Source organism: Harpegnathos saltator, unplaced genomic scaffold (genome assembly GCF_003227715.2).
Source record: "Harpegnathos saltator strain DR-91 unplaced genomic scaffold, Hsal_v8.6 scaffold486, whole genome shotgun sequence".
In the NCBI taxonomy this organism is placed as follows: Eukaryota; Metazoa; Arthropoda; class Insecta; order Hymenoptera; family Formicidae; genus Harpegnathos; species Harpegnathos saltator.
This window is the reverse complement of record NW_020230300.1, coordinates 287,876-1,312,105: the sequence shown is the minus strand read 5'-3', so window position 1 is coordinate 1,312,105 and position 1,024,230 is coordinate 287,876. Positions and strand designations below refer to the sequence as shown.

The following is a 1,024,230-nucleotide window of genomic DNA, read 5'->3' as shown; positions in this document are numbered from 1 at the left end:
TAAAATGTAGGGTTTTGAAAGGGCTTTAATTTGGTACCTGTCCGAAGCCTGTATCTCTAACCGTTTAGGAGATATCGAAGGTTAAAGTTTTCCAACCTTCTCCGTCGATATCCAGCCTCATCCGTCGATATCTCCGCTTCTACTGGGAGTAGAGTCGTCCATGTAGTCCAAAATGTAGGGTTTTGAAAGGGCTTTAATTTGGTACCTGTCCGAAGCCTGTATCTCTAACCGTTTAGGAGATATCGAAGGTTAAAGTTTTCAACCTTTCATCCGTCGATATCTCCGCTTCTATTGGGAGTAGAGGTCGTCCATGTAGTCCAAAATGTAGGGTTTTGAAAGGGCTTTAATTTGGTACCTGTCCGAAGCCTGTATCTCTAACCGTTTAGGAGATATCGAAGGTTAAAGTTTTCTAACCTTTCTCCGTCGATATCCAGCCTTCATCCGTCGATATCTCCGCTTCTATTGGGAGTAGAGGGTCGTCCATGTAGTCCAAAATGTAGGGTTTTGAAAGGGCTTTAATTTGGTACCTGTCCGAAGCCTGTATCTCTAACCGTTTAGGAGATATCGAAGGTTAAAGTTTTCCAACCTTTCTCCGTCGATATCCAGCTTCATTCCGTCGATATCTCCGCTTCTACTGGGAGTAGAGGGTCGTCCATGTAGTCCAAAATGTAGGGTTTTGAAAGGGCTTTAATTTGGTACCTGTCCGAAGCTGTATCTCTAACCGTTTAGGAGATATCGAAGGTTAAAGTTTTTCCAACCTTTCTCCGTCGATATCTCCGCTTCTACTGGGAGTAGAGAGTCGTCCATGTAGTCCAAAATGTAGGGTTTTGAAAGGGCTTTAATTTGGTTACCTGTCCGAAGCCTGTATCTCTAACCGTTTAGGAGATATCGAAGGTTAAAGTTTTCTAACCTTTCTCCGTCGATATCCAGTCTTCATCCGTCGATATCTCCGCTTCTACTGGGAGTAGAGAGTCGTCCATGTAGTCCAAAATGTAGGGTTTTGAAAGGGCTTTAATTTGGTACCTGTCCGAAGCCTGTATCTCTAACCGTTTAGGAGATATCGAAGGTTAAAGTTTTCCAACCTTTCTCCGTCGATATCCAGCTTCATCCGTCGATATCTCCGCTTCTACTGGGAGTAGAGAGTCGTCCATGTAGTCCAAAATGTAGGGTTTTGAAAGGGCTTTAATTTGGTACCTGTCCGAAGCCTGTATCTCTAACCGTTTAGGAGATATCGAAGGTTAAAAGTTTTCCAACCTTTCTCCGTCGATATCTCCGCTTCTACTGGGAGTAGAGAGTCGTCCATGTAGTCAAAATGTAGGTTTTGAAAGGGCTTTAATTTGGTACCTGTCCGAAGCCTGTATCTCTAACCGTTTAGGAGATATCGAAGGTTAAAGTTTTCAACCTTTCTCCGTCGATTCCAGCCTTCATCGTCGATATCTCCGCTTCTACTGGGAGTAGAGGTCGTCCATGTAGTCCAAAATGTAGGGTTTTGAAAGGGCTTTTAATTTGGTACCTGTCCGAAGCCTGTATCTCTAACCGTTTAGGAGATATCGAAGGTTAAAGTTTTCCAACCTTTCTCCGTCGATATCCATTTCATCGTCGATATCTCCGCTTCTACTGGGAGTAGAGGGTCGTCCATGTAGTCCAAAATGTAGGGGTTTTGAAAGGCTTTAATTTGGTACCTGTCCGAAGCCTGTATCTCTAACCGTTTAGGAGATATCGAAGGTTAAAGTTTTCCAACCTTCTCCGTCGATCCATTCATCCGCTATCTCCGCTTCTACTGGGAGTAGAGAGTCGTCCATGTAGTCCAAAATGTAGGGTTTTGAAAGGGCTTTAATTTGGTACCTGTCCGAAGCCTGTATCTCTAACCGTTTAGGAGATATCGAAGGTTAAAGTTTTCCAACCTTTCTCCGTCGATATCCAGCCTTCATCCGTCGATATCTCCGCTTCTATGGGAGTAGAGGTCGTCCATGTAGTCCAAAATGTAGGGTTTTGAAAGGGCTTTAATTTGGTACCTGTCCGAAGCCTGTATCTCTAACCGTTTAGGAGATATCGAAGGTTAAAGTTTTCCAACCTTTCTCCGTCGATATCCAGCATTCATCCGTCGATATCTCCGCTTCTATTGGGAGTAGAGGGTCGTCCATGTAGTCCAAAATGTAGGGTTTTGAAAGGGCTTTAATTTGGTACCTGTCCGAAGCCTGTATCTCTAACCGTTTAGGAGATATCGAAGGTTAAAGTTTTCCAATCCTTTCTCCGTCGATATCTCCGCTTCTACTGGGAGTAGAGAGTCGTCCATGTAGTCCAAAATGTAGGGTTTTGAAAGGGCTTTAATTTGGTACCTGTCCGAAGCCTGTATCTCTAACCGTTTAGGAGATATCGAAGGTTAAAGTTTTCTAACCTTTCTCCGTCGATATCCAGCCTTCATCCGTCGATATCTCCGCTTCTATTGGGAGTAGAGGGTCGTCATTGTAGTCCAAAATGTAGGGTTTTGAAAGGGCTTTAATTTGGTACCTGTCCGAAGCCTGTATCTCTAACCGTTTAGGAGATATCGAAGGTTAAAGTTTTCTAACCTTTCTCCGTCGATATCCAGCCTTCATCCGTCGATATCTCCGCTTCTATTGGGAGTAGAGGGTCGTCCATGTAGTCCAAAATGTAGGGTTTTGAAAGGGCTTTAATTTGGTACCTGTCCGAAGCCTGTATCTCTAACCGTTTAGGAGATATCGAAGGTTAAAGTTTTCAACCTTTCTCCGTCGATATCCAGCCTTCATCCGTCGATATCTCCGCTTCTACTGGGAGTAGAGGGTCGTCCATGTAGTCCAAAATGTAGGGTTTTGAAAGGGCTTTAATTTGGTACCTGTCCGAAGCCTGTATCTCTAACCGTTTAGGAGATATCGAAGGTTAAAGTTTTCTAACCTTTCTCCGTCGATATCCAGCCTTCATCCGTCGATATCTCCGCTTCTATTGGGAGTAGAGGGTCGTCCATGTAGTCCAAAATGTAGGGTTTTGAAAGGGCTTTAATTTGGTACCTGTCCGAAGCCTGTATCTCTAACCGTTTAGGAGATATCGAAGGTTAAAGTTTTCCAACCTTTCTCCGTCGATATCCAGTTCATCGTCGATATCTCCGCTTCTACTGGGAGTAGAGAGTCGTCCATGTAGTCCAAAATGTAGGGTTTTGAAAGGGCTTTAATTTGGTACCTGTCCGAAGCCTGTATCTCTAACCGTTTAGGAGATATCGAAGGTTAAAGTTTTCCAACCTTTCTCCGTCCGTCGATATCTCCGCTTCTACTGGGAGTAGAGAGTCGTCCATGTAGTCCAAAATGTAGGGTTTTGAAAGGGCTTTAATTTGGTACCTGTCCGAAGCCTGTATCTCTAACCGTTTAGGAGATATCGAAGGTTAAAGTTTTCCAACCTTTCTCCGTCGATATCCAGCCTTCATCCGTCGATATCTCCGCTTCTATTGGGAGTAGAGGGTCGTCCATGTAGTCCAAAATGTAGGGTTTTGAAAGGGCTTTAATTTGGTACCTGTCCGAAGCCTGTATCTCTAACCGTTTAGGAGATATCGAAGGTTAAAGTTTTCCAACCTTTCTCCGTCGATATCTCCGCTTCTACTGGGAGTAGAGAGTCGTCCATGTAGTCCAAAATGTAGGGTTTTGAAAGGGCTTTAATTTGGTACCTGTCCGAAGCCTGTATCTCTAACCGTTTAGGAGATATCGAAGGTTAAAGTTTTCCAACCTTTCTCCGTCGATATCCAGCTTCATCCGTCGATATCTCCGCTTCTACTGGGAGTAGAGGTCGTCCATGTAGTCCAAAATGTAGGGTTTTGAAAGGGCTTTAATTTGGTACCTGTCCGAAGCCTGTATCTCTAACCGTTTAGGAGATATCGAAGGTTAAAGTTTTCCAACCTTTCTCCGTCGATATCAGCTTCTCCGTCGATATCTCCGCTTCTACTGGGAGTAGAGAGTCGTCCATGTAGTCCAAAATGTAGGGTTTTGAAAGGGCTTTAATTTGGTACCTGTCCGAAGCCTGTATCTCTAACCGTTTAGGAGATATCGAAGGTTAAAGTTTTCCAACCTTTCTCCGTCGATATCTCCGCTTCCGCTTCTACTGGGAGTAGAGAGTCGTCCATGTAGTCCAAAATGTAGGGTTTTGAAAGGGCTTTAATTTGGTACCTGTCCGAAGCCTGTATCTCTAACCGTTTAGGAGATATCGAAGGTTAAAGTTTTCCAACCTTTCTCGTCGATTCCATTCATCCGTCGATATCTCCGCTTCTACTGGGAGTAGAGAGTCGTCCATGTAGTCCAAAATGTAGGGTTTTGAAAGGGCTTTAATTTGGTACCTGTCCGAAGCCTGTATCTCTAACCGTTTAGGAGATATCGAAGGTTAAAGTTTTCCAACCTTTCTCCGTCGATCCAGTTCATCCGTCGATATCTCCGCTTCTACTGGGAGTAGAGAGTCGTCCATGTAGTCCAAAATGTAGGGTTTTGAAAGGGCTTTAATTTGGTACCTGTCCGAAGCCTGTATCTCTAACCGTTTAGGAGATATCGAAGGTTAAAGTTTTCCAACCTTTCTCCGTCGATATCCAGCTTCTCGTCGATATCTCCGCTTCTACTGGGAGTAGAGAGTCGTCCATGTAGTCCAAAATGTAGGGTTTTGAAAGGGCTTTAATTTGGTACCTGTCCGAAGCCTGTATCTCTAACCGTTTAGGAGATATCGAAGGTTAAAGTTTTCCAACCTTTCTCCGTCGTCGATATCTCCGCTTCTACTGGGAGTAGAGAGTCGTCCATGTAGTCCAAAATGTAGGGTTTTTGAAAGGGCTTTAATTTGGTACCTGTCCGAAGCCTGTATCTCTAACCGTTTAGGAGATATCGAAGGTTAAAGTTTTCCAACCTTTCTCCGTCGATATCCAGCCTTCATCCGTCGATATCTCCGCTTCTACTGGGAGTAGAGAGTCGTCCATGTAGTCCAAAATGTAGGGTTTTGAAAGGGCTTTAATTTGGTACCTGTCCGAAGCCTGTATCTCTAACCGTTTAGGAGATATCGAAGGTTAAAGTTTTCCAACCTTTCTCCGTCGATATCCAGCCTTCCTCCGTCGATATCTCCGCTTCTACTGGGAGTAGAGAGTCGTCCATGTAGTCGAAAATGTAGGGTTTTGAGAGGACTTTAATTTGGTACCTGTCCGAAGCCTGTATCTCTAACCGTTTAGGAGATATCGAAGGTTAAAGTTTTCCAACCTTTCTCCGTCGATATCTCCGCTTCTACTGGGAGTAGAGAGTCGTCATTTACGGGAAAATGTAGGGTTTTGAGAGGACTTTAATTTGGTGCCAGAAACAGGCCTGTATCTCTAGCCGTTTAGGAGATATCGAAGGTTAAATTTTTCCAACTTTTTCCGTTGATATCTCCGCATCTACTGGGAGTTGAGTGTCTTAATTATTGGTGAAAGGTATCGTTTTTAGAGCACTACATTTTGGTGCAAGAAACAGGCCTGTATCTGTAGTCGTTTAGGAGATATCGAAAGTTAAAATTTTCCAACTTTTCCTTTGATATCTCCGCTTCTACTGGGAGTTGACAGTCGTAATTAATGGTGAAATGTAGGGTTTTTAGAGGACTACGTTTTGGTGCAAGAAACAGGCCTGTATCTCTAGCCGTTTTGGAGATATCGAAGGTTAAAATTTTCCAACTTGTACCTTTAATATCTCCGCTTCTACTGGGAATTGAGAGTGGAAATTTATGGTAAGATTAGGGTTGGTATAGGACTACATTGTGGCAAGAGCACGTTCCTGTATCTTGAACCGTTTAGGAGATATAGTAAGTTAAAATGTTTAACTTGTGATGTTAATATCTCCGTTTCTACTGTGAATTGAAAGTCGAGCTTTATGGTCAAAGTAGGGTTGATATAGAACTATATTGCAAAAGAGCGTTCCTGTATCTTGAGACCTTTAGGAGATATCGAAGGTTAAATATGCTATCGATGAGGTTCGCTTATAACTTCCATTTATCTCAAGAGCGCTTCTCGGGAACATTCCGTTCGAAAGGTTAGTCCGCGATAAAAAGTTTCTTGCGATCTGAGGCCGCTGTTGTTTAAAGTTAAATTGCAGCAACAGTATTGTTATCGGTCAACCCTGAGACCGGCTGCTAACATCCATTTGTGACGTCTGCCGCGCCTTTGCGATTACCGATAAATTCAGTTTTCTTGATTGTTCGCACGATTTCAAGTGGCCATAATATGTGGCGAGAATACATGGCAATATATGGGAATAATATATGGTAATAATATACGGCAACAATATATGGCAACAATATATGGCAACAATATATGGCAACAATATGTGGCAACAATATATGGCAATAATATAGGACAATAATTCATGGAATATATTTTTCGTTACAAGAGTCAATGCAAATTTGCGGCATGCACAATGTAATAATAAAAGTAATAATAAAGTAATAATAAAAGTTCTTTCTGCGAGCTTTGAGTCAGACACTCACCAATGATGATATTGATGATGTCCTGTTGCATCCAACCAGATCCACCAATGTCCGCCCATGTCCGCTGCCGCTCTCCATGTCGCGCAACATCCATCTTGCAGCTCGTCCCACGGTGATCGCTACACTTTCATCACACTTCCGCGACGCGGTCGATACGCGGTATTAGAACGGCGATATTTACATCAATTAACGAACGTTTTACTCGCCATCGGTGGAAACTTTTTGCGCGCTGCGAAACGGACTATAAACTCGATCGGCGAGGAGTAAGAACCGTGTGAAAATTTATTGACTCGTCCAACTGATTTTTACGGTGCTTTTCGCGATTGCGTCTGAAAAGTCGCGAAAATGTGGGATTATCGATATCTACGAGTGAAATATTCGCGACGCGAATGCACGCGAGGAAAGATTAGACAATCAGAAACCGGTCCCCCTTAGGGAGCGCAAAGAGAGAGGAGCGGCGCAAAGTTTTCACGCATTATAGCTCTGTCACGACGAAGCTTACGTTCGCGAAACTTTGGCGAAATGAGAATTTAAGTTTTCTTTGTTAGCAACGCGAGTAAAAACGCGTATATTGACAACCGCGGTCACGATATTCAAAGGCACGCGAGCGAGGATACCTCAAGCTCGGCGTGCGCTGGCGCAATTTCTACGCGCATTATACGCTACTCGAGACAATAGGGATTGTGATGAATGGACAATATTGCCAAATAATTCTACAGCCTGTTTTGCAAATAAAAGAAAAGTAGCTAACGATATCGGCATTTATTTATGAATATATTTTATACGGACAATTGTATATTGTCAAATAATTAAATCGTTAAGTAATTCTGCGGCCCGCTTGAAAAATAAAAATAAAGCAGCTGATGTCGGTGTCGCGTTTGTACATATGAATATTCTCTTATTCAGATGACTGAACATCAAAAGAGAATCATTCAGTATTTTAAATTTTGCATGTAATGCAGGCTATCGATCAAGTAATCCCCTGATTGTTTCGAGCAATGTATTTTATTCAACGTCACAAATACACACATGCAAGTATCTATTTGCAATTCGCATTGACTCGAACGATATTTTTTAGTCCCACATCCGTCATGCAGAATTTTGTTTCTCTTTTCATTTTGACTCACCGAAACGACTTGCAGTCAGAGCCGGCCAGGTTCCGCTTCAACTCTATAACAAAAAATTCACATTTGCTGATCAGATTTGACCAACGAGTGCGGGCGAGTGAAAGAGTAGTTTACCCTCTGCGATCGTAATTCAAGTCGAGCCGGAAATTATATCCCAGCTCTAGATCGCCAAGTCAAACAGAGGACTATAGTAAACTTGTAAACTTACCTTCAAGCCGACTCTGCTTCGCCCGAACCGGATCCTCCGGTGCAGCATCCGCGTCCACCGGATTGCTGTTGCTTTCCGCAACAACTGAAACAGAAAAATAATTTTCCCGGTTGATAACCTGCGGTAGAGAGAGAATATCTTTGATCGGGACCAATCGAAAATACGGATATATTTTGATACGGAATTTTTATCTTTATATTTTTGTTCCAACATTGAAAATTTAAATGGGACTTGAAGCTTTCAAGAGAGCTGATGAGGAACAAGTTACAAAGGCAAAGATCGTAAAGAGTTGAACACAGATGTGTAGGAAACTTGTAAACTTTACCTTCCGGCCGACCCTGCTCTGCCCGAACCGGATCCTCCGGTGCGGCATCCGCGTCCGCCGGACTTGTTTCCCGCAACGTCTGGAACAAAAATTTAGCGTTCTTGGTTGGTAAGCTGCGGTAGAGAAAAAATGGTTGGTCGGGATGAGTGGAGAATATTCGCTACGATTTTTTTTCTTTATTGACATTGAATGTCTAGATAGGAGCTCTTGAAAGAGCTGACGAAAGAAAATGACAATAAGAAGCGGAGACAACAGTTGTGTGCTCTCGAAAATATTCTTTTACGGATGGACATTTAAATTCAGATCCCGTAACAAGAGTAAACAAACTTGAAAGAAGCGCTGACCGAAAACAAAAAAGGTCGCGGTCTAAGAAGTGATATGACGTTGAATATTCTACACAAGACCAATATTCTCACACAGGAATTGGGAATGATTCAGAATGTTTGATTGAGAACATGATGAATTCGAGATCCACGTCCATGGACCGTTATCCGTCTCTGTCTGGATCAATATCTTTTGTATACAACAACGCAATAAATAGACAGACAGACAGAGATTGACGAGAGTAATTGCAAATTCATAAAGTGATGATTACTAGTCGGATGATGACGGATTGTGAATGCCGAGCGCGAAATTCCGACTTCTTATTCCCGGAAAATTCGTCAAACTTACGCTCTCGTTATCGGAGACCTCCCGCGTAATAAATGATTCCACATACCTGGAAACGTGACGTATCGCTGCCGGCGTTCTGCTTCTCGACTGCTGAAGTCCTCCGGATTTCACTCGCTCACGCTTCTAATGCTGATACTCGCGATTCGACCGTGCAGTTAATGAATGAGATGCCGACGCGATGCCGATTGAGTATCTCGAGGACCGACGAGATATATTTCTTTTAATTACACGAGACGGAAGTGACGAGAGCGTCGCGCACAGCTGCTGCTGATGGAATGAGGTCGAATACATGAGGTGCGCGAGTATTATAATACGAAGGGCAAAAAGTGTCGTCGCTCGCGAGCTGATCAACACAATCGGCGCGATGTAAACATTGCGGGCCTCGGCGGCAGTTGAAGCAAGAGAGACTTGCCTTTGAGCTTCTCTTGTTTTCTCGAAGGTTTCGGAACGACGAGGGGAATGCGAGGAGGCCTTTCAACTGTACGCGACATTGATGCACTCTATTTATTGATTACTGAAAATAAAGAAAATTACTCTGTCGAAGCATCGGACATTTGTTAGCTTTATGTTAATTAAAGAGGAATGTATACGATTAGAAAATGTGTTAGCAACTAATTGTACAGAGTGTAAGTTGTTGTGACGCCGTTTTCAGAGAATAATTAAAGGTCATGGTAGCGTTAAAGAATGGAATTTCATCCTATGCGAATTTAGTCGCGCTCTTATTAAATATTAGTCCTGTATAAAATGTCGTATTTAAAAGTATTGTTTCGCATTCACGAGATTTTGTCGTGAATTCTGCTCTCAGATTGGATCGCGGGTGAATACTTTTTAATGCGACGGGGAATAAAACGTGAAAATCTTGTATGCCTCTGAATCCGAAAACGATTAGGAGAAGAAGTGAATATTTTTCAATACGAAAGTTCGCATTTAAAAATTATCGATTGCGATTGAATACAAGGCATATTTGAAACGAATTGAATCCTTGTTAATGCGAAGCATTCACTACTGCCATCTCGCATTTAGCGCGGTGAAATTTAATGGGAACTAATACTTTTTATTTTCCCTTTCTTCGGATCAGAAAGCAGAATTCAGACGTATTCAAAATGTCAATACTTTTTAATATGTTTCAGTTCGACATTTTATACAGGGAGATTATCCGCTGCGGACAATAACTCTTCTACTTTTCATTTAATATTCAATGATGATAAATAACATTTAATTGCATTCGTTTGGCTTTTTTTATTTCGAAAATAAGAAAATATATACCGGGGTGAGATTTTACCCATGACAACATTAACGTGATTTTCTTTGATGCTTTTTTTAAAAGTTCAAATATTTCATCTACTCGCGGGATATTTATAATCGGAGTCTCGTCACGTTAATTACGTGAATAACACGTGCTCCTCCGAGCGGATCGAATGCTCACCGACGGCCACTGTCAGTGCCACGAGCGAATATCCGGAGCGGACGGGATGCTGAATTAAAAAACAAGACGAAGTGAACGGGACGCGGACAACGATACATCATGCGTCTCCATACATGTCAAATTGTTTATTATAGAAGAGACTTTGATACGGCAATATATATTCGAAGATTTAACATTTAATACGTACTTTTATTTTTTCTGCTCCTCCCCCCCTCTCCCCCGCTCTTTTTAGACCACCGGGCATAGTCTGGCATAGAGATGGCAACTGTCATTGCAGCACGGACATAAACCGCCTGAAAGTGGATGTAGCATGGACTTCCACCATATGCAGATTTTACCACCGAGACTTGAAAGTGGATGTACTATCGTAGTTCGCCTCTCAAAATGGATGCAGATGGCGTCCTTTCCCAGTGCGGAAAGTCGGTGTCGCAGAAAATGTCGTATTGGCCGCTCTCAGGTTACTCTCTGCTCCCTGTATTTTATTGGTGACAGAAGTGACTTTAGTTCGTCTCGGATTGGGTACAAAGGCAGGTGGTAGTGCAGTCGACTCGGCATCATCATCTGTTAGTCGCCATATTGAACAGTTTCTGTTTATCAGTGACTTGAAAAGGTGTTTTGCAGTGTTTTGTATATTTAAGTGCCCAAAAAAGAGTATTCCAGTGTTATATAAGAAGAAAGAAGGACCAACGAAGTACAAAGAGCGTGTGGCGTATATTCATAATCATAATATTGACATTTACTTAAGTATTTATGTACATATATACGTCATTGTGTCTGTGCATGTATTATAAGCTGTATATGTATGATGCATGGTAGTTTTATGCATCAAATTTTTTTAACCACACCAGATATAGCAAAAATGTATTTGACAGTCCGCAGTCTGCAAGTGGGACGGGAAAAATATGATGCATTAAACTTTCTTGTAATTAATTTTACTTTTATTGTAAAAAATAACTGTTTAAAATAATATTTGTAAACATGGCAATAAAAAAATACAAAATAAAAGTTGTAATAAATATATGTAGTTTTATATTTATATTGTGTTTCTAAATATGCATATTGAGTTGTGTAGTTGTATTGGGTGAGTGCAAAAGTTCGTGCGGAGTTTGTGAGTAAAAGTCACACAGTGATTAGGCAAACAAAAATCTTTATTCAATCAATGATATATTCTCCATCGTTTTCTATAATCTTTTCCCAACGTTCTGGCAGCATACAGATGCCTCGATCATAAAAACTGCGCGGTTTAGATTCGAAGAACGAAGAGACGCCGTTTTTTAAGGCCTCCAAAGAGTCAAAGTTTTTTCCATTTAAATAATTTTGCAATGACCGGAACAAGTGATAATCAGATGGTGCGATATCAGGAGAATACGGTGGATGCGTTAAGACATTCCATTTCAGGCTCTTCAATTATCAATGATATATGGCCTTTCATTACATTCTCTAAGTTTCAATTGTTAATTGAACAATTCCTTTCACAAGTCAAAGATTAACATGCTGATTTGAAACATAATGCAAAAAGCTCGAAAATAAATGCGAAGCAGAAAAGAGATTAACAATGAATGATTATTATTTAATATGCAACTGACATTAACATGGAATGTCTAATTGACTTAATGTCTCGAAGCTACTGAATATGAATTTATGTTCAAATCTCTTCCTTTCTGTAGGAGGTTTTTGGCTATTTCGGTTACTTTCCTCTACATTTATATTGATGAGTTGAAGCACTTGTTTCTACGAGATGTTTAAAATTCGGCTGACTTTACGAGTGTTAACACTCGTAGCTGGACCTAAGTAAGACTTACGTTTAAGCGAATGTTCTCTTGAAACTGAAAACATTAATAATAATAATAATGATAATTATATTTCTATTTATCTTTTTTTCTATACTATCTAACTATCTATCTATCTATTTCTCTATATCTATCTATCCATCTATCTATTTATCTATCTATCCATCTATCTGTCTATCTATTTATCCATCTATATCTATCTCTATATCTATCTATCTATCTATTTATCCATCTATCTTTTTTCTTCCTATGTATCATTGCAACCTATCCTGTTCTATCCATATTTCTTGCAAATGCAAACAATTAATATTACATTAATTTTTATATTAAAATATATTTTTTGTACTATAACATGCTGAATTAATAATTAATAAAATTCAACAGGTTATACTATAAAAACAAACACTTACGTAAAAAAATTATTATATTATTAAAAAGTTTGCATTTATTTTTTGACGGAGATCACCATTTTCTCGCGGTTTCCGTTGAGCAACAATATGCACGTTATCTATTCGTAAAATTAAATAATAAAGTAAAATTAAATAAAAGTAAATAATAATAATTGAAATATGATAATAAAACTAATTTCTTCTTTTACTAGACTAAATTTATTTTTGCTACGAAAAGAAAAGTATAACAATGGAATATCTTTTACAAAACAAATAACATTTCATTTAATTTTTAATTTAAATTTATTAGCATAAATAAATTATTCTGTCATATACTTTAATAACAAATCATTTTTAAAAGATGTATATATTGGCTAAGAGTGGATTCCTATTAACTTTTCGTCTCTCATTATAATTCTCTCTTCTTTATTTGTGCATTAATACTAAATATTCTTTATATACATATACACTATATGTGTCATTTATTTATATATATACACATATATATATATATATTCTCATGTAATTAATATATTTAATCAAGCCGTAAGAACACGAGAAGACAGGAAGAGCGAGCAAGTGCGCGAGAGAGAGAAAGAACGAGCGAGAGAGAGAGAGAAAGAGCGAGGTACCAGGTGTGTCGGTAATTCCTTTCCGGTTTTTTCGCTAAAGAAAACACGTTATTTACAATGGATAGTTAAAATATATTTATTCAAAGTATTGGCCGTTTGATTCTATACATTTTGTCCATCTCTCAGGCAATTTATGGATGCCATTCCAAAAGAACTGTTTCTCCTTTGAGCTAAACCATTCATCGAGCCATTTTTTAACTTCTTCGAAATCGGCGAAGTACTGCTCTGCAAGCGCGTGCTCCATCGATGCGAAAAGGTGGTAGTCGGATGGAGCCAGGTCTGGAGAGTACGGCGGGTGCGATAAAACTTCCCATCCAAGTGATTTCAACACTTCTTTGACTGGTTTTGCTGTATGAGACGGCGCGTTGTCATGCTGCAAAATCACCTTATCACGTCTTTGAGCGTATTGTGGACGTTTTTCGATCAATGCACAGTTCAAATTGATCATTTGTTGTTGGTAGCGATCAGTATTAACTGTTTCTCCAGGTTTCAACAGTTCATAATATACGACACCAACCTGGTCCCACCAGACACAGAGCATGGTCTTGCGACCAAAGCGATTTGGCCTTGCAGTCGATGGGTCGCCTTTGCCAGGTGATAACCATGACTTTTTCCGCTTGGGATTTTCGAAATAAATCCATTTTTCATCACCCGTTACTACTATTCGATGCAGAAATGACTTCCTTTCATACCTTTGAAGCAGCATTTCACTGACGATTTTTCGATTTTCCAATTGTTTGTCATTCAATTCATGTGGCACCCATCTTCCCATCTTTTGGATCTTTCCCATCGCTTGTAATCGTTCACAAATTGCTACTCGGCTCACATTCAACTTTTCTGCCAATTGTTTTTGAGTTTGTGTTGGGTCTTCATCCAATAACTCCTTCAATTCCGCATCTTCAAACGTTTTCGGCCTACCAGGACGTTTTTGTGTTAAACGTTGAAATCATCACATTTGAATTGTCGAAACCACGTTTCACATGTTCTTATGGTTGGAGCATGCTCACCGTAAGTCTCTACCAGCAAACGATGACTTTCAGCGGCTTTTTTTTTTGATTAAATAAGAAAAGTAATGCGTGCCGCAAATGCACGTTTTCAGGCACAAAACTCGACATTTTCAAAAAATTATTAATCTATAACGCTGTTATTTTGGCGGAACGTAACTTGTGTAGTTTTGAGGTTAATGTCAGTAGAATAAAATGACATATGTATCAAATCATAACATTGCATACTTATGGCTAGTGACATCTGTTACAAAAACCGGAAAGTAATTACCGACATACCTGGTATAGGAGTAGCGAGAAAAATCTCGCGGCTCACGCAGTCAATAAGCTAGACGAGCGGGAAAGAAACAGATAATATGTCGACGCTCGTCTAGTTTCCAATGTGCTACCTCGCGTGCGTGAAAAATAATTCCTCGCTTCGCATGTTCCCTTGACACGAGACGCTACCGCGTCTTTTGATGTCTCTGGAGCGTGAAAGCTGAAAGAAAAGCGGAGAGATGTTCGTTTAGCGATAAGATCGCCGCTACCTCGCCTCGTGTTTACTGCCGCGCGCCGCTCAGTAGTGAGACAAAGACGGAACGATTGTCTGTCGTCTGTCTTTTTCTAATCTACTATCTATTGCATTGAAGTAGTACGGACACGAACCTAGGCGCATTTTACTTTTATCACCGCGAAAGTGCGCCTAGCGGACGTAGTTTAGGCGCATTTTGGTCAGATGGCGCATCTAAAATGCGCCTAGCTGTATCCCCCGAAATACGGCCGGTGGCCGCTCTCATTCTTCTCTCTGATATACATATTTTTTTAGTTTTATAAAATTAAACTGTACAAATATTGGAAAACGTGAAAAAAGCTATAGAATTTAAATGACTCGTGTGATAATACAGTTTTTCCATTTATTAAATTTTTAATTTATACAGATTGTAAAAACTTTGAACAGATGCGGAACAGATAATAGATTAAACTTTGTCAGAGATAACAAAGGTGTCTTAATTTTTTTGAATTGGCAAATACTATTATTTGCTAAAAATGTTCAAATCTTTTATCTTTTAGTTATTACTTGAAATCTACAATATTAGATACACTTTGCGCCTTTTATTTTCCAATATCCCGTATGATTATGCTGCTTCTCGAATATTTTATGCGCCGGCCCTGCACATCGTTCGATTTATCATATTTGAAATAATCAGAACGATTTTTTAAATAATTCTATGAGTACATTTATGATGACAAATCTCGCCTATCGCCCCTTCATGGCATATCAGTACTTCATCGACGATATTTCTGATGGACTGCTCATCAATTTTGATCATTACGATACGAACGTACACTCGTGAACTAGAAGGTATGTGCACCGATTTTTTGTTGACTTCGGAACGCGCTCCAACTTGAAAAGAAAGACAACCACTGCTTCATACGTCAGCGCTGTCACTTATTACGAGAGTAGAAGGATGGCATATACAAGTGTCAAATAAGTAGTGATTGTAGCGTAGACACAAATATCTTGGAGACTTTGAGTTATAATTGAAGAAATGAAGAAAACAAATAGTGATTGTGAAGAGAAGTGACAAAAGGCTTCATAAAATTTGTAAAACAGCATATTAAAGGAGAGTATTAATTGTCTAATAATATTTTAAATGAAAAATATTTTTAAATTTGAGTGTAAGTTAAAAAAGTTATAAACCATAATTTCTTTAATGTTAATAAATTTGTCATCGACGTTGAATGAATATATATATAATGCTATTATTTCCATAGGTGAGAAATTATATTATTGTGTTCAGCAGAAGTAAGCAGCAGACCAAGTTGAGTGATATGAGTATCTTGTTAAAAAAATATTACTCGACTTGGTGTGCTGCTTATTTTTTATGAGCGCAATAACATAATTTTCCACCTATGTAAATGATAGCATTACATACATATTCATTTAACGTCGATGGCAAATTTATAGCTATAAAATTATTAACATTAAAGAAATTATGGTTTATAACTTTTTTAACTTACACCCAAATTTAAAAATATTTTTCACTTAAAATATTATTAGACAATTAATACTCTCCTTTAATATGTTGTTTTACAAATTTTATGAAGCCTTTTGCCACTTTTCTTCACAATCACTATTTGTTTTCTTCAATTATAACTCAGTCTCCAAGATATTTGTGTCTACGCCACAATCACTACTTATTTAACACTCGTATATGCCATCCTTCTGCCTCGTAATAAGTGACAGCGCTGACGTATGAAGCAGTGGTTGTCTTTCTCCTCAAGTTGGAGCGCGTTCCGAAGTCAACAAAAATTCGATGTGGAAACACGTACTGATTTGTGCGCAGGCGCAAGAATCAAGCAACGACGACATGAAGAAAGAGCATAGTATCCTTGTCCTTAGTTCTCCTGTAGTGGCCGGTTCGAGAAGAGCTGCCACAAGGGGAAATTTGTCTCGCCTTCCAATAAGCGCCTGCACCCTTCGCAAGAACACAAGCATCAGCGGACCGCTAATTCACTCACCATGTCGTACTGCACGCGAGTTCTTCGCGCACAGGTAAAGAAAAGGGAAACAGACCTGTGCATCAATATCGACACGGCACGCGATGCACGCGTGCCCCGAATTTTCCTCACCCCGTGGGCTCTCTACCTTAGCGTGCAGAGGTCAATATCGACTGACCTCTGCTGACACTAGACAGTCTTCGAACCTTTTAATATTTCGGAACCACATTGTGGCTGATTAAAATTGGTTTAAAGCACGCGAGAGAGATATCCTTACGTCTCGAGTGGCTCTCGAATTTTTACAACGAGGAAAATCGATTAGCGCAGGACGAAGAGTGCGAAACATACGTGCCGATGTCCAGTATAATTGCAAAAGAGTATCACGAGACGCGCGAATAAAACGCATGACGATTTGAATAGATTCCAAGGTGAAGAGCACCGCAAGATAAAAAATAGAGGAATGTTACGTAACTGTGAGCTAAATTGCACGTATATCGGTCATTTTTCAAGGTTGTTATTGTAACGCAGGTGCGGGAAAAGCAGAGCATTTAAATTAATATTGACGTTACTGCGATTAAAGTGTCCAGATAAAGTACGCGTTTGGTGATAACGGTTGATAACGTTATTTAATGATAAGAACACACAACGAGAGATTTGACGCGAATGCATTTTTATCGAGTGTTACTGCGTACAAAAGTATACCTTGTTTGTAAAATAATTTGTTTGGACATTCATCTGGATACATTCGTTGAAGCATCGAAGCGATCACTTCGAATGTAATTAACGTCACGTATCTAATTACGTAATTATGATTCAAAATAAGAAGCATCGTGCAATATACAATAAATTCAATTGGCCGTATGTCGACGATATTTTTATCTTCGATCAAGATCTATGACTTTGATATGTATATAAAAAAAAAAAACATTTGATTTCAGAGACTGTCTGCTCTTGCGGCAGATATCCAGCAACGATGCTTCAGCGCAAGCCCTTTGAGTTTCGCTGCTGCAAAAGTTGCAATGTCCAAATTCGACTCGGACAGCTATCTTCCGTATGACAAATTAGAGGAAAATCTTAAAATTGTCAAGAAAAGGTAAGACACACCGTCCTAATTCAAATATATTCGAATTTTTACTTTCAGAAATTTTTTTTTTAGAGGACATCCAGTCAAATAGTACGTACAGTAGTAAACAATTTAAAAATCATATCAGTCTACGGTTATTTTTAGACATTTGCATTATTTGTGACAGAACTCAAGCCAAGAGAACATGTGTATTCTAAATGAAATAAATTTATCAGTGAAATGTCTAATCGTTGTGCGTTGACTAATTGCTCTTTCAGATTGAATCGGCCACTGACCTTATCCGAGAAAGTTCTTTATTCGCATCTCGATGAGCCCAACAATCAAGATATCGTCCGTGGTACTAGCTACCTCCGATTGCGGCCGGATCGAGTTGCTATGCAAGATGCAACCGCACAAATGGCTATGTTGCAATTTATCAGCTCCGGTAGGACCGCGCCATTTTAGTCACCACCTATCGAGAGATCTCTCCGATCTCTATGATATTAACTTAGTAAGTTATCCCTCTTTCTTTCAGGGTTGCCGAAAGTTGCAGTGCCTTCCACCATACACTGCGATCACTTGATCGAGGCTCAAATCGGCGGTGACCAGGATTTGAAGCGTGCCAAAGATATTAATAAAGAGGTTTACAATTTCCTGAAGACCGCAGGCGCCAAATATGGTGTTGGCTTTTGGAACCCGGGTTCTGGTATCATCCATCAGATCATCCTTGAGAACTATGCCTTCCCGGGTCTTCTAATGATCGGTACCGACTCTCACACTCCGAACGGAGGTGGTCTAGGGTGCTTGTGCATTGGCGTTGGCGGTGCTGATGCCGTGGACGTGATGGCGAACATCCCGTGGGAGCTAAAGTGCCCCAAAGTAATTGGCGTGAAGCTGACCGGAGAACTGAAAGGCTGGACCAGTCCCAAGGACATCATTTTGAAAGTGGCTGGCATTCTCACTGTCAAGGGTGGCACCGGCGCCATCGTCGAGTACTTTGGCCCGGGTGTCGACAGCATCAGCTGCACCGGAATGGCCACCATTTGCAACATGGGTGCTGAAATCGGCGCCACCACCTCGATCTTCCCATACAATTACAGAATGCAGGATTACTTGAAGGCTACTAGCCGCTCCGAGATCGCTGGAGCCGCTGATCAGCACAAGAACAGCTTGTTGACGGCTGACCCCAACGCCAAGTACGATCAAATTATCGAGCTGGATCTGTCGACTTTAGAGCCACATGTGAACGGGCCCTTCACGCCGGACTTGGCTCATCCAATCTCCAAACTTGGTAATTGGATCACTCAAACAGAAAATGCCTACTTGTTTTACTCATGCCTCTATGGAGGTGTATATTCTCGTGATTATTAGGTGAGAATGCTAAGAAGAACGGCTGGCCAAACGAGATCAAAGTTGGCTTGATCGGTTCCTGCACCAATAGCTCCTACGAGGACATGGGTCGATGCGCGAATATTGCCAAGCAAGCTCTGAAGCACGGCCTGAAAGCGAAATCTGCGTTCAACGTCACTCCTGGCTCCGAGCAAATCCGCGCGACAATTGAACGTGACGGAATCGTGAGTCTTCCATTCTTGTTCTCACAAGAGAAGCTTTAAGCCCGCGCCGCGCAAGCTATGCCGTTATCTATACGGTGTCGGCGTTTGCGATTCTTTCAGGCCCAAACTCTTCGGGAATTCGGAGGTACAGTGCTAGCCAACGCCTGCGGGCCCTGCATTGGCCAATGGGACCGCCAGGACATCAAGAAAGGAGACAAGAACACGATCGTTACGTCATACAATCGAAACTTCACAGGACGAAACGATGCTAATCCGGCTACACACGCGTTCGTTACCAGCCCCGAACTTGTCACCGCGTTATCCATCGCAGGTCGTCTCGATTTCAATCCGGTCATGGATAAGCTGAAGGGCAAGGACGGAAAAGAGTTTCTCCTGGATAACCCGTACGGTTAGTTAATAATAATTTGAGTGATCGCAATAAAATTGCATATATAGTTGGCACTCTAAATACGCGTGTGCGCAATATTAAATAAATATATATTTATTAATATATGTTTCGACATATGTTTATAAAGGTGACGAATTGCCCAACCGCGGCTTCGACCCTGGCTTGGACACTTTCGACTCGCCACCGTCGGACGGTTCCAAGGTTAAAGTTGACGTAGACTCGAAGAGCCAAAGATTACAATTGCTAGAACCCTTTGATAAATGGAACGGCAAGGACCTGGAGGATCTGACAGTCCTGATTAAGGTCAAAGGCAAATGCACCACGGATCATATCTCCGCGGCAGGTCCGTGGCTCAAGTATCGTGGGCATCTCGATAATATTTCCAACAACATGTTTATCGGGTAAGATATATTGATTCTAAAATAAAATCACAGCAGTTATCGACGACGATAATAGCGAAAGCTTTATCTGATAAAAGTTCTTCGAGGCGTATTGTATGATCGCTTTGCTTTCTAGCGCTGTCAATGCTGAAAATGGCGAGGTGAACAAGATCAGAAATCAGGTGACGAACGAATGGGGTGCCGTTCCTGACGTCGCCCGCGATTACAAAAAGAAGAATGTAAAATGGGTGGCGGTAGGCGACGAGAATTACGGTGAGGGTTCCTCCAGGGAGCACGCTGCCTTGGAACCCCGCCACTTGGGTGGCCGTGCTATCATCGTCAAAAGTTTTGCTCGTATTCACGAGACGAACTTAAAGAAACAAGGTCTCTTGCCCTTGACCTTCTCGAATCCTGCGGACTACGATAAAATCCAGCCTTCCGACAAGATCAGTCTTCTTGGGTTAAATGATCTAGCGCCTGGCAAGGTTCGTAAAGTATCTCCCTTGTAGAATGTCAAGATAAGAGAAGGCAAACTTCTCCGAATCGGATATTATACTACGCTCTGTTTCATTTTCATTCATTCGATACGAACCTTACAGCCGGTGAAAGCGCAAATCAAGCACAAGGATGGCAAGGTCGACACCATCAGCCTAAATCACACGATGAACGAACAGCAGATCGGTTGGTTCAAAGCCGGCTCCGCGTTGAACCGTATGAAGGAAATTTCCAGCAGACGATAAGCCAACCACCCATACTCGACAGAATTAGCCAATAGCCGTAACGCGTGACGCATTTGTGGAAATGGAACAAATATGCCACAGAATGGAGCAAATCTGATTAGGGTGTCTGAAGTCGTCATCGCGTTTTGGGTAAGCGATACCTAGATGTCTAGATGTAACCCAACACGTACATTCAGGGAGTACATCATAAAGGTATCTAAAAGACATTTTTATGGGTCCCTCGTGTGATTGTCTGGGGAGATCTTGACTTTTATCTTTGACCAGCGCGTGTTGCCGCAATTTGACAATACTATTCTCTTTTATGGTGCGGCAGGGATGACTCGAAATCAGAAACTCTGATAAATGCGATCTCCATTCTATGGCATGCCGGCGTAGTTATAATCATAGATCAAACGTATCGGCCTGAATCATGCCGATGCGCTCATGTACAGCTCAACATGTTGTTATATGTACATATTTATCACAAACATGCTCTTTAGCTATCATTTACCAGCTGTTGACGGGTTTTAGAACAGTGTACCGTCACGTTGTTAATGAGGACAAATAAACTATTAGGCAGTGAATAATATATTCTTAATTGTGTACAAGCACCCTTGTTAGTTAAGTACTCTTACAGGAATGTACATGTCGCTCGAGGACGAAGCAGTACAATGTAGAATTTAATTAATATGGCGAAATAAAGGACTTATTTCGGATAAAGATATATTGCAGACACACAGGGGTAGTTAAAGAGGCGAAATCGTTCCTCGGCGATAATGATCTATGGAAACTGAAAAGTCTACCGTAATTACCGATAGACTGTTCATTGCGTCTGTAATAGGCAAGCTAATTATTAATTATTTGATGTAAGAGTATATATACCAAAGAAATGCCATAGTCTTAACATTTTAACGAAAATTACTCGTACGCATAATGCGTAAAGCGAAAAATTGTAGCAGAGAGACGCCGATAAATTGTGCTTACATTCATGTACGCTTGAGGATATTTATCCTAGAAAATGCTGAATAAATATACATTATGTGTATATTAAATATATAAAATATTTATATATTTTAATAATAACAACCGAGAATGTTGAAATACACAAGTGATGTCTGTACAATAAAAGTCTTATGAAGAAGCAAAGGACGCTCACATTTTTAATAGGAAAAGTATGAACTTTCTAGTTACCTCCAAAATGAGTATTTACACTGAAAAACCATCAGAGTAAAATATCGAAAAATGGTAATATTTACGACACCATGCGGCACACAACATGCGTCGCTTCGATACACGCGCGTCGTTTCCATGGTAACAGCATGTAGTTTAGTGGCGTACACAGAGAGCAAAACGGTCGTGCTTTTTCGAGTCTCTCGGTTTATCTACGTTTCATTTGTCAAAGGTTTGAATAAGCAACGTTGTTTCCATCGGTGGACATGTCAGTGGAAGGTGAATTTTTTCTGTCTGTCACGGGCTCCATCGAGCACGCTGAATTCTATGATGTCAACAATGCGTACTGCAAGTACGGCTTTCATTTTGGGCCGGAATGGAGCGTGGTCGCGGTAAGACGATAAAAATAGAAGCAAGAGTCAAAAGGAGCAATAAAATTGTATTGCGTTTGCCACGGAGAAATCTTAATAGCCTAAAGACCTATTCTCCTTGTGGTTATATTAGATTACAACGTCAGAAAGACGAACATTATCTTCAAGAATTAAGGTCGCGCAATTTCTTTCGCTACACACTCTTCTGTTTAAATATAAACATATATGTGAGAAACGTAAACAAATTTTATGATTTGCGAAAGCGCACGAGTAGGTTTTTCTTACAGATTTATTCCAATAAATTAATTCTAAGACGAGAGGGAGAGAGAGAGAGAGAGAGAGAGAGTCTCTTGATATATTTGATTAAATGAAATGATTGAAAAATGATGAAAAATGATTAAATGAAATAATTTTCAAATAGCTTAATTAAATAGTAGAATTAGACGCTGAATGTACCAGTTATATGCGAGACGATTCTCGAGACGTTTTATTATTTCTTGAAGACGTCGCTGCTAGAGTGAGAATAGTTGAGTTTTTTCTTTGCAGGGAATTGAGGAGGGTTTGACACAAATGTGCAAGTGCAGCAATGATCCGAGGAATATCGCCGTTTGGAATTTTCCCCTGGATATTACGTTCAAAAGCACTAATCCACACGGATGTGAGTATACATACAGATGAATTGTAAGAGATATGAAAACTTTTGACCCTTTTATCGTATTTCTGTCGTATTTTTACGATTTTATTGTATTTTTACGTCTAATACGTACAAATACTTTCAAAATTATTTTTACCTATTATTTCATTACAGAAACTTAATCGACTAGTGGCATTTGTGAAAAACAAAGGGAAGACCTTAATAGATATAAATCTGCTATCACTATTATCATTTTCCAGATATTTAGTTCTTTTTATTTGGCGCGCTAGATTTGTTTGGCGAATTATAACGGCGTTATACGTTTTTAGTATATAATTTGTTTATAGTATTCGTAAGTAAGGGAACGAAATATAAAAGCTAACAGAGATAACTGCAGGGCCGCAGCTTATCATGTCAATCTACGGATTGGACTTTTTCGGCCATGATGTCATCAGGGGATATGGAGTGTGTCATTTGCCGCTGGAAACGGGACATCACGAGAAAAGGTATTATTCAGATAATAAAACGAGCATAGGAGACGTGTGTAAGATAAACGAGTGGGAGAATTACCGTTTGATTCAAGATATTCTTTATTATAGAATAATTTAATTAATTAATTAACCATAATTAATTAACGTAACCATTAATTTTAATTAATTAATTAATTTAAAAGAATTAATATTATAGAATGTTATAGAATAATTGAGGTCATAACAGTTCACATAAATCCACATCCGTCTTGAAAACGTGCAAAAAAGTAGATTGCCGGCGGCTACATTTTGATTCCGGTGTAATTTTAGAAAATGTTTATTTTGCGTTCTCAGGTAATCTCTCCGAGCGGGAATTGTGTCGCAGATGAGGAAAGGTCGAGCGTGTATGCTACATTATTCATTGATTTATAGAATATTTCTATTTCCCGTTGTGTGTTGACCTTTCCTTAAGCTCCTTTGAGTCCGATCATCGATCAGTGAGCGAAAATAAATTCCAAATTCTTGCTGGCCTGGATACGTCACAAACGTCATACTTTATATCTGAACGCGCCTGTAAACGTTATTATTTATTACTCGGGGAACACGCCCGCAGCATTAATTGCGCGATGAAAGAGCGCGCATTTTTATTTATATATTCCAAAAATGTATGTATCATTTGTCCTTTCGATTCGATTACACTTTAACCGTGTTACATCGCTTGCAAAGTTTCCGAAATAAAATGAATACGGTTAAAGTCCGTTTGAATTGCCCTTACGGCGAATATCGCATACATCGGAAAAAAATATTTTCCACGTTATTCCATGTGCAACGTCTCGTTCACTAGCTCGCATCGTGTGCATCGGCTTCTCGAACATCCGATTAGGACTCCTAGGGGAGCGATCTCCCTGGGACACGTACGATATGTTCAGATGAGAAATGTGCGCTGTGGAGAAACAAATAGCGAGAGGAGAAACATGTGTCACCTTAAACGGAATAATCGATTGACTTTTGAGTTTCATCATCACACTCCGAAGGATGAAGCTTCATTATGATTTTACACATTTTACGGAACAATTAAAAATCCTTGTGCAACACTTTCTCCGACAAAACAGAAGAAAGTAACGTGCATACGAAAAATGAATCGAATCAAAGAAATTCTGTAACCATAAAATATCTCTTATTGTGTATCCTCGTTTCTGTTCTTTTCGTCGTCGGCATTGTTTTTCTCATCGAATATTTGCAGGAAGCCGATGATTAAATATGAAATATTTAATCATCAGCTTTCTAATTGAATATTTCATATTAACACATTACTTAATTAACTTAACACATTCGAAGCATAATTTCTGCGTACACAGAGAGAGAGAGAGAACGATTTAATTGAATGCTAACAAATGCTTATTTAGAACAGTCGAAATAAATTTTTTGATTGATCGAACAAAATTTTGTTTGACGCAACGAAAACATTTCGTTGGAACTAAGCTGCAACAAGATATTTTTGTTGCGTCAAACAAAACTTCGTTCGACCAATCAAAAAATTTATTTGGATTATTCCAAATAAGCATTTGTTAAATTCAACCAAATCGTTCTCTCTGTGTGGAATCTGTTTCAAGTCGGTGTGTTATCCGACCTGACAAATTCAAAGAATAATGTTTCGTTTGAAGACGTTCATCGGCTGTTGCCGAATAAACTCGGTTTCAAGTGATTCCTTTGATGTACCCGATATGAGCCGCCAAACCTTTACTTTTACCTTTACCATTTACGATTGCCTTAAGGCCGAAACTATCGATATTTGATATTGGATCGTAATTCGGCACCTACATCTGTATCAGTTCGTATATATCAATCCCTTTTGGGATTGCGTATCGAGCGCATCGTTCTGGATATTCTGGATCGCTAACGTCGTTTGGCATCGCAGGGTGTCAGTTTACGTACCGGAATCGTCGTCTACTCTGCAGCATCTCGTGGCGTGGTTAACCGGCAGAAGACCTGAATTAATTGATCCCGCTATATTGGCATCCGGTGGTGGCAGAGAACGTAAGGAAATGAACTGAGACGTTTCTCGTTAGTGTTATTGGCGTTGAATTAATTGTATTCCAGCCGGCTCTGGAGCCGTAATGGGGCATAATCGTTATACGCCGGGGCATAGCGCTGGCGTATTCGCGAATTATCAAATTAGATCACGCCATTATCTCGTGATTGAGCAATCTTGGCGCGTCGGGGAAAATTAGGGGAAGCCGAGACGGTTGATTTCTTTCTTCTTTTCTTCGTGGATGGCTTGTGAAAGCAGTCGATCAAATGGAACTGGAATTGTTTTCTAAGTAACTTGTAGAAGTAATTCCTTTGTTTATTCATAACCAATTATACAAGGATTGTGATGCGTCGAGATTCCTGTGATACTTCCAGTGATACTTCCACAGGTCCGAAGGCTGAGTGTCTGAAAAACCGTCTGACGTGTCGACGCTCCTGATAATAATAAAACTTTTGAAATTCGCCGTGCTTTCCTCGTGAAGTTTCTCCCACGTGTCGAAGATCTTTTTCTGTCGTCGCCACTGCTTTGTCCTCAAGTTGTACGCTTTGCAATATTACAGTTACACGTATGAGGGTCGAGGGAGTCGTCACCGTAACATTCAACGTCGTTTTGAAGGACTTTTTCAAGTTGGGCTACGATAATGGCGAGAAACGAAAGGCGCGATAACGCAGGCGTAATCCCTCTCAGCTTGCGGAACATTATCTGGCTGAAGGATCATCCAAACAAAGGATTTGCGTTTTGTAATTAACGCTTCTGCAAATACAAGTCTTTATAAAAAAAAAAAAAAAAATTATTGAGACGCCTCTCCTTCGACGTCCTTCTTCATTATCCTCAATGTCAACCGTATTAAGTTAAAAATAAGGTAGCGCGTCAAAAAGCAGTATCCATGCTAATGGACGTCCTGTGTAAAAAACGGAAGAAAAAGAAAAGGAAAGCAAGCTAATCCTCCGCGAGAGACTTATTAAATTTCACGTGGCTTTAATCCGCGAGATGATTACGGATGCTTTAGTCCCGTCGGCGACGTAACTGCGATAAGTGCAGGTGAAATAGATAACAGTGTCGTGGCCGAGCTTTCAGGAGAGGATTAAAAATGTCATTTGCGCGGAATATCTTAGCGCCGTAGTGCGCCGGAAAAGCTGTCCATAGCAGCCTTCGATTTTCCGCGCGATTACGGCTGACCGAAGCAGCCGTTTTACATATCGCTGAATATTGCGTCCGAGATTTTCATCGAACGCTGGAGAGTGCGTTGCACTTGCCGGAGGGAAGGACGAGTGCTCGCAAGAGTTTTGCAACGTAACTATATCCCGTTATCGCGAATACTCGATTGATTATGCGTCGCGTAAAAAAAAACATGTTGTTACAATGCGCAGCAAGTGCTTCAATGTGATGCGAATGCGATGTAAAACATACGCGCGAATGTATGTAATATATCCCGCGAGCTCTTGACATATGAAATAAAAGTTGAAATGGAAATTTAAGTGTAAACACACGGGGTATATGCAGGGCGTTTAAAAAAAGGGAGCTTTAAGGGCAAACAACATTCACAAAGTGGAGGGGAAAGATCCTCGTAAGCACGGGTCGAAAATTAAAATTGTCGGAGCCATGAATAATTATTTACTTTAATTGGAGCAAGTGATTTACCCCCTTCTGGTGCTTTTGTATTCTCTAGCGCAATTTATCTACGTCATTTATCGGTGAGCAAAGTATCATGCTTTAAAGGAATCCCTACGAGGAAAGTTTCTTCGCTCTTGCTCGGAGTGCAAACAAACATCTATTTCCTTCCTACATTTATGTACATCCTTCAGCAAGTAATTGTCAGTCACATATCCTCGTGAACAGTTGCAGAGAGCCGTCACAAAGTTTTCACAACACGGTAAGAATAACATCGTGTCACTCTAATCAAGAAGTGGCAAAAATGCATTTTACATGGCTATGCGCCAGGAGCGAGCAAGTCACTTCCCGAGTAGAACAATTAATAGAGCTCTGGTAAGGGCCTGATTAATTTTCCCTAAGATTAATCGGGCCTTAGTAGGGATAGAAAGACAAGGGCCCTACAAGATGTGTAACAAATGCTTTAGCGGATCCTTATAAGACAATATTACGAGGGCCTTATAAGGAAATATTAACAAAGTTTTATGAGGCAATATTAAAAGGGCCTTTTAGAGTAATATTAAGATGTGGAGTTAAAACCCGATTTTAAGTTTGAGTAACACATTCACTCTTGCAATTGCGAGTCGAAATATTTGTATTATTGCTTGAATAAAAATATTCATTCTTTTCATTCCAAGAAATTTAGACTGTAATTTCTTTATTTCTTTATAACCTTGTTAATATACAACAAGAGTTTTTTATTTTAAAAATATAACATATTTCACAAAAAAATATAGCATGCTTTAGATATAAAAATCCTGCTATTGTTTTATTAAAGTTTGTAAAGTTAGTAAAGCATTTCAAAACAAAGACAATATTAGAAAAATCTTTGGAAGAGACTAATAAAATTTGTTTTTAATTGCGGTATAATTTAAAGAACCGGATAGAGCGTACCTATTAAAACAACGTTAAACTATGACAATTTTATTACACGTTTCAAATCTTATTAATTTTTTATAAAAAATTTGATTTTGTATATCTAAAGCATTCTTCTAAGGATCCTTCTAAGGTCCACATCAATTTTCCATGTTAAAACGTTACTTCGTAAAATCTAAGGCATCCCTAAAAATCCTTCCAAGGCCCTTCTCACCTTTTCCTATCAAAGCCTTATTTCCTAAAACCCAAAAGGTATCCCTAAAAGACCCATCTGTGGTGGACCCCCCTGATGTGGTAATAATGAGACATCCTTTTTTAGGGCATTCTATTTTCAGCCTTATCGGGGCCTTATGTTTCATGAAGATGGCATACAATGGCTAACAATTTTTTGCTCGGGCTTCTTCAATTAGACTAAATAATTGTTCGTAACTCCGACGATATTAATGTTTCGACCCATGTTTATCTGGATTCCTTTAAAGTCTTGAACCGTTTTTTTTTTTAACACCCTGTATACCAAACTGTTGTACCAAACCAAATCAATAATAAATACACGCGGGTCCGCCGAGAGAGACAAGGAGAAGCAACGGGCGACATTTCACAAAGGATTTAACATCACGAGCTGAAAATTAAGGGAGTCAATTTTTAACTTTGGACACATTTCCGATACATCGATGATGAAAGGACAAATTGAAGAATGATGTAGTGCATCTGTCGGAGCTGACAGAGTGACGGTATGTGCAACGGGAGCCGCACTCATGGACTCACTTTTGTGCGTTTATGCGCAGCGTAATGACGCATTTGCAGCGACCGAACGCGACAGTAATGATTCAATAATGCTCGAAACATAAAATCGGGACGCGAGTTTTAATCTAGCCATACCGCGCGCCACTTATGATTATATCCGCGAGCCGGATGCGGGGCGGGAGTGCTTGAAGATGACGTAGCATCGTTTTACGAGCGACGCGCGTTGAAGGTAGCCAGAATGAAAGTGCTGCAAACTATATGAGCCACGTCGTAAACGTATAAGTCGCGGAATAAGCGAGTAACGTCGACCGATAACAATGGAGAGGGAGGACGCCGCTTTGTTATTCTTGCCTCGTCGCGCGAGACGCGAGTGTAAGATCGATTTTTGGTGCATGTCCACGTACGTACGGAAATACGCTCCGTTTATTTTCGTCCGGAGTACAATCCTTTTTTCAGCTTCCGCTCGGAGAAAGCGCGGCGCGTTGAAATTTCCTCAAGTCCCCGCGTCCGTCTATTCGCGAAAAATAGGCCGAGAGAAAGGGACGGTCCGCTGCGTTATCGCAGGCTCGTATTGTCCACGCATATTTTTGTCCGGTGATTAATTAGCCGATTTAGTGCGAGCAAACGAAGGCAACGGAGAAATCGCCCGTTTGGCGTGTTTTGATGGCGCAGTGAGAGTGAAATGGTGCACCCAAAAAAAGTATTCTATTTGTAAAGTGATTTTTCTCATAGTTTCGTATTCTAAGCGAAACCTTTTACGGAAAAAGGATTCCTCTTTCGATCAAACGATTAAAATGAACCGTTCATTTAAAATTTATTAGATATTATTCTGTAACTGTTTTCCTCTTATTTCAAAAGATTTCTTCTTATATCAATTAATTTTCCTCTTACATGAAGAGGAATATGTTGACTTGAATGTCGGTTTCTTTTGTTCAGTCATTTTCTATCTCCAAACATGAACGAAAAAATAACCATATGCTCATGAGTCAGAATATTTGGAATGCTTTTTAAAAAAAGTGTGTGTGTTGCTGTGACACATAACGAAGATAATTTACCCATATTTGGTCAAATATAGTTTATAATTTGTTGCAAGAAGTTGAATAATATATTCTTTCTTTTAACTATGTTTCATACGATTGGTTATGATGAATATCTTTGTAGCTATAAAATCCATAACAAAACTGATTGTTATGGATTGTTGAAAACTGGAAATTTATTTGTTATGATGATCTTATTTCATTCGTGTTTACTTATTATAAAACTGGAGCCAGAAGTACATCTATATATATATATATATATATTACTTTTCGCTATGATTATAATTTTTACAAATTAACCAGTATAACCAATAAGAATAAAGTACAGTAAGAATAAATAATAATCTTTTTAAAAAAGAGATTAAATAATCTGTGCATAAGAGGAAATTGATATTAAAATCGATAAGATTTACATGATACATATAACATATAATCCCTCTAACTTGAAGAATAATGTGTTTATAATACTTTCCTCTTGGAGGAATCCTCTTGAGGCTATATATAAGAATAAAATTTTCTAAAATTTAGACGATTCCACTTGTTCTGAAATTACTCTTTTTTGGGTGCATGCTATTCACGGTGCTGCAAAATCTCCGTACAACGATGGACGACTGCTCCGTGATTTGTCGAGCATAACGGCGCACGATCAGGAACACGTAACCGTCGCGGAAGAGAACAGTAACTCCAAGTGTTGGGTTTTCTGCTCGAACTGTTGAATTTCCCCTGCGAAATTGATAACCGCACGGAACGTCCGCGCGTCGCCCCACGCCAATGCCAGCTGTTTTCGGAAGAGGAAAAAAATATATAGTTTTCAGATAGCCGGCGCATAGCGAGCGCTAAACAAAACAGATACAAACAGCTACAATCCATAGCGCGATGGTGGCGCATCACGGAAGGGATAACACTCAACTCGTGTTAATCCAATACCTGTGCAAGTGGTTACGATGACGTACCGCTGAACAATCGATACGCATCAGTAGCTTCAGTAACTCGATATCAGCCCACTTTCTGACAGTGACGCAAAACAAAAATGCATTGTTTTCCATTCGTCATTCATCATTTTTTCTTTTTTCCCTTACAAAAACCTAGCGTCAATGCGTGGCGCGCTATTAAGTCACGCGGCCGCGATAATTGCACGAGCACACTCAGGTGTACTTAATTCGTTACTACAACGAGCGTTTCGTCTTTCTTTTTTCCTTTCTCTGTTTCTCTCTCTCTCTCTCTCTCTCTCTCTCTCTCTCTCTCCATTTCTCACGCTGCTGTGGATTATGTCGTAGACGAGATTAGTTGTGAAATGTTTGATATCTATATAAACGCTCAATTATCCGAACACGGAGGAGAGAGAGAGCGAGAGAGAGAGAGAGAGAGAGAGAGAGAGATTGCTTGAATTAATACGACCAAGTGCACGAAGTGAGCCCGATTTGCTGACAGGAACGGAATTTCTCGTTCTCAGAAGAGAGAATTTGCTTCATAAGAACGAGAGATCGATTTTCCTTAGCCGAGACGCGTCCGGTCCGCTTATCGTCAAATTCCTTTTCTCTTTTTTTTTGTTGCGCATGTATTTACACATTACGTTTAGTCGCGCGATCAATTGGTCACTTATTGGTCCACCTACATTATCTGCCGTTGTCTGAGTACTTGATGTCCGGATAGAGACGGAGGAACTCGAAGACAACGCCGTTCGTCCATCCGAAGCCCTCTTGAGCGATGTACTCGCCGCCGCCGCCGCTTTCGCCGGGATGTATCGCGCTGTACTGAAATGAAAACGAGAAAGAAAGGAAACTAATTAGCACGGGTAATCGCTCGTCACCAGACACGAGACAAACTGTCGCAAAGGCAATCAAGACACGCCCTTAGATCGTCGCCGAGAGGTCTCCCTCCGCGACGGCGAGTTAATTTCCGCGCGGAATGCTTATCCTGCGAGGAAACCTAATTTCGTACGATCGCGGCAACTCGGATGAATTTTCGTCAGTTAGTTAGTTACAGCACGCGGCATTTTAGCGACAGTCCGGGTTGCTTTCTCACCCGTCAGATTACGCGAAATGTTCGCCGGCTGAGAGTTCCGCTTTCAAGGTACATAAAAGTACATAAAGATACATAAAAATGTGCGCGTATTGTATGTAAGAAAAGGAATATACAGGATGTCCGGAAAATCCGCCCGTAGTACTTCGTGAAGTAATTCGGAACCGAAAAAGAAGGAAAAAAGTTATAGATTGTCTGGGATTTTTGGAAACGAAACATTATGAAGATTAATCAGATGAAACTGAGAAGAAAAATCATGTACCATTTTGCACATAAGTAACCAAATTTTCAAATTATCAAATTATCAATTTAAAATGCCTCTAGATATAGTCATTTTCAATCATTAATAACTTCACAACTATTGTAATTTTTGCAAAATGGTATATGACTTTTCTTCTCAGTTTAATCTGATTAATCCTCACATTTTTTCGTTTCCAAAAGATCCCGGACACCCTGTATAAACTGTATAAACGTAGAAAATAAATCGTTTCCGAGTTGTAACCACTTTTATGTTAAAACTATCGTAATTCATTTCTGTATTTTTAATTCAAAAATTTTTTTTACATTTTTAAATTTTGTTAAAAATTTTTTATTTTTTTATTTTCTATTATTTTTTTATGTTTATTATATTTCTTTATAGAGTATGGAATAAAAATTTATGGACAAATCAAACAAATTGGCTATGAAAATGTCAAGCCGAATAGAACGATATTCAATTTTAATAACTTTGTAAGCTGGTTAATCAAATGTCGATTGTAATAGCTCGAAAACAGCAAGTAGAAAGTAAGTTTATTTTCAGCTTTGCTTTAAGCCTATAGTCAGAGTTCATTTTCTGTCATTTTTTATTTTTCACTCATTCATTCCAGACAGTTTTCCATAAGTTTCAAATTATTATTTAGCATTATTATTTAGCAAATTATTATTTACCCTTACTTGCCCTTTACTTTAAGATTGTACCTAGTCTTTCTGTAATCAGCAGATCAGTGGATCGTTGAGTTTTAATGAATTAACTGATATACATCTTATGTATAGTCTTGCTCAGAGCGAGGCAACAAGATTATATGCCCAGTTTTTTCCAGTCGATATGCACCGGGAAGAAAGGCTTTCCGAAATGTAGATAGAATCTTGAGAGAATTTGATACATTAAAAAAGAGAACAAGTAAAGGCAGACCTAAAGCAGATCTTGTAATGGAAAAAGAAGTACTTGAACTATTTGAGCGTAACCCTACTACTAATGTTAGAACTGCTTAGGATAAAATTGGAATATCAAAATCAACAATATAAGGTGTCCTATTTTAAATGCTTCAAGCAAATATCTCAAAAAATGTGGAAGATATGGAAAAATGTTTCAAACAATAAATTTTGTTGTTAACTTGTTAACTTATCGACTTTTGAAAATTATCAAATTAACGAAAATCAAAGCGCTATTATAACAATATATTCTTGAGATCAAGTAGAGTAAAAAAAATCTAGTACCACTTTTTCTTCCGACAAACAGCGAGATATCGTAAGTAAAAAATTGAAAAAGTTGCCAAGTTTTCCTCGAATATCTCAAAAATATAAGGCAAATAAAAAAATATTTCAGACGAAAGTTGTTATAATTAATTGGTAGAAAAAGATATAATAAAAATTGGAATTTCTATTTAAGAAAAGTAATTATCAGTCTATCAGAATTTTTCGAAAGTGGCGCCATCTTTAAACAAAATGATATAGTTGTTTTATATTCTTTTTCGAACCATGCAACTTGTGTCTAAAATATTTTTCCGTGTCTTCCATATTTTTCGAAATATTTGCTTTGGGCATTTAAAGTTTATCATAAAAGTGGCTATAACTTGGGAATGACTTATTTCCGGATTTATATTTTTTTCCAGCTTTTTTCCTTCTTTTTGGATCCCGAATAATTTCCGGAAGTATTGCGGGTGATTTTCCAGATATCCTGTATAAAAGTTCGAATATACTAGGTATTTAAAGAAAAGGGTTCAGGACTTTAATAGCAGAGAGTTCTCACAAAATAAGAAAAAAAGTCCTAATAGACATGGCTCGGAAAATTGATATTACGGAGTTCTAAACAATTACTTATTTTAATTAGCTCTCTGCAACTATCCGCTGTTCATGAAGATACTGCTTGGTGAAGCGTGCGTATCATTGAAAATAAAGAAAATAGATGTTTGTTTACACTCCGAGCAAGAGCGAAGAGACCTTTTTTACGAATTTCTTTAAAGCATGTTACTCTCTTTACCGAGAAATGACATAGATGAAAAAATCAGAAAATACAAAAACACCAAAAACAAGTAAGTCACGTGCTTTAATTAAAATAAACAATTGTTTCTTCGTGTTTATCAGGACTTTTTTCCTCCATTTTGTGTCAGTGTTGCACCTATACTCAAAGTCCTGAACCCTTTTCTTAAACACTGTGCATAAACAAATATATGGAATCAATAAAATAAGAATACTCTGCATAAAAAAATATATGAAATCAATAAAATAAGAATACTCTGCATAAAAGAATATATGAAATCAATAAAATAAGAATAAATCGTGATAAGCCCGGGGATATTTCAATTGACCACGGCGTGAGGCACGAATGGAAGAGGAAATCAACGTATTTATATTCATTACTTTTATATCGACGATAAATCATCGCGTCGTTTCGCGTCCGAAGGCGCGCGATCGCCGTTATTACGTATAAGAGTTTCCGACCCGAAAGCGATACGTCATCAATCAGGAGAAAGAGCGGGGACTCTTCGTTATTTCTCCTTACCCTCCTTCCGAGCTTCTGCGACCGGATGTGGGACGCCGAACGGGACAATAAAAGATACTCCGTATCGCAAATCCTTCCCTTTGTCCGCGACAATGCGATTTTCAAATGGTTCCCGCCCTCATCGTACGTGTTACAGGGTCGGGAAACATTTCTACAATTCCGATACGGCGATTGTCGCCTATTTCGCGAGCAGCGTTCTCCTGCAGTTGTGTATCGATTACGTCAGTGACGGCAAAACACGCGGGCGAGATGAGAGAATCCTCGGACCTCTAGACGCTTACGAACCTCCGAAACGTACGTAATTAAAAATCAACGAGGCGCGCTTCAACTGTTTCGCCCGCCGAGATGTGAAATATGTGTGGCAGGTTTCGCCACTTCTCACTAATTAAAGACGTGCTTGTTTTTTATTTTTGACAGACGACACGTGTGTTCGCGGTGAGCTGCGCGTTCGTTTGTAATAAAACAACTATCGCCGCGGGGGGGGGGGGAGAGCGGGGATCGAGTGAAATAAATCGTTCCTATTTATTCGAACGAAAAGGCAAGGCATTCCGGGCAATAGCTAATCTAATGTCCTGGACAAGAAATCGCAACCGTATTGGATTATGACGTCAGAAGCGAGGAAGCGGGAGTAATTCTTTCTTGCGGTGTACTTCCGAATAAACGAGTTTCTCCACGTACGTATCGTTCGCATTTCTTTTCTCCTACTCGGCTCTCTTTCATTAGTAAATGGAAGTGCGATGTAATCTGAATGTTCCCGTCGAAAATAGGCTTCGTGAGAGCTCTCATTAAATAATACAATTATTCATTAATTCACCAAGCAGAGTCGCGGCTCGCGTCTCTCGTGAATTATTACGGACGTTCTCCTCCCGTGTCGTCGATTTTGGAAAAATAAATGAATCCTGTAGCTTTTCCCGACAGAATAGGGAATGTTATAAACGCGGAGACGGAACTTTTCATACAGAGAGAAATTTCAATTTCGACAAGAGTAACAGATCAGTCTATAGACGGAGGAGATACAATTCCAATTTACCGACGCGCTAGATTTCCCCCGCCGAGAAAAAAAATACCTTCGACTCAGGCGTCCCTTCTCATTTTCAGGGGGAGGCAGGCGAAAGGAACCTTGATTGAATCGATCGAGCATGTTTGTTCAGCAAGATGGACCGGCTATTTCCTGCGAGAGCTCGTTAGCAACACTCCGATATCAGCGCGACATGATTCATGCGGACTTTCAAAGCGTGCCGTGAATTTCTTTCCCGTCTTCCCATCTTTCTTGCAAAATTGATAAAAGTGTATGCGCGAGAGCTACCGGCCTCTTTTCTCCCTCCTTTCCTTCCCGCTCTTTCTTTGTTCCTCCTCACAGTACAGCACGTTTCTCGTCGAGATATGTTCGAGCGCGCGAGAACGTCCTGGAAGGACCTTTTCGAAAGCGCGAAGGGTGCGCGGGAAACAAAACAAGACGGATTAGCGCGAGTCCCATGCCGGACGTATTTCCCGGAGGTTTTCGCTCAGCCCCCGGCTCTCTCTCCTCCCCGCGTCCCGGTAGAACAGAAAGGCACGTAGAAGCCACGGCAGGAGGGTTCGAGGGATTTTACCCTCGCGCGCGCATTAGGCGCGTCCAAGCGGCTATCTCTTCCCTCGTATCGCTAGAAATCCGAGAGCCTCCACTGAAATACATATCTCATCGAGTTTCCGTGTCAAGAGAGAACACGAGAAGACACCACGAGCGTTGCCGATACGGGGATGTTTACTCCGCTATAGTGTATCGATACTCTCATCTGCGATGCTAGGTATCTCGGCTATTGGGACTTCAGTCTCGACATCAATCGCGAGCGTCGGTACTTGCTAATGAAAAAGAAAAAAAATGGGGAAGAGTCCCTGAAAAGAAAATGTTACGTTAATATATCCGAGCCGTGTCGAGACTGAACCGCTCTTCTCCGCGATAATCAACATCAGGAGGAACATCAGATTTTGACAAATCACGCGACGTCTGTGTATTTGAAGCATATTTATCGTCATGACGGTGTCGTGTGTGCGCCGGATATATTGCCGTAAGCCCTTTCTTCTGCTAGACCTCGATATTGTTTACTATCAGCAACAGACCCGAGAGCGTGCGTGTATGTCGAAGACAGCTGTCGCGGAGCATTCCTCAGCAAGAGAAACGCCTTCTCTGAAACTTTTTACCTCCGCGGACAATGGAGCGAATGAATAGGATCAGTTGAGCGCAAGAACGGACTTACCTTCTCGAACATCTTGCCGTACTCGTCGTAACCAATGTAATTCGATCTAAGCCATCTACCGGCCAGTTCTCTGGCGAGTTTCATCGCCCTTTCCACTGACGTTTGATGGAGACCTTTGACCAAGAAGGACTGTAATGGCGGCCACGCGTTGGGGAAGTCCCATTGCTCGCCGGTATAGTTCACGGAGGTCGGCGTGCCACCTACGGCGAAACAAGCGAATCGTTTCTAACAGCGTTGTTTCTCTCGCGGGGATCACCTCCCCCCGACTCGAGAAACACCCGGCAGATCAGGGGTGGAAAAATAGCCCACGCCACGTGGAAGCACCCTTTCGCATCACGCGACTACCGTCAACTTTAAATTCAATTCCCGCCGGTCAAGAGACAAACTTCTTCCGGCAATTTGTATGACATTTTGCGATATTTAACGTTTAACAAATTCTAAGTTGGGCTATAAATATTTGGGCAGATGTTATAAATTGCTTTAATAATAATATAACATGTGCGAGCGCGAGAACAAAGTCCCAATTTCGAGAATAAGTAACCAAGATACCGAAAATATCGAAGATATCGAAAATTATCACGTCATCGTGATAATTGCATACTTGGAGATAGATCAGTTGATAATTTTTTCCTAATTATATAAGCAGTAATCTCTCTATCTTAATACAAGTACCGATATTTACGTTATTAATAGTAAGCATTTAATTATTCATGATATTAAATCTAACGGTTAATCCTTTCCGATGAAACTTATATAACCCAGAGCAAAATTTGAAATTGAAATATTCTCTCGCTCTTTTGCGGTTTTAAAGTGTTGACATTTAATTTTTCTAAATGACACATGGATTAGCATTTGATAACCTCAAATAATCAGTAATGTCCACGATGGCTATTAACAAGGAGCATACTCGATATGCGATGCGTTTTGCATTTCATTTAAACAAAAACGCTTCCGAAGCAACTAAAATGATTTATGCTGCTTATGGTGAAAAATGCTGTGACCGATCGCACGTGCTAAAACTGGCTTGAACGTTTTTCAAATGGTGATTTTTATCTTCACGACCGACCACGCCCCGGCTAGCCAAAACAATTTGAAGACGAGGGGTTGCAAAATCTACTGAATGAAAATACGGCACAAACACAACAAGAATTTACGAAAAAACTGGGAGTAAGCCAGAAAGCTATTTGCGATCGTTTACATTGTATGGGAAAGATACAAAAAGAAGAGAAGTGGATCTTACACGAACCAATAACAAAAATCGCTGATTGACCACATGCGTCACTTTGTTCGCTAGATAACAAAAAAAAAGATTTTTTACACAATTTTTTCACACAAAATCGTAACTAGTGGCGAAAAATGGATTATGCATGAAAATCCTAAACGCAAAAAAGCATGGGTAGACCCTGGTCAACAGACAACGTCGAAAATCCAAACATTTCAGAAAAAAGTTCTCTATATGAGGGGGGGGGGGGCCAGACTCGTATATGGTGGGATCAGAAGGGTGTGCTGTATCATGCTCTTGGAACCGGGTGAAACCATTAAAGCAGAGATTCACCAAAAACCGTCGATACATTTGGGCGATGCAATTGAGAAACAAAGGCCATTTACTGGACAAGGCAGCCGTAAAATCATCCTGCTGCACGACAATACTAAACTGCATACAGCAGAAGCCACAAAGGAAACTATTTTATACTTGGGGTAAGAAGAAGAACTCTCACACGTGGCGCATTTTCCAGACTTGGCTCCATCAGATTTTCACTTGATCAGTCAATATAACACGCATTGTCTGATACACATTTTTCGACAGTTGACGCACGAAATATCATCGATGACTTTATAACCTCAAAGCCACCAAGTTTCTATTGTGATTCGAGATTCGGCTATTGCCCGATAAATGGCATAAGGTCATCGATAACAACGGAAAATATTTCATTGATTAATCTTGTTTCGTTGATTCTTAAATAAAAATTGAAAATTGTCGGAAATCGGAAAGAATTAACCAGTAGAACTTATTATATTTAATAACCGATGTGTATGTTATTATGTAGAAAACATAATCTGATCGATTAAAACAAGCTAGAATCTCATTCGTATCGACGACTGAATATTAATAAAAATTTATCCAGGATCGTACCGGATTAAGGCAGTCTGCCGAATCAATTTCACTAAATATATGATATACGAAGGGTCCTAGTTTATACCGCGGTACCTTTCATCCACAACGCCCCTTGATCCTTTGATCAAGTTGAAGTCACTTTTTCGCTGATGAAAATTTTATTGATTGCCACTGTTTTCCCAATCTCGACGCCGCTACCCAATGCTCGCAACACACTTTTAGCCACTTTTTACCATCAGACACGGCAATTGGAGATTGAAACTTTCGTTCTGTACAATATATTTTTTCTTTTTTCATAAAAAATGCTTCCGTTTATACAATTGTGATTTTTACTCTTTCGGATAATTTAAATCTGCTATCATATTACGACGAAAAATCTCGTCTGCCGAAAATAACGTTCCGACAATTGCATCTCGATATTTCAGGCGCGATTTGTAAGGATAAAAATATCCTGTCGTTCGTACATTTCCTGAAGCCGAATACGTTGAAAAATAATTCGTCATGTTTCAAAAATCAACGCTGGTCACGCGCGTAACGGACATCAAGAAAATAATAACAACATTTATTCGCGAGAACTCATTTTGCCGATATTTCGACGAATCACTGTCGTTGGCAGCCACGATTGAAAGTATTTTCTAATAGTCGTCCAATTTTCTCGGGATGCGTACGATGCGGGCAATTCGAGCATCGATAAATCGCGATATTTCACCGTCCCGCCTGGAAATCTCACCCACGTCTATACGTCTCTTCCGTTATGCCATTATTATGAATAATGACACATCATCCGCAGGCACGATTCACTAAGGCTGTTGTCATAAGCGCGCTTATAGTCCAATTATTTCAAAATAAGTTGCTCGATCCCTCCGCAGCTGTTTATGTCTCTTGAAGGAAAAATTAAAAAAAAACATATCCATGACTTTAATTCGTAACGAAAAACTGACGGTCCCACGACGTACAACCCCAACAGTGATACGATATGACAATTAACAATTGAAGTCCAAACTGCCACCATTAAAAAGCTTAGTTTAATTCTTAAAAGCTGTCATCAAGGAAAATCACGTTGACGCTATCATGGATAAAATTTCACCCCAGTATATATCTTTTTGGAAAATTAGAAATCAGAAAAGTCAAACAAATGCAATTAAATATTTTATTATTATTTTATTATTTATATATGAGATGAATGGTACAGAAGTTATTGTTCGCAGTGGATAATTTAACGTTTAATAAGATCAAAACAAGATTGTCGCATGGGGTGAAATATCAGTCATGGTAGCCTGTAAGGGTTAATTACTTTCGACGGTGCTGCTGTTGTCGGGCTTGCAATACCAATTTACTCGGATAACCCACTTGTAGCGTCGTTTACATTCTCTTCACTGCACTCGTATGTTATACTCGTATATAGGATGTTTAGATTCATAGAGGTTTGCTACTTTCGCTGGGTATACATATGTGGTTCTTCTAGCTTCTATGAGCGCGAGATTCGGCGAGATCACTGTTTACTCAGCTCGGAATGACTGACGGGAGAGGGGAGGGGGGAGTTTGCGGGCAACTTTGGCGAGCTTGGGAAAGAAAATGGAAGATAAACGATCGGGCTAACGTTTCTGGGCTGAAGCGGAAGTTGGATGAACCGATCTGCTTTATCATCGATTCGCTCATTAAGCACTGCAAATCGTCGAATGTTTAATTTTTTTTTTTATTCAAGAAAAATCATTTTGTTTCGTCTTTCAACTTGGTCTACTTCAAATTTAATCGTCTCTATACGTGGAGAAAAGTGGCCAAAAGGAATCAGATAGATTACATTTGCACAAGAAAAATTTTTTCCCTTCGAAAGAAAGAAGTTTCAATATACGGAAATTCCTTTTCAAACCAAATCACGCACAAGTGATACAAAAGTGAGAAATTATAAATAAAGTAATTACTTCATGAATAAACGAATAACCAAAATAACCAGATTTACCGGGACACATCCCCGAAGACACCCTCAAACGTAGAAAATGAAAATATTGTGAGAATTATAGACACACAAAAGATCGCGCGCGACTTTTAGATTTCAACACTCACAAACAAGCACACGTTGATTCAGGCTGGAATAACAGCGGTCGATGAAAACTTACCGAAGTACGATTCGACGTTGTTCTTGTCGAGATAAGTAACAGCCTTTTCTGCATATTTGGTTGTCTTCGAGTTATTATAGCTCATCGTATAGAGAGGCGTTAAATTCGACAGGTAGAATGCATTTCTTGATCGTTTGTTTTTTACGTCATAGTCGAGCCAGATTTCTTCCTCCTCATTCCAGAGGATGTTGTCGATAGCAGCCCGATAGTCCTTCGCAATTTGGGCATAAGACCAGACTTTCTGGAATGAGAAAGGGGGAAAATAGCGTCGCCGCAGCGACGGACGTAACGCCGTAATGTCTATGTAAGATAATCGATAACGAGCGAGATTTGAGACGAAGCGACACTGATATCGTGCCACACCTTCACTTATCTGACGACAGCAGAATGATTTCTCACGAATTTCCGCGATCGAAAAGCATTTTGCAATGTACTTCGATATCATTATTTTTACTGGCTATACCGACGAGACTATTTCTGTCGTTGTGGATAATTTAATCGCGCGAAGAAATAATATTGCTCTTTTCCGTTTGAATTATCAAGCTTGCAAGAAAGTCATGTCGTTTCTTTTTCTATGCAAATGAAAAGCGACTTTTCCATTTTACAAAGGGAAAACTTTATTCTGTGATATATTGTGCGTTTAATTCAATGACCTTTTGCCATCTGTTTGGTAGCTTCATGTTTCCGGTCTCATGGAACTTTCGGTTAGAGATGTGCGAATCAAGAATTTTTATGTCGAATCGAATCGAATCGAATCTCAATTTTTTTAATTCGAATTCGAATCGAATCGAATCTACGAAATTTCACTCGAATTCGAATCAAATCGAATGAAATTGAATCGAACCATTAACAAATTTAACATGACTATTAAACATGCAAATAATGATGGAAGATTTTAATATGAAAGGGAGTATCAATATTGTAATATCATCTTAAAGTAAAATATATATTTAAATATTTAAAATAATTTATAATTAAGTTATTAATTATAAATTAAGTTAATTACAAGTTAAGGGGTCAAACATACAGGCCCAGATGGCCCGTTTTGTAGCTGATGCGCGCAAACGCTAAGTATTTGATTCGTATTCGAATCTTCGCAATTCGAAATTTTCGAATTATTCGGATTCGAGTCATAAGGATTCGGATTCGAATTCGAATAGTTCGCATACTCTCTACTTCCGGTCCTTACCGGCGAAAAACTGATTCAAGTACTGCTTGATAGCCTCATCAGAATCGAATTTTTTTCTCTTCAAGGAATTTTGCAAGGAACGAAGTAAACGGTAATTTGATGGCGCAAGGTCAGGCGAATGTGATAGATGTGGTAATATATCCCACTCAAGCTGCAACAATTTCTAGCGGATGACCAACGATGTATGTGGGCCCAGCATTGTCATGGTGAAAGACCTTTGTACCTTTCTTTGTACGATTCTGAGCGCTTCTGCTTGATTGCTTCGTGTAATTTGTCCAATTGACGACCGTTCCGAATCAATCGTTTGATTGCATTTAAGCAGTTCAAATGACGCAACACCTTGTAATCCCACCAAGCAGATAGCAAAATCGTCACGTTTGCTCCACGATCTGTTTCGTTCCACATTGTCGTAAATCCATTTTTTATCACCAGTTCATTCGTTTCAAAAACGAATCGTTTTGCTCACGTTTCAGGAGAGAATCGCTGCTATTGATGCGTTTGGTGAGAAAAATTTCTTTGAGCTCGTGCGGAACGCAAATATCGAATTTGTTGACGTATTCAAGTTATTTTAAATGGTTTTCAACACTCGTATGTGATACGTTTAGCTTTTCAACGATCTCTTGTATCATATAACGGCGGTTGGATTCAATGCTTTTATTTTGTCGTCATCGACCTCAATTGACCGGCCTGATCGTGATGCATCTTTCGCAAAAAAATCTCCTGAACGAAAACGCGGCAAACCAACGCTGACGCTGGCTGGCTCTGTTAAGGATTTCTCACCATATGCAGCACATAACTTTTGACAGGTTTGCACAGCGTTTTTTTCTTTTTTGCAAGTAAAAAAGTAAAATATGGCGGAAATGCTCGTCTCGATTTTCCATTTTTAACTCAATGCCAAACGAACAATTCGTTACCGAATGACGCGGTTTTCTTTTAAGAAAAGCTCAAAGCGTCAGCTGTCAAATGATATAAAAGTTGCAGGATTTGGAGTGAAGTCAGTTGCGTTTAATGACACGTAAAGCCAGCTATCCGTGAGAAACGACTTTGTTGCCAACCTGATATCGTAGTGAATATCGTGGAATTGCAATTTATACGCGGTTTACATCCGTCGCTATAAACCATAAAAGTTCGAAATCGCCCAGTAAGTAAGGATTAAACAAATATAAGTGTGCATCGTGCGTTCTTATTCTCGAAAGAGTATTACCACAGCAATAAACATCGCGCGACTCAGCGGCGCGGCTATTATGCGCGTTTGAAAAACGATCCAGACGGAAAGTTCAGCAAGAGGCTTACCTCGGTGTTACCCAGGATAATATGGAAGAAGGCGAGCAATCTGGCGTTTCGCTCTAATATCGCATTCAAATCGACGGGTATAATGTTGCTCGTGGAGACGTTGACGAGACTGAGCTTGGCATTCTCGTTGGTTACGACGCCCCATCTGTAAGAGAAGTCCCAGCCACTCTCCGCCGCGGCTTTCAGCTCGTTGTAAAGCTCCTCTCGCTTCTGCTCCGGCAGTTGCGCGGCCAATTGGTAATCCTCCCTACGAGAAAACGTACGCGCTCTTGCGTGTTGGTCCTTCGTAATTAGCGCGATGATCGAGGACCTCCCTTAATGATCGACGCGAGCGTCCTGGTGGAAAGTTTCCGCACTCACGAGAAAACTAATGACACGCCCCGATGTCAGGTTAAAAAAAGATATTCCTCGATAAATCTTTCGCGGACACGAGGAAAGCGACAGATTCATTATTTCGTGAAGACGCAGCTTCGTGAAAATGAATTTTTCGGAATTTTTTCTCCTCGGGAAGAGACGAGTTTTTTGTAGAAAAGTCCACTGTAGCGTCGTATCGAAAGCGATCGTTGCATTATGCTTCACATGAAGCATAATCGGACAGGTATTCATTTAACCCTTTAACGCCTGCTGGTAACTATAATTACCAGAAACGCATTTAAGAATCCATAACTTGGTCGAAAAAGGAGATATTTTCGTTTTCTTTACATCACTGTAAAGGTGAATTCTTCTTCTAAAAAATGGTATATAGATTGTATGTAGATTCGGTTTAGTCTGTTTTTAGCTCAGCTTTAATGATATGTTTTGTCAAATTCTAAGTATAGGCATAGTTAGCATTGTTACTGACATCTAGAAGTGCACCATAAATGAATAGATTGGTATCTGTTATAATTTTATACATTTGGAAGCTTCCTCAGATGCAAAATGTGAAATTAAAAGAATACAGAAATTCAAAACGGCGAATCCAATATGACGGACACGAAAATCAAGAAATCAACCTATTTTCGTGAAACCTAGTGACCTACAGTTTTTTATACGGCGAAAAATGAAGGGACGATCGACCATCTAAATGGTGATCTACAAGATATTCTTCTGAAATAGTAAGCTTGACGCTCTGAATGATAAACTTCACTCACAAATATAGTAAAGTTTCAACTCAAAAATGTCAAGCTGACTATTAGAGTTATGTCGTATAGATTCATTACCCTTCATTTCTCTCTGTATAGGTTGCTCATTTCGTATATGATTTTAGGATCCAAGTCATATTTACCAATAAACAACGAACAAACGATAAAAAAGACCAATATAAAATTCTGATATTTTTTTTGGTTATCACTACTTATAGTCTCAGTTCAAAAAGACTCGAATTTTATTCACTTAAAACACTTATAAAAAAGTCGGGCGTTAAAGGGTTAAAAATATATGTGTACGTGTATGTATCTGTGATTCTACAGATTCTACGGACGCAGATTGCTATTTTTCACGCAGAAAATCTTGCCTAGTTCTTTTGCACGACGGAACTACAGCCGGACGAAACGGATAGCCAAACAGATTCTCCTTGAATATTTCGCTGCATGAAGTTATATCTTGACAGCTCAATCGTATCTCTTCTGAGGGAAACTTACTTGTAACTCTCGGGTCGCGGACCACTGCTGTTTACCACGTAACGTGCCATCCTGTAAGTCTGACCGTTCTTCGTTACGTTCACTGTCTTCTGGTTTTGCCAGTATTCAAACTCGGTCTCGAGGAGGGCTATGTTTTTGCTCAGGAAGTCGATGTCGTGCGTAAATTCATAGTATTTTGCGACCTGCCGGACAAGAGGAGCATTTTCGTCAGAAACAAATGGACTCCGAATCTCTCTCAAGGAACTGTTCAAAGGAGCAGCATTTATTCGAAGAGAGAAACTCGTTAACAGCGGGATACCCGTGCCCGCTCGTGCCCGGGGTGGGGGGGGGGGTGTTTCGCCGGCACGAAACAAGCCTCTTATCGGCCAGATCTACATACCATAGGTATTAACAGAGGTGGTTGGCTTCTCGAGAGGTAATAAACTCTGCCGCCGTTCGGAACGAAACCGTATCTCTCCACCATCGACAGGAAATTTTCGATTATCCCCTTAGCGGTGAGGTGCATGTCGCATAACAACAGCCCCTCGATTATCCAATAGCTGTCCCAGTAATAAAACTCTGAAAGCAAGATTTTAACTCTTCGCTTCCTTGCGAAACATATTTCTTTTCCTCTTTGCTCCTTCCCCACTGCGTACTCTCGAGAGAGAACGCGAATGGTTGAAAAATATATCGAATCCGGCTCTTAAATCTAAAATTGACTTGGATTTGTGTTCATATTTATAATAGATTTTGAGAGAATTAGTACGTCACATTAATAAGTCCTCACACAAATAAATACTATACAGACAGGAAGTGCGTTTGTAGAAATATTTGATATTTGATACGTGACAGGTATTATAAAAATTCTTATAGTTGTCTGACTTCTGTAAACGTGAGCATAAGTATAAGTGAAGGAGACTTTGTCGCTGATAACAGGAGTCCATAAATATACGCAAGTTATCGCAAAACTATTAAGTATAATCTTGCAGTCAATAAATATTATATTATTTACACGAGCGTAACTTTACTTAAATGTTTGTGATCTCCTTCTGTAATTCTGAGCAAATTATACGTAGAACTCGCGAAAAATTATGCGATACGAAATATAAAATAGTCGAGCTTCAAGCTTGCTTTTTTGAAATTTGTTGAAATTCAGGTGAAAAGGTCGGGTTTCGCGAATGCTTTTAAGATTGATTAAATTTACTAAACTTTGTTAAAATTCGCTCGCGAAATAGCGACGAACATTTTTACGGATATAATTAAGCCAAATGATCATTCAATTGAGCAGATTGAAATGACCGATGGATTGAATTATCTCTAGGACGACTATTATATTGGCTTTAATAATGAAATCTCCTCCGCATAGAAGAGTACCTTTAAACCGTCCTCCGGGAATGATAAAAGTGTTATTCACGGAAATCAGGCTATGCCGCTGCGGATGCGCCGTCACGTTGCTCTTCATGTTTCTCGCCAGCTTTCTCCAAATGTTGTTCAAATTTTTCGCCCACTCACGGAAGACGGGATCGTGAATGGATTTCAAGATGGAGGGATTTTCTTTCCAGTCGGATAACGTTGCATTTTCTAGTTCATCCTCCGTAGCAAAATTCTCCCGGACGAATCTATTTATATCTGTGCGGGTTGGCTTGTTGTTGGTAGACTTCATCAAAGTGTTAAAGCTACAAAAAAATCGAATCATATTAAACGCGCATCTGCTATTTTGGCTCGGTAAATTATTTTCGATAATTTATTCAGTCGGAAAATAAAATACAAAATTTTATACGATGGCGGATAAAAGTAACAGAATATTATCTTTTAATCTCGTAATATTTTCATGCGCGCGAGGAGAGGAAATAGGTATGGTAAATTAAAGAGAGAGGACCATCGTACATACTTTCCATTCTGTTCTCTTCTATAGATCTTTTCTGTAAATTTTTATTCGAGCATCAAGTTCCTGCAAAACTTTATTCAAAAATAATGATGAAGGTTATTATATATTTCATACATACATTAATTAAATATACACAAATCCCATTTTAAATCTCGAAAAATATGGAAGATACGGAAAAATGTTTCAGATAAAAGTTATATGGTTTCAAAGAGGATATAAAACAACTATATTAGTTTGTTTATAGATGGCGCCATTTTCGAGATATTCACTGATCATTACTTTTCTTAAATGGAAATCGTAATTTTCTATCATATCATCTTTTTCTGCCAATTAATTTTAACAACTTTTGTTTGAAACATATTTTTATTTGCCTAATATTTTTTGAGATGTTTAAGAAAAGCTTGATAACTTTTTCAATATTTAACTTACGATGTCTCTCTGACTATTTATCGAAAGAAAAAATGGTAAAGTAAAAGTATCGACTTTTGGAAATTTCAAAATCATCAAATTAACAAAGGGTTAGAGCGCTTTTGTAACAATATATTCTTGAGATCAAGTAGAATAAAAAAGTCTACCACTATTACTTCTTCTTCCGACAAATAGTTAGCGAGATATCGTAAATTAAACATTGAAAAAGTTACTAAATTTTCCTTAAATATCCCAAAAAATAAAAAAATGTTTCAGACAAAAGTTAATTGATTAAATCAAATTAATTGGTAGAAAAAGGTGATATAATGAAAATTGGGATTTCCATTCAAGAAAAGGAATGATTGATGACGAGGGAATATCTCGAAAGTGGCGCCATCTGCAAACAAAATGATATAATTTTGTTTTATATCCCTCTTGAAACCATACAACTTTTGTCTGAAATATTTTTCTCTACGACTGTTTTCTGCAAAATTACGAGGGGTAATAGATTAAAATCCAACATCCTGTATATTGATTTTTGATCTTTTGCATATTTCCTCTTGTACATATGCATTAACCATTTTAAATAGGCCATTGATTCATATCACATGCGTCATTTCGAAATTTACATTTTTCAAGTGTAATAAAGTGCATTATTTGATTTTTAAGATATCGACACCGTTCAATCTAAGCTAACTTAGTTTTGTCACAAACACACTTCTCTGATGTATATGTGACTTTGCTTTTAGGAAGTAGAGGTATGTGTATTTGTGTGCTTTCAGTTGCCGTGACGCGATTAAAGCTCCTTTCACATCGGAGACCACGGAATTTGATTAGGCAACGGTGAAGGTAGCCTAAAGTGACACCCTCGTGCTTCCCTATCCAAGCCAAATGACGTGTTTACGTATCAGAAGATTGAGCGCCAGGCAGGCGCTACGCTAAATTATGGATCTTTATTTTCTCATCTTTGAATGATTCCGTTACTGCTCCCCTTGGTGATTCACTTCGTTAGCTAAACCCGAGAAAATATCATATTCTGAGACTCTCTGAGAAGGAATTATTTTTTTCGCATATATATTTTGATGATATATTCCAATGTTATTTTAAATTGCAAAGAGTATATTATATACATATACACATATACGTACACCCGAAACCGTCGAAATTATCCTGAACATTCTAAAAATAGGTTAAGGGAAGAGAGAGAAACATTTTAAAATTAATTTACCTCGCAAAAAAGCTGCTTCTCCAAACGATATATTAAAATACCACGCTATCACAAAGTTTACTTTTCGCTCCACGAGGAATGATAGCAATTCGTTTAAACGATAAAAAATTGTTGAAAACTGAGTATTTGGTGTGATACGCATCGGAAAATACCGTAAAATTTTCGCGGGGTAATATTTATTCGCTTTGTCAGAGAATATATACGTTGATGCTATTTTTTGCCACATAACTTTACTCTCAAGAGCTTGAACTTATTTCTCCCGGAGATATAAAGATTGCGTCCTAGATCATTCTTCATAAAGCGGAGAGCAAAACGTTTCACAAGTACAAAACGAAGATTACTCCGCGCAGTTGTACAAAATACGGCAATAAAACAGACTAAATACGTCGAGAGAGAGAGAGAGAGAGAGAGAGAGAGAGAGAGAGAGAGAGAGAGAAAGAGAGAGAGAGAAAGAGAAAAATAGCAATTTTACAACGAAGGTGGACTCACCCAAGCTCGTTTCACTCTTGGAAGAGGTAAGATATTACATTTTCGTAACTCAACTCTCGTCCCTGTGTATTATGAAGGATATCAACTTACTGGTCAACAGTTACATCCGGATCCTGAAGCTGGGGAAGGTCTACGAAGGTTTTGCTGTCGTTGAAAATCCCAGAACGTTGCACCATATCCAATAGCGGGCCTATGCAATAAACCTCGCTGAAAAATCATAAAAAAGCAGCGTAAGCGGAAAAGTGCAAATATATCACAAATTATGTCGCACTATAAATAATTCATTCGTTCGATACATTTTTGTGCATATACTCGTATTACGCGATATGGAATGCCCGATAAGAGAGCAACGTTAAACTGACACAATTTGTCGAACACACTCGCTACAATACAGTTATACCGTTAGCCGGTGAACATCGGCAAATTAAAAATGTCGTTGTCATTGGAAATGACAATTGGCGAGAAAACATATATTATATACGGGAAGTTTCAAATTGTTGCGTGTATCAATATTGCCGCTTTACGGATTAAACGGATAATGAGATAGTCACAGATTAATAAGATGGGAATTATTCGTATCTCAACAATGCAATTTAATGCATTGCCGAGTAATTTAGTATTCGAGTTTAAAGAACCTCGGTTAATTAAGTCCAAAGAACGTTAATGAGCGTCAAAATTTTGTTTTCCAGAGACTCGCACAGACTCTCGTCACCGTATGCGCTTCATTAGCGTGGAAATACTTGACATTTCAATGCGGTTTGTGCTTATATTTTTGCCTGGAATGCAGAAATTAAGTAAACGAGTACATTTCGAACAAAACTGTAAATTAAATATCAGCCCGAGCGATCGTGTGATAAGATGAAGATGATTAAATTTCCATGTACGATTCAATGACGAAATTGAAACGTTAACTTTTTTAACTTCATTGGAACGTTTCGAATCAGGACTTAACGCCATGGAATATTTCATTTCACCTCAAAGACGAGACAAACGGCGCTTATTTAGAAAAATGTACAACATTCTTCTTCAAAAGGAGATATAACGTTTCAAAACAATTATTTCATAACATTAAATTTCACTCGTAAGAAACTTAGCGAACAAATAAAAAAGAGAACTTTTACTCACATATTTCAAAAACTTTCTCCCAAAGGGAATTTTAATGTTAAGGGGATGAAACAAATAAGTGGCTTCTTGCAAAGTTTTCGCTAAAAAAGGAACCAAATGGAATTCGCTGTATAATCCGCAGTTAAAAAGGACATCCGCTAAATCTGGGTCGTTCTTACATTTCGTCTTTTCGTCTGCTCTTTACGAAACTTTTTCCATCAGTCGTTTTATCTTACAATATCAAATGTCGATATTTTCCAACGATGACAGGGAGATCTGTCCCGGCGACCGTGATATCTGAGTTTTGAGAGAGAGAGAGAGAGAGAGAGAGAGAGAGAGAAACGGTGATTTTAAGTGAAACTCGGACAAGCCTGTTATTTTTCCTCAACAACCATGTCGACATCGGCCACGTCGGCACGATGCGAATCTACGCTTCCGGAGATCGACGGGGCATAAAATCAAGTAAGAAAGTTGCATGCTTTGAGAGCGGAACGGGAAGCAGCTCGCAGCATCCTTCATTGCGTGATTCATTGTTTCCTAGTCAGCTCGGGACAGTCGGAGCGTGATGATGAGCGTTTTGTTTTCATTTCCAAGAAATCCCGTTGATGCACGGGGTGGAATTGCACCTCAGTTTTACGAGCTCTCCCGTTTCTTTCTTTCCTTGAAAATCCGAAACCACGAGAACCACGAGACTACAAGGAAACGCAATGAGAAACCGCGGGTTAATGAGTTCGGTCGATCTAAGACCTGAGAATCTGACATAACCGGTGACGGTGGAATGTTAATACGTTCCAAGTTTAAGAGACTCTCAAATTCCTCGATCTCTCCTAACACGGAGAGATCTCCTAACGTGGAGAGAAGCTCCTTAATATTCGGCAATCGAACAATCGAGATGCGATACGAAAGTGGAAATTTTTAAGAGAGACAAGCCGATTACTTGTATAAAACTAAAACAAAGGTGTTGACCTTTAAAGCACTAGAGAGAGAATATTTGGCGAATATTTGCCAACATTGGAATAATTTATGACATAGCGGGCCTATACATATTTATACAGAATGATTCACACCGTGAAGTTTCACGATCCGATTGTTAGATACAGCGACTAAATTCTTCTTCGCTATTTCGCAACTCGTCGGAATTTTTTATGAAACCGCGTGTCCGAGGTCTTTAGCAGAATGTGATCCTCTAATATATTTTCAATTTGTTTGAAAAAATAATATATGAATTTTTTAGTTCTTTATATTCCGATTAAAAATTAATATGCATCATGCTGCGTTCCCTAAATTACAGCGAAATACATGAAAGTACTTTAAATAAAGATAATCCGTTTTTCTTCTATGAGGTGAAACGGCAATAATATACGAATTTTTTATTTAATAAAATAATATATAAATTTTTTAGTTCTTTTGTATTTCTATTAAAAATTAATATGCATCGTACCACATTTCCTAAACTGCTTTCCAATCTATTTTCCTTTCATGAGGTGGAATAATAATCATATATAAATATATAAATGTTTTGTTTGACGAAATAATATATGAATTTTTTGGTTCTTTATATTCCTATTAAAAATTAATATGCGTTGTATTACATTTCCTAAATTACAGTGAAATACACGAAAGTACTTCAAATAAGGATAATCTATTTTCCTTTCATAATGTTGAACTGTAATAATATATGAATTTTTTTGTTTGACGAAATAATACATGAATTCTTTATATTCCTATTAAAAATTAATATGCGTCGTATTACATTTCCTAAATTATAGCGAAATATAGGAAAGTATTGTATTTCAAATAAGAATAATCCGTTTTTCTTTCATGGGGTGAAACGGTAATAATATATTGGGTGAGTGCAAAAGTTCGTGCGGAGTTTCAATAGATGGAGTTATAAGCGTCGTAAAGTGTTGTCATTAATACTTCCATCTACATATTATATAACGTTGGAAAGGTGACGTCTTCAGCTGTTATTAAAAAAAAATCATTTGTTTTCATACAAACTGCTTCGAGAAATATCACTTTAAAAATGAGTATCGATAAGGTGCATTTACGGCATGTTATGTTTTACGAGTTTCGGAAGGGAATAAACGTTGCCGCAGCCGTAAAAAACATTCAGGATGTTTATCAGGATGAAGCACCAGCTTCGAACTGTGGAAAAATGGTTTGCTAAATTTCGGCGCGGAGAATTTAACCTTGAAGACGAGCCACGCTCTGGTCGACCTTCTGACATTGATGACGATGTTTTGCGTACTTTAGTGCTCAATAATCCGCGAATTTCAACAGAAGAAGTTGCTACAGCACTAAACGTTGACCGATCAACCGCTTTTCGGCGTTTAAAAAAGATGGGATTCGATTTGAAGCTCGATATATGGGTGCCCCATTTGCTGACCGAGAAGAACAAAATCAAGCGAATTTCTTTACTCGGGCGGCTCAATAACGAGTCGTTTTTGGATCGACTAGTGACGGGCGATGAGAAATGGGTCCTCTACAACAATGTTCAGCGCAAACGGACATGGAAACAATCAGGTGAGCATGGTGACGCAATGCCAAAGGCCAGTTTGCACCCGATGAAGGTGATGCTCTCTGTTTGGTGGGATTGCAAGGGCATAATCTATTTCGAGCTTCTCCCCGCTGGCGAAACGATTGATTCGGACAAGTACTGTCGCCAATTAACCAATCTGAATCGAGAAATAAAAGAGAAACGTCCGATTTTGTCAAATCGCAAGGGAGTCGTCTTTCATCACGACAACGCCAGACCACACGTTTCGAAAAAGACGCTGCGCAAACTGAAGAGCCTGAAATGAGATGTCTTAACGCATCCACCGTATTCTCCTGATATCGCACCATCTGACTATCACTTGTTCCGGTCATTGCAAAATTATTTAAATGGAAAAAACTTTGACTCTTTGGAGGCCTTAAAAAACGGCGTCTCTTCGTTCTTCGAATCTAAACCGCGCAGTTTTTATGATCGAGGCATCCGTATGCTGCCAGAACGTTGGGAAAAGATTATAGAAAACGATGGAGAATATATCATTGATTGAATAAAGATTTTTGTTTGCCTAATCACTGTGTGACTTTTACTCACAAACTCCGCACGAACTTTTGCACTCACCCGATACAAACTTTTTTGTTTGACGAAATAATATATGAATTTTTGGTTCTTTATATTCCTATTAAAAATTAATATGCGCCGTATTACATTTTCTAAATTACAGCGAAATACAGGAAAGTATTTCAAATAAGGATAATCTATTTTCCTTTCATAATGTTGAACTGTAATAATAAATGAATTTTTTTTGTTTGACGAAATAATATATGAATTTTTTAATTCTTTATACTCCTATTAAAAATTAATATGCATCGTATTACATTTCCTAAATTACTGCGAAATACAGGAAAGTATTGTACTTCAAATAAGGATAATCCGTTTTTCTTTCATGGGGTGAAACGGTAATAATATACAAACTTTTTTGTTTAACGAAATAATATATGAATTTTTTAGTTCTTTATGTTCCTATTAAAAATTAATATGCATCGTATTACATTTTCTAAATTACAGCGAAATACAGAAAAGTATTTCAAATAAGGATAATCTGTTTTCCTTTCATGAGATGGAACAGTACGACGACGTGTCGTGTCGATGGCTGTAAGAAGAGGCAGCGATAGTAGGATCTCGACGGATTAAAGGATAGGGAGAATCGGGGGAGAAAAATCTACTGATCCGAAACTGTAAAGATACTTCCCGTGAGTGGAATGCCGATCGTTCTCGCCGTCTCAAAGGATAGAGCACGATCAATGAATATGTCACATTCCCCGACACGAGTAGATAAATAATAGAGGAGCGATTGATAAGCGACGAGGAGAGATCTCAAATATCATATGAAATTCTCGCGAGTCGGCAAGTTCCACTTTTGAATCGAGCAACTTGATATCGCTGAAAGAAGCTCGCGACTCCCTTCTCCATTAAATTTTCCTTCTCTGCTATGAACATTCAATCTTATCAAGATCGGGGGAAGGGGAGGGGGGAGTAAACGTGTGAATCTCGTTCTTTTAATCGAGTTCTTTTTTCCTACTCGTACGAAAGAGCAAATCCTCTTGAAAGCGGATTTGGAATTAAAAGCTAAATAAAATAACGCATTATTACGGCGTACAAGGGATAGCAGTTGTTAATTAGCCGCGATTTAAATAAGCCATCAGCAACGTGTTTATTTTGACTCAAAGGCAGTGGAACGAGAACTTCGGCCACTAATGATTCTCAAGCGAGGTCCATTTGTTGTAACCGATGAAATTGATGACGCGCACAGCGCACGTCCAGCAAGCCGACGCAAGCGAACGTTATCAATCAGTTCAGCAGCAGATAAGCCGTTATCGTCGCTCACTCAAATTTCCGGAATGTCTCGTTAATGATCTGCACAACTAGTACGCAGCAGCAATCGGTACGAAGCAGCAGAGCGCATGATCGTTGCGGAGAGTAATGGTAAAGCGATTGTGCATTAAAATGCACGCACGCGTGTGTTAACTTCACGTATCCGAGAGCGCGATTTTCGAACTTGCCGTCGCGACAAGCTGAAACTTCATTCCAGTGCGCGGAGATGACTCAGAATTCCTCGCATCATCGAGCTTCTTTATCAGTTCTTATCGGATATCGATTTTTCATCGCTACACTTTTCGCTTCGCGCATTGCGTCTAAAATTCATCCCCGATCCGACGTGTAGGATTTCGCGGTCCCGGAAGATCCGGGCTCCTCGAGCTCCTCGAGTATTCCCATTCAAAAGCCGTAAAATAAGATGCACATCTGTGTCGCTTTCATTTGAGAAAGAACTCGCGGCTCTTTCTTTTTCTACTCGTACGAAAGAGCAAATCCTCTTGAAAACGGAGTTGGAATTAAAAGCTAAATAAAATAACGCATTATTACGGCGTACAAGGGACAGCAGTTGTTAATTAGCCGCGATTTAAATAAGCCATCAGCAACGTGTTTATCCGTTTATTTTCATTACGAGGTTATGCTATGTTTACTGACACAATGGTTGCAGAATACTGTTGCCGCTACGCTGATACAATACGAGCAACGAATTGCCTTGGGCGAATTCAAATAGTAAGCATACCTCGAGAAGAAAGAGATTACGCAAACATCAGCCACCCATTCTAGCAGCAAGCATAGCTACCGTGCTTGCTTCATGTGTGACTCGCTGATAAAGCGAGTGTTTGTGCATCTGTGCTTTGCAATATATTTTTAATTCGATAGGACACAAATATTGCCACACACATGGGAGACATCCTGTATGCGTACGAATTTCATCGCGTCAATGACAACAGACGATTCGAAGAGACGCATCAGTGAGAGAAGTGGGCTAACATTCCTCGAGAAGTTATCTTCCACCCCGATGTGATGAATATTTCAGCGAGGAGCGTTGTTACGTCCTCGAGACAATGGCGAAAGTTTCGAACGCCTACCGTGCGGAAAGAAAAAAAAACCTGACTGTCACTGAACGACGATGGATCGTTAAAATAGTCCGAGCGACTGTACAAACTCCACTTGCGTCGAGAGATTGTTTCGCTTGTCGGGCTCCTGTTGCATTCGCATTTGTTCCGTCGCCATAAAAATGGCAAGATGACTTTCTCTCGAAGGATCATGACATTAAAGAAGAAAAGATCGCCCGTACGAGCACGGTTATTAAAAGTTGCCGCGACGGGAAAGGGAATTGTCTGAAGGGGAAGAGTTATGGAAGTCGTCTGGCCGACGGTATGCCTCATAAGTGGTCGAAATGAAAATCACCCTGTGTGTGTGTGAAAGGTGAAAGTTATTGGAAAATCAAGCACGAGCAACGAACGATTGAAGTGTTGAGAGTCAAACACGGGTCGATCATGAGACGCGGGAGAACTTCACAGACTTCATAAACTCGGCACTCCTCGGTCATGCTCATGGATGAGGAATGGAGATGACACTGTAGGACCATCGCGTTGCAGTTAAGAGGAATCGAGATGACCCAGAAACGATCATGAAGCTACACACACACACACACACACACAGAGATAATGATTCGTAAACTTGACCTTCATTGAAGTTTACGCGAGACGAGGCGCGAAGGAGACGAGAGAGCGCGCCTCTCGCGAAGCTCGCTGGTGTACTTTCACTCACCTGACGCAGAGATCCTTCGGCCCGGAGGTGGCACGGACGACATACCCGATGGAGGCCGCCTCGCTCAAGGCGATCGCGCAGGAAACAACAAAGACAACTAAGACAGCCATGCCTGCGATTCGACTGGACGCGGCTAACTCTCGAATAAAGAAGTAAGCGAACTCGAGCGTCGATCGCGCGTGCGAGCAAGTTCGTCGATCGTGAAAGCCGATCGGGTGAGCGCGCGCGCGCGCGCGCGTGATCGATGTCGCTGAAAAATCGGTCGAGTTCTTGCCCTCGGTGCGTGTCTCGGTCGTTATAACCGCGCAAACTAGCGGTTATATCTGCCTCGTGCTCGCGCGCACGCTCGTCGATAAGGCTATTCTGCGAGTGGGTGCTTTTCCCTGATTGGCCGCTGATTATCCGCATCGCAAGTGTCATGCAAATTTTGGAAGAAAAGAGCGCCACGCCGGCCACGTCACGGTGGGTCGCCGCTTACTCAGGTGAACGATAAACAGCCAATGCGCGTGAGACTGCTAACGACGAAGAAATGTAGTTCAAGGAAAGAAAACGATGCGATCGTCGCGAGAAGATAGCATCGCGCGTTGTATCGTAAAACATATGTTTGTGTTGTTGAGTCCCGAGACGCAGCACTTACGAAGACTTACGGAAGACTGTGCCCCTTAGTGGCCGCAATTAGTCCCGAATGCGCGGAAACGGTTTCATCCCGCTCGCAGAGCCCCGTTCAGTCCCAACGCTCTCTTCAGAGCGCTTCTCTTCGCTTTGGTCTCTCACTTCAAATTTGCCTCATAAATAGAGAACGGAAACTGTTTTTTTTTCTTTTTTTACAGACACTTACTCTGACTTACGTTGATTGATTGGGGGATACCGCGCCGTGTCCGAAAAAGGTCAAGCCGGTAATTTCTAAGAGATTCCAAAGTTATACGAGGTATTGAATACGCGATGTAAGCTTGACAGGTCAACCCGTATTCTTGGGAATACACACACTCATGTATCACGAAGACCGACAAGATTGAGAGGACGGAGAGCGGACGGAAGGAAAAATTAATTGGACAAGCGGGTCTTCTCGTACGAAGAGGACAGTAGATCACGATCACTGTTCCTGCCGCACGCGTCGTTATGTGGACACATATTCCCTTGTTTCAGATACAAGTCAAGGTGTACGGGACGGAAATAATACACCGCATAATATTAGAAAAAGAAGTTTGTTTTTTCAATATTATGCGGTGTATTATTTTTAGATAAGACATTTTTTAGATGGAGCTCAACAGACCTAATTGCCAACACCTTGTGTTGTGTGAGTTTAATAAAACAAATTTTATTAGTTGTCAGCCGTATTTCTTTACAAATTTCTTTACAATCTCTCTTAAGAATAGAGCGCTCGGCGCAACTTGTTGACGCAAAACGAAAGTCGCACTATGTGCAGGTATTAATCTAATCAGTAGGTGACAAGCTGAAGCCTCATAAATCCACACGACCGATAATGCTATATATAATAACCATAAGGAATAACCTGGTCGTGACAGAAGATAAGTTATTCATAAATAATGCGTGTGTGCTTCACCGTAAGCCTTATCTCTTTTAGCTTTTAGAAAGCGCTAATGTATAACCGTGTCATACGCGTATCGTGCATCCTACCACGCCGTGTAACAGCGCATATTTCTCCTTATCAGGCTGCATATCGCGCGATACAGATTTACGCGTAATATTTGCGAGATATATTTGCGCGCAAATTCCCCGTCATATCCTTCTGTAAACATTTTTTTAGACCCAGACCACACACACGCACGGTTGTACCGTGTATCAAGAAGAGATATTATTCTCGCTGTCTGTTTACGATATCAATACGATATCAAGATGTATAATAGCTTTAACATTGATCGGGAATTAATAGAATTGGCAACATTTTTCGGTTACATCCGCTGCATCTATCTGTTGCGTCATGACTGTTAGTTATTCGAGAATACGGCGAAAAAATCCAGGGGGGATATTAAATATCGTATTACTTCCCTTTTATGCAATTTTATACGTTCCACATGCGATTTTAAATATTTTATTTCATATAATTTCATATATAACAAGTATCACTTTACATATAACAAGTACAATTTTTTAATATTTATGAAGATATCCTTTATCTGATAGTTGCGGTATATCGTTGCGGCTTCCTTAAATAATTATAATGCAATTAATATGCATAGTAGACTTTGAGAGCATATTCATGGCAAGGATGAAAAAAACTCATATAAACATGGGCCCCGAAAAGCTTCTTTTCTAAAATACTTTTTATTAAGCACATTTTAGTCGCATTCTGCTCGAGAATTTCTAAATAATAATTACGCCAATAGGTGGACCCATTGCTTGATTTGCGCGATCTCCCGATTTGAACCCCTCGGATTTCTACTTATAAAGACACTTTAAGCTTTTCGTTTATGAGACTTTTATTGCTGTTGCTTTTCTTGCTGCTGCCCGAAATCGCATTACCGCTTCGTGTGACAAAATATGAAATACTCCGGGAGTTTTTGAACGCCTTCGGCAATCCATGAGACATCGACAGGAGGCATGCGTCGAAGCGGAAGGAAATCGTTTGCAATTTCTTTAGTGAAATGTTCTTACCGAAGTCTGCTGTAAAAGAGTTTATAACGCGGAGAAGAAACGTTTCTAGACGCATGTTTGTATGACCTTTTTTTCACTCCAGTGAATAGAATATGCTCTTAAAATTTGACCCATTTCTAAAACACGCTTATATACCTCGGCTCTTGTATTACCGTCCACCTCTTGGGTGCTACTGCGAATTTGGGTAGCTAAAGGATAATCAGGGATATCTGTTGCACTTTGTGTACCGCGTGTATAATGATATCAACAATAATTAATATTGTCTCCAAGACAAGTGCTATTCCATGTATTAAGCTGTCTCCTCTTGATGATGATGAAACAAGCCCACGAGATACGGGTTGATATGTTAGCTTGGAAAATAAGTTTAGCGCTGTTAGGATTAAGCAGGCCCAACGTGACGTCGGGATTAAACAATCGATATATGTGATTTTGCGGGAACCAGCGGGATCATAAATCCGATAACGGATTCCAAGGGAGATATTGACGGTGCTTCACGTAGCCCGAGGAAATTTCGGGATACTCTGGATATATTGGCCACTAATCACCGTTAAAGCGTACGCTAGCTTCCGCGAACCCTCCGAATACATTTGCTTAAAAGCTTTCAAGGAAGTAAGGCCCGGCCGTGCGTGCTCATCGCTAAAGTTATCACGTCAGAATAATGAGACGCGTGACGTAATATATATATAATGTACTCGCGGAGAACACAACAACGCATTTTACGGCCTCACTTGTTTTTACTTACACTCAATATTACGTTAATGGCTAAACGGTGTTGCTTATATCGTACAAAGATATATGATATGATAAAAAAACTCGAGCAGGGCTACATTCACAGGAGGGCTGAGTGTAAGTTCCGATGATGAAGCAGTATGACGTTTCAAACACGTAGCACAATGTTAAGAAGTGAACATTAAAGAAGTATGTGATTGACCAAAGAGAGTAATCTTAAGGTAATCGAAAGTGCTCGAGCGGGAAGCAAACAGGCTGAGAACATCTCACGTGATCGTTTTTATTATACAATATAGATGCCTTTGAAGAATTCCTTTCAGAGTATGTAGTTGTGATGTATAACAGATACGACTTTAATGACCGTGCAACATGAGACGTCCCGAATAAAAGACAAAGGAATAAAGCAATAAACCCTGACAAGAGTCAGGGAGGGAGGGAGAGAAAGGGAGAGAGAGAGAGAGAGAGAGAGAGTCAAAGGGAACAAAAAACAAACTCCCGTTGCTTCCGATGATAAAACTATTTTCGCCAATTACGGGCAATTTCTAAAATTAACGTTACCAACTCGTCGCTCGTTATTGTTGCAAGAGGGCAACATAGGAGAGCGCGGACCGGTTTATTTTTGATAACGCCAGAAAGCTCACACGGAAACGTTCGCCTTGGCTAATAATTAAAGCTGCGGTATCGACTCGTGTGAGCACAACAGCACCGCATCGGATAACTTAGTCCGATCGGATTGTTTCTCCCCTCTTTTGTAATTAGCCGGGATGTATCCGTGTGAACGAGGAATATAAACAGCTCTCGTGAACTGCGAACGAAAGGTCGAGCGTCGGGAGTGCGAAAATACCAGTATGGATAATTAACACCCGTATAGAGAACCTGCAGCGACGCTCGGTGGCCTGTAAGCGCGCAGATTCCTCTTCGTTAGCACGTCGGAATTTCTGACTGAGATTCTCCGGAACAGTGACAAAAAATTACGTCATCGTGCGTGATCGTATCGCCGCGCTTTCAAAGGTACGCCGTCACCAAGTTGCGCGAAGAGTTTCGCTCGGTGAATAAGGGACGAGGGTGAATCCGGCAACGTGGCGACGAAAGAGCGCGTCACCTCCGCGATACGTGTCCTGTTCGAGCGAATTTGTATCCGCAGGAACATCACGCGAAGCTCTCTGTTCTGCACGAAATTCGTCCTTTCACGAAATCCATCGTGATTTATGCAGCTGAGGAATCTTGTCTCTACTGTAAATACCTCCGCAGTTGCTGAAATTAAATCTAATTTAATCTCATGTGAGACCACAGCTTTGCAGCAGACAAGAGATAATAAATAGGACAGGCGGAAGACGAGCTTTAAACTAAAGCGTTTAATTAAAGGGCGCGAGCTTATTGTAATCTACGTTGTTACTGGTCACCTTCTCTATTTGCATTGCTGGAAACACACGAGATAGAGCTTTCGTCTGTGTTACCCGGTAAAATCTTACGTCTAAAACGGAGCAAATATTAAAGAAGAATGCTTGCAGTCGTTTAATCCTTTGGGTGATACATTTTTTCTACTTGACGGAATTTCTGTGAAATGTGAAAGATTTCTGTGAAATCTTGCATTTTTGTGTTTTTCGGATCTAATTAGAAATTTCCAATAAAATTTCGAAAATTCAAAATGGGATCCTATGTGACTGTTACATAGAGATAAATTAGTGTAAGTCTAAATAAATATAAATCAGATGCAACGATATAAAAGCTTTTCAAATCGTTAATCACGAATTTCGTGTCAGATTTATAAAATTCGTTCAAGTAGTTTGTTTATAAAAAAAATGTAGCGGGCGAAAAATTCTGGAAAAGATATATATAATATTATCACATGTGAAGAATATTTAATAAAATTGTCAGCCTCTAATCTGAAGTATTTTTCAAGAAATTAAAGTCTTTTAAGCACTTTTTTCAACTTATAAGTAATTAAAAATAAATAATCAGATATAAAAACCAGGAAAAATATGTAAAGTAAGTATTAACTGCTTAACTCTTTGTGTGATACATTTTTTTTACCTGACGGATTTTCTGTGAAATTTTGCATTTTTCTGTTTTTCAGGTCGCTAATTACAAATCTCAAATCAAATTTCAAAAATTCAAAATGGGAAATCCTATATGACTGCCACATACAAATAAATTGGTGTAAGTCTGAATAAATGTACAATGTTGAATCAGATGCACGATATAAAAGTTTTTCAGATCGTTAATCACAAATTTCATGTCAGATTTAAGTAATTTATTCGTTCAAATAATTTATTTATAATAAAATGTAGCGTGCGAAAAATTCTGTATATTGTATTTTGATACGTGAAGAATATTTAATAAAATTGTCAGTCTCTAATCTGAAATATTTTCCAAGAAATTAAATTCTTATAATCACTTTTTTCAACTTTATTTACTTATAAATATTTAAAAATAAACAATCGGATATAAAAACCACAAACATGTAAACATGTAAAATAAGTATTAATATGTCGTAAAAGTGAGAGATCATATTTATCTTCATTAAACTGTAAACAGCATCTGTAATAGCAACTGTAAAAATGAAAGAGAAAAAGGATAAGTATAAAAAGTTAGTATGAAGCGATTAAACAAACCTGACAGTTTGTAATGACAAAGCAAATGTTATATATATATATATATTATATGTTAAACAAAGCATCTTGGAACCGGAGGTCGATAATTTGGAATCCATTTTGAAATTGCAATATTAATTATAAAGCGTCTATATTAACATGTTTAGGACTAGACCATTATTTGGAAAATATGTTGAAGCTAACGTTAACACGAAGCAGTAATTATCATAGCTCAAAGCTTGCATAATAATTATTACGATAATATAATTAATATTAATATAGTTAGTAAAAATATATTTAGCAAAAATATAATTAGTAAAAATCTAAATACAAGCCGTCGCAAATGTAGCTTGTACTAGCAAAATTTCCTTTCGTTTTTGGCATTCGGTGACTTCCACCAAAATTCATAAACAACGTCTTCTCCATGAATATTTAACCGCACATTTATTTCATCCTCCCAGATTTCTCGACACTCGCTTTTAATTACTATTTAATTACTATTTTAACTTATTTTTGCTATTTTGCTGCATTAGCATTGTGCTAAAACAAATTATCCTTTCGACTATGTAAATACTATGGAAATTATTAATGTATGGATCTTCATAAACTAACTAAATCGACTTTTGATGAGTCGAAGTATCCGCGTAACTTCACAAACTTTGTGTACTTGTGTCGATCTTAATTTTAGCAAGTTCCAAGTTCACGTCATATATGAAAAACAAACAGAACTTCATACGAACATTTACCCTCATCAGCTGTCGAATCCTATCAACGTCCAAGTGTCCGCTAAACTCGTCGCTAACTAGCCCGAACAAAAATGTGACAGATGTGGACTCCGTCGGGGATGTTATCAGATTTTACGACCATTCTGCTGAAACTTCAGGTACACGAGCAAAATGTATAGAAACGCTTTCCTCAGGTCGTTTGGATCGTTGGGATCAATGGAAAGTGTAACGCAGAGCACGTTGCCGAGACGGCAACGTAGTTTCTCACACACAAACACCCTGGGCAATACGGAAAGTTGCAAACACTCGCGAAGATTTATCGTCGGAAGCACCGCGAAGAGAGAACGAGATAAGCTGCTGATATCGAAGAAGTTGCTCTCGAGGTGGGAAGTAAACGTCAGTGAGCAGACAAGCGGGAGAAATTACGAGAAACCATAAGTGAATTTAGATTTTCCATTACTTTCCGATATCTATCAGATCTCGCTCAGAAGATACCCAAGACGCGAGAAGTTTGCACAAACAGGCTTTCGGGTGTAACATTGCACCCTGGATAAGGTTAAAATTTTAGTAGGACTTTTTACATCGTGAATTGTACTTTATGCAACATATGAGAGACTCATCAAGACGGAGAGAAACATTGCTGATGTTTCAATGATGTCTCAATGAGATCGCTAGACCGAACTTCTCTAGATTACCTTTGACAGCGCGGAACGTTTGCAGCTTCACTCCTCCAAATTCTATGCGAAGTTTCAATAGAGACCGTCACGATCCTTCCGCTTGGAAACTCGTGGAATATATGGTGTTTGAAATGTACTCTACCTATCGATTTGACGACGAGCTCAAATATTCAGTGTAGAATATGATTTTCAAATTAATTTCCTCCTTTTGTATCTGGGATTATATGACATAGAGAAGAACTTTGCGTCATCATTGAAATTGAAGTTGTATAAGTAGTCAATTCTTTCCGATCTTCGACAATCTTCAATCTATATTTAATAATCAATAAAACGCAAGATTAATCAATGAAATATTCTCCGTTGTTCGTATCGATGACCTTACGCCATTTATTGGGCTGTTTTCGAACCCCGAATCAAACTTGATAGTTTTGAGGTTATAAAGTCATCGATGAAATTTCGTACGTCGTCAACTGTCGAAAAATGTACATCAGACAATGCGTGTTACATCGACCGAAACAAGTGAGAATCTGATAGAGTCAAGTCTGGAGAATACGCCGCATGTGGGAAAACTTCCCAAGTGTAAGATGGTTTCCTTTGTAGCTTCTGCTGTATGCGGATAAGCATTATCGTGCAGCACGGCTAACTTTACGGCTGCATTGTCCGGTAAATGGCCTTTTCTCTCAACTGCATCGCTCAAACGTATCAATAGCTCTTGGTAAATCTCTGCTTTAACGGTTTTATCCGGTTCCAAAAACTCATAGCACAGCGTACCCTTCTAGTCCCACCATATACAGAGAAGAACGTTTTTTCTCCAAAACGTTTGGGTTTTGCTGTCGACGTTGTCGGTTGACCAGAGTCTACCCATGATTTTTTGCGGTTTTCCTGCTTTTCCGTCACCAGTTACGATTTTGTGCAAAAAAAGATTCTTTTTGTTGTCAATTTTTTTGTTGGTTAGCTCGTGTGGAAGCCACTTTCCTTCCTTCTGTATCTTTCCCATACGACATAAGCGACCGCAAATAGCTTTCTGGCTTATTCCCAGCTTTTCTGCAAGTTCTTATTGTACATTATTGTGCCGTATTTGCATTCAGTAGATTTTGCAGCTCCTCGTCTTCAAATTTTTTTGGCCGACTGGGAGCGTAAAATCGGTCGTAAAGATCGAAATCACTTGGAAAACGTGGCTGATCGGTCATAGCATTTTCACCATAAGCAGCATAAATCATTTTGGCTGCTTCAGAAACGTTTTTGTTTAAGTGAAATGCAAAATGCATTGCGTATCGAATATGCTCGTTGTTGATAGCCATTGTAAATATTACTGATTATTTAAGTCTGTGTGCATTAAACATCAAACTATAAATCATTCCAGAAAGTTAAATGTCAACATTTTAAAACCGCAAGAAAGCGGGAAAATTTCAATTTCCAATTTTTCTCTAAGCTATGTAAATTTCTTCGGAAAGAATTAACTTACTAGACCTAACAATTTTCGGTTAGCGGAAATATTTTACTTGCATATTGAGATGTGACTTTTTACGGAAATCTTCAGATATTACTTTCAGAGATTGCGCTGTATAATTGGTAGTTTGAAATGAAACAACCGAATTTGTCTCTTAAAGTTCATTTGGATTTATGTTAATCTTTATAACGGATCTTAAGAACGAGCGTTACGCTATTTTTATAATAACTCTTCACACAAATGCATTTGTAGAAAAATTTAGGGTATATAAAAGATACAAAACTTTTTAGTTTTCTGACTATCGTAAATGCAAACATATGCACCTATGTAAGTGCGCGAAAGTGTCTTCATTGCTGACAACACGAGCCCATAAATAAGCAAGTTATCGCAAAAATATTAATTTTGTGATTAGCAGGTTTCTTGGTTCTTATGCGAACTCGTGTTGCTTTCACGAGTAACTTTACCTAAATTTTTCCGCGTAATCCATTATCCTATTGGGTTGGCAACTAAGTGATTGCGGATTTTGTCGACAGATGGATTTTACACTTTCTTTTGTTTCGTTAACGTGTTCAAAGTACCTACTTATATTTTTTTCTTATTGTTTGGACTTCTACCTTTCATTTAGTACAAAAATTATATCGATTAGTTCTTTAGTTTTGTTTTTATCTCAATTTAAAAATGGAAGAGCAAGACGTGCACTTCAGACATATTTTATTGTATTATTTCCGAAAAGGCAAGAACGCATCGCAAGCATACAAGAAGTGTGTGCCGTATGTGCCGTATGTGGGAATGAAGCCTTGAAAGAAAGGCAGTGTCAAAATTGGTTTGCCAGATTTCGTTCTGGTGATTTTTCATTGAAAAATGCTCAACGATCTGGCCGTCCAGTTGAAGTCGATGAGAGACCCATATCAAGGCCATTATCGATTCAGATCGTCATAGCACAACACATGATATTGCAGAGAAGCTCAATGTATCGCATACATGCATTGAAAAAAATTTTAAAAAACAAATTTAAAATTTTGAATTTTCATTCTTATTTAAAATCCGCAATCACTTGGTTGCCAACCCAATACATTTTAGTTCCTAGGACAGTTGAAAAAAAAATTTACATCTGTATCTACGTGCGTAAATTTAAACTACTTTCTCGGGAAAATGCATTTGTACGGAGGGAAAGGCAAATACTATAATCGTTGCTCAATTTCGGGAAGAATAATACAGTTTGCTGGAAATTATCACGAAATCCAATTAGAGCAATTTCCAGCTTGCCATTCTACAGAGAGAAAAATGCGCAACACCAATGTCAAATATAGAAAAATCTGTATAAACGTTGCTACTCCGTTTACCCATCCATCGCTCCTTCCTCTTTGCAAAAAATCTGATACCTCATCAGTACCTTCTTGGCCCCCGTCCTAATTAAAATTAAATTCAAGCACGATGGTTTTGCTCACTGGATACGGTCAAAGTTCACTCGATACGCTGCGAATCACATCGATCCGTTTACCTCGTGCCCGACGCCCGACACGGGAAATTTTCCCGGCGAGCATCACCGCTCAGCCCCGAGTATAGTTACTATACAAAAGCTCGTAGGGCGTAAGGTGTCTCGGGGACGAGAGACCTTACCTTACGCATTGCGCTTCCCACACGCTTTTAACGGCGCACGGTGGGCGGCTTTACGTAAGTCTCTACCGCCCTCCCGTAAAAACTCGAGGGAGCAGTAAGTTCGCGCGCGAGCGCGAGCGCGAGCGTGAGCACGTAGTATATCCGCGGAATTATATTATCGCGCGCGGAACCGCACGAGAGAAAGCAAATGGATCTCCCTCGAGGGACGTCCGGTATAAGGAACACCTCCCGAGATAAATCACCGTAATTTATCGTGCCGAATCTCTAAACGCCGCGAGAGTGTTCGAGCCCGCGCGTGATTATCGCGGCCTCGCGGCGTTTACTTCGCCGTTAAGTCCGCGAGTCATCGCGCGCGATTCGATTTATTCAAGTCGGCCGGCACAATCAAGGGCTCTCCTCGAGCTCTTGAGCGGGAGACCAAGCTGAGCTGGCCGAGGCGATATTGCGCCCCGTTTCTGTTGGGAGACGTCACGCGTCGCGACTTTATTTTAAACTGTCTCACTGTGCGAGGAGAAGCGGAAAAGCGAACCGGCCGGAAAAACTGTCGCCTGCCGCCGTCACGTGAAATTACCGCGGGAATTCTATCACGCTGGCAAGAAAGTTATTTTTCGTTTTTTTTTTCTTGTGTGTAAATAAAAGGCAATTTTTTCGTACGAAGCAAAAGCTTCATCTTGTGATATATTGTCCGTTTAATTCAATGACCTTTTGCCATCTGTTTGGTAGCTTCATGTTTCCGGTCTCATGGAACTTTCGGTTAGAGATGTGCGAATCAAGAATTTTTATGTCGAATCGAATCGAATCGAATCTCAATTTTTTTAATTCGAATTCGAATCGAATCGAATCTATGAAATTTCACTCGAATTCCAATCAAATCGAATGAAATTGAATCGAATCATTAACAAATTTAACATGACTATTAAACATGCAAATAATGATGGAAGATTTTAATATGAAAGGGAGTATCAGTATCGTAATATCATCTTAAAGTAAAATCGTAAAATATATATTTAAATATTTAAAATAATTTATAATTAAGTTATTAATTATAAATTAAGTTAATTACAAGTTAAGGGGTCAAACATACAGGCCCAGATGGCCCGTTTTGTAGCTGATGCGCACAAACGCTAAGTATTTGATTCGTATTCGAATCTTCGCAATTCGAAATTTTCGAATTATTCGGATTCGAGTCATAAGGATTCGGATTCGAATTCGAATAGTTCGCATACTCTCTACTTCCGGTCCTTACCGGCGAAAAACTGATCCAAGTACTGCTTGATAGCCTCATCAGAATCGAATTTTTTTCTCTTCAAGGAATTTTGCAAGGAACGAAGTAAATAGTAATTTGATGGCGCAAGGTCAGGTGAATGTGATAGATGTGGCAATATATCCCACTCAAGCTGCAACAATTTCTAGCGGATGACCAACGATGTATGTGGGCCCAGCATTGTCATGGTGAAAGACCTTTGTACCTTTACGATTCTGAGCGCTTCTGCTTGATTGCTTCGTGTAATTTGTCCAATTGACGACCGTTCCGAATCAATCGTTTGATTGCATTTAAGCAGTTCAAATGACACAACACCTTGTAATCCCACCAAGCAGATAGCAAAATCGTCACGTTTGCTCCACGATCTGTTTCGTTCCACATTGTCGTAAATCCATTTTTTATCACCAGTTCATTCGTTTCAAAAACGAATCGTTTTGCTCACGTTTCAGGAGAGAATCGTTACTATTGATGCGTTTGGTGAGAAAAATTTCTTTGAGCGGAACGCAAATATCGAATTTGTTGACGTATTCAAGTTATTTTAAATGGTTTTCAACACTCGTATGTGGTACATTTAGCTTTTCAACGATCTCCTGTATCGTATAATGGCGGTTGGATTTAATGCTTTTATTTTGTCATCATCAGCCTCAATTGACCGGCCTGATCGTGATGCATCTTTCGCAGAAAAATCTCCTAAACGAAAACGCGGCAAACCAACGCTGACACTGGCTGATTCTGTAAAGAATTTCTCACCATGCACAGCACATAACTTTTGACAGGTTTGCACAGCGTTTTTTTCTTTTTTGCAAGCAAAAAAGTAAAATATGGCGGAAATGCTCGTTTCGATTTTCCATTTTTAACTCAACGCCAAACAAACAATTCGTTGCCGAATGACGCTATTTTCTTTGAAAGAAAGCTCGAAGCGTCAGCTGTCAAACGATATAAAGGATGTAGAATTTGGAGTGAAGTTAGTTGCACTTAAGACAAGTAGAGCCACCTATCCGTGATAAACGACATGACTTTGTTGCTGACCTGATGTAACCTGTTTCTTCGACTCGAATTTCATACTCGACGGACGGGCGGGCAAGGTTTTGCTTCTTTGCTTCAATTTTTGACAGACAAATGACTGCGCGTGAGTAGATCGATCGATCGATCAGGAGAGTACAATCCCCGGTACGGCCGAATAGCAATGAATTGGCTGTAATAGATTACACCGGTGGAAACAACAACAGGTCTGTTGAACTTCCGGATATACGCTAATTACGTTCATTTAACGTGTGACTGTTGTCTCTGCTCGTCACATCGCCGCCGGGACACCAAAATAGTCCTGCGCACGTAACGTTAACGCTTGCAGAGCCTACACTTGAGCCGCACGCAAGCACTTCCTCCAGAGGCGAGATCCTCAGCCGCCATGACACAGTGGTCAGGTGATGACACAGCTCAGGTGATCTGAAATCGTACTTTGAAACATGCTCACTTTAGCCCACGCGATCGGAAATCGATGAGATTTCTCCTCCCTTTTTTATTCAGCGCAACCGTTCTGCCGAGTCTCGGAATTCCGGAGCGAGTTGGAGCTGAAAGCTGAAGGCTGAAAGCTGAAGGAAACACAGCCAAGAGAGCATCAGTTAGAAAGGAAAGTCATCGGGGATAAGGATCACTCTGCGTAAGCGTATATGTATATTCGCGTTCCGGGTCATCGCATTAACTGAACGCCGACGCTCGGAACGACAAGCGCGTCATTCGATACTCGTAGTAAATGACGCTCGGTGATCGATCACTGTCCGGGGAATTCGGTTAATCGAGCGCAAAGTTCCTCGTCCCTCCCAGCCTTATCATTTCCCCAGAAACAAATCAGCCGGGGCAGCCCGTCGTCGTGTCAGGATCGGTGTCTCCTATTTCGCACACGACCCTTTCAACTTGGGCGAAGTAACGCTCGATGGATCCTGTCCCGAATTAAACCAGGACATCTGCTGCTCGCCACAGCTCGCGTTTCTCACTCCGGCTCACGTGCATGTATGAAGAGGCGACTGAAATTTAGTTCGCAGGTATCGGCGCGTATGAAACAACTGGAACGTAACACGCAGGATATCGGCTGCCGGCTAATCGGTGGCGAGAGGCATCGATAGGGTGGAAATTACGCTAAGAGCATCGAAGGCGGGCCAGCAGCCGTGGAATTCCACTTCTATTTGCCGCGGAGCTTCTCTTCCGCTCTGCGCGACACACGCGTTTTATGTCCTTAACTTGAAGTGATTAAAGTAGGTGACAGGCAGAGGACACGATTTCGTGCTCCGCGCGAGCAGGCAAACAAGCAAGCACGACTTGGACTTGGATGTGTTCCTTTTACGGTTACGATATAATACTTCGTCCGACTTCACCGGGTCCATAAAGATTTTCCTTAATGTTGACCATTGACCGACTTTCGTTCTTCTTTTATATCCCTCAATCCAGCCGCAAACGGACGCGGGAATTTCGTGTTCGGCTTTTTGGCCGAGGCAGTAAAGAATGGGGAATCGCGCGTAACCGCGCCGGATAATGACGCGGTAAATCAATGAATGGGTGCGCAGACATCTCCTATTGAAAATTAAAAAAGAGGACGTTGACCGTTTTAGCGACGGCGCCGCCGCGATCATCCCCGGGTTTTATTGGATACCACCCCGGGACAATTTTCAGGAATGATCGAGCGGGTGAACGGCCGCGGAAATTACACGACTCATTTTCTCAACTTCGTTCCTCGTATCGTCGAGCTTCCCCGACAGCCTCTTCGACAGACGCGTACGCCTGCTGTTTTTGCTCCTATTCCTTCCTCCGGAAAAGTCCGGACGATTATTCTACAGCGCCCTTTACATAGTCTCTGACTTTTGCGCTCGCCCCTACTTGGCTCCGCCGCTCGCCATTTTCATGCACTCAAATCTGACAAAATGTGGCTACTCATAAGTTATATAAATGCGAACGTGAATTATCTGGAAATTGCTGAATAACACGTCAAAATATTTCTTGCCCATCAAGAATACCCTACAGCATTAATCATTAAAATTCCTATCAAGAGGGAAAGAGAAAGAGAGAGGGAGAGAGAGAGAGAGAGAGAGAGAGAGAGAGAGAGAGAGAAAATCTAGTTAAAGTTTCCCGAAGAATATTTGCAACTTACTTAACCCCTTGGCTGTTAATAACGGAAATATCCGCGGGAAGAAAGTAGTCCAACTGTTGATGACGGAAATATCCGCGCATTCCAAAAAGGAAAAAATACTTATAACGAAGATAATTAGAACAGGACACTATATTTTTATGTTTCTGGAATCGCTGAATTGAAATTCGAAGTGAAAATTAATCTAAATCTAAAGTGGCAAACCAAAAATTCAAGAAATCGTTCGGTTCAGTTTTCACCTCGGATTTGAATTCAGCGAGAACATAGAAATGTAGTATCGCTATAATTCCAATCGCTCGATTATAAGTATTTTTTTGAAATGTGCAAATATTTTCGTCATCAACGGTTTAGGCCACCTGTCTTCTCTATTGAGATGCGTAAATTGATTTTTGCGAATGTGGTTTTTCTTTAAAACTCAATATCGTTCACTACTGATTGTTCAAATCTGTTATCTCTAATTAATTTTAACGTGTGCAGGACCAGTTCGTAATGGTCCGCTGAAGACCTTATCATTAGGACGAGTGATTTTGCACGTAGAAATTTGTGCGAGTACTCTTTTCCCTTTCAATTACAACTTTTAAATGGACCGCTCTATCAGCACAGCGTTGTTAAATACACATTAATCAAGAAAGTGGTTCTATTTCCTTCCTTTTTTATTTTTCTTTTACTTTGTAATCTTGATACGCAATATTTAATCATCGTTAAGCGTAAAATTTTTACGACCTACCTCCGAATGAAAAGTGATATTTCATGTTTTTTGTACGTAGATATTTTCTTGCTGTTTGTATTAGGAGGTTGAATTAGTTTTGGTCCCTAGCAATAAAAAATGGCTTTAGTAACAAGTTAATGGTTACTACGAATGTTGAAATCTGGCAACACTGAAAGACTTGACATTTCTCAATGACATATGACAGTTTGTGCGCTATTGTTACTGATAGTTTCATTGTTTATACGCGTCTAAAGTGAATCGTACAAAATTGCATTTTCGACATTCGTTACTTTTTTTGTTTGATTTGAAAAGATCGGCAGCTGAAGCTTATGAAATGCTTGTTACAACTTATGGTGATCAAGCTCCATCGTATTCCACTTGTAAATTTTGGTTTCAACAATTCAAAAGTGGTGATTTCGATTTGAGCGACAAGAAACGTATTGGCCAACCAAAAAAATTTGAAGATTCTGAATTGCAAGCATTACTAAATGAAAACACCGCCCAAACGGAAAAACAATTGGCTGAACAACGTCGATAAATCAACAATTTCTAAACGCCTACACGCCATAGGAAAAATTCAAAAGGAAGGAAAATGGAGTCCACGTGAATTGAATGAAAGTGCCATTGCAAATCGTTCGAATATCGCCATGTTTTTGCTTGCCAGACAGAAAAAGTTTTTTGTGACGAATTGTAACTGGAGATGAAAAGTGGATTTATTTTGATAATCCAAAGCGAAAAGAGTCATGGGTTGATCCACAGGACGATCATCAACATCGACACCAAAACGGAACATTCACGGTCACAAAGCAATGCTCTGTATTTGATAGGATATGGAAGATATGGTAATATTGGGTTGGCCAATAAGTCCGTGCGGTTTTCTGCTTATAAATGATCGATGATTATTTTTGCAGAAGGTAATAACTTTAATCAATTATGTATTGGCCGTTGTTATCTACTATCTTTTGCCATCTTTCGGGCAGCTTCGTAAATCCTCGTTCAAAAAACTTCCTGTCTTTCTGGGCAAAAAACTGTTCCAAGTGTCGTTCGTAACAGCTTCCTCACAAACGAAGTGCTTACCATTCAAGGAATTTTGAAGGAAACGAAACAGATGATAATCTGAAGGTGCAATGTCTGGAGAATACGGAGGGTGTGGTAAGACATCCCGGCCAAGCGCCAATAATTTTTGCCGGGTTTGTAGAGATGTGTGCGGCCTAGCGTTGTCATGATGAAAGACGACGCCTCTACGATTCATCAATTCTGGACGTTTCTCGTGGATCGCTGCATTCAATTTATCCAGTTGACTACAGTACACATCTGAATTGATTGTTCTTCGAAAGTAGCTCGTAGAACACAACACCCTTCCAATCCCATCAAATTGAGAGCATGATCTTGCTCGGGTGAAGTCCTGCCTTCGAAGTGGTTTGTGGCGGTTCGCTGCGCTGCTCCTACGATCTTTTGCGCTTGATGTTATTGTAGACGATCCATGTTTCGTAGCCAGTTACCATACGTTTCAGAAATGGATCGCTTTTCTCACGTTTTCCGAGTGAATCGCTGATGGAAATGCATTGGACTAAATGAGCTTCACTCAGTTCGTGTGGAACCCAAACATCGAGATGGCTAACATAACCAAGTTGATGCAGATGATTTTCTACGTTCGATTTCAATATTTGGAGAACGTCCGCAATCTCCCGCGTCGTGTAGTGTAGATTGGTGTCGATTACCGCCTTCAATTTGTCGCTGTCGATCTCATCTGGTCGGCCTAAGCATGGTTTGTCTTTGACGGAAAAGTCTCCACAACGAAATCTCGCATACCACTTTTGGCACACGCGTTCTTTTACGGCATCCTATCATCATATGTTGCACAAATCTTTTTACAGGTTTGCGCTGCGCCTTTGCCTTTTTCAAAATAAAAAAGCATAACATGCCGAAAACATTCGTTCTGCTTATGCATTTTGCAGATGACGCAAAACACACAAGATACACAAGCAATATTTACGTATATTTTTTAAATGCACGTTGAAATGTCATCTGTCAATGACTATATGCTTTTAAGATTTTCAAGACTGAAGATAAAGCTTAGCAGAGCGCCTTGAAGCCATCTATCGAGAAAAACCGTACGGACTTATTGGCCAACCCAATACTATAAGTTTCTAAAATCGAATGAAACAGTCACGGGGGAGCGATCCCAGCAACAATTGAAGAAATTGAATAATGAATTGATGTAAAAAAAGTCCAGCGACAGCTAGCAATAGACGCGAAGTGATTTTTTTGGACGATAATGCTCGACCACATGTTGCTTCAATCGTTAAATAAACGTTGTCGAATGGGAAATCCTTCCGCACCCAGCGTACTCTCCAGAGCAATCACCATCTGATTACCATCTATTCCGATTGATGCAATATCTGCTTTGTCAGATACACATTTCGACAATTACAAGGATGTGCAAAAATCTGTGTTCGATTCGATTGCTTCGAAAGACAAATCGCTCTATCGTCGCGAAATCGTTATGTTGCCAGAAAGATGGGAAAAAGTCGCAGCTAACGGCGGAAAATATTTTGATTGATGCAAATTTAACGATTTCTTTAAAATAAAAATAATAAAAGTTAATAAAAATACAATAAAAGATAGATAATGAAAGATAATAAAGATAATGAAGATAATAAAAGATAAAAAGATTGACAAAATAAGACCAGAATTAATTCAATCTCCTAATAATTGAAGAAACTACTTTTCCTGGAAATAATAGATAAATGAATAAATAAAGAGAGAAATACTTTTTCTTTCCGCGAATATTTCCGGCTTCATTAACAGCTAAGGGATTAATCTTCGACGCTACGTTCAGGCAGATATCAATTCCGACATTGAAACGAGCGACATTTCTCTCGATCCGGATATCCACGGTTGAATGAGCAGCTCTGAAACGCACAGCCTGCGCGAATTTCCAACGAGTTAAATTCGAGAATTTCATTCTCAAGTCTGTAAACTCGCAAGCGAGTGAAAATTCGCAAGCGTAGCTGAGATTCAAATAATTGCCCCGATCGTAATCATTTCCGTATTCGCGTGCCATTTGCGTCCCTTCATGCATTCGCTTTACAGCCGCGCGCGCGCATATACACATAGCTGTACCTGGAAGGTATTAGTTGAAGGAAGAGACGTAAGCAGCGTCAACACCTGTAGAGGCATCTCAGACTACTTTAGCGGCGTTACTGAAGCCGCGCACGTATTCCCGGAAAGCCTCATCCTCGTCGTCCAGTTTATTTTTCGTACTTGAGTTGGCCCGACGGGATTATTTAAACCACCCGGTCACACCCCGGCTTCTGTCTTCACGGGCGTTGCGCCATCATAAACTAACTTACCTGAGCGATGGGCGCGAATTTTTCGACGATTTACTGCGCTGCTGCTACCTCAACGATGACTGTAACGAACGCAACGAGATCGCGAACGAAGTCCGAGGTCGGAAAATCGCCGTCGGATATCGCCGAGCTTGCAACTTATCGGTCCGCATAAATAAGCATTAATTTATATAGCAGTTTCGGACGCTCGAGGACGAGCGGTAGAGAAGGCTACGAAGGCCGACGTTATCGCGCAAGTTGTTTCGGTCAGTTTCGGTATTTATCGTTCTCTCGAGCAGCTGTGTAGCGGTGCTTCTATTGATCTGCTAATCCATCTAACGGGATCAAGCCCATAATTACGACGAACATTCGCATCGATCCGCACGGTTAATCGCGACTGATCGCTTCTTGACAGCGTCGACGAAAATATTACTCGGGCAAGCTTCGGCAATTTCACGCTCTCGAGCTGCAGGTGCGAATATCGCCATTTGAGAGGATGCGGGATACAACGTCGCGGAGGAAACGCTTCGAACAAGGCGCTCGCGAAGACGAAAGAATGAAAAATATCCTGTTGAGAGAAACTTACGCGACGATCACTGAAGGTGTAAGGCGACACTCGGATCTTTGAGCTTTGAGTGCAGCTCAGAGAGCCAAGACCGGGAGATCTTCCAGCGAATATCATCCAAACGTGATACACACGGCTTCGATTCCTGCGTTTGCGTGCCGCATCTGGGGAATGTACGTACTTGTCTGTTTGGTAGTCCGCGAGCGATAAAGCATACACTATTCTATTCCGCTGTGAGAGGTTATTTTACTTCAGCTGAGATCGCGACGCTCGCGCGCGCGCGCGAAACACTTCGGGGCTGAGTCATCGCTTCCGATGTTTACGCGATCGATTCAATTATAGCTCTCCGAATCGACGCGCGCCCGTTGTCGTTGTTAATCATAAATTTCATCAGGCCCCACGTCGTCGCCCCACGCCTTTGTTGGTATTCCCTTCGGTTGATGTGCCCTCTGCTGTCCCTCGGCAAGACAAGGGGATGAACGGTCGGCCGAGGTGGGACCTTCTCATCCCTAATCTCGGATTAATTTTTATCCAGGCGACGCGGCGGTCCGCCGCGTGGCTCGTCGTTGCGCAGCGCGCAGCCACACACATCGGAACGATGCACGAAAGAGAAATAAAATTTCATTAGCGCCGTATAACGGCAGGACGGTCGGCGCGATATTAGCTTCGCCCCGTTTTCATTAGTTTACCGCCGAGTCGTTTATGCGCTGCGCCGAGAGAATAATTCGCAAGACGCGTACGCTTATTACGCTTATTACGCGGATTCCTCGCGGCTCTCGCAGCACGATGCTTCACGATCATCCTCGCTCCGGAGCATCCCGTAATTCATCCGAGTCGTGGCCCCACGAGGCGCGAACCCGGAGCGCGAACCCGGGGGAAGACTCTTCGAGTGTGACACACGAGAAAAATAAATTGGAATAAATTACGCGGGCAGAGCGGGGGAGGCGAAGTGTGCACGAGCGAGCGCGAGATATCGCGAGCACACGCGGATATTGCAATTCGACGGCGTGCCTCTCTCTCTCTCTCTCTCTCTCCCCCCCCTCTCTCTCTCTCTCTCTCTCTCTCGGTGGCTGGGAATGTCGGATTTTTCAACGCCAATTGGCGAAAACTTCTCCGGTGCCGGCGTGCTCGAGCAAACCGATCCGCCGTGGGAGAACAATCTCGGGATTCTTTCGTCGCCGCTCGCTCGCCGGAGAGCATTTTTCAACTGCCGCCGGAAACTTCTCGACACGTGCGAAATGTTGAAAACTTTCGCGCCGCGCTTCCCGTTTACGAGCGATCACGACAAATTTCGCCCCGTTTGCCCATTCAACCATTTAATCACCGTCTCTCTTTTTCAGCTTTTCAGCTGTCCGGTGTATCATTTCGCGGATTTGCGACTCCTGCCTTATTTTTATTTCGTCGAGCAAATTTTACGTCAAACTTCTGGCACAGGAATTTCCTCCAGTCTGGGACCGAAGCACTGAGAAAAAAGGTTTCGTTGGGTTAACCCTTTCGTGTCTGGTAGGACATATGTCCCAAAACTTTAAAAATTCATATTTCCCACAAAAATAAAGATAGCGATTTCTTCTTGAGCTGATTTTAAAGAGGAAAGATAGGACTCTTCACACAAAAATCAATGTCCTTGTTAGTTTCATCCTCCAATCTGCATATCTCGTCAAATACTCGTAAAATAGGGTAAAAGTGAAAAATACATACATGTATATATATATATATTCCACAAAAATTAAGATATCAAGTTCTTCTTGGGCTCATTTTAAAGGCCAACGTAAAGGCTATATGAAAAAAAATTGCTACTTAATTTCAAAATGGCGGATTCAATATGGCGGATTAAAATGTGAAATTTTTTTGGATCTGAGTAAAACTCATTTTTCAGGGGCTTCTTGAGTCGCTGATAAAGAATCTAAAGTTAAAATTTTCAAATTCAATATAGTCATGTCTGTAATATAGTTGACAAAATGTAATTAAAAATGGTCAACTCAATTTTATTCACATTTCGTGGAATTTTTTTAAGCACGGAATGGGACAAAGTGGAACTTTACACGCTGTGCATATTGAATTCATCATTTTTAATTTTGAAATTTTGACCCCAGATTCATAACCAGCGACCCCAAAAATCTCTGGAATATGAATTTTATTTAAATCCAAGAAAATTTTGCATTTTGGTTTGCCATTTTGAATTTTGAAATTTTGACTACAGATTCATAATCAGCGACCCTAAAAACCTTCAGTAAGACGTGAATTAGATGCAAATTATTCCTAGAAAAAAGTCAGGCACGAAAGGGTTAACAAAACGCCGGTAACCCCAACAAATGGCTTATTAATGCGGGATAGCAAATGACTCCGTTGCGGCAACGAATGATTTGTTACCTATGATTTATTGCTCTAACCAACAATTTTATAATGGGAACAAATGGTATTGTTATGTTAATCCGACAAATCACAAATTTCTGATCTGTTGGCAATATGGAATATGAGCAGAGGTTAGAAATTATGTATAAGCAAATCACTTGTATTAATTCTTCTTCACCAACATATAATATATAACAAAAAATTATATATATAGTAAAATATTAGGTTGGTGCAGAAATAATTGAGGTTTTTATCATTTTAAATTTGGTGCTGATTTTTCTAGTCACCATTATCTTTTCTTATAGTCATGTGATACATCATTATAAACAATGAAATTGGCACTACTGATTTCAGCATACGTCTATTGTGTTTTCATTATTTAATACTGTTGGATATAATGTCTCTTAAATAGAAAAAACAAATTCGCTCCATTTTGTTGTTAATTATGAATTTAAATTGGGACGTAAAGCAACGGAATACCAAATTTGGCGAAGAGTCAGTTAGTGAACGTACAGCTCAACACTGGTTCCAAAAATTTTGTGATGAAAACGAAAGCCTTAAAGATGAGATGGGTCGTGGATGTCCTTCAGCTATAGACAATAATGATTTAAGAACCATTATTCAAGTGGACCTACGCAAAACAACTCGAGATAGAGCAGAAGAACTCAATGTTGATCATTCAAGGCCAATGGTCTTTATTTTGATTAATAAATATAATTTTTAACTGATATATGAGTCTATATACTCGATATGTAAAAACCGCAATTATTTTTGTATCGATCTAATACTTGATGAAACTACACATGCAATGCTTTACTAGCGCGTGTCATAATCGCCAGATAATTCAAATGTAAAATTACATCCATTACATCTAATCAAACATTGGTGGAGAAAGGTTAACAAAATGATAATTCTGTGTGTGTGTGTTTTGCAGAAATTTGGGGAAAGAAATAGAGCGATTTATTATTATATTACTCTTTATTTTTAGCATGACACACTATATAAAATTAATAAACTATTAGATAAAGTTAAGTAAAGTTAAGTGGGGTATACATACAAAGGCTCGTACTATAAACGTACTTTTATCAATAAAAGAGTCTGTAAAAGTGGCTCGTAACTACTTAAAAAGGCTTATAAATCACTTTAAGTGATCCTTTTATTTATTTATGAGAGTTCAGAATATGGAACACAAAAGGATCACGTATATATATTACGCTATTACGACGTTGCTATTCTTTTTATTACAAGTTGTACATCCAACAAACCTATATAACTTGCATCTCTAACGACGTATATTTGTTAAAATTACAAATAACGAAAAATGACTTGTTGCGATAACTGTTTGATTTGTTCCCCGTACAATTATCAAACAGCGAATATTTATTTGTTGTAACAACAGAAGTCTTTCTCTCAGTGAGGATGAATCCAGTGTCCATTTTGACATTTGTCCCAAAATTTACATTATAAACTTTAGTCATTTAATATTGTATTTATTTAACATTACATGTATTGAAAACTCGTGTTTGAGACTGATTTTACAAACATCCTTGGATGTTCCAATCGATTTGAGGTCCATCGGGAGAGAATTTCGGGTCGATCGAGAAAGACCCTTATTTGCATATAGACGCAAGAATATTCGTGTGCGATGCAGCTTATGTGGCACCTGAAATTAAAAATAAATACTCACTGCTATCCCACATACGGGGAATCTTTTCGGCGAATCAGCGTGACCAATTAACCAGGCTAGTTTGCGGTTTTGAAAAGAGGGTCGCAGCCGGTGGACCGATGAAAAGTTTCTGTACGCGACTCGCTATAAACGAACAGCATTTTTATGTTCTCGAGTATGCTGGGAGTTTATGGAACGAGGTCATTGTTACAGCGCCGCATCTCGACGCGCCGCGCCGAATACATGACCGGAGAGAGATAGCTGGGCAGATTGAACGGCGTGTGGGCGGTAAGTTCGCGGGGGTGAAGACAGTGGCGGGTGAAGCTGCTGACTGAGCCCCGAATGCCAAGGAGTCCACGGATCGCCCTCGGTGGACCTGTAACCAGCTGTTTGTCAAGAGAACATGCAGATGTCGGTGAACGGCAAGAAGCGGCAAACAGAAACATTGAAACAATGGCTTGGGATGCTGCTCGACAATAACGGCTGTTATCTCTCGCCCTCGGAATTTTTCGACGTTTTTGCAAGAGCAACGGCTGGAAGGCCTCTGATGCTCCGAATCCGTCACTGAACGGATGCTGATGATGCTGATACGAGCTATCCTAATTCGCTGAAACGCGTCGATGTGGAATCCCGTTAACCGGAATAATCCGATAACTGGATGTATCCTTAAGTGCTTAACCCTCGAGCGCCATTGTGGGCTCTGCGAGAATCCCATTGACTCTTTAGCTCTGTCGTCTACGATCGAGCAAGCACAACCTGATATATGATGCGAGATAATGCTCGGATTCTTCACGTCTTCCAATAGCTATATTACAGATAAAAAGATATCCAAAGATTCGTCAGATAACCAAAAATTCGTCTTCGTCACTGAAACCTCTCTGATTTCGTATCTGACAGATAGCTATTTTTGTACTACTAACTTTCGACGCAAAATGTACTAGAATTTTACTAGAAATTACTTCTGACAGAGGGAGAAAGAGAGAAAAAGAGAGCGAATTCAAGCACTGTATCCTTTTTCAAACAAAATCGCTCGAAAAATTCGGTGTCACTCCGTACTTGAAAATTGTTCGGTTTATTTCTTATTATATAAAATCCACAAATACATCATCATCAGATGCAAAAATATTGATATCCACGAGCAACAAATCCATTGTTACGTTTTCATAAAAAAACAACGACTGTTGCGTACTCTTGTATTTTTTTAGGTTATGTCGAGGCACTGAAATCAATATCTGCCAGATATCCGCTACTTCGGGTAGAAGACAAGTTTATCTGCGGATACAAACTTTACAAAAGTGCAGAAAACCGATTTGGGGAGATATCTTTCGGATAAAGTTATCGGGAACTTGTCTGCAAGTGAAGAAATTGGGCGTGAGTCGAGAAATAGTGTGTAACGTGCCATTGCGAGTCCTGTTAATAAGAGGAATCGATATCGAAGTCAACGTCCTTCGCCTTGGGCGAATAGCAAAAACGACGGAAAAATCGAGCGAAATATCCGACGTCAGAGTAGTAACGTTGAAAAAAATTGGGAGAAATTAAAAAAAGAAGAAATAAACGTGAAAGAAACGAGAGAAAATGAAAAGAAAAACCAAGCGTGTAGCTGTTAAGAAAAAAAGAGGACAAGAAATTCACAAAACTTTAATACGGTGCAAAATTACTTCCAAAGAGGAAATAAAATAATGCCAATTAAATTTAATTAATCTCACTTTGTGTCCCGGGCTGGTTTTTCTCGCAAGTGTCGGGAGAAGCTCGCGTACAATAGCGAGCTGATCGTTTTAATACGAGAAGTTAGTCCACGGTGGTGAAGTGATCCCAAGTGGCGGTAATTGATCTCTCCGCTCGCCTTCCCCGCCGTAAACGAACAAATGAATACAAATGAAGTACAAGACGATGCGTTTGTGAACCGCGCGTCCACGAACATCGCCTCGAGCAAGCTGATTTTATCGCTTTTTTTACCGTGTGCTTTAGAAACGAGCTCATTTCGTTTTTCGATCTCTCTTTCTCTCTCTCTCTCTCTCTATCTATCTCTCAGAGCACGAATCCCGTCCACCTTTCATTGTTCCACGCGAGGACAGAGTTCATCGATCCTGCGACAAAAGGGTACGGTGCGAGCGAGCAAACGAGCGAGCGAGTGAGCGAACGGAGAAACGTGGTTCGCTCGCTAGGTGTTTCTTCCCTTTACCGACGGGAAAATGTTTCCAACCGTTTGGGGTACTCATTCCTCCCCCCAGCCCTGCACAACTCTTTCTCCGTGATCTCTGGTTACATTGCTACCCTTTGTCGAGTTTTCTACCAATAGTCGCACGCAAACGCATCTTCGCCCGCACGTACTCATCCTATCGTTTATTAACGTTTCTGCCGAATCCACACGCGACGGACTCGTTAACCCCGCATGTGTGTGTGTGTGTGTGTGTGTGTAATTTGGAATAAAGCCTCTGGACTTAACGTAAATCCGATATCGCGAAAATAATTTTCCTCCTTACCGCGCTCGTGTTGCACAAAATGTGACGGAATTTGTCGACAATCGTCGTGGTTCCTTGCTTCGCCCTTTTCGTCCTTTCGAGCAGAAAATGCTACACGCCGCGAACAACTTCGTGTCGCGAGGAGATCCGTAAGTCCATTCGACATCCGTAAAAGTTAGCCCTAAGCCTCGCGGCTTTGACGTTCATCAAATTTCCGGAGCTCGCCGTGTGTATTCGACGCACGTTCCATATTTTTCGACGAGTCCGATTTTACAGCGATATTCCTCACTCCCCGAGCGCGAATGCTCAAATACAAAGTGGAAGGTTCATAATGACAGATAACGGAAAATATTATTTAATCCGCTTACGAATGTACGCGTCGTTGATATTGAGCGCGATCACCGCTCGTCGATATTTACAATACGATGTGGCCGATGTCTGCGAGCCGAAACGATGACGATAAAAAGCCAAAGCGAGGCATAAGCAGTAATGAAAAAATTATCCGCAAGAAGCAACTTGTGCAACACTGAAAGCTGCTTCGGGAAGTTTAAGTGTAGTGCATTTGACTCTTTTTCAACTTTCATAATATGTGCCAGGTTTTACCATATTTTATATTATGAAACCAACGCGCGAGTGGAATAAAAGTTTAACTTCAAAGCGCTAAATCTCCCTGTCCGAGGCTTAATTTTAGCCTAGGTTGCAGTTCCATCCAGTTCCATGTAGCCTGGCTTGATAAAACATTCGAAACGAACGTTGTTCCCGAATTATAGCCCACTCTGCTTTTTATGTAATTTGTGATTTACAGCTGGAATTTTCAGTCACTTCGTGGCCTGGCTTTTGCTGATTTATGACGAGCGAGTTCTGTCATTTTGTTTAGTCGTTCTCGGCCCGACGTCACTCCTATGGCTCTCCTCATAGGAAGACGAGTCGATATTTACGAGCGTCATGTGTGTTGCACTCATAAACTGTAAAGTCCATTTAATTTTACGCGTGTTCATAAAAACATTCTTTGACCGGCGCGCCCCGCGCACTCGACGAAATAATAATACTCGCTGAATTATGTAACCGTTATCGTGTGCGAGTAATAGTTTGGATAAGCGTAAAGGCTAATGTTTTTCTCAAATGCATCGAAATTTCATCAGTTTTATGCCAACCGTGAGAAACAACTCACGAGAGATTCTGACTCATTGCTCTCTCTCCCTCTCTCTCACTCTCTCTCTCTCTCTCTCTCTCTCTCTCTCTCTCTCTCTCTCTCTCTCTCTCTTTGGATGAAACGAAATTTTCCTCGTACGATATTACGAAAGTTGCGCTTATACAGAGAGAAAGAGATAACGTCTTTTCGTGTAAAAAGTTTCTAAGACTGTCGATTTCAAGTTACGACATTCAAATCAATAGGCAAAATTTTCGAATGCGGAATCCGACGACGGATCCAAAACAACGGGCTAAAATGCAGGAGAGAATTGATTATCATCTTACTTTCTTTTTTTCCCCAAGCCAGTAGCTGCAGATACGATCGTGAAGCTAGAAGATACAAAATATTGGTTCAAAATATACACCCAAAAAAAAATATTCTGTTTGTAAAGTGATTTTTCCCGTAATCTCATATTCTGAGCGAAACCTCTTACAGAAAAATGATTTCTCTTTCGATATAGCGATTAAAGTGAAGCATTCATCTAAAATTTATTAGATATTATTCTAACTGTTTTCCTCTTATTTCAAGAGGATTTTCTTTTATATCAATTAATTTGAAAAAATAACCATATTTTCATAAGTCAGAATATTTAGAACGGTTTTTAAAGAAGGTATGTGTGTTGCTGTAACATGTAAACGAAGATAATTTACCCATATTTGATCAAGTACAGTTAATAATCTACAGCAAGAAGTTGAATAATATCTTTCCTTTAGCTACATTTCATACAATTAGTTATGATGATGATCTTTGTAGTTATGAAGTCCATAACAAAACTGATTGGAAATTTGTTATGATGATCTTATTTTATTCAAGCCTATTTATTGTAGGACTGGGGCCAGAAGTACATCTATATTATTACTTTTCGCTGTAAATTATAACAATTTTTTCAAATTCACTAGTATAACTAGCGAAAATAAAGTACGGTAAGAATAAATAATAATCTTCATAAAGAAAAGATTAAATAATTTGATTAAATAGTCTAAAAGACTTAAATAATGTAATAATAATTAAATTAAATAATAAGAGAAAATTTATATTAAAATCGATAAGATTTGCATCATACATATGGCATATATTTCCTGTAACTTTAAGAATAATGTGTTTCTAATATTTTCCTCTTAATCTTTAGGAGGAATTCTCTTGAGGCGATATATAAAAACAAAATCTAAAATTTAGACGAATCCGCTTGTTCTGAAATTACTCTTTTTTTTAGTGTAACATCGATGGTTCGCGTTTCCATTTGCGTCTTTTCCCGTCTGATAAGCCGCACGCGCACAGATTCGAGAAGCACTTCGTACGGCTGACAAGACTCAGCCCCCGTATCGGCTCTCACCCCGCATAACGTACATGAAACTTGCACAGAGCTGCGAAAGGTGTTACATATAGCTTGTATATAAATATATTCTAACCTAACCGGCCAGCGTCACGTTCCCAGGAATCACTCAGGATGAAACGCTGCGCGTATTTTTCACTGCGGCTGATCGTCGAAAATGGGACGAGAGTGGCAAATAGCTCAGCTATCTTCATCGTTCAACGGGGGATGACAACCCCTTCGGAAACATCGTTCACGCCGCTCACCTTCCATCCATTCCCGACGGCTCGCGCTCCAGATAATTATCGAGATTAAACGGTAAAAATTCGCTCCTCGATATCCATCACGATCGGCGGTTCCGAGCAACGTCGAATTGAGATTCTTAAAGAGGATCGCTGACGACGAAAAGAACGCGCGGCGATGGCAGCGACGCTGTTCTCCCGCATCAATTAATTTTATTAGCACGATTATTGGGAGCTCGCCGGAGCCCTCGAACCATCGAGAAGATAAGAGAAGAGAAAGCTCGGCAGGAACGGGCTTCTTTTCCGAGACATTAGCTTCGCTCCCGGAAGCGAATCGATTTCCCTTTGTCCGCCCTGATCATTAGCCCCCTCGACTCTACTTACTTAAGATCATCTCTTTCTCGTTGTCTCGTTACGCCGCTTGTTCGCACCGCTGAGATCAGATGCTCTCTCGCGTTCATATCGGAAATGGAAATTTATTGTCGCGACTGCGTGACGGCGGATCGGCAATAAGCCTTTGAACCGCTAACGCTAAATTACAACGCCACGGGCGAAATGATATGCCCGTTTGGCTGATGAAACGTCGACTTACTTTTTCCCTTCTTGATGCACGCCGGATTAAATAATGAATTTCAATGGAATATTAATCCCTCTTTCTCTCTCTCTCTCTCTCTCTCTCTCTCTCTCTCTCTCTCTCTCTCTCTCTCTCTCTTTCTCTCTCTCTCTCTCTCTGTAATATTATTAGCCGCATAAATGTAACCTTTGTGCTTACAGCCTGACAGATATATTATTCGGTCATTATTCACAATTGTTATTCCGTATATTTGTTTCGCACATTCGTAATAATTTACGAGGCGTAAATCGTGCTGCGGTGCTGCTTCGACACATTCGAATATTATATTACATTAATTTCTTCGGAATGCAATAGTCTCGGAAACTCCATAACGGTCGACAAATTGCCCTCCGCTGCTGACAAAAAGGCAATTGTATCGCAAGCTCCGTCCTTCGCTCGCTCGCGCCACGAGACAACGAGAAGTTCCAAATTACATTGGCTTTAATTTTCCTTCAAGTATTTCGACGTCGAGTGTTCCTATTTATTGTCTGTCCGGTCGTTGACGCAGGGGAAGGGAGCGACAATCAAGTTTCTTTCCCCGTAGAAACTCGGAATAATGAACACACAAACGACGTGGATTATCTCAGTGTCTTTATTGGTACACTTTATAATTCTCGGGGATGCAATTTTCCGACGGTCCCCCGTAAAACCAACAGCGTCGAGAAATGAGCTCGCATTTCACATTTAAGGGGCGAGAGGGGGGGAGAGGCGGGGAGGGAGAAGAAAGGGGATATCGTACATAGAGTTCGCATTCGCAAAATCGGCAGGGAGCTCGACTGCCGCAATTCGCGAATCCGAGTCGAACCTGCGAAGAGAGTACACTCGCGAAAGAGGATCAGTAGTAACGATTACAACGATCGGGCTAAGTTTTTATAAGCTCCTTCTCGATATTGGCTGCGCATCTCGGGACGCAGCGCGCTCCTGCGTGCGCGCGGGGATGCACTTTCTCGCCGAACAATTACCGTTGAAATATCTACACAGACGGACACGACCGGCTCCCGCGGTCCGATAAAGAAATAGAGAGGATACAAAAATTTCAATGTATACATTTCTTTTTTTTTCTGCCTGGCACAGGTTAAAGAATCGGAGATATGCGCCTGCTCGCCTACGCGACATCAAACACCGAATATCCTATGCACCGCAGACATTCGTCGTTATAAACAAGAGCTCGTTTTGCACGCGCCAGTCCGCGCCCCGTGCGTGGCCGGTAAATGTTATTACCTGCAACAGTAAACAACATTCAAATATAAAACAAACGTGTCGCTGCACAAATGAAACGAGATTTCCTACGAGCTTCACTAACTGCCGACTACCCGAGTAGAAAAATTAATAAGGCTCTGATAAGGGTCTGATTATTTTTCTTCAACATTAATCGGACCCTAGTAGGGGTAGAAGGGCCCTACAAGATGTGTAACAAATGTTTAACAGGTCCTTATAAGGCAATTAATAAGGCAATTAATAAAGCAATTAATAAGGCCTTATAAGAAAATATTTTTGTTATTGCTTGAATAATTATTGAATATTTTTGCTTGAATAAAAATATTCGTTCTTTTCATTTCGAGAAATTTAGACTGTAATTTCTTTATTTCTTTATAAACTAATTAATATATAACAAGAATCTTTTATTTTAAAAATATAGCATTTTTTACACATAAAAATCCTGCTTCTGTTTTTATGAAAGTTTGCTGCATTTCAAAACGAAGGCAATACTAGAAAAATCCGTGGAAGAGATTAATGAATATGACAACTAATAAAATTTGTTTTCATTTGCGATATAATTAAAAAAATTTTAAAAGAAAAAAATTTAAATCTTTAAAAGAACCAGGTAGAGCGTACCTATTAAAACAATACTAAACTATGACAATTTTATTACATGCTTCAGATCTTATTAATTTTCTGTAACAAAATTTGATTTTGTATATCTAAAGGCTCGTCTACAATAGCTGTAAGAGTAAGGCTGTAAGGCTGTAACGTAAGCTGTCAGTGAATGAAAATATTTCATTTCGTGTCTTGCAACCTTACAGCCTTACTCTTACAGCTAATGTAGACGAGCCTTAAAGCATCTTTGAAAGATCCTTCTACGGCCCACATCAGTTTTCTGTGTTAAAGCGTTATTTTGATCAAATCTAAGGCATCCCTACAAAATTCTTCTAAGGCCCGTATCAGTTTTCCCTCTATCAAAGCCTTAACAATTTTTTGCTCGGATACTAGCTAACTTTCCTATTATTTATCTCTTGTTCGTTTCTCTTTCCCTCTTCTTATGTATGTGTGTGTGTGTGTGTGTGTATATAAAAGATTTGTTACCGCGCAGTATTAATCTAGCTCGCCAGCTTTTCCTCGAGAACCGTTTAATTTCTTGCCGCAGGTGAAGCAAAAATCCTACGAAAGAGGAGACGAAGACCTCTCCCTTCTTTCTCTCTCTCTCTCTCTCTCTCTCTCTCTCTCTCTCTCTCTCTCTCTCAAGAGAATACCTATTTCCTTGTGAATTACGGGAACTATTTTTTTAAAAACTCCAGTTTCCTCCATTACCCAGCTTCCGTAATGTTCGAGAGGAAGACAAAAAAGGGAGAAATGTTTAAATAATAATTAGTTCGTTTCTTGGCATGAAATTCGAGAAAGCTCTTTGGAATGTCAGGGGACTCTGTTCCGGTCCGGTTCTCCGTTCTCTCTGATCTCGGCGGTATAATTCCTATAAAAGGTGGGAAGCTTTCGAAAGTAGGCCGTCGCGTCGCCGTGAAATAAGCGGAAGACTTTTCTCGTCGAGAAAGCAGAAGAGAGGCTGTCTGCCGCACTTCAACCCTTTTCTCATCTCTCTTTCTTGCGCTCTCTTCCTTCGCTATATTCCTTCTTCCTCCTTCTCATCCTCCTCCTTTCTCCCCTCCCTTCCGCCTCCCTCCGCGCCACGTTCTGTCCGTCTCCTTCCTTCGATTTCTCGTTTCCTTCTAACGCCGTTGATCACATTCACGGCATCGATCTGTGCGCGCGTCATCGCCGAATCTGCATATCTTTGTCTTCGGCTGCGCTCGTTAAATTGTCGCGCATATATATTTGTGCATATACATATAGCACGCCGTATATATTACGGTATTCCGAATATCGCACAATGTGTGGCGTCGCTGAAGAAAATTCCTTCCGATCAGTTTCCGACAGACATTTTCCAGCTATCAAATAATAACAAATGTGGCGTTACGCAGATAACTGGCAAATTCGATTAACGTTCTGTTATGAATACAAATCAGCACGCAACGTAGTAGCAGTGATTCGTTATTCGTGTGAATTAAACCGGGGGAAGGATTATATTAGCATGAAGCATTATCAGTGTGCAATACCCGGAAGCGATGGAAATGCGACGGTCGAAGGAGCTTTTTCAACGACATAAACTCTTGGTTGAAATTTGATTGGGTGAAGTTCCGCATTGTTTACGTCCAACCGAAGCTGCAAAATAACGCTTCAGATGAAATGCGAAGAGAATGCGACAAAAAATAATCTAGATTGGATTTATTTCGACATTTTATAGTCGCGCGTAGCAACAAATGTCGATGTAACGCCAAAGCGTCCCACGTGCCGAGCTCATTCTCATATAACGCGGCATTATAACGCGGGAATAAATTTATTATCGTGAATATTTATGAAATTTACTCCTATTCGTTTCAATGTTTTTATTTCTGCACGGAAAGAGAAGAAAGTCAGAGCACATTTCTCTCGACAGTGACGTCTCGCGCGGCGATTCACGAGAGAGAGAGAGAGAGAGAGAGAGGGAGAGAGAGAGAGAGAGAGAGAGAGAGAGAGAGGGAGAGAGAGAGGGAGAGAGAGAGAGAGGGGGAGAGAGAGAGAGAGAGAGAGAGAGAGAGAGAGAGAGAGAGAGAGAGAGAGAGAGAGAGAGAGAGAGAGAGAGAGAGAGAGAGAGAGAGAGAGAGTATCAGCCGCGTGATATATTTTTCCAAATCCTTGCCAAACAACCTCCATTTATCATGCTGGCGATGGCGACAATTTTTTCGGGACATCTTTGAAATGATGGACCTCGTTGTTCCTCCCGCCGCGCCCGTAGATTGGACCGGCATGAAAATCGATATTTACTTGGAAACTTTTCAAGCGTCAGTTACACAAAAACAAAGCAACACGAACGTAATATCACGGTCGTCGGGATGAAACGAGGGGAGCCATCGCGCCGGGACTGAAACTGGGCTTACCCCGGTCGTACGTGATTAAGGCAACTGGATTTTCTAAATCGGGAAAGAAGGACGCCAACATGCCCGTCGTCTATGTGCGACGCGTAAATAAGGTCGCTAATATCACAGAGCTAATTCTGCAAATGCTTCAGTCAAGATTGAATCGGGACGACCGCGCTATCGGATTACCACCTCGACGTTCGTGGAATACGTCTGCTTGATTAAGATTTGTTTGCGCTGGTCAACGCACGGTCATTTTTACGATCGTCCATGCGCCACAATTCTCGTGGCGCCGGCGATTACCGGATCGCTTATCCTTCTATAAACGTCTTGTCTGTAAATTACGATGTTTCCGTCCGCCTAAACAACTCCGAACGGCGTACTATGTTCGCCGGCTCGTACGAACGCGCTGCATCATTCGACAGTCTATCTCCGGCAACAGTGTGCTCGCATTTAGACTATGTTGCATATTAGTCACGATATACCCTCTGCTCAAAAAGTACCCGAAATCGGCCGATAAAACACCCAAGAAAAGTATTCTACTTGTAAAGTGACTTTTCCCATTGGTCTCATGTTCTAAGCGAAGCCTTTTATAGGAAAAAGATTCATCTTTCGATAAAGCGATTAAAGTGAACCATTCGTTTAAAATTTATTAGATGTTATTCTAATCGTTTTCCTTTTATCTCTAGAAAATTTCCTCAATTCTCATTAAATTCCAGAGAATTTAATAATTTTGAAATTTCCAAAAGTTGACAAGTTAACAAAAGTTAGGGCACTATTACATATAGTAATATATTCTTGATAGTAAATGAAATAATACTATTAAGTCTAATACTATTTTTTCTTTCGACGAATAGTTAGCGAGATATCGTAAGTTAAATGTTGAAAAAGTTACCAAGTTTTCCTTAAATATTTCAAAAAATATTTGGCAAATAAAAAAATGTTTCGGACAAAAGTTGTTAAAATTAATTGGAAGGAAAAGAGGATATAATAAAAAATTGGGCTTTCTATTTTAAAAATTAAGTTGACCTTCAACCAAATAAAAAACTGATAATGCTATTCTCTTTCCCCTTCGAAATCATGGAAATCACGTCTTTTAGCTTTTTTTAATATCTTTCGTAGTTTTCGAGATAATTAGCTGAAAAGTTTTCAAATGGACACCTTGTATATATTCATTTATCATATCGCGTTACACACTACATTAAATGCTACTTAGAGTACTTAAAATTACAAATTTGTTTTCTCCTACTTTCTCAGCAGAAAGTAAAAAAAAATTTAACAGGAGTTTTTCCGAACAATTTAAGAATAATTTTCTCTCCTTTCGCTATAAAAGAACGTGTAATCTGTAAAAACAAAGTACAATAAAAATAAATAATAATTCTCTTAAAAAAAATTTAATAATCTGTGTATAAGAGGAAATTTATATTAAAATCAATAAGATTTGTATTATACATACAACGTATAACTCCTCTAACTTTAAAAATAATGTGTTCATAAATACATTTTCCTTTTAATTTTACAGAAATCTTCTTGAGATTATATTGATACATAAGAGTAAAGTCCTCTAAAATTTAGATGATTCCGCTTATCCTGAAATTACTTTTTTTGGATAAACACAAAACATTCAATTATTCGGATAAATTTATTTTGTCGCCTACAAGAGAATTCCCATTCTGCGCAATACACATACGCCAACGCTTAATCCAATCTTCAAAATACTTTTCATAAGCCGATTTTGGGATGGTCTTGAATTCCTTCAGCGAATTTTCTTTTACTGCCTCAGTTGTCCCAAAACGCTTACCACGAAGCGGTAATTTGAGTTTTGGGAAAAGAAGAAAGTCACAGGGTGCCATATCTGGCGAGTACGGCGCTTGCGGAATAATGTTAGCCGAGTGTTTGGTCAAATAGTCACGTACGCGAAGCGATGTGTGCGATGGTGCATCATCGTGATGCAAAATCCATGAGTTGTCCTCGATCAAAATGGTATGGACAGAGCAATTTGATATGTTAAGTTCGGCAGCAGAATTCTCTCTTTCACTCACCCGGTGATTTTCAAGCACTAATTTCTTCACTCTTTTAACGTTTTCGTCGGTATTTCACATGAATGGGCAAACCAGAACGAGAGCCAAGTCTTCGGCGACTATACGATCCTCTTTGAACAATTTATCAGAGTTAGGAAAGTTACTTTGTAAAGTATCTAGTTACAGTTATAGTTTTTTTCGCTGAAAAAGTAACTAGTTGCAGTTACAAGTTACTGACCTTCAAAAATAACATGTTACAGTTACAGTTATTTAGAAAGTAAAAAGAAAATAAAAAAAGAAACTAAAAAATGTAAACTAAAAAGTAACTAAAAAGTAACCACTCGTTACTTTTTAGTTACTTTTTTACAATAATTGTGCTATTATTTTAAATTTTGTAATTGTGCAAATTCCTTCAATTTTATATAAGAGTAGTTTGTGGATTATTATATTCCTCATATTGCATGTAATTTTTACACATTGGATTCAATAATTTAAATAAACAATTCATATTTATTCTTTAAGACTATTAATAACAATTATAAGAAAGTGAATGAATTTGACGAGGATAATAAATATTAAAAATACTAAAAATAATCTTAACATCAAAAGTTAAATTTTTTCATTAAAAAATATATTGATATTTTACAAATAAAGACTTACACTCATATGTTTTCCTAAATTTATAATTGAAGTTCTACTTGTACGAATAATTTTTTTGCCAGTGCAAATTTTGCAAAGAAATGCCCAGTTGTTCTTGTTTCCAAATTTTTGCTGTAACCCGAATATTTCTGCATATGTTGGCCATGGCATTTTTCAATCTTTCACCGAAGATTGAGATGTTTTATCCAATGCTTGAACTTTTTATATAACTGAGACCACGCAGCGCACTTCACGCTGAACGCAGGTTATGTTCTTATGTATAACAAATAAGGACCGACGCGCCACGGAAATATCCAATAGATGTACAATCTTTTTGAAAGAAATACAGGTTGCATTTAGAGAGGAGATTGTCAGCGCTATGCGTCATTTTATCCTTATTTTAAATCAAATGAACGATAAAAATAGATGACGTAATAGCGCAATAGTTTTCCAAATGTAGAAGCCAGAATAACTATATGCTTATTGAATGTCAAGCATCGCACGTCGCGTCATTGTGCTGGTCTGCCAGAAATTTAAGTTTGAAATATATAAAGTAACTATTATTAAAGTAACTATTAAATTAGTTACTAGTTATCAAACAAATGTAACTAAATTAAGTTACAGTTACAGATGAAAGGAACGGAGTCAGATGGAAAAAACGAACGAAGTTAAGTTATAATTACCAGAAAAAAAGAATAACTGTAACTTCGTTACAAGTAACGAGTTACTTCCCAACCCTGCAATTTACAACACTTCACGTCTATGTTTTTGAAATACAGTTATCCCCGTATGCTTTTTGTGCCGCAGCATTTCCAACGCGTCGACACAAGAAATTTCGTTGAAAGCATAAAATTTAAAGCAAACTCTTTACTCCGCATTATTCGCCATCGTAAAGTCGCAGATGGTACCTGAAGTCGACTGACATAAACTGCTGTTACGAACAAACTAATTGACAGATCGCTCTCTAATTCTGTATGGAAGTTAAGTACAGTGGTATCAACTTAACCGCAAAAAGATATTGAAATATCATAAACGCGCGTCATTTAAATGAGCGATTCCGTGTACTTTTTGAGCAGAAAGTACATCTTCGAAGAAGTCGTGTCAATATCTCGAATAGCCGCGTATAATATCTGCTAATTTGGCAAATTATTCGAGTATCGTGTCAGTCAGTGCGAAGAAAATATGGCTATAATTTCAAAAAGTCCCTATGAGCCGGCGAGCTAAAATTTCTCGAGTACACTTGGTGTAGGTGTAGGAATGCTGAATATAAAATATTGGTCCCGGCAATTGTTTATTTGATTGTTAAGAGTCGAGTTCAGGAGTTTTGCTTCTTAGCGATAAGTCTGTTTAACGATCGCTGCCGGGATAAATTAGTCTAATTGCTTTAATCAGTTCCGAGGACGGATCAAGGTTCATTTCTCGACGCCAAAGATACTTGCAGAGGTGATCAGCCGAGTCGGTTTGATGCAAGCAAACTTGCTATGGTTCATTTTAAGATAATTGATAATTGATGGTCCGTTATGTTCAAGTAAGTCGTAGGCTTTTCAGATTACATCAGGTTGGATCAGGTTTGAATTAACTAACTCTATTTGTTCAATAATTTTCTGCTTTCTGTGGGATCACGGGAATATCAGTTAAATTCTTAAAATGTCGATGTAAAGGTCAAAAAGTGTGTCTAATGGTCAGGAAGCAAAACTCGTTAAACTCAGCTTCCGCTTAATTGCCGGCTAATATTTTATATTTACCTTTCCCTTATTTGGAGAAGTGTGTCGCTAATAATTCAGCTCGCTAATTTATAGGAGTTCTTCACAATTATATCTGAAAATACCTCAGGAAAATATAAGGAAAGGTTAATGACAAGTCAACTGCTGAAGAAATAAATAATGAATGAACATTAATAGCGATTTTTGCTCTCGAGTATTCAAGTATTATCTCGGATAGCCGGGTGGCACTTGCAAATTTGAATTCTCAGGCTTAGAAATGCTGCTTGATTTGTACTAATAGAGCTGCTTCGGGCTCATTAAGCCTGTTAGAGTTACGAGACTTAAGTGGCTTATAACAGTTGGAAACTGACAAATTAACCGGTCGCAAAGTGACTTGGACGCGCTTAATAATAATGTTGTCACGCCAGCATTTAGCCAGAGCGAAACTAATATGTCCATCCATCGCCATCCAAATCTAATGCGTCCCTGAAAACGGTTTGATTAGCGGAAATTCGAGCATCGATAGATGATTGTAATTATAACTGGAGTGCAAACACTGGAGCGCTCGAAGCTTTACGGTAATTCTCCCTGCTAGAATGATCATGTAAAACGCATTAAAGCGCGCCGGTTATTCCAGTAATAATGCAAGTGATAGAATGGAGGGAACGTCGTTTATATTCGAATTGAATTTGAATAAAATTCATGAGGATCAACGCTATCTCAAGATGAAGCTACCTCAGATGCCGATATGATGCTCATACACCTTGAGGCAGTCCACTTATCTCTTCGACCTTGTGCACGCTGTGCTTCATCGTCGTGATCAACATTGCTTCACGCGAGCAAGCAGGTTTTCCTTCTGCTCTGATATTTGTCTCATCAAGATAATAACTAGGCCGCCTTAACACATTTTCGGCCACTCCTAAGCAGACTCACCATGGCACTTTTCAAACTGCCATGCCCTAGTTACGACCGAGTCATCTAATAGTGCATTCATACGGTGATTTTTGCAAAATTGCTGAGAGATTAATATCACACGTGCAGGAATTCCTCTCGGAAAGTTCGCGCTGCATTAGGAACTTATTACACCGTCTCATCTATATGCTATGAAGTAAATGAGCTAATCTAAATTCGGGCAAGACTTTACGAACTATCGGCCTTTGTATTATTTATTCGTTGAGAGCTGAAGAACGACTCAACTACTGATAAATCAGACGGATTCAAACGGAACGGATGAAGCGCCATACCAACGTATACTAACTCGGCTGCTGGAGTGCAAACAGACTGATTACTGTTGGGTTAACTCTACCGCGTGTAAATCCCAGATAGCCACGATGATTATATTGCGGCCGCAAACATAGTGTGCTGAATAGTCAAAGCCGAATACCGTTATTTCACTGTCGCCGACGCTATCACGTCGGTAGCGGCAGGATAGGACAAGTGAGAGGTGACAATCGCGTAATGTAAGTACAGCGAGGATTTCTGTATTTTATGCAAACAATCGGCCCATTAGTTGAATAACGTAAGCTTCAGAAGGAGAACTTCCCGAAAGGATTGCAGCTACTGCTCTCTGTCTCTTGACGTTCGAGCGCGGAACGAAGGAAATCTAGCTGCAAAGCAGTGTAGTTCAGTAAGACAATTAACCCTTTGCAGAAGCTTCAGGAGGAGCTTGGATCAGGTGTCGAGCAATTTGAGTAGAAATTCATGTCGTACACGTGGTTCGATCGTTTGTTATCCTTAAACTGCGAATTCATAGTACACTAAGCCACGCAGGGGCGAGGGTGCTGTTATCTTGCAAGTATCGATCCATACTCGGGCCATTCATTGTCTCCGAACCGCGAATTGTATCGCTTGTCTTTCTTCTCCTATCTTGAAAAGCGTCGGACTTGAAAATATCGAAATTTATTGTCTCGTTGTCTTCAACCATTGTTGACTTCACTTACTTGATAACTCATCTTGGAATAAAAATACGTTAAACCCCTAAAAGCTGTCACCACCTCAGAAATTTCATCCCAGTATACTTTTTATTTTAGAAGTAAAAAAAAATGCGCAATTAAATGTTTCATTATTATTAAATATTAGATGGAAGTAGAAAAGTTATTATTCGCAGCGAGGATAATTTAACATTTAATAAAATGAAAACAAAATTCGAGTAAAATTTCATCCGTGGTAGCCTTTAAGGTTAACTGAACATTCCTAAATTCATCTACTTCTATCCACCTACATGTATATCCTCTTGTTAATTTTATTTATTTCGGACGAATCTGACAAATTATATATAAAAATGAATTTTTTCTCAAAAAGTTATCGTCCCAAAGAAAATCACGTTAATGCTATCATGAGTGAAATCACATCCTAGTAAAGATTTTTTTATTTCAGGAATAAAAAAATCAAACTAACGCAATTAAATGTTGCATTATTATTGGATATTAGATGAAAAGTAGAAAATTTATTTATTTGCAAAGAGAATAATTTAACATTTAATAGGATCAAAACAAAATTCACGTGGAGTGAAATTTTACTCACACCAAGGGTTAACTGAGAAATTCTAAATTCACCTATTATTATCCACCTGCATGTATATTCCTTTGTTAATTTCATTTGTTACAGACAAATCTGATAAATTATATATAAAAATGTATTTTTTCTCTAAAAGTTATCGTCCCAAAGAAAATCACGTTAATGCTATCATGAGTGAAATCACATCCTAGTAAAGATCTTTTTATTTCAGGAATAAAAAAATCAAACTAAGGCAATTAAATGTTGCATTATTATTGGATATTAGATAAAAAGTAAAAAATTTATTTATTTGCCGAGAGAATAATTTAATATTTAATAGGATCAAAACAAAATTCACGTGGAGTGAAATTTTACTCACGATAAGAGTTAACTGAGAAACTCTAAATTCACCTATTATTATCCACCTGTATGTATATCCGCTTGTTAATTTCATTTGTTACAGGCAAATCTGATAAATTATATATAAATATATTCTTTTCTCAGAATCCTTATAAAAATGATCTTTTCGTATTTAACATTTACAGTTAATATTGTACTTTTCATTATATTTATCGAGATATTTTATTTCATTGTGCTTGCACCGTTTGTACTATACCCGTTCTTTAATGCTATGCAATAGCGTTCGCTTGTAACCCGTCTAGCTAAGTAAACTTTATGGTAAGTGTAACTAAGGAAGAGAATAGAACGGGGTTACAGGATCAAATATAAATTCGGGCTAAGTTAATTATCAAGCCCTGAAATTCAGTCGATTCCGTCCATCAAGCCGCACGGGGCCGTTTCTTTGCTATTCAAAAAGCTCGGCGTGGCTATATTAAACGCCAACATGTCGCACCGATATCAAGGAAAAACTAATTGAATTTCCGTCCAGCTGTCAATCTTCCTGTGATGTATCGAGCTGATTAAGGTCTGTTTACCTCACGAGACATATCGCGATAAGGTTTTACCAGAGAAACCTTCCATGTATTGTGTAAACAGCATATCACCGAGTGTAAATCAAAAGGCATAGAACATAAGCGAAGCGAGAGAGGCGATAACATTGTGTCCGTTAATGACTATCTAGCAATAGAATAGAGATTTTACAACAGAGAAGAGATTGCGTCTGCGATTGAGCGAGAAACGAGGCAAATCTGTAACATCGTATAATAAAGTATAAAATTGTGAGAATAAAAAACCGCGTGATTTTTCTTAATTTAAATTTATATATATTTTCACTTCCGTTTATTTTCCTTCGCAGTTTCAAGCGAAACAGAAAAATATTGCCGCGCTGAAATAATAAAATAAATTTTCAACTAACATAATAACCCAGGAAAACCAGCATCATTAAAATCCGTTTGTCTGTGTTTATCAGCATTCCGACGGATAAATAAATCAGTTGTCAATTTCCCGGAGAGAACTGCTGAAATGCTCATATATGCAGGAGACTGCGAAATAGTCTCTTACTACGCAACGGAAGTTGCATATAAAGACAAAGAGAAGTTTCCGCTTGCCTTTCCATGGTAACTCGTGTTTCTTACGCTCTTCCTTAGACTTTCTATCTATATTAGATGAGAAATTTCAACTTGTTATATACAAACAAGAAAATTTTACTACTTTTTTTACTGCAGTGCGCGAGATGCGCTCGCGAAAGCGCTATAAGGAACATGTTTTCAAATGAATATTTTCCTTCTTTCCTACGTCAACCCCGGCATCTTTACTTAACATTGATGGCAACGGCCTGCGCGATACAAGATTGGGTTGTATCTTATGTATCTTTTCTTCCATCTTTCTTCTTTTCTTTATCTCCTTCCGTCACGCGTCCTTTTCGTCTGTTTTTTTTTATCTTTTCTCTCCCCGGCGATATCTGCGCGTGGAAGGGACAAGCAAAAATGGCAACCAGGGTAAACTTGCCGTGAAAACGACGTCGTGTTAATGGCAATACACCGTGCTGTGCTCGGAGGAAGGGGAAGAGCGAACGAGAGGGAAAGAGGAAAATTTTGTTACGCTTTCGCATACCGAGTCTAGCCGAGTCGAACCGAGCCAGGTAAATCAAATAATGTCGTTAAGTACCAGCGCGATTCCGCTCGTCATCCCTCGAAAAAATTTATATCGCTCGAGGGAAAAGAGAGTAAGGAGGTAACAACGACGCTATATAACGTTGCGCTGAAAAATCTATGTGCAACGTTGGATCTCACCGTGGAGATACAGCGGTTGAGATTGAAAACGAAGTCATATATGGGATCGATTGAAACCTCGCTAGAAACAATCCTCGAACACATCCTCGAATGTACAGGATATCGCAGCGGAAGAGCTTATTGCGAAGATATTGCGAGTACATGAGCGAGAAAGAAAGAAAAAATGATTTCTTACCTAAAGAATATCGCCAGTACTGGCAGCTCTCGTAGTCTTCGTCGCTGGTCCCAGCCGATTGTTCGACTCCGGCCGCGGCCTGCAATAGATGATCTTCCGGAAGGCTTTGCGAAAATTGTCGCTGAGGAAGGCGTAGAGGAAAGGGTTAACGCAGCTGTTGGTATATGCAAGGATGTGACTGGCTATTTGCAGCATTATCGTTGCCGTCGTGAGCGGAAACATATCGACAGACTTGGTCACTAGTATCACCTGTAACGTGACGTTGCGAACGACATCGCGACATGAGGAAATGCTAAAACAGAGATTGCTCTCCCTCTCCCTCTCCCTCTCTCTTTCTCTCTGCTTATAGGGAGACCTTTACCTGTATAGGACACCAACAAACGGCAAAGACACCTACGACGACGAGGACGAGCCTGGTGACTCGCCTCCTCCCGCGTCGGCTTTCGGCGCTAATGCGCGCGCCACGCCACAGTTTGATCAGCATGCACACGTAAAAAATACATATCAGCTTCAGCGGCAGCACATAGCTCGTCAGAAAGAAGGAGACCTGGAAGAAGGACCAGTCGTACTGCTCTAGGATCCGACAAGCCGTCAGATTTTCCGACGACGAGCCGTCCACCTCCTGGAACACGTAGCGAATCTACGTACACGAGGTACATAAGGGAGTGAAGGCTGGATCGAAGGAATGTGGAGCATCGTTCGCGACGTACTTACCTCGCCGTGTATCACGAGCGCGGGGGTGGATATCGCCAAGATCACCGCCCAGGTGACGCAGATCGCGAGGATCGCGTGATTCTCCGTCCGCCAGGACATCGAGGCGATCGGGTGGACCACCGCTAAGTACCTGCGAGCAATATTTTATTTTGACTCTCCCCTCGTGCTGAAGAAACTTTACCATTAACACGGCTTGAATTGCTAATGCGGAAGCATGGTCCGAGGGGTTAAGCCCCTATTAGCAAAGTTTTATAGAATTTTGTAACTCCGGCCCGCCCCTCTGCAGAATTGGGAACATTTTCTATTTTCGTTTCGTTCAAACCAGCATAAAGTTTGCGAACAAGTCTGTAAATTGCCCGAAAATGAGTCCTTAATCTGGGAATTAATTTTGTCCAACGACATAAACCTTGTCTCGTATATAATATTTACTTTAACGGAAGATCAGAGAGAATGGTGAAAGAGGAGCTTCCTAAGCTCCTTTAAGGTAGTTCACTTCTCCTAGCTCCTAAATGATTGAAAGCAGAATACGTAAAATTGACCAAGTATTTTGCACATGAACGTTTAATTTTGTTGCTGCTATTGCAAAGTTCAGTCGAGAAACATTTCCGTTGGATGAACATTGGCGGGATATTTAGTAACGTTCGTACCCCTAACAAGTTTCCAGGCATATTTAAAGGCACGTACGCCAGGGTAGGTGACTGTAATCACTGGCCTTAGCGGATTCTTAACAACAAGTGACAGTCACCTTTCGTACCGAAAGATTGAACTCGACGATATCGGTGAATAAGCCAATGCGAGGGATGTGACGAGAGAATGATGAGAACTCCTTATGTAAAGCGCGGAACCATTTCGAAGAATTTGTCGATACATGTCGTTTCATGGTTATTTCGAAGAAAACATCGCTCTTGGCTGAACGCTACGTCATCGATATGATCCAGTCGATCATAAATTGCATTATTCAACAACGCCATTCATCGAAATTACGCTTTGCATACGCAGTCGTTCGTTTCCGTGATACAAAAGGGGACCATAAATACTGTCAGCAAGCCCTTGCAACTTGTAGTTTATCGTGTCCACTTAATATTCGAGTGGCGCTAACGGTATTCATGCAACGTTATATATGATATATAGCTCCCTGTTCACTGAGTCACTCTGTATACTTACTCTGTATAATTACTTACTGTTCTTATATAGGGTGCACGATTTATCTGAAGACATTGAAATATCTCGAGAACTATGCATTGGATAAAAAAAAGTGGTTAATGAAAGTTGTTAGTCTCGAAGGGGGACATCCAATGATACCAAACTCGACCTCCCACCCCACCCCCTGGGGATGGGGTTGGGGGCAACTTTGAAATCTTAAATGGAAACCCCAATTTTTTATTGCAGATACGGATTCTACGCCACAAAATACGTAAATTTTGTCCGAAACTTTTTTTTTGATTCGTGATAGATGGCGCTGTAATCGCAAAAAATTATATTTTCCGCAATTCTCCAGAAATGATCATTGGATTGAGAAATAAAAAATACCTGTTCAATATTTTTAAAGAACATAATAAAAGTTATCCCCCCCATCCTCTCGGGGTAGGGTGGGTGGTAACGTTCAAATCTCAAATGGGAACCCGAATCGAAGAGGGAACTGCTTGACGCGCCACTGTGGGTGTATGGCGAACTACGGCTTATTATAAAAGGCAGTGCAATGCGGTAATTATAATGGTCGGTGGATTGGCAGAGGTGGGCCGATTAATTGGCCTGCTAGGTCGCCTGATTTGACATCGCCGGATTTCTTTCTGTGGGGTTACCTAAAAGATAAGGTTTATCAACAAGTGCCAACAACTCGTGAAAACATGGTAGAACGCATAAGAAACGCTTGCGCTGAAACTCCCGCAGATATGCTTCTATCCTGTGTACAGTCATTTGAAAAAAGGATCAATAAGTGTATTGAAGTTGAAGGTAAAAATTTCGAACATTTACTCTATAATTAATTGAACAGTGAGAGGCAAGGGGACTCACATTAAAAAAGCACCCTGATCTGTGAGAGGCAAGGGGACTCACATTAAAAAAGCATCCGAAGGGAACATAAAACTACTACGTCCTCGTCGTTGTTCCTGTGTAACACTAAAAGTAGTTTCTCGGAAAAATTCAACGCTATCACGAATGAAAAAAATTGTTTCAATAAAAATTTCACGTACAATCTAATTCTGCAATGAAAAATGTGGGTCCCCATTTGAAATTTGAACGTTATCACCCACCCTACCCCGAGAGGATGGGGGGGGGGAATAACTTTTATTATGTTCTTTAAAAATATTGAACAGGTATTTTCTATTTCTCAATCCAATGATCATTTCTGGAGAATTGCGGAAAATATAATTTTTTGCGATTACAGCGCCATCTATCATGAATCAAAAAAAAAGTTTCGGACAAAATTTACGTATTTTGTGGCGTGGAATCCGTATCTGCAATAAAAAATGGGGGTTTCCATTTAAGATTTCAAAGTTGCCCCCAACCCCCATCCCCAGGGGGTGGGGTGGGAGGTCGAGTTTGGTATCATTGGATGTCCCCCTTCGAGACTAACAACTTTCATTAACCACTTTTTTTTATCCAATACATAGTTCTCGAGATATTTCAATGTCTTCAGATAAATCGTGCACCCTGTATATACGCTGCTTTGGTCATTAATTAAAATGTATCCTTATCTTGAATATAATACTTTTTATTAATCAAATTTATATATGTATATTAGATGTATGCAAAAGTCTTGGTCTTTTTCTTCAGTCCTCTAATACAATTGTATTAAATTAAAATATTTTCCCGCCGTTTTTTGTATTTCTGTAAGATTGGTATCGAACTTTCTAAAACGCCATTTATGATTCATTGGTGCACATAACCTTAAGAATAACAGTTGGTATAGCGAGCGATAAAAGACTCTACATTCGACTTAACTTATATGCTATACTTTCCATTCGATATGAATTCTAGCAAAGAAAAATGTTGCAAAAGCATGTGAGTTTATTTGTTCTGTTCTTGGGGAAATATTGGTTTCGTCACTTTAAAGACGGTGATTTTGACGTGATTGATCATCCGTACTTTGGAGCGCCACCAAAGCTTGAGGCCGACATTTGGAAGCATTGTTGAATGAAAATTCGTCCCAAACGCAAATAGAACTTGCTCGAATAACTCGAAGTTCAGCAACAGTTCCAAAGCGATACATGAAATGCGAAAAATTCTGAAGCACGGAAAGGACTAGAACTTTTGCATACATCTAATATAAAATGCATATGGTTTATTTTTTATTAGACTTATATTTTCAATAGCACAAAATATATATATAAAAATATATAAAAAATACATATGATTTATTTTTTATTAGACTTATATTTTCAATAGTACAAAATATATAAAAAAGTATATATAAAGATTAATTCATATATTTTGTTTTATTAAGTTTTGCAAAATTTAGCATTTTTCTTTCTTTAATTTTTTGGTCCATTTTTCTCTCATGATTTATTTTATTTATATAATGTGCGACAAAAAATTTTATAATTTATTGATGCAAAATTTCATGTAAATCTCAATCTTGCAAACTATATTTTACGCGTTTTATTCTTAGCTTCATACAGTTCGAACGCATATAGAATAGGTAATATCTCGTTATTTCTTAAAAATTCATATATGCGCTGTGTAATTTCATATGAATTAATATGCACATTAAGACTCAATCTTCATTATATCTTCGACTTTTTGGATTTGCATATTTTGCAGCTCCCATTATTTCTATTGCGTACATTTGATTTTCAAAAATATTCCTCTTCCTTAATTAATCTCTCTTCAATAGTCTTTTCTTCCGATACTTCTTTAACTTTAGCCATACAATTCATTAATTCACTTTTTAATCTCTTCGCTATATAGTTCGATCTTCGCCTGACTTCTCCTGCTTCATAATATTTTTTCCACGATAGCTCGTCGGGATATCAACAAAATTATAAGTCGGAATATTACGGGCGTTGAAAGCAAGCCTCACTCTTCATCAGTCTCTACGTCTCCAAACAAGTTTCTTGCGAGATCATTTAATATGTTTGAATTTTTACCTCTGGAGAAGAACGAAGGAGCTAGCTTATTTTTTTTCACGGAATAATCATACAGGAATTAAAAGAAGTACAAGCAAGTTTTCCATGAAGATTACAAGTATATTTGACCAACATGAACATTTTCAACGCTTATTGCAATAATAAAAAGATCAGTTCTAAATTTTCTGACTTGTAATTTTTTGGTGTATCCCGACAAAGCGGTTAAATTTTCAAAACATATTCTGATATAAAAGTGATTAAACTCATTGAGTCTATCTATGGAGTAACTGAAATATACCTCTTCGTATAAAAAAAAAAAAAATTTGTCCCTTTTTTGGTGTGAAAAATCTCGACACTCGAAGTCACCAAAGTATATTCTACTTGTCCCACAATTTTCACCATAAATGTCTTCCTCTGTCTCTAACCTTTCTGGCGAAAAACATGGCAAACTTTTTGCCAGACTTTGCGAGCTTATGTGGCTCGTGTCAGGGCGCTAGTAATCGATGTAATGGACTGCGTTTCTGCAACCGGAGATGGAATAATCAAAATTGAACCAGCTGATTTAATCGAGCTTGTGCAACGTATGATGAAAGACATATTGTTGCTGGGTATTGGAGTTAGGCAACGATCGTCTACAATAGTCGCTAGAACAGGATACGTTTGAATTGGCTGAAACGAATATTTCAAACGAATGTATGCTTCACAAACTGTCTCATGGGTCACTATTCAACCAGGAATCACCAAATCCAGTGTCGAAGCTTTTTGTGAGAATACGAGAAACGCACGTTTCATTCGGATTGGATGCTTGCGGATATCCTAGCACGGGAAATTCAAAAACATGATCGTACACGATTCCCGATATATTTCTTCTTTAGCGATTTACTTGTTAATTAGCAAATTACTTGTTAATTATAAATATATAATTGAGAAAAATCCCATAAAGAAACGCGAATATATATTTCTTTATGTATAAATATTTTAATTAATCAATATTATCATGTATGTTATTATATTATTATATTTCATTTAATTTCGACGAGAGCAAGCTTGCAACATATCTTATGAATAATCAAAATCGTTCAATCGAAAGATTTCGAGGAAAAAGCGTCGAGCGAAAACGAGACTCGATCATTTCTTTGCACAAACAAGCCCGAAGAATTCAATCCTAATCCTGTAATAGGATCGACGCGCCTTCAAATTAAATCGAGGTTGTCTTTCGTGACACTGCTTTCTGTACGATACGCGGGGTGTTTTAAGTAAAAGGGTTTAAGGATAGTATTCACAAAATGGAGGAAAAATAGTTTTGCATGGGTCGAAAAATTAATATCGTCGGAATTATGAACAATTATTTATTTTAATTCAAGCAAGTGACTTGCTCGCTTCTGGAGCATAGCCATACACGAAATGCACTTCTGCCATTTCTTGATCAGATATATGGACACACGATGTCATTCTTACTGTGAAGACCTTCTGGTAGCTCTCTGCAACTGTTCACTATTCACGAAGATGTGCAACAATTGCTTGATACAATGTGTGTATAAATGAGAAGAAAATATATATGTTGGTTCACATTCCGAACAAGAGCAAAGAGACTTTTTTTAGGGATTCCTTAAAGCACTCTAACAGAATTTTATTACTGGCTGTGATAAATTGGCCAATAATAATAAGTAAGTATTTTATTATTCGTACGAATAATTTTATTACTCATATGAGTAATAAAATTACTTATTATCACTAGCCAATTTATTACAGTCAGTAATAAATTTCTGTTAGGCCATGGTACTCTCTTTATCAATAAATTATATAGACATCAGAGAATACAAAAGCACCAGAAGCGAGTAAGTCGCTCGCTTGGATTAAAATAAATAATTATTCATAACAAATAATAATAATTCATAACTCCGACAATATTAATTTTTCGATTTGTTTATTAGGACCCTTGTTTATCAGGATTTTTTTCCTCTTTCATTACGTGAATACTACGTATCTGCCCTTAAAGTCCTGAATCCTTTTTTCTGACACTCTACACATGTGTATATATACCCAGTAAGCAAATTGTGCGCAAATTTGATCAAAAACCCATTTTTGGCGTCAAGGCCTCCTGTCGGCAATTTGCAGCAAAAACCGCGCAAACCTTGCTGCGCATAACGCTAACGTTAGGTGTTACGCGTAGCAAGATTTGCGCAAGGTTTTTGCTGCAAGTTGCCCGGCAGCAAGCTCCGTTGCATATTTGAGTTTGGCAGTTTGGCAGCAAAATTTGATAACATAGATCCTGCATTAAATTTGCTACTTATCTGCCATCAAAAATTGATGGCAAACTCTGCTCGAAATTTGCTCGCGCACACTTGGCTATCTGGCTACGTACAAACATACTCGCTTCATCTAGATTTCACTTGCCGTGTAGCGGTTGGCACTTAACTAGCGCGCGTGATGTTATCTTGGAATACGCTTCTCGTTTCTCAGTTACGCAGGAAATGGTTTGAGATCTGTTGTTTACCGCTGCACTACCTCCTGGTAACCTCCTTTTTTCTCTCTTCAGCACGTTTCAAATATATAGCCGTTCCATTTCAAGTTTCATTTCAGCGAGAAATGCAGCACAGCACATCAGTAAAGAAAGGGAGGAATTAAAGCGTTGAAGTATTTTTGTAACGTTTATACGGAATATTGTCCTAACACTCTAATGTAGTGCGGCAGTGCCACATCCTTACAATAGCCCCGCTCAAAGTTATATCGCTACTTGTAAAGTTTCAGTATTACTGTAATATAGCTAAAAGCTTTTATAAGAGTGCCCATTATTGTACGCTTCATTCTGCACTATCGGTTGCACGCGGGAAAAGTCTATAACTTCTGGATACTTCACAGGGTGGCGGCAACACGGTGTGAAACACGGTATGATATCGCACAACGCGGAGGAACTTCAGGAACGGCCAATCCCGAGCAATAAAATCAATCATAACCAGTAGTAAAATGTAGCTATACCATCTTGATGTACTTACAGAGCCTCGAAATGAAATATGGCTCCGCGAAGGCGAGCTTAGCACGTGCTTACCACGAACTATCCCCGAGTACGAAACAATCGCTGGCAGTGAGCAGAAAAAAGGGAAGAGAAGACGACTGTGTGTTACGATTTCCAGGTAGAAGGGAACAAGTGTTGATAAAAATTACTGGCGCTGAAGAAATCATATTCTGAGTGATGCATCGGACTCGTATGCTTCAGTTGCCGGCGCAGAAGCTGAATTGAATTTCCAGTCAACACGCGATAGCTATAATGCGATAACGTATCGGTCTGTTTTCCCTGGCGAAAATATTTCTACAAGAAACTACAAGAAACTGCGTGAATTGGAATACTTTCAAAGAAAGTAAGAAATCATTTCAGACTCTGTAAGAATTCGAGAAAGTGCGTTTCTATGAAATTCTTTATTCATTGCCCGAGTAATTATGCAATTTCTTTCTTTTCTCTAAACATTTACCTTGAAATACTGAAATGTTCCTAGAAATAAAAAATGAAGAGTGGCAAATATGGAGAAAAGGGACCACCCTTCCAATGTTATAAATAATTTTCATATTTGTCATCAAGGTCATTACCCCCATTAATGTTACGAAGATTAACATATTGTTATAAACAATAAGCGCAAGCTATAATCTTATATTATATCTTATATTATAGCTTGCGCTTATTGTTTATAACAATATGTTAATCTTCATAACATTAAGGGGGGTAATGACCTTGATGACAAATATGAAAATTATTTATAACATTGGAAGGGTGGTCCCTTTTCTCCATATTTACCACTCTTCATTTTTTATTTCTAGGAACATTTCAGTATTTCAAGGTAAATTCAAGGTTTAGAGAAAAGAAAGAAATTGCATAATTACTCAGGCAATGAATAAAGAATCTCGTAGAAACGCAGTTTTCCGAATTCTTACAGAGTCTGAAATGATTTCTTACTTTCTTTGAAAGTGTTCCAATTCACGCAGTTTCTTGTAGTTTCTTGTAGAAATATTTTCGCCAGGGTTGCCACACTCGCAATATTAGTCATCATCAAGCAACCACCTCTCCATAGACTCGATCGCCCCCTGTGATTTCACACTCTTCTCTTATCTAAAGCTCGAGGGACACAAATTTACCAACGAGGAGAGGCTCATTGCCCTCTGAGAAGAAGCCCTGTGAACTGGAAAGGTATAAGTGGGGATTTTTGGTTAATGACCACGTGGAATGTGGAAGAGAGAGAGAGAGAGCGCGCGTATCGAAAAGGACGGATCGATGTCGCTGGAGACTGTAAATAGATAAAATCAAGTCCACCGAAAATATTTTTAACTTTTGCGTACGAATAGAAAGCAGAACGAGCATTTTCATTTATCGAGGATGGCGTACGTCGAAAAAGGATCGGGATAAAAATGTCTGACCACTTATATTGAGCTTACTATTTATACTGCACATATAAAGCGCATTGCTTTTCGAGCGGGCGCTTGTAACAAACGTTATGGAAATGTATGGAATAAATAAGTCGCTCTCTGACCGTGCTGCAAAAAGAGCACCTTCTGTCTCCGTGAAAACAGATATTTTTTTTCAAAAGCATGGCCGTCGGTAACTTTTGCTCCACACACGTCTCGAATCTACTGACATTTATTTTTATGCATTTTGTAGCATAAAATTACAGACATATTATATCGCGTAAATGTCGTATCATAGTTCTTCGTGCACGTTACTGTTTATGTAACTGTACGATTAATCCTCTGACGTAACAGCGAGACGACGAATAACATTTACAAGCCAACCCTTTTTTAGAGAGAAAAACATCGTATGAGACATAACGAGCTCTTATTTCGTGGCCTGACTTTAAAACAAGATATCAAAACTTGTTCCTGCTTTCAACAGCTGTTCATTTCATTCGTACACATTTTATTCATACTATGCACTGCACGTGTTTCACACTTGTTGATTTATAAACTTAATAACTGCCATATAAATACAGCTAGCTGTTTTGCATTAAATTTTACAAGAATACTTAACGCATGGTCGGGTCTTTGTAATAAAACAAAAAGTTGTAGATATCAATCGAAGTTACTCTTCGTTTCTTTTTCGATCGTTATTTAATTATCAGGCATCGTCGATCATGACTTCAATGTGATATCCTAACCTAAGAATAATCTCTCAACATGTACCGACCTGTCGAGGCTCATGAGGACAAGGGTGTAGACGCTCGCGTAGGCAGTGACGATGATCAAATACTGAACGATCTTGCACCAGACGTTGCCGAACGGCCAGTATGGCAATACGAAATCGGTAGCCGTAAAGGGGATACAAAATATGACGAAAAGCAGATCTGCCACAGCGAGATTGATGATGAGGATGTTCGTGGTCGACCTCATTCCAGGATTCGCCGCCACCACCACGACGACCAGCGAATTCCCGACCAAGCCGAGGATGCCGATCATGCCGAAGAACAATGGCACTACCACCACCACGATACTTTCTACTAGCTCACGATCGAAGCCAAATTCAAATCTCTCGCAAGCCGCCACTCCATTCGCCAGCGAAGTGAATTGCGAGCTGCAGTTGACGAGGTCATGGCTCGCATTCGCGGGATTCGTGAGTGTCGACTCCATCCTCGCGGCGGAATTTGCGATCGATCGGCGTTTCGTAGATCAAATCTCTTCGGCTGCGTTACGGCGAGTTAGGCCGAGGAGTTTATCGTGATCGACAGGAACTATGTGTAACGATACGTTACGTTGATGACAAAATTGACGCAAGCGGCCTCAACGAGATTCCAGTCTTCTCGCGGAGGTCCTCCGGTTCTCCCTTGTGCATGGCCGAGAAAACCGCAGATATCTTCTCTCCTGATGAAGCGCATTCCCGCCATACGATGTTATGCGCCCGCAATCGACGTTTCTCCGGCGCATTGCTCGTCCTTCCTTCACGCTGCCATTTCTCACGGTTTTTCCAGCGGAGTCTGAGAAATTTTAGGAATCGAAATGACGACCCCGTAATGATGAATTTCAGCAATTGGACTCTTTCTTCCCTTCTGCCTCTTTGCACCGAGGAATGTTATTAATGCAACAGACCTTACTTTCATACAGTTGAATTCTCTAAATTAAATTATGAAAACAATTGAAAATGATCTCATAATCGCATCTATTCGTTTCTCGTCATCACATTTCTTTCGCCATCGAGCTCTCTAGCGAAGACAAATTTAGAGGTTGTTCCATCGTTCCTACTGGTTTTTCAGTCACATCGGCGAACATCGTGCTAAGAGCTTCGTACAAGCAATGATACAACAATTGGCTGCTAAATGTTGCAACTTAGCTCGTAAACTCTAGTCATCATTGTCGGACCGTTGAACTGTTTATTGCCGCGCAATTGACTTGGCAACCTGCAGTTCTCGCTACGCATGCCATGCTCGTCTCTCTCTCTTTCTCTCTCTCTCTCGCCGACGCAACGATGATTTCTTCGTAAAAATTGTTCGTTTGAACCGAACCGAGTAATCACAATACGTACATGGTGAGTCGCAGCTTCACACACAGTGCTCAAAATACAACGTCATTTCTGTTACTCGAACGTTGTATTGAAAATTGATTTATAGTCGTGCGCGATCATCGATCATCTTTTACATTCGTTCTACTCTTACGGTTCCATACGGTAGCGAGTATTTAAGTACTTTTCACGATTCTACGTCAAACAAAATTTGGAAACACTGCACTGGACACTCCCGATGAAACGTCAAATTAACGTAAAATTACCGGGCTTTGAACAGGCAACTTTGAGTTTCGCATTTTGCACGTTCGACCGCGCTTACCGCCAAACGCTCGAACTTTGCGAACTGAAGTTTTTCGTCGATCATCCCACGTTCTCTTTCATCGCCGACACGACGATCCGCTCGTTGTTTGCCGAATCTGTGATCACAGCACACACAGCTTTCAAGAAAATAATCCCTCTCGTCTGTGTCATCGATCGCTAAAACGTTCAATCATCGCGTACATAACGCGACGCGCTAAAATGTGATCACGAAAACATCGCGAGAAACAAAATTTAAAAAATCAAGCCTCTTGTTTCACACGAAATGAGCGATCTTCATGAGGATATTTATACAAATCGTCGTTGGAATTTGCACTTCCGACGCAGTCCATCGATAAAAATATTAGGAGCGAATTAACGTGGATTCAGTCTCCGTAAAGTACTCTAGCGCGTGTCATCATATACTTTGATAATACCAGCTCCGGGGGTGGTTTTGTACTGAGAAACCCCCGATAGTCGACGGCGCCGCGCGCGGCTAGAAATGCTTGGGGTTAAGTATATACGCGCGAGAAAGAGACCGGGGGTACTCGCGACGCCATCTACCGTACGCACGTGCGAATGCCGAAGTAAAGAGGCTTGCATGTCGTACGCAACACGGACTTGCTCTTTTTACCTTTGCATTCTTTGCAGCGCGAAGGTCAATTCCCGTAACGGCACATTCTATAAAATCCACTTTCCAGTGGGAACCCCCGGGCCATAACGAGCGAGTTATCAACGCGTTATCAATCTCGGTGATCACGAGAGCTCCCACTGCTATCTCGGTAGCGATTACTTCATCGATAAGCCATCGAGAGGTGCGTCAGCTCTTTCTCTGTAAATCTATCTTTACTACTTTCCGCAAAATCATCAAAGCGTACTTTCTGCAGGAAGAGCCAGTTGGCGTTCTCTTCAATGTTTCATACTTACCCTCTTATTGATGGAAGGTATCCGTCATGAGGCAGGCTCCTGGAAAGTACTTGGAAAATAACATTATAAATTACAAGTCGCTGAAAAGACTCACTCCGCAATTTGCGAAATCTGTTCAAAGAATACTATCGGTGTCTCTGTTATATATTTATTTTCTGAACATTAGCTCTTAAAACTCTATCGCTACTCTACGATACCCGCATCTCTCGGTACGTCTTCACGGATAATAAATGAATTTACACATATGTACTCTCTCGCATTCTCAGTTTATAAAATTTTATGTCGCTTCACAAATAATTACGAAAGTGTAATAACAATACTTTGTGCGTGTTCGCAAGGTATCGAAGTGGTCGGATCGGTTCCTGTCAGTAAAGCGTAGCCGCTTGCCTGATGCTACAGTACTTTCTTCCCTCCATAATATAAACAAACTTTCATTCGAATTATTTCCTATAAATCTCGATAAACGCCATACAAGAGTTACTCAATCCGTACAAACTAGTCTCTGCGTTAACCGTATAAACGCGCACACAAGTTCGATCGTAATGTAGCGCAAAGTATTCGATAATTTGTATCAAAGGATCCGTACGACTTTTTCTTCAGTAAGGCTGAGAATACTCTACGATACTCTAAAACAGTCGACTCTTTACACAGCGCCTACACGTGCGAGAAATTATACATGTATGTACAAATCAATTTTTACACAAAGTGCCTTAATCGTTTGAGTGTTACGCAGCGCGCGATTACATTGCGATTACGTCCCATCTCGAAAGAGAGCGATGGACGAAAATGCCCTCTGAAAGTACGCCCCTCTAAAAGTCAATGTTCTCTAGCGTCTTTTGCTCGTGCCACTCAAGCAATTAACACATATACGATAAATCATTAATACTATACATATTGCAACGCATGCAACAGACAAAAAGCTGTTGGTACAACATTTCGTTCTTACGAGTGAGACGGGTAATTTTGATTGTCAGTTGTAACGTAACTTCTAAGCAGGAACAGTAACTGAATCCCGTGTGAATCCATTAAACACGGAAGAAAGAAGCCATCAACGCAGCAGAAAAAATCTCATGAAAACACGATTAGAGTTTGTTCGACTTACACTTAATACTTTGCTTAATACAAACAGCCAATTTCACCTTTCGTTTCATTACTTTCGTCGTTAGATATATCCTTATATCTCGTAAAGCCGATTATACACACGGACATCATACATATAGATGCATTATGGACTAACGCTAGTTTCATAGTGAGGGGCTGATGTTAGGTGTACTAGTAACTTTTTCGCTTGTGTGTTACACATATACTATATAAATGCCCTGGTAGGTCTTGAACACCCAACTTATTCTACTAGTTAAATCGCAACTTATTGAACTACGACGACATTGACACGATAGGCTTGGTAAGTAAAAGCAGTTCTTTGACTTGGCTGAATTTCTCATTCGGCCATGAAAAAAAAAATATATATATATATATGTATGTATACGTAATCCATCTTTAAAACTTCCTAATCAGGATTTTTCTATGACATCATACACACACCTCACTTCTTTGTTTTAAAAAATTTGGCAGTGATCAAAAAGTCTTTCGTTAGGCCAAAAGTTACAGAAGCGAGTTTGTACAAGAGTTCGTCTTGTCCTGCATGGAGAAATAGTTCGAGCTCGAAAAGCTCTTAAACGTATCACACTAGAAAAGAATATTGACGACAAATTGAAGTCCATTGAATAGACAATTTAATATTGACTTAGGCTGTACTACTGTGGTTGTTGGCGCCACTGATGACACTAAATAGAGCAGCGCTGTTACGTTTGAAGCTTCCTACTTGCTCGTCTGGCCATATTGGTTCTCCGAGCAAGGATGACAGACTCTGGCACAATTTCTGATAGTTCTCGCGCAATACTTCTTGGTACTCGTGTTGGTCCGGCGTGATTAGTTTGCTATTAATTTGCAATGCTGTGTAACATATCTTGACAAATTCTCTGAAATTACAATATAACCACCATAAGCACCTGTATAAGCGTGCCGTACAAAAGGGAAAAGAAACATACCTAAAGACATCTTTCAGTTCCTCTACTTTATCGTCAGGATATTGCGGAGACAGTGCAGGATCCAGAAATGCCGAGGCATAGGCCAGAGGACCAGCATTTACCGTCACACAAATACTGCCTTGAAGACGTAACTGTAATTTCTTTACGTCGGTCGGTCCGATCAAAGCCACGTCTTCCAATTCTTGCACACGTTGCCTCATTTCATCCAGAGCAACTTCGATAGGACTGAGTTCCACTATTCGTTTCTCGGCGATTCCGATACGTTTCTTCACGTACGGGAAGGAATATTGCGCTGCGGAAAAAATAAATCGTGCAGCCTCTACATTTGCCTCTCTCTCTCTCTCTCTCTCTCTCTCTCTCTTAAGAAGTCAAAATCTTGGATGAACGAACAAATAACTCGAATTAACGCAATTTAATTTGACCGTACTTGTAAGAATGGTTCTACGCTTCCATTGATCCTCCGGACTACCTCTTGCTTTACCCTCTTTCGTGAACGGCGTTTCGAACATAAAACAGGATACGTTATGATTCTGCTCGAACTCGGTCTGCCGCACTTCCAACTCGGGCTTTTCAAAGTACGGAGTTACGTGCGTGACTTGAATATATGCTATCTTGGGATCCAACTCGCTCACATCGACTGGTACAGAATCCATTATCATCTTAACATTCTCAGATCCGAACTTTTCATTGTACAAACGTAACAAACGTTCCGATATTTCAGACAACGACGTTACTTTCGGTTCCTTATAGATGTACTCTTGGCCGGTTTCCTCTTCAAAATATGCCTAGATAACGATATGCATATATCAAATTGATTACTTGAATTATTTGATCACGTTGACTGTTGAACTGTGTGACGCTTCGAACTCAGATGATAAATCAGCCTATGTAGACCAGATTTTTAGATCATAAAGATGCAGATCCAACCAACGACATATCTTACCGTGCCGAAAAACGCTACTCTGTAAAATCTGCCGAGCAATCTCTTCCCAGTTCGGGTAACTTCCACGATCTTATTGCACGCTTGAGCCAAGTGTGAGTAGCAATTTGCCAAAGCTTCGTAATTCCGTTTCTCTTCGTACATAGGAACTATCAAACGATACAAATGGCCAAGCAACTCGAAGCGTTCGGCTTTCTCCAACGTGTCAGCACAAACTTCCAGTTGCTCGAGAAGCAAGCATTCATTATAATGAATATCTTGGACACCTGAAAGACAATTCTTGTGTTTATTTGAGAACACGCTCGCGGATCGAGGTTATCTCCCCCATTCGCATGCACATTTAACACAACGAAGACGATAACGAAAACACAATAAAACAAACATACAAATCTCACCAGCATCGAGCTTAAGGTTACACTCGTCCTTCGAAATGTTTACAGAAATTTGATCGAAAGCTTCCGCGCCCCATGAATGGACCTTCCGCAATTTCAGATATTCAGCCATTAGTGCCGCGATATGTAGTTGACAACAAGCAGCCTCGAGAACAAAAAGATAGATGTACTATTGTGAAATACATTCAAGTTCGAATATATTATTTATATTTACACACACATATATCTGCGATTAATGCTTTCGTCAGGCTCTTTTGGCTTCGACAGTAAGGTCTTACGTATGTGACACTAGTGTGCACTTTGTGGATATGTAATTTTGATGCAAATTGTAAATACCTCTGAAAAGTTGCCATCTCTGGCATGATTTCTGGCCATTGTTTCCAGCCAAGTATGCCTCAGTTCGGGCGTGCTAGCGTAGGAGTTGGCTAAGCTATGTTGCAAATCAACCAGCATTTCAGGATCATTATTATGTTCCCGCATTTGAGCGGTGGCCATTAAAACCGTTCGGATTCTCTTGTTGAGGTCTTTGACTTCGACTGGGAAGCCTGTTCCTTTCATAACTTTGTCCGAGGAGGCATAACTGTTGATCAAGGATAGCGATTCTTGAAATCGCGAATTATTCAAGCCGATTACATTCCCCAGCATTTGAGAAACTGAGATTATCACCTGCAATGCGCGATGAACGCACCTTATAAATGCTGTACACGTCAAAAATTGCTCAAATTATGGTTGACATGGACGCAGAGAGAACTTTTGCGGGACTAGACCGGTCTCTAACTTAGCGGACTTGATGTATTGTATTCTATATAAATGAACACCTCACCTGCAAGTGGACTCTGGTTAATCCTTTCCGACTTGTAAATTCGAAATTACTTCGCATCAGCAAATATAGCAAAGCACAGGACTCCTGTCGTATAGAGCTCAGCTTGCTGTTGCAACAACGCAGCAACTCGTAACACAAGCGTCCGCACAGCACAGCGTTGCCTACAAGGGCAAGATATTTTGTTCAAGCTTTCATGCACATTTTTCACGCAAGTTGTCGGCCTATAACGAACACTTTATCTACGTTTCTGATGTTGAAGTATGAATTTTAGCGTCAAGATGCGCCGAATCAAGGACCACAATCGGTCCGGAACAAGTGCGAGATACTAATTAGAAAATTCCACTTAAAGTTAACAAACATTTTTATTCTACTTTTTATAAACAAGATTCAGTTATGAAAATATCCTCAAAAATCAACAGTACCTTGGAAAAGCGCGATGGAATAGTTGTTTAGGAAGGCTCTAAATCCAGCGAAAACATGACGCAATAGTGTTTCCGACTGTCCGACTTGGAGAAACGATAAATAAATATTGAATAGCTTTTGCATAACTGGATTCTCACCCTCGTTCGCTAAAAGAATATCCTGCGAAAGATCAGACGTATTAATATCCACATCAACAGTCTACTGTTTGAACACTACAAAGAAGTTAGAAAAATACAACATTCATAAGTTTAAGATACGTACTTTAAAATGAATACAAAAAAGTCCCAAGCAATCCAGCGCAATGAGGCCAACTTCCGTCGCCATGTTAGCTTCTAGTAGAGCTTGATACACCTTGCCGCTGTCATTTTCAACTAGATTTTCTCTAGTGATCGTATTGTGAGGTTGTAATGTGCTGGTGGCCGCACTTTCGGTGGTAAAATCTGGGGGCGCCATCCTGGCGGGCAGAGTCATCGCTTTGACAGTACGGGGTTTCCCTAAAGAGCTTGCAGCGTTAGCGACTATTTGTCTCTTACCGATATATTTGAAATGATGCAAGCTCATCCTAAACAAAAAGCAACACTATTCGTGCATATTCTCTCGTTGGATCAACAAGTGCTTACCGCATCATCTCTATTCTACTCACTCGATCACCGTGAAGAAGCTCAATATTTCTGAGTCGTTGCATTGCTGCCACCAAGCGATGACTTGATGGTCACCCAAATACTTGACAACAAACAGGAAACAGAGCAGTATATCCTTCACTTCCGACGGTTGCAACTTGTCGCATCTGGGCAATGATTGCGTTACGCTCAAGGTGCGCGAGTGTCTCTTCCTCTCGCCCGTTCCATTTTCCGTCAACTCCCTGACAATGGTAGTTTCCTGGGAAACGTTAGACTGAGATGCGCCAGACACGGTTGACGTGTCTGATTCGACGCTGGTGCAAGAGTATCCATTTACTAATCCTTGACCCGCGATGGCAGCAAAGTAAGTAGAATCCCGAAGGTGTATGGATGTTCTTACGGGTGACTGGGAGTCCAGATGAAGAGTCAATCTGCGCAACACATTGTAACTTCCCCTTAACTTTCAACTGATTAATAATCAACCAACATGTCGTTCCATTGGCACTAGAATTTACCTGTGGAGAGACTTGGGTGTACCTGAGCTTGTGGCATTAAGTGAGATAGTGTCTTTTGCTGTCAAAAACGAACTGCTGGTTGACACTCTGTTTGTACCGTTCTGTTTGGCATCCGTTTTAATCTCATCCTGTGTTGATTGCAGTCGATGTAAATTTTCCAATACAACGCCCAGCCACGGTATGTAAATCGATGCTATTCTGCTCAGTTGACCCTGTAGTAAGAAAGTGTATCCTTCTTCGAAAGCGGTTCTTTGAAAATAATAATAAATAACGTTAAATGTACTCATTAGCGAACTATTGAAATTCACACCTTGTTCTGATATCTGTCGTCCAATTCGTGCTTCGCCAGCAAATCTCGCAAAGTACCTGTAGCCACTTTGCGAATCTGCACGATTTCATTGAGAGAGGTCCTGACTTCTTGCATCAGAAGACCAACCAGGAAGTGGTGCTTGCAGAATTCCTCCGTGAGGCAATACTCGTTCATCAAATCTGTCATCAGAAATAAAGCACCTCAGTTTTATCCATCGTCATGATATTCATTGTCCAATGCAAATGCGATTATAATAATGTGTAGAATAATAAATGTTTTGCAAACACAAATAATTAAATACATATGTGGATTTGTGGTGCGTAATCCTGTAAAAATATGAATGTTGCATCTGCAAACCTAAATTTGTCAAGGGAACAATGATTATCAAATTAATAGTGCCCTAAAAAAAAACATTTCATCAATTAAAAACATCCAACTCACGCTAATTCTAACTATAAACAAGGAAATATGTAACAGGCATCCATGTATGACTGTAGTTATAAACATACCCTCGCATTCTGGTTCTCTCTCAGCGTCATTGTCAGTATCTTCCAAACAAGACGCGAAACAATCGAGTTAGTTCATTAAGTTGGTAGATTTTTACCGCAATCTTCCTCGCATATATCAACGATATGTGTAAGAACTTACCTCTAGAGGCAAGGCGCGACTGCATCATTGGCAGATTGAAAGACACGTAGTGCTCGTGAGAGCAGATAATCTGCAGGAAAGTAAACTTGAAGTCGTGCAGCGTGCGTTGATCGCCGGGTGAGAAGTTGTTCAGGTAGGAATTGATGAGGCGGAACACAAAGCCTCGGTCCATAAATGTGAGACATCGCTACGCACATGGCGAAGTAATGAAAATTAATATGACACGAAGAGATACACACGTTACATATGGACGCAACAATCGTACGAAATTGTATACCTTCAAAAATTGTGCGAGACTTTTGTTCAATTCGTGTGTCTCCACTGGCATTTCTTTGTACTTGGTCATTAGATATGGCATAATCACTTCCAACAACGTCCTAATCTTCTCGTGATAATCTTTCGAAAATCGTTCGTTTCTGTGCATCTAAATAACAATCAACAATTGCCTTTTATCTGGTCTATCGGCGCTAATGACGCCGGTTCATAAATTATAAGATCACAAACACCAGGAGCTTACTTTGATCCTGCCGGTACTCAGCAGATACTGCACCATACTTTTGATCATGATTTCGAAGAAAAAGTTTGAGTGATGCATGAACTTGTTCACAACCAGAAAATCGGTGTTGCTCGGGTGCAGCAAAGTCGGCAAGTACTTCGCTAGTTGTTCGTGTACCGTGGAGTTTCCGTTTCGCAGCGGAGGCAGCACGAATACAAACTACGAGTAAAGTAGTTACAGACCGATTAGAAAATGGAACGAAATTTCCAGATTCCAAGGATGTATAAAAAAATCGAGATCTAACATTCCAAAGATACTCTGGATTTTACCTTGATGTACGCTTGCAGAATCTCTTTGCGACCAGCCTCGTGCACCATGTTTATAAAGTGTATCAGGACCCTGATCACGTACAGTCCGATCTCTTGACTAGTATTGTACGTCAATAGCACGAATAACTGATTCAGTATAGTAGGTAGAAATGTGATGACGGTGACTAGTTGAACCGCGTGTGCCGCCTTGAGGATTTTGCACGTCTCCGAGTCCGAAGGCGTCGCTGAGGGTTTGGTGTCCAGGATGCGTTCGGCGTGGACGAAGAGATTGTGCAGGTGAAGGTCCCTTGTAAATACCGTCGAGATTAATTGGAAAGATACCGTGAAGATTGGTCGTTGCAAATCGATCCAGGTGATGTCTGGTCCCGCGTTCTGCGAAAATACACGTAGAAGTTGACTTTGCTTTCTGTCTGCTCGTATCAAAAAGCTCGCACCAAAGCAGTTTGGTCCGCAATTACGTAAAACGAATGCAATAGCAGACATCGATAAATAATATTGTTAATCGATCTTACTCTTACCCCTTTCCCCAGTCCAAGGGGTTGTATGGAAAGGTATCCCGCTGGCAAATGCGTCGCTACAGGCAACACTTGGATATTTGATTCTATATCCACGTTCAGTCTGCGCAAATACGGAATCTCGAAACATTATTTGCGAGATTGCTCACTCTTATGTCGCTAGTACTACGATCAAATGTAGTGAGATGCGCTAACAAAATTGTAACTTATCACCTTACCTACCTTCCTTTATGCAGCAGAGGCGCCCAAGAGTAACCGACGCAATTTTCAACGCCGTTCTCCTTCTTCTTGTTCATGTCGCAGCTGATATGATAAAAGGAGAATAGTATGTGATGCTTCGCGTGCAGTTTCGTGGGTAGCTTCATCTTAATCTCTTCGTACCAAGAAGGCACTGCGTTATGATGCAAGACTGCGCACGACGCTCGCAGACATAACAGCGGTGAACCTGGTCTCCCATAAATCGCCTGTTAGAAATTGTAAGATAGAAAGATGATCCTACGTAGATACAATTGTTGAGCGACTAAGGATGCGTCTATTACATACTCGCAAAGGCACAACATTTTCATTGTCGTCGTCGCGGAGCTCCACGATGCACGCTATATTCCTAGCTCGAGTGAACATTTTCTGAGCGTCAAAGCAAAGCGTCTGCGGGTACACATAAAGATGATTGATATATGTCGTATATGGGTGCACTTCCCTCTCGGAAGTGCTCTCGAACTCTGCGACCTCGATCGTCGGTTCCGTCGTTGGAGGAATCGGAAATGGCTTTAACGGCGCTAGGCATGTTGACAACGTATCTAGAAATCATATTTTATGTATCGTATACGTGGAATCGTTCAGAACTATTGACTACACTTTCTTTTTCTCTTGTTTGGACAGATTAGTAAGAGAATCATCGAAAGTTGCATCATTACGAGAAGAATTAAGAGTTATTTAGAGAGAAAGACAGAGTCACAAAGATTGTTTGACCTTCTTTGTAGTATCGTTGGATTTCATAGTTTTAAGTCTCAAGACTTTTTTCTATAAACCTTTTGCCCTAAAGTATACTTTAGAATATTATTTGTGAAAGTTATCGCACAAGGAGATCACGAAAACGAAACTTTGTAACAGCCTCTTATTTAAATACGCACTTTCAGGGATGTCCGTAATAGGCTCGATTTTAATTTTCAGCCAACCAGGTATCACAGTCAATTTGCTAAGTTTCTCAGGCCTGTAAGCAAAGGTTTCCTTACTGATATAATGTTTATACATTAATATAGATAGAATTAAGTTTTGTATAATAAAAATATTACACACTTTCTGTATTCCGAAAGGAGTTTCAACAATTCTTCATCCTTTATCTTGTTGCCATCCTGTCTGTATATTGCTGGAAAATCCGAGGATGTGTCCAGCTCGTTGCTGTACAACCTAAATAATGGTCTTGCAGCCCACGCGAATGGCATTCTATAATTTCCTAGCCTAAGAAGAAAAAATTCAGTAAGGTCCTCTCTTCTATAATCGTCGTTTCGCAAGCTTTTTATCCGCACTCGATATTATAATACAAAGGCACACGAACTTACAATCCTACCTTTGGCAACAAGCTCGAACTTGTTTATGTACCTTCAAGCCCAATCTCGGATCCTTGGTAGCTCTTAAATATGGTTCTGATGTCTGATATATATTCCCCTGAAGTACTTTATCTATTCTTACGACGAGAAATATGTCCGGGTGAGGATTGCTAATGTTAAATATAGCCTGCAACAGCAACATATTTTTAAATATTCAAGTTTTTACAAATCTTTATCTAATATTTGAACATTTATACTTATAGAAATGCACATGTATATATGAGAAAATTCTGATTGTTACTTCTGATCTACCACTCTTGTCTCTCTCTCTCTCTCTCTCTCTCTTTCAACCAAGATTGTCACGTTAGTCACCTGTTTCGGATATTTGATCCATTCCGAAGGAATGCTTTTCAATTCTCCGGAAGGAGTAATATCCTCAGTCTCCGTCATGATCCCCGCGGGACTCAGTTCTCTCATCATGTCACGAACAATTTCATGATTAACATCAAAATGAAAATTCTCCGTGAGCTTTCTGCCATGTCGCGCATCGAAGAAGCTCAATGTCGTGTGATAGGGTTCCACTTGACAGAGAGATTCCTTCTCATCGATCGGTGCTTGCAATCTGAATTTAAGGCTTTCGCACTTGACAAAGATCCTATGACCAAACTGTTCCTTATAAGGATCCACGTTATGATCGGCGGATGGACTTGTTTGGGCCTTGATGTGGGCCATATGAGGATACACACTGAACAGTCTTTTTCTGTTCTCTCTCCTCGCCAAAGCAATGCTGGTGTCAGTCTCTCTGGAGTACTTTATCAGTTGTGGATTCATACTTTGTTCCAGTCCTTTCAATGTGCCATAAACCTGAATTGAAAGATTGTACTTTCGATTAAATTGTCATAAGATCGCGGTTTCTCGACGAATTAGTACTTCTGTATAATAAATAACGAATTAATATAAAAGTTTAAAGTATTCTTAAAAGTAAAATAATGACTGTACTACCTGCATCGGCTGCGGGGATGGCGGAGGTGTATTACAAGCTCTTTCTAACGAAGCAGCACGTTTTTCTTCTTGCTGTTTGTAATGTTGTAACACAGAATTAAGCTTCAATATCCAATCTTGCATATCAGCCTCATTTTCAGAGGCCAATGTATAAGATTTGTGAGTGCCACTCATTCGAAGCTCAAAGCTGTATTTACCACGTTTTGAGTTTCTGACAACTTCTGTGCAAAAATCCATCACTATTGTCAATTTGGCCTCTCCTTTCCTTTCATCTTTGAAAAATTCAAGTATGTAAGTTCCATCAACTTCTTGCCTGAGGTGACAGAAGCGTCTCTTAAATGATTTTGAGCCTATATGAGCGAACATTCTATCTGTACTACCAATCTCAGGACCTTTCAACAAATAGCCTTCCTTCGTTATACCATCATTTTTTGTCAAATCCTATGGAAACACAAACAATTACATTCAGCTTTAAATATGTGATAAAATTACAATTTCTAAGGTAACTAAAATATAAAATCTAAATAATTTATAATTTTAGAGATACAAAATATCGATATTAATATGCAAGCTTTCAAGAAAGAAAAAAGAAATAATTACCTCATCAACTTGATCTACTTCAGTGTCGATTTCATATACTTCATCTTTCAAATCATCTGCTTTAGCTATTCTGTAAGTTTGTGAAATTAAAATATCTCTCAAAAGTATCTAAAACATAATTTTCATTGTTTTGCATGAATCTTTGTACAATGATCAAAATTGTGTACCTTGGCAATTCGAGATAAGTTCCGCTATATGTTGAGTATTTATAATGAACAAGATTCCAATTAGATGTATAACTACGTAAACATTCTTTTGTCAGAAGATTTTCTGCTCCTTCATCACATTCTGTAATGTGTTGAGCTGTTGGTACAACGCTACGGTATCTTCTCGGCAAAACCACTTGCTGCAGAGAAAACTTTATTTATTAATAACAGTGTAATAACCATTGTTTTGAAAAATTAATGTTTTAAATTTATCTATAAAGAGATTATGTTACATATGCTAATAAAATAGTATAATATATAAGGATATTATGATATATGCCATAACTTTATCTCATATCCTGTCAGAGATTGATTAGCTTATCTACGAATAAAACGGATGTGAATAATATGCTGACAAATGTATAAAAAAAGTATTATTAGAATTATAACTCACAGAAATATCGTCCTGGGGATATAGTAGCAGTTCTCGTTGAGGATCATTTTGCAACAATGTTTTATTCTTTAGAACAAAGCTCTCAAAGTCAATAGGCTCAACCAGATGTGGTTTATTCTGTGAAAAGATATATATAAATTTTCAGAAATAAAGAATTCATATAACTTTCAAGCGCAACATTTAAAATATAATGAAATGTTTATTCCTTTTTAAACTTTAAGATTTTTAATCCTTTGTATGTTATTTAATCAATAAAAATTGTTCTAATATATCAGAAAATACCTATATTTTTCTTTAATTCTTAAATTTTTATTTAAGTGTAGAAAGGATATCAGAAAATACCTATATTTTTCTTTAATTCTTAAATTTTTATTCAAGTGTAGAAAGGATATGGGAAGGATACAAAAAGGATATGAAAAGGATATAGAAAGGATATAAAAAAGATATGTAAAGAATATGTTACTGTGGTATTTCTTATAAAAATATATAAAATATATTTAATACAAAAAGTCATTGCATCTTTCGGTAAGCTAACACATAGTAAACAAAAAACAATTCTAGATCTTTGTTGTTTAATTATATCTTGAATTTATTTTGCATCAAATATTTTCAATCTCTAGATATAGAATTAGATAATTATATTGTGATACTCCGTCATCCGCAAGCATTAATTCAACTGTTTCTGCTCTTGCTCTTTCATACTCTATGAAACTTCTTATCTCTTGTAAATACTTAAAATTTCACTAATGATAAGCAACTTTCTGCGTTCTTTAAATTTCCGCAGAATGCTATCACATAATTAAGATTTTTCAACATATATGCGGTAAAATGCAATCAGTTACCGACGTAGGTCAGCAATAAATAGTCTCACCTGCACGGTGCTTTCTCGAACGACCTGCGATACAGTTTCCCGTAACTGAGCCGCCATGCCGGGCTTGCCCAGGCCGCGGGTAAACTTCCTCTCGCTCATTCTCGCCAATACTAATCGATGTCAGTCGAGCTAAATCGGCTGCCTGATGCCGCCGCATCAATGGCCTCGTTAGGCCGCCGCATAGATCACCGTTCCCAGCTAGAGCTAGGATTAAGTTGGAAAACAATCAAAGACATCACGCGCTATGATCCGCGACCACTGTGACAATCGATGGAGAATGTTAACAATAAGGGTGCGGGTCTGTCGGAGCTTCAAATGCCCCCCAGATGCGTTTATCAAGCGATATAGTTACATTTCGTCAAGTAACGCAATATGCTTTCCAGCAAGAAGAACACGACTGTTTTATTGGCAACATAGTATCTTAAGATGGGAGCTTTCATCTTAAGATAATGCGCAGCCAATTAGATGATTGTGTGTTCATTATTTAATAGTATCTTTAATATATTATATGCTAGAATAAATTTGCTTAAAGCTCAGATTATATGATATTTTTTTTGCACGATTGGCTATACATGAAGCATTTCGTGCTCTTTTTCTCACATGCACGAAGCGATATATTATGAGCAATGTATCGACTGATTGTTACTGCTTTGAGCTATACGTGCAGCTTTATAGGTTGCGTATTATCTTAAGATGATGATGTAACCAATGGAACACCTGCATTTTTTCTTACGAAGTATCCTGAACTGTTCAAAAGTGCAGTTTCTTGTACTTTCAGGCGCTGTAATATTACTGACTATACGTGATGTGTGTGTATATATATATATATAGATGGTGTGTGTAATGCGTGGTGTGTATTAGAGTACCCTGTTGTGCCACACGCTCCGAAGATTTGTGTATCAGCAGGAACAAGTGGCGTTTAAAGTCGTACAAGACTTAATCAGGAAGACAGAAGTTGTGTAAAAATTGCAATTTGATTGAATAGTGTGTGAAAATATGACAACGGTAGCAAGACCAACTTTTGAGCCTGCTAGAGGAGGACAAGGACGAGGTGAGAAAGACCTGAGTGCAATTTCGAAGCAATACAGCAGTAGAGACTTACCATCGCACACAAAGCTTAAGTACAGGTAATTGCACAGTCGTAAATTTGCTTATTGTGACTAACAATTTGGATGTTGTATGACTCATAACAGTTATGTATAAATTCACAAAATTTCAAGTTTCAAAAAAATTACATTGCGTTTGATGTAGGTTTACTTTATTTCACGGTTATGATGATGTAAAGTCAAAGTTTTCACTCATCCTTATTTTTCCAAATGAGATATTTCTGCATGAAAATTAACTGAAATGAGTTATAGATATATTAAGATAGATAGATATTTGTTCACTTATTTCAGTCACATCTTGCATAAAAATCTTGCATACAAAATTTATAAATCAAGCGTCATTCATGATATACATTTGTAATAATTAAATAATGTGTAATTGATATTTGATATCATTTTTATTTACAGGGAACATGGTCAAGGAACAATAGAAGAATTACGCAACCGTGACTTCAGAAAGGAATTGGAAGAAAGAGAACGAGGGGAAAAAGAAAAAGGATCAAGTCGCCGTGCCATTGAACCTTCCAGAGAGCAAACTGCATCCAGTGCAAAAAGGCAGAAATTAGATCAAGTTCCTGCAGCTAGCTTAGATGCAGATGATCCACTTGATGATGATGAGTCAGATTCTGATAGTGACGAAGATGATACTGTAGCACTTTTAGCTGAACTGCAAAGAATTAAAAAGGAACGAGCAGCAGAACAAGCTAAGAAGGTAAGTGCTATATTGTCAATAACATGTGGTGTTTAAAAAGTAAGAAAATATTTTTTGAATATTGTTTTATATATTGCAGGAGATGGAAAAACGTCAAGAGGAAGAAAGAATACGCATGGAAAATATTCTCTCAGGTAATCCTTTGCTAAATTATTCCTCTCAAAGTGGAAGAGTAGATATGAAAGTACGAAGACGATGGGATGATGATGTAGTCTTCAAAAATTGTGCACGTTCCGAGCCAAAGAAGAAACATGATGTATTTATCAACGATTCATTGCGAAGTGAATTTCATCGTAAATTTATGGAAAAATATGTGAAATAATTTATCATCTATGCGACACTTCTGTACATACTTTTTTATTGAATCTTACTGAAAGAAGACTTTCTGTCTACATGTATGTTATCAATCATAATTAATGGTATGTGAAACTGTGATCAGATTACTAAAATCAGATTCTTAAGATCTTTAAAGATTTGTACTACAAGCTATGTAGTCCCTAGAAAACTACATTTTTAACACATGCAATTACTTAGTAAGTATCAAATTAACATATTACTGAAAACCATACTAAATATACAGATATATTCTCTAAGTAGGAATATTATACATGCTAAGTCTTTAGTTATCATATATTATGTTATATCACTTTGAAATTTGCATAAGAATAAATATTCCTAGAGTTTATAAGACAAAACGTCTTTACTATCTTGTATCTTATATCTCAGTTGAGAAAATGTGCTTACCTGTTCTTGCTATTTATTCTGTTCTTTTTCGTTCAAGCATTTGATCTCTAATTACAGAGAGAATGCTTGGAAATATTAGATTAGATCTTATTGTCAAATATTTATGTAGAACAATACGATTCTCTTATAAAATTAGCTATCAGACCATAATGTTATTTTAATATAAAAACTATTATATTTCACACGATGATCATGATGATCATAATGATGATGATGCTGAAGATGATGATGATAATAATAATGATGCTGATTATAATGATGATGATGAAGATGATGATGCTAACGAAGACGATGATGATCGTAACGATGCGATCATACTATGTTTCCGTTTCATCTCCTACGATACCGATCAATGGATCGGTAATCTGACTGATCTCTTAATCTGTGTGACATTGTCTTCATGAATTATTGATCTCATGGATAAACACCTGATAGGGCTTTAAGAGAATAGGAATCTCGCTTCCGTAGATCTTTGGTTCCGTAACTGCTTAGAGCTCGCAAATGGTTGAGTAATAAACAGAGTATCCTTGGTAGCTCATCTGCATAATGGCATCTCTCGTTCCACGAAGTTTTATATCCCCGACTGAATTCCTGCCAATCCACTCCTCCTTTCTCCTCCTACACCACTCCTACAACCGTTCCTGATCTGTACCTGTGCGTTCCGTACGCGCCTTCAGGCCGTGCGGTGTACGTGTTTCGGTAGCAACGCGCAATCCGGTCTCGGACGGCGCACAACGAACCGCGCGCTGGGTCAAGTATAACCGGTCCCAGAAGCCCCACAGGGCCCGTCGCGCGCAGGCAGCAGGCAGTCTACCGGTGCAGCTGGTTATCGCCGGTAGACTTCTTGGCACCAACTTGACACCAACATGGCCAACTAACTTAACGTACCCAGCCGTCCAGCTAAGAGCATACCTGAATTAAGACAGATCGACAGGAATTTATCTGACAAATTCGAAATTGAATTTGAAACATTTTAATTGATTTCTCTCTTCCCCCTTCTCTCTCTCTCTCTCTCTCTATATATATATATATACATATATATATATATATATATATATATATATGTATATACATGTATATATTTCTTTCAGTTCACTTGGTGAATCAAACACAGGACAATTTAATTATTTAATTAGAACATGGACTATTTTCCATATTTATATATAACGATTACATCACGTTAAAGTACACTCAAATTAAACACTTAAAAAGACTCACAAGTGAAAATCTAATTTGTATAATTTTCGGATCGAGGATTTTATGAAAGTTGAATGAATTTAGCGAAGAATTCGCTAATTTAGCGAAGAACTCATTGGCGAAAAAAATAATGATTGTGATGGCAATAAAAAATAGGCATAGAGATAATTAGTTAATAGTATAAATAAGGAATCGAAAGGTTTCGAGAGAGGGATCGAAGCTTTTTGAATGAATTCCGCGATATTGTTCAGTAATTTATACAGAAAGTGAAAAATCTCTTTATTTATACAAATTTCTTTTCTATGTCTTTAGCGAAAGGCTGAAGTAGTGGAACAGAAAGAGTGTGGTGTAAGGGAATTTCCTTGGTGAACGCACCTTCTGGTGCAATTGATGTGCGTGAAGAATTCGCCTCGAGGCATCTCTATCTGCTCGCATTCCCATCTGCCTCCGTATATTTTATTTATGCCTTCTATGTACTCGTAAAACAAGTCGTGATAAAACTTTAATCAAATAAGAAAGTTACTTTTCGAAATGATTAAAGTCAACACAGCTAATTATTTTATCTAATGATATTTTATCTAATCTGATGTATCTCGAATAATAAATGAAGTAACTGTCGATGTAATTTGCTTCAATGCTAATTTTTTGTAAGTCATTTTTGTTGAACTCTTATGTTCTTCATATAATACATCTTTCTTTTCAACTTCGTAATCAATTTATTCTCCACAGTTTACGTTTACTTTGAGAACATGTATTGTTTTTTGCAAGTGTTATTAAACTAAAGTTCTGCTTGTGTGATATAGTAACCATATAAAATACGTTACTTCGTTAACAGAAGTTGTTATTCATGATCCAATTTTATTTTTTAGATCGCCTTAAATATGAATGTAAAACCTAAGTTATATTTGTTAAATAAGTTATATTTGTTAAAATTAAATGGTCTAGAAATCCACGAAAGGAATTAAATTAAATTCTTTAATTTTAATTTGGATGAACTTCAATAAGTAAGTAAATAAATAAATAAATATATATATATATGTGTGTGTGTGTGTGTGTGATGTTTTTTTTAATTGATTGATGTCTTGTTTTACTCAGTTAATTTGTATATTTCCTTATTTTATACATGATACTAAGAGTAAATATAGAAAATTAAATTACCTTTTTTGAGGCTAAATGAGATATTTATTAGTATTGTTCATTTTTTTTTTATAGAAGTAGGAAAATATAAAATATATGGATTAAACATTTCTATGCATATTATGCTATATTACAAAACAAATTATGCAATTATTTTCCTTGCGACTTAATTAACGAGATCAATTGACTTTTCCCAGAAAAATGTATTTCATTCGATCTAATAAATAGATGCAGGCAAGTAAAAACTAAATTTCTACATTCCTTATATGCGCGCGTATACGTGTTCCAAGTTGATACTTATTTTTATTCACACCGCTCATCGATTTCATTTGATATTTACGGCTTGAATTCACTTTCACCGCCGACCACTAATCAGCTGTACTATTCCTTTTACATTTTATGGAATATGCTAACCATATGATCGCTATACGTATGTATATGATCTATCGGGAAATACAAAAATCGCATCTGCCCAAATATGCCAATGTATATCGAATTAGTCAGCAATATGTTTTTTATCTAAGTATTGTCTGTTATCTCGATTTGTCATGTTAAACGTTAAATCTGCTAATAACAATATTTTCAAGAATCTGTCCCGCAAAAGCTGCACAAAAGTACGATCGTTTCGTACAGAGTTCTCTTTCTCAGAATTCTTTAATGTCTTCGAAATAACAGTTCCTTTGCACTTTGTTCATATAAATAGGAATTCAGTTTGAGATGAAGATATTAGTTAGTTGCATAAATGAATCTTTTATAATTTCTTGGACCGCCATCGCGTCCTCTAGTCCTGGTTCACGATACCACCTCGTTAGAGAGTCGAGTTATCGGCGACCAGTCCTGGTCTTCGATATTAACCGCCTACTCGTTCGGCAGAGGCGGTCCTACCTCTATGATCCAGGAACGTGTAAATGAAGAGTCAAAAAATCATTTCTGATTTTGCGGGGGTTTCGAGATGATTTAAAAGTATTATCTTCAATTCTTGAATAAGAGGGAGAGAGTCCTAGCACGTCAGTATCCAGAATGGATCTCTATACTTTTTGCTTATCACTGTGCGTGTACAATACTAGGAATATCATCTGGTAGTGTTAATATCTGGGTATGTGAATATTGGGGTATCATCCCCCAAGAACATTTCTCGGATATCCGGATCTTTCGGCTATATTCAATTACTCTGCAAATTATCTGGATACCGTGATTAGTGTAAATGGCTTAAGAAAGCTATTGTGAAAATAACAGGTAGCGAATAGGTATTATCCGAGTATAATCCGTAAGTTCTGGTCCCAAATGCCTGGGCCTTTAAGTATTTTAGGTATTTTAGGGATTATCTGAATATTCGGGTCGTAGCTGTGAACTTAAATAAGTCAGGTAGATCAGTATTCGGATATTTGTGTGGATAGAAACTAGATGTTTATGTTTTTCTGGAATTGTCGTTCCATACTCCCTGCTCTTCTATAAATATTATTAAACAACTTGAGATTTAAATCTGAAGGTAAATCGTGTCTTAGTGTCGAGTGATAATGGTGGTATATTTATTTACACATATCTTCTAAGCAAATAAATAGATAAATATATAACATAACTTTCTCTCTCTCTCTCTCTCTCTCTCTCTCTCTCTCTCTCTCTCTCTTTCTCTATCTCTTTTAGAACAGGACAAGACTGATGTTGGTAGTTGAACTTCAGGAATGGGATCGGATTGGCCTCGATACGGACCTGGGAGGCGGTGAGCTTGCTAGAAAGACGACTCTGGACGACGACTGGCACGGTCCAGACAAACAGACTGGCACTGGCATCGCGGGAGTCGCCAGGAGTTACCCACGGTGACCCATGGTCACTCACGGCCCGCAGACGACGAGTGTTCGCGTTGCTTCCTTAGTCGAAGATATCATTGACAAACGCTCGTGTCTCACAAGATCAGCCAAGTAATTCTAAAGCTGTGTTACTGATAAAACAACATGACCTTTCTGCTTTATCACGGACCACTGATAATCAGTTCTGACGATTGTTAGTTCCTAACAACCCCGTGTTATTGCAATATTACAGTGTTGAAGTGCTGAAGTATCGCAGTGCTGAAGTAATATACTGAAGAAGTGTCAATGATACAATCCATTGAAACAGGTGAAGTTGCTGATCACTTTGCGACTTGCGAAGGATCAAGCTAGAAATCGCTGCAGTTTCGAGCCTGACCCATTTTTTTCCGATAGATCGGCGAAGTGATGTGCATGAATAGATATCATCAATATTGTGTTTTCGTCGTAGGTGAGAAGGAACGACTGAAGAAACGAAAATTACGAAGACGTTGGGCAAACTTAAGAGGCAATTACTGAGACCTAGAGACTATCGATCGTCCGCGACGTAAAATCAAGTTTCTCGCCAAAAGAACGTGAAGATATCGTAAGAAGATATCGCAACCAGGAAAAACGCGCGGCGCATCAGTAAGAAAGACGCGATGCACCGTGAATTTCTGATCTCCTTGATTCAAGTCATCGAGCTCCGATACGATCGTAGCGACGTAGTATCTTGGCAAATCTCGGCACACGCCGACAAAAACGATCATCGAAGTCATCGTTTTTATCGAAATTTTCATGGTATCAGCGAACGAAATAGCGGGACGAATCATAGGACGAGGTCACCCAGCCGCTAAAGATATCAGAGGACGAAGAGTAGTTGGGCACGCGATGCCCATTCCTGACAACGAAACCGAAACGTGCGCAATCGCTGTATCGGCCGTCGTTGATCCAGATCACCGTTCACCAGGATCCGCATCGATCAAGATCACCGTTATTCGAGAATCTCAATTGGAGATTCGCGACTGGATCACCAAGTCTCTAGATCTTGGATTACTTAGATTGTGAGATTTCTTCAATTCACGGTTGAGTTCGAACATCTTCAATTCCATGATCTCTAAATAATTCGTCCGAGCAATTCTGGAATCTTTGTATTGTCACGAGAGAGAGAGAGAGAGAGAGAGAGAGAGAGAGAGAGAGAGAGAGAGAGAGAGAAAGGTACGTTTCTTTTTGTAGAGAACGAAAGAAATTATAAAAGAAGAAACAAAGAGTTATAGAGATTTTTTTTCTTTATGTATGAAGGAGACAAAGAGCAGAAGAAAACATATCGTACGAAAATAATGGGGATATCAGATGTGAAGGACATTCAGTGAACAAGAAACATTTTAATGTGTGGAAAAGAAGAAAAGAAGAAATAGTGAGGACTGGGAGAAAGGTAGCGTGAACGTCGAAAGAGGAAGTAAGATAGGAAAGGATATTAAGGACAATAAGACGTTAGTCTCTTTTCAACGCCATCAGGATGTCAACCTGGTCCGTTTTCACTCTGTCGATTCTCGCAATAATTTTCGGCCACTTTGTCAGCACTAGCTGCGCCGAGAGGATGAGCGGGTTATACGTAGATAACGGCTTCGACCAGACGGTGGTCCACCGTGTGGTCAGCCAATATGAGAAACGCGAGGTCGAGCACGAGATTTTAAACTTATTGGGACTTCCGGATCGCCCGCGAAACACCATCGGCAGGTCTACTCAGGTCAAGAGGTCAGCGCCCAAGTTCCTCCTGGACATTTACAAGAATGCCCTCGGCGAGGACGAGGAGGAGAAGCCTGCGTCGCATCGGCGCAAGGCTGGGGAATTTGGCCTTACCGGGCAGGATCTAAAAGCGATCGATCAGAGCGATGTCATCATGACCTTCGCGCTACACAGTAAGTTGATTTCCAATCGAAGCGGTTCAAGTGTTTATCTCGGTTCTTGGTTATCTAAATATAGCAAACGATATTCTTCCAAGATATTCTTTCAACGATATTCTTACAACTTGAAGGATAAAGGAGACCTCGAGTAAAGGACAATTATTCATTCCTAAATTTTATGTCTTGCCGATATTTTGCTTTGATAAGGTCATGGCGGTCAAGAACTAACAGTGTAGAGGCTTAATATTTTTTAACAAAAATCAGAAAAACATTCAATCAGGTAACGACGGGCATTACGACGACGAAACACCAGGCAATTCGTAGCATGATACATAGTATAAACTTCTGGTATTATTAAGAATAAAGTGGCAAGCGGCCAACTTGCTGTCACGTGAATATAAACGGTTGGCATTTCGAAAAGAGGCGCTGTTAAAAGCAGCAAACATTGAAAATTATTCTCTGAAAGTTCCCTCTAAGGGTAAAATTCGACGAGTAAGGCTAGGATCGGGAAGGGAAAACCCGAGAGTTAAGCTACCTAAGGTACCTTAAGATACCTAAGATACAAAAAATTCTTTCTTCGACACCGACGAAACGTGTCCTTTTCCGCAATCTTGAAATTCCTATTTTCAGATAGTTCTGAGAAAGTTTTTATCGACGCTCTCTCCAAAGTTCAATGAAGATAAATTATAAAATACTTTTTCTTCTCGGGAGGGGGGAGGGCACGTTCCTGAGGTGTGAAGTCATGAAGAGGAACGAGGCGAGGCATATGCAGCGATTTCTCGAGAATCGCTCGATGCGCGGATGCGTAAGATTGATACGACTGTATCATCGCCACGTATTTCTCAGAGTCATTAGGAAGAGTCTGTTAATGAGAATCTAAACCTCTCTATCTACACACATCTCGCGCTTCCTTTTCCTCTTGCTTCTCTCGCTCGTAAACGAGTTGTAATAGAAGTGACAATCAATTGGCGATCAGTGGCGATGTCAGTGTCAATTAATTTGCAGTAACACAATCATGCACATGTATGTAAGTTTGAAACATCGAACGAAACATATTTCCGCGCGAGGGTGGCGAGGTGGTAAGAGGCAGAGAAGGAGGAAGAGGGAACATCAGATTCCTCGGAAACCCGTTATTGCTCCCTCCCCCCTCCTCTCTCTGTCCGTATGTCCGGTTTTCTATTTCGCTGTCGTCCTCGTCGGGAACGGTGAGAAACGTTCTAGGCTGTTCGACGCGAAATGCGGCATGCATATAAATCGACAGCCATAACCATAAGTTGTTCGTTATATGCGCGAGAGAATGGAAGCGCGTAAGAAATAGAGACAAAATGATGAAGCTAGAGAGAAACAGAGAGCAAGAGCGAGAGAGAGAGAGAGAGAGAGAGAGAGAGAGAGAGAGAGAGAGAGAGAGAGGCAGACGGGAGAACACAGGGATATAGGGAAAAAGCGAAAGGGAAGAGAAAGGAGGAAAAGGACAGAAACGATTGATTCAGATTGCATCAATGGCCAGGTTACACACTCATGCACACACGCCATGGACCATATATCCTGTATACAAAGTCTCTTCATCCTCTACCATCGTGTTCTACGACGGGATACCCCTTTCAGAAAGACGAGTCAATAAGTATCTCTCTTTCCTCGCGCGCGAAGCCACGGGCAGGTTAAAATGTCTCAACTTGGGGGCCCGGGCTCGACCCGCGGGTTCTCTCTTGCTCCTTTTTTCCGTTTCTCCTCGTACATTCTTCCTTCTTCGCGCGGACAGCAAGACGGCCGACTGCCCGAAGGGAGACGCATGGTTACGAATTATGAAGATTAGAATGCTCGAGATCGCAGAGATGGATAGATCCGCAGAAAAATTAAATATAAGTGACCCCGGAGAAAGAGAGGGTGCAAGAGGGGGAGGGAAGGAGGAATGATTTATCTTCCTAGTGTCTCCTCGGCATAATGTCGATGTCCGAATCCTTAAACTTTTCGTTCCCATGCTCTGCTTGTCTGTCCGTGATATGAAAAGAAACATATACATGTATGAAAAAAATGATATATATATAATTTTTTTTATACCATGCGTGTGTGTGTGTGTGTGTGTATGGATTCAGAACACGCGTCCGTGTAATAATCTTAATAAATTTGAAATTTAAAGGTCGACGCAAGCTGCTTTGTCGATTGTTTAAAACATTTTTATCAACACGTAGGGACCATAATATTTTACAAAAAGGGAAGGCAGAAAAAGATCGATCTCGGAAGCTTTTCTGTGCGTCTTCAATGATTACCGAGATAGCACAGAAGGGATGTAGCTTGGCCAGGGTAGCTTCATCCCTTATTCTTGCGTCGCAGTAGGTAAAAGAAAAATAGGTATCTCTTAATTTTGCCTGGTCATTCAAAATGGTTCAAAGTGGTCACTCGCGACCATGTGTCTTGTATAGAATACATACTGACATTTCGATGCAAATCGCGCGTCAATGTCCCACTTAGCACTCTACTTATTATCCGAAGCATTAATAAAATGGGTGTAACGCACTCTTATATCTTACTCTCTTCTCACACATACGTACGTAGATGTAGACAAACACAGGCGTGCATGTGTACATACACGCATCCACGTAAAGAAACGTGGAAGGGGAGGCTATGGGAAGGCATAGCGCGACGGCAGTGTAAAAAACAAAAACGCAGCTCGCCATGGAACGTTCCAGGATGGTCCCAAAAGCTATTTGGGACCACCCCGAGAGTCGAGGAGGTCCGGCAATCTGGTGCGGTTGGAATGCGACCGTCGGAACGAAAAACAAAACAAATTTTTATGTCCTCCCCTTCCCACGTCGCTCTCACAGTCGCGTCCCTCTTCGGATCTCGCCGCCCACTTTGGCGGAGGCATTAGGCATTACTTAGAGCCTCTTGAGTCTACCGTGAAGAAAGTATACCTCTCCCCTACCCCCTTTTCCTTCGCTCATAGGGCTGCGGCTGCTTTGATGGTAAAAAAGAAGTCGATTTCACGCTGCGAATTGTCCACGACTCATTTCCAAGAGGCCTCCTTGGGAGAACTCGAAGGGGTCCGAAGACCCCCGTTATCGATCGGATCCTTCCTCGTAGAGCTTTCGGTTTTCGGTTTTCGGTGACGACGAATAGTGGAAATGTTATCGCCTTGTTGAGAAAAGAAACTAATCGGCTTTTGCATCATAAATCCGGGTGGTTTTGTGAAACGGTCCAACCGAACTTTTAGTCGCTCTTGGCGACCATTGATGGCATACTTTAACGCTGAGTTGTTGACAGTCGGCGTTAAGTCACACCAGATAAAAAATTCCCTTTCAAGAATACTCGTTAAGTCTCGTTAAGGGAAGCAAATACGATCGAAAAGAAAGGGATAGGTCTCAATGAATCAGAGTTGATAATCATTATTCATTCGACCGCTCTTGGCGGTCGGTTGATTGGTATCTATCAGTAAAATACCAAGGCACAAAGATCATTTTTGGGAAAAAGATATGTGTATAAATATAGACACTTTATTCAAACATTGTGCAACATCACAAGCAATTGATCTTTAGATAGCCATTTCTGTTCTGATGCTCTCATCGCGGAAATATTATTATGTACGTTTTAGTATAATATATACTTCAATGAAGGTCAACATTCCAAAAGACGTATATTGCGATGCGCACGTAAGATATCGGTTTTGTTGTATGATCACTGTTGTTAGCGATCGTTTTTGATGGTTCTCGATCTGACCGCAGACTTGTAATTTAAAATAGATCGTCACGTCCCCGGGGTAAGGCATGAAGGTGGGAAGAGACTTTGGTTCAACGTGTCCGAGGTCCCACCTGGAGAGCACATAATTGCCGCGGAACTTCGGTTATACCGCGGCGCGGACATGAAGAGTCATGATCAACATGAATCCTACACGATCACGGCGTATCGGGTGTTGAAAACGGAGGATGGGTAAGATGAATTATACATATACATTTATACATTTTTACAGCGTAAACGCGCGAAACAAGTCAAGATGTATCGCCCCAGGTGACTTAATATGATATCACGATGAAACTACTTTGAAGAGCTATTAGGAGAGAAAAAGTTAAAGAATATTTTGAAGGATATTGTTACCGCCAAGATGAGTTAAACTATCGGGAGGCAGATGGGTGGGTAGACGGCGTTTTCCAAAATTCTCAAAGTTCAGTACAAACATATATATTTGATGAGATCGCCTATACGTTCGTAATAAATAATTACAAATTTAACCGCGTGGACAATACAGAAACAAAATAATATTGCGTGCAAATAATTTATATTCAAAGGAATAGCGATGCATACGAAGAAAACATATCTGCAAAAAAAAAGAATATTTTAGAAATCTCACGTACATTACGATAAAAGGGAATTTGGGACTGAAATAAATCCCAGGAAAGAAAACTGTTCTCTCGCGTTGCTCGCTCGCTTTTGCCGCAAGGACGCTCAGGTTAAACCAATTTCGTGTTTCTTTGGGCATCCTCCGCGGTTTTTGACATCGTCATCGTGTCCCTAATTAGGAGGTCCTTAATCCTTCGCCGAAAAAGTCTCAGGTATTTGTTCTACCTGTAGAGCGTATACTCCAAGTAGCCATCGAGCCATCCTTTTTCATCCTCGACTTCTCCATTCTGTTCTTTTTCTCACGAAAGAATGGATCGTCTTGATTTCTACTTAGCTCTACATATACATAGTAATAAATTTATGCGTATCGGAAAGATTATTTTTTTAAAAAGATTTTCAATTTTTACTTCACGATACATTAAACATCCTCGATACTCGGTGCAATTACGGGGATCAAATTTTTCGGTTAAAAAATAAGGATTATGCACGCATAAAGCAGATAATTGGCGATCAATTAAGAGCACAGTGCGATTTGAGTGTGACCAGTAGCCAGAGGGCCACATACGACCATCATCCCGCCCGAATGGAAACTGAATCATAAAAAGAAAAGCGTGGTGAGTTAATCCGAGAGGGCAAACCTCCTCTACGCTGCCGGCAAACGGCGACAGTCTGTCTAGAGACGCTCTATCTAATAGAAACGCCGCGCCGTCACACAAGTCATGAGTCACGAAACGCTCCATCGCCGTTAATACCTGCCGTTTAAACGCCTAATGCTTTCGCTCGCATTCCTTATATTAATTTGAAGAAAGAAAGAAGACCACTCCTCTCGCGAATTCTCATTCTCCTGTATTTTTGAGTCGCATCTCTCGAAACTATAATCCACGAAGGTCCCTCTAGTGGATTCGTGAATTCCTCCCGGATGCGGTGATATTTGTTACTTTTAACGCAATATGTAATATATAGAGAATTTCTTATGTCGTATCTTGTTAACCTATGGATAAATATTCAATTTGATCCAAGGTCATCACAATAGCGTGCGCGTCTATCTAACAAATTTATCAAAGGAGAATATCACTCTCCTTTTAATGTCGCTTTGAAGTTTCCTTTCGGCGATTCGATAGAAAATGTTGGAGCTCTCATTAAAGAAAAAAGCGATTTAACCGATCTCAACTGTTTCTCGAACGAGCTCGATGAAATCGGTCATTATACTCACACGCCAAGTTTATATCGTGTGCACAGACACCCAGTTACTTCAGCTGTTCGTTCAACATCTCTCTTTCGCGACTTCGATCGCTTAACTCTCTTGGGCCTGTTAATTTATGTATCAAGCCTGTGTGACCGTCCCCGCATATTTCTCTCCCCCGAAACTTGGGCACTACGACCTGGGACTGACCGATATACAGACCTCGACAGGAAACGCTATTCCGTAAATTGAGGTAAATTAGCCGTGAAGACGGGCTAACAGGCTCTCTTCGTGTTCCTCGTCTCTTCTGCCTACGCAGTTACGATCGACCTATCTCTCTCTTCTTCTGATCCTCCTCGCCAGTTCTTTCAGCTTCTTCCGTCAAAGTCAAACTGTGCGTGACGCATCCTCCACCTCCTCCTTTTCCTCCTCCTGTCTCTTCTTCGTCGCGAGACAAGCTGGCGACTCGTTGCTTTCGTAATAAGAGCTCTTCACGGTACATCATTATAAGTATGAATACGGAATCTCAATGATAAACGTTGATAAATGTTCTCGTGTATGTATGTTTGTGTATGTGTGCGTGTGCGTACGTGTGTGTGTGTGTGTGTGTGTGTGAAAATTGAGAAAAATTCGTCTCGAGAAAAAATCGAGAAAAAACGTCCCAAATTAAAATGATGAGGTCGATCATTTTTTAATAAAGTAGGATTGAGAAATAAAAGTGTGCGCTATATATTATTATTATTATTAAATTAATATTAAATTAGTATTAAATTAATATAAATAAATTTGTAGTTATATTTTAAATATATTTTCTTTCCGTACATAGTTTCTTTCTAGCCAAATATTACAAGTGTTTTATACACAGTCGATATAATTCAAACATAATTCAAACAATAATTTCTTCAAAAGTTTTCATGCGACTAAATAACGGATGGTTCTTACGATATTAAATACTAATTGACCCAAAGTATTCAACAGCTCAAACTTTCTTCGCGTATCGCCTTATCTGAGAAGGAATATTGTTTAAATGTTTTTATCGCACTCTTGACTCATTAAATGAATAAATCGATTTTATTCTTCGTTCTATTGAGTGAGGAAGTCATCGGAGCTCGACCTAAACGACACGCGAATCTCACAGCCCATTCAATTACGATAATCGGTCCGTGGAAAAACGATAAAAGCTAGTCAGCTAAATGCTGCGAAGATCGTTTGCTCAATGAACAATGATCGGCGTGTTTTCTTGCTGAAGTCCTATTGACGCGAGACACGCGCGGCTTCGTGATTAATTAGAAATTACAATCCGAGGAATCACGACGCAGCGTTTATGCCGAGACACATTGCACGTGGCACGAACAGTGTTGTTGAAGATACAATATTATCTTTCCGCGTGTGGATTATGCGCCTATTGATTGATATTAAATGATAGTATTCTTCTCATTGCATAGTATGTCAGTAGTGTGTCAGTAGTTACTCGAATACTCAAATATCCGAGTACTATGTGGACGTCGAACTTTTTGGTATTTTGATTCAGAATTATAGCAAGATAAATATGATCGTTCTGTTTTATCCCTAGAAGACGAAGATTGAAATACGTCGATTCCATAAACTCCACGACAAGCAAGCAGGGTTGGTTATCATTAAACGTCAGCGAAGCTCTCGAACACTGGGTGAATAATCCCGATGGCAATCGAGGGTTGTATCTTTCCGTACATCTCACCAAAGGCTCACGTAAGCGACTGTTTTGCTATCCATTATCTTTTCGTTAAAAATTTCTAACCTTAAAGTCTACCAAATTAGCTGTAAGCTGATTATTATTATATAAGCTAATTATAGCTTTAAGCTATTATTTAGTAGCCTCAAAGGCTACCCTGAATGAAACGAGCTTTCAGCTCGTACGAATTATATTATTTTGTTTTGATCTTATGAAATGTTAAATTAACCGCTGCAAGCTTTACAACTTCTCTACATTTTGTCTAATACTCAATAATAATAAAACATTTAATTGCATTCGCTTGACGTTTTTGATTTCTGAAATAAAAAAGTATAATATATACTATGTGGTGAAATTTTACTCATGATTCAGCATTAACGTGATTTTCTTTGATGATAGTTTCTAAGCGTTAGAAAAAATTAGGAAGCACTTCTCCGAGATTCATAATCAAACTGATGAATTTTCTTCATCGGCAGAAACGGATGTTTCAGCTAATGAAATTGAATGATGTTGATAAAAAAAAAAGATTTTTTTACATGAAAACATTAAAAAAAAATTTACTTGTGCTATGAATTGAACAAAAAATCTTGTAGATTAGATGTGCTTTTATTTCAAATTTCTCAGTTGAACTTCTCGGAAATCTCAAGTTAAATATAGGAGCGGCTTCCGGCTTGATATAAACACATACGATGTTTGTCGAGATTAGATTACGAGCAGAGCGTGTAGGAGGAGTTCCGATTTTAGCCTCCAACCGGAAGTACACCTCTTTTCACACACGAGAAACATGATAAATACAGCGACATGAATAGTCTTTTCAATATCGAAGGTTAAGGACCAATTTTTATATTATACGTGATACTTAATATAGCTCTTTCGTGTGGTTTACTTTGACTTTCAAGATATCGGATTATCTTGATGCTTGCATAAAAATTACGATAGAACATACGCTAACGTCACAAATAACATCGAATATTAATGTGAGTACAAATATACCACCACTCAAGGCGTACAAATGCCTGCTCAGCCGAGTGTATGCATTTTAGTTGTGTGTTTACACGTGATGTACGTGTGCGCATATGTGTGTGTGTGTGTGTGTGTGGTTTGTTATTCGCCGCGCCTAGATTATTTCGTTACTTGCCTCTCTCTTTCTCTCTCTGTCGCTCATTTCGTGTTAGCTTCTTTCCTTTTTCCTCTCGTCTCGCTCTTCAGCATGCGCAACCGGTTTACCTTTGATCGTTCAATATAAAACGCAAGATCAGAGAGTCACATGCCTCTCACGAATCTTTACGCGTGATCCCCCCTCTCTCCCTTTATCTCTCTCTCTCTTTTACGTAGTAATGCAAGAATACATCACCTAACGTCAGCTAATTTCGTTGTGAGTACATTCATTTTACATTATATATGCACGTAGCTACGCGTTAACAAATTTCTTAATTCTACATACCTCGGTCTCTCGGAATGTGCGAGTAGAGAGGAATTGTTTGGAGACAATTGTGATAGAATCAATTTTCACGAAATCAATTGCGAATTACAAATCAGCCGGAATACAAATTTACGTTACATACTTCTCACTAGTGTCCAAGTAAATCGATACTGAATGAGCGGGGAAAATAATTCGACCGAGAGGACTCTCGATGTGCGTGATAGTGTCTTCTTGATTGCTCCGAGAATTCCGTCGTGCGCGTCGTGCGTCGATGCATTCCTTAAGAGCGCGCGAAGTGCAACAACTACAAGCGGCAGGTGTCCGCTGCAATCACGGCAAATGCGCATTCCTGCCGGCCGATTTACTAGCTTTCTCGGATTCGGAGTGCACGGTGTACCAATAATGGTGAATACGTGCAAGTGCTCGATCGATTTGCACTTGTCGATTGTCCGCCGTAACGGAGAGGCCTTCGGCATTGAAGTTGAAATCACGCACCATTCGCAATTTCGCCGATTCGCAATAATTCGATCCTCAAGGTTTTTCGAGGAATTCAACATTTCTTTGACACGTCATACATGCATGAGGAAAAAAATAATAAAAATAGCGGAATGAATTTCGCGCGGTGAATTTATTCTACATCGCGAAATCGCTTTTTAAAAAGATGCCCACGTGCGCGTATGCGAGAGGATTATTTGAGTATTTTGTAGACTCACCCCCCCCAATTGATTCGAGTAAAACTTCAAAAAAATAGCAACGTGTGTGCGTTGGAAGTGAATGTCTAAGATAGACCAGCTTACTTTACACGTCGAGACTCTTGATTCTTAAGCGTTCAATATTCATGAAGGTTGACTATTAATAATCCCGGGACGCAGGCCATTCTAATAAACATGCAGAGGCGCAAATCCACGATAAATTCTACTTACGAGGATTATTCGAATGTGCGCACATTTCCGTATCGTGAAGCAACAGCCGTGTAGCCGATAACATTCTTTTTCCTATTCGATAAAAGTATGAATAATCATCCGAGAAATGTGATTAGTTTCTTTCGTTCATTCACTTTCTCCATTAATGCATCATATTTCTCTTGTGCAGTGCACGAGATAAGGGCGGAAGACATCGGAATCGTCGGATTCCGGGGCGACCCCGACAAACAGCCCTTTTTAGTGGGCTATTTCAAGAGCTCCGGCAAAAGAGAATCCAAGGTTCGGCAGAAACGTGACGCCAAGAGGAAGAAGAAGAGCGAGTCCTCCAATTGGGATTATCAGAACAATCCTTACACTGGTGAGCGATTGCACACGGATTACGTTGCGCGGCACTTAACGATTGTTAACCCCTTAACCGTTGGGCAATAAAAATGCTTGTATGTCCAAAGTGATCTTGACGATGAACTTAATTGAATCATAAACAAAATACTTTCCGGAGGTTTGTCGGGTTGCTAAATTTGCTGAATTTTAGATCAAAATTTCACAATTCAAAATGACGGACCAAGTAAACTTCTTCGATTCTCATAAAAATTGTTAGCGAAGATTTCTCGAAGCCGCCATTCTGAATACATGAATTTTTACTTTGAATTTGAAATCAGCGATTTCGAAAACCTTGAAATTTTTATTTCTATGCAAATCGAACGATCCTTTGAATTTTCGATCTGCCGTATCTTAGGTCCTCCATTTTGAATTTCGTAATCTCGATCTCGGATTTGAATTCAGCGACTCTACAAACGTATATTCTAATTGATCCGTTTTATGCGTAATCACGTTCTTTTTTTTTTTTGGAATGCGCGGATATTTTTCATCAACCGTTTGGGTTACTTTTTTCTCTGCGGATATTTCCGTCATTAACAGCTAAGGGGTTAACTGGGATGTACTTCGTAAGACTTGACTAATCTGCCACGGCAATTAGCCAGACTCATAAGTTGAGAAGATATCTGAATCCACAAAACGATATGTTCGCAGAATCCGGTACGCAGCATCACTCACGGACTTGCAAGATCCAGACACTATACGTCAGCTTCCGCGATCTGCAGTGGCAGGTGAGGCTATTGGAATCCGCATACCTTCGCTCGACTCGCCTGTTTCTTCTTCTTTTCTCATAATTTGCTATCAATATTCGTCTCACAGGACTGGATCATCGCACCGGACGGGTACGACGCGTACTACTGCAGCGGAGAATGTAATTTCCCGTTGAACGCTCACATGAATGCAACCAATCACGCCATAGTTCAGACATTGGTGCACCTGGTGAGCCCGGGAAAAGTGCCCAAGCCTTGCTGTGCGCCTACCAAACTGTCGGCCATCTCCGTGCTATATTTCCTAGACGAGAGCAACGTGATTCTCAAAAAATACAAAAACATGGTTGTCAAGAGTTGCGGCTGTCATTAAACTATCTTCTTTGACTAACCGGTAACACTCGTCAATCGCTTAGTTAGTCTATAATCAATGCAACAAATACTTTTCCGCTGATTGTCGAGCTCTGTCGTATGGACCGAATGGTGATCTCTCGGGGCTTAAGAGTGTTGGTTTCCAGAAAATCCAACAGCAATAATATAACCATATCGAATGAGCTGTTAAAAGAGACGTAGTTAGCAATTATATATTATAATCTTATTTTAATAATATAAAGGTTGATGCATATTAGAGTTAATATGTAGGTTTATCGAATTAGACAAATTTTCAACAATTACGACGGATGAAAAAGTTATTCAAACAGCAAGATTTATTGCTTGCGTATAACTGACAAAAAGACGTAGATATTTTTTTCTTATTTATTCGGGACATATATTAAGAGGACGTGTATAAAATAATATAACATCATAGTCCATATTTAGAAATCTACCATAAGATATTGATGATTTGTGCGTTTTTACGGCATTCTTCATATTGACCAAAATACATTGTAATGACATATGAATGTTATATGAATATTAAAATTTTCTATTTAAATCGACGTTACCGTCGCAATCGATTTAATCGTAGTCCTAACTAACAAAGGTCCCATCGAGAGGAAAATATTAGTACCGATATTTCAATAATATTTCAAATATCGGAATCCTATAAATATCATGCATAAATACGTCAAAGTAATTATAATTATATAAACCTAAGAGTCCAAACGCTAATATAACATTATGATTCTTGATTAAAAAATAAAAGAACGATAGACCTGACAAGAAAAGAAACGATTTAGAGAATTGACTTAATTTGTAGTAACAAAATCAATAATTTTTATTCATGTTAATGATTACCAAATCTATATTTATAGCATAAGATATGGGTGCGCGCAGGTATATTTAAATTCTAACGTAAAATATTAACAATTATAAACTGGTTAGTACTCAGATGGACAGACATGTTGGCAATAGCATGTAGATACCATTGGAACGGCATAACATGTTTGTAATATACTTGTTGTAAGAGATACGTATTTATTTTCCCATACTTTGCAGCAAAATATCAGCTTGTTATATTGCTGATTGCATTCTCTTGCCGACACAATACGTGGTATGTTGCCGCATCAATTTCATGGCATCAGATTGCTCCTTTTATATGCTGTTACAATGTTTCTTGTGTGAGGACGTATCTCTATGTATTTATGCTGCTATTTTTAATTCTCGAATTTAATTTCTATGCAGACAATATGCCGAAATTTATTTGTTTGGATATAGTTTACATATATATATATATATATATATAAATATAATATTTTATTAGTGTATGTATAAAAACCAACCAATATTGTATGTTAATTTGTATTTTACATTGTTTATTGTAAATATGTAATTTTTGTATCGTCCTTTGTACATATACCTTCTTTACCACAAATTTTATATATCACAGTATAAGTAAAATAGAAATATTTACTGTCAAATGGAATCTCTCTATTAATTTAATAGTGTTTATATATAATTTTTCGAGTAATTACGTCATTGTAAAAAAAGAAGAGGTTATACATAGATAAAACTCACAAACATGGTTCATGGTTTTTTACAAAAAATTAAATTTAATGGATTTTATAACATGATATATTTTTATGAGAAACTGTGTAATTATAAATGATACGAAAAATAATTATTAAAAATAAGAGTAATGTGTGCAAATCTTATATTTTATTAAAATTAGTCTTACAACTTCTTACTTTTGTTTATTTCTATTTTTTCGGCACGATGATAACAAAAATCTCTCTCTAATTATATATCCCTCTTCTATTATTATAACATTTATAAAAATGTAAAAACACTAAAAAGGAACGGCACTTTTTATCAATTAAATATATTTCTAATATAAGTAGTATTAACACTATTATTATTATCTCTGGATATGATGAATGATAATTTTATAAAAGTTGCCTTTGTGCAAAAGATTGCCAAAGAAACATATATTGATATTAGCACCATGCGCCTTCATAATTTTCTTAGGAACATTTAATTTGTCTGTTATTTAAAATAATTAATACTAATTAACAACATATTTTGTCACATAACTAATTAGTCATTAATTTTTCACACTAATTTTTTTTAATGTAGAGTTTAAAGAATGTACATTATAAATAATAAAACATTGTAAAATTGAATTTTTGGTATATAGTAAAGTTTACGTTTTCTCATGAATAATAAATATTAAACCATTATTTTTTGGAATATTCTGCATATTTATCTCAAGATAATTAAGCCACATACATATGTATATGTGTGTGTGTGTGTGTGTGTGTGTGTGTGTGTGTGTGCTCTTCTTACTAAAATCCATATTTTAATATTGCATGTATAGTCCATTTAATTCTTAAATTAAAATTAACATTTCAATCATAAAAAAATGCTTTTATTGCATATAAAAGATACATATAAAATATAAATATATTTTTATCACTAGGCAATGAAAAATATACAAAATTTTGCATACACGCGTATAAAATTAATAAAGACAATTATATTTGACCTTATTAAATATAATTTTTGTATTTTTCATTGATTTCATTGATTGAACAACAATATTTATTTAAAAAAGAGACATATCAAGATAAAATAATTAGTAAATGATAATCTTGATTTGTTGTCAATATAACTGAGCACGAATTAATTATATTTCTAAATGTGAATAGTAATTTACATTTTGTGTTGTTATATTTTTATATTTTTGGTCATTTAATATTGAAAAAATGAACATTGAGCACAACGTAAAAAAGAGGAACATTAATCTAATATTTTAAAATATTACTCGTACGAAGATCTATCGAACTCTTTTATTTAATACTTATCAAATATTATCAAATACTACGAGATAACATATGATTTTTCTAAATATTGTAAAAATGTTTTAAAATATGAGAACAATAAAGTTATTCGTATATATAATGTTAATAAAAATTATGTACTAGATCATATTGCATTTTACTGAATATCGATGTTTTGTTAACGTTGTTTTTTACTCATTGGGTATTTATGTTATCGTGTCATTTTATTTTATTTTCTTATCTATCTATCGAAATATTGTACATTACACGTTGAGCACAATGGCGACATCAGTGCCTTAACAATCATAAAACTTAATGTTCGGAAAAAAATGATCATACACATAATTATGTAAAATTGCATATAAATTATATATATATGTGTATAAATATACATGACATATATTTTATATATCATATATTAAATACATGTCATACACATATATATATATATATTATTTATATTTATATATAAAAATATATATAATTACTTTTTCCCGGGAGATCACCAATTATCTTGTAAGCATAACTTCTCATTAATTCTACTCGTACTAGTCACAACCATTGGCTTATCAACGTTATGAGAATAAATGTTATATATTTGTCAGATTGAGAAAATATATTTACATTCACAAGCAAACTTATAACTCTATTTTTTACCGCCTCTTCTTTTGCGCAAGCATCACAAGTTGTACATGACTATATCCCTCTCTCAAATCAATCAACCTAAAAGTATAAAAATTTTACATATTTCGTCTTTTTTGAGACAATACTAAAAATAAAAATGTTATTTAATTCACGTATTTACGGTTTACCTATCTGTTTCCCTTTGGTGTATACTTAGTCTGTCGCCTTTTTGTAGATAGGTGACTACACTCGTATGGCACGTTATCTCACTAGTTGCATGAGAAGTAGCAGTGATGCATGTAACGAGCTGCTTTGCCTCAAACATGCCTTCAGAATTTAACAATACGTCATACGAACATTTTTTTGATTCTCCGTAATAAAAAATCTGTAATGGATATTTTTGTCCATCATAACAGGGAAAATTTTGCAAACTTTGATCTGATAAGTACTGGGTAGACGAAGATCTCGACCTGTACAGAGATTATGTATAAACCACTTATGGTAACTTCGATCGACATATTGTCCTCCACCAAATGAAACTTAGTAAAATCAAAATGGCTACTGGTCCTATTGTTTTTCTTCCATGGCCCAATTTGTACTAGGAATCAGTTTTTCGTATATCAATATTTTATAAATTTTATACTTATTTTTATTGATATTATAATAAAAGTGAACTATAAAATTTTAGTAAGTCCGGAAGGTGTTGAAACGATCAGTCTGTGTTACTATTTACTTATTATTTAGATACCTGTATCGTAAATACGTTGTTCTGGTATTGCACCAACAAACGTAGCTACCAACGGATCTATAAAGTGGAAAAAGCTTCTATTTCTTTGCTTTAACACTCTTTTTTATGTAAATTTGGTTCAATTAAATCAATATTAAACATTGAATAAAACTAGCTAATTAATACTAAGCAATACATGTATAAAAATGGTATTTTAATTAACGAAAAATAGTTAAATATCCCGGATAGAAATTCAAAATAACAATAGCATTGCAAACGTTTAATGCATAATTTATGATGCAATTGTAACAACACAACATGTTTGAAATGCGTTTTTTAAAATATATTCATTTATTGCGTTATAAATTTCATCATATAATATTGAGTTATTTATGCTATAATAATTGCGATTGAATTGCATTTTCTTTCGGAAAAAATAAGCACAATTGTCATTCATATCAAAATATGTAGTAATATTGCTGCAATTTTTATAGCACTAGATGTCTTGTTTATACCGGCAAAATTCCTTCTTAGTAAAGCCAATATTTTAATATTATATGCAGACGCATCTTAACGATATTATGACGAAATATGTATACTTGAGATGTTTTAAATACGGCATTATATTTGTCCTTTATATGGACCAATTAAACTCAAATAAAAATCAAATTAGGAGTTGATCAAAATCTTATTTGTTCCAAATATTAAAGCTAATTTATACTCAGTCTTGGTTAGATACATATTAAATATTAATATGATCTACATGTGCATCTGTACCAAGTTAATCTAATAGCAGGATCATATTTAAATTGAATTTAATTTGAATACATATTAAAAACATACTTAAATTAAATTACTTTTTACTTTAATATTTTATTTTTGTTTGAATTTAACTTGGTCCATATAAAGGACAAATATGAACTACATTTAAAATATATTTAACTGGTTTTCGCGGAATGTTTCTTTTTACTAGAGGCGCAACTAAGTTTCCGGGTCTCACACATGGATGACGCTAACAACACATGTAGTCGATATACATGTCTGAAGTTGTGTTTTTTTTTATAGCTTGGACATTTGTTAACAGTAACCAGTCGTAATACCAACACATATCGCAACGCAAAAATATTTTTTCTAACAACGAAGATGTCGAGTTTTGTGCCAAATAAACAGTATTTGCGGGAAGCTCTGCTTTTCTGCTTTAACTTGAAAAAAAGTACAGCTGAAGCACGTCGTTTGCTTGAGGAGGCCTACGGCGAACATGCACCATCGAAAACTACCTGTGAAGATTGGTTTAAACGCTTCAGAAGTGGCGATTTCGACACTGAGGACAAGGAGCGCTTCGGAAGACCAAAAACAAGCCGGAGGACGCCGATCTGCAAGCGTTATTGGATGAAGATGATACGCAAACACAAGATCAACTTGCGGAGGCATTAAACACGACTCGCCAAGGTATTTCCAAACGTTTACATGCCATGGGAAAAATTCAAAAGGAAGGAAAATGGGTGCCGCGTGAGTTGACTGAGAGACAGATGGAAAATCGAAGAGTCACTTCCGAAATTTTGCTTTTGCGGCATGAAAGAAAGAGTTTCCTGCATCGAATTGTTATTGGCGATGAGAAGTGGATATATTTCGAGAATCCCAAACGCAAAAAATCGTGGCTTTCACCTGGCGAAGCATTGACATCGACGGCACGGCCAAATCGCTTCGGAAAGAAGACAATGCTCTGCGTTTGGTGGGACCAGAAAGGAATCGTGTATGAGCTGCTGAAACCGGGCGAAACTCAGTCAATGGGCATCGCTACCGACAACAACTGATCAATTTGAACCATGCATTGCTCGAGAAACGGTCAGAATGGGACACGAGACACGAACGAGTGATATTGCAGCACGACAACGCGCCGTGCCATCGCACTTCCATCGTCCAGGACACCATCAAAACGCTGAAATGGGATCTGCTACCGCACCCGTCGTATTCGCCAGACCCGGGTACCTATTATGGAACTCGTCGGAATCGATTCCGATCGAATTTATTCCGTTATTTCCTAGATTTCTATTGTCTTTTCTAAGGGAAACGGAATTATTCCGATCGGAATCGATTCCGACGAGTTCCATGATAGGTACCCTGACCCCTTCCGATTATCACTTGTTCCGGTCGATGGCGCATGGCTTGGCTGGGCAACACTTGGCCAATTTCGAAGAAGTGCAAAATTGGTTGGATGAATGGTTCCGGTCCAAAGACGCGTCGTTTTATCGTCGCGGTATTCATGTATTGCCAGAGAGATGGCAAAAATGTGTAGCTAGCGAGGGACGATACTTTGAATAAACCATTTTTTGTATTTCTCTTGAAATTTTCCATTTTTCATTGATCAGAAAAACCCGGAAACTTAACTTGCGCACCTAATAAATTATGAGGAATTAGTTGAAGAATATCAATATATTTGTTGTCTTATATTTAATAGAATAATACGGGATATCCGAGGTCTTTTGGAAAAATTGTGAAGATTAATCAGATCAAACTAAGAAAAAAAGTCGAACACCATTTTGCAAATAAGTACGCAAATTTTCAAGTTATCAATTAAGAGAGTTTCTAGATGTGATCAATTTCAATCATTAATAACTTAATAAACATTGCGATTTTTGCAAAATGGTACATGACTTTTTCTCAGTTTGATTTGATTAATCTTCACAATTTTTCGTTTCCAAAAGATTCCGGACACTCTGTATAAAAACCCTGTATAAAAGAAGTATAAGATGAAATTGTTAAAATAATTAATAAGTATAAGATGAAATGATTAAAAAAATGACATACCCAATCGTCTGAAACTGCGGTTGGGTCTTTTCATATTATTCCCTTTTTTATTCTTACCATTATCTCTTCGTAATCTTTTAGTCCGCGATTCCTTCTGAGAATTTAACATATCAGTATTGGTCTTGCCATCTTTTGTCATTGTGAGACTTGGTATTTCGGAGGTTTGTAAAATTTGTATCAGATCGCGTAAAAAATATTGCATCTTGGTAAGATTGAAGATTGAAATATTTTTATTCAATGATGTCATAATATTATCTAAACTAGCATTGGAATTCAATTCAGTCATACTTTCTTCGTTCTGATGATGTACCGATTGGTTTAAGACAGATGAAATTATTTGATTAACATATGTACCAACCTCGCTGTTGTCATATATATGCTCATCATTTATATAAAACTTAAGTAGATTAGAGAGTTCGTGAGTAGATTTAATTAAATTAATGAAATCATTAGAATATGTTGTTTTATCAAAGCATATGTGATTTAGATTTCGATTGAGCATATCATATTGACGCGATAATTGAACAATGTTGTAGTTCAATTCATTCATCTGAAATATAAAAATATAAAAAATGTTAAATTTATTTACCATCTATCTGAATATTTGGCAAACTATCCAAATTTATAATTTCTAAGAAATAAGAATTATTATCTCTCTTTACGAAATAGTAACGTTTAATTAGTTTAAACAATGAACGTAATTTTGACTGCAGTAAGATTATTAAAGTGCACATAATAGCCAATTTATGTTATTTGTACGTTTCATGTTAAATAAACTATTGATAAATTACGTGTAGCATTTATGATATATGGATATGTGTACATTTGACATGTTAAAAAAAACTAATGATTAATTCTCAAAGTTCATAGTATAGCTATTATTATAACGTGATCCACATTTATTAGGATTTCTATGTTTCTGTCATGAACATATATTGAAACGTGTATGCACTATTGTTGCATTTATAAGATGAAGATGAAGATTAATCGGATCAAACTGAGAAGAAAAGTCAAGTACAATTTTGCAAAAATCGCGATAATTATTAAGTTAATGATTGAATTAATGATTGAAAATAACCACATTTAGAGGCTGTTTTAATTAATAACTTGAAAATTTGCATACTTTTTTGCAAAATGGTACTTGACCTTTTTTCTCAGTTTGATCTGATTAATCTTCGCACTTTTTCGTTTCCGAAAGATCACGAACACCTTGTATATATATACACGCATTATATATAAATCTCTCTTTTCCAGTTTATATTTACACATTTAACAAATTTGCTCTTACCTGTAACTCAAATTGTTTTCCATTCATGTACACACACCTTATTAGAATGATGAGAACGGCAATCAATGTGCCAAATTTACAAATCTCTGAAACTTTTCCTCGTACAGTGGTATGTTTCTGCAATGTTTTTGAAACAGTAATCTCCATATCTACGTTGCATTGTATGTTTGAGGTGTTCTTTGTGGGTGTAACTAATTCGACATCTGTTCTCGACGACATTTCAGTTTTCTCCTCTAAACATCCAATTTTTTTTTATTAAATCTCCACAAATATTAATAAACAAATTTCATAATCGATTACTTATCACAAACTAACGTTACATGAACGTTTGATCGTAGTGTATTTTTATAAAATTATACGCAAATTAGATAACGTTAATTTTTAATTTAACATAATAACCGCATAATTTTTAATTAGCAATGTCCTGATCTAGCGTGAAAATTTTTCCTGTAATAATATTATAAATGATTGTAATCATGCTATTTACATGCAATTTTTTTTAGATTTTTTAGATTTTCTACATAAATAGTTTCTAACTTTGCAAATATGGAAAAGATCGGCTTTAAATTAATAAACTATCATTTTTTCGTTATAACTACATGGTATTTTTGCGACATAGTGCAACTACTTTGTGTTATCTTATACAAATCCACCGATAACATTTGAACGATATTTCAATCAACTTTAAGATTAGCAAACAAATAAACTTATCAGATCACACAAACAATTTTAAAATCAGATTATTACATTCTATTTATGATAGTGTGATAAACAGATTATATATGAATAGAAATAAAAATGCTAGATGTTAATATTCATAATTATTTTATTATTGATTAATTGCTACTTATGCAAGAAATTTTATCTACATTGTTATAATCTTCATTCTTCGTCATTATGTCATTGTACAATTGAGCATATTTATAAAAAATTTTTAACGTATTATTGAGATATTTAATATTGTGTACAAAAGTAGTCTATAAATAAGATTTTTTCATTTTAATTTTACTTATAGAACATAAAGAAGGAATTAATTAAATTAAATCTTACAATGTTATCGGCTAAGTTAATCATTTCCAACACCGACTGTACGAGAAGAAAGAGAAATAGAAAGAAGGAGAAACTAGAGTGAAGAGGGAAAAGAGAGAGAGAGAGAGAGAGAGAGAGAGAGAGAGAGAGAGAGAGAGAGAGAGAGAGAGGGGCAAGTGGTCCTTGTCGATAAAAAAGCGGCAATCTCTTAAAGGATAGTTGTAATTATATGTGCTGCTCAAATGCATGTATACTTTTATTAGAAATGAAGAATTTAATAACATAAGTTATACATAAACATACGCTGACATACGTTTTCCATACAACGTGTCTGAATCATTGCGTGCGAATTAATTTTTCCCGCTTTAATAGGAAACCTCACGTGCGAAAATGTGACGTCACTAATTTATGATCAAACATCACAAAGGCCTACTTTGTTCCTTTCTCGCTTGCGATAATGAGCGCTTGAACGTCTTTCTTGATGTCAATATCAGTAAGTATTAGTAATAAATTGAGATTTTAAATATAAACGAGTTTTTCTAATATTTTTTATATCTAAGTGCGAAAAACAAATCCAGAGAGATCAATATGATTATAACAATATCGTTCGAATTGCTCGATTAGAAGCACGTAATGATCTACCAAGCCATATTTCTCTTTTTGTATAAAACTTACATCTATTATTATATTGTCTTTCTTAGTCATTAATATAAAATATTTTAATATGTGATATTTCATGTTGTAAGAACGAAAAGATTGAAGACTAAGTCCGAACCGCACTCCACGGTAACTTCTAATAGACTTCATATAAATCTTTCTTTTTTACTCGATATTTTATTATATTAGGTTAGATTAGATTAGGTTGGGTTAGAAAAAGTTAGGTTAGGTTAATAAGAGTAGAAGATAGAACAAGATTAACAACTAGATAAGTAGATACTAAATAAAACTTTGAGAGTTTCTTGATAAGTTTTAGGTAAAAGTAAGAATGCAGTCTTTCTCTCTCTTTCTCTTTTTTTTCTATCTCAATCACACTATTTTTATATTTAATACATAAAAATATTTAGATTTATATATAAATGAGGAAAAGAATTGAAAATTTATTTTGATCTTATAATATGTGTATTAAAATAATTTCTATTTTTTAATTAAAACTCTTTAGAATTCTTTAGAATTCTTTTAATCACACATTCCTCAACAATACTGGTACCAATAAAAAGAAACCAGTTTTGTAATAAATAAATGGTTATTATTAACAATCTGTTTTTAGTTGGAAATTAATGTTAATGACTAAACTTACTACAGATATTTATTTTAAACGAACGTTACAAATGTGATGAATTGTGAAAATAGCTCTTTTATCAAAATTTCTTTCTCATATGTCACGTGTGTGTAGTAGAAAGTTTTTGGAAGAAAATCGTTACTTTTCAAGAATATTATATTTAACAGAAAATTTCAAGGACAGATGTCAAAGGTTTAAACGTTTAAAATATCGTACAATTTATAGAATTTTATAATGATCGGAGCAAGTAAACAATATAAATAATGTTTATACTTACCTGAATAACGTCTCTAATTTTGTGCATGGACAAACCACACGACACGTTCGAGAACGGGATTACCACTTCACTCCAGGCATACCGTCTCCGAATGGAGCGTATCAGTTCTTTTGTTTACTTCTCTCCCATAGCTGGCCAAAACGATAGCAATGCCACCTTGCGATGGGCAATGCACTACAAATTGTTACCAATGCTTGCTAACTACAAGGTTGAAGCAATGATACATGTATTTCAGTGAGCACAAATCATTGATGGAATATTATTATAACGATATTAAATAATACGTAACATTCCCAAACATACAGTTTTTAACATTATATTGACATCATCAAAGACAATTTTGATATTTGAATATTTTCAGGACATTAGAAAAGAATTGTATCGTCTTGTATGTGATATCTTCGAAATATATTTTAAATAATATATTTATAATATAAAAGAAAATATATGTAACTATATATTCGTAACTACACAAGTTTGTGAAAGAGGATGAAGGTTTAAAATCTCATGTTCAAAACTCGTTTTCAAGGCTAAAGATCTTCCTGTGCAAAAGTGACCTGAACCGCCCAAACCTTACGATTCCCCACACAGAAATGCTCTTTCTATATCTTTCTTTTAAAATTGGCAAAATATATAGCTATTGGCAATCCAGTAGCTTCACATATCTTATTATATTATAAAAAATTTCATCAATTTAAAATACTACTATTATTTATGTTAAATCAAATGGAAAATAATTTATCAATAATGATATGAGATACGACGATTGATTTAATTTAAATCGAAATTAAATTTCATAAAAGTGAATTATTAATGTTCCACAATGCAATGATTTTTCGATCGTAACTTCTGACACATTTATAAACGTTATATTTTGAGGCAGAGACATTTTATCGTACTTTTGTCACTCGAACTTTCAAGCATCACACACATATATTCTTTTATTAACGTCGTATTACAAAATATTCTGGAATCGCTATTAATTAGTCGTCATGGGATGCTCTGGTCAAACCATGTAATGAAATATCTCACGCGTTAGTCAAGTACATATAATGAACTGGGTCAAAAATCTACGGAGAGGATAAAGTCTATTTTATTCGCTAGATTAATATAATATTAACATTAATACAATATATTTCTCTCTTAGTTACGTTTATTTGCACTTTTCTTTTCCCTTCGGAGTGTTTGAAGAAAATCTATTTAACTCAATGTGAGCTTAGCTCTACGTCATTCTACCAAGAAAGAAAAAACTTGTTTCTTTCTTAATTACATGATAAACTGCAATTTATAGACAGAGATTTACAATTTACTTTAAAGGAATGCAGTATGGACGCGCGATAATGACAACTGGATGTCGCTAAAAATTAGATGTTGCGTTACTGCAACATAGTTACTGTAACATTAGATGATTCGTACATTTAGTCATGGGATTTCCGACTGGACATCATTCGGGCCCGCCGCGAACCCGATGCATTTAATTACTGTTGCCTGATAATAGATCTGACACCGCACTACTTAATGCAATTAGTCGTAACTGTCGCTAGCAGTATTCGCAATTAAATTATACCTCGATAGATCGATGATATGAATGCAACAGAAACAAGTGACTGAAATAACTTCAATAATAATAGAGCGCACATTTTGCTGGGATTACTAACTTTAAAAGGCATTTATTTAATCATTCCAATTTATCTCAATAAACCACCATGCATCCTTAAGCCCAGACATCTAGGCGTGATGTCACGATTGAATTATTTAATTTCTCAGCAGTATATGTGTATGTACAGCATACACAAACGTTCCAGGAAAAGATTCTTCGTTGTGAAATTTTATCGTTGACTATCATGATGTCATCACATATAGAGAAGGGATAGGAAGAGCAGAGAGAGAGAGAGAAAGAGAGAGAGAGAGAGAGAGAGAGAGAGAGAGAGAGAGAGAGAGAGAGAGAGAGAGAGAGAGAGAGGAGAGAGAGAGAGAGAGAGAGAGAGAGAGAGAGAGAGAGAGAGAGAGAGAGAGAGAGAGAGAGAGAGAGAGAGAGAGAGAGAGAGAGACGACGACGACGACGACGACGACGAGGATGAATACGTGTGGATGTGTGTGCGCACGCGCGTATATATAACTAGTGCAATATTTATTTACTTTATTACATAATATAACAAAGAAGTTACTCTAAAATAAACGTCAGTTTGCATCGAATACCTGGAATTTGATATTTTCAAAAATTGTTTCATTTTAAAATAATGGAAAGTATGTATATCGATGTGTGTAAAAAATAGCTAAAATAGATGAAAAATAGCTTCTCATAGAATTAATTTTGCAACTGTATTTCGTTTGAGTGGGATCTCAATTTGAATCCTCTTCTCTAAAGATTTATCGAGAAAAGAAAAGAGATTTATAATTGTCGATACCGGAAATAAAAGAAACCCACAACTGGGATAATCCATTTTGAGTAATCTCTTTGCTTAAAAGCTGAGATGTCTAGTTTCCCGAGACAGTTGTATTAATTAAACCAGATATATAATTCTCTTCCACCATAATAGTCAAATAATGAGAGAAAAGAAAACATATATTAGGAAAGTGGTCACAGAGATTGTCTACGTGTTGTTGCATCAGAAAGTTTCGTAATAAATAATAATACAATCCATTGTTGATTTTCGCAGTGGTTGATTTTGCACTACTTGGACATCAAATTTTGCTTCTCATTTTTCTAAAGTGTTGTCCACATCAATCACTCGATACATCGAGTGCTCGAGCATTTGAATATCAATTTATTTCTTTTTCATCAGATTTATTTATATTTACCTTCTTTCCTTGTATTTCAGTATGAAATTTGAATTCCATTCCATATTATTATATTTATAATAAACTTAATATAATAACTTTATAACATATTTTTTTATGTTGGTCTTTGAGAAACTTGACTTGAAATCTTAATAAACATTTCTTATTACCACCGCTATCGCAAATACTGTTAATAATGGCGTCATTTCCCATCCAACGTCCAACTTGGTTTAACACCGTAGTGTAGCATAATATCGTACCGTCCGACAAGAGCCGAAGGCGCTGCAATGATCAACGTGGATATGTTTCGTTCTCTTCTTCAGTATACTCGTGTCGCTCGAAGGCGACGGATGTACATTGTTAGTTAAACCACGCGACTGGTGGGAGCTCCATAAATGCCTCCGTAACTGCAATTTACATTATAAGGGCAACTTTTTGCTTGACGAACGCGTGTTTACATCCAATATGCGACGTGAAACGTTAATAACGAGTGACAAAAGTCAAGACCATCGAAGCGACCAAAAGTATTTATGAGATCAATTATTTACTCTGATGTTATCTTTACTCTTGATGTGTAGTTAATCGTGTATCTCAAGCATATTGAACATTGGAATCTGTGGGAAGTGAATTTTACAAATGTGATATCGCTCATTGGTGGAGTAAGTAACGTTAATCATTGGATATGAATCTCGAGGAATGTAGTTTAAATTAATCAAAATAATAAAAATAATCAACACGCCAAATTATGAAGTAAACGTTAGAAAATTAACACGACATTCGCTCAATGACAATCGAGCAAAATAGAAGATTTCAGATACAACGAACCGGTAATAAAGGAAGCTAAAAAGATATTGTTCACCAACTAATTAGAAAATAAATCTTTGAAGTTCTACATTGTGCGGTTATTGAGAAAATGCTGTGTCTATTCGTTCATACCAAAGGTCAGAATTAACAAATATGTAGATTTCGTAATAATTTGAGGTAACTTTGTTGAAGTTGACGACTCGATAAGATTGCTTTAAGTGGAGAATTTTATCATATCAGATTAGGTTAGTGGCAAGGTGTAATCTTTCTATTATATTCAAATTTTGTGTTTGAACATCTTTTCTAGTGTCAACCTTGGTCAAATGTTTTTGTGCTCGTGTTTCTGAGAAACTTTTTACCGCTGCATCAGTATTCCTTCTCAGTCTGAATCTTTATTTCCAGATAAAATATTTGCCTCTTGTATTTACACCCGCCGCAGCATGAAAATGCGAAAAAATGACAGAGTCGAAGACAAAAGAGAGGGAGAATAAGGAGAGTCCTTTCGCAGTTATCTGCCTTTAGGGGCGAAAAAAGAACTCGCCGGACAGGTTTTAAAGCAGGACGAGACCGGTGCAGGATATTTAACGTCCTCGTAGATCGTAAATCCTTGAAAATGTACAATCAGCTGAATTGTGTCTGTTCCTCGCCAACACGGACGATTCTTTTTATAGATTACTTCCTCCTCCTCTCCCTCCGGCGTTCTTCTTTTGACATAATTTTCAGGCCGATTATCTAAACAAAACGCAGCTCTTTCTAGGTTGTATTACAGCGCAGTAGTGTCGTTCAATTCGACAAGGAAAAACGATCATCTTAACGAGTACAATTGGTTGAAATGCGATTAGCATATTCCTAACGACAATTAAAGTGTTTATCCGTGTAAATACAAGCTGTAATTTCTCGCAATAAAACAATAGCGCGAATAGATCTCTCGGTGCGTTTTTAGCTGCCAACAACAGTTAGCCTCGGTTGTGAGAATATCATCTGATTAAACTTTAGATTATTGCTTTGTTCTTGACATTATAAATAGCTTTGTCTATAAAGTAACGATAGAGCACAAACGTTCTATGTGGAATGATACGGATACATATTTACGTTTTATAAAGAAACAGCAGCATGGAGACGAGCTCGTTGACGAGCATCAAATGTATTAATCGCATTCTCGTCAAAGTGTTCTTATCACACAAAATGACAAAGTGATCTCCTAACGTATCGTCGGCTCGATAAGTTGCGACCAAAGTCCGAATTTCACGAATTAGCTGAGCTCTTCACATTTTTCACCGATTCTATTTGCCACATCGCGATTAGTTTCAAGAAGAAAAGTGATGATTTCATATCTTGACCAGCTATATCGCATAAACTGACTGCACAAATGTGTCGTACCACAATTTATAAACTAGAGATTTTATTTTCCATACGAGAAATTTCCTGACCTTAAAACACACGAGCTTATCAAAAATATACTCTGTGATATAAGTATCAATCTTTATTCTCTTCTCCGGTGTAAATATTTGATAAGTGTTTCTCAGTGTAATATGAATTGTGTTAACGTCAAACATTTATATTGAAAATTGCGGCCGATAAATTGAAGTCAATTCCAAAATTGGTTCGAATCAATTGTCCAAAGCCCGAAGTACTTATGAATCTTTATACAGGTTAGGCAGGTTTATGGATATTTTGTATAATACTTCAAATAAAAGGTTTCACGTTCTATCATCATATAATTTGTAGAAAAGTTATATATATCATAAAAGAAAAACAAAGAAGCATTGATGAAAATCTTCATTCTGAAGAATAATACATGAATACTTGATATATTCGATCTAACTTCCGAGTTGATATTTAATACGTTTTACACGGAACTGAAATTACGATGCAAACGAAATAATAATACAAAATGGAATGTCACTAAAAAATAAAACAGTTAAATATAACATGCGAAAAATTGCTGCAAGCAAAGGAAACGGATTACGGATATCGTAATGTATACAATGAAGTGTTACAGATGAAATAATGTAGGCAAAAAATGTGCGAGGAAAGTCCTCGCGAACAAAGAAGAATCTACAAACAACAACGAAATAGTAAACAACAAAGTGACCTTCCTACTGAAAATGAGATTTCTGAAAAATTTACTACATGAGATCTTAATTGTTTCATGTACATGAGGTCTCAATTGAGATATCACATGAAAAAAATAAATAACGATATTTATTTTGATTGAGATATTTTTCTCAGTATATATATTTTTTTTCAATATATTGAAATATTACTACTTACTTTTTCATGATTTTTCATATGATATCTCAGTTAAGATATCATGAAATAATTGAGATTTCCTATAAGAAATTTTTTAGAAATCATATTTTAGATCTCAATAGAAATTGTTCAATAAAGTTGCTACTGTCAAGCATTGGTCATTGCGATCGGCCAAATCTAGAATAAGCCGAATATTTTACAAATTAACTGCACTTCGGGCTTTGATCGTAACAGATACAACATGAACTGTATCCTTTAGGCGTCATCATCAATGAGGACGCACATAATCATATAAATCGTTGCTCCGAAGCCAGCTGCACGCGGATAGAACGACAATTTCGACAAATCGACCCTCGAGATGACGTCGATGCTACCGGAAGAAAATAGCAACTCAATCAAAATGAAGCAAAAATTGCTGAATGACAGACCCGTGAAAGAAGAAACGAGGTCCTTCTTGAGTTTCTCGCGCGAAAACTTAAGCATCTCACACTCCGACTTAGAGCAAGGATTTAACAGGTCGCGACTAAGGCCGACCAGGAATACAATCCTGAGTGTGGCCGCCATCGTGATCGCTCTCCTTTGCCTTACCATTTTAAGTTGGAAATTGCGATGTTTGACGGCAAACATGCACGAAATCGACCAGCTAAAGAGAGACGTCGAAGAGCTGAAGCATCGCTTTCTGAAGCAGAATCTTATGAACGATCTGAAAGCGTTCGAGGAACAGGTAAGAATGCATTGTTATGAAAGTCTCTGGCTTCAAGTCTCCCTCATCGGTAGAAAATGGAAAAAGTAATTTAAATTTCCTCAACGAATCGCTTCTTCTTCTCCTAAAGCGGTCTGCTGACCGCTCGTAACCAACAGTATATATTACTCACGTTTTCAATACGCTATCCTCACTAACCAATTTGATGGCTAACAATTAGCATACAACAAATAATGTTTGATGTCACATGTGAACGTACGTTCTATTCTCGCCCAAACAAGTCCACCAACGAAAGATTTTGGACTCCTTTTCACAATCTCAGCCCCTTCCGGCAAACAGGCAATACACAAGTTTTGTGTTTGTGTCCGAAAGAAATTTGTATTAATTATAAATATGACAATACCTTCTGCAAATTAAGATCCCAAGTGATTAATATTAATGACGTAATCGCGATCGCCGCCGGATTAACGAGCACTTCAAACGTCAAGTTACCATCTTGGTCGCATGGCCGCTTGAGGCATACTAAAACAGGTCCAATTATCTCGACGACGTGAATAATAGGATAGGAGGGGGATTTTGTTTATATCGGCATAAATAAAAAGTAAGACAAGGGTGACGTAGGAAGCATGATTATAATTCGTTTCAATGCTGCTTGTTTGAGACGAATAGCCGCGAACTGAGTCTGAGAGCCTTGATGTTTTGGCCTTTTGATTCCTATTACTTGCCCTAAAAATCCATCTATTTTACGATTAATATCAGAGACAGTTGAAAAGTAATAATATACTGCTTAATGAGAAAATAAAAGTATATACGATGTACTCGATGTGACGGCATTTAAGTGGATTAAAGAACGGGCTTAGCAATTTGTTCTCACTGTCGTCGAGCCTGCACGGAGAAAACTAAACAAGTTATAAGCTAATTTAACCTAATCTAAGTTATAATCAGGTCGTTGAACTGCTCGTGTAGATCCTCATATATCTGACATGCGCGCGTGCCTTATCGCTGTTGTTTTAATTTGACCTTTCCGCTGCGATAACCTTATGCGTGAAAAAAAAAATCTGACGATATTAAATGAGCTAATTCGTAAATCTGCAGATTAAGATCGACAATATGAATCGGTCGGTCGGTTATCGAGAAACGCTCAAATATCATATAAGATACATTAACTTTGTTTCGCTCCATGTAACGCTCCGCACCTTTAATAAAATGCAGCTGCAAAGTGTGTATCTTTTCTGTCAACAGCGGAACGTCGAGATTCCCAATGGGATTCCCCAGTGCGTAAAACATTGTGCTGCTTTTAGACTCGGCAATTACTTCGTCCGATGTTTAAAAGGAAATCATACTGACAATCGCTTATTACGAATGCGGTTCCTCGTATCGAATTATTTGCCACTAATGGATAATTCCGATCTGACTTTTGCAAATTTTCGTGCGACGGAAAATTTCCGTTGCGAACTAGTCCGTGTAATTTAACTTCCTATGATGCACACGTCAGAGACACACAAGCGTATTTTATGTTCCGCATATTTATACCATTATAAAAAATATGTTCACTAACTGCTATAAAAACTGTTATAAAAATATGTTGTTATAAAAAGTATAAACTGTTATAAAAAATATGTTCATCACAACTTTTTTCTCTTCAACAAAATATGCCATGTAATTCATTCAAAATATACATGTAATTCATTCAAATATACATATACATATAATTCATTCTAAATATACATATAATTCACAAAAATACTAAATATACATATAATTCATTCAAAATATACATGTAACGGTGTGTGTGTGTGTATACGTTTTTTTGTTTTTAATTTTACATATGGAATAGTATATTTTGTCGGTATCATAATAAAAACATATATTGCAGTTATACGGCGAGAAATCGAGCGAAGATGATGATCCGGGCGAGGCAGACATTGATTATGCGGATTATGACACCAATTACGATGACGATAGTTCTACATCGCATGACTATTCCGGTGAATTACCCGGAAATCAGCATGTTCCCTTGATTTATGGATCCAGACCATCGGACTTCCCTGAAATTACATCCACGCCAGCACCTACGTCCCCGAAACCTCACACTAATCCTTTCCTAATATTAATGGAGTTCTTGAGCACAGCTGAAACGAAACGTGGACAGGAATTGGAGAAGAATATGCGAGAAAATCACAAGTGAGGCCCTGACGTTATACACCTTACTGAAAACTTCCTAAATTATTTCATATAATATCTCAATTAAAATATCGTATGAAATAGTTGAGATCTCATATAGAAAATTTTTCGGAAATCTCATTTTAGATTTCAATAAAAATTTTTCGGAAATCTCACTTTAGATCTCAATAAAATTTTTCAGTAGGATATTTTCTTCCAATAAAACAACCTTGTAAATATATAGATTTCCATCTTCCAAATATTTATAAAGGTCCACAGATGCACATATATTATATAAACACTTTGTATATGAACTGATATGTTAATTTATAAGAGGAGAAGGTAGTATTATGGATCTTATAGGTATTATGGCCACTCTCCATATCTCCATTATTAGATAGCAAATTCCAGTTATTACTTATGGCACCATTTGTTTAGTAGTTTTGTTTAGTAGTTCGTCGTTAGCGCAGTGACGTTAATATATCAATACACAATAACTAGCACTTTTTGTAACATATTTTTACTTTCGAGAATTTCGAAATGTTTTTCAAGGTACATTTTAGCATTCAATTAGACATGTTTCCTCATGATTTTTAAGCTTGAGCGTATTATCACATGAATATATATACAATTGAGTATTTTGTTTGTTACTTGACATTTTATTCGGCTGTACATCTTTCAAGTTAGATTTGCAAAGTTAAATGAAATGGCATGACATTTTGCTAATGTGACCCCATAAGAGTACTGATAATTATTATCTCTTTTTCAAGGTTTTTATACCAAAGTAATTATTCGATAAGTCGATTCTAATCTGTAATCTGTTACATTTGCGTTTATACTACACTACGCTGTCTGTCTGTCAGATTGTATATCTTAACAAGTAAGTCAATATCCACATTAAAAATTCGCAGTTATACTCATTATTATTTTCTTTCTAAGAGTTTAATTTAAATAAATATATAATTTCGTAACTAAATACTTTATGTTATTTTAAACAAAATCAATTTTTTGTATCAATTTTAGTGGGAAACCATATTACTACCCCGTTTTCTCGCCGATCCATTATACTGTTGCTACATTTTTATAAATAACATCCTAAGTAATAAACATTATGTAAATTTAAATCTATAATCGATTAAACAATACAAATATGACAAATATAATCATTCAGTTCTCGCTTTAAAATATTGATTATTGACAAAGTTATTGTACAAAATATGAATGGAAGGCCATAATAGCATCTTCTCCGCTATTTATTTCATCATACATTTCTTATATCTATATTTATGTATTATATATATATACATATATATAGTATATATATATATATATATATATTATTTTACATTCATTTTGTATAGAAACATTGAGCAGAAACGTTTTAAGGAGGAACACAGGATACGAGTGAGTCATGAGGAGAAGAGCGGTGACACGAACAGCACCAAACATAAACATGATGTCTTCACCTCGAGCACAGAATATTCGAAGCCTGCTCCTCAACAGCAGGACAAAAATGTCAAGCGGAAGCGTTCGGTGAAAGAATATATGGTTACCGATCATTCAACAGATACATCGAATTACGAGCTCAACGACCAGCATCACAGCATCACGTCGAAAGTACACTCTCACGTGAACGACGGAAATAGGACGAATAACAATTCTGGAACGAATTTAGCAGCGTGAGTACCTATGCGAGCGTATAAAGCGTGTAGCAAAAACCAGGGTTGGAAAGTGACTCGTTACTTATAACAAAGTTGCAGTTACAATTATTTTTTTAGTAATTATAACTTAACTTGATTACTTTCTCTTCTCGATAACTAATAACTAATTTAATATCGTTACTTATTTATAATTAATGATTACTTTATAGCTATAATTTAAGGAGCACGCTTGATTTAGAGGAAACGTTTGATTTAATTTTTTATCTCACAAGAGCGAGAGAGAGAAAGAGGGAGAGAGAGAGAGGGGGAGAGAGAGAGAGAGAGACTGTCATTTATTGAATATCAAATAAAATGATACATAATTAAGTACATAATATATAATAAATTAGTAAAATGTGAAATGTAAGATTTTTGTGGCTTAAAACATTTTCCTCTGACGATGAATTACTTGGAGATACACCACGTTCAAGAAGATCCTTCGTTATTGGTAACGAAGAGTTGTTAATTATTTATTCGTACATCAATTGTAACATTTTTTCTGAAAATTTCTGTCTTTGTTTAATTTTTAACGTACAAAACCGCAGAAACTTTTTTGGTTACCTAATAGATACTTCTACAAAGTAACTTTTCCAACCTTGACGAAAACGCACGAACAACCTTTCAAATTGTGCATGTTACTCTGTATAATCCAGGTCGACCGTTTCTTGGGACGTACATCCCCCGAAGAAGTATCACGCCCACGCACGTCTAGATACGTCTTCTTCAGTGGACGATGAGCGATTAAGCGAAGAAATTACGCATCAACGCAGCAGCAGAGAGAGAATGGGCCATGTGCGTGGTAGAAGAACCAACTGGCGGAAAATGGAGCATCGTGGTGCCATGAAGAACAAAACGGGAAGCGAGATTCTCGAGGCCGCTCAGGTGAGCAGAGTGAGCAGTTTTTGCAAGAAAATCGTACGAGCGTGCCGTGCCGGGTACTTCGCGGTATTCGGCGACAACATAAATAAGCCTTGTGGTTGAATCAGAATTACGAAGTGGCTGCGACGGAACCTCCTCGGAAATTGACCAGGCGGCATTTACGCGCGCCACGGCAGGTCTACGCGATTCATTACGAGGCGGACTTCAATCTCTTTTCAACGTTGGACGAGAAGGACGACAATGGTAAAGTACGGCACCACAGAGGCATCTTCAAGGCATGGCGGCCGAGCGACTGGGTTACCGAACTCGGCATGAATCGCCACTTCACACTCTCCAGTGAAGGTGAAATTACTGTGCACGAGACGGGATTGTATCTGGCATACGCACAAATTCATTACGTGGACGAACACGATGATAACGGCTTCCACTTATTGGTGAACGGCGAACCTATCCTACAATGCATGGTAAGACTCGGAAAACGGGAAAAGCGCTTCTCGGCCGATTAGAGCTGAAAGGCGCTTCTGCATAAAATTGAACAATATTCAGCAAACATTGAATTGATGTAACAATGTTGTATAACAACAATTGATGTATAATGTTATAAATACAAGGTGTATAAAAAGTGCCGGGACGGTGAAATATCATAAAAATTAACTAAATTTAGAAAAAAATATTTCAAATAAAAATTGTAGGATTTCAAAAGATTCATTTACTGACATTATGAGTTTGACTTTGGATGACGTCGCCAAGGTCGAGACAAGGTCACCTTGAATTTTTTAAATGGGACTCTTATTTTTTATTGCATATTCTTGTAGCCCTTCTTCAGACCTTTTTAAAGTACTATAACTTTTTCCACTTTGAGTAAATCTTTTCGAAGTTATCGAGCTTTTTATGATAAGATGTCCAGCCAGCGGCTGGAGCAATTTCGTGACTTGTATTTCAGACACATATAATATTAAAGTAGTACTAATGTACTAAATTTATAACAGCACTAAAATTCACCTTCGAATCATTTCAAATTAATTGCAATGAATTTGACTTGAAGTAAAACACATTACTTGTACATAATACGCGTTGTTTCATACGGTAAAGATAAATGATTTTTCTTTCTTTAATTGAATTATCGATTTTGTTAATTAATACAAATTCCTGTTTATTGGATAAATCTGTGAAAATATTTTCGCTGTCATAGTCTTACAGAACTGAACACGTCAATCAAAATCGTCTTCGTTTAGCTCATGAACAAGTCATATTTTGTAAGGGCGAAATTTATTCCTTTTTAACCCTTTGTCCTATAACAACGAGTGAGACTCGTGGTAAGATATTTGGGCCAAAAACAACGAGCACGAGCCTGACTCATGGTACTTCGTTCGGACCAAACGTAAACAACACGAGCCTGGCTCGTGGTATTTCATTCGGGACAAACATAAACAACACGAGTCAGACTCGTGGTTCAGTTGTTCTCGATATTTTCTTACTTTAGTTACGTGTAATTCTTCGTTACGTTCACACGTTTAGGTTATAATTCTCTAAAAGAATTAAACAACCCTTATACCTATCATGTCAGTAAAAAGAAAATCTAATATCGATGATAATTCCTTTCGTTGCGCCGAAATATACATGTCATAAGACGCATACATTTTGCGCAAGTTCGAGCACACGGCTAAACAGCTAAATGGCTCGACGCGTGACCGACCTTCTTGTTTATTGCGGCCCGAGCGATCGGGAGTTAGCGGGTAGGACAAGGGGTTAATATCTTATGCACAGACATAGGATTTATCTCATGTTCTTGAGCAGTTCTGCGGACAGAAGTTTGTGGATTCTTTACGAATGATTGTAAAACATCCAGTGACTTTTCTTCATTTGTTGCTGCGGCAGGCCTTCCTGTTCTAAGACGATTTTTAACGCTTCCTGTTTCTTCAAACCTGTCTTACAGTTCTTTCAACAGTTGATTTCGAAATAGGAGTATTCTCATCTCGAAAAGTTACATTGAAAAGATCCTTTACATCTTGATCTTAATCTATCATCCCAGCCCCTCATCATCAAGACAGATATTCTATCGCGTTCAGTAAGATGTTGCATTTTAACTGATGAAAATTATCGAGATGGAAATTTTGAAACGAATGAATAACTATCAGCAATACTTTAAAATGAACAAAATGGAAAAAAATGTACAGAAATAAGTGAAATAAAAATTGAGGAAATCCTTACTAAAGCGTTTGAGAATAATGTTAATCTCTAAAAGAAAAAGTGAAGTCTAACGAATAAGCTAGGAAACAAAAAGATTTATCCAATAAACAGAAATTTATATTAATTAGATAACAAAATCGACAATTAAAGAAAGAAAAATCAGTAAAAAAAATCATTTATCTCTTCCGCATGAATTAACGCGTATCATGTACAAGTAATGTGTTCTACCTCAAGTCAAATTCATTGCAATTTATTTGAAGTTATTCGAAAGTGAGTGCTGTTTATTTTAGTGCTGTTATAAATTTAGTAAATATATTAGTATTACTCTTTAATATTACATGTGTCTGAAATACAAGTCACGAAATTGCTCCAGCCGCTGGCTGGATATCTTATCATAAAAAGCTCGATAAATTCGAGAGGGCTTACTCAAAATGGAAAAAATTATAGTGCTTTGAAAAGGTCTAAAGAAGGGCTACAAGAATATGCAATAAAAAGAAGGGGATCCCATTTAAAAAATTCAAGGTGATTTTGTCCTGACCTTAGTGACGCCACCCAAGATCAAACTCATAAGTCAATAAATAGATTTTTTGAAACACTACAATTTTTATTTGAAACTTTTTTTTCTAAAATGCTTAGTTTTTATGATATTTCACCGTCCCGGTGAAATTTCTTATACACTTTGAAACGGTGAAACTTTTTATACACCCTGTATATATAGGATGTCCGAGATTTTTTGAAAACGAAAAATTGTGAAGATTAATCAGATCAAGCTGAGAGAAAGAGTCAAGTACCATTTTACAAAAATCACAATAGTTATTAGGTTAGGATTGAAACTGATCGGGCTCTTTTAACTGGTAACTTGAAAATTTGCGCACTTATTTGGAAAATGATAAAGGACTTTTTTGTCCAGAATAATCTAATCTACAATTATATGACGGCTATTGTGTCTAGCGATAGATATGAGTATACTAAACTTTAAACCCTGAATTTTAAACCTATCGCTAGGCACATATAATTGTAGATTAGGTCATTCTGAACAAAAAGATCCTTTACCATTTTGCAAATAAGTATGCAAATTTTCAAGTTATCAATTAAGAGAGATGTGGCCATTTTCAATTATTAATAACTTAATAACTGTTGTGTTTTTTACAAAATGGTACTTGCCTTTTCTTCTCAGTTCGACTTGAGTAATTTTCACAATTTATCGTTTCCAAAAGATTCCGGACACCCTGTATAGGTGTTATTGTAACATTTAAATAATAATTTCTTGTACTCAGCAATGCGAGTACGATATAACGCATGTTGTACATAACAGTAACATTGTTGAGTAGGAAATATAAAATTGATGTAATGTTATTCAATGTTCACCGGGTAACAATTGTTAAACAATGCGAGTTTCTACGCACCACGATTAAGTCTTATGCGTTCATTGCATTTAGACTACAAAACAATTCGCACCGCGAGTTTTCATTTGCGTTTATTATATTTAAATTATACTATTGCAATTTTGTACGTATAATTTATCAAGACGTAAGACATTGTAAAATAATTTTCAGGTACATACGCCAGGTATAGGGCACAAAAGCCGCTCATGTTTCTCCGCTCGAGTGACCTTTCTCCAAGCAGATGATCGTCTAGTCTTGAAAGAAGTTGGAGCAGCCAAATTCGCACTTTTTCATCGCGAAAAAAGCTTCTTAGGCTTAGCAAAACTTGGTGAGATGAGACCGCAGCAAAAGCATCAAATGTAATAATTGATTTACGATATTCGTCGATAGCACGACAATCGCTTTAAATATTTTCGAATTATTGATAATGGCAAAAAGATGATAGATTTGCATGTATAGAATTTTTACTCGTGAAAGTTAGCTGTAACAAAATTTGTCCCTAAAATATAATATAAAATGTAATATGTACTTTCAAATTGCGAATAACATTACTTCTCTTGGCAAGTTTTTCAAGTTTTGTGCTTCGATTTAGTTTCTTTTTTATGTTATACTTGTAAAAATCTATTTATATGTATCGAGATTATTTCACACTGCATGTTATTTTCGTTCGTATATATCAAAATACTGTAATCTATTTTTAGAAGATGAAAACGTATATGTTTATATAAAAATTGGAGAAATGGAATTCATATTCTTTCTGTAGCATGTTTGATATATAATATGTCATTAGAACATTTTAATCCTACGCATTGTCCTATATCTAGATATTTATGTGTCACAACTATTAGGAGTGTGATTTAGTTTTAAAATATTTTTTCTCAAAAATTGATTTATTTAAACAAGACAATGACAAAAAATGAATACCTTAATCAAAGTATTTTCCTTTGTTTTCTATAATTTTTTCAATCTTTCTGGCAAGAGATGGATTCCGTGACGATAAAAAAGTTCTTCTTTGGAGTTGATCCAATTTTTAACAAATGTTCGCACTTCAAAATTATGAAAGTGTGTATTCCATAGAGCATGTTGCATTAACCGGAATAAGTGATAATCGGATGGAGCAATGTCTGAAGAATACATAGGGTGCGGTAAGACTTTCCATTCCAGCTCTAATAGTGTTTGCTTCACTGATAATGCAACATGAAATCGAGCATTGTCGTGAAGAAGGATCATTTTGCGTCGTTTACTCGCAATTGCTGATCGTTTTTGGTCCAATGCTCGCTTCAATTTGTATAATTGTTGTCAAAAACGATCAACGATGACAGTTTCATTCGGATTTAATATTCATAGTTCATAGTACACAACACCTTGTTGATCCCACAAAATATATAGCAATACTTTTGAACCGTGAATATTGAGCTTTGAAGTGGATGTTGCTGGTTGGCTTGGATCCATGATCTTTTTCGTTTGGGAAATAGTTTCGTTATCGAAATAGATCCATTTCTCATCCCCCGTAACTTGCATTATATCTTATTTAACTTGTATCAATAAGATTCAAGATGACTTTGAAGCAAAGTTGTTCTACATATTCACGCTTGGTGTATACACACACGTGCGCGATAAATAGAAATGTATGATGCACATTTTATCTTGCTTTACTCAAAGCAAGTCAATTTTTATTGGCAACATTTTTTATTACAAGTCAAATTGACGGTACAATATAATTTCGAGCGAGGACTTCCGATCGGGATTAAATCACCTGGTGTGTCCATCAAATCAACGATGAAATTCGGTCTCATATGTTTGATCGGATAAATCGTCGATCGATCATCGCGCAGAGGAGATACTTTTTCTGTTTTATATTTATCATCGTGTAAATGAGCGTCTGATTTGTTTGATAATTTCAAGGAGACAGACATAGTTATTTTCGAACGGTATTCATCATTTTCATCGAAATAAGCGCGGGATGATTTCTCTTCGTCTGAATCTTTAATCTGCAAAACACTCAATGAAATAATATCATGATGAAAGAGAATACATATCTCGTTCATTCAAGCAACAAATATTACTCGAGGTACAGCTATTTCAATCCACGATATACCGTATCCTCCTCGCACGAGAGCGGCTGGAAGGCATATTCTATCAGCTATCACCTTGAAAAGCAGAGCTCTTTCGAGATAGGAGCCTACGCGAAGTTGCCCAAGTGGAATCACGCTCGTCCCTAAGCGTTGCTTAATTTCTTTCAAGTGAATTTCCACCTGATGAGGGATGCATTTGTTCTCCGGGTCGAATCCAGACAGTTGACGGGCCACAAATTGCGCCAGCGTTTTCGAACGTGAAGAAATGTACTGGATATTTGTCAATCCAATGTCCAAAGCTGTCGCTCTGTATAATCGTATACAAATATACAGAGTAAGATATCTAAAACAGGCCGCCTGAATAACTTTCAAAGTATATAAGATAGAAAAAAATGTTAAATACAGTAGTTGTAGAGTTTTAAGTAACGCATCACACAACGATACTAGTATATACTTGAACAGCATCATTGAGGTTACGGGAATTTTTTAAATGGAAATCCCCATTTCTTATTATATTATCTTTCCTACCAATTGGTGGGTATACCAATTAATTTGAACAACTTTTGTTTGAAATATTTTTTATTTGTCTAATTTTTTTTTAGTTATTTAAAGGAAGCTTAGTAACTTTTTCAATAGTTGGTTTACGATATTTCAGTAACTATTTATCGGAAGAAAAAGTATCTTAACTTTTGTTAACTTGATGATTTTGAAATTTCCGAAAGTCATCAAGTTAACAAAAACTAGGCACTATTGTAACAACACATTCTTGAGACCAAATAAAGTAAAAAGTCTAGTATCATTTTTTCTTTCGACAAATAGTTATCGAGATATTGTAAGCCAAATATTAGAAAAGTTACCAAGTTTTCCTTGAATATCTCAGGAAATATTAGACAAATAGAAAAATGTTTCAGACAAAAGTTATTCAAATTAATTGGTAGAAAAAGATGATATAATAAAAATGATATAATAAAAAAATGGGGGTTTTCATTAAAAAAATTCAATGTGACCTCGTAATATTGATGGCGCTGTTCAAGGTCATATTAGCATTGCTATGTGGTGCGTCACTTAACATTTTACGACTTCTGCATCTAACATTTTTTTCTATCTTGCATATTTTCAAAGTTATTCAAGAGAGCCTGTTTTAAGTATCTCGTTCTACTCGTATATAGGATGTTTAAAAAAATGGATGAGAACTTTAAGAACAGATAGTATTCACAAAATAGAGGGAAAAAGTTTTAATAAATATGGCTCGAAAAAATAATATTATTGGAGTTATGAACAATTATTTATTTTAATTAAAAAGCAAGTGACTTACTCACTTCTAGTGCCATACATGAAATGCATTTCTACTATTTCTTGATTAATACCTTGTCATTCTTGTCACCATACTATGAAAACTTTGTGATAGCTTTCTGCTATCTAACTATTTACTGTTCACAAGAATATGTGACTAACAATTGCTTGATGAAGAGTGTGTATAAGTGGGAAGGAAATGGTTTGTTTACATTCTGAACAAGAGTGACTTTTTTTAGAGATTCTTTTAAAGCATGGTACTCTCTTCATTAAGAAATTATATAGACAAGTTACGTCAGATAATATAAAAGCACAAAAAGCGAGTAAGTCGTTTGATTAAATTAAAATAAGTAATTATTCATAATTCCGACAATATTAATTTTTCAACCCATGTTTATCAAGACCTTTTTCCTGCATATTGTGAGTATTATCTATTCTCCTGTACCCTTTTTTCCTAAACATCTTGTATATTAGTTTTGTAGAATTGGTAAGTAATTGAAAGATTTATGAACCATCCTAAATCAAATTGTTTCGAATCTCTACTGACACATTTTGTGGTTCCATTATCGAAAGCATATTTTTAAAAAGTTCCACATATTCGATTAAATATGGATCGTGTTGTAATCGTCCGTATTTTAATTCAAGCTGCGAATTTATATCTCCTGCAAACAAAAATATTCTTTTTCAAGTTAAATGTTCCTTTCTAAAGAAGTCTAGTTCCTATAATCATGTTTTGTACAATTGGTAAGTAATCGAAAGATATATGAACCATCCTAAATCAAATTGTTTCGAATCTCTACTGACATATTTTGTTCCATTGTCGAAAGCATATTTTTAAAAAGTTAATTATGTTAATATAAAATTAAGTAAGTTAGTATGGTAAATATGAAACATAAGGTACAAAGTACACAGTATGTTCTAATGCTATATTTACCATTAAAGAGTGCAGAAATATAATGAATTCTGATTGGATTTAATTTTATTATTATATTTTATTTTGTATATATATAGGGTGACTCAGAACAACTTAGTGCCCTTGAAATGACATGAACATTCTTGAACAAATTCTGATGATTTTTCCGCTTGCAAAATATTATCCGAAGCTTAATTTTTGAGTTATAAAAATAAATAATTTGCTTATCACGAGTCTGATACAGAAGGTGAGCAGGAACAGCACAACTCATTGTCAGATGCAGACGTTTACATTGAGTGCCTAATGCGATGAGCTTACCGATGCATGCAATAATATTACACATATTTTTTTTATAACTTCCGTTGATGATCGTATCGAGTGCCGCAAGAAAGTGTGCAAAGTCGACATGCGATTCTTTTCTTCATTGACGTGTATGATTGCACAGTAAAATGCAATAGTTGGCGGCAATGTTGTCCGGTATAAGTAGATTAATGTGATCGCTAAGCAACAAGAATTAATACAATCGTAAAAGCGAGTAAAGCAATTTGAATTAATTATTATATCAAATTAATTAAATAAAATTTTATAAAACTTTATAAAATTTAATTATGATTAAATTAAAATAAATTGTTCCAACATTTAAGGATAAAATATTTGATTACGCAAGCATTCCCAAACTGGAAAATAAGTTTTGAAAATACAAAAAAGAGAAACGGAAAATAAAAGCAAGAAAGAGTCTTGATCATATTGAGAAGCATAAAGTATTCTTTTTTTTAAAAAAACCAACAAATTTGTACTCCTGTGTAAAGATTATTTATCTTAAGAATGACAACTTTTACCATTTGTTCGTTCCCGTAATATTAAAATTTTATTTTTAATTTTACAATCGGTTTGATCGTGAATTGCGGACTTTCCTTTGTCTTTGTGGCGAACAAAATTAAAGAGAACAGAGATTAACACTCCATCGATAGCAGTCTAACGAGAGTTATAAAAATGATATATGCTATGTTATTACATGCATCGATAAGCTCATCATATGAGGCGCCCAACACAAGTGCCTACGTTTGACGGTGAGTTATGCCGTCCCTGTCTACCTCTTGTACCCGACTCGTAATAAGCAAATTACTTATCTTTATAACTCAAAAAGTAAGCTTCGAATAACATTTTGCAAGAGGAAAAATTGTTTTAGAATTCATTCAAGAACATGTGATTTCAAGGACAGCAAGTTGTCTGAATTACTCTTATATTACCTTCAAAAGGCACTTCGTTTTGTAAAGCGCTTAATGGTGTTGACGGTCGTGAGAAGTTTACTGTGTAAATAGGCTCTATCGGAGAACATTTAAGTCGAAAAATCTCATCCAATGCTGGGAATCTGGAAGAACCAAACGCGACAACAGTAATAAATTAATTTTTTACTAATTTCGTAAATTGGTAACTATATATAACATAATATTGTAACATAATATTGTAAATTTACTTACGGGCATATGCTTTTTCGTACAACGTAAAATCCATCTTGAGTAATATCGTATAGAGACAAACGTCCCGTGAAAGTAAATTTAGCTGGTAAGTGTGACTTGAAGAGCGTCTGTATGCAACTATCCCATGAAGAGATTATTCTTGCGGATGAGCGATTATTTAACATGCTGCAATATGTGATTATACTGATTAGTACGAATATTCAATAGATCTATGACGATTCCAAAAAAAATGTAAGAAGAAGCAACAAACTTACTATTGTAAATATTTGCTCTTTATAAAAGCGTCGGCCACAACTAGATCTGTAGAAATCGTTTGTATCATTTGTACCGCGAAATTTCTTACCGGGATCGAATAAGCATCAGTAATGAGAGCGTACAATTTTTCGGGACCATTTGCTTCGAGGAAATATCGCTTTCCATCCTTTTCCAAGCATAATATAGATAGTAGATTGCAGCAAACGATCTTAAATTCGTCAACATATGAATAAGTTGACTGCAACGTTAAATATTTTTGTGAAAATGGATCTCTTAAAATTTAATATGCTATATGAATACATGAAATGCTGCTTTTACCTCGAGAAACAAGCAAAGTGTGTTAATAGTATTAAAATTAATCAAAGAATTTCTGTGAGATGAATGACGCGCCACGACAATCAAAGCTTTGAGAGCTATAATGTAAGTTTCTATGGGAGCTTCTTTTTCAGATTTTTTCATCATTTGTAATAAATAATCCTTAAAAACAAAGAAAGGGTATATTTTGACATTTGTAGACAAATATAATATTGTGAAATTGTATATAAGATATATGAGGTTTTGTATTATTACTTGTCCATGAAGGTTCAAAAAAATATCGCAATTTCTAACATCGCTCGCTAATAATTGTTTCAGCCCGTAAATCGCAGTATGTTTTGCGGACCACTGTAAGTCTTCTTTTCTCAATATATCTAGAACGGTACGATTTTTCTAATTTCCTACTTTATATATAATATTATATAATATATAAATCTATTATATATTATATAAACTATTTTTAATTACATTAATTGTATAACCTAAAATATTTTCAATGGTTTTCTGGCTTGCAAATTCCTCCGCAGCGGGATTATAAAGTGCCATTTTTCCAACTGCGTGACAAATAATCTCAACTACATCAGATTGTGTTGATCGCTCTAAAATGTCTATTAAGTATCCAACCATTCCATGTGAATGTAGAATCTATTATAATGATATTATAAATCATACATACATATATACATACATATATGTACCTAAGTTTTATTTTCTTTTAATTTAAGATAAATACTTCGTTTGTATTACATAATATTACTTTTCTTCCATCCGAAGTATTTGCAATATGCGTGATGATTTTAAAAGTTTCCGTAAAAAGTTCAGAACTCGCTACTTTTTCTATGTAGTTTAATATTTGTTGAACACCTCCACTGTTAATAAATTCATTTACAATTGCTGGATTCTCAACAGCTTGATTTAATATTTTTAAGGCTTCAACGTGTAAATCGTTCCACTTATCATTCTCCATAATAAAGCAAATATTAATTAAAATTAAACGAAATTTAAGCAATCAAACGCAAAAAACATGAAGAATATAAAAGTACTAAAATTATGTGCAAAGATTACTTACTTTTAAGAAATTTAATAGAGTTCTAACTCCGTTTGCTTGGAGGAATGAAGATTGTATCGCTTCATCTTTATTCATGGCAATTATAGCAGCAGCTATATTTAACGCTTGTTGCTGAATCTCTGGATACGATGATTCAAAATGTTCAAATATCAAAGAAAGGTTAAGTTGCTAAAGATAATTAAAAATTGAATAGAACAATTAAAAATTGTGAGATCTAAAACGTATTATTAGTATTATTATTATTAGTTATTATATTATATATTATATTATACTATATTATTAATATTATTAGTATTGTAATTCAGTAACTGTAGTAAACCTTGGATTTCAAAATTTTATTTGCACCCGCGGGATCTTGCATTAAATTATATAGAATGTGTATGCTATTCTTCTTTATATCTGGATCTGGAGATTGTATTTTTTCAAAGAGAAAGTTCATGTTTGGACAGTATTCTACCAACAGCGCTGCACCGTATGGATCTTGGGATAACATTACAAGTATCGCGGAAAAATATTCTTGCATGAAGATATCTTCTTCAGTAGTTAATAATTTTGCAAAATATGGTAAATAATTAAATTCAATAAAATAGGTTGTCATATCTGGTACCGTTATTATTTCTACAAGCAGCTTTGCAGCAAATCTATATTTGTGTAAAGTATAAATATAATTTAAATAAGAGAATATATAATAAGTATGTGTCGTTGTAATCGATATATATCTAGAATATAAGAAAAAATTTATGCGCCAATATATAAAAAGAATATTTTTTGACTATATTTAACGTCCTAAAAGAAATAATTTTGTATATTGTACATTGTATTTTTATATTGTATTATTTATATTGTCCACAAACCTTCGAGTAAATATATCTTCATGTTCAATAATAGGAAGAATATTCTTTACGATGTCGAGATCTAAAAGCATTTTTATATTATCCTTTGATTTGTTTGCATACTGTGACAATGCTTTCACTGTTGCTAATAGAATAGATTTTTCTTTAGATTGTAATAATAATATTGCTGTTTCTGCATCCTTAGCTTCGAAAGAAAACGGGTCAAACGGATTATGCTCAAATACTGTTTCTGTCTCATTCTCGTCATCCTTCTTTTTAGAAAAAACATTAAAAATATGTCATTTCTTCCTTAATAAAGGAAACGCGTTATATAGAATCAAAAAAGTATTATATACGTATCTGATTTTGCCTTATATAAATCCTTAAATACATTATTTTTAATCCTTTTACATAATTTTGTAACGCAGAATTGTTTATGTAATAGAAAAAGCTCCTATTGCCATACGATTTTAACCTTCTAATTCAAATAACGAGTTTTACCAAATCTTACTTTTGAATCTTTTAGCCGCATATTATGAGGCCGCATATTAAAGAATAATTTTCTTGGCAATAATTAATAATTAGTTAAAATTATATAATTACTATTTAACAAATTATCCAAATTTAAACATATTAGAAAGTTTACAACGGCTGATAACGGCTGATAATGAATTCTCTATAACGTATTGTCCTTTCTTTTTCTAACCTTTCATAGACTATCAAAACGTAAGGGCTGTATTTAACAGAGAAAATTGCTTTGCAACTGTTGTGATATTCGTAAATTTTGTTGGCGTACGCTTTCGAATTCCGCCAAAATTAAGAACACACACAGATTCATGAAGTTTATAACAGGTGCAAATGACTTTTTTCTGTTGAATGCAGTCAATGTGTTCGAAAATAAGACAGAAGATAGGACGTAAGGACGAAAACAAGTCGTTTGATTTCTGTTAACACTGTAATACAGATACTTTGGATAAACAAAATCACTTATAAAAATCGAAGTTATCAAATTTTTCTATGATGGTTGTTTTCTTTCGGGCGTTGATAATTAAGTTTTCAAAATTTTCGTCTTCAGATGAAGATAATATATACTTCAAAGCCATATCTTCCCCAATAAATTTATTGCTTACTTTTTGTATAGATTATTTTCTTATTATCTATCGATACTCAATAAATTGCGATTGTATCAACATAACTCTAGAAAACTGAACGATATTTTGACCTTGAAGTTAGTAACATTACAGTATTAAACTTCATTTATGTTCATTAAGCGTCCGAAATTTAACTTTAACTACAATAACTGAAATTTATACGTCGTTGAAATTTGGAGCGTTCCTCGAGCGAAAATTGAAAATAGCCTTTATTTAAAAAAAACCACTTAATATAAATGTAAATACATATAAAAGATAAATTTGTGTTAAATATGACATGACATTATAAGAAAGTTGTTCTTCCCGAAAATTACGCACATATAATCATTCATACAGATTATAATTATTTCCGGCATTCACAGCGCTCTGTGCCAAAAACTCACAATGCATTTCCACTTTCTGGCATGTGGGAAAATAGAAAAAAATTAGTTTAACAGCAATATCGTCCCGGAACACTTTCGTTCTCCCTGAAAATTGTTTGCATACCACCACACTCAGACAGATTATAATTATTTCCGGCACTCACAGCGCTCTGTACCAAAAACTGACAATGCATTTTCACTCTCTGGCATGTGGGAAAATAGAAGAAAATTAGTTTAACAGCAATATCGTCCCGGAACACTTTCGTTCTCCTCGAAAATTGTGTGCATACTACCACACTCAAACAAATTATAATTATTTCCGGCACTCACAGCGCTCTGTGCCAAAAACTCACAACGCATTTTCACTCTTTGGCATGTGGAAAAATAGAAAAAAATTAGTTTAACAGCAATATCGTCCAGGAACACTTTCGTTCTCCCCGAAAATTGTTTGCATACCACCACACTCAGACAGATTATAATTATTTCCGGCACTCACAGCGCTCTGTGCCAAAAACTGACAATGCACTTTTACTCCCTGGCATGTGGGAAAAGAGAACAAAAATTGTTTAATAGCAATCGCGTCCCATATTAAACATATGAATTTGTAGCTCATGTATCAATAGTTATTAAAAAAAAAATAATCACTGATACATGAGCTAAAAATTTATATGTTTAATAAATGAAAATGTCTGAAACATATGTGTACACACACACATACACACACACACACACACGGGGGGGTGCAAGGGGGGCTTTCGGCCCCCCTTCCGCACCCATCCCGTCCTGGTTGCGCGTAGAAAATTGCAAACCCATCCGAAATCTTGCTCATCTGTCGCCTCCGTGACAGATTTCCTAACCTAAATTGTTATCAAATTTAACAATTTATATCTTGCTCCACAGAGCAGAGCGACGATTTTTTCAAATAGAAAAGTTGTTTCTCTTGCAAAAACGCGTCGATTAAATATTTCTTCGTCGATATCGGAGGTGGGAAGGGGGGTATTCTGTATAATCACCATACTTTTTGTGTTATGATTATACTATTATGAGTAAATACGTTTTATAATCTTTAATGTCAATCCTCTTGTTTACATACGCTTTGTTTCACAAAAAGAAGGAGAACCGGAGACATAATATTTCACTCTAAACAGGCGGAGGTGCCAAATATCCCACCACGCATCGTTAGAAAGAGATAGACTGCTCTACGAAAACATGCTACCTCTTTTTAATATTGAACATGTGCAGACAAAGGAAACGTTGCGAATGCGCGGTCTATATATTATATGTCTATGGCGCACACGCACTCCCTGTCTTCTTGCGCCTGCGCAATTTCTAAAAAGGCATAAAGCCCGTTCTACATTAGTCGCAAGGCACAGAACGCAAGTCGCAAGTCGTAGGAATTCACCAATTACAGTCGAATATTCTCTTAACATTCGACTATGATTGGTGGATTTCTACGACTTGCAACTTATGTTCTGTGTCTTGCGACTAATGTAGAACGGACTTAATGCAAATATTTGTACAAATTATTGACGCAAATTAAATTGTCATATGATCTATTAATTGAGTTATATATTTTTGGAAAATATTATATTGAAAATGAATGAAATGAAAGCAATTAATACATATAAATTAAAAATATAGGATAACAGGAAAGTAATTATATACAAGTTACAAATAGAGAATGCACAAAATAAGGAAAATAATAAAACTAAATTAAAAGTAACACAACGATTATGAAGGTAAAAGAAAAACAGGGACGCGTACGCAGTCCCACAATCAAAAAATATGCGTAGTTACAGAAACCACATCCAACCATCCAACCGCCACGGAGGCGAACAAAAGACTTGACGCTGCCACTCGCACGACTGACAAAGATGAACTCTAGTTTTAGATAATAATAGCACTAATATCGTGCTCGAATGCAGCCTTTACGGTATCTCGTCAATGGTTGTGGTGATAATTCACTATCAGTCAACGTAAAACCTTATAACTCCACTTTTTGGAACTACATCGCAACTTTCCCGTTTCGCTCATCCACTAAATGTGAAATGTACAAAGAGCAATAAAGAACAGACCCATTCGGTAGTAGTACAGGTTATAAATATCGATGTTTGTGGATAAAGCAGAAAGCCCACGCATTCGAGTCACTTAATGCAGCCCAAGACGAATAAAAACAATGCAGAATTGACTTTAATAATTCGACTCAAAATCGTCAGACGTTCTCTCTCACATCGTTTCTCTAACATTCGTAAAAATACTCGCGATAATATATAAAGATGAAAACTACTAACGTAGTCACGAGTACTAACGAGTTTCATTCGAGATTTAGATCGTTAGGTTCTAAATCTCGAATGAAACTCGAGTTTGCGGTGCGCGCTGTACGGCAATAAGGCAACATGTATACGCGGCTCGTCGTTCGGAAGTGCATGCAGAGTAGGGTTTAACGGAGGGAAACTAACACGATGGCGATGTTGAGTTCATTCTGCTCTTTGCGAGGCAAACTGTCGACAGCCGGTAAGCGAATTCTGATAATCTACTCGTAGTCGCGTTGCATCGCAAGATCTCACACACGTCTTCGCTGTAGCCGCCGACGCACGTACAAGTTGTGCGTTCGTGACCGAATATATCGCTAACAATCTCGGTCTAAGCGCTTTTTCTTTACATCGATTACAATTTCCAAGTTTTAGAAAATTTCTGTGGAGATCTAGATAGAGCATTGGAGAAAGAGGACAGAGGAGGAAAAAGGTCTCATGTTTGACAAAGCGACCGCACATCTGAAAGAAGGTGAAGGAAGAAAGAAAGATACACGATCCCAGCGAACGATTGTATCGTCATTAAATTTCGCTTGCAAGTGGCCCTTACATGCGAGAATAGACAATTTGTAATCGGAACTCTTCGTGTTACCAGCGAATGCGATGAAAAAACATTTGCGAATTTGACCGGAATCTTAACCTAGCTTCATTAGTAAACATACACACAAAAGGATTTTTGTGTGCGATAATAACATTTATATATATCTACTTGACAACTTGTTAGAAAAAATGTCACAGACATTCGTCACACGTTTGATCAATCTTTTGGAGGATCGCAAAACCAAAGAGGCTGTGGAATTGTTCACAGCTGAGAACAGTTTGGCCGTCGAGGATTCTCTGAGCGAGATTGTGAGCATCGCCAGTGGTCATCTTACAGAATCCAACGCACGCTCTGAGCAAACATTATTTGAGTGCTGCAAGACTATATTGAATATCATAGCAAAGACATATAACCCCAAAGAGACTGTATTGGAGTTCTTGCAGTATGTAGAATGTTTGGACAATGACGTTAGATTTTATGCCCTCTTAGAGCCATTGGGTATATGCATGATGGGAGCAATGGACAATATCAGTATTATTGAATGGACTGTCAGCACAATTAAGTCATATGTTGAAGATTTACCTGTACCTGGCGAGATCGATCAAGAGGTAATCAGTTATAGAATCATAAACGTATTGGAAAGAATCGTATTGTTCTTGGAACCATTGGTAGAAGAGGCAGCTAAGATAAATTATGAACTCGAAGAGACCAGTTTGTTCGGAGATTATCTTTTGAGTCTTGTTATTACTTTGTGTGGAAAACCCTTTTGCTACTTGAACGAAAGCATTGTTGAAACTGTTACGTACAAAAAACTTTTACACAAGATCATGGCATTAACTGTTGATCTTACTGAAGATATATTTTATTTTTTGAACATAGTTAGCAATCGTTGCAGAAACATTATCCGCAGCAAAGTACAAAATGAACATACTGAGGATTATATGCGTAGTATGTTGTTTGAGTTGAGTCATAATGTATCGGACTTGGCTTATGCCAACTTTTATTTTTACATGATTACCGAGGAAGAAGTGTGGAAGATGGCACCACAGGTCTACAATCCTTATTATATTTTCGAGACATGTTTGTATCTTTTCAAAATACTGCTTAGTGCCAAACAGGAGATTTTAGTCTCAAACGGATTGATTTTCATGGAGGATATTATAAAGCGCATCCGTCCTTGCTCTGTGCCTTCAGATGTGTTGGAACTGAAAATATACAAGGATCTGTTCCAGCTGATTATTAAAGTAATGATTTATAGTAGTGTCGATACAGACCGTAAAAAGGCAATGCATATTTTCCAAAAATACATTGAGGTATTTAACATGGAAGCTAGGTATTCAGTGATCTCGCACTTGTACGAAATCAGTGAGCATTCCGGTGTGCTGAGCTTGATTATGGGTATGTTCAAAACCTCCATCATAGAGTGCTTGAATTCAATCCCTCGGGATCCCCACTTCCTCGGCAGAAATATGGAACTGATGTTGAGAAAAATCTGCAAGTTGCCGCATGGGAGCACGTCGGATCTGGTGGAGATATCGGATGAGGTGATAACCGCGCTCAACTTGTTGCGATTCTTGCTTATCCGGGATAAGAGCAACGAGACCGGCATCTGGAATATGATGGACGTGATCCAACGCGACTACCTGAAACCGCTGAGAGAGGGAATAGATATGTGCAAGATACATTGGAAAATAAAGGCGAAGGACTTGGAACTACAGAGGAAAGGCAGCTCTAAAAACGACGACGTGGGAAAGGACACGGAGGTGACACTGACCGTCGGCGGTGAACGATTGCCGGTTATGCCAATCGCGGATAAAATTGCGTTCTGCAGTCAGGCGATAAACGGACTGGATATAATGGAAAGCATTCTTATCAGAGTCAACGAGTGTATGGACGAATACAAAGCCGAGCAAGCGAACGAATGTTTCACTGAATAGAAATGAAACCAGTCGTGAAAAGATACTCTTTACTGATGATAATATGTTGCTATATAATGTGTCGTGTGTATGCAATTGAGCAGAAAAGTTGATGAAGTAAAAAATTGTATGACTGATACATTTGATGCTTAATAAAAGGTTTTTATCGTACGCTTCCTGCGATATGATTACCTGATTAACTGAATACTATAAAATTCATAATTCGTTAAAATTCTTCCATTATAAAACTCCATCTACTTCTCCGATATACACATGTCCACTATAGATAACTTTAAAAGTAGATATCGATTTTACTAGGTTTTAGACGTTTATGGACTTCTAGGGCTCTGCTGGCTGATCAGTTTGAGAATGATACTGACAAAAAAGCGGAGCCGCAACAAGCTGCTCATGAGGAAAGCGACGAGGAGTACGAGAGAAGTATCAAAACAAAGATACTCGACGTGTCTTTGAAATTTGTTCCCGACTTGGGCTGGAGCAAACAAGCCATCAGTGCTGGTAATTCGGAGATTTTTCATGTTTCTTTTCGTTGATTTGCTATTCTTCTTTCACTAATAGCTCCAAATGTCACATGATTGTTTGAGAGAGGACGCTTCTACTCATTTTAATCCCGTTCTATCCGTATACAGGCTTTGTCGTGTGTTGTGACATCCTATACGCAGAATGTTCAAGAAAAAGGTCCAGGACTTTAAGGGTAAGTAGTACATACAAAATGGAGGAAAAAGTTCTAATAAACATGGAAGGAAAAATTAATATTGTCGGAATTATGAACAATTGTGTTTTTTTTTTTTTTAAGCAAATAGCTTACTCGCTTCTGGTGCTTTCATATTTTCTGATGTAATCTATCGGTGAAGAGAGTACCATGCTTCAGAGGAATTCCTAAAAATAGTCTTCGCTCTTGCTCGGTATGTAAACAAAAACACATATTTTCTTCCCATTTATACACATACTTCACCAAGCAATGCAAAATATCTGTCAAATAATTAGAACAAAGCTGGGGATTTTTGAGAGTTCGCAATCCTGTGGTACGAAAATGTGAAGCGTGTATAAAAGTAGCACATATAACTCTTTCGTAAACTTTGTAAACATCAGAAGCGAATAAGTCACTAGCTTTCATGTTTCTCCATTGTTCATCACATGTTTCCTCCATCTTGTGAGTATTATCTACCTTTAAAGCCCTGAATCCTTTTTTAAACACCCTATATGCTATTCATGCCAATAGAAATAAATTCTTTTCCAACGTAACATTGAGATAAAACAATCTAGAGCAACGTTGCTGTAGGTGCCGAGTCGATTGGATACCCAGGCGTGACTCATGGGTTGTTTCCGAACGGCGGTACGGCTCTAGTTCAACATTTCTACTCCTCGTGCAACTGCAAGTTAAACGAGATCTTGAAGAAAGAGGCGCTGACCATTCAAGACGACCCATCGAGGCCGCGGAAGACGCCTGAGCAGCAGATTCGCGACGCGGTCGAGACGCGGCTGAGGATGTTGGCGCCATACGCGAAAACGTGGCCGCAAGCGATGGCGATCATGGCTCTGCCGCCGAATGTGCCAACCGCATTGGCGAATCTATTGACTCTGGTCGACGATATCTGCTACTACGCCGGCGACAGATCCGTCGACGTAAGTTATCACTGACATTCATTCGATAAAAGGTATCCGGTTACCGGTTATTTAGTCTACAAGTTCAATTCGCGTTACTTCTCTTCTACTAGTTTAACTGGTACACCAGGAGAATGATGTTGGCGACCATTTACAAAACCACCGAATTGTACATGCTACAAGACATCAGCGAGGATCATAAAGAGACTTGGCTGTTTTTGGACAGACGGATAAAGGACGCCCTTCAGATATACGCGATAGTTTCCAATTCAACCGACAAGACGTTGCCGGACCAGACTCTGAACCGCGCAACGGAAGCAGCCACTGCTGTTTTTATAACGGTAAATGAAATATGACAGTTTTGCTTTTGTCTTTGTTTCCCTGTATGCGCTAAATATTATGATATCTACAAAGATAATCATTCCTCTATTCTAGGCGCGGAATATACTTGGATTGAATTGGAATAGATAAGCAGCAGATATGTGCTTAGAGAAAGGAAAGATAATTAATGTTAATAGTAAGATAAGCGAAATTAAAATATTTCCTAGTGAACTTTTTTCTATTCGTGTGACCTGATCTCATCCGTGAGTGCCGAGAAGAGAGAAAAGATATAGCAAGATAATGTAGTTATGATTTTACTTTTCACAATATATATTTTAACAAAAACCTGTACAGTAGAATAAATTTCGACAAACTTAAACTACCTCCATGCGAAATATAAAGGTATATTTTTGAATCATCGATTGTGCAGCTAATAACGTTCAACGATTAGTTGAGAAACGTTTTGTTTACCCTGCAATATTGCTATAAATACAGTGTTTAAAGAAAGGGTTCAGGACTCTAAGCACAGACAATATTCACAAGATGGAGTAAAACAGTCCTAATGAACTTAGATCGAAAAATTAATATTGTCGATATTATGAACAATTATTTTAATCAAAGCAAGTGACTTACTCACTTTTAGTGCTTACAAAGTTTATCGAAGATTTTCTACATGTTCCTCGTATTTCTACACATGCTTTTCATCTTTGTACCATAGAATCGCGAACTCTTAAAAAATTCCGGCTTTGTTCTAACTATTTGACAGGCATTTTGTATTCTTTGATGTACTTCATCTCTCATTTATGGGTGGAGAAAATACATCATGCTCTTAAGAAATTGCCGTAAAAAAGGTCCAGGAAATTTAAAACAGAAGAATGAGGTGGCCATGAGACTGGTCTACCTGGTCTAATCCATCTTTCACCGGAAGATCTTTTTAATTGTTAAACGAATAACATCAGAAAATATAAAATGCCTGTCAAATAGTTGGAACAAAGTCGGGGATTTTTGAGAGTTCACAATTTTATGATATGAAGATATGAAGTATCATATCTTCGTATAAGATATGATGTATAGGAATAGAAAAGACATGAAGAAAATCTGTAAACTTTATAAGCATCAGAAGCGAGTGGATCACTTGCTGGAATTAGAATAAATAATTGTTCATATCTCCGACAATATTTATTTGTCGATCCATGTTTATTAGGACCTTTTTCTCTATTTTGTGAATGTTATCTGTCTTCAAAATCTTGAATCTTTTTTTTTAAACACTATATAATCGTCCGTATAAAAATTCATAGCTAGGTTTTGTTCCAGACGTCGGATCTTATCTCGTCGGATTCTGCGCATGATGACTCACGCTTATCACGAGTTTATCACGAGTTCGTGATAAGTAATTTAGCGTGAATTGTAGGATTATTTCTAACTTACGCTAAATATAAAATATATATTTTTGATTCAATAAAAATGACACGAGTGTAACAATTCGTTGGGAAAATAGGCAAACGCGGTATTCGTCTCTCACAATTTTCTCATAGTTCACAATACATTGTGAGTCGAATAAAAATATCTGTGGCTCAGTGTAATACCGCGTTGGTAGAATCCTGCAAATCAAAACCCAGTAGGACTCAATACTATTGGGCCTTGACTCACAGAATTCTGGCTGGCAGCTGAAATCAATATCAACTGCCAACATGTATCTCATTCTCTAAAAAACACTTAATAAAAATAATTTTGTCGTCTGTCTTTGACACACTTTTCGTCCGTATCATGCCCATTATGTCCAGTAATGCGATTCTAGTATATATAACTTGACACTTTCCGGCAGAAGCAACTTGTGTATGTTATCCAGACTAGTGTTCTGACGAATGACGAAACGGCACAGGTACTGCAAACTCTTTACTTGCGTGAACCTGCTCACTGGTTTCGTTAATCTAACGGGAAACGACGGATATCCTGGATATCGCGGCCTCGAGTAACAAAACACAGCCGACTGGCTGAAGTTCATTGAGTGGTTTATCAGGGCAGCCACTGAGGTGAAGCCCTCGCTCTTATGTTGATAGCACAGTGAAAATAGACCACCACTGTGTTCCATACGTGTATGCAATATTTTCCCAGATGACTTAAAACTGAGCGTCAAGACATGTCTGTGGATAATTGCATTAAGATATCAGAATCAAGTATCAATGGAACAATACATTTGTTGATTAGATTACTTTGTATGCTAGTCACCTGTCGTCGGATGAGTCTCGTACCAAAAATGCACCATCAGGTTCAGATATAAGCTTGGCATCAGCTTGATCTGCTGATATGGGGCCCCAGTACCATCCATACTTGTTCAAGTTGAGCAGCTCCTCTGCGAGACTAGCTTTAACTTCATTTTCATCGCTTAAAGTTTCGTTCGCGTCGCAAGAAACATCTGCTATTGCACTAGGAACTTCAGCTGTTGTATCTAAACAGCTAGGTTGCGCTATTATTGCATCACTAATCTCACTAGTGATATCACATGTTGCTTTATCCTCTTGTGCTGTAGAAACTATATCAAGATTTGTGCTAATCTCATAGGATTGTCTGTTCGATGGAATTTCTTGTTGGCTACTTGAATGTTCTTGTTCCTGATGAGAATCAGGAAGCCCTACGACAAGATCAACTGTAGATACTATAGTGCTCTGATTTGTAATATGAAAAGGACTGGTTGTTTCTGCTTCTTTATCCTGAAAAGGAGCAACAAGTAAATGTAAACAATGTGATAGAAAAGGTTAGAGTCAGAAAAAAGAAACGATACAAAGTACAGAGACTATTCTGAATACACAATCAATATGCTGAGTACAATTCCCTAGCTAAAACGGCATTATATGTGACGTTTATAAGAAAAGAAATGAAAAAACCAGAATTTAAAATCAAATGATCAGGTCAATATCGGATTAACGACAAACAAGCATTCAGAACAAAGTCTAAGTACAAGTCTGCGTACTTTTGGCTTGGACCTGCACATATTCTTAATCTGCAAGTACTTCTTGATATTCCTGAAGAAGGAAGGTGTAGTGAATGACATTCTGCCACTAGTAGTGGCGGTCTTGAATTTGTGTTCCATCTGTGCTTCGTTCGTCGCATCGACGTCGTCATCCCTTGCCTTGCACTCTTGCCGCGAGTGGTTTCCTCGCGATGATTCACGTCGCCAGACAAACGTCGCAAGCCTTTCGCTCGTTCCGTGCCGTGACTTTCGTCGCGCACAATCTCGCTCCGCACTCGTTGCATTCGTAATCACCTCGTCCGCGTTCTGATTGATCATGTTCCGACGTGACAGTATGTTTTCTCAAAACAGCCACGAATCCCACGGAATCGTTGCACCTGCTATCGTTCTCCTTGTACGACTTACACACGCCATCTACTCCCGCGCGACTCGTTTACGTCGATCTTCAGCATAAACAACGGTATCAGTGGAATTCGGTATCACGGAATTATCTCAACTTACATTACACACACACACATATACCCATGCGGCCTGTCAAACTCGTCATGTCCAGCGCGTCGCTGGAAGATGTCGCTCCTTCTGCTTACCAATCCCGCATTAGGATATCTGAAGCAGCCGATAGAGGACAACTCAATCAACTTATGAACAACATGTCAGACAATAATCTTACATAAGTAGTTTTAAGTTATAAATTATAGGGGAGATTTATAATAAAAAACCTTATATTTATTTATAGTATACCTTAGAACACACACACATACATACGCACACATATATACTAACAATAAGTATAATTCCAATCCTAGCATATTAAACATTTTTGTTTTGATACATTATGTACATACTGATATATTATATACAGGGTGTTCTATTTTAAATGAGCCAGACAAAGATCTCGAAAAATATGAAAGATACTAAGAAACGTTTTAGACAAAAGTTGTATGGTTTTAAAGTGGACATAAAACAACTATATTATTTTATTTACAGATGGCGCCACTTTCGAGATTTAAATGAACCAGACAAATCTCGAAAAATATGAAAGATACTAAGAAATGTTTCAGACAAAAGTTGTATGGTTTTAAAGGGAACATAAAAAGCTGTATCATTTTGTCTACAGATGGCGCCACTTTTGAGATATTCACTGATCATTACTTTTCTTAAATGGAAATCTAATTTTTTTATTATATTATCTTTTTACCATTTTTTATCACCAATTAATTTTAACAACTTTTATTTGAAACATTTTTTTATTTGCCTAATATTTTTTTAGATATTTAAGGAAAACTTGATAACTTTTTTAATATTTAACTTACTTTAATTATATCTTGCTATTTGTCGGAAGAAAAAGTGGTACTAGACTTTTTTATTCTATTTGGTCTCAAGAATATATTGCTACAATAGCGCACTGATTTTTGTTAATTTAATGATTTTGAAATTTTCAAAGATCGATAAGTTAACAAAAATTAGGGCACTATTGTAACAATATATTCTTGAGACTAAACAGAGTAAAAAAGTGTAGAACACATGTGTTATATAACAGTTATATTGTTGAGTAGGAAATTACAACTAACATGCACGTTAGATGTAATATTGTGTTTGTTGGGTGGAAACCCTAATATTTTATTATATTATCTTTTTCTATCAATTAATTTGAACACCTTTTGTCTAAACAACTTTTGTCTGAAACATTTTTTATTTGTTTAATATTTTTTGAGATATTTAAGGAAAACTAAAGAAAAAATGGTTCTAGACTTTTTACTCTATTTAGTCTCAAGAATATATTGTTACAATAGTGCCCTAATTTTTGTTAATTTATCGATTTTTGAAAATTTCAAAATCATTAAATTAACAAAGGGCGCTATTGTAGCAATATATTCTTGAAACCAAATAGAATAAAAACGTCTAGTACCACTTTTTCTTCCGACAAATAGCGAGATATCGTAAGTTAAATATTTAAAATCAAGTTTTCCTTAAATATCTAAAAAATATTAGGCAAATAAAAAATGTTTCAAATAAAAGTTGTTAAAATTAATTGGTGATAAAAAATGGTAAAAAGATGATATAATAAAAAAATTAGATTTCTATTTAAGAAAAGTAATGATCAGTGAATATCTCAAAAGTGGCGCCATGTAGGCGCCTGTAGACAAAATTATATAGTTTTTTATGTTCCCTTTAAACATACAACTTTTATCTGAAACATTTCTTAGTATCTTTCATATTTTTCGAGATTTGTCTGGTTCATTTAAAATGGGACACCCTGTGTATATGTGTGTGTGTGTGTGTGTATATATATATATATATACTTATATATATTAAGTAGGAGTGGAAGTTGAACATAATTGAGAAAATGATTATTTTAATTTCGTGAGTACATTGAAGTTTGTTCAGTTGGTATTATTTATCATATAAAAAGTACTACTTATTACTTAGTAATTAAATAATATAAGGAACTGCAATTTATTTTAAGTTCACACAAAATTGGATTTCATTCCATACTTAGATCTTTGGAAAACCACACACACACACACACACACACACATTTGTATGCTATTTAGATATAATGTTAGTAAGTTGAGGATAAAGAGTTTTGGTTAATAGTAGATTTGAACAGAAGTAAAATAGTGCAAGATTATTGTATATAATAAACAGAAATATCTTAAAAGAAAGAAGAAAGGAAATAATGCTTATAGATGTTGTCTTATCAAAGTTACACGGATAATACTAATACTAATACTAAATGGGATAAGAATTGTATTAGAATAAATGTTTAAATAAACTTATATCTATGGATACCCATTTTGTATATATACATATATGTGTATATATATAAACATGTCAGATTAAATATATATAATCTGACATGTTTTTTTTTTATTATTATGAATGTTTCTTTTAATCAAAGAAAGGAAAAAATATATCAAACAGAAGGAATGACACCTTCTTTTCGGCTAATTTTGTGAAAGATACTAACGTAATACACACATGCGCGTGCGCGTGTATAATAACAAAATTTCTTAATTATCGCTTATTCAGTCGACTTTCATTTCGAGCAAGAAATTAAGAATCTGCGATACTCAATTTTTCTTGACCAGATCAAATATCGCAACGTGTCGATCTCGTTAGATTAGCACTTTGTAAAAATGGCATCGTATACGATTTGTAGAAAATAATTAATCCATAAATTAATAAGTCGCATGCATTACTCAGAAAATATTGTATAATCAGTCATGAGTCATGGTTTCAGTACGGCGCGTTTTGTTACAACTTTATCTCTGATGTAATAAGAGAACGCTGAAACAAGGAGATATTCTCTCCCGATAATTGAAGTCAAGTTCGATACCAGACTCGTTAGGGTCGAACAATTTTGTCAGAACAACAGGCAGCAACAATTTAATCATAAGCGAAAGATTAGACGGCCCCCCTGAACGACATACCAGATAAAAAATGACGTTATGCAATCGATCGGAACGTTTGACGCGATCGCTATAGAAATGTGCTTCCTAATAAGTCTTCGTTATTTATAGGCGCACGAGAACACGACGACGACGACGATGTCGTGAGTCGTTGGGATGTTTCAGTCGACGACATCGTCGTCCATAAATATAACGGCTTGCTCTTTTTAGTTGAGCCATATAGCGGCGCATTTTGAAACTTTTTTTTCTCTTAACGCAGATTTGTCTCACTCTAATGCGTTTCTATCAACTTTGACTACGGTTTAGTGAAAATTCGACTAAAGTTAATTCTCAGCTCAATATTAATTAATTTCTACGAATGCTTTCTCTGAAACGTTTAGCTAAACTTACAACCTGTATGATGCTCGAAATATCCTTAACTCGGAAGAAGCAGAGAAGCAGTTGATTGTTTCAATGGTCGTCCTGAATTATGATATAAATATCATATCTTACATATCTTTCGGAAGTGTCTTTTTAGTGTCAAAGTGTCTTTTGATGTAACGTTAAGAAGCATGTAATTAATAAAAATGAATGAAGAAAAATCAATTTCTTTCAAAGAAGCAACAGTTAATTTTAACGGATTTGGTATTAAAATATAAAAATGTAATAGAGAGAATAAAAAGACTGACCCTCTAAGGCCAAATATTTTTTAATTAAAAAAAGGGGTAACCCCTAAGAATATTAAATTTATTTATTTCTAAGGATATTTCGAGTATCCTGAAACATTCGTCACTTTATTTCATTAACATTTATCACGTAACAGATGTAGGTTATGTAACTTTTAAATACCAAAGCGAAGCTTCTTACATTTTATTTGTTACTATATTTTAATCATATTAAACGGTCAACATTGGCCGTTTAAATTAAACTCGATTTACATATGTTTAAGCATTGAGTTATATTACTGGTACAAAACTAATATTTAGGTTAACTTTTCTCAACCGGATGTTACCGGCGATAAAATTTTTGAACTGATAGAAACGGCCACAACGGGAACAGGAAATTCAGCTGAAAAGAACTTAAATCAGGTCGTGTTAATTACGACCGAATAATCGATCGAACCGACCGATGTTCCGACCGCTCTTATTTCTCGCTGTCTTACGCGGGAAAATTCTACGGAGAATCCAGATCGATTCGGCTCGCTTTCCTCACACTCGCGTCGCCCGGCATTCTTGCTGAATATTTTCCCAAGTTTAGCCGAACTAGCGCGAGGACGCGAAGTGAGCCGCGTATCGCAGGTGCGTGCACGCGCACGTGCGCGATGCCGAGCAGATAGTGACACACTTCGATAATCGAAATCTCGTCAGTGCAGTTTGACGGAGGCCGCGGGGCGGGCGGCGAATGTTGCATCACCGAAGCACGAGCGGTCGCGCGTCGTCTCGTCGCCCTTATCGCCCCGCGCGGCGCGGCTCTAATCTCCCGCGGAGATGATTATGAACGGTTTTGTTTACCAACGGCGCGCGGCTTCTCGTTGTCTGACGGCAGGCCGGCCGGCCGGACAGACAGACAGACGGCCGAGAGCGGGCGCGGCTTCGACGCCGACGGCGGTTAGTGGTGGCCGGCACACGGAGCGCGCGCTGACGGACCGCGTGGTAGGAGGCTGCCGCGATTCAATTTCAGTCGAGGCGCGACAGGCAGACCGAGCGAGCGAGCGAGCGAGCGAGCGAACGAGCGAACGAACGAACGAACTTGGCTGGCTGGCTGGCGAGTGGACAGACGAGCGATCGTCGTTAAGAACTAGTCGGGGTGCTCTCCTTTCCACGCCTCGATTTTCGAGTTCTCGCTAAGGAGAGACAGAGACAAAGAGGAGGCAGTGCGAGGGAAGGGGAAAGAGCGAGAGCGAGAGAGAGAGAGAGAAGAAAATTCGCGCGCTCGTGCGCGCGCACTCAGTCTCGAGTCGTGCGGTGCTTCGTCGTCGCAGGTGTAGTGTACACACACACACACGCGCGCGCGCGCGCACGCGCACACAAGCGGATACGAGGCCCGCGTCGCAGGCGCCCTTCACGCGCCTTCGTTCTCCCCCCCACCAGCGTGCACTGTAAGGGTAAACTTGTTTGTGCGTGTAAGTGTGTCTCCAGCATCCAGTCGGTGTTTACGTCGCGCACTGACGTGCGTGTCGTCGCTTAGCCGCGCTGCCCGGCCGATTTCGCGCGATACACTGCCGATCACCCGGAGGTTTGTTCGCGTTTGTTATTCGGGGGGACTGTTATCACGAAGACGGCCCGTTAGACGGTTTTCGCCGATCGCCGAGCGCTGATCGGTTATCGTCGCCGACCGGCGACGGTGATTTTTCGCGGGTTCCTCGCGCCGCTTCGATTGTGCAAAACTTCAGGCCGGTGCGGCGGCCGGCAAGTGATACAAATGGCGGTCACCCCGGCACATTACGACGGCTCGTGCGGACGGAAAGGTGGTGAGTAACATCGCGGGGGGGGGAAGGGGGTAAGTTGACGGTCTCGTCGCGGAATGCTCGATGCTTCGGCATGGATTCTCGCTCGATTCGTGCGATCACGATTACGTGCGTGACGGTTTGGTGACGACATTGAGGAAGGGACAACTGCTCACACCATGTCTGCCATGAACGGTAGCTGCTTGTGAGAGAAGGGATTTCGTCTGCGCCGTTGTCGACAAGGAGAATGGAATTCGGGGGCTACAAGGGCACCGGGCCCCGCGTCAGGGTGCGCCGGCGTGCGGAATTGGGCAGACGGCTCACCAGGAGGCTGTCCATCGTCGCGAAGATGCCCGCTGCGATTCTCAGCAGAGCGAATCCGCCGGAACCGAGACCGGTCGAGATCACGGCAATCGCACCTGACAAGACGCAGCTCACTGTGAGTGAATCCCACTGCTTCTCTTTTATCGAAAGTTCGTGTCCCGCAATTTCCGCAGTGTCGTCTATGACTGGAGTTGCCAGATTTGTAAATTGGTAGGGAAAGAGACGGCTGAGAATTTTGGGATGAGCGAGAGAAAAGGTCAGATGGAATGTCTGTCATCTTTCCGAACGTCAATTTTCTTCAACTGCATGTTATACTTTTCAGTAATGATCTACGTAGGAATCTAGGAATCGAAATAGTCGGTGAAGAGGTGACAAGATTTGCACGAGGAAACACGAGGAAAGATTGTACATGCATGCAAATGCTGAAGCAATTAAATTACTCGATCAGAACAATATTGTGAGGAGGCTTAAGAGAGCCTTTTGAATTGATATGAAAAGTAATTATTTAGTAATAACAATTGCTATTATAGTAACGATAGAGGCAAACAACCATTCTAGGATTACCATTACAGTGGGAATATCTCTAGTATTAATTAATAGTAGCAAAATTAATAGTAGCACAATTAATAGTAGCAAAATAGGTCAAAATAGGCAAAGATGAAATATCGTTAGTCGAAAAGACTAGATGCATTGTGACTATAATTAGAAAAGAAATGATATACTTTTCATACAGGGTGTTTTAAAGAAAGGGTTTACGGCAGTACTCACTTGAATTGAAGGAAAGAGTTCTAATAAACATGAGCCGGAAAATTAATATTGTCGGAGTTACGGACAATTTTTTTATTTTAAATAAAACGTGACCTACTCGCTTCTGGTATTTTTGTATTCTCTGATGTAATTTGTCGATATCATTTGTCGGGGAGGAGAGTACCATGCTTTACAGGAGTCCTTAAAAAAGTCTTTTTGCTCGGAGTGTAAACAAACCTTTATTTTCTTCCTATTTATAAACGCTTTATCAAGCGATTGTCAGTCACATATTCTCCTGAATAGCGAACAGTTGCCGAGAGCTGTCATAAGGTTTTCACAGTACGGTAAGAACGACATCGTATTATTCTAACCAAGAAAATAGTAAAAAGATATTTCATGGATGGCACTAAAAGCGAACGAGTCTTGCTTCGATTAAAATAAATAATTATTCATAATTCTGATATTATCAGTCTTTCGATTCATGCTTTTTCCTCCATTTTATGAATACTATCTGCTCTTAAAGTCATGAACCCTTTTTTTTAAACACCCTATATATGTATTTTACATATATTACTGATAAAAGTATATTGAGAAAAATGTTACTAGATATAGTGACTATGATAAGTCATTATGACGGCACATCTGACGAGCAAAAAGAAAAAAAATCCTTCGATGCAGCAGGAAAGGACAAACAGCGTCCTTGGCAGGACATGAAAATTTTGGCTAGAAAAAAGCACAATCTTCCTTGAAGGAGGACAACTTTACGTATGATCGAAGGATTCGATGAAGTTTGCGAGTCCATTCTGATTTACTCGTGGAATTGGACTTTGCCGAGAAACGAGTAAATCATTCGATTAAAATATGACATTTTACGAACCATGCCTGTCATTCATTCGCGCGCTGTGTAGCTTGGTTTTACTTTCGTTAAACTACTGCGTTCGAGAGATGGACGGGATGTTGTTTCTTATTGCGAGTCGGTCGTCGGTCAGTCGTGAAATTGACGACAGACCGTAAAAAGTGGCGATAAGAAAGACCGTATCGACGAGCAAACTGCCGCGGATCAAAACATTACGTTCCTTTGATGTTACGTCTAGCAGCGAGCGAGGAAAGTTCCACTTGAAGTGTACGCTGTGAATTAGACAGCTTTACATTTGAGGGTAGGCGTTAGTATTGCTGATTAACGATATTAAAATGCGTAAATTACGTATCAAGATTGTGAGGCGTCAGGCTGACGGCTCATACACGAGGCTTGACACTTGACTGACGATATGCTAACGCATATCTGTATATACAATAGCGATTATGCAATAATAGCAATGTGAATCATCGCTAATTGTTCGCAAGATAATCTATCTCGAAACTGAACAATTTTTACATGTCAAGTGAGATACCGTGAGAGGAAAACGTAGATCCGTCTCTATTCGAGTTTCCTTGGGAATGAGTAAATTGATCAATTAAAATATTCCATGAATTATGAATTTAATGTTTATTTTTTAATTTTAATTTTTACTTTCGCACCGTGTATCTTCGTTTCACCATCTTTGGTCTTACAATCTCTCGTTTTAATCGTCTTTAATCGTCTTTCAGTTTCAAATATCATTCCATTGCTTGCAACTACCGCGTGAGAAAGTACGTTTCCAATATAGTTATAAATAGAATCGATCGGAAGTGCATTCTTCGAAGTCCACCGGTGGACACTGTCGCGCGATTTTACACTCGTCGTCGTCGTCGTCGTCGTTGTCGTCGTCGCCGCGAAAAAACACGATCATAAATTTGAATCAGGAAGCCAGTGTAAATTCCAAGGCAGAGAAATCGAAACACACGTTATGGACTTCGGCGATTAATGCACCGCCACGTACATACGTACTCTCCTGTGTGAGCGCTACACATAATGTACGAGAGTAAGAGGTGTTACCTTCGGTATTTAATGTTCGCCGTAAAGGGAAACTCCGCGCGTGTCTCGCTCTTGTCTCGCGGTTCGCTGATTCGCGCCGCTTTCGTGCGCGCATTGTCAAAGATGGCCGCGTTGAAAAATCCGCGGCTGCAAGTCGCTCGCGGAAAACAATGTCGTTGCAAGCGACACGGATGTTACAAACGACTAGAAAAAAAAATATATATATATATATACAGGGTGTCCCATTTTAATTTAACCTTTTAACGCCTATTGCTAACTATACTTACCAGAAACGCATTTAAAAATTCATAACTTAGTGAAAAAAGGAGATATTTTCGTTTTCTTTGCCGTGCACTGTAAAGGTGAATTCTTCTTCTAAAAAATGGTATATAGATTGTATGTAGATTCGGTTTAGTCTGTTTTTAGCTCAGTTTTAATGATATGTTTTGTCAAATTCCAAGTAGGCATAGTTACGTAGCATTGTTGCTGGCATCTAGAAGTGCACTATAAATGAATAGATTGGCATCTGTTATAATTTTATACATTTGGAAGCTTTCTCAGATGCAAAATGTGAAATTAAAAGAGTACAGAAATTCAAAATGGCGAATCCAATATGGTGGACACGAAAATCAAGAAATCAACCTATTTTCGTGAAACCCGGTGACCTACAGTTTTTTATGCGGCGAAAAATGAAGGGACGATTGACTATCTAAATGGTGATCTATAAGATATTCTTCTGAAATAGTAAGCTTGACGCTCTGAATGATAAACTTCACTCACAAATATAGTAAAGTTTCAGCTCAAAAATGTCAAGCTGACTATCAGAGTTATGTCGTATAGATTACCCTTCATTTTTCTCTATATAGGTTGCTCATTTCGTATATGCTTTTAGGATCCAAGTCATATTTGCTAATAAACAAAAAACGAGCGATAAAAGAACCAAACAAACGAAAAGCGGAAACTTCATGTACTCATTTATTATATTCCATTCCGGGTAAATAAAGATCAAGTTCTGATTACGAGTTTTATGTTTCGAGGAATTTTTCCAACCAACGTTAGGTATGATATAAAATTATTAAAACTAAAAAAAAAATTTAACCGATCAGGAGTATTTTTCGCTTCTGGGAGTAGTTTCTGCTTGGAAAGATAATTGTTCGTAGATATAAAATTGTTATTTTTTTTTATTATCACTACTTATAGTCTCAGTTCAAAAAAACTCAAATTTTATTCTTAAAACATTTATAAAAAAATCGGGCGTTAAAGGGTAAAACAGTCAACTTATGGAAATCATGAGGTTTTAGGAAAAAATGTTTCTTACGAAAGTTTTATGATTTCGAGGGGGACGCAAGGTGGTGCCATTGGTTTGACCTTGGACAGTCGTTTGAAGATTATGTGAAGGTCGCCTTAAGTTTCTCGAATAAAAATTCCCATTTTTCATTGCGTATTATAGCTCATCTCGAGACCCTTTCAAAGCACTGTAACAAAATATTTTTCGAGTATTTTTCAGTATTTTTCGAGTTATGAGGCTTGAAAGTTACAATACTGCCGGCATTAACACTATCAGAGGTGTACCGTGCAGAGGTGAAATCAGGTGGGGCTATGTCTGCTTGTACAGACATCGGGATTGACATCGATAATGCCATTACTATCGCACTCATCGATAAAAACACGTTGTCAGACCGAAATTTTTATGGTCTGGTCGTTCCGATTGAAGAAGAGTTGTGACAAGCGGCCGCAAGTTCAATTATCCAGAACGGTCTCTTGGAGAACGAATTGTCTCGCATTTGTCAGGATGTCAGATTACTCTCCCATTGAAATATTGTCAATATCCTGACATATCACCACCTGCTTTGACCTTTACATCTTTGGTAGTGCTAATGCCGGCGATATTGTAATTTTCAAACCTCATAACTCAAAAGGTACTCAACGAGAAAATACTTTGTCATAATGTTTTGAAAAGGTCATGAAGTAAGCTATAAGAATATGCAATGAAAAACGGAGGTTTCTATTTAAGAAATTTAAAGTGATCTTCATATAATTTTCAAACGACTATTCAAGGTCAACCCAATGTGGCACTATCTTATCTCCTCACATGAGTCATGAAACTTTTGTAAAAAAAAAACATTTTTTCTGAAATCTCATGATTTCCAGAAATTGACTATTTAAATTAAAATGCAAAAGGAAGAATCACTTTTCCACTCGTATAACCGTACGTGAAAATTTCTATTCCGAAGATAATATCGCGCTCTCACTTTTCTAAGCGAAATCTGTCAAATGCTTTCGCGTGACGCGAGTAAAAAGCAAATGAAGAGGATGCACGCAAATTAATACGCTGTGTGGCGTCGTTTTCACACCTGCTCCTCGTTATTCACGCGAGGAAGTCGTTTTATCTAGTCATCAAAAGGGGAAATAAATCTCCAGCCTCCCAATACGCTGCCGTCGTTGCCGCCGCTTCTCTTGCTTTTCCGTGGCGATTACAATGAAGGAAGTGCCGCGGATACATACTCGATCTTTCAGGGGAAAGAAGGAAAGCAGCGCGTCGTCGCATCCGCGTGCCTCGTGTGAACATACGTGTCGTTCGTTGAACCTCGGTGTCTTTTTACACGTAATTGCTCGTAAGAAAGAAAGCACGATTAATGGCCCGTGTGTTTTCTATCGCCTGCAATGTGGCGGTCGACCTATCTTCTTTTTCTCCTTACACTCCGTTGCGATCCGTTTCGCGTTCCCAGTTTTAATTGAAAGCAATATTTGTACCATATACAGGGTGTCCCATTTTAAATCCCCTAGGAAAATATCTCGAAAAATATGGGAGATACGGAAAAATATTTCAGATAAAAGTTGTATGGTTTCAAAGAGGACATAAAACAACTGTATCAGTTTGTTTACAGATAACGCTACTTGCGAGATATTCATTAATCGTTACTTTTCTTACATGAGAATCCCAATTTTTTATTATATCATCTTTTTCTATCAATTAATTTGAACAACTTTTGTCGGAAACATTTTTTTATTCGTCTAATATTTTTTGAGATATTTGAGGAAAACTTGGTAACTTTTTCAATATTTAACTTACGATATCTCGTTAACTTATTATCGAAAGAAAAAATGGTACTAGACTTTTTTATTCTATTTAGTCTCAAGAATATATTGTTACAATAGCATCCTGATTTTTGTTAATTTGATGATTTTGAAGTTTCTAAATGTTGATAAGTTAACAAAAGTTAGGGCACTATTGTAACAATATATTCTTCAGATCAAATAGAATAAGAAAGTCTAGTACTATTTTTTCTTCCGACAAATAGTTAGCAAGATATCGTAAGTTAGATATTGAAAAAGTTTCCAAGTTTTCCTTAAATATCTAAGAAAGTATTAAGTAAATAAAAAAAATGTTTCAGACAGAAATTATTCAAATTAATTGGTAGAAAAAGATGTAATAAAAGTAATAAAAGTAAAAAAAGTGTAATAAGAAATTGGGGTTTCCATTTAAAAATGATCAGTGAATATCTCGAAAATGGCGCCATCTGTAAACAAATTGATATAGTTTTTTGTTTTATGTCCCCCTTGAAACCATACAACTTTTGTCTAAAGCATTTTTTCAAATCTTCCATATTTTTCGAGATATTTGCCTGGGGAATTTAAAATGGGACACCCTATATACAACCACGTTCAAATTTTACCATCCTTTTACTCTCAATGAGATTTCGCAGTTTAAATTCCTACGTTAGACCGTCCATCTGACTGGATTCTCATTTAATTCCACTTGATTGCAGCTCACGCGACCCAAATTTGCGTAACCCTGAAACTTGATTCTTTCCACTCAATTTTTTCTTAACTCTTTGTGTAGCAGTGGTATATACCGGTTTTTTCCCTTTCATTTTTACAATGTAATACTTATAATTTAATGAAAATAAGTATGATCTTACATTTTTCTGATATATTAATACCCGTTTCAAATATTTCCTATAGTTTTTATATCCAATTGTCCATTTTTAATTATTTATAAACAAATAAAACTGAAAACAGCAATGTTTAAAAGAAAATTGTAATTTCTTGGAAAGTATTTAGGAGTAGAGATTGAAAATTTTACTAAATACTCTTCACATGTCAAAATATAATACATATCTTTTCCAGAATTTTATGCATATTAGATTTTTTTATAAACAAATTACTCGAATGAATTTTGTGAATCTAACATGAAATTCGTAATTAACGAGTTGAACAAACTGAAATCTTTTGTATCTGATTTACATTTATTCATACTTACTCTAATTTAGCTCTATATAACAGCCATATAGGATCTGCCATTTTGTCTTCTTGAAATCTGACTTCAGATTTGCAATGAACGATTGCAAAAAACCTAGAAATGCAAGATTTCACAGAAATCCATCAGGTAGAAAAAAAAAGTGCCGCCCAAAGGGTTAATATAAACACTGACGTATACGGAACATATGGTCTTCGCGCTAAACTTGACTGAAGCACGCGCGAGTCGGCACAAATCGCAATTATCCGCGACAATCGGTTAACGACCACTCGGTGGTGATCGTAGCGTAAATAATAGAGAGAAAAGGTAACGGTATCACACGGTTGTACGCGCGGATGCTTCAAGTGGATTGCCGTTTTGCGATGTCGCCCGTAACTCCGAGTAACGTACGGATAATCGCGATGCGGCTATAGGAGGTGCGCACGCTGACAACGCATTCGCGTGAAAGAGTAAAAGTCCGCGGTCAGTTAAATGCCGATATTCAAGCGCTGAGGGTTAAAGCAGGTTCTCTGCGCTCTGCTCTCCCTCCTCCCCCTCCTGCTCCTCCTCCTCGTCTCCGCCTCTCCCTATACAGCGCGGCCATACGCGACACGAAACGGTAGAACGGTAATCGATAATATTATTGCTAATACCGCGAACGAACCGTTGCGCGCGCTGACGAGCTTTCAGCGATCTCTTGACGATCGCGCGATAAGTAGTATTCGTGATTTACACCGTAATTACGGCCGATAATTCCTATGCGCGCGCATATGTAGGTATGCGCGAGCTGGCCGCGCGAGAAATCATTTGTTACGTTTCCTCTCGCCGTTTTCCCTTTATCGATACGTGTGCATCGTAAACATTTATTTTTATCTTTGCGCTGACGAGTCCGAGAGTTTATTTCGACGCGTAATGTGGAATTATCCGACATGAAAATGGGAACACGTTCTTTCCCGGCGAATTGCAACGCGATATACGTATTTTCCGGGAATGAGGGAAGATTCGAATTTTTCTTTCTTCAGTCAAGGACTTCGTTCTTACGTCGTCGCAACGCGGTCGAGAGTCGTCGTCGTGTGTGTGTGTGTGTGTGTGTGTGTGATGGCGCGAGGGTGAAAGATGGCGTGCAGTTTTTCACGTTGATGAATCTGCTTTTCACGCCTTCACGTGAAGATATACGCCACTCGGCGCACTGCGTAATGACTAGAATGTCACCCGTGACAAAATGTCACGTCTCACTCAGCAGTGAGAGCGCTAAAACGTGCTCGTAAATCTTCGCGACTATCTGCGGAAGTATCTGGATGTATTGGCGTCAGGGATCCGAACCGGATCGGTACTGGAACTGATAACCGTTTCGAAACTGATTTTTATGTTCAAACCATAACCATAACCGTACCGAAATTTTATTATATACTGCTGAAAAGAATTATGGCATAGATAACACAGGTCTGCATGATTTTGCGTTTTGAATTTCAATGGTCATTTCCTACGTAATTTTGTCCGTTGAATACGAATCCAGCCTTAGAATTTCTCTATCACATCAGGTTTTCAAGATAATTAGGTTAAAATAGCTGTTTTTCACTATATGCAACCGATTACACAGGTCTGTATGATTTTGTGTTTTGGATGTCAAAGGTCACTTTCTACGTAATTTTGTCCGCTGAATACGAATCCTTAGAATTTTTCTATCACAGTCAAGTTTTCGAGATAATTATAACTTAAAAATTAAAAAAATTAAAATCAATAAAATGAAAGAAAATATAATACTTTATTGTACATAGTAAGAAAAAAATGAAAATAAAAAGATAGGATTCTTTGGAAGTTATTTTTATAATATTATATACTAACTAAAAACATCATTGTTGACATGGTGAAAATTTTTTAGAAAATTATGACAATAGGCTTTTGATTATTTTGAACTAACACATCGATCAATAAGTCCCGGGACTAACTACTAAAACAACATTTGTTTGCCAAAATTCTTCTTTATTCATCAACATAGTCTCCTTCAAGAGCGATACATTCATTCCAACGCTTTCCTAACTTTTCTATGCCAGCCGTGTAGAACGATCTTTGGTAAAAATCAGTAATTTAACAAAAATCAGGGCGCTATTGTAACAATATATTCTTGAGACTAAATAAAGCAAGAAAGTCTGGTACTATTTTTTCTTCCGACAAATAATTAGCGAGATATCGTAAATTAAATATTGAGAAAATTATCAAGATTTCCTCAAATATCTCAAAAAATATTAGACAAATAAAAAAATGTTTTGGACAAAAGTTGTTCAAATTAACTAGTAGAAAAAAAAACAGTATAATAAAAAATAAGGATTTCCATTTGAAAAACGCAAGGAAAGTTCACCTTCAAGCGACCTTGGAAATAGAAGTCAAGGTCATCATAAGGTAGCTCACTTAAATCCTTACAACTTTTATTCAGATTGTTTTCCTTGAAACTTCAATATTGAAGAGTTGTTTGGAGTGAGACACAAAATGGGACACCCTGTATATTCCACAAAAATTAAGATAGCAAATTCTTCTTAGGCTCATTTTGAAGATCAATGTAAGAGCTATGTGAAACAAAGTTTCTACTTAATTTCAAAATGACGGATTCAATATGGCGGACCAAAAAGTGAAATTTTTTTAGATTTGAGTGAAACTCATTTTTCAGGGGCTTTTTGAGTCGCTGATAACGAATCTAAAGTTAAAATTTTCAAATTCAATATAGTCATATCTAATATAGCTGACAAAATGTAAATAAAAAAGGTCGACTCAATTTTATTCACATTTCGTGGAATTTTTTGAAGCACAGAATGGGACAGAGTGGAACTTTGCACGCTGTGCATATTGAATTCGTCATTTTTAATTTTTAAATTTTGACTACAGATTCATATCAGTGACCCCAAAAATCTCTGGAATATGAGTTTTATTCAAATCCAAGAAAATTTTACATTTAGGTTCGCTATATCGGATTCGCTATTTTGAATTTTGAAATTTTGACTACAGATTTAGCGACCCTAAAAACCTTTCGTAAGACATGAATTAGATGCAAATTATTCCTAGAAAAAAGTCAGGCACGAAAGGGTTAAGGAGGAACAAAACTGGACTTCGGTATTGCGACTGAAGACTTTATTAAAGGATCGGTAGAGAGATGTTGCTTCGACGAGCGACAACGGAGATCTGCTATAAACTGTAGGCGATGTGCCTATCTGAAGTGCGACATGATTGAAGTGTTTTTAGGGTTAGGATGTTTGAAATGCGGGTGTTTTATCGGTGTAAAGTATCTGGATGAGTTCAGCAATTAATGAATAAAGTTCTTAGGCGGTTCCATAGTCCTAAAATAAGAAAAGGACTTTGTAATTCTTTAAAGAGGTTTGGGAGAAAAGAGTATTCCGCAGTAATTGTTGATACAACGATATTTTTTCGGTAAATATGAACAAAAGGTAACACCTAATTGATTTTTGTTCTATTTTGAAAAATGTTATAGAAGATGATAGTTTGAATAACACTTTATAATACAATTATATGGGATCGCTTGTAGTTTCTGAGACACGAGGGCAGTCTGAAAAGTTCTCGGCTTAACAATGAAAGAACATTTTTTTTGCCGTGAAATATGTTTTATTTTTCAATATAATCTCCTGAAACTTCAATACATTTATTCCAACGTTTTTCCAATAATTCAATACTATCATTAAAGTGTGATTCCGGAAGGTTCTTTTCGCTCTGGTGTATAGTAGTGGATCCAAGTTTCATCAACACTTATGAATCCCTTATAACTCCCATCCAAGCGCAAACAGCTTCTGGCGAGTCATTAAACTTGAAGTTTGGCGTTGTCATGATGAAACACACCTTTTTTGTTCGCCAATTTTGGTCTCTTTTGCTTGTTGGAATCATTCGGTTTGTTCAATTGATGACAATACACATTCGAATCAATCGTTTGGTTGTTTGGTAGCAGCTCAAAAGAATCATTCCTTTCCAATTCCACCAAATAGAGAACATCACCTTCTTTTGACGGATATCAGCTTTCGATGTACTTTGAGCTAGTTCATTATGTCTGTTCCATAATCTTTTGCGTTTAATGTTGTCGTATACAATCCATTTTTCATCTCCAGTTACGAGTCGTTTCAAAAATGAATCGTTTTCCTCACGTTTCAACAGCAAATCACAGATGGTAATGCGACGAATCAAATCTCTTTTTTTGAGAACGTATGGAACCTAAATATCGAGTTTTGAAACGAAACCAAAGTGTTTCAAATGCTCATATACGGTCGAATTTAATCAATTCAATCTCTCAGTAATTTCCCGTGTTGTTAAATGACGATTTGTGCCCACCAAAACCTTTATTTGGTCTTCATCAGTCTCAACTGGCCTTCTAGATCGTGGTGCATCTTTGAGCTAGAAATTCCCAGAACGAAATTTCGAAAACCAATTCTGACACTGACGTTGAGTCAATACATCCTCTCCATACACGGCACACAATTTTTTCTCGCTTGCGCTGCATTTTTGCCTTCGCGGTAATAAAGAAGCAAAATGTGACGGAAATGCTCACGTTGATTTTCCATTTTTGATGCGACGCCAAACAAAAACAACTTGACAGATTCCAAAACAATTTTTTTTTCAAATGAAGTTTGAAATGTGCATTGTAAAAATGTAAAATGATTCCCTGGCTTAGAATGAGGTTAACTGCTTAAAAAGGCAACTGATATTATCTATTTGAAAAAACCGAAATTACTTTCCGAACAGTCCAATATTATAAAAAGTACTCTCAGAATCTTACTCTTTATAGCATATTTTAAAATGAACATTATCTTTTATATATATTTATCATTTACTCTTCTTTCCTCTGCCGGCGGAAAAATTGAAGAAAGGCGAATGTTGATTAGTGGAGCGGAGAAAGTGATGCTCGCGCCGCGCGACGGTCGCGTTTACTATACGACGATTAGAACGCTCGAAGGTTACGGCGGCAGTTATGCTGATTATCCGGCATGTTCGATTCTCGCTCATTAGGCAGCTGTTTATTAAGCGGCACACGTGTGTACCGAGCAGAAAATGACGCGACGGCAGCGTTTTCGCAGCTTCTGATCCGGTTAATATCGTATTATTTCATTCGCGTTGACAAATAAATTGTGTCCGACGTGGGAAAACCTTTCTCGCCGGCGAAGCGTTCGCGAAACCGCTTGCGAGGAGTACGCCCGTTTTTCGTCGTACGCGCGCTCTTAAATATATGTTCTTGTGGAAGAACACTGCGAGCTTGCCGGATGTCGGAATCGGATTAAGAACATGGTTGAGGGCTAACCGTGACTTAGGGTGGATCTTTTGCCGGCTATTGGACGTTTTAATTAAGCAAGTTGAACATTGGGGAAAAAAATATTCAGTTGGATTATAATGAAGATAAAGTGCCATTGCGTTCACTATGCATGTAAATTGTACGATAATCCGATCGTCCGATACAAATAGTCCGAGGGAATAATTCATAATGGCAGAGAGAATGAGAGAAATAGGACCGCAAAGCGAGCGATGCACGAATTAGATTAGTATCTGCGTTTATCGCGATTACTTTTGCTTCATTGAGCCTCGGACTCGTCACACACTTATCAATTACCACGTGCACACGCGTCTCCGTGTGTTCTCGCGTGTGCATCTGCAGACGAAGTTTCATTATGGGCTTATATGAGTCAACGTTGAGTCGAGACAGTCACCGCACCGGGGCGATGTTCAGTCGCGATGACGTTAATCGGGCGGAGTTCTCGGAAAAAATTACGTATCGTTGGTTGATCGATCTTATCACGTGTCGGGAGCGAGATGTTATCAATTACTTTCATTCACTGACATTCACCAAGGATGCAAGTTTTCTCACCCTTTCTCGCTGATACAACCATTAGATAATTATTAGATAATACAATTATAATTAGTCTACAGAGGATCTTGCATCTTGGTGTTTTTCGGATCACTGATTGCAGATTTGAAGTTAGATTTCAAAAATTAAAAATGGCAGGTCCGACATGGCTGCCATATAAAAATAAATTAGTAAATTTGAATAAATGTAAATCAGATACGATATAAAAGTGAATAAATATAAACCAGATACGATGCAAAAGTAAATAAATGTAAATCAGAAAGTAGAATAAATGTAAATCAGATACGATATAAAGTTTTTCAGATCGTTAATTACAAATTTTATGTGAGATTTACAAGATTCATTCGAGTAATTTGTTTATAAAAAAATCTAGCGTGCAATAAATTTTGGGAAATATACGAGTTGTTGTGTTGATGTGTTCAAAAAGTAACGAGAATTTTGTAATTTCGTGGGTTGTATTAGTCCAATTCGCGCGATTTTTTCGTTGTTGTGTTGGTAAACATGTCTGAAAAGTATATGTACATTGTTAGCCATATCGGATGTTTAGTCTGTTGTCAGCTGTCAAAAAGGTTACATGTGTTTTGGTACGATCGGCGATTATTTACTTGTTTCAAAAATGGATCAGAGAATTTGCATTAAATTTTGCTATAAGAATGGAATAAAGTGCAGCAATGTTTTAGAAATGTTAAATATTGCTTTTGGTGAGTCTGCTATGAGTAAAACAAGGATTTACGAGTGGTATCGAGTGGAGCGTTTCCGAGAAGGCCGTGAAGACGTTGAAGATGACGAGCGCCCTGGACGCCCCAGCATATCAACAACCGATGGGAACGTGGAAAAAGTGAAAGAAATGATTATGAACGATCGCCGAATCACAATCCGAAAAAAACGCCCGGATTTGTGGCGAAACAATTCATGGCTTTTGCACCACGATAATGCACCTGTTCACACTTAATTTCTTGTTCGCGAATTTTTGGCCAAAAACAACACTGTAATGATGCCCCAGCCTCCATATTCGCCAGACATGGCCCCGTGTGACCTTACTTCTGTTCCCAAAAATAAAGAGAACCTTAAAGGGCCGTCGTTTTGCAAGAATAGATGAGATTAAAAGCGCATCGCTGAGAGAGCTAAACGCTATCCCAAAGATCGAGTTCCAGAAGTGTTTCGGGGATTGGAAGAAGCACTGGCATAAGTGTATAATATCTAATGGGGACTACTTTGAAGGGGATAACATTGATGTAGACGAATAAATAAAATTCTTTCCAAAAAACGAAAATTCCCATTTTAAACACATCTCGTATATATATTTTAATATGTGGAGAATATTTAATAAAAGTTTTAGCCTCTAATCTTAAATATTTGACAAGAAATTAAATTTTCCTTTTAAAAGTCGCTTTTTAAAATTTTGTTTAGTAAATTTTTATTCTTTGCTCACCTTCTGACAAGGACGATACGTAATTTCCGCGGTATTGAACAGTTATTCTTTTTAATTTTATTCTAAATCGAAGTAGAGCTCCTTGCAAATTTCTTTTTAAACCGCTGGTAATGATCTTGATATAGAAATTTCCTTCTGAAATGATTCAGAGATTTAACCCTCTATATGATGCATTTTTTCCACTAAGAATTTCTGTGAAATCCTGCATCTCTATGTTTTTTTTAATCATTGGTTACAAATTTGAAGTCAAGCTTCAAAAATTCAAAATGGCAGATCCAATATGGTTGTCATATAGAAGAAACGGTGGTATTATGGCCCTCCATTCACATTTTATACAATAACCTTGTCAATAATCAATATTTTTAAGTGAGAACTGAATGATTACGTTTGTTACATTTGTGTTATTTAATCGATTATGGATTCAAATTTATGTAATGTTTATTACTTAGGATTTAGGATAGAGTTATTTATAAAAATGTGGCGATAATAGATCAGCGAAAAAATGGAGTGATAATGTGGCCTCCCACTAAAACTGATACAAAAAATTGATTTTGTTTAAAATAACACAAAGTATTTATTTACGAAATTGTATAGTTATTCAAATTAAACTCTTAGAAAGGAAATAATAATAAATATAACAATGAATGTTTAATGTGGATATTAACTCACTTGTTAGGAAATACAATCTGCCAGAAAGACAGCAGTGTAGTGCAAACACAAGTGCAATAAATTAGAGATTAGAATCGACTCATCGAATAATTACTTTCGCATAAAAACCTCAAAAAAGAGACAGTATTTATCAGCACTCTTATGGGGCCATATTAGCAAAATATCATGCTATTTCATTTAACTTTGCATAATTTGAAAGATATACAGCTGAATAAAATGTCAAGTAATAAACGAAATACTCAATTGTACATATATTCGTGTGATAATACGCTGAAGTTTAAAAATAACGAGGAAACGTGTCCAATTAAACGATAAAATGTACTTTGAAAAACATTTGAAATGCTCAAAAATGAAAATGTTATAAAAAGTGCTAGCTGTTGTGTGTTGATATATTAGCGTCACTGCGCTAATGACGAACTACCAAACAAATGATTCCATAAGCGATAACTGGAATTCGCTCCCTAATAACGAATATATTGAGAGTGGCCGTAATGCTTACAAGGGTCATAATAAGACTTTCTCCGCTATTAATAATTATCATCTCCTTAAAAATATAGTTATTTAAAACTTGCCGAAACGTCAACACAACCCACAACGTCAATAAAATATTTTCTGGAGAGTGACATGTATTTTTTTTAAACTAACTCATTATTCGGCACACACACACACACACACATGTACACACGCGGCTCATCGTAAAAATAATGGTCTCTTATCACGAGAAAATCTGAAATTAAAAGCATCGCGATAGCTGGCCTTGGCTATTATTTTTTCAACTGGTTTCAATAGTGCGCGGAATCTTTTCTCGTAATAAATAGTACCTCTCTACTCGAGTTTATGTTTGCCGAGGCTATTATGACCAGCGTCATAATGTTCAGGATGCTAAATGTTTTTTCCTGGGATGCTAAACGATCAAAGGACACCAAGCAAGGACACCGCTCCTTCTATCTGCCCGAAATTCCGATGCTCCTCCGAGTTTTACTCGGACGCGGAGGATCAAGTTTTATCACGAATATTTTTGAAGTTATCGATAATAGCCGAGGGCTAATGAAAGTGGTCCTGGCTAGGATATTTTCCCAGAAAATCATTCTATTATTATTATGAGTAGGCGCGCAGATAACGCGGCTGCAGTTGGAACCGCCTAATCGTCACCGGTGTGAAGTTGGCATCTTATTTTTTTGCACCGCAAGTTTCAATGATAGTTCTATTGGCACCCACAATAGTTCTACAGTTCCTGATAGGTTATACTAATATTTCCGCTGAATTAGTTAACAAAATGGCAGATTGAAAATATGAGGTGCTAACTTCCCGTAGCACCGCAACTTCCAAAAAAAGTCATTTCAAGCACGAAATCTTATAGTTCTAGAAGAGTTCTATAGTTCCTGATATGTTTTAGCAAAAGTTCTGGCTTCTAACCAATTTTAAATAATTTTTGAAACTTAGCGCCAGCACCGCACCACAAGAATAAAGTATCAGTTTGCTGGCAGTTCTAGCCGTGTGTGTGTGTGTGTGTGTGTGTGTGTGTGTGTGGGTGGGTGTTGTGTGCGCGCGTGCTTGCGCTCGCGTACGTGCACGCGTCGGTGAATTGTTTTATGTGTTTACGGTATGTGTTTTATATATATTTTTATTTTTATTTTATATATATTTTATTATATATATTTTTGAGTTAGTTATTTATCGAAAATAATTTTTTTTATCTTTTGTTTTTTCTGCTTTTTATTTATTTTTTGTTTTTATGATAATTTTATAATAATTCTGTACATGCTTATATTTAAGATTTAATATGTATATACATATATATATGTGGGAAATAAAAAGTAACTGGTTTTGCATTTTATTAACATTTAACATATATTAAATGCGGTTTGATGCTTTGCGTTGCATTTGTTGTCTCACGCTTTCGTTTTAGATCATCGTACTTATACCAGTGTGTTCCAGCGAATACGAAAGCAATGTAGTGACCATTCTTGCTTTGGTCAGATTGTATATAATGTATCACTCCTGCTAATATATATCTATTTTCATTTAAAATGATGCTGTCGAGTCCAAAGTGTGTTTAATTTTGGTGTTTTGGTTATCATATGTAGGATCTGTAAAGATGTCTATTAGGAGGTGTCTATTAGTATGTGCTTCCCATAAGTATATTTAATAGTTAATTGTGCAGCACATGTATCGCACATGGTATTTGCGTTGGTTGCATCTTCAAGACACCTCCATCTTTACAGATCCTACATATGATAACCAAAACACCAAAATTAAACACACTTTGGACTTTTTTTGGAAGTTGCGGTGCTACGGGAAGTTAGCGCTTCATATTTTCAATCTGCCATTTTGTTAACTAATTCGGCGGAACTATTGGTATAACCTATCAGGAACTATAGAACTATTGTGGGTGCCAATAGAACTATCGTTAAAACTTACGGTGCTCAAAAATAAGGTGCCAACTTCACACCGGCGTAAGCGTCTCGATAAGGCTTTAACGTAGAGACATTTCCTTGATAAATGTGCATAAAAAGGTAACACCTCACCGATATTTTTCGTTTAAAAGTATGTTATCAAGAGAAAATTCTAAATACTTTTTATAATATATATGGGGATCGTTTATAGTTTCCGAGATATTTGATATTAGAAGATAAAAAAGAAATCTTTAGGAAACCTATCTCCTACACTATATTGCAGAATTTCTTTCCAAACGAAAATTTAAATTTACAGAACATACAGGAATATTTTTTGATAATACGGCAAAACATTATTCACCTAAACTCTAATAGAAAAGACCAAGTGATTTTTGTTTATATACTAGTTAATTCTTTTATCTAAATAAATATATGTTTATATGTGTAAAGTTATAATCAAATTTTTCTTCATTCCTTCATGTCACGGTTTTATACTTTTGGTATTTTTCTTATTAATTTATATCGTATTAAATTCTTGCTAAAATCTTTCGCCTTACTACATTTATGAGTCGGCCATATACTAAACATGAAAATATTGTAAAAATAGGCAAATATTCCTGCGCAAGATTTAAGCTCATTCCAATTTGCGCAGAGGAATTTTTGCCTATTTTTACAATATTTTCATCTTTAATATATATTTTATATATATACATTTTTTATATATGTTGGACTTTTGAATTTAGTAAGATGAAAGGTTTTAGTAAGAATTTAATAAGATATAAATTAACCAGAAAAATGTTAAAGAGTGTTTATCGGAGATCGGTCTTCTAAACTTCGTTTTATTTTTTAATATTTTAAAATCGAATATCTTGTAAACTATAAGCGACCCCTATATAGATATATTATAAAAAGTTTACCTCAAAACCCTTTACCCTTTATAGCATGTAGCATTTTCAGATGAAAAAGATCGGCGTAGTGTGTTACATTCTATGCATATTTTTATATATGCATTTCTTTTATTCCTTTCGTTCTCGTTTCTCCTTTTTACTGCGCTGGCCGGGGCCCGATCTTTCGGGCTTTATCCAGCGGAGTGCATTTGTTGCCGGTGCGTGCCGCGCGTGCTGCTAATATCCCGTAATTACGACGCGGCGTGACTCGAGAAATGCCGCTCGGTAAGCGAATCGCAGAGTGCGAATGGCAGATAATGACGTTCGATAAATCCTAATTTCCCTGAACGGTTTCTAAGATCCGACTCCGGACCTTAGAAATTCCTCACACTTGGCGCAACTTACACGTTGGCGCGCGCGGCTACCCGGCAATCTTGTCGGGATCGTTACGATTTTTAATGAACTCTTAGGTAACCGCTATCGGCCGCGTTCTCGCGCACTTCCGGGCAATTTTAGGCGGGAAAAGTGGGTCGCGCGCGGCTAGAAAGAGATAGAGCAGCAGGGCAATGGCGCGCGCGCGTGTGCCCGAAAATTCGCGGACGCAGCGACGCGAAATATTGAGGAAGTACGATCGACGCGCACGCTTCCGAATGCCGGCACGAAGCTTTCACCGCGGTCTTACGTCACGTTCGAAAAGGACGTCCCGCGCTAACGGAACCGATGAAATCATCGCGATTTTATTCAGCCGCCAAGCGTGTCGCCTTTTCATCGTCGAATGTTGTCTTGCTGAAATGGTTCCGCCCGAATGAGCCTTATCGTGTCTCGCGGCTTCACTTTCCACGTTCACACGTTCTATATTTCGCGCTGGAGCTTATTGAAATTCTTATCACGCCCGCTCGCGAAAAGTATCTTTTCCGTCGCGCTATCTCGCGGAACAATCGGCTGAACTTTGCGGGTATACGGAACGCGCGGTGAACCGCCGCTTGAGGTTAAATAAATCCATTCATGCATTCATTATTCGCCCGCTTCTAATCGCCACGAACAATCGAAGCGATCAAACCAGACTGCTTTCCGCATTTGCGTGCCGCACACGCGGATTTTTATTTCCGTGAGAATGGCATTTGTATAACACGCGCTTCGACGCACAGGCTGCGCATGCGCGTTACATGCTCCGCGCTGCGCAAGCACGTGCGTAAATGCACCTTGCGCGCAATTATGCAACTCGAGCGACGGGTCTAATTCAATGATGGGGGTTGGAAGTAACTATCAATTGCGAGTTACCCAGCTGACGGCACGCTGATAATACCTTTTGTAATTAATGACATGATTATCGAAACTGCCAACACACTCTTATGTGAAATAAATTATAGATTTATTACGAGGGTAAATTGTAGTTAAGAATTTGGGACAAATTCCGGCCTCCATCTATGGGACGTAATTTAAGATATAAAGCTTTGATTTGCGAGAATATTCCATTTAATTTTCTATTTCGTTATTAGAGTTTCATTTGAATTGGTACAACATTGTTTTGCGTGAAAATAATGTTAATTGTTTTTATGTGTATCAGAAATTGCCGGAATTGATATAAAAAGCAGCGGATATAGGCGGATGAAGGCGTTGAAAAAATCCGCACTTGACGTTCCATGATAACGAAGGCAATTATTTACGAATATGATAATGCACAAGTAGATAGATTTTATATAAATAAATAAGACTTTAAAAGTTTGTTAGGTAGAATGTCGGTTCCGCATTTAGCCGAAATTATCGGGAATGTCCATGCTCCGATTTAACTCAAACTTTGTAAATAAACTCTTTTTAGATAAAAGATAAGTATATCTCAAAAAGATATTTGGCGACTCGGATGTTAAACTAATTTTTTAAATAATTATACGAAGAGACGTACTTCGCCGATGACCTTGATCTTCACATACAGGGTGAACAAAATAAAATGTTACGTACTTTTATCTTCAAAAATATTGTTTCTAAATAAAATTATTTTAAACAAAAGTTTCAGTATTTGAAAGAAAATATAAGTTGATGTTATAGAAATGTTTTAAGTGACGGTTTTCAACATTATTTAAAAATCAACTTAATTTTTTTAAACGAAAATGAATATCCCTTTAAACAGCTGTTTTTTACACCGAAAATTGAAACAATTGTTTAATTTTACATACAAAATGTATCTTGGAATTTTTTTCTATTGGAGTACAAATTAGTTCGGTCCGTTTTTTTGTGTTAAAAGATGTATTTATTTCAAAACAAAATGAATGAACAGATCAATTAAAGTATTTTCCATCGCTGGCTACTACTTTCTCCCATTTCTCAGGCAATTTTCGAATTCCATCTCGAAAAAATGACTCGTCTTTTGAGGCGATCCAAGTTCGGAGCCAATTTTCGATATCTGCGAAAGAAATGAACCGGTGATCTGCCAAATCGTGCTGCATCCTTCGGAACAACCAGTAATTAGAAAGAGCAATGTCCAGAGAATACGGCGGGTGCGATAAAACATCTCATTTGAGCGTTTCCAAATATTTTTTTACGACTTTTGCGACATGAGGCCGAGCGTTGTCATGAAGAACGCCTTTCAACGTCTCTCGGTTTCAGTTCATAAGGTATTCAATTTCCTTGTTTTTGAATAAATCCCATGTCATTCAATCGTACGGAAACGGCTTGTTGAGTCACTCTCAATGATTCTGCAAGCTCCTCTTGCGTTTGACTCTGATCTTCTTCGAGTAATGTCTCTAATTCTTTGTCCTCGAATTTTTTTGGCTGTCCAGAGCGAGGCTTGTTTTCGACGCTGAAATCTCCATCCTTGAAACGTCGAAACCATTCCCTACATGATTTATCAGTTGGAGCAGCGTCACCGTAAACTTCAACAAGCATTCGATGGGCTTCAGCTGCACTTTTCTTCCAATTAAAGCAGAAAATTAAAACCTCCCGCAAATGTTGCTTGGTTAACACAAAATTCGACATTTTCAACACTGTAAAAAGCAAGGTTTTTGTATGAAACTCAAAGCGATATAAACTGAATATTATTGGCAGATGTCTAACCTCTCTGAAACCGCCAAAATCGGCAGTCACTATGAACCATTCATAATAGCCGGAGCCATCTTTTGAAAATGGACCAAACTAATTTGTACACCCAATAATTTTTTCTACTTTGAGTAAGCCGTTTCGAAGTTATCGAGCTTTTTATGATAAGATGTTCAGCCAACCAAGACAAGATAAAAAAAGTATCCAGCCATCCAAGGCAAGATGATCATAAAAGAAAACTAGCAATTGAAAGCGTGATTAATGTACCAAATGCTCAAATTGTTCACCATTCATTGTTTGACAATGCGTTAATCGATGATAAAAAACTGAAATAGCATCTTACAAAAGCGTTTGAGAATAATGTTAATCTTTAAAAGAAAAAGTAAAGTCTAACGAATAAGTTAGGGAACAAAAGGATTTATCTAATAAATAGAAATTTGTATTAATTAGATAACAAAATCGATAATTCAATTAAAGAAAGAAAAATCAGTAAGAAAAGTAATTTATCTTTTCCGTACGAAACAACGCGTATCATGTACAAGTAACGTGTTTTACTTCAAGTCAAATCCATTCCAATTGATTTGAAATGATTTGAAGGTGAATTTTTGTGCTGTTACAAATTTAGTACATTAGTATTACTTTAATATTACATGTGTCTGAAATACGAATCACAAAATTGCTCCAGCTCCGCTAATTGAATATCTTATAAAAAGCTCGATAACTTCGAAACGGCTTATTCAAAATGGAAAAAATTATAGTGCTTTGAAAAGATTTGAAGAAGGGCTACAAGAATATGCAGTAAAAATAGGGGGTCCCATTTAAAAAATTCAAGGTGATCTTGTCTTGACTTTGGCGACGCCACCCGAACTCATAATGTCAGTAAATAAATCTTTTGAAATCCTATAATGTTTATTTGAAATATTTTTTTCTAAAATGCTTAGTTTTTGTGATATTTCACCGTCCCGGTACTTTTTATACACCCGTATGCGTGTACATATATTCCTCTTTCAGTTGATTCCAGGAGTTTCCAGGACTTCCGAGTCGCTAAATATCCTTTTGATATACTTCTTTATTACCTAAAAGGAACCTATTTACAAAATTCGAGCTAAATCAGACCATGACCGTTTTCGAAACAACTTAGAAGTAATTATTAAGAAAAGTTGCTTAACTTTTGATTCGTCATAAATCCTTCTTACTTTTTTATTATTTGGAAAAGGAACGTATTTATAAATTTTGAGAGTTAAATCGACACATGGACATTTTCGGAAGAATAACCTGCATTTTCCCAGATTGGATGCTGCATTATGGTGCGCCAGAGTGCGGACATTCCTGCCAAGCGCGTTATCGCGCTTTGAAAAGCCTGTTTCCGAAGATATCGATACGCCGCATTAATCTTTCGCGCACACCGCACGCTCCTCGCCAAGAGATCTACGAGCACTGTCGCTTCCCAACAGAGGCAAGGATAACGTTACGTAAAAGTTGCTTTGGACTTGTCTGCCGCGTCTCTTCTCGATCGGCAAATACGCCTATCGTTTCTACGTATACACCTTTCTGTCCCGGCTCTAATGGCGGACGGCACTCGATGCTAATTTGATTCCCGTGTAGTGCAACCACGACCCTGATTGCCGATGTTACGCACATCACGCGCATTCCTGCGTGCGCGCTAGTTGCGTTTTCCATCTTGCGCGCGCGATTAATTGTCCCGCGCTCGGTTGGCACGATCGGTTACCCAACGCGTTACTTGTTGCGCGCGAAAAAGGAATACAACAGTGATGCGACGTTCTCGCTGAGCACGTGCGACGTGATAACGAGGATTTTCGCGAGAAAGAAGAGTACATAAGATAGACTTTACATAAGATAGACTTAGCTCACGTTTAGAAACGGATTTTAGATTCAGGCCGGAAAATAGCCGCGTGCTTAATTCGTTGAAATTATGATGTTTCGTGTCAGCAGAATCGAGCGGCAAAATTTCCGTTCAAATAGCCAAATTTATTTCTCAAATTTTTGTCTGAGGAAAAATTGCACGTTTTATATTTCAGAATTTTTATAAATATTTCACCGAATATTTATGTATGATAAAAAACTCTTTGCTTTATCTTCATATGCAGATTTTTATTTCCGCTCAAATAGTCAAATTTATTTTATTTTTATTTGAGGAAAAATCGCACGTTCCATATTTCAGAATCTTTACAAATATTTTACCGAATATTTAGGTATGATAACAAACACCTCCTTGCTTTATTCCCATCTGTAGATTTTTGCTTTTATTTCTGCTCAAATAGTCAAATTTATTTTATTTTTATCTGAGAAAGAATTGCACGTTTGCTATTTTAGAATCTTTACAAATATTTCACTGAATATTTATGTACGATAAAAAGCACCTCCTCCCTTTATTTTCATCCGCGGATTTTTCTATTTTTTATTTCCGCTCAAATAGTCAAATTGATTTTATTTTTATCTGAGGAAAAATTGCACGTTCTATATTTCAGAATCTTTATAAATATTTTACCAAATATTTATGTATGATAGAAAACACCTCCTTGCTTTATTTTTATCTGCAGATTTTTACTTTTATTTCCGCTCAAATATTCAAATTTATTTTATTTTTATCTGAGGAAAAAATCGCACGTTTTATATTTCAGAATCTTTATAAATATTTTACCGAATATTTATGTATGATAGAAAACACCTCCTTGCTTTATTTTCATCTGCAGATTTTTACTTTTATTTCCGCTCAAATACTCAAATTTATTTTATTTTTATCTGAAGAAAAAATCGCACGTTTTATATTTCAGAATCTTTATAAATATATTACTGAATATTTATGTACGATAAAAAGTACCTCCTCCCTTTATTTTCATCCGCGGATTTTTACTTTTATTTCCGCTTAAATAGTCAAATTTATTTTATTTTTATCTGAGGAAAAATCGCACGTTTGCTATTTTAGAATCTTTATAAATATTTCACTGAATATTAATATACGATAAAAAGCACTCTCGCTTTATTTTCATCTGCAGATTTCCATTTTTATTTATTTTTTTATTACATTATTTATTTATTTATTTACCTATTTATCTTGTATTTATCTGTCTTTTCATTTTGCTTTTTATCCAAATAACCGCGTTTCATCCGTTAGGCCATTCGTCAATAAAGAAAAAACCGCTTTAAACACAGAGATGGACACCGCCGTGTTCGTCGTTCGTTACAAAGTGATCGCTCATCTCGATCAGGAGAAAAGGAAAGGTGAAAAATGGTCTTTTCGCAATCCGTACGCGCGCACCGTTATTACTAGGCTCATTCGTCGTAAATTACAAGCGGGTGTAATACACTTTTTATCTCCGTCTGACAAATGCGACGACAAATTGGAAACGGTACTTTCAGAGCGAATCTTTGTCCACTTCTTCGTCCTTCCTTCTCTCTCTGTCTTTTTTTTCTCTCTTTCTTCTTCTCTCCCTCCCTCCCTCCTTCTTTTCTCTCTTTCCGTCTTGTCGTGATGCGATGCGAAAACAAATTTCTATTGGAGGTATCGTTTCGCGAGACGAATTTCTACGACCGATACACACGTTCCTGTGACCGATGTGAACCTGGCAAGCAACTTGATAAAAAAAAATTCGCAATACAGTTCGATTGTACTTCATTTGTACCTGTTTTTATCACTGTTTGTTTTGTTTGTACCTCGAAGGATAAAAAGATAAGGGGAGGGGGAGAAATAGCCAGCAAGCAAGTATAAGATATCGCAAAACGGTCAACGCCATTCGAAAGAGAATTGTTTGTACTCATTAGTATCTCTCTTCAAATCGTTTGTACCACAAAGGAACCGGAAGTACAGGATCTTCAAAATATGTCGGAAGGTTACTTTCGTACTTCCGGTTTCTTTGAGGTAAAAACGATTTGAAGGGAGGTACAAACGGATACAAACGATTCTCTTTCGAATGACGTTGATTGTTTTACGATACCTCAAAAATCGGCGAGAGTACTTCTTGAACATTTTTTGAAAATTTCGTACTTCCGGTTCTTTTGAGGTACACATTATTTGAAGAGAGGAACAAACAGGTACAAATGATCCTCTTTTGAATGGCGTCGGCCGTTTTGCGATATCTCAAAAATTGACGAAAGTACTTCTTGGACGTTTTTTAAGGATCTTGTACTTCCGGTTCTTTTGAGGTACAAACAATTTGAAGGGATACAAACGGGTACACAAACGATTCTATTTCAGATGGCGTTGGTCGTTTTCGGATATCTTATACTTGCTTGCTTGCTGGCTATTTTTCCCCCTCCCCCCATCATTTTATTCTTTTTATTCTTTGAGGTACAAACGGAACAAAAAGTGATACAAATAGGTAATAAACGAAGTATTAGGTCAATCGGAAAGTTCCGTCCGTTTTCTTGCAAAACGTATGGCTTTATTTAAGAAACAAAATGAAAAGGTACATCAATCAAAGTATCGTCCATCGTTAGCGATGGCTTTTTTCCATCTTTCGGTCAGCAAGCGAATTCCGCAGCGAAAGAATGACTCATCTTTGGAGTCAGACACCCATTTTTCGACGTTTTCATAAAAATTGAAGCATTCCTCAGCAAGTGCGTGTGCCATCCATCGATCGAAACAAATGGTAGTCGGAAGGGGTATAGTCTGGTGAATAAGCCGCATGGTAACACTTCCCAGCGAAGTGCTTCTAACGTTTCCTTGACAGATTTTGTGACGTGAGGCCGAGCGTTGTCATGAAGCAAAATCACTTTATGCTGTCCCGTTTCATATTCTCGTCGTTTTTCGTGCAATGCTCGGCTCAAACGGATCATTTGTTCTCTGTAGAGATCCCCTGTGACTGTTTGACCACTTTTCAACAGCTTATGGTACAGCACACCCTTCTGATCCCACCAAATACAGAGCATTGCCTTCTTTCCGTGGGTATTCCGCTTTGGCGTCGATGTTGAGGGTTAGCCAGGATCGTAAATAGTTTTTCGACGTTTGGGATTGTCAAAATAAATCCATTTTTCATCCCCAGTGATGATACGATGTGAAAACCCCTTTCTTTGTTGCCTAGCGAGCAGAATTTCGCAGGTGGTTTTTCGCCTTTCAATGTCTCTTGGCTTCAGTTCATACGGGACCCATTTTCCTTCCTTGTAAACCTTTCCTAAGGCTTTCAAACGATCGGAAATGACAGATTGAGTACAATTTAATGCTTCTGCAAGTTGTTTTTACGTTTGACATGGGTCTTCGTCCACCAATGCCTGCAATTCTTCGTCTTCGAATACTCTTGGCCGTCCAGAACGCTCTTTGTCCTCTACATCAAAATCACCAATTTTAAAGTGTCGAAACCATTCTCTGCATGTTTTATCGAAAGGAGCATTATCATCATAAACTTCTACAAGCATTCGATGAGCTTCAGCTGCAGTTTTCTTCCAATTGAAGCAAAAGATTAACACTTCGCGCAAATGACGCTTATTTGGCTCAAATTTCGACATTTTCGATGCAGTGAAAAACAATGTTATTGATGCAAACGTATACTTTTATGTACTGAATGTTATTGGCAGATGTCAAAACAAACTATTAAGCTTCGTTTAGACATTAGAGGTTAACGACAGTTCTAGCTATAGCTATAGCTACTTGTCGCTAAACGGTCTTTCCGATTTACCTTAATACAATCGAACCGTATTGAGAATTTTTTTTTAATTAAGTTGTTTGCCAAGTTCACATCGGCGTTCCTGTGTAGATAATATACCATAGTCACACTCGCACGTGCACGTGAGTACACACGTGCTGTATTCGCGGTTAATTCTTTATGTGACAGATTTTTTCTACCTAATCTAACCTAACCTAACGAGTTTCTGTGAAATTTTTTATTTCTATGTTTTTTTGGGTCGCCCATTACAAATTAGTCAGATTTTAGAAATTGTAAATGGCAAATCCAATATGGTTGCCACATGAGGTAAATTAATATAAATATAAAAATAAATGTAAATCAGATATACAATATGACAGTTTTCCAGATCGTTAATTACGAGTTTCATGTCAGATACACAAAATTCAATCAAGTAATTTATAAAAATAAATAAAACTATGCAAAGAATTCTGGAAAAAATATATATTACATCTTGATACGTAAAGAACATTCAGTAAAATTTTAAGCTTCTAATCTTAAATACTTCCCAAGAGATTAAATAAATTAAATTTTTATCAAATTAAATTATTTAATCAATTTTAATAAGTTAAATTATTAATAATTATTTAATAATTTTAATAATTATTTAATAAATTAAATTAAATTATAATAATGTATTTAATAGTAATTATTATTTAATATTTAATATTATATTTGATGGTATTATATTTTTATAATAATTATTTAATTTAATAAATTAAATTAAATTAAGTATTTTTTAAACCGCTTTTTTTAACTTTATTCGTTCATAAACAATTGAAAATGGACAATCTGATATGAAACCATAGGAAATTCGCAGTAAATCTTGATATATCAGGAAAATGTGAAATTATATCTTTCTGTGAGATGTGAGATCTTATCTTCGTTAAATTGTAAAGAGTAGAAAATGAAAGAGAAAAAAAGTGACACTTATCACTCCCATGAAGGGTCAATTAACAATCGAGCTGAACTCTTGTTTGAATCTAGCAACGATAACTAATGATATTCGTACTCGCTTTCACGCTCCATGCATGGCACGAATGCGTCACGAATTCCGTCGCAGGACTTTCCGAACGCGGAGAATCGTCGTTCGCGTGTGTCCAACGGTCGTCAATGCGTTTCGCGATCAAAGTCGAATGCGCTGCACTGGTCCGTCAAAATGCATTGTACGCATATTCGTCGTACGTCGGATGTGACTCGGAGAATTCGATGAATTTTCAGAGACACGACGGAACGCATCGCCTGTGTGCGAGTGTGTGCGTATTTCCTCCTCGCGCTAAGAGTCGATCATGTCGATCGGAGAGCAGAACGTGTCAAACGAGACACGAGACTCGTTAGAATCGCAAGATCGCAATTGGTCATGCAGTTGGTTATGCGCTTGCGCAAGCGGTGCACGGTGACTGAAATAATGGAGAAAAAGCGGGTGTGTCGACATATTTATTGTAAGATCGAATCGCGAGAGAGAGAGAGAGAGAGAGAGAGAGAGAGAGAGAGAGACACAGACTACTCGGCACTGCGTCGGGATTCCTCGGATTCCAGCGGAGAATCGGCGAGGTCCGTTTATCTCGCGAATTATTTATCTGCCTCGTCTATTTGCGCTCTCGCTCGTTTAGCGTAACGCCCGATCGTAGAAATTCCACCCCGTCGTTTTCGGATTTGCAGCTCGCTGGAGAGAAAAGGGGATAAGCCTCTCGATACCTCTCCCTTTCTCCCTCTCCCCCCCTCTCTCTCTCTCTCTCTCTCCCTCTCTCTCTCTCTTTCCCGGTGCGAGTGCTTATCGGAATATTTTTCGCTCGTATAAACGCTCGTAAAAGCCATCGAATAATACAGCCGGGCTACATTCCGCCGTCAACCCGCGGCCGAAAACAAAAATGTGATTGATATCCGTGTCAATCGCCGACGCGTGCGCGTGCGCGCGCGTGTTATCTTTAATCGTAAAGACTTCAATCCCAAGAGTGTTACTCCATCGTAATGGAATTCGATAAATTTCCGGTGCGGCGCATGGTAGGCACCAATGTGTGCGCAACGAGACTTTCCCCCCTCCGTCGCAAGTTCGACGACCGCCAGGAGCACTTGGAAAAAAATGGTGTTATATCGCATTTAGCAAACAACGCGACTCTCGCGCTTGTTGGCACGCGCGCACGTGCGTATGTTTGATTTACCGTGAGAGCGAACCTCCCGAGGGCGTTTCGAAGATAAAGATTAGCCGGGGAATAAAAACGTCGGAAAAAAGAGGTCGCGGGAAATGAACGGTGAGGCGTGCAACCGCGCGCTGAGAAAAAGACCTCTGTTGTCATAACAAATGAATATTTGCTGCTCGATAATTTTACGGGAAACAAATCAAACAGTTACCGCAACAAATTTCGTTATTTGCAATTTTAACAAATATACATTGCTGGAGATGCAAATCGTACATGTTTGTTGGATGTACAATTCCTAATAAAAAGAATAACAATGTAACAGCATACACATGTACGTGACTCTTCCGTGCTTCATATTTTGAACTTTCATATATATTAGGAGTGATTAGTTTTGAGTTTTTTCTCAAAAACTGATTTACATAAACAAAATAATGGACAAATATCTTAATCGAAATATTTTCCTTCGTTTCTTTACAACTTTTTTCCATCTTTCTGGCAAGAGATGAATTCCGTGACGAAAAAAAGATTCTTCATTGGTGATCCAATTTTCAACAAATTTTCGCACTTTTTCGATGTTATGAGAGTGTGTATCCTCTAGAGCAGGGTTTTCCAGCCTTTTCTGTATTTTGCATCCCTAAAAATTCGTTAACCTTTCGCAAAATGAACCTTCGCACCTTTTACAAAAAAAAAATGATTCGTATTTTTTATGGTAATTATTAATTTTTATCGTAATTATTCGTATGTTTTATGGTAAAAACTAGTTGTTAGGGTTTTAAGGTAAGAAGTTAATTTATAATAATTTATTATTATTTTTAATTTATTAAATTAATTTATTAAATTTATTAAATTATATTTAGTATTGTTTTATAGAAATTAACCATTATTTTAATATTATAAAATTATTATCGATAGTATCAAACTTCGCATAGTAATACGTAATGAATATATACGTACAGATATGTAAAAAATATAAAATTTTAATAACATTTTTTTTAATTTGATGGTAAAAATGCCGGATTATGTTAGAATTCATCATTATTAATTACAATCATTATTAATTACAATCACTTTTCCTCGCACCCCCAAGAATGTTTTTTCACACCCCCAGGGGGTGCGAGTACCCCCGGTTGGGAATTCCTGTGCTAGAATAACAAGAAGATAATGCGGAAAATGATTACAATAGGATGAACTGCATTTTTCTTTCGCTTGGTTCATGCAACTCAGATCGAACCGGTTGGATTTAATTTGAATTGTTTTGGTGAATCCCCTTTTCCAACGCTCTTCATTAGAGGTTTTCTAGTTAGGCTTTCGACATTTCGGTCCTGCTGTTTGATTGGTCTAATTTCCAAAATGATCGAAAATGACGAAATGCCATTTAATAGTGCCCGTTCCTCAGGATTTGTTGGTACAATTGCCATACAAAATCCTTCGTTTCTTTTAGGTTTACAATTTTATATGTAAAATATAATCTATACACTAATAAAAGTTTTTTGTAGAACTTATACCTGGGAGTAGACGCCATTTTCGATCACTTTAGTGGAGAAATGAGAGAAAAAGCAGATGACGTCGGGACTCTAACTAGAAGACAAAGTTGAGCACATAGTATATATTCGATGTATATTTTACGTAGTTTTCTCTATGTATTGTACAGCTTTTTTTAAAATATTCTGTATATTTTCTAAGATTTTTTGCGTACAGAGGGTGGATTGCCGCACAATTCAATAAAAATTACAGAAACGAATGAATTTACTCGGTATGATGGACCATAATAACAGTTTCATTCGGATTTAATAGTTCATAGTACACAACATTTTCTTGATCCTATCAAAAACAAAGTAATACCTTTGGATCAAGAATATTGCGCCTCGAAGTTGCTGATTGGGCTGGATCAACTCATGATTTTTTTCGTTTGGGATTGTCGAAATAGATCCCTTTTTCATCCCCAGTAACAATTCCATAGAAAAAACTCTTCATTTTTATGTGACGATGAACGAAATGCAAATGTTCAACCGGTTCGTAATGGCTTTTCCGATAATTGAACCCATTTTCCTTTTTTGTGAATCTTTCCCATATCATGTAAATGTTTAATAATTGTAGGATCAACATTTAATGCTCTGGCAAGTTCTGAAGTAGATTCTGCTGGATTTTCGAACAATGATACTTACAAATCTGCATTTTCAAGCATTTTTGGTCGTCCCAATCTTTATCGTTAACATAGAAATCACCTCTTTTGATTCATCTAAATCAATATTCACATATCTTAATTAATGGAGGAACATCATCATAAGTTTCTATCAGAATTCTATGACTTTCAGCCGTCGTTTTCTTCTGATTAAAAAACAAAAGCGACGCATATCGAAAAATTAGGAAGCTCCATTTTTAAGACGGTATCAACACCATTTTTACTGCGTCTATTGTTAGTAAATGACTAAATATCATGGATTAATATTAAAACATTAAGAAACAATAACTCCAATTGGAATGTCTCGACGAAACTGACATTAGTGCTATTTTTTGCAAAACCCTCAAAATTAGACCACACTCCTAATAGATCAAAACATCCCTTAAAGTGATTTATAAGTTTTTTTTAAGTAATTACGGATTATTTTCACAGATATTTTTATTGAAAAGAAAATACGTAGGAACCTTTGTATGTATATCTCCCTTAACCTTACTTAACCTCACCTAATAGTTTATTAATTTTATATAATGTGTCGTGCTAAAAATAAAAATTAATGTAATAATGCATTGCTCTATTTCTTTCTCCGAATTCCTGCAAAACACAAAAACAGAATTATTATTTTGTTAATCCTTCTCTAATAAATCCAATGTTTGATTAGATATAATGGAGCTATATATTTGAATTATCTGTTAATTATGATACGCGCTAATGTAGCATTGTATGTGTGGTTTCATCGAGTATTTTACATATTTTGCTATATATTATACGTCGGTGAAGAAGAGTTAATACAACTGATTTGCTTATACATAATTTCTAACCTTTGCTCAGATTCCATATCGCCAACAAATAAAAAATTTATGATTTGTTGGATTAATATAACAATATCATTTGTTCCCATTATAAAATTGTTGGTTAGAGCGACAAATCATAAGTAACAAATCATTTGTTATCGCAACGAAATCGTCCGCAGTCTCACTTTAACAAACCATTTGTTGCGCATCGGGAAGGAGCGGTCGCGAGGCGAGACAAGGGGAGAGAGAAAGATGGGCGGAGATAAGGAGAATGAGAAAAATAAAGGAGAGGAGCCTTGAGGTGTCGTCCGTCGAAAGCGTTTATGGCGATCGAACGTCACGCGAGAAAACGCGAGTGATGTGCACGCGAAGCGCACCGATGGCTAACGCATTGTCTCCCGATGACGGAGAGCGTTGCTTGATAAACATGCATGGCAGAGAGGGAGAGAGAGAGAGAGAGAGAGAGAGAGAGAGGAATAGAGAGAGACGGGATTCCATACACGCCGTGCGCGTATTAAGAATTTTGCAATGCCGACAGCGCGCTCGTGCATTTTTTTCTGTTGCAAGGCGATTTTCCGTTTGCCGTACGCACTCTCGTAGGATCTAATTTCGCCTTGATTCGAATTCAGATAGACGTTGATCTGTCGCGTCGATCGTATTTCGCGAACGTCGCGGGATAGAGTTGTAGATTCCGAGCCCTTGCTCGCCAGTTTCTCTTGTTATTCCGCGGGCATTCCAGCGGAATAATGTAGCGCAACGATATCTGTGCAGAGAGTCGGCGATCTTTATGCGCTACATGTTTCCTTTCCGTACAGCATAATGAAAGCGCGCCTCGGAAATGTCAACCGAGAGTGCGGTGCGCTCTCGTTGTCGTCGGTGCTGTCTCGTTAGAACAACAATGCAATTGTCGTTGTGCGTCTAATGATCTATCCGATTCGATCTTGAGTTAACCTTTTGCGAGGCAGTGATAAGTATATTTACCATCTTTTTCTTCTTTACGACGTACTGTTTGCAGTTTAATGAAAATAAGTGTAATCTCACATTTTTCTGACATATTAGTACTCACTTCACATGTTCTCATGTTTTCATATCCGATCGTTCATTCTTAATTGTTTATAAACGAATAAAGTTGTAAGAAAGCGATTGAAAAAAATTTAATTTCTTGGAAAGTGTTATTATATTTATGACTAGAGGCTGAAAATTACATTTTTCACATGTCAAAATACAATATATATTTCTTCCAGAATTTTTCACATGCTAGACTTTTTATTAATAAATTACTTGAATGAATTTTGCAAGTCTCATATGTAAAATTTGTAATTAACAAGCTGAAGAACTTCTATATCGTCTATCTGATTTACATTTATTCAAACTTACACTAATTTACTTCTATATAGCAGCCACATTAGATCTGCCGTTTTGAATTTTCTGGAATATGACTTTAGATTTGTAATCAGCAATCTAAAAATCGAAATGCAAGATTTCACAGAAATCAATCAAGTCGAAAAATACGCCACACAAGAGGTTAAATCCCCTTTGAATCTTCTCAAGGGAAAATTTTTACGTCTATTAAGCTGGCACAGCCATTTCAGCACAATCGCATGGGACTAGCACAGAAATTTAGTGCTTTTTTGTTGCTAATATGTTGCTCTATTCCCGATTTTGTTGCTCCAGCCATTTCGAAGAAGCACAGTGGCTGTGCTAGCTTAACATTAAAGTTAGCACAGCCATTCGAAAAAAAAACAAAAATCGAAAAACGAATACATATTTTTAAACTATGATTTTGTTGCTAATTTGTTGCTTCATTCCTGATTTTAATGCGCCAGACGTTTCGCCAAAAATCGATGTGTTAAAAATAGCCGGGGACCTATAGCTGGGTACGCTACAAGAGTAAACTACCCGGAAAAATTTTGTTGCTTGCCCAATTTCGGTCTTAATATGTTGTCTGATTTTGTTGCTCTTAAGATATCCCAGTTCCAAAACTGTTGCTCGCGATATATGTTTAAACAATAGTTGGGAACCTAAAGGTGTGTGCTGGCTACAAGAGTAAACTATTCGAAAAAATTTTGTTGCTCGCTCAATTCTGGTCTTAATACGTTGTCTGATTTTGCTGCTTTTAAGATACCCCAGTTTCAAATTTGTTGCTCGCGGTATATGTTTAAACAATAGCCGAGAACCTACAGGTGTGTGCTAGCTACAAAAGTAAACTACCCGGAAAAATTTTGTTGCTCGCCCAATTTCGGTCTTAATATATTGTCTGATTTTGTTGCTCTTAAGATATCCCAGTTTCAAATCTGTTGCTCGCGATATATGTTTAAATAATAGTTGAGAACCTACAGATGTGTGCTGGCTACAAGTGTAAACTACTCGAAAAAAATTTGTTGCTCGCCTAATTCTGGTCTTAATATGTTGTCTGATTTTGTTGCTCTTAAGATATCCAAGTTTCAAATTTGTTGCTCGCGGTATATATTTAAACAATAGCTAAGAACCTACTGGTGTATGCTGGCTACAAGACTAAACTATTCGAAAAAAATTTGTTGTTCGCCCAATTCTGGTCTTAATATGTTGCATGATTTTGTTGCTCTTAAGATATGCCAGTTTCAAATTTGTTGTTCCCGATATATAGCAATAGTTGAGAACCTAGAGGTGTGTTCTGGCTACAAGAGTAAACTACTCGGAAAAATTTAAAAAGTACATATTGCTCGCAAAGATATGTCAATTTCAAAATTTAGCTTGAAATTGACATATTTTAACAAACAATATATATTAATATGTGAGCAAAAACGTGATCTGAATGCACTGATAGTATAAAGATATCGGAAAATCTTAAAACATTTCAAATCCTCTGAAGTGGCAAGAAATTAAAATGTGTGTATGTGTGTGTGTCGCACAGGCAGAGATAAGGACCCCGTGGTTCGTCACTCCCACAGTATTTAGAGACTCCAAACCTTCTCTGCTCTTTGTGTGTGTGTATGTGTGTGTGTGTGTGTGTGTGTGTGTGTGTGTGTGTGTGTGTAATTTAATGTAGCACATTCGTACGGTCTTTCAATATTTCTTCAGCCTCTGAATGAAAAGGTTTATGAACCTTCCTTACAACTTGTCGAGGGCTAGTTATATAGGGATCCGACAAAAAAAAATAAGGAATGCAATCTTCGTTTGTATCGGTTCTTGGAGATTCTCTGTTGTGACTTGTATCGGTATATCTTAAAATCTTTATTTCGTGCCTCCTGGGCTTTTTCAGATAATTTCTTATAGTTTCTATATTTTGATAACCATTTTGAGTCCGCCATTTTGATTTGAAGCTTTACTTTAAAAAAGTGAATCGACAAAGTTGTAGAGCAATTCATAACGAGCAAATTAAAAAAAAATTATTAGAATCAGTTAACAATTACGCGGTCCAGACTAATTTGTCTACCGAGAGAGCCTTTTTGACTACTGTGCGGCGCGCGCCGTTGTTGCCTGTCAATCCGGTCCAAGTTATGTGGAGTAGCAGACCCGCGATGTCCGACCACTGCGCATTTATTTAATAATTTTTCTCAAAACTTTACGTAGTCGATTCCAATTTCTTCTCGTCCGTTGTACTTATCTCGATGTTTTTTATGTTTTTTATAAAGTTTGTAAGTTTATAATTACCCACCCTGTATATGTGCGTGTGTACGTCTCGAAAATAATTCATGAATATGAAAATAATAGAAGAAAATTCATGAAAATCTGGAAATTTTCACGATTATTCATGCCTTTTAGTCGTCATCTTGGATCCGCTATTTTGAAATTCTCTAATATGAATTAGTTGTCAGCAAATATCCTAAAATCAGTACCCTGGATACTAAATTGATGCTAAATACTAGGATTTTGCGAAGTTATTCTAAAAATACATTATTTTTTAAGTTTTTTCGCTCAAACCGCCATTATGAGGCAGCCATCTTGAATTCATATTTTCACCAATGCATACCTTGAAAGCTCAACATTTTTGAGACAAGATGTGACACACTTGTATCTGTATCAAAGTAACGTTTCTGATATGAAATCAAGCTTATAAAAAATAAAATTGTCGATTTTTCACGACTTTTTTCCAAAAATTCCGCCATATTGGATTTTATTGCTAATCTAAACGAATTCTGATGCCAGAATCTTGTAGAACGACACCGAAAACATAAGGAAATGCTATTCCAATCTTATATAATATGTTTCTCTGCATAAAATACAGTTGAAAAGTAAGGCTAATATTTTAGGATTTTTGGGCGTTAATGGGTTAAGATCATCGTCTGCGATTTGGAAAGGAATTTATAAAGAGCTCTGCTTCTATTTAGAATAAAATTGAAAGGATTAATTGTTCGTGGAAATTATGTGTCGTACTAATCAGACAGTAAAGAACAGAAATTTACCAAATAAAAAATCGATACTATTTCCGAACTATCTGGTGAGTGACGCAGGCATCTCTATACACAGAGAACATCTCATTCAAAGTCTGTGCAGCTATGCTTGAAGTAATACAGCATCACATGGCAAAATGGACTTTCTGATCTTCTATTTTTCGAACTGATTTCTGATAAAATGGTTGCACTTAGGAAGGTCTGTGAAGTTTCTTTGTTAAGCTCATAGATCCGGGATAGTTTGTTGACAAGCACAAAAACGTCTGCAGCTTCCTCGCACTCATTGATTACATAGAAATGCGGAACGCGTAAAATTTAAAACGAATTTTCCGAACGATCTAATATTTGTTGCTGCCGATTTTAAAGAATGACGACAGCGCATGAAAATTTCGGGAAAGCCAAACTGATCATGCTTTCACTTTTGGCAAAACTAAGATTAAAGGCTGCAATTATTCCAAAAACATTTTTAATCAAGGAATTAGAATTATTATCGTAGCATTATATTATTCTCAAAATTATATGCTGAATATTATATTAGGAGATTGAATTAATGCCGGCCTTATTTTGTCAATTTTTTATCTTTATTTTAAAGAAATAGTTAAATTTACATCAATCAAAATATTTTCCCTCGTTAGCTGTGACTTTTCCCCATCTTTCTGGCAACACAGCAATTCCGGAACGATCTGTCTTTCGAAGCAATCCAATCAGACGGCCAGTTTTGCGTATCTGCGTAATTATTGAAGTGTGTATCTGCCAAAGCGTGTTGCATCGATCGGAATAGATGGTAATCAGATGGTGCTGGGTCTGGAAAGTACGCTGGAAGGATTTCTCATTCAAGCTCTAACAATGTTTATTTAACGATCGAAGCAACATGTGGACGAGCATTATCGTGCAAAAGAATCACTTTGCGCCCATTGCTAGCTATCGCTGGCCTTTTTCGCATCAATCCATCATTCAATTTGTTCAATTGTTGCTGGTATCGCTTCCCCGTAACTGTTTCATTCGGTTTTAGAAACTCAGTACACCACACCTTCCATATCCCATCAAATACAGAACATTGCTTTATGACCGTCAGTGTTCCGTTTTGTCGATGTTGATGGTTGTCCTGGATCAATCCATGATTTTGTTCGTTTTGGATTATCAAAGCAAATCCACTTTTCATCTCCAGTTACAATTAGCCACAAAAAACTTTTTTTCTGTCTGGCAAGCAAAGACATAATATTCAAACAATTTGCAATGGCACTTTCACTCAATTCATGTGGAAGCCATTTGCCTTCCTTTTGAATTTTTCCCATGGCGTGTAGATGTTTAGAAATTGTTGATTTATCGACGTTGAGTTATTCAGCCAATTGTTTTGCCGTTTGAGCGGTGTTTTCATTCAGTAATGCCTGCAATTCAGAATCTTCGAATTCTTTTGGTTGACCAGTGCTTTTGAATCGTTGACACCAAAACTTGCAATTGGAATACGATGGAGTTTGATCACCATAAGTTGCAACAAGCATTTCATGAGCTTCAGTTGCCGATTTATTCAAATCAAACAAAAAAAAACATTGAATGTCGAAAATGCAATTTTGTACGATCCATTTTGGACGCATATAAACAATAAAACTATCAGTAACAATAGCGCGCAAACTGTCATATGTCATAAAGAAATGTCAAATCTTTCAGTATTGTCAGATTTTAACATTCGTACTAACCATTAACTTGTTACTAAAGCCATCTATTGCTAGGGACCAAAACTAATTCAACCTCTTAATATATTATTATAGTATTGGCTTAGTCTCAAATTGATATTAAAATTATTTTTATCGTAAGTGCACGAAAAGAAGTAAAATTATATGTCGGTCATGCGATTTTATTCAAAACAGAAGTGTTTCGTGAACGTCATTGGTTATTAATGAGCTAATTTCTGCACAAGAGAGAAAGAGAGAGTGAGCACGACTAGTGCTCAACTTTGTTGAAACTTTAGAAATTTACAAAGAATGCAGTTAAGGGAGGAATCCTGTCTGTAGGCCAAAAAATAGGCTATTTTCACGAATTTTTTTTTAGGAAACTAAGCGGACGATTGATTTCAAACTTGGTAGAAATAATAATATATATTTAATTCATAAGAATGAATTTTTATAGTGTTATATGAATAACAATGTAGCAGATACACAAAAATAATGTGACGTGTTTAGGCGCGCGCGCTGTTTCACGGCTCCCATAAAATCTCGAGATATGGTGGACTGGGACAAAAACGCAAATAAGATAATTAATCTACGAACTTGCCGCTATCGTCTGAACTAGGGAAATAAAAAACAAATTACTTTCTCGATAATTTTAAGGTATTTAAAAATTATATTTGGAAAATCGTCATAAAAGTCGACAGTTTTACGTTAAAAATAAATATAAAAAATTAATAATTTTTAATGTCGCTGGTTCACACGATAGAGAAAGAACATGTTTCGAATATGTAACTACATGCTGAAGTCGATCGATTCATTGGTTTGTCTCAACTCGTGGGAGCCAGTTGAAGCAAAGTTATTTCGAAAAAAATATGTTTAAAGTTTCATGTGCTATTCAATCATATTTCTAATACTCACGTACATAAGTTTCAGCCTAATCGGCAATTTCAGGTTCATATAATGAATTCTTCTTGACTTCATGAAACTCTCTTTTATATTCCTAGGTTTTGTATGAATGTTTCTACAGCAATTGTGTGACCTAACTTTAAAAGATCCAATGAGCGCTCTGATTTTGACTTCTATGCCGTTTCGAATAAAAGCTTATAACTTCCGTAATTTTTTGAATTTTTCGATACGGATTTTAGAATGGATTCTTAACAACATATATTTTCAGAAAATGTAATAAAAATAATCAATTTTTTTAACCCTACAGACGGAATTCTCCCTTAATCCTTTTAGCTATGAATTTTTTCCTTTTCACCGATTTCTATAAAACTTTGTATCCAGGGGGTTTTCTGGGTCGTTGATTACGAATCCGTTGTCAGATTTTCGAAATTAAAAATGGCGAATCCAATATGGCGGACATAAAACTCAAAATGCAACCAATTTCCGTGAAACTAGGTGTATCTAGGAGTTTTTAATATCGCTGATTATAAATCTGTTGTCAGATTTTCGAAATTCAAAATGGCGTAGAAATTTGGATTTTTTTAAATTCTCGCTTCGCTGTATTGAATCAGCCATCGTGAATTTTGAAAATCTGATGGTGGATTCGTAATCAGCGATCTAAGAAAAATATCTAGTTTCACGAAAATTGGTTGAATTTTTAATTTTATGTCTGCCATATTGAATACGCCATTTTGAATTTCTAAAATCTGACAACGAATTCGTAATCAGCGCCCCAAAAGAATCCCTGCGTATCAATTCGCGGATGAAAATAGTTAATTCTTCCCCTTGCCATACATTTATTTTTAAAAACATTTTATTGCGTTTACTTATTTACTACTAGCAATAATAAATTTAAAGAATTTATAAGTAATCACAATTATCTTACACTAATTAGGGTCTTAAGAAGCTAGAAAATATAAGAATGCTAAGAATAATTGATCATTAAAACTGCTCATGAAATATAAAAAAACCGACGGAATATGGATGGGCCTCTGGGTCTCCGCCTCTGCGCCACAAAGGGTTAATCATTCGGCTTCGGAGAGACTCGATCATCAGTCGCTCGCACAATTGCCCGCGCAACATGCGGCGGTCGTTGCAACTTGCGATTTCGCGAGCGGGCGAGTGCGCGAAAAATCGGCTCTCCGGCATCTGGAACTTCTATTCTCGCGACGTTTCGAGGCTCGCGTAGTTCCCCCGTGTACTCGCTATTCCGCCTCTGCCGTAGACTTTAGCAGTGCATCCACGGCTGCATTCTGCACTCACGATGCATTAGCGATGTCGCAATGCTGACACACGTACGGCTCTCTGTCCCATGGTCTCGGCAGCGACAGAAAGAGAGTTCAATCTTAAAAGCTCATCTAAACTCTTCCTGCGTGCGCACGCTCGCGACATTCGCTTGGATCTGTCTTGACTTTTTTTTTGGTTGCTCTAAGGCAAGAAGGCAGAGCGGGCGGGGGGAGGGGACGGAGAACGAAGTCCTCCGGCGGCGACCCGTCGTAATCTTTGAAGGATTATTTCCATTACGGTGGAAAAGTATTGATAATGTCGTAATGACATCATGCCTGCGTGTAATTACACTAGGCGCGTCGCACCGTACACTACGTGTCTTCATACATCGTATCTGTTCAATAATTTTCCAGTCGCAGCGGCTAAAGCACGCGTAAAACAATAGAATCACTTCGGTTACGAAAGAGCCAGAAGAGGTCAACATATTTTAATTGTAAGGTACAAGTATACCAATTGTCTCTTCGGTATACGTTGGGCAACTCGAATACGTATACGGGAACCTTGCATTATTAAAATCTCCGACGTGTCCCTATTTTTGTTATAAAATATCGGCTCTTTTTGCGTCGGTACTCGGTTATTTGCGTCAATTTGCGTGTAACTAAAATCATGCATCATAACGAAATTAGTAAGAGTCTAAGAACATTGCGGATATCGAAAAAGCGTAAAAATCATGTCATGTATTTCAAAGAACACCCGATAGATCGGGTACAAAAAACTTGTCAAAAGACCCACAAACGCAAGTATCGAGGTCTTGAGCGAGCACTTGTCGTTCGTTTTTCATGTAGAGAGGAAAAGAGACAGACAGCAAGCAAAATTGGAGCGACAGAGAAAGATAGAGAAAGAGAAACAAAGAGAATGCGTCTGTATGACAGGAAATTTTTGTACTTTGTTTTGAGCAATTAATTAATGAAATCGAGAGAAGTAATTAAAGACGCTCAACTTTGGCGCACACTAACGAACGTCGACTTAAAAGTCTCTTCTTAAATACCTGAAATCGCATATAAAGTTCACAAAGATTTTTGTAGCCTATTGTCTTGCAATTACACCCAAAAGAAAAGTATTCTATTTGTAAAGTGATTTCTCCCATAGTCTCATATTCTAAGCGAAGCCTTTTACAGAAAAAGGATTCCTCTTTTGATAAAGCGATCAAAATGAACCATTCAAATCATTCTAAATCATTCTAAAATTGATTAGATATTATTCTAACCGTTTTCCTCTTATTTCAAGAGGATTTTCTCTTATATCAATTAATTTTCCTCTTATATGAAGAGGAATATATTGATTTGAATGTCGACTTCATTTGTTCAGTCTATGCTCTTACCTCCAGATATGAACGAAAAAATAATCATATGCTCATGAGTCAAAATATTTGGAACGCTTTTTAAAAAAGGCATGTGTGTTGCTGTAACATATAACGAAGATAATTTACCCATATTTGGTCAAATACAGTTTATAATCTATCGCTAGAAGTTGAATAATATTTTCTTTCTTTTAACTGTGTTTCGTACAATTGGTTATGATGAACATCTTTGTAGCTATGAAGTCCATAATTAAACTGATTGGAAATTTATTTGTTACGATGACCTTATTTCACTCGTGCCTACTTATTGTAAAACTCGAGCCAGAAGTAATACATCTATAATATATATATTATTTTTCGCTATACATTATAATCATTTTTTCAAATTAACTAGTACAACCAGTAAGAATAAAGTACAGTAAGAATGAATAATAATCCTCTTAAAAAAAAAATTAAATAATCTGTGTATAAGAGGAAATTTATATTAAAAGCAATAAGATTTGCATTATACGTATAACATATAATCCCTCTAACTTTAAGAATAATGTGTTTATAATATTTTCCTTTTAATTCTAAAAGAATTCTCTTGAAGCCATGTATAAGAGTAAAATTCTCTAAAATTTAGATGATTCCGCTTGTTTTGAAATTACTTTTTTCTTGGGTGTATTAACTTATAATAGAAATATAATAACTTAATTCAATATATAATATGATATAGCTAATATTAAATGTACACCCCGCATTTTTTCATTACATTTTGACGATGGTCGGGATCAGATGCAAGTTAATCAAAGGATCACAGAGAGAGGTTATCCTTTGTTTATAAAATTTTTTATGGATTGTCGTAGTTATTACTGTGGAATTGCGAGAAATAGTCAACAGATAATTTTATCCGCGGGTGATAATAATCACGTCCGCGGGTATCATCACCGCACAGCGATGATCACGAGAAAGAGCTGGATATATTAATAACATTTAATGCGTTGCGTAGCCAACAACGAGACGATTAATTACGCAGCGTGATTACGCACTAATACACACACACACACACACATACATACACACACCGGGCGCATCGGTGATTCCTCGTAGACTCAACCTCGTTCGTACTCGCCTCTCGGCCGTCGTAATCTCGCACGAACTCGCTTTTATCCGGCAGAAATATCAATGGAGAGATAATGACATCACATATCCATACCGTGCGTTATTCATGCGCCGACACGCGCGTCGCACATCGCGATAGATTCCGCGGCGAGATTGCGCCGTTCCTACACCGGGTGTACATCGGGGAGACACGCAGGTGTGGACAATGTTCCCGCGAGAGCGTGTGCGCTTGCGTTTAACCTCTCGAAATTACAAGCCGTGGAAAACGGCGGCAATGGAACAATGCCGATGGATAAAAATAAGCAGGCGTAATCGCGATTACACGGCGCGCGACGCTGTCGTTTGCGCACGCGCGACCAGTGACGAGGCGAAGGAGCTTCCATCCCACTGAGAAATTTTTCGCTTCCTGTGCGCGTAACATCTCGCAGGTGTCTCTCTCGCATTTTCGCCGAACACCCGTGACGGAGACGAAGGCGGACGCGTGACGATACGGTAATAACAGTAAACACACAAATGCGCTCCCCAGAAGAACTCATTAGCGAGGTGACACACATTTTACCATGCACGCCTTGACACATATACAGATAACAATAATGTACGTGCGTACAAGTGTCGATAAACTTTGCGAAACGTCCACGAAGCGCCGACTGTATAAAAGCGTCCCTTATGTAAAACATAGAATCGTGCGCACATGCGCATTGCAAGGTCCTGAAAGGAAAGGTGTAACTGCACCGCATAGGCATTTTTATTGCAGGAAATGTTAATCCAATATTTAATATTTATGTGAACATTGAATATGTCATTGAATGTAATATTGCAAGAGAAAATATTAAATATTGGATAAATATTAACATTTTCTGGAAAAATGCATGTACGGTGCAGTTATGTTCCTTTCGGGACCTTGCAACAATGCGCATGCGCGAAATTTTAATAGAGAAAAAAATTTTAATTAAAAAATTTAAATTTGAAAAATATGACCAGTCTCTTAAACTGTATCATCTATTGGTTGCTTGATTTGTACCGGTACAATTTAAGAATTTCCAAAGAAATCTACATCTGTGACTATTGTTCTTAAAATCTAGAAAGTAGTTAATTTTATTTTCTTTTGTTTTACCTATATCTATTTTTTGTTTTAATTGAAAACCAGATTTTTGTTTGGTGATCGTTTATTTCTTATAACTAAGCTCTTAAAAACCGAAAATAGTTTATTTCTATAATTTTGAGTTTGAAGATGTAATAGATAAATTTTCTAATTTTTAGCTACGTAATCAAAGAATGATTTTATGAATATAAAGTCAATATTCATATAAAATTAACTTTATATAAATATGAATATAATTTTAATAATCATTTTAATAAATAATTTTAATGTTTATTTCTAATTAAAAAATATTTGTTTTAGTTCTTCACATAAGCTAGGTGATTTTAATTAATTTCGTAACTAAGTCCTAAAAACAAGAATATTTTATTTTTGTAATTTTAATATTTATTTTAATTAAAAAAATATTTTTTTAATTCTTTTATATAAAATGACGTGATTTTAATTGAACACATATTTATTTATATATATTTAAAATGTTTCTATTTTGTTTTTATCTCCTTACTGTTATCAAAGCTGTAGCACTTGCAGAGGTTTTAAAAAAGACGTAACTACAGAAGATGTGTATATAAAATCTAGAAAAATTATAGAATGTTACAAACAATTCGAGAATAATTTCTAAAATCTTTATTCCATTTTTATTAAGCATTTGCAAATTATGAAAGGAAAATTGAAAACTAGTTCAGTATAGACAACCTTCCCCTCTGTGTCAGAAATAGTTTACAAAGTTTCGAGAAATATTATGAGAAATAAGTTATTTACAACAACGTGGTGCGCAAACGGTTCTGGAAAAAGTGTTCAGAAGAATTGTTGACCTCTCCAAAGGCTGGGCTTCATCCGGAAAAGGTCATGCTGTGTATTTGATGGGACCAGAAGGGTGTTGAATATTATGAGCTCCTTTCAAAAAGTACGTATTAGTTAATTTAGACAAATTATGTGCCCGATAGACAAATGGAAGGGAACTATTGCAGAAAAATGTCCATTCCTGTAATAGCAAGAGTATTTTATTCCATCAGGACAACATCAGGCCTGACATTTCTTTAATCACTCGGGAAAAAATACTCGACTGGGATATTCTATCGCACCCAACGTGTTCAGCAGACATTGCTCCATCTTACGGATTACTTCTTGTTCCGATTCTTGCAGAACTTTTTTAATAGTAAGGCGTTCACTCCTTTTGAGGACTGTAAGAACCACTTACAGCGGTTCCTTGCTGAGAAAACGTGCGAGGAATTATGCGGTTACCCGGAAGGTGGCGGAAAAGATTGTAGAAAACAACGGCCGTTATATCACTGATTGAAGTTGTTTTTAAATATAAATCAACTTCCTACAATTTTGTGCTGAAAATACGACGTTATTCTTCTTCCAAGCCAGAGTGAATCGTGCGAAATTGATGCAGAGCGTCGTGCGATTGACTCGTGGCGGATATACAGGGTGTCCCATTTTAAAGTTTCCACTCAAATATCTCAGAAACAGCGTTAAATCGAAAAATGTTTCAGATAAAAGTTGTTTGGTTTGAAGGCGGACATAAAACAGTGATAGCATTTTGTTTATAGATGGCGCCACTGTTCACTGATCATCAATTTTCTTAAATTGAAATCCCAATTTTTATTATATTATCTTATCTTTTTTATATTATATTATTTTTCCCTACCAATTAATTTGAACAACTTTTGTCTGAAACATTTTTTTATTTGCCTAATATTCTTTGAGATATTTAAGAAAAACTTGGTAACTTTTTCAACATTTAACTTATGATATCTCGCTAACTATTCGTCGAAAGAAAAAATAGTATTAGGCTGTTTTACTTTATTTAGTTTCAAGAATATTTTGCTATAATAGCGCCCTAACTTTTGTTAACTTATCGTCCTTTGGAAATTTCAAAATTATCAAATTAGAGTCAGGGCGTTATTGTAACAATATATTCTTGACATCAAATAGAATAAAAATTCCTAATACCACTTTTTCCTCCGATAAATAGTTAACGAGATATCGTAAGTTGAATGTTGAGAAAGTTACCAAGTTTTCCTTAAATATCTCAAAAAATGTTAGGCAAATAAAAAAATGTTTCCGACAAAAGTTGTTCAAATTAATTGATAGAAAAAGATGATATAATAAAAAATTGGGATTCCCGTTTAAGAAAAGTAACGATCAATGAATATCTCGCAAGTGGCGTTATCTGTAAACAAACTGATATAGTTGTTTTATGTCCTCTTTGAAACCATACAACTTTTGTCTGAAATATTTTTCCGTATCTCCCATATTTTTCGAGATATTTGCCTAGGGGATTTAAAATGGGACACCTTGTATTATCGCGGACTCGTGCGATTAGCCGTATGGTTGTTCCATTAGGATAACTATTACGCGATACGGTCGTCTCTCATCCCTCCGTACTTCCTCGTGCGATGATACTGACAATGAGTTATCGCGATCGTATTTTACTTGCACGCTGCGCGCGCCCGCAATTAAAAGCAATTTTCCGTTGGTCGTATACGTAATGCGGAAAGTGCTGTAACATATTTCGCGACCTGACTTCCAGGCGATAATTTCACGAGCAAGCCTGGATTTTACAATGCTACTCCCCCCCTCTCTCTCTCTCTCTCTCTCTCTCTCTCTTTCTCTCTCTCTCTTCTCTCCTCTCCTCCCCTTCCCGTTCTCTCTTTCGCTTCTTCGTTTCTCCGCGAAATCATCCGAGATGCGGTTGACGCGCGATAAATTATTTCACGACAGTCGTGTAAATTGGCTGTAAGCGACGCGCGTGATTATATCAATCGCGTTGATGACGCGCGCGAGGATCACTAATGGGCATACATCTCGGAGGTACAAATATGAAATTAATCCTGATACCTCGAAACTACCGGCTTTCGCGTCAGCGTGAACATTCCGCGAATCAAACCCGCCGGTCGGTTTCCTCGATTCGCCGTAAATACGCATTGAATACTCGCGATTCCGCACCGCGTGTCTAATTTATGCCGCGAGGCAATTACGGCACACTTGCGTAGATACTTGATCGCGACTCGTGTAATCTTTGCGCGAATGAGCGAGCGTTCAAGGATCAACGCTTCTGGACACAATTGTCAGCGCTGCATTTTCTGACTTTCACGCATCGACTTATCTGGCCGCCGTCGTCGTCGTCGCCCGACTAGACCGGCTAGAAATTTATCTCATGATCAGGTTAACCTCATTTCATCATCAGGTCCGGATAAGGAAATATTAAGGGTCCTAGTAAGTCACGTAACACAGCGTGGAGATATCAGGATCTTATTAAGGATTCATAGTCAGGTCCTTATTAAGTTATCTTATGGAATCCTTCTTTCGTTCATATGACGTTGAATCAACATCGAAAAACCAATGTCGAAATTCGGATTGACCGACATCGAAAGCGTATAAGTATAGACCCGTCTTTGACTGTAATTTCAGTGTCGTTTCGACATCGAATTAATTACTCAACGAACGCTAATACGCGTACATGTTTTATTAAGGGAAATTATTCTTAATTCTTTTTTTTTTACGTCTCGCGGCCGCTGGGACCGAAAATTGTCAAACACATATATATATATATATACACACAGCAGACGTCACGTATTCTTCTTGGTTAACTTCGATCCTAAACGTGAACGGTCACCTCATCCATATTTTGACCCGCGATATGCGTTGCTTGACTTGATAATCTCGAGCGGCACGCAATCCCAATGGCTTCGATGATATTTTTACGACTTATGATTCATTATCTACATACATAATGTATTCTTGTAGTGTTCGTAGAATATGACGTTGTATAACAACGGTAGATACGCGATGATTAGTACAATATATACTAGTGAACCACTGTATGTGTGTATGTGATTCCGTGGTTATTTTTAGATTTTTGACGAGATATTATAATAATTAATACTTTTAAATAGCAAAATAGTTCAAAATAAATCCAGAAAAATCTAATGTCACGTTAATTTTACAGCTGTCTTTTGACTATCAAGGGAAAAGGATAATTAACTATTAGCTGTGTGATTTAGTTTTGAAGGTTTCGCAAGAAATGACACTAATGTCGGTTCTGTCAAAGACATTTTAATCATAGCTAATGTTTCCAAATGCTTTAATATTCATCTATGATATTTAGTCATTTACTAACAATAGGAGCAGTAAAAATCATGTTGACACCATCCTAAAAATGGAGCTTTTTAAAGAGCAGCTTCGACATGCGTTTGGACTTTTGTTTCTTAATCAGAAGAAAACGACTGAAGGTCGTAGAATTTTGATAGAAACTTATGGTGATGTTGCTCCATCAATTAAGACAGATGAATATTGGTTTAGACTTTAGACAATTCAAAAGTAGTGATTTGAATGTTAACGACTATCGCTCGGGACAACCGAAAAAGCTTGAAAATGCAGATTTGCAAGCATTATTGGACGAAAATCCAGCAGAATCCGCTTCAGAACTTGCCAAAGCATTACATGTTGATCGTACAACAGTTACAAAAGTTTGCACGGTATGGGAAAGATTTACAAAGAAGAAAAATAGATCCACATCAATTATCGGAAAATGCCATTGGAAATCGGTTGAACATTTGCATTTCGTTGATCGCCAGCGAAAAATGAAGAGTTCTTTTACATTGAATTGTTACTGGGGATGAAAAATGGCTCTATTTCGATAATCCCAAACGTAAAAAATTGTAGGTTGATCCAGGCCAATCAGCAACATCCACTTCGAGGCGCAAAATTCACGGTTCAAAGGTATTGCTGTGTATTTGGTGGGATCAAGAAAGTGTTGTGTACCATAAATTGTTAAATCCGAATGAAACTGTCACTGCTAATTGTTATCGACAACTATTATACAAATTGAAGTGAGCATTGGACCAAGAACGATCACCAATTGCGAGTAAACGACGCAAAGTGATCCTTCTTCACGACAATGTTCGACCTCATGTTGCATTATCAGTAAAGCAAACGCTATTAAAGCCGGAATGGAAAGTCTTATCTCACCCCACATATTCATCAGACATTGCTCCATCCAATTATTACTTGTTCCGGTCAAGCAACATGCTCTAGAGGATACACATTTTCATAACTTCAAACAGTGTGGAAATTGTTGAAAATTGGGCCAGCTCTAAAGAAGAATCTTTTTATCGTCGCGGAATCCATCTCTTGTCAGAAAGATGGGAAAAAGTTGTAAAAAACGAAGGAAAATATTTTGATTAAAGTATTGGCTCATTATCTTGTTTAAGTAACTCAATTTTGGAGAAAAAAACCTTCAAATCATACTCTCAATACAAATGTCCTTTATCAAAACCTGATGATGTAAGCCACACTAGATACAATGAATAAGATTTCTGGCAAAGATCCGATAAACTAAACCTTATCATATGATACATTAGGTTGGTACATCAAGTACTTAATATGGACCCAATCATTATAAGGTTTTCCTTACTCAATTGTCATCAGGTCATTACAGGTCTAACTTGATATTATTCTCTACTCACTCTGTTGGGTCCTTGTACAGTATCAGATGCACCTGATCAAAATTTCTAGTCGAGCCTCGTCGTATCGCGGCGAGGAATACTCGCGGGAGACACTCGGGAACGCGGCCGCGCTACTCATTTGTCAAGTCGGTCGTCGTCAATCTCTCTCCATGTTGAGAGACGGACGCACGTGTTTTACGTCGCAGCACGTCAAGGACGAGTTGATTGGTATATTGGAACGCCGACTCGGTATTAGAATACTGGAATATCGAGCATGACACGCAGTCGTATATGTGTATGTGTGTGTGTGTGTGTTCGTGGTGAGTCACCGCATCTGACGTGCGCGACGATCGTTTGAAGAATTCGACGCTAGTTTCGGGGTAGTTTTTCCCTGTGGTTTTGCGGTAGACCATCGAGCGGCCATTTTCGCGACGCGCTCCGGCTCGCTTTCGCGACCGCGCGTGTATGCGCGGCTTTCGAGAAACTGCGGGATATCGTTACCGGATAATGTTGCGTCGAAAGTGAGATGAGAGCGAGAATGATGACGACCGTCTGGCCTTAAAATGAATATTGCTATTTAACTCTTTGAAGCACGAATTTTTCTATGCGATAATAAAAGAAATTGATTATGTATATAGGGGTTTTCTAGGTCGCTAATTATGAATTTGAAGTAAAAATTTTTAAATTCGAAATGGCGGATTCAATATGGCGACTTCAAATGGCTAACTTTGATATGATATCATGAATATGTATCAAACTCGATATATATGTTTTTTCGATCATAGATGACAAATACAGAGTCGAAATTAACAAATAAAAAATGGCGGATCCAATATGGCGCCTTCAAATAGCTAACTCTAATATGATATGGATTTTAATTTCGGAAATCTGATAACAAATTCCTGTACCTATTTCTGTCGAAATCGAAGGATTTTGAGCATTTTTGCCCACCATATTGGATCCGCCATTTTGAATTTCGAAATTCTGACCTCGGATTCGTAATCGGCGACCTCAAAAATGTAAAATGAACAAGTTTCGTTACAACTGTTTTTATAGATCCGTTAAATTAATTTTTACTAAAAAAATATATAATTTGATGCAATTTGTTTATTTACAGGATGCTTAAATTTAAAAAAATTGACGCTTTACATTTTTAGCACGTATATCAATACACCTATCAATACATATCTTAGAAGCGAAAAAAATTTGGACGAAAATATCAAAAAGATAGCTTAAATAATTAAAAATGAAGAAAGAAAAGGTGGCATTGTGGGATTCCACTGTGCTTCAAAAGGTTAAGACTTTATTAACGTTTTAAAACGATTACTGCCGCTTGGAAAAACCATTCGACACGACTCGAGTCGAGTTGAACGGACTCTCTTACCTTTATCCGGTTCAACTTCTCCAAGTACGCTGCAAAAATCCAATAGTCGTATGACAACGATAAAATGCTTTAATAGTATGTGACGCAAGGCTACAAATCAGCGCGCTGTCTAAGCCGTCAATCTTTACTTTTCATCGAAGCTAGGAATTTTTGTTTCATTAGCGCAAAGCAAGAGCGAGACGTTTCGAATTTCATCGAAGGCAATGAAGAAACCTGATATATTCGTTCTAAAATTAAAGCAACCCGCACATGATCGAGGTTGGAGATCCGAGTAACCGTGGAGAGCGTTACGTTCTACAATTCGCGATTACTTAACGCGACTCGTGCACAGCCGTGTTGAGTGAAAACGAGGTTCTCGCGACACGTCGGCCTGTAGGACACGATATATCGCGGCAACAGGATGTGGATATCTGTGGATTCCGTACGCGAGAGGCGACGAGTCTCTCGATTATTATTGAGTCGCGTGCTGCGACTCGGTAGCGTCGCGAATGCCTCGTCGGACTCTGTTGAGAAGAAGTCCAAGGATACGCGCGATGCGTTTCACGACACATTGTTGATCTCGTGGGAAACTTTATATTATTCACCGCTCGTTTCCTACAATAGCCCCCTATCAGAAAAAGAGAGAGTGAGAGAGAGAGGGGAGGGGGAGGGACAGAGAAATAGAATGAATTTTGAATTTTCAGATACGTATTATTCCTCGCGTTAAAAGTATTTGGTAATATTTGGTCTAGGGATATTTTTGGATCATTAAATTCAAATATATCGACAAAATTCTTAAAGTTTGAAAATTCATGATAGTGGATATGGCGATATGGCGGCTAAAAATATAAGAACATGGATTGATTTTGAAAAAATATAATGATTTATTTGGGGTTTTTTTTTTAACAAAAGATTGCATTTTTGTATTTTTGATGAGGGGAAATTGATGACAAAGAAAAAACATGGCCGAGACTTCTGCTGAAGTACTGAAGAGTATTGCGCAGTCTTCTGTTTTCTATAGAATAAGGAAACGTCATATTTTTTGTTAAAAGGTCCTCGAAAAATATTAAAAACTGAAAGAGAAAAGATAGGACGCTTAGTATTCCTTCATACCGTAAATGGTTAGTGGGGCTCAGGAATAGTTTTTAAGGGGGGATGCAGTAAGAAAATCCGTAATTACAGATTTCAATGCTACAAATTACGGCGTATCTATTACAAAAGTGGCGATCTGTTCCGCTGAGAGAGAATAATACTTTGCTCTTGAGCTTAAGAAAATTAAGGATAGTTTCTGAGAGAATGTGGCAGGCAAAAAATCTGTAATTACAGATTTCAGTTATACAAATTATGACGCATTTGTTGTAAAAGTAGCAATCTGTTATGCTGATGAGAAAGGATACTTTGCTCCTGAGCTTGATACAGTTGACTGCAATAAGAGTTTGCTTCTCCACGGAAATAAATGCAAATATTTAATTTTATTTGATGATATACAAATTAGTAGAAATTCTATTCTTTGTATTCTCACTTTTGGTTTTGTCTTTCATTTTCTTTTTTTTTGTGTTCCTGCTAGCCTCATGTAAAGTTAGCAGAACGCCATTATTTTTACCAAACAGCACAAAATTTTATTGGTACCAATTAGTAGGAAGTAAATGCTAAATATTCCAACAGTGCGGATTGATTTTGTCGATTTAGTTAGTTTCGCTAGCTTCAGAGAGATGAAGATCACCCTGTCTTTCTTCGTCGTCTCATGAAGTGAACGAATACCCGAAAATCGATTGGCTACAAATTGCGACGTAGGTCTCGATCGTTTCTCATCTTCCGATCGCGAGTCCCGGCCGATAATCGCGGATTTCAGCGGCGTTCGCCATTTTTGGTTACCGCGTGGCTGGAGAAGGCGACACGATCGTAAAATTGCGTAGGCACGTACACTCCGGCGATCGCGCGCCGCAGCAGCTGTTGACGTCAGGAAGGTCTCACCTCGTCAAGGTCCTCGCAGGTATGCCGCTTGGCGCATTATGCAGCGCTTGCCGGTATTTTAATGCAAATCTGTCGAGCATTGTGTCGTGCCGCCATTCGTCGCCGTCCGCCTTACCTGTACGAGCGTCCTTTCCGCTTGCGGCGGCACGTCGCTGCAGCGAGAGGGAAAAAAAGAAGTCATCTTGGCGAGCGTAACCTAATCGACGGTAACTTAAGCTAACATCATCGTTACCCGTCTTACCCGGGTGTTTGTTGAAATTGACGGGGCGTTGCGCAACGTTTCGTTCCACAATGTTCGTAAGGCGCGCAGGCTCGGCCACGCTACTGTGGATATTCGCATGCAAATTTCTCGAAGCCTCAGCCGCGCTGAGTACGCGTCCTCTCTCGCAAAAATTCGTAGCTATGCGTGAAAAGCGCGGTTTCATTTCGACTTACTCGCGCGCGCGCGCGCGAGAGAGAGAGAGAGAGAGAGAGAGAGAGAGAGAGAGAGAGAGAGAGTAAGTTACGTATTCTCGCGATATTCCGCGGATACTTGTTTGCACTTGGCAGTCGCTTTCGGATTCAAAATCCATCGCGTCGTCGTCGCAAACTGTTTATTACGACCCACTGACGACCCATTAATCTTTTGTGTGGCGCATTTTTTTTTTTACCTGACGGATTTCTGCGACATTTTTCGAGTCGCTGGTTACAAGTCGAAAGTTAGATTTCAAAAATTCAACATGGCAGATCCAATATGGCTGTCATATAGGGCTAAATTAGTGTAAATCTGAATAAACCAAGTACGATATAAAAGTAAATAAATATAAACCAGATACGACATAAAAGTTGTTCAAATCGTTAATTATAAATTTCATATGAAATTTACAAAATGCAATCGAGTAATTTTCTTTTATAAAAAAAAATTTAGTATGTTCTGGAAATTCTGGAAAAAAATATATACTGTACAGGGTGTTTTATGGAAAGTTGCTGAAACTAGTCAGCTGTCATTTTCGAATGCATTTAATTATTGCAAAAACAAAAATTATGTTGAAAAGAGGAAAGTCTGCAGTTCTTAATGGGTGTAAATAAAATTAAAAAAAAATGTCAATATACCAGTTTATTTTGTCGATGAAGAATGATGAAAAATATCCTGATGGTCAAATAAGTTAATGATAAACATTTTCGAAGTGCGCACATCTGAATTTGTACAAAACTCAATTCTTTCATGAAAACTAGTAAAAACTTTTTCTAATATGTCTTTAAGATCACTGACGACCCTTTCGATAGCTGCTACCAAATCTGGTGCCGTTTTTGGATTTCCGCATAAATAGTCTATAATGTACCCCCAAAGAAAGAAGTCACATGGATTTAAATCCGGTGAATACGGCCATTCTAATCCTCCCTGGGCAAATTTGGAATGTCTCAAACCGATGACTCGAGTGCCATATACTTTATGGATTGTTTCGTCATAGCGCGCTCGGTTAGCAATTGGTGAGATGTTCTTTTATATGGATACATGTTCAGGAAATGTTTTCAAATTCTGCGTACCGTTCTTTTTGATATTCGAAAGACTTGTACAGCTTTCCGAATGGAAGCATTTGGATTTTGTTCAAAATAATTCCTAATTTCTTCAATATTTCCTTCTGCAGCCGCAGACGCAGAAAAACCTGGCAGGTCGTGTCTGTGGTCTTGGATAGTTCCATATTGCATAAAATTATCGATCATTCTGTTAAAAATAACAGAAAAATTATTTTAGTGTAAATTTATTGCCGAAAATGGAGTGACGTAACGCCTAAGTTTAAATAATTAATGAATTTTAACCTTTTCAATGTATTTTCGTTCGTAATTGTATCTTCCGTATTTAATACGAAATCCCTTATAAGCGCTACTATATATTTTTCCTCTAGGAAAAAAGAACTTGATAAGATAGACCTTTTCTTCTATCGTCAGATTATTCATTTTGACGCGCGCAGACTTGCTTCTACCACAACCAGAATAAAATTGCGGACCCTTAGGCGGACGACCATTAACCTTAAGACCTATCCTAAAGTCATGGAGGGGAGAACCAATCGTTTAGCAGCTCCCCGTGGAACACCCTGTATTTTGACGTGTGAAGAATATTCAGCAAAATGCTCAGACTCTAATCTTGAATACTTCCCAAGACATTTTATTTCTTTTTTAAACCGCCTTTTTAAAACTTTATTTGTTTATAAATAATTAAAAATGAACAATCGGATGTAAAAACTATGGAAAACTGTTTCATTAAACAATTTCTGTAAGTAGTGTGTCACAAAAATGAAAAAGAGAAAGGTGGAAAGTATACTTACTAATTCCGCACAAAGGATTGGATGCCTATTGAATTCATAATTACTTTATGCATTTTTAATTGGACGATCGCAGTCAGTTCCCTACAGACCTCAGATAAGTGACGGCATTATTTTCACAAAAAGTGTAGATATAATTAATTATTAAGCGCTACAAACGCAAAAGTGAGGTTATGAGTAGGTTGAAAATTTAAATTTAAGCAAGAGCTTTCAGTCGATTAAAACGAACGATCTCTGGAATAGGTTAATCAGATTTGTTCGCACTTGCTTCTTTCGACTTGCATTGAACTTTCATTCACGTTTCCTCTGGTGAGAGAATGATTCGTGATGAGAATCATTGATCGGTCGTACGATTGAAAAATCGAGCTCCATCGCTAGCGTCAAGAAGAGGAGGAGGAAGAAGAAGGCCTCGGGATTCGTCGCGATTCTACCGTTGTGTTTCTTCGCTCGTGTACTCTGGATACGCGTTCGTGAAATACGACACGAGGAAGTGGAACGGGCGTTGCGTGCGTGCTGGCGAGAGAGCGAGCGGCCGCACATGGCGCTCGTGTGGGGCTGGTCGAGTGATTAAATGACTCATTTGTGAATTGTTAGACGACGCCCAGCGAAATACGATAAATAAAACGCTGCTTGTCTCGCTCGGCTCCGAGCCGACTAGTCACTGATCCGTTAAATCGCGTTATCATAGCGCTATCAGACGATACGATGTGCCGCGAATTTCAGTCCGTTATTCCGGGGACATTTTTAAGAGGTTAGGCCACCTTGGACGGGTCAAAATCACTGTCATTTCCGAGAATTTTTTCTGAGGACATAACAAAAGAAATACAAAAATGAAAATAAAGTATTTATCAAGCAACTCTCTAAGGGAAAGAAAGTAGTTTTTTTAGAAATATTTTAAACAAAGTGGCAGCGTTGAAGCCGAGACACTTTTTGACCGACGCTCTCAACGGTGTTCAGTTTCACGGCTACAGCATTGGACGTAAAACAAAAAAGAAGGAATTTTTATTATTTAGATACTAGAAACTGAAGAAGTACATATGGATTTTGCGAAATATTAAAAACTGCTTTTGCAATTAACACTTCTGCACGAAATTTTTAGGTCAAAACATGAAATTTTTTTTCAAATGTTTACCATTTCCACAAAAATAAATATTTCTAAATATCCATATATATATATCTTCAGTTTCTGGCGTCTAAATAATAAAAATTTTTTCGTTTTTGTTTTACGTCCAATGCTGTAGCTGTGAGACTGAACATTGCTGAAAGCGTCGGTCAGAAAGGGCTCCCAGTGTTTCGGCGGTTCAACACCGCCGAAATTTGCTTAAAATGTTTACAAAAAAATATTTTTTTTTCTTAAAGAGTTGCTTAATAAATACCCTATTTCCATTTTTGTATTTCTTTTGTTATATCTTCAGAAAAATTCCCGGAAATAATAGTGATTTTGACCCGTCCAAGGTGGCCCAACTCCTTAATTAGAGATTTAGTTTGTTTATTCTCTGCAAGTCTCAAATCAATGTTACAACATTGGTAAATATGAATTAACACTTTACCAAAATCTTCCATTTTTAACCTCTTAGGCACGATGCGCCATTATAGTGGCTTTCGCGGATGTCATCTTTTTGAACGACGCGCCACTATAGTGGCTCACTCTAGTGACTCACTCGCTCACCGTTTGAATTAACTGATCGTTTTTATATGTCTTGTTTCACACTTTTTTTGCCTTCACAACGTTTTATAACAGTGTTAACAATATACAAATAGAATATACAGTCATTTATTTTTGACACGCCAGTGTCAGGTATGAATTGTTGCTTTTCGTTTAAATAAATATACCATTTGCTCTTTTTAACATGACGATCCGTACCATTATAATTTTTTAGAATCTTTAACCTCAAAATGTCGCTTCAAAATAGAAAACGAAGAGCAATTTGCTACAATTCAGAAACAGACTCGGAAATCGAAAATAACATAAACAAAAACATGCGACAATCATCAAAAATTCATTCCAATGTGTTCGCGTAGAGAACAACATTGTCCGTCACACATTGCAGTGCTGTAACGTTTACGCGTAATACGCGTCGAACTCTGCCGTACAGAGAAACAGTCCCGCGCAAAATTCAGCCGTGCCTAAGAGGTTAAAAATATACTATAAAAGGTAAAATCTTCTGAGTAACTTTTTATGATACGTCTATATGGGGATCGCTTGTAGTTTCCGAGACATTCGACTTCAAAGTATTAAAAGAAAAAAATGTTTAGAAGACTTATAAACATTCCGATAAACATTTTAACATTTTCCTTATTAATTTATACCTTCTGTCCGGAAACTAACGGAACTTTCTCATTTAAATCGCGCGCGCTTGTGGAATCTCATGTTGTAATTTTTTTTTAAGTTGGTACAACTGTCAGTGATATTCGTGTCAAATTTCATGACGCTACACTCATTAGTAAACAATTTATAGTGGTTTTGTTAGACGGTGATTGTTGTTCACGGCGATTTTTACGATGTCGAAATCGGTTGACCAAAAAATTCGCATTAAATTTTTTGTTGCAAACCAAATAAACTTCACGCAAACGTTGGAAATGTTAAGAAAGGCATACCCTGAGGATTGTCTGTCGCGAGCAAGAGACCGCGTAAACGATACAGCACTGCAATGTATGACGGACAATGCTGTTCTCTACGCGAGCACATTGGAATGAAGTTTTTGATGATTGTCGCATGTTTTTGTTTATGTCATTTTCGATTTCCGAGTCTGTTTCTGAATTGTAGCAAATTGCTCTTCGTTTTCTATTTTGAAGCGACATTTTGAGTTTTTGAGTGGCATAAGGCGTTCAAAGAGAGTCGTGAAGCCATCGATGATGAATTACGATCTGGACGCCCATCGACATCAACTGATGACGAACACGTCGTTCAAGTCAAGGCATTGATGCTCAAAAATCGTCATATATCTGTCAGAGTTAGCAGCTGAGATGGAAACCTCAAAAACACAATGCCATGTCATCATTTTGATTGAAATGCATGAAACGCGTAGCTTCTCGCATGGTGCCAAGAACGGTTGATTATTCGAGAATTTTTGGCCGAAAACTCAACCAATATTGTTCCGCGAGCTCCGTATTCGCCTGATATGGTTCCGTGCGACTTTTTCCTATTCCCAAAACTCAAGTTGCCGCTCCGAGGACATCATTTTGAGTCGACTGAAGTCATAAAAGAAAATTCGCTGTGAACTGAAGACTATATCACAAAACGCGTTCGCGGAAGTGTTCGAGAACTGGAAGAACTGAGAGAACTTGGCATATATGTATTGCTTCCAATGGAGAGTATTTTGAAGGCAACAAAATAAATATTGATGAATACATAATTTCTCGTGCGTTTTATTTCAAAAGTTCCGTTAGTTTCCGGACAGAAGATAAGACGAAGCGAAAGAACTACCTAATTTTCATCGTTTCTGTAAAATCCTGTATTAACCAAAATGTCCACAATGAAATTGTATTCGATGGAAAAGAAACTTCCACGAATGAGACACACTGGCCGTCAACATCAAGTCGACTGCGAAGTCAGGAAAAAAGAACGGGAGGGGATTTGAATCATACAATGTATTTTTACCCAGCGGACATTTAAACGTTACAGCAGAGAGACTATTTGAAAGTGAAATAGACGTCAATGCACAAACGTCCGTGTCGCGTGACACACACTTGCTTACGGATGACTTCCGTAGCTTCGGTATGCATAAAATCACACATACCTATCGAGTTTCGACCTTCGCGCGATCGCGAATGAAAATGGAACGAACGCTGTGCGGAATTTTCAATCGGCCGCGCGCGTGTGTCGTCTGTAAGGAGGAGGCGTGGCTCTCCGCAGGCGGATTAAATCGGCAGCGTGAAAATTAATCTCATGGATCGTTAATCGCCGTTCAAGTTGAGCAAGCTCGTCGAATCCCTAGCCAGTTGCTTTCCAGCTGAAGGATTCAGCTTCCGTAAATTAAATGCATTTTGCATCGCACGCGGTCTACGCGGATAGTCTCTCGTCCGGAGGAAAATCCGCTGATTCTTTGAAGTTGAAGGAAATTAGTTTCAATCATCTCGACCTTGACACATGTTGTTGAGGTCATCTTACTGAGTAACTTATATATTGCAAATTTTAGCCGTTGTTCATTGTTTATTAAAAAGATATTGACAAAAAAGTTTCATAATAGAACGTATATATGTATCCCCTCCCCGAAATAAAACTAAACTAACTTAACCCTAACATAACTCAATCCAATTTATATATTTTGCATATGGCTGAGCGTCGTTGAAAAGGTCTCCTTGAAACTCACAACGTCCAATTATACGCAAAGATATGCTACAACCTAACCTAGGTTAGGTTAGGTTTGGTTTGGTTTGGTTTGGTTTGGTTTGTTCTCGGGAAGAGGGTCTGCCTCTCTCTCTCTTTCGTATGTATTGTCTAACATTTTTTAACGCACACTGTGTCGGAAAAATAGACTGCATTTATGAAATTTATTTTGTTAATAATTTTTTAGCACACAATGAGTGACAGCTAAAACAGCTTTTGAAGATTACTTAAGAGGATGACCTTGACAATACATATCAAGGTTATAATCATTAGAGCTGACTTCTCTAAACTAAAGCTGCGTTCCAAAATGCGCTGACAATATTAACAGTATTGTTTTTGCATTGAGATATAATTTTCAGTTTGCTGCAAGATAATAAAATATACTGCCTTTCCCAAATAGGTTCTAGAGGAAAAATAGGTTCTAAGGAATTGCTGACTCCTCCCGGTCCGGTGCAAGTTCATTAATGCATATGAGTCTTATTTATACAAGTCTAACTTATGTTAAACTTGTGTAAGTAAGAGGTGTAAAAAATGTTATTAGTATAAAATACACAATAATTAACGGAAGTGAAAATAAAACTTGTCAAATGTAACTTTGAAATATTTTCATCATCGTCTGATGATGAAATTAGCTTCAATAAAATTTGCGATACTTTGTGCGCCGAATAAAATCTGTGTTAAGTTGACCATTATTTTAAATTTACTTTCAGTCTTTATATTCAGATAGGTTGCACTGTCTTGCTGATCACTATACGATACTGCAAACTGTACGATACGTTTCGTTTCTCGCGCTGTTGACCATTTACCAACGATTTTCGCGCAACTAATACATTGGTGTCAATAGGAATACTATTACTGTGATCAAAAAGTATCCTTATATAACTTAATTTTTAAAAATCAAAATTACAATTCAATCACCAAAATTTTTATAATCTCTTTCAAAGTAGTCCCTATTGCTTGCGACGCACATATGCCAGTGTTTGATCCAGTCCTGGAAACATCACTTATACGCGGCAGACGGTACAGCCTTCAATTCACGCAGCGATTTGTCTTTGATGTCCTCAATCGATTCGATACGCTGTCCGCGAAGTGGTTTCTGCAGTAAGGGGAACAGGAAAAAGTCGCAGGGGGCCATGTTTGGTGAGTACAGTGCTTGCGGAATGCGACATTCGTTGAGTTTTTGGAGAAAATTCAGGTTTTTCGGAATTAAGCGCGATGCGACCCGTTTCATGTCCAGTACGTTGGACAAAATGTGCTGGCACGATCCAAATCATATCCCAACTCCATCTGCTATCTCTCACACAGTCAATCGACGATTTTGGAGCACCAATTCTTTCACTTTCTCAATGTGAGCGTCGTCCGTTGATGGTCTTCCAGAGCGTGAGTTATCTTCAACGGATTCCCGTCCTTCTTGAAACTTCTTAAACCACTCAAACGTACTTGTTTTCGGTAAACAATCATCGCCATAAGCTTTTTGCAACATTTTGAATGTGTTTGTGAACGAGATTTCGTTCGCAACACAAAATTTCAAACAAATTCCTTGCTCCATATTTCTCGATATCGTAAAAATCGGCATGCACAACAATCTTCACTGACATAAACAATTGCTACTTTCAAACGGCTTGAAGGAACGCCATGATTTTTTCACCAAATGTGAAGGGCATGTGTACCAACTTAAGAAAGCAAACGGATTTGATTTACAGTTTACTCGCGATTTTTAAAGTTCGGATACTTTTTGATCACAGTAGTATCAGTATCGTCAGCGCTATTTCAGAACGCAGCTAAGTATCGAAAATTCTCGTGATATTAAGGATATGCAAAAGTTTCCATCGTTCACATATAGATGGCATTGTGAATTATTTAAATTGAATTATGAAAATTGCGGCGCATTTTTGTTAGATTATATCATTCCTCAACCTGCATAGAAACTGACGCATAAAAAGTCATATTCATTGACACAACTATGTTTAATTCGTATGAAGATGAAAGTCGATAAGACGTATATCTGTCCATTGTATGCTTTTTTTATGTCATCAGTGCAAGACAGCTGCTGAAGCAACCAGAATCATTTGCGAAACTTATGGTGAGGGAACGATAGCTGAATGTTCATGTCGTGAGTGATTTCGGCGCTTTAAAAGTAACGATTTTGACTTGAAAGACAGGCGACCGCAAGAAATGAGTTCGGATGACTTGGAAGCGTTATTGTAAGAAGATTCTACTCAATCGAGTGTAAAACTTGCAAAAAAGTCACATGTTAATCAGAACATTGTAATTCGACGCTTATATGAAACGAAGAAAATTCTGAGGGAAGGAAAATGGGTTCTCCATGAATTATTCAAAAACGCTATTGCTAGTTGATTCACCATTTGTCTTTCACTGTTCAATAGACACGAACACAAGTCTCTTTTGTATCGAGTTGTGACCGGAGACGAAAAATGAATTTATCATGAAAATCTGAATCGCAAAAATCGTGGGTAAATCCCCTCCACGTCACAGTCAAAACGAGACATCCATGGTCATAAGGTCCTCCTGTGTATCTGGTGAGACATGCAAAGATTGCTATATTATGAACTGTTAAAACCCTCTCAGACTGTTACCGCAGAATTATACAGTTGACAATTGAGGCAGTTGAATGAGCAATTGATCAAGAAACGGTTATATTTTGCGACGAAGCAAAACAAAGTGATTCTTCTACACGACAATGCCAGGCCCCATGTTGTATTGACGACCCGGGACACTTTAATGTACTTGCAATGGGGGAAGTCCTACCACACCCGGCATATTCTCCAAATATTGCTCCATCGGATTTTCACTTACTTCGTTCTATGCAGCACAGTCTTTCTGGTATACGATTTCGCAATGTTGAGGAAATGCAACAATTCCTCGATAACTTCACTTATTCTAAGAGCAAAAACTTCTTTTATCGTGGTATCCATCTGTTGCCTGAAAGATGGCAACAAGTGGTAGATACGTAATACCGGAAAATATTTTGATTAAAGATGTTATGTCATTTATAATAATATTAACCCTTACTGTACACACACCTCCGAATAATTTAATATGATACACAGGAGGACTCCAACGATTAAAATTGCCACCACGCTTATTCTATTGGATATTTTTATTCGAAAAAATCGAGGATGTTTTTGAAACCTTTTAAAATAAGAGGCAACAGCTTTTTTCGAATAATTTGAATGACGAACATAATGAAAAAAATCCGTAAAGAAAGAAAAAACGTGAAAAATGGCATTTTTCAGAAAAAAAATCATATCTCATATAATTTTTGGTATTTTTAAATAGTCCCTTCGGGCTTGTATTCTTCAAATGCTATATTTTCAAGAAAAACTTGGTTCGGATGTGCGTGCGCTTAGAAAAAGGTATTTATTTTGATACACGAAGCAGGGAATTTTTTTGAAAAAAATCGGACTCCAAGAAATTTCAAATACTCATGATAATTATTGATATAAAAAAATATTTTTGACGTTTAACAGTTGTTGTTGGAGTCCACTGGAGCCCAGGTGTACAGTAAAGGGTTAATAAAAAACATTGCTTTAAAAACGATGAAAACTTTTGCACTCCCCTAATAATAAAGTCAGCAGCAAGTCAGCCCGCGGTTTCGTCCGCGGAAATAAGCGCGCCTGCGCGTCGCGCTTTTATCTCGAAGTGGGTGCAACGTGAGTCGGATTGTAATAATAACATAATAACAGTGAGTCGATGGCGCGGCGGATGACCTTTGTTATCGATCGACAGGCGATCTTGCTTGCTCTCGCTTGCCGAGAGAGAGAGAGAGAGAGAGAGAGAGAGAGAGAGAGCCGGGTGAGTAATTGTGCTACGGGCAAATGCATTTGCCTACCTGCCCTCTCCGTGCGGGCAAAAGTGAATACGATAATGCCATAATCGCGCGGAATGTCGAGTAATGTCTACGTGCGTCGGAGCGCCTTGCGGTATCGATTATCGAGCATTTACGAAAACTCGTCCGTGATTATTCGCATGTCCGGGAGCGGTTCGCGTGCGCGACCGACAACGATCTATCTGGCGATCTACCTCGCCATGGGGCGGGAGGGCGGGAGGATGGCAAGGGAGGAGCCTCGTCAGAATGCGGTTAATTCGCTCTTTGCCGGTTTAATTGCGTTCTTCCCTAAAGTTCACGCACTTCGGGACGTGCGCGCGCGCGCGCGCGCCGAGCTCGATTGAGATCGATCGACGAGAAATCACTTGGTCGGAACGACCTGTGTGTTACAGAGAAAAAGGATCAATCGAAACAACCCGCGTCTCGAGCTATAAACGAACTCTCTCTCTGTCTCAGGACTAGAGCAAACTCGGCTAAGATGGTCGTAGTTTGTTAAAGTGCAAAAACCATTCTTTTATTTTTGTCATTTTGTATCGGCGCTCGGCGCTGTTACTTCACTGAAGTTTAAAGTACGTAATGCTACCGAAGGTTAAAGAGAAAATACTTGATAGGAATTTTATATCACTCAGATATTAAAATATAAGCATTCGCTATCGTATCTGATTTTCAAGTAAAGAAGATGGCCTTTGATAGCATTATGGGACAGCATTGATTAGACATATTTTAGGTTAAAGATGTACCTCTAACGTTTTATAAAATAATAGAAGAAAAAACATTTGCCTCGCGGGACATTACTGATTAGAGGCAGAAAATTGTCAATGGCACTATCAATAATTATCGACAGTTATCGATGGGAACAAATCATCGATAATTATCAACTGCATGGAATATCGATAGTTCTCCGTCTGCTGATGCTAACACGCGATAAACTTTGTAGGTGGTTGGAAGTAAAAGCAAGATATAATATTCACAATCTTGTTATTTCGAATAGCGTATGCATATAAACTACTGTAAATGTCAATTATCTTTAAAAATGACTACAAAAGGACACTAATTAACATTTATTGGAGAAATTAAAGGCTACGGCCATCTTTTCCATATGGCCATCATATGCGAGTTTATCCTACATGCGAATCAACGGTCCTAATTCCTTCAGCAACATTCGTGCGGGAAATTAGTTCGACATTTATATTTATTTTCTAAAATATTTTCTAAAATATTTGTATTATGTATAAAAATATTTATATTAAAAGTACGATTTAGTTTTGAAGATTTTTGCAAGAGATGGCATTAATGTCAGTTTTGTCGAAGGCATTCCAATCACAGTTTTGTTTCTTAATGCTTTAATATTAATCTATGAAATTTAGTCATTTATTGACAAACGCAGCAAAAATCATGTTAATACCATCTTAAAAATGAAGCTTTCTAAAGAACATTTTCGACATGTGTTACTTTCGTTTTTTAATTACAAGAAAACGGCGGCTGAAGATCATAGAATTCTGATAGAAATTTATGATGATGTTGCTCCATCAATTAAGATATGTGACTATTAGTTTAGACGATTCAAAAACGGTGATTTCAATGTTAACGACAAAGATCGCTTGGGACAGCCAAAAAAACTTTAAAATGCAGATTTGCAAGCATTATTGGACGAAAATCCAGCACAGTCCACTTCAAAACTTGCCAGAGCATTAAATGTTGATCGTACAACAGTTACTAAATGTTTACATTATATGGGAAAGATTCACAAAGAAGGGAGATGGGTTCCACATCAATCACGGAAGATATTGTGAACCGGTTGAATATTTGCATTTCGTTGATGGTCGGACAAAAAATGAAGAGTTTTTTTGTAACAAATTGTTACTGGGGACGAAAAATGGATCTATTTTGATAATTCCAAACGAAAAAAAATCATTGGTTGATTTAGGCCAACCAGTAGCATCCATTTTGAGGCGCAATATTCACAGTTCAAAGGTATTGCTGTATATTTGGTGGGATCAAGAAGGTGCTGTGTACTATGAACTGTGAAATCCGAATGAAGCTGTCATCGCTGATTGTTATCGGCAACAATTATACAAATTGAAACGAATATTGGACCGAAAACGATCATCAATTTCGAGCAAACGACGCAAAATGATCCTTCTTCACGGCAATGCTCGACTTTATGTTGCATTATTAATAAAGCAAACGCTATTAGAGCTGAAGTGGGAAGTTTTGCCGCATATTCTCCTCGCGTATTCTCCAGACATTGCTTCATCCGATTATTACTTGTTCCGATCGCTGGAACATGTTCTTAGAGAATACATACTTTCACAACTTCGAACAAGTGCGAGAATTTGTTGAAAATTGGATCAACTCCGAAGAAGAATCTTTTTCTCGTCGCGGAATCCATCTCTTGCCAGACAGGTGGGATAAAGTTGTAGAAAACGAAGGAAAATATTCTGACTAAAGTACTCGTTCATTATCTTGTTTAAGTAAATCAGTTTTTGAGGAAAAACTCTCAAAACTAAATCATACCCGTAATATAAAATTTCTGTCTAATATTTTCTCTTTAACTTCGATAATATCGCATACTTTAAGTCTCAGTAAAGTAATAGCGCCAAAGGCTGTTGGAAAATAGCAAAAATAAAAATGTGTTTTTTACATTTTGCATTTTGACAAATAAAATAAATTAGCTCGAAATTTAAATGTATTCAGGCGGATTACGAAGCTGACTCAGTCGCATTTGTTATACATTCACTCTCATCGGAAATAGAGTTACTTCCATTGCTTCGGGCAAGAAACCTTGCTGTCATAGATATTGTATAGAACTTCGATCTGGTTTCGTCAATGTTTTGCCGTTAATCGAATTTCCTTATTCAAATTCCTACGTTTCCGATTGTCACCTCGACTCGATCTTACTTCAATTCGCGAAAGAAAATTTCTCCTGGGGAACTCGATTCCTTTTGCTCGATTGCCTCTGACGCATAGCAACCATGACCGACCGGCGCGTGCTTGTTTCCGCAGGAATGACAGATTGGTCAGAGATGCCCGCAAGATGGAGAATCCAATCCGATATGAAGGCAGTTCGCTCGACCGCGCGGCGTAAATCTGTGCACGAGCGCGGACCGTTAGAGGAGCGTTCGCGTTCGATTATCTCGGTCGATCGCGAGCATGGTATGCCGTTTCATTTATCTCGAGCGTGTCGTTTTTCCTGCGGATCCGCGTTCCTGGCCGCGCGCGGTATTATTATTCACGCGATCGACCCGCGTGGACCGTTCCGATCCCGAGCCCGACGACGGCCATGATGAGTTTTTCGGCCGATTAATAGTCAGACATTCGCGATATTCCCGCTCGGAAGGCGGCCCGGATGAGCGCGCATCGGAATGAAAATTAGCGGGCCGTGTTTCGGAAAATTGCACTCGAGAGATTCGGTGTCGTTTACCGCGTGACTTCTCGGATTCTTCGCATAGCTGCACCTCGACCGCCCGGCCTCTCTTCTCCTCTCCTCTCCTCTCCTCTCTTCTCCTTCCGGATGCGCACCGGCCGCGTGAACTTTTCCGCCGCGCCTCTCTCGTTCTCGTCGGACATACAGAAATATCAAATCGGTGGACGGGGGAATTTAGAACGAAACGTTTCCTAGCTCTTTATCTCCGTCATGCTGCTGGCAGTCGCATAATTTGTCGCCTAGGAATACCGCCGGAATACGGTAACTCGTTATCTGCCGCGAATCTCGGATCTTATCGCGCAAGATCGGGAAGGTCCTGGCGTAAATTTCACCGTTTTAACGGGAGAAACGGGCTAAAATGTGCCGCAAGAGTTAGTCATTGTCCACTCCGTCCGGCTATTTTGCGGCGCTTTGTCTCCCTGTCACTCTCTTTCCTTTGTCCGTTGATTCATCGGGTCCGTATCAGCCTGGGTATGGGTCAGGAATTAGAAGTCGACGAATCAGAGCGGACGAATTTCCATCTCGGCTATTTTTGTCTCGATTTCGACTTTCAATTTCCGATCCACAATTTTCACTAAATATGCATAAAAGGTAACACCTTTCTGGTTTTCATCTTGAAATATGTTGTAAAGAATTAAATTCTGTAATAAGTAACTTTTCCTGATACAATTATACGGGGGTCATTCATATTGGAAGGTTGAATTAATTCTGATCTTATTTTGTCAATTTTTTATCTTTATTTAAAGAAATTGTTAAATTTATATTAATCAAAATATTTTCCGTCGTTAGCTGTGGCTTTCTGGCATCTTTCTGGCAACATGGCGATTTCGCAACGATACAACGATCTGTCTTTCGAAACCAACCAATCAGACACTTATTTTTGTACATTCTCGTAATTATTGAAGTGTGCTAAAGCCTGTTACATCGGTCGGAATAGATGGCGCTAGTTCTGGAGAATATGCTGGATGCGGGAGGATTTTCCATTCGAGCTCTAACAATGTTTGTTTAACGATTAAAACAACATATGAACGAGCATCGTACGAAAGAATTACTTTGCGCCTATTGCTAGCTATCGCTGGCCTTTTTTACATCAATTCATCATTCAATTTGTTCAATTGTTGCTGGCATCACTCGCTCATAACTGTTTCGTTCGCTTTTAAAAGTTTATAACACACCACAAATACAGAGCATTGCTTTGTGACCTTGAATGTTCCGTTTTGGTGTTGATGTTGGTCGATGGTTCTGGATCAACCCGTGATTTTCTCGCTTTGAATTATCAAAATAAATCCACTTTTCATCTTCAGTTACAATTTGCCAGAAAAAACTCACTTTTTCTGTCTGGCAACCAAAGACATGACGATATTCAAACGATTTACAATGGCACTTTCATTCAATTCATGTAAAACTCATTTGCCTTCCTTTCGAGTTTTTCTCATGGCGTGTAGGCGTTTAGAAATTGTTGATTTTTTCGACGTTGGGTTGCTCAGCCAATTGTTTTTTCGTTTGAACGGTGTTTTCATTCAATAATGCTTGCAATTTTGAATTTCCGAAGCTTTTTGATTGACCAGTACGTTCTTTGTCACTTAAATCGAAATTATCACTTTTGAATCGTTGAAACCAAAATTTGCAGTTGGAATATGGCGAAGCTTGATCACCACAAGTATAATAAGCATTTCATGAGCTTCAGTTGCCAATTTTTTCAAATAAAACAAAAAGGTAATGTGAATGTCGAAAATACAATTTTGTACGATCCATTCTAGACGCATATAAAGAATGTAACTATCAGTAACAATAGCGCGCAAACTGTCATGTCATATAGAGAAATGTTAAATCTTTCAATGCTACCAGATTTCAACACTTGTACTAATTGTAATAATTAAAACTAATTAATTTGTTACTAAAGCTATTGCTAGGGACCAGAACTAATTCAATCTCCTAATAGTTTCCGAGATACATGACTTTAAAGTTATAGAATTATTAACTTATAAAATTGTACGTTGAATGTAATTATTTGTAGAAGTTTATGGCGCTGCAGATGTGAAACAATCTTGTCCTAAATATTTACCGTTTACAGTTATACAAATCTTCCGTCGTACTAAACTGATGATTATACTAAAGATGGAAATTTTGCGAAGATCAGCAAAGACCTCTGCGCAAGGTTAACAAAATTGACAGATACATATTCGTCTTGCAAAAAAATTTATTAAAAATTAGAAAGTTTAAATCCGATATTTCATGGATTAAAATCAATTCTTTCTAATCTTGCGTAGGGGTTTTTGCTAATCTTCGCAAAATTTCCACTTTTAATATACAATAGGTTAGAGTTAGGGTTAGGATTAAAGAAGGTTAGGACTAAGGTTTGGTTGATTAGGTTGGGTTAGGTTAGGTTCTTTTTGCAAATAATTTCTATCACTCCTACAATATATGTTCAATTTCAACAAAATCGGTGAGGTATATATAACCATCTATGCATATTTACTTTTTAAAAGTATTTTAAAAGTATTTACCTTTTAAAGTTATACATCTCGGAAACTATAAGTGACTCCCATATAACTGTATGAGGCAAAATTACTCAGAATTTCATTCTTTATAACATATTTTAAGATGAAATAAGTCGGAGAGATATTACCTTTTAGGTATATTTATCCAATTTTCAATCTTCGGTATCTGCTGCGAGTTTTACTGCTCCTGATTTTGCAAGATCTCTCCTTTCTCTCTTTCTCCCTCCCTCCCCTTTCCTGTGCCTCTGTTCCACTGGATGATCAAACGTCATGGCAATTTCTCGAGCACCACAAACGGCGCACGCTTCGCCCACGTGTGTCTTCGATGTCATCGTCATCTGTCGATGACATCACTCGAAAGCTCAGGAGACATTGGTCGATTCTCCGGCCAGATTGGGGCGATCGACTTGGCGAAGGCGGCCGTTGACACCGATTTCAGATCCTCGTAGATCGCATTTGGGAGTCGCTCGGTCGTCGGAAAAGTAGGTGGACGAGACATCGCGAGAAGGCGAGTCGAGCCAAAGTCGCATGCTAATTGCGTTTTCCCGCAATTCGATTGCACACGGCGATTCACGCGCGTGAGAGCACTCGGAAAATCGAGCGACTCGCATCCGCCGAGGCGCTTCTGTTGTCCATTATATTCGATGAATGCAAAAGTTCGTGCCCGATTCCGTACATGTCATTAAGAGAGTTAGCGTATGGTCATAGATTATTATGTGTACGTATTGTACGTTATTGGAAAAGTGACATGTTCAGGCATTTGAGCGAAAGACATGTGTGTTTTCGTTGAATTTAGTTGTGAAGAAAGATTTTTAAAATGAACGAAGAACAGGTGCATTTACGGCGTGTTACGCTTTATGAGTTTCGGAGGGGTGTAACAGAATAATTATAGGGGGGTCACTTATAGTTTCCGAGATATGTAATAACTTTAAGTTTTAAAAGGTAAATATGCATAAATGGTTGTATACACCTCACCGATTTTGTTGAAACTGAATATACAGGGTGTCCCATTTTAAATCCCCCAGGAAAATAACTTGAAAAAGATTGGGTGCGCTTTGAAGCTTGATATGTAGGTGCCGCATTCGCTAACCGAAGCGGACAGATTGAATCGAGTCTCTTTGCTTGGCCGACTAAATAAAAAGTAACTAGTTTTTGGATCAATTGATGACTAGCAATTAAAAATCCCGTACAACAACGTCCAACACAAACGCACTTGGAAACAAGCAAATGAGCATGCAGAATCTACGGCAAGAGCCAACTTGCATTCTGAGAAGGTGATGCTTTCTATTTGGTGGAATTGCAAAGAAATAATTTATTTTGCCCTACTTCCCATTGGCCGAACGATTAATTCTGATAAGTACTGTTAACAATCGAAAAATTTAAAGACAACAATTCTGGAAAGGTGTCCAATTGTGGCCAATCATAAGGGAGTCGTTTTTCACCCCGACAACGCAAAAGCTGCAACGCTGATACGTTGCAAAAGAAACCTTTCGGAAACTAAAGGATCTGAAATCGCGTCGTTAGGCTATCACTTGTTTCGAATATTGCAAAGTGATTTGAACGGGAAGAAATTCGCATCTTTGGAAACCATGAAAAAATTTCCTTCTTTTCTTTCAACCTAAAACCGAGGTCATTTTACGGTCGAGGCATCCATATGCTAGCAGAACTCAACGGGATATGTGAAGTTAGCAACCCAACTTTAGTTCTCGATAGTTCTGATTAGAGTTCTTTTGATTAGCTTCCTTTTGAAGAGTATAAGAGTTCTTTTATATTAATAAAAAGAATTCCGGCGATTAACAGTACTAAAATAGCAATTAAAAAGTGGGGTGCTAACTTCACACCCAACTTCAAGATCGAATAGTTCTGAGTAGCTCATTCGATGTCTTTTGACGAATACTAGAATTCCTGATAGATAAAAATATATTCTGATTTTTTTCCCAAAAACTAAAAAAATTAAAAATTTCAAAAAATTAAACATCAAGCTCGAATAGTTCTGAATGGTCCATCTGATTTCTTTCGATGAGTTCTAGAGTTCCTGATACAAGAAAAATATTAAATTCACAGAATTGTTTGAAAAATAATTACTAACAGTATTACCATAATAGATCTTTGATGTCAAATAACTTTTTAATTACTGGTCGGATCGCTTTCGACCTTTATAATTTCTTTTAGAACTCTTAGAGTGCTATTCAAAAATGGCCTCAGAACTCTTGAGAACTCCGAAAAAAAATTTCGTTTAGGACTTTGTCAAATTTCGCTCGCCGGATCTTTAAGGTGGAATAAGTTCTAAACGCTTGGTCGGGTCACTTTCGACCGTTATAATTTCTTTTAGACTTCTTAGAATGCTATCCAAAACTGTCTGCAGAACTCCTGAAAACTCTAAAAACAAATTTCGTTCAGGACTTAGCCAAATTTCGCTCACCCTTTTTTTAAGATCGAATCTTTAAGATCGAATAAATTTTGATACTTCATTGTTATATGTAATTTCGAGTTCTATCTTTCTTATACGAGCGTCGTGCATAAAGTTATTGAGTTCCACAGGAGACGCTAACGCACACACAAGATTCGGCGAACGAAATTTTACTGGAAGTTCCAGGCGAAATTTTTTTAAAAAGTTCCAAAAATTCTCATGACAATTTTAGATAATATATTAAGAGTTCTAAAAGAAATTCTAATGATCGAAAGCGATTTAACCAACCACTTAAAACTTATACAATCCTGAAAGGTCAGCGAACGAAATTTAATTAAGTCCAAAGCAAAATTTTTTTCAGAGTTCTCAGGAGTTCTGAGGGCAGTTTTGGATAGCAGTCTAAGAGTTCTAAAAGAAATTATAATAGTCGAAAGCGATCCGACCAGTAATTAAAATGTTATTTGACGTCAAATGTCTGTTACGGTAATACTGTTAGTAATTATTTTTTAAATAATTCTGTGAATTTAATTTTTTTCTTATATCAGGAACTCTAGAACTCATCGAAAGAAATCAGATAGGCCATTCAGAACTATTCGAGCTTGATGTTCAATTTTTCGAAATTTTTAATTTTTTGGAAAAAAATCAGAATATCTTTTTATCTATCAGGAATTCTAGTACTCATCAAAAGACATCGAATGAGCTATTCAGAACTATTCGATCTTAAAGTTGGGTGTGAAGTTAGCACCCCACTTTTTAATCGCTATTTTAGTACTGTTAATCGCCGGAACTCTTTTTATTAATATAAAAGAACTCTTATACTCTTCAAAAGGAAGCTAGAACTCTAATCAGAACTATCGAGAACTAAAGCTGGGTTGCTAACTTCACATATCCAGCAGAACAGTGGGAAAAGATTGTAGAAAACGATAGCGATTACACCATTGATTAATGAACAAAGTTTACATGCAAATTACTGCTTGAGTTCCCGATGAGAAATCGAGCACGAACTTTTGCACTCATCCAAAATATTTATTCATTTGCTTTGCCGAAAGAAAAAAAAAAGAAAGAGGAAGAGAGAAATTAATCGAGTGAGTACTTTATTTGAAGCAAAGATCAGGCCGGGACAATGATTCCTTCCAAGTGATAACCGTGGAGCATTTCCACATGAAATTGCGATAATTATGCTAATCTGCAAAATCCGTGGGCTGACGCAGCGAAGAGAGAGAGAGGTATAGCGAGCAGAACAACGGATGTCTCTACTTTCACCATTATTGTAACGGTATCCTTTGGTATCCTAATTCACCTTTGCGTGTCTCGCTGGCTCATTCGCCGTATCGAGTTCGCTCTATATTCGCTGTGTATAATATTACTTTGCTTACGCATGTGGGGGCGGCGTATGCGAATTCACCCCTTCCGCCTCCTTCTCCTCCGACGTTCGCGATCGCCGCATCGAACAGAGCAGGCAAACGATCGCCGGATCGAAGGAAGGATCGAGGAGAGCGAGATCGTCGAAAGTTTATAAATTAACAATCATTTGCCGTGGTGTATGCGCTCGTTGGGCCAATTGTTTCGCAATTGCACAATCTTTTATTCTCTCCAATTTCAATTTCACCGCTACTTTTCTCCTATAAATATCCGCACACATGTGTGTTCACACGTAGAGACCTAAATGCACATACACACGCGCGCGCGTGCATGCGCACGCGCCGCGGGATAGACCTTAATTATTTCGCTATGGCCATCAATGCTACCGTGTAATGCAGCATTCTCCCTCAATTATCTCTCGTATTTCGTATTTCGCACAGACGCGGCACGTTCATAATGGCGGCTGACAAAATGGAGAAATAATGGAAATACTCGGCGAACTGCAAAATTGTAGACGGGCTTGCCAATTGTCGTCCTGCGCGCGCGCTGCGCACGCTGACTTTCTATCTTGTCCGCTTTGCGTGTGTTATCCGTCGCGAAAGTGAATCTGCTTGCCGAGGCATGCGAAGCGCGATTTATTCGACGGGCATATATACGTCGGATGGCTCTCACCGCGGGTGGCTTTGTTGTGGATTTTCGTGGAAGCACTTAACATTTTCATGAGGATCCGGCAGCAGCCATCGCTCGTAAATTCCAACGATCGCGATGGATGCAGCATGGAAGAGGATATATCGGAACGACTCGAGTCGAATTAAGGGGTTAAGCCCACCTTGGACGGGTCAGAATTGTCACTGTCATTTCCGGCAATTTTTTCCGAGGACATAACAAAAGAAATATAAAAATGAAAATAAGGTATTTATTAAGCAACTCTTTAAGGGGAAAAAAGTATTTTCTTTGTAAATATTTTAAACAAAATGGCGGCGTTGGAGCCGAGACATTTTCTGACCGACGCTCTCAGCGGTGTTCAGTCTCACGGCTACAGCATGGACGTAAAACAAAAAGGAAAGAATTGTTGTTATCTAGATGCCAGAAGCTGAAGAAGTACATACGGATTTTGCGAAATATTAAAAACGGTTTTTGCAATTAACACTTTTGCACAAAATTTTTAGGTGAAAACATGAAATTTTTTTTCAAGTGTTTGCCATTTCCACAAAAATAAATATTTCTAAATATCCATGTACTTCTTCAGTTTCTGGCATCTAGATGATAACAATTTTTTCGTTTTTGTTTTACGTCCAATGCTGTAGCCGTGAGACTGAACACCGTTGAGAGCGTCGGTCAAAAAGGGCTCCTAGTATCTCGGCTTCAACGCCGTCATTTTGTTTAAAATATTTACAAAAAAAATATTTTTTTTCCTTAAAGAGTTGCTTAATAAATACTTTATTTTTATTTTTGTATTTCTTTTGTTATGTCCTCAGAAAAAATTCCCGGAAATGAGACAATGAATTTGATCCGTCCAAGGTGGCCTTAACCAAGGTAACCCCTTAAAAGAACTTCATATTAGAATGCATATGGCGAACTGATCGCTTCGATCCTTTCGGCAATATTCCCGCATCTTTTTGTTCCCTTGTTTGTGGAAAATTAGTTGCAAATTTCACCCACGGTCGGCTGTTAATCCGACTCGATTTCTCCCCGACTTTTCTCGATTACAGTTTGTGCGACAAACAATGGAGGTTCTATAATATAAGGGCGTTTTCCTGCTTTCCTGAGATTTTCGAGAAACGATTGTTTTTCTATTGTATGATCATTAGAAATCAGTCAAGAATACACTGTTAGGTGAGAAAAACTCAATCCATGAGACCGAAATTAATTATCAGTCCAGGTGTATCATTATGGTATTTAAACTCTTTTTATGACTAATGAATGGACTAATAAATATTTTCGATCATTATTCATTGTTGTATTAACGTCATTTAGACTACGACATATACATGTATCGTTTTCAAGGTGAAGGTGAATACAGCTTGTAGTGAAAAAATCAATTTTTTATCACTCCATATTTTTTACTCCATATAGGTGTCAAGAACAAATAGATGATCGCTATTAGTTGCCTGCGGCCTTCACACTACGTCAGAATTGTAATTAGGTTTTAATTTCCTTTTTTCCATTTGAAATTTTTTTATTTTCCTGTTTGTTTTTTTGTTTTTTGTTCATTTTTTTGGACGTGTTAAACATTACGTGATCGTGACTTTTAAGCATCTTTTGCTGAATATTGTTAAAAATTCGACGATTCTTCATCTGTCTAGTGGAATCATCCATGCTATTTTCAAAATTGCTTGATGGTCTAAAATAACGTTAATATGACGGCAGAGAGGTATAACGAGCGAAAATATTTTATTAATCTACTTATTAGTCTACTTATTAATCTACTTATTAGTAGAAAAGGCTTAGTGATATACCTAGACTAATAATAAATTTTGTCTTTATGGATCGAGTTTTTTCTCAACTAATGGTTACTTCTGACATTCTAAATGATCACACGATACAAAGAAATTGTATTTTTGAAAATCTGCGGCGGCAGAACAACGCCCTTATTAACCCTCCTTTGACCCAAGTCCTGAGACTCGGTTCTATTTACTCGACAGTTTCGTCGTCCTTTCCTAGAATCTCATGACATTAATTCGCTTGTTCGTCCTTTCTGCCTCTTCTCGGAGAAGCGAGATGGCTCGAGCGCAAGAATCGGATCCGACGTTTATATCGGCGAGAGATTCAGCGTATAATTATGCACGAGGCGAAGGGAAGAATCGCGCGCTCGTTACAAAACGAGAAGCGACGGTCGCCGGGGACATTCGGCGGGGAGGGGGAGGAGGAGGAGGCTGTTGTCGATGTCGAGGAATCGAATCCCTCGCGGGAATCGAGCTTAAACACTTGCGATGAAAACGCGCGAATCAAGACTCCAACGCCATTTTCGGAGCTCTCGGGACGTTTATATACATATTACGAAAGAGAATGTCTCAGGGGAGATTAGTCATCGGCAGAATTTTAATGAGTGCCGACCAACGAGGTCGTCGTGGAATAAGACGCGGTCGGCGAACGGCGGGACAATTAATCGCGGACATTGACGCCAATTATAAAGACGCGAGCCAGAATTGGGACGAGATTTTTGATTCAGTATAAATCCATCGCATTTTCGTCGGACAAACGACAATATGGCGTCTCTGATGGGTATTTAATGGCGTAATTTTAAGAACGATTTGATGAAAATGGATTCAGCTGAAGCCAAATAATAAGCACGTATACACGATCGGGATTGGTAAACATCAACAATTTTAATTTTGTGTCTTTTTAATTTTTAGTGATTTGCATCTTCGTATAAATACATTGTGAGCATTTTTTTTGCTTAGACCAAAGCAGTTTGTAATTGATCGAATTAATTCTTCATTTGCAACAATTCATACAGCTAATAAGATTACTTTTTTTAATTGAAATTAGTATGCGTCCTACGCGCGGTTCTTGCTTACCTAAATCATGAATAAGATTCTGCAAATTATACAGAATTAGTGTTAGAAATTATAAATATTTTATTTGTTGTATAGAGTGTTTTAAAAAAAGGGCAATTAATACTCACAAAATGGAGGAAAAAGGTCCTGGTGAACATGGGTCGAAAATTAATATTGTCGGAATCACGAATAATTATTTATTTTGATTAAAGCAAGTGATTTACCTTCTGGTGCTTTTGTATTTTTTCTCTGATGCAATTTGTCTATATCAGTTATCGGTGAACAAAATGCTATGCTTTAGAGGAATCCTTTAAAAATATCTTTTCACTCTTGCTCGAAATATAAACAAATATTTATTTTCTTCTCATTTATACACACGCCTCACCAATTGTTAGTCATATATCCTCGTGCAGAGAGCTATCACAAAGTATTACTCTAATCAAGGAATGGCGGAAATGCATTTCATGTATGGCCGTGCACCAAAAACGAGTAAGTCACTTGCTTGAATTAAAATAAATAATTGTTCATAATTCTGGCAATATTAATTTTTCGACCCATGTTTATTAGGATTTTCTCTTCCACTTTGTGATGCATCTACTCTTAAAATCCTTAACTCTTTTTTTTAAACCCCCTGTATACATGTTATTTTTATATAATATATATTTTTTGCATTTATAACCAGAGTACACTTAACGTGTATAAATTAACATATACCTCGATTGAAATCCTAAATCAGAAATATTAACTATAAATTTTAAAGTCTATATACAGTGACACTGTTTTTCATACTAAATTATCAATTTTTGTTTTACACGTTTAACTAAAAATAAGCATCACTGTGTCACTGTTACTGTCGTTGATTGTTAGAGATGAAGTGTCAAGAGAAAAATTAGAAGATTCATTTTCACACATTTCTTTACATTGAATTATAAAATTTAGTAGTGTTCTCGTGTCAGTAATCACGCATAGCTATTACAATTTTTAGGTTAGGAAATTATTTCCATCATATTCGATAAGAAATTTCATCAGTTTATCGATAAAATGAGTCGACGGGTCTGACGGATATGCGACGACTTCAGCACATATAAATAAAAACATATTGATGAACAGAAGAACGCTTCGTGCGATGGATCAATCGACGAATTCACCCTCGCGAAAAATTCGTGTGCTGACGGGATCTTCGGCGTGCCGATACGCGATGTACGATACTTTCGTGTCGCGAGCTTTTCCCCTTTTCCAACAAATAGCGAGACGAACGATGGCGGCGCGGCGAAATTTCGTGTCAGTGGGTTAATTATTCGCGCTCGTGACTAATATGTATAAAACATGTATCTTTATATTTCTTCGGTTTTCTTCCGTTTCTCTTCCGTCTGCCGGAAGGAAGACGAGTTGCAAATAAGCGCGAACGTCGCGCGCTCAGGATGCCGCCTGCGGGCCGCTATTTATGAGGACAATGACATTTAATAATGAAGTCGCGATATTACGTGTATAATTGGCCGACCTCGCGCAAAACTTTCGTACTTTTCATTTTATGCTCGTGTAGGCTTTCTCTTTCCCCCTGGCCGCCGAGGTTGGCCGAGATTCTATCGCGCGCTGCCGCGCCGACAGCGCGCGATCGTAATATCGGAGATAAATATAATATTGAGCGTTACCTTACACATCATACCCGGCGCCGAATGTTTATGCAACGTGAAAGCACCCGCGGGACGAATGGAATGCGCCGATTAATCCGAGATACTCACCGTAAAACCGAGCATTATTTCGTGCATCAGCGTTCTCGCACGATCCTCCGATCAATCGCGAGGTCGTCCGCGATGATCGCGAGTGCGAAGCGGAACGACCGATTATCAACCAACGAGCGAAATTTTTCTCCGAAGTTAATCGCTATAAATATTATTTCAAGGATCGGAGCTGTTGCTTCAGTTGTCGGTCGTGCGCGACTTTTGGAGCGCCATCGTTGTAATAATCGCGATAATGGCGAGCGCGAAGCGATCGGTGCGATCGGTGGGATGTTTGTACCAAAAAGTTGGCGAAAATTATTTTTTGACGAATTCCGGTTTAAAATGTGCTACATAATTATATGTATGATCATTATAAAGATTTCGTATAAGTTTTTCATGAAATAAAGTGCATATATACATATGAAAATATTTTAATAATTAAGAAAGCATAATATTGCACATCAATAAGTATTCAACTGGATAAACTTCAAATTTCTTCATCTAATGAATGTATTCCATCCTCAGAATCATTTCCATCTTCAGAAACATCATTTTCATCTATTGAAATATCTCCTCTTCTTGGCATGGGGTCAGTGAGAAGAAGGCATATCCAATATTTTCTTTAAAAATGGTTTAGATTTCTTTCTTGGTACGGGTCTCATATTTATTAGTAACGGATCAGAACTTGGTAGAAGTCTGTTGATTATGTTCATATTGCAAAAGAAAATAGAAAAAGACAAAAGGAAACTTCATGTCTAAATAACCTTTGGACAAAACCTAATTTACGTTTAGGGAAACAAAAGGAATCACTAAAATTACATCCACGGCTTTTCCGCAGCTAATTCTTTCTGATATTTTATTTGGAGAGATTACTCTTTCATTTCATCCAAGAAACATAACAGAGTAGACCCTGAAGTATAACTAAAAATCCTTCGAGTTTGACATCGAGAACGCAAAAAGATACATTATTGAATGCTATTTTCAAAATCGTACATCTACGTGAATAACAATTCAATTGTAATAAATATAGTCTAAAACGTTTCTTCATACCTTTCTCGAAACAAACCGTAACGAAGAATTTCGCGCTACCACTTCTAAGAACCTTAAAATTTTGGTCGAAGATCGTATTTTATAAAGCGCTGATAATTGATGCGTGCAATACGAATAATGTCGAAATTCCGAAAAACTAATCAAACCGCTTCATGTTATCGCGGACGAACAAAAGCATAGCGGCCTATTATTCCACAGATATTCAACTGTCTAAGATAATCACTCATATATTTCGATGTCTGTGAAGTTAGCACGACGTTTTAATAAGAAAAAAAAAAAAAAAAAACAATATTAGTTCCAGTAGCACTTTTCATAGTTTTATAGTTCCTGGTAAAAAGAAAAAAAAGTTCCGCATTTGTAATACCAAAAGATCGAAATTGAAAAAATGTCGTGCTAACTTCCGTTCCAGCACAACACAGTTCCCTCTAAAGGAGATTCCAGGAGGCTTTATGTAATAAGCGTTCTGACGAGAGTTCTCGTTAGTTCTAGTCTAGATACATAGTAATTCCGAATTTCAGTACAAAATTACATCAAATAACAACATAACATCTTTGAAGCATTGTCGTGCCAGCACGACACTCTACGAAAATGCATGGTGCCGACGACTTCCGGCAGGTTTGACGACTGTTATACTTTGTTCTACTCGAGTTCTATCCATTTCAATCGGTTTCAGAGAGTGTTCCGACGTGCAAGTATTCTTTTATGAATTTTGAAATTTAGCGCCAGCACGACACTCTACGAAAATGCATCGTGCGGACGAATTCCGGCATGTTTGACGACTGATTTAGATTATTCTCCTCGAATTCTATTCCATTTCAACCGGTTTCAGCGAGAGTTCCGGCACACAAGTAGATTGCATCGGAAGTTGGCAGTTTTAGTCCAGAGCACGCGTCTTGCAAATGGAAAGCTATATTCCAAAGGAAAATGGTAAGCAGAGGTGTGGGAAAATATTCGAATGCAGTAGTGTGAGTTATCTATACATACATATTTATCGTTAAGGGATATATTTGACAATAGGTTTTATAAAAGCAGTTGTATAAAAAGAAATATCGATAAATAATTGACAAACAAAAATATTAAAGCTGTCGGAACATCCAATTTTTTTCTATTTCTGCGACTATGGTTCTGCGTTAATATAAAATATTAAATGGGACGTAATTTTCTTCTTTTCCGTGGCAATGCCCCTCTTTTTTTCCGTGTCGTCTGGTACTCGTACAAGTATGGTCCACATCGCGCATACACTACGTAATGTCCGTTATTGACGTTGCCATCTGATGCTCTTATATAATGTACAATGCCAGTTAAAATATACGTTTGCGAGTTTAATTTTACATGTTTTGCTATCGCTACAAGATTGTGTTCGACCATTGATACTGTTTTAACGTATCTACCGCCAGTAAATGTCGAAGTATCAATGAACACATGCGGGCCATATTCGATATTTTCTCTGGTGTTCGCCTAACATTTTCTACATTTTGACGTTGTTAGTCCGTTTGCTAATCCGTCATCAATTGCATCTTGCATATATTACAAACCCTTATACAATAATACGTCTATATTAATATTTAATTCTATACTTTGTCTTCTTCGTAAGTATCCACAGGGACATACAGTAGTTGGTCGACAACTTGGAGCGTTTTGAAATAAATATGTTGCAAACGTATATTTTAACTGGTATTGTACATTATATAAGAGCATCAGATGGCAACGTCAATAACGGACATTACGTAGTGTATGCGCGATGTGGACCATATTGGTAACGAGTATGACGACACGGAAAAAAAGAGGGGCATTGCCACGGAAAAGAAGAAAATTACGTCCCATTTAATATTTTATATTAACGCAGAACCATAGTCGCAGAAATAGAAAAAAATTGGATGTTCCGACAGCTTTAATAATTTTGTTTGTCAATTATTTATCGATATTTCTTTTTATACAACTGCTTTTGTAAAATCTATTGTCAAATATATCCCTTAACGATAAATATATATGTATAGATAACTCACACAACTGCATTCCAATATTTTCCCACACCTCTGCTTACCACCTTCCTTTGGAATATAGCTTTCCATTTGCACGACGTGTGCTCTGGACTAAAACTGCCAACTTCCGATCCAATCTACTTGCACGTCGGAATATTCTCTGAAACCGATTGAAATGGATAGAACTCGAGTAGAACAAAGTATAACAGTCGTCAAACCTGCCGGAAATCGTCGGCACGATGCATTTTCGTAGAGTGTCGTGCTGGCACGACAATGCTTCAAAGATGTTGTGTTGTTACTTGATGCAATTTTGTACTGAAATTCGGAATTACTATATATCTAGACTAGAACTAACGAGAACTCTCGTCAGAACTCCTATTACATAAAGCCTCCTGGAACTTTAGAGGGAACTGTGTGCTGGAACGGAAATTAGCACGACATTTCTTCAATTTCGATTTTTTGGTATTACGAATGTAGAACTTTTTTTTCTTTTTACCAGGAACTATAGAACTATGAAAAGTGCTACCGGAACTAGTATTGTATTTTTTTTTTTATTAAAACGTCGTGCTAACTTCACAGACATTATATTTCGGTGCTTTGTTGAATTACTGATTGCAGATCTAAAGTCAGATTTCAAAAATTCAAAATGGCAGGTCCGATATGGCTGCCATATTGGGATAAATCAATGTGAGTCTGAACAATTGTAAATTAGATACCGTATAAAAATAAATACAATCGTAAATGCCAATCAGATACTAGAGATGAGCGAATCAAGAATTTTTATGTCGAATCGAATTGAATCGAATCTCATTTTTTAAATTCGGATTCGAATCGAATCGAATCTATGAAGTTTCATTCGAATTCGAACTGAATCAGATGAAATCGAATCGAGTCATTAAAAAATTTAACATGATTATTAAACACACAAATAATGACGGAAGATTTTAATATGCTAGGGAATATTGATATTGTAATATCATCAAAGTAAAATATATATTTAAATATTTAAATATTTAAATATTTAAAATAATTTGTAATTAAGTTATTAATTATAAATTAAGTTAATTACAAGTTAAGGGTTCAAGCGTACAGGTCCAGATGGAGCTGTGCGAAGTTGGCCCCCCGACCACCGAGAATTTAATTTTGACCATTCCCATTCGTTTGGTGGTCGTTTGGTAGCGTTTGGTAATCTATTCCTAACGTTTGGTAGTCAAAAGTGCAATAGTTCTCGCAAAAAATAAAAATTGTATGTGAAGTTGGCCCTCCCGAAAATCGGTTTCCACGGTGTCCTGGATAATTTTGACCATTATCAATCGTTTAGTGGTCGTTTGATAGCGTTTGGTAGTCCATTCCCAACGTTTGGTAGTCAAAACTGCAATAGTTCTCGCAAAAAATTATAATGTGAAGTTGCCCCCCCCCCCCGGCTCGAAAATCGGTTTTCACGGTGTCCTGGATAATTTTGACCATTATCAATCGTTTGGTAGCGTTTGGTAGTCCATTCTCAACGTTTGGTAGTCAAAATTGTTTTCATTATTAGTAAAAGTCGAGTTTGCATTTGTGAAGCTGGCTTTCTAAGTTTAAAAAATGTTACGTAACATTCCCTTGTCGCGATATTTTATGTAACTTTGATTGTGACAAATTTTTTGGTGGTCGTATTTTTACGGTTGATAGTCAATTCTTGACGTTTGATAGAAAATAATAGTAATTATTAATGAAAATCGATTTTGCAAGTGTTAGGTTAGCTTGCCAAGTTTAAAAAAGCACTTTCCGCTGCATCCTTTCATAATATACATAATTTTCATTATAATCATTTGTTTTAATGCAAAATTACTAAACTATAAAGATTTGCTTATTGGCGAATTTCTGGGCAGAAGATACATCGACAATAAGAGGTATTGAGACATCACCGTGAATCCCAGTGGCGTTTATTTAGCGGCTTCAAGTGGTTTTCATTGACCATATGTGAGATGTAAAATCGGATTTAAACGTCAGTTTGATTATAAACATCAATTATCGAGGTAAGTATTAAACATAATTTATATAAAAAAGTATTTTCTTTGAAACTAACAAACTAAAATGCCGCTACCACGATCATATAATACAATAACCACTACTACGTTAAGTGCGTTAGGATCCTCTGTGACATGACGAAAGAGTGGGGATGAGCAAACCTCTATAATATTTAGTATTAGGTGCGCAACTAAGTTCCCGCTGTTTTTCAAGAGATGGCTCCAGTAGTAAGTGCTGGTCGATTGTGACATAACCAAAATGTCATGAACCAAGCTTAGACATATGGTAAACAAACCGCTTTGACACATTAGTGATTTTGTTTTTGCGTCATATACTTTTGGTTGTGTGAAAATGTCTTATTTTGTGCCAAATAATCGTCATTTGCGGGAAGTGTTGCTTTTCTTCTTTCATTCGAAGAAAACGGCGGCTGAAGCGCATCGAGAACTCCAAAAAGTTTACGGAGATGTTGCTTTAAGTGAAACAACGTGCCGTGATTGATTCCGTCGCTTCAAAGACGGTGATTTCGATGTTGACGACCGTTCGTGTGAAGGAAGGCCAAAAACCTTCGAAGACGCTGAATTGGAGGCATTGCTCGATGAGGATCCGTGCCAAATGCAAAAAGAGCTTGCTTCAGCATTAGGAGTTACCCGCCAAGCCATTTCCAAGCGATTGCATGCGTTGGGAATGATTCAAAAACAAGGAACTTGGGTTCCTTATGATTTGAAGCCAAGAGACGTTGAGCGTCGTTTTTTCGCCTGTGAACAACTGCTCCAGCGGCAAAAAAGGAAGGGTTTTCTTCATCGCATCGTTACGGGTGATGAAAAATGGATTCATTACAGCAACTCAAAGAGAACAAAATCATGGGGACTGCCCGGTCATGCTTCTACGTCGTCGGCTCGGCCGAATATTCACGCTGCGAAGGTTTTGCTGTGTATTTGGTGGGGCCAGGGCGGTGTTATTTATTATGAGCTGTTGAAGCCGAACGAAACCATCATTGGGGAACGGTATCGAACTCAATTGATGCGATTGAGCCGAGCACTGCGCGAAAAGCGGCCACAATACGAGCAGAGGCACGAAAAAGTGATTCTACAGCATGACAACGCTCGGCCTCACGTTGCCAAACCCGTTAAAACCTACTTAGAAACGCTCAAATGGGAAGTCCTACCCCACCCGCCATATTCCCCAGATATTGCGCCGTCCGATTATTATTTGTTCCGTTCGATGGCACATGGTCTGGCTAATCGGCAGTTCCGCTCATATGAAGACATCTCAAAATGGCTTGATTCGTGGATAGCCTCAAAAGACGAACACTTCTATTGTGACGGTATTCGAGCTCTGCCAGAAAGATGGGAAAAAGTTGTCGCTAGCGATGGGCAATATTTTGAATGATTCATTTGTAACCATTTTTTCACAATAAAGTTGCATTTTCATCAAAAAAACAGCGAGAACTTAGTTGCGCACCTAATAATTATGGTTTAATGGAAGCTATTTTATGTTTATTTCATCACGAATGATAATCGAAATTGTAGTCCTAAGGAAAACAGAGGTTTTAATGAGAATTACAAAAGTTGATGACAAAAAATTACTTTTACTTATAAAACAGTTAAACGACTACCAAACGATTAGTAATGGTCAAAAAATTATGGTATAGTAGTATAATGGTCAAGATGCCATGGAAACCGATTTTCGAGCCGGGGGAGGGGGGGCCAACTTGACATTATAATTTTGTGCGAGAACTATTCCAGTTTCGACTACTAAACGTTGGAAATAGACTACCAAACGCTACCAAGCGACCACCAAACGAATGGCAATGGTCAAAATTAAATTCTCGGTGGTCGGGGGGCCAACTTCACACATCTCCCAGATGGCCCGTTTTGTAGCTGATACGCGCAAACGCCTGTTTGTTTGGTTCGAGTCCGAATTTTTGCGATTCGAAATTTTCGAATTATTCGGATTCGGATTATAGGGATTCGATTCGAATTCAAATAGTTCACACATCTCTACCAGATACGATGCGAAAAAATAAATAAATATAAATCAGAAAGTAGAATAAATGTAAATCGGACACGATATAAAGGTTTTTCAGATCGTTAATTACAAATTTTAACAACGATAATTGTTAACCCGCGATCGGCCGGTCGGAGCTTTCGCCGGCGTACAGTCGCCGATCGATGCAGCGCGGCGACCGCTGAAATTCCAGCCAGCCGTAAGGTCGCGCTCGCGTTCGCGGTATTCGCGAACGCGAAACAGAAGTCGGCGTAATACAGTTCGTCGACGTATCATTAATGATCGCGCGGCGGGGAAACGCCGGGTATCGGAAAGGCACCTGAGCACACAAACGAGCATTTTACTCATGCCCGACCCTTGGCCCCGTTTAAGATAATAACACGTCTCCGCAAGGATCACCAATTATTCTCTCGGCACTCCGATGACGACATAGAACTTAAACGAGGGCGAAACACACGGAAAGACCGACGGAGAGAGAGAGAGAGAGAGAGAGAGAGAGGGAGGGGGGTGGGGAGGGAGCGGGGAGAGGAAGGAGAGCGCCCTTCGGTCGCCGCCCGTTTCAGAGCGCGCGCTGCATAACATTTGCATGCCTTTAACGAGCAGCCAAATTCCACACACGCGAGGAGATCCGTCCGCTCGTCGTCGCAACATCGGCTCGTTCAAGAGCGTGAAATTCATCGAAACTCTTCACGCTTGCCCGTTCGTTCCGTCGGAACAAATATTTGCGTTTCTCTCGCCTCGCCGCGCCTCGCGCTTCACGCGATGATCGCCCTCGGCTGTCACTCACTCGCGAGACGGAGCGAGAGAGGGGGGGTTGGGCGAGAGAGAGAGAGAGAGAGAGAGAGAGAGAGAGAGAGAGAGAGAGAGAGAGAGAGAGAGAGACGCAGTCGCTGGTCGTAAAGAAAGTATTTGGAAAAGAAGACAAGGCCGCGGCGATAAGTTCTGGCCTGAGACTTTATCGGAGGACTTCATCTCTTTCGCTGGGCCTCCGCCGATCCTTTTAATTTCCGCCTCACGGCCGGCTTTATCGCTTCAATGCCGAAGTACCGACCTCGGGCTCGCTCTCGAAGACGCGCGCTCCCAATGACGAGATCTAGTAAGCGATAACGAGCTTCGCGTTCGGCGGGGAAGGAGGCCGCGGCGCTGCGTGCGTAAATGTGAACGCTTCGATATTTTCTTTACGCGATCGTTTTATCCTTCGGCGTTTATCCCGTTCTTCTTTTCCTCCCGCGTGTCGCCTCGTCGACAGAGAAAGACGGCGCTAGCGTGGGGGCCGTTAACCCGTCTCTTTCGCGCGTTGCATCTCCCGCGAGGCACTTGTGTGGCGTGACGTTAAATAGTTACTTTTACGCTTGTCTCGAGAAAGCAGATAGAAATTGATCGCGTCCTGTCGGGGGAATCTCTCCGCGCGTCTCATCGCAATCGCAGCTGCGCCGCCGCCGCCGAGCTGTTGCGAAAGACACGGCGGGCCCGAAGCTGAGCGGAAAATACACACACGTTCGCATCTTCCTCGTACGCGCCGATTTTCCGGCGCCGGCGTCGTTGAAATCCTAATCGATTTTCTCTCGACAACGGCTTCGCGCGTCTGCGATACCGTCTTGCGCAACGACTTACGTAAGGCGGTGAGGACTCGTCAACGTTGCGAATTCTCGCCCATCGCAAGCTGCTGGAAGGGTCGCGCGAGCGAAGCCATTTTTCGATAAAACGTCGACATTGTATATGCATGTGATGACTTATTCTCAATGATCCAATAACTCTCAAAACTGAGAATCTTTGGAAAGAAAGGTTCGGTAATTTAGCTTAAAAGTTTTTACCTTTGTACGGTCACTGTCCGCTACTTTATGAGAATTTGATATTTCTTCCTTACTTTTTTCTACATTAAGATTTTTTTTCGGCTGCGTTAAGTTACGTGTTTTATCGGATCTTTGGATTCCATACATCAAGTGCTCTACATATATTCACTTATTACTGGGATGATTAAGAAAAAATCTTCCAATCCGAAGTAAATTTAAAATAAATTCTGAATAACTTTCGATTATTTTAAATATATAAATTCCAATCCAAAGTAAATTTAAATATATTAATTCTAATCCAAGTAAATTTAACATCATTTTTGAATAAATTTCGATTATTTTAAATACAAAAAGTCCGGTATATCCAAAATAAATTTTGAATAATTTCCGATTATTTTAAATATAAAAGGGGTTCAATTCAAAGTCAATTTAAGATAAATTTTGAATAAATTTCGATTATTTTATGTATAAAAAGTACAATATATCCACAAAGTAAATTGAAAAAAAGTTTTGAATAAATTTAGATTATTTCAAGTATAAAAAGTCCAATGTATCTAAATAAATTTAAAAGAAATTTTTAATAATTTTTTATTGTTTTAAATAGAAAAAAGGATCCAATCCAAAGTCAATTTAAAATAAATTTTGAATAAATTTCGATTATTTCAAATATAAAAGATCCAAAATAAATTTGAAAGAACTTTTGAACAATTTTTGATTGTTTTAAATATAAAAAGATTCCAATCCAGAGTTAATTTAAAATAAATTTTGAATAAATTTCGATTGTTTTATGTATTAAAAGTACAATATATCCACAAAGTGAAGTAAAAAAGTTTTTGAACTTTAGGTTATTTTACGTATAAAAAGTCCAATGTATTCACAAAGCAAATGTAAAGTAAATTTTGAATAATTTTCGATTATTTGAAGCAGGAAATGTATATGAAGGGAAAAGACATTCTTTTGGAGAGAAAAGCGCAGATTTTGACTTACAATGAGAAATGACAACGCTTGCGGACTAAAACCGCTCTCTCGAGCGTTCATGGCGCGAGATTAAAACACATTCAGTGTTCGGCTCGCTTTATCTCGCGATATCGCGCATGCAGTAATCTCGTCCACTTTTCTGGCGCAGTCTCCGTAACAGTTCTCGCTACGGGATGGTTAAACCGTTGCGGATTAGCGCGGAGGCCAACACGTCCAACTGATAATTCGCAAGGTCAAGTCGTACGCATTGTTTTCCCGTTATCGTGGCGGTTGTATAAGGTTTTCGCCTGGTGCCCACCGCGATTGCGCGGGTCGCAGCCCGAAGCTGAAAAATCCGCTAAGCCGTTATTGCGCGTGGTCGGGCTGTCCTTTCTTCTCGTGCGAAAGCCGACCGTTAAATAGGCACACTCGCGCATGGAGAAGCCACCCACGCGAATCGTCCTTGCCGCCGGCGCACGCGGCGTTGGTCTCGCCTTTTTCGTTCGGAGGATCATCCTGGTGACCTAGAGAAAGCAGTGGGCGTCCGGTTATTTCTCTTCTTTCATCTCCCCCTCTTCCTCTCTCTTTTTTTCTTCTGTTATCCTTGACGATTAATGTGGATCGTTAGAAACTTGTCGCCTCGGCTCGGCCGCATAAGATGCAATCCCTCTTACATTTTATAGGCTGCGAAGTGTCCTTTTTTATGCTCGGGATTAATGATGTCATTTCGTGGCTAGAATGTTTTCAAACGTCCAGATTATTTTACACGTAGACTTCTTCGGCTCGCTATGCGATTCTTTCGTGGAATTCTCTCGACGGACATGCATTATCCTGAAGAATCAAAATCTCGAAAGGAACAGAGTCAATAAGGACGATATTTTGTTCCTACAGGATTTCCGAGAAATAATCTTTTTCTGTATTGTAAGATCAATAGGAATGTCAAAAATAACTATTAGGTGAGAAAAAACTCGACTTATAAAGCTAAAATTAATTATTAACCCAAGTGTATAATTATGGCATTTAAAGCCTTTTTCATGATTAATGTAATGAATGAATTAATTAATAAAATTATTTCCGCTTATTATATTTCTCTGCCATCATATTAACGTCTTCAAGGTGAAAGTGAATTGAGCTCATAGTGAAAAAATTAACTCTTTTCTTCTATCTCTCCTAGGTTTTACAAAAATGTTTGTATAAAAAGAAATTGTTTTTTAAAAATCTTGTGGCAAAAATAAAAATTAATTTTTCCGCTATGAAGAAATGATTTTTATAAAAAAATTCTTTTGAAGATCCTGTGTGGGGAAAATTGCCTTTGGCCCTTCTCCTTTGGAAAATATACAATATAATAGGACATAGTTATAATCCCAAAGTACGAGACAATCTCCCAAGATACAATATTCTTTTCGAAATATTAAGGGGGTTTTCGCTGAACGCGAAAACTTTATCGACACTGTCAATCGAGAACTGTCAAAATTTGATATTTTTTCTGCAAAGTTTACGTCGTCTTAAATGCTTCAGAATTAAATATGCTTTTACACGATGAAAGTACGTACAAAAAATAATTGGAGCATCGCTCCAATGTGACGAAAGTGATAAAAATTTTTTAAATTAAAATTTCGAATTGACAGCGTAATATTTATCTAATACAAAAGTTTTGCAGCTTGTATGTACTGAAACTCTGAATGCTCCAATGAGGAAAAATTTACAAATCATTTCAAACAACTCAAAATTTAGGTAGGAAATCTAAAACGATACGAAAACTTTGCAGAAAAATTTTTAATATATTCGGTTAGGTCTTCCGATAAATATGATAATGCAGAGCAGAAAAATAGTTCACGACTGTTCTCATAGCCAGCGCTGCAATTTTCCCGCAAATGTGATAACGAATAATCCGAATGTATCCTAAGTATATACATATAGATATATATATATATATATATATATATATAAGCAAAATTCCTAGCAATTGTGTAAAGATTACATTGCAGTGAATGCACCGAATTAAAAATCTCTTCGTATAATGAATATTCCTGCCAACATAAAGCGGAGTGATACAAATCGACCTCTAAAAACGATGGGGAACTATTGCGAATAGGACATCGACTTCCTTCTCAAATGTTTCAAACGCATGAAGGTTCAGAGTGCTAACCCTTAAAATAGAAAAGATATCATATAACTAGATTCTGCTGACGACATAACCTCACAAACCAGTATCGAGCACAACGTTGCCCGATAGTGGTATCAAAACTTTCGGAATAGTATTAGGGGTGTGCAAAAGTTTCTATCATTTTTAAGACAACACACGTCCTCCATTAATATTATTAAAATTAAAGGCGAGAAATTGAATGAGCAAGGAAGTCCTTGTCAAATACAAATTAAGACTAGAATGTATTTTGGTTTTTCATAAATAAGCAACAAATGTACGAGATGTACGAGAGGTCATGAAGTAACCTGTGCGCCCAATAATAATCTATACAATAATTATTATTAATAATGATAAGAGAATTATTACTAATGATTATAATAATAATTCCCTTTGCATCTCGTATTGATTCGGGTGTCGTAATTTTTTTGAGAAGATCGCGTGTTTTCAGTGCTCGAAGAAATTGTCTCGACATATCTAAGTTTGGGGGTAGATATTCCGAGAAAGTTGCTGTTCGCATTTCACCCAGCGTCCTCTCAAGGTCCCCTCTCCACATAACTCCACGTTCCTTATATGCGCGGTATAATCGCGCTCCTGTCCTTGCGTAACGCTTAACATTTTCCAACGAGTACTCGTAGGTATAGGTCTCGTCGGATTTCCGTGTGCCGGGGTGAGGGGTCTTTACGAGAGAGCCGGCGGGTCAGCACGCGAGACATCTATTTTCGATCGTACGAGCTGCGCATCGCAAGTCGCGCGGTTACGCGGCACAGAATGACGTTTCCAGGAAATTCGCTTTCAACACCGGGGATCAGTGGCCCCTGGCCATTGGGTCAGGCAAATTTAGACCTCGCGCGTGCGTCTATTTTGCCGACTACACAACCACGGGAGATTTACGCGGGCGTCGAAAGTGCGCCATCAGCCGCAGCCGAAGCGCGAACAATGGCGGATTTTAAAGGCGAATCCGCCAAAGCAATCAAACAGCGTTCGATTCGGGATAAATCGGGGAACGTTACTTTCGCAATGTGTTTCACTCGTAACCGACGTGCTAAACGCCGGCTGGCCCGGCCGGCGAGCCTCACACGCCGTCGTTGTGGATAATAAACGACCGCTGTTGCAGTAACGTATATTCGCGCGGAATTCCCCATTAATACCGCACGCACAATATTCAGCCGTCGCGACAGTCCGCGTCTGCGAATGGCAAGTTCGCGGCAGGTTCGCGCGTTTACCCGCGCATAATAAGTGAATATTATTGCTCGTCGATCCTATTTCGAGACGTCGCGTCGAACCGTTGAGTCGCGGCTCGCCGATCGTCGGGGAAATTCTCATCAGATACGCCTGATGTTTGATTGTACAAGAACTTAAAAGGGTGAGCGAAGGGTAATCCTAATCGGAATTAGACCTTATAATGTCTTGATGACAGTTGAGTAAGGAAGACTTTTGTAAGGTTATGATTGGGTCTATGTTAGGACCTTGATGTATCAACCTTGTGTATCATATAATAATTAATTTATTTATTAATAATTAATTTAATTTATCGGATCTTTACCAGGATTCTTATTGTATCTAATGTAGCTCGCATAATCAGGTTTTATTGTAGCTAATTGTCCTTCAGCCTTGATAAGCAAAAGGTTGCCGTAAAATTAACGTGACATTGGATTTCTCTGGATTTTGTTTTAAATTAGTTTGCTATTTGTGGAGAGATTAACCATTATAATAATATTTCGTCAAGAACTTAAAAGCGACTATGGAATCACACACACACACACACACACACATACTTTGGTTCACTAATATACAGGATGTCCCATTCTAAGTGAGCTAGGCAAAAATCTCGAAAAATACAAAAGATACGAAGAAACGTTTCAGACAAAAGTTGTATGGTTATGGTTATGGTTGTATATTTTTGAGACTAAATAGAGTAAAAAAGTCTAGTACTATTTTTTTTTTCGACCAATAGTTTCGCTGTGGAATATCTCAAAAAACATTAGGTAAATAAACAAATATTTCAGACAATAGTTGTTCAAATTAATTGGTAGAAAAAGATGGTATAATAAAAAATTGGAGTTTCCATTTGAGAAAAGTAATGATCAGTGAATATCTCGAAAATTGCGTCATCTGTAAACAAAATGATATTGTTGAATTGTTTTATGTCCTCTTCGAAATCACACAACTTTTGTTTGAAACGTTTCTGACCTTTCATATTTTTCGAGATCTTTACTTGGCTCATTTAAAATGAGACATCCTATATATTGTACCAGTCATCGCATATTTAATGTTGTTGCGTTATATAATATTAGTACGTCATAATGTTCTGCGAACACTACAGGAATACATTATATAATCATTAGTCGTAAGAACATCATCGAAGCTATTGGGATTGCCACGTGCTGCTCGATTAAGTTAAGCAACACAATTTGGTGATCAAGACATAAATAAGGTGAATATTCATGCCGCTTGAAACCGAAGTTACTCAGGAGCGGTACGCGACGTTTGCTACGCGTGTATATGTGTGTGACAATTTTCGTTCCAGCGGCTGTGAGATGTGAAAGAATTAGAAATAATTTTCCCTAATAAACACGTACGCACATCCTTGAGTAACTAATTCGACGTTGAAATGATACTAAAATTGCAGTCAAAGACAGGTCTATACTTCTGCGCTTTCGATGTCGAATTTCAATATTGGGTTTTCGATGTCGTTGATTCGACGTCGTGATGAACCAAACGTTTCTGACTAGGCAGGAGTCTTAATCTCAAATAAAACGTGATAAGGACTCAATAAGGTAATTTAATAAAGACCTGACTATGAATCCTTAATAAGGTCCTGCTTTCCACATTGCGTTACATGATTTATTAGGACCTGATAGTATTACCTTATACGGACCTGATGACTGAATGAAGTTAACCTAATCAGTACCATGGGATAAATTTCTAGCAGTGTTACGATATTAGTGACGTTTTATGCGCATGCGCGACGAAATTGGAGTATCCAGTAACGTACACATATGAATGGCAGTTTTGACAGGGGGGATGTAACCGGCAGATAGGTGATGGAGCAATAGATTAATATGCCGATGTCTGGTCTATGCATGCTAGATAATTATGACGTCATATACAGGGTGTCCCATTTTAAAAATCGCACCTCGATAATTCTTCAACGAAGCATTTTCAGCAAAAATGTTTCGGACAAAAGTTGTATGATTTTAAGGGGGACATAAAACAACTAAACTATTTTGTTTACAAATGGCAGTATTTTCGAGGTATTCACTGATCATTACTTTTTTTAAACGAAAACCCCAATTTTTTATTACACCGTCTTTTTCTATCAATTAATTTAAACAAATTTTGTCTGGAACATTTTTTTATTTGCTTAATATTTCTTGAGATATTTAAGGTAAACTTGATAACTTTTTCAATATTTAACTCACTGACTTTTGGAAATTTCAAAATCATTAAATTAACAAAAGTCAGGGCGCTATTGTAACAATATATTCTTGAGACCAAGTAGAGCAAAAAAGTTTGATTCCACTTTTTCTTCCAACAAATGGTTAGCGAGATTTCATGAGTTAAATATTGAAAAAGTTATCAAGTTTTCCTTAAATATCTTAAAAAATATTAAGTAAATAAAAAAATGTTTCAGACAAAAGTTGTTCAAATTAATTGGTAGAAGAAAACGGTGTAATAAAAAATTGGGGTTTCCATTTAAGAAAAGTAATGATTAGTGAATATCTCGAAGGTGTAGTGCCATTTGTAAACAAAATAGTATAATTGTCTTATGTCCTCCTTGAGATCATACATCTTTTGTCGGAAACATTTTTGCTGAAAATGCTTCGTTGAAGAATTATCGAAGTGCGTTTTTTAAAATGGGACACACTGTATATAATAATATTATATATTAAAAATTTTAAGTTTTCAGAGTCTACATATATATATATATATATAGATTCTAAAAAATATTCTTCGGTAATGTTATGGGACACAACGATACCCCCATATTGTTTGCTTAAATACTTGTGTGATGCCGAATATATCGCGCATGCGCAAATAACCTCACCAATATCGCATCACTGATTTCTAGTCGGATGATGCTTCTCTCCGATGATCGCCCGGAGGATCGTGCGAATGAAGAAGAACGGAAGAGTAAAAAAGGGAGACGATTCGATGATCTGCGCACATATCGTTTATGAATCACGCGACCGTGGAGGTGAGCCGGACGGCGGCGTAAACGGAACTCGCCAAACCGGGCCGCGGACAGTAATCGTCGTCGTCGTCGTCGCCGTCGTGAAGATAATCACCACCTTCGCAGTTGCTAATCTCGCGACTGCCATTAGCGCAGGAGACGACGGACAAGGCGTGATGATTCGGACGAGCGGGATTGATGCCCATGGGGGTTGGATTTTCCTCGGAAAGGAGGTCACAGTTCGTGTTTAATTAAGATTCGTCGCGAAATCCATCCCGGCGTTGTGCCGGGATGCGAATCGTGAATTCTGCATCACTTTCTGCCATACGTTAACAGGCGGTGGAAAGATAACAAATGCTGTGGACGTATTTGTTTTTTTTTTTTATTTTTTATTCCTTATCGAAAGGAACGCGACGCGAAAGCTTTCTACGTCCCTGCTGCGATGTTAGCGGCCGCATAAAGCATAAACAGTGTCATTAAGAGCTTTAACCTCGAAACTTAACTAGCGGAAATTCCGCTGAATCCGTCACTTCCCGTCACTTCACTCATTTTTGCAGGTCACAGCTTTCTAGCCGGCGAAGGGAAAAAATAGATTTGTTATCGCGCTAGTTGAGTTTGCATACCATATAATTGGAAAATATAACATTACAGGATACGCGGAGTCATAAAGAGAATATCTATAAAATATCATTATAGAAATATGCAATTAGGTGAATATTTTTGCAGTTCAAGGGACATCTAAATCATATATGCAACTACGTTTCGGTCTCAAGAGTCTCCCATTGTTGATCTCCAATTCTATAATTCACAATTTCCTGCGTCTTACTGCTAGCTTCATTCGATTTTGTACAACAACATTTGCGTAACCTCGAGATGCGGCTCTTTTTTATTTGATCTTTCATTTTGTATTATATTGTTAATCTGACTCGACTCGATTCAACTCGATTCGATTACAATGAATAGGAATATAAGTCCGATTTTAAGCCACTTTTTCAAAATGACGACTCATGAATGACGTCTTATGAATCGATTTTAATTGTTGATTAATGAATATTTAATTTTTGATTGATAAATATTTAATTTTTGGTTAACTCTGTGTGATATATTTTTTTATCTGATGAATTTATATGAAATCTTGCATTTCTATGTTCTTTGGCTCGCTGATTACAAATTTGAAGTCAGACTTCAAAAATTTTAAATGGCAGAGTCAACATGGTCACCATATAAAGGGAAATTGGTGTAAGTTTGAATAAATGTAAATCAGATATATGATATAAAAATTTCTTAAGTCGTTAATTACAAATTTCGTGTCAGATTTACAAAATTCACTCGATTAATTATAAAAAGAATCTAGCGTGCGAAAAGTTCTGGAAAAGATGTATATTATATTTTGATATATGAAGAATATTCAATAAAATTTTCAGTATTTAATCTTAAATATTTTTCAAGAAATTCAAATTCTTTTTTATTATTTTATTTGTTTATAAGCAAGTGAAAATGAACAATCGGTTTAAAGGGCCTTGGGGCACTTGTGAAGTAAGCATTGATCAGAATCAGAAAAATGTGAGATCATACTTATTTTCATTAAACTGTAAACAGTAAGTCGTAAAAGAAAATGATAGAAAAAAGGTTGTATGTGCACTTACCACTGCCACACAAAGGATTAATGAATATTTAGTTTTTTATTGCCTCGCCCTCGACGTAGGGCGTGACGTCATGTGACGGCACGGCCGCCATTTTGGAAAAGCGGGTTAGAATCGGTCTTTTATTCCTGCTTGTATTCCTACTGCAGTGTTCGTGCGACAAGATTTCCGTAACCTTGATACTTGGACCCAACGATTCGATTTGATCCTCTCGCTGCAAGAGAGCTTTTTACAGCACGTTGCACACACCTCGTCGCGCATCTCGATCTCGACCGGCCAACAATTTCCCATAGATCGTCTGCGTCTGTGAGCGTTCCTCGTCATTCGAGGCGCGGAGTTCCACGTTCGTGGAAACTGCTCGCGCGGAACAATTTCAGCGGCAGGAACGCGATGCTTTTCAGCCGTGAATGTTTAATGCAACGCGCGCACCCGAATTGCGCCCGAAGTCGCGCGCGCTGCATGACGATTTTTCATTCACGTTCGTTCTCACGAATCGCGAATCGCCGCGCGTGTTGGCTCAGGAGCGCGAGGGATTCCCCTCGTTGGTGCTGTCTAGGCGCGTGCTTAAGCGTACTTTTCTCGCTCGCGCGCTCGCTCGTCGTCCTCGTCGTCGTCGTCGTAGCGGTCGCGGTTTGTTCCGTTTCTTAAGCGAAAGGAGTTCGCGGTTGGGCGAATCGGTTGGTTCGTTCGCTCGTTCCAGCATGGGCGAGGCCGCTGGTATATCCACACAGTAGACTCTTTTTATCACTGTCTGAAACGCATTAGCGGTGGCTTAAAACAACATCACGCCGCTCGCGTGTAGCTCAAGTGCCGCGCGTGCGACAGTCGAAGCTGGTTTGAACTTTCGGCTTGGCGATTTTATCCACCTCGCTTGGAAACTTTCCACAGATCGCTGCTCAACTTATTTATCACTTGGCGATAAAGGAAGGACTTTCTTACGTAGCGTTCTGCGGAGAAAATAAATTGAACATTGACACCTGATGTATGAGAGCCAGCCTCGAGTATACGCTTCCTAGGTCAACCGTTAATTGCCAGTTTCATCTTTTGTGTAGCATATTTTTTTGTTTACCCGACGGATTTTCTGTGAGATTTTGCATTCATGTGTTTTCAAGTCAGATTTCAAAAATTCAAAATGCCAGGTCCAATATGGCAGCGATAATAGAGGGGTGAATTACAGTAAGTGTGAATAAATGTAAATCAGACACGTGATATAAAGGTTTTTCAGATTCTTAATTGTAAATTTCACGTTAGATTTATAAAATTCATTCAAGTTGTTTGTTTATAAAAAAGGTCTAGGTGCGAAAAATTTTGAAGAAAATATACAAGGTGCCCCATTTTAAATGAGTTAAAAATCTTGAAAAATACGGAAGGTGCTAAGAAATGTTTCAGACAAAAGTTGTATAGTTTCAAGGGGGATATAAAATAACTATAACAGTTTGTTTACAGATGACGCCATTTTCGAAATATTCGCTAGGCATTACTTTTCTTAAACGGAAACCCTAATTTTTTATTATATCTTCTTTTTCTATCAATTAATTTAAACAACTTTTGTCTGAAACATTTTTTTATTTACCTAATATATTTTTAGACATTTAAGGAAAACTTTTTTCAATATTTAGCTTACGATATCTCAGTAACTATCCGTCGGAAAAAAAATGGTACTGGACATTTTTACTCTATTTGGTCTCGAGAATATATTGTTACAATAGCGCCTTGACTTTTGTTAATTTGATGACTTTGAAATTTTCAAAGTTAACAAAAGTTAACAGAAGTTAGGACATTATTGTAACAATATATTCTTCTTGAGTGTAGAATAGAGTAGAAAAGTCTAGTACTATTTTTTCTTTCGACAAATAGCGAGATATTGTATAAGTTAAATGTTGAAAAAGTTACCAAGTTTTCTTTAAATATTTCAAAAAAGTATTAGGCAAATAAAAAAATGTTTTAATCAAAAGTTGTTCAAATTAATCGGTAGAAAAAGATAGTGCAATAAAAAATTGGGATTTCCATTTAAGAAAAGAACATCTCTAAGAAAGTGGCGCCATCTATAAGCAAAATGATACAGTTGCCTTATACCCTTTGAAACCATGCAACTTTTGTCCGAAAGGTCTTTTGGTATCTTTCATATTTTTCAAAAATTTTGCCTGGCTCATTTAAAATGCGACACCCCGTATACTATATTTTGACATGTGAAGAATACTAAGTAAAATGTTCAGTCTCTGATCCTAAATGCTATTCAGACAATTAAAACTTTTCCTTTTAACCGCTTTTCTCAACTTTATTCGTTTATAAATAAAGATGAACAATCGGGTATAAAAACCACGAGGAACATGTGTAGTGTTAGGATAAAAAAAAAAGTGAGATCCGAACGACATCTCTCGTTTTCATTAAAACAATGTAAACAGTCGTAAAAGTCGTAGAAGAAAAATGAAAGAGTAAAGGTGGTAAACATACTTACACCATTATCGCATACAAAAGATTAATTCATTAATTTTCTCCGTGGGCACCTCCGTGTTTAATTTTGCGTGTTTATCCTCCTTTCGACGAAGCATCGTTTATCGAACCACGAGGTCAATCCCGTTCTCGGGTCAATCGCCAAGCATATTTATAAAGCATGGCGCCGTTGGATTGTGAGGGATCTATCGGGCCGCGCAAACCAGCACAGACCAGCCGGACGTCGAATTTTCGTAAGATCGTTGCATCAGCCAGACGACGGTATCTCGAAGCGACCTATATTTTATAGACGTGCAACTCTCTCTGTGTGCGTGTATACACGTATATGCAGCTCTCTGCAGTCCATACCAGCTCGGAGAGGTGAAACTATATTTAGTGCCAGAGAACGGCCTTCGTTCTCTCTCGGTTACACGACAATCACGACTCTCAAAGCGCCAAAGCCCGCCGATTATCAGCTGTGTTTGGACAGATCCGCGCTATTCCGCGTATCTGGTAGTCGGCAACAAATCGACGTTTGAGCCTCGAGCAGTGCGATACACGCAGCGGCTCGGAACAAGAGAGACGGCTGTGATAAATTGCATTGCGATATGGACGCCGTTTCTATCGCTAATATTTGTTTGTATTTTCCTCGAACGTGCATCTAGTTCTCAGGTTTATACGCGCGAGCAACATTTATTCGTGCGCGCTCGATGTGTGGAATCGCGCTCTCGGCTCTCGGCGGGAGAGAATTTCTCCGAGTGATTCTCCAAGTCACCGTCCGGCTCCCGATTGGGAGCCCCTGTTTAAACTCTCACGGAGTCTCACGAGCGTCGCGCCGTGACACTCGCGACGAAGACAACGAGGCGCTGTGGCGAACGCCACGGCAGAAGTGGACTCCATCAGTCAAACAATGTTTATGAAATAATGTCGGACGCGCGCGCTCGAGTTAAGTAATCCTCCGGCCGCGGTCATTCTATTCTAATTCTCCTACACGGCGTGGCTGAATGAGTAATGGCATCAGAGATGTGATTTACTAAAGTGACAAATTTGACTTTGGTAACGAGCGATGGTGCTCGAGCGACAGGCCGAGCGTGTGCGGGGAATGATAATGCGTTAGTGGTGGTGCGTGTAATAAAATATCCGAGTAATAGCACGAGTAACAATGGATCGATTTGAGAAAATTCAGAGCGTGACTGGATAAATCTGTCTGTTCTTTATTCATTTTCTCTCTCTCTCTCTCTCTCTCTCTCTCTCTCTCTCTCTTTGATTAGGACGACAGGTAGTTTTCGCGGTACGGAATAATTATTCTTTTCAATTCCGTTGTGAATCGAGGCAGAGCTCTTTGCAAATTCCTTTTCAAACAGCAGGCGATTACCTTGATATACAGAAATCCCTCTGCTCTGAGAAGATTCAAAGAGGATGTAACAACTTCGTGTGGCGCATTTTTTCTACCTGACAGATTCTTGCGAGAAATCTTATATTTCTTTGTTTCTTGGATCGTTGATTACTAAAATCTGAAGTCAGGTTTCAAAAATTCAAAATGGCAGATTTAATATGGCTGCCGTGTAAAGGTAAATTTGTGCGTCTGAATAAATGTAAATTATTAAGATAGAAGATACAAAGGTTTTTCAGATCGTTAATCACAAATGACAGATTTACAAAATTTACTCGATTAATTTGTTTATAAAAAAAGTCTAGCGTGCGAAAAATTCTGAAAAAAAATGTATATTATATTTTGATATGTGAAGAATATTCAATAAAACTTTCAGCATCTAATCCTAAATATAATATTTTTCGAGAAATTTTCGAGAAATTAAATGTTTTTTAATCGCTTTTTCACAACTTTATTTTTTTATAAATAATTAAAAATGTACAATCGGATATAAGAACTATGGGAAACATGTGAAGTGAATATTAATATGTTAAAGAAATGTGAGGTCATGTGATTTGTTTTTATTAAATTGTAAACAATATGTCGTAAAAATGAAAGAGAAAAGAATGGTAAATATATTTACCACAGTCATACAAAAATTGAAAGAGAGAGAGAGAGAGAGAGAGAGAGAGAGAGAGAGAGAGAGAGAGAGAGAGAGAGAGAGAGAGAGAGCTCCCATCACATTCCTCAAAGTCGAAGATTTAGATTCACGGGCGCGTGTTTCTCGCGATGATAAATGTCGCGATGTTCCATTATCTTTCTCTGTTCCTGATAGTCGTCGCTATCTCGCTAAAGCGAGAGTATAATGCCGAGATTTTTCGATCGCTCAGCGTGAGAAATACTTTCCCAATTAGAAAGGACACTCGACGCGCTGCGGAGGAGCGCGCGATGGCAAACGATGGGAGGCTCTAAATAATCCACCGTGCTGCTCATCCACGCGAAATAGTCCGTTCTCTTCCGCCACGGCAGAACGCCCTGTGTAGTCTGTGATCGATGTAACGACGCTCATTGTCTCGTAATGAGGCTGGGAGGGACAGGATGCCTGTGCATGCACCGCTTCCAGCATGCTCCGCACGCACACGCACGCATCTCTATACCTGTCCGGCCTGTGTGTGCTTGTTTAACGCAGCCGATGGAAATCCATCATCTGTCATGCACGGGCAAGGCAACAGAGACAAAGAAAAGGAACGAACGAGTTCATCGGGTCCCCGCTCGAGAGAGAGAGGGAAAGAGAGATCGGTCACGTGACCGCGCGAGTACCCGCGGAAATTCTGCCGGTCGTTATCGGCGTGTCGGCAGGCGAAAGTGTCGGTGGAACGCCGAAACACTGGAGTATTTTACGAATTTATAGTTTTTCGTTCGTCAAATATTTATCGCGGGGGAAGTAGCGTTCAATCAGCAGTTCGTTTTCACTTTTGTCAAATGACTTAACCTCTAATTGATATTAGAGCTCCTTACGACGGGGTTTTACGTAATGTTCCTTCCTCCGCGTTAAACGCATCAGCGACTCCGCGGAGATATAAATTCGACACGCCGCGCGATAACGCGATCATCCGGTGTCTCTCGAACGATCCGGGGGCGCTCGACTTCCGCCAACAACTTTCTCGATTTTCGCGAGAATGTCGGCGCGGCGCGATAAACGATCGAGACACGTGGCGCCGCGCGTCGTCGTGCGGGGGGGGCGAAAATCACTCAGCCGGATAATGGGAGAGGGGCGAAGGAAGAAGCGTACGCCCAACGAGAAGAAAGTAGATTCTGGAAGGCAATCAGCGAGTCATTTCCGGCCGACCGGAGGGCCAAATGAGCCGCATCGCGTCGTTCGACGTGTCTCGATCGTTAGTTACCTTTCTCCCCCGGTTACACGCCGGCTGAATCTTTTTATTAAAGGAGAGAGATACCGGTAACCCGCCGTTGCCATTTCAGACGGACAGACAGCGGATTCAATTTTAAAAACCGGTGAAAGTCCGGCCGGTGCCGCCGCTGCGTTAGCGCCCGACGATAGCGATCGGTCATTGTGCTTTTATTCCATTTTGCCGCAACTACTGACCTTTAAACGGTACTACGCGTGCGCATGCGCGCGCGCGCCTTCGTAACTAGACGGACAATTTAGCCGTGCCCGTTGCCAACCGGCACGTTCAACGCTCGATTCTCTTCCGATTTGCTCGCGCGCGAGTCCTCATTTGTGATTTTAACCTCTTTGCCACGGCTTTTTCGTCCGTCGCACTTGACGGCCGACGAGCCGGGAACAAGTGTAGCGCTAGATACTTGTATTAGAACAAGGTTCCCTAACCTTTTTTGTATTTCGCATCCCTAAAAATTTACTAATGAATCTTCGCACCCTCTACGAACAAAAATTATTCGTATGTTTTATAGTAAAAATTAGTTGTTAGGGTTTTAAGATAAGCAGTTAATTTACGGTAATTTATTATTACATAGTATCGTTTTATAGGAATCAACTATCATTTTAATATTATAAAATTATTATCCATAATATCAAGCTTCACATAGTGACACGTAATGAATATACACGTACAGATATATAAAAAATATATAATTTTAATAACATTTTAATAACATATTTTTTTTAATTTGATGGTAAAAATGCCGGATTATTCCAGAATTCATTTGAATCATTATTAATTATAATCACTTTTCCTTGCCCTAAAAATAATTTTTCGTATTTCCGGTTGGAAACCCTTGTATTAGGAAATTGAATTAATTCTGTGATCTTATTTTGTCAATTATTTATACATATATTTTTTTTTTAAAGAAATGGTTACATTTACGTCAATCAAAATATTTTCTATCGTTAGCTATGGCTTTTTCCCATCTTTCTGGCAACATGGCGATTCCGCGACGATGGAACGATCGGTCTTTCAAAGTCCAATCAGACATTTATTTTTGCACATTTTCGTAATTATTGGAGTGTGCTAAAGCGTGTTGCATCGATCGGGGTAGATGGCGCTAGGTGTGGAGAATACGCTGGATGTGGAAGGATTTTCCATTCGAGCTCTAACAATGTTTGCTTAACGATCGAAGCAACATGTGGACGAGCATTATCGAAAGTGCGAAAGAATTATTTTGCGTCTATTGCTAGCTATCGCTGACTTTTTTTGCATCAATTTATCATTCAATTTGTTTAATTGTTGCTGGTATCACTCGCTCATAACTGTTTCATTCGGTTTTAAAAGCTTATAGTACACATTTTCCATAACCCAGCGAATATAGAGCATTGCTTTGTGGCCTTGAATGTTCCGTTTTAGTGTTAATGTTGGTTGATGGTTCTGGATTAACCCGTGATTTTCTCGCTTTGAATTATCAAAACAAATTCACTTTTCATCTCCAGTTACAATTCGCCATAAAAAACTTTTTTCTGTCTGGCAAGCAAAGACATGATATTTAAACGATTTGCAATGGCACTTTCATTCAATTCACGTGTAACCTATTTGCCTTTCTTTTGAATTTTTCCTATGGCGTATAAGCGTTTAGAAATTGTTGATTTATCGGCGTTGAGTTGTTCATCCAATTGTTTTTCCGTTTGAGCGGTGTTTTCATTCAATAATGCTTGCAGTTCAGAATTTTCGAATTTGTTGGTTGACCAGTACGTTCTTTGTCACTCAAATCGAAATCACCACTTTTGAATCGTTGAAACCAAAATTTAAAAGTGGAATACGATAGAACTTGATCACCATAAGTTGCAACAAATATTTCATGAGCTTCAGTTGCCGATTTTTTCAAAGCAAACAAAAAAGTATTGAATGTCGAAAATGCAATTTTGTATGATCCATTTTAGACGCATATAAATGGAACTATCAGTAACAATGACGTCCAAACCGTCATATATTATAGAGAAATGTCAAATCTTTCAGTGTTGTCAGATCCCAACATTTGTACTAACCATTCATTCGTTACTAAAATCATCTATTTCTAGGGATCAGAACTAATTCAATCTCCTAATAATTTGTCTATGTCATTTATCGGTGAAGAGAGCACTATGCTTTAAAGAATTCCTAAAGAAAAGTCTCTTTGCTCTTGCTCAGGATGTAAACAAACATCTGTTTTCTTCCCATTTATATATACGTTTCACTTCGCAAGCAATTGTTGGTTACATTGTTATCCACGTGAGCAATGGATAGTTGCAAAGAGTTATAACAGTTCTCACAATAAGGTATATTAATACAAGTTATAGTTATAATATAGTATTATGAAATTTTCTGTAAACTTTGTAAGCATCGGGAGCAAGAATGTCACTCGCTTTATTTAAAATAAATAATTGTTCATAACTCCGACAATATTAATTTTTCGATCCATATTTATTAGGACTTTTTTCCTCCACTTTGTGAGTATCATCCGTCCTTAAAGTCCTGAATTCTTTTTTTTAAACTCCCCGTAAATTAGATTCGTGCCTGATTCCAATAGATGCCATTGGGAGAGTTGTATGATGCCGCCATTGATTGTTATGTGTACGCATTGTACATTGTTGGAAAGACATATTCAGTCGTCATTTGAGCGAGAGACTTGTGTGTTTTGATCGAATTTACGTTATGAAAGAAGATTTTGAAAATGAGCGAAGAAAAGGTGCAGCCACGGGATTTTATGTTTTGTGAGTTTTGGAGAGGTGTAACAATTGAAGCCGCCGTAAAAGGTATTCAAAATGTCTATCAGGACCGCTTCGTATCAGAAATTCGAATTGTCAAGAAATACGTTCGCGAAATTTAGACTTCGCAATTTCCATCTTGACGACCAGCCACGCCCTGGGCGACCTTCTGATATAGATTATGATATCGCGCGTGCATTACAACAACAATTTAGTGCAAAAATAATTCACGAATTTCAAGAGATTATTAAGAAACTCAATGTTGACAGATCGACCATGCGGTATTTGAAAAAGATTGGGTACATTTTGAAGTTCGATGTGTGAGTACTGCATGCGCTAACCGAAGCGAACAAATTGAATTGAATTTCTGCAACTGTTGCGATTTGCTTAGCCAACTAAATGAAGTCGCTTTTAGGTCGACCGGTGACTAACGATGGGAAATAGATTCTATACAACAATGTTCAACACAAACGCACTTGGAAGCAACAAAATGAACGTGCAGAAAGCCCATGGCGAAAGCCAATTTGCATTCAGAGAAAGTGATGCTTTCTGTTTGATGGGATTGCACAAAGGAATAATTGATTTTGCTTCCCGTTGGCCAAACGATCAATTTTGACAAGTGTTAATAATCGGAAAATTTAAAGACAGCAATTCTGGAGAGGTGTTTCAATTGTGGCTAATCATAAGTGAGTCTTTTTTATCACAACAACGCAAAAGCACACGCTGCAAAACAGACCTTTCGAAAACTAAAAGAACTGAAATCGCGTCGTCAGACTATCATTAATTGCCATCATTACGAAATGATTTGAATGAGAAAAATGTCACATCTTTGGAAGCCGTGAAAAACGATTTTTCCCTCTTTTTCAACACAAAACCGAAGTCGTTTTATGATCAAAGTATTTTATTTCTCGTATATTATCAGAATGTTAGGAAAAGATCGTAGATAACAACAACGATTGCACCATTGATCAATAAAAAGATTTGTACGTTAAATTACTGTTTGAGTTTTAATGAGAAATCGGACACGAACATTTGCATTCATTCACATTACATGTCTCATAAGAAAATATCAGTTTATATAATTTGCTTTTAATAAATAAAGAAAATAATTTTGGAAGCTCAATGAAAAAATTACAACGTATATTATTGATATAACTATGATAAGTACATACATAAAAATAAACAACAAGTAAACATAAAAACGTAAGACATAAAAACTAAATTTAGTATGATAAATTAGCGTATAAAATAGTATGATAAACATGAACAACAAATAAACATAAAAAAATAAGAGATTAAAAGTAAATTTAGTATAATAAATTTTGAAACAGAGAATTATACAACAAACCAAAATTGTTTACAATAAACATTGTTTACAATATTGTTTATAACATGTACAATGTAGTCGTGTATTTGGCGGCTGCCAATTAAAGTCGGCGGCCGAAGAGGTTAAGGCGAAAATCTAGAGCGGAGCCACGTTATACATATTTGGTGTGTATGTTTTAACTATCGCATAATTACATAGCTGGATTTTATTGTTGGAACTTTTGATCGAGTTCCATTTATTGCAAATTATTTCTGGCTGATTACGGTAACGTTTGAGAAGTCAGTGGAGAATACACGAGGGAAGGTTACTGAATAAAAAGAGGGGCGAGGAAAGAAAGAGGGAAGAAAAAAGAAGAAAGAGAGGAGGGGGGAGGGTAAGAGCGGTGCGTGTCGGAGCGAGATGGAGAGGTAGACTGGTATAATTATGCAATTTAGATTCAGCTTTACGATTCCGGTTTGGCTTTATTAAAAGCGAGAGTGGGCGTGCGCTCTCCTCGCTGTCCCTCTTCGATCGCGAATATCTGCACACACATACGCACACGCACACGCACACACACATACACACACATGCGCACACGCGCGAGTATGCCTGCCGAAGGGAGGGATAACATGTTCCCTCCGCATAAATACAGCATCGGTGCATCTCGCGGCGTTACTCCTCCTCGGGAGGATGTCGCGTGTCTCGCCGGTGACACGAATTACGCTCGCGGCTTTGGCAATCCCGCACGATTTTCACGTGTCGCTTTCACGTGACGTTCTCGCGTTCGCGCGTTCGGTCGTGTCGAACGGAGAGAGAGCGAGTGAAAACGCACATCTCGGTTGTCACAATTATAATTAGCGATTGTAATTATCTCAGGTTAATTCTTATATATTTAGTAATTATATTTTTTATTAATTAATATACATTTAATAATTATTATTTTACATAGAAGAATATTATATTAAAAATTGTCTTCTAAATTCATTATATTCCGTGCCTCGAACAATTTTGAATGGTAATGATTTCAGAAAACAATTTTCCGAATAAAAGTGACTGTTTTTTTAACCTAGAATTTATTAATGTTAAAATTTTTTGGAGGTGCTATTTAAGAAAACGAAACTTGGGGCACTAAGTTTCGTTTTCTTAAATAACACCTCCAAAAAATTTTAACATTAGTACACCAACAAGGGGCGATTGCGGAAAATGAAAATAAACCCACATAAAAGGGCATACAGGTCCTTATAGATAAACTTCCATGTAAAATACGAAATTATTCGCTCTCACTGTTTAGTTTTGGCACAAAACGTTGACTTCAGATCAGGTGAACTGGTTAATAATATATATTAATAATATTTATTTGTATGTTAATATATAGTTAATATATAGGATGTCCCATTTTAATTTTGACAGTCAAATTTCTCGAAAAATATGGAAGATATAGAGTAAAAAAGTCTACTACTATTTTTTCTTCCAATAAGCAGTTAGCGAGATATCGTAAGTTAAATATTGAAAAAGTTACTAAGTTTTCCTGAAATATCTCAAAAAATATTAGGCAAGTGGAAAATGTTTCAACAAAAGTTCAACAAAAGTGTTCAAACAAAAGTTGTATAGTTTCAAAGGGGATATAAAATAACTATAACAGTTTGTTACAGATGACGCCATTTTCGAAATATTCGCTAGGCATTACTTTTCTTAAACGGAAACCCCAATTTTTTATTATACCTTCTTTTTTTATCAATTAATTTAAACAACTTTTGTCTGAAACATTTTTTCATTTACCTAATATTTTTTGAGATATTTCAGGAAAACTTAGTAATCTTTTCAATATTTAATTTACGATATTTCGCTAACTGTTTATCGGAAGAAAAAATGGTACTAGACTTTTTTTACTCTATTTGGTCTCAAGAATATATTGTTGAAATGGTGCTTTAACTTTTGTTAACTTATCGACTTTTGGAAATTTCAAAATCATTAAATTAACAAAAGTCAGGGCGCTATTGTAACAATATATTCTTGAGACCAAGTAGAGTAAAAAAGTCTAGTATCATTTTTTTTCCGATAAATGGTTAGCGAGATATCGTGAGTTAAATATTGAAAAAGTTATCGAGTTTTCCTTAAATATCTCAAAAAATATTAGGCAAGTAAAAAAATGTTTCAGACAAAAATTGTTCAAATTAACTGATAGAAAAGGATGACATAATAAAAAATTCGGGTTTCCATTTAAGAAAAGTAATGATCAGTGGATATTTTAAAAGTGGCGCCATTCGTAAACAAACTAATACAACTATTTTATGTCCCTCTTGAAACCATACAACTTTTGTCTGAAACATTTTTCCATATCTTCCATATTTTTCGAGATATTCGACTGTCAAAAATAAAATGGGACACCCTATATATATTATAATATATATATTATATATTATATATATATACCAATATACACTACTATAACGAAACCAGGGGAGAAGAAGCAGGTCTTAGAATTACGCAGATTGCTTTCCGTGGAAATTGTCAGTCCGCCACACACATTCAACTCCCGAAATGAAGTTCGTTCCACTTGATTCGAGTGGATTCTTTCCGATTGATCCCCTCTTTTATAGCGCAACAATCGCGCTGAAGCGTTCTCTTTTACCTTCGCTCAAATAAAACGGCAAAATTTCACACGCGAGTTAAGAGCTCTCGAAGAGAACGTCGAAGTGTCTCTACCCCGTTGACAGCGTTGACGTGGAGTGCGCACACCGAGCGTAATTATAAGTCTTACGTAACGCGAAGTAAGCAGATAAATACTTTCGATCATGTAAGAAAATACATAGCCCGAGAATTCACACGGCAACGGCCGGCGTGGGGAATCGACGACTCATCATCGTTACGCCGTGTTAACGAGTTCAATGCCGTCTGGGGTCACGCATGACAGACACTTTCATTAACATTGTATCATTAGCGATTATTATTACACAGAGTGTTCTCAAACTCGTCGTCAACTTCGATATTTCAACGACCACGTGAATTGCCGCAATTCGTCGATTGTTCCGTTTTGCACGGCTCTATGTGTGTATATCTTCAAATCAGGTTGCCGATAACCCGCGTTTCTGTATTCAGCTGTCTAAGTGGCAGCCAGGCATCCGAAATCAAAAGAAAATTATTAACCCCTTAGTTGTATTAGGTGATAAAAATGCTTGTGCGCCCAAAGATTTTGACAATAGGATTAATTCAATTATAAATAAGATTCTTTCTAGAGGTTTGTTGGGTTGCCAGATCTGAATTCAAAGTCAAAATTTCAAAATTCAAAATAACGAACTTAATTTTCGCAAATATTCAAAAAAATTCTCGTCCGATTTTCATAAAAATTTCTATTGAAATTTCTTGAAATCTCTTCGGAGAACTTCAGAAATCTTGGTATTACAATTTTTATGCAAAGCGGACGATTTTTTGATTTTTTGTTTATATTTTTTAAAAATTTTAAAATTTTTGTCGAGGATTCTCGAAGTCTTCTCGAAGGGTTTCAAAAACCTTTGAATTTTAATTTTTATACAAGCATTTTGAATTTCGCCATTTTCACTTTGGATTTGAATTCAGCGTCCCTAAAAGCATAAAAGAAGTGTTTTAAAGTCTTAAGAAGTGTCTAAAAGAAGTGTTCTAATTGCTCCAATATGATATTGCTTTTTTGTTTTTTTTTAATGCGCGAATATTTCTGATATCTACAGTTTGGGCCATTTTCTTTCCGCGAATATTTCCGTCATTAATAGCTAACAGCTAACAGAGTTAATTACGTCCTAATGAGGCCGAGCGTTGTCATGAAGAACGCTTTTCAACGTCTCTCGGTTTCAGTTCATAAGGCACCCAATTTTCTTGTTTCTGAATAATTCCCACGTCTCTCAATCATACGGAAACGGCTTGTTGAGTCACTCTCAATGGTTCTGCAAGCTCCTCTTGCGTTTGACTCTGATCTTCTTCGAGTAATGCCTCTAATTCTTTGTCCTCGAATTTTTTTGGCTGTCCAGAGCGAGGCTTGTCTTCGACGCTGAAATCTCCATCCTTGAAACATCGAAACCATTCCCTACATGATTTATCAGTTGGAGCAACGTTACCATAAACTTCAACAAGCATTCGATGGGCTTCAGCTGCACTTTTCTTCCAATTAAAGCAGAAAATTAAAACCTCCCGCAAATGCTGCTTGGTTAACACAAAATTCGACATTTTCAACACTGTAAAAAGCAAAGTTTTTCTATGAAACTCAAAGCGATATAAACTGAATATTATTGGCAGATGTCTAACCTCTCTGAAACCGCCAAAATCGGCAGTCGCTATGAACCATTCATAACAGCCGGAGCCATCTTTTGAAAACGGACCGAACTAATTTGTACACCCAATACATTTTATTAAATTCAATTCTTTTGTTTCGATAACTCAACATGAAAGCTGAATATCTCGCAAAGCATCTACCTTTTCTTGGCGTAGAATGACTGGGGCGATGAATAAGCGAGGACAAGAATAATGATAAGAGCAAACAAATTACTAGACTCATTTGCAAGAGTATCCGGATTGCTCGCAAGACTCGGGTGGCCGTAATTGACGGCTACTCGCCGAAATGCGACTGGCATACACACTGCCATCCGTGAGCACGGTTATTAGAAAATTACACCACATATCCTGCAGCCCGTTACATAACGACGGCGTGACGACGCGGCGTGGCGCATCGCGCGCGGCCCCTAATTAATACGGCGCTCTTAACGGCGACCCGCTTCGCGAATATGAACAGCAACTACGACGCGGTCTCGGCCAAGACTCGGCCGGAAAGAATGCACACGCACACACACACACACACACACACATATACGTCTACCTCCGCATTCGCATGCAAATGCGGGAAAAAGTCTGCGCGACTGACCGAGCCGAATGCGCGGGTACCTGTCGAATACCTGAATCGCGGCGCGTTACATTAAAACGCAGGGGGGAAAACGTAGGCTGATTAACGGTACACTCGAGGCAAAGCTTGCTCACTGCCGGATTCCACCGAATCATGGCGATCGTATCGTCGTTCCTCCCGGGGAGAGATTATGCGATCGTACCGTATCATCTTCCTTAATTCCCCACCCCCCCTCCCCCGCCGCCCCCCGCGCGTCGCGGCAGTAGCCCCGACGATTATTCGAACGTGGAAGAGGGGTAAGTCCGCCTGTGTGTGGCACGGATACTATCGCGTACACACGGCGCTGTAAACTGCGATTAGAATCGCACAGGTCGGCGTAAAGTATACTCTGTATCGTTGCGAGGTATGATTAAATCGCATTGTTCGAAGGGACGAGCGTCTCGCCGGGGCTAGGCAGAGCGATAATCGCCCATAAACGCGACCGCCGGCGAATCCGCCCATAAAGGTCGCGGACTGACGCCCAGAGGTTGGTGCTGCGGGTAACGAGCAACGGTAATGCGCGATTGGCTTCCCGTTTTTCGCGGTGTCGATTAACACGTTGCTGACCGGATATTTAAAGCCCTGAGTATCCCTGTGGACCCTGTGGACATTTTTGGCAGACACTGCCGCCGTGATAGAGTATAGGCCTGTTCGTTTTGTCTGCATTGCTGAACTGGTGCATCAAGTTAAAGTGAGACAAACGTAGGTTTTCTCACTTCAACTTGTTGCACCAGTTCAGCAGTGTAGACAACACACGAACAGGCCTTATATCTCAAGGAGAAAACAAAGCCAGGAACGAAAGAAGATCGTCAGTGACGTATATTCAAACCTTGTAGTCAATGCCGCATTTCAAAGGGCAAATAGCATTTGACAGTCTCAGATAAATAGTGCCTTAAGGCAGCCTCGGTCCAACGAGCGGAAAAACGGAAGTTTCCGGGGCCGGTCAACAACGGATGGCCACTGTACCACAGAAAATTTCGGGGCCCCTTCACCAATGTGTTAAGACAACGAAGCGTCTAATTCGGGTGCGGCCGTTTAATTACGACAACGAAGGGAACGCCGCAACGTCATGCGTTTGTCGTTTCGACAGCACAGATGTTCGTACCAAGCTTGAAGTTATTCGAGCGGCACTGAGCGCGTAGTATCAGCGCGGAAACCCCAAAGTGTTCCCTTGCGGTTGTATTAGGGATTTTAATTCCTTAGCTATTAACTGTTTCGTTGGCATTGACGCACTTTTGCGTCAAAATAAAGACGTGTCATAAATGGTATTGACGCATTAGTGCGCACATCGTTTATTTTTTTATTGACTCCGTCTGATTTTCGTAAAAATTGATAGGTCCTTAGGTCCTTAAGATTACTGAATAAGAATTTGAGGTCAAAATATGGCAATTTAAAATGGTGGATCTAAAATGGCGGACCGAAAAAATAAAAATCTATCTGATTATTATGAAACTCGGTATCTGGAAGTTTTTCAGGTGAATGAATAAGAATTTGAGACCAAAATATGACAATTCAAAATGGCGGATCTAAAATATTTCTTTATTAAATTTCTAAAAAAAATCTAGTCGCTGTATTACATATATTGTCTTAAATTTTTAAGTTTTAAATTCAAATTCGTTTTTAGCAACCTGAAAAATCTCTAGATATCGAGTTTCATAATAATCACAATTTCCTTTTTTTTTCCTACCATATTGGTCCATATCCGCCATTTTGAATCTTGAAATTCATATTCAGCAACTTGGAAAACTCTTACATATCGAATTTCATGAAAAATCAGATACATTTTTTGGCGGTCATTTTGAATTTATATATTTTAACCTCAAATTCGTATTCAACAACCCGAAAAACATCTTAGTACCGACGTTTATAAAGATCAAACGTGATTTATATGTTGCCATTTTAGGTTGATGCTGTTTCTCAGTTCCAATGAAGTGGTTAATGACGGAAATATCCGCGGGCAGAAAAGTGGCCCAAACTGTCGATGATGGAAATATCCGCGCATTCCAAAAAGAAAAGAAACACAACAAAACAATTGGAGTAGGCCACTATATTTACAGTACATGTTTCCCATGGTTTTTACATCCGATTGTTCATTTCTAATTATTTATGAAAAAATAAAGTTGGAAAAAGCGATACATATATATATCTTTTTTATGTTTCCAGGATCGTTGAATTCAAATCTAAAGTCAAAATTGAGCCGAACGATTTGTTGAATTTTTGCTCCTCCATATTAAATTTGCCATTTTGAATTTCGCAATTTTCACATCGGATCTGTATTCAGCTAACCTGAAAACATAAAAATAGAGTGTCCTGTTCCAGTTGCTCTGTTTTTTTGTCGAATGGACGGATGTTCCCATCATCAACAGTTTGGGCCATTTTCTTTCCGCGAAAATTTCTATCATTAACAGCTAAGAAGTTAATATATTAGGTCTAGTGATTAATTTTTTCCGATGAAATTTACATAGCTCTGAGTAAAATTTGAAATTGAAATATTCTTCCACTCTTTTGCGATTTTCAAGTATTGACATTTAACTTTTTGAAATGACATATGATTTAGCGTTTGATGCGCATAACCTCAAATAATTAGCAGTGTTCACGGTGGTTATCAACAAAGAACATATTCGATATGCGATGCATTCTGCATTTCATTTAAACAAAAATGCTCCTGCCAAAATGATTTGTGCTGCTTATGGTGAAAATACTGTGACCAATCGCATGTGCCGAAACTGACTGGAACGTTTTTCAAGTGGTGATTTTGATCTTCACAACCAACCACACCTCGGTCGGCTAAAAAAATTTGAGGCCGAGGGGTGCAAAATCTACTGATTGAAAATACGGCACAAACATAACAAGAATTTGCGGAAAAGCTGAGAGTAAGCCAGAAAGCTATTTGTGATCATTTACATCAAATGGGAAAGATACAGAAAGACGGGAAGTGAATTCCACACGAGCTAACAATTGACAGCAAAATTTGTTGATTAACTACGTGCGTTATCCTGCTCGCCAGGCAACAAGAAAAATATTTTTTGCACAAAATCGTAACTGATGTCGAAAAATGGATTCTTCTCCTAAAAAAGGCATGTGATTAAAATCTCGAATGCATCGAAGGCATATCGAAGTATTCAAACCTTTTTTCCGCGATTTTGATTGGCCGTCTCGATGTCGCGTTAAGAAAGAGAGTGAGAGAGAAAAAAAGAGAGGGGGGAGGAGAGAGAGAGAGAGAGAGAGAGAGAGAGAGAGAGAGAGAGAGAGATGGAAGGAGAGAGAGGGGGGAAGGAGGGGGGAGAGGGGGGAGAGAAATAGAGTCAGAGTGTGAGAGAAAGAGAGAGAGAGAGAGAGAGTGTGTGAAAGAGAGAAGGAGAGTGTGAGAGAGAGAGCATGAGAGAGAATAATAAGCTAAATGGCGCGCGCGTAGCGCGCGCTTGTAATGTTCTAGTATATATAAAAATTTTAAACGCAAAAAATCATGAGTAGACATTGGTCTACTGAGAACATCGACGGTAAAACTTAAACGTTTCGAAAAAAAGTTCTTCTCTGTACATGGTGGGACCAGAAGGATGTGCTGTATTATGAATTCTTGGAACCGAGTAAAACCATTAAAGCAAAGATTTACCAAGAGCAATTGATACGTTTGAGCGATGTAATTGAGAGAAAAGACTATTTACTGGACAAGGCAACCGTAAAGTCATCCTGTTGCATGACAATGCTAAACCGCACGCAGCACAAGGGAAACTATCTTACACTTGGACTGGAAAGTTCTCCCACACGGTATATTCTCGAGGCCATTAGATTTTCACTTGTTTTAGTCGATGCAACACGCACTGTCTGATACTCATTTTTCGACAGTTGACGAAGTACCTCATCGATTACTTTACAGCCTGAAAGCTACCAAGTTTCTATCGTGATACGATTCAGCAACTGCCTCTAAGGTCATCGATAACAACAGAGAATATTTCATTGATTAATCTTGAATTTTCTATTGAATTTCAAATGGAGATTGAAAATTGTCGAAGATCGGAAAGAATTAACTATTAGACCTCATATACATAGAATTCACTATCCATTATTAATCCATATCTGTAAATTTCATGGATTAAGGAGGTGCAGTGCGTTATCGAGGACGTGAATTTGGTATATTTTCATCAAGCTGAAAAGTTCGCAGAGATGGCGATGGGTTGATTCGCATAACAGCCATACTCTTAATCAATGATGAGAGCTAAATACAAGGCCGAAACCGTTTGACATGTGCTTTATGTACTAGACAAGTTTTTTTTATCGAAATAAATTTCTGCACTTTTATTGTTTCACATTAATATTGTGTGTAGGCTCAAATTTGCCATTTGCATTATTTTAATTGCAGTTGACAGGGTTTTTGGTCGTTTGTAATACGAATTAATTTTCTAAATCGTTGAAATAGAATAGTGACAAGGTAGTTAATGATATTGCAGAAATATTTACGAGTAATTTGTCGGAAATACCAAGTGTGATGAAAATATAGACGTTTGTGAGAACGATTATGACTCTCAAAGTTCACAGAATAAGATTAAGATTATAAAAGGTGTTAAAAAATAAATATTTGACAATACAACAAATTTTAACTAATAACAAACTATAAGTAATTTAAAAACATTTGGATTTATAATCAGCGGCCCAAGAAACACAGAAATGCAAGATTTCACAGAAGATTAAAGATAAAAAAGATGTGCCGCACAAAGGGTCAAGTGAGTGGGTCTCCCCCTGCCTCCGGTGCGTTAAAACGCGGATTTACCGCGCAAGAAGGCGCTTCGCCTGTATGCCGGAATTTCTGGGAAGCTCGCGCGAATTACGGTCGAGCAATTATCGTATTATACATATTCATATGCGACGGCCAGCGCGGGGCAGTCGGGCCAGCTGTGGTAATCGCGTCGGCCATGTAGTCTTTCGGAGGGACGACTCGAGGGGCTCCCGATAGGTCGACGCCACGAGTCTTGCCGTGTAAAAACTCTCCGATGTTTATTGTACGATCACCCCCCTTCACATTGTTGGGGCACGTAAACATCGCTCGCGGGCGGCCGCTTTAATTGCCCGCTGTTTTTCGCATCTCTCAGCGTGACGGCCGAGATTTCGGGATTAGCCGAAGTTATAGGCTGCGACTCGACTCGATTCACCTCAGTCGACGTAACACGCTTGTTTTCTCCTCTGTTGCAGTTATCGGCTTCGTCGCCCGGCGCTATCTCTTCTGTGGTCGCGCCGGTGCTGCTGAAGTTCCGAGTGTGCAGACCACGGCTGCTGCTCGCCGGTTCGAGGGCCGAGGTCGACCCCGCGGCCGACGTGGCCCTCCTGCACGGTGAGGTCTTGCTCATCGAGGACTCTGCGAGGCAGTACGACGCGATAGGAGGTAATTGGATTTTTCCTTATCTCCACGCCTTGCGGAATTCAATCTCAATTTTAGCGATCTACAGCATGTTTAAGGAAAAAAAGTTCAAGACCTTAACCCTTATTGTATACCTGAGGTTCAGTGGACCCCAACAAAATTCAAGTCGAATATTCGCCAAGAAGCTATTTAAAACTTTGAACTTACGGCACCATCCACCTGTTGTTTGAGGTATCTACTAGAAGTGGACTCATTGGCGTTGCTCATTCGGCGTCAGTTTGCTTTGGGCAGTGCTTCAAAGAACACGGTGTCGGAGCGAGAAGGGTCTATTGGATCCCCTGTGTATTCAACGAATATTTCCGAATAAATACCTTCTTTTAAGCGCACGCATCCGAACCAATTTTTTCTTGAAAATATAGTATTTGAGGAATACAATCCCGAAGAAATTATTTAAAAATACCAAAAATTATATGAGATATGATTTTTTTTTGTAAAAATGTCATTTCTCGCGTTTTTTTTTCCTTTACGGATTTTTTTCATTATGTTCGTATTAAAATTATTCAGAAATGCTGTCGCCTCTTATTTTAGAAGATTTCAAAAACATCCATCAATTTTTTTCGAATCAAAATATTCAATAGAATAAGCGTGGTGGCAGTTTCAATCGTTGGGTCCAACTGTATATCATATTAAATTATTCGGAGGTGTGTACAGTAAGGGTTAATCTTTGGAGGACCGGAAACCAATTTATTGGCTTTTAACTACTTTTGCCTTTGAAGGCCCGAAAACCAATTTATCAGGTTTCAACTTACTATTATAGGATATTTTAATTTATTAATATTTTACTTTTATATTTCATATTCGCTTACACGTTATACTTTGTATTGTACCAGTTTCGATTTGTAAACAGGATCGGGCAAACGCTTTCTGTGTGTGATATGACTGTCGGCCACTTTGGCTACTCATCACTTTCCATCAATATTGACAAACACAAGACACTGTGTTGTTTATTCAAAAAATTCGTCTCAAAAAAGAACGTTATTCATTTGCGGTGAATGCGATGCACCTCTTTGCGTTGTACCGTGCTTCAAACTGTACCATATCAAGAAAAATTATTAAATGTATTGTAAAAGCATTAGTCCTCTTATTTTTTCAATTACTTTTTTTATATTTTCGACAAAATATGCATTTATTGCGAAATAAATTGATGTATGTAAATACATATGATGCATTTTACTTACTATTGCCTTTTACTTCATAAATTGCGGTATAAAAATTTTTATACATGTTATTTGTCAAATTTTTTCTCTAAAATGATGTTAAACAATTATTCTAATAATATCTAATAACATTAAGTTGAAAAACTAAAAAAAAAAGGATCATTCTGGATCTTGATTCTTTTCCGGACCGGAAGCCAATATATTGGCGCGAGAGTGGCGTCCTCTTTTTTGTCATTTAACCCAATGATGTTAATAATAAAGTTCTAATACTTAAAATAAAAAAATCGAAGAAAACAACTACGGTCCTCTAAAGGTTAAGGGCAGGCAGTATTCACGAGATGGAGGAGAAAAGTCCTAATAAACATGAGTCGACGAATTAATATTGTCGGAGTTGCGAATAATTATTTATTTTAATTCAAGTAAGTGACCAACTCGCTTCTGGTGCTTATAAGGTTTACGGAAGATTTTCTACCTGCTGTCCTCCTATTCCTTCAATCGCTTCACATCTTTATACCACGGAATTGCGAACTGTCAAAAATTTCTGGCTTTGTTTCAACTATTTGATAGGCATTTTGTATTTTCTAATGTTATTCGTCTAACATTTAAATATCGCCCTTCGGTGAAAGATGGTTTGAATCAATCTCACGACTCCCTTGCTCTCCTGATTCAAATCTCCTGGACCTTCTTATGGGAATTTCTTAAGAGCATGGTGTATTCTTCACCGATAAATAACAGACGAATTATATCAGAGTATATAAAATGCCTATTAAACTTTCTTCTTGTATTGTATTTTGTAGCGAGTTCTGTCTGTTCTTAAAATCTTGAACTCTTTTTTTAAACACCCTGTATAACGTGAGTTTTTACCGGTTTTTTTTATTATAAGCCCATAAGAGCCAGCTACAATTTTTTGATAATTTAATATTAATTTAGTTACTTGAATCGGAAGAGCAATTGATAAAAATCCGGATAAACGTTGACAAAGATTCAATAAAAACAATTTTATCGATATAAGACTCACTCAAGTATGTAACTTGCAATTGATCGAAGCCTTGATTGATTGAAGCTTACGGGAGACAGCGTTGACTTCTTTTTACTCGGAGCTTCGCCCGCGACGAAAACAGTTTTGTCCGCTGTCGTCTCAGTTCGAAACTGGATTTTTGTTTTGCAGACACAGACCGCAGATACCGGGCCACGGAGAAGCTGTTGCACGCGGAGGAAGAGTATCACGAGACGCTGTGCAGCGCCAAAGAATTATACGCGCGGCCTTTGGCACGGAGCTACCCCGAGTTCCATGACGTCATTTTTCAGCCCTTCGCGGACCTGTCAAGAATCAGCGCAGAGCTCTGCCAGAGGGTGAGTCAACAATAAAACGATACGATATCAAACTCTCCAAATTACTCCACACTCTATTGAGTTCAAGACGTCATGCGCCGCGAGGTTCTTTCGGTGAAAAGAGAAAAGGGCAAACCTTTCAGATATGCATGCCCGCCTTCTATGATCTTGACCATAACTTATATTATTAGGAATGTAATTTAGTTTCGAAGGTTTTGCAAGAGATGGCACTAATGTCAGTTTTGTCGAAGACATTCCAATCACAGCTATTGTTTAATACAGCTTAATGCTTTAATATTAATCGATGATATTTAGTCGTTTACTAAAAATAGACTCAGTAAAAATTGTGTTAATACCATATTAAAAATGGAGCATCCTAAAGAGCATTTTCGATATACGTTACTTTTGTTTCTTTGTCGCAAGAAAACAGCGGCTAAAGGTCATAAAATTTTGATAGAAACTTGTGGTAATGTTGCTCCATCAATTAAGACACGTGAATATTGGTTTAGGAGATTCAAAAGTGATGATTTCAATTTTAACGATAAAGATCGTTCAGGACAAGCAGCAAAGCTTGAAAATGTAGATTTGCAAATATTATTGGACGAGAATCCAGCACAATCCATTTCAGAACTTGCCAGAGTATTAAATGTTGATCGTACAAAAGTTACCAAACGTTCACACATGATGTGGGAAAGATTTACAAAGAAGGAAAATGGGTTCTACATCAATTATCAGAAAAGCCATTGCGAACCTGCCGGTTGAATATTTGCATTTCGTTGATCGCCAGACAAAAAATGAAAAGTTTCTTGTGTCGAATTGTTATTGTTATGAAAAATGGATCCATTTCGACAATTCCGAAAATGAAACGAAAAAATCATGGCTTGAGCCAGGTCAACCAGCAACATCCACTTCGAGGTGCAAAATTCACGATTCAAAAGTATTGCTGTGCATTTAGTGGGATCAAGAAAGTGTTGTGTACTATGTAAATCTATTCTGAAAATCTAAATCTGAATGAAATTGTCACCGCTGATTGTTATCGGCAACAATTATACAAATTGAAGCGAACGTTGGATAAAAAACGATCACCAATTACGAGTAAACGACGCAAAGTGATTCTTCCTCACAACAACGCTTGACCTCATGTTGCATTATCAGTGAAGCAAACGCTATTAGAGCTGGAATGGGAAGTCTTACAGTACCCCGCGTATTTTCCAGACATGCTCCATCCGATTATCATTTGTTCCGATCGAGCAACATGTCCTAGAGAATACACATTTTCATAACTTCGAACGAGCGCAAAAATTTATTGAAAATTGGATCGACTCTAAAGAAGAATCTTTTCCACGTCGCGAAATCCATCTCTTGCCAGAAAGATGGGAAAAAGTTGTAGGAAACGAAAGAAAATATTTTGATTAAAATATTTGTTCATTATCTTGTTTAAGTAAATCAGTTTTTGAGACAAAATTCTCAATACTAAATCACACTCCTAGTATCACTCTACTAAGTAACTTTCAAAAAGTTTTAGCCATTGCTTGTTGTTTATTAAAAAGTTACTAGCGAAAGATGATTCACGAATAAGACGTAGTTTTTCGATACTACGTACATTTAAACATAATATACGTAGTTCGTATTATATATAAAAAAATGTCTCTTTGCAGAGTATTAGAAAAGTCTTGCCTGTCGTCCAATATTTATTAAAAAGTTATATATACAAAAAATATACATACAAAACTGTTTCATAAATAAAACGTTTTTGGCATCGTATAGATGGTTAGATTAGGTTAGATTTCGTAACACTAAAATATCCACAGTCTAACTCAATCTAGCCTAACTATCTATATAGTGTTGAAAATATATGTTCCCTTTGTGAAACGTTTTTGCTAATAACTTTTCAATAAACGGTGAAATCTCTTAAAGAAGTTACGTAATAGAATATTTATATATTTGTAGTACGTATTACGAGTTTCCTTTTTAAATATATACGGTGTCAGAAAACTATGTTCTATCAACATTTCCTTTGTTAACAATTTTTTAATAAATAATGGGCGACGGCTAAAACCTATAGATCACCGAGAAGAGTGACCCTTATAAATCAAGGTCAAGGTTATAGGAGATGGATTTCTTAATGAAACGTACCAAGAAAAGAAAATTTTCTTTTTTTAACTGCTGATATAGAAAATTGGTGGAATGTAAAAAACGAGCAAGGCGCGGGTCCCGCAACATACGTTGTACTTCACTGAGGCCCGCGCGGCTCGTTTTATCGACACATGCTAGACCCCAGTTCGCGAAAGACAACACGTTGAGCAACTCGGTGAGAGATGGCGGCACCTGAACCGACTTACCTTGCTACACACCTGTTGCTTCTGCGAAGCACCTTGCCTTTCTCCGCCGCGTCGTGTGTCGCAATTATAGTAGCGCACGCCGCTGCAACCTCTTCGAGAGCGTGCGCGCGATTTACTAAATAACGGACAACCGAATAAGTGCGCCTGTCGCAATCCTTCGGACCAAATTCGCAGCCGGAGCGAGCCGGCGTGTCGCACGCGCTTCTTCTCTTCTCGTCTTCCCTGACGAACAAAATCTTCCAACAATTAAACTATTTATACTTAGCCGGACAATGTCGAAATCGCCATCGTCGCGGAACTCGCGCGCGCTATCTCGAGGAGGCGGGCGCATTGATAAGCCGGAGGCCAGGCACGTTCGCCATTCACAGCGCGGGCAACGCGGGCGCAGGATGCTGCCGTTGCTGCTGCAACGTCAGCGGCGGTGGACGTGTTTTCTTAGGGCTGACAATAAAGAGGATGCCTGTCCTTCGGATGTAAACACAAAGCCGCGCCGGCGGAGCCGGTTAACGAGTCGGAATGAGCGATGACGGTGGTTAGCACCCTCATAAATATTGACTTTTACAAGACGGCCCGTATACGCTACGGCGAATGACTGTACTCCCTCGCTCTCTTTCTCTCTCCCTCTCTCTCTCTCTCTCTCTCTCCCCCCTTTCTCCAGCATCGAGGCTGTGCGCGCAACAGCCTCGTAAAGTGAAAAACGTGCGGGCGCGCGCGCGCGCGCGAGCGAGTGAGCGCAGCTTAGCGCTTCGCCGCGCAGAGATCGTTGAGCGGGATTCGAGGCGAAACCGAGGGTGGAAACGCCTACCTTCTTTATTCTGCGCACTCAACATCGCGGTCATCAATAACAAAGTTGCCACGGAGGCAAAAATGCCGGCAAAAATCATGGTCCTTCGTACTCCCTCCTTCCCTCCTCCTTCCCATCCTCTCTCCCACTCGCTCCTTCTATTTCCTTCTCACCCCTTCCCGCCCTTCTCGCTCACTTCTTCCTCGCAGCGAATCAGCGTGTTCATGTTCGCGGATCTTGTAGAGGTTATTGCCGCACTGCCGGGTATTAGGGGAAAGTCGCCGATATTGCTTTCGACCGGCTTCTAAAATTGTGCCATCTTTATATTTCATAGAACCCGCAGGCTTAGCGTCATCTGCATTTTATGCGAGGATCATTTATCGCCATAGAAGCTTTAACAAAAGCGTCTTGTTAAAAGAAAAACAAGTAAAGACTTTTTTTAGTTTTAGGAGTAAATTTTACTCAATTTTATACGAAGCATTTCAAAAGTTTCAAAAGGTGCATTAATGCATCTGCTCGTCATTTTTACATTACATTAAAATTGACATATTTGCGTATATAATTTCAACATAACCTTACTCTGTGTACATTTAACTGCCATAATTTGAAAAACACAACTATAGTCTCTTAAATCGTGCCACATCTATGGATTGCTTGTATTGTACCACTACAATTTCGGAATTTTCAAAAAAAACTGCATATGTGACTATTGTTTTTGAAGTCTATAGAAAGTAATTTATTTTTTTTATATTTATTTTATCTATATCTACTTTTTATTTTAATTAAAATAATTTTATTTATTTTAATTAAAATTTAATTATTATAATTATTATAATATTTAATTAAATTTATTTTAATTAAAAAAACAGATTTTTGTTTTGTGGCCATTTACTGCTTATAATTAAGTCTATAGAGACGAAAATATTTTATCTCTGTAATTTTGATTTCGAGGAGATAACAGATAAATTCTGCAATTTTTAGGTACGTGATCAAAAAATTATTAACTTTTTCATATAAAATAAACTTTATATAAAAATGAATACAATTTTAATAATTATCTTGTATAATAAGTAATTTAAATATTTAATTTTAATATTTAATTGTAATTAAAAAGGTTTTTTAGGTTTCACACGAGCTGTGATCTTAGTTGATTTCTTAATTCAGTTTCTGAAAACAAAAATTTTGTATTTTTCTAATTTTAATGTTTACTTTTTTTAATTAAAAATGTTTTTTTAATTTTTCGTACAAACTGTGATCTGAATTAAACAAGTATTAATTTAATTTAATTATTTATTAGAATTACTTATTAGAATGTTTCCTTGTTCAAATTGTTTATATTTTATTTATTTTATTTATTTAAATCGTATTTTAGTTTATCCCTTCACAGTTTCTAAACGAATCACATCAGTGTGGTAAAAAAGAATACGCTTTAGGAAACTATGGTACAATTTAGATAACCAGTTGCCAAAATTGTACGTTTCCAGAGGTTTTAAGAAAAGTCTCATCTGCAGGAGATATCGTTGTCTCTCAAAAGAATCTCAAAAAGGTTATAGAATGTTACGAACAAATCGAGAATTACTACTATTTAGTTTCTATCCTATTATGCGTAATCGACGGACAATTTCGCCAAGCGAAATAAATACCAGCAGCTCGGAGCCGAAGCTCGCGGAAGGAGCTCCGTCTCGGTACGTGAAACTGGTTTATCCGCGATCGACGGTAGGTTGCCGTCTCGCATACTTGGCGCGAAGATTTACCGCGGAAGCGTTTAGCGCCGAATTTTAGCGCCATAAAGGCGCACCCCGGGGCTGCCGGTGCGGGATGCAAAGGAGATGCAAAGGAGAGGAGAACGCATGGCGCTCGGCGTGTTCGGCAGGGCGACCGCGGCTTAATTAGCGAAAACGCTCTTGGGATCGTTCTCTCGCCGTTCCCGAGAACGGCGTCGCGACCCTCTCTTCGCCGTCGCTTCGTGCCCATCGTATACACGTCGCGCTCTCCTCCGCGCAGCGCGCTCTTTTTATTCGGCCCTGGTTGCCTTCTCGCGGTCGGTTTGCACCGCCGCGGCCGCAACCGGAGCAATTTCACTTTGGAGGGGCACCCTGGGGCCACCGCCGGCAATTAAAAGCAATCGCGCACCTGGAAGAAGTGAGGGAGAGACGTATATCTGTCTCTCCGTCTCTTTTCGCCCCTTCCCTCCCCACTCCCCGCTCCCCGCTCCCCGCTCTCCTCCCTCGCCCTTTCCTCTCCCCCCTCGGGCCCGCGCTTTTTTCGGACTTCAGTGGACATGGGAATAACAGGGGAACGCGCTTTTGCTCTGTTTGTCTTTTCTCAGCAACTTCGCGAGTGACCGGAGCGTTCCCCCGATTCCTCTTCCTTAAGCAACCCTTTGCTACCTTGGCGCTCGACGCGATTATTCGGGGAATTCTTCGGGTATTTTTTTTTTCTTTTCCTTTCTTTCGATGATTACTTCAGGGCGAGTCCGGAGTTGAGAGGGTAATGTATTGCGCGTGAAGTGAACTTTCCCGCAAATTGGTGGCGGCGGAAAGCGTGAGAGAGAGAGAGAGAGATAAGTAATAGGTGTAGAAGTAAATAATTTAAAATTTTCAAGGATTATTTTAAAAGAAGCGAATTTGTCCATCAAAATATTCGCCTTAACCTTTAGAGGAACGGGGTGGCTCCTACAGGAACCACTAACAAGCACGAAAACTCTACGCGACATGATGGTTACATGTATAAATTTTCCGCGAAAAAATTGCAAAATGTTAAAGGAAAAATGCCGGTCCTCCAAAGGTTAAGCCATCTTTCAGGCACCTGATGAAAGTTCCCTGTCGGCAAAATGTTACGTCTTTGGACACGATAAAGTCGTCAAACCATTTTAGGATCTCATCCATTGATTTGAAGTGCATATCGGACAAGGCATGTTGCATTTGACCGGAACAAGTGGTAATCGGATGGAGCAATGTCTGGTGAATACGCCGCAAGTGCTGCAAGACGTCCCAGCCAAGACTCATTGTAATGTAGTCTTTTGTCGTAGAAGCAACGTGTGGCCTAGCGTTATGATGCAACAATTTCACAGGACGTTCTCCTTTGCCACTATATGGGCGTTTTCGTTCTAATTCTTGACTCAAACGGATTAATCGGTGTTGGTAGCGGTCCGCCGTAATTGTTTCATTCGGTTATAATAGCTCATAATAAATCACGCCCTTCATATCCCACCAAATACACAGCGGAATCTTCTTTCCGAGGTGTTTTGGCTTTGCGATCGATATTGACGGTTCGCCAGGATTTACCCATGACTTTTTGCGTTTCGGATCGTCATAGAATGTCCACTTCTCATTGCCCGTAACAATTTTCCACAAGATAGACTTTCTACGCTGCTTATTGCTGAAAAGAGAAAGACATACTACCACTCGTTGATTTTTGTTGGCTTCAGCGAGTTCATGCGGAACCCATTTTCCTTCTTCCTGAATCTTCTCCATCTCGTGTAGGCGCGAGAATGCGAGGACGCGCGTGCACGCGTTACTTCTAACTGCTCCGCAAGCTCTTTTTACGTTTGTGCTGAATTCTCAGCGAACAGTTGCTCCAAATCATTGTTGCCGCACTTCCGAGGGCCTTCAGAACGTTCTTTGTCACTCAGACTGAAATCGCCGCTTTTAAACCATCCGTCTACCAACCAAAATGCACACATATCGTATACAACACCTTCGCCGAGAGTGGGACAAATCGATTCGCACGCTCTTGCAGCATTTTTTCCTTGTTGGAATTCGTAAAGAATGCAGTGTCGGATATTGCGCGCCTTGTCTATTGCCATTTTGGACTATACTGTACCGAATCATTTTCGAGGTTAAGTTGAGCCTTCCGCCATACTAAGTGTAATTCTTAATAGCTATATGTCAACCGCTACATAACCGTAAAAAAGCGGGAAAATTTGATTGTTTGAAACTTAATTTCTTAGCCGCTTAAAAGAGTTCGGATTATTCCATTCACCTAATAAAAACTGCACTTGCTCGCATAGTTTCGGTAGACTGTGCGAGCAAAAATCCTCTTTCTCTCTCTGGACGCTCGGGAGTAATTCGTGGACACGAGGCTCAAGAAATTCGATAATGATCTTCCCCCGAGGAGAATCTTAACAAGCGCGCCTCGAAGTTGCGTTTCGTCAGCCGTTCGTTCGGTGCCCGAAAGAGAGACCTCGATCACAGTGAGCAGCTTTTCTTCGTTGCGTCGGCATCCTTGTTATTTTGAGCCGGGAGTTTAGAATTTTGAAGAGATAGAGAGAGTGACCGACAGAGAGAGCGAGAGAGAGAGAGAGAGAGAGAGAGAGAGAAGGAGGGAAAGTGAGACGGAGAGAAAGAGAGAAAGAGAGAGGGAGCCGGCGGCAGTTACTGGCCGCCGACGTTCTTCCTTCTCGCTCTCGGTTCCATCGCCACCGTCGTAAATTATGTTTTTGCGCCACGTCGTAGCGCGCTCTACGGTAGTCGTGTTCCTCGTGGTGATGCAACCGAGAAGCCAGCGGCCTCTCTTCTCTCTGCGCTGCGGCCGCGCGGGCGCAGGATCTTCGCGCGCGAGAATGCAAGGACGCGCGCGCTCGCTCGCATCCGCGCGGACCGACCGGCGATCTGCCCGTCGTTTGTATTTTTGTCTCAGCGCGGCGATTAACTTATTTACCGCATAGCGGCGGTAATTAATTCGCCTGGGAATCGTAATTTCACAGAATTGGCCGGCCGGAGATTAATCGCGCGCAATTGCGATCCGTTGCCGGTTTCGCTACGCATCTCGCTTTCTCGCGTTTTACCTTCAGCGCGCCTCGATGGCGCGGGATTGCTCCGGGGGATGCTGCGGTGGGTGGGCGAACTTCCATGGAGAAAATAGTCTTATCCAGATGAAAACGTCGATGACGCTGGAATCTATCGCGGACTTTGTGTACACCGGATGTGCCATTTAACACTAAAACCGTATCACTTGTATCACATATATTTCTATAACCCTTTGAGGCACGTATTTTTCAGAAAATCCGAATCACATGAAAATTTATATACGGCGGTTTCTGGGGTCGCTGATGACGAATCCGTTATCAGATTTTCGAAATTCAAGATGGCGGACGCACAAATGAAAAATCGCGATAATTTCGGTGACATCGGTGATTCGTAATCAGCGACCTTCAAAGCTAACCAAAGTACAATTTCAGCTAATCATATACAAATTTTATGGTCCGTCATTTTGGAAAATAAATTTTAGAATTTGGACCTCAGATTTGTAATCAGATTCGAGCTCAAAAACCAGAGTAACCAGAGTACAATTTTAGCTAATTTAATAAAAATCCTATGATCCGCCGTCTTGAATCCACCATCTTGGAAAATTAATTTTGGAATTTGGACCTCAAATTCGTAATCAGCAATCCAAGAAACCGTCAAATCTTGATTTTGAGCAAAAAATTCATTCATAGTTCGTGGAAAATTACTTTTTTCTGTAAAAATGTGTATTTTTCAGACTTTGTTTATTTATAATAAATGGATAATTTATGCAAAACACTTTTCAGCCTTTCATGTATGTTCCCATATCATATAAGAAGCTAAAAAACGCAAGAAGCCCGACAAGAATCCCTCAAATATAAAATATTTCATGAAAATGTGAGAATAAATAGGTGGTAAATATATTTACCACTGTGCCTCAAAGGGTTAAATGTTATTTTTAGAAAATATTATAATAATATAATGTATAATAATATAATATAATGTAATATAATATATAATATAATATAACACAATATAATATAATATATTAGGTCAATCGGAAAGTTCCGTGCGTTTTCTTGCAAAACGTATGGCTTTATTTAAGAAACAAAATGAAAAAGTACATCAATCAAAGTATTGTCCATCGTTAGCGATAACTTTTCTCCATCTTTCAGTCAGCAAGCGAATTCCGCAGCGAAAGAATGACTCATCTTTGGAGGCTGTCCAGTCAGACACCCATTTTTCGACGTTTTCATAAAAATTGAAGCATTCCTCAGCAAATGCGTGTGCGACCGAAACAAGTGATAATCGGAAGGGGCACAGTCTGGTGAATAAGCCGCATGGGGTAACATTTCTCAGCGAAGTGCTTCTAACGTTTCCTTGACAGATTTTGTGACGTGAAGCCGAGCGTTGTCATGAAGCAAGATCACTTTATGCTGTCTCGTTTCATATTCTCGTCGTTTTTCATGCAATACTCGGCTCAAACGGATCATTTGTTCTCTGTAGAGATTCCCTGTGACTGTTTGACCACTTTTCAACAGCTCATGGTACAGCACACCCTTCTGATCCCACCAAATAGAGAGCATTGCCTTCTTTCCGTGGGTATTCCGCTTTGGCGTCGATGTTGAGGGTTAACCAGGATCGTAAATAGTTTTTCGACGTTTGGGGTTGTCAAAATAAATCCATTTTTCATCCCCAGTGATGATACCATGTAAAAATCCCTTTCTTTGTTGCCTAGCAAGCAGAATTTCGCAGGTGGTTTTTCGCCTTTCAATGTCTCTTGGCTTCAGTTCATACGGGACCCATTTTCCTTCCTTGTAAACCTTTCCTAAGGCTTTCAAACGATCGGAAATGACAGATTGAGTACAATTTAATGCTTCTGCAAGTTGTTTTTGCGTTTGACATGGGTCTTCGTCCACCAATGCCTGCAATCCTTCGTCTTCGAATACTCTTGGCCGTCCAGAACGTTCTTTGTCCTCCACACAAAAATCACCAATTTTAAAGCGTCGAAACAATTCTCTGCATGTTTTATCGAAAGGAGCATTATCATCATAAACTTCTACAAGCATTCGATGAGCTTCAGCTGCAGTTTTCTTCCAATTGAAGCAAAAGATTAACACTTTGCGTAAATGACGTTTATTTGGCTCAAATTTCGACATTTTTGATGCAGTGAAAAACAATGTTATTGATGCAAACGTATACTTTTATGTACTGAATGTTATTGACAGATGTCAAAACAAACTATTAAGCTTTGTTTAGATATTACAGGTTAACGACAGTTCTAGCTATAGCTACTTGTCGTTAAACGGACGGAACTTTCCGATTTACCTAATAATATAATATAATATAATATAATATAATATACTCCGATACTGCTATTGTTAATCTTTGTCCTGGTTGATTATGTGGAATGATTATGTGGAATGTCTCAGATGAAAAAGTCGAAACGGGAAAATTAATAAGAACCCTTTTCAGGCGATCTCAACTCAAGTCATTTAAATCGAATCACCATAGGACGGGACAAAATTTTAATTTCAACCAGAATTGCAAGACGTTAAATGTAAAGACACTGAATTAATTTGCACATCTAATGTAATCGTCGTGTATTGCTGGCATAAAAATACTAAATATAAATATTAAATGTTCACGTACGCAGATCGCCTAAAAATACCAACCGAGCACGGAAAGAGATCGCAGGAATGCGATACGTAGCAAGCATATTCACAAATTCGCAAGATTGCATCGGCATTTCGTAAATTAGTTCTGTAGCACTGTCTAGTCTACAAAGAAGCGCCGCGCGAAATGGTCTTGAAAATAAGCGTTGAAATTAACCGACGCAAGCAAGGGAAGGCAGTCAATATTGTCGTTAATGATATTATAAAGATAACTGAGATCAGGTGTATGTGTGCGAAGTTAGCATCCCAACTTTAGTTCTTGATAGTTCTGATTAGAGTTCCAGTTTCCTTTTGAAGAGGAGTATAGGACTACGTTCATGTTTATAAAAAGAGTTCCAGCGAGACCGACATTAATAAAATAGCGATTACAGAATGGGGTATTAACTTTGCACCGACAACATAACCGGATAGTTCTGGATAGTTTTTTAGCCAAATAGTTCTTAATGAAAGAAAACAAGTTCTGACTTTTTTAAAAAAAGTAAAAAATAAAGAGAAGCCGATATCAAGTCTAAATAATTCTGAACAGCTTATTTGATTCCTTTCAACAAGTTCCTAATATATAAAAAATATCAGTTTTCGGGAATTGTTTAAAAAATCGTTATCAAAAGTTGCACAGATGATAGTATTAGCAGATCTTTAAATAACCTTTTAATTACTTGATGAGTCGCCTTCGACCATTACAATTCTTTCAGAACTAGAGTCCAAAACAGAACTCATCAGAAGTCATCAGAACTCCCGGAACTCTCCAAAAAAATATTTTCATCGGAACACACGAATTCCGCTAGTTGCACCTTTTGCGTGGAATTCTCAATTAGCAGCTAGCAGACGGATCGGTTACGGCTATTATACCTTTTAAAACTTGTAGGATATTATTTAAAAATATTATCAGAACTTGAAACTCTTAAACAAATTTTGATTCTTGCGAGTTGCACGCTCCAGATGGAGTAATTTCTCAATTAGCGCTAGGATCATTTTCGATCTTTACAATTTCTTTTAGTACTCTTAGAATTTTACTAAAAGTAGACATAAGAACTCCTGAAACTTTTAAAAAAAATTTCAATCTGGATATTCAAGGAAATACTCTGGGATCCTAGATTTGGATGAGTTTTTGTAGTTATGTACAGTGACTCAACGAACGAATAATGGAGAAGGAGAAGGTAGGCCCTCCATTAATATTTTGCACAATAATTTCGTCAATAATTAATATTTTAATGTGAGAACTGGATGATTACATTTGTCATATTTGTGTTGTTTAATCGATTATAGACTTAAATTTACGTAATGTTTGTCACTTGGGATGTTATTTATAAAAATGTGGCAACGCAGCGTAATAGGTTGGCGAGAAAATAGAGTGGTAATGTGGCCTCCCACTAAAATTGATACAGAAAATCTAGCGTGCTAAAAACTTCGGAAAAAATGTATATTATGTTTTAATATATAAAAAATATTCAGTAGATGTTTTAGCCTTCAATCTTAAATACTTCACAAGAAATTAAATTTTCCCTTTAAAAATCGCTGCTTTTAACTTTATTTAGTGAATTTTTGTTCTTTGCTCACCCTCTGATCAGGACGACATGTAATTTCCGGGGAATGGAATAATTACTCCTTTCAATTTTATTCTAAATCGAAGTAGAGCTCCTTGCAAATCCTTTTTCAAATCGCTGGTAATGATCTTGATATAGAAATTTGATTTTAAGACGATTTAAAGAAGATTTAACCCTTTACGTGGCACATTTTTTCCACTTGATGAATTTCTGTGAAATCTTGCATCTTCATGTTTTTTTGAATCGTTGATTGTAAATCTGAAGTTAAGATTCAAAAATTCGAAATGGCAGATCTAATATGGCATATAAAGGAGAAGGTGGTATTATGGCCCTCTATTTGCATTTTGTACAATAACTTTGTCAATAATCAATATTTTTAAGTGAGAACTGAATGATTACATTCGTCACATTTGTGTTGTTTAATCGATTATAGACTCAAATTTACGCAATGTTTATTACTTAGAATGTATTTATAAAAATGTAACTTTTGTTAACTTATTGACTGTTGGAAATTTCCAAATCATCAAATTAACAAAAGTCAGAGTGCTATTGTAACAATATATTCTTGAGACCAAATAGAGTAAAAAAGTCTAATAATATTTTTCTTCCGACAAATAGCTGGCGAGATATCGTAAGTTAAATATTGAAAAAGTTTTCGAGTTTTCCTTAAATATCTCAAAAAATATTAGGCAAATAAAAAAAAGTTTCAGACGAAAGTTATTAAAATTAATTGGTAGGAGAAGATGATAAAATAAAAAATGGAGGTTTCTATTAAAAAAAAAATAAGTTGGCGACCTGACCTTGGCAACACCACTCAAGATCAAACTGATAAGATTAGTAAATATATCGTTTTGAGCCTTTAACTCTTGTCTGAACTTTTATAACTTTTGTCTGAAACACATTTTTGTAAAACTTATATCTTTCGAGATTTTTAAGGGTTTCCATCTTTTTTCCTCATCCTGTATATTCGTGTGATAATACGCTCAAGTTTAAAAATAATGAGGAAACATGTCTAATTAAATGGTAAAATATACCGTGAAAAATATTTCGAAATGCTCGAAAGTAAAAATGCGTAATCAAAAGTCCTAGCTGTCGTGTATCGATATATTAGCGTCATTGCGCTAACAGCGAATGATTCCATAAGCAAATGATTCCATAAGCAACTGAATTTCTGAACTGGAATTCGCTCCCTAATAACGGACATATTGAGAGAAAGAGAGGCCGTAATACCTACAAGAGCCATAATACCATCTTCTTCTTTACTTTTTATTTGCTAATTTAACCATCTAAGGAAAGTTTCATAAATTTTCATGGCTCGACTCGAGTAGCTTACGAGCTACCTCATTAATTTTACATAATTAACCCGGACAGAATTAAATCGAACGTCCTGTATTAAATACCTACGCATCGAAAGCGGTCGTCGCAATCATATTGGATAACCCGAAACGAAATTTTGATTTCTCGCTGGTCCCACAGAAATGACGCTGAAATGTTGCGAAAGGAATCGGTGTTTCGTCGTCCAATTTTTCGGCCACTGCATCCGCTCACTAACGATCTCCTCGATTCGACTTAGCACATCGATGGGACCGAAGTTGTTGCCGAAGAAACTCGCGTTAACCCTCCGAACTTCAAAGACCGAATTCCCGTCGCTCTCGCGGAGGGGCGACGAAACCGAACGCGTGAGAGTTTACGAAACGGTCGGGCTGGACGGAAAGCTGGCTCGTCACGTCACGTCGCGTCGCGTCGCATCGCATCGCATCGTGCGTCAGGTCGATTGAAGGTGGACGAGCAGAGCCCACCCGTAGGGCAATGCACCTCCGGGGAGCGGGAGAATGTGAAAGCTGCACCTGAAACCGGCGGTTTTGCGACGACGCGTTTTGCCCCGGCCGCTCTTCTTGCGGCGACTCGACATCGCGGCCGATTGCGGTGAGAGCCGGCCGGAGATTCGCGTGTTTCGGGAATCGTACACGTGACGAGGCGGCCACGTTCCGGCCAATGATTATCCCGCCGAACCTTGACCCACCGATTTGTCCGAGACGCCGTCGCCGGGCCCTCCGTTCCCCCCGCGCGATCGGGATCGGATCTCGTTCTCGTTCGTATTCCAAGCACGATGAAACTTCAGATCGCCTCGCGCCGGTGTTACTCGGTTGACTGAATTTCTTCCGGCTCGATCTCGCGGCCGACCTTAGATCTTAATCAGAGCGAATAGTCGTTATACACCAATCGAAAAGACCATGAAGACCATGAAGTTGATCAATTAACCCCTTAGCTGTTAATGACGGAAATATCCGCGGTAAGAAAAGTGACCTAAGCCGTTGATGACGGGAATATCGGAATATATTCCAGAAAAAAGAAAAATTCCACAAAAAAAGAAAATACTTATAACGGAGGAATTGGAACAGGACACTATATTTTTATGTTTTTTAGTTCGCTGAATTCAGATCCGAGGTAAAAATTGCGAAATTCAAGTTGACATGGTCTAATATGGTGGAGCGGAAATTCAAAAAATCGTTCGTTGGATTCAGCGATCCCGAAAACACGGAAATATGGTGTCCTATTTCAGTTGCCCCGTTATAAATGTTTTTTTTAATGCGTGGTTATTTTCATCATTAATCTTTTATAGTCCAATTTTTTTTCGTGAGTCTAAAATTGCATAACGAAACTAGCAAATTTTAACCTCCAGGTATAAATTAACAATTAATTTACAATTTTCAAAAATTTTATTTTAAGAAAATAGTTTGTAATTTTGGAGTTACAATGGAGTATAGTATAAGTATATGCATATACATATACATATACATATACATATACATATGCATATGCAGGGTGTTTAAAAAAAAGATTCAGGACTTTTAAGGGAAGATAGTACTCAGAAAATGGAAAAAAAGAATCCTAATAAATATGGGTCGAAAAGTTGTCCGAGTTGTAAACAATTATTTATTTTAATTAAAGCAAATGAAGGTTACTGTTTATTAGGAATTTTTTTCCTTTATTTTGTGAGTACTATCTGTCCCTAAATTTCTCAACCCTTTTTCTTTTAAACACCCTGTATAATTCGAGTTAAGGGGACAGGAGGGTCAGATTGCTGAAAATTCGTGCTTATTTTTGATAATATTTTGTGACGAACTAAATAAATATGTAAGAATGAAAATTTTAGATATATTTATACAACATATGAAGAGTAGAAAAATTTTGTTTATTAACAAATATTTATGTAAATACATGCCCACTTAAACTTTAAACGCGTTTTCCTTGAAATTTTATTGTTTAACTTTTTGCGATGATTTCTCCGAAACTGAGTTTCGTATCGATTTGAAATTTTAAAGCAATAATATTTGTTTATCTGGCTCTCGCGGTGAACAATGGACAACTCCGTCAAAATATTTCATTTCAAGATATTAATTTTTTTATTGTAAAAGAACTGAAAAATTTGAATTTTTTCTTAATAATAGCTACCATTTTATTAATTTAATAATAATAATAATAATAAGCAAGCCATTTTATTAATTTTGTTCGATTGTTTTTTGTAGTAATTCATCGGATAATGGTAAGCCTCCTCAAGATTTCTAGCTAAAATTCGCTTTGATCGGACCACCGAGAGCCGAGATATTACTGCAAAAACGACAACTTGAAAAAGAAAGGAGAATATATTTTAGCTACATATATCGTATATTTATATGAGTATTTGTTAATAAATAAAATTTTTCTACTCGTCATATGTTGTATAAGTCTAATATATACACCTAAAATTATATTATAAATATATTATATATATATATACCTAAAGGTATTGGGTGAGTGCAAAAGTTCGTGCGGAGTTTCAATAGATGGAGTTATAAGCGTCGTAAAGTGTTGTCATTAATACTTCCATCTACATATTATATAACGTTGGAAAGGTGACGTCTTCAGCTGTTATTAAAAAGAAAATCATTTGTTTTCATACAAACTGCTTCGAGAAATATCACTTTAAAAATGAGTATCGATAAGGTGCATTTACGGCATGTTATGCTTTACGAGTTTCGGAAGGGAATAAACGTTGCCGCAGCCGTAAAAAACATTCAGGATGTTTATCAGGATGAAGCACCAGCTAAACGAACTGTGGAAAAATGGTTTGCTAAATTTCGGCGCGGTTCCCTCTTCGATTCGAGTTCCCATTTGAGATTTGAACGTTACCACCCACCCTACCCCGAGAGGATGGGGGGGGAATAACTTTTATTATGTTCTTTAAAAATATTGAACAGGTATTTTCTATTTCTCAATCCAATGATCATTTCTGGAAAATGCGGAAAATATAATTTTTTGCGATTACAGCGCCATCTATCACGAATCAAAACAAAAGTTTCGGACAAAATTTACGTATTTTGTGGCGTAGAATCCGTATCTGCAATAAAAAATGGAGATTTCCATTTAAGATTTCAAAGTTGCCCTCAACCCCCACTCCCAGGGGGTGGGGTGGGAGGTCGAGTTTGGTATCATTGGATGTCCCCCTTCGAGACTAACAACTTTCATTAACCACTTCTTTTTATCCAATGCATAGTTCTCGAGATATTTCAATGTCTTCAGATAAATCGTGCACCCTGTATACCTAAAAACCTATATATATATATCTAAAATTTTCATTCTTGCACATTTATTCAGTTCATCAGAAAATATCAAAAATAAGCACGATTTTTCAGCAATCTGACCCTTCAGTCCCCTTAAAAGTGATCGATAATATATCGGTATATGACTTCGAAGTTACGTGGAGTTATAGAAATTTAACAGTTTTTCTTTCCGCGATATTTCCGTCATTGACTAAGCTAGCGGGTTGATTAACGGCGAAATGTCGCCGCGTTAATATCGACGATTGTCGAAGGTGCTTGTCGGAAGTTACAGAGCTGCAATTGTCCGCAGTTGTCCGCGCATGATTTTGGAGACTTCGAATAAGTTACAGTACATAATAAAAAAGAGATCCGTCGAGTGGAGTTAAATGAATTCAATGAACGCCAAAATTAATTAATCGTGCCAATTCTCTCGACGAAATTTTCACATCTTTTTTCTTCATTCCGACAAAACGAACTTAAATATACAGTCGAGTCGAGGATCTCGCCGCCGAACCTCAATGTTCGAGAGATTGATTATTGTGCCATTGAACTTCCATCGCAATAGCAATTATTCCGTCGCTAGTCCAATTTGACACGAGACACTTGAAGAAATTGATTGTACTTTATCGTAGCATGATGCGCGGTTCTTCGACAGCGATGTTTATCGCGTCATATTACTTGGCACGGACGGGACAGATAATCCCCGATATATACCGATTACGCACACGTAAAACCCATTTGCGTTATCGAGGAAGATCGAGGGGACGGCGAGCCGAACCGGTGCAATTTCATTCGCATTAGCTCTACCCTTCGCCGCTACGCGGTGCCGCTTTTTTCCTCGCGTTTCTCGTCCATCGCGAAAAAAGTAGACGGACAAAGTGGAAAGTGGAGCACGCTATGGCTACGCGAACGGGAGAGAAAAGGTCGGACGTGCGTCAAGAAAGTGGATGATGGCCGTCGTCGTTCATCGGGAAAGTGGACGGGGATACCGGATCGCCGGGAATGGTTTCGATTTCATCGTCGCGGGTCTCATTTTTCTCATGAGAGAGAGAGAGAGAGAGAGAGAGAGAGAGAGAGAGAGAGAGAGAGAGAGAGAGAGAGAGAGAGAGAGAGAGAGAGAGAGAGAGAGAGGAGAAACAGATATTTCGCGGAATTGAATTTCTACTCGCTTGAGCAGACGCGACACGCTCGGCAACAATTCGCTCGTTGGTTGTGAACGCTAAAATCTTTGCCTAAGACAAAGATTTGTCGAGACGTGTGTGGGTGTATTTCTTTTTCGCGACGCTTGTATTATAATTTTAAGTTCCTTTCTTTGCAGTATTACTATATTTTTATCTATATTTTTTAATTCATTCCTAATTTCGATTCTTTGTTTTCGTCTTTAATATTTATCCTCACATTTTATTCTTAACTTTTTTCTTCATTTCGATAAGTATGCATAAGGGGTAATATCTGTCCGATATTTGTCATTTTTAAATTTGCTACAAAGGATAAAATTCTGAGTAACTTTTCGATTCATCTATATAGGGATCGCTTGTAGTTTCTGAGATATTCGACTTTAAAATATTAGAAAGTAAAAATAAAATTCAGAGAACCTATCTCTGGTCAATACTCTTTAAGATTTTTCTGACTGATTTATATCTTATTAAATTCTTGCTCAAATCTTTTGCCTTACCAAAAATTTCTGAGTCTGCTACATACTAAAAATGAAAATATCATGAAAGTAGGCAAAGACTACTTCTGCGCAAGGTTGAATTTAAATGAGGTCAAACTTTTAATTAGTATGTATGTATTTAATTAGCATGTAGCATGTACAAACCGCACTGTTTCTACAGCAATTTGTAGTATATAAGGAAAGACATTAAAATTTAACTCAAACACTTTAATTTGTTATATTTTCTAAACCTAGTGTCGTCCCCCACTTGTGTGAATTACTTACGGGAAAGTACAAGAACGATTTCTTCTGCGACATATCTAAGTGGCGATAAAATCGGTGAGGTGTTGACATTTCTTTTGTTAATAACTTTTTAACAATGAGCAGCGGGTAAAATCTCTTGAATGTTACTCAGGAGGGTGTCCTTAATAATATATTTTAAATCCTTCATTTTTACTTTCTAATTTTTAAAGTCGAATATCTCGGAAATTACAAGCGACCTCTATATAGGTATATTATAAAAAGTTACTCAGAATTTTACCCTTTATAGCATATTTCAAAATGAAAGATATTGGTGAGATGTTATCTTTTATATATATTCACCTTCATTTCTATTAGGGGTATGAAAAAGTTTCCATCGTTTACATATAAAGGGTGCCCCAAAATTCACGCAAGAAGTAATTTTGATAGAAAACACAGGTTTATAATTAAAAATTGTAAATTTTTTATTTATTCATAAAGTATACAGTATAGGGTTATGTATGGAATAGCATATCGGGTAAATGGCTCTCTACGGCTTTGCTGGCACATATGCACTCTTTTATTGAAATTTCCCATGACCGTTTTGCATAAATGTGGCTGAATTTCGTTGATACAGCGCTCAATTTCTTCCTTCAAGGCGTGGGTGGTTGTGGGCTTGTTGGCATAAACCTTAGACTTCAAAAAACCCTAAAGAAAAAAGTCCAACGGCGGTAAATCGCATGATCTGGGTGGCCAAATCTGATCATCAAAACGGGAAATTACACGACCAGGAAATGACTCGTGCAGTAATTGAATTGTTTCTCGGGCTGTATGGCATGTGGCACCGTCTTGTTGAAACCACATGTCGTTCACATCCGTATCTTGCAATTTAGGCACAAAAAAACTGGATTATCATGTCGCGATAGCGAGCACCATTAACTGTTATTGCCTGACCAGCCGCATTTTCGAAGAAGAATGGTCCGATAATGCCTCCAGCCCAAAATCCGCACCAAACAGTGACACGTTGTGGATGCATTTGTTTCTCAACAATCACTCGTGGATCATCTGAACCCCAAATGCGACAATGTTGTCGATTAATCAAGCCATCAAGTTGAAAATGAGCTGAAGATGATTTTGTTCGAAAAATCAGCATCCACTTGTTGTTGTTGCATAATCCATTCAACGCGTTGTTCTTTCGTGCAGCACTCCTTTCTAAAAACCCTGAATTGTCAGCTGTCACACTGTCTTTTTTTTTCGTTGGCAACACTTTACCGCACAAATGGCGCAAAATTCAAATCTTGCATGAATTTTGGGACACCCTTTAGATGGCATTGTGAATTATTTATATGTTAATTGTGAATTATTTACAAAGTTGCGATGCATTTTTGTTAGATTATGTCAGTACTGGTCAACCTACATAGAAGCTGATGCAAAAGTCATATTCATTAACATAAACATTTTTAATTTGTATGAAGATGGAAGTACATAAAACGCATATTCCTTGCATGCTTTTTTATTTTATCAGCGCAAAACAGCTGCCGAAGCAACCAGCATCGTTTGCAAAGCTTATGGTGAAGGAACGATAACTGAAAGTTCAAATCATAAGTGGTTTCGGCACTTTAAATATGGCGATTTTGACTTGAAAGATAAGGAGCGCGCCAGGCGACCGCAAGAGATGAGTTCGGATGACTTGGAAGGATATCGCAAGAAGATTCGATTCAGTCGAATGTAGAACTTGCGAAAAGGTTACATGTTAATCTGAAAGAGACTGTAATCCGACGTTTGCATGAGACGGAGAAAATTCTGAAGGAAGGAAGGAAGGAAGGATGGGTCCTCCATGAATTATCCGAGAACACTATTGCCAATCGAGTCACCATTTGCCTTTCGGTGCTCAATAGACACAAACACAAGTCTCTTTTGTATCGAATTGTGACCGGAGACGAAAAATGGATTTATTATTTATAATAAATTTATAAATGGATTTATTATTATGACAATCCCAATCGCAAAAAATTGTGAGTAAATCCCGGAGAACCCTCTACGTCACAACCAAAACGAAATATCCATGGTCACAAGGTCCTTCTGTGTATCTGGTGGGACATGCAAGGATTGCTGTATTATGAACTGTTAAAACCATCTCAGACTATCACCGCAGAATTATACAGTTGACAATTAAGGCAGTTGAATGAGCAATGGATCGAGAAACGGCTATATTTTGCGACAAAGCAAAACAAAGTGATTCTTCTGCACGACAATGCCAGGCTCCATGTTGCATTGACGACCCGGGAAACTTTAATGGACTTGCGATGGGAAGTCCTACCACACTCGGCATATTCTCCAGACATTGTTCCATCGGATTTTCATTTATTTCATTCTATGCAGCACACTTTCTGATACACGATTTCGCAATGTTGAGGAAGTGCCACAATTCATCGGTAACTTTATTCATTCGAAGAGCAAAGACTTCTTTTATCGTGGCGGTATCCATTTTTTGCCTGAAAGATGGCAAAAAGTAGTAGATAATTCCGAAAAATATTTTGATTAAGGATGTGACTGTCATTTTTAATTATATTAACCCTTACTATGTACCTGGGGTCTAGTGGACCCCAACAAACTGTTAAACATCAAAAATATTTTTTATATCAATAATAATCATGAATATTTGAAATTTCTTGGAGTTCGATTTTTCCAAAAAATTCCCTGCTTCGTATGTCAAAATAATGTTCACATTAAAGTTATTCAAAAAAGCTGTTACTTCTTATTTTAGAAGGTTTCAAAAACATCCTCAATTTTTCTCGAATAAAAATATCCAATGGAATAAGCGTGGTGGCAGTTTTAATCGTTGGTGTTCCCTTGCGTATCATATTAAATTATTCGCTGGTGTGTACAGTAAGGGTTAATAAAAAAATATTGCTCTGAAAACGATGGAAACTTTCGCATATCTTTAATAGTTTCTGTTTTTTGCGTTTACAATTTTTCTGCTCTTCAAGAGTGTATAGGTACCGTCTCTTCAAGAGCTAGGGCATTAATAAATAATTTTCTTTCTCTTCTCTCTCTCTCTCTCTCTCCTCAGTTCAAATGTAGAATACCTCACAAAGTAAAGCGTTAAAATCGATACGCGTCGCAACGCAATAGCAACGCAAACACTCGCCGACGATTCTCGTCCGTTGCCCTCCCCGTCGCGTTTCCATCGCGTTGCCTCGCCGATGACGAGGTTAATAATCCAATTGATAATAATTAACGTAGATTGGAAGGGGCACGCCTGTGGCAGCCTCCTTATTTATCGGCGACGACATTATCACGGCTCGACGGGAAAGTCGAAGACAACCGTAAACGCGCGCTCTCGAGCGCGGCGCGGCGCGGCGCGGAAATTACGCGCTTGCTTTATATGAATATACAACGATCTGCTTATTATTAATTTCTCACTTTTTCGATGCCAGTCGCAAGCTCGTAAATACCATCCCGGCTGCTATGAGGATATACATCACGTCACGGCGAAAGGCGGGAAGTTTAATAACCGGCCCTTCTCAGTCCCCCCCCCCGTCCTCAGAGAGACGTCGTCGGCGTGCCGCGCGCGTCGGCCCCCGCCGCACCGACAAAGAAATTCCATCGTTAGATTATATGTAACGCGATTCGTACTTATACAAGGTGTCTCGGCGAAGCTCAGGCGTGGCGATCAGAATGAGTAGAGGAGTTCTTTTTTATTTTTGAAACAACCACGCCAAATTACCAGTGAAACGAGCTCAACGAGCCAGCGCGCGTTTGCACAGAAAATGGCCGACCGCGCGATTGTCCCTTAGGGTGGGTCTACAATCAGTCGGGAGATGTGTCGTGTGTCGTACGCATGCGTACCATCTTGATTTTTACGTGTCGGCTGTCAGTTGTGATTGGTACGTACGACATATGTGTATTATACGACAACGTCTTCCGACTGATTGTAGAGCCACCCTTAGGGCGCATTCACACCTTGGCAGAAAAGCAAAAAGCAGAAACTAAGAGAGTGACAGAGAGAAAAACTCTCGCAAGAGAAAGACAGCGTCATTTGTGATTGGCTGCTGCCTTTCTGCTTTCTGCTTTTCTACCCAGGTGTGAATGCGCCCTTAGGACACATTTATACCTGGGCAGAAAAGCAGAAAGCAGAACAGCAGAAACCAAGAGAGCGACAGAGAGAGAAACTCTCGCAAAAGGGAGACAGACTATCAGCGCCATTTGTGATTGGCTGCTGCCTTTCTGTTTTTCTGCTCAGGTGTGAATGCACCCTTAGGGTCCCTAAGTACCCGTCTCCTAGATACTCTAAGTACCCATAGTCCCAATGCACCGCATGACCTGGTTCGTCGATCTTTTTTCCTCCATAGCTGAATATTTAATCCGTTGGTTCGGAAAATGGCGGATAACTTTCTCGCTCATTTGAACCCGTTGAACTACCTGAGCTTCGTCCTGAGTTTTCACAGACACCCTGTATATCGTAACGCGCGTGAGCTTTTAGCGCGAGGATAAGGAAGCGAGAATGCAATCAGACAGAGAGAGAGAGAGAGAGAGAGAGAGAGAGAGAGAGAGAGAGAGAGAGAGAGAGAGAGAGAGAGAGACCGGACGGAAAGAATAAAAAGTAATTTGTCGTCGGGCGTAGGATCGCACCTTTTAGCGACGACGTTCATGTTTAATGTGAGGGAGGAAGGAAGGGTGTGGGACGAGAGGCGAGGGAAGGTGAGAACACGTCGAAGGGTTGCTGACGGCGGAGAGGATGCTTCGGCGATACTATCGAAAAAAATGATAAATGTCCCTTCTAGTCGTCGGCTCGTTCGTATTCGATCGTTAATGGGACCGTTCCTATCATTTGCATTGCTATTTCTGCGCGTTGGCGATCTTTCCTGTTCTTCTTCTCCTCCTTCTTCCGTCGGTCCTTCTTTTTCCGATCCGTCGTAGAAGGGGTGGGTCGGCGGAGAATGAGAAATGAGTCATTTTGTGTTCCTCACTCTCGCGTCCCACTTAGGAGTGAAAAATTATTATTCCGTGAAGCTGTGAATGTGTGTTTTCTCCTTTTATTTTTATATTTGAAACAATGCCGTATCCTTGTTTCTCCCCCCTCCCTCCCCCCTCTCTCTCTCTCTCTCTTTCTCTCATATCTCGACTGTCGGATTTCCGCGCCTGGAGCAGTTCGTGCGTTCGCTAAATTCAGTGCTAATGGAATGCCCGATCGGCTCTCCGTGCGCATTAATCAAATCCGCGATCTCCCGACGAACGCCCTAGGAAATCGCACGGAACGTTCTCACCGGTGCGGCACGCTTTAATCCGAGACAGGAGAAAGTGCGTTTCGTGGTATACACGCGTTTACTCGGCCGCGCATTTCGTGGGTGCCGAAGAGGAGACATGCGAGACCGACTCTCCTCTCCAGTCTGCGAAGTCGACAACCTCTCTTTTTCTCCCCCTCCCTCTCTCTCTCTCTCTCTCTCTCTCTCTCTGTCTCTCTCTTTTTCTCTCTCTCCAGCAGCCGCTCTCGTGACATATTGGTTTCGCGGTTACCCACGACAGGCTCACCCATTGTTATCTCCGGCGTGAGCGACATTCTTTTCACGCGCGCGCGCGCGCGCAGAAGATAGATTCCTCCGTCCGAATTAGATTTATCGACCGCCTCGCGTGGAATACAGTGGAACTCCATTATGCGGAAATTCGTTCGTCGCGAGGCCGTGACTTTTATTCGACCGGAATTCCATTAATCCTGAAATGGATGCATACGTCTGAAAAATGCGACAGTTGATCGCTCCAGCTTATCTGTAACACGCGCAAAAGTCCAATAAAATTATATTGGGAGGTTGAATTAGTCCTGGTCCCTAACAATAGGTGGCTTTAGTGACAAGTTAATGGTTGGTACGAATGTTAAAATCTGGCAACATTGGAAGGTTTGACATTTCTCTATGACGTATGACAGTTTGCGCGCTATTGTTATTGAGTTTATAGTTTCATTGTTTATATGCGTATAAAATGGATCGCACAAAATTGCATTTTCGACATTTATTAATTTTTTTTTGTTTGATTTGAAAAGATCAGCAACTGAAGCTCATGAAATGCTTGTTACAACTTATGATGATCAAGCTCCATCGTATTCCAACGGTAAATTTTGGTTTCAACGATTCAAAAATGGTGATTTCGATTTGAATGATGAAGAACGTACTGATCAGCCAAAAAAATTCGAAAATTCCGAATTGCAAGCATTATTGAATGAAAACATCGCTTAAACGGAAAAACAATTGGCCGAACAACTCAGCGCCGATAAATCAACAATTTCTAAACGTCTACACGCCATGGGGAAATTTAAAAATGAAGGCAAATCGGCTCCACATGAATCGAGTGAAAGTGTCATCGCAATTTCTTTTGAATATCGCCATGTCTTTGCTTGCCAGACAGAACAAAGAAAAGGTTTTTTGTGGCGAATTATAACTGGAGATGAAAACTGAATTTATTTTGATAGTTCAGAACAAAGAGAGGTCATGGATTGGTTCAGAACCATCGACCATTCATCAGAACATCGATGTCAAAACATCGATATTCACGGTCACAAAGCAATGCTCTGTATTTGACAAGATATGGAAGGTGTGGTGTACTATGAGCTTCTAAAACCGAACGAAACCGTTACAGGGGAGCGATACCAGCAACCATTGAACAAATTGAATGATGAATTAACGCAAAAAGGCTAGTCATAGCTAGAAATAGACGCGAAGTGATTCTTTTGCACGATAATGTTCGTCCACATGTTGCTTCGATCGTTAACCAGCTTATGGTTAGACCCGAGTCTGACTCGGGATAACGTTTTCCTTCATAAGATGATTATTAAGAACCAGATATCGTATTAACATGAGTCCAAATGGAAATTAAAGCTGAAAGACTGTACTTTTCAACAATTTGCCACATTAATAGTAAAAATTACTTTATTGCAAAGTTACGTTCATCTAAATCTCATTCTTGTGAAATAAAAGGATTATTTGAAGCTTACAAAAAGATGTAAAAATACAATCATTAGTTACATATATTAAGTGAGATTGATATTTTGGAGAATTTTGAGAATTTGCTGATTTCAAATTTGAGGTCGTTATTGTAAATTTCAACACGGCGGATCCAAAATGGCGGACCTAGTAATAGTAAATCTCATAATATAGAATGTATTTTAATGAAACTCAGTTTGTATAGGTTTCTTGGTATGCTAATTTCAAATTTATGGTCACTGTTGCTAAATTCAAAATAGTAGATCCAAAATGGCGGCAAGTAGTAGATCTCGAAATATTGAGTTTATTTGCGTGAAGCTTAGTTTCTGTAAGTTTTTGGGAATGTATATTTCAAGTTTATAATCATTGTTATTATAAATTCAAAATTTAAAAGTGCACTATATGTCACAGTAATTAATAGCCAGCAGGTATTTACAATTTCCATTCTTTCATACTGATACCACGATCAAGTGGGCTAAGGCACAGCGAGAGAAAAGGAGAGTTGGCAAGCTTTTATGATTTACGAATGTAATACAGCAGATCTTAGCCGCTTAATTATTTTAGGTAAGAGTGAAAATATCTTTAAACAATTTTATAATATTATCTTTTCAACTATTCGAGAGATTCACACATGAGACCTTGATAGTTCATTTTAATATGATCCTTGGAGTTCATCTAAAAAGTTTCATTCCAATCGAAGAAGTTCATTCAGGAACAAAATATAGCCATTGGCCTTGTTACGTGGGACGTTCTGCATAAAATTATCGTCACCACCATTATGATGTGGCATTACTATGAAAATGATTTGGATTACATTAGGTCATTGAATATGAAACGTCCGATTTCAAATCAAAAGTTTGGTTTAATATATCTCATGTTAGAAGTAAAACAATTAATCAAAGTATGCACCTAAACTATCGACACAGTTTTGCCATTTTAAGTAGCTTATTTATGCCAGCAGCGAAAAAGTCTGAAGAGCGGATGGCGGTGAAATCGTGAAAGATATTTTCCGTAGCTTGTTGAGAATCGAATAGTTTTCCTTTGCAAGAAGTGGTCCAATGTCTGGAAGAAGTCATAGTCACTTGGTGCAAGATCTGGTGAGTGACAGAGAATTTCCAAGTCCAGCTCCCGTAGTTTGAGCAGCGTTGTTTGTGCGACATGTGGTCGAATGTTGTCTTGCAAGAGGATTAGTTTATCTCCATTGGCCAATCTCGGCTGCTTAATCGCAATCATCCTCATCATTTCGCCTAGTTGGTTACAGTTGACATCCGTTATAATCGATTGATCAGGTTTCATGAAGCTGTAGTGAATAATACCAGCGCTGGATCACTAAACAGACACCGTTAGCTTCTTTTGGTGAATATTTGGTTTCGAATTTCGGCACTTTATCTTTATCCAATCATTGTGCCGAACGTTTGTGATTGTCGAAAAAAATTCATTTTTTATTACACATAACAACACGATGTAAAAATGGTTCTCCTTTATGTCGTGATAGTAAAGAAAGGCAAGCTTCAAGACAATTTCTCTTTTGATGCTCGTTTAATTTATGCGGAATCCATCTATTCAGTTTCCTTACCGATTTGTTTCAAATGGTCCAATATTATTGGAACAATAACATTAAACCTTGCTGCTAATTCACGCGTAGTTTGAGATGTATCCGCTTCCATTACAGCTTTCAGCTCATCATTATCCATCTTGGTCAGGTCGCCCACGTGGCTCATTTTCAAGATTAAAATTGTCAGAATGAAACTTCTCAAACCATCGACTGCACGTCATTAGCCAGATCTTCATCAAACACTTCGTTAATATTTCGAATTGTTTGCGCTGCATTGGTTCCACGACAGAATTCATATTCGAAGATAACACGAATTTTTTACTAATCCATGGTTACACAAAAATTGCCGTAATAAAGACAATTCGAAAGATAATCATAAATCGAAACATGCGTTTGAAAGAGTGATGGTGTACCTTCACAACAAATAAAACCAAGATCTGCGAAAATGAAATGTCAGAGCTATTGACTGTCGAACTTAGTACTTGAGGAAATCGGACACTTCATTCAATGACCTAATCCGCTGTACAATTGATCATAAATCCCAATCGCTTTTCTCTCTGAAATTCAACGTATCTTTTGATACACATTGATGCTGATGACGCAGAAACAGAGCGTACTTGAACAATTTTGTATAATTGCTTGGCGTAAAAAAACTGCAATCATTTATGCAAATCGCATCTCACGTGAAATCGAGGAAGCACTCGTGGACAACTCCCTGCCACGACTTCCACCGTCCGTGTCACGTGTTGCATTCCGGCCACATACGTCATGCGCGCATCATCGTCCGCGTTTTCTCTCCTCCGTTGCTTTTCACATCGTGACTCGCTGTTCCCGACTGAAGCTCCGGCGGATGGAAGGGCGACCCCTCAATCGCGCGAGGCGGCCTTACAACATTATTAAAGCGCAAGTAAAAGTCGATCGGCCGTGCAGAAAGGGACGGGCGAGACGTGATGGACGGGACCCGACTGGCCGGCCGGCCGATCGGCCGGAAAGAGAAAGAGACTTATTTTTTACGAGAGACGCGCGATTCTACTTTCTCCGGTATCCGCATGGCGAACGTCCGACAAGACTAACGTCCTCGCCCGCCACGCTGTTTAATTCGGCGCTGAAGCGTCAAGAGTAACTTTACATCCGGTGCGCACGTGGGTGCCGCAGTCTGGGTCATGCGTGCGAAGGTATCGACGAGAGCACGTGCCGCGACCCACGGAGTGTTCTTCCGACGCACTCGTTTCTCATGTATACAGGGTGTCTCAGAACAATTTTGACAGAGCTCGTGAAAGAGTAGGGCGAATTAAGGCGAACGAAAAGGCGCCATAGCGTTTTGCGATATGCGCAATAATTATCAAGTTATTAATTGTAGAAGTCTGACGAGTGAACGCGCGCTGAGATGGATAATTGGAGGAGCATTAGCAGCCACTCGGGCCATAGCCCGACTGGGCGTAGCCCAGTCGATCTAGCAACTGTTGCCGACGTGCGGCGAGACGTAGAAGCGACGAAATAAGACTAGGGCATAGTCGAACATTGCGGCGCATTGTTCCTCCCCATCGCCTCGCGTTGGCAACAGTTGCTATTGGTTGCTATTGGTAACTAGGTAATTGTGGATTTTTTTAAGAAAATAAAAGACAATTTTTTCATGGAACGAAATAACTTTATGCAGTAAGGTATTGTCCATTTTTATCAATGACCTTTTGTCATCTTTTGTCAGGCAGCATCATAATTTCACGTTCATAAAACTTGTGGTTTTTATCGGGAAAAACACTGAACCAAGTTTGACATTATCATTATTGAAATTGTTACCATTCAAGAAGTTTTACAAAGAACGAAATAAATAATAATCTGATGATGCAAGGTCAGGATTATATAGTGGATGTGGCAACATCCCAACCAAGCTCCAATAATTTTTGCCAAGTGACCAAAGACGTGTATGGCCTTGCATTGTCATGGTGGAAAACAATATCTTTTCGATTTGCCAATTCTGGTCGCTTTTCTTGAATTGCATTGTTCAGTTTGAGGTTACTTGTTAAATGTATGCATCTGAATTGATTGTTTGGTTGCGTAAAATTTCAAAATAGACAATTCCTTTGCAATCCCACCATAACATAATTGATAACATAACTTTCTTTTGATGAATATCAGTTTTGGATGTTGTTTGCGCTGGTTCAATTTGCTTGCTTCACGATTTTTTTCGATTGACACAGTTGTAAACAACCCATTTTTCATCGCCAATTATCAAACATTTAAAAAATGGGTCATTTTTATTACATTTCATAAGTAAATCGCAGATGGCAATGCGTTGTGTTAAGTGAATTTCTTTAAGTTCATGAGGAACCCATAAGTCGAGTTTATTTACGTAGCCAGGTTGTTTTAAACGCTTTTCAATGCATATATATAATATATCGAGCTTCTCTGCAATCTCACGTTGTGCTATGACAACCCACATCGATTATTGCTTTGATTTGGTTGTCATCAACTTCACCTGAACGACCAGAACGAAATTTAGCAAACCAATTTTGACACTGCCGTTCTTTTAAGACTTCGTTACCATATACAGCACATAACTTTGCTTGCTTTGAGCTTGCAATGGGTTTTTTCCTTTGCGGGAGTAAAAAAGCAAAATATGACGAAACTGCTCGTTTTGCTTTTCCATTTTTCAATCGACGCTAAACAAAAACCACACAACCAATCGATATAATTTTTTTACTGAATGTCAATTGAAGCAACAACTATCAAACAACAATATGGGTTTGACATTTCGAATATGTAAATATACCTAAAAATTCAACTAACGCCATCTATCAGTGAAATCCGCAATTACTTAGTTGCCAACCCAATAGACAATCAACTGGGCCGCACTTTTGCTCGAGTGGTTGCAATGTTTCTTCAATCATCCATCTCGGCGCGCGCTCATTCCTCAGATTTCTATAACTGATAATTCGATATTTATTACGAATATCGCAAAACAGTATGAGACTTTTACGTTTGCCTTAATCAGTTTTATACCTGCATTGGCTACATGAGTTATCAGAAACTTGTAATAAGCAATGCAAACCGTGAAATTTTCATCATCGAGTACTCAAATTCGGATGCTAACCGGAAGTACATAGAATAAAAAAGTATATAAATATTAAAGCAAAACCAAATGAATTAGAAAGAGATAAATTGAGGAAGAAATAAAAAGGAAAGTGGATACTTAGCCAGATATATTTCATACTTTGCTCTGACATATTCTGATATAAAACTTAAATATTTCGTAAGGTAACTGTACTTTTTGTCATCTTATCGTAATACCATTATATATAGAATTATGTGGAGATTAAATAAGACGGAATAAAATTTAGTAAGAAATTAATTAAGAATTATTTTGTTATTACTATCCAATTAATCATTAATAATAGGAATTAATAGTTACTTTATTATAATTAATTATAATAATAATTAGAAACTAATAAGAAATAAAAATAAATAATAAGATATACAGGGTGTCTGGGATCTTTTGGAAACGAAAAATTGTGAAAATTAATCAAATCAAACAGAGAAGGAAAATCAAGTATCATTTTGCAAAATTAGTTATAGTTATTAAGTTATTAATGATTGAAAATCTAAAGGCCCTTTTAATTGACAACTTGAAAATTTGCGTACTTATTTGCAAAATGGTAAAGGACTTTTCTTCTCAATTCGATGTGATTAATCTTCACGATTTTTCGTCTCTAAAAGATCCCGGGCACCCTGTACTTGGCACCCTGTATTTGGTTACCCGAGTAAAACATGAAAAACTCACAAAATACCTGGATAATACCTGAAATATTCAAATGCCTGGAATTGACACCATTGTAGCTGTGCCGAGATCGAAAAGCTCGATGTCACATGAAAACATAGACGATAAAACCCAATTACGATCGCGACGGACTCCTCGTATCTCGTAACGAGGTTGCGAATAAAGTAGCGCTTAGTCCATCGCTTAGTCGATCATCATTGACGGAAAATGTGATTAGCATAAATAAAATGCAGAGTCCGACATCGATATTGTATCGATGTACGGTCGTATCGCGGCGTATTCACCGCAGGTGCGCGTCGCTCGATCTCATTGATCGATCGTCAATCATCTGGCGGGGAAAAAAGGGAGGAAAAGAAGAGCAAGAGCAGAGCAAGAGTGTGAAGGGACAGAGACGGGCAGGAAGGAAAGAGAAACAAGCGGGGCCGCGCGGGTGCTGGTAGTGACTATAAAATAATAATGGGATAAACGCCTACGCATAGGTCCCTAATAACGCGAGGAAGTGGCTGTTGTCGAACTGCTTCTTTTGGATACGCCCATCGCGCGCATATTCGTCGTCTTAGGGACGAGCACACCGGCGGCGGCGACCAGAGGGACCGAACGGGACGACGGGAACGTGCGCGCGTGCGACGTATAATTAAAACCGCCTCTGCGAGGAATGCATCTGCGGCGGCGCGATCGGGAGAGAGAGAGAGAGAGAGACAGAGAGAGAGAGACGAGTACGAGTGAAAAAATTGGCCACGGTCCTCGGTAATATCCGTACCGGCTAAGATTATCGATAATCGAACGTCCATCACTATTCAGATAGGAGAGAGCCCGCAGACACGCGTCTGTCGTCTACAACCTAAGGTTGCCAGATTCGTAAGTTGGTAGGAAAGGACGGCCGAAGATTGTGATGAGCAAGAAAAAAAGTCGTCGGTTGGAATGCATCTTTTCGAACGTTAATTTTCAACTGCATACATTATACATTTCATATACAGGGTGTGCATTTGAAAACTTTCCATCTAATTATCTCGAAAACTATGAAAGATAAAAAAAGCTAAAACACCTGTTCCATGATTTCGAAGAAGAAAGAAAATGACATTATCAGTTTTTATTTGGAGGGCATTTTCAAGGTCAGTTGAAGGTCAACTTAATTTTTTAAAGTGGAAAGCCCAATTTTTATTGTATCTTCTTTTTCTACCAATTAATTTGAACAACTTTTGTCTGAAACATTTTTTCATTTGCCTAATATTTTTTGAAATATTTAAGGAAAACTTGGTAACTTTTTCAACATTTAACTTACGATATTTCGCTAACTATTCGTCGAAAGAAAAAACAGTATTAGACTGTTTTACTTTATTTACTATCAAGAATACATTACTATAATAGTGCCCTATCTTTTGTTAACTTATCGACCTTTGGAAATTTCAAAATTATTAAATTAACAAAATTAGGGCACTATTATAGTAATATATTCTTGATAGTAAATAAAGTAAAAAAGTCTAATATTTTTTTTTCTTTCAATGAATAATCAGCGAGATATCGTAAGTTAAATGTCGAAAAAGTTACCAAGTTTTCTTTAAATATTTAAAAAAATATTTGGCAAATAAAAAATGTTTCAGACAAAAGTTGTTCAAATTAATTGATAGAAAAAGAAGATATAATGAAAAATTGGGCTTTCTATTTTAAAAAATTAAGTTGACCTTCAACTGACCTTGAAAATGTCCTCCAAATAAAAAATTGATAATGCCATTCTCTTTCCCTTTCGAAATCATGGAACACGTGTTTTAGCTTTCTTTAATATCTTTCATAGTTTTCGAGATAACTAGTTGGAAAGTTTTCAAGTGAATATTCTGTATGTATTTTACATGTACATATATGGGGTATTTCAGATCATCCGGGTCATCCGATTTTTTCGTAAACGAGATATTTTAGAGAAAAATGTTTCAGACAGAGTTGTAGGGCTTCAAAGGATCTATTTATTGACTCTATGAATTTGATCTTGGGATGACCTTGAAAAGTCCAGTCAAGATCAACATAAACATCTTAAATGGAAACCCCAATTTTTTATTACACCGTCTTTTTCCACCAATTAATTTGAACAACTTTTGTCTAAAACATTTTTTTAGTTGACTAATATTTTTCTAGATATTTAAGGAAATCTTGATGACTTTTTCAATATTTAACTTACAATATCTCACTAACTGTTTGTCGGAAGGAAAAATGATACTAGACTTTTTTGCTTTATTTAGTCTCAAGAATATATTTTTACAATAGCGCCCTGATTTTTTGTTAATTTGATAGTTTTGAAATTTCTAAAAGTCAGTAAATTAACAAAAGTCAACGTTCAGGACCTTAAGGTCCTAGAAGGTATTTACAGAATGAAGGAAAAAAGTTCCAATAAATATGGATCGAAAAATTAATATTGCTGGAGTTATGGACAATTACTTATTTTAATTCAAGCAAGTGACTCGCTTCTTATGCATAGCCATACGTGAAATGCATTTCTGCCACTTCTTCATTAGAATAATACGATGTCATTCTTACCGTACTGTGAAAACTTCGTGACAGCTCTCCGCAACTGTTCACTATTCACTGAGAATGTGTGACTAACAATTGTTTGGTGAAGTTTGTATAAATGAAAAGAAAATAGATGTTTGTCTACATTCCTCGCAAGAGCGAAGAAATTTGTTTTCAAGGATTTCTTTAGAGCATGGTACTCTCTTTACTGATAAATAACGGGGACAAATTACATCGAAAAATACGAAAGCACTAGACACTTGCTAGCGAGTAAGTCACTTGCTTTAATTAAAATAAATAATTGTTCATAACTCCGACAATATTAATTTTTCGACTAATGTTTATTAGGACTTTTCTCCTCCATTTTATGAATATTATCTAAGATATATGAATATTATCTATGAATATAAAAAGCACCGAACATTCAATAGAAGAGCGACAAAAATGTTACCAGATAGTAACTGGATAAGTCACTATGGCAGCGTATTTGACAAGAGAAAAAAAGAAAAATCCTTCGATGCAGTAGGAAAGAACAAATAGCGTTCTTGGCAGGACATGAAAATTTTAGCCAGGAAGCAGGACAGTCCTTCCGAAAAAAGGACATCTGGCAACCTGTCAGCGCTGAGAGACTGTCCTGCGGTCCACGAGTTAGTTTTTATTTGAGAAATCTCTTCGAATGTGCGCCTGCGCGCGCGCGCACTCGTGTGTGTGTGTGTGTGTGTGTGAGAATTCCTTCACTCGGAAAGTAGAGCGACAGCCGAGCCACTCGAATTCGAGTGACTTTCCACTCGTGTGAAGTGAATTTAAGATTCCGAACCGTCGAGCGCGTGTTTTTGCTTGGAATTGAAGAGCGAATCTGACGTCCCTTACTTTCATTGCGAGAACAAGTTTACCACGATCGATTGAAATGTTCACTCATGAATTGTGAATCCACTTCAGGTTCCACCAGTTAAACACTCATTCTTGCGATACAGAGTAGCATTATCTTCGCGACCGCCCCGAGTAAAGTTTCACTCGTTTTGAGCGAGATTTCACTTTAGGAAATTAGGGACAAAATTTAATGTGTCTAAAATTATAGTCATTTCCCGCGCTAATCATATCTTCCTCGTCGTACATAAAGCATTATTGTACATAAGGCGATCGTCATCAACATTTTACGAGCTTATCACAGAAACGTTTTCCCGTGTATTATATTTCATCGTGTAATTATAGTCAACGACATACATAAATATACAATAAAGCAATTCTTTGGCTGGAACAAATTCATCGTCCTCATCCTTGTTTTCACAACGCGTCGTCATCGAGGAAACGCGAGAATCCGAGTTTTTCCGAGAAGAACCGTCGCGAAGATTGAGCTCGCGAGTTGCAGCACACTCTGTAGCGCGCGGTCGAGTCGAACGCGAAATCGTGCGTGCGTGAGCGCATGCGCGCGCGCGCGCGCGGCAGCTCGTTTAATTAATAATTTCACAGTCGATTAATTCGCCTAACGTTTATAATCATTATTTCACGGGACTTTACAACCAGACGCGCGCGCTGGCGTTTGCGTAGGATTTACTGCGATTTCCGCCTTGACGCGTGCGATCTCGTTTAATCGTTATTAATCGGATTAATTATTTCCCTGTTATTCTCGTCGTCGTCGGCGGCGGCGTCGGCGGCGTCGGCGGCGGCGGCGGCGGCGGCGAGTAAACGACGCGGTCCGATCTTCGGTCCAACTCACGCATGCATAATTCATAACCGAAACGCTTCCTCTCACTCCTTCCCTCCCGCTCCTTCCTTCTTCCTCCGCCGGGCGTCTCGAAAACGAACGGGTCACCCGGTACCTATATCGTCGGCGGCGCGCGTATAATGCGATGCATAAATGCATGGAGGCACGCACTGCGTGCACGTTTAACATAGATACGTATCTGACAATAAGAAACGCATCGACACGCCGACGTATCGCATCGCGACACCGGCAACGACGTGACGATGCAACGCACGTATCGGCTGCTACGCGTGTACGCGCATCATCCCCTTTTTCATTTCACGCCGGGTATCATCTTTTGCCCCCACCTTCCTCCCTTTCACGCGATCAAATCGAGTGACTTATCGATACGTAACGCGCGGATGCGATACCCGGCGGAGACAATGCGAGAGGGGAATTCGTCTCCGCGGCGGCGGCGGCGCAGGGGCCGCGAGAGGACGCGTCTCCTCGCGGGAAGGATCTCACTCGTGGCAAATAATTTCGCCGAAGGCTCGACAGATTTATGGTTTAATCCTTTTCCCGTGCCTTATCCTACATTCCTGTCGGTACTTGTAAGCACCGCCTTAAAGTTTGATCGTTAAGTTGGTACAAAATTTATTCTCCCGTTCTTTTTGTTTATAATATGCCGAAAGCTATTTGATTAAACAAAGATTTAACAAGGACCTCGGGTAAATTAATTATAAAGAGTTAACGAGAAATTCGTTGATTAACGGCGAAGGATGCTGGAGGCGATGTTGATGTTCGCCGAGAGTTCAAACGTTCGGCACGTTGTAAGTAATGCAAAGCTTAACACGAAAAAAAGTATTCTATTTGTAAAGTGAACTTTCCCATAGTCTCATATTCTAAACGAAGCCTCCTACAACAAGAGGATTCCTCTTTCGATAAAGCGATTAAAGTAAACCATTCATCTAAAATTTATAAGATATTATTCTAACTTGAGATTTTCCTCTTATTTCAAGAGGATCTCCTCTTGTATTAATTAATTTTCCTCTTATATTAAGAGGAAATCTTGTCGGTGTTTTTCCTCTTCCATCTGCTCACACACCAGAGACCAGCGTTGCCAGTCATGGCACATTCGTACCACATGTGGTACAATTAAAGGTCAGTGGCACACAGGCACAATTTAGTGATTTGGTGGTACATTATGCATTTTTTGTGGCACAAAAGAAGAAAAAGTGATATAATTCCATTTTTAAGCGAAAGTTTTAAATCTTTGGATTCTATGACAAACATATCGCATTCTACAAGCAAGAGTATGTAGATTTAGTATAACCAATAAAGTGGCACTTACATTATCTAGAGTGCGTTCGGAACTTGCACATTACGGATAAAGTAACTAGCATCGGATTAACCAATAAGAATAAAAAGAGCAAATATCTTTTTATCATGATTGGTTAATTCAATTACTCTACATTCAGGGCCGTATTAATAGTCGGATCTTATATTTAAGACCGTCTTGAGTTCACGTTCAGATATTCTGTAGCCAATGAAACGATCCATACAGCATCTGAAGATGAACTTAAGACGATCTTAAATATAAGATCGGATTATGAATACAGCTCTCAAAGTAAAGTTTCCGAACCTCTAAAGATACACAAAAAGGGTTAGTTTTTAAGACGCATATTTAAGATGCAAATATAAGATTAGACAATAAAAACTACTTATAGATTCCTCAGTTCTTATAAAATCTTCAAAATATATTAATTTAGCTCGAATGGCACAAAACGCACTAATGTGGCACACTTTTTGGCACAATCGAACACGGCTTTTGCTGGCAACACTGACAGAGACTCTCTGTGCATATGACGATTGTCGGCGTTGTCTTTTGTTTTACGGATAACGTCGAGAAACGTAAAGCAAAGGAGAAACGAAGAAAAATCGTTATTCAGTGTATGTTGTTTCGTCATGAACGAAGTGCGAGAATTTTTAGAGAAAATCGACTTAAAAACATACTGGCCTATATTTCAGCGTAAATACATACATAAATGTATGCATTTATCGTATCGCGTTCCGCACAACATTAACCCTTTGAGCCACGAATTTTTCCTTTTAACCGATTTCTATAAAACTTTATATCCAGGGGTTTTCCGGGTCGCTGATTACGAATCCGTTTTTGTCAGTTTTTCGAAATTCAAAATGGTGAATCCAATATGGCGGACGTAAAATTGAAAATTCAACCAATTTCCGTGAAACTAGGTATCTAGGGGTTTTTAATGTCGCTGATTATAAATCCGTTGTTAGATTTTCGAAATTCAAAATGACGTAGAAATTTGGGTTTTTTAAAATTCTCGCTTCGCTATATTGAATCAGCCATTGTAAATTTTGAAAACCTGATGATGGATTCATAATTAGCGACCTAAAAACCCCTCAATATGAATTGTTCTAGAAATTGAAGTTTTTTTTAAGTTTTCCGTCCGACATATTGGATTGGTCATGTTGAATTTTGAAAATGTGACTATGGATTCGTAATCAGCGACCCAAGAAAACCCTAGATACCTAGTTTCACGGAAATTGGTTGAATTTTTAATTTTATGTCCGCCATATTGGGTGCGCCATTTTGAATTTCTAAAATCTGACAACGGATTCGTAATCAGCGCCCCAAAAAATCCCTGCGCGTATCAATTCCCAAATAAAAATAGTTAATTCTTCGCCTCACCATACGTTTATTCTTAAAAACAGTTTATCGTGTTTACTTTTTTACTATTAGCAATAATAAATTTAAAGAATTTATAAGTAATTACAATTATTTTACACTAGTTAGGGTCTTACAAAGTTAGAAAATATAATTGCTAAGACATCGGTCATTAACACTGCTCATAAAATATAAAAAACTGATGGAATATAGATCCCTGGGTGTCTGCTTGCGCCACAAAGGGTTAAATGCCACATAAAATTACACTTAAAAGTACAAATTTATGTTTTTTCCTACTTCTTTAGCAGAAAATACAAATAATTTAACTAAAATTTTTTCTGGACAATTTCATGATAATTTTCGCTCCTTCCTCTATAAAGGAACATATAGGTAACTAATAAGAATAAAGTACAGTAAAAATAAATTATAATCCTCTTAAAAAAGATTAAATAATCTATGTATAAAAGGAAATTTATATTAAAATTAATAAGATTTGCATCATACATATAATTTTTCTAACTTTAAGAATAATGTGTTTGTGATATTTTCCTCTTAATCTTAGAGGAATCCTCTTGAGGCCATATATGAGATTAAAATCCTCTAAAATTTAGATGATTTCGCTTGTTCTGAAATTACATTTTGTTGGGTATTGATGAGGCAATAAAATACATTGTTTGCAACGGTCGAGCAGCGTCTCGGCTTTCATTAAGCTATTCAAACGTTTCGTTCAATTGGAAATCGATTAGCCTTCTGGTGATTATTGAGCAAATAATTTCACCGTGAGACTGGTCGGGTTTTAAAAGTCCCCGCTGAGGATTCTCCGAAACGACGAAGATCAGATCTCTTTCGGAATTGCCTCGTTCAACGTGCCTTATCGCTTGGTTTATGACTCCACGGAGATGGCTCTTACTAATCCCTCGACTTCGGATAAGGATAAGGTCGTCGACCCGCCTCGGTCTGGCGACTGAGCGAAACTTGATTCGGATTTTCATTGTATTCTTCGGTGGGGATTTTTAATCCCCGCACGAAAACGTGATCTTCCGTAATGTTAACGCACGTCAGCTTTAATCGAGACAACATTTATCATTTCGAATCTCACCGTGTTGGTCGTCTTCTCATCGTGTTTGAATGTGATATGTCAAGTGATAAAGTGACAGATTATTTGAATAGTCAACGATCATAATATTTAGCGGAAGAAAGTCACAACTCTTAACGAGACGAAAATGCCGCAGCCATTTTGTCACTGACAGTAAACGCACATCCAGGCACGATATAGGTTAAAAATTTTTTGAGGCTTTATTGAAGCTTTTACTATCATGTATATTTCCGTTCGAAATCTTCGAGAAACGAAGCATCATATCGTTGAAGCTGAAGATGCTTCAAGGCATTTTTTGATATGTTCCGTTTCCTTCTTGTTTCTCTTCTTTCTTTCTTTTTATTTTTTCTCCATCTCTTTCTTTCTTTCTCTTTATTTTTTCTTTTTTTCTTTCTTTCTTTCTCTCTTTCTCTTTTTCTTTTTTTCTGTCTTTATCTCTTTCTCTTTCTTCTTTTTCCTTTCTTTCTTTCTCTCTTTCTCTTTTTCTTTTCCTTTTTCTCTTTTTTTCTTTTTTCTTTTGTTTTTTTTCTTTTTTCTTTTTTCCTTCTTTCCTTTCTTCTTTTCTCTCTTCCTTCTTTCCTCTCTTTTTTCTTCTTTTCTTCCTGCTTTCCTCTCATCCTTCCTTTCTCTGCTTTCTTCCTTCCTTTCTACATTCTTTCTTCTCTTTCTTGCTTCCTTCCTTCCTCCCTTTCTTTTTTGCTTTCTTCCTTTTTCTCCTCCCTCCTCCCTTTCTTCCTTCCTTCCTTCCTTCCTACTGTCTACTTTTTAGTCTGCATTGTGCGTGGAGAACAGTGGCGTGGTCGTCCCCGTTCTTGTGAAATCCGCGGTACGCCCCGAGATCGACGTACAATTTATCGCGATAATTGTTGGCCGGCTGTGTTAAAGCCGAGCCCCGCTTTCCTGCGATAGCGCGTAAGACGTAGCAATTAAACCGGAACAAATCGGTTGTTAGGAATTGAGCTCTCCGGCTGCTGCCGCCGCGCTGCTGCAGCATCAGGCCAGTTTTATTGTGATTATACGGTGCCTCCGATAGATACGTATTCGTAGCTCGGAGGCAAGCTGATTGACTCTCGTCGATAATTTCCATCCGCCTCTGCGTGGCCGTGGAAGACCTTGCCGTTAAAGGGCCTTGAGAGCGCGCGCATCCCGTCCATCACTCTCTTTTGCGCGCGCGCGCGTCCGGACAAAACCACGATCTCATCGTCCGAACGCATCCGTCGCTTCTTGCTCCAAAAGCGTGTAATATAATTTCGTGAAGCGCGCGCGTTTATTGCGGCGAAATTAATTACTACGTGCCAGATATATCGCGCTCTATTCTTTCGGACCGGTTTATTTCCATTTTATCGCCCGTGCACACCGAGTCACGCAGCATCCACCGCGAATGGCCGCGTGTCGAGAGCCGATGTGCGGCACTCGAGACTACCCTTTGTCCGCTTGTGAGTCGATTCGCCAGTCTATTTATTGGCTAGGCGACCATTTCGACGAGAACACGCGTGAAAACCGCGGCACCGGCCACCGTGAGACGTTGTCGGTGATGTTGCAGATGCGCTTGACGACAGGAGCAAGGAGATTTCTCGGTGGTTGTAGCGATCGACTCGTTGACTCTTTGGGGCATAAAAAGTGTCCTGTCTTTTCGGCACTTGTATACGCGCAGTGGGACGAAAAGCATCCCACTTTGAAATATTAAGATAACTCGAAGCATTCTTTTTCCACGTTTGACAACATATTACACTGCTCAAAAGAATTATGGCATAGATAATTTATTATGCCGAAAATTGGCAATAAATTATCAATTTGGACTGGCGATTATTTCGCGAAAAATTATTGTAGACTAATGATTTTTTTCTTTTTTTTTTTCAAAATGAAGCTTGTAGTCTCTACTTTAAGAATGTATCTCCATTTTTTGCATGCGATGCACCCTTACCCCTGTAACCCCTGACATCTGAGGGCATGTTTGATGTACTGAAAATTGCAAAGTTTGACGGAATGCACGGACGTGGACAATTTTTTTTCGGGGACGCTGTTTGCATCGTTATAAAGTTCAAATCTTCCCTTTCAATTTGAAAAAAAAAAAAAATGGAGTCGCTACAATTTTTTTTCGCAAAGTTACAGCCCTTCAAAAATATAAGTTAAGAAATTTGGCAAGACAACTTGTCAATTTGACCTATCGCAGACTCTGGTTCAAATCTGGAATGACATTTCGCAGGAAGAAATTAGGGCCTGCATTAACATGAGAGACCGGCTGCAAGAAGTGATCCGACAGCGTGGAGGAAACACGAGATATTGAAGACGCACCTACACACACACACACACATACACGCGCGCGCGCGTACCTACGTGCACAGAAGGGAGGGTTTGGAGTCAATAATTACTGTGGAAGTGACGAACCACGGGATCCTTATCTCTTCTGTCACGGACACACACACACATGCGTGAACACTTGGCACGAAGGCCAAAAACAACGATATTTTTGAAGGGCTGTAACTTTGCGAAAAAAAATTGTAGCGACTCCATTTTCTTTCAAATTGAAGGGGAAGATTTCAACTTTATGACGATGCAAATGGCATCCCCGAAAAAAAATTACCCATGTCCGTGCATTCCGTCAAACTTTGCAATTTTCAGTGTACCAAACATGCTTTCAGATGTCAGGGGTTACAGGGGTTACAGGGGTAAGGGTGCATCGCATGCAAAAAATGGAGATACATTCTTAATGTAGAGGCTTCAAGTTTTATTTTGAAAAAAAAAAAATCATTAGTCTACAGTAATTTTTCGCGAAGTAATCGCCAGTCAAAGTTGACCAATTTTTGGCAATACATTTTCTATGCCATAATTCTTTTGAGCAGTGTAATTGTAAGGGCAATGTCGCAGAAAATAAATATAAGGAATGAAATGCAAATTAGTGCGGCATGTGGGAGTATAATAGATATCACTACCTAATCGTTGGACAGATTCGACAAGAATGAGAAACATAACTGAACTGTGAGAGAAATAACTGACTTCGATAAGAGATGGACGATATACAAGCGTGAGATGAATTAAATGCATTTCAGCGTTGTGGAGGATTACTGGCGATCCCCAGTGAGAAAAATACATAAGGCATGATAGTACAATTCAATTCTTAACCATTTTATATCAGAAGGTTGAATTAGTTCTGGTCCCTAGCAATAGATGGTTTTAGTAACAAGTTAATGGTTAATGGTTAATGCGAATGTTGAAATCTGGAACACTGAAAGAAAGGGAAAAAATCTGAAAGAGAAAAAATTACAGCTAACAACGGGAAATATTTTGATTGATGTAAATTTAATCATTCCTTTAAAATAAAGATGAAAAAATTGACAAAATAAGACCAGAATTAATTCAACCTCCTAATATATTGTAATATTTTACTATATAATATACATCGTACGAGAAAAGCTTCATTTCGGCAAGTTAATATACATGGAATCGATCCGGCATTCAATGTATTAAACATCGCGAGTCAGTGGACAAACGTATTCTCCTCTCGAGGACGACGTGCTGCGGCCTCGAAGCGACCAAGGTTATCGGCCCGAAAGATTCGGACAAAATTATCCTCCACGCGATGAAAAAACAACTAGTCTCGGTGAATTTTTTCGCGCAAGCTGCAATCACGTTGAATCGAATAATGATTGCTAGTGATTAACGTTATTTCAACGTTCAGTAAAAATCGAGTCGAATGAACCATTCGACGTAGGAATTTGATGTGAAAATTCAATGAACGGTCAGGCTATTTTCGCAGCAAATGCTAACTGAAGCGTTATCGATGATAATTCTGTGTAGATATTGTTGCTAGCATTTTTTCGCTAGAACAGGGTTTCCCAACCATTTTTGTATTTCGCACCCTTAAAAATTTATTAATGGACCTTCACACCCCCTACAAAGAAAAATTATTCATATTTTTTATGGTGAAAATTAGTTGTTAGGGCTTTGAGATAAGAAGTTAATTTATAATAATTTATTATTACATAGTATTGTTTTATAGAAATTAAATATTATTTTAATATAAAATTATTATCCATGGTATCAAGCTTCGCATAGTAGATACATAATGAATATATACGTACAGATACATAAAAAATATATAATTTTAATAACATTTTTTTAAATTTAATGGTAAAAATGCCGAATTATTCCAGAATTCATCATTATTAATTACAATTACTTTTCCTCGCACCCCCAAGAATGTTGTTTCACACCCCCAGGGGTTGCGAGTATCCCCGGGAACTCCTTTTTCTTTCACTCGATTCATGCAACTCAGATCGAGCCGGTTGAATTCAATTTGAATCGTTTCGGTGAATCTCTTTTTACAACGCTCTTCATTAGAGATTCTCTAGTTAGAATTTCGACATTTCAGTCCTGCTGTTTGATTGGCCTAATTTCCAAAATGATCGAAAATAATAACGGAATGCCATTTAATAGTTGCTCAGGATTTGTTGGTACAATCGTTTCTCAGGATTTGTTGGTACAATTGCTATACAAAATTCTTTGTTTCTTTTAGTTTTACAATTTGATATGTAAATTATAATCTACACACTAATAAAGGTTTTTTGTAGAAGATAGACCTGGGAGTAGACGCCGTTTTCGATCACTTTAGTGGAGAAATGAGAGAAAAAGCAGATAATGTCGGTACTCTAATTAAAAGACAAAGTTGAGCACATAATATACTCAATGTATTTTACGTAGTTTTCTCCATATATTGCACAGCTTTTTTTCAAACACCTTATATATATTCTAAGATTTTTTGTGTGCAGAGGATTGAATGTCGCACAAATTAATAAAAATTACAGAAACGAGTGAATTTACTCGGTATGGACCATAATAAGATTATAAATATTCTAATAAATTGTTGGTTAAGGCATAAGGCTTGAAGCTCAAATTCGCATTGTAGACAACATATAACGCGTTACTTCTTGCGTGCAAGAGTCCTAAGTGTAAAAGGGAACTATAAAAATTATCCAATAATGTAAGTGAAATAAAAATTCAACCGTAGAGTACATTTAAGTAAATGATTATAGACAATAACTTAATTAATAAGAACAAAATACTCACACTAATAACCAACGAGAAAGAAGCTCTTAAACTAATTGTTTGCTATCATAAAATTTTCACAGTTTGATAAAAATAACATATTACTCTAATTAAAAAATGTCATAAATGGCCGTGCACCAGAAGCGAGCAAGTCATTTGCTATTAAAATAAATAACACAGGTCTGAAAAATTTCAAAAACTTTATGCATTTTGGAATTGAAAAGCTATTTCCTACGTAATTTTATCCGCCTAATACGAATCTGGTCTTAGAATTTCTCTATCACGTCAGGTTTTCGAGATAATTCGGTTCAAATAGTCAAAAAATGCCACTTTTTACTATATTTAACCGATTATTGCTGACAAAGTAATTTTTTTTCAACAAACGGCATTTTTTCGCTAACGGCATCTTAATGTACTATTCATCCTCTTTAAATCGTGCAGACCTATGTAATTGTTCATAACTCCGATATTAATTTTTCGACCCATGTTTATTAGGAATTTTCCTTCTCCATTTCAATGAGTACTATCTGCCCTTAAAGTCCTGAACCTTTTTTTTTTTCAAACACCCTGTATAATATGTTTCCCACATTTTACACGTATTATGCAGTTTCTTACATGAAAATGTAAGAAACTATTCCATATGGCCTGATGACTAACCCTGCCAGAGGGTCTCTCTATTACTCTTCATCAGTTTCAAGCGACACCACGTGTTCTCACGTGGTCGGCTGAAACGTGGTGAATGCATGGCAGCGGTGGATCGAAAGCAGGCGAATCTGCAGAACCTGGCGCGCGGACACACGTATCGCGTCTTGAACTCGAGTTACCTCTCATACATTATACATGACCTCCCTCCGTCCCCTCCTTCTCTCCCTCCCGCCTTGCCATATGTTGGTCATTGTATTTTAAGAGCCAATTCTACCGCGCCCTTTTTGCTTCCTTTCAGATCCGCGGGGCGCTCGAAAATTGGGACGGCGGTGCCTTCAAGTCGAGTGAGTATACGCACATGGCAGGCTTCTTAGCCGCGCACGATTATCGATTACGACGCTGGCCTTAACGAGTTTATTATGCCCGTGAGAAAGAGCGAGAGAGAGAGAGAGAGAGTGAGAGAGAGAGAGAGAGAGAGAGAGGGAGGGAGAGAGAGAGAGAGAGAGAGCTTCTCTTCTCCCTTCTCTCTCTCTCTCTCTCTCTCTCGATCTCTCGATCTCTCGATCTCTCGATCTCTCTTCCTCTCTGCACGTCTTAGGAAAACTGGTAAAGTGGACTTATCGAGGCGACCGATGTTCGCCAGCCGCGATAATCCCGCGCGACGGGAATCCTATCTCCGCTGCTTTTTTTTCCTTCTTTACTTCCCATCTCCTCTCCCTTTGCATTTCCTGATGATCGAACGCGACAAACAGCGGAGACGATCGATAGGGGGCGAGTTACGCTATCTGGGGGAATTCATTAATTAAGCGGGTTCCCTCGGTGTGCGCGGTCGCGATTCGCCCGCGATCGAGATATTCGCTATGCCCGATGCGTCCGCGAGTGGCGCGAGTCGAGCGAGCGTGGCGCGAGGGAGCGCAGGGGAGGGGAGGGACAAGCGGCAGGGAGTGAGGAGTCGCGCGCGATCCCGTCCGCGAGGCCGTCCGTCGCTTTCGCACTTTTCTCTCATCTCGCCTGCCTATTACCGTGAAATGACTATCACCGGCCATTTCGAATTTACATTAATAAGATCGGCGATCCTTTATCGTCGACGGCGATGGCGGCGACGGCGGCGCGACGACGTCGATCGTAAATCGGCGCCGGCGCGTACGCGCGCTCCGCGCGCCGCGGAATTTATTCGCGCCACTCGAGAGCGCAGCGGCGTTATCTCGAAACACGATACCGCGCGCATTTTTTCGCGCTCGTGACTCACGAGCGCGCGCGTGCCCCGACTCTTTTTTTCGCGCGCTCGCCTGAGGATATAATTGCACGATGTCAATTCGTAGCGCGCGCGAAGAAGTTAAAGAAAGAGAGAAAGAGAGCAGGGAGGAAGGGAGAAAGAGGCAGCGAGAAAGAAGACCAGCAGCAGCGTGCGTAGTGGACTACCGTAAATTCAAGCGTGGCTCGCGCTGAATCCGCGAATTACACGCTGCTGCTCGTATTTCAGCGGACAGACGCGCGAAAAAATGCGGACGTGTATCAATTGCATCTCTTGCGTGGAAAGGAAGCGGGACGCAGGGAGGAGGGGCACGATGGCGTTTCTCTCTTTTCCTGTCGACCATGTAGAAGCGCGGGAAATGTCTTCGAATGCAGGCGTGCGCGTTGACAATCTCGGGCCGATATTAATTTCTTCCGTAGCAAATGTGTAAAAGGTAACATCTCACCGATATCGTTCATTTTGAAATATGCTATAAAGGATAAACTTCTGAGTAACTTTTTATGATAAATCTGTATGAGGATTACTTGTAGTTTCCGAGATATTCGACTTTTAAAAGGTAAAAATATTAGAAGGTAAAAATGAAGTTTAGAAGACCCTATGTTACATTATATTATTAACACTACAAGGACTTTGACGGCTCCTCTAGAAGGACCATGGACCTAGGAGCCAATTTCGCTGCAAACATATATTTTCATAAATAACAAATAAAAAGAAACGAAACGTACAGGTAATTAAATTTAACGTTTTAACAATAATATCACTAATTTATTGAACAAAAAAAACTGTTAGTTATATTATATTGAATTTTTTTTAGTCTTTGATGAAAGACTAAACGTGAAATACAACGTCGTTATGTACTACAGGAAACGCATTTGTATTACATAGTTTTCTTTGTATATTCATCGCACACAAATTTTTTGCACGAACAACATTTTCCAGCTTTGTGGCTTTTTTGCAGTTTTTTTATTTAACAAAATGGTCATTTGCCTGAAGTAACGTCGGATTCCGTTTCTCCTCCGGTTGAATCAAAATTTTGAGACTTTCTTTGGGCAACATATGAGATACTCAACTCTTCTGCGAGATTTTGTAAAAAGATTCTTCTTAATATTTTTTTACACGTAACTTCCTTGTCCATATAATTCATACATTTATAGCAGCAAAATCCAAAACATTATAAAAAATATAAACTGATCAACGGCGAGATGCTATATCTATATGTACACACATGTATAATATATAATAGTAATGTATATAATAGCTTTTTAAGTGAACAAATAGATACATATAAAATATTTATTTGTCTATTTAAAGTCATAAAACTTGTAAATAAACCCGTGAAACATATGAGAATGCAATATCAGATATAAGGGAGACAAATTGGCTCCAACGGTCCTTCTAGGTAGACAATTAAATAAAAATTTAACTATCTCATATAAATAAAAAATGTTTTTACCAAAATTAAGAACATGAAAAATAATTTTGAAATTGAAAAATTGAAAAGGTTACAAAAGGATATCACATGGAGGCAAAGTTGAGAAAAGTTATAGCAGTTTGAATTTCGCGAGGAGCCAAATTGGTTACCTCGGTCTTTATAACGTTAAGGATACCTTCCTAAGTAGCATTCAAGAGATTTTAGCCGCTGCTCATTGTCGAAAAGTTATTAACAAGAGGAATGTCAATACCTCATCGATTTTATCGCCACTTTAGATACGTTGCAGAAGAAATTGTTCTGTATACTTTCCCGTAAAAATGAAGTGAGGGACGACACTAGTTTAAAAAATATAACAAATTAAAGTTTGAATTAAATGTTAATGCTTTTTTTATGTATCACAAATTACTGAAACTTAGAAACTTAGAAACAGTGAGATTTGAACATGTTTTATTGATTAAATGACTGGATTCATTTAAATTCAGCTTTGCACAAGAGTCTTTGCCTATTTTCATGATATTTTCATTTTTAGTATCTAGTAGACTCATGAATTTGATAAAGCGAAAGGTTTAAGCAAGAATTTAATAAGATCTAAATCAGTTAGAAAAATGTTAAAGAGCATTGATCGGAGATAGATCCTCTAAACTTCATTTTTACCTTCGAATATTTTAAAGTCGAATATCTCAGAAATTACAAGCGACCCCCATACAGACCCCCACATAGATGTATCATAAAAAGTTACTCAGTATTTTTTCCTTTGTGGCAAATTTTAAAATGAAAAATATCGGACAGATATTACCCCCCCTTATGCATATTTATCGAAATGAAGAAGAAAGTTGAGAATAAAATGTGAGGGCAAATATTAAAAACGAAAACTACGAATTGGAATTAGGAATGAATTAAAAAATACAGATGAAAATATAGAAATACTGCTACTAGAATATGCGAGAAAGGAGGAACTTAAAATTACAAGCATCGCGTGAAAAAAGCACGCATCCACACGCATATCGATGTGTTTTTAGGCGAAGCGTTCACGACCAAGGAGAATCTATATGAGGGTCACATGCAGTTTCCGAGATATTCGACTTTAAAATATTAAAAGATGAAAGAATGAAGTTTAGATCTATTTGTGATCAACACTCTTTTTTTATTAATTTATATGTTATTAAATTCTTGCTCAAATATTCCGCCTTATTAAATTCATGAGCATATAAAAGAAATAAAAATATTGTAAATGTTGGCAAAGACCTCTGCGCAAGGTTGAATTTAAAGCCCGAACTTTTCTTTTAATTACGACATATGCAACCTCACTATTTCTACAGCAGCGAATAATACACAAGGAATAGCATTAAAATGTTCAATTAATTTGTTGTATCTTCTAAACTAATGTCATCCTCCGCTTGATTTTTACTGGAAAATATGCAAAACAATTTCCTCTGCAGCACATCTGAGTGGCGATCTAAAATCGGTGGTGTTAAAATTTCTTCCGATAATAACTTTTTAATAAACAACGAGCGGCGGCTAAAATTCTTGAATTTTACTCAGAAGGGTGTCCTTAATAATATATGTAATATAGGTTCTCTAAACTTCATTTTTAATACTTCTGATATTTCACAGTCGAATATCCTAGAAATTACAAGCAACCTATACCAGGGTTTCCCAACCTTTTTCGTACTTCGCACCTCTAAAAATTTATTAATGTATCTTCGCACTCCTTACAAAAAAATTATTCATATGTCTTATAGTAAAAATTAGTTGTTAGGATTTTAAGGTAAGAAGTTAAAAATCAAAAAAGATATTTAATTTTTTATTAAACCATAAAGAGTTCAGTAATGTATTGTAGAATGACATGTAATATTTCTAAATATTTGTCAATCATTAAATAAAATATTCGAAAGAAAAATTTCATAAAATTAGTACATTTAATTTATATTAATTTATTATTACATAGTATTGTTTTTCATAGAAATTAACTATTATTTTAATATTATAAAATTATTATCCATGATATCAAGCTTCGTATAGTGATACGTAATGAATATATATGTACAGAATATATATGTATAGAAAACGATAATCAAAAATATATAATTTTAATAACCTTTTTTTTATTTTGATAGTTTTTTATTTCGATAATAAAAATGCCAAATTATCCTAAAATTCATCTTAATTATTATTAATTATAATCACTTTTCCTCGCACCCCCAAGAATGTTTTTTCACACCCCCAGGGGGGGGGTACTCGCACCCCCGGTTGGAAACCCTTGCCCTATATAGATGTATTGTAAAAAGTTACTTAGAATTTTATCCTTTGTACTATTAAATAATACATTTCCAAAATATCGGTATTAATGCCTTTTATACATGTGCACTTTTTTTGTTAATTCAATCTTGCCTCGCGGAAGTTTCCCTCATCGTAGCGCACATGGTGCCCGCTTCGATACTTTATACTGTTTCGAAGCTCTCTCTCATTTTTGCGTGACTTCGCACTCGCTCGCTTGCTCGCGCGCGCGCGCATCTGCAAGATGCACTGTTCATTACGCAGACAGCAGCATGTAGGGCTGAAGGGGGAAAGAGCGTAAAATCGTGCGCGATGGTAGGACAAGCGTAATCATTTCATACGGAGCCGGCGGAGGGTGATCGCTCTCGGGCGTGAGACTCGATAACGGAATTCGCCGGTTTTCCCGGCGCGGCACACAGACAGATTTTAATTACGACCGACGCCGCGCGCTGCCGACAGGTGACTTATTCCCCGGCACGTTTTGGAGTTCTTACTGGGAATACCTGGAGAGGTACAGCGAGGCGAGGAGGACTCTGGACGAGCTGAAAGCGACCGAGGACCCCCTACTGCACTTTCTCAGAGTCAGGCAGGCAGCAGCGAGGCACTCGCCTTCGTCTTTGCTTCTCCTACCGGTGAGTCTTCAACGGTCACGTCACAAATTATTGTTCGCGAATAATAATAATGATGATGATAACGACAACAGAGATTTAATTAACTTTTATGTGGCATATTCTTTTTTACCCGACGTATTTTTGTGAAATCTTGCATTTCAGTGCTTTTTTGGGTCGCTGATTGCAAATTCGAAGTCATATTTCCAAAATTCAAAATGGTAGATTCAACGTGGCTGCCATATAGTGACAAATTAGAGTAAAACTGAATAAATGTAAATCAGATGCACGACGAAAAGGTTTTTCAGATCGTTAGTTACGAATTTCGTTTACAAAATCCATTCAGACAATTTGTTTATATTATATAAAAAAATCTAGCATGCGGAAAATTCTGGAAAAAGTATATATTATATTTTGATATGTGAGGAATATTCAGTGAAGTGTTCTGCCTCCGATTCTAAATATTTTCCAAGAGATTAAATTTTCTTAAGAATTGTTTTTTCACATTTTTGTTTATAAATAATTAAAAATGGACAATCGGTTAGACATCATGAGGAACGTGTAAAGTAAGTATTAATATTCCTTTTTACTTACAATATTTTCGTTAAACAGTACGTCATGAAAATAGAAGGAAAAAAAGTGGTAAGCATATATATATATATATATATATTACTGCCGCACAAAGAATTAAAATGTGTGAGTATGAATTATTAATAAACTATTAAATGATTAATATATTATATATATTATAATAATTACATATTACATATATATAATAATTAATATATCATAATTGGCAGAATTATTAACAGAGTGTCATCATCATTTTTATTATTATTATTATTGTTATTGCTTATTAAATCTAAATTAAACTAAATTAAATTATTAAATCTGATCGTTGATCGATGGGAATAACGGCAGCCGCTGGCGCAGGCGCCGCTGAAAGACTTTTAGCAACGATTCGGATCGATACTCGACAATTTATTTACACCTGAGTTTTCATTTTTCATTCACTTTTTCATTCATTCTGAGTTTTCATCATTCATTCATACGATAAGAGAGCGGACCGTTTCGCGAGAGAGATCCTATAACGTCGTAAATCATGCAAGTTGCCGTTGCCGAGTTAATCGATGCCAGGCGCGCTGTAACGCACGCCTGCGATTACATTTGTTTAATAAAGACTCGGCCTTGCAAATGATAATTACACGCTCGTTCGCCCGCTCGCGGTTTCAGTCCCGATCTCGCGGATACCGTCGCGTAAGCAAGGTATGCGAGACCAACAAAATATGCGCCGGAAAAGAGATTAGAGAAGCCAGCTGGAAATAGTGAAATGAATCCCGTCGTGGAATTCTTCTCTCCTCATTCTCTCTCCCTCTTCCTCCCTCCCTCCTTCCCTCCCTCTCCCGATCTCTCCCCGGGATACTTCCTCTAATTAATCGTGCCGTCATTAAGCCTAATTACGTCAATTCGTTCCGCGATTCCTTCAAACGCGCCGAGCATTCGCCGTCTCGCCCGTGGCCGGCGCCGCTACCGCCTCGAAGATTACTTAAATTACAGGCGACGAATTTTACGAGTTCGGACCGAATCGCTCGCTGCGATCGCGGGCTCTCTTCTCGCGTCTCTCATTCTTTCCGGCGTTCCTGCGTGCAATTGTGCGCTGCGCTTCCTCAGTGAAAGTCTTATCTCGCGTTGCTGACGTAACGGAACGTAGAGAGAGAAAGAGCGAGAGAGAACGAGAGAGAGAGAGAGAGAGAGCGCCGTCTTCGACTTAACCTTTCGAGATTTTCGATATGCGCGCGCAACCGAAGGCCTTCCGTCAGTCTTCCCGTATTTGCGGGCCGAAATCGCGATTTTACGCCAGGCGTCGCGATAAGAGTAAGAGCGCTTACGAGAAATTAGTCGGGGGAATTAGTCGGACCGAGCGGTCACGCCGCTCGAGAGGAGCCATTTTCTATGATTATTCGAACACAAATATCTCCGAGAACTTTCGTTCTTTTCCTCTCCGAGATGCCGCGGACCGATTACGAGCGCGTGCGTTCGGCCCGAGAGCGCATATCTTCAGTTAACTTCGCCGACGACGGGCGGCTGGTTGTGAAAAAAAAAAACGCAGAGGGGGGCGGCGGAATCCCAACCGCCTCTCGCATCGGTGAGGAGCAACGGGTGTGCGTACATGCGTGTACGTGAAATGAGCTATATGACAGCTTATAACGGGTGTAGCGATCGGGGATGAGGCGTACGTAGGAGGACGGTGCTCCCCCCCTCACCACCCCCACCCCGCGCGTTGAAATTGAGCGCGACTTTACGGCCGCTGAAATATCGACTGGGCTTTTTCGCGAGGCCACGACGAAGCGGTTCTGCTCCTCGAGACTCCCTTCTTATCGCTGATGCGCGCCGGACGCTGATAAGCGGTGCAGTCGTGTTGTTGTTGTTGTTGTTGTTGTTGTTGTTGTTGGGCGCTCGGTTATCTAAATTTGAAATCCAGAAACCGACGCGTCTCTCCGCCGCTTTCTGCCTCCTTCCTCCCGCTCGCCCTCTCTCTCTCTCTCTCTCTCTCTTTCTCTCTCGCAATACCGGCGAGGGAATTATCCTCTTTATCCCAGGGATTTTAATTATTACCTCATGACGAAGTTCCGCAATTATTGATAATAGAATATACCGACCGGCTCTCTCCCGCGCAATTACTCCTTACCGCGGAGTTGCCGGCTCGCTGCGCGGCAATGAGAGAGAATGAGGATTCGCCTCCTGTTTCGCGGAACGTGTTTCCGACCTCTTCCTCCCTCCCTCCCTCGCTGCCTGCTTGCCCTCTCCCCCTCCCCTCTCGCCCTTCGCGTGGCAGATACTTGTAATTGAAAGTGCATTCGCCCGCCACGACGAGATGACAACGACGACGCGAAACGAGCAGCGAGCGAGCGAGCGAGCGCGGTTTACTGGAACGTTACGTTATCAGATCCCGCCGGGGAATGTTAACTATGAAATTTCACCTGACCATTTCTGCACCTGTAACTGCGGTAGGCTAGCGCGTCGGCTGCCTACGCCGTGTAGGTACGCGCGCGTCCGGTAGATTACGCGATGCCTTGTTGCACGTGGGTGTCCACAACGGTCCGCGGTGCCCGTTTGTGTTGTGGCAGGTATATACGAGGTTTATGTCGCGTTGATATATTATTTACTTATCGTCGCTCGCTGGTGAGAGAGAGAGAGAGAGAGAGAGAGAGAGACAGCGGGACGGGGGGAGGAGCCGAGGAATAGCGGGGCGCGCGTATATGAAATTGCGCGTATGGCTACGTCGTTATGAAACGTTGATCTTGATCTCGCGCACCTACGCGCGCGCGTGCAAGTCTCTATGGCGGCTTATTACAGCATTTACAGCTATCCGCTATAACGCATAAATCACACCCGAGTATCTGGGATACTTTTGCGAGAGAGAGAGAGAGAGAGAGAGAGAGAGAGAGAGAGAGAGAGAGAGAGAGAAGGAGAAAATGAAAAACGGCCATTTTTCACGTTGTGACCTATTAACACCCACGCGACCATCTTACGCGATAATTCCTCGTCGCCAGATGTTCGTGAGCGGCGTGATTCGAGGATATCTGGCCTCGGGCTGTATTGTGAGAGGGTGTCTCTCGGTGAGAGGGAGAGAGAAATGCAAGATGCATCGCCGGAAATGGCGATTTCGAGCACGGGGAAGTCGCCGATGTTGCTTGCACCGGCTGCTAAATCGTACCGTCTTCGTGTTTTATGGAATCCGAGGGCTTCCAGCGCCATCTGCATGTTACGCGAGACTTATCTATCGTCATAAAGTTGATAGAGGGAAGTGAGTGTTTATGCACGAGAGCGTCTTGTTAAAAGAAGGTAGTAAAGTTGTCTCGTTAAAAGAAGTAAAAGTTTCCTTTTTTTTTTTTTAGTTTTAGAAGTAAGCTCCATCCACTTTTACACAAGGCACTTCGAGAGTTTCGAAAGGTATATCAATTTAGCTGCTTGTCGCTTTTATGCTACATTAAATTTGATATAACGCACGACTAGTCTCTTAAATCATGCCGCTGTTTGCTTACCTGCATTGTATCACTACAATTTTTTTTCCTACTTTTTGTTCTGTTTCACTTATATCCATCTTGTTATTTAATTGAAAAACCGATTTTTGTTTAATGGTCGTTTACTTCTTAATTAAGTTTTTAAAAACGAAAATGTTTTATTTCTGTAATTTTAATTTCTGGGATGTTCTGCGTAATGAAATTCTGTTAGTTTCTAGTTATGTGGACAAAGAATGATTTTGACTATAAATATATGACTATTTTAAATATATGAAATTTTGATTATAAATATATGACTATAAAGTCAACTTTTATACAAATTAAACTTCATATAAAAATAAATATAATTGTAATAATTATTTTAATAAGTAATTTTAATGTTTGTTTCCTTAATTAAAATTATTTTTAGTTTTTCATACAAGCTGTGATTTTAAGTAATTTCTCAGATAAGTTTCTAGAAATAAAAATATTTTACTTTTATAATTTTAATATTCGTTTTTTAATTAAAAAATATATATTTTTTTAGCTTTTTGTATACATTGTAATTTCAATTAAACATATTTATTTAAATTGCTTGTATTTTATTTCTATCCCTTCTTATTTTTTTAATTAATTACATCAATGTGGTAAAGGAAATAACTAATTACCAAACCACAATTATTGTACAGGTTTTAAAAAAATATGTACTTGCAGAAGATATTGTATAAAAAATCTCCAAAAATTATAGAATGTGACAAACAAATCAAGAATAATTTTCAATTAGTGTTTATCCCATTTTTATTAAGTATTTTCAAATTATAAAAAGAAAATTGAAAACTGGTTCAATATAGACAATATAGACTTCCCTCATCGGTCATGGAGATGCAGTGGTTGCTGCGAAAATATAGTTTCTCACTATAATGATCTCATTATTCGATTGTGCCCGAGTCGAAGTATTGGTTCCACACACCGACGATTCTTACACTTTGATGTCTCATAACAAGGGAACCTCTGAACGAGAATAATTTGAAAAGGTCTCGATGTCAGCTACGAGAATTTACAATAAAAATTAGTCTTCATTTAGAAATTTCAATATGATACATTTTGGAGTTGTCACTCAAGGTTAAAATTACTTTATCACTTTACATGTCCCCCCCCAAACCAAACAACTTTTGTTCGAAACATTTTTCTGTAAAACGCCATGTTTTTGATGTATTTAAACATTTTCTTTGTTTTCTTTTTTTTTTATGGGACACTCTGTATAACTTTGTCCGCATCTTGCGTTCTTCGTCTTATCAACGCGATGGAGCATTCTTCTTTTAGTTGCATCGGACAGTCCGGACATTATCTCGTGGCAGTGATACTCATGATATTTAAATATGACTCAATCGGAAAGAAAATGTACATTAATAAAATATGATTAAATATTCCAATAATCGGTGTAATTCGTACTGACAATAAAAAAGTGTTCAACATGTCTATCAGGACCGTGCATCAGCAATTCGAACTGTTAAGAAATGTTTACGAAATTCAGACCTGGTGATTTCCACCTTGACGACCAACCACGCTCTGATCAACTTTCTGGAATACATGATAACATTGTGCGCAATTTAGTAATAATTTACGAATGTCAACAGAAGAGATTGCTGAGAGACTCAACGTTTACAGATCGACTGCATTTCGGTATTTGAAGAAGATTGAGTATATTTTAAAGCTTGATGTGTCATGCCGCATTTGCTAATCAAAACGAACAAATTGAATCGAGTTTCTGCAGCTGTTTCCTTGCTTGGCCGACTAAACAGAGAGTCGTGGTTTGGATCGATTAATGACCGACGATGAAAAATGAATTCCGTACAACAATGTCCAACGCAAACGCGCTTGGAAACAAGCGAATGAGCGTATAAAACGCATGGCGAAAGTCAATTTGCATCCTGTGTGTGATGCTTTCTGTTCAAAGGGGTTGCAAAGGAATAATGTATTTTTAACCGCTCCCCGTCGTTTATGCACACGCTTCACGAAGCAATTGTTAGTCACATATCTTTGTGAACAATTGCAGAAAGTAATCACAAAATTTTCACAGTACGGTAAGAATAACATCGTATTACTCTAATCAAGAAATGTGCAGAAATGTATTTCATATATGGCCGTGCACCAGAAGCAGGTAAATCACTTGTTTGAATTAAAATAAATAATTATTCATAACTCCGGCAATATTAATGTTTTCTCGAAAATTAATTTTTCGACCCACGCTTATTAGGACCTTTTTTTCCTGCATTTTGTGAATACTATCTGTCCTTAAAGCGGATATAATCTGCCCTGAACCCTTTTCTTAAACACCCTGTATATGTACATACATATACACGGTGAGTGATAGTAAACGGCCGTACCGTGTAAATCACTTTATTGAGTATATTATGTAAAATGTCAGTACGTATAACTTATAGTTATATAGTTTCTAAACTTTGAATTTGTTAAATAAATAATAACCTAACCTAACCTAACCTAACATCATCTCTCATTCCGATACTTTCAAGTCAAATATCTCGGAAATTATGAGCGACTCCTATAGAGTTGTGTTACAAAAAGTTACTCAGAACTTCACCCTATATAACACATCTCAAAACAAAAACAAGATCGATGAGGTGTCACCTTTTACGCATATTTACTTCTTTCTCAAGCTGGTTCGACTATATATAGACCTTTACATTCTTTTCGTCTCCGATTCTTCTTTTACATAACTTTTTTTTGCGAACACGGCCGTGATGCCCAATCGACACGCACCTGTGCGTATATGCAGTATATTCCTAACCTAACCTAACCTAACATCATTCCTCATTCCGCTACTTTAAAGTCAAATATCTCGGGAACTATGAGCGACCCCTATAAAGTTGTGTTACAAAAAGTTACTCAGAATTTCACCCCGTATAACATATATCTAACCTAACCTAACCTAATCTCTAATCTAACCTAACTTAACATCATCTCTCATTCTGATACTTAAAAATCAAATATTTCGGAAACTATGAAGCGACCTCTATAGAGCTGTGTTACAAAAACTTACTTAGAATTTCACCCTGTATAACATATATCTAACCTAACCTAACCTAATCTCTAATCTAACCTAACTTAACATCATCTCTCATTCTGATACTTAAAAATCAAATATTTCGGAAACTATGGAGCGACCTCTATAGAGCTGTGTTACAAAAAAAGTTACTCAGAATTTCATCCTGTACAACATATCTCAAAATAAAAACGAGTTCGATGAGTGCCACCTTTTACGCATATTTTTTCTTTTTCTCAAGTTGACTCGACTGTGTGTAGACTTTTATATTCTTTTCGTCTCCGATTCTTCTTTTACATAACTTTTTCTTGCGAACACAGCCGTGTCCAATCGACACGCATCTCTGTGCATACACGCGGTATATTCTGACTTCGGAGTTCGGCGGGGCCAGTCATTGTTTCTCCTTCGTGCCTCGTGCGATGCGGCGAGTCGCAGAACGACGAGTGATTTACGAGACGCAACTCGTCCTACCGCGGTAATATATGCCTCGCCGAGGGGAGGGAGAGATAATTTCGCGAGAGGAGTGTCCCCTCGAAGACACACGCGCTCCGCTGGATTTGCCAATTTCCCTCGTCGCTTCATCAGAGCTACCTCGCCGTCTTCCGGATTTTCCCGGCACTTCGCGTTTATCGATCTGCCGTTCGACCCTCCGATGTACTTATCGGCCGGGGCCATTATCGAGCCTCTGCTCGCGAGAGCGAGGGGCGACGATAATCGTTTCCGTATTATACAAACGTGTTCGCGGAAAATAAGCGCTCGACCGGCGTATAATAACCGTTATTAAGAGGATCGTTCTAATATCGGCCGGCCCTCGCGCGAGCTGCGCTCTCTCACGTATCGACATCCGCACGCTCCTTCCGGGGTTTCGCTTCACCCGCGCGCGCGCTACTGTTCTGCTCGAGTGAAATTACGCTCGATGCCTCGTTAGTTTTCGACATCCTGACGTCTCGTTATTTTTCGAAAACATCGTTCATCACTGCTCCTTTAAGCGACTTCTCTCCGATACACGTCGGGCCGAGTATTTTGTCGTCGATCGAAATCTCCTTGATATATTCGCGATGTCGAAGAGCCGGATGCCTCTCCTCCCCCTTTCTTTCTGACTTTTCTCTCTCTCTCTCTCTCTCTCTCTCTCTCTCTCTCTCTCTCTCTCTGTCTCTCTGGAAGGAGAGAGAAACCGCGCGGAATTCGGGCTCGCTCGCGCCTACCCGCGAATATCATGCGATAATTTATCGTTTTGTTGTACACGCTGCAACAATGTATCCATCTGTTAGCCGCAATTAATGGCGCTTATTTCAGCCATGACGACGGGAAGCCGCGACTCGTTGAATCGCGTACGCGATTCTCCATAAATCGGCCATATGCCGAGCCCGGTGCAGATCTTATCTCTGTTTCTCTCTCTCTCTCTCTCTCTCTCTCTCTTTTTCTTTTTCTCTCTTCCCCCCCCCTCCCCCGTACCCTTTTGTACTGCTTGTATTTTATTATCATACTGATCTAATTTATTTCACGCGAGCGTGCGCGCATGCGCGCGCGCGCGCGCTCAGGAGTCGAGAGTGTATGAAATTGTCCGTGACGCAGCAGCGCGGCTGAGGCGGACTGCGGGATTTATCCGAGGCCGAAATTTTAAGCCGGCGGGAGGGAATTTAAATGAACCGGCCTCTCACGTCGTTTCGTCGCGTGGGACGACGCGGGGTCATGCGTAAACCGCGCTTAACCGTAAACTATGCGCCGAGAGCTGAAGTTCGCACCGGCCGGCCGCGGAGAGCCCGTAACGGTTCCCTCGGTTCGCGCAATATATTCGCGTGTACGTAACAGGCCATGGATTTTGCGTACGTCGCGTCACGGGGATGATGAATGACCTCGCGTCGTCATCGATGATCATCTCACGCGGCAATCTGACGTAAGTCGACAGGTCGAACTTTGGCCTTCCCTCGGCAGGACGGCTCGCGCGCGCAATTGGCATCTCCGCGGTCGGTCGAGCTCGTCGCCTTGCGAAAAAAGAGTACTTTGAATTATAAATTTTTCGGATTGGTTTAAAATACCGGTAACTAGCAAAATTGTAATTATGCAAAATGTACATGGGAAGTTACAAAACACCAACTTCTCTTTTTCTAAAGGAGAAAAGTTTTGGTTGAATGAAACAATTTTCTAGTGAAATATCAATGACACTGGTATTTCCACGATTGTTTGAAATCGTCATCTCGCGACTGAACTATCGAAAGGTTTAGAAGAATACTTTAAATTACAAATTTTTAAACTTAGTTTAAAATATCTATCATTAACAAAGTTATTATATAAAATGTAAATGGGAAGTCATACCATCTTCTCCTTTTCTAGAGAGAGAGAGAGAGAGAGAGAGAGAGAAAGAGAGAGAGAGAGAGAGAGAGAGAGAGAGAGAGAGAGAGAGAGAAAAGTTTTGGTTGAATGAAACAATTTTCTAGTGAAATATGAACAATACTGACATCGCTGAGGTCGTTTGAGATTGTCGTCTCACGATTTGATTATCAAAAAGTCGCGGTCATAGAAGAATATTTTACCAATAACAAATTTTTAAACTTGTTTAAAAATATCGGTTATTAATAAAGATATATAAAATTCGATTATTAAAAGCCATCGTATAAAATGTAAATGGATGGACTCCTTTCCTCTGGAGAAAAATGTTTGGTTGAATAAAACAATTTTCCGGTGAAATGCCAACGATACGGAAATTCCAATTCAAGTTATCAAAATACAATTTAAATTATCGAGATTTCTGATTGACTTAAATTTCTAATATTTTCGATCGGAATTTCGGCATTATTTATCTTTCAGCAAAAAGTTGATTTATTCAACCAAACATTTTTCTCCATGCATTACAAGAAGGACCGATATTTTTCTGGCTGTGCGAGGAACAATTTTGAATAATATTTTGATTAGATGGTTGAATTAATTCTGGTCTTACTTTGTCAATTTTTATCCTTATCTTAAAGAAATGGTCAAATTTACATCATTCAAAATATTTTCCGTCGTTAGCTGTGATTTTTTCCCATTTTTCTGGCAACATAACGATTTCGCGACGATAGAACGATCTGTCTTTTGAAGCGATCCAATCAGACATCCATTTTTGCACATCCTCGTAATTATTGAAGCGCGTATCTGCCAAAGCGTGTTGCATCGATTGGAATAGATGGAGATTGGTCTGGAGAGTACGCTGGAAGTGCGGAAGGATTCCCCATTCGAGCTCTGACGATGTTTGTTTAACGATTGAATCAACATATGGACGAGCATTATCGCGCAAAAGAATCACTTTGCGTCTATTGCTGACTATCGCTGGCCCTTTTTGCATCAATTCATCATTCAATTTGTGCAGTTGTTGCTGGTATCACTCTCCCGTAACTGTTTCGTAACATTCGGTTTTAGAAGCTTATAGCACACACCACACTTTCCATATCTCGTCAAATACAGAACATTGCTTTGTGACCGCTTTGTGTTCCGTTTTGGTGTCGATATTGATGGTTGTCCTGGATCAACCATTAATGGAATGATTTTTTTCGCTTTGGATTATCAAAATAAATCCACTTTGCATCTTCAGTTACAATTTGCCACAAAAAACTCTTTTTTTTTTCTTTCTGACAAGCAAAGACACGGCGATATTCAGACGATTTGTAATAGCACTTTCACTAAATTCATGTGGAATCCATTTGCCTTTCTTTTGAATTTTTCCCATGGCATGTAGGTGTTAGAAATTGTTGATTTATCGCCGTTCAGCTAATTGTCCAGCCAATTGTTTTCTCGTTTGAGCAGTGTTTTCATTCAATAATGCTTGCAATTCCGAATCTTCGAATATTTTTGGTTGTCCAGGTTACGTTCTTTGTCATCCAAGCTGAAATCACCACTTTTGAATCGTTGAAACCGAAATTTACAATTGGAATACGACGGAGCTTGATCATCATAAGTTGTAACAAGCATTTCATGAGCTTCAGTTATTGATTTTCTCAAATCAAACAAAAAGGATTAATATCTATATAATTAATTTTTTTTATATTTGATGATTGATTTTCTCAAATCAAACAAAAAGGATTAATATCTATATAAATGTCGGAAATGCAATTTCATACGATCCATTTTAGACGCGTATAAACAACAAAACTATTATTAACAGTGGCGCACAAACTGTCATGTGTTACAGAGAAATGTGAAATCTTTCAGTGTTGCCAGATTTCAATATTCGTACCAACCATTAACTTGTTACTAAAGCCATCTGTTGCTAAGGACCCGAACTAATTCAACTTCCTCATAATTACAACAAATTTCCATGAAATCTTTTGCTCTAGATATAACCATTTTAATAATACCTAGAAAACGGGGAAGCGCATGATCGAGCGGATCTTTCGGCGGACTCGACGTTCGACCGCGACGTTTTCGACTGGAGCGATTAATAATCCCGCAGCGCGGGAATTACGGCGGCTCGCGCGAAATGCCGCTGCGTCATCGCGCGTCGGAATCGTCGCGCGGTCATCAGAGCCGTACATAAAATGCGCGCTCCGCGCACGCAAAAGAAGCAACGTGCGCCGGATCGATCGTCCGGGAGAATCTTCTTATACGCCGTCTGATCGTCGTTGACAGCACGTTTTTGCCATTCCGCCAGCACGCCCGAGGGCAATGAAAATAATTAGGTAAGAAAATAGGAGCATAAGCTCTATCTATTTCGCTAAGAGAGAGAGAGAGAGACGATAACACGCCGGTATGATCGGCCTATCAATTAATTCGGCGAGGATAATTGGCAGATACACGAAGAGCGTGTATACAAAGTCATTTATTTGATAGCGCTCAGGCAACATTCTCCCTCTATCCCCTCTATCCTCGCCCCCCTCTCTCTCTCTCTCTCTCTCTTTCTCTCGGCGATTCGCACCGGCATCGATAAAGACGATTTGACAAGCGATAAGTCCCGCACGGTATAATAGACGTACAGTGCAGCATACTTCTATCTGCACACTCTTACTGTTCTGGTACATGTGGGACAGAGAGAGAGAGAGAGAGAGAGAGACAGAGAGAGGGAGAGAGAGGGGCGGGGGAGTGAGGAAGAGGGAAGAGAGACGAGCGCCCGCGCGGCGCAGCGGTGTGATAATGTCAACAGTGAAAACCGGCCGCGCTGCGAGATCTGCAAGTTAACCATGAAGAATCTGGTTTGTCGCAAACCGCAGCCGCCGCGGTTACGCGGCGAATACACGTTGCGAGTGACGGCGGGGAGGGAAGGGGAGGGGAGGACAGAAGCAGCAGCAACAGTGCGAATAAATACGCCGTTGCGCTCGCGTTTACAACTAATTAAAACGCAGTCGCGATCGCGCTCTCGGGGAAGATAACCGGCGCAAAATAAACATGGATAGAGCGACGATTTATACAACGTTCCGTGGGAAAATTTCGATTCCGCGGCTACCGCGGTGATACGGTGACGGTATGTATAGGTATGTATGTAGAATACGCATGGAGAAGTATTACGCGCATTGCTTTTGCGCTTCGTTTGCGGGATTGTGTCTCGCTAGAGCGAAGATGAGGAAAATCCAATCTTTACCGTTAAGTTCCGCGTAAATCGGCTGCGCCGATAATGGATAGAGGAGAAAGTGGTATTATGGTCCTCCATTCACATTTTGTACAATAACTTTGTCAATGAGAGATATTTTAAAGTGAGAACTGAATGATTACATTTGTCACATTTGTGTTGCTTAATCGATTATAGACTCAAATTTACGTAATGTTTGTCACTTGGGATGTTATTTATAAAAAATGTGGCATTTATAAAAAACGCAGCGTAATGGGTTGGCGAGAAAATAGGGTGGTAATGTGGCCTCCCACTAAAATTGATACAGAAAATCTAGCGTGCTAAAAACTTTGGAAAAAAATGTATATTATATTTTAATATGTAGAAAATATTCAGTAGAATTTTTAGCCTTCAATCTTAAATACTTCACAAGAAATTAAATTTTCCTTTTAAAAATCGCTGCTTTTAATCGCTGTATTTAGTGAATTTTTGCTCTTTGCTCACTCTCTGATCAGGACGACGTGTAATTTCCGGGGTATGGAATAATTATTCCTTTCAATTTTATTCTAAATCGAAGTAGAGCTCCTTGCAAATTCTTTTTTAAATCGCTGGTGATGATCTTGATGTAGAAATTTCCTTCTGAGATGATTTAAAGAAGATTCAACCCTTTATGTGGCGCATTTTTCCACGTTTGTCCCTACGTTTGTCACATTTGTGTTGTTTAATCGATTATAGACTCAAATTTACGTAATGTTTGTCACTTGGGACGTTATGTTATGTTGGGATGTTATTTATAAAAATGTGACAACATAGCATGATGGATTAGCGAGAAAATGGGGGAGAAAATGATGATAATGTAACCTGCCACTAAAACTAATATAAGAAATTGATTTTATATAAAATAAAATAAAGTGTTTAACTAGAGAATATATATTTATTAAAATTAAACTCTAAGAGGGGAACAATAATGAATTTTTAACTGCAAATTTTTAATGTGGATACTACTGACTTGTTAGGAAATATTTGCCAGAAAAACGGCAGTGTAGTGCGAACATAAATGCAACAATGGACTACAGATTAGATTCGACTTATCGAATTATAATTACTTTGGTATAAAAGTCTCGAAAAAGAGAGAACAATATTTATCAGCATTCTTATGGACTCACATTAGCAAAATGCCATTTCATTTAATTTTGCATAACTTGGAAGACGTACAGCCGGATAAAATGTCAAGTAACAAACAAAATATTCAATTACACCTATATCCATGATAATACGCTCAAGTTTAAACATAATGAAGAAACATGAAATTAAGTGGTAAAATGTACCTTGGAAAACATTTCGAAATGTTCGAAAGTAAAAATGCATTATAAAAAGTGTTAGCTGTCGTATATTGATATATTAGCGTCACTACGCTAATGGCGAATCACTAAACAATTGATTCCATAACTAATAACTGGAATTCGCTATCTAATAATGAAGATATTAAGAGTAACTGTAATACCTGTAAGGACCATAATACTATCTTCTTCTCTTCTTATTTAACCCGGGATATTATGTTTGTATTTATGTTGACGTGATATAACACGATCGCGTTTGTCGACATTGTCGTGTTTTATTTAATTCTAGAGCGGATGTAATTTTTAGATTCATAAGCGGGTGCACAAAGCAGTTGGCTAGCCCAACTTAGCAATTACCAATATGAAGTTATATTCTATATCTAATAATTTTTATTTAAAATTATACTGCGTGAGCGCAAAAGTTCGTGCCCAATTTCTCATCAAAACTTAAGCAGTAATTTGCCATGTAAATTTTTTTTTATTAATCAATGATGTAATAGCCGTCGTTTTCTACAATTCTTTCCCAATATTCTAGCGTACGAATGCGTTGATCCTAAAACGACCTTGGTTTTGCGTTGGAAAAGGGTGGAAAGTAGTTTTCGACGGCTTCCAAAGATGCGAATTTTTTTCCGTTCAAATCATTTTGCAATGTTCGAAACAAATGATCTGGTCTGGTGATGCGATTTCGGTTCTTTTAGTTTGTGTAAGGTCTGTTTTACAGTGTATATAGTTTTGCGTTGCATAGTGAAAGACGACTCTCTTACGATTGGCCAGAATTGGACGCTTCCCCTGGATTGTTGCTTTTAAATTGTCTAATTATTGACAATACTTGTCAGATTTAATCGTTTGACCAACGGGAAGAAACTTAAAATATATTATTGTTTTGTAATCCCACCAAACAGAAAGCATCACCTTCTCAGGATGCAATTGACTCTTGCTATGAGTTTTGCACGCTCACTTGCTTGTTTCTAAGTGCGTTTGCGTTGAACATTGTTGAAACAGAGACCATTTTTTATTGCTAGTCACCAATTCTCTAAAAACGACTTTTTATTTAGTCGGTCAAGCAAAGAAAACTCGATCCAATCTGTTCGCTTCGGTTAGCACATCGATTGCGGCATCCACATATCGAACTTCAAAGTTCCCAATCTTTTTCAAATGCCGAAATGCAGTCGATCTGTCAGTGTTGAGTATCTCAACAACTTCTTCTGTTGAAATTCGTGAATTATTTCGTACTAAATTGCTTGCAATATCATCATCTATGCCAAAAATTCGACTAGATTTGGGCTGGTCGTCAAGGTGGAAATCACCAGGTCCAAATTTCGCAAACCAATGTTCTCAACAGATTGAATTGCTGATGCATGGCCCAGATAGACATCTTGAATGCCTTTTACGGCAGTTCCAACTGTTACACCACTCCCCCCTTCCCCAAACTCATAAAGCATGCCGTAAGTGCACCTTTCCTGCGTTAATTTTCAAAATTTGTTTTCACAACGTAAATTCAATCAAAGCACGCGAGTCTTTCTCTTAAATAACGATTGAACATGTCACTTTTCCAACGATGTACAATACGTATTTATCAATAATAATCAATAACGGTCATACAACTCTCAATCTAATCAAGAACAATCATACAACTCTCCTGATGCCATTCAGCGAAATCGAGCGTGATCTTTTTTGCACGCATCTAATGCTTGTGCACTTAATAATTTTCACTCTATAGTCACCTGAATGTGGGTGATTACAAAGTTAATAAATCTGTACATTTTTTGCGTCACTTTAGCTTTAGCAATTGCAGTTAACTTTTTAAATAAGCATATTGCTGCTGCCAGAGCTTCCAAATTATTAAGTGCTTATTAATTATTAAGCAAATTATTAAGCCTTAAGTGAGGAATAAAGAAATAAATTTTCGCAGGCTGGTATACAACTTCGCATCCATTCTAAAACTACGTAACTCGTAGACATGAAAGACTCGGACGGTCTTCCTCGAGATGTAAAATCCGTTGAATTTTCTCGCCAGACATAGCGTTAGAACAATCCTCTACATGACCGGCTGGTCAATTAGATCAGGACAACAAATGACAGAGACATAACAAATGTCGGTCATTTGTGCCTTGCCCGTCGAATCGCGAGGAGTCGCGGAACCAGTTTCTCGAATTCGGGGAATCCTGAATCTCGCGCGCGATGGAGAAGAGATTCAAGCGGGAGAAAAAGACAACGAGAAGAAGAAGAAGAAGAAGAAGAAGAAACGAAGGTGGCGGACGAGGGGGACGATGAAGAAGTTACGAGTCGAAGAGACACGAAGCGAAGGGAAGACCCGCAGCAATGCGCACTTCAGAGGTCTCCTCTTCCCCACGTCTCCTCCCCCCCTTACCCCTCTCTCTCCGCAATCATTCGCTCTTCGCGATTTCGATTCGTGCTATCGAGTCGTATCGTATCGTCTAGCCTTGATCATCGAGGCTACGCGCGAGGCTCGCATAAATCAAGCGAGCTCGCAGCGACACACGCGATATGGACCAACTTGGCCGCCGCGAAAAGTCCGGCTTGACTCGTCTCTTCGTCCATTTACCGACTATCCCCGGCAGCTCCGGCAATTAATCGCGACTCGCGGGGGACTAATGTGCCAAGGACTCGTTACACATGTTCAATTTGCAAATTCACGACTTTGCATGTGTTGCTTTGTCGCGAGTACTGCTTCCGCTCGAATATCGCCCTTAAGCCTCCATATTGAATCAACACGGAAGTTCCTATCTCTGTGTTTCGGATCTCGACTCTCGACATTTTGATCCTTCGCAAGATTAACCCCGCAGATTCGATCGAACTTGAAGCTCGAACACTGTACGGACTGTGCCGCCCTTTGATGCCTGAAACGGCAACGAACTGGGTAAAGTTTTTTTTCTTGATCACCACTTGTGCAATCATCAGACATACAAATTAATCTGTGGCTCTTAATCAGTCAATCAACTGTAATTTTATTTTAAATACAAATCTTCTACTCGTCGCATTGGGATTTCGGAGTGCCAACCCTTAAAATGAAAGAAAAAACGCCATACAAACTGATCGCTGCTGACGACATAACCGCACAAAACAGTGTCGAGCATAATGTCATCCGATAAGCAGCATTCAGACTGCATTCTTTTGGATTTCAACTAAAAAAATGCTAAGACTAAGGAATCGACTCAATTATCGCAAGAAAATCCAAACAGAAGCTTTCCGAACGACTTAGTGTCATCCAATTACTTGGGCGGAACAGAAAATCACGATAACGCCAGAACGATGTCAAAATTATGAGGAAAACTTATGTTTTCATCATGATTCAGCTATTTTCTCATTATTTTCATATCATCATGATTTGCTGTTCTACTTGGGAAGCGACTTCCAATCGCTTGCATAAGCTGCACAAGTTTGCCACGAATTAATTTATATGCCTAATATTAGGTCTTTTCAACTAGTTTATGTTTCACGTTAATACTGTTGGTTAACCTGCACTCGAGCTTAGGCCATATTACAGGTTATAGACTTGGTTGCGGTTGAGATTACGATTGGGAATCTACCAATTAGCAAAGCAATTCGCTGGCTAGGTTGCTAGGAGTTATAATTTAGACCCGAGTCTATTTTTGACTCCTTCGCTGTAAAATTATCCAGTAAGGTTGCGAGAAAAGTTCACGTGTAGTATAATCGGCCAATCCACTACTGTTAACCGTAACCTCAACCAAGTCCGTAACCCGTAGTGGAATACGGCCTATATGACAGGTTATATTTATTTACTTAAACACATTTTTAATTTAATTGAAAATGAAGATGAAAAAGGTGAGTATCCGACACTGTATACTGTATTATTTTTACCGCGAGAATAGTGCCGCTGAAACAAGCAGAATTATTTGCGAGACTTATTATGAGCATATTCTATCTGAAAGTACATGCCAATTCTGATCCCAAAGGTTTCGAAGTGGAAATTTCGACGTTAATGACAAACCTCGCTCTGAACGGCCTCAAGAGATAAAAGACGAGAACTTGAAAGCTCTACTTGCCAGAAATGCAGCTCAGTCGTTTGTGGAACTTGCAACTTGCAGTTTTCCGTTAATCACATGAGTGTACTTCGACGTTTACATACATTAGGAAGGATCCAGAAAGGAGGGAAATGGGTTCCACGGCAACTATTCGAACGAGTTATCGGCTCAACACGAGCTCAACACCTGCATTTCACTGCTTGCTCGACAAAAAGGAACAGTTTTTATGGAACATAATAACTGGCGATGAGAAATGGATTTGTTACGATAACCTTAAACGCAAAAAGGAATGGTTATATTTAGAACAACCTTCGACACCAAAGCGCAATATTCGCGAACATTCTTCTCCGTATTTGATGAGACCAGAAGAGCGTGCTCTGTTATGAACTACTTAAATCTGATGAAACGATTATTACAGAGCGTTACAGTCGCCAATTGTTGTACCGATTGAATGAAGAAATTCAGAAAAACATAACGTGAAGAAGGAAGGAAAGGCAATTTAAAAGTCATCTTGCTCCACAACAATACTCGGCCACATGTTGCTTCTGTGATTAAAGACACCTTACTAGAGCTTGAGTGGGCAGTTCTATCTACCACACTCGGTGTGTAGTCCAGACTTCGCTTTTTCCAATTTTTATTTCGATATTTCCTATTTCGGTTAATACAGAATCATCTCTGCGGTTTGCGATTTAGAAATAAGATACAAATGGTATCGCATCAAAAGATGTCATTTTTCAATCAGAAATTTATTTGTTGCTTGAAAAATAATTTACAATTGTAGTAAGCAAGGGAAAATATTTTGATTAAACATGTAGAAGAAGATTACTTATATTGGGCCAGTTTCCAACTATCTTTTTGCAAATATTTAACAAAAATGGAATAAAAACTATTTGGAAGTTATCCTTGATCTATTTGTAACATTTTATAATTTTTTGAGATTTTTGCACATCTTCTGTAGATATTTTTCTTAAAATCTCTGCAAGTGATAAAGTTCTGGCAATTAGTTGCTTAAATTGTACTACAAAGTTTCCTAAATTGCATCGTGTTTGCTTTATCGTACCGATGCAATTAATTTATAAACTATGAGAAGATGAAAAAAAATACAAACAATTTAAATAAGTACGTGTTGAATTGAAATTACAGTATGTATAAAAAACCAAACAAAAATATTTTTAATTAAAAAATATAAACATTAGAATTACAAAAATAAAATATTTTTTACTTTTAGGAAGTTAATTAAGAAATTAATTAAAATTACAGCTTATATAAAAAAATATTTTCTAATTATAAAAATAAACATTAAAATTACTTATTAAAATAATTATTAAAATTATATTTAAATTATATATAATAATTATTAAAATTATATCAATTTTTATATGTTTATTTTACATAAATTTTGACTTTATATTTATAAAATCATTCTTTGAGCAAATAATTAAAAATTGCAGAATTTATCTATTACATCCTCGAAATAAAAATTGCAGAATTAAAATAATGAGTAATCTGATTCATTTTTGTTTTTAAAAGTTTAATTAAGAAATATACAACCATTAAACAAAAAGCTGTTTCTCAACTGAAACAAAAAATAAATATAGGTTTCACAAAAGAAAAAAGTAAATTGCTTTCCATAGACTTTAAGAACAATAATTATAGATGTAGTTTTCTTTGGAAATTTTTTTGTAGCGGTACAATATAGGCAACCAATAGATTAGAGAGACTAGTCGCGTTTTTCAAATTATGGCAGCAAAGTACACACAAAGTAAGGTTATGTCCAAACTATGTCATGCAAATACATCAATTTTAATGTAGTGTAAAAATGACGAGCAGCTAAATTAACGCACCTTTTGAAAGTTTCGAAATGCCTTGTGTAAAAATGGGTAAAACTTGCTTCTAAAACTAAATAAAATCTTTATTTGCTTTTTTTATCAGCTTTTGTGCATAAATATTTATTTCCCTCTATTAACTTTATAGCAATAGATGAACTTTGCATAATATGCAAATGGCACCTTGCTAGACTTTAAGATTTTATGACATATAAAAAATATAAATGGTACAATTTAGGAGCCGGTACAATATCGGCAAATATATTTCCCCTACGTATTATTTCTTTCATATACATAAACTAAGTCACCAAAAATAATCGCAGGAACTTGTACAGAGACCTAATAATTATTTAAGATTCCCGGAAGAAGGAATAGGCCAGACTACCATCTCGCTGAGCCCCATGGTCGTCTCTTTCGTCATTACACGATTTCTAATTCGAGATAAAATACTGAAGTTGTCTCTCCCTCTTTCTCTCTCCCTCTCCCTCTCTCTCTCTCTCTCTCTCTCTCTCTCTCTCTCTCTCTCTCTCTCTCTCTCTCTCTCTCTCCGTATTCGTCGATCGTCGATGCAAGCGCGACGTGAAAGACAAATGCGTCGCTTGTGTGGTCTAGTGACACATCTATTAGCCCATTGACTCCATCATCACGCAGGTGATGATGGACGACCCCTTCAGGTGCCGGAGACTGGAAAGAAGTCGTTTCGCCACGATCGATCGATCGCGAAAGCCGCGGACGTTTCTCGATCGCCGGCGCATAGGAAGTAATCGCCGCTTCGCCATAAATAACGCAACGAAAGCTATTAGTCATAGTTCGCGGCTGCGCTACGTGGCGAAGTGTCTGCATCGCAGAGAGGCAGCTTAATCTATTCCCACTCGCAAAATCTTATCGCACGTCCTCGTAATCGCCCGTAAACGCGATTATCTTTTCGCTTCGCATCATGCGGCGGCAGAGACAGGGAGAAAGGAATCTCAGATGGAATCGGACACCGACGACGATGCCTTTCCGAAAGGAAATCAGGCTCTCGTTTACGCAAATGAAAACAAATATTCCGTTGAATTGTTCAATCGAGTTAGACAGAAAAATCGAATGCGGGGATTTAAGCTGCAAAATGCAGTCAAGTGGAAAGAAAATGAAACTGGAACGTGCAGTTTCATTTGTGCAACTTATAGGGCAAACTTAGGTAAGATGGCGATAGTTTGTTAAAATGCAAAAAACATACTTTTATTCCTATTAAGGAATAATAATGCTATTAAGCATATTACATCACTGAAGCTCGGAATACGTAATACGTACTATCGAAGTTAAAGAGAAAATACAGGGCGTCTCACGGGAAGTTGCTGAAACTAAACGATTGGTTCTTTCCTCTATGACTTTGGAACGGTTCTTAACTCTTTGTTGCACGTTTTTTCTAATACATATAATTTTGTGAAACTTGTTACCCGGGTTTCTGGGGTCGCTGAGTAGTCAAATCTAGTGTCAAAAATATAAGATTCAAAATGGCGGATCCAATATGGCGGATGGAATTTTCAAAGTCAACTGGATCCGCTTGAAACTTGTCACTCGGGGGTTTTTGGGGTCGCTGATTATGAATCCGATGTCAAAAATACAAGATTAAAAATGAGAGTGATGTCGGATTTACAATCGTAGACCTAAAAAAACTCCTAGATATCAAATTTCATGGAGAAACTTTTAATTTACGGTCCACCATTTTGAATTTCGAAAATCTGACAACGGATTTATAATCAGCGACCAAAAAATATATAAATATACACATTTTTTCATACATGTTTATTACCAAATTTTTCCAAAAACGATTTTCAAAAGAAAGAAGAATATTTCTGTAATTATTTTGTGTATAATAAATAACTAATGCAAAATAATAGTTGTACGACATGATGTATGCATAGAACAATATCCGAGGATCCCGTAAAGACTTATTACATGACAAGAAACCTTTAACCTAAAATTTGAAAGACATTAAACGATGACTAAGAAGGTCACATATATGTTAATTTGCAGCAAAGGGTTAAGGTTAATGGTCGTTTGCCTGAGAGTCCGCAGTTTTATTCTGGTGTAATAAAAGCAAGTCTGCGCGCGTTAAAATGAGTAATCTGACGATGGAAAAAAACATCTAATCTTATTGAGCGCTTCTTTTTTAGAGGAAAAATATCTAATGCTTATAGGGGATTGCTTATAGGAAATACGGAACACATAAAATCACGAGCGAAAACACACTGAAGAGGTTAGAATTCATCAATTATTTGAACTTCGGCGTTACTGGTCACTCCATTTTTTGGCAATAAATCTGCATTAAGATAATTTTTTGTGTTATTTTTAACAGAATTATCCATAATTTTATGCAATACTGAACTATGCAAGACCGTAGATACGATCTGCCAGATCTTTCTGTGTCTGTAGTTGTAGGAGATAATATTGAAGAAATTAAGGATTATTTTAAACAAAATCCAAATGCTCCCATTCTGAAAGCTATCCAAGTCTTTCGATCCTAACTAGTTAGTTCGACACACACAAGTCTGAAGTAGAATTCACTTGACGCGACTTAATCGCTTTCGATGAATTTCTTTCCACTCGGTGCGCTCGGAAGAGAATTTGCATCGCACGTCAGCGTGGAGGAAAATGCCGTGCGAATTATGCGATTACGCGCCGCTCAAGAATGTCGTTGTCTTCGACGTCGATAGTTCGCCTCGAGACGATTCAAGGGACACGTCTTGCGAGATCTGCGACACGACGCCTTTTCGCTGATCGAACGCGGCTGGTGGGCTGAACGACTGGGAAAATCGTAGACAGGACTTCTATTATTAAGACGGGAACAGATTGCCTCGCAATAATTGAGCCAGACCCCGTAACGAGCGGTGCAAAATGCGCTTGAGCAACGTTTAAAACTTTGTGTAGCACATTTTTTTTTATAGATTTCTGATGGATTTATGTGAAATCTTGCTATAGTTTTTGAGTCGTTAATTGCAAATTTGAAGTCAGATTTCATAAATTCAAAATGGCAGATACAATATGCCTGTGATATAGGGGTAAATTAAGATGTAAGACTGAATAAATATAACTTAGATAGACGATATAAAAGATTTTTAGATCGTTAATTACAAATCTCACATGGGATTTGCAAAATTCATTCAAGTTTGTTTATCAATTTGTTTATTTATTTATAAAATTTGTGTATAAAAATTTGTTGATAAACAATTTGTTTATAAAAAAATCCAGCGTGCGAAAAATTGTGGAGAAAATATATATTAGATTTTGATTCATGAAGAATATTCAACGATACTTTTAATTTCAAACGCTTTTTAAGAAATACATTTTTTTTTTAAATCGCTTTTTCATAATTTTATTTGTTTATAAATAATTGAAAATGAACAATCGGATGTAAAAAGTATGGGAAACGTGTAAAGTATTAATACATCAGGAAAATGTTAGATTATATATATTTTCATTAAACTATAAAATATAAAGTACATAATATACAGGGTGGCCCACGTAAAGTATAACAAACCAAAAATTCTAAAAATATTGTCAAAAAATTGTTGATGACAGTTTCATGTATTCGAGAAGTCTCTCTAACTATATGTATAAACAACAGTCTGCTCCGCCTTCCCTTGAAAGTGAGGGATAACTTCGTAATTTCAAATGGGATCTCCCATAAAATGTTACATATTTGGATTCTACGATAAGAAACAAGTAAACTTTATCCGACTTTATCTGAAATATTTCTTTAAAAAATAATTCTATCAAAGTTATAAACATTTAAACTTTATAGTAAAGTGCATTCAAACTAAAGTGATAAAATCATAAATTAAATAAAAGACTTCATAGTTTTTCACATTTTTTACTATATTACATATTCGAACTGTTGACTCACATTTATCAATTCTTTTTACAAAATTTTGTCTAAAGGCCATCACACACAAATGAACGTAAGCAGTAAGACGTAAGCAGTAAAGAAACTGACCAATCACGATCAATTATTCTCGTAAGTTTTAAAATGGCGTCCTTAAATTTCGATTGTGATTGGTCGATTTGCTTACTGCTTTACTCGGCCTTTACTCTGGGCTCACGCTAGCGCAAGCTTCACGTATTCAAGCGCCACCTACGACAAAAGATTTACAACGAAGAATAAGAATTTTTGTATAAGTAAATTATATGTATATATATACATTCTAAACATAAAAGCGACAAAGGTGGTGAGTATGTTTGAAACTGCCACTTTGAATTCGTGAATTTTTATTTCGAATTTGAAATCAACGGTTTCGAAATTCTTTGAATTCTAATTTTTGCGCGAATTGGCCGATTAAAAAGATTTTTGCTCTGTCATATTAGATCCGCCATTTTGCCGCTGCCACACAAAGAGACGAGGCTAACGATTACCATGAGAAAGAGAGAGGGAGGGAAGAGCTCCGCGCGACGTTAGCTCGGGTTGACGAAATAATCGACGGGAATGACGGCGATGAACTCAGCGCGCGCCCTCGTCCCGGATGACCATTCCGAGGCAGGAATGATGATCGCGCGCTGCGAGAGCCGCGGAAAAACGGCACGAAAAGAAACGCGTCGCGTAACGAGCCATTGTGCCCGCCGGCAGACGCCGGATCGGGCAAAGGTGGTGGCGCGGTTGAAAATACGCTCTCTCTCCTCCTGGCTGTTAGCTGAACGCGCCGCCCGAGTGTGCTCGCTGCGTTCTCTCTCTCTCTCTCTATCTCTCTCTCTCTCTCTCTCCCTCTCTCAGGCATGCAAAGCGCGGCGAGGGGGGAGGGGGAGGGGGGCGGCGGGCTAGGAATCGGTTACGAACAATCGCGATTTCAGGCCGAATTACGGGCAGATAATGGTAACGCAGGTGGTAGTTAAACGTCGATTATTACGCCCCGCGCTTGCGCATTCCGCTGTCCTTATTTGCACTCTTCGGGCTCCGCCGCTCCGGGACCAAGCCCATTGCGCGCTGCATTCTTCCGATACGCGACCGGTGATAATTGCCGCTCGGCCGGGTCTTTTTTACGCCGGCGGCCCCGCGCGCGCGCGCGCTCCCCGCGGCGTCCCGGCGATTTTAATATGCGCGCCGCATAATTGCGCGTTTAATGTAAAGCGGCGCTCGCGGGATTCCCGCACGCTGTAACTTACCGTTCGCCGGGGAAAAGAGAATAGAAGAGGCGCGCGGACTTCTCAGTATCTAGGTCTCGCGTTTGATAGGGGAGGTAATTGTAACGAGCGCATTAAGCCCTTAGCTGCTAACGACGGGAATATCCGTGGGAAGGAAAGTGGCCCGAACTGTTAATGAAATATCCGCGCATTCCAGAAAAGAAAATATACTTGTAACGGAACAATTGAAGTAGGATGTTATACTTATGTGTTTCTGGGCTCGCTGATTTCAAATTCGAGGTGAAAATTGCGGAATTCACAATGGCGGATCTAATATGGCGGGACAAAAATTTTTTAAATCATTTGATTTGCATAAAAATTAGAATTCGAAGGTTTACGAAGATAGGTTGATTGATTTCAAATTCGAAATAAAAATTCACGAATTCAAAGTAGCAGTTTCAAGAAATTCGAAATAAAAATTTTTATGAAAATCGAACGAGTTTTTGGATATTTGGCTCGCCGTATTGAGTTCGCTACTTTGAACTTTGGAAATTTTGACATCGAATTTAGATTTAGCAACTCCACGAATCCTCAAGAAAGCATCTTGTTTATAATTTAATTAATTCCATTGTCAAGATCACTCTGAGCGCAAAGCATTTTTATCGCCTAATAATTGAAGCGTTAAGTGAAGTGACGAGAGAGGAGATGGAATGTCCGCCAACGAAGGAAGTTGGGAGAAAGAATTTGCAGCGACTCGATAGGAGATGGAGCCTATTTCATTGTTTGGTGCAAAGTGGCATACTAGGTAGAATCGTAGGGATGCAAAGAAGAAAAGAAATTAGGGAGAATTATCAGGTCTAATTCTTTCCGATGAAATTTGCATAGCTCAGAACAAAATTTGAAACTGAAATATTCTCCTGCTCTTTTGCGGTTTTAAACTGTTGACATTTAATTTTTCAAAATGACAAATGGTTTGGTGTCTGATGCACATAACCTCAAACAATCAGTAATGTTCACGATCGCTATTAACAAAGAGCATGTTCGACACGCTTCGCATTTCATTTAAACAAAACCGCTTCTGAAGCAGCCAAAATGATTTGTGTTATGTTGTGGTGAAAATATTGTGATTGATTGCACATGCCGAAACTAGTTTGAATGTTTTCCAAGTGGAGATTTTGACCTTCACGACCAAACGCTCCGGTCAGCTAAAACAATTTGAAGACGAAGAGTTGTAAAATCTACTGAGTGAAAATACACAAACACAACAAGAACTTGTGGAAAAGCTGGGAGTAAGAAGCTGGGAGCTCTGAGAGAAGAAAAAGGGGAAACGGGACGAGATGACTTATTTGTCATATTTTTTGAAATGGTCGCACGCAGGTGTGACATGCACTGAGAAAAAAATCGAGACATAAAACGTCTTTAAGACGTCTTTAAGTCGTTTTATATGACATCTTAAGACGTCTTAAAGACGTCTTATGTCCCGATTTTGGACATTGTTATTATTTTATTTTAATTAGATAAAATACAATAAATAAAATATATTTTTGCAATGTAACACAGAGATATCAGGTATGTCATAAAGAAAAGATAAGTTTATTTCACAACTAACTTTCTAACAAAATTAGTAAAACAAAATAAATATTTTCTATTAATTAAAAAAAATAATTTAAAACCATAAATCAAAATGACTTAATATAACTTTTTCTATCAATTCAAAATAAAATAAAGCTTTTGGTTTTTACTTCTGATTAAGAATTCCGCTATATCAGACTTTCAGGTACTTCTTTCTTTCTTCAGATTTATCTAATTATATTCAAAATGAATACAATGAATAAATCACAAACTGCACTCCCCCGCCATCCAGTGTGTCCTATCCAGCAAAGCTGCGAATCCCGCGGGTTGGATAAAATCTTCCGCTAAAACTCTCGCGTAATTAGTTGCGATAGCGAAAGCGAATATTCGTTACAACCCTAATATTTACCAAAAATTTCATCGGCGAAATAAGTCACGATATTCGGCGATGTAACACGCGTGGGATATATCGCCGATATGTCTCCGATAATATCTGCCAAGTCGAATAATATCCCATCCGAGACGCGCGCGTTACGCATTCGACGCATTAATATCTCTCAACCGCATACCCGGCGAAAGATGAATCCCCCCGATAAACGTCGATGATAACGCTCGATCTCCCCAGTTGATGTCCTCTCATAAATTTTAATACGTGCATAATTGTACGGCCGATCGGCTAATAATCGTCCGGCGCACCGCGGGATTCCATCATAATAAATAAAGGCCGCGTAAATGAACGCGCGCTCGCGCAGACTCGCAGGGACCAAACTGAAGATCGAATTCGTCGCATCTCGGGAGAAGGGGAGAGAGCCGCGCGGGAGTCGAGGTTATTTACGCACGACACGGAAATTTCCGTAATCTCGCAAATTGCGCGCGACGAAACTTCGCGCTCGTACTTGGCGCCATAAATCCACCTTACGATCCGAGTACTGCGAGTGGAACCGAACCGCGCCGGTGTCGTGTCACCTGCGTGCACAACGAAGGTACTTATTTGAAGTAATAATTTTGCTCCTTTTTTCTTTTCTCTCTCTCTCTCTCTTTCCTTTAATACAAAAAAAACACACATTAGATTTCCTTCCTCTTCCGACGAACGATCGCGGCCGAAGATGGTCGTAAAGATACTCGAGGACGTTCTAATGATCATCGTGTGCTGCGCTTCGCATCCTTTTTATTACCAATCGGTTTTATTTGCTCGCATAAATTGTTTCCTCAATTAAAAATAGCACGTAGGTCGCCGCTCCATACATCAAAGTTCCTCACCGTGAATCACCGACGGTGACTAATTCGAATTAACTCTTTGAGCGACACATTTTTTCTAACCTAATGGATTTCTGTGAAATTCTTAGTCATTAGCACGTTAAGCGCGGAGCCGATTTTGCTAAGTTTTCCGTTCAGTGCTGCGACCACTCGACGAGTGTTGGGTTACATAGTATAAACAGAAGATACACACATATCGCGGTGACGATTTTACTTCACTTTCCGTTTGGGCCATGGTAATGGCGCCGCCAATATAGAAGTATACAAAGTATAAACAAAAGATAATCAGATGGAGAACGATAAGAAAACGACCTCCAAAAGACGATCAGTTAGAAAAAAGTCCACGGAAGTGTAAAGGTTCTTTGAGCAGAGAGAATTTTAGTTCGTTGTGTTTTATAAAGTGATTTTTACGGTTATTTTTTCAAAAAAAATTTACTACCCATAATACCGAAAATGTTGAGAGGAAAGGGAGGAGATAGCGATTCATCGAGTGAGTTATTTTTAACTTTGACACTGCCGGTCCCAGGGAGCGACGCCGCCTAAACGGAAAGTTCACTGTCAGTCCCGGTAGAGATTCCAATCCCGGGATTCTGGATCCCGGGATCCCGGCCAAATTTTTGTTCCCGAAAATACTCGGGATTCAACATCACAAATCCCGGGATTTCGGGATTTCAAAATTTAATGCTTAGTGTCTATATAATACTTACGTTTTACAAGAATTTTACTTTAATAATTATTACTTATTACTGATGTTTTAGAGCATTTGCTAGAGAAGTGTGTTTATATTTTAAATTTAATTCCATGTATTATTTTTATTTGTTTTAAATATTAAAGGAGTTTTCTATTTTAAATTTCGCGGATAAACTGGCGCAACACAGACTTGAATCCGGGATCCTCGATCAGATATTTTTTAACAAAATTTATGTTTTATTATTTTTAAAGTCGCTTTTCCAATGTGAAAAAGAAGAAATAATTATTTTTATTTTTATTACAAAAACTTTAATTTTTAATTGTAACGGTTTTTGTGCAATCGTTAATGTAAGTTGCGTTCATTTTTACTGAAATTTTACTTTTTGTTTGTCATAATGTTCATAATAGTCTATGAACGTTCTATAAATAAAATAATTCTATTATTTGTTTAAAATATTCCTTGTTTTTTTCTTTACATATATATAATCTCGGGACTAGTCCCGGGATCCCGGGATGGAATCCAAAAAATCCCGAAATCCCGGGATCCTAAATTGTATCCGGGATTGGAAACTCTAGTCCCTAGGGACCGACGCCGCGCTTAACGTGTTAAAAAACGCAGGCAGCATCATAGCCATTTTCAAAAATTTTGCTTCTAAACGAAATGGCACATATTTGAATTTTAAGGTCTACTTTTTTACAATATTAATATTACAATTACAAGCAAACTTTTATTTCCTATGTTTTTTACGAATTTCATGCCAGATTTACAAAATGCATTCAAGCAATTTGTTTATAAAAAATCTAGCATGCAAAAATATTCAGTAAAACTTTCAGCCTCTAATCTTAAATACTCTCCAAGAAATTAAATCTTTTTCTTAAATTGCTTTTTTCTAACTTTATTTGTTTATAAATAATAAAAAATGAACAGTTGGATGTAAAAACCATAGAAAACGTGTAAAGTTTTGGTTATAAAGAAAGTGATTGTCGATTTCACACATAGATGTCGTTAGTCGCACTTTTAAATAACAAGTTTTACTCTAAACCGTAAAATTATTTTAGAATCTGAAATTGTAAACTGACATATTAAATTTAGAAATAAAAAATGTGTGAATCGATCAAGTCATTTGTCGTTTTGAAGAAAAAATTTTGAAGAAGAATATTTTCGCTATATTTTACTTTATTACTTTCGTGAAGAAAAGAACGCTGTACAAGCACATAAAAAGTTATATGCTACATATAGGGAGGCTATCTTAAGAGAATGACTATCGTAATTGGTTTTAAAGATTTCGTTTGGTTACGTCAACATGCAAAATTATCGGTTTTGGGGAGAAGAAAATCCGAATGTGTCAATTACCATTCCTCTTCACTCTCAAAAAGTCTCCGCGCGTTATTTTAATAAAAGGGATCCACCTGCAATTTTTTGAAGTAACTGTCACCGGTGAAAGTTACAAAGAATTATAGAAGATTAAATTCTTCCTTTTGCGAAAAACGAAGATTGATAAAAAATTCCATCTTACGCAAGATGGCGCGATCCCACATCGTACTCGCGATGTGTCTGAATCAGTGCATAAAATTTATGGCAACATGGTAATCGGTGATTAGGATATCCAAAATTTGCTCATAGAAGTCTGGAGTGGTCTCCCTATTCACCCGATTTAAACCCATGTAATTTTTACATTAAAGATATATATTACGTTGAACAACCAAAAAACATCTAAGAAAACTGAAAAACAGCATTCGAAACTGCATTCGTAATATTTCTATAGCCGTATTGGGCATGTATTTCGAAGTCTTCGAAAACGATTGGAGTTTTGTACTCACTCCAACGGACAACATTTTGAAAACATCATTAACCACTTGGCACTGAGAAATAGCATCAACTGATCCAAAATGGCAACATATAAGTCATGCTTGATTTTTATAAACGTCGATATTAAAATGTTTTTCGAATAACTGAGTACGAATTTGAGATCGAAATATGAAAATTCAAAATAGCGAATCCGTCATTTTGATTTCCCATATTTGACTTTAAATTCTTATTTAATTACCTGAAAAACTCAGATACCGAGTTTTATAATAATCAGATAGATTTTTATTTTTTGTCCGCCATTTTGGATCCGCCTTTTTGAATTGTCGTATTTTGACCTCAAATTCTTATTTAGTATTAGGTCAATCGGAGAGTTCCGTCCGTTTTCTTGCAAAACATATGGCATTATTTAAGAAGAACGACAGATGTCGAAACACACAATGAAAAAGTACATCAATCAAAGTATTGTCCATCGTTAGCGATGACTTTTTCCCATCTTTCGGTCAGCAAGCGAATTCCGTGGCGAGAGAATGACCCATCTTTGGAGGCTATCCAGTCAGAGACCCATTTTTCGACGTTTTCATAATAATTGAAGCATTCCTCAGCAAGTGCGTGTGTCATCGACCGGAAGTCGACAAGTGGTAGTCGGAAGGGACACAGTCTGGTGAATAAGCCGCATGGGGTAACCCTTCCCAGCGAAGTGCTTCTAACGTTTCCTTGACAGATTTGGTGACGTGAGGCCGAGCGTTGTCATGAAGCAAAATCACTTTATGCTGTCTCGTTTCATATTCTCGTCGTTTTTCATGCAATACTCGGCTCAAACGGATCATTTGTTCTCTGTAGAGATTCCCTGTGACTGTTTGACCACTTTTCAACAGCTCATGGTACAGCACACCCTTCTGATCCCACCAAATACAGAGCATTGCCTTCTTTCCGTGGATATTCCGTTTTGGCGTCGATGTTGAGGGTTGGCCGGGATCGCAAATAGTTTTTCGACATTTGGGATTGTCAAAATAAATCCATTTTTCATCCCCAGTAATGATACGATGTAAAAACCCCTTTCTTTGTTGCTTAGTAAGCAGAATTTCGCAGGTGGTTTTTCGCCTTTCAATGTCTCTTGGCTTCAGTTCATACGGGACCCATTTTCCTTCCTTGTAAACCTTTCCTAAGGCTTTCAAACGATCGGAAATGACAGATTGAGTACAATTTAATGCTTCTGCAAGTTGTTTTTGCGTTTGACATGGGTCTTCGTCCACCAATGCCTGCAATTCTTCGTCTTCGAATACTCTTGGCCGTCCAGAACGCTCTTTGTCCTCCACACAAAAATCACCAATTTTAAAGCGTCGAAACAATTCTCTGCATGTTTTATCGGAAGGAGCATTATCATCATAAACTTCTATCATAAGCATTCGATGAGCTTCAGCTGCAGTTTTCTTCCAATTGAGGCAAAAGATTAACACTTTGCGCAAATGACGCTTATTGGGTCAAATTTCGACATTTTTGATGCAATGAAAAACAATGTTATTGATGCAAACGTATACTTTTATGTACTGAATGTTATTGACAGATGTCGAAACAAACTATTAAGCTTCGTTTAGACATTAGAGGTTAACGACAGTTCTAGCTATAGCTACTTGTCGCTAAATGGACGGAACTTTCCAATTTACCTAATAACTTCAAAAACCTTAGAGTACTAATTTTTACGAAAATCGGACCAGTCAATAAAAAAATAAACGATGTGCTCATTAGTGCGTCAATGCCATTTATGGCATGTCTTTATTTTGACGCAAAAGTGCATCAATGTGAACAAAGCAATTGGATTTATGCGTACAAAGAAATTTTTGTCTCTTTTTTATGTATTTACATTATTAAAATATTATGTAGTTTCTGTCATACACACATGGTAATAAAATTGACAAGTTTCCTCTACAAAATGGCGTTTGATTCATCTTGTTCGGCCTACCTATACGAAGTAATAATCATTTACTTTCAACACAATCCCAATGGTCTTCCTGTATCAGGAAAATCGTGAGATCGTACTCTTATTTCCATTAAACTGTAAACAGTATGTCGTAAAAGTGAAAGAGAAAGAAAGGTCCGTAAAATAATATTTACCACCATTTACGGTGGTAAAATGTATTTACCACCGCCACGTGGAGTTAATCTGCGCATCTGTGGATTTGTCGGCGATTATCCCGTTAACGCAATTTACGCGATTAATATCCGTTGGCACGTTTTCTACCGTACTCATTCCCATTGATTACACAGAAGTTTTACCGACACGTCACGCGTATGTATCTTACATCCCGTTTCACTTGTTCTTTATCGAACAACCAGTTCTGTAGATCGTAATTTCTCCTTTAATTTAACTGAGATTGCACAATAATTGGAGGTACAAATTGCTTGTGATTTAGAGATCAGGAATTTGGAATAGAATCTACACGAGATATACGAGTTCGTTCGTTCAGAGAAAATGCGAGTCTAATTAAAAATGTATACATTAAACAAGGTACTTCGAAACAAGGTACTTCGTACTGACTACAAGTCATGCGTCATATTTCGTTGATCAATTGAAGTGTAATTAATTAAGGTAATGCCGAAATAATGCCCCAATAATGGATCTTGATAATTAACGGAGATATTATAATTCATTATATCTTATACATAACTTAATGAGGCGCGGTGGGATCACGGCCAGCACGGTGACCATCGCCACGGCGCGGCATTCAGCGTGTCAAGAACGAACGTGCTGATCGAAATTCCCCGTTCGGCCGACCGGACTCGCGGCCGGGTCCGACGAAAGTGAGGCGAGAGAGCGACGATTATCGGCGCGATGTTAATTTATCGCGCGACACCTGAGACATCACGTCGGCGATCGTGCGCGGCGATCGCGGAAGGTTGGGGAGGAGGGGGAAGGGTACGGCCGCGGCACCTATTTAGCTGTCGTTTCGCCACGTGGACGACGTGTAATTATTACTAATTGGACGCTTCGCGGACGTCGTCGGCCAGGAAGGTGCATTTTGAGAAGATTCCATGATAAAGCGGCCAAGTGGGAACACACAAACACGCGTCAGAAGTTAGGTCGCCGTCACGGGGACGAGGAAGGACGAATCATGTCGCGACGAACAATAGAATCGCGCGCAAGAGAGAGAGAGAGAGAGAGAGAGAGAGAGAGAAAGGGAGGGAGGTACCTCGCGGATCTTTTTTCAACCGGTTATATTTTATATTACGTCGTCGCGTTCGCAGACGGACTCCGGACGTGTACGCACACAGCGTGTTCGCCGGGGAATTGAGGCTAATCACGCTCTTATGCAATTTAACTTCGTTCGCCGTCGCCGCGATCATTTATCTTCCGCCGTCTATTTACTCCGCCGAAGGCACGTTCGCGCTGACAACGCTCGCTAATCGACTGACAACCGCGCGGGTTCATCGAAAAGAAAGTCCCGCCGCGAAATAATGGACTTTCGATACCGTAATGCACTAGCGAGAGAAAAGAGGGGGGGGGGCAAGCCTGCTTTCGCGTGGACCTTCGCGGTGCGCGCGCGCGCGCGCGCATGCGCGTTTCGCAGTTGTCGCTCGTCCGCCGTATAATAGCGCGTTGTGGTTGATGATTATAATGTGCTTCTGGATTATGCGGATAGATCGATCTTTCGACACCTGGAATGAAAATATCTACATTTCAATCGAATCGGACAAGTTTCAAGTCGGCTGAAATTTTTCTCTAAATTAACGCATTGGATCAGCGGACTGGATATTTCCTATTCAATAGCTGTTCGGTAAAAGCGAGGTTTATGGGACTCATTTCCGAGAATCTTGTATGTTGTACATATATACAGGGTCTTTTGGAAACGAAAAATTGTGAAGATTAATCAGATCAAACTGAGAAGAAAAGTCAAGTACTATTTCGCAAAAGTCGCAATAGTTATTAAGTTATTAATGATTGAAAATTATCACATCTAGAGGCTCTTTTAATCGATGACTTGAAAATTTGCGTACTTGTTTGCAAAATGGTAAAGGACTTTTTTGTTCAGATATCTTGTATAATATTAGCAACGACACCCTTTTGAGTAATATTCAAGAAGTTTTAGCTGCCACTCGTTGTTTATTAAAATGTTACTATGAAAAGAAGTTTTATAAACAGAGCTTGTTTTCCGACACAGTGTACGTTACAAAACATTAGTGAGAGTCCGTTTCTTTGCATCCTCTCTCCGAAAGAACCTAACCTAATCTAGTCCTATATGTTTTTGTACATAATTTTTCAGTTGAATATCTTAAGGAAACTTTTTTCTGTAACGCCCGACCATATGCGAAGATGGATAAGTTGGGTTATATTGAGTTTTTCGGGTTAGAGATGCTGCTTATATGTATCGTTATCACTAGTTCATTGGTGGACCCGAAATCAACGTTTTGTGCCAAAATTGGTGAGAGCGAATAATTCCGCATTTTACTATATTTATAAAAACTTTTTGGGTCGCTGGTGACGAATCTGAGGTCGAAACCTCAAAATTCAAAATACTAACTCCAATATGGCTTTAATATTCCATTATCTCGGTATGTTTTTTGGTCGAAGATAACAACTGTCATAAAAATCCGGTTTTCAACAGAGCCTTTCGGCGAAAAAATAATTTCTTTCAACATATTTCACCCGCTAATAATGAAGGTAAGAGTATCCGTAGTGAAATACCATTAGAAATATCACTGGAAGCTGCCATTTTAGATTTTGCAATTTCGACTGAATTCACTACCAGCAATCCAAAAACCATGAACATACTGAATATGATTTTCTCCATAATGGAATAACAAAATTAATGACTTGAAGTTGTCATTTTGAATTTTGAAATTTCGACTTTGAGTTACCCGTTACCCGAAAAACTTTCTTTAAAGTTTTCATACAAAATCAAATGGGGGGATATCAATCTTAATAAATATTCTTCAAGAACTGCAAAATTGAAGCGTCATTATATATTGGATTCGCTATTATAAGTTTTTCTTTGATCCCAGATTCGAAGTCAGCAACCTCAAAAAAAATGGATGTATCAAATTTCATGCAGACCATTGAAAATTGGCAGAACTCTTTATGGTATTCATACGAATTATTGCCAGTGAGCTGGTTGAACGCGAAATATCTCGTCATCCGTTCGTAAAGTGTCAACTCTACTTCCCAAAAAGCTAGAGTTAATTTCTCATTTTGCATTTTATAGTTAAAATTCGCACTTCACAGATTGTTGGTTGGTTTCGATTGCAGTTTAAGCAGCGCTTCACCCGACCTTGACACTTTCGCTAATATGTGTATATATACCATATATCTTTTTTTTAATGCAAATCAGCTTCAGAGTATGTTCGCTATCAACAGTTCGCTCGTCCACAGTCCGTCGTCGATTATTTATTTATCGGACTTGGCGAGAGCACCGCAGGCTGTGAAAGGCAGCGACAGGCAAACCTTAAACGCTGGCGTGCCGCCAGCCGCGCGCGCGTTCGTCATTTGTCCTCTTCCTCTGTGTGACGCAAAAATCATTCTTACACAGCGAGAGAGAGAGAGAGAGAGAGAGAGAGAGAGAGAGAGAGAGAGAGAGCGTGTACAAAGCGCTGTTTGCACTTTGCGCGCTCGGTTCGCTCGATTTGCTCTCGCTCGTTCGGCCGCTCGCTCGCAGTTTATCGAACAAGACACCGTACGTAATAAATGGAAATGACGCGGTGTCATTGCCGCGAATGAAAACACGCGACCCGCCGCGTGCGTCTCTCTCTCCTCACTCGCGCGGGAGAGGGTATTTACGAAAGCCGGTTTCGCGGACTAGTTGTTAGATCATCCTTCTCGGCCGCACAGCGGAGATGTTTCACCGTTAATTAGCCCGGGCGACTTGGCGATGCGTTAACTGGAAAAATTTACGAGTGGCATTGTCGTTGTCGCGGTGTCTACTCGCGGCTCGTGATGCTCGCCATTGAACTGTAGAACTAACTAGAACGAGCACTGCGTTTATACGTGCCGAATCAACATGCAAGACAGAGGCCACGACCAAGTGGAATATCGCACTCTGTCTCACTAACGTCTTACTGTAGTTTATTTCTCCGAAGTTTTCACGGTATACAATGTGGGTCTGAAAATGTTATCAAATCTTTTCAAGAGGTGAGAGAAACGAAATTTTGTACGTACTACCTCCAGTCATACTTTAATCAGGGCAATTACTCTTGAATAATGAATATGGAATTAAAATATTTTATTATAAAAATATATTGTTTACGAAAACAATAATCACAAAGCGAAATAAGGTAATATTTTATTTTGTCAATCCTTTTTGTGAAATAATACTTTTATAGTAACATTCTGTGTATGAACATTTTGTACGTAATAATATTTAGCATCTATAAAACTTTTCTACTACATTTAACGCACCTCGTATCTGTTCTGTTATACACTTTACTGCATTTTTATGTAAGCTTTTAGTTCACCTAGCATATGATAGACAAAGATGGAGATTCAATTTGGATACTATCTCTCTCGATTCAAGGTCATACGGCGAAAACACACTCAATACTTCTTTCAATTAGTTCTATAGTTCAATTAGTTCTATAGTTCAATGGTGCTCGCATCCTGCAAAGCGATCCAAAAATGACAGGAAATTTTAAACCGGTGTAGCTCTGAGTTCGAATTTTCAGAGGCTGCCCAGTCAGCACAGACCTCCAAAGGACGTCCCAAAGATATCCTAAGGACCAACGCCCTAAAAACGTTCCCGGAACACCCGCAAGACGTCCTTTAAAGGTTTTATGCTGTCTGGGAAAGAGAAGACACGCGCGAGAGAGAATGACACGTGATGGCAAAAAGAGATCCACACTTCCTATGACCTTGACCTTGACTTATGTAATAAGGGTCATTATTCTGATCAATCTTCAAAAATTTTTAACTCGTTATTTTACTAAAAAGTTATCAGTAACAAATATTTCGTAAATAAGATGTGTTTCTCTGGCGCCGTGTATATTTAAGAGCAATACATGTAATTTGTTTTTTTTTTTTCCATAAACGTCTTCCTGAGTAGCATTTAAAAGATTTTAACGTTCGCTCATTGTTTATTAAAAAGTTATTAGCAAAAAAGTTATACATAGAACGTATGCTTTTGATATTGTATAAATGATTAAATTAGGTTAGGTTTCGTAACATTATATACACATAGCCTAACCCAACCTATCTATATGGTGTTTCCAAAATATATATTGTGTACGAAATTTTTTTGTCAATAACTCTTTAATAAACAACGATTAACGGCTGAAACCTTTTGGGGTTTACTTAATAAAATATTTATATATATTATGTATTACGTGTGTGTATTTGTTTCTTAAATATACACAGTGTCGGAGAAACTACGTTCGATCTACGAAATTTTTTTTATTAATGATTTTTTTATAAACAATGAGTTTTTTTATAAACAAAAACATTCTAAAGGTTGAGTAACCTTCAGAAGAGTGACTCTTATAATATAAGTCAAGGTCAAGGTCCTAGGAAGTGAGTGCCCTAACGCAAAGGTGTTTTTACCATGTCGAACTCGCCATCCACATCACACATATAAGTTCGCGAGATGCACCTCTCTTTTTTTCTCTTTTTCTCCCTCTCTCCCTGTGTGGGCTTCCGATTGGTTGTTTTTGAATTTCGTTTCCTATCCGCTCGCAGCGCTTCCGCGCTTGAGTTGTAACCGGTTAATTCGATACATGGGACGCGCACGCGCAGTGAAATCGAGCGGCCGACGATGCGAATAGAATTTTTCCTCTCTTCTTTTTCATTAAGTTCAATTTGGCGAACATCACGAGATTTAATGCCGCGATGGAAAGTCGCGGGACTCGATCTCGGTGGAATATCGCGTCTCGATGGTATTCTGACAGGATAGATTGATCATGCTCTCGAGGATAAAGTACAACCGTGCGTCCACGTGAGCACGCGCGTTTTCGCATCGCGGAAATCTCGCGGCTCTTAATCAAACACGGTTAATTTCACTTGCGCGCGCACGCGCGCGAGCGCGAGCGCATGTAGCGACGCCACAGTAGTCGCGGAAAATAAATAACATTGACGCAGTGATTACTATTACGGCAGCGACTCTACATTAATACGCTGTCGTGCGATACGCGAGCTGATGCCGACGACTAATTCGTTTCTTAATTATAGTTTCTACGAGAGGCTGCTAACATTTTTCGCGATCCTCTTGGAATTTCCTTTCAAGGAATCATTCGAGCTATACATACACACACACACACACACACACACACACACACACATATATATATATACAGGGTGTATAAAAAATACCGGGACGGCGGAATATCTCGAAAATTAAGCATAAAAGAAAATGTTTCAGATAAAAGTTATGTGGTTTCAAGAAGGACATAAAATAACTATATCATTTTGTTTACAGATGGCGCCATTTTCGGGACATTCACTGATCATTACTTTCCTTAAATGGGAACCTCCATTTTTTATTATATTATCTTTTTCTACCAATTAATTTTAATTTTAACAACTTTTGTTCGACGCATTTTTTTGTTTGTCTAATATTTTTTGAGATATTTAAGGGAAACTTGGTAACTCTTTCAATATTTAATTTATGATAACTTACTCGCTAACTATTTGTCGGAAAAAGATAGTACTGAGCTTTTTTACTCTGGTCTGAAGAATATATTGTTACAATAGTGCTCTAACTTTTGTTAACTTATTGACCTGTTCGAAAATTCATCAGAATCATCAAATTAACAATGCTGTGATATAGTTATTTTATATTCCTTTTAAAATTATATACTTTTGCCTGAGACATTTTTCTCTTTTCTTGAAAATAGTCTTAGTTTTCAAGATATTTCGCTGTCCCAGTACTTTTTATACACTCTGTATATAATATCAATGAGATATGTGATAACGAACCGTTCGTATATAATGCGATAATTTCCATCAAATATCAGCCACTATTCGCCGGAGTTAGAAAGCGATTTAAATCATATCGCAATACCAGCGTATTATTACTAGTTAATAATGATTCGCCGCTGCTAATACACCCGACCCAAATTACAAAGCGCACGATATCGTGTAATTTCCCATTGGGAGTGGCAACGAGGTGAAAAGTGAAAATGCGCAATTGCGAATAAAAGTTGTTGCGATATCTCGCGTTAAAAAGAGGGGTTATTACGGGCGTTTTTCTGCCCTCATAGGATTTTCGAAATTTTTTTATATGTATTGTATGATCATTAAGAATGTCAAAAATAATCATTAGATGAGAAAGAAACTTGAGCCATAAAGCCAAAGTTAATTATTAGTTTAGGTATTTCGCTATGGTACCTTTTTTTTCATGGTGGGGAAATCCTCATGGATACCCTCGCTCCTTGGGGAGGGGCGAGGGTTATGCCGGATTCTTACCGGCTAAAACCCCACCGGGGTGTCTGTCAGGTGGGCCGGAATGTGGGGATTTGGGGGAACTGCGCCTGCACTTCAGCTCCCCGATTCGCTATGGCACCTAAACAATTTTCATGATTAATAAATGAACTAATAAAATATTTTTGTTTATTGTATTTCTTATTAATGTATTATATTAATTTATCCATTATATTTAGCCATTATATTAATGTCATCTTAGACTACAACGTGTATTGTTCCCAAGGTGAAAGTGAACGTAGCTCATTGCGAAAAAAATTAATTTTTTATTACTCCCGATATATAGGTGTCACTATATAATAGCACACAACTATATCATTATATAATAACAAATAGGTGGTCACTATTAATTGCTTATGCATTCAAACCTCTTTACTGCGTCAAGGTTTTATCATTGTTTTAACTTTTTTAATCGTAATTTTTTTCTTTTTTCCTTTTTTTATTATTAAACGATCGTGACTTTTAAATATATTCCAATAATGATTGCTCGGATTTCGCTGACTTTTCTTCCTCATCTTCAGTCTATCCAGCAGAATAAATAATGGGCAACTGTTTTCAAAACTTCTCGGTGGTCTAAAAAGATGTTAATATGGTGGGAGTATAATGAATGATACAAGAGAAGTATGATGGATGAAAATACTTTATTCTTCCACTTATACAGGGTGAGTCAAAAGTATGGAAACCCTTAAAAATCTCGAAAGATATAAGTGTTACAGAAAGTGTTTCAGACAAAAGTTATAATAAGGCTTAAAACGATGTATTTATTGATCTTATCAGTTTGACTTTGAATGGTGTTGCCAAGGTTAGGTTAGGTCAAGGTCAACTTATTTTGTTTTTTAATAGACATCCCAACTTTTTATTATATCATCTTTTTCCATCAATTAATTTTAATAACTTTTGTCTGAAACATTTTCTTATTTGCCTAATATTTTTTGAGATATTTAAGGAAAACTTGGAAACTTTTTCAATATTTAACTTGCGATATCTCGCTATTTGTCGGAAAAAAAAATGGTACTAAACTTTTCTGCTCTACTTGGTCTCAAGAATATATTGTTACAATAGCTCTCTGACTTGTTAATTTGATTTCGAAATTTCCAAAAGTCAGGGCGCTATTACAACAATATATTCTTGAGATTAAATAGAAGAAAAAAGTCTAGTACCACTTTTTCTTCCGACAAATAGTTAGCGAGATATCGTGAGTTAAATATTGAAAAAGTTTCCGAGTTTTCCTTAAATATCTCAGAAAATATTAGGCAAATAAAAAAATATTTCTGACAAAAGTTATTAAAATTAATCGATAGGAAAAGACGGTGTAATAAAAAACTGGGGTTTCCATTTGAGAAAAGTAATGATCAGTGAATATCTCGAAAATAATGCCATTTGTAAACAAAATAGTATAGTTGTTTTATGTCCCCCTTGAAATCATACAATTTTTGTCCGAAACATTTTTACTGAAAATGCTTCGTTGAAGAATTATTAAGATGTGTTTTTTAAAATGTGACACTCTGTATATATTTATATGCACTACTATTACTCTGTAGGCTATTAAGTAAAGCATTAATAATACTATTTTTTGTTTTCTGAGAAACAAAAATGAAATAGCCTATATTATTTTTGTACTTTTTAAAAGTTTCTATTAGTCTCGTTTTTTTAACATTAAAACTATAAAGCTTACTTAAAAAAATACTATCTCCGATAGCAAGATGACGTCTTAAGACGTTTTAATGATATCAATAATACGTCATCTTGCTACTTTGGTCAAGGTCAAACTGATAAGATCAGTAAATACATCGTTTTGAGCCTTATAACTTTTATCTGAAATACTTTTCTGTAAAACTTATATCTTTCGAGATTTGTAAGGAGTTCCATACTTTTGACTCACCCTGTGTATATTAGCCATGAAGAGGACTTATGTACCTTAGCGATATATTTAGACTAATAATTAACTATGGCTTCATGGATCGAATCTTTTCTCACCTAACGGTTATTTTTAACATTCCTAATGATCATATAATACAAAAAAGAAATGGTTTTTTGAAAATCTTACGGAGGTAGAAAAACGCCCCTATTGATCCTCCTCCTTTCTTTCTTCCTGCTATCCTTTTTGTCTTCTCGACGAGCCGAACGAGAGATCCGAATGAAACTCGACGATGCGATGCGAAAGAGGAAAAAACGAAAGTGAAAAAAAAAGAAGGAATACGCGAGGAAAAGTCCGCCGACGATCGGCCGACGATTGCAACCCCTCATCGCGCTCATCGAGCGTGTGTTACCGCGGGGGGATTCTCTTATGCGTAAAGACGAGGGAAATTCCGATGTTTCCCTATGATAACGCGGTCGGCAGCAATCTCTCTCTTCCCCCCCCCCCTCCCTCCCTCTAAGGGTCGATTAAACGTGCGGCTCGCTGGTCGATAAAGAAACAGAAGACAGAGAGCGGTGGAGAGAGTCACCGAGATATCGTTTATATTTAATATGCAGCCGGAGTAGTAAGCGCGCCATATCGTCGTGAAGGCGTCAGCGTCATAAAGCACCGTACACACCAGTCGGGCACGTGTACCACAGCGTGCAGCGGCCTTTATGGGCCCGCTGTCCCGGTACATACACGCATGACGTCGTTACTTGCGGCACGTCGTAAGTAACACGTGTAAAGGCGCGTTCGCGCATGAGCGCGAATCTGCTCGTATACGCTTCCACACTGTCTGAATATAAAATACCTGCCGGTGTGTGCACGCACATGTGTGTGTGTGTGTGTGTGTGTGTGTGTGCGTACGTGTACGCGCACAGGCCGAGGAGCAAGGGGAGCAAAGGCCCGGCGCGGGCCCGAATTTCGCGGAGATATAACTCGCGATAATCATTCTCGGAATTGCTCCCCCGCGATCCGTGTTTATTAATTATGACGTAAAGACGCGAAACGACGTACATCCCGCGTGACGCCACGCGAGGGAGCGAGAGTCGCTCCTTCGCGGCGTCGGAAGACGATAATTTACGGCCGACATTCGATATTGATTGTGACCCTCGCGCCCGTCGAAAATTACGACACTCGAGCCGGTGAACATCGCGCTCTGTACACAGAGTCGAATTTACAGTCCCGGCGAGACGACGTCGCACAATGTGCTGAGCGACGAGTTTTATGAAACGTGTGTACACCGAAAACAAGATTGCAGGAGAGGGCCTGAGGCTTGCGCGGGGCTTGTACCAGCTATGTAAATATGAAACCGGAACTTTTGTATAGAAAATACACGTTTATTGTATGAAAATGATAAAAAATATTTTATTCGAAGTATTGCCCGTCGCTAGCTATACATTTTTCCCACCTGTCTGACAATTTGTGGATGCCACGCCGAAAAAATTGTTGCTCTTTTGAGGCAAACCAGCCATCGAGCCATTCTCGTACATTTTCGTAAGAAGTGTAGCGCTGCTCAGCAAGTGCGTGTACCATCGATGCAAATAAGTAGTAATCGGACGGAGTCAAGTCTGGTGAGTAAGCCGCATGCGAAAGTATTTCCCAACTAAACGCCTCAATCGTTTCCTTCACCAGTTTTGCTGTGTGTGATGGTGCATTATCATGAAGCAAAATCACTTTGTGCTGCCTTTTTTGATATTCTGATCGTTTTTCACGCAAACCTTGATTCAAATCGATCATTTGTTGTCGGTAGCGTTCAGTATGAACGGTTTCGCCAGGTTTTAGCAGCTCATAGTAGATCACACTCTTCTGATCCCACCAAACACACAGAGCATTGTCTTCCGTCCATAGCGATTTGGCCTTGCAGTCGATGTCGATGGTTCGCCTGGAGTTACCCATGATCTTTTACGCTTAGGATTCTCAAAATATATCCACTTTTCATCGCCAGTCACAATTCGATGGAGAAATGACTTTCTTTTATACCTGGCGAGCAGCATTTCGCAAGTGGTTTTTCGGTTTTCCTGCTGTCTTTCATTCAGTTCATGTGGAATCCATTTTCCCATCTTCTGGATCTTTTCCATGGCTTTCAAACGTATGGAGACGGCTTCTCGTGTCACATCAAATTGATCCGCGAGTTGTTGTTGCGTTTGAGCGTCATTCTCATCCAACAACGCTTGCAATTCACTGTCTTCAGACTTTTTCGGTGGTCTTCCACGTTCTTCGTTTCTCACGTCAAACCGCCACGTTTGAATTTTTTAAACCACTCAAAGCACTGTGATTTACCAAGAGCATGCTCACCGTAAGCTTCGACAAGCATTCGATGCGATTCTGCAACAGTTTTCTTCAAATGGTAACAGAAAATCAATGCTGTCCGCAAATCGTAGCTTCCAGGAACAACACTTGACATGTTCAACGCTATTATTACAAACTATGCTGTTGTACGAAACTTGTATTGTTGTGAGTTGAAAATCTTTGTCAGATGTCAACAAATGGAAATGGCGCCAATGACGCGGTTTGACGGTAACTACATTGACAGGTAGGGCCATCTATGAGCAAATTCCGGTTTCATATTTACAGACCTGGTAAACAGCAATGAAATTGCATGAAAAGCGAGTCGAATCCATTTACTGACGAGGAAACATAGGGAACGCGGAAATTTAAAAAATTCTGAAACTTTGTGTGGGAGTAAAGTAGTTTATCCGTAATGCAAAACTATTCTCTGTTCGTGCGAAATTCCAGTCTAAGAGGGTGAAACCACCGTTCGAAAAAAAACCATTTTCTCTTTTAGCCTATATCTTTTAAAACATAAGGCCTATGCAAAAATGGTTTACATGAAAGTTGTAATGTATTTCATATTCTTTGCAACTGCGTATTCAAATTTTGCAAAATTGGAGGAGGGTGCAGGAGTTTAAAAAATTTTTCAATTTTGCAAAATCTGAATACACAGTTGCAAAGAGTATGAAATACTATAACTCTCATGCAAATCATTTTTGCATATGCCTCATATTTTAAAAGATGCATAAAAAATGAAAATGAAATTTTTTTTTTTTTCGAAGAGTGGTTTCATGTCAGACTGGAATTCCGCACGAATGAAAAATAGTTTTGCATTAGGAATGAATTCCTTCACTTGCATACGAAGTTTCAGAATATTTTGAATTTCCGCGTTCCCTATGTTTTCTTGGGAGAACTTAAAGAGGAAAATATAGCTTGCTTTAAAAGGAAGACTAAGAGACTAGAAGACTCTAAAGGTGCCATTCTGGCATAATGTGAAAAGTTGTAATAATCCTACTTTAGTCCTGGCTTAGTCCTTCGCTAGTTTAGCCTCTATCCATGGATTAAGATGTACTAAAGTTATGTTATTCGGATATATTTTTCCGAAATGGTTTAAATATGATGTCCGGATAAAGGAAATTGAACTCTTCGGGTAGTATTCATAGTAAGGTCTTATATTTAAGGTTTTTCGATATATTTTAATTTTAGTAATTTCTCTAGGCATAAAATGTTATATCGTTCATCGTAAGGTAAATAGCGCTATCTACCGTTTTCAGTTGCAAAGAATCAGACATTTTGAATGAATAATTACCATAAAATTCCCGACTGAAACAGAGAGCCATACTTTGAAGGTGCTTTTTCTTACGTTTTTCTTACGTAATTAATCTAGCGCAGGTCTTGTATTGTATTTACGGACTTTCACAAACGTGTAAGTACAGAATACTATAAAAGTTGTGTGATTAAATTAAAAAAGAACTAAATGTTGGTTCTGACGCAAAAATTTTTCTTTCGAAGTTGGTTTTTTCATTAAATTTGACAGGTCAATTAGTGGGTCATATATTCGGAGCTATGTCTTATTTATTGACTATGAAATTATTACGCATTAAAAGTCTCCATGTTGATTATACAGGGTGTATAAAGGATACCGGGAAGAGTACGGCGAAGTATTACGAAAATTAAGCATTTTAGAAAAAAACTGTTTCAGACAAAAGTTGTATAATTTCAAGGGAGACATAAAACAACTATATCATTTTGTATAAAGACTGCGCCATTTTCGAGATATTCACTGATAATTACTTTTCTTAAATATCTTTTTCTACTAATTAATTTTAACAACTTTTGTTTGAAACATTTTTTTATTTGCCTAATATTTTTTGAGATATTTAAGAAAAACTTGATAACTTTTTCAATATTTAACTTATGATATTTAATCAATATTTAACTTACGATATCTTGCTAACTATTTCTCGGAAGAAAAAGTGTTACTAGACTTTTTTACTCTATTTGGTCTCAAGAATACATTAATACGTTACAATAGCATCCTGACTTTTGTTAATTTGGTGATTTTGAAATTTCCAAAGATCGATAAGTTAACAAAAGTTTTAACGCATAAGGTTAAACAAGAATATTGGAAGGAAATTTTTGATGATTTCAATGGATAAATCAAGTATATATATGCCTGTAGTAGTTAAAAGATTAACCGCTTCGGTGGTATTGACGCATTTTTGCGTCAAAATAAAGACGTGCCATAAATGGCATTGACGCATTATTGCGCACATCGTTTATTGTTTCATTGACTGGTCCGATTTTCGTGAAAATTGGTACTCTAAGGTTTTTGAGGTTGCTGAATAAGAATTTGAGGTCAAAATATGGCAATTCAAAATGGCGGATCCAAAATGGCAGAACAAAAAACATAAAAATCTATCTTCAAAACACTTCTTTATTAAATTTCTAAAAAAAATCTATTCGCTATATTACTGTCTTGAATTTTCAAGTTTTAAACTCAAGTTCGTTTTTAGCAACTTGAAAAACCTCTTAATATCGAGTTTCACAATAATCGCAACAATTTCCTTTTTTTTACTACCATATTAAATCCGCCGCCATTTTGAATTTTGAAATTCATATTCAGCAATTTGGAAAACTCCTACATATCGAATTTCATGAAAAATCAGATACATTTTTGGTCGCCATTTTGGATTTGCCATTTTGAATTTTCATACTTTGACCTCAAATTCGTATTCAGCTACCCGAAAGACATTTTAGTACCGACGTTTATAAAAATCAAGCATGATTTATATGTTGCCATTTTGGTTGCCATGTTGATGCTATTTCTCAGTGCCAACGCAGTGGTTAAACTAACCTTAGACTATCTTTACACGTAGTTTAAATTTAAGCTGGGTTTGATACAAGCCTAGATCATAAAAAAACGTCTCTGAATACAAATGTTGCTAGTTTCTTCTTATGCTATTGTTACATCATGACTGAACCAAGCTCGTTCCGTCCCTGAAATTGTACCGTAAACATTTTCTTGAAACTGAACACACGTTGAACTTTCTCTTTATCCATAGATGTATTATATCACAGATTTGCTTCCGTTCGTTAGCCGCAAGCATATTTCGAGGATGGGAGGTCCTTTTTTATAAGCAACTCCGGCTCTGCGCTGTTCCCGACACGAGCGCATACGAATACGAAGGCGAGAACTCGCCTAACGTCGAAAGCACTTGACGTCTTGCGGCACAGGATGCACCAGGGGGAAACATTACGTGAAATTAATTCTCCCGGGGGATGGAGCGCGTGCTAGAGAGAGAAAAAGAAAGAGAGAGAGAGAGAGAGAGAGAGTGAGTGAGTGAGTGAGAGTGAGAGTGATAGCGAGAGATTTGTCCCTCGGGCTGTACCCTCCGTAAAATTCCAAGATACGCGCATACACACAGGGTGGGGCCGGATGTCACGCGTGCATTGCGTGCATCGCAAGCGCGGGGCATTATTGCGGCATCGGAGCACCTTCTGGAATAATAAGGCGATCTCTCTTTCTCGGGGGGGGGGGAGGGGCTGTAGCTGCATGGAGCGCGCGCGCGCGCGCGCACGCAAGACCACAGGGAGTTCTCGGAAGAAACATTCGATCTCGCTGTCTCGATATTGTTCGACGTTTATTATCCCGGCTGCACGATCGCAATGCGAGGCAATAAATCCGTGACGTTATAAATTGTAGAGATTTTCGGTAAAGCTCCCTGGTGTGCCATCGCTTCACGCAGGTAAGGCCGATGAGAGGCGTCGTTGCGTCCCAGGCGAGCAATGATCGAGGGGAACCTCGTTGTTCCAACGTGTAAACGTTCCGCGTGCGTCAAGACTTTTATATTTTATTTTCATTGATATTAATTCCTCGGGTGTTCTTCCGAGCGGACCACCTCTAGACGCATTGCAATGGAACTCGGGTGAATTCAAGAGATCATGTGAAAGGACCTCACATAATTCCTTATGTAAATTGGATTTCGGTGGAATTGGCGGAATATTTGATAAGATTTTGTCTCTCTGATAAAAAGTTCCCATAGGCGCACCCCCCCAATAATTGACCATTTGACTTGTACGAGGCGTCAAATGTCAAAAGTGTCTGATATCACAATTTCTTATTTTCAACGAGTAAGATGTATTCTTACTTCGATTTACATCTAAAAAGTCTTTTCTGTGTATATTTAAAAATAAAAAGCTATAAAGATATTGACTTGAAGATGATGACTTGATTTCAGAGATTTCAGTGATACTTTCATTTTCTATGTGAAACACGTGTTTCAATGTATAATACATTGACAACTAAGTGTACCATTCGATTATGTTTCGCTTTCTGTTCAGAAAGCACAAAGCATAACTTTTTTAATTAAACTGTATTTTAAAGTGTAACAATTCAGAATATTTCTGGCTCATTAAAAATTCACCTTTTAATCACATGTAATGTCCAGCAGCTAATAATTCCACTGCTATTCGTTCGAATGCGATAGTTGACAGACTAGAAAATCCCCATTACCCACATTATTATACAATACTCGTATTTCTCTTATATTGAATATTTAGTATTGACTAAAATGGCAAGTAGAAATCAAATGCCTTGTTTTGTTTGTGATCAAGCTTTTCGTCCAAATCAGTTAGCTATTAACCCTTTGAGGCACGTATTTTACAGAAAATCGAAATTACATGAAAATTTATATACGGAGGTTTCTGGGGTCGCTGATGACGAATCCGTTATCAGATTTTCGAAATTCAAGATGGCGCATTCAAGATGGCGGCCACAAATATGAAAAATCGCGATAATTTTGGTGACATCGGTGATTCGTAATCAGCGACCTTGAAAGCTAACCAAAGTACAATTTCAGCTAATCATATAAAAATTTTATGATCCGCCATCTTGGAAAATAAATTTTAGAATTTGGACCTCAAATGCGTAATCAGCGAGCTCAAAAACTAACCAGAGTACAATTTTAACTAATTTTATGTATATTCTATGATCCGCTATCTGGGATCCGCCATCTTGGAAAATTAATTTTGGAATTTGGGCCTCAGATTCGTAATCAGCGACCTCAAAAACTAACCAGAGTACAATTTTAGCTAATTTAATAAAAATTCTATGATCCGCCATCTGGAATTCGCCATCCTGGAAAATTAATTTTGGAATTTGGACCTCAGATTTGTAATCAGCGACCCAAAAAACCCCAAAAAACAAATCTTGATTTTAAGCAAAAAATTCACTTATAGTTCGTAGTGGAAAATTATTTTTTTCTGTAAAAATGTGTCTTTCACACTTTGTTTATTTATAATAAATGGACAACTTATGCAAAACACTTTTCAACCTTCCATGTATGTTCTCATATAAGAAACTAACAAACGCAAAAAACCTGATAAGAATCCCTCAAATATGAAATATTTCATGAAAATGTGAGAATAAATAGGTGGTAAGTATACTTACCACTATGCTTCAAAGGGTTAAATGGTGACAATAATTCGATAAAACGAGAAATAGCTATGAGAAGGTGCGAAGAAGCTGATAAGCAAGTTGATTTGATGGATGATGCACGCTTGTGTCTTAATTGTAAATGAACCAAAAATATTCTGAATTGTTAAAATTCTGCGTGCGCTATTAGATTTATGATCAATCGAAAATAAATTTAGTTCTCTTAAGGTATACAGGAATTTTGAGGACGATGACGTGTCTTATTGTAATAAGTTTCTAATTATCTTTAGGAGTTTAAGTGATTTATTTAATTTATATATATTATAATGAACCAGTTAATGACAGTGCAGGTTTTTCATATTGATAGAACTTTTGCGGGATTGAATTTCTGAAGATCATTATTATAATAAAATATCGAGTGAGCTCTTTATTGATAACTACTATATGAACAATACTAATTATTTGAGGTTATGTGCACTAAACGCCAAACCATATGTCATTTCGAAAAGTTAAATGTCCACACTTTAAAACCGCAAAAGAGCGGGAGAATATTTCAATTTCAAAATTTTCTTTGAGCCTTGATGTAAACTTCATCAGAAAGAGTTAACTATTAAATCTAATATTTATAAACTGTTACTAAAAACTATTACTAAAAATGTATAATTCAGTAAGCTCAGTAAAATGTTACTGAAAATAATTCAATAAACTGTTAATGAAAATAACTTAATAAACTTAATAAATTATCAATGAAACTAATTCATAAATTAAATTAACCTAACCTAACTTACCTATCTAAGCTCCTTCTCAATGAATACAATCTTTCATCGCAGGAAACTTATTTTTCCACTTTTCTGACTTATAATTGTACAAAAACGGTGCAGTGACTATTAATTTGTTAATAAGTTTTTGGCAAACGATGAACGACAGCTAAAATTTCTTGGAGAGTACCATGACCTTTATAATATGCGTCAAGATCAAAGCCATTGATGGCAAGCAAGCAAGATGAAAAATATATCCTTAAACTATATTCCAAATCCACACACTTGGAACTTTGATAGTTGACCTAAAAATCTTTAACCTAATCGGGGAGGAAGGAGGGTAGGTGGTCCAGTTGGAAGTACAGCCAATTTTTGTACGCTTTATTGACATTCGTCTCCTTAATTTATTTCATCGATACTCAACTCTTTATTAATCGATCATCCCTCCGCCGTGTTCGCCGACGAAATGGCGAATTTTAGTCAAGCTTCCCGCGTGAAGAAGTTACACAGCGGCAAATTTCGCGCTCGCGATCGCCGCTTCGTCGGTCGACGCGCCGTAACGCGAGCGCAACAATGTTGTTACCTCCAGACGTTTCAATCGTTACCGCTGATTCCGCTTAGCCGTATCTGCCCGCCGGCCCCGGCAAGAAGATCGTCCTCCCTCCTCTCCCCACGGCAGAGGAAATGAAAGTTGCTTATTATCAAGAGGACGGTTGCGAAAGATGGATTTAATGGTGATTTCGTCCGCGAAGGAAGAGCGAGAGGAGCCAGAGAAAAGGAGGAAGAGAGAGAGAGAGAGAGAGAGAGAGAGAGAGAGAGAGAGAGAGAGAGAGAGAGAGAGAAAGAGATGTCCCGTGGACATCAGGCGGCGATGGGAAAGCGCAAAAACTTCCTTCGCCCTCGGCTATCTCGCATCTTCGCGTCTCTTCGTATGCGTGAGACACTCTCCGTTCACGGGAGGCGTCGCGTTACGCGCGCTTGCCCCGTAGCTTAGAAATCGAGTCTCCCCCTCTCTTCCCTCCCCCCTCCCTCCCCCCGGCGCGATTACACCGGCTGGATAACCGGCGATTCAATATCTGCGCGCGCGCGCGCGCGGTATCGACGAGAGGTGTCGCGCCGCGTTGCGGCTATTGAATAATTATTGCGTTAGGCCGCGTTGAGAGACGACGGTCGCTCCCTCTTCGCGCGTCTTCCCTCGTCCGCTCAGCTTCAGGTTCTGCTACCGTGTCGTTCCTTTTGCACTCGAGGCAATAATATCGTTCGTATCCCTCGGGATAGGATGAGATCGGAGAGGAGGCGGGGAGCGACGATTATGTATCCGTTAATTGAAGTCTCGAGATTCCAGAATGCGACGCGTCGCATCGTTTCGCGAATTTCGCCGATATGTCATCGCGCGAATAATCCCCGAGAGTGGACGATATAATTTTCATATTAATGGAAGGCGATTTACGCAGAGAGAGAGAGAGAGAGAGAGAGAGAGAGAGAGAGAGAGAGAGAGAGAGAGAGAGAGAGAGAGAGAGAGAGCGACGAGAGATGAGGAACGAGCGGTCGCGTCTCTTAGCTTCCTGCTGCTTTCAATTCGATTAGTTTGAGATCGATTATCAGTGGCTTCGTGAAGTGCGGGAAGTGCGGCGCGGGGTCTGTTCTCGCGGAATCGACTCGACCGCGCCGAGGTAAACGATATATACCGCTCTCTCCAGGCCGGCGAAATAATCGCGGCGCGCTCGCCGGACGACGTCGCGTGAGCGACGTGGAAAATTGTAGGCCGCGGGAGTGAAAATTGATCTCGAGTTAAATCGCCCGGTAAGTAGGGAACGTGAACGCCGGAATGATCATCCCCCCCCCGCCCCTCCCCCGCGCGCCGAGATGACTTTCGCCGCGGACGCTGCCGTATAAATAGCCGTTCGAGTAAATAAAATTGATCAACAATAAATCGTTCAATCAAGCCGCGCAATAGCTCCGTGCTCTCGTGAGCTTCGCAATTATCGTTAATTATTCCGATGCGCTAGCGGAAGCGAGAGAGAGAGAGAGAGGGGGGGAGGGGTGGGGCAGAGAGCGGGAGAGACCGAGAGCTCCGGTGGCGGCAATTTGTTATTGGCGCGCGAGTAGCTCGCGCGCGCGCGATATTTTATTGCCGGCGAGCGAGCGAGCGAACGTGCGCTCCTCCTTCGTCGCTCGCCTACGATCGAATCGAATTTCCAATCGAAAATGTCGAGGTGCACCTATGCACCGGGCCTGCCCCGCGCGCGCGCGCGCAGCCTAGCGTAATTACAAAAGGACGACGCGGACTCCATGAATAAAACATCGCGCTCCTCGTAACTCCAGGCACGCGCTGAATTATTGAGAAAAGGCGACGTTCGCTTCGCTCTCGAGTCGCGCGGAGCCGAGCCGAGGTCCCGAGGCCTTTGAACTTCCCTCGGGAAACGAAATTTCATTCCGACCTGCCGGCTTCGTCGCCGAGAGAGCCGTCCTCCGCGATAAAATGTCCACGGACGCTCTCCCGCCCACGGTTCCTAAAATTAACGCGTCGACCACCGCGTCGCTTTTCGCTGACCGCACGAGGACGCTCGATTGACGCTTCAATCGCCAAAGACACGGCGGATAAAGGCAGTCCGAGATGCATTTACATTTTATCTCGTTCCATTCCCTCCCAGTGGATCGTATGATCGGGGGGATTAATTATCGGGCGATTGTTATATTAGGATTGCGATTCAGCTTCGAGGACTTTGCAGCTTTGATGGCACTAATGTCAGTTTCGTCGAAGACATTCCAATAGCTATTGTTCCTTAATGCTTTAATATTAATCCGTGATATTTGACCTTTTATTAATAATAGACGCAGTTAAAATCGTGTTCGCACCATCTTAAAAATGGTGCTTTTTAGAGAACATTTTCCACATGTGTTACTTTTGTCTTTTAATCGGAGGAGAACGGCGGCTGAAGGTCATAGAATTCTGATAGAAACTTACGCTGATGTTGGCCCATCAGCGATTAACCCTTTGAGGCACGTATTTTTCAGAAAATCCGAATCACATGAAAATTTATATACGGGGGTTTCTGGGGGTCGCTGATGACGAATCCGTTATCAGATTTTCGAAATTCAAGATGGCGGACTCGAGATGGCGGCCACAAATATGAAAAATCGCGATAATTTCGGTGACATCGATGATTCGTAATCAGTGACCTTGAAAGCTAACCAAAGTGCAATTTCAGCTAATTATATAAAAATTTTATGATCCGCCATCTTGGAAAGTGAATTTTAGAATGCGGACCTCAGATTCGTAATCAGCGACCTCAAAAACTAACCAGTGTATAATTTTAGCTAATTAATAAAAATTCTATGATCCGCCATCTTGAATCCGCCATCTTGGTAAATGAATTTTAGAATTTGGACCTCAGATTCGTAATCAGCGACCCAAAACATCCCCGAATCTTGATTTTCAGCTAAAAATTCACTCATAGTTCGTGGAAAATGAATTTTTCTGTAAAAATGTGTACTTTTCACACTTTGTTTATTTATAATAAATGGATAACTTATGCGCTTCTCAACCTTTCATGTATGTTCTCATATCGTATGAGAAGCTAAAAAACGCAAGAAACCCGACAAGAATCCCTCAAATATGAAATATTTCATGAAAATATGAGAATAAATAGATGGTAAGTATACTTACCGCTATCAAGCTTCAAAGGGTTAAAACGTGAATATTGGTTTAGACGATTCAAAAGTGCTGATTTCAACGTTAACGACAAAGATCTCTCGGAACAGTGTTGGAGGCATTTATTCCCTCCGCAACAGTTGCCAAACGTTTACATGATATGGGAAAGATTCACAAAGAAGGAAAATAGGTTCTACATCAATTATCGGAAAAGCCATTGGGAACCGGTTGAACATTTGCATTTCGTTGATCGTCAGCAGAAAATGAAGAGTTTTTTACATCGAATTGTTATTGGAAATGAAAAATGGATCCATTTCGATAATCTCAAACGAAAAAAGTCATATGTTAATCCAGGCCAACCAGCAGTAACATCCACTTCACGAGGCACAATATTCACGATTCAAAGATATTGCTGTGTACTTGGTGGGATCAACAAGATGTTGATCTTGTATTATGAACTGTTAAGTCAGAAGGAAACTGTCATCGTTGATCGTTATCGACAACAATTATACAAATTGAAGCGAGTATTGGACCAAAAACGATCACCAATTGCGAGTAAACGACGCAAAGTAATTCTTCTTCACAACACTCGCTCGACCTCATGTTGCATTATCAGTGAAGCAAATGCTATCAGAGCTGGATGGGAAGTCTTACCGCACCTTGTGTATTCTCCAGACATTGTTCCATCCGATTATCACTTGTTTCGGTCGATGCAACATGCTCTAGAGCAAGGTTCCCCAACTCTTTTGTATTTCGCACCCCTAAAACTTTATTAACGAGTCTTCTCACCTGGTATAAAAAAAATTATTCGTGTTTTATGGTAAAAATTAGTTGTTAGGATTTTAAAGTAAGAAGTTAATTTATAATAATTTATTATTACATAGTATTGTTTTATAGAAATTAACTATCATTTTAATATTATAAAATTATTATCCATGATATCAAGCTTCGTATAGTGATACGTAATGAATATATACGCACAGATACATAAAAAATATATAATTTTAATAACATTTTTTTTTAATTTGATGATAAAAATGCCGGATTATTCCAAAATTCATCTTAATTATTATTAATTGCAATCACTTTTTCTCGCACCCCCAAGAATGTTTTTTCGCACCCCCAGGGGGTGCGAGCATCCCTGGGCTGGAATCTCCTGTTCTAGAAGATACACACTTTCATAAGTTTGAAGAAGTGCAAAAATTTGTTGAAAATTGGATCAGTTCCGAAGAAGAACCTTTTTATCATCGCAGAATCCATCTCTTGTCAGAAAGGTGGGAAAAGTTGTAGAAAGCGAAAGAAAATGTTTTAATTAAGTTTTAATATTCGTTTATTAGGTTAACCGGAATTAACCCGTGTATAGAGAAAGCAACACTTTACCACGGTTGAGTTAAACGGATCGCAATCTCGGAGTATCTTCGAGGCTCTTCTGCTCTCACACAAACTGAGGCTGAGTACTTCCGAATGGACCGTCCCTGATAGAAACGAAACTTTTTAGATAAACTTCAAGGATCATGTTAAAATCAACTATCAAGGTTCCAAGTGTGTGGGTCTGCAATAATTTAAAAGATAATATTATAAACTTGAATGTAGTTTAAAGATATTTTCGCTCTTGTTTATCTCCCATCAATGACTTTGATCTTGACGCATATCATGAAGGTCATAGTACTTTTCGAGAAATTTTAGCCATCGCTCATTGTTTGTCAAAAAGTTATTATCAAATTAATATTCATTACATCGTTTTTGCACAATGGTCAATTATAAGTAAAAAAAAAAAACTGGGAAAATAAGTTTCGTGCAGTGTTGATTGTTTTTATTAAGAAGGAACTTAGGTAAATGTATATTAGGTTAAGTTAGTTTATTTTATTTAAGTTATTTTCAGTGATAATTTATTGAGTTTATTGTTACGTTATTGTCATTAATAATTTATGGAGTTATTTTCAGTGATTATTCAGTTTGTTGAAATATTGAATTGAATATTTTCAGTAATATTTTACGGATAGTTTATGGATAGATTCAGTTATAGTTTATCGAATTTACCAATTTCTCCTTCTTCCTTCCTCGGTTTTTTATAGGAACATACAGCATTTCGTATAAGTTTTTAATTTTTCATACGTAGCGAGATCCATTTCATACTTAATAATGTAAATTCTCGCTTTGCGATCCTCGTTTCACGATCTGTTATTTTAACTTATGATAGCCTCATCAATTTAGTAAGGTGAAATTTAAACTACCCATGTGCTATTCCCACGAAAGTATATAATCTACATAGAATATGAAGAAATTACATTCTATTCATTATATTTCCTTGGTTGATAACTTTTTAATAAACAATGATAGCTGGTTAAAATCTTCTGAGAGTTACCGAAGACATCGACCTTGACACGACCTTGATGTCAAGCTGTTATTCCATTGAATATTTGTTTCGAAGTATAACTGATATATATAATCTCCAATCTTTCTTGTTAATAATTTTTAACGATTCTCTAACCATGAGCTAAAACTTGGTGGAAGATATTCAAGACTATGACCTTCATACTAGGACATAACTTTCATGTCGAGATCAAAATCATCGAGCAATAAGTAAGAGTAAGAGAAAATATTTTTAACCTATTTATAACATTATCTTTCTATTCAAGACCCACTCGGTGGCCTTGAGAATTAACTTTTCGTATGATCCTTGAATACATCCAATAAGTTTCAATCGGATGGATGGTCCATTGGATGAAGAGTATAAGAGTGAAAATATTTTCAATCTTCAATTTTATATTACTTTCTAAACTATTCGAGACCGACCGACCGACCGACAATGGGGACCTTGACCTTGAGTGAACTTTTACATGATCCTTCAATCACCTAACAAGTTTTATTCCAATCGGCGGAGGGTGGTCCATTCGGAACAACGCCCCGTCCGACGTCCTTCCCCAAACTCCGTCAAAAGGAAAACACTTTTCTCCGGCGATGACAACGCGCGCGGGTCGAGCGTGAGCTCGACACGGCGGCGACCGGGCCGGATCACGTGTGTGCGTGCACGCACACACGTGTATCCCCGTCTGCGTGCACTTTCACCGTCGTGCACGGCGGAACTGCAAAGTAGCCTACATGCAGGGCGTTAAACTCCACGGCACGGCCGTTTGATCCGCGCGGTCGACCGCTCGACTGGTCGCGCTCGGTCGTTCGGCCGGTCCGCGAGAGAGGATCGAGATATCGATCCGTTGCAACAGCGAATTCTTGCGCTCGCTCACTCGCGAGTCGCCGCTCACACCGGCCGGCTGCTTCAAGCCGGCATCTCCGATGAGTATCGTCCAGGCGAGTGCTCTGAGAGGCGGTTGTTGCGCCATCGGCCGTCCGCGGACGAGCAAGAGAGAGAGAGAGTGGAGCGGCGGGGGGGGAGGGGGGAGAGCTGCCCTTCGATCAATGAAGTTTGGCGAGGATTTTATTGCCGTCATTAATCGCCGTTCCTCTTCAGCGCCGAGGCCGATCGCTCTGTGCGCGCGGAGCGAGTCGCGAAACATTGGCGTCGATATTTGTCGGCGTCCCGCACGCGACGAGCTCTTGATCGCGCCGGCTCCGAGCACATTAATCCCGGAACGCGCCGGAGGAGCGGAGGGCCGAGGCGCGCAACACACAGCGCGCGGTGTCGGTGCGCCATAAAAAAGATCGATCGATACAACTCGAGGCGGCTGAAGGCGAGCTCGGGATTTCTCAGCCTTGTAAATTAATTCGTAATTCCTCGAAGATCAACGATGTCCCGGATTGATAACGCCTCGATTCTCTCCCGAGCAAGGTCCTCACGCGGCCCGATCATGCGCTCGCTCACACTCGCGTAACAACAAGCCCGGGAAATTTAGTCGCGAAGATCCTCCAGTCGGTAGAACCGAGCGCGAATGTTGCGCGGAAGTTTCAGATCATTTGTTATTTCGGACGTGTCGTCGCTTCTTTTACGGCGACTGCCGAATTTTGCGAGGGAGAGGGCGGGAGAGAGAGAGAGGGGGGGGGGAGATCAGTTTATTTGCACCCTGGGGCTACGCTCTCTAAAGCGTAGACCAAGTTTACATTACGTCATATTAGGTGTACACATAAGTTTTAAAGCATTTTTTGTGTGACGTATACTGCTGGTTTACAAATCAGAAATTCTCCCGCGGTTTTGTCACGTGACTGTAACCGGTCCAGAGTAATAGAAACGACGCAGAAGTTGGCTCAGCATTCAAACGTTCTTAAACGTTAGTAGGTGAAAGATGGCAAGCGACGAAGCATTTATTCGTCACTGCATTCGTTACGAATTTCACTAAGAGAAAAGTGCTGCAAGAGCATATGCATCGATATGCTTCTGTCCTTGGGGAGAATACTGTGTCGGAAAGCACGTGTGAATTTTCACAAGCGGTTCAAGCGGTTTAACTGCTTTCACTGCTGAATTAATTTCCCTTGAGAAAATTATTAAAATATTTGGGTAGTCCTACGTTTTTGGGGTCGCTGATTATGAATCTAAAGTCAGATTTGCAAAATTCAAAATGGCGGACTCAATATGGCGATCATGATGTACAAAATTAATGAAAATTCTAATTATTATTAAATAATGACCAGGTCGTAATAAGAACATATGATTCTAGACGATGGAACTCGATCGAGCTGGAAAAAATTTATGTGGGAAAATGTTTAATACTGCATATTTATGCTTACTAGAGATTAAACATTCATTTTTGAGTAAAATAATATTGATAGTATGGATAAGATGGAGATACAGAATGAAAAAACTAGGAAAATAGAGCTGAAAAGTGCAAAAAAATCTAATTTCGGCCGTTTTTGTACAGATATCTGTTTATAAAAAAAAAATCTAACCTGCAAAAGAATACTGGAAAGAAATATATGTTTTTGTACAACATCAGAAAAATATCATTTGGTGAAAATTTCAGATCTCTACATTCAATACTCTCCGAGGAATCGATTTTTCCCTAAAAAAAGCATTTTTTTCAACTTTGATTTGTTATAAATAATCACAAATGAATAATTGGGTATAAAAACCAATTGGAATATGTTGAACAACTATTCAGTTATCTGGAAAACTCAAATCCCCCCCGATTAGTTTTTTAAAATTATGTGATTTACAACACAAAATTGAATCAAGAAGAAAAAGTGGGAAGTATACTTCCCACTAATAGCGAAAGGGTTAAAGCTGGTGCTTTTGAGGTTAACGATTCGAGAACATAGCGGCGCCCCGCAGAAGGTTGAACATGAGCAATTGGAAGCATTACTAGATGAAGACTCCGCGCAAACGCGAAAAGAACTTGCTGAACAAGTAGGAGTAACTCAATAAACTATTTCTAATCGTCTACACGCAATGGGAAAGATTCACAAAGAAGGAAAATGAGTGCCACATGAACTGAGTTAGAGGAATAAAGATGAGCGTGTCATGAAGTGTTTGAATCTGTTAAACAAACAACATAGGAAGTCTTTTCTGTGGAGAATTGTGACGAGCGATGAGAAGTGGATATGGTTCGACAATCCCAAACGCAAAAAACACTAGAGTAGATCCTGATCAAGCAACATCGACATCAACACTGAAGCACAATATTCACTCGAAGAAAGTTTTGTTATGCATCTGGTGGGATATCAAGAGTGTACTGTATCATGATCTCTTACAACCGGGTGAAACTGTTACTGCTGATCGCTACAAGCAACAATTGCTGCGATTGAACGAGGAAATCAATCGAAAACGTCCATTTACTGGCAAAGGATTGCGCCCCATTAAATTGCTCCATGATAACGCCAGACCGCATATTGCGAAATCGGTCAAGGAAACGTTATTGACGTTTGGCTGGGAAGTTTTGGAGCACCCGGCGTATAGCTCCTTCAGACTTGATCACTCGTTCCGATCCATGCAAAATACTTTGTCTTCAGTTCACTTCCGGACATTTGACGAACTGCAGAAATGGGTTGACGACTTGATCGTGTCGCACGACGAATACTTCTTTACTGCTGGAATCCGTCAGCTGCCTGACAGATGGCAGAAGGTGATAGATAATGACGGCGCATATTTTGATTAATAAATGTATTGTTCTTTTCTCTCAGATTCTCTCATCAGTTTTTCATTGTCTTAGAAACATTGTTTTAAAACTTATTTGTACACCTAATAAAAAAGAAATTAAGTATTGACAAATGGCAACAAAAATGAACTTATTAAGTGTGCAAATGAATAATCCAAATTTTTCAACTAAATTCAAGGTTTATTTTAAAAGAAAATAAAACAGATTTGTCAATCAAAGTATTCGCCGTTATTTTCTATATTAAGCCGTCTTTCAGGCAGCTAATGAATTCAATGTCGATAAAATGTGTCTTTGGACACGATAGAGTCATCAAGCCATTTTCGGCCATCTCATCCACTGATTTGAAGTGCATATCGGACAAGACATGTTGCATCGACCGGAACAAGTGGTAATCGGTAGGAGCGATGTCTGGTGAATACGCCGGCCGTGTTGCAAGACGTCCCAGCCAAGACTCATTATGATATCTCTTGTCTTGGAAGCAACGTCCGGCCTAGCGTTATCATGCAACAATTCCACTGGACGTTCTCCTTTGCCACTACACGGGCGTTTTCGTTCTAATTCTTGACTCAAACGAATTAATCGGTGTTGGTAGCGGTCCACAGCGATTGTTTCATTCGGTTTTAATAGCTCATAATAAATCACGCCCTTCATATCCTATCACCAAATGCAGAGCAGAATCTTCTTTCCGAAGTGTTTTGGCTTTGCGACCGATGTTGATGGTTCGCCAGGATTTACCTTCCATAACTTCCTGCGTTTCGGATTGTCATGGAATATCCACTTCTCATTGCCGGTAACAATTTTCCACAAGAAAGACTTTCCACGCTGCTTATTGCTGAGAAGAGAAAAACACACTGCCACTCGTTGATTTTTGTTGACTTCAGTGAGTTCATGCGGAACCCATTTTCGTTCTTCCTGAATCTTTCCCATCTCGTGTAGGCGTTTGAAAATAATTTGTTGCGTTACTCTCAATTGCTCTGCAAGCTCTTTTTGCGTTTGTGCTGAATTCTCAGTGAGCAGTTGCTCTGGATCATTGTTGCCGCCCCCCCTTCTGAGGACCTCCGGACGTTCTTTGTCCTCACTCAGACTGAAATCGCCGCTTTTAATGCGCACACATCGTACGATACAACACCTTCGCCGAGAAAGGAACAAATCGATTCGCATGCTTTTGTAGCATTTTTTCCTTGCTGGAATTCGTAAAGAATGCAGTATGCATCTTATCTGTTGACATTTTTGTCTATACTGAACTGAATCATTTTTGAGGTTATGTTGAGCCTCCCGCCATACTAAATGTTATTTTTAATAGCTATATGCCAACACTGCATAAGCGTAAAGGAGCGGGAAAATTTGATTGTTTGAAACTTAATTTCTTAGCCGCTTAAAAAAGTTTGGATTATTCATTTGTACACCTAACAAATATAAAGATACAATTTGTGAAAGTTATTTGCGCATTATATCAACTTGCCAAATTCAGAAAGAATAGAAGGTATTTTTTTCTTTGTAATTAAGAGTGGAACTAGCAAATCTGATATCACAGAGAGAGAGAGAGAGAGAGAGAGAGAGGGAGGGCAAGGGAGAAGGAGAAACACGCGGGCGTGTTAAAACTATCGGGCGAATCGACGCAATTATCCGCCAATTTCACGTAATAAGCGGACATAATCGAGCCTTCCTCTCCCCGTCGCCTTGTTATTCCTTCCGGCATCTTCCCGCTCGCGCAGCGGGCGGGTCGGGATGGGATCAGAGCAGCAGCAGTTCTCGCCTCGCGGAGTAATTACGAAATTCGCCGTGTATGTGAGAAATTCCACGTGCGAATACCCGAGGCAAACGACAGGGGCGAAGAGGAAGGGGGGGGGGAGGAATTGTATTCCCGGCCGATACGCGGAAGTCGCCGGGCAACTCGCGTATTTCATAAAGATATCTGCATATCTTGCGCAACAGGGTAACTCGACTTTGCCGCGCCGCGAGCCTCACCCGTGAGAGTGAGAGACAGAAGAGAGAATATTCCGTATTCTGCGACTTTTTTCGGATTCCTCGTTTCCTTGGATACGCGCATGCGCGTGAATCCTATATATCCGGACGCGTATTAAAGCAACGATAAACCTCGAATTACGAGACGCGCGACATTGGTTATCTTTTTAGCTCATGGCGCGCCCTCGCTGAGATAATAAATCGCTCGCGCATGCGCGGCGTTGCAGGTCGCCCTGATTCTTTCTCGAATTCAACAAACCCGACAGTCGCGCGCATGCGCGCTGGTAAACCCGCCGATGAGCGCTGTCCTCCGTGTGAAAATCAGAGGACACTTTTGCGCCGACTGCGGCGGGCGAAAATTGGAGGGGGGGGGAGGGATTGATCGCGCAGCGCGACTGATTGGATTAATCTTATTGCCGTCATCGCCGATACCCGGGTGCTCCGAGGGCCGACTAATTGCCGATTGTCGGTTCTTGTCGGAATAACGAGCACCGGCCGGCGTGAAAGTTGTGACGCCGTCTCCTCGGTCCTCCCTCCCTCCCTCTTCTCCTCTTTTTCCGTCGCTGGTTCGCTCGTTCGTTCACGGACGTTTCGGTACTTCGGCGATTAGGCCGGTCGCGATCGGCGCGATCGAGATACCTATCTCGGCCAGCGCGGCGAAGAGAGCCTCTCCGTCGCATTCTTCGCGGTGGCTGGACGTCAAGATCGATCGGGGTATCTCCGTGTGTGTACATCGTCGTCGTCGTCGTCGTCGTTGCTCGATGTTATTGACCTAGCGACCGAGGAAAAGGTCGACGTGGTAGTCGCCGAGGCCGATCCGGTCTCGCCGAGTTCGAATAAAAAGGTGGGAAAAAGCAATCCGCGCGAGGGAGGGAGGGAGGAAGGGTGGGCTGCGAATAAATCGTTCAAACGCGGATCCGTCGCGGCCTCGGCCTCGGTGCAATTAATCGGATTTTAGCTTTATTTAACTGGATTAATTTGATCTTTTCAAGGCAATACGTGGGTGTATGCGTGCGTGTGCGTGTTTATGCCTTTGGATACGTTCCATTTGTCTCTTTTTATTCGGACGTTGTTGGCAGAATGTAACGAATCTTATTGTGGATAAATGTCCATCATAAATCATTCCACGAAGGAAACAAAAAGTTCGTCACATTTCACAGATGTCGTATTCACGTTACTTTCAGATTAAACCGTTTTCTTGCAATTTTAATCCCCTGGGCTATTAACGACGGAAATACCCGCGGAAAGAAAAGTGACGCGAACTGTTGATAACGATAATGAAAATTTTCGCGCATTTTAAAGAAAGAACTCATAACGGAGCAATTGGAGCAGACTGCTGTATCTTCATGCTTGCGCTATGAATCGCTTAAATTCAAATCCAGGGTCGAAATTGAGCCGAACGATTTTTTTTTAATTTTCAGGCCGCCATGTTAGATCCGCCATTTTGAATTTCGCAATTTTCACCTCGGACTTGAATCCAGCGACTTCAAAAACACAAAAATATAGTATCCTGTTTCAATTGCTCCGTTATAAGTATTTCTTTTTTTTTCGATTAACAGCCAAGAGATTAATAAATTCAACTCGAAAGAGGCGAATTTTCCAAACGCGAATAATTCGACCGGAATAATTATTTCGTTGGAAAACTTGGCATCTTGGAATCGCCGTTTTCTAGACTCCACATCGCTCCACGTCGTTCGTGCTCTGTGTAATCGCGTACACGTGTACACGTATCCCTTCGTGAGCAAACCCGAGAGCGCATCATGCAAGGTAAACGGACGATAAGCGGCACTGTTATCTTCTGCGGTCGCAGTCACACAGCGCTGCTATGAAGACATAAAGATGCATTTAAGGCTTAATCCAATTTCCTGGATCCTTCGGGCCTGCAATAGCTCTGGGCCGAGAGGAAGAGAAAAGAGATGGAGGAAGAGATGGAACAAAAGCGAGAGAGAGAGAGAGAGAGAGAGAGAGAGAGAGAGAGAGAGAGAGAGAGAGAGAGAGATTATTCTGTCGTGGCGTTTACGACGGTCGAGCGTAATCGCTCTTACGGTACACACTGCTATAAACGTTACGCACGTGGCCGCATAAATGAAATCATGTACGCACTTTGAAATGCGTTCCGCGGAGACGCGGCTCCGTTTTTTTCTTGTATTTTTATCCTCCTTTCCTTCCTCCCCTATTTTGGCTGTGTGCAAAACACGTCGAATTAACCCTTTGTGTTAATTAAGGCAATAGCAAGTATACCTACACACATATATATATATATGTATATATATATACTTTTTTTTTCCATTTTTACAACGTACTTAATTATTATTTAATGGAGATAAATATGATTTTACATTTTTCTGATACATTAACCCTTTGAGCCATGAATTTTTCCTTTTAACCGATTTCTATAAAACTTTGTATCCAGGGATCGCTGATTACCGCTGAATCCGTTGTCAGATTTTCGATATTCAAAACGGCGTAGAAATTTGGGTTTTTTAAAATTCTCGCTTCGCTGTATTGAATCAGTCATCGTGAATTTTGAAAATCTGATGATGGATTCGTAATCGGCGACCCGAGAAAACCCATATATACCTAGTTTCACGGAAATTTTTAATTTCACGGTTGAATTTTTAATTTCATGTCCGCCATATTGGATCCGCCATTTTGCATTTCTAAAATCTGACAACGGATTCGTAATCAGCGCCCCAAAAAGATTCCCGCGTATCAATTCCCAGATATAAATAGTTAATTCTTCGCCTTGCCATACATTTATTCTTAAAAACATTTTATTGTGTTTACTTATTTACTATTAGCAATAATAAATTTAAAAAATTTATAAGTAATTACAATTATTTTACACTAGTTAGGGTCTTAAGAAGCTAGAAAATATAATTACTAAGAAATCGATCATTAAAACTGCTCATAAAATATAAAAAACTGACGGAATATAGGAATGGGTCTCTGGGTGTCTGCCTGCGCCACAAAAAGTTAATCTGTAATTATTTATTTGGTATATTGTATTATTTTCTTTACATGTTTCCCGTGGTTCCTATATTCGATTACTCATTTTTTAATTATTTATAAACGGATAAAATTGAAAAAAATCGATTAAAAAATTTAATTTAATTTCATGGAATTTAAAATTAGAGGCTAAACATTTTTGTGACATATTCTTCATATGTTAAAATATAATATATATTCTCTCCCCAATTTTTCGCACGCTGGATTTTTTATAAACAAATTACTTGAATGAATGTTGCAAATCTCACATGAAATTTATAATTAATGATCTGAAAAACCTTTATTTCGTCCCAATTGGCAGATAATATGTTTTTAATGTTTTTCAAATATGTATTTTACACTTTCTTTTATATTTCTTCCATTCATTGTACAAAAAATATTTGTTTAATATTTATTGAATGTATATTTTACATTAATTCTTAATTTAAAATGTTTTAAAAAAATATTTACTCGATATTTATTTATCCCTTTAACTACTGAGATATTAAATGACCAGTATGACCCTCTTTGCTGAGTTATTTTTACAATTATAAATTAAATATTTTATAATGACATAAGATCATGCAAAAATGTACACATATACCGGCTCTCTTTTCTTTTCTTTATGCCAATGTAGTATTTGAATATACATGACAATGCCTAGTGGCATTATAGCAAGGCCGCCAATTTTTCCACACTCGAGTTATCTCGACCGTAGCAGTTAAAGGGTTAATGTTTATTTAAAATTTATTTTACATTAATTCTTCATTTAAAATAATAATTAAGGGAGAATATTTATTTAACGTTTTTTAATATTTATTTAATATTTATTTTGCATTAATAACTCGTTTAAAATTATTTTTAACGTTTTAAAAATGTTTTTAATATTTTTAAAAACATTTTAAAAACATTTTTTAAATATTTTTTTGCTGATTGAAGTGTATCTAATTTATATTTATTCAGACTTATACTAATATAACCTCTATGTAGTATATTGGACCTGCCATTTTAAGTTTTTGACGTGAAATTTGAAATCAGCGACTCAAGAAACAAAAATGCAAGATTTCACAGAAATCATTAAATTATTCGTCAGGTGGAAAAAATGTGTCACACGAAGGGTTAAGAGACACGACGTGTAATTAAATGGAAAGCGCGCGATAATGGCGCAAAAAGCGTCGTCGCGGAGATGGATCGGTCTGATAGATTGGAGATTAACCATTATTTTTAATAACGCGATTCTGGTCGGCGAATAGAGAGAGAGAGAGAGAGAGAGAGAGAGAGGGGGGGAGGGAGGGAGGGAGGGGGGAGACGTCGTACTATAAAATGCGGCGCGATTCTCGATCGCTGATGTGACCACCCAATGCGCGCCCCCTACAAGCGCGAATTGAAACGACCGTCGAAATGACATACAGCGAGGTAGGCTCCGCGTTATTCAACTACGCGCGCGGAATGCTTATCTTCCGGATGCACGGTGTGAAACGCGGATGGTTGTTTTACGGATTCGTTCTACGGCGAAGATTCTCTTTAACACGCTGGATACGTCATGCCGGTTTCTACTGATTGTAGAGAGACGTAAGTGGTTATCGACTTGCCAAAGATACGGTAAATAAATGCACCTCATTTCATCGGTTCTCTATTCACCTCTATTCACGGCCTGTTTTTATAGGATGTTTAAAAAAAAGGGTTCAGAACTTTGAGGGCAGATAATATTCACAAAATGGAGGGAAAACGTCTCAATAAACATGGGTCGAAAAATTAATATTGTCGGAATTATGAACAATTATTTATTTTAATCGATGCAAGTGACTTACTCGTTTCTGGTGCTTTTGATACTCTGATGTAATTTGTCTGTGTCGGTTTATCGGTGACTGGAGCACCATATGTTTTAAAGAAATCCCTAACAAAAGTCTCTTCGCTCTTGCTCGGGATGTAAACAAATATCTATTTTCTTTCCATTTATATACCCATTTCACCAGGCAGTTAGTCGTTTATCCTCGCGAACAGTGAACAGTCGCAGAGGATTACCACAAAGTTTTCATAATAAAGTCACATCGTATTACTACGATCAAGAAATAACAGAAATACGTTTTCATGTGTGACCGTGCAACCAGACACGAATAAGTCGTTTAATTATAATAAATAATTGTCCACAATTTCATTAATTTGTCGATTGATGTTTATTAGGAATTTTTTTCGTCCATTTTTCGTCCATGAGTACTATCTACCCTTAAAGTGCTGAATCCTTTTTATGAACACCCTGTGGGTGAGATCAAATTTAGAAATTCGGGTGAAAAATGTCGATTCGGAAAGATGTAAAAGGAGCTTTTCCAAGTTCGGAATTTTTCACGATTATTTGATTTGGAAGGTTCAACAAATTGGTGACTCAGATGAGGAGCAGCAGATGTAAAAGCTCGGTTCAAATAATTTAAGAATTGTACTTCACACGTAATTTTCTCTCTTGATGAGACGCGGTGGTATCGTATTACCGGCCCGCCAGATACCTCGAAATTTGTAGCTATGGATTTATGGATCGGGATTTATGATTGGCCCTCGGCTGATTCTCCATTCTTACGGCAATTAACTTTAGGGATTATACCTAATTTCGTAACAAAGCCGCATTCTTTCGCCTCGGCGCAGCCGATGAATCTTTTTTTCCGGCCACTTACGGATACGCACCGAACCGGTCGCTCATTAATCCGGGGACCTCGACGAAGAGCCCCTATTAGGGTACCTCCCTCGTGTGGCTACGTCTCCCGCAAACGAAATATCCTCCGAGCGGATCAAGTAGATCGATCGCTCTTCGAGTCGAGAGTTGGCCAACGGTCTCTCTCTCTCTCTCTCTCTCTCTCTCTCAGGGGGACCGCGCAATAACGGACACGCCTCGAGCGTGTCCGAAAAATCCAGGCTGTAAAATCACGCGTTTTATTTGAATCCCCTCGGCTACACCCCGACGTAACGTCCACTTGCAACGGAAACGCGCGGGACGCCGAGCATGAGAAAACGACGCGACACTCCACACGCAAATCGCTCGCGCGCGCGAATATGTTTGCTGACGCATAAGTTGTCCATTATGGTAATCAGTTTCACTCGCGGCATCACCATCACCACCACCATCGCCGTCGCCGCCGCCGCCGCCACCACCTCCAGCGGCGGCACAGCAGCAGCAGCTCTGCGCGGAGCTGGCAGGCGATCGATCGACGGACGGACAGACGCGCGAGTATCCAGCCAAACAGAATGATTTCTCGACGGGAACGTGAAAGCGCGGCGTCGCGGGACTCCGTAATAATCAATATACGCGCGACTCCGCCGTAAGCACGATTTCCGCGCTTAACCGCATCGGAGAGATTTGCCAGATTGGCATCGGCCGTTTCCTAGCGGTACCGACCCAACTCCGTTAGCGCAATTTCTTTCGGATCTCGCTCGTAGATAGAATCGGGAGATTGTTATTAAAAAATATCGGATATCTCACGCTACACGCGGCCGCTCCGGTCTTCTCTCTCTCTCTCTCTCTCTCTCTCTCCCTTCTCTCCTGTTCCCTTCTCTCAATCGCTTTCGCTCGTATGTCCCGCGAGAAGTCTCACTTCCAAGTATGTACACACTTCCACCATCCTCTTATCGGGCTCTCTCGCTCTCGTCTTACCTGCTTATCGTCTATTTACTCCGATCATCTGAGCGACGGGGTCGCCCGACATCCGGTGAACAACAGGCCACACCGGTCGATAACGACGATGACGTCGCGCGTTCACAAATGCAAACGTTCGCGCCTGATTCTAACAGGGGAAAAGTCGCTCCTAAATTGTACCATCTTTATATCTTGGGTCTATGCATAATTCCGTAGCGAAATTTCGACAGATGTCGTTCGCAGTTGTTTTCCCGCTCGCACATGTGTCAAACATATGAAGTGTCGTACATTAAGTGAAAGCTGAAATTTGTGCCGACATTTTGAGAAAGTATTCGTCGAGATCCGTGACGTATACGAAGTTTAATTATATTTGAACATGAAAGGAAAAAACGTGTATTTTCGGTGCATTTCGCTTTTTTATTTCCGAAAAGGCAAAAGTTTAGATATAACCTTATTCTGTGTATACTTTACCGCCGTAATTTAGAACACATTCACAGTCTCTTAAATCGTACCGCCTGTTGATTGCCGCTACAATTTAGGAATTTCTAAGAAAAACTACATCTGTGATTATTGTTCTTAAAGTCTACAGAAAGCAGTTTATCTTTCTCTTTCGTGTTACCTATATTTATTTTTTATTTTGATTGGAAAACATTTTTTTTTAATGGTCGTTTATTTCTTATATAATTAAGTTTTTAAAAAGAAAAACCTTTTTATTTCTGTCATTTTGATTTCGAAAATATAACAGATAAATCCTGCAATTTTTAGCTACGCGATTAAAGAATGATTTATGAATATAAAGTCAACATTTATATAAAATAAGCTTCACATAAAACTGCATATAATTTTAATAATTATTTTAATAAATAATTTTTGTTTATTTTTAATTAAAAGATATTTGTTTTTTATAGAAGCTGTGTGTAATTTTAATTAATTTTGTAACTAAGTTGCTAAAAACAAAAATATTTTACTTCGTAACTTTAATATTTATTTTTTAATTAAAAAATATATTTTTTAGTTCTTTTATATAAACTGTAATTTCAGTTAAACACGTATTTATTTAAATTGTTTGTATTTTATTTTTACCCTCTTACAGTTTCTAAAGGCAACTAGTTGCTAAAATTGTATCACTCACAAAAATTTTAAACGAGACATAACTACAGAAGATGCTGTGTAAAAAATTTGTAATTTTAGAATGTCACAAACAAATCGAAGATAACTTCTAATTAGTCTTTATTTCATTTTTATTAATTATTTGCAAGTTATAAAAAAAATTGAACGCTGGTCTAATATAAGCAATCTTCCCGTAGATATCAGATTGGAGGAATTGTATAGTAGCACCATTGATTGTTATGTATACGTAATACCATACGATGTCGTATATTGCATTTCAGACTATTACTTATTCGACCATTGTAAAATACTATGAACGGGGCAAAAGTTCGCATCTTTGGAAGCCGTCAAAAACTACTTTCCTCTCTTTTTCAATGCCAAATCGAAGTCGTTTTACTATCGAAGCATCCGTATGCCACCAGAGTGTTGGAAGAAAATTGTAGGAAACGACTGTAACTAGATTACCGAACAGTGAAAACATTTCACACGGCAAATTGCTGTTTGAGTTTTAACGAGAAATCGAGCACTCTTTTCTTTCGCACTCATCCGATAAAATCGTTCGGTCAACGCGAGCGCGCGAGAACGGAGGAGAGAGCCGGGCCTCGAGTCGATTGTTGGCATGCGATGCTCGCAAAGTGAGGATCACACGTCGCGATTGTAAACAGCGTAGCGTGACGCGTTTGCATGCAGCAGGGAGACAATTTGTCGGGCCGCACACGCTCGTCGACGACGACGCCACACACGGCGCGCGTCTATTTCATAATTACACGCACTTTTCGCGTAAACGTACCCGAATGATCGCGGCGCATAAAACACTCCCGACGCGCGCGCGTCCGTGGAGGCCGATTAAAATTTAAATTGCGCCGGGCATTGATGAAGTTTCGCGTAAATTGCGCATGCGTATGCACGAGCGTCGCCGTCGCCCGTCGTCGTCGTTGCCGTGCGATTAACGAAGTACACGAAGTACACGAAGTAAACGGCATTGAAATCGCCCCGTCAAGGCCCGGCGCGTCCACGCGAAAAGATCATTGTTCGTGGCAAAAAAACAAGGCTCGGCGATCTAGGCCGTTAATTATCGTCGATGAGCCATTAACGGCGCCGTTATCGTTTACGGGCATACCGCTTAATGAGATTTCCCTTCCAGTTTCTCCTATCGTCGATCGCGCCGCGCGCGCGCACGCGCACATAAGCGCAAGCGCGAGCAAGTGAGCTCGCCGAAGATGCGGACACGTCGCTCGTAATGTGAGACGTTCTTCTCGCTTTACGACTTTTCCAGGACATCGCAGTGCCGGGCGACGGTTGACGCGCCGCGAGTCCGCGTATTTGCAATTCAGATCGTATATAAATTTTATGTATTACTCATATATATAATTTATTTATTTATATGTGTATATACATACATATACATATATATATATATATATATATATATACAGGGTGTCCTATTTTAAAAAACGCACCTCGATCATTCTTTAACGAATTCTTCATTTTCAGCAAAAATGTTTCGGGCAAAAGCTGTATGATGTCAAGGGGGGCATAAAACAACTATACTATTTTGTTTACAAATGGCACCACTTTTGAGATATTTACTGACCATTACTTTTCTTAAATGGAAATCCCAATTTTTCATTACACCGTCTTTTTCTACCAATTAATTTAAACAATTTTTGCCTGAAACATTTTTTTATTTGGCTAATACTTTTGGAGATATTTAAGGAAAACTTGATAACTTTTTCAATATTTAATTTACGATATTTCGCTAACTATTTCTCGGAAGAAAAAAATGGTACTTTTTGATAAAAAATAGTAGACTTTTTTACTCTATTTAGTCTCAAGAATATATTGTTACACTAGTGCTCTAACTTTTGTTAATTTGATGATTTTGAAATTTCCAAAAGTCGATCGAAGTTAACAAAAGTTAGGGCACTATTGTAACAATATATTCTTCGGACTAAATAGAGTAAAAAAGTCTAGTATTATTTTTTCTTTCGATAAATAGTTAGCGAGATATCGTAAGTTGAATCTTCAAAAAATTATGGTTTTCCTTAAATATCCCAAAAAATATTAGGCAATAAAAAAAATGTTTCAAACCAAAGTTGTTAAAATTAAGTGGTGATCAAAAAAATGATAAAAATATATAATAAAAAATTTGGATTTCCATGTAAGAAAAGTAAAAAATTTGGATTTTTATGTAAAAAAAAGTAAACAAATTTGGACATTCATGTAAAAGTAATGTTCAGTAAATATGTCGCAAGTGATGCCATCTGTAAACCAACTGATATAGTTGTTCTATGTCCTCTTTGAAACTATACCACTTTTGCCTGAAAAGTTTCTTAGTATTTTCTATATGTTTTGAAATTTTTGCCTGGGTCATTTAAAATAAAACACCCTGTATATATATATATATATATATGAAAAGGGAGAAAAGGCGGGGGGAGAAAAAACCGAATCTCTAAGATTGCGTACATTTGAGGGATAATCGAATCAAATCGACAATCTGACGTGAGAATTGAAATTATGCCATTTAGTCGACAATAAAAGACCGACAAAACTGGAGGGTTATTGTGTATATGATACGAATATATATTATTATTTTCAATCAAGGAAAGATTTCTCTGATTGTGTAATTCTTGAAATTTTATCTCTGATGGAAGGTCAAGTGAATCAGATGGTAAGTGAGATGAATAATACGTTGGGTCAGCTTTACGATTTTCATTACGTCGTTAATTATGTCTCGTGTCTTACCGTAAAACGGATTTCGCTTGCCTCAAATCGAAGTTGTCGCGACTGATTTGTTCCTCCTGATTTGTACGCGCATTACTGCAAGCGTGCGATAAAATCGCGAGAGACAGCTCGCGTCTCGATGGCTGCCCTCGAATCTGCACAGTACAATTTTGCAGAATTGCGCATTCTCCCGTTCCCGCTCCCGTATTTCGTTTGTGTATTATTAAGCGTGTAATTATCCACGTCTATATACGGTATCCACGCACGCGCGCGCACATACACACCCACACACACGCACGCGTACGTGTATCGGCGGCCAGCATCGGTAACTCGTGACGACAACGTGAACGCGCGCGTAACGTATCGCACTACCGTAATTTTTTAATCTAACCACGCTGAGTAAGCTTACAGAGTGTAACGCATCGCAGTGTTAATAACTTCCTCGTTAATTACATGTTTCACCGCTTCTGTTATTCGCGTATCGATATCTCCGCTGCTACGATGTACGATCGACGCGGCACGTATATGTGCTAATGACGGGCGATCTCGATTCGAATTTTCAGAGAATCGATCCTGAGAAATCGATCTCCCAAAAATTGATCTTTAAATCGATTTTTTTCTGCTCGAATTTTGCACAAAACGACTTTTCCAGTCGAGGATCGAATTACAATTCGTTAATGTATTTACTCGTCAATGTTGTCCCGTTTAATTATTACTGTTATTATCATTAACATATTTATTAACATATACGATGAAAGAATAACTTTTGATACACATTATTTAAATCGAGGTTTGAATCATAAAATAAATCAGTAAAAAATGAAAAAGTTTAATCGCACAGTATTAACTTGTATATACACATGTTTGACAAAATTATAAATTATAATATTTCTTTTTTCAATAGAGAATCGATTTCCGATTTGTTGATGTACTTATTCCTCAATGTCGTTTTATTAAATGAAGAATTCAACTGTGATTAACTGTGGTTTGAAAAAATCGATTTGTACCAAAATTGAACAGAAAAATCGACTTGAAAAATCGATTTTTGGAGGGAAAGATCGATATTCAGAAGATTAATTTTTTCTCCTTCAAAAATAAATTTTTTAAATCGATTTTTATACAAATCGATTGTTTTCAATGGAGAATCAATCTTCGATTCCTTGATATACCTATTTTCAATGTTATTTTGTTTAATAATTAATTAATTCGTTTAATTATTGTTATTATTATTAATATATTCGAAAAAAGAACACCTTTTAATATACATTGTTTAAAATGAATTTACGATTATACAATAAATCGGTAAAACATGAAAAGATAAAAATTTCAGTCGCACAATATCAAGTTGTATATACAAATGCTTTACAAAATTATAAATTATAATATTTCTCTTTTCAATGAAGAGTCGATTTCCGATTCGTTGATATACTTATTTCTCAATGTCGTTTCGTTGAACGAAGAATTCAACTGGGGCCAACGTTTGAGATAATCGATTTGTTCCTGGAAAAATCGAATAGAAAACAACCGATTTTTCCAGGAAGAGACTCATTTCCGGAAAATCAAATCTAGTTCGCTCATCCTTAATACGTACACATACACACGATATTCTCCATCCACATAAACCCTTTTATCGTCGTCGTTCATCGTCCCTCTCTCTCTCTCTCTCCTCGCCGAGATCGTGACAATATATAATAACCGATCCGCTTTAGCGGACTGCGAAACGCGGAAGAGATTTTCGTTTCGATCGACACAATTGCGATTATTTTCTCGATTACGGTCACCACAGTGTGGTTGCGCGCGAGCGCGTTCTCGGCGCTCTCAGTCTATTTTCGCTGAGCAGGCTACTGCCAAGGTCGCGACCTTAAAGGAAGTAAAAGCCCGTTTAAAGACTGCACGGATTTTTGCGACCCACTGTACACACGCAGGCCGTCGCTGCAGTACCGATACTGCGCCCACCACCTTGGCCGTGTCGGCTAGCTTTCCACCGGTGAAAGCTCCCCCCGGCTTTGTGAAACGACCACGAGACCACAAGAGACAGCACGCGTCGTTCCAGTATGGTACAACGTAACGTTGTACGTTCGAAGGAAGTAGTGAGCGACAGTAAGGAAATCAAGTTGCGCTTGACTATCGGGTTATCTCTCGGCTCTCGGAGAGTTTTCCTCAAAAAATCCTTGAGATCTCGTCGAGCAACCTGATACCTCGAAACGCCCCTAGATATCTCCCAAGCGCGTTTTCTCCATAGACTTCTGTATAATACTAGACTAGATACTTCTATATAATACTGCTAACTCCGTCTTAATACATGCGTGTGCACAGAAATCTCGCACGTGCACCGTCCTGGATATTCACGTCTAAAACTGGTTGTAGTCCCTTCTCTTCTGGATCGCCAATTTCGTGCATGCGCAGGCGCTTATTTTTGTGTGTAATACATACCTTTCGGGGTAAATTTTGAATAAATATTAGTTGCGACTTCACCAATTTTTTGTGACCTTGACGTATATTGTCAAGGATATGGCTCTGACCGAGTTGCAAAAAGTTTTAGCAGTCGCTTATTGTTTATTAAAGTTTTAGCTTATTATTTATTAAAGAATTGTTAAAAAAAAGTTTCATAAATAGAACCTATTTTTTTCAACACAGTGTACATCTCTCTCACAAAATGTTAAACAGTACATATGAGTTGTACCCTCTTCTTGAGAGAAAACTAATCTAGCCTGATTTAGCCCAACTTCACATATGATTGATGAGCGTTGTGGACTTTAAAGGGGCATTTTCATGTCAATTATATGCAAAGATGTATAAGTTCAGTTAGATTAAGTTAGGTTAAATTTGTTTGAGGAGGGAATGTATTGAACTTTGAACCTTGAATCTTGAACCTGTTGCTAGGCACAATAGCCGTCACATATTTGTAGATTAGGTCATCACAGGAACAAAACTATCCTTTATCATTTCGCAAATAGGTACGCAAATGTTCAAGTTATCGATTAAAAAAGTTTCTAGATGTGATCATTTTCAATCATTAATAACTTAATAATTATTGCGACTTTTGCGAAATGGTACATGACTTTTCTTCTCAGTTTCATCTGATTAATCTTCACAATTTTCCGTTTCCAAAAGATCCCATACACCCTGTATAAGGGAGTTATACAGGGTGTCCAATTTTAAAGTTTACAGCGCTATATTTCGCAAACTAATGAACTGCTGAATCGCAACTGATTTTATTGAAAAATGTTTCAAACAAAAGTTATAGGGTTCAGAGGGGGACATCTGACTGTGACCTTGGCTTTACCTTAGATTGTCGTTTGAAGGTCAACTTTAAAATCCTAAATGGAACCCCTCATTTTTTATTACATATTCTTGTAGCCCTTGTCGAGACGTCTTCAAAACACTACCTTTTGTCTTTTGCGTAAGCTATTCCCAAGATATGAAGCTTCAAAGCTGACATACCGCCGACATTCGCATTACTCGATGTACATAACGGGTAAGAGCTGCAAGAATATGCGATAAAAGATGGGGGGTTCCATTTAGAATTTTACAGTTGACCTTTACGTGACTTTCAAACCCTCCCTCTGAAGATGTCCCCCTCTGAATCCTACAACTTTTGTTTGAAACATTTTTCAATAAAATCATCGGTTTACGAAATATAGCACTGTAAACTTTAAAATTGGACACCCTGTATATTGCGGTCCAGTCATATCATACGTATCTGTGTTTTTCTCTCGGGTGACGGATGGCGCTACCACGTGGTCGGCCGAAAAATCGCAAGTGCGAGCCAAGATGATGGTTCGATCATTCTTGCGGACGCAACGCAGCGACGTTGCGAGCATCTGCAACGCGTGGACGATTCCTCAGCAGCGACAGAACAGAAAAGCGACTGACTCACGGAACGAGTCACATACCGAATTCGCCACGCGCGCGCGACCTCAGTAAGGCCGTCTAGCCGACCTTCGCACGAAAGTGTCATCCTGCGGCGCGCTCGTTCACACTCACCTGCCTCGCGCGCTCGCGCATTTGCGAGCAGCGGTGTGACGGCCGCGCGCGGGGACACACGCGTGATAAAGTGCTCGGCGAAATCCGCGCGAGCGCGCGTGCGCGAGCGCGCGTGCGCGTGCGCGCGCAGCCGCGCGTTCCAGGGTGGTGCGTATGGCCCTTGCGAAAGCGAGTGAGCAAGTGCGCCGGCGCGTTACGCGACTTCACGCTCGCGCTCGCGCATGCGCATTGACGCGAGCGGATTACGGCAGTGCGCGCGAGCGCGCATTTACATGCGCGTTATCCGCGCTCTCTCGGCGTCGCCGTCGCCGCCGCAATCAAGATTAAATTCCTAGCGGAGCGCTCGATAAGGATAACGATGGCGACGACAACGTGCAAGCTCGCCGGGCCGAGCCATAAATATCGCCTTTCGACGCGATAAACGCGGCTAAAAGGCGCCAAACCGTAACGTTGCGCCTGCACGTTCGAGGAAAACGCACTTCCGCGACACGCGAGGACCACGCGGCCTCCGCTCGCCCATGCGTTTTGCCTTTGTCGCCTCGACTTCCTCGTCTCGGACGAAGGGGTGAATTCCGCGTCTCGATTCACTTCTTTCGGTGTCTCGATCCCGCGTTGATTGTCGCCTTGACTTATTGACACGTTGGGGCATAATGGATAAGTGGGATAAAAAGTATCTCGCCTTTTTGTACTTGTATATTCACTTTTGATACTTGTATGTTCACAGTGGGATCCCATACAGCACAGACAATTGCATCAATATTGCTGCAATGTTGCAACATTGCACATTGCAGTGCAATATTGCAGAGACATTGCAAAAACAATATTTTGCATTATTATATCTGCAATGTTGTAGCAACATTTCAAATTGCGGTTATTATTAAAAAATTATACCAGATATTGCTAAATGGAAGAGGACATTTTTGTTCCTCTCGCTTAGCTCTACGCAAAGTTTTCCTCAAACATCTCGAAAAACATTAGGCAAATAAAAAAAATGGTTTAGACGAAAGTTCTTTAAATTAATTGGTAGAAAAAAAACAGTGTAATAAAAAATAAGGGTTCTCGTTTAAAAAACGCAAGTTCACCTCCAAATGACCTTGAAATGACTCGTGGTCAAGGTTATATTCAAGGTCACCATCAAGTCCGTTATTCGATTTTCTACAACTTTTATATTTAAAATTCTTCATGAAAACTTGATCCTGCAAAGTTATCCGGGGGTTCCGGTATTTTTAAGACACCCTGTATATATAAAGCATTATTGCATACAAATTATAATACAAATGTTGCTGCAATCTTACACTGCAATGTTATTGCAATATTTCATTGCAATATTACTGCAAGCGGACATTTTATCTTTGCTGCAAGATTGCAGCAACATTTCGCATCGTTTCTGCAATGTTGCAATCTTACAAAACAACGTTCCTGCAATGTTGCTGCAACGGTGCTGTGCTGTATGGGATGTTTTTCATCCCACCTTAAAATTTTAAGTTATCTCGAAGCATTTAAAATGTTAAGTTATCTCCGTTTATATATAATGCATTAGAAATGAAATAAATCTTTGTTAAACATATATATATTTTTTTTAATAAGATTTCCATGCAATTAGAGTTGATTTGTCTTAAAATCCTGTGGCCCAAAGAGTTAACAGCTCGCTTTCATCTTGTTGAATAAATTCTCTCGGTTAGCCCCCCTCCCTCTTCTCCTACGATTCTATTCACATCAGACAGACATATTCTTTATCGAAATGGTTCAATTTGCGCAAAGGAAAATGTTTACTTTTAGGTTATACAATAGGTTTCGAAGGCGCTAATTTCAAATTTGCGGCCACTGTTGTAAAATTCAAAATGGCGGGTTTGAAAGTAAAAATTCCGGAATATACAGTTTATTTGCGTGAAACTCGATTTCTATGTTTTTGAGTACGTTCTGGAAGAAATATGTTTTCACTAGAAACTACAATAGTATAACAATTGCATAATAATATAACAAATGCAACTTTTTGTGGAAATTTATAATTCGTAAAACCTGTTGCAATCTTAGAGGAAATCAGCATTTTCAGAAACCTTAAAAACCTTATTTTCGCTTAATACACGCAACTAGCGATTGTTTTTATGTATTTTCTGTCAGTTTCTTGCAATCACTTGTTTAGATGAGCGCGACAAACAATTTTTACCGTTGCTGTGCTACTTATTTACTGAAAAGTACAGTTCTCTGATTTAACTTTAATTTCCATTTTAGTTTATATTAATACAAGATCCGATCATTAAGTTATAAAGAGAAACGTTACCCCGAGTCAGGCCCGGGTTAAACCATAGGGGGGTTGATTTAAGATTCGATTTTTAGGTTATGTCCCGGCGTCCAATTTTGCAAATTACATTTGTGCCCCCGGGATAAAAATCGTTCTGATATCTGAGACTGGGAAACAGACTACTCCTGCAATGGAAGATGCTTGTCGCGATAATCGTGGTCTTTAGTAGGTTTAATTCTCTATTGTGATTTGCAAGATTGATTTTGCAAGATTGGAATCAGAACAAGTAGATTGCGGCGAGAGATCGATCGCGAGAGGTGGCTTAGCTCGGCAAAACTCGCTTAATAAAACTAGGCGGAAAGCACGCGTCGCAAGGAGAATCCGTATCCCTTTCTCGCTCCAGAGCGTCCTTTCGCCCACGTTCCCGCGTTCTTGCTTCCAAAAGACGAATCCTGTTCGTCTCCGAGGAACGAAATGGGAATGCGGAGGGTGGAGGAGAGGCTCGAATGACCGGTGGGTGAGTCAGTCCGTAGGAACCTCGCACCAGCGTATGGTGCGCCAGCAGGAGAAATCCTCGCCAGGACATTGCACCGTGAGAGAGAGAGAGAGAGAGAGAGAGAGAGAGAGAGAGAGAGAGAGAGAGAGAGAGAGAGAGACATTCCTCGATCTATCGTCCGAATTTCGCGACAGATCGTCATCGAAGATCGAGCGACGATTAAGCGCATCGCCGTGAAGCGCGCGAAACGCGCGTGTCCACAACTCTCGCGCGGCAAGTCGAAGCATTGCGAAATCATCGTCCTTCGGGATCCGCTTGAGATCGTTTTCGTAAGAGCGCCGACAATATTCTCACGCATGACATAATCGGTAAACATTTCCTCTTGCATAATTCGATATTCAAAAAGAAGAAAACGAGCCGTAGGCGCGAGAAGACAGCCGGCCCGGCGATCAAAGGGACGATGCGAGACAATACAAGTTAAACGAGCCGTATTTCCCCAATTTGTACCTCGCAATTAGCTTTCGCGCTATTCCTTTTCCACCATGTTGCGAAATTTGCAACTCGACGAGTACAACATCGCGGAAAGGTTCGCGCGACAATTGGCCGTGGAATGAGCTCTGTTTATATCGGGAGTCGCTATAGCGACACGAAATCCTTACTAGCGATCGTCGCGATATCGACTTCCATTGTTTTCGGTTGTTTCGGTTTGTTTTAACCCTTTGTGTGGCAGTGCTAAATATACTCATACCTTCTTCTCTTTCATTTTTACGAAGTACTGTTTATTGAAAGTTTAATGAAAATATAATCTCTCATTTATCTGATATATTAATATATACTTACACGTTGCCGATAGTTTCCGTATCCGATTGTTCGTTTTTTAATTATTTATAAACAAATAAAGTAGGGAGAAGTGATTAAAAAAATTAATTCCTTGGAAATTATTTTAAATCAAAGGTTGAAAGTTTTACTGGATATTCGTCATATGTTAAAATATAATATATATTTTGTCCAGAATTTTTCGCACACCAAGTTCTTTTAATGAATAAATTATTTGTTTACTGTGAAAATAGAAATTATTTGCCATTTTATATTTCTGAAACCAGACTTTAGCCTTGTAATCAGCGAAGAAACATAAGAATGCAAAATCTCATAGAAATGTAAAATGTTAAGATGTGTCAAAGGGTTAAAAGTTATTCAAATTTTGGAGTTATTAGATACACACAGTAGATAAATGCAATTCACGCATACACACAATTATACTCTCACAGTTTGTGGAGCGAAATCTACCTTTCCGAAAACAAGTGAAATTTCAGTCGAAGCGACAGCGGGTGCGGCGTTGCTCACAAGAGGACAAATGTTTCATTCAAACTCACAGAATACAATTCACACTCATGACACATACAATTGTACTCACGATTTGTGGGGTGAAATCTCTCCGGAAGCAAGTAAAAATTCATTCGAAGCGACAGTGAGTCATTACTCGGAATTTCATTCAGATTCACAGTGGATTCTCGACCGATCAGAATGAATTTATGAGGCGGTATAGTGCATCAAACTTATTCTTGAATTTGGGAAGATAAAGGATAAATATACCGAATACAGAGAACTCAGTTTCTATAACTTCAACCTTGACGTATATTATTAAGGTGTCCCTAAGTAACCTAATATTCAAAAAGTTTTAGCCGTCGCTCGTTATTCATAAAAAATTATTAACGAAAAGAGCTTCGTAAAAATAGTGCCTATTTTTATACAGTGTATATTAGAAAATGTTAAACAGTACATATGAATAAAAACTTAATCCAACTTAACTCAATTACACATGGTTGGGCGTTATTGAAAAGTTTTTCTAAAATAAATTGCGAAGAACTGGTTCTATTTATGAAACTTCTTTTGTCAATAACTTTTAACCCTTAGAGGCTACCATGGGTAAAATTTCATTCCATACGAATTTTGTTCTTGTTATGTTAAATTATCCGCTATAAACAATAACTTCTTTATTTTTCATCTAATATTCAATAATAATAATAAAACATTTCATTGCATTTCTTATTTATAAAATAAAAAGAAATATATGCAGGGATGAAATTTCATCCATAATAGCATTAACGTGATTCTTTTTTACGGTAGCTTTTAAGGGTTAATAAGCAATGAGCAACGGTTAAAATCTTTGAAAAGTTACTCAGAAGAAGATATCCCCAATAATATACAATATATTACATCATTAAATATAAAATATTCGATTTCCTTAAGTACTAAGTTCGACAGTCGATATCTCTGACATTTGACTTTTACATTTGTTAAAAAACCTTTTTTAAAAATTCGGTAAGATCAAACAATTAAACGAATCGCAAAATCATATTTTTTGAACACGACATAAATATCTCTCACATATATAATTTTATCAAGTCTGTTTCGAGGCAACGCAAGGCAATTGTCAACTTTCTTGTTTACAGCAGCCGCTTCTTTTATTCTTTTTCCGACATGATATCTGACAAGATATCATAGATAAAATCAGAAACAGAATATTAAGGTAATAAAAGGAAGTTTTACAAAATAAGGTAACATTTTGAAATCCTCCTAACTATACTCCCACGATGGGAGAGGCGAAAAACGATTTTATTTACGAAATCTTCCACGAAGGGTGAAAAGATATTTAATTATCTTAAAAATATATCGAATATCCCACGAAGGGAGAAAGCTACTATGTTCGTTACAAAATTGAGTATTCCTCATATTCCAACTCCTACGATAGGAGAGGAGAAAGTTGTTTCTTTTCAGGATGAATCTAATTCACCAGAAAGACTATCTATTAATTTTTTTCTTGTTTTCAGATCTTAATTCAATTATAAAACTTGGCCAAGGCATAGACAGGTTCTATTCATCCCCTAAAGGTTCTTCCTGATTTTCTAGACTATCCACAAAGACTGATTTTGAGAGACTTCTCATTTAAAACTGAATCCGTCATAGAGCTCAAGATTTTATAAAAGGATCTACTTTTTCTCTTCATCGGATGTTATCAAGAGTTGGACAACAGATAAATATTAATTTTCTTTTATTATAAATCGTTAAAATATCCATACTTGATTTCATGAAAAATAACTGTTCCCTCTCTACAAAAGTTATTGTTCGATTTTGAAAAAAGAAATTAAAAGAACAAAATATTTAAAACGTAAACCAGATATAAAAACTAATATTCCAACAACAGTTCTTGGTTTTTTCGTTGTAAAGGTACACCATCACTCTTTCAAATGCATATTTTGGTTTGTCATTATCTTTCGAATTGTCTTTATTACAGCAATTTTGTGTAACCATGGATAAGTAAAAAATTCGTGTTATTTTCGAATATGAGTTCCGCCGTGGAACCAATGCAGCGCAGATAACTCGAGATACCAACGAGGTGTTTGGTGAAGATGTGGCTAATGAACATACAGTACGTCGATGGTTTGAGAAGTTCCGTTCTGGCGATTTTAGTCTTGAAAATGAGCCACGGCGATCCGAGACCAAGGTGAATAATGATGAGCTGAAAGCTGTAATGGAAGCAGATACATCTCAAACTATACGTGAATTAGCGGCAAGGTTTAACGTTACTATTCCAATAATATTGGAGTATTTGAAACAAATCGGCGAAGTAAAGAAGCTGGATAGATGAGTTCCGCATGAATTAAACGAGTGTCAGAAGAGAAATGATCTCGAAGCTTGCTTTTCTTGACTATTACGACGTAAAGGCAAACCATGTTTACATCGTATTATTACGTGTGATGAAAAATGGAAAAATCTTTTCGACAATCGCAAGCGTTCGACACACAATGGTTGGATAAAGATGAAGTGCCGACATACAGTCCGAGACCGAATATTCATCAAAAGAAGCTTATGTTGTCGGTTTGGTGGTTCAGCGCTGGAAGTATCCACTACATCTTCATGAAACCTGGTCGACCGATTACAGCGGACGTTTACTGTAACCAACTGGACGAAATGATGAAGATATTTGCGATTAAGCAGCCAAGATTGGTCAGTAGAAACAGGCCAATCCTCTTGCAAGACAACGCTTGATCACATGTTGCACAAATAACATTGCTCAAAATAGCAGCTGGATTTGGAAACTCTCTGTCATGCACCGTATTCATCAGACCTTGCACCAAATAACTACCATTTCTTCCAGACATTGGACCACTTCTTGCAAGGAAAAATATTCAACTCTCAACAAGCTGTGGAAACATTCCGCGATTTCATTGCCATCCGCTTTTCAGATTTCTTCGCTGTTGGCATAAATAAGTTACTGTGAAGATGGCAAAACTGTGCCAATAGTTTAGGCGCATATATTGATTAATTGTACTACTTCTAGTTTGAGATATAATGAACCAAACTTTTGATTCGAAATCGGACATCTCATATTTAATGACGTAATACTAAGGTCATTAGGGTTGGGTCCCTTATTCGGTATATTCACTAAAAAATGTATTCACTTGCTGGAGGAAGACATGTAGGTTACACAAGTAAAAGAAAGGTCGTTTAAGGGGTTAAACCACTTTGTACAGGTCGAAATCACTGTCATTTCCGGGAATTTTTTCTGAGGACATAACAAAAGAAATACAAAAATGAAAATAAGGTATTTATTAAGAAACTCTTTAAGGGAAAATAAATATTTTTTGTAAATATTTTAAACAAAATGGCGGCATTGAAGCCGAGACACTTTTTGACTGACGCTCTTAGCGGTGTTCAGTCTCACGGCTGCAGCATTGAATGTAAAACAAAAAGGAAAACATTTTTATTATCCAGATGCCAGAAACTGAAGAAGTGCATATGGATTTTGCGAAATATTAAAAACTTTTTCTGCAATTAACATTTTTGCACGAAATTTTTTTTCAAGTGTTTACCATTTCCACGAAAATAAATATTTCTAAATACCCATATGTACTTCTTCAGTTTCTGGCATCTAGATAATAAAAATTTTTTCGTTTTTGTTTTACGTCCAATGCTGTAGTTGTGAGACTGAACATCGCTGAGAACATCGGTCAAAAAGGGCTCCTAGTGTCTCGGCTTCAACGCCGCTATTTTGTTTAAAATATTTACATAAAAAATACTTTTCTTCCCTTAAAAAGTTGCTTACTTAATAAATACCTTATTGCCATTTTTGTATTTCTTTTGTTATGTCCTCAGAAAAAATTCCCGAAAATGACAGTGATTTTGACCCATCCAAGGTGGCCTAACCCCTTAAATTCGAGTGACTTGGCCGAGTCGCTTTGCTTTCCGAGCGGAATTCCCGGCCAGAGAAATTTCGGGAATGTGACTTTCCGCGCGGCGCGAATCGCGCTTCGGTTCACGCCGACAATTTTACCGCGAACATTCCCGCGAAGGACTTCGCGGGTCCTTTACTACACCAATTTGTAGTACCGTTAACCGCGCAATCATTACGCGGCGAGGCCTGTGTTTCTCGTACGTCTCACTGAATGTTCCGATGCGCCTTTTTCCCCATGCTTTAAAGACTCGCACGCAATGCGGAAATGCACGCTCGAGGGAGGTTTGCACGTCGTTAGCACACTTTTGCGCGCCCGTCGGTTTCATTTGAGGCGCCATTCCGCCGCGCTCAGCAGTAATCTGAAATCTGCGGAAGATGTTGTCCCCGTTGTCGTCTTCGTCGTGCCGTTGCTTCTTTCGTCCTCTCGACTGATTTATACCGAGAGACTATTTCGCCGCTCGCGACGCCGAAAAGAAGAGAATTCCTGACTTAGATTTCCCGCGCATTAAATTCCGTAGAGAATATTGCATCAAAAGATATCTTTTGCCCACTCGTGGAGATATATTGAAAAAATGACGAAGTGAAGAATCTCGAAATTTCGGGGTTACAGATTATAAAACTAAATGTTATAAAACTAAATTAAAAGATACAAGTAATAAAGTAAGCAAGTTGGAGCAAAATCATCGCTAAGCGAATTGCCATTAAAAGTGACTTCAGTCCTTTTTAAAGATCTTTTAAATAAATAAATCTACTTTACTATCGTATTCTGCAACCCAAAAAACATAAAATTACACGTGGAACTTACGTTATACTCTTTTCAGATCAAAATCGGCCGATTTTACCCTCCTATCTTTTTATTGCACAAATTGCAATCTAATTCAATGAACCAACAAATTTCAGAAAGAAGGAGGCTCGATAAGGACGTTTTCCTGCTTCTACAGGATTTTCAAGAAACAGTTTTTTGTATTGTATGATCATTAGGAATGTCAAGCATAACCATTAAGTGAGAAAATAACGTTAATACGATGGCAGAGAAGTATAATGAGCAAAAACATTTTAATTATTTTAGTCCACTTGCTAGTCACGAAAAGGATTTAGATATCATAGTAACTATACTTAGACTAATAATGGATTTTGTTTTTACGGAAAATTTTTTCATCTAATGATTATTTTTGACATCTTAATGATCATACAATACAAAAAAAAATTGTTTCTTGAAAATCCTATAAGGAGTAAAAACAATTTTATTGACTTTCTCCCTTTGAAGCAACTCAAATTTTTCATACCTCCTCTGTGTGTTCGTGATAAATATTTATTAGGAGTATGATTTTAAGGGTTTTACGAAAGATGGCACTAATGTCAGTTTTGTCGAAGACAATTCGAATCACAGCTATTACCGCCTAATGCTTTAATATTAATCCGTGATATTTAGTCATTTATTAACAACGGATACAGCAAAAATCGTGTTAATAGCATCTTAAAAATGGAGCTTCCTAAAAGAATATTTTCAATATGCGTTGCTTTTGTTTTTTAATTGGGAGAAAACTGAGGGTCATAGAATTCTGATAGAAACTTATGGTGATGTTGCTTTATCAATTAAGACAGGTGAATATTAGTTTAGACAATTCAAAAGTGGTGATTTCAATGTTGACAACAACAATCGCTCGAGACAACGAAAACAGCTTGAAAATGCAGATTTGCAAGCATTATTGGACGAAAATCCAGCAGAATCCACTTCAGAACTTGTCAGAGCATTACATGTTGATCGTACAACAGTTACCAAACGTTTACATGATATGGGAAAGATTCACAAAGAAGGAAAATGGGTTCTACATCAATTATCGGAAAAGCCATTGGGAACCGGTTGAACATTTGCATTTCGTTGATCGTCAGCAAAAAATGAAGAGTTTTTTACATCGAATTGTTATTGGAGATGAAAAAAGGATCCATTTCGATAATCTCAAACGAAAAAAGTCATATTTCAATCCAGGCCAACCAGCAACATCCACTTCACGAGGCACAATATTCACGATTCAAAGATATTGCTGTGTATTTGGTGAGATCAACAAGATGTTGATCTTGTATTATGAACTGTTAAATCAGAAGGAAACTGTCATCGTTGATCGTTATCGACAACAATTATACAAATTGTAGCGAGTATTGGACCAAAAACGATCACCAATTGTGAGTAAACGACGCAAAGTAATCCTTCTTCACAACACTCGCTCGACCTCATGTTGCATTATCAGTGAAGCAAATGCTATCAGAGTTGGATGGGAAGTCTTAGCGCACCCCGTATATTCTCCAAATATTGCTCCATCCGATTATTACTTGTTCCGGTCGATACAACATGCTCTAGAGCAGGGATTTCCAACCGGGGGTGCTCGCGCTCCCTGAAGGTGCGAAAAAACATTCTTGGGGATGCGAGGAAAAGTGATTGTAATTAATAATGATTAAGATGAATGCTGGAATAATCAGGCATTTTTACCATCAAATTAAAAGAAATGTTATTAAAATTATATATTTTTTACGTACGAGTATCTGTACGTACATATTCATTACGTATCACTATGCGAAGCTGATACCATAAATAATAATTTTATAATATTAAATTGATAGTTAATTTCTATAAAACAATACTACATAATTATAAATTATTATAAATCAACTTCTTAAAACCTTAACAACTAATTTTCACCATGAAACACACGAATAATTTTTTTTTGTAGAGGGTGCGAAAGTTCATTAATAAGCTTTTAGGATGCGAAATACGAAAAAGGTTAGGAAACCCTGCTTTAGAGCATACACACTTTCATAACTTCGAATTAACGCGAAAATTTCTTGAAAATTGGATCGACTCCAAAGAGGAATCTTTTTATCGTCGCGGAATCCATCTCTTGCCGGAAAGATGGAAAGGAGTTGTAGAAAAATGAAGGAAAATATTTTGATTAAGGTGCTCACTCATTATCTTGTTCAAGAAAATCAGTTTTTGAGAAGAAAAAGAAACTCTCAAGGCTCACGCTCCTGATATACTCGCGAGTATTCAATTAATGATGAACTTCGATCTCGAACTCGCAAACCCAAAGCCCCAGCCGCCGAACTCGCCACGTCGGCTTCTTCCTTCCACGGCGTGCACAGACGCAGAGCCGACAAAGAACAGCCCGACGTCGGTTTCCATTCCAGCGGCTGGCGCATGCAATGGCCCAGCCGCGAACGATTCGTCATTCGTCGTCCTTCCAGGCGTACGCGAAAGGATCATCCGCGCCGTCGCTCAGCTCGGACGAGCGCGCGCGAAGCCGGCGCGGCGCGACCGCACGGCGATAATGAAATCTAAATTGCAAATTATGACGGGACATAACTCGCGCTCGTTATCCCGCGCGTTATGCCCCATTGTCGCGGTTATTCCCGTCCGGTGGCATGCGGATGCCTCTGCGCTTGCTCGCTCGCTCGCTCGCGCATGCGCGCGCGTGCGCGTGAGCTTTAATGCCTATTTGAATCCTTGCGTGTGTATACATGCCAAATCGACCGATGCAATATGCCGCGCGAACCGTTAAGAGCCGCGACCCCTCTCGACATTGGCGAAAAAAAAGGACACAGAAGAACGGGCCTACCGGGAGAGACAGTGGAAGAGGGGGGGGAGCGAGCGAGAGCATTGTCCGGAATTGCATTTTGGGGAATCTCCGACGGCAGAGAAAGGAGGAACGAAGCCGGAACAGATTTCCTCTCCTTCTCCCCCCCCTCTCTCTCTCTCTCTCTCTCTCACAGGTATCTTTATTTTATCGCACTTTGCAATCTTAAAGAAAAGAGATATATTGCGATTGTTGTTGGGACGCGCGTTGTACAGGTCGTTTCAGCGCGGAGGGTCCGCGATCGCGAGCGTTTCGGACTTTGACAGGGCGACGCTTCCGCGACGTTTTCGGGGAAAGTAATGAAGAGGGTGATAAAGGTCCAATCGCGGCGTGCGGTATCGCATTGCCTTCTCTCGGTTTCTTTCCTCTTCGTTCGTCGTCGCACGCCAGAGGGCGGCTCTGTTAACGATCCTCGAGGGTATTTGGGAAGACGTTCGAGCGACGCCGCTGGGGAATCCCGACGCGCTTGACGACCTCTACCGCTTGCTTGGAAAAGAGGAAATATATCGGCGCGAGCACGCGGAAACGCAAACGCGCACGCGCGCGCGCGCGCAAGGTCAGGGTTCACCGCAGAGGCAGAAAGAGAAAGAAGGCGTAGCTTCGGCTCCGCGTCGGCTTCGCGGAAAATTGGCAAAAGTCGGCGCCTCGCCTCGCACTTGAGGCGAATTAAGATCTTATCGCCTTTGTAATCTTAATGCGCGAATACGAAGCGAGAGTTTCTCTCTCTCTCTCTCTCTCTCTCTCTCTCTCTATCGATCGTGGCCTCGCAATTAACACGGCGGCGGCGGCGGCGAGGAGTGTGTTTGCGCGCGGAAAAATTTACGCGAAGAAATTAACGTCGGCTACGCGGGATGCGGACGTTGCGTTTCCGCGGCGCTGCGTCCGCTTTGTTAGATGCCTCGCGCTGAGATATACGCGCATCGCGCAATCATTTATCGAATAACCCTCATTGACTTCGAGAACGACAGCCAGCGCGATGATGAAGACGATCGCGCCGCGCGATCGCCGGATTTTCTCCCGAAGAAGAGATCTGCCGAATCAAGTTAACGCATCTCTCTCTCTCTCTCTCTCTCTCTCTCCCCCCCCTCCTCCCTTCCTCCCTCCTTCTCTCTCTCCCGCACGCTCGCAACGCGGAGATTAAGATCTAATCAGCGCCGTAATCTGCGCGCGTAGGAGGAACACGCGCACGACGAGCGTAATAATTGAAACATCTATCCACGTCCGCGTATGCACGGGTAATGACTACATTGACGGATCGCGCGTACTAATACGTTCAACGTTAAGAGGCTTTTGCGCCGGCGGTTGTGCGATGTTTCGGCTTAGCCGTATAGGCTAGCAGAAAACTTAACTAAACGGTAAAACTGAAGTTCGCGGCGTCCCCTACCCGATGATCTTGTGTGTGATATATTATTATAAGAGGTTATATTAACCCATTAAGGCCTATCCTTAGACCAGTAGAGATATGAGAAAAGTAACTATTGGGTTTCTGACTATTGGGTCCTAGCAATAATTATTGGTGCTTCGAATTGGTTGGAAAAGAATTTTTTAGGGAAAAATCACTGAAGAAACATGAGTTACATTTTCGATTTTCCGCTTCATTTGTTGTTAAAAAGTTACAAACAATCTATATGGATATACTCGCTTCAGCCCATGCCTAGGCCAGTAGAGATATGAAAAAAATAACTATTGAGTTTCTGGCATGGGTCCTAGCAATGATTGTCGGTGCCCCAAGTTGGCTGGGAAAAAATTTTTTTAGACAAATTGTCGTAAACAAATCGAGAAAAATTAATTTTACCTCATTTGTTTACAATTTGTGTAAAAGAAAATGTTTTAAACCAATTTTAAACACCAATAATCATTACTTAGGACCCATGCCAGAAACACAATACTATGTTCATATCTCTCTACTGGTCTAAGGATGGGCCTTAATGGGTTAAAAGGAGGTTGAATTAATTCTGGACTTATTTCGTCAATTTTTTTATCTTTATTTCAAAGAAATGATTAAATCTTTACGTCAATTGAATTATCTTCCGTCGTTAGTTGTGACTTCTTCCTATCTTCCTGGCAACATGACGATTCCGCGACGACGGAACAATCTGTCTTTCGAAGCGATCCAATCAAACGCCCATTTTTGTACATCTTCGTGATTATTGAAGAGTGTATCTGCCAAAGCGTGTTGTATCGTTCAGAATAGATGGTAATCAGATGGTGCTAGGTTTGGGGAGTATGCTGGATGGAAAGATTTTCCATTCGAGCTTTAACAAAGTTTGTTTAACGATTGAAGCAACATGTGGACGAGCATTATCGTGCAAAAGAATCATTTTGCGTCTATTGCTGGCTATTGCTGGCCTCTTTTGCATCAATTTATCATTCAATTTGTTCAATTATTACTGGTATCACTCCCCCGTAACTGTTTCATTCGGTTTCAGAAGTTCATTATACACCACACTTTCCATATCCCATCAAATATTGCTTTGTGATACGACGTTGAAGTTTGGAGCGTTCTTCGAGCGAAAATTGAAAATAGCCTTTATTAAAAAAAAAAAAGCCACTTAATATAAATGTAAATGTCAATGTTGATGGTTGTCCTGGATCAACCTATGATTTTTGTCGCTTTGGATCATCAAAATGAATCCACTTTTCATCTCCAGTTACAATTCGCTACGAAAAAAACTTTTTCTGTCTGGCAAGCAAAGACATGGCGTTATTCGAACGATTTGCAATGACACTTTCACTCAATTCATGTTCACACAACTCATTTGTCTTCCTTTTGAGTTTTTCCCATGGCGTGTAGGCGTTTAGAAATTGTTGATTTATCGGCGTTGAGTTGCCCAGCCAATTGTTTTTCCGTTTGAGCGGTGTTTTCATCCAACAATCCATTCTTATAATTCAGAATCTTCGAGTTGTTTGATTGACTAGTATTTTCGAATTGTTGAAACCAAAAATTTGCAGTTGGAATACGATGGGATTTGATCACCGTAATTTGTAACAAGCATTTCATGAGCTACAGTGGCCGATTTTTTCAAATCAAACAAAGTAATGAATGTCGAAAGTGCAATTTTTGTACGATCTGTTTTAGATGCGTATAATCAATGAAACAATCAGTAACAATAGTGCGCAAACTGTCATATGTCATAGAGAAATGTCAAATCTTCCAGTGTTGCCAGATTTCAACATTCGTACTAACCATTAACTGGCTACTAAAACCATCTATGAGGGGACCAAAACTGATTCAACCTGTTAATATATTATCAAGAATAATCTCCCGAGTAACATTCTTGCTGTTGTTCATATATTGTTTATTAAGGGATTATTAACAAGAGAAGTTTCATAAATAGAGCCTCTTTTTTCGACACGACGTACATAAAAAATGTCAGTACATATGAGCTGTACCCACACTTCAAAAGAAATCTAACCTCACTTTCTCTAATCCAATTTACACATTTTTGCATATGCTTGAGCGTTTGTGAAAAGATTCGCATAAAATATTCGATTGAAAATTTATGTACAAAGATATACAGAATGTTTATACATAAATATACAGGTGATCTTTTGAAAACGAAAAATTGTGAAAATTAATCAGATCAAATTTAAAAGAAAAGTCAAGTACCATTTTACAAATAAGTACGCAAATTTTCAAGTTATCGATTAAAAAAGCTTCTTAGATTGGCTTCTAGTTTCTGGTCATTTTCAATCATTAATAATCTGATAATTATTGCGATTTTTGCAAAATGATACTTAACTTTTCTTCACAGCTTAATCTTTACAATTTTTTGTTTTTAAAAGATCCTGAACATCCTGTTTAAAATAGCTTAGGTTAGGTTAACTTAGGGTTTAAGGTTAACTTAAGGTTGCAGAGGGAGGAACTTCGCCTTTCTCATATGTACCCATATTCATCAAATAGTTTTTAACATACACGGTGTTGGAGAAATAGGCTCCATTTATGAAATTTCTTTCGTTAATAACTTTTTAACAAACAACAAGAGACGGCTCTTGAATGTTACTTAGAAAAGTGTCTTTGATAATATATGTAACACACAAAGTAATCGGGAGGGGAGGGGGGGGAAGGTGAATTTCACAAAACTTCATTTTTACCGACTAAACCCTCAAGAGTGTACATAAAAATGTCATATATCCCTGTTGCGAACGAGGGAATGGGGAGGGGAGGAAATGAAAAAGCGACGAAAACTTTCGCGACGGATAGCTTTCGGTACTGGAAAAGGCGCGACGAGACGCGCCTGGAAGAGAGAGAGGTCGCTCGTTATCAATCAGGCGGGACGCGCGCACGCGCAGAAGTGCGAAACCGACCACGATAATGAATGTACTTCGGCGGGTCAAGTCGAGTCGCCATCGCGCGCGCACGTTCCTCGGATTGCAAAATGTGTGAGCCGCTGCCCCCGGCTCGCCAGAGCGCCAAGCGCATTCCACACCCATTGTCGAGCTATTTATTAATATCTCTCCATCATTGACCTCTCCATTAACCCGTTTACGCAAGCGGCCCCGTGTTCTCTCTCTCTCTCTCTCTTGCGCGCGCACGCGCGCGCGCAAGATGGGCAGCGTCGAACGAGACACGACGGGGATCGCGAGTTATTAGACCGCTGCTCTCGAGCGGATCGTTATCGTCGTCTGATCGCCGCTGGAACGGGGCATTTCCTGGCGCGCGAGAGAGGCCCCCGGGCGTTCGCCCGCCGTGCATTCTCGCGACTTTCACGTAGAAACGATCTCGTTCGCGGCCTTAACTCTCGATCACATAGCTTGTTAAACACGACGATTCGAGAACGACCGCCGAACACGTTACGCTATGCGCGCACAGATGCTGTAAATTGTACCCTCCCCTCCTTCCGCCCTCTCTCGCGCTCTTTCCGCACCGAGCTGTGTCGCTCTTTGCTTGAACTTCGTCGGGCCGCATTGCTCCCCGTGACTTTACGCAGCTTCTGTATCGCGCTTGAGCTCCTTTAACCTTCCGTGTGATGCAGGTGTACTTTTTCTCTCGCATTTTTTCACCGTTTACGGTTTAACGAAAATAAGTACGGTCTCACATTTTTCTGATATATCGACACTTACTTCACGTGGTTTTTATACCTGATTGTTAATTTCCAATTATTTATAAACAGAGTTGAGAAAAAGCGACGAAGAAAATTAATTTTTTAGAGAGTATTTAAGATTAGAGGCTGAAAATTTTACTGAATATTCTTCACATGTCAAAATATAATGTATATTTTTCCCAGAATTTTTCACACGCGAGATTTTTCTATAAACAAATTACTTGAATAAATTTTGCAAATCTGACATTACATCTTTATATCGCGCATCTGATTAACATTTTTGCAGACTTACACTAATTTACCCCCATATAGCAGCCATATTACATCTGCTATTTTGAATTTTTGAAATCTAATCTGAGATTTATAATTAGTAGCACCCAAAAACACAGAGCTACAAGATTTCACAGAAATCCATTAGATGGAAAAATGTGTCACATAAAGGAAGGAACGCGAAAGTTTTCAGACATTAAGCGATCGAGCACACGCGAGAAGGTTGTTACGAAGCTAAAACTGCTCACGTTAATTTACTTTAGGAAGTACTTTAGGAACTTTGGGACTTTAGGAAGAGTACTTTAGGACTTTAGGACTTTGGGAAGTGTACTTTAGGAAGAGGTCGGGTTTCGCGATTATGCACTTGAAAAAGAAGCTGTGGTGGAAGAGGAATCGGGAGATGTTTCTTTTGGAAAATAAGTCTCTGCACGAAAAAAAGGTTTAATTAAATTAACAAAACATGATGAGCGAAGTAAACAGCGCGTTTAAAAAAGGGAACAGGATTTCCGGTTCTTAGGATTGAATTGCTTCGTAAGAAGCCAAATCTCTGCTTTCTCGACTAAATTCTAGGTCCGTTCCGAAATCGGTTTCGGAAACTTTGGTTTTACTGATAAAGTTGGTAAAGGTCTTAAACTTGAATACGTTCCGTAGTTGACCAGCTGGTCACGTTCACGACCACTGTACTATTTTTGTTCACAAGCTCGGTTTTGGCTACTAATTTTGCAATATTAGATAGAAAAATGGATAGATTTCTCATTACTTGTTACCTTGATTACCGAAACTACCGATCGTAAAACATATCCTATGAATCAGCTAATCAATTACGGTATCAGAGTTAGGTTAAAGCCTACCGATCTCATAACTGAAACCAAAGTTCCCGAAGCCGATTTCAAAATAGACTTTCTGTTCTCTCCAAGTTTTGTTTTCGTACGTCATTGGTTGCCTGAAGAGTTCCATCAGCGAGATTCCAAATTTCGTTAACCTGGTCTAGCCTCACGCAAGCTAACACGAAACGACGAGCGTGATTCCGTCGACCAGAGTCTACTTCACGAGGATACGGGCAGGGCTTGGTTGGCTGCGTCGCTCTCTAAGAATTTTCCAGCGCGGCTCTATCCTCGATAGAGAACCCCCCCCCTACCCCATTCGTGATAGCTCCATCCGTCGGCACGTAATTACACTTATTTATGCGTCCTCGGCGCGATAACGCGTATCGGCGAGCCCACGACAAGGTAGCCGCTCTCGCGGTAGGCTTGTCCTCGCGGAAAGGACAAGGAAACGATCCCGACGAGGGCGCTTCCCCTCCGCGTTACTTCCGTTTGGCGGACCGAGCCGACCTGTTGCGCGACTGATAATCCCCGCAGAGCATAGCGAGACCGACAGGCCCGCCGCAACAGTCGTTTATTTCGCGGCGGAATGGAACCGTCGTGGCGTGTAGCGCAGCTCGCGGATCAAAGGATAATATTTCTCGCACCGGCCGACAGTGTAATCGGCACACGCAACGTTCTCTCTGGCCTGGGTGTGTGAGAGAGCAGCGCACCTTGGCGCGTTTTACGCCGCGACGCGAGAAAATCGCCGCGATCGCATCCGAGCTGTGCGGCACACTTGGACACTGTTCTGGTCGAGCCGCAGCTACTTTCCCATCGCGCTCAAAGCGGGCTCAAAGAAGGCTTGAGTGTGGAAGAGTAGGCGGTCGGGACACGCGCGCGGCCGAATCGCTTCCGAGGTGGGCCGATTGTGGCGGGTTTCGAACTTATTGATCAAGTGCCCCGACTTCTCACTAAGACTCAAGCCGTGATTCGCATGAAAATTGTTTGCTTGTAGTCCCTATGAGCTAGCGAGCTGAGATTTTTTGTATGGGTGTGGGAATGTTAAATATTGGCACTCAGCACTTGGTTCCAGCTATTGTTAAAAGCCGAATTTCAGGGGTTTTGCTTCTTAGCGACAAGTCCGCTCGACAAGCTTTGCCAGGATAAATTTGTCTAATTGCTTTAATCAGTTCTGAAGACGGATCAAGGTTCGTTTGACATCACGCCGTCAAAGATACTCGCAGAGATGACAGTCGAGTTGCTCTGATAAAACACTGCCTCTCTGCAATTTGAGTCGTGAAGGTCTCCACTGGGAATCAATCATCTGGATGTTAGCACTAATTTCTTTATAAACAGGCTCAATGCTGTGGTTCGCTTTAAGATGATACTTTGAAGTATACCCAATCTTTTTCCAATGACGAAATACGGTTGACCTGCCAATGTTGAGTCTCTTAACTGAGGCTCTCAATTGAGTCCTCTTCTGTTTCAAGTTTCAAGTTGGAAACCCATTGGGGATAGAAATCCTTATTATTTAGTGCCGTCTACAAGCCGCCTGGCTCTGGCTCAATTATTTACCAAAATTATTGTGCTAATATGTGCGTGTAATGTCTGCATTTACAAACGACGAATGTTACTCGTGGGGGGTTATAATGTACTTTATGTTGCCTGGCATAATAATATATGAGGATATTGTTGCTACACTGATATATAGGGTACCCCTTTTTAAATGAACCAGGCAAAAATCTTGAAAAATATGAAAGATACTAAGAACATTTCAGACAAAAGTCGTATGGTTTCTAGGGGGATATGAAACAACTATGTTGTTTTGTTTACAGATGGCGCTACAATCGAAATATTCACTGATCATTACTTTTCTCACATGGAAATCCCAATTTCTTATTATATCATCTTTTTCTACCAATTAATTTTAACTTTTATCTGAAACATTTTTTTATTTGCCTAATATTTTTTGAGATATTTAAGGAAAACTCAGTAACGCTTTCAATATTTAATTTACGATATCTCGTTAATTATTTGTTGGAAGAAAAAGATACTAGACTTTTTTACTCTTTTTAGTCTCGAGAATATATTGTTACAATAGTACCTTGATTTTTGTTAATTTGAGGATTTTTAAATTTCTAAAGGTCGATAAATTAACAAAAGTTAGGGCACTATTCTTACGATACATCCTTGAGACTAAATACAGTAAAAAAGTCCAGTACCATTTCATCTTTCAACAAACAGTTAGCGAAATATCATAAGTTAAATGTTGAAAAAGTTATCAAGTTTTCCTTAAATATCTCGAAAAATATGAAAAATACTAAGAAACGTTTCAGACAAAAATTATTCAAATTAATTAGTAGAAAAAGATGATATAATAAAAAATTGGGATTTCCATTTAAGAAAAGTAATGATCAATGAATATCTCGAAAGTGGGGCCATCTGTAAACAAAATGCTATCACTATTTCATGTCCCCCTTCAAAGCAAACAACTTTTCTCTGAAACGTTTCTTAGTATCTCTCATGTTTTTCGAGATTTTTGTGTGGCTCATTTAAAATGGGATACCCTGTACAGAGCTGATTGCTGTTTCCATGTGTCTGTTCATGCTGCTATAATATCAGAATATCTTAACTTCTATTCTTTCGACGGAATACAATTGCTGATAAATTGGGACAGGCTCTTGATCCGTTGTTTTCCACTATCGAATACATCTCGATCTCTCGAGCAATCGATATGCTTATTAATGCCGATTCGTATCGCCCTGCATTGGTCCTTGTGATACCTTTCTCTGCAACAGCTCCTTCTTCTGTCGTAACGAACTTGTAAGAAATTTCAGATTAACTAATTATTCGCGTATAAATATAATAATTATCTGGATGGCATTGACTGAAATGCGACATTTTATAATTTATCAATTAACAAGGTAATTGGCGTTTTATTTATTCATTTAATACTATATCCTTTGAATCGGATTGAAATCAGACATTTCATGACTTAATATATTGTAGTATAATTATTATATCCAATTATTAATTAATTATGGGACAATAGTATCGTGTCTGATAGAATATATTCTTAGTCCAGAAATATTATTATTAATAAGCAGCACGGTTTCATGGTTCATGGCCGTTTTACAGCCAAACTGTTTAAGATTTTCTTTTTTCTTTCTTTTTTATACCAATGTATCTTATATCTCCCGTAATGCCAATAAATCAATAATTAATAATAATAACAAATAAAATAACAAATAATAATTCCCCTCGCGCTTTTTCCGTCTCCTGTCAAGTTAAGCAGTACCGAGACAAATTACGCACTTAAAAAAAGCGTATTTAATATTTGTCTAACTGCAATCACACAGCGAAGTAATTGCAGTCGGGAGGTAATTTGTGCAGTAAGCTCCTACTGCGATATTGATGATAATTTAATACGCGTATTATTGTATTTTTCTAAATCAAAGTATCGCAAGAAGATACGGCTGGCGATGAAAACCGCTACAATTCTCGTCGAATTAAATTCCTTTTTTCTCTCAGTGCAGTTAATTTTCCATCGGCGAGCGGGTAAACGAATAATTATAGCCGGGAAAATTATTTTTCTAGCGAGTTTGCGCATTACAATCTTGTATGCTAATGACAATCTTGTACGCATCTTGCTACCGTCTCCTTCTTAAGTAACAAAAAGCTACGGCTGACATTAATGACTGTAATTGATTAAAAAATGACGACAACTTTGGCGGTGAGATTAACCAGACGCGATAACCACTTCTTTCCTCCGCAGAGCGGTTAATGAGACGTCGCTCGGACGCGAGCGCGTTTTCGCGCGAGAGGCACGAACGAGAGAAACGAACAACTCCCTTCGTACAAACGTCGATGTTCCATCCAAACGTGTGTTCTCACGTTGCTCACGCGTATCGTGAGCGTTTCGTCCGCTACCATGCGAAGATCTAATCTTTCTCCAAGGCCGACGATCCTGAATTCCTTGCGTTACATTAGCTCTCTCTCTCTCTCTCTCTTCCCCCCCTCTTCCCCCTCCTTCCCTCTGCCGCTCTCACCTAGGTAAATAGACGCGGCGTCGCGCGTTCGGAAAATGAATATTTACCATCCTCGCGTGCGTACTCGAACGACGAGGAAGACGTTCGCGACGTTACGCATTAGCTAGGCAGATCGCTCGTGGTAGCTCATCTTGTCGTACAAGTTGGAAAACGCGTCGTTTCCGTCCTCCCACGTGGAATTTTCACGGAATCCACACGAGTACGTCGATCTGCGGGGAGCGATCCGCTCGATTTTCCGCCATGTCGTTTACAAAGATGAAAAAATAACTTCCACGCGGTGCATTTTGGGCAGCGCTAATGGTAAATTTCGAGCTTTACAACTCGGAAAGTACTTGACGAAAAAGTACCTTGTTATAGCGTTTCGAAAAATAAATCTCTCGAGATAAACTATAATAATTTACAATAAAAGGTAAAGAATACTACTTAACCCTTTGAGCCACGAATTTTTCCTTTTAACTGATTTCTATAAAACTTTGTATCCAGGGATCGCTGATTACCGCTGAATCCGTTGTCAGATTTTCGATATTCAAAACGGCGTAGAAATTTGGGTTTTTTAAAATTCTCGCTTCGCTGTATTGAATCAGTCATCGTGAATTTTGAAAATCTGATGATGGATTCGTAATCGGCGACCCGAGAAAACCCATATATACCTAGTTTCACGGAAATTTTTAATTTCACGGTTGAATTTTTAATTTTATGTCCGCCATATTGGATTCGCCATTTTGAATGTCTAAAATCTGGCAACGGATTCGTAATCAGCGCCCCAAAAAAATCCCTGCGTATCAATTCCCAGATATAAATAGTTAATTCTTCGCCTTGTCATACATTTATTTTTAAAATCATTTTATTGTGCTTACTTATTTACATTAGCAATAATAAATTTAAAGAATTTATAAGTAATCACAATTATTTTACACTAGTTAGGGTCTTAAGAAACTAGAAAATATAATTGCTAAGAAATCGATCATTAAAACTGCTTACAAAATATAAAAAACTGACGGAATATGGATGGATTTCTGGGTGTCCGCCTCTGCGCCACAAAGGGTTGGAGGGGGAATCCTGTCGGTAGGGCCAAAGAATTGATTTTTTTTATTACATTTTCTGAAAATACATAGAATTAAGAATTCATTCTAAAATCCGTATCGAAAAATTCAGAAAATTACGGAAGTTACAACCTATTATTCCAAGCGGCATACAAAATCAGAATTGGGTCTTTCAAAGTTTCATCATACAATTGCTATAGAAACAATCCTACGAAACCTAGGAATATGAAGAAGAGTTTCATGAAATTGAGAAGAATTCATTATATGGACCTGGAATTGTCGATTAGGCTGAAACTTACGTGAGTATTAGAAATATGATTGAATAGTACGTGAAACTTTAAACGTGTTTTTTTTTCGAAATGACTGCTTTAACTGGCTCTCACGATTTGAGACAAACCAATGAACCGATTGACTTCAGCATGTAGTTACATATTCGAAATATATCTCTCTATCGTGTGAACCAGCGAAATAAAAAAATATTAGTTTTTTATATTTATTTTTAACATAAAACTGTCGATTTTTATGGCGATTTTTCAAATATAATTTTTAAATACCTTAAAATTATTGAAAAATTAGTTTGTTTTTTATTTCCCTAGTTCAGACGATAGCGGCAAGTTCGTAGATTAATTATATTATTTGCGTGTTTATCCCAGTCCACCCAGTCCACGTATCTCGAGATTTGTGGGAGCCGTGAAATGGCGCGCGCCTAAACACGTCACGCTATTTTTGTGTATCTGCTACATTATTATTCATGTAACACTATAAAAATTTATTCTTATAGGTTAATATATATCTTATTATTTTTATCAAGTTTGAAATCAGTCGTCCGGCTTAGTTTCCGGAAAAAATATTCGTAAAAATAGCCTACTTTTTGGACAGACACGAGTCCCCCTTAAATAAATCAAGTTGACCTTGACCTGACTTTGGAGACGCTACCCAAGGTCAAATGGATATTATCATTAAATGCATCTTTTTAAACTTTACAACCTTGTCTTTCCTTTCTTTCAAAGTTGTATTGTTTACGAGATATTTGATTACATCCAGACTTTTGGCTCATCCTGTACAACTTGCCCACGGCGACGGAAGGAATGTCTTGTTATGCGGTATATATTACGGTAAAATATTATGTAAAACGATTCAATGTTGAATTGTATTGTTGTGCTGCTTCATGCATTTTTCTTACTGGGGGTTGCCGGCGCTAACCCCTACGGCGCTTTGCGAATGCGTTTGATCCATCTCACGCTTGCATTTCACTCATATTTTACCGAAGTCAGTTGTTTCCGTTGCTTCAGTTGTTTCTCTCATAGCTCAGTTATTTTTTCATTCTTGCCGAGATTCTTGCCAACGATATATGTGTGTGATACTCCTACACGTTATGTTAATTCGTATTTTATCCCCTGTATTTATTTCCTTGGACTGCCCTTATAGTTAATATATCGTCAAATGCGAAAAGTTATAGAAAAAGAAATTGTTACATTCTGTGGAGATTGCACTGTTTCTCCTTTCCTTTATTTGCCCTGTTTTAACACAATATAACGCCATATGCGCCCCATACAGGGTGTCCAGGATCTTTTGGAAACGAAAAATTGTGAACATTAATCAGATCAAACTGAGAAGAAAAGTCAAGTAAGCGCAATAATCGCAATAGTTATTAAGTTATTAATGATTGAAAATGACCACATTTTGATTGATTCCTTGAAGATTTGCGTATTTATTTGCAAAATGGTAAATTTTATAAATAAGTACTCAAATTTCCAAGTTATCAATTAAAAGAGCCTCAAGATCATTTTCAATCATTAATAACTCAATAACTATTGCGATTTTTGACAGTGACCTGAAAAATTTTATAAAAATTTAATTTCGTGGAAAGTACTTAAGATCAGAGACTGAAAATTTTACTAAACATTCGTCACATGTCAAAATAATACATATTTATTCCAGAATCGTTGGCATATTAGATTTTTTATGAACAAATTACTCGAATGAATTTTATAAATCTAACATGAAATTTGTAATTAATGATGTGAAAACTTTTGTATCGTGTATCTGGTTTACATTTATTCAGACTTGCACTGATCTACCTCTATACGGCAGCCGTATTGAATCTGCTATTTTGAATTTTTGAAATTTAAAATTAGCAATGAGTCAGAAAACATCAAAATGCGAAATTCTACAAAAATCTATCAGGAAAAAGCTGTGCCACACACAAAGAGTCAACCGAAATTCTTCGGCGGTTTCAGGAATCAGCTGTCTTTCTTTCGATTATGTTTCTGCCTGTGCGCCTGTGTCTCGTGTTTCCGCGCACGCAACAATGATTCATTGTTCGCTCAGACAAAAGCGACGAAATAACAGCGAGTGACTCGTGCGACGGGTAAGGAGCTGCTACCGCACACCGCACGTTCTCTCTCCCTCTCTCTCTCTCTCTCTCTCTCTCCCTCCCTCCCTCCCTCTCTCTCTCTCTCTCTCTCTCTCTTTCCTTCTTTTTCTGCCAGGTACAAAAGACCGTGCGGAAAACGGAGGTGAGTTGGAGGAAACTGCACGGTCATTCGTCATTTGAGGAATATCCGTGTCTTATTAACAGACACGGGTGGTGAAGGTGCAAATGGATGTCTCATTGGACGTGGTGGAGAAGTCAAGTGTGAATAAAGACGTGGGAAATAAGGAAAAACTGTTGCTGTTCTTCTTCATTTAAAAATCTGCCTATTTAGCAGTCGTTTATTACGGGAGAAGAAAAATCCTATCGGAGACATGCTGAGAGAGAATAAAATACCCAGAATACAGGAAAATGAGAAGTAACGAAACATAGAGAGTGAGGAAAAAAATTGGAAACCCTTAAAAATCTCAAAAGATATAAGTTTTACAGAAGAGTGTTTCAGACAAAAGCTATAAGGCTCAAAACGATGAATTTACTGATTTTATCAGTTTGATCTTGAATGGCATTGCCAAGGTCAGGTCAAGGTCAACTTATTTTTTTTAAACAGAAACTCCCATTTTTTATTATATCAACTTTTTTCTACCAATTAATTTGAACAACTTTTGTCTGAAACATTTTTTTATTTACCTAATATGTTTTGAGATATTTAAGGAAAACTTGACGACTTTTTCAATACTTAACTTGCGATATCTCACTAACTATTTGTCAGAAGAAAAAATGGTACTAGACTTTTTTACTCTATTTGGTCTCAAGAACATATTGTTACAATAGTTCCCTAACTTTTGTTAATCTATTGACTTTTGGAAATTTCAAAATCATCAAATTAACACAAGTCCAGGGTGCTATTGTAACGATATATTCTTGAGAGTAAGTAGAGTAAAAAGATATAATAGCATTTTTTCCCCCGACAAATAGTTGGCGAGATATCGTAAGTTAAATGTTGAAAAAGTGTCCGAGTTTTTCTTAAATATCTCAAAAAATATTAGGCGAATAAGAGAAAGGTCTCAGACAAAAGTTGTTTAAATTAATTGGTAGAAAAAGATGATATAATAAAAAATGGGGGTTTCTGTTTAAAAAAAAATAAGTTGACCTTGATTTGACCTTGGCTACGCCACTCAAGGTCAAACCGATAAGACTAGCGAATACATCGTTTTGAGCCTTATAACTTTTGTCTGAAACACTTTTCTGTAAAATATATCTTTCGAGATTTTTAAGGGTCTCCACCTTTTTTCTTCACTTTATACAGGCGAAGAACATAAAGAGACAAATCAGATTTAATAAACGTACAAGTCAGATCTCCGGATAAAATCCACGCGGTGGAGGATGCACGCGGCGATTCCGATGAAACACGCGCGCTCGCTCGCGCCGCAAAGAGAACGAATGGACGAAAGTGATCTCGTAACAATAATTCGCGTCTCCGCGCCGGACGCGAGCACTCCGCGTCGCATACCGCGCGAATATTTTCTCAAATAAATACCGGCGCTTTACGAGCGGCCGTGCGCAGGAAGATTCATCGTTTTCCACGGCGACGCATAGCTCGCCGGCCGCGTCTCTCCGCGGCGCGATACATATCCGAGGGCGGATGTAAATTGTGTCGCGTCAGGGAAATTAAAAAGGCATCGCGCTCGCGCGCGCAAACCGTCGTCGCCGACGCTATGCCGCGCGCGCGCGCGATCGCGCGCGATAACTCCTTATTTATCGCGCGGGATCGTCTGCGCGCGCAGGATCTCCGAGCGCGCGTCGCTCGTCCGTGACCCCCGGCCGACCCGCGAGATTTCCGAAAGGACTCGTCCCGTTGATCGACAATAATCGTAACGACGCGACCAGCGCGCGATCGGGGATCCCCCCTGGGCCATTTATTCCCCGTTACGTCGGCGCTTCGACGAGAGATAAGCGGACCGTCGCGCCGCGCCGCGGCGAGTCCGCTGAATCGCGCCTGCGGTCCCGAAGCGGCGGGAGACGCGCGAAAAAAATATGGCCGGCGCGCGAGAGTGACGCGCGACTGCGTGATAGTTGGAATTTATTCGGCTCTCGCACCTGTCGCGAGCTTGAAATTTAAGCCCCACGCGGAGAAAGCGCGTGTACGCCCCGCCGCGAGGAGAGCAACGACACGCAGCTTCCCGTCCCGAGGGGGACTTCGCGTCTCTTTCTCTCATACCGAGGGAAATTGTTGCTCGCTCGTCCTTTCAGGATTATTCGTCGGCGATTCCGTTTTATTGGGTGAGTGCAAAAGTTCGTGCGGAGTTTCAATAGATGGAGTTATAAGCGTCGTAAAGTGTTGTCATTAATACTTCCATCTACATATTATATAACGTTGGAAAGGTGACATCTTCAGCTGTTATTAAAAAAAAAATCATTTGTTTTCATACAAACTGCTTCGAGAAATATCACTTTAAAAATGAGTATCGATAAGGTGCATTTACGGCATGTTATGCTTTACGAGATTCGGAAGAGAATAAACGTTGCCGCAGCCGTAAAAAACATTCAGGATGTTTATCAGGATGAAGCACCAGCTAAACGAACTGTGGAAAAATGGTTTGCTAAATTTCGGCGCGGAGAATTTAACCTTGAAGACGAGCCACGCTTTGGTCGATCTTCTGACATTGACGACGATGTTTTGCGTACTTTAGTGCTCAATAATCCGCGAATTTCAACAGAAGAAGTTGCTACAGCACTAAACGTTGACCGATCAACCGCTTTTCGGCGTTTAAAAGAGATGGGATTCGATTCGAAGCTCGATATATGGGTGCCCCATTTGCTGACCGAGAAGAACAAAATCAAGCGAATTTCTGCAGCCGTTTCTTTACTCGGGCGGCCCAATAACGAGTCGTTTTTGGATCGACGAGTGACGGGCGATGAAAAATAGGTCCTCTACAACAATGTTCAGCTCAAACGGACATGGAAACAATCAGGTGAGCATGGTGACGCAATGCCAAAGGCCAGTTTGCACCCGATGAAGGTGATGCTCTCTGTTTGGTGGGATTGCAAGGGCATAATCTATTTCGAGCTTCTCCCCGCTGGCGAAACGATTGATTCGGACAAGTACTGTCGTCAATTAACCAATCTGAATCGAGAAATAAAAGAGAAACGTCCGATTTTGTCAAATCGCAAGGGAGTCGTCTTTCATCACGACAACGCCAGACCACACGTTTCGAAAAAGATGCTGCACAAACTGAAGAGCCTGAAATGGGATGTCTTAACGCATCCACCGTATTCTCCTGATATCGCACCATCTGACTACCACTTGTTCCGGTCATTGCAAAATTATTTAAATGGAAAAAACTTTGACTCTTTGGAGGCCTTAAAAAACGGCGTCTCTTCGTTCTTCGAATCTAAACCGCGCAGTTTTTATGATCGAGGCATCCGTATGCTGCCAGAACGTTGGGAAAAGATTATAGAAAACGATGGAGAATATATCATTGATTGAATAAAGATTTTTGTTTGCCTAATCACTGTGTGACTTTTACTCACAAACTCCGTACGAACTTTTGCACTCACCCAATAGATTGTCATGTCATTGTCATCTTAATCATTATTAATTACAATCGCTCTTCCTCGCACTTCCAAGAATGCTTCTTCGCACCCCCAGGGGGTGCGTTAAGATGAATTCTGGAATAATCCGGTATTTTTACTATCAAATTAAAATAAATGTTATTAAAATTATATATTTTTTATTATTATAAAATTACATACCTTATATTATTAAAAATTGAATATCTCTTTTTGATTTTTAACTTCTTACTTTAAAACCCTAACAACTAATTTTTACCATAAAACATAAGAATAATGTTTTTTGTAGGGGATGCGAAGGTTCATTAATAAATTTTTAGGGGTGCGAAATACAAAAAAGATTGGGAACCCCTGCTCTAGAGGATACACGCTTTTGTAACCTCGAACAAGTGCGAAAATTTGTTGAAAATTGATCAACTCTAAAGAAGAATCTTTTTATCATCGCGGAATCCGTCTCTTGCCAGAAAGATGAGAAAATGTTGTAGAAAACGAAGGAAAATATTTTGATTAAGGTATTCGTTCATTATCTTCTCTAAATAAATCAGTTTTTCAGAAAAAAATCCTCAAAACTAAATCATACTTTTATTATTATTATTATTATTATTATCGTTGCTTTCAAAATTTTTATACTTTGAAGAGCTTTAAAGTTCAAAAAATATTTTTAAAAGTTTAAAAATTAAGAAAAGGTAGTATCGCGAGAGAGAGAGAGAGAGAGAGAGAGAGAGAGAGAGAGAGAGAGAGAGAGAGAGAGAGAGAGAGAGAGAGAGAGAGAGAGAGAGAGAGAGAGAGAGAGAGAGAGAGAGAGAGAGAGGAAGAGATACGTTAAGGGAGGACAAATAACATCCTTGGCAGGATATGAAATTTTTCCCTAGAAAGGCGGACTATCCTCAGCAGAGGACGACTGGATCTGACAATCCTACATCCAGGTGCTCGGGCATCCACTTGGTAAATACCCGGAAAATACCCGAGACACTCGGATACATTCGGGATAAACAACACTAGTACCACGCACACACACACATACACACCGTTACCGAACGACCGGCGGAGACTACATTCCTCGCTATTCCGCCAACACGAATCGCACGTACGTCGGCTTATTACCGATCATCTCACGTAATTATGCGCTCGCGCACAATAGCGGCGCAGGATCGCCACGCACGCATCCTTCGTCCGCACAGCGCGTCCCGCCGCTGTGTGACTCACCAGGCGACAAAGCGATTTTAGATGCGCGCGCTAATGATAGAAAGGACTGCGCGTGCACATCGATGATGCAAACAAACGTAGTCCTCCACGTGATGCTTGTCGCGCGAGAGACACCGCGAGAGTACCGTAATTAGATAAAGTTCCCCGTATCCGGTTATCTTAATCGCAATCGGGAAGCGGAGGACGCGAAGGCGGGGACGGAGGGGGTAGCCGGTCTCTCGCGCGGATGAGAAGGATGAAGGATGCGCGGGGCGAAAAATATGTTTGAACAAGCGGCGGAGAGACGTGAAATCGCGGCACGCCGGCGGCTGGCCTCTCGCGATCATTCTTCCGCCGCCGAGATGCGCGTAATTCAGTTTCTCACAAGCGCTGTCTCTGTCCGACGAGAAGAGGAGGCGACGGGGCATGGAGGTAGGGGATGGAGTATCAGGCGATTCGCGCTAATTACGTGTTCGCTTAATAATTATGACACGGGACTGCCGCGATATCCCCCGGCACGATTAATCAAGCCCCTCGTTTCGCCATATATAGTCGCGGGAATAATTGAAGTTTTGACGAGTTCCCACTCTAATGATATCGTTCATGTAATAAGAAACGCCGCCGCGCGCGCGCGCGCGCTCCACCTTGCCGGTGCCCTTGGGAATGAAAGGGCGAATTGGCGCGTGGATCGATGGTCGTTAATTACCTGGGAAAGCCGCGGCTAGGAAGTCGCGGCTAGCTGCGCCGCGAGATCGTTCTCCGATTGGCGGGGATTGACGAGACGTTCGCGAGCGTCCCCCCGCGGGTCGCAAGGATTTTCGGCGGCTTTTGTTCTGTTAGCCGAATATTTTTGTACTTTTTGCTTTTTTATTAAATCAATAATATTTTCTTAATATTATGTTATAATATTATGATAATATCAAATTAATATTATAATATTAATATTAAAATATTAAGTATTAATATTTTTTATTATTATAAAATTATATATTTTATATTATTAAAAATTGAATATCTTTTTTTTTTTTGATTTTTAACTTCTTACCTTAAAACCCTAACAACTAATTTTTACCATAAAACCATAAAACAATAATTTTTCTTTTTTAGAGTAAAGAATGCGAAGGTTCATTGATAAATTTTAGGGGTGCGAAATACAAAAAAGGTTAGGAAATATTAAGTAATATTTTAATATAAAACCAGATTATATATTACTATTACTTAATAAAAATTCGCATGGGGTGAAAATTCGCATGGGTGAAATTTCACCTCCATAGTACCCTTAATATTAATTAATATCTTTGTATTTTTAATATTTCTGTATTAAATTAATAATATTTTCTTATATTGGAATATTAAGTAATATTTTAATATAAAATCAGGTTATACAAGGTGTCCAAAAAGTCCTGGACTGATAAAATATTTCGTAAACCAAGCGTTTTAGAAAAAAATGTTTCAGACAAAAGTTGTATGGTTTCAAAGGAGACATAAAACAACTATATCAGTTTGTTTACAGATGGCGCCATTTTCGAGATATTCACTGAGCATTATTTTTCTTAAATGGAAACTCCAATTTTTTATTATATCATCTTTTTCTACCAATTAATTTGAACAACTTTTGTCTGAAATATTAGATGTACAAATGAATAATCCAAATTATTTTAAGCAGTTATGAAATCAATTTTAAATTGAATAGATTTTCCCGTTCTTTTGTGATTATGCAATGTTGATATATATAGCTATTAAAAAGAACATATAGTTTGGCGAAAGGTCCAACATAATCTTCAAAAATATTCAGTTCAGCACAGTCGAAAATGGCAACAGATAAGGTGCATATCCGACACTGCATTCTTTACGAATTCCAACAAGGAAAAAATGCTGCAAGAGCGTGCGAATCGATTTGTTCCTTTCTCGGCGAAGGTGTTGTATCGTACGATTTGTGTGCGCATTTTGGTTTAAGCGGTTTAAAAGCGGTAATTTCAGTCTAATCGACAAACAACGCCCTGGAGGCTCTCCGAAGTGCGATAATGATGATTTGGAACAACTGCTCGCTGAGAATTCGGCACAAACACAAAAAGAGCTTGCAGAACAGTTGGGAGTAACGCAGCAAACGATTTCCAAACGCCTACATGAGATGGGAAAGATCCAGAAAGAAGGAAAATGGGTTCCGCATGAACTCACTGAAACCAACAAAAAACAACGAGTGGCAGGCGTGTCTTTCTCTTCTCAATAAGCAGCGTCGAAAGCAGCTTTCTTGTGGAAAATCGTTACGGGCGATGAGAAATGGATACTCTATGACAATCCGAAACGCAGAAAGTCATGGGTAAATCCCGGCGAATCGTGAAAATCGGTCGCAAAACCCAATCGCTTCGGAAAGAAGGTTCTTCTCTGCATTTGGTGGGATATCAAGGGCGTGCTTTATTATGAGTTGTTGAAACCGGGTGAAACCCGGCAGTTATTGCGGACTGCTACCAACGTCAGTTAATCTGCTTGAGTCAAGAATTGGAACAAAAACGCCCGTATACTGGCAAAGGAGAACATTCAGTGAAATTGTTGCATGACAACGCCAGGCCACACATTGCTTCCAATACAAAAGACACCATAATGAGTCTTGGCTGGGACGTCTTGCAGCACGGCCGGCGTATTCACCAGACATTGCTCCATCCGATTATCACTTGTTCCGGTCGATGCAACATGCCTTGTCCGATATGCACTTCCAATCAGTGGATGAGATCCGAAAATGGCTTGACGACTTTATCGTGTCCAAAGACGTAACATTTTTCCGAGATGGAATTCATCAGCTGCCTGAAAGATGGCTTAAAGTTATAGAAAGCAACGGCGAATACTTTGATTGAACAATTTAATTTACTTTCTTTTAAAATAAATCTAGAATGTAGCTGAAAAAATTGGATTATTCATTTGTGCACCTAATATTTTTTCCTTTGCCTAATAATTTTTGAGATATCTTTGTTGACCCTTTGTTGAAGGAAAACTTGATAATTTTTTCAATATTTAACTTACGATAACTTACTCGCTAACTATTTGTCGGAAAAAAATGGTACTAGATATTTTTACTCTATTGGTCTCAAGAATATATTGTTACAACAGTGTCTTTTGTTGACTTGACTTTTGTTAATTTAATGATTTTGAAATTTCTCAAAGTCGATAAGCGAACATTGGAAACTTTTGCATACCTTAATATATTTTCAACAAGCTCAGAAGTTAGCAGAGATGGCGATGTATTGATCCGCAAAAAAATCTATACTTTTATTATTTCACATTAATATTACATATATATGCAGGCTCAAATTTGCCATTTTAATTCTTTCGTATTTTGTATTGACACAAAGCGACGATATGATTTCGGAGTATTTTTACAGTAGCAACAGGAATCTCATAAACGAAAGTCTTAAGATGTTTCCATAAATAAAAATCCAAGGGGTTCAAGTCGAAAGATGCAGGCCAAGCGATGGGTCGTTCTCTGCCAATCCTTTATTGATACAATTATTACCCAGAATTTCTCGAGCGATGCAACTAAAATGTGCTGCTGGAGATGTGCTTAAAGAAAAGTGTATGTAACCTGGAAGAGATTCCTGGATTCATGTTTATTTTTCATCTTTATAGCGAGTAGAATATGCTCTTCAAAAGTTGGCCCATCAATTTCTGAAACACCTTGTATATTCTCCTCGTTAGCCTTCGTATAAAAGCAGGTGGCTGTCAACAAAGAATAAATACCTTGCCTTACTATACTTCACATTTTATTTCGGCATGTCTTGATGTAAAAAATTGATAGAACAAACACCGGAATAACTAGAGTACCCTGAATCGACATTACGATACTACATTTTCACTGAACTTCGCATCGTGCGAGGAGATGATGAAATGCGAACTTCCTCCGAATCGCGCTGCGTGCCTTCGCGCGTGATCGAAGGCCATACACGCTGCACGTTCTTGTTTGAATCTCGGAACGGCCAGCTGCCTTTTACCGGAGCATAATCTGAGTTAGCATAAGCGGCTTGATAAGTCGGAAAATTGTATTATTAGCAATTATCTCGAGTTCCGCACGACTAAGCCTCATTTACCTTCTTCGACGTGTGCGCGGGTTTATTGCCGCGAAGCGATCGAACCAGTAACCGTACTATTAATTGGCCGACGTCTAGAAACCGGAATTCATTCCGGAGTTGATATCGACCACTTTTATCGTGACCATGACCGTTACGACAGGGCGAGCTTTCTTCAATGGTCGCACCTACGTGCGCGCTCCGCGAGCTACGGGAGGGCGCGCTTTTCACCACGTAATATCTGCGGTAATGCGACACATTCAAACATTATAAAAATAATCAGTAGCATCTGTCACAAATAAGAAAAATATTAGGAGGTTGCGTTAGTTCTGGTCCCTAGCTATAGATGGCTTTAGTAACAAGTTAACTCATTAATGCCGGCTGGGACAGAAATTTCGCGTTGATTTCAATGAAAATGCTCGAAAACGTTAATCCAAAGTACATTACTAGGGGTTTTCGAGGTCGCTCTTCCCGAATCTGCTGCGAGAATCATAAAGAAATGGGTGTTTGTATCGATTTGTAACGATTTTTTTCCAAAAAATGTGATTTTTTTGATTCGTCAATTTTTTTTAAAATCATGGATTTCATCTTGATAAAAATGTTGAATATTACTGAAAAGTACTCCAATCGAGTCCTCGAGACTGGTACTTAAAATATAAGTGGCTCTGAAAGTTTTTGCAATTTAGTAATTTCAATATGGCGACCATATGTACGCATCACCATAGATATTGCCGGATTCTTGGGAACTCGGTCGAATAACTCGTGATGAGTGCATTTTTATGAAAAATTATCCAAAATAAAGGTTGTCGTGTTGATCGAGTTCTTTCACGTGGTAGATCCCAAATTTGGGTCCGATGTACTTTTTGGGCCTAACGGGGCCTAACGTTGATTTTTTAGTGCAAAACTTATGTTTTTTATTACAGATTTGAAAAGTACAGAAAATTTTACGATCAGATATGTATTTTTGAAATTACAAGTCTCGAGGACATGATTGGAGTACTTTTCAGTAATATTCAACACTTTTATCGAGATGAAATCCATGATTGAAAAGAAAATTGACGAGAAAAAATCGCATTTTTTGGAAAAAATCGTTACAAATCAATACAAACACTCATTTTTTTATGATTCTCGCAGTGAATTCGGAAAGAGAGACCTCGAAAACCTCTAGGAATGTACTATGGATTAAAATTTTCGAGCATTTTCATAAAAATTCCTTAATATTGAAATCAACGCGAAATTTCTGTCCCAGCCGGCATTAATGAGTTAATGGTTAGTACGAATATTGAAATCTGGCAACACTGTAAGCTTTCACATTTCTCTGTAATATTGCGCGTTATTGTTACTAAGTTTCATTGTTTATACGCGTTTAAAATGGATCGTACAAAATTGCACTTTCGACAGCCGTTACTTTTTTTGTTTGATTTGAAAAAATCGGCAACTGAAGCTCATGGAATGTTTATTGCAACTTATGATGATCAAGCTCCATCGTATTTACCAACTATACATTTTAGTTTCAACGATTCAAAAGTACTAGTCAACCAAAAAAATTCGAAGAAACTGAATTGCAAGCATTACTGAATGAAAACCCCGTTCAAACGGAAAAACGATTGGCTGAACAATTCAACGTCGATAAATCAACAACTTCTAAACGTCTACACGCCATGGGAAAAACTCAAAAGGAAGGCAAATGGGTTCCACATGAATTGAGTGAAGGTGCCATTGCAAATCGTTTGAATATCGCCATGTCTTTGCTTGCCAGATAGGAAAGAAAGTTCTTTTTATGGCGAGTTGTAACTGGAGATGAAAAGTGGATTTATCTTGATAATCCAAAGCGAAAAAAATCATGGATTGATCCAGGACAACCATCAACATCGACACCAAAACGTAATATTCACGATTACAAAACAATGCTCTGTATTTGATGGGATATGGAAGGTGTGGTGTATTATGAACTTCTAAAATCGAATGAAACAGTTACGGGGGAGTGATATCAGAAATAATTGAACAAATTGATGCAAAAGAAGTCAACGATAGCCAGCGATAGACGCAAAGTGATTCTTTTGCACAATAATGCTCGTCCACATGTTGCTTCAATCGTTAAACAAACATTATTAAAGCTCGAATGGAAAATCTTTCTATCCAGCATACTCTCCGAACCTAGCACCATCTGATTACCATCTATTCCGATCGATACAGCGCGCTTTGGCAGATACACCCTTCAATAATTACGAGGATCTACAAAAATGGGTGTCTGATTGGATTGCTTCGAAAGACAGATCGTTCTATCGTCACGGAATCGCCATATTGCCAGAAAGGTGGAAGGATCACAGCTAACGACGGGAAATATTGGATGATTGCATAAGTTCGTGCCCGATTTTCACAAATGACGTTAACTTACTGCATGGCGGAGCTCCGGTGTTTTTATTTGGTTATGTTGCATGCACTGAATAGGTGACAGGTGTCTTGTGTCACTTTAGCGTCAGGCATCGTTCAGATATGAAACGATTTGTGCATAAGGGAAATTTTTTTAAATGGAGAACGAAAAGGTGCATTTGCGGCACGTAATGCTATACGAATTTCGGAAAGGCGTGAGTGTTGGGAATACACAAAAAAAAATATTCAAAGCGTTTATTTGGTCCGAAGAGCTCCTGCTCTCCGGACAGTTAAAAAGTGGTTTGGCAGATTCCGAAATAGTGATTTCAACTGGGAAGATCAACCCCGCTCTGGCCTTCTGGCATTAATGACGACATTGTGTGTGCCTTAGTGGAAGAAAACCCAAGGATTGGACAACTGATTGCTGAGAGGCTGAAAATCGATAATTCGACCGCGTTTCGCCATTTAGAAAAATTTAGATACGTTTCCAAGCTCGATACATGGGTGCCACCGCATCTCTTGACTGAAGGGAATAAGCTGAACCGCATGAATGCGGCCATTTCTCTCCTCGCACGTAACAAAAAAAGAGCCTTTTTTGGATCGAATGATAACAAACGGATAACAAGAAGTGGATTCTGTACAACAACGTACAGCGAAAGAGGACGTGGAAAAAAGCAGCTGAAGGCGCAGAACCCGTCGCAAAAGCTGGCCTGCATCCACTGAAGGTGTTGCTGTGTGTTTGGTGGGATTGCAGGGGAATTATTCACTTCGAGCTACTCCGACGCAGCAAAACAATCACGGCGGACAAATACTGCGAGCAACTCACTAGACTTGATGCGGCTATTCGAGAAAAACGTCCGGTTTTGGAAAGACCCAATCGGAAAGGCATCATCTTCCACCACGACAATGCTAGACCGCACGATAGACGCTGCGAAAACTGCAGGAGTTGCAATGGAAAATTCTCCAGCTCTCACCATATTCTCCAGATATTGCGCCTTCAGATTTTCATCTGTACCGGTCTTTGCGGAATAATTTGAATGGCGGGAATCTTAAGTCCGAGAAAGCTGTCGAAAACCACCTCACGAACTTTTTTCAAGGAAAATCAAACTCTTTCTTCAAGATGGAATCGACAAGCTTGTAGATCGTTGGAAAACAATTGTAGAGAAGAATGGAGACCATATAATTGATTGATAAAACTGTATTCTTTAAAATTTAATTTATTGAAGCTTATCTTTAAATCGGGCACGAACTTATGTCAATATTCAATATTTTGATTGATGTAAATTTACCCATTTCTTTAAAGATAAAAAAGTTGACAAAATAAGACCAAAATTAATTCAACTTCCTAATGTAAAATGCGCATTCGTTTTTGCAGCAAAAATTGCAATTCTGCGCTTTCGCGATATCATTTTTGGAATCTGCCGCGGTCCGCCGACAAGTGCGAGAGCATGCTAAAACTGAGCTTCTCGACAAGCAAACTCAAATCTCATTTCTTGCAAATTTGGTCGACGTAAAAATTAGCTTACGTGTGTTACAACTTGGTGAATTAACGATTCAATTAAGTTCTAACGATTTAGTTAGATTAGATTAGGTTAAGTTTACAATTAATTAGAAAATTAGTTTTGCTCCCGAGAAGCTCAAAAGAGAGCGGGCGTCTCTCTATCGCAGGAGAAACGTGCTCCCAATGTTTCAATATTCCGCTTTACGATTCGCTGGCTGCTCCGAAATAGACACGTCGTAAAGCAAAACGCGACCACCTGGCTCTTCTTTTTTCACTCTCCCCACTTTCGATCGCCCGATTTTCTTCGCTTTGTGCGAAGAAAAGCTGCGTTCCGAAACGCGCTCACGGTCCTAACAGTGCGTTCCAAAATGATCTTCAGTAAAGACTCTCTAATAAGAATTTGCACATATAACAGCGGTTTTGGCAAAATTCTTCAAGAGAGAAAGATGTAGAAGGTGTTTACTAATGTAGCCATAACCAATGGAGGTGTAAAACTGATTAAAACAAACATAAAAGTCCCATACTGGGACTCGCGTAGTAACCCGAATGGCTGGCCCGAAATGAATGCTCCTCGAATCATTCATTTCGGTGCACGCTCACTCGTCAGATTTCTGTAATTAATAAGTCGATAATTCTTGCGAATATCGCAAAAAGGGTATGGGACTATGTTTGTCTCAATCAGTTCTATGCCTCCATTGATTACATTGGCTACATGAGCTACCAAATACCTTGTATACTCTCGCTATTTCTCTCTCTCTCTCTCTCTCTCTCTCTCTCTCTCTCTCTCTCTCTCTAACCTATCGTTTTTTAACGCATTCACGCATGCGCTACAGGTGGTCCACGCTGCTCTGAGTGTGAAGTGTATGAAGCTGCTCTGAGGTTAAAAGTTCAAAAAGAATTGCAGTAATAAATGCGATAATACGTATTGTGGTATTGTGGAAATGGATGAATGTCGTTTTGCAGTAATTCGTTACATAAAGATCATATCATGAAGATATTTTCTAAAGATTAACATTAACTACAAGGAATTCCTTGTTTCTTCCTTTCTAACATACAGAGTGTCCTTTTTGGAAGCAAAAAATTGTAAAGATTAATCAAACCTGGCGTTCTTATATTTAGACTTTTTTTAGAAGGTCTCTAATTTACGCCGCGAGGCAGTAAAACTTGCTGTCTTTTTCACGAAAATAGGTTCTAGAAAATTATTGACTCCCGACCAATTTCACATATTATCCCGAAGTAGTGCAGGTTCAGTAATGCGTGTGGCTACTAATTTATATCAGACTTGCGTAAATAAGAATTGTAAAAAGTGTCATTATTAAAATACACAATAATTAACGGAAGTGAAAGTAAAACTTATGAAATGTATCCATATAGCACACAAAATTAAAGAAACGTTGCCGTAACGTTGCAACAATGTGTTGCAGTGTTGCTGCAACTTCTGAGCTATGCACGGGTATGAAGAAATTTCTCATCGTCCGATGATGAACTTTGGAGAGATTATCTTCGATAAAATTCGCGATACTTTGTGCACCGAGTAAAATTGCTGTCAAGGTTGGCTGTCATCATTCCTGTCATTTCCAAAATTACTTTGGAAACCTTTTTTTTATATTCAGCTAGGTTACACTATTCTGTTGATCACGGCACGATACTGCAAATGCGTTTTCCGCACTACTGACCATTTACCGGCGACTTCGGAGCGACTGATAAGCTGATTTCAGTAGCAGTATTTTCAGTACTTGTCAGTGCTGTCGGCACTATTTCGGAACACAATTGAAGACTCACGCCGGCGCGATTTCGCGTTCCGACGCGCGCGTCGCGTGCATGAATACACAGAGGAGACGACCAAGAGGACTCTCCGGCGAGACCAAAGGAAAGAACGAACGAACGAACGAACGAACGAACGAACGAATGAACGAACGAACGAACGAACGAACGAACGAACGAACGAACGAACGAACGAACGAACGAACGAACGAACGAACGAACGAACGTACGAACGAACGAACGAACGAACGAACGAACGAACGTACGAACGTACGAACGAACGAACGAACGAACGAACGAACGAACGAACGAACGAACGAACGAACGAACGAACGAAAGAACGAAAGAACGAACGAACGAACGAACGAACGAACAAACGAACGAACGAACGAACGAAAGAACGAAAGAACGAAAGAACGAACGAATGAACGAACGAACGAACGAACAAACGAACGAACGCACAAACTTACGCACGTACATACGACAAACGGACGAACAGAACGGTGCGCCGCAGGCCTGAGGGAGAGTCGTCGCAATCGCCATGGTAACCACTGGGATCGCGCTCGCTCGGCCGCTCGTGGCCGCTCGTGGCGCGTCGGCCGCCTCCGCCCGGCTTCGCGCGCCCCCGCCGGCGCTCGGGCGTTTCCGCGCGAGCGAGGCCAACCAGTCGGCAGAGTCCGCGGGCCAGTTCAATTCCGCACGTAGTTAGCGTCCGGTGCTCGTCGGTCGTTCCGTAGCGCGCGTGCGTTCCGTGTGTCGCGGCTCCGCTCATCGCACATCGCGCATCGTGTCCGACGACGTCGTGCGAGCGCGAGCGACGGCGTGTTGTCGTCCGGGAATCTCGCGTGACTCCTCCGCGCCGGTCTAACGGCGAACACCCCACATCTAACACACATACACCGAAGCCGGGAAACGGAAGAAACAGCCAGCTCGCCAACGCGTGCTCGCGGCCGAAATCGGCGCGAGGAAGCGCCACGCAGAAACGGAGCACGTAGGTCGAGATCGCTTGCTGTGTATGTGTGTGTGTGGTGTGTGCGCTTGACGAGAGCGAAAGAGAGAGAGAGAGAGAGAGAGAGAGGGAGAGAGAGAGCGAGAGAGCAAGAGAGCGAGTCGCCGCAGCAGCACGCCCGAAGGCAAATACCTGCGCTTGCTTTCGAGCCGACTCGACGAGCCTGGCGCTGCCGTTGCCGCCGATCGCTCGCGATCGCGCTACCTCTCGGTGTCGGGCGCAACGGCACATCCTCTCGAGCATCGCGTCGCAGTGACAGCGCGCGACGATGATCCGCTGACGCGCGCGAGAGCCTCTTCTGCCTTCTCATCTGCCGTCTTTCCGCGAGTCTTCTCGCGAGAGAGGCGGGATTGTGTTCGCGGCTGAATTTTCCATCCTGAGAATTGGTGATATCGGTGAATTCTCAGCGTTGCTGCTGGCTGGACGGTGTCGTCGACGGTGTTTTCGCAGCGGACAGACGCGCTCTCGCCGGCCGGGGAGACCACCTGTGGATCTCGTCGCCGGGAGAGAGTGACGACGACGACGACGACGAGTCGGTCGGAGTCTGAACCGTGTCTCGAACTTAATCCGTCACTTTTTCGTGTCGGCGCTGTGGAATGCCGCTGCTCCCCGAGTGATCTGGCGCTGAGGCTTGAGAGAGAGAGAGAGAGAGAGAGAGAGATTGGGAGGCCATTAGACAACATTGCAAAAAGCAGAAGGACAATACAAGCGACAACGACGACGCGAGAGTGAGATTAGCGACGATGCGTCGCGACGATTAGAGGGCGGGCACTCTTCGGGGGCACCTCGGCAGTTGCCGGCTGTTGCGTCGAAACGAGGTCGAATGATGACTATGTTCGGCACCCTCGTGCAGAGGCTCACCTCGCCGGTGACCTCGCCGACGAGCTCGCGGAGGCGCTTCAAGTCGCCGTCGCGTTGGGAGGTTCAGAGCGACCCGGAGGACGACCCGGCGGCGCCGGTGAGGAAGTCCCGGGCCAAGCATCTGCTGGACAAGCGCAAGAGCAAGAGCAGAGCGCGCGGACTCAACTCCTCGGAGCATACCTTGCAGATGTGCAACGGCGGCGGCGGCGGCGGCGGCGGCGGCGGAGGATGGCAGGACATCGCCTTCCCACCTCTACGGGGCACCAAGAGCCTCGGCAGGCTCGACGGCATGAAGGAGGTGAGCACTCGTTTGTCGCGTCGCGTCTTCAGGGAGGGACCAGGCTCGTTCTCGTCCTTCCCTGCATTCTTTCCAACGGCGAGTGCGCGCCGTCGCTGGAAGCTCGCTCCTGCGACGCTTCCTTCTGCGATCTCTGTCTGTGTCTGATTTCTTCTTTTTTTTTTTTTTTAACACACTTGTCGGGTTTTTCCATTGCGCGTCGTATGCGTTCTCAGTTTGCAGTCTTCCTCCCGCCGGCGGGAATCGACGAGATGGGACGAAGGTCTGTCGCGGGAGCGACATGATGGTCAGGGGGAAGTTGTAGAAGAAGAAAGAGTGTATTTCCAAGATAATTCTTCGGCGCCGGTCGCGATTGGTCGGAACACGAGCTTGCGTGTCGGAGGGAAATCTGCGATCGATTCACTCCCGTGAACGGCAGGTCGCAACTTCATCCGACATGCATGAAGTTCCAAAGGACTCTCGAGGAGCCAGCGAGTTGAATCTTTTGTAGTACATTTCGCTAAGTATGGGAAAAGTAAATATAAATTATTGGTCCCGACGATTGAACAGAAGTTGAGCCTAGCGAGCCTAGCTGAGCCTTTGCTTTCTAACCATTGGGCAGTTCTTCACTTCTGCATCAACATTTTAAGGATTTTAAGAATTTTCAGCGACATTTTTGTCATCCCACAAAAACCAAAAAGTCATTGAGCGAACAAAGTGAGCAATTCAAACGTTCGTCTTCTGCATATTTTCCTTTGAAATCCCAAAATCTGCTCAACCGTTCTCATGCATTATTATTATTATTATTATTAATGTTTGACGAAATTTAAAAATTGCAACATATTAAAGTATTATTTAAACCTTTCGCCTTACTAAATTGACGAGTCTATCGTGTACTAAAATAACATACACCGAACCTACCGTGTACCTAATCTACCTAACCTAACTTAACCTTGAGCACAAGGGATACAATCATCTTAAAGCGAACAGCATCGAGTTTGTTTGCGAAGAACACTCGGTGCTAACACTCGGATGATTGAATCCCAGTGGAGACCTTTGCGACTCAAGTTGCAAAGAGGCGGTGTCCCATCGGAAGGACCTCGACTGTCATCTCCGCGAGTATCTTTGGTGGCGAGAGATGCGTCAAATGAAGCTCGATCCGTCCTCGGAACCGATTAAAACAATCGGACAAATTTATCCCGGCAAAGATTGTCGCGAGCGGACTTATCGCTAAGAAGAAGAAGAAGAAGAAGAAGAAAAGCCCCGAAACTCAACTTTTAACAAACAAATAAACAATCGCCGGGACCAATATTTTATATGTAGCATCCCCGCACCCACACAAGTGGGTACTCGAGAAATTTCAGCTCATGCCGGCTCATGAGGGCTCCTCGGAAGTGCAGCCTCGCTACTACGCGGGTTTCACCCGCGAACGCTCCGTTTCGCGTTACCGCGCGAAATCATAGCGCGCGCATGCGCGAGCGCTATCGAAAGTGCTCCGCAATCGGATCGTGACGCGCGCGCGGCTGCGAAATGTCCGGCCGTCTCGCGCGTCAATTACTACACGAATTTATGGATTGGGTAATCCGCCGGTTCCGCTAGAGTAGGTGCCAGGCACTCGTAACTGACAAGCGCACATTCTCCGTGTTTACGCGGAATAGGTCGAGGATAAAAACACGACGATTTCGCAAATGCCAGAAAAAGCCGCGCGCGCGCGCGCGCCTGCGCAGACGCCTCGCGAGCGAGTGCACATCGGGCCCCTCGTTAACGGTGTTGGAACAGCCGTGGACGCTGCGACGGTGACTCGAGCAATCAGAACGGACAAACGGAGCGGCCATTTATGCGGCCGGGGGGCGCGATTGTTGCGCTTCCATTACGAATCCAAGCCGCGTCGCGTCTTCCTCTAATTAAACGAGCCCGCTGGACGTCACACGACGTGCGTGCCCGCAACCTGCTTATATAATTGCGCCGTAATAACGTAAGCTGCGATCGCGCACGCGCGGCTTTATTACACGCCGATGTGCGCCCAGGCCGCTAGAGCCGAGAGCTTGGCGCGTAATTCGCGGACACGTGTTGGCTGCCTATGTAGCGCGCCCATAGGCGTCCTTCCCCCTCGCCCCCCCCCGCAGGTGTCCTCCTCCACGCTCGTGTGACCGAACCGGTGCGCGACTTCCGCGAGGAAAGCGGCGATTCCCGAAAAGCGGCCCGGGGAAGTGGGATAAGCGCGGCACGAGCGGATTCTCAAGCCGCGAAACCAGGCCGCGGGCGTGTTTCGGCTGTGTATTCGGGTTGCTGCGAACTTCGCGTTTGAGTCGTCTCGACCGTGGAGATCCTCCAGTTCGAATCCCGACGTCACCGATCTTTTCGCTAAATTGATCGCACGTAACACCTACTCGGGATTGGGAAAGTCACCTTGTAAGAGTATCCACGGTTGCAGATTTTTTTAGGGAAAAAGTGGACTAATTGTAGTTAGAAATTAGAGATTCTGAAAAGTACAGTTACAGTTACTCAAGAAGTAACGAGTCGTTTTTTTTTTCTTCAGTCACTTTCTTGTAATGATTGTGCATTGCTATTTTAAACAGAAGAAGTTTACATTTCAGCTTTTACTAATTTATCATATACTATATACTTAATTATGTGCTATATTATTTGATAATCAATAAATAACATTCTCTCTCTCCATCTCTCTCTCTCTCTCTCTCTCTCTCTCTCTCTCTCTCTCTCTCTCTCTCTCTCTTTTGAGATAAAAGAATTAAATCATATGTTCTCTCTAAATACTAAAATTATTATCAGTATAAACATTTTACAAGACAATATATATAATATTATAATAAAGTGCAATGTTTTAATATAATACAAATATATTTTATAATTATATAAATACATTTTATACTTTTATAATTATATTAATATAAGTAATGTTATAACAAAATATAAGTAAAAATTTAATATTTTAACAAAATTTATTAAGATAGTGAGATATATTTTATTATAATATTAATAACATGTACAATGTACAACAATAATATTAACAACATTCACTTTATTCCTCTATTCTTAATCTTCTTAAACTTTCTTAAAAATTTCATAAAGTGCTCAGTGCAGTAATGTACATAAATATAACTAGCTATAAAGTAACTATTAAATTAGTTATCAACAAAACGTAACTAACTTAAGTTACAGTTACCAAAACGAAATAAAATAAAATAATCGTAACCGTAACTTCGTTACAAGTTACTTCTCGACCCTGCAGATGGCACGAGAAATCTTTATTAGTGTAATTTGCAATGTTGCATAAAACATAATAAACACGATTGGTCGTTGACAAAGAATTTTATATGGCAAGTCCTGAGAAATAAGCGTTATTACGTAAATGGCATTCCGCCATTTTCCGTGACTTTGGAAATTGGACCAATGAAACGGCAGGATCGAGATGTCGGGATTCGAACTAGAACGACTCTAATCGGACGTTGGGTGGCGGACAGGAGCGGAAGTATTTCGCGCACAGCGGCGTGTCTGCCGGGGAATGTTTGAAAAGTCTTCTTCTTCATCTTCTTCTTCTTCTTCTTCTTCTTCTTCTTCTTCTTCCATCTCGTGGTCGGTACGCAAGGACCGGCTCGCCTTTCAACCGCGCGTTTGCATCGACGCGTAAACAGAACGGGCACGAAAAAGAAACGTTGACCGCGATTCGGCGCGCGAGTTGGCTCCACTGAGTAGCTGCGATTATTTGTTTACCATCGGCATCGAGGTTGTCGAGCGGAACGGTGACACTCGCCGAAGCACGTCGATCTCCGCACGCGTTTATTGTTAAACGCAGAATGTGTGCTCTGTGTATGAAGCGAGGTCAAACACACGGCGATTCTCTCGCTTGGGACGGACAGGATTGTCGCGTCAGGCGGGAGTCACAACTAGTCGAAAACCTGACGAGTCCTGTGGACACTCTGGCGAGTCCGTTCGTAGGAATATTTCATGTACCGTGGAGCAAAATAGCGTGAAGAATCCATATTAATCCTGATTTGCGACGGAAATTCGATGGAACGTTTATCCTGTTTTATCCGCCGAGTCGGATCGACAATCTGACGTAGAAATTTGAAGTACAGATTTCCATTTATTGCGATATAGATTTCATTTCGATCATCCGAATATTTTTAGTTCACTTTATTCCTTTACTCAAGTAATTCGGATAAAATTCGACCTCTGCTGCAAGTTTGAGTATTCGTCGTGCGAAAATTTAGTCTTTTCTTAATGCTTCAAAACTATCATAAAAAAATCACGTTAATATTATCATGCGTGAAATTTCACTCCAGTGTATATTTTTTATCTTAGAAATCAAGAAGGTCAAACTGATGCAATTAAACGTCTTATTATTGTTAAATATTAGACGCGAGTAGAGAAATTGCTGGTTGCGGCAGATAATTTAACATGGAACAAGATCAAAGAACAAAAATTCGCACGGCTCGAAATTTATCCTTTAGCCTTTAAGGGTTAAGAAGATCTCTTTCCTAAATTTGAATGACAAATCGATCGTAATTTTTTATCAGCTCGCGCGAATCATTGATGTAAAATTAGACTCTCGAGATTACAAACTGTTCTCTTCGTATTCGTTTGCTCACGGAATTGTACGAAAAATCCATCCTCTTTTATCCACCGGATCGCATCGACAATCCGTAAAAGTTTCAACTACAGAATTTTTGTTGCGATGAAAATTTCATTTCAGTCGTCCGAATTATTTATTTCAACTCGAGTAATTCGAGTTTAATTCGACCTCTGCTGGAAGTTTGAATACTCGTCGTGCAAAAATTTAATCTTTTCTCAACACTTCAAAACTATCATGAAAAAAATCATATTAATGCTCTATCATATGTGAAATTTCACCCTAGGATATATTTCTTTATTATTTTAGAAATCCAAAAGATTCAAGGAAATCAAGAAACTGATGCAATTAAATATCTCATTATTATTGAGTTTTAAGTGAGGAATAGAGAGGTGTTGATTGCAGCGGATAATTTAACATTGGACAAAATCAAGAAACAAAATCCACATGGTCGAAATTGTTCCTTTAGCCTTGAAGGTTAAGTCAGTAGTCTTTAAGGATTAAGAAAAATCTCCTTCTCGAGTTTGGATGACAAATTTATCGCGATTTTTAATCAGCTCGCGCGAATCACCGATATGAAGTTGACCCCTCCCCCCCTCCCGATATTAAAAATTTTTCTCTCTGCATTCTCACTCGCCCTTCTTAAATCGTATGCAGCTTGCTAACCGAAAGCAGGGAAAAGGGGGCGAATGGGAGAGATTCCAACGGAACATTCACGAGCAAGCGAGTGCAGGGAGAGAAAGTTCGATTCTGCAACGATGAAGTTGGTCCCTCAGAAGATTCAGAAAATTGCCCATAGCTTTGTAAGTGAGAACAGTTAAACGCGACCGAAGATTTCATTCGTGAGCGGCGAGAGAAAAATGTGGAACTCTCAATATCTGAAACTTCACACAGGCGCGCGCGCGCGCGAGTCGCCCGCGCGATCTCGCTCGACTCGACCTCGAGAGAACGTTCGCTCGTTAACGCTGCGTAACCCTGTCGTAAGAGAGAGAGATAGAAGGACAGAGCGAGGGGGGGCGTGGAGTCTCCGTGGGTCTATCTCGGCGTCGCTAACGCTTCCTCGCGCCGCGCAGCGTTCTTTTTTCTCACGTTCGCGAAATTAATGCTCGCGAAATTAATGGCGCCTCGCGCATACCCTTTCGCAGGCAAGAACCGGGAGAAAAAGGGAAGGGAGGAGGAGGGGAAGATGAGGTAACGGGGAAAAGGCTCTCGGAGGTGCACTTCTCGCAGCACGCTTCGGGCTTAGCGTGTACGGTGTCGTCGTTAAGAGGCGAGGGGAGTCGCTCGAATTACATTCGGCTACGTCCGCTTTTAGTGGCGGCCTTAATGCCCCCTTCGGACAGCGTGTGTGTCTCGTGTGTGTTGTGGGAAGAGAGGCGCACAAAGCTGCTGCTGCTCCTTCGCTTCTCCTCCTCCTCCTCCTCCTCCTCCTCTTCCTCCTCGGTGGGTCGTCGCTCATATCAAATCGACCGAGGTCGTTAAAGCCACGTAATTTCGTCGAATTACGAACTGCATCGCTCCCCGCCAGCCGGCGACACTTAATGACCACGCCGAGAGAGGCCGCTGTGTAAGTTTGTGCACGTCACGGATATGCGACTGGACGTCGCGTGCAAAAGCGCCGCACAAAAAGCCCGGCGTTTTTACTTTCCATTTTTTTCTTTCTTTTTTTTTTTTTTGTAATAAGAAATAGGCCAAGAGCGCGAAGAGCGCGACGACCTCAAGCAACGACCGAGCGATTCTCAAAATTCTTTATTTATTTATGGGAGCACTCATTGCGAAAAAGAAGAGATGATGAAAATGAGCGTAAATCACAAATGAAGAGAACAAGGTGAATTAGGTGAATGAACTACGCTTTCTATTCGTCCGCACGATGAAAATGGCGGCGGTCCTCCGATCAGCGTATCATTCATTCGCGACGACCGAAAGATTGATTGCGATCCGAGTGGCTCCACTTCCGACGGAAATTGAGCACTCGTCATGCGAAAATCAATCAATTTCTCGACGGACCTCTTTCTCTCCGAATAATGTCTCCGCGACAAGAGAGAAAAAAAAAGAGCGAAGCGAGTGAAAGAGATCGAGACTGCGATCTCCGCGTTTCCGACGCGGACGGACAGAGCCGCAAGGCGCAGGCTATTCCTATTATTCCGTCGCTATGAATATGCAAGCGAAATCTTGGAGATTTAATGGGTTAATGACGACGGCGGCTCGCGTTTCACTTCTCCGCGACTTTGATAGCTCCGGACGACGTTAACGCGCGCGGCCGCGCGCGTTCGGCAAGGCGTGCGCAATTTGCACGAATTATGAACACGCGTTCGGCGCTCGCGCGCACAACGTCCGTACATCGTCGTATTACGCCCGGTGAAAGCTGGTGATTTTACTGGGCGAGCTGGGCATTCGACGTGAGACTTCGATCGCGAGCAAGGTTAGTAGGAGGTAAAGGGTGGCCGGGGAGCGACGTGTACGCGCGCGGCCGCCGCGCCGCGCCGCGCCGTCGTGAAAGTCGGCGATAAAGGCGCACGGTGGGCAGAGAAAAGCACCGAGAGACTTTGTATCGGCGCGTAAATCGATTATCGAGCACGTCCAGCGTGATTACGAGCACTCTTCCGTTATTACGTGCATTATTAAGCCCTCAAAGGCTGTGCCACGGCTGAAATCTCTCAGCCCGTGCGAATTCTATTTTCTGATCTTCTTCGGTGTTGAATTATCCGCTGCGATCGGCAATCTCTCTACTCGCTCATCTAATATTTAACAATAACAAGACATTTAATTGCATCAGCTTGACCCCCTTGATTTTTAAAATAAAAATATATATACACTGGGGTGTAATTTCATTCGCATGATAGCATTAGTGTGATTTCTTTTTATGATAGTTCTTAAGCATTAAGAAAAGATCAAATTTTCGCGCGACTTTCGCGGTATTCAAACTTCCAGCGTAGGTCGAATTTTACTCGAATTACTCGAGTTGGAATAAATAATTCGGACGATTGAAATGAAATCTTCATCGCAATGAAAATTCTGTAGTTGAAATTTCTACGTCAGATTGTCGATGCGACTCGGTGGGTAAAAGAGGATGGATGTTTCGTAGAATTCCGTGAGCAAACGAGTGCGAAGAGAACAGTTTGTAATCTCGGGAGTCTAATTTTACATCGATGACTCGCGAGAGCTAAGTAAAAATCGATTTGTTATCCAGACTGCCGTCAAGTTTTCACTTCTATAGCATGGTACCGTGTCATACGTTACATTATATTACATCTTACACATCCAGACACAATTGCAATAATTGTAAGAAGTTTTGTTCTAAATATAAACAATATATGATAATTTGACCTGCGTCTAAATAAATAAATAAAAATACCAGAAATTTACCGGTGTTCAACATACCGCGTTGAGTTTAAAAGGAGCAATGTATAACACGAAATCGTGACGCTACATGTCCGTTAAAAGATGTCAGTAAAAAGATTTGCTCAACCCTTAAAAACTACTGACTTCAAAGCCTCAAAAGCCAAAGGCAAAATTCAGCTCAAGCGAATTTTGTTTCTTGATCTTTTTCTATTTTGGATTATCCGCTGCAAACAACAACTTCTCTACTTTCCATCTAGTGGGGTTCCGAACCGGGGCTGCTCGCACCCTTGGGGGGTGACGAAAAACAATCTTGGGGATGTGAGGGAAAGTGATTGTAATTAATAATGATTAAGATGAATTCTGGCTGGAATAATCCGGCATTTATACCATCAAATTAAAAAAAAAAATGTTATTAAAATTATATATTTTTTACGTACGAGTATCTGTACGTACATATTCATTACGTATCACTATGCGAAGCTTGATACCATAAATAACAATTTTATAATATTAAAGTGATAGTTAATTTCTATAAAACAATACTATGTGATTATAAATTATTACAAATCAACTTCTTACCTGGAAACCCTAACAACCAATTTTTACCATGAAACGTACGAATATTTTTTTTTTGTAGAGGGTGCGAAGGTTCATTAATAAATTTTTAGGGGTGCGAAATACAAAAAAAAAAGGTTGGGAAACCCTGATCTAGTGTTCAATAATAATAAGACTTTCAATTGCATCGGTTTAACTCTTTTGATTTCTAAAATAAGAGAAAAAAATAAAAATACACCGGGGTGGAAACTTCATCCATAGCGCAGCATTAGCGCGATTTCCCCTGATGATGACTCTCAAAGGTTAAATTTGAAAAAAAAGTCAATAAGCTCGTAGCTTTCGGAAGCGCGGGCCGAAGAAGGAGAGAGACGTAACGAGTGACTCGGCATATATTCGACTCACCTCCGCTACCGGCCGCGTATAAACTCGCCATTAACGACCCGCCCTTCTCGAGCGACGGACGAGGGAACCGCTCGCGCTCTTGTCCACCTCTTGCAACTGCACGGGAGATAGGGATCGCTCGGTGTGCACCTAGTTAAATCGCGGGATGCAACGGGGAGAGTGCGAGCGACATGAGGAAGTCCCGGCCGCGCGCGTTGCCTTGTTTCGGCGCGATAACATCGGCGATCGCAGGTGATGGAGCACGGTAGCCGAATCCTGAACGCTGAACATCGCCTGGCGAATTGTTGCCTTCTGCTTTTTATCCCGCCTCGGCGCCCCTCTTCGTCTTCTTTTTGCGCACGTCGAGCCGCGCTGCGAACATCCTTGAGCGTCCAAAGTCCCTACGTCGGATCCTCCGGCACTCGCCGGCCGCGCTCGCAAACGGGGCTGAAAAATGCTGTCTTTCGCGCCCCTCCGTTCATTTGTCGCCGATACCGATCGGCATCGCCGCCGTCGCTCAATGTTCCCGAAGTTTTATCGCGTCGAGTTTTATCGACTCGCGCTATTGTGGTCGCCGGTAATCCCCGAGGCGGTCTGCGCGTTAATTGAGAATAATTGCTCGAAGGAGACACGACGATGCGACGTTTTCCTGTCTGAAAAGATACGCGATCTCGGTCCCATAATCACATCTTACGGATTTCGCGGATCCGCCAAACTTGACGGATGCGAGCTATCGCCACATCTTGATATTATGAATAGATTACTCGCGTCATCTTCCCCATATTGCATCGTCCTGAGCAAAGAAAAGAGCTGTTGTGCTTCTGAAATATTTAATACACAGTTGCCTCGTTGCGAAACGCGTTTCATCTGCATTTATCTTTCATTCTTAATTATGATGAGCAACGTTCTAACTGTGCAACTTGTACCATGTACTTGCGATAAACAAATATTAGATATTTTAACAATGGACTGTTCTAATTTAGACGAGTGACGCAACAAATTTTGTTTCTTCGTAGTCTTCCCTTATTCCCTTCCCTTATTGTCTTTCCCTCAGCGTTGGAAACTTATATTTATGTTGAGAAGATATCGATATACAATCCCCCAGGAATTGTTATAAAACTCATCCTCCTGAGTAACCCTCAAAAGGCTTTTAGCTGTCAGTCATTGTCTATTAAAAAGTTATTGACAAAAGAAGTTTCATAAATAGGGCTTATTTTTCCGACACAGTGTACATTTTTTAGATCCCCCGGGGAAACTTAACCTAACTCAAACTCAACTTGTCTCTTATTTAATCTTAGCGAATGGTTGAGCGTTATTGAAAAAATAAAAACCACAATATCCAATCATATACAAAGATGGACAAGTTGAGTTAGGTTAGGTTAGGTTAATTTTTTTCTTAGGGGAGGAACTCTACTTCCGCTCATACATACAGTTTAACATTTTTTAACGTACATTACGTCGAAAAGATGGACTCTGTGAAGTTTCTTTCGTTAGTAACTCTTTAATAAGCAACGATCAACGGCTAAAATCTCTCGAATGTTACCCAGGAGGGTGAGTTTTGTAACATATGCCAAAATACGGAGATCTTGTCGGAGGGGTATTAATTAACGCGATTGACAGTTGGACTAAACATTTCCAAAGCCGACGAAATATTCGGCGTAAAAGGTAGCGCGCACGTTTAGCCAAAAGAGAAGAAACACGACAGGTACGACAGGTACGCGACAGCACCAAACAAGCGTAACCTCCTTCCCCCTCGCCGCTATCAGTCGTCGGTCGACGTCGCTTGCAACAATCAAAACATCACGGAGCTTCGAGACGGTCAAACCCACTTCGACCACCTCGTATATTTCTCTTCGAGAGTTTATCACGTATCCAGGCGCCGAGTAACACGCATACCATGGACTACGTGTCTCGGTGCGTTATTTATCGTCCTTCCCCCCCCTCTTCCCCCCCCCGGTTGATAAGAATGTCTCATTAGTCTCTGAAATGCTCGATCGGGCTCTCGTCGCGTTGTTAAGTGTTGTTCCGAATGAACCCCTTGGTTGAAATGATTCTTACTAGGTGAATTTAAGGAATTACATTAAAGTTGACTCTCTCAAGGTCTCAAATGTAGGTCTTGAATTATCTTTACTCACTTCTCACCAATGACTTTGATCTCGATATGTAGTATGAAGGTCACAGCCCTGAGTACCTTCTGTCAAGTTTTATAGCTTGTTGAAAAGTTGTTGACGAAAACAGTTTGAAGATTATATCAGTTGTATTTCGAAACAGATATTCAGTAGAATGACAACTTGACAGGGTCAATGTTTCGAGTGACCTTCAGAAGATTTTAGTCAACGATCATTGTTTATTAAGCAGTTATTGACTTATTGAAGTGTGATGAATAGAATGTAACTTTTATGGAGATTGTATGTTCTAAATAGTACATGTGTAGTTTAAATCTTTCGCCTTGCTAAATTGATGAGGTTATCATATATTAAAATAACAAATCGTGAAAGGATTAGCAAAGGTTCCTACGCAAGGCGAGAATCTTGTGAAGTTCAAAAAGTAACTTATCTCCAAAGTGTGGAATCGCTACTCGTGGAAAATCAAAAACTTATATGCAACTGTATGTTTTTAGGTCTTGTCTACAATAGATGATTTAAGTTTTAAGAAACTGACCAGTTGTAGTCGAATCTTCTTAACATTGTCTGTGACTGATCAATTTCTTAAGACATAAGGCTCAAAGTACCAATTTAAGTTGTAATTTCTAGCCTTAAGTAAATTGGGCAGTTCCCAACATGTTAAATAAGCACTTTAAACCTTAAGCATTAAGGAACTGACCGATCACAATCAAAGTTAAGGAGAATATTCGACTATAATTGGTTAAGTTCTTAAAGCTTAAATCACCTATTGTAGACTAAGCCTTACGGAAAATCGCGGCGAAGAAGGAGCGGAATCAATCAACTGGATAAATTCCGAATCTATTCATAAACTATCCATAAACTATTGCTGAAAGTATATAATTCAATAAACTCAATAAACTGAAAACAACTCAATAAATTCAATAAATTATCACCGGAAACAACTTGCAAATTGACCTAACCTGACCGTAGCCCAAAGTCCTCCTCAATGAAAACAGCCAACACCACGCGAAACTTATTTTTTCAATTTTCTTACAATTGACCATTGTTTGTTCTGACACGAAAACTTTTCTCTCGAAGTTAGTTATTTAAGTACAGTTTAATTTGATGTTTATTTGATGAAATAAAATAATAGAGGAATATTTTCTCACGCTCGTCTTCGTGAAATTGTACAAAGTGAAAATTTGTTTGTGAGGTTATGTTGTGACAATATGAAGAGTTAGAAACACCGGCAGTAAAGAAGCGTTTTTAAATAAATAACTTTATTGTAATTTCTTATAATATTGTTTACATCGCGAAATAGTTGTATCTTACGCAGAAGATTTTTATTCGCGCGATAGAACTCTCTGTTGTCAATTTCATCTTATCTCGCTTCCATAACCAAGCAATAACTATCTTTGTTATTCTTAAAAGGTCAATAAGTGGGCCACTTGCCTTATGCAGGAGAATTTCGTTTTTGACGGGCGCGTGACGGGCACCCGGAGAAAGACCCGAGTCGAGAAATTCAGGCCGATGCTCATATAGTCTGTCATGAATGGGCGAGTAATTACGGCTTCGTGAATCTCTAATTATTCGTACGTTACGTTATTACATTAATTCACACAACGGGATAACGGTCTCGGGTGAACATGGACTCGTAATGCTCTCGATGAAAGAATTCGTGAGGAATTTACAGCTGTGAATAGCGGCCTTCTAATGTTAATCTCGCAAGTGCTAATTTTTACGTATCTGATAGCCAAAAGTCTTCGGGCCGCGAGTTTGATCATGTATTCACGCCCGATAATGCCTCCTTTTTTTCTGTGTGCTCTTGTATTGTGTGGAATCCAAATACAAATTTCTACAACACAAGCGGCATCATCGGACGCACAATAGTTGTCGTTGCCTTTACGACTTCTTACCGGTTCCTTTGTGAGAGCCTCAAATCTCATCGAACCTTTGAGCGCCGAAGAAGAGAGAAATTATGGGAGTAAAATCGTGCTGTTTCTCTCATTCATATATTACCATTACATAGTCTGCAGATGTTTTTAATATTCAGCTTGTTTGACTACTCGCACATCTCACATGTTCCACATTTGCAAGTTAGATCACCCTGATACCCTGCTGGCCGAAATAAGGAATAGGTGAAAGACGTACGCGCGAGCGCGGAGAGAATGTTGAGCTGATTGGATATCAAAGGTTTGTTCTTTTCAGCTGAACTTTCCGTACTAGTTCAAGAAGCGAACGCTGAAGTGTTCTTTCTTCAGATGTTACTGTTTTCTCCACCAGTGTAGCAGAACTTGGTGCAATCAGTTCACCAAGTACTGCTTGCATTAGGTCTCGAGTTGAAGCAGTTCAGTACATTGCGAGGGAGAACATTTACACCAATTCAGGCAGTGTATTTAAAAAGAACAGACTTACAAGTTATTAGGTTGTTAGATGCAACCTCTGCGATGTTTGCTTTATTAATATTAATCGATTATGCCACACGAAATAACAGTATATCACCACCATGTTCATCATCCCAGATAGGTTCTGCGTGTAATAGAAGTACGTAAGGGTAAAATAAAGTCTTCTTCGTCTGAAGAATCATTAACAGCTGCGATAACGTGTCGCGCTATGTTGTTTCCTGCACTGTGCACTGGCGTTCTTTCCTATCCCATCTGGCATTTCTGCACCCGTGAACTTTTGCTGTACTCGTCAGTTCTAGCTTTGAACCGGTGCACTTTCAGTGCGGCATTGGTGGTCTGTTCTTTTTAGCCGCACTGCTGGACTGGTGCAATAAATTAGAGTGAGACGACTATATTTTTTCTCACTCTAATTTTATTGCGCTAGTCCAGCAGTGCAGCTAAAAAGATCAAACTATGATTCAGCTGAAAAGAACAGATCCTGAGTAATCCCGGAACGAGAGGCTCTTTCGTCAAGACTCGATATGGAAGAAACGACAGGACGCGAACCGTTTGTGTCATCTAATGGTAGTCCCAGTCACTTGTATAACGTCGCACCTCGGGATTCTCCGTTGGTGCTTCGACGAAATTTTCGGGACTAACGTAGAAGGAGCGTTTCAACTCGGGGTAGGGCCGATTTTAATGGCGCGGGCGACAACGCTTTTGCGACGTAAAATAACCTAAAAACCTCCATATCTCCGACGGAAAGTGGCCTTATAAGGGAAAGAACAGCCCCGCTTAGGCCCGAGAACTTATACTGGTCCGCGGACATTCCGAGACTGTGAATCAAACGTGTCCTTTCTTCTCCTCTCTCTCTCTCTCTCTCTCGCTCTCTCTCTCTCGTCCGGTTTTCTACGCCGCCGTCGTAGGAACGTGGATCTGACACCGATCGCGAATCGCGCGGTATATGAGACATCATCTCGCTCGATGCTAGCAAAAAAGCTGTTCTTTGGCTGTTCGGAGATTCGGCCGCGATTACGGAGAATCCGTTAAAGAACGTCTCGCGCAGCCGTCTTTCTGTGCCGTGAGAGAGAGCAGACAGTCTCTCGCTCTCTTGCGTAGACGCGATTTTGTCCCTCCCTCTCTCCCTCCCTCTCTCTCTTTCTCTCTTCTCCTCCCGTGCGATGCGAACGAACGTTTGTCATCTCAGCTTTTTTTCGCGAGCACGAGATGAGACGTTTTGCATTTTTTCTTACGATATTCGCGAAACGCGAGACGGGAATATCCTCCGTAAAACGATCGGACGTGTTCTGACGAGAATCTTCCCGCTTTTTTATTTCTTCTCTTCGTTGTGCATGCGACATGATACAGAAGTACAAAGAAATTTCGAAAACAGTACAGATGATGCTGCCCATTTCGTCGAATTTTGAGCAATCATCATCGGAAGATGCAAAAGTCACGGTCGTAGTGTTTGACATGTCCAAGAAAAAAAATTGAACGAAAAAACGAAGTAAAAAGCAAACTAAAAAAATTTTAAATAAGAAAGAAACCGAAACCTCTGATTGACAAACAATGATTATTACAATCTTGACGCGGTGCGGAGGCTGAAGACTGCAGGCACCTAATAGTATTATTAGCATCTGCGTATCTAGGGAGTGATAAAAAAGAGTGGTAAAAAATTAATTTTTTCACTAAGAGCTGTATTCACCTTTATCTCGGGGACGATACATGTTGGTAGTGTAATACGAGTTCAGAGAAGCGTGACAAGCGAAAATATTTTACTAGTCCATTTATTAGTCACGAGAAGGACTTAAATTCATTGAGAAAAAGACTTTTGTTGTCACGATGAACGAACGTTCGCTGTTTGATAATTAATTGCATGAGGAACAAATTGGACAGTTACCGCAACAAATAATTTTTCGTTATTTGTAGTTTTAACAATTGTACATCGCTGGAGATGCAAGTCATATATGTTTGTTGGATGTACAACTTCTCATAGAAAGAATAGCAATGTCGTAATAGCGTGATATATACATTGTACGTGACTCTTCTGTGTGTGGTCCATATTCTGAACTCTCGTATATAAATAAAAGCATCTCTCAACACTAGAAAGACCGTAGGAGCCAATTTAGCTTCAAGCATATCTTTTCGTAAAAAAGAAATAGAAAGAAATGAAACGTATAGGTAATTATGAAATTTAACGTTTTAACAATAATATTACTAGTTTATTGAACAGAAAAACTGTTAGTTATATTGTATTGAATTTTTTTTAGTCTTTGGTGAGAGGCTAAATATGAAATATGTACTACAGAAAACGCATTTGTACATAATTTTCTTTATACGTCTACCGCACGTAAATTTTTTACACAAATGACATTTTCCAACTTTGCGGTTTTTTTTTCTTATTTAATAAAACGGTCGTTTGCCTGAAGCATTGTTGGATTCAGTTTCTTCTTCGGGTGAATCAAAATTCTGAGACTTTCGTCTTTGGACAATATATGGGGCACTCAATTCTTCCGCGAGATTTTGTAAAAAGATTCTTTTTGACATTTTTTTACACGTAACTTCCTTGTATATAATCCATGCATTTATAGCAGCAAAATCCAAAATATTATAAAAAGTATAAACTGGCCAACAGCGAGACACTACATATATATGCATATCTATGTGTACATACGTATGTGTACAATTGTTTTTCAAGCAAACAAATAGATACGTGCACATAAAAATATTTATTTATCTATTTAAAGTCATAAAACTTGTAAATAAATCCGTGAAACATATGAAAATGCAATATCAGATATAAGGGAGTCAAATTGGCTTCAACGGTCCTTCTAGGTAGACAATTAAATAAAAATTCAACCATTTTATATAATTGAAGAAATTTTTTACCAAGATTAAGAACATGAAAAATGATGAAAAGTCACAAAAGGGTATCACATGGAAGCGAAGTTTTAAGAAAGTTATAGTAGTTTTGAATTTTGTGAGGAGCCAAATTGGCTGCTCCGACCTTTTTAGTGTTAAAGTGATTTACAAGCTTCTGCAAGTAACTACAAATCACTTTTACAGATTCTTTTATCGATAAAAGTACGTCTACGAGCCTTTGTATGTACATCCCCCTTAACCTTATTTAACCTCATCTAATAATTTATTAATGTGTTTTATATAATGTGTCGTGCTAAAAATAGAGATTAATATAATAATGCGTTACTTTATTTTTTTCCCCGCATTCCTGCAAACTACGCACACATAGAATTATTATTTTGTTAACCCTTCTCTATCAATAATTTGATTAGATGTAACGGAGCTATATTTGAATTATCTGGTAATTATGATACTCGCTAGTATAGAATTGCGTGTGTTGTTCAAGTACTAATATTTTACGTATTTTGCTATATATTATACGTCAGCGAAGAAGAATTAATATAATTAATTTATTTATACGTAATTTACTCATATTCTGTGTCGCGAACAAATAAAAAATTTATGATTTATTGGATTAACATAATGATATACCATTTGTTTCTGTTACAAAAACTGTTTCCATTATGTTAGAGCAACAAATCGTAACAAACAAATCATTTGTTACCACAACGGAGTCATTTGCTATCCCACATTAACGAACCATTTGTTGTGGTCACTGGCGTTTTGTTGACCCAACAAAACCTTTTCTCTCGATGTACCGTAATAATATACCTAAAGTAATAATGAATTTTGGCTTTATGTGTCGAATTTTGTCTCACCTAATGGTTATTTTCGACATTACTAATGGTCATACAATGCCAAAAAAATTGTCCCTTGAAGATCCTTTGAGGGCAGAAAAACTCTCTTATTGACTGCTTCCTCTATTTACCCGCAGCCCCTTTTTAATGAGTGTAACTCCTTGTTTGACCCCTTTGTTTAATCAAGAGCTTTAAAACTATCGGAAAGAAAGAGACAAAATTCTCGATTTTTTGTGAATGTGCGAGTTTCTGAATTCTCACAAGGTGAGACTCCAGCTTCGCGCGCAATTTCCGGGCTCTGTCAATCCCGGCGATTTGCCGCAACGTGCATCTATCAAGAGCGCCCCATCAAGAACGGCTGGAGAGGTCGGCCGTGAATCATCGGCGTAATTTTGCATCGGAACAATGGGACCCATGCTTGGAACGGCGTTAGAGTGAAATCCGTTCGCGCGATTTCGGCGGCACGCGTGTCCTTAGCGTGACAGAGCGAAGCGCACGGCAACGGCTTCGGCCGACCATCATGGCCTTCTCATCGCGGCTGTGTGAAAGGACGACGACGGGGCCGCCGGCGGAGGAATGCTAATTGTGAATATGAAAATCGCGGCAGGGGTGTCCGCCGTAAGGTCTCGTCCTTTACGGGGCAGCGTTCTTCTTCGCGAAGGCTCTCCTCCTCGGTGCTTCCTTTTTTCCTTTTTTTCCTCGCGATCCCTTCGAGATCTTTCGGACGAGCTAGGCCGGCTCGCTAGCCTTGGCACTCGCGATTTCGGAGAAAACGTATCGCGCTGCAGCGAGAAAAAAAGCTGCGATAATAACTCTTTCATTCGCGGCTCGTCCGCCGCGACGAATGTGGCCCCGCGGGACTGTATTTTTCTCAAGTCCTAAAATTCGTCGCAGCGGACGGATTTATTCCCGCGCCTGCTGGAGTTTACGATTTATCCGGCTCTTCGCCGAGGACGAGAGGACGTGCATTGTGGCGGGAGGAGAAAAGAATTGTCGAGAGACAAGTCGAGCCCGACTGCAAGATGATTGCGGACGAGACGACCGCTTTGATTCTTTCAGCGAAACTTTCGTGTGATTTCAACGTGACCAATTGATTTCCCTAATTTCACCACCGAATAAATAATAATAAAGAAAGTAATAAAAAATAAAAGAAGCTTATAATACATTATTTTTCTCGTTTTCTTTTAATCCCTCGCTTGCGCGAGACAAGTTCGAAATTTGCCTCGGTGAGGCTACTGTGATATCGCGCAATATTATCATTATTATTATTATTATTATTATTATCGTTGCAACAATTATGACACAATTATTATCGTTGCTTTTCTCTCGACATGAAATATCTCTAAGAACGGACTCGCGAGTTCCCGGACGTCCAGGAAACGCGTTTTAAACATGTTTCAGACATTCGGTAATTTTAAACGTCTTTTTAAAATATGTTTTTTTAAGTGTTTAATATAAACTTGGGACATAAAATTAAAATAATTACGATGATATAAATTTGATTTTTCACAAAGTATTTATTTTTCTTTCGTATCCTTGCACATTGCAATATTACAGGCAAATGTATATACATTACTGTACGTTTATTAAAAAATAATTATTACATATACGTGTGTATATGTTATATATATTTACTTAATTATTTGTTTATACGCAGAGTGTTCGCGATATTTTATAAACGAAATATTGTGAAGATTAATCACATCAAACTGAGAAGAAAAGTCATGTACTATGTTGCAAAAATCGCAATAGTTATTAAGCTTTAATAATAATTATTAGTTATTAATAATTAATGATTGAAAATGACCACGTCTAGAGGCTCTTTTAGTTGATAACTTGAAAATTTGCGTGCTTACCTGCAAAATGGTGCTTGACTTTTCTTCGCTGTTTAATCCGATTAATCTTCACAATTTTTCATTTCCAAAAAATCCCGGACATCCTATATTTCGTAGTTTATTCCAATGAAATGATTTAACAACTTTTTTCGATGCAACTCGAAACGTAGCTGCTAGTTCAATAAAATAAATTATCTCTCGTGAATTTCCAGAAATAAAGTTTTTTTCTTTTTTATTAAACCATTGGCTGCATTCCAAGCTGTATTAGAAGTCAAGTGTCCAGACTCAGGTATCAAACATCAAATGCACATATGTTTAAAACATGTTTAAGACATAAAACACTCTTAAACAAACAAACCTGATTCTTTTTATTTTAAACATGTTTTTGTCAATCCTGCAGACGTCTCGCCTCTCGTCTGGAATTCGAACGTCGCGCGACGCACGTCTCGCTCGTTAGATTCCAGATTCGCGCGCGTCGCGCTGGATCAATGAAATCCTGTTTAGCGCGTCTCACATGCAGATATCCGCAAGGTGATCCATCGTAAGGAGCTTCGTCCGCAAACGACACTCTTTGTCCGTCGCATTCCTCGCACACGTCCTTGGTCCTTCCTAGAACATATTAGAAGCTCCCTTTTCTCTCTCTTTCTCGCTGTCGCTCTCGCTCTCTAGCCCTCGTACGCCTAGGATGATCGAGCGCGATCGAGCAGCGGGGAACAACAGGAACGAGACAATAAAATTGTGGAGTAAACAGTGACGTGGGGGGAGACCCGTCGACAGGAAATTTTTCGGCTCGGCCGATGCCGTCCCGATTATTGCGCGCCGTGCTGCGCCGCGATGAACTTTAGCCGAGTTTTAGCGCCATTAGATGTATCTCGCGGCATCATTTCGCAGATAATCGTCAGCTGTACATACATTACACACACACACACACACATACACACACACGCACATATACACGTATGCGCACACACACGAGTCACGACGCTTTTCTAGTCCGCGGTTAACGGGTTAGGCCACCTCGAACAGGTCAAAATCACCGTCATTTCTGCGAATTTTTTCTGAGGATATAACAAAAGAAATACAAAAATGAAAATAAAGTATTTATTAAGCAACTCTTTAAGGGAAGAAAGCATTTTTTTTTGTAAATATTTTAAACAAATTGGCGGCGTCGAAACCGAGACATTTTTTCATCGACGCTTTCCGCGGCGTTCAGTCTCACGGCTACAGTATTGGACGTAAAACAAAAAAGGAAAAAATTTTTATCATCTAGATGCCAGAAATTGAAGAGGTACATATGGATATCTAGAAATATTTATTTTTGTGGAAATGGTAAACATTTGAAAAAAGATGTCATGTTTTGACCTAAAAATTTCGTGCAAAAGTGTTAATTGCAAAAAAGTTTTTAATATTTTGCAAAATCCATATGTATTTGTTCAGTTTTTGGTATTTAGATAATAAAAATTACGTCCAATGTTGTAGCCGTGAAACTGAACACCGCTGAAAGCGTCGGTCAAAAAGTGTCTCAGCTTCAACGCCGCCATTTTGTACCAAATATTTACTAAAAAAGAAACTTTTTTTACCTTAAAGACTTGCTTAATACCTTATTTCCATTTTTGTATTTCTTTTGTTCGGGAACTCGTCCTTCCGCTTCCCGTGTATTCATTCGCTAACATTATTTAATTAATCCCTTGATAATAACTATTCTATAATTCGTAAAATGGTGCAGGATCTTCCTGTTCAGTTTGTGATTCGCTCTACCTGCACGCAAGCATTTTGTCTTTCATTGTTCTTAATTGAATATTTTTTTGCTTCTAAATATTCTAATCTCTCGATTACAATTATTGTGCTTCTTAAATAGTGTACATTTTTAAAAGGGGAAAAATACATTATCTCTTTTATAAAATATTACCTTTCTATTATTTCATCTAAATTTGATATATAATTAGAAGGTTAATTATCTAAAAGAAACATACAACTTGGCATAATTGACTTTGGCCTGATAATACCATAACTCCGCGTTATCAGCCATATATTGGTATTAATAGTAATGATGGGCGATTTTTATTTGTTCATCAAAATCGGTCTTTTCCTTCCAAAAATCAATTTTTTTAATCTAGCCACTTCTACTCAATTTTTGCACAAACCGAAATGTTGTTTCGTCTATTTAATATTATTTTTATTTATTAATGTTAATTATTAATATTATAATTAATATATTACTTATTATTATTATATATTTATTAATATATATGAATATTATCAAGGACACCCTTCGATACACATTGTTTAAAACGAATAGGTTTAAGATTATAAAATAAATCGGTAAAAAAGGAAGAGATAAAAATCATAGTCGCAGTATCAACTTATATACAAATGTTTGACAGAATTGTAAATTATAATATTTCTGTTCTCAAGAGAGAATCGATTTTCGGTGTGTTAATATACTTATTTATCAATAGTTGTTTCGTTTATAATTATTATCTTTATTAATCTTTATTAATATATAAGGGGAAAAGACACCCTTTAATACACATTGTTTAAAACAAATAAGTTTACATTTATAAAATAAAACAAAAAATAAAAAGATGAAAATTAAATCGCAGTATCAACTTGTATACAAATGTTTGACAAAATTATAAACTATATGTCTCTTTTCAATAGACAATCAGGTTTTGACTCGTATATTTTGTCAGTATTATTATTATTAATATTATTATTATTATTATTATTAATTACTATATACAGAAGAACACCGTTTGTGGTTTATTACGCGATTACGAAATGAAAAAAAAAATAAAAATGAAGTCGGAGTGTTACTTTGTATACACACAAATATTTGACAATTAGTATAAATTACAATATTTCTCTTTCCAATAGAGAACAAATTTTCTTCCGGCCCGTTGACATTCGCTTCGTCGTCAATTTTGAGGAATCGATTTTTGGAGCGGAAAAGATCGATTTTCTGAAAATTGAATCGAAATCGTCCATCCGCTACGCTGACTATTCTGAGCATTACTGGCAAGTGTCATTGCCAATTTGCTCACTTGAATAATCGTCGAAGCGCGAGACGACTGGCCCGGCCGACTGACAAGACACGCGGGTTTCCTCGTGATCGCCGAGCGCTTTTGGAATTCACCGTTCGTTCTGGACGAAGGCGAAATATAATATGCGAGTAGTTCGCAGTTTGTCCGATGGCGCGATAACAACGTCGAGCTATTCTTCGACGAGCAATTCCGCTCCGACGTTGATTTCCATCCGCGTAGCCCGGGGCGATTAGCGTGCCGCTTACGCGAATAACAAATATTTCTCGACGCGCGTGCGCGTGCGCGCGCATGCGCGTGTGCGTGTCTGCATGTGCCAATGGCATGAGTCATAGATTCGATTCAAAAGCACGTTTACTCGAGTCATCTTATCGCGAGTGTGCACGACTTATCTCAACACACCTGTTCGCTCGAGCGTGTCAAAACGATTGAGTAATTTGAGCGCTCGGCTTGAGTCGCGAGCGACGAAGCGAGAAAGAGAGAGAGAGAGAGAGAGAGAGAGAGAGAGAGGGGTGCGGCGGCTCTCGTTTCGAATTAATTGACCAGCCGATATCCGCGAATCCGTCGCCTCCACCTTTTCCCGCCGGAACGCCCCGAACGGAAACGCTCGCAAGGCCACGGCCCCGAGGAATATTTCATGCCGCCGCGGAAACGAGCGTTCCTTCGTCTCTCACTCTCCTGTCCGACTTCCTACTCCAAGGCTGTTGACTGTCGCGGAAATTCTGGCTCACGCTGCCTTGCTCGCGGTAATCGCCGTAATTAAATTCGCCGTGATTGCTACTCGCTGCGCGCGCGCCTTGGAGACCGACTCCGCTCTCCTTGCTGTTTGGAAGCCGCATGTTTAAGGGAGCGTGCGATCACTCGAATCCTGCGAGGCCTTCCGTCGCGATCGCTGCCTTGTTTGTCGATTTGGTAAATATGATTACGTAAATAATGAAAGGTATAACATCTCATCAATTTTTTTTTTATTCTGAAATATGGAAGGTGAAGTCCTGAGTAACTTTTTATAATGCAACTATTAAGTCTAATAGTTAATTCCTCCCGATGAAATTTACACAGCTCGGAGCAACATTTGAAATCGAAATATTCTCTCTCTCTCTCTCTCTCTCTCTCTCTCTCTCTCTCTCTCTCTTTCTCTCTTTCTTTTGTGGTTTTAACCCTTTGTTGCATGTTTTTTTCTAGTGCATATAATTTTGTGAAACTTTTTACCCGGGGATTTCTGGGGTCGCTGAGTACGAATCCAGTGTCAAAAATACAAGATTCAAAATGGCGGATTCAATATGGCGGGTGGAATTTTCAAAGTCAATCGAATCCGCTTGAAACTTGTTACTCGGGGGTTTTTGAGGTCGCTGATTATGAATCCTGTGTAAAAAAAAATACAAGCTTCAAAATGACGGATCCAATATGGCGAACCGGAAATTGAAAATTTTTCAAAATCTCTACAAAAATTGATGTCTGTGGGTTTTTTTAATCGCTGATTACGAATCCGTTATCACTCTCGCTTTTAACGTAACCCAGAATTAACGACGTGGACATGGCGAATATCTAGTTCCATTTTTTAGTGCTGTTTTACTTTTACATATCAATGATAATACTAGAAAAATGAGAGAAAGAGAGGGAGAGGACCCTAGATACCAAATTTCATGGAAATTGGAAGAATTTTTAATTTACGGTCTGCCATTTTGAATTTTGGAAATGTAATAGCAGATTCGTAATCGGAGACCCAAAAGACCCCAAAATATCAAATTTCATAGAAATTAGAAAAGCTTTTAATTTACAGTCCACCATATTGAATCCGCCATTTTGAATTTCGAAAATCTAACAACGAATATTATAATCAGGGACCAAGAAAACATAAATATATATATTTTTTTTCGTACATATTTATTATCAAATTTTTCCACAAATGATTTTTGAAGGAAAAAAGAATATTTTTGCAATTTTGTTTATAACAAATAACTAATGCAAAATAATAATTGTACATCATGATGTATGTATGCGCACTCGAATAATATTCGAAGATCCCGTAAAGACTTATTACATGACAAGAAACTCTTAACCTATTTGAGAGACATTAAACGATGGCTAAAAAGGTGTCACATATATGTTGACTTGTGCAGCAAAGGGTTAAAGTATTAACATTTAATTTCTTGAAATGATGTATGGTTTAACGTTTAACGTTTGATACATATAACCTCAAATAATCAGCAGTGTTCGCGATGGCTATCAACAAAGAGCATATTCGATACGCGATGTATTTCGCATTCATTTAAATAAAAATGTTTCTGAAACAGAACCAAAATGATTTGTGTTGCTTATGGTGAAAATATTGTGACCGATCGCACGTATCAAAATTAGTTTGAGCGTTTTCGAAGTGCTGATTTTCACGATCAATCACGCTCCGATCAGTCAGAAAAATTTAAAGACGAGGAGTTGCAAGATCTACTGAATGAAAATACAGCACAAATACAATAAAAACTTGCAGAAAAGCTGGGAATAAGCCAGAAAGATATTTGCGATTGTATGGGAAAGATGCAGAAAGAAGGAAAATGGGTTCCACGCGAGCTAATCATTGACAACGAAAAAAAATCTTTTTGCACAAAATCATAGCTAGTAACGAAAAACGGATTATATATGAAAATTCTAAACGCAAACGAAGCGTGGGTAAACCCTGATCAACTAACAACGTCGACAGCAAAACCCAAACGAAATGCTTAAAAATTCATAGGAATCTTGTAAAGAGACTTCATAATTGGAGTTTAGTTTAGTGGACTTCGAACATTTAATAAGATAAATCGTTCTTCAAATTGTGGATTTTCAATTTTTCGTATCCAAAATTTCCAAGTGCGATTTTTCACAAAATATTTACTCGAACTTCACCTCAATCTTTGAGAATGCGCAGTTCTAATATTTTAAAGTCAAATACCTCGGAAACTACGGAAGCGACCTCCGTTGTGTTATAAAAAAGTTACTCAGAAATCATCTTCCGTAACATATTTCAAAATGAAAAAAATCGGTGTTATCTTTTATGCGTATTTATCACGTCGATTTCAGACGTCGTGGGATTCTCAAAGGCTTGCCTGGTGCACCTGGCGGGAAAAGCGTTGCGGCTGGGATTTTTGACTTGGCGAAATCGTTGCGGTCGGGAGCAAAGCTTTGCTCCCGACCGGTACTTTTTTTGGGGGGATTCAAGCATATGGTCGGCGCCGGAAATGGCCGATTCGTAACGAGATACCAGGCAATTTCTCTCCGCCGGTGCGTACCTTTCTGACTGGGGATTCCGCTTCGGCCATGCATCGCTCTCGCGCGGACCTCTGAGTTTGATTCGAGCCAGCCGAGGTCGGAGGATCGATTCCGCGGACTTTCTACGTCAGCTATCCAGCGCGGCGCTGGCCCGTGCACTCATTAATAATGAAACTTTCTCGTTTCGGCCGTAATCGATGCACCTAGCACCTCGCTCGCGCGCCCGTTATCGGGCGGGGACCTGTTGAGAAACGCGGCAGAGAAACCTCCAGGGGGAGGGGAAGGGAGGCGGCAGAGAATCGGTGATGCTCCTTTGAGATAAGCAACACGGGCGATTTCATAATCCCCATGTTGTCCGTCGCCGCTTTTTTAAACAAACACGTCGATTTCTCCCGAGCCCGACACCTCTACGTTTGGTCAGTGAGAGACCGATTCGACGAACCGGAGAAATCCGCGGGTCCTTCACCTTTTCCCATAAACGTACGCGTCGTCGTGGACTCATCCCAGAAAAATTTCAACGGAGATACTCACGCCTTGAATGCCATCACGGTTAGCTTGCCTGCCAGCGCACCGCCACAATACCGCCGACTCTTTTTTTAAGTTGCGGCTAAAGGTATGACTGACTGCGTGTGAAAAATCGATTCCGCGGCCAATGCCCCAAGAGACAAGTGACATTCCTAACTGCACAGTTGCACAGCGAAATAATTATATCAGGAGGTTCAATTGATTCCGATCTTATTTTGTCAATTTTCTATCCTTACTTTAAAGGAATGCCTAAGTTTACATCAATCAAAATATCTTCCGTCTGCTGTAACTTTATATATATTCCTAGGTTAGGTCCAATATCTTCCCTTAGCTCTGTAACTTTTTCCCATCTTTCTGGCAACATGGCGATTCCGCGACGATAGAACGATCTGTGTCTTTCGAAGCGATCCAATCAGACACCCATTTTTGTTGTTTGTTTTTGTACATCCTCGTAATTATTGAAGTGCGTATCTGTAAGAATGTTGCATCGATCGGAATAGATGGTAATCAGATAGTGCTATGTCTGGAGCCTACGCTGAAGGTGCGGAAGGATTTCCTAGTCGAGCTTGAACAATGTTTGTTTAACGATTGAAGCGACATATGGACGAGCATTATCGTGCAAAAAAATCACTAGCGCCTATTGCTAGCTATTGCTGGCTTTTTCTGCATCGATTCATCATTCAGTTTGTCCAATTGCTGCTGGTATCGCTTCCCCATAACATTCGGTTTTAGAAGCTCGTAGTACACCACACCTTTTATATCCCACCAAATATAGAGCACTGCTTCGTGACCGTGAATGTCCCGTTTTGGTATCGACTAGAGATGTGCGAATCAAGAATTTTCATGTCGAATCGAATCATTAAAAACTTTAACATGACTATTAAACGTGCAAATAATGATGGAAGATTTTAATATGAAAGGGAATATTGATATTGCGATATCATCTTAAAATAAAATATATATTTAAATATTTAAAGTAAGTATTTATAATTAAGTTATTAATTATGAGTTAAGTTAATTACAGGTTAAGGGTTCAAACATACAGGCCGAGATGGCCCGTTTTGTAGCTGATGCGCACAAACGCTAATGTATTTAATTCGTGTTCGAATCTCCGCGATTCGAAATTTTCGAATTAATCGGATTCGAATCGAATTATATTAGATTCAATTCGATTCAAACTCGAATAGTTCGCACATATCTCTAGTGTCGACGTTGATGGTTATCCTGAATCAATACATGATTCTTTTCGCTTTGGATTATCAAAAGAAATCCACTTTTCATCTCTAGTTGCAATTCGTCACAAAAAGACTTTTTCTGTCTGGCAAGCAAAGACACGGCGATATTCAAACGATTTGCAATGGCACTTTCACTCAGTTCATGTGGAACCCATTTACCTTCCTTTTGAGTTTTTCCCATGGCGTGTAGGCGTTTAGAAATTGTTGATTTATCGACGTTGAGTTGTTCAGTCAATTATTTTTCCGTTTAAGTCCGGTGTTTTCATTCAATAATACTTACAATTCAGAATCTTCGAATTTTTTTGGTTGTCAGTACGTCTTCTCTGTCGCTCAAATCGAAATCACTACTTTTGAATCGTTGTAACCAAAATTTACAGTTGGAATACGATGGAGCCGTAAGTTGCAACAAGCATTTCATGAGCTTTAGTTGCCGATTTTTTCAAATCACACAAAAGAAGTAACGAATGTCGAAAATGCAATTTTGGTACGATCCATTTTAGACACGTATAAACAATGAAACTTTTAGTAATCATAGCGCGCAAACTCATATGTCACAGAGAAATGTCAAATCTTTCAGTGTTGCTAGATTTTAACATTCGTACTAACCATTAACTTGTTACTAAAATCATCTATTGCTAGGGACCAGGACTAATTCAACCTCCTAATAGTTGAGGAATCCGTTTCTGTAATGCTACTATAACGCTAACGACGTAATTAATCATTTTCTACGTGTATTATTACATTTGACATTTTTCCGGCAAAATGATAGAAGAAACGTGGATGACGCTGAAAGTGGTTCTGACTACGTTTTGTTAAATCTTATCGCAATAATAAGACTGTTGTTGTTGTTTGGTGTTCTTTCTCCTTGTTTCTCCTCGGCGTAAAAAAGCCGGTGAAACGAGGCGAGTCATCATACGTGCACTTCTCGTCGCCTTCGTACCTTTGAATAAATCATCAACTCCCCCAAAATCGGCGCGTCGATCAATCGGAGTGGCTGGCAGACATTCGCCAGGTCCGCCAATTCGCGATTGGGGAGAAAAAAAGAGCGCGAGACAGAGAGAGAGAAAGAGAGAGAGAGGCGCAGCTAGTCGAAGCTCGTGAAGTTGTGTGATTTGAGAGAGCATACTTGTGTCCCAATTACACGCGGAGAGATTTAGTACGTTAGATAAGTTAATACGCTCGTTTTCTCTCCTTTCCAACGAGATTCCTCGTTCCCGCCGGGTTCAAGCGCCACTTAGCCGCGGCCGGGCCCTTTGCCCCTTGTTGCGCTCGTTTTCAGCTCGTACTTTAGTCCACTTTAATACAGTTTACCGAGTCCTTGCGAGCCGGTTGACATTTGCGCGTCCAAGACCCTTCTCTTCGGCGGCGGAGATCTCGTTAACATCTTGAATGAGTCAATTTTACGTAACTCGTCTACGGCGCCAGGATGAATTTCTTGCTATGCGATGTATATGGTATTATGGTAAAATATTATATAAAACAGTTTAGTTGAACCGTAATTTCATGCTTTCTGCATTTTTCTTACTGGGGCTCGCAAGTGACCACCTTCCCCGTTCCTTACGGTGCTGGAATGCGTTTGAACGATCTCACGCTCGTATTTCACTCATCTTTTGTCGAAGCCTTTCTATCGAAGCCGGTTGTTTCAATTGCTTTAGGTGTTTCTCTCACAGCTCAGTCATTTCTCTCACTCTCTTGGGTCTATTCTTTGGGTCCAGCTGAACTAGTGTTGCACTGGAACCGCACTAGTTCAGAATTAGGACTGACGAGTACAGCAAAAGTTCATAGGCACAGAAATGCCAGATAGGATAGAAAAGAAGTGCAGGAAACAACATGGTGTAACACGTTATTGCAGCTGTTAATGATTTTTCACATGACAAAGATTTTATTTTACCTTTACGTACCTCCATTACGCGCAAAGCATTCATCTGGGATGAAGAACATGATGGGAATATATTGTTATTTCATATGGCATAATTGATTAATATCAATAAAGTAAAAACTGCAGAAGTATCCAACAAATTAATAACCGTAAGTCGGTTCTTTTCAAATACACTGTCTGAACCGGTGTAAATATTGCACTTGCAATATACTGAACTGCTTGTATATCAACTCCAGACTTAAGGATGTTAAGGGGTTATAGGTTAAGGGGTTAGGCCACCTTGAACGGGTCGATATCACTGTTATTTCCGGAAATTTTTTCTGAGCATAACAAAAGAAATACAAAAATGAAAATAAGGTATTCATTAAGCAACTCTTTAGGGGAAAAAAAGTATTTTTTTTTTTTTTTTAGTAAATATTTGGTACAAAATGGCGGCGTTAAAGCCGAGACACTTTTTGATCGACGCTCTCAGCGGTGTTCAGTCTCACGGCTACAGCATGGATTTTGCGAAATATTAAAAAGTTTTTTTGCAATTAACACTTTTGCACGAAATTTTTAGGTCAAAACATGAAATCTTTTTTCAAGTGTTTACCATTTCCACAAAAATAAATATTTTTAAATAGCTATGTGTACTTCTTCAGCATCTAGATAATAAAAATGTTTTCGTTTTTGTTTTACGTCCAATGCTGTAGCCGTGAGACTGAACACCGCTGAGAGCGTCGGTCAAAAAGGGCTCCCAGTGTTTCGCCTTCAACGTCGCCATTTTGTTTAAAATATTTACAAAAAGAATACTTTTCTTTCCTTAAAGAGTTGCTTAATAAATATCTTATTTTCATTTTTGTATTTCTTTTGTTATATCCTCGGAAAAAAATTCCTGGAAATGACAGTGATTTTAATCCGTCCAAGGTAGCCTAACCCGCTAATGCAAGCGGTACAGTAAACTGTTGCACTAAGTTTTGCTACATTGGTGGAAAGAACATCTGAAGAGAAAACGCTTCAGTGTTCACTTTTTGAATTAATACAGAAAACTCAGCTGAAAAGAACAACAAACCCCTTGCCAAGTCTGTTGAACGATCAGGTGATGTGATACTCATTGTACTCCTACACGCTGCATTAATTTGTATTTCGTCCTCTCTATTTATTTTCTCAGACTGCCCTTATAATTAATATGCCGTGAAAGGCGAAAAATTGTAGCGAAAAAGTTGTTGCATTCTGCAGAGATTGTACCGCTTCACCATGTTTTTCTCTGTTTGCCGCGTTGTATGATGCATTAATTTGCCTACATCACTGTGATAACAATGACAATACTGGACATTTTACAAATACCACCCAATTTATCCGAATTAAATATTTTTGCTAATCTCGATATCGCCGTATCACCGATGGCCGCCACGACGTTCAACTTTTTGTTTGTGGTAGTGATGAGTTTACTTGCCACCTTTTCCTCTTTTATTTTTATGACATTGTTTACAATTTAATGAAAATAAGTGTGATCTCATTTTTTTTTATGTATCAATACTTTACTTGTTTCTCACGGTTCTTATCTGATTGTTCATTTTTGAATATTTATAAAGTCGGATAAAGTCGGAAAAAACGATTTTAAAAAAGTTTTATTTCTTGGAAATTGCTCAAGATTAGAGGTTGAAAATTTTAATGAACATTCTATTCTTTTTTCCGGAATTTTTCGCACACTAGATTTTTTTACAAACAAATTACTTGTTTACTGTGAAGATAAAAATTATTTATCACTTATTCCGTGGATTTCACAAATATGTTTTATATATAATAAGTTTCATCTGTACATCTGACTCACGTTTATTCAGACTTACACTAATTTACGTCTATACGACAGCCATATTGGATCTGCCATTTTGAATTTTTTAAATCTGACTTGAGATTTCAGACTCTCAGAGAACCGTAGCCGTAGATACGCAAGATTTCACAGAGATTCGTCAGGTAGAAAAGAATGTGCCACACAAAGGGTGAAGATAATTCCCCTTCTTCCCTCGCGCGGGTATCTTCTTCTCGCGTCGGCGACGTCGCGGTGTCGACGCTGCGGAGCGAGAAATATTATACGGCGACGGGGCGGGCGCCTTTCGCAACGGACACGCGAGCGGCGTCTAACAGTATATACCCGGCGGGAAAAACTGCACGCGGAAACTCTATCGACGCGAAACAATTCGACGATAATATGCCTCATCTCTCTCGTGGCTGGCTGGCTGGTTGGGTGGCTGGCTGGCTGGCTGATGTGATGGCAGCCCGTTAGGAGATGCAATATCGGGACTCTATTCTTTCGTTATAGAGAGACGAGAGAGATACGATCTCTTTCTCTGCGGGGTCTCTCTCATCATTCAATTCCGCGAAACTCCCACAGCTTTCATGCGAAACTCGGCGCGTCCGTCGTAATCGGGCCGCGTTTTCTTCTTCGATACGCGTCTTATAACGCGTAATAGGAGCGAGAGCGGTCGTCGGTAGGGAGGCCGAACGGCGGCTCCCCCCTCGAAGAGGGAGAGCGATCGAGCTGCACGGGGTCGAGCAGTCGGGTCGCCGGTCGCGGTGTTAAAAGCTTCATCGTCCGGAACCTAATTTTATCTTCTGATCAAGCCGGCGCCTCTCGATTAGCTCTGGGAAAGTAAACGGACTCCGTGCGCTAAAGCGTGGAAGCGTAGAAGAACGAGCGCGACGGATCACCGTTGTCTCCTCGTCGGCTCAGCGAAAATAACGACTTCGTCCTTTGTGTGGCACATTTTATCCGTCTGACGAATTTCTGTGAGATCTTGCATTCCTATATTTCTCTTGGGTCTCTCATTACAAATCTCAAGTGAAATTTCAGAAATCCAATATGGCTGCCATAAAGATAAATCAGAGTAAGTGTAACAGAATAAGTGTAAACCAGATATACGCGATATAAAGGTTTTCCAGATCGTTAATTACGAATTTCATGTCAGACTTACGAAATTCATTCGAGCAATTTGTTTATAAAAAGATTTGTTTATAAAAAGATTCAGCGTGCGAAAAATTCTGGAAGAAATTTGTTATATTTTGACATGTAAAGAATATTTAGCAAATTTTTCAATCTCTAATTTGAAATACTTTCCAAGAAATTAAATTTTTGTTAACTTTATTTATAAATAATTAGAAATGGACAAAATCGAATGTAAAAATCACAGGAAAAGCATGTGAAGCAAGTACATCAGAAAAATGTGAGATCATACTTATTTTCGTTAAATTGTAAACAATAAATTGTAAAAATGAAAGAGGAAAAGGCGGTAAGTATATTTATCATTACCAAGCCATACAAAAAGATTAACCTCGGTGTGACGGCAGTCGCGTGTCCTTTTCGTGTCGGTTTCTTCTTGTCTGGTCTATTTCGCCGGCGGCGATGTCAAAGAGCTTCGACCTCCTCTCGGAGGAGGGCGAGGAGAAACGGAAGGTTCGGGTTAAACGGAGAATTACGGCGACTCGCGGGGAAAAGTGGATGAAAATAAGGTGGCCTGGTAACTCGAGAGAGAAATCTCGATGACACCGTTATCTCCCGGCGCATCCTCGTCGTTTCATCATTTCTCCGTCGATTACACACACGCACACGCACACATACACACACACACACACGCACACGCACACGTGCACGGCATCTTTGGGTGCATGTGTATACGCGTTTACCTCGTTTTGAAAAATCGCGCACGATGAGATACGAATCAAATAAAGGCATGCTTGCCAGATGTGTTCTCCTTTGGGAAGAATTGGGTTGAACTTCTGGAAACTTCAGATTGTTACGAAATTCAGCAGAAACATTTCAAATGATATCATCAGACGAATGTCCTCCTCAAATGGATTTCCCCCGATAACGATGTTTAATGCACGTTTTTTTCTATCTTACGGATTTCTATGAAATCTTGCATTTCTATGTTTTTTGGGTCGCTCATTACAAATCTCCAGTCAGATTCCAAGAGTTCAAAATGGCAGATCCAATATGGCTGCTATAGGGATAAATTAATGTAAATCTGAATAAATCTGCAAAAAATCAGACACACGATATAAAAGTTTCTCAGATCGTTAAAGACGAATTTCGTGTCAGATTTACAAAATTCATTCCGGTAATTTATTTGTAAAAAGGTCTAGCGTACGAAAATTTTAGAAAACATATATTATTATATTTTGACATGTGAAAAATATTCTATAATATTTTCAGCCTCTAATTTGAATTATAATACTTTCCAAGAAATTAATAAAAAATGTTTAAATCACTTTTCCAACTTTATTTGTTTATAAATAATTAGAAATGAACAATCAAGTATAAAAAAAACATGGGGAACGCGTGAAGCAAGTATTAATATGTCAGAAAAAATGCGAGATCATTCTTCTCACTAAACTGTAAACCATAAAACTGTAAAATTCTGGAAAAGATGTGTATCATGTTTGGACATGTGTGAAGAATATTGAATAAAATTCTCACCCTCTAATCTGAGATACTTTCCAAGAAATTAATTTTTTTAACAAGTCGGCTTTACTTGTTCACAGATAATTGGAGACGAGAACAATTACGTATAAAAACCATGGGAAACGTGTAAAGCAAGTATTGATATATCAGAAAAATGTGGAGATCGTACTTTTTTTCATGAAACTATAAACAGTACATCATAAAGATGAGAGACAAAAGTCGACGCGTATGACTGCCGCACAAAAAAGGTTAAGGCTGTATCACATCTCTCTGCTGAAATACGCCAAGACTCGAGCTTTCCCACATCGTAAAACGCGCGATTCGCCAGGCAATTGAATCTCGTCCGTATTCCTCCGCTTGCGCGCATCCCGAAGATCCTTTCCGAATACGATCGCTTCCACCTTGTGCGCCATCGGATGAACACTCCGGCAGCAAAAAGCGCAAAAGACAGTCGATCCCCGTCGCCGCCTCATACGTTGCACCTTGCGCGTCGAGCGTGTCAATGCGAAATTGCCGGCTCGCCTCAATCGTCGGACAATTGTCCAGTTAATTAACAATTATACGTCGCGGTCGTCGTCAACGACGACGACGACGACGACGACCCGGCCGCGCGCGTTGTTGCGCGCTCTCGATTGATAACATTCGCGCATGACAAGACGCGCACGGCCGGTCGCCGGCTAAATTCCTCGCTCGATGATTTACTTTTTTGTCGCCGCTTCCCGGCGGCAATTAATCAGTGTCAATGTATTTCGATTTAAGTAGCGGCGAGTGTGCGCGCAAGACACACACATACACAATCAGAGACTATTACTTAATAATCTCTTATATACCGGTTCTTTGATTAATAGCACCGATCATACCGGATAAATTTGGATTCCTTTTTTTCTGCTTTTCTATGGCGCGGCGCGCAGAGTGCGCACGCGCGCGGACGTCGCTGCGACAGTGTCGTGTGCGTGGGGCTTTATAGATTCGCGCGCGCGCATGCGCGATAGAGGGGCGTTAGTTGAATTAATTAACAACAGGTGCGCGAGGGAGCACACACGCTTGTGATTAATGGTATGCGCGTAAAAATCACCCCTCTTTGTTTATATCGGGCGATTTGCGTGCGATTCGCGTCTGCAAAAATGCCGTCGGAATGAAATCGAATCGACGACGAGGTGCGCGCGCGCGAAGGTGGAAAGTTCAGGATCGCGGCGCGAGGAGATCGCGAAACACGCTCACGATAATCAACCGCGAATCCGATGGCAGGCCGATATCCCTTGTTGTTTCCACTAATCACGACGCAGCGGGCATTGTTCTCTTATGAGAAAACGTGTAAAAGTAGCGGTTCGCGCCGGCGCTGTTCCCTCGCCGCAGCGCGATCGCGATCTTGGCGGCGCGCGATGTGCGAGAACGCATCACGCAGCGGGCTTCGCGAACGAGGAAACGAGCACACGTCTTCGCACGCCGCCTCGTCGCGGCGGTCGTTCGTTTTCAATATCTAAAAAACGGTGACCCTGCACATTGTCTTCCGAGACGAGAAACGAGGAAATTAAGTGAACGCGGATTTGAAAGGTGAGACAATTTCCGAAGAGAGACGTAATCTCGAGATCCGAATATCGAAGCCATCTCTCAATAAAATTCTGATCATAAATTATTATTGTTATTAAATTTATCATTATTATTCTTATTAAAAGGAAAAATGAATGGAAAGTTGAAAGTGAGACAATTCCCGAAGAGTCGCATACCGAAGCTATCTCTTAGTAAAATTCTAATCTTGAATTATTATTGCTATTGTTGTTGTTGTTGTTGTTGTTATTATTATTAAGGAGAAGGAAATTAAAAAAATGAAATAATTATTGAAGAATCGTAATCCTGAAATCCGAATTTTGAAGCCATCTCGCAGTAAAATTCTAATTTTGAATTATTATTATTATTAGATTTATTATTATCGTTACTGAAAAGAAATAAATACAGATGTGAAAAGTGAAATAATTTCCGAGGAGTCACAATCCCAAAGTCCGAATACCGAAAACATCTCCCAATAAGATGCTAACCTCCAATTATTATTATTATTGTTGTTGCTTCGGAAGTCGCTCCCCTCTTCGAATTTCGATTTTCCGATTTTTCGCAACGAGTGAGACCACTCAAGGACCGCGCGTCCATCCTGAATCTTAATTATCCGTCTGCGTGCGTGAGGAGATACGTGGGGGGAGGGGAGGGGGATACGTTCAGTTGCCGGTGCAAATCTCTCGAATCGCCTCGACCGACATCGCGGAGCCAACCCGAGGGTCCCGAGGTCGGCCGGCCAGCTCGAGTGAAAAATTGTCTTTGACACTCGTCCGCCTTTTACTTTTGCACAAGAGCGTCGAGACGCGGTGCGACGTCTAATGAATATCAGGAAACGGATATCGCCCTCCTCCTCGCGCCTCCGGTAAATCCAGTTTGTCCGCGGAGCGAGGAGGAGCACCCTCCGAATGTACAGCGCTAATACTACCGCGAAATAAATAGCATCGCGCCGATACGTAACTCATGCCGCTACTTAAACGTTAATAACACGATGTGTCGGTGAGGCGCGCGCGTGCTCCGAGGAATTCCGGATGAATCCAGCGCGAGAGGGCGCGCCTCGCCCATCCCTCGACGCGCAATTTTAGAGCCGTGCGGTGTTTTATTGGCCATTAGTTTGATTTGCGGTAAGTGCCTCGTTACGCAATGAATGCCATCGGTTTCTGCCACGCGAGAGCGCGCGGCAGCCCGAGCCGGGAACGAGTCTGCCGATAAAGTCGATCGATATCTCGATCCTGCGCTTACTTAAGAGCCGTATTAGCGTCTATCCTTGTGCTCTCCCTCTCTCTCTCTCTCTCTCGCGCGCGCGCGCGCCTCCCCTCCTCCCTCGGCTTCCGACTTGCAAACCGAATCGGGATTCTCGATCTTGCGCGACGACGCGTTCAATCCCGCGATTTCCGCGCCGATCGTCGAGCGTGACAAAACGCGTTTCGCCGTTTCGCGCCGGTTAAACTCTCGATCTCGGAGCCTGCGCTGAGAGAAGAGACTATTCCTTTGAAGTTGGGAGGAGCAGATCGGAGCAGAAGAAAACCGCACCTATCGGATTATTCCGTTTTGTACTGATTTGTAAGAAACCACCGCGGCGCTGCTAACTCTGCCTGAAACCGGTAAGTCCGCGACGAAAAGAAAAGTAGAGATACAAAGGCAGAAATGCAGAGAGCAGAATTTCTGCGCCATCTGAGCAATCTTTAGCAACCTGTGCCGTCACATGCAGCTGAATATTCGCATTTTCGCGGTTGAAGAGCGAAGTTCCTTTTTCCATTAGCAGAATTAGAATCGATCGCGACTTACAACAAAGTTGAGGACGGGGAGGTTAGGTCAGGTTAGGTAAGGGGCTCACTTCGTACCAGAAAAATCCAGCGAAATTACGGGCTTTGGAGACTACAGGAAATTCTTCGGAAGTCACCGACGGAGAGAGGATTTCCTGGTCGGACACGGATGTTTATCGAAATGAAGAAGAATCTCGAGCTTCTTGCCGCTGACTGTACTCGATATCCATCTATCGCGCACTATCATGGCGCTTCCGCTTCTCCGGAATGCGAACGGTGTACATTTCTTCTCTTTCTCCGAATGAATTCCCGCTGACGCAGCGACCGCCGGACGAAATGCGGCCCGTCCTCGCCCGCGGAATTAGATACGCACGTGTCGTAGGATGCACGCACACATGCACACGCGAGATGCTTCTCCGCCTGTCGGATAAGTACGCTCATTTCTTCAGGCACACCCTGCGCGCCGCGCGCGCGCATGCGCGCGTCGTATTACAAGCATCGTTGTCCTGAGCGTATGTCGAAATCGTCTGAGGATGATTCCTCGCCATTGTTTGCAAACACCTACGGGCACCGAGAGAGTTATTCTACCCCTGTGGCACGTCGCCCCCCCCTCCGCCCCTCTTCCCCCCTGCTGCGGTAAGAATGCGCGAACGCGTAAGCAGCCGGCGTCGATCCTTCGTTTCGTAAGTTGGGATCACTCGTTAACGTGTCGGAGAATCGCGTCGTCGAGTATTTCCCGACCGTAACGTCTACGCTCGACACGTGATCGTCGTGCTGCTTTGTGCGATATCTCTTCTAATCCTGACGGATTTTGGCATTTTTATGTCATTTTTGTATTATTACAAGTCTGAAGTCGGGTTTCAAGAATTCAAGATGGCGGATCCAATATGGCTGCCATATAAAAGTAAATCAGTGCAAGTTTGAATAAATGTAAATCAGATATTAAGGTTTGTTCGTTAATTACGAACTTCACGTCGGATTTGAAAAATTCATGAGAAAAAAATCTAGGGAAATTCTCGGAAAGATATTATTCCGTAAGACGCGTCAGTTGAGACGCTACAACTTCTTTTAAAACATTTTTTTGTTTTTTTTTCAGAAATGTATATTCGAAATATTAATTAATATTAAATATTCTTCGAAGTATTAGCAAGTTTTAAAGCGTGTAAACCACACAGCAACTATACAAGTAAAAGGCTCCTATATACGTCACGTGTTCTATTGAAGCTCCTCTTTCACCCAACTTCGCTTGCTTGACCTGACCTTTTGACGCACAGTCTGTATATCAAGCCAATAATTTTACTCGCATTACCGTATTAAAAGGATACAAGGAAGAGTCCCATAAACGGGAGAATATTAGCCGCCGATGGATCGAAGCTTATCGCTCGACGTGAAGATTTCCCCGCCGTCGAGACGAGCCGTTATCGGCGCGCGATTTGTCGCCGCGATTGGTAGCGCTTCCCAGAAGACGTAACCCGCCGATAATAACGGCCATTATCGCCTTTATTACATCGGACGTGCGGCAATCTCTCGCACGTCCAATAATCCGCACGTACGCGGCGCACGAGACGCGCACCCACCCGCTGACTGCGCACCGATCGATGATCCATCGATCGTACGAACGGCGCGCCGCGGGTCGCCTGGCGCAATATCGCCGCCAGATAAATCTCCCGACGAGTCTCTGTTCGCGCGATCGCAGGGTTGCCAAATGGGAAATCCTCCTCTGGGGAAAGGATCGTCCTTCTTCCTGAGCAAAATTTTCATGTCCTGCTGAGGACGCTATTTGTCCTTCTCTATCGCATCAAAGTTGCTTTCTTTTCTTTTTTATTTATCAAATGTGCGGCCGTAGTGACTTATCATGGTCACTATCTAGTAACTTTTTTATCGAGATACCTTTATCAATAACATGCAAGGTGTTTAAATAAAGGCAGATAGTAATGTAGAAAAAAAGTCCTGATAAACGTGGGAAAAATTAATATTGTCGTTATGAACAATTATTTATTTTTATTCAAGCAAGTGACGTGTCCGCTTCCGGTGCTTTTGTATTCGCTGATGTAATTTGTCTCTGTCGTTTGTCGGTGAGGAGAATACCATGCTTTAAAGAGATGCCTAAAATAAAATATCCTTGCTCCTGCTCGGAGTGTGAACAAACATTTATTTTCTTCTCATTTATACGCGCGCTTCAGCAAGCAATTGTTAGTCACATATCCTCGTGAACAGTGAACAGTTGCAGAGAGAGTTGTCACAAAGTTTCTACAGTACGGTAAGAATGACATCGTATTACTCTAATCAAGAAATAGTAGAAATGCATTTCATGTACGGCACTCATGCACTAGAAACGAACAAGTCATTTGCTGGAATTAAAATAAATAATTATTCATGACTCGGACAATATTAATTTTTCGATCCATGTTTATCAGGACGTTTTTTTCTCTATTTTGCGAGTCTATCTCCCTTAAAGCCCTTAAAGCCTGGAACTCTTTTTTTAAATATCCTGTATACAGGGTCCGCCAGTGAAAACTTTCCACTCCGATTATTCTGTAACCAATTGATTTTTGTCAAAAATACCAATTACACATTAATATTGTTTTCAAAGGAGGCTGTGGTAAATTGGGGATTGGGGGATTGTGATAAATTTAACTGCATCACTTTATTCTCTTAATTGAGGCTATCCCCCCCAAAAAATCTTAAACTGCAACAGGTAGCAATTAAATAATGTATCCTTTATTAAGACTTTTTTCCTCCATTTTTTTTTAAGCACCCTGATACATATAAAATACATATATGAAATGTATAATATACGCGATTGAAAATTGACGCATTCTGCCGGACGACCTTTATCTTTCTTCACTCATCAAAAAATTTTCTCGGTCGTCCTTTATCGACTTACAAATCTAGCAACCGTACGCATCCGTCGCGCTTGCGCCCTTGCGAGAGAAAGAGAGAGAAAAGAGAAATCATGCTGATGCGAGATTGGAATCGAGAAAGAACTAAATTTCCAGATTCTAACACCCAAATAAAAGTAATTTCAGAACAAGCGGAATCATCTAAATTTTAGAGGATTTTATTCTTATACAGGGTGTCCCATTTAAAAAAATGCATCTCGATAATATTCTTCAAGGGGAACATAAAACAACTATACTATTTTGTTCACAGATGGCACGACTTTCGTGATATTCACTGATCATTACTTTTCTTAAATGGAAGCCCCCATTTTTTATTACACCATCTTTTTCTACCAATTAATTTAAACAATTTTTGTCTGAAACATTCTTTTATTTGCGTAACATTTTTTGAGATATTTAAGGAAAACTTGGTAACTTTTTTAATATTTAACTCACGATATCTCCCTAACTATTTGTCGGAAGAAAAAGTGATACTAGAATTTTCTGCTCTATTTAATCTCAAGAATATATTGCTAATGATAATAGCGCCCTGACTTTTGTTAACTTACTGACTTTTGGAAATTTCAAAATCATCAAATTAACAAAAGTCAGGGTTGCTATTGTAACAATATATTCATTCAAACCAAGAATATAGTTGTTTTATGTTCCCCTTGAAATCATACAACTTTTATCCGAAACATTTTTGCTGAAAATGCTTCGTTGAAGAATTATCGAGATGCATTTCTTAAAATAGGACACTCTGTATATGGCGTCAAGAGGATTCCTCTAGAATTAAGAGGAAAATATTATAAACACATTATTCTTAAAGTTAGAGGAATTATATGTTACATGTATGACGCAAATTTTATTGATTTTAATACAAATTTCTTCTTATACACAGATTATTTAATCTTTTTTTAAGAGGATTATTATTTATTCTTACTGTACTTTGTTCTTACTAGTTATACGTTTCTTTATAGGGAAAGGAGAGAAAATTATTATGAAACTGTCCAGAAAAATTTCTAGTTCAATTTTTTTTACTTTCTGCTAAAAAAGTAAGAGAAAACATAAATTTATAATTTTAAATGTTCTAAATGGCATTTAATGTAGTGTGCAACGCGATACGATAAATGGATATATATATATATGTATTTACATTGAAATATAAGCCAGTTTTTAAGTCAATTTTCTCTAAAAATTCTTGCACTTTGTTCATGACGAAACAACTGACGATAACAATTTCTCTGCTTTTCTCCTTTGCTTTACGTTCCTCGATGTTGTCCATAAAACAAAAGACAACGGCGACGATCGTCATATGCACAGAAAGTCTGTGTGAGTAGACGGGAAGAGGAAAAACGCCGTCAAGAATTCCTCTTGATATATAAGAGGAAAATTAATTGATACAAGAGGAAATCCTTTTGAAATAAAAGGAAAATAGAATAATATCTAATAAATTTTAGATGAATGGTTTACTTTAATCGCTTTATCGAAAGAGAAATCTTCTTGTTGTAAGAGGCTTCGCTCAGAATATGAGACTGGAAAAAATCACTTTACAAATAGAATACTTTTTTATTTTTGGGTAAATCAGCTGTCTCTGCTAACCCTGATTCGCTCAGCAAAATGCTCGCCTTCATTACAACGTAAGCGCAGAGTTTCGTTCCACGAGGCGATCTTGAAGCTCGCAGCCGCGCGCGCGAGGTTCCCGATACACACACACACACAGAGAGAGAGAGAGAGAGAGAGAGAGAGACAGAGAGAGAGAGAGAGAGAGAGAGAGAGAGAGAGAGAGAGAGAGAGAATATTGTTGCCGAAGAAGTCGTGGGCCGCTTCGTCTCCGTCTCGTGAATAATTTTACGAGCGAATAGGTTTCCCTCGACATGTCGCCGACGCCGCGGCTTTCCTCGAGGGAGCGAGCTTGCCTCGCCCGGTGTATCAGAGTCCGACACCGTAATTCATTTTAATGCCCGATTAATCTAATCCCGCGCTTTCGCTACTGAATGGCCGCTCGAAGAGCGGCCGACGCGCGCGTTGCGTAAATAACCTGCTCATAAATAACTCGCTCGAGATTATCGTCCATTTTCCGGCGCTTTTTGTCGCGCTTTTGGCCGAGGCAGGTGTGGAGGTCGCAAGCTAGAGACACGCTTGCCACGGCCGAGCCGAGCCGAGCCGATAAAACGCATCTTTCTCCCCCCACCCTCTCTCTCTCTCTCTCTCTCTCTCTGTCTCTCTCGTCACGGGGCGAGGAGGCCGCCTCTCTCGTGGCTCCATTACTTATACATTCGAGTTAGACTGGCGAACCGAGTCTCGCGCGCGCGCGCGCATGCGCGCAACCTCGCTCTACCCCATAATCTACGGTCGCACAATGTCGCCTGATTATGGCCGCGCCGATATGCCGTTGATTCGACCGGGTCAAACCTACCTACGCGTGCATTCAAATATTAAGCCGGACTGATGCGCGCGTGAATGCGCGAGGTGTGCGTCGCGCGCGCGCGATACGTGGCATTCGGAGCGTGAAGAATGGACGGCCGGGAGAAGCCGACGCGCGCTGATCGTTGAACCTTAGAACGGATTTCTTTGCGTTTTGCTGGGCTTTTTGTGCCGCCCTCTTGACATTTTCAATTTCCCGCCTATTTTTGTTGAACGAGCTCCCAAGAGCGGACGAACAGCAGCAGGTTGCCGTGAATCTCGGCGGAGATGCTGCGGGTGATGTTCGGTATGGGTGTTCTCGGATGGATTTCCGTCGATAACAATGTATAATGCTAAAAATGTTTAAGAGGTTAGGCCACTTCGGACGGGTTAAAATCACTGTCATTTTCGGGAATATTTTCTGAGAACATAACAAAAGAAATACGAAAATGGAAATAAGATATTTATTAAGCAACTTTTTAAGGAAAGAAAAGTATTCTTTTTGTAAATATTTTAAACAAAATGGCGACGTTGAAACCGAAACACTTTTTGATCGACGTTCTCAGCGGTGTACAGTCTCACGGCTATAGAATTGGTCATAAAACAAAAAGGACAAAATTTTTACCATCTAGATGCCAAAAACTGAAAAAATACATATGGACTTTGCAAAATGTTAAAATTAAATTTTGTGCAATTAACCCTTTTGCACGAAATTTTTATGTCAAAACATGAAATCTTTCTTCAAGTATTTACCATTTCCACAAAAATAAATATTTCTAGATATTCATATGTACTTCTCTAGTTTCTGGTATCTAGATAATAAAAATTTTTTCGTTTTTGTTTTACGTCCAATGCTGTAGCCGTAAGACTGAACACCGCTGAGAGCGTCCGTCAAAGAGGGCTTCCAGTGTTTCGGCTTTAACGTCGCCATTTTGTTTAAAACATTTATTAAAAAGAACGCTTTTCTTCCCTTGAAGAGTTGCTTAATAAATACCTTATTTTCATTTCATTTTTATATTTCTTTTGTTACGTCCTCAGAAAAAATTCCCGGAAATGACAGTGATTTTGACCCGTCCAAGGTGGCCTAATCTCTTAACCCCTTCCGTGTCACGGACGCACCGGTGCGTCCAGCCAAAACCATGCCGTAAGTGGCACGGATGCACCGGTGCGTCCAGATAATTTTCGTGTCGTATTGAATTTTAAGTGTAATAACTATTGTAGAATTTTTATCAAGTATTTTCTGGGTCGCTGATTACGAATTTCAACTTAGTTTTTTATAATTTGTTAATAAAAAAACTATAATCAAATCAAAATGTCGGAAAATTGTAAATCTTTTTTTCACACGCGGGATGTGTGAGAGTGAGAAAGAGTGAGAGGGAGAAACTGAGGAGAGACCGCGGCGTCCGATGGAGGGATCGGCGTCGTTAGGACAATGGATTTCGCGCGACGTTCGGCGTCGTTTGACCGCAGCGCCTAAAGGAATCCGAGTGTTCGGTAGTACCAAAAAACAGAGGATGTACGACGAAGAGCGAGCAGCGAACGAGTCAGTTCGCAGCGAGCAGCGAGAGTGTTAAGAGCGATTTTATATAAAAATCGTTAATTTAGTGACTTGAGAAATGATCAATTACTTTTATTTATAATATTAAGCATTTCTAAACATTTTAGTCGCCATATTCGATCCGCCATTTTGAATCTCTATATTTTGACCTCAAATTCGGCTTCAGCGACCAAAAAAACTGAAGTATACAAATTATTGAAAAAATCCGCCCTGTCATTTTCTTGAGGCGGTTTCAGTGCATTTTACTGAATTTTGCTCTGCCACGGAAGGGATTAAATAAGATTAGAGTAAACTCGCGAGTAAGACGGCACACGCACGAGAAAGATGGGCATATGCTGTAATTCTTCCAATAATTAGCTAAACAGTGCGTTTCTCGCGCATTCAATGATCCTCAAAAATAATTGATATTTGCAGCAGTTTATGTGTGTACGTTATTCGAGATAACAATATTATATTATGGACACCTTACCCGAGTTTATCCTTATTACAGTGTGTTCAAAGAAAAGAATTTACAACCTGAAGGGTAGATAGTAGTAGAAAGATAAAGATCGTCGGGCAGAATGCATTATCTTTCCGAGCGTCAATTTTCAACTGCATATATTATACATTTCCTGTATGTATTTTACAAATATACAATGTGTACTTAATTTGATAATTTTGAAATTTCCAAAGGTCAAAAAGTTAACAAAAGTTAGGACATTATTGTAACAATATATTCTTGAAACTAAATAGAGTAAAAAGGTCTACCATTTTTTACCAAAAAGTATTATTTTTCTTCCGACAAATAGTTAGCGAAATATCGTAAATTAAATATCGAAAAAGTTATCAAGTTTTTCTTAAATATCTCAAAACAATATTAGGAAAATGAAAAAATGTTGTAGACAAAAGTTGTTAAAATTAATTGATAGGAAAAGATGATATAATAAAAAATTGGGGTTTCCATTTAAGAAAAGTAATGATCAGCGAATATCTCGAAAGTGACGTGATCTGTAAACAAAATAATACAGTTGTTTCATAAACCTTTTGGAACCATGCAACTTTCGTCTGAAATATATCTTAATATTTTTCGAGATTTTTGCCTGACTTATTTAAAATGGAACACTCTGTATATGCGTGTGTTATGTAAAGCGTCAGTAATTTATAGTTTTAAACTTTAAATTCAATAAATGAATAAACAAGATCTAACCTAACCTAACCCTAAGCCAAAACCTAAATCTAAATCCTTCTGACGGTACAACAGCGACATGACGTTATTCAAAGATTTTTGGTATTAAACATTGTCAGTGCCAGTGGAAAGCCATCTGAGGACGTTTGTTTGGTATAATTCGAAGTATTTCTGCCAGAAATCGTGGCTGTTGGACCTTTTCGGAAGTTCATTCTTTTCATTTAAAAGAGATCTGTCTGGGGGGACGATTTCATCAGCCATCTGCCGTGATCGGCAGTCTCAATGTTCTTCCCCGTGAAATTGTGCACCAGCATGTGATTATCGTTTGTTTAATTTTACCGAGCTCTTCGTGGTATGATAAGTTGGGCGGCCAGTTGCGAGCACCTCGTGCAGGCTAGAATTTACGAGTGTGAAAGTCGTAATTGCATCCTGAGATTAAGTGCGTCGAGAATTTGTGATGAAGAGGGAGAAGCGTAGCGCATGCGCATACACGCCCCCGTGAAAGCTGAATTATTTGGACGTTCCGTGAAGTTTTACGTCAATTTATATGTGTCGGAATCATCATTCGAGAGATCCCTCACGTACGCGTCGGGCGAGGCACGAGAAGAAGTGCATTGTGGGTGGACGGAGAATGTTCTACCTCGGCATTGTTGAACGCTCAGGCACGTGAATGATACGAGACGGGGGAGGGAGAGAGAGAGAAAGAGGAACGAAAGCAATGTTCCAGTCTCCTCTTTCGAGAAATGCATGAATATTTGTCACTCATTGTGTATTACCGTACGAGGGTATAATACAACGAGCACGCACCGCCGCGGCGGTAAAATATGTCCGCTGGCGTCGCGAGGAGAGCGTACGCATTCTCTTATTCCGCTACATATTCCGCTACAAGAGAAGTGCAACTCCACGACCCGACGAAGAAGGAGTCTCCTCACCAATCTCTTGTGCGCCCTTCGTATTTCGTGTCTCCCCGACGCTCGAGCCAAATTCCAAGACGCTCGAAAAATCAAGAGACGCGTCTCGTATAAAACTTCATCCAATTTCGTTTCCTTTCCTCATCACGTCAGGTCGCATCTCGATCGAGAGACGCGCGAAAGCAGTCGCGGGGCGGTCGTAACTCGAGATTCATTTCATCAGCGTCGCGACACGATACTACGGAAGAAAGAAAGGAAGAGGAGGAGGAGGAGGAGGAGGTGGATGAAGTGCGTAGGTCTTCCCTCCACGTGCAACACACGCGAGCACCATGAGGGCTATGTCGCGCGTTAGAGAAATCTCGCGCTCGGATCCGCGCTGAGAATTTGCATGACAATGCCGAATCAAGTCGGGCGGATCAACGAACGCACGCATGCACGGCCGAGGAAACTGGGATTCGCGTGGGGGAGAAGGTCCCAGAGAGACGACGAGGACGTTCTCCGACAAAGAGGCCTCCCGCCCCTCTCTCTTGTTTTCGGGAAGTAATAAACTCACATTCCTTCATAAGGTGAGTTCAGGATAGATGGGCATAAGGGATAGATGGTCAATTGCTATAATTTTGTTAATTTTGTATATGCTAGGCGTCAGCGCTGATCGGTCAGTTGTCAGTCGAATGTACCATGAGTAAGTGTGTTTCATCCTGATGCCCAAAAACACTGCTATTGTGAGTAAATAAATGTTTTGTTTCTAACCTCCAAAATGCTTCACACGTCGGAAAAATACCTTGTGAATACGGTTTGATTTGAGTTGCAACATTAGACCTGGGCTTAAACGACTAAAAAAACATCGTATTTTCACACTTAATCTCGAAATTCATTACCGAGACTGCGTTTCACGCGGTATACGCATTTTTACGCGAATTCTCCAAACGAGGATAGATGGTCCATCTTTTTCAAGGGCTTTTAGATGGGCAGCCTACTTAGTGAGAAATAGCAAGCAATGAATACATCGGATCGACATTTTCTAGATATATATATATATATACCTATTCGACTGTCATCTTTCCCTGGTACCTAACATTAACCTGGCGTGGTGGTAAAATGTTACACGCACGTTGGGGCGGGTCATGATGATCCGATTATTGTTTGGTCCATCCTCGCAGTGTCAACTCTGGTTTCGGAAAGCTAGTAACTTTTATGGAACAGTAGTCTCTTATTGGGGACTTGAATAAGTTCTCGCTGTTTCCCGACAGATGGTGTTATCTTAGCCTTTTTGCATCGGGCAATACTATCGGGCCAACTTCATCGTGAAGCTCCACCATTAGGCTCGAAGTGACAATATATTTTATTCCGCCGAAGCGTAAACAACATATTTTTTCGAAGCGTTGAACATGTCGAATTTCGTGCCAAAAAAAGAGTATTTGCGGGGAATTTTACAGCATTACTTTTTTCAAAAAAAAATCTGCAGCTGAGGCATATATAATTCTTGTGGAGACCATGCTCTGTCGGAAACAACATGCAGAGATTGGTTTAGACGCTTTAAAAATAATGATTTTGATGTTGAAGATAAAGAACGCTCTGACGCATCGAAAAAGTTTGAAGACGAAGAATTGGAAGCATTACTCGATGAAGACCCATGTCAGACGCAAAATGAACTTGCAGAATCATTAGGAGTTGATCACACAACAGTTGCCAAACGTTTAAAAGCATTAGGAATGATTCAAAAGCGAGGGAATTGGGTGCCGTACGAATTGAAGCCGAGAGACGTCGAACGGCGTTTTTTCACGTGTGAACAGCTGCTTCAACGGCAGAAAAGGAAAGGTTTTTTGCATCGTATCGTGACTGGCGATGAAAAGTGGATACACTACGATAACCCGAAGCGTAGAAAATCGTGGGGTAAGCCCGGCCATGCATCAACATCGACGGCAAAGTCGAATATCCATGGTTCCAAGCTCATGCTCTGTATTTGGTGGGATCAGCTGGGTGTAGTATATTATATGAGCTCCTCAAACCCAACGAAACCATCACGGAAGATCGCTATCGACTAAAATTGATGCGTTTGAGCCTTGAAGGAAAAACGGCCGCAATACGAGGAGAGACACGACAAGGTAATTTTGCAACATGACAACGTTCGGCCACATGTTACAAAACCGGTCAAAACCTACTTGGAAACGCTCAAATGGGAAGTTCTACCCCACTTGCCATATTCACCGGACATTGCTCCTTCCGATTACCACTCGTTCCGATCGATGACTCATGGCCTGGCTGAGCAGCACTTCCATTCTTATGAAGATGCCAAAAAATGGATCAATTCGTAGATAACCTCAAAAGATGAGTCGTTCTTTCGACATGGTATTCGCATGCTGCCAGAAAGATGGGAGAAAGTAGTGGCTAGCGATGGACAATACTTTCAATGACATGTTCTTTACTAATTTTTTAAAATAAAGCATTCATTTTCACGAAAAAACAGCGAGAACTTATTCAAGTCCCCTCCATAATTATACCTATTAAATTATACCTATTAAATAATACAGGTAATTTGATGAAATATTTAATGGCTTTAAAAACGCCATGACCCAGCCTCAATGACGCCGGGTTAAACTTGTCAAACTTGTCAACACCGATCGGTCAATCGGAGTTGGATGTACCACGAATAAGTGTGTTTCTGCCTGATGTACAAAAACACTGTTATTATGAGTAAATATAGGTTGCGCGAAAAGTTCGCGGAGCGAAACTGAAATAAAGAATACCAAGTTCTAAAAATGATTTTATTCTTCAATATAGTCTCGATTAACTTCAATACACTTGGCCCGATGGCTCTCCAATAATTTTATTCCATCGCGGAAGTGTGTTTCTGGAAGGTCTGCGAAATATGCCTCTACGGCTGCTATAACTTCTTCATTCGACAAAAAATGCTTTCCACAGGGGAATTGTTTCAGGTTTCGGGACAGATAGAAGTCGCTGGGTGCCAAATCTGGCGAATACGGTGGATGATCAAGCAATTTGTACTTCAATTCATTGAATTTTGACATTGACAAAACACTTTTGTGAGCAGGTGCGTTGTCTTGGTGAAAAATGATTTGTTTGTGTTGCAAACCAGGTCTTTTCTCACGAATTTTTGCGTCCAATTGATCCAAAAGGTTACAATAATATTCAGAGTTAATTGTTTCACCTTTTTCCAGATAGTCAATTAACAAAATCTCTTTAGCATCCCAAAAAACGGATGCCAAAACCTTTTTTGCTGATCTTTCATGCTTTGTTTGCTTCGTAGCTGAACATCCAGCTTCAGTCCACTGTAAACATTCTTGTTTCAATTTAGGATCATGGTGATAGATCCAAGTCTCATCCATAGTTATAAAACGACGCACAAAATCGGTTTTATTCTTCTTGAAACGATCCAAATGACGCTGAGAAATTTGCTTTCGAGCGAGTTTTTGTTGAATTGTTAACGTATGCGGCACCACTTTTCCAAACACCTTTTTCATTTGTAATTCTTTATGCAAAATCCGTATGCCGTATCCGTTCATCTGAAATGCCTATGATATGAGCAATTTCACGCGTAGTCACACTTGGATCTTCAGAAACAATAACATGTATTTGTTCAATGATTTCTGGTGTCGATGCGCTTTTTGGACGTCCACTGCGTGGATCATCTTCAATGCTTGTACGACCACGTTGAAACTCAAGTGCCCATTTACAAACCATTGTTTTTGAAGGAGCAGATTCCCCTAACACATTTACCATCTCGGAATGAATTTCCATTGCCTTTAAACCTTTTTTAACAAAGAACTCAATCACTGCACGCTGTTTCAAATTTTTCATTGCAAACAAATATACTGTCAACTTCTCAACTTCAATTGTCAACTTCAATTGGCTTATAAACACAGAAAGAATTGACAGATGGAAATGAAACCTAACCTAGGTTTATGTGAAGAGTGATTCTATACAACCGACTACAATTTATAATTCTACCGTTTATTCATAGATGCCGCTCCGCGAACTTTTCACGCAACCTGTAAATGTTTTATGTTTCTATTAACCTCCAAAATGTTTCACATGTCGGAATAATACCTTACGAATTACGGTTTATTTTGAGTTACAACATTAAACCTGGGCTTGAACGGCTAAAAAAACATCGTATTTAACCTAAAAATTCATTACCGAGATGACAACTATTCCTTGACATATGACCATCTAACCTCACCATCTGTCCCTCACAGAATATTTTTAATATTTCGTTATTATTGGCGTCCCATGAATTTCCTTTCTCACAAATTCTTCTGTATCTTAAACATTATCCTCTACTGAATGTGTTAATATGTCGTTGACCATTTATTGCATTAATACAGACGTGTTATTTGCAATTAAAAGAACTATGTCCATCTATCCCGGACTTATCCTAACGGGGCGAAACGTCGCGCGCTGATTCCGCCATCGGTTGACGCGAGTTGCGCCCATGCTTCCCGCGAGGAAAAGCGCCGAGACGGATTGCTCACAGCGATCAGCCGCAACGACGGCGACGACTTTGTTTTTTGTCACAATATGGCGTCGTGGGACCCGTCGCGCGCGTGACTCATTAAGCGTTTCTTAACGTCGCTCGTGCCGATTGCCCGGTTCGAAAATGCCTCGTCCTTGGGCAAGGAGAATTTCACGGCGCCACCTCTGCACAACCCCTCCCCCCTCCCCGGGCGTCGCCGTGTCACCTGCGAACACTCGCGAGCTCATATTCGCTTCTCTCACGGTGACCGCGAATTCATCGTGCAAAATTCGCGCGCAACTTCGCCGGCCGTTGCCGTGCTCGCGTTTCCGGTGTTCCCACGGGGAGGGGGGGGAGGGAAGGGAGGCCCGCATCTGCCGTTTTCCGCGAAGACGCGGTGTAATAATGCGGGACAGGGTGGCCCAAGGGCGCAGACATGGGGGACCATTGTACGTGGGGCGCGTTGTGCGAACCTTAATTCTCAGTAGCGCGTCACTGTGTCTCTCCGGATCTCACGGGGTCATCTCGATGTTCTCGAAGCTCGAAGCATGAGAAAGGGCGGGGGGGGAGGGAGGCGACGGGGGGAGCGCGAAAGTCACGGGGTCGCCAGCAGGCTCACTCGGTTTTCCATTGTCGGGCTGTTGCCAATATCGTCGCCGCTCGCGTCGTGCTTTTCCTCGCGAGTCGCGAGTTTCCCGTCGGCCAAGTTTCACTCGTCGAAAGCGAGAACGCAGCGCGCTGTCGGTTACGGGCCTCTGTCTCGTTGCAATATCCAACGTGAGTGTGTTTTCTTTGTACAGCTTATCCCCGGTTTCTTCACACCTCCCAATAGCTATTTTCCAGATAAAGATATCCGTCAGATAACTAAAAATTCGTTTTCTTCAGTGAAACCTCTGGTTACGTATCTAACATAGCTATTCTTCGTATTACTAACTTTTGACACAAAATGTGCTAGAAATTTACTATAAATCACCATATTCTGCCAGCGACATATTCTTTTCCGAGCTAGTTCTATGACCAACATATTCTTCTAAAGTAAGGTTATGTGAAAATAAATATTTTTGAGCCTATTTTTATTATAAAAATTGTTATTATAAAAATTGTTCGGTTTGTTTCTTATTGTATAGGGTCTTCTTTCCGCAAATTTCTCCTCATTATCATCGTCAGATTCAAAAATATTAATATTCATGAGTAACAAATCCATGTTGTGTTTTCATAAAAACAGCAACAGCAGATTACATATTATTGTAATTTTTAGGTTATATCAGGGCACTGAAATCAATATCTGTCAGATATCCGCTACTTCAGGTACCGGATAAGTTTATCTGCCGGATGTAACCTTTATAAAGGTGAAGAAAACTGATTCTGGGAGATATCTCATAGATAAGGTTATCGACAACTTATCTAGAAATGAAGAAATAGGGCATTAGAGAGTCTTTGAAAGCCATCGCGGGTTCTTTCGGAAATGCGCAAACTGCGAGGAAGCTTCGCCAGCTCCGAAAAGAGAAAGAAAAGAAATAGGTAAATATTTACATCAGCGATGACCTCACCGATTGACCTCACCTTGACCTTGATATATGTTATCAAAGCCGTGCCTTTGATTAGATCCCAGCTGTCGCTCATTGTTCATGAAAAAGTTATCGACAAAAAGAAAAGGTTTGAAAAACCTAACCTAGCTTAACTTAACCTGACGTAATTTTTTAAACATAATTTTACGTAAAAATAATTTATCACGAATTAATAGCTTTTTATAATAAATGAAAGAAATATATATAATAAATGAAGAGAGATAATTTCATGTAAATAACTTGTCACGAATTAACAGTTTCTTCGATATGATGTCTCATTTTTATCAGATTACAATAATAAATCCAGTTTCCCTTTTTTAGAATGAGGAGCGTGAAACGTCGGTCTCATTTTACGATTGTATCTTTTTCACGTTTTCTTATTAATTCGTACCTCATTGAATTGTTAGTGAAATTTTCCGCCTTACTAAATCGGTAAGTCTGCTACATACTAATAACGGAGACATTGCAAGGATTGGCAAAGATTCATGTTATCTTAAACCGAACTTTGCGAGAAAAGCCTCTAGCAATCTTTAAGATGTTTTCACTTTTAATACACAGTAGATTCAGCAATTTAGTAAGGCAAAAGATTGTAAAAAACTGTATCAAATTATATCTTGAAATTATGTTCTGCAACACCGATAATACTTGTGTTAGGCGTTTCGAATTTAATGTTGAGGATTGACGATAAAAATGGATTGTTTATCTATTATTATTTAAATCTACTTCAGTCAAAATATATTTTCCACCGCTTGCTACAACCTTGTCTCATCTTTCTGACAATAAGTGGACTCCACAATAGAAAGAGAAAACTTACCTTTGGAAGCAGTTCATTCATTGTCGAACCTCAAAATTAACCAAATACGCCTAATACGAAAGTAATCGAGAAAGTAAAGACCGTTCGCGCATATTTGCTGCGCAGGGGTCACCCCCTCCCCAATTTAAAGTTGGTTCGTCTTTCCAATCTGTTTTTCGAGTGTTCCGAGAGTCTTAACACATACTTTTGCGAACGTTATGCGTCGTTAAAATGAACCTATCTGTACAAAATCCCACCGACTGTGAAATACAGAGTGTTATTCGATTCTTGGATGCTCAGAAAGTGAGACTTGCCGATATTTATCGTCAATTAAAGCAAATGTATACGGTAATGAATGAACAGAATGTGAGAAAGTGATGTGAGAAATTTAATAATGGACCAACAAATGTGCATGATGGAGATGGATTGCCGATGGTCGACCACAACAACGGAACTTTGAAGCTTGTAAACAGATATGACAAATGAGGAGATGATTACATGGAAAAATATAATAAAGTATTAAAAGAAAAAAAAATAATAAAATAATATACCGTGTTGAAAAAGAAAATAAAACTGAACAATAAAATGTTCTCTTAATATTTCAAAGCTAAACCCTTTACTTTTTGAACACTTTACTTACTTTACACTTTTTATCCTCGTATTTTCTAAATTTTCTTCGTTGATAACTTTTTAATAAATAGCGGGGTTAAAAATTCGGTAGTTACCCCAGTATGATAACCTTCACGACACATGTCAAGGTTACGATGTAGTCGGTTAGGTTAGGTCGCCCGCGGTGTAAACATTTACCGGGAGATGGTCATCTCTTGCGGTTGTTTCGCGATGCTCAGCCTCTCGCGGACACTTTCGAGCACTTTCGGTTTCGCATGCGCAAGTCGGGCGCGCAACGCGTCTTCCTCGCTAGAGCATGATTCCTCGCGATTTACGAACCAGAACAAGCGAGGAGATTATTTCGCTGCTGATAGCAAAGGTCCCGACAAAAGGGAAGCGAAGGCGAGGGACGAGGAGGGACGTAGAGAACGAGAGCGTTAGAGGGGGGCGACCGAGGGAGCGGAAGGGGGACCGGAAGGAGGCATCCAACAGGATGCGCATGCCGTCCTTTCGGCATTGTGCGTAGACCGGAACTGTGGGAAAACTTGCACACTTGGAAACATCGTCGGCGCCAACACTGTCGACTCTCGCGGAGGTCGTTTGATGAATATTCCAGCCGAGCCGCGCGGTCGAGTTTGGGAAAATGGCGATCGCGTGCTCCTCGCAGGCTCCCGAGTGCACGCTAATTAGTCCAGCGGGGCGACGGTCGGCGCGAGGGAACTCCAGCGTGGAAACGTGCGCGAGGCTTCCGCGAGAGAGAGAGAGAGAGAGAGAAGGGGGGGGGAGAGGCTCTGAAATTTCAGACACGGCTGATCTGGAGCGGCGAAAATGAGAGTCGTCTCGGCGGCGAGCGTGTTTTTATTTTTCGTGTCGTTTGACGACACGCTGTCCGTTGCCGGCCGGGAGATTCGAAGTTCCTTGCAATGTTAACGACTCGTTTTTTCCCGGAGACGCGAAGACGAGGCGTGTGCCAGGTGCCGAAAAGACCACGCATCTCGTCTCGCCATTTAAGGAGTGATAGTTGAGGACATGAATGATGTCATGACAGCGGATAGTTGGCGAGTTTGCGCAGCAGCCAGCCAGCTAGGTAGGCAGGCAGGCGTACTCGTCGGCAAAAGGTTAAAATTCAACGTGAATCGCGAGGCCGTCTCGCATGAAAGTCACCGATAACTCGCCATTGTAATTCTCGCACAATGGCGTCTTTTCGACCGTGTCGGTGCGAACGTCGAGATGTATCGCGAGTGAAAGTAGCTCGCCGATAGATTTCATCAGTCTCTCTCTCTTTCTCTTTCGTGCCCTCTCTCTCTCTCTCTCTCTCTCTCTCTCTCTCTCTCTCTCTCTCTCTCTCTCTCTCTATTTTTCCCTTCCTCGCCTCTCTTTCCGGCATGCGTTTTTATTTGCTGTCAACACACTTAATTAACTCGCGCTGGGATACCGCTCTGAGATCGCGTCGATGGTTTTTTTTGTTTTCGACTGACGTGTATTATCTTGGCGATAGTCCTGTCCTGAGAAAGAAAGCCGATTTGCATCTGTAATTGCATCAGTGAGTGATTACAGCGAGGAGAAACATTTTTGTAGCGAGTGATACTGTATAGCGTTATTGCAATAGCAATTTTTCGCGTATTGTTCCTGCATATTGTGTCGCTGCTTTTCTTATTAGAATAACAAGAAAATACGGCGAAAGTAGCGCTGAATATATGACTGTAGAATTTTAATGAATTTTTCTATTTGATGAGTTTGGTGAATTGTTTAGAGAATTTAGTGAGGCGATTATAATGAGAATTATTTTTGTAGCGAGTGCCATAGCGTTACTGTTAGTAATTTTTTTGTGTATTTTTTCTGCTAATTGCTGCTGCTCTTTTTGTTAAAATGGCAACAAAATAGGTTGATGAATTCTATTGAATCTTTTATTTAATTTTCTTTTTTTAGTTTAGTAAGCTATTTAGGGAATTTAGTAAGACGGTTGTATATATAGGGTGCCCTATTTTAAAAAACGCACCTCGATAATTCTTCCATGAAACATTTTCAGCAAAAATGTCTCGGACAAAAGTTGTATAATTTCAAGGGGAACATAAAACAACTATACTATTTTGTTTACAAATGGCACCACTTTCGAGATATTCACTGACCATTACTTTTCTTAAATGGAAACCTCAACTTTTTTATTACACCGTCTTTTTCCACCGATTAATTTAAACAACTTTTGTCTGAAACATTTTTTTATTTGCCTAATATTTTTTGAGATATTTAAGGAAAACTTGATAACTTTTTCAATATTTAACTCACGATATCTTATTAACTTGTTGGAAGAAAAAGTGGTACGGAACTTTTCTGCTCTATTTAATCTCAAGAATATATTGTTGTAATAGCGCCCTGACTTTTGGAAATTTCAAAATCATCAAATATATCATATGATAAGAATCATTTTTGTAGCAAATGTTACCATAGCGTTATCGATAGTCATATTTTCATGTTGTTTCCGTATATTGTTGCTACTTATTTGTTAGAGCAGCAAGAAAGAACGAGTGATACGAGCATGGCTGTATAATTTTGGTAAAATTAATCACTCCTCTTGTCTTGATGTGAGATATTGGACACGATTGGCTAACAACAATATATCGAGCCGGGCTCGTATGAAAATAGCGGGCGTTTGTCGACGTTGAAAATCGTCGGTCGATAATGCGTTAAAGCGTCCGCGAGATCGGGCGCACTTCGTGCCGGCGCGAGTCGCTCGATAATCAGCCTTTAAACCGCGATAGCGGCCTTCCGCCCGCTCGAAGAAGGTATCTCCGCGAGGTGCTGGAGCCCCGCGGTCCGTTATGAGAAACCGCGAAGGCAATAAAAAAGAGCGAGAGAGAGAGAGACAGAACAGAGCGAGCAAGTCGACCGGCGGTCTCTCGGGCCGGTACCGAGCTGGAAATCGCTGTGCGATTTCTTAAGTCCGAAAGAGTCGCGAGAGCACTCCGATAGATACTCCGGTTAGATACGTGACCGACGTACGCACGCGACGTTTATCGATTTCTACTCAAGATCGGCTGGAAGGAACGCCGTCGATCGAAACTTCGTTGTCTCCTGCTCGAGCGAGCGAACGTGCGTGTGTCCGATATAAGGCGAGCGCGCGGCCGCGCCGTAAGAAAGGAGAGATTTGCGAGCGCGACGTGACGGCACGAACCGAAGTCGCGCCTTTCCTCGCTCTTGAGTTTCCGCCCGCTCGACGTGCTGTGCGTTCACGTGCGTCGTCCTCGTGGTGTATCTCAGTGCATGCGTTTAACCCTTCTGCTCCCGACTGCTTGCAAGTGCGTAGGTAGACTTTCAGCGGGAGTTCTTAGCGATCCTCAGAGAGAATTTTTTTTCTTTAAACAGTGTCAGCCTGAGTCGAGGACGCGCGTGTGCAGTTTAGTGCAGAAAATCGATCTGTTCCTCCGAAAGCCGATGCTTTAAATGCTTTATTGAATCGGATGATTTTTTGTTCGATGAAAGTTCATATTGAATTTTTCGTCAAACGAAGCAGCATTGACGAGTAAGTATACCAACGGATCGAACTCGTTCTCCGTTGAAGAGAATCGGTTTGTAGAGAAACCGAGCAGGAAAGGATTGATTCGTAAAGATTGGTTTTCTGAAGATCGCCCATCATTCTGGCACAATTGCGAGTGTTTCTATATTAAAAAAAAAGACTTTACAATAGCGCCCTGACTTTTGTTGATTTGATGATTTTGAAATTTCGAAAGATCGATAAATTAACAAAAAATAGAGCATTATTGTACCAATATATTCTTGAGACCAAGTAGAATAGAAAAGTCTAGTACCATTTTTTGATCCCGACGAACAGTTAGCGAGGTATGGTAAATTAAATATTGAAAAAATTACCAAGTTATCCTTAAATATCTAAAAAAATATTAGGCAAATAAAAAATGTTTCGGACAAAAGTTGTTCAAATTAATTGGTGGAAGAAGACGTTTCTCAAGGTCATTCCAAGGTCAAACAATTATCAATATCTGATAGCTTTTTTAAGCCCTACAACTTTTGTTTCAAACATTGTTTTAAACAATCATTATTTTTTGAAATAATTAGCCGTTCCGGAACTTTTGGCAGACCCTATATGTATTTTATATATATATATATATATATATATACTAAGATACAAAAATATATTGACAAAAATATTATTAGGTAGTGACTGTGATAATTATGGCAGGATAATTATACACACTAACAAGCAAAAAGACAAAAAAATATTTCCGATCTTCATGATAGAAAGCATATGAAAATTTTGTGGATGATTATAGCGAGGAGAATCAATTTTGTGGCAAGTACTGCTATAGCATTCGTGATAATAATCTTTTTGTTTCCGCTGTTGCATTTTTGTTAGAATAACAAGAAAGTAGGCCATAGAAGTAACACCATAGAAGTTTAGTGAAATATTTTATTTATTAAATTTAGTGAAATATTTAAGGAATTTAGTAAACTGGTGATAATCATTTTTATAGCCAGTGCTACCACATAGCGTTATTGGTAGTAGCGTTTTTGCATATGGTTGCTGCTTCTTTGTTAAAGCAAGAAAATGCGGCTAATGTCGCATATGATTATATAATTTTAGTAAAATTTTTTTATTTAATATGTTTAGGGAATTTAGTGAGCCGAGATTATAATGAGAATCATTTTTATAGCCAGTGCTACCACATAGCGTTATTGGTAGTAATTTTTTGCATATTGTTGCTGCTTCTTTGTTAAAGAAAGAAAATGCGGCTAATATTGCATATGATTATATAATTTTAGTAAAATTTTTTTATTTAATATGTTTAGAGAATTTAGTGAGCCGACTATAATGAGAGTTATTTTTATAGCAAGTGTTACTATAGCGTTATTGGTAATAATTTTTTGCGTATCGTTTCTGCATATTGTTGCTGCCTTCTTGTCAGAGCAAGAGAATACGGCCGACACCGCGTACAATTGTAGTGAAACTTTTCGCCTAGAAAGAAAGTCACATTTTCCCAGAGGAGGGAATCTGGCAGTCCTACTCGCGCGACGAGCGCGAAGAAAGCTCGCGTACCGCTAACAACGAACCGACCAGAAGACGACTCTCGAGCGAAGAAATATTTGCTGGCTCGCGTCAGAGAGTACCGTTAGCTTAGGGCGGCCGATCGGCGATTTTTCGCGGATTTCGCCCGTCGAGCGTCGAGTCGGCCCGAGTCGCAAATTTCGCGCTCAGGTCACGGCGCCGCTTCGAACGACCGGTGGGTCGGCAGGTACACGGCCATCCGCGTTTTCTTGCCGGTCAAAAGGAGTCGGTGCACGTACCGCTCCTCTCTCTTTCTCGTTAATTAGTCTCGCTGCTTGCCCTCACGAACCCTATTACCAACGTGAGCGGACGGTCAATTATTTCGTCATCGTCGACCGGCCGAGCGAGCGTGCCGATTCCCGGAGGTGCGAGCGAACGTACAAATTGGCCGTCGAGTTTCCTCGGATTTGCGCGAGGAACGATCTCGCGACGACGACGACGACGACGACTGGACGAGTCGAATCTCGGACGCGCTCTCGCACGCGCGGATGCAAAATCTCCCCTTCCCCTCTCCCGCGCGTTCGTCCGCCTACTTTTGCAAAGATACGTCGAATGGGAAAACGGCGGGATTGCACGACGCGCGATTCCCAGCGGGCGTTTTTCTGCGGATTCCGCTCCAGATACAGACAACCAGGCCGTACGACTCGCTCGCCGCCGATTATGGCAGGACGGGCTTTTACACACGCCTCGTTATGTGCGGCCTCTCGTCCAGCCGCCGCGCGGCTGTGCCCACCTTTATGATCGTGCGAGCTTCGTGGGCAACGGTAGCCCTATTTTGACATCGACGCCCAGCGACCCCAAGCTGAACGGCGCGGCGGGACACTGAGGAGGGCGGCTGAGAAACTGAGTGTAGGCACTCTTACGCTGAATCGGGTACTCATGGGATGGATGGTCAATTGCTGTAATTTTGTTGATATATGCTAGGCGTCAGCGCTGATCGATCAGCTGTGAGTTGGATATACGCCACGAGTGCGTGTGTTTCATGACTGATGCACAGAAACACTGTTATTATGAGTAAATAAATGTTTTATGTTTCTATTAACCTCCAAAATGTTTCACACGTTGGAATAATACCTTGCGGTTTATTTTGAGTTACAATATTAGACCTGCTGGGCTTAAACGACTGAAAAAACATCGTATTTAACCTAAAAATTCATTACCGAGATGACGTATGTCCAACAGTAAAGTAAGAGCGTGTACGGGTTAATGTGTAGAAAAATTTATTTTTAATGATTTTTAAGTACATGGATTTGTTGTACTCTATGAGAAGAAAAATGCTATACCATTAACAATGAGTCCAGTCACCACCGGCATTGATAATTGCCTGGCATCTCCGAGGCATACTTTCCACTAAGTTGACTGCGTATTCGTTCGGTAAAGACCTCCAAATGAGACGAATTTGTCGTGTCAGCTGCTTCAAAGTGCACACTCTTTTTCCACGAAGCTTGTGCTTGAGATATGCCCACACATTTTCAATGGGATTTGCATCTGGCGACTGCGATGGCCAATCAAGTGTGACGATGCCAGACTGCTCTTTCCACTCGGTGCAAAGCTTGCTCCGGTGTTTTGGGTCGTTGTCTTCCTGTAAGATCCAGTCCTCGTTTCTTTTTTATGAAGCATCGTTCAGCAGTCGGCAACAAACGCTTCTCATAAATTTTAAGCATTAAGCTCGGGTTCCGCTTAAAGAAATTCACAATTTTTTTTCCATATTCGGCGTCACTTTGTCTATCGAGCCACGTTCTGGCAAGTCATCGACATTTTTGATCTTCTTATATTGCTGAACCCACTTAGCGACGAACGATTTTGACTTTCCCATGTATTTAGCAGCCACTGCATATGACATTTTTGGTCCTTTGGGGTGGGAACAAGGGAACACAGCCTCGTAGCGCGATGCGTATGCGGCACTCATGGCGGTTAACGTATTTCTCAGGTTAAAGTTCGACGCCAACTGAATCTTTTGTGACAAAGCATTCACGACAAAGATTTCATCTATCGGCTCACAAAAAAACTAGGACGATATTTGAAGCCAACTGCCATTTATGCCCTACACGCTCTTACTTTACAGACTGTATGACCATCTTAATCTGGACACCTGACCGTCTATCCCTCACAGAATATTTTTAATATTTCGTTATTGTTGGCGTCCCATGAATTTTTTTTCACACAAACTCTTCTGCACCTTAAACATTATCCTCTACTGAATGTGTTAATATGTTGTTAACCATTTATTGCATTAATGCAGATGTGTTATTTCCAATTAAAAAAACTATGTCCATCTATCACGGACTTATCCTATGTGTGCTTAGAATCGTCGCAAGTTCATCCCAGAACCGATTCTTGTCGCATTTGAAGATGAAATCTAAACAATTTTGCATGTGTATACTTGGGGAGGAAAAATGGCGAATCTCGCGGAAATTAACGTGACTGACTAAAAGTGTAGTCATTTTCGGTGTCAGTCTTAATCTTCTTGTTCCAACCAAAAAATGACAACAATATATTATGGAACATTGGACTCAAGACAATTTTATATGTGCGTACTTGGCAAGGAAAACTGGCATACCTCGCGGAAATTAACATGGCTGACCAAAATTGTAGTCATTTTCAATGTTAGCCATGATTTCCTTGTTCTAACTAAAAAATGACGGCAATAATATATTATGGAACGTTGAACTCAAAATGATATTATATATCCATGCTCGGGCAGGAAAAATGGCGATTCTCGCGGAAATTAACGTGACTGATTAAGGTTGTAGTCACTTTCGGTATCAGCCATAATTTCCTTCTTTTAACCAAAAAGATAATATATCGAGTAAAGTGGAATTCAAAACGACTTTATACGTCCATATTCGGGGGGGAAAAATGGCGAATCTCGCGGAAAATAACGTGACTGACTAAAGTTGTAGTCACTTTCGATGTCAGCCATAATTCCCTTCTTCTAACCAAAAAATGACGGCAACATTGTGCTATATAATATTGTTATGACTAATACAGTAGTAGCAATGGCTAGAAAAGTAATTTTCTTGGCTGTAATGATTCCACCGTACAAATATACTCATAAATACTACAATTTTCTCAACGTCGTATTTAACTAATTTAACTTCAAATCCAACTATGCAACCATGGTGCTCCGAATCCCGCGTTTGGCCGCGAGCGTGTTGGCCGCACCTTCCGATCTATTTAACCGAGTCGTTGCTGCATCCGTCTCATCCGCGGACATGAATCTTCGCGTCTCGAAACTTGCGAACGCGACGATGAGAGGAAGTTCGGCTTGAGATATTTCCGAGGCAGTTGCGTTAATTTCCGCGCCGACGGCGAACTCGAGAGAGCTCGCATTACGGACATAATAATCCGCAAAAAATCTCGGAATTACTGACGTCCCTCCCTCCCCCCCTCTCTCTCTCTCTCTCTATTTCGTTCTTTTTTTTTTCTCCTTTCTTTCTCACGTCGCGGTCGGTAACGCGAGACCTCACGGAAATCTTGATACTCCCACGTCCGTGTATAAAACGCATTTCCCCGCGCGCTATTTACATAACGTTACACGCACCGCAGATCCATATTATACACACACGCATGCGTACGTCTCGCCGGTGTATATATCGCGTGTCACTTCCTCCGCGAAGGATGTCGAAGAGAGGCTGCTGCCCTCGAGCGTTCCTCTTGTAGCTGTAATGACAGTCGCAAAGTACTACCACCGCCGGCACCGTCTTCGGGGATCTCCCGCGATAATAAAAGCGCAGAATACGCCGACGCTCCAAATGTAAAGCCGCGAAGACATGCTTCTCGACTGCAAGCGCAGCAGTCTCCCTTTTTTTAACTTTATTTGGTAAATTCCTGTCTTTTATTCATTCGCCGATTGGACGACATGTAGTTTCCACGGTATGCGACAATTATTCCTTGCAATTTTATTTTGAATCGAGGCAGAGCTCTTTGCAAATTCTTTTTCAAGCCACTGGGATGATCTTGATGCAGGAATTCCCTTCTGAGAGGATTTAAAGGGATTTTAACCCTATACCTATGACTATAGTTAACCTAACTTATGACGCATTTTTTTCCTGATGGATCTCTCTGTAAAATCTTGCATTTCTGTGTATTTTTGAGTCGCTAGTCACAAATCTAAAGTCGGATTTCGAAAATTCAAATTGACAGATCCAATATGGCTGGCATATAGGAATAAATTAGTCTAAAACTGAATAAATCGCTATAAAAAATAAATAAATCACTTTCTAAATCGTTAATTACCAATTTCATATTAGGTTCACATGATTCAATTAATTTGTTTATAAAAAAATATATAACGTGTGAAGAAATATATATTATATTTTGACATGTGAAATATATTTAGGAAAATTTGCAGCTTCTAATCTTAAATATTTTCCAAGAAATTAAACTCGCCAGTCGCTTTACGCTTTCGCGATTCTTCTCTTTGATCCGTATAGAACGGGATGAGCGCTTGACGATAAATCTTTTTCGCAGTCATGCGTGTATAAAAGGTGATGAACGCGGGAGGGGGAATACTTACCGAAAATTGTATGTAAATCAAAGAAATGTTCTTTTTTCCTCTTTTTATATGTAAGCCAAAGGAATTTGTCTTCCAAATTGGTTAATTTAGATTATGTGAAAGGTTTTTTCTTTTTTCGAATTCTTAATATTATTTTTGGAGGAAAAAGATAGAAATTCCGTAAAAAATAGAAAATAGAAAATTCTATAGAAATAATATATAATATTTAGAAAAAATATAAAAATAGAAATTCTTTCCTCGTCACGATGTTTTTACATCATTGAAAAAAAAATTACGGAATGTTCTACAGAAAAAGGTGTGTGACGAGTCTCTGAAATAGAAAAATTCAAATATTATGTAGAAATGGTTCTCTCCGGCAGATGAATAATCTCTGGAATTTTATTGACATAATTACATCAGTATATGCAATCATTCTGATAACAAAATTTTGCTGCCATTCGATAAATAGTAATATTTTCTTCACTTTGGTGCTGGAATTTTGCTGAATTAATCTTTCCTTTCTTTCTCACTAATTAAAATATCTTATTCTTTTTTTCTTTTGTGAAAAAAATGAGGACTTTCGTCCGCAAATGTATGTTTAGTTAGCATTGTGTGTCGGCGTTCGATATTCTTCTCCGGGATTTGTGCCGCGCCCATCTTGGATTTGTTTCGTGAGCATTCCATCCAGATCGCTCCTTGAAGACTGTTTTCCGGCTGTTTTTCTGAAACCCTGAAGAAGTGAGCTGGAATGTTGACGGAACGTCTCTCGGAAATAGATACAAGATACGGACTCGGTACACACGCAAGCGCGGAAATTGAACGAAATATTTCTGTACATCGCAAAGCGCGAATCAGGACGATATTGATCGATTGTCCTTTTTCTTTGTGACTCGCACGCACGCTCAATGTGATCGTTTTGCCCCCGTTCCCGCGGAACTCCGGACCGCCGACGCTCTCAATTAATATCGATGCGAAAATATCAAAAGGTTTTACGGCCTCACATTCCTCCGCTCGCCCCGAAGGATATTCTCGCGGCGATTCGCATTGCAATGCTGCAGCGAAAGGTCGCTTTACGCGCTCGTCCGCTTTAGCTGGATCGCGTTGTGTTTCTCTGTTATTGCGAAACGCGGCTGGAAAACTCGGCCATGTAGGCGAATCCGTCGACACATAGGTGGACATAGGTGGACTTGTCGCGGGGAAATCGCTCGAGGCGATTTCGCAAACAATTTTCTATTCAACGCTAATCGAGCTTGTCGGAAACCACTCACGCGTTTAAGATTCGAAAATATTCATTTTTCATCTTGACTCTTTGTGTGGCACATTTTTTCTACCTAACGAATTTCTGTGAAACTTTTTGGATCGCTAATTATAAATCTAAAATCGGATCAAAAAAGTTTGATCCAATATGGCTGGCATATAAGAATAAATTGGTGTAAGCCTGGATAAATATAAAGTCTATTACACATAGACATAAAAGTTTTTCAGATCGCTAATTACGAATTTCGCGTCAAATTTACAAGATTCGCTCAAACAAGTTGTTTATAAAAAATTCTAACGTGCGAAAAATTCTGGAAAAAATGTGTATTATATTTTGGTATGTGAAGAATATTCAATAAAGTTTCCAGTCTCTAATGTTAAATACATTCCAAGCAATTAAATTTTTGTTTAATTGCTTTTTCCAACTTTATTTGATAAATTCTTGTCTTTTGCTCATTCTTCGATTGGATGATATGTAGTTTCCACGGTATGCAACAATTATTCCTTCCAATTTTATTTTGAATCGAGGCAGAGCTCTTTGCAAATTCTTTTTCAAGCCGCTGGGATGATTTTGATGTAGGAATTCCCTTCTGAGAGGATTTAAAGGGAATTTAATCCTATATCTATGACTGCAGTTAACCTAACCTATGACTCATTTTTTTTACCTCACGGATCTCTGTAAAATCTTGCATCTCTGTGTTCTTTTGGGTCGCTAGTTACAAATCTGAAGTCGGATTTAGAAAATTCAAAATGGTAGATCCAATATGACTGGTATATAGAGGTAAATTAGAGTGTGAATCTAAATAAATTGTTGTAAAAAATCAATAAATCATTTTTTAAATAGTTAATTACTAATTTCATGTTAGGTTTACATGATTCAATTAATCTGTTTGTAGAAAAAAATCTAACGTGTGAAAAAATATATATTATATTTTGACATGTGAAATATATTTAGGAAAGTTTTCAGCTTCTAATCTTAAATCTTTTCCAAGAAATTAAACATTTTTTTTAAACCGCTTTTTTCAACTTTATTCGTTCGTCAACAATTAAAGATAAACAATCGGATATAAAAAAAAACGGATGGGAAACATGCAAAGCAAGTATCAGAAAATATGTAAGATCATATTTATTTTCATTAAACTAAACAGTCGTAAAAGTGAAGGAGAAAATGGTGTTAAGTAAACACTTACCACTGCCACACAAAGGATTAATTTTTATTTCAATCTTCGATTCGTCCCAAATGTCGTCAAATATATCTCGAGTCTTCAATTTTCACTTTTCGTTTCAGCACTGATGTGCAGTAAGATCGTCGCTCTTGACTTGACAAAGTTCCTAAAAAATGCGGCCTGATCGCTTCGGCTTCCAAGAGGGCGATTCTCCGGGACAGCCCTTTAAAGCCCAGCCAGGTTTCTTCACCTCGTGCCTCCTGCGTCACGCGAGAGGCGCAATTATGTGTGTTTCATGATTTTCCGGATGCGCGACCTTTCCGCTCACACGCACTTTTGCCGTTCACGCTCCCGCATTCAACCAAGCGCCAAGCCACCCCTTCCCACACGGCTCTCGCACGCACCCTGTTGCGCGGTGAAAAAAGCTACACACACCTGTTGCATCGTCGGCCCGTAGGGGCCGCTTTCAGCGGCCTTCTTTCCTCGCCCCGTTCCGCCTCGCCGATCGCACGCTCCTGAGAGCCGATGCATCATCGCGCGTGCGCGTGGCATATTGATATTTTCCATCGCGCCTCGTGACTTTTAATCATAATCGTTGCCGCAGTCGATTCCCCGGCTGGATTAACACGACTAACAAGTCTCCGCCAGCCTCGCGTATTCTGTTGCGAAACTCTCGATAGAGAGCACGTGTTCCAAGAGGCAGAAACGGGGAAACAGGTTGCTCGGCCGCGCGGAATGAGAGACACCGCGCTTTCCAGCGAAGATTAAAACCGGTCGATCGAACAATTGAGCGAGGTCAAAGAGTCTTGGATCTTTAATCGCATAGTTAACACGTTGAATGCCGCGACGGTGAGCGCTCCTATGATACCACTTTGTCTTGCAAAGTATAATCAATCGCGTGTGTAAAATTGTGCAAGGTTGCGCGATCCATGGAGAAAGCCATGGAAGCTAAGCGAGGAAAACGTCTCCGTTTATCTACCATATTTTTAGCAAATCAATCTCCCCGAGAATTTATCAACCTTTGGAAATTTCAGAATCATCAGATTAACAAAAGTCAGGTCACTATTGTAACAATATATTCCTGAGACTAAATAAAGTAAAAAAAGTCTAGGACTATTTTTTTTTTCAACAAATAATTAGCGAGATATCGTAAGCTAAATGTTGCCAGGCTTTTCTCAAATATCTCAAAAAATATTAGGCAAATAAAATGTTTTAGACAAAAGTTGTCAAAATTGGTTGATAGAAAAGGATGATATAATGAAAAATAGGAATTTCCATTTGAAAAAAGCTGGTGATCAGGGATCGTTTAAAAAAAAAGTGATCATTTCGAAAAGTGAATATCTCGAAAGTGGTGCCTGTTTGTGAACAAAATGATATACTTGTTTATGTCCTTTTTGAAACCATACAACTTTTTTCTGAAACGTTTCTTAATATCTTTCATATCTTTCGAGATTTTTGCCTGGCTCTTTTAAAGTGGGACATTCTGTATATCGTATAATTTTTATTTCTAATAAGAGCTTTAGAATCTGTATTGCATTTTCGATTTAGTGCAAAATGAGAATATTAAGAAAGAAATATTTTATTACTGTACTAAAATTACAATTTAAGAAGTGGCAATATTAACCTGCTGATACTAATGCATTAACGATTTATTAGAATAAATAAATTAACAATTTATTAATATTAATATTTATTTTTAAAAATGTCACACACACTAAACATTTAAATTTTAAAAAGTAAGTTAAAAATTAAATTTTTATGTTTCGCTGCATAGTAAAAATCTACCATATAGTTATGTACTTTCAGTACCGATAATGCATATCGGAATGCAGTATATACAGGGTGGGCATTTAAATCGAAACGCTTGAGTATATAAAAATATAGCAAAGTAGAAAGAAATATTTCAGAAAAGAGTTGTAGAGTTTCAAGGAGGACATTATTTAAAGTGATATAAAGGTTAATTTCGTATTTTTTAATATCCTAAATCCTAATCTTTTAAACTTGTGGCTCTTTTCATTTTGCTTCATTTTTTTATGTATTAAGCGCCTCAATTTAAATGCCCCATTCTGTATATATTAATATATTTTTTTCTAAAACATACACTTTTTTTTTAGACAGGTATTCGTCAGTTAAAAAAATATTCATTCAATTCTCTATTCACATTTTTCCTATTCGGTATCTGTACATTAACCGCTTCGTTGGCATTGACGCGCTTTTGCGTGAAAATAAAGATGTGCTATAAGTGGCATTGACGCACTAATACGCACATCGTTTATTTTTTTATTTACTGGTCCGATTTTCGTAAAAATTAGTACTTAAAGATTTTTGAGGTTACTGAATAAGAATTCGAAGTCAAAATATAGCAATTCAAAATGGCGGACCCAAAATGGCGAATCAAAAAATTAAAGTCCGATTATTATGAAACTCGGTATCTGGGAATTTTTCAGGTGAATAAGAATTTGAGGTCAAAATCTGGCAATTTAAAATGGCGGATCCAAAATATTTCTTTATTAAATTTCTAAAAAAAATCTAACCGCTATGTTACATATATTATCTTGAATTTTCAAATTTTAAACTCAAATTCGTTTCTAGCAACCTGAAAAACCTCTAGATATTGAGTTTCACAATAATTATAACAATTGAAATTCATATTCAACAATTTGGAAAACTCCTGCATATCGAACGTCATGAAAAATCAGATATATTTTTTTGGTTGCCATTTTGGATTGGCCATTTTGAATTTTCATATCTTGACTTCAAATTTGTACTCAACCACCTAAAAAACATTTTAGTACCGACGTTTATAAAAATCAAACATGATTTATGTGTTGCCATTTTGGGTCAGTTGATGCTATTTCTCAATGTCAACGAAGTAGTTAAAAACGAAGTAACGTCAAATTCGATTTTGATCGATTTTGAAGATGATATCGAATATCGATAAACACCTTCTAGCTCGAGAGCTGAGAGCAATCCTGCGGGGATAACAAGGATGTCTCGCTGTCGATAGTCGAATTCTCGCGAGTTACTTCGTGCTCCTCGCCATCGCTCGTAGAAGCATGCGTGACTAATGCGCCGCGCTTCGTCACGAGGAATATCCTGACTCATGAATAAAGACCTTCCACTTCCGGCGCGTTAAATGCCCCGCCGTGCAAAACAAGTAACAAAGGATGAATGACACAGACGGACGGAGAGCCGTGAGTGAAACGAGACACGGCGGAGAGCAAGGATTACGCGCGCTCGCTAAGGACACGCGATGCGGTAATTTATATCCAGGTTACGCCGAGAGAGCTCCCGTGCCTTTGCTCGCCTCTGCCTTTTGCTCAATTTGCCTGCTTGTCTGCGTTAACTATATGTAATTGTTTCTCCCGCGCTCGCGAGCACACTCGCGGCGTTTACGATCCTCCTCCTCTTCCTCCCTCCTTTCCCGAGTCCCTCGAGACGACCTGCGTTGTTCTCTGCACGCAGAAGGTCCCGTTTGCTAATATTTTGCGTTCCACTGTAATCGCGCACGGTGAAGCAATTGCATTAAAGAAGTACATGGTGAATATTAATATTAGTGGCAATCTCACCGATTTCAGTGACCTTGACGTAGGTTATGTTGTCAAGGACACGGGACTCTGACTTGCGAAAGGTTTTAGCCGTCGCTCATTGTCAAAGAAGTTATCAACAAGAGAAGTTTTACAAATAGAGCCTACTTTTCCGACATAGTGTGTACGCACACACACACACACACACACACATATATTAAAAAATGTTAAATGGTACATATGAGCGGGAGAGAGGCAGAGAGAAGAGCCCCTTCTCCGCCTCATCCCCGAAGAAAGGCTAACTTAACCCAATCTATTCTGTATATTTTTGTACATAGTTCTTCAATCAGATATTTTAAGGGAATCTCTTCAAGAACGTTCGACCACGTATAAAGATGTCTAAGTTAGGTTAGGTTTTTCCGCGGAGAAGATGCAGCTCATACGTACTGTTTAACATTTTTTAATGTGTGTGCACACACTGTGTCGGAAAAATAGGTTCTAGTTATGAAACTTCTTTTGTTAATAGCTTTTTAATAAACAACGCGCGACGGCAAAAATTTCTTACGAATTAGCCAGAGCACTATCTTTGACAACAATGTCAAGGTCATTGAAATCGGTGAGATGTCGTCGCTAATATTAATATCCACCACGATTTACGTCTGATTATTTTTATCTTATTACCCCGGCATGTCTCTTTAACGCTCAGTGAGACGACGATCGTCGTCGTCGTCGTCGTCGTTGTCGTCAGCTGTTTCTTCTCTTCTCCCGGTCTTTCCTTTTCTCTCGTTTCTCCGCGACACCGTTACGCGCTATGTGATCCCATCGCACCCAGCTGTCCAACGGATGCGCAGGTGCGCGACACAACGCGGTTCGCGCTCGACGTTATGGTATCACTGACAGGGGGAGGGGAGGAGGGAACGAACTCCCTCGTAGCGGAACGCTCAGGTCGAATTAATTGAGACGGCTTAATCGCTCGGAAATCTTTCTCGTCCTCACCTCTCATATGGGAGAAGTGCTCGTATGGGAGGTGCAAAGGTTGAGACACTGGTAAGAGAAATGTTTAATCTCAGCCGCCAACTGTAGTCGTATAATTTCACGTCGGTCTCGCTGCTATTGTTGCCGTGTGTAGTCCTGTGTTAATCTTGGTAAGAATTCCTCACCGCGCACTTCCATGAAATTTACAGAATATTTTATATATATAGAGAGAGAGAGAGATATATAGATGAGAAATTTGTGTCTTAGAGAATATTGCGCGGAAAAATTAAAAATCCGGAGACATTAAAAAATAACTCAATATTTGAAGAGAAAAATAGGAAATACTAGGAAATTTGAGAAAAATCGCGCGATAATGAATAGAGCCTGCTCTGAAACTTGTGAAACACTAGAGAAGTAATCAAAAGAATAGAGGTTCAAAACAGACATAACCTAATCCAACTCAACTTTTTTTCTTATCATTATTTTTACTTATCAATGTTTTGTTTCTTTTTTCTCCAGAAAGAAATAAAAACCTCGTGTAACAGCACGCAGTTGCAACCTAACCTAACCTAACCTGACTAAATCTAACAGCACAAAAACTGGACTTCAGATGAGTAAAAATCTTTTACTAGTAAATAGCCAGAAGAATAGAGAGGTTTAAAACAAACCTAACCCAACTCAATTTTTTCTTCCTTCATTGTTTTTATTTATCAATTTTTTGTTTTCTTTTCTTTTTCTTTCCAAGAAAAATGAAACTTCTGCCTCAGATGGTATCCCGTGCCGCTTAACCTAACCTAACCTAATCCGATTAAATCTAACAGCACAAAAAGCTTGAGGTAAATAAAAATCTTTTACTCAAGTAGCCAGAAGAATAGAAGTTCAAAACAAACTTAACGTGGCCCAAGTTAATCATTAAGAAGGCCACAGAAAGGTAGCATTTAGCAATCACCGGGCAAATTACAGCCCGCGGCCATCTTTTCCGTCACGGCCGTCATACGCGAATTTCGTTAATCGAACAGTCACGCACAGCGCGCAAGTGAGCCCCGGACTGTCGGAGCATTTTCGCAGGCGGCAAGCGAAGGATTAATGGAGCCGATCGAACGCGAGCATTTAATCACGCCTCCCGGTAGCGCGTCGCCGAATGGAAACGCGCGACTTTTGCCGACGCGAGCGATATTTCACGAGTCCGCTTACCCGACGCCTTATCAGATGCTGAATAGCCGTCCTAGGTGCCTGTATGTAAATCGATCCGTCATCGATCTCCCGCGCGAGCGTGCCGAGAGCGCTCCGAGAAAGAGAGAGAGAGAGAGAGAGAGAGAGAGAGAGAGAGAGAGAGAGAGAGAGAGAGAGAGAGAGAGAGAGAGAGAGAGAGAGAGAAAGAGCATACATGCCGCGCGCGGCCGGTTGCCTCATAGAAGACAACATCGTTGCACATGATCTACCTACGCGCCCTATAGCGCAGGATTTATGGGTACACGTGGGATAAGAGGGGGCGGGGAGAGGGAGGGGGGGAGAGGCGAGCTCCCTCGACGTAACTAGCTTTGACGCGCGAATATCTTACGATTGTGCCTCTCTATGAAACGCGCTTTCCGCTCGCGCGAGCGAGCGAGCGTCGCGGAGAGATCGCTGAGAGATCGATGAATCGCAATTACAACGCTACAAATTATCCTTCCTCGCGCGGGTGCGCACGGAATACACGTTCCCGCTCGCGCACTCTCGAGCGCTCAAGAACTCGTAGATCCAGCGCGTCCTCTCTCTCTCTCTCTCTCTCTCTCTCTCTTTCTTTCTCCTCTCTCTCTCTCTCTCTCTCTCTCTCTCTCTCTCTCCTTCTGCCCTCCGCAGGATTATCGAACAGGACGAGCCGGTACTACACGTCCTATCGTCGACATCAGATCGCGATAAATCCCTTCTGCTCTGCTCTTCACAATATCTCTCGGCGTCTTTCTCGCCCCCCTCCTCTCTCTCTCTCTCTCTCTCGCTCGCTCGTCTTCCCTCTGCTATCCTGTTCCCTCCGTCTATTTCCAGTTCTCGCGCTATATCCGTCCTCGCACCATTCAGGATAAGACTTTTTCTTCGCTTGTCCTGCCTGCCGTTCTCTGAATGACCGTGCTTCTCCTTCGGAGAGTGCACCGGACTCTTCTTGTATACCCGCGGCTCTCCATGTAGCGACGCGAACGACGACGACGACGAGGACGTACACACGCACGAAGACGCTCGATTCTCGTCGAGAGCGAGGTACCCGTGACGTATTGCGTCGTCGTCGTCGTCGTCGTGTGTACGCACGTGGGGGAACCTCGTCGGGGTAACCTTGGCTCTTGGTCTCCCACTGTCGTCGAACCTAGTCCACCTGGTCCCACGACCTATACCCATCGCCGATCTCTCCATTCGTGAGCTGAACTGTAACGATCCGTTGCGAGCGAGTGTTGGCAGGAGGAGGGGGAGGCGAACGGAGGCCCCCCTTCGTTTTCCGCGGGAACTCGCCAGGACTCGCTCGTCGGTTTTACGAGGTTATCGGAAATTGCGAAAACTCGGGGCAGTCGGCGAGCTTCGTGCTTTGTTGCTCTCCCCCTTCTCTCTCTCTCTCTCTCTCTCTCTCTCTCTCTCTCTCTCGATGAATATCAAACATTGAGTAGAAAATCACTTCGACGCGGTATCGTGTTGAAATTGGATGCACAAAGTTCTCCCCGTAAAATTTTATGGGTAGAATTTTGTGTTTCCCTTTCGGAGCAATATAACCTAAAAAAAAAAAGAACAGACCTCGAGATAATTCAGTTTTCGAGATATTCGACCTGTTACGTTGCGGCCCTTGAAATTTAGCAGCCTGTACAATATTTTCTCTCATAAATAAATACTCGTGAGTTTCTCTGATAAATACTTATGAGCAGAGCTCTCTGTTGGTACTAATCACACGTTCGCGAGGCGGTAAATTATTCCCGATCTGATAACATCGTAGCTAACACAGGCGCGCGCATGCGCGCGCGCCGATTATATGAAATCTATTATATTTTGTTTGTTCTGCGCATCAATGCCGGCGATTACACGCGTCATATCGCAATTAGACGCTGGCGGCGGCGCGCTCATTGAAGTTTCTCAAATCGCTCCTACTCAACAATCCGATGAATCACGCGATACGTCTCTCGTTTAGTCACACTTGCACAGTCAGACCACCGGCACCATCGGCAGATGTGATCAGTCCTCGAATTATAGCGGCTTTATTCGCGCTCGTGCAGTCTGCGCGCGAGATGCTCGAAGAAAGAGCAGCATCCCGCGAGCGACTCCGGCGTCGAATTTAGAAGAATCGACTCTTCGCGCACAATACCCGCTAATTAACCGCGAGCTTAGCGAAGGAAGATCCCGTCGAGAGTCGATCGGGAAACGCAGATTGCGCCGTTCAGTCGCGCAATCTGAAACTCGACTCGCTCAAAATTGAAATCCCTCGCGGTCAGGTGCGTATGAATAGGAGAGACCAGGGATAGTTGATACGCAGGACACGTTGATATGATTTAAAATTATTGCAAAATTGCATAAAAAATATAATAATTCTGCAAAAACATCGCGGTCAGGTTATAATTAGAGATGTGCGAATCAAGAATTTTTATGTCGAATCGAATCGAATCTATGAAATTTCATTCGAATTCGAATCGAATCGAATCATTAAAAAATTTAACATGACTATTAAACATGCACATAATGATGGAAGGTTTTAATGTGAAAGGGGATATTGATATTGTATTGTATAATAATATCATCTTAAAGTAAAATATATATTTAAATATTTAAAGTAATTTATAATTAAATTATTAATTATAAGTTAAGTTAATTATAAGTTAAGGGTTCAAACATACAGGCCCAAATGTCTCGTTTTGTACTTGATGCATGCAAATATAATGCACGCTAATATATTTGATTCATAATTGAATCTTCGATTCGAAATTTTCGAATTATTCGGATTCGAATCATAGGGATTCAGATTCGAATCGAATCGAATTACATTAGATTCGATTCGATTCGATTCGAATTCGAATAGTTCGCACATCTCTAGTTGTAATAAGTTATTTCAGGCTAACTAGTGTATTTTCGGAAACAGAAAACATTTCTAGTCTCTTTTGATAGTCAAAAGTAAAATAAATCAGACGTATATATTATGTTATATTAATAAATCTGGTCATTATATCGTGATTGCACAACAGTTTATTTAGAATCTTTATTTTAAAAGTAATAATTTTTAGTTATATTGACAGCTTGAAATATACTTTTGTTTATACAATAAACAAGATATGTCAATATGGTGAGCTGGGGCTGGTTGTTACGGGATCTGTTGTTATGGCTGTCAGCTGTTTACCGTAACTTACTGCACTAATTCAGTAAGAGCACTAGTTCACTAATGCAGTTAAAATAATTGACAAATATGCTTTTACGTTTATAAATATATTTATGTTTACATCATTAAGCCTACATGAATACATATTTTATCTGCAAAATATTAATAGTTATGTTATGCACATTTTTCATTTATTTCTAATTATTAAATGCATTCTTTGAAATACAGAGATCTGTGGCAACTGTCTCCCGGTAACTGTAACAACTGACCTCATATATGAGGTTAGTTGTTACAAATACTGTCGCCTTATATTTTTCATTGATGCAACAAAGTTAATAGAAATGTTCAATCGAAAAAATAATTTTTATGTTGTATAAGCATGTAGCTATTGAAAAATTATCATGCCGCTTATATTCCATTTGTTACTTACGCTTGAAAAATTCATTAAAAAAAACTATCAACTAGCCCCGGTCTCCCCTATCGCTTTATAATGGAATTATATAGAGTTAACTCTTTATAATTCCATTTTTTTCGTGAATAAAACAAATTATGTAACGGTTTATGAAAACAGCATAAACAGCATTAGTCTCCAGATATACATCAATAATTAATTTACAGTTTTCAAAAGTTTTATTCTAAAAAAACATTCAGATATGTAAAGTAGAAATTGAGCATCGTGGTAAACAAACTCCTTGGTAAAAAAAAGAAATGTGTGCGCCTTGGTAAAAAGCAAAATGTTTGTGGCTAAAAATGAAATGAGACTAAGAGAATATCGATATATCAGTATTTGACTTCAAAGTTGCATGGAGTTGTACGTTTAAAAAAGGAGGTCCAGGATTTTAGGGGCAGATAATACGCACAAAATGGAGGAAAAAGGTCCTGAAAACATGGGTGGAAAAATTAATATCGGAATTATGAACAATTGTTTCTTTTAATTCAAGCAAGTCACTTACTCGTTTTCTGTGTGTGGCCATATATGAAATGCATTTCCATTTGTTGATTAGAATAATACAGTGGTCATTCTTACTATGGAAACTTTGTGATAGCTCCCTATACCTGTTAACTGTTCATGAAGATATGTGACTAACAATCGCTTGCTGAAGCGTGTGTATAAACGGGAGACAAATAAATGTTTGTTTACATTCCGAGCAAGAGCGAAGAGACTTCTTTTTAGCATGCGGACTCCTTTAAAGCACGGTACGAAAAATAACATGGACGAATTACATCGGGAAATACAAAAGTACCAGGGGCAAGTACTCGTTCGAATTATAAAACAAATAATTGTCCATAATTCCGACAATATTAATTATTATTGATATTAATATTAATAACTTTTTAATATTATAATATTAATATATTAATAATCTCTGGGACAATAATAATTTTTTTTTATGTTCGTTAGGACGTTTTTCCTCTATTTTGTGAGTATTACCTTAAAGTCTTGAACTTTTTTTTTAAACATTTTGTAGAACAGGGTTTCCTAACCTTTTTTTGTATTTCGCACCCCTAAAAATTTATTAATGAACCTTCGAATCCCCTACAAAAAAAATTATTCATATGTTTTATGGTAAAAATTAGTTGTTAGAGTTTTAAAGTAAGAAGTTAATTTATAATAATTTATTATTATATAGTATGTATTGTTTTATAGAAATTAACTATCATTTTAATATTATAAAATTATTATATCCATGGTCTCCCACATATCTCCCACAAAAATAAAGATAGTGACTTCTTCCTAAGCTGATTTTAAAGAAGAAAGATAGGATTCTTCATACAAAAATCAACATCCTTGTTAGTTTCATCCTTCAAATCTGCAAATCTCATCAAATATTTGTAAAATAGGGTAAAAGTGACAAATATATATATATTCCACAAAAATTAAAATAGCAAGTTCTTCCTGGGCTCATCTTGAACGTCAACGTAAGGGCTATATGAATCAAAATTGCTGCTTAATTTCAAAATGGCGGATTCAATATGGCGGACCAAAATATGAAATTTTTTGGATTTGAGTGAAACTCATTTTTCAGGGGCTTTTTGAGTCGCTGATAACGAATCTAAAGTTAAAATTTTCAAATTCAACATAGTCGTATCCTTTTTTCTTTTTTTTTGATAACGCAGGGGAAACCCATCATGGGTGGTATCCTCCACCCCCTGGGAGGGGCGGAGGGTTATGTGAGACTCTTACTCGCTAAAACCCCTGCGGGGTGTCTACCAGTCGGACCGAGATGGGGGGAGTCAGGGGAACTACGCCAGTATTCCCTCCCCGAACATAGTCGTATCCAATATATAGTTGACAAAATGTAAATAAAGAAGGTCGACTCAATTTTATTCACATTTCGTAGAATTTTTTGAAGCACGGAACAGGACAGAGTGAAACTTTGTACGCAGTGCATATTGAATTCATCATTTCTAATTTTGAAATTTTAACTACATATAATAATCAGTGACCCCAAAAATCTCTGGAATATGAATTTTATTCAAATCCAAGAAAATTTTACATTTTGGTTCGCCATATTGGCCATATTGGATTCGCTGATTTGAATTTTGAAATTTTGACTACAGATTCATAATCAGCTATCCTAAAAACCTTTAGTAAGACGTGAATTAGATGCAAATTATTCCTAGAAAAAAAGGTCAGGCACGAAAGGGTTAAAGACCTCCGGTGAATTCACCTAAAATTCAGATTTCGGGAAACGTCGTGATTCCGCGTATCGGCGTGTATTTTCACATGACGGAGAATCGAACTCGCCGCGGCGCGATATCACGTACCGGTTTCGATTGCAGGCGCGATCGGAGTCGCGCTAACGTGCTCTTCTCACTGCTATCGACCGCTGTCGTATGAGCTATCGCGGCCACTATATCCAAACGTTATCGTTCTACGTCATGCTGCGAGTCGATTCGCATCACCGTCAATGTGAGAACGCTCTCGCGCGCATCTCGGAGATCGCGCGCATCGGCGGCAACGCGTGGATTTCACTCGCCTGGCGACTCGTCGTCGTCATCGTACTCGTGGAGTGAGGGAACGCGCGCGTGTATGTGTGTGTACGTCGGCTCAATCTCTCGTCTCTCGAATCGACTAGCGAAAATCGAGATCGCACGGCACTTTCTGGAATCCCGCGGCATTTCGCAAAGACTGGTATATCGGATACAGGTCCTCCGCTAGTCCTCTCGGTCTCTCTTCCTCTCCTCCCTCTTCCTCATTTCCCTATTCCCTCCCCCTCTCTCCCTCCCGCCCTGCTTCTCGCTCTTTCTCTCTCTCTCTCTCTCTCTCTCTCTCTCTCTCTCTCTCTCTCTATGTGATGTCTCTCTGTTTCACCCTATACTCCCTTCACTCTACATCCTCTCTCCCTCTCTCTCTCTCTCTCCCTCTCTCTCTCTCTCTCTCTCTCTCTCTCTCTCTCTCTCTCTCTCTCTCTCTCTCTCTCTCTCTCTTGATTCGCTCTTTCTCCCTCGTCACCGGGCGGAGGAGCCGCGTGTGTCCAGCAGGTACGCATTTAGCTCACGCACGCACGCACGCACTCACACGTGCGTCGCATAACACACAAGACGGCCTTCGCTGCGAATAATTATGTAGGGGATTTTTCAGTCGCTCTACCTCGTCCTCATCCTTGCTCACGCGTCTCTCTCTCTCTCTGCTTTCTTACCTTCTCTCTCTTCTCACTCACACACACACACTTTCTCTCTCTCTCTCTCTCTCTCTCTCTAACCATAACGAACTGGTCTCGCAAGCTCGGCGAAGAGAAGAGAAGAGAGGAGAGAAGAGGAGAGGAGAAGAGAAGAGAGACAGACGCGCTCCGCCCGTCACCGCGCGCAAGAGTTCGTTCCCCGCGCCGCGGCAAAAAGATACGCACACCGCGCGGACCTCCGGACTGGTTCGGAACGAAAGGATCAGAGAGAGAGAGAGAGAGAGTCGCGGATCTCCTCCGTGCTCGTAACGAAATACTCTCGTGCGGATTTAAATGTCCCTCCTTCCTTCTTCGCCGGAGTCTTCTTTTTTTCCGGCACCGGTGCCGAATCCCCCCGACTCCGACCTGACCTTGCCAATGAGAAACTTCATTTTCCCTCGCCTCCGCCCCCCTCCTCTCTCTTTCTACGCCTCCGTCCTCTGATGCAACGGAGCCGGGCGGAAAAGCGGGTGGAACTCTCCTCCCTCTCGCCTTCCTCGCGAGAGAAATAAAAAAAGAAACCGCGATATCTTGGGACCATTCACTCGCGATTTCTGTTCAGGGCCCCCGGCAGGGCCCTCGTAATAACTCGTCGCTAATGTCGCCCGTCAGCTCGCAGTTGACCGACTGGTTTCAGATGAATGCCCGGCGAATCCGATGCGCGGCGGCGGCGACGGCGGTGGTTGCAGCGATTAGAGAGACAGCGAGAGAAAGAAAGATAAACAGAGAGAGGGGAGAGGGGAGGGAGGGAGAGTGAGAGAGAGAAAGAGAGAGAGAGTCTCCCCCTCCTCCCCCTACAACTCGCTACAACTCACCCCTTCCGGCGCTCCCTCGGATATCTGGATCTGCGCGGCTTTCTTCCCTCAATCTTCGCTCGCCTATAAATATTGCATGATCAAGTAAAATCACTTCACCATGGTGTTCCCTGGCTCTCTCCCTCTCTCTCTCTCTCTCTCTCTCGTCTTATCCTCCTCCTCCTTTCTTACTCTTCCTATGGACTCTCGGACTTTATCTCGGTCATTGGTAAGAGCGCGGCGGATAATTGGACGAGATGCAGTAAGACGGAATGCAGGTGCATTTGTCTATGGTAGCAACGCGACTGCGTCTGCCTCTTTCGTTCTTTCTGCTCGGCTGTTCTTTCTCCGTCTCTCTTTTGCCTGCCTCTCTCTTTCTCTTTCTCTTCGACTCCGGCTCGACCGATGCGCAAATTAAGGGTGATTCCGGCCGAGCGGAATCGCCATTTCGCATCAAACGACCGCGCGGCTGCTCCTTTTTCGTATTTTTCTTTTCGCTCTTCTTCTCTGCTCCTCCTGCTGCTTCTCCTTCTCCTTCTTCTTCTCCTTTCTTTTTCTTCTCTCTTCTTCTTCTTCTTCTTCTTCCCACATTCTAACCCCCGGAACCGTCCTCGTTGTAAACGATCGGTACCAAAGTTTCATTAAGATGCGCCGTAATTGCGTGGCTATAAAAATCGACTTCACTTCGGCAGCTCTCCGTTCTTTTGCGGGAGAGGAGAGACTCCACGTGCTCTCTTTTCGTATCCGTCGCGATCCCCCGCGTATGTTATCGGCACTATTTCTCGCGAAGAATCTTCGCGCTTTGATAAGCGAAGCAGTCTCCCCTCCCCCCCTCTCTCTCTCTCTCTCTCTCTGTCTTTCTTTCTTCTATCTTTTAGTCTCTCTTCTCGAGAGTCCTTTCTTTGGGAAGCACGTTGGCGCACTTTGCAGCGAAAGAAGTCCGACGCGATCTGTTGGAATCATTTAACATGTTGAATGCCGGACCAATTCTACATAATCTGCCCACAACTCCGGAATAAATTTTCTGTTATGCAGTATATACACCCGAAAAAAAGTAATTTCAAGCAGAATCATTTAAATATATTAGAGGATTTTACTCTTATAGATGGCCTCAAAAGGATTCCTCTAAAATTAAGAAGAAACACATTATAAACACATTATTCTTAAAGTTAGAGGAATTATATGTTATATATATGATATAGAGATGTGCGAACTATTCGAATTCGAATCGAGTCGAATCTAATGTAATTCGATTCGATTCCGAATCCGAATCCCTATGATTCGAATCCGAATAATTCGAATAGGAATCAAATACATTATCGTTTGCGCGCATCAGCTACAAAATCAGCTACAAAATCGGCCATCTGGGCCTGTATGTTTGAACCTTTAATTTGTAATTAACTTAACTTATAATTAATAACTTAATTATAAATCACTTTAAATATTTAAATATGTATTTTACTTTAAGATGATATTACAATATCAATATTCCCTTTCATATTAAAATCTTTTATTATTATTTGCATGTTTGATAGTCATGTTAAATTTTTTAATGATTCGATTCGATTTCATTCGATTCGATTCGAATTTGAGTAAAATTTCATCGATTCGATTCGAATTCAAATTTAAAAAATGAGATTCGATTCGATTCAATTCGATATAAAAATTCTTGATTCGCACATCGCTAGTATGATGCAAATCTTGGTTTTAATATAAATTTCCTCTTGTACATAGATTATTTAATCTTTTTTTAAGATGATTATTATTTATTCTTACTGTACTTTATTCTTATTAGTTATACGTTCCTTTATAGGGGAAGGAGAGAAAATTATTATAAAACTGTCCAGAAAAAATTCTAGTTAAATTTTTTTTTACTTTTTGCTGAAAAAGTAGAAGGAACATAAATTTTAAGTATTTCAAATGGCATTTAATGTAGTGTGCAACGCGATGTGATAAATGGATGTATACAGGGTGGGGAGTTATAAGATTACAACCCGAAGTGTGAAGGTAGATTGGGTTAAGACAAACATAAAAGTCCCATACCGTTTTGCGAGATTCGCAATAATTATCGAGTTATTAATGACAGAAATTTGAGGAGTGGGAGCGCGCCGGCATAGATGATTGGAGAAGCGTTGCAGTCGATCCAGCAACTGTTGCCGGTGCGCGGCGAGGGAAAGACAATGCGCCGCTATTCGTTGTTTTATCTCGCCGCACTTACAGTCTGTAAAGTAAGAGCGTGCACGGGTTAATGTGTGGAAGAATTTATTTTTAATGATTTTTAAGTGCATGGATTTGTTGTACTCTATGAGAAGAAAAATGCTATACCATTAACAATGAGTCCAGTCACCACCGACATTGATAATTGCCTGGCATCTCCGAGGCATACTTTCCACTAAGTTGACTGCGTATTCGTTCGGTAAAGACCTCCAAATGAGACGAATTTGTCGTGTCAACTGCTTCAAAGTGCACACTCTTTTTCCACGAAGCTTGTACTTGAGATATGCCCACACATTTTCAATGGGATTTGCATCTGGCGACTGCGATGGCCAATCAAGTGTGACGATGCCAGACTGCTCTTTCCACTCGGTGCAAAGCTTGCTCCGGTGTTTTGGGTCGTTGTCTTCCTGTAAGATCCAGTCCTCGTTTCTTTTTTATGAAGCATCGTTCAGCAGTCGGCAACAAACACTTCTCATAAATTTTAAGCATTAAGCTCGGGTTCCGCTTAAACAAATTCACAATTTTTTTTTCCATATTCGGCGTCACTTTGTCTATCGAGCCACGTTCTGGCAAGTCATCGACATTTTTGATCTTCTTATATTGCTGAACCCACTTAGCGACGAACGATTTTGACTTTCCCATGTATTTAGCAGCCACTGCATATGACATTTTTGATCCTTTGGGGTGGGAACAAGGGAACACAGCCTCGTAGCGCGATGCGTATGCGGCACTCATGGCGGTTAACGTATTTCTCAGGTTAGAGTTCGACGCCAACTGAATCTTTTGTCACAAAGCATTCGCGACAAAGATTTCATCTATCGGCTCACAAAAAAACTAGGACGATATTTGAAGTCAACTGCCATTTATGCCGTGCAAGCTCTTACTTTACAGATTGTCTCGCCGCACGCAGCTCATAGTTGCTGGGTCGAGCGGGCCGCGTTGTAGTCTGAGCAGCTGCAACGCTTCTCCAATCATCTACGTCGGTGTGCTCCCACTCCTCAGATTTCTGTCATTAATAACTCGATAATTGTTGCGAATCTCGCAGAACAGTACAGGACTTTTATGTTTGTCTTAACCCAATCTACCTTTACACTTCGGGCTGTAAACTTATAACCTCCCATCCTGTATATGTATTCACGTTAAAATATAGGCCAGTATGTTTTTAGTCGATTTTCCCTAAAAATTCTTCTCTAAAAATTTTATTTATGACGAAACAATATACACCGAATAACGATTTCTCTTCTTTTCCCCTTCGCTCTTCGACGTTTCTCGACGTTGTCCATGAAACAAAAGACAACGCCGACGATCGTCACATGCACAGATAGTCTCCGTGCGAGCAGAGGAGGAAGAAACACGCCGACAAGAGTTCCTCTTGATATAAGAGGAAAATTAATTAATTGATACAAGAGAGAATCCTCTTGAAAGAAGAGGAAAATAGTTAGAATAATATCTAAAGTTTTAGATGAATGGTTTACTTTACTCGCTTTATCCAAAGAGGAATTCCTTTTATTGCAAGAGGCTTCGCTTAAAGTATGAGACTATGGGAAAAATCACTTTACAAATAGCATACTTTTTTTGGGTGTATATGTTATAGTAAAATATATAAAACGGTTCAGTTGAATTATTATGCTTTATGCATTTTTCTTATTGGCGATCTCCGTCCCCCCCCCCGGTGATCCCCCTCCCCCTTCCCCGTCGCGGCGCTGGAATGCGTTTGATCGATCTCGCGTTCGTATTTCACTCTCATCTTTTACCGAAGTTGGTGGTTTCCGCTTCAGTTATTTCTCTCACAACCCAGTCGTTCCTCTCATCCTTATCGAAACTCTCCAACGATCAGATAATGATATCCATTATACTCTTATACGCTACATTTCGTCCTCTGTATTCATTTTCTCAGACTGTCCTTGTAATTAACACCGCCGTCAAATGCGAAATGCGTCACAGGAAAAGGTGGTCGAACATTCTGCGAAGATTGTACTGCTTCATTTTTCCTCCATTTGCCGTATTTTCATATGATACATCGCAATGTGTACGCAGTTACAAATCAAACATATTTAAATATGTTGTATGATGCATTAGTCTTTTAGCATCATTGCAGTGACAATAACAATGTTGAAAATTTTACAACTATATATCGCCATTTAGTTGAATTCAATGCTTTTGCTAATCCTGCCATCACCTCTCACTGATGGCACTCAATGTGTTAACCCTTAATATACCAAAGATCTTTAATCAACGTCGTTTAGCAAGCCGGAGTCCTCACAGGACTCCATCATTATTGAGAGTTATTCAACTGTTTGATGTTATGCTTGACTGAAATTGCGTTGTTTCGGCTTGTCTTGATGTTATAATTACAACAATGCATGGAAAGATTTTGGGTCCTTTGGGGCCCTTTTGGAGCCCTCGGGAGTCCTCACGTGGACTCCATTGTTTTTGAGGAATTTAGTTATTCAACTATTTAATGTCGCGGTTGACTGAAATTATTTTTCGGCTTATCCAACGTGTACTTTAGTGATTCGAGGAGCATTGCTTAACGACAAATTGTGATATTATAATTACAACAATGCTTAAAAATTACCCTTTGGTCCACGAAGCTTCTAGCTCACCGGCGCGGTCGTGTCGTAATTTGCGACAGTTTCGCCGCGATATTCTGCATTCGAATACACGTGTTATTATTATCGCGCGCGCAGCGAGCGCAGAAGTCGCTCGCCGATAAGGCGAGAAGAAGGGGGGAGCGCGCTCGACTATGATTTTGCAAATGTCCCGGACTGTATTTCGCGGCGATTAGTATTTTTGTCGCGCGCACACGGAGATCGCGCGCATGCGCGCGCATCCGGTCGCCGAGTAGCGGCGCGCATTTACGAAGATCGCATTAGCGATCTCGCGCGGGAATATTATTATTCGCGGAAGGGCATAATTGGCTCGAGTCGCCCGATTCGGCTCGATTTAATATCGATAACGCGCGAGCCCGCGCAAAAAGTGTCCGGATATCTGTGACTATATAATTGTACAGCGAAGTAATTACAGTCGCGGGCAAGGCATTTTTGTAGTCTCAGCGTGCTACCGTGTACCGTATCAGCGATAACAGCGATAACAGCGTCGTGTGCGTGCTCGCCGCCGTTGCTTCCTTCTTACGGCAACAGCAACGTATGATTGACACTGAAAATAACTATAATTCGTAGCGGGATTAACCATTTCTTCCTCCCTCGATGCGTAGCCGCCTGTGTGCACCGGTGATGGACGCTCTCGATTTGCTCTCGAGAGGATTTATCTTCTTACTTATTAGACCTCGATCTTGTTCGATCGACTCTTCTCTGTTTGATTTTCGTACAATTCTTTTCAACGGAGAATCGAGTTTCGAGTGCGCGTTGATATACTTATCTGTTAATGTAGCTTTGTGCAATGAAAAATTCAATTGAGGTCAGTATTAAAAAATAATAAATCTTTTTCCTCCAAAAATTGAGTTTTTCAATCAATTCTGTCTTGCTCGATTTTTGTGCAACCAATTCTTTTCAATGGAAAATCGAGTTTCGCGAGTGCGCGTTGATATGCTTATTCGTCGATGTAGCTTTGTTTAATGAAAAATTTAATTCAGGTCAGTATAAAAAAATAGATTTTTTTCCTCCAAAAACTGATGTTTTTAATCAACTCTTGGTTGCTCGATATTTGTGCAAAACTGATTTTTTTTCAATGAAGAATCGAATTTCAATCCGTTGAATTATGCTTATTTATCAATGTTATTTCGTTTAATGAACAATTCAACTGGGATCAGTTTTTAATAGAAAATAAGTATTTTTCCTTCGAAAAGCAATTTTTTTTAATCAATCCATTTCTGCTCGATTTTTACCATACAAAGCGGTGTTTTTAGAGATTCTCTAATAGAGAATCGAGTTTCGATGTTTATGTGCTTATTCTTCAATATTACTTCATTTAATGAGAAATTCAACCGGGGTGAACGTTCGAAAGAATGGATCTGTAGAAAAATTGAACAGAAGAGAATTGATTAAAAAAAAAAATCGATTTCTCGAGGGAAAGATCGATTTTCTGAAAATCGAATGAAGATCACCCACTAGTACGCGTACGATATGATTATAATTATCGGATATAATTTTCTCTCGGAGACCGGATCGTAAAAATATTGAAAAACAAATGGCAAATGTTATCCACAGCGCAGTCGTCAAGTTCTCATCACGCTCAATCACACCATCGACTTGCAATTATTAATTATTAAGTTACTATTAGACGCACTTGTTCGACACAGAATATAATTTCTACACACCGACAAAGGAAAAGAATGACTGAACTGTAGCGAGAAACGTATTCGCCGTTTCTTTTCAACTTCCGCGAGCTCGCGACGTGGTACGCCGCAAGCTTCTCGCGGCTCGACGAAAGCCTCGCGATTCGATCACGGATCTACGCGATAATCAAAACTTCATCAAAATTCTCGTGACTCGGTCAAGGAATAGGAAAAGCGCCCCCGTCTCTCTCCGGAGCTCTCCGGCGAAGCTGCCGTGGCGGCGGTTTGGAAGGTGCAGCAGGTGCGCCCCGCCAACGGCTGCCGAGCTCCGTTCGGGGCAACAAAAGTAACGTTCCCCGGAGGAAACTGGGCTCAGAGAGCGCCTGGTTCCCGTTTATAAGCAATAATCGTAAAAGGGCGTCGTGTCGTTTCCGTCGCTTCGGTCGGTTTTCTCTCAATATCCGGCGAACCTATTCTGCCGCGGACGCCACGGTAGCGGGCATTCTCAGGCCGCAAAATAATCCGCTCGTAGGTTCTCTTTTGTTCTCCCGCTCCCGCCTCTAGCCCTGCCCTTCTCGCCTAATCGTCGTCCCGGCATCCCGTTGTTTTCGACCTGAACCGAAGTTTTCCCTCCGCGGCATCGCGCTTCGTCATCCCTTCGGCGTCACTGACGCGGCTGTCTCTCTTGTTCTCCGCACCCTCTCTTGCTCGCCTCTCGTAAATACCGTCTGCATTTCTCGTCACTGACGGACTCCTCTGGCACGCGATCTCCCGCGTGCAGGCCAGGAAGCGACCGGGGAATGTCCCCCCGACGTGCGTGTGCATCTCCTATTGCGAAGCGTACCTTCGCGGCGCGCATCACCGATGAATGGCATCACGAACAGTCGTGTTTCCTGTTGCGGGTTCTCTTTTCCCTTTCAACGAAAGAATCCATGGAGGCTCTGCCGAAATTGAAATAACCATATTTGTGAATTTTTGTTCTTTTTAATAGCCAAAAGGCTAATCTGAAATTGAGTCAAATAGCGGCCGCCAGTCAAAATAGGCCGCATTTTATATTATAAAAGTTATAACTTTTTTTCTGGAATAAAATAAATTTGTCTTGTATAAAACGTCTGAAATAAATCCCAATGGCGATTTCAATATTACCAATTTATTACGTATAAAAATACATAAAATAAAAAGAAGAATTCATAGAGGCTATGTTGAAATTGAAATAATCATAATTGTGAATTCTTTTTTGTTTAATATCCAAAAAGCTAATCTGAGATTGACCGAGCCGGAATAGACCATTTTATAATACAGTTTTAAAGATTGTAATCTTTTTTCTTAGTAAAATGAACTCACCTTATGTAAAGTGTCCGAAATCAATTTCAATTTCAATATTACCGATTTACGTAAATGAAAAAGAAGAATCTATATGGAAATTGTGAATTGAAATGAATATCATTTTGAGTGAAAGTTTCTTTTTTAATTTTTTAATAATAGCCAAAAACTCAATCTGAGATTGACCTGAGTCAGAATAGACCGTTAAATATAGTTTTGAAAGTTATTGCTTCTTCTCTTGAATAAAATATTCTCTTGAATAAAATGTGCTCGCTTTACATAAAATGTCTGGAATAAATTCCAATGTCGATTTCAATATTACCAATTTAAATAAATAGAAAGAAGAATCCATAAAGGTTGTGTCAAAATTAAAAAAATCACAATTCTGAGTAATTTTTTTTAATAATTTTTTTTTAATAATGACCAAAATGCTAATCTGAGATTGACCGAGTCAGAAAAGAATCATTTTATAATATGGTTTTAAAAACTGTAGCCTTTATTTCTTAGTAAAATGAACTCGCTTTATGTAAAATCTCAAGAATAAACTCCAGTTTCAATATTAGCAATTTACCTAAATAAAGAAAGAATCTATGGAAATTGTATCGAAATTGAAATAAATATAATTTAATTGATACAATTTATAACAACTTTTTTCCTTTTATTTATTTATTTTTTTTAATAATAGCCAACAGACTGAGATTGACGCAGTCAGAAGAGACCGCTTTACAATATGGTTTTAAAAGTTGCAGCGTTTTCTTTTCTTGAGTAAAATAAACTCGCCTTACGCAAAACGTCTGTAATAATAACTTACCGATGCCGATTTCAGTAGCACCGATTTACGTGAATAGAAACAGATACAATTTTACATGTGTTTCTTCATGGATCCCGGCTGTTTCGTGACGAGACTTTACGCGCACATCGCGATGCATGGAATTTTTAAATATTTCCCGGCGATGAGGCTGTTCTCGCGGTCACGTGGTAGGGCGGACGACGAGCGCGTCGGTTCCGCGCGTGAGGAAAGAAGAGGGGAAGAGCGAAACGGAAAGCTCCCTCGGGTTCAACCGCACGTGAGTTACGCCGACGGCGAATATTATGGGCTATTAGCGCTGCTCGGCTTTTCTCACGTGCGCAAACACGCGCGGGATTTGTTTTCCCGTCGGCCTGGAAAAACATTCCCGCGGCTTCGAGCAAGTCAAACAGCGCTTCCGAGCGTTTACCTTCTCGAAACGGTGGGCGAAGCCCTCGACTCGGAGTATTTCCAGTCTTCATGAGCGCCTCGGGCGAATGAGCGCGGGAAAATCGCGCGGCGTTGTTATTTTCTCAAAGACCGCAGCGCGCTGGAATGATTTGGAGATCAATATTATGGACTTGCGAAAATAAGGCAAGCTTCGCGAGAGCAGCTGAGAGTTCAGTTGAAGTCCCGTGGGTCGGAAGAAGTGAGTTTCCGCGTTATGATAAAGATAATATTGGGTTGGCAAATAAGTTCGTTCGGTCTTTTAGAGTAGAATAAAACACAATTTTTTGATGCACAAGATAAATTTTCATGAATTATATATTGGTCATCTTTATCGATGGCGCCTCTAGCCATCTTTCCACCAACTTTATTATGCCGCGTTCGTAAAACGTCTGGGGCTTATCGGCGAGAAACCAATCCAGGTGGTTTTTAACGGCCTCTTCATCCTTGAAGGTTTTCCCGTTCATAGAGTTCTGCGGCGACCGGAATAAATGATAAGCGGAAGGGGCAAGATCCGGTGAATACGGAGGATGAGGCAAAACATCTCAGCCAAGCTGAAGCAATTTGTTCCGAGTGGTCAATGACGTATGAGGTTTGGCGTTGTCGTGATGGGAGATGACACCCTTGCGATTTGCCAATTCTGGATGTTTTGTGCGGATTGCTTGGTTCAATGTCGTCAATTGCGAACAGTATACAGTTGAATCAATCGTTTTGCCTGACGGTAATAATTCGTAATAGATGACACCCTTGAAATCCCACCATACGGAGAGCATTAATACAAGGAGTCGGGCCTTCACGTTCCACGGCCTTACGACTCTTTAGAATTATTATTATTATTTTTGCTTCGAGCATACATAGATTATTATATACACCGCGACGGAGCGATTTTAAACTACACGCTTCAACGTCCCAACAGCTCAAGCTAATGCACTGTTATCCCTTTTGTTCCAGGTGAGTGTGTCTTAGCGCAAACTGGTCCGTGTCGTCCGTAAGTACCGTTCAATTCGTCAGCGAATTACGCTAATTGGCGCGCGCAACAAGTCGCGCGGAAATTAATGATGGCCGATCTCGATCGGATTTTCAGGAAGCGGATCCTTTCCTCCAAACCTCGACTTTTAAACCGATTCCTTTTCATTCGATTTTTATTCAAACCGATTCTTTCACACGATGACCCCAGGTGAATTCTTCGTTCAACGAAGCAACATTGACGAATAGAAGTATCAAGGTATCGAAACTCGATTCTCTATTGAAAAGAGAAATATTATTATAATTTATAATTTTGTCAAACATTTGGGTACCGCGATTTAATTTTCATTTTTTTACTGATTTGTTTTATAATTGTGGATCTATTCGTTTTAAATGATATGTATCAAAGGATGTTCTTTTCCTATATATTAATAAATAATAATAATTAAAGGAGATGAAATTAACGAATAAGTATAATATCGGATCGGAACAACGGATCGGAAATCTCTATTGAAAATTCTTTGTTGAAAAAGAAATGTTATAATTTATATAATTTTATACAAACATTTATGTACAAATTAATACTACGATTTAATGTTCATCTTTCCTTTCTTCAGTAAGTCATTTTCAAATGCAAATATATTTGTTTTTAAATTGTTTTTAACATGTGTATCAAAGGCATTCTTTCTCATTTATATTAAAAATAATAATAATTAAACGAAATATGACGATTATTATTAACGATTATCATTGATATAATATTGATAATAATATATCAAGGGTGATTCTATATGATTTTATACAAACATTTATACTAAATTATACCGATTTAATTCTTTTCTTTCCTTTTTTATAATTTTTTTTTATTATTATTAATTATATTGATATAATTATTATAAATAAATATATCAATCATTCTTGATTATAAAGACAAATATTATAATTTATAATTTCACCAAACATTTATACGTAAATTGATACGCGATTTAATTCTTATATCTTTCCCTTTTTTACTAATTTATTTTATAATTATAGACCTATTTGTTTTAAACATTGTGTATCAAAAGACGCTCTTTTCCCGTATATATTAATAAATAATAATAATAATAATAATAATAAAGCGAAATAACATTGACGAATAAGTACATCTACGGATCAAAACTCGATTCTCTGTTGAAAAGAGATATACGATATACGTATTATAATTTATAATTCGGTCAAATATTTCTACACAAATTGATACCGCGATTATAATTCTTTTTCTTCCTTCTTTTTTTTATTGATTTATTTTATAATAATAAAACTATCCATTCCAAATAACGTTTATCCAAAGATAATCTTTTCCAAACAACAATTGACGAATAAGACTATCCGGGGCGGATCGAAAATATCGATTGTCCATTGTAAAGAATCGATCTGCAGAAAAAATCGAGCAATAAGGGATCGATTTAAGAAGAATCGACTTCTGGGTGGAGAAAGTATCGATTTCCCAAAGATCGAAGAATCTCGAGATCGCCCATCACTAGGGAAGATTCCACACGGAAGAGCGGAAACTGGTCTGTTCTTTCTAGCTGCACTGCTGAACTAGTTATAGTAATAAGTTAAAGTGAGACAACTATATTTTCTCCCACTCTAACTTATCGCATCAGTTCAGCAGTGCAGCTAGAAAGAACAGATCGCGAGGAAAATCAGAAGAGAGTCCAGCGGATGAACCGCCGTCGTCCGTCGGACGTGGCGCGCAACTGGATAAAATATCACGGCCGCGACGTTTAAATCGCAATGCGGCGGATTACATTAGAATGACCAGCGATGAATGTTCGGTCTGGAAAAGAAGATCGCTCCCCGAGAGAGAGAGAGAGAGAGAGAGAGAGAGAGAGAGAGAGAGAGAGAGAGAGAGAGAGAGAGAGAGAGAGAGAGAGAGAGAGAGAGAGAGAGAGAGAGAGAGAGCGCTGGAGGATTACCCCGATGTGCCCGCGGCGTGTAATCTCTTCTTAATGGCAAGCGAGCAGCCGGTTGATCGCGTCTCCGCGGCGTTTGCCTCCTCGTTTCGTGATTGTACGGCACCTTCTTTACGACGATGCCACATGCCGACAGGAGACACTGCGGGCTCGTCGCGGTCCGCACGGATGGCACTATAAACAGCCTCGATAACGCCGCGCGCGCAGCTGCTTGATAAATTCGAGGCGGCGGCGACGAATCGTTCTCGCGCGCCTCCGAGGAAAATCGTGTCGCGCGCGCATGCGCGCGCTTACGGCGCGATGCGTAGCTCGGAGACAGCAGCCAAGCGAGTCTAATAACACGGCTTGTGTGAACCGATGAGAGGCGAGTCCCGCGGCCGGCAGATCGAATTACCGACGATTCGTTCTATCCGAGCTGCTGCGCGACTCGCCGGGGCCGCCGTCGGATTTCGAACACGCTCGCGCGCTGCACGTGACGAAGCTCTCGTGCGATGAATAGACGCGGTCACGGGCGCTCCGATGTTGGCGTCACTGGTCACACGATATGGGAGTTCATCGTGCTTAATGGAGAAACGATAGACAGCAGGATCGTCCACCGCCGGTGGGCGAGATCTACGCCGGAGAAAATCGGCTAGCGAGTCTCGGGCTTTTCTCGGACTATAGGCCTGTTCCGAAATCGATTTCGGAAACTTTGACGTTAGTTATAATAAGGCGGGTTATGAGATTAATTATAAGGCTGGCAGATCTAAACTAACTTAGGGTGTATTTGGGAGCCGGTTGTTTCAACTGTTTAGTGAGTCAAATGATAGTTAAATCATACGTTTATCTTTGTTTTTCCTTCAATTAAAATAAAGACAGTTATATGATTATTTCATTTAACTTTACATAACCTAAAAGATGTATAACCGAGCAACATAGCTGTGGCCGCTATGTTTCTCGCGTTAGCAAAGCCAGTAAACAGCTGATGCAGTAGTAATCCTGAACCGAAGTAGCAATGATTCCAAACAATTAATTGATCCTAAAGAATTAATTAATTAAAAATTAATGGACATAGTGACAAATGTAGGAGAGAAATGGTATTATGGCGAATTCCAGTTCTTACTTATGGAATCATTTGTTTAGTAGTTCGCCGTTAGCGCAGTAACGTTAATATATCGATATATAACTAGCACTTTTTACAACGCAGTTTTACTTTCGAGCATTTCTGGAGTATTTGTCAAGGTATATTTTAGCATTTAATTACACACGTTTCCTCATTATTTTCAGACCTGAACGTATTGTCACACGAATATATGTAAAACTGAGTTTTTTGTTTTGTTACTTGATATTTTATTCGGCTGTACATTTTTCAGGTTATGCAGAGTTAAATGAAATAATCATGTGATTGTCGAATGTATTTGTTCAAATCGAAAGAAAAACAAAAATAAACATATGATTTAACTATCAGATAACTTACTAAAAAATTGGAGCAACCGGCCACTAATCCAAATTCTTGGGTCGAACGTACACGTATAAACTTTGTGATTGGCTGGTAGAGTCTTGTGACGTCATTAATCGATCCCGAATGGGTTAAAACTCATTTTAATTTGAATATGCCATGAATTATTGTTAGTTTAAGACCTACCAACTTTATACCTGAAACCAAAATTTCCGGAACTGATTTCGGAACATGCCTTGTAAGTTTTATGAAATTGTCCGTGTTTCTTTCGTTTCAAGGTGTAATCCTGAAATGGAGTTCATCTAACTCGACTGCGGTTGAGTCGCGATCGATTTCTCTCACAATATGCAGCCTCGGGAACATCCACGCGACGCGGACGTTCGTCGACGCTGTTTGTTTACTTTCTACGAACAAATCGCAGAAATTACGATCACTCATCCTTGAGCGACTCAGGATCGCAGTTCCACTCGTTTTGATAGTCGATAGTCTCATAGTCGATAAATATGCACATAAGGTCAACCTCCATGGCTTTGACATATGTTGTTAACCACATGTTCCTGAGTGTTATGCAAAAAGTTGCAGCCGTCGCTTATTATTCATTAAAAAATTATTAACAAAAGAAGTTGAGGTAATTATGCATATTAAGGGATACCTCGCCGATGATCTTCAACTTCATATATATTATCAAGGACATAGTCCTGAAAAATTTACAAAAAGTTTCAGCCAGCGGTCATTGTTTATTAAAAAGTTATTAACAAAAAAAGCATCATTAATCGAGCGCAATTTTTCGACACAGTGTACATTTAACACCTAAAATTTGCAGAAGGTTACTTCGAAACGCAGTATGTATAAGCGGAGGAGGGGCGGAGCCCTCCCCAAAAGAATCCTAACCCAATTTATTGCATCTTCACACATTGTTCAATATGGGTTTTAAAGGTTTTAGTCTTTTCAACACCTAACAATATACAAAGATGCAATAAGTTCGGTTAGGATTTTCTTGGGGAGGGGGTCCCGCCTCTTCCCCGCTTATATGTACTATTTAACATTTTTTAATGTATACTCGAGATTTAATGTATATTCAAAATGTATTATCCGACCACGGATTATTTTACAATAGTAAAATATGTACACGCGTTGTTCGAAAATCACATATATTTTATTCAACTTTTTTTGTTAATAACTTTTTAACGAACAATAAGCGACGGCTGCAACTTTCTGCATAACACTCAGGAACATGTCCTTAACAACATATGTCAAGGTCATGGACTTTTGAGGAGGTTGACCTTATGTGCATATTTACCTCATAGTCTTCTCGTCTTCGTGACTATCGAAGATCGAAGGTCGAGTCAGCTGGGAATATCGAAGGTCAGAGCGGTCGCGGCAGGCTGCTGAGCAGGCAGGCAGGTTGTGCAGAAGGAGCGGTATAGATCCGGAGGAATGTGTGCCAGCAGTCAGGTCAGCCTCGGGGATGCCTGATTGGCTGGGTCAAGGTCACTACCTGCCCGCCTGCCTGCCTGAGACGCCATCGTCCTCTACGTTTCTTCCTACATACGTGCACTCACGTGTGCATCGACACATGCCTCGTGCGCACGTGGAAACATGTTGCGATTGTCAGGGCGATCGCGAGAGGCAGCGATGGAGATGGAGAGAAAGAGAGAGAAAGAGGGACGGAGAGAGGTAACGAAGAAAAAGAGAGAGAGAGAGAGAGAGAGAGAGAGGAAAGAAAGAGAGAAGGGAGGGAAGAAAGGAGAAAAAAGAGATATTGAGAAGGGGATGAGGAGAGGGGAGTGAGAGCGAGAGGGGGGGGAGGAAGAAAGAAAGAGATCCCAGGAAGCTGCGGCAACTTCTTCCGAAGCGATTGCAACGCGATTGCTTGTTATGCGACGCCAACGCAAAAGTCACGACGTAATGTGCAGTTTAGCCGGTCTCGATCCAGGAACATGATTCCACGAAAGCCAGGACCCAGATTTTAGAATAAGTGCACGTACAACCCATTCGCAAAATCAGGAGGAATAAGAACGCAATGTAATGTCGCTCGGCGATATTAGGCTTGAGGATCTATCACAGTTTCCGGATATATTTACTCATTCTTCGCGTTACCAATTCATATGACATTAGTCTCCCGATTACAAAACTGTCGAGTGCAAATATGAAATAACCGTAGGCATTTCCGGTGCAGCAATCTCACGTTTACACGAAGGCTGCGTTAAGACTTTGGACGTTTTCGCGTGAAACAAACGCAGCCGATTCGCCAGTAGCACCAGCAAAGGTTAGGATTGCGACAAATTTGTTAACAAAGAGAAATTATCTAGGAAACGCATGTTGACAACCGCTTATCGAGGTGATTTGTAGACTTCCTTGTCTGAAATCGGTTTCGGAAACTTTGGTTTTAGTTATAAGGTTGATAGCCCTTAAACTAGCTCATAAGTTCCGTGATTGGTCAACCGATTCATGCGGTTGACTTTACAATCGAGAGATTCGGTAATCAAGATAATAAGTAACAAAGAATCTATCCATTTCTTTATCTAATGTTACAAAGTTAGTAACTAAATCCGAGTTTGCGAAGAGAAATAACACATGTGTTGTGAACGTCCAAGCGTGAGAATTAGTTAAGGTCTACCAACCTTGTAACTAAAACCAAAGTTTTCGAAAATGGTTTCGGAACAGGGCTCGTATTCTTGAAAAATGTCGTGTACGATATTTTATGAATATCAGTAGATGTCACGATTCTCAGCCAATCAAATTGCCCCATTGATGAAATATCGATATTTCTCACTTTCAGATACTCCGTAGCCAATGAAATAATTTATACGGCATATGAAGATGAACTTAATATAAAAGATCCGACTATGAATACCTGCTTAAGGGTTCAAGCCTATTTTCAAAGGTATGTTTTCAACGACGGTAACCGCTAGTGAAATCATCCAATGGCGATCGTGGATTTTTCACAGAATGTGCCTCTTGTCGAAACCGGCCTCTCTTGGCGCCTATCGTTGATCGATGAATACTTCCGTTGAAGAAGAATTACGCTAGTTCCACGTTGAAAGGCGTTTGTACATCGTTACGTCATTATCTGACTCAACATTTCGGTTCTGTGTAACTGCCTAAACACTTTGTCATCATGGAGAGATTATCCAGTGAACAATCTCGAGCTGTAATATCCGTTATTATTCTCGTCGTTCAAACGTATTTCGAGGACGCCAAGCCTCTGAAATTGTTTCTGTGTTATATAGATGAAGAATAATATTTTTCGAAATATTTCACGCGACAAACAAATATTAAGCAATTAAACAGAAATTACTCAGTTAATATAATTAACGAGCAAATGAAACGATAAACTTTTCTCGTAATCTCTCATTAATCATTCTTTTATCGCGCTGAGGGAACGTCGATGAGAGTTAGAAACTCTAAAACTCGTTATATCTAGCATTCTCTGTTCCGCCCTGAAGTCATTTCCTATTCGTCATCGTCGTCAGATACTCAATAGTGCCACATGAAAGACAACGCCTCTGTAGAAAACGTAGATCTTCGCGAATGCCGCGGGCGAAACTTTCGGTATGTACCTCCCTAGCGTCATTTCGGCGACTTTCCGAGACCCGGAAGATCCTTGCAGTGTGTTTCCTCTCTTGACTGCCGAGCAACAATGGTCGGCGATTGGAAGGGGAAGATGTAGCCCTTCCAATTGTTGGCATGGACTCGGTATGTTTACGTGACCACATTTCGCTTCGAGCCGACGAGCGATGTGAACGCGTTACGATTTTTGGTGCCATTGCGTTCATCGACATGCATTTCTTCGGTCGAATCGGCCGCGAGTGTAGTGCCGCCAGTGTTAGTTAATGCGCGTTAATAAATGAGTGCTTCGAAATACCATGATGGAATATTGCTGAGCAAGACGCTGAATCGGGAAGCGAAAGCGCTTGTCGACGAGGCTTGAGCAGTGACGCATTATGTATATGAAGGTGTGTGGAATCATTTATTGTGCAAGGTGCTTCGGATTTGAAAGGAGACTCGGTGAGTCGAAAGTAAAGAATATCCCGAGTCCTGAGATTTCATCTTCATCTTCATTTCAATCATCTCGGTCGGTATTCATGGTCCGTCATCTTTTGAAGAAGATAACGTTGGCTTGAGTCTCTGATTATTTTTGTCAGTCTTGTTAATCTGTTAATTTCATGCTAGAAATATCGATGCGGTCAATGGAGTAACGGTTCATGGATACAAATCTGTAATAATTAACTGTGCTTTCTAAAGATCACGAATGATTTACGAGTGTATGAATACCGGCCTGTATGTTCATTTGCGTCTAATAATGGTTGCATTCCCAAAACGCGCCGACAGTACTAACAGTACCGTTTTCGCGTTCCAATTTCAGATAATTTCCAATATTCGCAAGATAGAAAACTTACTGACTTTTCCACGAAAATATAATAGGTTCTACGGAATTACTGACTTCCAGCTGATTTCTCATAATATTTGGTCTGTTCTTTTTCGAAGACCTTTTCAACCAGTGCAATAAATCAGGATGATAGAAAATATATTTCTTTCACTCCAACTTATTGTTCACTAGAGTTTAGAAACGGCCAAGCACCATATATGTCAATGAACTTGCACTATCTTGGGTCAATAGGTCTTTTGTTCTTCTTTTCCGTTTCTTTTTCTTCGAAATATCACAAAAACTAAACATTTTAGAAAAAGATGTTTCAAATAAAAATTATAGGGTTTCAAAAGATCTATTTACCGACATTATGAATTTGACCTTGGGTGGCGTCGCCAAGGTCGGGACAATTCTCCTTTGCGGATTTCTCATTAAAAATCGCGGATGTACACACATACACACGGGTTGAAGAAGAAGAAGAAGAAAAAGAAGAATTTACGAGATAATACATACATACGTAGGACTCCTCAGCTTCGTACACTTCGGACACATCGAATTCCCATCAGTGAAAAAGGCACACCGCAGGAGAGATAAGACGCGAGTTCCTGAATCCTTTCGACAGAGAGAGACAGAGTCGAGGGAGTTACTCTAGATAACAATTAACCCCTCCCCCCCCTCCCACGAATACACGCCTCGCTATCGGAAGAGGAGTGCCGCCGGAGATTAAAGGACTTTTTCCAGCCGTCAAGTATCGCCGCTCATTGACGGTAGCGAGTCGTTAACAGTGACAGCTACAACACGCTCTCTCGCGCGAACGTTCAGCCTCCCTCTCCCCCCCCCCTCTCGTTCACTCTTCCGCTCCTTCTCTCCCCGCCCGCTGCGTGTCTCGCGTCGTGGCCGCGGAATTCGATACGACTGCCACGTACGTGGCTACGCTATGCAAGAACATAATCTCGACGATGGTAATATGTGCACCTTAGTTTATCGCGCGAGTAACGGTAGGGCGCAACCTCTCTCTCTCTCTCTCTCTCTCTCTGCGTCATGTATTCTGGGAATACATGAGGTACGCGTATGCCTCGCCGGTATGCACGTGGCATGAAACCGCCGTATCGGTACCGCCGCGACGCAGCAGCGCGCGGCGATATGACGTCGCTGATACGCAATCCCGGGAGTGCCGGAGCCGAGGCAGAGACCGAGAGAAGAGACAGACGTAGAGAGAGAGAGGAGGGAGGGGGGGGTGATGTTTCCGCAGAGTTATCGCGGAGATTACGCTGATGATTATTATTATAAAATTACGCTCGCGCTGCTCTTCGTGAGAATTCCGACTTTTATCGCCTCTCCCCTTCTCTCCCCCCCCCTGACACGGATCCTCCCTCTCCTCCCTGTGGCGCATCGGGCGAGTGCCCCGCACTGTCTGCCCATCTGTCTCGCCGGCCGGCGGAGATGGCGGAATTAATCGCGACGATTACAGGGCAGCGAACGCCCACACGCGAACGGGATCGCGATTACGAGTGTGCGCCCGGCGTCGTCGTCGTCGTTCGCGGAAACGGGGACCGACGCGATCGTCGCTAATTGCTTAATTGCCGCGCGTCATGTTCCGCATTTTAATTCGCGCTGAAACGCCGCCGCGACGGGCGTCGCCGTTCAATTAATTAGGAGAAGTAGTTACGACCGGAGAGGGAGGGTGGGAGGGAGGGAGGATCTCGGTGCGCGTCGAAAATCACGCGTGTTCTCGGCTCGGCACGCCGTCGCCGCCGTCTTTATCCTTCTCCGCCTCCCTTTTTCCGCGATCCTCTAATCGAAAGGCGATTCTTGCACTTTCCTGGCTGGAATAACATCCGGCAGATCGTTGATCTTTCTTAACGTACGCTTCTTTGCCAGGCGCGTGATATCGGCTCCGTGGCCGGCCGGAGAGTCGGCTACCGTGAAAGCCGTAACGAGAGCTTCCTCTTCCTCGAGCTATTGTTCTACTAAATCCGTGACTAATCGAGCGCGACCGATAGCGTGATGTTTCGTGAGCGACGGCGGCCCGCTTCCTCCCGACTTTATCGCTTATTATTATTACGATGGCGCTGAGATACAAGATAAGCGGGATCCTTCCGCCTCTGAGAAACGAGGCTACAAATTCAGCCCTATATCGTTATTCGCACGCGTTTCTTCGATCTGGAACGGATGCGAGGTCACGTGATAGCAGCGAGCTAGCCGACACAACGAGAGGAAAGGAGCGTTTCACTGCTCCTCCCTCACGCGATTTTTAAGCAACAATTTTTTTTTCTACTGTATGATCGTTAGGAACGTCAAAAATATAGTAGTAGGTGAGAAAAAACTTGATCCATGAAGCCAAAATTAATTTAAAAATTAATTATCAATGTAGGTATTAGGAGTGTGATTTTTATTTTCGAGGATTTTGCAAGAGGTGGCACTAATCAGTCAGTTTTGTATGTAAAATTTGCATTATCAAATAATAAAATTTGATAAATTTTTCTTTCGGACAGCGAATAGGTTCCTTCCGACACTCAACGTAGTCACGTAGCCGCGACCTTCCGAAGAGCTGCTTCATCTTTTGTCAGGGAAGAAGTTTCAAAGGAGAATCCTGTCTGTATGGTCAAAAAAATTGATCCTTTTTATTACATTTTTTGAAAATACATATTGTGAAGAATTCATTCTAAAAATCCGTATCGAAAAATTCAGAAAATTACGGAAGTTACAACCTATTATTCGAAGCGGCGTACAAGTCAAAATCAGAGCGCTCATTGGGTCTTTCAAAGTTTCGTCATACAATTGCTGTAGAAACAATCCTACGAAACCTACGAATGTACAAAAGAGTTTCATGAAGTCGAGAAGAATTCATTATATGGACCTGGAATTGTCGATTAGGTTGAAACTTACGTGAATACTAGAAATATTATTGAATAATATATGAAACTTTAAACGTGTTTTTTTCGAAAATGACTTTGCTTTAACTGGCTTCCACGATTTGAGACAAACTAATGAACCGATCGACTTCAACATGTAGTTACATATTCGAAACATGTTTCTCTATCGTGTGAAGTAGCGAAATTAAAAAATATTAATTTTTTATATTTATTTTTAACGTAAAACTGTCGATTTTCATGGCGATTTTCCAAATATAATTTTTAAATGCCTTAAAATGATTGAAAAAGTAGTTCGTTTTTTATTTCCCTAGTTCAGACGATAGCGGCAAGTTCGTAGATTAATTATCTTACTTGCATTTTTATCCCAGCGTATCTCGAGATTTTATGGGAGCCGTGAAACGGTGTGTATAAATACGTCACGTTATTTTTTGTATATCTGTTACATTATTATTCGTATAACACTATAAAAATTCATTCTTATAAACTAAATACATATTATTATTTCTAGCAAGTTTGAAATCAATCGTCCGCTTAGTTTCTGAAAACAAAAATTCGTGAAAATAGCTTATTTTTTTGGTCTGCAGATAGGATTCCCCCCTTAAGGCAAAAATTTTCTCCTTCATTTCACGTCGTGCTGACTTTATTGAATATTCGCGGAACGGCTGTTCTGTGTATTCACTTGTGAGCGCGACAATTCGTTTTGGACTCGAGGAAAACTCAAATCCTCTCTCTCTCTCTCTCTCTCTCTCTCTCTCTCTCTCTCTCAGAATGCTCTTTGCCACGTCATCGACCCGAATCGCGCTTTCCAAGCCGCCATCAGCGCGTTCCGCCGAAGCGACGTCGTGCCGTGCCATTGCGGGCTAATCGCAGATCAGAAGCGGATTGCAAGATGAAAGGCTCGGGACGGGATCTCGCTGGGAAATTCGATTACGAGCTTTCACCACAAACGATCGGCTGTGATTCGCGAGTCGAGCGGCGTCGCGCCTCGGCGAAGACGAAGACGCAGAGGGCTCGGCTGCGCTGCGAGATCTGTGATGAAGGACTGAAGGCGACCCGTAATCTCTCATAATCTTTCCGTCGCGACGTACTTTCGTGGGCGCGCTGGTACTCGCGAATGCCGGACCACGCGCGCTCTTCGTCGTCGTTGGTAGCCAGCCGTCAACCGGCCTCGGTAATTACCGTTGACACAGGGAGGAGGGGTCCGTCTCCTTCTCGCGCTAGCATCCTCCAGGCGCTTTTGTGCTCAGGCATCAGCAAGTCCCGGTAACCGCGCGTGCGCGCGCTTCACAATCGACCCATTAGCCGGCAATTCCAGCAATGTGGATGCGGACGGCCGGTGTTCCGGGACAGACAGGCGACCTTCCCCAAGGTTCCCTTCCGCCGCCACGTCGTGACGTATCCCGGTTATAGGATGAGCTTTGAGAACTTTGATTCCTGTTCAAATCAGCCGAGACTAGATTGATTAGGTCAGGCTATTGTTGAAACGCGGAAAACGAAGGAACGGAAATTCAACTCAGTGGACTCGGTAACTTGATGAATAGTCGCTCGCCTTAACGACTCGGATCAGTTGCTGCGTCGGTGAAATCGTTGATACGAGGAGAGAGTAACATCGCGCGAGCCTCCGTGCTGATGTCACGTGCCCTGGGATGGAGGTCCTTCGGACGGGCTATACCAAAATTTATTTCAAAAGTCAAGTATTGGGTTGGCAAATAAGTTCGTTCGGTTTTTGTTTCAGTGTAGGTTTCATGCGAATTCGCTTTTCTTTCCTCAGCGCTATCGTGCAAATCGAATACACATTTGAAAGGTTATGTTTCACTGTTTATGTTGTGCTGTGTTTGGTTTGGCTAACATCAGTATTGTGCGTGCTGCGTAGCTGCGAACATGGAAATAAATGACGAAAATGCATTATCGTCACATATTGCTCTATTATTTTAAAAAAGGCAAACGAGCTGCGGATTCTCATAAAAAGATATACCGTGTGTATGGAGATGCCTTAACAGAACACCAAAAGTGGCCAAAAGTGGCACGCCAATTTCCGTTCTGGAGATTTTGACGTCAATGATGCGCCCCGATCCGGTCGCCCGACCGAGATTAATTCAAGTGACATTAAGGCTATAATCGAAGTAAATCCATCCCAATCGGTACGAGAGATTGCTACGACATTGAATATATCCCACACAAGCATAGAAAAGCATTTGCGTCAGCTGGGATACGTTTCTCGGCTTAATGTTTGGGTGTCGCATCAATTAACCGAGGCTAACTTGACCACACGCATATCCATGTGCGATTCGCTACGGAAACACTGAGGAAACGACCCATTTTTGAAACGAATGGTGACGGGTGACGAAAGATGGGTCGTCTACGATAATGTAACGCGTAAAAGATCATGGGGGCACAGCAGTGAGCACCGCAAACAACTTCGAAGGCGGGATTGCATCCAAAGAAAATAATGCTCTCCGTATGGTGGGATTTCAAGGGTGTCATTTATTACGAACTGTTACCGTCAGGCAAAGCGATTGACTCAACTGTATACTGTTCGCAATTGACGAAATTGAACCAAGCAATCCGCACAAAACGTCCAGAATTGGCAAATCGCAAGGGTGTCGTCTTCCACCACGATAACGCCAGACCTCATACGTCATTGACCACTCGGAACAAATTGCTTCAACTTGGCTGGGATGTTTTGCCTCATCCTCCGTATTTACCGGATCTTGCCCCTTCCGCTTATCATTTATTCCGGTTGCTGCAGAACTCTATGAACGGGAAAACCTTCAAGGATGAAGAAGCCGTTAAAAACTACCTGGATTGGTTTTTCGCCGATAAGCCCCAGACGTTTTATGAACGCGGCATAATGAAGTTGGTGGAAAGATGGCTAGAGGTCATCGATGAAGATGGCCAATATATAATTGATGAAAATTTATCTTGTGTATCTAAAAATTATGTTTTATTCTACTCTAAAAAACCGAACGAAATTATTTGCCAACCCAATACAATATTAGAGTCTATTTGATTACTACAGGTAAATCGATATCTCAATTGAAGTTTTACCTGTAAAATTTCAACAGAGCAACGATGACACTTTATAATTTGATAGAGCCAAGAGTGAAGCACACCTGCAATAGTGATGGATAATTTCGACTCGATCTTCAGGAAATAGATTGTTTCCTCGAAAAATCGATTTTCAAAGTTGTTTCTTTTTTGTTTTCGATTTTTGAACGTGTCATTCGATCTTTCGAACATTCACCACAGTTGAAGCAAATATGTACCTTTTGTTCAACGACTTTGGCTCATCTTTCAGGAAGCATGATTCCTTTGTTCTAAAATAAAGGTTTCCTACTGGCGAAGAATTGATCGAGGTGATTTTTGAGGACTTCCAAAGGTTCGAATTTTCTCAAGAAAATTTGTCAAAGAGAGTAATAGGTAATAGTCAGATGGAGCAAGGTCGGCAAAATACGAAGGATGAAGAGGAACGTCCCATTCGAAGTCTAACTTCCTACGGATAGACATTGCGAGATGAGGTCTAGCGTTATCATGGCGGAAGAAAACTCCATGCCTGTTGGCCAGTTCAGAGCGCTTCCGTGCGATCGCAGCCTTCAGTTCGTTCAGCTGAAGGCTGTATTTCGCCGCACTGATGGCTTCGTTCGACTGAAGGAGTTCTTAATACTTAAAATCCTACCAAATGCTCAGAAGAACCTTTTTTGGGTGAAGCACCGGCTTGGCCATTATTTGCGTAGACGCGTCACTGGTTCCCTATGATCTCTTGCTGCTAACATTATTGTATAGGATTCGACTTTCATCTGTTATGATCCTCTTCAAAACTAGTTTCTTTCGGTGTCGTTGAAGTAGCATGTTTACACGTTTACACCAACTGCCGTTCACCCATTTCATGTAGCACCCAGACATTCAGTCGAGTTGAGAACCCCAACTTCCTCAGGTAGTCATGCATGGTAAAAACAGACCTGTGTAGAGTGTCGGCCAATTTTCTAACGGTCACTTGCGGATTTTTGCGCATCAAGTCCTCAAGAAGCGTTTCATCAAACTCCTGAAGCCGGCCAGAGCGAGATCTTTCGCGTTGAAATCGCCAGCTTCGAATCTTCGATATCATTTCCATATACCAATTGTCTGGTGAGTGACGCAGGCATCTCCATACACAGAGAACATCATTCAAGATCTGCGAAACCGTGAAGCCACACTTGAAGCAATATAGTATCATGTAGCGAAAGTGGACTTTCTGGTTCTTCAGTTTTCAAATCGATTTCTGACGAAATCGTTGCACTTGGGAAAGTCTGCGAAGTTCTTTTGGAGAGTTCATAGATCCGTAGAAAGTTTGTTGACAAGCACAAAATCGTATGGAGCGCCCTCGCTCTCATTGATCACGTAGAATTGTGGGGCGCGTAAAATTTGAAAAATTTATAATTTTGTCAAATATTTTTATACTGGTCGACGGTGCGATTTAATCCTCATCTTTTCTTTCTTACTAACTTATTTTATAATTGTAAACCTATTCGTTTTAAGCAATGTGTATCAAAGAGCGTTCTCTTCCCGTCCATATTAATAAATAATAATAATAATAATAAATAAGTGAAGCAACATGGACCTATAAGTGTACCAACGGATCGGAAATCGGTTTTCCATCATGAAGGATCGATTTAAAGACCCAATCTTTTTGAGGGGAAAGATCGATTTTTCTTGAAGATTCAATCGAGATCGCCCATCAGTAGTCTGCAGCCTTTCTCCGCCCTTCGCCCTCTCTCATTGCGTTTTTGCCGGCTCGCCCAGTTCACAGAAATAGTCATGTATGATCGTTTCCTGCGAATGATTGGCCGGCGACTCTCAATCTCATCCTTGCCTGCGATATCCTCCACGCGTCTCGCTCAGGAAAGTCGCTCGCACGCGACTTGTAATTGTTCCACGTGCCCCTTCCGCCAAGGTCCGTAAATAGATGAACGGGACAAAGCAAGGTCTTCTCACGGCCGCCATTTTCGAGCCAGAGAATCTGTGTTGGTATACGTGATACTACGTACGAGTAGTATTATGGTTTAGTTGTGTGAGTGAATAGAGTAATCAAAATATAGTTTAATATGTAATCAGAAGTAATCAAAACATAGTTTAGACACATTCCAAAATACCAGTGAGAATTTTCAGAAGAAAAACAATTACAATGCCAGTTGTAGTACAAAAAATTGCAAAAAACGAAAAAAAATTTTTCGGTCATGACGGTATGTGGTTAATCAGCCGAGCCACGGTTGCCGCCATTTTCGAGCCAAACCGTGTGAAGTGGATGAGAGGACCTAACTTTGTTCCGTTCCTCTATTTACGGACCTTGCCTTCCGCGTGGCACACATAGACACTCGCGCACGACGGAGAAACCGCCGTAATAAAGTGCCGCTTGTTCCCCCACCCGCTCTCACTCCATTATTGCCATCAGGTTCAGCGGTGGTAATATATACCGATTTTACCGAACAAAAGCTTTTCAATAATTTATGAGACGCACCGAGCCCTCAACGGTATCGCCGAGCACCGAGCGCTGGAATATCGTTAATCCGACCGATGACGCTAAGGGTGACAATCCCTTTGAGCGAAGGCCGAGAGTGGCTCGGCCGATCGTGTCCGTTTTCCGTAAATCTCTCAATTCCAGTGATAAAACACGTGAGTGGTGTTTGAAAAATTAAAAGCTGCGAGGGAAGGAATTGACCGGTAAGATCGATATTTGCGCGAGAAAGTAGGATAAAGTTAAAAATAAAGTGAAAGTTAAAATTGATAGAAATTTTCACGAATAGGTGAAATGTCTCCTCATGAAGCTGAGTCAAATGTTTGGTTAGAATGGTCTGATTAATTATAAAACTCCGAGATTTTTCTTCAAGAAGAAAACTTGATCGGTCCCTTCGACCCGATTGTCATTCTCGGTTATTCCATCCCTTTTTTCACAAACTCGCTTCCACGAATCGGAATCCACATTTCTAGCGTATTAACTTTTTGTGTGGACGGATTTCTGTGAAATCTTGCATTTCTGTTTTGTAGTCGCTAATTACAAATCTCAAGTCAGATTTCAAAAATTCAAAATGATCCGATATGGCTGCCAAAGAGGGATCAATTGGTGCAGTCTGAACAAATCAGATACACGATATGAAAGTTTTTTTAGATCGTTAGTCACGAATTTTATGTCAGATTTACAAAATTCATTCGCGAAATTTGTTTATGAAAAAAATGCAGCGCGCAAAAAAATTACAGAAAAAAATATATATTATATTTTGACACATAAAGAATATTGAATAAAATTTTTAACCTCTAATCTCGAATACTTTCTAAAAAATTAAACTTTTTTTTCAATCACTTTTTTTCAATTTTATTTGTTTATTAATTTATTCTTTTATAAATAATTAAAAATAAAAAATCGGATATAAAGACCATGTATGAGAAACATATAAAACAAATATGTTAGAAAATATGTCATTAATATATCAAAAAATATCCATATCATTATTGTAACATATCAAAAAGATGTGAGATCACACTTATTTTCATTAAACTGTAAACAGTTTATTTATTCTAAACAAGGTTGAAAAGAGCGATTTAAAAAAAAAATTTAATTTCTTGGAATTTAAGAAATTCAATTTCTTGAAACTGGAGGCTGTAGTTTTGGTAAATGTGCACATTAGGTCAACCCCCTCAAAAGTTCATGACCTTGACATATGTTGTTAAGGACATGTTCCTGAGTGTTATGCAACTGTCGCTCATTGTTTATTAAAAAGTTATTAACAAAAGAATTTTCAAAAATAGAAAATTTTCCGACACCATGTATAGATTTAAGAAATGAACACTTATTAATTCTTGAATAGGATGCGGAGGGCTGCGCCCTCCGCCCGCAAGAAGAATTAACTTAATTTTACATGTTACATTATATATAGCTTGCTTCATGTCCTTAATAACATATGTCAACATCGTTGAAATTGGTGAGAAAGAGAGAGAGAGAGATATGTAAACAAATCGTGCCTAGACTAGTGCTTAGGTTAGACTGCTGTCGTATACAAAAACGTAAATATTTGTTTTAATATATTTACCTCACTTCTTGTTGCGTTTAATCACAGTTTAGTTGTCTGTATGTTAAGAACCGATCAACATGTTACTACACGAATTTGTTCATTTAACTTACGAATTTGACCAATTACTAAATTATCTGTGCGAGAAAAAAGTCAAAGAAATCAAAGAAATTCTGTTCTGTAATGAGTAATGTACTGAAAGTTTTAACCCGTGCTTATTGTTTATAACAAAGTTATGAACAAGTGCAGTTACATAAATTTTTCGATATAGTTAATCCAAATACAGTGTATATAAAGAAATATAGGAAACAGTACATATAAGCGGGAGAGGGGCTTCGCCCCTCCCCCGCATCCCCTCCCCAAATAAATTCTAACCTAACTTAATTTATTGCATCTTTATATGAAGAGATTTCCTTAAAACCTACAACACCTAATTGTATGCAGATATAATAAGTTAAATTGGGTTAGGTGATAGATCTTAAGAGAACTTGTTCAACAATGTCCAAAAATATATAAAGATGCAATAAGTTAGGTTAGGTTAGGATTTGTTTGGGGAGGGGGTGCGGGGGAGGGGCGAAGCCCTTCTCCCGCTTATATGTACTGTTTATTGTATACTGTTTATTGTAATATGTACTGTTTTGTTGTATGTATTGTTTAATGTGTATTGTGTCTAAAGAAAATGGGCTTTATCTATAAAATTTCATTTATCTATAGCTTTCTAAAGTGGGTCCCCTAAACAGGAGTTTTACCTAATTTTTTAATAAACAATGAGTGATATGACGAAGAAAAGAAATCCTTGAAAAATTGCATACTATAATTACAATGTGAACGATTTTACCACATAGCAGAGCTGTGACACACTGACTAAAATTGTAATCAACTTACGAATAAGTAAGAATGCCTTATAAAGGAATATAAGAAATCAAAACATTACACTACGTATATAACACGTATGCATATATTACATGCTCCTTCAATGTATATCTGATGGTGAAAAATTATCTCCTTATTAAACTGTTTCGAAAAATTACGTTACATTCGTACAACTTTTTTTGTTAATAAATTTTTAATAAACAATAAGCGACGGCTGCAACTTTTTGTATAACACTCAGGAACATGTCCTTAACAACACATATCAAGTTCATGAACTTTTGAGAGGGTTGATCTAATGTGCATATTTACCCAAGTGAGTTTTGTAAATCTGACACGAAACATCGTACAAATGAGAGAGATGAAACTGCCAACTATACTTATTCAACGTCAATCGTAAGGTTGCCTTGGCAAGCGTCGCATCGGACTCGAAATTGAGCGGTATGTCCGCGGATAAGAGGCCCGAGAGAACAGCCTGAGACAATACGCATTCTTTTCTACCGCGAACCGCCCCGGGGGCTCAATGCGAATTTAACGCGCGGCCGCTTTTAACGGATAATCCGCGGCCGGCCGCCGTACGGTTTCGCACCGCATCGCGCGGGCACGACGTGCCGCGGCCTGCCTCTCGTCCGCATTCCTACCGTTTACGTGTTCGTTAAGCCGCACCAGGAAGAAGAAGAAGAAGTGGAAGAAGAAGAAGAAGAAGAAGAAGAAGAAGAAGACAACGACGAGGACGACGACGAAGAAGAAGCAGCCGGTGCGCCTCGTTACACCGACGTCGTATATATTCGTCGTCCTCGTCGCGTCGTTTATTTCAATTGGCCAACAATGGCGGGGACGGGACTCCCCTCGGGGGAGAGAAAGTTTATTACGCCTCGCAGTCTCGACTGTTTGATTCTCTTCTCGTCTTCCTTCCTCGTCTTTTATTTCTCTCTATCCTTGCCCCTCGCGCTCGCTTCGGCCCGTCATCTCTCTTTCTCGCTTATCTCGCCTGCGTTCGTCGTGAAAGGTGAAGTCGCAGGTGGGATAAATCTGCGGACGACGAGCAAGAGAGAGAGAGAGAGAGAGAGATGGAGGCTGGGAGAGCGAGAGAGAGCGGGAGAGGAAACTCTGGTCGAAAGTAGGCGCACCGCTGCAGGTGTAACCGAAGTAAGTAAGCGCGAATTATTTTCGTTCGCCTCGGAGGAACTTTCTTCCCATCGCGCGCGCGTGCGCGCTGGGACCGTTGCTTTTTTCGGGATTAACGCGCCATCGGATAATGTCGTGTTTAACGGCGCTAATGAGCTATAACGACGCGTGTCGCTTCTCTCTGTCTCTCTCTCTCTCTTTCTTCCGCGCGCGCGCGTTCTCTTCAGTCGCCTCGCGTTGCACGCGTCTTCTTTGAACGCCTGGCTCTGCGGAGTTACGTCCGCTGAGAAAGCTAGCCGAGCCCTGGGCTTTCGCGACATTTAACACCTCTCATGTGAAATTACGAAAAGTAAACGAGCCGATTGTGGTGCGAGTCGGCGAGAAGAGAGTCTGGCCGAAGTGGAACGATGTACGGCGAGATCCCGTGCTCTTAGCCGTCTGTTCCGAAATCTGTTTCTTTGGTTTTAATTATAAGGTTGGTAGAGGCCTTGGACCAACTTGGATACGTTCGGTAATTGCTGATCAATTATCAAGATAATAAGCAGAAAAGAAGGTCCTCCACTCACATTTTGTACACTGAGAAAAAATTGTATTAAAATTAAATAAATCTTTGTTCGAATACGACTGTGAATAAATTTATTCAAATTAAACGACTAATTTCTAAAATGAAATACAGAGGTTCTCTGAATGTAAACTTTCTTCTTGAATTTTAGAAAATAATTGCTTAATTTAAATAAATGTATTCACAGTCGTATTCGAACAAAAATTTGTTTAATTTTAATACAATTTTTTCTTAGTGTACGATAACTTTGTCAACAATCAATTTTAAAGTGAGAACTAAATGATTACATTTGTCACGGTGTTGTTAATCGATTATAGACTTAAATTTACGTAATGTTTATTATTTTAGATGTCATTTATAAAAATGTGGCAACACAGCATAACAGGTCAGTGAGAAGATGGGATGGTGATGTGGCCTCTCACTAAAAAACTGATACAAAAAATTGATTTCGTTTAAAATAACATAGTGTTTAGTTACAAAATTATACATTTATTTAAATTAAATTCTTAGAAAAGAAATAATAATGAATATAACTGCGAATTTTTAATGTGGATACTGAGTTACTTGTTAGAAAATACAAATTGCCAGCAAGACAGCAGCGTAGTGCAACAATGGACTACGGATTAGAATCGGCTTATCGAATAATTATTTTGATATAAAAACCAAAAGAGACAGTATTTATCAGCACTCTTATGAGGTCACATTAGCGAAATGTCATGCCATTTCATTTAACTTTGCATAATTTGTAAGATGTACAGCCGAATAAAATGTCAAGTAACAAGCGAAATATTCGATTATACATACATCTATGTATATCCGTGTGACAATACGCTCAAGTAAATTTAAAAAAATTTTTAAATAACGAGGAAACGTATCTAATTAAGTGCTAAAGTGTACCTTGAAAAATATTTCGAAACGCTCGAAAGTAAGAATGCGTTGTAGAAAGTACTAGCTGTTGTGTATTGATATATTAGCGTCACTGCGCTAACGGCGAGCTACTAAACAAATGATCCCATAAGTAATAACTGGAATTCGCTACCAAATAACGGAGATGTTGAGAGTGACTATAATACCTACAAGGGCCATAATACCACTTTCTCCTCTAATGAAACCATTTCATTTCCAAATGCATCCATTTCTTTATCTTTTTCCTTATCTAATATTACCGAATTAATGGCTAAAGCCAAATTTGTAAACGGAAATTGTACATGGCTGTGGACGTCCAAGCATGATTAGCTGATCAGTTACGGAATGTATCTACTAAGTTAATTTAAGGCCTACCAACCTTATAATTAAAAGTTTCCAAAACAGGTCTCGGAATAGGAATCTTTTATGTTCACGTCGGAAAGCACATACTTACGACGGTCGATGCGAGACGCATCGAGCAGGCCGCGATTTTCCTTCCTCCCAGGGAAGTCTTTCTCAGACTTTCCAACGTCTCTATGAAAACCGCCTTTCCGTCGGACTTTCGTTCTCCGATTATTATCGTCGATTCACGAGAAATAACTCTCTCCCCCCACACATACACACACACGCGCGCCTCTCAGCGAGCAAACGCGATTATACAGCCGACTGAACGTCGATAATGATTGCTTATCTCGAAGACGGACGTGTGTAAAAATCCAAGAGGGACAGCGTGAAATCACGCGAGAGCGGATTCGAAGGAATCGAAAAAAGATTCTCGTAGCTCCTTTGTCAAGAGCTAGAAATAAGCTTATCTTTATTGCCTCTTTCACCTGCGAAATCCTTTCTTTCTCGTCGCTCGGGTTACAGCCTAGAGTCCAAATTGCGTCCTTTGTGATTCCCTGACGAGTGATCCGTTATGAGGTTAGAGGCGATCCTTATCCGCGCTCGACGAAACGTTGAATATTTCTCGAGACACTTGAGTCTCCCTTTTTCATGTACACATGCATTTGATATTCAACGTCACCTTCGTCATACTGACACATTTTCCTTCTCGTCGAGGAATGTTCCCCGCTTTCGCTCGCAGCCTTCAAAGTCACGTCTAAGAACGTCGATCGAGCTCGGCCCGAGATGATGATCGATATGTTACAGATATCGGCTGTAGTTCCGACCTCTATAACCTTCAGCTGGTGAGCTGAAATTTTTCAAGTACGCTTATGTGGGCGTGGAAATGCTAAATATAAAATATTAGTCTCGGCAATTATTCATTAGTTATTTATTAATAGTTTATTTGTTCGTTAAAAGGAGAGTTTCAAGGGTTTTGTTTCCTAACGATAAGTCCACTCGACAACTTTTGTCGGGATAAATTTGTCTAATTGCTTTGATCAGTTCTGAAGACGGAGGTTCAAGGTTCGTTTGACACACCTCTCGCCGCCATACTCGCAGAAGTGATAGTCGAGTTGTTCTGATGGAGCACTGCCTCTTTGCAACCTGAGTCGTAAAGGTCTCCATAGGGAATCAATCATCTGGATGTTAACACCGGTTTCGTTGCAAACAAACTCGATACTGTGGTTTGCTTTAAGGTGATTGGGTCCCTTATGTTCAAGATTAGGGTTGGGTTAGATATATGATGGACTGAGAATAGTTATTTTAGTGTATAGGATAGATTGGTTAATTTAGTAAGGCGGGAGGGATTTTAATAATTTTTTAATACGATGCAATTTTTCAATTTCATCAATCATTATTAATAATCTGGTTGACAACACTGTTTGCTACATGACAATAGTCGAACACATTTTGGGCTTTCAAAAGATAGAATACGCAGGAAGCGATTGTTTGAATTGCTAACTTTGTTCGCTCAATAACTTTTTATTTTTTGTGGGATCACGGAAGTGTCACTTAAATCCTTAAAATATTGTACAAGTTGTAGAAGTAAAAAATTTTGTCCAATAGAAACTCGCTGGCTCATGTGGCGGCCCTTCGGAACTACATCCCAGATGTCTTATCTCTCGTTGTTTCTTTCCCTCTTTGTATCTTATGTCACGATCTGAATCTTTCTCCTTTTCCCCATCGATTCAGCTTCGCGTATATTTGCTTTTATCGCCGGCTCGATCCATCTTCGGGACATGATCGCGCCACGACTGATAGCGCGGCCAGCCTCTCCCTTTCCCTCTTACTCTTCGTCTTTCTCGCGAGACACTCGTCGAGCACAATGTTACAGTGTGCACTGAAATATCCAGTGCGCGCGTGGATCGAGGTCGGCGGAGTCGTTAAAATCGTGCTGCGTACACAGTCGCGCGCTGACCGCGCTCTGGTAGGTCTTATCTGGCCGTCTCGTTTTCTTTCCACGGCCCGCGTCACAATTCACTCAATGTTCCGCTAGGCGAGCGCATTGTGTGGGCGAGTTCTCCCACCTTGTAACACGCGAGATTTGTCTTCCTCCCCTCCCCTTCCGCGCTTGTCTCCGCTCTGTTCTAACGCGGATTTTTCGTTTCCACCTGCGTGCTTTGCCCAGACGATTGCGTTCCTCCGCGAGTCGGGTGGAGATCGTTGGGCCGGCGACCCGACGTGAGAATTTCTACTGCTAAAAGGAGGACAGTCAACGAGAGTGTTTTTCTGTCCCCGCGAGATTCTCGAAAAACAATTTCTTTTTCTCTATTATATGGTCATTAAGAATCAGCCAAGAATAACAATTAGGTGAGAAAAACTCAATCCATAAGGCCGAAAAGCGAGAAAAAACTCAATCCTTAAGACCGAGAGTAACTATTAGTCTAGGTATGTCGCTATGATATCTGAGCTCTTTGCATGATGAACAAGTGGACTAATAAATCATTTTCACCCGTTATACCTGTCTGCCATCATATTAACGTCACTTTAGACTACAGTATGGATCGTCCCTAAGATGAAGGTGAATACAGCTCGGTAACAAAAAGTTGACACAGAAATAGTGAGACATTTAGACATTCGTCCGCAGCTCTGAGCTCGTCTAACCCAACTGATGTCGTCTCAATAGACACTCTTTATCGATTTCGCATTTAATTCTTTCCCTATCAGGGATTTTTCCCCAGTATGAAGTGATTCGATTTTAAGAGAGACCCAAGACACGAAGAGTTTACTGAAAAAAATCATACGCTTAGTCAGTTCCCCGTCAGCTGCTTTTTTTCTTCTTAGGCATCTGGAAGCAAGAGATAAGGAAGAGATAAGGCTGTGAGTCGAAAAATAAAGCCCATTCAATTCGAGTCGAACTACTTGACTAATCTTTTCTCCCCCTACCCCCTCTCTCGCGTCTGCTGCATCTACGGCGCATATCACGAGAGTTATCACGGGATGAACGGACGAAAAGGAAAAGTCAAATGCGCGTTCCGTAAGTGCGGCAATAAGCACCGGCAGGGCGTAGTACCTAACCTGAACGGTATATACGGGTTCGTATGTAGGTTAGAATGTGGGTGGACCCTGTCCCTCGCTTTACGTGCGCGTATATGCATGCGCACGTGTATGCATCGCGTATCCAGCACGTGCGCTGCACGCTGCGCAGCGCTACCGACGTCTCGCTCTCAGGTGTGTAGCTCGCGCATGCGCGGGGCGAGGGCGCGATATCGGCCCAATTGAATTATCGATTACAGCGCGTGCGCACACGCTTTGATTCCACTTGCTGCTGCGGCGGCGGCTGTTGCTGCTGATTCTTAGATCGATCGAATATATTCGTTGCCTTGGCTTAATTTAATAAACCGCCGCGATCTCTCTCCCCCCCTTCTCTCTCTCTCTCTCTGCTGATCGTGCCTCGTTAAGCCGATACCGCCATAATTCGATTATTCTCTATCGAGCGCAGGGAGATTCCACGCGCATGCGCCGTTATCTGTCCGTCACGCGATACTTGGGCATCCCGGGGCGCTAAAGCAACAGCGGAACAATGGTAAAGAGCATCGCGCGCGGTACTCAGCGGCGAGAACGTGGCGGATGATCATTAACGCGACCCCACGCCGAATCGTTCTCTCGTTAGCGGCGAGCGATTGCTTCCGAGGGCGTTTAGAATCCAGATCGACCGCGCGCGCTCGGGGGATTTAATCTGTCGATTCTATCAGGAGTTATAGCGGAAGAGCCGCGCGGTGTTTCCTACCTCGTTCATGGCCGGGTATTATTACGCCGGGACGATGCGCTGCGCGTTCCACGCGCGTTTTCTGCGCGATCGACCGATCGCGCCGCTCGGCCGGCCGGCTCTCTGATATTAATCTCATTAAAACGAGCATCGCGAGCCGCGAAAACGCGCGCAAAAACTCGATTATACGACTAAGTACCTTGTCGGGCAGCAGGAAGATGAAGATCCCGAGGAGCGGGGAGGGGGACGCGCGGGGAAGGTGGATTCTGCTGCGCGAATATAACCGCCGCCGCCGCCACCGCCGCCGCCGTAATAATACATCCACGCACGATTGCGTGATGGAGTTTCCCTCGTAACTCGCAACACTTTGCAGCTACGCTCGGCGGCGCTGTGGCGTTGCGAGCGAGCTGTAATCAATAGAAAAGATGTGCACGTGGTGCGCGCGCTCGCGCGTTGATATCCTTGCTTGGATTCATATTATATCGCATTATACATACATATGCATGCGCACGTAATCGAGTCGCGCGCGCATGCGCGCTTCTGCGAGTCTTCGCCGCCGCGGTCATCCACACGCTCGCGCTTTGTAATCGTTTAATGGCCTCTCATCGGCGGCGATATGCGTATGTGTGTGTGTGTGTGTGTGTGTATGTGTATGTGACTGTAATAAAAGCACAACCGTGCCTCAGGATAGCCCCCCCCTCCCCGCGGATTTCTTTCCCCGTGCGCTGCTGCGGAGTCGCCCGCTCGGGATAATCGGGCTTTTCCTAAAGCCGCTCTCCCCGCCGAGCGAGAGCTTCTTGGCCGACGTAGCGCGTACCGATGATCCGATTCGCGCAAGTCGCCGTCCGCGACGGCGGAAATGCTCAGGAACTTTCCCTTCCCTCTTGCTCCCTGCGCGATGTTATCTATGAAACGTGTCTCCCTCTTCCTCCATCTCCCAAGTCAATCACAAATGTATTCTTTGATGCGAGTGCGTGTTATATTAGGTGTACAAGTGGATAATCCAAATTACTTTAAGCAGTTATGAAATCAATTTTAAATGGAATAGATTTTCCCACTCTTTTGTGATTATGCAATGTTGACATATAGCTATTAAAAAGAACATATAGTTTGGCGAAAGGCCCAACATAACCTTCAAAAGTATTCAGTTCAGCACAGTCGAAAATGGCAATAGATAAGGTGCATATCCGACACTGCATTCTTTACGAATTCCAATAAGGAAAAAATGCTGCAAGAGCGTGCGAATCGATTTGTTCCTTTCTCGGCGAAGGTGTTGTATCGTACGATGTGTGCGCATTTTGGTTTAAGCGGTTTAAAAGCGGTAATTTCAGTCTAATCGACAAACAACGCCCTGGAGGCCCTCCGAAGTGCGATAATGATGATTTGGAACAACTGCTCGCTGAGAATTCGGCACAAATACAAAAAGAGCTTGCAGAACAGTTGGGAGTAACGCAGCAAATTTCCAAACGCCTACATGAGATGGGAAAGATCCAGAAAGAAGGAAAATGGGTTCCGCATGAACTCACTGAAACCAACAAAAATCAACGAGTGGCAGCGTGTCTTTCTCTTCTCAATAAGCAGCGTCGAAAGCAGCTTTCTTGTGGAAAATCGTTACGGGCGATGAGAAATGGATACTCTATGACAATCCGAAACGCAGAAAGTCATGGGTAAATCCCGGCGAATCATCAAAATCGGTCGCAAAACTCAATCACTTCGGAAAGGAGGTTCTTCTCTGCATTTGGTGGGATATCAAGGGCGTGCTTTATTATGAGTTGTTGGAACCGGGTGAAACAGTTACTGCAGACTGCTACCAACGTCAGTTAATCTGCTTGAGTCAAGAATTGGAACGAAAACGCCCGTATACTGGCAAAGGAGAACGTCCAGTGAAATTGTTGCATGACAACGCCAGGCTACACATTGCTTCCAATACAAAAGACACCATAATGAGTCTTGGCTGGGACGTCTTGCAGCACGGCCGGCGTATTCACCAGACATTGCTCCATCCGATTATCACTTGTTCCGGTCGATGCAACATGCCTTGTCCGATATGCACTTCCAATCAGTGGATGAGATCCGAAAATGGCTTGACGACTTTATCGTGTCCAAAGACGTAACATTTTTCCGAGATGGAATTCATCAGCTGCCTGAAAGATGGCTTAAAGTTATAGAAAGCAACGGCGAATACTTTGATTGAGCAATTTAATTTACTTTCTTTTAAAATAAACCTTGAATGTAGCTGAAAAAATTTGATTATTCATTTGTACACCTAATAAAAGACCTTTCAGCATTCCATAGTTGTTTTCGAAATCTCCTGATATTTCTTAACGATCTATATTTTTTATATTTAGTTGTCGGTGGACGGTAGTGATGGGCGATCTCGAAACTCGATCTTTAGAAAAGCAATTTCTTTCGATAGAGAATCGCTTCTCGATCCGTTGATATACGTAGTCGTCATTGCCGTTTGATTGAGTGAAAAATTCAACCGAGCTCGACTTCCGAAAGAATCCATTCGTACAAAAGCCGAGCAGAGGAGAGTCGACGTTTACGGAGGAAAGCTCGATTCGCTCTAAGAATCGAATCGAGATCGTCTATCTCCACCAAACCAGCAACGTGTTCGATGCCGAGCACTTGGGCCGATGGAAGGGGGTGTCGGGCGTTTTCTTAAGGGAGACCGCAGGGAGACCGAAATATAAACGCAGGCCGAACGGAAGAAAGGAGGAGGGGAAAGGGCGCAAGAGGCGAGGCAAGAATGCATAACTTCCTAATAACCAGCGCGCAACAGCGGCGGCCGACCTATGTCGCTGCTTTTTGCGGCAAATTCTATGCACACATACCGCGCCTCGATGTCGGCGCGAAACCGACGTTGTCTATCTATGTGATATATACACATAGGTTCTTGCGGACAGGCGAGGCGAGGCGAGGCGAGGCGAGGCGAGGCGGTCACCTCCCTCGTGGAATGTGCGGTCAGTACCCCACCTTGCTTTCCGCGCACGCGCATGCGTGTGCGTGCGTATACGCACGCACGCACGCTCACGTGTACTTTTGCGTACGCGGACGACGTCTGGCTGCAGCATCGCGCGCTCCTCGGCGAGCGAGAGCTCTCCATACGGGCTCATACGGGCTCGCCCGCGGCCTGCGCTTCTTCCTTTCATTTGCAGATTCTTCCAACAATCGGCGGCTGTTGCCTCTGTTCCGCTCGCGCTGCTTCTTTCTTCACGCAAACGCGCGGATAGACGGCCCGAGATCTCGCCGGGAAATCTCGCGAGCCAGTTCCCAGGAATGAAAATGAAGTAACCCCGCGGCTCATTTCCCGCCGTCGATTTAATCTCAGACGGGCTTTGATCCCTCTCGGCGGGATTTGCTCGAACTGCACGTCATCGTTTCACGTTCGCGGCCACAAAAGTCACGAGTGAGTAAAGGACTTTTATTAGCACGGATTTGATTGGCGAAACAGTTTCGGGAACGCCCGTGCTCCGATTTAGCTCAAATTTTGCAAATAGGCCCTTTTTAAGTGAAAAGTATCCCGAAGGGATATTTCGGTGACTCGAATGTTAAACTGGTTTTTTTTAAGTAATTATACATATTAAGGGACACAGCTCACCGATTATTTTGACATACAAGATAAACAAAATAAAGCGTTACGAATTTTTATCTTCGATATTGTTCAAAAACAAATTGTTTTAAACACAAAAGTTGCAATGTCTAAAGGGAGATATAAGTTAGTGCTACAACAGTGTTTTTAGGTGGCGGTTTTCAAGACCAACTTAAGTTTTTTTAGCAGAGATGGGTATTTTTTGAACGGAGATTTACACCGAAAACTGAAAGACTGTTCAATTTTGCACAGAAAATTTATCTTGGAATTTTTTTCTCAACTAAATAGTTTAGAAGCTATATGTGTTTTATAATCAAACGGAACCTCGAAAGTGCCAATCGCTCAAAATTCTAACCTACCTACCCACTTTATGCAATTCGAGATACGTATGCATATATTCCTCTCTCTTGGTTGAATCTAAGATCTTCCGAGTGATCAAAAATCTTCTAGTATGCTTCTTTGTTATTTAAAAGAAATCTACTTACAACATTTAAGCTAAATCGGGACATGGACGTATCCGCAGCCTTTTGATCATGTTAATTTGTTAATTAGACTATTATACTGACAGATACGTTCTACTTGGTGCTTTTTGTCTAGCCGTCAGTCAATTTGCTCTCAGTTATAATCCGATTTCCTGCCTCGAGTCTCTTCAGACTGCTGATTTGATTGGGTCTCATTCCAGCTCCACGATTCGATCGCGGTTTACTTGTCGATAAACCTCACGTAACCCACATTTCGTCCCTTCGGCGTGGTTTTTTTTTTCCATTGCCTAAGAGCGAGAAATCGTGTCGCGCGTTGACGAGTTTCGTCAAAGGGAGGGGGGAGGGGGGACGATTCGTGACGGCTCATGAGCGACGATCAGGCCGGTCGTTTAATGGCGCCGCGGTCCTCTTATATCGACCATTTATCCCGAAACAGCACAGTAGAGCTCGTAATTATCGTAGTTAATGATAATGAGGTGTAATGACCGGCATATTACCGCGAGGTTTAATCATAATACACGGCTATCGGGCTGCGCTTGATCCCCCCTCCCCCTCCCCCTTCGCCCTCGCCGGCGTTTCTCTATCGATTGTACTCGAGCAAATTTAATCAATGCAATAAGGATTAATTAAGCGCGCTCAGGTGCCTCGCGTGAATCTCCTGTGCTCGTGCTCGTGCGCGGCGTGCACCGAGAAACCGTCCGGAGAAAATCACTGGCAACGTTCTCAAGCACGAGAGAGAAGAAAGGGGGGAGGGGAGGGCCGCTTGACGATACGTGATTCTTGTTATTTCACGGTCATGCCGGGCTACGTAATTAGCGTGAATATGTATGATAATGATTTCTGCGGAAACTGCCCACGGTGGAATGTGTGGACGCCACTTGAAGACGTCGGCAATGCGCCGTGCTGCCCGTTGACGTCTCTATCGGTCGTCGTCTGTAAACGAAGGCGAATTTGACAATTTAATTCGCAGTCGAAACAGCACGGCTCGACGGCCAGGTCTATATTTAATCGCAACCTGTGTAAAGGCGCATTCACACCCAGGCAGAAAAGCAGGAAGCAGAAAGGTAGCAGCCAATCACAAGTGGTGCTGATAGTCCGTCCTTCTTTTCTGTCTCTCTTTCAAGAGAGAGAGAGAGAGAGAGAGAGAGAGACAGACTATCAGCGCCATTTGTGATTAGCTGCTGCTTTTCTGCCTAGGTGTGAATCCTCCCTAAGAGCGCATTCACACCTGAGCAGAAAAGCAGAAAGCAGAAAGGCAGCAGCCAATCGGAACTCGCGCTGATAGTCTGTTTCTCTCTTGCGAGAATTTTTCACTTTGTCACTCTCTTGGCTTCTGCTGTTCTGCTTCCTGATTTTCTGCCAAGGTATGAATGCACCTTTAGGGAAGATTTACACCTAGGCAGAGAAAAGCAGAAAGGCAGTTGCCAATCACAAGTGACGCTGATAGTCTGTCCTTCTCTTAGGAGAGTTTTTCTCCCTGTCACTCTCTTGGCTTCTGCTGTTCTGCTTTATACTTTTCTGTTAAGGTGTGAATGCGCTCTTAGGGAGGAATCCCTTAGGGAGAAATCCTTTAGGGATTCCTTAAGGAATCCCTTTGGAACCCCTTAGTCTGTTCTTCTCTTCTGCCTCTCTTTTAAGAGAAAGATACACTACCAGCACCACTTCTGATTGGCTACTGCCTTTCTGCTTTCTGTTTTTTTTTTCCAAGTGTGGACCCTCCCTAAGTCGTCGGAAAAAGTCGGGTGGCGTCTGCAAAATGTCGGCCGATGTTGCGCAAAGGAACCTCGCCGGGTCGCGCCCCTTCCGGTCGGTCTTCCGTTTTTGCCTGGAGAAACGCGCGCCGATCGAGGAAAATGCGTTTCCCGCGCACGAAGCTTCGCGACTGTGAGTGCATTTTCGTAGACCCGAGCGCGAATGAGTACGTCGGCATGCGAAGTCTCTCGCATGGCACGACTTCCGGCGGTGCCAATTCTCCTCTCTTTCTTTTCCACTCTTTTTCACGCTGTTTCGCATACGTATTATAAGAAAAAAGGGGGGAGGGTGATATGACAGAAATACATATTGATAAAGATCGATTTTTTTGCGTGCGGCAACGACGATACCCGCAAAGTTGAAAGCACAGCACGCAGAAAAGAAGCAACACGAGCGAGGCCCGCACTGTAAAACTGCAGCTGCAGTTGCTTCGCGATTTCCCCCTCCCCCTCCCTCCTCTCTCTCTCTCTCTCTCTCTCTCTCTCTCTCTCTTTCCCGCTCTGGGCGGAACGCGCGGCTGCATTTTACGAGGGAATTCGAGATCACATCCCCGGCTGCGTACGCGCTCGTTCTCCGTTTTCTGCCTCGCTGCCTCGCGCACTGCCGTGCATTTGCCGATACGAAGAAGCAGGAGAGAGCACGCGGAGAGCAAGACGGAGAGAGAGAGAGAGAGAGAGAGAGAGAGAGAGAGAGAGAGAGAGAGAGTCGCCCGCGGCGACTTCTCCACCTCGGCTCTCGCGGCGTCGAACTTGCCCGGATTGATTTGATTCGCCTTTAAACGCGGCCCTGCTCGCGTAACTCTCGTAAGTCTGTCGTTGGCGGACACGCGAGGCGTGCCTCGCTGCTGCAACGCGAAAAATGGCCGAAGAAAGAGCCCGGAGCCCTTCGGGATCACGCAACTCCCGAACCCGATTTCGTACGACACCGGAATTCTCATCACCAGTTACGCGATCGCAGGTTGAATCATCGACGAAGATATGCGTTGACGGGAATTTCGCCGGAAAATCAATATCGCGAATGTTCTTTCGAACAGACCACTTCCTGGGATGAAAAATCCCCTGATTAGGATGAAACTTTTCAGATGAAGCCATGCCTTCAAAGATCATATTAAAGTTAACTCTCAGGATCCCAAGTGTGGGTCTTGAATGATTTAAAAGATTATGCATATTATGAAATATTTTTAACATCAATTAATCCAGTATTATGAAATTAGATAATTTAGAAATATTTTTACTCCCCATCTTACTCCCCATCAATGACTTTGATCTTGACGTGTAGTATGAAGGTCATAGTCTTGAGTACCTTCCGTCAAGTTTTAGCCGTCGCTCATTACTCGTTAAAAAGTTGTTGACAAAAAAGTTTGAAGATATCAATTATATATCGAAATAGATATTCAGTAGAATGACAATTTGACATGTGTCGTCAGGGTCAATATTTCGAGTAACGTTTAAAGAAGATTTTAGCTAGCGTTCATTGGTTCTTAAAAAGTTATTACCAAAGAAAATATAACGGGTAGAATGTAATTTATGACTCTTTATGCAGATTGTACGCCCTCGTGGGAACAATATATGTGTAGTTGAAATCTTTCACCTTACTAAGTTGATGAGGCTATCATATAGTAAAATAATAGATCGTGAAAAGATTAGCAAAGGCTCCTACGTAAGGCGAGGATCTTGTGAAGTTCAAAAGTAACTTTTCCAAAATGTGGAATAGACCTCGTTACGCGTGGAAAATTGAAAACCTATATGCGACTATATGTTCTTATGGAAAACCGGGACATAGAAGGAACTGAACCAATAAACCTAACCTAGATAAATTCTCAGTAAAAATCTATTCACAAACTATCCATAAACTATTATTGAAGATGTATGATCTAGTAAATTGAATAAACTACTACTAAAAATAACTCAACAAATTATTAATGAAAATAACTCAATAAGTTGTCACTGAAAATAACTTATAAACTAAACTAACCTAACCTAACCTATCCCTACCCAGGCTACTTCTCAATGAAAAGCCTTCTCAGCCAGCGTGAAACTATTTTTGCAGTTTTCCTTGCAATTGATCATTATACGAAAAGGATGAAGTAAATACTAACTTTTTAACAAGCGATGACTAGAACTTGTTGGAGAGCACTCAGGGTCATGACGGTCATGATATACATCGAGATCAAAGTCATTGAGATAGAAAATAGGGTAAGAGCGAAAATATCTTCACTATTGAATTTTACAATATTATCTTTGAAACTGTTCAAGACTTTGCTAGTTGACTTTAATATGTTCCCTGGAGTTGGTCTAAAAAGTTTCTATCGAAGGGGGGGGGGTCCATTCGGAAGCAGAGCCAATATCGCTTCTCCAAAGTTCGTCGCTCGCGGCTCGCTCGCGCGCGAATCTCCCGGAACCGCTGAGCCGATTACAGCCGCTCGACCGGGCTGATACTTCCCGGAGAATTGCTTCCACCGCATCCGAACGCGCGGCTGCAGGAGCAAAGCGGCGGTGCGAAGGAGCGCGCGATTTTCGCCATTTTTCGCGAGGCCACGCGGATAGAGCACTCGCTCGGGAATGCCGTGAGAGGTTGTTTTATGATTGCCCGGCAAGTGAACGAGATTCTCTCTCTCTCTCTCTCTCTCTACTGCCCCCCCCCCTTTCTCTCTTTTCTCGACGCGTTTGTTGTGTGCACAGAGGAGGATGGAAGGAGCGATGCAGAGCGAAAGCGCAAAACGTAGCGTGCTCGCATCGCGGCCGATCGTTGCGAGCGGAACCGCGCTGATTTTCTCGACGAATGCTTCTCTCTCTTCTCTCTTTCGGATTCCTCGAACATCGACGCTACGCACTCGTCGTCGTTGTACCACCTTCGGGAATCACCGAGGCTCGGTGAATCGCGTGGAAAGGCGAAGGGACTTGCGCGCGAGTTAGCCTCCGCGAAACTCGGCGGAACGGTTGAATAATTGGAGAGAACCGAGAGACGGACGTTTTCCATCGCAATTTTCCACCTCCGAGTACAGGGCGCGTCTCGATCGCATCACACTCAGCCTGCGATTGAAAATATTATAAGTCGCAGGATTCTAATTGTGTAAGACAGAAAATATGGTAAAAAATATGTTCGCATCGTCGAGGCCACCTCTGGCGAACTTGACGTTCACGAATGTTATCAAGGTCTCTCTTGCCCATGAATAGTATTCCGACATTTATGCGTCTCCCGTTGTTGATTAATAATTTATTGATGAAAGAAATTTGTAGGACATGATGGTTAATTTTAATACTAAAAGCCATATTTGTTATGTAGAATTTGTACACGTGCAAATGAAGGCCGCCTGAGGGAAACTTAACCTAACCAAATAGATTCATATTTTACGATGTTACAAATATATTCTTTAAGAGTTGAGCGATAAAACGTACATATGTCTTGTACCTTTTTGTGCTTTTTACGTACATTTATATTCTATCAACAATGTGCGTTAAATTAGTGGCATCGATTAGGTTAGGTTAGATTTCCATAGTGTGAGGAACTTTGTTCCCATCCTGCTCACATGTGTACGCTGTTTCCACAAAATACAAAATATGACCGTTGGTGCTAAAGTAACGCTCTAAACTTGTTAATAATAAACTTGTTGTTAATAAACAACGAGCAATGTGCGTAAAACCTTTGGAATGTTATCATGGGAATTTGCTTCGGTAATGTGAATTATGAATGATATACAGAGTGTTTAAAAAAGAAGAGTTCAAGAGAGAAAAAAAGAGTTAAGGATAGATAGTAAAATGGAGAAGAAAAGTCTTAATAAACATGGATCGGAAAATTAATCTTGTCGGAGTCATGAACAATTATTTATTTTAATTAAAGCAAGTGACTTGCTCGCTTCTAATATATGGCCATACGTAAAATGCATTTCTTTCCTTGATTAGGGTAATATGATGTCATTCTTATCGTACTGTGAAAATTTTGTGGCAAGTAGATGTTTACATTCCGAGTAAGAGTGAAAAGAATTTTTTTAAGGAATTTTTTTAAGTTTCTTTAAAGATTCCGTGATACTCTCTCCATCGATAAATAACATAGATAAATTACATCAGAAAGTACAAAAGCGCCAGAAGCGAGTAAGTCACTTGCTTGAATTAAAACAAATAATTGTTCATAACTCCGGTATTATTAATTGTTTGACCCGTCAGGACGTTTTTCCCTCATTTTGTGAGTACCATCTGCCCTTTTAACCCTTTGAAGCATGAATTTTTCTATGCGATAATAAAAGAAACTGACTATGTATATATGGGTTTTCTAGGTCGCTGATTACGAATTTGGAATCAAAATTTTAAAATTAAAAATGGCGGATTCAATATGGCGACTTCAAATGGCTAACTTTGATATGATATTATGGATACGTATCAAACTCGGTATATATATGTTTTTTCGATCACAAATGACAAATATAGAGTCGAAATTAAAACATTAAAAATGGCAGATCCAATATGGCGACTTCAAATGGCTAACTTTGATATGATATTATGGATTTTAATTTCGGAAATCTGATAACAAATTCATGATTAGCGACCCAAGAAACCTCCATATACCTATTTCTTTCGAAATTGAAGGATTTTGAACATTTCTGTCTATCATATTGGATCTGCCATTTTGAATTTCGGGAATTTAATAACAAATTCGTAATCAGTGATCTAAAAAACCTCCATGTCCTATTTCTCCAAGTCTATTTCTGTCGAAATCGAAGGACTTTGAATATTTTATTGGATCCGCCATTTTGAATTTCGAAATTCTGACCCCGGATTCGTAATTGGCGACCTCGAAAACTCCAGGGTATCAATTGTCCATATAGCTATAATTATTCTCTCTGACATGAATTTTTTGTACAAGAAACACTGTCTTTTCCATTCAACTATTTATATAAACAATTTCATAAACAATTTATGAGAATTACAACATACATTACAATATACTTAATAACATAACACTCAAATGAAAACACAAGAAACAGCAAGAAAATCGAGTTTTTTACACCTGAAAAACATAATAAAATGAAACAGAAAAGATGAGAGTCCCGCTGTGCTTCAAAGAGTTGAAGTCCTGAATCCTTTTTTAAACACTCTGTGGAAAAATTATTCCATATAGAAATAACAGAATCGAAATAAACTCGACTTGCTTTCTCATGGCAGCGCGAGTCACTTGGCGCTCGCGCGCGATTTAACGGCCGGCCGCAAGAATTTGAGAAAGAACTGGCCTTTCGCGAGTGCGGAAGGAAGGATCACGTGGGATCAAGTCGCGTCGTTCGGTCGTCGGGCGGTGTCTTACCGCCGTACCGTGTAGGAAGAAACGACCAAGATGTAATGCCGAGGAAGGCGGAAGAACCGCGAGTCTCGCTGAAGATGCGGAAAAACGAGGTGAGATGCCGAAGAGGAAGAAAACGAGGGGTCTCTATGGAACTGAAAGCTGTCGGATTACCGAACGACGACTGCGAAAAAGGAGAAGTCGAAAGAGTGAGGAGGGCAGGGGGTGACATGCGAAATAGATCCGTCCCGAAGATGGAAATGAGAATAAACGTAATTGGTTCGCCGGGACAAGCCTCTGACGTCGAGTTCGTTTGATTGATTGTTTCGATCGATGATTCTTTTTTTTCCATAGTTGAAGCCTACGAAAGAAGCAGAAAGGGGGGAGGGAAACGGGAATATCGGCGCAACGGTACCGAGGCAAATCGCGCCTTCGCTAATGCGGTGATTTCTTCCTCTTTTCGTGTAATTCTCGCATTTTATCTTCTCGCAAATGAGAGAGAGAGAGAGAGAGAGAGAGGGAGAGACTATGTAATATTCACCTCTGGCGAATTACGCGATTCTGAGCGTTTCTGCACTCGCGGAACGGTACTACGGACGATGTAACGGCAAAATTGCGCAAGCGAGCGGCGGAGTATAGCGAAAGCGCATTATGCTAGGCGAGTATAGGCGGCGCGCAAAGTGCAGCCGGGACGAACAACGACGAAGAATTATTTGACAGCGCGCGCACTGCGGGCATTTTTGCAGGCCACTTTTCTTGCCGGCCTTTCGATCCTGCGCGCGCTCTCGCATGTCCGCTTTTCTCGCTGCTCGCAGCTCGAGAGCGTGCAGCGTCTTGTACTTGTAGCAGGATCGCAAGACGCATAGAGACGTCCTCCATATTTCAACATTTTAACTCGCGATTTCGAGCACGCTCCTGCGCTCCTCTGCTCGTCATCGTTATTTAGATCCCCCACTCCGTATTGACAATTGCGACTTGAAACTTGTCCCTCGCGTGAGAGAACTCCTCAAGCCGGGACTCGGACTTTTTCGTCCGTTTCTACCAACTGTGATTGATTTTACCGACTAATCAATTCATCGGAATTGACCATTCGCATTTGTCGATTCTGATCAACGACCGATGCGATTGGTCAATTCCGTTGCAACCAGCCACTTAAGTTAACCAAAGTTGATGGAAACGGGCATAAGTCGTGACGTTGTGTTTACGTGCTCGTGGTTCAGACGACGAGCTCATATCCGGTTTCTTCACATCTTCCAACAGCTATCTCCCAGTTAAAATTATCCCGATAAGTCAGATAACTAAGAATCTATTTTCTGAAATCTCTGATTGTGTATCCAATGGACAGCCATTATTCTTCATAGTACCGACGTTCGATACAAAATCTATATTGAAATTTTATTATAAATTATCATATTCTGCCCGCTGAGTGAGGTTATGTATCGCGAGAGAGTAGGTATTTTTGGTGCCTATTCTCAATTAAGCAATAATATTATCTCGTAAATTAACATTATTATTCGAACAGAATACATACTTGTGCCAGAGTATTAACAATCGCGGTCTTCAATCGCGTGCAATAATTCAAGCGCCATATCCTTTGTCGAACGAAATCGTTCGAAAAATGTTGTATCATCCCACAATTGAAAACTGTTCGGTTTATTTCTTATTGTATAGGATCTTCCTTCTACAAATATATAATCTTATCATCATCATGAGATGCAAAAAATATCGATATCCACAAGCAACAAATCCATTATTTCTATATTTTCATAAAACAGCGACAATTGACGTACTCTTGTAATTTTTGGGATTATATGAGGGCACTGAACTGAATATTTGCCGGGTACCTGATACCTCGGATAGAGGATAGAGGATAAATTTATCCGCCGGATACAAACTCTAAAAAAGTGAAAAAAACCAATTTTGGAAAATATTTTTTAGATAAGGTTATGGAGAACTTATATATACAGATAAAAAATTTGGAAATTTGGGTAAGATTTCGAGAACTGGTCTATAGATAAAGAATATCTCTAAACATAAATTTGTTAGTCAGTGGAAAAAAGATGGCAGTATTTTCGTATCCAATTTATCTCTTAATAATTCTCACATTTATTTTTTTGTCATAATCTTTCTCTCACGGACGATCTTAAAAGCGAGATGATTCTCAATTGAAAAATTATAAAAATATATATATATATAAAAGAAATGCAAAATAAAAAATATCAACAATTGTAGAAATAATTTGATTTTTAATGTCATTGTCTCTAATAATTTTCATTCATCTTGCATTAAGTTTGAAAACGATAAAAGCGGAAAAATGACAAGAATAAACGGAAATATATGAAATAAATATATAAAATCAAAAATATATATAAGAGCAATAAAAGGAAGAAAAAATATAGAGTCAAATGTATAATATTAAGCGAAAAGAGAAAATGTAAAACTAAGAAATTAAAAATATATTCTATTTTAACCTTTTATGTAGCTCACTTTTTTTAACTGACAAATTTCTATGAAATTTTGCATTTCTATATTTTTTATATCGCTGATCACAAATCTCAAGCCAGATTTCAAAAATCTAAAATCGCAGATCCGATGTGGCTGCGATATAGGGTGAAATTAGTGCAAGTCTGAATGAATGTAAATTATATACACGATATAAAAAATATTCAGATTGTTAATTACGCATTTCATGTCAGATTTACAAAATTCATTCAATTAATTTGTTTATAAAAAAATCTAACGTGCAAAAAATTCTGGAGAAAGATATATTCGGTAAAATTTTTAGCCTCTAATGTCAGATACTTTCGAAGAGATTAGAAATTTTTTAATCTCTTTTTCACAACTTTGTTTATTTATAAATATTTAGAATGAACAATCGGATATATAAAAACCACGCAAACATGTAAAATAGATATCAACATATTAGAAAAATATGAGACCATATTTATTTGCATTAAACTGCAAACAGTATGTTGTCAAAATGAAGGAGGAAAAGTAAGTGGTAAGTATACTCACCACTGAGATTAATTTTGCAATCACTCATTAGCTGCGTTTCGTACAGCGATTACACCGCCGCTCGCCTCAAAGCTCGTTTCTAACCCGCGAGTTGCGTGCTCTCTCTCTCTCTCTCCCCCCCTCTCTCTCTCTCTCTCTCTCTCTCTCAGTTGTGGAATTATATTCCAAATCTCAAGAAGCGCTTCTTCGGCCGGGACACGTTACGACGCGGGCGGATTACGGCGACTAGGTTTTGCACTCGTGAAACAAGTTAATCGTCCCCGTCACCGAGGAGAAGAGTATCGCGCGATTTGCAGCAGGGCCAAAGCGTGGCGAGAAATAGAGGCAGGACGGACGAGTTGCTCGCGAATTAGCCCGACGAGTTACATAACGCGTTTGTCATCGTGGCAGAACTGGTTTAACCAATTGTCGCTATTATCCAGCGGCACTCTCCTCCCTCCCCCTCCTTCTCTTTGTCTCTTTCTCTCTGTCATCGCGAATGCCCTCGTTATCGCGGGAATCGATCGTTGACCACACGATTTCAGCGAGCGTTCCATCGCGTGTCCGCCAGTAAAGTCGCCACCTTGCTATCGCGCGACGTTCCTCTCTCGCCTCTCTGTCTCTCCCTCGTGGCGCTCGCCTCGCGATAATTAATTACTCCACATCTCTCTCTCTCTCTCTCTCTCTCTCTCTCTCTCTGCCGCTCCCCTCTCCGGAAACGTCCGCCTCGCTATTAACGATATCGTAATGAACCGCGCACGAGAACGCGGTTATTTCGTAACATTCCGGTGCGCGCGCGCTTAATTGCGTTGCCTAACAAACCGCGTAACCAGAGATGCGTGCGATTAACAATTTAGCATGACAAAAGTGTGCCGGTTAACGGCACCCGGCGGATGGTGAGCGGGAAGGGTGAAGGGGTGAGGCGGCCGGTGTCTATCAATCGAATGCATTCTCGAGAGCGCGCGCGAGCGAGTAATCGCATCGTCGGCTCTCGACGCACATTGTACTCTGTCGCTACCAGCGCCGACATCATCCCGACGAGATAGACGAGACCTGTCACACGTTCTCGCGAGGACGTCGGAGCCAAGTTTTTCCCCCGTTGGATGTCTCAAGGAGGAAATGCGGCCTCGCGCGCGCGCTCGCAGCAGGCAAGAAAAGTCCGGCGCGAGAGTCTCTCTGGCCGCGCTCGCGCGTGTTTTGCTGGCGAGGGAGTAAAGCGGACGACGGCGATCGGTCGTTCGTGCGAAACCGCCGCGGACAAGAAGCACGATTTAAAGTCGAAAAGCGACGGCTCCGGCGGAGAGGAGACCTCCGACTGTCGTCTCGAGCGCCGCTGCGTGCTCAAATAAGCGGCGCGAAAAACGAGACTTTCCTCCCGCTTCCTCCCCCGTTCCCCCGGCATAATCCACTGCCATCGCGAAAAGTGTATTGCGCGAAGTAAGGTAGATAAGTAAAAGACAGTAAAATAGCAGGATGATTATTATATCGTTGATATCATTTCATTCTTATTGTCATCATTATCTTATTATTATTATCATTTTACTATGATTATTCATGGTAAGACGATTCGAGTAGACGCAATATTTCTGTGATTTTATTCACTTATTTTATATATTTTTTATTTAATGTCTGCTTTCATATATTTTTATAACTTTTTATATTTTTTGCTACAAACGTTATAAAATAATAGATAAAGGTCAAACAATCCGATTAACTTGAACAAAAGCGAAGTTCTTTTATTCTTACTGATTTAATAATTGATAAGCTTGACATTATACTGTTATAATATAGCTTCTTTTATAGGTAATAAAATATCTTAGCTGCACATTTAAATATGTTTTCCTTATTTCATAAAAATATGTCAGCGTGTGCGCGTACTCGAAATTGTTGTTTTAGCCGTTGTTTTGAGATTATGACAAAAAATTGTTAAAACTTGTTAATTGACTTGAAATTCGTCGTCAGCATCATCAAAAAATGCCTCTTTATGCAGGGTCCTATTTTAAATATTTCAGGCAAATATCTCGAAAAATATGGCAGATATGGAAAAAATGTTTCGGACAAAAATGGTTAATTTGATGATTTTGTAATTTCCAATGATCGATGAATTAACAAAAGTTAGGTCACTGTTATAACAATATATCCTTCAGACCAAATGCAGTAAAAAAGTCAACCACATCCGACAAATAGTTACCGAGATATCGTAAGTTCGAAAAGGTTACTAAATTTTCCTCAAATATCTCAAAAAATATTAGACAAATGAAAAAACGTTTCAGACAAAAATTGTATGTCAAATTAATTGGTGAAAAAAGATGATATGATAAGAAATTGGGGTTCCCATTTAAGAAAAAAATAATGATCAGTGAATATCTCGAAAGTGATGCCATCTGTAAAGAAACCAATATAGTTATTTTATGTCCCTCTTGAAGCCATGCAACTTTTGTCTAAAACGTTTTCTCCGTATCTTCCATATTTTTCGAGATATTTGCCTGGGGCATTTAAAATGGGACACCCTGTGTAAACTTTCGTTAACTTTCGGCAAACGTCTTGTTTTTGGCGTTTCAAGCAGAATGAAGAAGGGATTGATGAAAGAAATTCTTTGCCGCCGGTTACTCTCTCGGCTATTGCGCTTCGGTGAAATTCCAGTCGAGGGAACCCGGGCGGCGAGGGTTGGGGAGAGGGGAGGGGGGAGACGTAAATCTTCCTCCCCGTAAAAAAGGGAAATTCGTGACAAATATTTACGCGGCGGTATATCAAGCAGCGCGCACAGAGCCCGGGGCCCCACGTGTTCTGTGTGTTACGCGCGCTGTCAGCGAGGCTGAGGAGGGATCGCGATGTACGAGATACGTTGTTGAAGATACGTCGCATATGTATGTGCGCGCGTCTATTCATAGTTTGGAAGTTACGAGTTCTCGGTCGTAACAAGTGTGCAGCGCTGCCGATGTTACAGGTCAGAGTGATTTCTGCATTCCTAAGGAGAATCGGAATACAGTGTGCTCTATTGAAGGCGTTGCGCGCACGCCTTCATCCACACGACGGCCACACACAAGAGCGATCTTTATGCTCGCGGCCGTGCCGGTTGGTCGTCGTCGGCGACGTAACGGTTCGAGTTCTCTCGGTCTTCCTCCCCCTCCAATCCACCCCCCCCTCTCTCTCTCTCTCTCTCTCTCTCTCGCTCTCTCTCTCTCTCAGCATGTCAAATTAAAATATTGTGCTACCATTGATAATCCGGCGTTTGCTTGCGCAACGTCCCTCTTCGGACCGCTTGGTTCGTGGACGAAACAACGCCATCTGCTGTAAAGCCGCGCACTCGACGTGAGGCGACATAATAATCGGCTTCGTAATTATCCCCGAATTTCATCGCAATTGCACTCGTAGGCACACGTGTTATTAACTTCTTGTATGGCACCGGGGAGTACACTATCTTTTCATTCTTCATTTTTACGACTGTACTGTTTACAGTTTAATGAGAGAATAAGTGTGATCTCATATTTTTCCGATATATTGGCTGTGTTCAGCAGAATAAAGTGATCAGTGAGCGCTTAGTGATTCTCGCTCCTGATTGGTAAATACTTCTGGGTCTATGAAGAATCTAAAAGAATGCTCCAATCACAGACAATAATCACTAAGCACTCACTGATCACTTTGTTCTACTGAACGCGGCCATTGGTACTTGCTTTACATGATTCCTATGGTTTTCTTATGTCCGATTGTTCATTGTTAATTATTTATGAGTAAATAAAGTTGAAAGAAAGCGACTTTTGAGAAGAAATTTAATTTCTCGGAAAGTATTTAAGATTAAAGGCCGAAAATTTTACTACTCTTCAGATTTACTATTCTTCAGATATTAAAATATAACATATTTTTTCCAAAATTTTTCGTACGCTAGATCTTTCTCATAAACAAGTTGCTTCAATGAATTTTGTAAATCTGAAGAAGTTCGTAAAAAAATAACGATCTGAAAAGCCTTCAAAAAATTTCTTCAATAATTTCTTGAAAAGTATTTCAGATTAGAGATTGAAAATTTTATTGAATATTCACTCAATATCAAAATATAACATGTATTTTTTCAGGATTTTTTACACGCAAGATTTCTTTTTTATAAACAAGTTGCTTGAATGAATTTTATAAATTTGAAATGAAATTCGTGATTAACGATCTGCAAGACTTTTATATCGTGTATCTAATTTACATTTATTACACGCTAATATTATTGTATATGGCAGCCATATTGGATTTGCCATTTCGGATCCTTGAAATCCAACTTTAAATTTGTAAATCAGCGACCCATAGCGAAAACATAGAAATGCAAGATTTCACAGAGAGCCGCCAGGTGGGAGAAATGTGCCGCACAAAGTATTAACTGAGATCGAATCTACGGTCAATACTCCATTTCTTGTTCTCTTTATTCAGGGAATTAAATTCACGTTTCGATCGCGTTTCTCCACATCGCTCCCTCGCGCAGCCTCTAAATAACGCCGCATTTAACCGGATGCCATGATGATTATTTCTATAATGTAATTATTATTTCCAAGCGACGGCGATCATTCCGCTCCGCAAAGTTGTCTCCTCCCCCCTTCTCTCTCTCTCTCTCTCTCTCTCTCTCTCTCTCTCTCTCTCTCTCTCTCTCTCTCTCGTCATCCCTCAGTCGCACGGCATGCGGGCGCATCGTCATGCGAGATTATTCTCCGCGTTTATAGGGCACTTGTGCAAATAAAAGCAGCAGCGGCGATGGCGGCGACGGCGGCGATATTATGACGGCGGCGTCCGCGTTTACAGGACTATGTTGCAAATTTAAATTTAAATGCTGGGTGTCGGTACGTACGTATCGCGGCGGCAGCGGCGCTCTCGTGAGGGCTGCGGGATAATAATTAAGAGTAAGGAGACGGCTCACCGGGCAGCGCGAGATAGCCTTCGCCTCGGGTGTCTCTTTCGATGATCCTACCTGAGCTTCGTCTCGCCGCGTTCTCGCCGCGGAAATGAGCCGCGTTACTCGCCTGGACGTTTACGTGATGACCACGTCCACGCAACCCCGCGGACGAACACTCGTAAGATTGCGATGGCGCGCACTTGGCTCCGCGTTGCGCAGCCGTATAAGTTCATTAGATCTAAGCTCGTTTCAGTCCATCTGAGCGGCGTCCCCATCGCGGCTTCGGATATGATACGATTTGATATGTTGCATGATATACAGGGTGCTACATTTTAAACAGGTCAAATATCTCGAAGACTCAATGATATCAAGGTTCCCTCGTTCTTTTTTTTTATTATGTTATATTTCGAAACGGACATATTTGGATAAGAAAAGAGAGGTTCGGTTTTGGTGTCAAGGTAAAATCAAGATCAAATTATTTTTTTAATGGAACTCTAATTTTCTGAACAGCCACGTCTGCGGTTCATAGTCGCAGCGAGTTCGAGTGGTGATTGCAGGTCAAGTGATGGGAGAAAAGAAGCGGACTAATCGAAATGTGTCCCCTTCGAAACAACACAGTCTAAAAAAAGGAAAAAGAAAATGGATCTCGACATCACTTATACCCATATTCATAGTCCTTCCTTATCTTAAGGATGAAGGATTCCTTGGATAAAGGAATCTCCAAGGCCACTTTATTTCATAAATGGATCTCGAGTCTTCCTTTTAGAAGGAAGGAAGGAAGGAAGGAAGGCTGCGTTCGATATTCACTGTCAGTACTGAAACTCTATAATATACATGACATGAGCTATAGATTGTTAGTAACAGTGGATATCGGAACGCAGCTATAACCTAGCATCAGTTTAGCAGTATATGGTATATTGCAATATGGATGAAGATAATAAAAGCGTTATGCTCCGTATAATAACATTATACGGAGCAAGAGCAAATGCTCTTGCCGCAGCTTATCGCTGAGGAGGTTATCGAAAAAAAAAAAGAATCCTTCGTCATAATTATTTAAAAATTCGTTGTCCATTATCCTTTTGTTCCTTTACATACTTTCAGTTTGAAAGCGCGACATCACAAGTAATGGGTCAAAAATAAGTGTTGCAGGTTATGTTTAGTTTATTCTGCGCATCATGTGCTAAAAATTTATTGCACTTTTGTGCATTAGTTCAGAAGTGCAGCGAAACAGATTTAAGGTAACATTTCCTCCTCCAGGAAGCTCGTGACTTCCCTTGAGATAAGGGAGCCAGTAAGGCTCCTAGTTTGGTCAAGGAAGGTTTATGAAATGTAAAATGAGGAATAAGGGATCCTTATTTCTTGAGGAAGGACTGAATACGGGTATTAGTTTTCGAGATTTTTAACCTTTTTTTTATGTTTTTTTACGAAATTTAGCTTTGTATAACGCATGTCAAACTTCGCCGGTAGCGTGCACCCTCTCGAATTAATACAATTCATGACTCGGCAGATCGGGCAAAAAGATTTCTCGATTTCTTACAACACGAGTCCCTTCCGACGCGTCGTGCACTCGCGTGTTCCGTCGCGTCGGCGACGATCCTTTGTGAGTGGACGAACGATATTTTGGCCGATGCAAAGTGGACACACTCGTTTGTACACTCTCTCAAATTATATTATCATAAAATGCGCCACGAGAGGGAGGGGGGAGAAGGAGACAGGTGGATGTTCGCGGTAATTAAATGCGCGCGTATGTTCGTGACGGCTCAAGGCTTAAATAATAAAGGCTAAATAAAAAGGCTTAAATAATAATTAAGAATAAAGATGCGCCGCTCTCGCAGTTTAGCCTCAGGACGGTCGCAGGAGCGATCTCTTTCCGTTCACGGCCACACGTTGTTCGCGAAATGCACGTATCTCTCGACATATCTTACTTCCCCCCGTCCTCTTTCTCCCCCCTCCTCTTTTCTCCTCTCCTCTAAGCGACTTTATCAATTTACCGTGCGGATTTGACGAAATTTCGTTCTGGAGCAGGATTTCTCAACTTCTTTTGTATTTCGCACCACTAAAAATTTATTAATGAACTTTCGCACCCCTTACAAAAAAAATTATTCGTATTTTATGGTAAAAATTAGTTGTTAGGGTTTTAAAGTAAGAAGTTAATTTATAATAATTTACTGCTACATAGTATTGATTTATAGAAATTAACTTTCATTTTAATATTATAAAATTATTATCCATGATATTAACCCTCGCATAGTGATGACACGTAATGAATATATACGTACAGATACGTAAAAAATATATAATTTTAACACTTTTTTTAATTTCATGGTAAAAACGCTGGATTATTCCAAGATTCATCTTAATCATTATTAATTACAATCACTTTTCCTCGCAACCCCAAGAATGTTTTTGCGCACTCCCGGTTGGGAACTCTTGTTCTGGAGTATCGTAATAACATAATTTAACACGGAAAAGTAAATCGCCGCTCGTACGGATATTCTTACTGATGAATGGGCGAACTCGATTTCATTTTTAGAAAATCGGTCTTTTTCCTCGAGAAATTAATTGTTTTCTTTTTCTTTTTAATCGATTTTTCTTTTTTTTTCCTTTTTTTCTTTTCTTTAATAGAATCTTTTCGATTTTTGTACAAACCGATCTTTTTCAATGGAAAATCGGGTTTCGATCTATTAATATATATTTAGTGATCAATGTTGCTTCGTTTAATGAGGAATTTAACTGGAATCGACTGGTTCGAAAAATTCGATTTGCACAAAAATCGCACAGAAAAGATCCATTTAAAAGACCGATTTTTGAAGAAGACTGATTTTCAGAAAATTGATCTTTTTCCCCCAAAAATCGATTCTTTTAATTCGAATTTCTTCTGCTCTATTTTTATATAAACCGACTTTTTTCAATGAAGAGTCGGGTTTCGATCCGTTGATATATATTTATCGATCAATATCGCTTCGTTTGATGAAGGATTAAACTGGGATCAACCGATTTGAAAAAATCGATTTGCACAAAAATCGCGCAGGAAAACGATCCATTTCAAAAATCGACTTTCGGAGGAAAAGTTCGATTTTCTGAAAATCGAGTTGAGATCGCCCATCACTAATTCTTATCCGTTTAACGCACTCGCAACCGGCACTCGGTTGCGTTCACAGAATAATCATCACGTGCCGCTTCAAAGCCTTTTCGTCATATTTTCCAACTTTCTCCGAATGAAGTCCCCCGGATGAAAATGAATGAGTATTCGGTCTATTGGGAAAATTTACCGTGCGTTTTCCACGTCACGATTCGGCGGCGGTCTATTGACGAAAATGGGCAGGAAATATAACCGTGCGCGCGCGCGCGCGCGTTCTCTCAGAAAGATTTTTCGCAGGAGCATTCGTGACGGCTTAAGCTTCACGCAATAATTCAGATTAGAGGCACGGCACAAGAGGAAGAGAGAGACGGCTCGCCTCGGGTGCCCCTGATGACGATCCTCCTCTCTGGCCGGCCAGCCGGGCGTGGCGCGGTGGACCCTGTCTGGATTCTCCACCATGATGAATTCACGAATTAACCTGAGCCACATAGCTTATCTATCACGCAGCCGCTGCAGCCACATTATGCAACGATGCGCGCTGTGCCTCATTTTTCTCTATCTCTCCCTCTCTCTCTCTCTCTCTCTCTGTCTCTCTCCTCCATTCGCTTCGCTCAGGGCGCTTTTACCGTAAGGTTACTACGTGCAGCTAAATACATCATGAGGGGAGATCAAAGTCGAAGCAGCCCGAATAGAATTCGATATCAGGTAGAACGGCGAGTTCTACTTGACTGGCCACTAAACGTCACCTGGCAGAATTCTCGCCTTCGATTTCCGGTTTGCGTGAAACCATTCGGCAGTGTCAAAATTTAGCTCAATCAGGCGATCGCTCAACTGGCGAGTTATCGGTTGTACTCGTCGTCTTGGTTGCTTAACCATTTCGTTGGCACTGAGAAATAGCATCAACTGACCCAAACTGGCAACATATGAAACATGCTTGATTTTTATAAACGTCGGTACTAGAATGTTTTTCGGATGGCTGAGTACGAATTTGAGATCAAAATATGAAAATTCAAAGTGGCGAATCCAAAATGGCGGCGAAAAAATGTATCTGATTTTTCATGAAATTCGATGTGTAGGAGTTTTCCAAGTTGCTGAATACGAGAATACGAATAATTCAAGATTCAAAATGGCGCATCCAATATGGTAGTAAAAAAAAAAATTGTTGTGGTTATTGTGAAACTCGATATCTAGAGGTTTTTCAGATTGCTAAAAACGAATTTGAGTTTAGAACTTGAAAATTTAAGACAGTATATGTAATATAGCGACTAGATCTTTTTTAGAAATTTAATAAAGAAGTATTTTGGATCCGCCATTCTGAATTGCCATCTTTTGATCTCAAATTCTTGTTCAATCACCTGACAAACTCCCAGAACCGAGTTTCATAATAATCAGATAGATTTTTATTTTTTTGGTCCGCTATTTTGAATCCGCCATTCTGAATTGCCATATTTTGGCCTCAAACTTTTACTCGGTAACCTCAAGAACCTTAGAGTACCAATTTTTACGAAGATCGGACCAGTCAATAAAAAAATAAACGATGTGCGCATTAAGTGCGTCAATGCCACTTATGGCACCTCTTCATTTTGACGCAAAAGTGCGTCGGTGCCAACGAAGCGGTTAATCTTCTGTCAAAAGTGGCAAATGGCAACTTTTGCAAAGTTGGGCCGATCGGTCATTGAAACGCTGGAACGTAGAGAACAGTACTATTAGTACCGCCAGCGCATCTCGGAGCGCAGCATCGCTCCACACGCATCGTCGAGTCCTGCTCTTCGCAACGACCGATAATCGTGCGTATTCGCGATGCACAATTGCGTCTGTGCTGAGGCGCAGCGGTTTCGTTTGTGCTCTCGTAGACGCGGAGCACCGCCGTCGTCATCAGGCCAGACCAGGCCAGGCCAGGCCAGGCCAGGCTGGTGGGTGGGAGGCTAGAGGAGGATCCGGGGAGAGAAACAATCGAGCTGTAATTACGGACGTTAAAGGTGATAAATCGACGCAGGGATGGAGTCGGACGATTATAAACTCGGATCATAAATTTGCTTAACGATAACGTGCCGTGATAATAGGATGCTCGTCCCTTCTCTCTCCCTCGCCCCCCCTTTCTCTCTCTCTCTCTCTCTCTCTCTCTCTCTCTTTCTGCACCCCTCTCGCCGTCTGATTTCCAGCAAGGACGCGCGGGCGCGCGGTAATGAATTTAAACTATTACAAACCCTCCAGCTCTTCTTGTAGGGGAGAGACGAGAGGGAGGGAGAGCGTCGTCGCGTCGTTTTGCTCGCGTGCGCTCGTTAAATGGGCGGCGAATGCAACACAGTCGCTCTATTAACACTACGAACGTGTTCTCACATTCCGATTATTTCGTATCTGGAGTGTCTCGCGACGCCTCATTTGCATTTGCGGCTGACACTGCTGGTACGAAGAATTTGCGTAAATACCGTATAATACGTGTATCGGATGTATTGCGTGTGTGTGTGTGTGTATATATATGTGTTATTATGCGTCGTCGTATTACGATTACACGATAACGCACGCTTGAGATTTATTCGAGCGAGATCTCGAGAAGATTCAGTCGCGGCGATAACGGAAACTAACCGCAATACATCCAGGCTCGCAGCGGTGAAGGGTCGGCTCAAAGCGTAGAGTGGATTCCCGATCCGTACGAGTGAATGTTTTAATCCAGACCGGAACGAACTTACGTCGCCGGACGACATCACAGATCCGCTCTCGAGCTTCGAACGGGAGGAGATGTTTATGCAACGATTTAGGAAATTTCAAGCCACGCGCGAATGGAAAGTCGCGTGTCTTTCAGCGTCTCGCCTGACGCTGTACTTTTAGAGTACAGCGATGAGCGATCTCGATTCGATTTTTAGGCAATCGATCTTTCCCCCCAGAATTTCTCAAGGAGGGAAACCTGTCCGTAGGCCAAAAAAATGGGCTACTTTCACGAATTTCTTTTTTCGAAAACTAAGCGGACGATTGATGCCAAACTTGGTAGAAATAACAATATATATTTATAAGATTATAAGAATGAATTTTTCTAGTGTTATATGAACAATAATGTAGCAGATACACAAAAAATAACGTGACGAGTTTAGGCGCGCGCCGTTTCACGGCTTCCATAAAATCTCGAGATACGGTGAACTGGAAGAAAAACGCAAGTAAGATAATTAATTTACGAGTTTGCCGCTATCGTCTGAACTGGGGAAATAAAGAACAAACTACTTTTTCAATAATTTCGAGGCATTTAAAAATTATATTTGAAAATATATTGAAAAATCGCCATGAAAATCGACAGTTTTACGTTAAAAATAAATATAAAAAATTAATATTTTTTAATTTCGTTAGTTTACACAATAGCGAGATATGTTTCGAATAACTGTAACTATATGCTGAAGTCGATCAGTTTGTTAGTTTGTCTCAAATCGTGGGAGCCAGTTAAAGCAAAGTCATTTCGAAAAAAATACGTTTAAAATTTCACATACTATTCAATCATATTTCTAGTACTTACGTAAGTTTCAGTCCAATCGGAAATTCCAGGTCCATATAATAAATTTTTCTGGACTTCATAAAACTCTTTTTTACATTCCTAGGTTTCGTAGGATTGTTTCTACAGCAATTGTATGACGAAACTTTGAAAGACCCAGTTCTGATTTTGACTTGTCCGCCGCTTCGAATAATAGGTTGTAACTTCCGTAATTTTCTGAATTTTTCGATACGGATTTTAGAATGGATTCTTAACAATATGTATTTTAAGAAAATGTAATAAAGAAATACATTTTTTGACCCTACAGACAGGTTTCCCCCCTTAAGCCGATACAGACCGATTCTTTCGGACAGATCAAAAGTCGATCGAAAAGAATCGCTTTATGCAAAACTCGGACAGAAAAAATCGATTCAAGAAGATTTCGACTTTTGAAGGACAAAAATCCACTTTTTGTCCGGAAGTCGAAACGGTCCATCACTATTTTAATTTATTTATTTATTCTGAATTTATTTATTTAGTGTTTATTTATTAATATTATTATTGTTAGATAATTTATTTAGATTGGAATATTACTTGGAAATATTTAGCAAGTACAATTAGGTATTAAATTTTATGCCACCTCAATGATTCCGCGATGTGTCAATTTTTTGTTAATACGTAATGTAAGTGGGAAGCCACATTACCATCTCATTTTCTCGCCAACTTATTATGTTGTGTTGCCACATTTTTATAAATAATATCCTAAGTAATAAACATCACATAAATCTGAGTCTATGATCAATTAAACAACGCGAATATGCGCGAAACTGCTCCTTTCTGATTTCCTTTTTCGCGTGAGGAAACCGCCCGACCTACCATGACGACTCCCGGCAATTTTCCATTTTTTCTCCAGTCCTCTCGATGCCGGTGTTTTTGAGAAACGAGCCGCGCGTGATGAGAATGAAGATTAGACTGCGAGCCTCCGAAGGGACACGACCTTCCGAAAACTCCATCCAGCTGTACCCGGGGAAGCTGCTCGGCGCACGAGAGTCCACGTAGTCGTCCGCCCCAGAAGGGATTAAGCGTGTCGGCGCAAGCCGCCTTGAAATCTAAAATGGTGCGACGGCTGCAATTACGAATCAGCATCGTCGTCCCGACGTCGTCTTCTCTTTCTAGCCGGAAATCTGTACGGCGGACGCGACGGCGGTCACGTAGACGATGCTTGTCCGTCTCTTTCTCTCGTACAGGTTAGGGTTGCCAGATTTGTAAGTTGGTAGGCAGGGACGTCCGAAAGTTTTGATGAATGAAAAAAGAATAAGGTCATCAGGTGGAATGTGTCTGTCATCCTTCCAAACGAAAGCAATTTTCAGCATTGCATGTGTTAGAGGAGAAAGTGGCCCGCCATTCACAATTTGTACAATAACTTTGTCAATAATTAATATTTCAAAGTGAAAACTGAGTGATTATATTCGTCATATTTGTGTTTAATTGATCATAGACTCAGATTTATGTGATGCTTATTACGTACTTAGGATATTATTTATAAAAGTGTGGCAACACAACATAATGGGTCGGCGTGAAAATGGGATGGTAATGTGGCCTCCCACTAAACTCATACAAAAAATTGATTTCGTTTAAAATAACATAAAATGTTTAGTTATGAAATTATATGTTTATTCAAATTAAACTTTTAGGAGGGGAATAATAATAAATATAACTGCGAATTTTTAATGTGGATACTGACTTAAAGTAAACGTACCGAATTACGCCACTCTTTAAGCGAAGACTAATTTTTGAGAGTTTATTTTTAAAAAAGTAAAGTGGTGTTAGAGAGGAGAGCGAGGTAAGACTATGAATCTTATCAAAAGTTATTATTGTAAACTAGCGAAAATTATATAAATAAGATTATTTATTTATATAAAAGAATTAGAATAAGTATGAACTGCAAATGTCCCGAATTACGCCCACTGAAGTTGTAGATCCCAATTTATGCCACTGATTATGTACCAAATGACGCCACTCTATATTATATTATATTATATGATATAAAAACCATATAACTTTATAATATTATACCTTTTCATTATCTTTTATTATATTTTAATCGTACAAAACTAAAACACTTTATATTACTATCCAGAAATATCTCATTTTATCATATTATAAGGCACAATGTCACTTCATAGGTTGGTAATCATTTAGAAGCAAATTCAGTCGAAAATAGTCAAAAGTGACAGATCTTTGATATAGGCTTTTGAAATTGGTTTTCACGGAAAATCACATTATATTTTTGTACGCTTACATTAGCGAAGCCATGACTTTGACACATTATTACGACTTCTTTCCGGCAATTTTTAGACACTTTTACTCAGCTATGTTTTATTACACGCATAGAACAAGCAAGGTGACGTAATTTGGGTCAGTCGCGTAATTCGATACGTCTATCTTACTTGTTAGGACATGCAATCTGCCAGAAAAACGGCAGTGTGGTACAAACACAAATGCAATAGTGATAGATTAGAGTCGACTCATCGAATAATTACTTTGGTATAAGAACCTCGAAAAAGAGACAATATTTATCAGCGCTCTTATGGGACCACATTAGCAAGAGGTCATGCCATTTCATTTAACTTTGCACAACTTGGAAAATGTACAGCCGAATAAAATGTCGAATAACAAACAAAATACTCAATTGTACGTATATTCGTATGATAATATGGTCGTATGACAACACGCTCAAGTTTAAAAATAACGAAGAAACATGTCTAATTAGATGTTAAAATGCACCTTGAAAAAAATTTCGAAATTCTCGAAAGTGAAAATGTGTGTTATAAAAAGTGCTAGCTGTTGTGTATTGATACATCAGCGTCACTGCGTTAACAGCGAACTGCTAAACAAACGATTCCATAAGTAATAACTGGAATTCGCTATCTAATAACGGAGATATACTACGGAGGAGTACCTACAATACATAATATCTACAAGAGCCACAATATCACCTTCTCTTCTATACATTTCATATAGGGTAAGTCCCGGATAGATAAGCATAGTTTTTTCAATTGCAAATAACATATCTGTATTAATGCAATAAATGGTCAACAACATATTAACACATTCAGTAGAGCAAATGTTTAAGGTGCATAAGTGTTTTTATGAAAATAATTCATGGAACGCCAATAATAACGAAATATTAAAAATATTCTGTGAAGGATACATGGCCAGGTTAGATGGTCAAATGTCAAGGAATAGTTGTCATCTTGGTAATGAATTTTTAGGTTAAATACGATGTTTTTTAGTCATTCAAGCCTAGGTTTAATGTTGTAACTCAAAATAAACCATATTCGCAAGATATTATTCGATCGGTGTTGACAAATTTGACATTTAATGTTAGATACTAGAGAAAAATGATAGTCAGATAGATATATTAGGTGTAGTAAAAAGAAATCCATTATTTTTGCATGAAATTGAAGGCTTTAATTACCATAGTTAGAATGATCCGATTTAGGTCAAATATGCGCCGTTTTGTTCGATAACTTGTTGCCATTTTGAAGGTAATTTCATTATGCCTCTCTCGTAGAAGCCCTTGTCCCTATTGGCAAAAAATTGAGACAATCGATTTTCACAAGCCTCTCTTGAAGCGAATTTTTCACCAGCAAAATTGTTCGCCATGGACAGAAACAGATAGTAATCACTTGGTGCCAGGTCCGGATTATAAGGTGGATGCATAAGAACCTCCCAACCAAGCTCCCGGAGCTTCTGGCGAGTCACTGTCGATGTGTGTGGCCTGGCGTTGTCCTGATGGAACACAATTCCTCTCCTATTGGCCAAAGCTAGCCGCTTCTGGGCGATTGCTTCCTTCAGACGGTCCAATTGTTGACAGTACAGTTCCGAGTTAAGAGTTTTGCCGTAGGGGAGCAGCTCATAGTAGATAATTCCCTGCCAATCCCACCAAACACACAGCAAAACCTTCCTGGCCGTCAATCCTGGCTTGGCCACCGTTTCCGCCGGCTCACCGCGATTCGACCACGACCGTTTTCGCTTGACGTTGTCGTAAATGATCCACTTTTCATCAGCAGTGACCAACCGCTTCAGAAATGGGTCGATTTTGTTGCGATTCAGCAGCGATTCGTAGATGGAAATTCGGTCCATGAGGTTTTTTTTCGTTAACTCGTGTGGCACCCATACATCGAGCTTCTTTTTGTATCCAGCCTTATTCAAATGGTTCCAAACGGTTTTTTGTGCAATCTTTAGCTCTTGGGCAATCGAAACAGTGCTTACATGACGGTCGGACTCGACAATGTCCATGATTTTATCGATATTTTCGACAATTGGCCTTCCAGTGCGTGGTGCATCTTTGACATCGAAATTACCGGAACGGAATCGACGAAACCAAAATTGCGCGTGATTGGCTGTTATAATATCAGGACCATAAACACTATTCACATTTTCAGCCGCCTGGCTTGCGTTTTCGCCTTTATCGAAGAAAAACTGTAAAATATAGCGTATTTTCTCTTTGCTAGTGTCCATCTTTGACGCGCGCTCAAACAAAACTGAGTCAACTAATCACAAAACTGTCAGAAAAGTTTTTTTAGTACGAAATCTCATCTTTCTAACGCCATCTAGTGGAACCCGATCGGACTTATACAACGCGAGATACAGATAACTAAAGCCATCTATTGGAAAAATAATGGATTTCTTTTTACTACACCTGATATATATATGTATACGTATATCGTATATCAAGAAAATGTCGATCCGATGTCCATTGCTTGCTATTTCTCGCTAAGTAGGCTACCCATCTAACCCTGAAACAAATGGACCATCTATCCCCGTTTGAAGAGTTCGCGTAAAAATGCGTATACCGTGTGAAACGTAGTCTCAGTGACGAATTTCGAGATTAAATATGAAAAAACGATGTTTCATTAGTCGTTTAAGCCCAGGTCTAATGTTGTAACTCAAAATAAACCGCATTCGCAAGGTATTTTTCTGACGTGTGAAACATTTTGGAGGTTACTAGAAACAAAATATTTATTTACTCATAATGGCAGTGTTTCTGGACATTAGGATGAAACACACTCGTGGTACATCCAACTTACAAGTGACCGATCAGCGCTGACGCCTATATTAACAGCATATATTAACAAAATTATAGCAATTCACCATCTATCCCCTATCTATGTCCATCTATCCCGGACTTACTCTATTGACAAAAATGTTACTGGATAGTAACCATGATAAGTCACTATGGCAACATGTCTGACAAGCAAGAAAGAAAAACCTCCTTTGATATTTACGGTAGAGAAGGACATAATAGCGTCCTTGGCAAGACATGAATTTTGACAAATTTTCGCTAAGAAGGACAATATATCTTTCTCAGAAGAGTAACCTAACCTAATCAGAAGAGAACATCTGGCAACACTATGTAGAAAAGACGAAGAGAAACAGAAACCGAGTTATGGGAGCGAAAACGCAATATTTTATGTTTCTCCGCTTTCTTTCCTCCGCTTCTTCTTCTCCCTTCTCGACAAATTAGCTAACGAAGCGTCCATCCCGCGAAGAAACATACAAGAGATTTCTAACCCATCTGGAATCCATACTGCAGCTTCTGAGAGCAGCGGTATTTTTTCCACGCTATCAAGCGCTATCAAGCGATTCCTTCGTGAATTCATTGGTAACGCGTCAGCGGCAAATACAGAGTGTTTAAAAAAAGAGGTCCAGAACTTCAAGTGCAAATTGTATTCACAAAATGCAGGAAAAAAGTCCTGATAAACATGGGTCGAAATATTAATATTGTCGGAGTTATGAACTATCATTTATTTTAATTAAAGCAAGTGACTTACTCGCTACTGGTACAAGGCCATACATGGAATGCATTTCTGCCATTCCTTGATTAGAATAACACGATGTCCTTCTTAGCGTACAGCGAAAGCTTTGTGATAGTCCTCTGCAACTGTTCACTGTTTACGAGGATATGTGACTAACAATTGCTTACTGAAGCGTATAAATGGGAAGAAAATAGATCCTTTTGTTTATATCCCGAGTAAGAGTGAAGAGACCTTTTTTCTACGGATTCCTTTGCAACTTGGCACTCTCTCTTCACCGAAAAATAACACGAACAAATTACATACGGATAATACAAAAGTACCAGAAGCGAGTAAGCTTGCTTGAATTATAAGATAAATGATTGCTCATAACTCTGACAGTATTAATTTTTCGACTCATGTTTATTAAGACGTTTCTCCTGCATTTCGCGTGTGCTATCTGTCCTCACAGTCCTGACCCTTTTCTTTAAACATCATATAGATCGGGGGTGCTGTGCGTTACGTTTTATGAGCGCGAGAAGAAAGGGGAAGACGAGGAGCAGGAACTTTGAAGACTGAGCGATTTCGAGACTCTTCTCTTTCTCTCTCCTCCCTCTTTGTCTTCTTCTTTTCTTCTCCTTTACTCCCTATCGTTATCCGAAAGTGTGCACAGGATGAGTGTACGTCGCTCTCGCGGGCCGAAGACGAAGAGGCGCGGAACGAAACGCGCCCCTGATGTCATCGGGAGAAACTATAAAAATTGTCGTAAAATCCTCCGTGTACTTTATGTCCTCCTCACACACCGGGGCCTCACGGAGCGAGTTGCTTTTAGACCATAGACCCCGGATAGCTGGAACTCTCATCTCCCCTCTCCCCCTCTCCCTCTTTCCCTGCGCCGCACAGGGTCTTGGTGGAAAAAAATAGCCTTTATCTTCCTCGAGAGTGGAACGAACATCCACGTGAACATCTACGGCGTACGGGCATAAATTTCGTTTACGTCTTTCTAATTTCCGCAATAAACCAACCGCGCAAGCGAGCGAGCGGCCGAGCATGTCCGCTTGCACGCAGTCGTCGAGCTTACGAGCGAACACACGAGAGAGGGTTAACCGCGCCTAGCGAGGATGATAATTATGGTGACTGTCAAATTGAAAATTTCCGAGCGGCGTGAAAAACGACACGCGTGATACGCAATTAATATGTTGTCGGTATTTGTCAATGATGAGTACTTGCTGGAGTACAGCTGTTGAGCACAGCTGGTGGAGTCCAGCCAGATGTTCTCCTTTGGGAAGAATTGTCCTTTCTTCTCAGCGAAATTTTCATGTCCTGCCAAAGACATCTATTTGTCTTATTACTGACGGCTATTTGTCTTTCCCTATCGCATCGAAGGAGTTTTCTTTTTTTTTTTACTTATTAGATTGCCGTCACAGTGACTTGTCATAGTCACTACCTGATAACACTTTCATCCACTAATATAAACATGTATAATGTGTGAAATGTACGACATATCAAGTTGAAGACTGACACTCGGAAAGATGATACTCATTCAAACCAACGACTTTCTTTTTTTGTTATTGCTCATCAGAATTGTCGGTCGTCCTTCTGTATCAACTTATAAATCTGGTGACTTTAGCTATCGGCAGAAAATTCAATAAACAATGGAAAGTTGTATTAAAAACCGCGGTCCTTTTTTTTGTGGTAATCGATAAAAGGAGCTGGAAATACATACATTTGCAGGTTTTAATTTTTAAAGGGCTTTAATTTTTTGTAGGAAAAAAAACTCGAGAATGTCGCATCATATATATTTAAAACTTTAAAAATCGATTCCCGAACAACTTCTCTTTGTTCTTATTACACTTTAACAAACATTATATATATATATAAAATTATTTGTACAGGATGTCCCGGGAGGAAAGGTCAATGTTTCGTGGGAGTATAGAATGAGGTAATATAAGGCAAAAATGTTATATAAACATGGTGTCGTTTATTATTGGTTTCCGAGATACAGCTATGTTAAATTACACGCTGGAATTGTCTAATATGAGTTGAAGTTTACTGCAATTACATTGTAATACATCTATCATAACAAATTTTCGAATATTTCGCCCCGTACTTTCGATACATTTGTCACATCTTGTGAGAACGTGGTGAGTTGCGCGCCGGAGGGCATCTTCACGGCCCCTAATTTGGTCAACAGCAGCTATTACACGTGCAATAAGTTCATCCCGTATGTTCACTTTAGTTTTATACACCTCGCACTTTAACCAACCCCACAAGCAAAAATCCAGGGGAGTTAGGTCGGATGATCTTGGTGGTGGCCACTGCACTGTTCTACCACGACCGATCTAGCGATGTGGAAACACTGCATTTAAGTGTTCTCTCACAAGATGTGTGTTATGAGGAGGTGTTCCGCCGTGCTGAAAATACATTGTTCTTTGTGTAGCCAGGGAAATACGAGGGTAGTCTCAGAAGTACCGGACCTAACAAAGAAAATACAAAAAATTTGGGAAAAATATCTTTATTTCTCTACATAGTCTCCTTTTAACTCAATACACTTTTCCCAGCGATGTTCAATAGCTTCGATACTCTGTTTATAGTGGGAATCGTCGAGCTCCTCAAAATAGCCATCAAGCCACCTTGGTCCATTATTTTGACTGTTCCTTCGTCTCAGATGTGAAGCGATGGATCCATTTTTCATCCATGGTTATGAATCGACGCAAAAACTCGGCTTTATTGCTGCGAAACTTCGCCAAACACTCGATTGAAACATCCTCATGACGCTGTTTTTGTTCCAATCGCGGCACCTATCTTGCGCACAGCTTTCTCATGTCCAAACTTTCAGTCAATATGCGATGTACAGCACTTTTTGAAATGCCTACCATGTCTGGCTAACTCGCGCACTTTCAATCGACGGTCTCCAATACCATTTTGTGGATTTTCTTCACCATTTCTGGTACGGTCACCTCATTTGGTCAACCACTGCGATGTTCGTCTTGGCAGCTCGTACGGCCTCGTTTAAACTCTGCCACCCAATATTTTACTGTTGTAAACGAAGGAGCAGACTCCCCCAGAGTAGAATCTAGCTCCGCTTTGATATTGGCTGGACTGAGGCCTTTCAAATGAAAATATTGTATCACATAACGATGACTGATTTTTTCCATGTTTACAAATTCACTGAGAGCGTTCACTATTGATGGCTGCTAAACAAATACAAATGCCAAACAATGTAGCGTCGTCAAACTTCAAATTTAAGCTTTATAAGGTTGGTACTTTCTATCATAGTCATTATTTTCAAACAACAACCGCTATCTATACGTCAGGTCAGGTACTTCTGGGACTACCCTCATATCTGCTAGTTGTTGCGGAAGCGTAAAAAGTCGAGGTAACTCTGCCCTGTCATACGATTTTGTAAAATAACGGGACCAATCAGCATTCCATCAATCATGCCACACCATACGTTGACGGAGAAACGAACTTGGAAATTCTGTACAACAATGGCGTTAGGGTTATCTTGCGACCAACGATGTTGTTACGAGGGTGTTACGCGTATTATTTATGCCATTACGCGTAAATGTTGTCTCGTCAGTGAAAAGTATGACGGGAATCAATTCACGATGTTTCTGTAGCCACTGGCAAAACTGTAGTGTGGCTCCATCTCCTTTATGGAGATTTTGTACTCGTTGCGGATGAAATGAGTACAGATGTTGGTCATGCAGTATCCGCCAGACACGTGTCCGAGGAGCACCAGTACGTGTAGAGACCCTTCTTGTACTAGTCGTAGGGCTCCTTTGTACCATTTGAAATACATTTTCTTCTTCCTCAACATTTCTCTCAACTCTACGTTCAGATGTGATGTGAGCACTGGGAAGTGTACCATTTTCACATAAGCTGTTAAACACGTTTGAGAATACTCTTCGGTTTGGAATGCAGCGCATCGGAAAACGGCGATGATATTCTTCAACGGCCGCGGGAGCATTACCATCACAATACCTATAAACATAAACCATATCTGCGTACTTTACATTAGAAAACACGTGCGGCATGTTTGCAGTGTGTCACAAACAGCAGGACAGATCACCAGGTGTGTTTCGCTAACCTTTCCAACTGATACACAGTCTGCAGCGCTCCGTTACGGTGAAGAATGAAATCCCAATGACGCGCCAACTTTAAATTCCGACGTGTAATTTAACATAGCTGTATCTCGGAAACCAGTAATAAACGACACTGTTTATATAACATTTTTGCCTTATATTACCTCATTCTATAGCCCCACGAAATATTGACCTTTCCTCCCCGGACACCCTGTATATATTAAAATAATTTTTTATCATTTGTTTGAAGCGTACATTTTCTAACCCAGAATCAATCTCGTTTAGTTTCGTCAAGCCAGGTTAGGTTAGGTTAAATTAAGGTTAGGAGATGAACTTCGCCTCACGTAGAAATATGCAAATTTGAAAAATTGTAAATTTCGTTTTGCGCGAAAAGTAGCGATCGGTGTGTAGCAAAACCGATAAATGTTAATGTTGTTCAATCGATTACTAGGAGACAGCGCGCGGCTTGCGGCGCAGTAATCTTTCTGAAAATTCGCCATTAAAGATTCGCGGCTTTTCTCAGCTTTTCCACACCGTGATCTCTCATCCGCCAGATGGTCGCGAGACAAGCTGAGCTCCTGAAAAGGATCTCGTTGCACGCTTTGTGCGAGTCGCCGGCGAAAATCGCAGCTGTGCGTGAGTTTTCACAGCCTGCTCGCGCGAGCTCAATGAAGGAGATGCTCTGTTCGACAAAGATTCCGTCGCGTTCTCGCAGGCTGCGCGGCGCAACTGACCCGATTGAAGACGACGGCGCTAATTATGGTACGTACATAAATGCACGCGCGTTAGGCTTCAATCAGTTCACTAGTGGACCCGAAACCAACGCTTTGTGCCAAAACTGGCGAAAACGAATAATTTCGTATTTTACATGGAAGCAATCTATAGGGATTTTTAGGTCGTTGATGACTAATCTAAGGTCGAACTTTCAAAATTCAAAATGACGAATCCAATATGGCGGCTTCAAATAGCTAACTTTGATATCTCATTGTGGATACATCTCGAAGGTCGGTGTGTTTTTTGGTTGCAGATAACGACTATCATAAATTCGAGATTTTTACCAGAGCCGCTCGACAAAGAAGTGGTTTCCTCCAACATATTTCACTCGCTAATGATGAAGGGAAGAGTGTCCATAATGGAATACCGTTAGTCACTAGAAGCCGCCATACCTGGATCCTTCATTTCAGCTTTTGCAATTTCGGCTGAATTTGTCATTAGCAACCTAAAAAACATGAACATTACAAATATGATCTTCTCCACAATAGAATAACAAGATTAGTCGCTTGAAGCCGCCATATTGGGTCTGTTGTTTTGAGGTTTGAAATTTCGTCCCCGGATTCGTCACTAGCAGCTCGAAAAACCCTCTATGAAGAAGACTTCATACAAAATCCAATGGGGATATCAATGTTGACAAACATTCTTCAAAAACTGAAAAATTGAGCATTTAAGCGCCGGCATATTGGATTCACCATTGTACATTTCTCAAATTTGATTTCCAGACTCATAATCAGCGATTCAGAAAACATGGGTATATCGAGTTTGATGCAAATCCGTTGCAAATTGGCAGGGCTATTCATGCTGCTCATATATGAATCATTACTAGTTGAGGCATTTCTTTTTTCGCTCATATATGAGTTATTACCGGTGAACTGATTAACGGTGGATCAGTCTCGATTGGCGTCACAGGCGTTCCGTTACACTCCTGCGGAATGCGAGAAAAACGGCCAATGCGGATCTCGCCGAGGGACTATCGTGCGCGTGCATCGCGCGGATTGACGGGAGGGGTTGGAGGGGGAGGGACTGACTGCAGGAAAACGTGAAAGGATGCCTATACGGTCGGCAGAACAAACCGTCCACTGTGATTCGGGGCCCGCTGTTGCCAGCAAATATTTGCCCCGGCTCGCCGTTAACGCGCTTTTCTCTATTTCCTCCTTACTTCTCTTCGCCAGCCTCTATTCGCTTTTCGCTGGCTTTGGGCCTTGGCGATTTTCAGATAGGGTTGGGATCGTCTCGGCATTTTCACATCCTCGCGCTTGGTACTTGGTGTGATTAACACCAACGAGTCGCCATTCCTGCGCGATCGATTATACAAAGGCTTCACTATTTTGACGGTTAGATCGCGCAAAAATGGCGGCGTGTGTAATCTGAGACGCATGCACGGTGATCGCCTCTTCTCGTTGAGTTTTTGCGACCGCGCACCAGTAATTCAAACTGTTAAGAAATGGTGAAATTTGTGAAATTTAGACACGAAATTGAAACCGTGAAAAAAACCACCTTTATTCCTTTACACAGGGGCGACGTCGTTTTGTGGTCGAGGCATCCGTATGCTAGCAAAACGTTGAGTAAAAGATTGTAGAGAACGACGGCGATTACATCATTGATTAATAAGTTTCACACGCCAAATTATTGCTTGAGTTTTACCCTTTGCCCTTTGCTGCATAAATCAACATGTATGCGACACTTTTTTAGCCATCGTTGAATGTCTCTTAAATTTTAGGTTAAGGTTTTCTTGTCATGTAATAAGTTTTTACGGGATCCTCGGATATTATTCTATGTATACATCATGTCGTACAACTATTATTTTGCATTAGTTATTTGTTATAAACAAAATAATTGCAAAAACATTATTTTTTCCTTCGAAAATCGTTTTTGGAAAAATAAACATATACGGAAAAATGTATATGTTTATGTTTTCTTGGTCGCTGATTATAAATCCGTTATCAGATTTTCTAAATTTAAAATAGCGAATCCAATATGGCGGACCGTAAATTAAAAGTTTTTCCAATTTCTATGAAATTTAGTATCTTGGGGTTTTTTAAGTCTCCGATTACGAATCTGCTATTAGATTTTTAAAATTCACAATAGCGGATTCAAAATGGCGAACCGTAAACTACAAGTTTTTTCAATTTCCATCAAATTTGGTATTTAGGAGTTTTGTGAGTCCACGATTATGAATCCGTTATCACTCTCTTAGCCTAACCCAGAACTAAAAAAACCTACAGACATCAATTTTTGTCGAAATTTTGAAAAATTTTCAACTTCCGGTTCGCCATATTGGATCCGCCACTTTGAATCTTGTATTTCTGACATCGGATTCGTAATCAGCGATCCCAAAAACTTCCGAGTGACAAGTTTCAAGCGGTTGACTTTGAAAATTCCATCCGCCATTTTGAATCTTGTATGACACTGGATTCGTACTCAACGACCCCAGAAATCCCCGGGTAACAAGTTTCACAAAATTATATGCATTAGAAAAAAACGTGCAACAAAGGATTAATAAAAAATCGGGCCACGAACCTCCACTCAACCAATATATCGTAGTGCGCGCCGGTCAGCGACCTAATGAGAAGCCATCATGGCCTTTATTATATTAGCATTGAGAGAGGCTCAAAGCGGAATGAAGAAATCCAGGCGTAATTGAACGGAGCAATTAGATCAATTTCGTCGTTCGAGCGATGTTTCGTCGACGCGCGATCAAGATGACGTGTGTGTGTGTGTGTGTATGTGTGCGCGCGTGTCTCATTCCCGAGGAGAGAGAGAGGGGGGGGAGAGAGAGAAATTCCGATTGAAAACCGAGCCGCGAAGCTCGAGGCTCGCGTGTCAGACTTAGAGATGAGAAGCAACGAAGGGTCTCCGCGCAGCGGTCGAAAGGTCCGATCGGCCGTCAAGAGTCCCTCTCTCCCTCCCGCTCCCCCCGCGGCCCTGTCAGGCCCGCGTCGCCGTCTTCGCCACATGTCGCGTCAGCCGGGCGCGTCTGAAAAAGTCACCATGATTCTGGCTTACGTCGCGATAAATGACAGATAAATCTCGGACCCGGGTGCTGCACGGCGCGCGAGTATCGTAAACGCGATTTCGTTAACCTCCCTCTTTCTCTCTCTCTCTTTCTCTCTCTCTCTCGCCCGATTGCCCTTCTCGCTTCTTCACACACAGGTGCGCACGCACGCGCGCAGCGAAAATGTGCATCACGACCGTAACAGTCAGGGTGATTATTTAGCTACCGATCTTATCGGCTCTTTACGGCGGACGTCGGACCCGGAGAGAGAGGAGAATGCTTCTCCGTGGCTTTTATTTATTGAAATCCTCGAGTGTTACACGCCCCGCCGAGAGATTTTCGCGGGTAGTCGCACGCGCGACGGCGGAGCCCTCTTTATAACGAGGGACGCATCTCGTCTTGCGTACCTGCGCCTCGGCGACCCGCGAGCACGCTGCGACGGGCTTAACGAGCGCGTCGAATTGTCCTGGCGGCGTGTGTGACAATAGTCACGGATCACACTCGCACTCGCGTGTGCGCGCGCGATCGGCTGCCGTAGAGGGTCCTGAGGATAATCCGAAGGGTAACGCGTGTGCGAAACAAATTTCCTTTCTCGATGTGTGTATGTGTGTGTGTCTCTCCTCACGTAAATGTATCTTCTTCTTTGTCAGCACTCTGTGCCGATTTTCGCGGACACCGCCTGAAATTCGCTACCTAAGGCCTTTATTTCTCATCGATTGAGACGGATCGAATTTGGAACAGGGATATCTGAAAAGCAACAAAATCAGACAACATATTAAGACCAGAATTGGGCGAGCAACAAAACTTTTCCGGATAGTTTACCCTTGTAGCCAGCACACATCTATAGATCCCCGGCTATTTTTGACACACCGATTTTTGGCGAAACGTCTGGCGCATTAAAATCAGGAATAAAGCAACAAATTAGCAACAAAATCGTAGTTTAAAAATATGTATTCGTTTTTCGATTTTTATTTCTTCGAATGGCTGCGCTAACTTTAATGTTGAGCTAGCACAGCCACCGTTTTCTTCGAAATGGCTGGAGCAACAAAATCGAGGATAGAGCAACAAATTAGCAACAAAAAAGCACTAAATTTTTGTGCTAATCCCATGCGATTGGCCTGAAATGGCTGTGCCAGCTTAATAGACGTTACAAATTGCCAGCAAGACAGCAGCGTAGTGCAACAATAGACTACGGATTAGAATCGGCTTATCGAATAATTACTTTGGTATGAAAACCTCAAAAAAGAGAAAAGTATTTATCAGCACTCTTATGGATGGAGGACATATTAGCGAAATGTCATGCCATTTCATTTAACTTTGCACAACTTGAAAGACGTACAGCCGAATAAAATGTCAAGTAACAAACAAAATATTCGATTGTACATATATTCATGTGACACTACGCTCGAGTTTAAAAATAACTAAGAAACATGTCTGATTGAATGCCAAGATGCACCTTGAAAAACATTTCGAAATGCTCGAAAATAAAAGTGCGTTATAAAAAGTGCTGGCTATTGTGTATTGATATATTAGTGCCATTGCGCTAATGGCGAACTAACCGAATGATTCCAAAAGTAACAACTGAAATTTGCTACCTAATAACGGAGATATTGAGAGTGGCCATAACATCATCTTCTCTTTTATATAATTGACAGTTAATAATTAAAAATATACTTTTTAATAAATAAATGAATACAAACAATATTATATCTATACAATAAATAGATTAATAATTAATGATTGATAAATAAAAAATATATGTATAATAAAAAAATATATAATATAATAATTGTATATATAATATATATATATATAATAAAAAAATATATATAATATTATATAATTGGCAAGCGCTACCTTGTACGCGCACGATGACACATCCGCGAAGGCGCACCCTGAGAATGTTGAATCGTTAATTCGCGAATACACTCGGCCCGCAAGTAACCCCCGAGACCATCCCGACGTTCACGGGAGAAACCCGTTAAACTTTACGTGCGTCTAGTTACCGCGCGGAGTGATGGCCTCTTAAAGGTCCATTGTGCCGCTCGCCACGGCTGTGTTTCGCGTTTGTTTTACGATAGACGAAGGACGCGACGCGAGTCTCGCTGATACCTCGCTGGATACCTCGCGCTGGTCCTTTTGCGGCGTTAAGTAACGCTGGGAGCGAAACTCGTTAAACTTTTACACGCGCGCGCGTGCGCACGCTCATTCGCTGTAAAGGCGCGCGTGTTTACGAAAAATCCCGCCGGGCAGTTTCGAGTTCCTCGCAGGCGCACGAATGGCACCGGTTCGTAAATTAGTGGACGCGATTTCGCCGATCGATAAAGGGAATTCACAATAACGCTCGTCTCCGTTTCAGCGGCTGTCGCAGACGAGCCGCTGTTGCGTGCGCCTCGGTTTTTTCAATCTCGATGTATAAATGTCGAATAGAAAAAATGTGAATATATTTGTGTATATTTTAAAATAAGAATATTAAGTGCTGTTAATGACGGGAATATCCGCGCATTCGGAAAGAAATACTTATAACGGAGCGATTGGAACGGGACACTTTATTTTTATTATTTTAGGATCGCTGAATTTAAATTCGAGATGAAAATTGCGAAATTCAGAATGACGGTATTCTAATACGGCGGACCGGCGAAAAATTCAAAAAATCGTTTGCATAGAAATAAAAATTCAAAGACTTTTGAAGCCGCTGACTTCAAAACATTCAGACTTCAAAACATAATTCGTGAAATCAAAATGGCAGCTTCGAGAGATGATGAATAAAAATTTTTGTGTGAATCGAACGCGTTTTTGGTTATGCGTTTGGTTCTCGCCATATTGAAATCATCATTTCGAGTTTTGAAAGTTTTATCCTAAATCCAGGTTCAACGACAAATTCCCAGAAGGTATCTTGTTTATATTTTAATTAACTTCATTGTCAAAATCGCTCTGGATGATCTCTTAATTATCAATTTTAACGCAATAATAAAGTATTTCTTTTTCAATATCTCCTTCCGGCTTTAACTCGAAATGTTGCGACTAAGATTTTCGAATTCCTATTGAAAGCAAGAATTATTCGAATTACACAATAAAAAGGAAAGAGGAAAAGAGGTGATTCCCTTTACATTCGCAAAAATCGATCGGTCGCTGCTGCGACGAATGCTCTCGTGGTTCGTTGACTTGAGACTCGTCCCGAAGCTTCGCCGCGAGATATAAAGATGCACACGGCATCGCATCGTCATGCGATACGGCCTTGGTTAACGAATCAAAGTCGAACGGCAGGGGCGGGGGGGAGGGCGGGAAGGAAATGAGAAACGGCCACGGCAGCCGGGTAACCTAACAGTGTTTCAACTAGTCATCGATTCGCGATTTATTCTCTTTCCGGTGCGGTCGATCGCGTGATAGCGAGAGCGAAGGGTGAAAGGAGGGGGAGGAAAAAGAGAGAGAGAGAGAGAGAGAAGAGAAAGGGAGAAAGAGCGGCCACTTTGCGGCGTTCGTCTCGATCGCAAAAGCGATTTGCAAATCATTCCGGCGCTCGCACTTTCGTACCCTCGGCTATCTAACGTCCTTTAATGGAGCATTAAACAGGATGTCGAGTGGAAGTCAATTGAGAGAGGGTTGAGAGGGGAAGACAACGATCGATCGTCGCTGTTTGCTCATGGAAACGGATTGCGATTTTCACGTCGCCCCTGTCGACTGACCTGCGCTTCCCATCCGTGAAGTCACCTGAATTCCTTGGAATTTTTACGAAGGAACGTCTCTCGTGTTTGTAATGACCGGCCGTTGAAAAAGTGTGCTCATTAAGCTGCGCTTCGGGCCACCGTCGTTTAATTTAGTATGTTGTTCACAACTCGCCTTCGGGCTCGAGAATCGACGACGAGGAATCGCGTGGAATTACCATTAAAATTAAGTCACTTTCTCTATCTACGGAATCTACAAAACCGGCCCTCTAGGAGCCTGAGTGGTGGTGCGATGAAAACACACCCACGATTCGTTGAGTTGGCGAGCTTGTGCGGAGGAGAAAGGGAGGTACTTAACCAGTTCACTGATGGACCCAAAATTAAAATTTCGTGTCAAAACTAGCAAGAGCAAATAATTTCATATTGTATATGGAAGTTTATCTATAAGGGTTTTCGAATTGCTAATGACGAAACTAGGGTCGGAATTTTAAAATTCAAAATGGTGGCTTCAAGTGGCTAACTTTGATATTCCATTGTGGATATATCTCAAAGTCGGTATGTTTTTTGGTCGCAGATAACAATTGTCATAAATCTGAGGCTTTCACCAGAGCCATTCGGCCAAAAAATAGTTTTCTTCAACATATTTTATTTGCTAATAATGGAAGTAAGAGTATCCATAATGGAATACTGTTAGTCGCAGAAGCCGCCATATTGGATCCGCCATTTTAGAATTTCGACTGGATTCATCATCAGCAACCTGAAAAACATGAATATATCGAATATGATCTTCTCCATAATGGAATAATGAAGTTAGTCACTTGGTACCGCCATATCGAATCTGCTATTTTGAATTTCAAAATTTCGACCCCGAATTCGTCACCAGCAGCCCAAAAAGCCCTCTATGAAGAAGACTTCAAACAAAATCGAATGAGAATATGTTCATAAAAATTCTTTAAAAATTGACAAAATTGAATATTTAAGCGCTGCCATATTGGATCCGCCATTGTAAATTTTTCTCAAATTTGATTCCAGATTCATAGTCAGCGACCCAAAAAACATGGGTATATCGAGTTTGGTGCAAATCCGTTGAAAATTGGCAAAATTATTCGTGGTGCTCACACATGAGCCATTAATAGTTGTGGGACTTATTTTTTTGCTTCTTTATGAGTCATAACCAGTGAACTGGTTAATAGCGATCGTGGTATTTTAGGACGCGCTTCGTTCAAAATGAGTGCTCTACATCTGCGCGCGCGATCTTCCTCCCTCCGTACATTCATATCGCGGTGCATATATTTTGAGAGGCCGACTTCTCTAGCGTATTGCGCAACGGAAACGCACACGACGCCACGCATCGCTACTCCGCCAATCAAAGAAAAACGTCATTTTAGATTTTGGGTTTTGAAATTTCGATTCCGAGTTTGTCACTAGCACCCCGAAAAATTCTTTATAAAGAAGATTTCATACAAAATCAAATGAGGATACCAATATTGATAAACATTCTTCAAAAACTGACAAAATTGAGTATTTAAGTGTCGCCATATTGAATTCGCCATTATGAATTTCTCAAATTGACGTGTCGCGAATCGTGTCTCGTCGCGGCGCATTGCGATTGTTAACGCTTCATTCGGAATCGCTCGTTCTAGAAAAACAACAACATAGCAGCACTACGACCTTTCCCAAGATGCGAAGAGCAGACAAATTTCGCGTGAGGACTTGCGCATATTTTTGTAACTCCAGAGGTTGGCCAGAAGTTGATTGACACGTCAGTTGATTAATCCAAAAATGAAGTCTACTCGAGAATCGACTTAGTTAATTGAGAGATGAAAAAGCCGATATCTTCATCAAAGTCTGTTAAAAATAAAGTGTGTATAAAACTTGAAAATAAAAGCGTTCTTTAACGCACCTTTTTTCACCCATACAAAGAGTAGAATATACGCCTAAGGACTTTTGCTACTTACTTCCGAAATACCCTGTATAAGATTGACCTGAAAACTCGACGCGTTTAAAGATCGCTCACGGAAGGCACCGATCGCGCGCGAACGTGAAGAGCGAGGAACTCCACGTGGGAAGCTTCACATGTCGACAAGTTCTGGCGAAGCACGACCACAATATTACGAGGGCAGTCCGATAAGTACTTAGCCTCACCGCCCGATGGCGCCACTATCGCAAGAGAAATTTACTATCGTGTAGTACATTCTCGTAGACGGCTACTGTCGAAATTTCAGCCGAATCGGACTCGTAGTTTTGTTTTGACCGCGTGTGGAAGCGGGCGTGTCCGCGGATTTTAGAAAAATGGAAAAAGAGCAATATCGGTCGGTGATTCGATTCTTGTTTTTGGAAGGGAAATCGCGCAGCGAAATCAAAGAGCGCTTGGATGCTGTGTACGGTGACTCTTCTCCTTCGATGGCGACCGTCAAAAATTGGTTTAACGAGTTTCAACGTGGTCGCACGTCGGTTTTTGATGAGCCACGCCCAGGTGCCCCGAAAACGGCTACCACGGAGGATAACATGACAAAAATCCACGATCTCGTATTGGCAGACCGCCGATTGAAGGTGCGCGAGATAGCTGAGACAGTAGGCATCTCAAAAGACCGCGTGGGTCATATCCTGCATGAAATTTTGGGCATGAGAAAGCTGTCGGCGCGATGGGTGCTGCGTTTGCTCACTCCGGACAACAAGCGCAACCGTGAGACCACTTCAGAGCAGTGTTTGACGCTGTTTAAGCGCAATCCGAAGGAGTTTCTACGTCGTTTCGTGACCGTCGATGAAACATGGATCCACTGGTACACACCAGAGACCAAGGAACAGTCGAAACAGTGGACTTCACCCGGCGAACGTGCTCCGAAGAAGGCGAAGACTGTCCTATCGGCCGGAAAGGTGATGGCCACCGTTTTCTGGGATTCATAAGGTGTGATCTACATCGACTACCTGGAGAAGGGCAAAACGGTCACAGGGCTGTACTATGCCGAATTATTGGGCCGATTCGACGCCGAATTGCAGAAAAAACGGCCCCATTTGGCGAAGAAAAAAGTGCTCTTCCACCATGACAACGCACCGGCTCACACCTCCGCCCTCGCCACGGTCAAATTGGTCGAATTGGGCTACGAACTGCTGCCCCATCCACCGTATTCTCCAGATTTGGCCCCGTGCGACTTCTTTTTATTTCCAAACTTGGAAAAGTCACTCGCCGGACAGAAATTTGAGTCGAATGAGGAGGTCATCGCCGCCACGGAGGCCTACTTTGCAGACCTCGAGAAAACGTATTTTTCAGACGGGTTAAAGAAGTTGGAGCATCGCTGGGTCAAGTGTATCGAGCTAAAAGGAGACTATGTTGAGAAATAAATCGCCACTTTTCCAAAATTTTTGTTTTTCTTTTGTAGGCTAAGTACTTATCGGACCACCCTCGTATATCCAATAGTGACACTCTCTATCGGCACCTTTGATGTTGGCGTAGCTAAAAATGAACTGCACATGCGCAACTTTGTCACCTAACCAATAGCAATACTAACGCTTTGAGCGCTAAGAGGAAGGCTATTATACGGCGTTCAAAGCTTTTGCAACATTTAATGAATCGTATTTTATACGATTTAATAAAAATTTAAATAAATATATAGAGAGAGAGAGAGAGGAAAAGAGAGAAAAAGAGAGTAGAAATTATAACAGAAAGTTGATCCGTTCTTTCTAGCTGCACTGCTAAACTAAGTGTAATAAGTTAGAGTGAGACATATAGTATATTTTTCTTGTAAGAAAGTCAGGTAGGTTAGGTGACAAGGCTGCGCATGCGCAGTTCATTTTTGCTACACGAAATTGGAAAGTGACGCTATTGTAGGTATCTACGAGTATTACCTACAACCGCCTAAATAGCGTTGAACTCGCTCTTCGCCAGGCCGCTCCTCGGGAAAAATCGCACACGCTCGCTAGCGAGGAGCTGCGATCGTCGAAGAGACTGCCTGCCGCGGAGTATTTTCCAGATGACGCTATTGACCCTCCATAGTCGCTTCTCGTAGTGGTGTCCCATTAATTTCGCGAATGCGCCTCGCACGACCGCTTCTTCGCCGGAGAGGAGCGAGTTCCTCTCCTCTCTTCTCCTCTCTCTTGCTTATGCGCGCACGTCATTCCGCTTGCAGCACGCGGCATTGTCGTCATCGTCGTCGTCGTCGACGTGTTTCATGCCACGTACTAATTAAACGCCCCGACAGAACCGAGGCTCATTTGCATTGCTAATAATACGTATTGCACTCGGTTACATCTGTAACATTATTTGGAATTAAACGATTTATTCCTCCTTACTAGCTGTCGTCCGAGGATATCACGTCATGCCATCGTGGTGCGCTCCAGCTCGCCAGGAGAATCGATTCCTCCTCCCTCCTCCCTCCCCGAATCTAATTTGCGCTACAAGACTGCGTACACACACGCGCACACACACACACACACACACACACACACACAAGTTGCGTCCTGCTGCGTATCCTGACTTGTCGCCCGACTCGCGCGAATCCGTCGAACGTCGAGCGCCGGAGTCGATTTTGCTCGGGGGTCTTTTTGCGTGTTCTTTGCCTCCTCGCTAACCCAATTTCAGCCGGGGACTTTACGTCGCGAAAGATAAGATATACATGCGATTTCACCCCCGCTCCTAATTCTCCCTCTCCCTCTCCGCTTCTCTTTCTTTCTCCGGATCGCCGCGAGGACGCACGCTTACTCCGAGCCTCGTTGCTCGTTGTTACGGCATCGTCATCGGCAGCCGGTCTATCGAGCGATGTTAGAACAGCGATAAAGGGGAACTAGTTTGAGTCCAGCTCATTCGAGCCGAGCGCGAGCAAAAGGATGGAGGCACAAAGACAGAAAGGGAGGGGAGACATTCGGATGCGAGTGCGGCGTTGAAAGATGCAATTGGACGATCTCCGAGCGCAAAGAGAGACAGAGGGGGAGGGAGAAAAAAAAGGTTGTTGAAGAAACGAAGAGCAAAGGAGAGAGAGGAGGTCTCTCTCTTTCAAGTGCAATAATTGCGGCCGAGCAATTGCACGAACGTGCATGCGAGAGAGAAAGAGAGGAGCAGGGGTGGGATGGAGGGAGAGACAGGCAGATAGATAAGTTTTGAAAAGCGCTCTCTCTCTCGCTCTCTCGCCCGGTTCATAAATCAGGAATCGCCGGACGTGCGGCGGAAGATGATCCTCCTCGCGTATCTCGCGAGAAGGAGCGCTCGCAAGGACGACGCGCGTTCCCAGCGATCCAGCGTATGGAAATCGGAATTATGCCGGGCAGCCGGGCAATTATGCGCGAACGCGATGCCGCGTCTCTCGCCCGCCCTCCTTCACTCGCCCTTGGTCCTTCGCCCCTACGCGTTTCTTCGTCTGGTAAAAGCCGCTTCGGCCCGCTTGATTAATGAGGCCATGCGCCGCGTTTTACATGCGTCCCGCGATAGGCGATATCGATACCCGCGGGATAATAAAATCGCGAGAGACGTGGAGCCGAGGAGGGAGTTGATTCGAGACCTCTTTGAAGCTGGCAGGACCAAATTGGCAGAATCGAAACGCACCTATCAAAACTTTTAGTACTTATTTTGTGCTAATGTGTACTATTAATAAAAATGTTGTACCTCGTGCCATTTTGAAAAAGATCGTGGCGCTACTATTTTCATATGAAGTCAGCAGGACCACAGCAAAAAATAATTAAAAAATAACAGCATAATTTGTGCTAATTTGTTCCATAAAAGAAAATTTGATATTTTGAAAAAAAGTGGCACTTTACCCTTGAGCGTAAACTGGGTCTGTGATGGTTTCTGAAGAAATGCTGCAGGTACAAAATCTGCAGTTACATATTTTAGTAGCATAAAATAAGCGATATCCATTGCAAAAGTCGCGACACGATTCTGCTCATTACAAGTGGCACTTTACTCTTGAGCGTAAGCTGGGTCTGTGATGGTTTCTGAAGAAATGTCGCGGGTACATTTTTTTCGAAATATTAAATTTTCTTTTATGGAACAAATTAGCACAAATTATGCTGCTTCTATTTATGTAAGTGTTTTTATTTTTTAATTATTTTTTGCTGTGGTCCTGCTGACTTCATATGAAGGTAGCAGCGCCACGATTTTTTTCAAAATGGCACGAGGTACAAAATTTTTATTAATAGCACAAATTAACACAAAATAAGTACTAAAAAATTTGATAGGTACGTTTCGATTCTGCCAATTTGGTCCTGCCAGCTTCAAAGATGTTGATTCGACGTGATTTGTTGTCAGTGCAATTGCTGCCACGGCCAGGGCAAGGGGGAGGGAAACGGCTGCTGAGAGAGCTGGAAGCGAATCCTCGGCGGCTATCATCGTGGCGTCGTGTCGCCGATTTGCCGAGTCGGCAAACGCGGAAAAAACGTGATCATTTGAATATGAAAGGGGAGCGAAAAATGGAGAACGTGTATCTCGTTGCTCTCTTTCTCTCTCTCTCTTTCTGCGGCTACCGAAGTCTCACGAAGTTAACCAGTTTACTGGTAATGGCTCATATATGAGCACCATCAATAGCTCTGTCAATTTCCAATGGATTTGCGTCGAACTCGATATATCCATGTTTTTCGCTGACCATGAATTCGGAATCAACTTTGAGAAATTTATAATGGCGAGTCCAATATGACAGCGCTTAAATACTCAATTTTGTCAGTTTTTGAAGAATTTTTATCAACACTGATATCCCTATTTGATTTTGTATGAAATCTTCTTCGTAGAGGACTTTTCGGGTTGCTAGTGACGAATCCGGTGTCGAAATTTCACAACTCAAAATGGCAAATCTAATATGGCTGCTCCAAGTAACTAAAGGTCATTACACAATGTCAGGCAATAGGAACAAGGAATAGAAATAAGGAATTCCAACATACCAGAAACTATGCATCAATGCAGAATGAACCATGGCACAGGCAATAGACACAGAATTTCCGTCACGTTGGAAATTCTATTCCTATTGCCTGTTGCCAACCAGTCACAGCGTTTGGATTGTTGAGGTTAAATTTACGAATTGTATAGTGCATGTTTGTACATGTATGTACAAATCGAATTTTATAAAAGAAGAACTAAAAATTGAATTCTATTTATCAATATATAATATCATACAATGTTTGATCATTGCAATTGGGTGCCTTGAGAGGAGAGAAGAGGAAAAGTGTGGGAACGACGGATTTTTTTGCTTTCCATGCAGTATATGATGCTAGGCTAGCTATTTGCATTGTACTGAGAAATAGCAACATGTTTTTGTCATTCATAGCTAACGACCTACGAAGGATATCAATGAAAATATTATTATATTAATAAAACTATATAAAAAATAATAATAAAACCATGTACAGGATAAACATGTATATTATATATATATACCATATATAAGCCTTAACATGTATTAATATTTAATTTATAGCATAAATCTAAAATATAAAAGAACTAAAAACTATGTTACTTTTGGGTTATGTTTGACTACATCAAGGCTACGTTCCAATATTTACTACCAGTACCGAAAGTATATAGCTTGTGTCACATATGTGTTATAGATTTTCAGTGCTATCGGTAAATATCGGAACGCAGCCTGACTATGAATATTACAACGCAGCCGACATAATTCGAACGTTCTGAGTGGATGGTTTTTATCGCTTTAGCATCATTGTGCATCGGTGCCGATAATTTGTTATTCCTCATTTCTATTCCCAGTTCCTATTGCCTGTTGTCTGGCATTGTGTAATGGCCTTAACTCTGTTATTCTATTATGGAGAAGATCACATTCGATATATTTATGTTTTTTGGGGTTGCTGATGATGAATTCAATCAAAATCTAAAATGGCGGATCCAATATGGCGGTTTCTAGTGACTAACGCTAGTCCATAATGGATACCATCATTATTAACGAGTGAAATACATATGTTGAAGAAAATGATCTCTTTGCGGAATGAAAAGAATGCTCTGGTGAAAACCTAGGATTTATGATATCGTTAGATAATCATTATCTGTGGCCAAAAAACATACTGACTTTATGAATGCTGACTTATATGAATCCATAATGGAATATCAAAGTTAGCCATTTGAAGTCGCCATTTTGAATTTTGAAATTTCGACCCTACATTCGTCACCAGCGACCAAAAAAAAACTTTATAAATAAGCTTCCATGTAAAATGCAAAATTATTCGCCCTCACCAGGTTTGGTACAAAACGTTGACTTCGGGTTCATCAATGAACTGATTAAGATCGTACGAGAGATAAGCAGAGCGGGTGGGAATATTTACTGAGGCGCAGTGGAGATTTTAATGCATGCATGCGCGTGCGTTCGAGTAATTATAGCGAGGATAATTCCCTCGACGAGTCCTCGCGCGAGCTCCTCGTCGCAAATGGCCGCCGTAAATCCGTGATTCTTACCGCGGTCAATTATAATCGCGCATGTGCGCTAATCGCGCCGCGTCTGTTCGCGCATGTGCGAGTCCTCGTCTCTTGAATCGGGGCGTAATGTCGATTAATGGAAACGGGTTTCATCAATTTCGCGGTAAATTTTATACGCAGCTTTAGACAGCCCGGCGGGGGAGTAAGAAGCGAATGGAGGGGGGCGAGGAGTACTGACCGTTGATTCTCAAAACGACTCTCCCTCTCGCGAGGAGAGAGACGAGATCACTTGGCGATCCATCGGTTTTCGCGATTGTGAAGTCGAGGTGTATATTTGCGCGAGGCAATTAGGGCGGCCGCGGAAAAATATAACGGGCGACTCGTGAGAAATAGATCCCATCTTGAAAGCACGAGCCGGCCGGCCCTGCTCTTTTAAATCAGAAAAGTGTGTAACAACGTGGTCGAAAGACGTCGTTGTAGGACACGACATTGCGTTTGTCTAATTACAGCAACACGTCCTTTCTCGTGCAAAATGGCCGGCGGCAGGCTTTTTCGTCTAGAACCAGATCGCTGATTAATGAGGCGCCGCGAGACGCGGCGCGACGCGACGGGACAGGACGGGACGGTCGCGTGTTTACATCGCGCACGCGCAATTGACTCGCGGATCGATTTTATGCGCGGATTCATTACGAGCGCGCCTCGGAGCCGAAGAGTAATTGGACGCGCGAATTATTCCCGCGGCAATGCGTGATCGACGACGAGAGGCGGAGGAGAGACGGGGGGGCGTATCGATCGCAACCATGTATGCGCGGCTCGTTTTATAACGTTATTATCATAAACACGCGATATACAAGAGAGAGAGAGAGAGAGAGAGAGAGAGAGAGAGAGAGAGAGAAGGGTGGAGAGAAGGACGGAAATGGAGATAATGCCGAAGGATCATGGCGGCCGGCCGGTCTCGGTTCGCGATCGCGGGTCGCGATCCAATTCGCGCTCGTGCCGCGTTTCCCTTTGCACCTACGCGCTCCTCCCAGCTGCGCTCTTTTATGGGAGAAATCAATTTGCATGTTTCCGCGGCGCGTAGATGCAACCGTCGTTGAATCAAGAGCGGTGATGATTAACGAGGCGGCGTGTCTCGTGAGCGCGGAGACCACACGAGCGCGATTAAAAGGGCCTCTCTCGTTTCGACTGATTCGGACGTCCCGAGGACGCCGCAGGCGGAGCGAAAGAGAAAGAGAGAAATGGGTGATGTCAGGGAGTAAGGGGGCGGGAGAGAGAGGGAGAGACAGAGAGAGAGAGAGAGAGAGAGAGAGAGAGAGAGAGAGAGAGAGAGAAAGTACGCGAGGGGGTGCGAGAGCTCGCTGGCGACGCTCTCGCGGGACTCGCCCCGTATAATTGCGCACGGGTGCAATCGCGGGATCTTCCGCGGCGCGTCGCGGCGCAAAAAGACGAACAAGTTCGAAAAGTGATACGGACCGCGGCTCATAAATCAATAGGCGCGCTGCCGAGGATACGCGACTTTCTCGACGGAGCGGCTCGCGAGCGCGAGCGCGATGATTAATGGCGGAGCGGAGCGAGCGCGCCGCTTGATAAATTTCCGGCCGAGGGGGTAAACGCGGATGAACGAATCGTCGGGAATGCGAGCGATTCGGGCTTGTCGATTGAGCGGCGCACAGGACACCATGACGACGCTTCGGAGAGAGCCCAAGTGCACGATGGAATCGGCCATTCTGCTTCTCGCGGGAATGAAGGAAACTCGTCTCGACTATAACACGGGATCTTTATCGCGTAACTGGCAGGAAACAATTACTGAAGCGAGAGACGAGAGAGAGAGAGAGAGAGAGAGAGAGAGAGAAGCAGAGAGAAGCAGAGAGAGGAAACAGAGAGAGGCAAAGAGACAGGGAAGGCAGAGGGACAGAAAGAGACAGAGAGAAAGAGAGGGGGAGGGAAGGGGTTAGAGAGCTCTCTCGATAGATTTCGGCAATCTGCACGGAGCGGCGCTGTTCCTCGTTCCCGAGGAAGCGTCAAAGGTTATCGTTGCCTGCGTTTGTCTCCTCTCTCGGCACGCTATATACATAAGTCTGCTGCTCCCCGCGGCTATTTCGCGTTATCGACAGCTCATGGAAACGAAAGCATTTATAAATAGTGAGACATTAATGAAAGAGAGAGAGAGAGAGAGAGCGAGAGAGAGAGAGAGAGAGAGAGAGGGAGAGAGAAAGAGCATATTCCATCGCGGCGAGATATTCGCGCGAATACGCGAGTATCGATGGAGACACTCGATCCTCGGGAGCGTTTCGGGCGTTTGAAAAATGCGCGCTAGGGGGATCCCCTCGGGACATTTACGGGTGGGACGTGGTGGGGATGATTCCACGATGGAACGCGAACGATAAGTCAACGACGGTTCTCCGAGGTTGCGTAACCATCGACGTGAGGCATCTCTGGTATTTCGGGTGCGGGGAATTTCTTCTTGTTTTTTTTTTTTTTTTCACGAGCACTGCGACTGCATGCGTGGAAACGCTTTCCCAGCGAGGTTACTTCGAGTCCCTCCGCGGAGTGTCGTTCACCCGACGACACGATTTCGTAGTCGTCCTTGGCGGACTTATCGCACTCGTTAGAAATCGATTAACGAGATACCGGCCGGCCGGCGTGGCGACGAGAGAGAGAGAGAGAGAGAGAGAGAGAGAGAGAGAGAGAGAGAGAGAGAGAGAGAGAGAGCCGACACCTCACATTAGACTATCTAACCCAGATAGATAAACTAACAACACTAATGCGCGCCGTGCCGTATTCCTCCGCGATGTCACTCCCGGTGCGCGTTGGACGATCACGCTAATTCCTCCGGATTCTTCGCCGCTCTTGCGTAACACAGCCGTCCGCTCGCGCCGTTTCTCTGCATTCCTCACGCTCCTGGCTCGGCAATAATGTGGACGAGGACAACGTCGCCGAGTGATAAACGCAAATTGCAACGCACAGCCGCCTTTCTGTTTTCGCGAGGACTCACTTTCGTAATCGTTTCACTCTTTGGTGGGATAAAAAGTGTCCCACTTTTTTAGTATTTATATATAGACGGTGGAATGTTTTCCATCCCAATTTGAAATATTAAAATAAACACAGCGGTTTAATTCATCGTTTATAAACAAAGTGAGCCTGCTTTGTTACATTTTTTTTTTTATTTTTTATAGGAAATTTCTGTGCAATTTCTGCAATCTCTTTTGTCCTAAATTCCTGTCGTTCCTCTCATCCTTATCCTGTCCGACCATCAGATAATGACATCCATTATATTCTCATACCCAAAAAAATGTAATTTCAGCACACTAAGATTAAGAGGAAAATATCACAAACATATTATTCTTAAAGATAGAAGAATTATATATTATATGTATAATGCAAATTTTATTGATTTTAATATAAATTTCCTCTTATCTTACAGATTATTTAATCTTTTTTTAAGAGGATTATTATTTATTTTTACTGTACTTTATTTTTACTGGTTTTATTAGTTCATTTAAAATATTATTATAATGTATAGCGAAAAGTAATATATATATATATAGATGTACTTCTGGCTCCAGTTCTACAATAAGTAGGCACGACTAAAATAAAATCATCATAACAAACAAATTTCCAATCAGTTTTGTTATGGACTTCATAGCTACAAAGATCATCATTATAATCATTTGTATGAAACATAATTTCATACAAAGAAAAAATATATTATTCAATTTCTTGCAATAGATTATAAACTATATTTAACCAGATATGGGTAAATTATCTTCCTTATGTGTTACAACAATACACATACCTTTTTTAAAAAACGTTCCAAATATTCTGACCCGTGAGCACATGATTATTTTTTCGTTCATGGAGGTAAAGTATGACAGAACGAAAGAAGCCGACATCCAAATCAACATATCCCTCTTCATGTAAGAGGAAAATTAATTGATATAAGAGGAAATCCACTTGGAATAAGAGAAAAACAGTTAGAATAATATCTAATAAATTTTAGATGAATGGTTCACTTCAATCGCTTTATCGAAAGAGGAATCCTTTTTCTGTAAAAGGCTTCGCTTCGAATAGGATGATGAGACTGTGGAAAACATCACTTTACAAACAGAATACCTTTTTTTCTGTGAACAGCAATGACGACGTTGAACATTTTACAAGTACCACCATTCGCTTGAATTCGGCGCTTTTGCTGATCCTGCCGTCACCGGTCATCGGCGCGGCGGTCCCCGCGGCGACGACTCAATGTCTCAATCGAGAGCGAGAGAAAGTTGCAGCGCTTCTTCCTTCCCGTCGAACTCCACGCGCGACGCAATCTTATCCGACAGAATTTACATCTTGTTTGTCTCCTTCTGAGTTATCCTCGGAAAAGCAAGTGTCCTGGGGAAAACACCGGACGCGCACGCAATTTCGTCACAGCATAAGACCGCTCGTCAGGCTTTCTTCCACTGACTGTGTCGCCGCGTCACCACGTCATTTTTTTTCTTTTTTTCTTTTTTCTTTCGAGAGAAATTCTCGCCGATACAAAGAACTTTCGTCGCGAGCTCCCCACCGCCGCCGCCCCTTTCTCGAGTGCTGCGAAATCGCGTGTACTCCGGAAGGAGAAGCTGTGGAAGGAGCCCCGACGATGAGACGGCTAATTAAGTTTAGTGGCCCGCGAGAGCGGGTTCGCACGCACTCACGCACTCACGCATTCACGCGCGCGTGCGTGCATTAATACACTCACCTACACGTCGCGTGCTCGTCTATACTTGGCCTCTCGGCCACGTCGAGGCGTACAGTCTCTCAAAGGTCCTCGAGTGCATCGTATCACGCTGCTCCTCTCCGCGAGCCAGCCAGCCAGTCTGCTTGCCTCCCTCCGTTCCCTCCCCGTCTTTCTTTCACCACCCTCCTCCTTCGCCGTTCGTCTCGTATCCGCTCCGTGCGTATTTATCTCTTCGTCTCCTCCGCAAGCGTATCATCGTCCGCGCGCGCGAGATACACTCGGGTCGCGGATCGCGTTCCGACGGAACAGTGCACTCTTTCATCGAATCGAACAGCGCGCGCGCGCGCGAGGGAGAGAGAGAGAGAGAGAGAGAGGGGAAACGATGCAACGCGCGTCGCGAGCGCGAAAGGCGCGGAAGCGGCGATAGTTCGCTCTCGATTGAGCGTCGCGCTGAACGCGACATGTCCGTGGGAAATAGAGGAAAACTTCGGTGATACACCGTAACGACCGCGCGGGCCAATCAATCTGGGAGTGACTTCCCGCAGGGAAAAAGAGAGAGGGAGGGGGGAGAGAGAGAGAGAGAGAGAGAGAGCATCTCGTCGAACGTTGGCGTGAGAGCACGCGGCGAGCGCTGAACACGATGTGGTTCAAATACTACAAGGGATACTACGACGTGCGCAAGCTGGAGCTGGAGTTGGTGAGTGTCCTGTCGCGATTATGTCCTGACTGGTGATGGACGATGTTGGGGAAATCGAATTTGTTTCCTCCGAGATTAATATTTTTTTTTCTTTTTTTCTTTTTTTATCGATCCTCTTTTGCTCGATTTTTCGCACAAATCGATTCTGTTCGACAGAGATTCGATTTTCGATATCCATTGATATATTAGGAATGTGATTTAGTTTTGAAGATTTTTCTCTTCTCAAAAACTGATTTACTTGAGTAAGATAATGAACGAATACCATGATAAAAAATATATTTCCTTCGTTTTCTGCAATTTTTTCCCATCTTTCTGGCAAGAAATGGATTTCGCGACGATAAAAAGATTCTTCTTTCGAGCTGATCCAATTTTCAACAAATTTCCACATTTGTTCGAAGTTATGAAAGCGTACATCCTCTAGAACATATTGCATCGACCGGAACTAATGATAATCGGATGGAGCAATGTCTGGAGAATATTGACGTTTGATTTACTGATAATGCAACATGAGGTCGAGCATTGTCATGAAGAAGGATCACTTTGCGTCGTTTACTCACAATTGGTGATCGCTTTTTGTCCAATGCTCGCTTCAATTTCTCTAATTGTTGTCGATAACGATCAGTTTGTGACAGTTTCATTCGGATTTAACAGTTCATAGTACACAATACCTTGATCCCACCAAATACACAGCAATACCTTTGAACCGTGAATATTGCGTCCTGGAATGTCTTCGATAAAACTGACATTTCTAAGAGTGCCATCTCTTGAGAAATCCTCAAAACTAAATCACATTCCTAATACTCGTCCATGTTGTTTTGTTTAGCGAAAAGTTCAACTGGGGTCGGACAGAATCGGCTCGTACAAACATCAAACAGCAGAAAGAATCGATTTCTCTTTTAATCAATCTCTTTCTGCTCAATTTTTCCACAAACTGATTCTTAATAGAAAATCGAATTTCGAGTTTTACATATTTTCTCATCAATCTTATTTCGTTGAACGAAGAATTCAATCGGGCTCAAAAGAATTGACTCATGCAAAAATCGAACAGCAAAGAATCGATTTTCTTTATATTAATTCTTCTTCGCTCGATTTTTCTACAAAGCGATTCTTCTTAATAGAGAATCGAATTTCGAGTTTCCTCTTCGAGAACGAAGAATTCAGCTAGGCTCAACGTTCGACAGAATCGACTCGTGCGAAAATCGAGCAGAAAAGAATCGATTTGAAAAATCAATTCTTGAAAGAAAAGCTCGCTTTTCCGAAAATTATGTTACAGCCTTCGATCATTTGTATAATTTCATCGGATTTTCGATACGCATAAATCAGAGCAGTCCAGATTATTCCACGTGCCTGCTGTAGAATGTGAAAATCCGTGTGTCCATTTTGGGGCGAACGAGACCGCTCGGCGAGATCGCTGAACGATTTCGTCCTTCTCACTGCCTGTTTTTCATGTTGCGATAATAAACTTCGCGCGATTACTTCAGGCGAACTCATTGCCGAAGATTCGTCCGTTGACTTCTCGTTTGTATCTCCTCGACCCGGCTTTATCAAGGCATTCTATGGAAATGCCACCGAGAAAGCTCGTCGCTGAGTTTGTTCGCTGGATATCTCCCGCAGGTCCTCGACTCTCAATCAGAGAGGGAGAGACACGCACTAGCCTCGAGACGAGGAGAGTCAGTCCATCGAATCACGTGCATTATGTCGCGTCCTCCGCACCGAGTGTGATCGATGAACCTGCGGCGGTCGTTAATACAGAGGCGTGCTCGTCGCGTCCTTTTAAGGCGAATCCTTACGAATTACGTTTCGCTCGCCGCGATAAACTTCCCGTTAGTAATCCCTCCTCCCCACCGCGAGAGCCCGGAAACACCACTCACGCTATCGAATCCAAGTACTCCATTTCCCCCCCCCCTCCTCGAGAATATTCATCCGGAGTAAAGCCCCAAAGATTAAGAAAGAAGCGCAAGCCTCTCCATGCTTCCCATGGTCGCCATATTGGGCCCACAGCTGTCTAATGGTCTGTTCTTTTTAGCTGCACCGCTGAACCGGTGCAATGAGTTAGCGTGAGAAAAAATATACTGGTCTCACTCTAACTCATTGCACCAGTTTAGCAGCGCAGCTGAAAACTGACAACTGAAGAACAGCCACATTTGTAAACAAAGCAACCTGCGTATCTGATGCAATTGAAAATCACTCAGAAACGTTCCTATTTTAATTCCAATATTGTAATTAACGTTAAATAAGAGATTCTTCAAGTTATGGAATATTATATCGAGTTGAGAAACGCAGACCATCTTGGCACGTGACGTCAACATTTCGTTAAAGTAAGTAAGGTTATTATCACAATATGATCTTTTTTTTGTTTGTCTCATGGATGTCTAAAATGTTTTTTATAAGGAAATAACATTACAAATATATTATTTTGTCACTTACGATATACCAGTTGAGGTTCGATTTTACACAAAATTCATTACGGGACCAATATGGCCAATCAGCGAGCGAGACACTGCTTTACAGTGGGCCGAATGAACAGAAACGCGGCCAAAATAGGAAAAATCTGAATGATTCAATATCTGTCAATCACCGTCAGATGAGGAACACACTGAAAATTAAAAAAGTATTGGCGAAAATTAAAAGTTAGATAAATATAGATTATACAAAATAATTATATATATTATAAAATGCAATATATAAAATATAAAAACACAAAAAATATAAAATATAAAAACGAAAAAAAAAGCGTTTTCCCCTTTCGTATGAAAATTCTTAAACATTCAATGTTTATACTTTATAAATTTCGTAGCGGTGGTACTCAGTGGTACTTTTTTTATACAGCTAAAAATAAATTTTAGATCGTCATGCATCAATCTGTCTTCAGTGTCCTTTTAAAAAAATGGAAGAACTAGATATGAACAATTGAAACGTTCTGTAAGATAGGAAATGATCCATACTCTCAATAAAATTTCTTCGATTTTCTTAAAAAATATTTTTGGTTATATATAACAATTTGCAAAATTCTAACTTATAGAATGGGAATCTCTTCATCTAATTTGTTTTCATTTAGTTGCAATGTTATTTAGTAAAATATTATTAAAATAAACATTTAGATACTTTTAGAAGATAGATTGATGTAGTGTATGGGTACAAATTATGAAATTAAAATTTTTCCCACTTGGCCGCGTTTCTGTTCATTCGGCACACTCTGCGCTTGCGCATCTTTTTTAATTCAGGGTTTTAATCCGGAGTCGTTATTCGACTGACGAAATTCCAACAAGGTCCTCTTTCATTTATCGCGGGCATTTCCTCGATGAAAAGAGAAAGAGAGAGAGAGAGAGAATTTCCGAAAAAGAGGAGAGGGATCCTTTGATACGAAGGGAATACAATTGTCTCGTCAGGACGTAGCGTGAATGACGCGCACTATCTCATTTCTTCTCGCTGGACAGTGTATAACGATCGTTTCCCTCTTGTTGGACTTCTTCCAGTCGCGCCGGTTATTTCGATGCATCTCTTCGTGCATTGCTCTTCTTCTTCTCCTTCTCCTCCTTCGTCGTCGTCGTCGTCGTCGACGGCGTCTTTGCGACTCCCGACGGCCCACTTGTCGCGCTTCTATTTTGGCGCCGTTTCGAGCTCGTCGTTTTCGCCGTCGCGTGTCCGGAGTATCCGGTTTCGAAATCAAAAAAGCGAGACTTCACCTTTCGTCGTCGCCGTGCGATAAATGTGCGCGCGCGAGTGCACGCGATGGCCGAAGGCGAACAGACGAGAAAAAAAGGAACGAGGCGAGAGGAGAGGATCAAGAAAGACGATCCTAATTGAAGACATCTTAAGTCCGTGTAATGTTACGCGCTTGTCATTAACCCCGAAGCGCTGACTTCATCATAAGCGCGACCCGGCAAGCGCTCGCGATTTAACATAATCTTCAACTGTTAATGACGGAAATATCCGCGAAGAGGAAAATAGCGGGAGGAAAATGAAGAAAAAATACTTATGACAGACAAGTATTTTTTTTTCTTTTTTAAAGGAAACTTTCCTTTCCGCGGATATTTCTTATCCCTGTACCCCTATGTGGCCGCCGTATTGGATCCATCATTTTTCATTTTCGAAATCCGACCTCAGATCTGCGACTCGGCGACCCAAAGGACATAAACTCGCAGAAATTCGTCGGATAGAAAAGATTTGCCGCACAAAGGGTTGATTATCTTTACGAAAATAACTTTACTATATAGTGCTACTATGGTGAAATAACATTTGCACTTTTATTCTGTTATATTCGTGTTAGTTGCTAGTATTTTTTTAATTCTGCCTTTTTAATTTTTTTAATTAGTATTTTTTTAACTCTGCTTGTCATTATTTTTATATTTTCACGTTTGCAGTTTTATATTAATTACATTTATCAAATAAAGTTACTATAAAAAACGCTACTAAATAGCGTACTTAATTGCATTTCCATTTTTCCCTTTATTAACAGCCAAGGGTTTAACGAGATTGTCCGATGTGTGTGTAAGAAAGAGAGGGAGAAAATTCCAAAAAGTCAGATCTGAAATTCCAAAAAAAAAATATCAAGTACCCCCGAGGAGTTCGCGAGTTTATGAAGTTAGCCCTCCATTTCTTTATTTTAAATATTTTGTTAGTTGTTCCCAGTTGTTCTCTGTTTGTTCTATATTTTCTCGTCGTTCTGTTTGTTCTTGAGTTACAAGTCCGAAAACCGAAAAACATGATGGCAAAAAACGGTTATTTTGATTGCCCCCCCCCCCATATTCTGAAAAGTCCAAAATTTTTTGTTGTTCTCGATTGTTCTTGTTGTTCTAAACATTGTTCCCAAGTATTAATTCCCCCAAAGGCTGTATTTACAAAGATATAGCAAAAATAGCATAAAGCGCTCAACTTCAATATTTCTATGTTTATAGGTATCAGTATTACTTCCTGACCATGAAATTACATATTCAAGGTAAAAACAGAGAGACCAACCAGGAGCAACCGTCAATTTCGCCGGAACAAACGTATAATGGGCATTTTATTCTTGGAGAGAGAGAAATTTTTTCGTCTTTTCGACCGATAACGTTGAGTCAGCCGCACCAAACTGCAGAACAATGGAATCTAGGCCGAGAACAACCAGGAACAACCGTCAATTTTGCCGGAACAAACGTATAAAGGGCACTTTACTCTTGGAGAGAGAGAAATTTTTTCGTCTTTTCGACTGATAACGTTGAGCCAGCCGCACCAAACTGCAAAACAATGGAATCTAGGCCGAGAACAACCAGGAACAACCGTCAATTTTGCCGGAACAAACGTATAAAGGGCACTTTACTCTTGGAGAGAGAGAAATTTTTTCGTCTTTTCGACCGATAACGTTGAGCCAGCCGCACCAAACTGCAGAACAATGGAATCTAGGCCGAGAACAACCAGGAACAACTGTCAATTTCGCCGGAACAAACGTATAAAGGACACTTTACTTTTGGAGAGAGAGAAATTTTTTCGTCTTTTCGACCGAGATAACGTTGAACCAGCCGCACCAAACTGCAGAACAATGGAACCTAGATCGAGAACATGACGGCGAAATTGATAGTTGTTCCTGTTTGTTCTCGGTCTAGATTCCATTCTGCAGTTTGGTGCGGCTGGTTCAATGTTATCGGTCGAAAAAACCAAAAAATTTCTCTCTCTCCAAGAGTAAAGTGCCCTTTATATGTTTGTTCCGGCGAAATTGACGGTTGTTCCTGGTTGTTCTCGATTTAGGTTCCATTGTTCTGCAGTTTGATGCGGCTTGCTCAACATTAATGGTCGAAAAGACGAAAAAATTTCTCTCTCTCCAAGAATAAAATGCCCATTATACGTTTGTTCCGGCGAAATTGACGGTTGCTCCTGGTTGTTCTCTCTGTTTTTACTTTGAATATGTAATTTCATGGTCAGGAAGTAATACTGATACCTATAAACATAGAAATATTGAAGTTGAGCGCTTTATGCTATTTTTGCTATATCTTTGTAAATACAGCTTTTGGGGGAATTAATACTTGGGAACAATGTTTAGAACAACAAGAACAATCGAGAACAACAAAAAATTTTGGACTTTTCAGAATATGGGGGGGCAACCAAATAAAACTGTATTTTTGCTTTTCCCATCGTGTTTTTCGGTTTTCGGATTTGTAACTCAACGACAATATAGAACAAACAGAGAACAACTGGGAACAACTAACGAAATATTTTAAATAAAAAATGGGGGGCTAGCTTCATACACCTGGAGTCCGCAAGTTTTCATCTCGAAGTCCACACTCGCCAGATGGAAACTGGAATGCGTCGGATTCGTCGTTGGCTGTTAATAATGGGAAAAATGGAAATGCAATTAAGTACGCTATTTAGTAGCGTCATTTATAGTAATATTGTTTGGTAAATGTAATTAATGTAAAACTGCAAACGTGAAAATATAAAAATAATGACAAGCAGAATTAAAAAAGTACTAATTAATCGGCGATCGAAGAACGCGGACAGCTCGATAAGTAATCGTGATCGCAACGAGACCGCCGGGCATCTCGATGGGAGATAAATGTTATCAGCGATTCGTTTATTCGGCATAATTGACTATTCGCCGTCGAGCTTCCTGCCCGTCGGTTGAATTATTTCACACCAGTCGCCCTCGGCTGAACATACCGAGCGAGACGACCGATATGAAACCGCGAAGAAGGCCACCCTTCCCGCGCGGAATTTATCGGCCGACCTGCTGCAGTTTGTTTCGCTCGATGAATTCGGATATTGCCATCGTAGATGGGCCGCGTCGAGCTGAATCATTCCTATCGGTGAATTACGTATCATTTCATGCGTTTATAGTTTTATATCGACCCTTAATTGCTTGTGGCAATGATAAGTGTACTTACCAGCTTTTTCTCTTTTATTTTTACGATGTACTGTTTAATGGAAATAAGCAAGATCTCACATTTTTCTGACACTTGCTTTACATATCTTCCATGGTTTTTATATCCGATTGTTCGTTTTCAACTGTTTATTAATAAAGTAAAAGAGAGCGATTTTTAAAAAAGAATTTGAATTTCTTGGAGAAGTACTTAAGGTCAGAGGCTGAAAATTTTACTGAATATTCCTCACATATGGGATTATATGTATTTTTGCAAAATTTTTCGCACGTTAGATATATTTTTTATAAACAAATTATTCAAATAAATTTCTTAAATCTGAAAGATGATGCATCTGATTTATTCAGATTTACATTAATTTACCCCAATATGGAAGCATCTTAAATATACTGTATCGGCCATTATCAATTTTTTAAAAATCCGACTGCAGATTTGTAATCAGCGATTCAAAAAACATAGAAACACAAGATTTCACAGAAATCCGTCAAGTAGAAGAAATGTGCCACACAGAGGATCAATGACCTTTATTAAATAATGTTACTAAATAATTCTATTAAATAACATTAATTACGTTTCCATTTTTATCTTACTATATTCGTGTTAGTATCTCTTTTATTTGCACTTGTCATTATATATTTTTACATTTCCACATTCATAGTAGTTTTATATTAATTACATTTATTAAATAATATCATTATATATATATATATATATATATATATATATGTAATACTAGTTGCATTTTCATTTCTATTTTATTATATTCGTTGATTGTTAATGTTTTGTATTTACATTTGCCACTGTATCTTTACGCAGTTTGCGTGCGAGCGCACTCGCCAATATCGTCGCAAATATCCGATAATTAGTCTCTCATCCGCGCGAGCATTAGTTCGCGACGCTCTTCCCGAGAGCTGCCCGTTATTTCTCCCGTTCGCTCTCACCTTCTACCTGATAGCGTGGTAACTGGTAAAGGGTTGCGGAGAATTCCCCCTGCTGCCGGCGAATTTATTTGACATATCTCAGTTAAGTGTAGCGAGCGCGCGCGCGGAGCAGCCCGACGTAGAAATTTCCCCGGAACGTGCAATAAATTCAGCCGATAGTCTTCGTATGGCGTTTACGACGCGGAAGTCGGTCGAGCACTTCAAAGAACGCAAGCGAAAAGCGAAACTCGCGGCTCGAGCGCGTCCGTATGCTGGCGCGACCAACGACCGCCGTCGGTATTACGCTATCCTCGCTATGTAACCTGTTCCACGTGGTGTTTCAATAATCCGCAGTAGGCTTTAACCCGTTGAAGACCACGATTTCGCATTTCACAAATACTCTTGATCAAACAATCACAGCACGGCGGCAGTCTGTTCATTTCCTGGAGCTCTGAAATTTGCATTGAAATTATTTTTATCAAAAGCTCATGGACACATGATGAAAATATTAGACTGAATATGAATGAAATATTATATTAATCAAAAATCATTTCTTATTTTTCTTTTTTTCTTTTCTTATTTTTATTTAATATTTTAGAACTTTTACATTTCCACACGTGTCTTTCTCAATAGTTCAATATTTCGCAGTTTCAACACCTAATTATTAAGATTTAAATGACAATTATTTATATAAATTATACTGCTTTAAAATGCATTAAATAATTACTTGTAAAAAATAAATTACTTGAATTTAAATAATATAAAATAACTTTCTACTAAATAAGAAGAAAGCGACCCTTAAATAGAACTCTGGTCGCGATAATGATTTTTATTTTTATTCGATATTTTATAATTTTTATTTTTCCACACGTATTGCATTAGTCCGATACTTCATTGTTTTAACACTTGATTATTCAAATTTAAATAATATAAAATAACATTACTTAAATTTCTACTAAATGAAAAAGAAGTGATTCATAAAATAGGACTCTGGTCGTGGATGATTTTTAATCAATAAAAAAGATATCTTTTTAAAGGTTATTATTATTCAAGAAAAACCTAACGACCAAAAAATGTGCGTAACATAAGTTTTTACATGTAAACTTTATAATACTTACCTTTTTAAACAAAAAGATAAAAAAAGGCGCCAAGTACAAGCGCAACATATTGCGCACGTATTGTGTTATTTTTAGAAATTTCCAATTAAATTATTCTTTTTTAAGGTATATATGTGTACATAACATAAGTTTTTACAAGTAAAACTTATAACTATAATAAAACTCTACAACACTATTCTACTATACAAAAGAAATTATATATTAAAACAGTAGCGCCAACTGAGAAACCTAACATATATACATTTATTATTATATACTTAATAATTATTGTATACTTAATATTTTTAGAAATCTCAAATTCAAATTATTTCCTTTTTTTAAGATATATATTATGTTGTGGTGTTGTGTACATAAGTTTTTACAAGTAAAAATTATATCGTGTTATAAAAATTTAACACGTTTATTAATAGTGTCCAATATTAAAAAAAAATATCTGTTTAAAGGTTATTATTATTCGAGAAAAACCTAACTACAAAAAATGTCCATAACATAAATTTTTACAAGTAAAATTTATCATTATTTATTAGAACACTGAGTTATATGGTTATTTTACTTGTTATTGTAACAATTTAATTATTATAACAATGCAATAAAAAATGTTCAATACAAAAAATCTTGGCGCGGCTGCACCAAATTTTGCTTCCTATTTTTTAAGGCCCAATCGATTGGGACTAAAAAACCTCGATCGATTCAGCCATTGCTGAGGTATGAATATCTCACCTTGTCTGAACTCGCAGTTTCGCGTAATATAGGCACGGTGCGCCTCGCTCCGTTCGGGCGCAACTTCGTTGCGCTTGAACTTGGCGCGAGGCACTACCGTGTGCCTCTTGATTTTTATTCAACATTTTAGAATTTTTATATTTCCACGCGTGTCTCTTTTAGTAATACATTATTTCACTGTTTCAACATATGATTATTTGAATTTAAATAATTTAAAATAATATTACTTAAATTTCTGTTCAATAAAAAAGAAGCGACTCGTAAAGTGAGACTGTGGTCACAAAAATGATTTTCTTTTTTATTCGAATTTTTATATTTCCGCATGCGTTTCTCTCATTAGCCGAATATTTCAACGTTGTTTCAACACTTGGTTGTTTAAATTTAAATGACTTGAAGTAACATTACTTAAATAAAAAAGAAGCGCCACCTAAGTGGAACCTTAGGTAATGAATTGACATATCGGTCAGGTCGCTTCAACATTTCGATCGAATCGATTGAACAATCGGCCGGTCTGTGAACGGGGGGAGGGGGCAGGGGCTGTCGATGGTGTCGAGGAGTCATCTTCTCTTGACAACGCGCGCACTTTTTCGCCTGTCTAATTCCGTCGGCATTCTCGGGCCTAAGTGCATCTTATCTTAAGACGTTTATTTATACCAGACGCATTTAAGGAGCGTGCACCGCCGCGTTTATAGAATCGCCCCGCGTACGTCGGGGTGCATACGAATATAAAGTGGACGATTTGGCACCTGGTCAAGAGACAGTCTGCGCGAATGGTCGACGATATTCTGAATTCTGCGAAGGGACGAGATAGCGTGCGGGCACGGGAAGGCACGGAGGCGCGCGAGGTTCCACGAGGAGACCGAGCCCCGCGCGCGCGCACGTGTGTATGTGTGTATGTGCTGAAAGTTATTTCGAAAACTGGGCTTGCGGTGCATTGACCATGCGCAATCTGCCGCGGTGTTCGGTCTACCAGCCGTCTATCTCGTCCTTTTCGTTGAATTTATACAAAATTACCTGCGACTCGACATCGCCTGATGTGGCTCTTCGCTCTCGCAGTCGAGTGTTCCTTCCGCAGCATCCGCTCCTGATGGCCAACCTTTAATCCTTTGTGCGGCACATTTTCACTAACTGACGGATTTCTGTGAAATCTTGCGTCTCGGTCTCTATCTGTTTGGGCCGCTGATTTTACACATCCAAAGTCGGATTTCAAAAATCCAATATGGCTGCCAGATATAGAAGTAAATCAGTGTAAGTCTGAATAGATGTAAGACGCGCGATATAAAGGTTTCCCAGATCGTTGATTGCGAGTTTTATATCAGATCTACAAAATTCACTCGAATAAAAAAGCTAGCGTGCAAAAAATTCTGGAGAAAATGTATCTTAACGTGTGAAGAATATTCGGTAAAATTATCAGCCTCTAATCTTCGATCCTTTCGAAGAAATTAAACTTGTTTTTAAATGATTTGTTTGTAAATAATTAAAAATGAACAGTCGGATATAAAAATCACGGGGAACAAGCGCAAAGTGAATTTTAATACATCAGAGGAATGTGAGGTCATACCTTGGTTTTCATTGGATCGTAAGCGTACATCATAAAAATGAAAGAGAAAAAGGCTAAGAGAATTGACAGTGTCGATTCCGGGTATCCGAGATTCTCAGATAATATTTAGCCGCTCAGGTACAGAAATACCTGGGTTGCACTGTGTCAATATTAGCCTGGCTCTCTTGGGAAATTCGCATTATATCTTTCGCGACCCAGGCTTACCCAGGCACGTAATCTGACCCTGAAATCGGGGGTGTTGACGCCGACGCGGCAGGCGGCGCTGATCGCGATATCTTAAATCTTGCGCCGTCTGGGCGCGACTGGAGCTTATTGTCAGTGGCCGTGAAACGCCATCGGATCAAGCTCGGCCCGTAAAATCGACGATATATCGCTCAGGTCGGTCTAGTTGACCTACATGGTGATCGTATGTCTCATCGCGCTCTGTCCCTCTTTCTCCTTTCTCCGGAAACTCGCTGGCTCAGCGTACAAGTCTTCTAGCGCCGTTCGAGTTTGCCGTATTTAACCTTTAGAGCAGGGGTTCCCAACCGGGGGTGCGAGGAAAAGTGATTGTAATTAATAATGATTTAACCCTTTGCGGCATGGTGGTCGATATATCTATCGACCGCCTACCTCGAAGTCATTTTTTTTTATTTTTCAAACACCAAATAGTACATTTTATTACTTTTTTTTTTGTAATTTTATTTTAGTAAGAGTCTTAGTAGTATTTGGTAGGGTGTAATTTTTTTTATTTTTTTATTTTTAGTTAATTTTGTTATATAAATAAATAAATATAAAAAATAGTGGTTTTTTCACAAAAGATTCGTGTCAGAATTAAAGAAGAATCATGAAGTCGCGAAAATCAGTATACTAGAAAAATACAAAATTTCTGAATCCGCTAGCAACATCAGGCCCTAAAATATTATAAATATTTCTGAAAATTATATATTAATTTTTTCAGATCTTTGAATACAAACAACTTGTTATAGTTTCGAAATTAGCGGAGATAGAAACATAAAAATTGAAATTATTTTTATGATACCCAATAAATAAAATTTCTTGCTTTTAAATACAAATTTGTGAGTAGATTCTAATGTTTGGATTTACTAAACTAACATTGCATATTCAAATTTCGTAAGATTCAGTTTCAAAGTTGTTTATCATCTGAAAGTATGTTCTCATTAATTTTTATAAAAAATTAAAAATGAATATCTAAAATAGCAAGATTACTTGTTTTTTAATCGAAATAACGTCAGCAACAAAATACATTTGAAATTTTTATGAATATTCTCTTTTTTATGAAAGTCAGTTTATGCTTCTAGAGATTGTACTTTGAAGTTATAGCTTGGTATTTGATTGGTATTTGATTGAATTTGAATATAATAACGCTAGTAATAATACATTGGAAGTGCCCACCAAACTGACGAAAAATATCCAAAATCATGAGCTGCCATATTAGATCCGTCATTTTGAAAAAGAATCGTCAAAATCTGATAGCAGATTCGTAATCAGCGACCCAAAAAAGCCCTGTACATCAATTTTCATCAAAACTCGTTTAATAGAAAAATGTATGCCGCAAAGGATTAAGATGAATAATTCGACATTTTTACCGTCAAATTAAAAAAATGTTATTTAATTATAAAAATTTAGTTATAAAAAATATATATTTTTTACATATATATTTGTATTTGTACGTATTTGTACGTATATATTCATTACGTATCACTATGTGAAGCTTGATACCATGAATAATAATTTTTTATAATATTAAAATGAAGGTTAATTTTTATAAAACAATACTATGTAATAATAAATTATTATAAATTAACTTCGTACCCTAAAATCCTAACAACTAATTTTTACTATAAAGCATACGAATAACTTTTTTGTAGGGGGTGCGAAGATTCATTAATAAATTTTTAGAGGTGCAAAATACAAAAGAGGTTGGAAAACCCTGCTTTGGAGCATGGAGCCTATTTTTGAGACGAAGTAAGATTACTAAGGTTCTCCCTAAACTAAAAATTCAGTTATAACGTCCAGATATTCTCTCAATTCTTTTTGGCATAAGTATTTGGCCCTGTGATTTGTCATTTTCTACTGTAAGAGAAAAACCAAAAGTGTGTAACGTAAATTATGAAAAATGAGGTACTTTCTTCTTATAAAATAATTAATCAAAATACACCATGAATATGTACTCGTATTAAATTTGTGATAAAAATTAACTATCTGAAAAAAAGAATATTAGAGAGACGTCGTTGTTAAACGTGGTCAATAAAAAGAAAGAAAAAACAAATTTTCGGGGACCCAAAGTCCTCCGCTAAGTTATTTAGTTATTCATTATCGGTGATTTAGTTTTCTGTTATCCATGAGCTACTTCAGTTTCCAAAGCTCGGCGACTTCTCGATCTCATCTTGATCGCATTATCCGTCATTCTCTAATCACACCTGTCGCGCTTATCTTTATCGTTTTATCATTATCACCTGATTCCTCATCATAAGTCATTATACCTCACTTTATTATCCAATGCGTATCTTTTTTATCGCATCTTTGCGCAACGACCGCGCGCGCGCGCGCATATGTCTGTGTGTGTGTTTGCTCACTTTGTAACTGCACACAACTGTCACTCCGATGCGGACGGGGAAGATTCATCCCAAAGCACAACGAAGCAGCTTTCACAGTTCGCCCTTGCTTCCTCTCGTATCACCGGCTCTATCAAAGTACTTACGGAAAAGGACCGGCCGCGCAAATCGATCGTGAGTAAACATTCATCCGGGGACGAAGTGCTGCGCGCGGGCTCGGAGAAGGAGAGGAAGAGAGAGAGAGAGAGAGAGAGAGAGAGAGAGAGAGAGAGAGAGAGAGAGAGAGAGAGAGAGAACGAAAAATAGAAAAAGACGACGCGGAAATGGCCCGGGAACACAAACGCATTAACTCTCTTTCAGCTTCCAGTCGCGCGATAGGAAGCTAAAGTATCCGTACACACAGATACACAAGTCGGCCAACATTCCTACGATGACTAAGGACCATCCCGCCGTTAGCCAGACGTCGGCAAGGTCGTTGTCGCGACCCTTCGTCGTGAGCTTTATACAAGACTCCCCCCGTCCTCCCGCTCCGCCTCTCACTCTCCCGCTCCGCCTGCCGCTTAAGGATGTCAAAAGCGCGCGCTCGTTAAAGGCGCCAGTCACTTTCAGCCGCGCGGACGATTGTGCGTACACGCGCGCGTCTTTTGCCTCCGCGCTTCACGTTTATGAGCGCGAGCGTAACGCGCACGCGCGCATATGCGCATAAGGCGCTATAAACGCGCTTTAATGCGATAATCTGCGATCAAGGCTCGCTCTTGGAGTATTATGCAGTCAATGAGCGCGCTCGCGCGAGAAGAATACTCGCGCTTTGAGTGCGCACGCGCGTGCGCACTGCCGTGCCGTTGTGAGCGAAATTATTACGGGAAAACGAATAATGTATAATAATTGGCGGCTCGAACTCACTCTCTCTCCCTCCCTCTCTCCCCCCCCCCTCTCTCTCTCTCTCTCTCAGCAAGTAAAAACGCGCAATCCGCGAAAAGCCAGCGGACGATTTTCAGCTCGTTGACGATCTCATTGTGATGAAGCTTTCTTCCGACTAAAATCTCATGCGTTAAACGTATAATTTTATATTTCTACGTTTTCATTTTTCGTACTTTGTATTTTTTGTTTTTCATATTTTTATATCGTCCAATTTTCCCATCTATAGGTGTGCCTTCGATATTCGAAATTGTTGTTTTATGATAGCTCCATAAAAGAAAAGGCTAGACTCCTTTTGATTAACAGTGTTTGCGAGACGACGTTGGACTTTCGATAGATTGACAATTGAAATAACTGTTTAGTTAACCAATTGGCTATTTTTATGTTTTCATCTTTCGTATTTCGTATTTCGTATTCTGTGTCCTCCAATTGTCCCATTTATATCTGTGCATTCGAAATTTTTTATTTTATATCTCTATAAAAAATAACAAGATGATCCTCTAATTAACAATATTTATGAAATAACGATAAACCTTTAATTAGTTAAAAAGTCACCGATTGGTCGCCGATTGGTCAATCAATCGGCTATTTTTATAATTTCATTCTTCGTATTTCATATCCGTGCCTTCTCAATATTCGAAATTATTGATTTGACAGCTCTACAGTGTGTCCCATTTTAAGGTTATTATATCATCTTTTTCTACCAATTAATGTGAACAACTTTTGTCTGAGATTTTTTTTTATTTGCCTAATATTTTTTGTCATATTTAAGGAAAACTTGGTAACCTTTTCAATATTTAACTTACGATATCTCGCTAACTATTTGTTGAAAAAAAAATAGTATTAGACCTTTTTACTCTATTTGGTCTCAAGAATATGTTGTTACAACAGTGCTCTAACTTTTATTAATTTCACGACTTTTGGAAATTCCGAAATCATCAAATTAACAAAGTCAGAACGCTATTGTAACAATATATTCTTGAGACCAAATAGAGTGAAAAAGTCTAGTATCGCTGTTTCTTCCGACAAATAGTTAGCGAAATATCGTAAATTAAATATTGAAAAACTTATTAAGTTTTCCTTAAATATCTCAAAAAATATTGGACAAATACAAAAATGTTTCAAGCAAGAATGTTTTGTTAAAATCAATTGTTAGAAGAAGATGATATAATAAAAAATTGGGATTTCCATTTAATAAAATTAATGATGTGTGAATATCTTGAAAGTGGCGCCATCTGTAAACAAACTGATATAGTCTCTAGATATCCCCTTTGAAGCCATACAACTTTTGTCTTGAAACGTTTATTAGTATCTTTCATATTTTTCGAGATTTTTGCTTGGCTCATTTAAAATGAGATATTCTGTGAAAGATAAAGTGAAAGATAAAGAGGCTGATCCTTCGATGAAAACGATATATTTGCGAAACAAATATACGCCTTCAATTGGTTAACAAATGGCTGCTGGTTAATCTGACTAATTAATCGGCTAACAGATGGCTAACGACAAAGTACGAATGAAAGAAATAGAATTTCCGTGCGTGCGCGCGTGCCGGCGCCGCCGATACCTACCGCGAGGATTGGCTGCGTTCAGTAGAACAAAATGATCAGTGAGCGCTTAGTGATTATTGTCTGTGATTGGAGCATTCTTTTAGATTCTTCATAGACCCAGAAGTATTTACCAATCAGGAGCGAGAATCCACCACCAAGCGCTCACTGATCATTTTGTTCTACTGAACGCAGCCATTGTTTCCGCGTGTATGCAGTAGCACGCGCGCGGGGAAGACAAATGATTTCGCGCTCAAGGCAACGCGCGCGCAGCGCGCCTCCGCTATATCGCGCCGTAATTTCGCGTCGCTGAAATTCGACACGCGCTCGATTAGACGTCACCGTGGCGACTCCTCCAGCGGGGCTGCGCCGCTGATTCTATTTGCCTACGCTTATTTCCGCGTAAAGCCGCGATCGGTGACGAGCCGCGCGTTTCGTTCGTCGAGAATCGTCGCATCTGCTCGTGACGAATGAGCAATCGTTCGCGGAAATGCGAGAGCATACGTATCTGTAAGGGCGGCGGGCGGGGGGGAGGGTGGAGGGAAGATCGCGAGAGGCGGAAGAAGAGAAGAAGAAATAAGACGACGCGACAGGGCGAAGTAGTAGGTCGGGGGGGGGGAGGGCAAGAACGCCGCCTTAGGTATCTTCGTATGTATTTCCTGGTAAGAGACTCATGGCGATCTTCAGCCTTCCGTGGAATCACACGGGAGAGTTGTTTGAGGAACAGAAACGGCTGGAAGAGACAACAAGAGAGGAAAAGAGAGAGAGAGAGGGGGGAGGGAGGGGAGAGAGAGAGAGAGGGAGGGAGAGGGAGGGAGGGAGAGGGAGAGAGAGAGAGGAAGACTCTCCTTGCTGGTGTCGAGTTTACACGACGCACACAGGGCGCAACTGAATTACGGTGTCCGTTTGTTCGATTCGTAAATTTCTAGAGGATTACAAAATTAACTTAGATTTCTCACGGGAATATCAAGATATATCGATCTCGCCCTTCGACTACGCGATTAGTGCTGAGAAAACTACTGTCACGTAATGTGCATCGCCGAAGTATAATAGTGATAGGTTAGACCTCTATTCGACCTTCAGAAAATCGGTCCCTTTAAATCGATTCTTTTTTGCTCGATTTTTGTACAAGTCGACTCTTTCAATTGAAAATCGATTTTCGATTCGTCGGTATACCTAGTTATCGACTATGTTTCGTCGAATGAAGCATTCAGCTGAACTCGACGTCCGACAGGATCGAACAGAAAAGGATCGATTTAAAAATAAATTCTTAAAAGATAAGATTGATCTTCCGAAAATCAGTCCTTTTCTGCGCGACTTTTACACAAATCAATTCTTCTCAATAGAGAATTGAATTTCGAGTTTTGTATATTTATTCATCAATGTTGTTTCGTTTAATTGATCTCAAGTCAACGCCCGACGAAATTGATTTGTACAAAAATTGAATAGAAAAAAATCGATTTTTGGAGGGAAAGATCGATTTAAAATTTTTAAAGATCGATTTTTCTCATTAAAGAATCGAATTTCGAGCTTTTATACGTCTACTCATCAATGTCATTTCGTCGAATAAAAAATTTAACTATGGTCAACCCTTCGAAAAAATCGATTTGTAGAAAAATCGAGAACAGAAAGGAGTCGATTTCCTGAAAATCTACTCGAAATCGCTGGAGAATACAATCCAAATTAAGGGGAGAATCCTATCTATAGGGTCAAAAAATTGATTTTTTTATTACGTTTTCTGAAAATATATATTGTTAAGAATCCATTCTAAAATCCGCATCGAAAAATTCAGAAAATTACGGAAGTTACAACTCATTATTCGAAGCGGCGCACAAGTCAAAATCAGCACTGAGTCTTTCAAAGTTTCGTCATACAATTGCTGTAGAAACAACCCTACGAAACCTAGGAATGTACAAAAAAGTTTCATGAAGTCAAGAAGAATTCATTATATGGACCTGGAATTGTCGATTAGGTTGAAACTTACGTGAATACTAGAAATATTATTGAATAATACATGAAACTTTAAACGTGTTTTTTTCGAAAATGACTTTGCTTTAACTGGCTTCCACGATTTGAGACAAACTAATGAACCGATCGACTTCAACATGTAGTTACATATTCGAAACATGTTTCTCTATCGTGTGAAGTAGCGAAATTAAAAAATATTAATTTTTTATATTTATTTTTAACGTAAAACTGTCGATTTTCATGGCGATTTTCCAAATATAATTTTTAAATGCCTTAAAATGATTGAAAAAGTAGTTCGTTTTTTATTTCCCTAGTTCAGACGATAGCGGCAAGTTCGTAGATTAATTATCTTACTTGAATTTTTATCCCAGTCCACCGTATCTCGAGATTTTATGGGAGCCGTGAAACGGTGTGTGTCTAAATACGTCACGTTATTTTTTGTATATCTGTTACATTATTATTCGTATAACACTATAAAAATTCATTCTTATAAATTAAATACATATTATTATTTCTAGCAAGTTTGAAATCAATCGTGCGCTTAGTTTCCGAAAAAAAAATTCATGAAAATAGCCTATTTTTTGGCCTACAGACAGGGTTCTCTCTTTTAATACGAATCGGCGTGCGGAACGCGTTGCCGATTTTTCGGGCAGAAGCAGACCCCAAGGCGAGGAACTCTCCCGCGACATTTTTCGCGGCGTGTATCTCCCCTTCATTCGCAGGCCTCCTCGATTATGAGCGAAATACAAAGCGGGCTCGCTCAGGCCACGGCGAGACATTTAATTACGCGCGAGCGGTATAAACATAGAATCGAAGTGGCGCGGCCGGCGATATTTTGGCCGAAATACGACCGCGCGCGCGAGCGTGCACCCGACGGCGCTCCGTCTCCAGGATTTGCATAAAGTGCAGCTCCGCCGCGCATCGTTGCATGTATACGGCTGTGTATGCGCGCGCGCGCGTGTGTGTGTGTGTGCACGCGCAAGCGCGAATATAGCCCTTTAAACGACGGTCCAGTTTTCCAGGCGTGCCCCGTGGCCCCCTTGGCAGCACGAAGCAGAGCGAGAGAGGAGAGGGGAGGAGGCCTCCTCCTTCTAACGGCGCGCCAACCAGTTTTCGGTCACTTGGTTCTGCACGCGCGAACAACCCCAAGTAAAACGATGACGAATTAAATCGTTTGTCGAGCCGTAATTGCGTCCTCTCTCTCGTCCGTGGTGTACGGCGCGCGGATCTTCGAATGCATCCCCCTTCTCACCTTTCTCTCTCTCTCTCTCTCTCTCTCTCTCTCTCTCTCACTCTCTCACTCTCTCTCTCTCTCTCTTAGGGCTGTTCCAAAATCAGTTTCGGAAACTGATTTTAGTTAGAAGGTAGGTAGGCCTTGGACTAATTTAGATATGTTCCGTAATTGATTAGCCGATCAATGATCAAGATGATAAGTAGAGGAGAAGGTGATATTATGACCCTTGTAGGTCTCTCTCAATGCCTCGGTTATTAGGTAGCAATTTCATTATTGCTTGTAAAATTATTTGTTTAACAGTTCGCCGTTAGCGCGGTGACGCCAATATATCAGTACACGACAGCTAGCACTTTTTGTAATGCATTTTTACTTCTGAGCATTTCGAACTGTTTTTCAAGGTGCATTTTAGCATTTTAGCAATTAGACATGTTTCCTCGTTATTTTTAAACTTGAGCGTATTGTCATGCGAATATATGTACGTATAATCGAGTATTTCGTTTGTTACTTGACATTTTATTCGGCTGTACATCTTCCAAGTTATTATGCAAAGTTAAATGAAATGGCATGACATTTCGCTAATGTGGCCCCATAAGAGTGCTGATAAATACTAACTATTTTTCGAGGCTTTTATACTAAGGTAATTATTGGATAAGTCGATTCTAACCTGTGGTCCACTGTGGTGCACTTATGTTTGCATTATACTGCTGTCTTTCTGGTAGATTGCATTTCCTAACAAGTGAGTCAGTATCCACATTAAAAATTCGCAGTTATATTTATTATTATTCTCCACTTAAGAGTTTAATTTGAATAAACATATAATTTTGTGACTAAACATTTTGCGTTATCTTTAGTAAAAACAATTTTTTATATCAGTTTTAGTGGGAGGCCACATTATCATCCCATTTTCTCGCCGACCATTATGTTGTGTTGCCACATTTTTATAAATAATATCCTAAGTAATAAACATTACATAAATTTAAGTCTATATTCGATTAAACAACTGCTATAAATGTAATCATTCAGTTCCCACTTTAGAATATTGACATTATTATATTATTATATAAAATATGAATGAAGGGCCATAATGCCATTTCCTCCTCTAATAAAAAATCTATCCATTTCTCTGTCTAATATCGCAAAATTAATAGCTAAATCCAAGTTTGTAAACAGAAATAATACATGGCTGTGACGTTCAAGCGTGATCAGCTGATCAATTACGAAACGTATTTAGGTTAGTTTAAGGCTTACCAACCTCATAACTAAAACCAAAATTTTTGAAACCGACTTCGAAACAGGATCTTCCTTCGCTTTCATACACACGCGTTTCGAATTCCAGAGCGGAGTGCAATGTGCAATTAATTCCTCACTAAAGTGCATGGGATTGACGATTCGATATTAGATTAGGTTTCCTTCGAAACTGTTCGCAACCGCCTACATACGCGAATTAATAAAATTAACTGATTAAGACTGATCGTTCTTCTTGCGACCCAAGAAAAAAAGATTACAGTTATGATTGGTTAATTTGCTTACCGCTCTCAAGAATCTACTTGAAAACCGATTACGTTATGCCATAATCACGTCCTAAAGAAAATAGAGGAGAAAGATCCTAATAAACATAGCTAGAAAAATTAATAAGAACTATCAAGAAGCGAGCAAGTCTTTTGCTTGAATTAAAACAAATAATTGTTCATAACTCCGGCATTATTAATTTTTCGATCCATGTTTATCGGGATTTTTGCCCTACATTTTGTGAGTACGATCTGCCCTTAAAGCTCTGAACTCTTTTAAAACACCCTGTATAATTCAAGTCAAGAATTTCGATATATCGGTATGTGACTTCAAAGAGCTACATGGCACGTTATAGGAGAGTTGATATACAAATAACTATAATAATAATAACAATAATACAATAATAATAATAATAATAATAATATAATAACTATAATAATAAACACAATAATAATTATTATAACTATAATCTTGATAATACTAACTATTCTTCCTTCTTCCTGTGAGGAAAGAGGACCTGCGGACCGCTTCCCCTCTCTTTTTCTCTCCTCGTTTTCACGTGCGTATCTCAGGAGTGCATGCTTGAATCGCGGAAAGACGAGGTGTAACGTTCCTCGGGCACGCCGTGTGTCGCCAGGAGAACGTACTGGGAAATCGAAAAGCCGAGTCCGGGAAACGAGTCGATATCGCGCTCGCTCAACAAAGTCTCTCGCGAGAGCCCTCTCTTCCTCTCCTCTCGGAGGAAGTGAGTGCACACGCTGCACCGCGACGCATCCTCACCTTCGACGAGAGATACAGTAATGCTTCGTTCTCGCTGATGGTGGCGGTTAACTACCGCGCTTCAAGGACACCCACTCCTCCCTCCCTCGTCCCCCACCACCCTCCTTCTCGCTCCTTTCGCGGTTTATTCTCCTATCGTACGGATTCGCGCCTGCTAACTTCGGATTTCGCTCTAGACCAGCAGCGCGTCTCTCTTTTCTCTTTTGTGTTTTCTTTTTTTTCCCTTTTTCCCCGCTTTTTTCATCTCCCGCTCCTCGAATCCTGCTTCTTCCTGCGCCGAACACTGTGCTAATTGCGGTATTCTCCGATCGCCCCCTCCGACGAAGAGGTCGCCGGGACTTTGTCGACGTCGTAAAAAGTCGAAGCTACGCGCTTGGCCATGGGCGACGAAGATTCGACTGCGCGCGCGCGATTAAAAATGCTGTTTATTGCGAGAGGGCAGATATTATCGCGCGCGCTCTCGTCCGCCGGCCAATATTTTGCCGAGGATGATCGTCTTGAGAGGGAGAAAGAGGGGGGCTGAACGTCGTCGGACATGCGAGAAAAAACAGTCTCGTACATCGAGTGTTAACTCCCCCCCTCCCTCTCCTTCTCGCGCGTTGGTGTTTATTTGACGCGGGCCCGTGGGACGTACGTGTCTCTTCAAATGCGCATTCGGGAAGAATGAAGGAATCACGGCACCCGCTCTACACGATCTTCACGGGATCTCCTCATGGAGCCTCGTTATCGCGAAGCGATAACATTAAAGAGCCGTCATTGAAACAAGAAAATCACGTTAATGCTGCTGCATGGATAAAATTTCAGCATATGTATTAGGAGGTTGAATTAATTCTGGTCTTATTTTGGTCAATTTTTTTATCTTTATTTTAAAGAAATGCTGAAATTTACACCAATCGAAATATCTTCCGTCATTAGCTGTGATCTTTTCTCGTCTTTCTGGCAACATGGCGATTCCGCGACGATAGAACGATCGGTCTTTCGAAACGATCCAATCAGACACCAATTTTTGCACGTCCTCGTAATTATTGAAGTGTGTATCTGCCAAAGCGCGTTGCATCGATCGGAATAGATCGTAATCAGATGGTGCTGGGTCTGGAGAGAACGCTGGAAGTGCGGAAGGATTTCCCATTCGAGCTCCAACAATGTTTGTTTAATGATTGAAGCAACAGGTGGACGAGCATTATCGTGCAAAAGAATCATTTTGCGTCTATTGCTGACTATCGCTCGCCTTTTCTGCATCAATTCATCATTCAATTTGTTTAATTGTTGCTGGTATCGCTTCCCCGTAACTGTTTCATTCAGTTTTAGAAACTCATAGTACATCATACTTTCCATATCCTACCAAATACAGAGCATTGCTTTGTGACCGTGAATGTTCCGTTTTGGTGTCGATGTTGATGGTTGTCCTGGATCGAACCATGATTTTTCCGCTTTGGATTATCAAAATAAATCCACTTTTCATCTCCAGTTACAATTCGCCATAAAAAACTCTTTTTTCCTGTCTGGTAAGCAAAGACATGGCGATATTCAAACGATTTGCAATGGCATTTTCACTCAATTTATGTAGAACCCATTTGCCTTCCTTTTGAGTTTTTCCCATGGCGTGTAGGCATTTAGAAATTGTTGATTTATCGACGTTGAGTTGTTCAGCCAATTGTTTTTCCGTTTGAACGATGTTTCCATTCAATATTGCTTGCAATTCCGAATTTTTCGGATTTTTTTGGTTGACCAGTACGTTCTTTGTCATTCAAATCGAAATCATCATTTTGAAATCGTTGAAACCAAAATTTATAGTTGGGATACGATGGAGCTTGATCACCATAAGTTGCAGCAAGCATTTCATGAACTTCAGTTGCCGATTTTTTCAAATCAAACAACAAAGTAATGAACGTCGAAAATGCAATTTTGTACGATTCATTTTAGACGCGTATAAATAATGAAACTGTCGGTAACAATAACGCGCAAACTGTCATATATCATAGAGAAATGTCCAGTCTTTCAGTATCGCCAGATTTCGTAGTAACCATTACTACCATTACATTAACTTATTACTAATCATATATTACTAGGAACGAAAACTAATTCAATCTCCTAATATTATTCAGCAAGACTTATTTCAATCGATACAAGAAAGAGAGAAAGAGAGAGAGAGAGAGAGAGAGAGAGAGAGAGAGAGAGAGAGAGAGAGAGGAAAGAGAGAGGGAGAGGAAGAAAGGTAGAAATGTGATAGCCAGTGAAGCAAGCGCGTTCTCATCGAAGGGAACAGAATTTCCGCTTCTTAACACTTTGACTGCCGAACTCACGTATATGTGAGTTAATTTAGCTTAAAAATTCAAAAACTTTATTTATAAATTAAAAAAATACTCTTAAAAATGTGTGAAAGTGACTCCTTACAGAAAAACACTCAAATATTGAGTATCTACACTCGATTGTTCGAATTTATTCTCAAATATGAATATATACACTCAAATTTGAGTTTGTGATTTTTCTGCAAGGGACGACGAGGTGTACGCTAATAACCTGTCAAATGTTAGCGATCAGATATCAGATAACAGTGATAAAGAATGAGACAGTGGAAATGAGATTATAGTCAGAAGGACGACAAATCTACTATTGAAATAATTATGCTCTTTTACTTACTAAATATTAATTATTATTATTATTATGTCTGCATTTGCATCAACATGTCAACAGCATGCTTTCAATTTGTAACAAAGCTTACAAAAGGTGCCGGCGATAGTCATTAGTTTTCGACATTATACGCCGGCGGCAAGAGCAAGCTTTTTTGTGAAACGTGCGGCCGTCGCGTGTGTGAAGTTGGCATCTCATTTGGTGGAAACTCACAATCTATTGAGAGTTCTGGCTTCTTTTTTAATAGTTCTATAGTTCCTGATAGGTTAAACATATAGTTCCGCTAATTTAAGCAAAAAAACCGCTTCGGACAAACTGAGACGCCAACTTCACGCTGCGTCTCACTTTGTCCTACATGATTTCCGCGCCCATACATTGTGAGATTTTGCTAAATTTACAGTTTTACAAGAGTTCTATAAAGAGTTCTGTTCCATAAAAGCAAAAAAGAATGATTATAATTAAGAAAAGATTAATGATAATATAGTAATAAGCATACCGACTTGAGATGCCATCAAAATCTTAGAGTTCCGACCTTTTCAAACGAGTTTTCAAATAGTTTTGAGCATAAAAAGAGTTTTCTAAAGAGTTCCAGGCACTAGCATGATTGTACAATTATTAAATAAATTAATACTGCCCGAGCGCAGCGTACTTTGAGAGAATAGAACGAGTCATTCTATTCTCTCAAAGTATGTCGCGCTCGGGCAATATTAATTTATTTAACAATCGTACAATCATGCTACTGCCCATAAGTCTTTAGAAAATGCTTTAGTATGTTCAAAACTATACGAGACATATTTTAAATGAACGAGAACTATGAGATTTCAGCTAGCATCTCATTCAGAATGAAATCTCGTAGTTCTCGTTCATGTAAAATATATCTCGTATAGCTTTGAACATACTAAAACATTTTTTAAAGAGTTCTGGACAACGTGTGTGAAGCTAGCATCTCAAATGTTAGCATCTCACAAAAAAACTGTATATTCATTGGCATCCAGCATAGTTCCACAGTTCCTGATAGGTTTTAACAATAGTTCCGATGAATTTACCATAAAAATCTTAATTTAAAAAAATGAGATGCTGACTTCCAAAACACCTGATAGCATCTCATCGTATTTCGAATATATGATCAAGGAGAAGTAAGATGCCACAGAGTTCTATAGTCTAAACACATTCTGTCAATAGTTCTGATGTCCTAAACTCCATATAAAATAATTTATAGCTATAAAATCCATCTGATCCTGCGTGTGTGAATCTGGCGTATTATTTCGTGAAAACTCACTAGTTGTTGAGAGTTCTGACTATATTTTCCATAGTTCTACAGTTTCCCACGGATTAAACAAAAAGTTTCAGCCGTTAAAGCAAAAAAATTGATCCGGACAAACTGAAACGCTAAGTTCACGCGATGTCTCACTTTGACCTATAGGAGTTCCCTCATTATATTTTTTCAGATTTTTATCAATAGTTCTAGATGAGTTCCACAAAGAGTTTGGCAATTCAAAACTAAAAACATCGATTACAATAACATAAAAAGTAACATAGTGTAACAAGTATATTGAGCTGCGACGCTCCAAGATAATTTCCATACAATTCTAAATATATTTATACAATTTCTGAAAAGATCTAAACATAACGAACGTTGTACCATTTTTTAAAAAATTTATATCGCTTGAAAAATGCTTTTTAGCACGGACGGAGGGTGAGATGCAGGTCGATATTCGAGAGTTCTAGTCATTGAAAAATATTTTTCGTGCATTTGCGACCGTATTGAATAATTTCCTCAAGAGTTCTAGACATTACCGACGTTGTACTATTTTTTAAAAAATTTGTATGACACAGAAAGTGCCTTTTAGCACGGACCAGGGTGAGATGCTGGTACGTCTGTGAAGTTAGCCCGCCATCTTTCATTTCCACTCGAATCGATTCAAGTCATAAGGAAAACCGATAGAACTCTTCGGGATGCTACCAGAATTCTGAAGAAACTGACCGATTTTCGAAAAAAATTTTTCTCCTAATTGCACTTAGAAAATTCGGCATCGACGATACTTTAATGAGCTAGAACTCTTTCATTTCCGCTCGAATCGATTCGAGTCATAAGGAAAACCGATAGAACTCTTCGGGATGCCACCAGAACCCTGAAGAAATTGACCGATTTTCGAAAAAAATTTTTCTCTTAGAAAATTCAGCATCGACGATACTTTGATGAGCTAGAACTCTTCCATTTCTGCTCGAATCAATTCGAACGAAAATGAAAGAATTCTAGCTCATCAAAGTATCGTCGATGCCGAATTTTCTAAGTGCAATTAGGAGAAAAATTTTTTTCGGAAATCGGTCAGTTTCTTCAGAGTTCTGGTAGGATCCCGAAGAGTTCTATCGGTTTTCCTTATGACTTGAATCGATTCGAGTGGAAATGAAAGATGGCGGGTTAACTTCACAGACGTACCAGCATCTCACCCTGGTCCGTGCTAAAAGGCACTTTCTGTGTCATACAAATTTTTTAAAAAATAGTACAACGTCGGTAATGCCTAGAACTCTTGAGGAAATTGTTCAATACGGTCGCAAATGCACGAAAAATATTTTTCAATGACTAGAACTCTCGAATATCGACCTGCATCTCACCCTAGTCCGTGCTAAAAAGCATTTTCCGAGCTTTTTTCGAGGTACCTCCTGACAGGTAGAACATTGGCGGAAAAAAGTGCACGATCAACTATGCGAAAATTCGAGTGAATTCCTTGCAACATTCCAAGAACTTTTTGTCTTCTGCAATTTCCCCCCAAACCCCACCATTCTCGAGTAAAAAATTCAGAAAGTTTGAAAATTTCAATTTTGGAGGCTGAATAAGTGAAATTAGTTTGCGTTATAAAAAAAAATGCTTCAGACAAAAGTTTCATTTTTTTTACGTAGAATCGATTGCCGATGTGAAAAATAGGGGTTCCCATTTAAGAAAAAAAAAGTTGACCTTGAATGACCTTGAACCCTTCACCCGAGATAAAAATTGTTGATGGCATCGAATGTCCCCATTAGAACTGAGCAACATTTGTCTGACATTTTTTTCTGGAAAATATCCTCGAATTTTATTCAGCCGACCGGATTAAAATGGGACACCCTGTATAATAAAAGAATCTAATTTTCAATAAAAACATTGACGTCAAGTAAATATCGATGTTATAGTCGATATTTGTCGAATATCGACAAATACATTTCGATGTTAAATTTCGATGTTAATTTCGATGTCAAATATCGATGTCACTCTTATCGATGCGGAACACTGCTCCAAAGTGGGCATTCCACGTCGATGCGTGAGCACGTGACAGAAGCTCAGCCCGGTAATAAATAAACGATCCGAGCGCCTAACGCTCGCCGAGTCGTCACGCTCATCAATCGCGCGACAAACATTATTCTTCTTATCTTTTGTGTACTCTCGCGCTCATTGTCCGACGAATGATTCAAGAGACAATAGGACGCACACGCGCGCATGTTACAAGGAGCTGTCGCGCGATCGAAATATGCCACCCATGTGTGTGGGTGGCATATTTGGCTCTCCTCATGCGAAGAGGGGGAGGGGAGGGGTGCTCGTACCTTTCGAGGGAATGACGTCAAGCCTCTCATTGTGCGTTCGACGATATCGTTTTGTAGTCGAATAATGCCCGTCGCCTTCGCACCGCGTGTCATTCGCTCGATTTAATCGCACACAAGGCTGCCGCGCAAGTTTTTATCCAATCGCGGGATAATAATATTATTTCTCGATAACGATTAATTAATACAGCGTTATTTATCAGGCGTGATAAACTCAGTTTCCGCCGCTCACGATAGATGGTTCCGAGCGCGAAAGTGGTAAGCTCTGACAGTTGAAACTGATCCTCTTTTGAAGATTAGACATCTATCAGTAAAATTCGGTGCGCAGAGATTAATTTTTGTGAAAGCGGAAATATTTTTTAAAGACTCTTCCATCCGTTGATACACTTCAATATCAATGTTATTTTGTTTGAATGAAGAATTGAAGTTTGGAAGAATTTGTCGAACAAACGAACGAAAATCGAACAAAAAAGATGTGATTTAAAAAGTCGATTTTTTTTTTAATCATTCCTTTTCCGCTCGATTTTTGCACAAAACGATTTTTCTCAATGGAGAATCGAATTCCGAGTTTTATATATTTATTCATCAGTGTTGTTTCATTTAATTCAACTGGGTTCTACATTCGATAAAATCGACTTACACAAGAATCGAATAGAAAAAATTGATTTTTTTTTAATCAATCATTTTCTGGTTTATTTTTGTACAAACTAATTTTTTTTCAATAGAGAATCGAGTTTCGATCCGTTGATATACTTTTCCATCAATGTTATTTCGTTTAATGAAGAATTCAACAAAGATGGACATTTGAGGGACTCGATTTGTACAAAAATCGAACAGAGAAGAATCGATATTCTGAAAATTAAATCAAGATCACTAATGTGTGCGCGCGTGAGTCATTTAAAGATCAGCATAAACAATTGAGACGCATTTAAATACAGACACAGATATTTCCCGTACGTTTAAATCAGCGAAATACAAAAAAGATTTCCCAACCTTTTTTGTATTTCGTACCTCTAAAAATTTATTAATGAACCTTCGTACCTCTTACAAAAGAAATTATTCGTATGTTTTATAGTAAAAATTAGTTGTTAGGGTTTTAAGGTAAGAAGTTAAAAATCAAAAAAGATATTCAATTTTTTATTAAACTATAAAGAGTTCAGTAATGTATTGTAGAATAATATGTAATATTCATAAATATTTGTCAATCATAAACAAAATATTAGAAAGAAAAAATGTATCGAATTAATGCATTTAATTTATAATAATTTATTATTACATAGTATTGTTGTATAGAAATTAACTACCATTTTAATATTATAAAATTATTATCCATGATATCAATCTTCGCATAGTGACACGTAATGAATATATACGTGTGAACGTATGAACAGTTACGTAAAAAATATATACTTTTAATAACATTTTTTTTACTTTGATGGTAAATATGCCGGATTATTCCAGAATTCATCTTAATCAATTATTAATTACAATCACTTTTCCTCGCACCCTCAAGAATGTTTTGTCGCACCTCCGGTTGGGAACTCCTGGTTTAAGGTAGGGGAGACCGGGGATAATTGATACACGGGGTTGATACATTTAAAATTATTGCAAAATGACAAACGGTAAAATTGCATAAAAAGTATAGTAATTCTACAAAAACATTGCGGTCAGGTTGTAGTAAGTTATTTCAGGCTAACTAGTATATTTTCAAAAACAAAAAACATTTCTAGTTTTTGATAGTCAAAAGTAAAATAAATCAGACGTATATTGGCTTGACAAATAAGAATTCGTTCGGTTTTTGTTTCAGTGTAAGTTCCATGCGGATTCGCTTTTCTTTTCTCAGCGCTATCGTGCAAATCGAATACACATTTAAAAGGTTATGTTTCACTGTTTAAGTTGTGCTGTGTTTGGTTTGGCTAACATCAGTATTGTGCTGCGTAGCTGTGAACATGGAAATAAATGACGTGCATTATCGTCACATTTTGCTCTATTATTTTAAAAAAGGCAAACGAGCTGCGGATTCTCATAAAAAGATATGCCGTGTGTATGGAGATGATGCCTTAATAGAACGTCAAAAATGGCCAAAAGTGATATGCCAATTTCCGTTCTGGAGATTTTGACGTCAATGATGCGCCCCGATCCGGTCGCCCGACCGAGATTAATTCAAGTGACATTAAGACTATAATCGAAGTAAATCCATTCCAATCGGTACGAGAGATTGCTACGACATTGAATATATCCCACACAAGCATATAAAAGCATTTGCGCCAGCTGGGATACGTTTCTCGGCTTAATGTTTGGGTGCCGCATCAATTAACCGAGGCTAACTTGACCACACGCATATCCATCTGCGATTCGCTACGGAAACGCCGAGGAAACGACCCATTTTTGAAACGAATGGTGACGGGTGACGAAAGATGGGTCGTCTACGATAATGTAACGCGTAAAAGATCATGGGGGTACAGCAGCGAGCCACCGCAAACAACCTCGAAGGCGGGATTGCATCCGAAGAAAATAATGCTCTCCGTATGGTGGGATTTGAAGGGATTTCATCTATTACGAACTGTTACCGTCAGGCAAAACGATTGATTCAACTGTATACTGTTCGCAATTGACGAAATTGAACCAAGCAATCCGCATAAAACGTCCAGAATTGGCAAATCGCAAGGATGTCGTCTTCCACCATGACAACGCCAGACCTCATACGTCATTGACCACTCGGAACAAATTGCTTCAGCTTGGCTGGGATGTTTTGCCTCACCCTCCATATTCACCGGATCTTGCCCCTTTCGATTATCATTTATTCTGGTCGCTGCAGAACTCTATGAATGGGAAAACCTTCAAGGATGAAGAGGCCGTTAAAAACCATCTGGATTGGTTTTTCGCCGATAAGCCCCAGACGTTTTACGAACGCGGCATAATAAAGTTGGTAGAAAGATGGCTAGAGGTCATCGATAAAGATGGGCAATATATAATTGATGAAAATTTATCTTCTGTGTTATCTTATCTGTATCAAAAAATTGTGTTTTATTCTACTCTAAAAAACCGAACGAACTTATTTGCCAACCCAATATATTATAATATGTTATATTAATAAATCTGGTAATTATATTATGATTGCAACAGTTTATTTAAAATCTTTATTTAAAAAATAGTAATTTTTAGTTATATTGACGGCTTGAAATATACTTTTGTTTGTACAATAACCAAAATATGTCAATATAATGAGCTGGTTGTTACGGGGTCTGTTAGGTATTTAGGTAACTTACTGCACTAGTTCAGTAAGTGCACTAATTCACTAATGCAGTTAAAATAATTGACAAATATGCTTTTATGTTTATATCATTGATAAATATATTTATGTTTACATCATTAATGCTACATGAATACATATTTTATCTGCAGAATATTAATAGTTATGTTATGCACATTTTTCATTTATCTCTAATCATTAAATGTATTTTTAGAAATACAGAGATCTGTAACAAGTGATCCTGATAATTGTAACAACGGATCTCATATATGAGGTTAGTTGTTACAAATGCTATCGCCTTATATTTTTCATTGATGCAACAAAGTTAATAAAAATGTTCAATCGAAAAAATAATTTTTGTGTTGTACGTATAAGTATGTAGCTATTGAATAAAATTCTCATTACTTATTACTTCCATTACTTACGCTTAAAAAATTTATTAAAAAAAAATTATATCAGCTAGTCCCGGTCTCCTCCCCTATCTTTTGCCGGAGGAGCACAGAAAGATATCGATACTTCGCACGAAACTGCCCGAGTATCCGTTCCAATTGTGCGCTTCGCGGCACGCATCTTCGAAGGACATCCACGTTCTCGCCGGCGGATTTCGAAATCGCGCAAATTTCCCGCGCCGTAGTCGTGTCATCCTCGCGGCGCGCGGCGGCGTGCATCTTCTTCGATTACCTTGGAAACGTGATCGCGCTATACCTATCGGACACAATCTCGTGGAATCCTCGTTCTCTCGCTCTCTCTTTCTCTTTCGCGCATACGCCATCGCCGTATGCACACGTACATAGAGCCGCTCGGCCGTTCTGCGTGTGTGTGCACCATTGTAGTGAAAACATAAGTCGCAAGTCGCGCAGCACTCCCATTCACTAAATTCCTTCCTTTCATCGGCGCTGAATCCCCCGCCGTCCCCCCTCCCCCCTCCGCGCGACTCCTCGTTCCTTCGCGGCTCGTTACGGCGCGAAATTGCGGGGCCTTCGGTTCCCCGACACGGCGACAAAGGCTTCTAACTAGGGTAAACATTCCGCGACTCGCGAGTGTTATCCTGAATATCCCGGGTTTCGCTCGCGGATTACGCTGAGAAAACATGTCTGAGGATATTCCGTTCACCTACGCAGCGGAATTCCCATCGCTTCGGACGACTATCCTCGCGCTTGGATAACAACACCAGGGGAAGGGGCGGGATGGTTAGTCTCAATGAAATTATAGTCATCTCCGACGCACCAAGCGTATCTCCTTGTTCTAATGAAATCCTAAGACGACTGTCGTCGATACTGCCGCCAACAAAGCTTATTGTAAAGACGGCTCGTTACAAAAAAAAGGTGATAAAAATAGTTTTCGCTGCTCACGATAGATGGTTCCAACAGCAAAAGTGGCAATCTCTGACAGCTGAAGCTGATTGTCTTTTGAAGGTTAGACATTCAATATCAATATCAATAAAATTCAGTGCGCAAAGGTTAATTTTTGTGAAAGCGGAAATATTTTTTAATCGATTCAGAATGAATTGTGATAATTGGGTTTTTCGGCATGTACTTCTTCATTACTTTGATCGGAAGAAAACTGCAGCTGAAGCACATCGATTAATTTCTGAAACTTGCGGTGAACGAGCTCTATTAGAAACAACATGTAGAGAGAGATTTAAACGATTCAGATGCGATGATTTCAGTGTGGAAAACAAAGAACATTCCGGAAAAGTCGAAAAAGTTTGAGGACGCCGAGTTGCAAGCATTATCGAATGGAAATTCAACTCAAACACTCGAAGAATTGTCAAAAGTGTTAAATGTTATTCCAATGGCTGTTTCTAAGCGTTTACGCGCTATAGGAAAAATCCAAAAGGAAAGAAAATAACTACTACATGAGTTATCCGAAAATGCCATTTTGAATCGTTTGTTTATCGCGTCTTTCTTGCTTGACAGGCTGAAAAAAAATTCTTTGTGGTGCAATATGACTGGCGATGAAAAGTGGATTTATTTCAATAATCCCAAGCGGAGGAAGTCATGGGTGACTTCTGGTCAACCATCCACGTTAACACCAAAGTGGAATATTCATAGTCATAAGATTGCTCTGTATTTGGTGGGATTAGCAAGGCGTACTTTATTATGAGCTACTGCAATTGAACGAAACAGTCACGGCTGACCGCTACCAACAACAACAATTATGTCGATTGAACGATAAATTGATGCGAGAAAGACCATCAGTAGCCAGTAATCGACGAAAAAGTCCGAAAATACGTGGATGAATGACTTGCTTCAAAAGGCAGCTCGTTTTATCGTCACAGAATTCAACTTTTGCTAGAAGGATGGGAAGAAGTAATAGAAAACGATGGAAAATATTTTGATTGGTATATTAATTAATTTTCTTAAAATAAATATGTTTTTCAAGCAAAAACGGCGAAAACTAATAGAAAAATACTCGGCCAACTATGATTATTTCACCGTGCTATTATGTTCGTATAATAAATTAATGATATTTGTGGATTTAGAACCATTTGTGTGACTTATGTAATGAACCAGTGATATTTGTAATTTGGTGTGTCAATAGTTGTCTGAAGCGAGCTGGTTGGACTTGAATTTAGATTCATCAGACGTTCGAGTTTCCTTCATTGAATCGCGATTATATAGGGTGTTTCAAAAATAGGTAACCAAATTCTTTAAGGGTATATTCTACTCACTGTAAAGATGAAAAAACGTCATAAAAAAATGTAAAAAGAAAGGATCGTACAAAAAGTCAAGAGAATCATTTTCGTAATCAACTTTACTATAGTGTATTTGCGGTAATAATCATATATAGAGTGTCCGGAATCTTTTGGAAACGAAAAATTGTGAAGATTAATCAGATTAAACTGAGAAGAAAAGTCAAGTACTATTTTGCAAAAATCGCGATAGTTATTAACCTTTTCGTGCCTGGTGGGACATATATGTCCCAGAATTATAAAAATTCATATCTCTCACAAAAATAAAGATAGCAACTTCTTCTTGAGCTGATTTTAAAGAGGAAAGATAGGACTCTTCACATAAAAATCAACAGCCTTGTTAGTTTCATCCTCCAATCTGCATATCTCGTCAAATAGAGTAAAAGTGAAAAATATATATATATTCCACAAAAACAAGATAGCAAATTCTTCCCGAGCTCATTTTGAAAGTTAACCTAAGGGCTATATGAAACAAAATTGCTAATTAATTTCAAAATGGCGGATTCAATATGGCGGGCCAAAATATGAAATTTTTTTGGATTTGAGTGAAACTCATTTTTCAGAGGTTTTTTGAGTCGCTGATAACGAATCTAATGTTAAAATGTTCAAATTCAATATAATCATATCTAATATTGCTGACAAAATGTAAATAAAAAAGGTCAACTCAGTTTTATTCACATTTCATGGAATTTTTTGAAGCACGGAATGGGACAGAGTGGAACTTTACACACTGTGCATATTGAATTCGTCATTTTTAATTTTGAAATTTTGACTACAGATTCATAATTAGCGACCCTAAAAACCTTTAGTAAGGCGTGAATTAGGTGTAAATTAGATTATCCTAGAAAAAAGGCACGAAAGGGTTAAGTTATTAATGATTGAAAATAATCACATCTGAAGGCTCTTTTAATTGACAACTTGAAAATTTGCATATTTATTTGCAGAATGGTAAAGGACTTTTTAATTCAGTTTGATCTGATTAATTTTCACAATGTTTCGTTTCCAAAAAATCCTGGACACCCTGTATACCGCGACTGCTACTTTTTTTTTTTTTTAACAACGAGAAGATATGGTTGAGGTCAGAAATAACAATAATTTTAACGGCATTTTAATGGGCTGTCATTTTTTTCCTCTCGGCGCAGCTCTGAATTCAGATACGAATGTCCCTCGCGTGAGACAAGTTTCAAATAGCGGCTAATGCCGACTACTTGAAGGTGGAGCTCGTTTCGCATTCACGTCCGTAATCCAAGTCGGGATTATCATTTGTAGTAATCGCGCTACGCGGCTATGCGGCCGATCGCGAAATGTCGAACGGGTATCCCAGTTTGACATTAATCTTCCCCGTCGTGTCCGGAAGCGGGCGCGAGGTTTACCGTTAAGCGGGACTGCCGTTTTACCTGCCTCCTTCCCTCCAAATCCCGGATGTTAATTGGATCGGAGGACAGGTTGGAGGAGAATTGAAACCGATTAGAACGGGATAATATCGATCGATTTACGCATTCGTCGTCGAGTACCGCAAGTACGCGCGAGGTGAGTTTACGAGTTGGTCGCCGGGGCGAATTATGCTTCGCGGAGACTTCGATACCCGACGGAGAAGCGCCGCGCCGGGTCGGCTCTGGAGACTTCAACGCCGGCATACGAGAGACATATCCCCGTGGGGAAAACTGGCGACCGGTTGGGGTGGCAGTCAGCTCGACCAGAGGAGCATCTCGTTGAACACGCTTGCGAAACTGAGCCGAGCCGCAGCTGTTTTATGAACAACGAGCAACGCGAGTCGCCCGAATATTGTGAGTTGAGGAAACCGCGCGCGCTCACAATCGCGTATCCTTTCGTTCTACGTCACTGAACGCAGGATCCGTGCACGCGACAAACGTGGAATCTAAGCCAAGGCTCGCGACTTCTAAGAGCCCGCTACTTCTCGGCTGTTTCCGAACGGCATCGCGCGCTTTTCCAAGTGTCGTCCGGTTGATGGAGTGCAAATGTCAAATTTACAGCCGACGGGGAAAATTCACTTTCACCGTCCCGAGGAGTCCAGCTGGAAATTGATTATTGCGTTACATGATATAAAGTAAGAATTTGGTCGTTATATTAGGCGTTTGCAAAAATATGTTGGATCGCAAATAAGTGGGAATTCCTGCGAGCTGACAATGTTCTTTTTTTTCTGACAATTTTCTTTTTTCTTTCGGAGCTTTATAAATTTAAAAAGGTGCTTGCTCGCGATCTTGAAGTTATCTACGGCAGAGGTTCTCAACCGGGGGTGCGAAAAAACATTCTTGGGAGTGCGAGGAAAAGTGATCGTAATTAACGATTAAAATGAATTTTGGAATAATCCGGCATTTTTACCATCAAAGTAAAAAAAAGTTATTAAAAGTATATATTTTTTACGTATCTGTTCATTACATATCACTATGCGTAGCTTAATACCATAGATAATAATTTTATAATATTAAAATGAAAGTTAATTTCTATAAAACAGTACTATGTAATAATAAATTATTATAAATTAACTTCTTACTTAAAAACCCTAACAACTAATTTTTACCATAAAACATATGAATAATTTTTTTTGTAAGGGGTGCGAAATATAAAAAAAAAGTTGGGAAACCCTGATTTACGGCATCTTAGGTAGCAACATAACCTCATTCTTATTATACTAAGAGTAGTAAGTAAGTAAAAATGGAACCCGGTATAAAGTGTTTCTACGCCACGGTATGCTCTTTTGTTTCGACCGAGAAAAGATCGCCGCGGAAACAAAACGCTTACTCGCCGGACATCGTCCTAGCTAATTTTCGTTTATTCAGATCGATGCAACATGGCTCGCCCGGTACACGCGATTTGCTAATACCGAGGAAGTCCGAAAATGGGCCGCTAGTCGTCAAAAGACGTATTTTTTTTTTTTTTTTTTTTTTTTTTAAGTGGAATCAGACAATTATCCGGGAGGTGGCAATGGCGGCGGATATTTTGATTAAAATGAACATGTGGCTTTTCTTACTGTTAATTAAGTAAATATGTTTAAAAACCCGACGAACTTTTGCAAGCACACTTTGTATAATTTCTCGCGCTCGCTGAGTGGTGAGTCGTACCGTGAAGCCGTATACGCAGTCTCGCAGCATGACTGATGGTCCTTCGAGAACGAGAAGGACCAGGCTTGTTTGAATTTCGAACTGATAATAACTACGAAGTACATCCAGAAAGTAAGAATACAACAATTGTTTAAAATCGAAAAATGAATATATTTTATTGAAATTTACATGGTATGTGCCAAAATATGTTATTATTTCTCCACATAATCGCCGTTGAGGTCAATGCACTTTTGAAGCCTCGGCACCAGCTTTTGTATACCCTCGTCGTATACCGTTCGCTCCACCTCCTGAAGCCACTTTGTCACAGTCTGCATGATCTCCTCATCGTTCGAAAAGCGCTATCCACTCAAGAACTCCTTCAATTTATTGAAAAGATGGTAATCCGAGGGTGCCAGGTCAGGGGAGTAGGCTGGGTGAGTCACAATGTCCCATCCAAACGACACGAGCAGGTCTTGAGTGAGCCGGGCGATATAGGGTCTGGCGTTGTCCTGAAGGAAGGACACACCACGAGTCAGCATTCCCCTCCTTTTGTCTTTGATTTTTTTTCTCAACTTCTTTAGGATCTCACAATATGCAGCCGCATTAATGGTGGTCCTTTTAGGCATGAAATCGACCAACAAGAGCCCTTTCCGGTCTCAAAACACGGACGCCATGATTTTCCTCCCTGAAAATTGAACTTTGAATTTTTTGGAGGATGGAAAATGGGTATGGCGCCACTGCAGAGACTGTCATACTGAGACTGAAGAGAATGAGACTGAAGTGAGGAACCGAATGACTGAACGAATCTCACACCTGCTGTAGGTGGAGCGAACGGAGGACGCACTGGTTGACGTATTAGGCTGCTGCGACGACATTTCGTAACTGACTGAGGCGCTCGATGGCTTATTTTGACCGTTACGAACCCCTCTACACGTCACGGGTGCCAACTTTGCAACAAAAAAATCCCTACGTCTTACATAGCCCTTGTATTCTTACTTTCTGGATATACCTCGTACGATGTTATTACGCCCCGCGTCTCGAGCGGCGATGGCCGTTGCCAACCGCGAAAATTACAAACGCACGACGCTCATCATCTCGCCGTCGTATAGCAGCGATTTTCTCTACGGCGTAATGAAGCAAACGAGCGAGCTTTCCCCTGCTACCTTTCGGCAACGACGCGAGCAGTCATTCTCCTCGTGGCATCATCTCGGGGATGATGCCGCAAGGAGAATTCGATTCATCACTGTCGCGTTTGCGTCGATAATGCTGCCGTCGTCACGGGCGCGCCGACAACGGCGCGAAAGGACGCGGCTCCGCTAATCTGAATAGAAAGAGAGGATCTCCCGCGGCGTGCCGCAATAATCATGCCGGATCGCGGCAATTAACGGGGATAATTCCGGCTGATAGTAGCGAGAGATGAAAAGATCTCCCCGTCGAGATCGGCATTCAAGCGGCTGCGCCATCGTCGAGGAGAGGCCGCCTCTCTCTCTCTCTCTCTCCCTCCCCTCTCTCTCTCTCTTTCTCGCTCGCTCGCTCGCTCACTCGCGGAGGGATCTTCCCCTTCCTGGGATTCTTCTCACCTCTTATGGCGGTTACGCGCCACCGGTGAACGCGTGTGGGCAGATGGCAATTATCGGTGCGGATATTTTCGTAATCCGCCTTGCTACAGATCGCGCGTGTCTCGCCGGGGAACGACGCGCTACCGGATTACACGGTGTACCGTTCGCCTCGTGATCGGCAAAAGCCGCGGAGCGGACAGAATGGTTAGTCTCTCGTTGAAACGATAGTCATTTCCGGCGCCAAGCATATCTCCTTGGATAAACCTTTACATCAGGGGACACGCCTCTCCTTAACTTTTTGACTCATAAAGATTATTTTGAGTGGTCTTCAGAAGATTTTATTAATGTCTTATTGTTTATTAAAAAGTTGTTAATAAAAGAAATTTTGTAAATAGAAGTTTTGTAAATTTCGTAAATTTTATAAATAGAAGTTTTGCAGAGGGAAATTTTGTAAATAATTTTTCGACACTATGTATATTTAAAAAAATAAACACAGGGTGTTTAGAAAAAAGGATTCAAGATTTTAAAGACAGATGGTACTCACGGGATAAAGAAAAACAGTTCTGATGAACATAGGTCGAAAAATTAATATTGTCGGAGTTATGAACAATTATTTATTTTAAGTGAAGCGAGTGACTTACTCGCTTCTAGTGCTTTTGAATTCCCCTTTGTGTAACTTCTTTTTTTTAAACATCCTATTAAGTAATAGGGTGTCCTATTAAGTAATCTCCAAAAAATTTCAGTTTCATTAATTGTTTTTTAAGAAGTTATTAACAAAACAAGTTTCATAAATGGAATCAACATTTTTGATACTATACTGATGGTTAAGTTAAGTTAGGTTAGGCTGTGGATGTTTAGTGTTACGAAACTTAACCAAACTATACGGTATCAAAAATATACATTCTACCTAACTTTTCTGTTAATAACTTTTTAATAGACAATGAGCGACGGTTAAAACCTTTTGAAGGTTATTCCGAAGAGCGATCCTTCGAAATATAAGTCAAAGTCAAGGTCGCAGGAAGTGCGACCTCCAATGGAGGACTATTGTTGACATTGCAGCAAAGTTGCGCCTATTACAAAAATAGCTCGGCCGACTATAATTATTCCATCGTGCGATTATAATCATGTGATAAGTCAAGAGTACTTGTGATTCAGTGCCGTATTAATAGTTGTCTAAAGCGAGCTAGTTAAATTTGAATTCAGATATTCGAGTTTTTTCGAGAAATATAATCCGAGTGGAAAACTCAGATTCGATGAGAAGAGTATTTGACTGGCATATTGAATCCATCATGCCGAAAGTCCAAAATTAAAAGTTTTATCCATGGATTTGGATTCAACGAAGAGCCCGTAGATCAGACATTACCAAACTTTCTTAATGCGAGGAATATTACGCAGCTGAGAGGGTGTACTCGAGCCAACTTCTCTTTCGTCACGGAGCACGCTCTAACGTGACGTGAGTGCTCGTCGATTTTTCCGGCGCCTTCACCTCGCCCTCTCGGTCTCTCATTTGCATACGCTGATATATCAATTTCCCCGTAGACGAGCGTATCGATGTTTCGATCCGTGGCGGACCTTTGCTCGCATTTCCGCTGCGTTTACTGCGTCAATAGATGCAGGTACGTGTAAGCTGCGTAAAGCGCTGTCCCAGGAAGCGGGTTTTGTAACATCGAGAACATCTGTCTCTCCGCTCGTTGCGTCACGTCGCGGCAATTTGTCCCGCGTATACGTATACAGGGTGTTCCGTATGCGTTGATCGGCTGGGTGCACCTCGGCCCGTTGGTCCTCAGTTCATCTTCGGAGCGTTCAATTCGACACCGAGATCTATCAGCATACAGTCGAATATCGGCCTAACAAACGCGTGCGCGAGCGGCCTGCGAGGCTACGAATTAATGTCTTTACTGAATTCCCGAACGCGTCGCTGCGTCCCTCAAGCGCTGCGTCCGCGTAATCAAACCGGCAGCTGGGACCTCCCGTCGTTTCGGGACACCCTGTGTAGCCGGCAACGCGTGCATTCTGCTATCCGCTCTCGTAATATCTCGGGATGTCGATGAAAAAATTGCATTCCCCGCGTGGCCGCGGATTCGCGCGCCATTCCAATGCTTTGCGTTACACTCCGTTCGGCGTATTGGCGTAATCGTCATAAAAATTCAGCTGCGGCAATGCACGGTTTGCGAGATTGGTACACGCTATTGAGCGTGAGAGTCGCGAAGCTCGCAAAGCCGAGGCGCTTACGATACCTCGATACCGCGCTCGAGTACTTCGCAGCATCTGCGCGGCATCGATACGCACGAGTTTTAATATTGGAAGGAAGAGGAGGATATCGCCGAGGTGGAGCAATCTGTTGTGTTTTTTACGAAAGGCAAAAAGCACCGAGATCATCTATCTTGGTTCATTTCAGCCGAGCGCTTATATCTACGTTATCAAAACATCAAAGGGCCGCGTATCGCGTTTAACTCCGGCACGGACGCTTGATTGAACATTTGCAGACTCTTGGAGGTTAGGGGCAGCCGAGTGAAGTTGGCCGACAGGTCAGTTGCCGTGCGTTTCGCTTGTTCATTTTTTTATGTATTCATTATGTTTCTATAAAATATATTTATATGTTATAAGCTTCGTAAGGCCCCTTGCACAATGCCAGGCAACAAGCAATGAGAATAAAAATAGACCAATCACAATCGACTATTACAAGAATAATCTATTGTGATTAGTCTATTTTTATTCTTATTGCCTGTTGTCTGGCATTGTGCAAAGGGCTTCACACAGGGCAAAGCACATCCACATCCTAACCTAACCTAACCTATCAATATAGTAAAATGTATGTTCCATTTATGAAACCTGTTATGTTAATAACTTCTTAAAAATAAAGTTTAATGAAACCTTTGATAAATACGAGGGTGCTCCGATAAGTACTTAGCCTACAAAAGAAAAACGAAAATTTTGGAAAAGTGGCAATTTATTTCTCAACATAGTCTCCTTTTAGCTCGATACACTTGACCCAGCGATGCTCTAACTTCTTTAACCCGTCTGAAAAATACGTTTTCTCGAGGTCTGCAAAGTAGGCCTCCATGGCGGCGATGACCTCCTCATTCGACTCAAATTTCTGCCCGGCGAGTGACTTTTTCAAGTTTAGAAACAAAAAGAAGTCGCACGGGGACAAATCTGGAGAATACAGTGGATGGGGCAGCAGTTCGTAGCCCAATTCGACCAATTTGACCGTGGCGAGGGCGGAGGTGTGAGCCGGTGCGTTGTTATGGTGGAAGAACACTTTTTTCTTCGCCAAATGGGGCCGTTTTTTCTGCAATTCGGCGTCGAATCGGCCCAATAATTCGGCATAGTACAGCCCTGTGACCGTTTTGCCCTTCTCCAGGTAGTCGATGTAGATCACACCTTGTGAATCCCAGAAAACGGTGGCCATTACCTTTCCGGCCGATAAGACAGTCTTCGCCTTCTTCGGAGCACGTTCGCCGGGTGAAGTCCACTGTTTCGACTGTTCCTTGGTCTCTGGTGTGTACCAGTGGATCCATGTTTCGTCGACGGTCACGAAACGACGCAGAAACTCCTTCGGATTGCGTTTAAACAGCGTCAAACACTGCTCTGAAGTGGTCTCACGGTTGCGCTTGTTGTCCGGAGTGAGCAAACGCGGCACTCATCGCGCCGACAGCTTTCTCATGCCCAAAATTTCATGCAGGATATGACCCACGCGGTCTTTTGAGATGCCTACTGTCTCAGCTATCTCGCGCACCTTCAATCGGCGGTCTGCCAACACGAGATCGTGGATTTTTGTCATGTTATCCTCCGTGGTAGCCGTTTTCGGGGCACCTGGCCGTGGCTTATCAAAAACCGACGTGCGACCACGTTGAAACTCGTTGAACCAATTTTTGACGGTCGCCATCGAAGGAGAAGAGTCACCGTACACAGCATCCAAGCGCTCTTTGATTTCGCTGCGCGATTTCCCTTCCAAAAACAAGAATCGAATCACCGACCGATATTGCTCTTTTTCCATTTTTCTAAAATCCGCGGACACGCCCGCTTCCACACGCGGTCAAAACAAAACTACGAGTCCGATTCGGCTGAAATTTCGACAGTAGCCGTCTACGAGAATGTATTACACGATAGTAAATTTCTCTTGCGATAGTGGCGCCATCGGGCGGTGAGGCTAAGTACTTATCGGACCGCCCTCGTATATAGAAAAGGGTGCTCCTCACCGATTTTTTTCATTTTGAAATATGTTATAAAGGATGAAATTCTGAGTAACTTTTCCTAATACAATTATATGGGGGTCGCTTATAGTTTCTGAGATATTTGACTTTAAAGTTTTATAATTGTATTGTATGTTGAAGTATATTTGAAATAGATAAGCAGTTTTCATTCACATTAAATATAGGAAACAGTACATATAAGCGGGAGAGGGACTCCGCCTCTCACCCGCACCCCCTCCCCAAATAAATCCTAACCTAACCTAATTTATTGCATCTTTATATATTGTTGGGCGATGTTGAAAAAATCTCCTTAAAAGCCACAATACCTAATTATATGCAGGGGCGGAGCCCCTCTCCCGCTTATATGTACTGTTTCCTATATTTCTATGTATACACTATGTTGGATTAACTGTTTGGATTATACTGTAAATAATATCAGCTTATGATATCTGGAATTTAATTCCAGGATAATCAAAATTCCAAAACTTTAAAATCAAATATCTCGGAAATTATAAGCGACTCCCATATAGTTGTATCAGGAAGTCAGTCAGAATTTCATCCTTTAAAATATATTTCAAAATGAAAAGAACCGGTGGGGTGTACCCCTTTCTATATATTTACCTCTACTTCAAATATACTTCAACGTACAATTATAAAACTTTAAAGTCAAATATCTCAGAAACTATAAGCGACCCCCATATAATTGTATTAGGAAAAGTCACTCAGAATTTTATCCTTTATAACATATTTCAAAATGAAAAAAATCGGTGAAGTGTACCCTTTCCTATATATTTATCAAACTTTTTGAAGATTACTTAATAGGACACTTATGTGCAGAGTGTTTTAGAAAAAAGGGTTACACAAAGAGGAATACAAAAGCACCAGAAGCGAGTAAGTCACTTGCTTTAATTAAAATAAATAATCGTTCATAATTCCGACAATATTAATATTTCGACTCATATTTATCAAGACCCTTTTTCTCCATTGTGTAAGTACTATCTGTCCTCAAAGTCTCAAATCCTCTTTTCCAAACACCCTGTATATAATATATTATGTATTTATAATCGCATGATGTTCCTTTTAGAACATAGCAAAGGTATCTGGGTTCTAATTGCACACTTCGCAATTTCTTCTTCGCCATTTTTCCCACGATAAGCGATTAACGAAGTGCATGGCGGACTTGATCCTTGACCCAACTTGACCCGGTCTCTTCACACAGAATAGTTGAGTAGTCCAATTTGCGAAAATTCAATGACACCAAAAGTCGCAACACTTCCACCTCGATGAGATTCGGAACACGCCTGGTATACGATGGGAAAAATCACCTTTCGGGGATTACAAGAGAACGGATTTTCTTGTCGGTGAAATTAAAAGTGCGTTCTGCAGTTTAGTTTACCGAGATCAAAGCGCTGCGAATGTTCCTCGCCGACAATACAACCCCGGTATGCCCACTGCAGGGTTAATGGCGATCAAAGGGTCGTCCTGTGACTCATCCCATCGCCTTACTCACCCGTTCCCGCGGCATTCCACGTGTATCAGTTCTCGAGTTCGGAGGGAATAGCGCGCCCCGTCACGTTGGAATTTCATTCCGCGATTTACCGTTGGCTGCACGCGCTCTCATGCACACACGCGTGTCAGGATCCGGCGAGGGAGCTCTGTCTCTCTCCCTGTCTCTCTGTCTGTCTGTCTGTCTCTCTCTCTCTCTCTCTCTCTCTCTCTCTCTCTCTCTCTCTCTCTCTCTCTCTCTCTCTCTCTCTCTCTCTCTCTCTCTCTCTCTCTCTCTCTCTCTCTCTCTCTCTGTCTGTCTGTCTCTCTCTCTCTGTCTCTCTGTCTGTCTCTCTCTCTCTCTCTCTCTCTCTCTCTCTCTCTCTCTCTCTCTCTCTCTCTCTCTCTCTCTCTCTCTCTCTCTCTCTCTCTCCTCTCTCTCTCTCTCTCTCTCTCTGCCTCTCTCTCTCTCTCTCTCTCTCTCTGCCTCTCTCTCTGCTTCTCTCTCTGCCTCTCTCTCTGCCTCTCTCTCTGCCTCTCTCTCTGCCTCTCTCTCTGCCTCTCTCTCTGCCTCTCTCTCTGCCTCTCTCTCTGCCTCTCTCTCTGCCTCTCTCTCTGCCTCTCTCTCTGCCTCTCTCTCTGCCTCTCTCTCTGCCTCTCTCTCTGCCTCTCTCTGCCTCTCTCTCTCTCTCTCTCTCTCTCTCTCTCTCTCCTCTCTCTCTCTCTCTCTCTCTCTCTCTGCCTCTCTCTTTGCCTCTCTCTGCTCTCTCTCTGCCTCTCTCTCTGCCTCTCTCTCTGCCTCTCTCTCTGCCTCTCTCTCTGCCTCTCTCTCTCTCTCTCTCTCTCTCTCTCTCCCCCCGCTCTCTCCCTCCCTCCCTCTCCCCCCTCCCTCTCTCTCCCTCCCCCGCTCTCTCTCTCCCTCCCTCTCCCCCCTCCCTCTCTCTCCCTCCCCCTCCCTCCCTCCCTCCCCCCTCTCTCTCTCTGTCTCTCTCTCTCTCTCTCTCTCTCTCTCTCTCTCTCTCTCTCTCTCTCTCTCTCTCTCTCTCTCTCTCTCTCTCTCTCTCTCTGTCTCTCTCTCTCTCTCTCTCTCTCTCTCTCTCTCTCTCTCTCTCTCTCTCTTCGCGATATTACAGACATGTGAGGTGTAAACATACCCGGTGTTGAGAAATAGCGCACAAGCCCGAGGTAGCTTCCTCTCACGAGGTCGAGCCGAGTCGAGCCGAGTCGAGTCTCGTTGTCGGAATCTCACTAACGGTACATTCCTTTTAGGCGTCTACATATCCGAAGACGGATGCAGCTATGACCACATTTGTAGAATCGGATTGCCGGCCCGAGCCTGCGCGATATTCAAATCTGCTGCCGCTTGGCGAAACGTGCACTCCTGCACGTGCGCCTGTGCCTCCTCCTGCCCCTCCCTCCTCCATTTAACACCGCCTTCGTCCCTTGGACGGCTAATTAAATGATCGATCATACGCTCTCCCGACGAATCCGGCGAGTGAGTGAGCATGACACAGGTTCCAAGATTGATTCTCAGGGTCCAGCTGGGCGGCGGCGGACAGAAGTCCGTCGATCCTCCGTCAAGACATTCTCCAATGCTTTTGTATTGGAATATTCATATCCGTCACCGTCATATCTCAATCGTCCCAATTGAAAAGTAATTTGACGGATGATCGACCGACTACCATCCGTCGCCGTTTACATGGAGGGTGAGAATCAATTTTCACTCTAGGCCAGAATCCGTTTCCTGTAGTTTCCGTTTTATCTTATGTATTATTCCCTCTTCAGAAGATCAGTTTTCCGATAAACAGTTTGGTTAACTGACCCACTTCCTATGGCCTTCACCTTGACACATGTTGTCGAGGTCATATTGTTTATTGATAGAATATCGATAAAAGAAACTGCATAATGCTTGTGTGTACTGCAAGCAGTACACATATATATGCGAGGGGATATGGAGGGGCGAGCGTCCTTTCCCAAAAATCTTAATCTATATTACAATTTTTTATAATTTGTCAATGCTGAAGAATACAGTTTATTGTGTTTCATGTATACAAAACTAGTACACGATTAGATGTATAATAATAGATAATAGATAAGAAATGTATTTTGCAGAAATATAAATATAGATTAGGTTTCTTTGGGATGAGGGTGTAAGGGGCGGTCCTTCTTCCGCGCATATACGTGGGAAGGCTTTTTGCTAAACGATGTAAATACGTAATAATTTATTTGTTCACTTTCACTAATTCTATAGTTTGTTAGTGGATGTAGACGTAATTGTGAAAAATTGATTAATTCTCTTAGACTAATTATAAAGATCCGCAGTAAGATAATATACAAGCTCAATATTCTTATATATATGTACAAAGTGTTCGGAATCTTTTGAAAACGGAAAATTGTAAAGATTAATTAGATCAAACTGAGAAGAAAAATCATGTACCATTTTGTGAAAATCGCAATAGTTATTATTGAATTGAAAATAACCACAGAAACTTTAGAAGCTTCTCTTAATTGACTCTCTTAATTGATAACTTGAAAATCTGTGTACTTATTTGCAAAATGGTAAAGATTTTTTGTTCAAAATGATCTAACCTACAATTATGTATAACGGCTATTGTGTCTAGATAGATATGAGTATATTAAACTTTGAACCCTGAATTTTGAACCTGTCACTAAGCACAATAGCTGTCCTTGTAGATTAGGTATTAGGTCATTCTGAACAAAAAAGGTGCTTTATCATTTTGCAAGTAAGTAAATTTTTAAGTTATCAATTAAGAGATCCTCTGGATGTAGTTTTTTTAGTAATTAATAGCTTGATAACTATTGCGATTTTTTGCAAAATAGTATTTGACTTTTCTTCTTAGTTTGACCTCATTAATTTTGACAATTTTTCGTTTCCAAAAGATCCCGAATACCCTGTACATTGTTTCAAAATTACGTAATTACATTTCATTTAAGTTCTTTTAAAAACTTTTTAATAAACGATGAGCGATGAGGGGCTGAAACTTTTTGCACGTTATTCAGGAACACAATCGTGGCAACAAATGTCAAGATCATTGAAGATGCATCAAAGTTAATATGAATATTTACCAATTTTTTTATGCCAGTTCCATTTTTTCCTTCTTAGACAAACATTGATCTCCAGATAAGATCTTGAAAGAGAAGGTTCCGACTAATCCTTTATATCCTGACGATAGTTATAAGCATCACCTGGAAATCATTAAATTGTTGTAAAATTTATTTTCCTATTCCTTATGTCTATAATCTGCCAAAGCTACCTAGCTGCACAGAAATTTAATAAGCAGGTCTTAGGTAGATTAATCCAGGATACAAAAATTACTCGTCGTCTTGCTCTCATGAGACGAGTTGCTTCCGAGCTTTCTTTCTTTTTTTCTCAAGCGAATCGAAGCGACGTCGAATCGGCCGATCGTCCGCGATTGATTACGGCCTGCCGCGTGAGCAGTGCGTTCGAGCCGTTCCTAGGAACGTGATAATCGACGCGACACGGTGAAAGTGTGCGAACAGGGGCCCGGGAACGGTGCCGGCGCGCGGTAAGAATGACGCGTGTAAAAGTACGTGTACGCGTCACGTGGCGGGTTTGAACAATGCGGATGGGAAAAGGTACGGGGAAAAAACCGGCAGACCGAGAGGGACGAGGGCGGCACGCTAAATTCTCCGCTAGCGTGTGCGCGCAACACACACTCGCGCGCGAATCCGAGAACGCAACGCCGATAACTTGGTGGACAAGTCGCCCGAGCCGAGTCTCGAGTCTCGAACCGTATGGAAATCGCTCGCAAAAGAGAAAATGCGTCGACGATGATAATGAATGTGCCGCATACGGTGGCATTTAACGCAAGAGAACACACGTTCGTGGAGGCTTTAACGCGCTTATTAACGTATCCGCGAATGAGACGCGAGGAGACGAAACCTCATTCTTCTCGCTCTCTCTCTCTTTCTCTCTTTCTTGTTTTCTTTCTCTCTGTCTCTCTTTGCAGCGTTTATGCTACGTAATGTAACGTGCCGTATTATCTTATCGATATTATCACACCGGTGCACATTGGATCAACAGATTGAAGAAAGCGGCGAAAAGCTTGACGCGTGAAATCACGGCGATTTGAAGAACTCAGCAGAAGTTGATTCTCGTTGAAATTCGACGACTGTGCATTTTTGAGAGGATCAGCCATTTTGAATATTACATCAGAGGATTTTTTTTCAAATGAGATACAGAAGAATTTTCACTTGCGTCAGAATATTTTTTATAGTTTCTTGGCGCCATATTGAATCCGTCATTTTGACTTTCACAGTTTTGGCATAAGAAACGGAATCAACGACACCGGAAATCTATTAAGATGTTCTCACATATTTAATGAGACATTACAAGAATGATACGAAGAGTCGCCAACGAAGCCGTCTCGAAAGACTTTTTCTGTATTCCATTTCGTGGATGTCTCAAACTTTCTCCGGGCGCTATTAGCATTTGACGTTACGTCACTGCTAAGCAGCGGTGTCTTTCTGACGTATTGAGCTGAGATCGGTCCACTGTATTAGACATTTCTACAGCAGATTGCTGATCCAATGCGACCTTTGCTCACTTTGACTGCAGAAAATTTGCGTACGACTTGCTTCTTTTTTATGTAAAATTTTTCTTTAATGTAAGCTTTTTTTAATGTAATTCCATGAATGTCCAATCTCACGGGATTTAGTTCAGGTTCTAATTAATGATGGACGATCTTAATTCGATTTTCATAAAATCGATCTTCCTTCTCCAAAAATCGATTTTTTTAATTAATCCTTTTTTACTCGATTTTTCTATAAACCGATCCTTTTCAATAGAGAAATAAATTTAGAATTTTAGTTATTATTATACTTATTCATCAATGTTGTCATCAATCAACATTTAATTCAACTCGAGTCAACATTCGAAAGAATCGATTTGTAGAAAAATCGAATAGAGAGGAATCGATTTAAGATCAATTTTCTGGAAATCGATCCTTTTCTCGAAAAATTGACTTTTTTAATTTAATTTAATTTTTATTTTAATAATAAAATAAAAGAATAAAAGAAGGTCAATTTCCTGGAAATCGATCCTTTTCTCGAAAAATTGATTTTTTAAGTGGATTCTTTTCTGTTCGATTTTTTATAAAAAAATCGATTTTTTTTAAATAGTTGACTCCTGTTAAATTCTTCATTAAACGAAGCAACATTGATTGTTAAATACGTATCAATGAATCGTTTGTATGATTTGACATCGAACAGAAAAATCGAACAGAAAAAAATCGATTTGAGAAAATCAATTTTTTAGAAATCGATCTTTTCCTCGAAAAATCGATCTTTGAAGTGGATTCTTTTATGTTCAATTTTTATGACAAAATCGATTTTTTCAAAATAGTTGACTCCAGTTGAATTCTTCATTAAACCAAGCAACATTGATTAGTAAATACGTATCAACGACCCATCATTTACCCATCGAACAGAAAGGAATCAACTAAAAATCGATTCTTCGAGGAAAAGATCGATTTTCTGAAAATCGAATCGAGATCGCCTGTCACTAGAGCCAAATTCATCGGACATTCGATCATCCTGACAGGCCAACTAACGACACAAGACGAGACGAGACGGCGTTCACGTTCGATGAATGGCCTATTTGCGCCTCAATTATCATAACGTGACAGATACTTACTGCTCTCCGGGAAACATGCTGACTTCCTAGCTGGCCTGGTCGGCTTGGTTGATGACCGTTAAAAGCGCTCTGAATGAATCGCGGTGATTATCGCGAGGGAACAACAACGCTGTCGGCGAAATGTCGAGCGCGCGCTCGTCGCTTCGTCGCTTCGGCGAGTCGCGGGTCGTTATTGAAAAATCACGAGGCAATAATTTCCTCGCGAAGAACCAACGGCAGCTCGGTTCGCGGACCTTACGACTCGACGGCGCGGAATTGATTTCCCATTACGATAATACGTTCGCGCGAGCGCGGCAATTTAGCTCGGCGGATAACCGTCGGAGCCGCGCCCGATCCGGTCGGCATTTCCTCCTTACTTCCGCGTTCGCAGTCGCAGTCGCGATGTTACACGCGATAATATCGCGCGCGCGTAATGTCGCGATGAGTCGTCGATACGTCGAGGGGAATCGCCGCCGCCGTCGCGGCGTCGCGATGCTTTCCTTTCCCGCTTTCATCATCCCATCGGATGAAACGCTGTATTGAGCGCGAAAATCGTCGTGGTTACGCGAATCACCGTAGTTTCGACGTAATGATCACGGAACAGCGGCCGATTTTCCGTGTCCCTTCAGTGAGCTTCTCGCTCGCTCGCGACGACGTAAGACGACGATTTCTCGCGAGCTGGCGGGGCGATCGATACGTTACGTGGCCCGTCTTACGAATCTCAGCGCTTCTTCCTGTAGCGCAACAAGTGCTCCCCTGTCTGAAACATACGTTCTTTCATTCTCAGGTTCAGAGGCTTGCCGATTACGAGAGGTACCTGGGACAGGAAGCGAGAAACCTGCTTGAGAACGACTTCGTCAGTAGCGGGGAGGTTCTCCAACGGGGACAGCTCGAGGGCGACCTTCATCGCATCCAAGAGCTATTCCCCGGCGACAACCTGCGATTACACGAACGAGATGTCCAAACAACGGTACGATGATGTTTCTTATTAGTATGAAAATGTCGGCGGCATGTCGGGTCAGTCGGAAGATCTGTTTCGATGTTCCTCGTCTTCGCCGACGACGGTCGTCTTTTGCGAATGTCGCCGAAATGCTATTGACGGGAAATTATAGTATAGAACGACGACGATTAGGATTAGTCGGGTGCGATTCGTGCAATGCAAGAACAAGTTGCGATTATTAATTTTTATACGCCTGAGAATAGATTCCTAAGAGTTGACAAGTCTTGTCCGAAATTATCGGAAAAGTCGAAAGTTATCCGAAAGAAATAATCGTCGATTAACCGAGCAGTTATTTATTTATTAATTCTTTCTGTGGCGCATTCTCTTTTACCTGATGGAATTGTGTGAAATCTTGTATCTCTATGTTTTTTTAGATCGCTCATTACAAATCTCTCAAGTCAGATTTCAAAAATTCAAAATGACAGATCCGTATATGGCTGTCAAAAAGAAATAAATTCATGTTAATTTGACAAACAATTTTTGTCGGGAACATTTTTTCATTTGCTTCATTTTTTTGAAATATTTAAGGAAAATTTAGTAACCTTTTCAAGCTTACGATACTCTCGGTAACTATTTGTTGGAAGTACTAAACTTTTTTACTTTGTATTTGGTCTCAAGAATATATTGTTACAATAGCGCCCTAACTTTTGTTAATCTAACTGTTAACCGGAAATTTCAAAATATCAAATTAACAAAGATTAAGGTTACAATATATTTTTATAGAAATATAGAGTAAAAAAATCTAGTACCACATTTTCTTCCGACAAATAATTAGCGAGATATCGTAAGTTAAATACTGAAAAAGTTCAATTAAGTTTTCCTTAAATATCTTAAAAAATGTTAGGCAAGTAAAAAAATGTTTCACACAAAAGTTGTTGAAATTAATTGATAGAAAAAGATGATATAATAAAAAATTGGGATTTTCATTTAAGAAAAGTAATGATCGGTGAATGTCTCGAAAGTGCCGCTACAAACAAAATGATATAATTGTTTTATATCCTTCTTGAAACCATACAATTCTTGTATGAAACATTTTTTTCTGAAATGTCTTATTTTTTATATATTTACCGGTCCGGGACTTTTTGGACACCCTGTATATTGACGTGAAGAATATTTAGTAAAATTTTCAGTCTCTAATCTTAAATGTTTTCCAAGAGAAATTAAGCTCTTTATTTAAATCACTTTTTTCAACTTTATTCGATTATAAATAATTAAAAATGAACATTATGATGTACAAATCACGGGTAACATATAAAGCAAGTATCAATACATCAGAAAAATGTGAGGTCACACTGATCTTCATTAAACTGTAGACGGTACATCTTAAAAATCGAAAGAGAGAAAAGCGCTAGATATTCACCAATGTCACCCATAAATTGTTAAAAAAGAAAGTCGAGCGACAAAACAAGTAGCTGAGGACAGGACGGATCGAAAGGAACTTTCAGGCTGATTCGGGCTATTCTTTCCTCCGTGCGAATACCTAAAATGGCCGATCACACTAATTACGATGGCGACGGGGAGTAGTCACCGATGTCATATCGCTCGCCTACGGATCGCGCACATGGCGTTATCTTACCTTTGATCTTGTCGCAGACGAGAAGAGAGAAGGAGAGACTGGAAGTTTTTCCTACAAATCGCGCGACAATGGTCGCAGACGCTCGCAATGCACGACGCGACATTCCACTCTCCTTCGCGCAGACCGAGCACGGACGCGAAGCGCGGCTGCTAACAACGGTACATTATGCACAATGCACCGCAAAATTCAGTCTTTCTCACGGTCGTTTAGACGCATCTCGTTTTTCTGCGTCCGTGGAAAGTGCATCGACTCGCGTGTCGCAGGCATTAGACAGACGCCGGCGCGTATACGCACTTCCTTCCACCTCTTTGAAGCTGGCAGAACCAAATTGGCAGAATCGAAACGCACCTAATAAATTTTTTAGTACTTATTTTGTGCTAATTTGTGCTATTAATAAAAATGTTGTACCTCGTGCCATTTTGAAAAAAATCGTGGCGCTGCTACCTTTATATGAAGTCAGCAGGACTACAGCAAGAAATAATTGAAAAATAAAAACAAGTACATAAATAGAAAGAGCATAATTTGTGCTAATTTGTTCTATAAAAGAAAATTTGATATTTTGAAAAAAAGTGGTACTTTATTCTTGAGCGTAAGCTGGGTCTATGATGGTTTCTGAAGAAATGCCGCGGGTACCAAATCTGCAATTACATATTTTAGTAGCACAAAATAAACGATATTTATTGCAAAAGTTGCGACCCGATTCTGCTCATTACAAGTGGCACTTTACTCTTGAGCGTGAGCCGCCACATATAATCAGCAAAATCGAGTCGCGACATTTGTAATAGATACCACTTATTTTGTGCTACTAAAATATGTAATTACAGATTTTGTACCCGCGGTATTTCTTCAGAAACCATCACAGACTCAGCTTATGCTCAAGAGTAAAGTGCCACTTGTAATGAGCAGAATCGCGATTTTTGCAATAAATACCGCTTATTTTGACCTATGTGAAGCTGACCCCTCATTATCAAAATTTGAAAAAAAGATGAGAGTTCCAGTTACCCCCCGAAGAGTTCTAGAGTTCTCAATCGGTTTTAGAAATAGTTCTGGCGTTTTAAGCAGTCAAAAAGACAATTGAAAAAAGGGGGGGCCAACTTCACAAAATCGTCCACTTTAGCGAACTAGAACTCTTTCATTTCCGCTCGAATCGATTCAAGTCATAAGGAAAATCGATAGAACTCTTCGGGGGGCTACCAGAACTCTAAAGAAATTAACCGATTTTCGAAAAAAAATTTTTTCCTAATTGGACTTAGAAATTTATTTCGAAAATCAATCAGTTTCTTTAGAGTTCTGGTGACCCCCCGATGAGTTCTAGAGTTCTCAATCGGTTTTAGAAGTAGTTCTGGCGTTTTAAGCAGTCAAAAAGGCAATTGAAAAAAAGGGAGGCCAACTTCACAAAACCGTGCACTTTAGCGAGCTAAAACTCTTTCATTTCCGCTCGAATCGGTTCAAGTCATAAGGAAAATCGATAGAACTCTTCGGGGGGTCATCAGAACTCTAAAGAAACTGATCGATTTTCGAAAAAATTTCTAAGTTCAATTAGGAAAAAATTTTTTTTCGAAAATGGGTCAGTTTCTTTAGAGTTCTGATGGTCCCCCGATGAGTTCTATCGATTTTCCTTATGACTTGAACCGATTCGTGCAGAAATGAAAGAGTTCTAGCTCATCAAAGTATCGTCGATGTCGAATTTTCTAAGTCCAATTAAGAGAAAATTTTTTTTCGAAAATCGGCCAATTTCTTTAGAGTTCTGGTGGTCCCCCGAAGAGTTCTATCGATTTTCCTTATGACTTGAACCGATTTGAGCGGAAATGAAAGAGTTAGCTCGCTAAAGTGGACGGTTTTATGAAGTTGGCCCCCCTTTTTTTCAATTGCCTTTTTGACTGCTTAAAATGCCAGAACTATTTCTAAAACTGATTGGGAACTCTAGAACTCTTCGGAGGGCCACTAGAACTCTAAAGAAACGGATCGATTTTCGAAAAAAATTTCTAAGTCCAATAAAAAAAAAATTTTTTTTCGAAAATCGGTTAGTTTCTTTAGAGTTCTGGTGGCCCCCCGAAGAGTTCTATCGATTTTCCTTATGACTTGAATCGATTCGAGCGGAAATGAAAGAGTTCTAGCTCGCTAAAGTGGACGATTTTGTGAAGTTGGCTCCCTCTTTTTTCAATTGCCTTTTGACTGCTTAAAACGCCAGAACTATTTCTAAAACCGATTGAGAACTCTAGAACTCTTCGGGGGGCAACTGGAACTCTCATCATTTTTTTCAAATTTTAATAATGAGGGGCCAGCTTTACATAGGTCTTATTTTGTGCTACTAAAATATGTAACTGCAGATTTTGTACCCGCGTGAAGTGCCACTTGTTTTGAAAATATCAAATTTTCTTTTATGGAGTAAATTAGCACAAATTATGCTCTTTCTATTTATGTAAGTGTTTTTATTTTTTAATTATTTTTTGCTGTGGTCCTGCTGACTTCATATGAAGGTAGCAGCGCCACGATATTTTTCAAAATGGCACGGGGTACAAAATTTTTATTAATAGCACAAATTAGCACAAAATAAGTACTAAAAAATTTGATAGGTGCATTTGGATTCTGCCAATTTGGTTCTGCCAGCTTCAAAGAGTCCTTCCTTCCCACGTTCGTGTCATCCGAGCGTGCGCGGGCGCCAATAATTTCTCCCCGCTATTCTCACTTGCACAACTCGCGGTGGTGACAACAGCTGTTATGAATGGTGAAACCGATGCGCGCTATTCAATAGTGCTTGTTTTCTGCGCCCGCAAAAAGTGGAAGCAGAGTAGGGACTGTGTCACCAAGGCCCAGCAACGCACGACCGGATCGACAATAATACGATATTTATATTATTTACGTAGAAAGCGCGTGCGCGCGCGCTACATTTTTGTCCGACCGGGCCGAGCGGCGAAAGCGCTTCGTGGAAAAATCTCTCGTACAGAGAGAGAGAGAGAGAGAAAGAGAGAGAGGGAGAGGGAGAGAGAGAGAGAGAGAGAGAGAGAGAGAGGGGAGAGAAGAGAGAGAGATGACTATATCGCGAAATACAGGGTCTTCCATTAAGGCCCAGTTCCATAAATCCGTGTTTGATCCAAGCTTAGCTAAGCGGCTGTTACATTTAACGTCATGTTTAAACTTGCATTGCGTTCCACGTCGCATTTATAACCGTAGTTTATGTAAACCTATAATCTGTACGAGGAAAGTCCCAAAGATGTCTCTTTCTTGTCAAACATGGATTGTGATTGGTTAACCCTTTGCGGCACATATTTTTCTATTAATCGAATTTTTATAGAAATTGGTATATAGAACTTTCTTGAGTCGCTGATTACGAATCCGCTAACAGATTTTGACGATTCTTTTTCAAAATGGCGAATTCAATATGGCGACTCACGATTTTGGATATTTTTCCTTGGTTTTTCATGAAAATTGGTATACAGGAATTTTTTAGCTGATTACGAATCCGCCATCAGATTTCGACAATCCTTTTCCAATATGGCGATTCACAATATTGAGGGTGTTTCATCTATTTTTCATGAAAATTGATATACAGAATTTTCTCGGGTCGAAATACCAGGTATGTAAATATGAAACCGGAATTTTTGTATTGAAAATACACGTTTATTGTATGAAAATGATAAAAAATATTTTATTCAAAGTATTGCCCATCGCTAGCTATACATTTTTCCCACCTGTCTGACAATTTGTGGATGCCACGCCGAAAAAACTGTTGCTCTTTTGAGGCAAACCAGTCATCGAGCCATTTTCGTACATTTTCGTAAGAAGTGAAGCGCTGCTCAGCAAGTGCGTGTCCCATCGATGCAAATAAGTAGTAATCGGACGGAGCCAAGTCTGATGAGTAAGCCGCATGCGAAATATTTCCCAACTAAACGCCTCAATCGTTTCCTTGACTAGTTTTGCTGTGTGTGATGGCATTATCATGAAGCAAAATCACTTTGTGTTGCCTTTTTTGATATTCTGGTCATATTTTATGCAAAGCTTGATTCAAATCGATCATTTGTTGTCGGTAGCGTTCAGTATTCCTTTCACCAGGTTTCACCAAGTTTTAGCAGCTCATAATAGATCACACCCTTCTGATCCCACCAAACACAGAGCATTGTCTTCCGTCCATAGCGATTTGGTTTTGCGGTCGATGTCGATGGTTCGCCTGGAGTTACCCATGATCTTTTACGCTTAGGTTTCTCAAAATATATCCACTTTTCATCGCCAGTCACAATTCGATGGAGAAATGACTTTCTTTTGTACCTGGCGAGGAGCAGCATTTTGCAAGTGGTTTTTCGGTTTACCTGCTGTCTTTCATTCAGTTCATGTGGAACCCATTTTCCCATCTTCTGGATCTTTCCCGTGGCTTTCAAACGTATGGAGATGGCTTCTCGTGTCACATTTAATTGATCCGCGAGTTGTATTTGCGTTTGAGCGTCATCCTCATCCAACAATGCTTGCAATTCGCTGTCTTCAAACTTTTTCGGTGGTCTTCCACGTTCTTCGTTTCTCACGTCAAAATCGCCACAATTTTTTAAACCACTCAAAGCACTGTGATTTACCAAGAGCATGCTCACCGTAAGCTTCGACAAACATTCGATGCGATTCTGCAGCAGTTTTCTTCAAATGGTAACAGAAAATCAATGCTGTCCGCAAATCGTAGCTTCCAAGCACAAAATTCGACATGTTCAATGCTATTACAAACTATGCTATTGTATGAAATTTGTATTGTTGTGAGTTGAAAATCTTTATCAGATGTCAGCAAATGGAAATGGCGCCAATGACGCGGTTTGACGGTAACTACATTGAAAACTAGGGCTATCTATGGGCAAATTCAGGTTTCATATTTACAGACCTGGTACTAAAGAATTTCGGAGTTTCTCATCTGTCTTTTTACAAGAACAGATATACAGAGCGTTTCTAGGTCGCTGATTATTTGTAGGTCCTCATATTTTTGAAACTTGTCTTCAAAATGGAAAATTCAAAATGATGGATGATTTCTTTTGAGATTTCATATTTTTTTCATTTTTTCGATAATGATACATAGAACATAACATTTTTCATGATAGAAACCGAATTTTTTATGAAAAACATTATTTTTTATATTTTATTCATATAACAGAATTAACTAATAATAAAAAAAATTACACCCTACCAAATACTACTAAGACTCTTACTGAAGTAAAATTACAAAAAAAAGTAATAAAATGCATTATTTGGTGTTCGAAAAATAAAAAAAATGACTTCGAGATAAGTGGTCGATATATCGATCACCATATTGCAAAGAGTTAATAATAAACGCTCGGAAGTAGAACGGGAGGAAAGACGCAAATAAGTCACTCGATTTCTACTAGAACTGCAGCAACAGATTCTTGGATATATGAAATCGTGCATAAAAATCGATGTAGTCAAATTCTTCAATAAATAATAGTCGTCTTCTCTCTTATAATCCTGGATCGTCGATAAATGAAATTTTCCAAATCTTCATCTTCAGATGAAGATGATATATATTCTAAAGCCATATCTTAGTATATTTATTCCTTATTTTGTACCATATTTGGTATATATTATTTTTTTTAATTCTTCGGCATATTAAAAAAATCATGATACTGCATTAACATAACCCTAAAAGCAGGATAGTAATAAATTTTGTTTCATAATCTGTATTTCGATATCCAACTCGTGTCACGTATACACAAGGTGCTAAACTTCAAACCTAACAGGTAAAAATTCTCGAAAACTATGAAAGATATTAAAAAAAGCTAAAACACGTATTCCATAATTTCGAAGGGAAAAGAGAATGGCATTATCAGTTTTTTATTTGGAGGGCATTTCCAAGGTCAGTTGAAGGTCAACTTAATTTTTTTAAATAGAAAGCCCAATTTTTTATTATATCTTCTTTTTCTACCAATTAATTTTAATTTGATTTGAACGTCTGAAACATTTTTATTTGCTTAATATTTTTTGAAATATTTAAGAAAAATTTGGTAACTTTTTCAACAATTAACTTACGATATCTCGCTAACTATTCGACGAAAGAAAAAATAGTATTAGACTTTTTTACTTTGTTTACTATCAAGAATATATTACTATAATAGTGCCCTAACTTTTGTTAACTTATCGACCTTTGGAAATCTCAAAATTATTAAATTCTAATACTATTTTTTCTTTTGACGAATAGTTAGCGAGATATCGTTAGTTAAATGTTGAAAAAGTTACCAAATTTTCCTTAAATATTTCAAAAAATGTTAGGCAAATACAAAAATGTTTCAGACAAAAGTTGTTAAAATTAATTGGTAGAAAAAGAAGATATAATAAAAAATTGGGCTTTCTATTTAAAAAAATTAAGTTGACCTTCAACTGACCTTGGAAATGCTCTCCAATAAAAAACTGATAATGTCATTCTCTTTTCCCTTCGAAATCATGAAACACGTGTTTTAATATCTTAGCTTTTTTTAATACCTTTCATAGTTTTCGGGATTTTTTACCTGTTACGTTTGAAATTTAGCACCTTGTATATGTATATATATATATATACTAGGTGCGCAACTAAGTTTCCGGGTTTCACATATGGATGGCGCTAACGACACATATAGTTGACATACATGTCTGAAGTTGTGTTTTTTTTTATAGCTTGGACATCTGTTAATAATAACTAGTTGTAATACCAACACATATCGCAACGCAAAAATATTTTTTCTAACAACGAAGATGTCGAGTTTTATGCCAAATAAACGGGAAAGCTATTGCGGGAAGCTTTGCTTTTCTGCTTTAACTTGAAAAAAAGTGCAGCTGAAGCACGTCGTTTGCTTGAGGAGGTCTACGGCGAACATGCACCATCGAAAACTACCTGTGAAGATTGGTTTAAACGCTTCAGAAGTGGCGATTTCGACACTGAGGACATGGAGCGCTCCGGAACACCATAAACAATTGAGGACGCCGATCTGCAAGCGTTATTAGACGAAGATGATACGCAAACACAAATCAACTTGCGGAGGCATTAAACATGACTCGCCAAGGTATTTCCAAACGTTCACATGCCATGGGAAAAATTTAAAAGGAAGGAAAATGGGTGCCGCATGAGTTGACTGAGAGACAGATGGAAAATCGAAGAGCCACTTCCGAAATTTTGCTTTTGCGGCGTGAAAGAAAGAGTTTCCTGCATCGAATTATTACTGGCGATGAGAAGTGGATATATTTCGAGAATCCCAAACGCAAAAAATCGTGGCTTTCACCTGACGAAGCATCAACATCGACGGCACGGCCAAATCGCTTCGGAAAGAAGACAATGCTCTGCGTTTGGTGGGACCAGAAAGGAATCGTGTACTATGAGCTGCTGAAACCGGGCGAAACTGTCAATGGGCATCGCTACCGACAACAACTGATCAATTTGAACCATACATTGTTCGAAAAACGGCCAGAATGGGACACGAGACACGAACGAGTGATATTGCAGTACGACAACGCTCCGTACCATCGCACTTCCATCGTCCAGGACACCATCAAAACGCTGAAATGGGATCTGCTACCGCACCCGCCGTATTCGCCAAACTTGGCCCCTTCCGATTATCACTTGTTCCGGTCGATGACGCATGGCTTGGCTGGGCAACACTTGGCCAATTTCGAAGAAGTGCAAAATTGGTTGGATGAATGGTTTCAGTCCAATGATGCGTCGTTTTATCGTCGCGGTATTCATGTATTGCTAGAGAGATGGCAAAAATATGTAGCTAGCGAGGGACGATACTTTGAATAAACCATTTTTTTTATTTCTTTTGAAATTTTCCATTTTTCATTGATCAAAAGAACCCGGAAACTTAGTTGCGCACCTAGTATAACACATCGATCAATAAGTCCCGGGACTAACTACTAAAACAACATTTGTTTGCCAAAATTCTTCTTTATTCATCAACATAGTCTCCTTCAAGAGCGATACATTCATTCCAACGCTTTCCTAACTTTTCTATGCCGTGTAGAACGATCTTTGGTTTCAAAATAGGCGTTAGTTTCGGTAATCACTTCTTCATTGGAGCCAAATCTCTTTCCCTGGAGCATCTTTTTTTTGAGGTCTGCGAATAGCCAATAATCGCTGGGAGCCAAATCTGGAGAATACGGTGGGTGTGGAAGCAATTCGAAGTTGAACTCATGCAATTTGGCCATCGTTACCATCGATTTGTGACACAGTGTAGCGTCACTAAAACCACTGTAACTCAATGACACAGTCGGAATGTCATGAAAATTTGACACGTAACTTCTAAAGGTTGGTACTAAGAATGTAACTAAGAATGTTATGGTAACTAAGAATGGTATGGATTTGTTATTAGAGGCGCCATTTGTTGGTTAGTCCCGGGACTTATTGATCGATGTGTTATATTAGGTTGTTCGGAAAGTTCGTTTCAAATTTTTGAAATAAATTAAGAGCGCAATATTTTACAAAGAGGAACTTTATTGAAGCAAATATGTACCGTTTTGTTCAACGACCTTGGCCCATCTTTCAGGAAGCTGCATGATGCCTTTGCTCCAAAATAAAGGTTTCTTATTGGCGAAGAATTTATCAAGATGAATTTTGCGGACTTTCAAAGACTCGAATTTCTTGTCCCGAAGAAAATTTTTTAAAGAAAGAAATAGATAGTAGTCAGATGGGGCAAGGTCGGGAGAATATGGAGGATGAGGAAGAACGTCCCATTCGAAGTCTAACAGCTTCCTACGGATAGACATTGCGACGTGAGGTCTGACGTTATCATGATGGAAAACAATTCCACGCCTGTTGGCCAATTCAGGGCGCTTCCGTGCGATGGCAGTCTTCAGTTCGTCCAGTTGAAGGCTGTACTTCGCCGCGTTGATGGTTTCGTTTGGTTGAAGAAGCTCATAATATACCACGCCCTTAAAATCCCACCAGATACTCAGAAGAATCTTTTTCGCGTGAAGCCCCGGCTTGGCCACTTTGCGTAGACGCGTCGCTGGTTCCCCACGACCTCTTGCGGCTAACATAATTGTATAGGATCCAACTTTCATCGCCTGTTATGATCCTCTTCAAGAACGGTTCTTTTTGATGCCGTTGAAGCAGCATATCGCAGACGTTCACACGTTCCAGCAACTGCCGTTCATTTATTTCGTGTGGCACCCACACATCCAGTCGACTTGAGAATCCTAGCTTCTTCAGATGGTCATGCACGGTGGAAACAGACTTGTGCAGAGTGTCGGCGAGTTCTCTAACCGTCACTCGAGGATTTTCGTGCACGAGATCCATAAGAAGCGTTTCATCAACCTCCTGAGGCCGGCCTGAGCGAGCTTGATCTTCCATGTTGAAATCGCTAGCTTCGAATCTTCGATACCATTTTCGAACTGTCTGGTGAGTGACGCAGGCATCTCCATATACTGAGAACATCTCATTCAGGGTCTGCGAAGCCGTGAAGCCACGTTTAATATAGCATCACATGACGAAAATGGACTTTTTGGTTCTCCATTTTTCAAACTGATTTCTGACGAAATAGTTGCACTTAGGAAGATCTGCGAAGTTTCCTTAGCGGGAATCATAGATCCGGGAATGTTTGTTGACAAACATAAAATCGTTTAGAGCGCCCTCGTTCTTACTGCTTACATAGAAATGTGGAGCGCGCGAAATTTGAAACGAACTTTCCGAACAACCTAATATATATATATATATACTCTAGTATATATATATATACTCTATAATATATAATATATACTCCATATATATATTATAGAGTATATTCAATACTGACAGTGCATATCGGAACGCAGCCTCAAATTGATGAGTGTTAAACTTCGTTTAAATTCACTAAACATCCAAAGTTGAGGGTTTAACTTTAACTGCGGAAAATCGACGTTAATCGTGGTTTACGACAGTTGTGGAACGCAACTTTTTCTCTAAACTAAGATTAACGAATTAAACTCCGTTTATAGTAAGTTGTGGAACTGGGCTAAGAGGTTTTATTTTACTTCGCAGTATTTTTCACCTCTGTCACAGAGGGAGCTGTCATATTTGACAACTGTCGAGTAAAAATTATGCGGTTAATAACAATGTATCGATATTCGAGTAACGCATAGAAATAGTACAAACTCACTATAAATATGATGAAAATTTTGTAACAATTCGAAAAATCCGTACCAGTTTCGGTCGCAGACTAGTCGCCTTCTTGTCCAATGTAGAAAAAGTTACATATTAATCAGAGCACTGTAATTCGACACTTGCATGAGATGGGGAAAATTCCAAAGGAAGGAAAATGGCTTCCCCCATGAATTATTCGAGAATGCTATTGCCAGCCGAGTTTGCCTTTTGCTGCTCAATAAACATAAACAAAAGTCTTTTTTGTATCGAATTGTGATGGGAGACGAAAAATGGATTTATTATGAAAATTCGAATCGCAAAAGATCATGGGTCAATCCCAGAGAAGTCTCTACGTCATAGCCAAAACGAAATATCCATGGTCATAAGGTCCTCCTTTGTGTCTGGTGGGAGTGCAAGGAGTGTTGTGTTATGAGCTGTTAAAACCGTCTCAGATTATCACCGCGGAATTATACAGTCGACAATTGAGGAAGTTGAATGAGCAATTGATCGAGAAGCAGCCATATTTTGCGACAAAACAATGATTCTTCTGCATGACAATGCCAGGCCCCATGTTGCATTGACGACCCGGGAAACTTTAATGGATTTGCAATAGAAAGTCCTACCACACCCAGTATATTCTCCAGATATTGTCTCATTGAATTTTCACTTATTTCGTTCTATGCAACACAGTCTTTCTGGTGATTTCACAATGCTGAAGAAGTGCAACAATTCATTGATAATTTCATTCATTTTAAGAGCGAAGACTTTCATCGTGGTATCCATCTTTAGCCTGAAAGATGGCAAAAAGTAGTAGATAATACTTTGAAAATATTTTGATTAAAGATACTATGTCATTTATAATCATATTAATAAAAAATATTGTTTTAAAAACGATGGAAACTTTGGCATACCTGTAATAAGATGGCATAAAAACTCATAACACTTTACGGGCGGATGATGAGATATCTCGCGTTTCCTATGCACTAATCAAGACCGGTTATGTAATGCAGTAACAAGTGGCAACAGTTGCAAACTATTTTGTAACGTGAATTAATTTTCTAAACCGTTGAAATATGAACAGTGATGAAGCAATTAGCGATATTACAGAAGTATTTGCTAGAAGCGATTTATCGAAGTATCAACTAAAGACGCGAAAATATAGATTTTTCTGAAGATGATCATGACTCTCAAAGTTCATAAAACAACATTAAGATTATAATAACTGTAGGAAAAGAGAACTAAAAAGAACATTAAAGTAGAGGAGTACTGAAAATAAATATTCAACATGATAACGATTTTTCGTTAGTAACAAATCAGTAAGTAACTTAAAAATATTTGAAGCTAAAAAATGACTGCATCGGGTAAAGTATAAACGATTCAGAAGTTTTGATTGGAAATATCAGAATTTCGTTTAAATAAACCCGAAATCTTGATAATTCAGACTGAGTCCTGATAACTTCAGTCGAAATTTCCGTATTGTTTGATTTAAATGATTTAAAAAAAATTGACGAGAAAAAATCGCATTTTTTTGAAAAAAGAAACCGTTACAAATCAATACAAACACTCATTTATTTATGATTCTCACAGCGGATTTGGAAAGAGCGACCTCGAAAACCCCTAGTAATGTACTTTGGATTAAAATTTTTGAGCATTTTCATAAAAATTCATAACATTGAAATCAACGCGAAATTTCTGTCCCAGCCGGCATTAATGGGTTAAGGTATGGTTTATCGTCTAACGTTACTCGTCGCTTCCGCGCGGTTGAGATATTTTACGCGTTGTACGCGAGCACGACGCGGAGGAATGGATACTTTTATCCGATAGAACGCGCCGACGTCGGCCGGAAAAAGAAACGTCCACACGAGCGGCGGGCGATGCACTTTCCAATGTAACGTCGTGAGTAACAGCGGATAATCCATCTGTCGCGTTTGGAACACGACACGTCATAGTCCCGCGGTTTATTATGCGTTATAACAACGCGTGCGTCGCCTGTCCGCGACACAATGAGAGACAGACGCACGGAGGTGGGACACTCCGCCGACGGCGACGTCATCCAGAAGAGTGATTTCGTAATGTGAAAGAAGCGGAGAGAAGAATAGAGGATGTTGGGACACGTTAGAAAGAATCTAATAAGCCTCGGTCTATGTAAATCAGTCGCCTTATCCGTCTCGAGGAAGCTATCCGTATGGGTGTGCTCTTTCTCTCTTCCTCTTTCGCCCTCGACGAGATCGTTCAGTCGGCCGAATTTGGCAGTGATATTTTTCGGACGTAACTGTTAATTCCCTTTGGCAGCATGGCAGCACATTTGGCGGACATGATGAGATTGAGAACGTATACACAGCGAAATTCGAACGGATCGAGACGCGGGCTAAGGCTGGGCCAACTTCATTCGATTTTCGGAAATCGATCTTTTCCTCCAGAAGCCGATTTTTAAATCAATCCTCTCGATGTTCGATTTTGTACAAGTTAATTCTGTCGAACGTTCACCGCAATTGAATATTTCATTAAATGAAACAATATTGATAAATAGATATATGAAACCCGAAATTTGATTCCCTGTTGAAAAGAATCGGTTTGCACAAAAATCGAACAGAAAAGATTTGATTTTCAATAAATCGGTCTTTTTCTCCAAAAATTGATGTTTAAGTCAATTCTTTCCTGTTCGATTTTTATACAAATCGATTTTGTCGAACGTTAACCTCAATTAAATTCCTCATTAGACGAAACAGCATTGATGAATAAGTATATAAAACTCGAAATTCAATTTTTTATCGAAAAGAATCAGTTTGCAGAAGAAGATTGATTTTCGGGAGATCGATCCTTTCCTCTAAAAATTATTTTTTAAATCGATCCTCTTCTGTTCGATTTTCGTACAAATCGATTCTGTACGAACGTTGGCCGCAATTGAATTCTTCATTTAACGAAACAACGTTGATGAATAAGTACATAGAACTCGAGACTCGATTCTCTGTTGAAAAGAATCGGTTCATATGAAAATCGTGCAGAAAGAACTGATGCGGATTTTTTAAGGGAAAAGATTAATTTTCCGCAGATCGATTCGAGGTCGCTCATTATTAGTTCCAGAAAAAACTGGAAACTGGTTGCGGTCGAAATTATTGTCGCGGATTGCCGAGTTGACGCACTCGTGAAATTGATCTCTTCGAGTTTCCTCTACCGTGGGAGGCCCAATTTGCGACACCGGGGGAGGGGGGGTTTAAAAATTTTCCAAGACGGCGACTAGGCCGTGCAAACTGAGATTTCAGTATTCGGACAAAGTACACGTCTCGTTCGAAAGCTACCTTGTCTTTTCATGTTCCCGCTTGCACTTTTCTACACGCATTTCACACACGCGTTTCGTTACCTTTTCCCATGTTAGAGCATGTTGCGAACATGCTTGCCGCTGTCGCTCTGGCGGTACTTCAGTACCTTAATCTAACCCAGCTGCTTGTTACTTTCAGAAGATGAAAAACTTGAACTTACGTAAGAGGAACGGCAACAATCCCGGCAAGCTAACGAGAGTGTTGTCTCAGAAGTCCCTGAATTCCTCGATGCTCTACGCGAATAATAGTCCACCAGCGAAATCGCCGTCGAGGACCTTCCTCTTGGAAACGCCAGTTCAGTTCACTACGGTATGTGCCAGGCAGCATTTTTTTTTCTTTTAAGAAATAAAGAAGTCTGATAAAACGTCAATTTCTCCGAATTTCGCGACTCAGTTCTAAGGTCTCTGCGTAAATTTTTCAGGGCATGCAATCTCAGGAGAGGCATCTCTTCCTCTTCACCGATCTCCTGCTGATCGCGAAGTCGCGAAGTGGCGGAAACTTCAAGCTAAAGCAGACCGTTAGGATGAGCGAGCTCTGGCTCACTGCGGGTCACATAGAGGACGTGGCAGAGACCAGCAAGTCCTCGGAGACCAGCTTTGTCCTCGGATGGCCCACTACGAATGTCGTGGCGACTTTCATGTAAGGAATGGACTCCTTCGTCTTATTCGCGTGAGAACCGGGTCGAATCATACAAGTGACACTTGTGCTTTTCTTCATCTCATTAGAGACCGCAATGATTTCTCAAGTATCTTCAATCAAAGACTTTCGGTCTTTTTTATTTCTCAGATTAACATTGGAATCAATTCGATTTTATTCGCAGATTCGCACGATGTCGCAGATTTCGTTCCAATTAGGACTAGAACTGGATCTGTGCTGTCGATAAAAATAATTCCAATTAGTTTAGAATGATCTTTTGTCGAAAGTGCAGACACAACTGGGAATTGGGTTCTGCAAACGTGAAAATAACGTTACACACACAATTGCTTTTCTTCAATGCAAAAGAATCGTCCTGGAGACGGGGCGCACGCGGGTCTCTGATGGATTAAGTGGATTTTTCTGTAAGATATATAGGATGTTTCAAAAAAGGGGTTCAGGAATTTAAGGGCAGATAATATTCACAAAATGAAGGGGAAAAGTTATACTAAACATAGATCGAAAAATTAATATTGCCGGAGTTACGAACAATTATTTATTTTAATTCAAACAAGTGCCTTGGTCGCTTCTGGTGCATGGCCATACATGAAATACGTTTCTGACATATCTTGATTAGAGTAATACGACGTCATTCTTACCGTACTGTAAAAATTTTGTGACAGCTCTCTGCAATTATTCACTGTTCACGAGGACTCACAATTGCTTGCTGAAGTGTGTGTGTAAATTGGAAGAAAATAGATGTTTGTTTATATTCTGAGCAAGAGCGAAGAGACTTTTTTTAAGGACTCCTTTAAAGCATGGTATTCTCTTCACCGAGAAATAACATAGACAAGTTATGTCAGAGAGTACAAAAGCATCAAAAATGATTAAATCGCTTGCTTGAATTAAAATAAATAATCGTTACATAACTCCGACAGTATTAATTTTTCCATCCATGTTTATTACACTGTAAGAAATGATGTGTTAAATTTAACATATTTCATGTGTCTCAAATTATCCACTCTCATTTATATGTTAATTTAACATATTGTTAATTTAACATATTATATATTAATTTAACATATTTAACATAATATAACAAATATGTTAAAAAGCACGCATATGTAAAAAGTTAACAAAAAATTTTAACCTAACCTAACATTTGTATGCCGTTAAGAATCACAGTTTATGTTAAACTGACATATAATGAATATTACTTCAACATTTGGGAAAAGTAATGATCTATGATTTGATGAAATGAAAATGTTAGATTGACATAATCTATGCGTTAAAAATCCAAGATGAAAATAGTTAATTAAACACATAATAGCTGTTACAATGAGGAAAGTAACACATTTTACGTGTTGACTTTAACATATAAAATATGTCAGAGCAAGAATTCATGCATTTACATATAAATTGTGTTATTTTAACACTTGAAAATGTTATTTTAACACTTGAAAATAGTTAATCTTAATTTAACACAAGAAAGTTTAAGTAACGCAACAACGATATGTTAAATTAACACACGACTGTGTAAAAAAATTTAACACAACTTTCTACACACACAAAATTTTAACAAAAATACGAAACGTTTTTAACTGTGTAGAACTTTTCTTCCACATTGTGAATACTATTCGCCCTTGAACTTTTTCTTAACACCCTATATATCTCCCCCAATCTCGAGTATCGGGAACCAGAATGACAGACTCGATGTCTCATAGCGGCTTGATTATCTTCGTTACCATTTACCTTCCTCTTTCTCTCTCCCTCTCGGTAGGACCGCAGCGGCACGAGACCTCTGGTGGGGACGGCTCACTGAGCTCGTGCGAGAGGAGAGCATGAAGGAGCCGCCGCACACGAGCATCCGAGTCCTGTATCACGACAGCGACACGAACACGGAACACGTAAGTACCGCGCGCTCATATTTTTCGTACGCCGCTCGGCATACACGCTCGGTCATGCCCTCTCTCTCTCTCTCTCTCTCTCTCTCTCTCTCTCTCTCTCTCTCTCTCTCTCTCTCTCTCTCTCTCTCTCTCTCTCTCTCTCTCTCTCTCTCTCTCTCTCTCTCTCTCTCTCTCTCTCTCTCTCTCTCTCTCCCCCTCTCCCCCCCCCCCCTCTCTCTCTCTTTCTCTCTCTCTCTCTCTCTCTCCCTCCCTCTCTCTCTCTCTCTCCCTCTCCCCCTCTCTCCCTCTCCCTCCCTCCCCCTCTCTCTCTCCCTCTCTCCTCCTCTCTCTCTCCCTCTCCCTCTCTCCCCCTCTCTCTCCCCTTCCCCCTCTCCCTCCCCCTCTCTCGCTCTCCCTCCCTCCCTCCTCCCCCTCTCCTTCCCCCTCTCCCCCTCTCTCGCTCTCCCCCCCTCTCTCTCCCCCTCCCCCCCCCCCCCCCCTCTCTCTCTCTCTCTCTCTCTCTCTCTCTCTCTCTCTCTCTCTCTCTCTCTCCTCTCTCTGCCTCTCTCTGCCTCTCTCTGCCTCTCTCTGCCTCTCTCTGCCTCTCTCTGCCTCTCTCTGCCTCTCTCTGCCTCTCTCTGCCTCTCTCTGCCTCTCTCTGCCTCTCTCTGCCTCTCTCTGCCTCTCTCTGCCTCTCCTCTCTCTCTGCCTCTCTCTGCCTCTCTCTGCCTCTCTCTGCCTCTCTCTGCCTCTCTCTGCCTCTCTCTGCCTCTCTCTCTGCCTCTCTCTGCCTCTCTCTGCCTCTCTCTGCCTCTCTCTCTGCCTCTCTCTGCCTCTCTCTGCCTCTCTCTGCCTCTCTCTGCCTCTCTCTGCCTCTCTCTGCCTCTCTCTGCCTCTCTCTGCCTCTCTCTGCCTCTCTCTGTCTCTCTCTGCCTCTCTCTGTCTCTCTCTGTCTGTCTGTCTGTCTGTCTGTCTGTCTCCCGGAAGAGAAAATCCTTTTGTATGGCGAACGACTGTCGGGTTAGAATTGCGTCGCCTAGTTCTGCGACGAGCGTCGCGCATTGTACCCCGGCCATTATTTCAGTCACCGTTCATAATTCACGACGTTATAGACATGCATAGGCAGTGCGGCCGTGTGACAACGCTAAGATCGCGCGAGTCAATTTCCGTTAGATAAACGCTTTCTATTGTCGGTAAACAGGCTCCGGTGACTAATCGCGCGGACCTATCGCTCAGTCTTTTGTAACGCGACCCGGCGGCGAGAAGGGGCAGGGGGAGGGCAAGGGGGAGAAAGAAGGAGAGAGTATAATACATGTAGTTTCACATTTCACAGTGCAAGTCGATCATGGTGGGTTCCGAGATGACGGCGGCGGCCTGCCTGAATCTGGCGATGCCGTTGCTGGATCTTCAAGGGCACTTCCAGCTATGGGCCAAGACCGCCGCGGACGAGGCGCCGTATCCGCTGATAGGCCACGAGCGACCGTTCGCCGTGAAGATGTCGAGTCTGCGGCATATTCTGTCGGCGGAGGAAGGTTTCGATCTGGAACACTGCAACAAAAGTGTCCACGATACTTGTCACTTCATCCTCAGGCCAATAATGAAATCGCCCGTAAAGAAGAACAGTCGGTCTAAGATCACCGATCTGTTGCGACGATCCCTGTCATTAAATCCGAGCCTATTCGGCGTGAATTTATCCAAGCTGGACGAGAACGGCCTGCCTAAGCCGGTATTGATGATGCTGCAGCAGCTGTTCGCCAAGGGTCCCTTCACACAGGGCATTTTCCGCAAGTCTGCGAACGTCCGAATTGTCAGGGAGCTGCGGGACCAGCTAGAGTCCACCAGTGACCCCAGCTGTCTCGAGGATGCGCCGATCATAGCGGTGGCAGCCTTGCTGAAAGACTTTCTGAGATCATTGCCAGACCCTCTCTTGACCTCCCATTTGTTTCCCCTTTGGATGGAGAGCTTGGATTCGCAGCATCCCGTGCAAACCATGAAGAAGTAAGCGATCAATTAGTCATAGTAGTGTGAACTGTGTCACGAAATAGTCATTTTCGCCGTGTATACTCGCCCGATTCGTCACGAATTTACAACCAACCATCAAATTTCAGTATCCTGGACAGGCTGCCGAAGGCGAACCATACGTTACTCTCGCACCTGGTTTGCGTGCTACATCACGTAGCGAGGCGATCGAAGCGTAACCTCATGTGCGCCAGCAATCTCGGTGTATGCTGCGGCCCGAGTCTACTCTGGTCGGCAAATCCATCGGTGAACCAGAGCAGGGCGATCCCGACGATCACAGAGATGCTGATTCGTCATTGCGAGGATCTGTTCGGCGCCGGCGTCACGCAGCTTCTCGGAGAAGAACGCAGTGATAGCGGGGCCGAAGAAAGTACCGATAGTCTTCACTGTAAGTGCTAAGCATTCATTTCGACTAACGTTTGCACACCGATCACTTTAGTAGCCTTGAATATCGTGTTTTCTTCATATAAACAATACGTTTTGTATGTTTTCTACAGTTTTGTGTACATTAATTTTTCTTTAATTTTTTAATTTTTTAAAATTCTATCATTTATGTTTAATATTTTTAATTTTATAAACTTAAATTTAAATTTTGTTATTTTTTTATTTTAATTCTAATTTTAATTTTTAATTCTAATTCTAATTTTTAATTTTTTTAATTTTTTGTTCAATTTTTTATTAATGCATTTTTTATTAATGCAGTTTTAAGAAATTAACTCATTTTAATAAAACGATATTTAACTAAACAATATGTTGTTGTTTTAATTTTTTTAATTTAAAAAATTTAATTTCTTAAAATTTTGTTACCATTTTTGTTCGATATTTTTAATTTGTTTTAAATTTTCTTTTAATCCTTCTAATTTTAATTTTTAATTGTTTAAATGTTTTATTCAATTTTTTAGTGACTAGATTTAATTTTAAGTTAATCACTAAAAAATTGTAGTAAAATAGTACTTGACTAAATTAAAAAGATGTGCTTTGCTTTAAGATGAACAAAGAAAATGGTTACATTGTCATCGTTAAAACAAAATGATTTTCTCGCAGCAGGTGGGCTTTCCTTGGACAGCCTCGATCTGACGGAGCACCCGCGTAGGGACCCCATGACACTTTCGAGAGATTCCGGCTTGACATTATCGGATTGTCAGCTGTTTCTGCCGGAGTCACCAGTAGGCTCGGAGGATTCAACGATGAACGCGCCATCGTCGACCTTCGACAAGCCCCTCGCGAAGGAGGACAAATCCAACGGCAAAACCTACACTCGGGTTTACGCCGGATGGGAGGAGCGCATGAACAGCTACGCATCCAGTAGCCACCATTCGAACAGCGTGGAGCACAACTTCAGAGAAGAGAAGACCGCTGGTGGCGCGTGCCCGAATCCCAACTTTCAGAGACAGGACTGGCTACGAGCTCAACTGAAGAGGACGCCCAGGACGAAGCTGGATGAGCACGAGCACAGGAAGGAGAGGTACGACGACAAGGACCTGTACGGCCAAGAATACCTTAGGCAAGACTCGATGAAGGAGAACGTGGAGAACTGCAAGGACCTCTACCGCAGCCCACAGCAACAGGATATCCGCGGTGGTGTGAAAAGATGCCCGATCCACAACTCGAAGCAGGACGTGTCGGGCGACACGTCGCCCCTGTGCAATGTGAGTCGTTACGAGTTGAAGAAGAAGGAGCGCTTCAGCGAGTTCAAGAAGAAGATCAAGTCCGAAGACAAGTACACGAGCACCGGAGACTTGTCGGTGTCGCAGAACAGCGGCAATTACCGTTCGAAGAGCAGCGAGTTCTACAAGAAGCCGAAGAGCAGCGAGCTGTACGCGAAGAAGGATTCGACGACGCGCGGTGCCGCCGGCGAGCGTTACGAGTCCGACAACAACACGTACGCCACGATTAACCGAGATCGCACGGGTGACCTGTACGGCTCCAACGAGCGCATCGACACGTGGCCGTTCGTGATGGCCGAGCCGATCGACCTGTCGCTCTACGAGCCCAGCGAAGACGACGACGACGACGACGAAGAAGAGGTGGTGGAGATGCAAGTACAGGTTCAGAGGACGTGGGTGGAGCCGCCGCCGCCGTTGCCGCCACGGCTCAGGCAATTGCCGCCGGTGCACATGAACCTGGAGGATCGTCACAAGGTAGCAGGCAGGTCCAGGTCTCTGCCTCCGCCGCCACCGTATCGCCCGCCGCCACAACCTCGTGCGCCCATCACCACGAGGCACTTGGGTCACGGGAGATCCGTCGTCGACGACGAAAGCTACGTCTGAGAGAGGCGAATGCGTTCACGTTGGCGGACGACAGCAGAGGCCGTGTCCAAGTCGTGCTGGCCCGCCACAACACGACGATCGAACCTAGTCCAAACACACGTGTATATCGCAAGCGAGAAGAATTTAGAGAAGAGACACCGTCGACGGAGCGCGCGCGACCTCCGGATTTTTTCTTCTGTAAAGAGCGAGGAGTACTTATCTTTTCCGATCAAACTTAGAGATAGCGATTAGGGACTAGCGGATTAGCGTTATAGCAACGAGCGAGTACGACGAGTTTACGCGCGTGGCACGGGGTTCGCTCGTGACCACCGACGTTAAATCAACCTTGGCTCGTGCTCTCCCGGCACACACATATTGTCCTTTTCTTTGGCTCTTGACATCTAAAACGCGGCAATTCAATGTCCACTTCACGCGGCTGCCTGCTCCTTTCCATACATGTACCGAGTTGTATAATCGGAAAGCCAGATCTGCAGACAGCCGCGTCTCGGGCTAAACGGGCGCCGAACGGAGTCGAGAGCACGGGCCTCCGACTGTTATTCACAGTGATTCAGGGTGCTTCCACAAAAGCGTTCATTCGCGTAGTGTCTTGACGGACATTCGTATATATACATACATATATGTAGAAGGATTACTGTTAAGAAAGCGTAGACGTAGTAACGGACAAGACTAGCGCCGGGATGATCTTCACCGAGAGTAATCGATTAGTCTTCTTACGTTCTAACGATATCATGAAAATGTGATGGCACGCACGTATATGTGTGTTGTGTATGCGGTGTGTATGAACTTTTGTTCTGTGCGGAGATGTAATTTCCGTTGCTGCTTACGGCCCAAGTTAAAGGACAAAAAAATATATATATCATTTTGTATCATGTTTTATAGCGCATTAACCAGCGTGGAAAACTTTTTATCGTTGTAAATTCTTTTTAACGGATACACTCTCTCGATCGAGCCGAGATTTTTTCGTCGATACTGTCGACACAGTGTGACAGTGTTGCGGCTTTATTATATTTTTAAGTTAATCCTATGAGGCCAGGATCGGATTTATGTCGCACGGGAAACGCGTGGAAGGTGGAGCTAAAGGAATCTGCAGGATTTCGCAATATCATCTCTTTCGTCTCGCGCATTTATTATCGGTACGTAATTGAAATTAACTTTGAGTTCGTTCTCTTCAAGAGACTTTTGCCTGCTTCTTTTTACATCCGATCCTGTGAGAGACGTCCGTACATCTATTTTAGTGAAGCTCTTATTGACAGAATTATCATTTTCTCTTTTTCTTTTTTTTTTTAACGTTTTTTTACCGCGTTGGAAAGGAGGTGAAAAAAAAGAAAATTCTCCAGAGATTTCTCGTAGCGTTGCTGTTGAACAAGAACACGACACGAAGCAACATCCTCCGTGCGTAATACAAACAACAATAATATTTTCTTTCTGACAATTGTGTCAATGTGGTTTATAAACGTAGAGTGTACACATCGTAGAGAGAAACGCTTTGTGCGCGGACGCAAATGCGACCGAGTTCTCAATAGATAAGATACGAGGAACATTAAGGTTACATCGACCAGCTTCTTATTCTTTGTATATATTTTTATTCAATTGTAAACTGTAATCTTTTATATTCGCTATACACAGACCGGCATTAGTGCCATCCCACTCTCTAGCTCTAAGGCTACTGAAAATTAAGTCCAACTGTGCGCATTCTGTTTGTACGTGATGGTGCATTCGATTGGACACTTGTGACCCCAGAGCTAGTGAATGTAACGATATTAAGGTCGATATGTGTACACTTTTATAATACATATTATGTAACACTCACAAGATATGTATACTTATCTAAATTATATGTTATGCTACAAAAGTAAATATATTTCGTAAATATATTTTATACAGTCACATCTGTCAGCAATGTATTGCTCTTTCACTTTGCCTTAGGTTTGTTTTTAGGCTGCGCGGGAAACAAAAAGGACACGTGAAAACGAAGGAAATCTTTACGAGTTGAAAATATGGACAGTATATACATGCATATACTATATAAATAATTTTTTATATTATAAATATAACTTCTCAGTCTTCCTAACTTTGTTACACTATTTCTTTCCTTTTTACAAAGACTCTTGAATATCTTAGGCCCAATTGCACCAACATTATTTTGGTTTTAAGTGAGACTTAAATATAAGTTTATCTTTATCTTTTTTATTAAATAAATAAAGACAGATATATATATATATATATATATAACTAGGCCTTAGCTACTGTCCATATGCCAAAACATCGAAATTTAAAATATATTTTCACTTAATTATACATCGTTTTCCCACTTGTCATATGTGGATCAGCAACTCCTCTTAATAACAAAGTTCTAAAAAATTGGGCATCAACTATGACAACAATATCAACGTATTATTTCAATGGATAATAAACAAAGGCACTAACGAGGTAAGAATGACAGATATAAGAGGAATGTATCTCAGCATTCAAATTTCAAGAATATAAACACTACTATTAAAGGAGCATCTGGCAGATATGTTTCTCTGACAATGGAATGCATCAGATTAATTCTTCAATTTCGAGTGAAAATATTCGCTCAACGATGCAAAATGGATATAATATAATATTCTCTATAAGATAATTAATTCTGTAAAAATGAGAAATAATTCAAATTCGGTTGTCACTCTATTTTTTGAGTGAAATTTCACTCCAAGAAATTTAGAGAGTATCCCATACAGAACAAAAGTTGCAGCAACATTGCAACATTGTTGCAACGTTGCAGCAATGCTGTTACAACTTTCTGTGTTCTATAGAATGTCTCACGTCTAAGAGTATTGTGATAAAGTTATAATTTTTAAGTAAATTGTGTAGTTAATCAATATTTTCGTTTGCATTACATTATTACATTATTGTACATTCCAAAATGAATATCAATCTTACCAATGATACATCGTTTTGATAGCTCGGTTACATAGTATTGTACTGAGATTACTATACTGAGAAAAAAGTAAGTTAATGAAACTTTGAAGTTGAACATTCTAATTGGAACTTTGCTTGAACGAAAAGTATTCATTCAAGCAGAGAGGACCCAGAGAGCGGCCACTTACCCCGGTTACCCCGGAATGTTTTTTCCAACGCGACTCCTAAGAATATGCATGCACACTTCATTCATTCATTCAATATATGGCTCTAAGCAAAGTTATTACACTTCTTCTCCTACGCCAATCACAACGATTTTGGAAATAAAAGAGAAACAGGGACAACGCGTATACAGTCCCCAAGATGAAAAATATGCGTAGTTACAGAAACCAAATCCAACCGCTACGGAGGCGAACAAAAGACTCTTTGAGCAAGAGCACAGGCTTTTGCATAACACATAATACATAACATATAAGAGAATAAACCAATTAGTTTTCTTAATTTCCTTCCTCAGGACAGAAATGAAGAACTCTGATTAGTTGATTCTCTTATGCGTTATGTATTATGCGTTATGCGGAAGTCTGTGCTCTGGCCCTATGCATGTACCAATACATACACTATTCGTTCAGGGTATCGACAGAGAGAAGAAGGAGGAGAGGGGTCATGGGTCGCTTTTAGCCGAGCCTAGAGAGGATCAAGGGAGAGTGTGGCAGATGTGCGTCAGCTGCGCTGATTGGCTCCGTCATATTGAGAACAACTTCCGCTATTCTCATAAACAGGGTGTCCCATTTTAAGTGTCCACCCCAAATATCTCTCTTATTTTTAATTTTAGAGAAAAATGACACGTTTTGACACATTCAGACACGTTTTGTATGGTTTCGAGGGGGCCATAAGATGGTACCATTGATTTGACCTTGAAGAGTCATTTGAAGGTCACGTGAAGGTTACCTCAATTTTTTTAGATGGCACTCCCTATTTTTTATTACATATTCTTGTAGCTGACCTCAAGAGCTTCCCAAAACACTATAATCAAATGTTTTTTGGTGAAGTACTTTTCGAGTTATAAAGCTCCAAATTTACAAAATTTTGATAAAAATACAAAATATTTCGTAAAACATTCACTTTCCGATAGTCTTATCTTACATGATCCAATCAGTCAAGACAAGATCCGAGCATGATCCAACCAGTCAAGGCAAGATCCGAGCATGATCCAGTCAGTCAAGGCAAGGTCCGAGCATGATCCAGCCCGTCAAGGCAAGATCCGAGCATGATCCAACCGGTCAAAGCAAGATCCGAGCATGATCCAGCCAGTCAAGGCAAGATCCGAGCATGATCCAGCCAATCAAGGCAAGATCCGAGCATGATCCAACCAGTCAAGGCAAGATCTTCTTTTGTGTACAATTACTTAAAGTGTTCAAAACTTGGCCATTTACTTGTATGCATAGCTCTAGTCTATGGTGAAAGTCGTCCCTAACTTTTTTAAGAACACCTACATTAATATTTCTGCAAGCCTGTCTGATCCGGTTTTTCATATGTTCAACGGTTGTAGGCTTTTGCGAATAAACTATATCTCTAATGTAGCCCCAGAAATAAAAATCTAGGGGTGTCAAGTCGGGTGTCTTGGGGGCCATTCTTGAACTCGGCTGCCCATACCAATCCACCTATTCGGGAATCTATTGTTTAAATATTGTGTAACAGCTCGAGATCTATTAGCCGGTGCTCCATCTTGTTGGAATTCGTCTGAGTAAATCATTGTCGACATGTCTCAAGGTTGGGCAAGTCATCTTGAAGAAATCTTAGATAGATTGCCACATTGAGATTTTCTTCAAAAAAATATGGATCAACAATAACATCTTCCATGCCTGCCCAAACATTAATGGACCACTGCCGTTTGAACTCTTGGCTTCTCTGCCAATGTGGATTAGCATCTGAATAATAATGGCAGTTATGTCTATTAACGCCTCCTCTATTACAAAACGTGGCTTCATCAGAAAAAAGCGTATCAGCAATGAACCGGGGATTTTGTTGGATTTGATCTCGAGCCCAGTTACAAAAACGTACACGGCGTTGGTAGTCCCTCTCTTCCAATTGCTGAGTTAGATGAATGTGATATGGGTGAAACTTGTTGAGCTTGAGCACACGATTGGCTGTTGATTTAGATATACCGTATTGCCTCTCAATTTGTCTCGTAGAGATTTGAGGATTCAAAGCAACGGCACCTATAACAGTCAATGATGTGACTTCATCAGGGCCCGATTTTCGCCCGTTTCTTCTAAGAAAACTCTGTTCAGCTCTGTCGCAGAGTTTTTTTATTACTTTCCTATCAGGATGGCGTCTGTCTGGAAATCTTTCAGCATAAAGCCTTTCTGCTGCCGAATAATTATTCCTAGCTTCATCCAAAATGCGAATCATGTCCACAATTTCATTTGGTGGATAAGCAGCCATAATTACAAAGAAAAAAGCGCTAGAAAACCAAAAATTCCTGTCTTATCAAAAAAAAGTCAATGGATAATAATATGCGTCTGTCTGAGACTTCGCCAAAATACCGACAATTGCCCAAGTAAGAAATTTGAAACAAGCCTCTTGATATTTGTTTCATTAAAAGAATTGACAATTGCACTTTCACAATTGTTACAGTTCATTGATTATCAGGCAATATAGGATCTCGTCTTGACTGGTTGGATCATGCTCAGATCTTGCCTTGACTGATTGGATCATGTAAGATAAGACTATCGGAAAGTGAATGTTTTACTAAATATTTTGTATTTTTATCAAAATTTTGTAAATTTGGAGCTTTATAACTCGAAAAGTACTTCATCAAAAAACATTTTATTATAGTGTTTTAGGAAGCTCTCGAGGTCAGCTACAAGAATATGTAATAAAAAATAGGGAGTGCCATCTAAAAAAATTGAGGTAATCTTCACGTGACGTTCAAATGACTCTTCAAGGTCAAATCAATGGTACCATCTTATGACCCCCTCGAAACCATACAAAACGTGTCTGAACCATTTTTCTCTAAAGTCAAAAATAAGAGAGATATTTGGGGTGGACACTTAAAATGGGACACCCTGTTTATAATTAGTATTCATTGCATGCATTTTTTAATTAATACATTTGTATGTATGTATTATTTGTATTGTATGTATTATTTGTATGTATGTAATACATTTGTATGTATATATATAAAATTTATATATATATATATGTAATATTATATAAGGACACGTAATATTAGGTGTACAAATAAATAATCGGATTATGTTATAAAGAAAGAGAGATATGTATAAAAAATATATATATACATATATATATATATATATACAGGGTGCACGATTTATCTGAAGACATTGAAATATCTCGAGAATTATGCATTGGATAAAAAAAAGTGGTTAATGAAAGTTGTTAGTCTCGAAGGGGGACATCCAATGATACCAAACTCGACCTCCCACCTCACCCCCTGGGGCTGGGGGTTGGGGGCAACTTTGAAATCTTAAATAGAAACCCCCATTTTTTATTGCAGATACGGATTCTGCGCCACAAAATACGTAAATTTTGTCCGAAACTTTTTTTCTGATTCATAATAGATGGCGCTGTAATCGCAAAAAATTATATTTTCCGCAATTCTCCAGAAATGATCATTGGATTGAGAAATAAAAAATACCTGTTCAATATTTTTAAAGAACATAATAAAAGTTATTCCCCCCCATCCTTTCGGGGTAGGGTGGGTGATAACGTTCAAATCTCAAATGGGGACCCACATTTTTCATTGCAGAATTAGATTGTACGTGAAATTTTTATTGAAACAATTTTTTTCATTCGTGATAGATAGCGTTGAATTTTTCCGAGAAACTACTTTTAGTGTTACACAGGAACAACGACGAGGACGTAGTAGTTTTATGTTCCCTTCGGGTGCTATTTTAATGTGAATCCCCTTGCCTCTCACAGATCGGGGTGCTTTTTTAATGTGAGTCCCCTTGCCTCTCACTGTTCAATTAATTAGAGTAAGTGTTCCAAATTTTTACCTTCCACTTCAATACACTTATTGATCCTTTTTTCAAATGACTGTACACAGGATAGAAGCATATCTGCGGGAGTTTCAGCGCAAGCGTTTCTTATGCGTTCTACCATGTTTTCACGAGTTGTTGGCACTTGTTGATTTAAAAATATTGAACAAGTATTTTTGATTTCTCAATTCAATGATCATTTCTGGAGAATTGCTGAAAATATATTTTTTTGCGATTACAGCGCCATCTATCACGAATCAAAAAAAAAGTCTCGGACAAAATTTATGTATTTTGTGGCGTAGAATCCGTATCTGCAATAAAAAATGCGGGTTTCCATTTAAGATTTCAAAGTTGCCCCCAACCCCCACCCCCAGGGGGTGGGGTAAGAGGTCGAGTTTGGTATCATTGGATGTCCCCCTTCGAGACTAACAACTTTTATTAACCACTTTTTTTATCCAATGCATAGTTCTCGAGATATTTCAATGTCTTCAGATAAATCGTGCACCCTGTATAATCTACATATACAAATACACATTAACAAAGACTACTGAACAGAGAGTCAGACTATTTTATATATTCGTTGCAAACCAACAGATCTGTAGAGCAATACCAAATTATTTTAAGCAGTTATGAAATTAATTTTAAATTGATTTTCCCGCTCTTTTGTGATTATGCAATGTTGACATATAAGTAGAATAGTAAGGCCGGTTCTAACCCTGGAGTGCTGAGGGGGGCGCGGGGAACTCAGGGCGCGGGGTGTGACGTCGCGCGGGGAAAGGGAACTCATGGTGGGACGTCACGCAAGATAGCGACCGTGACGTCACGCATACGTCACGAGAAAAAAATGTATTGGGATGCAGGTAGAATCGAATCCGGACGCTCGCGGTTACTACCTAATGCTCCAAAGCTCCTAGACCACCGTCGCCTGTTGCTATTAGACGTCTAAGTAAAGGTTCTTAAAGTAGGCATGATGACGTCACGAGAGAAAAACTGTCGAGACACTGCTAGACTCGAACCCAGGTCCCCGCGGTTACTACCCAATGCTCCAAAGCTCCTAGACCACCGTCGCCTGTTGCTATTAGATGTCTAGTGAAGGTTCGTAGAGTGGGCATTATGACGTCATGAGAGAAAAAATAAGTCGAAACTAGGTCAGACTCAAACCCCCCTAACCCTTCGTTTACTGCGCCATATCGAACGTCTATCGAACGTCTATCGAACGTCTATCGAACGTCTATCGAACATCTATCGAACGTCTATCGAACGTCTATCGAACATCTATTGAACGTCAATCGAACATCTCTCGAACGTCTAATAAGCATCATACCGCAAATAAAGAAGTATTTTTATCAACGCAATTACCAATAAAATTCTAAGAAAGGGGATAAGGGAAAGAAACATCTGTACATTTGAAATAATGATTATTAGATTTATTATATAGCGTCATACAATTTTCTTCGAGACCACCAATTGAAAATATTTAGTACATTCTGTAATGCACAATTTTTCATATGATTATTACATCGAAAAATATTATTCAATTTTTGCAGGGAAGGCATATCGTCGTAATTGATGTCCATGGTCTTAATGATCACGCTGCTTCTCGCATTGTCATCCAGAAGTTGTAACAATCATTTCCGCTTCTCATGTCCCTTCACATACACAAATTGAGATGCATCGTCTTCAAGCTCGTCATACATATCACCCGCCACAGCTGCAGTAACCAGATGTTTAGCTCTGCAGTATTTGACGGTTCCATCTTCCCATCGTAATCCATGATGATTAGCAGTTAACCAGTAGGCCCTCGATTTGTCCGATCTTGTGAGCAGATGCCATGGCATCGGACTCGTGAAGATGTAGTGCGAAAGAATAGTTCCGTTCTTCAGTATCGCCGCTTCTTTTACAATAAATCTCTCTCCAACCATGAATCCTTGCAAGTCGACAAATGTCGGAGCATCCATGGCGAAATGCGAAATATTCTTCGACACGTCCAGGAGAGAAATGCCGTTTATAGCACTTTGTTTCGTGTATTATACTTTTCTCGTACATACTTTCTGATGTTAGTTGAGTTTGCGCACTATGTTGGTTAGCGGGCTGTATTCAACTACACGATCATGCAGGATGAGACAATATGCGGTAGTATTCACCGGTATATTCTCCTTACACTCAAATTCTATCCGCACATCCACAGTGGCACTCTTGATGGACTCATTTTGATGCGAACAATCGATAACCACGAAAGGACCTAGCCGCCGAAAGTCGGTAATTGCTAACCATACCTCAGCACTGTTGCATCCATAATACGATTTACGAAAACGTCTACATATCGTAAAGTATGGCGCATTTATTTTTTGCAAAGTCTAAATTCATGTCGTCGTACGGATAACACTCTGAATTCAAATAGAGCTTCACATTGATCAATTTGCAGTCATCGAAACGAGCTATATTTTCCGACATTACATTCTTCCGACCAGTCTGCAGCGCAAAGATAACGTATCGAGGCTTCTCCAGATTAGTAGCAGTTTTGATGGTCCACAGATGTTTGGTCGTGCTTTGCAGTAGAGGAAATTCATACAGATCCCACGAGCGGAAACTCATACTCAGGTATCGCCCGTTCCCCAAAGTTTTCAGCATGGAAAGTTTATTGATATCGTTCAAGATTACGTGAGGCATTCGCCATTGTATCTTGAATAGCTCAATCTTAGGATCCAGCGCTGAAGATCCTAATAGACTGTTGTTGTCGCTGCGCGATCGTAATAGAATCAATTCGTGATGCGCGTTAATCACCATACGCTTGTAGTCTTCACAGAATCCTAGCAACACGCTGAGTAGTACGCAAAAGTTGAAGTATCCATCCGGCGAAATAGTGTCAGTCGCATCCCACGCAGCATTTTTCATGACAACATTTTCGTCCGAAGACATCGATACATAGTTTTTGAGCGTTGAAGTTATTCTCACGTTTCTGTTACGATCAATCTCCACACCATCCAGTTCATAACGAATCTCATCAAACATGAATGCAACGCAATTATATCCCAACGTTACAGTTGCACCATCGACTGCAACTTGTTTCGTCATCTTCCCCTCGACATAGAGATAACTCTCGCATGACAATATGTAAAAATCCTGCTACTGTATGGGTATTCGTATCTCGTCGCTATATCCAAACGTTGTATTAGCGTATGGGTTGTACGTATGTGTCTCAATCTTGACGACGCGCTCGTCAAAGACCGGTTCACTTTCAATTTTCAAAATGTCAATCATCTTTCTCAATCGTTTCGTACAATGAATCCCAGAGATTTCAAAAATTCAACGTTCAACGCGCTGAGTTTCTTTCGAACGAGGGATTTTGTACCGTTAATCGCGTGTCTCGTAAAAGGTATATTTCCAGCTTGTTTCTCCTGTTCTACTTGATTCACCACAAGCATTTCATAGATTGCATTTATGATCGTCGCTGTCGTACATGCAATCTAATGGTAATCTCTTCTCCTCGAAAATCGAGCGATTGTCCTTCTTGATCAACGACACGCACCGTTAAATCTGTAATGCTCCGTGCGATGATTGGAAGGTAAATGACATGTGCCGGCGTTTCCGATATCTTATATCCTGGTGGCATCTTAGGCGAGAATTCATGTATCGTATGTACACGCATACTGTTACTGTACGCACCACTGACAATGCTGCATTCTATACGAATGATATTAACATTGACAATCTTAATCGATGCATCCGATTCGTACCATCGATGCGGTTCTAATACACGACTCGACGAGAATCCTAAAAGCGAGCCAATGTTGTTCGGCTTGCTAAAATTTATTCTATAAGCACATTTTATTTCACTCTTCATCGTATTATTATTGGCACGAATTATTATAGGATATTCATTCGTGTCATCTTTATATGGATTATTTTTGGAACGTACTGTTTTTTGAGCATGTGAAATTGCATTTTTTAAATATTCGTATATAGCACGCAATTCGTACGATCCTTCGGGAATCGTAATTTCTTCGTCGTTAGCACCATAGTAAAATCTATTATTTGACGAATTTACATTTGGTATCGTATTGTATGTTTCGAAATCCGTTAAATCAAGCTCGTAATCACCGTCGCTCAAATCTATAGCGGGAAAGCTCACCGTAAGGGTGCTACTGTTGCCAGTTAACGTAAGCGTTAGCGACATGTTCGCAAACTGCCAAGCGAATACTGACTGCTGCGAGCGGAATGTTGTCATTTAAATCCACATCGATCCTCTATCGTTTGGAGAAACTGTAAACACAATTGTCCGCATATGCTCTGACTGTAATGTTGATAAGACGTGCGATTGTATACAATTTTCACTACATCTCTCTCAAGGTATCGAATCAATTCCTTGGGCGGTCGAAGATTACCAAAGATTATCAAAATATACTGCATGATTTCCTCTTTTCGCATATGCCACCCAGTGTGTACCCGGTCCCTCTATGTTGTCTAAATTTACAATACCACTCTCGTTTTGACGTACTCCATCTATCGGTAAGGTGTCACGCATGAAAACACCTCGAAAGAAAGATATACGCATACGCCTCGCTAGTCTTTCCAACTGTACGTTAGTCATTGCACCCATGGGTAATTTTAGTGCCTCTTTGACGTTTTTCTTTTCTTTTTTCTGTAGCGCCTTTCCCGCGCTTGTACGGAGCAAGATACACTCAAACGCAAAAAACCCGGTACACTAAAAATTTGGGAAAAAATTACAAAATTTCAAATGATCATAACTTGGTAAATAATGAAGATACAAATATGCGCAGAAATGCAAAATGAAGCTTGAAACGTCCTCTTTAAGAATATCTGAATGGCAATTATGCTCGGCCATTTTTTTCAAAATGGCGGATGATAAAGTGAAAGGATGCAAAATTGATAATCAAAGGTCCGTGTTTGCGATGGTGCATGGTGTGCATCAGGTATCGCAGCGTAATGGGACCAAATGCACATGAAAGTATAGAGTGTTATCTTTAAAATGCTACTTTACCGAGCTCGACGTGATCATTTTTCACTGAGTTGTTCCAAATTTTGCTAAAAATGCGGTTTTCTTGTTAAATTTGCATAATTCAGTGAATAAGTATCGCATCAAGCTTTATAACGAAGTATTTTAAAGAAAACATTCTATATTTTTAGGTACTTTTCGTCCCATTGAGCTGCGACACTTACTTTGCTCCATGCGCCGTCGCACGCTCGAACCTTTTCTTAGCAATTTTTCATGTTCTCCTTTTTATCACCCGCCATTTTGAAAAAATATCGTTGCGCACAATTTCGATAGATCTTTTGAAAAGTACGGTTTCAAAGCTTTCAAACCGTTTTTGAAATTTGCTGCTAGGATATTTAGGTGTCGAGATATTCAATTTCGAATTTGCAACAAATGTCGATTCAGCGAGGCTTAAGGGGCTAAGAGGCTCTGCGGTTCGTTTGGCTCTTTCATAATTTCAATAGCCGCGTTCATTATTCTCTATACAATAATTTACACAATTTTGCGAATTGGAAATTTAATTTTTATCAAAAGTTATCATTCTTTACCCTTCAGTTACGCATGATCACTGTGGTATACACTTTAGTTCGCGAAGCTGTCCCTAGCTCTCTACCTTCTCCGTACGATTGGCCATTATGGTACACAGCTTGAATATGCTGTTCAGGATCGCGCCTGAATTCGCGGTGACCTGGCGCGCGGGATGCCGAGTCGCTGGACGCCACCTGAACGTCGAAATTCCCTGGCGCTCCTAGTCCACGGAGCCGCCGCGACGCGGCGATCTGGATTGTCGCGCGCGCGAGCCCCTCGGCTCGCACGCGAGTTCGAGCTGCCCAGGGCATATAAGAGTGCCCGCGGAGACGATCAGAGATTGCCTTCGTACAGCTTTTGGCTTTCGTACGCTCCACCACCGATAGTGGCACTATCTCTTGTACGCTGGACTTGTGATTCCAACGACCGAAGCGTCCAAAAATTCTATTTTTATCTTTGACGATGTGGCATGTGACAAGCAAGATACGATAAGAGAATACTTTGCCATGGGTCGTCATTCGAACGTTGACTGTTTCTATCTCTGTCAAACGTACGCAAAAATACCCAAGCATCTTATACGAGACAATGCAAATTTTCTGATTCTCTTTAAACAGGATGGTACCAATTTGAAACATGTGTACAACGATCATGTGAATACCGACATGTCATATGAGGATTTCAGTGCATTGTGTCGTAAATGTTGGGAGGATAAATATGGTTTCACAGTGATCGATAAGGACAGCTCAATGACCAACGGGCGATACAGGAAAGGATTTAACGACTTTGCTGTGCTGTGAGATGCTCAATCGTCGTTGCAACCTCAACGTGGTAACATCTTCAACGTCCACGAGACAAATATATCAATGATGAATAGTAGCATGAAGATTGAGAATCGTGGAAAGGTAGCGGAAGAGATTGCGAAAACGAGCGAATCGATCCGCAAGAAGTATCGCGCTTTGAAAACCGGTAGAATTATTGAGAATGCTGCATTGGAGAGACACTTTAAACCTATTATTGAACCTCTCAAGCAAATCGCGGGAAGCAGCGCCAATGTGGAAAGTAACGTTGATGTTAAAACTGCGCCACTATCAATGAGTACAAGCGAAGAAACAAAGAGTGTAATATTAAAACCTGAAAAAAAGATAAAGCGTAAGGCAAAACTTTCACCAGCCGCATTGACTCCGCTGAAACGGAAACTATTCAAAGATCCTTCGATAGTTTCTACATCGACGGGAGCTCTACAATATGAGGAACCACATGAACCTTCACCGATCAACAATCTACTCACTGATGATGATGATGATGAGAATGTTTTCGAAACCCCCGATAAACCGGTAATGACATCCGTTAGACGTCAGTTGCGAACGTACAAAGGACAACAAACTTTACGTGATCATTTTGGTTCGTTGGGTCAAAAATATATGAGGGCTGTGCTAAGTAGTGGAAAAGATAACACTATAGATTATGTTTACGGTGTACGTCTTAGTAACGATGGAGCAATGCTCGGTGATAAACGTGTCGATGTGGACAGAGACGATAATATAATCATAGGCGAAACAGGATACATTGGAACACCCGGTCTTTACGAGCTAATATTCAAAAGAATCCCCGACGATTCTGTGTACACCGAGGCTGATATGCAAAAATACAAAAGTATACTATTGGTGACGAATGCTCACAGACGCGGGTACCTCCCGCAAAATCCGATACTCAGTAACAAGGGACACAAATATAAACATATAATCGCGCCCCTAGTATCACATGCGTCGAGTGATAAAGTGGCCGGAAAAGGTTTATATGCATCTCAAGCTATGATGACCTTAAATGACAACAATATCGATTACGTGCATTGGGATGATCCCAACGAGCTGGTGGATCGTTTGCGATTGCTTGACGCTTCGCGCCGGCAACAACGCTCATGACAACGAAATTTTATCGATTATCGAAGATAATCGATCTCCGCGAAGCTGGTCTTATTATAAATTAAACAGCGCTGCACTGACACGAGTCAGTCAGTCAGTCAATCGTCAGCCAGTCGGTACAGCATCGACACAGCTTGCTCCGAAATGTCGACGCATAAGTTTGGAGTATTGCCAGACAGCAATAGTTCTCCGATCGAAGCGCATCAATGGAATGAACATGTTGAAAATTACATACATGAAAATGCTCTTTGTTTAAACGCTGCCAAAGTTTTTGACGCAAAGTCGCGCAAGATACAACATGTAGCGCAACCTGAAGCCGACAGTGACATTGCAACCAAATAATAAGTGGAAGAATATGTTGCAGGTGTGAGATATCATTTAAACAACGTTGCAACCAAACGATATGTACATGAAAATGCCCTTTGTCTAACCGCCAATAGTAAAGGTCGTGATGGCAAATGTTTCGATGCAAAAATGCATGCGATACATAATGTACCGCAGCCGGAAGCCTTCAATGACGCTGCGCACAAATATTATGTGGATGAGAGTATAAAGTCTGTAAAACTTATGTTGCATGAAAGTAACGTTGAGAAGAAACAGTATATCGATGAGAATATAAATGCTGTAAAGCTTCTACTGCATGAGAGTAACGTTGAGATGAAGCAGCATGTAGATGAGAATGTTAAAAAATTGAAGGATTGGCTGGAAGACTACCGGAAAAAAACATACAGAGCATAAATAGCATTCATGAGAACATAGACCAAATTTTAGACTGGACACGCTCAGAGATAAAGAAATCAGCGGAAATATAAAAGTAGAATATATTTTTACCTGTGTGTCCCCTTCGCTTTCGAACTCGAAAAGTTAAGTTGGGTTTTGTTACAACGAATCGGAGATCGCAGGGAAGAGAAAAGAGGTGGGGAGAAAGGAATATACAACATTTTTATAAAATAAATTCACATTTTATTTTTGAAGTTACATTCGTAGTTTTGCAAACACTCGTAGCATTCTGCGTTCGTTACAATTTCGTGTATAATTTCATTTAAATGAATCGTGGTTAATTCACGGAATACAATATTAAAATACGCGTCTAAAAATTGTAAATTTTTTATTTGACGCCGTACGTTTTCCTCGATTTCTCGATATTTATCAGCGAGCGTCTGTTTCACAAAATCTTCGTTTACACCTTTCTTCGCAAGATTAAGTTCTATTTCGGATATTAAAATATATTTACAATTACTCACAAGAGCTGCAACCGCTTGTAAGTGTTCATATCTAGCATCGATACATTTCGCGACAGTTTCCAGACCATCGAAAGATGTCTTCTGCATTACAACATTCTCCGTGTATAGCTTACGCTTCTTCAACGGCGACTGCTTCAAATGTGTAGAGTCCTCCGATGCCTTCTTCGCAGACTCGCTTTCGTCCGCCATTTTCCCTCGCTGGCTCACCATTATAGCCCGTGCACCGTACGTTGAGGTAAAGCTGATGGCGATATTGTTGATGATGATAGGGGCTGGCATATTCTTATTTTCCCCGCACAAATAAGAATTTGCAGAGGGTATAATGTCTTTAAATTTCTCCCACGTATTCAAATCAAGGAGAATTCCTGAAGACGTGTTTCCCATTATCCTGATCGATGGCTCAAATGGTCCCATGTCGTACATGGTACGCAACCCAACTTGCATCCTCTTAGTGTCCGAATTGTTGAGAGCGTAAGTCGTGCATAGAAGCATGTTACGCTCGTTTCCCACTTCTGTAGAGAGGCTGTTCGACGTCTTCTTAAGATCGACGTTCACGTTAGCGGCGGACATTTTTCTTGCAAGAACTTGTAAATAACTTGTAAAAAACTTGTAAATAACGAAAACTAGCTATGCTGCGAGTAAAAGCAACGAAGCTCGAATGCTTCACCAGTCTCAACACCGTATGTCTTTCCCCGTAGAGAATAGAAAAAGTAGTGAGGATGGTGATGCGCAGACGTAAAAGGTCTACAACTACTTATCTTTTTCAAAATGATAAGATATAGTTTTTATATTTACTTAGAATGGAGAGATAGACTACTATATCAATACCATAATTTTAGACTAGACATGCTCAGAGATAAAGAAATCAGGGGAAATATTAGGTGTAGTAAAAAGAAATCCATTATTTTTGCATGAAATTGAAGGCTTTAATTATCATAGTTAGAATGATCCGATTTAGGTCAAATATGCGCCGTTTTGTTCGATAACTTGTTGCCATTTTGAAGGTAATTTCATTATGCCTCTCTCATAGAAGCCCTCGTCCCTATTGGCAAAAAATTGAGACAGTCGATTTTCACAAGCCTCTCTTGAAGCGAATTTTTCACCAGAAGAATTGTTCACCATGGACAGGAACAGATGGTAATCACTTGGTGCCAGGTTGGGACTATAAGGTGGATGCATAAGAACCTCCCAACCAAGCTCCCGGAGCTTCTAACGAGTCACTATCGATGTGTGTGGCCTGGTGTTGTCCTGATGGAACACAATTCCTCTCCTATTGGCCAAAGCTGGCCGCTTCTGGGCGATTGCTTTCTTCAGACGGTCCAATTGTTGACAGTACAGTTCCGAGTTAAGAGTTTTGCCGTAGGGGAGCAGCTCATAGTAGATAATTCCCTGCCAATCCCACCAAACACACAGCAAAACCTTCCTGGTCGTCAATCCTGGCTTGGCCACCGTTTCCGCCGGCTCACCGCGATTCGACCACGACCGTTTTCGCTTTACGTTGTCATAAGTGATCCACTTTTCATCACCAGTGACCAGCCGCTTCAGAAATGGGTCGATTTTGTTGCGATTCAGCAGTGATTCGCAGATGGAAATTCGGTCCATGAGGTTTTTTTGCGTTAACTCGTGTGGCACCCATACATCGAGCTTCTTTTTGTATCCAGCCTTATTCAAATGGTTCCAAACGGTTTTTTGTGCAATCTTTAGCTCTTGGGCAATCGAAACAGTGCTTACATGACGGTCGGACTCGACAATGTCCATGATTTTATCGATATTTTCGACAATTGGCTTTCCAATGCGTGGTGCATCTTTGACATCGAAATTACCGGAACGGAATCGACGAAACCAAAATTGCGCGTGATTGGCTGTTACAGTATCAGGACCATAAACACTATTCATATTTTCAGCCGCCTGGCTTGCGTTTTTGCTTTTATCGAAGAAAAACTGTAAAATAGCGTATTTTCTCTTTGCTAGTGTCCATCTTTGACGCGCGCTCAAACAAAACTGAGTCAACTAATCACAAAACTGTCAGTAAAGTTTTTTTAGTACGAAATCTCATCTTTCTAACGCCATCTAGTGGAACCCGATCGGACTTATAGAACGCGGGATACAGATAACTAAAGCCATCTATTGGAAAAATAATGGATTTCTTTTTACTACACCTGATATAAAAGTAGAATATTATAGTTAAATTGACATATAGTATCAACATAGAGAGAGACGGATCATCACAAACTGCAATGGCGAAGCAATCATCAAAATTTAACAAAAAGAAGAAAAGTTCAGAGAAGCAGTTCATCGGTAACGAAAAGCATCGGTTGGTGGAGGAGTTGCACGCTCCAGCGAGAAGATACTTTCCCCGTAGACGCGTCATAGTGCGCGGATACGATGATCTTTGGCAAATTGACTTGGTAGAGATGCGTCCTTACTCGCGATTCAATAGAGGCTACCACTATATACTCACTGTTATCGATGTGTTGAGCAAATATGCGTGGGCTATACCGATGAAGAGCAAAAGCGGTAAAGAAGCAGTGGCAGTGTTCGCCAGGATATTTCAAGAATCTGGAAGATGTCCGAAAAATTTGCAAACGGACCAGGGAAAAGAATTTTATAATGCGGATCTGCAGAAACTCCTTAAAAAACACGGTATCAATCATTATTCTACGTACTCGGTAATGAAGGCATCTGTTGTGGAACGATTCAACCGCACGTTAAAGAACGACATGTGGAAAATGTTTACGTTAAATGGAACATACAAATGGATCGACTCGTTACCATGCCTTATCATAGAGTACAACACACGGAAACATCGAACTATCGACATGCGTCCTATCGATGTGACACCTGAAATCGCCAATAAGCTCCTACACACAGTCTACAACAACGTAAAGATCGCTGCGCCTGCGAGATTCAAAGTGGGTGATCTGGTACGCGTGAGCAAATTCAAAACCATCTTTGAAAAAGGCTATACACCGAATTGGACAACCGAAGTATTTAAAATCGTCAAAGTGCAGACAACTAATCCAGCGACCTATCTGCTTGAGGATTCTCGCGGAAAGTCTATTGCCGGAGGATTTTACGAATACGAACTGCATCGCGCTGCTAATCCTGACGTTTATCTCGTGGAAAAGGTGTTGCGAAAAAGCGGCGACAAGGTTTTAGTGAAATGGTTGGGATTTGATGATTCGCACAACTCTTGGATACACCAAGAAAATGTATTGTAACCAATTCTTTGTTATAAACACTTTTTTATTACAATATCCTATTATAAACAGCTTGTAATAAATCATCTTTTATTATAGTTAACAATATTTCTTACAAACAAATATATGTACAATGATCGCTTTTCATTTTACAATATACATGTATGCACAATGATCGCTTTTTAGTTTACAATTGTATCCTGTAATGTCCCCATGGTAAAATGTCTGTTGAGTTCGGTACGATATACCGCTTGTCATCATACGGACTCAGAGCAGTTTTCAGTTCGGACACGGTGTAGACTTTGTGCATTTTGGATCGTATGCATGACTGACGACGTTGCTTTTCGACCTCATCTCTCAGACACTGCATATAATCATCAAACGTTATAGTTCGCGCTACGACATTGGTCTTCACACCTTTCGCCTTCTTCGTGTCATTTTTGCTGTCTACCTTTAGCGCGTACATCTTTGCTCTGAGCCCGACGAATTCCGTCATAATCGCTCCGTTATTTTCATCTTTCATCAGACCTGGTACCTTTTTGTTGACAAGCGGTATACCGTACTCGTTATCAGCGGGATAATCACTCGTATCAAACTTAGAAATATTACGTTTCATGTGCTCGAAAATATCATCGCATTGGATATGGTAGATTAAATTGTCAGTATCGGTGTACATTACTTTACATTTGTTCTGATACAGAGGAGACATGTACTCGTGATAAAATTCGTATAAGCAGATCTTGGATATGTCAAGGATACACATACCCACATAGATCGGCTTATTGAATTTCACCTCAAGTTTATGTAGCTCAACGGCGATTAAATTTTCCGAAGACACTTCTGCTATGAAAATTTGGTCTCGCAATCATTGCCTCAGCACCGTATCGTCCGTCCCATTTTGTCAATAGTTTTACGTCTACGTGATTGCGAACGTTTTCCATAGTTTTACCGAACACCGCGTTGCTCATCAATTTGTACAAATTTTTCTCGAAATCGTTTGTCCCGCGTGTTCTAAACTGCGTATTAAGTTCGGTATAATCGCGGAGCCATGGAGATTGAGCAAATTTGAGTATGCGGTGTATCTTTCCAATACGAAGACTGTGACGCGTGCACTGTTGCAGGTTGCGATAATGAATCACATAACGCTACTTATCGCATAAGGTTGCGAGAAGCTTGTTCTGCTTTTTGTTTGGCGGTTTGCCCCGCGTCGGACAGAACGGTAGGTCAGTGTGCGCGTCGTGCAGACGTTGCGGATACTCTAAGTCAGAGCTCGGCAAAATGTGCACGCGACGGCCGATTTTCGACTATCTCCGCCCACTGTTATTCCCTTTACCTCGCCGCTCCGCGCGCTGCCCATAAGCCGCTCAAGCCTCAGGAGCGTGTTTCCAATAGTTTTCACGTCACCCATGAAGTACTATTATTGACGCATTTTTTTTAAGTGGTATCCCCAGTAGGTCTCTTCATTTTTCAAAAATGAAGTTTATAAAAAATGGAAAGTGTTCTTCTTTAAGCGACGATTCCTTATCACATCTTATGCGGCTCGCTACATGCAATATCCAAATTGACGTTTCCATTCTTACCAATAAAAGACGCCGAAAATCGAATTGAATATTCTTCATTTAACATATTTTATTTCGCTTCTGTTCAATTAGTTACGGGTTGTTACAGTCATCAGTGGATTCGGCTTACTGGGGATACCACTTAAAAAAAAACGCGTCAACAATAGTACTTCATGGGTGACGTGGAAAACTACTGGAAACACGCTCCTGAGACTCGAGCGGCTTATAGGCAGCGCGCGGAGCGGCGAGGTAAAGGGAATAGCGGTGGGCGGAGATAGTCGAAAATCGGCCGTCGCGTGCACATTTTGCCGAGCTCTGCTCTAAGTCAACCTCCAGAATGTAACCTATAGGTGAATCTAGTGCGATTGATGATATGTCGAAATTCGATACATCATCGACCCATCGAAATTCGGCGTATGGCAACTGTTGACACATTGCCCAACCATACAAGTTATTTACATCGAAGTACATCAAGTATGATGATGGTTGCAATGGATCGTAAGACTGCATGTACTTGTTATTGGCTTTTGCATATCTACCGGAACATTGACTGAGGCCACCGCGAATACTGCGCTCGATGAACATGACCATATCGATATCAGTGAACAGTTCGAAATTAACGCCTGTATTTCAACATAGCATCCCACGTAAAACCAGGCAAAGTGTAATAATACGCGGGATCTAACCCATAACTTTTGATACAACTATTGCGGAAATTTTCAAAAATATCGGCCAGCAACAAGACATCAATCTTCAGATACAAGTCGCTATATTCACCTAAGGTTTGAATGGCGAACCGTTGCCAGATGTTCGTGGCGTGCGCGTAATCGCTCTCAGATACCGTGTCACCCGTCAAGAACTGTAAAATGACTCGTGCGGCGGTAAACACCGATCCTGCAACTTGTCCGCGCAATCAAGGTATTCGTACGGAAAGACCCCCTTTCGCGTCAATAAATCAAAATCCTTGTCGGACAAATTTGAAAATTCGGACCGAACAATTTTTAATTTGTCGTTGTCGAGAAAAGACGCCAATTTATCGAGACTAGTACTAAGAAATTTGTACGAATCGATGAACCGCAATTGTACATAATTTTTCCATTTATTCCTACTATCCGTCATGTTTCCTACAGTCTTTGTAAACGAAATATATTTTTCTTTGGTTATCGGTAGTACAGCGATTGAACCTTCGAACGCGGTTGCTATATCTTTGATGATAAAGTATGAATCATAACCGGATAAGTTGTAAAAGACTACGGGAATGCAATAACTGTCTTGATAATTTAGATTGCAATTCGAATGCGCGGGACCTCTGTACCGTCCAGTCAGGTGGCAATGATCGGGCACGCGTGTATCATCCTTTGCGAATGATTTCTCGCACACATGACACAGCATAGCGTTTTGAAATGTCTCCCACTGTTCTTTCGACAAAGTTTCCATGGGGACATTTGAGGACAAAATATCCTTTACACGATGTGCCAGTTCTTCAAGTTCTTTGACAAACCATGAGATGCAATCCCGATCGCGACGACATCGATACGCGGATAATGACTCGTCGTAGGAACATCGAACGTAATATGCTATACTAAATACGCTATGATGTTGATACGCATACGAACTCGTTTGTTCTTCCCTCGGTGTCTTCTTCAGAATGCATTCCAAGTCGGCGTAAACTATAAACGGGATCCGCTCCTTCCTGCAGTAGTTGGTGAAGCTGAGCCATTTGTTGTCATCGTTTGGCAAGATGATGGCACAGTTATTCATATTTTGACAGTCGACGGTATGGTTCTCCAGCTTCTCGCTCGAGCTGAAGTAATGTAGACATCTGGAAAAACATTATTTGTTATTAGTATATGTCACATTATACATTGCGTTCTTAGTGTATATTTACCGGTCGCAAATATGTTTTTTGTGTTCCTTTTTGCTCAGTTGTGAACTGACGAATCGGGACAAATTCTTGATCCACGCGAAGTGCCCAGCGTTATCATCATCTAGCGGATCTGGGATATGCAGCAGGTTGACATGCTTCTCCATTTTCTGTTCCGTGAGACATATGGGTGCGACCACGTTTCCTTCTTTCTTTGTCGCGTTGTCATATCTCTTCTCCACACTATAAATGTTGATCGAGATATCGTTCAACCGTTCAAACTTTTTAATTTGGTTTATGCACATTGGAAATCCAATGTCCTGCATATTCAAAACCGATGTATAGTGTGGATACGAAGATTGACGATCTGCGTGTTTGTCGGCTGGACATAACGCTGTAACCACTGCCCATGCGAAACATGCATTGTCCATAGATTGCACGTTAATTATAGCCCGCTTCATTTTTATTTCGCGCGGTAACTCGATATGACAATGTAATGGATTGTATTTGTTAACATTAACAGTCAGATCGAGTATGCGCGAGAGTGCCCACCCGCTATCTCGTTCCTGAAATTCTTCCATGGACCCTAAGGTGGGTTCGATAATACGCATCGCGAACCAATTGTCTAGATCGGATGTGAAAAAAGTTCAACGTTCCTCGTATTAATGCTCTTGTTCGCGCGTTTATCACCTGCCACAAATTCACCGTTGAACACAGTATTCACTTTTATGCTACCGTGTCTCTTCATAACGCTTCGCACATGCTCGAGCACGATATTCTTCACATCTTGGAGAAATCGAAGAGGGTCGATATAGTCTGTATTTACAATCGCCCCGGTTGATATGCGACTATTGAACGCTGTATCGATTTCTCGCCAAACAAGTGTCGAATGTCCGGCTCCTGCGTATACGAAACGTCTGCGCAAAGTATTTTTTAAACCCTCGAGTTGCGCTATACGAGCAACCATCGAGTGCGCTGAACCAACCGATAGTCGCGGTTGTTTGGCTCGGCTATGCTGTTCCAACGACTCGAGACACTCGTCGCACTTTTGTTCCCATGCGAGGTATTCGTCTAGCGAGCCTAATCGAGCGGCCTGATTCTGCAGCTCACGTTTTACGGTTGATAATGATGATAAAGATGATAATGGTGATTCTGCCATTTTTCTAGCAAACGTTGTAAACACACTGTAACTGCACGCTCTGCTCTTCTTCGACTAAACTATAGAATATTCTGCTTTGAACATTTTATAGCCCTTAACTCTTTCAAAAATGCATGCCATTATCAAAATTCGGGAAACTTCCTCGACGAACTATTAAACACATTTCTGAGTCTTAAACTCATATCAACTCGTTGTGGACTTTGCCTAATTGCATGCCTTTCTTTATCTGATACAATAATAGACTTATAGACCTATGATTGGTATCAGCAGTCTGGTGTCCACTCTGTTTGTCTTCGACTAAACTATAGAATGTTCTGATTTGAACTTTTTTATAGCTCTTCTGTCTTCCACATGCGCACACACACGCACACACACACACACATATCGTTATTACATTCTTCCTGCTTCTTTTTATCTTGTATAGTATATTGGATGAAGTTTTTGTACCGTATATAAGAATTCTGTTTTAAATATGTCATATTAGTGCATACATATTGGACACAGATTGCATGGTCTTATTTGGTAGACGGGGTTTCTACAGTTTGAACAAAATACACCATCAATCACATCGTGTCTTTCGGTGATGTGTTTGCGCACTGCAAATATTTCTGTAACTGTATCGCGAACGCCATCAACAAAACATGATGTGCAGAACCGTAAATTGTCTCCAGAATTATATGAAAAATAAATGCAACACACTTTTGTTTGGCCGCTCAAAGTATTAATTTCTGAAACTTCCAATTTCTTCACTTTTTCATTCACTAATTGATTACTATTGTCACTATCATAATTACTATCATCCGTGAGTATATGATTTATATCTTCTTCGTCTTCTATTTCTTCGTTTTCTATTTCTTCGTCTTCTATTTCTTCATGCTCTATGTTTTCACGATCCATACTGAAAGAGCTCTGACTGGTAAATATACACAAAATTAAATCTATATGCTTCACTTTTGCCACTCTTCTCGTTATTATTTGAAGAATCAGCGACGACACCTTCTCAATACTTTCTTCGATATTACTCAAACACGGAACATAATAAGCGACTGATGCTGGAGGGGCGTGGGTAGCATCTTCGCTCGTTCACTTCTATAGTCCCTCATTTTAAACAATCTTCGATAGATAACTCCCGGAAAAACCTAGCCAAAAATAGTCATATCTTTACATGATGCAGCACTAAGTGCTTCACAGGATGCACCCTATGATAAGATATGCATACCTTTCTTTATCTGATACCACAATAATACTTGCAGACCTACGATTTGGTATCGGCAGTCTGGGAGGTCAACGACTGACAAAAATATTTTGGTCAAAATGTGATATTGTAATACATAGCACCATTATATTGCAGCGTTTACGAATTGTAATAAAAGTATAAATATTGTGCATTTCTGTATTGCGCATTATTTTCTGTTGTATTGCGATGCGCTATGACTGGTATTATTTCATCGATGTATGACTGTTTAATTGACTGGTTACAACGCTGTGCCAGAGAATTAATATCTAGTTTCAGAAGATATATTAATATGTGCATTAGAAATTTTGAGAACCCTGAAGAAAACGGTGGAGGGGATAGCATGGTAACATTGGCGGAGGAAACTCGGAGGGAAACTAGCCTGTGTTGAAGAAGCTTCAGCATCAGTCGCTCTGCAAAGACACGATTCAACAGTCGCTCTGTCAAAAGACAAGGTTCGATAGTAACTTCCACATACAGTAAACCAAAATGTCCGATGTCGAAGTGAACGCTGTACAAGCAAATTATTACACGCCTGTTCAACATGTGGATGAGGATGAGGATCACCCCAGGTGGAAACAAAACGACGAGTGTTTCGAGGAGCCACCATGCAAAATGGAACGTAAGAAGTGAGTATCAATGTGAATTTGGTTGGTACTTTGTGCGCACTTTTCCGACTGAATTTTTAAATGTATATAACATTTACATTGTAATTTTATAGCATTCCTGAACCATGTCATGCTACTCGCATCCTGGGGCGCAGATATGTTTTGACTGCAACGTCTCATAAGTATTTGGAAATTGGACTCAATGTACAATATCGACCCTACCCCGTTGTGGAAATAGTTCTCGGCGACAATCGCGGTAATGAACTAATATTACATACAGACACTTGGGGAAAACTGATGGAAAATCGTGGTGCTGTACGGCGACTTCTGGAAGCGCGCAATCCATCGTACTTTCCGCTACGGATTCGAAATTTAGGAGTGAAATTGTTCGAGCTAAATGGTTCAAAAATTGTAAAATTAATGCAATCTTCTAAGAGTTTGTATCTGAGTCCTGCTACAATGAACAAGTTATTTACTTATGAATATTGCATTGATCATATATATACGCAGTTGTCTGAACAGTCGTATCTGGTTAGATCAAGAATTCTAACTTTTGTAAAAGATCTTCGAGAAAAAAAATTACCGAAATGTGCAATGTGGTAAAAACGATACGTGAAAGCACTGCCTTTGACAGTGAGTCACTTATTGATTGCGAGCTGCTGGCATGTGCTTCGAAAGATATCTTGCACGAAGCTATGAACTGTTTGGTATTCTGAGCTGTTTGGTATTCTGAGAAATAAATTACCTTGTTATATATTATGATACATCTTTTTTACTTTAGACCAGATCCTTTCTTCCAACTTCCCCTTATCCCCTTTCTTAGGATTTTATATGGTAATTATGTTAATTACATTGATAAAAATATCTATAGGTGTTTGATAGACGTTCGATAGACGTTCGTGAGACGTTTGTGAGACGTTCGTGAGACGTTCAATAGACGTTCGAGAGACGTTGGAGAGATGTTCGATATGTAACTACTTCGGTCAAAACATACTAGTTATTTTATATAAACACTGTATATAATTTCAGTTCGCTATATATTATTTCAGTTTGATAATTACGAAGGGACATTTAAAACACATTATATGACATTTTTTCTCGTGACGTATGCATGACGTCACGATCACCATCTTGCGTGACGTCCCACCACATTTTTTTCTCGTGACGTATGCGTGACGTCACGGTCGCTATCTTGCGTGACGTCCCACCATGAGTTCCCCTTCCCCGCGCAGCGTCATACCCCGCGCTCTGAGTTCCCCGCTTCCCCGCGCCCCCCTCAGCACTCCTGGGTTAGAACCGGCCTAGCTATTCTACTCATATAGCTATTAAAAAGAACATATGGCGAAAGACGTTTGGCGAAAGATTCAACATAACCTTCAAAAGTATTCAGTTCAGCACAGTCGAAAATGGCAACAGATAAGGTGCATATCCGACACTGCATTCTTTACGAATTCCAACAAGGAAAAAATGTTGCAAGAACGTGCGAATCGATTTGTTCCTTTCTCGGCGAAGGTGTTGTATCGTACGATGTATGCGCATTTTGGTTTAAGCAGTTTTGGTAAAAGCGGTAATTTCAGTCTAATCAACAAACAACGCCCTGGAGGCCCTCCGAAGTGCGATAATGATGATTTAGAACAACTGCTCGCTGAGAATTCGGCACAAACACAAAAAGAACTTGCAGAACAGTTGGGAGTAACGCAGCAAACGATTTCCAAAGGCTTACATGAGATGGGAAAGATCCAGAAAGAAGAAAAATAGGTTCTGCATGAACTCACTGAAACCAACAAAAAACAACGAGTGGCAGCGTGTCTTTCTCTTCTCAATAAGCAGCTTCGAAAATCTTTCTTGTGGAAAATCGTTACGGGCGATGAGAAATGGATACTCTATGACAATCCGAAACGCAGAAAGTCATGGGTAAATCCCGGCAAAACATCAAAATCGGTCGGAAAATCCAATCGCTTCGGAAAGAAGGTTCTTCTCTGCATTTGGTGGGATATCATGGACGTGCTTTATTATGAGTTGTTGGAATCGGGTGAAACAGTTACTGCGGACTGCTACCAACGTCAATCTTAATCTGCTTGAGTCAAGAATTGGAACGAAAACGCCCGTGTACTGGCAAAGGAGAACGTTCAGTGAAATTGTTGCATGACAACGCCAGGCCACACATTGCTTCCAATACAAAAGATACCATAATGAGTCTTGGCTGGGACGTTTTGCAGCACCCGGCGTATTCACTAGATATTGCTCCATCCGATTATCACTTGTTCCGGTCGATGCCACATGCCTTGTCCGATATGCACTTCCAATCAGTGGATGAGATCCGAAAATGGCTTGACGACTTTATCGTGTCCAAAGACGTAACATTTTTCTGAGATGGAATTCATCAGCTGCCTGAAAGATGGCTTAAAGTTATAGAAAGCAACGGCGAATATTTTGATTGAACAATTTAATTTACTTTCTTTTAAAATAAACCTTGAATGTAGCTGAAAAAATTGGATTATTTATTTATACACCTAATATATAGATATTGAAGTATATAACATAATGTATGAAAATATATTGCAAAATTATTTAAATGGAAAAAACTTTGACTCTTTGGAGGCCTTAAAAAACGGCGTCTCTTCGTTCTTCGAATCTAAACCGTGCAGTTTTTATGATCGAGGCATCCGTATGTTGCCAGAACGTTGGGAAAAGATTATAGAAAACGATGGAGAATATATCATTGATTGAATAAAGATTTTTGTTTGCCTAATCACTGTGTGACTTTTACTCACAAACTCCGCACGAACTTTTGCACTCACCCAATAATATATAAGAAATATAATGCGAGAATTCTCCTTTATAAAACATAGAAAAAGTTATTTGTATAATGAATTTATCTTCCTATTCTTCTGTAATATATATATTTTTTTTCGTAAGAGTAAAAAAACATAAATTAGAAAAAAATAACAAGACATAACTAGGCGGGAACACGCAACCTGGCGAGTACCAGCATCACGCACAGTCTGCTGCCTTACGCCGTCATTTCGAAATAACTCTGCAAATGTCAGAATAACGAAGCATACTTAAAATCGCGAAATTTCAATTTGTAATTTCTCCAAAATGCTTGAATGTTGCACCGTCTCCGGCTAATAGTAGATTTTGCTGGACCTATACCACATTTCTGCCAAAGCTCGTCAAAATCAGTAACCGCATGTTTGGAAGCAGCTCTTATGAATCGCGGGCGCGACTATGACAGTACTGATAAGTTTTCCTATTCAGCGCACCGAAATTATTATGAATAACATTATTTTATTATTAATAATAATATTATTTATAATAATAATGTTAATAATAATATACCGCACCGAGAAAATGAAATATTGGGTCTGGGAAAAAGTTCGTGGCGTTTTTCCTGATAGATGGCGTCAATTGCAAATAACTCAGGAAACACAGATCACAGCGACCACCACTAAACGCTCGTTGGAAAGGTGACACTTCGAGTGTTACTTTGAGTAATATAAATACTTTGAGTAGTATAAACATCGAAATTGATGCAGTGGTTGGAAAGTTGTTTGCGTTTGAAAATGGAGGAAAGTAATGAAAAATTGCACTATATTTTGCAATATTATTACGACAAAGGGAAGAACGCTGCGCAGGCTTGTGAAAAAATTTGTGCTGTGTACGGTGAAGGTACTTTATCAAAATCTGCTGCGCGGAAATGGTTCGCTCGCTTTCGTTCTGGTAATTTTGATGTGAAAGATGAGTCACGCTCTGGTCGTCCAATCACTGGAAAAAGCTGATGAAATTCTTGAAAAAGCAAGATAGGCATATCAGCAGTGTCGATATTGGTATGGAGCTAGGCATTGACCACAAAACTGTTTTGAACCAACAAAGCTGGCTACAAAAAGAAGCTCGATGTATGAATTCCTCATGAGTTGAGCGCGGAAAACATGATAGACCGAATTAACATCTGCGATGCGCTGCTGAAACGCAATGAAATCGAGCCATTTCTGAAACGTGTCATAACCTGTAATGAAAAATGGATCACGTACGACAATCGGAAGCGTCAAAGATCGTGGACAAGGGATGGTGAGCCGTCACAAGCGTCCGCGAAACCAGGATTGACGCCGAAAAAGGTGATGCTGTGTGCGTGGTGGGACTGGAAGGGAATCGTCCACCATGAGCTATTCCCAGTTGGTCAGACGATTGATTCTCAACTCTACTGTGGACAACTAGAGAGATTACGCCAGGCAATTGAAAAAAAACGGCCCGAATTGAATAATAAGAACGGTGTTGTCTTCCATCATGACAATGCCCGACCACACACTTCTTTGATGACCCGTCAAAAATTGCGAGAGCTTGGTTGGGAAGTTTTGATGCATCCACCGTATATTCCAGACGTAGCACCCTCTGACTATCACTTGTTCCGATCACTGCAGAACTCTCTCAATGGAATTAAGCTGGTTTCAAAAGAAGCCTGTGAAAATCACTTGATTCAGTTTTTCAACCAGAAACCACAGAAGTTCTTCATCGATGGCATCATGGCTCTACCCGAAAAATGGCGAAACATTGTCGATAATAATGGAGCATATTTGGTTTAAATAAATTCATTTTCACACTATAAGAGAACCAGTTGAATTTTACTAAAGAAACGCCACGAACTTTTTCCCAGACCCAATATATGTGTTGCGAGTTAACCGAGAATCGGTCCACATATGAACGCCGGGATCACCCAGAACTTGGGCGCGAGAGTGATTGCAGATCGAGCCAAATGTAGTCAGCCAAAGGAGAGGACCGATCGTTTCTCTTATTAATGAATTGCTTGATTCCGTTTCAGATACGGTTTATTTTGTTGATGACCAGTTACAGCGATTCGCAAGTCGAATAGTATCGAATACAAATCGTCTCGGAAAGCACCGTTGCCTGATAAGGGCTATATAAACCCATGGGGAAACGGATTTCGCCGTACTTGCGCAGGTAAGTAGTACTCATGGAACAATGAAAAACGCTAAATAGATAGAGTGCGCTTCTCAAGCGTTTTCGAGAAAAAACGCTTCAAAGTTTTGCGCGGTACATAAGTGCTGCTACAGTAGCGCGACCAAGCAGCGGCGGTGGCGGAGCATAATAGGCGAAGCGCTACGGAGCTGCAGGTCGCCTGTTCGTGTCCAGCCTGATTTCCAACCTTTTTTTACTTTGTTTTGCAGTAATAAAGTATTGCAGTTAACCCCTTGGGTACATTTGACGTCTGAGACACGTCATTCACTTTTTTCCCCTAGGAGCGGATGACGTGTTTAAGACGTCAAACCAAAAATTAAACTCTTGGGTACATTTGACGTCTGAGAGACGTCATTCACTTGTTTTCCCTAGGAGCGGATGACGTGTCTAAAACGATATTTGAGGTTAGGCACAATTCTGTTCATTTCATTGTAGCTTGTATCAGTCATAATAGAAGAGGCAATTACAGTATTTCGGTGAACATTATTTGCGATACACTGCCCCATTATGTCAAAAACAAGGAATATATTTTATGATAGTGATAGCGAAAGTGACTTTGAGAAATCTGAAGAAGAATTGTTTAGTGATCCTGAAATTGACAATTACAATGAAATACAAAGCGAAGGTGATGAAGACGATATTGAAATAGAAAATGATGACAATTTTAATATAATATCATGGTTTCGAAGACGCACAAGACGTCTATCGAGCAGTGATAGTGAATCTTCTCGTGAACCAGAAAATGATGACAATTGTAATATAAAACCGTTCCACATGCAAATATTTTCTCAAATAAATCCGTACCCAAGGGGTTAAATATGTAATAATGCGCACGAAATAGGTGGCTTCGTCGGACATTTTGCTTGCAGTATGTTAATATAAAAAAATATATTTTTGCATGTATATAAGCGGCGCAATTAATTTATACGATATGTACGTAATGTATTAATGTTTCTTTATTTTAAAAGTAAAAAAATACATACAAACTTTAAAGAAATCAGTCAATGCAACTAGTTCACGTGTACATTTTAACGTTTTATACCTGCGCCGGCCGACCCTTGAAAGCCGGTTCCCTTATTGTAAGCATGTGGATAGCCGAAGCGAACAAAGAATTTCTTTGATCCTATGGCAAATTTTGTCCAAGGGTCGACCGTTGCGCACCAGGTACAGTTTTTTCGATATTACAAACTGTTAGTCTGCGGTCGACTTCCATCGAGGACGCTTGTCTCTAACGTGTAAACTGTGAGAACTGTGAGTTCTTTTTTATAAAGTTTGGCCCTAAAGTAACAAAAACAGTAGATTCCTTCATCGAAAAATACAAAAATGTTGTTGTCATATGTTCGAAATCTGGAAAACTGACCACCGAGTTGTACAAACAGTTTTTAGAACGCATCATTGCACCATATGTAGAAGATAATAAATTTTATTTATTATTGATTCTCGGGGAGGTCAAACAAATACAGTTATATATGACGAAATGTTTGACGACGGAGATGGAGAGGCAACGTGTACAGTTAAAGTAATACCTCCAAAATGTACGCCTATATGTCAACCTTGCGACATGTATTTCTACCGTCAAGTTAAAAATTTCCTAAAGCGCTTACAGAATTCTCCTACATTGCTGCAAGAACAGAGAGAAATCGCAGCTCGAGAAGATGCAATTAAATTGCATTCATTAATATTACATTAATTAGGTGCTCCAGTATTCAAACCGATGATATTATATGCATGGTTTGCGTCAAAACTGACAGATGACCGGCCGATCTTTTTGAATGTTAATGAAATATGTTTTCCTGTTAGTTTATTACAAAAAAAGTGTGCGTGTAACAAAGTTGGATTTATAATTTGTTCCTGGTGCAAATTAGTATTATGTTTTTCTTGTTTTTTTGATAATTATCACCCCACAACATGTACTCCTACAGAAGACGACTAATTCACTGATTTCTTTAAAGTTTGTATGTATTTTTTACTTTTAAAATAAAGAAACATTAGTACATTACGCACATATCGTATAAATTAATTGCACCGCCTATATGCATGCAAAAATATATTTTTTTATATTAACATACTGCAAGCAAAATGTCCGACGAAGCCACCTATTTCGTGCGCATTATTATATATTTAACTGTAATACTTTATTACTGCAAAAAAAGTAAAAAAAAAAATTGGAAATCAGGCTGGACACGAACAGGCGACCTGCAGCTCCGTAGCACTTCGCCTAGTATGCTCCGCCACTGCCGTTGCTTGGTCACCCTGCTACTGTAGCGCTTCTGCGGATGGTCGCCACCTTGTCGTGGTACAGAAGTTTGATGGCCACAATGATCCAAGGGGATGGACTCGACTTGGAATCTCAAGATTCCAAGTTCCAGGGTGAACCGAGGAGAGTGGCTACTAAGAGCGACCAATACATGCTTCGAGATGGGCAGCTGCCTCTTGAAGCATTAAGGGACTAGAGGGCTGCTCTCGAGCGGCACGAAGGACCCTGCAGCGCGGGCGTTTGGGCTCGTTAGCCTCGCCTTTGGGAGGCAACCAAACAGGGGAAGGATACCCATAAAAACCCGTGATGATGAGGGCCCGTTAGCCTATTTTTCAGGCACCCAACGAGGGGACGGAAAACCCATTGTAAACACCCGGGTATCGGACTCGTTAGTCTGGGAGGTTTCCAGACAACCCGACGAGGGGAAGGAAACCCACTGCAAAAACCCGGGCTAGTGGGCTCGTCAGCCTTGAGCAACCTATTCCGGAGATTGGCAACTCCGTTATCAAACTCGGGCGAGGGCTCGAGGGCTTGACTTCGTGGGCAAGCAACCTATTATTAGGGGAGGAAGAACCCCAATACCAAACCCGGGTGTGCAGCTCGTTAGCCTGAAGGCATCTGCACCGGAGAGAAAACTCCGCACAAACCGGGCGTTCGGGCTCGTGAGTCTGGCGGTCCAGACATCCGAAACGGAGAGAAAACTTTGAACCAAACCGGGCGTTCAGGCTCGTGAGTCTGGCAGTCCAGGCACCTGAACTGGAGGGAAGGAAGAACCCTGACTAATAAACCCGGGCGATCGGGCCTGTGAGTCTATTTTTCCAAGACATCCGAAGAAGGGGAAGGAAAACCCAATGTAAAAACGGAGAGATGGAAAACCCACGAAAACCCCGGTATCGGACTCGTTAGTTTGGAAGGTTGCCAAACAACCCGACGAGGGAAAGGACACCCACTGTAAAAACCCGGGCTAGTGGGCTCGTTAGCCTTGTGCAACCTATTCCGGAGATTGGAAACTCCGATATCAAACCCGGGAGAGAGCTCGAGAGCTTGACTTCGTGGGCAAGCAATCTATTATTAGGGGAGGAAGAACCCCAATGCTAAATCCAGGTGATCGGGCCAGGGATCGGGTTAGGCTGGTGGTGCCAGCCAACCGATCCAGGGGAAGGAAACCCAATGTAAAAACCCGGGCGTGCGGGCTCGTCAGCCTTCGGGCGATTGCAACAGAGAGCGAATCTGACAACAACCGGGCGTTCGGGCTTGTGAGTCTGGCAGTCCAGGCAGTCGATACTAGGGGAGGAAGAACCCCGAATAATAAACCCGGGCGATTGGACCTGTTAGTCTGTTGAACAGACACCAAACGAGGGGAAGGAGAACCCAAAGTAAAAACCCGGGAGTTTGGGCTCGTTGGCAACCAAACTGGAGAGGAAAACTCCGATTAAAACCGGTCAGGTGTTTGGACTCGTTAGTTCCGGGGCGGTGTTTGGGACTTGCCAGTCCCGGGGCGACCAAACCGGAGAGGCAACTTCGTGAACAAACCGGTCGGGTGCTCGGACTCGTGAGACTGGTTTCCCAGTCCACCGAGGAGGAAGGAAGAACCTCAAAGAACAAACCCGTGGAGTCGACCTCATTGGTCTTGTGAGGCAGCCGAGCGTATGAAGTCGACAAGGCGGTGCTTATGTGGTCTAATTCCTCTACATGAGCGCTGCCGAATGGCAACACCCGGTGGAGCGTGTGGCGGACCCCGTGGGTCCTGGTTCTGTCGTCGGGGGGGCCTTTTGCACGCCGGGGAGCGGAGGATAGTCGGCAACGGTGGGCTAACACTCACTGATACGTTAGGCCGAAGTCCTGCGGCGCCTGGGGGGTTCGCTCAGCGGTAGGGGCAGGAGTGCTCTCGGGGATCGGGACGGGCTCCTCTTGGGTGTAGGATGGCTTCCCATCTAGAATGAATGTGTGTGTGGGGGGTGGGGGGCTGGGGACGGCGCTGATCCTCAATGGGTTGGGGCTGTGGTGGTGGTGGACGGACACTTCCGCCACAGTGCCGGAGAGGATATGTGCGTCGAATGAGCCAGCTTAGGTCGCCTCTGAAGAAGGGTCTTGCTGGGTGCCTGGTGGGTATCCCTTGAGGAAACTTGGGGGATACACTCATCGGTGTCCTAGCAACACCCTTGCGAGGGACCGGATGGCTCTCTTCGGGGATATGGGTCGTGGAGGCATGCCACCGTTGGAAGTCGGAGACTTTGTGGCCCGCCCAGGAGGTTGGCCTGCGGGATTGCTGAGGTCCAGCCATCCACCGGGATGGTGGACCCTCGGGCCGACTGAGCGGTAGGGGGTAGCATGGTTGCGATGGCGGTGATGGTGTCTCTAGTTTGCGCCTTGCTGGACCTGACGACTGTTGTGGACCGGTGTGCCTCTGGCCCGGACCGCCCCTCTGATGGTCCAGTGGGGATGCAAACGGTCACACGATACCGCACCCGGAGAGAGTTCGTCTAGGCGCGTCATAGGGCGCAGAATCCGGCGCATGGGTTGCATGCAGGGTGGTGACACCACTCCCAATGCGACTTTTGCGCAACACCCGGTGTTCAGGGGGCTTAGGTACACCCGGGGGTTATCCTTCATCCGGGAGGGAGTACTCTGGTGCTCGGCGGCTGGAGATAGTCGGCAACGGGGAACCCGCAAGGGCGATCTGATCCGTTAGGCAAAGGCTGTCGAGCATTGGTGCCCTATCGCAGGGGATGGCCGTTGGTTGTGCCGGGTCAACTGAACGCTGGGTGGGAAAGGGGACCAAGAAGTATCCTCTTTTTTCCTCCCCGTGGGTGCCACCTTGTCATGGTGGGGAGGCTTGAAGATCCCGATGATGTACAGAGCTGTGCCGGCGGGGGTTTCGACCCCTGGCAGGTTCTACCATGTCGGAGTGGTCTGTACTGAGGGACTGGACCAGGAACACCCGACCAGACTGAGTGACCAGCCTGGTCCTGGACCAGTATGGTCATAGAGCGGGTGGGAGGAAACTATCACCCCTGAAGGTATTGCACGCCGGTGTTCCGGCAGCCAAAAGGGGTGACCTCCTCAGCACTCTCTCTAGGAAGGAGACCCCATTCTCTGAGGCATTGCACGCCGGTGCTCCGGCAGCCGAGGAGAGAGGACCTCATCCGTCACAGTCACGGCCGTGCAGATGGAGGATCCCACACCCGGGACTGCACACCATGAGGTTATCCCCATGGTACCCGGGGGGTGGAGGGGTATCCCGGGCCGCTCGGACGTATTCCGAGGTCGGGGTCGGGACACCCTCAAGCGCCACCTAGAGGACTCATCCCCGGAGGCATTGCACGCCGCTGCTCCGGCAGCCGAAGGGGAGGGTCCTCTCCCTCATCCGTCCCGGCCACGGCCGGGTGAAGGGAGAAACCCGCACCCGGGTCTGCACACCATGAGGGTTTGGAACCCCTCATGGTACCCGGGGGGTGGAGGGGTGTTCCGGGCCGCTCGTACGTATTCCGAGGCGGGGCCGGAACCTCTGTGTGCTGTGCCCGAGGGAATGCGATCGCATCACCCTAAAGCGGATCCTCGGGCGGCGCGAGCACGCTGGCTGCCATGGGGGAGGCGTTCCCGGTGAGGTGCGACACCGGTGAACTACCTTCTTCCACGTGGGGGCCCCCCACGTGGCGGCGCTTTGCACGGTGCCTGTATTGTCGGAGGTACGGGACCCCCGAATACGGTCTGGCCACCAGTGATGGTGGTCAGGGCGTGTGTAGAGGGCGGGAGGCTAATGCCGACAATGTTATATCCCGTCGGCCCGCGTCATATGGTGCCCCTCTGGGGGAACTCGGAGGCTCCCCCTCTCCGGGGGGATGCGGGCATGCCCGAGCACCGGAGCCGTGCAGAGTTGTGGGGTTTATACCAAAATGACTGACTCTTATATTGAAATATCGGACCTGGACAATGATGATACGACCCTGGCTAGAAACATGGACACGAGTAATCTGGAGCCTACCCGTGACTCCAGTAGGAAGGAAGGGGACATAGTCCTAGGAAATCAGCCGAGCACCAGCCGGCTGATGAAAAGAGAAGGACTCCGCAGTTCCACTACCAGACGAGCTGCGAACCCCCAACGGTCACGATCTAGGTCGAGATCGCCCAGGAAGGTGGTCGAATCCTCGTCCGAAACCACATCCTCGGATGGAGTGGACCCCAGCGAAGATAAGTGGAGCATCCCCAGGAAATCCGACGGGGAGACGGACGAGGAGCGGTTTGCTGAAAAAGCAACACGGACAAGGGGAAGGTCCGAGACCACGGGCGAGTATAGGAGAAAGCTGGTTTTTCTGGCAAAAAAGAAAAGCTTTCTCGCAAAAAAGAAGGAGGAGGGCCTGTTGAAGGGGCTGGAGAACCCCTCACAGGCCTTTAAAGACTGTTCGCACAACAAAAAATATAAGGCCGAGGTGCGTAGACTCACGGAGCACCTGGAGGAGGCCCCATTTAGGGATGTGGCCGCATCGGTCCTGGAGACATTTATGAAGATTCTTAGATTTTCAGTACGCTCCAAAAACCTAAAGGGGACTTATGTGAAGATCCTGCGGGATGCGTCGGCTGCCATTGCGGCAAGAACGACGCTTATGAAAAAGAGGATGGCTATGGGCCAAAACGGGGAGAACCTGGAAATCCTGGAGGAATTAAGGGAGGAAAATCGACAGCTCCAAACCTCTCAGGAACAGATGAAGAAGGAGGTAGAAGAACTGAGGAGTGTGCTACAAGGTATAAAGAGGGCGTCGCCATCGAGGGCGGTATCCCCCTCGCCCTTGACATACAGGCAGGAAACGAGACAGAGTGTAAAGGAGGCACCGTCGTCAACGGCGATGTCCTCCTCGCCTCAGTCACGCGAAGGATACGTAACCCGTAGTGTAAAGGGGGCGCTACCGCCAGTGGCAGTGACCCCCTCACCTACGGAATACGTAAAGGAAGAGGAAAGAAGGAGGAAAGGATCAGGGAGGACGATCTTACCTCCATCTGCAGACACCGATGAGGAGGAGCCCCTGGTGGTGGGGGCTATTGATGTCCAACCAGGATCAATAAAAACGGGCATAGTGCATCCTGTCAAACAAGGGAAAAGGAGAGGAGAGATTGATGGGAAAAAGGGCACAGGTCCGAGGGTAAGGGAGAATATATCATTAAATACTAAGGTGAGGATCGAGAAATGTGATCCACCAATGGTAGCAAAGGAAGAGACTATGGAAGAAAAAGTAACCTCCATAGTTTTCCATGCAATGGAGCTATGGGAGAACCGGAAAAAGACCAAAGACCAGGGTCGTAGGGAAGAGGAGAAGACCAGGAAAGCCCAAACTCAAAAACCTAAGGGCAAAAGTGGAAAAGGAAAAAATAAGGGGGGAAAAGAGGCATCAGGCAACCGGCAAAGGCCGGAAAAATAGGAGCCTCAACATCAGGACAAGTCCCCACTCCCCCTGACAGAGGATAGTCCGCCTTTACCGCAGAGGACACCGAGGTTCAACCCTGAGCCCAAAGAATCCTGGGCGAAAGTGGTAGGACGGAAAGAGAAAAGGAAGGAGGAGGAGAAAAACGAGATGCCTCCGAAGGTAACAGCCAAGGAAGGGAATGCGGGGAGGAAGATCAAGAGGAAGGTCCTCAATACCGCAGCAATATCTATTACCGTGGAGAGGGGGGAATATAAAGAAATATTAACATCGGCCAAGAGGAAGATAGATATAGATAGCCTAGGGATCTCCAAGATCAGGACGAGGTAAGGTGTCACCGGAGCCCTGATCTTGGAGATCCCAGGGGAAAACAGGAACGCGCAGGCGGATACTCTCGCATCTAAGCTGAGATAGGTTCTGGCCGACAAGGCCAAAATTAACCGTCCGCAAAAGATGGGGGAAATTCGACTCCGTGGCCTGGAGATCTCCTCCACGGAGAAGGAGGCTGCGGACCGAGTAGCAGAGATTGGTGGGTATAAGGTCTCCGATGTCCAAACGGGGACAATAAGAGCCACACCACCAGGTCCTAGAACTCTATGGGTCAGGTGTCCCCTTGCGGCCGCAAAGAAGGTTGCAGAGAAGGGGACCCTGGCCATAGGGTGGACACAAGTGAGGGCGGAGATGTTGGAAGCAAGGCCCTTACAGTGTTATAGGTGCCTAGAGAGAGGGCATGTTCAAAGTAACTGTAGCAGCGAAAATGATAGGAGGCTGAGCTGCTATAGATGCGGTGAAGCAGGTCATCTAGCCCGCGAATGCACTGCCCCGGCGAGGTGTATGATATGTGCTGAGGCGGGGCAACCGGCGGGACACCGTATGGGGGGACCGTCATGCCACCTCCCTAAGAGAAGGAGAAAAAAGAGGAGGGAAGAGGGACGGGAAACGGGGGCATCCGCACCGGCGTCACCTGCACCTCCCTCCCTCCTCAAGGGAACAAATGAGGAGAAAAGGGTCGAGGAGTCCCTATACCCCTTTCATCGGAGTCGGCAGACCCAACCCTCTCCGCGGATGTACCGCGGGAAGAAAGTGAAGAGATGGAGGTGGAGAGAAGGGGAGAAAAGCGTCCTCGGCCGAGGATAAGGAGCGAGAGTGAGGATGGGGAGGAGGAGCCTACAGAGAAACTAATCATCCAATAATGGATACAAGGCTCCAATTCAACCTGCACCGTGCTCGGTAGGCATTGCCACTTTTCGAGCATACCATGATCGAGCGCGGTGCAGGATTGGGAATTGCGGCGGAGCCCTACAAAGTCCCCAGAAATCATCCTAGATGGTTCGGGGACGATCGGGGCTTCGTCGCAATAATATGGAAGGCGAGCGGTAGCTCACCTCCTGCTACCCAGTTGGGTAGCGGGATAGGATTTGTCGTGGCCAGGTAGGAGGTCCTGATTGTGATCGGGGTCTACCCCCCCTCCAACTAAGAGCCTGGACTTGCCGAGTTTTAAGTCCAGGCTGCGAGAAATAAGGAGGGCCGTAAGCGGTACCTCCCTGAGCCTGTCATCATCGCCGGGAACTTCAATGCGAAGTTGGAGCTGTGGGGTTCCCGGCGGGGTGACAGGCGGGGGGAGGAGGTGGAGGACTGGGCCGCGGGCCTAGACCTGCACCTGCTAAACGTGGGAAATAAATCAACGTTCGTGGGGTCGCGGGGGGAATCGATCATCGATCTCACGTGGGCTTCCCCCGCGGCCCTGAAGCGGGTGCGGAGCTGGAGGGTGGCGGACGAGCTCGAAGCTCTCTCGGATCATTTCATTATAGGAATGGGTTGTCCGCCACCTCCCAGGGCCTGCGGTCCCAGCCCCCGAGTTTGAGACCCCGACCAGAGCGATGGGCCCTCAACCAGTTAGACAGGAAGGCCCTCGAGCTATCCCTCGAGGTTGCCACCTGGCCAAACACCCGACAAACGGAAGGGCAGGACCTTGATTCTGAGGTTATGCAAACAATGGAAGTGATCGCAAATGCGTGCGATGAAGCCATGTCCAGAGTCAGGTCCTGCCCAAAAAGATCCGCCTGGTGGTGGACCGACGCCATAGCCGATCTCAGGCAAAAGTCGGTCCACCTCAGGCGGGCATTTAGACGGATACGAAACGACCCGGATTCAGACCCCGAGGCCGTTCTGGCCGTCCGCAGGGAGTTCTGCCTGGCGGCAACGTCCCTGAGGGAGGCAATTGGGGCGGCCAGAGGAAAAGGGTGGGACATCCTCCTCCTTTCATTAAGTGCGGACCCGTGGGGACGCCCATATAAAATGGTGATGCAAAAGCTGAAACCATGGCCGACCTCGCTAACGGAGACGCTTGACCCTCGGTTTCTCGAGCGAGTTATGAGGGCCCTCTTCCCAGTACGGGAGGGGGACTCCATTGACCCGTATGTTGCTCTCACCCCAGAACAAGAGGTGGTACCGGTGGTCACTGAGGAGGAGGTGGCCGGGGCCGTCAAAAGGGTCAAGAGCCGCAAGGCGCCAGGACCCGACGGAATCCTCGGCCGCGTCCTTACCCTGACCTCGGGGTACACTAACGGCAGGTTTGCGAGAATCTTCTCGCGAGCCTTGCGGGAAGGAAGGTTCCCCCCAGTCTGGGGGAGGGCCTATGTGGTCCTCCTCCGAAAAGAGGGCAAACCCCCTCCGCATGCCGGCCCATATGTCTCCTGGACGAGGCGGGCAAACTCTTTGAGCACGTTATAGCTGCCTGCCTCGTGGAGCATATGTCCCGGGAAGGTCCTAACCTCGATGACTGCCAATACGGCTACCGAGAGGGACGTTCAACCGTGGATGCGATTCTGCATCTACGGTCCCTCTCGGAGGCCATCGTGCAGGAGGGCAGAGTGGCAGTGGCGGTGTCTCTCGACATCGCCAACGTATTTAATACCCTGCCCTGGGGTAGGATGGTGGAGGCCATACGTGGCTATTTCAACTTCCCACTCTACCTCGTGGCCGTCATCGAGGACTACTTCCGGAGTCGGCGTCTATCCTGGAGGGACGCCGACGGCAAGGTATGCGAGAGGGGGATGAGTTGCGGGGTTCCACAGGGGTCCGTTCTGGGCCCTCTCCTGTGGAACCTCGGCTATAACTCAGTCTTCCAAACTGCCCTCCCCCCGGCTGCAACATGACCTGTTATGTGGACGATACGCTCGTCTTAGCCGGGGGAAGAGACTAGGGGGAGGCTGTTGAAACGGCCAACTTCGCGGTGGCATGCGTCGTGCGTTCCATCCGCGATCTGGGTTTGGTGGTGGCAGAACTGAAAACAGAAGCTATCTTCTTGTATAGCAAGGGTAGGAAGCCATCCCAGGCCCAGATACGCGTGGGAAGGGTCAGGGTCCCCATAGAGGCCCAGATGAGGTATCTGGGCCTCATCTTGGACGGCACCTGGTGCTTCAGGGAGCACTAGAGTCGTTTGGTCCGTCCCCATGCAGGGCGGCCGACTGAGGAGGTGGATCAGTCGGTCGCATAATACATTCATTGGCGGCGCCCCGCCTGGCTGGGAATGGTGGTAGAAGCGCAGGCGTTGCTGGTTTCCCCCTTCCCAGCCAAAGAGGCGGGGCGTGAAGAGTGGAAGGGGGAACGGCGGTCGAAGCGAGCCCTGGATTGCTTCCCCCTTCCCCTGGGGGAGCGGTGGTAGAAGATAGATTTCGGCCTGCTTCCCCCCTCCCCCCACCCTCGAGGGAAAGACGATAGTCTATTTGGACTCGGGGCCCCGATTAACAGTTGTATGGCTCCGGGGCCCCGATCCAAGTCCCTTCGCAGCGCCACCCGGGGAGGTTTTAGCCGGTAGGAGTCCGGCATAACCCTGGCCCTTCCCCGAGGGTATCCATAATGGTTTCCTCCTCGTTAAAAAAAAAAAAAGCTACTGTAGCGGCACTTATGTACCGCGCAAAACTTCGAAGCGTTTTTTGTCGAAAACGCTTGAGAAGCGCACTCTATTTATTTAGCGTTTTTCATTGTTCCATGAATACTACTTACCTGCGTAAGTACGGTGAAATCCGTTTCCCCATGGGTTTATATAGCCCTTGTGAGCGCGGACACTGATTATAATTTTCCACGTGTCACGAAACTTTGATAAGTGCGATAGGAATTTCCCAGCGAGAAAATAATCAAAGAAACCTGAGAAATGAGATCAGGCGCCCGAGCGACGCGTTTTCGTTGCACTGCAGTAGCAGAATGGATCCTCGAGAGTTGAATCTGAGATCTGATCCAAAATCTGTCGCTACAAAATCGACCGTGATATTTATAATCTCATATCATATATGTGACGCGGCTTGAGCCGATTGGCAGATTCGAACAAATCTTTGTTTAGTTGACACACAGATCTAGGCGATAAACATTGTTTTGCCGTTAGTCACGAGATATTAGATTCTCGCACTTTCCGTCTAATGGCAAGAATGTTATACACGGAGAAAATGATACATTGTAACGCGCCGAGACAATGCCAAACGCCAAAACAAAGATCGAGCAAATAATTCGCTTGTAAATATGGGCGATTTGCTCGAGCGGTGACTCGATGTTACCGCCTCCCAGAATACTTTCTGCGAGAATCCTCTGGACGATTTTAATAAGCACATGAAACCGCAGATATGCTTTTCCTATTCGGAACAATATGTTTATTTTAATAGCTATATGTCAACATTGCATAATCACAAAAGAGCGGGAAAATCTATTTGATTTAAAATTGATTTCATAACTGCTTAAAATAATTTAGATTATTCATTTGTACACCTAATAGGTGCGCAACTAAGTTTCCGGATTTCTTTGATCAATGAAAAATGGAAGATTTCAAGAGAAATACAAAAAATGGTTTATTCAAAGTATCGTCCCTCGCTAGCTACACACTTTTGCCAGCAATACATGAATACCGCGACGATAAAACGACGCGTCTTTGGACCGAAACCATTCACCCCAACCAATTTTGCACTTCTTCGAAATTGGCCAACAGTTGCCCAGCCAAGCCATACGCCATCGACCGGAACAAGTGATAATCAGAAAGGGCCAGGTCTGGCGAATACGGCGCACAGTGTGCCGAAAGTCGTTAAACGTGGCCAAAATATAAAAAAATGAAAATCGTAATTTTTGGTTCTCCTTTACAGTATATTTTCGAGAAGGTCCAAATTAATCAATTATAAGTTAAAGTATGTCGGAATTCGACTGTATAACGAAGATATGTAGAATGAAAGTTATATATATTGAGATGTAAGAAATAGCACGATTATAATCCTCAGAATGATATATCTGATTTTGCTTCGAAAAAGTTTCCATGATCAAAATGACTTTTCCTGTTTAATATCTGATCCGTTTACTTTCATTTACAAAGAAAATAATATTAGAAAGTCTTACATATATTACATAACAATTAAATGTAAAGAAGTTATATTTTATATACCGTCTATCATTTATTTCGTGGCATACAAAAAATTCACGATCTGCCACAACGTTGTACTTTTGTCAAAACAAAGGTAGGATGTTTATTAATGTTTATACAGAAGTAGAAACAGCGGTATCCAGCGGTTACAAAGATACGATAAGTTTTATAAGCAGCGGTCCATACTTATACGCTTACGGTCAAATCCTCTCAGTTGTAGATAATACCGATTCATATCAAAATTAAATTGTCGACCAAAATAATTTACTCTAGTTAAATTTATGACGTTGGCAAACAAACTAACGATTAACCACAAACTTTAAACTTTTATTTATTTCGAACGCGATAACAACTGTTTAATAATGCAACCTAGTAAACATTTTATGTTGAATATGTAACATATATGTTTAATGTTATACACAGAGATGTTTCTGCTATATATCTGACTTTTGTTACATATCTGAAACGCAACAAAGCTTATATATGTAGCAGAACCATCTCTGTACATAACATTTAACATATATGTTACGTATATGACAAAAAATGTTTACCGTGAACATTTACGGGGAAAATTGTAGTTTTTAACGTAAAATAAACAAATCATAAATTGATAAACAACATAAACAATATGAATATAAAAAACAAATAACAATAAAAAATATAAATATGAAAATTATAAATATAAAAGCTAAAGGTTATATAAAATAAACATTTTTTGTTGCTTTGTTTTTATATATATAAACTATTTTATAACATTACCGTGACAGAAATCTCCTCCTAGGTAGAAATGGGAATCCTTATGGGTAATGGGTATAGCGCGTATATAAATTTGGTATATAAATTTGGTACCTATTGTTATGAGACAGCTCAACTATACATCCGTTTGTATAGCTGGTACTTTATGCCCGCTTCTGTACATAAATTACTTGTACATGGGGCTAGCATAATATCAGCATCTATTTTACCGATTGGTCTTCTTTCTGAGGAAGCTCAAGAAACTAGGAATAAGGATTGCAGAGATATAAGAGAATATCATACCCGAAAAATATCGAGAATCGCGATGAACGAGGATTTATTTAAAAGACTTTTGCTTTCCTCAGACCCTATCATTTCGTCCTTCAAACAAACTTCTGTTAAAAAAGCTGATCCTTTTCCTACAGAAGTTCTTCAATTGTTAGCAGCTCCAACTTTGGAAGATACAGTTTTATTGCATGGTGAATAACTATATATCATAAAATAATACAAAAATATAAAAACAAAAAAAAATAAAATAAACAAAAATAAAAAAATATAAAAACAAAAATATACGTGTTATTTACTTAAACAATATGTCAATATTATTTTGTTATTACGCTATTATGTTACTTTCGTATTTTTTCCCGTAGAATCGAGTAGCGTAATCAGTTTTGTTCTACACTTATTATTTAGTTATTTGTTTATAACAATTCATTGCAACATTGATTTTTGCAACTTCCTTTTTACGAGAAAAATAACTCCTCATGCTACAGTTCTATTTCCAATTATCAGTTTTTGGTTAACCTTCCTGGTTCAGCCATAATTAATTTTGGCCACTTTTCGGGGCTTTCGGCACACTGTGCGGCGGGTGCAGTAGCAGATCCCATTTCAGCATTTTGATGGTATCCTGGACGATGGAAGTGCGATGGCACGGAGCGTTGTCGTGCTGCAATATCACTCGTTCGTGTCTCGTGTCCCATTCTGGCCGTTTGTCAAGCAATGCATGGTTCAAATTGATCAGTTGTTGTTGGTAACGATGCCCATTGACAGTTTCGCCCGGTTTCAGCAGCTCATAGTACATGATTCCTTTCTGGTCCCACCAAACGCAGAGCATTGTTTTCTTTCCGGAACGATTTGGCCGTGCCGTCGATGTTGATGCTTCACCAGGTGAAAGTCACGATTTCTTGCGTTTGGGATTCTCGAAATATGTCCACTTCTCATCGCCAGTAACAATTCGATGCAGGAAACTCTTTCTTTCATGTTGCAAAAGCAAAATTTCGGAAGTGGCTCTTCGATTTTCCATCTGGCTCTCAGTCAACTCATGCGGCACCCATTTTTCTTCCTTTTGAATTTTTCCCATGGCAAATGGTAAACGTTTGGAAATACCTTGGCGAGTCATGTTTAATGCCTCCGCAAGTTAATCTTGTGTTTGCGTATCATTTTCATCCAATAACGCTTGCAGATCGGCATCCTCAATTGTTTTTGGTCTTCCGAAGCGCTCCTTATCCTCAGTGTCGAAATCGCCACTTTTGAAGCGTTTAAACCAATCTTCACAGGTAGTTTTTGATGGAGCATGTTCGCCGTAGGCCTCCTCAAGCAAACGACGTGCTTCAGCTGCACTTTTTTTTCAAGTTAAAGCAGAAAAGTAAAGCTCCCCGCAAATGCTGTTTATTTGGTACAAAACTCGACATTTTCGTTGTTAGAAAAAATATTTTTGCGTTGCGATATGTGTTGGTATTACGACTGGTTATTGTTAACAGATGTCCAAGCTGTAAAAAAACACAATTTCAGACATGTATGTCGACTACATCGTCGTTAGCGCCATCCATGTGTGAAACCCGGAAACTTAGTTGCGCACCTAGTACAAATAATTGTATTATTTATAATATTTGTAACGACGTAAAAATCTTTACGCCGTTACGCTGACTGCCGCCTAACAGCACGCGGCAGTCAGCTGAGCGCATACCCCCCGACCTGCGCTGACACCGCGCCTAAACGTCGCGCTCAGCCGAACATGCCCGACCACCAGGCAACGACGCTCGGGCACAGACGGCCGCTGAGCCGAGCTAGCGGCACCGCCGAAGCCATCTTCGGCAAACGCCGCATAATCACGATTAATTCCGATTAAAAAGCGGAATTATCACCGATTAAGGGCGAAGAAAACCGAAGCTCCAAAATCTCGGGTATATAATCCCGGCAGATTTTGACGAAAGGGAAGTCTCCAGAGTTCCGTCTCCGCAGATAGTTTTTTCCGAGAGAGGATCAACCGAGAAGCTCCTGCCGAATTCGTAAGTTAGTTACCAGGCCGTCCACGACGGTGATTACTAGTACCTGTTCTTTGCGATCGTGTGATCGTTGCGGCGAGTTTGCCGTCTCTCCGGTGAGTTTTCCGGAACGATCACCCGTTATTGTGCCATCTATTGCGATAGTGAGATCGCGCGGCGAGTTTGCCGTCACTCCGGTGCGTTCTCCGGAACGATCTCACATTATTATGCTGTCTCTTTGCGATCGTGTGATCGTGCGGCGAGTTTGCCGTCCCTCCGGTGAGTTTTCCGGAACGATCACCCGTTATTGTGCCGTCTATTGCGATAGTGAGATCGCGCGGCGAGTTTGCCGTCACTCCGGTGCGTTCTCCGGAACGATCTCACATTATTGTGCTGTCTCTTTGCGATCGTGTGATCGTGCGGCGAGTTTGCCGTCTCTCCGGTGAGTTTTCCGGAACGATCACACGTTATTGTGCCGTCTATTGCGATAGTGAGATCGCGCGGCGAGTTTGCCGTCACTCCGGTGAGTTCTCCGGAACGATCACACGTTATTGTGCCGTCTATTGCGATAGTGAGATCGCGCGGCGAGTTTGCCGTCACTCCGGTGAGTTTTCCGGAATGATCACCCGTTATTGTGCCGTCTCTATTGCGATAGTGAGATCGCGCGGCGAGTTTGCCGTCACTCCGGTGCGTTCTCCGGAACGATCTTACATTATTTTTTTCTCTATTTCATAAAGTAGGACCCCGGGAAGGCAAGAGCTGACCAGCTAGGATTTAGCACATCAACCCAGCGCGCAAGGAATACTCGCACCCTTCGACCACCAAGGCAGTCGACACTGCGGCCGACAAAAACGAGCGCGACGTGTCGCGATGCGTTCTTGTACCAGTTTTTGCGACCCGTCGTCAAGTCGCGTGCCGAATCGCCCAAACTCGAGCTTTAAATCACGGCGGAAACACCAGCAGCGCATATTATAGGATCGCGCACACCGCGCGATCACTAATCGGTGGCTCCACACTCACCGTCTGTATGAATCAAGCGCCATACGAGATACTTGCGTAATTAAGCATCAAGCAAATCGCTTACTCACAACTGTGACCCCGCGTGGACCGTAGCGACCGCGGAAACAACTCGCACGATCACCAAACACCCAAACATTGGGACGTCGCGTCACGGCACGCGGTCGTAACGTGCAAATAAAGACTTATTGTGTTATACTTATTTGTCTTCTATTATTGACACGCACATACACACACACCTTCACCTAAAAATCTCTCCTGTGGTCGCAAACAACGATCCAATCCACAGGGTCGGATCAACCTGAAAAACCGAGCCCGGAGGCGCGACCGTTACATATTATTTATAGGTTTCGTAATGTTTTCGCCAAACATCCTGGTAGTGTTCATGATGCCGTGGTTTTCAAAGATAGTACATTATACAAACACTCACAAGAAGTAATACCACAGGTTTTCATTTTTCTTATTAATTTAAACACATTATAAATTATTATTTGATTCTCGCCAATAGAATCAACTTTTAAATTAAACTGATTATATTATGTCTATTTTGACAAGTGTATTCTCAACATATCGAAATGAATGTGAAATTTTTCTTATCTGTACAGTGTTTAACTGACGAATAGTAGATAATATATAATTTAATTGAAATAGTAATGAACTATTTGTCATTATATTTATTGAATTTGATATTTTTCTTGTTCGATCCTGTTGGCCTTTTTTGCTCTGTATGGTTCTTTTTGATTGGTCTTTATTAATTTATTTATCATTAATTTCATACAAAAAAATGTATGTAAATGCGTTTATAATACATATATAGAATATATAGATAGATATTTTATTGACTCCCCTTGGGGTTACAATTCTTTGACCTGCCATTTACATTCTACTCTACTTCTTCGCCTCTTACACTACGCACGAGAGAGAGAGAGAGCGCTCCTCATTCACACCACACTCCTTCACTCTTCCATTCTCTCCCTCTCTCTCACTTTCCATTCCTTTCCTCTCACACCATGACCTCCGTTTCCGCCGTTCCTTCTATTTCCCTCTCCCTCTCCTTCCTCCCCCTCACTTTCCCACAATTTTTCCATTTCCCTCATCCACCCCTCCCCCTTTCCCTTCTCTCCTAGCACCTCCCCCTCCACCTCCTTCCATCCCCTTTCCTCCCCCCACTCCTTCCATATATGTTTCCAAGTTTCCTCTCTCCTCCCACACATCCTACACCTCCTCTTTTCCTCCTCCTCCCAGTATCTTCCTCCTCTCAACTCACACCCTAGCCTAAATCTCGCTATCCTCCTCCATCTTTTCTCTCCCCACTCCATTTTCAGATATCCTAGTATTCCCCTCCCTTTCACCCTTCCGTATCCCTCATTGTATCTTGACTCTCTTATCCTTTCCCATCTCTCCTCCTCCTGCCTTCTCCTTTCTCTACTCTTTATTTCCTCTCCCCTTATCTCCTCTCCCTTTTCCCTCTTTTCCTCTATCTCGTCTATTTTCTACCCCCTATCCTCAAAGAACCTTCTCCTCTCCTCTTCCCATTTCCCCGCTTCTTTTCCTCTCCCCGTCCTATTTCTCATCTCCCTCTAGCACCTTCTTGCTATATCTCCCCCCTTCCCCTCTCCCAATCTCTTCTCATACCCCTCTCCACCACGCTCTCATTCCTGCTCTGCTCCTCAATAACTCCCTCTGCACCTCCTCTCGCACCATATACCCTGGCGTCCACCTTTCTACCCCCAGTATCCATCTCAAATATCTTTCTTGCAGCTCTTCTATTTTCGTCCTCTCTCTCCATCCCCACACTTCTACCCCGTAACTTATCACCGGCCATACCAGCTTGTCAAATAACCATATTCTCCTTCCCCAATCTTTTCCAAACCTCCTTTTTCCTATCTCCCATACTTGCCTCATCACCTTCGCTCCCTTCCTTACCCTGTCTCTCACCTGCACCTCCTACCCCCCATTCCTCATCACCACATATCCTAAATATTTATACTTCTTCACTTCCTCTATTCTCTTCCCCTTCCACCTCCAATCCACCTTCCTCCATCTCCCTTCACTCCTTCTACACTTCATTACTTTCGTTTTCTCTATGTTCACTTCCAAACCCTTCCTTTCTACATACCTCTCCAGCCTCCCTATCATCCCCTTCATCCCCTCCTCGTTTTCTGCCAGTACCGCCAAGTCGTCTGCATACGCTAACGTATACACTTTTTCTTCCCCTAACCTTACCCCCCCCCATCCTCCTTTCTTCAACTCCTCATCTATATCCGCTATTAACAGCATAATATATAGAATATATATATATATGTATATAAACACATACATTTTAGCATTTTAGCACATATATTTCTATAAAAGAAACATTTATTTTATTTTAGGTGGAAAAACACATAAACGGTCAAGGAATACCTTTTATGATAGTTGGAGATCCAGCGTATCCATTTCTGCCATGGCTAATAAAGAGTTATCCTGGTTCAGTTTCACCTGAACAAGAATCAATTAATGTCTATCTCAATTCCGTAAGAGTTTCAGTGGAAATGGCATTTGGAAGGCTGAAAGCCAAATGGAGGATGTTACAAAAAAAAATGGATTGTAATTATAAATTTGTACCTCAAGTTATAGTTGCGTATTGTGTGCTGCACAATTTTTGTGAACACAATAAAGACAAATTTCTTGAAGAGTGGTTGCAACCTGTTATTGAGTTAGATGAATTATTTGTGCAACCAAGACAACAAATAAGTCGTGAACGAGACAATGTACGTTCTACTAATATACGAGAATGTCTAAAAGATTATTTAGTTGCAAACTTCCCTCTTCGAATAACGCTATTAAGATAAATTATTTCCTTTGATATTGTAAAATGGAATTATTTTGTCTTTTGGGACGCTACTTAAGATTCGAAAAGTGATTTTTTGTGCAAATAATAATAATTTTAAATATAATAAATACTATAGCTATAAATAATATAGGTTTTAATTGTAAAAATAGGTACAAATATTATTATTATATTTTTATTCATATTAAAATATATTAATGTATAATAAATAAATATATGTACAATAAATATAAATATTAATAAATGTTTCTATTTATTTATACACAGTCTGTCCCAGATCCAATGAGACTGGTCTAAAAAAAATACAAAGCGTTTATTATTTTGATTTTTTATTCTTGTTTATTCAAAATAATCTCCTTCTGAGTCAATACAGCGCTGGAAACGTTCAACAAATTTTTCGAAACATTTTTTATACTCATCGGTTGGAATGGCCTTTAGTATGGCGGTCGAAGTTTTTTGGATGACCGGGATGGTATCGAAACGATTTCCTTTCATCGCCAATTTCAGTTTGGGAAATAGCCAGAAGTCGCACGGAGCTAAATCAGGTGAATATCGGTGGATGATCGATAACAATGATGCCTTTTTTGGTCAAGAATTCACGTACCATGATGGCTTTGTGCGATGGTGCATTATCGTGCAACAAAAACCAGCTGCCTGGCTCTTGATATTCCGGTCGAACTCGTCGAATTCTGGCCCACAATCGTTGTAGAACTCCCAGATAATATCTGGGCAGACACACAGCGGTCGCTTCGAAGAATTTCTTTGACTTTTTCGATGTTTTCTTCATTGCGAGTGGTTTTTGGCGGCGGTGCTCGGTCATCGTCTGCAAGGTCCTCACGACCGTCACGGAATCGGCCAAACCAACGGAAAACCTGTGCACGGGACATGCATTCATCCCCGTACACATTTTTTAGCGTTTCGTACGTTTCTGCACCACTTTTACCCAATTTAAAAGTTGGTTTTTCGACCAACGTACACAAAGTGACTTTACATAAAATGTCAAACCACAGTGAAATATCAACCGAATTCGCTCAAATTTTGAGGTTAAGTAGATGAAGGGTAGAACATTCACCTACCATCATTCACTCATAGATATCGCTGCGCTAAGAACTTTGATGGAACCAGTCTCATCGTATTTGGGACAGACTGTGTATAACATTTTATATTTTATTTTTTATATTTTATTTTTCATAGTATATTTTAACATATTTATATTTTAATAATATGTTATCTTATTTTCTAATATACGTATCTAAATATACTTTAATAAACTTAAATTTTTAATTAACCTTAATAATACTTTGGTCTCAATATATTAGTTAAAATTTTAAACTTAATATATTTTATAATACTTTGGTCCGATTTATAATGTACATACTTATATATATTTTATTTCATTACATTTCAGTACATAGTTGTAATATTGCTTGTACGTAATTGTATAATATTGTTTGTAATATTATTTTCAGTACGTTCCAACAAATTTTCATGCTTTGGAACTGTCGTTGTTCTCCTCAGTAATGGTAGAAGATGTGAATGTTGACGCCGTTGATGTTATTATATTTATTTGGCTTGACCTATTGATATTTTTTTCTTTCATCTGTTAAATCAAGATGTTATATAAGTATATATGTATTGTGATATAAAGCGGAATCTATATAAGTCGTATCCGTAAATTTAACGAATTGAACCATAAGGATTCAAAAGAGAAATAGTCAATGTTGTTAGATCTAACGGAATTAACTAATCCGCTTCTCAATCTCTACAATTAAATTTGTTAAGTTTGCGAATGTGGCTTATGTAAATCTCACTTCATATAAGATTAATTTTATTATAAACATACTGGAATAATTTTAACATTTTGTGGCAGCCTATAGTTTGTTGATATTCCATAATTTTGAGGCATAAAAAAATTTTGTGATATTCCATAATTTGACGGCGGGGCCTCAGAATCAATTGCTTGTATCGCTTGTACAAAATATTGCATCTGTTCTCTTTGAAATGCGTTCCTTCTCTATTATTTCTTTCTCCCACAATCTTTGGTTTGCCATTTCACCATTTATCATTTTTTTCTGCGTGTAATTCTGTAATAATGCATGTCATTTTATAATAATATCCGTTAAAATTTGTTCTTGTGCTTGTATTATATTCTTTATATAGTTGTTTAGAATAGTTTCGTAACTTTTTCTACCTGTAATGTTGTTATAACAATACTCATTTACCTGCTGGTATCATATCACACAACATTGATGTAGATTCTATGTTGTGTGATACTGATACCAGCAGATAAATGCACATATATATATTCTGTTAATAATTCTACATTATACATATATTTAAAGTTGATCTTACATTAAATTGTGGCTAAAGAAATGGAAATATCTGATATTATTTAATTATACGTACCTGAACGTACCTGAACCTATACGTACCTGAAAGCTTGTTAAATCCACGGTTTTTCTTTCTAGGAGGTTCATTGCTGATGGTTGAACTAGACTCGCTTTCTTCTGGGACTTCACTATCATTCATAATTGAACAATCCTCTATATACGAGGGCAGTTTGATAAGTCAGTGACTTTTTGAATTTTCGCGCAGTAACTTTAAATGCAGCACTGCTCCCGTCAACTGCCATCTATTAATAGACTACTGTACAAGTTTGGGCAAGCTGCGCCATTTAGTTAGTGTTTAACAGCCATTGAAAGCAGACAACCTCGTGAATTTTAACGAAAATGGAAAAAAGTGAATTTCGTGTGCTGATTAAGCATTATTTTTTGCGTAAAAAAACCATCACCGAAACCAAGGCAAAGCTTGATAAATACTATGGGGACTCTGCACCATCAATTTCAATGGTTAAGAAGTGGTTTACTGAGTTCCGTTGTGGTCGTACCAGCACAAGTGACGCCGAACGTTCAGGTCGCCCAAAAGAGGTCGTCACGCCAGAAATCGTCGATAAAATCCATGGAATGATATTGGACGATCGGAGAATGAAAGTGCGTGAAGTGGCTGAGGCTGTAGGCATCTCAACTGAGCGGGTACATCACATTTTACATGAATATTTGGACATGAAAAAGCTATCCGCGCGATGGGTGCCGCGATTGCTCACACTCGACCATAAGCGCAACCGTGTGACCATTTCAAAGGAGTGTTTGGCGATGTTCAGCCGCAATCCGAACGAGTTTTTGCGCCGTTTCGTTACCGTAGACGAAACATGGATCCATCACACCACACCAGAGACCAAGGAACAATCAAGACAGTGGATTTCTTCGGGTGAACGTGCACCAAAGAAGGCCAAGGTGGGTCTGTCGGCCAACAAGGTCATGGCCACAGTTTTTTGGGATGCACGCGGTATCATTCACATCGATTACCTTGAAAAGGGTAAAACGATCACCGGCGAATATTATTCAGAGCTTTTGGACAGATTCGATATTGATTTCAAGCAAAAACGACCGCATTTGGCGAAGAAAAAAGTGCTGTTCCATCAGGACAATGCACAGGTGCACACGTGTGTAGTCACCATGGCAAAAATTCATAAATTGGGCTACGAACTGCTACCCCATGCAGCATATTCACCAGATTTAGCCCCCTGCGACTATTTCCTGTTTCCAAACCTGAAGAAATGGCTGGGCGGTAAGAGATTTGGGTCGAATGAAGAGGTCATCACTGAAACAAACGCCTATTTTGAGGGCCTTGAGAAAACCTATTATTTGGAAGGAATAAAAAAATTGGAAAAACGGTGGACTAAATGTATCGAGCTAAAAGGAGACTACGTTGAGAAATAAAACGCTTATTTGCCGAAAAAAATATCTTTTATTAAAAAAGTCACTGACTTATCAAACTACCCTCGTATCTACTCGCTGAAATCATATTCAATTATTTTTTTATTAATAATAATTATGCACAGCATTGAATGTTTCGGGACTAAGATTATGAGTAGATGTTAACTAAGTTGTATGCTTTTCCTCGTTCATAATTAGTTTTTGAAACATACACATAAGATGTACTCCGTAACATGCATTCAGAATCCCAGACTGTTTATCCTAGGCTTTGAGTACAATTTTGAAGATCAAAAATTCAAGAAAGCATTTAAAGTGAATTAGCCAATTTCATTTGAATATAAATTGAATTATGACACTTACATGATTCATTTTCGATACTTGCAGTATCGCAGATTCCTGATGCATCATGAAGAACTTGCACGTTTGGCCGAGTACAATATAAAATATCTAATTGTTCATAAAATGGACAGGTTGTTTTTGCTGCACCACTTAACTATTTTCTCTTTTACACTTAAAGTAGGCAAGCTTTAACGTTTTCAGTTTTAATTTCATTTGTTGAGCCGTTTTAAAATAGCCTTTTTTCTCCATATCTTCCACTAATGAATGAAAAATATTAACATGTTTGTGTTTTTCCCATCCATTAATGCAGTAATCTGCTTTTTCGTGCATAATTCTAAAAATATCCGCGTTTCTTCTTCTTTCCAATTTAGTCCTTTTTTACAAAACATTTTAATGTAATATCGTTTAATCAAAAATTAATGACAATACTGGTTTTAATTGAGGTTATGTTCAATGCTAAATTACCTTCAAATTGCATTTTATGCATTTACATCGTTATTTATATCAATTGATCATTTATATCAATTGATACGCGTATCAATTTAGTACGATACTTCAAGCGGATGCGTCGCTCTACACATAACTTTACTTTGATCAATACTCTCGCACCCATCACGAAAAGATCAGCCGAGGCTTCCTTTCCTGTTCGCCGCCACGACGACACGAGGACGGCATGAGGCTAATAGCAATTATGTCTACGGCACTTTCTGTCACGAGTCCAGGGATCTTCCTCAGAGCATGTGTGGAGGAGTCATCAAAGAGACCCTGTTTGGAGCTCTAGTACGATATTCCTACTTGATATGCTCGCATCAAGTTGATTCGACAGCGTTTACATCGTGCGTACTAAATATTTAGTACGAATTTGGTATGAATATAGTACTTAATACGCGTATCAAGTGTACGATGTAAACTAGGTCACTGTCGCGATGGCATCTTGGCGCTTTGACGTCGCGCGACGGTCAGCGCGAGCCGCGTTATCGCTCAGCCCCTACGCTTACAGCTTGCCGCGGAGCGTCTATAGGCCGCGCTGGGCTTGAAAAACGCCTAACTTTGCGCTGTTATAATTAAAAAATTATTACGATTTTCACATTATGGTAGAGGACTTTTTTATTCCTCTTACTTAGTTCTATATCCCTACGGAGCCCGTGTGCCAAAGTTCTGAGATACCCTGAATATACAGAGTATACCAAAACTCTGGAAACGGTCAAATATCTCGAAAACGAAACGTTTCTGAGAAAAATGTTTCAAATAAAAGTTGTATGGCTTCGAAGGATCTATTTCATGACGTTATCAATTAGACTTTCGGATGACCTTGAAAAACCCAGTAAAGATCAACATAAAAATCTGAAATGAAAGTCCAAATTTTTTATAACACTATCTTTTTCCATCAATTAATTTGAACAACTTTTGTGTAATACATTTTTTTATTTGCCTAGTATTTTTTGAGATATTTAAGGAGAATCTGATAACTTTTTCAATATTTAACTTACAATATCTCACTATTTGTCAGAAGAAAAAGTGGTACAAACTACTACTTTTCTACTCTATTTACTCTCAAGAATATATTTTGACAATAGCGCCCTGACTTTTGTTAAGTTATTAACTTTTGGAAATTTTAAAATCATTAAATTAACCAAAATCGGGGCGCTATTGGAACAAAATATCCTTGAGACTAAATAAAGCAAGAAAGTCTAATATCACTTTTTCTTCTGATAAATAGTTAGCGAGATATCGTAAGTTAAATATTGAAAAAAGTTACACAATCCTTTTCATGCTACAAATGCCTCGAAGCGAGTTATTATCTTCATTTACACACTCCAAAGCGATTACAGCTCCAAATGGAATGTATTGGGTTGGCAACTAAGTTCTTGCCGTTTTTTTAAATTTTTTAAAAGTTTACTTTTCAATAAAAATTAACAACTAATTAATCAATTATGTATTCTCCCTTATTGTTTACAACTTCTTCCCAACGTTCAACAAGATTTTCAATACCTCGTTGGTAGAAATCACCCAGTTTCGACTCGAAAAATTCATCCAACCAAGCTCTCAATTCTGCGTCAGTATTGAACGAAACTCCGCGTATAGCATTTGAAAGAGATCGAAAAAGGTGGAAATCCGTTACCAAATCGGGAGAGTACGGCGGGTGTGGCAGCACTTCCCATGCGTTTGAATGGCTTCTTTGGTCATATTGGCGATATGAGGGCGGGCGTTGTCGTATAGCAAAAGAACTCCATGCTGCCGATTAATTAACATAAATTAACTCGAACAAAAAAACAAAACATAGATTCCGGTAGAACAAAACATCCTCTTTCGAATGATGTAAAACATTATGCCAAAAACATTTAATGACATGCGGAATGTTAAAATTTAAAAAACGGCGGGAACTTAGTTGCCAACCCAATACATACGTCTTCCGTTTACAATGGTTACATATCCTCCGCTATATGGGGGTGGAGCATGATAGACAAATACCTCTCATTTATTCCCGCGAAAATGGAGATACAAGATGGTAAGGTTATATTTTGTTTATTTTTAGTAATGTACATTTTTATTGATGTATGTATATATTTATATGTATATATATACATGTGTATATAATATATACATATGTATATATATATTGATGTGTATATATATATTTATATATATATTTTATATATATATATATATACGTGTTTCTTTTTTTACTATTCTTTTCTTTTTTAGCAATTCCAATGGGCATTCAAGAATATACGGTGAAACCATTTATAGTACCGGCACAGTATAGTATGGCCTCATCAAGACAAAATACCTGAACCGGTACATGTACCGGTACCGGTACCAGTACTCGTTCCACGTCATGCAGAAGAAGAACAGGTAACCCTTAATACTATATGTATTATTAAAGATGTTGCTATATTATAAGTTTATATATAATATTGTTGTTATTTGTTACATTTTAGACCCCATCTGCTGAGCGACGGCAACGGCAACGTCGCCGCCAAAGAAAAGAAGAAGGGAAGAAAAGCGAGAAAGAACTACATGAACAAATGCAGTTGTTGCTGCAGGGCAGAAGTGGTGGACCAGGAGGACGAAGAGATATAATTGGAAGAAGAGGAAGAGGAGGAAGAGGTGCAGGAAGAGGAGGAAGAGGAGGACGAGGAAAAGGAGTCCAAAGTGACGACGTTGAAGTTTGGAGTGTTCTTCGAGCGAAAAATGAAAATAGCCTTTATTTAAAAAAAACTACTTAATATAAATATATATTAATTAATGTAAATATATACTTAATGTAAATACATATAAAAGATAAATTTGTGTAATTTACATAATGTAAATACAATACTTAATGTAAATACATATAAAAGATAAATTTGTGTTAAATATGACATGACATTATAAGAAAGTTGTTCTTCCCGAAAATTATGCACATATAATCATTCATACAGATTATAATTACTTCCGTCAGTCACAGCGCTCTGTGCCAAAAACTGACAATGCATTTTCACTTTCTGGCATGTGGGAAAATAGAAAAAAATTAGTTTAATAGCAATCTCGTTCCGGAATACTTTCGTTCTCCCCGAAAATTGTGTGCATACCACCACACTCAGACAGATTATAATTACTTCCATCAGTCACAGTGCTCTGTGCCAAAAACTGACACTTTCAATCTCTGGCATGTGGGAAAACAGAAAAAAATTGTTTAATAGCAATCGCGTCCCGGAACACTTTCGTCCCGGGATACGACGAGAACGAAAGTGTTCCGGGACGCGATTGCTATTAAACCATTTTTTTTCTATTTTCCCACATGCTAGAGAGTGAAAATGCATTGTTAGTTTTTGGCACAGAGCGCTGTGAGTGCCGCAAGTAATTATAATCTGTCTGAGTGCGGTGGTATGCACATAATTTTCGGGGAGAACGAAAGTGTTCCGGGACGATATTGCTATTAACCTATTTTTTTCTCTTTTCCCACATGCCAGAGGGTGAAAATGTATTGTCAGTTTTTGGCACAAAGTGGTGTGAGTGCCGGAAGTAAATTATAATCTGTATGAATGATTATATGCGTAATTTTCGGGAAGAACAACTTTCTTATAATGTCATGTCATATTTAACACAAATTTGTCTTTTATATGTATTTACATTTATATTAAGTGGTTTTTTTTAAGTAAAGACTATTTTCATTTTTCGCTCGAAGAACGCTCCAAACTTCAACGTCGTCCCAAAGTGCGCAATTTACGTATATTTAACCATATAATATATATGGTAATTGAAGTTTATACATATGGTTATATATATATATAAATAAATTTATATATAAGTTTATAATGTCCATAATATGAAATTCTTTTATTATCTTTAGAGACGTACCAAGAGTATATATATATTACATACAGGGTCATCGAAAAGTATCGGATCCCCCTAATATCTTCAGTTAGAATGCATTTTGGAAAAAATGTCCAATAGCAAAGTTATATGGTTTCAAGCGGGGAGTAAGATGATGACCTTAACTTTGACCTTGACCATGTCCTTCAAGGTTATTTCAAAGTCAACCTTATTTTTTAAATAGAACACCCAACATTTTATTGCATATTCTTATAGCTTATCTCGAGAGCTTTCCAAAACACTATAATGAAACATTTTTTCATTAAGTACTTTTTGAGTTATAAAGGTTTGAAGTTAACAATTTTTTGACACAAAATGTAAAATATCTTGTAAAATATTATTTAGTTTTCAGTAATCATAACCTTAATATTTTTGTGCGTGAAATAATGAGACCAATTAATTGGTTTAAAGAAAATACATTAATCGAAAAGTATCGGCTCCCCCTAATATTTTCAGTAAGAATGCATTTTGGAAAAATGTCCAATAGCACAGTTGTACGGCTTCAAGCGGTTATGCTAGTAGGCTGTGGCGGAAAACTGCCCGAAGGTGATCGCGAGAAGCTGCTCGAATGCGTGATGTCCGAAGGCGTTAGTGGGAATCTGCTCGAAAGTGTTGGCGGGGCCGATCTTTATTGTCTCACTCTCGCAGGCACCAATAGTAATACAAGCTCTTGAGCAAACAATGCGGATCACTGATTTAAATCTTTGATGCAGTGCTGTCTTCTTCTTAGCGAGCAGCAGTCACCTCATGGACGAAAACGAACAGCCTCAAAAATTGTTTCTGTAACAAAAGAAGCCATTGCGCTTCAATTGATTGTCCCAAACATCTTCATTTTGTTTCCAATAGCCCAGAATTTTTTCGTAAATATTATTAATTGATCTATTAGATTTTCAGTTGCTTAACGAGCTTTTTGCTAGTGCTGGTTGAAATAAACAAATCGATAGTTGGACCAACATTTAATAATTAGTATTTTTCTCTACTTAATTATTTAGATCAATTTCCTATCACTTACCTGATTAATTCTTCTTTGCTCTAATTAAGAATGGCGAAGCTTTCTGAAAGAGTTCGAATAACACTGTTAATAATGCGATGATGGGGAAATTAACAAAGAGGGTATAAAACAGTAATGCGATTATTTGATGAAAATTTTCGGAATGAAAATAATAGGATCTCCAAAAGTACTGTAATCCGTACTATTCAACGTTTCGAGGACATTGGTAGCGTTAAAAGCCGCCCAAAATCTGGTAGACGTAAAACAGCAACAAATAATGATAAGGCATTAGATGTTTTACAGTCTTTCGTTGAAAGTCCCCACATTTCCATCAATCGCGTTGCACAAGAACACGAAATCGGTTATGCATCTGTCAGTAAAATTCTGAAATTGAATAAATGGCATCCATACAAACTCCATTTGGTCCAAGAGTTGTCCGAAGACGATTTTGATAGACGCATCGAATTTTGTGATCTTATGATGGAGATGATTGTCGACGATCCTCTATTACTTAATAATATTGTTTTCTCTGATGAAGCCACATTTGAACTGACTGGAAATGTAAATAGGCACAATTGTAGATACTAGAGTGACGTTAATCCTTACTGGAAAAGAGACAATCATACCCAATATCTACAAAAAGTTAACGTATGGGCTGGTATTCTTAATGGTAGACCAGTTGGCCCTTTCTTCATTGAAGGCAATTTGACAGCACAAGTATACACAGTCATGCTTCGCGAACAAATTGTTCCAGCTATTCGAGACATAGCTGGTGGAAATATGGATGAAATTTATTTCCAACAGGATGGAGCTCCACCTCATTATGGTGTCATTGTCCGTCAATATTTGAATGAGGTCTTTCAGGACAGGTGGATAGGGCGAAGGGGTCATATTGAGTGGCCACCTCGGTCTCCGGACTTGACCCCACTTGACTTTTTTTGTGGGGTTACTTGAAAAGTAAAGTTTATACCACCAAGCCTCAAGATTTAGATGATTTAAGAGGGAGAATAACTAGAGAGATAGAACTAATACCGCCGGAAACGTTCCGGAATGCGGTTTCAGCTGTTTATAACAGATTGGCATATTGCCAGGCTGTTGAAGGGCAACAATTTGAACATTTGTTGTGAATTGTTTGGTACAATTGAATATTTTGCCCAAGCTGACCAATTGGAATGAAATTCGCCTTAACTGATCGGAATCACACACCACTTAACAAATTGTTAATTTCAAACCTTTATAACTCAAAAAGTACTTAATAAAAAAATATTTTATTATAGTGTTTTGGAAAGCTCTCGAGATAAGCTATAAGAATGTGTAATAAAATGTTGGCAGTTCCATTAAAAAAAATAAGGTTGACCTTGAAATGATCTTGAAGGACATGGTCAAGGTCAAAGTCAAGGTCATAATCTTACTCCCCGTTTAAAACCATACAACTTTGCTATTGGACATTTTTTCCAAAATGCATTCTAACTGAAGATATTAGGAGGGTCCGATACTTTTCGATGACCCTGTATATCGCCAACGAGGTGGAATATCTCTTCTTGTGAAATTGTATTCGCGTGATCCGCCTTGATGCTTGATGCATCTTTATTTATTTATAATAAAATTTAGACGGCCTGATTGCAAAATCTGTCTTTGTGAGGATCTTGGGAATAGTTTTAGAGATATATTATAACAATACGATGATGATATATTTTATCAGTGAACTAATATATCTCATTTTGTAAAATGATATTGTACGTGATCTGCTCCGACGCTTCATACATCTTTATTTACTTACGATATATTTTTCACGGCCTGATTGTAAAATCTGGCTCTGTAGGTTTGTCGGGGATAGTTGAAAAAAGATGCTAACACAATTTGGTGGTGAAACATATCGTCAACAAAGTGAAATTTTGCATCTCCTACAATGATTTTTCGAGTAATTCACTCCAACGCCTGGTACGACGGACGCTTTATTTATATATTATAAATTTTTGACGACCGGATTGCAAAATCCGGCTTTATAGCGATCTCGGGAATAGTATGAAGAAAATGCTGCATCAACTTGGTAATAATACGTATCGTCAAAGAGACAAAATATTACATCTCGTAAAATGATATTTCGAGTGACTCGCAGCGACGTTTGGTACGGCTGACGCTTTATTAACGTATGATAAATTTTTTATGGCCGGATTGCAAAATCTGGCTCTGTAGAGTTCTCGGGGATAGTTCAAGGAAGGTGCTATAACAGTTTAGCAATTATACATATCGTCAACAAGGCGAAATTTTGCTTCTCGTAAAATAATTTTTCGAGTGATTGCTTGGTACAACGGACGCTTCATTTATTTTTCATAAATTTTGGACGGCCGGATTGCAAAATCTGGCTCTGGGGACCTCGATAATAGTTCACGGAATATTCCATATCAATTTGGTGGTTACATATATCGTCAACGAGGCAGAATATCTCTTCTTGTGAAATTGTATTCGCGTGATCTGCCTTGACGCTTGGTGCATCTTTTATTTATAATAAAAGTTAGACGGCCTGATTGCGAAATCTGGCTTTGTAGAAACTTCGGGAATAGGTCGAGGAATATGTTATAACAATTTGGTGGTGATATATGACAGCAACGAGGCAAAATATTTTTTCTTGTAACATGGTATTTCGCGGGACTCACTGCGATGTTTCGTACGACGCACGCTTTATTAATATATTATAAATTTTGGACGGCCGGATTGCAAAATCTGGCTCTGTAGGGATCTCGATAATAGTTCAAGGAATGTTCCATATCAATTTGGTGGTTACATATATCGTCAACGAGACAGAATATCTCTTCTTGTGAAATTGTATTCGCGTGATCCGCCTTGACGCTTGGTGCATCTTTTATTTATGATAAACGTTAGACGGCCTGATTGCGAAATCTGGCTTTGTAGAAACTTCGGGAATAGATCGAGGAATATGTTATAACAATTTGGTGGTGATATATGATAGCAACGAGGCAAAATATTTTTTCTTGTAACATGGTATTTCGCGGGACTCGCTGCGATGTTTCGTACGACGTACGTTTTATTAATATATTATAAGTTTTGGAAGGTCGGATTGCAAAATCTGGCTCTGTAGGGATCTCGATAATAGTTCAAGGAATGTTCCATATTAATTTGGTGGTTACATATATCGTTAACGAGGTAGAATATCTTTTCTAGTAAAATTGTATCGCTCGTGACTTGCTGCGACGCTTGGTACTGCTGACATTTTATTTGTTTATGAAAAATTATTTACGGCTTCATTAAAAAATCTGCCTTTATAAGGGCCTCGGGTATAATGCAAAAGATGTATCATAACAACTTTGCGGTAATACATAACATCAACGTGACAAAATATCTTATGTTTTAAAATGGAAGCTGGAAGGTATTCATACATATACACACGGCAATATTTATGCACTGCTCATATATACGCTAATGCTAATGTATTACTCGCGTGAACGCAAGGCAGTTAGGTCATATAGACTGCACCATAGTACAGCTGGGCTACACTTTCCGTGTTATCTGCACCAAGCATATTTTGCCACGCAGACATCATATTTGCTTATGAGACTTACATAGACATCTTGCTTATATTAGTATCTAGGTCGGTACAGAGTCTGATTTTGCATTTAGGTTCTTGAAAATTTGTAATAAATGAAAATATAGGCTTGTGCTGCACCGCGGGATGAACGTTCATGCAAATTATTTAATCGATTTTTATTTCGACTTTTTTTCCAGAAAAGCGCTCTGTACGATCCTGCGGATATTTTTCCTGATTGCAAATATCATGCATATAAGGTGATTCTCTTCGTATTTTGTTCATAATTTGTAATATAATTTTGCCTAGTTCGCGGGTCTCCGCGAGAGGTCTCTAGTATGGCTTCTGTAGATCCTTAAGGAAATAGTATTTTATAAGGACAAAGATAGTAAGTTAGAAAAGCGCAGACGATCAATCATTCCCCATCTTTGTCTCATCATCGATAAGCGGACCGTGTGGCAGGAGTAGGCACGAGGTGAGTCAGCAGCAATCTTATCGTTAAGCGAGAATCTCTCCGTCTTGTTTCTTCATCATTTCATCTTTCATCCCACGTGTTATCTGCAATTCGGGAAGAAATATTTCGAGATCGTGGGGACAACTTCTAGCAATGACACAAAATGACGCTAATGAGTGGCCATTTTTATAATTTTTATATTTAATTTTATAATTTTCATACTCAATTATGAACATACACATGCATTGTAAGTGTTGATATACAATTATTATATTTTAATTATTATTAATATTAAATTTATTAACGCTAATAATTTAAATGATATCAGTCACTTGAGATACTCATCTTCTCGCAAAGAAATTGATATATCCATTTGATTTCGAAAAAATTTCTTTGTATGAGATTTTTATGAGCCAGCATGCAAAATTCAACAATGGATTGTTGAGTGTTTGCAGGAAAAAATAAACAAAGTTTACGAGGGTTACAATCTTTTAAATGTGAAGGAGACGGGTTCATCTTCTGATCTGCGTGAAACTTTACAATATAATGTATTTTAATCTGCAAAACATAAATCTGAAAGTAAAAAGTGTCGCTCTAAAGTGAGAAAAGAGTTATTAAGTCAAGTTATTAAGTCAAGAAGTGATAGCGGTTAGGAAATCTGTCACGACGATAATCACCGACGATATACAACAACTTGAAGATGATCTGTAGCCATATGCGCATGCTCCGTGGTGACATGCGCATGCGAGAAGCGCAAGTTTGAAACACATGTATGTATTAAATCTTCTCCTTATACAGGGTGTCTCATTTTAATGTCCCACCCCAAATAACACTTCAGTATTGAAGTTTCAAGGAAAATGATCTGAATAAAATTGTAGGGATTTAAGTGAGCTATCTTATGATGACCTTGACTTTGACCTTGACTTCTATTTTCAAGGTCATTTGAAGGTCAACTTGTGTTTTTTAAATGGGAACCCTTATTTTTTATTACAGTTTTTTCTACTTGTTAATTTGAACAACTTTTGTCTAAAATATTTTCTCATTTGTCTAATATTTTTTGAGATATTTGAGGAAAACTTGATAACTTTTTTCAATATTTAACTAACGATATCTCGCTAACTATTTGTCGGAAGAAAAAGTAGTACTAGACTTTCTTACTTTATTTAGTCTCAAAGATATATTGTTACAATAGCGCCTTGACTTTTGTCAACTTACAGATTTTTGGAAATTTCAAAATCATCAAATAAACAAAAATCAGGACACTATTGTAATAATATATTCTTGAGATTAAATAAAGCAAGAAAGTCTAGTACCACTTTTTCTTCCGACAAATAATTAGCGAGATGTCGTAAGTTAAATATTAAAAAAGTTATCAAGTTTTCCTCAAATATCTCAAAAAATATTAGACAAATAAAAATATATTTCAAACAAAAGTTGTTCAAATTAATTAGTAGAAAAAAAACTGTATAATAAAAAATAAGGGTTCCCATTTAAAAAACGCAAATTAATCTTCAAATGACCTTGAAAATAGAGGTCAAAGTTAAAGTCATCATAAGGTACCTCACTTAAATCCCTACAATTTTTATTGAAATCATTTTCTTTGAAACTTCAATACTGGAGAGTTATTTGGGGTGGAACATTAAAATGGGACACCCTGTATACGAAGTTTAAGATTACAATTAAATCGTGACAGAAACTAAATTTAGTATACAGAGTTTTAGAAAAGTCTGGAAACGGTCAAATGTCTCGAAAACAAAACGTTTCTGAGAAAGACGTTTCCAACCAAAGTTATAGGGTTTTAAAATCTATTGAACGATCATATCCGTTTGACCTTGAGTGAAGAGGTCAAGGTGAGGTCACAAAGCCATTGTGATTTTTTAAAATGGAATATCCCATTTTTTACCACACAGTGTTAAAGATGACAGAGAAACGTTTCCAAAACACTACTTGTTTACCTATTTTTGTTGAGAATTGTCTGAGTTATGAGCTTTAGAATTTACGGTGTCGCCAGCATTAGTACTATCCAGGATGTACCGCGTGGAGGTTGCATGGTCGGACTTTACACCCCTGTGTGTGTGTGTGTGTGTGTGTGTGTTTGTGTGTGTGTCAGCAGAGATAAAGACCCCGCGGTTCGCCACTCCCGCAGTATTTAATGACTCCAACTCTCTCTGCTGTGTGTATGTGTGTGTGCGTGTATGTGCGTGCACGCACGCGCGTGCGTGTATACGTAGACGGGTTTTTACTCAATTAATTGTTAAATTGAATCAAGTGTTCAAATTGTCTTCTGTCTGCTGCTTGACAATGATCTAATCGTAGATGAAATTCATTGAAAACGTTTCGTCTCATTTCTGGTGAAATAAGATTTATTTGGTGCAGTATACGTTTCCTAAGGACCGCCAAGTTAGCAGGTTTCGTTGCGTACACATTGTAATAAATTATTTGTAAATTGTCATTAGATTTACAAATCAATTGTAGAAGCTCATCCTTATTCTTCGATAAGGAAGGTAGCACAGACATAATCTCCACATGTAGTATCCTCAAAAAAACATATCGATGGGTTTTTGGTTATCGGACTCTTCTTTATCGGAAAAAATTTATTAGATGCTGGATGCTAGATGCAGATTGTATTTGTCATACAAGTAACAAATTACTTCCTCCCCGATGTGGTGCTACCTTGTCGTGGTGGGGAGGCTCAAGCGATCTGTTGATCCACCTGGGCAGTACCTCCGGTCCAATCGGAGGGAGGGCCGGGTGGGGAGGATCACTTGCTAAGAGCAGCTCGGGTTCAGGGAAGTGAGGGTTTTGGGGTGGGGGGATAGGGATGGGAAGCGGGGTGGGCGTTAGGGGTCAGGGTGTTTCGGCATCCTGATACGAGGGATTCAGGCGAACCTCGGCGTACCCTAGCCTACTATACCGTAACCCTAGGTCATGTCTCTGGGGCCGGGGGTCTTGCCTTAATTGGCCGGACCGCGAGGCGGGTCCTCTATAAAACACCACGTAATCCTACGGTTGAAGAATGCCACGCCTAGAGGATGAATGGCAGGTACGAGACCTGTCGCGAGTGGTTCCTCATCCGTGGAACTTGGCGTACCACGGGGACAAGCTAGCCTTATCCATGGTAATACGGGGGCTCTATCATAGATTGACGTGCACTTCCCGCCGAACTCGTGGGATCAAGTATGATTTCCAATTTTAAAAAACAAAACTCCGAGCCTTCGGACTCAAAGTCCTATACGGATGAGTGTAGCAACCCGTCCATGGACTTACCACTCACTTCGGTGAGTGATTTTTTCGAAGGGGAAGAAGGAGTGAGAAGGATGGGAAGGAATCACCAGGCGAGTGCCTCCTCCCCACCCCCCGGGGAGAGTACGGCGATGGACCCCGGAAGATTAGGGGGGTCATCCAGGGGGTCCTCTACATCTGAGGACTGCCCATCGTCCTCGCTGGCTAACAGCCGGCTTTTCCCCCCGCGGGGGTGGAAAGGTCAGTCCGTCGGTTAGGACAAGGGCGGCCACCCAACGTGGGATGCTAAAGTCCTCGGGGTCCGGGAGTAAAATCCCGGTACCGGGGACCAACAGACCGGGGCCCCTTTCTAAAGGAGCAAGGAGGGCCTCCCCCCGAACACCAGGGGGCGCAAAGGGTTAACTCGGACAAGGAGGTAGGGGGTCTGGGGGAGTGGTAAGGAGGTCGGAGCGGATCGCCAGAGGTCCGACGTGATTCTGTCAGAGGGCTCCAGGATACAGCTTCCCGGCACCAGTACGGTGGCCCAGAGGGCAACAAAGGTTGCCAACAACACCGGCAACGAGGGAGGAAGGACTGCCAAGGACGTTGGTGGAATGAAGAGGATCAGGGCGATTACTAACAGTGACTCCTCGGTAGCGGAGGTTCCCGCCCTAATACCCGAAAAAATGAAGCAGGGGAGACTTGCGACTACGGGATTGGGGGTGGGTTTGAAAGAAAGGAAGGCCATAGATTTGGTAAGGAGAAAGGAAGAGGAGAGTGAGAGACTGGAGAGAGAGGCCTGGGATCTCCTCGACAAGGGGATGTTTCGTTCCCTTAAGGACAAACGCCCCGTCGAGGAGGTCTTTCGGGACCCCTGCTCCAGAATCTTGCTGAGGGAGACCAGGTCGTCAGAACTAGCTTCGGAGGCGGGCCGTGCCTTGGGCGCGGTGCGTCTAGTGGCACGAAGGTTCAAAACGCTCAAAGGGACCTTTGTGTCACTATTAAACCGCGCCGTGGCCACCTCCGAGGCCGTTCTGGCAACCCTCCTGGCCAGGACTGCGGAGCTAGACGGGAGGGGGGATGAGGACCTGAAGATCACGAGAGAGGTGGAGGAGCTCAGGGAAGAGCTGAGGGAGTTGAGGACCGAGAACAGGAGGCTTGAGGAGGAATTGCGGGTAAGCAAGGCCTCCATGATTCCCGCCCTCGACCTCTCTTCCCGGCCTCTTAGGAATAGGCGCAGGACGTACGCCGAGACAGTGGGGAGCACGACGTCCACGGAGGAGGAGAAGACCATGGAGTGGTTCGAGAGGAGGAGGAAGAAGAAGAGAAGGAGGAAGAATGTACACTCGTCTTCTCTCTCTCCTTTTGATGGGAGAGGGAAGGAGAAGGGGATGGTAAATGGGGAAGGGGGACGTCCCGGAGAAATGCCACCGTCGTATGACGACAACCTCCCGGATGACTCCCCTCCCCCAACGGAGAGACCAGATGGGGTCGAGGAGGACCTAGACGCCTCCATGGCCACCACGGTCCCTACCCGCGACTGCATGGCGGAGCTCGACCGTTTAACGGCCGTGGTGGCTCGCCTTGTACCCGGGGGTGAGGAAATCCAGATGACCGGGGGGAGGTCCTCGGTGACGGATCCGATCCGGGATAAGGGTAGGACCAAGGGACGGGTGATCCCTGATTGGAAGGCCCAGGCCTCAATACCAACTGTGGGGCTAAAGACATAGGCCCTACCACCATCGGAGCAGGAAGGAACTAAGGGGAAGGGTAAGAAGGAGAGAAAGAAGGAGAGCAAGAAGAGGAAAAAGGCGAAGAAGAAGCTGCGGAAGGCATCGGAACAGATGCAGATCGGAGGGGAGAAGCCTGGACCAAGGAAGACCCTTTTGGGGGGATCAGGGGACGGGGATTCCTGCGAGGAGTTCCAAGGAACCTGGACGGGACCCCTCGCAAAGGGAACAGAGGGATGCGCAGGAAGGAAGTCGGCGACATATGGCCGGGACGGAAACTTGGTCCCAGGTTATTAGGAGGAAAGAGAAGCAGAGGCTGCAGGAGGAGGAGAAGAAGAGGAAGGACGAAACCTTCATCTCCAAAAAGTGAGGGCCCAGGAGGGGGACACAGGGGGCGAGGCAGGGCATGCCGAAGCCGCCGAGATCGACGGTCGTCACAATCGCGTGCCTCCGCGAGCGGTACCATGAATTCATGGTAGAGGCCAGGCGTCGAATAAGGCCTGCGGACCTCGGGATAACTACATCCCTGAGGGTCCGTAAGGCCTTGAACGGGGCCATGCTAGTGGAGGTGCCTGGCCTCAGCGCGGGGGCGTCCGCCGACCGGCTTGCGGAGGAGCTCCGCAAGCTGGCGGCGGAAAAAGGTCCCGGTTTTCGCATCCAGAGGTCGGAGAAGTTCGCAGCTTTGCGACTCTCCGGCTTGGATGTGATGGCGCTACCCGCTCGCGCAATGCTGTGTTTCCGTTGTTTGGAACGGGGACACGTGCGCGAGCGGTGCACGAGCGCCGTCGACCGCAGCGGTCTCTGCTACTACTGCGGTTACCCCGGCTACCGCGCCAAAGGGTGCGAGGCGGCGTCGCGCTGCCCTGTCTGCACGGATAAGGGCAGGCCCTCCGGTTATAAGATCGGGGGACCTGCAGACAGAAAAAAGAAGAAAGCAGGGAGGAAGACAGAAGGAGAAGGAGAGAAGAAGCAGGCAGGAAAGGGGATCGGAAAGGTCACTCCCCAGGCAGGGAAAGGAGGCTCTGAGGCGGGGAAGGCCCGAACTCCCGCGGAGGAACAACCTGGCCAGACGTTGCTGAGGGAGAGGACGGACTCAGCCCCCCCCCCAACGAGGGATCCCAAGGGAAAGGACCCGGAGGATGGAGGGGAGAAGGAGAGGGGTCCGTTTCCATCGACTGGGAGGCGGAGCAGGAAGGGACCGTCACCTGGACCCCAGAGAGGGAAGAGCCGAAGTCCCGGAGGAAGAGAAGGGGAACGGAGGAATAGGACCCGGAGAAAAGGGACCAGGAGGAGGGACAGTCGGAGGAGGACTTGGACTCCAGGAGGCCGGATAAGGTGAGGAGGGTATGCCCTCAGGTTCTCTGAGGGGTAACCTGAGGGCATACCCCCAACAAATGTAGACGGAGGGGAGTCGGTGGGAGCGCTACCCCCGACTCCTCTGGAGGACGATTCCTCCTCATACTCCCGAGAGGAGGACATCGCTCAGGTAGGGACCCCCCGCCACTCCGTTGACTCCGAAAAGGTACCCGCGAATGAGGCTACCAAGGCCGAAACCCCCTCCTGGGAGACTGAGGCGGCGGTGCCGCCAGAGGTCTCCCAGGGAGGTGGATGTAGGCGGCCCGGAGGAGGCCTAGAAGGCTTCGCCTTCAGACTGCTCCGGGCCCTACAGGCCAACCTCGGCCGCGGCGCCCGGGCTCAGGATCTGTGGGTGCACAGAATCCGAGAGCTGGGTGCTGGGCTGGGGGTGACCACCGAGCTGCATTGGGTGCCGATACGCAGCGATTGCTGGTTCGTCAGCCCGGACGGCTCGGTCGGTGGCCATGGTGGCAAACCCCGCAGCGGGGACCCCCTGTGTTATCAGGGAAAGGGGATCCTCGTATGTGGCGGTCGACTGGGGGCCCATCACTGTGGTGGGGGTATATATCCCCCACCACAGGAACAGAGCCGGTCTCGGCGACCTCGACCGCGTAACGGGGATCCTTGATGGGATCGGGGAGTTGGTGCGAAAGTGCCACCCCCGACCCATCGTAATTTCCGGGGACTTCAACGCCCACTCCGAGGTGTGGAGCCGCAGTCCCCGGCAGAGGGATCCCCGGGGCGAGGCCGTGATCGGCTGGGCGGCGGGATTGGACCTCTTGTTAATCAATAGGGGGTCAACCAGCACTTGTGTACGGCCGAGGGGGGAGTCGGTCATTGATTTGACCTGGACATCCCCCTCGGCCGCCGGGATGTTCTATGAATGGAGGGTGGAGGCGGAGGACGAGTCACTGTCTGATCACAGACACATAGTGTGGGCCCTCCGCCTCCCCGAACCCGAACGGGTGCTGGCCGCCCGCCGCTGGGGAGGGGCTTTCCCCTCCCCAAGAGATGGGCTCTCATTCGACTGAACGCGGACAGGTTTCGGGCGGACGTCCTTGTGGCCACCTGGTACCTGGATGAGGGATGCGTGGGACCCCAGCCCCTCGAAGGGGTTGGGGAGATAGTGAGTATCGTGGCGTCGTCGTGCGACGCTGCGATGCCCCGATCCCACCCCCGCCGGCGCAGGGCCGCGTGCTAGTGGACGGTAGAGATAGCGGACCTCCGCGACTCCTCTGTCCAAGCCAGACGGGTATATTATCGGGCCCTGCGACGAGGAGGGGACACCACAGGGGCAAAAGAGGGCTATCTCCGTGCGAAGGAGACTCTCAAAACCGCTATCGATGAGGCCAAGCGAATAGCCTAGGAGCAACTGGTGAGCTTCCTGGACGACGATCCGTGGGGGCGCCTATACAAGAGGATGATGGGTAAGGTCCCTTGGACGCCCCCACCGACGGAGACGTTGAACTACCAGACCTTCGAGGGGCTCCTGGATGCCCTCTTTCCGAGGGCGGAAGAGGGCCCTCCCAAGATCCCTGACCCCGAGTTAGGGGAGGGAGACTGGCACGAGGGCCTGGAGGTGAGTCCAGAGGAGTTTGCCAGGACCAAGAGGAAAATCGGGATCAAGGGAAAGGCAACCCGGCCCCGATGGAATTCCTGGCCGCGCCTGGGCTCTCGCCCTCGGCGAGGGAAACCTGTCCGCGGTCATGCGGAGGGTAATGAGCGGGTGCCTCATGGAGGGGGCGTTTCATCCTCCCTGAGGTGGAGGAGGGTCATACTGGTCCTCCTCCCCAAGGAGGGCAAGACGCCCGGGAGTGCGTCGGTCTACAGGCCGATTTGCCTGCTCGACGAGGCGAGCAAGTTGCTTGAGCGCATTGTTGCCGACCGCCTCATCCAGCACCTGTCCTCGGAGGGGCTGAACCTCCACGACCGTCAGTATGGGTTCAGGCCCGGACGGTCGACGCTGGATGCGATCCAATGTGTCCGGGATCTGACCCGGACGGTCGTGGAGAGGGGGGGCAGGGTGTTACTGGCGGTGTCTCTCGACATCACTAATGCCTTTAACATCCTGCCCTAGCCGGAGATTGGGCGGGCGCTGGTGCATCACCGGATGCCCGTCTATCTCCGGTGGATTCTTTCGACGTACTTCGGGGACAGGGACCTCGCCTTCACTATGAAGGGCGGCGTCCAAGGCCGACGCGCTATGGAGCGCGGTGTCCGGCAGGAGTCGGTTCTCGGTCCTCTGCTATGGGACATCGCGTTCGACCGGGTGTTGCGCACTCCGCTCCCCCTGGGCTGCCACGTCGTCTGCTATGCGGACAATACGTTAGTGGTGGCCGGGGGGAGAGGTGGGGGGAAGCCCGCCTCTGCGCGGAGACGGCGTTGGCATCGGTAGTGGGAACTACCAGGAACCTGGGTCTCAAGGTGGCGCCCCAGAAGACTGAAGCCGTGTTTTTTCACGATGGCAGTCGAGGGGCGTCGCCGGAGACAGGTCCTGGTCGATGGCGTCCACATCAGCGTCGAGTCGACGATAAAATATGTCGGCCTGACGTTGGACAGCCGGTGGAGATTCGGGCCTCATTTAAGGCAGTTGGCCTTCAGGGTGCGCAAGGCTGGACTGGCGTTTGCCCGTCTCATGCGCGTCCGAAGGGACCCAGGTTGGAGAGCTCGCAGCCTGTACGTGAGTATGGTGCTCTCGATCGCCCTGTACGGGGCGCCTATATGGGCGTCCCAGCTGCTGGTCTGCCGCGGCGGAAAACGCGTGTTGCGGCAGGCCTTGCGGCCGGTTATGATTAGGACGATTCGGGGGTACCGCATAATATCGTACATGGCGGCGACCACCCTGGCCGGTCCTCCCCCCGTGGAGCTCCTTGCCGAGAAGAAGAGAATCCTCTATTGGAGGGTGAAGGAGCTCCGTGGGAGCTAACGGCCAGGGGTCTGAAGGCCCTGAAGCTCCAGGCCAGCGCCCGGACCCTGAAGAGGTGGGCGAACATGTTGTTCGACCCCCTGGGGCCCGGGCGCGAAACGGCCGAGGCTGTCCGCCCCTGCCTGTCCGAATTGACGGGCAGGAGGGGATGTGGAATGTCCTTCAGTCTGGTGCAAGTGCTGACCGGGCACGGCTGCTTTCGTCGGTACCTGCAAAGGATCAGGAAGGAACCCACCACTCGATGCCACCACTGCCCTGTGCTGATGGACGCGGTGCATCACACCCTGGCTGCATGTCCAGCATGGAGCAGGGAGCACTGTGTCCTCGCCAGAGCGGTAGGGTGCCGAGAGGGGGAGATTTCGCTCCCGTATATGGTGAAAGCCATGTGCGGGAGCGAAGAGGCATGGTCAGCGGCGGTCTCCTTCTGTGAAGACGTAATGTTCCGGATTGAGGCCGCCGAGTGGGAGCGCCGACCGCGGAGGCATCGCACTAGGAGACGCCAGGGTCGGCGCTCCCTGTAGGGGGGGGACGGCAGCGGGCCGGAGGTAGCCTCGGCCGAGGAGAGGTCCCAGACCTGAAGGGGTCGGGAGCTCCCTCAGCCGCCTCGGGCCCGCCTCCGTCGGGGGGGGAGTAGGGATTGAATCCCCGCTCCCCCCTAGCCGCCGGACAGGTAAGGTAAGGGGGAGTGATAACCCCAGTTGGAGCTGGGCCCACTCCCCAAAATCCCTCTTTGATTAAACGAAGGGGGGTACGGAGGAAAGGTGGATGTCCCTTTTCTCCTTAGGTGAAACCAGAAGGCCAACTGGCCAGAAAACTGGCCAGGGACCGCGCCTCCCACTAATTTTCCTCGGTGAGAGAAAGGGGGGCGCGGTACTAGAGGCGAAGGGCTCCCGGAGAGTCCTAGGGCCGGGGTGTCAGGGAGGGAATACGGGAGTAGTTCCCCTGACTCTCCCCACATCGGTCCGACAGGTAGATATCCCGCAGGGGTTTTAGCCGGTAAGAGTCCGGCATAACCCCCGACCCCTCAAGGGTCGGGGGTATCCATGAGGATTTCCCCTGCGTGAACAAAAAAATAACAAATTACTTGTTCGTATATCAAGTCAAAGTAATTTCTTTTGCAAAGTAAGAAATTATTAGGTGTACAAATTAATAATCCAAATTTTTCAGCTACGTTCAAGGCTTATTTTAAAAGAAAGCAAATTAAATTATTCAATCAAAGTATTCGCCGTTGCTTCCTATAACTTTAAGCCATCTTTCAGGCAGCTGATGAATTCCATCTCGGAAAAATGTTACGTCTTTGGACACGATAAAGTCGTCAAGCCATTTTTGGATCTCATCCACTGATTGGAAGTGCATATCGGACAAAGCGTGTTGCATCGACCGGAACAAGTGATAATCGGATGGAGCAATGTCTGGTGAATACGCTGGGTGCTGCAAGACGTCCCAGCCAAGACTCATTATGGTGTCTTTTGTATTGGAAGCAATGTGTGGCCTGGCGTTGTCATGCAACAATTTCACTGAACGTTCTCCTTTGCCAGTATACGGGCGTTTTCGTTCCAATTCTTGACTCAAGCAGATTAATTAACGTTGGTAGCAGTCCGCAGTAACTGTCTCACCCGGTTCCAACAACTCATAATAATGCACGCCCTTGATATCCCACCAAATGCAGAGAAGAACCTTCTTTCCGAAGCGATTTGGTTTTGCGACCGATTTTGATGATTCGCCGGGATTTACCCATGACTTTCTGCGTTTCGAATTGTCATAAAGTATCCATTTCTCATCGCCCGTAACGATTTTCCACAAGAAAGACTGCCGACGCTGCTTATTGAGAAGAAAAAGTCATGCTGCCACTCGTTGATTTTTGTTGGTTTCAGTGAGTTCATGCGGAACCCAGTTTCCTTCTATTTGGATTTTTCCCATCTCATGTAGGCGTTTGGAAATCGTTTGCTGCGTTACTCCCAACTGTTCTGCAAGTTCTTTTTGTGTTTGTGCCGAATTCTCAGCGAGCAGTTGTTCGAAATTATCATTATCGCACTTCGGAGGGCCTCCAGGGCGTTGTTTGTTGATTAGACTGAAATTACCGCTTATAAACCGCTTAAACCAAAATGCGCACACATCGTACGATACAACACCTTCGCTAAGAAAGGAACAAATCGATTCGCACGCTCTTGCAGCATTTTTTCCTTATTGGAATTCGTAAAGAATGCAGCGTCGGATATGCACCTTATCTGTTGCCATTTTCGACTGTACTGAACTGAATACTTTTGAAGATTATGTTGGGCCTTTCGCCAAACTATATGTTCTTTTTAATAGCTATATTGCATACATTGCATAATTACAAAAGAGCGGGAAAATCTATTCAATTTAAAATTGATTTCATAACTGCTTAAAATAATTTGGATTATTCATTTGTACACCTAATACTTTCGGTAATCGCCAAAATGGTATTGACTGAAAGGAAAGAATTACAATATTGATGATGCGGATATGGTGACAGCGTTAGGTCCTTCGAACAAGTAGCGACTTTGTTTAACGATACTTATGCAAATCGTGAACCAATTTTAAAGTCTACAGTTAAAAAAATTGTCAGACGATTCGAAGAAACGGGATCTGTCAAGGACCGCTCGCGGTGTGACAGACCAAAATCAGCGACACATTTCGATAAAAGTTTGGATATGATGCAATTATTTGTAGAAAATCCTAATTCTTCGATAAGGAAGGCAGCACAGGCGACTGAAGTTAGTATATTTTCCATTCATAAAATTATGATGAAAGAAAAATGGTATCATTTCAAAATAAAATTTACTCAGGAGCTAGCGGAATGTGATTTCGATAGAAGAAATGAGTTTTACAATGAAATGATGCATCGATGCGATAATGGTAACACTTTTCTTGATAATATCATTTTTTCCTATGAAGCTTTTTTTGAATTAAATGGAACGGTAAATCGTCAGAATTGCCGCTATTGGAGTGACTAACCCTCACTGGATGCGTAATCTCCACATACAGTATCCCCAAAAACAGAACGTGTGGGCGGGTTTTTGCAAACGTGATATTATCGAGCTCTACTTTATCGAAGGAAATTTTAATGCGAACACTTATCTACACTCAAACGCAAAAAACCCGGTACACTAAAAATTTGGGAAAAAATTACAAAATTTCAAATGATCATAACTTGGTAAATAATGAAGATACAAATATGCGCAGAAATGCAAAATGAAGCTTGAAACGTCCTCTTTAAGAATATCTGAATGGCAATTATGCTCGGCCATTTTTTTCAAAATGGCGGATGATAAAGTGAGAGGATGCAAAATTGATAATCAAAGGTCCGTGTTTGCGATGGTGCATGGTGTGCATCAGGTATCGCAGCGTAATGGGACCAAATTCACATGAAAGTATAGAGTGTTATCTTTAAAATGCTACTTTACCGAGCTCGATGTGATCATTTTTCACTGAGTTGTTCCAAATTTTGCTAAAAATGCGGTTTTCTTGTTAAATTTGCATAATTCAGTGAATAAGTATCGCATCAAGCTCTATAACGAAGTATTTTACAGAAAACATTCTATACTTTTAGGTACTTTTCGTCCCATTGAGCTGCGACACTTACTTTGCTCCATGCGCCGTCGCACGCTCGAACCTTTTTTTAGCAACTTTTCATGTTCTCCTTTTTATCACCCGCCATTTTGAAAAAATATCGTTGCGCACAATTTCGATAGATCTTCCGAAAAGTACGGTTTCAAAGCTTTCAAACCGTTTATGAAATTTGCTGCTAGGATATTTAGGTGTCGAGATATTCAATTTCGAATTTGCAACAAATGTCGATTCAGCGAGGCTTAAGGGGCTAAGAGGCTCTGCGGTTCGTTTGGCTCTTTCATAATTTCAATAGCCGCGTTCATTAATCTCTATACAATAATTTACACAATTTTGCGAATTGGAAATTTAATTTTTATCAAAAGTTATCATTCTTTACCCTTCAGTTACGCATGATCACTGTGGTATACACTTTAGTTCGCGAAGCTGTCCCTAGCTCTCTACCTTCTCCGTACGATTGGCCATTATGGTACATAGCTTGAATATGCTGTTCAGGATCGCGCCTGAGTTCGTGGTGACCCGGCGCGCGGGATGCCGAGTCGCTGGACGCCACCTGAACGTCGAAATTCCCTGGCGCTCCTAGTCCACGGAGCCGCCGCGACGCGGCGATCTGGGTTGTCGCGCGCGCGAGCCCCTCGGCTCGCACGCGAGTTTGAGCTGCCCAGGGCATATATGAGTGCCCGCGGAGCCGATCAGAGATTGCCTTCGTACAGCTTTTGGCTTTCGTACGGTCCACCACCGATAGTGGCACTATCTCTTGTACGCTGGACTTCGCGAGTTGGTCAGTACGCCGGGCTTACGTTCTGGCTTGACTGAGATTCTGTCGGTGCGCCGGGCTTTAACGCCTGGCTTGACTGGATTTTTCTTAAATGTATGTGCCAAGACAATAAACAAAAACAAACAATTTTCCTTTTCCGAACGTGTTCACTCCGATAAGCGCTGCCTCGTGCGACTTTTCTTTTTCCGTGATCTTTTCCTTTCGAGGCGCGTTGCTTCGTGCAACTTCATCAATTGACTGCACGTGGCAGTCATACCCACTATTAGTACATACACACCACACACACAGCAGAGAGGGATTGGAGTCATTAATTACTGCAGGAGTAACGAACTGCGGGGTCCTTATCTCTGCTGTAACACCACACACACATGCACACACACACACACACACCACAAGGAGGGTGTGAAATCTTGAAATACTGTGGAGCTGACGAACCACGTCCGGGGTCCTTATCCTTGTGGTATACAAACACACACACACACACACACTACATACAATGGAACTTTTCCTACCAGTAAAACTCCATGCGGTTTATATTGGGAAGACTTACAACCATAATTTGAGCTAATGACAGCGGTATCTTAAAACGCAATTCATCTTTATTACGTAATACCGATTACGCAAAATGAAGAACCTAAATTGAATTTTACTTTCATTTCCCTGGTTTTCAAAATAATAAATGCAAATCATTGAATATATTGTACAGGTTATGTAAATTATTATATAGAGAAACATGAACACAGCTATTGAAATTATGAAAGAGCCAAACGAACCGCAGAGCCTCTTAGCCCCTTAAGCCTCGCTGAATCGACATTTGTTGCAAATTCGAAATTGAATATCTCGACACCTAAATATCCTAGCAGCAAATTTCAAAAACGGTTTGAAAGCTTTGAAACCGTACTTTTCGAAAGATCTATCGAAATTGTGCGCAACGATATTTTTTCAAAATGGCGGGTGATAAAAAGGAGAACATGAAAAGTTGCTAAAAAAAGGTTCGAGCGTGCGACAGCGCATGGAGCAAAGTAAGTGTCGCAGCTCAATGGGACGAAAAGTACCTAAAAGTATAGAATGTTTTCTTTAAAATATTTCGTTATAGAGCTTAATGCGATACTTATTCACTGAATTATGCAAATTTAACAAGAAAACCGCATTTTTAGCAAAATTTGGAACAACTCAGTGAAAAATGATCACATCGAGCTCGGTAAAGTAGCATTTTAAAGATAACACTCTATACTTTCATGTGCATTTGGTCCCATTACGCTGCGATACCTGATGCATACCATGCACCATCGCAAACACGGACCTTTGATTATCAAATTTGCATCCTCTCACTTTATCATCCGCCATTTTGAAAAAAATGGCCGAGCATAATTGCCATTCAGATATTCTTAAAGAGGACATTTCAAGCTTCATTTTGCATTTCTGTGCATATTTGTATCTTCATTATTTACTAAGTTATGATCATTTGAAATTTTATAATTTTTTCCCAAATTTTTAGTGTACCGGGTTTTTTGCGTTTGAGTGTATATCTTTCCATTGCTCACACATTCAATATATTTACCTCGAAGATATTCTATTGCGTCCGTCAACTTTTCTTTCGTAATAACACATTTTGCTAGATTTTGCGCATAGCTGATCGTTACTTCATCTACAAACGTGGTTTCCATTTTTAATACGAGTTTTTCACTGTTCACGTTACGAAGACTGCCCAGAGAATGAAGTGAGCACGTCACAAAACATGAGAATCCCTCTGCGAGAAGAGGAAAGGGAAGACGGTTCTTTTCCACTTGTAACGGTTCTAATGGCTCTTGGGTTTCTCTCACACAAAATAATCACTGTCTGGCCATTTATTTCCCATACCATACGAAATATTTATGCGAAATAGATTTACACGAAAAAAACATTTTATTGTAATTAATAAAAAGTTGTGTTCATATTTGAAAGACCTCCTAAAGAAAGACTCTCCTAATTAGCCTTGATTAATAGCGTAGAAACAAAAAAAGGAATTACACATAAGAACAATATAAAAATATTTATTACATGTCTTTACATACGAAAAAAAAACGAACCAGTCGTCGGCGGGACTCGAACGCCGTCGTCGGCGCAAAAGTGTTCGCGGCGCGGGAGCCTCTGTCTGCTCAGCCACACCGACTTCGTGAAAAAGTGTTGTAACTTGCGCCATATGTGTGGCATGGCTCCGCGAGCCAAACTTTAACTGCAAATTACTCGTAAACAAAGACGCATTCACGCATATTATGTTAGGGCGTTTATACACGGCATCATAGCTATCGAGTGTGCTATGACTCGTGTTGAAATCGATGAAACAGGTTGCGTCATCTCCTTGTGAAATGAAGCGAATTACGAGTTTCCGAGTCTGTCGCTACGCTATCGCAAGGGCGCTGCGACATTAAAATAAGAGACGTGGCTCCGCGCGAGTTTCAAATAGAATCGCTGACCGTATCGCTATTTAGACATATACTGTATTGAATAAATAATGCAACTTGCATCTTGCAAATATGTGAATTATTTTGTTGTATCGATGCAACGCCAGATATACTGACAGTTGCATTCAGTAAAGTTTCATATTATATTTAATATGGCATATCATTGAGAGCAAATTTGGATCATTTCTATCATACTACTTTCGTATTTCTATTAAATTATACGTAATAAATATGCCATATGAACCAGTCATCAATGATGCAACTGTTATAAATGTACAAACGTTGCTGCCAAATTGACGTTCATCTATTTAATAAATTACGTACATTTATTGATTAATTCGGTAGGATATATTTGTCACATAAATGTGATTAAAGTAATAATAAAGTTTAAAGGTATTACAAAAAAAATTTTCCAAGAAAAACATTACTTTTATGTATATATTATGGGATCATAGGTCTTATTTGAGCGTTTCAAAGCATTTGCAGCGTCTAATATGGATTGCACCCATCATACACGGAAAGTGCGATGCAGTAGGCACTGTAAATGCTTTTAAGTGTCGTGTAGGCCAATCATGGTTTTACTGTAGGCGTTTCAAAACACGTTTGCAGCATATACGGCTGCGTTCCCACTGAGTGCGTCATGCGTCGCGTCGTCCGTCTGCGTCACGTTAACCAATCAAATCGTCCCATTCTGTTGGAGCTCCAACAGAAGCTATCGTCGCTCCCGTGCTAGCCGCATGATCGCAGGCGAGGCCGAGCCGGCCTAGGCGAGGAGACCGCGGGAGCGCGAGCGAGAAGGAGAACACGCAAGAGAGAGACCGAGCACCCGTCCCGCGGATCGAAAACAAAGATCCGCGGAAGGATTCCCGGATGGGGAGATCCACCGAGGAACGGGGAGAGACGGGTTGCTCGACACAACAAAGAAAAACGACTCGAGACTTCTTTTGGAAAAATAATAAAAGAGCGAACTCCCGTTTCGCTCCTTCTTCTTAGCTTCTTCTTCGTGAGCTGATTACCGAGTACTGAGGATAGATTATCGCCGAAGACAAGAGTGTCGTTTACCGTGGGTTAGACCAAAAAGGATAACGTGTACCGGGCGAGAGAGAGAGTTTGGTGGACCGTTCTTAGTTGGTGGAGTTCCACGCGCCCCAGGCGTTGCAGAGGGTGGCGAAATTGCGGAGGAGCGAGGAGACGAAATTGCGAATATCGGAGGAGAAGGAGGAAGTCGAAGAACCACGCCGCCGGGAGGTTCCCGAATCTGTAAGACCTTCCACCTGCTTTATTGTTTCGGTGTCCCGTGCGTACCATGTCTCATTATCGTTGTCGGCGAAGAGCAAGGCTCGAATTCGCGAGAGCAAAGCAGAGTGTACCGTATCGAGGGGTCGGACCGTTCCGATTCCCGACAGAATAAAAGTGAGATAAGCAAAACGCGCGTCTCTATTCTTGTGTCTTCCCGGTCACTTCCCGAATTCCCGATCGAACCCTCCCGTCTACCGACTTAAAATACCGAAGAGTTACCGGTCCCGTCGAAGCCGCGTATCTCGGCCCTTTGGTGGCCTTCCGTTTCGTGTTGGTGGTCGGTGCAGTCCGCTGCACCTGGCGCCCAACCACTTTGTGAGAGTGTGAACGGCCGAGACGCATGGACCGACGGCCGTTTGCCGACGGCGAGCGAAAATCGCGTCGCAAATGTCAGAGGCGTGACGTGTGCTGACTAGTATAATAAATCCCACAGATACTTTTTACGTGGGCTGGTACATTATAATAATTGTACTAGAAGCTCTCTCTGTAACGTGAGCTTTAACAATAATAATAATTAATACCAGAGGCTTTTACGTGTACTAGTTTCATATTTTATTATGTAATGTCAGAGACGTTACGTGTGTTCACTTGTATAAGCCCCACAGGTATTTTTTACGTGGACTGGTACATTGTAATAATTGCACCAGAAACTCTGTATGATGTGAGCTATAACAGTAATAGTAATTAAACCAGAGGCGATTTTACGTGAGCTGGATTAGTAGTCTAATGGAGCAGAATTTGTTAATAAATCATCTGTGTCCGCAATCTACTGTTATTCTGTCGACAAAGTCTGCTGACAGAATGTGACAGTAGATTGGTAACAGAAAGTACACAGATCTGACTAACAGACATTGTAACAGAAAGTACACAGATCCTACTAACAGAGTCTGTCAGCAAGCTATACGCGCTTCTTGATGTAATTAATCAGATGCCTGCTTTCTATTAGCAATCTTCAATCAGATTCTGTCAATAGACTCTGTATCATTACTGACATCAATGTGCCAATATCATATGAAAAACTGCATGCAATCTGCAACTTTCCTGTCAACAAATATTACTAATAAATTCTGTTCAAAATCTGTTTTTCTATTTTGGCTATCTGATACATATTCTGATATATGATAATGTACACAATCGAAAGCCGTGCATTTCTAATCGAAATATAGACATAAATAGAATAACCTATGTGAAGCTGGCCCCTCATTATTAAAATTTGAAAAAGATGATGAGAGTTCCAGTTGCCTCCCGAAGAGTTCTAGAGTTCTCAATCGGTTTTAGAAATAGTTCTGGCGTTTTAAACAGTCAAAAAGGCAATTGAAAAAAGGGGGGGCCAACTTTACAAAACCGTCCACTTTGGCGAATTAGAACTCTTTCATTTCCGCTTGAATCGATTCAAGTCATAAGGAAAATCGATAGAACTCTTCGGGAGGCCACCAGAACTCTAAAGAAACTGACCGATTTTCGAAAAAAAATTTTCTCTTAATTGGACTTAGAAAATTCGACATCGACGATACTTTGATGAGTTAGAACTCTTTCATTTCTGCTCGAATCGATTCAAGTCATAAGGAAAATCGGTAGAACTCTTCGGGGAGCCACCAGAACTCTAAAGGAACTGACCCATTTCCGAAAAAAAATTTTCTTTTAATTGGACTTAGAAATTTTTTTCGAAAATCGATCAGTTTCTTCAGAGTTCCGGTGGCCCTCCGAAGAGTTCTATCGATTTTCCTTATGACTTGAATCGATTCGAGCGGAAATGAAAGAGTTCTAGCTCATCAAAATATCGTCGATGTCGAGTTTTCTAAGTCCAATTAAGAGAAAAATTTTTTTTTCGAAAATCGGTCAGTTTCTTTAGAGTTCTGGTGGCCTCCCGAAGAGTTCTATCGATTTTCCTTATGACTTGAATCGATTCAAGCGGAAATGAAAGAGCTCTAGCTCGCTAAAGTGGACGGTTTTGTGAAGTTGCCCCCCCCTTTCTTCAATTGCTTTTTTGACTGCTTAAAACGCCAGAACTATTTCTAAAACCGATTGAGAACTCTAGAACTCTTGGGGGGGCAACTGGAACTCTCATAATTTTTTTCAAATTTTAATAATGAGGGGCCAGCTTCACATAGAGTAGACCGAATATGTTTAATATTTTGGTATAGAAGCTGAAGTACAAACAGAAAAGTTTAGATAAAAAGACAGGAGATGAAAAATATATCTTTTTGAAAAATATATCTTTTTCTCTTGTTGAATTGCGCGAATCAAAAAGGAAAAGAAAGATGGAGATATGAGTTTCGTCTTATTTTCAATTTAATCTTCAAAAGATCAATCATGAATTTTTTCTCTTACTGTAAACTTGTAAAAAGTAAAAAATTTAACTTAAAATATATGGAAATATTTACTTTTGACAAGTTTATATACATTGGACAAAAAAAGATTCACGACGATCACCTTCAAATACTAAAAAAATATTCAATTCATTATAATTTTACTTGCTAAGGAGAAAAATTCATTGAGAAAAACATGATTGATAAATAAGGTCGAATTCACGTGACAACATTCATGGTCGATATCATATTATGGCATTGTCAGTATTGACAGTAAATGTAATTTATATCTATAAGGCGAAGCGTGAAACGCGCGAGGCCCAGAGATGAAATCTGTGTGCAATGATGCCAGGTAACGGACGCGGCAACGTCGCATCAATAGATACATCTGGCATCACTGTTCGCTTGCGTCGGATTCAGTATCACTGACAAGGCCGCAACAGTACATTACCTGCCATCTAGCGTCAGCCCCTATACTAACAATCTGCGTTATCGATGCTTTTGAAGTTCGCAATCGCGTGCAGGATCCCCTTATGGGGGTATCATACTCTGGAAATTTCAAAAAATCAAATTTGTTTTTATTGCATATTTTGAAAATACTATCCTTTCCGCGTATTTTAAGCCCTAGCTGATCGCAAAATTCCAAAAATTGACGAAGTTATAGCCGCTGAAGCGAAGTAGCGCCGGCCGCTAAACCGATCTGAGACGTCGCCGCTCGATGCTTACGAGAATTATATCTGACGCAGGCCCCTCTCTTGTTCGTATTGTATTTCCTATGTTATATTGTCCATTTATCGTATATATGCCAACCTTACTTCGCAGAGGGGAACTAGAGCCGTTAGATTTAAATTCCTGCACCGGTTATTTCAACCAGTATCTCACAGTCCGTTCGACAGTATACATCGCGTGAGTCTAACGAAACTAAAATGCTGAAGAGACGAGCAAGTGCAAGTCAGAAAGGTTCTAGAGGTACTGGAGGAAGACCTTCTAGACAGAAAAAAAGGATGCGTTCTTTGAAGCCATCTGCGAAGGAGCAGGAGACAACCAGTACAAGTACATCAGCGAAAATTAAAGGAATATCGTCATAAGCCACCACTTTCTCAAGATGTTCGAGATGCAATTTCACCAGTGTATGAAGCACTCAATACGGACGATTTACTAACGCGGTGCCTGGGAGGCTACAATCAAAATAATGAAAGAGTAAACTCCGTCATACGGAAAATCGCGCCAAAAATATCCTCCGAAGGTGCTGAGGTCGTCCAAATAGCAGCAAATATTGCCTACAGTTCATTCAACGAGGGAGCAATGGCATATCTGGATATTATGCAGGTGTTGCACCTGAAAATTGGCGACAAAGCACATCAGTGGTGCGTGTATGTTGATGAACAGCGCGTCGAAGCTGCCGACCGTCGAGCGCATGAAAGCATGCGAGAGGCACGATCAGCTCGTAGGCTTGAAAGATTGGCTGCAGAGGACATTTTAGCTGATGCAGAAGGGCTGCAATATGGTGCAGGAACAGCAGAATAATGGTAAGATAAAATAATTATCACTGTATCTCGTAGAAAACAGTCACCGAAACTTTAAACACGTTTATCTCGAAACGACTTTTTCGGAAACGGTGTACACGATTCCGAACGTACTTTTATTCCGGCTGTCTTACCTTTTTGTTTACATCAATATAACAACACAATGCTCAAGTTGACGTAGAGTTTTTTGTCTCCGGTGAACCATGTATTAATAACAATAAAAAAACCGTCGTAAAAAATGAACCTTTTTTTCGAAGTGCTATAACTTTCACAATTTTTAACTTTTTTACAATTTCCCTTCGTCAACTTGTAGGGAATATATTCTAGTTTAATATTCTTTTTGTATTTTTGCTTTCAGGCATGCCGTACAGGAGGCACTATGTACACTGTAGTCGAGTGCGCGCGCGAACGGCTTCTGCGAAATTACATATAACTTTTATATTTCTCAATATTTCCTTATATAAAAAATACAGTAAATGTACCTAAACATGTATTTAAATATCGTATATGTCATGAACCTGATTGGCCTACCACTTTGTCACAAAAAAATCCTGAAATTGATCCTCATTTTCGGGTCTCCAGAGTATGATACCCTCTTAAAGCCGTAAACACTAGTGATTGCCGATTGGATTACGATTGCGATTGGCGATTGGTGATTAAAATAGAGCATTGTCTATACGGCAATCATCAATCTCAATCGGTGCCTGTTTTGCCCTGATTAGTTGAAAAGTAATCGCCAATCGTCAATCGCTAGTGTGATTATTGTTTTAGAAACGCATACTGCACTAACAAGTAACTTGTAAGAAAATCTTATCTCACCAGAAATGAGATGAAACGTTTTAAATGAATTTAATCTACGATTAGGTCATTTTCAAGCAGCAGACGGAAGACAATTTGAACACTTCATTCAGTAAAAACCCGTCTGCATACACGCACGCGCGTACACACACACACACACACACACACGCGCGCGCACGCGCGCGCGCTCATACACACACACACACACACGCACACGCACGCACGCACACATATGCACACACACACGCACGCACACACACACATACACACGCACGCACGCACGCACGCACGCACGCACGCACGCACGCACGCACGCACGCACGCACGCACGCACGCACGCACGCACGCACGCACGCACACGCACACACACACACGCACACACAGGGGTGTAAAGTCCGAGCATGCAACTTCCACACGGTACATGCTGGATAATACTAATGCTGGTGGAACTGTAAATTCTAAAACTCATAACTCACAAGGGGAGGACGCATTGACCGGGAAACGGTTTGGAACGAAACTTACGGAGTTAATAGTACTGGACTACTAATAACTCATGGTAATAGCATACGACGCAATACCTCTTCGTTTTCAAGAAAAAACGGTCTAAAGAAAAGAGTCAATAGAGTGTACGAGTTAGTAAGAAGGATATCTAACGAAGCAGCGTAGCGCAGCAGCGAAGGTAACAGACGAGGTGACGGCTGAGGTTCGATCCCTACTGTATGGTTTTTTGTTTATTCTGTAAGCATAAAAATGAAACAGAAAACATTAATAAATAATAAAACTGCGTTTCTTAAATATATTAGTGTTTGTTAAATATATTATTAATGATTTAAATTGCAGAAAGACCGTAAATCTTATCTATAAAATATATAGTGTATGAGAAAATTTTTATATAATAATTGCAATGGAAATAGGAATAAAAATATTGTTATGAAATATATAGGAATGCTACTAACCCTTTGCGATCGATGCCGCCACAGTGGCGACATTCGTAAGTCGTCGTAGAAGTCGATGCCGCCAGGCTAGCATTCATGATCGCCTGGCGTGCGGCACGGCAAATGAGACTAGCGATAATGAAAGAAAACTATCCTCCCGATGCTAGATTCAAATGTTTAGATCAACTTACAGATATCCATGTCTATCGATCTCTTCGAAATCAGCCGATTGCAAAGAGTAAAACTAGTATGAGATAATTTTTCGTAATCTTATATCGTATATATAAAATATTTATTTCTGTTACAATTCTCTATGTTGTATTGAAGTCGTGTTGTGTTGAAGTTATGTTGTGTCTTTATCTCTTCTGGCAATCCCCCTCCAAAAACTTCCTTTGTGTCATTCTAAACGATCGTTAAGAATGACGAAATGATTCGAGCATCGGAACAGTCGTCAGTAAAGCAAGCAGCAGTGTGCGTTTACTAGTGATATAGAGTAATTCGGTGATCATATTTAAATTACATATCATAACAATGTCAGAGAATCTTTCAACAAACAAAATAGTTGGTGTAGAATTGCTAGAAGAAAGATCTTTTGAAAATGAAGATTTTAAAGGTGAATTCACTAATGCTCTCGTATATGCGAATTCTATTTACGAGAATAATGAATTATTATCGAAAAATCCTCCAGCGAAAATATATATTTTTACTCCTATTTCCATTGCAATTATTATATAAAAATTTTCTCATACACTATATATTTTATAGATAAGATTTAGGGTTTTTTTTGCAATTTAAATCATTAATAGTATATTTAACAAACACTAATATATTTAAGAAACGCAGTTTTATTACTTATTAATGTTTTCTGTTTCATTTTTATGCTTACAGAATAGAAAAAAAACTATACAGCAGGGATCGAACCTCAGCCGTTACCTCGGTAGTCCGTTACCTTCGCTGTTGCGCTACGCCGCTTCGTTAAATATCCTTCTTACTAATTCGTACACTTTGTTGACTCTTTTCTTTAGACCGTTTTTTCTCGAAAACGAAGAGGTATTGCGTCGTATGCTATTACCATGAGTTATTAGTAGTCAAGTACTATTAACTCCGTAAGTTTCGTTCCAAACCGTTTTCCGGTCGATGCGTCCTCCCCTTGTCAGACAATTCTCAACAAGAATAGGTCATCAAGTAATGTTTTAGAAACGTCTCGCTAACATCTTTAACACCGTGTGATAAAAAATGGGATATTCTATTTAACAAAATCATATTGATCTTGACCTTACCTTGATGTCTCCACTCAAGGTCAAACGGATATGATCATTCAATAGAATTTTTAAAATCCTACAATTTTGGGTGGAAACATTTTTCTCAGAAATGTTTCGTTTTCGAGATATTTGACTGTTTTCAGACTTTTCTAACACCCTGTATACATATAATAACGTAAGACGTTTACCTTGCAGAGAGGTTTTGCTAATTTGTTCAGGAGGTTATTTTAGTATACTTCTTAAGTAACATTCGAGAGATTTTAACCATTGTTCATTGTGCTTTAAAAAGTTCTACATCGATCAATATTTCTATGTAATGAAACATTAAATCTATGTAAACGACGTTAAATCTATGTAGAAAATCAACTTCAAAAATCGAACATCTACTTAATAATAATACAGGGTTTTTCAATTGGTGCGGGTCGATGTTGGTAGCCTGTGGTGGCCATATTGTTTTGGCGGCGTCTGTCTAACCTATTGTTTATTATTCAGTGACTGATGCCAAATCACCATGACAAGTTACACGATTGAGCAGCACGTCCAAATGATAAAACTTTATTATCAAAATGAGTATTCGTTAGTGCAAACGTTGCGCACGTTGCGCCCATTTTACGGCAGACGCGGTGGCCCTTCAAAGTCGACTCTCCAACGTTTGGTGGCCAAATTCGAGACGACCGGTTCGGTAAACGATCAGCCAATACCCATACGTCAAAGGAACGCCAGATCGGCCGAGAACATCGCCGCTGTAAGTGGAAGTGTGCAGGAGAACCCGAGGCAGTCAATTCCTCGCCGTGCACAAGAACTCGGCCTTTCGCAGACTTCAACTTGGCGAATTTTGCGTCGGGACTTAGGGCTGCACCTGTACAAGATCCAACTGGCCCAGGAGCTCAAAGTTAATGACCATAGACAACGCCGTTTGTTCACTGACTGGGCTTCGGAGCATTTGGAAGAGGACACCAATTTTGGCCGAAAAATCATCTTTAGCGACAAAGCGCATTTTTGGATGAATGGCTATGTTAACAAGCATAATTGCCATATATGGCACGACGCCAACCCACACGAGGTTCAACAGGTAGCAATGCATCCACAAAATGTTACTGTTTGGTGCGGATTTTGGGCCAGCGGTGTCATTGGTCCGTACTTTTTCGAAAACGACGTTGGTGAGGCCATCACCGTCAATGGCGAGCGCTACAGAACGATGATAACCAATTTCTTTTGGTCCAAATTGAACGCTATGGACGTGGACGACATGTGGTTCCAGCAGGACGGCGCTACGTGCCACACAGCGGACGCCACGATGGACATTCTGCATGAACGATTTGAGGGTATGGTTATCTCTCGCAGAGGTGATGTGAATTGGCCACCAAGATCGTGCGATCGTGCGCTAGACTTTTTCTTGTGGGGTTTTCTGAAGTCGCAGGTCTATGCCAATAAGCCGCAATCGACGATGTCCTTAAAGTCAACATAACCCAGGCCATCGCTCAAATTCAACCGGATCTATGTGGCAGAATCATTGAAAATTGGACCACTCGGATCCGTGCCACCGTGAGAGCCGCGGCGGACATTTGAACGATGTTATGTTCCACACATAATGGCATACATGGGCCTTTCAAATAAAAAAAATTTCGTTAATACCTCACACACAGCTTGTTTTATTCCATTGCAACATCGACCCGCCCTTATTGAAAAACCCTTTATTAATAATCCTTTTATGATAATCCATTTATGATATGTTTCACCTTGCGTAGGGGCTTTGCTAATCTTTTCAGTATATTCTTTTTTAGTATACAGGGTGTCCCATTTAACCTGACAAATCGTAATATCTGGAAAACTACATGTCGGATCAAAAAAAGTGAATAATGAAATTTGTTCGTCTCAAAGAGGGACATCCAATGATATCAAACTCGACCTCCCACTCCCGGGGGGTGGGGGTGAGGGGTAACTTTGAAATCTTAAATGGGAACCCCCATTTTTTATTGCAGATTCGGATTCTACGCCACAAAATACGTAAGTTTCGTCCGAAACATTTCTTTTTATTCCTGATGGATGGCGCTGTAATCACAAAAAATTAGATTTTCTGCAATTCTCCAGAAATGATCATTGGATTGAAAAATAAAAAATACCTGTCCAATATTTTTAAAAATATTTTTAAAAAACATAATAACAGTTATTCCCCCCATCCCCTCGGGGTAGGGTGGGTGGTAACGTTCAAATCTCAAATGAGAACCCACATTTTTCATTGCAGAATTAGATTTTATGTGAAGTTTTTATGGAAACAATTTTTTTCATTTGTGATAGCGTTGAATTTTTCTGAGAAACTACTTTTAGCGTTACCCAGGAACAACGACGTGGACGTAGTAGTTTTCTGTTCTCTTCGGGGTGCTTGGCAGGCTTGGGGTGCTTGAGAGGCGAGGGGACTCACCTAAAACAAGCACCCCGAAGGGAACAGAAAGCTACTACGTCCTCGTCGTTGTTCCTGGGTAACGCTAAAAGTAGTTTCTCGGAAAAATTCAACGCTATCTATCACGAATGAGAAAAATTGTTTCCATAAAAACTTCACGTAAAATCTAATTCTGCAATGAAAAATGTGGATTCTCATTTGAGATTTGAACGTTACCACCCACCCTACCCCGAGGGGATGGGGGAGGAATAACTGTTGTTTTTTAAAAATATTTTTAAAAATATTGAACAGGTATTTTTTATTTTTCAATCCAATGATCATTTCTGGAGAATTGCAGAAAATCTAATTTTTTGCGATTACAGCGCCATCTATCACGAATAAAAAAAAAGTTTCGAACAAAACTTACCTATTTTGTGACGTAGAATCCGAATCTGCAATAAAAAATGGGGGTTCCCATTTAAGATTTCAAAGTTGCCCCCCACCCCCTCCCCCCGGGAGTGGGGTGGGAGGTCGAGTTTGATATCATTGGATGTCCCCCTTTCAGACGAACAAATTTCATTATTCACTTTTTTTGATCCGACATGTAGTTTTCCAGATACGATTTGTCAGGTTAAATGGGACACCCTGTATTATAGAGTCATTAATTTAGTAAGGTGAAGATTTAATAAATATATTTATTCTTTAGATCTTTATCACTCATTTGTAAAATTATTTTAATTTATACATTTTGTATAGATATTACCCATACGGCACGAAAAAATTGCAGCAAATTTGAGGCAATATTTTTTCATGGCAAGATTACAACATTGCATAAACATTGTGAAATGTTGCTGCAAGATTGTTGCAACATTGTAGCAACGGTAAAACGTCCGCTTTCAGAAATATTGGTACATAATATTGCAGCAACATTGCAATATACTATATAGGGTGTCCCATTTTAATGTCCCATTCCAAATAACTCTTCAGTATTGAAGTTTCAAGGAAAATGATCTCAATAAAAGATATAGGGATTTAAGTGAACTACCTTATGATGACCTTAACTTTGACCTTGACCTCTATTTTCAAGGTCATTTGAAGGTTAACTTGCATTTTTTTAATGGGAATCCTTATTTTTTATTACACAGTTCTTTTCTACTAGTTAATTTGAACAACTTTTGTCTAAAACATTTTTTAATTTGTCTAATATTTTTTGAGATATTTGAGGAAAACTTGATAACTTTTTCAATATTGAATTTACGATATCTCGCTAATTATTTGTCGAAAGAAAAAGTAGTACTAAACTTTCTTGCTTGCGAGATCTGACATTGTGAGTTAAATATTGAAAAAAGTTATCAAATTTTCCTCAAATATCTCAAAAAATATTAGTAAAATGAAACAATGTTTTAGACGAAAGTTGTTCAAATTAACTAGTAGAAAAAAACTGTGTAATAAAAAATAAGGATTCCCATTTAAAAAACGCAAGTTGACCTTCAAATGACCTTAATAGAGGTTTTGTATAGATATTACCCATACGGCACAAAAAAATTGCAGCAAAATTGAGGCAATATTTTTTCATGGCAAGGTTACAACATTGCATAAACATTGTGAAATGTTGCTGTAAGATTGCTGCAACATTGTAGCAACGATAAAATGTCCGGTACGATAAATATAGGTAGAAAATAGAAGTCAAGGTTAAAGTCAAGGTCATCATAAGGTAGCTCACTTAAATCCCTACAACTTTTATTCAAATCATTTTCTTTGAAACTTCAATACTGAAGAGTTATTTAGGGTGGGACATTAAAATGGGACACCGTGTATATGCAATATTACTTTGAGTTTTACACAAGTCGGCATAATAGTCTTAACATACGAAGTAAAACCATTCTAGAACGCATATATTTTTCATGGAAAATTGCACAATGGTACTATTTAATGTGTTAAGACTAGTATGTCAACAATTTGTGTATAATAGTGTAAAGTACATAATTTCACTTTAACCTTAAAGTTTTACAGCAATAAAAAACAATATATATATATATATGCTATATATTATACATATTATATATATTATATATATACAATACATTATAAATATATATATTATTTAATATATAATATAATATATAATAAAATATATAATATAATATTAATTTATTATATTATAATATATTATTATTAGTTAAGATATAATATACAGAGTGTCTCAGAACTTTGGCACACGGGCTCCGTAGGGATATAGAGCTAAGTGAGAGGAACAAACAAGTCTGGTTGCTATAATGTGAAAATCGTAATAGTTTTTTAATTATAACAGCGCAAAGATAGGCGTTTTCCACGCCTAGCGCGGCCTGTAGATGCTCCGCAGCAAGTTATGTGCGTGAGGGCTGAGCGGCAATGCGACTCGCGCTGACCATCGCGCGGCGTCAAAACGCCAAGACTCCGGTGTGAAGTTGGCATCTTATTTTTTAGCACCGCAAGTTTTAACGATAGTTCTGTTTGCACCCACAATAGTTCTACAGTTCCTGATAGGTTATATCAATAGTACCGACGAATTAGTTAACAAAATGGTAGATTGAAAATATGAGGTGCTAACTTCCCGTAGCACCGCAATTTCCAAAAAAGCCATTTCAAACACGAAATCTTATAGTTCTAAAATAGTTCTATAGTCTCTGATATGTTTTAGCAAAAGTTCTGACTTCTAACCAATTTTAAATAATTTTTGAAACTTAGCGCCAGCACCGCACCACAAGAGTTAAGTATAAGTTTGCTAGCAATACCAGCCGAATTCTGGGTTTCTTTTAGTAGTTCTACAATAGTTCCAACGCTTTAGATGGGTTTCGTCGCGGGTGCAGGCCTTTAACTATTTTTAAATAATTTTTGAAACTTAGCGCCAGCACCGCACCACAAGAGTAAAGTATGAGTTTGCTGGCAGTACCAGTCGACTTCTGGGTTTCTTTTAATAGTTCTACAATAGTTCTAACGCTTTAGGTGGGTTTCGTCGCGGGTGCCGGCCTTCAATTATTTTTAAATAATTTTTTAAACTTAGAGCCAGCATCGCATCACAAGAGTAAAGTATGAGTTTCCTGGCAGTACTAATCGACTTCTGGGTTTCTTTTAGTAATAGTTCTACAATAGTTCCAACGCTTTAGATGGGTTTCGTCGCGGGTGCAGGCCTTTAACTATTTTTAAATAATTTTTGAAACTTAGAGCCAGCATCGCATCACAAGAGTAAAGTATGAGTTTGCTGGCAGTACTAATCGACTTCTTGGTTTCTTTTAGTAATTCTACAATAGTTCCAACGCTTTAGGTGGGTTTCGTCGCGGGTGCCGATCTTTAACTATTTTTAAATAATTTTGGAAACTTAGAGCAAGTTAGCATCTCATATTTTCAATCTGCCCTTTTATTAACTAATTCGGCGATATTATTGATATAACCTATTAGGAACTATAGAACTATTGTGGATGCAAATAGAACTATCATTAAAATTTGCGGTGCTAAAAAATGAGGTGCCAACTTCACACCGGCCATCGCGATAGTGAACGCGAGACGCGTCATCGCTTAGCCCCTACGCACACAGCTTGCCGCGGAGCGTCTATAAGTCGCGCTGGGTGTGGAAAACACCTAACTTTGCGCTGTTATAATTAAAAAACTATTACAATTTTCACATTATGGTACAGGATTTTTTGTTTCTCTCACTTAGCTCTATGTCCCTACGGAGCCCGTGTGCCAAAGTTCTGAGACATCCTGTATACATATAGTTATACCTAAATATATAGCTATATATAAGTATAAAACAAAACAATTATATATCTTTGGTTATCATCATATGCGCAATCTCAGAAAGTCAAACTAATTTATAAAAAATTATATATATATATGCACACACGTCTTTATATTTATAAACAAAAATGTATATAAATAACGAATATACCTATATGTAATAATCACATTTTTTATGTATATTCTGCGTATTAGCTATAAATATAAAACAATTATATAACTTTGGCTATTATCACATGCATAGTCTCAGAAGTACGAATTAATCTATAATTAAATATTGGAAGTACAAATTAGTTCGGTCCGTTTTTTGTGTTAAAAGATGTATTTATTTCAAAACAAAATGAATGAACAGATCAATTAAAGTATTTTCCGCTGGCTACTATTTTCTCCTATTTCTCAGGCAATTTTCGAATTCCATCTCGAAAAAATAACTCGTCTTTTGAGGCGATCCAAGTTTGGAGCCAATTTTCAATATCTGCGAAAGAAGTGAACCGGTGATCTGCCAAATCGTGCTGCATCCTTCGGAACAACTAGTAATCAGAAGGAGCAATGTCCGAAGAATACGACGGATGCGGTAAAACACCCCAATTGAGCGTTTCCAAATATTTTTTTACGACTTTTGCGACATGAGGCCGAGCGTTGTCATGAAGAACGCCTTTCAACGTCTCTCGGTTTCAGTTCATAAGGCACCCAATTTCCTTGTTTCTGAATAATTCCCATGTCTCTCAATCGTACGGAAACGGCTTGTTGAGTCACTCCCAATGATTCTGCAAGCTCCTCTTGCATTTGACTCTGATCTTCTTCGAGTAATGCCTCTAATTCTTTGTCCTCGAATTTTTTGGCTGTCCAGAGTGAGACTTGTCTTCAACGCTGAAATATCCATCCTTGAAACATCGAAACCATTCCCTACATGATTTATCAGTTGGAACAGCGTCACCATAAACTTCAACAAGCATTCGATGGGCTTTAGCTGCACTTTTCTTCCAATTAAAGCAGAAAATTAAAACCTCCCGCAAATGCTGCTTGGTTAACACAAAATTCGACATTTTCAACACTATAAAGAGCAAGGTTTTTGTATGAAACTCAAAGCGATATAAACTGAATATCATTGGCAGATGTCTAACCTTTCTGAAACCGCCAAAATCGGCAGTTACTATGAACCATTCATAACATCCAGAGCCATCTTTTGAAAACGAACCGAACTAATTTGTACACCCAATATATAAATATAACTAAATATAAAACTATATAAATAAATATATGAATTCGCATACGCCTTTACATTTATATAAGGAAATGTATATAAATAACGAATAGTTATTAGTTTATAATCACATATTTTGGAGAACATGGAGACATAAATAATAAGATATAAAATGTTGTATTCTTATTTTTCTGAATTTTTTTCATTTTTTCTCTTTGAATCCATATTCTTATCTTCTTGTTTCTGGCTAAATTGGACATCCAAACGTTTGTCTATATACCACAACTTCCATTGAATGATTGAAAATCAGGCCAGAAAGACTGCTACTAATATAAACAATAAAAAATATAAACAATATTATAAATAATAAATATAAACAATAATATGAACAATATTAATACATTTATACGTCATTTCGTAAGTTGCAGAGAATCTAAATTCTCTAATGCCATTTTTTTCACTATATGTAATAGTACGTTCGTTTGCAAAATGGTTTGCACACTTTTTATATAATGAAGTTGCAGCGCTACAAGTTGTCACAATTGTAATTAACTACTAACGAATTTCTACAATAACTGCGCAATAATTTAGCAGTAACAAAAGACAGCCAATCGATAAACTAATTCGTCAATAGTGACTCGCAATTATGATAATCTGGAACACCGGTTTCATTAAGAAAAAAGTGTGCAAACCATTTTGTGAGCGAACATACACATAAGTGTGGATATCTTACTGTAAGGAATTTAGAGTAGTGGAACTATTACGCAAAGTTGGCAACACAAATATTGATGGAAGAGGAAGACACAAAGAGAGAGAATAGGCACTGAGAGAAAAGTATATGATATTTGGAACTATAATGATATAGTAACTAAATTATAGTCCGAAATATCATATTTATACTAAGTATTACCATAATATCGGTAATAATTACGATATAGGCATAATATAACCAACCATATAATATTTTTACTAAGAATTATAGTAAGTTAAACTAAAATTATTGTATGGATACAAATATAAAATGATAGGTAAAAGTAACTCTTTTATATAGTCAATATTACCAGAATACCTGCTAAATGATGACAGATGTAACTATATGAATATTAAATCTCACTATATTTGTGAATGAGAAATTACCATATCTGTGGTAAAAGTAACTAAACAATTATTTAAAACAATCATTGACTATATATTTGTGTTTATTCTACTATATTTTGCAGGTTTCACGAACTATAAAAATATGGTTGATGCCAAAATGAACTATAAAATATAGTGAGATTATAGTTAATTTAACTATATTTTTCTATCAGTGGGGGACTCGATGGAGAACAATCATAGAAGTCAGTCGTAAGGCAGAGCTAGCTCGTACTGGTGGGAAATATAGAGAGTAGCAATAGTGGCACATAGCCTGTAAATAATTAAACGTAATTAGAATATTGCAGAAATGGCCGTATTGTAATTAAGAGTTTGAGTTCCATTAAATTTATGTTTATAAGCACAAAGTAAAAAGAATAATAATTACATTTACATTCTCTATGCTTCCTTTCCCTTTCAATATTTTTCACTAAATACTGTTTATTTTGATGAAATTTTATATATTTCGTCGGGCATGTGTTATCTCAATATTGCGAGAAGGCGCGAAGTTTCCTACCAACGACACTTTCCTGTACATGCGTGATTACGTCAACTTCGCTGCTCGAACGACGAATCACAAATGATTGTACTATTTTCGACCTTATGCATGTAAAGTTGAGAATTATAGAAGTAATCCTTGTTATAATAATGACTAAGTATTTATCATTTATTGTCTATTTACTCCAAATAACACACACATACACACACAAGCATAGACCATTATTTTTACAATATTTTGAAATGTTACTGTAACATTGTTCGAACAATATTGCAAACTCATATATATACCATATCTTTGCAACATTGCACTGCAATGTACAATATTGCAATGTTTCTGCTATGTTGCTACAACCTTCTGTGTCGTATGGGTAATAGATCTATAAGATTTATATAAATTCAAGAAGTCCCCAGTGGGGAGGAGAGTAAGAGAACAAACCCTTTCCCTGTCAGTCAAAAAACATTCTAAAAGAGAAAGTATGAAAATAAATATATTTATTAAATCTTCGCTTAAACGGATGAGTCTACAGTAACTAACTAAAACAATAACTAAAAAAAGAATATACTGAAAAATTAGCAAGACCTCTATGCAAGATGGACATATTATGAACATACCTATTAATTCTATAATTATTTCACCGAAAAAGTAATACTATGTGAAATGACATATAACACGTGACAATATTGTGTATTACAGTCAAAAGAAGTTTCATAGATAGAGACTATTTTTCCACAATGTACATTAATATTATTTTAATATAATTCCTAAATAATAATCAAGAGGTTTTAACCACTGCTCATTGTTTATTCAGAAGTTATTATATATATATACACTACATATATATTGAATGTTAAGGAAGTATACTAAAGTAACAATAATACATATTGTGGAAAAATAGGTTCTATCTATAAAAATAGGCTCTACTTATGAAACTTCTTTTTTTAATAATTTTTTAATAAACAATGAGCAATAGTTAAAATTTCTCTATTGCTACTTAGGAGTATACTAAAATAACATCTTGAATAAATTAGCCAAGCCTCTGCGCAAGATAAACATCTTACGTTATTATATATACTAAATTCAGTTTTTGTCACAATCTAATTCTAATAATCTTAAAGCCCCTGGGTAGTCACCGCGGCCATAATTGGAATTGTGACGTCATAGGCGAGAAATACCACGCTGAGAATTCTTGCGTGCCATTTCAAAATAAAATGATATTCCTCCAAACTAAGACACGAAATTGTTTCAGCACATTTGTAAAAAATTCCGAATTCTCCCCTTTTGCTTCAACAGTTAACACAGAGTCGTAAAATGGGCTATGAAAAGAGGCCTACTCACGCGAGAAAACGCGTGGTCGAACAGCTGATCAAACGAGTAGAAATTATGCTCCCACATATCGTATTTCATAAAAAACCAAGAACTCGAAATTTCTTACAGGTTTCCTCAATATGTCACACGTCACAGAAGTTCACTACAGCGAATAATAAAAAAATGGCACGCAAGAATAAATCGTGCCGTCAACATGTCACTTTTTCACGCTTTTTAGTTCAGCGTTCTGCGAGAGGCACTGTATGTAGGGTGACCATATGTACTCTTTTAAGAGTATATGTACTCTTTTAAGAGTATATGTACTCTTTTTAAAGTGGCAAAAAGAGTCCTCTCTATTTTTTACGTATCGTACTCTTGTATGTACTCTTTTTTCGTAATGTTAATTATACTTTATTGATAATGACCAGAGAGCAGACTTCGGTGACGTTTTCATCACTCATAGCATTTGAGCGCTTCGAGCACCAATACCGATTATGCCTAGAGGTTCTGCACAACGGTGCCCCGCTAGTTACTACATAGGCAGTCTGAAAAGTTCTTGACCTGACACATACATGGCATTAGAAACTGTCAAACTATAACTGTATTGGAAAGTGGCATCTCTGATATAAACCTATGTAAAATTTTATTCGATCTGTCAAGTCATTCGAGTAGTAGAAAAAATACCAGTAGAAAAAATTTTGTGCAAGATGGGTGCCGCATTTGCTAACAATTGACCAAAAACGGTTTCGAATGCGTATTTTTCAAGCGTGTTTGGATCGTTTTAAGCAAAATAAAATGGATTTCAAGCGTCGTTTCATAACTGTTGATGAAACTTGGATCCATCACTACACACCAGAGTGAAAAATACCTTCCGAAATCACACTTTAATATTGAATTATTGGAAAAACGTTGGAATAAATGTATTGAAATTTCAGGAGATTATATTGAAAAATGAAACATTTCACGGCAAAAAAATTTGCTTTCATTGTTAGGCCGAGAACTTTTCAAACTGCCCTCGTATAAATCGTGCAGCACGATCGACACTAGCGCGTAGCGCTCTGGCGTTGTGAGTGCGGAAAACGGCGCTGATATCCGCTCTTTGGTAACGACACAGTGAAAACCGAAATTGTACGATGTACGGAGTGCAAAATATAATTATAAAATATCTTAATAATATAATAAGATATATGTGTTCGACTAATATTTATCGGTTTATTTAGTACCCACTATGTTTTATTTTAAATATTATACCTAGTAATCCATTAATCACTGTCCCAGATAAAACATAAAATTATATTGACGTCAAAATGACATCATTTTTATATTATTCGACGTCACCTTGACTTTTATATGATTTTGTGTTACTACTTACTCTTTCGGGACCGTAATTAGTACTCTTTTATACACTTTTTTTACCCGTCTTTTACTCTTTTTTATGACTGGGATATGGTCACCCTAACTGTACGTAACATATCGGTAATCTAGGGTTTTTTTACGTGCTGTATCCATAGGTAAGATGAATTAGACAAAGATCAACAACGAATCTCTGTCTGTCTGTCTCACTATTAGCCAGCTGACCATGGCATTAGCAGGAGTGATGCGAATTTAGTGACGGGCTTGCACGAGAACCATGCACGCACACACAGGCGGCTCGGTCTATTCGTGTGAGCCACGCGATCGACAATCGTCGGCTCGCCGAACGAGAGAGAGAATATCATTCTCTCCTTCTCTCTTTCGTTTTCGCTCAGCGAGCGAGCCTAATGGAGGATTCACACTACGTCCGATGTCCGACGTACGACGTCCGACGTTCAATATATTGCCAGTATTAGCAACATTATTCTGTCCTTATTGTTTATAAAAAGATGAACGAAGATAGATTACACTGGCAATGAATATAGAGAAAACATAGAGAGAGTTTTCTCTCTTCTACTTTACGTGATAACACCAATAATTTTCATCGTACGAAAAAGTTCGTCTGAATCCAACTTTTGGATATGATAAATCATATCGTATTATATAAAAAATAGTATAGACATAATGGATATAATGGATGATATAGTAAGTAAAAATATATTGTTGCTATCATGGGAAAACCTACTATGTGCATGTTCTAGTTAATTGAAGATACTTATTATGATCTAGAATTCAATTCTATATATAATCACAAAAATATATCTTTAATTAACCAAAAAAACGTACATAAGAGATTTTTTCATAACAGTGACGAAATATACATATTTTTTAATGCAAAATTATAATTATAAAATAATAATTAATTATGCAAATGATATAAAATATAATTTTAGCATAATTTTAGTTTAAAATTGTGCATTTTAAACTTATAATATATAATATATAAAGATAATTATTTAGATTAGATTATGTTTAATGTTTGTTTTATTTTATTTATATATTATTAATTAAATAATTTACATATTAGTAAATAATAAAATTATATATAAGCATGTTATATTTTTATTATAGCTGTGCGCAGACTGTGGCAATACAGTATCTGAATTTCATATCTGCATAGAAAAGAATGATAATGAAATACTTCATACAACAGTTGAAAACATTGAGGAGCTTATTAATGAAGTTTTCATACGGCTAGTGTTATGGGATAGTACATTACCATATTGTTGCGCCCTTGCGCAAGAAAAATAACACGGAATTAACAAAACGAAAGAAGCTTCATTTTAATACGTCCGTTCGTCGTGACAAGACTAGGGCGACTCTCTCTCATCTCTTCTTCTTTCTTTTATTTTTTTAACAACCTCCTTGACAACAACAGCTGTCAAACAATCTCTACTCGATTCCTTTGCAGTCCACTCCCAGGAGCGTGGGGATAACATGTCCCCCAAAGGCACGGGCGCAGCAATATATACAGCGTGGACCATCGATAATAAAATATCACTGGTTAGAGATTGATAAAAAACTTAGTAAGTGTTTTAATGATTATTGTGTGTGTGTGTGTATGCGCGCATGTTATGTCTTATGAAATTGAAGATTAAATGTATAATGCTTTTCAGATTTATATCCTGGTGTTGCAAACGCCAAGTGGCGTAATTTACGTGACATCTATGTTAGAAAACTAAATGAACAAAAAAAATATATTCCAAGTGGAAGTGGAGTTGAAGCCAAACCTACAGTGGATTCATGGCCATATTTTGAATTAATGGGATTTATCCGACACTACTACGAGACGTAAAAAGTTTGTTAATATTATTATACATATAGTATTATTCGAATTTTAATAGAGATATATTATATTGTAATATTAATTAATTTTCAGGACATTTAGTAATATAAAACCACAGTCTTGTAATAGTAATATGAATTGTGACACAGACATGGAACAACCATCAACTTCTAAAAACAGTTGCAGTGCCAACGGGAATAATACTTTTATAGAAAAGCAAAGGTTAACTCCCCCCCAAGTTCTAATGAAATTTCGGAGAGTTCAGAAGAAAAAAGTTATGACTACAAGCAACATAACTTAATACCAGTAATTTGTAATAATTCAAAAAAACGAATGCATTTTAATTCAAATATAAATTTAGAAACATCGAGAAAAGCAAAAAACATGCATTTAAACAGCCTTAATAATAATTTATCCGTAAAGAATAATGCAGGTATGAGTAGTTTATTTAATAATATTTGGCAACATCTTATTTATATTCCAATATAACATATGTTTATGTATATATATATACATATATGTGTATTTCATAATATTTATTTTTATATCTATATTATAAAGCAGGGAAGAAAGTAGGAAATAGTAAGAACAAAGAGAATGATACGCTATCCTTGCTTCAATATACTATATTATCTGAAATAAAGGCAACGGATGAATCTTTAAATGTTGCATTATCTGATTCAGTGATTGCTTTTACAAATTATTTATCAACACAACTACGCAATTATCTAACGATAATTTTATAAGATCTCAAAGAAAAATATTATCCCTTATATTTGAGTTGCAAGACAATTAAGAAATATTTATATTCTACAAATTTAAGAGAGAGAAAGAGAGAGAAAGAAACCAGTTCCATCAAGAAATGGAAAGTGAAGTTTAGTTTGAGACTAATAGAAACTTTATTTTGTTTGTGATATGCATAATTTGCAGCCATTACTATAGTAAATTATTAGTTATTACATATATAAATATAAAAATATATTTAAATTAATTTTTTCATTATTAATATATAACTGTTTTAGGAGTTATTAAGAAATTAAATTTTATTTTTTTATTGTATCTTTTGTAAGTTTAAAAAATTATAATAATATATGACAGGTATATGAAATAAATACTAATTGTAGCAGAATGTTTATTCCTTTTTATGTTCGTTTATTGTATAATGAAAAATAACATCTATCAATATATAACAATATATTTAATAGACTTTAAAGAATAATAACTTATATAATATATAATAAATATTATATATTATATAATATATAATAAATAAATTATATAATAAAACCCTCATTTGTAAAGTAACGACAAAATTTGTCTCTAATATTTGCTGCTGATCGCAAATATGTATTGCTTCCCATACGATTGACACTTCTTATGGCACCTTCATTTTCAATAATTCCACACATATTATTCAATATATTTGTGTTATGTGTCATTGGTAGCAAAAAGTTATGCAAACAGTTGCTTTAACAATGCTTTCTACTGTTTCAAGTGACACAATTATTGGTTTTCTGTAAATTCTCCATTTACTATTCATAATACCAAACGCGTTTTCTACAACACGTCGTGCTCGGCTTAGTCTATAGTTAAACTTTCTTTTTCCTATATCTAATTGATTTGCCAGATATGGTCTTAATGTGTATTCATTGAGTTGGAATGCAGCATCTCCCACAAGCATATATGGATGAACAGATGCATGAACAGATCTATTACTAAAATTTGATAATGGACTTGACGGTGGTAAATTTCTTTATTTTCAAACCGTTAGTTCATAATAGATCCTTTAAAGATCCCACTATCATTATGTCGACCTTGTGCACCAATATCTACCATTAGAAATGCATGTCCTGGAGCCTGTGAATATATTCATTAATATTTTGTTCTTTTACATTATGCTGTCTTTGCATCGTCATAATTTGATATGAGTAAAATATAAGAACATTTAATAAATTTACTTGTATCACAACATGTTTTCCATCAATAGCTCCAATACAATGTGGGAAGTTCCACTGTCTAAAGAAATCATCTGCTATTCTTTTCCAATTATGTACTGATGGTTGGAATAAAATACAATCTTTTAGTACTTTCCAAATAGCTTCACATGTATTTCTTATTATGCCAGATAAAGTATTTTTACCAAAACGAAATGACATAGCAAGAGATGCTAAATAGCTGTACAAATATGCTTATTTATATATATATATATATATATATATATATATATACAATAAGAGTATATTAAATAAAATTAGGATAGTTTATACCGTAATGTTATTAGCAAGCAAATATTTGGTGAAATTGGTTGCCTAAAATATGTTTCTTGCTTTCGTATTAAGGCTTAACTAAGTTAAGCAGTACATCAAAATGTTCAGGAATCATTCTTATATAATTGTAATATCAAATTAAGTCTCCAAGACGTATTTCTTGTACTAAAGTTGATCCTTCATCTCTGGTTTCTCGTGCAAGAATAGATTTTCTAACCCATGTTCTTTTATATTTTTTATTTAGTTTAACATTTTGATGTATACATATTATCAATAATAACTTCAATAATTTTTTTTTCTTTCACAACAGTGTCAACATATCTATTTTGCTACCAAAAATACAACTCTTTCACTATTATATTGACTTCTCTGTTATATATGATCTGTTCTCTATAGCTGCACTGATGCTAAACTAATGCACCTTAGTGCAAAGACGTCGGACGTCGTACGTCGGACATCGGACGCAGTGTGAATCCTGCATAATTCTTTCTCTAAAGCCTCTTGCACAATGCCAGGCAACAGGCAATAAGAATAAAAATAGACCAATCACAATAGATTATTCTTGTAATAGTCGATTGTGATTAGTCTATTTTTATTCTTATTGCTTGTTGCCTGGCATTGTGCAAGGGACCTTAGGCTCGCTCGTTGAGCGAGAACGAGAGCGAGAAAGAAGGGATGATATTCTTTCTCTCATTCGGCGAGCCGACGATTGCCGATCGCGTGGCTTACACGGATAGACCGAGCCGGCTGTATGTGCGTGCATGGTGGGGGAAATTCTCGTGCAAGCCCGTCATCAAATTCGCATCATTGATCAGCAGGCACAAGCTGTCGGCGATCTTATATCTAATGATCTCTCTCCTGTTCCTTATTCGAGTGTTGTGGCTCTCGCAGGCAACGTGATACGCGACACGTTATCTGCAATATGCGTACAGCTTTTATAGAAAATGAGATGTCAATATTTTCAGTAATTTGCGTTGCTTAGGACCAATGATACGATTTTAAGCTTGTGCACGCGTTTTCTGTCCACTCTGACACACACAGAGATTCTCAGTCTAATAGTGTAACGGCACACTTACACAGATGCACGGATTGCTTTGTGTGCGTGGAAAGTGGGAAAAGACGCTTGTGTCAATTCAATTTAAAATTGTTTTCATAACTGCTTAAAATAATTTGGATTATTCATTTGTACACCAAACAAATAATATATATAAATTATATAGACTATATGATACTTTAATACAGAGCTGGAGATGATCTGCACATTTCGGGCAAAATTCCAAAGGTGACACCCTCTCTCTGCCACCGCTCCACGTTTAACGGCCGAGTCGACGATCGCGATGCATTCAGGTCCGTCGTCAAAATGTTTTAATGATAATATGACGCGAGGGTGCCCTCCAGCTGATTTCTTATACAGCGACGGACCTGAATGCATCGCAATCGTCGCCTCGGCCGTTGAACGCGGAGCGGAGGCAAGGAGACGGTGGGTGTCACCTCTTTAATTTCGCCCGAAATGTGCAGATCGTCTCCAGCTTTGTATTAAAGTGTCATATAGTCTATATAATTTATATATATTATTTAAGAAAAATGTGTGCACGAAAGAAAATCTTGTAATATTCCTGTTTTATTCCTTTTATGAAATTAATCGGTAAATAATCGGTAAATTAATTGGTAGAAAAAGATGATGTAATAAAAAATGAGGATTTCCATTTAAAAAAATTAGGTTGACCTTGGTCTTACCTTGGCAACGTCACTCGAGGTCAAACTGATAAGATTAATAGACAGACCTCTTGAAACTCTACAACATTTATATTTAACATTTTTTTATAAAACGTAACCCGTCTGAGATGTTAAGGGGTCCCGGAACTTATTATACACCTTGTTAATATAATGACGCAGTCCTGAGTAACATTCAATATGTTTAAGCCGTCGCTCGTCATTTGTTTAAATGTTATTAACAAAATAAGTTTCAATCACCGAACGATTTTATTTTTCAAGACATTTCACACCTACAACTTGTAAGAGGCTACTTTAGGATACAGTACATATGAGCAGAGAAGGGACTTCGACTCTCCACCACACCACCTCTCCAAGAAAATCCTAACGTTACCTAAGTTATCGCATCTTTATATATATTGTTGGCCGTGGGCTTTAATCTTTTAAATAACGCCCAACGTTATGTACTTTGGACAGATACGATTTCAAGCTCGCGCATACAAGCGTCTTTTCCCACTTCCACGCACACAAAGCAATCCGTGCATCTGTGTAAGTGTGCCGTTACACTATTAGACTGAGAATCTCTGTGTGTGTCAGAGTGGACAGAAAACGCGTGCACAAGCTTAAAATCGTATCATTGGTCCTAAGCAACGCAAATTACTGAAAATATTGACATCTCATTTTCTATAAAAGCTGTACGCATATTGCAGATAACGTGTCGCGTATCACGTTGCCTGCGAGAACCACAACACTCGAATAAGGAACAGGAGAGAGATCATTAGATATAAGATCGCCGACAGCTTGTGCCTGCTGATCAATGATGCGAATTTGATGACGGGCTTGCACGAGAATTTCCCCCACCATGCACGCACATACAGCCGGCTCGGTCTATCCGTGTAAGCCACGCGATCGGCAATCGTCGGCTCGCCGAATGAGAGAAAGAATATCATCCCTTCTTTCTCGCTCTCGTTCTCGCTCAACGAGCGAGCCTAAGGTCCCTTGCACAATGCCAGGCAACAAGCAATAAGAATAAAAATAGACTAATCACAATCGACTATTACAAGAATAATCTATTGTGATTGGTCTATTTTTATTCTTATTGCCTGTTGTCTGACATTGTGCAAGGGGCTTTATTTTTTTTCTTAGGCTCGCTCGCTGAGCGAGGAGGGAATGATATTTTCTCTCTCGTTCGGCGAACCGACGATTGCCGATCACGTGGCTCACACGGATAGATCAAGCCGGCTATGTGTGCGTGGAGGAAGTTCTCGTGCAAGCCCGTCACCAAATTCGCATCATTGCGCTGGCCTCTTGCCAGCTGCTACGATCGTCAGCTATTCGGTAGTGAGACAAGGACAGACATAGACTCGCTGTCCGTCTTTGTTTATCTTATACCGTTCGTAGCATGGAACAGAACCTACTCGCGTTTACCATGCGGTGAATACGCAGCAGAAAATTCTCATTCCTACCGCTTACATTGCGGCTCTACTGTCAACGCGGAGTTCTGGCCACAGTGACTAGGAGCCTTAACCTTTGTATATAAAGCCAGCGGCACACGGTGCTTGTTTTCGTGCTGGATTGCTTGCTGGATGAAAATACTGCATTGTGATTAGTGCATTTCCATTCATCTTCGGAAATGTACCAATCAGAACGCAGTATTTTCATCCAGCAAGCAATCCAGCACGAAAACAAGCACCGTGTGCCGCTGGAGGAGATTTAATACATATACTGTGGTGCATCATACCGTGCGGCGTCAGGGGAAATACTTCTCTTCCGGCGGTCTCCTCCTACTGCGCACTTTCTCCGAGCTTCCTTCTCTAGTGGATCCGGACATGCGTTTCAAACTCGCGCTTCTCGCATGCGTATATCACGGAGCATGCGCATATAGATCATCATGTTGCTGCATATCGTCGGTACGAAAGATTTCTTAACCTTAGAACTACCACTTTTTAACACTTAATAATTTTTCTTTCACTTAAAAGCGACACTTTTTATTTTCAGATTTATGTTTTGCAGATTAAAATGCACAATATTGCAAAGTTTCACACAAATTAGGGGAGGATCCTGTCTCCTTCACATTTATCTTATCGTAATATAAAAATTCGATGATATCAATACCTTCACACTTGATTATTATTTGTTCCGTTGTTATTGATTCTTCAGTAGGAGTTGTTGCACACGCTGATAACTCTGTCGGAGGCAAGTCGTTCGCACGTAAAGTGTGATGCACCGCGTACCGCGAGATTCCTAATTCCTGTGCCATACGCCGCACGCTGATCCCAGGATTTTCGTGAAATGTTCTTAATATTTTCTCTTCGTCTTGCACACGAAGACGCATTGGTGCACCAGCACCAGATGCCCTTTCGTTGTGTACGAGGCATCCCGTTTCGCGTAATTGTTGCACTACACGAAAAATTACGCGTCTCGAAGGATATTGTGCGCGCCCAGGAAATCGTTCGGCATAAATCCGTGCCGCAGCACTTGCATTTTCCCCCGCCATCCCGTATGATACAATCATATCAGTATATTCTTGCGGAGTAAATTTCATTATCGCTGACTAACACCGCAAACATGAAAACTGCAAGAACTTTTTAATCGGGACTTTGCTTGGACCAAAAGTATTCATTTAAACAGAAAGGAGCCTGAAAGCGGCTGTTGAGCTACCCCAGGACGCTTAGGCCGAGTCTACAATAGGTGTAGTAAGTGCAACGTCCCTCCATATTAAAATTCCCTATCTTCTTACCAAAACTCACCATACCTTTTCCTATCCAATCAAATCCTTACTTATCATCGATCATCTAATCCAACTGCAGCGCCTCCTACAAACACCTCTGCAATCAACAAGTACCCCTGCCGTCTTTTATTATTAATATAATATATATAAAACTTACCTTTTTAAACAAAAAGGTAAAAAAAGGGCGCCTAGTACAAGCGCAACACGTATTGTGTTATTTTTAGAAATTTCAAACTCAAATTATTTTTTTAAGGTATATACAGCACAGAAATATTGCAGCAACATTGCAGCAATCTTGTTTTGCAAGATTGTATCATTGCAACATCATTGCAAAATGTTGCTGCAATGGTGCAGCAATATTGCAGCAACATTAAAATGTCCGCTTGCAGTAATATTGCGTTGCAATGATGCAGCAATATTTCATTAAAGTAGCGCAGCAATATTGTACTGCAATACTGCAGCAATATTATACTGCAATCATACAACAACATTCTGTTGTAATATTGCAATAACAATGTTATATAGTATACAGGGTGCACGATTTATCTGAAGACATTGAAATATCTCGAGAACTATGCATTGGATAAAAAAAAGTGGTTAATGAAAGTTGTTAGTCTCGAAGGGGGACATCCAATGATACCAAACTCGACCTCCCACCCCACCCCTTGGGGGTGGGGGTTGGGGGCAACTTTGAAATCTTAAATGGAAACCCCCATTTTTTATTGCAGATACGGATTCTACGCCACAAAATACGTAAATTTTGTCCGAAACTTTTTTTTTATTCGTGATAGATGGCGCTGTAATCGCAAAAAATTATATTTTCCGCAATTCTCCAGAAATGATCATTGGATTGAGAAATAAAAAATATCTGTTCAATATTTTTAAAGAACATACATAAAGAACATTTTTAAAGAACATTTTAAAGAACGCCGGATTTCTTTCTGTGGGATTACCTAAAAGATAAGGTTTCAACAAGTGCCAACAACTCATGAAAACATGGTAGAACGCATAAGAAACGCTTGCGCTGAAACTCCCGCAGATATGCTCCTATCCTGTGTACAGTCATTTGAAAAAAGGATCAATAAGTGTATTGAAGTGGAAGGTAAAAATTTGGAACACTTACTCTAATTAATTGAACAGTGAGAGGCAAGGGGACTCACATTAAAAAAGCACCCCGATCTGTGAGAGGCAAGGCGACTCACATTTAAAAAGCATCCGAAGGGAACATAAAACTACTACGTCCTCGTCGTTGTTCCTGTGTAACGCTAAAAGTAGTTTTTCGGAAAAATTCAACGCTATCTATCATGAATGAAAAAAATTGTTTCAATAAAAATTTCACGTACAATCTAATTCTGCAATGAAAAATGTGGGTCCTCATTTGAGATTTGAACGTTATCACCCACCCTACCCCGAGAGGATGGGGGGGAATAACTTTTATTATGTTCTTTAAAAATATTGAACAGGTATTTTTTATTTCTCAATCCAATGATCATTTCTGGAGAATTGCGGAAAATATAATTTTTTGCGATTACAGCGCCATCTATCACGAATCAAAAAAAAAGTTTCGGACAAAATTTACGTATTTTGTGGCGTAGAATCTGTATCTGCAATAAAAAATGGGGATTTCCATTTAAGATTTCAAAGTTGCCCCCAACCCTCACCCCCAGGGGGTGGGGTGGGAGGTCGAGTTTGGTATCATTGGATGTCCCCCTTCGAGACTAACAACTTTCATTAACCACTTTTTTTTATCCAATGCATAGTTCTCGAGATATTTCAATGTCTTCAGATAAATCGTGCACCCTGTATATGCAATAAAGTTACAGCTATTATGCCTATATATATACGTGCGTGCGTGCGTGCGTGCGTGCGTGCGTGTGCGTGTATGTGTGTGTGTGTGTATAGAGTGGCGTAATAGCTGTAATATACAAAATTAAACAATATAATATTATATAGCTCTAACTATAGCTTTAATATATGCAACTAAACCATTGTAAAACATGTGTTCAACATTTTGTAATTATACAATTCCATATAACATAATTATGTGTTAATCTTTTTTCCACAGATACCAGCAGATTGCAAAATTGTCAGTATAACATTATTGCGATCTTAACCGTCCGCTTTTTATTACATCTAAAACGAAATGTAACAATTACGTCAATGTTATATTTTGTTATAAAAATATAATAAAGAGCGTATATTTGAATATTGTCATAATATATTGAAGTATTTTTGTCATTTGATATCCACAAGATATCTGTAGAAATTAGCAAACAGTTGTATTACGTAAGATATCATAATTGCAAATTATTAGTTAGACTCACATATTATAGTATAGATATTATGTTAAACAGCAATCGCAGTAGTATTGTAACTATTAATAAGTCAAAATTATAACACATATGAGGGCGATCCGATAAGTACTTAGCCCCACCGCCCGATGGCGCCACTATCGCAAGAGAAATTTACTATCGTGTAGTACATTCTCGTAGACGGCTACCGTCGAAATTTCAGCCGAATCGGACTCGTAGTTTTGTTTTGACCGCGTGTGGAAGCGGGCGTGTCCGCGGATTTTAGAAAAATGGAAAAAGAGCAATATCGGTCGGTGATTCGATTCTTGTTTTTGGAAGGGAAATCGCGCAGCGAAATCAAAGAGCGTTTGGATGCTGTGTACGGTGACTCTTCTCCTTCGATAGCGACCGTCAAAAATTGGTTTAACGAGTTTCAACGTGGTCGCACGTCGGTTTTTGATGAGCCACGCCCAGGTGCCCCGAAAACGGCTACCACGGAGGATAACATGACAAAAATCCACGATCTCGTACTGGCAGACCGCCGATTGAAGGTGCGCGAGATAGCTGAGACAGTAGGCATCTCAAAAGACCGCGTGGGTCATATCCTGCATGAAATTTTGGGCATGAGAAAGCTGTCGGCGCGATGGGTGCCGCGTTTGCTCACTCCGGACAACAAGCGCAACCGTGAGACCACTTCAGAGCAGTGTTTGACGCTGTTTAAGTGCAATCCGAAGGAGTTTCTGCGTCGTTTCGTGACCGTCGACGAAACATGGATCCACTGGTACACACCAGAGACCAAGGAACAGTCGAAACAGTGGACTTCACCCGGCGAACGTGCTCCGAAGAAGGCGAAGACTGTCCTATCGGCCGGAAAGGTGATGGCCACCGTTTTCTGGGATTCACAAGGTGTGATCTACATCGACTACCTGGAGAAGGGCAAAACGGTCACAGGGCTGTACTATGCCGAATTATTGGGCCGATTCGACGCCGAATTGCAGAAAAAACGGCCCCATTTGGCGAAGAAAAAAGTGCTCTTCCACCATGACAACGCATCGGCTCACACCTCCGCCCTCGCCACGGTCAAATTGGTCGAATTGGGCTACGAACTGCTGCCCCATCCACCGTATTCTCCAGATTTGGCCCCGTGCGACTTCTTTTTGTTTCCAAACTTGAAAAAGTCACTCGCCGGGCAGAAATTTGAGTCGAATGAGGAGGTCATCGCCGCCACGGAGACCTACTTTGCAGACCTCGAGAAAACGTATTTTTCAGACGGGTTAAAGAAGTTGGAGCATCGCTGGGTCAAGTGTATCGAGCTAAAAGGAGACTATGTTGAGAAATAAATCGCCACTTTTCCAAAATTTTCGTTTTTCTTTTGTAGGCTAAGTACTTATCGGACCATCCTCATATATGGGGCATTCTTTGCGAAACCGACCACTCTTTCTCGCCAAGTTTGGTTTCAACCAAAAAATTTTTTCTGGGGCTGAAAATTCTCTTTATAATGTCTACTTTCATTAGTCGTGCAGCCTTTTCGGAAATTCTTAATGGCGGACTCAGAATGGCGCCAGCAAACGCGGAACAAGGGGAAAAATTTAGAATTATTCCTTTTCTCCACGATTGGTTTTAACAAAAAAATGTTTCCGGGATTCTAAATACTCTTTGTGATACAGACATTCATTAGCCGTGTGGCCTTTTTGAGAATTCAACATGGCGGATCCAATATGGCGGATGAAACATCAAAACTGAAAATTTTATAGTTGCAAAAATATGATCATATTCTATGTCAAATTTTGAATACGAATGCTCTCTTGCGATTTTTCGATTAAACGCATCGTTGTCGAAAGAAAAAATCATGTAACATTTTTCCGAGATGGAATTCATCAGCTGTCTGAAAGATGGCTTAAAGTTATAGAAAGCAACGGCGAATACTTTGATTGAAAAATTTAATTTACTTTCTTTTAAAGTAAACCTTGAATATATCTGAAAAAATTGGATTATTCATTTGTACAGCTAATATTATAATAAAAATGTTGTCATGTATGTATTAATCAAGTTTTAGTTCGACATAGTTTTTGGTGCAGTCGCGCTAAGATTTTTTGTATTAAATATTTTTTATTGCATTGTTATAATAATTAATTTGTTACAATAACAAGTAAAATAACCATATAACTCAGTGTTCTAATAAATAATGATAAATTTTACTTGTAAAAATTTATGTTATGGACATTTTTTATAGCTAGGTTTTACTTGAATAACAATAACCTTTAAAAAGATATTTTTGTTAATATTGGACACTATTAACAAACGTGTTAAATTTTTATAACACGATATAACTTTTACTTTTAAAAGTTTATGTACATATATATCTTAAAAAAAATAATTTGATAAGTTTTACTTATAAAAACTTATGTTATGTGCATAATATATATCTTAAAAACGGAAATAATTTGAATTTGAGATTTCTAAAAATATTAAGTATACACCCAGACAACATCGGACATCCAATGGATGTACGTTTCACGTCCAATTTATATCCGTATGTCCGATTTACGTCCGTGGACATAAATTGGACGTAACAAGGATGTCCTTATTGGACATCGGACCTGTAGGACGTCCGATGTCAGAAGTTGTAACAAACATACGTCCTATGGACGTCTTTTGTAAAAAAATGGACATATAACGGACGTCCAATGGACATCCGTGTGCTGTCTGAGCAATAATCATATATATATGTTAGGTTTCTCAGTTGGCGCTTCTGTTCTAATATATCACTTCTTTCGTACAGTAGAATAGTGTTGTAGAGTTTTATTATAGTTATAAGTTTTACTTGTAAAAACTTCCCAATAAGCACAAGTATGTTTTATGTACGTACGACGAACGTACATGCTGGACATAGTGTACGTCCATCGGATGTCCATATCGAATACAGTAGATGTCTATAGGACGTCCATTGTATGTCCGTTTGCAACTCCAAAGGACATCCATAAGACGTCTTTTACTAGACGTTAATGGACGAACTATGGATCTAATGAACAAATGTTGGATCTTAAATGGACGAATTATGGACCAAATGGATGAATTTTGGATCATTTATGGACGAAATTCGAATCTTTATTGGACATACTTCGGGCAATTATTACGCGTGTATAATTCATAAATAATTAAATAATTGGTAATAATTAATAACAATTGTATAGAAAACTGAAAGAATTTTTATTTTTGATTTATATTGTTATTCTGTATGTACACTGACAAACACTGATCTGTTTCCTGAAATAAAAAGGTGAAAATTATTATTACATTATTATATGCAATAATTTATTCCCCCCTTTTATCTCAAAAAACGAATCAGTATCCGCCAGTAAACATTATTACACTTTATATGTTTTACACTATCACATGTATTAATTCATATATGTTTTGCATATCAACATTTTATCACAATAATACTTATATATACTTTCAACTTTACAAGTATTATATCACATTGTTTTACATATTACATATCACAATATTTTATTACGAAAACATCTATAAACTAAAAATCATAAACTAAACAAATTTATAAACTGAATGCATAAACTAATATATATACGTGTGTGTGTGCATGTAAACTATAAAGTGTATAAACTAAAAAAAAGAAATATTAAATTGGAAAGAATAGCAATATATAATAATTGAAAAAATAATAATATATTAAATTAAAAAATTAATTGTTATTGTTATTTTCTCCTTGGTTTTTATTGTTATTATTGCTGCGTTCCTTTGCTCTTTGTAACCACTTTTTAATTGCTTCTCCGCAATCTTTATTGGTGGAGTTTGGAATACTCTTTTTAGTAGAACCTGTAATATGTGAAAAACAAATTAACAATTAGAAAATTGTATATAGATAATATATTTATTTAAATTATTTATGTTTTATTTGTTATATATTTTTATTTATATTTATTTATTATATATTTTTTAATATTTATTTTTTTATTTTAATTGATATATAATTATCTTGACGTTTTGATCAGTCTAGTTCCTCATCAGTATGATTTTTATTCCTTGATATTATTATAATTAATGCAAATTTAGTTTTTAAATAAGTTATTAGTAAGAAACGTGATATTTCTAACAGTGGAATTTAAAGATTAAACAAAATCTTTTTCTTTTAATGATACATAGAAACTCTTTAATTTCTTACCAACTGATGAAATTTCGTTTTGGTCATTTGACATTGATGAGCAGCAGATCAAAAAAAGGAAGTAACTTATGAAATTATTCAGTAACGAATCATCGAAATCACACGATTCACTACGGACTTATATAATAATTTAAATTGAAATATAATAATTTAAATTGAAAATATTTAATAATTATAAAGCGCAGGAAATTTTGCACTAAGTTCAAAATATATCTAAATATACAAAGTATAATTTGATATATACACTATAGTATATATATCAAATAATACATAATATATTTAGTTATAATACCAAAAATCAAAATAACTAACAATGTCGTACATGTCCATGTACGAACATCCATTGGACGTACAGTATATATCCATATATTAATTATATAAAGTGGATTTCAAATGGATGTCCACTGGATGTACGTTTATTATTAGTCAATGTACGTACTTATATGGACGTACAATGGACAACTATTTTATGTCCATGGATATATGAACGTAAAATGGACGTAAAATGAACGTCCATAAGACGTACTGCGCTATTTGGGTTATGTTATATACGTATACCCATACAGCACAGAAGCTGCAGCAACATTGTTGTAACATTGCAAAATTGCATATTGCAGCTATATTGCAAAGATATTAATTTGCAGTAACAATTGAATATCCGTAAACGAATGTCCTATGCGACGCTAAACGATTTAACCTCCTCTCTTTACTTCCTCTTTTAACCTCTATTCGTTGATAGATGTTACAAAAAAACTTGACCGCGATTGTTCAATTTTTAAAGCTTACGACTTAAATAACCAAATGTTAGACTAGTTAGGGTTAAAATCGGTCTTAACTCTATGACTCATTGTAAAACCAGCTTGTCGTCATGTTATATCAATATTCTAATTGGTGAAGAAGACCTTGTGCCTCCATTGAATCAGCAGAGATCTGGTTACGTGATCAGTTTGCCACTCTCTCCCTTTGAGGCTTTCTAGCTGGAAGTTGAAATTTCCTTACAGTGTCTGTTACGTAGCTGGAGAAAAGAGGTATGTAAATACATTTGGTTATTGTAACAAAGACGTTACTGTAACGTCTTTCGATCAAACTGATCTAGATCGCAGTCATATTTTCATCTCAAACGAGAAAGAACGCTTATCGACATATAATGGCAATGTAAATATCGTTTTGCAACGCAATTCACTCCGTAAAATATTACAATTCGTCCCTTTATATTTTATTTAGTCAAGTTGCAGATGACACAAATGTGTGTGTTGAGAAACTGACGGAGCCTTATAACCTTTCTGAAAGGCCTCATTGGAACCACCGTACTCAGAAATTGTATTTTGTCGACCTATATAAGTATATACGTAGACTACATTCTGCAACAGGTGTTGTAAGCAATGCATACAAATAAGACTATATATCTCTTGGGTATTTATTTGGTTTCCCGGATTTCACTTTGAAAATTGATTAGACTATAAGCGACTAATTTCGATTCGCTTTTACACAAAATGAACGAATTTTAAAGAAAAAAGTGTTATTCTACTCCGTAAAGCAATATGATTTTGATCAATATTGCAAATAACGGTATTATTTAGATTCAAGTTGCTATTTAATTATTATTTAAAATTTTATAAAAGTAATAATAATATGGTAATGATATATATTTCAGAAGCTGTTCGTATATCCCACAGCGCAATGACAGACAACGACTGTGCGGAATATGTATCGAAATGGCTTGCACAAGCGACTGTACGAATTTCAAGGCAAAAAATTTGAGAAACGGTAGCTCATGATTAACAATGATATTATCATTTAATATAGTATTTTTATTAATAGTTTTATTAATAGTATTAATATAATATTTTTCATTTATATGTGTTCCTTTTACATATATATGTTCATAATTTTTGATAGTTCTTTGAATTTTGAATTTAGCAACTTTCATCCCGGATTTGTATTAACCACTCCAAAATATTCTCATCACGACCGCAATTTTTATCTGATGGGTTCTACACTCTTCGATACGACATTTGAAATTCAGCTTTTCTAGGTTTAACTAGCATTTCAATGTTCATGAATTTTTCTTTCGACAACGATGCGTTTAATCGAAAAATCGCAAGAGAGCATTCGTATTCAAAATTTGACATAGAATATGATCATATTTTTGCAACCGTAAAATTTTCAGTTTTGATGTTTCATCCGCCATATTGAATCCGCCATGTTGAATTCTCAAAAAGGCTACACGGCTAATGAATGTCTATATCACAAAGAGTATTTAGAATCCCGGAAACATTTTTTTTGTTAAAACCAATCGTGGAGACAAGGAATAATTCTAATTTTTTCCCCTTCTTCCGCGTTTGCTGGCGCCATTCTGAATCCGCAATTAAGAATTTCCGAAAAGGCCACACGGCTAATGGAAGTAGACATTATAAATCAGCCCCAGAAAAAATTTTTTGGTTGAAACCAAATTTGGCAAGAAAGAGTGGTCGGTTTCGTAAAGAATGCCCCATATTTATTTATAAAAGTATGTTACAACAATTAATATTAAATAAAAATTTGCTTTTTTGGTTAATATACTAAATGGTGCACATACATAATGGTATTCGTAACAAAATATAAACATATGTATATAAAACATAAATAAAGTGTTTTATCTACTTTGGTAGTAAAAGATAAACGAAAAACATCAAAGAACTATCAAAAATTATGAACATATATATGTAAAAGGAACACATATAAATGAAAAATATTATATTAATACTATTAATAAAACTATTAATAAAAATACTATATTAAATGATAATATCATTGTTAATCATGAGCTACCGTTTCTCAAATTTTTTGCCTTGAAATTCGTACAGTCGCTTGTGCAAGCCATTTCGATACATATTCCGCACAGTCGTTGTCTGTCATTGCGCTGTGGGATATACGAACAGCTTCTGAAATATATATCATTACCATATTATTATTACTTTTATAAAATTTTAAATAATAATTAAATAGCAACTTGAATCTAAATAATACCGTTATTTGCAATATTGATCAAAATCATATTGCTTTACGGAGTAGAATAACACTTTTTTCTTTAAAATTCGTTCATTTTGTGTAAAAGCGAATCGAAATTAGTCGCTTATAGTCTAATCAATTTTCAAAGTGAAATCCGGGAAACCAAATAAATACCCAAGAGATATATAGTCTTATTTGTATGCATTGCTTACAACACCTGTTGCAGAATGTAGTCTACGTATATACTTATATAGGTCGACAAAATACAATTTCTGAGTACGGTGGTTCCAATGAGGCCTTTCAGAAAGGTTATAAGGCTCCGTCAGTTTCTCAACACACACATTTGTGTCATCTGCAACTTGACTAAATAAAATATAAAGGGACGAATTGTAATATTTTACGGAGTGAATTGCGTTGCAAAACGATATTTACATTGCCATTATATGTCGATAAGCGTTCTTTCTCGTTTGAGATGAAAATATGACTGCGATCTAGATCAGTTTGATCGAAAGACGTTACAGTAACGTCTTTGTTACAATAACCAAATGTATTTACATACCTCTTTTCTCCAGCTACGTAACAGACACTGTAAGGAAATTTCAACTTCCAGCTAGAAAGCCTCAAAGGGAGAGAGTGGCAAACTGATCACGTAACCAGATCTCTGCTGATTCAATGGAGGCACAAGGTCTTCTTCACCAATTAGAATATTGATATAACATGACGACAAGCTGGTTTTACAATGAGTCATAGAGTTAAGACCGATTTTAACCCTAACTAGTCTAACATTTGGTTATTTAAGTCGTAAGCTTTAAAAATTGAACAATCGCGGTCAAGTTTTTTTGTAACATCTATCAACGAATAGAGGTTAAAAGAGGAAGTAAAGAGAGGAGGTTAAATCGTTTAGCGTCGCATAGGACATTCGTTTACGGATATTCAATTGTTACTGCAAATTAATATCTTTGCAATATAGCTGCAATATGCAATTTTGCAATGTTACAACAATGTTGCTGCAGCTTCTGTGCTGTATGGGTATACGTATATAACATAACCCAAATAGCGCAGTACGTCTTATGGACGTTCATTTTACGTCCATTTTACGTTCATATATCCATGGACATAAAATAGTTGTCCATTGTACGTCCATATAAGTACGTACATTGACTAATAATAAACGTACATCCAGTGGACATCCATTTGAAATCCACTTTATATAATTAATATATGGATATATACTGTACGTCCAATGGATGTTCGTACATGGACATGTACGACATTGTTAGTTATTTTGATTTTTGGTATTATAACTAAATATATTATGTATTATTTGATATATATACTATAGTGTATATATCAAATTATACTTTGTATATTTAGATATATTTTGAACTTAGTGCAAAATTTCCTGCGCTTTATAATTATTAAATATTTTCAATTTAAATTATTATATTTCAATTTAAATTATTATATAAGTCCGTAGTGAATCGTGTGATTTCGATGATTCGTTACTGAATAATTTCATAAGTTACTTCCTTTTTTTGATCTGCTGCTCATCAATGTCAAATGACCAAAACGAAATTTCATCAGTTGGTAAGAAATTAAAGAGTTTCTATGTATCATTAAAAGAAAAAGATTTTGTTTAATCTTTAAATTCCACTGTTAGAAATATCACGTTTCTTACTAATAACTTATTTAAAAACTAAATTTGCATTAATTATAATAATATCAAGGAATAAAAATCATACTGATGAGGAACTAGACTGATCAAAACGTCAAGATAATTATATATCAATTAAAATAAAAAAATAAATATTAAAAAATATATAATAAATAAATATAAATAAAAATATATAACAAATAAAACATAAATAATTTAAATAAATATATTATCTATATACAATTTTCTAATTGTTAATTTGTTTTTCACATATTACAGGTTCTACTAAAAAGAGTATTCCAAACTCCACCAATAAAGATTGCGGAGAAGCAATTAAAAAGTGGTTACAAAGAGCAAAGGAACGCAGCAATAATAACAATAAAAACCAAGGAGAAAATAACAATAACAATTAATTTTTTAATTTAATATATTATTATTTTTTCAATTATTATATATTGCTATTCTTTCCAATTTAATATTTCTTTTTTTTAGTTTATACACTTTATAGTTTACATGCACACACACACGTATATATATTAGTTTATGCATTCAGTTTATAAATTTGTTTAGTTTATGATTTTTAGTTTATAGATGTTTTCGTAATAAAATATTGTGATATGTAATATGTAAAACAATGTGATATAATACTTGTAAAGTTGAAAGTATATATAAGTATTATTGTGATAAAATGTTGATATGCAAAACATATATGAATTAATACATGTGATAGTGTAAAACATATAAAGTGTAATAATGTTTACTGGCGGATACTGATTCGTTTTTTGAGATAAAAGGGGGGAATAAATTATTGCATATAATAATGTAATAATAATTTTCACCTTTTTATTTCAGGAAACAGATCAGTGTTTGTCAGTGTACATACAGAATAACAATATAAATCAAAAATAAAAATTCTTTCAGTTTTCTATACAATTGTTATTAATTATTACCAATTATTTAATTATTTATGAATTATACACGCGTAATAATTGCCCGAAGTATGTCCAATAAAGATTCGAATTTCGTCCATAAATGATCCAAAATTCATCCATTTGGTCCATAATTCGTCCATTTAAGATCCAACATTTGTTCATTAGATCCATAGTTCGTCCATTAACGTCTAGTAAAAGACGTCTTATGGATGTCCTTTGGAGTTGCAAACGGACATACAATGGACGTCCTATAGACATCTACTGTATTCGATATGGACATCCGATGGACGTACACTATGTCCAGCATGTACGTTCGTCGTACGTACATAAAACATACTTGTGCTTATTGGGAAGTTTTTACAAGTAAAACTTATAACTATAATAAAACTCTACAACACTATTCTACTGTACGAAAGAAGTGATATATTAGAACAGAAGCGCCAACTGAGAAACCTAACATATATATATGATTATTGCTCAGACAGCACACGGATGTCCATTGGACGTCCGTTATATGTCCATTTTTTTACAAAAGACGTCCATAGGACGTATGTTTGTTACAACTTCTGACATCGGACGTCCTACAGGTCCGATGTCCAATAAGGACATCCTTGTTACGTCCAATTTATGTCCACGGACGTAAATCGGACATACGGATATAAATTGGACGTGAAACGTACATCCATTGGATGTCCGATGTTGTCTGGGTGTATACTTAATATTTTTAGAAATCTCAAATTCAAATTATTTCCGTTTTTAAGATATATATTATGCACATAACATAAGTTTTTATAAGTAAAACTTATCAAATTATTTTTTTTAAGATATATATGTACATAAACTTTTAAAAGTAAAAGTTATATCGTGTTATAAAAATTTAACACGTTTGTTAATAGTGTCCAATATTAACAAAAATATCTTTTTAAAGGTTATTGTTATTCAAGTAAAACCTAGCTATAAAAAATGTCCATAACATAAATTTTTACAAGTAAAATTTATCATTATTTATTAGAACACTGAGTTATATGGTTATTTTACTTGTTATTGTAACAAATTAATTATTATAACAATGCAATAAAAAATATTTAATACAAAAAATCTTAGCGCGACTGCACCAAAAACTATGTCGAACTAAAACTTGATTAATACATACATGACAACATTTTTATTATAATATTAGCTGTACAAATGAATAATCCAATTTTTTCAGATATATTCAAGGTTTACTTTAAAAGAAAGTAAATTAAATTTTTCAATCAAAGTATTCGCCGTTGCTTTCTATAACTTTAAGCCATCTTTCAGACAGCTGATGAATTCCATCTCGGAAAAATGTTACGTCTTTGGACACGATAAAGTCGTCAAGCCATTTTCGGATCTCATCCACTGATTGGAAGTGCATATCGGACAAGGTGTGTTGCATCGACCGGAACAAGTGATAATCGGATGGAGCAATGTCTGGTGAATACTCCGGGTACTGCAAGACGTCCCATCCAAGACTCATTATGGTGTCTTTTGTACTGGAAGCAATGTGTGGCCTGGCGTTGTCATGCAACAATTTCACTGAACGTTTTCCTTTGCCAGTATACGGGCGTTTTCGTTCCAATTCTTGACTCAAGCAGATTAACTGACATTGGTAGCAGTCCGCAGTAACTGTTACACCCGGTTCCAACAACTCATAATAAAGCACGTCCTTGATATCCCACCAAATGCAGAGAAGAACCTTCTTTCCGGAGCGATTGGGTTTTGCGATCGATTTTGATGTTTCGCCGGGATTTACCTATGACTTTCTGCGTTTTGGATTGTCATAGAGTATCCATTTCTCATCGCCCATAACGATTTTCCACAAGAAAGACTTTCGACGCTGCTTATTCAGAAGAGAAAGTCATGCTGCTACTCGTTGATTTTTGTTGGTTTCAGTGAGTTCATGCAGAACCTATTTTCCTTCTTTCTGGACCTTTCCCATCTCATGTAGGCGTTTGGAAATCGTTTCCTGCGTTACTCCCAACTGTTCTGCAAGTTCTTTATGTGTTTGTGCCGAATTCTCAGCGAGCAGTTGTTCCAAATCATCATTATCGCACTTCGGAGGGCCTCCAGGGCGTTGTTTGTCGATTAGACTGAAATTACCGTTTTTAAACCGCTTAAACCAAAATGCGCATACATCGTACGATACAACACCTTCGCCGAGAAAGGAACAAATCGATTCGCACGCTCTTGCAGTATTTTTTCGTTGTTGGAGTTCGTAAAGAATGCAGTGTCGGATATGCACCTTATCTGTTGCCATTTTCGACTGTATTGAACAGAATACTTTTGAACGTTATGTTGGGCTTTTCGCCAAACTATATGTTCTTTTTAATAGGTATATGTCAACATTGCATAATCACAAAAGAGCGGGAAAATCTATTCAATTTAAAATTGATTTCATAACTGCTTAAAATGATTTGGATTATTCATTTGTACACCTAGGCTGCGTTCGAAAATACTCTTGGGTGAGTGAAGGGAGAAATAGTGGAGATATAGGTGATATCCTGTACACTACATTTTCGAACGACTAGAGAGAGTGGCACAGTGGCGGCAATTTTTAAACATGATATTGCGGATACATTAAAGAGCACACTATTAGCGCTGTATGAAATTGGAAAAGAAAGTAAAGCAATAAAAATGTCAACACAACGTCGCGCTATAATCATATTATTAATGAAAATTATTGCAGACGCTGCACATACTATAAAAGAAAGAAATAGCGAAGATGACAGTGAAGATGAGAGTTTATTTTTTGCTTATCAAACATATGTTAAACGTAAAAAAAGGAACAAAGTAATAAAACTTAATGGTTATATTAATAATGTTGTGCCTCATTATAATACGCAACAGTTTCGTCAACATTTTTGCCTTACACCTACTGCGTTTGAAATTATATTGAATAAATTAGCACCTATGTTATGTAATATTAGAAACAAAGGTAGGCCATTCCACCTCGTACACAATTATTAGCTGTTCTGTGATTATTGGCTACACCAGATTTATATCGGTAAGATTATACTTTATGTTATATTCGTAATAATAGAGATTGTGTAACTAATAAACATGATATGTTATACAAGTATATTATATTTCAGAAATATCTTTTTTTCAGATCAGTGGGAGAGAAATTTGGTCTTGGAAAATCACCTCTTCATGATTCTTTTAAAAGAATTGTAAATGCAATAAATAATGTAGTAAATTCTTTGATAGTATGGTCAACAAGGGATAAAATACATGCTATAAAAACCAATTTGCACAACTTGGTTCTTTACCTGATGTTATTGGAGCGATTGTTGGAACACATATTCCAAAAAAGCTCCAAAGATAAGAAAGCTACTTTATAATAATTTGTTGTAACCTTTATATTATACTTAATATATTTTAGGATAATCCGTCATCATATACAGGGTGGGTGGTTATAAGTTTACCATCTGAAGTGTACAGGTAGATTACATTAAGACAAACATAAAAGTCCCATACCGTTTACCGAGATTCGCAATAATTATCGAGTTATTAATGACAGAAATCTTGAAGAGTGAGAGCGCGCCGGCATAGATGATTGGAGAAACGTTGCAGCTGCTCAGGCTACGGCGCGGCCCACTCGGCCCAGCAACTGTGGGCGGCGTGCGGCGAGACGTAATTCCGACGAGATAAAACAACGAATAGCGGCGCGTTGTCCTTCCCCTCGTCTTCCCGCTATGTCGGCGCGCTTCTACTCCTCAGATTTCTGTCATTAATAACTCGATAATTATTGCGAATCTTGCAACACGGTATGGGACTTTTATGTTTATCTTAACCCAATCTACCTTCACACTTCGGGTTGGCAGCTTATAACCGGCCGCCCTATAAATGCGCGTTTTCGTCACGCGTTCTCCTCGCGGAGATGATTATCGGTGCTATCCTTTCCACACCACCTAGTGGTAGATAGCATGGCGCGTTTTTTTATAGTGGTATCCCCAGGAGACCTAATCCACTGTACATTAATGCATTAATGTAAAAACTGCTCGAAGTGCCGTCCTTCTTCTCGCATACAAAATTTGGCTCTTCGTTTAATATCGCGCGTTGCTCGGTGCGACATTTCCGGCGTGATAGTATTGAAGGCCGCGACAATTGCCTCACGTATTTTTTGTTCTGTACCATCACGCCGCTGTTCGATTAAATTCTTAACGTGACCCCATAAGAAATAATCGAGCACATTAAGGTCAGGAGATCGCGGCGGCCAGGTGATCGGACCACCTCGACCTATCCACCTTTCCGGGAAACGCGTATCTAATGTATCTCGCACTTGCCGGCTAAAGTGCGCAGGAGCTCCATCATGTTGAAAAATCAACTCCGCTCGTGCCTGTAAAGGGACGTCCTCGAGTAGCCCTGGGAGTTGATTTTTGATAAAATCCGCGTAAATCTCTCCATTAAGCCGAGGTGGCAAAAAGTACGAACCGATCTGAAAATTATGAAATATTAGAAAATCATTGCGAGAAAGAAATTTCTTCAATCGAATGATACTCACCACTCGGTCCGCAATTACTCCGGCCCAAACATTAATACTCCAGCGATACTGGAACGCGCCTTCTCGAACGGCGTGTGGATTTTCCTCTTGCCACAATAGGAAATTCCGCGAATTAAACACGCCGTTCGGTGTAAAGGTCGACTCGTCCGTCCACAGGATGCGGTCGGGGAATGAAATATCCCGCCGACACTGCATGAGTAAACCTATGCATTTCAACGGTGATTAATAAAATCAATAAACTGGCAGCAAAAGAAATAATTTGTAAAGCCAATACCTTCACAGAAAAAGACGCGCTTCTGCTCATCTGCTGGGAGAAGTTGCTGCACGCGTTGGAAATGATACGGGCGCAGATTGTTCTCTCGTAATGTGCGCCGCACCAAATTGCGCGAGACATCCAATGCAGTCGCTACCTTTCGCGTGCTGTTGCCGGGGTCTCTCTCAAATTCGTGCAAAATGCGCTCTTCAGTATTTACATTCTGCACTCTTTCACCTTCTTCTCGTGTATATCGCAGGACCGATCCCGTCGCCCTTAATCTCGCAATACACGAGACAATTGTGTATCGAGAGGGTTTGTCGCGCGCGGGAAATTTTTCTGCGTATAAACGTTCCGCGGCAAGTGCGTTCTCACCCGCCAAACCGTACGTTATAATCATATCGGCGTATTCACTCGCGGTGAACATCTTTACACGTTTCTTCCAATAGTTATTTCTTCAGGCTGTATCGTCCACTGAGGCCGTGTCCGCAGCCGCATTCCACGAGTTTGCCTAAAACAATTGACGATCGACGAAGACATTCTCATCTCAACGGCGAATCTCTTTACGCCGTCTTCGTCGATCGTCAATTGTTTTAGGCAAACTCGTGGAATGCGGCTGCGGACACGGCCTCAGTGGACGATACAGCCTGAAGAAATAACTATTGGAAGAAACGTGTAAAGATGTTCACCGCGAGTGAATACGCCGATATGATTATAACGTACGGTTTGGCGGGTGAGAACGCACTTGCCGCGGAACGTTTATACGCAGAAAAATTTCCCGCGCGCGACAAACCCTCTCGATACACAATTGTCTCGTGTATTGCGAGATTAAGGGCGACGGGATCGGTCCTGCGATATACACGAGAAGAAGGTGAAAGAGTGCAGAATGTAAATACTGAAGAGCGCATTTTGCACGAATTTGAGAGAGACCCCGGCAACAGCACGCGAAAGGTAGCGACTGCATTGGATGTCTCGCGCAATTTGGTGCGGCGCACATTACGAGAGAACAATCTGCGCCCGTATCATTTCCAACGCGTGCAGCAACTTCTCCCAGCAGATGAGCAGAAGCGCGTCTTTTTCTGTGAAGGTATTGGCTTTACAAATTATTTCTTTTGCTGCCAGTTTATTGATTTTATTAATCACCGTTGAAATGCATAGGTTTACTCATGCAGTGTCGGCGGGATATTTCATTCCCCGACCGCATCCTGTGGACGGACGAGTCGACCTTTACACCGAACGGCGTGTTTAATTCGCGGAATTTCCTATTGTGGCAAGAGGAAAATCCACACGCCGTTCGAGAAGGCGCGTTCCAGTATCGCTGGAGTATTAATGTTTGGGCCGGAGTAATTGCGGACCGAGTGGTGAGTATCATTCGATTGAAGAAATTTCTTTCTCGCAATGATTTTCTAATATTTCATAATTTTCAGATCGGTTCGTACTTTTTGCCACCTCGGCTTAATGGAGAGATTTACGCGGATTTTATCAAAAATCAACTCCCAGGGCTACTCGAGGACGTCCCTTTACAGGCACGAGCGGAGTTGATTTTTCAACATGATGGAGCTCCTGCGCACTTTAGCCGGCAAGTGCGAGATACATTAGATACGCGTTTCCCGGAAAGGTGGATAGGTCGAGGTGGTCCGATCACCTGGCCGCCGCGATCTCCTGACCTTAATGTGCTCGATTATTTCTTATGGGGTCACGTTAAGAATTTAATCGAACAGCGGCGTGATGGTACAGAACAAAAAATACGTGAGGCAATTGTCGCGGCCTTCAATACTATCACGCCGGAAATGTCGCACCGAGCAACGCGCGATATTAAACGAAGAGCCAAATTTTGTATGCGAGAAGAAGGACGGCACTTCGAGCAGTTTTTACATTAATGCATTAATGTACAGTGGATTAGGTCTCCTGGGGATACCACTATAAAAAAACGCGCCATGCTATCTACCACTAGGTGGTGTGGAAAGGATAGCACCGATAATCATCTCCGCGAGGAGAACGCGTGACGAAAACGCGCATTTATAGGGCGGCCGGTTATAAGCTGCCAACCCGAAGTGTGAAGGTAGATTGGGTTAAGATAAACATAAAAGTCCCATACCGTGTTGCAAGATTCGCAATAATTATCGAGTTATTAATGACAGAAATCTGAGGAGTAGAAGCGCGCCGACATAGCGGGAAGACGAGGGGAAGGACAACGCGCCGCTATTCGTTGTTTTATCTCGTCGGAATTACGTCTCGCCGCACGCCGCCCACAGTTGCTGGGCCGAGTGGGCCGCGCCGTAGCCTGAGCAGCTGCAACGTTTCTCCAATCATCTATGCCGGCGCGCTCCCACTCTTCAAGATTTCTGTCATTAATAACTCGATAATTATTGCGAATCTCGGTAAACGGTATGGGACTTTTATGTTTGTCTTAATGTAATCTACCTGTACACTTCAGATTGTAAACTTATAATCCACCCTGTATAACTAGAAAAAAGGAATTTGCTATTACATTACAAGCTATTTGTGATGCAGGACTTGTATTTAGAAATTGTTTTGTGGGATTTGCTGGATCTGTTCATGATAAAAGAATATTTACAAGGTCTGACTTATGGTCAGAAATACATCGTAATCAAGAAGAATATTCTCCTCATAATGAGTATATAATTGGTGATAAAGCATATCCAGTTTTACAATGGTGTATTCCACCTTATATTGATCGTGGGAATCTGACAGCGGTAATATTTTTAACTATTTATTTTTATAGTAAATATGCCAAAATATTTATTTTATTTGAAATGCATTTATTTGTAGATTCAAATATCATTTAACAAAAATGTATCAAAGATGAGACAAGTCATAGAACGTGCGTTTGCATTATTAAAGGGTAGATTTCGCTGGTTAAAATATTTAGATATGTCTTTAATTGAATTGATACCTGATGTTATTATGAGTTGTTGTGTTCTACATAATGTGTGCCTTTAAGGAGCTGATGAGAATAATAGAGATTTCATTGACAGGGAGATGACGCAACTTATTTCATCGATTTCAACACGAGTCATAGCATACTCGATAGCTATGATGCCGTGTATAAACGCCCTAACATAATATGCGTGAATGCGTCTTTGTTTACGAGTAATTTGCAGTTAAAGTTTGGCTCGCGGAGCCACACATAGTGCCACACATAGGGCGCAAGTTACGACACTCTTTCATGAAGCGGCATGGCTGAGCGGACAGAGGTTGCCTCGCCGCGAACACTTTTGCGCCGACGACGGCATTCAAGTCCCGCCGACGACTGGTTCGTTTTTTTTTCGTATGTAAAGACATGTAATAAATATTTTTATATTTTTCTTATGTATAATTCCTTTTTTTGTTTCTACGCTATTAATCAAGGCTAATTAGGAGAGTCAGGTCTTTCAAATATGAACACAACTTTTTATTAATTACAATAAAATGTTTTTTTTCGTGTAAATCTATTTCGCATAAATATTTCGTATGGTATGGGAAAGAAATGGCCAGACAGTGATTATTTTGTGTGAGAGAAACCCAAGAGCCGTTAAAACCGTTACAAGTGGAAAGGAACCCTCTTCCCTTTCCCCTTCTCGCAGAGGGATTCTCATGTTTTGTGACGTGCTCGCTTCATTCTCTGGGCAGTCTTCGTAACGTGAACAGTGAAAAACTCGTGTTAAAAATGGAAACCACGTTTGTAGATGAAGCAACGATCAGCTATGCGCAAAATCTAGCAAAATGTGATATTACGAAAGAAGAGTTGACGGACGCAATAGAATATCTTCGAAGTAAATATATTGAATGTGTGAGCAAGGGAAAGATATATTTGTACGTATTGTTATTGGCCTTGTATATAATATCAATTATATTGAATTCATATTTGCAGATGTCCTGATACAATTTCCGTCCAGTCTTGTTGACAGTCGCGAGGTATTTTACAACGTCAATCAAATAGATTTTCCACCAACTATACATAGTCAAAAGTGTATTTGTGCAAAAAATTATGCGTTCATTACGTGTAGTTGGTGCAAAAAACTATTATGTTTTACATGTTTTTATACGGCATTCCATCCGCAGAGTTGCGACAGCATGACCACATTTTATAATACGTAACTTTCATTTGTGTGCCTTATATTTGTCTTATGTGTGTGTGTGTGTGTTTTGATACGGACAAAAACATTTTATTGTAATTAATAAAAAAGTTGTGTTCATATTTGAAAGACCTGACTCTCCTAATTAGCCTTGATTAATAGCGTAGAAATAAAAAAAGGAATTATACATAAGAACAATATAAAAATATTTATTACATGTCTTTACATACGAAAAAAAACGAACCAGTCGTCGGCGGGACTCGAACGCCGTCGTCAGCGCAAAAGTGTTCGCGACGGGGGAGCCTCTGTCTGCTCAGCCACGCCGCTTCGTGAAAGAGTGTCGTAACTTGCGCCCTATGTGGGGCACAGCTCCGCGAGCCAAACTTTAACTGCAAATTACTCGTAAACAAAGACGCATTCACGCATATTATGTTAGGGCGTTTATACATGGCATCATAGCTATCGAGTGTGCTATGACTCGTGTTGAAATCTATGAAACAGGTTGCGTCATCTCCTTGTGAGGAAGGAGCAAATGTGGAAGTTGTAGAAAATATTGAAATCAATATTGGTGATGCAAGGAATAATCCAGCTGGTTTAGCAAAACGTGATTACCTTTGTCATCTTATAGCATAATAGTTGTGTTTAATTTTCTTACTACATTTTAAGTATCTTTTATAGTCAAATACGCATATAATTATTAGTCAATAATAAATCTGTAATTTTTCTGCGCTATTTCTTTTATTTTATTTCCAAGTTTTACAAAAGTATTGTGTATCAAATAGGTATTTAAAAATAAAATTATTTCGAACAACTTATTGCTTCTTAATATAAATATAAAGCACAACATAACATAGATACATAAAAATTATCACTTTTAAATGTAGTAGTGCGATTATAATAATCAGTCTTCATATATTGGGTGAAGTAAAAAGTTCTGAGTGCTTTTTCTCTTTATTTCGAGGATGAAATTAACAAAGTTAGGATTATCGGATTTAGATCAAATATGCGCCGTTTTGTTCGATAACTTTTGTCTATTTTGAAGGCAATTACATAATTCCGCGATTGAAGAAGTCCTCGTCCCTATTGGTAAAAAACTTGACCAGCTCATTTTCACAAGCCTCTTTTGAAGCCAGTTTTGTACCATCAAGAAAATTTTGCCAATGCTTGAAAAGGTGATAATCGCTTGGAGCCAGGTCTCGGCTATACGGCGAGTGCGATATAACCTCCCATCCAAGCTCTCGGAGCTTCTGGCGCGTCGTCACAGATGTGTGCGGCCTGGCATTGTCTTGATGGAACATAACACCCTTCCTATTGGCCAATTCTGGCCGCTTCTCGTCGATTGCCTGCTTCAATCTGGTCAGTTGACAGTGTAGGTCCGAATTGAGTGATTGGCCCGATGGGAGCAGCTCATAGTGGATGATTCCTTTCCAATCCCATCAAACACACAGTAAAACCTTCTTGGCCGTTAATCCGGGCTTGGCGATCGTTTCTGACCGGCTCACCGCGCTTGGACCATGATCTTTTTCGCCTGTTGTTCTCGTATGTGACCCATTTTTCATCGCCAGTCACCATCCGCTTAAAAAATGGGTCGATTTCGTTACGCTTCAGCAAAGAATCGCAGGCATGAATTCAGTCCAAAAAGTTCTTTTGCGTCAATTCGTGTGACACTCATACATCGAGCTTCTCCTTGAGACCAGCCTTATACAAATGGTTCCAAACGGTTTTCTGGCTAATCTTCAGTTCCTGGGCAATGGAATAAGTGCTCGCATGCCGGTCCAACTCGACGATTTCCATGATTTTATCGACATTTTCGACGATTGGCCTACCAGAGCGTGTCTCATCTTTGACGTCCATATTACCAGCACGGAATCGTTGGAACCACCGCTTTGCTGTTGCATTCGATACTGTATTGGGTTCATAAACAGCACAAATTTTTTTGGCCGCCTGCTCCGCTTTTTCCCTTTGGTCGTAGTGGTACTGAAGAATGTATCGAATTTTCTCTTTTTTTACCTCCTTTTTGGAACGCTCTAACACACAACTGGCTTCACCAAATACAAAACTGTCAAAGAACTTTTTTTAAAGCGTTATGTCATCTTTAAGTCGCAGTATAGAATGACCAGATGCGACGTATACATCGTGAGATATGTGGGGACTTTGAGTTCCCCAAGACGCACGCATCCGTTTTCCGTGTGGCGCTATAGAGCGCGCGCAAGTCTCACTCGTGCGGGGGAAAAAGAGCAACGAAATTAGTAACCGTTGGAAGCGCTCACAGAGCGCACGGATATACAATCGCTAGTTCATAGCTTTGATTATTCTTCCATTGTTTTGTGTGATACCGCGATTTTTACACGCGGTCGCGTGTGTGCGAGAGCAGGCAGGCAGGTGCATCGGCTCCAGTCTGCCCACACACACATACAAGTCCCGCTGTGACTCGTATGCCATGCGAGCGCAGAAATTGTTTTTGTACCTTCGAGGCACATACGCCACATCTGTGATTCACGTGCTCTGCGACTGGCAGGCACATGGGCAATAAAGAGACCGAAGGAAAAGAACACGCCTAGATTGATTTAGGAACCTACCCTCCACTTGCAATCGACGAGAGAGCAAGAGGACAACAAAGACCCTAAATTGGTGATCCCGACACCTAAATTGGTAACCGGACAAGATTCGCAGTGTAACGGAAGAAGAGAGAGACATTATGCCTATTCCAACGGACCTTCTGGCTGAGATCACCTTGCCGACCGGTGAAAATTCATACTTCCCAAAAATTGGAAACATTTGTCCGCATCGGGTGATTCCGCCACCATCGGACAGCTTCGCTTCGATGAAGGGCAGAATCGAGTTGTGATTGGTCGGAGACTCGGTGCTGTGCGCGTGGTGACCATCGGCGCATGCGTGACGGACTTTGATTGGCTGAGACTCTGCTCTGCGCATGCAGTCATCGTGAGTGTGACACGTGCAGTTCCACAACGGTAAAAATTTTGATCATGTGTTACACACTTTTTCGTGCCTGTTTGCATCGCGACAGCCGCACACGCAATTTTTATCAGTGCCTCGAGAAAAAAACTGCGTACAGTCGTATTCACTCCGTGAATCCGAACAGAGACACCATGTCGCTACATCACACCCCTCCGTCCAAGGGATCGGAGCAGCCACCCGTTACACCGGCAGGGCCAAGCCACATCGAACTACCTCACGGGAGTGCATCCCAATTGGAGCCGCTCATTGACATGGGGCCTCCGTTCAGCGACAATGTCATCGAGTCCATCACAGCGTGTAAAATTCCACCGTTTTGGAAACAACAGCCAGCTCTGTGGTTCGCTCAAATAGAATCACTATTTCAGATACATCGTATCTGCTCTGATGACGGCAAATATCACCTTGTCATCGGTGCACTCGACTCTGAAGCAATTCAGGAAATAGCGGACATCCTGGCATCACCACCTGTTATTGACAAGTATGTCACTTTAAAAACGCAGTTACTTGCACGTTTCGCAGATTCTGCAGACAAGCAGCTCCACCATCTACTCACAGACTTGGAGCTTGGCAATCGCAAGCCCTCGCAACTCCTCCGTCACATGAGGACGCTTGCAGGCGACCGAGTGTCACAGAACATCCTGCGAGTGCACTGGCTGGCACTTCTACCACCCAGGATACAGCGAGTCCTCAAGATCCTTCGGACAACCTGCTTAAAGGACCTCTCAACAGTTGCAGACGAGCTCATGGAAGGCTCTTCTACATCTCAAGTTCTTGCAGTTGCTGCACCACATTCACCGTCACCAGGTAGACTGGGAGCTGCAGCCTCTGCCGACACCCAAACCATTCAACGGTTAGGAGAAGCAATGACCACCATGCAACAGTCCGTCGCACACCTGACGACTCTGCTTGAGCGCCTGCTGCCTGCTGTTGTCCACCAAGGACAGCTCACCCAGCGTCAACGTACACGTTCCAGGTCGCGCTCTCGTAACAGCCACACTCAGCAACTAACCAGTCAGTGGTGCTATTACCACCGCCGCTTCGGTGCTGCTGCGAGACGATGCCAGCAGCCGTGCAGCTTTACACTCCAAGCTACCAATGCAAATGGCGCGGGAAACTGACGTCGCTGCCGTCGACACAGGCAATCGGCGACAGCACAGCAGCGCCTAGTGAGAAAAGACTCCATGTTTTTGACAGGACCACGAACATTAGGTTCTTGGTCGACTCTGGATCCGTTGTTTCGCTGATTCCTCGGAAGTGCGTACACAGGAAGCTCACTCCTATCGAGCTACAACTATTCGCCGCCAATTCATCAGCTATCTGCACATTTGGTCAGCAGCCGCTCACCTTCGATCTCGGACTTCGCTGCGCATTAAAATGGTCGTTCATCATTGCTGATGTGAACTCAGCGATCATCGGAGCTGATTTTCTCTCACACTACGGTCTAATCATCGATCTTTCTCGACAACGCCTTGTGGATCCAAAAACCAGCCTTGCCACACAGAGTCAGGTATGTGAGACAACCATTTTTAGTGTCTCCGCAACCAGCCAGCACGATCTTCCGAACTTACCACACCGAGAGGCATATGCCACACTACTGGACTCGCACGCTGCAGTCTTCGCACCAAGGCCAACTCCTTCAGCGATCCGCTTTGACGGGATCGCACATCACATAGAAACCACAGGACCTCCAGTGTTCGAGCGTCCACGACGACTTCTAGGTGACAAATTGGCAGCCGCCAAGGCAGACTTCGACCTTCTCTTACATCTCGGGGTCGTGCAACCTTCACGCAGTCAATGGGCGAGTCCGATACACATGGTGCAGAGAAACCAAGGTGGCGCACAACAGGTGATTATCGGCGTCTAAATTCTCAAACTGTTCCAGGCAGATATCCGATTCCACGAATAGAGGACATCCTGCAACAGTTGCACGGGAAAAAGGTATTTTCCACGCTAGACTTAATCTGAGCGTATCACCAAATTCCTGTTGCACCGGAGGACGTCCCCAAAACCGCTGTCACGATACCTTTTGGCCTGTTTGAATTCTTAGGCATGCCGCCTGGACTCCGAAATGCCACGCAAACGTTCCAACGGCACATGAACAATATACTGCGCGAGATCAACTTTGCTGCATGCTACGTGGATGACATCATCGTCTTCTCAGACAGTCTTTAACATCTCGATGCCGTTCTCAGAGTGCTCCAGGAGAACAACCTTCCAGTCCATGCGACCTTCTTTGGACAGGATTCTGTGCGTTATCTCGGCTACACCGTCTCACAGACTGGACTTAAACCACCACTCGACAGGGTAACAGCCATTCAACAGTTCCCAAAACCCAAGACCATCGCAGATCTACGTCGCTTCTTGGGGATGGTAAACTATTACCGTCGAGTATTGCCGAATGCCGTTCAACAGCAAGCTCCGCTAACACCTGAAGGACACCTGAAGGATGCGAAGAAGAGGGACAAGCGAGAGATTCCCTGGACAGCGGAGACAGAAGCTGCGTTCCAGAAATGCAAGGACGCATTGACAGCTGCCACACACTCAGCCTTCCTCGCTCCGGATGCACCTTTCACACTGACGACCGATGTTGCTGACTCCGCTATAGGCGCGTCACTCGAGCAGCAGATAGACGGACACTGGCAGCCGCTTGGATTCTTCTCACGGAAACTCTCTCCGACCGAGCAGAAGTACTCCACATATGACCGAGAGTTTCTTGCTGTGTTCGCTGCCGTCAAATTCTTCAGACACATACTTGAAGGAAGAGTATTCCAGGTACGGACAGACCACCGACCGCTAACATACACTTTTAGCAGGAAGGCAGAAAAGAGCTCGCCACGCCAACTGAGACAACTGGACTACATCTCGCAGTTCACCGCGGACATAGTCCATGTGAGAGGCGAAAACAACGTGGTTGCAGACACGCTCTCCAGGATCAGCGCAATTGAGATGCCAAGCACGCTCTCAGCGGAAATCATTGCAAACGCGCAGGAAGCAGATCCAGAACTCGCAGACATCGTAAGATCCACGTCGCTCGAGCTGAACCACCTTCGGATCGAGGAAGAAGACATCTGGTGTGATGTCTCGATGGGCATCGTACGACCGTACCTACCACAACTACTTCGACGCAAGTCATTCGACGTCATCCATGGTCCGGCTCATCCGAGCGCTCGCTCAACGCTGAAGTGCATCAAACAGAAATTCATCTGGCCAGGCATCAACCAAGATGTTTCTCGCTGGGCACGCGAGTGTACCATGCCAGCGATCAAAAGTCAGCAGACACAACAAACCACAGCCTGAATATATCGAAGCAGCGGACAATCGATTCAATCATATCCATTTGGACCTGATAGAGCTACCGCCTGTACGAGGTAACCGCTATTGCCTCACAATCATAGATCGTTTTTCCAGGTGGCCAGTTGCACTTCCACTACCGAACATTGAAGCAGACACTGTAACATCCGCTCTCTTCAATCACTGGATATGCAACTTCGGAACTCCACTGACGATCACCACAGATCAGGGAACGCAATTTGAATCTGCACTCTTCCAGTCATTAGCGCGACTAATTGACGCAACTCGGATTCGCACTACGCCGTATCATCCACAAGCGAACGGACTCATCGAACGCTGGCATCGCACCCTGAAGGCAGCGCTGAGATGCCATGCACCAACACCATGGCCGGACATCTTACCAACCGTTCTTCTTGGCCTAAGAGCATGCGTGAAGGAGGATCTGCAAGCGTCTCCAGCAGAGCTTCTCTTCAGCATAACACTACGGTTACCGGGTGAATTTTTTGTTCATGAGGATCCACCGGCTGATCCATTTATATTTTTAGAAAAATTCCGCGAATATATTCGTAAGATTCGTCCAACGGCAACAGTTCATCACACGAACGCGAAACCGTTCGTTTTCCGAGATTTATACACTTGTTCGCACGTCTTCCGTCGCATTGACTCTGTTCGCCGGCCGCTCGATCCGCCGTATTCGGGTTCTCACCGAGTAATCAGGCGCATAACAGACCGCGTATTCCTCGTGGACATCAATGGTGACGAAAAAACTTTGTCAACAGAGTCGCTAAAACCCGCGTTCACTATACTGGAGGATAACGGCTCCGAACAGCCGCAAACAAATGATTCGCATCCGTCCACTTCGTCCGCGCCACAAATCAAAACATACGCGAAAAGGAAAAAAAGTTTCGTTCCTCTCTGCCTAGAGAGTCGCTGAGGGGGGAGTACCTGTAGGGACTTTGAGTACCCTAAGGCGCACGCATCCGTTTTCCGTACGGCGCTATAGAGCGCGCGCAAGTCTCACTCGTGCGGGGAAAAAGAGCAACGAAATTAGTAACCGTTGGAAGCGCTCACAGAGCGCACGGATATACAATCGCTAGTTCATAGTTTTGATTATTCTTCCATTGTCTTGTGTGATACCGCGATTTTTACACGCGGTCGCGTGTGTGCGAGAGCAGGCAGGCAGGTGCATCGGCTCCGGTTTGCCCACACACACATACAAGTCCCGCTGTGACTCGTATGCTGTGCGAGCGCAGAAATTGTTTTTGTACCTTCGAGGCGCATACGCCACATCTGTGATTCACGTGCTCTGCGACTGGCAGGCACGTGCGCAATAAAGAGACCAAAGGAAAAGAACACGCCTAGGTTGATTTAGGAACCTACCCTCCACTTGCAATCGACGAGAGAGCAAGAGGACAACAAAGACCCTAAAGATATGACCTCACTAAAGCCATCTAGCGGAAAACGCTCAAAACTTTTTACTTAACCCAATATTATGTTATGGACTACAATTATAAATACTCATTCTTTATAATATTACAATATTTATAATAATTTATGATAAACTTTATAATATTACAATATTGTTCATTATAACAATATTTAAACTAAAATTAAAAAGAAAGTTCTTACCGTGACTCAACATAACAGTGAAAACTAATATACAGGGTGTCTCAGAACTTTGGGACATGGGTTCCGTAGGGATATAGAGCTAAGTGAAAAGAACAAAAAAGTCCTCTACCATAATGTGAAAATCGTAATAGTTTTTTAGTAATAACCGCGTAAAGTTTGGCGTTTTCTACGCCCATCGCGGCCTATAGACGCTCCGCGGCAAGCTGTGTGCGTAGAGGCTGAGCGATAACGCGTCTCGCGCTGACTGTCGCGATGGCGCCTTGGCGCTTCGATGCCGCGCGACGATCAGTGCAAGCCGCGTTATCGCTCAGCCCCTACGCACACAACTTGCCGCAGAACATCTATAGGCCGCGCTGGGCGTGGAAAACGCCAAACTTTACACAGTTAATACTAAAAAAACTATTGCGATTTTCATATTATGGCAAAGGACTTTTTTGTTCCTCTCACTTAGCTCTATATCCCTACGGAGCCCGTGTCCCAAAGTTCTGAGACACCCTGTATACTAAAGAAATGTAATCAACTTAATATAATAACTAATGTAACAAAATTGTTATTTTTATATAATAACTTTATATAATAACTAATGTAACAAACTTGTTATTTTTATTAATGTGATAATGCTATTATAATAATTAGTCTTTATATTATAGACTATATTACAATTATAGATATAATTCTCTTACGGAAAAAAATATTCAAAGTAAGAGTATTTACACTCAGTTCGAATTTACTCTCAAATATGGGTATATACTCTCAAATTTGAGTATACATACCCACATTTGAGAATAAATTCGAACAATTGAATGTAAACACTCAAGCTTTGAATATTTTTTCCCATGAAGATTACTCTATCACATAGCAACCGTTTTTAAGTTATGAAATATAACGAAAAATAAAGTTCTTTGTGTTCCTCAACATTACAAAATAATTTTAATTCTCATAAATGAACTAAATTAACTTAACCAATGAAATAAAATATATTATTTTTATCACATATCTATAACCAATGAAACAAAATTTGTTATTTTTATCATATATAGGGTCATTGAAAAGTATCGGACCCCCCTAATATCTTCAATTAGAATGCATTTTGGAGAAAATGTCCAATAGTAAAATGTATGGCTTTAAGCGGGGAGTAAAATGATGACCTTGACTTTGACCTTGACCATGTCCTTCAAGGTCTTCAAGGTCAACCTTATTTTTTTTAATGGAACCGCCAACATTTTATTGCATATTCTTATAGCTTATCTCGAGAGCTTTCCAAAGCACTATAATAAAACATTTTTTCATTAAGTACTTTTTGAGTTATAAAGGTTTGAAGTTAACAATTTGTTAAGTGGTGTGTGATTCCGACCAGTTAAGGCAAGAGTGGTGTGTGATTCCGACCGGTTAAGGCAAGAGTGGTGTGTGATTCCGACTAGTTAAGGCAAGAGTGGTGTGTGATTCCGACCAGTTAAGGCAAGAGTGGTGTGTGATTCCGGTCAGTTAAGGCAAGAGTGGTGTGTGATTCTGACCAGTTAAGGCAAGAGTGGTGTGTGATTCCGACCAGTTAAGGCAAGAGTGGTGTGTGATTCCGGTCAGTTAAGGCAAGAGTGGTGTGTAATTCCGACCAGTTAAGGCGAATTTCATTCCAATTGGTCAGCTTGGGCAAAATATTCAATTGTACCAATTCACAACAAATGTTCAAATTGTTGCCCTTCAACAGCCTGGCAATGTGCCAATCTGTTATAAACAGCTGAAACCGCATTCCGGAACGTTTCCGGCGGTATTAGTTCTATCTCTCGAGTTATTCTTCCTCTTAAATCATCTAAATCTTGAGACTTGGTGGCATAAACTTTACTTTTTAAGTAACCCCACAAAAAAAAGTCAAGTGGGGTCAAGTCCGGAGACCGAGGTGGCCACTCAATATGACCCCTTCGCCCTATCCACCTGTCCTGAAAGACCTCATTCAAATATTGACGGACAATGACACCATTGTCCAATGAGGTGGAGCTCCATCCTGTTGGAAATAAATTTAATCCATGTTTCCACCAGCTATGTCTCGAATAGCTGGAACAATTTGTTCGCAAAGCATGACTGTGAATACTTGTGCTGTCAAATTGCCTTCAATGAAGAAAGGGCCATCTGGTCTACCATTAAGAATACCAGCTCATATGTTAACTTTTTGTGTATATTGGGTATGATTGTCTCTTTTCCAGTGAGGATTAACGTCACTCTAGTATCTACAATTGTATCTATTTACATTTCCAGTCAGTTCAAATGTTGCCTCATCAGAGAAAACAATATTATTAAGTAATAGAGGATCGTCGACAATCATCTCCATCATAAGACCACAAAATTCGATGCGTCTATCAAAATCGTCTTCGGACAACTCTTGGACCAAATGGAGTTTGTATGGATGCCATTTATTCAATTTCAGAATTTTACTGACAGATGCATGACCGATTTTGTGTTCTTGTGCAACGCGATTGATGGAAATGTGGGGATTTTCAACGAAAGACTGTAAAATATCTAATGCCTTATCATTATTTGTTGCTGTTTTACGTCTATCAGAACTTAGGCGGCTTTTAACGCTACCAATGTCCTCGAAACATTGAATAGCACGGATTACAGTACTTTTGGAGATCCTATTATTTTCATTCTGAAAATTTTCATCAAATAATCGCATTACTGTTTTATACCCTCTTTGTTGATTTCCCCATCCTCGTATCATTAACAGTGTTATTCGATCTCTTTCAGAAAGCTCCACCATTCTTAATTAGAGCAAAGAAGAATTAATCAGGTAAGTGATAGGAAATTGATCTAAATAATTAAGTAGAGAAAAATATTAATTATTAAGTGTTGGTCCAACTATCGATGTTTATTTCAACCAGCACTAGCAAAAAGCTCGTTGAGCAATTTGTCGTGGCCTTCGCGCCTGATGCACTATAAGACCGGTTAGGTTTCGGGTTCGTTCGTGGTCTTAGGGATTGAAATCTCGAGCTTCGCTGGTCCAGGCGAGATAGAAGTAGTCGGTCGTACAAAAGAAGGTGGTGTTTATTTGTTCTTCTTTACACTTGCGCTTACGTACTAGCGTGGAATGACGGACCCGGATTTATACGTAACTAACAAGACGCTCAGTTCTCGGTTCAACCTTCTATCTGCTCTTCTTTTTCAGCTCCAGTCTTATATATCCTGGTGCCTTTGGCATGACTGACACAATAACCTACTTTCGTGATCTCAGTCAGCAGAGTTGCAAGTTTATGTATTACAACTTTATGGTGTCAGCACTCTAACCGAATTGTGTAAGGCGTGCTTACTAATTAACTGCAGCGTAAGGTGGAATAATTAGGACGCGGTTACAACACCCTCCCCCTATTGGGAAAAGAAAACGGAGGCACGACGTTTTCGCATTAAATAACTACAATAATTATACAGATAGATACAATTATATGGGTTCCCGGTGACAGTTCTTTTTTCTTACAATCGTGTCATGTTAATGCTAGGTCCCCCTTTTTTTTCATGTCGATGGGATATTGCGTTTGCGTTTTCTTAGTTGGTTAATGACCCATATGGTGGAGATTGTTATTATTAAAATAATTATGCAGCTCATCGTAGGGAAAATGATGTAGCTGTGCGTAAATAATAAGCTTTGTCTGTTTTCTAAATTTAGACTTATATCTTCTAATTTGGTACTTAATTTTAATAATTCGTCAGGATGTGGAATTTTATTTAGATTTAATTGTGGTATTTTGTTCCTGTATTCCTCTACTAGTGATTTGGTTCCTAGAAAGGTTAGATTGTAATCAGGTAAATATACTGGAATTGTGTTTTCCTTTATCGTACTAGGAGCAGTTAGAGTTATGTCGTCAATTGTGAACTTACATTCCTGGTGTGTTTTTATCAATCCTGATCTTATAAGTTTGGCTAATTTTTTGAATTTTGGACAAGATATAGAAATTGTTTTTTCGCAGGGTGTCGAGTATAACCATGAATGTGAATATTTCAAAGGAATAATGATCGTACAATTAGTACTAATATATTTTGTGCTATGATTTTGTACGAATGGTCGTGATCATGCGTATATTTGTATTTCGTACGGTGATTCGGAATTTGTTTGATATACCGGATTATTTTGTTCACTTACATATGTGGTTTGGGATTGTGCACATTTATCTAGATCTTGTTCAGTTAATATCATATATATATGTTCGTCCTTGTCGATTGCTATCGTGAAGTAATTAATATCGGCTAAAGCGAAAATATTGCTATGGTCGAGTATAGGTATAGGGGTTACATGTAATATGTCATACGCGGGGAGGTGACTAGTGGAATCCGTAAAATAGTAAAAAGGTATCCGTTCTTATAATAAACGCTTACAGTTATCAGTTTTTTCATTTCTAACCAATTCCCTATATCTATTTCAAATGGAAAATATGTCCCTTGTGGTAATTAAAGCGAAGTTTCCTTAAGTTTAGCTATTACATCGGCAACGGGTGTTAAGTGTGGGTGCAATACTCCATGTCTTAAATGTAGTAAATATTCTATGTTTTCTACGTTTTCTACGTCTCGCATTAAATCAGCAATAATCATATTTATGACGGCGAAATGTTCGTCTATTTCGTCTCGTGCTAGTTCTTGACGCTGTTCTAATTGAATTTTGTGCATGTGGTTTATTAAAATTTCTTCATTATGACTTAAGGTAGTCTCTAGATTTCCTAGGTGAGCTATAGTGGCGTTCAAGATTTCGTTTTGGTGTTTTTGAGAATGTTGTAGAATCTGTTAGTTGTTACTCAGTAAATGCGTCTGTTCGGTAATGATTTTTTCGTCATTCGCATCCATTGTTCCAAATAGTATTTTTGCTATGGATCCTATTCTGTGTATCATTCGACATCGCAGATTAACCTGTGGTTTATATATTAGATCAATGCTTTTTAGTAAGTCCGTTACTCATTCGATGTCTTTTCCTATAACGATGTACAGATTGTAGCAAAGGGTTCTCACAGTATTTCCTATATTCGGCTTGCTGCATATTTTACTTGTCTGGTTGGCGTATTCTTGAAGTCTGCTCACTCTAGTGTTCAGAGAGTCTATCTCCAACTTGATCACTAATTTCCATATTGATGTGGTTTTGTACAAAAGCCCAATTTTTCGAAATACACCCAAACACAAAAAACCCGGTACACTAAAAATTTGGGAAAAAATTACAAAATTTCAAATGATCATAACTTGGTAAATAATGAAGATACAAATATGCGCAGAAATGCAAAATGAAGCTTGAAACGTCCTCTTTAAGAATATCTGAATGGCAATTATGCTCGGCCATTTTTTTCAAAATGGCGGATGGTAAAGTGAGAGGATGCAAAATTGATAATCAAAGGTCCGTGTTTGCGATGGTGCATGGTGTGCATCAGGTATCGCAGCGTAATGGGACCAAATTCACATGAAAGTATAGAGTGTTATCTTTAAAATGCTACTTTACCGAGCTCGATGTGATCATTTTTCACTGAGTTGTTCCAAATTTTGCTAAAAATGCGGTTTTCTTGTTAAATTTGCATAATTCAGTGAATAAGTATCGCATCAAGCTCTATAACGAAGTATTTTACAGAAAACATTCTATACTTTTAGGTACTTTTCGTCCCATTGAGCTGCGACACTTACTTTGCTCCATGCGCCGTCGCACGCTCGAACCTTTTTTTAGCAACTTTTCATGTTCTCCTTTTTATCACCCGCCATTTTGAAAAAATATCGTTGCGCACAATTTCGATAGATCTTCCGAAAAGTACGGTTTCAAAGCTTTCAAACCGTTTATGAAATTTGATGCTAGGATATTTAGGTGTCGAGATATTCAATTTCGAATTTGCAACAAATGTCGATTCAGCGAGGCTTAAGGGGCTAAGAGGCTCTGCGGTTCGTTTGGCTCTTTCATAATTTCAATAGCCGCGTTCATTAATCTCTATACAATAATTTACACAATTTTTCGAATTGGAAATTTAATTTTTATCAAAAGTTATCATTCTTTACCCTTCAGTTACGCATGATCACTGTGGTATACACTTTAGTTCGCGAAGCTGTCCCTAGCTCTCTACCTTCTCCGTACGATTGGCCATTATGGTACATAGCTTGAATATGCTGTTCAGGATCGCGCCTGAGTTCGTGGTGACCCGGCGCGCGGGATGCCGAGTCGCTGGACGCCACCTGAACGTCGAAATTCCCTGGCGCTCCTAGTCCACGGAGCCGCTGCGACGCGGCGATCTGGGTTGTCGCGCGCGCGAGCCCCTCGGCTCGCACGCGAGTTTGAGCTGCCCAGGGCATATATGAGTGCCCGCGGAGCCGATCAGAGATTGCCTTCGTACAGCTTTTGGCTTTCGTACGGTCCACCACCGATAGTGGCACTATCTCTTGTACGCTGGACTTCGCGAGTTGGTCAGTACGCCGGGCTTACGTTCTGGCTTGACTGAGATTCTGTCGGTGCGCCGGGCTTTAACGCCTGGCTTGACTGGATTTTTCTTAAATGTATGTGCCAAGACAATAAACAAAAACAAACAATTTTCCTTTTCCGAACGTGTTCACTCCGATAAGCGCTGCCTCGTGCGACTTTTCTTTTTCCGTGATCTTTTCCTTTCGAGGCGCGTTGCTTCGTGCAACTTCATCAATTTAAACCATAATTGATTGTTTCGCATCGAAATTATTGCGTCGATTATGGCGACGATAAATCCTGAAAAGGCTGCTCAAGTTATTGCTTTAATTGAAGATGGCAGAAGTCGAAGGTACGTTGCTCAGGCACTTGATTTGTCAGTGTCAACTGTGCAACGTGCTTATGCCAGGTACTTACAAACCAATTCTTTCCATAGAAGACCTGGTTCGGGACCTCCTCGATGTACCAATCACAATGATGACCGATTTATTGTTTCAAATTCGTTAAGAGACAGACATCGAACATCTGTTCAAATTAGAAACAATTTAAGGGATGTCCGCAACATTAATGTATCCGTTAACACCGTTCGGAGAAGATTAAAGGAACAAAATCTGCTTTCGCGCAGGCCAGCAGCTGTACCTTTGCTTAAATGTCACCATCGCGTAGCTCGACTCAATTTTGCAGTTGAGCATAGAGACTGGACTTACGCAGACTGGAGCAAAGTACTCTTTAGCGATGAATCTCGTTTTTGTGTCTATTCTCCAGATGGACGAGAACGAGTTTATCGTCGCGGTGGAGAACGATTTGCAGACTGTACGGTAAGTGAGAGGCATAGCTACAATGGAGGCTCTGTAATGATTTGGGCAGGAATTTCAGCTAATGCTCATACAGATCTGCACTTTTTTGACAAGAATATGAACGCAGATGTATACGTGGAAGACATACTCATTCCGTATGTTGTTCCGTACGCACCCTTCATCCGAGAGAACTTCTTGTTTATGCAAGACAATGCTCGACACACTGCGAGAAGAGTGCTTGATTTCTTCGATGAAGTTGGCATAAATCGACTCGATTGGCCAGCAAATAGTCCAGATTTAAATCCAATCGAACACTTATGGGACAACCTCGGCAGGAAAGTACGAAATCACGTACCTGCTCCTCGGTCACTGCGAGAACTGCGAATAATTCTCAAAAACGAATGGAATACAATTACGCAGGATGAAATTAAAAGACTAATAAGGAGTATGCCTGATCGTATGAATGAGGTAATACGCGCACGTGGCAGTCATACCCACTATTAGTACACACACACCACACACACGGCAGAGAGGGTTTGGAGTCATTAATTACTGCAGGAGTGAACTGCGGGGTCCTTATCTCTGCTGTTACACCACACACACATGCACACACACACACACACACACACATACACACACACCACAAGGAGGGTGTGAAATCTTGAAATACTGTGGAGCTGACGAACCACGGGGTCCTTATCCTTGTGGTATACACACACACACACACACATACACACACTACATACAATGGGACTTTTCCTACCAGTAAAACTCCATGCGGTTTATATTGGGAAGACTTACAACCATAATTTGAGCTAATGACAGCGGTATCTTAAAACGCAATTCATCTTTATTACGTAATACCGATTACGCAAAATGAAGAACCTAAATTGAATTTTACTTTCATTTCCCTGGTTTTCAAAATAATAAATGCAAATCATTGAATATATTGTACAGGTTATGTAAATTATTATATAGAGAAACATGAACACATCTATTGAAATTATGAAAGAGCCAAACGAACCGCAGAGCCTCTTAACCCCTTAAGCCTCGCTGAATCGACATTTGTTGCAAATTCGAAATTGAATATCTCGACACCTAAATATCCTAGCAGCAAATTTCAAAAACGGTTTGAAAGCTTTGAAACCGTACTTTTCGAAAGATCTATCGAAATTGTGCGCAACGATATTTTTTCAAAATGGCGGGTGATAAAAAGGAGAACATGAAAAGTTGCTAAAGAAAGGTTCGAGCGTGCGACGGCGCATGGAGCAAAGTAAGTGTCGCAGCTCAATGGGACGAAAAGTACCTAAAAGTATAGAATGTTTTCTGTAAAATACTTCGTTATAGAGCTTGATGCGATACTTATTCACTGAATTATGCAAATTTAACAAGAAAACCGCATTTTTAGCAAAATTTGGAACAACTCAGTGAAAAATGATCACGTCGAGCTCGGTAAAGTAGCATTTTAAAGATAACACTCTATACTTTCATGTGCATTTGGTCCCATTACGCTGCGATACCTGATGCACCATCGCAAACACGGACCTTTGATTATCAATTTTGCATCCTCTCACTTTATCATCCGCCATTTTGAAAAAAATGGCCGAGCATAATTGCCATTCAGATATTCTTAAAGAGGACGTTTCAAGCTTCATTTTGCATTTCTGCGCATATTTGTATCTTCATTATTTACCAAGTTATGATCATTTGAAATTTTGTAATTTTTTCCCAAATTTTTAGTGTACCGGGTTTTTTGCGTTTGAGTGTAGATTCCGGGATTATGTTGAAATTCCTGTATCTCGTATGCTGGGTCAAAGTTGGGTTCTGTAGCAGTTAGCTTTGTCGTCCCAAGGATTAATGCTCTATTGTTGGACAGAAAGAGGTGTTTCGGAATTTCCCTTTGCTCTCGTGTTTTGTGTTAGTGATCAATGAAAAGTTTTAATCTATTCACATGGGTGCGTATTGTTTTTCGTCCCTTTTTTATCGTATAATATACGTCAGAATTTTTCTCAATTATCTCATACGGTCCTATCCATAACGTATCTAGTTTTTCCTCTTCGGACGGTTTCATCGTATAATAATACTTATCACCAATCACCAATTTTAAACTTGACTTCTTTAATTTTTTTGTCGTAATATGCCTCGCTTTTCTGTTTTTCCAGTTTAAGGTGCTCCTTAGCTGTTTGGTTTGCAACTCGCAATCTTTCTTTGACTTCCTGAGCGTAGTCGTCAAGGGTGTAAGAGGGTTTGGGAGGCCCCCCCGTGGGCGCCACCTTGACGTGGTGGGGGGGCTTGTGTGCCTTGATGAGGTACAGAGCTGTGCCGGCGGGGGTTTGACCCCTGGCAGGTTCTACCATGCCGGAGAGATCTGTACTGAGAGGCCAGACTAAGAGCGTCCTTATTCACTCTCGGAGGGGCAGCTGCCTCCGAGTTTCATACAGGGACCGGAGGACCGTACTTGTACGATCCAAAGAACCCTACAGCACGGGCAGAACGGGCTCGTGAGCCGGGTGAAGGCAACCGTTCTAGGAGAAGGAAAACCCTGACTGCAAACCCGTACTTGTCAGGTCGTATGACCTGACACGATTGCGAGGGGCCAGGGTGCTTCGGCATTCTGGTACAGGGGGCTCAGGCATCCCCGGCAGACCCTAGCTTACTACACCGTAACCCTAGGCCATGTCTCTGGGGCTGGGGGTCTTGCCTTAATCGGCCGGATCGTGAGGCGGGTCCTCTATAAAACACCACGTAATCCTACGGTTGAGGCATGCCACGCTTATGGGACGAATGGCAGGTGCGTGACCTGTCGCTAGTGGTTCCTCACCCTGGGCACCTGGCGAACCCAGGGGACACGCTAGCTTTACCCCGGGTAATGCGGGGGCTCTACTCGGGGTTGACGCCCACTTCCCGCCGTACTCGTGGGAACAACATGAAGGATTCTCAAATTTTAAACAAAAACTCCGAGCCTTCGGGCTCAACGGTTCTAACGGACGGGCGTAGCAGCCATGGACCGACCACCCATTTTGGGTGATTTTTTAGAAGCAGGGACGGGAGTTAAAGAGGTGGAGAGAATGCGCAAAGCGGACGCCTCCTTCCCTCCCACCGGGGAGGTTGAGCATGCGGATTCCAGGGGGCTAGCCTCTGGAGGGTCGCTCATAGAGGACCGACCACCGTCCTCGACTCAGCGCCTCCCTGACCGCGGGGATGGCGCGGTGAGCCCGCCGGGTAGGCTGACGCGGGCGGCCACCCAACGCGGGATAACCGGGGCAGTGGTGTCCGGGGATAAAACCCCAGCTACGAGGACCAGCAGACCGGGACCCATCTGCTCGAAGCAAGAGCAGAAGGGGACAAAGGAGACCGACGGGATAGCGGCAGCGTCGGGGCGTGCCACCGGTGTGGTGGTATGCTCCGACGTGCTGCTCCCACCAAGCAGCAGGATGCAGGTCCGGGCTCCTGCAAGGACAATGTCGGGACCAACAGATGGGACCGGAAACGGTATAGGCAAGGACACCAGCGGAGGGCGGAAAAGAGCGCGGGAAGTCACCGGTACCAGTGGTAGTTCCTCGGAAAGAGAGACTCCAACCCTGGTATCGAAAAGAAAAGGAACCGGCGGACTTACCTGGGCGTTAAGGTAAGCGACAAGAAAAAGAAGGAGGCAAAGATAGAGAGGAAGAAGAAGGAGGAGAACAGGAGGCTGGAACAGGATATCAGGATCCTCCTCGACACGGGCATGCTTCGCTCACTTGAGGATAAGCGCCCGGTCGAGGAGGTGTTCCGTGATAATGCCACGATAAACCTGTTGAGGGAAGCTGAAGTGGCCGAGCTGGCCTCGGAAGTGGGCCGAGCACTGGGAGCGGTTCGGCTAGTCTCACGGAGGTCCCGAACATTAAAAGGGACCTTCGTGAGACTGCTGAACCATGCAGTGGCCACTTCCGAGGCCGTCATGGCCACACTGTTGGCAAGGATGGCGGAGCGTGACAATAGGGGGGAGGAAGCCTCGGAAACGAGGAAAGAGACGGAGGAGCTCCGGATGGAGCTCTGGAAACTAAGGGTGGAAAACAGGAGGCTGGGAGAGGAACTGGAGACTATAAAGGCCTCTACCTCCTCGGCCCCTGTTCTCCCTCCCTCTTTGTTACCTAGGGGGAGGAAACTCTCCTACGTGGAAGCAGCGGGGGGATCGACGACGACAACCATGTCGACGGAGGAGGAAGAAGAGAAGGGCAGAAGGGAAGACAGAAGGAGGAAGAACAAGAAGAGGAGAAGGGTAACTGACCCCCTCCCCCCTCCCCCTTCAAGAGAAAAGGAAGTGGAGGTGGGGATGCTTGTCGAAATCCTGTCGTATGACGATAATCCGCCGGAGCACCCACCCTCTCCAACGTGGAGGACGGAGAAGGCAGAGGCAGAGTTGGACGCCGCTATGGCTGTCTCGGCCCATACCTGCGGCCATGGGGAGGAGCTCCGCCGTATGAGGGCGGAGCTCGACTCCCTAATGGCTGCGGGCGGAACGGGCCGGACGGCTATGGCGGCGGGAAAGGAAGAAGGAGGGAAGGAGGTTCCGGACCAACAGACCCAGGCCCCGAGGAAGCCAGAACAGGAGCCGATGGGAAAGAAGAATGGGACAAAGAGTGAGAAGAGGAAGAGACAGAAAGAGACAGAAAGAAAGGGCCAGAAGGATGAAGGAGGAGGAGGAGAAGAGGGCCCGAGAGGGAGGAAACGGGACGCCGGCCAAGGAGCTGCTGAAGGCGATACGACGGCCACTTGGATAACAACAACAGGCGCCAGTGGGTAAGGCTGAGGAAGTGGCATAGTCCCAGGTGGTGGGAAGGAAGGCGAGAAAGGGGGAGGAGGCATTCCCCAATGGGGGAGGAGGAAAAGAGGAAGGGGAATGCCCCATCCTCCACTCCTCCCCCTCCAAAACGAAAAGGACCCGGGAGGGGGACAGCAACGGTGGCACAGGGCAGGCCGAGACCGCCACGCTCGGTGGCTGTCACCATCACGTGCACCGACGGTACGAGGACTTCATGATTGAGGCCAGGCGCCGGATCAGGCCGGCGGACCTGGGGATAAATACGTCCCTGAGGGTCCGCCGTGCCCTAAATGGAGCTATGCTCCTCGAGGTGCCTGGCCTCCATTTCGGGGCGTCCGCCGACCGGCTTGCGGAGGAGCTCCGCAAGCTGGCGGCGGACAAAGGCCCCGGTTATCGCGTCCAGCGACCGACAAAGTTCGCAGCGTTGCGAATAGCCGGGCTGGACGCGACGACCGGGGTCGAGGAGGTGACGGCCGCCGTAGCCCTTGCAGGGGGATGCTCGCCGGAGGATATTTCCTCCGGTGAGATGAGCATCTCCCAGCGAGGAATAGGTGCAATGGTGGTGCGGTGTCCGCTGGCGGTGGCCGCCAAGGTCGCCGCCGCGGAGCGGGTCCCGGTAGGATGGACCCGCGCCGAGGTGACGGCGCTGCCCGCTCGTGCAACGTTGTGTTTCCGTTGTTTGGAACGGGGACACGTGCGCGAGCGGTGCACTAGCGCCGTCGACAGCAGCGGTATTTGCTACCGCTGCGGTAACCCCGGCCACCGTGCCAAGGGATGCACGGAGGCGGGCAGGCCCTCTGGTCACAAGATCGGAGGGCCTGCCTGCAAGCCCCCTCCCGGAGGGAGAAAGAAGGGGAAGAAAAAAGAAGGGGAAAAGGAGAAAGGGAAGGGAGCCACTGGCGGGGGGGAGGCCCGAACCCCCACCGCCGGAGGTGGACCGGACCCGACCAAGCTAGGGGAGGGGAGCCGACCGGCCTCCCCCCCGCCGATGGCAGAAGGAGCCGGAGCGAGCCCGGCCCATTTCATGGGGATAGTCCTGGAGGAGAAAGAGGACGCCGTCGTCGCGGATTTAATTAACCTGGACTGGGAGCCGCAACCGGAAAGACCACTACCTCGCAGGAAGAGGAGAGGGGAGGAGGTGGAAGATACGGCCGAGGACAAGCAGGAAGCAGAAGTCCAGGCGGTCAAGGTGAGGAGGGTGGAACCCTCGGGCCCACCCCCAACGGAAATAGGAAAAGGGGAATCGATGGGAGCGCTGCCCCCGACTCCCCTAGAGGTTGGCTCCCCCTCATACCCCCCAGAGGAGGAGACCACGCAAGTAGGGACCCCCCATATATCCGCGGAGACACCCGTTATGGAGACCACCATGGCCGAAACCCCCTCCGGGGAGACCGAGACGGCAACGCCGTCGGTCTCTCAAGAGGAGGGCGTTGAAGTAGGCAGCCCGGAGGAGGCGTGAAAGGCCCAGCCTTCACGCTACTCCGGGCCCTACAGGCCAACCTCGGCCGCGGCGCCCGGGCTCAGGATCTCTGTTTAGAGAGAATGACTGAGCTGGGCGCTGGGCTGGGGGTGGTCGCCGAGCCGAACCAGGTGCCGGTACCCAGTGCGAACTGGTTCGGCAGCCGGGACGACTCGGCGGCCATAGTGGCGAACCCTGCGGCGGGGTCCCCTCCCTGTACCTTCAGGGAGAACGGGTCCTCGTACATGGCGGTCGATTGGGGGCCCATCACTGTGGTGGGGATATCTCCCCCACCACAGGAATAAGGCCGGTCTCGGGGATCTCGCTCCAGTGAAGAGGGTCCTCGACAGGATCGGGGAATTGGTGCGTAGGTGCCATCCCCGACCTGTCGTGATTGCCGGGGACTTCAACGCCCACTCGGAAGGGTGGGGTTGCAGTCGCTGGCAGAGGGACCCTCGGGGCGAGGTGGTGATCGACTGGGCAGCGGGGCTGGGCCTCTTGCTAATGAACAAGGGGACGGCCAGCATCTGTGTGCGGCCGGGGGGGAGTCGGTCATAGATTTGACCTGGGCCACCCCCTCGGCCGCGGGGATGTTGCAGCAATGGAGGGTGGAGGCGGAGGGCGAATCGCTGTCTGATTACAGACATATAGCGTGGGCCCTCCGCCTTCCCAAACCCTCACAGGTGCTGGCCCGCTGCCCTGGGGAGGGGAACTTTCCCCTCCCCAAAAGATAAAGGCGGCCGTCCTTGCGGCTACCTGGCACCTAGACGTGGGGCCAGGTGAGTGGGACCCCAGCCCCGCGGAGGGGGCTGGGGAAATTATGGGTATCATGGCGTCGGCTTGCGACGCCGCGATGCCCCAATCCCACCCGCGCCGGCGCCGGACCACGTACTGGTGGACGGAGGAGTTGGAGATTCTCCGAAACTCCTCCGTCCAAGCCAGACGTAGGTACTACCGGGCCCGGCGACGAGGCGGGGATGTCGCAGGGACAAAAGAGGGCTACCTACGAGCTAGGGAAGCCCTCAAGGCCGCCATCGTCGAGGCCAAGCGAGCGGCCTGGGAGCAGATGGTGAGCTCCCTGGACGACGATCCGTGGGGGCGCCCATACAAGACGGTGATGGGGAAAATCCGCCCATGGGTGCCCCACCGACCGAATCGTTAGATCGCCAGGCCCTCGAGGGGCTCCTGGATGCCCTCTTCCCGAGGGCAGAAGGGTCCCCCCCGAGATTCCGACTCCCCCGTTGGGGGAGGATGATTGGGACGAGGGCCTGGCGGTGAGTCCAGAGGAGCTCACCGTGGCCAGGAGAAGACTCGGGGCCAAGGGGAAGGCCTCTGGCCCCGACGGAATTCCTGGCCGGGCCTGGGCTCTCGCCCTCGGCGAGGGAAACCTGTCCGCGGCAACGTGCAGGGTTCTAAGCGGGTGTCTCAAGGAGAGGCTATTCCCCCCAAAGTGGAGGAGGGCCAGACTGGTCTTCCTCCCCAAGGAGGGCAAGGCACCCGGGAGTGCGTCGGTCTACAGGCCGATATGTCTGCTGAACGATGCGGATAAGATGCTGGAGCACATCGTTGCCGACCGCCTCGTCCAGTATCTGTCCTCGAAGGGGCCGAACCTCCACGACCGCCAGTACGGGTTCAGGCCCGGAAGATCCACGCTGGATGCAATCCAGTGCTTCCGGGACCTGACCCGGGCGGTCGTTGAGGAGGAGGGTGGGGTGTTGCTGGCGGTTTTGTTGGATATAACGAACGCCTTTAACACCCTGCCCTGGCCGGAGATTGGACGGGCCCTCGAATACCACGGGGTGCCCGTCTATCTCCGGCGTATCCTATTGGCCTACTTCGGGGGCAGGGACCTCGCCTTCCCGGTAGAGAGCGGGGTCCAAGGCCGGCGCGCAATGGAGCGCGGTGTTCCGCAGGGGTCGGTTCTCGGCCCCCTGCTATGCAACATCGCGTTCGACCGGGTGCTGCGCACTCCGCTCCCCTCGGGCTGCCACGTCGTCTGCTACGCAGACGACACGTTAGTGGTAGCCGGGGGGGAGAGCTGGGGGGAAGCCGCCTCCGAGCGGAGACGGCATTGGCATCGGTGGTGGGAACCATCAGAGACCTGAGTCTCAAGGTGGCACCTCAAAAGACCCAAGCCATGTTCTTTCACGGCAAGGGTCGGAGGGCGCCACCGGAGACCCGGGTGCTCGTAGATGGCATCCACGTCCGCGTCGGGCCGACGATGAGATATCTCGGCCTGACGCTGGACAGCCGATGGAGCTTCGAACCCCACTTCAGGGAACTGGCCCCCAAGGTGCGCAAAGCCGGACTGGCTGCAGCCAGTCTGACGCGCACCCAAGGGGGCCCAGACTGGAAAGCTCGCCGCCTGTATGTCACGGCGGTGCTCTCAATCGCCCTGTACGGAGCGCCCATAAGGGCGCCACAGCTGGAGGTCTGCCGCGGCGGTAAACGCGCACTGCGGCAGGCCCTGAGGCCCATGCTAATCAGGGCGATTCGGGGGTACCGTACCGTGTCGTACATGGCGGCGACCACCCTGGCCGGCGTCCCCCCTGTGGAGCTCCTTGCCGAGGAGCGGCACTTCCTGTATTGGAGGGTGAAGGAGCTCCGCAGGGAGGGAAACGTGTCGGTCAGGGTCCTGAGGGGTCTGAGGCTCCAGGCCGAGGCCCGGACCCAGGGGAAGTGGAGGGACTTACTGTCTGATCCCCTGGGTCCCGGGCCAGCGACGGCTGTCCGCTCCTGCCTGCCCGAGTTGACAGGCAGGAGGGGACTATCTTTCCGTCTGGCGCAGGTGCTGACCGGGCATGGGTGCTTCGGTCGGTACTTGCGCCGGATCAGGAAGGAGCCCACCACTCGGTGCCACCACTGCCCTGCGTTGGAGGACACGGCGCACCACACTCTGGCCGCGTGCCCTGCATGGGCCGGGGAGCGCCGTATCCTCGCCGGGGCGGTGGAATGCCGAGAGGCGGAACTCTCGCTCCCGCACATGGTCAAGGCCATGTGCGGGAGCGAGAGGCGTGGACAACGGCGGTCTCCTTCTGCGAGACAGTAATGTCCCGGAAGGAGACCACCGAGTGGGGGCGACGACCGTACCGGGGCTGCGGGGAGCAGCGCCGGGGCGGCCGGAGCCTCCCGGGAGTCGAGGGACGCGACAGCGGACCCGGGGCAACGCCGGCCGAGGAGAGTTCACCGACCCGCGAGGGACGGGAGCTCCCTCGGCCGCCTCGGGCCCGCCACCGGTCGCAAGGGGGGAGTAGGGGGTGGAGCATCACCTTCCCTACCTTTCCCCCCGAGCGACCGGACAAGTAGGGACAGGGCGGAGTGGTGTCCCAGTTGGGGCTGGGCCCACTCCCCCACAAATCTTCCCCTCCCTGACTAGCGGGGAGGAGGGTAAGGAGGGAAGGTGGATGTCCCCTCTCTCCTTGACAGGTGACACCAGAAGGCCAACCGGCGGGGCAACCCGCCGGGGACCGCGCCCTGGATTCCCTCCGTGGAGCAGGGCGCGGTACATAGGTGGCGAGGGGCTCCCGAAAGGGAGCTCTGGGGCCGGGGGGTTGGGGAGGGAATGCGGGAGCAGTTCCCCTAACTCCCCTCCTCACGGTCCGACAGGTAGACATCCCGCAGGGGTTTTAGTCGGTAAGAGTCCGACATAACCCCCACTCCCTCAAGGAGTGGGGGTATCCATGATGGGTTTCCCCTGCGTGACCAAAAAAAAAAAAGAAAAGTGGGTTTGGGAGGTTGTAATATAGCGGATGGTAGGAGGGCCTGATGTCCATATATTAATTCAAATGGAGTAAAATTCGTACTTGTATGTGGTGTAGTGTTATAGGTGAACATAGCATAAGGTATCCATTCGTCCCAGTCAGTTTCATCCGCGTTAATATAATGTCGCAGGTATTCAGCTAGTGTTCTATGAGATCGTTCTAGCGAGCCATTACTCTGGGGATGGTATGCACTTGTTTGAATCTTTTCGATTTTTAATAACTTGCAAACATTCTTGAATATATTGCTTAAAAGTTTGTTCCTTGGTCGGTTAATACTTTGTCGGGTATTCCGTACTCGAGTATAATTTTGGTCGTGAATTCCTTAGCAATAGTAGATGCTTCTTGATTCGGAATTGCGATTGCTTTACTGAATTTTGTTAGATTGTCTTGGAAAGTTAGTAAATATTTATTTCCATTATTAGTTACCGTTAACGGTTCTACAATGTCTAGAGCGCATTTCTCAAATGGCTTATCAGGAGTATCGGTGAGCACTAAAGGTAACTTGATGCAAGGCGCTAATTTATTCTTCTGGCAATAGGTGCATTGGTTAATGTAATTTTTTATATCCGTTGTGATGTTTTCCCAGTTATGATTTAGTCGAAGCCTATTCAATGTGCGTTGTACGCCTTGATGTCCTCCTAAAGAGGTATCGTGGTATTCATATAATAATTGCCTTTTTTCTTCTTTACTATAGGTTCGTGCAGCATCAGGCTCTTCCTTTTCTTTGTTTTGGATAGTGTCGTCTTTACTTTCGGTACTTACTTTGAGGATAGGTGGGGCGACGTTTCTGCTTAGAGCATCAGCATTCAAATTTACTTTACCTGGCTTATGGATGATTTCGTAATTGTATTCTTCTAGTTTTAGTCTCCATCGTACTAATCTTGATCCAGGATCGGTAACATTGAATAGCCATGTCAAAGGTTTGTGGTCGGTAACTATCTTAAACTTGGTCCCATATAAATAAGATTGGAAATGTTTAACAGCCCACACGATTGCTAAAAGTTCCTTTTCGGTAGTATTATAGTTCTGTTCTGCCCGAGATAGTACTCGACTGGCGTATGAGATAGGACGATCTCGCCCTATTGGTCCTTGCGACAACATCGCTCCTATAGCATGATCGGAAGCATCGGTGGTGACAAATTCCTGGCTAAAATCAGGATATTTAAGGACGGGCACTGTTGTAAGCTTTTCTTTTAAAGTGTCAAAAGCGTTTTGTTGCGCTGTGGTCCATATAAACTTTTCACCTTTTCTCACTAGTTTCGTGAGAGGTTTTGCTATATTCGAGAAGTTTTCAATGAATTTACGGTAATACCCTGCTAACCCGATGAATGATTGAACATCTTTTATTCTCATAGGAGTAGGAAAATTACGCACGGCTTCCAATTTCGAAGGATCTGGCTTAATCCCTTCATTGGTAATGATGTGCCCTAGATATATTACTTCCTTTCAGAGAAATTCGCATTTTTCGGGTTATAGTTTGAGGTTGCAATCTCTTAAGGTTTGCATTACTTCCTTGAGCCTTTGATTGTGCTCTTGTAAGCTGGCTCCGTATATAACTATATCGTCTAAATATACTAAGCACCGAAGTCCTTGAATTCCATGTAAGACGGAATTCATTAGCCGCTGAAATGTAGCGGGTGCGTTTTTCAAGCCGAAGGGCATTCGAGTAAATTCATAATGCCCGTAAGGTGTGGAGAAAGCTGTCTTACCCTTGTCTTGCTCAGCCATGGGGATTTGATGATATCCCGATGCGAGGTCCAATGTCGTAAAATATTTAGAGTTGCCTAGTTGATCCAATATATCCGTTATATTAGGTAGAGGAAAGGAATCTCCAATAGTAAGGTCGTTCAGTTTTCGGAAGTCTACGACTACTCGCAATTTCTGTTCTGCGGTAGCGCCACTTTTCTTCGGCACTACTAATAAGGGTGCATTCCATTGACTGTTACTTGGATGTATAATACCGTTATGCAGCATTTCTTTTATTTGTCGATTTACCTGTAATTTGTGTTTTTCAGGTAATCGGTAAGGTCGAACGTTAACAGGTGCAGTATCAATACGAGTAGTTATTTCATGTTCTACTCGGTCCGTGCAGGTCAGAGATTCTCCTTCTAAGTGGAAAATATCGCGAAATTCTTCACAGATATATTCTATAGTTGCCGACTTTCAGGAGTCGTAATAACATCAGATGCTTCTATTTTTTCTATGGTTACGCACGGTGTCGGAATCTCCATTGCTTTTTCGGTTAAGTTGATGACACTGATAGGATAGGTATTTACATGTGGTTTTACTAAGCAGTTTCCAATAAATACGCCTGGTAATGCTTCTCGAGCCTGTACTATTCCTGTGATATTATGGCTAGTGTAGGCTTGTATAGTTGTTTCACTCCGTGGTGGTAAAATAATCTTATTACACGGATATAGTGTAAAAATGGCATTACGAATGTGTAACTGTCTTATATTATAATCGTAGGTGGCTCCGTATTTCTGCAATAAGTCTGCGCCTAAGATGCCATCATAACTGATAGGAAAGTCGTCAGGGACTATGTGGATTGAATGTTTTATTTCCTGATCGGGTAATAATATAGTAGCTATAATTACGCCTAAAGTATCCGTCTTATGCCCGGTTACTCTCGAAACAGTGATTTTCTTATCGTAAATTAAGGTTTCCCCTTTTAAATTTCGTAATTTAAGTAACGTAATAGCAGATCCGGTATCCACTAATAAATCTGTCAAGGATCGTTTAGTTTCCTTTACTGGTATAGTAACTAAATTTAAACCGGTACAGATTTTCGTGGTCCCATCGGTATAGGACACTCGGTACTTATCCGCTGGGCGAGGAGGTTTAGTCATGGATACTTCTAATAAGTCTTCTTTGTTGTTATTATTATTTCTTATGTTACTTGGTTTCCACGCTCGTGGTACGATATTAGCAGCTGTATGCTTTTTATAAGTGCGTTCATTATTTTGGAACCAACATTCCTCGTCGTTATGTCCCGACTTTCTGCAACGTTTGCAATATTTTTGCATTATATTTATGCGAGGTGTGCTGCTCGGCTTAGGTAAGGAATATCGAGTCGGATTTCTGCTTACCCTGCAATCACGCTCATAATGACCGAGTTTGCCACATTTCGAACAATACGGAGTTCGGTTGCTGCGTATGTCTTGATTCAGCTTATGTTTTATGAATGGTCGGCTCGATCCTATTAATCGTTCTTCCGAACTGGCTCCGGCTATGGCTTCGTGCAACGTACGATAGTTTTGTGAGCGAACGAGTAACTTAATGTTGTTATTCAGACCAATCTGATAGTTCTGTAGCGCCTATTTTTGTATAGTTTCTAAGATGACACGTTTTTGTTCCGTAGTGTATCTTTGTCCATTTATCATGGATTCGTAAAGCTGCATTGCAAGTTTGTCGGTACGTAATCCGTACCCTTGCGCACTTTCGCCTACTCGTTGCTTCAAGGAATTAAATTCAATTTGTAAATGTGTCGTACTTTTCCTGGTAGAATAGCATGTCTCTAATTCTTGTCTCAATTGCTCGAAATTTTGAATATCCCTAGTGTCGAAATCTATCATAGCCTTGCCTTTCAATTTAGTACATAATATTGCTTCGAGTAACATAGGTTCTTCCTCGAGATTAATATTATTCATAACGTAAGAACTTGCATTTAGAAATTCTTGTAGTTGACTCTGCGAAGTACCGTCAAATTCGGGTATTATATTTCGTGCTTCCTTTAGTTGCATATAATTAGAAGTACGCGAGTGGCGGTTTCGTATATCGTTGGTTGTTCGTCCGTACGTCACGTTCATAGGACCGTGACTTATCCGGTGATTATAGTGACTTTCCGCGAGTGCATGGATTTGTTCATTCATGTGACACATTTGTTGCCGCATCTGAGTTATAATATCCAAGAGTATTTGTTCGCGTTGGATGTCGTAATTTCTATCCACGGTTGCTGCAGGAATTTACTCATCTGCATTGTTTACTTGCGACCGGAGTTGGTTTATTTCATCATTGATAGCTGACTCAGTTACATTAGTCGGAGGAGATGCCATATTGTATGGTTCTGAGATATTAGGAGGATAAGCTACTAAGGCTTGACTATCTTCCCCGGATGCGCGCCTGTCTATCCGCGTATCTAGCCGGACAGGGAATAAGCTATCATCTAATTCGTTAAAGGGAAATTCGCGCTGCGTTACCACATGCTCGTGAGTTTCAGAAGAATCGCTATCATCGTACCGTGATTCTAAAGTTCTACGAACATTATCAGCGATGTCACGGGTCGCGGCCTCGATTACACGCAACGAATTCAAGCGAGTGTTTAATGAGCGATAGCTGAAAAACCGGAATGGTGCTAGTCTAATATTTGGTAGTCGTCCCTCAGACATTCAAATTCGCAATAGGAGTCCTTAGCTGACTTACAATATTGCTGTTATATACATGTCTGCTTGGTGCTGTCTTCCCCTAGCGGTGCGGTCCGTATCTGTCAACCCGTTGAGGTGAAGCAACTCGAGGTGTACGCTCCTTTTCAGATCTTGCTGGTTCCGTGATTGTCCCGGAGAATGCCGGTGATCCCTCGTGTACTACCTGACGTGGTGTGGGAGCCTCGGCTGCAGCTTATCGGGCTCCTGAGGTTCCTCTTCTTTTGCCAATCCTTACGGTATTGGTATGACCTGGATGATGCCTGTATCTCCGCGATGCTGACCAATATGCAGGTTGTTGAGCGATCCCACCACTGCCACCAAATTTGTCGTGGCCTTCGCGCCTGATGCATTAAGACCGGTTAGGTTTCGGGTTCGTTCGTGATCTTAGGGATTGGAATCCCGAGCTTCGCTGGTCCAGGCGAGATAGAAGTAGTCGGTCGTACAAAAGAAGGTGGTGTTTATTTGTTTTCCTTACACTTGCGCTTACGTACTAGCATGGAATGACGGACCTGGATTTGACGTAATTAACGAGACGCTCAGTTCTCGGTTCAATCTTCTATCTGCTCTTTTTTTTCGGCTCCAGTCTTATATATCCTGGTGCCTTTGGTATGACTGACACAATAACCTACTTTGGTGATCTCAGTCAGCAAAGTTGCAAGTTTATGTATTACAACTTTATGGTGTCAGCACTCTAACTGAATTGTGTAAGGCGTGCTTACTAACTAACTGCAGCGTAAGGTGGAATAATTAGGACGCGGTTACAATAAACTGAAAATCTAATAGATCAATTAATAATATTTACGAAAAAATTCTGGGCTATTGGAAACAAAATGAAGATGTTTGGGTCAATCAATTGAAGCGCAATGGCTTCTTTTGTTACAGAAACAATTTTTGGGGCTATTCGTTTTCGTCCACGAGGTGACTGCTGCTCGCTAAGAAGAAGACAGCACTGCATCAAAGATTCAAATCAGTGATCCGCATTATTTGCTCAAGAGCTTGTATTACTATTGGTGCCTGCGAGAGTGACACAATAAAGATCGGCCCCGCCAACGCTTTCGGGCAGATTCCCGCTAACGCCTTCGGACATCACGTATTCGAGCAGCTTCTCGCGATCACCTTCGGGCAGTTTTCCACCATAGCCTACTAGCATAACCGCTTGAAGCCGTACAACTTTGCTATTGGACATTTTTCCAAAATGCATTCTTACTGAAAATATTAGGAGGAGCCAATACTTTTCGATTAATGTATTTTCTTTAAACCAATTAATTGGTCTCATTATTTCGCGCACAAAAGTATTAAGGTTATGATTACTGAAAACTAAATAATATTTTACAAGATATTTTACATTTTGTGTCAAAAAATTGTTAATTTCAAACCTTTATAACTCAAAAAGTATTTAATGAAAAAATGTTTTATTATAGTGTTTTAGAAAGCTCTCGGGATAAGCTATAAGAATATGCAATAAAATGTTGGGGTTCCATTTAAAAAAATAAGACTGACCTTGAAATGATCTTGAAGGATATTATTATCTTGAAGGTCAAAGTCAAGGTCATCATTTTACTCTCCGCTTGAAACCATACAACTTTGCTATTGGACATTATCTCCAAAATGCATTCTAACTGAAGATATTAGGGGGGTCCGATACTTTTCGATGATCCTGTATATATATATTTATACTTTTGTTTTATCTATGTATATATACAAAATGTGATAAAAAAATTACGAGAATTTCTATTTTGATTATAAATTATTTATTTTCATCAATTTTAAAATAATCTCCATGAGATTTATTACATATAGACTAACGTCCTTTCTAATCCGCAAAACGTTTGTGGAACGCGCTGCTTTCACCTTATTGTCCGATTTTGTCTTAATTTCCTTTTATTTTTTTTTATTATTAAGGGCATCCCGGACTTCTATATCTTATATACAGCTACCGATATGACAGTTTTATACTTTTTTCATTGAGTTTTCAAGTTAAGCCACAGTATATCTGGCTTAAAGAATGCAACCACTTCAATTTTTCTATTAACTTAAAAACTGAATAAGAGAAGTGAAAAACTGTATATCGCTATCCGGATACACTTTAAGAGGAGACTGCATAGAAATTTGGTTAAAAAATGCTTAAGCTTCAAAATTTCATATAAGAATCATTGTCGAATTATTTGTCTTTGAAGAAAAAATTCTTATTTTCTAATTGTAAATATTATCATATATTATGGATATTATCATTTACTGAAAAATGACGTTGAGCTTCTTAAATTTAGCTCTTAATTTTTACCAAATTAAGAACTACAAATTACATAATTTAATAATTTATATGAAAACAAAACCTTTAAAATATGATTTCCTTGTGATCTAATTTGTTTAAATTATTGTATCTAAATCGACATGCTCCACGTGTTACTCCTATACAACGAACGAAAAGGTGGAGTTATTAAAAGGGTGGATAAAATATTTTGCGCAAATAATTTATTAAAAAATTGGTACATATTTTTGTAAGAATTTTTATAATTTTAGAAATATATAGATCAAACATATTTAAAATTTAAAATAATTCTGTTTAAAGTATATTCACAACATGTACCAAAATTCAAATTATAAAAAAATAATACAATTATAATTTTCTACTTCCTATGTAATCTCTCCTTTAATTTAAAAAGTGTCTACATTTTTTTTTATTTTTTATAAGAAATAGCTTTATATAAAGCTATTATTTTCTTTCAGATTTCTGAACTGGAAAAAGGAGTAAGATAAGGAGTATAACTATTTGACGAACAACATTATGTTTAAAATAATGAAAAACAGTATTGCAAAAAAATTTAGTTTAAAAGGAAGGCAACAAAAACTCAAGTTTGAAGAAAGTCGTTTATATACATGCGTTATTGGTACGTATTTTTTTTATAATTTTTAACCTTCAGTTATCTTATGTATGTTTTATACAGTACAGTTCATGTTGTAGTAACGTTTCAATAATATGATATATTTATATAAACCTATTTATAAATGATATTTAAATATTCCAAATTTAAAGACTATCCCAATCAGAACTACACACAGATTACAGACTATACATGTTAGAATTACTTAACTTTAAAAAGCAAAAGTTTTTGAATGTACATTGTAATACTTTATTTAAAAGTAAAATAATAATATATTCCAAATGAAGAACATAAAAAATCACTATTAAAACAAATTATACAAAATAATCAAATTATATTAATTTAAATGAACAAAATAAATAATAAAAAGAAGTCGCCGAAAAAAATCTTTAGATTACATTAATGTTTACATGTATAGAATGTAAGATAACTGGTTGTTAAATATATATTTGAAATATAAATAATATTATAATTGAAAAATAATGTAAACTTTATAGAGGCTGTGAGACACGTTTTCCCGAACAGTACGGAACATGACATAGCAATCAAAATAGGTTCGTGGTTAGCCAATGCACCAACAAGATTAACGAGAAACACGTAAATATGTTACTTTTATATATTATAAGTTTTAATAAATGAATTTTTTTCAACATTTATACTTTTTCTAGATTGAAAGAAACTAAAAAATTGAACAAGGAAAATGATACTCAACAGAAAAATCCTGATGACAAAATGGACGAAAATGAAAAATCCATATAAATTTTTAAATTTATTATTACTTCATTATTTTTTATTATTACCATATTATTTTTTGAATGTATAATTAATACTTATTATTTTTATATATTGATTGTTTACTGCGTTGCAATTATGTAATTTAAAATTATATAAAGATAAATATTTGAAAATTTTATGCTTATTAATTATTTTTGTAACATTCTTACATTATGAAAATGGAAATATGGGAATATTGTAGCAAAAGTCCTGTAATATTGCAATTATATTAGAATGATGTTACTACAATATTTTAGAAATACTGTGGCAATATTTCTATATTATAGTAATATTGTTGGAATAATATAGCAATATTTCGGGAGTGTTTCAACAATATTACAATAATATATGCAGTAATATTGTTATTGTAAAGTTAAGGCAATACTTCGGAAATATTGTGATAATGTTTCTGTAATACTGACAATATTTTTACAAAATTGCAGTTGTATTGCTATAATGTTGTTGTAATATTTCGGGAATATTATAGCAATATTGTTGTGATAACATAAAAATATTTAAGTAATATTCCTGAAATATTGTGGCAATGTTTCAGAAATATTACTGCAATATTCCTGCAAATATTGTGGCAATGTTTCAGAAATATTACTGCAATATTCCTGCAAATATTGTGTCAATATGTATAAAACATCGTTGCGATGTTCTTGTGATATAAAAATATTTCAGTAGTATTCCTGCAATATTGCGGCAATATTTAAGATATATTGTAGCAACATTCCCGCACGATTGCAGTAATATTTTGGCAATATTTTACAATTTTTTTGCAGTATTGTGGCTATATTTCAGAGATATTCCTGCAAGATTGTACTGATATTTAAAAAATATCGTGGCAATATTCTTGTGATATTACGACAATATTCCTACAACATCATAGCAATATTCCCGCAATATATTTGTGAAATTTATGCCTAGGACATTAAGTATTTTTGCAATATTGCTGTGACATTTATGCAATATTCCTGCAATATTGCGGCAACATTTAAGAAATATTGTAGCAACATTCCTGCACGATTGCAGCAATATTTCGGCAATATTTTGCAATTTTTCTGCAGTATTGTGGCTATATTTCATAGATATTTCTGCAAGATGGTGGCGATATTTCAACAACATTGTGCCAATAGTCCTGTGATATTGTGACAATATTCCTACAACATAATAACAATATTCCCGCAATATTTCTGCGAGACTTATGCCTAGGTGTTCGCGCGTTAACTGAAGCGAACGCGTGCCGGGACCGCTTCGCAAGAAGTGCGGGAGAGTGTGGATCGGATCGCAGAAGACGGGTTACACCAACAAAAGAATCGAGATGAATCTCGGTAGATGCGGCGAAATGCTCTTAAATAACTGTATTTGACCGGGTTACAATGAATCGAAGCGCCGGAAGAAATGCCTCGGAGCTTTGAACAGTTGATCGCGTGACGGTAACGATTTTCGTAAGCGGCTGATAATCGGCGCGCCCGGCTATCGGAAACGATAATCGGCGTAGGATGTTACACAGTTTTAAATTTAGACAAATTTGCGAAACAAAAGGAACAATAAGAAAAGAATGATCAATTGCGAGTCCGTTCAGGACAGCGAGCAAGAACTGAGAGTCCGTCCGGGACAACGAGAAAAATCGGAGTGCGTTCCGGCGATGGAAAATTCTCGAATGCAAAATTGATGCTTCTAACGGATTCTCAATTAGAACAAAAAAAAGTCTTATTGGATTAGTTGGCACTCAATGATTGGTTCAGCCTCGCGACACATCCCAAGTTTTGTTTGGAAGTGTGTTTTCACGTGTCGGGAGGCCGAACAATCACGCCGAGCGCAGCGAGTATCACACGAGACATTAGAATGTCGGAGAGTCGCCTCGCACGTGTACGCTAACGTCAGCGGCGACACAGCGATCGTGATCGTGTAAACATCACGCGCAGCGTTGCTGATTCTCGGCGAATCCGCAACATTCCGCCCGCCTTGAAACGATGGTTTCAATGCGGGCGGACACTAGCGGGTCCGGTTTTTCGCAATCGATCGGCAATATGCACAATTTGCCGATTGGACGCGTCATCTCTGAGCTCGCCGTCCGGACGCTCACAACGCGCACAAGTCCGTCGGCGCCGGGATGACACTGAGTAACTCGAGCCAACTCCCACTTACAAGGAGGAAGCATCGAGTTCTTAAGCAGGACGAGCTGCCCAATTTTAATCGCGGGTTGGATTTGGTTCCATTTACTCCGCTGTTGAAGCGAGTTTACATAGTCCGCATACCACAGCCGCCAAAATCGCTCCGTTAAATGTCGCACTAGCTGCCACCGGGTGAGCCGATTCTCGCGAATATCAAGAAGGGATGGCTCGGGGCTCGTCGTAAGAGCAGATCCGATGAGAAAATGACCCGGAGTTAGGGACTCATAACCGTCGAATGAATCCGACAAGGGCGCGATCGGCTGCGAATTCAGACAGGCTTCTATACGGCAAAGAAGAGTCGTAAACTGCTCGAACGTGAGAGTCTGAGTTTTAAGTGATCGACGCACGTGATGCTTGACGCTCTTAATTCCGGCTTCCCAAATGCCGCCGAAATGAGGGGCCGACGGGGGGATAAATTTCCACTCGATACCGTCGGTCGCCATACGGTTTTGAAAATTAGGATCCCGAAGCGCGGCACGGTATGCAGTGGCGAGTTCCCGATCGGCTCCAACGAAATTTGTACCATTGTCGGAGTACATCCTCGCTGGAAGCCCACGCCGGGCGGAGAATCGAGAAAACGCGTTTAAAAAGGCTTGCGAGGAGTAGTCGGCAACGAGCTCAAGATGCACGGCGCGCGTTGCCAAGCACACGAACAGCGCGATATACGCCTTTCGTGAAACGATGCCCCGGCCAGCGGAGGCGCGAATAAATACTGGCCCCGCATAATCGAGGCCACAATTAATAAAACTTCGAGTCGGAGCGGTCACTCGTTCCCGCGGAAGATCGCTCATAAGTTGAAGGGGGACCGCGGCACGCTCGCGAACACACGGAATGCAACTATGAATTCGCTGTCGAATTATACTTCGCGCTCGAATGATCCAAAAGTCGCGACGGAGGATACTCAATGTGAGTTGCATTCCGGCGTGCAGCGCGCGAAGGTGCGCATGATCAACTATGAGTTTAGTGAGAGGATATAACGACAGGAGAATCGGGTGTCGGGTGTCGAAAGGCAATGGAGCGCGAGAAATCTGCCCGCCAACACGAACAATGCCGTCATGATCCAAAAACGGACGGAGCGATAGAAGCGGGTCCTTTGCAGGGAGCGCTCTTCGGTTCGCGAGGGTGCGAATGGCGGGCGAAAACAGCTCCGTTTGAATTCGCTTGATTAAGAATAGTCGAGCCTGTGAGCACTCAGCAGCGGTCAGAGCTCGACCCCGAGATTCGACATCCGCATTGTGAGGTCTGATACGACGACATGTGGATACGAAACAAAGGATGTAGGCGACCACCCGGATTAATTTAGGCCATGAGGAAAAACGCGCGAGGAGATCCCACGACGGGGAGGTTTGTACGTTATGCATCGCGATGATTTTTTCCTCGGGCACCGCCTGGGCGGCTAAAGAAGCGAGATGAGGTGGCCAAGCGTCAACCGACTGCAAAAGCCACGCCGGACCCTGCCACCATAACGGATGATTCAGTATTTCATGGCCCACCAATCCGCGGGATTGTCGCTCGTTGAAACGTGACGCCATTGCGCGGTGGGTATGCGTGTTTGCACGTCAGCGATACGATTCGCAACGAACGTCCTCCAGCGCGACGAATGGTGCGAGAGCCATGTCAACGCGACCGTCGAATCCGACCAACAATAACATGGCACGGCTTTGAGATTGAGTGAGAAACAAACGAACTCGATAAGACGAGCGAGGAATACGGCGGCCGAAAGCTCAAGCCGAGGGACACTGAGAGGTTGGAGGGGGGCGACTTTCGATCGGCCCGCGAGCAGAGTGACGGTCACTTGACTTGTTCGAGAAATAATTTTGCTGTAAACTACTGCGGCATAGGCCGCATTGGAGGCGTCCGCGAAGCCGTGCAATTCAACGCGCCGAACGGTATCGTCGAATCCGGTCCAGCGCGGGATTCGCAAACCATCGAGCACCCGACCCGCATAAATCAGTTGCCATCGCGCGAGAAGAGCGTCGGGAATCGGGTCGTCCCAATTAAGATTTTTTCGCCAGAGTTGTTGCATTAGAATTTTGGCGGTAATGGTAACCGGAGTAACCCATCCGAGAGGGTCGTACAGCTTCGCGATGACAAAATTGAACGTTTACTGATTGCAATGGGATCAGACAACGAAACGGAGACCTGAAACGCGTCCACCGACGGAATCCACACAATCCTGAGAATTTTAATAGTTTCGTCGGCCGCGAGGGGTTTTGAACATGCTAATCCGTGATTGGACTCGTCGATGTCTCTGAGCAGTTCTGGCGAGTTGCTAGACCACTTACGCAATTCAAACCCGCCGCGACGGAGCAGTGAGATAAGTTGAGCGCGGATCTGAATTACGTCGCGAAGGTGATTACCTCTGAACAAAACGTCATCGACATAAACATTGTCCTGCAGGACGGCACCGGCGAGTGGGAACTCATCCCCTTCGTCGAGCGTCAATTGTTGGAGTACACGTAATGCGAGAAACGGGGCACACGACATACCGTACGTAACGGTTAATAACTAAAATTCCAGCGGCGGATCGCGAGAATTCTCGGCCCACAGAATGCGTTGATAGTTAAGATCACGTGAATCGATCTTGATCTGCCTATACATTTTTGCGATATCAGCAGCATATATTGGGTAAGTGCAAAAGTTCGTGCGGAGTTTGTGAGTAAAAGTCACACAGTGATTAGGCAAACAAAAATCATTATTCAATCAATGATATATTCTCCATCGTTTTCTATAATCTTTTCCCAACGTTCTGGCAGCATACGGATGCCTCGATCATAAAAACTGCGCGGTTTAGATTCGAAGAACGAAGAGACGCCCTTTTTTAAGGCCTCCAAAGAGTCAAAGTTTTTTCCATTTAAATAATTTTGCAATGACTGGAACAAGTGATAGTCAGATGGTGCGATATCAGGAGAATACGGTGGATGCGTTAAGACATCCCATTTCAGGCTCTTCAGTTTGCGCAGCGTCTTTTTCGAAACGTGTGGTCTGGCGTTGTCGTGATGAAAGACGACTCCTTTGCGATTTGACAAAATCGGACGTTTCTCTTTTATTTCTCGATTCAGATTGGTTAATTGGCGACAGTACTTGTCCGAATCAATCGTTTCGCCAACGGGGAGAAGCTCGAAATAGATTATGCCCTTGCAATCCCACCAAACAGAGAGCATCACCTTCATCGGGTGCAAACTGGCCTTTGGCATTGCGTCACCATGCTCACCTGATTGTTTCCATGTCCGTTTGCGCTGAACATTGTTGTAGAGGACCCATTTCTCATCGCCCGTCACTAGTCGATCCAAAAACGACTCGTTATTGAGCCGCCCGAGTAAAGAAACGGCTGCAGAAATTCGCTTGATTTTGTTCTTCTCGATCAGCAAATGGGGCACCCATATATCGAGCTTCAAATCGAATCCCATCTTTTTTAAACGCCGAAAAGCGGTTGATCGGTCAATGTTTAGTGCTGTAGCAACTTTTTCTGTTGAAATTCGCGGATTATTGAGCACTAAAGTACGCAAAACATCGTCATCAATGTCAGAAGGTCGACCAGAGCGTGGCTCGTCTTCAAGGTTAAATTCTCCGCGCCGAAATTTAGCAAACCATTTTTCCACAGTTCGTTTAGCTGATGCTTCATCCTGATAAACATCCTGAATGTTTTTTACGGCTGCGGCAACGTTTATTCCCTTCCGAAACTCGTAAAGCATAACATGCCGTAAATGCACCTTATCGATACTCATTTTTAAAGTGATAATTCTCGAAGCAGTTTGTATGAAAACAAATGATTTTTTTTTAATAACAGCTGAAGACGTCACCTTTCCAACGTTATATAATATGTAGATGGAAGTATTAATGACAACACTTTACGACGCTTATAACTCCATCTATTGAAACTCCGCACGAACTTTTGCACTCACCCAATACATATTTGAAATGGCGCCATCGGAGAATTACGGCCGGCAATTCAGTCTGCAGCTTGGGTCCGGCGAGTAAGTGATCATTAAGGCTCGATCCGTTTGACGTTGGACTTGACGCGTTGAACACAACCCGCAAGTTCGTCGTTAGGCTGTTAGCGCGAAAAACCGGATGGTGCGGAATGAAAACGATTGTTTCACGATCGTTCAAATTTGTCGATTTGCCGACGCGTTTCATGTGGCCGAGAGCCTCATACTCGCGGAGGAAATCGCAGTAAGCGCGGCACTGCTCCGAATTCTTCTGCAATCGCCGAGAGATCGAGATGAAACAGCATCTCTTTTCACGTGTCGGGAGGCCGAACAATCACGCCGAGCGCAGCGAGTATCGCACGAGACATTAGAATGTCGGAGAGTCGCCTCGCACGTGTACGTTGACGTCAGCGGCGACACAGCGATCGTGATCGTGTAAACATCACGCGCAGCGTTGCTGATTCTCGGCGAATCCGCAACACTAGGATATTAAATATTTCTGCAATATTATTGTCATATTTATGCAATATTTTAGCAATATTCCTGCAACATTTCTGTAATATTCCTGCAATATTGCGGTGCTATGTGGGTATATATGTTAGGTTTCCCAGTTGGCGTTACTGTTCTAATATACCACTTCTTTTGTACAGTAGAATAGTGTTGCAGAGTTTTATTATAGTTATAAATTTTATTTGTAAAACTTATGTACACATATATACATTAAAAGAAATAATTTAAGTTTGATACTTCTAAAAATAACACAATACGTATTGCGCTTGTACTTGGCGCCTTTTTTTACTTTTTTGCTTAAAAAGGTAAGTTTTATATAAGTCTTACTTGTAAAATCTTATGTATTATCTTTAAATTTTACTTGTAAAAACCTGTTATGTACATATATATACCTTTAAAAAATATAAAGTTACTTCTATATTACAAGTTGAGGCTAAATATGTTGTACGAGGTATATCCAGAAAATAAGAATACAAGGGCTGTGTAAGACGTAGGGATTTTTTTGTTGCAAAGTTGGCACCCGTGACGTGTAAAGGGGTTCGTAACGGTCAAAATAAGCCATCGAGCGCCTCACTCAGTTACGAAATGTCGTCGCAACAGCCTAATACGTCAACCAGTGCGTCCTCCGTTCACTCTATCTACAGCAGGTGTGAGATTCGTTCACTCAATTGTGACTGGGGACGAAACGTGGGTGTGCCATTATACTTCTGAGTCAAAAAGACAGTCTCTGCAGTAGCGCCATACCCATTCTCTATCCTCCAAAAAATTCAAAGTTCAATCTTCAGAGGGGAAAATCATGGCGTCCGTGTTTTAGGACCGGAAAGGTCTCACCTGTGAATGGGAAGGCGCCTCTTCCGCTGATTCTTCCTTTTCGGATGGCTTATTTCCCGACTTTGATATTGACTCTTTGGTAAGACCGTTTACTAAGGAGGAACTTTGCTTTATTATTTCATCTCTGAAGATTAAATCAGCCCATACAGCACAGACAATTGCAGCAATATTGCTGCAATGTTGCAACATTGCACATTGCAGTCCAATATTGCAGAGACATTGCAAAAACAATATTTTGCATTATTATATCTGCAATGTTGTAGCAACATTTCAAATCATACAGAAAATGTAGACCCCGCATTCGGGTAGAAGGGAAGTAAAACTGAAAAAAGAGACAGCATGCGTTCGGTAAGTGTCTGTCTCTTTCTAATGGGGCATGGCGGGATTGAAACAGCCTTTGGAGGGTGGGGAAAATGATATTCTCAACGGAACGGAATATACGGAGCTATTGTAGCCAATCACAGCTAACATACGAACGACGCGAGAAGCCCCATCGGGCTTGTTAGGCCGGCGGTGCCTGTCAACCGAATCAGGAGAAGGAAAACCCAATGCAAAAACCCGGGCGTGTGAGCTCGTTAGCCTTCAGGCGATCACAACAGAGAGAAAACCTGTCAAAAACCGGGCGTTCGGGCTCGTGAGTCTGGCAGTCCAGACATCCGACACTAGGGGAGGAAGAACCCCGAATAATAAACCCGGGCGATTGGGCCTGTCAGTCTGGTTTATCAGACACCAAACGAGGGGAAGGAAAACCCAAAGTAAAAACCCGGGAGTTTGGGCTCGTTAGCAGCATGGCAACCGAACCGGAGAGGAAAATTCCGATTTAAAACCGGTCAGGGGTTCGGACTCATTAGTCCCGGGGCGGTGTTTTGGACTCGCTAGCCCTCGGGCGACCAAACCGAAGAGGAAAATTTCGTGAATAAACCGGTCGGGCGCTCGGACTCGTGAGACTGGTTTCCCAGTCCACCGAGGAGGAAGGAAGAACCTCAAAGAACAAACCCGGGGAGGCGGCCTCGTTAGTCTAGTGAGACTGCCGAGCGTATGAAGTCCACAAGGCAGAGTTCATGTGGTTTAATTCTTCTACATGAGCGCTACCGAATGGCAACACCCGGTGGAGCGCGTGGCGGACCCCGCGGGTTCCGGTTCTGTCGTCGGCGGGGGTCTTTTGGGTGCCGGGGGGCGGAGGATAGTCAGCAACGGTGGGCTTGCACTCACTGATCCGTTAGGCCGAAGTCCCGCGGCGCCTGGGGGGCTCGCTTGGCGGCGGGGGCGGGGGTGCTCTCGGGAGACGGGACGGGCTCCTCCTGGGTGTAGAATGGCTAGCCATCCAGAATGAATGTGTGAGGGGGTGGGGACCGGAGGGGGCTGGAGACGCCGCCTATCCTCGATGGGTTGGGGCTGTGACGGCGGTGGATGGGCCACCTTCGTCACAGTGCCGGAGAGAATAAGCGTGACAAATGAACCAGCTCGCCTCTGAAGGGGGGTTTTTTCGGGTGCCGGATGGGTATTCCTTGAGGAAACTTGGGGGATGCACTCATCGGTGTCCCAGTCTTACTCCCATGGAAAGGAGCTGGCCGACTGTTACGGGCGTATGGGTCGTGGAGGTATGCCGCCGTTAGAGACGGTGCTGCTGCGTCGCCCCGCGTGGGCTGGGCGGGCGGAGGTAGGGCGGCCGACCCTCCAGGTCAGGCTGTCTGGCCTCTGCTGGCCCGGCGTGTGTGGGGCGGCAATGTGGCGCCGATGACGATGACAAAACCTCCTATATGCACTACTGCAGGGTTGGGAGACTCCCGCAGCTGGCGTCCTCTGCGCCTCGACCGGCCCTGAAAAGGGGTGCATGCGGACACACGATACCGCGACCGGAAGCAGTTCGACCAGCGCATGCCAGAAATGGCATGACAATTACGGTGCCTGGATTGCAGGCGAGATGGATAAGGTTCACCACTCACCATTTAGCATGCAACCAAGGGCACAACAACCGGTATCCGGGAAATCTGGAGCACACAGTCGGGAGTTATCCGTCCGAAATGGAGTACCCTGGTGTTCGACGGCTGGAGATAGTCGGCAACAGGGAACCCGCAGTTGGCGAGCGACCTGATCCGTCAGGCAAAAGCCGCCGGGCATTGGGGCCCCTTTCAGAGTGGATGGCTGACGACTGTGCCAGGATACTGGGCATTGGGTGGGGAAGGGGACCAGAAAGAGTCCCCTTTTTTCTCCCCCGTGGGCGCCACCTTGTCGTGGTGGGGGAGCTTGCGTGTCCCAATGATGTACAGGGCTGTACCGGTGGGGGTTTCGACCCTTGGCAGGTTCTACCATGCCGGGGTGGCCTGTACAGAGAGACCAGACTAAGAGCGTCCATAATACTCCTGGATGGGCAGCTGCCTCCAGGTTTTATCCAGGGTCTGGAGGGTCTCATTCGTGGGGCCCAGAGGACCCTACAGCGCGAGCAGAGCGGGCTCGTTAGCCTGGTGAAGGCAGCCGGTCTAGGGGAAGGAAAACCCCGAAATCACACCCGAGTGGGCCAGGCTCGTAACAATCCGGCACTATGTAACAGTCGCGCCTCCGGGCTCGGTTTTCTTCGGGTTGATCCGGTCCTGTGGATTAGATCGTTGGTTACGAGCCGACCACAGGAAAGATTCTTAGGTGAAGGTGTGTGTGTGTGTGTGCCTGTCAATAAGAGAAGACAAATAAGTATAACACAATACGTCTTTATTTGCACGTCACGACCGCGTGCCGTGACGCGACGTCCCAATGTTTGGGTGTTTGGTGATCGCGCGAATTGTTTCCGCGGACGCTACGAGCCCCGCGGGGTCACAGTGGTAGGTGAGCGATTTGCTTGAGGCTTAGTTATGCAATTATCTCGTACGGCGCTTGATTCGTACAGACGGTGAGGGTCGACCCACCGATTAATGATCGCGCGGGATGCGCCCCGAGCCCCAAATATGCGCCGCTGGTGTTTCCGCCGAGATTTAAAGCTCGCGTTTGGGCTATTCGGCACGCGACTTGGCGACGGGTTGCAAAAACCGATACAAGAACGCGTTGCGACACGTCGCGCTCGTTTTTGTCCTCGGCCGTACCATCGACCGCCTTGGTGGTCGAGGGGTGCGGGCGACGTGAGTATTCCTTGCGCGCTGGGTTGATGCGTTAAATCCTAGCTAATCAGCTCTTGCCTTCCCGGGGCCCTATTTTATGAAATTGAGGAAAAAAATAATGTGAGATCGTTCCGGAGAACGCCCGGAGAGGCGGCAAACTCGCTGTCCGATCTTTATATCGCAAAGACGGCACAAAATAAGATCGTTCCGGTGAACACGCCGGAGCGACGGCAAACTCGCCGTCCGATCTTCATATCGCAAAGACGGCACAAAATAAAATCGTTCCGGTGAACACACCGGAGCGACGGCAAACTCGCCGTCCGATCTCTATATCGCAAAGACGGCATAAAATAAGATCGTTCCGGTGAACACGCCGGAGCGACGGCAAACCCGCCGTCCGATCTTTATATCGCAAAGACGGCACAAAATAAGATCGTTCCGGTGAACACACCGGAGCGACGGCAAACTCGCCGTCCGATATTTATATCGCAAAGACGGCACAAAATAGCATCGTTCCGGTGAACACACCGGGGCGACGGCAAACTCGCCGTTCGATCTTTATATCGCAAAGACGGCACAAAATAGGATCGTTCCGGTGAACACACCGGAGCGACGACAAACTCGCCGTCCGATCTCTATATCGCAATGACGGCACAAAATAAGATCGTTCCGGTGAACACACTGGAGCGACGGCAACTCGTCGTCCGATCTTCATATCGCAAAGACGGCACAAAATAAGAGCGTTCCGGTGAACACGCCGGAGCGACGGCAAACTCGCCGTCCGATCTTTATATCGCAAAGATGGCACAAAATAAGATCGTTCCGGTGAACACACCGGAGCGACGGTAACTCGCCGTCCGATCTTTATATCGCAAAGACGGCACAAAATAGGATCGTTCTGGTGAACACACCGGGGCGACGGCAAACTCGCCGTCCGATCTTTATGTCGCAAAGACGGCACAAAATAGGATCGTTCCGGTGAACACACCGGAGCGACGGCAAACTCGCCGTCCGATCTCTATATCGCAAAGACGGCACAAAATAAGATCGTTCCGGTGAACACACCGGAGCGACGGCAACTCGTCGTCCGATCTTTATATCGCAAAGACGGCACAAAATAAGAGCGTTCCGGTGAATACACCGGAGCGACGGCAAACTCGCCGTCCGATCTTTATATCGCAAAAGATGTAATCGTAATGGCCGCCGTGGACGGCCTGGTAACTAACTTACGAATTCGGCAGGAGCTTCTCGGTTGATCCTCTCTCGGAAAGAACTATCTGCGGAGACGGAACTCTGGAGACTTCCCTTTCGTCAAAATCTGCCAGGATTATATACCCGAGATTTTGGGGCTTCGGTTTTCTTCGCCCTTAATCGGAGTTAATTCCGCTTTTTAATCGGAATAAATCGTGATTATGCGGCGTTTGGCGAAGATAACTTCGGCGGTGCCGCTAGCTCGGCTCGGCGGCGGACCGTGCCCGAGCGTCGTTGCCTGGTGGTCGGGCATGTTCGGCTGAGCGCGACGTCTAGGCGCGGGGTCAGCGCGGGTCGGGGGGTGTGCGCTCAGCTGACTGCCGCGTGCTGTTAGGCGGCAGTCAGCGTAACGGCGTAAAGATTTTTGCGTCGTTACAACTTGGATGGAAATTATGACAACCTCAGCTGACAACGTCTCAGTATTCGGACCCGAGAACCGGCGTGGGGAGGGTAGTGTCCCGGCCCTCCCCATGTCGTCATCGAGCGACGGGCAGGTACAGGGCCTACCGCAGGCCCCTGTACTGACATGGTTACCGCGAAGCGTCGCGGCGGGGAACTCGACCTGGTCCCCGGTGTGTCGTCAAGAGACGACAGGTCACTCGTTCATGATAGCTCCGAAAGGAGCAAGAGTTGGATAAGCAGCGGTAGTCACGATAGTGGCCCGCTTTCTGACTGGGACCACAACAGCTGGTCCCCCTCCGAGCAAGCTCGGAGAGACCGCTCCCACCGGGGAATACGTAAAGTGGGGCCCCCGGGTCAAAAGAAGAAGGGGCTGCTACACAACGTGGGAGACACCTCGGCGTCCAGCAGCCGAAAGGGCGGTTCCCACCGGGGGACTCGCCGGACGAGCTCCCGTGTGAAGAAGAGAATGCCGTCATATACGTATCCCTCGTTTAGTGACGAGAAGCGCTCCTCCCACCGGGGAGACAGTGAGGTTAGCTCGACGGAGGAGGAGCAACCCACCGAGGGAAGGCGAGTGACCAGGGGGATGGGGTCTAAGATCCAAACCCCGACGCTGAGTCATTCGAGGCCTGGTCCCCTTTCTAGTAAAGGGGGCGTCCAGGCGAGGGGACGAAACGCGAGCGCGAGTAGTGGGAAGGGAATGACTACGGGGGAGCCCACCATAAGGTCGGACGTCATTCTCTCCCAACGGTCACGAATTCCGGTGGCGAGGGATAGCTCCGGCAAGTTTGTGGCTAGGGCCAATAATCCGGAGTCTACCACCAGCAGAGAGGAGGCCAACTCCAACCAGGCCGGAGGCGCGGTAAAGAGGACGAGAGAGACAACGAGCGGAGAGTCATCTGCGTCTCTTGTCGTTGTGACTCAGCCGATGCAGCCGAAGTCCTCTCCAGTTCTGATTTCAGGTAGGGACCCCACAGGCCGTAAACCCACGCACGGCCGCTTTGTCGGAATTCGGCAGAAGAGGGAGGAGGCGGCAATAAGGAAAAAGGAGGAAGCGGAAGCCCGTCTCGAGGCAGAGATCGCGGACTTCCTCGGCAGGGGGATCCTTCGATCCCTAAAGGACACGCGCCCTGTCGAGGAGGTCTTCAGGGACTCTGCCTCTAGAGCGCTACTCAGGGAGGCGAGAACGCCGGAGTTGGCCTCAGAGGTGGGTCGAGCCCTCGGGCTATCAGATTAGTGGCACGGAGGTCAAAGTCCTTGGAAGGTACGTTTGTGTCACTGATGAACTGAGCGGTGGCCACCTCCGAGGCCATAATGACAACCCTCATAGCGAGGGTTGCTGCACACGGCGAGGAGGAGAGACCAACCTCGGCGAACAAGGAGGCGGAACAGCTCCGGGAGGAGCTTAGGACCATGAGGATCACGGTCAGGAGCCCCGAAGAAAAATTGGCGGCCAAGGAGATCGATGCAGGACCAGCACCGGTACCGCAAATTGCGGCGTTAACTTACGCGCAGGCCGCCAAAAAGAGTGGAGTCTCATCGATGAATGAGGACACTCGACCAGGCCCCTCAAGGAAAAAGAAAAGGGTGATACAAATGAAGGCCGTGGACGGCTCCTTGAGCTCCTCCAGGGAGGCGGCGGAGAGGGGATCCAAAAGCGTAGTCCCGTCTTTTGACGACACTATGCCAATGGATGCCCCCCCTCCCGTCATGAGGCCTTCTATCGGAGGGGTGAGGAAGAAACTAGATGATGATCTAGCCAAGCTCAACCTCAAGCCTGAGGAGGAAGCGACGTATAAGGTCCTCTCTAGAGGAATCGACTACTTCCTCCAATGTCGAGAAAAAGTAAAGGCGGATAGAGGATCATGGGTTCCCGATGTGGAAGAACTAATTCAGGTCCTCGGTCCCCTCTCGGCCTCGGCCCCTACGACTGGAAAAGCGCGTGATGACCCGGTCGGGGAAGGGAGTGCTGGAAAGAACAGGGACCTAGCCCCAGTCCTGAAGGAGATCAACAGGAGGGCGGAGAGGAAGAGGGAGAAGAGGAGCAGAAAGGCAGCCCGAAGGAGAGAGAAGCTGCGGCAGGAGCAACAGCTCAGGAAGGAGATACGGAAACCTATAGTCCAACAAGGAGGGGGAAACAGGGCCTCCCCCTTCCGGAAAGTGGAAGAGACTCCTGTTAAAAGAGGGGAACCAAAAGGCCCTACGCAGGACAAGCGTAGAGGAGGGAAGGGAGGAGCTGGCCGAACATCAGGCCAGAAGCAGGAGACTGGTAAAGTACCCCCTCCCCCTCCCCCAACCATCTCTTAGCCAACAAAAGTCCTAGAGAAGGAAGAAACCTGGAGTAGGGTGATTGGGAGAGGGGAGAAGAGAAAGGCGAAGCAAGAGCAGAAGAGTGCAGCGGCTCCCCAACGACAGGCCCCTGGCCCGAGGTAGGGGGGACCGAAAGCGGTGGCAGTGGTGCTGCGGCCGCCTAGATCTGCGGCCGTCACAGTCACTTGCCCTAAGGATTTGTACAAAGAATTCATGGTTGAGGCCAGGCGCCGGATAAAGCCTAAAGAAGTTGGCATACCGGGTGCTTTGAAAATTAGAACGGCCCGTACCGGGGCCTTACTTATTGAGATGCCTGGCCTCAACGCAGGGCCCTCCGCCGACCGGTTCGCCGAGGAACTCGGCAAGCTGGCGGCGAAGAAGGGCCCCGGCTACAGCGTCCAAAGGCCGGTGAAGACCGCAGCACTGCGGCTCACCGGCCTGGACGCAACGGTCGGGGTCGAGGATGTGACGGCCGCTGTGGCTCTCGCTGGGGGCTGCCCACCCACGGACGTGTCCGGGAGTGAGCTGCAATTCACCCAGCGAGGAACCGCCAGCCACGGCTGTGGTGCGGTGCCCGTTGGCGGCGGTCTCCAAGGTCGCCGCTGTGGGACGGGTCCTGGTGGGATGGACCGGAGCCGGGGTGACGGCGCTGCCTGCTCGCGCGGCGCTCTGTTTCAGATGTATGGAACAGGGCCATGTGCGCGAGCAGTGCAAAAGCGCCGTCGACCGCAGCGATAATTGTTATCGCTGCGGTACCCCCGGCTACCGCGCCAAATATTGTAGGGCGATGCGGCGCACTGCCCTGTGTGCGCAAAAGCGGGGAAACCTGCCGGCCACAAGGCCGGCGGTCCGGCGTGTAAACCGCTGACCGGCAGACAGAAAAGGAAGAGGGAGGCTCAGAGGAAGCGGCAGCCCGGAACCAGGAACAGCCCCCCACTTCGGAAGGGACTAGGGGCGAGGAAAGGGAGGAGGCCAGACCGGCTTCCTCCCGTACGCGGGAGGATATGATTGTGGAGGCGGCTTCCAGCCGCACCCTGGACCCCACCACCCCGATGGAGGAGGAGCCGCAGCCGCAGAGGGGGAAAAGGAGGAGGACCGCCATGGAAGCGGTCCCCCCGGCGGCGTCATCGGTGCACCAGGAACCTGAGAAGGAGGATGAGGGAACTGAGTCACCGGAGAGGACCGATAAGGTGAGGAGGGTGGAGGTCGTTGAGACCCCACTCCCAACAACTTTAGACGGAGAGCCGGAGGACGCGCCATCCTCGGCTCTCCCTGACAGCCTCCCCACCTTGCACTCCCGAGAGGAGGGGGAGGTGGAGGTAGGAACCCCCCTGGTAGGGACCTCCATAGCACCAGTGGAGGAAGTGGCAGACACCACTGAGACACCCAAAGAGGAAGCCACCACCACGGCCAAGGACCCCTCAGAGGAGATAGGGACGGCGTCACCGCCACCCGAAGTCTCTCTGAGGGGCACCGACGAGGATCGCCCGGAGGAGACGTGAAGGCCTGGCTTTCACGCTCCTCCGGGTATCACAGGCCAACCTAGGCCGCGGCGCCCTTGCGCAGGATCTCTGGTGTCAGAGACTTGCGGAAATGGGCGCCGGCCTGGGTCTGGTCACGGAGCCGTACTATGTTCCGGCCGGTAATAAAAACTAGCTGGACAGTACGTGCGGCTCTGTGGCTGTGGTGGTGAGACCCGCAACGGGCGTTCCCCCCTACAAGGTCAGGAGAGGGGACGCTCGTATGTGGCGGTTGACCTTGGGCCCATCACTGTTTTGGGGGTATACTTACCCCCTGTAACCAACAGATCAGGCCTCGGCGAACTCGCCCGCATTGTGAGGGTCCTGGACAGGGTCGGGGATGTGGCGCGCCAGTGTCATCCCCGACCCGTGATTGTCGCCGGGGATTTAACGCCCACTCCGAGGAGTGGGGCTGCAGTCCCCGGCAAAAGAATCCTCGGGGCGACGCCGTGGCCGAATGGGCGGCAGGCTTAAGCCTCGTATTACTCAACACGGGGTCCACCAGCACCTTTGTGCGGCCGGGCGGGAGGGGCGAGTCGGTCATTGACTTGACGTGGGCCTCCCCCTCGGCCACCAGGTTATTCCGGAGGTGGGTGGTGGAGGAGAGGGAGACATTGTCTGATCACAGATATGTGGCGTGGACTCTCCGACTCCCCACCCCCCTCCGGAGGCTGGACCGCCGCCCAGGAGAGGGGGACTATCCCCTCCCCAAAAGATGGGCCCTAGGTCAACTCGATGCGGACATGTTTCAGGCGACCGTCCTCGCGGCGACCTGGCACCTCGAACAGGAGCCAGGTGTAAGGGACACCCCGGCCCCCTTGAGGGGGCCAAGGAGGTGGTAGTCATCGTGATGTCGGCCTGCGATGTCGCGATGCCCCGGTCCCACCCCCGCCGGCGCCGGGCTGCGTACTGGTGGACGCAGGAGCTCGCGGAACTCCGCGACTCCTGCGTCCAGGCCAGACGGGCGCACACCCGGGCCCGGCGAAACAGCGGGGACGCCGCGGGGACATAAGAGGATTACCGCAACGCGCGGAAAGCCCTCAAGGTCGCCATTGACGACGCCAAGGCGAGAGCGTGGGAGCGCCTGGTGGACTCCTTGGATGAGGACCCGTGGGGGCGCCCATATAAGCGGACTGTCGGAAACATACGTCCGTGGGCGCTCCCGGCTACCGAGTCCATGGATCCCCGGGACCTCAGGGACCTCCTCGACACCCTCTTCCCGAGGACCGAGGGGGGACCGCCCAGGATTCCCGTTCCTGAAGTTCAGGACGGGGACTGGGACGAGGACCTGGGAATCTTATCCAAGGAGTTCACCAAGGCCAGGAAGAAACTCGGGGCCAAGGGCAAAGCCCCAGGCCCCGACGGGATTCCTAGCCGAGCGTGGGCTCTCGCTCTTGGCGACGGAGACCTCTCCGCCGCCACGCGGGAAGTTATGGAGGGGTGTCAGAGAGGGAGTCTTCCCCCAAGAGTGGAGGAGGGCCAAATTGGTCCTCCTCCCAAAGGACAGCAAAGTACCCGGTGGGCCGCCGGCCTACAGGCCGATTTGCCTGCTGAACGAGGCGGGTAAGATGCTGGAACGCATCATCGCGGACCACCTCGTCCAGCATCTGTCCCTGGAGGGGCCGGATCTCCACGAAAACCAGTACGGGTTCAGGCCCGGACGATCAACGCTGGATGCGCTCCAGCACGTCCGGGAACTGTCCCGTACCGTCGTGGAGGTCGAGGGCGGGGTGCTGTTGGCGGTTTCGTTGGATATAACGAACGCTTTCAACACCCTGCTGCCCTGGCCGGAGATAGGACGAGCGTTGGAACACCACCGTGTTCCCGCCTATCTCCGGCGCATTATGGCCGACTACTTCAGGGACAGGGACCTCGCCTACTCGGGAAGAGGCGGGGTCCAAGGCCTGCGCCAAATGGAACGCGGTGTTCCGCAGGGGTCCGTACTGGGCCCCCTGCTCTGGAACATCGCGTTCGATCGGGTACTGCGTACTCCCCTCCCCCCCGGCTGGGTCTGCTACGCAGACGACACTCTGGTCTTGGCCGAGGGGGAGGATTGGGGGGAGGCTCACCTCAAGGTGGAAGCCGCTTTGCACTCGGTGGTGAACACCATCAAGGACCTCGGGCTCAGAGTGGCCCCCCAGAAGACCCAGTCCATGTTATTCCATGGACGGGGTCGGGGTGGGCCGCGAAAAGCCCGGGTCCAGGTGGACGGAGTCCGCGTCCGCGTCAAGCCCACGATGAATTATCTGGGTTTGACGTTGGACAGCCAATGGAACTTTGGGCCCCACTTCAGGAGCCTGGCCCCCCGGGTCCGCAAGATAGGCACGGCGCTGGCCGACCTAATGCGGACCCAGGAGGCCCTGGATGGCGGGCACGTCGCCTTTCTGTGAGGGTGGTGCACTCGGTCGCCCTATACGGGGCACCCCGATTGCTAGCTACTATCCGTAATAAGGCCCTGCTCAGGCAGGCCACGTGGGCGGTGCTGATAAGGGCGGTACGGGGGTACCGCACTATCTCCCACATGGCGGCGGCCTCCCTGGCCGGCTCCCCCCCCCGGTGGAGCTCCTAGCCGAGGAGAGAAGTCTCCTCTACTGGCGAATAAAGGAGCTCCGCCAAAGGGGGGAGGGCCCATCGGCCAGGGACCTGAGGGCCCTTAGGAACCAGGCCAGTGACCGGGTCCTCGACAAGTGGTCAGCCGAGCTGGCCAACCCGCGAGGATTCGGTCGCCAGACGGCCGAGGCTGTCCGCCCCTGCCTGCCAGAAATGGTGGGTAGGAGGGGACGCGGACTAACATTCCATCTGGTGAAGGTGCTGACCGGGCATGGTTGCTTCGGGAGGTACCTGCACCGGATAGGCAAGGAAAACACCACCGAGTGCCACTACTGCCCGGAGCCGAACGACACGGCGCAGCACACCCTCGCCGAGTGCGAGGCGTGGTGCGAGCAGCGCCGTCTCCTGGTCCGGGCAGTGGGGTGCAGGATGGAGAACCTCTCGCTCCTGCGCATGGTGCAAGCCATGTGCGGGAGCGAGGAGGTATGGAGGGCGGCGACCTCCATCTGCAAGAACGTAATGTCCCGGAAGGAAGCCGCCGAGTGGGGGCGCCGACGCGACCCCGCGACGCGGACCGCGGAGTGCGGGGGGGTTGAAGGCGGCGCTCCACGGGGGGAGATGAGAGCGACTCCGAGGTGGCGCCGGCCGGAAGGAGGCGGCGAAAACCGGCAGTCCGGGCTCCGCGGCCCCCCCGGCCGCCTCGGGATCGACTTCGGTCGCGCCGGGGAGGGACGCGGGGACGGAGGTGAATGACCTCCCCCGTGCTCCCTCGCGCGTAGGTTAGATTAGGAAAGGGGAGGAGCGAGGCCCTCTGGGGAAGGGTGGGAACTCTAGGGGTAGGGGCGGGGATGTGGGGGCGGGTGTTCCCCCCTCCCGTAATAGTCACCGGAAGGCCAACCCGGTCGGCTTAGCCGACTGGGGCGCCGCGTCATGAACCTTTTCCTCAAGGAGAAGGGGCGCGGCACTTGGGCGTGGGGCTCGATGATGAGCCCTGGGGCCGGGGTGTCAGGGAGGGAATGTTGGCGCAGTTCCCCTGACTCCCCCCATCACGGTCCGACTGGTAGACACCCCGCAGAGGTTTTAATGAGAAAGAGTCTCACATAACCCTCCCAGGGGGTGGAGGGTACCCATGATGGGTTTCCCCTGCGTTATCAAAAAAAAAAAAAGCCTAGTGAGGCAGCCGATTGTCTGAAGTCCACAAGGCAGAACTCGTGTGGTCTAATTCCTCTACACGAGTGCTGCTGAACGGCAACACCCGGTGGAGTGCGTTGTGGACCCCGCGGGTCCTGGTCCCGTCGTCGGGTTGAATCTTCTGATCTCCGGGGGCGGCGGATAGTCAGCAACGGGGAGCGAGCACTGTCGTACACCCCCTGATCCGTTAGGCCAATGCTCTTGGGGGTCGGAGGGTTCGCTCGGCGGTGGGGGGAAAGAAGTGCTTTCGGGGGACGGGGCGGGCTCATCTTGGGTATAGGATGGTTTTGTCATCCAGAATGAATGTATGCGTGGGGGGAGGGGTTCCAGAGGGGGCTGACGACGGCGCAGGTCCTCGAAGGAGTGGGGCTGTGGCAGTGACGGATGGGGCTGTCCCCGTCCCAGTGCCGGAGAGGATATGTGCGTCGAATGAACCAGCTTAGGTCGCCTCTGAAGGAGGGTTTTTCTGGGTGCTGGGTGGGCATTCCTTGAGGAAACTTGGGGGATGCACTCATCGGTGTCCCAGTCTCACCCTCACGAAGGTGGAACCGGCCGGCTGTTACGGGTGTATGGGTCGTGGAGGCATGCTATCGTTGGAAGTCGATGCCACGGCGACTTGCTCTGAGGGATGGCCGAACGGGTGCCAGGCCGCTGGCCCGGCAGGCCGGGCGCCCGGATGGCCGGCCCGAAGGGAGGGGTAGCGTGGTTGCAGCGGCGGTGATGAAGCCTCACGGATGCACTACTGCAGGACTGGAAGACTCTCGCAACTGGTCGTCCCTGCGCCTCGACCGGTCCTGTAAGTGGTGTATACGGACACACGATACCGCATTCGTAAGCAGTTCGGCTGACACGTGCTTAATGGCGCGACTTTGACGGCGCTTGGGTTGCATGCGGGATCCATCCCCCATGTAATCATCGGCGCAACACCCGGTGTCCGGGAAGCCTAGAACACACACTCAAGGGTGGTCCATCCGTGAGGGAGTACTTTGGCGTTCGGCGGCTGGAGATAGTCGGTAACGGGGAACCCGCAGGTGGGCGACCTGATCCATGAAGCAAATGCCGTCGGGCATTGGGGCCCTTTCGGAAGGGATAGCCGTCGATTGTGCCAGGTTACTGGTCATCGGGTGGAGAAGGGGACCAAAATAGTGTCCCCTTTTTTCTCCCCCATGGACGCCACCTTGCAGTGGTGGGAGAGCTTGCGTGTCCTGATGATGTACAGAGCTGTGCCGGCGGGGGCTTAGGCCCCTGGCAGGTTCTACCATACCGGAGTGGTCTGTACGGAGGGGCCAGACTAAGAGCGTCCATAACACTCCTGGATGGGCAGCTGCCTTCAGGTTTTACCGAGGGGCTGGAGGATCACACTCGTACGGCCCAAAGGATCCTACAGCGCGGGCAGAGCGGGCTCGTTAGCCTGGTGGCAATCGGTCTAGGGTAAGGAAAACCCGAAATCAAACCCGTGTTGTAGGGGCATGTAAAATCCCTACAAAATATGGTAGTATGTCAAGGAAGGAGGAAAAGCCCCAGTACTCGGAGCTGGGAAACGGCGGGAGGGGGAGTATTGTCCCGGCACCCTCCCCGTCGTCATCATACGACGGGCTGGGTGGTGTGTACCAGGCGGGCACATCACCCAAACTGGCTACCGCCCGAAGGGAGGCGCTGGAGGACAGGCTGAGACCGAGTACGAGTCGGTTTGACTTGTGCCCGGCCCCGGTATGGCCTCCAACACCTAAGAAGAGGAAGAGGAAGTCGGACACGCCGGCTTCCCAATTATGGAGGGATAGGGAGGTTCATTTCCCTCCGATCGGGGACAGTAATGTTCCACGGTTGGGGGGGTGAGCCCCCTGTAGGCGCAGGGTAGGAACCGACCATCTGTCCGCCTCGCAGATGTGGGAGCGACACTTCCTGGGGGAGGAGTTTCCTCCGATCGAGGATGAAGAGTCCTCGGTCGGGGGAACTCTTCTCCGGAACGCGCGCGAGGGGAGTGCTGAAGGCGAGGGGAAACGGCGTCAGCAGTGGGAACTTCCGCCGGTGCGGAGGCCCTCACGGCTGGGCGAGACCCTGACCGCGGAGGCGATCGACGGCGTTCGGTACCTCCGTGAGCTCAGGGTCGAACCGGGGAGAAAGACGGCGGGGGCTACGTCGAGAAGTCCCTCGTCTAAACAACATGGTCCATGGGTGCCTGGAGGAAATAGAGGAGGCACTCGCGGACTACGGGAGGATGGTGAAGGAGGGTGGTCCGGATGGACGCCTTGGGGCTCTGGAGATACAAGTCCGGGGCCTCAAGGAGGAAATCGCCCGCATGGGGCGGACTGGAGATAGTTCTTCCCTCTCCGGTATCTGCGGGCAGCAGGACCGCCCCCCTTCACCCTCCTCTGCGGTAGCCGGCGGCCGCTGGGGAAGGCCGAGACGGCTGGACAGTCGTGTCCAGCCGAAAGGGTAAGGGGAAGGGGGTTGAGGTTAAACCTAAACCCCCTGTTCCCAAGAAAGGAGGTGCGGCGAAGGTAGCCGCTCCTCCTCCCAAGGGTGGGAAGGCTAGGGAGGGAGGTCCCGAAGAAGGGACTCCCCCACCCAAAAGGCCACAGATTGGAACCTCCCGCGCAATCCGATCGGTACGGTGACCGCCTTGCTGGGGGATTCCATTAATGAGGTGATGGTGAAGGCCAGGCAACGGGTCGACCTAAAGGAGGTCGGCCTGGAGCCTGGCCAGTTTAAGATCAAACGTGCCAGAAACGGGAGGGTCTTGCTGGAGGTCCCTGGAAAGGACGGTAAGAATAAAGCCGACCGCCTGGCCAGGGACCTCCAGGACGTTTTGTGCGGGGAGGCGGTGAATTCCGTCTCGTCGGCCTGGATGACTCCGTCACCCCGACAATGGTGAGGGCCGCGATATTAAAATATTCCGGCTGCCCTCCGGACGACCTCCAGACGGGTGAAATCAGGAGATCGTCCGGAGGGCTGGGGGCGATCTGGGTCCGGTGCCCAGTGGCACCGGCCTAGAAGTTAGCAGCAACCGGAGGGCTGCCCATAGGTCGTGGGCGAGGGTGAGAATTCTGGAGGACCGGCCCCTCCAGTGTTTCCGTTGCCTGCGGTATGGTCATATGGCAGTGGCCTGCCAGTCCAATGAAGTACTGAGAGGCCACTGCTTCCGTTGCGGAGGGGCCGGACATGTGGCACGGGAGTGCACCGCGGAAGTGCGGCGCCCCTGTGCCACAAAGAAGGTAGGAACGCGGGCCACCGAACGGATGGTCACAAATGCAAGGCAGTCCCCCGGACTGCACCAAGAGGCGGAGTCCTCCCGCGTCGCGTTAGATATAAGAACGGGAGCAATATGGCGTGCAGTCGGGCGGGGACTGGGGGGGAGGTGCAGCTCCCCTGCAGTCTCGGCCCGTTGATGGCGCTGCCCCCCCCAGTATAAGGGACAGTAGTCCTACTAACGACCAAGGCCAAAGAGGTAGGGAAGGAGGTGTCGGAGGCTGGAACAGTACAGCCCCCAGCACCCACGGATCGAGTAGGCCCAGTAGCGGAAGGAGCGTCGGCCGCTCCAAAAGCGCCTGATCCACCTCCGGCGGTTAGGCCGGAGGGGGTTTCCGAGGCGGAGACTATGGAGGTCGAGGCCTCGGCCGCCCTCCTGGCGGAGGCGGGGTGGGATGAGTGGGGGGATAGAGTGAGGGTAACTCTCCCCACACATTCCCTCATCCCAGGCCGATGGGACCTGCCGGTGGGGTAGTGGCTGCAGAGGGTCCCACACCGGGGCTCATCGGCCAGACAGGAGCGGATAGGGGTGGGTCGACCCCTTAGGGGAACACCCTCACCCGCGCCAGGAGGGGAATAGCCCTGACCTGAGGTGTGACCCCCACCGCTGATGGCATGATGCACTGGTGAAGGGAACCCCGGAGAAGGAAGACCTGCCCCCGGGGGGGAGGTGCTGCAGGGTCCCCTCCGGTTCCTCACCGAGGGGGGGGGTGGGGGGGTTCCATTGGAACCACCACACATCTTTTGGAGACCTCGCCCGTATCAAGAGGGTCTTTGACGGGATCGGGGATGTGGTGCGGAAGTGCCAACCCCGACCCGTCGTCATAGCCGGGAACTTCAACGCCCACTCAGAAGGGTGGGGTTGCAGTCGCCGGCAGAGGGACCCTCGGGGCGAGGTGGTGATCGATTGGGCAGCGAAGCTGGGCCTCTTGCTAATGAACAAGGGGACGGCCAGCACCTGTGTGCGGCCGGAGGGGAGTCGGTCATTGATTTGAAGGGCTTCCTCCTCGGCCGCCTGGTTATTCCAGGAGTGGATGGTGGAGGTGGAGGGCGAAACACTATCGGATTGTAGATACATAGTGTGGGCCCTCCGCCTCCTCAAACCTTCACGGGTGCGGGCCCTCCGCTGCCCCGGAGAGGGAGAGTTTCCCCTCCCCAGAAGATGGGCTCTCAGTCGACTTGACGCGGACAGGTTCCGGGCGGCCGTCCTCGTGTCCACCTGGCACCTAGATGAGGGTGAGGGGGCCCTCAGCCCTCTGGAAGGGGCTGAGAAAACTGTGGGTATCGTGGCGTCGGTGTGCGACGCCGCGATGCCCTAAGCCCACTCCCGCCAGCGCCAGGTCGCTTACTGGTGGACAGAGGAGAGCGCGGAACTCCGTGAATTCTCCATCCAGGCCAGGCGGTATTATTACCGGATCCGGCGACGAGGCGGGGATGACGCGAGGGCGAAGGAGGGCTACCTAGCTGCTAGGAAAGCCCTCAAAGTCGCCATCGCCGAGGCCAAACGAGCGGCCTGGAAGCAGTTGACGAACTCCTTGGACGAAGATCCGTGGGAGCGTTCGTACAAGAGGGCAATGGGTACGATCCGCCCTTGGGCGCCCCCACCTACGGAGACGCTCGACCGTCGGGCCCTCGATGGGCTCCTGGATACCCTCTTCCCAAGGGTGGAAAGGGGCCCTTCCAGGATCCCTGCCCCTGAAATGGGGGCAGGGATCCTGGGATGAGGACCTGGCGGTGAGTTCGGAAGAGCTCGTTAGGGTCAGGAAGAAGCTCGGGGCCAAGGGGAAAGCCCCTGGCCCCGATGGAATTCCTGGCCGCGCCTGGGCCCTCGGCGAGGGAAACCTGTCCGCGGCCTTACGTGGGGTTTTCAGCGGGTGCCTCAAAGAGGGGGTGTTCCCCCCAGTGTAGAGGAGAGCCAAACTGGTCCTCCCCAAGGAGGGCAAAACACCCGGGAGTGCGTCGGCCTACAGGCCGATATGTCTGCTGGACGAGGCGGGCAAGATGCTCGAATGCATCATTGCCGACCGCCTCGTCCAGCATCTGTCCTCGGAGGGGCCGGACCTCCACGACCGTCAATACGGATTCAGGCCCGGAAGGTCGACACTGGACGCGATCCAGTACCTCCGGGACCTGACCGGGACGGTCGTGGAGAGGGGGGCGGGGTGTTGCTGGCAGTGTCCCTGGACATCAAGAATGCCTTCAATACCCTGCCTTGGCCGGATATTGGGCGGGCCCTCGAACACTACGGGGTGCCCGTCTATCTCCGGCGGGTCCTGTCGGCCTATTTCGGGGACAGGGACCTCGCCTTCTCGCAGGAGGGCGAGGTCCAAGGCCGGCGCATCATGGAGCGCAGCGTTCCGCAGGGGTCGATTCTCAGCCCCCTGCTATGGAATCGCGTTCAACCGGGTGTTGCGCACTCCGCTCCCCCCGGGCTGCCACGTCGTCTGCTACGCGGACGACACCCTAATGGCGGCCGGGGCGGGGAATTGGGGGGAAGCCCGCCTCAAAGTGGAGACGGCGGTGGTATCGGTGGTGAGAACCATCGCGAGCCTGGGTCTCAAGGTGCGCCCCTTCAGAAGACTGAAGCCGTGTTTTTTCACGACGGCAGTCGAGGGGCGCCACGGAGACACAGGTCCTGGTCGATGGCGTCCGCATCCGCATCGGGCCGACGATCAAGTATCTCGGCCTGACGTTGGACAGCCGATGGGGCTTCGAGCCTCACTTCAGGCAATTGGCCCTCAGGGGGCGCGGAGCCGGACTGGCGGTGGCCAGTCTTCTGCGCAACCTTGGGGGTCCAGGATGGAGGGCTCGTCGCCTGTATGTGAGCGCCGTACTCTCGATCGCCTTGTACGGGGCGCCCATATGGGCCCCGCAGCTGAGAGCAAGCCGCGACGGAAAGCGTCGTTTGCGGTAGGCCCTCAAACCGATGTACATAAGAGCGATTTGAGGGTACAGGACGCTTTCATACATGGCGGCAACCACCCTGGCCGGTTCCCCTCCCGTGGAGCTCCTCGCCGAGGAGAGGCGAGTCCTTTATTGGAGGATAAAAGAGCTCCGCGAAGGAGGGCAGTTGACGGCTAGGGGCCTGAAGGCTCTGAGGTCCCAGGCCGTGGCCCATACCTTGGGGTTGTGAGAGGACGAATTGTCCGACCCACGGGGGTACGGGCGACACACGGCTGAGGCTGTCCGCCTCTGCCTGCCAGAGCTGGCGGGCAGAAGGGGGTGCGGATTGTCTTACCATCTGGTGCAGGTGCTGACCGGGCACGGAAGCTTCGGGAAGTACCTGCACCGGATAGGGAAAGAGCACACCACCCGATGCCACCACTGTCCCGTGCTGATGGACACGGTGCACCACACCCTGACTGCGTGTACGGCCTGGGTGGAGAAGCGCCGTGTCCTGGCCGGGGCGGTGGGGTGTCGCGAGGGGGAAATCCCGCTCCCGCACTTGGTCGAAGCCATGTGCGGGAGCGAGAATGTATAGAAAGCGGCGGCCTCTTTCTGCAGGGACGTTATGTCCAAGAAGGAGGCCACCGAGAGGGAGCAACGACCGGGAACCTGCCGGAGGAGGCGTGGCGGTCGTCGCTCCCCGGTGGGAGGTCTGGGTAGCGGGCTCGAGGTGACATCGGTTGAGGGGGAAGAAGGACCCCTGAATAACAGGGGGACAGGTCCTCCTCCTCGGCCGCCTCGGGTCCGTCTCCGGCAGCAGGAGGGATCCGGAGAGTCCACGTAGATGGATCTCGGTTCTGCGCGTCGGGGAAAGATAAGGGGGAGTGGCAACCCATTTGGGGACGGGCCCACTCCCCCAAAATACCCCCTCCCTGTTTGTCAGGGAGGGGGTAAGGAGGGAGGGTGGATGTCCCCCTCTCTCCTACATAAGTGACACCAGAAGGCCAACTGATCGGTAAACCGACCGGGGACAGCGCCCTGGATTCCCTTTGCGGAACAAGGAGCGGTATATAGGTGGCGAGGGATTCCAGAAAGGGAGTCCTGGGGCCGGGGTATCGGGGAGGGAATACGGGAGTAGTTCCCTTGGCTTCCCACATTGCCAGTCCGATAGGTAGACATCCCGCAGGAGTTTTAGTCGGTAAGAGTCCGACATAACCCCCGACCCCCCCAAGGGTCGGAGGTATCCATGATGGATTTCCTTTGCGTTACCAAAAAAAAAAAGTATATCTTGTTGGTGCATACTTCGGTTACAAGAAACCTAATAATTCTAATGTTTTTCTTCAACCTTTAGTCAGTGACTTAATTGATTTAATTAATAATGGTTATATTTATAGTGGAAACGTTATTCAAATTTCATTATTTGCCTTAATATGTAATGCACCTGCAAAATCTTTTGTATTATGTATTAAAGGTCATACCGGATTTTATAGTTGCACTAAATGTTTAGTCAAAGGTCACTATATAGATGGTAGAATTTGTTTTCCATATGAAAAAATAACTCCTTTAAGAACAGATGAATTATTTTCAATTAATGCTTATAAAGATTTTCAAATAAGTTTTTCTGTTCTTAATATTATTCCCAAATTTCTACCTATAACCAATACTTCTTTAGATTACATGCTTTTCAAGACATACTTTGAAGATATGCTTAGGAATTATGAAAAAATTGATATTACTTTGGATGAAAGGCCCATTATCTATACGTTTAAGTGCAAGATCTATAAATAAAATTTCTCATTTATTGATATTATTGTACTTAGGACATACTACAATACTTAGGAATACCACCCCAGTTGATTTTGTTAGAAGACCTAGATCAATAAAGGATATTAAACAATAGAAAGCTGTAGAATTTCGAAATTTTCTACTATATACAGGTCCTGTTGCGTTGAAGAATGTTTTATAAGAAAAAATATATTCATTTCCTTACATTACATGTAGCTGTAACAATTTTGATTCGTCCAAAGTTATGTCAGAAAAAACTAATAAATTTTGCTGAAGCTTTACTTCATCATTTTGTTCATTCATTTGAAATATTATATGGGAAAAAACTATATATCGCATAATATACATAATTTATTACATATATGTTCTGATGTCAGGCCCACTTGATACTTTTAGTGCTTTTCGCTTCGAAAATTATATGATATTTATAAAGAAACAATTACGAAAGCATGAAAGGCCTTTCCAATAACTGATTAAAAGGCAGGAGGAAGTTGAAAATTGTAGGTTCTCATTTGTAGAACATGGAACTAATAATAAAATATATACATGTAAATATTCGCACAAAAATGATCTAATACCTGATAACATAGATGCTGAATTCGAATACCACATGGTAACAAATGGAAAATTTAGCATTAATTGTAAAAGTACTTCTAATAATTGTTGTTTATTAAAAAATGGACAATATACTCTGATTGTGAATATTATACAAAGAACAAATAAAAAAATTTATCTTATCTGTAAAAAATTAAAATATATAAAAGATTTATATAAATTACCATGTCTATCGAGTGATTTTGATATCAAAGTAATGGCAGTATGCAATGATAATATTTATTATTGGCTAATTACGGATGTTCAATGTAAGGCGTGGAAAATTCCTTATAGTAACGATACGAACATATTTGCAATTTTCCCACTTAACCATAAAATATAATTTTGTGCTGTCTATATTATACATATTTGTGTAATAAAAAATAATGCATATATCTACACGTGTGCTGTACGACTCAGGGAAATGGCTAATGAAAAATATATCATTGCGGAATTTAATGATGGTCTGCAGTTGATACCTGCAACATGGTTCAACGCAGATACATTATCAAGTATTTGGCCTGGTCACTTCAAAACAAAGCTTCGTATTAATAAAGCCATAATGGCAAAAGAGATGCCACGAGAAAAGGCAGATTGGGAAGAATTGCCAGTAAAGAAAGTTTTCGGCGTTGCATGTAAATAAATTATTCAGTAAGAAATAGCATGTATAATCGATGAAGATCCAATTATTATTTTTCACTGGGAATATAACATACTTAATATTTATTATATGAGCCGTTTATTTTGAAAGTCCATTTGTCAATTATTTCCGGTTGCCCGTGGTTACATGTACAACTTCAAGTTATCTATCAATAAAGCATTTAAGGTTACTTATATTCCGAGTAAATACGATAATTCTGGACGCATAAGTTTTCAGAGTTAGTTCAATAATTGAGCCGTTTATTTTGAAAGTGGCCTAAGTCCATTTATACTTAAATTAAGATATTTATTATTAATAATGTCCGAAGGCAGTGATGAAGGTAATTTTAATTAATTAGTATTTAACAAGTTAACCTTAGTTTTTGGACAATTGCATTAGTTGAATAATCAGTACGTTTAATTAATGCAGTTAAACAAAATTTACGCAATATACATAATACAATATACATATTATGTACTTACAATTAAATATAAAACTTAAAATTTAATATTAAATTTTAGAAATTATTTCACCCATGGGGAAGAACAAAACGACAAGACCATTTAGTTCAGATAGTGAAGAAGAATTAGTAACTAATGATTTCAAAGAAAATCGAAAAAGAAAGAGAATTATAGAACAATATTTGTCTTCAGGGGATGAAGATACAGATAACAATGGAGAAAAGATTGATGAAACATACATCCAAAAAGTGCGAAAGATTAAACGGAATTCAGGAAAAAGATATTGTACTCAAACCGGAAATATTGTACCTTCAAAAGTTTTCCAAAACAAAAATTGCCGTTGTCGAAAAGCTTGCATAAAAAATTACGAAGAAGACGAAAGAAAAAATATTTTTGAGAAGTTTTGGTATTTGGGAGATTTTAATAAACAAAATATATTGCTTTACGAAGCTATCGAGCGCAAAACTGTGAAGACGTCAAAAAAACGGAAAAGATTCGCCAAGAAATTAGAGTTTTAGGTATTTGTTACATTCTAAAAACGGAAAAGTTCCCGTCTGTAAAAAATTCTTTTTGGATACCTTTAAAGTAAGTGAAGGACGCTTAAAACGTGTATTAAACTCTGCAAATGTAGGAAATGATTTACGTGGGCATATGGTTGGATCATCAAGAAAAATTTCTGAGGAAGAGAAAAAGCACGTTCAAAACCATATTAAAAGTTTTCCTAAATTTGAATCCCATTATACCAGATCTCATAATCCTAATAGAAGATATCTACATCCTGATCTAACTCTTAGGAAAATGTTTAATTTATACGAGCTTCATTGCAAGGAAAATAAAATAAAAGCCGTTAATGAATGGACTTACAGAAAAATATTTAAAAAAGATTTTGATTTACATTTCCACCAACCGCGCAAAGATACATGTCAAAAATGCGACTTATTAAACATCAAAATTAAAGCATCGAATGATGATGAAGAAAAGAATAAACTTACAGAAGAACACGATGTCCATTTAAGACTAGCATAATCAGCTAGGAAGTCACTAAAACAAGATCAGGAACAAATATCACGCAATTCAGATTATTATTTCGCTTTTTCGTTCGACTTGCAAAAAGCATTACCTTATCCAAAATTGACTACTTCAGTAGCATATTATAAACGCAATATGTACGTTCTAAATTTGGGTATTCACAAGTTTCATAACGATAATGTTCACATGTACGTTTGGGATGAAACTATTGCATCAAGAGGTGCTCAAGAAATAGCTTCATGCATCCTAAAACATGTCCAAAATTTAAGAAGTGAAAGACACATTATAGCTTACAGTGACATGTGTGCAGGGCAAAATAGAAACATTAAAGTAGCTTTAATGTGGCTAAAAATTGTCCAAACTGTTGAAAATAATGTGGAAATCATAGATCACAAATTTTTAATATCAGGACATTCGTTTTTACCAAATGATAGAGATTTTGGCGTGGTAGAAATGGCATTAAAAAAAAATAATTTACTGTTTGTCCCCCGAGATTATTACATTATCAAAAAGTGTCGGAAAGGTAATAACTTTATTGTACATGAAATGAGACAAGAAGATTTTGTATCAACAAAATTATTAGAAGACGCAATTTTTAAAAGAGTAAAGAATTCTAACGGAGAATCAATAAACTGGTTAAAAATATGTTGGATGCGTTTTGTCAGAAATGAACCGTATAAAATTTTCTATAAGACATCAATGAATGAGAACGAAAATTTTAAAGTCCTGAATTTATTACCACGTCGGGGTAGACCAAGAAAGTTCGAAAATATTGTATTGACACCACTGTATAAAAATATCAGACAAATTACAACAGCAAAATTCAAGGACATAATTGACCTATTACGATATGTATACCACCGGAATATCATGATTTCTTCAAATCCCTTTCACACACACAAAATGTAGATGAGTAGTAAATTGTTTTGTAATTTATGTTTGTATGTTGTAATTTATGTTTGTAATTTTGTACGTTATGTAGTTAAAAAATGTTTTGAATCGCATAAATTATGTTTTTGAAGTGTTGTAAAGATATGTAAAATAAAATGAGTATTGTTTTTTTCAATTTGAAGCATCTTAAATTATGTTGAATGGACTTGGGCTCCTTCAAATTTTATAACGAATCTGGTTGTTAATTTTGAAAGTGGCCTCACTCCATTCTTGGTAAGAAAACGCATATTATTCACTTAATAATTGCCATTATTTTAATAGGAACTATAAATTTAACACCTTTAGATACACTTAAGCAGTATGATTCATTAGTATCCTGTACGTATTAGTATCCTGTACGTATATTTTTAATTGCATTGAAACACAAACCCTTAAATATCTCAATTTAAGTATAAATGGACTTAGGCCACTTTCAAAATAAACGGCTCATATGTACTAATTATTTCTATGTACAATAGCTTAGAAGCTATTGTACATAGAAATCTATGTACAATAGCTTCTGTATCTGTTCTATGTACAATAGCTTAAAAGCTATTCTACATAGAACAAAATTATAAATAATTTTATTGTATCTTATTTAGGTAGCTACGAAGAAGGAATACAAAAAATAAGTTTAGCGGAATATACATCTAATATTGATGAAGATATATCGGAGGACGAATTAAGAGAACGTGAAAAAAAGAGAAGACGTAAAAAGGCCAAAAAATATGTGCCATCTTCTTCTGAAGATTTATGTTCATTTAAAGAAAATTGTGCTACACTAGAAAAAACGTTGCCTGCATTTCCTCAGAAACAAAATTTTGTGTCGAATGACAAAGAATTATTGATTACATCTACACAGGGTGCTAGAAATATATTATGTGAAAACACATTATTTAATACTATAAACAGAAATGGTAAGTCCTAACTACATTTCATTAACATTATATGATATTCCTGAAAGAATATTAATACGTAGTTATGTTTTAGATGTTAATGATAGCAGTGAAATTGCTATAAATAGTAGTATACCTCTTAAAAAAGCTGCTACCTCATATACCGAAAATGAAAATCCCTCATGGTATGTGGTATGTGGAAAATATACTCATGGTATTTATAATGTTATATATATATATTTTATATACTAAAGAAGTAATGCATTATAAAAACGTATTTGTGTGCATTGCATGATATACAATAGTAAACATTGTTGTAATATTTCATAACCAGTAACTAAATAAAATAATAATGTGTAGAATTTAAAAAATTAGTGTTAGGAAAATTGAACAAAATAATATACAAATTGCATGCTATTGAGGATAAATGCGAAATATTTCAAGAAAAAATACAACATTTGAATCAACCTAACGTTCTACAAAACAGTGACATTCATTTTCCGATTTCTACATTAGCGCAATTATTGCTATAACATTGCTTGAAGAACAATTGCAAGATATGAGATTCAAGGAAAACATGGTATGATTATATTAAAATTTATTTATAATGTCATTGTACATAATATCTTAGTATATTGAATCTGTATATAGTCTATATTATAATATAGTTATTTGTTAATTTGGGAATGTTATTTCAGCTTGCCACATTTCAACTCGTTAGTGGAAATAATGTACATATCATGATGAGAAATATATTTAAATTAGCCATAACTGACAATTTAGCTACACAATTCAGTTGGACTGGAAAGAAAACTAAACGATGTTTCAAGGACTTAAGACTGTCAAAAAGACTAAAGACTGTCAAAAGTCATAATACGTAAGTATTTTTAAATTTCCATAATTTTCAATTCAAGTAACAAGATTTTTGTTTGCGATCCGTCCAAGGCGCCGCTCTTTGTGTCGACAAAATCGAGGATTCTCGATATCACGAGACATCCTGCGTGACTCGCACGTGAGAACGCCGTGCATGTTTGCTATCGAGCACCGCGTTGTTATTGTCACGTTTGGTCCGCATGTGACCGCCAAATATGGTCACGTTTTCGACAAGAGCGGTTATCAATCTTCTCCGAGCGACGGAAAAACTAAAAACAATGTAAGATCGAAGTGACGAACGTTTTTCGGCTCCTCGCTTCGAACAGAATCTTTCTTCAAGCGAAACCGCTCGCAAGTATTTTTACAACTCGTTCCGCTCCGTTGTTCGTTCGGTTATCGAATTCGCTGCCCGACCGCTCCGGTCGGACCTCATCAGACGAACTACGAGTGCGGCCTCAACGCATTGCGATTCGAGCGGACGCGCTTCATACGATCAATCGACCAGAATTGTCAAAGTTTATTTTGTATTATTTTATATAATAAAACTGGGATCGTGTTCGAGTGGTGCTCGCGCTTGAACTGGCGAGCATTGGCCTCCCAGCGCCTCGACGAACGTCGACGCTTATTCGGAAGGAAACGGAGGACCGATCCCACGAGAAACCAAAGCGACGATCATCTTCCTTTCACGACCAACCCCGCGCTCATTGCTGAGCCGTCCCGGCCTCTTGTTCGCTTCGCCAAGGAGCGAACAAAATATTGCTGGTCCTTCGAGCCGGATCGGGGAATAGAGGAAGAGAGCACATCGAGAAGCCGAGTTCCGCCAGTCTGCATCCATGGAACGACAAGGACGATTACAGCATCAATTAAACGCCGCTCTCGACAACTTCAAGAAGCTAGGACGCAACAAATGGACGCCTGCGGTCACACGATCCAGGATCCAAACACTGAAGGAAATCTGGCTGCAGTTCCTCGATGGGCACGCCGTCCTGGAAAAGACGATCCCGCCGGACCGCCGGGCGCAGATCGTTTACTTCACCGACGACGTATTTGACGCTACCGAGGAGAAGTACAACATCACGCTGGATTACATGGCTGAGGTATTGGAGGAGCTGGAACCCCCTGTAAGCCCGAACCAATCTATTAACGCATCGTATGCTCGGCACGCGCCGTCTGCGTTGTCTCAAGCGCATCTGCCGCCGATTCAGCTCGCGCCGTTCGACGGGACGCTGACGGACTGGGAACCATTCCGCGATCGATTTTCCGCGATCATCATCGAAAATAAAGAATTAAATGATTTCTCGCGCATGCATTATCTGTCGTCTTGCTTGCGGGGTCGCGCGTCGGATTGCATAGCGAATCTCACGATCGCCGCCGATAACTTCAAAATTGCTTGGGACGCAGTAAAGGCACGCTATGACAACAAGCGACGGTTGATTTCCGTTCACATGTCAACCTTGTTGAGTCTGCCGACGCTCTCGCGCGAGTCCGTTTCTGACCTCCAGTCACTTCGCGGACAAATCACCGTGACTGTAGCCGCGCTGAGAAATCTGCAGCGATCGAACGAGCAATTCTCGTGCATATTGGCTCGCGAGGCTTGGATCCGGTCACGCGAAAGGCGTGGAACTTGCGAACCACCGAAAATTCTGACTCGCCGACCTTCGACGAATTCGAACGGTTTCTCGCCTCGCGCATCCGGGCGCTCGAGGAATTCTCGAGCGGAGATAAAACTCAAGCGAGCGCTAAAGCCGTTCCGATATCGCGCGTTCAACCGATGCGCCGGCCGCGAAATCGCGCTGCCCGCTGTGTAAGGCTGGTCATTACTTCAGTGCGTGTCCGATCTTTGTCCGCGGGAGCTCGCAGCAGCGACGAGAGCTAGTAAAGATGCACCGGCGATGCTTCAATTGTCTCAGCGCTAATCACGCCGCGCATGAGTGCAAAAGTAAATATTCGTGCCGCACATGTTCGCAACGACATCATTCGCTGCTTCACGCTGCTGCGGATTCCAGTGGCGGCACTGCCGAATCGCACGCTGCGACGGAGGTGCGTGAGTCGTCCGCCGGATCTCGAGCGGAGGTTCACGCGTTGCTCGCTTCGAACAACCGGACTCGGTCCGCTCGCGTTCTCTTGGCCACTGCGTGGGTGACGGTCCGGGCGTCGTGCGGTCGATCGGTGACCGTTCGCGCTCTGCTCGATCAGGGATCCGAGATGACTTTTGCTTCCGAGAAGCTTGCTAAAGCGTTGCGCGCGAAAAGACTCCGTCGTCCGGTCGCCGTCTCCGCTGTGGGATGCGTCAACGCGGGGACTTTCCGGCATGAGATCGAGATCATCGTCTCGCCCCGAGGAGCGGAAACTCCGGCGTTGCTCACCGCCGCGCTAATATTGCGATCGTTCACGACGTATGCTCCGCATTGCGAAGCGGATGCGTCGTGCTTGACGCATCTCGCGGATCTGCGCTGGGCCGATCCGAATCCGCTCAGCTCGGATCCAATCGATTTGATCATCGGGGCGGATCTCTATAGCGATATTGTTCGCGAGGGCCTTCGCCGAGGAGGCGACGGTCAACTCATGGCGCAGAACTCGGTGTTCGGGTGGTTTATATCAGGTCCGATCACCCGGGCTTCTGCGCCTAGGGTGCGGGCGTGCGCGCTCGCTACTCAGGCGTCGAGCGTAGTAATTTCGGCGCATCATTGTAAGGCCGAGATTTCACTCGAGGATGAAATGAGGAGATTTTGGGAAGTCGAGGAGGTTCCGCGAGCCGTCGAGCGGACGCCCGATGACGAGCGGTGCGAGAGACACTTCGTCTCGACGCATTCGCGAACGGTGGAAGGTCGATACGTCGTCCGCTTGCCGTTTCGCAGCGGACCGCCGATCGATATCGGATCCTCGCGCTCGCGCGCCGTGCGATGCCTTGCCGCACTTACGCGTCGTTTACAAACAAAGCCGGAACAAAGACGAGCATATGACGAGTTTTTGCGCGAATACGAACTCAGCGGACACATGAGACGCGCACCGGAGATTTCAGACGCGTCTTCGCAAGTCGCATACATACCGCATCACCCAGTCTTTCGTTCTCATAGCGCCACGACAAAATTGCGTGTAGTTTTTAACGCATCGAGTCCGACGACTAACGGCTCGAGTTTAAACGACCATTTGATCGCCGGGCCAAAGCTGCAGACCGACTTATCGTCCGTACTGCTGCGATGGCGTAATTTCAAATACGCGTGTTCGGCCGACATCGAAAAAATGTATCGACAAATTCAGCTCGATCTCCGCGATGTCGACTATCAGAGGATCTTGTGGCACCCGGCGCCGGATGACGAGCCGCGTGAATATCAATTAATGACCGTGACTTACGGCATGTCCTGTGCTCCGTTTCTTGCGTTGCGAGTCCTTCAGCAATTGAGGATTGATGACGGAGGCGATTTCCCTCTCGCCGCTCCGCTCTTGAAAAACAACATTTATGTCGACGATGTACTATTCGGGAGCGACGACGTCGGGCAGACGATCGAAATCCGGAATCAGCTCACAGCATTGCTACGGCGAGGCGGCTTCGAACTTCGTAAATGGTCCGGGAATTCAGCCGCACTTCTCGCAGACCTCGATGAGGCGAATCATGGACTCGCGTGCACCAGATCACTCGCGATTGATGAGAGCGTAAAGATTCTCGGGATCACTTGGACGCCCGCGGGAGACAATTTTCAAATCAGCGTGTCGTTGCCAGCTTGCGTCCCCGAGAGCAAGCGCTCCATTTTATCGACTATCGCCAAACTGTACGATCCACTCGGATGGGTCACTCCGATCACGATCAGCGCCAAAATCTTTATGCAGCACTTGTGGCGACGGCAACTTGAATGGGACGACCCGATTCCCGAGATGCTGGCGTCGCGCTGGCGGGCAATATTCTCGAATCTATCCGCCTTGGATGGACTACGCATTCCGCGATGGACCGGATTCGGGCGCGACATTCGACGCACGGAGCTGCATGGATTCGCGGACGCGTCTAACTCCGCGTACTCTGCCGTTGTTTATTTGCGACTAACAACGCACTCAGGTCAAGTGATCATCACATTGCTCACCGGCAAATCACGCGTCGCTCCATTGCAGCCAATGAGCATCCCGCGTCTCGAACTTTCGGCCGCCGTGCTCCTCTCGCGTCTCGTCGAATTCGTGCGGACGGCAGGAGGTTACGACAATGCAACATGCTGCTGTTGGTCTGACTCGACGGTCGTGTTGTCGTGGCTGGCGGCGCACCCATCACGATGGAGGACCTTCGTCGCGAATCGGGTGGCGGAGGTGCACGCGCGCCTCCCGCGCGTTCAATGGCGGCATGTTCCGACGGCCGACAATCCCGCTGATTGCGCGTCGCGCGGGTTGCTCGGCCTGGAAATTCTCAAGCACGATCTCTGGTGGCGAGGCCCGTCGTGGTTGACGTCGCCGCCAAACGCTTGGCCATCCTTCGGGGATGCCTCGGCTGCGGAGGCGCTGAGCGAGGAAAGGGTCGTGACGCACCTCGCCACTGAACCCGCATCGCTCAACTCGCTGCTCCTCGAGTGCTATTCTTCGTGGCCAAAGTTGGTTCGCGTTACCGCGTACATCATGCGCTTTATCGCGCGATGTCGTCGCCGTCTTACGGGAGATTCATCCGGTGAGCCGGCGGGCCCGGGCGTCACGGCGGGCGAGTGTTCGGGGGCGCGTACGCGATTATTGAAGCAGATCCAAGCTGCGTTGTTGCCAAAGGAACTGCACAGGCTCGCGAATCGCTTGGAATTACCGTCGAAGAGCTCGATTCTCGCGCTTCGACCGTTTCTCGATGAGGAGGGTCTTCTCCGCGTCGGCGGTCGGATATCGCGCGCTCCCCTGCCTTGGACTCGGCGTCATCCGATTCTGCTCGCGTCGCATCGTATCACGAAACAGATCGTCGATCATGCTCACGTACGTGGGCTACACGCCGGCGTGCAGCTAACCCTGAGCATCGTTCGGCGCGACTTTTGGGTGATTCGGGGTCGGGGCGTTGTGCGGGAGCAAATACACCGCTGCGTGGTGTGCGCTCGCGAGCGCGCCGCCGTGCCATCCCAGATTATGGCGGACCTCCCACGTGTCCGAGTCTCAGCTCCGGCTCGCTGTTTCGCACATTGCGGCGTCGATTATGCCGGGCCAGTTCTCGTGCGTGCCTCTGCAGGACGAGGTATAGCGACGCGGAAGGCATACATCGCTCTATTCATATGTTTAGCCTCTCGCGCCGTGCACCTGGAGCTCGTATGCGATTACTCGACTCGGGCATTTTTGAAAGCGTTTTCTCGGTTCGCCGCTCGTCGGGGAATACCCAACACCGTTTACTCGGATAACGGCACCAATTTCGTCGGAGCCGATCGTGAGCTGACCGTGGCCTATCGGGCAGCGCTCCGCGACCCGAACTTTCTAAGTTCCACCGCGCTCGACGGAGTCAACTGGAGATTCATCCCTCCAGCCGCGCCACATTTCGGGGGGTTGTGGGAGGCCGGCATTAAGAGCGTCAAGCACCACGTGCGTAGCGTACTGCGGAGCTACACTCTGACCTTCGAGGAGTACGCTACTCTGCTCTGTCGGATTGAGGCGTGTCTTAACTCAAGACCGATCGCGCCGATTTCCGACTCGCTCGATGACTACGAGCCGCTCACGCCCGGTCATCTGCTCGTCGGGTTCGACCTCGGTCTGCCTCCGTCGCCGTCGACTCTCCACATATCGGAGAACCGGTTGACCCGGTGGCAACTCGTGCGGCAGCTGACCGAGCGTTTTTGGCGGGTGTGGTATCACGACTATGTGAACACTCTACAACAACGAGGAAAATGGAGGAAGGTGCAGCCGTCTATCCAGGTCGGAAAAATGGTCTTGATCCGCAATACCACCTTGCCGCCGTGCAAGTGGGAGTTGGGGCGAGTGACGCAGTGTCACCCCGGTCCCGACGGGCTCACTCGGGTGGTTACCGTCCGCACCGCCAACTCCACCCTTCAAAGGCCTATCGTAAAGATTTGCCTGCTGCCGGTCCACTGCGAGACCGAGTAGGGACCAACCGAATTCGAAACAAGCGTTTCAAGGTGGGCGGAATGTTTGCGATCCGTCCAAGGCGCCGCTCTTTGTGTCGACAAAATCGAGGATTCTCGATATCACGAGACATCCTGCGTGACTCGCACGTGAGAACGCCGTGCATGTTTGCTATCGAGCACCGCGTTGTTATTGTCACGTTTGGTCCGCATGTGACCGCCAAATATGGTCACGTTTTCGACAAGAGCGGTTATCAATCTTCTCCGAGCGACGGAAAAACTAAAAACAATGTAAGATCGAAGTGACGAACGTTTTTCGGCTCCTCGCTTCGAACAGAATCTTTCTTCAAGCGAAACCGCTCGCAAGTATTTTTACAACTCGTTCCGCTCCGTTGTTCGTTCGGTTATCGAATTCGCTGCCCGACCGCTCCGGTCGGACCTCATCAGACGAACTACGAGTGCGGCCTCAACGCATTGCGATTCGAGCGGACGCGCTTCATACGATCAATCGACCAGAATTGTCAAAGTTTATTTTGTATTATTTTATATAATAAAACTGGGATCGTGTTCGAGTGGTGCTCGCGCTTGAACTGGCGAGCATTGGCCTCCCAGCGCCTCGACGAACGTCGACGCTTATTCGGAAGGAAACGGAGGACCGATCCCACGAGAAACCAAAGCGACGATCATCTTCCTTTCACGACCAACCCCGCGCTCATTGCTGAGCCGTCCCGGCCTCTTGTTCGCTTCGCCAAGGAGCGAACAATTTTTTCAAAATATACATATATAATATATAAAGATATGACCCCCGAAAAAAGTAAATTGATAATTCGTAAGTAGTAGGTGCTAAGGAAACATTGCTGAAACTAAAATTTTAAACTTCTGAAAGTCACCTTTTATTTTTAAATAAAATCGTACATTTTATTCTTAACATTGATTTTTTAAGCCATTCATTATACATTTCTCGATGACAACGATGCGCGAGAGGAAGGATAGGAAGTCGCTGCATAGATTGTCATGATAACGGTTTATTATGGAAAACGAAAAACGCGTAATGAGCCATGCTACGGAGCTCTTAAGCTAAGCTAGCTTTAGCAGCGCAACTTGCTGTCACCGTTCATTGGTTTAGACATTTTATTTAATAACTAAAAAATTATAGTGAATAGCCCAAAATTTTATTAGACTTTCTTGCAGCTCCCCAACCCTTCTAGAGTCCCTGACCCCCTACACTGAGCGGTAACGCGACTCGTATTGACTCGCGCGGCGTCAAGACGCCAAAACGTCATCGCGACAGTCAGTGCGAGACGCGTTATCGCTCAGCTTCGACGCAAACAGCTCACTGCGGAGCGTCTATAGACCGCGATGGGCGTGACAAACGTCAAACTTTACGCGGTTACTAAAAAGCTATACGAGATATCGTTAAATGGAAAAGGATTTCATCGTTCCTCTCGCTTAGCTCTACGCCCCTATGGAGTTGGTGTGTTATAATTATGGAACACTTTGTATATTGCTCTAATTCTCATATTTAATTACCAAATGTCCTTGAAATCTCTTACAACAATTACTTTGTCAATTGTTTCCTAACACATACTGTTTACAATTTATCCAGACATTTTCTTTGAAATTTTTTTTTGTATGTATATTCTCTTTGACTAATATGTCAAAATTATATGTTGAATATATTATTTTTATATATTTTAGAAGCTGTTCGTATGTCATTTAAAGACATGACGGAAAACGAATTTGCAGAATATGTATCCAAATGGTTGGCACAAGCTGGGGTAAGAATTCAAAGACAGAAACCTAAAGAAACGGATTCAGTGCAATAAATTTGTGTACCTATGCACAATACTGTGATATATAAACAATTTACGCGCTTGTGTTTATATACAGGGTGGTTGATAGCTGATCATGCAGACGAAAGTTGGAGATAGATTGAGTGTAGCCGAGAAGAAAAGTCATGTACCATAATGTCAAATTGGCAACAGTTACCGAGTTATTAATTAAAACATGTGAGCCAACGAGCGCGTAGAGAGCGGAGGGCGACCGCAGTAAGCACGTAGACATTTGATACAGGCGGAGTCAGCGAGTGTCGATAGGCGAGCGCGCGCGGCGAGGGGCAACGTAAGCGACAAGAGGCGATCGCGCGCGACGAGGAGCGAGCGAGCTTTTTCTTTATAGCTTTTTCCTTATAGCTCGCTCGCTCCTCGTCGTTCGCGCTCGCTCGCTCTTCGTCGTGCTCGCTCGTCTCTTATTACTTGCGCTCGCTCGCTCCTCGTCGTTCGCGCTCGCTCGCTCCTCGTCGTGCGCGCTCGCCTCTTGTCGTTTACGTTGCCCCTCGCCGCGCGCGCTCGCCTATCGACACTCGCTGACTCCGCCTGTATCAAATGTCTACGTGCTTACTGCGGTCGCCCTCCGCTCTTTACGCGCTCGTTGGCTCACATGTTTTAATTAATAACTCGGTAACTGTTGCCAATTTGACATTATGGTACATGACTTTTCTTCTCGACTACACTCAATCTATCTCCAACTTTCGTCTGCATGATCAGCTATCAACCACCCTGTATATGTCGCGGTTCTAGAGGCTACTTTTAATTATTCCGAGGGATATTCAGGTACGAGAAGATCAGGTGTTGGGGAAGCACATGGTGAGGGAGAAGATCGACGCGAGGATGCCTCCGAGGGAGAGGGAGAATAAATAGGAATAAGGCCACGGAGTAAGGCCGCGTGGAAGCCACGCGTACCCCCTCGTAGAGGTGATGTTGGAGGGGAAGGTGTCGGGGATGGGCTCCAAAATAAAGGAGAACCTATAGGAGATCGGTCTTCGGTAGGACTCAGGGATGTTGGGGAGTAAGATATAGGAGGAATTCCGGGGGGAGAATCGGGAAGGAACAACAGATGAGAACGTGCAAATCTTGAAACTTCTGATTCGTTATGGCGAACAATGTAGTCCGGGCGATCTTGTAATGCGAGTTCTAATGAGGTGACTTCAAAATGTTCGCGGTTTTCGTACTTTTCTGAGGTAGTTGGGTCCGTTTGAACTTGATAACATTGAGCCACTGCAATCGGATTCCACGATTAAGCAGACATGCCAAGGGGGATAGAGAAAGGGAGGAAAAGGAAAGAAAAACGAGAGAGAGAAGAAAGATAAGAGAAGAGAGCAGGTAGTGAGGAAAAAAAACAATAAATGAGAAAACAAAACAAAAAGAAAGGCTTACTGTTGCCGTATGGTGGTTCCCTTTGGGTAAAGGATAACAGCCTGTTGTCAGCCTCGACTCCGGATATCGTATGATGACAGCCTTAGGTTCTGGACAGCGTCCGTATTTTCGGGGTTGGTGTGAAGACTGGTTACCGTTGGTGATGATAATGAGTCAACCGAGCCAATTTATAGAGAACCGAATGAGTAAAAAATGTAACTTAGTATATCCACTAGACACTAAGTGATTTAAGAGGAGCTTCTTTCTTGGCTGCTGGCTCGGCGAGAAGTGGCTGAGACTTTTGACTTTTCTCAAAAAGTCAGCTCGGTTGAGGGAGTGGGGTCTAAATTGTTATGCCCAAATATGGTCATAGGACTGTGCTTCAAATGTTTTTAGAGGTTGAGTCAAGAGCGTAAGATAAACTTTTTTTTTTAGGAGATAGGGAGCATGTGGCATTAAGAGGATTTAAATAGTTTACAAAATGTGGCAGCTATCTTAAGAAGGAAATGTCGATATTTTTTAAGTAGGATGTCGCGGTATTGTTAACGTAGACTGAGCGCGTGGAAACAAGATCGGAGTTGGTTTGGAGATTGGAATTTTCAAAGATTCTAGGGTCATCGCGTCGTGTGATAACATATAATAATAATAATAATAAATTCAATTTTCCTTGTTTATAAAAGAGGTCTAGAATGCGCGAAGTCCGCAGGACGTAACAAGGGAAAGATAAAATGTGTAAGGTGTATAAAGACATTACAAAATTACAATATGTATGGAGTTTTTTATTAATAAATATGCCATTTATTTTGTTTATTACATATTTTATATAATTTTCTATTTTTCCTTTGAATATTTTTGTTTGTAATTTCTTTATTTATTTTGCGTAAACGAATATATGTCCTAGTACGCACTAAACAAGCAACTTCTCTTGCAAAATTGTTATTGGTTTTTTCACATACAATGTCCGTTAATGTGTCCAAAATAAATGCTTCTTTATTAAAAGTGTCACTATGAAATAATTGAAATTCTCGTTCCACAATATTAGAAGCTTCTTAAAAATCTTCTGAAGGATAAATACAATTTCCCCTGGATATGAAGGAAACTCAAAAATTGGATTGTGCATTTGGAAGAGTTTTTGTAGAGCACCCTAACTCTGTAAATTGGTTTCTACAGGGTGTTATAAAAGTCCGGGAAGAGCTGAATAACTCGAAAAATATGTCCTAGAAAAATGCGAAGTACTGGATTTTTATGATTTTTTCCTGGCTATCTGACGGTGACCTTGGATTTGACCTTGACAATGACCTTGAAGGTTATGTTAAGGTTAGGTCAATTTTTTTAAATAGGACACCATACTTTTGACCCTAGAAATGAAAAGAGCGGAAAATTTTACGTTCGGATATGACCTCGAACACTGCCAACTTTGACCTCTGAAGGTCACATAAAGGTCTAAGCTTGTTTTAGGCTGAAAACGCGAATATCTTCGAAAATGCACCTGCTAGGGAGCAATGTTACGCATAAGAATAAGGATGTAGAGGTCAACGAGGGAACCGAATCCGACGTCGGATTTTACAAATTCAAGATGACCGATCCAAAATGGCGCCCGATATTGAGGAATTACCAACAATCGGAGTGTGACCTCGTACGTAACGTAAAATCTCACTCTTCACATTATGGAGGGGGTAAAAGTATGTGTTTCCAGCCTAAAAAAAATAATTGATATGACTGACACATAACCTTAATAACAAGGTCAAGGTTGAAAACGTCATATCCGAACGTAAAATTTTTCAATCTTGAGACTTTTAGGTCAAAAGTATGGATTTTCAGTCCTAAAAAAGTCCGGTTTGACCTTAATAATAATATTAACTCATGACCTTGAGAATAAGGGCAAGGTCACGGCGGAATATGTCCGTCGTTGACCGTCCGACTTCTACATTCTTATTCATATGCGTAACATTGCTCCCTAACAGGTGCATTTTCGAAGATATTCGCGTTTTCAGCCTAAAACAAGCTTAGACCTTTATGTAACCTTCAGAGGTCAGATTTGGCAGTGTTCAAGGTCATATCAGAACGTAAAATTTTCCGCTCTTTTCATTTCTGAGGTCAAAAGTATGAGGTCACATTTAAAAAATTGACCTGACCTTGAAATGACCTTCAATGTCATTGTCAAGATCAAATCCAAGGTCAGATAGCCAGGAAAAAATCATAAAAACCCAGTAGTTCGCATTTTTCTAGGACTCATATTTTTCGAGTTATTCTGCTCTTCCCGGACTTTTATAACACCCTGTATATCTATTGGGTTAAGTAAAAAGTTTTGAGCGTTTTCCGCTAGATGGCTTTAGTGAGGTCATATCTCACGATGTATACGTCGCATCTGGTCATTCTATACTGCGACTTAAAGGTGACATAACGCTTTAAAAAAAGTTCTTTGACAGTTTTGTGTTTGGTGAAGCCAGTTGTGTGTTAGAGCATTCCAAAATGAAGATAAAAAAAGAGAAAATTCGATACATTCTTCAGTACCACTACGACCAAAGGGAAAAAGCGGAGCAAGCGGCCAAAAAAATTTGTGCTGTTTATGAACCCAATACAGTATCGAATGTAACAGCAAAGCGGCAGTGGTTCCAACGATTCCGTTCTGGTAATATGAACGTCGAAGATGAGACACACTCTGGTAGGCCAATCGTCGGAAATGTCGATAAAATCATGGAAATCGTCGAGTCGGACCGGCATGCGAGCACTTATTCCATTGCCCAGGAACTGAAGATTAGCCAGAAAACCGTTTGGAACCATTTGCATAAGGCTGGTCTCAAAAAGAAGCTCGATGTATGGGTGCCACATGAATTGACGCAAAAGAACCTTTTGGACCGAATTCATGCCTGCGATTCTTTGCTGAAGCGTAATGAAATCGACCCTTTTTTGAAGCGGATGGTGACTGGCGATGAAAAATGGGTCACATACGAGAACAACGGGCAAAAGAGATCGTGGTCCAAGCGCGGTGAGCCGGTCAGAAACGATCGCCAAGCCTAGATTAACGGCCAAGAAGGTTTTACTGTGCGTTTGGTAGGATTGGAAGGGAATCATCCACTATGAGCTGCTCCCATTGGACCAATCACTCAATTCGGACCTACACCACAGTATAAGTATACACAGTAGCGACAGTGAGTGTCGGTACCTTTGATGTAGGTGGTCTCAAGTCACGTGGTATACCGCCATGCTGTTAGATGTACAGCCGCGCCACGATTCAAATATACATATTGTATAAAAAAATATTTCTGTTTGATTATAATTCAGAGAATTTATTGAAATAAAAAAATATAAAGAATATTTCTGTGCATGTATACATATATATATATTTCTTTTTGAAAATTAGTTACAATATAAAATATTCAAAATTATTTGTTTTTATTTACTTTTATTTTGTTTTTTTTTGTAATTTATTATAAAAAAAAATTATAAATTATATGTATAAATTATTGAACGTAAAAGCAAATATATAATACGTATAGATCATTGAGCAAAAGCGAAAATACAATATATACATATATACATATATATATATATCATTATAGGCTCAAAAGAGAATATACAATATATAGATCATTGATTGTGAGTGCAAAAACGAATATATAACATATTAATTATTAGGCAAAAGTGAACTAAAAAAAATCTACAATACATTGACCACTGAAAAGCTAATGTAAAATTCAAAAATTGTATAAATGATTTAAAAAATTATAAATAATTAAACAATTTTTTTTTGCAGCTATCTTCTGAATGTCCTTCCAAGTATTCCAGTAGAAAGAATATGTTTTAGGCATCAATGTTACAGGCAACTGAAACAATAATTGATATAATGAAAAATATGTAATATTCACTATTATTATGCTGTATAATAAACTTACATAAATGAATATGTTAAAAATTTATTTCAGTAAATAACACAGTACATAACAGGTTCATTCAACATAATTCAATATATTTAACATAAGAAATAAATATTTATTTAGCAAGCAACAGTTTTTTACATTAATTCAGTTCCAAAAACTGTTGAAAATAATAAGTAACTTGAATCATAAATTTAATAATGTTGAGATCGATTTAAATGTCGGTACTATGAAAACAACTTAATAATTAAACTAAATGATTTAATAATAACTTAATACAAAACTTAATTAATGAGAACACAGACATTTCTATAAAAATATGAAATAATTATAATTATAAACAAAAAAATTTTAATATAATTATAAATATATAAATATAAAAATTTGCATTTATACAGAAAATATAGACTTAAATTTTAATTGTGACATAAGATTATACTTTTTCTATGTCCAAGCTGCGATTTAAAGCGCTTATTAATGAATTTTAACGTGTAAAATAGTCGTACTCGAGCATATAATTTTAATAAATAATTATAAGGAAATTGCTGACACGGATGAATAAATTTAATCTTTAAAAATTGTAATAAGATTACAAATTACATGTTTTTGTAGAATTAATTCCTCAATTTTAGAAAAAAATAAATGTTCTAATGCTTTGATATATTCTACGAAATTATCATTCGGCATTAATAAATTCCCAAAAGGGTTATCTTCGATAGAATTATAAGCCTTAAAAAAGCAGAAATATGATGTTTGATTTAAATCGGTATACGAGCGTGCATATTGCAAACAAATCTCACATGAATGTTTTTGAAGACATTTACGTATTACATATCCACAAACATATCGAAACACATCATGTTCATTAACATCCAGCTCACGATAATCATGGTCATCCAAAAGTATTGGTTCAATAAAATCATCTGTGTTATTGTTTGCTTCAATATCCATACAATTCTCTTTGAAATTTGTAATATTTATTAATATATCAGCATTGTCTCTTTCACAATTCCCAGTTTTATTAGCAGTACAATATTTAATAGAAAAGAATTTTCTAAATGAATAAAAAAACTGAATTGGCGTAGGATTAAAAACATTGCCATTCAATCCTCGAACATCTGAAAAAAAGTGTTCTAAACTATCTTGAGAAAAACGGCGCAATAATAAAAATTTGATTTCTGGATGTATATTTTGCAAATATTCCCACATTTGAAGAAGGGAATTTATATTGTGTATCATGCATTTGAAAACTTTAACTCTATTAGAAATATTAACACCTGTTTTATTAAATATCGTTATTTTAGATAAGTAATCTTTAATTTGTGAAAGAAATTCTATTTGATATTGCGCTCCCTGAAATGCTTGTTTCAATTGTGATGGATGTTGAACACAAGATGAATTAAATAGATCGAAAAAATCATTCATATTGTGCATAAAATCTGCTGTTCTAAGTGCAATTGCGGCATCTGCAGGTTTAAAATCTCCAGAAATAACCATTTTCCTCAAGCCATTAGCAACTGTAGAGCTCAAAATTTGCGTAGCATAGTATACTTTCATTTTTTCGAAATTCGAAAATTTTATATGTTTATCAGTGAGTTTAGGTGCAAGTCGAAACTCCCTGATTTGACCTTGAATATATAAATAATTAATGCATTCCCAAGAAATTGGCTCAGAATCGTATTCAATATTATTATCATGTAAATTATTTCTGTCAGCTTTTGCTATATGAGGTGAATAAAAAAAATGTGAAATCCGCTTATCATTAACAGAAAAAAATGGATCATCTGTCACACTTAAAAATTTAGCAGTTTGTTTAAAATTCCCTCCCATATCAGAGATGAATGCGAGTACTTCTAATCCCGCACTTTGCAATTTTGCAATAGCTTGAGGAATAATAGTTTCTACTTTCTGAGCGGAAAATGTTGAATTAAGAAAGTAGTAAGCCAAAGGTTGTTTCCAATCATTGCAAATTTCTCTGATCATTAAAACTGCAACATTACATGCAGAAAGATGTGATTTGCCATCACCCAAGTCTTCAAACCCAATGACTTTATCCTGACTTATATTATAATATAGATTTGCTTTAATTGATGTTTCATCAATGCATAAAATACAAAATTTATCGAGAGATGATGAAGAAGACTCAAACTTTTTCTTCAAGATATCAAAAACAAAATCATGCAAACCGGAAGCAAATTTCAATTGTTCAATCATGCGTTGTAAAGTTCTGACATTAGGAAGGATAAATTTGTGTGCTAAGGAGTTATAAACTCTAATTCCCCCACAAAACAATAAGCCTAAGCAAAATTTTTTAAATGCAAGCGGATATTTTCGTCCTTTGGCTGACTTACAGTTATTAAGATGCACTTGAATTTTCACCAAATTTGCAATTTCTGGTGGTAGAAATTTATCTGTAGCCTCGCAATATTCATTCGAGGATATTTCCCTCGCAGAAGTTTCTATTTTATTTTTCTGTCGTTCTAGTTGTTGTTTTAATTTCCGAACTTCTCGATGTAACGCAACAATTTTGCCTCTCAAAATTTTTTTGCGTGGAGAATGATTGGAAATTCTTGGCTCTGTTTCAGTGTACTCATCTTTTAATTGTAACACTGATTCTACTTGTTCATGTTACTCATTAATTATGACTTGATGATTGTTAACTGTAATATTAAAAAAATATTAAATTTCAAAACTTAAAATATTGTTTATTATATATTCTTTTTATTATAAAAGAAGGAATACGAACATGTAAATTTTTTAGTAATTGATTTACTGAAATTTTATATTACTAACATGATAATTCTATATTAAACTATACAATAATTTTATACTGAAAATTATTACCTGATACTGATGGTTGACATTCAATCTTGTCTGAACATTCGGTTTTAAAATGTTGCTTCTCATAATTACATTTCATAATGGCGCAATCAACTAAAACATAATAATTATATTCTATATATTTTTTCTTCCAAAGAATTCAAAGTACTTATACCTAATAAGATATTTTCATCATTATTTAAATTAAATATTGTCTTGTTTCCACTTGATAACTCCACACATTCATTATTTTTAGATACAGGAATTGCATGTGCTTGTAATCTGTTTTCTAAATCATTTAAAAACATCGATGATGTAAAATGATCACTACAAACTTTATAATTTGTATATAGTTTTTTTAGTGGCACGTCAATTTTGCGATCACATTTTTCCGACCACAATTTTGCTCTAAAAAATATTTTATATAAAATATATTAATAAAAAATATTTAGTATAATTTAATAAACAATAAACACATTAATAAGAATTATTTTTACCTAACTGGATCTTTTGGGAATCGAAAAAAACTGAGATTAGATTGACGCCCAGAAATATTTTGGCAGCCTTTCATGCTACAACTATATCCTCCTTTCTTCATTTTGCATATGACATTCTGAAAAAAACACAAAAATTATTCCAATCACAAAAAACATGAAGCTATAGAATTAAAAGTTACCTGATGTGACATTCTGAGCGCAGCCATATTGTTAGATGTACGAACTCGCGCATGCGCACTAAAATTTGATACCGGGTCGGATGGCTCACTGTCGCTACTGTGTATACTTATACTGTGCCTACACTGTCAACAACTGACCAGATTGAAGCAGGCGATCGACGAGAAGCGACCAGAATTGGCCAATAGGAAGGGTGTTGTGTTCCATCAAGACAATGCCAGGCCGCACACATCTTTGACAACGCGCCAGAAGCTCCGAGAGCTTGGATGGGAGGTTATATCGTACTCGCCGTATAGCCCAGACCTGGCTCCAAGCGATTATCACCTTTTCAAGCATTTGCAAAATTTTCTTGATGGTACAAAACTGGCCTCAAGAGAGGTTTGTGAAAATGAGCTGGTCAAGGTTTTTACCGATAGGGACGAGGACTTCTTCAATCGCGGAATTATGAAATTGCCTTCAAAATGGACAAAAGTTATCGAACAAAACGGCGCACATTTGATCTAAATCCGATAATCCTAACTTTGTTAATTTCATTGTCGAAATAAAGAGAAAAAACGCTCAGAACTTTTTACTTCACCCAATATGTGCAACATAGCCGGCAATATACAATAGCGCATTTCGTTCAATTATTGGGGACTTGAATAAGTTCTCGCTGTTCCCCGACAGATGGTGTTATCTTAGCCTTTTTACATCGGGCAATACTACAACCAACTTCATCATGAAGCTCCACCATTAGGCTCGAAGTGACAGTATATGTTATTCCGCCGAAGCGTAAACAACATATTTTTCATGGCGTTAAACATGTCGAATTTCGTGCCAAAAAAAAAAAAAAAAAAAAAGAGTATTTGCGGAGAATTTTACTACATTACTGTTCGCGTTTCACTCGGTCGAGATGCCGGTATCGCTGAGATTTCAAACGTTTACAAATATTTTGTCATCTGCTGTTCACGTGTGCTCTGCTTTTGTGCTAGCTTAGTTTCCGATCGCTTTCGGTGTTTCATGCTGGGTTCACGTGAGCAGTAAATCATACGAGGCTGGAGCAGCCAATCCGGCACATACATGTGTTTACCTGTCCGCCGAAAATCGCCCGAGTGTCTTGGTGGGACTTTTTGTCGGGTTTTCGTCGCCTTTTAAAACGGCGATCGGCTGATCGTGTCTCTCTCTCTTCGTTCGAGTTGCATTGAGCGTTAGGCGCATAGATATTCGCGCTTTTCTCGGCGTCTTCTTAGTAGCACAAGCCTGCCGCATGTCGTGCTGCCCGCTTGCTGCATTCAATTTCCATTCAAATCACATAATTTTGATTGCGCCTTAACGTCGGTTATTGCGTTCGTTTGTGCTGCGCATTTGAGCGAGAAATATATTAACTTTGTGTGTGCCTCTGCGTGCGGAATCCGTGTATTTGGCGAGCGAATTAAAGGATATTAAAGACAAAGCTTGTTGACGTGCATCTTGGTGCCTCACCCGTCTTTTCTTGGTCGCAAAATATCGGCGTGATAGAGACAGCACGCGCTCCATCGGTTGCTTCGGAGCGACCACCGGCATTCTTTCGAAGCCCCGGTTCCCGTAGTGTTTGCGTACACCGGGCCCAGATTTGAACAATTACTTTTTTCAAAAGAAATCTGCAGCTGAAGCACATAAAATTCTTGCGGAGACTTACGGCGACCATGCTTTGTTGGAAACAACATTCAGAGATTGGTTTAGACATTTTAAAAATAATGATTTTGTTGTTGAAGATAAAGAACGCTCTGGCGCACCGAAACAGTTTGAAGACGAAGAATTGGAAGCATTACTCGATGAAGACCCATGTCAGACGCAAAATGAACTTGCAGAATCATTAGGAGTTGATTACACAACAGTTGCCAAACGTTTAAAAGCATTAGGAATGATTCAAAGGCAAGGAAATTGGGTGCCGCACGAATTGAAGCCGAGAGACGTCGAACGGCGTTTTTTCATATGAACAGCTGCTCCAACGGCAGAAAAGGAAAGGTTTTTTGCATCGTATCATGACTGGCGATGAAAAGTGGATACACTACGATAACCCGAAGTGTAAAAAATCGTGGAGTAAGCCTGGCCATGCATCAACATCGACGGCAAAGTCGAATATCCATGGTTCCAAGCTCATGCTCTGTATTTGGTGGGATCAGCTGGGTGTAGTATATTATATTATGAGCTCCTAACGAAACCTAACGAAACCATCACGGGAGATCGCTATCGACTACAATTGATGCGTTTGAGCCGAGCATTGAAGGAAAAACGGCCGCAATACGAGGAGAGACACGACAAAGTAATTTTGCAGCATGACAACGCTCGGCCACATGTTGCAAAACCGGTCAAAACCTACTTGGAAACGCTCAAATGGAAAGTCCTACCCCACCCGCCGTATTCGCTGGACATTGCTCCTTCTGATTGCCACTTGTTCCGATCGATGACTCATGGCCTGGCTGAGCAGCACTTCCATCCTTATGAAGATGCCAAAAAATAGGTCGATTCGTGAATAACCTCAAAAGATGAGTCGTTCTTTCGACATGGTATTCGTATGCTGCCAGAAAGATGGGAGAAAGTAGTGGCTAGCGATGGACAATACTTTCAATGACATGTTCTTTACTAATTTTTTTAAATAAAGCAAAGTATCAAAGTATAATAGGTGGTATAGGTATATGAGGAGTGAGGGGATACCGGTTTATTTAGACAAAGGATGGAAAGGAAAAAGATGGAAAAGGGTAATAAGGTTCAGGATGGGTAATGAGATGAGGGAAGGGAGATAGATAGATAGATCACTGGGAAGAGAAAGAGAGAAAGAGTTGTAGGATGTGTGGGAGGAGAGAGGAAACGTGGGAACACGTATGGGAGGAATGCACAAGATGGGGGAGGGAGAGGGGGAGGGCTGGAGGGACATAGTGGAAAGGATACTGGGAAAGATGGAGGAGGGGGAGGGGTGGATGAGGGGATGGAGGAGTGGAGAGGGAGGGGGAACGGGTGGTAGGGGGAGCGATTGAGGAGGAGTGGAATGAATGAGAAGGAATGGAGAGGAAAGGGAAGTCGTAGATAGATTTAAGAGAATTAGAAGATAAGGAGCGAGTAGTAGTAAGGTAGATGTAAGGTAGTTATAAGTTAGGATAAGGCGGCATGAAGGGGGAGGGGGATGTGTGTGTGTGTGGGTGTGAGGGGAAGGTTGCGAACGAATTAAGAAATAAAGAAGAGAGTTTTGGAGTTTGTAACTCCGGCAAGGGGAACCAATAAATCATACATACACACTATATAACACATGGTATTATGTAGCATTTACATGATTGAGAGTTCATTCTAATAGAGAGCACGTTCTAACATATATGGTATGTAAATGATACTTGTTCTTTATTGGGTTAATTCGCACATATGGGATGTGCAAAATACTTTCGGGTATAGGATACAATCTGTGTTAAAATGTGAGTGCTGCTTTGCATGAGGTTGCTCTAGAAGACTGAACTAGGAATAAATGACGCAAATAAGGTCGTCTAGACAAATTTAAAATATCCTGATATGTATTTACCAAAGTTTGTTTGTGAAGATTTCATTCTCCCATTCCATATATAGTTTTGGGTTTTGTTATTATTTACATATCCCATATGTGCGAGTTAACCCAATAAACGACAAGTATCATTTACATACCATCTATGTTAGAACGTGCTCTCTGTTAGAATGAACTCTCAATCATGTAAATGCTACATAATATCATGTGTTATATAGTATATTATGTATTTACATCAGTGCTAGGAATTAAGTGTGCAGCACGAGCCGATTTCAGAGGCAACGCCCGCACTTCCCCCACTACCTCACGAAGCGCGGCGGCCGAGCCGCCGATCACGCGTGAGACGCTCTACCTCAGGAACGGTCTCATATACCAGGTATGTAAGTATGAAACCGGAATTTTTGTATAGAAAATACACGTTTATTGTATGAAAATGATAAAATATATTTTATTCGAAGTATTGCCCATCGCTATATATTTTTCCCACCTGTCTGACAATTTGTGAATGCCACGCCAAAAAAGCTGTTGCTCTTTTGAGGCAAACCAGTCATCGAGCCATTTTCGTACATTTTCGTAAGAAGTGAAGCGCTGCTCAGCAAGCAAGTCCCATCGATGCAAATAAGTAATAATCGGACGGAGCCAAGCCTGGTGAGTAAGCCGCATGCGAAAGAATTTCCCAACTAAACGCCTCAATCGTTTCCTTGACCAGTTTTGCTGTGTGTGATGGTGCATTATCATGAAGTAAAATCACTTTGTGTTGCCTTTTTTGATATTCTGGTCGTTTTTCACGCAAAGCTTGATTCAAATCGATCATTTGTTGTCGGTAGCGTTCAGTATGAACGGTTTCGTCAGATTTTAGCAGTTCATAATAGATCACATCCTTCTGATCCCACCAAACACAGAGCATTGTCTTCCGTCCATAGCGATTTGGCCTTGCAGTCGATGTCGAACCTGGAGGTTCGCCTGGAGTTACCTATGATCTTTTACGCTTAGGATTCTCAAAATATATCCACTTTTCATCGCCAGTCACAATTCGATAGAGAAATGACTTTCTTTTGTACCTGGTGAGCAGCATTTCGCAAGTGGTTTTTCGGTTTTCCTGCTGTCTTTCATTCAGTTCATGTGGAACCCATTTTCCCATCTTCTGGATCTTTCCCATGGTTTTCAAACGTATGGAGACGGCTTCTCGTGTCATATTTAATTGATCCGCGAGTTGTTGTTGCGTTTGAGCGTCATCCTCATTCAACAATGCTTGCAATTCGCTGTCTTCAAACTTTTTCGGTGGTCTACTACGTTCTTCGTTTCTCACATCAAAATCGCCACGTTTGAATTTTTTAAACCACTCAAAGCATTGTGATTTACCAAGAGCATGCTCATCGTAAGCTTCGACGAGCATTTGATGCGATTCTGCAGCAGTTTTCTTCAAATGGTAACAGAAAATCAATGCTGTCCGCAAATCGTAGCTTCCAGGCACAAAATTCGACATGTTCAACGCTATTACAAACTATGCTGTTGTATGAAACTTGTATTGTTGTGAGTTGAAAATCTTTGTCAGATGTCAACAAATGGAAATGGTGCCAATGACGCGGTTTGACGGTAACTACATTGACAGCTAGGGCCATCTGTGGACAAATTCCGGTTTCATATTTACAGACCTGATACGATATAAGATGGGATCGCACCCTCCGTCAAATCAAAATTAAAATATTTATTTATCCTAAAAAATAATTCTTACTCTTATTGGTGATGAAATATTACGCTTTTATTTCTAATATAATAAGTTCTTTTTAATAATAATATAGTGATGACAATAATTAAGAATATAATTATTAAAGTTTTGCCAATAGATGTCCACATTACCCATGAGGTACTATTGTTGATGGGTTTTTTTAAGTGATTTCCCCAGTAGGCCTATTCTACTAAAAATTAATGAAAATGAAATATATGGCTCAACAGGAAAGTGAAATGATACATCGTGAGAAATATAAAAATGAAAGAGGAAGAATAAGTACAGAGCGCAAAATGGCCAATTTTTATAGAAATATTGATTGAATTTTCTTGTTCGTTTATATGTCGATTCTAAGGATGATGTATCCACAGAGATTTTGGAAGAGGTAGTACACATCAACGAAGATAGTGATGCATCGCTTAAAGATGAACATTTGTCTGTTTTTATGATTCTCATTTTGGAAAAAGAACATTCGCATATATATGTGGACCCAAACATAGAGAAAATTCGAAAACCGAAATTTCTAAGATGTGGATAACACGATGCGTCTAAAATTTTGAAGAATTCGATTTTTCTGCCTTTTTTCTGCCCTTTTTCTGCCATGTTTCTAGTGAAAGATCATATTGCAAATCGCACAATTCTGCCTGAAGATGTAGGCATTGTTCCTCGATTTGCACAGTGAGAGAATTCTCAAAGAGTATTAAATCTTTTCTTAACATTTCGAGATCACTGAAACGCGTATCAAATTGATTTATTAAAGAATCAATAACATTACATTGTTTAACGAAATTACAATTTGTACTGTATTTTTCAAAGAGAATCTGGCAAGAAGGAAAAAAGTGAAGAACATTATTTGGTGGAAGATTATTTAAAAAGCACTAGTTTCCTGCGAAAGGAATCGACATGACTAACTATACCTGCGAAATAGTTTAGTTGGTCTTTTGCAGCTTTAAATTTAAAATATTTAAATGGTTTGTCATGTCAGTGACTAGAGCAAGCTTGCAAAGCGAGTCTAAATCTTCGACGAAAGAGATAAAAATTAAATTAAATTTTATTTCTCTTTGAAGAATACGAGTAGTATGGAGGTAGGTATGGCCAGTCAAAACATTTCCCCTCTACTTCACTCTCCGGCGCCACTGGACCACGCCCACCGACGCCGGAGGGTCGACCGAAGGGGGAATGTTTTGACTAGCCATACCTACCCCCAAGGCTGAAAATGGCGGAAATTTGAATCATCGGAATAAAATTAGCGTAATCTAAATATTAAATTTTTATTATTCATATTAGGCGTTGTTGTGATTCTAGCTCTTGGTCAGCTGGTTAATTTGCATATTCCTTTTGGAAAAATCTTCTAGACACTCTGCGAGGCTCGAACCCGGGACCCTCAGGCTCTTGGAGTCAAACATCTTACACCACTGCTCTACTGCTACTCTGCGGTAGAAACTGGTTTCACGCCGTACACGTAGAACGGAGAGAGGTGTGTGTGTGTGTGTGTGTGTATGTGCGTGTGTGTGTGTGTGTGATTAATGCGAAGTCTCTGGAAAAATCCTGTAGGCCTTGGTCGGATTCGAACCTGGGTCCCGCTGGCTTTCGAGTCAAGCATCTTATGCACTACGCTACTGCTATACCCTGATGGAAACTAGCTATATTGTGTATAGTACATTCTCGTAGACGGCTACTGTCGAAATTTCAGCCGAATCGGACTCGTAGTTTTGTTTTTACCGCGTGTGGAAGCGGGCTTGTCCGCGGATTTTAGAGAAATGGAAAAAGAGCAATATCGGTCGGTGATTCGATTCTTGTTTTTGGAAGGAAAATTGCGCAGCGAAATCAAAGAGCTTGGATGCTGTGTACGGTGACTCTTCTCCTTCGATGGCGACCGTCAAAAATTGGTTTAACGAGTTTCAACGTGGTCGCACGTCGGTTTTTGATGAGCCACGCCCAGGTACAGCTACCACGGAAGATAACATGACAAAAATCCACGATCTCGTATTGGCAGACCGCCGATTGAAGGTGCGCGAGATAGCTGAGACAGTAGGCATCTCAAAAGACCGCGTGGGTCATGTCCTGCATGAAATTTTGGGCATGAGAAAGCTGTCGGCGCGATGGGTGCCGCGTTTGCTCACTCCGGACAACAAGCGCAACCGTGAGACCACTTCAGAGCAGTGTTTGACGCTGTTTAAGCGCAATCCGAAGGAGTTTCTGCGTCGTTTCGTGACCGTCGACGAAACATGGATCCACTGGTACACACCAGAGACCAAGGAACAGTCGAAACAGTGGACTTCACCTGGCGAACGTGCTCCGAAGAAGGCGAAGACTGTCCTATCGGCCGGAAAGGTGATGGCCACCGTTTTCTGGGATTCACAAGGTGTGATCTACATCGACTACCTGGAGAAGGGCAAAACGGTCACAGGGCTGTACTATGCCGAATTATTGGGCCGATTCGACGCCGAATTGCAGAAAAAACGGCCCCATTTGGCGAAGAAAAAAGTGCTCTTCCACCATGACAACGCACCGGCTCACACCTCCGCCCTCGCCACGGTCAAATTGGTCGAATTGGGCTACGAACTGCTGCCCCATCCACCGTATTCTCCAGATTTGGCCCCGTGCGACTTCTTTTTGTTTCCAAACTTGAAAAAGTCACTCGCCGGGCAGAAATTTGAGTCGAATGAGGAGGTCATCGCCGCCACGGAGGCCTACTTTGCAGACCTCGAGAAAACGTATTTTTCAGACGGGTTAAAGAAGTTGGAGCATCGCTGGGTCAAGTGTATCGAGCTAAAAGGAGACTATGTTGAGAAATATATCGCCACTTTTCCAAAATTTTCGTTTTTCTTTTGTAGGCTAAGTACTTATCGGACCACCCTCGTAGCTCTCATAGCGAGCTTTCCCAGAGTCACCATACGCGATCTTCTTAAATTCTGCGTTTGCGTTAGTATTCGCCATTATGTTTCTCACAAGAACTTATTATCCCACAGGTGAAAACACAAGAACTAATACTTCGTCGCACGAAACGAGTATTAACAAGAGAAGGACGCGTCGACCGGGAAACGGTTTGGAACGAAACTTAAGGAGTTAATAGTACTTGACTATCAATAACTCATGGTAATAGCATACGACGCAATACCTCTTCGTTTTCGAGAAAAAACGGTCTAAAGAAAAGAGCCAACAAAGTGTACGAGTTAGTAAGAGAGGTATTCAACGAAGCGGCGTAGCGCAAGAGCGAAGGTAACGGACTACCGAGCTGACGGCTGAGGTTCGATCCCTGCTGTATGGTTTTTTTTACTCTGTAAGCATAAAAATGAAACAGAAAACATTAATAAATAATAAAACTGCGTTTCTTAAATGTATTAATGTTTGTTAAATATATTATTAATGATTTAAATTGCAAAAAAACCGTAAATCTTATCTATAAAATATATAGTGTATGAGAAAATTTTTATATAATAATTGCAATGGAAATAGGAATAAAAATATTCTTATGAAATATATAGGAGTACTATTAACCCTTTGCGGTCAATGCCGCCATAGTGGCGGCATTCGCAAGTCGTCGTAGAAGTCGATGCCGCCAGGTTGGCATTCATGATCGCCTGGCGTGCGGCACGGCAAATGAGGCTAGCGATAATGAAAGAAAACTATCCTCCCGATGTTAGATTCAAATGTTTAGATCAACTTACAGATATCCATGTTTATCGATCTCTTCGAAATCGGCCGATCGCAAAGAGTTAAACTAGTATGAGATAATTTTTCGTAATCTTATATCGTATATATAAAATATTTATTTCTGTTACAACTCTCTATATTGTGTAGAAGTCGTGTTGTGTCTTTATCTCTTCTGGCAATCCCCCTCCAGAAACTTCCTTTGTGTCATTCTAAACGATCGTTAAGAATGACGAAATGATTCGAGCATCGGAACAGTCGTCAGTAGAGCAAGCAGCAGTGTGCGTTTACTAGTGATACAGAGCAATTCGGTGATCATATTTAAATTATATATATCATAACAATATCAGAGAATCCTTCAACAAACAAAATAGTTGATGTAGAATCGCTAGAAGAAAGATCTTTTAAAAATGAAGATTTTAAAGGTGAATTCACTAATGCTCTCGTATATGCGAATTCTATTTACGAGAATAATGAATTATTATCGAAAAATCCTACAACGAAAATATAATATATTTTTACTCCTATTTCCATTGCAATTATTATATAAAAATTTTCTCATACACTATATATTTTATAGATAAGATTTACGGTTTTTTTGCAATTTAGATTATTAATAGTATATTTAACAATTAATAGTATATTTAACAAACACTAATATATTTAAGAAACGCAGTTTTATTACTTATTGTTTTCTGTTTCATTTTTATGCTTACAGAATAAAAAAAAAACCATACAGCAGGGATCGAACCTCAGTCGTCAGCTCGGTAGTTCGTTATCTTCGCTGCTGCACTACGCCGCTTCATTAAATACCCTTCTTACTAACTCGTATACTTTGTTGGCTCTTTTCTTTAGACCGTTTTTTCTTGAAAACGAAGAGGTATTGCGTCGTATGCTATTACCATAAGTTGTTAGTAGTCAAGTACTATTAACTCCGTAAGTTTCGTTCCAAACCGTTTCCCGGTCGATGCGTCCTCCCCTTGTAAGACTGAAGAAGCTCAAATGGTTTGGGCCCAGCCCAATGGGCTTCTTATAGGAAAGAGAAAAGTGGAGGAGTAGTTCCGTGTGCATACGACAAATAAATTTATTTCTTAATATTTATTAAATGATTCAGCCTAGAACGTTCTAGAATTTCTCATGACGGAGCATACGTGTTCCTACAGGTTTCATGATGTCGTGGGAACAGGCGTTATATTTGTCGAAGCAGTGGATAAGAAAATACATTTTATGGTCTTTTGCGAAAGTTTCCAATCGGACTCTATTGTAGTCAAAACCGATTATATCGTCCATCCTTACATCTAAATTTATGTTTAGATAAACATATTTCTACAAATCGTTTGTGTAGGCCGCAAAGGAATGGCGCACATTCTTTCACATCTGAGAATTTATAAAAACGAGAAGAAAGAAGGTTTATTCTTTTGTGGCCGCGATAAGATTTATTCTTTTGTGACTGAACGGAATGCACGAACCCTGCAGACCCTGCTCCGACGGTTTTATATTATCACGGGAATAGGCATTATATTTGCCGAATCAGCGGATGAGAAAATGCCCTTTACATCTCTTTTGTGAACCGGAGTCCTATCCTAGTCAAAACTGCTTATATTTCCTTCCACGCATCTAAATTTAGATAAACAGTTCTACAAAACGTTTTTCGTGTAGGGCCTAAGGGAACCGCACGGAACTCGCATTTTTCACGTCTGAGAATGCGAGATATAGATATGAGAAGAAAAAGGTTTATTCTTTTATAACAGGAATAATGTGATCCTTTAACAAATACCAAATTCTGCGATAAATCTAGACGAGTATATTGCCGAAAAGCGTTGGTATAGTTAGTCCCGCCTTATTTACACAGGCATTCGTGGAGGTTTCCCAAAATTTTGGAAGATCCATGTTATATAAGAGTGTTCAAAACTGCTGCGACGTATTTTACTGTTTTCATCGCTTCGACCAACATTCCTATTCTGTGATATTCGTGAAAGTATAAGATGTCGCAGCTTTCCAAAATTGTACGTGACTGTATAATCGCAGCGTCGGTAACAAATCCAATAATCAAACGTGGGAAATATCTGTACGAACTCGCGAGTGATAATGATGAGAAGACATATGAAGTGTTTTATAAATTCGCGGCCATGCGCAGTAGTGGCCTACTGGCGATGTTACTGGCGCTTACGGGCAATTAAAAACAATCCTCGCTTGCATGGGATCGCAGCCGAGATTGTAGAAGCGAGAAGATTATTCGGAGAGAATGCAGAAGATATCGGTGACCCTATACAGGACATGCTCCTTTCCGCATTGTAAGTAATTTCCTTTCGCTGTGATGTGACATAAAATAATAAGTCTAATAAATGCTGGTGTTCACGAATACGTTCTTGTGTTCTTCATTTTCTCAGTTCTCACCAATACTGTACGAAGCGGAAATCCAAAGAGCCGCTCTCGCTCGAGTATAAGGTTTCCTCGTCAACGAAATCTGCCCGTGAGTATAAGGAAAAATAAGTATAAGATTATTCTCTTGTAGAGCCTCGTGTTTAATATCGAGTTAAATTTTAACAAGTCGTAATAAAATAGCGAGAACTGACAAAAATTTCGCTTGCAATATAAATGAAAACGGCATTGATATTAGTTATGACGACGCTGTTCACGTCACGGATATCATCGAGTACGATGACAATGGAGTCGATGAAACGACGCAAGACGCAAGGGAAGCTGGTGAGACCCAGGACTTCCGAATCTATGCAGGCTACACTAGTCGAAGGTAAGAAAAGGTAAAAGAAAATATCTTATACTCTTAGTTGTATTTTTATTCTAATTGTGTGTAAAATTTATACCTGTATAACATTTTCAATTCATATTTACAGTACAACAGGGTAGTGGACATGAACAGTCGAAAGAACATCGAAGGGACAAAAGCGAAGATCAAAGAGTGTACGAAGCGACAGCAAAAGCCGATATGGTCAACAATCATGAGTCCTTGTATAAATGTATTGAAATACTCAGGGAAAAGTCGCGTAATTATAGAAAATTTAATATTTTCGGGAGGGAGTCGAATATTCGAATTCTCCCACCTCCAGAAGGAGCCAACATTACTGAATATTTAGAAAATGCTTTTCGGGAAATCCACAATTACGCGGTAAATTCGGGTGGCACGAACAACTACGTGGGGTTGACGCTTGCTTCTTCGGACTTAACGCGGGGGCCTACGGGTTTATCGCTTCGTCCCGCTCGGGATTTGACCTACGAGATTTGGAATCTCGTGAATTCATTAGCGCAGAGTGCCGGAGGTCATGATATTTTATAACATTTCAAAATTAATATTTTCAATGTCGCGGCACCTTCTGGTCGTGGAAAGAAATCACATAAACTAACTCACGAAAGTAGTATGTAGGAAGGTATAGCCCGTCAAAACATTCCCCCTCCACTCGACTCGCCGGCGCCACTAAACCACGCCCACCGACGTTGGCGGGTCGAGTGGAGGGGGAATGTTTTGACGGGCCATACCTCCCCACAGGCAAAAACTAATCGCCTTTTGAAATAAGCAAATTATGGCCGACATTATTAGGGAGTTGGCAATTCTGGCTCTTGATCAGCTACTTAATTTGTATATTGCATTTGCGGAAAAACTCTGTAAGCTCTGCTGGATTCGAACCTGGGACCTTCTGGCTCTTGAGTCACGGTGTCTTACCACTACGCTAGTGCTATATACCCTAATGGAAACTGGTTATATAGCCTACATACGGAAAGTATCAACGTTACAGGTTTTGGAAAAGCTCTATATAGACACCCTGCTGGATTCGAACCTGGGACCTCTGGCCTTTGAATCACGCATCTTACCACTACGCTACTACTATACTCTGATGGAAACTAGTTATATAATAGCTTATATATGGAAAGTATCGACGTCACAGGTTTTGGAAAAACTCTGTAGATCCTGTTGAATTCGAGCCAGGAGATCTCTGTTCTTGAGTCACGCGTCTTACCACTACGCTACTGCTATACCCTGATGGAAACTAGTTATATTGCTTACATACGGAAAGTAACGACGTCACAAGTTTTGGAGAAACTCTGGTGGTCCTGCTCGGATTCGAACCGGGGTCCTCTGGCTCTTGAGTTAAACCGTCTTATCACCGTACTACTGCTGCTCTCTGATAGAAACTGTCTTTATGACGTAGTCGTATAACGGGAGATGTACGTGTGTGTGTGTGTGGTCATCTCCACATGTGTGTCTCTGGAAAAATCCTGCAGATCTTTCCTCCTTGGATTCGAACCAGGGTCTGTTGGTTCTTGAGTCAAATGTCTTATACGCTACGCTATTGCTATACTCTGATGGAAACTAGCTATATTGTATACTTACGTAGAGTATTGACATCACGCGTGAAAAATTTTGAAAATTCTAGGTCCTACGGACTCGAATCTCTGGGGCCCCTGCTCTTGAGTTGCGTGAGCGTGTGTGCACATGTTCGAGCAGATAAGGACAATTCCGAAGATAAAAACTATTGTTGGAAGACGATGCTTCCAGTCTATGTCTACCCGAATATTTTTACCTGTGTGTCCCCTCGCTTTCGAACTCGAAAAGTTAACAATGGGTTTTGTTACAACGAATTGGAGATCGCAGGGAAGAGAAAAGAGGTGGAGGAAAGGAATATACAACATTTTTATAAAATAAATTCACATTTTACTTTTGAAGTTACATTCGTAGTTTTGCAAACATTCGTAGCATTCTGCATCCGTTACAATTTCGCGTATAATTTCATTTAAATGAATCGTGGTTAATTCATAGAATACAATATTAAAGTACGAGTCTAAAAGTGGTAAATTTATTTGACGTACATTTTCTTCGATTTCTCGATATTTAGCAGCGAGCGTCTGTTTCACGAAATCTTCGTTTATACCTTTCTTCGTGAAATTAAGCTTTATCTCGGATATTAAAATACACTTACAATTATTTACAAGAGCTGCAACCGATTGTAAGTGTTCGTATCTAACGTCGATACATTTCGCGATAGTTTCCAAACCATCGAAAGAAGTCTTCTGCATTACAATATTCTCTGTGTATAGTTTACGCTTCTTCAACGGCGGCTGCTTCAAACGTGTAAAGTCCTCCGATGCCTTTTTCACAGACCCGCTTTCGTTCTCCATTTTCCCTCGCTGATTCACCATTATAGCCCGTGCACCGTACACAGAGGTAAAGCTGATGGCGATGTTGTTAATGATGATAGGGGTTGGCATATTCTTATTTTCCCCGCACAAATAAGAATTTGCAGAAGCTATAATGTCTTTAAATTTCTGCTACGTATTTAAATCAAGGAGAATTCCTGAAGACGTGTTTCTCATTATCTTGATCGCTGACTCGAATGTTCCCACGTTGTACATGGTGCGCAACCCAACTCGCATCCTCTTACAAGGGAACGGTCGGGGGCGTCCCTTACCGATTTGAATAGGCATTGGATATGTTGTAGAGGATCAAAAAATATTAGACACGTATTTCTTTATATGTGCTCATCTCGAGGTTTAGGGGTTGAAATCGCCCCTTGAAGAAAACGGATTTTTTCGTTTATATCAAATATCTTCTAAAATATGAGAGATATGAAAACATAGTAAATGTAAAAGTTTTACAGTATTTGATGCTCTTTGCACCTGTCAATTCAAATTTTTCAAAATATCAAATTTACACTCCCCGCTCCCCCCTCCACTCATTATTTTCGCAAATTTCAAAAATTTTGTAAGAACAAAAATTGAAGAGCATTGAATTCCGAATCCATCCATATATAATAATAGTATGATTCCTCGATTCAATTTTTAGAAAAACAGTACGATGACATCGTGGTAGGCGTTGCACTGTGCGAGTAGGTAGGTAGGTACTGTTACGTGGCGTTCTTTCTCTTCAGTTGCGCTATGCTTAATAACTATCTGTGCATAATTTATCCTACTCAAGATGAAAACGAATTAATTGTATTGGGTGAGTGCAAAAGTTCGTGCGGAGTTTCAATAGATGGAGTTATAAGCGTCGTAAAGTGTTGTCATTAATACTTCCATCTACATATTATATAAGGTTGGAAAGGTGACGTCTTCAGCTGTTATTAAAAAAAAAATCATTTGTTTTCATACAAACTGCTTCGAGAAATATCACTTTAAAAATGAGTATCGATAAGGTGCATTTACGGCATGTTATGCTTTACGAGTTTCGGAAGGGAATAAACGTTGCCGCAGCCGTAAAAAACATTCAGGATGTTTATCAGGATGAAGCACCAGCTAAACGAACTGTGGAAAAATGGTTTGCTAAATTTCGGCGCGGAAAATTTAACCTTGAAGACGAGCCACGCTCTGGTCGACCTTCTGACATTGATGACGATGTTTTGCGTACTTTAGTGCTCAATAATCCGCGAATTTCAACAGAAGTAGTTGCTACAGCACTAAACGTTGACCGATCAACCGCTTTTCGGCGTTTAAAAAAGATGGGATTCGATTTGAAGCTCGATATATGGGTGCCCCATTTGCTGACCGAGAAGAACAAAATCAAGCGAATTTCTGCAGCCGTTTCTTTACTCGGGCGGCTCAATAACGAGTCGTTTTTGGATCGATTAGTGACGGGCGATGAGAAATGGGTCCTCTACAACAATGTTCAGCGCAAACGGACATGGAAACAATCAGGTGAGCATGGTGATGCAATGCCAAAGGCCAGTTTGCACCCGATGAAGGTGATGCTCTCTGTTTGGTGGGATTGCAAGGGCATAATCTATTTCGAGCTTCTCCCCGCTGGCGAAACGATTGATTCGGACAAGTACTGTCGCCAATTAACCAATCTGAATCGAGAAATAAAAGAGAAACGTCCGATTTTGTCAAATCGCAAGGGAGTCGTCTTTCATCACGACAACGCCAGACCACACGTTTCGAAAAAGACGCTGCGCAAACTGAAGAGCCTGAAATGGGATGTCTTAACGCATCCACCGTATTCTCCTGATATCGCACCATCTGACTATCACTTGTTCCGGTCATTGCAAAATTATTTAAATGGAAAAAACTTTGACTCTTTGGAGACCTTAAAAAACGGCGTCTCTTCGTTCTTCGAATCTAAACCGCGCAGTTTTTATGATCGAGGCATCCGTATGCTGCCAGAACGTTGGGAAAAGATTATAGAAAACGATGGAGAATATATCATTGATTGAATAAAGATTTTTGTTTGCCTAATCACTGTGTGACTTTTACTCACAAACTCCGCACGAACTTTTGCACTCACCCAATAATATGCCATGTATTATACAAAAAAAACAGTGAGTACAGATAAATGTGCATATGTGGCAACAGTAGCAAATGCGTGTGCAGCGTCGCTATTTGTACAGAAATTTCCAATGTATATTTGTATATTTCTTGAAATAAGTATGTTTATTGTAATGGCAAGTCGACACACGATCAAGACGAATTAAAATAAAGTCGTAATGCATGAAATAAGGAAACACAGATTCTATTACCTCTGCAAGAAAGAGCAAGCGTGCAATATGAAAATATAACACAGCATTAACAATTGCTAAACAATATATAACGAAGAGCTTAATACTAATTACGGAATAATAATGTAGAAGAACAGGATAGAGAGGAATAATATAATAAATTGTGGAAGAATAATACTGGCAATAATATACGGGGTGTCCCATTTAACCTGACAAATCGTAATATCTGGAAAACTACATGTCGGATCAAAAAAAGTGGGTAATAAAATTTATTCGTCTCGAAGAGGGACATCCAATGATATCAAACTCGACCTCCCAACCCACTCCCGGGGGGTGGGGGTGAGGGGTAACTTTGAAATCTTAAATGGGAACCCCCATTTTTTATTGCAGATTCGGATTCTACGCCACAAAATACGTAAGTTTCGTCCGAAACATTTCTTTTTATTCCTGATGGATGGCGCTGTAATCACAAAAAATTAGATTTTCTGCAATTCTCCAGAAATGATCATTGGATTGAAAAATAAAAAAATACCTGTCCAATATTTTTAAAAATATTTTTAAAAAGCATAATAACAGTTATTCCCCTCCATCTCCTTGAGGTAGGGTGGATGGTAACGCTCAAATCTCAAATGAGTACCCACATTTTTCATTGCAGAATTTGATTTTACGTGAAGTTTTTATGGAAACAATTTTCCATAAAACATGTTTTATATACTATTTTTATATTTTTATATAATACTATTTCTTCTTTCGACGAATTGTTACCGAGATATCGTAAATTAAATGTTGAAAAAGTTACCAAGTTGTCCTTAAATATCTCAAAAAATATTAAGGAAATAAAAAAATAATTCAGACAAAAGTTGTTAAAATTAATTGGTAGAAGAAAAAGATATAATGAAAAATTGGCCTTTCTATTTAAAAAAGTTAAGTTGACCTTCAACAGACCTTGAAAATGCCCTCCAAATAAAAAACTGACAATGCCATTCTCTTCCTTTTCGAAATCATGGAACACGTGTTTAGCTTTTTTTAATATCTTTCATAATTTCCGAGATTTCTTACTTGTTACGTATGAAATTTAGCACCCTGTATAGATACATTCCAGATGATATTTGTGATTGTAGCCGCGTCAGGTGATTGAACGGCCGTGTAGCAGGGATGCCAGAACACCCTTGTCAGAAGGATCGGAGTTAGAGATGCTAGTAGACTCGGATCTCGTGCGGCCTTTTCAGGTCGTAAATCCGAACCGAGAAACCCGAGCAACGCTCGTACGAAATAGATCAATGAGCGCTAATGTGAAACGACCTCCGTCGTTTCAAAAAGCCTGCCCTTTCGGACTTAACGGCCAGCAAGATGCCACGGTAAAAAAGGAAATTGTGACCAAGCAACCGAAAATGCTGAGCTCTGTCACGCTAGAGGCGACTGAGTCGTTCCTGCGGCGAAACGCCGATGTCCTGTGGACGCTTGAAACGAGAGCTCAGCGTGCTCAAAGACGCGATCGCGTCGCTGGTCAATTCGTCAAGATCCTTGACGGATACTTGGAAGAGAGAGAGAGAGAGAGAGAGAGAGAGTTCGCAAACTCCGAAGGAGACGGTACCGCCGCTCCTGAAAACCAAGTTCCTCGACGGACGCTTGGAAACTGAAAGAGTTCACCTGTCCCACACGGAGGCGACCAAAGTCCGCTCCTGAATCGTGGCAATGCAGAGAACTCACAGCTGAACACAGTAGATTCCAACCATAAAGCCTCAACCCAGAAGGATATATTGAGCACCGCAGTCAACTCAGCAGAGTGTAGAGTGCGTTGGTTTGAATCTCGACTATGCACGAAAACTGATCTAGGAAAGCCTAGAGAGAACGTCGGTAAAGACGGGCGCTACAAGTCGCACAGACCAGACACCAGGGATTGCCACAATCGGCGTTGGGCCGTGCAAAGGCACGCTGCTCGTGATCGCGCTCGGTTATATCACCCGGGCGGCCGATTCTTAGCTGCGAGCAGCGGAATCAGTGAGCGCGTCATGTAGCGGCCGCGAACGGCACTAGTGGCTACGCGTGGAGCGTCGGCGTGAGCACCGTGTGCTCGCCTGCGAGAAGCCAACGGGAGCCAGGCCGTCCGCCACGCAGCCCCGAATCGATGACAATAATGATGCAGATTGTGGCAACGTGACGCTATGTCATTGCTTGCACATTTCCGAACAGTGATCGATCTAAAAATTTATAGTGTTTTGAACACACTTTCCTCTTGTTGTGACAATCAATAATTTTCCATAAAAATTCTGTAACAATAATCATGAGAGAAAATATCTTCAACTCAACATTTGTATAAATTTCACTAATTATTTACAGTGAATGATTATCATACAGTAAAAAAAAAGTGTTCGGAACATTTTACAAATTTGTGAAATCGATCGTAAGTGTCGTTTTATGGAAATCTCTTTTATTTTAACGTATATGAAAAAGATTAATATACCATTGTTTTCATTTCTGACATCAAACAAGAATAGTCACAGAAAGTTTCCAAGATCTATAATATTTCAATGAGTAAAATGATATCTTAAAAAGACGCCGTTTTATTGACTCAATAGAATGTCAATAAGATACCATCTTGCTATTTGAAATAATACAGATCTTAAATACTTGTGGTAACTATTCTTGAATTAATAAGACGTCTAAGTTTGGGATATGAAATCATTGTAAAACCAAAAATCGTAGTGATTAAACATAATTGGTGATTAAATATGAGAATTAGAGCAATATACAAAGTGTCCCATAATTGTAACATACCAACTCCATAGGGGCGTAGAACTAAGCGAGAGGAACAAAAAAGTCACCTTCCATTTAGTGATATCTCGTATAATTTTTTAATAACCGCAATTGGAAATGTTGCTACAACATTGCAGATATAATAATACAAAATATTGTTTTTGCAATATCTCTGCAATATTGCATTGCAATGTGCAATGTTGCAACATTGCAGCAATATTGCTGCAATTGTCTGTGCTGTATGGGTTAACTTACGATATCTCGCTAACTATTCGTCGAAAGCAAAAATAGTATTAGACTTTTTACTTTATTTACTATTAAGAATATATTACTATAATAGTGCCCTAACTTTTATTAATTTAATAATTTTGAAATTTCCAAAGGTCGATAAGTTAACAAAAGTTAGGGCACTATTATAGTAATATATTTTTATATAGTAAGTAAAGTAAATATAGTATATAGTAAAAAAAGTAAAGATAATAAATAAAGTAAAAAAGTCTAATACTATTTTCTCTTTTGACGAATTGTTACCGAGATATCGTAAATTAAAAAAGTTGCCAAGTTGTCCTTAAATATCTAAAAAAATATTAAGGAAAGAAAAGAATAATTCAGACAAAAGTTGTTAAAATTAATTGGTAGAAAAAAAGATATAATGAAAAATTGGCCTTTCTATTTAAAAAAGTTAAGTTGACCTTCAACTGACCTTGAAAATGCCTTCCAAATAAAAAACTGATAATGTCATTCTCTTTCCCTTTCGAAATCATGGAACACATGATTTAGCGTTTTTTAATATCTTTCATAGTTTTCGACTTTCATAGTTTTCGACTTTTCATAGTTTAGATTTTTACCTGTTACGTTTGAAATTTAACACCCTGTATAGTGCCAACAACGTGCCTACAACCCTGTGCAAAATGCTTCAGTATGCTTACAAATATACAAAATCTGATTTGACATACCTACGAGGGTGGTCCGATAAGTACTTAGCCTACAAAAGAAAAACGAAAATTTTGGAAAAGTGGCGATATATTTCTCAACATAGTCTCCTTTTAGCTCGATACACTTGACCCAGCGATGCTCCAACTTCTTTAACCCGTCTGAAAAATACGTTTTCTCGAGGTCTGCAAAGTAGGCCTCCGTGGCGGCGATGACCTCCTCATTCGACTCAAATTTCTGCCCGGCGAGTGACTTTTTCAAGTTTGGAAACAAAAAGAAGTCGTACGGGGCCAAATCTGGAGAATACGGTGGATGGGGCAGCAGTTCGTAGCCCAATTCGACCAATTTGACCGTGGCGAGGGCGGAGGTGTGAGCCGGTGCGTTGTCATGGTGGAAGAGCACTTTTTTCTTCGCCAAATGGGGCCGTTTTTTCTGCAATTCGGCGTCGAATCGGCCCAATAATTCGGCATAGTACAGCCCTGTGACCGTTTTGCCCTTCTCCAGGTAGTCGATGTAGATCACACCTTGTGAATCCCAGAAAACGGTGGCCATCACCTTTCCGGCCGATAGGACAGTCTTCGCCTTCTTCGGAGCACGTTCGCCAGGTGAAGTCCACTGTTTCGACTGTTCCTTGGTCTCTGGTGTGTACCAGTGGATCCATGTTTCGTCGACGGTCACGAAACGACGCAGAAACTCCTTCGGATTGCGCTTAAACAGCGTCAAACACTGCTCTGAAGTGGTCTCACGGTTGCGCTTGTTGTCCGGAGTGAGCAAACGCGGCACCCATCGCGCCGACAGCTTTCTCATGCCCAAAATTTCATGCAGGACATGACCCACGCGGTCTTTTGAGATGCCTACTGTCTCAGCTATCTCGCGCACCTTCAATCGGCGGTCTGCCAATACGAGATCGTGGATTTTTGTCATGTTATCTTCCGTGGTAGCTGTACCTGGGCGTGGCTCATCAAAAACCGACGTGCGACCACGTTGAAACTCGTTAAACCAATTTTTGACGGTCGCCATCGAAGGAGAAGAGTCACCGTACACAGCATCCAAGCTCTTTGATTTCGCTGCGCAATTTTCCTTCTAAAAACAAGAATCGAATCACCGACCGATATTGCTCTTTTTCCATTTCTCTAAAATCCGCGGACAAGCCCGCTTCCACACGCGGTAAAAACAAAACTACGAGTCCGATTCGGCTGAAATTTCGACAGTAGCCGTCTACGAGAATGTACTACACGATAGTAAATTTCTCTTGCGATAGTGGCGCCATCGGGCGGTGAGGCTAAGTACTTATCGGACCGCCCTCGTATGCAGAAGTCTGTGCTCTGGCCCTATGCATGTACCAGTACATACACTATTCGTTCAGGGTATCGACAGAGAGAAGAAGGAGGAGAGGTGTCATGGGTCGCTTTTAGCCGAGCCTAGAGAGGGTCAAAGGAGAGTGTGGCAGATGTGCATCAGCTGCGCTGATTGGCTCCGCCATATTGAGAACAACTTCCGCTATTCTCATAAACAGGGTGTCTCATTTTAAGTGTCCACCCTAAATATCTCTCTTATTTTTGATTTTAGAGAAAAATGGTTCAGACACGTTTTGTATGGTTTCGAGGGGGCCATAAGATGGTATCATTGATTTGACCTTGAAGAGTCATTTGAAGGTCACGTGAAGGTTACCTCAATTTTTTTAGATGGCACTTCCTATTTTTTATTACATATTCTTATAGCTGACCTCGAGAACTTCCCAAAACACTATAATCAAATGTTTTTTGGTGAAGTACTTTTCGAGTTATAAAGCTCCAAATTTACAAAATTTTGATAAAAATACAAAATATTTCGTAAAACATTCACTTTCCGATAGTCTTATCTTACATGATCCAACCAGTCAAGGCAAGATCCGAGCATGATCCAACCAGTCAAGGCAAGATCCGAGCATGATCCAGCTAGTCAAAGCAAGATCCGAGCATGATCCAGCCAGTCAAGGCAAGATCTTCTTTTGTGTACAATTACTTAAAGTATTCAAAAACTTGGCCATTTACTTGTATGCATAGCTCTAGTCTATGGTGAAAGTCGTCCCTAACTTTTTCAAGAACACCTACATTAATATTTCTGCAAGCCTGTCTGATCCGGTTTTTCATATGTTCAACGGTTGTAGGCTTTTGCGAATAAACTATATCTCTAATGTAGCCCCAGAAATAAAAATCTAGGGGTGTCAAGTCGGGTGATCTTGGGGGCCATTCTTGAACTCGGCTGCCCATACCAATCCACCTATTCGGGAATCTATTGTTTAAATATTGTGTAACAGCTCGAAATCTATTAGCCGGTGCTCCATCTTGTTGGAATTCGTCTGAGTAAATCGACGAGTAAGTCGACATGTCTCAAGAGGTTGGGCAGGTCATCTTGAAGAAATCTTAGATAGATTGCCACATTGAGATTTTCTTCAAAAAAATATGGATCAACAATAACATCTCCCATGATGCCTGCCCAAACGTTAATGGACCACTGCCGTTTGAACTCTTGGCTTCTCTGCCAATGTGGATTAGCATCTGAATAATAATGGCAGTTATGTCTATTAACGCTTCCTCTATTACAAAACGTGGCTTCATCAGAAAAAAGCGTATCAGCAATGAACCGGGGATTTTGTTGGATTTGATCTCGAGCCCAGTTACAAAAACGTACACGGCGTTGGTAGTCCCTCTCTTCCAATTGCTGAGTTAGATGAATGTGATATGGGTGAAACTTGTTGAGCTTGAGCACACGATTGGCTGTTGATTTAGATATACCGTATTGCCTCTCAATTTGTCTCGTAGAGATTTGAGGATTCAAAGCAACGGCATCTATAACAGTCAATGATGTGACTTCATCAAGGCCCGATTTTCGCCGAGTTTCTTCTAAGAAAACCCTGTTCAGCTCTGTCGCAGAGTCTTTTTATTACTTTCCTATCAGGATGACGTCTGTCTGGAAATCTTTCAGCATAAAGCCTTTCTGCTGCCGAGTAATTATTCCTGGCCTCACCCAAAATGCGAATCATGTCCACAATTTCATTTGGTGGATAAGCAGCCATAATTACAAAGAAAAAAGCGCTAGAAAACCAAAAATTCCTGTCTTATCAAAAAAAAGTCAATGGATAATAATATGCGTCTGTCTGAGACTTCATCAAAATACCGACAGTTGCCCAAGTAAGAAATTTGATACAAGCCTCTTGATATTTGTTTCATTAAAAGAATTGACAATTGCACTTTCACAATTGTTACAGTTCATTGATTATCAGGCAATACAGGATCTCGTCTTGACTGGCTGGATCATGCTCGGATCTTGCCTTGACTAGCTGGATCATGCTCGGATCTTGCCTTGACTGGTTGGATCATGCTCGAATCTTGCCTTGACTGGTTGGATCATGTAAGATAAGACTATCGGAAAGTGAATGTTTTACGAAATATTTTGTATTTTTATCAAAATTTTGTAAATTTGGAGCTTTATAACTCGAAAAGTACTTCACCAAAAAACATTTGATTATAGTGTTTTGGGAAGCACTCGAGGTCAGCTATAAGAATATGTAATAAAAAATAGGGAGTGCCATCTAAAAAAATTGAGGTAACCTTCACGTGATCTTCAAATGATTCTTCAAGGTCAAATCAATGATACCATCTTATGGCCCCCTCGAAACCATACAAAATGTGTCTGAACCATTTTTCTCTAAATTCAAAAATAAGAGAGATATTTGGGGTGGACACTTAAAATGGGACACCCTGTTTATAATTACTATTCATTGCATGCATTTTTTAATTAATACATTTGTATGTATATTATTTGTATGTATGTAATACATTTGTATGTATATATATAAAATTTATATATATATATATGTAATGTTATATAAGGACACGTAATATTAGGTGTACAAATGAATAATCGGACTATGTTATAAAGAAAGAGAGATATGTATAAAAAAAAATATGTATACATATATATATATAATCTACATATACAAATACACATTAACAAAGAATACTGAACAGAGAGTCAGACTATTTTATATATTCGTTACAAACCAACAGATCTGTAGAGCAATACCAAATTATTTTAAGCAGTTACGAAATTAATTTTAAATTGATTTTCCCGCTCTTTTGTGATTAGGCAATGTTGACATATAGCTATTAAAAAGAACATATATTATAATTGCATGGCAAAAAATATTCAGGAAAAATTATTAATGCACGTTTGTATAAAAAATGTTACTTTTTGAAAAAATCTTTTTGAAAAAAAGTAATGAAATAAAAAAGTTACGCTAATTGATAATGCGAAAATATGTTGTACAAGACATGAAAAACGAAGCAACGAAAGCAAATAAAATTAAAAATAATAAAACAATGAAAAATAAAATTAAGATTTAGACAAAAACACTTGGCGTACTCAGGATGCATTAAAACAAAAGTTGTAATAGATTATATTAGGTGCGCAACTAAGTTCTCGCTGTTTTTTTGATGAAAATGCAACTTTATTGTGAAAAAATGGTTACAAATGAATCATTCAAAATATTGTCCATCGCTAGCGACAACTTTTTCCCATCTTTCTGGCAGAGCTCGAATACCGTCACGGTAGAAGTGTTCGTCTTTTGAGGCTATCCACGAATCAAGCCATTTTGAGATGTCTTCATATGAGCGAAACTGCCGATTAGCCAGACCATGTGCCATCGAGCGGAACAAGTAATAATCGGACGGCGCAATATCTGGGGAATATGGCGGGTGGGGTAGGACTTCCCATTTGAGCGTTTCTAAGTAGGTTTTAACGGGTTTGGCAACGTGAGGCCGAGCGTTGTCATGCTGTAGAATCACTTTTTCATGCCTCTGCTCGTATTGTGGCCGCTTTTCGCGCAGTGCTCGGCTCAATCGCATCAATTGAGTTCGATACCGTTCCCCAGTGATGGTTTCGTTCGGTTTCAACAGCTCATAATAATAACACCGCCCTGGTCCCACCAAATACACAGCAAAACCTTCGCAGCGTGAATATTCGGCCGAGCCGACGACGTAGAAGCATGACCGGGCAGTCCCCATGATTTTGTTCTCTTTGGGTTGTTGTAATGAATCCATTTTTCATCACCCGTAACGATGCGATGAAGAAAACCCTTCCTTTTTTGCCGCTGGAGCAGTTGTTCACAGGCGAAAAAACGACGCTCAACGTCTCTTGGCTTCAAATCATAAGGAACCCAAGTTCCTTGTTTTTGAATCATTCCCAACGCATGCAATCGCTTGGAAATGGCTTGGCGGGTAACTCCTAATGCTGAAGCAAGCTCTTTTTGCGTTTGGCACGGATCCTCATCGAGCAATGCCTCCAATTCAGCGTCTTCGAAGGTTTTTGGCCTTCCTTCACGCGAACGGTCGTCAACATCGAAATCACCGTCTTTGAAGCGACGGAACCAATCACGGCACGTTGTTTCACTTAGAGCAGCATCTCCGTAAACTTTTTGGAGTTCTCGATGCGCTTCAGCCGCCGTTTTCTTCGAATGAAAGAAGAAAAGCAACACTTCCCGCAAATGACGATTATTTGGCACAAAATCAGACATTTTCACACAACCAAAAGTATATGACGCAAAAACAAAATCACTAATGTGTCAAAGCGGTTTGTTTACCATATGTCTAAGCTTGGTTCATGACGTTTTGGTTATGTCACAATCGACTAGCACTTACTACTGGAGCCATCTCTTGAAAAACAGCGGGAACTTAGTTGCGCACATAATATTAGGTGCGCAACTAAGTTCCCGCTGTTTTTCAAGAGATGGCTCCAGTAGTAAGTGCTGGTCGATTGTGACATAACCAAAACGTCATGAACCAAGCTTAGACATATGGTAAACAAACCGCTTTGACACATTAGTGATTTTGTTTTTGCGTCATATACTTTTGGTTGTGTGAAAATGTCTGATTTTGTGCCAAATAATCGTCATTTGCGGGAAGTGTTGCTTTTCTTCTTTCATTCGAAGAAAACGGCGGCTGAAGCGCATCGAGAACTCCAAAAAGTTTACGGAGATGCTGCTCTAAGTGAAACAACGTGCCGTGATTGGTTCCGTCGCTTCAAAGACGGTGATTTCGATGTTGACGACCGTTCGCGTGAAGGAAGGCCAAAAACCTTCGAAGACGCTGAATTGGAGGCATTGCTCGATGAGGATCCGTGCCAAACGCAAAAAGAGCTTGCTTCAGCATTAGGAGTTACCCGCCAAGCCATTTCCAAGCGATTGCATGCGTTGGGAATGATTCAAAAACAAGGAACTTGGGTTCCTTATGATTTGAAGCCAAGAGACGTTGAGCGTCGTTTTTTCGCCTGTGAACAACTGCTCCAGCGGCAAAAAAGAAAGGGTTTTCTTCATCGCATCGTTACGGGTGATGAAAAATGGATTCATTACAACAACCCAAAGAGAACAAAATCATGGGGACTGCCCGGTCATGCTTCTACGTCGTCGGCTCGGCCGAATATTCACGCTGCGAAGGTTTTGCTGTGTATTTGGTGGGACCAGGGCGGTGTTATTATTATGAGCTGTTGAAACCGAACGAAACCATCACTGGGGAACGGTATCGAACTCAATTGATGCGATTGAGCCGAGCACTGCGCGAAAAGCGGCCACAATACGAGCAGAGGCATGAAAAAGTGATTCTACAGCATGACAACGCTCGGCCTCACGTTGCCAAACCCGTTAAAACCTACTTAGAAACGCTCAAATGGGAAGTCCTACCCCACCCGCCATATTCCCCAGATATTGCGCCGTCCGATTATTACTTGTTCCGCTCGATGGCACATGGTCTGGCTAATCGGCAGTTTCGCTCATATGAAGACATCTCAAAATGGCTTGATTCGTGGATAGCCTCAAAAGACGAACACTTCTACCGTGACGGTATTCGAGCTCTGCCAGAAAGATGGGAAAAAGTTGTCGCTAGCGATGGACAATATTTTGAATGATTCATTTGTAACCATTTTTTCACAATAAAGTTGCATTTTCATCAAAAAAACAGCGAGAACTTAGTTGCGCACCTAATATATATCCGAGAACTATTATCTTCGTCTTTATTTCTTTGTAATAACAATTAAAAACAATTTTTTAAAAATCAGTTTTTTGTGCAGATTTTTTTTCGGAATAAATGCTGGGCTCGTGTACTTGGCGCCTTTTCCTTCCTTTTTTTTTTAAAAAGTAATTTTGTTTGGATTTCATATCTATTTTATATATGTATGTATATGTATGCATATATTTACGTTTATATGTAGATAATTTTTCCTGAGTATTTTTTTCCATATAAATAATTAGACAAGTTTCAGATGACAAATATTAACTGATGCGTACCTAAATCAAAAAATGTATCGAAGTATCTCATATATAAAATCACTTCGCTCTCATATGCACTTAGCACGTGTCTTTTTGTAATTGTAATTGATGACAGACAAACTGTCAAGACTCAATAATCATCATACTTTAGATGGTGTTTAGAATAGGACTTACATATACAACAGGAAACTATAAATAAGTGCATTCAAATGTTCAATTTCTAACATCATAAGTCAAAATGTCTACATGAGGTTGTCAATTAACCCTTTAACTGCTACGGTCGAGATAACTCGAGTGTGGAAAAGAATGATAGCCTTCTTTTTTTTTTGGTAACGCAGGGGAAATTCATCACGGATACCCCCTCCCCTTAGGGGGGAGGTATGTCGGACTCTTATCGACTAAAACCTCTGCGGGATGTCTTACCTGTCGGACCGTTGGGTGGGGAGTTAGGGGAACTGCTCCCGCATTCCCTCCCCAACCCCCCGGCCCCAGGGCTCTCCGGGAGCCCCACGCCATCAACGTACCGCGCCCTGTCCCACCAAGGGAGTCCAGGGCGCGGTCCCCGGTGGGTTGCCCCACCGGTTGGCCTTCTGGTCACACCTGTTAAGAGGAAGGGGACATCCACCCCTCCTCCTTTACCCTCCCTCCTTGATTTTTATCAAGGGGGAGGGTTTTGGGGGAGCAGGCCCGGCCCCAACCGGGACACCGCTCCCCCTTTGCCCTAACTATCCGACCGCGCGGGAGGGGCCAGGGGGACTCTAGCCCCCCTCCGCGCGGACGGTGGCGGGCTCGAGGAGTCCCCGATCCGTCGCTGCCGACGGGCGGGTCCTCCTCGGCCGACGCCACCTCGGGTCCGCTGCCGACTCCTCCTCCGGGGGATCGTCGACCGGTGCGTCGTCTCCGGCGACGCACTCCCAGTCGACGTCCCCACTCCGCGGCCTCCTTCTGCGAGAGGACCTCTCTACAGAAGGAGGCCGCTACATCCCACGCCTCCTCGCTCCCGCACATGGCCGCAACCATGCGCGGGAGCGAGAGCTCCTCCCTTTGGCACCCCACCACCCCTTCGAGGACACGGCGCTCCCCGTCCCATGCCGAGCATGCGGACAAGGTGTGATGCGCCGTGTCCTCGAGAATGGGACAGTGGTAGCATCGAATGGTGGGCTCCTTTCTGATCCGGTGCAGATACCGACCGAAGCAACCGTGCCCGGTCAGCATCTGTACCAGGTGGAAATTTGAAGAATGATAGCCTTGCTACGATCGAGTTTACTCGATTTGGATTTTCAATGTGTAATACCCATTTAATTTAGTTTGTAGAAAGCATTTGAATTGAACAGGTATATAGTACCATCTCTTATCATTATAAAATATTTTATAATTATAAAAATAACTCAGCAAAGAGAGTCTACTGGTCATTTAATATATCGGCAGTTAAGGGTTAATCATTGAAAGCACTGTTCCGATGTTGGAGAGGCTGCACGCGCATGCGCGACAATCTCTATTCGAAAGAGAGAGACAAAGATTCTCTGTCTCTCTTTCGAATAGAGATTTATCGCACAAGCGCGTGCAGCCTCTCCAATATATCAGAAAACTGATCGAAAGTATGATTACCACTTCAAAAAATATAATTTTTTTTCTTTGATGTTCCGTTTTCTGTTGTATGTATAGGTTTCCTGTTGTATACACAGTGCCCACCAAAAGTTCGAGGCCACCTAAATAATTTTGGAACGATTTGAAATATAGGATTGAAATTTATAAGGATTCAATGGGATCACAAAGTCTATTATTTAACCACAAAAACATCCACTTCCACACCCCCGGGGGGCCGGGGGGAGGGGGGAGCCAAAAAATCTCAAATGGCATGTTGGGTTGAGTGAGTGCTCGTTCGAAAGGGCTTTCCGAGACGAAAACAATGCGAGGTCGCTGAGGTCTCTACGATTTTTTTTTCGCAGAGTTATGATCATTTGAATATTGAGATTTTGCGAGGGCCCACAGCGACAACAGAAGAAAGGTCAGGCTTCACGCGGGCACACGCGTTCCTGTGTGTGCGTGCATGCGTGCGTGCATGCGTGCGTGCGTGCGGCGTGCGTGCGTGTGTGTGTTCAGCTAACTAAGGCAAGACCGCTAGCGTGTCCGGCCAACTAAGGCAAGACCGAGATAGGAACACTGGCGTATGTGAAGGAATAAAAACACTAATTATTTAATCAAATATTCAAATTAATGTCCTTCGACAACTTGGCAATGTCTTAAACGAACGTAAAACGTTTCAATTACGTTAGTTAAAAAATCGGGTGTGATTGAATTTGAAACGTTCACTATTTCTTCCCACAGCTCTTCTAAATGTTCGGACCTAGTCTCATAGACCTTTGTTTTCAAATACCCCTAGTAAAAAAAGTCTAATGAAGTCTAATGGGGTCAGATCTGGTGATCTCGGCGGATATTCTATTGTGACTCTTCTACCAATCCATCGATCAGTAAAAACATCATTAAGAATATTTCGAGCTTCTAGAGAAAAATGAGCCGGAGCCTCATCCTGCTGAAACCAAACATTGTGGAAAGCTTCTCCAGCAATATCCTGAACAGCCGGTATCACTTGGTTTCTTTACAAATTGCATTAATTTTGAGAATTAATGGTTCCTTCAATAAAAAACGGTCCTATAATACGATTAAACATTATTCCGGCCTAAACGTTAACCTTCTGAGGATACTGCGTATGACTGTCTCTCAACCAATGCGGATTTTCATCTGCCCAATACCTCATATTCTGTCGATTTACAGAACCGTTAAATTCAAATGCTTCGTCAAAAAAACAGATCCAGTTAAAAAAACTGACGATTATCAGCAAGTCGTATCATCACCGTGTCACAAAATTCCACTCTTCTGTCATAATCGTCTTTAGATAGCTCCTGGACTAGATGTATTTTGTAAGGATGATAGTGATGTTTCTTCAAAATTCGATGGACTGATGTGCTAATATTATTTTCTTGAGTTGCTCTCAAGACTGATGTATGGGGATTATCGTATACAGTTAGCAGAACATCTAAAGTTTTTTCGTCATTACTAGCATTTTTGGGTCTTCCAGATCTAGGTGCATCTTTAATTATACCGGTTCTTTGGAAACGACCAACAATTCTTTCAATAGTTGACTTTGAAATTGGTTCACGGTCAGGATATGTGGCATTGAGTACATTTTTGAAAATGTATTTAACTGATACGGTACGGATCACTGTATTGATGATGAGAGGATATGGCGACAGAATAAGGTCCTATCGAGAAATAGCGGATTTATTCAATGCCACATCCTGACCGTGAACCAATAATGGAGAATTCAATTCTCCATTAGAAAGCTGTTCTCCTATTGGATGTCGAATGTTGTACGTCGAACGTCGGACGCAGTGTGAATCTTCCATATGAGTACAATATCTTTTTTTATCACGCAGGGGAAATCCATCATGGATATCTCCGACCCTTGGGGGGTCGGGGGTTATGCCGGACTCCTACCGGCTAAAACTTCTGCGAGGTGCCTACCTTTCGGACCGTGGGGGGAGTTGGGGGAACTACTTCCGTATTCCCTCCCCAACACCCCGGCCCCAGGGCTCACGCTAAGAGCCCCCGCCTGTGTACCGTGCCCCCTCCCACAAAGGAAGTCGGGGGCGGGGTCCACAGCCGGTTGCCCGGCCGGGTTGGCCTTCTGGTTTCACTTACTGGAGGGAGAGGATACCCATCCTCCCTCCGCGCCCCCTTGTTTGTTAAGGGGGGTGGGGGAGTGGAGCCCGGCCCCAATCAGGTTTCCACTTCCTCTTCGCCAGACCTCTATCGACGCCAGGGAGAGGCGGGTGTGTGGGCTTCACTCACCCGTCACCCCCTCCCCCGCGCGTCCGAAAGCGGGCCCGAGGCGGTCTCCGGCGAGCCGGTGGCCGTTCCTTCTCGGCCGGCACCACCTCAGGCCCGCTGCCCAAACCGTGGGAGCGCCGCCTTTGCCACCGCCGCTTCCTGCAGGCGGCGCTCCCACTCGGCGGCTTACTTCCGCGACATTACGTCGCGGCAGAAGGAGGCCGCCGCCCCCATTGCCTCTTCGCTCCCGCACATGGCACGAACCATGCGCGGGAGCGAGAGGTTCTCCACGCGGCACTTCACCGCCCGTGCAAGGACACGGCACTGCTAGCTCCATGCAGTGCATGTCACCAGCGTATGGTGCGCCGTGTCCACAGGCTCCGGGCAGTGATGGCAACCGGTGGTGGGCTCCTTCCCTATCTGGCGCAGGTACTTCCCGAAGCACCTGTGCCCGGTTAGCACCTGCGCCAGATGGAAGGTGATTTCCTGTCCCCTCCTGTCCGCCACTTCTGGCAGACAGGGGTGGACGGTCTCGGCCGTTCGGAGCCCGGCTTCCCGGAGGTCGACCAACATGGTCGACCACCATTCCAGTACCCGGACTCTAGCCTGTAACTTCAGGGCCGCCAGGCCCCTGACTGTTGATCCTTCCCCTCCCTGGCGGAGCTCCTTGACTCTCCAGTAGAGGGTGTACCTTTCTTGAGCCAGGAGCTCCACGGAGGGGGGGCGGCCAGGGTGGTCGCCGCCATGTACGACACGGTGCCGTACCCCCGATTCGCCCTCACTACTACGGCTCGCATAGCCTGTCGCAGCAGACATTTGCTGCTGCGGCTGGCTAGGAGCTGGGGCGCCCATATGGGCGCCCCATAGAGGGCGATCGAGAGCGCGTCACCCACGTACAGGCGGTGAGCCCTCCATCCTGGACCCTCTGGGTCCTCATTAGGCAAAACAGGTTGGCAAGGGCCAAACCTGTTTTGCGGACCCGGGGGGCCAGATGCCTGAAGTACGGTCCGAAGTCCCAACGGCCGTCCAACATCAGGCCGAGATATTTAATCGTCGGCCCGACATGGAGGAGGACTCCATCCACCAGGACCTGTGACTTCGGTGGCGCCCTACGGCTGCCGTCATGGAAATAGACGGCCTCCGTCTTCTGGGGCGTCACCTTCAGTCCCAGATCCTTAATGGCGCCCACCACCGATTGAAGTGCCGCCTTCGCTAGGAGGCGGCCCTCCCCTCAGCCATCTCCCCCGACCACCACTAGAGTGTCATCTGCGTAGCAGATGACGTGGCAGCCAGGGGGAAGGTAAGAGCGAAGCACCCTGTCGAACGCAATGTCCCATAGCAGGAGGCCGAGAACCGACCCCTGCGGGACACCGCGTTCCATCATGCGCCGGCCCTAGACCCCGCCTCTCCCCGAGTAGGCGAGGTTCCTGTCCTCGAAATAAGCCGCGAGAATACGCTGGAGATAGACGGTTACCCCGGTTGGGGAAGGAATGCAGGCGTAGTTCTCCTGACTCCCCCCACCACGATCCGACTGGTAGGCACCCCGCAGAGGTTTTAGTCGGTAGAAGTCCGACATAACACCCGCCCTCCCCAAGGGGTGGGGGTATCCATGAGGATTTCCCTTGCGTGACCAAAAAAAAGACGGGCACCCTGTGGTATTCGAGGGCCCGTCCAATCTCCGGCCAGGGCAGCGTGTTGAACGCGTTCATGATGTCTAAAGACACCGTGAGCAACACCCCGCCCCCCCCCCTCGTCCACCACCATGCGGGTCAGGTCCCAGACATATTGGATTGCATCCAGAGTGGAACGTTCGGGCCTGAACCCATATTGCCGATCGTGGAGATTCGGCTCCTCCGAGGACAAATGCTGGGCGAGATGGTCGGCAACGATGCGTTTCAGCATCTTGCCCGCCTCGTCCAGCAGACATATCGGCTTATAGGCCGGTGCACCACCGGGTGTTTTGCTCTCCTTCAGGAGAAGGACCAATTTGGCCCTCCCCCACTTTCGGGGGGAAGACCCCCTCCCTAAGGCACCCATTGAGCATCCCGTGTGGCCGCGAACAAGTTCTTTTCGCCAAGGGCGAGAACCCAGGCACGACTAGGAATACCATCGGACCAGGTGCTTTGCCCTTGGCCCCGAACTTCTTCCTGGCCTTGGTGAACTCCTCCGGAGTGACCTTCAGGCCCTCGTTCCAGTCCCCGTCTTCCCTCTCAGGGACAGGGATCCGTGGGGGGGGGGCCATCCACCCTCGGGAAGAGGGCGTCTAGGAGCCCCTCGAGGGCCCAGTGGTCCATCGACTCCGTTGGTGAGGACGCCCATGGACGAATCTTACCGACTGTCCGTTTATAAGGGCGGCCCCACGGATCTTCGTCCAAGGAGTCCTCCAATTGTTCCCAGGCTCTTTTTCGCCTCGGCAATGGCGGCCTTGAGGACTTCCTTCGCTTGTAGATAGCCCTCCCTCGCCCTTGCGGCATCCTCGTCTCGTCGCTGGGCCTGGGTATAAGCCCGCCTGGCTTGGACGGAGGCCTGCCGTAACTCGGCTATGGCCTCCGCCCACCAGTATGCGGCCCGGTGCCAACGGGAATGGGACTTGGCCATCGCAGCGTCGTATACCGATGCCACGATGCCCACTATCTCCTTAGCCCCCTCCAGGGGGCTAAGGTCCCACTCACCTAGCCTCTCTACGAGATGCCAGATGGCCACAAGGACGGCCGCCTGGAACTTGTCTGCGTCAAGCCGACCGAGGGCCCATCTCTTGGGGAGGGGAATGTTCCCCTCCCCTGGCCAGCCTCAACAGCGGTCCAGCACCCGTTGTTGAGGGATGGGGATATGGAGAGACCACGTTATATATTGTTGCGCTCTCTCACACTCGCGTTTGCACTCAGGTAAATGAAAACACTCGCGTAAGAATAACAAGCTTTACTATATACAGCGCAGCTTTCTCAAGCTTCAAACAAGAATAATTCTCTAATTAATAATTCTGAATTCTCGCATCTGTCTACGATGACAGCTTGCCGGAGACTCTCTGTCAGCTGTTGTTATTTTCTTCTCATCGATTTTCCGTCGTCCTTCGTTCAGTTGTCAAAATTAGCATCAGATGCCTAAGGCTCACGGACAACAGACGCTGCCACAAACCTTGTGGCTCGGACACAACAATATCTATGATCAGACAACGTCTCACTCTCCGTCTCCACCACCCACTCCCCGAATATTCGGGCGGCCGAGGGGGAAGCCCATGTCAAGTCTATGACCGACTCCCCCCTCAGCCGAACGCAGGTGCTGGTCAATCCCCTTTTTTTGGTCACGCAGGGGAAATCCTCAAGGATATCCCCAACCCTTGGAGGGGTCGGGGGTTATGTCGGACTTTTACCGGCTAAAACTGGGGGGTGCCTTCGGACCGTGGTGGGGGGAATCAGGGGAACTACGCCTGTATTCCCTCCCCGACACCCCGGCCCTAGGGCTCTCACGGAGCCCTAGGGCCGGGGCCCACGCCCCTCCCCATTGGGAGTAATGGGCGCGGTGCCCCGGCCGGTTAACCAACCGGGTTGGCCTTCCGGTTTAGTTTAGGAGAGAGGGGACATCCGCCCTCTCTCCTCGCCCCCTTTCCTCCTCCTTCCCTACTGGTATGTAGGGGGGAAGCAGGGGAGTGAGGCCCAGCCCCAACCAGACTCCACTTCACCTTACCATTACCGACGCCACTGGTGTGTGAAAGGGTTTATTCCCTTTCACCCACCCCCCACCGCTGCGTCGAAGTCGAGTCCGAGGCGGCCTCCGGCGAGCCGGCGGCCTCTCCTCCTCGGCTGGCGCTACCTCGGGCCCGCTTTCCCCCCTGGGGAGCGCCGCCTCTTCCGTCGCGAATTGCGATGGGGTGGGCGACGCTCCCACTCGGCGGCCTCCTTGCGGGACATTACGTCCCGGCAAAAGGAGGCCGCTGCTCCCCATATCTCCTCGCTCCCGCACATTGTTTTGAGCAAGTGCGGGAGCGAGAGAGCCCCCTCTTGACACCTACTGCCCGGGCGAGGACACGGCGTTGCGGAGCCCAAGCCTGGCACACGGCCAGGGTGTGCTCCGCCGTGTCCTACGGCTCCGGGCAGTTGGCCGACCCCCTGTTCATCAACAGGAGGCCGAGTTCCGCCACCCAGTCGACCACGGCTCTGCCCCGAGAGTCCCCTTGCCGGGAATCGCAACCCCACCCTGTTGAGTGGACATTGAAATCCCTGGCAACTATGACGGATCGGGGATGGCACCGTCGTACCAAATCCCCGACCCTATCGAGGACTCTCTATGAGTACAATATCTTTTTTTTTGTGACCCTGGAGAAACCCCTTATGAGTCCACCCACGGACCCTGGGCCGTGGGTTATGTCGGACTCGCACCGACTAAAACTCCAGGGGGGTGCCTGTCTTTGGGGGGAGGCGATTGGCGGCCGGGAGAACTCATTACCTTACTCCCTTCCCAAACCGCCACCCCCTTTGGCCCCAGTTACGGGGCCCTCGTCCGCCTTAGCCCCCGCGCACCACAGGACTTATGGGGGGACGGGGAGAGGGGATCCGCAGCTAGACACATAGCGTAACTGCTGTGTGCCGCCTAGTGCTCAACCAACTGCTCCCGAAAGTCCCCCCCAGCCCAGGAAGGGGGAGTGCGTTATCGGTCAAAGCCGTACAATCTACCACCGTTCCCAGGCCAGGGAGCGCCGTCCTATCGGAGGGTGCGCAGAGTAGCCGGGGTCAGGTGTTGTTTCTCTTTCCCCCAACGTGGAGGGAAAGACACCCAACCCCAAACTGGCCGTGCTGCGGGGCCGGAGAGGGAGGGGGCACCCACCCCCCTCCCTCAACCCCATCTCTGGTGTTCGAGGTGGGGTTAGGAGCCATAACCCAGGCCCCCACCCGGGCCACGGCTCCTCTTCCCCCCCTCTCCCGATCCACTCCGGTCCAAGAGAGGGGGGAATGAGAACAATATCTATGTATTAGACTGTTAACTTTTCTCCTGCAAACACTCAACAATTCATTGTATAATTTTGCTCGCTGACTCGTAAAAATCTCAAAGAAATTTTTTCGACAGATGGATATGTCAATTTCCTTACAAGAAGATGAGTATCTCAAATTACTGATATAATTAAATTATTAGCGTTAATAAAATTATTTAATATTAATAATAAATAAAATATAATCATTACATATTAACATTTACAACGCATATGCATGTATATGTTCATAACTGATTATAAAAAAATCATAAAATTGACAATAAAAATTATAAAAATGGCCATCCCTATTAACGTCATTCTGTGTCATTGCTAGAAGTTGTCCGCGCGATTTCGAAATGTTTCTTCCCGAATTGCAGGCAGCGCGTTGCGTGAAAGATGAGAAGGCAAAGGGGCAAGACGAGGGAGATTCTAGCTTAGCGATAAGATCACCGCTGACTCTCCTGATGGTTACTTTTGCCGCGCGGTCCGCTCATCGGTAAAGCCCCTTGTACAATGTCAGGCAACAGGCTATAAGAATAAAAATAGACCAATCACAATAGATTATTCTTGTAATAGTCGATTGTGATTGACCTATTTTTATTCTTATTGCTTGTTGTCTGGCATTGTACAAGGGGTCTGATGAGACAAAGACGAAGAGCGATTGATCGTCTGTGCTTGTCTAACTTACCATCTTCCTTAAGGAAGTAGAGTGAACAAGAACCGTACACGCTTTGCCGTTATCGGACAGGCGTAATGTGCATATATTTTCTCAGGGGACGCGTCGGAAAAAGCGTCCCGGCATAACCGGGCCGATGGCCGCTCTCAGGTTTCTCTCTGCTGCGGATACAGCAGAGAAAAGAACCCAAGAATACCGACATATTACATGCAGTGCTCTCTCGCCGCAAAACGCTGAATTAAAGGGCGTGAAAAAGTGAGATGTTGATAGCCTAATTTATTCTTGCGTCCCATTTTATTATTCGCTCTAATGAACTTCTGTGATGTGTGACATATTCAGAAAACAAAAAATTCCGAGTTCTCGACTTTTTGTGGAATACAATGTGTGGGAACATTATTTCTACTTATTCGATCAACGTTAGACCACGCGTTTTCTCGCGTGGAATAGCCTTCTTTTCACGGCCTATTTTACGACTCTGTATTAATTGTTCAAGAAAAAGGGGAGAACTCCAAACTTTTTACAAGTGTACTGAAACCATTTCGAGTGTCGTTTTTGAGGAATATCTTTTTATCTTAAAATGGCACGCAAAAATTTTCAGCCTATGTCATTCCTCGCCTATGACATCACAATTCTAATATGGCCACGGTAAACACTTCCAAGGACCTTAAAAAGAAACTTTTGCTTAAAAAAAAACCTGGTACCATTCGAAAACAAAAAGATAGTTACAGATATTTAAAGTGCCTACCACCTTGACGAAGACATCTTTCCATCTTTTGTTTGACACTATTAACGGCTCTCCGCCGAGACAAATTATCCGAATTTATGTTTATAGCTTATAATCCATATCACAAATCTGACTTATTATGTTATGTGTTTGACCTGAATAACGTTTGACATAATACGACGGATTTAAAAAGCTTGCCATTTTCTAAATTCTACAAAAATCCTAAAGGCTATTGATTGCGTAAGATACAGGGTGAAAAGATATTTTTGTTAAGGTAGCAAACATTTTAAACATCTATAACTGTCTTTTCATTTCCGAATGGTATTAAATTTTTTTTCAAACAAAAGTTGTTTCTTTTTAAAAACTCTATTCAACAATATCGATATTATTCCATGTTCCTACTTATAATTTTTTACTTCGATTTCCGTTATTTCTAGAAATTTCCCAGAAGTGAAAATTTCACCATTAAAAACTTCAGATAAGCTTTTGTGGTTGTTTCCCAAATTTCCTAACAATATACCTTTTGAAAATAAAAGGAGTAGACAGGTGGTCTAAAACATTCTGTATATAGAAGTCTATCAAATACGAGGTAGTCCCAGAAGTACCTGACCTTACAAAGAAAACACAAAAAATTTGGGAAAAAATATCTTTATTTCTCTACATAGTCTCCTTTCAATACACTTTTCCCAGCGATGTTCATAGCTTCGATACCCTGTTTATAGTGGGAATCGTCGAGCTTTTCAAAATAGCCATCAACCGCAGACTCCACCTCTTCATTGTTGGCAAATCTTTTACCACCGAACCATTTTTTCAAATTTGGAAACAGAAAATAATCCGAGGGGGCTAAATCTAGCGAATAGGGTACGTAAGGAAGCAATTCGAACTTTAACTCATTGATTTTGGCAATCACGATAACGGATGTGTGAACTGGTGCATTGTCTTGATGAAACAAAACTTTCTTTTTCGCCAAATGCAGCCATTTTTTTTTGTTTTTATCACTCAAACGCTGCAATAAGTTCGCATAATACTCCCCGTTGATTATTTTTCCTTTCTGAAGATAATCAATGAAAATTATCCAACGCGCATCCCAAAAAACTGACGCCATAACCTTGTCTGCAGATGGAACTGTCTTCGCTTTCTTTGGAGCCGCTTCTCCCCTTTCAGTCCATTGTTTTGACTGTTTCTTTGTCTCAGGTGTGAAGTAATGGACCCATGTTTCATCCATGGTTATGAATCGACGCAAAAACTCGGCTTTATTGCTGTGAAACTTCGCCAAACACTCGATTGAAACATCTTCACGACGCTGTTTTTGTACCATTGTGATTAATCGCACCCATCTTGCGCACAGCTTTCTCATGTCCAAATTTTCAATCAATATGCGATGTACAACACTTTTTGAAATGCCTACCATGTCTGCTAACTCGCGCACTTTCAGTCGACGGTCATCCAATACCATTTTGTGGATTTTTTTCACCATTTCTGGCGTGGTCACCTCATTTGATCGACCACTGCGATGTTTGTCTTGGCAGCTTGTACGGCGTCGTTTAAACTCTGCCACCCAATATTTTACTGTTGTAAACTAAGGAGCAGACTCCCCCAGAGTAGAATCTAGCTCCGCTTTGATATTGGTTGGACTGAGGCCTTTCAAATGAAAGTATTATATCATATAACGATGACCAATTTTTTCCATGTTTACAAATTCACTGAGAGCGTTCACTATTAATGGCTGCCAAACAAATACTAAACAACGTAGCAGTATTGCCAACTCTGAATTTTAAAATCCGTCAAATGCTTCTCCAAAAAACCCCAGAAATAAGCTAAAATTAATAAATGTGTGTGTGTGTATGTGTGCACTATGTATATGCGCGCTATGTATACGTGTGCATATGTTTTTAAGAAAGGAATTAAAATAAATACATAATTAGTTTTATTGTTGATTAATTTTATTCATAATGATATAATTATATTATATTATTGATACAATATCGCTTTTATATATATATATTTATATATATATATTTTTTTTCATATTTCATTTTATTATAAGCAGTATTATACAGGGTGTCCTATTTTAATCTGGCCGGCTAAATAAAATTCGAGAATATTTTCTAGAAAAAAATGTCAGACAAATATTGCTCAGTTCTAAGGGGGACATTCGATGCCATCAACAATTTTGACCTCGGGTGAAGGGTTCAAGGTCATTCAAGGTCAACTTTTTTTCTTAAATGGGAACTCCTATTTTTCACATCAGCAATCGATTCTACGTAAAAGAAAATGAAACTTTTGTCTGAAACATTTTTTTTTATAACGCAAACTAATTTCACTTATTCAGCCTCCAAAATTGAAATTTTCAAACTTTCTGAATTTTTTACTCGAGAATGGTGGGGTTTGGGGGGAAATTGCGGAAGACAAAAAGTTCTTGGAATGCTGCAAGGAATTCACTCGAATTTTCGCATAGTTGATTGTGTACTTTTTTCCGCCAATGTTCTATCTGTCAGGAGGTACCTCGAAACTGCGTTCCAATTATTACTTTATACAGTATAGTATAGTAGCACAAATGTAACATGTTCTTGTTGGAAAACACTCTTGCTGGAATATTGGTCCTTAGAATATTCATTGACAAGTATAATCTTTAAAAAATAAGCAAAAAAGATGTAAGTAATAAAAAATGGCACATCTAGTAAGAAATAAAATTGTTTTCAAATCTGTCTAGTGCAAGCATACACAAATTTAATCATGTAATGTTAAAATAATATATATTATTTAATTATAATTAACTCTTCAATAACAACAAATCACACTTAATAACGCCTCATTCTAATTTAATAAAAAAAGTTAACTTATTTTGGAGAAAAAATCCGCCGTTTCAATTTTTAAAAAATTCAGAAAATACGTCAACAGCTAAACCGCAATTTTTGCATGCTAAGCGTTATTTAAAAAAGTTAGAAATGACGGAAAATAAGCCAAGTTGGCAACACTGCAACGTAGCGTCGTCAAACTTCAAACTTAAGCTTTATAAGGTTGGTACTTTCTACCATAGTCATTCTTTTCAAACAACATCCGCCATCTATACGTCAGGTCAGATACTTCTGGGACTACCCTCGTAAGGTGTGGATAAAGTATGTGGAAGATATGTACAATGCTTAATAATATGCCCAGGAGGCTTGTGATATAACACCCCATACCATATAAGTCAATGCTAGCGATTTCTATGCGCTATGCAAAACAAATACATACAGATTTAAATTTTTACTTCAATTTTCAAGTTTCAAAAACTATTTAATCATACTTCTTGTCATCAAGTCTCACATACTCGTCTCCACCTTTCCATTTAAACTTCTAAACTACACATTTTTAACAATAATATTAATATTTATTTTACCTGATACATTCCATACATTGTATGATATCGAGGAAAAACTAAAAAATATAACAATATGAGGAAATAAATCATATATAGACACATCTTACTATTGCATTCGTTTATTCTCTTAGATACTACCATAATACTGTAATAACATACAAGAAATGCACTTTAATGAAACCTACAGAAGAGAATCTGAATATAGAGTCTGTCACTTAACATCGCTTCGCGCTGTTTTTCCGCTTTTTGTGTCTTAATACATATAACAAATGTGTGCTTTTTCTTCCTTTGCTCAGCGATAAACACAAACGTATTTCCATTATATAACATGACCAACTGTTTTTTTTCGATCGATACAAGCGATTCGTACGACGACAACCGATTCATCCTCTCTTACTTTCCAACGTTCATACATGGTACATACAATCTTTCTCGCACATACGTACGCGCCCGCGCCCACACACACACACACACACACACACACACACACACACACACACACACACACACCCACACCCACACACCCACACACTTAAATATCAATATTACCATATTTTGTTACTCTGAAATATGTCATGGTGGAAAAGTAAACAAACCACTCTTTCAAGTTACCTCTCTTTGGTCGTTGAGACTAAGGATTATTGCAATTAAAATGATTCATCATCAATCAATTTTACCACTCAATTCTCATCTTATTTTTATACTGCTCTTGTTTTATATACATCACCAGGTGTTATAAAAAGAAATATAAAAATATAAAACATGATAAGATTATGCACGGTAGAATTGTTAAGATTCGCATGGTATATGTGTGTTTAATAATAACATCATTTTTATAACAAAAGTTTCATTGTACCATATAAAGTAGAAGAATCATCCAAAGACAGAGAGAAAAAGTGAATTTACAATCGGCAAGACCGCTAATAACTCACGTTTTTTTTCTTTTGTTATGAGCCAATTGTCAGTTTTGCGATAACTGTCGCAAAACGTTACAAATTAACGTTGTAATGCTAACTGATGCCACCGTGACTCTTATGTTTCTCCGTCATAAAACGATAAATTCTAACACTGGTGAGACGTTTAAAACTTTGTATAATTAATTATGAAACAACAATTCTGATTAGACATAGGCGTTAACAGAATATTTCCCATTTTATGGATTAAATTATTAGAATACCATTTACACACATATATCTAAGAATCTAGTAATCCGAAAATATAAGGACTTTTTTCACATTTGTATACAAAACTCAAAAAAATGAACGAAATTGTGATAAATACTTCATACAAATAAGAAAAAAGAGTGAGAAGAAAACAAGAAATTTTAGGAAAAAAATTAAAATCATAGGAAAATTGAAAAAAATCAAAGACCAAGTTTAAAGATGAAATTTAATACTTTTTAAATTCTACGGTATTACGATTTCGTGGATTTTGTATTTTCCGAATTGTAGCCTAAATAAATTTATATCAGCAACGATGAAAATTTAACCAACGACGACCAAAGAGTGGCCTTTAAAAATTACATAAATATAATCTATACATAAATACGGGTATCATTTGTGTTCAATTCATTTCTTTTCCATTTTAAGTCATCACACTTGCGCAAAGTAATTATATAAATCAATTACTATGATCTACAATTAATTTACTGACAACTTTCGTTCTCTACTTATATATTTTGTCGTAGTCATTCGGGATAATTTATAAATAAAACGTTTAATAACACCGTATTGTTCCACCTTCATTTTAAAGAACGGAAACTTTGTAAATCCTATTCTATACCGTTCGCTTTAGTTTCCACTATCATGACATCGTGTAACTTCAACATTGTATTTGACGCTTAAAAGATTAATAATGAAGTGGAAATTTCTTTTATTTCCTATATCTATGCGCCGTAATATAATTTTTGCGAGTTTAGCGCATAACTTTCGGCGCGATCAAGTGACTTTCGCAAACTGCCTCGGAATATGCGTAACGATGACACGCAACACGCGTGACAATATCTTGAACTTTAAATTGTTAACACTAATCAAGGTGATTTCGGAACTTATGCAAAAGCTCCCTCTTTCATACTCCCATGTGAATACATTTTTATTAGAATCACAATAATCAGTAATCTGGCGACTTAAAGCCATAAATATCTACACTACTCCTAGATGGCTAAGTTCATTAAAAGAACTGAGACTGGCCGGATCTCCAGATTCGACCATGACCTTACAACAAAATGGCGGCGGTGCATGTGTAATGCATATGTGAACATAATATATTAGTATGTATGTGATATCTAGCGCGGTGATATTTATAATTGTAAAGACAATGTTATCTTGAACATTTTGAGATGTAAAAATACAAGAAAAAATGATTTTCATTTATTCAGGTAAGTTAAATGCATTTATTTGTAATAAATATTCGACTTTTGTAATATTTGAAGATTATATTTCAATTAAAAATTGTGAATTCCTTGGAATTTTCCTTTGAATTGTGTTTCCTTTGAATCGACTATTTAAAAAATGTGGATCAATAACATCGGAGGAAATTTTAAATTAATGAGAAACTGTAATTCATCATAAACATCACATACGCCTTTCACATGCACCGCTGCTACTTTGTTTCATGAAAGTGTCATGACCGAAACCAGAGATCCGGCCGACCTCAGCCTTTCCAAACGTCAAAGTCTCAAGTTAGCGATCTAGGAATTAGTAGAGGCATCTTTACTTAAAATTTTTGATTCCTCGCCATAATCATCTTAATTAGTGACGTCAGAAATAAGCAAATACACACAAAATACCTGTGAAGTTGATTATAAAGATACACGTCCATAAAATAACAAGTTTCTACGAAAAGTATGTAGTTGAAATGTAAAAACACATACCCATAAAATAAACACTTATAGTCAATCGAGCGATTCTGTCAAATATTCCATAAACATTATCAGCGCTTTCAAATCGAAAAAACAAACTTGTTTCAAGAAAGAAAGTGTCCTTGGAATATTTCACAAATCTGCTCGATTGTTTTCAAGTGTTTCTTTATGAACACATATATTTATAGCTCAACGTATTTCGCAAGAATTTTTAGTACGTATTTCCTCGCTTTCTGACGCAAATGATCGAGATGATCGTAGCGGAAGAAAGAAAAGTTCTGCCTTTAATTCACCGTTCGATAGAGCACTCACAAACATTCTCACGCACACAGACATACATACACGCGTACGAGTCAACAAATTCGAAAGTAAAATAAAGAAAGATCGCTACAGATCACACTTTCTGTATCGAATTCGTCGTTCATCGAACGCTCGAATTAGGACGAAATACACGCGCGCATTCCCGGCACACATTCGGCGCTAAATACGACTGCTGCGCGATTGAATCTGCGCTCGTGAGACAAGTTGCATTCCAAAAATGTTCATAATTCAACGACAATCGGGTGGCCGTGCTTAACGCTGAAAGCGCATCGGAAACGCGGGCTTTAATTGGCGCGCTATACCATACTGTTGTTGAAGGATTCACCCATCGAAGGACTATAAAAACTGAGGCAGGGCAGGTTTTGTAACGCCTGTCCCGAAGTGCGTCAGTAACGAGGATAATAATCGCAATACTTTGTTTTGAGAGCAACAGGTTACATCTTTAGCACATACTTTTCGCCATCTTGCTTATCTCGCGGCGGTTCGATTCGTTATTTATTTTTTTAGTAGCTCGTTTTATTTTCTTTATTCGGTGGCCTTTACGTCTTAATTGCGCGCTAGTTACTAGAATAATATTGCAAGTTCAAACGGGACGCGAGTTATAAAGAACGAAAATCAGTCAAAACGCTAACTGGATATTGTTTGTCTTTCGGAATAAATTTCATATAACAACGATTTGTTTCATCAAAATGGCCGATCGCCATTATAAGCTTACGAATGCCCTATAACTTAAGCGATTTCATGTGTAAAGTTAACAGACAGTTTTTCTTGGATTAAGAATAAGTTTAAATAAAATAAACAAAAAAGAAAGAAAAAAAATGTTATATCGTTAAGCCTCTTCCAGGGCTTTTTTCTTTTACTTTTCATCAACTAAACATAATAATAATAATAATATCTTCGTAATAATATGTAATTTTTCTCGTGTTCGACACAAATTCGTTTCGTTTTTATGATAAATAGATTTTGTTATCGCGATACTTGACACAATGAATTTAATTTAATGCGCATTTTAATTAGTCACTATGCGTATGCGTGAAATTGCTGAATACCTTAGACTTTAATACCGATATGCCAATGAAAATTAACGCGGTTAAAGGACGAATCTATGAATAAGGAATTCATTAAAAGATGACTTAGAATTAATCGAGATTAACGTATATAGTTATACAATAATTGGAGGCATCGAACACATATTGCGTGTCCCTATACGCATAAGGTGCTCCAGGGAAAAAAAAAGTAGAGTACATGTCACAATTGCGAATTTCATACAGAGACAATACATTTCTCTCAAATATTAAAAATAAAATTCCCCTTTAAACTTTACATTGTACCATTAAAACAATTGAACAATATTCGATAACTTAGTTTATATCATATCTTCATAAATACATTAAATATTAATCAGCATTCCTATTGTATAAACTTAGGATATTTCCTTTCTTGTTGTAATGAAAAATCTCAGGAAAATCGAACTATATTTATACCCCTTTTCCCCCACAGAACACCCTAGACACAGATCAGGGTTCCATATCGCGAAGAAGATTCCTAACAGAAGATACGAGGTTAGTTTCGAAGAAAAAGGGGAAGAATCCGAAATGAATTCTATGGTCTGCAACATTCATGACCACAAAGACATGACTACGAGTAACCGAACAGTTATTTTACCGAAGAGTAAAAAGAGACGGACTACGAAGAACCATAACTACAAAGTAACCGAAGATCATGAACGTTCCTTCAACAAAGTTAATAATACAAACAATCGAAATTATTAATAACAGTAAGACCACGGCCGTCCGCGACGGCGCGAAATCATATGAGACATTAAATAAACGATTAGCAGTATACACATTTGGTTGTATACGGTGCACGTGTACACGTGTCGGATGGTGGGGAGCGGGAGATGGAATCTGCTAAATTCGTATATAAGTTGGCAAAGTTCAGTCTTCGTGTGTAAAAAAGAATAGTCCCTATAATATTATGATATTTATGTTTATAATTAATTAAAAAATGTTTATGTACGCGATATCACAGTGCTCATCAGCGTTCATCATGAAGAAGAGAAGAACAAGAAGATAGAAGAAAAAGTACTCCCCCGAATTGCTATTACCGGCTCTGTTTCATCATCATCACAGAATCGCGATCGCGATCATCGAATCTCGACTCAATCGCCACTATAAGGGCACGTCGATGATCATCAATTTTACACTGACTCAGTAGGACAATCGTGAATAGCGCGAAAACAATTCACAACGAAACTTCAAACCAAAGGGTGGCGATGAAACCAACCTGCGACCCTGCAACGTCCCAGTACTACTAACTCGAAGTATTCCGATTCCTTTACGAATGGTGCGTAAAGAATCGACATATTGCGAAAATCCTAAGTGCTCTATGAATGAAAATTCATGGCAAGGTCAATGAGCGAGAAACGCAGCTTGAACTATAATTTTATATTAACGCAATGTACGAGATTATCCTTTCAATCCCAAGATCATCATGGAATATATCTTGATGAGATTACGAAATACAATCTCAGTACCAAAATATAAACTCTCTTTCTCTTACTCTCTTTCTCATGCACTTTACTAATACACAACTGAAATTATACACTTTCAGGATATAACATCAGTTCAATTCGTATCATCCACTATGTGTGTGTGTGATGCAGGGTAAACACTATAGTCGCAGACACCAACACCCACAGAATCGTGGCTACATGAAGATATAATTACGAGACTGCCTTGAAAAGATTTTTTCTTTTCGCAGAAAAGAATTCTTGGCCCCTGTATTGTAATAAAGGCCAATTATTATTTGATATTCCATCACATTATACTTCAAAGCACACATATTAGATCCTAAAGATAGTGTGGCCATCTCGCTCTATGATTTTAAGTTATAAAAATTTATTAACCTTACTTCTCTCTCTCTGTCTCTGCAGAAATTTTTTATTCGGCATGTAACATTTATTAATAAAAATATAAAGAATAACTCAGTAATTAACTACTGTTCAATAATAGCTGATTGTTAGATTGCGTAAAAAGAGCTTTTAAATTTTAGAACATAATTTGCCCAATGTTTCTTGCATAAGCAACCAAATAAAGAAAAAAAAAAGGAAATTCTAATACAATGACACGTCCGTTACTACATGAATGATAACAGATTCAAAGAAAATATGCAAATATATCCAATATACAAATATTAGGTGAGCGTAAAGTTTTGATGAATTTCGTAACAGAAAAATTTTATGGACTAATTAATTTATTAAAAAAAATATATGTATTCTTATTCTCTATCAAATACAATTCACCATTGTTTTCTGTTATCTTTGGTATATTATAAATCTACAGATATATACAGATAAGTGTTGCCACAAAACTGAATCAACCACATCTTTGAAAAACTTTTGCATTCACCCAATATATACTGCTAAATAAAGTGATAATTTATAAAGTAATGAAAATTATAATCCATCGTTATACTGTTTACCCCAGTAAAGTGAGAGAAAAGTATGTTTGGTGTTGTTCTCCCGTTTCCCGTTAGCTAAATGGATATCGACGACCCTGCATTAAGCATCATTAAGGTCAGATGACTGATATACCGCGTATAAAACTGATGAGATACGTTCCTTATTTTAATCATGATGCACGATAAGTAGATCTAGAAATATGCTACGTTTTACATATCACAGAACTACGTGTACACCCGCTATCCAACTGCTTTATGCCAAGAAATAAGAAGAAAGAGAGCAATAAAAAAACAGAAACAAAGTTGCGAAATACAAAGATCTTCAAAAAATATTTCATCGTAAGACTAATATGACAAAATAATATAAACCTTTTAGGAAAGTGAGATGAAATGCACAAACAGCGTTAATAATGATTATTTCAATAATATAATTGCTTTTCACTTCAAGGGATAGAATAATTAATGTGGGTGATTAACTAATAAATCAGTCTATATCATAATGAATATTCAGTGTGAGTCTCTTTTTCAATTTAAATTTAAACAGAATTGTTACGATTTGATAGCGGGTGTACACAATGTGCGAGAGTATTCAGGACTTTATCATGCTCGCAACACATACGTTTCCTATTATTATATCACTATTCATCGACATAACGTATGCAATCAGATTGACAAAGTAGGCGTGTCAAGATCAATATTCGCCGATCAAAAATCCTACAATCGAAGGATCCTTCAATTCGAAGGTTCGAAAATTAGAGACTGAAGAAAAATCCAACCATGAAATTCACAAACCATATGTGGTATTTTTCTCAAAATTCAAGATCTGAAGAACTGAAGGAATATCCCAAGGTATCAAAGCTGTCTAAGTGCTAAGATCTTCAAGTACGTGTTGCAATTTGAAGCAAAGTTCAAGATACCTAAGTTCTGAAATTCCAAACTGCCAAAATCTTAAAATTCGAAAATACCACACTGACAAAATTTTCAGATGCCGAGGCGTTGATACCTCCAAGTGAACCCTGCGTGGATTTAGAGGATCCAAAGAAACTAGAATTGCACAATCCGGAGCTTTGAAAATTCCAAGATGTAATGGAACCTGAAAATCTAGATCAGAATCAATTGGACAGCAATCAACAGCGATAACAAAAAAGCTACGGATAACAGCAACTTCGAAATACGAACCTTCGAAGATGCAAGCATCCAAGGACACAGGATCCCGATCCAGGAGATACCACATATGTCCCACTTCGTTGAATATTATTGACTATCGTTTTCCCGTAAAAAACACTGGAGGCTCTCCACGACGATTAACGGCGTCCAAAACCAATCCACGTATCATGCCCGATCTCGAGTACGCGAATCTAACCGAGCCAAATGGGACTTTTCTGCGAAAGGGATTGCTGCATCTCTGCAATTCTTACGTTGTGTGCGTAACGAGTGGCTAATTACTTCACAAAAGCGAGTCGCGAGTAAATAACCGCCACGCGGCGATAATCAACAATCATTAATTAATAGCGTCCCTGCGCGAATGCATCCCTGCATTTGTTAGCTTGTATTAATTCTCTGGCCTCCCAATGAAAAGATAGAAGAAGAGAAGACTATCAATTTTACTACTATCATATATAATTATTAAAAGCAATACATTTTCAAAGAGGAATACTGTAAAACTCAAAAAAGAAAGTATTTGAGGAACAGTCATAAAACTACACTTAGGATGGCATTTAGGTCCGATCGTATATTTAAAATCATCTCGAGTTTATTTTAAGATTCATTGGCCACATAACGACTCTTTTAAGATGAATTTAAGATGATCTTAAATATAAGATTAAGCTATTGTAAAATATTGTACTCAACTAGTTTGTTCGATTCTAAACGATGAAGTCGGGGAAAAAACGCGATCCTTAAAAATCGAGATTGCTTTTCACGTAGTTGCTTCTGTTTTCCTGAGACCAGAGAATTAAATATATATATATCTCTCTTTCTTTTTCCTCTATCATTGTCTCTTCCTATTTCTTTCTCGATAATTACATGATATACGGTGGTATGTGCAGAGTAATCTGGAGGCTCGCAAAATTGCTACACGCTGCTTACGAGATGCGTCATATGCCCTAGCAGCGTGCGCCAATTAATTGGTTTAATAATTAACCGGGCATGTTGATTAGAAAACGTCCTCCGGTACCGCAAAGGGCTGCTTCAGAATACAACAATATGTTATATCCTTAGTTTACCATGCGCAAGACGGTTTGCGGCGCGTCCGCCCTTCAACTGGTATCTCCCACGTTCACTGAGCACAAAAGTCCTTCAAGGATGCATGTTGCCGTAACTTGCAAAATTTCAAAATTTGATTTGTCGTTTCAAAGATTCAAAGGTCGCAAATATCTCAGACATAGAAGGAAATATAGCATTTTGTTTCTAGTAAGCTTCATAGTTTCCAGAATTAAAGCTTTGCAATTACCAAACGTTTCAAAACAGAAATCCAAAGAAATATATAAATATTAAATATCTCATAATCTTAATCCTTGACGATCCGAATATTTAAAGTCCTAAAATCTTACTCTTTTTTTTAATTCATTTATCCTTTCCATGTTCGCGAGGGATTTTACATTCCAAAAATTGCTCTAAATTATTAAAGTTCTGAGACAGTGGAATGTTCAGAAAATCCAAAGATTCAATATGGAAGAGAGATTCGAGGTCCCACAACACTTGAAGAATTTGTGAGTCCTGAAGGACGAGTAGCGCAGGGAACGAAGTAAATTACCAGTAGAAGAGTGAGACTTCAGCAAAAAGTAGCATATAATCGTTACTGTTCACCGGAGTGAGAAATGGCGTAGTAATTTGGACCGTTGCTTGTAACTAAAAGAACAGGTACAACTGAAAGTTAGATTAGTTTCAATGGCGGCCAGCCTGCGCGCACGGTGCGCAGAGACAAGACCACTCAGTGGCCAATTGCATAAACATCAAACAACAATGTATCGTTTAATCATTCGTTGGTTCAACAACAAATCACTTTCGATATATATATAAAAATAAGATATCAAACTTTGCGTCGAGGTACACAGCCATTGTGACTACGTGCTTAATTTACCCCTAAAAGTCATCCCCGTCTCTCCAAGAATCAACCGCCATCAAGAATCAAACTCCGCTATAGCGTCCCTGGATCCGTAACATCAAGAGAATCAGGAAGTCCAAGAAGTTAAGCGTTTGAAGCTCCAATAAGTACAGCACGAACGTTTTCACGTTATGTCTAAAATTTAGAAATTGCAAGACAAAGGAAAGAGAATCCAAAGATTAAAGGATATGTTCAAAGATCGTCGAGGAATGTTGGAGCATCTGAAGAAGAAATAAGGATAGGGATTCAGAATTCAAGATCTCAAGAATGCTTGAGTGTGTGTACTAAATTTTCAAAGACTTAGAGATTCCTATGAGTGCGAGTTCCAAGTGTCCTGAAACTGTAGACCAGGATTTCCATTGATCCAGGAATTGATCCAGGAATCTCGAAGGCGTTTGAAACTTTGCAAGATCCTCGAAGCACGAGATGCTTACTTTTTTTTAACGCTACGATTAGTTGCATCGGAGTGCCCGAAATTAGTTTAGTTTCGTCGGCGAAGCTGTTCCGAGCATTCTCAGCTGTTCCAATCTGTCTTTCTCTTTTCCTTCGTGTTTGTTACTTTATATACTTCGTTTTCTATTTCTCTTTTTTTTTCCTTGCTCGCGGAACAGAGGGCACGACAATTTATTCATCATGCCGGAGCGCATAAAAAATGGCTTAATTTTTATGCAAAAGGCCTTACAAATTTTCTTCCCATAGAGCGTATCGCACGTTTTGTTTGCAGGTTTCATTTTCTGTGTATGTGTAATCACGCGAACTATATAAATAAATTATAAATTATTACATCGGATATATAGTCTTAACCCACCCCCTTCTATATGTTTCGTGCATTTCGGAGAAAGCATTTATAATGTAGTTACAATAGTTTACTCGCGCAAGAGGATTACTATTTATTTTCAATTATGCCATTAGAAGGCTTCATGGACCGCCAACGTGACGGTCAACATCTACAATCGATATCATAAGTTCATCGCTAACGCTAAATGCTACATCAAGTATCCGAAAACTGGAATGTGCCTCCATTGATCGGTACGCAGTCTCGGTTCTATTTGCTGATTTAACAATTTAAGTCCACCCAATCTCGTCAAACTTATTCGAGAGAGACGAGAACATAAGACAAATAATATATATTTTCGTCATACCCTTGCATGCGCATAAATTACGTATTTCACATGTCATATATGATATATTGAAGACACGTTGTAGTTTTGTGCTTGTGAAATCAATCATAAGACCGTATAATACATTCGACTCAAGATTAATTTACTCATTTTAGGAAAAGTTGCTCAATAATGTAAATGTCAAACATATAAGATTGCGGCTTTAACAAACAATATAAACTTTACAACATAAAAAAACATTTATACATTTCAAATTGCAATACTTTTTTAAATAAGTTCCCGACTTTTATATATCCTCATTTTTCATATAATTATTATTTTATATTTTATTAGATATGCACAGCATTTAGTTATTGTATCGTTTAATTGCTATGGTATGAGAGAGATATATCAGAATATGCTATGTTAAAAATATTCAAAAGTATTCGTGTATAATGTGCTTTGTATATCTCTCCTTATTACACACACACACATACACACATATACACACACACATATATATAGACGTATATACATACAGATTATTTCACAATACTGTAACAGTTAATATCTATTGCACTTTGCACAGTAGAAAAAAATGGTATAAGAAAATGAATTTTTTGTTATAATGAATATTTTGTATAAGTTAATTCCTAAAAATATTCTGCAAAGAAAGTAATAGAGTAAGATGACCAAAAAATAAGTAGTTAATGAGATATTTCAGGTTTATTGAAGTAAATGTCCGAACGTCCCATCATATGACATTTGGCAGTATTACGGATAACGATACATAATTGCAGCATTTATAGCATTCTTATCGCAAAACACAAAGATGCTGAACATATCTACTATTTTCAGTGTTTGAAAATTCTACAACGATATGCTCTTCATTGAACTACGATTCACTTGTATGTCTTCACTTGTATACGAATCTTACTATTAGGCGTAGACTACACAGTATTCGTAATATCTTTCTAGACACTCGATGCCAAATATTTGTTGTGTGATAGTGAAACGTTCGAACATTTATTTTAATAAATTTGAAATATTTCATTAATACGTTGCACGTCACGTGTACCACCGATGGTACACGTTAAACTTTCTATTCGGGTCACGTTATTACTACTAGTGGTATGTGGTATAATAACTACTTTATATAAATTAGTTACTTGTCAATTAATGAATATAATGAAATATTTTATGATAACATGTCTGCCTTTGTGCAAAATAACAAATGACCTGAGTGAAAGGTCGCGCAAAAACGGCTTGACGCGGAACGTATTCACTACTCATTTTATATGATCATCTTACCCTATTATTCTTTTTACAAAATATTTTAAGGGATCAACTTATACAAAAGTTCAGAGTGGTCCTATTTAAAATAAAAATACAATTGCATTTTTGGGGTACATCATTGCACTAACAAAAAAATTGAATTCACAAGAAAATAATGCTTATTAAGTCATTCAAATTTTCTTTACACCATATTTTTCTATCCAAAGTGTCTAAACAGATATTGACTATTATAGTTCTGTAAAACATTCTTTGTGTGTGTGTGTGTGTGTGTGTGTGTGTGTGTGTGTGTTTGTATATGTATGTGTACGTAATATACAATTTTATACATAATTATATATAAAATTATATATATTTTATATATAATTGTATGTAAAATTATATATATAATTTATTTATTATGTATAATTAATAATTCAATAAAATGATTAATACACACGCATAACAATGATACGGCGCATTTGTTTCCTCGGCTATATAAGGTACAATCGCGGATTTGATGCTTCGACCAGCAGCAATTATCTTTAAATCTCCCGTATTATACTACGGGAAGATTATATTTTATATTTTGTTATAAATTAAATATTTCAAAAAGTTATAAAATTTGTAAGTATTTGTAATGTAAATAGCATGTACGAGACTCATCAACAATAATATCTAATTATCAATTATTATCTAAATTAAATATATTGTAATTTTTGCAAAATTATTCGTACAGCTTTAATAATAATGCTGAAAAACCGATTATCATGTTATAAGGTGAAAATTAAATCATTGTATGCATTATTATCGTATTGTAAACCAGACTTAAATTGTTAAAGCATCATCCTCTCTGAACCGTGACAGCGATAAACAAAAATCAAACTTTCCCATCTGCGACACGACTCCTCAAATAACGATTACATTAATCGTCTCGAAATAAAATTCCCCTAGAGGATGTCGAACCGGCACAATTCCAGAAAAAGAATAAACGAAAAAGTAAGAACGTTACAAGATATTAGTAGCATCGACATGTAAAATGGACTGCTAATTGCAATGTTGGGAATAGAAAGGCGAGTAGAATGAGATACAAACGATATGAGGACATTTTCTGTCTCTTCTCCAAGCAGGAGTGTAACATACCGTAACAGAACTCCAGTCATAATGATACAGTGTTGTCCGAATTTGTCTTTTTTTTGGTATGTTATATTTCTGCTTGAAAAAGAAATGGAAGATGTTCTCATATTGTCCACATCTCACTTTACTCGCTTTTCTATCCTGAGCACTGAAATCAGCAGTTCATTCTGTATGTCGATGATTAACAGTAGACTGTCGATTCTCTAAAATTTCAATGTTGATCGGAAATTTCTATGGAGGCAAGACATTCGATCACGACTTCGAACGGAAAACAAATTTTCTACGATCCTTCTATTTCTCTTGGAAATCTCGGAAGAAATAGCACAATTTTTTCTCGTTTCCCTCATTCTTTTTTTCCCCATAAAAACGCAATATTGATTTCTCTAGACACGCTGTTGAAATTCCCACAGTCGTTTCTCTCGAAATGATTGAAGCGCTGAACTCTTCCAGAGAATTCTCAAACTCCAAAATGAAACTTCCGTAAATTCTACGAGCTGGTTAATTATTACCGACAGTCTACCATAGCCGAATTGGGCCCGCTGTCACACCAATAGGGACCCAATGATGCCCGATAGGCGGGACTGACTTACTTACTTATTTATCTCGTACACCGGCGATCTTGCATCGCGGGAGGCGTCACTGCTGCACCGGAGTAGGAGGGTACGGATATCCGTACGGCGGCATGGCTTGAAACTGGCCATAGCCCATCGATTGATAAGCGCAGGCGCCGGCGTTTGGGGGCGGTCGGTTCGTCTGGAAGAACTTGTTGCTCACGAGGTTCTGAATTCCAGAGTCAGTAGGGCCGCCGGATGGCATCATGAAGGGCGGCGGCATAGAATATACATTGGGTCCGTTCTGGCCGCCGCTGAAGCCATTCTGTCGATTGTGGAAGCGATTACCCTGGTATCCGGTCCTGCCTTGATATCTAGGTGCGCTGTTGTTGGTCTGATGAGTAGGCTGACACGCATTGCTAGCAGTCTGATAGCCGTTCTGGTAACCGGAAGTGGGCTGTCGTTGCTGATGTTGCTGTTGATAAGAATGCTGCGGTTGATAGTTGTTTTGGCGATTGGTTTGGTAACCACCGCCGCCACTGCCACCGCCGCCGCCGCTGCTGCCACCACCACCACCACCGTTGCGTTGATGACGCGCTATAGCCTTCTCCTGATTAGCCTGTTGACTGTGATGTAGGTGTTGATTCATTTGTTGCGGTATATGCTGGCTCTGCCAGTTGCTTATAGTCGGACTGATGTTATTTCTGGGACTTCCGTGGGAATTGTTATCTTTGTTGCCGCGTCCATGGCTCCATCGTTGCCGCCCTTTGCCGTACTGGTTCCTGATGGAATTCGCCATGTCTGCTAGCTGCGGATTAATAGCTTGACCAGCTTCTTCCAGCACTGCGATCAGCTCCTTTGCCTGTCTCGCGTTGTTTGGCGTGAAGTAAGCATAGGCGGTGCCTGCGCTTTGGCAGCGGCCAGTTCTGCCGATCCTGTGGATGTAGTCCTCGGAGCTGTTGGGATAGTCGAAATTGATGACATATTTCACGTCCTCGACGTCTAAACCGCGTGCCGCCACATCGGTTGCGACCAAGATCATGGTTTTGCCGTTGCGGAATTCCGACAGCACGTAATCGCGCTCCGGCTGCGACTTATCACCGTGGATCGAAATGGCGGACCAACCTTCGCGCTTAATCGCCTTCGTGATGTCGTCCACTTTTTTCTTCGTCTCTACGAAGATGATCATTTTACTGCCACGTTCTGTCCCAATCTCGCGCAACAGCTGCGACAGTTTGGTCTCCTTTTCATGTTCCTGACATATCTCGACGATTTGCCGGATGTTGTGGTTGGCTGCCAAGGTCAAAGAACCGATGTTGATCTGGATGTAATCAGTGAGAAAGTCCTCGGCAAGAGCCTGCACCTCTTTGGGCCAAGTGGCAGACCACATGAGCACTTGCCGGTCAGGTCTGATTTGTTCGATGATCTTGCGAATCTGCGGTTCGAAGCCCATGTCCAACATGCGATCGGCCTCGTCTAGTACCAGGTATGTGCATCTGCGCAAGTTCGTAGTGCCTTTTTCGAGGAAATCGATCAGTCTACCAGGCGTCGCGATGCAGATTTCCACTCCGCGCTCAAGATCGCGAGCCTGAGGCCCTTTCGGCGAACCGCCAAAGATGCAGGTGTTACGGATGCAAGACGATGAACCAAAGTCACGTGCGACTGTCTGGATCTGTTGAGCCAGTTCACGTGTGGGAGCAAGAATCAAAACGATCGGACCATCGCCGCGGCTAAGGCGAGGTTGATGGTTGATGTGTACAGTCGCCGGAAGGATATACTAAAATAAATGTAAAGAAAACATATCAATGATAATAAATTTTTCTTCTTTTTAATAAGAGGAAGATAATATATTTAAATGTGGTCTTGTGTAGATAATTCAATTGGAAGAGCATTAGTCCGATTAACGGAAGGTTCCAGGTTCGATTCCCGATTCAGTCTTTACCATATGTAATATGTACTTTTATTTTTCATCTGTTATTAATGTACAGTTGTTAATGTAGAGTTAATGTAAATGTTATTATTGTAGAGTATGTAGAGTTATATCGAATATGTATTAGTTGAGTGCACCTTTCTTTAATAAGATAATAAATTCTTCTCTTGAAAAATTGAGATGTAAAACTTTCGTACAAGAACTAATACGTTCCTCAGATATTTAAACAGCAATAATTGTAAAGAGATGAAAAACTTCAAATTAAAAATTGAATGCTAGATTGAAAATTGAATACTCTTATACCATATAAATATTTACCTCTCTATAACACCATGTAACTTTAAATATATTGATATATTGATATTCATAACTTAAATCATATATGTACATATATATATTGTATCTCATTATAACTCCAAGATTAAAAACTGTTTTCTAAGATAAAATATTTGGAAATTTGTAAATTGTTAATTTATATCTATAGGTTAATATTCACTGGTTTCACATTACATAATATTTTTTATACTCACGAAAAAAACTTGAGTTGTGCAGGATTAATATTATTTTTGGTTAATATGTGATTCTTTTTGTCAATTCTGGCAACTCAATTTCTATTTATTGATATGCCACAGATTAAGTCAATTAAATAATGTATTATACTTACTGCTAAGGTCTTTCCAGATCCAGTTTGAGCTATTCCAACAAGATCTCGTCCACTAAGTGCAATTGGCCAACCTTGAGCTTGTATGGCAGTAGGTTCAGCGAATCCCTGCTTCCTAATCTCTTCCATCACATAGTCTGGAAAGTTGCTCTCCTCAAAGGCCTGGATCGGAGAAGGTGTGTTGTTGCCCTTAACAGTGATCTCCTTGCCTGCATGATACTTGTTGATCTCATCAGGTGTTCTATTCAAGACATTGATATGGGGAGCATACAAGTTCTTCTTTATTGAGGGCAGTGCAGCCAGGTCCCAGTTAGGTTTTTTGAGCAAATCCCCTGGAGTCTTCCTGTGATTCTGTTTCTTTGTGCCATAATCTTTCTGGTTCTGCTGTTGACTGTTCCAATAAGTTCCTCCACTTCCACCATTGCGGTTGCCATAATCTCGATTCCCCCTCGGCCTATAACTGATAAAAACCTCACCCTTATATAACCAAAAGGGTGATATGTAATATAAGATGATTTAGAACGACTTATTGTTCTTGAAATGACATATTCTTTAACGAATTCTAAGATGATTTTTTTCTTTTGCAAAATATTAACTAAAACTTAGTTTCTGAGTTATAAATACAGTGTCTCATAACAATTGTTACAGAGTTTGTAGAGACATAAAGCGAGTTAAGATAAACATAAAAGTCCCATATCGTTTTGCGATATTCACAATAATTATCAAATTATTAATGACAAATCTGAAGAGCAGGCGTGCGCCGACAGATGATTGGAGAAGCGTTGCAGCCGCTCGAACCACAGCGCGACCCACTCGATCTAGCAACTGTTGCCGGTGCCTGGCGAGAGGAAGAACAAAACGTGTCGCTATTCGTGTTTTATATCGCCGTCAACAGTTGTTAGATCGACTGGACCACATTGTGGCCCGAGAGACTGCGACGCTTCTCCAATCATCCATTTCGGCGCGCGCTCACTCGTCAGATTCCTGTAATTAACAATTCGATAATTATCGTAAATATCGCAAAATTACAGTATGAGAGTTTTATGTTTGTCTTAACCCGCTCTATGTCTCTACGAGCTCTGTAACAATTGTTGAAACACCCTGTATAAATAGGTTACAAGTCGGATACAGAAGTTAGGCAGGAATGATGGCAGAACTCGCCGTCAGACGCAGGCACTTACATTGAGTGTATAATGCGATGAATTTATCGATGCACGTAATAATATTGCACGTAATAATATTGTAATAACATATCATTTTTATAAATTCCGTTAATGATCTATCGAGTGCTGCAAGGGGATCTGTGAAACCGATATTTCTTTTCTTCACAACGCACATGATGCACAGCATATGATTGCACAACAAAATATAATAGTTGACGGCAATTTTGTCCAACATGAACAAATTAATGTGATTTCCAAGTAGCAAGGATTAATGCGATCGTAATAGTGAAGTATTTTAAATGAATTATCACACCAAAATTATATAAAATTATATAAAATTTTATAAAACTAAATTCATTATAATTAAATCACAATAAGATGTTTTAACGTTTAAGAATAAAATATTTGATTACGTGAACGTTCCCGAAAATAAGCTTTGAAAATACAAACAAAAAACGGAAAATAAAAACAAAGGGTATTAATCTCGATTTAAAAAGCATAAGATATTTTTACTTTTAAGAAAATTTGTATTCTTTTGTAAAGATTTATCTTGAAAATGACAGCTTTTATCACATGTTAGTGCACATTCGTTCCTGTAATATTAAAGAGTTTTATTTTCAATTTTTCATTCGGTTCGATCATAAGTTGTGATCATAATTTTCCTTTTTCTGCGCGGCGAGCAAAATTAACGAGAACGGATGTTAACATTCCGTCGATCGCAATCTAATGAAAGTTATAAAAATGCCTGTGAATTGATAAGCTCATTTTATTAGGCGTTCAACGTAAGCGTCTACGTCTGACGGTGAGTTGTGTCGTCCCTGCTTAGTTATACCCGACTCGTAAATAAGTAAACTACTTATCTGTATAACTCAAAAACTAAACTTCGGATAACATTTTGCAAGAGGAATCATCATGTTAGAATTCGTTCAAGAACATGCCATTTCAAGAACAGCAAATGGTTCCGAATCATTCTCTACGAGATTTTTTGCTAATTAGCAACTTTTATTTATTATTAAAATTTAGTGTTTTTTTAATAAAAAAATTTTCATAAAAGATTCTTTTGTCATCTTTAGTCAAATCTATAATACGTATTCTTTAATTATCACATAAATCTGTCGCCATTCTGTCGCGTTAAATCCGCCGGGCACTAGATTCTTAAATCCGCCGGATAATAGTAATGATTTTCTCTCTCAGTTAGAAAATGGAGCAAGTGACTAAAGGCTCACTGAGCAAAATGGCGGCCGCAATGAAGCAACGGGTCCGAGAAGCCCGACGGCCATCGCAAAAAAGCATTCTCCGAGCGTCTCTCAATGACAATTGATTTTGGACGCTGGTCGCGAAGAGCACCGAAAGACATACCTGCTGTGCGCGGAGTATCCGTTGGTATACATCCTGATGTCAGAAGGCGTCGAGACTCGCGTCAGTCGACGACAGAATTCCGTTGAGCTCTGAAGTTGCACGATGTTAAGATATATTACGATTGGTGTCGGCTGGCGGTGGCAGCAACAACAGTGTCGACAGCGACAGTGGCGGTGGTGGCGGCGATGTCGGCGGCAGCGGTGGTCGAGCTAGTGGACTTGGCCCTCGTGCAAACTACGAACGCTGCCGCGCGAGCGACGGGACTCGCCAGCGAACAACGCGCTCGACTCGACAGCACGGTAGATCCACAGACTCAACCCACAGGAACCGGCGAACGGAGCTGAAATGGCTGACGAAGAAGCTTCCGCGGTGAGACGGAAGCGTCCTATTGGTTCGGCGGCGCTGCTTCCTTCTTCGTCTTCGTATGGCATTGATCCGGAACCTGGGCACGCGCAATTCGCTTACCGTTGCCTCTTGCACGCTGCGCACTGCTGCACGCGCACAGAACTTGCGCGCAATCGATCGTTTTCCACGGAGGGTGCGTTCCTTTATTTACTGCAATACTGACTCTATGGTGTCATGAACAATGACGTATATAACTAGACCAAGCATTCCCTCGAGGGGAGTGAAACCGGAAGTTGGCAGTTTACAACAGAGTGACAACGTTGTACGGCATTAAACCTCTCTCACTCTATCCTATAGACTGTCAAAAGTAATATGGCGTATGATACGTCAATCATGTGAACGATGAATGCAAATATATATCTACATTAGCAAGTTAAATATATATTATAAGCATAAATAATTAATAATTACATAATATGTAGAGTTACCGATAACATCTCACACAGCACACTTTATCTCAAGGACATCCGACAGAAATCATTCTGGGATACCTATCATTCTCTGGCAATATCCTGAGGATATATAAATGTCCGCTATTTTAGATCCTACAGATATCCTACGGATATCCCTTTTAATTAACTAAAAAGTAACTTTCAGTTCCTTTTTAGAAACTTTCACTTTTTAAAAACTAGTACTAAAAGAGATATCCGTAAGATATCTGTAGAATCTAAGGGTCTGTTCTTTATAGCTGCACTGTTGAACTGGTACAATAAGTTAAAGTGAGACAAATATAGGTTTTCTCACTCTAGCTTATTGCACCAGTTCAGCAGTGCAGCTACAAAGAACAGACCATAAAACAACAGACTTATATATCCTCAGGATATTGGTGTCGGACGTCCCTGAAATAAAGTGTGCTGCGTGGGATATATTTTTCTGATGAATATTTTGATATGTTATATATACTATTTTCCAAAAGTTGTTTATTATCAAACTTACGTGATTAGTACTTTCTCACTCTGTTCTACAGCTGTCAAACGCTTACAAACGATATGAATCATGTGAATGTTGAATGCGAATGTGTACATTTACATTAAATCGTATAAACATGAAGTACATGAAATATATATTAGAAAAATAAGTATCAGAATAATGCAATAGCGAAAACTACTCAATGTAGATGTATATCTTTGCACTCAATGTTCACATAACTTACGTGATTCGTACCGCGCCATATTGCTTTTGACAGTCTATAAGATAGAGTGAGAAAGCTTTGATGCCGTGCAATGTTCTCACTCTGTCTCTGTCATATAACACATATGTTATATAACAGTTAAGCCAGCGGCACACGGTGCTTGTTTTCATGCTGGATTGCTTGCTGGATGAAAATACTGTTCTGATTGGTACATTTCCGAAGATGGATGGAAATACACCAATCAGAACGCAGTATTTTCATGCAATAAGCAATCCAGCACGAAAACAAGCACCGTGTGCCGCTAGCTTTATATTGTTGAGTAGGAAATTACAACTAACATGCACGTTACATGTAATATTGTGTTTGCTGGATTGTATTTACGGTTTGTGCGTTCGTACACTTGTTTACAAACATGAATAAAATTCCAAACACCAATATGACTATAATTGCATTTATCGCAACTATAATAAGACAAAATATAGATGAGGAATTAAGCGAAAGCAATTTAGGTATAGAAATAGTAAAACAACTATAGTTACATAATCTCGAGTACCATGAGTAAAATGCAGAAATTATGTGGAAAATATTGTATCAATATATTCTGATGTAAAGTTTAAAATGCATTTTCGGTAAGTTATCAAGTACAAAATTAAAAACTTAATTGTATATTTAAAAATGATAAATATATAGAAAAAGGTACACTTCACCGATTTTTTTCATTTTGAAATATGTTACAACTCACAACGACACAAAAAGATTGCAGCAACATTGAGGCAATATTTTATCACAAGATTACAACATTACATAAGTATTGTGAAATATTGCTGCAAGATTGCTGCAACATTACAGTAACGGTAAAATGTTCGCTTTCCGAAATATTGGTACATATCCTGATAGCACATATTCTCCTGGGGACGACCTAAGGACGTCCTGAGGATGAAGAAACATTCTCAGGATGTCCTCAAGACGTACTCTGGACGTCCTCTGGACATCTGTGCTATCAGGGCAATGTTGCAGCAACATTGCAATGTACTATACAGGATGTCCCATTTAAAAATACGCACCTCAATAATTCTTCAATGAAGCATTTTCAGCAAAAATGTTTCGAACAAAAGTTGTATGATTTCAAGGGGCACATAAAACAACTACACTATTTTGTTTACAAATGGCACGACTTTCGAGATATTCACTGATCATTACTTTTCTTAAATGGAAACCCAATTTTTTATTACACTATCTTTTTCTACCAATTAATTTAAATAACTTTTGTCTGAAACATTTTTTTATTTGCCTAATATTTTTTGAGATATTTAAGGAAGACTTGATAACTTTTTTCATATTTAACTCACGATATCTCGCTATTTGTCGGAAAAAAAGTGGCACTAGACTTTTCTGTTCTATTTGATCTCAAGAATATAATATTATAATATATGCCCTGAATATAATAAATATTTTTATTATTTTTATAGGACAAAAATATAATGCACACATATACAATAATATCTGTCTTATTATATAAAAATAACAAGAATAAACGTTTTAATTATTTATTATAAAATTCAATTTTATTCAATTATTTATTATAAAATTGAATTTTATTGGGGACTTGAATAAGTTCTCGCTATTTTTTCGTGAAAATGAATGCTTTATTTAAAAAACTTAGTAAAGAACATGTCATTGAAAATATTGTCCATCGCTAGCCATTACTTTCTCCCATCTTTCTGGCGGCGTACGAATACCATGTCGAAAGAACGACTCATCTTTTGAGGTTATCCACGAATCGACCCATTTTTTGGCATCTTCATAAGAATGGAAGTGCTGCTCAGCCAGGCCATGAGTCATCGATCGGAACAAGTGGTAATCGGAAGGAGCAATGTCCGGTGAATACAGCGGGTGAGGTAGGACTTCTCATTTGAGCGTTTCCAAGTAGGTTTTGACCGGTTTTGCAACATATGGCCGAGCGTTGTCATGCTGCAAAATTACTTTGTCGTATCTCTCCTCATATTGCGGCCGTTTTTCCTTGTTTTTAAACATTTGGCAACTGTTGTATGATCAACTCCTAATGATTCTGCAAATTCATTTTGCGTCTGACATGGGTCTTCATCGAGTAATGCTTCCAATTCTTCATCTTCAAACTTTTTCGGTGCGCCAGAGCGTTCTTTATCTTCAACATCAAAATCATTATTTTTAAAGCGTCTAAACCGATCTCTGCATGTTGTTTCCGACAGAATATGGTCGCCGTAAGTCTCCACAAGAATTCTATGTGCTTCAGTTGCAGATTTTTTTTTGAAAAAAGTAATGCAGTAAAATTCCCCGCAAATATTCTTTTTTTGGCACGAAATTCGACATGTTTAACGTTATGAAAAAATATGTTGTTTACGCTTCGACGGAATAACATATACTGTCACTTCGAGCCTAATAGTGGAGTTTTACGATGAAGCTGGCTGTAGTATTGCCCGGTGCAAAGAGGCTAAGATAACACCATCTATCGGGAAACAGTAAGAACTTATTCAAGTCCCCAATAAATAAAAGTTTTAATATTTAATAAATAAAATTTAGTAAAATGTTTGTATATCAGTTTATTTTATTGATGAAAATAATATTAAAAGTTAAATAAGCTAATGATAAATATTTTCAAAGTGTGCACCATCTGAATTAATATAAAACTCAATTCTTTTACAAAAACTTGTGAAAACTTTTTCTAACATGTCGTTTTTAATGTTGCTGATGGCTTTTTTAATAGCTACTACTAAATCCGGCACTGTTTTTGGATTTCCAGCATAACAATGGTCTTTGATGCACAGTCTGTAAAGTAAGAGCATGTACGGGTTAATGTGTAGAAAAGTTTATTTTTAATTATTTTTAAATATATGGATTTGTTGTACTCCATGAGAAGAAAAATGCTATACCATTAATAACACAGCCACACAAAAAAAAAGTGTCTTGATCTGGGGACGAGACATGTGTATTCCTATGTATTTTGACGCGCTGAATCCAAATCCGCTATCAGAATTGGCCCAACGGGTCTTGGTTCAACCCTAACCTCAAAAAACACCTAAAAATCACATAAATATGCGATAAAATTGTGATATACTGCCTGACAGGCAAATTTTCACCTAAAAACCAATGTCTGCAGAGCCTTAACCTTACAATTAACCATTATTCTGTTTCAGCATCCAGCAAAAATTTTTGCTGGATGCTGAAAAGAGAAACGAATGTAAAAGGGAAGAAACGTAAGCGAAACCTTTTGCATAAATCCTTCGAAGAAAAAAGAACACGGTATAGTAGAAAGAAAATAGATTGAAGACAATTTGTTAATTAATTTGATATGAATGACAAGTTAGATTTCATTTGAACATGAAAAAGAATATAAATTGTGACTCCGAGTTCATAAACTGCGACGCAAGAAAAATTTGAAATGTCATGCTCATATATATACATATTTTGAGCACATGTCCTTCTTTTAATTGCAAAATGAGCAATTTTGAGAAATCAGAGGTATTTTTTAAAGTAAGATTCAATGGTCATGAGGTTGGGGATACAAGTAAGTTTCACAAAACCGTAAAATTGAACTCGAATACCCCGAAAACGTATAGGAATGTGCTGACCATATGGACGGTCATGTCAACTTCAACCGAGAAAGGTTAGGTTAAGTTAGATTTTTTTGTAGGTTAAGGCTTCGCAGACAATGGTTTCGTGTCAAAATTGGCTTGCCCGGCAGTAGAGTACAATCGGTTCGATTGGGTTACGTGAGGTGAGGTTAGATTAGATTAGGCTAGGTTAAGTTAGGTTAGGTCAGGTCAGATTAATTGTAAGGTTAAGGCTCTGCAGACATTGGTTTTTAGGTGAAAATTTGCCTGTCAGGGAGTATATCACAATTTTATCGCATATTTCTGTGATTTTTAGGTGTTTTTTGAGGTTAGGGTTGAACCAAGATCTGTTGGGCCATTTCTGATAGCGGATTTGGATTCAGCGCGTCAAAATACATAGGAATACACATGTCTCGTCCCCAGATCAAGACACTTTTTTTTTGTGTGTGGCTGTGTAATGAGTCCAGTCACCACCGGCATTGATAATTCCCTGGCATCTCCGAAGCATATTTTCCACTAAGTTGACTGCGTATTCGTTCGGTAAAGGCCTCCAAATGAGACGAATTTGTCGTGTCAGCTGCTTCAAAGTGCACACTCTTTTTCCTCGAAGCTTGTGCTTGAGATATGCCCACACATTTTCAATTGTTTCAATGGAATTTGCATCTGACGACTGCAATTGACATTTTTGGTCCTTTGGGGTGGGAACAAAGGAACACAGCCTCGTAACGCGATGCGTATGCGGCACTCATGGCGGTTAACGTGTTTCTTAGGTTAGAGTTCGACGCCAACTGAATCTTTTGTGACAAAGCATTCACGACAAAGATTTCATCTTTCGGCTCACAAAAAAACTAGGACGATATTTGAAGCCAACTACCATTTATGCCGTACACGCTCTTACTTTACAGACTGTAGCCCCAAAAAAAGAAATCACATGGATTTAAATCCGGTGAGTACGGTGACCATTCCAGTTCCTCTCCCTGGGCAAATTTGTAGTATCCCAGACTCGAATGTCATAACTTGCCAAACTTTATGGACTGTTTCGAAGACTTTATGGACTGGTTCGATATGGTGCCACTCCATCTTACATGAAATGAAACTCTCTGACCAGGCCTCTTTCTTTGCATGAGGGAAGAACTGTGTTTGGAGAAGCTACTTGTAACTTTCACCAGTGACTGTTAATTCGAAAAATTGCAAATAAATTCTTTTTACTGAGATTGCAGCCCATACCGTTATTTTTTGTGGATGTAAAGGTATAGCTAGGGAAAAGTTGGGATTTTCCGACCTCCAAAATCTATAATTTTGATTATTAACATAACCGTTTAACTAGAAATGTGCTTCGTCCATGTAAATTATCATTTTTTCATCAATTTCTCCATTTTCAAACATTCCATTTATCGTCTTGCAAAATTCTACACGTTTCGTCATAGCGCGTTTGGTTAGCAATTGATGAGATGTTATTTTATACGGATGCATTTTCAGGAAATATTTTAAAATTCTGTGTAACGTTGTTTTTGATATTTCAAGGGCTTAAGCAACTTTCCGAATTGAAGTATTTGGATTCTCTTCAAAATAATTCTTAATGTCTTCAATATTTTCTTCTGCAGCTACAGACACAGAAGGACCTGGCATATCATGTCAACGGTCTTGGATAGTTCCATATTGCATAAAATTATCGATAATTCTATTAAAAATAACACAAAATATTATTTTAATGCAGATTTATTGCTAAAAAATGCTCTTAATTTTATATGTTCCGTATTTAGTATAAAACCCCCTATAAGCACTGCTAAACACTTTTCCTCTGGAAAAGAAGCACTCGTAGATTTCTTCTTCCGTCGTCAGATTATTCATTTTGACGTGCACGGACTTGCTTTTACCAGCCAGAATAAAACTGCAGACCCTCAGATGGACGACCGTTAACCGTAAGACTCTTTCTGAAGTCATAGAGGGGAGAACCAATCGTTTAGTTTCAGCACCTTCCCGTGGGATACCTATATTGCATATTATCCCAGACAGCACAATGTCCAAAACTAGGACATAAAATGTCTTTAAGACGTCTTTAAGACGACTTAAAGATGTCTTACTTTCAGACATCTTAAAGACGACTTAAAGATGTCTTAAGGCTCGTCTACATTAGTTGTAAAAGTAAGGCTGTAACGTAAGAGTAAGCTGTCAGCGAATGAAAATATTTCATTTCGTGTTTTACAACTTTACAGCCTTACTCTTACAGCTAATGTAGACGAACCTTTAAAGACGTCTTATGTCCCAGTTTTGGACATATGTGCTGTCTGGGATGTAACTGGACGGGTTTGCCAATAATTATTAAAATTCACGAAATGTTCTATATGTAAAAAAGCACTTATCACAAATTCTGATATATATGATCGAAAAGTGACTGTAGTTAAAGAATTTCTTCAATCGTTTGTCCATCCTAATGTGGGATACAATTCTATAAAAAATTTGGAACATCTCTTTACAAAACATTGCCATAAGCTCAATGTTGTTGAAATAGTTTTAAACGATATTATTACATTAGATATATTGATCTTTCCTTGTGAATAAAATTAATGTAATTTCTTATATTGTCCATTATTATTTACAACACGAATTCACAATATTGTCGACAAATAAATAACAATGGAAAAAATAACCAACACTTTAAAAAAATATCAAAATACTGTAAAACTTAAAGCTGTATATTTTATAATAAAATTATGACTTTATATTTCGTTACATTTATCATTTCTTTCTTCATCCCAGGCACAAGAACACAATACTTTTAAAATATTTTAGAAACAAACCCAGAAAACATAACGTAACATGTAACATAACTGTAAATTGTAATTTGCTACTCAAAAATGTAAGTACATAACACACGCGTTATACCAAGTTTTCTAAAAGTAACGGACCTTGCCCCTTTCTCAGAATCTATGCATTATAGAGAAAAATGACCCGAACAAAAGTTTTAGGGTTTATAAAGTTCTATTTTTTTTGTGACCTCAAATTTGACCTTGAAGGTCATTTGAAGGTCAACTTGCGTTTTTTAAATGGGAACCCCTATTTTTTATTATACTGTTTTTTTCTATCAATTAATTTGAACAACTTTTGTCTAAAACGTTTTTTTATTTGCCGAATATTTTTTAAGATATTTAAAGAAAACTTGATAACTTTTTCAATATTTAACTTACGATATCTCGCTAACTACTTATTTATTATGTCGGAAGAAAAAGTGGTATTAGTTACAATAATGTCCTGATTTTTGTTAATTTGATGATTTTGAAATTTCCAAAAGTCAGTAAGTTAACAAAAGTCAGGACGCTATTGTAATAATATATTTTTGAGACTAAATAAAGCAAGAAAGTCTAGTGCCACTTTTTCTTCCGATAAATAGTTAGCGTGATATTGTAAGTTAAATATTGAAAAAGTTATCAAGTTTTCCTCAAATATCTAAAAAAATATTAGGCAAATAAAATAATGTTTTAGACAACAATTGTTCAAATTAATTGGTAGAAAAATCAGTGTAATAAAAAATAGGGATTCCCATTTAAAAAATGCAACTTCACCTTCAAATAACCTTCAAGATCAAGATCAAGGTCAAATTTAAGGTCACAAAAAAACAGAACTTTATGAACCCTAAAACTTTTGTTCGGATCATTTTTCCCTATAATGCATAAATTCTGAGATAAGGGAGGTCAGTTACTTTTGAAAAACTTGGTATAACAGTTACATTGTTGAATAAGATGTTACGTCCTGCTGACTCAGCGGACCCTAGGCTTCTTTTATAAATAAGGGAAATCGAATTTATTACTTATCATATGGCCGAATGCGCTCAGGTATGATACCACACGACGATATCTCTGGAATTTTCGATACCCCGAAAATACTAACAATCTTGAACCAACTCCTATCCTGTTTCCCACGCGCTTAATCATTGATAACAGTACCACTACATCGTTCTTAGAAATATCGATATTTACTTCTTAAGATAGCTGCCACATTTTTTTTATTTACAAAAGACTTTCGAAGTCCTTTTATTGCCACATGCATCTTATCTCCTATAAAATAATCTTCTGGAACATTCTCCCCAAAACCCCACTCTCTCAACCGAGTTGACTTTTTGAGAAAAGTCAAAAGCCTCACTCACTTCTCGCCGATCCAGCACCCAGGACAGACGCTTCTCTCCAGCACCCCTTCAGGGTTTCTTAACAATCAAGCCAACTTGTGGCTTAGACCGACCAGTATTCTTCACTTGTTAATTATTCGGTGCAACGATCTTGTGCCTTCTTGGGCTATTGAGAGCAATCCTGCCGAAACCAGCTGCCTGTCCTTGACACAGAACTTGAGGCATCTATCCTCACAGAGACGCAGCAACCACGCCTTTCATTGTCTACTAAGATCAGAGAAGTCCAGCAGTAAGTTATTTATATTTTCTTTTACCTGAGTGACCTCTTTCGTTTCATTTTTTATCTTTCTTCTCTTTCTTTTCTTTTTCTTTCGTTTTACTTCCGTTTTCTATCCCCCTTGCCATTCCTCCTTAATAATAAAATCCGGTGTCAGTGGTCCAATCCTTTCGATCACAGTCGGACATAACGAACACGGAATATTGTTCTGAATAATCGAGAATCATTGTTCTGAGCGCGATTGTTAACCACATATGTATACGGACATATTATAAAATCTTACAAATTTTATTTCATTGTGTCCGTCTAATCACTAATAAAACAAGTTGTTTGTAATTGTACGTGATTTGGAAAACGTGATTGATACCAATCACGTTTTCCAAATAATTATTCTCAACCAAAAATTCTCCCTTCCCTCAACTGTCGCTCACGGTCCTATCCTAGGTAAAAGGATTCAGTTTCTTGACCTAAATAAAGGACCACCGACGTACATCTGCGCCAGATAAAGGGGTCATTCCGATCCTTGATCTGTTCCGCAGATTTACGAGTACGTCGGAGCTTGCGAAAGCAAGCGTCAAGTTGCGTTCCTCCTCCAGGACGTAATAAAGAAATTACAATTAACAGATATGTTACACATATATATTATGATTTGCTTTCCTGGTTAATATTAAACATTTTGTAAATGTATAAATATCCGGGAAATTCATATATCAAAAAGATTATGATAAATATTAAAAATGTGTATTAAAAATATATTTTATGATTATTTTTTAAATATTTATTATAATCTTTTTCATATTTGAAACTCCCAAATATTTAAATATTCACAAAATATTTAATATTTACATTCCTAAAATATTTTATAAGTACTACGTGTTTGGGATATTCTTATGTAAATATGTTTTTCTTCTTCCCTTTGTCTTTATCAATTTTTTTAATTTTATAATATCATTGTCTTTTATTTAATCAAAAGCATCCACCGATACATAAGAATTCATTTCTTCTACTGCTCTGGCATGCAGGCCAACTTGATTGTAGAGCAGTGTTGTGAGATCAAAATTATGTTTTTTCACCAATCTTTATGCAAAAATTCTTCAAATTTCCCTACTTATGGTAACAATTTCACTAAATTGACAAAATTTTTCACCAACTATACTAAAACTCAATATTCTTATTTATTTTTAATAATAACGCATGCGCAAACCTAGAATTATGAGTATACAGGATATCCAGTAATTAGCTGCCAACCTGAAGTATAAAGGTAGATTAGGTTAAGACAAACATAAAAGTCTTATACCGTTTTGCAAGATTCGCAATAATTATCGAGTTATTAATGACAGAAATCTGAAGAGTGACAGCGCGCCGACACAGACTACGTTTACACGGTTTCTAACTTCAACTTAGTAACGCTAATGTTATAATTCCTACTTAAGGTGAGTTGCGTTTACACATTTACGCTTATCTATTTGAAATAACTTAACAACTTTCGAGTGAGTCAAGGATTTCCATTAGTACCAATATAAAAGGCCAAAAAATGAAATGATTGTGATGTAGTCTGAATATAAAAGAATTGGAATATGAAAAGAATAGTATGTAAATAAATCAACAAATAAAGTGAACTTTTAGGTTATATTATGAATTTGAAAATTATAAAATATGTATATATCTATATAATAAAATTGATATAATAAAATATAATATTTAACTAAAAATGAAATTAAAATTTTAGGTTATCAATTTTGGAAAAAATTAATCATGGAAAATATGGAAAGCGTACGCTCGTTTGTTGTTATATATTTGAAAATAGTAGAAAATATGACGATGCAATATATATGTACTATATGTACGAAATATTTTGATTAAACGGCGAAAGCGTCAGAAAGAAATTATATTACAACATTTGTTGAATTTAACACCACCAAATCATTTGCTTGATCTCGGACCCGTATTACAATTTTCACGACATAAATAAGTTTTACAATCAAGTTAAGATGTTTAATTTTTATATTGGTATTATTGTCATATTTACACTGCGTCCGTTTACACGTCTTCCTTACGTCGATGTAGAAACTCTGAGCCTCTTCACCAAATGACTTCGAGTTACTACATCAATGTAATAACTTCGTCGTAAAAGAGTGTTTACACGGCATCTAACGTCAGTAGTTATAACATCGATGTTATAACTTTGGCGTAAATTGGGCTGTGTAAACGTAGTCTATATGGAGGTCAGGTACATGGTAGTTTGCTTGTGTGCGCGCCGCTGCACGCATGTAGCTTTGCCGTTTGGGTCCTGAAACTGACATCACTACGGACAGTCCGAAGTAAACCAAACGAATCTAGACATTGCATGTTCTATGCTTGTCCAGGACGTGACAATAAGCCAGCGGCACACGGTGCATGTTTTTGTGCTGAATTGCTTGCTGGATGAAAATACTGCGTTCTGATTGGTGCATTTCCATCCATCTTCGGAATCTTTTCATCAATCTAGCACGAAAACAAGCACCGTGTGCCGCTGGCTTAAGATCCGACCATGAATACCAGCCCTAGTTCAGGTCAAACAAACAGACCTTGTACATTCGTGAACTAAAAGGTATGTGCACCGATTTTTTGTTGACTTCGGAACGCGCTCCAACTTGAAGAGAAAGACAACCACTGCTTCATACGTCAGCGCTGTCACTTATTACGAGAGCAGAAGGATGGCATATACGAGTGTCAAATAAGTAGTGATTGTGGCGTAGACACAAATGTCTTGGAGACTTTGAGTTATAATTGAAGAAATGAAGAAAACAAATAGTGATTGTGAAGAAAAGTGGCAAAAAAGGCTTCATAAAATTTGTAAAACAGCATATTAAAGGAGAGTATTAATTGTCTAATAATATTTTAAGTGAAAAATATTTTTAAATTTGAGTGTAAGTTAAAAAAGTTATAAACCATAATTTCTTTAATGTTAATAAATTTGTCACGTTGAATGAATATATATATAATGCTATTATTTCTATAGGTGAGGAATTATATTATGCTATTCAGCAGAAGTAAGCAGCAGACCAAGTTGAGTGATATGAGTATCTTGTTAAAAAAATATCACTCAACTTGGTCTGCTGCTTATTTTTTAAGAGCGCAATAACATAATTTTCCACCTATATAAATGATAGCATTACATACATATTCATTTAACGTCGATGGCAAATTTATAGCTATAAAATTATTAACATTAAAGAAGTTATGGTTTATAACTTTTTTAACTTACACTCAAATTTAAAAATATTTTTCACTTAAAATATTATTAGACAATTAATACTCTCTTTTAATATGCTGTTTTACAAATTTTATGAAGCCTTTTTTGCCACTTTTCTTCACAATCACTATTTGTTTTCTTCATTTCTTCAATTATAACTCAAAGTCTCCAAGACATTTGTGTCTACGCCACAATCACTACTTATTTGACACTCGTATATGCCATCCTTCTGCTCTCCTAATAAGTGACAGCGCTGACGTATGAAGCAGTGGTTGCCTTTCTCCTCAAGTTGGAGCGCGTTCCGAAGTCAACAAAAAATCGGTGCAAATACCTTTTAGTTCACGAGTGTACGATCAAGGAGAACGGCGTATGGATATACCCTTCTACCTAAAGCCGAATATACCGAACTGAACTTGTGCCAGAGAGTGGCGTTGGAGCGGTACACGCCCAGAGCCATCTATTGAATTGAATTGAATTGAATTGAATTGAACTGAACTTGTATGATCAAAGCTGACAGCCGTCAGAGAGAAGCCTGAGAGCGGGCATGGCTGCATTTTCAGCGTTATGGAAAAGTTGGCTGATTCGCAGCGCCAACTGGGTCCATTTCTCATGGACATAAACTACTAAGCCAATGTCCACGATTTGTCGGTACTATTCCGTGCTATGTCCATAATTATTTGGTTCTGTTCTATGCTATGTTCACGAGCGAGCTAGATTAGTTAGATAAAAACGAAGAATCGATCTTCGTCTCACCACCAGCGAATAGACAATCGCGACGAAGCGAGTCAGTAGCGATGTTATCGTAAGGCAGACGTCGCCGTCCCCGCTTTCACCCCCTTGTTTTCCTTTCCACATTGTTTTATATTCATAATTCGGGAAGAAAATAATTTCGAGAGTTCGGACGATTTCTAGCAATGACGCGACAGAGATAACGCGCGGCCACATTAATTTGTCATGATTTTTATATTACTTATAATTACATAAACGCCCATATGTGCAAATTATAGATAATTATTGTGCATATGTTTTAATATTGTACAATATGGCATATAATAACAACAACTTCATTTCTTGCAGTATTTTTTTAAGATCTTCGTTGAGGTCGTGAATTAATTATTTTCTTCATCAATCAGTTTTCTGCAAAAATTAAGATTTTTTAAATAAAATATAAAATGTTTCTCTTCTCTTCTCTCCGAAGAGTTAATTAAAAAATATGTACTCCACAGAGTCAACTAACAAATGTGTAGTCAGAAGAGTCAATTTAAAAGTGTACTCCGAAAAGTCAATTTAATAGCGTATTCCGAAGAGTCAATTTTAAAGCGTACTCTGAAAAATCTAATTAATATTATAATCCGGAAAGTCAATTTATAATAGAATATTTACTTCGATGATTCAGCTAAAGAAAAAAACATTTACTTATTATTATATTCAGAGAATAATATTTAATTTATTATTTATACTTATCTTACTTATATTTACCCTACATATGCTTCTTTGAATGAAAAATTTAATTTGTTGACTGATTCAGATTCAGATTTGTTAAAATATCTCTTATGCGCAACTCTTTAACAGGTAGGTAGTAAAATAATTTTTTTTCTTTACGAAATTTATAAACTTTTCACGAATATAAAAATTGAAAGATTCTCAGAGAATAAATAACTTTTCTTGAACATTTAAATCAAAGGAAAATCTTTTCCCATTAATAAAGAATGAATAATTAATATCTCACACGAGAGGAATCTTCATCCTTGAAATAACCGCGTGATTTTGCTTTTAGAAAAGTATAATATTGATGTAATAGTAACAAATGCTACCCAATAACGGTGCAAATCTTAAACGTTTTTGAGAAATGCAGTTTGAAGTTTAGTCTTTTCTGTTAATGTCGTTATAGCAGAAGAATTACCAATTTGCTTCAGTAGCGCAGTGGATCAGGCTTTGTGATATGAGCGTAGAGGTTGTTCAAGTGTGTTATTTTTACTATCACAGGGAGAACTATGTAGAATGTATAATAATACGCAGACAAATTCTTTACATAATCATATTTATTTCTTTTAGCATGAATAAAAATGATCAATGCTAACGTGATAAGTGTATATCGCAATTATACGTGTACACATACACACACACACGTACACACGTATACCAATGATGTCAAAACCGAACAATTCGTGAAAATTTTGTATTGATCGCAATTGTACGCAAAGACGAAAGAGAAGTACACGGGTCTCCGCGGGTATCTCGTCATATTAATTGTCTATGAGCTGATAAACAATTGATCTCCGGTATTTACAAGTTATGCTTGTCCGCAGCTTGTTCGGTTTTGACATCATTGGTATCAGTGATGCGAATTTGGTGACGGGCTTGCACGAGGATTCTCCTCCCCCCCTCCATATATGTACACAGTCAGCTCGGTCAATCCGTGTGAGCCACGCGATCGGCAATTGTCGACGCGCCGAGCGAGCGAGAGAGAGAGTGAGAATATCATTCCCTCCTTGTCGCTCTCGAGCCCTCGTTCTCGCTCAGCGAGTGAGCCTAATTCTTTCTTACCCATAACCGAATCGCGAGCGCGACTGTCTCTCTCTCCTTTCCTCTCTATGACAATACTGAAAAGTTTTGTCTACTCGGCGCACTGAAATTATTACAAATAATATTTTATTATTAATAATATTATTATTTGTAATATATATTATTTGTAATATTATTATTTGTAATTTTATTTGTAATTGTATAATAAGGTTACAAACAATACAAATTTTTACAAATTTTATTTGTAAAAATTTATATCATTCGTAATATTATTTGTAATAGTATTAATAATATTCGGCGCCAAGAAAATGAAATATATTTTATTAATTATTTTGCGGAGTCGGGCAGGTTCACAGGTTTGATTATTGAATTGTTTAATAATATTTTAAGAATAATTTTAAGTTATACAAGGATGTAGTATGAAATATAAAAGAATATTGTAACAGAATCAAGAAATACGAAATGAAACCTCTTTGCTTTTATTACAATATCCTGTAAGTTAATAAATATTTTTCATACAGTATTAAATAATCTCCAAAAACAATTACATGAACCGTGAATACCGTGAAATTTTCTATCTGCGCAAAAAAAATTCATAAAATATATTTGTTTCGTTGCCCTAAATGAGAAAACTCTCAGAACAATGTTATAGTTGTTCAATGCACTACTCAATAAAAATATAATAATACTATGTTTGTATGTGTGAAGAATATTTGCTAACTTACAGGATATTGTAATAAAAGCAAGGAGATTTTATTTCGTACTTCTAAGGCCAAGACTTATTAACGGCTAAAGACATATTCGAATTGATCTTGCCTTAATTGGTCGGATCAGTGATCGGTCTTGCCTTAAGTTCCAAGCCTCATAACTCGGAAAGTACTCGATGAAATGTAACTTTGTTAGAGTGTTTTGGAATGCTCTCGAGATAAGCTACAAGAATATGTAATAAAAAATCGTAGTTTCTATTTAAAAAAACATTAATGACCTTGGCCTGATTTTGACAAGGTCACTTCACTCAAGGTCAAGTCCACATTTCCGTTAGGTGTCGTCCTTCAAGCCATGCAACTTTCGTTCGAAAAATTTTTTAATAAAATCATCGATAATGGACCATGTCACTTTAGTTAGAAAAGTCTGGAAACGGTCAAATACCTCGAAAACGAAACATTTTTAAGAAAAATATTTCCAACTAAAGTTGTAAGGTTTTAAAAGTTCTATTGAATGATCATATCCGGTTGACCTTGAGTGGAGGAGTCAAGGCGAGGTCAATGCCAACATGATTTTTTTAAGTGGAATATCCCACTTTTTATCACACAGTGTTAAAGATGACAGCGAGACGTTTCCGAAATACTACTTGATGATCTATTTTTGTTGAGAATTGTCTGAGTTATGAGCTTTAGAATTTACGATGCCGCCAGCATTAGTATTATTCAGGATGTACCGCGTAGAGGTTGCATGGTCGGACTTTACACCCCCCTGTGTGTGTGTGTGTGTGTGTGTGTGTGTGTGTGCAGCAGAGATAAGGACTATGCAGTAGTAGTGCGTCAATTTTTAACTGATACTTTCCCAAACCGATGGATAACAAGATGTGGAGAAATAGAGTGGCCCTCTAGATCACCAGATCTTTCTCCATTGGACTACTTCTTATAGGGATATATTAAAAACAATGTGTACGGAACGAAACCCGCTAACTTGGCAGATCTTAGGGAACACATACTGCACCAAGTAAATCTTATTTCACCAGAAATGAGACGATACGTTTTAAATGAATTTCATCTACGATAAGGTTATTGTCAAGCAGCAGACGGAAGACAATTTGAACACTTAATTCAATAAAAACCCGTCTACATACACACGCGCGCGCGCGCACACACACACACATAGCAGGGAGGGTTTGGAGTCATTAAATACTGCGGTAATGACGAACCGCGGAGGGACGAACCTTATTTTTGCTGACACATACACACGCACACACACACACATACACAGGGGGGAGATGTAAAGTTCGATCATGCGACCTCCACGTGGTACATCCTGGATAATACTAATATTGGCGGCACCGTAAATTCTAAAGCTCATAACTCAGACAATTCTTAAGAAAAATAGGTCATCAAGTAATGTTTTGGAAACGTCTCGCTGTCAACTTTAACACTGTGTGATAAAAAATTGGGTATTCTATTTAAGAAAATTATATTGGCCTTGACCTCGCCTTGATCCCTTTATGCAAGGTCAAACGGATATCATCATTCAATAGAACTTTTAAAACCCTACAACTTTGGTTGGAAACATTTTTCTCAGAAACATTCCATTTTCGAAATATTTGACCGTTTTTAGACTTTTCTAATACCCTGTATACATATATGTATAAACAAACTTACTCTGCGTGCTGTCCCAACAACTAAAGTATCAGTAGCAGGACAGTTGTATAAAGTAATGAATGCCATATTTCACCATGGATCGTGCATAGCAAGCGGTCATTACACAAGAATATGTACAGAATGTAAATCTGATTGGATTGAAGCTGATGATATGCAAATAAAAAACACTGGCCCAGAGGCGCTACAAATGTTTGTATTCTTTTCATGGCAAAAATTTAACACGTTTATTAATAGTATCTGTTTACGAGCGACCGAATGATCGTCAGGTAAACGCGAGATGCCGGTATGACTCAAAGAGAGTCAGAAAGTCGATCTAGGAATTAAATAACAGACCAAACTAGAGTATTGTCGTTTCTTTGTCACCGGAAGGATAACCGCGCTTATATCGCTGAGATTATATGATCGAATGGAGCCGGGAAAGGAAGTCGAGTAGCAAAAGAAATATACTAAACACAGAGATATATTAAACAAACATAATGTTCGAATCGCTACTCAACGGTTCTGAGTCTTCAAAACGGACGCAAATATAACAATAATGAACTCTTAACAGATGCGAATCGTTCGAATTGCACGCGATGCAATTGCCCGGCTAGACGTACGGCCAGGGAAGTCTCGCCTTGCAGTATGGTTATCCAAGATCGATGAAATTAAGTATTACGTTACTTTCCGTAGTCGGGGACGTGGATCTCCGCAGGCAGATGGGTAACCAGGCCTCCGATGGTGGTTACGAGCGTACGCAACTCTAAGACATTCGTTCCTGATTAGCGAGCCTCCAGAAAGAGTTTAGACGAGGTCAGTGCCCACTGGATGAGCCTGGGAATAGTCCGCCGAGATCGACATCGAGATGTATATCCTATAGATGGATAGGAAGCCTATAGATCTTTCCCATAAGCGGTGACGAGAACACAGGTGAGAGACGGACTCCAAAACGTAACCAACGAAATACGGATAACGATCGAAAAAGATCGAGAGCGTTCCACGCCGCGTGTGAAATATATCTTCGTTTTTCTTTATCGAGTGGGGAGATGACCGCCAATGACCTAATGGCACGAGTTTATGATAGAACAGTTCAAGTATAATAACAGAACTCATTACACGAGACAAAGGCAGGTCGTTCCCGGTATTGTCGAACTAAACCGAACGACTCCCCGTTCAAATTATAATCGAATCCTAAACAGTATCCAATATTTCAAAAAAATATCTTTTTAAAAGTTATTATTATTCAAGAAAAACCTAACGACAAAAAATGTACATAACATAAGTTTTTACAATTGTAAAATTTATTATAAAACTTACCTTTTTAAACAAAAAGGTAAAAAAGGCGCCAAGTACAAGCGCAACATGTATTGTGTTATTTTTAGAAATTTCAAATTCAAATTTTTTTTTAAAGGTATATATATGTACATAACAGGTTTTTACAAGTAAAACTTAAAGATAATACATACGATTTTACAAGTAAAACTTATATAAAACTTACCTTTTTAAACAAAGAAGTAAAAAAAGGCGCCAAGTACAAGCGCAACACGTATTGTGTTATTTTTAGAAGTATCAAACTCAAATTATTTTTGTAATGTATATATGTGTACATAAGTTTTACAAGTAAAACTTATAACTATAATAAAACTCTGCAACACTATTCTACTGTACAAAAGAAGCAATATATTAGAATAGTAGCGCCAACTGAGAAACCTAATATATATATATGATTATTGTATACTTAACTTAATATTTTTAGAAATCTCAAATTCAAATTATTTTCTTTCTTAGTTAGTTCGATATAGTTTATTAAAGTATATAAAGACAAAGGGAAGAAGAAAAACATATTTACATAAGAATATCCCAAACACGTAGTACTTATAAAATATTTTAGGAATGTAAATATTAAATATTTTGTGAATATTTAAATATTTGGGAGTTTCAAATATGAAAAAGATTATAATAAATATTTAAAAAATAATCATAAAATATATTTTTAATACACATTTTTAATATTTATCATAATCTTTTTGATATATGAATTTCCCGGATATTTATACATTTACAAAATGTTTAATATTAACCAGGAAAGCAAATCATAACATATATGTGTAACATATCTGTTAATTGTAATTTCTTTATTACGTCCTGGAGGAGGAACGCAACTTGACGCTTGCTTTCGCAAGCTCCGACGTACTCGTAAATCTGCGGAACAGATCAAGGATCGGAATGACCCCTTTATCTGGCGCAGATGTACGTCGGTGGTCCTTTATTTAGGTCAAGAAACTGAATCCTTTTACCTAGGATAGGACCGTGAGCGACAGTTGAGGGAAGGGAGAATTTTTGGTTGAGAATAATTATTTGGAAAACGTGATTGGTATCAATCACGTTTTCCAAATCACGTACAATTACAAACAACTTGTTTTATTAGTGATTAGACGGACACAATGAAATAAAATTTGTAAGATTTTATAATATGTCCGTATACATATGTGGTTAACAATCGCGCTCAGAACAATGATTCTCGATTACTCAGAACAATATTCCGTGTTCGTTATGTCCGACTGTGATCGAAAGGATTGGACCACTGACACCGGATTTTATTATTAAGGAGGAATGGCAAGGGGGATAGAAAACGGAAGTAAAACGAAAGAAAAAGAAAAGAAAGAGAAGAAAGATAAAAAATGAAACGAAAGAGGTCACTCAGGTAAAAGAAAATATAAATAACTTACTGCTGGACTTCTCTGATCTTAGTAGACAATGAAAGGCGTGGTTGCTGCGTCTCTGTGAGGATAGATGCCTCAAGTTCTGTGTCAAGGACAGGCAGCTGGTTTCGGCAGGATTGCTCTCAATGGCCCAAGAAGGCACAAGCTCGCTGAGCGAGAACGAGGGCTCGAGAGCGACAAGGAGGGAATGATATTCTCACTCTCTCTCTCGCTCGCTCGGCGCGTCGACAATTGCCGATCGCGTGGCTCACACGGATTGACCGAGCTGACTGTGTACATATATGGAGGGGGGGAGGAGAATCCTCGTGCAAGCCCGTCACCAAATTCGCATCACTGATACCAATGATGTCAAAACCGAACAAGCTGCGGACAAGCATAACTTGTAAATACCGGAGATCAATTGTTTATCAGCTCATAGACAATTAATATGACGAGATACCCGCGGAGACCCGTGTACTTCTCTTTCGTCTTTGCGTACAATTGCGATCAATACAAAATTTTCACGAATTGTTCGGTTTTGACATCATTGGTATACGTGTGTACGTGTGTGTGTGTATGTGTACACGTATAATTGCGATATACACTTATCACGTTAGCATTGATCATTTTTATTCATGCTAAAAGAAATAAATATGATTATGTAAAGAATTTGTCTGCGTATTATTATACATTCTACATAGTTCTCCCTGTGATAGTAAAAATAACACACTTGAACAACCTCTACGCTCATATCACAAAGCCTGATCCACTGCGCTACTGAAGCAAATTGGTAATTCTTCTGCTATAACGACATTAACAGAAAAGACTAAACTTCAAACTGCATTTCTCAAAAACGTTTAAGATTTGCACCGTTATTGGGTAGCATTTGTTACTATTACATCAATATTATACTTTTCTAAAAGCAAAATCACGCGGTTATTTCAAGGATGAAGATTCCTCTCGTGTGAGATATTAATTATTCATTCTTTATTAATGGGAAAAGATTTTCCTTTGATTTAAATGTTCAAGAAAAGTTATTTATTCTCTGAGAATCTTTCAATTTTTATATTCGTGAAAAGTTTATAAATTTCGTAAAGAAAAAAAATTATTTTACTACCTACCTGTTAAAGAGTTGCGCATAAGAGATATTTTAACAAATCTGAATCTGAATCAGTCAACAAATTAAATTTTTCATTCAAAGAAGCATATGTAGGGTAAATATAAGTAAGATAAGTATAAATAATAAATTAAATATTATTCTCTGAATATAATAATAAGTAAATGTTTTTTTCTTTAGCTGAATCATCGAAGTAAATATTCTATTATAAATTGACTTTTCGGATTATAATATTAATTAGATTTTTCAGAGTACGCTTTAAAATTGACTCTTCGGAATACGCTATTAAATTGACTTTTCGGAGTACACTTTTAAATTGACTCTTCTGACTACACATTTGTTAGTTGACTCTGTGGAGTACATATTTTTTAATTAACTCTTCGGAGAGAAGAGAAGAGAAACATTTTATATTTTATTTAAAAAATCTTAATTTTTGCAGAAAACTGATTGATGAAGAAAATAATTAATTCACGACCTCAACGAAGATCTTAAAAAAATACTGCAAGAAATGAAGTTGTTGTTATTATATGCCATATTGTACAATATTAAAACATATGCACAATAATTATCTATAATTTGCACATATGGGCGTTTATGTAATTATAAGTAATATAAAAATCATGACAAATTAATGTGGCCGCGCGTTATCTCTGTCGCGTCATTGCTAGAAATCGTCCGAACTCTCGAAATTATTTTCTTCCCGAATTATGAATATAAAACAATGTGGAAAGGAAAACAAGGAGGTGAAAGCGGGGACGGCGACGTCTGCCTTACGATAACATCGCTGCTCTACTGCGATTCTGTAACTCATTATTGGAGTTAACGACACTTTCGTTATCGTTGCGCAGCTTTTGTATACCGTAGAAAAGCTGCGCAACAATAACGAAACTGTCGTTAACTCCAATAACGAGTTACAGAATCGCAGCACTGGCTCGCTTCGTCGCGATTGTCTATTCGCTGGTGGTGAGACGGAGACCGATCCTTCGTTTTTATCTAACTAATCTAGCTCGCTCGTGAACATAGCACAGAACAGAACCAAATAATTATGGACATAGCACGGAATACCAACAAATCGTGCATATTGGCTTAGTAGTTCATGTCCATGAAAAATGGAGCCAGTTGGCGCTGCGAATCAGCCAACTTTTCCATAACGCTGTAAATGCAGCCGTGCCCGCTCTCAGGCTTCTCTCTGCAACCGTTCAGTAGTTAAAAACAGCTTTGTCATTCTGCGATCTTTCGATTTGTTGTTATCGTGTTACACAGAGGAGTAAAGTCCGCACATAATCTTGCTTAACTTTCCAGCGAATTTCGCAAGTGTCCCGGCAGTCGCTGGCTCATAGCTGCATCGCTACATCGTCTTTTCCGCATTTCTCTCGTAACATTTTAGTGATTTCCACCTGCAACGTATAAACGAGTGGTTACGACCGGTCGGTGCATATATTTCAATTATATTTGACAAGACCTTACGTTTCAACGAACCTCAAAACCATGAAGATGAGACAGAATGCTGACGTGTATGTAATCGGCGTCGGAATGACAAAGTTTGAAAAGCCTGGCTCGCGAGATAATTTCGATTATCCGCAAATGGCTAAGGAGGCGGTGACCAAGGCCCTCCAGGATGCCCGGATTCCTTATACCAAGGTGCAGGCCGCTTGCGTCGGATATGTCTACGGTGATTCTACCTGCGGTCAAAGGGCGATCTACGAGGTCGGACTCAGTGGATGTCCCATTTATAACGTCAACAACAACTGCTCCACTGGATCTACTGCTTTGTATCTCGCCAAGCAGATTATTGAAAGTGAAAATGCAGATTGCGTATTGGCATTGGGCTTTGAGAAGATGGAGCGTGGTTCTTTGACATCAAAATTCATGGATCGTACTAATCCTATGGATAAACATGTTGAGCTGATGGCAGAAATTGCAGGTAAATAGTCAGATGGCGAAAGTCAGCTATTATATTGAATTTCTAAGATTCTCTAGAGTATAATCTATAAAAAGAATTTTAAGTATACCTTACTTGTGAGGAAATTGTAAATTTCTCAAATCAGTAATCAACTTTGGGGATTTTACATAAGTTATATGTACTTAATTATTCTTTACTTGATTATATGATTCTTTTATCTGATTTCTTACTTTTTATTTGATTACAGGTATTACTCAAAGCCCTATCACTGCTCAACTGTTTGGTAATGCTGGTATTGAGCATATGAAAAGATATGGCACTAAACCCGAACACTTTGCAAAAATCGCATACAAAAATCATTTACACTCCACGAACAACCCTTATTCCCAGTTTCAACAGAAGTACTCCTTGGAACAAATCCTGAATTCTCCAAAAGTATATGGGCCACTGACAAAACTCCAGTGTTGCCCAACCTCCGATGGCGCAGCAGCGATCATTTTGGCTAATAAACAGTTTGTTCAAAAACATCAGTTGGAGTCGCAAGCTGTCGCGATTCTAGCAATGGAGATGTCCACTGATCTGCCCTCGACATTCAACAGTCGCTCAAGCATGAATATCGTTGGGTATGAAAAATAAAGATAAAGATAAACAAGATAAACAGAAAAAGATAAACAGAAGTTTATCTTGAATATACTTGAACAAACCAATCGATGGTTCACATTGATTCAATTTGATATCTTGTAGATATGATATGACGAGGAACGCGGCCGAGAAAGTCTTCACAAATAGCAGATACAGACCGATCGACGTGGACGTAGTGGAACTGCACGACTGCTTCTCCGTGAACGAGCTGATCACTTATGAGGCCTTGGGGCTCTGTCCACCTGGACACGGTGGGAAACTAGTGGACTCTGGAAACAACACGTACGGTGGTAAGTACGTCGTGAACCCCAGCGGCGGTCTCATCTCGAAAGGACATCCTTTGGGCGCCACTGGACTGGCACAATGCGCCGAACTTTGCTGGCAACTTCGCGGACAAGCCGGCCAGAGGCAGGTGTCCAGTGCGAAATTGGCGTTGCAGCACAATATAGGTTTAGGTGGCGCCGTAGTGGTCGCTCTCTATCGTTTGGGTTTCCCGGAACAAAGAATAAAGATGAACAACGTGAGCGTGCACGCGGATCCGGAGGTATTCCAAGCGAACGTGCTATTCAAAATGCTGGAGATCGCAATGCAAGAAGATGAGGATAATCTGATTGACACAGTACGAGGCGTTTACGGTTTCAAGGTCACAAACGGTCCGGGAGGCGTCGAAGGCTTCTGGGTCGTGGATGCTAAGAACGGCAAAGGGAAAGTCGAGTATAACGGAAAAACCAAGCCCGACGTGACGTTCACAATCAGCGATACCGACATTGTAGATTTCATTTCTGGAAAATTGCACCCACAAAAGGCCTTTTTCCAAGGGAAAGTGAAAATCCAAGGAAACATGGGGCTCGCCATGAAACTGCCGGACCTGCAGCGACGCGCTGCCAAAAAAATCGAATTGCTGCGCTCAAGATTGTAAGATATGCCAAGTTGAATATTTTTTGCCGAAGGGCTATAACACAAGGTCACAAGCGTGTTGTAACATAATTCGTGAAAATCATACAAGATATTTCACATAACTGCGAAAATATTTCGAGTATAAGGATAGATAAAACATAGCTCTATCTCTGGCGTGCTATATTTTTCCAATATCAGATTATCAAAAACGCACAATCATCTGTTATATATATTTGTGCAATCTGGCTTCATATTTTAAGATATCAAATTCCTGATAAAGTTTTAAATCGGAGTAAATAAACGCGATTATTCGATAAAGGCCGATATAACATTAAAGCTTTCTAGACACTTATCAGAATTTTTCTAATTAATGAACGGTATTGTTTAATTATTGTCAGTAAATCCAAATTATTACATCGAATATACGTATCTGCGTTTGTAGAAATGGCTTGACTACATTTTCTTTTAACTTTGGAGCACGACTATCATCTAATAGGAGAACTTGTTTTTAAAAACTTGATATATATTCCCATAAGATCTTTCGTTAAACATTAGATATGTCTTGAAGTGCGCCAAAAATGAAGCCTTAAAATACCGTTCTACAAACTAATATACATATATTAATGAAAATGAGACGATCTACATGTGATAATCGCAATAACGTCTGTATGTACACGATGCTCGCATATAACGGTATCAGTATGCTGTATTTGCATGTACAGTATCTAAAACTCGACGTCACATATATACAAATAATATTCGATATGCAGGCGTATAGAGTCGAACAATCTGATGTTCCGATGAACCTTTTTATTTTGTATCATCAAGCGATGTATATTCTAGGAATATACATCGCTTGAATACTTCTGTAAAATCATAGAACTAATATGTCGCGTCGCAGTTCGCACGAATTGTTTCTATATTCTTGTCGACAATCGTTGAACTAAAAATTATTTATCACGGACATGAAAACGGATAACAAAAATGCTTTTTACAATATACAAGTATTCCATTAACATAATTACGCAGAAAATCTTTGTAGACAAATTGAGATAGGCGAATCATAAATATTCAGTGGTCTATCGTGCAAACAGCACTGAATGTAAGACAGTGATTCCACCTATCAACAGTTTGCTTGCAGTCAGTGTTGCAACAAAAAAGAAACTATTCTCATCTCAGTTACGTAAGAATTGTAAAAAATTAAATTAAATTGTGCGTAATCGATATATTTTTCTTTTAAACGGTGTTCAACACGTTTAAACAATCAGAACGAAGATACGTTTGTCACTAAGCGCATTTTACAAATTACTATACGTCACTCACTTTTTTATAACACGATTCTTGAGCCAGCCATATATCACTGTGAATGACAGTATAATCGCGCGATTGCTCCTTGAGATATAATTATACATATATTGCCGTATTGCAAACGCAGTTATATAAGTTGATTGTGAATGGTAAATTCATCAAATGGATCATGTTTCACTTATCATCAGTTACCTTAACACAACAGGATAACCTCTTGGAGGGGACTGCATGTGAAAAGTGAAATTTTGAGTGTGTTTTCATTATTTTTATTGATTAGCTAGACATTTCGCTCAAAGTTGATTCCAAAATATATCTGTACAAAATTAAAGTAAAGCGTCAAATCAGCTGAAATTTGAGACAACTAAGGAAATTACACTTAAATAAATTTTAAGGCTCGGATGTTGATCCCGTCAAGAGATATAATATTATATGTACAAATGAATAATCCAAATTATTTTAAGCAGCTATGAAATCAATTTGAAATTGAATAGATTTTCCCGCTCTTTTATGATTATACAATGTTGACATATAGCTATTAAAAAGAACATATAGTTTGGCGAAAGGCCCAACATAACCTTCAAAAGTATTCAGTTCAGTACAGTCGAAAATGGCAATAGATAAGGTGCATATCCGACACTGCATTCTTTACGAATTCCAACAAGGAAAAATGCTGCAAGAGCATGCGAATCGATTTGTTCTTTTCTCGGCGAAGGTGTTGTATCGTACGATTTGTGTGTGCATTTTGGTTTAAGCGGTTTAAAAGCGGTAATTTCAGTCTAATCGACAAACAACGCCCTGGAGGCCCTCCGAAGAGCGATAATGATTTGGAACAACTACTTGCTGAGAATTCGGCACAAACACAAAAAGAGCTTGCAGAACAGTTGGGAATAACGCAGTAAACGATTTCTAAACGCATGAGATGGGAAAGATCCAGAAAGAAGGAAAATTGGTTCCGCATGAACTCACTGAAACCAACAAAAATCAACGAGTGGCAGCGTGTCTTTCCCTTCTCAATAAGCAGCGTCGAAAATCTTTCTTGTGGAAAATCGTTACGGGCGATGAGAAATGGATATTCTATGACAATCCGAAACGCAGAAAGTCATGGGTAAATCCCGGCGAATCATCAAAATCGATCGCAAAACCCAATCGCTTCGGAAAGAAGGTTCTTCTCTGCATTTGGTGGGATATCAAGGGCGTGCTTTATTATGAGTTGTTGGAACCGGGTGAAACAATTACTGCGGACTGCTACCAACGTCAATTAATCTGCTTGAGTCAAGAATTGGAACGAAAACGACCGTATACTGGCAAAGGAGAACGTCCAGTGAAATTGTTGCATGACAACGCCAGGCCACACATTGCTTCCAATACAAAAGACACCATAATGAGTCTTGGCTGGGACGTCTTGCAGCACCCGGCGTATTCACCAGACATTGCTCCATCCGATTATCACTTGTTCCGGTCGATGCAACACGCCTTGTCCGATATGCACTTCCAATCAGTGGATGAAATCTGAAAATGGCTTGACGACTTTATCGTGTCTAAAGACGTAACATTTTTCCGAGATGGAATTCATCAGCTGCCTGAAAGATGGCTTAAAGTTATAGGAAGCAACGGCGAATACTTTGATTGAACAATTTAATTTACTTTCTTTTAAAATAAACCTTGAATGTAGCTGAAAAAATTGGATTATTCATTTGTACACCTAATACATGCACAATGTTTTTCTCAATATACGATATATAAATTATAGTTTTATCTTTTTGTAAATCTGTGATAAAAGAGAAAGTGTTGTTACTTTTCTTCTGTGCATTGTACTGCTAAAATTTCGATTTTCAACTACATTGTTACTTTGTTAAGAATTGTTACTACTTGTACTTGTTATAATTGCAAAAAAATACGGAGTAATCTCTTTTTATAGCTAGAAACCATGAGACTTTGCACATATAACATATTAAAGGTGAGTTATAGAGATAAATATATAAAATCTAGTTTTATATTTTTATATGCGCGAAGGCGTGAATTCCACGTTACGCAATTACAGATAAAGAACATCTTCGCGAAAAATCTTCGAAGCATTCTAGTGAAGCATTTAGCGGAAGGCAAATTTCATTGCAATTCTCTTCAACTATATTAAGACGATTAGTAGAGACAGACGACCCGATCTCTATACGTGAAAATACTGAGGTATCGCTGCGTCATATCTCCGTATTAATTACCGAAGCTTACTGTCTCCTCGCTCTCTCGTCTCAGCAAGAGACGGAACTTCTAACGTTCGTTTCGGCGGAGACAATTGCTGTTTACACAACGAATTGCGAATGCTAGATACATGCATTTTTCCATCTATTATATACTATGTTTACATTTTTATATCGTGTGAAGGGGACCGGTGTAATGTTTTAACTGGTGTATATTAATAAAAGTCTTCTAAAAGCAATTAAAGCCGCTTTCGAGTCGATCTCCCCTCCCCGTCTAATTTCAAATCTATCTCTTATAAATTCCTCCTGAGGAATCCGCACTCTTCACTCTTTACTCAATCAATCTTTTCAGTCAATCTGCTCCACCATCTATTAAGTCGTTAAATATGAAATGTCCGATTTTCTTAAATACTAAAGTTCGACAGTCGATATCTTTGACATTTCACTTTTACAGTTCTTGGTTTTTTTAATTTTTTTTGTAAAGATATACTATTACTCTTTCAAACGCATGTTTTGGTTTGACGTTATCTTTCGAACAGTCT

General features: G+C 40.2%; 21 protein-coding genes and 3 long non-coding RNA genes across 48 annotated transcripts; 14 read left to right on the top strand and 10 right to left on the bottom strand.

Annotated features, from left to right (window-relative positions):
* Positions 1-16,419: 16,419 nt before the first annotated feature.
* LOC105186052 (probable aconitate hydratase, mitochondrial) lies at positions 16,420-21,253 on the top strand. Its single transcript, XM_011145987.2, has 9 exons — positions 16,420-16,595; positions 17,479-17,633; positions 17,882-18,048; positions 18,139-18,894; positions 18,975-19,177; positions 19,277-19,565; positions 19,693-19,966; positions 20,082-20,430; positions 20,545-21,253. The coding sequence occupies exons 1-9, from the start codon at positions 16,563-16,565 to the stop codon at positions 20,683-20,685; spliced, it is 2,367 nt and encodes a 788-aa protein (XP_011144289.1). The 5' UTR covers positions 16,420-16,562; the 3' UTR covers positions 20,686-21,253.
* Positions 21,254-21,980: 727 nt separating this feature from the next.
* LOC105186053 (B9 domain-containing protein 1) lies at positions 21,981-26,079 on the top strand. Its single transcript, XM_011145988.3, has 5 exons — positions 21,981-22,226; positions 22,752-22,863; positions 23,237-23,345; positions 25,228-25,346; positions 25,901-26,079. The coding sequence occupies exons 1-5, from the start codon at positions 22,101-22,103 to the stop codon at positions 26,005-26,007; spliced, it is 573 nt and encodes a 190-aa protein (XP_011144290.1). The 5' UTR covers positions 21,981-22,100; the 3' UTR covers positions 26,008-26,079.
* Positions 26,080-30,122: 4,043 nt separating this feature from the next.
* On the bottom strand, positions 30,123-56,558 carry LOC105186054 (trehalase). 2 transcript variants are annotated; one of them, XM_025302360.1, is made up of 10 exons: positions 56,238-56,558; positions 49,085-49,201; positions 46,356-46,657; positions 45,382-45,560; positions 45,003-45,184; positions 43,384-43,630; positions 40,902-41,142; positions 36,669-36,868; positions 31,264-31,402; positions 30,123-30,426 (listed from the first exon to the last, which is right to left on the bottom strand). In XM_025302360.1, exons 1-9 carry the CDS (start codon positions 56,345-56,347, stop codon positions 31,265-31,267), a joined length of 1,716 nt encoding a protein of 571 aa, XP_025158145.1. In that variant the 5' UTR covers positions 56,348-56,558; the 3' UTR covers positions 30,123-30,426; position 31,264. The 2 variants fall into 2 exon arrangements, with proteins under 2 accessions (XP_025158145.1, XP_011144292.1); XM_011145990.2 differs by lacking the exon at positions 30,123-30,426 and having other exon boundaries at positions 30,848-31,402; positions 56,238-56,557.
* A 29,502-nt stretch (positions 56,559-86,060) lies between these two features.
* On the bottom strand, positions 86,061-110,916 carry AstA-R1 (allatostatin A receptor 1). Of its 3 annotated transcripts, none has more exons than XM_025302356.1 (5): positions 108,843-110,916; positions 99,606-99,735; positions 99,253-99,531; positions 98,892-99,140; positions 86,061-86,717 (listed from the first exon to the last, which is right to left on the bottom strand). In XM_025302356.1, exons 1-4 carry the CDS (start codon positions 109,280-109,282, stop codon positions 98,892-98,894), a joined length of 1,098 nt encoding a protein of 365 aa, XP_025158141.1. In that variant the 5' UTR covers positions 109,283-110,916; the 3' UTR covers positions 86,061-86,717. The 3 variants fall into 3 exon arrangements, with proteins under 3 accessions (XP_025158141.1, XP_025158142.1, XP_025158143.1); XM_025302357.1 differs by having other exon boundaries at positions 86,062-86,717; positions 99,253-99,513; XM_025302358.1 differs by having other exon boundaries at positions 86,062-86,717; positions 99,253-99,438.
* Positions 110,917-111,508: 592 nt separating this feature from the next.
* Ziz (dedicator of cytokinesis protein Ziz) lies at positions 111,509-124,345 on the bottom strand. Of its 6 annotated transcripts, none has more exons than XM_025302346.1 (29): positions 124,054-124,345; positions 123,183-123,299; positions 122,750-122,928; positions 122,583-122,652; positions 121,983-122,423; positions 121,353-121,844; positions 121,001-121,167; positions 120,730-120,891; positions 120,564-120,643; positions 119,977-120,230; positions 119,656-119,897; positions 119,431-119,536; positions 118,919-119,290; positions 118,611-118,808; positions 118,371-118,517; positions 118,094-118,280; positions 117,955-117,993; positions 117,446-117,624; positions 117,136-117,347; positions 116,644-117,051; positions 116,262-116,562; positions 116,000-116,159; positions 115,578-115,738; positions 115,091-115,420; positions 114,749-114,899; positions 114,366-114,628; positions 113,850-114,207; positions 113,423-113,714; positions 111,509-113,353 (listed from the first exon to the last, which is right to left on the bottom strand). In XM_025302346.1, the coding sequence occupies exons 1-29, from the start codon at positions 124,150-124,152 to the stop codon at positions 113,119-113,121; spliced, it is 6,402 nt and encodes a 2,133-aa protein (XP_025158131.1). In that variant the 5' UTR covers positions 124,153-124,345; the 3' UTR covers positions 111,509-113,118. The 6 variants fall into 6 exon arrangements, with proteins under 6 accessions (XP_025158131.1, XP_019698321.1, XP_019698320.1 ...); XM_019842762.2 differs by having other exon boundaries at positions 114,758-114,899; XM_019842761.2 differs by having other exon boundaries at positions 119,437-119,536.
* A 549-nt stretch (positions 124,346-124,894) lies between these two features.
* c12.1 (spliceosome-associated protein CWC15) lies at positions 124,895-126,535 on the top strand. The gene is made up of 3 exons (XM_011145995.3): positions 124,895-125,180; positions 125,568-125,871; positions 125,951-126,535. The coding sequence occupies exons 1-3, from the start codon at positions 125,050-125,052 to the stop codon at positions 126,191-126,193; spliced, it is 678 nt and encodes a 225-aa protein (XP_011144297.1). The 5' UTR covers positions 124,895-125,049; the 3' UTR covers positions 126,194-126,535.
* Positions 126,536-130,625: 4,090 nt separating this feature from the next.
* Positions 130,626-144,963, top strand: gbb (glass bottom boat). 3 transcript variants are annotated; one of them, XM_025302361.1, is made up of 7 exons: positions 130,627-131,064; positions 131,206-132,655; positions 136,378-136,564; positions 139,729-139,883; positions 142,382-142,570; positions 143,242-143,318; positions 143,407-144,963. In XM_025302361.1, the coding sequence occupies exons 2-7, from the start codon at positions 132,253-132,255 to the stop codon at positions 143,665-143,667; spliced, it is 1,272 nt and encodes a 423-aa protein (XP_025158146.1). In that variant the 5' UTR covers positions 130,627-131,064; positions 131,206-132,252; the 3' UTR covers positions 143,668-144,963. The 3 variants fall into 3 exon arrangements, with proteins under 3 accessions (XP_025158147.1, XP_025158146.1, XP_011144298.1); XM_011145996.3 differs by having other exon boundaries at positions 130,627-131,951; positions 132,036-132,655; XM_025302362.1 differs by having other exon boundaries at positions 130,626-132,655; positions 139,732-139,883.
* Positions 144,964-146,992: 2,029 nt separating this feature from the next.
* LOC105186059 (uncharacterized) lies at positions 146,993-154,717 on the bottom strand. 3 transcript variants are annotated; one of them, XM_011146004.3, is made up of 8 exons: positions 154,545-154,717; positions 151,960-152,192; positions 151,030-151,221; positions 150,672-150,765; positions 147,885-147,941; positions 147,607-147,734; positions 147,325-147,521; positions 146,993-147,235 (listed from the first exon to the last, which is right to left on the bottom strand). In XM_011146004.3, the coding sequence occupies exons 2-8, from the start codon at positions 152,176-152,178 to the stop codon at positions 147,166-147,168; spliced, it is 957 nt and encodes a 318-aa protein (XP_011144306.1). In that variant the 5' UTR covers positions 152,179-152,192; positions 154,545-154,717; the 3' UTR covers positions 146,993-147,165. The 3 variants fall into 3 exon arrangements, with proteins under 3 accessions (XP_011144306.1, XP_025158154.1, XP_011144307.1); XM_025302369.1 differs by having other exon boundaries at positions 150,729-150,765; XM_011146005.3 differs by lacking the exon at positions 147,885-147,941 and having other exon boundaries at positions 150,729-150,765.
* Positions 154,718-157,632: 2,915 nt separating this feature from the next.
* egr (TNF superfamily member 12 eiger) lies at positions 157,633-169,932 on the top strand. Of its 5 annotated transcripts, none has more exons than XM_025302348.1 (7): positions 157,633-157,849; positions 160,642-161,106; positions 162,962-163,269; positions 164,610-164,927; positions 165,602-165,830; positions 165,935-166,291; positions 169,574-169,932. In XM_025302348.1, exons 2-7 carry the CDS (start codon positions 160,741-160,743, stop codon positions 169,763-169,765), a joined length of 1,770 nt encoding a protein of 589 aa, XP_025158133.1. In that variant the 5' UTR covers positions 157,633-157,849; positions 160,642-160,740; the 3' UTR covers positions 169,766-169,932. The 5 variants fall into 5 exon arrangements, with proteins under 5 accessions (XP_025158133.1, XP_011144305.1, XP_011144304.1 ...); XM_011146003.3 differs by having other exon boundaries at positions 157,633-157,984; positions 160,697-161,106; XM_011146002.3 differs by having other exon boundaries at positions 157,633-157,984; positions 160,693-161,106.
* A 1,106-nt stretch (positions 169,933-171,038) lies between these two features.
* Positions 171,039-178,168, bottom strand: LOC105186064 (armadillo repeat-containing protein 3). The gene is made up of 14 exons (XM_019842758.1): positions 178,148-178,168; positions 177,658-177,905; positions 177,123-177,444; positions 176,804-176,971; positions 176,492-176,695; positions 176,217-176,379; positions 175,990-176,108; positions 175,738-175,896; positions 175,419-175,657; positions 175,165-175,329; positions 174,934-175,055; positions 173,318-173,432; positions 171,469-171,784; positions 171,039-171,393 (listed from the first exon to the last, which is right to left on the bottom strand). Exons 1-14 carry the CDS (start codon positions 178,166-178,168, stop codon positions 171,076-171,078), a joined length of 2,679 nt encoding a protein of 892 aa, XP_019698317.1. The 3' UTR covers positions 171,039-171,075.
* A 2,802-nt stretch (positions 178,169-180,970) lies between these two features.
* On the top strand, positions 180,971-186,093 carry LOC105186061 (ubiquinone biosynthesis protein COQ9, mitochondrial). 3 transcript variants are annotated; one of them, XM_011146009.3, is made up of 6 exons: positions 181,270-181,663; positions 184,237-184,434; positions 184,566-184,630; positions 185,203-185,562; positions 185,655-185,882; positions 185,977-186,093. In XM_011146009.3, the coding sequence occupies exons 1-6, from the start codon at positions 181,612-181,614 to the stop codon at positions 186,010-186,012; spliced, it is 939 nt and encodes a 312-aa protein (XP_011144311.1). In that variant the 5' UTR covers positions 181,270-181,611; the 3' UTR covers positions 186,013-186,093. The 3 variants fall into 3 exon arrangements, with proteins under 3 accessions (XP_011144310.1, XP_011144311.1, XP_011144312.1); XM_011146010.3 differs by lacking the exon at positions 184,566-184,630 and having other exon boundaries at positions 181,276-181,663; positions 185,219-185,562; XM_011146008.3 differs by lacking the exons at positions 184,237-184,434; positions 184,566-184,630; positions 185,203-185,562; positions 185,655-185,882; positions 185,977-186,093 and adding an exon at positions 181,831-184,230 and having other exon boundaries at positions 180,971-181,663.
* Positions 186,094-186,245: 152 nt separating this feature from the next.
* On the bottom strand, positions 186,246-189,385 carry LOC105186060 (uncharacterized). The gene is made up of 3 exons (XM_011146006.3): positions 188,834-189,385; positions 188,092-188,573; positions 186,246-188,006 (listed from the first exon to the last, which is right to left on the bottom strand). The coding sequence occupies exons 1-3, from the start codon at positions 189,149-189,151 to the stop codon at positions 187,637-187,639; spliced, it is 1,170 nt and encodes a 389-aa protein (XP_011144308.1). The 5' UTR covers positions 189,152-189,385; the 3' UTR covers positions 186,246-187,636.
* A 4,480-nt stretch (positions 189,386-193,865) lies between these two features.
* LOC105186062 (uncharacterized) lies at positions 193,866-725,570 on the top strand. 5 transcript variants are annotated; one of them, XM_025302351.1, is made up of 12 exons: positions 193,866-195,110; positions 310,493-310,682; positions 313,044-313,228; positions 358,024-358,069; positions 363,149-363,321; positions 701,708-701,890; positions 717,030-717,197; positions 717,310-717,527; positions 719,302-719,428; positions 720,741-721,405; positions 721,516-721,814; positions 722,471-725,570. In XM_025302351.1, exons 1-12 carry the CDS (start codon positions 194,919-194,921, stop codon positions 723,694-723,696), a joined length of 3,672 nt encoding a protein of 1,223 aa, XP_025158136.1. In that variant the 5' UTR covers positions 193,866-194,918; the 3' UTR covers positions 723,697-725,570. The 5 variants fall into 5 exon arrangements, with proteins under 5 accessions (XP_025158136.1, XP_025158137.1, XP_025158135.1 ...); XM_025302352.1 differs by having other exon boundaries at positions 717,027-717,197; positions 722,474-725,570; XM_025302350.1 differs by having other exon boundaries at positions 193,867-195,110; positions 717,027-717,197.
* Positions 725,571-742,635: 17,065 nt separating this feature from the next.
* Positions 742,636-743,759, bottom strand: LOC112589368 (uncharacterized). The gene has a single exon (XM_025302359.1). It carries the CDS (start codon positions 743,252-743,254, stop codon positions 742,679-742,681), a length of 576 nt encoding a protein of 191 aa, XP_025158144.1. The 5' UTR covers positions 743,255-743,759; the 3' UTR covers positions 742,636-742,678.
* A 4,808-nt stretch (positions 743,760-748,567) lies between these two features.
* On the top strand, positions 748,568-749,518 carry LOC112589371 (uncharacterized). Its single transcript, XM_025302368.1, has 2 exons — positions 748,568-748,936; positions 749,029-749,518. The coding sequence occupies exons 1-2, from the start codon at positions 748,797-748,799 to the stop codon at positions 749,516-749,518; spliced, it is 630 nt and encodes a 209-aa protein (XP_025158153.1). The 5' UTR covers positions 748,568-748,796.
* A 20,050-nt stretch (positions 749,519-769,568) lies between these two features.
* On the top strand, positions 769,569-771,181 carry LOC112589364 (uncharacterized). The gene is made up of 2 exons (XR_003113498.1): positions 769,569-769,990; positions 770,707-771,181. It is a non-coding gene; the product is annotated as an uncharacterized LOC112589364 (long non-coding RNA).
* A 13,852-nt stretch (positions 771,182-785,033) lies between these two features.
* LOC112589361 (uncharacterized) lies at positions 785,034-831,558 on the bottom strand. The gene is made up of 2 exons (XM_025302349.1): positions 831,052-831,558; positions 785,034-787,383 (listed from the first exon to the last, which is right to left on the bottom strand). Exons 1-2 carry the CDS (start codon positions 831,479-831,481, stop codon positions 787,361-787,363), a joined length of 453 nt encoding a protein of 150 aa, XP_025158134.1. The 5' UTR covers positions 831,482-831,558; the 3' UTR covers positions 785,034-787,360.
* LOC109504596 (uncharacterized) lies at positions 824,618-825,329 on the top strand. The gene is made up of 3 exons (XR_002163104.2): positions 824,618-824,696; positions 824,787-824,968; positions 825,050-825,329. It is a non-coding gene; the product is annotated as an uncharacterized LOC109504596 (long non-coding RNA).
* LOC112589362 (uncharacterized) lies at positions 826,250-827,751 on the bottom strand. 2 transcript variants are annotated; one of them, XR_003113496.1, is made up of 3 exons: positions 827,224-827,751; positions 826,915-827,131; positions 826,250-826,813 (listed from the first exon to the last, which is right to left on the bottom strand). It is a non-coding gene; the product is annotated as an uncharacterized LOC112589362 (long non-coding RNA). The 2 variants fall into 2 exon arrangements; XR_003113497.1 differs by having other exon boundaries at positions 826,915-827,009.
* A 67,729-nt stretch (positions 831,559-899,287) lies between the features above and the next one.
* LOC112589370 (uncharacterized) lies at positions 899,288-901,785 on the top strand. The gene is made up of 3 exons (XM_025302367.1): positions 899,288-900,242; positions 900,492-900,859; positions 901,159-901,785. The coding sequence occupies exons 1-3, from the start codon at positions 899,288-899,290 to the stop codon at positions 901,783-901,785; spliced, it is 1,950 nt and encodes a 649-aa protein (XP_025158152.1).
* A 19,307-nt stretch (positions 901,786-921,092) lies between these two features.
* LOC112589369 (uncharacterized) lies at positions 921,093-924,929 on the top strand. Its single transcript, XM_025302366.1, has one exon. The coding sequence runs from the start codon at positions 921,093-921,095 to the stop codon at positions 924,927-924,929; it is 3,837 nt and encodes a 1,278-aa protein (XP_025158151.1).
* A 5,644-nt stretch (positions 924,930-930,573) lies between these two features.
* On the top strand, positions 930,574-931,122 carry LOC105188218 (histone-lysine N-methyltransferase SETMAR). Its single transcript, XM_011149561.2, has one exon. The coding sequence runs from the start codon at positions 930,574-930,576 to the stop codon at positions 931,120-931,122; it is 549 nt and encodes a 182-aa protein (XP_011147863.2).
* Positions 931,123-989,798: 58,676 nt separating this feature from the next.
* LOC105185904 (DEAD-box ATP-dependent RNA helicase 20) lies at positions 989,799-996,004 on the bottom strand. Of its 2 annotated transcripts, none has more exons than XM_025302354.1 (3): positions 995,283-996,004; positions 992,764-993,237; positions 989,799-991,946 (listed from the first exon to the last, which is right to left on the bottom strand). In XM_025302354.1, the coding sequence occupies exons 2-3, from the start codon at positions 992,887-992,889 to the stop codon at positions 990,255-990,257; spliced, it is 1,818 nt and encodes a 605-aa protein (XP_025158139.1). In that variant the 5' UTR covers positions 992,890-993,237; positions 995,283-996,004; the 3' UTR covers positions 989,799-990,254. The 2 variants fall into 2 exon arrangements, with proteins under 2 accessions (XP_025158139.1, XP_011144064.1); XM_011145762.3 differs by having other exon boundaries at positions 992,764-993,220.
* A 21,898-nt stretch (positions 996,005-1,017,902) lies between these two features.
* ScpX (Sterol carrier protein X-related thiolase) lies at positions 1,017,903-1,021,411 on the top strand. The gene is made up of 3 exons (XM_011152463.2): positions 1,017,903-1,018,667; positions 1,018,894-1,019,269; positions 1,019,391-1,021,411. Exons 1-3 carry the CDS (start codon positions 1,018,232-1,018,234, stop codon positions 1,020,205-1,020,207), a joined length of 1,629 nt encoding a protein of 542 aa, XP_011150765.1. The 5' UTR covers positions 1,017,903-1,018,231; the 3' UTR covers positions 1,020,208-1,021,411.
* Positions 1,021,412-1,024,230: the final 2,819 nt, after the last annotated feature.

Excerpts from the sequence above, each read along its gene's own strand:
- LOC105186052 (XM_011145987.2), top strand. The coding sequence starts at position 16,563 with ATGTCGTACTGCACGCGAGTTCTTCGCGCACAG. Across the intron at positions 16,596-17,478 it reads CGCGAGTTCTTCGCGCACAG|AGACTGTCTGCTCTTGCGGC; the intron begins GTAAAGAAAAGG and ends ATTTGATTTCAG. Across the intron at positions 19,178-19,276 it reads CAATTGAACGTGACGGAATC|GCCCAAACTCTTCGGGAATT; the intron begins GTGAGTCTTCCA and ends CGATTCTTTCAG.
- LOC105186053 (XM_011145988.3), top strand. The coding sequence starts at position 22,101 with ATGTCAGTGGAAGGTGAATTTTTTCTGTCTGTCACGGGCTCCATCGAG. Across the intron at positions 22,864-23,236 it reads AAGCACTAATCCACACGGAT|GGCCGCAGCTTATCATGTCA; the intron begins GTGAGTATACAT and ends AGATAACTGCAG. Across the intron at positions 23,346-25,227 it reads ACGGGACATCACGAGAAAAG|GGTGTCAGTTTACGTACCGG; the intron begins GTATTATTCAGA and ends TTGGCATCGCAG.
- LOC105186054 (XM_025302360.1), bottom strand. The coding sequence starts at position 56,347 with ATGGCTGTCTTAGTTGTCTTTGTTGTTTCCTGCGCGATCGCCTTGAGC. Across the intron at positions 46,658-49,084 it reads CCGGATGTAACTGTTGACCA|CTTTAACACTTTGATGAAGT; the intron begins GTAAGTTGATAT and ends ATTTTTTTGTAG. Across the intron at positions 45,185-45,381 it reads CACCTCTGTTAATACCTATG|GTCGCAAAATACTATGAATT; the intron begins GTATGTAGATCT and ends CTTGTCCGGCAG.
- AstA-R1 (XM_025302356.1), bottom strand. The coding sequence starts at position 109,282 with ATGGAGTCGACACTCACGAATCCCGCGAATGCGAGCCATGACCTCGTC. Across the intron at positions 99,736-108,842 it reads GTCCTCATGAGCCTCGACAG|GTACTTAGCGGTGGTCCACC; the intron begins GTCGGTACATGT and ends TATTGCTCGCAG. Across the intron at positions 99,532-99,605 it reads CGCTCGTGATACACGGCGAG|ATTCGCTACGTGTTCCAGGA; the intron begins GTAAGTACGTCG and ends TCGTGTACGTAG.
- Ziz (XM_025302346.1), bottom strand. The coding sequence starts at position 124,152 with ATGAGCGAGAGGAAGTTTACCCGCGGCCTGGGCAAGCCCGGCATGGCG. Across the intron at positions 120,644-120,729 it reads CTCCTTTCGGAATACAGAAA|GCCTGAGAAACTTAGCAAAT; the intron begins GTGTGTAATATT and ends CTTTGCTTACAG. Across the intron at positions 118,281-118,370 it reads GTCTCGCACAATTTTTGAAG|CGATGTCTCACATTTATGGA; the intron begins GTATACAATTTC and ends CCATGTGCGTAG.
- c12.1 (XM_011145995.3), top strand. The coding sequence starts at position 125,050 with ATGACAACGGTAGCAAGACCAACTTTTGAGCCTGCTAGAGGAGGACAA. Across the intron at positions 125,181-125,567 it reads CACACAAAGCTTAAGTACAG|GGAACATGGTCAAGGAACAA; the intron begins GTAATTGCACAG and ends TTTTATTTACAG. Across the intron at positions 125,872-125,950 it reads CAGCAGAACAAGCTAAGAAG|GAGATGGAAAAACGTCAAGA; the intron begins GTAAGTGCTATA and ends TATATATTGCAG.
- gbb (XM_025302361.1), top strand. The coding sequence starts at position 132,253 with ATGTCAACCTGGTCCGTTTTCACTCTGTCGATTCTCGCAATAATTTTC. Across the intron at positions 136,565-139,728 it reads GTGTTGAAAACGGAGGATGG|AAGACGAAGATTGAAATACG; the intron begins GTAAGATGAATT and ends TTTTATCCCTAG. Across the intron at positions 139,884-142,381 it reads ACATCTCACCAAAGGCTCAC|TGCACGAGATAAGGGCGGAA; the intron begins GTAAGCGACTGT and ends TCTCTTGTGCAG.
- LOC105186059 (XM_011146004.3), bottom strand. The coding sequence starts at position 152,178 with ATGTCGTCGAGAACAGATGTCGAATTAGTTACACCCACAAAGAACACC. Across the intron at positions 150,766-151,029 it reads ATATATATGACAACAGCGAG|AAGGAATCGCGGACTAAAAG; the intron begins GTTGGTACATAT and ends TTAAATTCTCAG. Across the intron at positions 147,236-147,324 it reads CACCAAAGGGAAACAGATAG|GTTGATTGATTTGAGAGAGG; the intron begins GTAAACCGTAAA and ends TTATACTTTTAG.
- egr (XM_025302348.1), top strand. The coding sequence starts at position 160,741 with ATGACGTCGATGCTACCGGAAGAAAATAGCAACTCAATCAAAATGAAG. Across the intron at positions 161,107-162,961 it reads TGAAAGCGTTCGAGGAACAG|TTATACGGCGAGAAATCGAG; the intron begins GTAAGAATGCAT and ends CATATATTGCAG. Across the intron at positions 166,292-169,573 it reads AACCTATCCTACAATGCATG|GTACATACGCCAGGTATAGG; the intron begins GTAAGACTCGGA and ends AATAATTTTCAG.
- LOC105186064 (XM_019842758.1), bottom strand. The coding sequence starts at position 178,168 with ATGCGGCTAAAAGATTCAAAA. Across the intron at positions 176,109-176,216 it reads AACCATTGAAAATATTTTAG|ATATATTGAGAAAAGAAGAC; the intron begins GTTATACAATTA and ends GTACCGTTCTAG. Across the intron at positions 171,785-173,317 it reads ATAATGGAACCACAAAATGT|AGCGACAGCTTTGGACATTG; the intron begins GTCAGTAGAGAT and ends ACGATTATACAG.
- LOC105186061 (XM_011146008.3), top strand. The coding sequence starts at position 182,191 with ATGTCACAGACATTCGTCACACGTTTGATCAATCTTTTGGAGGATCGC.
- LOC105186060 (XM_011146006.3), bottom strand. The coding sequence starts at position 189,151 with ATGATCAATCAGAACGCGGACGAGGTGATTACGAATGCAACGAGTGCG. Across the intron at positions 188,574-188,833 it reads TGTGCAGGTCCAAGCCAAAA|GATAAAGAAGCAGAAACAAC; the intron begins GTACGCAGACTT and ends GCTCCTTTTCAG. Across the intron at positions 188,007-188,091 it reads CGAGACTCATCCGACGACAG|ACATGTCTTGACGCTCAGTT; the intron begins GTGACTAGCATA and ends AATTATCCACAG.
- LOC105186062 (XM_025302350.1), top strand. The coding sequence starts at position 194,919 with ATGGAATTCGGGGGCTACAAGGGCACCGGGCCCCGCGTCAGGGTGCGC. Across the intron at positions 195,111-310,492 it reads CTGACAAGACGCAGCTCACT|TTATCGGCTTCGTCGCCCGG; the intron begins GTGAGTGAATCC and ends CCTCTGTTGCAG. Across the intron at positions 719,429-720,740 it reads GCGACACGAACACGGAACAC|TGCAAGTCGATCATGGTGGG; the intron begins GTAAGTACCGCG and ends CACATTTCACAG.
- LOC112589368 (XM_025302359.1), bottom strand. The coding sequence starts at position 743,254 with ATGTGTATCCTTGACATATCCAAGATCTGCTTATACGAATTTTATCAC.
- LOC112589371 (XM_025302368.1), top strand. The coding sequence starts at position 748,797 with ATGTCCGATGTCGAAGTGAACGCTGTACAAGCAAATTATTACACGCCT. Across the intron at positions 748,937-749,028 it reads TGCAAAATGGAACGTAAGAA|CATTCCTGAACCATGTCATG; the intron begins GTGAGTATCAAT and ends GTAATTTTATAG.
- LOC112589361 (XM_025302349.1), bottom strand. The coding sequence starts at position 831,481 with ATGAAATTTACTCCGCAAGAATATACTGATATGATTGTATCATACGGG. Across the intron at positions 787,384-831,051 it reads AATAATAATCAAGTGTGAAG|ATAACACGTGGGATGAAAGA; the intron begins GTATTGATATCA and ends CCCGAATTGCAG.
- LOC112589370 (XM_025302367.1), top strand. The coding sequence starts at position 899,288 with ATGACAACCCTCATAGCGAGGGTTGCTGCACACGGCGAGGAGGAGAGA. Across the intron at positions 900,243-900,491 it reads AGGCCAGAAGCAGGAGACTG|AATTCATGGTTGAGGCCAGG; the intron begins GTAAAGTACCCC and ends ATTTGTACAAAG. Across the intron at positions 900,860-901,158 it reads ACGGCTGTGGTGCGGTGCCC|ACAGAAAAGGAAGAGGGAGG; the intron begins GTTGGCGGCGGT and ends GCTGACCGGCAG.
- LOC112589369 (XM_025302366.1), top strand. The coding sequence starts at position 921,093 with ATGACTTTTGCTTCCGAGAAGCTTGCTAAAGCGTTGCGCGCGAAAAGA.
- LOC105188218 (XM_011149561.2), top strand. The coding sequence starts at position 930,574 with ATGAAGATAAAAAAAGAGAAAATTCGATACATTCTTCAGTACCACTAC.
- LOC105185904 (XM_011145762.3), bottom strand. The coding sequence starts at position 995,314 with ATGTATACCAACGGATACTCCGCGCACAGCAG. Across the intron at positions 993,221-995,282 it reads GGATACTCCGCGCACAGCAG|TTATAGGCCGAGGGGGAATC; the intron begins GTATGTCTTTCG and ends GGTTTTTATCAG. Across the intron at positions 991,947-992,763 it reads GATCTGGAAAGACCTTAGCA|TATATCCTTCCGGCGACTGT; the intron begins GTAAGTATAATA and ends CATTTATTTTAG.
- ScpX (XM_011152463.2), top strand. The coding sequence starts at position 1,018,232 with ATGAAGATGAGACAGAATGCTGACGTGTATGTAATCGGCGTCGGAATG. Across the intron at positions 1,018,668-1,018,893 it reads GCTGATGGCAGAAATTGCAG|GTATTACTCAAAGCCCTATC; the intron begins GTAAATAGTCAG and ends ATTTGATTACAG. Across the intron at positions 1,019,270-1,019,390 it reads TCAAGCATGAATATCGTTGG|ATATGATATGACGAGGAACG; the intron begins GTATGAAAAATA and ends GATATCTTGTAG.